The 956,775-nt window shown below is 41.5% G+C and overlaps 10 protein-coding genes, 6 long non-coding RNA genes, 1 other non-coding gene and 5 pseudogenes across 38 annotated transcripts; 10 read left to right on the top strand and 12 right to left on the bottom strand.

Moving 5' to 3' along the window:
• Window positions 1-5,613: 5,613 nt before the first annotated feature.
• On the bottom strand, window positions 5,614-9,452 carry LOC110974973 (uncharacterized). Its single transcript, XM_087138551.1, has 3 exons — window positions 7,057-9,452; window positions 6,877-6,943; window positions 5,614-6,763 (listed from the first exon to the last, which is right to left on the bottom strand). Exons 1-3 carry the CDS (start codon window positions 7,333-7,335, stop codon window positions 6,510-6,512), a joined length of 600 nt encoding a protein of 199 aa, XP_086994677.1. The 5' UTR covers window positions 7,336-9,452; the 3' UTR covers window positions 5,614-6,509.
• A 10,549-nt stretch (window positions 9,453-20,001) lies between these two features.
• LOC147798761 (uncharacterized) lies at window positions 20,002-25,328 on the top strand. Its single transcript, XR_015425759.1, has 2 exons — window positions 20,002-20,214; window positions 24,305-25,328. It is a non-coding gene; the product is annotated as an uncharacterized LOC147798761 (long non-coding RNA).
• Window positions 25,329-49,390: 24,062 nt separating this feature from the next.
• On the bottom strand, window positions 49,391-564,553 carry LOC110989242 (uncharacterized). Of its 8 annotated transcripts, XM_087138531.1 has the most exons (28): window positions 564,136-564,549; window positions 520,822-521,098; window positions 484,132-484,278; window positions 468,981-469,042; window positions 460,881-461,116; window positions 440,493-440,651; window positions 399,334-399,483; window positions 356,373-356,558; window positions 320,968-321,033; window positions 318,229-318,349; window positions 296,189-296,425; window positions 279,416-279,596; window positions 252,680-252,773; window positions 239,206-239,258; window positions 219,793-219,952; window positions 202,342-202,472; window positions 176,064-176,211; window positions 164,777-164,962; window positions 156,290-156,469; window positions 153,934-154,073; window positions 141,208-141,408; window positions 125,345-125,468; window positions 113,516-113,632; window positions 80,744-80,888; window positions 79,110-79,270; window positions 67,700-67,766; window positions 51,273-51,368; window positions 49,391-50,241 (listed from the first exon to the last, which is right to left on the bottom strand). In XM_087138531.1, exons 1-27 carry the CDS (start codon window positions 564,209-564,211, stop codon window positions 51,286-51,288), a joined length of 3,888 nt encoding a protein of 1,295 aa, XP_086994657.1. In that variant the 5' UTR covers window positions 564,212-564,549; the 3' UTR covers window positions 49,391-50,241; window positions 51,273-51,285. The 8 variants fall into 8 exon arrangements, 7 of the variants coding, with proteins under 7 accessions (XP_086994657.1, XP_086994656.1, XP_086994658.1 ...); XM_087138530.1 differs by having other exon boundaries at window positions 49,391-51,368; XM_087138532.1 differs by having other exon boundaries at window positions 49,391-51,368; window positions 141,208-141,405.
• Window positions 214,230-215,826, bottom strand: LOC147798760 (uncharacterized). Its single transcript, XR_015425758.1, has 3 exons — window positions 215,732-215,826; window positions 215,241-215,377; window positions 214,230-215,116 (listed from the first exon to the last, which is right to left on the bottom strand). It is a non-coding gene; the product is annotated as an uncharacterized LOC147798760 (long non-coding RNA).
• LOC147798759 (uncharacterized) lies at window positions 302,140-309,060 on the bottom strand. Its single transcript, XR_015425747.1, has 2 exons — window positions 307,082-309,060; window positions 302,140-306,764 (listed from the first exon to the last, which is right to left on the bottom strand). It is a non-coding gene; the product is annotated as an uncharacterized LOC147798759 (long non-coding RNA).
• Window positions 340,070-340,916, bottom strand: LOC147798758 (uncharacterized). Its single transcript, XM_087138539.1, has 2 exons — window positions 340,807-340,916; window positions 340,070-340,595 (listed from the first exon to the last, which is right to left on the bottom strand). Exon 2 carries the CDS (start codon window positions 340,415-340,417, stop codon window positions 340,070-340,072), a length of 348 nt encoding a protein of 115 aa, XP_086994665.1. The 5' UTR covers window positions 340,418-340,595; window positions 340,807-340,916.
• On the bottom strand, window positions 340,916-346,110 carry LOC147798757 (uncharacterized; annotated as a pseudogene). The gene is made up of 5 exons (XR_015425592.1): window positions 346,077-346,110; window positions 344,689-344,744; window positions 344,463-344,574; window positions 343,512-343,927; window positions 340,916-343,199 (listed from the first exon to the last, which is right to left on the bottom strand). The product of XR_015425592.1 is annotated as an uncharacterized LOC147798757 (transcript).
• On the bottom strand, window positions 348,669-354,675 carry LOC147798756 (uncharacterized). 2 transcript variants are annotated; one of them, XM_087138538.1, is made up of 7 exons: window positions 354,455-354,675; window positions 353,908-354,264; window positions 353,584-353,767; window positions 352,539-352,733; window positions 351,931-352,176; window positions 351,535-351,701; window positions 348,669-350,979 (listed from the first exon to the last, which is right to left on the bottom strand). In XM_087138538.1, exons 2-5 carry the CDS (start codon window positions 354,117-354,119, stop codon window positions 352,171-352,173), a joined length of 597 nt encoding a protein of 198 aa, XP_086994664.1. In that variant the 5' UTR covers window positions 354,120-354,264; window positions 354,455-354,675; the 3' UTR covers window positions 348,669-350,979; window positions 351,535-351,701; window positions 351,931-352,170. The 2 variants fall into 2 exon arrangements, with proteins under 2 accessions (XP_086994664.1, XP_086994663.1); XM_087138537.1 differs by lacking the exon at window positions 351,931-352,176.
• Window positions 361,043-361,869, top strand: LOC147798755 (uncharacterized; annotated as a pseudogene).
• LOC147798754 (uncharacterized) lies at window positions 417,997-418,822 on the top strand (annotated as a pseudogene).
• LOC147798753 (uncharacterized) lies at window positions 420,933-422,451 on the top strand (annotated as a pseudogene).
• On the bottom strand, window positions 548,061-555,667 carry LOC110988988 (uncharacterized). Its single transcript, XR_015425757.1, has 9 exons — window positions 554,399-555,667; window positions 553,400-553,777; window positions 552,644-552,760; window positions 552,284-552,399; window positions 551,927-552,016; window positions 551,414-551,686; window positions 550,526-551,234; window positions 550,093-550,239; window positions 548,061-549,039 (listed from the first exon to the last, which is right to left on the bottom strand). It is a non-coding gene; the product is annotated as an uncharacterized LOC110988988 (long non-coding RNA).
• Window positions 564,554-572,423: 7,870 nt separating the features above from the next.
• Window positions 572,424-575,638, top strand: LOC147798752 (uncharacterized). The gene is made up of 2 exons (XM_087137797.1): window positions 572,424-573,413; window positions 575,630-575,638. The coding sequence occupies exons 1-2, from the start codon at window positions 572,424-572,426 to the stop codon at window positions 575,636-575,638; spliced, it is 999 nt and encodes a 332-aa protein (XP_086993923.1).
• An 18,581-nt stretch (window positions 575,639-594,219) lies between these two features.
• Window positions 594,220-612,413, top strand: LOC110988984 (carbohydrate sulfotransferase 1-like). Of its 5 annotated transcripts, none has more exons than XM_022253016.2 (3): window positions 594,243-594,564; window positions 594,733-594,875; window positions 608,947-612,413. In XM_022253016.2, exon 3 carries the CDS (start codon window positions 608,959-608,961, stop codon window positions 610,456-610,458), a length of 1,500 nt encoding a protein of 499 aa, XP_022108708.2. In that variant the 5' UTR covers window positions 594,243-594,564; window positions 594,733-594,875; window positions 608,947-608,958; the 3' UTR covers window positions 610,459-612,413. The 5 variants fall into 5 exon arrangements, 4 of the variants coding, with proteins under 4 accessions (XP_022108708.2, XP_086994303.1, XP_022108709.2 ...); XM_087138177.1 differs by having other exon boundaries at window positions 594,717-594,875; XM_022253017.2 differs by having other exon boundaries at window positions 594,709-594,875.
• A 39,183-nt stretch (window positions 612,414-651,596) lies between these two features.
• On the bottom strand, window positions 651,597-824,817 carry LOC110988993 (putative phospholipid-transporting ATPase IIB). 4 transcript variants are annotated; one of them, XM_022253027.2, is made up of 24 exons: window positions 824,422-824,513; window positions 824,277-824,314; window positions 817,048-817,200; window positions 816,486-816,636; window positions 791,404-791,517; window positions 785,064-785,231; window positions 778,386-778,437; window positions 764,464-764,558; window positions 754,648-754,807; window positions 740,881-741,047; window positions 740,174-740,244; window positions 739,424-739,589; window positions 727,845-728,141; window positions 727,328-727,489; window positions 716,023-716,115; window positions 715,110-715,193; window positions 703,107-703,277; window positions 698,937-699,125; window positions 696,377-696,521; window positions 692,774-692,838; window positions 691,280-691,500; window positions 689,635-689,743; window positions 681,372-681,633; window positions 651,597-658,735 (listed from the first exon to the last, which is right to left on the bottom strand). In XM_022253027.2, exons 3-24 carry the CDS (start codon window positions 817,152-817,154, stop codon window positions 658,599-658,601), a joined length of 3,186 nt encoding a protein of 1,061 aa, XP_022108719.1. In that variant the 5' UTR covers window positions 817,155-817,200; window positions 824,277-824,314; window positions 824,422-824,513; the 3' UTR covers window positions 651,597-658,598. The 4 variants fall into 4 exon arrangements, with proteins under 4 accessions (XP_022108719.1, XP_022108720.1, XP_022108718.1 ...); XM_022253028.2 differs by lacking the exons at window positions 824,277-824,314; window positions 824,422-824,513 and adding an exon at window positions 824,554-824,817; XM_022253026.2 differs by lacking the exon at window positions 824,277-824,314 and having other exon boundaries at window positions 824,422-824,539.
• LOC147798751 (uncharacterized) lies at window positions 671,522-678,454 on the top strand. The gene is made up of 4 exons (XM_087137774.1): window positions 671,522-675,389; window positions 675,534-675,635; window positions 677,412-677,468; window positions 678,371-678,454. The coding sequence occupies exons 1-4, from the start codon at window positions 671,568-671,570 to the stop codon at window positions 678,452-678,454; spliced, it is 4,065 nt and encodes a 1,354-aa protein (XP_086993900.1). The 5' UTR covers window positions 671,522-671,567.
• LOC147798750 (uncharacterized) lies at window positions 818,927-819,648 on the top strand (annotated as a pseudogene).
• Window positions 824,818-839,595: 14,778 nt separating the features above from the next.
• Window positions 839,596-866,350, top strand: LOC110988994 (uncharacterized). 4 transcript variants are annotated; one of them, XM_087138470.1, is made up of 8 exons: window positions 839,596-839,791; window positions 853,973-854,141; window positions 854,564-854,675; window positions 858,244-858,368; window positions 859,054-859,265; window positions 861,407-861,510; window positions 861,980-862,226; window positions 863,461-866,350. In XM_087138470.1, the coding sequence occupies exons 4-8, from the start codon at window positions 858,253-858,255 to the stop codon at window positions 863,715-863,717; spliced, it is 936 nt and encodes a 311-aa protein (XP_086994596.1). In that variant the 5' UTR covers window positions 839,596-839,791; window positions 853,973-854,141; window positions 854,564-854,675; window positions 858,244-858,252; the 3' UTR covers window positions 863,718-866,350. The 4 variants fall into 4 exon arrangements, with proteins under 4 accessions (XP_086994596.1, XP_022108725.1, XP_022108724.1 ...); XM_022253033.2 differs by lacking the exon at window positions 854,564-854,675 and having other exon boundaries at window positions 839,597-839,791; XM_022253032.2 differs by lacking the exons at window positions 839,596-839,791; window positions 853,973-854,141; window positions 854,564-854,675 and adding an exon at window positions 854,694-857,350.
• A 14,703-nt stretch (window positions 866,351-881,053) lies between these two features.
• LOC110988980 (uncharacterized) lies at window positions 881,054-920,440 on the top strand. Its single transcript, XM_087137656.1, has 7 exons — window positions 881,054-881,678; window positions 882,713-882,809; window positions 890,684-890,911; window positions 905,142-905,389; window positions 915,532-915,638; window positions 916,720-916,915; window positions 919,269-920,440. The coding sequence occupies exons 3-7, from the start codon at window positions 890,685-890,687 to the stop codon at window positions 919,556-919,558; spliced, it is 1,068 nt and encodes a 355-aa protein (XP_086993782.1). The 5' UTR covers window positions 881,054-881,678; window positions 882,713-882,809; window position 890,684; the 3' UTR covers window positions 919,559-920,440.
• Window positions 895,512-915,289, bottom strand: LOC110988981 (uncharacterized). 3 transcript variants are annotated; one of them, XR_002599536.2, is made up of 5 exons: window positions 915,011-915,289; window positions 908,166-908,306; window positions 899,196-899,358; window positions 898,697-898,867; window positions 895,512-897,659 (listed from the first exon to the last, which is right to left on the bottom strand). It is a non-coding gene; the product is annotated as an uncharacterized LOC110988981 (long non-coding RNA). The 3 variants fall into 3 exon arrangements; XR_015425558.1 differs by lacking the exon at window positions 908,166-908,306 and having other exon boundaries at window positions 914,989-915,289; XR_015425559.1 differs by lacking the exon at window positions 908,166-908,306.
• Trnat-ggu (transfer RNA threonine (anticodon GGU)) lies at window positions 911,207-911,279 on the bottom strand. Its single transcript has one exon. It is a non-coding gene; the product is annotated as a tRNA-Thr (tRNA).
• Window positions 920,441-937,308: 16,868 nt separating the features above from the next.
• On the bottom strand, window positions 937,309-944,618 carry LOC110988986 (uncharacterized). The gene is made up of 2 exons (XR_015425560.1): window positions 944,305-944,618; window positions 937,309-942,451 (listed from the first exon to the last, which is right to left on the bottom strand). It is a non-coding gene; the product is annotated as an uncharacterized LOC110988986 (long non-coding RNA).
• Window positions 944,619-956,775: the final 12,157 nt, after the last annotated feature.

Genomic DNA, 956,775 nt, shown 5'->3' with positions numbered 1-956,775 from the left:
CTTTTCCATTGCCCAATTGTTCTCTCAACAATACTACGAGTTGATCTGTAAACAACATAGCAAATCCACACAACTTGAAATCAGTTGCTATCCTGAATTTGCAAGAAAAGTTAGATATTTGGAGATTTCTCATGGATGGAAAATTCAACACACGAATGAATTACCTGTGCGCAGCATTGTATCTTGCTTCAGCTCGATTTGATGGACGGAGGAACGGGGTAAGGAGCCATCGTTTGGACGGGTATCCCGTATCGCCTAACAGGTACATTTCTCCTTCTTGTCCATTTTCAAACTGTTCTCCAACCAGGCTTTCCCGCAGAACCCGGGAGTCATGAGTGCTGCCAGGCCACTTGGCATTAATCGCCGTGAAATTGCATTTGTCGTCGACTACCACTTGGACGTTTATGGAGTGATAGTTTTTGCGATTTACAAACTGTTCCTCCTGCTCAGATGGGGCAATGATTCTGACATGTGTACCATCAATTGCCCCTATTATGCCCGGAAATGATGCAATTCTGAAGAATCCCCGTTGAATGTCTGGTATGGTATCAGCCGCTGGCCACTTGATGAACTGCCTAACCCTTCGAGCAAGACTTGTCGAAACTTCAAAAACAATTCTAGAGACGGAACTTTGTGAAATATTTACAGTATCTCCGACAGTTCTCTGAAATGTTCCACAAGCATAAAACTGGAGTGCCGTTAAGACTTTTAATTCTGGTGATATTGCATGACTTCGCTCGGTCAGTGAGGTAATTTCGTCCCTAATAAGATCAGTTAGGAATAATATTCCGTCTCTGTCAAATCTATACCTTGTGAGTAGTTCACCGTCTGTATATTCATCCAAAGGGTTTCCTCTATCACGAAAAAATCTCTCCCTTCGTATCGCTCTTTCATTAATTTCTCTAAAACGAGCGGCACGAATAAAAGCCGCCATGACACCTAAGTGCCCCGCTTATTTGACTTAAGACACGTCCGACCACACTTAGATTTAAGTTATGAAAATAAGTAGGGCACTTAGTGCAAATGTTTTGTGAATACTACTTAAGTTGCGACACTCGTCTAAGCTGTATACTTAAGTGGGGTGCTTAAATTTTCATGACTTAAGTTGTTTTGTGAATACGGGCCCTGGCTAAGCTCATGCTCAACTCGTTCTGGGGAAAATTCGGTCAGAGACTACTCGTCATCATGACGCGACGGTTGAAGGACAACGCTTACGCGCTGCGCATTTTGAGCGCAGCTTTGCCCAAGAAACGAAAGGATATTTTGTAGTATGCCGACAAGGAACTGGTCACCTGTTTGGGTGAATGTGCGCTGAATGTTTTAAAAGGCCGCGTTCACCTCACCCCCAGTCAGAAGAAAAAACTCTCGCGACACAAGACACATCTGCGAGCTCTGGCTGACAAGAAGTCCGCTCACGCCAAACGCAAACAGCTGTTGATTCAGAAAGGAGGATTTCTGGGATCCCTGCTGGCTCCAATCCTGAGTACGCTCGGAGTGATACTGTTCTCCAAGTGATGAAATACGCCCGAAAAACCATGATTAGCGCCCCCACGGACAGCGTGACCAGAGCCATACAGAATGTGCTACTCTCGCGCAACCCCACGCAGACTAAACTCCAGAGCCTGGAGCAGGACATGAAAGACATTTTGGCCCGAACGGACCTTCCCGACGACGCTAAACTGTCGCTGTACCAGCAAACGCTGCAACAGTATCTTCAATACGATCACGCCCGCAAATCTGCACCCATGCCTGTCACGATGTCTACACCGGCGGGGGGATCCGGCAGAGGGTCGGAGGACCAAACATCATCGGCTGGCACAACGGACGGAGACCCCGCTACTTTGGCCGAGAGGACGTAACACCGCAAACTCTCGAGAGTGTGCCTAAAACCTTGCAGCGCAAAGCCAAACTTCTTATGAACAGCCTAAAGCATAATGACGTCATGACTTGGAACAAAAAGGGTGAATTGATTTATAAAGGAAATGTTGTCAAGGGTTTGAATATTTTTGATTTGGTGAATGATACTTTTAGGAATAAAAAGGGTTTCGCTCCTCATGGATTTCAGTACTCTTTGCACGGATTGGCCAAATCTAACGCGCCCAAGAGTATTATCGGTAATGAAGCACGGCGCAATGTCGTTAGAAAATACAAACAAATGGGACCGGAAGAAAAAAGATTACTTCCCAATATACCTACATCCCCTCCACCCGTTCCCTCTCGAAAAAGGTGCCTTGGGGTTGTGTCAACTCCAGTAAGAGCCAGGAAAAGGCTTCAGTGGGACACGTTGTAATTTCACGTCACACACATTTTTCCAAGGAGGGGGAGGGTCATTACTTTTAACTCGGTGAATGATTGTACGCTCAAAAAACAATTGACTTTGTTATTGAACTGTGGGTTATTCACGATGAAATAATAAATGATGCAGAAGACAACAGAAAAAAGTATGTTTGTTTGACTTTTTTTACCAGTTTTGTAAGTACTAACATTGACTCGCTAAAATTAACAAACACTAAACTACGCGACATTATTAAGACATTATTAAGTATTAACTAAAACTAAACTACGTGAGACATTGAAAAGTTTTCAACTTTTCGATTTCAATTTTCTTTACTCAGAATTTGAAACTTAACTCAACTACTCGAGATTATTATTAAGACATTGAAAAGATTTCAAGTTTTGGATTCAATTTTTCTTCACACAAATTTGACGACAAATAAAATCTAAGTCTAACACGGTACATCGACATTGTATCTCTCTTCGATAAAATCCTGCACCACACGTCATTGACGAGGCAGTCAACCGTAAACACGGACACAATAGCTCTCATGGAGATGCCCCTACAACGGTGCAACAGGTAAAATAGGCAGTGGTGACCGCAAACCGTCGTGGTGAAAGATTGCAAGCGAACTGTGTTGCGTATAAACTGCAAACTGTTCTTCCGTAAAAAAGATTGAACATGTTGCCCGTAGGTGTCTGGTGGAAGCCCGTAAGAGTCAAAAATTCCGCTCGGCCATCCTGAGTAAAGTACATCGCCAGCCAGTGGGTACACGGTCGATCACTCTCGTCGGCGTCACGATGAGGGCGCTGGGGTATTAGGTCACGGGCGGTAACCTATCCGACGGAAATACACCAATGACGTCACGGCCGGTCACGCTGTCCCCCTTGAGGACTCTTAAAAGTTGTACGCTGTCCATCGTTTAGTTGGCGTAATCGATCAGAATATTGCGGCTCTTGTCCACTTCCAGGATGCTCTCGATTTCACTGTACACCTTCACGTTGACGGTCGTTGTCAGGGCCTCGGCAAATTTCAACTCCAGACGCATGTTACTACGCTTGACCAGGTTGAAATGAGACCCGCTCGACAAGTCCGGAGACAGATCAAAAGCAAAGAGGGAGTATCCCGACTCGTAGTCTTCCCTGTTGATCTGATTGCCCTTGTCTCCAAACAGGGTATTTATACCGGAATACAAAGTCTGATAGGACATCATGTACGCTTCGTCTTTGCCGGAAAATTTGGGTTGAAGAGGTCACCACGGCGTCTGTTCGTTATCCATGTACAGCCCCAGGTAATTTAGACCGTAATGTTTAAAGTTTTAGGGGTTTTTATGATAGTCGTCGTCGAAGGCCGCGTTATCCACCATGCCAATCACCATGCGCCGGGGGATTTGTCCCAGAAACAGATTTTCGCGGGTAAAAGATTGATTTCCTAGCGGAATAGAAAAAGTTTTGACCTCCACTCTGCGCAGCGGGTATTTGGCCGTAGCACTCTGTAGGGTTTGGCGTGCGCTAGAGCCACGGTGGGACTGACCACCTTCTTTCTCACGTACAGAGAAGCTTCCATTATCTTTACTTTGTAGTGAGTGTCCGGTAAAGCCGCCGTTAAACAAAAACTGTTTTTGCTGCGATGAAACTTGAGCTTCAGGTTGACGCCGTTCAGTAAAAACCTATCTTGAAAAAATATGTCTCCGTGAATCGGTCCCAACGTATCGATAATACGGCTCCCCTTCGACAGTTTGTATCTCCGCTTTAATCCCTCACTGAAATTTTCTTCCGCGGTTGGATCGTCCGAGTCCATTTTTCCCGCCGTATCTTTGTAAAACAGGGCGGCTGTCAGCTGCGATGCCTTGACCTTACCTGCCTTAAGTGAGCAGGGTTTCTAACAGGGCTCGGTACGGGTACGTGTTGGAGGAAGACAAAACGAGTTTATCGTTGAGCGTGACATCCACTTCGGAGAACAGGGAGTGAAGCAGCAGATTGACGGGAGCGACGGGAACACCCTCGCCCAGGTCGGCGCCATTTTCATTGACCACTGTAACTTTGACGTTGATCAGGGTGTGTGCCAAATCCAGGTAGTGCTTGGTGGAACCGGTGATGTTAAATTCTATAGAGTCCGAGTCCACGATATTGGTCAGTGGATTGTACTGTACCCATTGCCCTTTCAAAATGGAGGTCTGAGTGGGTGGGACGGAAAACAGATCCAGTTCGGACTTTGTGCATTCGCACGAATGTTTACTGATGAATGCCATAGTGGTGTACACCGTTGTTAATCGAAAATGTCGGGGGTAATTTTCGGTCGCTTGCTCCGAGCCTTTCTGCCCGACGCGCCGGATGCTTTCCTTTTTAAACCTTTCTCCTGGGAGGCGGGTTGCTCGGAGAGTCGCTGCATGACCCGTGACGTCATCTTCTTTCCAGCCTGTTTCACCCGTTTCTTCGCGGCCGTCTTGACATTCTGTCCGTCGAGGGTATCGGCGACGATTCCTATCCTGGTCTTCAAGGCCTCCTTGCCTATCATTTTGGCGCCTTGTTTGATCATTGGTAAAGCGGATCTGAACAGTCCTCCTAAAATATTGCCCAGTCTGTATCCCTTCTGAACGGGGGCACCTCTGAAATAATAATCCCCGCCCCCTGCATGATTTTTGTAATATTTCACGAAGGCCACCGTGACGGCTCAAAACAAAGAGGGACGGCTTTTGCGAAAATGAAGTGTAATGGTGAGTTTCCCGTGTTGGAATGGCACTTTCTCTCCCGTGTCGGTCCTTATATCCACCTGAATCGTCTCAAAGTGTTTTCGTTTGACGGGCACGTAATGGGGCGCGCTGAAGGTGTGAGCGATGACATCACACTGAGTGACACCAGACTTTTGCACGGGGACGATTCTCAGTAAGGGCGCTTTCATTCGCGCCGGTGACTTCCGCGGGCTTCATTCCAATGGTTCGGTGATGCGAATGGTTTTAGGCCTTCACCAGTGGCCCCAAGACGTCGATGTATTTCAACGTGTTTTTCCACGTAAAGTACCACCACATGCGATACTTGAGCTTGCGGTTGAATCTCTCCACGACAGATGCTTTGACCTCGCTGTTGGTCGTATAGAAATGTATCCCTTCCGTTTTAAGCATGTCTTGGAACGGACGGTTGGTAAATTCACTGCCTTTATCCGTGTGAATCATCACGGAAGGTCTGCCACTAGATCTGACATTGGTCTTGAAAGCATTCACCAGCGCCTTGCTCGATTTATTTTTTAACGGAATAACCCAGGCGTATTTGGAAAACACGTTGATCCAAGTCAGCAAGTATCTATAGCCTGTATTGTATTTGGATAAATTAGATACATCTACCAGATCTAACTGGTGGATTTCATCCCGACCCCCGGCAATCATTTTGTTTCTGGGATATCTTTTTCTGGCGGGTTTATGGAGCGTGTAAGCGTCCTGTCCTCGAAGAAAGTCTCGAATTTGCTTTCGCGTAATCTTGTACTTTCCATCTTGCTTGGTGGCGCGATACAACCTGTTTACGCTGCTCAGACCGCTTTCGCGACCTATGTCGTAATAGAGGGACTTTAGGTACTTTTCCATGATCCTGCCTCGTCGAAGTCAAAGTTTGAAATGACCGCTGGATATAATTTAACCCCTTTTTAATGCGTCTGTTTTATTTCCTTTCTTGATCATTATTATTTATTATTGATTTATTTATCTATTTCTTTGCCTAATTTTCTTTATCAATTATTTTCTATTTTGATTTATTTATCTATTTCTTGACTATTTCCTTTATTATTATCTTCTATTTTGATTTATTTATCTATTTCTTTGCCTGATTTTATTTATTAATTATTTTTCTTATTTGACCCAAACCAAAATACAAACAAGCGACGCAAACTATTCCCAATAACAACCATTTTATTTCAAACACAAATTACATTACACATTTCAAACCATTAACTATACATTACTTGAAAAAACAAAGAAAAAAAATAAAGTAAAAAAGAGGAACCCTGTGTCGACAGCCCTGAAAAAAACCCCAGTTCTATAAAATAAATTGTCTCAACGCTTCTAATTTTTCCGCCTGCTGCAACTAAAAACATAAAAATGTGGAAAGGTCAAGAATCGCCATGTCCAAATGCGCGTCGTGTAAAGATAATTCCTGATTTTGTTGCACTTCGTATACCCATGTATCAATACACTCTTCAAGTCTATCGTCACACAGCTCCTCCAACATGTCCCTCAAAAACCAATTTAGTAACGTTTCCTTGTCTTCCATGACACATATGTGTTGAGTTTGTGAGGGGTGATCGATTTCACACCCCCCACATCTGCTGCTATAAAATGAGGAAAAATTAAATTAATAAACATTGCCACGTGTGTGTAGAGGTAGACTGTAGCCTCAGTGAAGAGGTCCTCGTTGGGTGGTAGGATGGGTGGGCTTGGTGGAGCGGGTGCCGGGCTGGGTGGAGCGGGTGCCGGGCTTGCCGGCAAAAACACGTCGTCGTCTGCGTATGAAATACAAATACAAATCTGTTTGTATTAAAACATCGCTGACATTACAGTAACAAAGACGACTAAACACACCTACATATATACATTTTTTTAAAAAGAAACTTACCATCGTCTGACATGGTCAAATCTATCGATTTGACCTCCGTCTTCGACCAGATCGACATGTTCAACATCTGCGTGTTGCAAGAAAACAAGAAAAGCCATAAGAAACTGGAAGAATAGCATTCCTAATTGAATGTTAGGACCGTCGTACGAGAGCGTTGAATCGATAACGAACCTAACTTACCCATTTCCCGTTGAGCGGGTCCCCACATGGGGTCTTCGTCAGCCACGCGGCCGTCCAACTGCCGCCACTCCTCCTCGGCGTTAAACTTGGGTCCAAAAAACTGTTGGGCCATGGCGTATAAGATAGATGGTGCTGAGAAAGCAGAGAGGTGATGCTGTTGATGAAGCTGGCGGTGCTGTTGAAGCTGATGGCGCTGGTGGTGCTGATGGTACTGGTGGTGCTGATGGTTGCGTTGGAGCAAGATGGGTCTCGAGGGCCGACTCTACCCCTTTTATCCATTTTTCTCTTCTTTGTTCGTAGCAAGGAAATTTCCCGCCAACTTACGATGGAATTTGGTCGATGGCCGCGTCAATTTCGGGAATCATTGTCTTAAGGCACTCCCACTCCGTCACGGGAAGATTAATCCCTCGACCGGGAACCAATGGAAAGCCCTTCTTTTTGACTTGGTGATAATCCCTTATTTTTACGTAAGGCAACGCGCGAAACTTTTCAATTACAACATGGCGTCCCTCCGTCAATTTAAATCTGGCGCTAGACGATAAATCCGTTGGCTCTAATACTTTCAGGGTCCTTAGTGGCGCGGTCATTCTTTGTTCAACCAACGATCTTTTCCTCGATCCCTCTTCCAAAGGCACTTGAGCCATTGGGGCCTGTTCCATTTCTTGACAAAATTCAGAGACCGTATTAAGGCTGCCGGCCATATCCCAACTATGCGTGGGTCTACACGACGGCAATGCGTTGCATTGGGAGGACCAAGGGGCTTGTGTTTGAGGACCGGTCATCTTTCGCAATTGAACATCTTCCAGAAAATATCACTTTGGCGTTGTTCCACTCGCTTTTATTTCATTTTCTTGAATGAAATATTGCGCAACAGCCCGTTCTCATGACGTCATTTCTTAAGAGGATGACTCAGCATTTTTTAACAAAAGGATTATCGTTTTATTGATATGACGTTGCATGACGTCATTTTCTAAACATAAATCACATAGATTCGGTTTTACTCCCTTAAAACTTTACTCCGGGTATAAAAAATCGTAGGCTCCAATCGAAATATTACATCGTTGACACTCCGTGGCTTCTTTATAATAACGCCGTTTCCACTGCACCAAGGCGTAACGATTGTCCCCCACAAATTAAATCTGTTTTCTTCTTTATGCCTAATAAATCGACGCTAGAAAGGCCGAGAGACATCAAAAGTTCTTCCCAGGGTTTCGTTCCCTCCTGTTCTTTGACGAGATTACCAGCCAATTCAGCGAGCTGTCGCTCCGTTACTTCGGAGGCCAGATACACTAATCGGGTAGGCCGACAGTTTGGGATTTCGCTCTCCATATTTATCTCTCGATCTGCTACCTTTCGAATCAAATATTCATTTTAACTACCGCGTTAAAATCATCGCCTTAAACGTTTTCTCTCAACCCCGAATTTGATTTTTTCGCGTTTACCCCACGGACGGGTCGATATATGTCTCCCCGCGACTCATTAACTTCTCCCCCCTACCCTCATCTTTGGTCATATCACCCCTTTCCTGACGCTCATGCGACCATCTTTATTTTAGATTTCTAAAATCCGCGAAACAAACAGCCGTGGCGACGATTGTAAGAGAAGTGCTTTCATTATCGCTTTCATTATCGGCGTGTACCATTAACAAAATACACAAACGGACTTTTAGCCCCGGTCGGCCAATCTCTATTGTATCACGATCATTAACTTTTGGGGGCCCAACGGTCGGCCTACGGTCCTTTGTATAGGGATTAGTACTCTTATCCTTTCATTCACTTTTATAGCCTCACGGTCGGCCCACGGTCTATTGTGTCATGTTACTTACGTCCGGACCTCCAGCCGGGCCATGGGTCTATTGTGTTGGGGAACATTTTAAGATTTTGGGTCAACGTGTACCCTAAACAGTGTACTATAAAACATGTACTGTAAAAAATGTACTATAAAAAGTGTACCAAACAGGCCCCCCCGCAACTCATATTCACTGTGTCGCAAAATAAATTAAGCCTTTCGCCGTTAGACACAGAGCATTACGTATTATCAGACGGCATTGAACCTTTAGCCCACGGACATTGTCTAGTGGACGGTAATTCGGTATCCTCGGTTACAACTTGAAGTCCCTCTTTGACAAAACTCCTAGTTGGCCCGTTTAATAAGTAATACAAACTTGGGCCCGTTTTCACGCGCCTGCCATTGACTCGTTTAAATTGACTGGTGCGTTTGTCAATTTGATAATCCGAGTACCGTTGCAGCAGGTTACACGTTGAACATAAAACTCGTCGCTTTAGGCATTGACGACGTAATCGTCCGGGTACCGCAAAGTTGGCGTTTAAACTCGATTTAGACGGAGCATCCGACGATAATCGAACCGTGTTTAATAATGTGGCGAGAAATTTGATTAAAGAAATCAACGTCAGCTTACAGGCAACAAAATCGTCAGTTACCGAGACGCAGATGTGTTTCACAATTTTAAAGATAACTGGCTACCTCTGTCGCTGACTAAAAATATGGCGTACTTTGGCCTCGAAAGGGAAAACGTGGCCAAGTTACGACTGGGGGCGGGCAACAAAAACGAAGCCGCAAACAGCGGAAAGATAAAGCAATTGCAGATGCATAGATACGCGATTCCATTAGACACGCCGCTATTGACAGATCACAGTCCTTTTTATCCTTTGGGTTTTAAAGAGCCTCTGACGTATCAGTTAACTTTTAACTTGCATGATAGAGTGGTTAACTCGTCAGACACGGCCGCGGAATATGTAATTTCGGATATAACTTTAGAATACGAAGTCGTCACCAATCGCAATTTGGCAATGAGTATCCTGTATAAACAAAAAGGGCTCGTGTATTATTTGTTGGACCGAATTCATTCTTGGAAAAAAACAAGTGGTCAATAAGTCGGATACATTATGGAACATCAGTATCGACCAGACAATTAAAAGTCTTAAAGGAGTTTTGATTCTGTTCAAAGATCCGGCCGTCAGAGATTTTACAACCCGCATATGACTACAACGGTTGTAGCGATCGAGGGGAAACCAAATCAGCTGAATCCTTAGGGGCTATTTGAATATCAGCATTGGAACGAAATTAACAAATACTTCGGTGACTCAGACACTGAATCGGCTCGAGTGGTTGCAAAAGACCTAAATTTAACCGGAGTAGACACGGCTGATTATTTAAAGGACGTGTACGGTTTGTGGTTAGACTTTAGAAGTTCAGACGATAACTCGGCACATGGATCGGACAGGCCTCTGGGGGCGGCGGTGACATATCGATACAGATGGAACGAGAAGCAGAAACTGCAGGCCCGTTGACGATGTACGTGTTTTTGGTGATGGACGCGCAGTTAACGATTGAAGACGGACATTTTAAGAGCTTCGTTTATTAAGTCGAGTTAAAATAAATCGGGTTTAAAATAAATGAAAATGTACAAAAGTCCCCATTGCGCCTTGATAGTGGGTAAAACTGGGTCAGGTAAAACAATTTGGGTGCTAGACCCTCTGGAGACCAAATACCGCCACACATTTGAAGCGATCGAGATTATTGGCCCGACTTTGTCTAAAAATAAAACTTATTTGGAGCGGCTGTGGGTTTATAATTGACGATAACGTTTATCTTTGCGACTTGGAAAAAGAGAGATTAGACCTTAACGAAGCGATTGTATTATATAAAAAAAATTTTGACGGTGTAAATACTTTATTTATTATTGATGATTGCGCAGCTGACCAGTTTATTAAATATTGCAAGAAATCTAGAAATAGTAATACGTGTGCATTGAGTAAGATGGCGTTTAGTGGCCGGCATTATTTACACAGCTGTTGGTTATTGAGCCAAAAATACAACTCGGTGCTCAAAGAATGAAGAGAAAACACGGCGTGGACCACTTTATTTCATTGCAAGGACCGAAATTCATTTGATCAGTGTTTAGACGAGAATGATGAAGTGCCTGATGAAAAAAAAAAGGAAATTAAAAAACATTTACGAGACGTGAAATTTAGTAAATTGATTTACACTGAACCTCCCGTGTCGTGGTTTTTGACGTGAATAGAACTTTATACAAATTTGTTAAATTGACAATAATTGAAATGGATACTAAAATGTATACTCAGTGTAAGAAATTAAAAGCAATTTCAAATAATCGAATAAAGCCAAATGGCGAGATAAATTTAAAGTGTAATAATTGTATTGATAGACGAATAGAGAGTCATGATAGAAATAGATGCCCTCATGGGAGAAGAAAAGACACTTGTAAAATTTGCGGCGACGCTGTTAAAATCACCATTGACCGCTGGTTGTGGAACTCTAAAAAGCACGACAGGCAAAATAATTTATTTAACACCCAAAAATTTATTGACAAAGAATTGTTACGGGAATTAGTCAATGAGCATGAAAATTGTCATTTTCTAGATTGCAAAGTTAAATTACAATTTATCGAGGAAAAAGACCACTAGGCGACGATAGAAAGATTGCATACTGGTTTTGGGCATGTCAAATGGAATTGCGTGCTTGTTTGCCGAAAGTGCAATCTAATGAAAAAATGTAATATGGTCCCGGAGTCAACAGATTTGTAAGTTGTTATTATTTGTTTTAAAATGCTTAAGCTAGGCTAACACAGCTTCGCTTAAGCTTCAATTTAACGTATTATACAATTGAATACCTACCTATAAAATACACGTTAGATAAATTTAAAAATCATATATTAAAATGGACATTAAATCAATTATCTACGAGTCAAAAAACGAATCTACACACACCATAGTAGTGGGGGGACTGTTTGGTACAATTTGACCTTTGACCTAAAAAGAGAAAAGATCATTAATATGCATAAGTTAATAATATGATATTGATATGAATAGGAATGACGTGTAGGGTGAAAAATTATAGTACAGAATGACCTTTGGTAAGGGATAGGCTTGGGATAAGGTCAGAAAGTTTGGTTGACCCTGGTGTATGGGATAAAATAGGAGTAAGGCATAGCACGGGGTAAAAATGTTTGGTACAATTTGACCTTGCTTATGAAATTATGGAACAACATGATGGAGGATGAGTCATATAGTGTGTGATGGTATACTGACTGGCTCACCAGGCAATTCTAAGGTAATCAAGGAGTAGGAAGCGATAATCCCTACACAATAGACAGCTCGTGCCACCGGTTAATGAGAGGGATAATCCCTAAATAATGGACTGTATGTAGTGGCTGAGCTGTGTCAGCAGACTAATGTGTTAATGATTACATTGTGTATGTTGGAAGTAAGCGTTGGTCTAACTTAACCTTTGGACACTACGGAAGAGAGGGCACCCACATGCTAGCAGTCTTGGGTTTGGCTTACTATGGCTACAGAGATTTGATCGGGAAGAAGACCCTGTTGTCCCTAGCTGTATTTTTTAATCCTTTAAACTAGAGTATTTTACGTCCCGTTACCCTGTACATGTATACGTTTCACAAATTCAGTCAGAGCGGAGCGTTACTCTTGTTTTTTATAGCGGAACCTAAATGTAAAATACAGCATTATATAACATTAAGAATTCTGGGCGTGGCATGACGTCAGTTGGAGATTTTTAAGGGGCAAGTTTATTCGTCGTGTTGACTCTGCGAAGGATGACCTTTAAATGACACGAAACAAGTGAAAGCGTTACATATATCCTAAATATACACGTATTTACTGCCTCTGATTTGCATATTTCATTGTTTATGTGTTCATTGTTTTATTGTACAAATTGGTCTTTTTATCGCTCAAACTGCTCTATGTATTGCTCTTTTACTCTTTTAATTGTTCAAATTGTTCTTTTTATCGTTCAAATTGTTTTTTGAGATGTAAATGATCTTCTCATTGTTAAAATATACTCTTTTCATTGCACAAACGGATGTTTTATTTTTATTGTTCAAAATGAACTTTGTATTTTTCAATTGGTCTTTTTATTGTATAAATTGGTCTTTTTAATGTATAAGTTGCTGTTTTTATTGTTCAAATTGCTCCGTTTATTGTTCAAATTGTTCTTTTTATTGCTCTTTTCATTATATAAATAAAGCTCTTTTTATTGTTCGAATTGGCCTTTTTATTGCAGGGGGAAGTAAACGCCAAACCTACACAGTCCAATGAGATTACCAATGAGATTTTTAAACTCGTGGGAGGTATTATTAACGAGTCAACCCGAGAAACCCGGTCAATTTGTAAGTCTGGAGACGATAGCCGGACACGCAAGAGCCTCACGATATTCCGGGACTACCAGAGATATCTTAGGAATTTGAGACTACGGCAAAAAGACAGAACTAGCTAGCCAGAGCTTAAAAACGATTCAACCGGGAAATAACGAGTTAAACGAATTGCCCGCAGCTACGGATCAAGTTAGCGAAATTGTCGAAGAACTTACACGTGATAGCAAACGGATTTCGTCGGAGAAAGTAAACTATTACATAATTACAAACAGAGGGATTAAATTATCGCGAGTTAGCCACCTTAGACGAATTGTTACAGACGGTTGAAGGAGAATTGATTTCAAATCAAGGTAAGTTAGACCTGCTAGACGATTAGATTCAAAAATTAAAAAATGAATTAGAAGAAGCGACGACAGATGCAGAAAGAGCGGAACTCACCGAGCAATTGGCTAGCGCTTCTGCTCTTTCATTGACTTGCCGTTCGAATTCCTCTCCCTCGTCGATTTACTTTCTCCCAATTTCGTAGTCGTATTTAATCTAATCTTTTCCTTCGTTTTGTTAAACTTTTTCAACTTGGATAAAATCAATACAAATTCTTATTGGGATGTGTCACCGTCTTCGATCGCGTGTGAGACGTATTCGTCTATCATGTTTAGCTTTGCATCGGGAAGCACGCGGATTTGGTCGTGTTTTTTGGTTATATGGTTTAGTCGGCGACTGGCGTATTTTAACATCACGTAGGCGCCAAATGTGCCGATAGTAATGCCTTCCATTACAAGTCCTACGGAGCCGGTAATGGCTTCCAAAATGGCGGGAATTTCTATAACTGCCGAAGTTGTGCCTATCGCTTCTACGCCGTACTCCACAAAACCGAGCGCGGTTAAAAGTCGTTTGATCTTTTTCTAACTAACTTCGTGTGCGTCGCGTTCTCTTAAGATCTGCAATTTAATTTCTTCGATCTTTTTGAGTCTGTAGACTTTGGTCTCTGCTTGTTCGGCCGAGTTTAATTCCAGGTACTTGCCCAAATCTGGATAAACGTAAGTCGTCATCTTTTTATTATATATACGTTTGAAAAAACGTCTAACTTGATTAAAATTTTGCCAATATTATTCAAAAGCTTACCTCGCTTGTTTTTAACAGAAAAAGTCAATTCACTGACGTTTCTGTCTATTAACTTTTTAGGCGTTTTACACGTCTCGGGTGTAGAGTTGCAAGGCTCGGTAGCTATCACGTCAAGCTGGTCTAAAAACTCTCCGTTATAAAAGTTGTCGAATGTATTTAACTGTTTGCAATGAATAAAAGCGAGTTTCAAGGGTTTTTTGTTATAGGTTGAGTTGGGAGATTCCCTTCATAAATTTCATCCAAGGTTTGTCTCTGCCCCTCAAACAATGAAACTGATTTGATTTTTTTATTGTCGATATCATAAGCTACACGAGCCCGCGGTTGTCTTTGGTTTAACTGCGCTTCTAAAGTTAAGATTTCTTGGATTATCTGCTCAATTTCATCAGCGATGATTCTGATTTCTTCTGCCAAAGTACCACTTTATTTACTTGAATTAATCTGGTTTTAGTTCTTTCTATTTATTGCGAATTGGGAGATACTTCTCCTCTGAATCGGGGCTCTGAATCTATTCCAGGTGGTCTTTCTCCACTTAACCCCGCCGGCCTACCGTTCAAGTTTGTATCCCACTCAATTTCAGTAGCGTTTGTTACGTGAAAATATCCAGCTTCAAACTGAATATTCTTTACTCTGGCAACTTTGTCGCTATTTGTATTTTTAATGACATCTTTCAATTTTTAGACGTCTCCTCGCTTTCGGTTAATAAAAAGTGTGAGTATCCATTTTATAATAAACTATTATATATTATTTATTATAAAATATTTTAAAACTCTTCTTCGGCAAGTTTAAATTTATCGAGGGCGTCGTTCCAGTGTTTCTCCAAGACTTGAAAGAGGTCTGTTACTTTATTTCCCGCTTCCCCAGTTACATTTTGGTGACAGACCGCAAGTAGGGCCTTGAGCGGTTTGCTCCGAGAAATCTTACCCGCTAAAACTCGGTTAAATTTATATTCCTTGGTGCCCGCTTGATCATTCGTCAATTGAACGTTTAATTCTTTTAAAGCTTTACTCGACTTTCGCTTCAGTTTTTTATAAACAAACGCTGGTTATATTTCCCGCCCACGTTTTCCACCTCGTCTGAATTAATCTGAGCAAACACTAATCCGCAATCCCGGCATGCAAGTTTATAATTTCCTTTTATTTTGGTGTCGTGTGGGCATGTGTTTTCTGATGACTACGGTGGCCAAGTAACTTTTACTCCAGTTAGTCGGTAAATCTCTTGATCGGTCATGATTTTATTAATAGTCCATTTATTTAAGGAACTAGTGACGTGAAAATAACCTCAGTTATTTCTAGGAATTGAAACTGAGGTTAAATTAATTCATAAGGTAATTATTCAAATTTAATCCACCTTTATTTCATGGGAGACTCCAATTCAGATTCAGATCCAGATCTGCTAAACGCTCGCAACGCCGACTTATTTGAAATTAGTCCGTCGTTTCTAATTTTCAATATAGCCGCCGATACTTTATACCTAACACTGGCACCGCACGACAGTGAACCGTGAGTACCGTCGTATACGTCTTTTGGACAAATAAATGATTGCGCGTCATATCTCTTATGTATAAATTTCTCGGTGTTTGACGAGTCAATGGGCCGCTCTTGGTGATCAAATAAGAGACATAGGGATCTATTTTAACGTACATTCGGTGCTTGTCCGTGTAAGGTGGTTTAACTACGTACTATATTTTATTAAGTTCATCGATATCGCGACTGGCTTTAGACGGAATAATTAGACTTGATGGCGGCTTTCGATTCGATGAACCTGTAAACAGCTTAATTTATGTGATCAAGTATTTCCGCAGTAGGTTGTTGTATTTGGTAGCAGGTTCGACGCCCTACTCAATTTTCTGGCGTTTTATCTCGAATGCCGTATTTATACAGCAGGTTTATGCCGTAACAAGGTTCGAGCGTCATAATCAATTGACCCGGATCAAAAGGACCGTAGCTTACCTTGGGATCACAGTTGTAGGCATTGAGACGCTCGTGGTCGTCTGAAACGATGTATACTTGTGTTGACATGCTTCTGATTTTCCCGGCTATGTCATAAATTTTTCTATTTTTTATTCGGCCGCGTCTATTAACTCGGGTGGGATTTCTTCTTTAATTAAATTTCAACATCAACGTCGTATTCAATAATTAGCCCATTTTCGTATGAATCAGAGTTGAGTTTTGTCGCGGAATAAGGCAGTGGTCGTTTTCTCGCGCGTGTCGCAGTTTTTTATGCTTGCCGTTTACGAGCACCACGTGATCCATTCCTTCCAACTCGATACAATTTACGCAGCAAAAACAATCGGTGCAACCAAAACACTGTATACGATTGCTGCACTCGTAACAGTCTTCGCAACTGTCCAAGGCGTTTGAATTTTGACAGTCGAAAGAATTAAACAAGCCACGCAATTTATGCAACTGCCACAATCGTCGCAAGTGGCGCAGTTAATACATCTGGTGCAGTCGTTACATTTGTGACGGTCGTGACATTCTTTACAGTTGGTGCATTTGCATAAACGGTCCGAATTTAAACAGCGTAGACAATCGTGCGAATCAATCAAGTCAATTGAATTTCTCTTGTCTCTGCAGAAATAACAATTTGTTTTATGGTTTGTCATATCCTTTTATATAGTTTCTAATTATTTTTCATTTTTTAAACGGCGCATAAATCATCGGGAATAAATATTTCATTCGGCTTGTAAACTTCTTTGCCAGTCTTGGTCTTTCCCACTAAACAAAGGCAATCGATGTCTTTGATTTTGCAATTGCAACTTTGACTGCTAGATTAAATCTCGTTGCGATTCGTAGCCGTTGACGATTAACCACGTCGCATGAGCGGCGACTAATTTAGCGTATTCAGATTTAGTGACTAAAATTAGAGTCATTTGATTTTATAAAATCGTTGAAAAATTTATCAAAATTTTTATTGGTGCTACCAGACAAGAGCTACTGCGGTGGATACCTCTTCATAACTGTAGTATTATGGGAGAGCCAATCTCGGGGTCGGCCGGGCCCTTCACCTCACCGTCCCGTTTCGCAAGTAATCGGAAACTAAGGCTTGGCAAAATTGAATGCTGGTCTTATGAGGTCGAGTCTGGTTTTCAAATGTTTTAAGAGCGCCGATGGTAACGGCCTTTTTTAAAATTTGTAAAAATCGGGTCGAGGGTTTTAGAGGTGTTTCGGTTTTGCCGTGGTTTAGTTTGGAATTTTGGGTAAACTGGGGGACGATAAGGTGAAGGGGTGGGTGGCGGTGAAATCGGCTCTACCCTACTACTAAAAAAACATGAGATTAAAAGAAAATTTGATTTAAAAAAAAAGCTCTAGATTTCTCGGAAAACATGTTCCGATCTTTTTTACTCTAATTCCGCGTCGTAATTTTGCTGCTAATTTTGAGAATATTTGTAGAATTCGCCCAGAATTTAATAATTTCCTTAGATTTACTTTAGATTCGGGGCATTTCCTCAAATTTTTTTCATGTCCTTAACATTTCCTTCGAGCGCAAAAATGTCCTTAAAATAAGGGAATTTCCTCTAAAGTGGAACGCTGGCTCCATCGACCATAGTGCTCTATGCATCGACCAATCGCGCACAGGCCAGCTGATCGCACAATGTACGGACATCAATGAAAGGACATGCGCAAAAGCTTAGGCAAAACGGCACTTCTATGTATGTACAAAGTCAATGGGTTTCAAAATGTGTACAAAGTCAATGGGAGAAATTAAATCTTCAACATTAGATAATAAATCTAATTTTTATGTCAACGTAACGTCATTTCTCTATGGCCATATATGCTGTATGGTCTTTGCTTGGACCAAGTTTCATTTTGCGGAGTGGTGCAACCTCGTAAGCTAGATTCGATTGACAAATGGTCCAGTGCTTTTCATGTGTTCATGGCTATATACTCAACGCGACACCCCAGCCGCTTCCTGGAATTGCTAAAATATGCAGAAATAATTTGCTTTGGCCGCTGTGCAATTCACTGACCTAGGCTAGCACAATTACGATGAGCAATTCCGCCTGCGTATGGAAGCGACCTCGTCCCGTTCTTGGAACTGTGGGTTACTGTCGCCATGGGTGGCAGCTTGTTACCCGCAGTTACTTCTGCGCATACGGCTGCCGGGGCCGCTCGTAACAACTTGACTAAGTACATCTGCTTTATGTTTAATTCCGATTTGGGCTGCCGGTGGAATCCGTGACGTTATGTCCACTGTTGCAGTCGGTGCGGAAGGCTGCGACACGGTGCGGGGTCGTATAGAACGGCGTGCACCACCCCGTGCAAGGAGGCACCACCGCCAAGTATCCGTCCCCCCTCCGTTAGCGCTACGTACACGCGCTACACCAAGACTTTGTCTGCTGCACTGAACGCGCGGCGGGCATTCCGGCTGCCGATAACAGGCATTGCGGGGCCACGGATGAGCACTACCACAAGCATTGGCAATCCACAGCCGACCGCTCCTAACCAAAACCCGCAGGCGAATTTTCGTGCTTCCAACGCCCATTACACGGTGGCTGTGCTTCGTACAGTGGTTAGCACATTATCCACATGAGTCAGCGGCTGATTCACTTAGACAGGGTTTTTCACGGGGTTCTTCCCTTTGGTTTTAAGGGTCTTGGATTAAGGACGGATTCTAAATGTGTTAAATCTGCTACAGGTAGGCCCGAGGTTGTTCTTCAAAAGTTGCAAAACGACATTGATCTCGGTAGAATTTTGGGACCTTTCGTTCATCGGCTCATTTCGACTGATCACCCATTTGTTATATTCCATGTCCCAATGCTTGGTAAGCAAAAACCGACATAAAGTCTGCTTTTAGGCTGCTTCCCGTTGCTCCTTCGGCGTACGAACTTCTCGGTTTTCAGTTTCAGAATAAGTTTTACTATGACAAATGCCTACCCGTGGGCTGTTCAGTGTCATGTGCATTGTTTGAGACCTTTAGTACCTTTTTAGAATTTCACGTGAAGCGATTTCCGGATCAGACACTGTAACACCTTACCTTTTTTGTTCATTGGCGCAAGCTAGGAACGGTGTGGGTTATTTTTAAGTACATTTCAAGATGTCTGTGCGGAGCTGCAAGTTCCGCTTGCTGAAGAGAAGACAGAGGGCCCTTGTCAAACTTATTTGGGTTTTGAAATTGATACAGTGCGGCGCCAAATTCGGGTGCCAAGCGGCGAAGAACGGGCACTCCGGGAAAATTTCAGTCATGTGTGGGACGGAGAAAGTTGTCGTTGAAGGAAATCCAATCCTTAGTAGGCTCACTGAACTTTGTATGTCGCGCTGTCGCCCAAGGCCGGGATTCACCAGGCGTTTAATTGGTTTATCACGAAAGCCGGCAAAGCCACATCATAAAATACGCATGACAACGGGCGCAAAAAAGGACTAGTTAATATGGTTGGACTTTCTGGATCATTCCAATGGGGTTTCATCATTCCGTGATCAGGGTTGGCTTGATAACGACACATTAGAGTTATTTACCGATGCTTCTGCCAGCGTTCGTTTTGGCGGCTACTTTACCGGTCAATGGTTTCAAGGGAGGTGGACTCCCAAGCTGGTCGCACTTTCGCCATCCATAGCATACTGCGAATTCTATCCTTTGGTGACTGCTGTGTGTAATATCCATTATTAGTTTTAATGTTTCAGCAGCCAATCACTCCAGTTAAATCCTTCAATCATGTCAAAGCCATCATGTAGTTGAACCACACAGCTGTGCTTTGCATTATTTCATATGTGTTGACATCACCAACTGTACGTTCTTTATTAATGCTGGGCTCTTCCAACATGGCACCTCATGCACCAAAGCAGCAAGCTGTGTGTCTGTGTTTTTTCATTCTATTCTGTCTAGAGGTTATTTTGAAGCACAGGACATTACATTGGCGACGAGGAGAAGCCTAGAATGTCAGGGTAAGCAACTGAATACCCTATAAGTAGCAATTGAAGAAGAAAATCGAGCTAAAGCTGTTACGAATATTGCACTTTCTGTAACGTTGCAGTGTAGTATTGACGGTGCATGAACCGCTGGCAATATGGCCACAAGATCGAAAGAGCAACCAGTACCAATAACCGTTGTAACTGAAACTAGAAACTTAAAGAGCCAACCATTCAGTCACCCTGATGACCAAATATCAACAGGGAAAGCTTGGGAAGAATGGCTAGAGGGCATAGAGAGAGAATTTCGGTACTTTACAATCGCTAGCTCTACAGACAAGAAAGATGCCCTGATAATTTATGGTGGCAAAGAAATCGCAGATTAGAGAAGAGCCTCCCTGATCCAACAGATGTGGATGATGTTTATGACAAACTGAAGACAAAACTCAACAACTACTTCACTCCTAAGAAAAATAAACATCATGCCAAATACCTGTTCCTAAAGATGCAACCCACGTATGCAGCTCGGCTGAGAGAAAAAGGCCAATGATTGTGAGTTTGGAGAAACTCGCGATGACAGAATTCTCGAGCACCTCATCCAAACTATCACTAGCAAAACCCTCATCCAGAAAGCCATAAACAAGAAGTGGTCACTTACACAAATGTTGACCAAGGCAGCACAGATAGAGGATACATCCTTGCAGATAAGCAGCATGAGGCCCTCTGATGAAGCAAGCAGTGTGGCCAAAGTGGGATTTCATCCATCCCACAAGAAGAAAACAGGCAGTGGATACTATGGAAAGCCAAAATCCCATAGACCACAACCATGTGCCTACTGTGGACTGACTGGCACCCACCCACAAGGTAAAAATTGCCCCGCCTATGGCAAGAAGTGTAACAAATGCCAGACGTGGAATCATTTTTCCTCTGTTTGCCGAGCTGATTACACACATGAACAAACCAAAGCCATGCCCAGTCAGCCCACTCCCAAGAAACATGCTAAGCCCACACACCGTCAGAATCGCGTAAAAAAGACAAGCATGGAAGATGACCAAACTTCCTCAGATGATGAATTCTTTGACCAAGCAAACACCTGAAGCAAGTGCGAAGAATTACAGAAAGTAATTCAGGTGATGGTACAGTCTCTGTCTCATTGACAATGTCAATGTGCGCATGGGGCCTGATAGTGGAGCAGAAGTAAATATCATGGATGAACACCAGCACAAAGCGCTACAGCACAGATCGTGCAATCCACATACACTTAAGGCAAGCCAAATTAAGCTCCACACTTTGCAAAGCAACTTACCTGTGAAAGGGGAGTTCCAAACGGTAGTCAGAAACAAATCACAGGGAGCGACAACAAAGTTTGTTGTTGTCAAAGGCCGAATCAATTCACCCCCACTCCTAAGTAAGAAAACTCTGATTGAGTTGGGGATGATGAAAATCCAGCCAGATGGCTCCCTTGCAGAAACAAATGACCTCAGAATTCCAGAGAGCACTCAGACTGTTAAGACAGTCAGCAATGCAGCTACGGCACAACAGCAGATAAAAGCTATCATTGAGAAACACAATGACGTATTTCAGGGTATTGCGTTGATCCGAGACATCAAAAATGGCAGAGATATTTTTGCCAAATTCAATATGAAACTAGAAGCAGTACCCATAGCCCAAAAGCCGAGACCAGTAGCAGATTACCTCCAGAAACCACTGAGAGAATGGCTAGATCAATGCATCAAGGAAGGAATCCTTGAGGAAATTCCTCAGGGCGAGCCAGTAAAATGGTGTTCACCACTTGCTGTGCAACCAAAGCCAAAGTTTGCACAGAGACCGATAGATGAGCTCGAACCACATATGATTAGAGCCAGTTTTGATCTACGCGTTCCAAACAAATTCATGGAAAGGAACAGGATCACACAAGGGCCAGTGGTTGAAGATTTCATGTACAAGTTTCACGACTGCAAAGTCTTCTCTAAGCTTGACATGAAACAGGGCTATCACCAACTCCTGCTTGACCCACACTCGAGAGGAGTTGCAACCTTCAGCACGCCATGGGGCAATCTACGCCCAAGACGATTGATCTTCGGAGCCAAATCATCCCAAGACCTCTTCGATGAGACAATCTTCAAAATCTTTGGAGACATACCAAAGTGCCTCAATCAGCGAGATGACATCCTCCTAGGAGGGCGAAACATTGAAGAGCATAACGAGACACTACAAGCAGTGTTGCAGAGAGCAGCCGACTTTGGCATCACTTTCAACCCTGACAAATGCCAGTTCGGAGTTGATGAGATTGAGTTCTATGGCTACAAATTCACAAAGGATGGTCTCAAGCCAACACCAGACAAAGTCCGAGCAGTCAAAGAGAGCAAACCGCCAGAGTCCAAAGAAGTCGTGAGAAGTTTCCTGGGAATGATTGGATATCTTTCCAAATTCATCCCTAGATATTCATCACTCACGGCACCCCTGAGAGAGCTAACACACAAAGATAAAAAGTTCAAATGGGGACCAGAAGAAAATGCAGCGTTTGAGAAACTAAAAGACAGCATCACCAATGAGAACACCATGGCCTACTTCAATCCTAAACTGCCAATCACAGTGCAAGCTGAAGCAAGCTATCATGAAGGCCTATCAGCTGGACTGTTCCAAGAGACCTCCAAAGGACTCCAGCCAGTACACTACATTAGCCGCACCATGACAGATGCAGAAAAGAGATACAGCCAGACAGAAAAGATGCTCTTGCTGTCCAATGGGCCAAAAACAGATTTTGCATCTATCTTCAAGGTGCACCCAAATTCCGAATCATCACCGCTCACAAACCCCTGATTCCCATGTTCAACAAGACAACAGCCAAGCTACCACCAAGCATTGAGAAATGGGCGATGAACATGCAAGAGGTTGACTATGAACTTGTCTATGAACCAGGCAAAGACGAAGCAGACCCGCTAGACTTCCTTTCTAGACACCCCTTGCCTGAGTCTGGAACAGACAGCACCGAGAAGGTGATAAAACAAGTTGTAGAAGCTGACCACGCAGTTGTTATTGAACGCATCAGAGAAGAGACCAAACGTGACAAACAGCTCAAAAAACTTTGCCAGAGAATACATGATGGAGACTGGGAAAGCCACAGAAAAGACCCAGACATTGCACCATTCTATTCAATTCGACATGAGCTGTATGAAGCACTGGGTCTGATATTCCAACTTGATCGTATCGCCATACCAGATGGCCTGCAGCGCAGAGTCATTAAGGCAGCGCATAACTTGGGTCACCTTGGGATGACGAAGACCAAGCAAATGCTCCGTGAGAAGTACTGGTTTCCGATGATAAACAGTATGGTGGAGCAGATAATCGGTCAGTGTTATTAATGCCAAGTCACTACGAAAGACCACAAGAAGCAGCCAATTAAGATGACACCCATACCAGAAAAGCCATGGGATGTCATTTCTGTAGACTTCGGAGGACCATACCCAGATGGTCACTACAATCTAGTTGCTGTAGACAAACACACTAGATATCCAGAAGTCAAGACCACCCACTCAACAGCATTCAAGCCAACGGTGGAGAAACTGAAAGAGATATTTGCCACACATGGAACACCAAGACGACTAGAAAGTGACAATGGGCCCCCCTTCAGTTCCAAAGAGTTCACAGAATTTGCCAAGCAAGAAGGATTCTGTCACCACAAGGTCACACCAGACCATGCCAGAGCCAACGGAGGAGCTTCAAGTTTCATGAAGTTGCTGAACAAAACTGAGCAGATTGCCCATCTCCAGAAGCAGAACAGAAACATCACTATTCAGGAAATGCATGCTCACCGGATACCGTTCAACCCCACACCCAGCAACTAACATCACACCGTATGAAGCCCTGATGAACAGGCCAGTAAGAACAAAACTTGATCACCAGTCCAGAGCACACACTCAGAGCATCAGAGACAACATCAACGACGAGAATGACAGACAGTACAAGCAGAGATTGAAACATAATGCTGAAAACCAGAACACAAAACAACACAAGTTTGTCGTGGGAGACTACGCACTTCTCAAACAGACGAAGAGCAAATGGAGTACAGCGTATGAACCAGTATTCTATATCATATACCGTATTGACAACTTATCCATTGCAGCCAGAAGAGCAACGGATGGGAGAGAGGTCTATCGCGATGCCAGCCACTTCAAACTGGTCAACAATGCTGTAAGCGACAAGGATGATGCCACTTTTCACCGAGACGACACAGAGCCTGAGGACACCTGGAGAGAAAGCACTCTACTCCAATTCAACACTGAACCTGAACCAGAAGAGACCGCACCTAGACACCCAGATCTACCTTCAAACCTAGAACCAGGATCTGTCTCCACAGCGCCAGATGTGACACCGACAGCGCAGGGGACACCCAATAGGCCAAGGAGAAACCGCCAACGACCAGACTACCTAAAAGCCTATGTTGAATAAACTTAAAAGTAAAAAGAAAAAAAGAGAAACTGAGAACACTTCAGTTTTGAGATTTCCCTAAAAAAGAGAGAGAGAGAGAAATTACTTCTAGAAAGAACACAGAAGAAACCAAATACTTTCACTTTTGTTCTTCATAATTTTATTCAGTTCTGTCTGCACATTTATAAGAGAAAAAAAAGAAGAAAAGTATTTTGTGTGGAACAAACAAAAAAGGACATTATTTGGAAAATAAGTGAATGTAAAGAACTTTTGCATAAAACTTAAATATTGTTTTGCTTAGCCCAGATGGTTTAAAACGTTACGAAGTCAGACTCTCTAAAGAAAAGAAGTGTTATATCCATTGTTAGTTTTAATGTTTCAACAGCCAATCACTCTAGTTAAATCCTTCAATCATGTCAAAGCCATCATGTAGTTGAATCACACAGCTGTGCATTGCATTATTACATATGTGTTGACATCACCAACTGTACGTTCTTTGTTAATGCTGGGCTCTTCCAACATGGCACCTCATGCGCCAAGCAGCAAGCTGTGTGCCTGTGTTTTTCATTCTATTCTGTCTAGAGGTTATTTTGAAGCACAGGACATTACACTGTGTATTGTTGGGCTCCTAAGTTAGCTAATCGCAAGGTGCGTTTTCGGTCAGATAATGAGGCTGTGGTTAATATCATCAACAAGCAATCCTCACATTGTGATATGAACATGCAGTTGGTGCGCCTGTTTGTTTGCAAGTGTCCGCAATATAATGTCACATTTAAGGCCGTCAACATTCCAGGAATTCAAAATGACATAGCTGATTCCCTTTCCCATTATCAGGTGGCCAGTTTCCGTGCCCTCGCCCCTCAGGCCGAGAACAATATGACTCCATTTCCAGACATCCTAGAGGCCTGTTAGAAGGTGAAATGCGCCGCCTATTGATGACTGCTTCAACTTCAAACACTCACAAAACTTATCGATTTGGTTGGTGGGTTCACACATTGCGATTTTGCAGACGATTGTCCCGCATTGCCTAATGATATTTGTCAATTCATTGCATGGCTGTCCTTGCAAGGTTTAGCAGCATCAACAGTTGCCATGTATGTTGCGGGTGTGGGTTATTATCACAAGATTCGAGGCTGGCCGGACCCAACCCATGATTTTCTGGTTAAGAAATTATTGATGGGTAGAGATAAGGCTGGTAGTGACAAACGGTGTTAGCCCGGATTATGCACGCACTTCCTCAAGTTTGTAACGATTACTACCAAGTTGTCCTGTTCCGAGCGGTTATGTTGGCCGCCTTTTTTGGGTTTTTGCGGTTTGGCGAATTTGCGGCAATTTAAAAAAAATACAAAAATCGTTCCTTCTTTTCTCTGATGTGAAAGTTCAGACTCTTGGGCAAGCTCATGTGTCCTTCAGGCACCCGAAAACCAACCAGTTGGGTTATCCGCAGGTTGTCAGTTTAGGACGTGCAATAGACGGCAGTATTTGCCCAGTGAAGACAATAAGCGCATCCGGCCGAGCATACCCGGTAGTTTCTTCTGCCGTTTTGGGGGTAAGCCCCTTACACAGTATCAGTTTAATGTAATCCTGAAAAAGGTGCTGTTGTTCTTGGGTTTGGAGGAATGCCTGTTTCGAGCACATTCTTTCCGCATTGGGGACTGCATCAACTGCTGCAGCACTGGGCATCCCAATCGACCAAATTAAAGCAATGGGTCGCTGGCGTTCGGATGCTGTCCAACTCTATATTCGCGCCACAATCCAATGTCATTGGCCCGATGTTTAATTGGGTACATCAACCGTCATCAATAACAAATTAGTTTTCACGCAGTTGTCACATTTTGCTTAAATTTTACAAAGGACGTGTGGATAATCGGTGACTCCATTATCATTACTGGAATAGCCTCGGTGGAGCTAAATTTGCTGATATTGCGAAACTTCGAATTCAGCTGTCTACTCTGTGGCCTCAACCGGCAATGTTAATTGTTCACGTAGGAACAAACTATCTAGTCGACACGGATTTTTCTGTATGTGCCAGCGTGTTCAGCTATTTATGCTAGAATGTATCGATGATACCTTGCCGGTGTCCAAGCTAGTCTTGTCTGATATATTGCCACGCGGCTGTTACTTTGGTACCACCGATCAGTCCTAAATTGAAACGAAGAGGCGCCGTGTCAATAAGTGGGCGCGTTCCTCGAGTGGCATGTTCAGATCACGTCAGGGTCACCAATTTAGTAGTGTTGTATAAAAAGGAACAATGTTGAGAACAGGTACTAACTTTTGAGAAAGGAACTTGTATTTTAAACTATTTTACAAGGGTAAATCTAACTAAAATCTAATTATAAAGTAATAAATCCTAGACCAGAAGTCTGCCAGAGGAATGTGGTAAGAAGGCCAAAGCAATAAAAGAGGGTCCTTGAGTAGGAATGCTCTTAAATCAATTAGGAGGCTTGACATTACAGGGTCAAAAGTTAAAGGCTCCTAATCTACTGCTGGGAAAAATGTACATGGAGTCTACTGTAGATGCAAGTGTTCTTATTTTTACAAGGGGAAAAACGCTGCAGTCTGAATTCGGGCTGATCCGTTACAACGGTATTCATTTGTCCGGTCCGGAAATGCACATTTCAGGTTGCGACTGTGTTAATGCCGCTTTTGTTTAGAGTTTCATAGCTGTACATGACACAATTCCTTGCCAATTTGATGACAGTTCAGTCTTTTCAGTGTTATCCAGTTTTTCAGGTTTGGGAGGGCATGCTGCCGGTCGTCCCAGTGGGGCACACGCTGCGCATTTGGCAGGAATTGTCTGGGAGCGACGGGCAACAGTGCCTCAATTTAAATTAAATATACAAATAGTTCATATGAAGAATTAGAATTTGCCCTTAAAGTGTTAATGTAACAAATTCGCGTTCAGTCTTTACAACACTACGCCAAGCACCCGCTAGTTCTAGCGGGGCCTCCAATTTTGACTGTATTTGCCAACGGTGGAAACAATCAGCGTATTTTCTGTAATTCATTATGATAAGTGACTTAACCACGTAATAAGAACTTCTAGTCAAGGAAATAAATGGAAAACACTGTGACTACCGCCCATTTGTTCCAATGGGGTTAGTTCTGGTTGGCGAGTGTGCCATTTTTTTTTGGGCCCACAGGATGCCAAGCGTGGCAATTTTTTGGGCAAGCGTGCCCCCATTTTTATGGCCAATTTAGGCTATGAGAAACTTATGATTGAGAAACTAAAATAAAAAAGACTAGGGAGAAGTGTTTGTAAACAAGTACAAACACAGAGCTGTTTCGGGACTGTTTTACCAACAAAATAAGCAAATGTGATGAAAACAACTGGCATAAAGAAACTATGAGAGAGTAAAAAGGACGAAATCAAGACCACATTTTATCCTGGCACGTGCTGCAAACAGAATGTTGCGGAGGGCACGGTTGATTTTATATGGGTTTGTATACATTTAAAGGAATATTTAAGTATTCCAAATTTAATAATACATTACCTGATGACACCATCATGACGTAAATATTTTAGAATTATCTTTGTTGTATAGTTAGTGCTTGCTGTAAGTTTGACGATGATCAACGATTACTGAGGTACGAAAATAGTGCCTCGAAAACGAGTACAATGTCAAGGGGCTGAAATTAATATTTAAAAATTAATAATAAATCACATGATGACGTCACCAAGACGTCATATATTTGGACGTGTCTTTGTATAAGGGTCTTTGCTGGCTGTAACTTTGAAGTTGATCAAAGCTCTGAAACTAACCAAAATGCTGGCTTGAAAACGTGTACAAAGTCAAGTGGCTGAAATAAATATTGAAAAAACAAGAGTAAATCACATGATGACGTCATGGTGACGTCATTTATTTACAATAATTTCCGTATCAAGGTTTTTGTTGGCTCTCACTTTGAAAACGATCAAACATCCGAAAGAGTTCAAATTGTGCCTTGAAAACGTGTACAAAGTTAATGGGCAAAAACCTCATTGGGAGAAACACTGCTCCTTTAAGTTCGTGTCACGTGATTTGCACTTAAATTTTTAACAATTTTTATGAAATATTACATCATATTCGGACTCTTAAACATATTTCAAATAAAATAACAGAGCGTAAAGTACCTGATTTCTCCTTTCTGAAAGTAATCTTGCGCCGAAGTAAAAGACTACTTTTTCACTTGTGTTAAGTAGAAAAACGTGTACAAAACCTATGGGGAAAAATTGAGTATTCAAAAATAAGTTGATGAAGTCATCATGACGTCATCCCTTTGCAATAAATTTTGCATCAGGGTCTTTGTTGGCTATCACTTTGGGAACGATCAAACACTGCAAAGTTACAAAATTTGTGGCTCGAAAACGTGTACAAAGTCAATGGGCTAGAAACACGTGTGTAGGAAAACTGCTCCTTTAATTTCATGTTACGTGATTTTTGTCTAAACTAGAAAAAACTTATGAAATATTATTTAATATTTGCACACTTGGGTATATTTGCGATCGAACGGAAGGGAAATTTAGTCTGATTTATTTTTCGTTCTGGTAGTAATTCTCGGTCAAAGTTGAGGACTGCTCACGCATTATGCCGGACAATGTGTGTACAAACTCTATGTTATGCAACAACGCTATCCATGGTTCAATATGGGACAGTTTGTTGAAAATTGAAAGCCCAGGCAGGTGTGCGTGTAACCATAATTCTGCAATAGCGCCCTCATAGCCTGATATAGGACAGTTCGAAAACTGTGTGCAATCTGTGTACAAAGTCTATGGGGAAAAATTAATTCTTAAAAAATCAATAATAAATAAACTACTGAAGTTATCAGTAGTTTATTAAAATTAATTCTTAAAAAATCAATAATAAATAAACTACTGAAGTTATCACTGTGAATTTCTTCTGGGACCGTCCTTGGATAATGGTTCAAAGGTCTGCCAAGTTTGAAGTCGATCAGATTTAGTAAACTGCCAAAGTCGACTGGTGGAAGGAATTGAGTTGAAGAAGAAAAATTATCAGAAAAACAATACCTGTTTCGGCAAAGTTGCTGAAACAGCTAATTAGCGGCACGAAGAGCGATGCCCTAAAGTCAATCTCATGTTCCAAGTGTGTTTTGTGTGTCGTCTGAGAATAAGTTAAATTTAGGGCAATATGTAGCTGACTAACTACTTGAATATATTCTAGCATAGCTATTATGTAATTAAACAAAATAAAAAAATTGCTCGAACAAAGCTGAATTAGCCTAGTTCAAGCAATTTAAAGCAAATAATAACAGCTCATAAATCTGTTGACTCGTCAATCATATTACATTTACAATAACAATTATTGTCTTTATCATATTTCTACAATTGCGTAACCATTGCGTCACAAATTTTGCATTCGTATTTTCGTCGGCCGTGGCCGCAAATTCCTCCGAGATTACAAAGTTTACATCGGTATTTTTCTCATCCATGCTGACATTTAAAACGCATTTTAGACATTTTTGATGAATCGTTGCGTTGTATACAATTATTTCACTGTTTTCTTTAGTTTTAAACAATTTGGTTACAAATTTTTGTTTCCATCTTAAATTTTGGGTATTAGATAAACAAATTTTTCATTTTTTATAAACACAAAAATCTACGGGAGGCTCAGTATGTAACACCAACTTGCTAAAATTTAAAGTCGCGTAAATGTGTTTCAATCAATTCCCTTTCACAATCTGGCACTATGTCCTTTTCATGCAAACACCTGTTCAAACGAATTTCGATCTTTACAATGGAACAGCGCAGTCCAGGCGACATTCTCTCTGTAATCTTTCAGCACCGAATTATATTTCTCAGTCAATGGCCAACAACTGTGCAAGTAATGCCGACCACTGTCTGTCGGCCTTTTTGCTCAGCATACAGGTGTTGCCTGTCTTCTTCCGATATTTGATATCCTGATAAGAACTGCAATCGTCTTATGATGAACAGCGTATTTATGCCGTCAAACGCTTTTTGGTACAAGTCGACGGTTTCGTTCAATTTGAGTTTCTTTTGATCTAAATCGCACGGGTGTACATTTTCATCTGTATAAATCCACCGTGACAGCCGATCCAAGTACGTTTTATTCTTAAACAACGTCGGACATATGATCACGATTGCTTCAAATGCAAACCTGTACTTCCGTTCCAAAAGATCAGGTACCCACTGAGTTTTCCGCTGCCGGACTTTCCGACAATTAAAGCGCAGTGTGGTAATTTATACATGGTTTCTTAATAAACCAGACTTTTTAAAATTACCGTCTTCCACCGTTAATTGGGCATCCATTATTGAAAATACAGCGGCCCAGCAGTTTCCACTTCCCGTTTCATTTGCATAGATATATCAGATCACCGCCGCCACCCAGGGGTCTACCCGAGCCATGCTCCGAATTGTCGTCTGAACCTCTAAAGTTGAACCAAAGGCCGTATTTATCTTTCAGGTAGTCACCCATACCAACACCTGTAAAGTTCAGATCTTTTACGACCGCACGGCCGGATTCTGTCTCCGAATCGCTGAAATACTTGGAAATTGTCATTCCACTGTTCATATTCAAATAAACCTTGTGAATATAGCTGAACCGGTTTACCTTTGTTAAATCCGAAATGCTGTACTCTGCGGCCGTGTCGGTCGAATTGACCACTTTGTCGTGCCCGTTAAAAGTCAACTGGTACGTCAATGGTTCTTTAAAACCCGAGGGATAAAAAGGTCTGTTAACAACGGTACGTCCAACAGAATCGCGTATCAGTTCTTATACGCAATGGCTTTGTCTTGATAGTCGTTGGCTGCTTCGGTGGCATCTGCTGCGCCTAATCGCAACTTGGCCATGTTTTCGCGTTCCAAGCCAAAGTAACCCATATTTTTAGTCTGCGTCAAAAGGTAGCCAGTTGTCTTTGAAATTGTGAAAAACATATGCATTCGGTAACTGGCGATTTTATTGCCCTGTAAACTAACGTTGAGTTCCGACACTAGGTTACACGCGATGATGCTGTAAACAGTTCGATTGTCGTCTGAGGTGCTGTCCAGTTCCAATTTGAAAGCCAGTTTTGCAGTACCAGGCACGACGATATCGTCTGCCCCCAATGTGGGAAATTTGACGTTCAAAGTATGACCAGCTGCTATGGTGCTCAGTTCGTGTGTTATGGTAACTTCGCGTCGTTTGCCATTGATAGCCCAAGGAACTTTGAGCCTTTGGCTGGGGTTCAGTTTCTTTGTGTATTGCGTATTCCTGTTTTATAATAGATGGTTTTATATTTAACTGGCTTATTTCCAAATCACAAACATAATCGAAATCGTGATCAACGATACAAAAAAATAAGTCTTCGTATTCACCCAACAGATCACGCTTACGAAACATTTCAACTCTCATTTCGTTAAGTACCACTTAAAAGCATGTCAGAGTTGAGATCAATGTCGGCTTGCACGTCGCCCAGCATACCCTTTATGTTTGTTTGATCGGCTTGAAGTTCTGTCAGTTTGTCTTTGATTTCTTGGTCCAGGTTTTAAAATAAAACGTTTATAAAGTAAAATGGCGAGTGCTTTAATGATGGTTGGAGGGGCCATAGTCAATGCGTTGGCGTTTACGGGCTCCAATTTCTTATTTAGCAGTTTATCTCAAAATAAGGTCGACGAAGAGTGCAAACGACACGATCTTGCTTTGGAACAATTGGCACAAGCTAAACAAGCCTGGGGAGAAATTCGCGTGCATCTGTTGGACTTTCTAAACGAGTGCATGAGGCAAGAACGCGCGAGTCAGCAGCAATTCGTCAACGTGGACGAAGCGTTACGCCTTTGCCGCCAGAGCCCAAGTTGTCAGATTTCTACGTGTCTTTGGGAGATCAGAAAAATCGCAAATTGGTGTAGATTTTAGGAAGGACAGCGTTAGTCGTTTTGTTTTGGTTTTTTTTTTGGCGTATCGATATAGTTAAGTTTATTCTAAAAAAAGCTTCAACTTGAAAACTATGGATAAAGTAAAGAACAAAGAATTTTCAAAATTGTTTTACAGTCCACAAGGTTTTGGGAAAGGAGAAAGTGCCATAGACCAGTTACATGAAAAGACTGGTACAGATAAAAATTTATTTACCTGCCCCTGGATACGTACCTAGGCTGATGACGTTGCAATCCGAATCTACTGAACCAAATTACGCCCATCAGATGGACGTGCTATATTTACCGTGGGATCGGGTAAACCGCAAAACTTATAAATACGCTTTGACCGTGGTTGACGTTGGGTCTAGGTATAAAGAAGCTGAACCGTTAACCAGTAAAACAGCCAAAGAAGTGTCTATCGCTGAGAAACGGATATACGGCCTATTGCCTTTGCCTAAATTTGCCATGGTCGATTTGGGATCGGAATAAAGGTTAGTTTAAAAAGCTGTTGATCAAAAACAAGGTCGAAATTCAAGTGGGCAAACCGGGCGTACATACATGTAGATCCCAGGGAATCGTTGAAAGATTTAACTGAACGTTGGCTGAACGGCTGTTTGGTCATCAATATGCGCAGGAAATGTTAAACGTAACGTAGAATGGCCCGAACGTTTGCTTCAGGTTATAAAAGTGCTAAACAAAGAAAAGACTAGACTAATCAATAAAAAGCCCGCAGTAACTATCAAGTTAGACTACGTGAAACAAGCACCAGCTGCACCAGTCCCCAAACGAAGAGAGATAGAACTACCCTCAGATACAGTTGTCCGGTATCTATATTACCCAGGCGAGCAGAAGGCGGTACCGTTAGAGCGGCAACCCACCGATTTGAAGCATCGACGTTTCCAAATTGAAAAGCGCACACCTCAATTTAAACGAGTCCGGGGCAAAAAGGTGAAAACGGGGCCAACGTTGTATTACTTGTTAAACGGCCCCAAACGGAGTTTTGTACACAAAGACCTTCAAGTCGTGCTTGCAGATACCGATTACCGCCGATAGAATAATGTCCATAGGCTAACGTTTTAACACCGTTCGATAGCAGATAACGTTTTATGTCCAACGGCGACAGACTCAACTTATTTTGCATAACGGTAAATAATTTATGCTTATCCGATCTAAACAACTGTTGTTTATAAAATTCTTTACATTGATTAAACAGGCAGTTTTTGTACGCGGCGTGCGATAATTGTTTGGGTTTATGTCTGAAAAAGTGTTTCCATTTGTAATAAAATTCGTACATTTGAATTTGGATAAATCTAAAATGCAAACGCCGCAATAGACAGGCTTGTTCAACAAAGTTTCATTTTTCAACATTTCGACAAATGAAAGATTGCAATCGGGAAACGACGTCATGGTTTTAAAACTTGACAAGCAAGATAATTTTGTAAATTTATCTGTCTTCGTCACGTAGCAAATGGCCATCGATATGGGTACGCACGTCTTCCATCGATTTGCCAAACAAAGAGTTGTTCATAAGCTTAAAAAAAGTCTTTTTCAAACTCTTAGTTGGCTAATTTGTGCAACTCAGTGTTTTTATCGATGTAACTGAGCATCTACGCGTTTTGTTTAAACGACAATACGCTATGCACCGTTTTCAACCGTAAACCCAGTTGTAAATACAATTGCAAATTTCGATAATGTGATTTACATTTCTCCTTTGTGCCCAAAGTGGCCACCAATTTATTCACCGCGGCAAGTTTTTCTTCGTTTAGGTCAATGCATTGTTTTTGATAAGCCGATAACCATTCGCTTGGATGTTTTCCGGAGCCAAAGGGAAATTGTTGTGTTCGTCATGTAACTGTTGGGGAGAATCCAACGTGACTTCGAGCATGTAGCCCGTATGCCCGTTAGCTGCCAATTGCAAAATATAATCGCTTGTAAAAGTTTTCAAATTGTTTACCCAATTTAAATCTTCCAACGGGTAACAGTGGACTCATTGCCCAGCCATAAAGATTATTTTTGTCTAAATCTATAATGTAAGTCGACGGTTTGCTTGGCTGATAATCGAGCAAATATTTATTATTTGCTTTGGCGTAATGTTTGTTTCCTGCGCTCAAAATACTACCGTTTGTCTACGTCTTTCAAAAGTTCCAGTTTTATTTTGGAAAATGTTAACAAGACGTGCCAGGCCAGACCAGGCGCGGCATAATAATTAGCCGGGTCTAAACCGTAATTTTTGCAGCTCACTTTGCGGAAATTTTCCAACACACAGTTTAATAACAACGCATCCGTTTAACGTATGAATCGTGGAAATCACCCAGGTTTTTACATTTCAACTTTTGAAAAATTTCTTGAGCATGGTGATATTCTTCTTCTAATATATCTCCCTGTTTCAATGAACTATAAAAAGCTTCTCGTGGCGGTAAACGAGTTTCTTCAAATCGTTCGAATGAATCCATATACTCGTATATACTCGTAAAAATTAAATGAATCCAAAAACTTGAGTTGACCCACTAAAAACGAAATGTACTTTTTGGAATTGTTGGGAATGCAACGCAGTTTTTCCGCCGTATTTGCTGACAGCCCTTAAATAATCAAATGTGCGTCGTAATTTTCCAAATTATTTAGAAACACGGAAATGTCTGTTTTATACGGTTTAATCTGCAATTGCAAATTACATAAATGGTGCGCCGGGCTGCGATATTTGCCTGTAACGTGACAATGGCCGCAAACTCTGCGAAATTTATTATTTGGCTTTTGGCATACCATGCAAGTGTCTTCTCTCATTTTGGTGAATTTCGATTTGTCAGTTATAGTTTTCGGCTCTGTCAGTTTTAAACAATGGCGCTGATCGAATTGGTCGAGCCAAATTTGTTTTTCACAAATCCAGCAGATATTATTTTTCGATGCGGTTTGGATAATTCTAAGTTCCATTTTATTATTTTTGGCTTTTCAAATATTTTGTTTATTGCGCGTCTGTCTAATAATAACGACCTAACAAACGATTTTCCCGCATTAGTCTCACGGTAAGTTTGACGCTTAATGCAAACGCCGTCGTTACGAATAATGAAAGATGCATACCCCGAAGCGATATGTAAATGCATTTTAACCGTGTTGCCATTAGCAGGTGGCATTGGTGCTAACACGGACTCAAAATCAGCGTAAACAACGGAAGGTGCTAATTGTTTATTTTTGTCATCTTTCAGACCGAGTTTTAATATATTGTCATTTTCTGGCGGTAGCATTACTTTAGTAACGGGCACGTCTAATCCTAGGCAATCTTCCTGGTGTTTGGTGAATTTGTCAGCTTCGTGAAAAATACATTGACATTTGAGACATTTGTAAATGGCGTGGCCATGGCACCAAATTTGAAATGAGTCGCGGTTTGTTTTCAATCCAACACTAATGTTGTATGTGGCCGTTGTCGAATAACAAGAAGTCAACATGTCTACCTGTCGAAACGTTTTTAGACAAATATAATGTGGTAAACGTGCCTACCCATATAAATTAATGGATAAATTGTTTTGTGCTCCTATTTTAAGAATTTGGTTCTTTGGTATTGGAAAGTCTATGCCAGTGAAATCTAATTCATGTGGATTATAAGTTGTTAGTTTTACGCGTTCTATTCGATAACATGGATCCCTTTCAATTTTGCGTTTGACTTCATCTGAATATAATTTAAAAGCCGCGCATATTGCCCAACGAATGCAATCTCCGTTTTTAATGTTTATTACGGCCTTCTCATTTTCGATATACTTGGGCAATTTAATATACGTACCGCCTTGCGGATTGTCTATCTTTTGGCCTTTAGTTTTTGGTCCTCTAGGAAAAGGACATTGACACTGCGGTTCTTCAGTTGGATAGATATGCTTCTCGCAGATCCAACAGGCGTTGCATTTATCGTGTTGTTTTTGTAATTTAGGCATCCAAACAAGTGGTTTTGGTTTGGCTGACGTTTCGTTAATCGTTTCTGTATCTCGCAAGAGAGACTCTATGAAATGAGTGGCTATGTCTTGACCTCATTAAGTTTTGCTACTCATGCAGACACTGTCGCAAGGCACGACTGCGTAAGAGTAACCACATGGTTTATGACGCTGAATTTTGATCGTGTTGGCCTGTTCAGGTAAAAGAGGCTCTAAAACAGATTCGAAATCTGCATAGATAACAAATAGAGCATCCTATTAATTTTTGTGGTTTTCAAATCTGAGAATGTTCTTTCCTTTTTCGGGGAGCACAGCTTTAGAAGGCGCGACGTCTATTTCTTGACAGTCTTCTTTGTGTTTGACTAGTCTTTGTTGGTTTTGAAAGTGGGAGAAACGCCTAAAGCAAAAATATTGTTTACCGTTGTGTTTGTTGATGTCACCTATCAACCTTGATAAATTTTTAATCCGACAATAGTGAGCTTTCTCGCAATTGCTAAAATAAAGTACGTTAATTTGTTCTTCTTCCTTGGTGGGGGTAAGGGTATGTTGTATCGCTCGATAAAATCAGATAAAAATGACTTTTTGTAGTATCTAAAGTTATAGAGCAGTGGTCTGCCATCTGGATTATTTTGTCTGTTCGTTTTTTTTATATTACTCCTTTTTATATTATATCTAATTGTTTTCAAATGTAACTCTCAATTTTGAGAGTTGGTTATTTTTATTTAGTTTTAAATGTTTCGTTTCGCCTTTATTTGGTCTCTATTTTGGTTTCCAATATTACATACCCAGCATGTCGATTTATACTTTTGATGCTCGCAATATAGATCTTCAGGCTTGTAGTCTTTGGCATTTCTCGCTTTTTCTTTAGTAATGGGTCTACATTCCCAGCAATTATATTCGTATTGATCATGTTTACAGATACTCCATTTCCTATGGTTTTCTAATGTTCTGTTGAGTTTTAATTTAAACTCTGGTAGCAGTTTTTCTTTGCAACAATAGATACACTTTTTAGTTTCCATGGCTCAAATTGATTAAAAACATATAATTGTTTTTCTTTTTTATGAGTTAAATGACTCAATCTGCTTCATCTATTAAATTTGACTATATGTAAGGGATTCTCTCTATATCTTCGTCATATTCAATTATAAAGCCAAATTTCAAAATCAGGATAATTTTCTTTTTTAAATCTAATCCTTATGTAACAGCGTATCCGCTGTTGCTGTCGTTTATAAATACTACAAACAATACACCATATAAATCTTTGCAGTTGATGCAGTAATTACAATCAATGCAATTTACACATTCGATGCAATGATCACAATTGGTACTACTATCACAGCTGTTGCAATTTACACGATGACAAAGGACGCAATCTATGCAATTGGTACAGGTTATGCAATCTTCGCAAACATAGCAGTGCACACAATGTTAACAAGTTTTTCATTTGTTGCAAGATTTGCAATAGTTACATTCTAAACAATTGTTACATTGATCGATATGATTAGAGTTTAAACAAAGTTTAAAATAGCAGGTGTCGGTCACATTAACGGATTTAAATGTGTCTTTCCTTTCTTTCTTTCCTTTTCTTTAGAATTTTGTTTTTGGTCCGCCTTCTCGATTTTGATTTTAGTTTTGGAAATATTTCTCAATTTAATAGACAATTAAATCTGATGATAATTTTTCATTTTTGTTAACTTGTTAGGACGGGTGGGTTTTCAAGGGAGGGAAACTGACTAGGAATTCTCCTACTACCTACTGCTAAGTCGACTCTCACTGGAACTTCTAACCTTCAGAACTTTGGTGCAGACGAGAAGCGCAACTCTAGACCACTACAGTACAAGCGGGATCTTCTAATGGTTGCTTTATTTTATTGGGCATACGGGAACGACAACAACCTTCTTGAAAAACTAAAATGGGGCTTAATTTGGATCTGATTCGAACTGATAAGTCTAAGCTTTGGTGATGTGGGCCCTGTGTCTGTTTTTTGGTGGTGTTCTCTTCATCTTTTTCAGTGTCCAGGAGAACTGAGAAGGAATAACACCTTTATGCAGCTTTCGGACACCGGTCATGGTGTTCGAAAAATCCGTCTCCAGAAAATGTTGCGAACAAACATAAGTTCGATCCGTCACCTTAAATATAACCAAAAAAAATCAATTTGAACAAAGTTACAATTTATGCTACTGACAAGTGCATGTATGATGTAGGACAATGAATGGGCATAGTAAAGATGTACTGAATTTGAGAAAATTACCTCAGCAAACATGGTGGTGCTTGGAGCTTGATTAGTGATCTGTGCAAATGGCAGAACCCTTTTATTTACCACTGGTATTATGGCACTGGCTAGTACTAGGCCTACATGGGTTCAGCTTGAAGTAATCTAGTGAATGTAGGCCATGTTTACAGGGATCATGTATTTGGGGACCCCCAACTATTTAGTATTTCTAATCTTGCAAAAGTGGCCAGCCCCCTCCCCCGAAAAAAATCAATCTGTAAATTGCAGCAACCCTATTTTCTGGAAACTTACAATTACAAACTGGGAGAAAATGTGACTTTTGACTGAAAAACCAGCCATGCAAATTTGACTCCATTTGTCATGTTAAAGCAATCACTTTTCTTTATCACCCAAGTCATGCCCCTCAAAACCCCTGCCTTTTTTTCTACCAAATCAACTTTGCAGTTATGTCACAATCACCTACACTGGTGAGTCCAAAAGTTGAAATGTAATTCTCTTTTGTATTATAGAAAAAGGGTCCCAAATGCCTAAATACACAATACCCAGGTTTACAAATATCTAAACATAAAAAACTATGATGTACAGCATTGAAAGAGGGTATGAGTGACATGGTTTCAAGCGAAGGCAAGGCCTAAAAGTTTTGCTATGACCATCAGTGATCAGGGTTTGAGTAAGAATTTTGTTAGCAGAGAACCACTACGCATCAGTGCTTCTCTTCCAACTAACATTTATTTATTAATATGCAACAGAGTTTGAACAATATCAGCACTGGTCAAGGATAAATTGTGTGAAAGGACATACCGCCGTCGTGTCAACAAAACGACGCACGGCGGCGGCCGGTGTAGGCCCAACATTCACGACTAACCTTAAAGTTGGTACCTTCCTCAGGTCGTATGGCCACTACCCATCTTTTCCTACAGGCAGAATCCTTCGGGAATTGATGAAATGAAATACTGTACTGTTTCTTGTGCCAGCTGTTGCAACACTTTTGTACGGAACAGTGCGCCATCTTGAATTTGATCAGTGGCTGCCTCCCTTTGAATATCAAGAAAGCAGAATCGTGAAAGACGCGAAAAGTTCACTTGGATAGTGAGACTTACGGACTGCACGGTCTAGGGGGAATGTTTAGTACTTTGTGCTGCTACTGCTCAGGAGGATGTACCTCACCAACCATCTTGTCATTCATCCAAAGTGAGTGGGTTTCGGCGTAAATTTCTTTTTATATTAGTTTTCTTACCCCTCCCCGAGCCTGTTGGATTCTTCCCTCAGGCTTCCTCCCTTGTACCTCTTAGTGGTCAGGATGGGGTCGAACTTCCACTAAAGATAAGGAAAGGGAAGTTACCTGCCAAACATGCTAGACAAATGAAAATGGCCATTTCTTCTCGCACCAATCCATTAATTAGGGAGAACACAGGGAAAAGTGAAAAGTCAAACGTGCTTGTGGTTATCTTGTAGTTATAATACCTATCTTTGTAGTTATATTGGCTGTAAAGCTCAAGTTACTCATTCCAGATTCCTTATTTTTGTGATTTCCATCATTAAATGCCAGTTGTTAGCGCAACCAAGCAGAACGTCTTCGCAAAAGTAGAGCTGGTTAATACTCCTGCCACACACCTTATTCAAAGTGTTAGACTCACAACTGGTTTTTGTAACAATGAATACTGCTGACGCATTTATGGTCTAAGTTTAACCAATGTAAGACCAGTTTTGCTGCTTGTAAAGGCAAGGTCTATTAGCTCTTATGATACATGTATTTCCAAAATGTTAGCCTTCTGATCCAGGAGGATTATAAATGTAGTCAAGTATTTGTCATGTAAAGTGATCTAATAATATTGAATGGTGGAAAACAGTGGTTGATGTTAATAAAACTCAGCGAAGGCTGTCGAGGCAACAGGCAAATCTGTTTCCCAGCTTCTGTCCTTCCTCTGTACGGCCAATGTGGTATTATTGGCTTATCTGCCTCAAGCAGAAGTAACCCTCATAGATTGAAAAGAGCCATTTTGGTCGGGAGTGTTAATTTTGTTGGTAGCAGTGCGACTGTAACAGGTGCATTTCATAGTTACTTGTGAACCAGTGAATTGCGGTTCAAACCAAAGTACCCTCCATTGCTCAGAAATTCATCAAGTAGGTTATTCACAAATAAATAGCCCTAGCCCAGATACTACATTGGATATTGCTTTATCAGAATTGTGGTCTTGGTATCAATTTTTTCTTGATAGTGGTTGTGGGTACCACTAAATGTTTCATGTTTGGACTATTAGTATGTTTCATTTTGAGCATCAATGTTTCTTTTTTTTATGAATTGGACCTGGGGAACTTTTGCATGTTCAAATACATATTTCCCAGCCATTTTCCATTTCAGGTGTTGAAAATTCTGTAGATTGCTGATAAATTTAATTACAGAGTACATATACCATTTAAAAAAATGACCAAATTGTCTGAGGTTAACTATTGTAGCGTGCCGCCGACCCTCACACTCGCCAGTGGTGTGCCGTCGAACAGACGCTCAGGATTAGGCCCTCCCGACGAGCGGTTATCAGGAAAACCCAGGACATGCCTCCGTTTGGGAGAAATATACCCCCAGGCACTGCATAAAATCCGCAGTCACCCACACTTTCTCACCCACTCTGGCTAATCAGTAGAGGCGCTAATAATCCACACCACCAGGGTTTTCTATGAGTGCACTCTGATTTATTCACTCCTACTCAGGTGTATCCTATCTAGGCGCCTCCTATACAGGTGGCGGGAGACTTGAATGCAATGGAACCAACTCAACACTTGTTATTCCACTCACCAACTCGGCTGCGTACCTGTCTGGTAGCTCCGGATGCCGCGGGGTCCTCGGTCCGGCCGATTACTCTAAAGTGACCCAGGAGTGCGAGTTTGTGAGAGCTAGCTTGCTGTGTACCAGGACTTGCGAGAGCTAACATGCAACATGCAGAGTGCGACGTGCAGGAAAGAGCGTGACGTGCAGAAAAACAGCGACGTGCAGAAAAAGAGAGCAACGTGCAGAAAAAGAGAGCGACGTGCAGCGAGCGCTGCCTTATATACCGCTAGCAACACACGCACTGTCTGCAGCGGCGCAGAGCCACCTCGCCGGGTACCAGCCCTAGACTGGCACTAGGCCAATGTTTCGTTACACTATTTTGAGTTGACAGATATACCAATATGCAGAGTAATTCACGTCATATACGTACACGAAGAAAACTTAGTTGCAATGGAATAATGAAAACCAATAAACAAAACAGTTTAAAAACTAGTTTTTACAGTCTACATTACACATTCTAAATAGTTGCAGTAGAATAACCCTGTTTCAAAGTTTGATGTAATTGTGGCGGGCATCCCCGGGCCTACCCAGAGTTGATGGGATCAAACCAAGCACTATTAGTGGCAGAGTCGATCTTCCCAACCTAAGGCTTTTCCCCAGACGAGAGACCACACAGAGCGACCTCAAGGCAAAGGGTGCGGGACCGTTTTGGAGGAAATATACCGCCGATTGTGACCGAGAGTTAATAAGTCTCTGTTGAATTACACAATCAACCTGTAAAGACAGTAATCCTTGACGGGAGAACTGTCGGTACAGGACGTTCAATTTATTCAACAATAATCAACACAAATCAACAAATGAAATGTACAGTGAAGTGATTGGGAGATTGGTTTGGTTGCCTGTGTATTTACGTAATTGGATTGAGCACTAATTTAGCGTAGGGCCGCAGCAGCAATACGCCAATGCATCAACGATGCACCATGCGCATCAGCCATTCACTGTGCATCAACCACACACAGCGCATCAACAAAGTCACACTGCGTCAGCAATGCACCACTGCATAAGCAACGCACCTCTGTGTAAACAATGCACACCGCTGTGTAAACCATGCACACTACATGCACTGCATCAACAATGCACACCGCTTCAGCAACGTACAACTTGTACAACTTCGTACGAGCTTCACCTAACGTGTATGCGAGCCAGCGTCAGCAACGTACAGCTCTCACAGCTTTGTACTTGCAACGCGTCAGCACCACGCACTAGTCAGCCACGTACAGTCTATACAATCACGCACTTGCAACGCATCAGCACCACGCAACGCTTCGCACAGCGCTGACAATGCCTTAGCTCCGTGCCAACTCACCAACTTCACTCTGCGAAGTCCAACACGCAACCAACTATAATGCGATCGCATTTTAGTGCCTAATGTGACATGGTAGTCATACTGTAATAAAGATTGGCGTCCATGAAGTCTGGACTTGGACAAGTTGCAAGTTCTGTATTGCTGAGTTAGCTGCTGTTTTAGCTAGATTTATTGTTTCAGTCAGCGCCCGCATGTGATTTTGGCCCACATCCAAAACTTTCATTGTTCATTAATTATAAAAAAAGACCACACTTGATGGAAAATCCAACTTCTGATATTGGAAGTTACATTCCGACAATCCGAGTCACCATGCAGAACACAAAAAATCTGGAGCCCACATGCCTTGGGGCACTTTGTCAGCCTAGTGGGGCACCCAATAACTTTTTATTTTCATGTGAAAAGGGTATATTTTTCCATGATAGAAAATAACAAGTAATAAAAATAAAACCACATCGTGAGTTTGATCCGGCGAGAATTCAAAATCTCGGGACAAATCGGGGAACCAGACCAAAAGGATCGCCTGACTTTCGCTAGCCTCGCAAACCAGATTGAAACAGGGTGAGAGAAAGGCTATTCGGACAGGGACATTGTGCATGCCGTCATTCGCGCCATTGTTCCAGGGTCCGAACTCCGTGGTTACCTTGAGGGAAGAAACAAGATCTCACTCCCAAGCCTGAGACGAATCATTCGTTCTCACTACCAGGAACGGGAGGCAACCGAATTGTTCAAGGAGTTATCCCAGCTCACACAAGGTGCGAAGGAGACGCCACAGGCGTTTCTACTTCGAGCATTCAATATTCGACAGAAGGTGATCTTCGCCAGCCAAGAAGTCGAGTCAAAGCTGCGCTACGAGCCACAGTTAGTCCGGGAGATGTTTCGTCACACCCTACTAACCGGTCTACGTAGCGAGGCCATTAAAACAGAGCTCCGCTCCTATCTTGATGACCCTGAGACATCAGATGAGGTCTTGTTTAAGAAAATGAATGTTTTCTCCAGTCTGGAAAATGAGAGGCGGGCCAAGCTCAATCAAGCCAGATTCACAGCAGTACAGGAAGTTGATGTGGAGGAGCCAAAGCAGAAGGAAAGTCTGAAGCCAGGCATTCTGGTGACGGAAATTGCTGCCCTCAGAGCTGGCATCGCTGATTTGGCCTCCCTCAAGGGTCAAGTTGCCGCACTTCAGCAACAACTACAGCAGAAACAAGAACCCCGTCAAGGAGAGCGCCAGCGTCCCAAACCCCGCCTAGGCTGTGAGAAATGCTCCCGGGAACAACAAAGTGACACCTGCGATCACTGTTATCACTGCGGGTCCTCAGAGCACTTTGCACGTGGATGCAAACAAAAGAGGAGATCTAAGCCGCAGGGAAACGACAGAGGGTTGCTCCCAGGGGACAGGGAGTAGCCCCAGCAGCGGGAATGTCTCAACAACCACAAAACCCTACAAGAGTTAATCAACTGGCGTGCCAAGTGACTACCAAGAGGGCACGAGTGAGGAATCTGGTTGGAAAGAAGCGTGTTGTCCAGTGTACCATCAATGATGTTCCAACAACAGTTCTTTGGGATACGGGTGCCCAAGTATCGATACTCGGGCTTTCCTGGGTAAAAAGCAGCCTAAAGAACACTCCGGTCCGACCCATCTCGGAGCTTCTTGACTGTCCTGAGGGGTTAGACTTGAGGGCTGCCAATGGAACCTTGATCCCTTTCTTGGGATGGATTGAAGTTAACCTTGCTCTACTACCAGACAAGCCCAACAATACCTCCATCCAGTTTCCTGCTCTTGTAACTGAAGACCTCCTCCAGAACCCTATCATCGGTTTCAATGTGATCGAAGAGGCAGTTAAGTTCTATGGAAGCGGTGCCAATGATCTTCTGCTAGGGGCCATGACCACCTTGAGACGGGACCGAGCCAAAGTGCTTGTGCAAGTCATACAGATGCCGGAACAAGAAACACTGTGTACCGTGAGGACTGGCAAACGGAACACAGTCATACCCAAGCAGAGTCTGGTAGGGGTTAGATGTGTAGTCCATGCTGGTCTTCAAGGCAAAGCGACGGCACTGTTTGAACCAGATATGGAACAGCAATGGCCAGAAGGTCTTGTAGTTGAAAAATCTGTGGTGGATGTGGCAGCAGGTTCATCCTGCCCTGTAGGGATTCGGGTTAGAAATTGCACCAATCGTGACATCACTCTTCCCCGCCGGAGTCAACTCGGCAGTATTGACTTAATCCAGTCAGTATACTCAGTAGACCCGTCCACCTTCTTGGAGTGGAGAGAAAAGCGAGGACCTAAGCAACAGATCAACTCAGTTTCTGATAACACCCCAGCTGCAGATGATTGGACACCTCCGGTGGATCTGAGCCCTCCCCCACCCTCTCAGATGACTGCAGTTGAAAAGATCTTAAGAGAAAAGTCTGCTGCTTTCGCCAGGGACGACACAGACCTCGGGTGTATCAGAGACTTGCAGATGAAAATTAAACTTCACGATGAGGAGCCGGTCTGCAAGACATAAAACTCCATCACAAGACCGATGTATCAAGAGGTTCGTTCATACCTGTCAGATCTTATCACCCGTGGGTGGATATCCAAGTCCACTTCATCATACTCATCACCAGTAGTCTGCATGAGAAAAAAATGGCTCCCTTCGACTTTGTGTCGATTATCGCAGCCTCAACCGGAAAACGGTCCCTGATCGCTAGCCAATCCCAAGGATCCAAGATGTGCTCAACGGATTGGGTGGAAATAAGTGGTTCTCCACCCTAGATCAAGGAAAGGCTTACCATCAGGGATTTGTGTCTGCAGAAAGCCACCACCTAACTGCCTTCATCATGCCATGGGGTTTGTACAAATGGATTAGAATCCCATTCGGGCTTACCAATGCCCCTGCAGTGTTCCAACGTTATATAGAGAAGTGCCTGGATGGGATCAATTGGGACATCGCTGTGACCTATCTGGATGATGTGCTGGTCCTAGGTGAGAACTTTGAGAACCATTTGGAGAACCTGTGGACGGTCCTGAGACGCCTTAAAGAAAATGGGGTCAAGCTCAGGCCGAAGAAATGCAGCCTGTTTCAGCAGGAAGTCCGCTATCTGGGCCGACTGGTATCCAGTGAAGGTCATCGCTTGGACCCTGCAGATGTTGCCGCCGTGAAGTCCTTGAGTGAAAGGAAGCCAACAACAGTTGGAGATGTGGGGAAGCTACTGGGACTCTTGGGATACTATCGAGGCTACATACAAGGCTTCTCTACCATCACCAAGCCACTGTATGCCCTGCTCAAGCCTGACCAACAGTCGCAACCAAAAGGTGGTCAGAAAACAGCAAGGATGAAGAACCAAACTGGACATCCACTCTCCAAGACCAGAATAGAATGGACAACCCGACATCAACAAATACTAAAGAAACTCTTGGGATTCCTTGTCACCCCACCAGTCATGGCATTCCCTGATTACAGTGAGCCCTTCATTCTCCATACAGACGCTTCTCAAAATGGACTGGGGGCAGTGCTGTACCAGAGACAACAGGGAAAGCTTCGAGTTATCGCTTATGGATCCCGCACACTAACACCTGCCGAACAGAATTATCATTATCACTCAGGCAAGATTGAGTTCCTTGCACTCAAAGGGGCGATCAGTGAGAAGTTTCAAGACTACTTGTATTACTCCCCACCCTTCGCGGTTTACACAGACAACAATCCTCTGACGTATGTTCTGTCATCGGCTCGTCTGAATGCAACAGGTCAACGATGGGTTGCCAAATTTGTGGACTTTCATTTCACCATTAAGTACCGCCCAGGAAAGAACAACGCCGATGCTGACACTCTGTCGAGGCTTCCACTTGACATGGATCACTACACGAAGGACTGTACCAGGGAAGTCTCCAGGGACGACATTGATGCCACGATTGAAGCTATAGAGGCCCAGGGAAATGGCGACACAGTCTGGACTACTGCAGTATCTGCCCAGGTGGAGCTCCAAAGCGTGCCTCCTCCATCTTCCGACAGCGTCCTGTTAACCAAGGATGATGTCCAGCGGGCACAGAGTGAAGATCCGTATGTAGCTAAGGCAATAAACTACCTTCAGAAGGGGCATCGACCCACGAAAACGATGATGGCTAAAGACCTATCAGACACTGTTGCCCTACTTCGTGAGTGGAAACATCTGGAGCTAGACAAGGGAGTACTCTACCGCCGGATCAACGGGGTCATTTGGGTTCTGGACGAGTCCTCCAGCTCATCAGGGATCGATTCTTCTGGCCTCACATGAAGCGAGATGTGGAGCACTACTGTACTCGAGTCTGCAGGTGTCTAAAGGACAAGCCCCCTGCTCGCTATAACAAAGAGTCCTTGGGCACTATCACCACAACTGCCCCCTTTGAAGTTGTCTCCGTCGACTTTCTGCGCCTGGAACGCAGCAAGGGTGGGTTCGAGTACATCCTGGTGCTAATTGACAACTTCACACAGTTCGCCGTTGCTTATGCTACCCGAGATAAGTCTGCGAAGACCGTAGCGGATAAAATCTTCAATGATTTTATTCCTCGGTTTGGCTACCCATCAAAGATCCACCACGATCAGGGAGGAGAATTTGAGAACAAGCTTTTCCGGAGATTACAAGAGCTGGCAGCGATCAGGACTTCCAGAACCACCCCATACCATCCCGAAGGGAATGGTCAGTGTGAGAGGCTAAACAGAACACTAGTAGAGATGCTAAGGACCCTGACAGAGGAACAAAAGTCTAACTGGAAAGACTCACTGCAGAAGGTCGTGCATGCTACAACTGCACTAGCAACACAGCAACCGGGTTCTCTCCCTTTTTCCTGTTATACGGCAGATCACCTCGCTTGCCCATAGATATCGCATTTGGGTTGGATGGACAAGAGGGTCCCGCAGCTGAAGATCATAACCTCTTCATGAGCCGCTGGAAGACACAGATGAAAGAGGCTTATGCCCTGGCAGCCCGCAATTCAGCAAAGTCTAGTGAGCGAAATAAAAGATATCATGAGCTGAAGGTCCATAGCTCTGTCCTTCAGCCTGGTGACAGAGTGCTAGTCTGCAACTTAAGACGCCATCCAGGTCCAGGCAAACTGCGGTCATACTGGGAGGATAAAGTATATGTGGTGAAACGGCGGAGAGGGGAAGATTCTCCGGTCTACGAGGTGATGGCTGAGCAAGGTAGTACCAAATCCCGGGTAATCCACCGCAACCTCCTCTTGCCCTGTGACAGTCTGCAACAGGAGGATGCCCCCCAGCAAACTCCTCAACAAGCACGAACAAAGAAAGCCCGGAAACGGCCACCTGACCCACACCAGCCCTTTGATGATGCAGACGAGAGTTCTGATGATGAGCCCCACCTGGTGATGGTCACTCCGACAGGTCAGCTAGATCAAGCTGATGTTAACCAGGAACTCAATCCAGAAGCTGCGCCCTTTGTTCGGGCCCCAACCGAGCTTGATGTGGCTTCGCCACATGATCCAGCTGCTCTTGACTCTGCAACACACGATGCAGCTCCTGACAGTGACCATGCAGTTCCAGACATCCAGCCAACAACTACGCTACAGCCAGAAAACCCTGACACCACAGCAGATGATGCTACCCCTTCCACTGAGGGCCTTGCCGATCCTGAGGACTACACCCACCCGGAGGTCCAAGAAAGACCAACACGCAATCGGCATCCACCCAGAATATTTGAGTATGTCCAGCTCGGAATTCGGGCTACTCACAGCATGCACCCACGGGTAGATGCAGTTTCACTTATTCCACCACAGATGTACCCCATGCAGGCACCGAACCCCCCTGTTCCTGTTATGTCGATGTGGGTCAACCCATACAGTCATCAAGCTCCGCCATTGATGCCCACAACGTGGATGAGGAACTACCCGTACGCACCACCTTGGACCATCCCTGGAGTACAGTAATGCTGTTCAGTTTCCAGATCTATGAACACCCCCATAGCTGAGACCAGTGAAGAGGAGAAACCACTGCGCAGTGTGTAGAAGGACCGTGAGCTGCCACTCCTGGGTACCTCTGTGTGAGTACAGAACCACCGAGGTGCCATGCTGTGATGCTGGGTCCAAGGATTCCTAGCTTCATTGGTATCTTCATCCAATGTTCCACGGAACACTAGTTCTTGTCCATTCTACCAGGGTTCCGCAGACCCAGAGAGATGAGCACGATGGACGTCATGACCCCATCAACTTCTCCCTCTACCATGTTGCTGCGTGGGAAGGAACCAGCAAGCAACTGCAGAGCCGCCAGCTCTAGGAATGGACGCTAATGAACTGTTCCTTGGATGAACTGTCTAATCTGAGGTGACTGTTTTGTTATTTATGGCCAAATGTTAGGGACAACCTTTCTTTTTGCAGGGGAGAGTGTAGAGGATAGAGAAATTAGGCACCCCCCAAAAATTGAAATGGACCAGTCCTAAAGTTACTTAGTGGCCCTACCCCTGGACTTATGGTAGAACCCAAAGGACAGGATGTTTGCTCTGTTGACTGTGCTGGTCACTTAAGGCAGACGATTGCTTAAGTGAACACCACAATCAGCAAGTGTCCTTTTCTGCCCTTTGTCCACAGTCAAAGATATTGATTCCAGTTTTATCTACTGACACCCCCCCACGGGGGTACTACAAATAGTCCAACAAAACACACACAGAAAGACCGTCTTTGCTACAGAACCTTCTAACATTTTAATTCTCACAGAAAAATGGTCACTGGGTGCAGTCGAATGGCTCCTTTGTTAAAAGTCTATTAGAGGCAAATAGATTACCACAAAAGTTTGGTTTATCACATGCTTATGCACCATCTTGGACCTTGCACCGTCACAGCCCAAAGTTGGCCAGATACAGGATTGTAAATTTTGAGAGTCTCTGCTTTTTTATCCTTGAGAAAATGACACCAGATTTGACCTGATAAAAATAGTAATATTATGCTTAAATGTGTACGGATGAATTCTTGTTAAAACTAAGCAGTTTTTCTGGTCTACTCTATTCGTTTAAAAAATATTATATGCATTTAAACAACAAAACACAGCCTTTCATAGACCAGTGGGGTTCCTCTTTTGTTCTTTTAACACGGCTTTTCCCTGTTCCTATTGTATTCTGTTTCCCCACAAGGAACTTTGTACAAGAACATAAACATACAGCCAAACCAAACAGAGCAAGGCCAAAGTTTTGAAATCTTGTGACAGGATTTTTGACATTTTTTAAAAACATATTCTTTTGCATTTTTCACCTTTTATTGTATTAAGTAATGTTTCATTCATTAGATTGACTCTGTACATGCACAAGCAACAGGTGGAGAGACTCTTCTAAGCATTAACTCATGAATAATCAACTAGGTAACCACAGGCCACTTCCTGTGGAACTTTCTTTTGGTCCATTTGGCTCATCTCGCCACATCATTTTTCTAATAGTCCTCAGCCCATATGTAAAAAGTTTCTTTGAGGATCTTTGGCTACTGTAAGGCTCCCCCCAAAAGTCTACGGTTTCCGGTCAGCACGCATGTCACCGTAGACCTGTGCATCAACAAATAAAAAAAAATTTATTTGGTATACAATGATGTCCACAAGCTGCCAAGCTTGCTTAATTGATTAAAATCTTGCTACTGCATAATTTTAATGTGTTTTTGATGGGGTATGGTATAGTAATAAATATATACTGTAAAGGAGTCCCTGTAGTTCCCCACACATTTAGTTGGGCACACTCTTTTTCAGATGACGTCGTCTCTGTGTTATGGAAACCAAGGTGGTCTTATGTCCTCTGTACATGTACAAGCTGCAAATGCTTTTAAACAGTAAAAAGTTCAGGGGCCAGTCTATTTTAGTGTTGGTAGTAGCTGACATTTAATATGTATGCATGCAGTCATGATTTACATCGCGAGTTATATGTACATCATTTCCAGAAAAAAGGTCAGGGTACCAAAAAAAAAAACCAAAACATGTCGCCGACCACTTTTGGAGCCAGCTCCTGACCATAAGCCGGAGACTGTTGGGTGGGGGCCTAACCAACCCTGTTATATAAATTATACATTCTGAGTGCATAAATACATAAACTGTAGCCACTGGAAAAGAACATTTTGCAGTCACACTCTTATGTCTACTATGAAGCAATCTATCGACTGACCTACTGACCTGATTTGTGTATTGGTGCACATTCGTTTGTGTCAGCATTTGCACCCCAATGTGAGTGCTGCACCTTTTTAATGCATATGCTATTAATACATTTACAGCTAAATTGAAGCATGTAGCATTTGCACATCAAAGTGCAGTATGTGGTTGTGATATAACATTGAAATTAAATCAGAAATAATTAAAAAATCAAATATCCTACAAAGAGTTGAACAATGAGTTATTGACCATTATAGAAATGACAAACATATCGACAATATCTAAGGTGACTGGGCACAAAGCCAATAACATCAACGTTACAAATCTGTCTGCTATCCCAACTTTAGGAGTCAAGTGGCCCTGAAGAGAAGGGATTGGATAACAGTTGGTAAGTACTCATCTCCACAATAAATTGTTTTAACATTAACATTCAGACCTACTTTTAAAACATCGTTAATAACTGAACAGTTTCTTGAGAACTGTTTGGTCTTTCTCTTGAAGTTGACGTATGGCCGTGACAAGAAGTGATGGTCCATCTAGTAGTGAAAACAATAAAAACACAAACATTTCAACATGCGATCCTTTTTACTTACATATTAACTGAATACATTTTTAAGTGCTATATTTAACAAAATTAGCTGCTTCATTTCATAAAATAATTTTGAGCTGAAATCCTTGTTCTGGGTCAATCTATAACTGCCATACACACCACAGCACCAAGGAATCCCATACACATCTACCCACAAACACTCTTATGTGGGGACACGTGCATGCTGCACTCATTTTTGCAACTATTTTGTGGGGACTGGAAATGCCATGGGGGCAAACTGTCCCCAGAACTCGGTCCAGAATTTCCTCACAGAAATTTCCCCTTTAACCCCAAGGAGGCCTACTTCTGCCCCCCCCAAAAAAAACAACATTCCCAGTGCCCCCTTAAAAAATGGATGCATGGATACTGTGGCGATGCGACAGAAACCTCTCATGGCAGACCAGTAGACTGGCCTGATCGAAGATGGAATTGACCTGGCCTGACCCAACAAATATATTAACCTTGCGCAAGGTTGAGTGGCTACCCTGACACAAGGGGGGATATCAGCTAACAAACAACGGACTAAGCCTAGGAGCAGTTCGTTTGGTGGAAAAGTACCACCACTTAGGAAAGACATATCAATACTAGTATCAGAGCAGGAAATACAGGGAAACCTTATTAAACCTCACAGTGACACAGGATTTCCAAGGACAGTATCAAGTAATTGATTTATTACAATATAAATCAACGAGGCATATCAACAGAAAGTTTATTTATACAATACACCTCACAAGGCAATTCAATACACCTCACGTGGTAAACCTAATCACATGGCAACTCTTACATAAGCCAGACTATTGCCAATGATACACACTACTAACAAGCAGTGATAATCTATGTGGAGAGTTAATCAAACAAGGGATAATAACCCTCACTACCCAGGGTCGATTCATCCAAGGGATAATAACCCTTACAGGAACCGGGGCACTCCCAGTAACTCTCAAGGCAAGCCAGTTCAATGATACCTGGATCGCAACCCAGCCGTCACCCCATCAACGGAGTTCACAGATGGCAAGCAATCCATAACGAATCACTGTACCACTAGCTCTCAGCCAAGGGCTAACACCTTACACTCTAGACAGTTTCAAATCTAACCAAGACCCAATAAACAGTTTACTACTACATGTACTGCTCCACCTACCAGTCGATACAACGCAGTGCTCTTCATCAAGCCCAGAAGATCAAAACGACATCCAGGACTATGAAATGGTACCTTGAACAGGACTATGCCCAGATCCATGTGACAAAATTTTCATGACATCAATTCCCCATACTGTTAATATCACAAGATATCATTACATGCTGAATGGTGACTGCAATCTGTTTATGTGATGTAAGAGCAGTGGCAACATTGTGGGGCCAATTTTAATTGAAGGAATGCCAGCTTCTTGGATGTCCAAGCAATCAGTATGCTTGGTGACTTGACATCTAAAAGATGTCCTCTATCACAACAGATGGGAAGCTGCAACTACATGTACACAAGTGTCTACATGTACTTCTCAGCATACCTAGCAGATGACACCTACCTGAAGGCTTATATCTTAAAATGGTTGATATGGGTAGTTACTGTAATGGAAGCCACAGGATTTATCTTGTGCCTTCTTAAAAACAGTTATTCACCTTGAAGGCTTTTTTGCATGTGTAGACACTCACCAATCACCTATTGAGGAACTTTCCATAAAGTAACCACATGAGGAATAAGAATAAGAATGGAACATCATTTGTTTGTTAAAAAATGATAAGCTGCCTGGTCTACACATCAATTAAATCTTGAGCTTTGTAAGTTAAATTGTCTACAGCACCGTGATGTGCCACACAGCATGATGATGGGGAGTTGAACATCATAGTTCAATTTATTACTGTAGGGATCTGGGAATTCCCCATTAATTTAGCGAATTGTGTGACCTTTGAACCTTGTGCACGTCTTCAAGGCGTGATTGGCCCACGTGGGTGCACAGAATGTACAGTACAAGTATTTTCTGTAAGTCTTGCCTGTCGGCCGGAAGTGGCCTACAATGTGATACTTTTTGGCGGCACTGAAGTTGGGGAGTTTCCAAGTTTTTTTCGGGAAAGCGGGATGTGCTGTGTGAGACGACTGGGTGGATGGCCGTTGTGATGGCTCGGCCGGGAATCACATAGATTAGCACCGGTTTAATTGTCCAAGCAGTTGTGATTATAAAAGAAATCCAGTCCGCTTGAACACCCAAGTCTTTCAGTGTCTGCTGAACTTTCTTTTTGCCTGCCTGGCCTCCAATTCCCCCTTCAGTGGCGGACGGACCGCCGCCCCCGAGCGATCGTTCTGAACACTTGGTTTGGTTTGTCAATTTGTTATTAATGTCTTGCTTGGGCAACTTCCAACCACGCCATCCCACAATTCACATTCCATCTGTGACATTTTGGGGGCTCGTCCGGGAATTTCATTAAATTCCCCCCATTTAAAAGGGAATTAAGATGGTTGGTTCGGAAAGGGGCACAGCTTGATATTGATAGCAATTTTTGATACATTTTGATCTTCATGTATGGGGTTTGTATAGCTATTCTATTTGTCATCCAGCTCTCGGTAGTTCATCCTGTCATTGCAAATAAAATGGAGTTTCAAAAATATTTAGAAATGGGCAAGGAACTACACTTAGAAGATAAGGAACTCATAGAGTTTGCTAGAGCTAGACAGGCAGAGGCTAAGGAAGAAAGACGGCTGATTAGGGAAGAAAATCAAGAACAACGTGAACATGAGAAAGAAATGAACACTATAGAGCTAAGTATAGCTCAGGAAAAGGCCAAGTTAGGGTTGTCAAGTGAAAGTTTCTTGGAAGCTAGTATGAAAACCCAGGCCAAAAGCCGAATTCCCAAAATGCCACCCTTCAATGAGAAAAGTGATGATATGGATTCGTACTTGGGTAGATTAGAAAGATATGCGACAAGTATGAAATGGTCACGTGATGAATGGGCATTACCTTTAAGCATACTCCTGACAGGAAAAGCAACTGAGGTTTATACACGTTTACCTGATGATCTAGCAAATGACTATGATGAACTAAAACGAGCACTGCTGTTGAGATATGAATTCACTGAGGACGGCTTCAAGACAAAGTTTAGACAGTGCAGACCAGAGACTAACGAATCCTATACACAGTTTGCGGAACGTATTAAACGATATTTGTTAAGGTGGATTGAATTAAGTTGTACAAATAAAACATTTGATGGACTTCTTGATCTTTTTATGCGAGAACAGATAATTAATGGCTGTAGTAGAGAACTAAGATTGTTCCTAAAAGAACGAAAACCTGGTACATTGGCTGAAATGACAAAGATGGCTGACAGATATCACGAGGCACACAAACCTCCTTTATCTAGGTTCAGTGATCGACAAATAAGGAAAGATGGTCAAAGCAAGTCATTTGAAAGAGGTGTAAAAGGACAGGAAGATGAACGTTCAGTTGGTGAACTAAAGTCTCCTGATGATAGAACATGTTTTAAATGTGGTAAGAAAGGACACATAGCAATATTCTGCAAGAGTAAAGCTAGGTATCAGCCACAGACCAACAAAACCGCAGGTTTAAAAGAATGGAAACCAGAGACACCTCGTAGGGTTGAAGTTGACAAGAAAAATCAAACCCTAGCTGCCTGTGTGGAGTTAAATGCAGTTAGATACAAGTACAGTAGACCCCCCAGGTACTTATGTGAGATTGGAATCAGGAGATGAACTCCCAGTTGTTAACGCTGTAAGCAGGTTAGCATCAAGTGATGAGAATATGCCAGTGAAACATGGTAAAATTGGTGATCACATAGTACCAGTGTTGAGAGATACTGGATGTAGTACAGTAGTAGTGAAACGTACTCTAGTTGGGGATAATAAATACACAGGTAGAACTCAAAGATGTGTTCTGTTAGATGGAACCGTGAGAAATGTACCAGTAGCCAAAGTGTCGTTAGACACGCCATATTATGTGGGAGAAGTTGAAGCTATGGTGATGGAGAATCCATTGTATGGTATTATAATTGGTAATGTAAATGGAGCTAAGGGTCCAAACGATCCAGTCGTTGACTGGTCTCCTAAATCAGATGAGACAGTAAGTAAGTCAGTATCACAGGCGAGTGCAGTAGAGACTCGTGGCTCAAAAGCTAAGTTGGCAAAACCACTAACTCCATTGAAAGTAAGTGAGGTGACACATATATCCGAATCTAGGGCAGATTTGATTAAGGCCCAGAAAGAAGATACTACTTTGACCAAATTGTTCGAGTTGGCTAATAAAGGTGAAAGGTCCGTAAATGGTAAAGGAATGGAGACTGGATACGTTGTCAGAAATAATCTCTTGTTTAGAGAATATCAGTCACCATAAGTGCAACATGGTAAAGTTTTTAAACAACTTGTTGTACCAAGAGTTTATCGCGAGAAGGTTTTGAAGTTGGCACACGATTCACCATTGGCAGGACATCTTAAAGTTAAAAAGACCACTGATAGAATATTAGCCAACTTCTTCTGGCCAGCGGTACAAGCTGATGTTAGACGGTATTGCCAGTCATGCGACATATGCCAAAGAACTGTGAGTAAGGGCAGAGTCACCAAAGTTCCTTTAGGTGAAATGCCTTTAATTGATACTCCATTCAAAAGAGTAGCTGTGGACATAGTAGGTCCCATACAACCAATCACTGAGCGAGGAAATACGTATATCTTAACTTTGGTAGATTATGCCACTCGTTACCCAGAGGCCATTGCACTTCGTAGTATAGAAACAGAGCGAGTAGCAGAAGCACTCTTGGAGATATTTTGTAGAGTCGGGGTTCCAGATGAGATACTGACCGATCGAGGATCACAATTTACCTCATGTGTAATGAAAGAAGTAGGAAGGTTGTTGTCTATTAAGCAATTGGTAACCTCCCCATATCACCCAATTTGTAATGGGCTAGTAGAACGATTCAATGGTACACTCAAGATTATGCTCAAACGTATGTGTTCAGAAAAACCAAATGACTGGGATCGCTATTTACCAGCAGTGTTATTTGCATACAGGGAAGCGCCACAAGAGAGTTTGGGTTTTTCACCCTTTGAGTTATTATATGGTAGAACTGTAAGAGGTCCTTTAATGATCTTAAAAGAACTGTGGTCAAGTGAAATTGAAGATGAAGAAGTGAAGTCCACTTATGAATATGTAGTAGATCTAAAAGAAAGATTGGAAGAGACATGTAAACTTGCACATGACGAGCTCAGTTGCTGCTCAAAAAGATACAAGAAATACTATGACACAAAATCGAAAGATCGCAAGTTCAAAGTGGGTGAAAAGGTGTTAATCTTGCGTCCATCCAGTACTAGTAAATTATTACTCCAGTGGCAAGGACCATTCGATGTAACGGCATGTGTGAGAAGTAATGACTATCTAGTAAGAGTTAAAGGAAAGGACAAGATATATCATGCAAATCTCCTCAAGAAGTATGTGGAAAGGCAAAGTTCAGAGAATGTAATCGCAGGTGACGGGAAAAACAGTTCCTATGCAAAACAGTTGTGTGCGAACATTGTGATGGAGGATGATGATCAAGAAGATTGTGTTGGAGTAAATTTACCTCCTCTAAAACAGACAGAAAAGTGTGAGGATGTTCAAGTAAATGAAAGGGCTCCTTGCAAGACAAAAACAAGATGTTGAGGAACTTGTAAGTTAGTTCTCCGACATTATGACAGATATGCCTGGTCGCACACATTTAATGGAACATAATGTGAAACTAACAACGGATTCCCAACGCAAATTACATCTTTTGAAACATTTAGTGGTACACGCTGGTACATCAGACTTGGATCCGCCAGCTGACCCTGGCTAAGTTGTCAAGTGTATGAGACGTCTGCAGTAGTCAGCAGGAAGTCATGCATTGAAGTCCCACCTGAGTGAAATTGTGACTTTTTTTTGCATTTGAAGAGATAAAGTAATTTTATTAAGAACATTTTGTAAGTGGTCTTGGTTTCACTGCATAGTAAACAATATTTCTAGTCTAAGTGGAATAAAATGTACATGTACACCGACACTTTACCAGGTTAAACTCACAAGTACATGTAGACACTTTAAATGAAGTGAAATTAAATCAGTATTAATAAATTGTTTACTTACCAATTGTTGACTGCAGTTATGTAGGATATTTGCCTCGGGTGTTCAAAATGTCATATCCCACATCACAGCAGTCAACAACTGCTTTGTCACACCTCTGTCTTATGGAATTTATCCAAAGAAACAAGCTCTGAATTTCAGGAAGTTCAGACAAAGATACTGTCAAACTGTATATTTAGCATTATCTTTATGTAGTGGTCCGGCCCCCTGGCTGATCGCTCGGGGGCGGCGGTCCGTCCGCCACTGAAGGGGGAATTGGAGGCCAGGCAGGCAAAAAAGAAAGTTCAGGAGACACTGAAAGACTTGGGTGTTCAAGCGGACTGGATTTCTTTTATAATCACAACTGGACAATTAAACCGGTGCTAATCTATGTGATTCCCGGCTGAGCCATCATGACGTCCATCCACCCAGTCGTCTCCCACAGCCCCCCCGCTCTCCCAAAAAAACCTTGGAAACTCGCCCAACTTCAGTGCCACCAAAAAGTATCACATTGTAGGCCACTTCCGGCCGACAGGCAAGACTTACAGAAAATACTTGTACTGTACATTCTGTGCACCCACGTGGGCCAATCACGCCCTGAAGACGTGCACAAGGTTCAAAGGTCACACAATTCGCTAAATTAAATGGGGAATTCCCAGATCCCTACATTTAGGCAAAGTTGAATTCTCAATTCTGATTGGTCCATCCATGGCAACAAACAGTGTGATTAAACCGTATTGCATGGTTTCATGTCAAACCCCACATAATGTGCTGTTCTAACTTCAACGTATTGCGCTATTTTTACACTAAAAGCAAATGCACATCTGCATGATTGTAAATTCAAATGTGGCATGTTTGCCCGTGCTGATCATCACATGTTTAAATGCACATACAATTCTAAACAATTTCCAATAGTGTCAAGCTCTGTTGTTATTCTTATTGTTGAAATAAGCTAAAACACAAGTAACTCCCGTGCTCCCTAGATAAAATTGAAGACTTGTGGTACATCAGTGTTACTGTTTTTGCTGTGCGCCATACATTGTATTTTATTTTTATTTTTATTTTTTATTTATTCTGGTTTATGGAACTTTCCCGTCGCAGCCTGAGGACTGAATTGAGGGCAAGTTTACAATCAGGGTATTAAAAAAGGGAAGTAAAAACGTTAATAAGTAAAAAGGAGGAAAAGTTATTAAAAATCACATAGAATTAAGAAATTAAATACAAAAAGCTTAAGTAAAAACAAACAGATTAATACATTCACAGTTACGAACAGAAAACAAAAAACTTGCAAATTCAGAGAAACAAAAATTCCAACAATCAAAGTTGAAACCGGAGTTTTAAAAAACTATCAACAAGTCGCATTCAATAATTTTACAAAAATGGGATGGCACTGTTTTTGTACCTGTTTGTACAAAATCTAGGGATGGACAAAGAGGTTATTTGACCTTATCGGGGGAGGAAACTGCAATGTTTCTTGAAACAAAGGAGATTTGTACCAAATTTTAAATACAGCTGCTCACGTCTTTTTTCAAGATAAGGAAGTTGCAATGTGTCGCACATGGAGTCGTATGAAGTTCTACTAATAATATCAACCGAAAAGATTATGCAGAATGCTCTTCTTGGAAACTTCTCGAGCAGCTCTTTTTGATCCCTAGTCAACCCAGAATGCCAAACTGGACATGCATATTCAAGAGTGGGTCAAACATATTGCTTGTAAACAGTCACAAGATCTTCAGTAGGTAAACCACACTGTTTGAGTTGATGTAAAAAATACAATCTGCGATTAAAAGCATTGCACATAGTAATCACTTGAGTATCCCATCGGAAATTACTTTGAATGTGGATGCCAAGTATTTTCACACAGATCACCTGATCCAAAAGTGAGGCACCAATTTTAACGCATTCCTTTGAAAACAGACAGTCATCGCATGACATTTATCAGGATTCAGCTTCATGTTGTTATTGAAAGCCATTGATTTATCTGATTAAGTTCATGCTGGATCGACTTGGTTTGACTAACTTCACTGAAAGTCTTACACAGTTTTAAGTCATCAATGTATTTGTAGTGAGTAACTTCAGGTGAGGTGGACCCGGCATGGTTAATCATAACCAAAAATGCAACGGGACCCAGTTTAGTTTACTGGGGAATGCCTGCTTGGATTGGCCTCTATTCAGAGATCTCATTTTGGTAACACACTGCCTGAGTTCAATTTGTCAAGAAGCTATATATCCAAGGAATTAAGGATCTACGAACTCCTGAATTAATAAATTTGGGAACAACAATGTTATGATCCAATGACTGATTTAATACGACGATTTAATACTAAGGCTGTGTCCGCATCACTTGGCTGTGGCCTGAAATTACACATGAGTCTATGGTAGTGGCCACAGCCAGTTCCCATAGAGTGTAATTTCAAGCCATAGCCAAGTAATTCGGACGAGGCCCGTATATATCTTTTTGTTTAATGTAAAGCGTGCATACGTCCCTTTACTTTCTTTACTGTGCGTCACAAGGCCAAAGTGTACAGGACACAAACACATTACATTATTCTGTGTTCCACTTGCACTCATGTGATTACTAATATAATAGATGTAAATGATATTGTCTGCTGATGCACTGTTTCCTGACTTTCTTTAATTGCATAAATTTTAAGTAGTGCAAATAGCAGTGAGTACAAGTTCACATGTCATTTAGTCTGGTTAGCGGTCCCTGCATTACCTCGTATGCTGCACCGACAGGAACGAGTCTGTTATACAAGCTTGACCATAGTTCAAATTCCTTTATAACCTATGCACAAAACGTATCATGGGTACCATGCCAAACTGACTAATAAGCCAAACTGTTGCACTCAAACTTCCCCTAGCTCTTTTGTCTCAAGTGCGTGTGCATGCACATGCTATTGGCAGAATGAGATGTCTCACAGTGAGTCTGATATGCGGGTATATCTCCCTGTGATGTGATCATTCTGTACCAATGAACAGACAGTATCCAAGACAGAGAGGGATGACAAATAAAACTCACACACTGAATCCAAACAGCTGATTTAAATCAAAACAAGTGGCTGAAACAAAAATCCTGCCAACCCATGTGTATGAAATTTGTGCATTCATACTTCTTATTTATACTCCTACAGTACATTTAACTGAGGGGCTCAAAGAAGGGGGTTTGTAATTTAAAATGTGAAAACCTGGAAGACTTACCAATCAGTAGAAAAAAAATTGTCTTTGTTTGTTGATTTAAATCAGTTATTTAAAAATTATTTGATTTAAATCACGATTTCAATCAGTGATTTATTCAAAGTAACTCAAATCATCCAAAACCTGGAACAGGAGATGGGCTATAGGACATTTTTTTTAAAATACCATAATGAAGTCCCAAAACTGTCCATCACTAGAGAATTTCCATGTGCAGAGACAGACCTGCTCATCAAGCCATTCGGTGGCCAGGTATTGGGACATACATGTATATTACCCAACACGTAGAGGGAGATGCCCTATTGTGAATCCAGGCAAATGGTGCAATTAGAGAACCACTGTTCGCTACCACACTTCCAGACAGACCTTGGCAAAGACTTGCCTGTGACCTAGCAGAAGTCAATAGTAGACATTATTTAGTAGTAGTGAACCACTAACTCCAGATGAATTGAAGTACACCATCTTCACAAGCACACATCATTGGCAGTGATCAATTATTTAATGTTGCAGCAATCATCGATTCACTGACAGCATTGCTGACATACAGGTCCACACCAGTCCCAGGCCTTTATCTGAGTCCTGTACACCTATTGGTATTGTCCGTGCTCACTCAAAACCTGCATCTTAAGACCATTAATACACCACCTAAAGGCCATCGACAAACAGCGGAAGGCCGAGTGAGTCTTACAACCAGAAGCACAGCCCTCGACAGCTGTGTGAGCTGAAACCAGATGACCTACAGTGGATCCATAGTAAAGCACACTTGAGTCGAGTTGGAGAAGAGGTTCTCGAGGCAGGCCCTACTCAACCCTACATTGTCAATATCCATGGCGTGGAGTATCACCCCAACCATCGCCACTTGACTGATGCTCATTCCAGAACTTGAGCCAATCTTTAAGGTCCAAACAATACCTGACCAAACCCACCATCACGATCCCAAGCCAACCACAATGAACAGACCACGTCGCACCACGAACATCCCACAGTTGTACAAGGAATACGAGATGTACTAAAATTAAACTTGTAATTGTAACACTAGACTTAGGACTGAAACATCAAACCATATTCTTGAAAGAACTGGAACTTAATCAATCACAACTCTGAACATTGGCTGGACTTTGTTCTTCAACAGTTTTGTTCAATTCCAGAACATTAAACAGGGGGAGATGATGTACACCAATGTGCTGTCCACGTTCTTACCACAAGCACCAACTACACATTCCATAAGTTAGAAGTCTAACATGTGTCAAGTGTGAATAAAGATGGCAGCCCCCATGTGACAAGCTCTCACGCAGACTTGGTGAGTCCATTTCATTATTTACTGGTTAAGGCCTTATCACACTTCAGCCTCTCAACCCAAGTTGAACTCAACCTTGGGTGAACCTAGGACTGCCCTGAATTGAAAATTTAAAGTTTCAACCCCACGTTGAACGCGGTCTTCTTTCACATTTGTTTCATGTGAACTACGCTTATCAGGGTGAGTTACACCCAAAAATGAACATGAAAAATTTTCAATCTGAGTTCAAAATTCTCAACCCTGGTCTGGAGCAGGGTTGACTTTAACCTGGGTTATTTTGTTACAATCTTGGGGTGAATCGTTACCAGTTTTCTCTCTCTCTCTATGCACCATCACTGAGTCAGCGTTCAGTGAACCATGTTGTTCCAACCAAGACGGTCTCGTGTGAGGCTCCAAATGTTTGAGCCTTTCAAATTTTCAAAGTTGTCCAGGAATGTTTTCTGTTGCCCTCCTCTGGCATTTTGTTGCTGAGGGAAAGATCTTCTTTTGCACACCTTTTTGACGAGTCTCAGCTGGATAGAGTCCAGGACTTGCAGCCATAGACAAAAGTTGACCAGACATAGGCTCTGAGCAAACGAATCTTGAGATTGATGGAAAGTTGTCAGTCTCTGAGGATCAATCAGAGTCTTGAGAATGCATCCTTTGTGAGTCCTATCCTTCTGTGAATCTCCGTCTTGCATCGGGCATCGGAGGTGACAATTGAGCCGAGGTAGTTGAAGGAGGAAAACCGTTTAATGGGGGTGTTGCCATGGTGTGGTTTGCAAGGTGGTGGGACCTCCAACTACAAAATGACTAACACCTTCATCTTCTTGGTCTTGATGCTGAGGCCCAGATGTTCACTGGAGGCAACAACTGCATCGAAGAGTTTTTGGATATCTTAAATTGACATGGCGATGAGAACCGCATTATCTGCGTATCTAAGGTTGTTAATCTTGACACCACTGACCACGATTCCTTCTGGATGATCATTGAGCTTCCAGAGGATCACTTCTGAGTACAACTTTGCAGTTAACCATGTTCATGCCGATGAGGAGCTGCATGACCAGGTGAGGCGCTTCTGGAAGTTGGATTTCGGCCTTGATGACAAAGACGAAAAGTTTGGAGAGTCAGTTGAAGATCGTTGTTGTGTGGATGCTACGGTTCATGAAGTACCTTGCCTCTCGTGTTAGAGAGAAGCCAACATTCAAGGAGACAGGTCCCCCGACCGCCCAAGAGTTCGTGCAGAGGCAGTCATTCCCGAGTGAGTTCCAGCCAGACGCAGGAGATAAGAAGAGGGCTCGGAATTCATCCAGGGTCTTGAAAGAACAAATCCCATTCTATGTGACAGCCTACTTCGTGTGGGCGGTAGGTTGGAAAGGTCACCACTGTCTGATGAGCAGAAATACCCTCTAATCCTTCCTGGTGACCATCACATCACCAAGCTCATGATAGTTCACTACCACCTAAGGATTGGACACTGTGGATCAGGAATGACATGGACTGCTCTCAGGCCGAAGTATTGGATAATCAAGGGTGGCGCTTCTGTACGACATGTGATTGGGAGTTGCATACACTGCAAGAAGCGGAATGCGAGACGAGGCCAACAGTTCATGGCCAGCCTACCAGAAGCAAGAGTGACGCCAGACAAACCAAATTTCAGCAGTACCGGGGTTGATTACTTTGGTCCATTCTTGGTGAAGCAAGGACGAAGCCAGCTGAAAAGATATGGCTGCATTTTCACGTGTATGTCCAGCAGGGCAGTTCATTTTGAGGTGACCTTTTCACTTGAGACGGATTCATTCATCCAAGCCTTCCGCGGGTTCATCAATCGTCGAGGACCTCCTGAACACATGTACAGCGACAACGGGACAAACTTCAAAGGGGGCCACAAGGAGCTTCAAGACGGTCTGGCTGCGGTGAATAAGAAAAGGGTCAACAATTTCCTTGTCCAGCGGGGTATCGAATGGCACTTCAACCCCCCAGGAGCTAGCCACATGGGCAGGGTTTGGGAAAGAATCATACGCTTAGTCAGAAATATCTTGGAAGTTCTCTTGCAACAGCAGATAGTCACCAACGAGAGCTTGATCACTATCATGACAGAGGTTGAGGCAATCCTTAATGCACGACCCCTCATGCAGTTAAGTATGGATCCAAAGGATGACGAACTGCTGACACCGAGCCACCTGCTCCTGATGAGACGAAACCCAAGCCTACCACCTGACGTATTCTGCAAAGAGGACAACTACAGCAGAAGAAGATGGAGACAAGCCCAATACATTGCAGACCAGTTCTGGAGAAGATGGGTTTGAGAGTATCTGCCACTTCTCCAACAGAGGCAGAAATGGACCAAACCCGAAAGGAACTTTGAAGTTAACGATTTGGTGCTTGTGGCGGATGACAGTGCTCCGCGTGGTCATTGGCCCTTGGGGAGAGTGGTCAACACGTACCCAGATAGGCATGGCATGACAAGACAAGTTGAAGTCAGAGTTGGATCTAAGTTCTATCGGAGGCCAATTTCCAAGCTTTGCCTCTTGGAGCCAAGTGTAGGAGACTGAGCCCACTTAAGTAAAGAGTGTGGGGCACGTGACCAAGAAAGCCATTACATTAAAGACATGATGCATGTAGTCAAATCAGTAATTAGTAAGCAGTTACCGTTTAGTCTAAGGTGTATTCTTATGATGTAACATTTGGAAGTAGTTACGCCGCTTTATTGTTGTTAAAAATGAGTTAATTGTTATTAAGCTCATTTGGGCCCGGTTATGTAGTGGTGTAAAACTATTATAGCGCCCTCTTTTGGGTGATTAGTGAAATGCACCATTCGCTTCTTCCACTCGATGATCCACAACGTACATGAGCGACATCTTTCCTTTCAATAAGTAAACCCCCAGGAATGCAACAGTTGGTAAGACAAAGGAAGTCTGCCATATTATGTGTCATAAATGGATATGAGAATAAGCTTAAGGGTCATCTGGGGAATAAGGGTTAATTTGGGAGAAATAATGGGACGTTGTAACGCTAGTAAATTATGAAGGGCCGTTATTACTGGGTTCATGTATTACCCTACTGCTCGGATTTACATGTACATGTACACGTGGTCATTTGGCATTTACACAGTAAGACAGTTTATGGGGGCACATAGTAAGGGTAAATTTATTCATAGGGATGTGTAGTCAACCGTTTCTTTATTTCATCATAATGGATTTTGACTAAGGTTTATGTACATGTATTGCTACATAAGGTGTGCTTCTATTTTCTCTATCAATTGTAGCGAACCGCTGACTTTGGACTTGGAATGGGCTGCCATCATTAAGGGTAGTGAATAAACAGTTAAGTTCTGGAGAGAGCTGTTTCCACGGGCCAAGTTTTTCATCAGTGTGTTCACACTTGCGTTTCCTGTGTAATTTAAGAGGTTACAGCGACCATCTACAGATTTAATACATTTGGTAGGAGGGGAGATTGCTTGCTGGTGATCTTGTTGATCTTCTTAAATATCTCCTTGGCACTGCAGTTCAGATTCTCAACTTCTTTGCACTTTTCCTCCAGCCATTGCTCTCTGATTTCCTTGCATTTCTTCTTGAACTCTTTGTTGATTAGACGATATTGTACTTGATTTGGTTTTGAGACTCTACGTTTCCTCGGCAGATCTTCCAGTTCAGGACTGAACCAGTGTGAAGCAACAGTTTTCTTCTCCACTGTGGGAATAATGTTGCTGGCTGCTTCTTGGATGCTGGTTATGATTTAGTGGAAATGTTTGTTGATGTTGGGTGGAGGTTTTCAAATCTGCGTCAACCCTGGGATCTGTCTAGTGTGAGAAGGCTTCTAGAAAGGAATCATAAAAACAACACCCCAAAATTTCTAAACAACCCACATATCTACTTGGACTGCCAGAGGTATTGCAAAAAGAATTTTGAAAATATTTTGTTTCTTTTTGTAGATAAGTTTAAAATAATTATACAAAAAAAAATCCTGGGATGATGTCATCATGACACCCTAGTGATTTTCACTGATGTATCAACACAACTGGACTTCCTACAAAATTTGAAGTGATAAAGTCTGACCTGTAATACCCATATTGGCCTGCAGCCCTTATGGGAATGTCCTTTAAGAGCACCTCTAAGGAAAACACGTTTTCTCTGATTTTATCTGTTCAAAGATATATGGAAGCATCTGAATCAAAATCAGTCTTTGTTTTGAAAGATTATACCGCTGTTTGTGGCATTCAGCATGAGTAGATTACCACTGGGGACAAAAACGCTCCAGTGCTGTGGAGATGAGGTGTTGCTACACCCAACTACCAATTGCAAAAGTTAAGCACAAACGTTCTTACGGATGTCACCTGATGAAATCATCATTTATTTCTAAACTTTCAGCTGATGGTGACTACTTGAATTGCACGGACAAAGGAAAAGAGTAACATGCAAATATCTCAACACTAAAAGTAAAGAACAATTATTATGTAACAAATTTCATGACATAAGGATGCCATTATTACAGACCCGTGATACATGTACCAACTCTATGTGCATATACATGTCATTCATAAGAATGTATAATGATGGAAAGTTTCTGTCTAAATCAACCATCATTTCCTTCCTTAATCATATAATTCCAAGATCAAAACTTCAATGTATTACTGAAAAAAGTAGTGATTACCTCATGAGGCCTGTAGTGGGGTAGCTAAAACATTGGATGTGGATCAAAATCACAGACAACAGAGCTGGAATTGTTACATTGTGAGAAGATCAGGCTATGTTAATCACAATGATGCATTATGGGAAAATATATTACAAAAGTTACAAAATAACCTCAAAACCCCAATGAACTGAAATAAAATCTAATTCACCATCAGACTAGGGTACCACATTCAACAGGAAAGCTAATCTAGCAGATCTTTAGGAAAAATATAAGGTGATCAAGTGATCAAAACATACCAGGTCTATAATTAGCACACACACACATAAAAACAAAGGAGGCTGCTACACAGTAGCAAGGCAGTGTGTGCATAACATGTATGGGCTGCACACGCATTAGATTCACCCATGTGGTTACTTTATGGAAAGTTCCTCAACAGGTAATTGGTGAGTGTCTACACAGTACATGCATAACAGCCTTCAAGGTGAATAACTGCTTGTTTCTAAAGGAGGCACAAGATAAATCTGTGTGGCTTCTGTTACACTGCCCCTACTAAAAAGACTCCAGCAGCGCACTATGCCAGTTTCGGGAACAAAAGAATATTACATAACACCGCACAATCTGGGCTCTTTCTACAATGTGGAAGGCCTGGCTGAAATACTCGGGCCTCAATAGATGTTGTCTGTCAGATTAGAGTGGCCACCAGAAAGTCATTTGTGTGGGTGTAAATGTCCAGTAAATGAAGGTACAATTTTTAATAATTTGAAACTAGCAAATCTTGAAAATCACCCGGTTTTATGTCATGCAACTTGAAATTACACCCGGCAGCAAGTTAAGAGTACTTTATGGAACATTTATACAAAACCCTCCACCTTACCTCATCCTTGCAACATTGAAGCTCTGCCCAAGAGAAATATTTGCTCACAATTCAATGGCCAGATTGAAGCCTAACACTCAGACTACCTCCATAAACTGTCACTAAAGATAATCGACAGGTTTATATGCCCTCAGGTATGAAGTGAATGAGGAACTAGTTGCAAGCTTTACACACACAGAACCAAAGATTTTGTTATTTTCTAGCAGAAAATGGTAACATATACATACCACCCTTATGTGACTCTTGTAATTGTTGGAAGAACTGTGACACCACAGAATATAATGATGCTTGATCCTGCAAATTAATCAGACAAAATAAATACGCTTTTGCAAACATTTCAATAAACTTGCATGTCAATCAGCTCAGCTGATCTTTTAGAAATTAAAACATTTTGAAATCCAAAAACAAAAGAACATTGGACTTTCTGAATAGATGACACCATGAAAGAATGATAATAAATGGATTACAGATGGATTTTATAACATGGTGTTTGGAGACTGATATGTGTCACTTGACACCAGCTACATTTTTTAAGAGCATATGAGTTGAAATCCAATGTCTTGAGAACTATAATTTGATGAGGATAAAACCCTTGATATATATATAAAGCAATTAATTTTTGAATGCTTAGCGAAGTCACCATGTGAATGTAGCTTTTATAGTCTTGATTGTCACCATTCCAAAATTTAATGAAGTTCTTTTAAGAGGAATGGCAACCCCGGATCCTTGGACATACCAACCCTCACAGTAAATAAAACACAGAGCAGAACAACTTCTCTAGCTTTCCAATCATATGAGAAACTTTAACCCTTCTTTTCAGTATATATGTAAAAGGGTTCCCCTTCTTTTACTAGTTTAGTAGTTCCCTTAAAATTTTACTTTTTGCTTTCTTTCTTTTGTGTGGTACACCACCAACCACTTTTGTTTTTTGCTGTTGGAGTTTCAATTTGGTTTAGCCCATTACACCTGTGCTTACTGTAGACAGTGAGATCCCCTTCTTGAGAGTGGAGTGACCCTGGATGGGGTGGTGCTCTGGGCTGGGTGGTGTGGTCCAGCATGCTTCAGTGCTGTACCATCCACTCCCTACTCCAACCACCCTGTCCGTGATCTCTCCTTTTCAGGTAAAGAATTTTCCTCTATTTTTGATCTCATTTAGACATTTTAGGAATTCCAATGATAGTTTTGATTGTTAAGAATCTTTTGTTTAAAGTGTGGTTTTTTTGTTGGGTTTTGTGAGTTCAGTTTTTATTGTTTTATCGTCATTTGTTGCACATGCTCTGCTCAACTATTTTTTTGCTTGTATGCAACACGCAGGTCACTCTCGACCAAAGTATGACCATATTCTGGTCCGGAGAGTGCATTTACTTCTGGATTTTTCACTGAAACCATATGATGTTTTGCCTTGATAGCCCCAGTTTCATAAATATTATAATGTATAGATTTCTTTTCTAATACTTTTCTTGATTGTTACTTTTTAATAGTCTGAGTATCATCATGCTATCATTTCAGAAAGTTTCTCTTTTCATTTTGTGAGTCGTAAGGCCACTTGTAGCCTTATGGTAAAACACTGTGTCTGACCACAGGCCACATGGCCCAGTCTTCAGGTTGACATTTCAGCCCAATTAGCGTATAGCCTTGGGCTTGTGTAGGGTCCACTATGAATCTGAACACTGAATTTGGAGTGAATATATAATTTGCAATGAATTTACCGGAAACTTGTTTTCACAGCAACGTCAGGGCGGATTATCTGTTGAAATCACCGTGAAATAATCCCCTGCATGACCCGGTGAGGACATGCTGGGCTTCAGTAAAAACATAGTGAAAACACAGTGAGGCCTCCGGAGAAGCCTAGCTCATTAACTTTGCGGTTGCCTTAATATGTTGATCAGTTCCCAGGTTTTATGGGCCTAATCCCTCATAAAAGGTGTACGCTTGCCCGTCAATCTTTATTGAATGGCTAAGTGGAGATTTCAATGAGTCCAAAGTTTCTTATGAAGTGGACACTCATTAAACTCCAATGAGTTAGATCCAGGCAAGAGCTACGGCAGCACTGTATCATCTTGGGTGTAACAACCGTAAGGTTGCTAAAGGTTTTCATGAAATTTCGGCCCCGCATCAAAAAAGTCCATCATATTCAGCACTTCCAAAATAACCGCGTCAAAAAGTCCAACAATGATTAGAAAGTTCTCGGAAAATAGTATTAAAATATAAACCTCAGTTTTGTGCACTTGGCAGCGCTTGCCAGTTATCGCTTGGTATCAGCATTACAATACCCCCGACGTTACAAACGAAATGACATGAATAACATTGCATGAGATACGGCCGCTCGGGCTTGCACGCACAACCTTTTGACCACGTTTCCCTTCACTGTTTTAATCACATGCAGTAACGGCATAGTATACTGGTACTCATCACTGGAAATGTGATTAAGAATGGAAGAACCGTGTGGTGCAAAACCTGTTATGCAGAATTGTTAGAAATGATCCAAAAATGACCAAATGACCAAATGAATGACCAAAAAACTTTGAGTCCAAAAATGAAACTTGTGCCCGTTCTTATGAATTTTGTAAGACAGATTTTGGGGTGCCCTGCTTGTGTTTGTGTAGGCACACAACATGGAGATGCACACAACCACAGTACATGTACTTGTCATTCAAGACCCCGTTTGTTTGGTACATGCACTTATACTATTAATATAGTCCCAGCAGTTCATGCTTGTGCATTCCTTTCCCCGCGCCAGTGCATTCGTGTCTTTGATTAAATTTTGATTGAAAGGACCCTATCTAGGTCTGCAGTGGCCTGAGGGGATAAAGGGAACAGGAAACTTTCTATGTACATGTACGTTGCGTTGTTTTCTCAAAAGTTTTCTCAAACACTTTCTCCAGCGAATGCCATTTTCAAGTTGATGTTATTACCATTTTTCAACAAACTTTTTTCACTGGATCTTTGCACATTTGGCTGAAGACAGTCAGGAGCATCAATATCAGTAGCTTGCGTAATGATCTTATAGAGTTGGGTTATCTGGAGAGCTTCCCTTCTGTCCATTAATTTCTCCCATCCAACGATGATAACATGTTGGAGACACTACTCTTCCTAGCATAATCTCTGAGAACAAAGCGCGCTGCCCTGCACTGAATTCTCTCAATTGCCTCCTGATGACAAGTTTTATATGGGTTCCATGCTGCCACGCCATGTTCTAGTAATGGTTGAACAGGTGTAAGATATTACCTTTCCTTGACCTTTTTAAAACTCATATAGAAATTTTGTTTGATGAAAGTGAGGACTTTTGTGGCCTTAGTGACAACATATTGTGTCTGATTTCCCCATCCTAAATTATTTTGAATTTGTATGCCAAGGTACTTGAATTTGTTCATTAATTCAAGACGCACACCATCCATCTCATAAGAAGGTTTACCAGGGTTGCGTTTATGAGAAACTCGCATCATTTACATGTACATTTGCAAACATTAAATTTCATACCCCATGTAGAAGCCCATTTAATGAGGTTATCAAGGTCAGCTTGCAGAAATTCATCATCTTCCTTGCAGTTGATCTGATGGTATATAAGACAATCATCAGCAAATAGTCTAATTTCTCCCTTATTTATAAAAAGAAGAAACATGTGTGATCCCAACACACTCCCCTGTGGCACCCCGCTGACAACTTTGCGTCAGCTAGACAATTCGCCGTTGACAACAACTCTCTGCAGTTATTTAAGAATGCTGTAATCCATTTCTTTTTTTTGCCTCTGATACCTTAATAATCAATCTTATGAAGGAGTTTCTGGTGTGGTACTACATCAAAAGCCTTTGAAAAGTCCAAGACTGCTACATCAGTAGTTTTTCCATTATTGTGGTTGCACGCAAGGTCATTGAAAGTCAGGATAAGTTGACTCTCACATGAGCATCCTCTACGGAAGGCATGTTGATTTTCTACTAAAATTTGATGTTGGTCTAGATGTTCCATTAACTGACTGTCAACAATATGCTGCAGTTATTTGCAACACACTGACGTTAAAGAAACCGGTCTATAGTTTACTGGATCAGATGCAGCACCCTTTTAAAACAAAGGAGTTATGTTGGCCCTTTTCCAATCTGCAGGCAGTTCTCACCTGTATCCAAGGATTGTTGGAAAATTGGGGCAATTTCATCCGCAGCCCATTTGAGGGCTCTTTTGGTATTTGGTCGAGCCCAGCTGCTTTGGAAACATCCATAGATTTAAGCAGCTTCAAAACACTTTCCACACTAGACACCTTGAGGTCAGGCATATCTGGGTAACTACTATCGGGCAGACAAGGCAGCTGTGACAACTCATCTCTAGTGAGGATGCTACTAAATTGATTTGCTCCTCCGCTTTCTCCTCGTCACTGATTATGTCAACATCCTGCACCTTAAGTACCTGAACGCCACTGTTATTTCTGCGTTGAGATTTGATATATTGCCATAACTTCTTGGGGTCATCATTAGATGTCATAGCTTCCACATGGGCTTGATGAGCTTTACGAAGTTCACGGTTTACATATCTACAAATAGATTTAAACTTTACCCAATGAGAACTGATGTCAGATTTTTCAGCACGAACATAAAATCTTTCTTTTTTCCTAGTGAGACGCAAAAGTTGAGTTGACAATCATCTTGGCCTAATTTTCCCTTTGACAATCTTCTTAGGAACAATGTTGTTCAAGCCTTCCTTAAAAAAGATCCAGTTTAATTAAACAATATTTCGATCCGGGCTGCTGTGAAAGAAATTATCCTTCAATTCTGATGTGGCCATTTTAAAAGCTTGCTCCACATTTTTCCACTTCAAGATACTCCTCAGTGGTTTTCTAGCAGGAACAGATTTAATGACGATATCAGCAAGAACAATTTCATGATCACTCAACCCAGAAACCACATGAACGTTATTAACTGCGTGTGGTCTAGTTGTAAACAACAGGTCTAGGACATTCCCAGCACCAGAGACTGGATCCGTTCGAGTGGTGAAGCCAACCTTCTGTTCTAAGTGGTAGTCATCAGCTATCTCCGTAATTTAAGACTGTAGACAGCCATAAGGATGCGTTGTTTCCTCAGGACTCCATGACAAACCAGGTACGTCAAAGTAGTCTCCACCCCGAATTACAAACGGGAAGTTCAGAGTTTAAAATATCTTGGTAAGGCTATCATTTAGCCCATTTAAAGTGTATTTGTTAGCTAAATTGGGTCTATGATAATAGGCATCAATAAACACGTCGTCACCAGCTGGACTAAGGGCAAGCTGTCACCATAAGATCTCACTGTCTTCAACCATGTCAACATGGACATCAACCCTTTCGATTACTGGTAATGTCTCTCTCACAGCGATAAACAGTTCACCACCCTTTCTATCTGGTCTATCTCGGCAAAGCACTCTAAAATTTGCTGGTAACATTTTAGAACATTGAATTGACTCATCAAGCCAGCTTTCAGTACCAATAAGCACATCTGGGTTTTCGGTGTCGATAAAATACTTCTACAATTTAGAATCGCCACCTTCATTGAGCTGTTCATGGCCTTAATCCTGTTTATTGAATTTGCAGACACAGGTGGAGCTAAAGGGGGTCCAGTGTTTTTGCATTTTTTTGTTTGATGAAACAAGGCTTTCTGTTGGGTTTATCCTCGACTTTTTCAGTTTTAACCAGTTTACTTACACACCTTGGTTCATCATGTCCATCAACACTTATTCTGTCCGATAAATTTTCGAAGGATTTTTCAAGATCAAGTTCATCAGGTGAACAAAATGAATCCTCAAAATGTACAACCTCACACTCTGGGCAAATTAAAGAAATTTGTTTTATTTCCTTGTTTGCAGATGAGCAGTTTGAAGCTCCCAAGTAATACAAATAAGAAGAAAGTTGATGAAAAGACAAGCCGACATCGTCATCGATCCTTAACATTGACATGCATGGTGACCATTTCACAATTACCGCGTTGTTCCAACTCACGATCCAAATAAAAATCAAAGTAAAAAATGTCCAATCAAACCTCAAAAAGGGACATCAAAATCATGCACACAATGTTCTACAAACACTATAAAACACAGGATAATAAAAAATCTGCTGTGAAATGCCAGTAAAAACGTGATTGTTAAGGATTAAAAATAATAAAAAAATGTGAGAAATTAAAAAGCCGTCCACTCCCCGTGAGGGCGCCCCATTCTAATTTGGTGGTGTAAACCCTTGCTCAAAGAGCTACTTGTGCATGTGTACATGAAGATTTCTATTCTTCAAAATAAGAAAACATTTTGCCAAATTTGCTTAATTTGCTGCAGAAATGCCAGAAATATACCAAACAAGAGTGAAGAAAAACAACACCCTGATGGGAGAGCAGAGCAGAGGAAAATTCGAGAGTGGCTAAAACTCACCAGCCGCAAATAAATCAGACATGGAAACTCGTGTCCAGATTAACGCTGGATTGTGTATTTAGTGGTATGTTTTCTGCAAAGATCCCTTAAAGAAATATTTGTGTAATTCATTGCAACCCTTGAAATCAACAGAAATGAGTAGGGTGTTTATTATGTAATTATCGACAACTCTCATTTGGAGCTTTTTAGAAAGGAGCAATTGCTCCTTTCTGAAAATTGTTTATTTCTTTTGTCTGTTGTCTATTAAACCTTCAGAGATTGATTTTGTGTGTTTTTTTTTTAATAAAATACATTTGTGGCTCTTATAATTTTTTGTGATAGACAGTAAACATATTGATTGAAGCTTTTATAGGGGATCAATAATTCTTCCATGAAAACCGTTGTGATGTAATGAACAAGTACTTACTGCGACCAAGTCCAAGACAGAAGCAACTCTCACAAATGTACGTGTACGATAACGCTGGATTTTAAATATGGAATTGCCATTGGTGACATGGGTACTGTATAAAAAAAATGCAACCCATAAAGGCCAGACAACTTCATTTTGCCACGCCATTTTGCCTTGTACCTAACGTGAAGTTTTCTAATTTTTAATGCTATCAGAAAAACCACTGAACTGAAACTTGGTAGTGTAATCATTTTCAAAACTGGAGCCTAGTCAGACTAGGCCTAATAATGGCACCAGTAATCATGCAGAACCTAATTTTGTGCCATGCACGTTTTGTTTGGCCTTTTTGTGGATATACTGTATTGAGATCGGCAGCATAGCCATTGACAGCTCATTGCCAAGAGAGGACAGTGGGAACTGGGCGCTTGCAGCTTGTCACGTTTGCATAGACCAGTGAGACTTATCCAAGGGACCGGGCTGGAGGGGTTCATTTTTATTATTAGGTGACTTTTGTCAGGAACGTACGCCACGAGTGATCAAATGGCTTCTCAAAGGGGCAGGGTTTCAGAGGTTGCCTGGCAACAGTATTGTCAAAGTAATTGTCAGCAATATGTTTAGGGCCTCTAATGCATACCAACATCTCTGAAGTATCTGAAACACACATTTAATTATTTTCCGGTCCCTAATCTTTCAGTTTCTTTTCATTCTGTGTGGGTTAACCAGTTACTTTTTCATTATTCCCACAAAACAAGATTACCCCCCCAAAAGTGATATTTCTTAACTCGGCTTTCAGCCATTGCTCATGTGGCAACTCTCAACATTCTCAGGCACTTAGGACCATGTTTTCAACTGTGTTTTTTACTACTCTGATGAAAGTCCAAAGACCCAGGGAGTTGAACTTGGCAAAGGTTTACACAGTCTCACCACTTTTAGGGGCCAAACTGCCTACTTTTTCAACAGATACTGCGGGGGCACTTTTAATGCTAAAGCTAGCCCCTGTACTGCACCGAGCTTTGCATGTACCAGCTTGTGAAATACTGCACAGCGCATTCTTCCTCCACATTGTTGCTTTGTAGTCAGCTCCCCTGTGATCTGTACATGACAATCTGTACAGGATGAGTATTGGTACGGGAACAAGACATCATTGGAAGTCTGCGCATCCCGTAAGGTCCACGTTGTTGAAAAATAAAATTTTGCTCGCAGTCATTGTTGGCTTCAAATCCCTGTGACTATGGCAAAATCATGTCTTCTACCCAAGGTCGCCAAGTATCACTGGTTAAGCAACAGACTGCACCTAGATTGCAGAGCCTGACACATTTGTTTATGGGGTAATGTAGGCTGGGAATTACGGTCAAATCAGACAACCTCAAATAACCTTTAGTGCAATTATTTTCAGACAACCCGATATTTACGGCTAAAGGAAATAATGACTAAAGAAATACATACCTGTATAAGCCCATGGTGGAATTATAATAAAACATACTGTACAAGAAACAAAGCCAAACTTAAAATGAATTCAATGATAATTAAATGGGTAAGAAACGCCTGGATAGCGCAGTGTTAACAAAATTCATCACAGTAGAAAGCAACGTTTTTAATACATGTACCTACATTTTGCAGAAAGCTTCCGCCACTATACTTTAGAACGCCAGTGAAGTTCTACTATCAAACTTTCTTTCCTCCCCATTATTAAATTTTCCAACCTGTATCATTCTCTCAAAGCGCATGGGAAAAATTACGTCAATCTTAAACTCAATTAAATATAAGAAAGTGGTTTTTTACAGCTTCAAAGCAAAAGAAACACAGGGCTTCAAGAGAAGAAAGAGGGCCATCGACAAAGTATGAGTGGATGCTACAGAAGTCAAAAGAATGTTCGAGAAGTCCGCATGAAATGCCCAGAAATGCCAGTGGTCTTATGAACCAAGAGCTCCCAACATATTGGCCACAAAGAGATTGGAGCGGCAGTTAGTCCGCAAACCTCACGTAATCACTAGTTCGCTGATTCAGCAGACCTGGAAAATTAGCATAACAAAGCCAATTGTAAGACGATGCAGATGAGCTTGCGGGGCTCACTGAAGATCGGTTGCCAGGGGCCAAATTTTGTCCGCAAGCTAGGCGGAGTTCGCGGACAGTCAATTCAGTTCATTTCGTATTTATTCTCCGAATATGCAAGCATAGAAGGAAATTTGCTTTGTTCACTTTTACATTTGTTACATATTGTTACAAAAAATACACTTGTATTTTGAAAAAAAAAAATTTAATTTCACCAATTAAGGAATTAACATGATCATTAATATTCATCAGGTGCAAATTGAGGTGGGAACAAAGGACTTTAGGAATCTCGAGGTTCGGGAGGGCAATGATCTCAATCGTTTTCCAGATTGTATAATTTGGTAACAGTCGAAGAGTGGGTGCGAATCGTTACATAGGATTTCCTTTACTTTCTCTAATATTTTGGTCATACATGCTTCATTTAGTTGTCTGTGTTCACTGATCATTTTGCTGGCTTACTTTGCAATTCTTTCTAGTTTCTCTTTATCTTCCGTCCTAGATGCTGTATACCAAACAATAATATTCAATAAAAGAATACTCTCGACTATCGCCTTGTAAAAGAGGCTGAGAACTGGTCTTGCAGCTTGGCTGCTCTCAGTCTTCAAAAAAATACATTCTAGTCTGAGATTTTTAAAATGTTGCCTTTGTGTGGAAAATCTAATCAAGTTTATTTGCTATATGAGCTGTTGAGATGTCAAGTAGTTAGTCGTTGTGTGCTTGCCTGGAGTGTTGTCATTGTCAAAAGTTTTCCCAGGCCAGTGAATAACCCGGGAAATTCTACTCGGAAGTTGGGAGCTGAGCTTTGTTTCACCTCGTTGACTCTTGCCACGATGAATAGGTCGATATATGCTCATTGGCTGAGTAATGAAGATCTCCGGTTCTGGATGCCGTAGAGTCGCTCGGTGATCTCCTTCTGGCAATACTGCAGCTTTGCAGTCAGCATACCAGTCACTGGAAGTGGTTTTTTTTTTCTGGCAGTTGTCACCACTGCGTCTTTATCTGGGCAGTGTAGGCGGGAGTGGCGTTGTCTGTCACACCATTTGCATGTTCCGTAGAGGAATTTTGTCCGGGTTGTTGTGACTGCTGGGCGTGGCTTTTGAGCTTTTGGTTGCAGGGTTTAGGCTGAGCAGGTTTGCGTTTGTTGACCCAATCAACACTAGTTGGTGTTCTGTCACCCCTCACTATGTCACAATTTTCCTTTTAGGCTTAGCCTGGCGATATAGTTGGACTGTTTTGTCAAGTGGCAGTTCCACTTTTAACTGCAAGGTGTTAGACAGTTATCATTTAACACTCCCCCAACTATTTTGTCCCTGATGAGACTTTCCCTGAGCTCCCCATATTAGCAGTTGCCAGCTAATCTGTGTAGATCTTGAAGGCATCCACTGGCTCGCCCAGCAGTTGTTTACATTTGTTAAACCGAGCCCTCTCCACAATCACATTTCGCCTGCCTTCGTAATACTCATTTAGGGCCTTCTTGACCATACGTTGCTGATTTCTTGTTGATTTTGAGGGTAATCAGAGTATCATCAGCACAATCACCCATAGAATATAGGAGTGTGCTCACCTGCTTCTGCTCTGGCTTTGCATTGAGTCTGGAGGCGATCAACTATTGTTCAAAACGCTTGATCCATTTAGGCCACAATTCACACTGGTTTGGCCCATTTCCACCTTCAAACTTTCTTGGCAGGGGAAGCTGAGTCATTAGTTGCATAGTCATGATGTGGGTTTGTGTTTAGACTGCTGCCACCATGTAATATTTGGGTAGAATTGATAGAAATCATGGAGAGGATGTTTACTATGTAACTACTTTATTCAAAATGCCTACTTCCGTGTACGCTTTCCATGTGCTTACAATTGTAGTCAAGTGAGGCGCTATAACGGATATATGGTCAAGGAACATTTCTACAAGAAGTGCGCATAAACTTTAGTGATCATGCAGGAAAAAAATATGCGTCCCTCAGGTGTTCAAAACATCACATTCCACATCACAGCAGTCAACAATTGTTAAATGTTAATCAGATAAAATTTACGTACTCCGGACTGACCGTGTAACAGCAGTGGGAGTACCCAAATTCATCTGAAATGTGTTTCAAGTGCATTTAATATCATGTTTTCTTTATTAAAATTAAATATATTCTGACTGAATGTGCAACATTCCCTTACAATGGGTATTCAGGTGCACTATTGTCATGAATGTGTGGTTAGGTGCATGGGACTTATATGTTCAATATCATTGGGAAGACAACCTCAAAAGTTTTCTCTTGTATGCTTTCCTCGGGCATGGTGCTTGTGGTTTGGGTCTGGTTGCCCATAGTTCAGGTCTGGTGTGCCCATTAAATGCTATAATTTAGGAACCTGAGCTTGCATTCAATTTATGACCTTAAACTGGATTGCCATTATGATCAGTGTCTGGTATGCAATAAAGCCTTCCTTGGCCGCCGCATCAGCTTAAAAAGAAGAACAGCTTGCCTTTAGCTCATTTGAGTCTGAGTATGATTGATAGATAAAACCAGAAAGAAAGGCAAACAGTGATGTATTCATTTGAAATTAAATAAAAAAAATTTTGCCAAACTTCCTCTCAATGAAAATGCACATACTGTGCATCAAAATAAAATGCACAAGCAAGTGTACATGAACAGGGACTTAATGATCTAATGTTTTTAGTCTGCCTTGTTATATGTTTGTGGAGTGCATGTAAAACAGCGATATTAGTGAAACCATACAAAACACTGAAAACTACTAGAAAATAATCTATGTATTGATTTGAGAGATTTGTTAAATAGGCATTGCAAATGAAGTTCTGTCAAAAAAAAAGTTACCTCTTGCTCATCATCCCAGTCCCAATCTGACCCTGATCCGTCTTGGTTGTTACGTTCTGCATATATTTCATGTTCCTCAGTGCCTACATGTGCTGGCCATGGCATCTGTCCACTTCCACCACTCACACTCAATGACAAGGACTCTGCAGCTTGGTTTTCCCCTAATGCATTCAACGGATACCTTGAGTTTAATAATTTATACACTTATTTTTGTCTTTTTGCATCCCATTCAATACTAACACCATTCAATACACTATTAAAGAGAATGGTCACTTGTCTTTAACATCACCATAGTAAAGTCCAGCTACATGTAAACCATGTGTACGAGCACTATACGTGCTATATCAAACCACATAAAAGGCCTTGACCTAACAGAATAGTTAGGCCAAGGCCTGTAGTTTTTTAAGTATGTAAATTCCTAATGTTCTTTTTAATGGAATGGTAGGAGTTAAATTCAATAACTTGACCAAACTGGTTGCTTTGGTATTTCAGTCAAAAGAATGTTGGACACCACGACACAAAGTGGGACACTGTCCATGATAGAGGTCTAAATCTTGTGTATATTTAAACCCTTTACAACGAAACAGTGTTTTAAAAAGCTTTTGTACATGTACTTTAGTTCCCTTTTTGGTACTGCTGAATACATTTTGGTCACTGAAAAGTTAAACAAATACCTAAAAAATCATTTATTTTTTCTCATGAAGAAAAAGATCTCTCATAATTATCCTGTAATTGATAGTGAATGCACTATTGGATGAACAGAAACGGACAACATAAAGTGCATAATAATAACATGTACAATGGGATATTGGCTGCCAGGAAAGCCAGAGTCAGCAGTGCTCCTTGAGGCTTAAACATTACTTCATAATAAGTGCAGACAACAAGCCTTTTGCGAGTTAAATTTGAATAAAATCTGGTATACTGAGTTATCTAACTGCACAAAAACATAACAATTTGAATTTCCCAGACTAAAGACACTATTGCTAAACCTTGTGATTTGGGGCAAGCTTTTGCATAGTGGCCACCATCTCTGAAATGGGCTGGTTCCTTTGTTATCAAGTGCAAACAGTGTATTAATGCTGCAAAGCATCTCTTATGTAACTAAGCAAAAACTTGCCCCCATCACGAGCTATAGCAACTGTCTCTTTAGTATGGAGAATTTAAATTATGTCTATGTGAACTTAAAGAACTCAGTGTACCAGATTTATTCAAATTTATCTTGCAAAAGGCTTGTTGGCAACCTCATGTGATAAACTCTTGTCATGTACATGCATTTCTTCACTGTGTATTGAACTGTTCCATCTCGCTGAGTAAAGGTTGTTGGTGACTCTCACTGAAGTTATATAAAACAAAATTTACTGCTTTAGTAAAAAGTCTGAAAGCAATGTTTTCAATATAATATGGCAAGGGTGGCAGATTATGTTTACAATACATTTTGCTGTGCCTATGTCAGCATATGGAACAACTAAGATAGAATTCAAAGGGCACTACATCAAATTACAGTGATTAAAATAGCGTGAATAAAAATCATGTAACATGATATTGAAATGTGTCTGTATTGTATATACACACTAGATATAGCACAGAATCTGCCTGGAGGTTTGATACTGAAAGTAATACCTGTGAATACCTACCATGATTTTCTTCTGCATCTTCATCAGAAGAGTCCCCATTATCAGCTTGGATGGCAGCAATGTTGTTAGACAAGTAAATCAGAATTTTTGTATCCATATCCTCACTGCTCTTGTAGGTATTATTGTCCAAATTAACAGTCCCCATCTATTATATAAATGAATGGATCAATCAGTTATTACTAATTATTATTACCAAGGACTTGTATGTAAAACAAGCAACAAAAAATTAAAAAGCAAAAGGAGGGAGCGAATAATTGAGCAAATGACGGAAATAAACAATGTGTTACAAAGTGTGTATTTTTATCAACACCACGTACCTACTTTTGGCTTGGAAGTGGCCATTCATCATCTCTTATGCATTTTGTAAGTAACTGTGTTACTTGACTTTTTGTGATGTGTGGAAATAAAAGAAAAAACAAACAAACCTGGAAGAAACTCCCTTTACATGACTGTAAAATAATGACAGGGAGAAGCTGGTGATCAGTACTAGAGAGCACTCATCCGAACAATGTCTACCTGTGTATATTTCCCAAGCTTTTTGAAATGTACTGCTCAACTGTGATCCACTGCAGTACACCCTCTGCAGTACATTGTACAGTGGTGTCCCAGAGTGACACTCAGATGTCACATGCCTTGTAGTGTTTTGTCCAGGCTGGGCCAATTTGTGCATCAGTGTGGTTGGCATGTGCCTCAATCGCGTCTTGAAACGGAACACAAAAAACGGTCTCACCCAGTAGTGTGAGATTCTGTAGTCTCTTCACTCACTTGTATGAAATGTATTATGCATTCAGGGCTATTGCCTGATGCAAGTAAGTTGCTAACATTTGCTGAAGATCCTAACTAGGCATCAAGTTTCTTCACATCGGTATTTCTGGAATTGTGCAATATCTATAACCCCATTAAAATGCTGGAAGTGTTGTCAAAGAAGGCCAAGTGGATGACAGAGGAATGTCTTCAACTATGACAAAGTGCCATATAAGCCCAACATCTTGCCAACACAACTCACGATGAGGATCAAATGTTGGGTAGAAGCAAGATGACCTTTTGATTCCTTGATTGAAATGGTTTTGATATTTGGAAGTTGACAAGGATTATACCCAACTTAAGTTTAATTTTAGCCCAGTTTCTGCTGGTCATGTAATGAACCTCCTCCAGATACCCATTGGAAAGCTTATGGTTTGGATGAAATTAAGAGGGTCTGTCACAATGCATGTATTTTGCAAGGTTTGAAGAATCTTACTGTATTAGATATAGGCTCACAGTCCTATGTGCACTTCCCTAGATAGCTGACACACTTCCGAGCAGATGTTTTTTTTTACACTCATCCCAACTCTTTATGCATAAGGTGGGATCACAAGCATGTACCTTTTCATGGTTACAGGAAGAATGCTGTAAAATCTGCACTGCTATATTCATGGTTCCAGAAAGCTGCCACAGATCCCCACAAATCTGCATCAGTTTGCATTCAATTGCCCCCCTCCCTTTCTTGCAGCTATGACAGTTTGAAAATTGAAGGTTTCACAAAAGGTGGATTCTGAAGAGGATTCTAGCACTACTTATTCATAAAGTGGGCCAATCAGAGTTACTGTGCACTAACTGGTAGCCAATCACAGTCCATTGTTTTAGCCAATCAGGCAAGGGGTCAGATTACTTCTGTCAGGCAATGCTAGTTTTGGAGGAAAATTCTTATGTGAGGATCATTCTGTCACAGCTTGTTGGGCAAGCTGGGTCAATTTGCCTACCACCACCCCAGCACCTGCCTTTTTGAAGAATATTTGGTTTGAGTGGCATTTTTTAACAGGATTCAAAGATAGCCACTTCCTAATACATACAAGATGTGACATGCATCTTTACTGTTATGATACATTGTACATGTGTGTACCAATGAAATTATTGCTGACACTGATGTTTGCCATAATACACTGTAATTTGTAAGGGGTCAGCCATACCCTCTTATGTACCCAAGGGGGTGGGGTGCTGTATGTTCCATATCACAACCAGCGCTGACCCTAAAAGGTTGGATGGATCATTCTATTATTCCATGATTGTTCCTGGGGCCTGGGAGCCCATTGATTTGTGATTGGCATGTAAGCCAAATGACAATAGATGTACTGGTACATGTATGTCGGACCTGGGAGTCCTTTGTTTGTTTGATGTATGTTTTAGGGCCTACCAGCCCATATGACTGATGCCAGCTTGCCCAAAACAGATTTGGTATCTGGCAAATTAATAAATAATAGATGCTGTGGCAAGAGTTAGGAAAATAATTTGTCTGGAAGTTTGTTCACTTTGTGAGTCCGAGTATAACCATTTTAAAAAAATGTGTGCCACATTCTTGATAGACTCCTTACATATAGTTTTCAGTGAAGTTTACAGAGTGGGACTGTATTTAACCACTACCAGCCGGGGACTCCGAAATCGGAGCCGTATGGTTTATATGTGTGGCTGGGGTCTCCGAACTCGGACAAAGGAAACAGGGCCCTGTAACAAAAGACCGTACTCCGAACAAAAGACTACGCTGCTGGGCATTACCAGCATTTTTCACTCTCAAAAGTGGTGATAATCCAGCATTATTTTGTAACCATATACAAGGGTTTGGGGTATTTAGAGCAAGCGGATTACCACCGGGGACAAAAGCTCTCCACCACTGCAGCGATGAGCCACACAGCACCACTGCATGCTAATCTGGCCCCTATTGAAAAGAGGTCAGCAGTGCACTGAGCCAGGTTCGTGAACACAAGACAGTTGTATAACACCGCACCGAACCTAGACTGGACCAATCTTCAATAATGAATCCTGTGTTGTGCACTACATTACTGCTTTTCTAGTGAATCAAGTTTTGGTGGTTGTTCTGCTCAGTTTGTTGATTTCATATGTACAGGTTCATAGTCAGCCACTAAGCCAAATGAGAGCTCCCCAGAACAGAAACTTAAAGCTCTTCTGCACACACTTCACTCACTCAACAGATTTAATGAGTGCTTTAATCTGGGCTCTGTTTACAAGGCTGCAGGCCTGGCTGAAATATTCGGGCGTCAATGAAGGTCACCTGTCAACTTAGAGTAGTGCCTGAAGATTACTCTGTGTGGCTATAAACGACTGTTAAATGGAATGATGAATTGTTGAAGGATTTTGAAAACGGAAAAAATGATAGTCATGCCGGCCCAGCATCCTCAACGTTGAAAAATGCCCCGGCACAAAGTGGTTAATGAGTAAAAAAGTGGACAAAGTAAGAACTCACAAAAAAGATCGTATCCTCGCATGGTGCTACCGCAAGCTGTCCACCTTAGTTGTCTGTCACCATGAATAGCTTGAAATCCCAAGATTATCTTAAATGATATTACATAGTTTCTTCTGCAACAAATGGAGCCTGGTAAACGCAGTGTTTTTACCTTTGTAAAGTTTATAAAGTCAGTTAACTATACCATTCTATTATCCTCCTCTCCCACTGTAAGGTTTGCTGACCAGTTTATTCACAAGACACTTCTACCAAGCCATCAAATCAAGAGAAATATGGTCAGGCAAAGGTTTGATCTGTCCAGGTTGTACAGAAGAGTTAAAATCTGGGTGCAAGAACCTAGACTGGACCAATCTTCAATAATGAATCCTGTGTTGTGCACTACATTACTGCTTTTCTAGTGAATCAAGTTTTGGTGGTTGTTCTGCTCAGTTTGTTGATTTCATATGTACAGGTTCATAGTCAGCCACTAAGCCAAATGAGAGCTCCCCAGAACAGAAACTTAAAGCTCTTCTGCACACACTTCACTCACTCAACAGATTTAATGAGTGCTTAAGTTTTCTACAAAAACAATTGCCAGTTTTATTTCCTTGGTGGGGATCTCTCATGAAGCACTAGTCAGTTTCATGGTTTTGCCAATTATTCTAGATTTTGGCGTATTGGGTAGAGGTCAGTACAAATCTATACACAAGGGAAAATGGCTTTTTCAGCATCCTTTCAGCTTCAAGCTGTTTGCCATAAAATATGGCTTCAAAGAAGTATGAAGCCCAATGAAGAGAATTTTGAAAATCTTGACTTCAAACTGTCAACCATGAGAAATCATGTTGTGGAGGTACGAACCTTCAGAAAGAAAATTTATATGAATTTGCAGCATTACCGACAACTAGTCAACAAGAGTCAAAGATACTAGCATAATACCTTTTACCAACTTAGCCTAAAAGAAGCTATCAAATTCTATAAAGATTTTGTTATATTAGTATTGCAGACTATACTATTTCAGATGCACTGAATGGAGAGGTTCGGAGAGTTAGAATTGGATATCAGCATGAAAGACAACAAATACCTTAGGGCCAGCGACCATTTAGACCCGGTTTGAAAAGGGCCCCCCCGGTAGCCCACCCTGTATAATGCCTGCCCGGTATTCAGGCTACTCCAGGCCGGTATCAGGCCTATCTGCACATCGGCATTTCAAAGTCCCTGATGAAAGGCTTCCCCCACCATGCTTCCACAGATGAATAAGGGTCTAAGCGGATTAGTGTAACATTGTATAGTGCTGAAGGATTAAAAACCACAAGCAGGTTCCTTCTGGGATAGATTACATGTACTAGTACTTGCAAACAATGGACCCCAGGATGGAGAAGTTTCAGATCCCAGCATCCCAGATTGAGCATCCCAGGCCGGTAGCCAGGCCAATATGAAAGGTGTTTTTGCAACAGGACGAGCTTACCGGGGGGCCCTTTTCAAACCGGGTCTAAGTGGTCGCCGGCCCTTAAAGACTTAACGTCATACCTGCAGAGCCCTGTGTTATTGCTGCCGGGTGCTTTTTTTAACTGTTACATGCGCTGCCGGGCGTTTTTTTTTTCATATTTTCGTTTTTTAAAAATCTTCAAAAATTCATATCTTTTTTTCTGAAAGCCTAAACCCCATAAAATGGGTGTCCCGTGGTGAGTCTAGCCCTCACAAGCAACTTCCATTGACCCTTCAGTTTTGCGGCCACGTCGCCCGCTCTGTATAGAGCCCCCATTGTGTGCGTTACATAAGGGCTCGTTTGTTCCGGGCCTTGGCCCAGTGCGTTGCTATGCTGCCGTGTTGCTATGCGGAGCGATTGACGGTCAAGACCTCAGCGTGTAATATGCGGTGAGTGAATGGGAAGCTGTGCACGTGCACTGGGCTTGAGTGAATGGGAAGCTGTGCACGTGCACTGGGCTTTGTCAACTGTTCAGTGAGTGCGGGCAATGATGGACAAATAAATGCATGCTGTAAAAAAAGGGGTCTAAAAGTGTGTCTTTTTCGTGGCGCTGCTGCGTGTAACTTTTGTTATTTTTTGAAGCTATTGGGCTTTTTTTCTGTTATATATTTTCCCATCTACAAAACTTATATCCCCCAAACCACTCTCATATTTTATCTCCCAACTTGTTCATTTTCCCTCCCATAGTGTAAGATATTTCCCTTCCCAAACTTTATTTCCCAAACAATTTCAAGTAAAATTTAGAAACCAATAAAATAAAGTACACATAGAAATACACACACAGACAAATACTTAAGGGGGAACTTCTTTTTCTCTTATGTTCTTCTTGTCATTTCTCTTGTGTTTTCTTTTCTCATTGAAGTAGTTGAACTCATAAAAGTAGTAAAATAAATTTCCACTCTTTCTAATCAAATAAAAATCAAACACCGGTGCAAGGAATAAAAAGTACTTTCCAGAAACTTTGTCTTTTTTGTCATTCTTTTCAAAGGTTGAAAACATGACCACCTAGTAAAACCATTATAAGGAAATGTGCCACTTTTTTAAGAGATGAAAATACAACATCCTCATAGCAGTACTTCCCAGAAACTTTGTCTTTTTGTCACTTTTTTTCAAAGGTTGAAAACATGACCACCTAGTAAAACCATTATAAGGAAATGTGCCACTTTTTTAAGAGATGAAAATACAACATCCTCAAAGCAGTACCTTCCAGAAACTTTGTCTTTTTTGTCATTTTTTTCAAAGGTTGAAACTATGACCACCTAGTAAAACCACCAGTAAATGACATATTGTTTTACATTAGATAAGTGGGCATCAATTTAAAACACACATGAAAAACACAAAATATAATGTCAATGAAAATGTCCATGAAAATAAATGTTCAAAGTGTCAATTATTGGACAGTATGGTACTCCTTGAAGCAGGGGGCGACACAGAGGGGCTGGTGGCACGTGTTGCACTCAAAGTGTGTCTTCTTTCGCAGACCATGGGAAGCGCAGAGGACACACCGCCGGTAGTGGAAGTCGCCATAGCTGGTCCTCTCAAAGTCCACAGGGAAATGTTGACCGACAAAGCGGGAGTTGGTGAATGGTGGAGTATCGTGCGGAAGGCGGTACTCGGGCAAGGGCTCGTCGAACAGCAGCTCACGGACAAGACTCAAGCAGTGGTCAAGGAAGGAGAGGCGGCGACCAACCGCCAGGTACACGGCGTAGCTGTTCACCAGCGTCAAGTTGAGCAGGTAGAAGAAGAGCTTCTTGTACCACTTGAGGGACTTACGAGTTGCTCGATGATTTGCGGCTAGTTGGTCGCTCTCGTCAATGCCCCCCATTAGGGCGTTGTACTCGATGACACAGGTCGGTTTCTGCTTTTCCTGCCCTGTGCTGTCTTGCTTGCCGGTTCCACGGATGTCTGCCGTATGCATGGTGGACAGCATACGGATGTTGCGCTTGTCTCACCACACCAAGGCCAGGAGAGAACCGCTGACACCCAGGTCGGCCGACCAGGACGCTGTTTCGCCCCGCTTCAGCTTGATGGACTGCAGGTCTTTCGGCATCCCTTTTCTGTTCCCCATGACGGTGCCGACGACGTTGAACTTCTGGTTGTGAAGTCGTCGAAACAAAGCGGGACTGCTGAAGGCCCGGTCGAGGACAAGGTTGTAGCCCTTGTACCAGGTACATCACCACTTGTGTAGTTGCTGGGAGGTCTCCTTTACTTTGGCCGGTGTAGATTTTGAAGTTGTAGCAGTACCTGGCGGCACTCCTGGTGCTCTGGCACAACTTGTACATGTTGATGCTGAAGCGGGCCCTCTTTCTGGGGTTGTAGGTAGCAAAGTGGAGAGGCCCGTAAAACTTCAGCAGGGAGTCGTCGACGGAAATGTTCCGTTGAGGAACGTAGACAGTGGCAAACTTCTGAGTAAGATGGTCGACGACTGGGCGCACTTTGAAGAGGCGGTCGGTGCAGTCATCTGGCATGGCGGTGTTATCGTTGAAGTGCAGGGACTGCAGGATGGCAAGGAAGCGATCTCGGGGCATGACGGACGGGAATAGGCTCATCTTCAGAAGTGGGTCGGTGGACCAGAAGCTATGAAGGGTGGGGTGCTTCGCAATGCCCGTCATTATGCAAAGGCCCAGAAAGGCCTTTAGTTCTGTAGTGTTCAGATCGGTCCATGATCGCATGTGCGCCGATGTCGTAGCGGGCCTCTGCACGGCATACAGGTTGTTGTTGAGAACGTTGTCAAAAAACAGTTCAAAGGCTTCACTGCAGGTCGAGCTGCGATGCAGGTGGGGATCGACGGCACCACCATTACCGGTGAAGCTGTACTTCACCGGTGTACTGTCTTCATCTGTCCACCGGAATGGTGCGGCACTGCTGCTGGTCGACGCCGCGGTCTGTGTACGGGACTGTCTCTTGCGCTTGGCATATACCGCCAAGGGTACATCACTGTCAATTTCTGTACTTGACTGTACTTGAGCAGGTGACGGCGGTGATGAAAAAGACAAAGAAACTTCATCTGAACTCAGATTAAACTCGCTTTCGCTGGAAGAACTGGACTCTCCGGATATCACTTCAGCCATGTTGTCTGTGCTCTAAATAACATGATACCCAATATGAACACACGTGAACACTGCATGGCATTTTTATTCTCAAACAGCGAGGGCCGTGCCCTGTCAGTCAACGTGGCAAGGGCCAGCAGCGCCCGGGCCGGGTCATTCATGGGGCGCAGGTGCATAACTGAGCCCGCACAGCCCGCGCTTTGTCTTCGGTGCAGTGCAGCAATAATCCCCTATGAGTGCCCGGCAGCGCGAACAAATGCGCTCTGCAAAACAATACACGGATTACCTCCGCTAATTGCAGCGCTCTGCGCTGAAGAATACAGGGAATGATTGGCAGTGCCCGGCAGCTCTCAGGAGCTCGTACTTTTATTCCAGGCTTTGAGAAGTTCGGTCATCCCGGCTATAAAATAAGTTCGGTCACCCCGGCTATAAAATAAGTTCGGTAACCCCGGCTATAAAAAAAGTCACAATTCACCGGCCAATGATGGCCTAAACTTTTTAACTGACAGCCCCAAACCTTTTAAGAAACGCCCAGCAACTTTTTTCTTTTTTATAGTAAAGTTCTGATTTCGGAGTCCCCGGCCCCAAATTATAAGGCCTATGGCTCCGGTACTGGAGCCCCCGGCTGGAAGTGGTTAACAATTAAAGGCCAGCTCTAGAATGGACAAGTAGTCAGCAGGCTGGAGGCATTGCAAAGCATCTGCTCAACATTGCTTGCCTGTCTTCCCGCCGAAGTGTACTAACTAAGCCATGTACATATCAAGCATATATCAGGTTCCAACCCTTTGATTACTCCCACTGACATGGGAATCTACAGCATTCAATGATCCCACACCCTACAGAGGATGGCTTCATAAAAACAGTAGTAAAAGATGTCAGGTGCTCTATAGCCAAGCCTAAGCCTCCTAAAAACCATTATCTGTGGAAACCCTCACCCAGTTAGTAATTGACAAAGGCAATGAGATAGCAATTAGCCTATGTGTGTTATTTTTTACATGTACATGCCTGGGGTTAAACACATAGTTGTTTGTGCAACAGATTACTCAAAACAATTAGGGATTCACCATCAACTAAAGTCTTTAAGAAAGATCTTAAGACCTTCCTTTTCAGTCACCTTTTCATTAATCCTTTGTCTTTTGTTGTTTTGTTTATTGTCTTTTTGTTCTTTTATTGTCTTTTTCCCTTGATGTACAGTACTTTGATCCATGTTAAAGGTGCTCTATAAATACCTATATTATAATCATAATATTATAACAAGACAATTTTTCTCGAAGTCAATGCCTTTTCGTTCTCTCCTGATTGTATGACTGTGCAATTGGCAAAAAGGGGCCACAGAGGGTCACAGTGTGAAGACAGAAGGGATGCCAGGATGGCAAAGATTGTCATCCCAACAGTTCAGAATCCTGGACAAGGTAGTGCAGGAAATGCTTTCATCTGACGTGGCCTTGGACACTAGTCTGGGGGTGATTCATTCTCTGCAGAGCTTGGCAGGTGCAATGCCTGCTAGCACTGGCAGGAAATCCATTGGAGTTGGGTGTAGACAGCCCATGATGATTGTCATGGTGTTAGTGAGGGTAACATCCAGTTTGTTAATATGAATGCTGCGGTACCATACTGATTCGCATACTCTGCAGTGCTCTACACAAGGGCATGGATACCAGTTTGGAGGGAGGATGTCTACGCACCCATAGTGTTCTGGCTACATGAAGATGATGCAGAAGATTGTTCCGTGCTGTGACTTTATGGCAGAGTGCTTCTAGGTATTGCTTGTATGTCAGTGGGGTTAAATGGGTTAGGATGTGTTGGGGTAGATTGGAGAAGTGAGCTGCTCCTCTTCCTCTGAAATACCCCCATTAAATAGCACAGTGTCTCAACATTGGCCTCTCCTAACCAAATCCTACTGTCTGGCTTCTTGCGCCAACCCTGATTCTACTGAACAGCACAGGGTGCCAGTGTGTTTTTGGCACTATAACCAGGTGCTCTGGGTAGGTGGAGCTCGTAGCTTGGCCGCCAGGCCACCTAGGAGATGGACAACTCTGATCTCAAACCTGGGTAGGTAGAACTTGTCAGCTTAAGATGGCCGTCTGCCTAGGAGGAGGACAACTCTGATTTGAAACCCGGGTTGGTAGCACTCGTTAGCCTAGGTTGGCAATCTACTTAGAAAGATAAACTTGATCTTAGTGCATCCCCCAATCATGGGTGAAGTGGCAGCTTGCTGAAGTCTGGTTTGGCCTCATCTCTGTATGTCAGGCTTCCCAGCAGCATCTTGTGGGAAGCGTGTTTAAGGGCAGTTCTTCAGGCACTTAGAAGACTCTGGCCACCCCCTGCAGCCCCCTCAGCTAACGGTCATCCTGACTCCATCATGCCATCCGTATCAGCTGTTGGTGGTGCTGAGGACTGCGCACCCTCTCCATCACCTTTATCTCTTCATTGCACAGGTTTCACCCCCCCACTTAATTACCCTTTAATAATGCAGAAGTTCTGCGGCGACGGTTGGGCCGGTGATGGGGGCAGGTCCTGGATGCGACTGGCAGCCCCTAGCCTGCCCACTACAAGTATGGCGGCAAAAGTATGATGGTCGTCTTGGGCTGGGGTGGAGTGGCGTCCCCATCCAGCAGCAGCCTGCGCCACTGAGCAGCCCTTTTGAAGGTCAACACTGCTTGCCTCTCTATGAGGATGGGCCTAGAAAAGGTGGCCCAAAAATCGTCCACTTTGCTTTCTCCTAGGTGGGTAGCTGCGCCCACCAGGACACCCCTCTTGTGGCCGAAACAAAATCAGAAAACAGAATACCTGGAACATTTGCACAGTGATGGATCCCAAGGTTCCCACAACCAGTAACGCCTACCTTGGCGCACAACCCTCATTGCAGTTGAGCTCAGGTGCTACAACATCGTCATCGTCGCTCTCAGTGAAACCCGTCTCGCCTCAGAAGACTCCCTCACCAAGGTTGGTGAAGGGTACAAGTTTTACTGGAAGGGGCTCCCAGAGGAAGCTGCTAGGATCCACAGTGTGGGGTTCATCATCAAGTCATCCCTCTTCAGCCAGCTGCCAGAGGCCCCTGTTAGCCTGAGTGAGTGGCTCATGACTTTCCATGTTCCTTTGGCAGCCTGGAAATACGTCACAGTTATCAGAGCCTATGCCTCCACCCTTTTGTCCTCCGAAGTTGCTAAGGATAAATTCTATGACCTTATTGAACAGACACTCTGTGCCATCTCACAGAAAGACAAGATCATCTTGGTTGGTGATTCCAGTGTGCTGGAACCTGTCCAGGTTGGCTCTACTTGTTCCGTCTGGGGTGGTGTCATCGGTAGTCATGGGGTTGGCTCTATCAACTCGAATGGACTCCGGCTCCTCAACCTCTGCGCTGACCAGAGCCTTATCATTACCAACATGATTTTCCAACTCTCTCACAAGCCTAAGACCACCTGGATACATCCCTCATCCAAGCGCTGGCACCTCATTGACTATGTCATTATCTGGCGCTTTGATGTCTCCATTACCAGACCCCGTCAGGGTGCAGAGTGCTGAGCAGACCACCATCTTGTTTGCTCCATTTTCAAGCTCAGGATTTCACCTCCTGTTCGCAAGAGAGCTGCTAGGAGATGGCTTAACTGTGGTGCCCTATGGGATCCAAGTAAAAAGCAGAATCTGTGGGAGAGTCTGGCCTGTGCTCTGACTGCCACTACCCCAGCCCCTTTCTCTGTGCCTCGTGCTGCCTCCACATCCATAAATGCAGCTTGCGAGCCTACCATTTTTACTGAGTGATCTTCTACAAACCACTGAAACACCCTGTTGTCCACTATCCTTGAGGTCGCCACTGAGGTCCTGGGGTCACACCCACAGACATCACCAGGACTGGTTTGATGACACATCTACAGAGATCCAAGACCTCATGCGAAAAAAAAATGCTGCATTTATTAACAATCGTTATTAACAACCCATCCTCCAGCACGCTCGGGGCTCATTTTGCTGAGTTTCACTACCTGGCATGGACACGTCTCGAGAAGATGGAAAATGACTGAGAGAAGGAACAAGACCCGCAAGATCCAGGGCATTGCCAACACCCATGACCTTCATGACTTTTATGATGCGGTTAAGACTATACGGACCAATCAAAGGCACTACAGTTCCAATGAGGTCTGCCGATAACTCCACACTTGTTAAGGACTGCTAAGGTATTCTCGTCCGTTGGGAAGAGCACTTCAGTGAGCTCCTAAACCGTATAAACCCCATCGACCCTAGTGTGATTGACCACCTTCCTTCTCTGCCACCCATTACTCAGCAGGACAACTCCCCAACCTGAGGGTATCACAGGCGCGATCTTCAAGTACGACAGAGACATGCTCCTCCATCATCTGCACTGTTTCATCCGTGGTGTCTGGGCGGACTCCCTTCCACAGCAGTGGAAAGATGTTAATATCGTCACTCTTTACAAGGAGGACAAATCCATTTGTGGGAACCACCGCGGTACCTCTCTCCTCGCAATCACTGGGAAGATTCTTGCACAGGTTATGCTCTCCTGCCTCATTTCTTCCATCTCCAACATTGTCTTCCCTGAGTCACAGTGTGACTTCCGTAAGGACAGGAGTACCACGGATATGATACTCGTGGCTCGTCAGCTGAAAGCGAAGTGCAGGGAGCAACACCATGAATTCTACACCGCTTTCGTTGATCTCACCAAGGCATTTAACACCATCAACAGGAGCCTCCTCTGGACCATCCTCACCAAATGTGGCTGCCGCCCAAGGTTTGTTAAGATCCTCCAGGAGTTCCATACAGGGATGTTCACCCAAGTGGTTGTTGGGGGCTTTAAGTCAAAGCTCTTTGAGGTCAAAGTTGGAGTGAAGCAGGAATGTGTCCTTGCATCGGTCCTCTTCAATATCTATTTGGTGGTGGTGACTCTTCTTTCCCGACACCAGCTCCATCTGAATGATGGCATAACTTTCCGGTATCACCTTCTTCTGGTATCGCCCTCTTCAACCTACAACGGCTGCAAGCCAAGACTAAGACTTGGTCAAAGACCCTCTTTGATCCACAGTATGCTAATGATGCCATTGTCAGCCACTCAGCAGTAGGCCTCTAAAGAATCCTCAACACCATGGCCAATACTTACACCAGCACCAGGATTGTTATCATTAATGCCAAGCAGACAGGAGTGCTCAACCAGTGTGTCCTGCGAAGGCCAGCCTTCTGATATGTACTTGTAGGATGGAGGACATTAGCCAAGTCCACAGCCTCCTCTATCTTGGCAGGATCCTGAACTTGTCATGCAGTGTCAATGAAGAAGTCCAAAATAGGATACAGAAAGCTTCCAGTGCCTTTGACAGCTGTCTCACCATGTGTTTTCCAAGTGGGGTATCACTATCTCCACTAAGGTGGATGTCTATGAGGCTATATGCATCTCCACCTTGCTGTATGGCTGCGAGGCCTAGGCCATCTACAGAACCCACATGAGAAGTCTTGAGGCTTTACACATCCGCTGTCTCCAGCATCTTCTTGGGTAATACTTGGGCGGACCAGTTCCACACATTACAATCCTCCAAACAGCCAGTTATGTCAGTGTCAAGGCTCTCATTATTAAACAGCAGCTCCATTGGGTTGGACACGTCTACTGGATGCCTGAGGACTGACTCCCTCGCACACTCCTCTACAGTGAGCTTTCCACTGGTCAACGTAAAGTTACAGGTCAGAAGAAAAAGGAAGTGCGGGGTCCAACCCTCTCGTCTGGAGCAGTTTGCCACAGACTGGGAAATGTGGCGGTCTCCAAGTCTCGAGGCAGTGGATCGCTTTGAGGCTGCACGCATCCGTGAACGAGAGGAGAGACGCCACCAATGTCATGTATGACAGTACCAGATCCCCCCAACGTCAGTTTCAGAAATGAGAAGTCAATTTTTAGCAGGATATTTCTCTTTCAGGTCCGATAAAATTTCAGTTGATAACATCATTCATAACTGTTTTTATTCGTTACATTTACAATGTGGAATTCTTCTCCCCAGCTGTAGTCATTTCATAATTGTTATATATAACACAACAAATATAAAAACATTCTCACAGGGGAAGCATTAAAATATAAGTTATTACAATTACACATTTGAGAATTAATTATTGAGTATGCCTTTAAAAACTCCTGTACAAACTGTCCAACGTGTTGGGCAAAGGGGCTTCAACCCTCCAATAATACCTGTTTGAGTCACTTTGATGGTCTCAAAAAAAGAGCTGATGTTTTGGAGACATTTCTATCAACTGTGTTAACTTTACAGCAAAGTCAATGACATTTTGAACTCGTACAGACGTTCTTGAAACACTCTGTTGGGCAAAGATTTAGGCAATGAGCAAGACAGTGAACTGGCAGTGCAGCTTTAACTTCCTTCTGGCGCTATACTCCCACCCCATTGGCACATCCTTGAAAGTTGGCAGCACCATCATACCCTTGTCCTCTGCAATTCTTTAATGGAACGGCCATGCGTATGAGGCAATCTTTAATTGTTACTATGTGACTCGCTCTGAAAACAGGATAATAAATCACGCAATGCCAAAACATGTTATGGCCTGTTGTATTTGGAGAGGGCAACTTTTTTTTTTGTGATTCTGATTTTGTTTTCTTTAATAGATTCTATAACATTTATATATTGAGAATTTTGACTACAAACATGGATACTGATGAATAAAGATGAAAAATTGATCACTCGGTAGAAAATCCACTTTCTCAGCTTTTTTTCAACAAGCGCTTTTATTCAATCCAAAACTGTGGATACACAAATGTCCATATATCTCCAGAATACAGTGCACTACAGGGGTCGTTCATGTATCAAATTGTAGCTTGTAGTGTACACAACCTAGCAATATAAAAAAATCTTATTACCCATTTTCTAGAGCCGGTCACATGTGAGAGTATGGGACATGGTGTTTCACACTTGAATGGTCTTACTCTTTCATCTTTAATTTTCTACAGCAGATATGCAGCTAGGACGCATGAAGGCTTAGGTTGATCCGCACGCACACGTGTCACAATTTAAGTCCAAAGTTTGGTGTTATTTTCGTTACCGCAATGTGTACAGCTGTGGGGCATTACACTCTGTACACATTAAAAACATTAGAGTAGAGATGCACTCATTTAACCTGAGACGAGGTTGACAAGGCCGATGAAGCCGTGGATGAAGGTTTTGCAGGACCAAGAATACACGTCTTTAGTTCACTTATCACTGACTTTCCCTTCCTTGGTTGAAATATTGCAGTAACCAATATATATCAAAATTGAACTGGCAGAAGCCAAGAGAAGATGAAACATGCAAATGAGAAATGAGCATACAAGTGTGCTTCAGTGATTGCAAGGGGGGGGGTTGTACCCTGCATGGTAGGGCTAATGTGCATTTTTGAAGTAATCAACCATTTCTTCAAAGGGTCGTGGAAATTATATTACTAGGTATGCAGTGAGTCTTGAAAATGAGGATGAAATGCAGTAATGGAAGTTTGATAAAAATCTGTCCAGCTTTTACACCACAACAGAGTACCATTGTTTGAATGGCATTGATGGTGGGCTGCATGTAATAAAAACAGTGGGATTAGGCAGGAACCTCATATTTTTGCACTTCCTATCATTTCTTTCCTGTCAGCACCTCTTAAACTTATTTTTAAAACCTGCATCAATTGGTTTGCAATCCAAGTTTTATTCCAATACCATTGTTATACAAAACTTATGAAGAACTATTTACATTTGCGAACAGAAAATTCTTGTATTGTACAGTTCAGAAAATCCTAGTTACAACATGTGGGCCGAAATTGCAACACAAGACACACATTGCACTGTGTGTCTTGAAAGCACTCAGACTGCAATCACAGTATTATGAAGCGTCAAATATTTCATAATGTAGAGATAAATGAATATTCATAACCCTGCACATGTGTACAGCGAAGGCGCACTGAGGATGTCTGCCCATGTGGGCATTTTGTAGAATAAACATGCAGCCATGACTTAGTCCACACAAGCCGTTTCCGTGTTTCACCCTTATTACACCATCCCAACATAATATATAATATAATATAATGGCCCTAGCCTTGCACACCAATACATGCAGCATAACACTATCATTCACTCTACATATATTAATACATAATGTCTCTTTTCACGAAAGAGTTCATCAAATGCACATGGGAACAAGCGTTGTACAACACGTGGTACATATGGTAATGGAACAGTCTATATTGTGCGCATGGCTCACCATAGCATGACAGATTGGTGCACAGGCCTGCACGTTGTACAGCATGCTACTTGTGTGGTCAGCTGGTACCCGGTGTGGGTATATAAGTGTGTGTCGCACTTGCGGTCACCCTCTCTTCCCTTGCGATCTTCCCTCCTGCTCTTTCCCTTGCACTTGCTCTTGCTCTGTTGTGTCGTTTATGCTAGCAAGTTCCAAATCAGAGATTCGTGTCCCCATTAGCCGCCTCCGTGTTCCACCTTATTACACCATCCCAACATGGTGGCTCTAGTGTCCTACTGGACACTAGAGCAGGTGCTGTGGCATTGTCTGTGCCTTTGGAGAACTTACTTACGAGGTTAGGCAAGATTGGCCTGAAAATTTTCTGACATCCAGACGATGCTCATTGATGATTCCAGTCTACGTAATGCACCTGGACCGCCCACGTACAAGAACAGTGTACCACTGTACGAACAATGTGCACATGTGCATGTCCGCATTGATGATGAGCACATTTTGGCCAGGCCACACGGTGCGATCATGCTCTCACGCAGGCATCTAGTCCATGCACTGCATCCTGTGCAGACTGCAGACTGTCGCCATCATGATCTTCAGGTCCTCGGGACTGACTCTGGCATCACAGCCCAGTGCCATACCCCAAGCCCTCATCATCGGAAACTGACTGCCATGATGGTTGAGACGAGGTGAGCAGTCCGGATGTCTTCACTGCACCGCTGAAACCGCACATGACCAACAGCGGGCAATGCACTCCTTTTGTGAAAACTTTGCCTTCAGGTTTTAACCAGGGCTACTGAGCGGCCCACAAAAGCACTCTGGTGCATCATCGGAGCGTATACCAAGGATTATTGCCGACCAAACGAGTGGCTCCTGACATGGACTGCCACAGGCCAGTATCATCAAAAAGTCACAATGAGTACTTGCTGAGTGACTGTTTGTTGTTGCACTATACTTTGAAGTACGGCACTGCTACACCGTAATGACTGTGTTACTGTTTAGACTGTGACCATTCACCATTGTTACTGGTGTGGTGGACTGGACTATAAAGATCCACGGTAAGGTAGTTATTGGATGATTTTGTCCGCCAACAGAGGGCATGCTTTAACTTTAACGGTGCCCTGATAATGGGGCGACATGATACTAATTTTTACGGTCATAATAGGGGATAAATTCTGGGACGTTTAGTTGTAATTTGATTATATTTCGATTGTAAACCTCCAATATAATTACAAGTAATATGATTAAGGTGCTCAATATCTTCATTAAGACTGTTACTCAAAAATTAAGGAGAATGACAATTCGGTACGGGCGTACGTGTAGTAATATTGTAAAGTTTTACTGCTGGGACTAGTTTGCATCTGGACTTGCCGCCAAAACCTAGCGACATGTAGACGTTTATATTTTCAGCGGACGTCAAATCACCTGGATCCTGGTTTAATCTTCAAAAATATAAGTTGTTGGATCAAGGGGGAGGATCGGTTGGTAAGCTAGATTATGTTGAGTTAATTAAGCGATCTATTGTGGCCTTGAAAAAGGGAAACGACACACTCTTAAGGGTCTGTGTGGGCCCACAACATGTCGACAAACTTAAATGTAATGTTACATGTACTTATTATGTCTATACAGGCATAGGTATCATGTCAGGGTGCCAGAATGACATGTAATATTGTGTCCCATTCAATTGTTAAGAATTTACAATACTGAATATTAATAGGTTGCAATCATGTATTTTGTCACATTGTAGGTTTTCTTCTTATACGAGAAAGAGTGCGGATCAGTGAATAAATTAACCAGCCAAGTCAACCCAACCAAGGTGTCCTGCAGTACTACCTCAGGATAAACAAAAACACTACACTGGCTTGTGTTTTCATATGATTGATATGTTGTAACAGGCATACAGCTTATTTAAGAAGCTTCGATTGCAGTCAAACCACTGTTAATAGTTTTGGGCCTATTCGTTTCTGTAAAAGATCTGAAATTTGTTATGTGTGTTTTGACAGGCTAACTGCTATTTATGCTACAGTACAGCATGAGTCCTTGCCCAATAAAATACTCGGCATTAGTTATTAGATATTTTCGTAGTGCCTTCACATTTGCTTGAAGTTAGACATACATTGATGCATATGTTCTCTGCCACCAATCATAGCCAAGTTTCCAGAGATGAGTCGGTCTGCCAGGAATGTGCGTGAAGAGTTGTTTAAGCAAAGATTGATTCTCTGCATGAAAGACCATGACATTAACCCGGCAGAGAAAAAGGCCCTGAAAATAAAATTTCTGTAGGTACTGAAGGTTTGAAGCATATTGACTCTTCTGGGTTACATGAAGCTGATCAAGAAGACCCAGGGAAACTTTGGGCATTGTTTGAAAATCATTTGAAAATCAGAAAATACACAGGCTAGAGTTGATTAGGTACATGTACAAACAAAGCATGGGGAAACAATCGATTATTTTGTTAACAGGTGCCAAGACAAAGCTGGAAGCTGTGATTTTATGCCTACAGAGTGAGATGAACGAGCGGCTAAGTTGGTCATAGCCTCTACTCCCTTCTACGATTTCCATCACAGCCTCAATTCAATTGAGCCTCTACTAAATTGATGTGCTGTAAAAAGAGGGGCGCAGGCATGAAGCTGTCGCAGCAGGCAAGCAGTGCTTAGAGTCGCTCTCCGATGACACAGTGCGTAAGACTGGGAACGATTCAGCATTGGTTGAGGCTATCCGTTCTACACAGAGCCCATGCAGAAATTGCTGTTTGTGCCATAAACCGCACAGTTGCCTGGCATGCAACAACATGTGTAAGGCTTGCAGTGGCAAAGGCCACTAGGCTAAGCTTTGTAGGAAGGCAAAGCGAGCTCGACATGGCCAATAAGACAGTTGTTCACCAAGCAGGCGTCGCCGCGAGGCACGCAGCACATCAAGGTTGTGCAAACCTCGCATAAGTGATGACAACCTAGACCTGACTGGTGTCACATTCGACTCCATTACTGTGTCCGACATGTGTGTCTCCCCCGTGCAGTTGCATGGACCTACTGAAGTCTTTGAAACATTTGACATTGTCTGCCCAGACAGGCTCGGAAGACACTTCTTGAATGCTAAAGTGGACAGCAGCGCAAGTGCCAACACTCTGCCCGTACGCACCACAAAGCAGATTTACAGGGACAAGTGGAAATCTGTTACCTGACCGACCAACGCCCACCTCACAGCCTACAATGGCTCCACCATAACGTGTTAGGGTTCTTGCACCTAATGTGCAGTTACAAGGGCAGTAACTGGTCACGAGAAAATTCTTCATCTTAGATGTTCCGGGTCCAGCTGTTGCCAGCCTACCAATGAGCCGGAAATTACAGCTGGTGACAATTCATGTGTCCACCAACCATGACAGCAACGTGTGAACTCAAAGGGAACCGAATACAACCTCCAACACAGGCTCACCTTCCCTTGCTACCCATGGCATCAAGAGCACGGAGGACCTCAAGAGGCTGTGCCCCACTCAATTTGACACACTAGGGAGACTAGGAGACTGCTAAGCATGAAGGTCTAGCTTTCAACAGTGGCAAGTGTCACATCAATTTGCCTTTGATGAATTTTTTTCATATCAATACACTTTCTCACACAAATAAATACCAGAATCAGCTTTTGTGCATCCAAGAACCATTCAAACATAGTGTCCTCCACCATCCAACCCACCATTTATCCTCCCATGCCAACCCCCGGCCATTATTAGTGAACCTGAACATCACTCCACAGTGGTTTAAAACCATATTTGACCCAGACATCAGTAAATATCGAGAGAAAAAGGGGCAAAATTCCTTTAAAATATATCAAGCATATTTAAACATCATCTCTGAGTACAGAAAACTAGGTTGATAAGATTTAAACCACAGAACTCACCAAAATGGTCAAAAAGGAACAAAATCTGAAAGAGGGCGCTACTTATGCATAGCGCCATCTTTTGACGATATTTGCATTAATGCTTGTACACATTCCTCCTGCTTTACCAGCGCAGTATCAGCACACTCTTTTTGCTTTTTATTGCTAGTTTTAGGTTAAATAAAGATTAAATTGAGGTAACAATGATTTTCGCAATACAAGTTTTAAGGATGGCTATTTTGTTATTATTTTGTGTATATCAGTTTTTGTACTCAAATGCACAATCCATTCATACCCAAATGAACACTGATGTAACAAGAGTTTAATAAGTGGTCAAGCAGAATGCTGCCCTCTGTTGACCTCATCACATCTCATTACAGTACGTGACATTGCATTGATGTCTTTTAGAGGGAGTTTACAGCATGGTGTAGTGCATGTACATGTAAGACCCAGAACACAATTGAGTTGAAATCTGTCTCCATTGTCTCTGTTTGAGTCAGTCTAAGACCCACAACTATTACATGGTGTCAGAAGTGATTGTCGTTTACTTAAGGGCACAGCAAATGGTACAAAAAAGTCACAACCGAGGCTGTTCCTTATGTAAAGAGAAATGTGTGTGTGCATGACAGTTGAGACAAAGAACTGCAGTGCAAGTCATAAACAGCTGAGTAATGTACACCGATTTCCATGCTTACTTTAGAAATAGTGCAGAGTAAGACGGAGGTGATACACAGTAGATATTGTGCTACATCTAGCTGCTATTATCGGGAGTGTCACACAGTGATACATGATCTGCAACTTTGAAGAAAATCGAGAGAGAACAGAAAGTTTGCGTTTGAGCCTGAATGACCTGGGGATGGGCCAAACCCCTTCCATGATTTAGCTGATTGGCATAAGTCTTGGGAGTAAGTACCAGGGACATTCAGAGCTTGGGCATAGATTTGTCTGTCACAATCAAACAAGCAAAATTACATGCTGACAAGTGACATGGATAAAATAAAGCCACCTGCTAACCCTGACATGGAGGTCAGAGATCTACCAAAAGCATTAAAAAGATGGAAAGAAGAATTGAAATTATAAATGGAACCAATAAAGATGAGTCTGTCAAGGTAAAGATGTTCCAGTATCTTACTGGTACCAAAGGAAGAGAAGTGTACAAGGCACTTGGGCAAATGAATGAATCAAAGCTGGACGAAGTACTCCAGGCTTTTGATGCTCACTGTGATCCCAAAAAGAATGAAACAGTGGAAAGGTACAGGTTCTTTACAAGAAATCAAGAAAGTGGGGAGTCCATAGACAAGTATTTAACTGAGCTAAAAGTACTGGCTGAAAGTTGCAATTTTGGCCCACTCTGTGATTCCTTGCTGAGAGATTGCATAGTACGCGGGGTCAGAGACTCCAGTCTGCGTGAACGGCTATTGAGAGAAATGAACCTGGACCTGGACAAGTGCCTAGCCATAAGCCGAGCCACAGAGCTTTCAAAGGAAAGAATTAAAACCTTGGAACAGCCTGGAGGCACAGAAGTGCATGCAGTGCACAAACAAAAGAGACCAGCTACACAAAAGAAAAAAAAAGACAAGCTGGAAAGTGCACATTTTGTGGGCTACAGCATGAGCTAGTAAAAGAGAAATGCCCAACATACGGCAAAGAATGTATAAAATGCCACAAAATGAATCACTTTGCAAAGCAATGCCACACTAAGAGTGCGAGAGTCCACACAGTCGAAGACGACAGCAGTTCCGATGAGTCGTACTATGAGGAGCTCATGACAATGGACCTCATACCAGAGCAAGTCCACACAGTAAAAAAGTCACATGCAAAGGGTATCCATGCGAAGATGTTGGTAGAAGGAAAGCCCATGCTGTTCCAGACAGACTCAGGAGCAACTTGTAATGTGATCTCCAAGCAGATGATTGGCAATATGCAGATGAGAGATAAAGACCAAGTGCTGTCTATGTACAACAAGACAAGGATGAAACTACTTGGGCGATGCAAATTGAGGATGATCAACCTCAAAAACCAGAAGAAGTACAAAGTGGAATTTGGCAACATAGGCAATAGGCAACACAGCAGCACAGCAGATGGGCCTGATAGAAGTCAATTATGAGAACATCGCACATGTCATGCCACAGACACAGATGGCTAAGTCAGCAGAACAGCTGATCACCAAGTTTGCAGATGTTTTCGAAGGTACAGGATGCCTTGAAGGCAATTATCATCTGGATGTGGACTCAACTGTTATGCCAGTTGTCCATCCACCAAGACGGGTGCCAGTTGCCTTAAAGCAAAAGCTGAAGAGAGAGCTGGAGAAGCTGACTGCAGGAGAGATTATTAAGCCAGTTGATACTCCCACACCCTGGGTATCAAGTCTTATCTGTGTAGACAAACAAGAGAAGCTGAGAATCTGTCTAGACCCTCAAGACCTCAACAAGGCACTGAAAAGAAGCCACTACCCAATGAAGGCAATTGAAGATATCCTCCCTGATTTGGCCACTGCCAAAGTGTTCACTGTGCTGGATGCAAAGAACGGTTTCTGGCATGTTAAGCTGGCTGAAGAAAGCTCATACTTGACGAGGTTTAATACACCCTTTGGCAGGTACCAATGGCTGCGGATGCCATTTGTAATCAGCACAGCACTGGAGGAATTCCAGAGACGACAGGACCAAGTCATAGAAGGTCTTCCAGGAGTGCAAACCATAGCTGATGATATCCTGGTGTATGGAGAAGGAGAAACTGTTGCAGAAGCAGTAGCTGACCACAACATCAAGCTACAAGCACTGCTGGAAAGATGCCGGCAGCAAAAAATGAAGCTGAATAAAGCCAAGCTGAAGCTCAAAATGACTCGGGTGCCATTCATGGGCTATCTCATTACAGCAGACGGCCTAAAACCTGATCCGGCAAAGGTGAGACCTGTACAGGAGATGCCAAAGCCAGTGAATAAGAAGGAATTGCAGAGGTTCATCGGCTTTGTCAACTATCTCAGGAAGTTTCTTCCACAGCTGAGTGATACCTGTGAGCCACTGAGAAAGCTGACACAGAAAGATGTGGAGTGGTGCTGGTTGGAAAACCATGACAGTGCCGTGGAAGCCATCAAGAAAATGGTAACAACAGCACCAGTACTGAAGTACTACAACCCCAGGGAAGAGCTAACTTTTCAGGCAGATGCGTCACAGACCGGGTTAGGAGCAGCACTCATACAAAACGGTCAACCCATTGCTTATGCCAGCAGAGCTCTCACTAACACTGTAATCAGATATGCTCAGATTGAGAAAGAGCTACTTGCAGTGATCTTTGGATTGGAACGATTTCACCAATATAATATGGTCGCCAGATGAACGTACAGACAGATCACAAACCACTGGAGATGATTGTTCTTAAACCACTACATCATGCGCCCAAACGACTACAGAGGATGCTGATGAGACTACAGACATACAATGTGAAAGGCTCATACCATCGAGGAAAAGAGATGTATCTGGCCGATACACTGAGCAGAGCATACTTGACTGATGAGTCACCAGATCGCTTTCAGCAGCAGCTTGAATCAGTCAACATGATTGAACACTTGCTAATTACTGAACAGCGACTGCATGACTTACAACAACACACATCTGATGACTCCACACTGTTGCTGAAGGAGACCATTTTGAAGGGGTGGCCAAACAACAAATCTGATGTTCCACAACCCATACCATACTACGACATAAGGGATGAGCTCAGCATGCAAGATGGACTCATCTTCAAAGGGGAAAGGGTTCTTGTGCCAAAAACCCTCCGCAGTGACACGCTTCAACGCATACACTCATCTCATGTGGGAATCGAAGGATGTCTCCATCGTGCACGAGAATGTCTGTACTGGCCAGGTATTACAGCAGAAGTCAAAGATTCCATCCAGAAGTGTGACATCTGTAGATCACTTGAGTCCAAGCAACAGAAAGAGACACTTCACCCGCACGAAATTCCAAGTCGACCCTGGGTACGTGTTGGCGCAGACCAGTGTATACATGGCCAAAACAACTACTTGATCACAGTTGACAACTACTCCAACTTCTGGGGAAATTGACCACCTTGAAGACACCACATCACAGACAGTCATCAGAAAGTTTAAAGGAAACTTCGCTCGCCATGGGATCCCAGATGTTCTGATTACCGATAATGGATCACAGTTCACATCTGATCTGTTCAAGTCATTCACTACACAATGAAAGTTCACACACAAAACTACCCTCAGAGCAATGGAAAGGCAGAGCAGGCGGTGAAAATGGCAAAAACTCTCTTGAAGAAGACCAAGAAAGCCAAAGGTGATCCTTATCTGGCACTCTTGGATTTCCGGAATACTCCAACTCAAGGATTGACCAGCAGCCCAGTTCAACGCCTCATGAATCCCAGAACCAAGACTCTCCTACCGTCAACCAGCAGACTCCTTGAGCCAAAGATCATCAACAAAGTCGCACATCACCTTTCTGCCAATAAGAAGCGACAGTCTCACTACTACAACAAGGGACCTACCTCCACTTAGTGTTGGTGACACGGTTCGAGCCAGGCCAGTGAGAGAGAATCACGAGTGGAGAAAAGCAACCGTAACCCAGACAACTACAGACCCGCGATCCTATGAGGTGACGACACAGACCTGCAGCGTGTACAGACGCAATCGCCGTGATCTCCGAACTATCAGGGAGAAGTTTGCTCCAGTCTAGCCCTCCATGGAAGTTATCGCGGAAACCTCTACCGAGGCAGGATCACCAAACAGTGACAAGGAACCAGTGTCCCAAGAAACTCCAGCTCAGATCACAACCAGATCCGGACAAGCCGCGAAGTGACCATCTCCTCTCGCTGACTTTGTTACATATTAGACAACAGTCACAGCATTTACCATGGTTTCCAAAAAAAAAGCAAAGTTAAACAAGCTAGCATGCAAATTCTGTGTTAAAAAATTGTTTGTTTGAGAGAAATAGGAAAAAATAGAAAGAAATTGGAAAACCATATCTTAAAAGCAAATTGGGTAAACATATGAGCATGTACTAACTGGACCTTTGAGATTATGCTTCAACTTGTAGACATTCCCTCAGTGAACTCTTGTTTAGCACACACTTGTGAGAAGGAAAATTCTTTATGGGGGGAAGGATGTAACAAGAGTTTAATAAGTGGTCAAGCAGAATGCTGCCCTCTCTTGACCTCATCACATCTCATCACAGTACATGCATTATAGTGACATTGCATTGATGTCTTTTAGGAGTTTACAGCATAGTGTAGAGCACGTACATGTAGACCTAGAACATGACGTAGATTGAGTTGAAATCTGTCTTCATTGTCTCTGTTTGAGTCAGTCTAAGACCAACAACTATTACAACTGACATCAATTGTTTAGTATACAATTTTCTAGTTAATTACTTCTTCATGAAGGGAATAGAATAGGCCCTACCTGCAGGAAGTGTTTGTGACTTAACAGCTCGTCTTCATAGTATTCTAAATACTTCATTTGTAAAAGCTATTATGTTGGCACTTCCACTACATCTTTTGTACTATTTGTTGCAATACACAAAAACCACAAGTGTGTTGGCTAAATGCCATTTGCATAAAAATAGACAGAGTCCGATTTTTTTTTTCTGCTCCTGGTCAAAATTATTCATACCCCAGACAAAAATCCCATGAAATAAATGTCCTTTCATTCATACTGCTTATTTTCAGTTTCTATGACTGCAAGAATCTTTGGCATGAAGCTATTTCAAGATGTTCCAATACAACAAATACGTTCTTTTGATGACTTTGTGTTCCAGATCCTGATGAAATGCCATCTCCCCCAAAGAGTATAAAAAAAGAGTATAATTTCTCAGTTACTTGTCACCATGGCTAAGAGGAAGGAACTCAGTGAGGATATATGCCAGCATATTGTGAATGCCCATAAAGAAGGCAAAGGCTGCAAGGCAATTTCCTAGCAATATGAGGCCCCTGTTCCAACAGTTCAGAGTATCATCAGGAAGCATAAGAGGTTCAAACATAGTAAAAAACCTCAATGAGCATGGCAGGAAAAGCAAAGTATCTCCTAGATTAGCCAGCAAAATTTGCCAGGAGGCTGACAACAACGCACGGATCACAACCCAGGCCCTCATCGATACCCTTGACAAGGCAGGGACGAAGGTGTCACGGGCAACCATCCAGTGAGTATCGCACAAAGGAGGTCTCCATGGATGCAGGCCCCGGAAGACACCACTACTAGGGAACAAACACAAGGAGGCTTGTCTGGCATTTGCTAGGGCACATCTGAACCAAGATCCTACCTTTTGGTCATTGGTCCTGTGGTCTGATGAGACAATTAAAGATGGAGTTGTTTGGCCACATGCATATTGCCTTCATCTGGAGGAAGCAAGGAGAAGCATACAAGCAAAAGAGCACAGTCCTGACCGTAAAGAATGGTGATTGCAACATAATGCTATGGGGTTGCTTCTCTGCCAGTGTTACCGGGAACTTCATTAAGATACAGGGCATCGTGAAAAAGGAAGATTATATCAAGATCCTTTATAACAATGTGAAAGCGTCTGCTGAGAAACTCCAGCTTGGACCCTGATTAGACATACCAGCAGGACTGGAATGGCCAAGTCAAAGTCCTGACCGAAATCCAATAGAGAATGTGTGGAGGGAGCTGAAGACCCGAGTGATGGCTAGGGAGACCATCCAACCTGACCCAGCTGAAGGCTTTTTGCCAAGGAAGCGTGGGCCAACATCCCAAAAGAAGACACGCAGAAAGCTTGTGGATACTAACAGGAACCATCTTGAGGCAGTCTTCAAAAACAAAGGTCACACTATAGACTATTAAGAAGAAACTTTGGACTTTGTAAACCTGGGCGCAACATTTGGGTTTGTGTATTGAAACAAATAGACAAAAGATGTAGTGGAAGTACCAACATAATAGCTTTTTTACAAATGAAGAATTTAGAAAAGTATGTTACTTTCCAAAGGGTATGAATAATTTTGAGCACAGCTGAAGATTGTCCTCCCATGTAGTTTTCCTGGAGAGCTGCTCCCCATATTTTGGAGAGCCTCTTCTGACAGCATTCCCAGGCATGACTTTTGTTGACTGAAATAACTTGACGCTGGTGAACGGAGTATGTGAATCTGAAGTTTGGGAAGTGCTCAAGAAACATATCCTGTTTGTGTCTCTGCAAAGTGTATCTAATTTGTCAGGATTGACAAATACTGTGGATGATGGAGAATAATTTATTACATTTGCAATGATATGAGAGAGTTGTGATCTGTTGTCACCTCTTTCCGGTACACATTGCATGAGGATTGAACTTTTTTCACTCTCATGAAGTAAGCCCCTCAAAATTGGGCCTGTTGTAGATGTTCCACATTTGCCAACTGGGTCCGGTTCATCAACCTGTGCGCCTGTTTTGTTTTTTGTTTTTTCTTTTTAAGTAGGACTGCACCTTCTCTTTAGCCTTCTTGATCTTTCTGGTCTTGACTCACCCTAGGGTCTGGGAAAATGTGCGCAAATACCAAGAACATGGGACAAGCCTTAATTTGAATAAGGGTCATTCGGGAAGGAGGTGCACGGTGCGAACTCATGAAAACATTGCTACAGCAACTTGTCGAACAGCCAAGGGGAACCAGTTGCAGGAGGAGTGGACTTAAACTGTCCCATTCTTCGTTTAACCACATAACACAGACCTGCAGTTCCATCCACACCGAATGCACATCTGCCACCAACTTTTGCGTGGAGACCTCAGGAGGAGACGGGAGTTTGCTCAATGGCTCCTGGAACGCTGTCAGGCCAATGAAAGGTTTCTTGAATGGTTGATAATCGGTGATGAGGCAGCATTTGGGATGAAAGGAGAAATTAACACCCACAACAACGTCAAATATGCACCGAAGGGGCACCCGCCAAATTTTAACTTTGAAACCAACATGAATTGTGAGAAGGTCACCGTTTGGGTAGGACTGTGTGGGAATGATGTCATTATCGGACCATTCTTTTTCAAACGGAATATGAATGGTCAACTGTACTTGCACATGATCAACGAAGAAGTGGTACCCCAACTTCAGATGCATTTTCAATGGCAAGAAAATGTTTTTTTCTGACATCTTTGCTTGAACCAAGATGGGGCACCTGCACACAGGCTCATTGTTGTGAGGAATCTCCTGCGAGAACTGTTCCAAGATCGAGTAATTGCTCTTAACCATCCAATTGAATGGCCGCCCCGTTCTCCGGATCTCACCCCGTGTGATTATTTTTCATGGGGGTATCTGAAGGACAAAGATTTCATCAGTCCACCATGTAACATCCAAGACTTACAAGGTCGCATTCAACAGGAGGTTGACATCTTATGACATGACCCTGCATTGGTGAGATGAGCTGTGGCTGACATGCGCAGCCGTTGTAAACTCTGCATTGAAAGGGAAGGCGGACACGCGGCAGGTGTCGGTGCATAATTAACTGTGAATTACGTAATGTGTATATAATCGGTGTGCCCCTGATATCTTATCAAGGACAAGCATGACAGAGGACAACCTCATTCACTGGTTTATCCAAAGTGTTACAACTGAGTTTGGATGCCCCATTTTCAAGACAATGGTGTTCAGTCATGCATGACAGGAAGGATACCATCAAGGTATCATTAGAAAGAATACTGCTTTTAATTTTCAGAGATCCTTTTTTGTTTGGGCATATTAACCCCTTTCCTCGGGGTTTGTTTTTTTCTGGGACACCCTGTACAGTCGAGCCTCTTGTTGCACTTGATCTGTCTTCTCTTTAAGTATTAATTCCAGATCTTCTCATTAGAAGACTCCATCTTTCTGACCACTGAAGACAGAAAAATACAAAATATGTAGCGTTGCAAATTGAGGATTTCTTACAAGGTGTCAGATGGCTATCTTGCAGGAAAAATTTCAGGAAATAACGGTCTCCATTTACACGATAGATATTAAGATATCTGCTCTACATCACAGTAATAGCTACAGGCCTTTTTTTTTAATGGATCTATATCAACAAATCAGTCCACGTTAACCACTTCCTGCCAGGGACTCCGGAATCGGAGACATATGGTTTATATGCGTGGCCAGGGTCTCCGAACTCGGACAAAGGAAACAGGGCCATGTAACAAAAGACCAGGCTGCTGGGCATTACCAACATTTTTCACTCTCAAAAATGGTGATAATCTAGCGTTGTTTTGAAACCATATACCAGGCTTTGGGGCATTGAGAGCAAGTGGATTACCACCGGGGACAAAAGCGCTCCACCACTGCAGTGATGAGCCACACAGCACCGCTGCACGCTAATCTTGCCCCTATTGAAAAGAGGTCAGCAGTGCACTGAGCCAGGTTTGTGAACAAAAGAAAGTTATATAACACCGCACAATCTGGTCTCTGTTTACAAGGCTGCAGGCCTAGCTGAAATACTCGAGCGTCAATGAAGGTTACCTGTCAACTTAGAGTAGTGCCTAAAGATTACTTTGTGGGGCAATAAACGACCGTTAAATGAAATGATGAATTTTTAAAGGATTTTGAAAACGGAAAAATTATAGTCGTGTCGGCCCAGCATCATCAACATTGAAAAATGCTCTGGCATGAAGTGGTTAAGGGTATCTTGCCTTGTGGAAACACATCTGGTTGGATAAACTGGTTTTTACTTTTTTTCTTCTCTCTGCCTGAGAACAACTACACCCCATACCAGGTTTACAAAAAAATGAAAACCTTGTTCGTTTATAATGATTTTTGCAATAGTTTTTGACAAGCACCCAACATTCCATGGAATAATGGTAAGCTCTGCTTACTTTATTGCAAATGAACGAATAAGGCATACAGCTCACTCAAGACTTCTCTTTGTTGAAATTACGTATCTGGTTTTGGCCCCTTTTTTCGATTCTAAAATGTGATGACGTTGTAAAATTGTGCCAGATACATGTAGGCCTACGTGCATATGCATAATAATGCAGACTATTTATGTCAGTAGGGGGCACAAGGGCGCTGTTTCACACACAATCAGCAATGTTTCTGTTGAAAACATTGATGACAATTTTGTCTTTATGGATGTAAGGAGAATTTCCGCATGTTTACCATGATTTTACCTTGACAATGGACATCTAACTCTTTCAATGTTACAAATTTATGGCATTTTGCTGTGGGTATTAGAAGGTACTCTTCAAAATGTGTGACCTTAAATATTTGGATACAAATATATTTTGTACTATTTTAGTTGACTTTTTAAAAAGTTACTGTATCATCCAAGAATTGACTGATACCATACTCTACACTATTGGAAGAGGTCCAAAATAGGCAATATTAAAAAGTAACTATTTGTTTTTAAACATTTTGTATGTCTCAAAAGATATTTCATAAAATAGTACTCATGACACAAAGACCAGCAGTGTCTTCTGGAAATGTACAGGTGCCTCTACGTGCATAAGAGAATAAAAAGGCACCAGGATTATTTTTTGTTTTTATTCAACAAAATGTTTTTAAGCTACTACGTAAGCAATATCAAGGGCTGTTAATAAAGAATTACCGACATAAAAACCTGCTGTTACTTTGGTCATTTAAGAATTTGGAAGCAACGTAAATAAAAGTACTACAGTAGATGTACAATGTACTGTGACATTTAATGATGCTAAAGCAAGGTACCTTGACAAGTCAAAAGATATGTGAGATACATATGCATATGGGGAGAAGGGTCTGAAAAGTCAGCATTTTTGTGCGTATGTACTGTGTGGATGGCTCCAAATGAAAAGAATGGCATAAACGATATGACATATTAGTATTACAGTGGAAATTTACCAAATCTGTATTAACATGGTTTTATCCACGGAAATTATATTTTTGTATTTTTCATTAATTTCCGTTCAAAATCAAGTTTGCAGTTCTGCATTTACTTACTGGTATATGCACTCGTTAAAAATATTTTGTAAGATGTAGAAGCTACAGCAAGAGTTTAGCTTCTTTCCAGCCTTCCTCTCTTGAATAGAACTACAACATAATGACCAAATGCTTTGTTTATACATATGCGGTTTCCCATGGGAAATCGTGTGGATCATGTCCTCTAACTCAATGCCATGGGTGAGGGCACATGAAAACAAACTGTGATGTTGGTTTGTTACAGGTCTATTTTTTTCTGTCATTTAGAGTGACTTATTGGCTTTTTCAATTTTGCAAAAAGCATTTTTTTCGGTCCAGATTTTTTTCTTTCTCTTTTTCTCAAGCCCATTCAATCTTCATCACACTTTTACCTACTTGTATGAAGGACCCTGGTACATTGATGTGTCTTGAAGAATGACGTCAGGATGATGTCATCAACTGATTTATTATTGGTTTTCCAAAATTTCTTTTAGCCCATTAACGTCCACGTTTTTCAGGCACCATTTTAGTAATTTGCCAGGTTTGCTCGTCATTAAAGTTACAGCCAAAAAAGACCCTTATACAAAAATGAGGGCAAGATTATAATATCATGATGATATCATCACCTCATTTTTTATTTATTTTTGAATATTTCATTTTTCCCCATAGGCTTTGTACACCTTTTTCAACAGCCTGACGTTGGGACTCTGGTCAATCTGACTGATTTTATATTTGTACATATTCGTAGTCCAGCACGTATAGAGGGTCCCAGATCAAAATCGTCCTAATGACATCATCAGGGTTACATGACATAAGATTAGAAATTTCAGAAAGATTAGATTTCAGAAAGAGTAAGGACTACTCTTTCTGAAAGAGTAGTCCTTACTTTCGGACAAAAGAATTACTATGAGAACAAAGAGAAATCAGACTAAATTTTCTGTTTTGCTCGATTACAAATATGCCCAGGAGTCAAATATCAATATCAGTGTAAACGCAAATCACGTGACATGAATTTAATGGAGCAGTTTTCTGCATAGTCATTTTTAGCCCATTAACTTAGTGGATGTTTTCAAGGCACCATTTGGGTAATTTAGCGATATTCCGTTGTTGTCAAAGTCACTGCCAAGAAAGACCCTGATAAAAAATTCTGCCAATTTTAACACGTCGTGATGCTGTCATCTTGTTTTTATATATTTATAAATTTTTTCTCCATGGGTTTTGTAAACCGTTTTTAACCAGCCCGATTTGGCACTTCAATCGATCTAAATGACAATATAAATAGGTGTGCACATTTGGTTCACCCGTTGGAGAGGGTCCAAGTTGTCGTAATAATGTTGTCAGGTGTCAAGTGACATGGCATTAAAAGGGCAAACTTCTAAGCCTTAAATCTCCAGAGGTTTATGTCCCGTCAGGTTGAAACTTTGCAGATATCTTGAAAGGGATGTGTTTTACATGAAAATTGACCACATGTGATGAGGCCATCAAGTGACAAGTCACGTGACATTAAAGGTGCACTCTTTAAAGCCCATCTCCCGAAGTAGGTGTCCCAATGGGTTGCGAACATGAGACTTTGCAGGTATCTTGAGAGGTAAGTATGATAGACAAATATTGACCTCATGTGATGACATCGTCATTAGATGACAAGTCACCTGACATTAAAGGTGCACTCTGTAAAGCCTATATCCTGAAGTACATGTCCCATCAGGTCAAAATTTTGCATATAACAAGATAGAGAAGTGTTGTTGATGAAAAATTGACCTCGTGTGATGATGACGTCATCAGATGACATGTCACTTGAAATGAAAGGTGTACTGAACTGCATGTCTGGTTGGGTTGAAACCTTAGACCCAAATTTACTGGATTAAATGATTGTGCCATCAAGGTTTGGGCAGAAGCTTAGGTGTTCAAATTTAAAAAGAAAATGCACAAAGCCATCTGTTATGTTGATAAAAAAGACAGACAACCTCCATTTTTTTAATGACACTCCTTATCAGGCATTTGTGACACTGTTTTTGATACATATATATGTATGCATTAGTCGGAATTGGCCGGGTCTTGAAATTGAGCATTAACAAAGAATGGCTGGTATGATAAATGTAGGTCTATACTTACTCCTTTCAATCTTGATGACAGTGCAGACAACATCAACGTAAGCTTCTCAGCCTCAACAAAGTCAGAGATGGATAGGAATACATCAAACAGTAGTTTAAGGGTTGACATTTCTGTGTTCTTGAAAGATAAACAAACAGAACAAATACTCATAAGTGGCAAGGGCATGTACCTGAGACTAAATAACATTCCAGATTACAGGGACTGATTGAATAGTAACAAGCTTAACCACTTCATGCCGGGGCAGTTTTCAACGTTGATGATACTGGACCGGCATGACTATCATTTTTTCTGTTTTCAAAATCCTTCAAAAATTCATCATTTCATTTAACGGTCATTTATAGCCGCACGAAGTATCTTTAGGCACTACTCTAAGTTGACAGGTGACCTTCATTGACACCCGAGTATTTCAGCAAGGCCTGCAGCCTTGTAAAAAGAGCCCAGATTGTGCGGTGTTGTATAACTGTCTTTTGTTCACGAACCTGGCTCAGTACACTGCTGACCTCTTTTCAATAGGGGCCAGATTAGCGTGCAGAGGTGCTGTGTGGCTCATCGCTGCAGCGGTGGAGCGCTTTTGTCCCCGGTGGTAATCCGCTCGCTCTTAATGCCCCAAACCCTGGTATACAGTTTCAAAACAAGGCTGGATTATCGGAGTGAAAAATATCGGTAATGCCCAGCAGCCTGGTCTTTTGTTCGGAGTACGGTCATTTGTTACATGGCCCTGTTTCCTTTGTTTGAGTTCGGAGACCCCAGCCACGCATATAAACCATACGTCTCCGATTCCGGAGTCCCCGGCAGGAAGTGGTTAAAAAACATGAATTCTGTCATAAGTGATATCCAATGTACAGTTGAGCACAAAAGTATTCATAACCTTTGGAAAATAACACAATTTTCTAAATTCTTCATTTGTAAAAGCTACTGTGTTGGTACTTCCACTATATCTTTTGTCTATTTGTCACAATACACAAACCCACATGTGTATTGGCTAAACTTCATTTGCATAATAAAAGATACGGCCCAGGTTTCTTTTTTGTTCCTGTTCAAAAGTTCTCATCCCCCAGATTTACAAAGTCCATTGTCTTTTCTTAATAGTCAATAGCGTAGCATTTGTTCTTGATGACTACCTCCAGACGATTCCTATAAGTGTCTACAAGCTTTCTGCATGTCTCCTGTGGGATGTTGGTCCACTTTTCCTTGGCAAAAGTCTCCAGCTGGGTCAGATTGGATGGTCTCCTGGCCATCACTCAAGTCTTTGGCACCCTCTACTGATTCTCTGTTGGATTTTGGTCAGGACTTTGACTTGGCTATCCCAGTACATGGATATCACTGTCCTTGAACCACTGCTTTACTACATTGGTTGTGTGCTTGGGGTCATTGTGTTGCTGGTACGTCCAGTCAGGTCTAAGCTGGAATTTCTCAGCAGAGGTATTCACTTTGTCATGTAGGATCTTGATATAATCCTCCTTTTTCATGATGCCCTATATCATAATGCGGTTCCCAATGCCACTAGCAGAGAAGTAACCCTATAGCATTACGTTGCCACCACTATGCTTAATGGTTTGGAACGTGTTCTTCGACTTGTATGCTTCTAGCTTCCTTCAGACGTAGGCAATATCAATGTGGCCAAACAACTCCATCTTTTCAGGCCCTTGGTTGTGATCCGTGGGTTGTTGTTGGCCTCCCAGCAAATTTTTCTGGTGAGTCTAGGGGATACTTGGCACTTCCTGCCATGCCCATTGCAATTTTTTGTTTACTGTACTGAACCTTGTATGCTTCCTGATGATACTCTGATCTGTTGCAACAGGGACCTTGTATTGCTTGGAAATTGCCTGTTAGCCTTTTCCCTTCTTTATGGGCATTCACGATACACTGGCTGCGTCTCAGTGGAGGAAGCAAGTAGAAGCATACAAGCCGAAGAACACAGTCCCCACCATCTTGCATGGTGGTGGCAACATAATGCTATGGGGTTGCTTCTCTGCTTGTGGCACCGGGAACCTCATTAAGATACAGGGCATCATGAAAAAAGAGGATAATATCGGGATCCTGGATGACAAAGTTAAAGTGTCTGCTGAGAAATTCCAGCTTGGACTGGATTGGACGTACCAGCTGAACAATGACCCCAAGCACATCACCAGGGTAGTACAGCAGTGATTCAAATACAGTGGTATCCATGTAATGAAATGGCCAAGTCAAAGTCCTGACATAAATCCTATAGAGAATCTGTTGAGGGAGCAAAAAACTGGAGTGATGGCCAGAAGACCATCCAACCTGACCCAGCTGTAGGCTTTCCTCAAGGAAGAGTGGACCAACATCCCACAGGAGACATGCAGAAAGCTTGTGGACACTTATAGGAAATGTCTTGAGGTAGTCATCAAGAACAATGGCTACGCCATTGACTATTAAGAAAAGACAATGGGCTATGTAAACCTGGGGTATGAATACTTTTGAACAGGAGCAAAAAGGAAGCCCGGGCCGTATCTATTATTATCCAAATGAAGTTTAGCCAATGCACATGTGGGTTTGTGTATTGCAACAATTTGACAAAAGATAAAGCGGAAGTGCCAACATAATAGCTTTTACAAATGAGGAATTTAGAAAAGTTAGTTATTTTCCCAAGAGTATGAATACTTTTGAGCACAACTGTATATCTTGACAGTTTGACATTTGCGAACAGAAATCACTATTAAATCATAATTCAAATTCTTCCTCAATCAATCATCAGAAATGGTCATTAGGATACGTACAATACTACATATGTATGTACGTTATGATAGTTGCATATGATATACAATAACACATACAAAAAGATCAGCAATGTGTTTGCCTACATCTTGGATCACTTTATAGCCAAGTAGATTTTCAAAGACAGGCATTATTCTGGAACCCATACACTTTGGCAACACCTACCCTAACAGAACTGACCTTTACTGTCAAAATTCAGACAATACAATCAGTTGAACAGGGGCTGTCTAGGACAATACAAAAGACAGAGAACTATAATCAAAAAGATGACAGTCTGGAACTCTCTTAACACAAACCATTGCAACAGAATTAAGAGACAAAAAGAAAGAAAAATAAACAAAAGATGCCCTGCATTTGGCTTGAAGGTGAAACCAGAGAAGTGTAACCTGTTAACCGAGGTATTTGGGCCATTCTATATCTCAGGAAGGAATATTACCAGATCCTGAAAGATCAGCAGTGTGAGAGATTGGAGGAAACCAACCACTTAACGTGAACTCTGTGGGTTTATTAGACTCACCGGCTAACACTGCTGAATCGATCTGCCAGGATTTGCCGAAGTCACTGCACCACTCTATGCACTCTTTGAACGGGGGAAAAGGGAAGAAGAAGCATAGGGGGGCCAGTCCCACCAAACCAAAATCAGATGCATAGGATGAGTCTTGTGACAAGTCATTCAATGACTTGAAACAAGTTCTGGAAACTACTCCTCTCCTGGACTACCACAATTTCACCCTGCTGGGTCATCACCAAGAAGTTCAGGGACACAGTTGGGAGCAACAGAGACCAGATGGGCTGGAGAACTAGAACAGTTTCACTTCACTATAAGTAAAGTGGAGGAGTAATTGCAATGGAGAGGCCAAGCAGGAAGACTATTTCCAGGCTCTGTGACCTGGCCGAATGAACAATAAGGCTACTCGGGTTGGTATTTACCAAATTCACAAGCTGCTCTGGTTGTATTCACCAAATTCCCAAGTCTTGCGGTTAACCATTCCAGTGGAGTTAATCCCCTGGGGCGATTATCACACCAGGATCTCTACTCAGGATTGTCAATGGAACTGTTGATATTGACAGAATCCAGCTGGTGGCAGCATGTTGTGATCCTGGGCAAGGCACTTTACTTCTATCTGCCTCTCTCCACCCAAGACTAAATGGGTACCTGTGAGGGCAGAAACGGTTATGTTTAGCCGTTTTTTTAGGTCATGTACAAGCTGCTTCCTGTGATGGCGATATGTCTGGTGATGGTTCGTGTCAGGGAATAGACAGGATGTTCTTGGAATCAAGACTATGAATACCCAGCATTTTGCATACGTGATTGGCTTAGTAAGCTCACAAATGGTGAATATGTCATTATAAGTAAAAGGTCCCACATACTGGCATTAGGCCTTCTGTTTGTCAGACCCTACCGAACATTGGTCTGTGAGGGTAGATCTTCTTATATCACTGTATTTTGATGGTCAATTTTTTTATCGACTACTGTTGATCGAGTACGAGTACCTTGATGCTCGGGTGCATTTGGTTCCAACTATTTTGCAGCCTGAGTACAAGAACTCTTTTTTTGAGTACAACTACTTGGAAATTTGAGAACAAGTATGGTACAAGTACTCTGAAAATGGTTCTTGAGCAGTACTTGAGTATGAGTACTAAAACACTGCTGCAAACTGCCTGCTGTTACAAGATGTCGTCAGAAGAGGCTCTGACTTCATCAAATGCATCCGCCCAAAGCCCAGCTGTGGTCCTGTTCCAGATAAGGAGAATCTCAGCTGAAGCTGGACTGAATAGACTGGATGTCAAGGTTTCCTCTGTGAAGTCCACCCTTCCTTCCATCTCTTCTGAAGATATGGCTATGCTCCAGCTTAACGACAAACACCTTGGCCGACTATGGTTCTACTTAGAAAGCAGACAGCTACCTAACCTCTGCAAACTCATGAAGGAGGACAAGCCAACACAGAAGCTGCCAAAGTTCTGGAATAAACTGGATGCCAGGGACAATGTTCTATATAAGAAGAGTGCGGATGCAGGCAGCGAGATCACACAGCTTTTCCTTTCCCTCGTCTTGAGAGAGCAAAACTGTACAAGACTAGGTAGGACACCAAGGAGTATGAAGGGCCCCTGGTCTGACCTGCAGTAGATGTTGTCCTAGGATGATAAAAAGACATTGAGGAAAATTGTCAGAAATGTGTGCTAGCTAAAGCTGGGAAGAAACTTCATCCGACCATGGGCTCCATAATCACCAAAAGGCTCCTTGAACAATGTGGAAAATGCACTGGTACTTGCCAACATCTTCATGAATTTACTCAAGCTGCTCCACGTAAGGACTGTAGCCAAGAACTATAGTCTGATGCCCAGTGCAAGACTGGTTTGTTCCTTTTGAGGAATCCCTCCAGACTTCATAGTGACACAAGGCTGGAATTTTGAGAGTAAAGTCATCTGGGAACTCTGCCAGATGTAGTCATCTAGGAACTCTGCCAGATGTATGGGGTCACCAAAAGCAGGACAATGTCATACCACCCTGAAGAAAACAGAGAGTGCAAGCATTTCAACCACAACATTCATGACTGCCTGCGCACACTTCCCCCAGATCAGAAGTGCAGAATACCTCCTGGAGCAGGTCTCTGCATACAATGCCACACCCCATTCTTTAACTGTCTGATCATCTCACTACCACCAAGGCTACCAGTGGACCACCTACTTGGGTTTTGGATGGAGGGAGATGACGAACCAGAGATCGACCAGTGGGTGGCTGATGTGGCATTTTATTCCCATGCGCCAACCTAGGTCTCGCCAGTCTGGGCGAACCGTTTCCAACTGTGGGGAAAGTCTCCTGCCTTGGCCCTTGAGTTTGACAAGCAATCTAAGGTCCAGGGGTTGGGGGTCGTTTTGGCAGAAATAATATCACCGATTGGTAATTGATTTGGTGACCCGGTTGACTGACACAACAATGAGCATGTGCATAAAGAAGATATTACTGGCAAGATCAATTGGACCTATTTGATATACTTTTCTTTAGCTTATATTTTCACTATATTTGTACTGGTTTCTGCTGTAAGCGTAGTCGTAGGAGACGTTAGCCTATGTTTCACCAGCGAAGTCAACTACGAATAATAAAGAAAAACAGCCAAAGGTCAAGGCTTTAGATTCCAAACTCCTTTAATACATGCGGTAAACTGTAAGGAAAAATGCATGAAACAAACTACTTTAAAATATGAACAACGAACAAGGGTATACATGTGGAGTAAGATGATAAAACACATGAGAAAATACATGTGGGCTACATGGAGACAATGTAACTTGCATCAAAGGCTAAATATGGAAAACAGGTCTCTAATCAGAATTTTTCTCACATAAGTGACCAGAAAGAGCAAGAAAAAGTGATAATAAAACTATAAGCAAACCATAAAATCACAAGACAGAGGAAGTTTTACATGGACAAAAGTGTATACAGTCTAAATCCAGGTATTCAAAATAACATCAAAAGGCAAGCTCAAATAATCAGATAATTACTTTAAATTTACTCCATTGACTGTGGTTCAGGTAAGGGATAATCTCAAACAGAAGGAGGGAGTAATGATGGCTTACACACAGAGCAAAGAGTGTATCAATGGGATTTGAAAAAAAAGGAGTGATGGTCTTTAAAACTGCTCAAAACTAAACATGGTCTGCAAGTGTCGGAAATAGAAGGAGCATCTTCCTACTATCCTTTGTCTGCTGGTCTCTGTGAATGGTGCCCTCAAAAGATGAGAAGAAATACCAAAACACTCCCCGCTTAAAAGTCGACAAGGAAATTTTAAAGCCTTAACCACAGAGTTCAGTGAATTGCTAGTTAAGTCACTGAGTTGCCTTCTCCAAGATGATGAGCTCGCAAGTGGGTCTAAGGTAAGTTTGCTGCGAGCCACCGGAACAGACTAAGATGTCCGCCTTGCGGAACCTTGCCATCGTTGCTGGGGTGACACTTGATTACTCGTGCAAGAGGCAACTGGTTCCTGGGAGCTTCTTTCTGTCTGTGGAGCACGACATCTCCTGCGCAGACGTTGGGCGTGCTCTGGGTCCACTTCTGACTGGGCTGGAGGCTTTGTAGATACTCCCTATGCCGCCTTGACCAGAACTTGGCGAGATACTGGGCACGTCTCCAGCATTGTCTGCCATAAAGATCTTGTTTGAAGAACTGGTCTGGGGGCGCTTCCAAGGCTTGCGTCTTCAGAGTCGGAAGTATTGCTGGCGTAAGTGCCTGGGCGTCGTTTGGGTCTGATGAAAGGGTTGTGATGGGTCTGGAATTGACAATAGCCGTAGCTTCTGCCAGGAAGATGGTAAGGACTTGGTGAGTGAGTTGGTGTTTTCCTTGTTGAAGGAACATAGAGTCCAGGATGCTTCGAATTGTCCGGCTCTGCCGTTCCCAGATTCCTCTAAAGTGGGAAGCCTTGGGTGGATTAAAATCCACTGACAGTTCTTCGTAGTCAAGTACTGTGTAATCTCTTTATGCTTCAGCTTTCCCTCAGCGCTGATGAGGTTTGCGCCTCAATCGCATCTAAGGCGGGCGACTGGACCTCGGATTGCCACGAATCTTCTTGGTGATGAGATGAAGGCGGAGGTATCCATAGCTATAATGACCTTGATGTGTACTGTTCTGGTGCATTGGCAGGTAAAGAGGACGGCCCTTCTCTTGGCTTTAGCTAGGCCGCCTCATAATTTCCTTGCTGTGACGATCCATGGGCCGAAAACATCCATCCCAACGTTGATAAATGGCAGTGTTGTCTGGAGCCTGTCAACAGGTAGGTCAGCCATTATCTGTGAGAGTTGCTTGCCTCGAAGCCTGCGGCAGGTGACGCATTGGTTTATGATGCTTCAGATGGTGCCATGAGCTCCGATGACCCATTGGCCTCCGTTTCGGATTGCTGCGAGGGCCTTGTGATGTCCGAGGTGCTTGGCCTCACGGTGGACGTGCTGAATGATAAGCCTAACCACATGACTATTTTTCAGGAGGAGGAGAGGGTGACATCCTCCGAGGTCTAAGTCTGCTTGCCTGAGCCTGCCGCCAACTCGGATGAGTCCACCTTGATCCAGGAATGGGTTGAGCTGGTGCATGGGGCTTGTTTTCTTTATGTGGATCTGACGTTTGGAAGTGGATGCAGACTCTAGACATGCAATCTCTCCGATGAAGTGGGATGCTTGAACAGCATGGAAGATGACTCTTTCGGCCTGCTGTAGGTCGTTTAGGGTGGCCCTGGTGTGCAGTTGCGAGTTCTGACTTCTGGATTGGTTGGGGGGATCGTCTTTACCATGCTGGTCTTTGTAGGTCCTTGCCCTTGCCCTTGCCAACAGACTCGCTATGGCCCTTCTGAGGGAGAACCAAGTCAAAAAGCGTGAAAACCTCTCGCATGTCAGGCTTTGTTGATTGGCAGTGATGGATTTATCCAGTCAGTCATCAGGGATACTTGTGGCAAAGACATTGGCTTGCTTCATGACTTCGGGGTCATCTTCGCTGAGCTGGGGCCTTTCCTTTAGAAAAATTCATATCACTTCTTTCGGGGTCGGGTCCACTCACCAGAGAAACTCGGGTCCTTGAAACTAACGGGCGCTGCTTAGTCAGTTGGCGGGGACAGATCTTGGCGCGATATCAGTAGGGTTTTCATCTGTCGAGATGTAGCACCACTGGATTGGTTGGGAAACCTTGTGTATGCTGTGGTCCCTGTTGGCAACGTACACATGAAAGCATTTGGACTTGTTTCCAATGTACCCAAGTACGACCTTGCTGTCTGTGTAGTACTTTGTGTCGTCAAAGGTTACTTTCTCGTTCTGTTCAGAGGTCACCGTCTGCACGAGTACAGTCCCAAGTACTGCTGCACAGAGTTCCAGTCGTGGCACAGACACGGCGTGGGAAGGGGGTGACCTTTGTCTTGGCCATCAGGAAGGAGACATGGGGCTTGCTATCTTTGTTGACAAGCATAAGTAGGCGACGGCGCCGATAGCACATTGGCTAGCATCAGAAAAGACATGAAACTCCCTCCTCTTAACTGGCCCGAAGTCTGGTGGTTGGTAGCACCGTGGTATCTGGATGCTGTCCAAGTGATGAAGAGAGTTTCGCCTTCTTAGCCACTTAGGTAGGCACTCTCCAGGAATTAGCTTGTCCCATGTGTCCAGTGAGGTGTTGTTTTCTCCTTTGATTGCTGTGCTGAACCGAGCAATGAAACAAAGCTCTACAGACTGAAAAATATTGAGGACATCAAAGAAGAATTGATGGAAGAACGAGGCTCCAAAGAAACCACATACAAAAAAATTAAATGGATACTCACCACGCATAATTATGTAGAATACGGAGTTAAGGCATTGGGTTTCACTTCGGCTGCTATAAGTGTCCCAGCTTTATTGGGGGTTGTTTTGGCCCCCATCGGACTTGCGATGGAAGGTCTCGCCATGGGTGCATTTGGAGCATATGCATTGTTAAAATATGCAAGTAGTAGGTTGGTTCACAAAAGTAAAAAACACCATCAGACTCGAGTGTTGGGTGACGCAAAGTTAAATACGATCGATGAGTACGTGTCACAAGTGATCAATGACGGGGACATTTCCAGCAAAGAGTTTGTGTTGATCACTGGTGAATTATGCAAGTTTAACAAAATGAAAGAAAGATCCGCAATAAGACAGATACCAAACTGACTAAAACGAGACAATCCAAAGCCAAGACCCACGCCATGATTGAAGAACGTGCTAAAACATTGGCAAGAGAGATGGTAGACAAGGAGAAAAAGAAATTGGCACCTAAACATTGTTAAACATGAAACCGGATGGTATCTAGGGTATGAACGTGCAAAAACAAAATCACTTCCTAAATACTGTGAGCAACCGATCCATTAATCCCGAGTGCAATTAAAACAAAATTAACCCCCCCTTCAATTGAGGTGGGGGTTAAGTTGAGTTTGGTAATGCCATAGAGCTACAAAGAGCTCTATGGTTATACAGTGTACTTTTTAAATTTCAGTCTATCACAATCTCACTCTCGCTTTCACACTGACACTCACTCTCACTATCATTTCAAACCCAATGCATCTGAAGTTGCTTTTTTAGATAAAATTTGAGTTGAGCTTCATCGACTCAATATTTAATGCTCATGTTGCACAAAAGTATGCTGTGAGATCCATGAAATACATCTTGTATGATGATCAACACTTTCACTTTGCACCGTTTGAAAAATAACCGATTTGGGTCGGTTTTTAATATTTGACATACATACGATGTTGTTCGTTATAGGGGGTTTTAACGACATCACTTATTTTGACTTTGTCATCCATCCTGGAGCCTAGAGTGGTGGCGGTGGGTTCCTGGGCTGGGAGGATTTTCGAACTCTTGTACAAATTGACGGGTGGTTTTAGGCAACAAGGTGCTTTTGTGAGTGTGATCAGCAATGTAACCATAGACTTTTTGCTTGATTTGATCCAAAAACGTTTTGACATTTCGTGTTGTGTTAAACACAATTAGATATAGGCCCGTTTTTCTTGTTTAGTTCCAAATTCGCAGATGGGTTGAATTCCGTAACAACGCGTTGATATGATGAAACATAACCGTTTGTTTGGGTTTTTGTGCTTGTAGAGTACCTGGGAGTAAGAATAAGATATGTCGTAATTGTTTCTTTTGATGGGTTCACTAATGACAAGTTTGTCTGGGTTAAAAGGACCTTATTATGTTTGGGTGAGTATTGATGTCGTTGAGACGTTGGTAGTTGTCGGTGATGATATAGGTTTGGGGTTTAGACATGGTTCCGTAGTGATTTTATATATAGGTGTGATAATATTTTGTATGTTTATTAATTAGTCTGACTATGCATCTAAACGTTCTAACTTTTTTATTCCATCTCATATATGCTAAACATGTGTCTCTATACTCACCCTCACATGTGTTTTCTGGTGCTCTTTTCCATTCTTCAATACCTTTTCAATTGCTTTCTCTTCTTTCTTTTTTTACTTATGTAATTTTGTTTTTGGCCCGGCATTCTTGGTTTTTGGTCCGTTGGTTTGTATATGGGTGTAATAAAATTTTCATTGTTTTTGGAGTCAGAGAATGCATAATTGAAAGCACACGTGCGTGTGAAAAGCAGGGAAGCAAGGAGAAGTGGGGCAGGAGAGAGGGTAGATACGCTGCAAGGTAGCCGGGTGGGACTGAGCACCCTGAGCGGCCTTTGAGTTGAGCGCCCTTTGATCCAGAAGCGGAACGCTTGGGGTTTGTGAGGGTTTCATTATTTTAAGGTTGGGTAGGCACCTAAGGGGAGAGTGGTCCAGAATTCTCCATTTGCAACTACTACTATTTGGTTTGTTTGCTCCAAATTTACCCACTTCAAATAGTGCTCTCCTAATGTGTCCGCTTCTAAAACTACTGACCTCACTTAACTAGACAAGCTGCATCTCTGTATACTAGCCTCTTAAATTCTGTTTATAGTTGATGATAATGTAGGCACGCCACTTGTATTCCTATTTCTTTGTTATCCCTAATGTATTAAAATCATTTTTGATTAACCTCTTGAAATAAGTAACATTTCTTAGTTTCTTTATGGATCCTTGGGTTAAAATGTGTGGACTGACTCAAGTCTATGGTTGAGGATGACAGCATTCATTGCACTTTTCTAATTAAATTTCCCTTTCTTGACTGTACAAGTTTGAGCATACACAGATCTTGCATATTTAGATTGGAATTTAACTGGATTTCTAGTTAAGAGGATTGTGGAATTATTAGGTTTTGTCCACATCTTTTGATGCTGTAGAATATTATGGAATTGTTTGAATATGCTCTTCTCTTCAATTTACTTTGTTGACTGGAAGTTTCCAAGGCATTGTATTTATGTGGAACCTCTCTCTCATTGTACCATTTGAGGGTAAACATGTGAGGCACCTTTCAAATTGACACAGCAGAGCCATTCTTGTCTTGACCATTCTGTCTGCAGGTTACACATGCATGAGAGCATTAGAAGGACTCAGGCTCTGAGTTTTTAACAGACACCGAAACATTTCGGTCTTGTGCTACAACAAGTACGATTTAGAAACTTACATGGACTTAGAAGCAGTGGACCCAACTTCAACACTGACACCATGATCTTGAATTTCTTACCTGGTCTGTAACCAAAGCTGTTATTTCTTCCACTGCAGCATTCACAACATGCATAAGCGGCTTTTCATCGTGACTTGTGAACTGCTGCATCCACTTTGCAATCTTGTTACCAACAATCACACATCTGGAAAATGATGGTTAAACACATTGATTATAATGTGACAAACTAAACTGCATGTATTTTGGATGGTCAGGAGCCTTTGTAAGGATAGCCTTTACTCAAGGCGCGTGTAGCTACCTGAACACACGACGCACACCTCGTTTGCTAGCACAATGAAAACTGGTCAACGTGAGTGGTGAAGCCATGAGAGGCTTCACCATTTTGCAGAAAGCACATATGTTTTTCTTTACATTTATCTACCTATTTGGTTGAGAAATTGTAATGCATAATACATTATATGTAGTGGGTATTGACCAATAAGAATATAGAATTACTCGCATCTACTTAGACTATTTGACATCACAAGCACTAATAAGGAAGGTGTGTTGGCACTGGCCCAGGGAACATTGTCATCTTTCATTCAATTCTTCTGCATGCGTGCGCACACAGAACAATGATAGGGAATTATCATGGGACAGTTGTGTGTATGGGTGCTTGGCACTGAAAAAAAAGTGTGCGAATAGGTGGCATTTGAATTTTTGTAACCACCCTGCATGCTACAGCGTATGTGACTTGAATATTTTCACTCCATGAGATAGAATAGGTGCTCATGACTTTGTCACTCACACTGGCCTTTTCAAAATCTTGTCACTAGTTGAGCATCCATAGGGCACTGGTGCCATGCGCGCCTTGACTAAAGTTTAGTGTGAGAGTTACATTTAACCTGTTTTTAACACATTGCAGCAACTGAAATATATGATGACAGATCCAGCCTAAATAGAGGAAAGAAATTATAAGGCTGGCAAAAACAAGTGCACACATGTACTCATTACATAGTTGTGGGGACTTCACACACATGTATGATAGTTATTATGGAGACTCCAAAACATTTTGGGGACACTCCAGCCCAAATGGGACCTGCTCTGCAGAAATGAGTCACATGTTAACAAAGCCATTTTGACTAAAATTCCCTTGAAAGAATCTTGTACAGTGTTTCAGCAATAGGAATCATCAACATCTTTGAAATCTATACAATGTCCATTTTCATCATTTACCAAACTGAGTGACACGTCAAAACAAAGAGTTCCATTCTGAACCCACCAAAGCACACAAGGATATATTTGCAAGAGGGGCAGCTGACTAATTGTCGTAGACTTGAGAGTTTGGGACCAGAACACTTCCTTAGGCACTTTCAATCAAATCACTGAACAAATGTTGATCTGCTAAATGTCTCAAATTGGTGAGGAAAATGTAAGCACAGAAGTATTTTGAAAATGTTTGTAAAGCAGCTACTCCAGAACACTCAGCCAACACTGACTCAAATCTGCTGACATTTCATACAGGGCATGTGTCAAGAATGCACTGAAACAAATAAAGAGTGGTTGCAAAAAAAGCATTTCATATGCTTTAGTCAAATGACTCTACTGACCATTGGAAAACATTGGTAAAATTCTCGGTTTGCAATGTAACTGATCAAGTTTGACATAACTTCGGTCAAGATTGTGAAAGAAGATTATTATTATTAATTTCTGACCATGTCAAGGATCATGAACCTGTAAACCTTGAGGTCCTTCTCACATCACTCCCCGGATAAAATGAAAAAAAAAAGACTACATTTAAAACAAGATACGCTATACATATACTAAAAGCTAAAACAAATGAAACTATCCAAAACAACAATAATGTTGTTGCACCTCAGACATAAGAATAGCAATTACATTTAAAACAAAAATTGGACTAAAATATAGACAAATGAAATAAACATTAAAAACATTAAAACAGTAAAGATTTCATAACAATAAAAGAGGAATCAATTAACTGAAAAGGTTAGCAGAAAAAGTTGTTAAAACACACTACATATAAACACAAAATCAAACCAATAAGAAAACATATAAGATAAAATTAAAACAAAAGAATAAAAAAGTTACACGATAAGATGAGATGGAGCAATGATTTAAAGATACTCAAGAGAGACTCTCAATGACCTTATGGCGCAGGTCATTCCATTCCCTACCTGTCTGGACAAAATGGGAATACATGTATTTAAGACAATCAGTTTGCTAATAGCAAAAGGACACTTAATTTTGAGCTTCGGTCATTTTGGCAGATTCATGAAGCCAGAATAAAATTATTAGCAGCATTAACATTGGTAATGTTATTCATTATTTTACAACAAAGCACAAGGCGAAAGCATAATTTCTCAATTGTCCAGCCTAGTCGAGAGAGCAATGAACCATAGCACAAGTCCCAATCTCTGCACACAAAGCTGATGCACTGATTTTGGATACGCTCCAAGGTATTTGAATGGCTATGCCTATACAGGTCCCATGCCATGCAACAGTAGTTTACCCAAGACCTAATCAAGGAAATATACAATCTTTTGAAGAAGAATTTGAAAAAGAATTTAAAGGAAAATTTGAAGAAGAATTTGAAGAAAAATTTGAAGAATTTGAAGAAGAATTTGAAAAATTTGAAGAATTTGAAGAAGACCTTGACATTTCAAAAGGAAACTTTATTTCATTCAATTGAAATGAACAAAAATACAATTACTTACAACAAAATTATAATATTTACAGATAACAGATTTGTTTTAACATAACTGAACAAAACAGAAGAATGTATTAAGAGATACAGTATAGCCGATAAACAACTTTTAACAGTTGAAATTATTACAATCGACAAGAAAACAGGTAGGGTGAACAAAAGAGAAACACAGCAGAAGCAAAATTTAGTCAGGAAAACTGTATAATAGATAGAAAGAAGTATACACTATTGACAAATTAACTAATACAAATATTCTATGTGGCTCAAGGAGGGTTACTGGAATGAGAGGTGGAGGGCCTGCATCACGAGGCAGAGGGAATACGACCCATATCTCGCCGAGGCGAGCTGCTGCCCCGGACTCAAGCCAGGCTGAGAGAGGGGAGGTGGCAGAAGGGGCGGAGTTGGCCATCGGCGTCTCTGGACGTGGGCAATTCTGCCCACTGCCATGGCCAAGCTCCTGGAAGGGAAAGGGGGAGGGGGATAGAACAGTGATTAGATGAGCCATGTCAAAAGATTTGTTAACAAGGAAAAAGACATGTAAATAAGGTTGAAAACAGATCACGTGAAAAATACAAATGAATATTAATACAAACAAGAAGTTACTGAATAATCATAAGAAAACCAAAAAGCACAAATTAAAGTACAAAAAGATCATTAATTGGAAAAAAATATACAAACAAGATCATTGACAAGAAAGTTTACAATAAATTGTACTAGTGTGAAATGTAACCAAAAGTTTGTAATCAAGGACAGAAACAAACTAACTGATGAACAAAAAAAAATTAAGAAAAATTACATACAACAGGATTGTAAATGAGAATTAAACTAAAGAAAAAAAAGACAGAAATAAACGAGTACGAATTTTACCAAAGAATACACTTGGATAAACAGAAGTAAAATACGTATGTACGTTAAAGAAAGATAATCAAAAAAAGAAAGAGATACACAGAGAAAATTGTAAATACGAAGACAAGCTTTTCCAAAATTTCACACAATAGTTACTCGTTTAGTAGATATAAACGAAAGCAGTATTAAAGGGAGGGGAGGGAATAAGGGTAAAGGGAGGGAGAGAAAGGGGGACTGGGGATCCCGGCATCACTGGTGTGGGTATCTTAAATGCCCACTGTCGGGAATCCCCGGTTGGGGAGGGGTAGGACCGCTGAGGTGGGCTGTGTGCAAGGCACAACGTCCCACCTTTGGGTCAGCGGTGACTACCCCTGCGACGGCGATCCTGGGAGGGGAGGGAAAAATTCAAAGGAAAACTAGAGAGAAGTGTTTGTAAACAAGTACAAACACAGAGCTGTTTCGGGACTATTACACCCACAAAATAAGTATTTGCAATTGTGATGAAAAAATCTCAAACTATGAGAGAGTAAAAATGAACAATTTAGTATTCTGCACGTGACATATACCCCCGAAAAAATTTCATTTATAATCAGTTTCAACCAATGCAATTGGATGTCCACTTTAGAAGATAATCTAATATGACTTGTCATGTGATATTATTCTCACAGTTGAGAGTTTGCTTTGTACTTTGTGGAGCTTCTCACAATAGCTTAAAAATTATAATACTTACTTAAGGATAACATATACGACTTCTTCGACTGTTGACGTCATCACGAGTGGATGTGATACCAGTTACAAGAATTGTATTTCTTTAATGTCACGTGACTTGTCACCAGATGAGATCAGAATCAAATCAGATCAATTTGGGTCTAAAACCCTTCCATTTCCAGCCACACACAAAGTTTCAACCGCATCAGACCTGTAATTTTCGAGGTATAGTGGTTTGAAGAGATCCCCTTTAATGTCATGTGACTTGTCTCCTGATGATGTCATCATCACTAAATATGCTCAATATTTGCCTAAAGTACTACCTCTCCAGGATATAAGCAGGGTTTCAACCCAGCACTAACACCGACAGACTCATTCCGTAAAAAAAACTTAATGGCTTTTACCACTTTTAAACAATAAGCCTACTTCCAGTTTCAACCACATATTATATATCCCAGCACTTGCTGGAAACCGAATGTTGCGGGAGGGCACGGTTGATTTTTATATGGGTTTTTATTCAAAATTTGATAATACATCCCGTGATGATGTCATCATGACATAAATATTTTAGAATTATCTTCGTTGTATAGTTAGTGCTTGCTGTAAGTTTGACGATGATAAACGATTACTAAGGTACAAAAATAGTGCCTCAAAAACGTGTACAAAGTCAATGGGCTGAAATAAATATTAACAAATCACTAATAAATCAAATGACGTCATCATGATTTCATAAATCTGGACGTATCTTTGCATCAAAGTCTTTCTTGGCTGTAACTTTGAAGTTGATCAAAGCTCTCAAACTAACCCAAATGCTGGCTTGAAAACGTGTACAAAGACAATGGGCTGAAATAAATATTGAAAAATCAAGAATAAATGACATGATGACGTCATAATGAGGTCCTTTACTTACAATAATTTTTGTATCACGGTCTTTGTTGGCTGTCACTTTAATAACCATAAACATCGGAAATGTTTTAAAATTGTACCTTGAAAACGTGTACAAAGTCTATTGCAAAAAACTCATTTGCGGAAACACTGCTCCTTTAAGTTGATGTCACGTGATTTGCACTTAAAGTGAACACTTTTAATGAAATATTACTTCATATTCTGACTCTTAAGCATATTTCAGATGAAATAACAGAGCGTAAAGTACCTAATTTCTCTTTTGTTCTTATAGTAATCTTGCGGCAAAGTTAAAGACTATTTGTTCACTTGTGTTAAGTAGAAAAACGTATACAAAACATATGGGAAAATACAAAATATTCAAAATGAATATAAAATAAGGCAATGACGTCATCGTCACGTCATACATTAGCTATAATTCTTGCATCAGGGTCTTTGTTAGCTATTATTTTGCCATCGATCAAGCATTGCAAGGTTACCAAAATTGTCCCTCAAAAACGTGCACAAAGTTAATGGGCAAAAAACCCGTCTGCAGAGATACTGCTCCTTTAAGTTTGTGTCACGTGATTTGCGCTTAAACTGAACAACATTTATCAAATATTACTTCATATTCGGACTCTTAGGCATATTTCAGATGAAATAACAGAGCGTAAAGTACCCGATTTCTCTTTTGTTCTTATAGTAATATTGCGCCAAAGTTAAAGACTATTTGTTCACTTGTGTTAAGTAGAAAAACATGTACAAAACATATGGGAAAATACAAAATATTCAAAATGAATATAAAATAAGGCAATGACGTCATCGTCACGTCATATATTAGCTATAATTCTTGCATCAGGGTCTTTGTTAGCTATTATTTTGCCATCGATCAAGCATTGCAAGGTTACCAAATTGTCCCTCAAAAACGTGTACAAAGTTAATGGGCAAAAAACCCGTCTGCAGAGACACTGCTCCTTTAATTTCATGTCACATGATTTGTGTCTAAACTGGGAAAAACTTATGAAATATTATTTAATATTTGCACACTTGGGTATACTCACGATCAAACAGAAGGGAAAATTTAGTCTGATTTCTTCTTCGTTCTGGTAGCAATTCTCGGACGAAGTTGAGGACTGCTCACACATTATGCTGGACAATGTGTGTACAAACCCTATGTTGTGCAACAACGCCATCCATGGTTCAATATGGGACAGTTTGTTGTAAATTGAAAGCCCAGGCAGGTGTGACCGTAATTCCGCAATAGCGCCCTCATAGCCTGATATAGGACAGTCCGAAAACTGTGTGCAATCTGTGTACAAAGTCTATGGGGGAAAATTAATTCTTAAAAAATCAATAATAAATAAACTACTTAAGTTATCACTGTGAATTTCTTCTAGGACCATCCTTGGATGATCACACAACTATCCTCCAAGTTTGAAATTGTTCTGATTTTCCTAGGTGCCGAAGTGTAGGGGTAGAAGAACTTGGCTGAAGAAGAAGAAGAAAAAAAGGAAAGAAAAAAACACAGAATGATTACAATACCTGGTTCGGCTGAACTGCCGAACCAGCTAAAAAGGAAAGAAAAAAAAAAAAACAGAACGATTACAATAGCTGGTTCGGCTGAACTGCCGAACCAGCTAAAAAAATAATCAGAAAAACAATACCGTTTCAGCAAAGTTGCCGAAACAGCTAACAAAAAGCTGATAACAATGCACATACAATTATACAAATGTAAGAAGAGTATAATAGGCAAGTGAGACGGAAAAGGAACATTTAACGATAAGTAACAAAAACTAAAGAGAAACTAAAACTACAAAGTATAATTAGATTAAAGAAACAGATAAACAGTGGAGAAAAAAAATCAATGGTCTCACCCAGGAGCAGAGATATTACACCACGTTTCATTTGCACGAACGGCCACTCCCGGGGAGACCAATTAAACATGGTAAAGAAATTCACGACAAAAATACAAACTTTGGGCAGAAAGGATTACATTGAATAATTAAGACACAAAACATGATTAAAGACTTTATGACACACTGAATTTAAACCGAAGTATAATCAAAAAAAAGTTTATGTGGTATAATAGATCAAACACAATTTATGACAAGAAGCAATCGGGTAAGAAAGGCCTGCGTCACGGGACGGTGGGATCCCCTCGCTTGACAAAGTGATCAGCCGTCCCGAACTAAGGCCGTTAGGAAGAAAAAAGCAAGAAGACGGTGATTAGATCAGCCATGTTATCTCATCAACTACTGTAAAAAGAGAGTTGTTTATATACACCATATTTTGAAAAAGATCAAGAGAGGAGTTAAAGCACTGACAGTGATATTTGATGATGATTTTTTATTTTAGGCAGTGGGACCTGACGAGAAGAGGATCGGAAAAGGCAGTAGAGCGATAGGACCAGTAGATGTCATTTTTAAGGCTGACGATGAGATAATTTGCGAGTTTGACCGCGTCCTTGCGTTTGGGATCAGGATCCAGTACAGGTCAAAGTTGAGATGGAGATTGGGAAGAACAAGGGAGAGCAGGGTATGTAGTAGGTTGAGGGCTGGTTGGATGGCAGGGCACAGGATGAAGAGGTGGACGACAGTTCCTTCTTCTCTGGGAGATGTCAGAGTTGAGATGATGAAGAACAGGGAGAGAAGGCAGGAAGTTGTGAAGTCGCCTTCTTTCTTGGAAATAGGGAGCTTGTAGATCTGATTCCATGGGATGGGGAGACTACAGTTCTTGAAAAAGCCGAGTCGATGCCAGTGGGTGATTGCGGTGGGAGGGTGAGAGTTGACGGAAATGTTGAAGATGTTGTAGAGAGTCTTTGAAGATAGCGAGAGTCTTTTGAGGTCGGGAGGGATGAAGAAGGGTATCGGAGTGTCTGGAAAGCAGGGGATGGTGCGAAGAGGGGTCGGAGGAGAGAGCAGACCGGAGAAGCCGAAGAGCAACGGAAAAGACGAGCGGAGGGCGAGATGTAGACAGTGAAGCGACTTGTCAATGAGGCAGAGGGAAGGACGATGGATTCTCGAGGAGACAGAAGGCAAATTTTCAGCTTCCAGCCAGCGACCGGTGGAGGGGTGGAGAAGATGGTGGATGATCCTGAGGAGAGGAGCCGAGAACAGGTGTTCCCATCGTCAGCCGCATGTTCGAGAAGAGTACTATTGATAGGAATGTTGACAACATGGCTGATCGAATCCAGAGGAATGTCAATCCGAGCTCCGGATGCCGTCCAAGCACACAGTAGCTCGCCATAGAATGGAGGAATGCTGATGAAGAATTTTGGTTCAAGATTAATTTGGAAGAGTTGAAAGTCAAAGTCGAGTTTCTTGTAACGCCGGAGAAAATAACTGACCATGGTGTAGGCAGGATGAGGGCAAAGATCAAGAAAACGTTGAATAGTGGACATTCTGTAGGCGAGCGTGCGTGCTTGGAGGCATGCAAGACTGAGACCGCCCCTGTTGGGTCTTTGAAAAAGAATTTGTTTTTTGAGATAATGTCTTTTTCCGGACCAGACGAAATCAACCAGCAAATCTTGGAGTTAGCTCAGAACATTTTCGAGGGAGAGAGAATGGCCAAGACGTGCGGAAAGAGTTTAGATGCGGCTAGTTGATTGGCCACGAGAATTTTGCCTTTAAAAGACAGAGTAGAAGAGATAGTCAAGGCTGGGAGTTTTATTTCTGCCAAGTTGCTTGACCACTGCATCAAGTTCTTCCAGACTCGGAGGAATGTCAAGATCCTCCGAATCGGCAGAGTCAAGTCTCAGTAAATCATTTAAAATTTGGTTCAGGGCACCCTCGTCAGTTTGAGGTCGACTATACAGATTTTGATAGAAATTATGGACATGTTTTTTTATTTGAATGGGATCGTCCGTAAGATCACCAGAGGGAAGACGGATACTTGACAGAGATTTAGACTGAGAGTAAGATTTTTCTAGGCTGAAAAAGTATGAAGGACAAGTGTCAACCTCATTGATATGTTGAAATCGCGCTCTGACTAGGGCACCCTGAGCTTCAGTATTAAGAATATTATTTAATTGATCTATTTGTTCATTAAGAACACGTTTGGTATCGTCATTAAAATCTGGCACAGACAGAAGGTTTTCTATAGTTTTGTTAATCCTAAGCAGGGTGTCACGTTTTTCTTTTGCTACTTTCGACCCGTACATTTGGGTGAGAGTTTTAATAAGAATCTTGCCGAAGTCTCACCACGAGCAAATGTCGGGGAATTCATTTTGTCTCTCCCTCCAGCCAGTCCAAAAGTCTGTTATCATTTCTCTATAGGCCCGATCATCTAATAGAGAGTTATTAAAATGCCAATAGACGCTCCCTCTACAAGTGGAGGAAGGAAGCTTAATGGTGAAGATCACAGCCGAGTGGTCTGACAAAGAACAGGGAAGATTGTTACACAAAGAGGCAGAGGACAAAAGAGTATTGGGAAGATAAAAATGGTCCAGTCTGGCTTTTGAAATGCCATACTGGCTGGAGGGGTTAACTCTGTACCAAGTGTATTTTTGTTCATAAGGGTTACATCTGCGCCAGACGTCGTACAAGGACAGTTTGTCCACCTAAGCGGTCTAACTCAGGATCAAAAGTGCAATTAAAATCATCTCCAACTATAATGACACTGTCACTGATGGGGTCGCAATGCTTGTATATGCAGTCGACGGCTTTTAAGGCTTCACTGTGAGATTGGGGATGAGAATATTGTACAGATAAAATATGATGTTATTTTGAGAGATTTTAGTGTAACATGTCCATCATAAACAGAGGAAGATCAAGGACAGAAATATTATTTTTCATTAGAGTAGTGACCCCGGATCCACGCGAGGGGCTGGGATTACAGTAGGGAGTATAGCCAGGCCATGAACTCCAGGATTCAAACTGATCGTTTAACCACTACCTGCCGGGGACTCCGGAATTGGAGACGTATGGTTTATATGCGTGGCCGGGGTCTCCGAACTCGGACAAAGGAAACGGGGCCCTGTAACAAAAGACCGTACTCCGAACAAAAGACCAGGCTGCTGGGCATTACCAACATTTTTCACTCTCAAAAGTGGTGATTATCCAGCCAGGGTTTGGGGCATTGAGAGCCAGCGGATTACCATCGGGGACAAAAGCGCTCCACCACCGCAGTGGTGAGCCACCCAGCACTGCTGCACGCTAATCTGTCCCCTATTGAAAAGAGGTCAGCAGTGCACTAAGCCAGGTTCATGAACAAAAGACAGTTATACAACACTGCACAATCTGGGCTCTGTTTACAAGGCTGCTGGCCTGGCTGAAATACTCGGGCATCAATGAAGGTCATCTGTCAACTTAGAGTAGTGCCTAAAGATTACTTCGTGCGGCTATAAACGACCGTTAAATGAAATGATGAATTTTTGAAAGATTTTGAAAACGGAAAAAATGATAGTCATGCCAGCCCAGCATCATCAACACTGAAAAATGCCCCGGCATGAAGTTGTTAAAGTACAGGTTTCCTGGAGAAATATGATATCCGGTTTATTGCATAGCGTGTCGATATAGGTGTGAAAAGAGGCATATTTAATCGGAGACGAACAGCTGCTCACATTCAAAGTCAGCAGTGACAGTGTCATTATAAAAAGATAAAGAGTGAAGTGAGTAAATTCCATAATGAGAAGAAAAAAGGGGAAGAAATTAGACATCTAGCTTTTTAATAAGTTTGTAAATCCTCTGCTGCAAGTTTCATTTGATGTGATCAGGGGGTGTGATATTACCGTTAATCAAAACCTGAACATGGCGGCGGAAAGACATGATGTGTGACAATTCCTTGTTTTTGAAACCCAGGAGAATGGGACAGATCTGGGAAACCACTTTACAGAACGATGATAGATTAGTGACAAGAACATAATTTGGGATTTCAGGGTATACGTTTGAGAGAGTGATTCGGGTAGTAGGACGGATCAAGGGAGTTAGCTCGAGGAAAGAACCATCATGGTCGAGTCCATGGCGGCCTCCCTCGAGATGAGATAAATAGCGATGCGACTGTTAGAAATACGAGAGGCAGAGACAATATCTTTAACCGGGTGAACATTACTGAACGAATCGATGTAGGATTGTACAGACACAGAGTCACGGAAGGTAACACCATTGTTCCTGGAGACGTTCTTGAATGGTTCGTCACCAGGAACAATGGGCCTGGTAGGAGCCGATGCCCCTACGGTTGACTGCCCCTGAATAGCCGGCTCCGCCTGACTAGCCATGGTGGCCAGCCAAGACAGGGCGTAAAACTAAACACAGACGAAATGAAAATGATTCTTAAAATACACTAAATGAAAACACCCAAGGGGCTGGAAATGGTCTTGCAATATCTATTAACAATAAAAAGTACAATGGTATAGAAATAATAATCAAAGTGTAAATCACACAAAATTCCAAACTTACTAGGAAATCGAAATACACACATCAAAGCTAAAGAAAAAGAAGACCTTCACACAGCAGCACACACACTGCAGTCACACAACCTGCGAATCCCATTCCACGCTCCACCGCTTCCGGATTACCTTTATAACCAGATATCCACTTCAGTCCGGCACACTCACCTGAGGACGGCCATAGCACACTGCCCGAAATGTCAAGTTAACACTCACCGGTTCTTTTAAGAACAACACCTCGCTCAAAAGAGATTGATTCCATGGTGTACTCGCAAACCCATTTCTCATGTCTCTTCCATTATGCAAAGTTTCAAATCCTACTCACATTTAGGGCACACGGCATAATAGAAGCAACTGCGCTAGCATTAAATTTGATGCTGTTATGAGATCATTACCAAACACCAACAAATGCATGAATATTCAATTCCTACATCTCAGAACACAATTACCATTACCAGTGACAAATTTATACCCAGCAAGATATGGGACGGAGGGGTACCCCCCCCTTACTGGTCCAATCCATATACACACTCTAGACTATTGTTACCTAATACATCCCCCTAGAAGTCTGTAAAGAATTCCTGGGATTCCGGTCAAACAATGACAACACAAAAGTGGGAGGGGTGCTCTCTGTCCCATTTGTTGCTTCATATGGAAAAATTGCTAGGGGTACAAAAGGGTTTCGTGTAACAGATGGTGCGTAGCAAGTGCTGTTGCGCTCTGGCTATGTACATACCAGGCATGCCAGAAAGAGGTAATTGTCCAGATGTTGCAGCCCAGGCCATTCAAATGCCCCTGGTTAGATTTGTGTCTTGGCCCAGTACTGTGGAGCATCCATTGTTCATGTACCTTTTGTTCCTCATTCTGGAACTTTTGCCTGGCTATGTGCTTTGAGAACTGCACTGTTTCCTGAGTTCATTACATTCTGTGGATTCTGTAAACAGTCCAGATTAGCATTCCTCTTACATCATTGTGACAATAAAAACTGCCTGTAAGGCCAATCAGGTGTGGACTTATGACTGAGAAATGGTGGTGTGATTTAATTCTCCATGTTCCGTAAATTTGCCTTGGTTTTTAGCAATGTATTAAATTGGTTGCTTTACACCACCACCACCACCATTTTTTTCTGAAAGAGTTCAGTGGCCTGCCCAGTCTTAATGAATGTTCCAACTTCCTTTTTTTTAACCTGTCCTTAATTTTGCTACCTAGTGCTGTTGTTTCACTGTAGTCAACCCCTGTCCACTGGCACATTCTTTGCTCTGTCAGTGACTATCTTTTCGCATGTATATTATTAAAACTATATGTACCCTGCTCTCCCCTGTGGTTTAATCATGTTTGGTGAAGAAGCACTTATTAAATTTGTAGCAATTCTAATTGCTTTGAAACTCAATTTAGAATTCATCCTCTTATGTTTTTCATTTGTTGTTCGAGTTACAATCATTAAAATATATTAGGTAAATATGAATTCAGTTAGTCCCCCTTAACAGGCCGTTGGCCCCTCCTGGGTTGGGTTGCCGTTACAAACAAAAATTTTGTTGATAGTTTAGTTCACGAAATATGAAACTTATCTATGATATGTCTTTCTCACTGAAATGTAGCAAAAGATATTCAGATTAAATTTTGGGAAGTTTCTCTAGACACAATAATAAACTAACTTTGTTTTATATGTTTTCAGACTGACTTTGGACATCCCATAACCAAGGTTGCAGCATCATTGGATAATACTCTGAAGATTGGTTCCTCACAGATATTATACACTTTCTACAGACTGATAACCTGCTAGGCAATTTGTCCACTTAATCAATACTTTTTTAATCACTGAACAGACCTATTCATTTCACATCGAGTAAGTAATATGAATTTGTCTAGAAAATTTAAATCTGTAAATATATCTGTATTTGAAGCTGGAGTCAAAAGTAAAAATCCAATCAATTTAATTTAATTCAGTGATATTTTACGCCAAGTGTTTGATTAATTTAAAGACACAAACTGTATGTTGCCAAGTTGGCCAAATTTCCTTATATGCCCTTTTATGCAAAGTCAGGTGCGGTCCTGTATGGTTCACACCTGCATGGGTACACACCAGGCATGGGGACCTGAATAGTGTTTTATAGTGCCTTAAATACTGGGGTGTGGTTCTGTGTGACACACACAGATAGGCCTGTGATGCGATAGCACAAGTTTGAGTGATAGCTCTGAAGCCAGAATTGCATTAAGCTTTTTAACCTTGTTAATGTAGATTGAAAATCCAGTGTTGGCGGTAGCCATAAGTTGGGAGAGCGATTTGCTGCCCCAAATTTTCAGGAGAAAAGTTTAAAGAGGAAGGGCAGGCTGTGACAATTTTCAGTGTGCTGTAAGACCTCAGGAGCCAGTATATACTGTAAGTGTTCTTTTTAATTATTTTCTAATATTTAGCCATTATGTTTTGTCTAGTATATGTAAGTGCTATTATTTTATATATCTGTGACAATGGGGAGTTCAAAAGCCAATTTTAGTGACCGTTTTAATAATGAAGTTTCTCCTTTCGGGTATGGAAAATTAGTAATATGGTCAAATGGTGCACAAATGTTTGCCGTAAGATGTACATGTGTATTAGCAAACATGGGTATGATTATTCAATATTTCAGGGCTCCTTATTACGGAGTCGGAGCTCCTATAAGTGGACCTTATTGAGTACCGAGACACGATCAAGCCAGGTCATGCATTGGCTGGATAGGAACAGCAAGTCTGCCGGAGGGGGACACGGCTACCTACCTGCCTGTTGGTCTGCTAAGTCCAGCCCCGACTCACCTGCATCATCCTCACTGAGGATTGGCTGAGAGTGATGTAACAGCGGCGCATCGGACAATTGATCAACTCTCCCTTTGAACTGTCCGAATTTGGGCTAGTGGTAACTATTAACCAGCCCACCAGCCTTCTAGTTTCTATGAAACCCATTTTTTTTTTAACTGTTGATCTTCTGCATTTTGCTCCCCCTTCATTCAATTGTTTTTGTGGTTTGTATATTTGTAAATAAATTAGTTTTCATTGAATTTTGAAGTTAAGAAAAGGACCTCTCGCACTAAATTAGAAGAGGCATATGTTTTCTCTACTTGGTTTAATTATCCAGTACACTCGGTCATAAAACTAGAAATGTAGCCTTTCAGTCGACTTAGGAATATGTGCGAATAACGTACGATGATGAGAATCTTTTTGCCTATGGTCGCTGTCTCACAATATGATGGTTTTTTGTGAAAGCCAATCAGGATACGTGTATTATTTTGGCTTACTTGTTGTAGGATGGTGGTAAAAATACACTTTGTCTCTACAGTCTTGGTTACAGCTTGCCTCCTTGTTCTGGTACTCGGTGACAAACGTACCTTCGCATATGATCGTGGTATCGAGTGTAGACCGTCGTGTTCCCTGAATATAACTCATAGGTTGTTTCGCGCAGGCGAAATTGTGCAGGGCGCCGTGGAATTTGAACAGCTTTTAGAGTTAGGCAGGGAGCTCAACTTGGAAGGTGAGCAGCTGTTGCGTTTTGTTCAGCAGCCCGAAGAGCAAATGAAGAAAAGAAGAGCGATAGAAGAAAGAGAGGCTAAGAAGTTTGAAATTGCGGAGCGTAGAGAAAGAGAAGCGTTAGAGAGGGAAGAAAGACAGAAAAAACGCAATCATGAAAGAACTATGAAAGAGTTAGAGCTCAAACAAGCAGAGATAATGCATGAAGGTAAGGATAACGATACAGATGCTCACCATCCTAGTCCTAAATTCCCAAAGTTACCCCAATTTTGCGATGGGAAGGATGAAATGGATTCTTACTTGATGAGATTTGAAAGATTTGCGACTGCTATGAAATGGCCCGAGACAGATTGGGCAAAGACCTTTAAAACAACGTCTTTGCCCCCTTCCCAAGCCTGCTGAACTTATCTACCCCTTCAGATCATGTTTGTGTTGCTGTGATACATTGCCATACTTTAAAACAATTGGAACTGAATTTCCTTGGATGGGATTGGCTGCCATGCGCGCTAGGATTGCTCACTGTTGCAAAATGAATAGAACATCAAACTTGGTCAAATAGAGTTAACTTATTGGTGTTTGGCCTCTGGTCAGTTTCAATTCTGTAGTTGCATCTCTTCGGAAGGTTGATTAGGCCATAAGATTTGTTTTCTTGCGGTGGAATGGTTCTGTAGAGGTACTGGTCACCTGTTCTATTCTTTACACTTACTAGCCAGGCTCAATTTCCCTTTGCCTTAATGCTTTTGGAATTGAGCAGATTAAAAAAGTCCTACAATTTTCTTAAAAAATCATTTTCTCCTTAGCACTGATTGTTTTGATGTATTTTCTTGGTATGATAAGTATGATAAAATGAGAGAAAATCTAACATACAATAATACATTGCCAAAGAACTGTGGAACTCACCCATCTATAAAACTTGTTGCCACATGAGAATCCTGAGAGAAATGTCCAACCAGGTGAAGCAAGACTTGAAACAAAGTGCAAACTCCTTGAACAGAGCAAATCTGAAGAAACGGAGGAATGAACTGGTGCAATTCTGTCAGTAAGTATCTCTCCACTTGACTAGCTAGGGATTCCATACATTCTGCCACATGCAAGCAGCTACTGAAAAAAAGAAAACAAAAACAGATCGGAATGGAAAGGAATGGACCAAAAAGGAGCACAAAAACTTAATGAAATGGACTGGAACAAAAACGTTCACTTGTTACAGCTACATGTATACTAGATCATTTGACTATATGTATGATTGCTAACTTATTGGGCAATTAATTAATATATATATTGGTCACAATTCTGGCGTAACTGCATATAGGTGTCTTATAGATCTGTCTCCAGGTCTCACAGGAATAACATGGGATTAAAGAGGATGGGCCATGTGGGGTAAATTGACGTTATATGATCGTTTTCAACCATAAGTAGGATTATTTCCTCTTTTATGTCATTAAATCAGCATGACTTGGCATTTTCTGTATGCCTTTTTCAGTCTCCACCTGAGCTGTTCGCAAAAGCGTATCGAAATCAGTCAATAAGGGCAGCAGATAAATCTTGGCAAAAATGTCACGTCAGGCCCGTTGCCTGACCAGAGACTGTGGGGGGGTTTGTCCAACCCAGAAGTGGAACTTTTGGCACTGTGAATACATATTTGTACACAAAGGCATATCATAATGTGCTTTTGAAAAAGTTGCATGTTTGTCGCAAATGAACCAAAGGATGCATGTAAGACTCATATACTTCAGTTTTTAATACCCACAGCGAATCGTAAATTGACACGGCAGGTATGAATTTGTGCGTCACCCAGCACCTTGAATCAGGCACTTGGTGACGAGCGAATGACATGAACATTATTTAAAAAAAAAATCTCAGAAAATCAAGCCCAAAAATTCAGACTTTCTATAAATTGATAAATTGTAGTAAATAATTATTACCTCCACCCACTTACCTAAGCATAAATTGTAAAAAAAAGTTTATATTTTGGGGCACATTTAGTAGAGTTAAATTTGAACTTTGGAAAGAAAAAACGGAAAAAAAGGTTGTTAAAATGTTGCCATATAAGCCGCCCAGAGTATAAGCCACAGGGACATTTTCAGTGCGAGAATCAATGTGTAAGCAGCGGCTCGTATTCCAACAATTACAGTATAATAAAATATGTATTTGTTATTAGAAAAACAAACAAACAAACAAACCACCCCCAACGAGCGGAACTCCGAAGCAAGCGGGGGGTGTTCATTCGAACCCCCCCCAGCCTACGGGTCTGTGACGTCATAGGACAGACTCGACTTTCCAGACCAGAAGACATAGTTCCTGTTAGAAACTTGATCGGTCCAAGGAAGCGACTCACAGTGCACGGGAAAAAATATTGTTCGAACGAAAAACCAACTTTGATGAAGTAACCATGGACATTACTGAAACACACAACAAAACAACCAAACTTGCAAAACATATAAAAGACAAAGAAGGTCCTCCGGCTTTCCCAGTAAGCCCTAAAGATAAATCCCAACCCAATGTCAACCCGTTTCGCGTCACCTGGTTTTGCCAGTTGTCAATGATAATATGTGCATGTTTCACTTGAAAACAAGATTTATTAAACAAACATCGGCGAATACAGCTATTGAATAGCCCTCGGTAGGACAATTACGTCTTTTCAGAAAGACAACGTTTTATAATGGTTCGGGGAAGAATCATTACCAGTCAGTGTTTTTCAAGAATGGATTTGCGCCCGGTACCACTGAGCTTTCCATCCTTCTATCCTTGGAAATAGTTGTTTGTGGTACCTGCTGCTACATCTGACTCGAACCAGCCAGCCGGCACTGGCAAGCTCAGTGGTCGAGTGGCTAAGCCATCTGCACTGGTAAGCATCAGATCGTGGATTCAAGTTCCACCTGGGTACGCTTGTGGGTTTTCTTACAAGCCTTCGGGGGCAAACACCGAGTATACAGTGTTGTAATACATGTCCGGCAGGGCTAAAATCCAAAGTAAGTCAGTGTTTTATCAATTCTACATGTCTCCACCATGCCTGTGGCCCACCCAAATATTTAAATGGGCATCAAGGCAAAGATTGCTGGGACATCAAGGAGTAGTAGGACTCGCTGGTTCTAGACACACTAAAACAATGATTTCCTGTTATAGCTTGACTTCTAACTTTTCTAGTAACCCTGAAATGTATGATGGGTATCAAATTTTCCCCACCGTGCAAGTTACCCATCATCTCACTCCCTACCCCCCCAAAAAATAAGCTTAAGGCCCCCTCAACATCTGCAGTCCCTTCTCCCCCCGCAATAATTAAGGCTAAGTTATTCAATCAAGTTCTGCAATTGTACAAGCATTTGCTGTCAATAACCAAGAGTTATGTACACTGATTTCTCTACTTAAAGATAAAGATGCACGTATAGATAACAGCGCGATTCCCCCCACAATTATATCTGTAAGGATTTAATGTGAAAAAATAGCTTCCCTCAACCATTTGCATTAAACTGTAGCAATAGCTTTTGGCTTAGGGGCCACAGTCATTCTATTGGTAATTTCGTAACACTCACTATACAAACTGTTAACACTTGGCAATGCTGCTAGCCCATTCGTTTTAAGTCAATCTCAGTGAAATTCAACCCAATGTAATACGTAATGGCCAATTTTAGGCCAACTTTTTGTTAAGCATTTCCCCCAAAACAGACTGGCTCTGGGGGAACACCTCATTTTTGTGCATTTCTGCTTGCATGTACATTATTGTAAAATTTTGCAATCACCACAATGATACCATTTTCGTAAATCCCCCCCCTGGTCTAAATGAAGCATGGAAACAAGTCAGAAATGAGGACAAAAAATAAATAAAACGAAGACTAATTGGAACTGAGTTACCCAAAAAGTGGCCTCTGGTATTAGATGTTTATTACAGTAACTTGAGTGTATGCACCCCCCCGCACAATGTTGTTCGTCCTGAGGTGGTCCCACTGTGGGCGCCCATGGACTGGCGTGCATACAGCCTTTCACAACATTGAAAGGGGGGGGGAAGGGAAGGAGGGAAGGAAAAGGGGGACGGGAGGGAAGGGGGAGGGGAGAGGGAGGAGTGAAGGGGGAGGGGAGAGGGAGGAGTGAAGGGGGGGAATGGGGGGTTTAGCTCCAGTATTTCCCGACACAGTCCTAAAGAAAACTCCCCAAAACTGGAGTCTAACTGCCAATGTCCAATATCCAAAGAACAGAAAAGAAATGTGTATAAAGCAGAGCTTTCTTTTGAAGACCGTGAAGGCTACCGCTACATGTGTTGTGAAAAGGCCATCAACAAGTTTAGAAAGATTAGAGATCACTGTCATGTGACAAGTAAGTTCAGAGGTGCTGCCCACACTTACTACAAGCTCAAACTCCAAATTAGACCTAGAAAAACACCTAGTCCGGTAATACTTTACAATCTAGAAAACTAGACACCCACTCGATCATGCAAGGTGCCTTTAGGTTTTATCTAAGTGAACTGTCTTGTATCACTAGAAACTCTGAAAAGTTTACTAGTTTTTTATTGGGTCAACTGCAATTTATAGACACATTTCACTTTATGGCAATTTCGCTTGACAAGTCGGTCAAAGCCTGCCCTTGAGACACCTTTTTCTACTCAAAGAAGATTGTTTTCCCAACAACACAGAGCTTCTGTTACAAAAAGGCATTTATCCTTACGAATGCATGGAATTGTTTGAAAAAGTTTAAAGAAATGCAACTGCCACCGCAATCTGAATCTCATAGTAGCCTCAAACAAGAAACCCCCAGCGAGCAAGACCAACGAGTTTGGTATGCATTTAACTGTCAGACCTTAGGCGACTAGTTTGACCTCTAAGTAGAAACAGACACGCTGTAACTTGTGGGCATGTTTGAAAATTTCCGCAAGGTCTACTGAGACAACTATGGGTTAGATCCAGCCTACTAGTACACAGCATGCTGCAGCACAGCACCCGGTCTATCTCGGTATGCTTTGTTAAAATGCAGCCAAGTGGAGTTAGAATTGCTAACTGACGTTGACATGCACTTGTTTTTGAGAGAGTTACAAGGGGTGGCATCTCGAGTGTGGGAAGCGCTTGGTATTTTAAAGCCAACAATAAGTACGATCCAGAGAAACCCTCATCATACATGTACCTCTTGTACCTAGACGCCAACAACTTGTACGGGTGCGCAATGTTGCAACCATTGCTTTACCCCAGATTTTGCTGGGTTAAAAACCTAGACAAGTTTACCACCAAGCATGTGCTGTCAATGTCTCTAAAGTCAGACACCAGTTACCGACTCGAAGTAGACCTCTATTACCCATCAGACCTCTACGATTTGCAGAACGACTTTCCCTTGGCCCACAGAACCTTAAGATAACCACTTCTTGGTTTTCTAAGTATCAACAAGACTTGCTTGAGCACAACATTGTATTGATTATTTCTTACTTTTTATTTATTCTCGTGGTGTAGTTTGGGACACAAATAATCAACAATGAGATACTACATGTTGTATTTTGTTACCAAAAGGTGTCTTTCTACTGATAAATAAAATCAGCCACTTTAACTGTACGTGTATCTTCGTGAAGCAAATCTCATCTTTTCGCCAACTGTGTTCGGTTGTTTTTGATCGTGTTGTGTTGGTGTTGTTTTCACTTGGGTTTTCTAATGACATATCACTTTCTGTGGTCATATGGTCATTGGGTAGTAGCAGTAGCAGTCAGGATGTCGCAGTGGGTGTAGATGCAGTGCGTGTGCTGCAATGCGGCATGCACAAGGTCCTGTGGTGGTTTTTGAAGAGATTTGGTGTTTTTTTCTATCAGTGTCAAGAAAACATCGAGATAAACAGATACAAGGCATATACTCCCAAAATTACAGTGCATACGTCTGCCAATACATGTACATATGTAAACAAAATTCATATACATAACATACATGTACATGTAGATACACGTATCTATACGCGTACTATTGCACATGTGCATTGCACATGTTGCTTGTGCATCCAGTCGGTTATAGCACCGTGCGGTTATAATGCTCAATTCTGTTAGGTCCCCTTGAGAGTGCTACAACGGGAATCTACTGTACCTCATAATTCGGGGCAAGCATTTGCATAGTCTACCATCTCCGTAATGGACTGGTTCCTTTGTGCTCTTCTTATCAATTGACAACAGTGTATTGTTGCAAAGCATCTCTTATGTAACTAAGCAAAAGCTTGCCTCAAATCAAAAGGTATAGCAAGTGTTTTTAGTCCGAGAATTCAAATTGTTATGTTCATGTGAATTTAAAGAACTTGGTGTACCAGATTTTATTCAAATTTAACTCGCAAATTGCTTAACGAGCACCCATCTGTCTCAGGTTATCTCTTGCTATGACGCTATGAAATGTTTCAGTCGACTGCTGACAGGTCCAGAATCGGTAGTCATTTATGCCAGTCCTCAGGGTGAGGGTACTCAGTGTCTTACTGAGAAACAGAGCACCTCGCTGTGGGGGACAGTTGGCTTGGGAGGATGTGTAGCAGAATGAGAGAGATAGGTCTGTATTCTTGCTAACAAGCCTGAGGGGGTTAAAAGGAGCTGTCATGTGAAAGACGGGCTTATACCTTGCAGGCTGTCTGAATGCAGAGTGTCTCATGGGAACTGATGGGCTGGTGCGGAATGAGAGCTTTTTGCGTAGTTTCAATGCATGTGGCTCCTGTTTCAAGAAGCCCCATGAACTTGTCGGCAAGAAGGATCTTTACCAAGGAGTAGAAGATTATGTCATGCAGGAGGAACTTCACAGAATCATAAGGTTAATTAATCTCATCCAGTGTAATATGGAGCATGGATAGACAGTTGCCAAAAGGGAGATTCGGGTGAATGGCTTGAAGGAAACCAAGAGCCCTTCATCCAGGTATAAAAGCTAAAGCCATAAAGTTTGGGGAAAAAGTTCTGGGACCATCCGCTCATTGTAATGTGATTGGCTGCCAATGAAACATCAATATTCATACATGTGTCAGCGGGACTCATTACAGCTGTTCCCGCATGAGCGGAAGTAGTGACTAACACTCTCCACTATAACTCGAAGAAGCACACCTTTAAAAGTGAATTTGCAGCTTGAAATAAGGTTAGTACATTTTCGCTTTCACTGATAGAGGGCTTCATGACAACTAGCGTGGTGTGCATCATCACGCCTGTTTTAAGTGCCTCATGTACATCCTTTTGTATGAGCTTTCAGACAAATTTTGGACATGAATTCATTAAAATGTCACTGCAACACAAATGTATAATTGTCCCAAGAGGCTCTGGCTTGGATACAATCTTAGACAAGACCTATCCTCAAGTTACAGTGACTGGAGTATAACGTAGACCATCCAAATCACTTGTTGATAAGAAAAAAATTCCAGCCTAAATTTTTGACCCTCAAATTTTAGAGTAAACAAAAAGAAATACTACCCACCTCCCCAACCTATTTTTTTTCAATGTAATAAGAAGCACAACTATTGTTTTGTTTGGCCTTACCGGCTTCTAGCAGCCACAGACTTGGTTGAAATCCGAAACAACATGGTTTGGGTGGTTCTCCCCTTTTAAGATGAAACTGATTAGTACATGTTAGTGATTGGACACTGTACATGTACATACATAGTACACTTATACAAGGCAGTAGGACACCCACCACTAGGCATAGTAATAGTGTAACAGTCTAACCAGCCTTCCCACCCTGAGGAGGACACGGACTTGTCCAGGCCGGCCAGCCAGTCATGACCCCTTTTTTTTTTGTTATCTGGATGTCCTTTTCATTAAATCCTCCTCAACCATCATTAAACCCTCCTCAACCATGCCCATTTTTCTGAGTGAAAGGAATGTTTAATTTACATAGCCTTTGTACGTGTTCTGGGCTGAGACCCCAACCAGGTTTGAAAGCAAGAGTTCCTGTAATCTTTGGGTTGAGTGAATTCCATAGTTTTTCACACCAGGAATCAAAGAAGGGCAGTATCACAGGAAAGGTTGCAAAAAAAGTCTCACGAGGGGTCAAAAATGAAACCGTTTAATGATGGTTGAGGAGGATTTAACGAAAAAATAAACCGTGTTTGGCTATTGTAAGTGTATGAATAAAGGTAACAGAAAAAGTTAATTTCAAGGCTTAAACCATTTCCTGTTTTAATTTCAAGACACTTTGCATTTGGCATTTCATAAACTTTGTCAACTGAAGGTGTATATGATAAACTGCTATTTCCACATTCCAGACATATTTGGGGGTTGCTTTAAATTGGTTGACAGCCACCACAATAGTCATGCCTTCAACACTAATGTAAGTTATGCTGTAAAAAACAATGCATGTTTTCTAAAATTTTGGGAAAATTAATTTTTTTACTCTCTTTTCTTAAAACACCACCTGTCATTTCTGCTAATTCAGAAAATCATGCATCCTAGTTAATATATTCTCCTTTGCCCAAGGGCTACATACATGTACATGTATATGTATATGGCTGAACAGCTGTCAAAGAATTGTTTTCCTACATGTAGGTTACTGCATTCAAGAATTATGGTGGCCTCTCTTGATGCTATGAAAACGGTTCATTTTGTTCAGGAAAGGACACAACTTTAACATAATGCTATCTTCCATCAAGTTTGATCTTATAAAGCACCATTTTGAGACATTTTATCATAAAGCTAATTAGATGGACAGACAGGACCAGTATAAACACTTGAATATGTTTTGCTATGAAAGTGCAAAATAAAACTAGTAAACATGTGTGATATGGTCCACATAATTATGTTACTACGCCGGCATTCTAGCCACGATGGGTGGCGCCGGTTGGCACCACCCGGTACTGTAAATTTCAGCCCAGCCCTTGGGTTCAAATTGGCTGTGCCGCCCAGCATGGATTTTCCAAATGATTAACTGAAATATTGCTAAAAATGTACCAATTTGATCATATTTCCAGCTTACAAAGTTGCAGTTTTGCACTATTTTACAATTTTAACAAGTAAGTAAAGACCTAAAAAATGTGTTTCTCACAAATCAGCGGCTGATTGCAAAAGCATTATTGTAAACATGCATTCAGTACGGGGAAATCCCTTCTGGTATTCCCCTAAAAACCCAGCTACGGGCTATGAGAGTTCTGCTCACTATGCTTGATAATCCAAAAATTTACCTGGCACTAAAATGGTCCTAGCTAGAACACTGTACTACGCACGTATAAATCAACAAACTTCAGATACAGAAATACCAAAAGCACAATGGAGTAAAAGTACATGTACAGTGTATGTGTTCGAGAATAATGGTTTTAAGAAATTGGGAGTTATATATATTTGTGACGCAGATAATTTTTTACAGGTCTTGTTATGCTCCAGCTAGCTGTGCGCATGTTCAGGAATGAACACAATATTTAACAAGGTGTAGAATGATATTGTCATTCTCCTATATATGTGATAATGAAGTAGACTGAAGTAATGGCCTTGGTGCCCGTCAGCAGAATGATTTACTAATTACGTGATGGTACAACCACAACTTTAAAACAGTGACACCAGTACTGATGTTGGCCTATTGTAGCCCCTTCAAAGAAATGCACGTGTAAGAATACATAAACTGTGCAGGAAATAATTATTTGGGCTTATCATTTTAAAGAATATCAACTTCAGCAAGTTTACTTATGCCATAAACTTTCATAGCTTTTTGCCTTTCTATTTTTCTCCTTTTGCTTTGTATTCTTCATACATCACTGGGCTTTCTTCCTTCAGTTTGTTTAAATACACAGTTATCCTGCAAGGCCCCGTCTTCTGACATTTCTCTCTCTTCCTGAGGTCCCAGTTAAATTTAATTTGTAGTTTCACTGCCATGTCAAAGTTGCATGTTTAACAGAGCACTTTTGGCTCATACATGTACTGTACATTCGGTGTCTACAGTGTGTATGACTTCAGGCACGGATTGCAACCATTTAAAAGCATGGCTCCATGCATACATGGTGAAAGCTATACTGTAGGATGCTTTAGAAATGTAAACAATTAAAACAACAGAAGAGTGATCAGCACATGATCCGTGCATAATAAGCTGAATTTTTTCATTTTTCATAGGTGAAGCCACAGAGCGCTATGATAAAACCAATGAAATGGCTGTGAACACTGAGTGTAATGCTTAAAACTCATGTAGGTAAATGGTTTTAAACTTGTTTAAAAAAGTGTCGTTTCCTGAACACTCTAATAACCAAAAACTTGTCTGAAACAGTAAATCATACTGAAATTAGGACAAACTGATGCATTACTTTTGTGAATTTGCCTGTATGAAACTGTAAATCAGCCAATTTCTGATAAATATTGAATTAAGTGTGAATTAGATGGATAATTGATATGGGCATATATTACCCATATTATGTGGACATAATACTCAAGTAAATGACCCCCAAAACAAAATACCAGCATTTTGGGGTCAATTAATTGGTTTTAATTTTAAAACACAAACTTTACAGCCAATACAACCATACACTTCATCAAATTTAAGCAACAGTGGCTTAACTGGGTACCCTGTTGAACTAAATGTTTGGGGAAAAAAATGAAGTTTAACGACAATGCCATGACAGCAAGCACAGTTCAAGTCCAATTTCTTCTATAGTCTGTTTGATCTTGTAAGTCTATGCCAAGCTACCAGTTAATGCCCCAAAAACAATTTTTCAGACTTTCTGCAAATCATGGGATGCCATGTTCTGGAAAGGACGTTTTAACTAACATTTGCATAGCATATTCATGAGCATTTATATCTTATTTACTTGTGATCACTGCAGTACAATATTTCTATATCAGGTTATTACAGTGTGTGGTGTTGAGTTACATTTCATTTCTTTCCATTCTGGAAGAAACACCATATTCAGAAGAGGACATTTTGAAAAACCATTTAAGTAACAAACCCATGTCTCACTCAAAACAGTGTAAAAAAATAGTCAATCAATTCCAATGAAATTTGGTATACTCTTTCTCGGAACATATCTCAATGTCCACACGAAACCAGGCAGTTCTACTTCTATTTTATTTTATTTCACATCAGTTGTAGTTTCTAGAAAAATTGAATGAGACTCCAAATCTTGTGTTTTATCACCTGTTTTAGTTCATATCTTGAAAACCATAATGCGTAAAGCCTTGAAAATTTGTTGGAGATTGCAACAATGTAAAACTCCATGTGAGACAAAAAGCATTAAGTTTCAGCAAACTTTTCCAATAAAAAAACACATCAATATCAAATTTTTCATTTTGCAACCTTTCCCGTGAAACTGCCCAGAAGACAACTTAAGAAAGCACTCAATGCATCTGACTCTGAATTGTCACTAATAAAATTATAAGGGAAGGATTCTAACATTCAAGTACACTGAATTACATAAAAGCCTGTACAATCAAAATTTACTTTTCCTTTTGTGTAATTTTCAATTCTAGCTGACCACGCACGCAATTTCTCTTCTACAAATCTGGCCCTCTCTGCGACCAGGATTCCTAATGTTAATCTATACCCCAGGGAAGGTTTCCTTATCTGTGATGATCATCAAGTGAGCAAATTTGGTCAAAAAGGGGTCATGTTGAACCCACAGATAAGTGGCTGCAGACTTAATTAGGCCTCTTAAAATGCACGTCGGCGGGAATGAAAATGAAATAAAATGTAGGGCTCTTAAAACAAAATTAATTGTTTTGTTTGTGGACTTTTTACAAGGTGTCTGTGGGTGATTACACAGCAGCTCAAATGTTAAAAAAATAAAAACAGTCTTGATTTATAGAGCTAGACGTAAAATAAGCTACCAAAATTTCTTAATATCGCTTGTGTCCAACAACTTGTGAAAACTCACAAAGGCATTTAATGTGTATGAAATGGACCATGGAGGAATGTTTTTCTTCCTCCATGAATAGACAAAACATCAATATGGTTGCCTAAAAGACATTTTGGAGTAATCTCTACAGAGATCATTTTATTCAAGTTGAAGAAGCGTTCTGACAGCGAAATTTAGTGCATACCTTTATCTGCCTTCTCAATTATGAAGCAGAACTCTGACGGTGAAGTTTAGTGCACACTCTGACCTGCTCTCCCAATAAGGGACAGAAGTCCGACAACGAAGTTCAGTACATACTTTGATTTGTCCTCCCAATAAAGGGGCAGAATTCCGACAACAAAGTTTTGTGTGTACTGTGATCTGCCCTTCCAATAAGGGGGAAAATTCTGACAACGAAGTTTAGTGTGTACTATGATCCATCCTCCCATTAAGGGGGCAGAATTCCGTCAACAAAGTTCAGTAGATACTTTGATTTGCCCTCCCAATAAAAGGCCAGAATTCTGACATTGAAATTTTGTGCGTACTATGATCCACCCTCCCAATAAGAGGGCAGAATTCCAACAACAAATTAAGTGTATATACTGATCCACTCTCCAAATAAAGAGGTAGAATTCAGACAACAAAGTTCAGTACATACTTTGATCCGCCCTCCCAATAAGGGGTCAGAATTCTGACAACAGGGCAGAATTTGGACTATAAAGTTACTGTACTTTGATACTTCATTCACGTACCCAATGTATTTGGCAACATCAGCACCATCTACGTCTGCGAGAAAATAAAGTCTGACTTTAACTTCGTGATCAATTACCTACGAGATTCATTGAGGATTTGTGAATGAATAAAGTCACAATGTGAACACAGGCAATTAAGCATCATTTTTTCGTATGCTTCGGTTTAATTTTATGATAAATTGCTTGAAATGCCTTCTATGGCATAGTATTATTCATGCATTTGCAGGGCAGCTTTTATGCATGGGTGCTGAGTAAGTAGTGACCCACACGAACGACTCCACAACTCAAAGATTTAATATAACTTGGGTGTTTGAGCACTGATTTGACCAATTAAAAGGGGAAAATGTGGTTTCACAACTGGTCAAAATAGAATGCTACTCTAGTTTTGAGCAAACTATGAAACTGGACGTACGTTGAGAAAACTTTAGGCAAAGCCCACTCGCCACCCGGTCAAGCCAAGATCAACCCCATCTGTGGTTTTGTGCCAAGCTTGTAACAAAATACCATGAGGGCCATAACAGTAGCTGAAGAGATCCTCAGAATCCTGGTCCAATCTGCCAGAAAACCCGAGTTCAGGCTGCTGAACTCAGGTTCTCTGGTAAATGAGAGAATTCACCTCTGTCACCTCTGATTAAGATGTTGCATATGCACCGTGCTTAAGGCACGTACATGCTCTCTGTCTGTGACTGTTTGGTCTGCACTGTGTCACATTCATCACCCAGGGGTATGTGAGCCAGTGAAAGTACCAGTGAGGCCCAGGCCCTTAAACTGCTTGGGAGATGGCTCGGCCGAAGAGGGAGCCCTTCTGTGACACTGTGTGGCTGGACGGTTACAGGTGTGGTTTCCCAACCGCACACTATGGCTGTCATCATTCTTTCCTATTTTTCTCAGTTCAGGCACACAGGGCATATAGTCTGCCATAAGTGCCGACCAAAACCTATACCACCACCACCATCATCTTAGGTTGATTCTAGCAATAGAGTTTGGAAAGAGCACATCTGTTGTGGAAGGCGTGGTTCTCAGCAACCCACAGATTTGGAGACGGCACACTTGTACACTTTTCTTATGTGAAGAAAATATTACTCATAGATCAAATGAGTCTGAAAATTAAGACCATAAAAGAGTTCTTCAACAGAACAAGAACCCTTACCACAGATATCCATCAATAGGTGATTCAAACTCTCTCAAATTCCCCTCTGATGAACATTGCTGACTAAGTGGGTGTTGTGGGTGTGCATGACAGAACACATGTAGAATCTTTGTCAGAACTGCAACTTCACATTGGAAACTCTATACAAAGAAAATGTTAGAATTAAATCAAAGTTACTAAACAATAAAAAAGATTAATCTTCATGTCCATGAAAAGACTCACTGCTTAAAATTAACTAAAGGAAAAATAAGCTAAACTGATTAAATCATCTAAGAGTTTGATAGAATAAAACAAACTGATGAAGTATTAAAATTTGGCTCCATTTTTGTTAGGCGTGGAATCAAAAATACTGTTTGCACGCGTGCCAATGCCAGGAATGTACTCTTTTGTTCAAGCTACCTCCACTTTGCACGCATGAGAACAGCCGTCCCTCTACAACAAAAGACCTGTCACGGTCTGTGCACAATGGTCAGGTACTTTGAGGACAAACGTAAATAAAAAAAAGAAAGTATTTATGGAAGACCCGTTTTTGTGGGATTAATTAACTGGCCATTCATTATTGTTCAGACCAAGACAAAAATAAAAGTAGCAAGGGAGTAAAATCAGGAGAGTATCCAAATAATATCTCTGAGGAGCTTTCGTCCAACCAAAGATTGATAGCTGACTGACCACAATGGTATTACAACTGTTCCAGCAGACTGGGTTGCGTCTTCTGACTGACAGCTCGCCTTGGTATTGCTTTATCCAAACTGTGGGCCACACATGGCTTTTGTTTTCGTAGTTAAAAACACTGATTCTTCCCTCTTTGGCATTTTCTATCAAAACCTAGACCCTGTGTGGTTTTTAATTTTTTCCCGGCACTGAGGCATTTTTTATTCAGAGCACCCAACCCGCTAAAATACATGTTTATCAATTCTTTCCTCCTTAGCATTTCTTTTCCTAACATCCAAACCGCCAAATATATTAACACTTCCCTCCTTGGCATTTTCTATTCTAACCTAAACCATGTGTTGTTTTTTTTATTTTTAACTTACACAACCCCCCAATTATTTTATTCGGAGCAACCAACCCGCCAAAAATATTAATTCTTCCCTCCTCGGCATTTCTTTTCTATCCACACCTAGACCACTTGTGGTTTTTATTTTTTCCAAGCACCACTACATTTTTTTACTCAGGGCATCCATCCCAACCCATGAAAATATATTAATTCTTTCCTCCTTGGCGTTTATTTTCTGACCAAACCAAGACCACAAATGGTTTTTATTTTTTTCCTGTTGCTGTGCACATTTTTTTCCTTATTCCGAGCACTCAACCAGTCAAATATATTAATTCTTTCCTCCTCAGCGGTTTCAAACTGGGACATTTTAAGCAAGAATGTATAAATGTGCGAAGTCGGTACATCAAAGGGACAGCATGAGCATTTATAAGTGGGAGGATGAAAATCTTATCAGACCAAACACAGTTGACACTTATTTAGCCAACTGACTCAAGAACATTTTGTATGCATGTTCTTCGCATCTTTGTTGTGATGCTGCCGTTCTTGCACTGAATCACTCATGCAAGAGAAGGGGCAGGAACACATTCGGAAGTGCCCTTTAGAACGGGAGTGAACAGAAGGGCATGGAGAATGGAAGGGGACACGTGCGAACGGTCTCTGTATTTTTAATCCCGTCCCTTATCGGATAGTGCACTCGAAAAAGCTGTGTTTTTTTCCTGAAGAGGTGAAAGCTTAATTGTGAATGTTCACTAATCTTCACTTTCTATTCTAAATTGTCAGAGTTAAATGATGTTCAACTACTGTACACAATTTCAAGAGCAAAAAAGCTTTTGTTCATTACAGCTGAGCAAGATTTGTCAAATGGCAGCTTCCTGTACGTAACCATTCGTATAAGACTCTTTTCTCCCAAGTGACCTGACATTCAGGACTTATTTCTTAAAATTTCCATTGAGGAGCAGCACTCATTACATCATCAAACCTCCCACCCCAGTACTAATGAAGTGGCTGCTGCTTTTTTAGTCACACGAACCAACACACAGGCCAATGTTACCTAGAAATTTTGCTATAAGTTCTACCATTACAAATGTAAAATCACAGATCCAAACAATATTCACAGGTTTTATAATCAGCAAAATCAGAAAGAAATTAGACAATACGAAAATAACATTTTCACTTCAAATTCCATTCCAAATTAATCACTGGTTATTCAGTGAAAAAGATTGCTGAAAAAAAAAGAAAGAAATGAAATCATTAATAGCAACTTCAATTTCAAAAAACTACACGATGAGCTTGTACCTACTTACACAGATTAGAGTACGTCATGCTCATTGCTTTTACAGTAATTACCAAACTTCTTACCTCAGAAAGTGTGTCAGAAAAACATATTTGTGTTGTCATGATGATTTCCAGGGTAACCACTGTAAGTTTATCAACTGCTGTACGACCCAGCAAAGAAAGAGCAACGCCACACCATTTCTGTAAGCCTCCTGTGACTGCTGCAATGATAGGTAATGTTATCCCATGGTATGTGTCCGGATCCTACCCAAGAAAAAAAAAAGGCATTATTTTGTGTATTCTGGGATACTTTCAATTTGTCAGTAGCATCAAGAAGTGATAAATAGGACAGTTTTAACGATGGAAGAAGTGCACTGACTTTGGGCACATGCACATTGTAGCATTGGCACCAGATGACCGGTTGGGGTGCCAGCATGGATCCACAGTAGAGCTGGGTGGTGGGCCCCTACTGGCCAGCCTGGGAGACCGGTTGCCACAGCGCCCGTGCAGAAGTGTTGTTTGAAGCACATTGTTTTGAAGTGTTTTTCTGTCTGGAGCTAATGTAAGAAAAGTCTGCAAAAAAAATAAACGGCCTAGAGCCCACAAAAACCTGAGGGAAAGCTTTACAGTGTTGTTTGTAAGTGTGGTTATACCCAGCAGAAGCAGTCAATGTTTAAGGGTTGCAGTGGCTGCATGCTGACGAAGAGAACAGGTGAAATTCTAGCTCGAATTTTGTCACGAATTTTTCAGTGCATGGTAGTCTGGCATTTGACTCGCCACACAGCAGGGATGCAGGAGGGATGCAGAGAGGTGCCAACCTCTCGGACTGTAGACCAGCCTTGTGGAATTCATAGTAAATCTAGTCTTATGATAGATGAACTTGAACCCTTTTTCCAGGACGAGTTGAGAAGATTTGGTAATGAGGGAAGCGTAGACAGGACTAAAAGTGACTGTGGTGGGCCAGTGCAGACAGTTAACTTTCTCCCCATGTTGTGTTCCAGTCAACACTACATGTGCCCATTTCCCGCAGCGAGCTCCACGTGCTGTAGTCAGTGGTACCACTGACATGCCTTTTCAGTCGGATTGCGGTTGGTTTGTGCCTGACGATGCGGTAGGGGAGGGATCTGGTGTGGGAGCAGCCGGCGGGTCTAGTCCCAGTACATCTGTTAACGGTCTGCATGGGGCATGCCCCTATACTGCAGACGATGGCATTCAGAACGGCCTCGGGTTGTGCCTGACAGGGCAGTGGTGGGCAGGGCTTCACTCCAAGACACCTTACAAGTTTGTCAACAATGTAGTACAGCAAAAGCTTTCCGGGGAGCACTCCCTTGCTGTGGATAACGATGTGTTATGCCTGTCAGAGCAGCCGGGGTGGGGCCTCACTCGGAAACGCCCTGCAAATCCTATGCCAATGACATACAGACAGAGCTCATCAGAAAAGTTTCCCCCACTCGCAAGGTAGACCACAATGGTCACCCCATCTCACTTGGAACCGGATGGAGTTGCTTGTTGTTTGGCAATTGGGACTCACAGCAACAATTACATCCCATGGTTGAGCCTTCTTTGATGTTGAATCCTGATTACAAGTTTGACAGGGCACACAGCGAACAGGTTTATTCAACAGAGATGATCTGCACAGAAGTGAAACGAGCCCAGCATTTCTCGCACAAGTCAGCAGTGTGGAGCCAATAGAGGTGCTCCACAGAGGAGTGAATGGAGCCCAGTGGCTCCTCACACAGGTCATTGGTGTGGAGCCGGTTGAGGTGCTCAGCATGGAAGTGAATGGAGCCCGGCGGCTCCTCTCACAAGTCAATGGTATGGAGACAGCTGAGGTGCTCTGCATGGGAGTGAATGGAACTCACACAAGTCAATGGTGTTACACAAGTCAATGGTGGGTAGAGACAGAAGTAGACGGGATGGGCCAGGCATGGCTGCTAGGCCTCCACGCTAGGAGTACATTGCTGCAAACAGTTAAACATGAGGCTCTCGGGACCAATTCTCAGAATATGGTGGGTCGAAAACAAATGATGCTCCCAGGTAAGTTCGATGGAACCTCCTCATGGTCAGATTACCATATCCACTTTTAAAGTGTGGCAGCAATTAATCATTGGAGTGACGCAGAGAAGGCAATGTTATGGCATCTCACTTCAGAGGCGCAGCACAAAAGGTCCTGCCAGATATGATACCAGAAACACGGAACGACAATTCAATTTTAGGGGCCTCTGAGCAGCGGTTTGGGACAGCAGCTCAGCATCGGGCTGAACTATCGATGAGGGTGCATGGCCGTAAGGAGTCACTGAGCAGTTTTGGGGCAGTCAGTTTGATGCTTGGTTGCTAAAAGCTACTCAAAGCTCCCTGCGTTGGCTCATGAGGACTTGGCTGTGGAGACTTTCCATAATGCCCTTGACAACGACCAATTGCAGAGTCATATCTTTCAAGGAGGGCAACCACTCTGATGAAGGCAATCACCCTTGTGACCGGGATGGAAGCATTTCTCGATTCCTGGGTGCACAAAACGAGAGGAAAACCTGGGACAAAGGACATTAGAGCAGTGCACCAGCATCCCAAAACTCCTGTGAAGGACCAGAGACCAGCCACAGTTGTGGTATTTTTTAAGGACACAGACCACAGGATGGAGTGCCATGGGTGTTATGAATTCAGACACATTTGACAAAACTGCCCAAACCAGAAAAAGTGGCCAGCCATCCCCAACTGAAAGAACCAAAACCAGCCAGAGAGACTGAACTTGGCCCCTTCAACATCCGCCATGAAAATGGCTGATGGGAATTCGATGTCAGGTAAGGGGATGACCAACATCAAGCTGAAAGTTGGAAACCAATATTACCATATATACCATGCAATATTAATGCATCATCAATGGAAAGACCATGGAAGGAGACAACCAATACACAAATGGCGCAAGGCAGAAAAAAGCAGGTGGAGCAAATGCTGCAGGAGGAAGAGGTCAAACCTTCTAACAGTCCCTGGTCCTCGCCAGTCATGCTTGTTCGGAAGAAAGATGGGTGAGTTTGTTTTGTGTGGAGGTCAACGGAGTGACACTGAAGATTACGTATCCCATCCCCAGGATTGAGGTCAACCTTGATGCCTTGAATTGAGTAGGGTGTTTCAGCACCCTTGATTTAGCCAGTGGTTACTGGCAGGTCAGTGTGGATCAAAATGACAGTGAGAAGACAGCCTTTAGGATGCAGAATGGCCTGTACCAATTTACAGTGATGCCATTTGGGCTTTGCAATGCCCCAGCAACTTTGGAACATTTGATGGAGCAGGTATTGAAAGGACTACAGTGGCAAGCTGCCGTGGTCTACTTGGATTATGTGATTGTATGGGGGAAAGGACTTTGAAGAGCACTATCAAAGACTGGCCAAGGTCTTGGAGAGATTTTGGGCTGTCGGCTTGAGGCTTATAAAAAGAAAGAAGTGGGTCGTGGGTCACCTGGCATCAGCCGAGGGGGTGAGGACAGGCCCATAGAAGGTTGCCATCATCAGGAAGTGGCCACACCCAGAAAACCTCACACAGGATTGCAGCTTCCTGGGGCTTGCGTCCTACTATTGGGGCTTCATTGTGAACTTCGCCGAGATTGCCTGCCATTTCATGCTCTTTCCAACAAGAGCCAGGTCTTTTACTGGTCAGACATCTGCCAGTCAGCTTTCGAGCACCTAAAAGATGCACTGGCGGCTATGGCCCCTGTGCCGTTATTTCCTGGACACCGACGCCAGCTACTGCACCATTGGAGCAGTGTTATCCCGAGGAGATGGGAGAGTGTATGATTGCCTACGAAAACTGCACCTTGTCCAAGGCTGAGTGCAACTACTGTACCACTAGGAAGGAGCTTCTAGCCGTGGTCCATATTGTCACCTACTTCAAGCACTACCTACTGGGGAAATGATTCTTACTCAGAGCAGACCATGGATCACTGTGCTGGCTATTCAGTTTCAGAGAACCTCATGGGCAGACTGCTCGGTGGATCCAGAAGTTGGGGTGCTATGAGTTCAACATTCACAGTGACTAAGCACATGAATGTTGACGCTCCAGAATCCTTTACGGCGAGTGTGGGCGGTCGAAGGAAAGGGACCAGGACTGCTACACTGGGGATACTCTCACACAGCAGGACCACGGGAAGTCATATGGCCATGGTGAATCATTCGTGGGGACGGTCGAGGACAGTAGTAATTGTGAAGTTACAAATTTAGACTGGCTCCTGGGCACCTGGGACCCAGAAGAGTTGAAACGGGAACAATGCAGTGATCCAAGGCTGTGTCAGACCATCAAGTGGCTGGAGGAGGAGGCCCCAAGACCCAGTTGGCCGGACGTCTCGGCACTGGATGAGAAGATAAATTTTGGTAGGCCAAGTGGAAGACGCTTCGGCTATCCAAGGGCATCTTGCAGATGAGGTGGAAGCATCCAGATGGTAGGCCACTGGTATGCAAGGTTGCGGTCCCCCGAGGGAAAGTACCTGACATCTTGAGGTTGGTGCATGACAATAGCATGTTGGGCCACTTGGGGATTGCCCGGACGGCGGATAGGCTGAGGCAGGCTCCCGTGTACTGGAAGGGGATGAGACGCCAGGCAGAAGAATGGCGCAAGAAGTGCCACAAGTGTGGAACCAAGAAACCTCCCCCACAACCCTTGAGGGTTCCTCTTCAGCAGTACCTGGTGGGGGCTCCTAGGGAACGCCTGGCCATCAACCTCACAGGCAGACTCCAAAGGAAAAGGACCAGGAATATGATCATAATGTTGGTGGCCGACTACTTCACCAAATGGGTAGAGACATTTCCTATTCCTGACCAGGCTGCTGAGACTGCTACCAAGGTGCTAGTTGAGAAGGTGATCAGCCGTTTCAGCACTCCCCAAGAAATCCACACAGATCAGGGGAAGGAGTTCACAGCCGGACTGTTCTGTGTCTGTAAGCTGCTTGGCATCCATAAAACTCGCACCACACCATTCCACCCTCGGTCAGATGGTATGGTGGAGCGCTTTAACTGCACAGTGAAGACAATGTTGAGCTTGTCTATCAGTGAAAATCGGGACGACTGGGATGAACATCTTCCTTTTGTCATGATGGCCTATCGCTTTTCCAGGCATGACAGCACAAAGCTTAGGCCCAACATGCTGATGCTTGGTTGGGAGGTGGGGCTCCCACTGTACACAGTGGTAGGCCAGCCCAAAGAGTCAATGGTGGGGGTTGAGGCACATGAATATGTCAGTGGGTTGAGAGAGAGGATGGAGCGTGCCCATGAGTTTGCCCATTGGCACTTACGGAAGGACCAAGAATACCAGAAGCATCAGTATGACCCAAGGGTCAGGTATGAACCAGTATGGTTGTACACCCTTCGAAGAAGATGGGTCATACACCCAAGCTGCAGTGTTGGTAGGACAACCCTTTTGTGGTGATAAAGATTAATTATGTTGTATACCAGATACAGAAGTCCCCTCGGGCCAAAGCCAAGGGGTCCACTTCAACCATCTGAAGCAATAACTTGGTGAGGTGGAGATGGACTGGTGGAGACGAGTACCGCAGAAGCCATTTGAGGAGGGGGAGCAACCCCTGCCTTCTGCTGAGCAAGATGCTCCGTTACCACCTAAGACAACCAAACCAACACAGGAAGATACTCTAGCAGAGAGGGAACTCAGTAGTCAAAGACAGCTCAACTGCAGCTTTGGAGAAACAGATGACAATGCCATCTGATACGCATTGGACGTCCCATCAGATCAGAGAAGTGTTGATGGACAGGAGTCCTGCACTAAGTCCAGTGGGACCATGGAGGACTCACCTTTGGTCCAGAGCAGGCCTACTCCCTCAGATCCAGCAGAACCCCTATCCCCAGAGTAACCTGGGCAGGGCAGCAGATAGTTAATTGGAGGCAGTATCGACTGGGCCGAACTGACTCTTTTTTCCCCCACCTGCAGGATGCCTCCCCCTCTCCAATGTGCACACACTGCAGGAAGACCTTTTCCAAGAGGAGCAACCTCCGCAGACATTTTTGCACAGCTTGTGTGGCACTCCATGCGGAGTGCCCACACCCCTGTGAGAAAGGCAGTGGACGAAGGTTTTATGGTGCGAATGTAAGGGCCTGGCACCACAAGTATTGTCAAGGGGCACTGGTGGAGATGGTCTGTATGGAAGACAACACTCTCAACATCCAGGCAGTGATGAAGACTTGGATGCCAACCAGGGGACCTGCAGCCATTCGGAGCAGGCCCCCATCCTCACATCATCAGGGGTGGAGAAACCTCCAGGCAAGGCACTCCAGATTCCTCTTCTTGCCGAAAGGGCTGCGAGTCTGCTGGCCCAGACACATTTACAAGGAAGTGACAAAATTTAGACCGGGACCACAAAGTACCTATGGAAACATGGCATGGGCAGAGGGCTCTTTCCTACCACGCAACCCCTTGGAAGCCCAGGTGTGCTGATAAGAGGACACCCAGACAGATCTCCCTGCACCTGTCACGCCCTGGAACGGGAGGCCTCTGGCACTGACCTTCTCTTTCTGGACAGAACTCAAGTGTCCCTGGATGCCACCAGAAGCCTCAAGTCACTGGTCCTGATGAAGGAAGCGTGCACCAATAAGGCGATTCGTCTGTGGGAGCACCTACGAGATGAGTAGAAGTTGGAAACCACGCATAGTGGGGTTGACACCGAGGGGCACCAGCTTTTGTGGACGCGTGTGGTCCGCAAAAATATGGTCCACATATACCCCAACTGTTCAGTAGTTTTATACTGCACTCCAGTTAGACTAACACCGCAAGATTGTGCATGCTATTGAAACTTCAACTTCCACAAGCCGTGAATTGACTTTCCTGTAAAATTTGGAAAAAAATACTTCTAATTCTAGTAATGCCATGCAAAGTGCAGACCTGCCACCTTTTAGAACCACAAAAGTGTATTCGGAGGTTCCAAAATGTGTATTTTTCAATAAAAATGTGTATTTTCCCAAACAAACAGTAAAGACAAGCAAGCTTACAAGTACCTTTGTGTGACTACATACTATTTGAACTTTAATACTTACTCATGCAGGCTTAAATGGCCCTTATAATTTCCTGGTGTTGCTCACAGCAGTTGCTTTCTTGCATTTACGCAACAGTTCATTTTGGTGTGCATGTTGCTGCCATGGCCTGGCTGTGGCTTGGGTGTATATTTTGTTTGTAAGAGAGTCTGACAGGACTGCAGTGCTGTGGGTTGCTTTCTTTAATTCAGCGATGTTGTAGTGTTTACTGCTTTTGATGTGGCGAGATACATCATAACTCCCACTATGTGCAATACTGCAGTCACCGGTCATGCTATTTAGCGTCAACAAGCGTCAACGCATACAACTTAGTGTCAACAACTCGAAAGTACCCTCTAAAGATTTAAAAGTGGTTTTATCATAATTTAGAGACTCTAAGACCTGCCACTGTGTAAAAGAAACATCAAATTCGCTTCCAGATTCACGCAGAAAAACGAAACTGTTTCGTGATATATGGAGGCCGCCATCTTTCTTTACTCTACCGTCCACTTGAAAACAAGATGGCGACCGGTTGGGCTGCACGAGCAGGCCCGAATTGTCGCTCATATTTCCACACTCACATATAATTTTCGATAACGCGATACATTGAATATGGTATGTAAGAGCCTTACTAATATTGTTAATATAAAATATTTGCATAAAAATGCTTGAATATTTTGTTGACGCTTTTTTGATACTTGTTGACGCTAAATAGCATGACCTGAAGTCAGAACTACACAAAGTGGAGCGAGCGTAATGTTCACCTCTTTGGGAATGTAATATGAATTCAAATTTTTCCGTACATTCCCTTTTGAAAGATTGCTTCCATGTTTGGGTGTCTTTTTAGAAGTTAAAACCATCTTCATTCATGCAGTTTTACGATTACGTTGGGAAAATTGTTTGCATGCACACGAACGTACACTCCACAATGCATGCCGATTGGTTTTGGTTTGCGACATTCTGATTGGTTGATACGTGCACTACCAGGGGCATGTGTACATCGCGTACCCCAATCACGAACATTCTACTTTACGAGTTCGCGATATCGAACCACGTGATATGTGGCTTAGGCTTGCTCGCAGCCACTTAAGCTAGTTTAGCTTGGATTTCACACAGCGCCCTCTTTTTTCTTTCCGTGTCAAAATTATTGAAATCCATATTTTATGGTGATAAAAATGTACGGTTGTATTTTCATCAATTTTTCGCACAAAATATGCCGAAATTGTACTAGTTGGTAGGTCAGCAAGTAGAAAAATTCTGAATGCATTTTTCGAAAATCCCTAGTCACCCAAGGCATAATTGTCATCCCATCCATTGTTGTTACACAAGGCATCACTTTCACCCCATCCATCTTTGTAACCCAAGCATTACTGTCACCTCATTGATCCTGGTTACCCAAAGCATTACCGTCATCTAATCCATCTTTGTAATCTAAGGCATCACTCCTCTCGCAAAAGGCAGACGAAATAAAAATGATATGCCAACATGTTCCGTTGGTGTTCACAAATATGAATGAACATGAATATGTGCATGTAAGTATATACCACATGAAGATGTAAATACTTACTTTCCATGACATGGGGGGGGCTTCTGTTAGATGAATCAAGCGTGTGGCATGTTGAACAGATGAAGCTAGAGCCAAGGCTAAACCATAGCTCATTAAAGATTCTTCTGGATGTAGGTAGTCATTCCACAATGACGTCAAAATAGCCATGTCATACCAGCGTGCACATTCAGTGATCAATGGTAAAGTCTTGCAGTAAATAAAACAATGAAAAAAATGGATGTTAATAGCTTAAATTATGTTTACAAGAATATCACAATTTCTTTGTGTCTGATTGATGTGTTCTGCATTAACCACTTCCTGCCAGGGACTCGGGGATCGGAGACGTATGGTTTATATGGGTGGCCGGGGTCTCTGAACTCGGACAAAGGAAACAGGGCCCTGTAACAAAAGACCGTACTACAAACAAAAGACCAGGCTGCTGGGCATTACCGACATTTTTCACTCTCAAAAGTGGTGATAATCCAGCCTTGTTTTGAAACCGCATAACAGGGTTTGGGGCATTGAGAGTGAGTGGATTACCACCGGGGACAAAAGCGCTCCACCACCGCAGCGATGAGCCACACAGCACCGCTGCATGCTAATCTGGCCCCTATTGAAAAGAGGTCAGCAGTGCACAAAGCCAGGCTCGTAAACAAAAGACAGTTATACAACATCGCACAATCCGGGCTCTGATTGCAAGGCTGCTGGCCTGGCTGAAATACTCGGGTGTCAATGAAGGTCACCTGTCAACTTAGAGTAGTGCCTAAAGATTACTTGGTGCGGCTATGAATGACCGTTAAATGAAATGATGAATTTTTGAAGGATTTTGAAAATGGAAAAAATGATAGTCATGCCGGCCCAGCATCATCAACATTGAAAAATGCCCCAGCATGAAGTGGTTAACACTGCATAACACATCAATCAGACTTAGTGCCACATTAAAGTAGAATGTGAGACAGTGGTGAAAATGTGAAGTTGCTTTTCAATTTAGCTTTCAAAAAGTTAAATAGGGTTCCCAGCATTTCATGAAGATAAATATTTATGTATTTCCCCCGAGTTTCTTCTGATGACATTTCAAATTCAAGGATAATTATTCAACCTATTTTCAGTCTGAAATGTCTTTAATGTTGTTGAAGGTGTGTCAGACATAAGTACAGGAGACTGACCACTTTCTCATTTGGGCCAAAAGAACTCTGAGACCTTTCCTTGATTTGAGGCATTTTGTTCCAATTCTCTAACGTTTCCTTGACAGGAAAAAAGGAAACTCATTTTCCAGTTTGCAGCTCCCCCTTATTTCAAACATGATTAGGTACCCTGAACATAGTAAAGAGAGAATTTAAAAATTGGCAGAAGATCCCTCAAAATCAGACATATGGCTATTTTTCGGTATATATTTGATTAAAGCATGCATTAGGAGCAGTGTTCTTAATTTTGATGTCTAATAATCTCAACTACCGCTATTTTGGTCATGCAGGTTCCTACTCATACTGCCAACCACTCTGAATAGCTCAAGCCTTAAATACTTTGAATAGCCCCACGTCTGAATTCACTTGAACAGCCCCCTGCTTTAGCTTTACAGATGCATGCAATTTATGTTCAAACAAAAGTTTGAGTTATTGTATTTTTAAATGTGTAGATCACAAACAAAATTCACTACATTCTTTGGTAACCTTCATTCCATAAAAGAATGAACTTCTTCACTTCTGACATTCCACTTTGAACATGTACATATTCAAGTATATTGTGCATGTTCTGAAAGGCTATTGGGACATGTGTATTAGACTGTTTTTGTAAATAATGCTACCTCAAACTTGAGTCCTAATTTTAAAACTAGAGACTTAACCTGGAAGAAAATACCTTGGGGCATTAAATAAATGTAAGAAAACATGTTTATATCAGACCTTGTAAACGCAAATTAAGCAAACATATCTGCCTCCATTATATGTATTAACTTAACCCCAGAACTAAATGCACATTATGACGGAAATTTATGTGTGTTCACACACCATCCAGTGTCCAGTGGTTAAGAGAAGTTGTGATGCAACTTTCAAATTTTAAAGTATACAGACAGAACAAATCTTCAAGGTATGGAGAGGGTTGTAATGGGAAAAATCCCCGCAACAGTGTGGGAAAAGCCCTGTGGAGAATACATGCCCAACTAGCATCTACATGTACTTCGCAAATTTCCTAGGCTACATGAAGCCATTCACTGAAGTTTGATCAACTGTTGTTTAACCTCTATCTACCACAATGCACAGTGCCATGCTGCGTCTATCATCTCTCTTTTTTTTCATAGTGCACCATTCTCAGTCACATGTGTAACAAAAACTTGACATCTTATGATTGACATCCTTCATTGGTCTCTGAAAATGGCTCATATGTACAGTTAAACACGATTAACACGAGCACGCATGAGACGAAGATGGCGCTTAAGACGAGCATATTTCTTCAGTCCGTTCAAAATACACACATTCCTATGAGAGAAAACTTACTTAATATGAGCTATCTTGAGATGAGAACACGGACAAGACTAGCACTTTTGTCTAACCAGCACTGTCAAAAACCAATTGAAAAGCATCTTGGCAATTTGCACTGCGGTTTTGCCATCAATGACCTGGCGACTCTGTTCCTTGTGCCACTAGAGGGGGCTTTATTCTAGACGACAATAGGTGTGGCGAGGTTATGGCATCAAAGGACTTTTGATCACAGTGGGTCTGGTCTGAAAGAAATGTTTGTTTAAGCCGAACATTAACATTTATGGATGAACCTGACTTGAAAATAGATCTCCTCCCGCCAGTTACAAACCAACAGAAATTCCCCAATTTCAACGCCCTCTTACGTCCGGTCCTTATATGAACTACTTCTCAAGTTAATTAAACCTTTACTTCCGTGCAACGTCGGGAACCAGTTTCCAAGGAGTGCTTTATTGGGCCACACCACGTGCACGCAGTGCTGGGCGGCCGGCCACTTACAACCCCTGTTCTTTGCTGTTGCGTCAAACAATTAGGCATATTCAAAATCATTGTTTTATTCATACGAATTATATTTATTAATATGATTTTAATATGATGTACATTGCTGTAGTGTACATGTATACCATTGCTTGCTGGTGCATGACGCCAGGCATGCACTCTATGAATGGGATAAGTGTCAACACGTATAACACGAGGTTTACCACAAGATAAGGTTTTTTGGAGAGTCCCTTCAAGCTCGTATTAAGTGTGTTTGACTGTATTTCCATCATACCATTAATATTAATATACTGACCACAGTTAAAAAGATTTGCTAGAAAATAACTTTTGGTACAAAAAACTGTAGAACAATATTGAAGGCATAATGGAAATATACAGGGGTCATTTTCAGAGGCAACATGGGAGGATATCAGTAATAGGATTTCCTAATGGTTTTGGCCACACGTAACCAAAAATGGACTAAGTGCTTTTGTGTCAGAGCCATAGTGGGGAGATAGGCACTAATTTGGTAAGTACGTGTGTTGTCTGGTTGACTCCTCCAACACTCCTGTGTGGGAGTGAGTTCATATTTTCCATATGGCATCATGGGAAAGATGTCATCAGTACGGTCCTGTTCAAGATCTGACCGCAAACTGCATTTCAGATAGCAGGAAGAGAAGGTGGAGGAGGTGACTTCTAGCGTGCTGCCTTGCAGATCTCAGAAACTGCCCTTGAAATAGGCCTCTCAAGGCGGGCAAAGCACTGACATAATAGATGTATGCTCATATCTTTTGTTAACCTATCCATCATAAGGAGATGGCCAGTCTGGGTTTGATGTTTGTGACTATCCAGGTGAATATGGTGTCCAATGCTGCTGATATTAGTCATTCCCAGACACAATTGGTATGTAGCTCCTTTGAGTTCTTTTGTTTGAGAAAGGAAACACTTGTGGGTCTTCACTGGGCAATGAGAGCTTGTCTGTGGAGGCCTCTGAGATTCCACGGTTGGAACAATGATGTCTGGGGGTCAAATGTGAGAGTATAGTTCTTTGTCAAAACCTATAGCAGGGACAAGGTGTATCCAACTGGGTTCCCAGCAAATTTGTCCATCCTCAGTGGATAAAGCTTGAAATTCACTCCCTCAACCTTGGGGGAAGGCAAGTTTCATGTTGATGTGCATGGCAAATGATGCTTTGCTGATGGGCTCAAATGGAGCTTCACCAAACAACTGGAGGTCACTCATGAGAAATTTGTTCCAGAGGGTTAGGTGTCTTTGACGGTCTTGTGGACAATTGCAGATCCACAAGACTGCTTTGGATTGTGCTCTGCAGCAACCCAAGTAAGTCTGTGTTTGGCTCTGCTGGCCACAGCTTCTCTGTGACTTGGCACTGTTAGAGGGTGTGGGAGTGGGGGGAGACTCCCCCATTGTCTCACATGTGCCACATCGAGAGAAGCAATTTCACAACTGGAGACTGATCACGAACCCAAGTGAATTAACACCCAACAGCACTGAGGAAATGGTGGAGCGTAAGCCGACAACTCCTGCCTACTTGGTATGTTCAGATAGCTCCCTGAGAGGGAATCCCTTTTCGATCCCTGAAAGGGAATCCCTTTTCCCTACATAGTGCTGAAGAATAAGTCACATGACACCCTGGATAAGAATATGGTGGGAATGTTGACTATACTGCCTGGGATTTTCTCTTGTTCAATGCCAACTAGCATACCCTGTCAAGAAAAAGGCAAGCTACGAGAGGGCAAGGCAAGTGCCCCCCCCCAGTAGATGCAAAGACTTGACCTTTCAACAATATAATTGAAGGAAACACGATTGTACAAAATTAATGTGAAACTGAGAATGAGAATAAAGTGATCACACCAAAGGAATGTGGAAGGAATGTATAGTATTCCCATTGTGTTTACGGGTAGTGAAACCCTAATTATATTATTATTCTGCTAAATCTGGTTTAAGAAATGAGCGTGTTTCCGTATAAAAATCGAAATACAGGGGTATTTACAAGTGGGAAGGCGGTCTCTATCTGTCGGGTCAACCAGCTATTAAAAATGATCATGATCTTTCACCCTGCCTGGAAGACGATATCCGCGGTGGACATTGAGGTGTGGTACAGCCTACCATGGAATGAAGTATTCTCATTTAGTGGAACCTCATAAGAAATGTGCATTTGTAAATGGACATGTCCCCGTATTAAAATTGAAATATTTATAACGTGCTGGGAATCTCCGAGTGATCAGTCCAGAAGGCATCAAGTTCCACTGATATTGTTATCAGGGCCGAGGCCTAACTGATTTTAGGGCGGCGGGTGTTGGCCATCAAATTGTGACCCTTATTGTGAATGAGTTCACGGAACCAAAATAAGTTTACAAAAAGTTTGGCTTGTCTTGGGGTCCAACAGGGAAAGAGTTCCTAATATATGGAGGTTACTCAACTCCATGTCTCGCACCCATGGGACTGGTCTGAAAAATTCTAATTGTTTTCAAATGAAATTTTAACTGCCCTAAAATAGCATTTCGGAATATTTTTGCTTTCTGTGCGCAAATAGGGTACTACAGAGGAGAACTAGTGACCTCAGCTCTGTGTATGAAAATCTTTAAGAATATAGTCATGAAAAGTAGAATGTTTTGGGTGAAGGAACTTTACAGAAATATGCAATACCTTGGTCTATATAAATGAGTATGTAAACTTTGTTAGGCAAACTTCTCCTTTCATGAAATCTGAAAGAGAGCGCTGTTCCTTGAAAATCTACTCAGCTGTAGTAAAATTTTATGTAATGTCTCGTTTGCTTCATGAAAACAATTGCAATTCAAATTGTTTTTCCTTCAGCAACAGGTTATTTCTGATGAGTGCGATCAGTCGCAGATTTTTCCACAATGTTGCCATCAGCTAATTGCTTTTTGATTCTTCGCGTTTGTAGAGAATTGTTTTCAAAAAGAGAAGCAAAGTCGGAGCTTGTGTTCAACATACCGGAAACCGACAGCCCAACGCGCCAGCGCCCCCTTGCAGATATCATCCGTGTACATAAAACAGTCGTTGCATATACAACTACGTGAGCGTGGGATTTCCATTCAGCGCGGCGCGCAACGTCAGAGCCTGAATAGACACGCACACATAGGCCTACATGCACTGTGGTATCCATGCCGGAGAAAGTATTGACAATGGCACAATTGTCTCAATTGTGGGTTGAACTAAAAAGAGGCCAAAAAAATCCATGTTTTATTTGTTCAGTTTCCAAAATGGCCCAGAGAAGATATGACGGCTGTGAGAAAAAATGTAAGATCAGGACCAGTCTGGTTGCTTTGCTGGGGGAAGCCGATTCAAGTCCCCATCCGATTGCATATGTGCGCTGCATGCAGTAATATTCAGAAGTCAGCCCCTACAACCTTTCCGTTGCCACATGCATAGGAATGCGGGGAACAAGACGGAAGTGGAGTTCTCAAAGTCTACAAAGTGACGTCAGCGGACTTCGCGAACCAGAGCTTCCGTCATGTTCCCCGCATTCCTCGGCGTGTGGCAACGCATAAAGGTGGCAGGGGGCTGACTTTACAAGATCACTGCAGCTCGTATATGACATGTATGGTATGAAATCCAGCCAACACAAAGTCCATCAAACATTTTGCTGTAAGACGGCGGGTCAAAAAAGTAAGTTATAATTGTCCTTCGTACAAAAATGGTATGGGATTGGTACTAGTAGTAGAGTTCCCATACCACCACCATGGAGCCGGAGGAACCTCAGCTGCTTCCTGAGGTTGCCAGTTTGCTTCCGTTCATCCAACACGATAGTTTGTCTTCCGACACAACCTCATCATCATGCTCATCTGCACCTGAAACTCGAAATAAAAACCCAACGATGACGGCGACAGCAATTGCCGCAGAACCTGCTGTAAACCTGTAACCTGGATTAAAAAATGCATTTTTTTCATGAATCAGTGTGAATGGCGTAAAAAGGAATGACATCCTCCCCAGACTACCTTTGTCTGGTCCGACAAAATGAATTAGGTTTTTAACAACGGCCATACATGTGGGCCCCAACTAGTATAGTGTTTTGTCAAGAATAAATCCCCGCAGTCATATAATTTGGCCATCAGATTCGGCTGTATTGTACGCGTGCGCGTTGATAGGGGATTCCTCTGAACACGCAGCATGTTATAGTCAGACCCTGGGCGAACAATGCTGTAGGATAATATACATGTACTTCAGGGAACACATATCCGGCACCCAGAATCACCAGCTCGGTGCAAATACCGAACAAATGTTCGTTGACAGCGGAGATCACTGATACCGAAGGAAAAGCATGAAGAACTGCATGAAATAAGGCACAGAATTGTGCCGTCCTATCAGACTGTACACTGTGGATAGCTCTGGGAATGTAATACTATTGGTTCCGTGACTGTAATTGAATTTGGACGTGCAAAATGACTGTGTGCACGAAGAGTTTTAATGACATGGGACGTGCACAGTATTTTTGGGGCGCGGTGCAATCGGGCAATCTCCGTGGTTGCGCGATCTTTGCGAGATTCTGTCCATTTTGCAATATAAGTTACTTCCAAACGCCTTTTGCTTTTACTTCGCTGTTACCGATTGTGGAGGACTGATCTTCCAACAGGAGGTCAAGTCCAATGTTTTATCATAAAATATTGACTCATAATGCGATTTCGTGATGGTACAGATTGACTGATCGCACCAAACATCACATGCATACACGACCTGCAAATACATGTAGGCCTACGTGTACTAGTCAGTTTATTAGACTAATCACGTTGTATATATAGGACCTGAACTTTCAAACATGTAATGTCAGTTTTTTACGAAAGATCTCTTTTGTTTCCCATTTTAGGTTACAAGATGTATGCATACGAAAAGCAAGCAAGGCGGCAAATGCAGAGGACATGCAGACCAGTGAATAAAAATGAAGTCTGAAGAAAAACCTTAGATGGGTAGTTCTGAAAATCCCGTAGTTCTGTGGTGAAATAAAACCTTTTACCATCCCTAAAGCAAAGTCTGTCAGTACACAGTTGGTTTGTAAGTCAAATCAATCAAGATAGTGAATGAAGGCAAAAACTCTCAGATTCCATCAAGAAAGGTTTACTAAATACAGAAATGGAATGGACAGGCCGGGGCCATGGCCCCATATTCCACTTTGCATTCCTGTATTTTAATGAGGCTGGATCCGCCCTGGAATAGAAATACTTGTCAATTAATCAATTAAAATAATCTCAGGAAAGCTGGTATAAGTGGTGGGAACTGATAACGCAGAAGCAATTAGATTGGTATCGGGAGTTCCAGATGTTAACTTATTTGGAAAAAAATCTATGGTATTCTTGGGTGGCATTCTATTCTTTTCTGGCCTGGAATGTAGGCGCGGAAACATTGAGTGGACAAAGAAGATGGGAGGGCAAGCCAATGTCCACTTATAATAGCTTCCATCCAATCCAATGTCCAAGCTATCTGTTCCGCCGCCCCTGCTGGAATGTACAGTGAAGGTACGTTTAAATCCGTACAAATTCAACATATTGTGAAGTTGTTGGGATTGGGACCCATAACAGGCAATAATGGTTAATAATAGCACTTTGGCATAGTCTCCAGCTCTATATTATACAGATTCCAAAAAGCTATTTCAAAGCTATTGACTACAAATTCCACACGTGGTTATAGTAACAATTCAAAACTTATTTTAGATGATCTCCTTTTGATGTTCTACTACATAACATACTGCACTGCTGCACAATATCCCATCCTGCCCAGCTGTTTATTTACTCTTCAACACCACAACTGAGTACATGTAGCTTCGTCCAATCCTCAGATGCTGTGAGTTCAGTAGTGACATCAAATCAGCAGTTCTTAACTGTGGTACTACAACGAAAAAAAATGTAGTCAGAACAAAGTGATAAATTCAGCATCTGCGTCGCAGATGGATAATGTAAACTTGGGATTGTGTTATCTGTGATCATTAAATTTCATACATCTGTCAGTTGACAATGGCTTCTCACGAAACTCACGTTTGCTGGCTGCCGTCCATGAAGATTGAGATTCAGTACAAGTACTGAAAAATATGGCAATATTATTGCCTCATGTACATGTACACGCACTATACTAAACAATCGAAAAATATTATGGCCTGTTTATAGTTTATGCAATGCGAAGTGGACATCGCGAAGCAATTTGCTGTGGAATTTGTAGGAATTTAAATGTGTTACACTTCTGCAAATTTGCAGTGTCTCATAATTTTGCAATGGAAAACGCTTTCGTGCCAAGTACAAACTGGCCAATTATAAAACCCTAATCACCACAAAAGAATTTTGACACTGAAAAATCAACCAAAAAACCCCAATGATTTTTCATACATGCATAATAAACAAGGCAATCAGCCGCTAAAACCGGCATACGTGTTCACGTACAGCTGGCTGGGGCTGCGACGGTCCTACGATTGTCGGGATGCGTGGATTGTCGAGCTGATCAATCACCTGATGGCATTAAATTAAGGGCCAACTTGGAGTTGGCAGCTTGTTCCGTAAACAGCTGTCGGCATTCAAAAGTCAAGTCCTGCCTAGCGCCAAAAAGTCTGGTACAAAAAACGTGACTATTTTTATGTGCATGTACAGTGGTGTCCCATAAACGTGATACACTTCGACCTTTGCCTTGGATTTCCTCGGACATTATTGCAAAACCTTTTTGTTGAGAAAAAACCTTCAAATTCATTCAGTTACACACTGGTAATCTACTTATAAAAAAAACACATGCCGTGGATCCTTCGCGGACAGTTTCAGTTTCTTTCAACGGCGTCTGGAAATTCCTTTTAGTGTTCCCTAAAGTGGCACAATAAAAGGATCACAGAAAACCCCACATACACATTGCAGAATTTCTTTAAAGTCGATAAATTTTGTACAATAATTTTAATCTCTACGCATGAGTATAAGTTTGTAAGAAAACGATTTTCTTATTTTTTAGTGGAGTTTAAAAAGGATCGTTGTGGACTTCAAAATGAAGTGTGAAAATAGCGGCAAAAGTAAACTCCTCTAGAACTTTGTAGCGCGTACTTAACTTTCCAAATTTATGAAAAGCAATGTGCAGAGCTTGATGAATGATGAAATTCATCTGTGAAATTTAGGATGAAAATGTTGCTTTACCAAGATACCAGGGGGAAAATCAAACCGCACCACGTTTAGGAGCTGTGCCTCGTTAGAGTCCATCAACAGTACACATAATAACGTATACGCTTCCCGTTACGGCAAGTTTGCCACCTTACACACACACACCCAAACTTTCGGGGAAATACTCGGAATGAAGCATCCAATATAATAATTATGGTCTTTGCTTTTACTAAGTGCCGACACACAGGAAAATTTTTTAAGCGCAGCGCCGGTATACATGTATAGCTATTGAATCTGGCTTCGCGTACTTCGCAAACAATCGGAATGCGCACTTCGCGAACTCGCCAACGGTAGCCTACTTAACATAAAATTACCATAACAAAGGCCATTGTCATGTGATCCAAATGAACCTGCTAAGCTCCTCCTCCGCTGGTAACTAAAGATTAACTTAGTTCACAAACGTTCGCTGACTTCGTGAACGGTCAATTTTGAAGCCAAGCCTAATAAGGGGGCAAATTTTTGAGGTAGAGAGGCAATGCCAATGACTGACTCTCTCATGGGAAATAACAGACTTTTAAGGAATGAGAGCTCCCCTCTCACCTTGGTTGGGTAGTTTGAAAAAAACATAAGAAGACAACACAAAAACTATTGTACTTAATTGTTGTTAACCAAAGGCACCTGGCTTTGAAAAAAGAATTAACAAACAAGCACAGGGGAATGCCTACGCCCCTAAATTGAAAGGAAAGACTAGCCTGCTCGATGGTTGGACCAGGGAAATTAAATATATAATCTAGCACCAACATAGATATAAACATAGCATTGAAATCTCTAATTTTGTTCTTGGTATTGGTATTGAAAAATAGTAACAGCTATACTTGAAACCCTACAGTATGTATTATACAGTTGATATAAGATTTATAATCAGCCAACAACAGAAACTTAAAAAATTTGAGGGTGAAAATACAGGACTGTTAGCTCTGACGATAAGAAATAAAGAGAGATTATGGGTGAAGCACTGTAATGCATTGTGGTAGATAGAGTGCACATTATAGTTGATCAAACTTTAGCAAATGTCCTGAATGCACTAGCAAAATATGCAGTGGTAGATACTGTGTAAAATGAATGCCACAGACTAGTACAAAAAAACAGGCTCCAATCTGTCATTGAACTAAACAAGTATGGTTTAAATCAATGACTGTCAAGTGACTATTAGAAAAATGAGCAACCACTAATTGCTAATACATTTCAATAACCTACCTGCTGAGCCATTCTTCGAACCTCCCATCTTCCATCTGCAAGGCACTTTATTGTCTGTAGCAGCATTTGTCGTAGTATTGTGGACAATGCTTGTAACTGAACATTCTGCAGCCAGTCTATATCAGATTCATCTTGCCTTGCTAGCACCCTGATGCAGTAAAAGAAAAGTTTCATATTACACCTTAAGCAATGTGGTGTTTTTAATGTGTGACCTCATTATGTTACAAGTCACGTGACATTAAAGGTGCACTCTTCAACGCACTATATATCGTGAAGTACTGCCTATGCACAGTATGTGAATGAGATTTTAAAGTACGAAAATATTGTAAGGGGTTTTGTTGTCGGCGCTTCATCTGTGTGAAGAAATACACCAGTTATGCAATTCATGCAGATGACTCCAATGTTTTAGCAATCATTTAATGGACCATTCATGCTTATATCTTTTACGGTTAATTTTAAGCGAATTTTTAAGAAGAAAAGGTCTTTTCATTGTAACTTCCCGGCTGATGAGGTCATCGGCCCCAAACTTCACACACGTGTTGAATTGGTAAACATCATATCCACCAGTTTTCAGGCAATTTGGACAAACGTCACCACAGACATCTATTCAAAATTCACTTTCCAGAATGTTTAACCTGTTGCTAGAAGGCGCTTGACAATTACGTGATGTCATCAATAGATGATTTAAAGGATACTATACCCCAACAGACTAACGCCGTTGAAAACGTTTTGATACGTATTACCACTTTTAAACAATAAGCTCACTTCTGGTTTTGATTGGAAGGAAGGGTCATGTGATTTGACCCACACAAGATGAATTGAAGACTAAAAATACTCTGCCACTTGACCCACACAGAATGTTGCGGGAGGCCACGAGTGATTTTAGATGGATTTTTAAACATTTAACACAATTTTTAAATATAAAAAAATTCATATTTAATCAGTTGATGACATCATCATGACGTAATTATTCTTGGACAACACACAAAACAGCCTTGCAATGGAGATGTAGGTTTGACTTTTGGGCATAGATTTCCTAGCCGCTGTTTTGCTTCCTTTGTATGCATAATGCTTATACCAGAACTTTGGCAGCTTGCCAAAATGGGCACATCTGCCCAAATCAAGAGCACAGGGCATGCTTGCCCGAAATACTGGGCATGATTGCCAGATCCTTGCCAAACTTGGCAGCTATGGGCCAAAATCCTTGGCACGCTTGCCATCCGTTGAACTAGCCTACTCGGAACAGAAGGGTGCTAGCCAAAATGTTTGTACTTGATTGTATGTCATATGCCTAAATTATTAATATAACCAATCAGCCCCACCAAAACAAGAGGGTGCCTGGCATAAGATTAAACACAACAGATAACAAGTTTGAAAGCACGCAGTTTTTTCACTGCTGGCACGTGCAGTTGAATAAGCCCCACCAGAACAAGAGGGTGCATACCTATCCCAAGATTAAACACAACATATTAAAAGTTAACCTACAAGTTCAAAGTCTTACATAAGACAAAGTTTACCATAAGACATATTTCCAAATTAAAGTTGTTTACCATTTTAACTTGAATTGAGGCACTACCTGTCTCTCCCAGCCAATTCCTGCCACAGGCGCAACATGCGCCCCACTGGGACGACAGACCGTGCACTCCCTTCTACCCCGACTATCTGTATGTGCAGTGCATGTGCAGTGGGCATGGTGTAAACTGAAGTAACTTCACACGTATGAACCATATAGACCATGAATTGATCCGCATCATAAGAGAGCATTGAAGATTTGCATCGAGTCTGAATAGCATGTTATTCCAGAGAATCTGGCTCCGGCTCCGATGAGTGGAAATTCAAGAGGAAAAACTTTAAGTAGCTGCAAGTGCAGATAAATTGATTAGAAATGAATGCGCATAAAAAGGGGGGAGGGGTGTTCAAAGAGCCTTTAATAATCATAAGAAAACTTTTGCAATATGGCATTAAAAAGCTACTGAGCAGGGTCATGACCTTTGATATTTCACATCTGAGCACTACTCAACCGACCACCCATTTCTTGCCGCATCCCTAGACATTCACATTTATTGCACCTTCTGCGGTGCAAACACAAACAGCTACCTGTGCTGTCAATGAGTAACTGATGGAAAGGTTACGCTAATATTTTATAGTTTGGTGGAGTGTTTGTGGGATCCATGCAACTTAATGGGATAAGAGAAATTTAGAGGCTCTGAATTATCATCAGTGGGATTGCCATTCATCTTCGTGTGTAAACCAAACAGTTCAGACTGTGGAATAATTAGAAGTTTGATATCGTGGAGAACTAAACCAGTATCAATCAATAAATCAATCAATGATTCACAAGGAGTTACGTCTGGATCCAAATATCAGAAATCGCAAGAAAACCGCTGGCACTCAAATCTGCAACACGGCCAGGGCACGATGACATGCAAAGAGCGACTTCAATTGGCCATGATATCCATATGTAGGATGCTTGAACGATATGGAACATGATACATGGAAGGTCAGCAACCATCATCTGTGGTTGGCTTAATATATCCCAACTGCATCAAAGAATCTGTCATCATATCCAGCTTGGTATTTGTTGTAAATTACCCTCAGGTTAAACGAAGCAGAGTTTAGCATACCTCTAGAAGGGGTGATTGTACCTCATAATTTTGATTATTTGTAGGATAAACATCAGGCCACACTGGCCACCATAGTGCCATGTTGGGCATACACAGACTTAAATCCATGCCATGTTTATTACTCACTAAACTTATCCTGAGCTAAGTGATTGAAGTCGAACGTTACCACCACAAAGCGAATATGGGCACATACCAGAACTGAGGTAGCTTGTGGAAAAAATTGAGGCACGGTCACTCCCTACTTGCCACGCTGGGCATGCATGAACTTTGAGATTCCTGGCATGCTGGCCAACCATTCACCTTCATATTAACATGGCAAACTGATCGGAGTTGAATCAAGTCCCGACATAGTGAGCGAGCACAAACGGGCAGCACCGTGGCAGCTTCCATATAATGGAACATGCTTCCATAATTGCCTCCACTTGGCACACACAGCAGGCCCAAATTCTTGGCATGCTAGAAAACTGTTTACCCTACTGTTTTTGTTTACCCTTACAAAATCCGCACTAAAATTGATAGTTGCAAAGTCTAAACTGACGGTGCAAAAACTCTGCTAGTAGTAGTATGTAACTCTCTCACCACAGAAACTTGTGAAACACTTTTACCCATGCAAACAACTTCACCGTAACATAAAGTGTTCTCAAGGGCCGAACGACATGTAGAAACTTTAAAAAGTCATTGGTTGGAAATAAATTTTGTTGTCCCAGTGCAAAAAAACCACTGCATACGGAAACAAGACGTAGATGGACATGGCAAGTAAGTTAAATTTTCATAAAACTGGGGAATGAAACTAAGCTTTCAAAACCAGATGGGAAAATTGGAACCTTAACCCCTTCACAGCGGGATTATTTTGACCGGGACTGCTGGGCTGTGGCATGCCATGAATGGAGGGCTTTGTCCAGCAGCTGGCCCCATTGAACCAGCAGCTGCATGGTGAATAGACTGTATGTGTGGTATGCACTAATCCTCACACAATGGAGCGGTAGTAGCAGTCCTCCGCAGCGAAGGGGTTAATCTTCCTATCATACTAAATTCTTTTGAACAAGTGAGTTTGAAGTTATGACGATAAAATCAAAGAAATGAGCTTTAAATAGCTGAGAAAGTCACAGTCCGTGCTGAGCAGGTTTTGTAAACGTCAAACTTTCATGAAGCTTTCCTCAAGAAATGAGATTACGACATAGAAAATTCAGCAAAATTAACAGGGTTTACTTTTAGTTAAACTTCCATTAGTATTGTTTGCAGGCAATGATCTCATCCAAGAGAATGTGGATTTTGTTATTAGTTATGTCTTTATCCCAAAACTGAAGTGTGATTTTACTGGTGCGACAAGGGTTTTCATGTCACTTCCCATGTAAGCGCTACGCCAAACTGCACATAGACGCTGGATTTTCCCAAAACCTATTTACATGAAATTTCAACAATGCCAACTATAACAGACAGCGCACAAGAAACAGAGCGCCAAAGGTAAGCATTGTGAAACTTATTTGAAAACTTAAAACCAAACTTTTTCTCTGAAGGAAATAGTCAAGCAGATTTTCAGTCATCATCGTTATCTACATAATAATGGGGCCCAGAGAGACAGAGAATACAATGGCTGCAAGGCACACCATAGACTTTCACTCCTCATTATTGGCCAATTCGTTCACCGAACCAGGTAAAGGGGGTCTAATTATGACAGATGTTTGACAGAAGAGAAAACGTCCGGCACAGTACTTAGAAACAAGCCTATTTGGATAGAACTACCACACTGGAACAGGCCGATAAATAAACGGTCAATCCCTTCACTGATACCAATTTAGTTTGCAACTTGAGAGGAATATACCTTGCCAATGAAGGAAAGAAAAATATCACACAGGTCTCTGAAAATATTAGGGAACAACTTTGTGAAATATGTGGAATAAGTGAATCAACTGTAAGCTGATCATGATAATGTGTCAAGCACTGCTTGAATACAGCCAAATTACAACATGTAATGGGCATTCGAAACCACAACCAGCCGGTGTACTTGTAAGCATTTAATTTTAACAACGATTAACACATGTGGTTTGTTGTGGGTGCAATTAAGTAGTGTTGGTACATTTCAATCCACTCTGCATAAGACAATAACATAGTCTGTACTATCCTACAGTTACGAGGAATGCGTCAAATGGCCAAAATGCTGTAGTGAATGTTCTTAACATGCTGAGAACAGGGATAGGTATAGGTCTACATGTAAGGAGGTTGCTTGCAGTGACACCTACCTTTTCATTGTTTAACCCCTTCGCGCCGGGACGTGGCTAGACACGCCATAAAAATTCAGATTCTCGGCCCGCTTTCCAGCTATTATTCTCGGCCCACGCTTCAGCGAACATGGTGAAAGAAGGCAGACCCTCGCTCTTGTATATATGGTAATTGGCCTTTGTGTGAAGCACAGAAATGAAAAGACCGAATTTGCATCATAATCACCAGCTTCACAATAGTCCCCACTTTGAAAAGAGGCAACGGGAATGTGGAAGCGTGAGTAGAGCCGCATGCCACCGAACAATCAGCCTTTTCACCGAGTAATTCAAAGTGTGCAGAGCACGTAGGACCACAAACCGAGAATTTGCGGTTTGGCAGGTGGCCTTCATGGCCAAGCGAGGCTGGAATTCTTGGAGTCGGCTTTCGGGAAAAAAATTCCCGGTGCAAAAGGTTAATGTCTGGTGCGGCAGCGCATCTGACATCGTCGCGGACCGCGTGTACTGTGGCGTTGCAGTGCTACTGTGGAGTGTAGGGCTCAAGCCCCACGCTCCTTGAACGTGAATACACGCTGTGCCTGCAAGTGTATCGGAAGGAATTGAACGCAAGATCGTAGGAATTTAGCCGGATTCAACTTACCCCTACCCTGTAAGCCTACTACTACCCAACAATTCAAAGTTTTGACCAAAGAGTCCAATTAAATGTCCACCAATAGTCCTCCTCAGCATGACTCACCCCACGTTGTGCCTCATCATCGCCGGTAGAAGTTGAAAGTCTGCAGGAAAGGACTGCCCGAACACTGACCGCATTGGTGGGCCCTGAGTGTGCTGTTCCACCGACTGTACACAGCGATGAGCGGTAGCCCGTTGAGAAGAGGATGAGAGCTACCTGTCCAGCGACAGTACAGGTTTGTTGCTCCATTGACTGCTTGCAGCTGCAAGTTCACAGGACCTGTTGTGCTTCTCCTCATAGTTATCGCACCAAAGCCCATGGATGACAGCCATGTACCACCGGGTAGGTCCAAGACAACACCTGCTGGCATACTGCGAAGGTGACCGATGGGTCTGTCCACGTCTCCTGTGGTGTCTATAGCAAGGTGGCATCGCAGGGGAAACAGCGTACGTGGACATTTCCTCAACTGAATACATAGACTCTGCGTTATTCCTGCCTAGCCTGCATATCGCATCAGGTGGGGTAACCAAGCCCTGTCAGTCTCTGTCTTGTCGATTTGAAACAAAATGTGAGGAGAATTGACGACACACAGTGCAGTAGATTGCTAGCTGGTATGTCATGAGAACGCATCGAAAGAATCGCCCAGAAATAAGAACAACATCACCAGTAGATAGCAGGAAATATGAAATTTCAGCGGAGAGATTTACTTTAGCAAGCAGCAGCTTCAGAAGACTATGCTGAAATGGCCTTTGCGCACCAGCAATTCAGTGTACACTGCTGAATTATAACAATGTGTGACACCTTGAAATGTGACACGACAAGGATGGTGTACATTACTGTCTCTGGCTCTTTATTGGTGCCTGCATCTTGAAAGGTGGGAAACTGAAACCCCCAGTCGAGTCATCCAAGAAATCTTGAGGCAACAAAGTAAACTGTACATGTGTGGAGAATAACGCAAAATGCTATGCATGGTCTGAACAGTAGCAGTGCTGGTGGTGGAATGATTCACTCAAGACAAAGGCAAAGTCTGAGGTTTACCTCAAGGGTCAAGCGAGGGCACTGCGCAGGAGGGATATGTAAATGAGCTGTCACAAATGTATAACATCTTCCTTGTGTGTTGACTGTAAATTATAGTAACGCTACAGCTTGACTTTTCTTAGGCTTTTGCCAGCCAGCAGGGACCCAGGTGGTCACAAGCCTGCACTCCAAGCTACGTGTTTACAACACCATGGCAACAAACTGCTGGATATTAAATTGAGTGATTGCCAACAAGCAATGTCTGCCGAGAATAATGCAATTTTGGAGCGATAAAACAAATTATTTAAGTGTTGTATTTGCTTTATGGTCTTTGCTGGCTGTAACTTTGAGGACAACTGAAGGAAGCTACATTACCAAAACTTTGCCTCGAAAACATGTTCTAAGTCAATGGGTTGAAATCAATACTGAACAATCGATAATAAATCACTTGATAATGTCATCATGACATCATTGTTCTAGTACCATTTGCATATAAGGGTCCTTTTTGTTTTTTGCTTCAATTTAGCTTCAGTCACTGACTCTTTAGAAGCAGACAGAAACCTGATTCAAGCAGAAAAGCACACTCCAGAAAGGAGGAACAAAGACACGCACAGTGATAGTGTCTCTGCTGGTCTGCTCTTCAACTAAGTGTGATCAGGGCATGCCATCAAATTATATGGTTAGAAGCAAGGGCAAAAGTAAACTAGAGGTTTTGTCTGTCTCATGGACAGAGCATAGGGCTTTTTCACATTTTCTTTTTTACTTAAGAAAAGGGCATTCCTTCATTTGAGCCATCACCACATCAGGACTTCTCTTATTCAAACTTCTATCCAAGAGTTCCCAAAGTCTCCAATGATGCTTTGGGTGACCTCATTATAACAAATATTTGGACATAAGGAGACACAAAGAATTAAACTTCGCACCCTTTACATCATGTCACCTTGTCTATAACACTTTCCATTCCAGCTATCTACCAAATTTCAGCCCAATCAGACATGTAGTTCAGAGATATAGGGCTGTAAAGAATGTACCTTTAATGTCACGTGACTAGTCCTTACCATATCAAGTCAATGTTTGTCTAAAACTCTTCCTTTTCAAGAGACCTGCAAAATTTGAACCTAATCAAATATGTACTTCATGAAATATAGTGCTTTGAAGCATGCACATTTAATGTCACGTGACTTGTCTTCTGATGACGTCATTATCACATCAGGTCACTATTCGTCCGAAGCCCTCCCCTTTCAAATAAATGAAAGGTTTGAACCCAATCAGACAAGTACTTTTCAAGATACATTGCTTGAAGGAGTGCACCTTTAATGTCACATGACTGGTCATATGATGACGTCATTATCACATGAGATCAATTTTTGTCTATTGCACGTCCCTTTCTAGATACCTGCAAGGTTTCAACCAAATCGGATATGCCCTTCAGGAGATATAAGTTTGCTCCTTTCATGTTATGTCAGCTGACACTGTATCACGTCATTATGACCATGTTGTTCTTGGACCCTCTCGAGCTGGGGGACATAAAGAGTGCACACCTAATACACAGTCAATCAGATCAAGAAAACTGCCGAAAAATGGCTGTGGAACAAAAAAAATCTTTAGAACCTATTGCAAATATAAAATATTCAAAAATCAAGAAAAAAATCAGAAGGTGATGTCATCATGACGTCATAAAATTGGTGTTTTGTATTAGAGTACTTTCTTGGCTGTAACACTGATGAGAATTGAGGATTGCTAAATTACCAAAATGATGCCCTGAAAACATGTACAAAATCAATGGGCTAAAAAAACACGTAGCAAAAGTGCTCCTTTAAGTTCATGTCACGTGATTTGCGTCTAAACTGAATAAAATTATTATGAAATATTATTTGATATTCTGACTCTTGGGTATATTTGGAATCAAACAGAAAGGAAAATTGAGTTTGATTCCTCTTTCATTCTGGTAGTAATTCTCGGTCAAAGTTGAGGACTACTCACTCATTAAGCTCGGTAATTGTGAAGTGCCAAAACATGTACAATCCCTATGGAGAAAAAGTGCACCTTTAATCTCATGTCATGTGACCACTGATGATGTCGTGATGATGCACCTGTTCTGGGACCCTCTTTAAATGGTGGAGTATGAGTGTGCACAAACATGAAATCAGTTAGATTTGTAGCGTTTTTCCCCCTTGTAAAACAAGAACCCACTTTTATTGCTTTGGCCTTCTTACCACATTCCTCTGGCAGACTTCTGGTCTCGGATTTGTTACTTTATAATTAGATTTACCCTTGTTCTTCTGGCCTGTGTGCCCAACCATATTTTTACCACTTGGTCATTTTTAGCCAGTCTCATCACAACCACGTTCCAAGCAACATCTCAATGTGCAGTACTCCCACTCTCTCTTGCACAAGCTGTGAAATAGTTTAAAATAAAAGTTCCTTTCTCAAAAGTTATTACATGTTGTCAACATTGTTCCTTTTTATACAACACCACTAAAGATTAACCAGCGTTCCAAAGTGTGCCTGTTGAAAAATGTGTACAAAACTTATGGGAAAAAAATAAAATATTTAAAAATCAATACAAAATGAGTTGATGACGTCATCATTACGTCATCTATTTTATATTAATCTTGTATCAGGGTCTTTGCTGGCTATCACTTTGTCAACAATCAAACATCGCAAAGTAAACAAAATTGTGGCTCGAAAACGTGTACAATGACAATGGGCTGTAAACACGTATGCAGAAAAACTGCTTCTTTAAGTTCATGCCACGTGATTTGCGTCTAAACTGAAGAAATATTATGAAATATTATTTGATATTCTGCTCTTGGGTATATTGGAAATCGAACGGAAAGGAAAATTTTTGTCTGATTTCTCTTTCGTTCTGGTAGTCATTCTCAGTCAAAGTTGAGGACTACCCACTCATTAAGCTCGACAATAGTGTGTAGTGCAAAAAGTGTACAATCCCCATGGAGAAAAACTGCACCTCTAATCTCATGTCACATGACCACTGATGATGTTGTGATATTGCACGTTTTCTGGGGCCCTCTTTACGTGGTGGAGTACGAGTGTTCACAAACATGAAATCAGTTAGATTGACCAGCGTCCCGAAGTGTGCCTGTTAAAAAATGTGTACAAAATCTACGGGGAAAAATTAGGTACTCAACAGTCAATATAAAATAAAGTGATGACTTTATCATGCCGTCATCCATTTTATATAAATCTTGCATCAGGGTCTTTGTTGGCAATCATTTTGTCAATGTTCAAACATCGCAAAGTTACCAAAAATGTGGCTCAAAAACGTGTACAAAGTCAATGGGCTATCAACTCATTTGCAGAAACACTGCTCTTTAAGTCCAAGTCACGTGATTTGTGCTTAAACTGAACAATTTTTCTGAAATATTACTTCATATTTGGACTCTTAGGCATATTTCAAATCAAATAACAGAGCGTAAAGTACCCAATTTCTCTTTCGTTCTGATAGCAATCTTGAGCCGAAGTAAAGGACTAGTGTTCAGTAGAAAAAGTGTACAAAAGCTATTGTGAAAAATTCAAAAATCAATATAAAATAAGGTGATAATGTCATCATGACATCATAACTTTGGCAATGATTTTATTTCAGGGTCTTTCCTCGCTGTAACTTTGATGACAATTGAACATCGCCAAGTACCCGAAATCGTGCCTTGAAAATGTGTACAGAGTCAATGGGGCTGAAATAAATATTGAAAAATCAATAATAAATCAATTGATGACATCATCATGACATCATAAATTTGGACGTATCTTTGTATTGGGGTCATAGTTGGCTGTAATTTTGGTTACAATTGAAGATTACCAAATCAAAAAAATTGTGTCATGAAAACGTGTACAAAGTCAATGGGCTGAAATAAATATTAAAAAATCAATAATAAATCACTTGACAATGTCATCATGATATTAATATTGTATGCACATCTTTAGACAAGGGTCCTTCATTGATGTAAGTTTGATGAAGATCCAAAGTTGCTAATTGACTAAAGTGGGTGGTGGAAGAAACGTGTACAAAACAAAGGCGGTATGAGTCCTCCTCCTCATCATCATCACCATCAGAAGAAGAAGAAGAATGACTTTTTTCGTAACTTGCAGAAACGCCAATAAACAGGATGTGCACTAACAGAAAAATACAGGGGAACTCTGAACTAAGACTGTATTTTTATACAGGAACTAATCCTATGGAAAGATGCTTACAAAAACTCTAACAAATTTCACCTTCTGCCACAAATGCAAAGTGTGCGATGTAGTCCATTATTATGTACACCTTTGCTTTTGCGGTCATTCAACATGGTGATTCAAAGATATCCCATGACTCTGTTAAAGTCTTGAGGCCATCTGGTTCCACGTAAGCATTATTTTTATATTCAAAGGGCAGGAACCAGATTTGCTAGAAGTTTTCTTCACAACATTTCCGAGTATAAGGGTTGTTATGTAGAGAGTGTCGATTTTAGGACACCCCCATTTTTTTTAAAGTCTTCACTTATTTTACATTGAATGACTCACCCCGCTTGCAGAAATGGAAGAGTCCTGGCTGAGCAGTGGACAGGGGGGTATTGACCTCGTGTGGCTGTGCTGGTCAATTGTGGCAGAACCTTGCAAGTGAACAGCACAGGCATTCAAGGTGTCCCTTTCTGCCCTCTGTTTTACAGGTATGTACTCATTTCCTTGATTTTATACATTGATAATCAATTAATAGAAATGTAGTAAAGATGTTGAACTTGTGAAAGTTCCATTCAGTTCTTGAACAGATAACATTATTGAGGGATTTCTATTTGTGATATTAAGTTTTTGTTCAAGGTTGATAACACTGCCTTGAGGATTCCTTCACCTTCTTTAGACTGTATTTAAGTAAAGTTTGATGGAGACTTGAGGAAAGTTGAGAATAGTTTAGACCATGATGATAAGAGTTCTCATCTCAGTGAAACTTGTGTAATACACATTATAAACTTTAGAGTGAGAATGTTCCCTTTGATCAAACATGAATAAGTGAAGTGCCAGTTATTTGACAGAAGTGATTTCATTGCTAGAAAACTCAGATGAATAGAATAGTTCTTGCTACTGATATTGTTTTCTTTCTAATTTAGAATAGACTTAAGAAAAGACAGTTTCAATCTAAATTTAATCCAAGTGCATAAATTGGATGTGAGTGTAAAATCATGGTACACCATACCACACAGGCACAGTGTAACTTAAGACCATGGAGGAATGGTAAGACAAGGCGCATAGTTTGTGGTTTAGCCACAGTGTGGTTTTCCCAGGAATAGACAAAGGGTTATTAGCTACTGCTCAAGGAAGGGCACTGCCCATGCTAGCTTGGAATACACTCATGTTTTGGCTTGTTATGCACAGACTCCCTGTTTGGTTGTTTTAAAGGCAAGTGCCAGGCTAGGAATGATTTCTCAGTGGAATCAGGGCCTCGGCTGGTGGAATTCTTAAGTTGTTACAGTGCACATGCATGGTAGGATTCCCACGAGTGTTCGTCAACCCAAGTAAAAGGACCAAGCCTTGAATATTTAGTTATTCAATATCATTGTATGTAAAGTTTAAAGTAACCTTTCTTTTGTTATTAGCTATACAGCCACATGATTGATTTATTGATTAAAATCACTCGTGGCAGACCCTTGCAAGTGAACAGCACAGGCATTCAAGGTGTCCCTTTCTGCCCTCTGTTTTACAGATTTCAGTGCCAGACACACCTAGGGCTGAAAGAGAATATGACCGTACTATTTGAACCGGCAGTCAAAACCCAGTTGCCCGAGGGTCTCCAAGTGGACGAGGCTGTAGTAAATTTGACCCCAGGTAGCCATTGTCCCGTCACGATCCGAGTAATTAATACCACACACCCAAAATATCATATTGCGCCGACGGAGTCTCTTGGGGCACCTTCAATTGATACACTCGATCCACCCATCGAGCCCTCAATGCTCCACAAATGGACCCCATGTCCTACAAGTCCCAATGGCCAGCCTCACATTGCAGTGAATAGTGCATCGTTAGAGAGTGATTGGCTTCCTCCAGTGAACCTCAGCCATTTGACGCAAGCCCAGAGAGCTGCCACGGAGGACTTGCTCCGTGAAGAGTCATCCGCTTTGGCCAAGGACGAAAGCGACCTAGGCTGTATACCGGACCTCCAGATGAAGATCAAGCTGCGTGATGAAGAACCTGTGCGGAAGACTTATATGTCTATGCCACGTCCACTGTACCAGGAGGTCCGCACATACCTCGCCGACCTAATAAGTCGGGATTGGATTACTAAATCCACCTCGCCATATTCATCACCAGTGGTCTGCGTCAGGAAGAAGGACGGTAGCCTGCGACTATGCATTGACTATCGGGACTTGAACCGAAAGACCATACCTGATCGTCAGCCAATCCCACGGATTAAGGACGTGCTGGATAGCTTGGGGGGCAATCGCTGGTTTTCCACCCTTGATCAGGGGAAGGCGTATCACCAGGGTTTTATGACTGAGGAAAGCCGCCCCCTCACAGCATTCATCACGCCTTGGGGACTTTACAAGTGGATCCGCATCCCGTTTGGGCTAACGAATGCACCCGCAGTCTTCCAGAGGTTTATGAAAACCTGCCTAGATGGCCTCAATGGGGAAATTGCGATGACTTACCTGGATGATGTTCTAGTCTTCAGGGACGACTTCCAACATCACCTTGATCACCTGAGGCAGGTTCTGAAGTGGTTGCAAGCCCATGGTGTTAAGTTACGGCCCACGTATCGCAAGACCCCTTTACGACCTACTGAAGGTGACACCTGGTGTTGGGCAGTGTGACCAGAGGACAAACCTCAAAGGAAAGACCAAAGGGAAGATGAAACCAGGACAGAAGCTGTCGAAACAGAAGGTGGACTGGAAGGACCATCATCAGAGTATCCTGAAGAAGATCCTTGGCTTCCTCATGTCACCACCTATCATGGCATTCCCCGACTACAATGAGCCATTTGTTGTCCATACTGATGCATCAAACGACGGGCTTGGAGCTGTGCTATACCAACGACAACAAGGGAAAATGCGAGTCATCGTGTATGGGTCTCGAACACTTAGTCCAGCGGAGAGGAATTATCACCTACATTCGGGAAAACTTGAATTCCTAGCGTTGAAATGGGCGATAACTGAAAAGTTCAGGGATTACCTTTTCTACGCTCCAGAGTTCACGGTCTACACAGACAATAATCCCTTAACTTATGTCCTCTCCACCGCTCGACTGAATGCCATGGGACATTGGCGGGTGGCTGAGTTGGCTGATTTTAATTTCAGCATAAAGTACCGTCCTGATTGGAACAACGCTGATGCAGATACGCTATCAAGGTTACCTCTGGATGTGGAGAAGTTTATGGATGGCTGTACAGCTGAAGTGACCTGTCAGGACCTTGACACCACCATCAATGCCATACAAGCCCAAGGGAACGGCACAACCACGTGGGCTGCAGCCATTGCAGTAAGCCCAGCATCCTCAACACCCACTGTGAGTAGCCAGAAAATCAGTAGGGATGACGTCAAACGAGCTCAAGCAGAGGACCCAGCTATTGCCCGTGTGATCTCTTACGTCCAGAAGGGCCTGCGGCCACACAGGAAGCAACAAGCGCGGGACCAGCCAGACACAGTTGCCTTGTTACGTGACTGGACCTATCTTAGTCTTGATGATGGACTACTCCTCAGAAAGAAAGGATCCCGAACCCAGGTGATAGTTCCACCACGGCTAAGATCAATGGTCTACAAGGAGCTCCACGACAACATGGGGTACATCAGCACTGCACGTGTCCTGGACCTGGCCCGAGACTGCTTTTTCTGGCCCCACATGCAGCGGGACGTGGAGGAGTATTGCATGAAGGTATGCCCCTGCCTCAAAGACCGGAAACCTGCCCGGCAGACGCGTGAGCCCCTTGGTACGATTGCCACTGCCACCCCCTTTGAAGTCATCTCCATCGACTTTCTTCATCTGGAGAGAAGTAAAGGAGGATTTCAATACATCTTGGTAGTAGTTGACAATTTCACAAGATTCGCCCAAGCATATGCAACCAAGGATAAGTCTGGCAAAACCATAGCGGAGAAGATCTTTAATGACTCTGTCCTGCGCTTTGGCTATCCCCATCGCATTCAACATGACCAAGGCGGCGAATTTGAGAACAAGCTTTTCAAATGTCTCAAGCAACTTTCCGGCGTGGCCAATTCCAGAACATCACCCTACCATCCTCAGGGGAATGGCCAATGCAAGAGACTGAATCGGACACTTCTGGCAATGCTAAGGACACTCACTGAGGAGCAGAACGCAGATTGGAAGGAGTCTCTTCCCAAGATTGTCCATGCCTACAACTGTACGCCGAATACCGCAACTGGTTTCTCGCCGTTCTTCCTCTTGTACGGAAGATCGCCCCGCCTGCCAGCTGATGTTGCCTTTGGCCTGAATCCCAACACTGGAGAAGACACCACAAATTATAACTAGTTTGTGAAGAACGATAGCTGCTCGTCATGCTGCTAAGTCCACTGGGCGCGGGAAGATGTACCATGACCGCAAATCCTACAGCTCTGTCCTGCAACCTGGAGATCGGGTACTGGTCCGGAATGTGGGCAGACACGAAGGCCCCGGGAAGCTTCTCTCTCACTGGAAAGACAATGTCTACGTCGTTGTTTGCACGGAGAGGAATGACTCACCTGTGTACGAAGTACGTCGGGAACGGGGGAACAGCAAATCTTGGGTCCTGCACCGAAACCTTACAACAGCATGCCTTACAACAGCATGCGCCACAACAGCATGCGCCGGAAAGAAGATCCACAGTCAAGCAACACCAAGCGGAAAAGTACACCTAAAGAAATTCCCAACTGACGGCCACGCCAGATTTCTCATCTCAGGTCAGATGACTCTAGTTCTGATGAGGAATCTCCTCTTGTTCTTCTTCCTCAAACTCGGGGCCAGCAATTCACCGATACTCAGACGCACCAGGCGACTCTGAATCCTGCGGCAGTACCCTTTGAACCAGCAACAGTGGAGGACGTGGTTCAAAGCACAGTGGAGGACCACTTGGATGTGGCTGGCGGGGAGATTTTGACAGCCAGGGACCATCCTGAAGATTGGCCCACCCTACCAATCCCCTCAGAGACCACCCAGGATGTAGTGGCTGATGGGAACCAACAGCAGGCCGATACCTTGATAGACCCACCAGCAGGGCCTGACGTCACAGTGGACCCACCTGCCCCAGAAGATGTGGACCCGTCACAGCTGCCAATTGGTGATCATGGTGCACCGCCCCTTGACCAGCTAGCACCAACTGATGACAGGCCACACAAGTTTAAAGTAACTTTTCTTTTGTTATTAGCTATATAGCCACATGATTGATTTATTGATTAAAATCACTTGTGGAGAACCTTGCAAGTGAACAGCACAGGCATTAAAGGTGTCCCTTTCTGCCCTCTGTTTTACAGATTTTAGTATTGACCAGCCTCAGTCGTCCTACCTGCATCTGACAGTTATCTTCTGTTTATAAAAGGGATAAGGTGAAATACTGGCACTGGCAACAAGGCCGTTACTAATCAACACTGAAATCATGCTGCTAATGTGTCTATTCGTGAATCTGATGAATGAGAAATGCCAAGGATCACTTGCGAAAAAGACATACAAAATCTACAACACAGACAGGTGCAAAGCCGAGGCACCCGGCAGGTAGTGGTTAAGTACATGTCACATGATTTGCGGTCAAACTGGAAAAAGTTATGAAATATTACTTGATATTTTGAGTCTTGGGTATATTTGTAATCTAACGAAAGGAAAACTTCTGAATTCTCTTTCCTTCTCATAGTAATCTTGAGCTGAAGTTGAGGACTACTCATTCATTTAATGAATGAAGAAAAATGTGTACTAATCCTATGGAGAAAACTGCAAACTTTTATCTCCTGTCACGTGACCCCTGATAACGATACTGTGACAATTGTATTTTGACAGCCCCACAGGTTGTTGGACTACCTATGCTCTCAATACAAAGTCATTCAGATGTATGAATGCACCAGTCTTTGACTTGAGAAAAACGTGTACAAAACCTTAACCTATGAAGAAAAAATAAATATTCAAAATTCAACAATAAATCACCTGATGATGTCATCATTTGTTTTTCATAAAATCTCTCTAATTGTTGTGCTAAGAATTTTGACCTAACATCCACCGAAACAGGTCAAGAACAGTGTGGGAGTCTGGCTGTTGAAAAACTGTACAAAACCTATGGGGAAACTTAAATATTCAAAATTCAATAATAAATCCTGTGATGACGTCATCATGACAAGTTTCTTCTAGGACCATCCTTGGATCATTTTCTGAAGATCTGCTACATTTGAAGTCAATCAAATATATAAAACTACTACTATAAAATACATAAAAAGATGACTAGTGGAAGAAAATGTGTACAAACCCTACAAGAAAGAGTCTGAAAAAACGAAAAGAACAAAATTCTTCCAAAAAAAAAAAGTTTCACCAAAACGCCGAAACAGCTAAATGACATCATTTTGCACAGGCAGAACACTGAAGTACCATCAGTGAGCTAAAAAACTAACAAAATAACTAACAAATACTAACAAGGAAGGCATGATTGCATAGATATTCAAAGATAGGTTGATGCATATTGCCTAGTTAAAGTTTTATTGAGCTACCTGGAAAATGGACCCTTAAAAGGCGGAGGGTCAGTCATGATATGGTGGCCTAACAAACAACCCATAAGTTGGAGAGAATTTGCTAGCACTCTTCGCCAACATTGATTTTGTTCAGTGACAAGGAACAATTCATACAGGTGACAGCTTCCACATGGGGACAGCGTGCCATGCAGTTGCTCAGGGATACTCAGGCACTCAGATTAGGGAAACTGGGTAGGTGGCAAACAGACGCACTAAAAAAATACAGCTGCAAGTAAAGGATTATTTGCAAAATTGGGCTCAGTCTTTATGCTCCTTTAAAAATTCTGTCATTTTTTGGGGTTGTATTTGGTGGGAAGCCAAATGGCCCAAAGGTACAAATTTTGTGACAGGTGACTTTGCCTCGAATAAACAGGTTTACAACTGAACAAATGAATGACATAATTTCTTGACTGTTATTAGGGTATTAAAGTGAAGAATATTACATTTTATGCAGGGTGTCCCAGTAATGATACCTTGATGGTATCCCTCCTGTAGTGCATGACTGAACACAATGTCTTGAAAATGGGGCATCCGAACTCAGTTGTAGCACTTTGGATAAACCAGTGAATGAAGTTGTCCTCTGGTATGCTTGTCCTGGTTGAAAGTGACAACAAAAGGTCATGTTAGTGAGGGAAGATTGCCTTTTGTCACTTTCAAGTTATGCAATAATTTGGTTAAATGTGTGGACTTGCCCCAAGGTAGGCCAGCGCAGTGTTAAAAAGTTCGAAGCAGGACAGCAAGTCCTGAGATTGCTAAGAAGTCACTGGAGTCAGCAGCAGACAACCAGAAGATAACATGGTGAAAGATCTACCCCCTCTACCCGGAGAATGTGTCCTTGTTTGCAACAGTGGTCTGAGAGGGCAGTGTAAGATGAGTAACCGATGGGAGTCTGTTCCTTATGTTGTTGTCCGGCAACCTCATCCAGTCATTCCTATCTACGAGGTGGAGCAGGAGCAGACCAAGAAGCACAAGGTTCTTCATCGTAATGCACTGACTTTGTGCAGGTTCAAGTCTTCCCCAGAACCATCCCTTCTCTCTTCACCTGATGTAACCAAGGAAACAGATGGTCCAATCCCCTCCAGCAACCTGAACCCAGATGCTCCAGTCTTCTGCGCCCACAATTGGCTCATACCGACGGTCAGTACACCAACTGGGCACAAGTTGCCGCCTGTCCCACCAGTGAGAATTTGAGATCCACTCATACAGCTCAGCGCTGATACCATTTCCCCACCATCACCAGTGTAACCCGTGGTTCACATTTCAAAATAGCAGGAACCAAATTTCGTATTCATTTAATTTCCTTTAAAAACAAATATTGACCTCACACAATTCAGGATTTACGCACAAAAGAGATTTTGCTTTATTGGAGGGAATAAACAAGCCAATCAATATGAGAAATATAAAGTGAATCCAGAGAACACCAATTCAGACGGCCATAAATTGAAATAGGAGATTCAAAGAAAATACAGGATCCTGTTAAGGAGTAATCTCAAATCTTGTCTGGGAAAAGTTGAGGATAAACTGCGGAAAAGTGTTGCGGTGGAATGTTGAAGGCTTCTGAAAAACTTCCTCACAATCTTCCCGGAATGAAGCTATCAGTATTTGTATACACTCCCCCCTACGGTTTTGGCCAGGCAGGGCACTCAAGGACACCTGTACGGTTTTGATGACAGAAGAGCCACAAGCAAAGGACTGCACTCCTTACAAAGAGCTTTTTAAAACTTCTCTATCTGTATCATTTGGAATAAATATACATCAACCCTTTCATAAAATATAAAGCTTCTTCGGGTTTTTGTCTCCGGTAGGAAAGCTATGGTCTTACTTCAGGCAAACACAAATTTATTTGTATTTAATATGGCAATGTTACTGCACAAAACTACAGTGAAACCAACACGACGGCCTACAGAACTGCATCATATGTTTGTGCTACACGAGTAGTTGTTTTATTTCTACTCTTGGTGATTGCTTCAGGAGCTAACAGCCTTCATCCGGGTTCATCAACTTTTGTTATCACATTTGCAAGAGCTCCCGAGAGCTGAAAATAATGTCAGGATGAGACGATTGAGCCCATGCAGATTTAACTACACCATGATCCCTACAGGGAAGTGGTTAAAACTTGAATATATATGTTTTCTCATCCCCAGGCATGATCCACCAATAGACATAACTGTATATAATGATGTACACGCGGACCCTGGCCCACAACATCTGCAAGTATACTCTGAAGCCGATTGATCCTGTAAATGCCTGAAATCGATAAACTCTGGTTTGGAAACAAGGAGTGACGGTTTTGAAAGTCATCTACAACCAGGCCAGTCTTGTATAACATATACACGAGTTGAACTTAATGAACTCAAGAAGAAAGGCAAGTTCTTGAATAAATCTGATTTTGACAGATTTAAAGCCATGGGGATCAATAAGTGACGACGTGGCCATACAGGAGGGAGACGACTGGCATCTCAGTCTAGGATACCTGTATATAATTCGGACTGCAGTGGAATCAATCCAATAGACATTTTGCCATGTTCCATGCCATGACCATGATACCAGTTCCTATCATCAAAAAACGGTCAGCCATGAACTTGACTCTGAACACTGGAACTCAGATTTGTATGGGCCTTGGACACTTAAAAGCAATCAAAGGAATTAAAATGATGTGTTTAAATGTACGTTCTATTTTCCCTAAATTAGGAGAATTACAATCAATGGCTGAAGAAACACAGGCACACATTATTGGATTCGTTGAAACATGGTCAAATTATTCCATTTCTAACAACAAACTTGAAATACTGGGTTATGTATCACACAGAAAAGATCGCAAACCATTTTGGGGGTGGTGTAGACGTCTATATTAAGGAATGTGTGCAACATAAAATCATTGTGATTGAAAATATGGATAGGATCGAGTCATTGTGGTTTGAAATACAGTTGCCTATGACTAGGCCTTGGTTGTAAGTTTTGTATAGCGACCTCCGAGTGATGAAATATTTTGGAGAATTTTTCTGTTACTCTTGATGGTGTCATGGGCTTGTATGCCTCTCAAAACATAGTTGAAATATCTTGTCTTGGTGACTTCAATGTTGATTACTTGTCTACACATCTAACCAATGTATAAGGTTGAATAAATTTTCAAATGAGTCAGTTAATTAATGTTCCCACCAGAATAACTTAGCAGAACTCATCATGTATTGACCACATCTGGACAAATGATCCTAACATGTACTCTAAATGCAGAGTTTGCGATGTAAATATAAGTGATCATTTAAATTACGCTGTGAGAAAGTCTGTTAAGGGTCCAACCCGGCACAAATTTATTCGTACTCGTTCATTGAGGAACTTTAATGGTAATCTTTTTGGACAAGATCTTGCCAATTTACCCTGGTGCTTGTTGAATTTGCCGATGGTCCTAACATGGCTTGGAATGTTTTTAAAAAACATGATATTGAATATTGGTGACATACATTGCCCTGTAAAACTCTGAAAGTTCGAGTCAAGAAAACTGATTGGATAAATTGTGATTATCTCAAGCTGAGGCGAATATCGATGAAAGCTAAGCATATCGCCAATAAAACCGGCAATAAGGTCCACTTTAGGCATGCCAATGTACTCCGTAACAGGCTCAATAAATTGGGTGATAAATTAAAGAGAGACTATTTTGGAAATATGCAGAATGCCAAAAAAATGTGGTCTGCAATTAAAGAGGTGTTGCCAGGTACTAAATCTATATTGAATTTTGTTAAGTGAAAACTGGCAACAGAAAATTGACTTGGCTAACCGTTTTAATAAACACTTTGTTGATGTGGGAACAGCTCAGGAAAACTTGTTGAAATCGGGATGTGATTTCACTGTTGATAGTCATAATACGATTGATCAACGGTTTTGCTTTTAGCAGAGCATCAACATATGAAGTGCTTAAGTTATTGCAAAAAACCCCTACTGGAAAAGCTTATGGTTCGGATGGTATCAATGGCCGCTTGTTGAAAGATGGGGCAACAGTTTTAGCTGAACCTTTGGCTTACATTTTTCAATTAAGGTTGTCAAGTGGAGTGGTCCCGGGTGACTGGAAACTGGCCAAAGTAACACACATTCATAAAGGTGATAGTACGTTGGATTGCAACAATTATCGACCAATTTCTGTTATCTCAGTTGTCAGGAAGATCTTTGAACATGTAGTTTACAACCAGCTTTTTCATTTCTTAATTGACAATAACGGTTTAGCCTTGCAACAGACTGGTTTTAGACCTTGCTGCTCAACTACCACTACATTAATCGATGCTTCTGATTTTTTGTTAAAAGCTTTTGATTCTGGCATGTTAACTGAGCTGTTTTTTATGTATCTGTGTAAAGCTTTCGACACGGTCAATCATTCTATTTTACTTTTTAAAAATGCTATCTATGGGAGTGGATGGAGTGGAACTTCATTGGTTCACCTCCTACCTTTCTCTGAGTAAACAGGTCACAAAAATTTGAGATGTCACTTCTGATACACAATTTGTTCAATTTGGAGTTCTGCAAGGCACTATTTTAGGCTTGGAACAAACTGTTTGTGGCATTAAAGCATCCCATCCAAACAAGTTTAGGTATTTTTAAAAATCACCTACCTGGAATGTTTTATTGTAAATTTATAATTGATACTCTGCTTACTTTATATTCTTAGCTTTCTTTACTCATATTATTTCAACTATTCTTAGTATTTTTTATCTATAGATACGTAGTTTTACCTGGTTCAATTTTAATTCTCTTTTTCTCTTGTCTTATGATTGTTTACTGGGACTCATAGGAGAACATTTTTTTTTAATGAACTGAACAAGTGACCCAGTATAAATAAGAAATAATAATAATAATAAAGACATTAACAAGAAGAAATAATATACAGGCCCCATATTTCAACAAATCTTGCTGTAATATCTTTTTTATTAGACAAATAAATCATGGTTTAATATATGGAAAGTTAAGCATATTGTTGCTTTGCATTTTATTGTCTCTTGATGTGAAATACTGCAAATCTGTTATTACAATCATGATTAGACAATTCTGGCTGAGGAACCTTTAAAAATATTAAAGTAAACACTCCCAGTTTTGAATTCAGAAGTGATTGGATATGGAGGAACATGTATAACAAGGGGCAGAGGTAACACAACTTTTACATTTAACGAGCAAATGAAGCAAACTAAGCAGAGGGACTGACAAAGTCTATTTTTTTCCAAACAAGGATCTGATTCAGTCTTCAACACTGAACACATGACCACAGAGAAAGTCATAATTTGTTGAATGACCCAAGGTCAGTCTCTGGAAACTGCAAACCACTTAAAATACTGACCACCTATTACAAGCCCACTGGTAATGTAAACTGACCTTCACAGTAAGTGATCTATTAATGCAAAATTCCATAACTTCCCCTCAATAAATGCACAGCTACTTGCGGGAAAATTGTGGGGAAAGGATTCACTCTCCCTACAGTTTTACCGCAACTTGTCCCGGACGAGATTTGAGATGACTCCTAAGTTAGAGTACACTTTGAACTCAAGGATGTAGAGATGAGTTGTGACGAGTCATTCCAAGGTGGGAGAACAGGAGTCCGTCATGTTGAGTGGCCAGTTGACAAAAGTGAAGAGCAAAAGTTTAGCAGAAGAAATATAATGCAAAGGAATACTTGCAGATCTTTCAAGATTGATGCTAGTGATTAATGCCACAGATGCCTTGGTGTACTTGTGCTGTGTTTGCAAGTCACAATAGCTCGGTGACCGGGATAGCTGGGGACAACTCTTCAGGCAGACTGTAGATACTCCCCTCCAGACCCTCTTTAAGAATATGCAGTTCAGCAACTCAGAGAGCCAACACTCATGAACATAAGGGGAAGACTTGGATTTTTAGGTCCTCGGGTCCAAATAAAAATAGTGCAGAGCGCAGACAAAATTCAGCAAGCATGTAGTCAGCATGATGGTAAAGTTTGGAATGCCAAGCTTGCCAAAACTCTGGGGCAAACTACCACCCAGAACATGCCCTTGCCACCCACATGACTAGCTTACGCTCCCATTGGACAACTTAAAAAATGTCACACGATTCCAATACTGATTCGTCATTCAGTATCTAGGCAGATGAGGACTTAGCAGGAGTTTATGGCTTTCACAGCTGAGGTAAGGTGTGAACTACAACTAGGGATAAAGTGTCCCAACATCCCAATGATCTCCTGTAAAATTTACTGGGAGTGTACACACTGGTGTACTAGTCAGAGATTAAAGGCAGTGGATACAAAGAGCATCATGTGATCTTGTAGGAAAACAGGAACATAAAGATAAACTGATGACACAGCAAGTTATTTGAAAAAAAGGAATACTTATTTAATAGATCAAAAGTTCAACACTGGAACACCGCTTACCAGTTGAAAAGTCAAAAGCTCAGGAAAGAACAATTTAAGTATGCAAAAGAAAACATAGTCATAAACAAATAAAATTTGAAATTATAACCCAAGACCTCTTTTGGAATGGGGTTACATCAGCTCAGCAGCCTCCAGTCCCCTGAAGACGTCTTGCAACCCCACCTCTCAGGCGAGTAGATGCAGAGACGAGTGTACAGCCCTCAGCAGAGTTGGTGACATCAGAACTAGTATGTGTGAACTCCCCCGGCCATGCTGGAACCTGTGATGAGGCCGAGATCCACGAGATCTACCTGCAGGAAAGCTCCAGAGCATTTACTGTACTGACGACACTAAAGAACACTAGTGGACATTAAAGCTATTCCACATATTGGCAAGGACACCAATAGAGTTGGACAATGTAAAAGGGGTCCCCATTTAAACTAGTTCTATTAGAACCCAAGCACTTTTTGCTTTTTTGCTGTTGGATTTTCAACTTGGTTTTCGGCTTGCACCATTAACCACTACCTGCCGGGGACTCCGAAATTGGAGCCGTATGGTTTATATGTGTGGCCGGGGTCTCCGAACTCGGACAAAGGAAACAGGGCCCTGTAACAAAAGACCGTACTCTGAACAAAAGACCAGGCTGCTGGGCATTATCAACATTTTTCACTCTCAAAAGTGGGGATAATCCAGCGTTGTTTTGAAACCGTATACCAGGGTTTGGGGCATTGAGAGCAAGTGGATTACCACTGGGGACAAAACCGCCGCAGCGATGAGCCACACAGCACCGCTGCACGCTAATCTGGTCCCTGTTGAAAAGAGGTCAGCAGTGCACTGAGCCAGGTTCGTGAACAAAAGACAGTTGTATAACACCGCACAATCTGGACTCTGTTTACAAGGCTGCAGGCCTGGCTGAAATATTTGGGCGTCAATGAAGGTCACCTGTCAACTTACAGTAGTGCCTAAAGATTACTCCGTGCGGCTATAAACGACTGTTAAATGGAATGATGAATTGTTGAAGGATTTTGAAAATGGAAAAAATGACAGTCATGCCGGCCCAGCATCATCAACGTTGAAAAATGCCCTAGCACGAAGTGGTTAACACCTGTGCTTACAGCAGACAGTGAGATCCCCTTCTTGGAAGTGGAGTGACCCTCGATGGAGTGGTGCTCTGGTCCGGGTAAAAGTTTGGATTTTGTTGGGTTTTGTGAGTTGAGTTTTTATTGTTTTATTGTTAGTTGTTGCACATGCTCTGCTTAGCGCCACCAACGTTACGATGTATCTTATTTGTACATGAAGACATGCACGCACACATCTCTGGGTTGCAACCCTATGTGTGTGACCCTGCCACTGATACTACACATGCTGTGTGGCCACCAGGCCCTAAAGGTGAGGGTATGGCAGGTTACACTGTGCATGAAAATTATCAACCACATGGCATTTGTCTGGTTTCCAGCATTCCGTATTTAGTATTGTGTTACAGGCTATGGGTGAGTGTTGCATCATCCTGTGCATCCTACTACAATGCAACGGAATTTTTTTTATAGCAAAACCATTACATTTTTCAACATATTAAAAAAGTTGGTCAAAAAACAGTCATGTTGAACCAAGGGATTTCTACAGACAAAAGAACAACCCTTTGGTGACATATCTAAGAAATAAAATGAAACATTAATAAGCAATTTTACAAAAAAAATCCTTTCTGTTCATGGATTTTAGGGGAGTCACAAAAGAGGCAAACAAACGGTAAGCACATTCATTACACAGGCTCGTTTGTGGGATAGAATGCACTGTTACGGAACCAAAGTATAATTTCGTTTCTGATGCCATCTACATCTATACCATCTACATCTAGATAAACAACTTAAGTGCTTATTTTTACGAGAAAGAAACATATATGTAATCATTGCAGATATCGTACAACATGGGAATGTAATTGTGGACATAATTTTTCCTTTTTTACTATTACATACACCCTTTTTTTAAAATGGAAGTGGCTCACAGACAGCCGTTAGCACTTGGCTCTTGGACTCCCTCCAGCCCCCCCCCTCCCCCAGCAGTGCCTGGGTGGATATGCCTTAGACATGTGGTGACTCCCTTATTGGGGGGGTGGGATAGTGTGACCAGTGGACTGTTAATAGGGAAGGGAGCAGGTGCTAGCCTGGGTTGGAGCTTGGTCAGAGTGGTTTTTATCGCTTACAGCATAACCACCCTTCTTAGTGTTTATTCTTTGGAGGCAAGTGGCAGACTAAGGTATGCTGCGATAGTAACAGGAGTGGCAGCCAAAGAGATTGTTTGTACTGTTTCCAGAGGCAACCAAAATATTACACTCTGTTTCTAAAGTACTGTGGGTAACTAATGTGTTGCTGCACTTGAGATACAGATTGCGTGTAGTTTATTGATATAGATGATTGGTATTGATATTGTCGAGTGACTGTTGCAAACTTTTCAATTGCCATGCTTGGCAGTGTGCACTGCTGAGTGAACAACACGTTTTAGCACAGTCTATCTCCTGCCATCCTTTTTTTAGAATAAATCACAGTCAGTAAATCACAGTTGCTGGCATGGGAGTAATTTCACAGATTCCAGTCTCTCCCAACTCTAGAATCCAAAGTACCTGTCCCCCAAACATTAGGACACAATTTTGTAAAAGTAAAAACAACAGATATAATATTCAATATAATTGCATACAAGGTTAAATAAATTACCTTGAGATAGACTGTGCTGCATGAAGGAGCATCATGACATCTTGTGGCAATGTGGATCTCTGCTCAGAACTCTGTAATTCTACTGGAAATGGTATTAACATCTCTTGTTCTCGAATGTGCTCTTCATTTACCTACAAACAAAGCAAACACATGCATCAACTTCCATGAATTACAAATTGCCCTTTTTTCTCATTTAACAGTAAATCCCAAGAAGTGTCTGCTGCCTCTACAAATTGCCAGAAAGCTTAAATGTAGACTGTCATCCAGAGAAAAAGCTCACTCAAGGACAAATGATTGACAAGAACTGATTTGTGACATACCTTGAGCTTGAGCACTAACACTGAAGTTTGACTGTCCCCATGTGAAAATCCCAGTCAGAGAATTAAAGTGTCCTAAGCATTGTCTAATAACAAGATCACGTCACCTACTACAAAAACCTCTTAAAATGAAACATGATGAATAGAATGTGGTCATTTTATTCAAATTTCCTGGACACAAATATCAAACCAAGGAAGCAATCATTTCATTTTGCTGAAAGCTAATCTGGACACTTAGGGAGCTTATCCAAAAGGTCACCACGGTTTAACAGCACACGGTCACCGCGGTTAAGCCCAGTTGCTAGGAACTGCGGCGACTGCATTGAAGCTCACTCATGCAAAGAACATTTAATGAGGCAGCTCCAGGATGAACGCAATTATTATGCTGATGCTCTTGAATTATGCATGCCTGCCGCAGTGACCACGGTCAACCCGAACCCGAACAGCGTGGAGCACAGACAGACGCTTGGTGTACATGAACATGTTCATGTATATCTACTGATTATTCTCAGAATGTGTAAAGTGCGCGCCGTATCTGCAATTCAAAGCCACATATGTTCACGCCCCTCACGAAGGTTGTGCGCATGTGTACTGAATCCCACTACAGCCAGAAGCCAGTAAAATAGCTCTTGACTCGGACAGGTGGACCCCAAAAGTAATCGATCAACATCAAGCTCAGAAAAAGTTGTTTGCCCCTCATTTCCATACCAATTAATATTTAAACACGCAAAGTCCCTTTTGACAACTTACACATGATAAAAATCCTTTTTCTGCCAAATTTTTGCCCGTCTTTCTTCCATACCTCCAAAGTAACAGAGTCAGAAGTTGGAAGTGAAGCCAACATTTAAGAGGGGATTTTTTTCAGTTTTGTCGAGTTTTCCCTGACATTTCTCTACTTGTGAATAGTGAGGAATGTTATGAATGCCCTAATGAGAAAATATCATGCAAGCAGGAATCCATATGGATGAAAACGGAAAGTTTTTGCTCATGCCTTTTAGTCGGGCAATTTGAGGTGATTGACATATTAGTGCAATGCAGTAAAAGTCAACTCGTACCCGAACGCACTCGTATCCAGGTGGGTGGAGGGGTACGTGTGAACCATGCACAAAATCCGGACATCTCAATTTTTGACCGCTGCCAAACTCAGTACGGAAATTTGAATCCACATCAAAACGAACTGCATTTCAGACAAATGGCTTTCGATCTTGAAAAAAAGAGCTGACAGATACGAAAAATTTATCAGTCTTACCAGACAGTATCACCGATGATCTTAGAGGAATTTGAAAAAAGGTGTGAAAATTAGGCAATAAGTAAGGTGAAAAATATGGAAAATGACGAAAATGGGTCCCAATGAAAAATGAAGTGAATTTCTAAAAACGCTTTTCTTCCTAGAAGTAATAACCTTTTTTGTACATAAGAGTTACTAGTCTTTCACATGGCATCAAAGTTATTTGAAGGTAAACTCGGCAAAATTGTGAAAATTAGCCACAAAACTAGGTAAAAAAATGATAACTTTTCATAATTATACTTTGTTGTAAAAGTGTTATTTTCCAATTTCTTTGATTATTTGTTCGCGGTCTTTCTTACCAGAAGCTATCAAATATCACCATTTGATAGACTCTTGGCAATTTATTCACACACTAGGTCTTCAAGGGGAGTGGCAGTACAAATCCCTCACTTGGGTGACCACCAATATACGGCGTCTGCTAGAATAATTTTTCAAGCCGACGACCATTATGTCACTATTGGGCATGCATGAAGACACAAACTAAATGCATGCAAAGTCTATGGGGATCAAGTGAAGCATCGGGGGACATAAACGGGGTGAATTCTTTTCAGACTGTCACAAAAAAGCAGACTCTGTATATGCTACAAAGGTGATCCGCACAATGCCCGAAAATATATATTTTACTCGGCACAACATCGAATCACACATGGAGAGAACTATCCTGTATTTCAACATGTGTGCAGGTGTTCATGTACAGCATCGTTGGCACGCATGTGTGCACCTACATGTAGACTCGTGCAAGGATTAAACGATGTGACTTTTTGTCACTTCGTGAAAATAGAGACACACAGAGGCTAAGCTTTTTGTAGTTATTTGTTTCCAGTTGCTAAGAAATTAAACAACATTTTGCTTTGAAACTCTGCTAATTTGTACTTTACATTAAAGGAAGTAAAATGAAAAACTCGAGATCGAAATATTTTCAATTTTCCGCTGGCGGGTTTTTGTCACTTTGTGAAAACACCGACTAATTAAATATATTGCGATGTGTTTAGAATAATAAAATTCACTGTCATATGAAAAGTGTTAATGTCAGTGCAGTGTTAATGAGATAAAAAAAAATACATATAAACGAATCCATCCAGGGATTCTAAAAGGCTGTCAATCGCCATGAATGAGGATGAAAGCTAAACGGCATGCACATGTAGGCCTGTGTGTACCTGCAAGAATGTGAAGACTCATCAACTGGAGCCCCCATAAATGTAAGTAGTCTTTCCAACACAAATTGTGTCATAAAGAGACATTTTCATTTATTTTCCGTCTGTCTTATCATTTTGGACATGAGCTGCTTGACACGATTTATCAATAATCCGAGTTCACTTGCCCACCATGTGGCATGGCCGCCCGCATGCGAGATGGTCACTGAAGAAACATGATGTCATGACGGAATACATACATTATGATTGGATAGCTGTGTCTTGCAAAATGAACGTCATGAAAATGCACAGTCTCATTGGTGGGTACGCTAGACCTTTTTGTAGCAACATGAATAATTCAGCGTTAGGCGATTAGTTGGGTTCTTTAGATGTGAGAGTAGTGGAGTGAACCTATTTGGCCGTATTTTTATCGGAATTGGGAAGGAAATTTTTATTCGACGTTTGTGTAATCAATGTAAACAGTTATTTATTTTTTAATCGTGCTTTACATTAGTCACGACTATAGGAAACTGGCAAACGTTGTCTGTGTATTGTGTTTTAAGAGTGTGTGACGCATCTGGAGGGGCGGGCGATTAGTCTTGTGCTGTGGCCGGAAATTCTGTGGAAACACGCTCATTTGTTATAACAGCAGTACATACATGAACACGGAAAACACAAATATAGACATGAGATTACTTTTTGTGAATGAACCTGCAGAAAAATTTGTGATGGCAGTGTTTTTTTGACTGTAGAGCTGCAGTCATATACGATGTACATGTAGTGGAACACTCGTGATCTTTTTGGCAGGAACTTTACATTGACTGGTTGATACATTTTTCTCATACCTTCTTTGCCTGTTGGGAACCAGTGTGACGCACTACGCATGCGTTTTTACCACCGCGATTCGCAAACATTCATTGAAAATGGGTCAGTTCATATTCAGCAGGAAAGGAAACACGTATGCACAATTTAGAGGTCAGAATTCGCAATAGTCGAACTCACTTCTGGCGAAAGATCGCTACAGATATTTCATGACATCGTATTCGCTTCATTTTCTCATTCGCCTGAAGTATGGACCAGCCTTTACACTTTTATGGGCGTATATTAAATTTGCTCTTTCCTCTTTCCCTGCACCAAAATATATGCAACGGCCAACTGACCATGTAGGTATACATCTATTAAAACAGAAATGTCCGAGACAAAAAATACCCGCTTTATTCACCACTCTGACATTTACATATTCTGGAGACTGTTGAGTCTAAAAACTCACTTGAAGCACTTCTCAAAGTTGCTCTAGGATGACGACCTTGAGGTTGCTGAACATGACTCTTTTGCAAGAATTAAGGGCTAGAAGACTGGATTCCAATAAATTAAAATAGACGCGGTGGCCGCGGCTCGCCAAAGAGTCTGTGGAACCGACCACAGCCACCGCGGTCGAATTCTGCTAGCTGCACCCCATGTAAAATTTAAATAACAATAGGGGACTTTGTTAGCGAGTTCCTTTGATATGGTAAGTTGGCACAGGCAGTGGACAGTCGGCTGGTTTCTACCGACGCGTGAAAACAGCACTGTCTGCGTTCAAAATGCGGTTCAACTTTTTGGACAAGCTCCCTTAGCCACAATGATAACATTATAGTCCAAGTAAATCCTGTGTATGCATACAACTGTGTAATAAAAAGAGTACACTTAATTTATATGATCTCCACAAGTTAATGATTCTATTCATTTCTTCCTGCAGAAAAATTCTTTTGTGAACAGAAATGTAAATGTGTTATTGAAGACATTAGGCAGTTTAAATAATTGCTTGAAGTTCAACTTGCTTGGAGCACCAATTACATCATCAGTAAAACTACCACCCCAGTACAAACAATGCAGCTGCTGCATGTCTTGTAAAATGAAGGAACAGAATTTGCCCTGAATACATCAGCTCCCTCCTAGATCTTGAGTGAAATGAATGACCAGAACTTATTGATGGTGGCGTAAACTTTCAGTCCCCTTTGATGTCAAATGTACAGAATTTTGCTGTACACATGAGAACATGGCAAGGGCCATAATAAGGATCTTGGAGAGGTTTCCTCACAGCACATGTATCATGAATGAATACATGTGTACACCCATCCAGGTCAGTGGCATGTGATGTTCACTGCTGTGGTTTGGTTGGACAGAGTTGAATGCTCTGCATGCAATTCCATAGTCTGTTGATGTGGTTTCCAGGATTGAATGCTGTTGTCCTCTTCATGCCACATGAGTCCTCGCGAGGTAGTCAAGACAGTGGGCAGGAGTTGGTGTACCCCCCTCTCATGTTAAAACTTCTTTTAATACACATACTCTGTGCTGGCTCATCATCTTTCCCGCTATCCTTCAAGCCCTGGATTTGGCTCGAAGCCACTAGTCATTTTCTATACATGTACATGGCAATGGGTAGATTGTCATTGAAAATTGGGGGCGTGAGCAGCAGTTATTCCCACTATAGCTCCCATGGGGACTGAGTTTCCCTCTTTAGGATCCACATTACTCACCTAAAAAAGGTAGTGTAAATATTGTCTGCTCTGTTTTCCCATGGGAGGACCATTTCTAATACTCCCTGTGGGCCACCATTTGCACCTTACCCTTTGTTTGGGACTCAGTCTAGTCATCACCAACACAAAGTTTCAGCTTTGCAACCTATACAAGACTTCCTGGATGCACCTGAGATCTCATTTGGCTTCTCATCGACTGTATTACTGCCAGACAGTTGGACCTCGTTGATGTTCTTATCAACAGGGCCATGCACAGAGCTGAGTGCTGGACTAACCACCGACTCATCCGATCCACTCTAAAACTCCAACTGTTGTCCTGCCTGGATGCAGAAATCTAGAAGATGGCTCAACATCTCCGCTACAAAGGACCCTGTCATCAGAGGTGTGTGACGCGATGTTGTCATTGAGTCCCTGCCGAGCCAAACCAGGAGCCAGCCCACACTTCTGCTGATGACACAGAGGAGTGACAGGAGCTCTCTGATCTTTTACTGCAATGTGAGCCCCGCAGGATAAATGATGAGTGGTGGCTAGTTAGGGTTATGCCAACAGCAATGATTTCCAGCACTTTTGTGACGCAATTAAAGCTTTTTTCGAGCCCTCCTGAGGGTCTGTCCACCCAGTTAGACGTAAAAATGGGATCCTCTTTATGGACAAGTCAGGGATTCTTGGGTGGTGGGCAAAACGTCTCCATGAGCTCCTCAATAATGTCAATCCCACTGATTTATCCATCCAAAAGGATCTGTCAGCCCTCCCACCCATCCCTAAACTTGACCATCCATCTACCTTCCCGGATCCTGAAAAAGCAGTCTGTGGCCTAAAGACCAAGAGGGCTGCTGGCCAAGATGGCATCCTTGCTGAGGTCTTTAAAAACAGTGGACAAACACTCCTGTGGCACCTACACCATGTATCACTGATGTCTGGTCTTGCTGGTGTCTCCCACGGCAATGTTAAGATGCTAACATTATCACTGTCTACAAGCATAAGGGTGACAAGACTGACTGCAGCAACAGTGGTGGTATTTCTTCTTTCAGTGACTGACAAAGTTCTCCCCAAAATCATGCTCCCCAGTATCAATTTTGATGATGTTGTAGTCCCGGAGACTCTGTGTGGCTTTTGATGGGAGCAAAGCATAGATGGGCTTCTCTAAGAAAAATGCAGAGAACAAAATTATGACTTTTATATGGCCTTTATCGACCTAACAAAGGCCTTTGACACAATCAATCGTAACCTCTTATGGGGTACTCTGTAAGCTCAGCTGTCCTCCCACTTTCCTGGATATCCTTCAAGAGGGATACCAGCCATAGTTGTTACCAATGAACTGGTTTTCTAGGGTCAGCATCACATTGGTGTCAAACAAGGCTGCATTCTTGCACCTGTGATTTTCAACCTTATCCTTGTATCAATTACCCTTGTATCCTGCTACAACCTCCAGCCAGAGGATGGGATCAGTATCAGCTTTTGTCAGGACAGTAGCCTCTTTAACCTCTGTTGTCTTCAGGCCCAGCAGAGACATTCACAGAGCAGATCTTTGACATCCAATGACTCCTGATGTATCCTTCCCATTTAGCTTACTATTTGTACCGAGAAAGATGTAGAAGGCGACTCATTCATTGTCAGTCGTGATCATTGTCAGTCGCAAGTGTGGTGGGACAGAAGAGGATGGTGAGTCATTCCGGCATAGAAGCAATCTGGTGCAAGTATGTCATTATTTGTCCTGATCCCACCCACCCTTTCTCCTCTCCCCTTTCTGCTTTGGAGGGACCTACATTTGTCTCTACTCTTGAATTACTTCTGCCCATATCTAAGCTTTATCAGGACAGGAGATAAGATGTATACAGCGATGCAAATAGTTTACAAATTGACAGGCTGGCAACACAGAGTGTGATCTTACAACACAAATTTGTAGCTGGGTGCTGAAGCTGGTTGAGTATAGCACACCAACAGGTGCAGTGGAGATTGACTAATAAATTGGGTCAAGTGGTATTAACTTGTAGTCTCAAGTGTTCACAAAGGATAGAGTGTTTACATTGATTACAGACATGATGATTATCCACAATGTTACAAGTCAACTAAAGTATTACAGCTACAATAACAAAGACAGCTTTCTGAAATGCAGTCAATGAATCAAGAGTGTCAACCTAGACCATATGCTCCAGTATGCAATGTTGCATGTGCAAAGTCAACTTATACAGTCTCAGAGAAACCATACAACAGTAAAAAAAAAATAAAATAAACAAATAAAACACAGTGATTGACACAAGTAAGCTCACTCAAACCCTGTGCAGAATATCCAGTTTTCACTGATATGGTCCAAAAGCACAGTCCTTTGGTAAAACACTTATTTTGTGGAGTAAATGATGCAAATGGCATAAAAGAACATTTTATATCTAAGACAATGTACACACGGTCAGAAGTCAAATGCGCCAAATGTGGTCATAGTGCACAATGCACAACCCATTAAGGTACCAAAAGTTGCCGGGAAAACGTGTCCAAAGTCAATGGGCTGAAATAGAAACATGGCATCATGATGACGTCTTCAACTGATTTATTATTGATTTCTCAATATTTAAGACCATCTATGCATAAGGGTTCTCCATTGGTATCAGTTTGATGAAGATCCAAAGTTGAAAAAGCACTAAAGTGGCGGTGACAAAAAAAGAGTACAAAACAAAGGGGTTTTGGGTCAGAAGAAGAAAAAGGAAGAAGAAAAAAAAAAGAACAAAAAGAATGTCTTTTTTGCAAAATTACGAAAAAGCCAAAAATCAGAACAAAAAGAAAGGCCTTTCCACAACTATGCAGAAAAGCATAAAAATAACAAACAAAAAGAATATGTTTTTGCAAAATTGTGAAAAAGCCAAAAATCCTGACAAAAAAGATTGCTTTTTAGCAAAATGAAAAAAGCCCCCCTTCAAAAAAAAATGTCTTTTCAAACAAAATTGATTGTTTTGTTCGTGGACTTTACAAGGTGTCCGTGGGTGTTTACACAGCAGCTCAAATGTTTATAATATAAAAACAGTATTGCTTTATAGAGCTACCAAAAATTCTTAATATCATCTGTGTCCAACAACTCACAAGGACATTTAATGTGGATGAAATAGACCATGGAGGAAGACAGAACATCGATATGGTTGCCTAAAATAGAGGTAATTTTATTGAAGCATTCCGTCAGCGAAATTTAGTGCATATCTTTATCTGCCTTCTCAATTATGGAGCAGAATTCTGATGGCGATGCTTAGTGCACACATTGATCTGCTCTTCCAATAAGTGGCAGAATATAAAAACAGTATTGCTTTATAGAGCTACACGTAAAATAAGGTACCAAAATTTCTTAATATCATCTGTGTCCAACAACTTGTAAAAACTCACAAGGACATTTAATGTGTATGAAATAGACCATGGAGGAAGACAGAACATCGACATGGTTGCCTAAAATAGAGGTAATTTTATTGAAGAAGCATTCCGACAGCGATATTTAGTGCATATCTTTATCTGCCTTCTCAATTATGGAGTAGAATTCTGATGGCGATGCTTAGTGCACACTTTGATCTGCTCTTCCAATAAGTGGCAGAATTCCGACAACAAAGTTAAGTGCATACTATGATCCGCCCTCCCAATAAGGGGCAGAATTCGGACAACGAAGTAAAATGTGTACTATGATCCCCCCTCCCATTAAGGGGGCAGAATTCCGGCAGCGAACTTTTTGTATACTATGATCCGTCCTCCCAATAAGGGGGCAGAATTCCGACAACAAAGTTTTTGTATACTATGATCGGCCATCTCCATAAGGGGGCAGAATTCTGACAACAAAGTTTAGTGCGTACAATGATCCGTCCTCTCAATACGGAGGCAGAATCCGTCAACAAAGTTACAGTGCTTTGATCCTTCATTCACGTACCAAATGTATTTGGCAACGTCAGTGCCATCTACATCCGCGAGAAAATATAGTCCGACTTTAACTTAATGATCGATGACTTATGAAATTCATCGAGGATGTGTGAACAGTTTGTCAGAATGTGAACAAAGGCAATCAAACATCAATTTTTTGTATACTTCAGTTTCATTTCATGATATATCACGAGGAACACTTTCTATGGCAGAGTGTTATTCACACTTGCGAGGCGGCTTTCACGCATGCATTCTGAGTAAGTTGTGGCCCATCGATCAAAAGGAGAAAATGTGGTTTCATAACTAGTCAAAATAGAATGCTACACTAGTTTTGATCATAGTATGAAACTGGACGTGTGTTGAGAAAACTATAGGCAAAGCCCACTTGCCACCCTGTCAAGCCAAGGGTCAAGCCCCGTCTGCGGTTTTACGCCAAGTTTTTAACAAAATCCCCTGAGGGCGATAACAGTAGCTGATATCAGACCCTCAAAATCCTGGTACGGCCTGCCAGAAAACCCGGGTTTTCTGGTAAATGAGAAAAAACAGCTGATAATAAATGTTTTTTATGTAGCACATATCACTCTGGAAGTCCCTATGTGCTTTTATTATTATTATCCCTGCACATTGGGCTCACAATAACTGAACATTTCTGAAACCATCTCAGCTACCAGGGGAGTATTGTTACACTCCCACAAACTATTCCCCTAGATGTATGTAGATTATAGTGTACACGCTACTACCATGGAGGAAGGAACACAAGGAGTTCGAACGGCCCGCTAAACCCCCGCAGAGGTAATTTGCAGCCAATTAGCAAGCTGGCTGACCAGGGCAAAAGGCATGGAGACCTCCTAGGGTGTGACAGATTTACAACCCTGATAAAGTCCTTTTGCTCACAGTTTGTTTTGCCGCTTTACCGGTCACACAGAAGACGTTCGTGCTTCAAAATCATTGGAGTTCACAAACCAAGCACAGACCAATGCACGTGATTGATCACTAAAATGCATGCCCCGAAGCATTTTTCACACCATATAGCGTGCGCAGTGTATTCCATGTGATTCTCTGAAAAATTCTGAAACGATTGATATTTTGGTCAAAATCCAACTTTCCATCGGTAAGTTTCGTCACAATTTCGTTGTTGGGATGATTGTGAAATTATGAAGAATATGAACTCATATTTATGAAATTAAGTGGCCTTTCAGAGGCATTCCAACTGCTGAAAATCGGGGAATATGTTTGTGGTGATTTCCTTTGTTAACTTGTGTAGGTCAAATTTTGGAGCGATGTGGAGCAATAAAAGTATTGGAAGAATAAAATCTTTTTTTTGTTGAGAATTTTGGTGGAGTAAAAGGTCATTACTTTTTCTAAGCATAGTTAAAGAATGGCTGTAGAACAACTAATAAGACCATAATATTAAGACAGGAATAATAATGGGTTAGAAGTTAGAACTAGAAGTATATTTAAGTACATGTAATTGTAATTTAGGCCCTTTCTCCATTTCATGTCCATAATCCATGTCGGCCAGCAATTTTTTTGGGTGACGAATTGATTTCGTCACCTTTTCGCCACGTTTGGAAAACCAATTAAAAATTCAAGTCAAATCATGGCATGAAGACATTGTGATCATCATGTGTAATGTGATGTAAAAGTTCATTTTTTTTCAAGTGCCTATATGTTTATGCAGAGAATGTTAATTAATGTCAATTTAAATATTTTTTTCACACTTCCTCGCCAACACATTTGGCCCTTATCTCCCACCCTTCATGGGAAATTGCTCCTGCTGATTGTGTTTACAAAATTCAAAACATGATTTAACCAGCTGGATGAGCTGCAGTCTTGACCCTACACCATTTTGAAAATGAGGACTTGTTGCTATAAAACGTTTGTCATTGCTTTTGATTTTCAGTACACTCTTTTGTGGAACTGGGGAAACTGCTGTTAGATTTGCCGGAAGTCGAGATTCTCCTCTCAGAGAAATTCAACCAGGACCCGCTTGAGGAATATTTCAGCAAGCAACCGGGAGCAGGTGGAGCAAATGACAATCCAACAGCTGAACAGTTTGCTCACAATATGCTGTCCTTGCATGTAGCATCTGATTGTGCCAAGGCTTCCAAGAAGGGTAATTGCATGCTGCAAGATAGAGACCAAGGAGAATGTTCTATAGACAATACTCCTCTTCCACGTCGAAAGTGAATATTTCCCTTTGATCTGCACTTAACACAATGCTTTGTTATTTCAGAAATGAAGGAGTCAAAAATAGAGATCATACACATTGAGACTTGGATAGCATAATATATTTACCTCAATGAAACTAATCTTTATGTAAAGACTGTACATTATCATATTTAGTTTTGACAAATACATGTATATGTATTTCAGATTTTTAGAGTCATTACATGTACATGGACATTATTGATGTTGGAAGTGCACACTTTTTCATTGGCTGTCATTTTCTAAATTTTGGAATTTTGTTACATGATTGTACATGTATTAGCTTATATTTCCTTAATATCTTAATGTGGGGAAGGTTCAACAACAGTTAAAAAATGTTCTGTATTCTTTTGAAATTGAGAATTTAGTCAGTTTCACCAGTGTCAAAACAACAGATTGATCCAATGTGATCTTTGCGAGGTGCCTTTTCTGCCTTCTTCAAAACCTTTCCGTTATTTGCCTTTTTAAGATTCAGATATATATTTATGAAGGCCTTAGTTCGTATTTTAATCCACTTGAACATAACCATCTCTAACAATTTTCTGAAATTTCTCCATTTAATTTACCTTGCGTTATGCTACACCAATAGTTTTGCACTGGTTTGTTTGACAAAACTTGTTTACATAAAATACTCTGGATGTCCACACCACTGAAATTGTGTATATCGTCTGTGTTTAAAAAAGTTCCTATTTACAAGTTCCATACTACGAATTAAAAGATAAATCCCATCAGAAACATGGAATAAACCACCTCGATTTTGAGTGACAATCCATTCATTTGTATACTGCAAAAATGTTCAAGCTGTATTTGTGACACAAACTTGCCAAGTTCTTAAAAATTTGCAAAATGTTTTTGCAGTTTCATTCTGCTGTTTTTCCCATTTCTGGTTCAGACTATAGGGTATGTAACCAGCAACATATCTCAGTACTTGTTCTTCGTCGGGAGTTATGGGTTTTATTTTGGGAGTGTTTTCTTTTTCTGGAAGATCGGCTGTGTTTTTGTCTTTGATAATCAAATACAGAATAGACTGCAATAGATACTGATAACAGATTTCAGCAAATTGTCCATTGTGGCTTATGTTGAGCGATTTCAGAAAACTGATCCCTGTGTTTACACTTTTCAAATGGTACTGATGAAAAGCTTTCCACAGGGCATCATATGCCTCTGGTTTCAGCAGTTTTGCATCACCAGCAGTGACAACCAACCACAGCGAAGTTACTGTAGATAAACTGAAGTTTTTAAATTCTTCAGAGCTTGTCACTTCAGTTAAGCTTACAAGTAAACTCATGACACACAGTGCTATTGGATAAGTAGCAGACTTAAACAGTTGATGTTCTTTCATTTCATCCAGAGCTGCAACTACGTCGGTGGTGACTTTTTTGTGCGCATCTCCAGCAGAGAACTTGGACTTTGGTCGTTTGACAGCTTAGAAGTTAAAATAAGAATTTTAATATTTGAAACAATATTCAGTGTTGATTCAGTCATTTTCATAACTCGCTCATAATGAACTATAAAAGTGTGGTTCTATTATTATGACAGGTTAGTTTACCCGTTTTCCCAGCTTTCTTGACTTTCTCTTTGTGTGCCTTGGAATCGGACATCTTTTTTCTTTTGAAACTGATGCCACTCCGGTACTGGTACTTGCATTGGATTCTGGGACATCTTCCATACTGACAGAAGCTACATCTGCAAAAATTATTATCTGCACAAAACTATTAGTACCAGGCCTAGTATTATTTTATTTAAACACAGTATGATCACGAGGGTTTGTACTCATTTAATTTTTTTAAATAAATTGTCCTGTTCCCACAAAACTGATTGAGGCCTTGGGGCCTAAATTAAAAATAAAAAAAAAAATAAATTATTCATCAATATTCAGTCATTCATGAACATATTTAACCATGCAGGAAATAGGGCCTTGGGCCTAACAACTTTTAAAAAACTTGAGGAGTAATTGCAAAATTCTTTCAACATGTTCAAGTAAATTTTGAAAAAAAAAAACCTGAAGGAGAAGACCCCTATAAATGGGGGAAACTATACCTGATTTTTTAGTTGAGCTTGCAGGCCATCAACGATTACAAATCCATGAATACTACGGGATTGTTTCTTTGTTGAGGCCAGCACAATTGTAATTCGACCAAACAATGGTGCTCTGGTCGTCATCGCAAGCGATCATTTCTGATGTTGAAGCTTCATCACAAACACAGTACTAATGACCATCGTCTTCAGAGTCGTTGCTGATGTCGGATAACTCATTCACATTCAAATCATCTTCAGAAAAATTGCTCACATTGCTCAAATCGGAACCATAAACAAAATCTTCTTTGCCCTACACCGCCGTGTTGAAATGGATTTGGTAAACTGAACATGCGCAGTTGTACACCCATAATGCAACACGGTAAAGGCTGGGATGGCCTTCGTCGTGATAATTAGATTTAGATAATGGACTTGCAGTCTTCCCCCAGTTGTTTTACGACCGTGGCAAGACAGTCTGAACTTTTGATGTTCACTTTGTTCGAACTCCTTGTGTTCCTTCCTCCATACTACTACACACACCACTTACCGCACAGCGAGTGCGCAACAACCATCTAGATTACACGCATTGTACACAGTGCATTGCATTCCACGCGCTGCTCTATGTTGCAACATGCCCTTGAACCGCAACTCCGAAGCACACTGCCAACTTAGTCATTTTCTCCCACATCTTCCTCGGAGTCAATCCTACTTCCAGTCGCACACATAACCTGTACATTCGACCAACACAGACCCCCAACTCATACCATATGTGTCCCGCCAAACCACACACCGAAAGCCTGCGTCCGGTCACTGCACAGTAAGGTCAATTATCTCCGCTCACCCTCAGTTTTATCCCATAAGAATAACGTGTAGATTTCCTAGCCATCCAGAGACTAAGTGTTGTACACAATGCAATGTACCCAGAAGGGCTCACCCTTTCCTTTCCCTCACTGACCAAGTCCCCCCGTAGCTCACCCATGAACAGCCTTTCACCCTCCTGCTCCCAAACTTCTCGGACCTTATCGTTCTCCAGAAACTATGTCAGCGAAGACCAAGTGTGTACAAAGGCCCCATAGACTTTTCTTCCGTAGACTTTCTTTATGAATGAATTATTCATAACCACCCCAATCCAGTGCTCCCATTGGCTAAGACGCAGCCCCAAAAGTCTATATATAGGGACCAGCTCCAGCGGTCAGCATCGATCATTCCCGAGTGGGCAGCTTTGGAGAAACTACTCCCTGACCGTTCGTGAGTGTATAGCTCCGATAAGAACAACCTTTCTATCACTCTCAAATAAATAGCTCATATTTGGACCAGCAGTACTTCAGTAATATCCAGCATTACTAGTAGCAGTTGGTCATTGTAAATATGGAGAAGATGTAAATAATTCTTCGCAATAAAACTGTAGTTTGTATAAGTCAGTCCAATGACTCTTATTCTTTATGATAAGGACTCCATACCCCAAGAGAGACATTACGGTATACTAGCTGATGCAGCCCTATCAGGTACACATGGCTAGCATAACCAATCTGCCCTCACAGGTACCCATTTACTCCTGGAAGGAGAGAGGCACATGGAAGTAAAGTGACTTGCTCAAGAATGCAACATGCTGCCACCAGCTGGATTCTAACCTCTGACCCCCTATGATCAGAAGCTACAAACCCTGACCAATAGGCCGCATGCCCCAATAAGGTCACATGCCCCCAACATCCAAAGGCATGCCAGATTTCCCGAGGAACAGTGCTGGGTGTGAATGGTTGATGGCCTATTCCTGGGGAATTTCCGACCGATAAACCTGGCAGAGTAGTGTCGGTCATCACAGTGGAAATATCATACTTGGAGTACCGATCAGGCCTGAGGGATCATGTGATTCACACAGAGCATGGCTTGAGCTTACGGATCTGTATCTTGTTTTGTCACTGAAAAACTAAGAGGAGTCTTTGTGTTACACAGCCCTTTGTAAAGGAACTTGCAGTGGGTGTGGAGGGTGTGTGGCTTGGGCAGCTTTTTCAGCAAGTTTCCTTGTATATGTGCACTGATATGCAAATGTTGGTAAACAGAGGTGAGTTATTTTCTGCAATGGAATGGGATTTGGGGGACAAAAATATGAAGAACAAGAAGAACAGGAAGGAGAAGAACATGGGAAAAAAACAAATAATGGCTTTTATTGCAGAAAAAGCTAATGATCGGATATCAGCTTTTAAATATTTAAGATGGGGTCAAGTTACGCATGTACTTGTTGATACGATTTCACTTCAATTTCTCCAAGTAATACATCCCAGCCTGTACTTTTGTTAACGTACATGACGAACTTAGTAGTTCTGCAGCCAGAACTACTCAACTTTATGCAATGGTATAATGTCACTTACGGCATGTTTCATAGGAAGAAACTGTTCTTCTATCTATTGGACTTTACCCTGGTCAACGGCTACTGTGTCTTCTCCATGCCAGAGAAATTACGCAAAAATGAACACTGCACGATAAGCCCCTGTTCTGGGTGAAATGTTTCGCTGCTACTGTTACATCGAAGGAGGTCTCATGTGAGTTTTGAATCTCCAAAGGAGAATAGTTATTCTTTTGGGCATATTACCTCAGTGTATGGTGAATGTTAAAATGGTACATTGTGCATAATTGCCAAGAAGGGTGTCGGAACAACGAAGGCCGAAAGCAATGCCCGGCGTGAAGTGGTTAAAGTTATTTCTTAAATAAGGATAATATACAAAGATTTTTGTTCATATGTAAGTCAATTCAAACTGAAATTATAGAAACCTGAATAATAGGTGTAAAGTAGAAAATACATCGGTTCAGTGTGAAGTTGAATTTTATTTAAGGAAAGGTTTTTTAATGGAAAACTTTGTGAATTCAAAATCACCCCTAGATAATAATGGTAGGATCCAATACAACGGCTGTTTCTGAGCATGATGATTTTTGTCCACCAAAAGTATGATTTCCACATGTTAACTCTCCCTTGTTTTAAGACATAACTCTTTTTTACTTTTAATTAGTAATGACTCAACTATGAATGGAGTTTTAGACTTTCATCAATGTGTAAATTGACCCACGTGGGCACGGACATGAGTCGACTGTTGTGTTCCTGGATGAAGTTTTTCCATGAATCCACAATGCTACATTGTCGAGGAGGCACAGAACTCCAAGATAAAATCACTGATTACTCCTAGCTGTTGAAAACTTCTCCTTTTTGAGGGAATGAGGACCTGTCATGCCTATTTCCCACCCTGACCTCGCGGATATTGTTCGCTTATACTACGAATGCCCTTTAATCCATAGATTTTACAAAAGATAAACTACAAGACCTTCGATTTACGCATTGAAAATGCCACCCTGTTTTTCTTGATTTTTCACAAAGCAGTTGACTTAAACATGAAACAAGTGAGTGGAATGTAAGTTGCAGTGAATATTACACACCGTAATCAGTCAATACTGTGAAATTATGAAAAAACAAACAAACAATGATGTACACCACCTTTGAGACATTTTGGGTGTAACTGTGTACCTTTGGAAATGACGCCCTTATTTTAACAAAGTTGTTTGCAATTAATCAAATTGAGCAATGTAATCAAATAATCCACAGACTTATTGATTTGAGTAACCAAAGCTTGCATCCACACCTGGGTTCTCCAGTAAGCACACTTACATGCATTAAGCTGTGGTTGTGTTCCGACAAGTAAAGACAATACATACAGTACTTTATGCAAGGTGTTTGTCAGGAATCCACATCTAGCTATAAATTCAAACAGAGCAGATCGTTTCAACAATGAGGGCACTAGGAAACCATAACAATTTAACCTCAATAGAGACAACACTCATGTGAAGAACTAGTTGGAAGAAAAGAGGGACTTAAAGCAGCACAAAACATTCTACAGTATTTGTATAATTTTGTACAGGCATGCGTGCATATAAAAATGAAGAAATAAAATGAACCAATGACAAGTTGCATCACATACATCCAATGGCTACAAATTTGCACCTCAAGTAGTTGAGGAAAAACAAAATCAGCGAACATGTAGTGTTAAATCAATTAAAAGAAAGAAAGCTTGACATTTCTACTCCCTCTGATTACTTACTTTTAATGCTGCATCCATGTCTCTGGTTTTGCACAGCAACGAAGTGGCTGCATTAACAGACCCTTTTTGGTCATGGCTCAGTCCGGACTGGTCGCTGAAATATGAGTAGTGTTTACTGAACTGTTTCTTGATGAATGTTCCCTCGATTAATGTACTTGACCTGTGTATAACACAAAATGTGTTGATAATTTTTTTTAAATGTCATAAAACATCTGTTTACAATGTTTAATGGCTATTTATGAAACTACAGAGCTGCAAGAATGTTAATCTTTTGGAAAGTACATAGACCTCTTCATTTGTATGGATAGTATACAGTTTGCTCAACCACAATGTATGTACATGATACTTAGGTCTACAGGGAGGAAATGAGATACATTCCAACATCGGTGGTGCAACCCCCTCCTCCCCCCTCAGCAGGTAGGGAGGGATGACAATGTCAGGATGACATCATGAAGATTTAATCTTGTGATTTTTGTAGACGTTTACACTTTTCTGCAAGTCTGATCTGCAAGTTTTGTACATCTTAACTTTGTTGCAGCACATACACGTGTACGGCTAGTGCATTTTTTTCAAAACTTAGAAATGTAGAAAAGCCTATGTTCTGCTGCAAACAAACAAACATAGTAGCTCTCGTTTTCCTTCTTATTCTTCTTTTCTAAAGTCCTTAGACTCTGTACACATGTTTAGAGTGTGACTTCAGTCCCTTTGTAAGTAGAACTATGCACATTATTAAAAAGCACAATAAAAACAAACAAACAAACACCCCAACAAACAAAACAAAACAAACAAATAGAGGTGGTGTCTCTGTTTGGATGGACAGAACAAATGGCTTTTACATGTTTGAAATCTTTTGAGGCTTTCTTTTTTCTCAGAGTTTTACAATAGAAGTTAGGGATACATGAGGGATATGGCTGGGCATGTAGGAGCCTCAGTGGTGTAGAGGTCAGTGGGTTTGCCAGCCCTAGCTGTAGAGTTGGCTCTGCATTCTGTCGGTGAGACAGCTCCAGGTAATGATGGGGAGATGGCCCGTGCTTCGCCCTCTTCTGCTTCATGCCCTGCTGCTCTTGTTGTGTTGTATGCGTGAAAGCAATTATATCTACCAATACTCAAGTCATCACAGCAAACTTTAGAACAGACATTAACTCATTTTGTATTTTTTTCAATATCTGTCTCCGGTCAAAGTCTTGAAAAATGCTGACTAGAGACAAAAACCACTGAAAGCCAGTTGATATATTTTACCAACATCAAATAATAAGGCTTTGACTGAAGTAAAAGGTCAATAGATTTATGTACATAACAAACAAATAATGACCCAAAATTACTATTACTTGTTACAAAAGGAAGTTCAGGAATGTAACAAGTATTTGATGAAATATATCGAATTCTAAGTGCTTGTAATTTGACACTGAATTACATCAACACGATGTCATTGTTCTAGGACCATTTATGCATTAAGGTCCTTCCTTGGTGTAACTTTGATGAAGTTACACAAATGCAACCAAATAGCTGACCATCAATAAAATACATGAAACTGGAGTACAAGTTTGGCATTATGAAGGGCACAGTCAATCTAAAAGGGTGTTTTCCGCAAAAAAATCAGTATTTTGGATGCCATTTTGTTTGAATTTTTGGGTAGAATGCGCTGTCTCTTCTGTTCATGTCTGTATCTTCACGTCCTGTGGACCGTCTATGTTACAAATGACCACATGAAAACCCGGCTTAAACCATTTCCTGCTGGGGTGCCCAGTTTCGGGCACACAGGCTTCATACACAAAACCAAGGAGCATGAAACCAGACAAAATAGCTAGGCCTTATAACGAAAGACCATACTTGAACAAAAGACCGAACTGCTGGGAATTGCTAACATTTTGTCAGTTGTCAACAGAGGAGGAAATCCGTCATTGTTTGGAAAGATTATAATACTGTGGATTACCACTGTGGACAAAAGCACTCCAGCGCTCCAGTGATGAGCGATACAATACTGCTGCATGCTAATCTGGTCCCTATTAAAAGATGCCAGCCGTGCACTGTGCCAGTTTCGAGAACAAAAGAAACTTACGTATTGGTCATGCAAGGGGATAAACATAACTTATAATTTCATGTCTAGTCATAGTGCAGATCATTTGACATGGTGTTCTTTTGTAAAAGAGGCACCTTGCCTAGGTATGCAATTACATATGACAAAATGGAGGGCAAACAAGCACAACCTACACTTTCCAATTACACTGAAAAACTTGAAAGATGTATGTCTGTGCTTTAGGGGTGGGGTACATTGAGAATTGGATTAATAAATTTTGTACGATTGCAACTACTACGAGCTTGCCAGTAAAACACCACTGAAAAAAATTGGTCAATGAAAAGTAATGAAATTATTAGTTCAACTATTATGACGGGGGCATCCCACTTCAAATTTAAAATTGCAAGAGCAAGCAGGAGTAAGAATGCACACGTGTTTTGGTCACTGCAGTTTTGATATGAATAATAATTTCAACATAACACATCAAGAGTGCGTATGCTATATCTAGTTTTTGATTTTATCATTCATGCATGTGCATCACTGATTCATGGGCTTGATGGGGTAAACAGACTGCTTGCATTAACTTCCAGTTCCAGTGTTTCAATGATTTTCAGTGCTGGTTTCTCTAAGTAGGGTGGAAACAAAAATTTCGAAGATGTTGATTCTGAATCCAAAACAAAGACAGAGGATGGAAAATCTTTGAGCAAAGTTGAGTCTACTTCAGATTTAGAAGACAATGTCGCCTATTTAGACTGGTTAAAAGTGTCAGTGGAGGCCAAGGGACAAATTTGGAGTGACAAATATGAAAAGTACATAGACAGGGATATGGATGAAGATCAAGCCAAGGAAAAAGCTAAAAGGAAGACTTTATCGGCACTCAAGCAAATCTTTTTAACAAGTACAAGGATTTTTGTCAAGTTGCCTACATCTAGAAGATGATGATAGTCACCAGGATATTTTGGAAGACCATAACCATATGCTGCTGGGTGCTTTTAAAAATGCAGTGCCTACATACGAGCAATTTCCAAGATTTTCCTTTTTCGAAATTCTTCAAAATTCATAATTTCATTTAATGGACATTTACACCCACAAGAATGACTGTCGTGTGTGTACTCTAATCTGACATGCAACCTCCATTGATGCCCAAGTATTTCAGCCAGGCCTGCTGCCCTGGAAAGAGAGCCCAGAACTGTGAGGTGTTATGTAATTTCTTTTGTTCCCAATGAATGCCAGTGGTGTCTTTTAAAACGTGGGTGAATTAGTGTGCAGTGGTACTGTATTGCTCATCAATGGGGAGCTGGAGCAATTTTGTCCGCGGTGCTAATCCACGGGCACACTATGCCGAAAACAGTGGTATACTGTTTCAAAACAATGATAGATTACCTCCGATAAATGCAAGCTGAAAAATGATCGCAATTCTTAGCAGCGGGTCTTCTGTTCCGAGTATGGTCTTTTGTTACAAGGCCCAGCTCTTTTGTCCATCCCAGCTATGCATACAAACTCAAGGTACCCAAAACCGGGTTCCTGGCGGCATATGGTTAAAAACAAAGTGAATAGAGGCATGGAAGTAAACAAAGCCATGACCAGAGTAATGCCTAAACACAAGGCTAAATTTGACAAATATTTTCAAGAAGAGGGATGGGCAGATAAAGAGGAAGACAGCGAAACTTAAAAAGTGCAACTTTAAGAAAAGAAAAGTGTATACAACTCTTACAGAAGTCCAGTATGGTGTGCTGTTGTTTGACACCATGCGTGTGTAACAGGCCATTTACATGTCTCCTCTAGATGGCACCCTCACTTGCCCGTTAGTCACATGCTTACCTGTAAATTACACACCTTGTGTTCTGTGGGTCATTCCACTTTCAACTCTGGCAGAGTTAACACCTCGCCCATTGTATTCTTGCAAGTTGACAAACTTAAGTTTCTACTGTAGATCATCTTGACCACTCCATGTTTGCTTAGCTAGGGGTTTTTATTTGTAGCGACACGCTATAATAAAGAATCGGGCAGCCAAATGACCCCCCTTACTGGCTACATTTGTTAGCTGTTACACGTGAAAGGCATGGTAGTTGTGTGCGGTAACAGTATGAACTTCTTTCAATGCACAGACAAATGAATCGAAATGAAAATTTTTCCAGTGCCTCAACTACTCATTTCAAATTGCCTTTTCATGCTTTTTATTAATGCTAAATAAATTATAAAATCTTCAAAAATAATCAAAATGTTAAAGTACATGTGCATGTACAGCATGTCAAACACAAGTACTTTCAAATACATCAAAACAAATGGATTGACTTCATATGACAGTGGAAATAAAGGGTGTTGATTTGCCTTTCTTTAGTTTTTCATTTTAACGCGGTTTCCTTAATCACAGATAAATTTATCAATGTCCTGAATGTCATGGTGTGAAAATAACCGTCTTATTTGTTGATATCAGAGATACCACAGGGTCTGCTCCAAAAACTTGTTAATCCTGGCAAACAGCATTCAAGTGCATGACCGAGTGTAGTGTGTGGAGTGCACAACAACAGGGGTTCTCTTCCGTTACAACCATGTCAAGTTCCACTTACTTTTCGCGTTTGATTCAATGGCTTTGAAGTTGTCAGTTCTATCTAAAATTCTACATTTTTCCATATTATAACGAAATCAGTTGCATGAAGCAGACATATATCGTGAAATTTTTAACTCCAAAGCGTGCAGTTACATTGCAGCATGGTTGTAGATGTTGATCGACAGCCAGGTGTAGCCAGCAAAAATACACGTCACGACCATGATGTACCGTAGTTAGTTTCTGACTTATGTACAATATTCCTATTCATACAACCTCTACATTTGGGGAATCACTGACTGACATAATACACTTGAATTAAAGGCCATGTGCTCAGCACACTAAACGGCCTCAAAAGGTAAGCGGCACGTGGCACAGTGCAGCAAGCACAAATTGACTAACACACCCACTGGTCTCCTTTACAATGAAAATCAATGCACACGCTCACATGAGGTGCGTGTTCGGTGTGCTGCGACAATCATGCAGACGAAAACAGCCTTGTTTTTAAAGCTATGTGGCGGGCATCCCAGGGCCTACCCTGAGTTGATGGGATCAAACCAAGCACTATTAGTGGCAGAGTCGATCTTCCCAACCTAGGGCTTTTCCCCAGATGAGAGACCACACAGAGCGACCTCAAGGCAAAGGGTGCGGGACCGTTTTGGAGGAAATATACCGCCGATTGTGACTGAGTGTTAATTAGTCTCTGTTAAATTACACAATCAACCTGTAAAGAAAGTAATCCTTGACAGAAGAACTGTCGGTACAGGACGTTCAATTTATTCAACAATAATCAACAAATGAAATGTACAGTGAAGTGATTGGGAGATTGGTTTGGTTGCCTGTGTATTTACTTAATTGGATTGAGCACTAATTTAGCGTAGGGCCGCAGCAGCAATACGCCAATGCATCAACTATGCACCATGCGCATCAGCCATTCACTGTGTATCAACCACACACAGCGCATCGACAAAGTCACACTGCGTCAGCAATACACCACTGCATAAGCAACGCACCTCTGTGTAAACAATGCACACCGCTGTGTAAACCATGCACACTACATGCACTGCATCAACAATGCACACCGCGTCAACAACATACAACTTGTACAACTTCGTACGAGCTTCACCTAACGTGCATGCGAGCCAGCATCAGCAACGTACAGCTCTCACAGCTTTGTACTTGCAACGCGTCAGCTACACACACTAGTCAGCCACGTACAGTCTATACAATCACGTACTTGCAACGCATCAGCACCACGCAACACTTCGCACAGCGCTGACAATGCCTTAGCTCCGTGCCAACTCACCAACTTCACTCTGCGAAGTCCAACACGCAACCACCTATAATGCGATCGCAGCGCTCGCTGCGGTAGCACGACCATGTGCATACAGCACACTACGCTATGCCTAGCCAGCACACGTTACCAAGTCACTAGCCAATCAGGTATGTGCACTGCAACTCATTAATAAAATTAGACTAGCTCTAGTCCTATACACTTTCCGTCACAGCTACGGAAAAAGCTACAGGGAAAGAGCTCTACACATGCATGCCACGCGCGACCATCACTTAACTGGAAATGGAATGCATTCTCGTTTGTGTTTTCCTTTCTGGCTTTTCCTTTTGAGCCAGAAAGGGAAGAATAGGAAAATCAGAATTTTGGGGGTCTGTTAAAACAAAAAAGGGAAATCCAGATAAACCCAGAAAAGTAGCATTTCTGTGATACAGTAAACAAGTTTGGCATTTTATTACGGCGTCTCTCAGCAGGATTTTATTTATTCAGGTTTTGGGGGGCAAGAAACATGGACAAATTACAATACATTTATAAAAATTACAAATTATGAGATAAAACCAGCAAATGGAGAGTCATATAAATACATGCAGTATAAACCAGTAACTTGAAGAAACCAGTTAAATAACATAAAACACAGACCCAAATTGACAAAATTGTGCCATATGCAGGGCCGTAGGATTGCCTAAAAAGCTGAATTAAGGCTTATCGAGAGGCAACTCCAACTGCATCAGTACAGCTTTGCTAACGAACAACAACAAGACATTACAAGAAAAAAAATCAGAAACAGCCTATTATAAAAATAAGTTATAAAGAACCCCACTAAAAATGATTGCAAGCCCCTGTCCACGAATAGACCACAGGAATAATGCAAACAGGAAGACAAAAGATAAAACCCAACCGCAATTAACCCAAACCCATGCAGAGAAGCAAGCCAAGGAACCCAAGCTCCAGCAGCGACTGCATGGTCCATCCACACAATGACATTTAACATTGTGGCGGGACAACTGACCCTTTTTGTGGCAGACCAGCAGACTGGCCTGATGGAGATAGAATTGACCTGTCCAAACCCCACAAATATATTTCTTTAACCTTATGCAAGAATGAGCGGCTATCCAAATGCAAGGGGGGATATCAGTTAATGAACGGTGGACTATGCCTAAGGGGCTGTTCGTTTGGTGGAAGTTTACCAAAGCTCTGTGATTAAGTTATTGATTCCAATGTCAATAAAGGTTACAATAAATATCAATACAGGTGATACAGGACTGGACTAAATCTCACGGTTATCAGTGATTCCAAATGCAATTATATAATTGGTTTATTCGATGTCAGTACTTCAGTTACTGTTCACATACAAAAGCAATTAATTAAGAACAAAATGATAATGAACACCAGGGTAACCCTCACAGTGATCAGGGTAACCCTCATAATAACCAGGTAGCCCTCAAGGACCAGGTCACCCTCAAGTCAACAGGTAACCCTCAAGTCTACAGGTAACCCTCAAGTCTACAGGTTACCCTCAAGTCTACAGGTAACCCTCAAGTCTACAGGTAACCCTCAAGTCTACAGGTAACCCTCAAGTCTACAGGTAACCCTCAAGTCTACAGGTAACCCTCAAGTCTACAGGTAACCCTCAAGTCAACAGGTAACCCTCAAGTCAACAGGTAACCCTCAAGTCTACAGGTAACCCTCTAGTCTACAGGTAACCCTCAAGTCTACAGGTAACCCTCAAGTCTACAGGTAACCCTCAAGTCTACAGGTAACCCTCAAGTCTAAATAATCTACCGATGGCTTATAACTAATGAGTCTTGACCACACAAGCAAAGACAATCTTCGTAATTATAAAGGACAACAGTGTAGACTTATACAACAATAATCTCTGCTGCCTTGACAACCACATTTCCCAAACTGCAAGAAGGTTCAAGGTGACTCAAAAACACTTCACCCACTTCGAGTTATTATGAAATAACACAGGGTCAGACAATTAAGAAAGAAATTATAATAGTCCTTACCGGACTCTAACGGAAACCTACACCCAGTAAACCTCAATGAGGAAAGCAAGCTCTGAGACAAGGACTGCAATCAACTGTCGCTTTGCCAACAAGCATGGAACAACAGCACACGATCCCTCCAGTCTAAGCTTTGTTAATTCCCCAATTAACTGGTTCACATGGGTTCCCTAACCCTATAAATCCAACACTTCTGAAATAAACAGGACTGTCTAACAATCCCCCCAATCTTCAATGAGATCTGACATACTTGGCAGCTCTCACAACTGAGAACAAGCACCACACTAACCGATCGCACCAGGCACACTTGAGGTAGATCCCCAACCACAAGCAGTCGTACGTCAGATTTAACACTTAAAACTCAGTATACATGCCACAACTCTGCACAGCTCTTGTAAGCAGGCTGCCATCTTGACAAGTCCTAGCAAACCAAGCAAGCATCCATACATGAGGTAATGTGTGCTTCTGATGGTTGCTGCGTGATGTTTAATGTATGATTTCCACGCGCCTGAATTATTAACCACTTCCAGCCGGGGGCTCCGGTACCGGAGGCATAGGCCTTATATTTGTGGCTGGGGTCTCCGAAAAAGTTGCTAGGCGTTTCTTAAAAGGTTTGCCGCTGTCAGTTGAAAAGTTTAGGCCATCATTGGAGGTAAATAAATTGGTCCAAGGAAATAATGGGTTGTTGGGGCCAGAGAATTGAGACTTTATTTCATAGCCGGGGTGACGGAACTTATAAAAGCCTGTAATAAAATTACGAGCTGCTGAGAGCTACCGGGCACTGCCAATCAATCCCTGTATTCTTTCAGTGCAGAGCACTGACATTAGCTGAGGTAATCCGTGTATTGTTTGTGCAGAGCGCATTTGTTTGCACTGCCGGGCGCTCATAGCGGATTATCACTGCCTGCACTGAAGACAAAGCGCGGGCTGTGCAGGCTCATTATGCACCTGTGCCCCATGAATGACCCGGCCCGAGCGCTGCTGGCCTTTGCCACGTTGACTGACAGGGCACGGCCCTTGCTGCTTGAGAATAAAATCGCCGTGCAGTGGCTACATGTGTTCATATTGGGTATCCGTGTTATCAGAGCACAGACAACATGGCTGAAGTTATATCCGGAGAGTCCAGTTCTTCCAGTGAAAGCGAGTTTTATCTCAGTTCAGTTGAAGGTTCTTCGTCTTCTTCATCACCGCCGTCAACTGCTCAAGTACAGTCAAGTACAGAAATTGACAGTGTTACAGATGGGACATTTCTTCCTTTATAATTCGCCTGCTGTTTTTGATTTAATTCTTTCTTTAGACATTTGTGGTATTTTAAGTCTAACCTGTTCTGCAGCAGACCCCATGTATTGTGCTTTGTATCCAGTATTCTTTTGTTAAGATGTTGCCCAGTGGGCTGACCGGTTATGTTATGGCTCTTTTATTATTTGCTGGGTGCACATGTATTTAAGAAGTGGGTTGTACCATGCTTGGGGGCACTCATCACACCACAGCCACCCATTCAGCCCGGGGCTCTGTTCTTTTTTTCAACTGATGGGTGTCGCCAACCTTCATCTTCTCCTTCAAGTTGACGGCTTGCCACATGCATTGCATGTACAGACAGCGAGTCTCTGCTGTTCTCTCTCTCCTTCAAGTTGATGGCCCAAACCAACCGGTTTTGTGGCTCTTCCTAGATGGCCTAGGACCAGACTGGTTCTGAGGCTCTACCTAGATGGCCTGGGACCAGACCGGTTCTGAGGCTCACCTCACATGACCTGGATCAGACCAACCCGGTGCACCAGCCAGTGCTTCAGCCAGCTGTGCCTGAGTTGCCCCTCCGCAACAGAATACCAATACTCAACTTGACAGCATGCACCCAATCAAGTCCTTGACAACAACCTATATGTAATTATTTAATTGTATAAACAAATAGAAACCTAGATTTAAATTGCTTAATTATTTTTCGTATGAAAACTGAATAAATTTCTGTAAATATAGTTGCTGTTTTCCTTTTCTATGCTGTCATGTTCGTCTCTGTTGTGCCCTACTTCAGTTTGGTTCTTTTGAATTAGTCGCACGTAACAACAGTGATGTACCCTTGGTGGTATATGCCAAGCGCAAGAGACAGTCCTGTACACAGACCGCGGCGTCGACCAGCAGCAGTGCCGCACCGTTCCGGTGGACAGATGAAGACAGTACACCGCTGAACTACGGCTTCACTAGTAATGGTGGTGCCATTGATCCCCGCCTGCATCGCAGCTTGACCTGCAGTGAAGCCTTTGAACTGTTTTTTGACGATGTTCTCTACAACAAGATAGTGCAAGAGACCAACCGGTATGCAGTGCAGAAGCCCGCAACGACATCAGCGCACATGTGATCATGGACTCATCTGAACACTAGAGAACTGAAGGCCTTTCTGGGCCTTTGCATAATGACGGGCATTGCGAAGCACCCCACCCGTCATAGCTTCTGGTCCACCGACCCACTACTGAAGATGAGCCTATTCCCGTCCGTCATGTCCCGAGATCACTTCCTTGCCATCCTGCAGTCCCTGCACTTCAATGATGACACCGCCATGCCAGAGGACTGCACCGACTGCCTCTTTTAAGTGCGCCCAGTCTTCGACCATCTTGCTCAGAAGTTTGCCACTGTCTACATTCCTCAACGGGACATTTCCGTCGACGACTCCCTGTTGAAGTTTTACAGGCGTCTCCGCTTCGCTACCTACAACCCCAGAAAGAGGGCCCGCTTCGGCTACCTTCCTCGACTACCGCTTGAGTCTTGTCCGTGAGCTGCTGTTCGACGAGCCCTTGCCCGAGTTCTGCCCTCAGCACGATACTCCACCAGTCACCAACTCCCGCTTTGTCGGCCGACACTTCCCCGTGGACTTTGAGAGGACCAGCTATGGCAACTTTCGCTACCGGCGGTGTGTCCTCTGCGTTTCCTGTGGTCGGCAAAAGAAGACACACTTCGAGTGTGACACGTGCCACCAGCCCCTCTGCGTCGCCCCCTGCTTCAAGGAGTACCATACTGTCCACTAATTGACACTTTGAACATTTACTTTCATGGACATTTTCATGGACATTATATTTTGTGTTTTTCATGACTTGATGCTCCACTTATCTGGTGTAAAACAATATGTCATTTACTGGTGGTTTTAGGAGTTGTCATAGTTTCAACCTTTCAACAAAATGACAAAAAAGACAAAGTTTCTGGAAAGCACTGCTTTGAGGATGTTGTATTTTCATCTCTTGAAAAAGTGGCCCATTTCCTTGTAATGGTTTTACTAATTGGTCATGTTTTCAACCTTTCAAAAAATGACAAAAAGACAAAGTTTCTGGAAAGTACTGCCTTAAGGATGTTGTATATTCATCCTTTTCATTCCTTGCACTGGTGTTAGGAGTTTGCTCATTCTTGCCTTTTTTTTATGAGTTTTGCTTTTTATTTGATTAGAAAGAGTGGAAATTTATTTTACTAGCAAAGTAATAGCAAAAGTTAAATGCAGCAGCGCTGCCAAAAGCACACACTTTTAGACCCCATTTTTTACAGCATGATTCATCTGTCCGTCATTGCCCGCACTCATTGAGCAGTTGACAAAGCCCAGTGCACATGGGCACAGTTTCCCATTCACTCACCGCATATTACACACTGAGGTCTTGACCGTCAATCGCTCTGCATAGCAACACGGCAGCATAGCAACGCGCCGGGCCAAGGCCCGGAACAAACGAGCCCTTATGTAACGCACACAATCGGGGCTCTATACAGAGTGGGCGACGTGGCCGCAAAACCAAATGGTCAATGGAAGTTGCTTGTGAGGGCTAGACTTGCCATGGGACACTCATTTTATGGGGTTTAGACGTTCAGAAAAATGACATGAATTTTTTAAGATTTTTGAAAAACGAAAATATGGAAAAACGGCCCAGCAGCCCATATAACGGTTAAAAAAAGCACCCGGCAGCAAGTGGTTTATGACCCAGACTGAACACAAGTCTACACAGCTACCCAGTTTTGTCACAATATATAACCACTAAAACCTGCTGAGGCATCATTTTAAAACTGTTCAAATTAAAAAGAAAGTCATCTCTAACTTGTTGGGGGAGCAAACTCCACATGCGGGAAAATCCAAGAAAAAAAACAACGAATTTTTAAAAGCATCAGTTCTGGCAAATGGATGAGTAAACTGAAGTGTGTCAGTTCTACGACTATTGATGGATAAATAATTGAAAATCTCCCCCCACCTCGAGTGGGACAAGTCAACTACTGCATACCTACCAAATTACCAATACATAATGCATTATTTCCTAGTTCATTACTTCCAGTTGCTAAATACATCACCAGCACTGCGCCTTCACTAACTCGACTCCCGCAAAGGCAGCCACCATGTTCTTCCTCTTTTTCGACGCGCAAAGTGTGCCGAGGTCATGAGGGGAGGAGGGAGGGAAATTGGTTATCTGGTAGGTATGCAGTAGTAGACTCGCCCGACTCTAGGTGGGGGAGAGTCTACTGCCTGCAACCTATGCAGATTACCAATACATATGCAGAGCACCGCCGAACCACAAGACGACGGGAAGGCGAGAGTACACTGACAACCCTGAACCCCAGGAGGAGTCACGGACAGCCTGCAATGAACAAAAATGACAGACTGCAAGAGGTAAGCACAAAGAACAATTCACCATGTAAATGTCTTGAGTGCACCCACTTGCAGGGGACGGCCGGCTGTAACTGGACCTACTGAAATCCTGTCTTGAGCACGGCCAGTCCATGAGAATGATCCCCCTGCAAAACATCACTGAGATAACAAGAAGTAAATGTTGAGGGGACTTTCCAACAAGCGGCTTGTCCTTGACTAGTCATGGTTGATTAGGAACCCGAGATGAGTTGTAAGAGTGCAAACCGTCGCCCTGGCTGAAATAGCCTCGACTCTTGATCAACCTAAGATTAACCAGTCATCCAGCTACTGAAAGATGAGGATGTCAGCGCGACGAAGACAAGTCCCCGTCGCTTGGACCACTCTGGTGAACACTCTCAGTCTGGTGGAAAGACCGAATGGGTGAGTGCGAAACTCGTAGGTTTGATTTTGATACAAGTAGTGCAGAAATCGGCGATCGTCGGGATGAATGGGTACAGGAAGATAAGCATCCTTGAGGTCTATGGAGGATGCCTCAGCCGGAAGAACTGTGCTGAGGGTCTCCATCTGGAACCTCTTGGGATGAATGAATTGGTTGAGTGGCCTTAGGTTGAGAATTGGTCTCTATTTCCCACATCCTTCGTTGGAGATAGAAAAAAGGTGGACCAGAAACCCATGCAGGCATGGAGTGTGGGAACTGGAACGATAGCCCGTTTCTGCAGTAGGTTCACGATTTCCGACTCCAAAGCTTTGCGTTTGGACTGATTTATGGGGATTTGAGTTGGCTGCAGTACTGTGTTGGATGGAGGGGCACTCGTGAACTCAAGACGAGGAAGGAATCGTCAAGGCAGTGAAAGGCCATGGTTACAAACTCGGGAGAAATATCAGAGTCCTCCTCGCAAGCCCGGGACAAGAACTCAGTGAGGAGGAGAAAGGACATGCAGCAACTGCCCAAGCGAGCAGCCATGTCAACATCTTTCAAAGCCGACTCCATTCGCTGGAGATTCCTATCTTAAAATAGGTTAAGAGCTTTGCCCCTGTTCGGAAAAAATAATTATCTCTAGCTGCGTCTGGAAACTCTGGCACCGAGAGATACTGATCATAATTGCCCAATGGGAACTTGAAAAAAAAACAACGCAGGGACGAATTCCACCACTTGGCCTTTGCCAGTCTGTCCATAGCATCTATGCAAGAACGATCCAGGGAAACTCCAGAAAAAGGGGGGCAGATGAGGACTCTGCCGGTAAACGACACTTGAATGTAGGGCGCCTCCTGTTGTTAGCTAGTGACGGTGAAGGCAGCCCCAGGACTTGTATCCTTTCTTGCTGTAAAAGACGTAAGCGAGACTTGGACAGTGAAAGATTGTTCACCGAAAGTGGCTCATCCTTGTCCAGAGATTGACCAGAACAAGAAATATACAAGGAAAGCTCAGGGCCAGGGGCAAAACCCATCGTACAGCTTTTATCCATCATGGATTGAGAGGGCCTCGTGTGGTGAAAGACACCTTGAGGCTCGGCCGGAGAATTGTCCAAACAGGCGTAAGAAGCCAGAGGAGGAGGTGGATATTGCCAGACAAGTTCTGAAATAGACTCAGAAAGGGCACGTACTGTATCTTTAGTCTAGGGAGAGCTAGAGCCTTTGAAGCACGATGTTTCTTCCCCGGATGTTTTGGAGAATGAGGTGAGGAAGACAAAACCCTCAGATGATTTGCATTTTTTCCTGAGGAATTTCCCGAGTCAGACCGCTGGGAAGAAGGTTGGCCGGATGGGGGTAATGGGTTGTGTGTCCACAGGAATCGGGTCAGAAATAGCAGGAGGCCAAAAAACCCCAATGGTGAAGCAAGCCTAAAGGCTAGGGGGAGGGGGGCTGCAGCCCGAGGAGTAGGTGACACTCCCATAGGATCTGAACCAGGTGCCGTAACGGAAAGCAAACCCTGAGTGGACTGAGAGCGGAATGAGCCTGCTGATTTCTAAGGCACCCAACCCGCATGAGAAGCCACAATCGAGGGTAGGTGACAGGGAAATTTCCCAAAAGGCTAGAAAACAAAACCTGCTCGGCCGCAACTGATGTATGCCCCCAAGAAATGGTCGACGTAGGAAGATACCAACTGTTACACAGACTACATGACATGTAATGTGAAGTGGGCGGGGTCACGCCAAACACTGCGACTGTCAAGAGAAACGGTCTGATCTCCAGTGCCAGGAATAAACAAGGCAGCACTGTACCATGGATAACTGAGCCGGCCCAGCAACAACACTGTAGCAGTGGCCGGGATGAGATACACCCCGGACTTAAGGTGGGTGGATGGACTGAGCGGGCACAGATGTGGAGTAAGACTGTTAGTGAGTGGTACAATGGCAGGGACAACCAACCAATGCCATGACCGCTCACAGAACCCTGCAGTATGGTGTTGCCGGACCAGACAGCAAGCCAAAGCGAGTTGCCCATGCCACCTGTTTGGTGGACTTGTTTACACCCCAGATGGCCAGTACAGGGGTGTGTAGATAGGCTAGTAGATTGCTGGGAGCTAGAAGACGGTCCCCAGGGAGCATTTAAGACACTAAAATTGCCCAGGCGGCATTACTGGAACCGGACGGTAAACCGAGCTGCAGCAGCTCGAAAGCTGATATGACTATAAGTCACCTAATAGCGGTCCCATGAACAGACTCTGCAATGCCCCAGAAGGCCAGTAGGGGGTGCGTGGATGGGCGTAAGATGCTTGAAACTCGAAGAAGGCCCGTGGGCGTGCAGCTGATCGACCGGATACATCATCCTGCACATGGGGACCGGCCGACAGACTGCTGCGAGTCGCGAAGAAATTGAAGAGTGAACTCGCAATGCGAGTATCGCACGGTCGTACCCTGAACCGAACTGAACGGAAGGAAATAGTAAATCTACACACTGTCCTATTTCCTAGTTAACAAGGACTGAAACCACCGCACAACTGTCATTACCAACCAAGCGATCCCAGGCCCACGAACGGGCAAACTGCTGTACTTGGAGCAGGGTTAGAAGAACAAACTCTAAAATTTTCCCACTCTAGAGCTAAATCTAATGCACAGAATAGAGAGAAGCAAAGCAAAAGAAAAATGCCAAAATTTCCGGTGAAAAACCAGTAGAAAGAAGAACAAACAAAACCAAAATGTACAAAATGCCACAACTGGGGCAAAGCTAATCAAGGTATATACAGACAAGAAGAAATAACAAGCAGAATAAATAGACAAACAAGTTCAATTGTATTCTGAATCAAGAAATATATACAAGGTACAAACAGCTTCACCTACGCGAAGTCTCCAAAGGAACGGCAAAAATATATATAAATATAGGGAAAAAGGAACTGTCTTACCATTCTGTAAGAACGAGAATGGACAAACAAACAAGGTGATCGAGAAATGACACCAAAAACCACAAGTGAAGGAAAAAGTCTCGAAATTTTGGAGCCGGACTTAAACATGTCCGATGGTAATGGTGCCAGGAAAAAGAGGCAGAACATGGCGGCCACCTTCACAGGAGTCAAGTGAGTGAGAGCGCGTGCACTGCTGGCGATCGAGAATTTAGCGAATAGAAGTAATGGAGTAAGGCATTCCATAATTTCGGAGCAGCCATTGCAAATGCCCCGTCACCAAGTGTGGGTAGCATTTTACCGTTAGGGTAACTTAACAAAGGACCGTTGCTTGCTGACCTGAGATGATATCTAGACTCCTTCTTAATGATGACAAGATTCATTAAGTATCTAGAAGCAAGACAGTGGATGGCTTTGTATGTTAACAGGATTATTTTGAAGTTGATCCTGTACAAAACAGGTAACCAGTGCAGATGATACAGTGTTAGTGTTATGTGCTGAAACTTGGGCGTATTAGTAATAAGTCTTAGGTGCAGCATTCTGGACTTGCTGTAATCTCATTATCTGTTCTGCTGACAAACCATACAAAAGACTATTACAATAGTCCAGACGGTTCGTCACAAATGCGTGAATTAACACTGAAAGCGAATCGGGAGAGAGGAATTTACTAATGCACTAAGATTGTGAAGGTGGAAAAATGCTGCACAACAAGCCTTAGTGATGTGGGTGTCCATTGTCATTTCTGAATCAAACCACGATCCCAAATCCTGATGCACGTTGATGGAGGGATATTTATATATATAGATATTTATTTTCTGCAATTGTTGCCTGGTTCCAATAATCAGGAATCCACACTTAGCGTCATTGATCACAAGCCTGTCTTGCAGCATCAAATTTCTAATGTCCAAAATAAAACTTTCCATTGCAGCTAGAGCAGTTTGGCAGGAAGTGTCATCAGGTTTAAATGATAAACACAACTGTGTTGTCTGCATAACAATGGACATCAGGCAAATCGTCTTCAATGATGTCAAATAGTTTAGAAGCATAAATTGGAGATTACTCATCGGTCGATAATTTTCTAAAATTGGATCAAGGTTGTCTCTCTTCAACAAGGGACACACTAAAGCTTCTTTCCAGTCCCTTGGAAATATACCGGATTCTAAGGAAGAGTTGATAATCCGGGTAATAACTGGAAGCAAGACATCCCTGCAATCGCTCACCAGCTTTAGAGGCATTGGATCCAGATCACATGATTTCTTTGTGGACTTCACAAGTTACAACCTGTGACCTTGTTATTGGTTGAAATTGGTCAAACAAAATGCCACACAACAAAGGCAATTCAGGTACTAGATAGGAAGTTAGGCTTGCTACGGCTGAAGTTAAATTATCAAGCCTAACTAGGATATTAGATATTTTCTTCTCAAAGAAGCTACCCATGTCATTAGCAAGAGCCAGCTTGTTGGTATACAGTGGGAAAGGAGCATTATTAGTGTGTTTTAGTAGCTTTTTCGATGCTCTGAATAACTTTGCTTGATTAGAACTATTACTCTCAATGAATTCTCGGTAAATATCGCAACAGGCTTTTTCCATTTAAGTGACCTTATTTCTTTGAATCTTGTAATCTAAACGATCACAAGCCTTGTCAGTACGCCGCCCCTTTCTTTCTGCCATTCTCTTCAGCCTAACTGCTGACTTAACTACTTGATCAAACCAGAGCAGACGAGGCCTAACTGTGACCGTTTTAGACTTCAATGAGGCATGTTTATTGAAGATGCTTTCTAGTGTACTTTTATAACACTTGACAAGCCCTTCAAGATTCTGAAGGGCATTCGTACATAGCTTAGAAGAATCTAAATCAGCTGTCAAAGAATCAATGTTAATCGATTTAATGTTCCTGTAAGTGACTTCCTCTACAGGGTAGAGCGTTTATTAAAAATAATCCTAGTTATTTCATGTTGAACACGCTGAACTAAACGAATATAATTGGTTTGATAGGGCCGCCATATTGTCAGATTAAAAAGAACTCTCTTGGACTTCACAGTGAGGTTCAGACCATTTGAACATCAAACCATCCAAATGGCAGCCACGACACACTAATACTTTCCTAACGGGCTGCGAATAATGGTCCGTTCCATGGGAGTTACACAGTTCTGATCAATATGCCAAACACTACCTTAGAACTATTTCATTCTGAGGATCAGTGAGATGACGGCTGGATTGAATGGTGTACTGTTCAGCTACTGTTACAGTTATACTGTGGATTTGTACATAGTAGTTACATTCTGCATTGATGTTTCCTTCAGTCTAATGCATATTTGAGGGAAATTATGCTTTTCGTTTACCATGTACACGTAACTTTATTTAGTGGTTTTGGCTGTAATACAGGCATGCAAGTTGTGCTGCATCGGGAATTGATGCATGTACACCGAACCAAGACCTTACATGTACCTGTACATACACATGTATATGTGTTCACAGTGTAACTGTTTGAATACACTGTGAATTCCCACCATCTATGTGGACAAAACTGCACATGTCGGGTCTTTGTTTACGTGCCATCCATCAATGACTCAGCATTGTTACGTTACTGATCCCTTCCTGTTCATGCTGGAATACAATGGTTACTATGATGGTACGCAATGCTAAGAGGTATCATCTGTACAGTCTACAGAGGGAGGACCGTACTTTAACATCCTAGATTGGTATTTCTTTTCCATATTTTATACTAATTTTGTAATTTTTAATCATACAGCATTTCTTTTGTTCTTTCGATTCTTATCTATTTGGTTTAACAGGTATTTAGGACAGTACAAATTGTGTACAGTACGCCAAACACACAGAAATAAAACATGACGTTCTTTCAATCTGTAGACCTACAGATGAGATCACTCACCATGTAAATTACAATCAAAATAATATATGGTGTACGTTTAAGGTACAGAATACCTGTGCTCGACTTGTTTACAAGTTGTGTAGGTTATCATGTTTCACCATTGCTGTTCAAGCTGCACTGGCTTCACATGAAGTTTAGAATGAATTTTTAAACAAAACTGTTGACCTATAAATGTTTTCATGGTTTGGCTCTTGCCAACTTGTCGTAAAGAAAACCTCTTTTTTTTTACATTCTTGGCAGCTCTCTTGATGATACTCTGTTGGAATACCCCTCTCACAATACTAAGGTTACTCTTAGGGACCGGGCCTTTGTTACTGCTGTTGGAAAACTTTGAAATGCCGTTCCCAAACATATTAGAAGGGCTAACAGTTTGGCCACTTTTAAGACATTGTTGAAAATATATTTGTTTGGGCAGGCCTTCTTTTAGGTCCTCCCCTTAGGTATCAGCGCGAACGGATCACAGAGTGTTAAATAGAGTGTGAATATCATTGTCAGCATGCTGGAATGTTTTTGTGAGGGGAGGGGGTTGTTTTTAAGATCTATGTTTTGTTGATTCTTTTGATCCAGAGTCTCATTTTCATGTGTTGTAATATTTTTATATTCACTTTTAAATTTTGACTTTTCTTTATTAATTTGTGTTGAATGCTACTGTTTTATAGAAAGCGCATTTGAATATATGTGTATTGGTACTTTTATAACGATTAACCCTTACCTTTTGTCTTCCAGCAATTTTTTCCTTTGTCCACTTTCACTTCTTTTGAGACTCTATATGTATGGAGAAAGGATATTAGAATTAGGCTTATATGTGGGATATCATTATGAACATTAAAAGAATTCTGTGTAACATGCAAAAATCAGAGAGGGGTATCTGAATGCCCCCTCTTCTAAAAAATCTCCAGGGTAGCTGGACCATTGTTTAACTTGATTAATGAACTTTCTTAAACCTTGAGAAAAGAGAACACATGCAGACAAAATTGTCCAACTATTTACCTATAACAATGGGCACAGCTGCCCAAAATCCTTGGCTTGCCTGACAACCATTCATCATGGACACCCACTGTTTAACAACTGGATGCTAGTCACATCATTCATAATTTGCCACATGACTTAAATAATATGCCGAAACTACTTGCCCACTTAATCAAATTAGTAAAGAGCACGTTGTTTCATCTGCCGTTTGTTAAAACAGTTGGGAAGCCAAAACAGTACAAGTGGGTGCTTCGCATACTGTTTACAAATAAAGAAAACAAGTTTTAACATTTTGAACGTTAATATTCAAATTCTTACTAAATAACTTTTCCATCAAACTTGTTTTGTATAGTTCACACTGATTCTCTATCCATCATTCCATTCCAATTCTTGCAAAATGCAAAACGTGAGCCCCACAGGGGCAACAGACAATAGAAACAGGAAACTGTAAATGGAAACAAAACCACCCATCAAGGCAAGATGGGCACTTTAAATGCAACAAGTGCTTATGCTAACAATTTATTTAAATAAAACCTGGGTACTTTTACCTTAACACTGCCATAATTGCACACTTTGACAATTTATAAAAATAAATGATTAAAAAACTACTTGGACATGTTTTCCCACAATTCAAAACCTGAACATATTTCCCAAGTAGTTGCTTTATTGCCACGAGTGTTTTATTATTTTATTTTAGTTTATATATTTTGTACTGAGACCACTTGTTGAAGGGTGAATGACTGCAAAATGCTTCGGCATGTCAACCACAAAGGAAAGCCATGCCTGATCTTTAGTTGAGAGAATGTCGGCAAGCAGGTCACCCTCCTGAAGATGAACAGAGCATATTGTTTGGAATGTCGATTGTTCACCATCAGTTCTTCTCAGAACCACACAGAGATTTTCTTGTACATGGTGCAACAGCAAGCCTAACCTATGTCAGCAAGCCTCCATGGCGTATATTTGCCACAGAATCTCGGCTTGCCCGTTTAATAACTCAACATTACATGTGTATACTTTCATTATCAATTCTGTTACGGTATACTGTTGATTACAAACTTCCCTACACACACACTACAAACCAAGACATGTTGCCTTCACCATCCATAAAATAATAATGCTTGGATAATAAATGTAAATATCTTCAATATAAATAAATAAAAAAAATATAAATTATCTTCGAGACACCAACTTGCTCAGATCATGGCAAAAAAGGTGCTTGACAAAACCAGAACAAAACAAAACAAAAAACAAAACAAACCAAATCAGGGCAATTACTGTCCTCCCAGGATGGTGCTATCAATACCAAAATAAAATCATATTCTGGATTGTGCGGAATTGCCAGCATGCAATTAAAGATCAGTTATATTACTTTTCTTAAAAAAGGTTATTAAACAGGCAATTGGTCATTGTTACCCGTTATGACTATGTGGCAGCTTCTCTTCATATTTAGAAAAAAGAAGTCTGTCTTTTGGGAGTTCAGTTCCACTGCGAGAATGCTTATAAAACAGCTAAAAATGTAGCCAGCAAGGATGGTGTACATTTGACTGCCAAGTTCTTTATTATGGTGTATCCCTACAAATAAAAATCCTGAAAGATACAAAAAGAAACATCTTTGTGTAATAACAATGAAGTTTAGCCAAGGAACTTCATCAAGCAAAGTAAACTACAAAGCAAAATATAAATCAAAATAATAAAGTAAATAACAGTATGAAAGTTAAATTCAATTACAACATTAAACCCAAAGTGAATGTACAAGGCACAAGAATGCTTAACTTGACGGAAGACAGAGATAACTTAGCAAAGGTGCAACAACCTGTATCAGTTGCATAGGGTCAAGGATTATGCTATTAACATCAAAGGGAATAAACGAAAGTAAATAATCAGTTAATTAATGCATGTAGTTCATACTAAACTAAACTAAAATCTAAAGGCTCGATTTGAATATTGTCTTTCTATTCACTGACTATAGTCAGGGACAGAGTGTCTTTTTCCAGGCTTCAGAACTAGCCTTTCTTTTAAACAAGAAAAACAAAAGATTGCTGAGGCCTGTGTTCTGAAAACGGATCCCTACTAAAAACATAATAAAATCCTTCCAGTTGGTCACTCTCATCTGAAAAACTCAGTAACAACAGCCTGTTAGCACAGTAAGGCGGTACTGCAGTGACCACATATCAATTGCTGAATTGAATTCCACGTAGGACCTTTCACACAAGAGGCACTATATGGATAAACAATGCTGTGTAGCAGATAGGAATTATCCATAAGCCAACTGCTATAGTGACATTCTACAGCAACATATCAACATTCTACAAGGATGTACTTGGTTAATAGGTTGTGGCTAAGATATGGTAAAGTTCTGTGCAGCTGGCAGCATACATATACTAGCTGTATGTGGGTGCTTATATTGCCATACAGGGAATCTTAACAAATGACATAAATCCAATGAGATTTTAAGCCAAATTAATCAGTAATGATTATGAAGTTGAAGGCTGTATCTACACAATTATACGAAAACTAATCAATGACTAACATAGCTTCTAATCTCTAAAATAAATGTAACAACCATCAATTGACTATGCACACACTCATGTACAGTATGTTTACATGCACACGTACAGCCATACATGTAGACACTGCAGATGGAGGGCATACTTCCCAAACTATCAGACGGAGGACTTTTCGTCCATGTGAGTGCAGCCAATAACACCGAGGACATCACACACAAGTTCTTGGTTGTTTGGGCTGATAAAATTAGGTTGCAGTATTGGCACACTACTATAGGGTTCATCATCAATATGGTATAAAGTCTCAAGAGAATGGCTGGTGCGGTATATCATAGCTTAACTTGGCTACAACTTCATTGTGTTACAACAAAAGTCTTGTTGGGGTGGGGGAATGAGGGGGGAGGTGGCCGGCAAAAATGAAACATTATTTTTGGAGTTCTTTGGGTAAGATACATTTATTGGAGTGATTTTTGGCCCGTTCTTTCTTTGTACTGGTCTGTTCCTCCTTTTTTTGGGAGGGGGATTAGGAAGAAAGATAATGTTTCTGGCAGGGTATGATGCCCTACAAAGTGTGAGTCTGGGTTTGGTTGACTTGGATTGAAGTCGAGCGTTGGGTAGACAGAAGACGGGAAACATGGTTTGAGTATAGGGTGCCCCTACCTCCAGTTACATGCATGTCGTCCAAGGATTTGCCCTGCTGGGAAGGCAGGTTGCCCCTCTCCAAACTCAGGAAAAGTCTTGACAGTTTGGTGACCCGCTGTACAGTATCTGGCAACTGGTAGTATTCGCAATTGTGGCCAATGAAGTTGGCTAGAGTTTCAAGCTGATGTTCCTTTAATCACTTCCTGCCAGGGCAGTTATCAATGTTGATGATGCTGGCCCGGGATATTTATCATTTTTCTGTTTCAAAATTCTTTATAAATTCCTATCTTCATTTACTGGACACTTACAAACAGGTGAAGGACTGTCTGGTGTCCACTCTAGCCTGACAGACAAAATCTACTGATGCCTGAGTATTTCAGCCAGGCCTGCAGCCTTGTAAAAAGAGCCAGATTGTGTGGTGTTATATAACTTTCTTTTGTTCATGAACCTGGCTCAGTGTCCTGCTGACCTCTTTTCAATAGGGGCCAGATTAACATGCAGCGGTGCTGTGTGGCTCATCACTGCGGTGGTGGAGCGCTTTTGTCCCCAGTGGTAATCTGCTCGTTCTAAATGCCCCAATCCGTGTATACTGTATCAAAACAAGACTGGATTATCTCCACTTTTGAAAGTGAAAAAATGTCAGTAATTCCCAGCAGCCTGATCTTTTGTTCCGAGTACGGTCTTTTATTATAAGGCCCTGTTCCCTTTGGCCACGGTGGGGGGCATGGGTTTCGGGTATAGGGGACCCTACTACCCTGGAGTGGGTGTCTGCTTGGGTGCTAGTAGTGGGCGCCAGATGTCGCTTAGCTTGAAACCGATGTCTTGGGGTACGGTGCTGTCCCGGAAAAAGTCTCGATGGCTTCTCAGATTCTCCTTGGGAGCCAGTTCTGGATGGGGGCGATGAGTTCTGCTTTGTCCCATTTGATGCGGTGGTCCGTGGAGTGTGCATGTTTGATGATGGCCGACTTGTCGTTTCTCTTCGTCGGCCATGCGAGTGGTGTTCTTGGAGTCTGGTGGGGAGGTTCCGTCCGGTTTCTCCGATGTATACTTGGCTGCATTCACATGGAATGCGATATACACTGGGGCGACTACATGGTGGGTGCTTGTCCTTGTGGGTGCGAAGTGCAGCCTGCAGCTTGTAGGGTGCTGAATGATGTACTTTGATGTTGGCCGAATGCAGGATGCTCCGTAGTTGGTGGGGCCCAGGTACGGTGGGTATACTGTGGCGGTGGGGGTTTGGGGGGCTTTGGGTATAGGTGACCATAATGCCATGGGGGACGGGGGGTCTTCAGGTATAGGAGACCCTGATGTCCTGGGGGAGGGCTTGGAAAGGTTGATACGTTGGTTGCGGTAGCCGTTCATCTTGAGGGCGAACTTGACGTGGTGGAGTTCTTGGCCTAGGTTGTTCTGGTCGCAGATCTCATATGCTCTGCGGCCAGGGTGTGGTTGACTGAGGTCTTGATAGCTGGGTGGTGGAAAAATCTCTAGTGCAGGTACCGGTCGGTGTGGGCAGGCTTGCGGTGGACGCGGTGGTTGGGGGTGCCATTTGGGTTTCTGGACAGGTGAACATCTCAGAAGGAGAGGTGGCAGACTTGTTCTTGTTCTGACGGCAATGTTTAGTGCACACTTTGATCCGCTCTCTTTCAATAAGGGGCAGAATTCCAACAACAAAGTTAAGTGCATACTATGATCCGCCCTAACAATACAGGGGCAGTCACTGTACTTTGATCCCTCATTCACGTACCCAATGTATTTGGCAATGTAAGCGCCATCTACGTCCACGAGAAAATAAAGTCCGACTTTAACTTCGTGATCAATGAGGATTTGTGAATGATTTGTCAGAATGTGAACACAGGCAATTAAGCATAAATTTTCCGTATACATGTACTTCAGTTTCATTTTATGATATATCTCGTGAAACACCTTTTATGGCAGTGTTATTCATACACTTGCAAGGCGGCTTTTACGCATGCGTGCTGAGTAAGTTGTGGCCCACACAAATGACTCCACAACTCAAAGATTTAACATAACTCGGGCATTTAAGCACCGCTTTTAGCAATCAAAAGGGGAAAATGTGGTTTCATAAATAGTCAAATTAGAATGCTACACTAGTTTTGAGCATAGTATGAAACTGGACAAAAACTAGGCAAAGCCCACTCGCCACTTGGTCAAGCCAAGGTCAAGCCCCGTCTGCGGTTTTATGCCAAGCTTGTAACAAAATCCCGAGGGCAATAACAGTAGCTGATAAGAGATCCTCAAAATCCTGATACAACCTGCCAGAAAACCTGAGTTCAGGCTGCTTAACTCAGGTTTCTGGTAGATGAGAATTCACGGCACACCAACTATATAAAAATGAACTATAGAGGGAGCAATGAGAATTAGAGGCCTGACCTTGAAAATATATGGTATGCTCGCCTATGGTAAGGAAGCACAAGTTGCTGCGCAGCGACAAAAGTTGCTCAAGGTAAGGAAAGGGTTAATAGCTTTGCAACAATGAAACATACACTTACCCTAGCCAAGCAAATATGGTCAGGGTGATTTGGAAACTTGAGTTTGTCAACTTGCAAGAATACAATGGGCAAGGTGTTAATTGATAGACTTGAAAGTGGAATGACCAACAGAACACAAGGTGTGTGGTTTAAGTCTGATGAATGAGCCTGTGCTTATGAGGCAAGCGAGGGCGCCACACAAAGGAGACATGCAAATGTCCTGTCACGCTTAGAGTAAAAAAGTGTCAATGAGGGAGGCAAAAAAATGTAGCGATTTGATGATGCCGTAATACCGCTCTTGCTCCCCCAGAATTTGACCATGAATCATCACGCACGCTGTGTTGATTGAGTATCAAGCCTGCTGCTTATGCATAAGAACGACTAGTAACCTTTCACAGAAACAGTCTCGTTTGTGTATAGAAAGCCTTTTTGGAGAAATAAATTTCGATTTAATTTTTGCTGTAGATTTTTCTCAGAATAAATAAAACCGTACAAAATTATTATTTTAACAACACTGTACATGCAGTTTAAATGTTAATTTTGTATTGTCCCATCCCCCAATATTGGGATTAATTAATACTGGGCTCAACAATTAAAATCATGGCAGGAAGCAGGATTTTCACGGACGGCATGACCGGATCGTCCCTGAGCGGCTAGAGACGCATCCATGGGGATGGAAATATACTGTCCATGTTCTGCTTTTTATGTGTAGTTGAGGTATTCTATTAGCTGTGTTTGCTAATTACTGTGGCAACTGATTTCTAATGTCAAATAACTACTAGAATGGAGTCTACAAGAATCCAATAATTATGTATGGTTTAACAGGCTAGAGTCTTATCTATAAATCTCAACAGAGGGTGATCTTTGCAGTGTTAAAGGCACGAAAGAGCAGCCGTAAAGCACACAGACTCGTTCGTTTCAACATACACAAGCTATCACGTTGTGTCGAATCAATGCAATGGCTACTGTACTGGGGCACGGTATCCCTGAATTGAAAAACCAGCAGTCCCAGACTCACAAGGCTCAATGCATGAATATCACGCTACAAGTAGACACTAAATACTTACTTTTTTAGAACTCACTTCATTCAGCAGATGCTTTCCCGCAGTGCTTCCAAGGCTAGGCTCGTGCTGCTCAGCAGCATACTGCACTTCCAGCTGTCTGTGTGCCTCTTTTATGCCTGCTTTGCGGACGTTGCACAGGTGATTATAGCTTGCAGTACCACCAGTAGCCAATCAGCATATCCTGGGTGGTCCTTCTTCTGCTAGCTTTGGGGGAACACATTGCGCGCCCTCTACGTTAGCTCACGAATGTTCCTCTGTCGCGTTACACACGTGAATTTATTAACTGACCACTGGGTGGAAGTTCCATCAGATGGACTGCCCGTAGGGGGAGTGGGCCACTAAGGCTCCACCAGCTACACAGCTATGTGTGCCGGGCCAGCAAAGGGCTACTACCTTGAACCACACAACACTCTGTTACCCATTACATGTATCGGATCACACAACAATTTGTAATCAGTGTCGCACAACAAGAAGTGGTCAGGTCAGGAAGCAAGATGGGAAGAGTGAGGAAATCCTCGCCTTTTATAGACAATTTGGGCTTCTCGTATCATGAATATACATGTAACTTTTTAGAGGATGACACGCAGGGCAGGTCAATCATATTTCGATGCAAATTTGTGTATGATCGCAAGGGTCAAATGCGATATACAACTCTGGCAATCATGCAACAAGACAACGTGTGATATAAGGCTCAACTGCATTCAATAGCTTTATACACAACAATGCTACAGTGATGAAGAAAACTCTTTCGCATCAGTGCAACATAGAATGAATAACAGTAATTCAGAGATAAGTAACAGTATTTTGAATTGTTACGTAAAGTGTCAGGGTTTTGACAATCCATTCGACCTTTGGGTTTAAGGTTGCACGACACCATATGAGCGCCCATAGAAAACAGTGCAAAATCTGACCAAAATAGCACTATCTGTTGACTCTCGTGAAGAGGTTGGCCTCCGTTTTTTCACTGGAAATTCAAGATTATGGCCAGAAGATCACTTTTTGCTTCAATCTTATGGGGGTTAGCCATGAAATAATTTGTTTATTCACCTTTCCCCGAAGATAACCCTAAAGTTGTGGTAAAACTATGCACTCATTTCTGAATAAAGCCGCCTGCCTTTATCCAAAAAAGGCCAGCAATTTGGGGCTTTTTTTGAAAGAAACACCCCAAACTGGAAAGTATCAGTCCCAAATTTGGGATTTATGGAAATATTTCTATGATCTCCTGATTATGGCCTGTCATTTTGTAAAAATCCTGTGGGATCACAAAATAGTAATGAGCTCGCGCGGAGAAATACAATGATTTGGTGGAATGCACCCTAACTACACCATTCATAGCATGAGTATCACATGCACATGTACATGCACAGATAGTAAATAGTGAATAGCACCCTCAAGTGTCATGCCCATATATACCTGCAATAATCCATGAGAAAGATGGCTGCCAAAAGTCAGTTTGTAGCATATTAAGACAAGTCTCTGTCCTTTATATATCACCAAAGACCATCACGTGGTGGCAGCTGTAAACTCAAGACTCTGGTGAGTACTTACCAGATCCAGAAAGTGAATAATCAGTGCCGTTTTTGTGCCAGTTTCTCACCACGTTGTTGCGCATATTGAATGCCATCTGAACACTATAACAACGTATTACACAAAACTATGTTGCTGATCAACAACAGTATGCAATGCAAAACTGGCACAATGACCTTCATTTCAGCAGTTTTAGCTCCCCAAATGGACTGGGAGGTGACAGTTATTGTCACAACCTTTGCTAGATTCTTACATAAATGTGAATTGTAATTCCCAACACGCTGCACAGGATATCCTGCAACAGATCCACAGTGGCCACCAGGACACAAAGAAGTGCAAGCTTCGTACCAATCCAGTGTCTGCTGGCCAGGGATACACAAAGAGATTGAAATCATTGTAGCAGCTTGCCAGTTTGCCAGAAGTACCAGTGATCACAGCAACATGAACCCACGACAGCCATGGATGTGACCTGGAGTCAAGGGAGAGTTGTAGGGAAATCCACTGCCCCTAGGCCTGCTCATATACACCTTGGAAACTGACAGTGGCAGACACATGAGACACAACAGACTCCATCTCAGACCAACCTCACCCGAGAGCACTAAACCAGCCTCAGATCGCAGAATAGTCAAACAACCCCAAAGACTTGACTTGTGAACCAAACTATCGGGTGAATAAAGCCTATAGAAACTTAACTGTGCAAATTAATACAATGGAATTTAAGGAATTAAAATAAATAAATAAATAAATAAATAAAAAAAACAAGGCAAAAGAACTCAACATATAATTATGCACAGGACATTCTAGTCACCGAAAACAGGAAGGAAAATAATAGTCGCTTGCTCATGAACATTTATGTGTAAGTTTCTTTTTATTGTATATAGTGAACAGCACCCTCAAGTGTCATCCCTTATATACCTATGTTAATCCATGAAAAAAATGGCTGCCAGTAGATATTAAAAGTCAGTTCAAAGCATGTTAAGACAAGTCTCTGTCCTCTATATATCACCATAGACCATCACTACGCATGAGTGTGCCCTGAAATTTTGTTTACACTTTTCATTCTGTCATTAAGCGAGTGAGCTTGAGAACACTTCAATCCAATATTTTTTTAGTTATCATGATCCTTTAAATGAAAAGAGAGAGAATGTAGCTCCAGTTTCGTCAATCCCGAGTCATTCAAAGAATTGACGAAATCAGCTTTCACTCGAATGAAAATGGAAGTCATTGGTATGAATGACAAAAAAAGATGTCATGCTATCGTCAAAAATCTTGGAATGCTGGGCCATCGCTGTGGAAAAACTTAAGTCCAGAACATCGTCAATACAAAAAGCGAATGGATTGAGGAGTTTGAGGGGAACGTTCCCCTTGATCAAATGACAACAGTTCAAATCACCAGCAATGAAGAGATCAACACTCTTGGAGTCTTGGTCAACGAGTGGTTCAAAGATTCCACTGCAAGAATGTTCGCAGTTTCTGGCCCTCTTCTTCAGGAGAAAGCCCTACAGCTTGGAGTTTCCAACTTCAAAGCATAAAACGGGTAGCTGGAGGCATTTAGAAAGCAGTACAGCATCATTTAGGGAAAATTGAAATGTGTGAGTGATGGGGTAGATAGTAAGACAGTTGAAGAGCGGCGAAAGAAAGTTCAAACCTCTGTGTGGGATATGACCTCTGCAACATCTACAGTATGGATGAGACTGGACTTTTCTTCAAGGCTTCAATGGACTCCACTTGTCATGTCAAGGGAGACGACTGTTCTGGTGGAAAATGCTCAAAGGAACGTCTCAAGTCATATTGTGCTTAAACGCCCTTAGGGAAAAAGTCCTTCAGCAGGCTAGAGGGAGCTGATCTTCCTGTCAAATACCATGCAAACAAGACAGCACGGATGACTATCAATGTCTTCGAACTGTTCCTGAAAACAGATTGACCAGAAGATAGGGCGTCAGAAAAGGAAATTCTTATGTTGCTGGACAGTGCAACTTACCATCCTCACCTGGAACAGAAGAACATCAGGCTTGTATGCTTCCCCCAAAACACAACCTCGGTCACGCAGCTAATGGACCAAGGCATAATCCAGGCACTTAAGTTTAAGTTCCGCAAGAAGCAGCTGAGCATCATAAACTACAGCATGACAAGAATTGATGAAGACTAGCAGTGTCCTTCAAGTCATTTATTGGATTAACCAGTCATGGAGGGGTGTAGATGCAGTAACCATCCAGAAGTGTTTCAAGAGATGTGGGGTCGGAGATAAATTGTCCAAGGAAGAAGAGAATTTTGCAGCAGAACAAGATGAGGCTCTGGAATCTGTAGATGTCATTATAAGATCTCCCCACTGTTGATGAAGGACTGGCAACAACTGATAGTTCAATAGTTCGGCTCTGTCCCTGGCTCATCTCCGATACCGCCTTCACGATATTGGAAGTGATGAGGAAGATGACAATGAAGAGTGCCTGTGTCGACAAGTGTCAAAAACTTCGAGCAGTTTGCGGCCCAAGTTGCGGATTTGAAGATGTTCACCATCATGAAAGGTTGAAGAAGCCTCATTGATGCATGCGTGGACATGCAGGAGAAGATCACAGCAGAAAGCCTCTGTTGTCAAGCTGCCACCCAGTCATCACTCCTTAACTTTTTCAAGAAAACCTGAGCACATGAGACTGAACCCCAAAGGCCCAAGTTAGGAAACACCCAACCAAATAACTCTTTTAAGAGCCAAAATTAAACGACACTCAGAGAGAAACGTCCCCATCGCTGTGCTTGTAATGTTTGGGTCTTAAAAACAGTAACTGTCCAGAAGTTGTAAAAACAAAAATGCATCTACTTGTATATGCACCTATATTTTTTAAATTGAAATGAAAGAAAAGCAAGACCAACTGTGAATACATTCTACAAAACGCCACCTTCACTCATATTGTTTATGAAATGGTCGCTATAAAAGGCAGGTTAACGTCAACGCATGGAGGGCCTTGATCAAAATCTTATCCGACCTGTACAGAAAGACCACCTGTCTATAAAGACCGTATTCCCTGCATCCCTTGAGTGGTGTTTCTATTATACAGGTTTGACTGTACATTGAAATTGATCTTAACCAACTTTTTGCAACAACTTCAACTAATTATAACTAAAATGTACGACCTGAGATACTGGGCGCATCATGAGCAGGGGTTCAGTTAAAAAAAATAAATAATAAGTGAATCATAGATGTTATTCTTATAGCCATACATTTATATCGGTAGCTGACAAAAATTCACACACAATACAAATCAGACATAAACATGGCCAGAAAAAACGTAATATTGTAAACTTTGGATACAAACTACCTTTCTTCGGTATTGCAGTTGGTGTTCCAATGCTTGCATTCAGCAACAGTTTATATTCCACTCACCAACTGGCCAAATTCTTCATCCATGACAAGATGCCCACTTTGACAGACCTCGGCCAACCCAAAAAGCATTTGTAAGGGCACAAATTCATGTCCTCAACCAATCTGCAGTGTCTACTCTGTTATGGTTTCTTGAAACAATAAATATTCAGAGCAGCAGCTATCCACTACAAAATTACAGCTCTGAGTATAGCTCTCTATTGTTACAGAATTTCTGGCATGGTCTAAGAATTTTTTGCTCAACTGCCATGAATGAGAAAAAATAGAGGAAACATCATGGCAGCCTAAAGACATCTGTGGACTGCCACAGTAAGAATTCTTGCCCAGTAAAAACTCATTCATACTGAATAATATTCTTACAAATGGGTCATTAGGGAGACATTTTGTGATAAATTTTTCAACCTTAGGGAGACATCGGTCATTAGGGAGACATGCCCCAGCTACCAGAATTTTACCATCCAAATATTGAGATGATGGATTACGGTCTAAATTGAAAACATACAAAATTTAGCTTAGATCAGATTAGGGAATATTTAATTATGGGACAGTAAAGTTTGTGCATGTACTGATGGGCATGTCTCCCAAGTCACCCATTTTTGGTGAACAGTAATATACAGTACTGAATAATAACGGTTGCCAATGAAAACCTATGCCTTCACGAACAACTAAATGCAGTGTACGGAAAAGGTGTCTCTTGACATTAGAGTAGCATTTTTTATTAACAATACGGCCTGTTACGTATACTGAAGTTACGGCCCTAGCAAGGCCTGCAGGCCTCATATTAAACAATTAACGCTTCAAATTCTCCAGCTTGATCAACTTTATTTATTTTATTTATTTATTTATCTATTAGCCCACACCCAACAGCAGAAATACTGCCAATTACTGCCAAAAAACATTGAAATTTAAATTGTGACGTACATAATTGCTAAACAAACACACTAGACAAAAAAAACGGATATTTATGTGCATATATGAATAAATAGAGAATACACAAGCCTAAGAGCCTTGGTCAACACTGATTCTTTACCCAACATCAAAGCGAATGACATCCAGTTTGATATTGCTGTAACATTGAACTTGAAGCTGGGCCTGTTTAAACTTTGAGCCCTGGAGCCATTTTATTGGTTCCCACTGGTTCAACTTCGAACCTAGGTCTAGGCCTGCAGCCAGAATTGTACAAGTATCAAAGGCCTACCCTGCAAAATCTTTCAATTCTTGCCCACTGCTGGAAAATCTACATGTTTTGTCTCCACCTCAAGTAAAACTATAAGGCTGCACTGTACACAGAAACAACTCCATAAAACAGGCCAACATCCATGGCTCTTTTTGGAAAGCTCTCATCTGACCATCCTGGCGGCCTGTATGCGTAATGTCCCTCACTGTTTGCATAAACATGTGTAAATCCTAGGATCTGGTTATCTTTGGCACAGCCAATTAGAGAACACCAATGAGCTACCCGGAATGAAAGTGGACCGAAGCAGGGAAGAAGATTTGGCTCGGGACACTGGAAATCGTCCCACATATCCTTGGTGTTGTTACATGTTGTTACAATTATTTTGACTGCTTCCCAACACTATCTCACAGACAGAAGCTTCATTAAAATGTTCCTTACCTGGAATTGAGCAGTATAGCCCTGGCACAAACTACTACTGTTATGGCTGAAACTCTTGCTCAAAACAGGACGTTGAGGTAAAGCTGGCTTTTGACTGTAAAAGTTACGAGAAAAAGCAATATCTTGCAATTTATACAAAAAACATACATCTGCATCATTTGAACACAAAAATTTATTTCTGATAGATACTCTTTTTATTGAGCTTGGGTTTTCTCTTCCATGGATAGAAACAGATGGTTAAGTACATTTTTGGCATCTTATGTTGTTAATATCGTTTTTGATTTCGTGATATACCACTGCACTGATGCAGAAGATGGTTCAGGTATGTAAAATGTTAAAAGGTAAACTGTAACAAATATCTGGGAAAATATGGCCGCAGTGACATCAGAAATCTCCCTCATAGAGCCACTACTAATGCACGTTTTTGCCATGACCATAAGGGGAGAGTCTACTGCACTTATCCTACCCCTAGAGAGTACAAAGTGAATTAGTCATCTGCAGAATTATGGATGTAAAAGCCATTAATGTGAGGCCCAGCATGTGAACCAATGGGTATGTGCTCCATTCGTTTACTTTTCTCTTCCTACTTCAAAGTAGCGTCACACTTTGATTCTCTTAGTCACCCCTAATGCAGATTTGTACCAAGACAATGAGGTGGGCGAGAGATGTTACTGTATTTATACAAAATGGGACCAAAAAATTTTAATAATTAGAATGATTTTGTGTTTCAATTTTCCAGAATCCTAACAACTCCTTTGCAAATAAACAGTAGATATATGTATTTTTATGCTGAAAAGTCGGCACAGAATAACCACTTCTCATTGCCACTGACAGACAGGATGCAGAATACATGGCATACGTAGACTGTGAGGCAGTGGGCGGGCTACTGTGTGAACTCTTGATGAATGAAACATGCCTTGACGGGAAGGATGCATTAGTGGTAGACCAATGGTAGAGAAAAGCACAGTATGCAAACTTGTAAAAGACATTTTGCGTACATGGACCGTATATGGTACATATTGAGTCTGTTGATCTACAATGCAGGGTTGGTGATTTTTTGTTTAATTTCTAAAATCAAATTATTTTAAAAGTAAACCAGATTTGTTAATTTAAATCAGCTTTTAATTCTTTCTTTACTTAGAGGAAGTTGGCATAGTTACACGTATTTATTCCAGAGCAAGCAAATTAAGCCATACGTGTGTTACTCACATTCTAGCAATAACCACCTTCAACATTGTCTATAAGTTCAGGTGAAATACACGTGGAATACAAGTGCCTGTAGAGTCCAAGTTTTGAAGAATATGATACGACTATATGAGATTAGCACCACTGAAAGTAAGTCCATATCTTTTACCAATTTTAGTTAACATAGCAGTTCCCCATTTAACCAGAAGCAAGGGGTAAAGTAATTTTACATGTACACTCAACAATGAAGACATAAATTAAGCCTTTCACTTAGTGCAAAAAGCAGCGGGAACATATGATTGATTTTATATTTATATTTGAATATCAAAATTATCAGATTTCAATTACTTGTAATTTGACAACTGATGGCATCATGATGATATGACATCACTCTCCAATAATACAGATCTCTGTAGGATCTTTACTTAAGTTTGACTGAATTACCAGTTTGTCTTCTGTCAAAGGTCAGGGGTGTAATAAAACATGTTGAAGGTTTAACTAACTGTGACTATAGTTCAACCTATAAGGCACTTCTGTTGCAGACCGAGAGCAATGGTCAATATTAACCTCAATATCGCGACCAAATTTATGACCCACTCTTTGGTCGCGATATTGCTGTCTATATTCGCAACCAAAATTAACGACTTGCTCTTCAGTCACAAATATTGAAGCCAATATTTGAAAAAAAATCATAACCCGTTGTATCTACAGTTGCAAATATTACTGCGATTTTTTTTCCAGCAAGCCAAGTAGAGAGAGAAGTTGCTCACTATAGACACAGCAATGCTTTTTAACATTGTGCCCCCTGCATTGTGCCAAAACTGCCCAGCCGAATATCGACTTGAGACAAAGCCGAAAAATGTGGGTCATTGTGCGTGCGTTTGAAGAGTTCATTTCAACCTAGCTTGCTGGGAAAAAATTCGTGGCAATATTTGCAACCGGAGATACGAATCATGAATGTGGTTGCAAATATTGATGGCAATATTCGGGACCAGAGAGTGAGTCATGAATTTGGTCGTGATTACTGGAGTCAATATTTGCAACCGAAGAGCTGGTCGTAAACCTGGTCACAAATAAAGACATCGATACTGACGATAGGTGATGTCCCACCAGGGCCTCCATAGTCAGGTAATTTTATATATGCAACAAAAACTGAACAGCTCAATTTACTCAATCACTGAAAAAAGTAAGATGTTGGAGCTCATGATTGATTTTTAGTGTTCCTAGTCTCTCCATATGGGGACAGACAAAGGCTGGTTAAGTCTCAAAGCTACATGACAAAAACCTTACTGTTAGATTTACTCTTAAAAATTCATTTGGCCTCATTGATTGTAATAGTGCCCCTTGAAAGTCTTGTGACTTATCATCCGATGACATTATGGTCACATCAGGTCAATCTGGGTCTGAAACCCTTCGCTCTCAAGCTACACAGAACATGTCAAACCAATTGCACATGTAATTTGCAACATGTAGTGCTTAAAAGAGTGTCCCTTTAAGGTCACGTGACTTATCACATGATCACGTCATTATCACACGTCAATCTCGGTCTGAAATCTTTCCTCTTCGAGCTACACACAAATTTTGAACTGAATCGGACATGTAATTCACGAGATATGGTGCTTTAAAGAGTGTCCCTTTCAGGTCAGGTGACTTATCACGTGATGACGTCATCATCACATCAGGTCAATGTAGGTCTAAAACCTGTCCCCTTCGAGCTACACACAAAGTTTCAACTGATTCAGGTATGTACTTCGTGAGATATAGCACTTTAAACAGTGCCCCTTTAATGTCACGTGACTTGTCACCTGATGACGCCATTATGACGAACTTGGACAAAAACCGTTTGTAGCTTGTGGCTTTAGTGTATGCCTCTGACACGAACTCAGATCGATAACAGTGTAAAAGCAGTCTTCCTGTTGGAATACATGTAAAAACCTGTATATTTAGGGTCAAATAAAATATTCAAAATTCCAAAATAAATCACGTGATGACGTCATCATGCCGAGTTTCTTCTAGGACCTACCTGACATGAATATCTAAAGGTCTACCAAGTTTGAAGTCAATCAGATAAACAAAACTATCAAAGTCCCCTGTCACAAAAAAAGAGTCTACCAAGTTTGAAATCAATCAGATAAATGAAACTATCAAAGTCCCCTGTCACAAAAAAAGTGTCTGAAAAAGGAAAAGAAAAAAAATCTGAACGAAAGCAATACTGCTTCAGCAGTGACGCCGAAGCAGCTAAAAATGAAAAAATGGAGGATGAAATCCATCTCAGTGCTGCTCAATGAAAGCAGAGTATGAACATTTGCCACTCAGGGAAGACACTTCAGTGCAAAAAAAATTTAAAAACCACTCTGACATCCCAAAATCATACCCTTGTTGAATGAACACATGTGGTAATCACGAAACCGAACAAAACTTGGTTATGAGTATGCCACTTTGTTTCACTAATGCCACTTGAGAGTAATTGGAAGAGACAACCCAAGGCACAAGTGATATACCACCCCAATTCAGGCCACATTTATTAGACAGTCACAGTAAACAAACATATGCCATGCTTATGTCAGAGAATTCATGCCCAGACAGTGTGTAGCCAAGGTAAAACAGCAACATAAATAAAGTTTCTTCAAATCATAGAATTGAAGCAGCAAAATGGAAACAACTCTTGACGATATTAAAAAATGCACACACAAGTACACCCACGTACATTCTGCCCTGCCTTTAGTATCTTATGAATGCGAAATACGTTGTGAACCAACCATTCTGGAACAAGCAGTACATGCAATGCACATATGCAAGTGTTGCAAGACAACTTTTTGAAATTATTGCTTCAAAGGAAGCATACCCAACTGTGGTCCTGTTGAATTGGGAGAATAGTGTGTTTTGAAGTACAGTAGAGATTTCCAAATGCAAGTCTACCGTTGAGAAGGATCTTGTGGGATTGGAGTATGCCAGAACGTCATATTGCAAATTGCTGAAGGTAGGTTCCATAGGAAAATGGGTGGGGGTGCCTTTAGGGGTCTGATTCAGCACTGGATATGTCAGATGTGAACCATGTGAGGCGGCTTAAAGCAGTATAGCATGACATGTCACGACAAGGCACAGCCAGTTGGCAAAAGGAGATCTTACTGACATTGTCGATGCACTTGATCTCGCTTCCAAAGGCTAGAAAACCAGCATGTAAAGAGATCTTTGGATAAGGGGAGGGCCTGTGTGTGTTGATTACTGACCAGTACGGGATATTCATGGCTTTAATAGGCGAGGACTCTCGACAAGATGAGGTATTGTTTTAGAGAAACATGAGTGACTAGTTCAAGGCCTGTAATCAAAGTGTCGTCAAGGCAATGAAAGACCATGGTAAGAAATCTAGGAGAAATGCCCAAGTCCTCCTCGTGGGCATGGAACAAGAACTCAGCCAAGAGGAGGTGAAGGATATGCAGCAAATACCAATATGGGACCACACGGTCAAATCCTTGAGTGCTGACTCAAGCTGAGGAGTCCTGTCAGCAACAGTATGATGGGACCAGTTCCTAGACAAGCCATCTTATCTTTGGTCGTTGCCAGTGCATCGGGTACCTCAAAATAAGTATGATAATCACCCGAAGGGAAATCGAAGAAAAAAAAAAGACTTGACACTTGAAGTCGGCGCTTCAATGAGGGGTAAGTCTGATCATCCTGTGGGGGGTTGCGAAAAGGGATTCCCAGAACCTTAATCATCTCATGCTGAAGGCAGGACTAAGGAGTGAAATCATCCAATAGAGACTATTATGGGGCTGACCCGAGTCAGGAACATGCGATGTTGGAGGCTGGAAGGAATGATCCTAAGCAGATGTTGGTTGCAAAGGCCTGACTGGATGCAGTGGGGTGTGACGAGGATGCTAGTGGTGGATTCTGCTGGGCGCTCATGCGGGATAGGGTCCAGCAGGTCAGTGAGGCGTGTCAGTTGGGCATAGGTTGGGGCGGAGTGAGGTGGCCGGGGGTATAGGAGACCCATAGGCGGGGTGGAGGTGTCCTAGGGTATAGAGGACTCATTGGACTGGGAGGTGAGCAGGGGTTGCCAGATGTCACTGATGGAAAAGCCGACGTCTTGGGGAACAGTGTCGTGCTTGAGGATCTCCAAGGTTTCTCTGATGCGTCTTGGGTACCAGTGCTCGATGCTAGCTCCCTTCCTGCCAAGGGTTTGTTTTTTTTTTAGTCTGGTGGGGAGGTCCCTACCAGTCTTGTCAATATACACTTTGCCGCATTGGCAGAGGATCTTGTACACCCCTGGTTGGTGGTGCGGATCTTGTCGGTCCTTGTGTGATGTCAGCATGCTGCGGATCTTGAGAGGGGCTATGCGGAATACCTTGATGTCATGCTTGCTCAGGATACGCTGGATGTGGTGAGAAGCACAACCTAGCTAGGGGAGAGTAACAGAACTAGGGGCCTTATCTAGTTGGCTTTGGGCATAGGAGACCCTTCGGCCAGGAGGAGATCTTGGTCTTGGGTCCTGATCTGCTGGGGCTTGTAGCAGTTTCGTTGAAGTGCTGTGGAGATGTGGTGCAGTTCTTCAGTGAAGTATTCCTTGTCGTAGATGTTGTAGGCCCAGCATACAAGGGCTCAACTGACAGACGACTTGATTTTGGGGTGATGAAAGGAGGAGCTATTGAGGTATCTGTCAGTGTGAGTGGGTTTGCAGTACACCTTGCGGGAGAGGCGGCCATCTTGACTTCTGGACACCTCAACATGAAGAAAATAAATGCTGCCATTTATTTCTTGTTCCATGGTGAACTGGATGCTGCTGTGAAACTCGTTGAGGTGATCCAAGAAGCGTTGGAGGTTGTTGTGCCCGTGCTGCCAGATGACAAATGTGTCATCCATATACCGGAGCCAGATCTTGGGATGATGGTCTGTGGTGGCGATGGCAGTCAGCTCGAATTCTTCCATGAATATGTCAGCTAGAACCAAAGATATAGGCGATCCCATAGAGGTTCCAGATAACTGTTTAAAGAATTTGTCCTGCCATTGGAAGCTGGTTGAGTTGACGCAGGTCTTGTCTTGGCAAAGAAACTTGATAGCTGACCAATCTTCTCTGGAGATGTTGGGCTTGGGTGTCTTATGCTTCCTGAGGGCTTGGTTGATATTGAGACGGATCTCATTGGCAGTGGACTTGTCAAGATGATGGAGAGTAGGCTTGGTGGCTTGGATTATCTCTTTCGTCGGCAAGGATTGAGGGGTTTGTGCAAAGTTCAGGCCCACAGCAAGAACTTTCTCCCCGTCGCAGGAGAGGGTGCGTTTACTTATGTTGACGTCCGTATGCTTGGTGAAAGACTCCTTCGATCGAAGATGGGGCAAGACCGAACATTTCATAGGGTTGGACTGCTGCGGGCCTAGGGATATAGAGAATCCCATTGCCTGGGGTGGTTTGCTGCATGAGATGTTGTTGGCACCAGTGATCTTGAGAAATTTCTTGATTTGTTGGTGACGAGTTTGCTTGAAGGCGTAGTTGCTGGAAGACGTGGTGAGACGTTCAATCTTCTCAAAGTCCGCCGGGGACATAATGGTCTTGGGCTGGTATTGGAAAGTGGATATCTATTGTTCAAGAGATGCCAGGGTGGATCTGGTAGCACCGATATGATGGCAAGGCTAGCCTTGTGGAGGATGGAGCGAGACTTGTGGCTGGGGACTGGATCGTGCAAGCAAAGTCCTGGAGGAATGGTGTAAGAATCTCTCCATCTCTTCACACTATGAATTTCAGCATCATGAAATTGCAGTTAATTTGCAGTTTCACTGTGAAATTGTTTTTTCACTGCGACTTCATGGCAGTTCTCATGGTGAAAACACCGTGAAAATAATCCCTGTTGTGACCCCTTGCCGACACCTTGAGGTCAAGTGAAAACAACGTGAAAATGCAGTGAGCCCATCTAGGGGGCCTTCCTTATTAACTTTGCGGTGGGGCTAATCCTTTAAACACTTTATGGACCCATTATCTGAATCCCTCATAAAAAGTACTGTTACCTGTCTTCTTACTGTGGTTGTGACAGGTGTAAATGTACACTGAACACCCCAATCACAATGTTCGCATCCTTGCAATGTACATGTAATCCCGGCCAGGTTGTTCATACACTACATCATGGCCCGTAGCTGAATGAGAACACTGTAGGGACTTCAGCAAAACAACTCCCCACAAATTATGTCACTTCACATAAACATTTATTTCAATTTGGTGGCATATCTGAGATTTATATTTAATTTGCTTAAGTATAGTTATACTCATGAATATTCCAGAAATTCATAATTTCCATGGCCATTTATGATTACTCATCGACAATTAAACAACAGTCAGCACCGAGTGCACACTGTTATGCATGATGTTGGAGCAGAAAACACTAGTGCCAAAAAGAATGTTGAAATTTGGGGGACGACGCGGACTAGTGAAAATTCTGCTTATGGACTAGTAAAAAGCCATCATTGCTGGTCTGGCTGGCAAGTGTGAAAAATGTTATGGGAAAATCCTGTCCATGCACGATGTCATATGTGCACTGTGCTTGCTGGATTGGACAATGATGTACACGCCGTTGCTATCCTCGCTCGCTCTGATACTACATTGTCGGCTTTGTTATTCCACCACTTTGTACACAGTTTCACAGTCTTTTGGCAATTCCATAATTCGGTGTGGTAACTTCAATGTGCCTTTTGCCCACAAATTTTTGAAATATTCACATGTCTTCTGGTATGCGGTCAAGGGGGGGTGTTGTGACATCTAACACCAAGTTTCGTGGAATTTTATGAATCGTGTCACATTTTAGGGCTGTCCTTCCTCCATGGTTCTACATAAGCAAAATGTGCTTATCAACTTTTCAGCTGCAGCCAGCAAATTCGAGCCATCGTACGTGTATCCATCTCTTCTCACAGCTCAAAAAAGGAAAAATCAATCCTGTCTTTCCTAAGAAAGACAGGATCCTGTCTTCACAAAACACCTGCTTTACATTCACAACATGTGGAAAGAAAGTTTTGTGGTTTTCACAAGTCCTCTTCGCATTTTGCTATCGCGGTTTAAAAAACACGCACGCAATATTGCTTCATGCAAGGTTTCCGCTAGTTCCTGCTGCGCCATGCCACTGTCAAAAAGGTGTGATGGCAATGCGGCAACCAGTCCATGCATTAAAACAGCGTTATGCAATTCACTGTACACACACACAAAACTCTAATTGGCTGCACATAGAAAAATGATGTCGCAGGAAGTACAAGTTACGTGCACTTCCCAGAACTTGATTAGTTGGATATATAAAATGTACATATTTTTTGTGCTCACAAATTTAATTCGAGGTTACATATATGCTGCTTGATCTGCCTGAGGTGCAACACAACACAACCTCACTGAAGGTTTCATTGGTGTCCATGGGAGAGGACATTAAACTGGCATTGGATGAAATTTCAGGCTATTCATGGTGAGAAAGACAGCAATAGGCTCTGGCAGCAACCCCGCAAAACGTGCGCTGTTATCTGGGAAGAGCAGGGTGATTACGATTGTGGGCTCTGGTCCGCAACCAGTTGCTTTGTGAATAGCGGCGATGCTAGGCAGGCCACATAGGGAAATGCCCTCTCAATGGTGAGTTGCCATGTGTCAACAGCAGTACCATGAGTGGTATTAACCGCAGGGTGGACAGGTTTGGAAAACCTAATCGGGCGTCCACAGGCGGAATGTCGAGTCTCGCCATGAGCTGTCCCCATGAATGGGTGCATTTGCACAGGCCCACTGTAGTCGAGCAGAGACGGCCAAGAAAGGCCGCTCTAAGATTGAGTCTTGCCTGAAGCTGGCCCGCCTAAGGGCAGACTCGCACAGGCCCCACTGTAATGTAGTGGAGATGGGCCAAAGGAGGCCACTCCAAGCTTGAGTCTCGCCTGAAGCTGGCTTGTGTAAGGGCAGACTCATACAGGCCCCACTGTAGTGAAGCAGAGATGGGCCAGAAGGTTACTCCCAGCTGGAGAAGGCCTGTAGCAAGAGGTTTAATCTCACTGTAAAGTACAAGTGGTGTTACCGGGCCCGACAGTAAGGGCCAGCGAGTAACAGGCATGCACAAACACATACGGCCGTGAGTCAAGCGCTGGATGGGCCAGCCTGGGGCCGTACCTGTGAGAAGGTGCTTGTTGCCGGGCCGCATGATGTAAAGAATTCCATATTTCACTGCCACCTGACGTAATATTACAATAATACATTGGGTCTACTCAAGCACATTTGCACATTTGCATGGGCCTGTATGGATGGAGCATGGAGCAAATATGATACATAGGCCTATTGCATGTACCAGTACGTTTTGACAAGATCACTGATCAGCGGACTGCAGTCCTGCAGTAAAATGCTGGCATCACTTCACGTTTACTTCACAGAGTGCTGTTATTAGTGTCAACTTTGTGGGAGTCAAGACCGAGGAGATTGTTAACAAATACAAAAATCCCTTTTGTAATGTTCTGAGGAGTAACTCACACTGGGTTGAAGCGTAGTTGCCAGTGAACTAAAGGGTGGTTTATTCCATACGTGCTCTGCGCATGCTCACTCAGGGTCATTAACATATTGACAATACACTGTATCATTGTACGCATACATTACACTGCTCTCCCCTTAAGTGATAAACCCCATAACATGGTTGCTATGTTATTTGCCTTTCTAGAGTTAATTCATGAATTTGTTTTACACCAGTATTATGCATCCTATGGTTGCCAAGTGCTAAATTCCAAACACAATAAACTGGTTTAAAATGTTCCTTATCTCTTTTATACCAAGGAACTGTTGCAGAGAAATAATAAACAGGAAATGTCTAGAAAACTGTGTGTTTCAAACTGGCTTTTCTTTTGTTTTTTTGTTCTACAAATCTAATCTAACAACTGGTTTGCGGATCCTTCCTGAACGTCTGGGAATTGGAGTTACAGGTTCAGGTGCTGACACAACTTTAGGCTTGTTTACCAGTAATTCTGGTTTAGTACCCTGACTTTCCCCTGAGAAGTCTGCTTCTTTGGTTGTACCAACTGAACTGGGTGTTTCAATCTCTGTGGTTTTCTCACACTCGGGTAAGTACTCGGGGACTAGGAACTAATACTCAGTTTTTGGTTCATCTTTGGCTGAAATCATTTGATCCACATGAACGCTTCTGATTTTGTTTCCCACTTCGACCAAGTATCGTTTTGTTCCACACACTTCAACTATTTTCCCAACGTCCCATTTGTCATGAGTGGACTTGTTGGGTGGGCTGAGAACACGAACTTGCTCTTCTTTCTTGAAACTCCTCTCCTTTTTCTGGGAGTCAAAGTGGTGTTTCTGACTTAGCTGTTTTTGTTCAACCCTTGTGGCCAAATTGGGCTGAACCAGACTTAGGCGTGTTCTGAGCCTTCTCTTCATCAACAATTCTGCGGGTGTGTACCCTGTTGTAGTGTGTGGTGTGGTTCTGTATTTCAGCAGGAAATTAGCCAAATGTTTCTTGCTGAATTTTGTGTTCCCCTGAACAACTTGTTTCTTGAGAGCCTCCTTTACGATTCTCACCGTCCTCTCCGCTGCCCCGTTGGAGGCCGGATGATACGGTGGAGTGAGTGTATGTTTGACACCATTCAGTCGCATAAACTCTTTAAACAGTTCCGAACGGAATTGTGGCCCATTGTCTGAAACAAGTTCTTCGGGTAACCCATGACAGGCAAATATTGATCTCAACTCATCTATGGTACGTTCAGTAGTAGTGCTTGAACCCATGTGCTTAACCTCAATCCACTTAGAATGACTATCTACGAGTACCAAGAAGTGATCATTGCCCTTTTCACAAAAATCTACACGTACTCTCTGAAAAGGTCTACTTGGCCATGACCAGGGTTGCAGTGGTGTTTTTGGTGGTCTGTTTCTGCAAGCTTGGCACACGCTGCATTTTTCCACTAGTGATTCGATATCACCGTCAATGCTGGGCCAGTATACAAAACTTCTGGCGATTGACTTCATACTCATTATGCCGGGATGTTCGGCATGGAGTTCAGACAAAATTTTGTCTCTCAAGGACTCTGGTACGACCACTCTGTTACCCCACTTAATGCATCCCTGCTCACATGACAATTCATGACATCGATTATGATAAGGCTTCAACTCTGACCTCAAATCTACATTGATGTCTGACCAACCGTTCAATGCCTGTTTATACACTGACTTGAGGATAGTGTCTTTCTGGGTTTCTACTGCAATTTCAATTGCAGTCACCGGAAAGTCTTCATCCACCACGTTCAGAGTGTAGATGGAGTTCTCGGCTCCCACACTCGAGTTCTCATGTGGTAAGCGGGAGAGTGCATCCGCGACGGCATTGCATTTGGAGCTCCGGTACTCCACTTTGTAGTCGTACTGTGACAACAAGATTGCCCAGCGTTGCATCCTACAAGCTGCTGTGGATGGCACTGCAGACTTGGGACCGAGTATCGCAAGAAGTGGCTTGTGATCGGTCACCAAAGTGACGGGTCGGCCCAAGAGAAACTGATGGAATTTCTTGATTCCGAACACGATGCTAAGTGCTTCCTTCTCGATCTGTGCGTAATTACGTTCCGCTGGTAATAGGGTTCGAGATGCAAAGGCGATGGGCTTTTCCTGTCCATCGTCCATGACGTGGCTGATCACTGCGCATACGCCGTAACTTGAAGCATCACAGGCGAGTTTCAGTTCACGTGTCGTGTCGTAGTGTACAAGCATGTCACTGCTTGTCAAGTTTTTCTTGCAGATGTCATACGCGCTTTGCTGTTCCTTCCCCCACGTCCATTTTACATCCTTCTGCAGTAGATGATGTAGTGGCTTGAGTACTGTAGCGAGGTCTGGAAGGAATCGCGCATAGAACTGTACCATCCCGAGGAATGATCGCAGCTCTGACACATTGCTTGGCTTTGGAGCGTTCGCGATGGCTTCGACTTTCGCCTTCACCGGACGAAGTCCATACATGTCTACCTTGAGTCCGAGGTAGACCACTTCTGACTGCGCGAATGCACATTTGCTTTGTCGCAGTTTTACGTTGTGGCTATTCAATCGCGCGAGGACCTGCTCGAGGATTTCCAGGTGTTCGTCCATATCCTTTGTGGATATCAGCAGATCATCCTGGTTACACACGCAGTGTGGAATGCCTTTCAGCATTTTGTCCATGACTGACTGGAAGATCTTTGGGGAGGACTTCACACCATAGGGCAGCTTTGTATATGAATACAAGCCCTTATGAGTGTTGATGGTGAGGTACGGTTGACTTTCCTTGTCAACATTGAGTTGGGCGTATGCGTGAGACAAGTCCAGTTTAGTGAAGACTCTTGCTCCGCTAAGTTCTGCATACAGATCTTGCGAGGTCGGCAATGGGTATTGCTCGTCATCAACGACTTGGTTGATTGTGACTTTGTAGTCACCGCAGAGTCTAACAGTTTTGTCGGCTTCAGGTACAGCCACGACTGGAGTTGCCCAGTCACTCTGTCTTCACAAGCACTCCGTTGCGCTCCAACTTGTCCAGTTCCTCCTCGACTTGTCGCTTTAGTGCATATGGTACAGGTCGCGGCCGGCAGTACACAGGCTTTGCATCTTGCTTAAGTCGGATATGAGCAGCGTAACCTGTTATCCCTGTGTAGCTGTCAGCGAACATGTCTGCATGTTTGCTTAGCAGACTGTCTAGACGTGATTTGGATGAGCCAATGCTGAAAATGTTTTTCCAGTCCAGATTAAGTCTACTCAGCCAATCCTTCCCCAGGAGCGTTGGCTTGTTTCTGTAGTTGGCCACAATAATGGGCAGTGTGACTGACTGACCATTGTGTTGAACTTTGCAGTCCATTTGTCCGCAAGTCTCCAAAATTTCGCCGGAGTATGTTTTCAGCTTAACCTTACTCTTGTTGAGTGGTACATGGGAAAACTTGTTTTCGTACAAGTCTTCGCTCATAACTGAGCAGTCCGCAGCCGTGTCGATTCTCATGTTGATCAACTGTTCATTCACCAATATCTCTGTTCGAAAATCCTTGCCTTGGTTGGCCATTGGCTTGTCGATGCCGGTTGCATATATGGTATACAACCCGAGTTCATCTCCATCTGGGTTCACTTCCAGGTTATGAACTCCTTTTTGCTGTTGTCGCTTGTTTCCTGTACTGAGTTTGCTGCCTGTTTTAGGCTTGACGCGACATGCTGCGGAGATGTGGCCTTTCTTCTGGCAATTGAAGCATTTAGCCGTTTTGAACGTACAGGACTGGGGTGAGTGATTACCATTGCAGCGGTAGCAACTGGCAGAACTCGACTCTCCATGCTTCGGTTTGGGTTTTACAGCTTTCGGTTTAGCTGTTGGCACCGCTTTGTGGCTATGAACAGCTGCTGCTGGCTGTGGCGGACGAAACTCGCGAGCATTCTTTGTTGCCATTTCCATTGTGGTGGCAATCTTACATGCTTTCTCAAATGTAAGGTCTGCAGTGTTCAAAAGCTTGGACTGGATTCGCTCATCCACGAGGCCACAAACAAATCTGTCGCGTAATGCGCGATCTAGAAATGTTCCAAAGTTGCAATGCAATGTCAAGTTTTTCAAGGCAACAATGTACTCACTGATTGTCTCATGTTGCTCCTGGTTTCTGGTGCCGAATTTGTAGCTTTCGGCAATTTCCAGAGGCTTTGGGTTGAAGTGTTGTTCCAACTTCTTCATGATATCTGCATAAGGCACTTCTTTTGCCTTCTTAGGTGCGAGGAGGTTCACCACTGTGCCGTACACTTCGGGTCCAATTTCCGTGAGCAGAATCGCTTTCATACGCTCGCGAACGGCCTCATTTGCCGCGGTCACAGCCTCTCCTTCGCCGCTAGTCTCTTTGATATTATTTGCCTTGAAGAACATGTCCGCTCTTTCCACATACGAGCTGAACGGCTCCTTACTTTTGTCGTAAGGACCGAGACTTCCGATGTACCCCATCGGCGTGGGCGCCGCCATCTTGTCTCGTTGTTTGCGACCCTTGACCTGTGCACTACGATCGCGTGAATGTCTCGTGTCTAGGACTACTCACGTGTACGCTGTGTGTATGTGTACGCACACGTTCACTGTGCAGAAAACTACCGATGACTCACGAAGATTCGCTCCAGAAAGGTCCGCAAATATCTGTTTTGGTGCAGCAAATCCACCTAAAACTTAGCTGTATGAGGGCTATATAACTTTGCGGTGATCCCAACACGAAAAATGTGGCTCAGACATCCCATCCTCGTCGCCGATTTGTAATGTTCTGAGGAGTAACTCACACTGGGTTGAAGCGTAGTTGCCAGTGAACTAAAGGGTGGTTTATTCCATACGTGCTCTGCGCATGCTCACTCAGGGTCATTAACATATTGACAATACACTGTATCATTGTACGCATACATTACACCTTTGCCCATAAAATTTACAAATCTATAGGAAGGTCTTTCATCTTCATGTATATGGTTGAAAATGATGTCGCAACATCTCACGTCAAGTTTGGTGGAATTTCATGCTTCCATTAACATTTTAGGACCGAAATGGTAAAATTCAGTATTATGCACACTCAGTATAGCCGGAACAACTCCAAAAAGTGATTTTTGCCCATAAAATTTAGAAATCTACAGGAAGGTCTTTTGTCTTCATGTATATGAATATTATATGTATGTTTACAAATCTAAAATTGAAAAAGGGTGGGAAAGCAGTCAAGCTAGATATTGGTTCCTATGTGTTGGGACAGGAACCAATCAATGGGGCATTGGAATTCGGGTTGGGGTGTCTTTATTTTCACTTGAACTTTCAGCAGAGCGAATCAATCTCTTTTTTGGATTTGTGTGGCTCTAAAAAGAGCCGTTGTTTTGGGTTTTTCTTGAAGATTGCTGGGATGGTTTTGTCTGCCCTTTCGGTGCCCATCCTACAGTTCCTGCCGACAGTGTACAAGTCTGTTGTGTCGATCTCGGTCTGCCCCACTCTGGAAACCTTCTTGCAGCCTTGCCTACATACACGATCTCCCTTGACTGTAGATTCTAGTCCTTCATCAAGACCAGCTTGCCTGTGCTGTCGTTGCACTGCATTTGGTATTGCCTCTTGCCATGTTTGGAAATGGCCTGGAAATTTTTCTGAAGGCACCGTTGTCAGAGTACATCCTCCGCTAATTGAGCAAAGAAATTTCATCAGCTTTTCGGCGTGGATGGGTTTTCTGGAACAGTGCTGGCACCTGCTATCTGTACATTTGGCAAACTCCAGCTGATAGGAACGCTGAACAGAATGTTTTGCTAGAAACTGGTACTGGTCTGCAAGGGCAGATTAGTATCGTTGTTCTTAATTTTAGTTGTGCTGGCATCCGTCATGTTATCGATCTCAGCTTCGTCAGTGTAGGGGGGTTTCGCTGATGACTTCACTACAACAGTCGACACCGGGAAGCAATCTAATAATCTGCCTTGCAGGCAATGCTGCATGTCATCGATGGCGGTGTCTAGGACGACTACTTCCTTCCTCCTTTTTTCAGCTTCTGACAGTGATGTCTGTTCTGATGGCATTTTGTCCTCCCCAGGGACTTTGTCGGATAACTGCAGACCGGTGAGCCACATCGTCATTGGCGCCCAACCGCACTCAATCATGTTGAATCTGCAGTCCCCATGGGTGTATAACCCTATGCAGAGATAATCCAATCCGAGATCCAGCCAGAGTCGCCCCATCATCATGATCATCTTCAAACTGCTTTTCTTCCTATTGGAACCATTATCCTATACTATGAAGGCAGCATTCTTGTCATCTCTGTCCTGGACATCTCTCAGCAAGGGGAGGAGATCAGCATAGTGATTGCACACTGATGCTCTAGAGAATTTGTTTCCTCGCAAGCAAACAGTCAGGGGCCCTGTTCTTGGATACCGGAAGTGAAGACGGCCTAGGCTATCACGGCAGTATCTTGATGCTGGTAGAGAGCGGCACAGAAGTGGATCTTCGCAGTCTGGGCATCAAAACGTGTTCCAGATGTCATACGGCTAACAGATTTTGGTCGCTTTCGACTTGTTGATGAAGATGGCCGATTGAGAAGTTGCATGTAACCACTTGGTATGATTTTGTAGCCTGTTGCAAAGTTGTGATCAGGATAGTGCATGGAATCGTTGGTCATGAAGTACGTTTTGAAACTCATTCTTCTGTCGACACAAGGGCCACTTCCTACCAGAAGCTTGAATTGTCATCCGCAGACCACACAGAAACTTCATCGTTGAAAAATGCGGCCATTTCAAGGGCATAATTTAACATAGCAGTAATATGATGCATGATGATCAAGGCCAACATCAATTCATTTTATGCTGATCTTGGCATTAACGAGGGCATGGTACCGATGGCTCGCCGTATGCATTGCCAATTAGGAGGGATGAGCAGGTGTTGGATACTTCTGGTACTGCGGCGTAACTTGGGGATTTTCCTGACAACTTCCGTTTTCAACTGACGTGCAGTTTCCCCAACCGAGGACCAAGTCTTTGATCGTCGATGATGAGCGCCAAAACCGTGTTCCTGAAATGTTGGCACAAGAGACGGGAACTGCACCCTGAGCAGAGAAGGTAGGACCATCAAAAAGCCTTTTTCTGGACAATTGGGTCACATGTTTAGGAGGTGAGAATGCAGGAGAGTCAACCGGCTTTCGTGGTGGGGAGAGGATTGTTGTAATCGGGCTGAAAATCAGGGCTCCTGGTGAGACTGAGCAGCATGGTGGAGTGAGCTCCATCTTGACTGCAAATGACGTTGCGGGAATAGTTGTTGCTATGGGCAATGTGGCTTGTGTAGCTTGTTGACCAATCAGTGGCTGCAATGTTGCTCAGTGAAGCGAACAGGGTCTCATGAATGCGCCGCCTCCCCACTTCACTGTCACATTAAATACATGTACTGCTCGTACTGTCACCTGTGACCAAAATATTCTGTGAAATTCACCACGCACTTCTTCAAAATGAACACCTGCACTGGAGAAAGCTTGATGGATACCCGCCCTCCCAAACGTTTTGGTAAGTAAATTACATCATTTCAAAGTGCTACCTTTTTTTAGTTGAAGGTGTCACTTTTTACAAGTGCAAAAAATGTTCAATGGCAACAGCTCCTAAATATAGCAAATAAATCGATGTCAGCATTATTTTCTATTAGAAGACGAATATAGAGCTCAAGTTCATTTTTTTGCTTATTTTCCATGCCAGGCAAAGATTCTAGCGATGAATCTGATGATAATGTTCCCCTCACCAGTCTGAGAACCAAACTTCGCACCAACATTGACAACGAAATCCAACATCTTGTGTCCTCTTTGCCTCCAACAAATTCCTGGCTGTCATCACAGGCCGACATTCTACTGCTCATGCTTGAAATTTTGCAAGATGTTCAGGCAAAGTGACATTGATCCAAGTGCAGCTCGACCGCCTTGAGAACAGACAGGAGAAGCTTCCGTGAGTGAGTCAAGCATCTAGCTGCAAGGATTGACAACGGAGCCGTGGCCAGTGCCCCAAACACTCCTGCCACATCGTTGACTATCAAACAACCTCGGACCCCGTCAGCTGACAGTCAACCTGAGCCTGCACCTCCAGTGCAAGTGTCTCGAGTCCAAGAAACACCAACTTTAAGCCGCACCATCAACCCTCGATTTGTTCCAGGCAAGGAGCCAGACAAATATCTTCTTGGTGGCAACGAAAACATGTTTCGTTCGGTGTCGGAGTACAAGGTCATTCTCAAGGAGGTCAAGGAAAGGGAGCGGGAAGCATCCGATGCAGACCGAGGCTGTTTGCTGTGCCTCAACTTGATGGGGAGAGTGATCCGAAAGAGGAACTGGCCCGCAAAAATGTGACTGGAAACTCCCATGACAAAAACAACAAAAAGTGTAAAATAGGAACCCTTGATCGGGAGATCGTACATAGCATCTTCCAGCAGGCCAAAATGCAGTTTCCAGACTTTCATGACTGGTACACTGACTATAAATGTAAAACTGTTGAGGCAATTAACGAGCTATGCAAATGAATTCGACAGGAGTTTAAGGAACATGTTGCAATCGCTGTTGTGAAGATTTTATTTCCAAAATGTCATTTATCCATTTGAAAAGATTGCAAAATTAAAAACAATAAAAAACGGCGTGAATGCAGTTATTTCTAAACTGCACGTACCATGTAATTCATCATGTTATATTTAACAACCTTAAATCTGATGAAAATGATTCTAGATAGCAAAGGAGAGGGACTGAATTGATATGATGAACAAAATGGCGTATGTCGTGTTTTGGAAATGTCAAGTATCACGTTTTGGAGACTAAATAAAAAAAAAAAACAACAGTTCAACGTATAATCCAATTTCGTAATTATAATTTGTGTTATTTTTGGTAAAACAGATAAACATTTGATGTTGGAACTGGAAATAAAGGTGAAACGTTTCTAAAATGATTTAGTCTTTGAGTTTGTTTTGTTGAGTTGTTTGTTTAAACATTTCTTTTCTTTAAGGTGTAAATGAATCAGCAATACCAGCTAGTGAAGAAACTGTGGAATTTTTTTCTATTATTTTACACGCTATGAGTTCTGCTTTGTCCCATTCGATGCGGTGGTCCGTGGAGTGTGCATGTTTGATGATGGCTGACTTGTCATATTCTCAAAGCAGAACTCATCGCCCCCATCCAGAACTGGCTCCCAAGGCAAAGCCGAGAAGCCATCAAGATTTTCCGGAACAACACAGTACCCTAAGACATCGGTTTCAAGCTCAGCGACATCTAGCGTCCCCTACTAGCACATAAGGGTCCTCTACACCGGAACCAAAGGTTTCCTGCCAATTCCAGGATCCAACACCTTCACGCAACACCGCACATGCTGAGTCACACAACTCGCAAATCCGGTTCCACGCTCCACCGCTTCCAAATTACCTTTATAACCAGCTATCCACTCCAGTCCGGCCCACTCTCCTGAGGACGGCCAGAGCACACTGGCTGAAACGTGGAGTTTATACTCATTGGTTCTTTTAAGAACCACACCTCGTCCAACAGAGATTGATTCCATGGTGTACCCGCAAACCCATTTCTCAAAGGGAAGTGTCACAGACAGGACATTACATCTGCCTCTAACAAAGACATTGCTGCTATTTGCATTGCTGCTTTGTTCGGGCTCTAGAGTCTTTAGTCTGAGGTATGGGCAGAAAGATTCTTCGCTCCAACTTTCAGATCCCCTCAACCTTCCTTCCCTTTACTCCTTTACAACGCGGGCATAACCCCCTTTCCTGCCCAGGCTCCCCCATATCTCACCCATCCCTCACTCATCTCTGTTTCACCCTGTGCGACCTATTTGTCAAATGCAATTTCTTTTTGTATAAACCTATTTCCGAGGGCTCATTTCCCCTTTTATTTGCTCCTGTCAATGAGCGAGTTACTCTAAGCATGCTTTCACAGCGAATGGGGCTCATTTCCCTTTTACCCTGCTCCTCTCTGTCAAGAGGCAAGCAACTCTTTACCTTCTTTGATATAGCCAAGGCACAAATGCTTGAACTGCTCACATAGTGCCATTCAGGGCGCATACGCACAAACTAAGGCCACTAGCCAGCGAAATGGCTTTACTAAGGTTTAAGATTGACCCCCCAAAATAGTTGATTGATATGATGCTCAGATGTTGTTGCTTCTCCTTATTTTCATCATAATTTCAAATGTTGACATTTTTTGCCTGCCCTAATCATGTACCTTCAAAGTAATGGAGTTAGAGATTTGGAACATTTAGAGGGCATTTCCAGTTTTGCCAGGCTTTTCCCTGATTTTCCTATGCTTCAGTCTTTCATTTGGCGAGCTCATCTTTGCTTTTCTTCATTAAAGCCAAGAGGCTATTTTCCCCTTTCCTGATGCTCTTGGCTTTTCCGCGGAGCCAAACTTTCTTTGCTCTCCCTCTTGGGTTAAGGGGGCTCAGTCACCCCTCACCTGCTCCTGCCTTTTTGCTGAGCGATCTTTGATTACTTTCATAGCCAGAGGGCTCCTTGCCCCATAATACAATTATACACACTAATATATATTTTGTTATTTGCTATTTATATGGTATTTGTTACTATTTTAAGACTCCCTATTTTGGGAGGGGGTGCTAAAATTGTTTCAAGGGCCTAAAGCTGAAACGGTTGGATATGATATAGGTCAAACACCATCCCCGGCCATGATCATCGGGACCCTGAATGCCTTCCATTGCACCTATGCCTGGTCGACTGGTCCCTTGTACTCCTTGCTCAATCAGTGCAATCTCAACTTTTCCCTTTTTTATTTTGTTTTTAACACAGAACCCATCGTTAGTGAGTGACAAAGAGTGTTGGTGTTTTCCAATCAAATATTAGCCACAAAACCCTAAGAAAACACCACCAACAAATAAAAGTAAGGATGTTGGGATCAAGAGTAAGGCTTTAATTCGTGTCCCCAACATCATATTGAATGAGTTCGAAACCACATTTCTCTTTTGAATTTGCCCCCTGACACCCAAAGCTGAACCCACCCCTTAAGCCCACTTCTTGCAGAAACATTGTCTTTCACTTCTTCCTTTTGGTCTTATCTATTGAATCTTGTCGAAAGGCATCTTGATTTATATCGCAACTGGCGAATCCGTTGCTCTGTATGCCAAAACAGACCTTCGCTTTATTTATGAACATTAGCCACACTTCTTTATGGGCAGCCAAAAGAACAAGGATGTTCTTCCACATTGTAAAAAATTCTATTGCCTCAATCCCCAACGATTGTTAAAATAAGAAGAAATGTCATAATGTTTTCTTCTTCCTCCACTTCTTTTCCTTATCTTATTTTTAAAATTATTTGATATAATTATATTTTATTTCTGAATAAATGCATTTGTGATCTGTCATCACTTTACCACATATAGTACGAAAATGTCTACAGCTTGTGATGTTGCAAATAACAGGTTTCTTGAGGCCATCGCTTGCAAAGCTCCTTGTAACTGCCAAGTCAAAACTGAAACTCTGTAAATTGGGTCCGCGCTGCTAATTGCACACCCTACCTGGAGTCATCCTTCTTTGAATATCGAGGGGCTGGTCTGGTCATGTAGACCTATTGCCAACAATTTGCTACTCAAACTTGTTTACTGTCTTCTAAATTTCTCCTGACCTCGTTGAGTTGCCAAATAACTGCTCACTGAGAGCTACCTTTATGATACCCCCATTATCATAGCTTTTTAGTCAAATTATACTAAAATGGCATTTTGGCAGAGCATTTGCGACTAAAGCTAATACAATCCTTCGTATTTTTCAGTGTCAGCTCATGCTGAGAACCACTTTGCATAACACCATTAAGCACTTAAAGGCTGTCTACCCCTAACACAAGGCCAGTTATCTCTTGAAAATGCCCTTGCACTTGTGAATTGTCGGGTATTTAACCTAGGGGCCTGTCTATCCATTTAGTAATTCCCATTTTTCGTATATCCACCATTATTATTGTTCAGTCGTGGCACCCTAAAACACTACTCCACGTATGTGTGTCAGTGTAACAAACCGGTGACCATCTGACCATCTCTGTATATTACATTCTTGTCAATATTCTGACTATGGTGCAATACAGCTCTTCCATATTACAACACGTGGCGCTGATTTGTATGAAAAGCCAAAAGCACAAAATAGTTTAAATCAAATAAAACCTATTCCATGTTTTTTTCGATGAACACAATGTCCACTTGTATTGTACATTTCCAATTGCTTGAAACCTTGTAGGTAGCAAGGAAAGGATGTCTTCTACACTATCATTGACCTGACTTCCATAGTAATGACATCAAGAGATGACAAGAGAAATAGCTTTGTGGGTACACCATGGAATAAATCTCTTTTGGGCGTGGTGTGGTTCTTAAAAGAACCGGTGATTGTTAACATTTCGGCCAGTGTGCTCAGGCCATCCTCAGGAGAGTGTGATCATCAAAATCTTACTTAGGAGAAGACAAATAACCTGACTTTTAAAGGTGCACTCTAAAAGCACTATATCTTGTGAAGTACATGTCCAATTGGGTTCAACCTCGCAGATACATATCTTAACCACTTCATGCTAGGGCATTTTTCAATGTTGATGATGCTGGGCCGGCATGACTATCATTTTTTTCCGTTTTCAAAATCCTTCAAAAATTCATCATTTCATTTAACGGTCGTTTATAGCTGCACCAAGTAATCTTTAGGCACTACTCTAAGTTGACAGGTGACCATCACTGACGCTCGAGTATTTCAGCCAGGCCAGCAGCCTTGTGAAAAGAGGCCAGATTGTGCAGTGTTATATAACTTTCTTTTGTTCACGAACCTGGCTCAGTGCACTGCTGACCTCTTTTCAATAGGGGCAGATTAGCGTGCAGGGTTGCTGTGTGGCTCATTCCTGCGGTGGTGGCGCGCTTTTGTCCCCGGTGGTAATCCACTCGCTCTCAATGCCCCAAACCCTGGTATACAGTTTCAAAACGGGGCTGGATTATCACCACTTTTGAGAGTGAAAAATGTCGGTAATGCCCAGCAGCCTGGTCTTTTGTTCAGAGTACAGTCTTTTGTCACAGGGCCCTGTTTCCTTTGTCTGAGTTCGGAGACCCCGGCCACGTATATAAACCATACTTCTCCGATTCTGGAGTCCTCGGCAGGAAGTGGTTAAAAAGAGAATGCTTCAGATAAAACCTGACCTGATGTAATGATGACCTCATCAAGGGGTAAATCACTTGATATTGTGGTATTTTATTCCCATGAGCCAGCCTAGGTCTTGCCAGTCTGGGTGAACTGTTTCCAATGGTGGGAAAGTCACCTGACCTAAACCTAAACTATCTGCCTTGGCCCTTGAGTTTGACGAGCAATCTAAGGTCCGGGGGTTAAGGGTCATTTTGGCGGAAATATACCACTGATTGGTAATTGATTTGGTGACCCAGTCGACTGACACAACAATGAGCATGTGCCGAAACAAGATATTACCGGCACGATCAATAGGACTTATTTAATATACTTTTTTTTATCTAGCTTATATAATCACTATATTACAAAATTGGAGTTACTTATTTTATACAAGAGTTACAAAAGAATAATACAAAATACAACTACAAAAGAACACTTAAATAATCCACACTCCGCAATCCGCACTCCTCACCAGGGTGACTTCACCCAAGATATCGGCGGATTGCCAGTGCCAAATTACTAACCCAACTAATGAGTAACTCAGGACGCCTGCCGACAATATAGTTGTCCAGTCTTTCACCGCTTTTCTAGATGGTGACCTTGGGACAACCTTCGACAACTCTCCTCACAACTCTACCCACACAGTATTGTTCTACCCACGGTCCTTTCTGACCGATACTAAGAACAGTACACAATGAATCAACTACTGCAGATACGTTACAGTTACTTACTAACTGCTTAGATTGGGGAACCAGTACTTGAATTTCTCTCAGACTCCCAGCGGTAGCACACACAAAAGGAGCGGTCACACACAGCGCTGTTCACTCACGGAACCAGGCCTCCAGACTGCCTCGAGACTTCTGCGAGACTGCCTACACTGCGCGGCGGCATGGCACTAACTAGACAAAACATAAACTTGCGCCAGTCCTACGCCATTTACATGGGAAATTATGAACAGATTAATGCTAATGTACACTGGTACCAATACAGTGGTCTCGCGCATTCTCTACACAAAGATAAGAATGATGTCATCTTTCATCTGAAACCTAAACTCGTTAAAGCCATTTCGTCACAATATTAAAGGTGACTCTTCAACACACTATATCTTGTGAGGTACATGTGCGATTGGGTTCCAAAGCTGCTGATATCTTGAAAGGCGAGGGCTTTAGATGATTATTGACCTGTTGGCACATGACATTAAATATGCACTCTTTAAAGCACTCTATCTCTGGAAGTACATGTCCAAATCAACTGAAACCTTGCAGATATCTTGCAAGGGAAGTGATTCAGGTGAATATTGACCTAATATGATAATGAGGTCATCAGATGACAATTCACGTGACATTAAAGAGCACAATGTTACCTGAAGTACATCTGATTGAGTTCAAACTTTGCTGATATCTTGAAAGGGAAGAGACTTAGGTGAATATTGACCTCATGTGAAGATGACATCATCAAGAGAGAAATCAAGAGACATTCTTTAGAACCTAATATCTTGTGATGTACATATCCGATTGGGTTTAAATTTGGTAGGTAGCGAGAAATGGAAGTAGTACAGATGAAGTGAAGTTATAAAAAGGTGCAATCTTTATTCCCCATATCTTTTAGTGTCCGGAAGGGTTTGCACATTTCGTCATTATGATGTCAACAAAGAAAATACTAGAATTGTTTTTGTAAATATTTGTAGCTCTGGGGTAGATTTTTAAGCAAAAGTAAGAAATGGAAATTTGGTAGTATCTCAAATGAACAAATGCTTTTGTCTGAAGAACAAAAATGCAAAAAAGCCTTTTACTCTGTCCTTAAGACAGACAAAACCTCTAGTTTCTTTTCCTTTCTCAGACTGTTTCCCCATAGGGTTTGTACACATTTTCTTCCACTAGTCAATTTTCGTAGTTTTATATATTTGATTGACTTCAAATGTGACGTGGCAGACCTTCAGAAAATCATCCAAGGATGATCCTAGAAGAAATTTGTCATGATGAAATCATCACATGATTTATTATTAAATTTTGAATATTTAATTTTTCCTGACAGGTTCTGTACACATTTTTTTAACAACCAGACTTCCACACTGTTCTCGACCTGTCTCGATGGATGTTAGGTCAAGATTCTTAGCCCAACAATTAGAGAGGGTTTAGGACATGAGATTAAAGTTGAAGTTTTCTCTATAGGTTTTGTACACATTTTACTAAGCAATATTATCAATCTTAGTCTTGAACTTTGGCTGAGAATTACTATGAGAACGAAAGAAAAATCATATTTTTTCTTCTCTTCAATTGATTACAAATATACCTAGGATATCATAATTTCTTTCTCAATATAAACGCAAATCATGTGATATGACTTTAAAGTGTGTAGTTTTTCTCCAAAGATTTTGTGCACATTTTCTGCAGTCGAAGACTGGTGCACTCATGCATCTGAGTGTTTTTGTACTGGGAGAATAAGTACTCCATCAACCCGTGGGGCTGTCATAATGAAATCGTCACAGTGACGTCATCAGGAGTCACAGGACAAGAGATTAAAGTTGCAGTTTTCTCAATAGGTTTTTACAAGTTTTTTCACTTCGCACTTTTATCAATCTTACCAGTGGTTCACCTGGGGTTTACTCTGAGAATATCAGACAAATCAGAATTTCAACAAATTGATGTGATCTGTTTTTCCAAGATGATAAAGATGAAAAATGAAAATTCTGAAACAGCTCTGTGGTTGTTCACAACCACGTCCCTCTAGTTGTATTTGCTTTCACAAATTCCTTGCTGACTTGTTTGTCTCCGTCTATGAAGATCAATACATCATGCACTTTTGTAATTTGAAGTCAGGAAAAAATAACTGAGGTTACGAAGGTACCAGCTGGAAAAAAATATAAAAATGGTGTATAGGAGTAATCCAAAAAATATAAAATTTGATACAAATCAGACTTATCAGTTAATAACATGATCACAATGCCACTACAGGATGCACATCCATATGGACAAAAATTGTTAGTCAATGCACTTCACAATTAGTATTTATTGATTAGGGATATGAAAAGTCACCAAATGTTTTATTCCTTTAATGTTATAAAATTTCAGTTCTATCAAAAATAAGTATTGCAGTTGAGTCTTTGACTAGTTGTTTCACAAGACTAGTCATAGATAACAGGATGAGCAATGTCAAAGGAAGGGAAGGGGTGTGAGGTGGACTTGGTCACAACCAAAGATCACATACATGTACATGTAGTGCTACAAGATTGAGAACTTCACCATGAATGTGCATAAAATGTTGTAATTCACCTGGATGCCATTTGAGCAAGCAAAGTTTTGACAACGGGAGCAATGACATCCGTCCCTTTGTAGGGCTTAAAAATAACAAAGTGGCTTAATCTTGCTTAGTTTGTTCATGAAACTGGTGGAATAAAGGTTCATTATTAACAGTATTTACTGTAAAACAGTAAACTCCTACCAGTGGGAGTCAATCAGCAACAGTGACAGTAAAAATTGTTATTTCAAATGTTGCAACCTGGCAAGTCCATTCCAATCATCTTCCATTATACATATTTTCATCAGAACAAAAAATTTCGAGGGAGGTGGCCACCAGTGGGTAATTTTCATAAAGAAAAAATGTTTGAAGGCTCACCTATTCTCTACTGATACTGATAAGTGATGTGCATCACTACTTCAATCTCTTTAAATTAACTGTGATTTCTTTCAAACAAATGAATGCAGCACTCAACAAGAACATGATGTAATCAAAATGCAAAATTTTATCCTCATATACATATAATGGCAGAACAAAATGGTTAACTTTGAAGGACAGTGACAGAGATGACATTCTTGCTGACATACCCTGGTGTACATGTCTTTGCCTGTGCGTTAATTTGTACTGCGCAAGTGTACTGCTTACTTTAGCACCTATGGTGATTACCCCTTTTTGTCAAAGTTCCCCATCTTGCGCCACTACCTGGTTCTATATGATCTTTGACCACAACTCTATTTAAAGCACATACCTGTGTGTGGCAGCACTGTCCGCTGATACACTTCCATCAAACCTAGGTGGCATTAGAGCATAGGAGGGGAAAAGATAATGGATGTGGTTGATGATCAGGAACTTCACAATTAGCTCATATGCAAGCAAACGCCCTTCTCTCCATTCCCAAGCTTGGCAGAAATGTTTGTCCAGAATATCATCTGAAAATAAGAGTAGCAAAATCTTTGGTTTCAACATGAAATAATTACATTCTAAGAGAACATCCTCTGTGACATTACATTAAATGTAACTAAGACACTACCACATTGAAAACACCTAATCCCTGAGAGCATTCTAGTTGAAAAGATGTAGTGGGACTTGATAATAATGAGGGGGGATGTTGTGAAACATTTTGTTTCAAACAAGAAGTTTGCTTTACAAAGAGGGCATCACAGACAAGAAAGGACGATTTTAGCAAAATTGGTCCACTCCAGAATTTCTTCGCAACTCCTTCTATTCATCGATAATGTCCCGGAACTGTTTCTTACTCATTCTTTGGTATCTTCATTTGTCAAACAATGAAACCCCCCACCCCGGCAACGTCAACCGGTCCAAAATCAGCAAACTCCAGCCATTTTTGGACTTGGTCCTTCCTTGATTTTCCTCGGTGTATGAACCTAATCAGAATCTTTCCTCAGATGAAAGTATGCTGAAATTCAAAGGCAGACTCAGCTTGGTCCAGCTAGTAAATACCAAAAAAGCCTGTGAAGTGGGGAATGAAGGTATTCTCTCTCAATAAATCTTCAACAGGATACACAGGTAAATGGAAACTGTTTGCAGGACGTAAGGATCACCCAGCACCTGCAGACCAATCCGCCAATCCTCAGCTAGAACAACCCCCAACCATAAATGTCAGTGGACACGTCATCCTTGACTTGTTGGAAAGATTCAAACACAAAGGCTACAACATATATTGTGACAATTTTTATACGAGTTCAGCACTATATGCGAAACTAACAGAGTGTGGATAGGGATGTTTTGGTACAGTGAAGTACTCACCGAAAGGAATGCTGAAAGAAGCCAACCCCCCCCAAAAAAAAGGAATGAAGAAAGGAGACCCACCTGCCTTTTATGTCAAGAATGGACAATGGTGCATTGTCTGGCATGATAAGAGGCAGGTATCTGTTCTGATGACTATTGGGGACTGCACCATTGTGAACAAATGTGTTCAATCGGGTGAACACAATGGTGGCTTCAGGAAAGTCACCAAGCCAAAGGCCATTGATGACTAAAATGAAAACACGGGAGGTAGAGATCTTGCTGATCAGTTTTCCAGTGTTACAATCATACCCAATGCAGCATCAAATGGTGGAAATGTGTGTTTTTCCACGTACTGGAGGTATGCCTGGTCAATGCTTTTGTTGCCTACAACAGCCTGCCGGAAACCCATCCTTGACCACACCCAAGTTCCAGCAAGCTGTTATTGAAGGTTTACTTCTCGGATGGGAATGTGATTCATCTCATTGAGGAATTAGAGCTTCCCGTGTTGATTCTCCTGCAAGACTGACTGAAAGAGGTCACTTTCCCTCCAAAGTAGAAAATGGAAGAAAACCAGACTGTGTAGTATAGGACTGTGTGGTATAGTCAGTGTTGTTACCAACTTTATTCGAAAGAACGACCGAGAAGGTTGTGATAGAATTTTAAGCTAACTGTTGACTGAATTGGAGAATGAAAGGCAGACTACTATACTAACACTGAATACTGAATACTGATGCAGGACTTACAGTTAGAAACAGGATGTAGTTAAAATCACAAGAAAGGAAAGTCTTAGTCACATGTCTTAGCTGGATTCCTTGAACAATGACTGTAAATGAATAATTTTATCTTAAAACAAAGTCCTTGACGGATGATAGTGCAAGCTTAAATGAAGCATGCTGAAGTGTGCCTAGCCTCTGAGCTAACAAGGTCAAATAGGCAGAAACAACATACACTGTACAAGACACTGTGTGGGTGTACTCTTACCAGGAAAATGCAGTGAGTAATGTGTGTAAGAAATGGCAAACAAGATATATACAGAAAATGTAAAAGTTGTCAAAGTTAGAAATGAAGATTCTGAATGCCAAATTCACTAAAAGAAATTAATGCAAGTAATTCAAGTAATTGTGCGGACAACGCTACAGTAGTTTGTAGCGATAGATCAGAACCAGATGGACGGAAACAGACCTTAAAATTTTGACACAGATGTGACAAGGCAATGTGCGCAGTTCCTTGTTTTGAAAGATATCACTCGTAACTACATTATAAGGATGATAGGTTGGATAAATAGAATCCTCAAAAACATGCTCATCAGATTCCAGTTATCTCTTCAATATTTGCCCAATTTATCAATAGCGTTGACTTTTTCATGCACGTAGTGGAAACGTTACTGTGTGAATGACAGATTTCCGAACATGGAATGTTTGCTTTGCAAAAGAATAGACTGATTGAAGAACACAATAAGCATAAATAGTCCCGGACACTCAAGATTCCCAATGAATGGCAAAGGTGTAACTTACGAGTACATGTAGGTTGGATAAAGGAATCTTTAAACACACATGTTCAAAAGATGCTAGTTGTAGTTTGAATATTGGCCATGACTCAATATATTTTGTAACTTCTTTTTTTTTCCATGACAGATTACTGAATGTGTTTTTATATGACTATGCATGTAGGTTGGATAATATGATCTTCAAAAATACATACTCAAAAGAGTCCAGTTGTAGTTTGAATGTTTGCCATGACTTGAAATATCAAAAGCCGTGCCTTTTTTATGCAAATGCGGGAATGACAAATTACACATTGTAATGATATCCAACAAAGGTTGAATTTTATGAACATCAAGCCTTGAGGAATTTCATGCACTGCATTCTTGTATGCCACGATTTACTTCAGTTATCGTTCCTTTTTGTCAGTATAAAATTTTCTTTAAAATTTGACTGCTAGTTCTCTACATATATTATTTACATTCCAGTCTGAACTTGCAAAATAAAGTTGCCTAATGATAAAAGCCAACAGTTTATGATGTAAAGAGAACTACTAGACTATATATAACCCCAACCACCACTACCACAGTGGCTTTGTACTGTACATGTAAACATGCATAGCGGTACATGGGGGCATCAAAGGTCATTTCATGTAGTTGGAAAATAGGAGACCCCTTTGGACATTTCTTGATGTAACTGGCTTATTCTCACACAAAACCCTATGATTTTGGTATCAATAAAAGCTTATTTTATTGACAAGAAATGTCTCACACAAACCTTTTTTATTCAATGAAGCCTTCATGATGAAATTTGGGTTTGGAATTTGACCACCATTTAAATAAAAGTTATGAAACTACAAGCTCAAAGAATTTCTTATGCAAACTTAGAGAAATCCTTATGCAAAATACTTGTCGTGGGGCAATGTGCACAAACCTTGGTATCACTGGAAAGTAAATTTTATAAGGAATAAGTCGCATGCACAACTTTGTTTGATAAAACGAAGTCTTCAGTGACAAAAACAAGATTGAAAATAGAGGCATTGAATGGCCCCATTCCATAGAAAACAATTTGGTACTGGAGTGCATGCACTTTTCATACAGTGCAGTTACCAACCACTTCCTGTGTATAAACAATGTGGTCGTGAAAGTGGTAATGATCATGTATCTAGTGTCATAGTGACTAATACTGGCTCCCCACAAGGGCGTTTTTTAATCGCTACTACTGTACATTTTATATACTAACTGCAGTACACTTAAATATTTTCCGTCAAATTTGCTGATGACAGTGCTCTGATTTCACTTCTTTATGGGTCCCATAATAATCAAGGTGATGATCTTTGAGACTTTGTTGATTGGTGTGATGAATCATATCTGGAATTGAATGTATCCAAAACTTCTTGTTATCAATTTGGAGAAAGGGTAGAGATCCCTCCAAAACTGTCATTCATGATGAGGTAGTTGAAGTTGTGTCTGAATACAACTATCTTGGAACTATTTTTGATGATAAGGTTACAAGGGACATAAACACCTGCAATTGTCAAAAAGTGCCAACAGCGTTTATATTTTTCTAACATAAGTTGAAGATGTTTGCTGTTGACCAAACCATCCTGACTCTTTTTTACAAGTCATTTATTGAGAATATGCTATCCTTTTCATTTTACTTGCTGGTATTTTAATCTAAGTGTTAAGAACAAGAACAGTTCGCAAAAGGTTACTAAAGTTGGATCTAAAATTATTATTCCTATGGCCATCAGATTTTTAAATAATAGTTAATGGTACATGGAAAAGATGTCAAATTGTATGTTTTTATGGTCCTCAATCTTTATTGCGCATGGAATAATATTTATATTCTTATATTTTTTATATTTGTATCATTATTTGTATTATTTTGTTTTTATTACTGATTAGTAAAAATCATTGATGGACAGTCACCCATTTTAAAGCCTGTTCTAATTGCATTTGTATGAAATTAACATTTGGAATTTTGTTGAATTGTCTGAATGATATCGTCAGTAACTATTTCAATTGTATGAGCTGCCATGGCATGAAATTGCCTTAAATTATTAAAAAGTATTGAAATAAAATGATTTGAAATGAAACCAAACCAAACAAAACGAAATGACACAAAGTGATAGGAATCAGTTTTAAAATCTAGAAAGGAGAATCTTGCAACTTCCTTAGGCAGGAAAAAAGCAAGATGGAATGGTCCAGAATCAAGTCCTGCAACCCAGTATCCTAATCAATAGAATACAAGCTATTAAACAAAACACTTGTCACCAAAACTGCATCAGATTGATTAGATTTTTGAGAAAGTGTGAACATTTACAACCTCTTTTAATTTTACTTCATAAGCTGATCTCTTTTGCTTATCTTGCAAATGTGGTGTATTAATGATCATGGCAAAACATGTTCATTATTTCGAAGCTGAGAGTGTAATCATGACAATCAATCATGACAAGTTGCAGGTAGGGACAGGAGTCATCTGATGTGTGGAAGCAAATGTCATCCCAAAGAACAAGCTCCGCCTGCAGGTTGGGCTTTACATAAGTATTGACAGTCAAAACATTTCAACCATAAAGTATGAAAAAAAGATGATTAATTGACCACGGACACATGGCTTTTGACCTGATGCCAAATGGAGGTTGTCAGATGGGCCATGAGGAAGCGGAGTATTGAGGAATGGCCGGGTGAGGGCAGTGAGGATACTGTACACTGGAGCAAGCAGTTTTGAGGTAGAGGTAGGTATGCAACAGGGTTCAGCACAGAGTTCTTATTACAAATTCAGCTACCCACTTTGGACTCAGACAATTTACTGATTGGTAGTGCAAATACTAAGCGTGGAATGGGGATACGACTGGCGTTTTCAGAGTTGGGAATATAATCATGGGAGGCTGTTCAGGATGGCTGTGAGCTTCCTGATAGATACTGCAGTAACAGAGAGCTTCACTTGCCTCTGACCTGCTGGAGAAGGTGGAGCCGGGATTCAAGCCTGAGCTGCTTCCTGCAGATTGAGGGTTCTGTCGAGCAGATGGCAGTGCGTTGCGTGTTGATGGACATACAAGGGTGCAAATCATCATAGGAGGGACTCAGATGCAACTGTGTGCCTGTTGCTGATATTAGTGATAATGCCATCCTGGGGCTTGACTTCTTGAGAGAACACAGGTGCCAGCTGATTTGGGAGGATTGTCCCATGCTGACAGTCCCACAGCCCCACTGCCGTGGGCAGCCCATAATCAACCATATCAAAGCACCAGTGCACCTTGCACTCACCATGGTAGAGTGGTCCTGAAACCCTGAAGGCACTTGAAGCAAGTCTACCATTCACAAGGTGCGTATGCCAGCACGGCTGCAGCTGAAGACCATCAGAAAACATCTGCAAAGCCTGCAGTCCAAAGACAAGACAGCGATGGAGAAAGGCATATATAAATGCACAGTTTGTGGGCAACCTTGTCCTACAACAGGTGGAGGCATGAGAGCCAGACTTTCCCCTGTCTGCAGTGCAAGCAACAGTAAAACGGGCCGACTATCTAGCCTGGCATGTGAAATCCCAGCATGGTGATGGTGCTGACAATAGCGGCCAGCTGGCAAGAATGGAAGTCAACGCCCCTGGGCCAGTCAGGAGGGTGGTGAGGAGCAACCATCAGAGGGGAAGATATATCCCAGGGGAAGATGGTACATGGCTGCAAAGGTTCACACTGCCGGACTGGCTGAGTGTAAGTCACCGGATGAGTTCCACAAGAACTCCAGGGCGGTTACAGCCACTCAGACGGAGGTGGTATTAATGTGAGAGGAGTTCACAAAAGTAATGTGTAAAACAACGGAGGACCCATCGGGCTGACAGACCTACCAGGAGACAGAGTCGATCCAAAAGAGGGAGCTGGGCGATGTCCTATGGAAGACATGTAATAGGGACACTCTTGGCAGCAAGTAGACTGTTCCCAACCCTCATTTTGTTGCTGCTGTGGGTAGACCCCGATGATTGTTGTGTTCTGGTTGTGAATTAGGAACCAAAATGGGGCCTAAATAAAAATAAACCAACATTCTCGTAGACATCCAGGTAGGCCTATATAAAAATGAGTGGGTGTTTTTGTTTTTTGGGGGGAAATATATATGCTGCTTGTGTGGCCCAATTACGGTATAATTTTTCAAATTAAGTAGATAACAATCTAGTAAAGGGTAATTCCAGAAATTAGGGGTCCAAAAGTGTGATATTTTTGTGTCCCTGTTACATCTGACCTTTATTTGACAAGAAATATCACCAGAATTTATTTTAGACTGTTAATATTTGTCTGGCTGGTAATGTGCATTAATTTATCACTCTTGGAAATTGAATAATGATTCCGAGTAAGAACCAGCTCCCAAAGATATAAAGAAAAATATAAGGTTTGATATTGAATGCATTAAAAATCTGTTGCTGCCTCATCACGCCAGCGTCACACACAAACGGTACAACAGACTGGCTCTTGGTCTTGAGTGGGCTTTAAGATTACATACAGTGGGTATTTTGAATGTTATTTTAGCCTCTTCACAAACTAGTCATGGTTGGAATAAATCGGTACCATGTACATATATGTACAACATTGGTACAACTCAACACTACACCCTCCTGCACTATTTTCCATTCAACGTACATATATATTCATTTAATAATCCAATCAGAACAACTAATTTGCTGTTATCTAAGTACATGTAACTTTACCCATTATACAAATGGAATTGTCGACCATGCTGTGGCACTTCATGTATGGACTGGATCATGTGTACGTATTGAACATGTGCCAATGTATCGTAAATGGCCATGGACCACGTATGAACTGGTCATTCATCCACAGAGGGCGAATCTAATATTGATATGTCCACTATCTTGTAAGTAGTACTATTGCCCGGGTCCATGTATGAAACCGATCACCATTGATTAAATTACTATGCCAACATTTAATATGACATGAACATCACCCCCAACTATTCCGTGCATGCCGATCGATGTGAGCAGGACTCTGATTCATCATTCATACAAGTTCAGGCAACAGCTAGGCTATTTCTTAAATGCTAATCGAGTTTGCCTGCAAAAAGTACAGACAAGTCAAGCACATTAGCAAGTAGCAAAATTTGCAAATGTTGTAGTCACAGCCACATGTGAAACAGTCTTCGAGCTTCCAGCCATCCAATTTTTTTTGCTCTGCTTAGGGGATGCGCATGCAATACCTAATGTGGTTTGGTACCCACACTCAAGGGTATTTTACAGTTTATTTGCATACGCATTTTTCCTTGTGTGGAAAGGTGCCCTGCTAAATGTACAGCGTGCTTCACATGTGAGTTGGGACATGTACAATGTACAGTATGTACATATGGGTGCAGTAGGTAGGCCTGTAGGCCGGAGTGGTGACTTGTATTTGATGTTTGGAGTTGTCACTCATGGGCATGGTAGGCCTGCCAGAGTGGTGACTTGGACTCGGATTTGATGTTTGGAGTTGGCTGTTGGAGTTGTGGAACGGCCATTGGTGGGTACCCAGTTCTTCACAAAAGCCGATCCGCCAATTCCGATTTTTTTTTTTGAAACCGCAATTCCGCTCGGACCTGGAGTATCACTCGCGCAAGCCTAATGCACATCTTGAGGGTTGATGAGTTTGGTTCAAGTTTCCCCTTTTGTACAGGGGCTGCAAACAGTTGTACAAGTGATATCGTTCAGCCTTCCACTTTGCCCTTTGTATTTTATAATGCATACATTTAACCTGTTTTGCATGATACTTTTGTTTTCTGTCAATATCACCACTGAAAAGTATTGGCAGCTGGCGAGCCAGGCAAAATGGGACATCCTGCAGGTGTAGTAGAGGTGAATTTAAATTTTCTTTTTTTGTTAGTCCACGTAGCTATATAGGAGTGGTACCCCAAGTTTACCCAGCAAAAACCTGCATTGTGTATACCTATGTGTAAAGTGTTTAAGGGGCATGCAGCTCTATGACCAGGCATGCTTAGGGTCTTTGTTCAGTAAGTAGGTCAGCAGCCAAGGAGTGCACATGTATATAAAGTCTGCTCTAAAGATGTGTAGGACCTGCAGTGGACTTGGTTGTTGAAGTTTGATTGTATTTGATTTGTGCCTTTTCTTGATACTGTGTTTGGTTTTGTTATTTTCTTAGTACCTGGTTCTGTTTTTTGTTTGTGCTGCTGATATGTATTGAGAGTCTTTTACTAAAACGTTGAGGTTTACTGGGTCTGAAAAAATTGAATTTCCAGGTCTCAAGTTTATGGTCTGAGATATTTTCACTAATTTTGGTGGTTTTTTGCTTTTCTTTGACTTGTCATTTTTGTTACTTTTTTGTCGGCTAAGAAGTTACTTAATAGATTGTAGATTTTTTTTTCTAGATTGGTTCTTGGTTGTTGAATAAAATATTTTTTTTTCTATTGACTTTTTTTTTCAGATCAAACACTTTTTCTGTCCTGTCTCATTTTTTTTTAGAAAGACCTCACGATTTGTCCTTAGTTGATCCCTAGTGAGGTAGTATTTTGTGCAAGCGATTTCCCCCCAGAGTTGTCTTCTTCTGGTGTTCCATTTTTCCAGATTACATTTATTTTTCTATTTTTTGGTGGAGAATCCGGGTGGGGATACTGTTCTTCGGAACTTAGCCAGGTCTCTTTTTTTTGGAATACAGAGATTTTTTTTCTGTTGTGGTCAATGGTCAGATCTGGTCAAACCTACACAGTATTTGGATAAGGTTCATTGAAGTTGCATGATGGCGGAGACTCCAAGTCCATCGAGGTTCACACTCCAAATGTCAGACACTCCACCTATGTTAAAACCTCATCAAGCAACTGCCACACCACAAGGCACAGCCTTGCCACCTCCACGCAGGCAGCTTACGCCCCAATAGATCATCGGTTTCGACCCCATCTACAAGGACATTTATCCCACACTGGCTGATGCATCGAGGACTGTCACAACACACCAAGTGAAAGGAGTCCCCACATTCACTGGACGTGAGAAAAGCATTCGAGTTGAAGATTGGATCCTAGACATGCGTTACCAGCTAGAGGTGAAGGGCAGCACAGGAAGAGTCCAGTTCCATGATGTGGTGCGCAACACAGCTGGGAGGGCTCGCGATGTTGTGCTAAATCTCGAGAGCCGCAGTCCCTTTGAAGTCACGGCGGAGGCAGCTTTTGCTGAACTTTTGGAGGAGTTTGGGGAAGATGACTTGGCCTTCGAACCCATGACACAATTTTAGGCGAGGGTTCAGAAAGGTGGTGAATCAGCAAGCAAGTATGCCATCGCTCTTGCGGCGCTCCTGAGGCATATTAAGGAGAAGGGGAGACAGCAAGGCTGCCAGAATCTGTTTGGTGACACCACGGACAGCATCCTCACCGCCCTGTTCATGACAGGGCTACGTGAGGACCGATGCAGACAAAGACTTACACCCATGCGACCTTGCAACATGAGTTTTAAAGAACTCCGGGCAGAGCTGAGGGTCATTGCGAAGGAGAAGCACCAACAGGAGGAACGAATTCGACAACACTATCAGCTGATGGCACACATCCCTTCCAAGGCAGACATCTCAAGAACCCGACGCCACCCCAAGCAGACAAGCCTGACAACACACAGAACAGCCAAGACACCGGTGTGAACCTTGCAGATATTGCGAAGTTGATGGAAAGGCAGACTGTTGCTGTAGCACAAGTGCAGCAAAAACTTCGTCTAAATTTAAATTAAAATTACATTTGTGTTTCTTTTAATTATTCCTATAATCCCGCAAGATTTGGAAATTTTCTGTATAATCTCTTTTTGGCACAATTTAATAGTTTTATTTCACATCACATGTCGCCAAACCATTACATCATGTTTTTGTAGGCTGTGCCTAATTAACATATTATAAGCTTCTTCCCAGGGCATGTGAACAGCTGTGCATTCATCACACTTTAGATACGAGGATGCATGGAAAACAACGTTTTTCTCAGACACGAGTCAGCAGTGTCTGACAATGGCATACATTTGCCACTAAAAAGTTTCGTTAATCAAGTTATAATTCCAGAGTTTGATTATTATGTGATTCCCAGATAATTCCCACGATTTTTAAGATTCCTAGAGAGCCCTTTATGGTAAGCTTTGTTATATTTTTGACCATAAAAAGTACATGTCAAATTCGCAAACTTCATAAGATTGTTAGCTAAACAAAAATGTGCCCAACGTTATATAGTATACACTCACACATACTCGTGCACATGTATTTTCCTATAATTTAGGCCCCTTTTTTCATGACTATGCTAGGATTACAAAGTAATAAGTCTGTCTTATTTATTTCTTATTGCAGATTGTTATCTAACGTCTGTAGCTGTAGCTAACGCCTAACGTCTGTAGCTGTAGCTAACGCCTAACGTCTAGTGCCCAATTTCGCCTAGTTTTCATCTTGCACTGTTATAGTTGTGTAACACCCAGTCATGCCAGCATGGTCAGTGCACAATGAGGCCTATCATCATGATACATGTATAACTAGTGAAGTTGCTAATGATATGCATGTGACGGAGTCGTCAGGAAGTATCTAGGCCCTCCTATTGTCAGTACGAGTGTGCACTTGACAGTTTCTCCACATTCACATAAGTTTGTGAACAGGCGTTTGAATAATAATCAGTGGGACTAAATGCTGAAGAATCTGAAGCATTTACTATAATTTGTCAAGAGTAAGCCGAAACTCCTCTTGGAGTCATCACGTGGTTCCTTGAGGCAGTCACACAGACCATTACACTGAACCAAGTTCTGGAAAATCAGATGCAATTAGGCTGACGTGTCAAAAGGTTGGAAAGAAGTTCCCAGGTGATACAGCCACAGAAACCACAGCAGGCTTGCACAGTCTTCCATCCTGCACCAAGATTTCATGATCAACCAAAGTCCTGCTACAACTGTGGCAGCTTAGGCCATTTCGCTCGCAGATGTCCACAGCAGAGACAACCACAGCCGATGTCAACTTCAGCTCCATTAAACAAAGGAAACCCTCTGATGCAGGGCGATCAGTGGGTTTTCATAAGTTGTCTACAAGCCCAAGTTTTTCTACTTCAGAAATACCTTTGAGGGAACCGACACCACCAAGAGATGACAAAAAGAATAGTGACCTAATTGGGCCAGTGAGTGACATGGATATCGTTATGTCAGGGAAGAAGTGCTCTGTTCTACTGGACACTGGGTCTCAGGTGAGCACCATAACTGATGTCTACGTAGACAACCATCCACACCTACTACACAGGCTTACACTTAAGGATGACCGAGTTCACATAGCCATTGTTGACAAAATGAGTTGCACTGTGGTCTCGCGAGGGGGCATTTCTTAAAAAGGTTAGTGTTCCTTTTTTTTTTTTAACTTTTGTGTTGTCATCCAATACCTGCTTTTTGGGGGTTTTTTTTGCATTTCTTCATGACCCATTCTCTTTTAAATTTAATGTAAAAGCAGTTTCCTATCAGACTCAAGCATATTCAGTTTCCCAACATGAACAGAAATGTTGTACCACCTGGTACTGCAAATTTCCGCTGGCACTCAGGGTTCTAATTGGCTGTGCCGCCCAGCACGGATTTTCCAAAAAAGGAACTGAAATATTACTGAAAATGCAGAGATGCCAACTTGTACGATTTAGGCGTAATTTTTATGGTTTGTTTTGTCTATTTACGACTGTATGATCCAGACTTGGATTTTTTTATTTCCAACACGAAGGTACAAAACCATACGTGTATAAACTCTATATGTAAGCTACCAGTAGCATGGAACTGGCCTCGTAATGTGAGCATCAGAAATGTGTTGCTGGCATCCCGCACTTTGTGCACAGACGCTGCGTGGGTAGTGATAGAAACCAGCATGGTTGAATCATCCGTTCGCCCCGATTAACACTATAATGAACAGGGGGCAAATAAGAATGATCGCAACGTGATTGTGTACGTCTATATGTGCATTGTACATGTATACATGCACCGATATCGTACACACGTGTGTCGAACATCATGAACGTGCTAAAGTTGACTGGAGTGGGAGGACTATCGAGGATTTGATTCTTGGATATTTGGTGAGCAACTGGACTTGTTTCGCGCCGTGGCAACAAGTGAGCAGAAGTTCAGGGACGAATACAAATGGGCCATTGCATAGTCTTGTCGTGGAGAAGCTTACGTATTTTGCAAAGCATGTACATTTATTTAACTGTGACATGATAAACATTGCCCATGTTAGATCTTACCACACCGAGAAGAAATTAGTTAGGCCAAGAAAAAAATAGTGCTGCTTCTGATTAAATAGGGTCAATAGACGATAAGTAAAGTTTTTTTGACAATTTTGGGGGGTCAATTGATTGGGATGAAAGTTGCCAAAAACTGCCCCAACAGTGATTAAAATAAAAAATTACCAGAATTAATGCGGAAATTTTACAATCAACAATTACAATTCACATTTGCACAATGCTAGTCAGGTAATTCCAAGTGTTTTAAAGTGACAAGAAGTTGTTGACAGGTGTTTGTTTTGAAAGAAAAGGCAGTAGGATTTGTAAACACTTTTTCTAATTTGCCGATGAAAATTCTTAGGGCTGAACCAAAAAATTAGGGTTGGGTGGAAAACCGGAGCTGAAAGTGCGATAGGATTACACTTTCATTTTGAAAATTTGACATCTTTGATTAAATGTACCAACTACCAATTTGATCGTATTTCAAGCATCAGAAAGCATTGAGAACTGCACCCATTACACTTCACAACCCAAAAATTTACCCCGCACTAAAATGGTCCTTGCTAGAACACTGCTGAAGGCTGAATTAAAGTGCGATGGGTCTAGAAATTGATCCCCTTCAGTGCCTGCTTTTTTCCTCATTTCAGAATTAATGCCCTCTGCAAGACAGCTGTTGGCATCGCTGGTCATTCTGTCCACGAAAAGGGGCTCCTTACACTTAAAAATTTTGTTTCCACACTGAATTCCCCCCATCCCTCATCCCCCATTGTAATTTTCTGGGCGTGTAGCACTACATGAATTGCAACATGAGTATACACGTTTCTTGCTGCATTTGCGTAACATTTGATTTGAACATTTACAAAGTTTACTCTCATGGTGGAACATTATCACCATTTCTTGGTGCTTACATTCTCACATACTACATCCCTATTTTGTGTTGCCGTCACAAATGGTGTTTTCCTCCAGCAGTTTGTAAGGGGGTTGTTGTATTACTTATCTAATTCTACAGTAATGGGCCTGTCCCCGCCAAAGCCCTGTAACTGTTGAACGTCTTTAATCAGTTTCCACTAGTCACCCATATTTTCAACATTTCCATTGATCAATGTCCCCACAGTTACTTGCTATTTTCTATAGTCTAGGGATTTAAGGAACAGTTGTGCCCATGGCTGTCAAGAGTTTTCTTGCCTGGTTGCTACAATACCCCTGTTGAGGAGTCCAACCAGGAAGACCGTGTTTGGAGTAGCTGTCCTTCTACTCCTACCGGCTTGAGACATCTCACGGAGTATAGCTTCTGTCTTCCTGTTGAGAAGTGACACTTCTTGCAGCACTTCTGAAACAGCAAGGCTCAGATGCATTTCCTTCTCTGGGTCAGGCCGTCCATCACGGGCAGGCTTTTCATGCTGATGGTCCATTGTGGCTTGAACAGTAGTGTCAACTGTAGTGCTGATATTGACAAATGAGTATCCTCCAGGGTTTACGTTGTCTGCCCCTAATGGTCATTATTTCTTCCACATTTGGTCACAGTACCATCAATTTTATGTGTTACTTGTCTTAATGACTTCCGTCCAGTAGCTCTGACCTCTGTTGTTATGAAATGTATGGAATCTTTAGTTAAGGGCTTCATTCAGTCACAGCTGTTGCCCAAACTGGATCCTTTTCAATTTGCCTATAAGGCAAACAGATCAGTTGATGATGCAATAGCTTGGTCTGTATTTAAAGTGTCACAATTCCTCAACAAGAATACTCCTAATTACTGTAGACTTCTATTTGTGGATTACAGTTCGGCTTTTAATTCTATCTCACCTTTTAAACTGTATAATAAGCTTAGACATTTGAATCTTAATCCTTCGATTTGTCAGTGGATTTTAGATTTTTTATTGGATCGCTCACAAAGGGTAAGGATAGGACATCATCTTTCTAAATCACTTGTCTTGAATACAGGAACACCACAAGGCTGCATTCTCTCACCTATGCTGTACTCACTATTCACCCATGATTGCTCTACTCTTTCTGATAACAATTTTATGGTGAAATACGCAGATGATACAACACTTGGCAGTTGCATTTTAGATGATAAATCATCTTATAGTGATGAAGTCAACCATTTAGTTCAATGGTGTTACGACAATGAGTTACAGATGAATGTTGAAAAGACCAAGGAGATCATTATTGACTTTACAAGAAATCCCAGTAACATTCAACCACTGTGTATCCATGGATCTGAGGTAGAAAGGGTTGACTCCTTTAGATTTTTAGGCCTGTATATGACTAACGATCTGAAATGGACATCCCATGTTGATTTCTTGGTAAGGAGGGCCCAACAACGTCTGTTTTGTCTCACACGACTGAGGAGTTTCCGGGTCAGCCAAGGTCTGCTGGTGAAGTTCTATTGGGCAGTGGTTGAGAGTGTCCTGACATTCTCAATCGCTGTCTGGTAAGGGAACACCACGGTGGAAGACCGGAAACGCCTCAATCAGGTTGTTCAAACCGCTAGCACTATAATTGGCTGTAAATTACCTGCAATGGAAGAACTTTATGAAGCAAGGGTCTTAAAGAAGTGCATGTCAATTGTCTCAGATGGATTCCATCCTGCGAATGACTTATTTCAGCGGATGAGATCAGATAAACATTACAGATCAATTCACGCAGATTCGACTTGAAACTTGAACAGTTTTTATCCAAGTGCAGTTCGCTTATTGAACGTACATGTACAGGTGCAATCAAAGTCCATCAGATGTTATTGTTATCTTAATCCCACTGTATCTAATAATCAATTGTTATTTTACCTGATATGCTGTCTGAAATTATTTGTTGTAATTCTAGTGAGAATTTTTGTAGTGTCGGTTATTATTGTTTGGTACATATATTTTGATTATCAAAGTTTTTAACGCCTGCAAAACCACAACGAATTTCAATGTATTTCAACAGACTATAGTTGGATATCAATGAAACTGAATGAAACTGAATGAAACTGACTGGCTGAAACTGACTGACTGACTGAATGGCTGACTGAATGGCTGACTCAATGACTGACTGAGTGAATGACTGACTGTTTTCAATAATCACTTTGCATGACTGAGCACAACCTTTTTTAAACAAGGTTTTTCATATTTAGACCAGCCCTTTCTGTAGCAAGCTATGATGCTTTCAGTTTGAGAACAATTACGTTTCAGAAGAGTTCTTTATTCCATGTACTCTAGTTGACAAAATTATGTTTTCCGTCCAGTGTGCATGCATGCTGCATGAGTAGAAAAAAATATGACTTGCAATACTATTGTTCCATGTCAATCACAACTTGCTATTGTTTCCCTTTTGTAGTGCTTCATGATCAAGCCCATCTTAAAAGATTATGCGAATGATTGGAATTGTTAAATTAGTTTACCATTTTAGGTACATTTTCTCTGTCTTAAGACTTTTTTTCACCAAAGATCCTGCGAAGCATTATTAAAGGGTGCATGGCACCAGATTGTTGGATTTCTATGAGCGAACTCATTGATATTTGTGATCCCACTGGGTTTTTCTAACAAGACATGCCATAATCAAGAGGGATCATAGAAATATTTCCATAAATCATGAATTTGGGACTATTAGTTTCCAACTGGGGGTATTTCTTTCACAAAAAACCCCAGACTTGTGGGCCTATTATTGACAGCGGTGGGCGGCTATATTCCAAGCTCAGCACATAGGTTTACTTGCATTTGAGGTGCTTTTTTTCCCTGTGCTTCTGTCTGTATTATTTTAAGGCATATTTTAAGGCATATGTACACAGGCTAAACGATTAATGTTAGATTGATGGATCGTTGTCTGAAGAAATGAAAGAAGGAATAAATGGGCTAGTTTCCACGTTCAACAACTAATCTTATAAATTTTCAATTCTTTCTAACATGAGGTAGATATAGAAAAGAAATGAGGTTTCTTACAGAGGAACGTAGTGAGAAAATAATGTACATATCACAGCAACAGATTCTTTAGGAAGCAGCAAGGTCCACATAAAGTAGGAAAGAATCTGTTTCTTTACTTTAAATGTCCCCATGCTTCTTGAACTTGTGGCAACCGATGAGGCATAAAAAAAGAGAAAAAGATCCTTCCAAAGACAAATATATAAATTACCTTCTTGAATTTCATGAAGTGCTGAAGTACTCCTTTGCGTCTCTTCTTCGAGAGAAAACTGTCTTCCAAATGACTCCCGCTGCAAGAGATTTCCTTTAACCATTTCTTGCTGCATTTTCCTGCCTTGGTAACTGTATCTGGATTCCATCAAATCCTTTCTGATGTTAACACTCCAGTTGGCACATAGAGCTTGCAGCACTAGCTTCAGAAGCCCAGAGTTACTGCTTGCTTTTGCAACTATTGATTTTAAAAAATAAATAAAATGTTTAATTATGTTTTGCTGTCACAAATAAAACATTCAAAAGTTTTACGAAGTTGTTTACTATTGCGTTGATGTGTGGTTATTTTCTCAATATATCACAAATGTACACGCAATCCACCCAAATGTGGCCTAGTGCTTAGGGTTTGTAGCTTCTGACCATAATGTCAGGGGTTCGAACCCAGCTGGTGGCAGTATATTGTGATCTTGGGCAAATCACTTTACCCATATGTGCCTCTCTCCACCCAGGAGAAAATGGGTACCTGTGACACACGTTTATGTTCACCCATTTGCTTCTTGGTTTGCAATGGCATCATCGGGCTAGGATACTCCCACGAGAGCTGAGGTGGTTTTATGAATGTTCTAGACTTGAAATCGAGTCATTAGTTGGTCATGTTTGTTGTCCAGAACAATATGAGCCAGCATGCTGTGTCGTTTTACAATTAGTGCTGAGTTTGTTCACCGTTGCTGCGATTTGGCCTGGATATGGCATGTGGTCGTGGGCTGTTCAGCACCAGGTTTCGGTGCTTGCCTAACAACATGATCGACCTGACCCTGGATTGGCACAGTTTGTCCCTACAATGAAATTGGAAATGTCTGGAAAAACAGTTTATCTAGTCATCCTTCCAAATTGATTAATTGCCAAGAAAATTTAATTCACACTGTGGACTTCCTCCTGATTGAAATAACAAAGAGTTCACCCTATTGTCATTATCCAATCCTAAAATTACATGTACATTGGAATAAAGAGTATAAATCAATATCCCTCAAGTACTAGGAAGATTACTCTCCAATTACCGTGTAGCTTAGAGGTAGAATCTAATATAATTGACGTCCATTCATTCCAAACAATTACAAATTTAAAGCAATAATCATCTTCAATAAGCAAAGGATTTACATGTCACTTAATCCCCAAGTACATGTGCATGTGCCCGTCTTATTAATTTACATGTCACAATTTGCCCAACATGTGCCTGTACATGTACATGCAAGTGATATACACAGTAACTTCCTTCAATTAAATGATCTAAACCACATAACCCCACATAATTACTGCACCATAGATACTACTCATAGTTTTGGTCTCGGCACCATGGACGTTGATACAGATATATTTATATACATGTATACATGTATATGCAAACCAGACTTGTCTGAGCACATTGCTATAAGGCCGCCATTATTTTACCGCTCGAGAGTAACAAAACCATTTGCCCAATTTACCCAGAAAATAATGTATTTATACCCTTCCCACTATGTCTAACAATTTCTCCACTCCCCTGGAAACCCATTCGATGATTAACATGAAATTTACAAGCCCAAGAAAAGTCAAATTTACCTATTTAAATTTATGAAGTAGACAGGCCAACAGCAGAGGCGACGGCAAACTTGAGGAATGCCCCCGCCACCATATGATGGCGCTGTTGCTATACACCAGCATACAAGTATATGTAGGATATACATGACATCCCTCACATGTGCACTAGAAACTGTTGAATTTGTAATATTTTGCTAGCCCTTTCTTTGTGATTCATTGTTATTTCATTGCAACACATCAGCAAGCAACCCTTTCACAAGAAATCATTACAGTGACTTAATTATGGGTTGACAATTTGAATAGAAACACATTGAACTATGTCCACCCTGAATTACATACTACTACCAGAGCTCCCAGTTGTTGATTGTTTAAAAACTGCACTTTCCAATACATTCAACCTAAAAGCATTGCCAAATAGCTTCCATGCACTGAAAATTACTATGAAGTTGCAGTAAAAACATGTCCATGAGACTACCCTGCTGTTACAGTAAGGCTTGGTTGCTTATGCAAAATGAACTCAATATACATGGAATGTCTTCGTGGATGTGAAAGCCTTCCTTATGTAGCATGGAAATTCAAGCCTGTTGCCACCATAATATAAGTCAACAAATTTCACAATATGGAGCCTATTGATCCACCCAAAATACTTAGAAGACAGGTCCAAAGTAGATTGAGAAAGGCCTGCCTGTTGTAGTGAACTTCCGACAATATCCAGCAGGTTGCGTGCAAGTGAGACGGGTACGGATGAATGAATGAAGACCTAGGTTGAAAGAGGATGTCCAGGCAAAGAGGCAGGGGTAGGGGAGTGTCTACCAGTAACCTGACAATGCATGGAAACCACGGTAGTCTGGGCCAGAATGGGGCAATGAGGAGGATGCAAAAGTTGTCCTGTTCTAGCTTTGACAGCACCCACGGAATGAGCTACGGGGGAGGAAACACATATGCCAGAAGCCTTTCCCAGGGGATGCATAGGCCATCTGTTGCCCATGCTCGAGGGTGTGGATATCAAGTGCAGAGGGTTGAGAGCTGGGCATTCAGGTAAGAAGCGAAGAGGTTTATGTGAGGCCTGTGTGTCTTGACTACCTCAGGTTGGAGCATACACTTTGCAGGACAGACCAAGCCCCAGGACAGGGCATCCACCAGGTTGTTTTCTGTTCTGGGAATGTGTTCAGCAAATTGGCTGATGGAGTTTTTGGTGGTCCAATAGAGAAGGTGCAAGGTGAGGAGGCAGAGGTGAGGAGAGCCCATACCCCTTTGATGCTTGATATACACGATGCTACAGCTGTTGCATTGTCTGACCGGACCAGGACCATCTTGCCCTCTATCAATGAGCGAAAGTGAAGAAGAGTTTTGAATATCACCTGTACATGTAGTTTGAGTAGGTTGATGTGGGAGAACTGGAGGTTGGGCCCCAGAGGCTGGAAACTTGGTGCGGGTGAAGACAGGCCCCCCAGTCAAAGTTTCAGACATCTGTTGTGATCACCAAGTTGTGTCTCAGTGGTATAAAGGGGAGGCCGACGGTCAGGTTGTCTCTTGTTGACAACAAAGGCAAGTGAGGGAGAGCCAGGGTCGACATAGGGATCTACAGGTCAAGAGAGCCCCTGTTTAGCTTGAAGTGAGACAGGAGGAAAAGCTGGAGGAGCCTCAAGCGGAGATAACACCGGGCAACGAGGTCTACGTGGCTGGCCATGAACCCCAGGAGGTGGAACCATGCTCTGGTGTTCACCTGTTGATGTTCTTGGAACATGGTGAAGCACTGTATTATGTTGTCCATGCGGTCGTCCATGGGAACAGTGATGCCGCTGTGTAGGTCGAGAATCGCCCCAAGGTAGGTCGGATTCAGGGATGGAGCAGGTCTAAACTTGTCATGATTGATCAAGAACCCCAGATGAGACGTAAGGTCATATGAGGCCGAGGTGGCAGTAATAGTCTCATCCTTGGAACGGCTGACTATTAGCCAGTTGGCAAGGTACTGGAAGATAAGGATGCCAAAACATTGGAGATGCACCCCAATAGTCTTTACCACCGTGGTAAATACTCTCAGGGAGGTGGAGAGACCAAAGGGAAGGGCATAAAACTCGTAGATGTGATTCTTGTATGAAAAACAGAGGAATTTGTGGTCCTTGTGGTGGAAAGGGATATGTATGACAGCGTTTTTCAGGTCAATTGAGGACGCCCATGCCAGAATGGTGAGCCACTGCATCTCGGTACAGCCAGTTTCCATCCAAAACTTCTCTGGTCAGATGAACTGGTTGAGAGGTGTCAGGTTTTCAAGATGTATTTTTTTTCAGGTTGATAACCAATCTCCACTTTGCCAGTTCTTTCTTTGGTGTGAGGAAGAAAGTGGACATGAAGTCTTTCTTCGTGAGGTGCTGCGGTACCGGTAGGATGGCCTGTTTCTGAAACAGGTCCGAAATCTCTGACTAGAAGGGTCGTTGTTTGGCTTGATCAGTTGGAACTGCCCTTACAAAAATGTCCCATGCAGATCCCATGGGCAGCCCATGGGACCCCATGTGTACGCCATGGGACTGGCAAAAAAATAATGTTGGTTGAAGTGATCACCATGGGACATTTTGTGGACACCATGGGAACACAATGAGACTTTTATGATCAGCATGGGAACACCATGGGCTTTTTATAATTGGCATGGGAACACCATGGGGTTTTTATAATCAGCATGGGAACATCATGGGGTTTTTATGATCAGCATGGGAACACCATGGGGCTTTTATGATCAGCATGAGAACACTGTAGGGTTGTTATACTCTACATGGGAATACAATGTGATTTGCATGTGGACATCATGGAAACGCCACACAAACACTATTCAAATTTTTGCAATCATCAAGAGAACACTGGGATTTGCATTGATATGGCATCTACATAGGTACACTTAGAGGCTTTGTTGTATTGTAACTGCTGCCGTTAAAATGCAGCATTGGCATGAACTACAGTACACAGTTTGCAATGGAATGTTGATTTGATGACTGCAACTTTGCCCGTCACCATGAGATGCACAGGACACTCACCATGGGAGGCATGGGTAAATCACCACAGGACGCAAGGAACAATTGACATGGAACAATCACCATGGGATGCAAGGGACAATCGACATGGGAAAATCACCATGGGACGCATGGGAAAATCACCATGGGACAAATGGGGCAACCACCATGGGACAAATGGGAAAATCACCATGGGATGCAGGGGAAAATCACCATGGGACACAAGGGTAAATCACCATTGGACGCATGGGTAAATCACCATTGGATGTGTGGGAAAATCACCATGGGATATGACAATTAAATTACCATGAGAATATTTTGGGAGATTACATGGGGTTCTTGAAATACGCAAGGGCAAAATCCCATGGGTAAAAATCCCATGCTACATGGTGGCCAATTCATCATGTAATCCCATGGGAAATTTTCCCATGGGATACCCTCATGGGACGATTTGGTAAGGGTGGAGTCAGCTGGAATGTCATGTCAATGCACATGTGGTCAAGCAGAAGCTCCGGAAAGACAGACGTTGAGGTGTCTGTCCTTAGTGGGTGCCACTTGAAAGATGGACGACCCTGGTTGTCCAGTTGTGGTGCAGGGCAAGGGAGTCCCTGGACCATCTGACATTTGAGTAGGCGGAGTCAAGACTCTGAGGGGGATACACTCCCCATCGAGAGGGGTTCATCCTTGTTGGATAAAGGATAACCGGGATTGTGTGCTTGGGGGTTGGGATCCGTGTTAACCTCGGCCAGGCAAGGATCACTGTAAACTCCCAGCGGCCTGAGCTGATACTGCCGTGATGGTGTCTGAAGACTCTACTGCTCAGCCCTGGAGTCTGGCAAGAACGTTCTGGGCAGAGGGGGCGAGTACGGATCGGGATCTGGGTATGTAGCAGTTGGATGATGTGGAGGATAATGCCTATATGCATAAACAAGATTTCTGAAAAAGCATGTAGCCTTACCTTAGTTGAAGGGGAGTCACATGTGTCCTTCATCTTCTTTTCCTTGGAAGGATGAACCGAGGAAGAGGTTCAAGTGAGTAGCTTGCATTTCTTCCTGGATGATGACTCGGACTTGGAAGGGTAAGGAAAGGCCAAATTGGTCAGAGACATATCTGCAGGAGAGAGCCACTGTGCTTGAGTATCTTTGGAAAATTGGGCAGGCACAGCAAGTTGAGAAGTCTGACGAATCAGGGATGGAGGCTGGAAGCCCCAGCAGTGAAGCAGTCCGGGGCCTCAGTGGATCTGGTTGGAGACTGGGCGGCGGTGTTGCCAAGTCTGTCCAGCAAGCTGTGTAGTGTGAGCTGGCCTACGTGCCTCAGCATGATGCTCACACTGCAGCGAGTCTCTGTGCTCTCTTGGTATTGAATAGGGTACTCACCCATGCTCCAGACGGCCTGATGAATGTAAATGGGCCAATATCAGTTCATAGAAGGCCCAATCACTACAACAGTAAGGGTGGAAGGGGACTAGGGAATTAGAGCCTCTGGGTCGTGCCTCTCGACCATGTTGGTGGTGGCCCTGCCCGCACCAGCCTGGTAAGCCAGGGAGAGTGTGAACTGGCCTATTCACTTCAGCCTGACACCTGCTACTAGAAGCTATGATGGAGACAAATGTAAATTAGGGTATGGCTAGGTTGAACCCCCTACTGACCGTAACGAGAGGGAATAGGGACACACTGTCCTATTCCTGGCATTTGAAGGGACTGAACCGCCGCACCACAGTGTCCCTACGAATGCTAGCAAACCCTTGCTTGTGTGGTGACGTGGACCAGCCCCTAACAAGAGACCCGGCACACCCATGCCGCGAGCAAAATCTAGAAGGGGGGTGGATGTCCCAATTAAGTCTCCCGATCTTGAAGTTTTAATATGATGCACATAAGAAAGGGAGATACGAAGAAAAACACCTACAACTCTGACAATAATCAAATGCAGTGAGGGGAAAAAAATAATCTTTTTTCTGTCACACAAGGTAAACAAAACATAGGAGGGTGATACAAAAAGGGACTCATAAAATGTAGCATAAAGACCATAGAAAGAGACACAAAGAGATCTCTAGACACAAGCTTTATTACAAGAACAGGCAAATGCCTAATGTACACGTCCAAAACGAAAGGCATTACAATTTGATCAGAACGGAACCGTCTTACCACAAGCTGTATTAGGAAATAGCTGCTGATCGTAGAAATAACACACAACATAAAATTAGTGAACGAAAACTCTTGAAAAACGTGGAGTTGGACATTACACATCCAATCATAATGGTGCTAAGAAAAAGAAGACTGTGGCAGCTGTTCTGCTGGGCATTATGGAAGTTGAGAGTCCACTACCGGCTGATGAAGAATTTAGCATGTGGTATAATGGACTACAGAAACATGAAAATGTATTGGCAATCTAGGTAGGTTGAAGGCTGTAGACTGAAATATTTAGGTACACATTGGTTAACCTTGTATAATCGTAAAAATGCATGGATCCTTTGAAACCCAATGTCATTGGGGGGTGTCTGAGGAACACCAATGCCAGTGGTTTCCTCCAATTCCATGATCATCCCCATCCCCTACCCATTCACCAACACAAATTTACACCACAGGAAACAGTGGTCACAAACTCAGTTTTATATTATTGGCTGACTGTTGGAAACACCCATCTGTCCCAAGTAATCTCTTGCTAGAATCACAAGTCAAGGCTTAAGTGGCCTATCTGGCAGGTTTAGAGACACGGGTCAGCCCGGAAGCGAAAAAGTTGGGGCTGTTGGAGGGGGAAGGGGACTGGTTGATTGTCCATGTGATAGATTCCTATTGCAAGACTGAGGGTTGGGTGTGGATGACTGGGTGGCTGCGGGCATGCTGCTGCCATCGAAGAACCTGGCTAAGTTTTCCATAATTGTTTTGGGGGCTAACAGCACTTTTGTGCAAGTAAAGCTGTTTATGTGTCAATTCACCTGTGTCTCATTTTCTCTTGGAATCAACCGAAGAATAGGCCCCCTACGACCAGAGGGAGCTCTTGTAGCATTGTCTTTATTCCCTTGTATGGTATACAAATACACTGCATCCAGAGCTTTGCTCACCACAAGGTTGCTGGCAAGGATATAGAAAAGTGGTCCAAGGCAGCACACACACCTCTGTTGATGCATTTAAAGGTGACAACCATGGCTCAATCTAGCCGTGAGAATATTTCATCCACTTAGACCTTCTCTTCATCAACACACTACAATGCAGCTAAACAAACATCACAAACAATCAGGTATACCAAACATGAACTTGGCTCCTGCATTTCCCATACACTTTCAATGAACACTGAAAATTGCCCACAACAATGAGGGACTAGTCTACTAGAGAGAATACTTACCCATAGAGTTTCACAAGCATTCCTGCATCAGAGCCATAGTGGAGAGGTGGGTGGAAGTGATAATAATTGTCTAATAGACTCATCCCACACTGCTGTTGGGGGAGGACTATGATGTTTATCTTCCCAGGTAGCATCTACCTATGCAGAGTAGCACTGTTTTTTGGTGGCGGGTAATGGTGAGGATGCATAACATAGTGGAATTGAACACTAGAGACCTTAACATGAGAATATTGACAGGTAGAGGTTGGAAAAAGGATGTCACCCACCTCTTGAGGTAGTCCTTATTGTCTCAGGAGGCATACCTTACGTGAGGCGTCAAAAATATTTTAAGCGTTCAGCCATGTGTGAACGGCAACTATCATTGTCAATCCGCCCGTCCCCACGTGTGCCAACGCCGCCGTTCTGCCCGCGTTCCTTTAAATAGTGCATTCATGGAGGCAGGGGGATTATGCGTACACATGGGAAGCCACCCAAAGTACTGTGGAGGGTTACCACACAACAGTAAGTATCTGATCTATCAGCTGATTGCCCAGTTTTCACTGTTCGCAGTTCTCAACAGCAGACAGTTTGCATTGTGTGTGCCTATGGGGTCGTCATTTCCTGGCTGGGATTCTTCAAAACAAATATCGTTCTGCTGTTGGAAATAGTCAACCCCTTCACCAATATAGAAGATCTGTGCATATCAAATGTATATATTTTGAATACAAAACTGACTCAAAGATTTTTGCTCGTTTCGAAAACGTGTGTAGTCAGTCTGCACTGCAGTGGCGTGTTGTGTGGTTGTTCACATGGATTTGGATTTCTCTGCAGGAGAATTCTTTTTCATCAAAGACTGATCAGAGGTATTGTGGAAGAAGTGATAACAAATTTCAGGCCTTGGAAATATTTACATTGCACTTTATTCATCTTTAATTTCAGGAAAAGGATGCAAAAGAGCATTATTTAATTTATCCCGGGCTGTACATCCACCAAGTAACTCTACACACTTCTTAAAAAAAAACAAGTCTGGCTTGCATCCAGGAAGCTGGCCTGAGCAGGCCCAGGATTCTCCTTGGTAATACCATGGAGGAAGGACACAGAAAGAGTTGTAACTCAGGCACTTCAAAGCGTCCAATGATGGTCGCCGCCGAGTCTGACGAATAATAGAAAACATTCCAAAAATGCCTTATTGCTGCCTGCATCTTAGCTGTACAAGTGGGGCCAGTAATATCCTGGCAATACTTGTAGTTTTTTGCTTGCAATTAAATACAAACTTTAGATGTGACCAGGAAATAGAGAGAGAAAAATTCCTGATATAAGACCTACTTTTGCCATCATAAATAAACTTTTAAAATTTTGACACACTGTTTCATTATCAATGCAATATTTTCATTATCCTCTGTCCAATATACATCAGTGTCACAGACTTGGAACGAATTTGGCTAAGACTGGCCGACAAAATGTTCACTACTACTGGAAAGCTTAGTTCATAAGCAACAAAATATGCTATTTCATCACAAGGAGTGATCGTGAAATCGCATAAAATACGTCTTTGTACAAATGCCACAATAAAAATGATTCAAACAAAACACAAAATCTTACAAACAGCTTGGCTATTTATTCCTAAAAGAAGTCCAGAAGAAAGCGTTCGATAAGGGCAACAACTGCACATGAACACTTCGGGTATACAGCCTAATAAAAGCAACTGCGCAAACACTACATTGATGATGTTGTCGGTTCATATCAAGCACCAACGATGGCATGGATATTCAACTTCCTATGCTGCAGTACACAACGTTTTAGGGATGCAGATTACCAACAAAAAATTGCGGCGACGATCATGGGGTACAAAGGGAGCTTATGGTTGCAAAACAGGTGGTGGGTAGCAGGCGTGCGCTGCGCTCTGGCTATGGGCATACTGGGCATGCCAGAAAGTGGTAATCGGCCAGATGTTATAGCCCGGGCAGTTCAAACTCCTTCTGCCTCCATGGTAATACTGTTTCTAGGCAACATAACATAACTCTTGACTTGCCATGAGTGTTGAAAATCCACCAACGACTGCTTTGCTTGCAAAGAATTGACTTATGAATCGGCTAAAGCTGTCCAGCAAGTCCTCCTAGAACTGGCAGCATCTTCAAAGATAATGTGACCCAGACCCAAATACTTTTACGATTGGCATTGCGTCTACCGGGACAATAAAGCTGTCAATCACTCCTGGGAGAGTTTTTATCTCTGATCGACATCACTGAAGATGTGGTGGGTCGTATTTTCCTTCTCTGTGGTCGGGTCTTCCCTTGTCAGTGGTTGGTCTTCTCCGTTGCTTTCAGCAGAAAGACTGACGGACGTTAACGCCCTTGTGCGTGGAGCCCAGACTCGCTCAATAGGATTAAGTCCCGAGTCCCCCGGGCAGTATGAAGTGACCACCAGGGTATCCAGGTTTACTGTCTCTGAACAGGCAGGCATAGTACATCTCATTACCAGTACATCTCATTAACAGCGTGGTTGACGTTGAAGTCGGCTCCTCCGTCAACAAGAAGTACCAACAGAGATTTGCCAGCTGATACTTCTTCAGCAACACCAAGATCTCCAAAAATGTCGTTCATGTGAGTGGCCACTGAGCATGGAGAGTGGGGACTTCTGAGGACAACTAATGCACGATCCTTCTCTGGTAGCCTGAAATAAAAAAAATTGAAAACACAAGAGTAAATCAATAAAACTCATTGCAAAATCATGTTTGCCAACAGAAGCTACCATGTTCTGGATCAGAAAAGTGTGGTCAGTAGTCAGAATCTCAATGCCCAGGTTGACAGAAAGGCTAACGTATCCTTGTTCCCATATCATGTGCATGTTGAGTGCACTTAATTGATTTGAAAATATTATAGGTACCATACTGTTTTCTGCATTTCAGTACTTTGAATCAATTTGTGCCAACACCTATCAAAATAACTGGAAGCTTTAGATACTATTAATCATATTATAAATATACTCACACAAAGTTCTCTCTGCCAAGGTCATCTTTCATCATTTCAGTAGATGGCCGCATACGCAGATACCCTGAGGGCACGATGAGATGACCAGGTGTGGGAAAATCGTGGTCACTGTAGTTTGGCGCATCTTTAATGGGGTAGAATGTAGAAATATTAATCTGTCGGTCAACAGCCAGTGTTTCCTCCCCGACCTTTATCTTATTCTTGTTGTCTGCCGAGTACACAAAAGCTAGGGTGTTGAACTTCGATGCCAACTTAAAGAGTACAGCGCACTCTTGCCGAATAAAAGTGGCTGTTCTCGGTGACTCTTCGGTTGGAGTTTTCCTTCGCTGGAACACACGTATTGATTAGACCTTGGTAGTATGAGATTGCTTTGTTGCCCTTGTTAGGGGGCACCATCCAGCAAGCTATTGTCTGTAGACCTAACAGAAAGGTATAAACGTATGTGGTATTAAGTTCCTCATTTGGTTTAATCCTTAACTTAAAAATTAGCAAATCTTGCCATTTTCAGTCCTTTTGGGGGCTCTTGGTAATTTCTTAACACTTAATTTCGATTGTTGTCTCTTCTTTTGCTCAAATTTCAATTCCTACGTCTTTTCCTATGTCTATGTGTTGCATTTTTGTTTCGCGTTTAAGTCAACAGGTTGCAGGTTCAAGTTTACACAAAATGTATATCTTTATAGTGTTTCAGGTCTGTTTAAATACTTTACCATAATAGTTATACTACCACTTACCTAAATTTGGTCTTTCAGTCTGCAGATTTGGGATATTGTGGAGCAAGATTTGTTTCACTTATTTCGATGTAGACCCACATGTCCCAGTCTCTTCCTGCCGTCTTAAATGAGCCTTGAACCCATTACTTTTAATGAAGGATCATGCTTCATCAACAATTGTGGGATATACGTTCTTCAATGATGGGTGGCCTTTGGGTCTTTACACCTGCAACTTCTGCTCTGGAGCTTTGCACTTTGGACTTTCATTCGGACTTTCAGCCAACTAATGTTCACTTAGGACAGGTTGCAACAATTTCTGTAAAATCAGTACTCTTCTCAAGAGACATGATTTGCATATATACGCATGCATATCAAGGACACTGAAGGTGGAGATCTACACGGAATTCCCACTTCCCACTTTCCGACCACTCAAGCATGCATGAATCGACAAATAAAACAAGACGCTTGCGTCCACAAGCCACAAGCAAATATACTGTGCCTTGTTTACATTTCATCCTGATCCCTTTTCGCACGCTTTGTGTGGAAAAACCTTGCTCATATCTTGCTTTGCTTCAAATGTCGCTGCAACTTCCTTAAAACATATCTAAATCTATAACGTTGATTGCCCCTTGCTTTTTTCCTCTCCTCCTTTTCTTATCAACGTTGTATCGAAACGTCCAAGAATATTCAATAAATGTGCCACCATTTCATTATTGTCAACCTCAAGTAAAACACATCATTTTCCTAGCTCCAAATTGCAAAAGACTTTCAGTTTCTAGTCTGGATTCCGGGATACCGAAGAAATGCATCACACTATTTTTCCAAATTATGTTTTGGAACGCTCCATAATTTCTACAGCAAAAAAAAAACTTTAAAAAACCACAAGCTAGAAGTCGATTTGTTTCACTTCAGCCAGAACCAATATAACAGCATATTTTCTGACAAAGCATGCTGTGGCTTAGAAAAAGGAAACATTGTATGAACTCAAAGTACTCCCCATCATTGTATCATTCAAGAATTATATAAATTAAACAAATTTGTTTCATTATTTTCGGCCTCACAGATATCAAACAAAAGCCCCCTCACTGCACAAAATTGACTGACCCATTACGTCAGGTAAAAAGGGAATACATGTGTTTAATACTTCGATTTATCACGTTTATACTGTGATGGATGCCGTGATCCAGACTTTACAAGTTACATGGGCATTCTGATTGAAACATGGATCCCTGGCCATCAGTTTCAATTAAAAAACTTTTTTGTGTCATTATTTACTTGTTAATTAAAAAAGCCAGGAAATGGTGGTGATAGATAAGACTTGGTAACCACAAACTACTCAGGTGTGGAAACAATTGAGAGCTGGAGTCCAACCAGACCTGAACGATGCTGGGGCAGGAGTTACAAAAGGGTGGGGAGTACTTTGAGTTCATACAATGTTTCCTTTTGGTACAGCCGAACCAATCAGCACAAGTTGGAACAAGCTTTGACTTCAGCATACAGAGCACTTTACTGACAAGAACGTCATTCCTGTTGTTGGTTTTGCCTTGTCAACACATCTCTCTAAAGTTGATCCTTACAATCATGTCTAGCAATAAAGTGACTTTTCTTTCCGTTATTGCAACACAGGTGCGGCGCGCAATGCCTTGCACGCCTTGTTATGTAACACACTTCAGCGTTCACTACATATAAACTCTAAGCCTTCTGTTCAATTTCACTCTCGGTCGAGCAACCTCACCTCGCTTTCCGCACTTTGTACTCCGCTCATTTCTGGGTATTATGAATCCTTCTAACGCCAATACCGCAAACCAGGAAATTCTCCTGGAGAAACCTGTCTAAATCTATAGACAGTAAAGTGGAGTCCGCAGTGAAGAGGCAGTGTACCATTGCCGATAGCCCGCCAGACTCAAAAGCAAAGGTAACAAGGACCAGTACCGCTACGGAGAAAAGCTATCCGGCCTAATCGACACCGCCCTAGCTTTGATAGATGCCAAAGACGCCGACATGGCCAAACAGGCCCTAAAGCAATCCAATACAGATATCACACAACGTCAGAAACTGATCAAATTGGCCGATAGGTTGTCCCAAGGCTGGGCCACTGTTTGAGAGTACGTCACAGATGATCTAGCTGAAGACTCCGACGATGAAAACCGACTGCAAAAGGCAGAGAAAATGGCCACCACTGAGAAAGCAGAGGCGGCAAAGAAGTCTAAAGCTAAGGATCGCAACCCTGCATGGTACGTTCCTCCCGTGCCTTCTTACCGTTCCACTCCTTTTCGTCCCTTCGGCCGGAAGTACCCCTATCGCCCAGAATTCCGCACCTGCTTTCAGTGTGGAATCGCAGGACATGTCCGGACCAGCTTCCCCTCCCTTCGATCTCTCCGACAACCTCAGCACAGATCAAAATCTTCAGTCAACGATTCCATTACAGCCTAGAGACTAGGAAACTCAAGAATCGGCGACACCGGTCCCTACTGGAGTTCAGGGTAAGCTAAAACCTCGCATTTTATTTTGGCGAGACACATTTAAGTGCAGTACCTTCGTTCAGGAGGTCATTTTTGAAGGGTATAAAATTCCCTTTTACGTGACTCCTCCCCCTATTCATTTACCAAATAATAAATCAAGCTTATCCCATTCTAAATCTGTCAAATCCGCCATTGAGGATTTGCTTGCAAAATCTTCCATTGTTGAATTGTCCTTGTCACCCTATTGCTGCAATCCCTTAATGGTCGCAGAAGGATAAAAGTTGAGGTTAGTGCTGGACCTTAGACACCCAAACAAATATGTCTGGAAAGAGAAATTTAAGTACGAGGATTTGAGTCATATCGCACCTTCGCTTGATTGTAACCAACACTACTTCTCATCTTGAGTTGGGATATCATCACACAGACATATTTCTGACTCATCAAAGATATCTCGGTTTTTCTTGGCACCATCATGACGCAGTTACACGTTACTATACTTTTACTGTTTTCCCCTTTGGTTTAAGTAGCGCTTGCCACTTGTTCACTAAGCTGACCAGGCCCATTACACACCACTGCCACCAAAATAGTATTATCGCATTCATGTACATTGATGACAGACTCATTGTCTCGCCCAACTTTCAGTCGGTTTCCCATAATGTCTCATTTGTTTGCTATCTGATAAATTCTTGGGCCTCGTCATCGATTCTGATGCATTCACTTTTCAGGTTCCTCTACACAAGATGCAAAAAATTCTCACCTTTATCTCGTCCCTACTCGAAAACCATCACTCCAACAGAAGCTTAACTGTACGTGACTTGGCTCGTTTCACTGGCCACATAATTTCTTCTTCTCTGGCACTTGGTCAAGTAGCTAGGTTCATGACTTGTTGCTCCTACCGGGCGTTAGAGGCTCCTGTCTCGTGGCATGATTCAATCATTCTTGGAGATGGATGAACATTTAATTCACCCCATCTTCCTAGGGAACAGATTCTGTGTTTTGTCAAACCCCATATTTTGCTTGTATAGCCGTTCGTTTTGATTTCTCTACAGGCCCTCGTTCATCCAACTTTAGTTTTTGTGTTTCCAAACTGGGCAATTGCCCGTGGTGCGTTCTTTCCGCTTGAATATTGATATTATTGTTTTTTTTGACAGTTTGTAGTCATGGCCATTTTCGGCTGATGCCAATTTGCTTGAATCAGTAACAGTAGAAGTATAGCACGTTTTAACGATGAAGCGACCCGATTAGTGGTCCACTCACTTGCTCAGTGTATTATGTCAACGACTTGTATTCGATAATCATGGTTCCTTGGTAATGTGTTTGACCTTTGCCCCTTTTTTGGCGTTCTCAGTGAGATAGGCAGCTCTTCCTACCACACGTGCTCGAAACTGCCTAATTTGTTCCTCTCTTATTTTCACATGATGGAGATATAGGAAAGAAAAGAATTTTCTTTCGGAAGAATGAAGAAAGAAAGGTATCATAAAGTGGCTGAATTTGAAGTGGTTTGGTGTAGACGAAGCAGTAGCAAGAAGTAGGGTTAAAGCTTGAGGTCCACTTGAGATTGGCATGGAAGTACAGGTGACCTATAAGTCAAATCAACACAAAGTGCAGATCATGGCCATATTTCGCCGTATTATGAAGCACTTATATGTAGGAATATCTTAATGTCTTGTAAATATCACTACCTGTCCCTCCTTTTTTGCTGGAGAAATGTGCATTGCTGGAATTAAACACATGCACCTCTTTAAAATTCTATTCTATTATCCCAAGTGTATTGTTTGAGATTTCGAGCATGCCTTGTTTGCATTTTTGGTATTAAGTGTATAGCGCTGGGTGAAAAATATGTCTGGTATGTCCAGCTATATGAAAGACACAGATTCGCAACCTGTATAGCTTTTATTTAGTCTGTTTCGATTTGCGTTTACAGAGAGAATGCTTGACAGCGATGATAACGATGTCCCATGGGCTTTTCTGATGAAGAAAGTGGTCGCTATGCCCAACCCAGTCACCATGCCCAATCCAGTTGCTACCCTGAACCCGGACGTCAACAAGGCTCAGTTCACTCAGACCATCACGTCCGATCAAGTCACCACGGCCAACCCCGATGTCACCACCACCCCGGCCCACCACACCCAACCCGGACGTCACTGCCACATGGGCCACTGTGCCCGACCTGAACTTCACCATCACCGAGCCTGATAAGGTCACCACGCCCGACACGGAAGTCACCGCAGCCCAGCCTATCCAGGTCACGATGCACGGTAGTAAGCAAGTAAACTCGCTAGACCCGGTCCCAGACATCATCAACACCAGTCAGCCCAGCCTGGTTTCTACTGCCCCCAAAGACAACTCGCTGCTTCTTGATTTTATCGTTGGCAGTGGTGAAAGCCACAACATTCTGAACCCAATCCTAGCACAGAATAACATTCTGTTGGAGTGGGTCAGTGAGATGACTGAGGAGGTAGTGAGCCTGCACTCCGAAGTTAGGGAACTTAAGGGTCATAAGAAACTCGCGAATGAAGCCACCCCAAAGAATGCTCATATCGTTCACTTAGAAGAGGGGAAGTTTCTCATCGGTTCTACTGACCACAATTTGATCATGAAAGGTCACGACTTCGACAATGCGTACAGAAAAATCATCAAATGCAAAAGACTTTGTAATCAAACTTGTAGGCAAGGTGTTTCCTGCAGGGGATCTGGCTAGATTGAATTTCCACAGAGGGAGTGTCTTCAATGGAAAGACTTGGGTGGAGAAAGAATGCGTGAGGAAAAAACGAACTTTAATGCAATAATGGCCCAAGCTGCCATAGAGTTCCCAAGAGAAATGAAAGACGAATCTGTAAAGAAACAAATAAGAGACAGTGTGAATGGAAAATGCAGAAAGGCAGCTTCCCTGATTAAACTTCAGTCTTAGATTAATTAAGAGGATAATGTTCCCTTACTGTTATGATAAAGATTTTAAATGTGAGTATTAAACATTTGCAAACATTCGAGCATGTCTCCTCATCACCTTCTTTCAGCAAATGCATTTTTCAATCTTAATGTGTAACTCAAACTTATTTTATTAAATTTTTATTTACAACACAAGAGCAATATTCCTTTAGTTCATAAAGAAACATTCAACCTTTAATAAATATTCCCATGATGTGTTTACTATCGATTTTCATGCTGTTGAGTTTATGCGTTGAAAACAATAAAATAAAGAATGACCTTCCATGTCTTATTTTCTTCTCGATATGACTTTTGGAGGGCATCAAACGTTGAAGAAAATAGCTGTTATAAAGAAATATAGACCTGCTAATGTACACAAAACAGCATAAATGAGGAGTGAACACAGAATTAATGAATCCAAGAAATTGTATGCTGAGAAAAATAACTCAATGCTTCATGCAAAATGTACAGTATCGTGTACAAGAAAACATATTTATCCAGTGGTAACCCACTCAATGCTATAAAAAACACCCTGGGTTCTCCATGGTAATACTGTTTCTAGGCAACACAGCATAGCTCTGGGACTGTGTTAGCTGAAGAATTACGATCAACGAAGCTGTCCAGCAAGTCCTCCAAGAACTACTGACAAACCCTAAATACTTCAAGATATTACATGTATTGTGTCTACCGGAACAATAGAGCTGTCAATCACTCCTCAGAAAATTTCCTTTTCTCCAGAGCTGGGGTGGATTTACCCGAGATTTTTTTTATTGGAACTCCCAGAGCCACTTCAAAATTAAAACAATTCTGTTCACAGTATTTTTCAAGTATTGGCACCTAAGTATTGTATTAAAAAACAGCTGAATATTTTTGTTTTATACACTCCTTCTATTATGTTGACTCAGAAAGATTTCCAAAGCGGTGAAAGGTTAATCAATAAAGTAAATGTCAATGTCGAGGAATAAATGGAGAGTACTGCAAAAACTAATTGATGGAATAGTTTTTACAATGTCAGTCGTTGCAATCTTTGTAGGTGGTTACAATCGAAGAACGCAACTTTGATTTCTGACATTCTGTAGGGATGTTTTTGGTGAATGCAATATAAAAGTGAAAAATTCAAGACAAATACACTCTCCCATGTGCGGAAACATAAAAAAAATCTGTTTCCACTGCCGGTTTCTTCAGTGGTTTGTTTGCCATTCTTGACATAGCGTTCTGCTTGCGGCGGTACGACTCAATTTAAATAACAATGGAGAATACAATGCCCTGATACAGTTTCCCCGGCTGTGGATTATTTATTCTGTTCCACCGCGGGTGAACAGCTTCCTGTACAGAACAGCAGAGACGCGGGTGCATGCGGGCGAACGCTAAAAACATTTTTGACACCTCGCCTTACTAAGGTGGGGCCTTGTATTTCTGGTTTTTCTATCAGTGCTGTCCTACGTAAGAAGCCATTTGACTGTAACATATCTCCTCAGACGAGAAGTGTAGGTGGAGTGTGACTTCAAGGATGCCACCTTGCTAGGGTCAGCACTCATTACACTCTTGAAGTAGTCCCACAAAATGGGCATAGCACTGATATTGTATGGCTAGCATGCACTGGACCTGGGCCATACCGGAGAGAGATAATTCTGAAATGGCAGACTGACAATGGACCCCAGTGAATGCCCAATGACACTGAGGAAGTAGCAGTATGTAAGAATGGCAACTGCTGGTACTCTGCACTTTCAGTTAGCTCCCCTTTGGGAGGATGAGTCCCTTTTCTCATATGGGGTCCTCAACAATGAGGTGGCTAACATCCTACGTGAGGATGGGGAGCGAATGACTGACTCTACTGTTATGTGTTCTTGTTTGCAGCTTAAAAGGGTCGCTCCCAGACACACAGAGAAATTAAGAACAAAATATGAAAAACTCAGGCGACGATCCCTACATTAATCAAAAGGAGGGCTATAGCCCGCTCAGCAATTGGACTGAGGAAACCCGCAGGGCATTGAACTTTGCAACCTGGTACCACATATAGAATGATAAAGATAATGTTAAAATCTCTCGTAAGTTCACACTTACAGGTGTCAAAGAACAGTAACTCACAGCTACACTGAAAAATTCTAGTGTGTACAATGCGTTTAAGTGAAAAATGGATACTCAAATTCAACAGTGCAAAGATGCATGGCCCCTGGGCCTGATACTAAGCAAAAGAATGGAAATTATGACTGCAAAGTACTAAAGTACTCTTACTACCATTCACAGTCTCCCCTTGTTTAAATCCAAAAGTAAAAATTGTCTTTTGTCCAATTACTCAAATTCTGAAAAATGTTAACATAAACATGTACATATGCGAACGATTTTTAGTATTCTTCCACCTGTTTGATTGAAGTCTGGTTCTGTCAATTGTTTTATTGTCTTGTTTAATGTTTCTTTAATGTGTTTAGTGCTTAATGTAACTATTTTTTTTCAGTTAAGGTTCAAAGTTAAATTTAAGTTACAATAGGGGGATCGCTACTCGACAAGCATTGCTTTTGGGGGATCTCCATCCACATCATTACGACTAACTCTGGAATATAATTATATATATTTGAAAATGTGTCGAGTGATGTGGGAAAAATAATAAAGAATGAATGAAAGTAAGTGAATAACAGTGTCCAACAATCATTGAAATATTTTTGCCCGGAATACTATCATTTTCGAGAAATATTTTTAAATACTTTTCCAATGATTGTCCAGATAATTTTTTTTTAAGTATCACAACTGTTAACGTGCAACGAAGAATGTGTTTAATGCATGCAGCTGTTGGAGCACTCTATAAATTAATAAGTAACAATAAAAGCGATAAATACACCTTCCTTTTGCCCAAACACATTATCATCTTAAAAAATAAACTGTAACTGATGGGATGAAGGAGAACCTGTTTTGGTTTGAAATTAAATTTTCTTCAAGAAAGAGGAGTTTATTGTGCAAAAATATCACTACCCCACTATAAACCATTTAGATAATAATACTCAATACTCTGCAACATGGCTGCTCCTTTCTGATTTGGGCTCCATGGTGAAGCCCGTTTTCTTGAAAAAATCTGCAATTTCAAGATATATTATATCCCATTTCCTTTCCCAATAACTTGTTTGCCCACAATGAAAGGGTTTTCAAGATATATTTTTTTGTGTTTGGGAGATGTTAATTTATATAAGGGCAAAACCTGTTGTATAAATGAAAGGGTTGTTACCATATTTGTTGATTTATAAAGTGTTTCTGGTGTGCACTGACAGTGTGTGGATACTTTTTGATGGATGTGCATGTGACATGAATGTGTGGTCATGCATGCACGTTGCCAGCCATGACTGCTCCCACTTACCAGCCCAGAATGACTGAGAGAAGCACTTTTGTGCAAAGTCACTTCAGCCATAATAAAAAACAATCAAACTACTTGTAGATTGTCTTTGATGCATGCTGATAGAATGGTTTAAAACAGTAGTTTCTACAACCTGGCAATTGTCGATGAAGTTGAAATATTGGACTTTTGGGTTATGTGGGGCTGATATCAATGTTTTTTGTGGAGTGAGGCATTTCAAATTGTTTCCCTGGGAATTATTTATGTGTTGTGGTGCAATTTGATATTGTAGAGCATAAAAAATTTTCCCAGTGTATAAATGACCTGCTGTGGACAAATATTTATCACCATGAGTAAAATACAAAAAGCCCCCAAAATACACAAATTTGCAGAGAAGCAGCAGATGAGGGAGCAGAGGATCTTAAGCCAAACAAACACTCCTTTGTTCAGTTAGCCCCCTGATGGGAGAGTAAAAAATCCATATATGGGACCCTCATTGATGAGGTGGCTAACACCTTATGAGAAATGGCATTATGAATAACCAATTTTAATGGTCCAATACACACCAGCATTACCTAACAAGAATAGAAAATACATATCCATTTGAAAAACAAAGGAGATTATGGATGAGGCACCACAATGCATTGTGGGAGATAGAAAGAGAGCTACAATAGATCAAACTTAGTGAATGGCCGACAGCGTTAGGGAATACAAGTAAGTAAGATGAAAACAGAAGACTTATCATACAAGCCTCTTCATTCAATTTCCACTCCACAAACACATATAAACAAATACATGTAACACATACAATAGACAGTAACAACAGGAAGTGGAAAGGTCTCGTAAAAAAAGCAAGGCTTGTTGAGTGCCGAACCCCTACTGGGCTCCTGCAGTATCAACTGCAGGAGCCCAGTAGGGGATCGGCTGAGAGTCATGTAACATCGGCGCATCGGAAAAGTGCCCAACTCTCCCTTTGAACCGTCCGAATTTGGGCTAGTGGTAATTATTAACCAGCCCACCAGCCTTCTAGTTTCTATGAAACCCATTTTTTTAACTGTTAATCTATTTTGCTCCCCCTTCATCAAATTGTTTTTGTGGTTTGTATATTTGTAAATAAATTAGTTTCCATTGAATTTTGAAGTTAAATTATCTGTTTGGGTGTACTGTGCAATTTACCGTGCACACATTGGGTGTCAGAGGGTAGGGGGGACCCGGGCTTGTGACAAAGACAATATTAAAATTTCAAGGAATTCTACTCCTCAGTTTATGTCAAGAGTCAAAGCAAATGGCCAAATCAAAGCTGGCTATGATGGAGGTCGGACAGTACCACTGCACTCATGGATTCAATGCTAAGATTGGCTCCCAACCAAATGATTGTTGTTCTTCCAATTTAGCAGCATGAACCAGTGTAAGAGCATTGCATGAGTGTCCCATGGGAGTGTGCGCTAATTCAAGTCCCACTGAAAAGTCATAAGAAGAAACAATGTTTAAAGTGTATTGTCCACTAATTTATGTGAAGAACAGCATAAAAACTTCAGCAATAGTGCTACAGTATATACAAGTGATAAGCATTTCTGTAATACTAGACTGAGAATTAAAATGATCTGTTTTTGTTTTTTTCAGTCCATGCTTTGTATTGGGACAAATATAAAAAACATTTGATTGACACTCCACAAATCAGATGACAGGGATTAACCCAGGTGTAATGAGAGTGACAAACCTTACCAATATACTTGAATATAATGCTGGCAGCTTGTCTAACAGTAGATGCTGGGTGCATGAGATAGAGACTGAAGGTCCAGAAGTATCTTGGCCAATTTGGTAGAAGCACTTCAGACTGGACATGCTGCATGCAACATAAGAGGTTAATCAAACAAGGTACATCTTTGAGAATAACCACCACCATTATGCAAATGTAAATTATTGGGTGCACTTTGACTGGGATTCTACAAATCACATAATGACAACCAAAGTTTTTTTTTCAGATAAGCATGAGAAAGTCTCACCAGTTAGTGTCCACACAAGTTTTTAACCAGTTCCAACAGAAGGCAGTGTAAATATGACTAGTGGGTTGCATGATAGTGAACACTGGTCACTGAATGCAGAAGCCTAATTCATTTGAATTGGTATTATATGGATTAAATCATTTTAATTTCAACTTTAAACAAATATTTATCCTGACGATGCAGTTCCACCTTAAAGTGGTAAAAGCCTATTAAACAACATATACACACACACATTGTTCTGTAGTTATGGGTACACATGATATTTTACTTATTTTGTGGGGGACAAAAATGTTATGGGAGAGAGAACGTCCCCATAACTCTGTCCTAATTTGCCTAATAAAAGTAACAGTCTCCTTAATAACCCGCTGAAGACCCACCCACACACCCAAGTGTGTATTTGCCTGCAACTCAGGACCCCCTATTGTTCCTCTTTTGTTTGTAATTTACTTTTTTAGAAGACCACCCATATGTTTTGTACACAGTTGTCAATCGGGGACCCTCTGTCAATCAGGGATCTTATTGTCCTCTATTGTTCAGGGTCCCCAATTGAATGCAGAAACAAACTCACACACTTGAAGGGGGGTTACACTTTTGTTTGTGTGGCGGTGGTGTTACAAGATCGGCTGATTTAGGGGTCTAAAATTAACTACAGTCTTAATTCCACTGATTTACTCTGTATTTAAGAGAACTGCTTTGAGAAAAACCAAGAAAAACACAGTGGCCTATTGGATAGTCAAATTGAAAATATTTCAATTTATTTCGCAGAGAATCTATGAACTACAGGGTGTTCTGAGTGAGCAAACATACTCGCGGAGTGTGTCTGCAGATGAACAGGCATGACAGGTGTTGCTGCCGTTTAAAAGGAGCATTTTTCCATGACAGAGTAGTTAGTAAATTACCTTTGAACGTTATGCTTCTTTGACAATGTAACACTGTGGATTCATGGGAAAAACTTCACTGAGCAATAAAGTTTCTGCAGTTGACAAGCGTCCATGACATGACAAGTTCAATATCCTATACATGTGCCCATGCAATTATGCTTCATGAAAACACTTTCACGTCAGTTCACATCAATGGAAGTCTGAATCCATTCTCAGTTTACTAACTAATAATTATGAGCACAGAGGAAACTAGATCTTGAAAACAAAGAAGATCAAAGTCTTGAAATTGTAGTTTTGGTTGACGAAAATCCTCTCGCTATGCAATGAGCTCAAAACGACTGCCGTGTTATGGTTTGGACCATACCATTATGCTTCAAGGTTGATAGTGGGATCGCGAAATTTTGCTCTTACAAAAATCCCTGTCATAGATCTAAACTGATCCAATGTCTTATTTACTTTATATCTCACACTTATGTCCTCTTGTTTCAGTTTTCAATGCATTTTGTGAATTTCAACCAGCATACTTTTGTGGCTTTTAGTGTTACCCGTTTATAAAAACATCTGTACAGACCATACACTGAAGTCAGTGGCCGTCAACATGTGTAATTTTAAACAAAAGGAATATTTAAACAATGGTCTGCCCACCATTGTTAAAAAGGAACAATATTTCTATTTTCTCAAAAACTACATCATTCTGGGTAGAAATGATTTACAGATTAACTGAGGCTGTTATTTACTTTCTTTGAAATAAGATATTCAAGGATATTTGGCAGTCCCATTTTTGTAATTTTACCAATGATGTAACCTAACTTTAAGGAAATGGCACAAACAGTATGTCCTTTTGGCTTTGTAAACAGGGCATTAAGATTGCCAACATTTCCCAAGAGGAGGAAAGCCTGCTCCCTCTCCTCCCCCACTGGATACTCCACTGAACATATCTCACATCCTACGCCAGCGAAAACTCACATAGCTGTTTCAGCACCTGGTGGCTGTGATGGAAGAGCTGTTTGAAAAAAAATGAACTGTAGCAATCACAAAATAGTAGTTCTTCACTGTTGCTGTGGTTATAGGAAAGTTGTCTTCTGCTCTCTCGTCTGGTCCAGGTACATGGCCTTAATATCATCAATACTTATAAGCCTCCATCAGTTGCTCTAAACCATGCGATCTGCTACAGCCCTACATGTTTGAGACTCACACGATTGTTAACACCCAGACTGGGGCTCCAACTACTCAGCTGCTTTGGAGAACTACATGCATTAAGCAACTGGGCCTTCAGCTAGATTTAAACTTCCTCTTTGATACACATGAACCAACTACTTTCTGCTCCAGTCAGTGGAATACCACTACCAACCCAGATTTAGCATGGAGGAAGAGTACCTCTGTTGACAATCCTGACATGACCAGTCCTAAACCCTTCCCACACAGCCATCACAGACCCATCGTTATCAAAGGCACAGCCATTCTTTTCCCGTAGAGAAATCAAACGTCCGCAAAGCAAACTGGGCTGGCTACAGGAAAATGATAGAAGACCTTACAAACCCCCTCCCTTGTACGCCAACAACTTTGAAGTAGCCTACCTCACAGAAGCTATATGTGCTGCCTTTAAGACCTTCATTCAACATGGATGCCACAGGGCCTACATACTGGGTTGGGAAAAAGAGAGTGTGAAAGGTTGTTAAATGCCTTCAAACATGGTTCCTAGGGAGAGGAGGCCTATATCTTAGCTTCTAAGCTCCAGTCTCTTTTGGATACTAAATGCATATACCCAGCAAGAAATGAGACCGAGGGGTACCCCCAACATGTCCAATCCCTATACACATTCCAGACTATTGTTACTTAACACATCCCCCCCAAGATGTCTGAAAGGAATTCCCCAGATTCCTGTGAGACAATGACCAACACAAAGCAGGGGGGGTTCTCTCCGTCTCATACCTTGCTGCATATGTAAATGCAAGATAGGATGGAGATGGAGAGAAGCAGTTGACTGTAATGACTTCATTTGCTCAAGTCAGAAAGCCATAGAGAATAAAACTTTAGCCACAATCATTATCTTGCACAAGAGTTCTCCACCTCTGCCCTTAACACCCTAAACCAGGGAAGACATCTGGTCCAAATAACATCCGCGCTGAGCAGCTGACCCAGGCAAGCCCCCCTTCCCCAACTCTTGACTGGCTTGGGGCATTTGGGGAGAATTCCAACAGGCAGAACTCAGGGGTTGAAGCCCTAGGTAAGGTATCTAAAGGCCTTTTCACACTATGAATGTCCGATCCGTGTCAAAATCTACACAGTTCCAATCCGGTTCAATTCCGCTCCGTTTTCACACGGCACTGGCATTTTTGCTACACATGTAATGTTTGGACCTATGTATTGCGCCACACTCGCGTGTCCGACACGGGTCAAATTGCTTATTTTGAGAAACACCTTGCTGTTTCTTGTCGTGCCATCAAGCTGGGTTTGGATGGAGCTGTCAGCCCAGATTGCAACAAAGCCTTCACCACCTCCTCTTTCGATGTTGGCCTTTTTTTCAGATTGAGAGCCTTTATCTGACATTTCAGATGTTTTTTGTAAGAGCAAAATCAAAGTCAGTAGGATTGTGAAGAATGCGCGCGAAATCAGGGCATTCTTGGGTTTGTCCAAGTCAGTGAAAATCATTATGGTAATGGCGATAAAACCCATAGCAAAGACCACATTCCCTTGGTCAGTTAATAAATGGCTGCACCATCCGCGAAGGAACCATGCAATCATGTACCATTGCCGTGGGTTAAAGTCCTCAATTTCTCAGTTTGTACCACTGTGTTGAAGGCTCCCACTTGTTCTTCATACAAATGTCATGATTCGGTCCCCATTGCCTACAAGATCTGATTGAAATACCTGTAAACACAATCAAATTTTAAAAAGTTACAAGCATTCACCCTTGTCATCATTTTGCAACCAGACACCAATCTGTACGATGTACATGTTGTCACATGTTACTCAACAGCTTGTGATTGGCCCATTAAAATAAATCATTAATATTCTTGGAAAACTTGTTTTGTGTGACTGGCTTAAGAAGCTATTAATAATCATATCCAGCACACTCAAAAGTCCTGAGGCTCCTCATAAACATCCAAAACTGGACAAAAAAATTAAGACATTAAATCCTCCCCAAAAGAAGTGTGGGATGAGTTAACTAGAGAATGCCTAGGCAAACACTCCTAAATATGCAAATTTCCCTCAGTGCCTTTTGCCATTTGCTAAAAACTTGATCAACTCTTGTGCGCCCTTAAATACCATATGTTTGTCTGTTTTTGAAAGTGTTTGAGAGTCTGAGCCAGCATGGGGAGGGCAGATGGGCGCACACTGTTTGGGTAGGTATTCTCTAGTTGAGTCATCCAACACTTCTGTGGGGAAAGAGTCCATTGTGTTTAACCAACCCAAACAGTCCTAAATATGCGGCGTAGCATTAATCCTAAAGGGGTTGGTGAGGATGCGCCGGATAAATCGTAAGTGCACAAGAGAGGATGAACATACGAGTGATCATTGAGGTAACAGCAGTCAGTCCTGGCGAAGAACCCCTTGCCTTCAATACTGCTGATGTGAAGATTGTCTTTCCATGAGCACAGTCCATTTGCAAGATGCCATTCAGGCAGCATAAGGTAACAGTAATGGGTGATTTCATCTAGCTGCTTTGCTTATGTCCGAAATGGCAACACCCCCAAAAGTAGGTTCAGGAGGTAAATACCACTCTGGCATGAGCTCAGATAAGCCAGAGACTTTGATCGTCAAACAAGGTCAGTCAATTCAACGGTTGAAACAGTCCATTGGATGCTGGCCAATGGGTTTGACTGATATCACAAATAGTTGTGATGTCTTCTCCCTAGTTCTCTTGGTTTGTGCCAAGTACCATTTGAGAGTCTGAACTGGGCACCATAGTTTATCATCAGTTGTCCCTGACTGTGATGCGATGTTGAGAATGAAGATGTCTAGTGGTTGGAATGGTGAAGTCTGGTTCTTTGTGAGGAAACCCAAAGCTGGAATGGAGTTCCTAGCAGATGTGGCCTCAGCAATGGATAGCATAGGACGTTCACTGCAGCTTCCAGGACAGGTGTAGTAAAGATGTATCACGGAGTGGCTCGAAAGGAGGGCCAGTAAGAAGTTGGAGGACACAAGTTAGGTCCAAGGATGGGATGAGGTGTTGTGTAGGAAGGCGTTCAATGAACATCCCAAGAAGGAGGTGTTTTATAGCATTATCTGAGACAGACAAGCCGTCAATGAAGCTGTTGTGTAAAGGCAGAGATTGCAAAGTGGTCGTTGCAAACTGTAGCTACTTGGACGCAGGAGTAGAAAAGATGCATGAAAAAATTGGCTATGGTGCTTACAAGCACTTCAATTGGAGCTCTTGCCTGGTCATCACACTAAGATGTAAATGCTGTATTCTGCTGTTGTAAACTGTACAGGTGGAAAGGCGTCATACTCTTGTCAGGGCCAGCATGTCACATGTAGATCCATTGGCCCGGGGCACAGGACATACAACTTCCATTGCTGTAGGATGTACCGCCTGTCTGGCAGTATTATCAGTGACTCCACCTGTAGTCTGGTCAGGTAAGGAAACTGTGGTTGGCGTGGCCAACGCGGAGCGATGAGAAGTACATGACAGTCTTCTTGCTCAATTTTGGATGGGACCCTGGGAATTCCTCCCCACATTTAGTGTGGGTTGGGTCTACTAGAAAATACCTACCCAAACAGTCACTACATTTGGAAATTTCCCAGGCGCCTATTATTGTTCGCTGAAAGGATTTGATCGTGTGTAGTTCACCCTGACCTCCCACAGTGCAACGCGGCTTTGCCCCCATGATTGTCCTTCTTTTTGAAAGCAAAATCAAAGAGTCGGAGCAAAAGTGGACGGGAGAGGACTGTTTGGGTAGGTATTCTCTAGTAGACCCAACCCACACTAAATGTGGGGGAGGAGTCTACTGCGCTCAACCTACCCAAACAGTCACTACATATGCAGAGTGGCACCGATCTAGGAGGGTTGGCTACGACATGAAATAATAGTCATGAACACAAAAAATATCCACACATACTTAAAGGTAGTACCAAATTTATGCATTGGGAGGTAAATAAAGACCGAACTCACCAGAGAGGTACAGTACATTGCAATTGAAAGTTAACACATTTTTCTCTTCTCAGGGAATTCCTTTTCATTTCACAAATTGTGAAAAAGTGTGCCAAAAGTGGGAAAATATTTTCACACTTTTTCACACAAGTGGGACAAAATTTTCACAGAATTTTCCCACAAGTGGGGAATGATTTTCACAGATTTTCCCACAAGTGAGAAAAGATTTTCGCCCTTTTTCTCACAAGTGGGAAAAGATTTTCACAGATTTTCTCTGGTAGTGGGGAAATAATTTTGCAAGCTTTCTTCCTTTAAAACAATTTTGCAAGCTTTCTTCATTTGGTAGTATTTGTGCATGTACATGTAGACATCAGGAAGTTTTCGTTCTCTGTGGTTTCAAACATGCAAATCTCTGAATATGGAAAGTGGAGGAAAATCAGTCTGAGAGACAATGTTCTTAATTCTCAGGAATATTCAGATTACTTGAGGAAGACAGCATTAAAATTTCAACGCAGTATGTTTCTCAGTTTTGAGCAAAATACAATGCGACAGGAGAAATCAAAGCTGGCTATGCTGGAGGTCGGAGACAAGCACTAAACACCGAACAGCTGAATTACAGTAGATTGCCGTTATAGCGCTCTCTAACATGTCTTATATTATAAGTTATAAGCGTTTAAAACTTAAATTAACCCACTTGGATGGATGCTCAACATGTGCACCGCATATGTGCACATGTACATGAACATGTATCCACATGTTGTCATGTATGTAAATTACGTTTGCATGTATCGGCAAATGTATGTACCGTGATTTCGGAATAAATGCCTTGTATCCGGTTATCTTGACGTTTTTGTGACGCTGATCAAAAAAAAATTACCAAATCTCTTCAAAAACCGCCACAGGACCTTGTGCATGCCGCACTGCATACCGAAGCACACACTGCATCTGCACCTAACGCGACATCCTGACTGCTACTGCATGCCCATTCATGGATAGTCCAATCACTGACTTTTTCCAACAACTATGTGACCACAGAAAGTAACATGTCATCAGAAACCCCAGTGAAAACTGACCCGATATGTCACACCGAACACAATTGGCGAAAAGACGAGATTTGCTACATGAAAATACACGTACAATTTAAGCAGTTATTTTATTCGTTGATTGTGAGAAACCTTTCGGTAACAAAATACTGCATGTAGTATTTCATTCATGATTTTTTGTGTGCCAAATTACACCACGAAAATAAATAAAAAGTGGGCAAATAATCCATGTCGCCACAGCCGAGCAAGTTAAGTTTATTGTAATATACGCATTTTCCGTGCTTCTTGACTTCATAACTTGAGGATTCCCGTTTATAATAATCACTCAACATCCAGACAACTTTTTAAACATTTATTCTCCGACATTGACGAGTGTTTATCTATGATAATCCAAGAAAACAACTGCACCACGCAAACGCGGGTCGCCATAGTAAGCACATCCCCGTAATCGCTCTGCATGGACATGACGGCTTGGCTGAGGAAATCGCTACTAGACTACAACAGCACACTCCACGTGGTAAGTTGGCCCGACCGGCCCCAAGTGCAGGGCAGCCTGCATAATGGACTCTTCACTGCATAATAGTCGTGTGCGTGTGGCAAGCGTTGGGCATTTTCGCTGCACAATGCTTCTCGTTTTCGCTAGCTTACGCATGATTTTCGGAACCTTTCGCAACGCTTTTGCAAAATATTTACACTGTTTTTGCACACAGTTTTTTTCTCAATGTTTTCACAAATGTTTCATGCTGTGTTCACAAAAGATTTGCACCATTTTTGCACGATTTTCGCACTGTTTTGCACGTCGTTCGACCCTTTCGCATCCGATTCTCTGCGGATTTGCTACGAATTCACAGGGGGGAAAAGTTGTAGTCAAAATGTAAAAAGGGGAATATGAATTCCTTTCGCTTTTTTCCCATTCCTTTTCGCAGTGTTAACTTTCAAATGCAACGTACTGTATCTTCAGGTAGACTGTCCCCTTGTTCGGTCTGAAGATAATTCCTTTGACCTCTGCACTGCTGACAGTAGGACCGCCTTGCTAAGTGCTGAGTTGCTCTGCAAGACATCCCTTAGACAGCAGGAGGTGAATGTAGAGGGAGTTTTCCAGCGCGCAGCCTTACAGATGTCTGCAATGGAAATCCCAGAGCAGTAAGACCAAGAAGTAGATACAGCTCTAACATCATGGGCTTTGATAAACTGCTGACTCTGGTTATCGAAGTGTGTTGGCCAGTCTGGATTGGCAAATTTAATAGCTGAGACTATCCAGTGGGCTATGGTGTCTCTCACTGCTGGTCGTGTGGATTGGTAGAAGTAATAAAAAGTTGGGAAACTGTACCTCTCAGATTCTTGGTTTTGGATAGATGAGACTTCAGTGTACAAATCAGGCACCAGAGCTTTTCTGCATAATCTCCTGTATGCGAAGCAATAGTCGGAACAAAAATGTCCTGTGGATCAAAGGAAGGAGACTGGTTTTTGGTTAAGAAGCCAATAGATGGAATAAGGCATAAACCGTGTGACTCCCAACGTAGGTGTCCCTCAGCAATTGAAAGGGCTTGCAGTTCGGAGCCCCGTCTGGAAGTGGTCACGGCTAGAAGAAAGGCAAACTTAACACTGGCATGAAGTAAGGTGGCATTACTTAAAGGTTCAAAGGGGGCACCTGTAAGCAGCCTTAGAACTTTGCTTAAATCCCATGACAAGACTAAAGTGTTTCACAAGTGGGCACTCAATAAACATACCATGCAGGAGATGATGAAGGGCAGTGTTATTGGATATAGTGGAGCCGTCTATGAAACCAGAATGTATAGCGGCTAAGGCCGATCCATAATTGCGGATCGTGGAGACTTGTACGCCCAAATTGAAAAGGTACATGAAAAATTCCATGACAGCATTTAAAGGAGCGTCGGTTGGAGCCACAGCATGTTCGTCACCACGTAGTGAAATGTTGTATACGCCTGTCGTACACCTTGCGGGTTGAAGAGCGTCGTCCTTGTGCGGCCAAGGCCGCAGCATTGCAGGAAAGTCCCACCAAGCGGAAGCATTGTTGGACAGTGTCCAGCCTGTTAAGTGAAGACTTTCCGGTGCTGGATGAAGAAGTCCTGACTTCGGCTGTCAAAGGATGTCTGGTCTTGCCAGAAGGATGAAGGGCCAGCGAACCAGGAGCCTGGTCAGCCTAGGGAACCAAGGTTGATGTGGCCAGAAAGGGGCGATGAGTAGAATCTGACAATGTTCACATTCTATCTTGGATATGACCTATGGAACCTGAGAGATGGGAGGAAAGGCGTACGCAAGTGGGCCGGTCCAATTGATCTGTAGGACATCTGTGGCCCACACTCACGCGTGAGGCGTTCTGGTGCAAAACACCAGGAGTTGGGCATTGCATGCTGATGCAAAGATATCAACGTGGGGTCTCTATCTCTATCGCCGAGAACAGGGATTTCACTATGTCGGCGTGGAGGGTCCATTCCGTTGGGCGAATTGTGCCACGAGACAGAGCGTCTGCTATGGATTTGTCCGGCCCTGCAATGTGGATTGCTTGCACGTTGATTAAGTGATCTATTGCCCAGCAGAAGATTCCCTATGTTAGGACGCACAGTCGCGGAGAGCATGTGCCGTCTTGATAATTGATGTACACTACCACCGCGGAATTGTCTGAGCAGATCAGGACATTGCTTCCCTTAATGTGCGCGAGGAAATGACGTAGGGCATTGAAGACAGCCTGAAGTTCCAATACATTGATGTGTTTTGTTCGAAGCTCGGTGCTCCAGGTCCCAGATACTTGATGTAGAGGAAGAGATGTCCCTCCCATCCGAAAGATGACGCATCGCTTAAAATGACTATGTTTGGTTTGGTTCGCTGAAAGGGGAGTGCGGCGAGTATAGTGGTCCTTTTTAGCCACCATAATAGATGTTGACGGACATCGTCTGAGACATGGACTGGCAAATCAAAGGGTTTTACCTTGGGCTGGTAGTAGGAGAGCAGATGGATCTGAAGTGGTCTCATTTGGAGTCTGCACCATGGTATTAGGTTCACCATACTGGCCATTAAGCTGAAAAGGTGAAGCCAAGCGTGGACGGTTGGTGACTGGCACGACTGGAAAAGAGAAACACAGTCTTGAAGATTGATTACTCGGTCGATCATAGCCATGATTACTCCCCTGCAGAGATCAAGTACCACCCCTAGATACGTTGGAAGCTGGGATGGCGTCAGATTTGACTTTTCGTGGTTGATAAGAAAACCGAGACGGGAAGTGAGGTCACAGGTGAAACGGATTGGGGCTATGGCTTCGTCTTGAGATTGGCCCACGATCAACCAGTCATATCTACGTACTGGAAAATTAAGACGTGTAGTTGGAGCAGATAAGCTGCAACGGTCTTGGCAATTCATGTGAAGACCTTGAGTGAAGTTAATAGGCCAAATGGCAGGGCCCAGAATTTGTAAGCTCTCCCTTTGTATATGAATCGGAGGAACTTGTGGTCCCGATCGTGAATCGGTACGTGGAGATAAAAATTGTGAAGATCGATCGATGAGGCCCAGGACAAAACTGGTAGGGATTGTACCACTGTCAAAATAGTTTCCATAAGAAACTTCCTTGGATGTATGAATTTGTTCAATGACTTCAGGTTGATGATAAGGACGCCAATTGTTTGTTCCCTTCTTGGGTGTGAGGAAGCATGTTGAAACAAACCCCACTTCCAGTTGGTCCGGTTGAACATGAAGAAAAGCCCGTTTTTGAAGAAGGAAATTTATCTCTGACTCCAACACCACACGTTGGTCCTTGTTGTCGGGAACAGGAATCGGCCGTAGTATCGCCTCGGACGGTGGGGTGCTTGTAAACTCAAGAGAATATCCGTGGATGAGAGTTGAGAGGACCCAGCTGGCCGAGGTGATGCTTTTCCAGAATCCCGTGAACAGTTGAAGGCGGCCGCCAACAGGTTCAGAAATGGCAGTTAAAACGGAACAGTCACCTGCGACGTCCCCCGAAAGAATGGGGGGGCCCGCAATGAATGGTTGGAAGGTTTGACTCGCCTTGGGAGTGATGCGGGATGAGGCCCGGCATTGGTTCAATTGTTGAAGAGGCCAACGAAAAGGGCAACGTATTGAAAAAGTCTGGCTTGAAGTGGGCCCGACTTGGCTGGTACTACGTTGCTGAGGTTGCTGCGGAGTCAAAGATGGTGACTCAGGGAAGGATATTTTCTTGGACGTATCAATCTGATACGTCCTGATGGCAGGCAGAGCTCTTGAATCATGTCCCACTGAAGGAGCCGGAGGCGGCCCTCAGACAGAGTGAGGACGTTGGTGGAATCAACTTCGTCCTCGTCGGAGGAAAGTGCTGGTTGCGCAGTCGGAGACAGAGCCGTGAATCGCTCTGAGCCACCACACGTGCCCTCATGGGGGGCGGCCTGCTCCGACGGCCTGGTAACACCCTGCTGTCGTGACTCCGGTGTGGAACCAAGTCCTGCGTCATAATGGCTTGCAGCTGAAGGAAGTGGAAGGGTCTGGTCGGCCAGGAACAGGTCTGGTGCAGTGGAGGCCATTGGTGGTCTATTGTCGAGTCGACGAGCAATAGAAGTCAGAGCTTCGTTAATAGATAGAAAGACCGATATCCACAGGTCAGAATTAGGCCCCTGATGATCGAAGCGGTCCCCTTGGAGCATTTGCATTTCCTGGTGGAGCTGGCAGACGGGGCTGTGGGTGGCGGAACACCCGGGGAGCGTTCCTGGTTGGGGTCGGTAGAAACTGCAAAGTTCCGGGCGAAGGGACCAGGAGAGGTAAGGTCTGATGACCCGGTTATGCCCAGTTAAAAGCCCGAGCCTCAAATGGGCTACGGTGGTTTGAAGCCCCATCGGCGTAAAAGCCCAGAAGGCTCTGCGGAGCCCAACAAAGAGTTTCCCGGCTGTGGGTATTGTGGTTCAGTGGTGCACCAGGTGGGGTGTGCCCCAGCACTTGCAGGGAGCCTGACCCAGTGGCTCCGGTACCTGGACGGGAGGGAGTATGCCTGGAGACTGCTGGAGAAGTAGTCTTCTTGGCCGACGATGACCAGCCGGTGGTGTTCTTTGGAGTTGCCGGGGGAACACTGGCTGAAACCCCCCGTGGGTTCCTCTGGGCCATGGCGATCAAAGGGCGTGGTGTACGATAACGGTAAAGTGGGCTCGGGAGACGTCTGTTGGGGTACTCTCTTGGGAGTCCCAGCTAGCTCGCCAGGCCAGCGATTGACCAAGGAGACAGGGCCATTGCCAGATCCTGGCAGTGTCCCTCCTCAGTCTTCCACAGTCAACCATGCAACTTCCCTGTCAGCTCCATGGGGCTGAACGAACCAGGGGCCTGGCCAGATCTTGGTTGGAACCCCCTGGCCAAAGGCAAGGCCTTTTCCTCGTCTCAGTAGTCGGAGAAGATAGGGGAGTATGACAGATCCTGACAGCACCCCTTGAAATCAACCAACTAAGGCCTATAATTAATGGGTACGGTAGACACGGGCGTAGCTGAGTTGAACCTCGTAATACCGACAGTAAACACCTGCAGGTGCACATAAGAAAAATAGAAGAAAACACAAAATATATATGAAAGAATACTCTTACCAACAAACAGGTAAAATTCAAGATAATACTTCATTCACAAAGGTGATCAAATCGACACCAAACCGTGTAGCGAAAACAGAAGCTCGGAAAATTGAAGATGCCTCGAAAAACACATCCGTTTCGTTACGGCGCTGAGAAAAGAAGGACGATCATGGTGGCAAAGCCACATTGCATTGTGGAAGGTCAGGGTGCACTACACGTGATCAAATCCTTTCAGCGAACAATAACAGGCACCTGGGAAATTTGCATATGTATGTAGTGACTGTTTGGGTAGGTAAAGTGCAGTAGACTGGGCAAATTGGGACAGTGGTGTATGCTAGCATGCCTTCCCAGTTTATTTGGAGAGTGTTCGTTGCCCACCCTCGTAGGTAAAAGGAATCTGGTGGAACACAGAGATCTATTTTTGGTCTGTAGACAGTGGAAAAGATCATCTTGGCTACATTGGAGTGTTGGGTCCGTTCAGTTGGAAGAATCTTTCCCTGAGAGAGGGCATCCGCAATAGAGTTGCCAGAGCCCGGGATCTGCACCACCTGTAGGTTGATCACATGGTCCTTTGAACAGAGAAGCATCTGCCACATTGACAGGCAAAGTTGGGAAGAACGTGTGCCACCCTGATGGTTGGTGTACGCAACAACCATAGACGGTCTGATTGAATTCTGACGTTTTTGCCCTTGGCCTTTGTCTGACAGTAATGTAGAGTACTGAAGATTACTTAGAGTTTGAAGATGTTGATATGTTTTCCCTGATGTTGAGCACCCTGTGTTCTCAAAACTTGGTTAGGGGTAGAGAGGCTTTACAACCAATATGCCCAATTGGGTTCAAACCTTGCAGATATCTTGAAAGGGAAGTGATATATTGACTTCATGTGATGATGATGTCATTAGATGATCACATCACATAACATTAAGGCGACACTCTCCCACTCTCTTGAAGTGCATGTCTGATTAGGTTGAAACCTTGCTGATATTTTGTAAGGGACGTGCTTTGGGCAAATATTGACCTGACATGATGATGACGTCATCTTGTGACAAGTCACGTGACGTTAAAGGTGCACTCTTCAAACCCCTTTATCTCCTTAAGTACATGTCCGATTTGGTTCAAAGCGTGGAGATATCTAAGAAGGAGAGTGCTTTAGACAAAACTTGACCTGATGTAATGATAACGTCATCTTGTAACAAGTCACGTGACATTAACCACTACCAGCCGGGGACTCCGAAATCGGAGCCGTATGGTTTATATGTGTGGCCGGGGTCTCCGAACTCGGACAAAGGAAACAGGGCCCTGTAACAAAAGACCGTACTCCGAACAAAAGACCAGGCTGCTGGGCATTAGCGGCATTTTTCACTCTCAAAAGTGGTGATAATCCAGCGTTATTTTGAAACCGTATACCAGGGTTTGGGGTATTTAGAGCAAGCGGATTACCACCGGGGACAAAAGCTCTCCACCACCGCAGCGATGAGCCACACAGCACCGCTGCATGCTAATCTGGCTCCTATTGAAAAGAGGTCAGCAGTGCACTGAGCCAGGTTCGCGAACAAAAGACAGGGTATAACACCGCACAATCTGGGCTCTGTTTACGAGGCTGCAGGCCTGGCTGAAATATTCGGGCGTCAATGAAGGTCACCTGTCAACTTAGGGTAGTGCCTAAAGATTACTCTGTGTGGCTATAAATGACTGTTAAATGGAATGATGAATTGTTGAAGGATTTTGAAAACGGAAAAAATGATAGTCATGCCGGCCCAGCATCCTCAACGTTGAAAAATGCCCCGGCACGAAGTGGTTAAAGGTGCACTCTTCAAACTACTATATCTTCTAAAGTACATGTCTGATTGGGTTCAAACCTTGCAAATATCCTAGAAGGGGAGTGCTTTAGAAAAAAATTGATTTGCTGTGATGACGTCACCATGTGACAAGTCATGTGACATTAAAGTTGCACTCCTACAAGCACTATATCTCGTGAAGCACTATATTTCGTTTGATTGGGTTTAACCTTGTAAATATCTTGAAAGGGAGGGCTTTAGACAAACGTTGCCTGGACGCGAGGATTACATCATCACGGGAGAAGTCATGTGATATTAAAGATGCAGTTTTCAAAGCACAATATCTCCTGAAGCCATGTTGTTTTTTTGTTAAAACCTGTATATGTATGTGTGGGAATATGAACATTTGAAAGAAATTGATATGACAACAAGGCGAAAAAGCCCTGTGTTTTGTCAAATGTGAAAGACACAGAACCTCAAATTTTATTTAACTGATTGATTTCAAACTTGGTAGACCTTTAGATACTCATGTCAGGTAGGTCCTATAGGAAATTGGTCATGATGACCTCATCACATGATTTATTTTCGAATTTTGAATGTTTAATTTTTTCCCATAGGTTTTGTACACATCTTTCTACTTATTATGGTCTTACTTGAATTTGATATTTTTTTAAATATCTAATATACTTTATATTTACCCAAATTTTGACAATTACTTCAGGATAGTCCAACACCATAATTGTCATGATGACGCCATCACGTGATTTTTTTTAAATTTTGAATATTTAATTTTTCCCATGTGTATAGGTTTTTACATCTTTTTTTCAACAGGAAGACAGCTTTTGCACTGTTATCAATCTGAATGAGCTTGTGTCAGGGGCACACATTAAGGCCACAAGCTATAAAAGGTTTCTGACCAAGTTCCTCGTTATGACTTCATCAGGTGACAAGTCACTCGACATTAAAGACGGCACTCTTTATAGTGCTATATCGCCTGAAGTACATGTCCGATTGGATTGAAACTTGGTTCATAGCTTGAAGGGGAAGGGTTTTAGACCGCAACTGACCTGATGTGATTATGACAGCACAAGGTGACAAATCATGTGATATTAAAGGGGCACTCCTCAAAGCACTATATCTTGTGAAATAAATGTCTGATTTGGGTAAAACTTTGTATACAGCTTGAAGGGGAAAGATTTTAGACCCAGATTGACCTGATGTGATTATGACATCATCAGGTGACAAGTCACGTGACATTGCCGTGGAACTCTTTAAAGCATTATAACTTGCGAATTACTCGTCCCATTGGGTTGAAACTTTGGAGATAGCTACAAACGAAAGGGTTCAAGATGGAACTTGGTTTTATCTGATGCTGGCATCGTATGACAATCATGTGACACATATTGAGATGACATGGATTGTACAGTTTCCACTGACTGACTTTCATATTTCAGCCATTATAATAATTTTATTTAAATTATTTTGTCCAACCCTTTCAAGCTGAAGCAGCTCTATGGTTGTTCACAACCACAGTCCTCTCTCGTTTGACTTGCTTTTTAACATTTGTTTGGCTACTTACCCACTTCCTACCGGTGGAATTTACACATGCGGGATGATTTCCAAGGTGATTTTCAAGATTTTCCGTCTTCAAAATTCTTCAAAAATTCAGAACTTCATATGGATGTTTTACACCCACACAAATGACTGTCAGGTGGCTACTCTAACCTGACAGGCATCCTCCATTGATGCCCGAGTATTGCAGCCAGGCCCGCTGCCCAGTAAAGAGAGCCCAGTGCGGTGTTGCAACATTTCCTTTCTTCCCAAAATTGGTCCAGTGCGTTGCTGAATGGCAGTGGTGTCTTTTCAAATGTGGCCAGATTAGCTTGCAGTGGTTTTGTATCGCTCATTGCTGGAGTGCTGGAAGATCAGCCTTCCCCATCGCTGGCAGCCAGTCACACTAAGTGCCTCCATATGTTTTTATCACTAGCCTTGTGGGCTACCTCCCTCAGCTTACGAGTGGGAGACTTAGTGATGAATATTCTGCAGAGGATGTGACCCAGGACATGGTTACTGGAGATCTTTGAGCCATTGAGAACCCTCTATGCATGGCTCCAATGGCCAATGGTATTTCTGTTCTAGTGGCTGCTATGAGGCCTAAGTTGAGTTGACACAATCAATAGTTTCCTGTGTTTACCCCTTTTAGTAATGTTGAGGTTGGCTGTTAAAGACCATCGGTTGAATGGTTTACGAATGTATGCCAAGAATAAAGCTGAACAACTGTTCGGCAATACCCAGCATGTTAGGTGAAGAGTCTGAGAAACTGGGTGATTATGTTCAATGAGAAGAACTCTGCAATGCTCCCATTCTTTTGTTGTAAGTGCCTTTGTGATTAGGGATATTGGAGGAAACACATACAAAAACATCCCCGGTCCACAAAATTGACGGGGCATCAGTGTGCCATTCCCAAGGTTTGGGGTGCCTCGAGCAAAAAAAAGGTAATTGGTAATTTGCTCCTTATGCAAACAGATCTACGTGTGAACAGTTGATCATTGGGAAAATCTGTTTAGCAATGTTGCGCTGGGAAACTGAGACTGTCAGGGCCAGAACAGGGTGATGAGAAGAACTCCATTCTGTGAGCAAAAACTTGCCCCTAGAGAGGGCACTGGTCACAGTGTTGTTCATGCCTGGTGGCTGTGGCTGTTGGGGTTATGCTGAATTCCTGGTACCAATGGAGCACGTTTCATACATGTAGGCAGAGCAAGTGCCTCCTTCATGGTTGATGTATGCAATCACTCCAGTATCTCTACAATATTGATATGTAAATTTTGTTGATCCAGGTCACTGTTTTCTCCATGGGCCCTGCCGTCTGGCGCTGATGAAGTGTGGCACTCCTACCATGATGGGTGCACGTACGGAAATGACCTTCACTGGTTGTGGTCTGGAAAAAAATCTATCTGCACATTATGTTTTGTGGATTCATTTGCCACTGGAGGTGTGGTCAGAGAAAGGAATTGACCGGAACCATAAGATAAAGTGGCAGTTTGGGCAAAAGTGTGGGAAGAGGTGAAGCTGGAGTTCTGATGTATGAGTCTGAAACCAGAGCGATACATTAATTTTATAGCGAGTGGAGTGCCAACATGGAACAGCCAGGTCAAACGGAAAATCACACTTCACCGGACCACTAAAAAAGGGTAGATTGATCCCAAAATAAATCCAAAAGAACAGAAAATGCACATCCACAAAGAGGATTCTAATTTCATGAACCACCTCTTGGAAATAATTCCCATGTTTTCTTGTTTCATGTTTTCAGGATGTCAAAGATAGGCTTCATGAGTGTACTTGTCGTGGGGGTGTCACCTACTCTCTGCCATTCCTTGTCTTTCTTGTGTACCGTCCATGCTTGATGCAAGTGCTTCACTATGCACCACACTCCGAGTGCAATGGAAGCTGCTTCACATAATATCATGGCGACATTTCAGTGGGGAGGGAAAGCACTGCAAAGAGTTTTTAAAATGACATTATTGTAGTATCTGTCTTTGTTTGTTTATAGAGACTGACATGAACAATGCTTTGATAAATACAACAGGGATACACAGAAAGGCTATGTTTTGACATTTCACTGATCAAGTCGTTTCAGATTTTGTTCAACTATTACAACAAAAGAATAATGCTGATGGATGTCCTGATAAGAATCAATGAAAGGATGGATACTCTATTCACCAAAGTTATTTTCAACTTGTCAATATGGCATACAAACCATCACTGAAACCATGAACTGACACTCAACCCGTAAGTGGGCGACCAAGTGGGCGACAGTTCATGAAGACTGCATTATCAACAATTTCAGTTTTACATACTGACACAGGGTAGTGCGCGCACATTGGAACCGATAGGAAATAGACTGATTTTCGTTTTCATGAACTGATACCCAAGCTTGTAAAAACAACACAGTGCAAAAAAAATGCTCGGAAAAGTTTGACATGAATTTAATCCATCCATTTGATTGTTGCATTGCACAAAAATTTAATGGAAAGTCATTTTAATTGGTGAAATTGAGATTGATGTCAGTTCATGAAACAAAAATGCATGGAATACGGGCTAGAAGTGCTGCACTGTGACGGGTGCCGGGTCATGAAAACAAAATACCTCAAGTTCTCTAAAATGCACACAAATGAGATCACCTCACATACCAGAGTGTCAGTCCGTGGTGTCTTCCATGAAACATGTCAGAACAAATAATTTAAAATGGCTCTTTTAGCTCGGTTTAAGATGAAAACTTCAGTGGTCCTTTCATTGGATTCCCAATATAGTGGAGGTGGCAAGCATGTTTGCTTAACTGACCAAGCAGTCATGTACAACCCATATTAATTTGATAGATGAAAGTCCTAACCATAGAGCTATATAAAAAAATAGAGTGGTAACTTTTTATTCTCCACGCAGAGAAAATTTGATTGCTGTCCAGGGTGCAGACATTTTGAATCCATGTGTTTGCTTGAAGAACATTCGAATCAGGTAGAATGAATACCAAACAATGTATTCTAAATTCAATGCACAAGTACATCAGCAAACGTCAGTGCACCTTTGGAATAAGATACACACGTACAGATAAGCACATGCTTATTTAGATCGATAGCGAATTATTTTAAAATGAACGTTTTCCTAACATTTGAGCAAGGTCGCCTGAGATCATTTGCAGTCTTATTTTTGTGGTTTTACCTATTGTGCAATTTGAAAAATGAAAAACTTGTCCAGGGGTCAATTTAGAAAATAAATTACAAGCACTGGAGCATGTAGACTTTACAAAGAACTTACATGAAGCTGTATTCACATAATTTTATAATTGAAATATTAAACTTAACTTACTTGAAGTTGAAGATTGATAGTTCTACACTGCTCTCTTGAGGTGATACAAGGAATTATGTGGGAGGCGATTGCGCATGTGCAGACCAGACTTTAACAAATACGGGACAGGTCCAGCCCAGATATGCGCGTGTTTAAAGCCACAGAGAACAAAAACTTCCTGAGGTGTACATGTACATGCACAAATACTACTTAGGCGGCTTTGCAAAAAGGTTGAACCGCGGTTTGACCGAAGTCACCGCGAATTTCGTTGTGTTTTTCTTAATGTCAACTTTACTTAGAGTTTGCGTTTTTGTAAAAAGTAAAAACCAGCATCAACGTTAGCATGTTGCCAAACGTTTTTATCCCTACTGAAATCATCATTCAAAATAAAGTCGCATTCACATAATTTCATCAGAGATTTATGAAAGGGAGTAGATCTGCGAGCGTCGTAGTCTGTACTCCTGGCCAAAGGTAGTTAATAAGCTTCTTTTTTTTCCGGCACCATGATTACATACACATTTCAAATACTAAGGTTCCCCCCATTTTCTCCTAAATCCGATTGTTGTCCGTATAAATTATATATTTTTTCCAGCAGCGGATCCATTGTCCAACTTAAAAAAAGGGGGAAAAGAAATGGCTTTGGGCGTTTTGTGGAAGCAGCTGGACTCAAGAAATTTTTAGGAAATATTTCAGCTATGTTGAACCAAGCAAAAGTTTACCAAAATTCATTGAACATGGTCACCTCGAAAAAGTTTTCCAGTAGTCGTTTTGTGTAAAAATGTTCCAAAAAATGCCCAATATTCTTTGAACATGGTCACCTCGAGAAAAAAAATGTTCAGTAGCATTTTCCCCAAAACAATGGGGGAGATCTGCTTCTGCAATGAACTGCAAAAGGGTAGACCATAAACCATAAAGAAGTTTGGGATTATACTTCTCGTTCTCTCCCCGCCTCCCTTGCAGTATAAACCCACCTTCAGCAAATACATGTAATGTCATACTCTCCCAATGCATTGCTCTGAAATATCCATTCCCCTCATGTGTCAGATTTTTGATACTCTTCGTACTGGGCATTTAGCATGGAAACACAATACCACTCGCGAGGAAGGTGCATTAATTACAGACAGATTTACACATGTATTTATCAGTCACCACTGAAATTGCCGACTTCGTATTCCCATTGCAAAATACATCAGGCCTGGTGGATGCATCGTCATTCCTCCAAGTTGTCAAAAGTTCCGTGCTGATCAATACATCCTCACGAACGCTTAAAGTTGATGGCCATGCCAACTAATTAAGCTCTATTGTGTCAAAGGGAAAATGGCGACCATACGCTTATGATTGTTTCTGGATCGGTGTCTTTTTACAAAAGCGCCCAGTGCTTTGCAGAAGTCAATGTGAAGGTCTTCTAAAGATGCGCCGCAATAATTTATGTTGTCGCTGATCACCTGTCAAGTGTCAATCAAAGAAGTTCCAAACGGCGTATTAAAAAGCAGCAAAATGAAGTGTTCCTGGCATTCCAACTTGCGATTCTGTAGAGTACTGAAGTCAACGTAAATCACCGTCAAGCTCAAGCAATGCATAATCAAGTTACTGTTTCGTGGTTAACTCCAGCGAGATATGCTGGAGTTGTGGAAGATGTAGTAAGGGGAAGGCTGAAATGTAAGGATGCCGATATCGTGGCTGATGCAGTGGTGCCAGTCACGTATAAATCCGGCTGCTACAAAGCGAAGATCGTCAGAGTGCCTGGTGAGTTTTTTGCTTTTCTTTATCTTCTTTTTCTATACTTCTATACTTCAAAACAGAAGACGGCTTTCTCATAGGCATTAAGAAACTGTAATTATGACTTGTTGAACTCAGTTTTTATTTTTTTTCGAATCCAGTTGCAATTCACATGGTTTTCACTTCATAACCCCAAATAAGTGTATCCATTCTACTCAGGGTCTTAAACCCGAACTCAGCCAAATCTACGCAAGAACTAGAGTTTTCAACCCAATTTTTTTCTAGAAAAATCAAAGATTGGAATAGCTTCCTATATACCCTACATTGTTTCAAATGACTGGCCTGCAAAATGTACAAATGAATAATCCGAGTCATTCGATTGGAAGTAGTCAATTGATGGTTAACAGCATAGCTCCACACGCAAAATTTACCACACAAGATATTTTATGTTTCCAGATGGATGCTTTGCCTTGTAATCTACATGGTTGAGCTGTTAGGTATATCAAATTTATGGATATGGATTGAAATATTGTTCCCCAAGTTACGAGTACTTTAACGGAAGTGTCGATGGACAAAAAGTCCCCTTTTTGTTTTTGATGGTACATGTACCATGTTACTGTCATACTTTAAGGGTATATTTTCAAATTTGGTCACTGCTTTGTTTCAGGTTCTTCTACCAACCAGGACACTGATTCTGATGATGAACCGCTCGTCTCACTTCTAAAGCCAGGGGACAAGCGCAAGGTGGAACTCAGAGATTTGTCAGCAAACAGTGGACCTGAAAGTGCCAAGCGTCGACCAACATCATCTCCATCTCCTACAACGCCTCCACCTGCCCCGTCACCTCCACGTGCCCCATCGCCTCCACCCGTCATGCTGCTTCCAACTGCAACGTTGCCTCCACCCGCATCGCCTCCACCTGCCTTGTCACTTCCACCTGCCCCGTCACCTCTATGTGCCCTGGTGCCTCCATCTGCCATGTCACCTTCATCCGCCATGTTGCCTCCACCTGCGTCGCCTCCACCTGCCCAGTTGCCTCCACCGGCCCCCTCATCTTCACCTCCCCCATCACCTCCATCTGCTATGTCACCTCCGCCTCCCTCCCCGAAGCCGGCTGGAGCAGATACATCACTAACAAGTGACTTTCTCAACAGCTTGTTTGCACCGACTGATGAGCTACAGGAGATAAAGGCAAACCAGAAGATGCTCATGATGGAGGTTCAGTCGGTCAAATCCAATTTGGCAAAACTCTTCCAAGAGTTCTCCTCATTTAGTGAGTTATTCAAGGACAATATTTCGGCCCTAACAGCTGCACTTCTTGTGAACAATTCAGTTCCTAATCCTGTTCCGTGCAGAGAAAGCCGCCGGCATCCATCCTACATCTCACCTGACTCCAACAGCAGTATCGTGACCATCGGTGATCCGGATATAGCAACCCTTGCCATCGAAAAGCGGGTCTATGAAGACGTATTCTTCAAGAGTACCAGTGGTAGTGCGCTCCTGCTAAAGCTGCTACCAATCTTCTACTCCAGGGAGGAACTGTTACAGCACTCATATAACGGTAGTGTCGCTCCAAGTAAATTGGGACCTGTTGTTAAACTAGCCCTTAGCAGAGAGGATAAATTTAAGGCCCTGTTGTCTCAAGTAGAAAAGGAGTACCCTGGATGTTCATCAGGAGCAGAACTTTGTCAGGAGATAAAGGCAAACCAGAAGATGCTCATGATGGAGGTTCAGTCGGTCAAATCCAATTTGGCAAAACTCTTCCAAGAGTTCTCCTCATTTAGTGAGTTATTCAAGGACAATATTTCGGCCCTAACAGCTGCACTTCTTGTGAACAATTCAGTTCCTAATCCTGTTCCGTGCAGAGAAAGCCGCCGGCATCCATCCTACATCTCACCTGACTCCAACAGCAGTATCGTGACCATCGGTGATCCGGATATAGCAACCCTTGCCATCGAAAAGCGGGTCTATGAAGACGTATTCTTCAAGAGTACCAGTGGTAGTGCGCTCCTGCTAAAGCTGCTACCAATCTTCTACTCCAGGGAGGAACTGTTACAGCACTCATATAACGGTAGTGTCGCTCCAAGTAAATTGGGACCTGTTGTTAAACTAGCCCTTAGCAGAGAGGATAAATTTAAGGCCCTGTTGTCTCAAGTAGAAAAGGAGTACCCTGGATGTTCATCAGGAGCAGAACTTTGTCAGCTTAGAGACAGTATGAATGCTAAATGTCGTAAACTCTAAATATATTCAACATCGGACAGGGGAGAAACATTTGATTATGTTACTGTAATAACTTAATGTCTTCATGGTCTTCATGAATTAACTAATAGTGTGGGCGGAGTTCAATGCCAGTGTTTGACAATTTTATACATTATTTGCATTTTAAATTTGTAAATGGACTGAAAATGTCATGATCAGAAAGTACAAGGTTATGGCAATCCCCTTAATGTGTTTTATATTAGCTTTGCACATGAAACTGCAATATATTAATATCTTTACAGTCTTCAAAAATTAACAACTAGTGTGGGCTGAGTTCAACATCATTATTTCAATGCATTCAATAAGTACCTTTTTCAAAGAAGGAAAATTTCTTCTACATGCTCCTAACGATGTTGCATTTACCAAAATATTTAATAACTGAATAATAAAAAGATTTAATAAAAGTCTGGTATGCTTTCTGTAATTTATGCATTTTGACTTGTCTACAATTTTTAAAAACAGATTTTGGCAATGCTTTTAGCAGAGAGAAATCGAATAAGCAAGAAAAAGGAACTAGTCCCCCTTCTTTGGATTGCTCATCTTTCATTTTCTATCTCACGTTGACACACTCCTTTCCCAGAAGAAGTTAGAAGTTACTGTTCCCCATTATGATGAAATAATCGTCGATGTGTTTTTTGGTCTGTCTTAGAAGTGAACACGTACTTGCAGTACTGACATCTCCCTAGCTGCTTACTGGAGACGTAGGGCATGTTTTCATCTGGTGCACCGGTATTATTACATTTGAGTACCTCCAGGAATGAAGCAAAGTGTCCGGGATGGGTGCTTGAAGGGATGGGAGAAGGGAACTTCCTGTAAAGTTTGACAGCCTCTTCATTGATGATTGAATGTCTCACACAATGGCTACACTGATCTGGTGGGAGGCATTTCACAAAAATTACCATACCAACCCGCCGATCTACATGACGTTTGAAGAAACGGACTTCTTCACACATGTCCTCTTCTCGCTGGAGATTCCTATAGGACCCTGTCAGTACTTTATGGGAGTGTTCATAATCAGCTGTGGTGTATGGATGATCCTCATCATCCGACTTCTTATGGCCAACACCAATCTTTAGCCCGTCGTAGTAGAGGTTGCTCCAGTATCTGTCTAACTTTTCAAGGGCTGAATCGAACACCTCCCTCTCCTTCTCTCATCTGATGTTTCCTTCTGGCTCCTTGGCTGGATTGGACTTACCAGGGAGGTGGTCCGGAAGATAAATACAAACAGATGTCCTTGTCAGTACGGACCAAACGTGCTCAATGGGGTTACGGGCTGAAAACCCTGGGCAATGGGTAGTGGCCAGCAGAACATCAAGGTGAAGATCGCGGAATAGTCTCATGTAGAAAAATTCGTTCGTCAAATGATTGACATTGAAGTCTGACCCCCCGTCGGCCAAGATGGTTATGCAAGTCTTCTTACTTTCCTGGATTAGGGGGAACAAGTCGCTTGCATGGCTCGCAATACTGGTCTTGGAGTGTGGTCCTCGGTTTATCACCTTGATCCCACTTCGAGTAGGCAGGCTGAGAAAAAAGAAACAATATTCAGGATTATACATGCACTTTCTTTAATTATAAATTAAATTCCCTTCACTCACCTGCTTTCATAATCAGATTACTTCAGCATTAAGACATTACTATTAAGATATCATATTGCAGAACGAAGAGCCATGTTAATAGCCCCCCCCCCACTTTGGTTGACTCGGTTGATAAGTTTAAGAAGATTGTGAACATGTGTCAATTGTCTTGCTTATATCCCTTAACCTTGAGTGGCTTTTAGCTTTGTTTTGGGCCACTCAAATTAGAACTTTTCTAAACAAGATTTTAAAAAGTTACCTGTAAGCTTTTCGGCCATTTTTGTCATGGGTCATCTGAGGAGGGTCTGGGGGAGACATCATGAGATATCCAGCTGGCGTAATTAGATATCCAGGGTTCGGAGAGTCATGATCCCAGTAATTGGGTGTGTCATTGGAGGGAAAGATATGTGTTATGGTACATCTCCTGTCTACTGCTGTTGTGGCTGAACTAATGCGTAATTTGTTCTTGTTGTCAACAGAAATCATCAGCGATGATGGCGATGTTCTGCTACATGCCTCCAGGGCATATTTCACTCGGGCTGAGTAATAATGTTCATTATCGTTAGGATTTCGCCTGGAGTTGATCTTGGCTGGGACCTTAGCTCCTTTGTAGTTTTTTTGCAGAAGTCCTCAGCTTGTTTGGAGCTGCCATCCATCTGCAGATGGTGGATAAGGCTGCAAAAAATCACATTATCCTAAACAAATGTTCAACAAATTAAAGGGTGGGTGTAATACAGTTTTCATTCCCTTAAATCATGCCAAACAACTTATTTCTCATGTCACTATCCATTAAATTCAAATCCGTAAAAGCTATGGGCTGTAATTGCAAGTTTTGTTTTATGCTAATGAGAATTTCCATATTCATGAGTAAAGCTATGATATCATGCCAGTAACAGCAGCAGTATTTCTACATCTGAAGTGAAATGTGAAAATAATTTTCTGGATTTTTCCTGATTACATTTTCCTGCATGAGTTGATTTGATTTGCTCAGTACCTGTTCTGCAATGATTCAATGGATATTGTGGGGTCTCTCCGTTACATGTGAAATCATTGAGTATTTTTGTAAATAATTTAATGTTTCATTATTAAAGTTGTTATAATATTAGGTACAAAAATACCGCATATTTCATGTGTAATGGAGAGACCAAAATGTCACAAAATTGGAACCCTTATTTATAGAATTACCCATTTAGAGAAAAAAATGACTTACATAAATCTCCTTTGTAATCTTTTAGGCCAGGAACCACTTGGAAAAGGTGATCACGTATGCTGTTCAGTGTTGTTCCACACTGCCCCGCTGTCTCTTGTCGTCTGCGGTGGGCCTAAAATCCATTTTGTTCAATGAAGGTCTCTGTTACCTCAACGATGCCAGGAAATAGCTCCTCAATGGATGGACGACCTCTCTTAACTTGTATTTGTCATTCTGAAATACTGACTTGCGAAGATGACTTTCTCTTAGACTGTACTGGAAGTGTAACTGTGTTCTCCAGATCTAAACAAGAAAGAGATTGGAGATTGAAGGAAATATTAACAAAACTGCCTTGTTTTTTAACCTATCACTTTATCTGTTACTCATTCAAGCTTTAAGGTCATTTTCTACAGAAAATAAAATTCTAATATAAATTATTAGTTTATCATCTGACTAAGAAAAAATGGTGTGGGCAAGCAGCAATTTTTTGGGGGGGTGCCATAGGTAAGTACAATTAGGCATATATTAACAATACATGCAATGTAGGGTTGTCCACGTACCTCACAAGGTGTATGTAGGGTGTCTATGTACACCCTGTAACTAGTGTAAAGGTTAATGGAGAGCCTAAATGAACATTACATTTCTGGAAATACATGTGTGGTACATGTGAAGGCCAAAAGCATGTCGACTACACATACAAAATGGGTGATTCCATAACTGTGGGGGCTGGTGAATTTTGGTGTCGGTACACTGTGACATTTGTTTCCTTGATTTTAGTGGCTGAAATTAAAGCACTTGTACCTCAATTTCTGGTAGCAAAGGAAGAGCTTGTGGGTGTTTTAAATAGTTCAAATGTTTTTAAGTTTCTAATGATTTCTGGAAATACGAGTATGGTACATGTGTAGGCCTACAGCATGTTGACTACAAAATTAAATTTTATTTTTGGTCCCCAAGCGGCCAGCAAATATGACGTGGGTTGGCGTAATGAACTTACGTTTATGGGGCCTTTTAGAGCATGTAGAACCAACCTAAACATTCCTTAAAATCAGAACCACAAGTATTAACATATGACATTTAGGCCTACTGCCATGACTGTAGGCTACGTGTAGGCCAACATGTACATAGCCCCACTAAGTAAGTTGCATGTTATTTGCCTAGGCCAATATTGTTTTCACATACAAGAGTTACCACTGTTTGAAAGACTTGGAAGGGCAAGGTTGAAGAAATGAATATAACTTATCACAACTGTCATATAAAATATCACAACTGTCATAAAATAATAATTCTTGCATAGGCCTACCACTTACCAGATAATGGTTGCCGGTCAGGACGCATTGGACATTTTGGAGATGCATCACTCCCGCTCACAGAAACGAACGACAACTGACACTGATCCGAAGAAATGTGCGTTGCCTTTATCAGTTCCCTCTGCCGAATGAATTCGGCCACGCATGGGAGCAAATTATTTGAAGAAAAATTTTTTAAATATGAATTTACAGCCAGTGAAACCAAAAAAAAAGAAGAGAAAATAAAAAAAATTATCAACAACCCAAACAGTACAAATGAAGAGCTATCCCACCAACTGACATGGACTTTCCTTTTCGGAATATTCCATATAGGACAATGACAACCGACCTGTTTCCTCCGTAAACACCTGCTTCTTCCCCATTCCCGTAAACAAATATATGTACAAGAACACACATTGGCAGTTGAATGTAAAAACCCTAGTCTGCGACTGCCGAATTCGGTATCCCCAAATCACAGCTCGCAAAAAGTACCACTAAACAAGGATGAACGAATCATATTTCCCTATTTGTAATTCTAGCGGCTTCTTGCAAAATCCTTTGATCCTGGAACGGAGCCTCAACAGCAGACCTGATAACTGGGTCGGTGTCAATCAACCTGATGAACTTGCAGTGGAGTGTCAATCACCCTCTTTAATTGGACCTTGCATGTATTTTGAGTGGAGTTGTACAACTTGCGGTGGGGAAAGGAGCCGCTACGATTTTCCTGGTTACAATATTAATTTGTGATGATTAAAAGTTATCGTATCTATTTTGTGCATTCTACTGTGCTTTTTAAGTTTTCCTATTACTTTCTGCTGTTCTATTTAAATATTTTCCTTTAATGTCCCCATCCTAGGTTTTCTCATAAATAACACTTGTTTTCTTCCTCTGTGATTATTGTTTGATTCGTTGTCTGTTTAATCATAACCATGGTTTTCTTTTTGTTTTTATGTAGTTGTTTTGATAATAAAATTAGCGGACGTTTGGGCTGCTTTCAGAACCAAATTAGAAGCATTAGGATATGCCGAACAACAGTAAAGGACAGTCACTCGTTGACTTCAACTTTGCAAGAAGCGTCCTTGCAGGTTTCACATTCAGGGATTAAACTCTTGGGCAGTGGTGGAAAATAAGGCCTTTGTGTCCCACCACCCATGTGTGTGAAATACTTCTGATATTTGTTGTCCCAAACTGGCTTATAGAGACACTAATAAAATGACCATTATAAAAATTCAGTCACTTGATGTTGAACATGAGTGTTCGCCATTCCGTCAAAAGCCTGGGGTACCGGTAGGAAAACACTGTAAAATTATGTGTAGTTGACCAACGGGTCCGTATCATCAATGGGCATGCTGGTTTATTTTGGCAGAGCTGCCAACCAGTACGGATTTTTGCATGGAAATTCACCAGGAACACGACAATACGATATTCATGTTAAAAATACGGCTTTAATTTGTTAAAATGAGCGCATTATTGCGTACGAGCTTTACACTGAAGTAGGAAGCCCGATAATAAGCATCAATCACATCGATAAGTCCGATGTGTGATTTTACTTGGCTTGTTTGCAGTTCAGTTGCTCCCGATAAAGAAAACACAGGGGCATCAAAATACACACGCATGAAGAATTTTGCGAGAAGTACAACGATGTGATTTTATAGTGCGAAGAACTGCGTAAGGAGCGTAGTGTTGAACCTAAATTCTCACTACATTCCATAGACTTAAATTCCAGTCTGTGATGAACGGATCGTTTTGTTTGTTTTTGTGTTTTGAGTGTGGTGCGTGTATTGTACGTGCACGACGCATCTAAGAGCTGGCAAAATATGACCGATAAATGACTGAATGTCTTGTCTATTGGATCACAGTTGTTTATTTGCGAGCGCGTGACATGGTGGTACTACGTGTATAATGCATATACGCTGGTTGGATGGTCTCGCCTTTTTGGATGGTGTTTCACGATGTCCATTGCCGGGCCAGGAATCCGTAAAGTAAGAAGTGCACAATCTTTGATATCAGTGATTTATTACACCACTGTGATTACAACTTTCCGAAAGAAAATTTCATCCTCGCTTTTAGTTACCATTGCTGTTGTTGCAATGCGAACAATCAGTGCGGCGCAAAAAAATCCTGATTTTCACGTACAGTGTTTCACTGAGAGTGCTGCATGAAAAATACAAATTTTCTCTACAAAATATTTTTTTTCCTTTCTGAATACTAAAATGAGTTTGTAAAAGTTGGCAGCTCTCATTTGGGTTTTTTATTGGCGCAGGCTATTGGAGCGCACATGACATCGGCCTACCGCAAAGTCAATGGATTTGATACAAGCCGGTAGTAAGAGGCAATTATTTTACACTCGTACCACCAAGGTGGAAGAAACATTAAGCACGTATGTAATACAAGTTTTAAGCTAGCATTTGCTGTTCTATATTTCGAAGCAATTACCCGATCAAAATCACGTTTGAAAACGTTGTGTTTCATTCATACTATGTGTGATCGTTGATTCTCCTTCGATATCAACGTAGTCACCGCGTTCATATTTACGGAAGTCAGTGGGCATACGAGCGATCGCCGAAGTGCCGAAAAACTTTGGTCTTCATAAAAACGCGCCGTGATCACCGCGTTTTGGACAGCTGATAATGCATTATTCATGACGCGCTTTAGCATTACAATGCCGCAATTTCCACTCGTACCTCATTAACTTGCCTTCGCATGAGTGATTTTGATGCAGCCAAACCGTGGTTTGCACGATCCTTAGCAACCCGGCCAAACCGCGGCGACCGCAACGGTCAAACCGCGGCAACCTTTTTGCAAAGCCGCCTTAATGAAGAAATTTAAAGCTTGCAAAATTATTTCCTCACTACCAGAGAAAATCCGTGAAAATCTTTTCCTACTTGTGAGAAAAAGTGTAATTCCCGGTGACGAGAGAATGTGAGGCGGTGAGGCCAAATTTTGGGGTTCCTGTGTCACTCTCAAATTTTGGTTTATTGGAGATCTCCACTTTGCTCATGAAAAGACCTGCCAGTACAAAATTATTAATGTAAACAAACATGAATCTTTGATTAAATTAAATTATTCCATGATCAATGAAGAGTATTGCTGGTGCTACATGTAACTTACGATGTAACATGTACATGCTGCAGATTTTCAAGGTCATGCATAATATATTGTACATGTACATGCACAATATCAAAGGTGGAGGTACACGTACGTGCACACCACATTGCAAATTTGACATTCAACTTGACATTCACCCTGCTACATACAGCCACTTTCATGACCTTATATTAGCTATTACATAACTCGCTATATACATGTAACTCAACAGTTGATGTAGCCAATCTGCCCCTAGCCTAGGGCCCCCAACCCTGCTGGTACAATTCAGCAAATCTACAGGACTATTCCAGGCCCTGAACCTGACGACTACAAAGTTGTCTAGAAGTTTTGGAAAAGATCCAAGGTTGTGGCGTGAATGACCAATTTACAAGTATATTCATGGGCACCGGAGCTTAACTGATTGCAACTTAATCCCTCTATTAATCGATCTGGACTATTAAATATCTAACCATTTGCATTTATCTGTAACTCACATAACCAAGCCATTAACATTTTATAAATGAATGCATTATTAAACCTGGCACTATCTCTCGTGCCCGCATAGCATGTCCAAAACACCAAGATTACTACACGGCAACGTACCGAGCGATTCATGGACAACATGAATAGCGCCCTCATGTGACTCCAGCACTTAACAATTAGCAAACACCACAACCGTGAAAATCTTTCTCACTTATGGGAAAATCTGTGAAAATCTTTTCCTACTTGTGGGAAAATCTGTGAAAATCTTTTCCCATTTGTGGGAAAAAGCATGAAAATCTTTTCCCACTTGGGGGAAAATCTGTGAAAGTATTTTCCCACTTGGGGGAAAACCAGTGAAAATATTTTCCCACTTTTGGCACGCTTTTTCACAATTTGTTAAATGAAAAGAAATTCCCCCGGAAGAGAAAAAATGTGAAAAAGTTTTCCCATTTTGGTGTTAACTTTTAATCGCAATGTACTGTACACGGAGGAAGGAAAACACAATTGTGACATTGTCCTGTACGTGGGCATTATGCAGGTCGTGTCGCACTTCAATTTTCACTTGACTTTCCTCTCACAGCGTTGCCAAGACATCTCATTGAAAAGCTCAGAACTCATTTGATTAAAAAATGGTACTATTTACTTCATGATACATGATGTTGAGCTTTTGTGAACACTTTTATTGTCATTAAACTTAGTTCAAAATCCCAAATTAACATCTCCCCAATGCAAAAATACATCTTGAAATAGTTTGCGGTGCCTGCTGCTTCACTGGACTCAGACTGGCCAGCCGACCCTAGCAAGCTCGGTGGTCGAGTGGTTAAGACATCTGCACTAGTAAGCAGGAGGTCATGGGTTTGAGTCCCACCCGAGTAAGCTTGTGAATTTTTGTAAGTTCATGTACATGCCAAATAATTTCACTCTCCTTTCTTTGTGTCAGTTCATGACCTTGTACTCTCCTCCCTATTCTGGATGTCTTTATTGCCGTTACATTTAATTCGCTTGATTTAAGACATACTCTAAATATTTTGCATTTTGTGTGCGCAGGAGGCAGGTTAAAGAATGCAAATTGTGAATTTGTAATAAATTATCCACATGTGCATGAAGCACTTATATCTATTGTCATTTACCATTGGGAAATGGCTTAAGTCAGGTGATGTTCAAAGTGGACTATTCCACCAAACATGTAACTTTCCTTTGTGTATTTTCTCCGGTTATTGGAATGTGAATTTAGTCAAAACCTCCCCCGTTTAATTGATGGGGCTTATCCTACTTATCTTCGGGTGTCTATTGTCCCTTGCCATGATTCAAGCTGCGCAATCTTTTGCACCGTGTTTGCCTGGCCTCATTCTCTTCTGCTCTGCTAACTCGCTTTCACTCCCCGTTCTGTTGCTCCCTGCCTGTGCACGTCTTTTTTTCTCAACTTTTTGTTTTCCCTCGGGTTGGTTCTCGGTCTTCAACATGCTCGTGGTTGGTTTCAGCCTACATAGTTCTTCCGATAGCCGTAGTGCTCTTGTTGAAACGTGACACAAACTTCTCAACAGCCATCTTCTTCTCTGGCCACTCAGCCGTCTGAGTCAAGTAACCAGGGTTTTGGGAAAGTTGGGTAAGGTTGGCCTTTGTGTCTTTTCTCCTAGGGCAGCAGAGGAAAATCGTCCTTCTCATCACTCGCTTGGCATAATCTGTACATACATGTAGTACATGCACATATAATAATAACAATTCAACTCGCAATCAATGTTCAAATAATGCAAACTTCATAAAAGTCTGATCCAGTCCTTTGTTGGCAGTGAGGAGTAAGCTGACACATTTTACATCAGATCCAAACATGTATGCAAGATGTTCCAGTAATAATCTGTGCTTTAATTCTTGGGATGAGATAAATGAGAAAATAAAATACTTTTCAAAACATTCCCTGTCACAGACAGCCTGCCTTACGTAGTGAATACTGATGTTGTGTTAGAACCCTTGCCTGTATATAATTCAAATAATATATTTGGATGTTTAACACATGGTGATGTGATACCCTAAGAATTTTTATTGATTAAATAAAGTGCAGAATGCAGTATGATTTTTGTTTGTTTCCCTATCGACACAAGAATATTGTAAAATGCCCAGTTTTGTGGCCCAATTAAATTTTCAGAAATAACAGCATGTGCACAGAGCATACATGTACATGTGAGCTTGAACTTTAATCCAACCCGACATTTTTTATCTCCAAAAGAAGAATTTCTTACTGTAAGTGCAGTTGACAGGAATTTTCTTCACGGTGTACCCCCGCTGTCCTTCTTTGATCTTGGGTAAACAGTGCCGTAAAGGGGTCACCTTTGTGATTTGTTGCCTGCTCCCTGCCAGAATTCCTTCTTCATCCAAGCTTCTCCAAGGACTTTCTCAACTTCCTCACCTGATTTGGTACCATACAAACATGAAAGAGTACAAATTTCTTATACTTGCACGGTGGTATTACCGTAAAAGAAGAGGATTTAAAATCTATTACCCAAGAAGCAAGACTGGATGGCACAGTATGGCATTCCAAATTCAAATGTTAATGACCCCATATACAATTTTCCGTATAACTAAATAAGCAATTTATTCATTTACATTGGATACTGCTTTTTTGTTGATTCAGTTACCTGCCTTGAGCCATTTTCGGTCTCAAAGCTGTTTGTGTACACAAGATGGAAATAACGGGTTCTCGTGCTCATGAATGTTGAGAATATGGTTCATGATGCTCTCAAACTTGGCCAGCATGAGATCAGGATCCCCATCTGGTGTCGAGGCGGCAACCCAGTAAAGATTATCAATGAATCCGTGCACCCAGCCGTTGACTTCGTCACATCCAGACTTCTTCCCTACCTTAAGCATTTTCTTCTTCAGTCCTGACAAAACAAATGCCACATAAATTGAAAGTCGATTTTGGGGGGCAAGTATCAAAATTAAATGATACCTTCCACATGAATTCAGTGGCCATAGCTGGCCAGCTGTGTTGTTCAGATAAATAGACAAATCAAAAACCATAGACTGGTGAATTAAACATGGAAGAATTTACATGTTATCAAAACAATTTTATAATGTCGAGAAAAACATTTATTTTGGTGAATGTATTGGACAATTTCATGGACAGTGGCAGTAATTTTGTATGAGTGTATGAAGCTTGCCATTTGCTAGTCAATTAATTAATGAAGCAACATAGGTTTGCGAAAGGGTAGTACACTGACTTATTACAACAATTAAAACATACCCTTTGCGACATGCCAGACGTCAAAAAGTGTTTAACCCCTTGGGTTGCCAAGTTTTCTGCGATGTATTTTGCAATTTGACGATGATGGTCAGTAACAATGGTGCCAAGATTCACTTCATTGTCCTTCATCCAGGCCATTGTGTGGACCAAACCCTCTTTCTCCATGTTGTTTGACCTGTTTTGGACTTCATTTTTCTAAAAATTAAACAACAGTATTCAGTGTAAGATAAAATAGCCATACTGACACATCCCAAAACTGAAGGAAGTAACATCCCAAGCACGTTTTAACCACTTCATGCCGGGGCATTTTTCAATGTTGATGATGCTGGGCCGGCATGACTATAATTTTTTCGTTTTCAAAATCCTTCAAAAATTCATCATTTCATTTAACGGTCATTTATAGCCGCACCAAGTAATCTTTAAGCACTACTGTGAGTTGACAGGTGAACTTCATTGACGCCCGATTATTTTAGCCAGGCCAGCAGCCTTGTAAACAGAGCCCAGACTGTGCAGTGTTAACTGTCTTTTATTTAAGAACCTGGCTTAGTGCACTGCTGACCTCTTTTCAATAGGAGCCAGATTAGCGTGCAGCGGTGCTGTGTGGCTCATCGCTGCGGTGGTGGAGCGCTTTTGTCCCCGGTGGTAATCCACTCGCTCTCAATGCCCCAAACCCTGGTATACGGTTTCAAAACAAGGCTGGATTATCTTCACTTTTGAGAGTGAAAAATGTCTGTAATGCCCAGCAGCCTGGTCTTTTGATCGGAGTACGGTCTTTTGTTACAGGGCCCTGTTTCCTTTGTCCGAGTTCGGAGACCCCGGCCACCCATATAAACCATACGTCTCCGATCCCGGAGTCCCTGGCAGGAAGTGGTTAAAAATGCACAGCAGCTCAATTTGTCTAGTTAGAAGAGAGAAAAAAAATTCCCATAGTTTGGTCTCCTATTTCAGTTAATGAATTGGCCAAAGTGTCATGTGAGCAAAACTCAAGTCATATTAAGGAAATTGCTTCAATTGACTTCACCCTAAAAACAAAGCTGAAACTTACCCGAAAATTCAATATGCAAAACCTTGTTCTGATTCCTCTCAAGCATACTGTAGCACCCGTATTTCGCTGAGTGTCGGCAAGCATGTCCATTGCTAGGAAGGCCTCTGTCTCCGGGTTGTGGACAGTTGAAATTACATCTTGTTGGGTCTGCATCCAAGTGTGAGTGATAGCAGGATGAAGGTACCTATGTGTGATTTGATAAAAAAACAAAACAAAAGAAAAGACAGGTAATACTCATTCAGGTTTGCAATTTCATTTTGTAAGAGCTAAAAAGTGAAATCTCAAAAAGCTAAGGAACTATTTTTGAGGCGTATGAACACGTACCACTTGTGATGATTGAAAAATGTGGCATAAGAGTAGGTAGCCACATTCATTGATGTAAACGCATCAAGGAACTTCTTCAGGGAGGCTCCTGATGTTAGAATGGCAGTAGATAGCAAGCGACTTCCTGCAGATATGTTGCCAATCATTGGTTGGGTCCTCCAAACTCGGATATGGCCACATCCCCGTCTTCTGCACACCTGCTCCACTTCCATGAGGGTTCCACCGTTAGGCCTGCAAATGTGTGCCTTGGTTGCAGACAGGCATTTGGTGCAGACATCACAGAGTTGCAGCAGGTTGTGGTGGAACACAATGTACTTTGGTTGATCAACCAAATCATGCTTGACATCCTCATTATCACTATTGTAAAATACAGGGAGAGGAAATTTTCAGTGCTTCCCCATCTATTCAACACAATCTCCAATGACGTATCAGTCACAATACAAACTTCATGCTGGCTAAAAGCATGACAAAGCGCTTTGACAAAAAAACTGTTTCCAACAAATCCAATCACTCTTCTTGTCAATAAAGATGACAAAACAGCTATTACCTTGAATGATATTAGTCAGAGCTGTCGAAACCTCATCGAACATATTCACTCCCACTCTCCTCCACTTCAAGAAGAGGATCAAGAGGCTTTTTAGCTGAACTGAACTTGGCTGGAGTGACTTGTCTGGCCATGCTGACTTGTTCCTCCTCATCTTGTACAAGGTGGACAGATTGGGGGTTCTGTATTTCTTCATTCACTGGTTGGGACCCCTGAAGTGTCAAACTGCATGCAGTACAAGTATATGTACAACAAGATTTCTTGGCTGGAGGATCAAACTAGACGCCTGCACAAATGAAAATATAATGCAAACATGAAATATCACAGAAAATGGCCATCCTGCAAGGTAAAAAGTTCTTTAAAAAGATATCAATCCAGTTAGTTGCTTTGATTTAAAACCTGAACAAAATGAACAAAACCTGAAAAAAATAAACAAACTACAGAAATACTTCCAGACAAAATCCAAGTTACCTTTATTAGCAGGATGAAAATACTTTCTGTCTGCATTTTCCTCGACAGGTAAAAATGGTTAGAGGGCTGGCCAGGATGCATATTGATCTTATGGACATTCTTCGTGATATTACAACACCAACGAGCCAATGTTTGGGTACCCTGGTCTACTGTCTAAGTAACAAGAATTAACAGTAGCATTAATTATTTATGCTATGTTTGTTTGGATAATACAAGTAGCACATGTATTCCCCAATTCATAACTTACCAAAACCAAGGGAACACCTCTCAAATTATTCCAGATCAATGATCTTTGACCATTATACACATACACATGTACTGTAGCAAGGAAACAGACCACCAGCAAAGAGCTGGTCATGAGAATCCCATTACACGTTCACATGTAAGTCTCGATCCTGCCACGCATGACATGTAAGCACCAACATCCACATGTACATGCGCTCTCACCAACATCGCGACAGACAGCGATACATCTGGTGGCAGACTCATACAAGTAACGCATTATTGGTGTCCGACACCTGACTGCTTTGGTCTGGTTGCCCAATGCAGATAGGATGTTACATAGTTTCTCAAGATGGACACACAGTCATGACAGTTTTACTTACAGACATCGCTAAAACAGGAGACGTTTTACTACCCCAATCATCATGCTACAATTGTGAAACAATGAGGCTTTTGCCACATAAAAACGAATTTAATGAAAGGATAATGAATATCGTTAGGCCAATAGACATACCCTTCTTTTCTCCCTCTTCTTGTAGGCCCTCCTCAAACATATGACTGGACGAGATGGAATACAATTATTACCACAGGTAGTAGGTGATTGCAGGCTTGGAAGTGCTCCCTCTTTGAGTATGAACCTTGACTTGAGGCCGAGTTGCTCTTTAAGCCGTGATGACTGTTCTTGACAGTCGTCATCGAAGTGCTTACTGCATATTGTCGGGTACTTGGTCATGTCAGCCAACTTAAAGTCAGCATGCCTGGTGCAGACGAATCGCACCCACTCCCATCGAAGTTGGTTATTTTGGGGGAATTTGAAGAAACTTACATCCCTGTTCTTGGCCGAGGTTACACAATTTTTTTGCATTGTAGGATGTAAAGAGCATAAAAGCGAAAACTATATCGCACGCAAATGTACTCATACATGGGAATGACGTAGGGTTGAACTACGCGCTGCTGCTGTGTTCGATGTTGAGTACCACTTCATACGTAATCACAATGTACAGACGTGTAGTGTATAAAACTATAAATTCAATTGGGTGGCACACTAGAGCATGCCCGGGCTTTATTCCGCCTTATTTCACCTTGTCTCTTATGAAACAACCTTTTGTGGGGAAAGAAACATAACATGCCAAGGCCAAAACGTCTTGTAAAGAGAAAGCATGAATAGATACATGTACGTTTGGCTATAGCAAACAATATAAAACATATCACGATCAATGATTATTACCTTGATCAGATGAAGGCAAACACTCAGCAAACCTTCAGCCTGACAAGCATCCATGAATTTGTAGCTTGGTTGCAGAATGGCATGATGAGATAAGAAGTAGTAGCCATCTGATGACAATTTCCATGCTCCAAAGTTCTCATCTTGTTCAAGTTTTGAGACAGTTTCTCCCAGTGACTCAACAGCAACCTGTATTCACGAGTAGAAAAAAATTAATGGGGTTTCCCATACTATGAAAACTAAAACAACATTTTTTTTTAAACTATCACAGTTCCGAACTTTTTTCAAAATGAAATAAGAACTAGTATTAAAATCTAAATTACATGAATAAATGTTTAATACCTAACTTTAACCAAGGCTTACGAATAAAATGCAGAACATCTTTCAAACTAGAATGGTGAAGCCGCCATGGCTCACTGTTTCATATGAATCTTAATTTCTTTACCTCAAAAGCAGCTCATATTAACAGTTATCCATTCCAATTACAAATTGCATTGAAAACAAACAAGGAAAAATGTTATCAAAGTGCAATCTTGCCACAATTTTTAGAAACAGCAAGTAAAGAAGAATTGGATGATGACTACATTGCCGATGTAAAATCTGTATCTCTTACTCCACCCCCTACTGATACAATCATCCAATCCATGTCCATCCACATCTCATTCCATCCATCTCCAACTCCACCCAATCCTGTCATCAAATCCATCTCCAACTCCACCTCCCCCTTATCCCATCCCTCTCTGACTCTGCTTCCACCCCATCATCCCATCCATATCCAACTCCGCCTCTACCCCATCATCCCATCCATCTGCTGCTCCAACCCCATTCAATCATCCTATTTACTCTTTCCCCTTACCAAATCATCCAGACCTGTCTCCCTTTACGTGTGGCAAACATTGTAATTAACATGTGTTCATACAGTACAGGAATGTACCGAGCCCCTAAAGGGACTTCCGATGAAAACAAACTCTGTAACAGAATAAAATTTCACAAATTTATTCGTGTGCACGAAAACATTTCGTTCGCACGAAATCATTTCGTACGCACGAAATAAATTATTTCATGTGTACGAAATCATTTCGTTTGCACGAAATCATTGCATTTGCATGAAATCATTTATTTCGAGTGCTCAAAATAATTATTTCGTGCAAACTAAATCATTTCGTTTGTACAAAATCTTTTATTTCGTGCACTCGAAATCATTTCGTTTGCATGCAATCATTTCGTTCGCACGAAATCATTTCGTGTACTCGAAATAATTTATTTCGTTCGCTCGAAATCATTTCCTTCACACCCAATCATTTCGTGTACTCGAAATAATTTATTTCGTTCGCACGAAATCATTTCGTTCGCACGCAATAAATCCACCCACGTGTGCAAGCAATTGAAGTGAGGCAGAACACATCTGTATATAAGGTAAGACTCCTTTTTAACGTCTGGTTTTACGCATAATGATCTCATTAGGTTTTTAAGTGGAAGTTAGAGCCCCTACGTACCACACAGAGGAACTCTTTGGGCAGAATAGAGCTGCGCCGCGCAAGAAGACCCTGAAGGATACCCCGAATAAAAATATGTCATGTAGCCAAATAACGAAGCGGGTTGTCCAAACATCAGAATCCCAAAGCCGAACACCCTGCCTGTTTTTCTCTGAGCATGATGGGTGTGGATGATCAACGATATAAGCCATTCTTTCTTACATTTGAAGATCACACTGGGAGTGGTAGACTAATATTAATTATGACATTGTTAGCTGCTCTAATTTCAAAGTAGTTGTAAAGTAGTACATAGAGGGTTTCCCAACATATTTCTTTAATTCTACTGAAATTATTTTTCAACAACTCGTGACGTTCTATGAAAACACAACTGAGATCATCTTCCAAGACAGATATCTGCACAGGAATTAAATGTCACGGATGTCAGGAAGTGTACTTCTATATAAGGCCTACTACAGGTATTGCATAAACATGACCAAATAATCGACTGTATTCTCAAATGAAAGTCACACGGGCCTGACTTGACAAAAAGGCCAATTTGAATTAAACTGGTGTTGAAAACGAATAAAATTGAAAAACGGAAAGAAAAACGTCTTTAGCAACGATGCTTTTGACTGATTAACTCCGTCATAAAAAGACGTCAACCTTTGGTGTGACCTTTTCACCTTTGTAGAACACCACCTTCCTGGCTATCGCATACTCTACGTGTTTTGTCTACACACGTGTTACTGTAGTAGAGAATCAACTGCTCATGTCACCACAACCCAAATCATATAGCTGTAAAAGTCAAATCGCAGCTCGATTGAATTATTCTCACCGTTCTTCCCTTGACGGGGAACGTTTGCTTTCCACCAAAGAATTATGGCAGGTGACATATTTCAGAGACGAACTCGAAACAAACGAACTTGAAATAAATTTTAAAACATATTTCGCAGTCCTTAGGCCTGAAGATATTGCCTGGATTATTCGAAGTGTCAGCCGCTCACTTTGGCATAAGAAACATGGAAGACATGCTGAGAAAAAGAGAAGTTGATACATCGATCATTGAGAAAATGAAAATGATGCCGTAAGTTATGTGCCTTCGAATAATTACTGAAACCATTTGAACAAAGTTTGTCTGCTTCTTTGATACTCAACTTATTCTTGGCTCTTAATTTCAGGTTGATGAAACAGTGGTTTTACAGATGACTGATGACCAGTTGGCAAAATACCTACCGAAGTTCGGAGATCGTGTAGCAGCAAAGGCCTTTGCCAAGGTGGCAGAAGAAAAGAAACCAGAAGATCACTCTTCGGAACAAAAGAAGAAAACTCTTCTTTTACTAGGGTGAAGGAGAGATTTCAGGGAAAGGCAATGTCATCTGGTCATTACTCAGGGCGAGAAAAACACATTGGAAACGAAAACGCCAAGAGATCCAAAAGAAGAGTGGATATTGGCTGGCTTGATTTCTGCAAGGACACAAACCAGTATAAGCAGGTCAGGAGGCCCTCGGGAGGAGGAACAAGGAATGTACAATTTGATTTCGACGCTACCATGAACGACGTGCTGCACAAAAGCAAACAGCTATTTTTTCCTGAAGGCACAAGTAGAAGAGGAGATTTAGCTGACCACGATTGCTTCATCACTGATAATACTCACAATCCTCTCACTCTTGACATTACAGTTGCTGAAATGTACAAACATATGAATCCCAGAATCCTTCATCTCTATCTCGCAACGAAAAAACGCGATCAAGAATCTACCAATGAATTATCGGACTTAGAGATGCCACAAAGAAGCCCAAAGAAAAGACTCAAACCTTACTACAGAAAGAAGTCATTGGAACCCCAAAAAACTCCAGGTAAGAGGGCATAATTGGAAATGTCATTATTTTCATTTTGAGAAATGACTACATTTAGTTGTGTTTGATGCGGATTAAGTTAAAATTGGTGAATTCCAGAATGATGTGCCGAAATTCAAGTTCATGGGCTAGGTGATATTTCAGAGATATACATTTGTTCACTTTACTATGAGAATGCGAAAGTACAATTCTCACTCATCTATTTTACTGTATTGTGATTCTGTTATTTTTACTTTGTTATAAGTTAGTATTTTTATCATTGTCATAATAATTATTTAATAGCAGTCAAGAAGACCCAAACCAAGCAAAACAATTCGTCTGTGCCTGTACTGGAAAACAACAGCACAATTCCTGAACTGGTAAGCTACCTCATTGTTATGTCTCCAGTCCAGTCAACCTTTCTTTGTTCATTCTTCAATCTGCTTATTTGCTGAGCATATTGATTAAACAGCCGCATCCTCTCCGAGTGATCCCTGTGTACGTATTGTTTCTCAGGTTGAAGCATTGCTAATAATGTACTCGTATCTTCAGTGATTCTTAGGATAAGTATGTGAGTGGTTTCAACTTTCATGGCTTCTGACTGTCTAACGAACAAAGATAGTTGACTAATAGGAACACCACCAACATAGGGCTGGATAGGTTAGTTGGTATCACTTGCACGGTTTAAAAGGTCGCTGGTTCGAATCTTGCTCCAATCAACTTGACTTTCTTTATTCTTTAATGACTTTTTCTTTTTTCTTTGATTCTCTAATTGGAGGGCAAAATTTGTCCACTATTGTAAGAGATAAGTCAGCTTATCGTTTAGCCTTTTATTCAAAAGTGCCAGTGCCTACAAATTATGAATAATTCTTGTTTCAAGTCAGGCTACGTCCAATCAAGGATATGACTTATCTTTTACCTATTTATTTTTTTTAATTATAGGTGCAAGAACACAGATCGGAAGGCAAAGTACAGAACAATGTAGCATCTAATGGAGCAACTGGTCCATCGACATCATGGGCTGCAGGACAATCAGAAGATCAAAGCTCTTCTACTTCAGATTTTGAGTTACAGTTTGTTGATTTAGGCACACCTTCTATTCAGATCAAGACAGATCATTGGGGCATGACTGAAGAGGTTGTTCAGGATTCTCCAGTGGCTGCCGATGATATTCAGAATCAGCATTTTGTTATTTCAGACGGGGAACTTGACGTCGATCCACTAGAAAGTCGTTGCCCCAGACCCTACTCATGCACCCCATGATGACCTGGTGAGCAGCGAGGGTGACAATATTGTGCCTGTAATGGTCGGTACTGGTTATCAGGAAGAAGTCTCCACTGTGGAAACTATTCGTGTGCAAAGAGGACACGTTCTGAGAGAAATGATAGACTACTACAAACATCATGACGTGAAGACCAGAGTTGAGATAAAGATGATTCTTCCAAATGGGTCTGAGGAGGCCGGGGAGGATAATGGTGGTGTTTTCAGAGATGCAGTCACTGAATTTTGGGAGGAATTCTATGAACAGTATACAGTTGGTGAGACATTGAAAGTCCCGGCAATAAGACATAACGTGTCTCAAGCTGACTGGGAGGCGTGTGTAAAAGTACTGGTAGTAGGATATCGTCAGGAAAGATATTTCCCTGCTCAGTTGGCTTGGCCCTTCATAGAGTCAATCATGGAGAATGAAGTTTCTGAGGACACACTAGTAGATGCACATTTGGATTTCATACCGGTTATCGAGCGGGAGGATTTGCTTAGAGAAATGAGCAGCTTTGAGAGCATTGAAGAGGATGAGTTGAATGACATTCTAGAGGCACATGAAGTCCGAGTTCAGGTTACCGAGAAGACCTTAAAAACTGTAATTAATGAAGTCGCACACAAAGAGATAATCCAGGCCCCTGCCTATGTTGCAAATTGCTGGCGTGAGGTCTTCGTACAGGAGCTTAAGCCACAGATAAAAAATGGTCTGGCCTCTGTATATTCAGATATGCTGCCCACTACCGAGCGTGTTCTTAGTTTTATCGAGTTTCCAGACGACATGAATGCTGCTCAGAAGCTACTTTGCAACTTCTACGGAGATACATCAAGAGCCTATCGACAGAAAAGCTTGCCCGGTTCCTGAGATTCACAACATACTGCTCTCAGATCGTCACCTTGATCCGTTTTGAAACCTGTATGCAAACCTGAGAATTTCATGGTTTCTGACTATAGCAAACGAACAAAGTGAATTGACAATTAATTTGGGGCACTACCAACAAAGGCTAAATTGCTCATGGGTACAAAGCTGGTACAGTATTCCGGAGATCAACGGTTCGAATCCCGCTTCAGTCAATATATATTTGGTCACTTGTGAATGATACAACATTTAATCTGATGTTGCATGCATTTTTTAAACTGTGCATGCGCTACAGCTCCCTGAAAATGTCTGTTCCATTTAATAGGAAAAAAGAAATCAAAGGTCGGCTTCTGTCTCTACATTTGAAGGATCAGTTATATAAAGGAATCAAATTAAAGGCAAATACTTTATAGATATGCACCCTCACGTGCGCATTACGAAACAATACTTCTATTTTTCCCCACAGGATCCAACTTGCTACTTGGCAAGACCATCGGTGTCAGATTTGTCGTTCAGACTAAGTTTACTAGATGACCTATACCACATACTTGTGGCTGCATGCTCAAGTTGTCCTACGATTTCAAGAATTATATGGACTTTAGGTCAGAATTCAACACCGTGCTCGATTCAAACATATGGGTTATGGATATTGTATAGACATAGAAGTGGAACTTTTAGGTGGAACTATCAAAAGTAGATATTTCCAAGTTCTTTCTTTCCATTCAGTTTTTGTAAATTACTCGTCTTGGTATTTTAGAAACTTTTTAATGTAGCATTTCTGTTACGTTTTTGAAACACGATAGTTTTTGCTTTGTGCATGTTTACCACAATGCACGAGTAATCTTTTTCTTTCTCAGTATAAGATACCATCAACATGCAAAATTTTCAACAAATTATGTGTTTCAGACACGAATTCCATGGGTTATTGTTTCAAACTGTTCTTATCATTAGCTTTGAAACAATGTATTGTTCAGGCGGACTGCACTCTCCACTAAAACCAGCGGGAAGGGGGGGCGCGGGTAATCAAATCAATTTTTTCGTCAAACAGGTGGTGAAACTCTGAAAGGCTGTTTTCAGGAAATGTTGTATGGTAATTTCAGTGTGAGACATCACAATTGGACATTGACAACGGCACACTTTTGCATTTATCTATTTACCCTTCTCTTTTCGTTCATGCATTTGCTCCAGGAATGTACTGTGTGGTAAAGTTTCTTTTACTTGATATTTATTTTTTCATAAATCATTTTTGATCCATTGCATCATTCTGTGGAAAAGTGATAAAGGCACCGAGTTAGCATGACATACACCCAACAAGCTGTGCCTGTTCATATACCTGTTCAATGTTTCAGAAGTTAAGTAGTTATAGTTATTCAGTTGCGCTATAGTTTTACTGAAAACAATTGTTATGGTCGTTGATTTAATTATGGTGGTGACGAGAATAAATTAAGCTATAGCCAATTTGATTTGGGCAATATTAGATCAACCCTATAGTATATCTAACGTATCTGAAATACAGTGTTTATTTAAGAAGACCACACCTCGATATTACTGGATGTTCTGGAATTACTCTGCAGATCAAGGTAGTACATGGTCACTCAATTTCACAAAATGAGTTCAACTTTCAACCGTTTAGTTTTACACCAACAGTATTGGATTCTGTATGCATAAAATGAAGAAATGCAGGTTGACATTTATTGTAGACATTGAAAGCACAAACCTCCTAAATTTCTAGAGCAGCAACAAATACTGTTAGTTACAGTCATTATTTAATTTTTTTATTTATGTTGTTACCCTTTGGGGATTATTTGCTGATGCCAATAAAAAGTTGCATTACAGTTAATTCGTTGTTTGACATATATTCACATTATTAGCGAAGATATGACTTGCAGGAACTGAGGAAGACCACCAATGACCAAAGAAAAAGAAACCGGATTTACAAGTTGTGTCTGTTATTTGTTAATGCTTTATGTGACAAAGAGTTCTGCTTGACTGTTCTTCAGTGGTGTCTTAAAAAGAAAATATAAAATAAGAGTTGAAGAATACTTAATGTGGAGGCCTTTTATCATTTTGTTTCCAGTCCATTTTGTTCATGATATACAAAACACATTCAAGTAAACATCAGGAGGCTATACTGGTAATATGCATAAAACCGGACGTTAAAAAGGAATCTTACCTTACAGATGTGTCCTGTCTCACTTGACCAAAATGATTTCGTGTGAACGAAATGATTTCGTGCAAACAAAATAAATTATTTCGAGTACATGAAATGAGTAGTAGGAAACTGACAGTTCTGGACCACACGCCCTTTTCACCGTTTTCAGCAAAAACCCCCGGGTAGTACATCGACGCAAAAAATCGGGGGAATACCCTAAAAATCTGGAATTCCAGATTTCCCCCGGTACCTCATCGACCCAAAAAATCCGGCTCTAAAATACCGGGCGAATATATACATTCTGAGCCAAAATCTCTTTTACCCATCACACGCACCGCTCGCTACGCTCGCTCACCTTTTGACCCCGGCTGGCTAAACAACTCGTGACTGGTACTGACTTACACAAACAAAAAGGGATTTCCCCTTGCGAACAAGTCTCGACTTGCCCGATTCAGCTACTAAACTCGACGCGGACTTATACAAAATTGGATTAATTATTGAATACAACGCTGACGTCGAAATCCCGTCTGAATAAAAATGAAAAAATTTTTAGAAACCTAATTATAAATAGAACATGTCAACTCAAATGTATATCGTCTCAAATGACCACAAACGTCTAAATGCCGGCAACAAAAACCCAAAAATTACTTATGGCCCCTTTGACTCTGAAAACTTAGTCATTTTAAGACCCGCAAAGAATTCTTCTAAGATTCTCTATTCTCACGAGGGGCAACACAAGCGATTGTTGATTAGACTCGAAGACCCTTGTTATGGCGTTAACTCGGTTTACAAATATGGTACTAAGGAACCTACTGACCAAAAACAAATTTGTTATCAACTGTCTCCCAATACTGAATCGCTGCTATTACGTATAAATGATTCAGTTTACAGACATTTTGAAAAATTAACAGATGAGACCCTGGAAGACCTCCCCGTGATTACGCGTAACTCTTTTAAGGTGTCTCAAAAACTAGATGACATACCCGATCAAATTAATTACTTAGTTAAACCGGCTTATACCGATAAAAGTAGGATGTACGTTAAGATCGCCTATGACGCCTCTTTGGTGGATAAATCGTTTAAAGAAATCGATCGCGCTCTTTTTGCAAATAAGAAATGCCACGCGATCTCTTTGATCTCTCCTAAAGATATTTACTACGGCGCCCACGGTTCACTTTCTTGCGGCGCGAGTGTTAGATATCGAGTCATATCGGCTATGCTAACGGTTGAAGAAAAACCTTACCTTTTGAACGCGTTTGATTAAAAGCGAGCAGAGCGAGCGAGTACGACCGAAGGAGTTAAATAAAAGTTAGTGAAAATCAATTTAACCTCGGTTATCCCAGGGTTAAATTTTTTTACTTTAAATAAATAAACCCTTATATAAAATGACTGATGCGGAACTTTGCCACTTGCTGAATCTAAAGGAAGTACACATAATTGGGGCAACGAGAAATGTTCAACCGAGGCCACCTTGCGATCACCAAATAGTTGAAATGGACGAAAGATACATGTGTAAACATTGCGGTCAAATTTTTGGGTGGGTTTCTTCGTTTGACGCTGCAGAAGTGGGAGATCGGTATTACAAGCATCACGTTTGGAAAAAACCCAAGCCGCCAAAATCGAGAAAAACGTTGCAGAAGTATAATATCTGTTTTCAAAACGGCGAAGCGGGTGAAATAGAATATCGATTGAACCAAGTTTTAAACGGCAAGATCTCTCGAGGTAAACCGTTGGAGGCTTTAATTGCAGTCTGTTATCAAGACGTCACTGGGGAAACCGAATCTAAAGTGAAAGACCTTTTTGGTGTCTCAGATAGGCACTGGGAAAACGCTATGGAGAAGTTTAAAAATAGTTTAATTTAAAAATGGAAACGCATACGTTTTACTTGACTGAAAATCCTCAAACGTTTGAATTAAAAAACGAGATTAACAACATTAAAGGCGATAAAGTAGTCCGAGTCAAAAACATTCAGTTTGAAGCTGAATATTTATACGTGGCGCAAGACACCGACATTCAATGGGATACAAATTTGGACAGAAACGAAAAAAGAAGAAAAGAGACGGCTCTAAAACTTATTTTGACGGGAATGAAAGAACCTATATATGCTTTGCTAGCTCCAAGTTTGGCTCAACCGTTGCCAGAGTCGCAAAGAGGAAGCATCGTGGTGTCTACCGGGTACTACGGAATCGATTGGTTTGATTTTATTTTAAACGCCATCCCTGGAGTAAGTTTTAAGGTGCACTCGGAATCAAAAAGGGTGACCTTAACCATTACGGATCCCAATCTCAAATTGCGGCTCAATAGAGAGGTGGCTAACTTGTTAAACTTACCCGAAAACAAACTTTCACCTAACGTTATTTATATAGGTGAGTATAACTCAACTCCTATGTTTATTCACTGCCAGCAATTGGAGCACTCTGTAAATTTTTATAACGGAAAGTCTTCTAACCTGCTCGGCGTTATCCCTTATGAATCAACGAATAAAACACCTAAAAAGCTATTATCTCGGAACATAGACGAACTCACCTTTTCTTTGAGAAACGAGCGAGATGAACTCTTAAACAACGTCGGTAAAATCTTGATTGAATTAGATGCTTATTAATAAAATGGAGACGCATACATTTCACTTGACTGAAAATCCACAAACATTTAAACTAAAAAACGAGATTAAAAACGAAAAAGGGAGCAAACGTATCTGCACCAAAAACATTCAGCTAGAAAAAAAGTTTTTTAACATTATGAGAGAGACAGAGATTGAGTGGGGGGCAAAAGAATTATCTAACGAACCCGGTGATGATGGATCAATCAATCAAGCCTTGGTGCAAAAATATAGTGATCTATATATAGGTGAAAAATATGAAATTGAAAAACCAAGTTTACAATTAATAGATGTTTTTTTTGGATTTTATTTTGCGACTCAAAATTTTTTAAGAAACATACAAAAATACACTTTAAATTGGGAATATAATGTTAGACGAATAAAAGTATATAAAGCACACATGTTATCTATAATAAGTGTAATAAAAGACAAATTTACTGATTTTTCTTCTTTTTATTTTGGTGTACATTATAAGCCTTTATATTTTAATCTATTATCTAATGATACTTTACGACAAGAAATGGAAAAAAAGTTAAACCTTCTTGACAGCGGTTCTTATGAAGACGAGCTTTTTGTAATACAAATGCTAGATGACTTTTTTTACCCAAGAATGATTACTGAAATAGATGTAAGTTTGATCATTTCTTTGTCTTTTCAAACGACACTAGCGGGCATTATACACGCCCTCAATCAAATTTTTGATAGATTAGACTATGCAAACCATCTAAAGGGCAGGCCACCACCGACAACTGAAGAGAAACAATTGTTCATTTGGGATACTACGTCTTCTACTGTACAATCTATTTTAAAAGGCCAAGCAAAACCCATATTTAACCAACTTTACACAAAGCAAGCGTTTGAGTCTATAAGTATCTCTGGATTGACTGGCAGCATCACCTTAGAACCCGGGTATTACGGAATCGACTGGTTTGATTTTATTTTAAACGCCATTCCAGGCGTGAGTTTTAAAGTATATGAAAAGTCAAAATCGGTGACTTTAGTCATTTTTGACCCTTATTTAAAACTAAAACTAAACACGCACGTGGGTCAATTGCTCGGCCTGCCTTCTGTTGAATTACAAAACTTTTTTATATACAAAGGTAAATATAACATCGATAGTATCAAATATCTGTTTATACACTGCGAGCAGCTCGATCCAAATTATAACTTTTATGACGGGAAGTCTTCAACTGTACTCAGCACCAGAGACACAGCTCTGTGCAATTTAGAGGTAAACCCAACCTGTAAAAGGCTCGTAGATCGGAACATAGACGAACTCACCTTTTCTTTAAAAAACGACAAAGGTAGGTTGGTAAGCGGTGAAGGAGATGGAATTTTGCTCGAGGTGAATATCGTTTAAAAACTCTTAATTATAAGATGACGACTAACATATATCCTGATTTAAACTCGGTTGAAGCGAGTGAGTATAACGACCGGAGGGAGAACGAGCGAGCTTCAACCGAACAAGCGGAGACAAAGGTTTACAGGCTAAGAAAGATCGAAGAAATTAAATCTCAAATCCAAAGAGAACGCGACGCGCGCGAAGCTAGTTACAAAAAGATCAAACGACTCTTAACCGCGCTTGGATACGTAGAGCACGGTGTGGAAGCCCTGGGCGCGACCTCGGCAGCCGTAGGCATTCCCGCTATTTTGGGAGTGATCACTGGTCCCGTCGGGCTCGTGATGGAAGGCGTCGCTATCGGTGCGTTTGGCGCTTATGCGGTTCTAAAGTACGCATCTCGTAGACTCACCCGCAAAACTAAAAAACACGACCAAATTCGAATGTTGGCAGACGCTAAATTAAATACAATCGAAGAATACGTATCTCACGCGATTGAAGACGGCGACATATCCCAGGAAGAATTTGCCCTTATTTTATCTGAGCTGAAAAAATTTAACGAGATGAAAGAAAAGATTAGATCGCGTACATCTACAAAATTGGAATCGAGCAAAGCTCACAGCGAGCAAGAATTTGAACGTCGAGTCAACGAAAGAGCAGAAGCGCTAGCGGCGGTTTTTAAAAAAGATCTTATGAAAAAACTTGGCGAATAAGTTTTACAAAGTCGGTTGGGTATGAGCGTAGCGATCCACCCGCTTATCGAGAAGCGACCATTCCAACGGCACCTGTAAAAGACTGGTAAAGATTATTTTTAAAATTCTTTTAAAATAAATGGGAGGTAATTTTAGCAGTCTAGATATCAGAGTAAACAAAGACAATGCCTTTACAGCCGAGTTTCCAAATTTAACACACGCGTATAAACTACCAAAAGTAACCACGGACGAAGTGGTAGAACGCTGGAACTCAGATCCGTTGACATTTTATCAAAACCAATTTAATTTTGCGGTCTATTGCGCGACAACAGCCTGCGGTGTGGGTTCTGATCTACTGTCTAGTCACGACCCATATGTCTCGGCTATAATGAGGTTCCACTTATATTACACCGTACGAAAAATATTTCACGACTGTGTGATGCCCATTCCGAGCGACGACGTATTTGACGTGATTAACAATAATTATGACCATCGGAAGTTTTCTGACACGTGTCTTTTATACGGAGTTGACCCAGATATGAACTTTAGGCAAAAAGTCGATCTTTATACAAATGGCCTTGGTACCGCTTATTATTTTGACCGAGCCGGTTTGATGGACACGCGTGTTAGACAGTGGTTACCCGTACCAGGAAACGATTATACTCCAAAATTAGATGCAGACGATGTAGACAAAGACTGGACCGCAACAAATTTAAGTCTCGGGGTAGGTGCTAGAACGCCTAACCTTTCTTTTGTGCACAAAGTCATGCGACTCGGTTACTCTAAGGTTAACTCCGGCGTAACGGCACAATACGTAGTAGAATATATTTTGCAAGACCCAAAGGTTGCGACTACCGGATGGTGGGGTTTTATTCCTAAAAAGTCGCAGTTTACAGATATAGGGTTTATAAAGGTAAATGAATCTATTCGAGCCTATGTCTATGCGTTATTAGGGTCTCAAGTTGATACTAAGGTGAGTATTTTGTCTTATGGTACAGGGTTAATCGCGCAACAAAGATTTAAAACAATCATAGAAGCAGAAATTAATCCAGCCAACCCCGATTCAGAAAAGTCGACAGATCGTTTTCAAGATATGTTACAAAATGCTAAAACACCATTAGATTATGTACTAGCCCCAGGGCTATATCTAATACCTTCAAACATGGACTTACGGATAGGCGTCTTTGAGGGTTATAACAATAATTTACAAGTCGCGACTGGGGATATGAAAACTGGATATGTACCGAGTTTGAATAACGGAACGAGTACGAGTACTAATGAAGAACTAGAACCGGAAGTGTTACCGAGGAAGCCAACTGTAAACCCGGTTTTTAGTAAGCCTTTAGACACACACAACGAAGAGAAATTGTCCTTGACCATCGGAGCCGTTGCCGTGGGTGTCATCGGTTTTACGCTGTATAAAATTTTAACTTAAACGAAGCGAAGCGAGAACGGTTTGATGTAAGGCATAAAAAAAATTCACCTCAAATTTGGGGTGAATTTTTATCTTATTTTAAAATCTATTTTTACCCTTTTTGCACGTACGTTAAAAGCAAAACACCCAAGCCTACAAACAAGGTCCATAAATGTTCTGCCACCCATCCAACCGCTTTACTCGCTACGTTAAAAATCCAACTCAAAATGCTACCGATGATCCCGGGCAAAGCTCCTAATGCGCTCAACCCGAGTTTCTTTAATACGTTGGCTAAATTTTGTAATTGACGTTTGATCCAATCGGTGACCCCGCCCTTGGAAGGAGGAGCAGGCGTTGGTTTAGGTGCGGGTTCAGGCGTTACGCTAGGAGTTCCAACAGCTCTAACGCTAGCCACGATACTACTAACGATGGTACTTATCGCTAAACCAATAGCCGTTAAAATGCTCACGATCGTGACGCCTTGCTCTCTAAATAAAATATTAATTCGTTCGCGTAAAGTCAAATCTTTACCTAGAGCCGTTTGGATCGTTTCTTTTAACATTTTAAGTTGGTTTCTAAATCCCGAGGTTAAATTTTTTCGTTGGGTATTCAATGCTTCTAACTCATCTTTACATTCTCTAAGAAATTTAAGATCTGATTCTTTTTGTTCTTGAGTGATATCTGGTTCCTTTAATGCATCTTCAGTTGTCTGAATATTTTCTTTTACACTCGCGATCTTAGCTTCTACAAGTTTTAATTGTCCTCTTATTGTTTGTAAGCTTTGGTCAAATCCTCTAATCTCTCTGAGAGTAAATTCTGAATTTGTATCTTCTGGGTCTAAGTTATGAGACTGTTCTGCTATTTCTTGAAGTTGATCGAGTGCCTCATCTAATTTGTCTACAGATCCGTCTTCACTCGTGATCTTTTCTATATTTTCTGAAACAGCTTTTGCCTCTTCAATTAATTGAAATCCAGGGTCTTTGTAGCCTTTTAACCCTAAAGTGTGTCTAATAAAATCTCTACCACCTTCTTTTTCTAAGCTAGACAACGCGCGAAACTTTCGCCCACTTCTATCTGCTGTTAATTTTGTCAGACGGATTTCTTTACCGTTATGAGTTGCATAGAGTCTTTCTTCTGAATCGAGGCTAAATATTTTGGTGTTTTTTAAGTTTATGGTTGATTTAAGTCTGGTAGTTTTTTTAATCTCGTTATAAAAACTATCCACCACCTTTTTAGTTTTATCGCTAAGCTTATCTTCATCTACCTTCTGTCTTAATTCTTTGAGACTAGACTCTGGTCCAACTACAGGAGGGTTTGGGGCGTTTTCTAATATATCATCATCAAAGATATCGTCCCGTTCTAGTTCATCTTGGTAGTCTTGCTCAAATTCTTCTTGTTCACGTTCTTGTTCCATTTCTTTCATTTCAAATCCCCCTTCATCCATTTAAAATAAGAAAACTTAACTTGGTCCGCCCATAGGAAACGTTGAGGGTAAGATACCCTGCCCCACCAACCAACCTTGGGTAGCCAATGCGCCGCTGGACAAAGCGGTTAATTTTAATGCATCTTCCGCAGACAACTTATTGAAATCCGGTGGTTTAATTTTAAATAGTTTACTCGACAGCATGGCGTATCCGAGTGAGATTCCTGAAACAACTGCGCCGTGGTAAACCGTATTGACGATTCCGTTTACGTCGATTGATTTAGCGTTACTCATATTTATATATAAAGAACTTTTAAATAAAGCGAGCAAAGCGAGCTACGACCAAAGGGAGTATTTATTCCATATCTAAATCCGGTTCTTGTTTGGGAATATTCGAGCTTTGCTTTGGTTGAACGCTAATTTGTTGTGAACTAGTCGACTTATTTTTCCAAATTAAGTAGAGAACCACAACACCAGCGATACCCAATCCACCGAGTATCAAGCTTCTGTTTTCAAAGGCCGTTTGGGTAAAGCTAGATTCTTCACTCGGTTCGCCCGCTAATTTCATCTTAACGAGTTGTTGCTTCATCTTCTTGTTATGTTCGGCCAATTTTTTACCTTGTTCTACGCGCTTTGGGTTCTTAGCTCGTTCTGCTCGCTTAGTAACTGACTTAACTGCTTTCTGAATTTGGTTGCTCGAGTTCGCTTCGTTGTTGCTCGCTTCTGTTGGGTTCACTTCGTTTGTTGACATCCTCTTTTATAATAACAGAACTTTTGTTAAACTCCAGGTGTTTTGTTGTAATCAGCATTGTTGTAAGTGGAGAAAGATAAACTCCATATTTATAACAGACCTCTGTAAGTAGTCTACCCATAGTTTGACTGATAATCGGATCGTCGTTTAAATCTTTAGTCAGCGCTTCCTCTGATTTTAAGTTGACGTTGAATCCGAGTAGATCGATCGGAGTAGCTATTCCTAGTAGGCGAGAGTACAAACTTAAAATCGAGTGACCGAGGGTTTTGACAATTTCTTTGCCAAACTTAACTTCGTAGAGGTTAAACAGTTTTTCTTGTTCTTTTGGTGGTAGAGCTTCGATTTCTTTTATCGTGTATTCTTTCCCGAGATACTTCTTGCTTTCGCCCGAGGCAGCTATCGCGCAAAGGCGGTCTTTTACGTTTGAGCTGATTGCTTCGCTTTTTGGTTCAGTGAATATGCTTTTTATGTCGTCCATTTTAATAATAAGTACTCTTTAAATTTGTTGTAGGTATGCTTTAGTCGTATGTATTCAACTGTATAATAAGTCAAGTTAGCTGCAATAACTAGCTGAATAACTAGCTGGACGTATTGTAGCATTGTTATCTATTTACTATAACTAAATTAAATTTTATTATAGCACAGCTGAATTAGCTATGCTCAAGCAAAGGGTAAGTAATTATCAACAAAGTAAAACAAATAAATAACTAGCTAAAACGTATTATAAAAAAGCTATTATTTAGTTACAACTTAGCTGAGTAACTAGCTAAAAAATATTGTAACTTGCGGGCGCTTCGGTATTTAACACCAACTTACTAAATCTCACGGTGCGTAGATGCCTTTTAATTTCCCCTCTCTTTTCATCTGGTACAATGTCGTTCTCGTCCAGACACTGATCAAACGAACCACGGTCCTTGCAATGAAAAATTGCTGTCCAAGCAGTATTCTCGCGAAAATCTTTTAAAACTGAATTGTACTTTTGCGTCAAAAGCCAGCAGCTGTGAAGGTAATGTCGACCCGAGAACGCCATCTTAGACAACGCGCAAACTGAACCACTCTTAGATTTCTTTCGATACTTGATAAACTGATCGGCTGCACAATCGTCGATAATAAACAATGTATTTACACCATCGAATACTCTCTGATAAAGTTCGATCGCATCATTTAACTCTAGCCTTTCTCGATCCAGGTCACATAGGTAAACGTTTTCATCGGTGTACACCCACAGTCGTTCTAAATACGTTTTATTCTTAAATAGCGTCGGGCATATAATGACGATAGCTTCAAAGGTGAATCGGTATTCTGTCTCTAAAAGATTTAAGATCCAGTTAGTCTTCCCGCTGCCAGTTTTGCCCACGATCAAGGCGCAGTGGGGATTCTTAAACATCTGGTTCTCGCTACGCTCATGCTCCCTCCGGTCGTTCTCACTTCTTTCATAACTCGCTCGCTCGTTCTCGCTACGCTCATAGTTCGCTCGTTCCACTCGCTCGTTCATTTTTAATAAACCAGACTTTTAAAATTTCCGTCCTCCACCGTTAGTTGAGAATCCATCACCAGGAACACGTACATAGTCAGCGGTCCTGCGGTTTCGGCCGTTCGTTCCATCTGTATAGATATGTCCCCACCTCCACCGAGAGGTCTGCCCGATCCATGGGCGGAATTGTCGTCGGAACTTCGGAAGTCGAGCCAAAGCCCGTATTTATCTTTTAGGTAGTCTGCTAGGTCTACTCCCAACAAGGATAAGTCCGAGACGACTCCTCTAGCCAATTCTTTATCCGAGTCTCCGAAATATTTTGTAACTTCGTTCCAATGTTGATATTCAAACAGACCCTGGGAGTACAATTGATTTGGTTTTCCTTCGACCGTGACGACCGTCTTTGTGATGTGCGGATTATAGAATTTTTGCGGGTTCTTGATCGTCGGATCTCTGAACAAAATCAACACCCCTTTTAGGCTTCTAATACTCTGGTCGATGCTGATGTTCCACAGCGTGTCTGACTTGTTTACCGCTTGCTTCTTCCACGAGTGAATACGGTCGAATAGATAATACATCGTCTTCTTGTTTCTCAAGGTTTGGGCCAAGTCTCGGTTGGTGACTACCTCGTATTCCAGGGTCAGATCTGAAATTTGATATTCAGCCGCGGTATCTGACGAATTAACCACTTTGTCGTGTCGGTTAAAAGTTAGTTGGTACGTCAGAGGCTCTTTAAACCACGAAGGATAAAATGGGGTATGATCCGTTAACATAGGCGTGTCTAGTGGAATCGCGTACCTGTTTTTAAAAGCGTCGGCAATTGCCTTGTCTTTACCGTCGTTTGCGGCAGCATTAGCATCGTCAGCCCCTAGACGTATCTTAGCTACGTTTTCTCTTTCCAAACCAAAATACGCCATATTTTTAGCCTGCGACGGGGGTAACCAATTGTCCTTGAAATTGTGAAATACGTCCGCGTCATAGTAACTTACGATTTTGTTTCCCTGGAGACTCACATTTATTTCCGACACCAGGTTTCTCGCCACGTTGTTATAAACCGTCCGGTTGTCGTCCGAGGCACAGTCGAGATCGAGTTTAAAAGCCAACTTTGCAGTACCGGGTACCATGACTTCGTCTATACCTAAAGAGGGGAATTTTACGTTTAACGTGTGACCCGCGTCTACGGTACTCGGGTTGTGCGTAATGGTGACTTCGCGTCGCTCGCCTTTGATCGCGCGAGGAACTTTAAGTCTGCGACTCGGGTTAAGCTTTTTGGTATACATCTTACTTTTATATAATACAATTCTTATTTTATAATTTTAAAAAGAAAAGAAAACACGACTAACGTTAAACCCGCTGCAAAAAACAGATCTTCATATTTTTCACCCTCTAACATATGGGCGATTTCGTCGATCTTTAGCTGAGTTTCTACCTGTTCGGTTTGAATCTCGATTAATTTATCTTTAATTTCGGTAATACTCGCTTCGGTAACACTCGCTTCGCTCGTTGCTCCCTCTGGTCGCTTCGTTGCTCGCTTCGCTTCGCTTCGTTCGTTCTCCATATTTAATTTAACCTTATTTTAAAAATGGCTAGTGCTTTAATGATGGTTGGAGGAGCGATAGTAAACGCCTTAGCATTCACAGGCTCAAATTTTTTATTTAGCAGTTTATCAAAAGATAACAACGTCGACGAAGAACGAAAGCGTCACGACCTCGCGTTGGAGCAATTAGATCAAGCAAAACAAGAGTGGGAACAAAAACGCGTAGACATGCAAGACTTTTTAAATGAACGAAGGCAACAAGAAGGCAAGAGTCAGCAAACATTTGTAAAAGTAGACGAAGCGTTGCGGGAGTATTCAGAATTGACCGGTAAGAGTATTATCCCGTTACCACCAGAGCCTAAGTTGTCCGATTTTTACGAGCCTTCCGAAGATCAAAAAATTCGCGAGTTTGTTTGGATTATAGGTGGAACTGCGATAGTCGGGTTGTTGGCTTACCGGTACTCACTACGCTCGTAGCTCGCTTTGTGTAACTTATTTTAAAATGGAGAGAGAATTTTCAAAATTGTTTTACAGCCCGCAAGGCTACTGGCGAGGAGAAAGTGCTGTCGATCGTCTACACGAAAAGACCGGTGCGGACAAATCAGTTATTAGGAAGTGGCTAAAAAAGCAGGCCGTTTGGCAAATATACTTACCCGCACCACATTACGTACCCAGACCTACAATGTTGCAATCAGAATCGGTCGAACCTAATAACGCGCATCAAATGGACATTTTGTATTTACCCTGGGACCGAGTTAAAAGAAAAACATTTAAGTACGCTTTAACCGTAGTAGACGTGGGTTCCCGGTATAAAGAAGCAGAACCATTGACCAGTAAAACCGCCGAGCAAGTGAGTGAGGCAATGAAGAAAATTTACGAGCGATCACCTCTGACCTGGCCCAAATTCGTAATGGTAGACTCGGGATCTGAATTCAAAGGCGAGTTTAAAAAGTTAATGACAAAAAATAAAGTACAAATTCAAGTGGGTGAACCTGGGGTACACAGATCTCAAGGAATTGTAGAAAGGTTTAACCGTACTTTAGCCGAAAGGTTATTTGGCCACCAATACGCTCAAGAAATGTTAAACGTGGGTGTGCGTAACGTGGAATGGGTGGAACGTTTGCCTCAGGTCGTGAAATCGTTAAACGAGGAAAAAACGCGGTTAATAGATGCCGTTCCTGCAGAAGCTATAAAATCAAAGCGAGTGAACCAAGAACCAAGTACACCTGTAAGAACTACCCAAAGAGAACTTCCTCCAGACGCAGTCGTCAGGTACCTCTATTACCCGGGTGAGCAAGAGGGCGGCACCGTCAGAAGGGCAACAGATCCGATATGGTCCGTGGACGTCTACCAAATTGAAAAGCGCACCAGTCAATTTGGTAGACGAGTGAAAGGAAAACGCGTCAAAACGGGCCCAACATTGTACTACCTATTAAACGGCCCGAATAGGAGTTTCGTCAAAGAGGAACTTCAGGTCGTACCCGAGGACACCGAATTACCGGAGTAATACTCGCTTCGCTGTTGATTAGCTCGTTCTCACTGCGTTCATAGCTCGCTCGTTCCACTCGCTCGCTTCGCTCGCTTATGCCCGTAAGCCAACGTATCGATTCCGTTCGGCAATATGTAACGCTTTGTGTCCAACGGCGACAAACTAAGTTTATTTTGTGAAATAGTGAACACCCGATGTTTATCCGATCTAAATAGTTGTTGTTTATTGAAATGAGAAACCCTTTCAAATAGGCATCTTTTATACATCTCGTGGGTCAATCGTTTCTCGGTTACTACCTTGGAGACCCCTTTCGCCTTCTTTAAAGAAAAGTACTCGCTTCGGTCGTTGCTCCCTCTGGTCGCTTCGTTGCTCGCTGACGCTCGCTTGTGATCGGTAGTTAAGATTGAATACATTTTTGGCCTAATACAAACGGCTTCTAAAATTGTTTTACCGCCAAACTCGTCTTTCATTTTGCCTATGACTTTTTTATTTTTGACGCTGTAAAGCGGATGACCCGGTGGATAATTACTAAAGTCAAACAAATGGCGCTTTTCGTTTAGGTAACCAGTTAAATCGTCAGAGCTTTGCTCGATTTGAACTAATAGAGAATCAGTGTCCGTATAAAGTAAATTTACTTTTTCACCAAAAGTTGATTTTAGTTCGTTGTAGTAGAAATCGTACATTAACGTTTTTGAGATATCGAGAATACTTACACCGCAATAGATTGGCTTATTTAATTTTGTTTTGGTTCGGTACATCTCCACAAACGAAAGAGAACAGTCCCCAAATGGTACCGTCGATTTATAATTCGGTTTATACGTTAATTTTTTATATTTTGCGGCGTCCTGTTCGTCCCTTAAGAGGTGGCCGTCAATTCGATATCTGACATTTTCCATCGTCTTGCCAAATACCGAATTGTTCATCAATTTGAAAAAGTCTTTCTCAAAATCATTTTTTGCTTTCTTGCGCAATTTTGTGTTTTTATCGATGTAGCTCTTCATCCATGGCTTTTGGCGGAAACGCAGTACCCGGTGAACTTCTTTGATCCACAACCCTAGTTTGAGATATTTTTGCAATGTACGATAGTGAACCACGTATTTTTCTTTGGTGTTGAGAGTGCATACGAGTTTGTCGACCGAGCTCGCTCCGCTCGCTACTTCGCCATTACCAATTAAATCCTGTTGGTAACTCGAAAACCATTCGTTCGGCACCGACATGTTTTCGGGTGCAAGTGGAAAGTCATTATGTTTGTCATGGTGACGTTCCGGGTAATCTAAAGAAATCTCAAACATGTAACCGTAGTCGTCAGTTAGCCGTAACTCTTGGATGTAATAGTAATTAAATTTTTCTAAGTCTGTTTCCCAGGTAAATTCCCCTACGGGTAGATATTTGCTCATCGCCCAGCCGTATAAATTATTTGCGTCTAGGTACATGATCTGTGACTCTGGCTTATTGGGGTCGTAGTCGGGTAATTCTGGACTATTAGCTTTCGCGTATCGCTTTGCGCCCACACTCGAGATACCACCTCTTTTGGCCCTTTCAAAGAACAAGTGCTTGTCAATGTCTGTCAATAGTTCCAATTGTATACCCGAATGCTTTAACAATGCATCCCACGACAGGCCTGGCGCAGTATAGTAGTTGGCCGGGTCAAGGCCGTAGTTCTTCTTGCATACCTTCCGAAAGTTTTCAAATACACCCGCTAACAATAGCACGTCCGTTTCCACGTATAAGTCGTGGTAGTCCCCCAAGTTTTGACAACCAAAGGCTTCCCATACTGTTTCCGCACGAGCGTATTCTTGCTCGGTTATCCCTCCCTGCTTCAGAGAACTATAGAAAGCGTCTACTGGTGGGAGTTTTGTTTCTTGAAATCGATCAAAGGAATCGATATACTCATAAGGATAAATTCCCTTTTCCAAGAGTAAACTCGTTCTCGCTGGAAACCTTTCACAAAGTAATTTAAAATCATCTGGTGAACAATTTTTAACCAACCGATCTAGCGAAGCCGCCATGAAATGAAATGAGTCTAAAAATCTGAGTTGGCCAAAAGAAAACGAAATGTAGTTCTCAGTATTTTTAGCGATCAACTTAATTGATTTCCCATAAAATTCGTGAGCACCCTGCATAATCAAGTGCGCATCATATTTCTCCAAGTTGTGTAAGATAACCGGAATAGGTGTTTGGTCGGGCACTATTCTTAACTTGAGATTACAACTAGCATGCGCTGGGCCTCGGTACTTCCCCGTCACGTGACAATGATCGCGAACTTTTCTAAAATTGTTGATGGGCTTTTCGCAATCTAAACATTTCCACTCTTTGAACCCAGCTTCATTTTTATGACAGAAAGCAATTTTGTCAGCTTTTGTCTCAGGTGGTTTTGGAATATCACATTGACAGTGAGATTCATCCGCTTTTGCTCGATCTATCAACTTTTCGCATATCCAACATCTATTACATTTTTCGTAAATTTTTTGTAATTGATTGTTCCAAATCAACGGCTCTTTGTTTTTAAACGTTTCGTTTATTTTTTCTTCTTCCTGAGAAAGTGATTCTACAAAATCTACAGCCGCGTCTTGGCCTCTATATGTTTTTCGGCTAGTGCAAACTCCATCGCATCTGACGACAGCGTACGAGTATCCGCAAGGCTTGTGAATCTGTGTTTTCACCGTGTTTGTGTCTGCTGGCGGTAATTTTTCTAAAACAGACTCAAAATCGGCGTAAATGGCAAAAGGCGCGTCTTGCTTATTTTTGTAATTTTTGAACTTGAGTATATTCTCGCCTTTGACTGGCATTTCGACTTTACACGTAGGAACGTTTAAGCCTTGGCAATCTTCTTTGTGGCTGGCTAACTTTTCTTCAGTTAGGAAATGTGTCATGCACTTGAAACACCAGTATTTTTGGCCGTCGTGTTTATTGATGTCACCCGTCAACCGAGAAAAGTTTTTAATCCAACAATAGTGGTTTTCGTCACCTTTGTTAAAATAAAGTAAATTGATTGGTTCTCGCTGCGCTCGTAGTCCGCTCGCTTCACTCGCTCCTTCTTCTGGACGCTTGCTTTTGTGGAGAATGTAAATACCGTCTTTTTTGGTATAACCAAACACATTGATTGCCAAGTTATTTTGCGATTCGATACGAGGGATTTGTGAAATCGGTGTTGGAAAGCTTATGTTTGTAAAATTTAGACCGTCTGCTTCTGACCGGTAAGTCGAAGGCCGCTCGTCATGTATTTTATATTTTGAATTTGTTTCTAGCTGACTTTTGACTCCGTCTGAATACAGCTTTAAAGCTGCTCTCAACGCCCATCGGATACATTCTTGATCTTTATTTTGGACGTTTATGATTGCTTTTTTGTCTAACAGTTCCTTAGGCAACGGAATGTAAGAAGAACCAACTGGATTATATTTAACCACGTTGATGTAAAAAGCGACAACTTTGTCAAAGATCCACCCCGAGCCTTTTTGTGTATGGGCCTCCACCTGTTCGATTTGTTCTTCGCGTTGCTTAGCAAGTGCATTTTTAACGCTTGGTTTACTCGTTACTACGTCTTGATCACTCTGAAAGGGAAAGGTGCCGTAGTCAATCGTTCCGTCAATTTTTTCCAATCTAAACTGCACTTTAAGATGTGTTTGTAATTTGTAACTCCCGATTTCTTTGAGTTCAGCTAACGCTGTTTTCTCTATCAACTGCTTGTAAAAATCAAAAAAATGTATTAAATCGTCTTCATAGAAGCGAGGAATCAACTCCCAATTACGAAAATTATCTTTAAAACGCCTTATACATTTAATGTCTACTTCCTCCAGTTCTTTAGGTTGTGTATAAGCTTTAATCGCATCAATAAAGTCCTGTTTGACGTATCTGTCTTTGTTTGCATAAGGAATATTATATTTTTGTACCGTTTTCAACAGCTGCCGATATGACTGACGCGGGAGATGCCTAAATTGTTTTTGATCCTCTCTGATAGCTTTTATTAGCTCTGATCGTGTATGATATTTGCGCCTAGGTGACGGTAATGGGATCTTATACCGTTTAATAAAATCTTCCAAAAACACCTTCTTAAATCGAATAAAGTTCGTTAATATAGGTCGATGTTGTTGATAGCTCATGTCTCTTTTTATATATAGATTTATAAAATTTTTATCAATTTTATTCAACATGTTTTTTTTATACTACTATTTTATATAAAGAGCATTTATTTAAGGCGGTTGTAAACATAGCGTGTTTTGCTTTGAACAGAGCCATGCTTTAAGTAGAGGTCACGAGTTCAGGTCGGGCAAGTCTCGACTTGTTCGCAAGGGGAAATCCCTTTTTGTTTGTGTAAGTCAGTACCAGTCACGAGTTGTTTAGCCAGCCGGGGTCAAAAGGTGAGCGAGCGTAGCGAGCGGTGCGTGTGATGGGTAAAAGAGATTTTGGCTCAGAATGTATATATTCGCCCGGTATTTTAGAGCCGGATTTTTTGGGTCGATGAGGTACCGGGGGAAATCTGGAATTCCAGATTTTTAGGGTATTCCCCCGATTTTTTGCGTCGATGTACTACCCGGGGGTTTTTGCTGAAAACGGTGAAAAGGGCGTGTGGTCCAGAACTGTCAGTTTCCTACTACTAAATGATTGCGTGCAAACGAAATGATTGTGCGCGAACGAAATGATTTCGAGCGCACGAAATAAATTATTTTGAGCGCACAAAATAAACAATTTCTTGCAAATGAAATGATTTCGAGCAAACAAAATGATTTCGTACACATGAAATAATTTATTTCATGCGTACGAAATGATTTCGTGCGAACGAAATGATTTCGTGCACACGAAAAATTTTTTGAAATTTTATTCTGTTACAGAGTTTGTTTTCGTCGGAAGTCCCTTTAGGGGCTCCTTAGGAATGTACAGTATTCACATGCACATATGTGACCTGTCATGACAAAATGAGAGTGAAGTCGCATCTTGCTCTTTCCCATTTTGAGAGTTCAAAGTCATATTGAACCGTAGGTCAATTTTGAGGTTTGAAATATTTGGAAAGAGTAACCCGTCTCCTATTTAATGCCAATTATTTCACAAGATCATATATTTAACTCTGTCATTTTCTCAGCTGTTTTGACGATAGCATTATTCGTGCCTGGTCTGAAATAGTGAAAATTTACTGGAACCTAAGACGCAAAGCTGCCAGAATATTGTCACATTGTTACCTGACACTTTAATTCTAAGTGTTCTATATATGTACCACTGGAGAGCTCTTTTTCTGTTGAATTCAAAGATACCAATATCTCAATTTTTGAAAATTCCAACTTTCAGCTCATTTTGTGATGACACGCCACAAATACATGTACATGTATCTTACATGTATACGTATGTATATATAACACAATTGAAAAATTCTCCCCCCACCTAGCGTGGGTTGAGTCTACTACTGCATACAGTACATTGCGACTGAAAGTTAACACCAAAATGGGAAAATTTTTTCACATTTTTTTTTCTCTTCCCAGGGAATTCCTTTTTCATTTAACAAATTGTAAAAAAGTGTGCCAAAGTGGAAAATATTTTCCCACCTTTTCACACAAGTGGGAAAATATTTTCACAGATTTTCCCCCCAAGTGGGAAAAGATTTTCACACTTTTTCCCACTAATGGGAAAAAACTTTCACAGATTTTCCCCCCAAGTGGGAAAAGATTTTCACACTTTTTGCCACAAATGGGAAAAAACTTTCACAGATTTTCCCACAAGTGGAAAATGATTTTCACAGATTTTTCCACAAATAAGAAAAGATTTTCACAGATTTTCCCACAAGTGAAAAAAGATTTTCGCACTTTTTCTCACAAGTGGGAAAAGATTTTCACAGATTTGCTCTGGTAGTGGGGAAATAATTTTGCAAGCTTTCTTCATTTAGTAGTATTTGTGCATGTACATGTAGACATCAGGAAGTTTTCGTTCTCTGTGGTTTCAAACATGCGAGTCTCTGAATATGGAAAGTGTCGGAAAATCAGTCTGAGAGAGAAGTTCTTCAATTCTCAGGAATATTCAGATTACTTGAGGAAGACAGCATTAAAATTTCAACGCAGTATGTTTCTCGTTTTGAGCAAAATACAATGCGACAGGAGAAATCAAAGCTGGCTATGCTGGAGGTCGGAGACAAGCACTGAACACCGAACAGCTGAATTACAGTAGATTGCCGTTATAGCGCTCTCTAACATGTCTTATATTATAAGTTATAAGCGTTTAAAACTTAAATTAACCCACTTGGATGGATGCTCAACATGTGCACCGCATATGTGCACATGTACATGAACAGGTATCCACATGTTGTCATGTATGTAAATTACATTTGCATGTATTGGCAAATGTATGTACCGTGATTTCGGAATAAATGCCTTGTATCTGGTTATCTCGACGTTTTTGTGACGCTGATCAAAAAAAAATTACCAAATCTCTTCAAAAACCGCCACAGGACCTCGTGCATGCCGCACTGCATACCGAAGCACACACTGCATCTGCACCTAACGCGACATCCTGACTGCTACTGCATGCCCATTCATGGATAGTCCAATCACTGACTTTTTCCAACAACTATGTGACCACAGAAAGTAACATGTCATCCGAAACCCCAGTGAAAACTGACCCGATATGTCACACCGAACACAATTGGCGAAAAGACGAGATTCGCTACATGAAAATACACGTACAATTTAAGCAGTTATTTTATTCGTTGATTGTGAGAAACCTTTCGGTAACAAAATACTGCATGTAGTATTTCATTGTTGATTTTTTTGTGTGCCGAACTACACCACGGAAATAAGTAAAAAGTGGGCAAATAATCCATGTCGCCACAGCCGAGCAAGTTAAGTTTATTGTAATACACACATTTTATGTGCTTCGTGACTTCATAACCTGGGGACTCCTGTTTATAATAATCACTCAACATCCAGACAATTTTTTAAACATTTATTCTCCGACATTGACAAGTGTTTATCTATGGTGATCCAAGAAAACAACTGTGCCATGCAAGCGCAGGTCACCGTAGCGAGCACATCCCTGTGATCGCGCTGCATGGACCGGACGGCTCGGCCGAGGAAATCGCTAGTAGACTATAACAGCACACTCTATGTGGTGAGTTGGCCCAACCGGCCGGCCCCAAGTACGCAACCTGCATAATGGACTCTTCACTGCATAATAGTCGTGTGCGTGTGCAAGTGTTGAGCATTTTCACTGCACAATGCGTCTTGTTTTTGCAAGTTTCGGCATGATTTTCGGAACCTTTCGCACCGTTTTCTCAAAATTTTCACAAAGTTTTTGCACACTGTTTTTTTTCTCAATGTGTTTGCAAATGTTTCATGTCGTGTTCACAAAAGATTCGCACCGTTTTCGCACGGTTTTCGCACTGTTTTTGCACGTCGTTCGACCCTTTCGCATTGAATTCGCTGCTAATTCGTAGGGGGGAAAAGTTGTGGTCAAAATGCGAAATGCGAATGCAAATTCCTTTCGCTTTTTTTCCCATTCCTTTTTGCAGCGTTAACTTTCAAATGCAACATACTGTATCTACCAGAATACCAATACATATGCATTTTTTCCTAGTCCATTACTTCCATTCGCTAAATTCTCGATCACCAGCAGAGCGCCCTCTCTCAATCTACCCCAACGAAGGAGGCCGCCATGTTCTTCCTCTTTTTCCATGCGCAAAGTGCGTCGAGGGAGATTGGTAAGGGTTGGTCTGGTAGGTATGCAGTAGTAGACTCAACCCACATTAAATGGGGGGAGAGTCTATTGCCTGCAACCTACGCAGATTACCAACACATAGTGTAACAAAATTAGTTTTATTTTTGTTGTGTGTTACGGAAACTCTAACTTAAGGGAAAAGATAAAAGAACAATCCCTCTCAGCTTGGATTCCTGGCCCACTTATAGTATGAAGAAAATGAACAGAGCCTGGAATTGTAGCGTATGACGTGGGTGAAAAGGGCACCGTGGGACTATCACCCAATGAAAGTATGTGTAGAGGATACCATCAACAGACCGCTGTCCAGGAATAAAGCATCCACTGGAAACAAAGGGCGGCTGTACCGAAATGCCTGCCAGGAAGAGGATACCTGGAGTCAGTGTTGTCTAAGGGACAGAAGCTAATTAAAAAGGGCACATTAGGTACCTGAAACAACACTCAGTGGCTACATGTGATTGGCGATAGCAGTATTTGGTCCCGTAGAAGAGAGTCGGTTACTGCACTAATCGGCATTAGAATTGGAGTTCACATCGCTCTTCCTGTCATACAAACGGAGAACTGTGTACTCCAATGTTGATGTTTCCCTAGGAATCTGGCTAAATTAATTCTGAGGTATAGGAATTAGGTCCAATGGTCTGAACAGCAGATGTTTTTCCCGGCCATTTCAGACGGAATCACTGGAGTCTGGTGGAGAATAACAGTAACCAGATGTCCCATGTCAAGGCAGGGCCAACAGTATGTAGACTGTCGGGTACCAAGAGCCTGGCTCATCTACCCTGCGATGTAGCATCTGTTCTCCCATGTGAATCCTTCCATCAGAGCAGACAAATGTTAAGGAGTTGTTGACTTGAAGATGTGAGTTACCTTCAGGCTAATCTCAAAGCCTACAGCTCATTGGAACATCTAATTTTCAGGAGGCCAAGGCGTAGTAAGAGAGCACCTCCGTAGTAATTTATCTGGTGACAATGTGCTAACCAATGTACTCCTGTGCCTGAAATTTGGAAGTTTGGGGACAGGAGTACCCCATGAAGATTCAGATGAACCAGTAGAAACTAGTAGTTGAAGGTCCATCATCAGATTCAACTGTTCACAGGGGTGTGTCTTGATGGTGAGAGGTATCATTTTTGGGGGGGGGGTGGATTCATCCTTGAGCCGAAGATACATGCTTATGGGATAAAAGTCCAGGCGAAGGGCGAGAGAGGAGCATAGTTGGATGGGAGGATGTAAAAGGACAAGAATCATGGAATTAGGAAACTGGAATTTCCATGGAAAGATTGGAGTGGGAAGTAAAACAACATCCCAACAAAGCTTGGGTTGAACCTGACAGGGGCCAAGTTGCTGTGACAGGAACCCATGCACATGTAACAATTACCTGTAGCAACAAAGGTTGGAATTCAAAAAAGACCCCGGTCGAACAAAGGGCACACATGACTACAAGAGGGTTGCCAAATGAGGAGCCACAGGTATTAATTTGAATGAGGAAATGTCTTCTAGAACCTTGCTACTGTACAGAGTGCCTTGAACAAGGGCATCTGCAAAGGCACTTGCAAAGCAATGTAACCAGAAGCGTCAGATCAACGGGGATGGGAACGGTGTCGACATTCCCTCTGGTCTATCACCCAAGCACTGCCTGTGGAGATTGACGAAAGGGCAAAGCAGGATTCGACCAGTGGGGAAAAGACTGGCGAATGAAAGAGGACAAGAACTGTTCCACTCTATCTCCTCCAAACCTTTAAAGACCACCAGTAAGGTTTTTCTAGAGATGGAATTAAATCAACCCTTTCACATGGGAAGTTCACCACACCTATTCCTGAGCAAAGTCTTATGTGTAGGTGTGGATAGACATGAAAACCTCATAAATTATCTAGAATGAGGTGACATATCTTTTGTACCCCAAGTAAGACTGCAGTGAAAGCTGGACAAAAGGGGAAAATGCTTTCAAGTCGTATAGGAAGGTATTCCAATAAGCTATGACAATGAGAATAGTCGGAGACAGGAGAAAAGTTTATCTTCATCGATCAAGAAGTCATTGCCAGAACACTAGTTAAGTAGGGTGGAATTTGTGCTTATTGACAATGAACAGCTCCAGTACATGTGGATGACGGTGAAGCATTTCTGTATTGAAGGAACTTCAGCCATTTCACCGCATGCATGGGGAATCAAAGTCTGAGCACTTGCATCCGGGCAATGAAATTGAAGCTTGCTCTCAAATGAAGCGTCCGTGAGAATAAACACTTGTACTAAGATTTGCGGTCAACGGTAGACCCACTCTTGTCGGACCTTGTAACAGTGACAGTACATGTATGTGCACTTTGAACATACCCACATTCGAAGATCTTGAGTATGAAAACAAGAAAAACTTAGAATCCACTATGGTGTAAAGTTCTGTGAATTCTTGCGCTTAAAACGCGGATGTGGAGTGGAGAAAGCAACAGTAGAATCAAATATGAATGGCATAACCACCAGGACAGGGCCCAAAAGGGAGGACATAATCTGCCCGTGGCTCGCAGTTGACCAGTTCACACCTAGGTTCCCTGATGACAAAGTCTGAGACAAAAAAGGATCAGGCGTGTGGAAGTCATAAGGGGTCTGCAAGCAAAGCGCTGAATTATCTCTAACAGATAATGCCCCAGATCACATCCGGCAGGCTGCTCGTACCAAGTCTAAGTCGTAATCACCGGAACAGCCCAGGGAATGAAGGGGTGTCAAACGGGATAATGTACTTCTCTGTTTCCTGGCTCAGTGCCCCCAGAGCTAGTCAAGTGTCAGTCGGGGGTTGATATGTAGTGTAGCTAGTGATAAAAACGAGAGGTCATCTGTCTGTTTGCCAATAGAATAGAGGGCTTTTTTGCATTCCTTTGTTACTTTGAACAACCAATCTACTGCACAAACCTGATGGTGTTAATCTGTCATCATGACCAGGCAGGAACTTCAGGAAATAATGTGCTTTAAATAAAATGTAATTTGACTCCTCATCTCATAAAGTCATCATCACATCAGGTACTTTTTCATCTAGAACACCTCCTTTCCTTGCTATCTGCAACGTTTAAAATCAATGGGATATGTAATTCAGGAGATATAGGGCTTTAAATAGTCATGTGACTTATCTCCTGATGACGTCATCATCACAAGGTCAATATGCCTTTCAAGCACTCCCTTTTCAAGATATCTGCAAGATTTGAACCCGATAACACATCTTTTAGAAGATATAGGGCCATCAAGAGTGCACCTTTAATGTCACATGACTTTTCTTCTGATGACGTCATCATCATGAGGTCAATATCCTTGTCAATATGACTGGTCTCCTGATGACGTCATCATCACGAGGTCAATATGCCCCTCAAGCACTCCCTTTTCAAGATATCTGCAAGATTTGAACCCGATCAGACATGTACTTCAGGAGATATAGTGCTTTGAAGTGTGTGCACCTTCATATGTCACATGACTTGTCTCTTGATGACATCATCATTACATCAGGTCAAAATTCCACTACAGAACTTCCTTTTCAAGATATCTGCAAGGTTAGAACCCAATTGGATATATCCTTCAGGAGATATAGAGTTTTAAATAGTGCACTTTAATGTCACGTGACTTGTCATTTGATGACGTCATCGTCACATCACGTCAATATTTGCCTAAAACACTTCCCTTCCAAGATATTACCAGGGTTTCAACCCAATCGGACAATGACTTCAAGAGATATAGCGCTTGGAAAAGTGGACCTTTAATGTCATGTGATATGATCATCTGATGACGTCATCATCACATGAGGTCTATTTCGTCTAAAACACTTGCCTTTCCAAATACCTGCTAAGTTTCAACCAAATCAGACATGCACTTCAGGAGATATAGTACTTTAAGGATGCACCTTTAATGACACATGATTCGTCTGCTGATGACATAGTCATCATGTGAGGTCAATTTCCATTTACAAACCTTTCCTTTCTAACTACCTGCAAGGTTTCAACGTAATCAGACATGTACAATACAAAATACAATACAAAACATTATCGTTACTGCAGAAAAGGCAAAGATTAGACATTTTAAACATTTGTTCGTTTGGCGTTCCATACAATGCGATCTGCTCTCCGCATCACATATTCGGCAATTTGCCAGGTCCCGAGTATATTCCCTTCGCAATGTGTGCTGTCTATGTTGCAGGCAGATATTGGGCATCCACGCACACAGTAGCCAATGCACAGTTTGCGAATGAGATTTTCGAGTAGGCAATCTATATTGTAAGGGGTTTTTTGTCAACGGCGCTTCATGTGTGTGAAAAAGTACACCATTTATGCACTTCATGCAGCTGACTCCAATGTTTTAGCTGTCATCTCATGGACAATTCACACTTATATCTCTTGATTTTTTACAGAATTTTGAAGAATAAAAAGGTTTTAATGTAACTTCAGGTCTGATGACGTCATCAGTCCCAAGCCTCACACGCATGTTGACTAGGTAAAGATGATCATCTACATCGGTTTTCAGGTGATTTGGACAAACTTTGCCACAGATATCTATTCAAAATTCATTTTTCAGAATTTTTAACCTGTCGCTAGAGGGTGCTTGACAATTTAGTGACGTCACCAGTAGATGATTTGAAGAAGACTATACCCCAACAGACCTACCACTGTTGGAAACAACTTGATACCTATTACCACTTTTAAACAATAAGACCACTTCCAGTTTCGACTGGAAGGAAGGGTCACGTGATTTGACCCACACAAAATGAATTAAAGATCACATTTGATCTTGCCACGAACTGCAAACAGAATGTTGTGGGAGGCCACGGTTGATTTTATATGGATTTTTAAAAATTTTACGGAAAATCTAAATATTTGAAATCTAATAAAAAATCACTTTATGACATCATCACGACATAAATATTTCAGTATTATCTTCGTTTTACAGTTAGTGCTTGGTGTAACTTTGACGACAATCAACGATTATTAAGGTACAAAAATAGTGCCTTAAAAATGTGTACAGAGTCAATGGGGCTGAAATAAACATTGAAAAATCAATAACAAATCACCTGGTGATGTCATCATGACGTCATTGTTCCAGGACCATCTGTGCATCATTTATTTGTACAAGTATGATGAAGATCCAAAGTTGCAACAGCACTAAAGTCGCGGTTAAAAAAACCTGCACAAATTGAATGGGCTTTTGAGCAGAAGAGGAAGAAGCAAAAAGGAGAGGTCATCTGTCTGTTTGCCTACAGAACAGAAGGCCTTTTTGCATTCTTTTTACATTTAAACAACTAAGGCATCATCACATCAAGTCATTTTTCGTATATGACACCTCTCTTTCAAGTTATCTGCAAAGTTTCGACCTAAAAGAACATGTACTTCCGGAGATATAGGGCTTTAAAGAGTGCACCTTTAATGTCGCTTGATGACGTCATTATTACATGAGGTCAATATTCCTCTAAAGCAATCCCTTTTCAAGAAATCTGCAAGATTTGAACCCGATCTGATATTTACATCTACTTTAGGAGATATAGTGCATTAAAGGTTGCACACTTAATGTCACGTGACTTGTCTCCTGATGACATTATCAGATAATGTCAACATTCCTGTAAACCACTCCTTTTTTACAATATCTGCAAGATTTGAACCCAATAGGATGTCTACTTCAGGAGATATAGGGCCTTAAAAGTTGCACCCTTAATGTCACGTGACTTGTCTCCTGATGATGTCATCTTCACATAAGGTCAACCTTCGTCTGTAACACTTCCCTTTCTAGTTATCTGCAAAATTTCAACAAGATAGGACATGTCCTTTAGGAGATAATGCTTTGAAGTTTACAGATTTAATGTCAAGTTACGTGACAAATGATGGCATCATTGTGATGATTTTCTACTTGGACCTATATGTAACCAGTCAGACCTGTCAGAGTATCAATGTCTGGCTGTTAAAAAATTTTGTACAAAGCACATGGGAAAATATTAAACATTCAAAAATCAATATAAAATAAGGTGATGACATCGTCATAAATTAGGCAACAATTTTGCATCATGGCCTTCACCGGCTGTAACTTTGATGGTGATTAGGGATCGCAAAGTAAGCCAAATTGTGCCTTGAAAACGTGTACAAAGTCAATGGGCTAAAATAAATATGTAAAAATCAATAATAAATCACTTGATAACCTCATCATGATGTCATACGTGACTCAGTCTCGAATTAACTGGAGGCCGCCGCAGAAAACAATGTATATTGTAGTGGCCTGGTAGAGAGTAGCGTATACTGCATGACAGAATGCACCAAAAGAACGGCTGGCTGAGGCACAGACGTAACCATAGACAATGTACAGAGGCCTCAATAGCAAAGCAGACCGGCTATCTGTGTTGCGGTCTGCATCGTGCACGTGTTACCGGCATTATGTCAACCGGGGCCACATTGGCTACGACAGAGGGCAGCCCGGTAGAATGTAGCGTTTACCCACGCCAGAATGCCCCAAATAAAGAATGGCTGAGGGCAGTGACTGAGGCCGTAGGGCGCTTGTTGAGACTCTTAGTTGGAAGAAAGAGCCGGAGAGTTGTCCCACTAAACCAGAGCTGGAGAACGACAAGCGGGCACAGAGACTCCTGGAAAGGAAGCAGCAAAAGAGGGAGGACAAAAGCCCTGACATCGGAGTACACTTGAGGGCTTAGTCCCTGCATGGGCCAGATAGCCGGGGCGGGCCTGGCTCTGGACGCTGACGGGTCTCTGCTGGAATTGGAACGGGCCTGAGCCTAGTGAGTTATTGTGGTTCGGTGAGAAATTGTTGCCAAAAACCAACCAACCTCAAAGAGAAGGAGACACTAGGTGAAAGCAACTAACACAATCAAGCGGGCCACGCCCAGTCATATCTGACCGTGAGGACATCAACTTCTACAGCCACTGCAAACGTTGGGGCCTGGCAGCAATAGGGGGAGGCCGAAAGCCCAGATGACGGAATTGACCCAAGGGCTCAGTTTCCCCGTAAGAAGAACAGGTCGGAAAGGCCCCAGTTTCGGATGCTAATTGATCTCACTCGGAAGGGGAGCAGGCCGGAGCCGCCATCTTTGAGTTACGGTCGCTGGGAAAGAAGTCATAGCTGAAAGTCAACCAACCTCACAGGATAAGGGAACACTAGGGACAAAGGCAAGTAAGTTAACCCTGATTAGCCGCAGCTGATGTTTGTCTGCTAAACACGGTCAACGTAGGGGTACAACAGCCACTACGCAAACTACTTGACATGCAACCTGGAGTGGGCAGGACCACTGCTAAACACTGTGACTATCAACAGGAACGGTCTGAACTACAGCACAGTGAATAATCAAGGTACCACTATGATGCATAGTCACCTAGTACCTACATCTGAGCTGAGCAGTTACACTCTCCGACAGTGGGTGAGTTATGACACATCCCTGACTGAAAGCTAAGGCAGAAACAGGCTTGTAGAAGTTCTTGAGGAAGCCTGTAGGCGAGCAATACAGCAAGGACAACCAACCAATGCCACAACCGCTTTCAGAACCCTGCAGTATGGCATTGCCGGACTGGACGGCAAGCCAAAGCGAGTCGCCTGAACCACCTGTTTGGTGGACTCTTTTAAGCCCCAGACGGCCCGTAAAGGGGCATAGATGGGCCGGTAGGCCCAGGCGGCATTACCGGAACCAGACGGCAAGCCGAGCCGCGCAAGTTGAAAAGCCATTATGACTATGAGTCACCCAATAGCGCTGCCGTGGGCAGACTACGGCACGTCCCAGAAGGCCAGTAGCGGGTGTGTGGATGGGCCAAAGACGCTCGAAGCTCGAAGAAGACCTGTGGGAATGCAGCTGATTGACCTGATGTATCATCCCGAACGTGGGGACTGGCCGACAGACTGCTGGGAGTCGCGAAGTAACTGGAAGAGCGAACTCGCAATGCTGGTATCACATGGTCGTACCCGAACGGGTATCATACGGTCGTACCCTGAAAGGAAGGAAATAGTAAATCTACGCACTGTTCAATTTCCCAGGTAAGCAAGAACCGAAACCACCGCACCACTGTCCTTACTAACCAAGTGATCCCGGGCCCGTGAACAGGAAAACTACTGTACTCGGAACAGGGTTAGAAGAGCAAACTCTGAAATTTGCCTCTCTAGAGTTTAAATCTAATGCAAAGAAAAGGGAGAAACAAAACCAAAGAAAAAACAGACAAGTAGACAACTGCTCTCAAGATATTCTTTTTTTATATAGGTTAATAAATGTACAAAATGTCAGTCAGAACTGGGGCGAAGCTAATCCAGGTGTACACAGAAAAGAAATAACAAGCAGAATAAATAGACAAACGAATTCAAGTATATTCTGAATCAAGAAAAATATACAAGAAAACAAACGAGAATGGACAAACAAACAAAGTGATCGAGAAATGACACTGAAACCACAAGTAGCGAAGGAAAAATTTCAGAGCCGGAATGGAGTTAAGAAAAAGAAGAACATGGCGGCCACCTTCGTGGGAGTCGAGTGAGTGTGGGCGCACGGCTGGGGATTGAGAATTTAGCGAATGGAAGAAATGGACTAGGGAATAATGCATATGTATTGGTAATCTGCATAGGTTGCAGGCAGCAGACTCTATATGACATGTATTATTTCATTTGTCAACAATCTGTTTGTAAACTACAAATACCATCAATTTTTAATGAAAATAAACTGTGTCCTGTTTCCGTCCTTCCATTACCCAAACAGTAGGCCTAACGGAAGGACGTTTTAATTATATATTAACTAATAAACAAGGGCAAATGTGTCAGTGATAGTGCCATATTGTAGGCCTTTCTAAACTTGCTTTAATACTAACTTTCATTACATCCACACTGCAACTTTGAAAGAAAAATTAAAAATTTGTAGTTTTTGGCAACAGAAGGACATCTTTATAGTTCAAAAAGCAAAACAAATGATCAAAACATGGCAAAAAGTTTGTATCAGTTTTATATGACCTGTTCTTTCAAATAAATGAAAATATTGTCATTTGCTCATATTTTTGTAGGTATAATGATCCAAAACTTTTGTATCCCTATTTATCACTTGTTGGAAATAAAAACAGGAGTAATGCTTAATCAGATTTTTCTTTAAAAATGGATTAAAATTAAAACTTTGTTTCTAAATCTGGGAAATTCCTCCCCCACATTAGTGTGGGTCGTGTCTCCTAGTGATACTTACCCCTGCCCAGCCTACATATGCAAATTTCCCATGTGCCTATTACAATTCGCTGAAAGACTTGATTATGCACGCTGCCCATTTGACCCTCCATAATGCACTGCAGTCCCGCCGCCATGTTCGTCCTTCTTTTCGAAGCGGAGAAACCCCCGGAGCCAAAGTGAGGAAGGATGGGCGGGAGCGGCCGGGCAGGGCTAAGCATCTCTAGGAGACCTGCCCACACTATGTGGGGGAGGAGTCTCCTGTGTTCACATAGCCCTGCCCAGCCTACTAATGCAGAGTTGCACCCTGGAGGTGGGTCAGCGATGGAGTGTAGTTACCAAAGAACACAGGCGTGCGTTGCCAAAGCAAACACTCCCCCCCCCCAAGAAAAGAGAGAAGTGTCTATAATGAAGAACTCATTGTCTGGTCTGGGACAGTGCTGGATGCTGTCTCGACCGCCAAGCGCAAGGTCACTGTGCCTTGAGCCGTTTCAGAACATCCTTCAGATAGCACCGGGTGAAGGTGGAGGGGGATCTCCAACAAGCGGCCTGGCAGATATTCACTAAAGAAACACCTCTGAAGTATGCAGAGGTAGCGGTGAACATCATGGGCTCTGACGTCAGATTAAGCCCTCTCATCATGTTGTGCCGGCCAGTCTTGATTTGCGAAGATAATGGCTGAGACGGTCCATCGGGCAATAGGGTCCTTTGCTGCTGGATGAAAGAGTTTGTCGTCATGATGGAGAGTCAGGAACCAGGCTCTCAGCAACACTTGTTCCTGGCAAGGTACCACTTGAGAGTGCGAACAAGACACCATTTCTTGTCAGAGTCATCTCTCAAAAGTGAGGCTATGTCGGGGAGGAATATGTCGGGAAGCCGGAAGGCATATGGTTTTTCACAAAAAACTCAATGGCTGGGATAAGGTAAACCCTGTGCGGCTCCCAGCAAATGAGACCTTCGGAAGTGGACAGAACATGCAGCTCGTTACAGCGTCTGGAAGTAAAAACCGCAAGGAGGAACGTCAGTTTGATGCCGAGATGGAGATCAGATGCATCAGACAGCGGCTCGAAGGGGGGGACCAGCCAGAATGCGAGAACACTCCCAAGGTCCCAGGACCTTCAACAAACATTCATCGAAGAAGATGGTGGATGGCAGCATTATCAGAGACCACTGATCCATCGCTGACGTCCTAATGAACAGCTGCCAAGGCCGACCGGTATTTGCAGATGGTGGCAATCTGGAGGCCCGAGTGAAACAGATACATGAAGAAGTCTGCGATGGAACTCACAGGAGCTTCGGCTGGAGAAACATCATGGTCGTTGTACCATCTAGTAAAATGCTGTTGTCGGCTGCTGTAAATCTTGCAAGTGGACAGTCGTCCAAAGAAAGGCCTGACGCTCTGAAAAATCATTGGACAATATCCAGCACGTCAAGTGAAGACCGCCTGGTACTGGATGGAGGACCCCTGACCTGGGTTGACACAGAATGTCCTCCATGGGCAGAAGGACCAGCGGTCATCGAACCAGGAGCCTTGTCAGTTTCAGGAACCATGGATGGCAAGGCCAGAATGGGGCCATGAGGAGGACTCGACATGGCTCTTGTTCTATCTTAGATATGACCAGCGGGATGAGGGAGATTGGGGGAAAAGCATACGCCAGAAGGCTGGACCAGTCAATCTGTAGAGCATCCGTTGCCCACTCCTGTGGGTGAGGAAACCTAGAGCACAACATCGGAAGATGAGTATTGTCGGCCGATGTGAAGAGGTCAACGTGGGGATGCTTGATCTCCCCAAAAATCTGGCTGTGCACTACCGGATGAAGAGTCCACTCCGTTGGGTTGACAGTGACCTGAGAGAGAGCATTTGCTATGCTGTTGGTTTTTCTCCCTATGTGAACGGCCTGGAGGGCGATCCCTTGATCGCCTGCCCATATGAAGATCTGCCAGGTGAGGGCGCAGAGTTGACGGGACTGAGTGCTGCCTTGGTAGTTGATGTATCCCACCACTGTGGAGTTGTCACTCTGGATTTGAACTGAGAGGCCTACTAAATACTGCTGGAAGTGGTGAAGGGCTTGAACATTACATGAAGTTAAGCAGGTTGAAGTGTTTGTTGCAAAAAAAACCAGTCTCAATCCTCCGATGTGTGGAGTGGAGGAAGGGAGGCTCCCAATCTGAATTGTGACGCGCCCGTTGTCACTGTGGAATTCGGTCTCGGGGGAACAAAGGGGCAACCAGTCAACAGACAAGGTCAACCAAATTGGCCATTTCTCTCAGAAGATGGAGCCACGTTGACGTCGGAGGCACCTCGGACCGCAGAAACTGAGAGACGCATTGCGCAGGTTGAGGCTGCATTCTGGTGTCGGAGCTGCAATACCTTTGCGGAGGTCGAGGACCACCCTGAGGTAGGTCGGCCTTTGTGATGGATTGACAGCTGACTTGTCGTGGTTGATGAGGAACCCCAGGCACGTTGTGATGTCGAGGGTGAGACAAGTGCAGGCACTGGCCTCGTCAGGGGAGCGACCGACGATCAACCAGTTGTCCAGGTATTGAAAAATGAGGGCATCGCACTGTCGTAGATAGGGGGCGAGAGTCTTGGCGATCCTGGCGAAGACCCTTGGTAAGGTTGAGAGACCAAATGGAAGAGCTCGAAACTGGTAGGTTTGGCTGCAGTACTCGAAGCAGAGGAACTTGCAGTCCTGCTTGTGTATCGGGATATACAGATAAGCCTCTCGTAGATCTATGGAGGTGACCCAGTATGGGACTGGTAACAAGGTAGCGTAGGATCATGCTCAGGGTCTCCATTCAAAACCGTCTTGGCTTGATGAACTTCTTGAGCGGTTTCAAGTTAATTATCGGTCGCCATTTTCCTGGTTCTTTCTTGGGTGTCAGGAAACATGACGACAGGAAGCCGGAGGATAGCTGGCTTGGGTGCACCGGCGTGATGGCTCGTTTGCACAGTAACGCTGAAATCTCCTCCTCTAGAGCCAGGCGCTTGGACTTGTTGCATGGAGGGGGAGTAGAACGGAAAACCATCCCAGACGGCAGGGGGTTTGTAAACTTGAGGGAGTAGCCGCGGGCAATGGTGGCGAGGACCCAGCTGTCTGCTGTGATTTCCTGCCAGAACCCAATGAAATTGCCCAGACGAAGGCGAATGGAAGTAGTCACTGGTGCCATCCCCCAGAGGAACTGGGAGCGCAGCGTGAGAACCCACGGCCGACGAGGCGTGGCTGGAGTCTTCTAGGAGTGGCTGTAGGTGGAGTTCACCAGGGGTCTGATGGCCGAATAGCTGCCCGGAGTGGAAAACTGAAGGAGTGGCCTAAAGATGGGGTGGACCCACCCGTCGTTTTGGTGGTAGCAGAGGCTGCTGGCAAGAAGGAGCCGCAGGTTCACGAAGTGAAATCTTCTTGGCGGTCTCCATACGTTCCACCTCTGACTTGACAACCTTCATGAATTTACTGGCAAAGAGATCATCCCCAAGAAGCAGAAGATTCCTGATTTTATTCTTGATGGAGTCACAGGGGATATTCACGGCGTCCACTGCTTTGGCTCTGTGGCTAGAAGTGGCCAGAAGGGAGATACGAGTGAACTGCTCAAAGACCAAGTTAAGTCCCTCGTCAAGCCCCCCGCAGATCAAGGGCCGCAAAGTCTGGGGGAGACCGAAGAGTCTTCTTCACAAGCTCTGGCAATGTACTCCTATAGAAGAAAAAAGGCTGAACATCAGAGGCCAAAGCGGGACGCCATATCTAGGCAACAGAGAACTGCATCAAAGTTGGTCTTGTCCTTATCCCAGAAGGTGTTGCGTTTGCCGGAATTTGACGAGATCTTGTCTCTGGCAACATCAGGAATATCTGGGGTTGACAGGAAGCTAGAGACATCCTCTTGGGGGAAAACGGTAGTAGGAGTTGCGCGCCAGCACTTAGCCTTCACAAGGGCATTCATCATCTCCACACAGGAACGATCTATAAGGATCTCCACGAAGACGGGTTCAGCTGACTCGAGGCATGAAGGGTGGCGCTTGAACGAAGTATGTCCCTGTTCAGTCGGCATGGGATCTGATGATGGGAGTCCAAGAACGTGGATCATGTCATGCTCAAGAAGGTGGTGGCGGCCCTCCAGCTGAGTCAGACCAGCAACAGAGTCGATGTCATCATCCTTGGAGGAGCGAGGCCGAAGACCGGCAGAAGCTAGAACCAAGCTGTGTTCCTCGCAAAGTGGGTCACCTTGAACCGGGACCTGCTCCGGAGCCAGGTTTCGCTGGGAAGTCGCTTCAGTCTCCGAGAATGCCCCTTGCGAGGGAGGAGGGATGGCTGGGAGGGGATCCGGGTCGGTTGCCGTCGCTACTGGCTGAGACTCAGAGTCTATCTTGCAGGTGAGAGAGGTGAAGGCCTCTGAGAGGGACTGGAGGGTCGCCATCCATGGGGGTGGACCTGGATCAGAGTGGCATTTCTTCTTGGCCTTGGATGACGTAGAGGCCGAGAAAGATGACTTGGCCTTGCGCTTCTTAGTCTTCACCGGTGCAGGGGAGCTGGAGGCTAGGACAGTTAGAGGAAGGACCAGGCGGGGGTCCCCCGAGTGGTTGGTCATCTCCTTTGAGGAGCGTCCCAGATCAAGATTGGTAGCTTCATGACCGGAGTCCATCAGCAGGCTAAAGCTGTGAATGGGGAGTGGCGGATGGAAGCTCCGGTGACATAGCAGTCAAGAAGAGGCACCATTGTCTAAAGCCACAGGAGGCTAAGCTGAATTGCTGACTCATCCGTGGCAGAAGCGATGTAGCGTGGCTAACCCCTGTGGAACCCATTGCCCGCTTAGAGGGAATTGACTGGCCTGACGTCCAAGCGGGTGCCGCCTGGTGAGCAGCAGCCGGTGAGGGACCCGGGGCAGACGGCGGTCGCCCTGTGAGCCCCGCTGAGCCATCATGATCAAGGATATTTTTGTGGCACAGCAACGCTTAACCAGATCTATAGGCATGTGGAGTGGGCGCTGATGACCAGGGTAGTGTAGCAGTCCAGCACGCTCGGCCCAGAGGGTAGGTGAATGGAGTAGTCATCAGTGATCAAGGGCATTGTTACGGTACCGCTTGCTCAGCCCGATCAATTCCGGTAGTAGTCATCAGCGATCAGGGTATTGTTGTGGCATAGCATGCTCAACCCGATCTCATAGATAATGGTCCAGGGTAGTGTTGCGGCATAAGCACGCTCAACCCCATCGAGGCCACTCCACTAGGTCTCTCCTCGTCGAGGCCGCTAATCGGATAATGCAAAACCACACCACAAAGGACTGGGGCAGCCTTCCAAGCCCCGCTCCATGGCCAGACCCATATTGCGTTGGGCCGTTATTATTCAATGGCCATACCCAACACAACGCATCACGGTAGGCCACACCCAAACCTGTAGAAGATGCACAGAAAGAAAGGGGCAGAAAAGAACACAAAAAAACACAGCACGCAAAGAATGAAATATAAAAATAAACACTCTTACCAAAAGATCTGAAACAGGAATCAAGTCAATTCACAAACACGAAAGGTACGAAACTCAAAACTCTGAATATGCCATAAAAGATACATTCGTAAACGATAGGTGCCGAGAAAAGAAGGACAAACATGGAGGTGGGACCGCAGTGCATTGTGGAGGGTCAAGGGGCAGCATGCGTAATAAAGTCTTTCAGTGAATTGTAATAGGCACATGGGAAATTTGCATGTGCAGGCCGGGCAGCGGTATATGAACGAAGGGGACATAGACTTTTAGCTTTCATGTGACACCGATTTTGTTTTAGTCACTTTTATTTAAATTTGTTTATGTCATGGCCACTTTGGTGTGGAATTACCTTTAATGTACATACCTTGAAGTCACAGTGTGATAAATAGGTAGAAAATGCTTTTGTGGCATGATCTCGGACTCCAAGTTGTGGATGAACCAAGAGTGGATAAACGATCTCATGAATGCAAGTGCTTATGAAATCCGGCAACTGACTCAATTCTTGCTTGCCAAGCTGAAGAAAATGGAAAAAAGACAACAGTATTGGTAACTGCTTGTATTATACATGTACATGGCTGGAACATCAAAACATCACAGCAGACAAGTTTCCAAAAATAAAATTTCAACCAAAAAGAGGCATACTCCTAATTTTAACCCATAAAGAGTCAGATTATACTGGACCCCCTCACAGCTGGGAGGAGGAATGATTCCACCCCTAAGAACTCACATGTTACTTTCCTCATATCGAAACTTTGCATGCATGTCAAGACATTCATTGTCATTGTGATGTTTTAATTCAACATTACATTGGGTTTTGAAGTTATTGGTCAAATGCATCAGCCTCCTATTGAACATACAATGGAAAAAGTATGGATTTTGGCTGATCTGTCAGAAAAAAGTGTATTACATGAAAATGGCATTTCCAATTTTCAGAAAATTTACGTCAAAATTATTGCAAGACGTTACTAAGGCAGCAACGCGAAATTGACTGACTGTCCCGCCCCGTGCCTAAAACTCGGGATCCCGAGGACTAAGTTAACAAAAGAGCCCCTGGCAATGCTGTCTATCCCTACCAGAAAAGGTTCATTTAAAAATGAAATAAAATGAATACACCCGAGATTCCGCGGGTGCGCCAGCCAGCCTCAGTGGCAGGAAGGTTAATTTAAATATGAATGGCCCACTGAAGTCAGTCTGCAGAGTCGGTCCATGGGGTGAACGAACTAAGAACCGTGGCTGCTTGGTTCCCGTCTGAACAATGGGGAAATGATTTGGGCGCCTGGGCCTAATCTTGTGTTTTTTTTTGTTTTACAGCTTTCCTTTGGCAGGAAGTGCAGAAGGCAAGTTATTTTTATGTATTACGATTTTGTGAAGGCATGCTTCAACTCAATCATCTGCTTCTGCTAATTTGAAATAAACCAGAGTGATGATTTTTCCCCTTGTTAAAGTCTTAATAGAGTCGACTCTCATTATTACAAAATCCCCAGGACCACGTAGAAACATACAATGCAAGCTTGTGTATGCATTTACATTTAAAAAAAACATGTGGTCGATGTTACATCAAAAAGATCTCTTGGTTATAATTAATCAAATATATTGTGATGCGTTTAGAATAATAAAATTCACTGTCATATGAAAACATGTTTATTGTGCATGTGAGATTAATAAAAGCAAATACATGTACACGTACATGTGAAAGCATCGATCCAGGGATTTTTAAAAGGCTTTCGATTGCCATGGATGATGACGAAGCTAAATGCCATGCACATATAGGCCTGTGTGTACCTGCAAGAATGTGATGATTCATCAACTAGAGCCCACATCCATGTACATGTAAGTGGTCTTTCCAACACAAATTGTGTCATGGAGAGACATTTTTATTTCATTTTCCGTCTGTCTTATGATTTTGGACACTAACTGCATGACACAATTGATCGATAGTCAGAGTTCACTCACCCACTGCAGCGCGGCCGCCCATGTGCAAGATGGTCACTGAAGGAGCATGATGTCGTGAAGGAATACTGCGATTGGATAGCTGTGTCCCGCAAAATGTACCTTGTGAAAATGCAGTCTCATTGGCTGGTACGCTAGATCTTTTGCAGCAATGTGAATAATTCAGTGTTGGGCGATTGGTTGGGCTCTTGAGATGTGAGAGTAGTCAAGCGAACTTTTTTGGCCTATCTTTATCGAAATCGGGAAGGGAATTTTTGTTTTGATGTTTGTGTAATCAATGTAAAAAATCATTGATTTTGAATCGTGCTTTATGCTTGTCATGACTACAGAAAACTGGCAAATGATGTCTGTGTATCGCATTGTAAGGAATTGTGCGACGCATCTGGAGGGCCAGGGGCGGGCAATTAGCCTTGTGCTGTGGCTGGAAATTTTGTGGAAACACGCTCGTTTGAGTACGAGCAGTACATCTTCAAATTAAATACATGAACACATAAAACACAAACACAGACATTACTTTACTTCATAACCCTCTAAATCTTCAGTCACGTGAAAGTTTACTTCATAATCCTCTACAGTGTTAAATTCATGGACCCAGTTTGTTTTCATGCAGTAATGAGGTTGTAATTCACATTAAGAATGTTTGCCCTGCAGTTTTTGATTGATAGTTTCCTTGATGGATTTATCCATTTTTGCAGTTATTAAAAATTATGATCACGATTTAATTTGTTTCACTTTTTGCGGGTGGTTTCGTAATAAATATGAAGATGAGTGCAAAAATTATCACTACAATGTCGCCACAGCAAAGCCACGTAGCCATGGCTCACCGTGGTGAGCACGTGTTGTACTTGTACAATTGCGCTGCATGGACAGCCAGCCCATTCGATCGCTAGGTCCACTCCCATATATGTTCCATGGTTATCATGGGACAAGTCTCAGATCTTCACCGTTTCATGCATACTTTTTAAGGTGGATCTTATAAAAAAGACTGAGTTGCCTGCCTTTTTGCAAAAGTAAAATAATTTTAAATAGCCTATTTTAGTTTGCAACGTATACTAGTCAATGATTACAGTGGAACTAAACAAGGGTGACCGCCTGGAAGACGGCAACCAGAATGGTGGTATGGTATTATAGCTAAATATTGAAAACAGTCACAGGTCTACAGATTTATAATCGTAAACCATCGAGATACATTGAATAGTTTGTCGATAAAATTTTTTAATCGTGATTTCAAGTCGCCGGTCTTTCTGCGTGCAGGCGGTTTGTATTCATGAATTGTCCCCACGGCTCATATTTATTCACAGCTCCCTTTGTCTGGATGACAATTACTGTGATCGGTCAAGCCCCGGTTCAGCTCATTAAACTCTGCCATGCTTGAGTGCACGCTCCCGTGCAGGACGTGTGTTCTTGCCCTCCTTGACAATGCCCAACTGATCCGGGAGAAGGCGGGCAAGACGCAGAATAATGGCAAGTCAATTTCGCGTTGCTGCGTAAAAATTATTAATAAAAATTATTAGACCTCTTTTAGGTTTTATGACTTGACTTCCACCCCCACTGTAGTGTGTGATGAGTCTGCTAACAAATACCTTCCCATTGTTACACATACAAATTTGCTTTGCATCTTAACCTCTTGACGGTGGGATATTTTAACCGCATCCTACCTGCTGGAATTAATTTTTCAATTTTGCTAACGGCAACCGCAGATACCTAGACTGGCCACCAGGCCTTATCTGCCAAGTTTGCTGGGTCACACACTGCACACAGCCCGGCTCTGTGTGGTCATGATTCTTGCTGGGGTACTTGGATCCCGTTCAACATAATACCAGGCACCCAGCACTTGCCTTGCCCATGGGACAACACTAACTACCCAAAAACATTCGACCAAAGCGGAGCGTGCAGCTACGGACGGGCACTGTGGCTCATGTGCTTGCTCCCCAGTAGTCAATGCATGCCCAGCCCCAACTTGTACATTAAGCGCACTTCACAAGTTTTTATTTCATCTAAATACCCAGTCAAGATTACCCATAAACTTTGCCTATTTTTTATTTTGCGCAAAGTTCGCACATAAATTTCTTGCACATTTCTAAGCTTTGTTTTTGCAACTTGTATTCAAATCCCCTTTCTGTTTGTAATGATATATATAAAACAACCCCTTCTAAGTAAAATTGGAACCATCTCATGAAAATTATCTTTCCCAAATAATCTTCAAAATAATGATAAAATAAATAGACATAAGAAAAACACAAGGCAATTTTTTTTACTTTTCTTCTTCTCTTGACAACTTGTCATTTCTTTTTCCCCCCTTCTTATATTTACAGTCATAAGTGCCCTTTTTCTTTTCATGGAAACTTTCTTAAAAAAGGGAATCTTCCAGTAAAAACTCAGCCAAAAAACGGGGGAAAAGGAGAGAGCAGTTGCATTACACAATGTCTTGAAATCAGAGAAATTTCTTGTGAAAAACTTGGCCAAAAAGGATATAAAATGTCCTTGTACATGAATAACTAGTTGATTCAAGTATACTAAACCTTGAAGGAGTTGCCCTAAAATTTCATGTACTATTTCTTTTACGATGTCTTGGAATAAAGGAAACTTTGCATAAATTAGCAATTGATTCAAGTGTGATAAACCTTGAAACAAGGAGCAAGGTAAAGTGGAACTTCAAAAATTTCACACATCAATTTTGTCTCTTTTCTTTAGAACAAACATCACACCATCTGTATGATTTAGCTCATGTTCCAGTGGGGGTAATTTCTACAGCAAAATGTCTTCCTATCAATCTACCTGGACCAGGAAGACAGGATGGTCTACCTCTAGATAGATACATTGGCAAATTTGGTGCATGCAACTCTCTAACAATTGTCTTAATGACAAATAACTGTCTGTGCCACCAGTTTCCTTATACACAAGACAAGAGTTTACAAGAGCAACATCAAGCAAAAATAAGAACATTTTTTGTACCATTTGATTGATTTCCTGACTGAACGGTGCGACAATGCCAGCTGGTCTGCAATGTCCACACCCTTCATCCCCTCGTTGTACTCGAGGACACACTTGGGTTTCTCCAAACCGATGCCATAGTGGTTCTGCTTGCCGATGTCGGCCATCTCGGCTGTATGCATCGTGGACAGAATACGGACATCTTTTTGGTCTCGCCAGACCAAGGTGAGCAAGAGCAAGCCTTTGTTGCCGGAGTGGTGAACAACATCACCTCTCTCGAGTTTCAGGGAGCACAAGCCCTTGGGCATGTCTTGACGATTTTGTCTTACCGTCTCTACGACGTTCGTCTTTTGGTCGTGTAGTTTCAGGTACAGATCTGGGCCGCTGAACCAGTTGTCCAGGAAAATGGTGTACCCTTTACTAATCTTTTAGTTCCAGGTGTATCCAGTGGCAACACCCGTGCTCTGGCAGACTCGATACACCTTGATGCCAAACCTTGCACGCTTCTTGGGGTTGTACTGCTTGAACTTTCCAAAGTGACTCGTCCGTAGTAATCTTGCTAGATGGAATGTAGACGGACTTGAACTTCTTGGCCAGTTCGTCTACTACTGGGCGGATCTTGTAGAGTCGATCGGTTGTATCTGCAAGACTGTTATTAACCAAATGTAGATAGGACAGCAAGTCCATAAATATGTTGTGTGGCATGGTGTTAGGAAAGTATTGAGCCTCTCGTCCAGTAGGACTTTGAGTCAGGTTTCGGCATCAGTCCTATGACGATGGTCATGGACAGGAACACTGACATCTCGTCTGGTGTTGTGTCGAACCAGCTTCGCATGTGACTTGGACTTGCTTCTGATTGACTTTTTGGGTGCTCAGCGGCATAGTGGTTGGTCTCGTTGGCAATGTGCAATGTCAGCTCTGGGGTGAAGAACTGCTCAAAGATTTCGAGAGGAGTGCTGTTCTTGTCCAGTTCTTGCACTTGAACACCCGCTGCGCCTTGAAAGCCGTGTCGGTGGGGGAAGTTGTCATCAGCCATCCATTGAATGGACGAAGTCTTGACCTTCTTGGCAAGCCTCGCTAATGGTGGTTGCCCGTTAGAATCGCTGTCACTAGTTTCAATTTCTGAACCATGTTCAGATTCCGACATGAAATCTGAACCACTAGTTAGAGTCAAAGTTTCCTCTTCACTTGAAGACATCATGTAATGCAACTGAAGGGCCGGGAAGCGGCCAAGCAAATATATACCCTGCACTATAGAAAACGCTGCTTTTTGACAAAACAAATAACCAATTACACTGAACAATGGCCCATCTTTATTACAAGTGCGTGGTGCTGGGGTGCTGCCCTTGTGTTCCCAGCCCAGCAGGGCCGTAAACAATGGCGCGCACACCATGTCAATGGCCTGTATTCATCGCACTTTGGGCCCACACAACACGCGTTGCATAAGCCCCGACAGCGGAGTCAGCGACGCTCCACAGAGATTACCCCGGGTATTCAATCAAAGACAAAGGGGGTGTTCTGATGAATAAAATCCAATTTACTGGGTATTGTGGGGTTGACCAACTCTCCTAGTTGTCCCAGATTTCCATTCAGTGCAAAGCTCCCAGTAACTACAGGTGTACACTAAATAAAAGTTGCAGGTGTGGTATGTGGCTAACGCAGACATCCGGAAATTAGACTTTTCTCCCGGTGCACCCTCTGCACCCACAATGTATAGTGCAGCGGCTGCCATGTTCAACCTTTGTTGGTATAATAAAGCCAAACGTGGGGAGGATGGGAGGGGTAGGTATTTGTTAGCAAACTGGTCCCACACTACCATGGGGGAGGAGTCCACTGCGTTTATTTGTCTTTATGTCTACTCTTCACTTTATCAATTTTATTTGGAATCACCCAAGAGCGTTGCCACGGTCTTCTCTTCGCTGCTCTCTGACTCCACCATCCCTGGAGCTTTGATCAACTGGGTTGTTTGTATACATGTAAGTCTACACCAAATAATGGCTCTCTGTATTATTGTGTGCTGGCCATCGCACATCTCCAACTGAGACACATGTAACCGCAACAGCCGACCTTCTTCCTTGCCCCTACTTACTCGAATCTGTAGCTAACAATCACACACAACTACTGTCCGGTCATCAGAACTACCCACTGTGATTGTCCCTGATGGCTCCTTTCCCTGGTCAACACTGCCTTCAGGTATTTTCTCTTAGTAAGTTCATCAAGCATTCCCCTTCAGGGCAACTCTTTCATGGTTGAGACCTGTCTCATGTCCTTGAGCTCTTTGATGGTTTTCCCTCAAGGCCTTTTTCCTTTTGAGGGCCTTATCACACAACTACGTGAGACTGGCCCCTACTACCTCTAGCAACTCTTCATTCCAAGCAATGTACTATTGATGTTGTCAATCACAGATGATTACATCTAATAGTAACACCACATCATCTATTTCATCCTTACCCTGGAAGCTCGCTTAAGGTCTTGCTTGAATTCACTGCATGAACAAGATATCTTCATCCTGAATGCCATAGAACATTCGAGTTCTCTTAAAAATGCATCTTGCTGGCCTGTTCAAGTTCTCATACTGACATCTGACCAGAATTGAACGCTAAAAGGTACTGCCTCTCTTCTTCCATCTTTACCCCTATATACCTTGTTGAGCAGCAATCAGGGACACTACAGCTAGTTGGTTTTCCTCAGCCATCACATTTGCCTATACCAATTGGCCGACCAGCTCAATTCACAAACTTGGCCACTCCAGTGAAGCTTACCGACATCCTTGGACGTGTTTTTTCGATGATATCTGCGAGACAGCACACTGGGAGACACTTTTATCATTCACCTCATGCTACCTGAATAAAGTCTTTTGATGAGTTCTTCATGGCAAGACAATACAAACCTCTTCATCAAGACATGAGGACCCATATTGGGTTAGCCACATCCAGCCCTTCTTAATGCTGCTTACTTTAGGCGGCTTTGCAAAAAGGTTGCCGCGGTTTGACCGTTGCGGTCACCGCGAGTTGGCCGGGTTGCTAAGGATCGTACAAACCACAGTTTGGCTGCATCAAAATCACTCATGCGAAGGCAAGTTAATGAGGTACGAGTGGAAAGTGCGGCATTGTAATGCTACAGCGTCATGAATAATGCATTTTCAGCTGTCCAAAACACAGTGATCGCGGTGCGTTTTTTTGAAGCCCACAGTTTTTCGGCACTTCGGCGATTGCTCGTATGCCCACTGACATGCGTAAATATGATCGCCGTGACTGCGTTGATATCGAAGGGGAATCAACGATCACACATAGTATGAATGAAACACAACATTTTCAAACGTGATTTTGATCGGGTAATTGCTTCGAAATATAGAACAGCAAATGCTAGATTAAAACTTGTATTACATATGTGCTTAATGTTTCTGCCACCTTGGTGGTACGAGTGTAAAATAATTGCCTTTTACTACCGGCGTGTATAAAATCCATTGACTTTGCGGTAGGCCGATGTCATGTGCGCTCCAATAGCCTGGGCCAATAAAAAGCCAAATGAAAGCTACCAACTTTTACAAACTCCTTTTGGTATTCAGAAAGGAAAAAAAATATTTTGTTGGGAAAATTTGTATTTTTCATGCGGCACTCTCAGTGAAACACTGTGCATGAAAATCAGGACTTTTTTTGCACCGCACTGATTGTTTGCATTGCAACAACAGCAATGGTAACTAAAAGCGAGGATGAAATTTTCTTTCGGAAAGTGGTAATCACAGTGGTGTAATAAATCACTGATATCAAAGATTGTGCACTTCTTACTTTACGGATTCCTGGCCCGGCAATGGACATCGTGAAACACCATCCAAAAAGGCGAGACCATCCAACCAGCGTATATGCATTATACACGTAATACCACCATGTCACGCGCTCGCAAATAAACAACTGTGATCCAGTAGACATGACATTCAGTCATTTATCGGTCATATTTTGCCAGCTCTTAGATGCATTGAGCACATACAATACACGCACCACACTCAAAAAAAACCAAACAAACAAAGAAACAAAACGATCCATTCATCACAGAATGGAATTTAAGTCTGCAGAATGTAGAGAGCATTTAGGTTCAACAGTACGCTCCTTACATAGTTCTTCGCGCTACAAAATCACATTGTTGTACTTCTCGCAAAATTCTTCATGCGTGCGTATTCCGGCCCCTGTGTTTTCTTTACCAGGAGCAACTGAACTGCAAACAAGCCAACTAAAATCACACATCAGACTTATCGATGTGATTGACGATTATTATTGGGCTTCTTACTGCAGTATAAAAGCTTGTACGCTTAATAATGCGCCCATTTTAACAAATTAAAGCCATATTTTTAACAAGAATATCGTATTGCCGTATTCCTGGTGAGTTTCCACTGTGAAAATCCGTACTAGTTGGGAGCTCTGCCAAAATGAACCAGCATGCCCGTTGATGATACGGACCCGTTGGTCAACTACACATAATTTTACAGTGTTTTCCTACCGGTACCCCAGGCTTTTGACGGAATGGCAAACACTCATGTTCAACATCGAGTGACTGAATTTCTATAATGGTCATTTTATTAGTGTCTCTATAAGCCAGTTTGGGACAACAAATATCAGAAGTATTTCACACACATGGGTGGTGGGACACAAAGGCCTTATTTTCCATCACTGCCCAAGAGTTTAATCCCTGAATGTGAAACCTACCAGGACGCTTCTTGCAAAGTTGAAGTCAACAAGTGACTGTCCTTTCCTGTGTTGTTCGGCATATGCTAATGCTTTTAATTTGGTTCTGAAAGCAGCCCAAATGTCTGCTAATTTTATTATCAAAACAAATACATAAAAACAAAAAGAGAACAACGGTTATGATTAAACAGACAACGAATCAAACAATAATCACAGAGGAAGAAAACAACTGTTATTTATGAGAAAACCTATGATGAGGACATAAAAGGAAAATATTTAAATAGATCAGCAGAAAGTAACAGGAAAACTTAAAAAGCACAGTTGAATGCACAAAATAGATACGATAACTTTTAATTATCTCAAATTAATAGTGCAACCAGGAAAATCATAGCGGCTCCTTTCCCCACCGTAAGTTGCACAACTCCACTCAAAATACATGCAAGGTCCAATTAAAGAGGGTGATTGACACTCCACTGCAAGTTCATCAGGTTGATTGACACTGACCCAGTTATCAGGTCTGCTGTTGAGGCTCCGTTCCAGGATCAAAGGATTTTGCAAGAAGCCGCTAGAATTACAAATAGGGAAATATGATTCGTTCATCCTTGATTAGTGGTACTTTTTACGAGCTGTGATTTGGAGATACCAATTCGGCAGTCGCAGACAAGGGTTTTTACGTTCAACCGCCAATGTGTGTTCTTGTACATGTATTCGTTTACGGAAATGGGGAAGAAGTAGGTGTTTACGGAAGAAATAGGTCAGTTGTCACTGTCCTATATGGAATATTCCGAAAAGGAAAGTCCATGTCAGTTGGTGGGATAGCTCTTCATTTGTACTGCTTGGGTTGTTGATAATATTTTTATTGTCTTTTTCTTCTTTTCTGTTTCACTGGCTGTAAATTTATATTTAACAAATTAGGCCCAGATATTTGGAATGTTTTATGGATTGAGAGATTTCGAAGCACTTGCTTGAACCGATTCACTCCCACCCACCGCCCGTGCAGCGCATACTATATACTGTAGCGAATTCAACCCACGTTCACTTTACGTACACGGCTATTGCATGTGTACACGGCTATTGAATGTATACATGGCTACTGCATGAATGGGCCGTCGCCTCCCTTTCCGATTTTGGTTCAACATAGCTGAAATATTCCCCACAAATTTCTTGTGTCAAGCTGCTTCCACAGAATGCCGAAAGCCATTTCTTTTCCCCCTTTTTTTAAGTTGGACTATGGATCTGCTGCTGGAAAAAAAATATATAATTTATGCGTACACCAATCGGACTAAAGGGAAAATGGGGGGAACCGTAGTATTTGAAATGTGTATGTAATCATGGCGCTAAAAAAAGAAGCTTCTTAACTACCTTTGGCCAGTAGTACAGACTACAACGCTCGCAGATCTACTCCCTTTCATAAATCTCTGATGAAATTATGTGAACGCGACTTTATTTTGAATGATGATTTCAGTAGGGATAAAAACGTTTGGCGACATGCTAACGTTGATGCCGGTTTTCACTTCACAAAAACGTAAATTCTAAGTAAAGTTGACATCAAGAAAAACTCACAATGAAATTCACCAGGGTTGCAATGTGTTCAATTTTTTTGCAGATTTACAGCGTAAATACTTTTGCATTGTGTGATTCTAGCAGGACGTCTGGCTTGATACGTACATGTGCATGCTGATAATCCAGCCCTTTACTTTTAGTTGAACATACATGTACATAAAGGTTGTGTTCACTATAAAAGTGTTGAAGTCAACATCATGCATGTCAAATTCAAGTCGAGTCGCGAGTCAATTTCTTTTTGTCGCAAGTGATTTTTCCTGCCAAGTCGTGTCTCATATTGCCCCCCCCAAAAGAATAACTAAAAATGCAACTTGAGTCATCAACACGGCACATTCAGGTATTTTCCCTGATCACAAATTGTCAAATGCGTTTTTTTTCTGCAGGAAACTTGAAATTTAAAGCTTCAGTTTATTCACAACATGAGATTGTTAGCGTTATCAAAATTTCGTTGGCATTTTGTATTTTTTGATCACTCATGGTCTCAACCAAAAATACTACTTTACGTATACATGTACGTTACAGGGATCATTTCCCAGAACTGCAACCAACATCACAAAACACAAACAACGCAGCTGGGGTAAAAGTATGTTCTTAGGAACAGTGACATACAAAGTGCACGTTTTTTTCCCCCTTAAAAATGCCCAAGAAATACTGGAGTCAGTATGCCAGCTTCCTGAAAAGTACCTAGACAGCTTTAGAATGTCACCGCGGTGGCCGCAGTCAGATGCTAATTCCTCTGTGGAGCCAACCGCGATCACCGCGGTCTGCACGTATTTCAAACTGGGGGCTTTTCTTTCATATGCTCCTATTTGCAGCAATCCAGCGAAGCGCAACTTTACCTCACGACTGAGGCCTGAACTCGCTTGCAAGACCACTAGTACAGTCTACAGCACTTGCAGATCTATCTCCTTGCACTAAGCTCAGATGAAATTATGTGAATGTGACTTTATTTTGAATGATGATTTCAGTAGGGATAAAAACGTTTGGCAACATGCTAACGTTGATGCTAGTTTTCACTTCAAAAGAACGCAAATTCTGAGTAAAGTTGACATTAAGAAAAACACAACGAAATTCATCAGTGTTGCAATGTGTTCATCAATTTTTGCAAATAAAAAAGAGCGCGAATATTTTCTGTGTCATGTAAATATAGCAGGATGTCTGGCTCGATACGTACATGTACGTAATCCAGCCCTTGACTTTTTAGTTGAACGTACATAACGGTTGTGTTCAATACATGTTCAAAAGTGTTGAAGTCAACATGTCAAATTTATGTCATGTCGGGAGTCATTTCACTTTTAAGTTTTGTCGCAAGTAATATTTTTTCAAGTCAAGTCGTGCCTCACATTTAGTCACAAAAAGAAATAGAAATGCGACTCCAGTCATCAACACCGCACATTCAGATATTTATCCTAATCATAAACTGTCAAATGCACTTTTTTCGTGCAGGAAGCTCTGAAATTTAAAACTTCAGTTTATTACATGAGATTCTTATTAATGTTATCAAAACTTTGTTGGCATTTTGCATTTTTCATCACTCACAGATCTCAACCAAAAATACTACTTTACGTATACGTTACGGAGATCATTTCCCAGAACTGCAAACCAACAACACAAACAACATGGCCGGAGTAAAGTATGTTCTTGGGAGCAAAACAATGACATAAAACGAGCACGTTTTTTCCCCCTTAAAAAATGCCCAAGAAATATTGGAGTTGGTATGCCGGCTTCCTGAAAAGTACCTGGGCAGCTTTGGAATGTCACCGCGGTGGCTGCAGTCAGTTGCTAATTCCTCTGTGGAGCCAACCGCGATCACCGCGGTCCGCACGTATTCCAATAACAACAGGGGCTTTGTTAGTCAGTTGCACTGATATGTAAAGTGAGCAGGACACCGCGGTCGTCGGCTTGTAACTAGGGGTTGGACAAACCGCGGTTTAACCTTTCTGCAAAGCCGCCTTACTCAGTGGGTCCTCATCACTGCACAGGGTATTTCCTCACCTTCAGTGCGTCCTTGCCAGAGTAAAGTGCTACCGCACATATGTTGCAACTGTTTTGGAAGGAAAACCTTCCCTTGTAGAAAGAGAGAATGACATTCACCCAGGGTGAAGGGTGAGGGAACCTGGTGTAGAGCCTCAGCGGCTGAACGTTCTGTGCCATTAAAGAAGATGAAAGAAGTATGTGAACTGGCAAATACTTTGAAATTAAACCGATCATAATGCGATGTAGAGACTGCTTCAGGAGAGTTGTAATGTTGGCAATCAGGATAAGGGATATCTCCAGTTCAAAAACAGGGCCCATGCCCATGTGAGCAATAGTCTGAATGAACAGGAGAGATGTGCCCAGCGGTTGGTTGTACTCTCCAGGGACATACAGCGATGGAGGTCACCTGGAATTCTGAATGTTGACTAAATTCTGAAAGGTCAAAAGGGGAATTTGGTAAAAAGTCGTTACAAAAGGATCCATTTTAGGCAGATGGGGAGTGTAAACCAGATAGTTCCGTAAGTTTCACTTTGAAAACTAGGAGATCAGTCAAAGCACAGTTTTGGCTGAAAGGACACCACTCAGTGGGCTGGAGAGAGCCTCAATATGAAAATGGTAGAGAGGAACCAGGTCAGACCACGCATCAGGCCAAGCAAGAAATGTGTTTGCGTGCCAGAGCCCGAGAGGGGTTGGGGACCGCACCCAGATCAATCAGAGGAATATACCTGAGTGATGGAAAACGGTAGACTGCAAGCTTATAATGCTTGTGATGGTTTCAGCCTTATCTGGAAAACTGTCTATGCTTAAATAGCCGTCAAAAAACTTGAGTGTCGGGATGGTGAACTGGCGCAGATAGGCGGCCACAACTTCCTCCATACAGGTGCCCTCGAGGAATTGAGAGATCGAGTGGCCCAATACAGAAGTTCCTACGGAAAAGCTGAATCAGGATGAATTGTAAGGCCATATATTAGCTGAAGGCATGGAAGTAAGGCATCATCATTTCATTATCATCTCTTTTGGGTGAGGTGAGGTTCTTAAAAGAACCGGTGACTTTTAACTTGACATTTCAGGCCAGTGTGCTCTGGCTGTCCTCAGGAGAGTGTGCCGGAATGCATTCGACAGCTGGTTATAAAGGGAATCCAGAAGTGGTGGAGCATGGAACGGGATTCGCGGGTTGTGTGACTCAGCGTGTGTGCTGTTGCGTGAAGGTGATGGATCCTAGAATTGGTGGGAAACCTTGGGTTTAGGTATAGGGGACCCTTCTGCCAAGGGGGGGACGGGGTGGCTTTGGGTAGAGAAGACCCTAAAGCCGGGGGTGGGGGGCCATGGGTTTTGGGTATAGGGGACCCTACTGCCCAGGAGTGAGTGTCTGCTTGGGTGCTAGTAGTGGGAACCAGATGTCGCTGAGCTTGAAACCAACGTCTTGGGTACAATATTGTGCCAGAAAATCTGGATGGCTTCTCGGATTCTCCTTAGGAGCCAGTTCTGGATGGGGGTGATAAGTTCTGCTTTGTCCCGTTCGATGTGGTGGTCCATGGAATGTGCATGTTTGATGACGGCCGACTTGTCATATTCTCGTTGGCCGTGCCAGTGGTGTTCTTGGAGTCTGGTGGGGAGGTTCCTGCCGGTTTCCCCAATGTATACTTGGCCGCATTCACATGGAATGCGATATAAAGCAGGGTGACTGCTGGGTGGGTGCTTGTCCTTGTGGGTGTGAAGTGCAGCCTTCAGCTTGTAGGGTGCTGAATGATATACTTTGATGTTGACTGACTGCAGGATGCTCCGGAGTTGGTGGGAGGTGGGGCCCAGGTACGGTAAAGCATACTGTGGCGGTGGGGGTTCGGGGGACTTTGGGTATAGGTGACCATAATGCCACGGGGTATGGGGGGGGACTCCGGAGATAGGAGACCGTAATGTCCTGGGGGAGGGCTTGATGTGGTGGAGTTCTTGGTGTAGGTTGTTCTGGTGGCAGATCTCGTAGGCTCTGCGGATCAGGGTGCAGTTGACTGAGGTCTTGATGGCTGGGTGGTAGAAAGATATCTGGTGCAGGTACCGGTCGGTTTGGGTGGGCTTACGGTGGACACGGTGGATGAGGGTGCCGTCTGGGTTTCTGGACAGTTGAACATCTAAGAAGGAGAGGTGTCTGTTTTGTTCTTGTTCCATGGTGAACTTGATAGTGGGGCATTGTTTGTTGAGGTAGTCAAGGAATTCTTGGAGGTGATCTTGACCATCAGGCCATATGACGAATGTGTTGTCAACATAGCGCAGCCAAATGGTGGATTTGAGGTTGTTGGTGAGGACAGACGATGTTTCAAATTCTTCCATGGAAATGTTAGCAAGGACCGGGGATATAGGGGATCCCATGAAGGTCCCAGCTGTCTGCTCGTAAAACTCGTCTTGGAACTTGAAGTAGCTGGAAGAAACGCAGAGGTGGATGAGGTTGGCAATCTGGACGGAAGAAAGAACTGTGTGGTCAGCGAGGGAGGGGTCGCTGTCCAGTCGATCCTTGACAATCTGGCATGCTTCTTTGGTGGGAATAGCGACATCACATCGAAGCTGACCATGACTGGCTGGAGTGATAGGTTTCTTGTGAGCTCAACAAACTGGGTGGATTTGGAGATATGGTGTGGTGTGTTGCTGACCAGGGGCTGGAGGATGCCGGTCACGAAGCGGGTGGTCTCGAACATCAGTGAGCCCCTTGAAGACAAAATGGGGTGCAGGGGGATGTCCGGCTTGTGGATCTTAGGTTGACCAAAGAATCTTGGACAGGTAGATGCCGACGGGCGGAGGCGATAGTACAGGTCTGCTGGGATGGAGTCGGAGCAGTGGAGGGCGAGGAGGTGGCTGGCGATGCGTTTCTTGATGGCTTGAGTGCGGTCCTTGGGTAAGGGGCAGTAGATGCCGGATGTGTGTCTTGTACTTTGTTGGGGTAAGCCGCACGGTCCATGACCACGGTGGCATTGCCCTTGTCGCCTGTGATGATGTGTATGGACTTGTCGCTGCAGAGATCATGGAGGGCTTCAACTTCGGGTATGGTGAGGTTGGGATTGACCGGTTTGGTGTGTAGGAGTGCTTGGTGGATCTTGACTTGGATGTTATCGGCTGTGGTCTTGTCGAGCTTCTGTGTAACAGGTTCCATGGCTTGGATGATGTCGGCTAGGGGGACGGCGCGTGGTGGGGTGGTGAAGTTCATATCTAGGGACAGGACATCTGTCTCAGTGGTTGACTGGGTGCATTGGCTGAGGTTCACGACGGTGTGTCTTTGGAATTCACTATGGCTGCGGAGGTGGGCTGGGAGGGACGCTTGTGGTGTTTGCCGTCGGGATATAGGGGATCCCATCTTCCGATGGGAAAGGCGCTGGAATTTCCGGAGTTGTTTGTTGCAGGAGGTGGTGAATGCGTGGTGGCTGGAGGACTGGGTGAAGGACGAAATCTTGACGAAATCCTGCTGGTGTAGGGTCGACTTGAGGGTGGCTTCGTTGGTAGCGATGTCCTTGTCTAGGTGGCTGAGGGTATGTCTTGTGTGTTAGATGCGTTCTCTTAGGAGGGCTCGGCTAGCTGACTGTAAGACGTGGAGGGAACGGTTGCTGCAAACGGGATTGTGGAGCTTGAGGCCTAGTGGGGTGATGTGCGAGTCTAGGCAGCATTTGAGGAAAGTTAGATTGTTGATGTACCTTGAGCGCGGGATAGAATTATGCTCATAGGTCCTAATTCGTCAAACTGTAGGCTCTCCGTAGAATGAAGATAAGTAAGATTTGAAGCTTTGCATGGTGGAAGAGACATGAGAAATGGGTTTGCAGGTACACCATGGAATCAGTCTCTTTTGGGCAAGTTGGGATTCTTGATGTTTTGGCCAGTGTGCTCTGGCTGTCCACAGAAGAGTCTGACGGACTGGAGTGGATAGCTGGTTATAGAATACGACAAATTGGCCATCATCATCATTACTTACTTTGTGCATCATTCAACAGACTTGTTTAAGCTTTTGAGTACACTGCTCTGAGAAAAATCGAGAAAACCATTGTTCATTTTCAACACTCAGAGCACAGCTAGCAAAACACAGTGGAATGCAGCAGGACGTTCCTGCCTGCCAGGACAGTTCACAGATGAGGAGGTCTATCTGCAGACTAGTTATGGCCCTGTGGCCTGCAGTACCACAGTGACTATGCGACCACATGTACCATGCATGTACATGTGCATGATATACCATGTGCAGTTCGCTGTTCACACGTAAGCCTGCCTACATGGGTCAAAAACCGTTCACACACCATCAAAGCCCATCGTAAACACTTTATACATCAACAAATGTGGTAACTACATGTACATGCATCCTTGCATTTTGGTCATGTGAGTTATTGTGATTAGAAAATTGGAAAGCTAAATGTCTTAATATTGGCAATTCTGTTGGCGAACAACTGGCCTGGAGTTCCTCTGGAGAGGTCATAATTGAATGGACAATACTATTATCTTGTGGGGGGATACCAAGACGATATATTTATGTGAGTGAACTTCTAAAGTTTCATAAATAAATTTTACTTTCAGACCAGTCCAAATTCTCTTTTAGGGCAAAGATCAAAAGTATTATTCCTGTTCTGCCGTGTTCCTCCTGTTCTGCACAAGGATTAAATAAATCCAACAATATGCCTGTTCTCCCACTGTAGAAATCCCAGCTTAGGCGAGTGCCAAGGGAAGGACTGGAGCCCATTAGAAGTTCCATTGTGTGCGTCCTTTGTGATGTTAACTGCCTGTTCCCCTGCGTGCAGGCATGGCTGCAATGGCAGAGGTATGTGAAAATTTTGGCAAGTTTTTATTGGAACAAATAAACATTGTTTGCGAACCCAAATTTGTGATGCATGTGCAAATTTTTGTGTTGAATTTAGTTCATCTCAGGGGAATGGAATACTAGAAGAAATCTAGCTCCATTGCATCCGCATGAGGTATAAACTGGTCCACAGTGGACTACAGTGCAGTAATGTTTGCAGCTTACTGTGACCAGCCAGACTGTACACTGCCTGGCACTTACATTTTTATGCTTGGTGCACATTCCACATCGTATGCAACCTGGTATTTCCGAGTTGCTGCGTGACAATGTGCTTTGTAAATAGCGCCACCAATAGGTGAAATTGTTTTATGTATTCAGACTGCGTGTCTTTACTGATGTCAAGTTAATATGTCCAGTATGGAATCTCATCCCCTTTTCCCTCTTTTTGGATGGGCTTTTCTCACATGACTCACGCTGTTCTTTAATGGAAATAAGGGTGCGAATGACTGGTGATTTCACATGCACAATGATTTCACGCAAGACCAGCGTCTCATACCATGGGTACCGGTTAACAATAATATTCTTTGTTCGAAGCTGGATATCTTGCATAAATTAGCAACTGGTATTTTCAGGTGACTTGTTGTCACACCATAGCCGTGTTTTCTAAATAATAGCTGTCCTGCATTCTGGGGACTCGTGGTTATTTTCCTTGTTGCGATGCATGCATTCTTGGGTGTCACTTGCCTTCGTCATGTAGACCGAGCAACATCTAAATATGCTCTCCTTTTGGACTTCACGTCCAACTTACGATAGTACTAGGCCTTTTTTAAATCCGTTATTCATTCACCTTGGTCTACCGTATTTCAAACCGCATTTGACGGAGTGTCGTCTTGAGGCATGTGAGATATGGGACTGCTTTGGTCGGCGAGTACAACAAACTTGTGATCTGTTAATATTTTAAGTTGAATAGATTACCACGTTCGAAATATTATGCAGACATACCACTGAGTTAGTGTGACAGCTCATTTACATATCCCTCCTGCGTAGCGCCCTCGCTTGACCCTTGAGGTAAACCTCAGACTTAGCCTTTGTCTTGAGTGAGTCATTCCACCACCAGCAATGGTACTTTCAGACCACACATAGCATTTTGCGTTATTCTCCACACATGTACAGTGTACTTAGTTGCCTCAAGATTTCCGTCCAAGAGTGGGTCAGCGATGTCAAAGGTCAGCTGGCTGCACGACAGATCAGAGGAGAGGACGGCACTGCCTTCATCATCAACCATCTTGCCGGCAGAGTTAGGCAAGAAATTCTTGGTAGGGGTGATGCTGTGAAGGGTCCAGACGACATCTTCCGTGTACTGCTCAAGGTCTTTGGTGATGGGGAAATGCTTTCCCAGATTCAGCAGAAGTTTTCCTCTGTCCGCCAAGGCCAGGGAGAAGATCTACTGAGTTTCTCCCTTGAGCTAATGGAATTGTTTAATTCCATGGCTCACCTGGATAAGTCCTTCAATGCCACGAGAGATATGACGCTAAAGGGAAGGCTAGCGGAAGCAGTTAATGATGAGGGCCTAAGGAGAGAACTGCGCGGCATGAACATTGATTCGCCAGAGCTAAGTTTCTTCGATGCTCGAGACCGTGCCATTGAATGGCTTGGCACCAGCCGAGTCAAAATCCAGAAGGAGGTAGCAGTACAGGGGGTCAGGCCATAGATAACACTCATGATTTGAAGGCACTTCTCGAGAGAAAGGGCCAACAACTGCAGATGCAACAGCAGCAGATTGAGGCACTCCTAGACGTTGCTAAAACTGCCAGTCCACAGGTCACCTCAAGTGAGACTGTCCCCATCCCCCGTCATCGCCATCCAACAGTGGCTACTCTCAGTCACCAGGAGGAATGCATCGGAGTACAAAAAATCCCCAGCAGTTTGTCCCCGGGCAGGCCCCAGTGGAGCAGTTCGTCCTCCAGAAGCCTGGCCCCCAGTTAAACTAGAACAGCCTGTCATTGAGAGCCAACACGGCAGGCCCACAAGAATCGACTTTTGGCGGCTCAATCTACAGAAAGCGGTAGTACGGTGTTCAGAATCTGTCGTCCAGCTTGGTGCATCAAGGGTGCGTTGTCTACTTGACACAGAAGCGCAAATTTCAATGGTTACTGAATCTTCCTTCAGAGAGCACTTTCCTGAGACAGAATTGGTAGATGTGACTGCGTTCATCAGCATCTCAGGTGCCCAAGGTCTGGCCATTCCCTACCCTGGCTATGTTGAATTGCCACTAACAGTACTGGGCCACTCTTTCATCAACATGGGTTTTTTGGTGGTCAAGGACCCCACAGGCACCTCAATTGCAGAAAGGAAGAGAGTACCAGGAGTGATTGGGCCAAACATCTTCAGGGATATCCGAGAGAAGTTACGGCAAGATGCGAGAGGCCAAAACTACCTGGAGGTGTTGAACAGACGAAGTGACGGACCCGAGTGGGCTCATGTACTCGCTCTCTATGAGGAAGTGCGAAGTGGCACTGTACATCAGCCAGATATTCCTGTCGCCACAAAAGACATTGAGAAGACAGCATTCCGAGTAGGAACAGGAGGGTTGTATGAGTTCACTCGTATGCCCTTCGGTCTGTGCAATCGCTAGCCACATTAATGCACTTGATGGACAAAGCCTTCGGTGACAAAAACTTCCAGTCCCTCATTGTCTACTTAGATGACATCCTAGTCTTTGGCTGTACATTTAATGAGATACTTGAGCGACTACGGCTGGTGCTTGACCGCCTCGCTGAATTTGGCTTGAAGGTGAAACCAGAGAAGTGCAACCTGTTCATGGAACAACTGAAGTACCTGGGCCATTCCATATCTGATAGAGGGATATCTCCAGATCCTTAGAAGATTAGCACCGAATGGAGGAAGCCAGCCACAGAACGTGAACTGCGTGGTTTTCTTGGTCTAGCTGGGAACTACTGCCGTTTTGTACCAGGGTTTGCTAAAGTCGTAGCCCCACTTCACGCACTCTTAGGAGGAACTGGAGAGAAGAAGCACAGAAAGGCCAGTTCTACCAAACCCATTTCGGTTGCATGGGATGAGTCTTGTGACAAGTCGTTCAATGACTTGAAGCAACTTCTGATTGCTCTCGTCAATTCATCATAGAGGTTGATGCCAGCTTCCAAGGTCTGGGCAGCGTATTGTCCAAACAACAAGAGCAAGGTTTGGTAGTCCTGGGTTATGCCAGTAGAGGCTTGCGGGAGAATGAAAGGAACATGCATAACTACAGCAGCATGAAGCTGGAACTGTGGGCATTGCATTGGGCAATCACTGTGAAGTTCAGGGACATCCTTCTCGTTTGTACCGAAAATAACTCCCTCACCTGTCTTCAGACGAACACGAAGTCGGGAACGACGGAGACCACATGGGCTGGAGAGTTAGAACAGTTCCAGTACACTATTAAGTATAGATCAGGAAGAAGTAACCACAATGCCAATGCTCTCAGCAGGAAGATCACTCACAGTGAAGACCTGCAAACTGCCCACTCTGCAGAGATGTCCACTGAAGAGACCATTTCCTCATCCTATGTATCTACTCCCATTCCCTCCATGGTTGTTTCACAAACAACAAGAATCCTGGTTGAAGCTGGACTAGATGAACGCTGCATCAGACCAGATACGACAGCACCTGCTGCGATGTCAACCCTCCCCTCCATCTCTACCGAAGATATAACTACACTCCAACGGAAGGACAAACACCAAGGCAGATTGTGGACTTACTGGGAGAGTGGACGACAACCACACATCAGTAAGATCATAAAGGAGGAAAAGCCAACATGGAAGTTGCTGAAGTTTTGGAACCACCTGGAGGCCTGAGTCAACATTCTCTACAAGAAAAGAAAAGAAGTAGGTGGCAACGTTAGTCAACTTCTACTCCCTCAAGTTCTACGAGAGCAAATGTTCACTGCGGTTAATGTTCAGGTCAGACATCAAGGAGTGGAAAGGACACTTGCACTGGCCCGTAGCAGATGTTTCTGGCCTGGGATGACATGACATTGAGGAGTACTGCCAGAATTGTCAGAGGTGTATGCTAACAAAGGCTGGGAAGAAGTTCCACCTGACAATGGGCTCCCTGATTGCTAAGAGACCTCTCAAAGTTCTTGCCATGGACTTCACCGTCCTGGAGCCTGCCACAAACAACACAGAGAATGCACTGGTTCTCACTGATGTCTTTACGAAGTTTACACAAAACATACCATGCAAGGACCAGCAAGCTGGTTGGTGAGTTGGTGAGTTTTCAACAAGCAAGCCATACCATGCAAGGACCAGCAAGCAAGAACGGTGGCCCAATGCTTAGTGTGAGACTGGTTTGTTTGTTTTGGGGTTCCTCACTGACTTCACGGTGACCAAGGCAGGAATTTCGAAAGCAAAGTAATCCAGGAACTCTGTGAGATGTACGGCATCACAAAAAGCAGAACGACCCCATATAACTTTGAAGGAAATGGACAGTGTGAGCGCTTCAATCGTACTTTGCACAACCACCTTCGTACACTGCCCCTGGACCAGAAGCGTAGATGGCCAGAACACCTCCCAGAGCTGATCCACGCATACAAAGCGACACCCCACTCCTCAGCAGGCTACTCCCCCTATTACCTCTTCTTCGGGAGGGAACCATGATTATCGGTCGACCATCTTCTTGGGTTCGGGAGAGAGGAAGATGACGATCCCGAGATTGACCACTGGGTAGCAGACCATCATGTGCAAATGCAGCAAGCCTTTCAGAAAGCTGCAGGCACAACAGAAAGGGAAGCCCTTCCCAGACAGCGACGACATAATGATTCATCAAGGCTGGAAGATCTACCCATTCGAAACCATTCCGTCAAGGGCAGGAACAAGATTCAAGATGTGTGGAACGACCGACCTCATAAGGTTGTGGGAAGGCCAAACCTGACTGGCCATGTCTACGTCGTCACGCCACTCGATGGAGAGGGGAAGGAGAAGACTCTGAATCGGAGGGACCTCCTAGACAGCAGAGCCTTGGTACTGCAGCAGGATGAACCGCCAGCTACTGGGTGTCAGCATCAAGATGATCCAGTTATGCCAACGCACACCGACAAAAATAAGAGAGCAGGAGAAGAGGCTGAAGAGGTGGTCATCATACTGGAGACAGAGGGTGTGACCCCGGCAATGTTAACAGGTCAACCAGAGCCAGAGAGAGGACCCACTGCTTTCCACAAAGCAGGGGAGTGCCACCCCGATAATCTAGCCCCTCAACATCCTCCAGAAGTGGAAGATTTCCATCCGGAGCCCACTACAAGGAAGGAAGTTCCAATTGCCGAAGCAGAGCAGTTGCATCTGGAGCCGACTACAAAAAAGGAGGTTCCAATTGCGGAAGCAGAGCAGTTGCATCTGGAGCTTACTACAAAGGAGGAGGTTCCAATTGCGGATGCAGAGCAGTTGTTTCGCACCAACCGTGCTGGAGTGGGACGACAGTCTAATCTCCATCACCTTCCGAAGTCATTCAGTCGGAGACTCCAGCAACGCCTGTGCCAGCTCCTGTGATAGACCCACGAGTACTGGCAGACATCAGCCGAACGCAGCTGCTGTTGGCGCAAATGTTGGCTGGAGTCCAGCCAAGATGATTTATTTTTGTAAATAGTAAATTGTACTTTGTTTTCTTGTATTAGTCTTTTTGTTTAGGTTGTCGGGACGCCAACCTTAGATCAGGGGAGTACGTGACAGCTCATTTAGGGCCGGCGACCATTTAGACCCGGTTTGAAAAGGGCCCCCCGGTAAGCTCCCCTGTTGCAAAAACCCCTTTCATACTGGCCTGGCTACAGGCCTGGGATGCTGGACTGGTTGCTGATCTCGAACTTCTCCATCCTGGGGTCTATTGTTTGCAAGTACTGGTACATGTAATCTATCCAAGAAGGAACATGCCTGTGGTTTTTAATCCTTCAGCTCTATACAATGTTTACACTAATCCGCTTAGACCCCTATTCATCTGTGGAAGCATAGTGGGGGAAGCCTTTCATCAGGGACTTTGAGATGCTGATGTACAGACAGGCCTGATACCGGCCTGGAGTAGCCTGAATACCGGGCAGGCATTATACAGGGTGGGCTACTGGGGGGCCCTTTTCAAACCGGGTCTAAATGGTCCCCGGCACTTACATATCCCTCCTGTGCAGCAACCCTCACTTGACCCTTGAGGTAAACCTCAGACTTAGCCTTTGTCTTGAGTGAGTCATTCCACCACCAGCACTGGTACTGTTCAGACCACACATAGCATTTTGCGTTATTCTCCACACATGTACAGTGTACTTAGTTGCCTCAAGATTTCTTGGACGACTCGACTGGAGTAAGAATTCATTTACAATGTATGTTTAGTAATTGTTCCTATCTTTAAAGTTTCTTAATCTTTTAGCCTCTGTGAACACTTTCTGATTAATTTGGAGGTTAGCTCAAGTGTTCTCTGGTTATTGAATGAGTGGATTCATTGATGATAGTCTTAGGAAACCTAAATCTAGTCCTTAAATTATGTGATGCAGCATATACATGTAATTCTCTTTTTTACACTTAATTAAGAGTGCGATCTGCATATTGGTTAGCGTATTATTTTGTTATGTTATTTCAACATAATGTTGTTCTTTGCATTTTCATTTATCCTAAGTTTGTCTTGATGAACCCTTAGGTTATGATGAGTGGACTGTATTGAATCTATGGTTTGCTGAGTCCATATTATACATGCACCTAGAGATCATTGCACACTTGTTTCAGTTGTTTCCCATTTTTGTCTTTGCAAGTTAAAGCATTCACATGCCTTGTATTAGTTCATTTTTGGAATTTAACTTGACTCTACTGTTAGAAGCAAATTGTGTCATTGAGTTTGATTCATTTCTATTGATTGCACTAGATTCTAGAGGATTGTTAGGTTTCTTTTTATAATTTACTTTGCTGGATTGGTCTTTCCTGGAGAATTGTATTTATATGGAAGTTATATTTTTGTATCTTTTCAGAGTTTCAGTTTCCCACCTTTTTAAGATGCAGTCACCATAAAGAACCAGACACAGTAATGTACACCATCCTTGTGTCACATCTCAAGGTGTCACATTGTAAACATGTAAAAATGTAAACATCTGCAGTATCTGAAGTTTGCTCAGTCTTCTTGAAATACTACTTTTGGGTGAGGGGAAATTCTGCAAGGCAACACCCACACCAGGTCATAGATATCAATCTTTTTCTTAAATACCTGTCAGACTTTTTACATACTTCATCCCCCAAGGAGTGTATAAAACCTCACGTTTGGAAATGATCACACTTGGCATACATGTACAGGTACTTACAGTGTGTTAACATCTCATTATAATACTCGACATTTACTTGGGTTATGCGCATTTTTAAATAATGTGACCTACGTATTGACCAGGTTTAAGGTTTAGGTCTCATTTAATCCGGAGGTACATTAACACCCTGTAATGCTGAGTATACTACTGAACCTATGTACATATAGGGGTTGTATATTGTTGGCGTCTTAGAGTGCTGCCTGTTGTCATTTTAATTTTGTTACAATGAATGCACAAAATTGGTTTACTCAAACTTACCTTAGTGGAATAAGGAAATGCCCTCGAATGTAACGTCATGTGCATAAGGTCTATACATCAATCGGATAATTCATCTCTTGATTAGAGCTTTTCTTGGTTAAATTGCAGATGGAAATGTGACCCACTCTGCGAAAATTGGTAATAAGTCGCCAGAGCCACTCTTGAGTTACAGGCCTTTTAAAGAACCCTGCACTGTGGAAATAAATAGAAACCCTCAACACTCTTACTTGTACATTTTTTATTAAAATACCTAAATATATGATACATCAATGCAAAGGGTTTAAGTTACTCATTCTAATTGAAGGTAAAATCAGATTACAGAAAAAATTACATTATACACTTTTTTACAGAGCCGGTTATAAATATGATTGGCCATGTATTGAGTATGATCAGTGTAACCCATTTAATACATGTACATGTATGTGCACTGACAGCTTAGTATTTATGAACTGTATGTATGCCAAGTTGTTAATCATGTACATGAAAGGATACGGCTGAAAGGCTAACATAGATTTTGGATTTTTTTATCTCTCACAGATGACATACATATACAACTTATAAGGCTGTAGTTTATTTTTGATATACACGTAGTTGCATCCAACTGTACAAAAAGTGAACCTGCATTAACCTTTGCGACAGGGAAAGAATAAATCTTTTTATCTTTTGTAAGAAATATTCGGGTCACTGACTCAATTTTGTTGTAGCTTTACCACTCTGGTTACATTACATTAACTCTAACGCTGAAATATAATGGCAAAGAAGAGGCAGCACTATAGGATTTTTTCTTATACTCAGTGCCAATAATAACATCAGTTAATATCAGTGACTATCAAAGATCATAAAACGCTGTGAAGCACAATCTCTGGTCATTATACGCTGCACTGTGCCTTTGTCAGTCATGTCTTGCTTGCTCTACTCATTACTACTGGAATGGAAACCAGCCCAGGTGGACATGGGTACCGTAAGTACATGCACACTCCACACCTCACAAATCATGTGGTGCATCTGTTCATTTTTGTTTTTGGTTTCTATGCATGTAATTAATTATGTTGTGTATTATCAGTAGTCAATTGGTGAGTGCTGAAAAAAAGAACACACAGAACTGCCACATGGCTCACCCAGCGAAGGATACCCATCAAATTCCCAAAGTTGGTAATTTCAAGGACTTAAGAAAATTTAGGTTTAACAACGACCCTATATGTAGCTCACGTGCTGCTGTAACTACATGTAATTGCAGATATTTGTGCAGTGCAGCTATATTCACCGTGCGGCCTAAATTCCGAAAATTGCAGTATTTAGCGTCACAACACATAATTATCCCAGTCAAAACAAGGATTTTTTGTCTTGGTGACTTGCAGTTTAATTTGAAATATGTATTTTTGGTTCGACCTTGCAAGGTCTTCCTGGGAAATGAGTTTCCCTACCAGTTTGACTAGAAAGTCCTTGGCGCTGTTGACTTTGATGAAGATATTGTCCAAGTCATTCTCGTTTATTATGGCTGGATGTTCCTTGGATCCTATTAGAACCTGTTCGTCCTCTAGTTGATGGTAGTTTGGCGAGATCGCTGCTTCTCTACCCTGAGCTCCCAGACTTAAGCTTGTAGCCCCTCCAGAGTTTGGTCAGATAGTCCAATTTAGACAGCATCATGGCATTCTACACCAGAATGTGCTGCTGGAACTGACAATCAAAGGCTCCCCCATCTGGCGCCTGCGTGGTCAGATATGGAACGGCCAAGACTTCCTCGTCTGGGGGCTACGTGGTTGGATATAGAATGTCCAAGGCTTCGTCGTCTGGGGGCAGTGTGGTCGGATCCAAAACGGTTAAGGTATCCTCAGGGAGCTGTCTGACCGCAGTAGCCATCTTGAGTGCAGCAAGCGGTATGTCTTCATTGTCTGAACTTTCGATTACTCTCTCTGAAAATAAAGAATGGAAATACTCAAATAAGGTTCACAATTGTCACTCATGAACCATACAGTGATTAAAGAAAAGTACTTTGCTGTACATGTCAATGAAAAACTTGGTCCATTTAACTGCAAAATGTAATTTGAAATAATATGCTTTGCTACTGATCAAATGCTAACGTTTTAACCAGATACATCGATGAAGAAAACACCGCGTCTTGCATCCTTATTTATACTGGGGAAAAACGGGATATAAAACTTACTCTTGTCGCTGAGTTGCACAATTTTTGCCTTGAACTGGCCAGATTTGTAGGCCACCTGCACTTCAATCCAAACCTTTAGCTGACCATGGGTCTTGACCCTGCTCCTAGAGACCGGTTCTACTACGCCAAACCATTTAGAATTCATCCACTTTATTATAACTTTACTGGAAGAAGACATGATTGCAAGAGTTTCAGAGTACATGTGCATGCAGATGAGTTTTTGCAAGAGAAATGAAACAAGCCTAAAGTAATTCAGGGCATCACTTCCATTAAATCCGTCCTGAAAACCAAGTTTGAATAGCCCTTGTGGATTTGTTTGATTTCAATACACTCATACCACTGGCCGCTCCCTTTGTTGCTCCTGCAATGGTTTCTTATGAATACTTTTGTACGAACGCACTCAGTATATGTTTTTCTTAAATGCAGAGTTTTTCAGCCTTTGATGGCACCACTACATCATGTTTACCAAATAGTGATCAGGGCATTCTTTTGTTGCACTGACAACAAATCTAAAATCCAAGTGTGATTGACAGATTTCATTCAGGTTACACGATCAACTTGCTTGCTAGGAAATGCTGATGTTAGCGTCATTACATCAGCCTGTTACACTAGAGGCAGGCTTACAACGTAATGTTACTTGCATACCATAGTTCTGATAAAATGTCTCTGGTAAAAAGTTCTGTTCTCAAGGAGGTCAATGCTAGCTGTCCAAATGTGGACGTGACCTCGCTCCAAAACAGCCCTAAGTAGAAAATCCATAGGCAGGAAAAGCTGAAACGACCAGTGATCGGTCGTCCAGCAGTGACGGAACTGTATCCTGGAATTATGGATACAGCAAGGTCTTTCGTCGAGAGCAATGGCTTCAAAGCTCATTGATGATGCCAGGAGAACAGCGGGATGTGTGGATCTACCTTGCGACAGGTAAAGAATCACCTTTTTCACACGATCCCTATCTTGAGGATCAAAGGCTGAATCTAGGTAAAGAACTTCAATTCTACTTCAAAACAAGGCTATGAAAAAAACTTTTGTATTGTACTTTAATTTGTGTAAGTAAACAATGTTTGCATATGAAATGTAATAATAAAACTTGACTTTTTCCTGTATGCTCAAAAAATAAATAAACTAGAAAAACATTTTTTTTTTAACTGTGACCTTACTACATTTTCGTGTACTTTTTTTCCATACACAGGCGTGCGCACAATCACTCAGCCCCCTTACAAGTGCTTCAAAACAGTGTCCATGTACCAAGGGCTCATCGACACTAACGTTCCTGCCAAAGAAAACTCCCTACAAAACCCGAACGACAACAGCCACTTCTACTCTGCGAGAGTACGATATGCTTTAGAGTTGTCTTCAAAGTTCAACCACCTTGCACTTGTCTATTCCTTAGACAGTAAAGAGTAACATGAAGGTTGGTGGGCACACATTGGCTGTTGACCAGTGAGTCAGTGTCAGCAAATTCTTTCCCACCCAAGACGCACTCAATTACAGCAATCGCAATTTCCCCATCCCGGGGTATCATATCGTGTCGTCCAGATATCTGCGGCTGGAACCATCCATCCTCATCACAAAAGATCACCTCGGCAGAGACCAGTTTGTGTGAGTAAAACTTCTTTATTTATCATTAGGCTTATATCATCCCCGTCTGCATCCCTCCTGCTCACCAAAAGGTACAATTTTGAGAACTTGTGAACACACATATTTCAGTATCACTGATTTGCAAGTTGCTAAACAAAGAAATGTGTTGTGGAACTGACTATTCTGTGCGCAACAGGTTGTTAAAACAGGGTTGAATTTTTCTCTTAGCCCCACCACGTTTTTTTTTTGGACCGCATACGAGTCAGTGAGCACGGAGAATGTGTTCACAAAGATGTTTACGAAGATGTGAAGCCTGGTGCAAGTGTGTCTTCACCAGTAAGAAGACAATGCAAGCCTGCCAACTTTTAACTTATAAGTATGTTTCAAACTTCACTGAGACATGATACTGTTGCCTCATGTAATACTGAATTGCTAGTATTACATGTATGAATCAGAATACTTCAAGTTTGATTAAATTTCACCTGTTGTGAACTTGAGGTAAAACATTGCTCCAGTCCATACACAAATGTTAGAAGAGAAAATTCAAAGTGCCCAACATTCGGGTCCCTGCCATTTTTGGGTACGTCATCTCCATGAGTGAGCAGCACGTGAACCAGTGTTGTCATTAAACCTAAACTTGTTCAAGTACTTGAAATTACCAATTTTGGCGGGCTGGATAAGTGTCTTTGCTGGGTGGACCATACAGCAGGTTATTTTTTAAGCAATTACCAAATGACCAGTAAAGTAAACAAAACATGAATTACACTTAATCAGAAAAAAAAAACAGACACACCACACAATTTGTGAGGTGTAAACGGTACATTTGCAATTCTATTCAATCTCTCTGGACTGGTTTCCTTTAGTTCCAACACATGAATGGAGCCAATGGAAATGGCAACCAATGAAAACATGACTGCCTTGAATTAGTGCTTCCTCATCCCCACACCTTGAGTAAGAGCTTCTACGTATGGTTTCAGACACTGCTTCAAGATGGGAGGAACCAGCTAAACCAAAGTGTTAAGCCAAAACCACTCTTTTATCGTGAAACTGTTGTTTTACAGCTCAGTCTTGACTCCATTGGAAATAAACGAAGACACGCAGACAATAGTCCTGGCCGTAGCTCTGCAAGCCCGTTTCAGAGCCTACGATCGCAAGCCTACATTAAAAAGGGCTGGTGTTGAATGGGCATTCTTTCTATGTTCAGACACTGAAAAGTGTGTTTGTTAATTTTATCAGACGTTTATCACAAAATCAAATTAGTTATGGCAAGTCACAAGTCATTTTTCCTAGTCAAGTCTCAAGTTAAAATGAGAAATGAAAATGGCGATTTTCTTTCCGAGTCAGCGACACCGAAAAATTTCCGTCAACCTTAGTTGGTCAAAAAAAAAAGGTTCTTCAGAGAACAAGTTGTATTATGAATACACTTGTAACTCTGCTTTCAGAGACCTCTCAATTTGTTGCACATTAGCTACATGTAGGTAAAAATCTCAACTCATCATGTCCTCTGCAAGATATGAGAAAAAAAATGTAATCTTTACTATTTTCCGAGACTTCCTGGCATGCATGAGGCCAGTGATTCTTTTATCGGATACAATTTCCCATTGTTAAGCGGCCACACAGATATAGCCCTATTTTATTGATGTCCGGAGGGCATCAAGCGTGACCGTTTCTTCCAGCTATTGTTCTGCAATTTAATAAAGACTCTTGCAACAGCTCCCGGTAACAGTTGCAGTATGATTTGAACGATTTGTATTTTCCAAAGATCATTTGTCTGGACGATCTTTGGAAAAATCATACAATTTCTCTTTTCTTGAAAATGACAGGATTACCTGCAGTAAGATTTCACAGATTGTCTGACACTTTTATGTACTTACTTTACTGTAAGATATTTCAAGATAATTCAACAGTCTCGTTTTTGAGATCTTACAAATCCTATAGGCTTACACACCCCAGCGTAGGGCAGAAAGCTGTCTGACAATCATAAAATGAGTCACAGCATAGAAACATGCTGCCATCAGAATATTTACAACTAGGTTTGTTCTGAGTTTAAAAGTTTATGAGCAAGAGATATGCCTGCCAACACCCAGTCATGTGTAGGAACAAAGAAAAGAGACCAACAGCTACACCAAGAGCAACAGCTAGTGCTGCAGCCAAACTGCTGGATTGAGCCCAAAATCCTTCATTGCTTGGAATGGGTCAAGTCTCCTAGTGATCCTTCCCCTGCCCAGCCTACATATGCAAATTTCCCATGTGCCTATTGCAATTCATTGAAAAGACTTGCAGTCTCGCCACCATGTTCGTCCTTCTTTTCGAAGTGGTAAGGTCACTGGAGCCAAAGTGGGGAAGGAAGAGTGGGAGCGGATGGGCAGGGGTAAGTATCACTAGGACATCCGACCCACTTCACGTGGGGAAGGAGCCTCCAGCGCTCACATATCCCTACCCAGCCTACATATGCAGAGTGGCACTGTACTCTGGAGGTGGGTCAGGGATGGGAGTATAATAACTAGGAGAACATAAGGCAGGCTTAGCGAGAGTGGACACTCCCCCAGTGACCCCACTAAGTCTAGCTATCAGCCACATGGCCCGGAGCAGCGCTGGATGTTGCCTTGACTGTCGAGCGCAGGGTCGCTCTGCCATGGGCTGTTTTGCTCCGCAGAACATCTTTCAGGTAGCATTCGACGAAGGTGGAAGGAGATTTAAAACAAACCACCTGGCAGATTTCAGCTGGAAGAACCCCTCTGAAATATGACCAGGATGTAGAAGGGACCCCAACATAACGGGCCCTGACGTAAGCCTGAGTCATCTCATCATGCTCAGGAGCTGGCCAGTCTTGATTAGCAAAGATGCTGGCCAAGACCGTCCATCGGGCAAAAGTGTCCTTAGACGCTGGGTAAAAGGGTTTTGTCATGGTGACGAAAAACTGAGAATCAGACTCCCGGTGACGTTTGGTCCTGGCAAGCTACTACTTGAGAGTCCGAACCGGGCACCATTTCTTGTCAGTGTCATCTCCCACGAGTGACGTTATATTGGAAATGAATATGTCAGGAGGTCGGAAGGTAGGCATCTGATTTCTACTCGGGAACCCGATGGATGGGATGAGACGAACCCTGTGAGGTTCCCAGCAGATGTGGCCATCGGCAATCGATAAGGCATGTAGCTCGCTACCTCGTCTTGATGTAACGACCACTAGGAGGAATACTAACCTCATGCTGAGACGGAGGTCAGACACATCAGCTTACGGTTCGAAAGGGGGCAGCAAGAATGCAAAGGACACTTCCGAGGTCCCAGGATGAGATGAAGCGTTTGAAACACTCGACAAATATTCCTTTTGGAGATGGTGGATGGCAGCATTGTTGGAGACAGTCCATCCATTGCTGAAGCCCCAGTGAACAGCCACCAAGGCCGACCAGTAGTTGCGGATGGTGGCAATCTGGAGGTCCGAGTGATACAGATATGTGAGGAAGTCTGTGACGGAACTCACAGGAGCTTCGGTTGGAGAAATATCATGGTTGTCGCAGTAAAATGTTGCAGTCAGCTGTTGTAAATTTTGTGAGTGGACAGTCGTTGACTCTGGGCCACCATGGACACAGCGTCTGCAGAAAGACCCGATGCCCTGAAGGATCGTTGAACAACTTCCAACATGTCAAATGAAGACCCTCCGGTGCAGGGTCGAGGATCCCTGACTTGGGTTGATGAAGGATGTCCTCCCTGACTGGAATGGAAGTGCCAGTGGCCTTCCAACCAGGAGTCTTGTCAGCGTTGGCAACTATGGTTGACAAGGCCAGAGTGGAGCAATGAGGAGGATCTGACATGGCTCCCATTCTACCTTGGACAGGAACTACAGGATATTGGAGGAAAGGCGAAAGCCAGAAGGCCTGACCAGTCGATCGGTAGGGTGCCTATCACCCATGCCCATGGGTGAGGGAACCTGGAGCAGGACTTGGGGTGTTGGCAGAAACGAAGGGGTCGATTTGGAGATGCTTGATTTCCGCAAAAATCCAGCTGACCACGTTCGGGTGAAGAATCCACCCAGTTGGTCGAATGCCACCCTGAGAGAGTGCGTCTGCTATGCTGTTGTTGGTTCCTGCAATGTGGACGGCTTGGAGGGTGATCCCTTGATTGTTCGTCCACATGAAGAGCTGCAATGCAAGGGCGCAGAGTTGAGGAGAGTGAGTGCCGCCCTGGCAGTTGATTTACACCACTGCTGTGGAGATGTCACTCTGGACTCGAACGGAACGACCTACTAGGTGTTGTCGGAAGTGGCGAAGAGCGTTGAACACTGCTAGGAGCTCTAACCTGTTGATGTGTTCATCTCGAGAGGCAGTGTCTCAGACCCCGGAAGGCATGGAGTGAAGGAAGACAGGCCCCCCATCCGTGACAGCACGTCCATTAGCACAGTTACATCTGGACATAGACGTGGGAAAGGAGGGCTGACCGACAGGTGCTTTGTTGATAGCCTAGGAAGGTCGGCCACATGTAAAAAGAGGCTGAAGTATTCGTTATAAAGAAATGAACAATATGAGCCCGGTTACATTGTACTATATTCGAAGAGGCCATTTGTATCCTTAAGTTGGAGGACTATGGCCATATCATTACATGCACAGGGAATTAAGGTCATTTTACATGCATTGCAAGAATAGAAAAATTGCAGGTAAAAAGCGTCCAAATCGCTTCACGTAAGTATCCAAATATCCTATTTCATCACATCATTCACATCTAAGCCTTGAAACATTTTCATTTACTCACTGGAATAGAGAACGCGAGCAGCTAAATGTTGAAGTTGACAAATGCTTGCCAAGTCAGCCTTTTCGTATCGATTACGCAGGGTGCAGTCATAAAGGCAACCATGGCAAACCATTAACAAAAGTGAGCGCCCACAGTAGACACACTTTTGTCAGACCTCGTAAGGCACAATGTCAACAAAATTTTTATTGGCGCACCACGAGCCGCCGAGGCGCCCCATGGTGCATTTTCCCATGTCAACTGTCCACCCTCTACACGCGGCGCAGTGTGGCACCCAGACCAGTCTCCAGCTCATTAAATATCCCTATTGTTCATTCACTATTGTTATTTTAGGCGGCATCGCGAAATTGACCCACCATTCTGCACCCTCGACATTCTGCAGGATCATGGAGAGCACGCCAGTCCCCGCCAAATAAAGACCTCTTGACAACCGGGCGTGCCAGAGGACGGAACGCATTATGCAAGGTTTATGTAAATTACCAGTCTCATGAATATGCCCGATATTCCACGGATTCCCGGCTTGGAAAAAAAAATCGCTACCAGGCTAATTTCGGCCTGCAAATGGCTTAATTTTGTACCAAACATAGATAACCAATAACAGTAATATATTTCTCATCACTATGGGGAAAGAAAATTCATTGATCTTTGATCGTTAGCAAACTTGTACGAGCATGCAAAATTTCTTGTTCACGCTGCCACTAGATTGCCTCAGAGAGTAAAGTTATCCAAAAACAGTCAGTGAGTGTATCCCACCAACAATGAGACCATCAATTTTCCCGAACAGCAGGCACGACCCGGGTGCAGAATTCAATCCCTGTTTCATGAAGTTTGTTTTACAATTGTTACTGACATTTCAAAACATGATCTATTGTGTGAACATCTGGATTAATACGTTTATGGTTTAAGTTTTTGTTTGGATTCGACCGCTTTCATAGTAAGTTGGGACTTACCGTGACGTGAGCATGCAATATCTGTTTTTTTTTCAGATAGTCTGTTCCCTGTCCAAAAAACTGCACTGAATTAGGTATAAGAATCCAAGGAACACGGTAACCATGCTTGCAGGCATGTTTGAGCGCGTTCACACGCCAGCCACATCAGGGACTTTTTTCGGGTGATTAATATTGTGACATAAACATTATATTCACATCGTAAATAAATGAATATTTATCCAGAGGTGGCAGACATACTTCAGTTTAGATAACAATTGATTTGACGTCGGATGATATAGACCTGTCTTCCATTCGTCTCTTCTCCAATCACATCAACGATGTACAACCATGTAGTACTTCAGGCATATGTGAGAACTTTGACGGAGTGGCAGCATGACTGTACTGGCTATATGTTTTTCCTTTGACAATCAAGCTTATTTGGCTGCCGAGTACGCCATCGTCCATGAGAAAAACGCTCTACGTTTGGCTTCCGTACATGTAGCTTTATTTGTTTTAATAGCCTTGTACATTGTGACACAGTCATCCCCTTGTGGGCCCCAAAACTAAAAACCACCTGTAATTATTCCATAAATGCCAAGATTCTGTTATATTATTGTACGTTTTGAGGGAGCACCATGAGATTTCCTTTTTAGTAGGGTGAGGGTAAAGATACTGACATCGACTTACACCACCTTTCAATGTTATAGTTTACTAAAAATCCATAACTTTCTACACCTATTCAGCATTAAACTAAAAGCATTTGGATATGATTGAAGTATGGACATTACACACTAAGTAGTTCGTAACAATTATGATCAGCAGTCATGACGCAACGCTTTTTTACAAAATCCTCTTTAGAGCTTGGGCCGGGAAGGAGATAATTCATCATCGATATCCCATTCAGTTATACTTAAAAATATATAGACAACATCATTTGAAGTTCACAGGAAATTGTATGATTTAAAATATAACAGAAACAAGGATTCTGCCTCTAAACAAAGAGGAGGTGGAAATTTACCAATGCTTCAAGCACTATGGTTTAGCTTGGTTCGGTTCGCGGTCATATACACATATCAACATTTGTGATTTATGGATAACGGCATTCTGTCATTTGAAATTTTGGAACAACTACTAGGAATCTTGAAAATGCTATCACAACGTATACATACAACAACTTCACCAAACAAAAGACTAGTCTAAAGGCCACCTCGCTCACAAAATCTGGTTGCACGCGCGCTGGTCCGCCCAGCAACATTGGCTTCTCTCCGGGGTAGCCTTAAGATTGAGCATGAGTCCTACTACGATCAACATGCATCCAGTCATCATCTTTTACGGCTATTTATGACATCACTGGCCTTATATGGAACATGAAGAGGGGGCTTTTTGAGATTGATGTACATGATGTTGTCTGAATATACATAAGCATAATCTAAGGTAGTGAGAATGTAGCATTGTTGAGCCGCGGAAATGCCGTACATTGCATCTTCTCTGTTAATTATTAGTGAATTCTCACCTAGTGTGTTTTACAACAATCATGTGATGCGGGCCATCGTATGTCCAAACATGTACGTGTGCCGAGGTTTGCGGTGTCAAATTTGTCAAACTCATTGTCTATTTTTCGTGGTGTGTTGGCTTTTTTTAATCAAGTTTGGTTTGGTTTGAAAGTATCATGTTCAATGATCTTTGGTTCGGTTCAACGGTTTGTTTGCAGCACGACAAGTTACTGAGGAGCACGACAAGACTACGTAACAAAACCCTTTCAAAACCAGTTTTTGGGCTCCATTTTGCCTTTTACATGTTCAACCTGTATTCAGCAAACAGTCATTTAAAGCAGATTTGGGCCATTGCCTAGGAAAAAGTGTGGGAATTTCACGCGAGCGCGCGGCTGTCAAGATATCAGTCTCAGTTCCGGGTATCAGTGATTATATTTGTAGAACACCCTTCCACAATTTTGGACTTGCTAAACAGAATGCTTATCATAAAGAGGACCCATTATGCACGATCTGCCATTTAGCACTGGGGTCTTGGGGAAAGACTAAACAATGATCAAGGAAACCACAAAATCTTTACAAAAGGCGATCAACAAAATATCATCTTGGGTCTTGCTCCAAGTGTAGATTGGCCAGTTGCGATGTCTGGAATGCCCCAACATTTTTGTGGATCAATCAAGGTGCTGATTTTGGAGCCACATTGCTTAGCAACGGTACTACCATGTCAACAATAGTTAGATTGGGCGAGAACGTCAACAAACCACGGAAGAACACTTAGTTAATTTCGCAATGGCGCCTAAAATCCCCCAAACTGTGGTATACTGTATATTGAAAAAATGTTGATAATTCCCATTAGCCTAGTCTTTTGTTACGAGTATGGTCTTTTGTTTCAAGGCCAGTTCCCTTTGTCCGATTTCCGAGACCCAGGCCACGCGAATAAAGAATATGTTTCCGATACCGGAAACCCCGGCGGCAAGTGGTTAAGGCTAAACCCAGTTGGGTTGTGCCAAAACATGTACCAGGGGAATTCTGCATGATTCATCATCTTTCTTATCCTCAGGGATACTCAATCAACAACTTTTTACTAGTACACAAGTATTTTCACTAGTCAGCGTCTTCCCCCAAATTTCAACTTTCTTTTTTGGCACTAGTGTTTTCTGGTCCAACATCATGCATAACAGTGTGCACTCGGTGCTGACTGTTGTTTAATTGTTGATGAGTAGTCATAAATGGTCATGGGAATTGGAATTTCTAGAATATTCATGAGTATAACTCTACTCAAGCAAATTAAACAAACAAAGTAGTTACCTGCTGAAAATGGATCGTTTTATTCACAATCCAATAGACAGAAAAAAAAACATATCATTTTGAACAGTTTATGATCCCATGTACGTTTTATGCAGTATGCACATGTACACGCACATGCATATGTACATGTACATGTACGCCCGGCAAAATGCACATTCAGTACATGTTCGTTCTAGACTGTGTCCAGTACCCATGGGGTGCGTTCCATGAAATGGTTGTATTTCTGCATGTGAGCTCATTAATATTTTGTGATCCCACAGGGTGTTTACAATAAGATATTCCATAATCAGGAGGGATCATAGAAATATTTCTATAAATCTCAAATTTGGGAGTGATCATTTCCAGTTCGAGGTATTTCTTTCAAAAGTGGCCGGCAGCTACATTCAGAGCTGAGCGCGCAGTTACACTACTGTTTTGGAGGTATCTTCGGGGAAAGCCGAATAGAAACAAATTTTGTGGCCAACCCCCATAAATTGAAATGAAAATATTCATGACTTACATGTACCTCTAAGATGCAATGTATGAAAGCACGTGCTGATTTAGATCTTGCATGCAGAACCAACATCAAGTCATGGCGTTGTTGAGTCGTACCGGCCACATAGGGTAGTACTGTACAGTAAATGGCCCTTAAGTGTGATCGTGCCGCAAAGGCGTTGCGGGCAGAAGCTTCAGATGATTTACTGCCGCCGCCTTCTTAGTCTTCAGCATTAATTCTGCTAGACTGGTGCTAAGGACCGAACTATTCTTGGTTGCAAAAAAATTCTTTTTTATTTGGTCAAAAAACCAGCAGCAGCTAGAGGGCATGCAACACAATAAACTATTTCACCGCTTTTTTCAGAATATTGTTTTACTGGACCGCCGGACTACCCAGACAAGGGCTTTCGCTAGACCACCGTGGTTTTTACTCAAATTTGGCTAGCGGACCAGTGTTAAGGTCGAACCCTGTTTGTAGAGTTCCTAGTTAGGAGAAACACTCACTCAGCCGGGATTATTCATTTCATGGACAACTTTCTATGTGTAGGAAGAAGGGATAGCCAGGTTGGCTCATGCAGGTTGCTGTTGGTAAAATCAAGGCCATCTACGAGTTCCTCGGTATCTGATTTATTTAGGGCTAGAAATTGATACCATCCATATGAAAATTCAAGTTTCACTGGGAAAACTAAGGGATATCAGACAGAAGATTAAAAAAGCAAAGAACAGGGACTCTTCAGCGGTCTGGGAGGTGCAATCAGTAATTGGGTCTTTGAGCTTTATCTGTCGTGCAGTCAAACCGGATTGGGCCTTTCTGCGGCTTAAAGACATGCTTAAAGGCAACTGACAAACAAATACAACTATCAGAAGGCACCAAGGCAGACCTGGGAAAGTGGTTGAAGTTCCTAGAATCCTTTAATAGGACAGCAAAAATCTTGACTCAGTGCTGGACAACAAATCACAAAATTGAGTTCTTTACTGACGCAAGTGGGAGTATTGGCTATGGCGGCTTCTTTCAAGGGAAATGGTTCAATGGGTCATATTCCATTGTGTGGAAAGAGATGTTTCCAGGAGTGGAAGCAGTCTAAATTTGGGGCAAAGAATTAGCAGGGAAACAAGTTGTCTTCTTTACTGACAACATGTCAGCTGGACACATAATCAGTAAGCAAATGTCAAGGTGCCCAAAGATCATGTCACTAGTCAGACATTCTGTGCTCGTGTTTGTGACATAACATCTCTTTTAAGGCTACGCTTGTGGGGATAAAGCAAAATGCTACTTCTGATTCGTTGTCTCATTTGCAGTTACACAGGTTCAAAAGTGCTGCACCACATGCCAAATCAGAGCCGTCCTTTTTACCCAACTGGCTATGGACGATTTAGCACAAGAAACCACAGGCTGTTGTCGGGGTCATTGGCACCCGGCACCTCAGAAGCATACCAGCCAGCAGTTAATACATTTGAGGAATTTTGCCTCCAATCTGAACTAGACCCAGTCTAGCCTGCCACAACACAGCACGCCATAGCATTAATTGCAGCTCGGCACCGTCCTCTATTGGCTTGCACGTGTCAGCTCTGGCCCTGTTACACAGAAGTTATAATTGGAATGACCTGACCCAACATTTTTTAGTCAAACGAATGTTAGAAGGTCACAGGAGAAACAAGAGGGCACCACTTTGCATGCAGTGTGCTCCACTGCTTTCGAAGCAAAGCTATTCCGAGCTGTGTTCCTTTTGGCGTAGTTTGAATTTTGGAGGATAGGGGAATTCCCTGTCACAGCAAAAGGGGAGGGGGGTAACAGACCAACTGTTGGCCATTACAGACATTAACTGGGCAACTAGCCCTACCTTGTTACTTTGTATTCGTTATTCCGAAAACTGATCAACAAGGGCAGTCAACGACCCTTCGTATCCCAGCATATGTAGCGGGGCCACGCCCCGTACAGGCCATATTAGCATACATGTTCAACCAGTCCTTTATTTTGCCATGTAAACAGTCAACCCCTCCCACAGTATCAGTTCAGTATTGCAAAAAGCTCTCTGTCAGTCGGAACTTATCTCAGAGGGGTCGGACGTCTAATCAAAGACTTCGGAGCAGCTTTCCAAGTGGATGACAATACCAAAAAGGTGATTTATGATGAATCTACATTGTGACTAGTCATCATTACCTCGGATAATATCAGTAAGTCTGATGACACTGGATTTCCCCATATCCGCCCAAAAATATATATATTACCGATTAGCACATGATGGAGTGAGCAGAAATTGTGTTTCAGAGTGGTGAAACGACATGTATATGTACAGACATATAAAGATATTATTATGGTACATGTGCAAATAATGTTAACCGTCAGGATGCATAGATATGTGGTTATATGGGACATGACTTGAGGCAGCTCTTATGGAGGAAGGTTAATGTCCAAATATAGGCTTATTTACTGCCAGGCAGGCAGGACAGACCAATCTGAGTAAACTAAAACAGACATAATACATTCAAGTATTCGAAGTAATGCTGGTTGGTGTACATGGTTAATGCTGATGTCCATGCTCAGGAAGTCCAGCAGGAGATGGCTGGCTAGATAAAAAAAAAAAAGTATTGCCACATGTGTTTGCGTTTTGACCAAGTAGAGGTATACCTGCACTCCTTCAGTGCTGATATATCCGTGTTTTGAGTGTTAACCAAGTCAAGTCATGTATGCCTTTAGATCAGATGGCTCAAAGATGTGAACCAAAGAAACGGGAAGTATTACACAGGCCCCCCCAAAAAAAAAGGAAAAAAAAAAGGAAAAAAAAGAGAATGGAGGTTTCGATAGTTTAAGCCCATGGAGGAGAGGTGGCATGGGCCAGTCTGTTGGGTTTTGGGGGTGGGTCAGTGCCGACGGATAAACGACTATCACTGGGGGTGCTGGCACATGCCCGCTTTTCATGGATGAGCTTCCCTCCATGGGCTCTTGTTTGTGCTGATGAACACATTGTCAAATTGAAGTATATCAGAGAGACAAGTGCATATTGTAGATATCTATACAACTTCTTTGTTTCAAGGCAGTGGTCTTGAACCTTGCATTTTGCAAGGAACTGTACGTAAATTGTGGAATACAACCTCATTGTTTCAAGGCTTTTCAGTGTCTTGAACCTTGCATTTGGCAAGGAATCGTACTTGTTTGCATATGCCGCGATGATGCTTGTTAAACCATAATTGTTTGTATGTAACAAGCGAAATAAATTTTTGCCGAGCTACCACAGTGCAGACTATAATTAGGCATGACTCTTTTCACAAATACATATACATGTATACAGAATGTACAGGAGTTTCCACACTTGTTTTCACAATACTGACCTTATTGTGCAGATTTTCAAATGTTATTGGAAACTCAAAGCAACTGTTACTCAAACCTATCCTTACCTTCAGATAGTATTGGCTTTTGCTTCCTGGTGAAGGCATATACTCTTCCATGGTACTGGTAGGCAGTACACCAATCCACTGGCAACGTTTCAGTAACAGGCTGATAGCCATTACAGCACCCTCAACACATTGCCACATGCTATCATGATTCAGGCAGATCTTAAGAAGAAATAACACATAGAGAGGTACGTTAGTGTCACATTAGGGTGAGATTGTGAACCTTCCCTTTTAAGTATCATATTCTGTACAGCAGCAACAATGGCTTTCCGGTTGGAAAATAAAAAATGGTGATTCAATTGTGGCCTCCAAAATGTGTGGTTTTCTGTCAACATACATGTATTAACACCAAGATGCATATACATGTATTTTCCTTCATCTGAAAGTATATTATAAGTACTTTTTAAAAATGTTATAAAGGGATTGTTCATTTCACCTGTATTTTATCTCCCCATTTGATCTACTAACATTGCCTCATTTTAGATTGATCAGGTAAATTCGCAACTCTTGTATTGGACCTACACTTCACAAGTCTGTTAACGATTGTTGATGGTCAGTACAATCGAAGTTGTGCAAAAGTGGAAATCAACATGCAAAGAAATACCAAGAATGAGAGAATACCGTTGTTTTCAAAAAAAATCATTGGATAAACTTGTGAGATAATGACCGAATGTGGAAATTGAGCAATGGAAAGTTTATTATCCATGTCATCTCGATACATGTGATATGACTTAATATCATATAACGATACCAGCATCAGATAAAAATCGATTTCTATCGCGAACCCTTCCCTTTCTAGCTATCTGCGAAGTTCTACCAAACGGGACATGTACTTCACTGATATTAGGCTTTAAAAAATGCACTTTTAACCCCTTCATGGCAGGATTATTTTGACCCAGACTGCTGGGCTGTGGCATGCCATGAATGGAGGGGCTTTGTCCAGCAGCAGGCCCCATTGAACCAGCAGCTGCATGGTGAATAGACTGTATGTGTGGTATGCACTAATCCTCACACAATGGAGGGTAGTAGCAGTCCTCTGTATGGAGGGGGTTAAATTGGTGAATAACGTAAACAAGGGTCAGAGGGCTTGCTTCAGAAATGTAATCTTTACCATATGGCAAAACAAGACCAAGAGAGTGTTGTGATTCGAAAGAACCAGATACAGGTTAACTGTCTCAGAACCACACAACTCACAAGGGAAACATGTACAACTGCAAACATGTTTCATATTATCACCTCAACTATGCAAACCTTCAGATTATATCCGTCAGTTTACTAAGTGACTTTGTTAAGCACTTTTTGATCACTTTTAAATTGATTGAAATGTGATGCTTTATGGTACATATAAATAAATTTTGTTTTTTTCAAGATTTCCACTTGTCAATTTGATGCCTGATTTGACACTGTTCTATCTGGCATGAACATACTCCCCACCCTGTTAGCCTTGGAATCTAAGGCCAACTTTCCTGCTTGAGGTCCACGGGATGACATGCTTTACCACGAGATGCATATTGAGAGTTACATTTTCTGTTGGGAGGTTGCCCTAAGAAAATTGTAAGTATTCTTGACTGTAATCTCCTTATTGAATTGAATGATATGACAAATTCAATTGAATTGTTTTTACGACTATTCCATTTAACAACAAAAAATGAAACATTTTACAACAAAAATATGGGCGATTCACAATGCAATGCAACATCAAGCGGATTTCATGAAGCTCCGCCTTTTTGTAGTGCATAATGGGCTACATAGTTGCCAAAATCTCATTCATTAACTGTGCGGTGCATGGGAACCTTCAATTTTACCGATTGTTGATATTGGTTGAAAAATTGCTTATTGTGAATGGGTGTTAAGTAATCAAAATGGTAAATTCTGGGTTCACAATTTGATCAGTAATACCTATACACTGAACCACGTCTTCCCTAGATGACTTCACAGCAACAGTGCCCTCAGTTGTCTGGGAAAGCATGGAAAAACTGTGTCTTAGAAACATTAATTGCAGCTACAATTTAATCAGAGCAGCGTGTTGACAACTTATTTATCTCTCTTAAAGCCACATCCCTGTGAGAACTTACTTGCAGTTGCTCAAAAATTCTCTATCTATGAGGGGACTCCATAGATGGAAATTAGATGCTTTCAAAAACTACAGATGCTTGCAACTGCAATGTCAGCAAAATGGGCTCTTTCTCTACATGTATGCTTCTTAGCTCATTTTTGTGTTTTTTTCCCCTGTTTTATGCGAGCCACCAGACCCACAGGCACAAGCCTTGGCATCCAGAGACTTATGGCTTATCAACCAAACATAAACACAGGTTACAACTGATGATCCGAATTATAGACCATGGGCCAGAAATCATAGTTTGCAGGTTCGTTGAGAGTGGCAACTTACTTTTTACTCTAATAACTTGAATACCTTACATAGTATGAATCAGAAAACACGATCACACATCCTCTGTGAAATTTGGTTACGTTCATTATACCATCATTCTTTAGAATTGACACTGTGACTTAAATGCAGCACAGTGCATCAGTTGGAAAAACTAATGCACTTTAATGCAGAATGCAACCAACAGCAGCTACACAAACTGCCCCTCTTGAGACAATGGCAGCTAGTTCCATTGAACAATGCCACTGATTGTTCAGTGTTTTGCAACCACTGACTCTCAGGCCACTTGGCCTTGGAGATAGTCCACCTGTTGGATCTTGTTGCACTGGGCAGGCAAGCCACTTTGATAAATGATGCAGACTGAAGCATCTGGCAGGATTTCTAGCCAGAGTACCCTGGATGGTTAGAGATAAACCCAGCACAATGTAGCATATTTTCTCCTTTTTGAAGTGCAGTCCCATATTGCTTTATTTGTCAGATATTAATTCAAGAGATGGGAGTTAGATGATGGGCTAGGTGGCACTTTGGGGAGGTCTGGCCACACCTGCCTAATTTAATATTTTGTCAGATCATATACTACATGCACAAGTTTGGGTCATGAATGAAATGTGGGGGTGCTGTTGGGGGTACTTTGTGGGGGGTCTGACCACATCTTCCCAACCAGATATTTAGTCAGTTTTTGCTCTTTGTGTGATTTACTATCATACTACTTTGCTTTGACAAAGTTTGGTCCATGAATGAGATGGGTGAAATAAACTGTGTGAGGGGGTTTTCAAGGGGGTCCAATGTCAAGGTCCAACCTCTGGGGGGAGGCTGACCAACTTTTTTTGAATGACATTGACAACCTAATTAACTTTAAGGGGTCGAACCTTCTGGGTGAAATGGGTAGAAATCTTATGTAGCTAGCTCTATAGACTATGCCAAACATGCCAAGCGTTTACCAGTCATGTCAGTTGTAAATTGTTTCCTTTCCTTTCCTGCATGTCCTTGGGATCTAGGTTTGTCTGTGTCAGTTAAAATACTAATCATAGTGCTGATTCTGGTTTAGAAAGCAGATGCAATGTCAGGAAAATAGAAATTATTTCTATAATACTTATTTCCACAACAAAAGTTAAGTTCAAATTTTTTGGGGGGACGGCATTTCCACAGCATTTCCGGGCAAATAAAGTCAAGACACTCAAGAGTCGTTTTTCTAGTTCAAGATCTTTCCTAATTCTGGATCATTTGAATTTAAAGCTACTTCTTTTTGTGCTGTTCTTCAGTTCACATTCTAAGGTAAGTTCTATTTGAAAGGTAAATATATTTTTGTTCTCAAACTTTTTGGACTTGGCCAGATTTCTGGTTCACATTTAAGTTTGTTAAAATCACTGGAGGCAACGAATCGGCAACAATTTACAGGGTGATAGGTCACCCACTATGTGTGATTCCAAATATTTTTACAGCAAATCAAATGAATTAGAATATCCGTTTTCAAAATTGGCAGAAAATTGAACACATTTTTCTCTAAATTGGGATCGCACGTTAAGTGCACACAAATACAGGTACGTTACAAACTTTACTATACTGATTTAACAGAAATGTGATGTAATGGGCTTGTTAGTGCGTGGCATGGGGATAGTATTGTTAGCAGCTTGCTGTGCAGCAGATAAAGTTGAGTGACACTTTACACAAGTTCTATTTGTTGGAATTAGTTATGGAATTTTTATTTATGAACTATTTTCTCTAAGAAATTTTCCATTAGAAAATCAGCTTGTACCATGGCTGTAAAATGGATTTTTGTGTGGTTACTTTTTATTCGTGAAAAAGTTTTTGTAGCAATCCAGAACTGGTTTAATCGAGCCAGAAGTATGAAAAGTGTCCTCATCACTTCTGTCATTCCTGATAGTTAAAATTAAAAGCTCAGAATCAAAAATAATTTTGAAGTATCTCTAACACACAAGGTGGACTACTGACCGCAATGAAACTGCAAGTCGCGTTCCCACTTACGCTTGATCCACCTTTTCGGACGAAAATGTCCAGCCCGAAAGGTCACCACGTTTGGTATTGCACATGTACTAGCTTGCTGAGTGCGTGCTCTGTGGCAGTGTTGCGTCCTGGGGTGGCATGGGTGTGACCCATGCGGTCTTTTGGGTACGGAGTTCTACCAACGTGATGACCTTGAATCGGACCGAATGTTCAGCCTAGTATATTGTCTCTTCAAACTTTGCTTCCATATTTGATACTCTGTTACACACTGCGGGCTATACGCTAACACAGAAATGGTTTTTGATGGAAAGCAAATGAAATTACACAAATGAAAATGGTGAAGAAACGGATGAATGCGTAACGAAAATTGCGACAGGGCTAGGTACACATTGCGGCATGCATGCATCGTGCATGCGTGGTAAAATATTTTGCTAGCCCATAGTTTAGCAGTTGTTTATTGTGCATGCTATGCACGTTAAAAATTTCATATGAGCTACTGGCCAAAAAACATACTTCTTTGTTCATCAGACTGCAAAAGTTTCGCGCCACTCGTGCACGCACAGATGTTGACAGGTTAAATTGCCGGATCAGATCCACCTTTTGCACTCCCATCTGATCATGATCCGCCAATTGCAGGATCCAATCCACCAATTGGGGGACCTGTATCCTGCTCCAGAAGAGGATCAAGAAAGGTGGATCTGATCCTGATCCACCTTATAACGGTTAGCGTTCCCACTACACACAATTGCCGGATCTGATCCACCAATTGGGGGATCTGTATCCTGCTCCAGAGGAGGATCAAGAAAGGTGGATCTGATCCTGATCCACCTTATAACGGTAAGCGTGCCCACTACACACAATTGCCGGATCTGTTCCAACAATTGGGGGATCTGATCCGGCAATGTGGCAAAAGGTGGATCAGATCCCCCAATTGGTGGATCAAGTGGGAAGACGGTGTCAAGTGTCATATTAGTGACAAATGTTTAAAGGCTTACTGTATCCAATTCAACAAGGGTACCTTAACAATTATCTATTAACAACATATTAGCTGATAACATTATAGGGTATGTATGTCCATAGTAAATCAGAGACAGAATCGATGTCTCAACTTGTCCAATGATACTTAAAGTAAAATTAAAATGACCAACTTTATTAAAAAATAATGAATAAAAGAATTCCTGAAACCCAAGTAAAAAGAATGTCAAACCTTCCAGGTAGAGTTCTTCTCCTTTTGTGTTTCAGGTACTGCTATTCCATATATGAAGATTAAATGGCACATTTAATCTAATTATGGGATGTGGTCTCCAAAGATTGATCTGATCATCCCATACACTGTCATCAAATGCTGTCCCAAACTAAGCAAGGCACAAAACAGTCACTTATTATGCACATGGCATGCCATGTTCGAAATATATTCACCTGCAGTCAGAAATATGCCTGGCACACCAGTGTACCCCATTGACCGGAAGTTTTATCCGTAACAATGGGCATGTAATTTCAATCAAGTTACCCCTTGCTGTCATATGTCAGAATGCTAGTTGTTGTGTAGTAAACTACGCAGGCGCCATCTGATGCGAACTACATGTACATGTATGTAACAAGGTTGAGATTTTGTGAACAGGTGGGATATAGGATGCAATTTTAAGTTTCCAGAAAAGTGTAATGGTCAATGAGTCAAACACCAGGTGCTCATCAAGGCCAGTTGACCCACTGATAAAAATTAGCTAGTTACTTGGAATGTGGGGATGAGGCAAGTGCACCCACAACTTGTCCTTTTTTTCATCGAGCAATTTGAAATGAAGCAGTGGAGCTTTTATAAGAAATTAATATTAATCATGGTTTTACATCATTTAGTTTTATTCTGAATGGTCAATGGAATTGGTATGGTGTAATATTTATGACAAACATTTCTCTCTCTCTTTACCCTCCATCCAGGCGATGCAACTACACGATGCAATGGCACAACGGCTCCCTTGTGTCATGCCATCGTGTTGCACCGTCACCTTCTTGCCATTACATTTCTACACACACAACGCGTAGCGTTGTGCCGTCGCATCGTGCTGTCTGAGGTATTTTCCATGTTGCATTTTTTTCCCGCCTGAACATCACATCGCCTGTCGCGTTGTACCGTCGTGCGTCGTGTCGTACGTCGTGTATTGCGTTGTCTATTACGTCGCCTGAAGCACGACGCAACGCACGACACGACGCACGACAAGACGCATCGTGTGCTGTCGCCCTTTGCTTCACTGTTTTCTTTCATTTCCGTCTCCCGTGCTTGCGAAGTACATGCTATTTGCTCTGTGGTATGTTTTTTCTTGTTTTTATCTCATCCGTTTATCGATTAGGATTAATTTCTGTCATATTCTATTGAGAAAATGAAAAAAAAAGCCAAAAAAAAAATTTTAAAATCCGCATATGCAGGAACTGCTCTTTCACAATAAGTGGAAGCCTGGAATTCATCACCCTTTGCAGCCAATGATTTTTTTCAACACCGTCGATGAAGTTCCCTTTTGTGGTAGATTTGTAATATAGATACCGATATTTCTCTATGGACCATCCCGCTAATTTCTAAGTAGTATTCCCAGTTCTCCAGACAATTCGTCTACAATTGTACGGCCGCAAGTTTGACCACAAGTTTAGGAAGTTACCTCCAAGCCTGCTCTATAATACCCTCAGAATATTCCTTTCTCCAGTCTTAGTCTTCAGCTAAGTCTTCCTCGTCAGCTTCATCAGCACCACACTTTCATTGATATTAGGCCGTGTTTCTGATTAGAACATTATACAGACGCTATTATCATGTTTGTCCCACACATAATTTCTCCTCAGATCCGCATGTTACATTAGCAAGCACGTAATAATGATTGATGTATTGTATCTTAGAATGGATTTAGAAATATTGTAGTGGGCATAATATGAGAATCATGACACCTGCTTACATTATTAATTTGTGTACCAGTTTACGCCTTTTATTATTAGCTAACCAGTGAGAATTAAGTCGTTTCTGGCTGAGATAGTGAAAAGTTTTCACACGGTATGCGAAAATACAAATATCTGCATGTATTTAATAATGAGAAAAAAACAGGGATTCTATTTAACAGAAAACATTACGAAGTAGCAATGAAAATAAATAAAAGGCCTAGCTTGAAAACGATCTATTGCTGAAGTTGGGGACGACTTGGCTTGTCTTGACTTCAAAAGTAGCTGTAGAGTTTGCAATAGAAAGGCTTGCAGTAAAAAGAACATGAATAGATGGTGAAGATGTGTTGGGCTATTTGATGTTTAGGGTTCAAGTGCACAGTCTTTCCTTCCCCTCGACTAAATCAGGTTTGAGAACGGAATTCATGTGGCTCTGGTCCAGGCCACCCCCTGTCCAGCAACGTATGCATGTGTGGTTCAATAGGCTTACACTGGTAATGTTTGTGCCTAGAGCAGGACAGGGACGAATTTGAAAGTATGGCAGGTTCGATGGCAGGAGAAATTACAGAGAGACTACGGAACAGTCTCTGTTCAGTCCCGTAGCCAAGTGAAGTGTGGAAGGTCACTGGGTAGGGAAGTTATCAGCTCCTTCTCAAGAATTCTTGTGGCTGGTTGCAAGTTCTGCTTCCAACTGCCCATGCGCACTGTCAAGCAACCCACACAAATTGTTTGACCTAATTCTGGGGGAGTTAGGATTTCAAAAAGAAGGGGAACAAAATCAATTCTATTACATAATTGTTAGGAAGATCAAAATTAGAGCAGGAAAAGTTACAACAACGTTGTGGCTCATAATATTTATTTCCTGGGGAAGTAGGGGAACAAAATCAATTCTATTATATAATTGCTAGGAAGATCAAAATTAGAGCAGGAAAAGTTAAAACAACGCTGTGGCTCATGTTATTTATTTCCTGGAGACAAGGCTGATAGTTGGTCATGAAGCTCTTTCTAATTACATTTAATTAAAAACAGACAAACAAACGACACCAACACCCCAACAAACAAACAAAACAAAACACACAACACAAAACACAACACAAAACAAAACAAACCAACCAACCTTTTCTTCAACAACTCTCAATGAAAACACAAAGTTAGAAAGTAACAATGAAAGGAACAATAACAGAAACAAGACCTGCTACCTATTCGCTCTTTGTACGCTACCACCATGGGCATGCAGAGCCTCGATCTGGCAACTTTTTCCGTGTATGTTGGTAAATATTTTTGGGCATGATGTTGCGTTAGTTCTTCTACCATCTATACTATATGATAGAGGGATCCTAATACGACGCTTTTAGTGTCAATCTGCACAATTCCGCATTTGAAAACAAGGCTGTATGTGTCAGCTTCAATACTTAATACCATCAGACGATTGAAAGTAAGGAGTCAAAACACAAAATACACAAAGGTATGTTGAATTCAGACTTTTCAGGCTGCAAATTTTTGCGGAAAAGTCTTTCAGGATGACTCGACACGTGACATCAAAAGAAAAAATAACGTCAATGACCGCGAACTAACGTACCTGCGATAGTCATGTATCTTGTGCAGTGGGCATGGTTTGAACTGAAGTGGCGTCACACTTACAAACCGGATACTGCATGTACTGTGTGGACTCCGCGGGTGCGCGCGACGAAGTTCAACACAGAGAGCCTCGGTTTCACTGCAGATGTGCGCAGACGGCGCTAATGTGAAATCCCTCCATTGGAGGATATTTCAAAAGCTGTCAGTTCAAGGCTCTGCATGCCCATGGCAGCAGCGTACAAAGAGCGAATGCCATGTCCTGGGTGCATGCAGTCCACTATTCACGTAAGAATTTCTGCTTAGCCCACTAGCCAAAGTAGCAGCCCAGCATTTTTCTGTAAAAAAGGAGATTGTTTGGTCCCCAAAATGGTGAAATTGTGTAAATCGTTGCCAGGATCAACTGCCTGGGTCTTTGAGCTATCCCATGAAAGCAGAATAGTTAAAAACTACAACTGAAAAATGGTCCTAAGTGCCAAAGAAGGTTGAGGGTTGCCACTTGAAAAATGGCTGCAATCAGACTTCGGAGAAATCACTTTTTGGGGGTGATTTTGTTTTGAGGGAATAATTAAAAATGTGGTTGGTTAGCCCACAATAAATTGAAAAGAAATGGAAGGATTAGGGACTAGACAATAATTTTATTTGCATTTCAGCAATCTCAAGGATGTTGGTAAGCATGTTATTGGGCACTGAACAGTGCCGGTTTTACACTGTTTTCAATGGGGCTTGAATTAATGGACTGTACACTACTATTCAAGTACCGGGGCGGAAATGAAAGAAAACAGTAAAGGCGCCCTCTACAAACACCAAGAAACAAACGGCGACAGCACATGATGCGTCGTGCCGTGCGTTGCGTCGTGCTTCAGGCGACGTGATGCACGACACGACGTACGACGCGATGCATGACGGTACAATGTGACGGGCGATGGAAGGGGCGATGTTTAAGCGGCAAAAAATGCAACATGGAAAGGACCTAAGGCAGCATGACGTGACGGGCGACGGCACAACGCGATGCGTCGTGTGTGTACAAAAGTAATGGCAAAAAGGCGACGGTGCGACCCGACGGCACAACGCAAGGGAGCCGTCATGCCGTCACGTCGTTGCGTCACCTGGAGGAAGGCTAGAGAGAGAGAGAGAAATGTGTGTCGTAAAAAGTACACCATAAATTAGTCATTAACCACTTTCTGCTGGGTGCATATATGGGAGATTTTTGAGATTTTCAGTTTTCAATATTCTTCAAAATTCATTTCATTGAATGGAAGTTTAGACCCACTCAAATTACTGTTTGGTGGCTACTCTTTGCTGACAGCCAGGCCTGCCACTCGTAAAGAGAGCCCAGAATTGTGAAATGTTGCATAATTTCCTTTGTCTCCAGTTGATGCAAGTGGCATCTTTTCAAACATGGCTGGATTAGTATGCAGTGATGCTGTGTCGCTTATCAATGGGGCCCTGGAGCACTTTTGTCTGCCCAAACAGTGGTATACTGTTTAAAAACAGTGATGAATTACTTTTGAAAAATGCAAGCCAAAAAATGATGGCAATTCCCAACAGCAGGTCTTTTGTTCCGAGTACTGTCTTTTGTGACACAGATCAGCTCTTTTGTCCCATTTCGGGCACCCCAGCTCTGTGTACAAACTCATGGCCCTCGAAACGGGGTTCTCCAGCAGCAAGTGGTTAATTTAGAGCAAGGTGAAGCAACTTTACTGCATACTGAATGCTACTTATGACTTATATTAAGTACCTGTGTTAATATAGTAGATTTTTAGAGTATGAGAACCTCAAAAGTGTGTTGAGAAATCGAGTTGAAACATTGCGAGCAGAGAGCTAAAGTCTGATGAGACCAGTTTTGATGCTTTAAGCATGTGAAGTGTTTTCGTTTTGAGAAAATACTTGTTTTGTGAAGTATTTTGCAGCAGTGAAATACTTGTTAACAAACAGGAGGATTTTCCTCACCAGCTCCCTGTTTGACTATAAGAAGCTTTGCATGAGGCGAAGTTTTGAAATAAAAGAAACTCGGATTCTTAACCATTTTCTGTTTGTCAAGAAACACTTCTTCGAAGTCTGCATTGTCTGTGCACTTGGGCCAGGACAATTGCTTTAAGTTCGGTTATACAGAGACTCATAATTCAGCGCTACTAAAAACATCTTGGGACAAGTTAAGAAGTTGAGATTGTTACAATGTATGAAGATATTCAAAAAAACTTCGTGATAACTTCTTCATCCCACTGTTAGCTTTGTCAGTTTTGCTGAGCCACTCTAACTTGATGCATCTGATCTGTTACAATTATCAATTATGTTCTGGATACTAAATCTTTGTTAGGACATAACAATTGGCGACAAGAATAAAATAACCAAAGGGACAGCAGAAGGGGGGCTGGGCGAGGGTATTATCAAAAAACTTCATAACTGTCATGGGCATGGCTGTGTAACTGTGTGATGGCTATGACGCACCCAGCCTAGCCAGCCATCATAGTCACATGCTCATCAATGTAGTGCAGTACATGTTAGCATAGTAAAAAAATGCTGCTGTTCTGTCAATGGGACTACTCCCCATATCTGCCTGTTCAACCAAGCTCAACCTGCTTGCACCGCCTCCCCACAGCATTAGAAAAGGGCCACACAGGCTGGCTGTGCTCATTCTAACCCGGTCACAACAGCACTGCATAAGAATGAGTGGGTGATGTTGGACCCGCCCAGTCCAGCCTGCTTTTGACTTAAAAGCCATCTATTGGAAAGCCTAGATGACCCACCTGAATAGCTTGAAGGAAAACCAGGCCACCCTGCAGAAAGCCCTGATTCTACCCATTGAGTCCAGCCCAGGTTTCGACTTCCAAGCCTTTCCCTGGAAAGCCTGAATGACCTGACTGAGTAACCCAAAAGGAAACACCAAGCCGACCTGCAGAAGGCCCATCACTAACCCTGTAATTGAGTTTACCCACCTGTCTGACTTCCAAGCCACCCAGTGCCACAGTCATTGAGTCGGAATAAATCACAAATCTCACGTGGGTTAATTGCTTACAAAGACATAGAACTGATCTTTCCCAATTTATGACAAATCCCAAATTCTGTAGAGTTTGCAACACTTGTGAAACAGATGCTTGTAATTTGTCCTCCACATGAGCAACAATCTACATATCGTCTAAAAACCCTGATATATTGTGACCTGCTTCTCTCAGTGTAGGATACCCTGGCTTTATCAACTTTGTATATTTATGAGGGGCACAGGACAGCCCATTTAGCAAACAGGTAAACTGAAACACTTTGCAGTCCCAGAGAAATTTGAGGTATTTTCTTGAGGTATATTTACAAGGGGCACAGGACAGCCCATTTAGCAAACAGGTAAATCTGAGGTATTTTCTGAATTGCTCATGGACCGGAACGCTGTAGGAAGTATCTTTTAGATCAATGAATGCCATAAAGCTCCAGAGCTATGTGTAGATTTTTGGCCAGAACATGTAAGCTTCGGTGGGCAATGATCCTTCAGGGCTTGTGTTGATTTCCTTTTCAATGTAGTTTTTTCACCATATCTGTAGATGCAGCCCTCTGTTGTGTTATTTTAGGTGTGCTGTTACTTGCAGATGACACTGTTTTTGATACAGGCCCATCAGTTGGTGACACTTGTTCCGGTGTTTTATTGCCACTTGTACTGGGTGAGCCTTGAGTTGTTAGAGCTGCTGCAGGCTTGATGATTGATGAGTTGAAGAACTTTGTTTCTGCATTGCTTTCACTGATACTTCCATTTTCATGTCAGTTTTCATCTTTTCCTTAAGAATGATTAGAGTGGCTTTCACTGTTACGTATTGAGGCGCATACTACTTTTTTCAAGACAGTAGTACACACTGACTAAAATTCATCAATGGCTACTGGTAGTGATTTGGCTGCTTTTTCTGCTGTGTTGTGTACCATGTGGCATGGACAACCAAGTAGGTCGCACAGATTGTGTTGGTTTTTCACAAATAATGCTACACCCTTCTTTTTTCCAAGCATCACTGATGCATAATCTGCTGCAAATTCGACACAGTTGGACCAAGGTTGTAAAGTTAGATTGTCTGGTTATTGTTGTTTAATAATTCCATCTAAATAAGGTTTGTCAACTTAACTCAATTCAAGTACATGTATTGTATATGCGGAACCCTTTGCACGAAATTGACCAACATGTGGTTTGCCAGTACAAAATTTCCCTATGACCCTCTGTATAGCCGTCCATAGACCTAACCCGGGTGACACTAGCCAGTTGACCCAAATACCTTTACAAGTACTTAATAGATTCAATATCATAATTCAGTTGTGGTAGGTTTTCTCTCATAAATACACGTATAATGTTATACTACAATCACTCTGTCATTTGCCACGTCAGCTACTGCAGCTTCGAAGTTGACTAAGGGAATTTGCCACTTTTTGTTCTTGAATAAACTCAATGTCATAAGTGTTCTTTATTCTCTTTCAGTGATAACGAATGAATTGGAAATTGTATGAGAATTTACACCTTGCCACAAGAAATGCGATTTAAATTATACATAGCTTAACTATTGCTTCTTCAGTTTAGTTTAGATTAGTGATTAGATGTTAATTGTCTTTGCGTAGATTGAACTATCATCGACATCGATATCGACATCATCCTCATTATCGTCAGATACACGCAGAATAAATGATGGTGATTTGTGCGTAATATACTGAAGCGTCTGATGTGTTGAGAGATTCGGCAGTGGCAAATGTCTCTTTGAGTTTTTCCGTCACAAAGGTATTTTGATAGTTCTTGGTCAAGCACTTTATTTTCACCTGCAGAGGAACCTTCAGTGAGTGCAGGCAAACTTTTGCATCATCATACAGGCTTAACAAGACAGGATAGAGCTGGTCAGAGCCTTCATCGTTTGATCCATCAATAGCAAGGTTGAATGGGGAAGTATGTGCTTCTCTGCCACTATGGAAGCGATGTTTTCACTAATGGAATTCACGATTGCCGCCGTTTTCATATGAGTACAGTTGTATTTTGCAGCGATCTTGGAATTGGGAAGCAGTTTCCGAAATAGAGGGCCAATGTGGACGGATGGTGCTACTGGTAAATTGTGCTCAACTAAAAACCCCATAAAGTATGTCTCTGCTCTGACAATGCTTGCATCAGCATCCACTGAGCTGAAGTATTTGCCAATACCTTTTGTAGCAGATCTCACTTTGGCGATGTGCTGGTCTTTCTCTGAACCAATGCGTCACGCTGGTTCGTACCATGCTTGGCTAATGCAGGAATGCGTAAGAAGCCTACGGGGTCGAGGTTGCTGCAGCATGTGCATGTAACACCAGCTATGTAAGTATGTGTGTGACAACCATCTGGAATCCATCTGCCAAATACGATGTTTACATCAAGGGTGGCAACAATTCGCTGGTGACAGACTGTCTTACAGGTTACCAGTTGTGTAGACTTAAATCAAGGTCCAATGTACAAGTGAGATGCATTGACATTTGAAATTACTGTACATTCGAATGGCTCTCTCCCACACTGAGAAGTGCATGGCTCCGGTATATACTCTTGTACGGAGTCTAGTTCTCGACAAGGGAATTGACCGCGTATGTAAACACGTACATACAATTTATGCATGTAACACATAATTTTGGTTTAAAAAAGAGGAGACACATTCACAACAAATTATTTTCATGCTAAGTTTTATTACAACTCTGACTGTGGCAATTAAAAAAACAGGTACCGGTAAATATAAATTTGCACACACAAATTGACAATCCGGGAGATTTTTAACATGTGCCGCGAGGCAGAAAATGACAAATTTTTTGGGAGTCTTCTGCAAAATCCAGGAGACTTGGCAGTTCTGGGGTCTTGCACTAATTGTTTGCTAGCCATGGAGTTCTAGAGTCCAATGTAAGTGACAATGGTAAACAGTGTTCTAGCCAGGCATTTAAAAGCATATCGGGCCGATACGCTGAGCAAAAACCCTGACATACTGAAATTCCCCCGATACACATTCGATACGCTTCTATTTTCCTAGGGAATGCTAATATTAAGTTTAAGAAACAATGCAGTCATATATGCAAAAAAAAATCTTCAAAACACCAACAAAGAGTTACCAGAATATCTGCAAAATGCACAGAAATCAAATAAAGCTTCCACAATGCAACATAGTACACACGTCGTACACACGCACAAGTTTAACCACAGTACAGCTTGCTTTGTGGAAGTATCACATGGCTCCCACCACGCTGCTGACAAATTAATAGCAAGAGTAGACGGGTTAGGAGCCAGACTACAGCTCCGGATTGTGCACAGCTGCGATGGCATGGCTGGCTGCACGGTAGTTGCCAGAACCTTTCAAAATTGTCGCCTTGAAAACTATCGAATTAAGCTACAACTAACTGGAAACAAAACTTGGTCTTCCTCTCTCTGTAGTTTCTTCTTAAATGCATTTACATCGATGGTTATTTTGATATGCTTTGTCGTGGTTTACGAACACGATTTTTGGTCAGACCGTGGTGGTGGTATGTGCGCGGTACTGTACCACATGGCAGCCCATCCATGAACAGTCTTGTCATGCTTTCGTGTCTGTACTGGGTATCTTCACATTGTAGTGTGTAACAGAGCATTTTTCTGTATATCTTTGTTATTGTTAATCGTTCTCATCTATTTTTTTTTAGTGATTGTTCGTTATTTTAAGACCAAACTTTTTATCATTTTCGGCACAAACATCTAACCTTGCAACATCGATAATGAGAATAAGTTTGGAATGATGGTAACTTGTATTCTTTTTGACAAAAGTTTTAGAACCCAGGAAGCAAGTACAAACGATGGTATGGGCCTAGGTGCATTAAGTTAATTTTTATGTAGGCATGCCTATTTTTGTATACGTAAAATAATCACACATGTTGAGTTAAAACCCCAAGAATCTATTCAGACTGAAGTTTTTCAAAATGAAATGAAAACCGAGGCGTACCGTGTAGGCCTGTTAAGCTTGTTTTGTAGTTATTTTTCATTGATGCACATTAAAACAAGAACAAGCACATGTAAAATACTATTGTGCAGTAATGAAACATGGATCAGATATCCTAATGTTTATTAGACATTTGCTCCTTTCCTCAGCAAACGCACAACAAAAAACACAAATTGAAGCCCACTCCACCCAAAAAGTAGAGAAAAGGGTAGAAATCTGTCTCAAACTGAAAATTGCTTTTTACAATGACTGAATGGGGGCAACGGGAACTTAAAACAAAGCTGTTATATTTAATGTAATAAATGTTCAAGAGCACCCTCGGGTGTCAGATTCCTCTATCCTTTAATCCCTGGCTAGAATGTTGATGGTAAGTGATAACAATTTTGAAGAGTTCTTCACTTTTCTCATTAGTAATGGTGTTGAAAATATCCAGACCTCTCAAACAATGGTCTAGCCGAAAGGGCTGTACAGACAGTGAAGTCTGGCCGTAAGAAGAATCACGGAGCTGACTTGGAGACCAGGCTACAGAAGTTCCTTCTTCTGTACAGAGTGACACCGCAAGCAACAACTGCTAAAAGCCCCAGGAAACTCCTGCACAGATGGCATATTCGTACATAGCTGGATCAGCTCCACCAAACCTGAATAAAAATTGTGGGTATACCACAGAGACTGTCTCTTCAGAAGAGGTGTATTTCTGAAAAGAACCAGTGAGCATCAACTCGATGTTTTGGCCAGGATGCTATAGCCATCATCAGACCGTCACTCTCCTGAGGACGGCCAGAGCATCCTGGCCGAAACGTCACATTGACACTCGCCAGTTCTTCTCAGAACTAAACCTCTCCTGAAGATTTATTTTTCTATGGTGTGCATGCAAACCTACAGCTCATGTAACTTCCACCATACAAAGCTTCAAATCTTATTGAATAAGAAGATTAAATGGTGCCAGAAGTAAATGAAAGAGCAAGCTTGTAAAGAACTTTGGAGTAGGAGCCACTTGGCTGTGAGGTCAAGTTCAAAGTCTCCTGAGCTCAAATGTCTGTGAGATACAGCTGGATGATAGAAGATTGCTGAAACACCACATAGACCATGTCAGACACTACTTTCACGACTCAGTTTCCATGATCGACAGAAATCTCTGTTCTGGTCACTGCAGAGAAACATTATTCCGGCTCCCCACTCCAGTCAACCCAGCACAACCAAAACCACCTGTGGACTTCAGGCCTTGAATTAGGTAATTTAAGGGCAAGGCCACTTTGGCTTTGATTTAGCAAAACTATAGAGGGCATCATGGCCAGTAGGGAAGGCACCAAGGCCAGATAAAATCTTGAAAAGGGGCATGGAGGCCAAATGTTAATATTCATTCATCAAAATGTTTTGACAATCAGAACATACACAGTATGCATGCACGCACACACACACACGTGTGTAAACGCCTTCAATCGTGGACTCCCTATTGTTATTTTTTTTTCATTTTTTCTTTTTCGGAAGACCTCCCATATGTTTTGTACACATTTTCCAACCGTGGACTCTTCAGCAATCGTGGACCCTATTGTCCCCTATTATTATAGGTTCACGATTGAAGGCGTTTACACACTCACCTTTACATATGTATACATTTGGGCATTTCCGTTGTTCTCGTGTACGAAACTTCCATACAACACAGGAAAAATTTCAAATCACTGCCATTTCAACAAAATTCAGTTTCCTGGGTTGAAGTTTCGACCGTATGTCCCTTATATAAAACACTTCAATTTGCGACAATGAATGGCACTTGAAAATTCCTCCTTTTTGAGTAAATTTGAAATATCTATTTCGTGAAATTCTTGTGGGGTACCACTTTAGTACCCCACAAGGATCAAAACAGGCCTTGTGGGGTACCTTCCATTGTTCCGGTACCCCACAAGGCACAAGCGCATCCAAACACGCACTCCTCGTACACGGGCCTCAATGTGAATCAATGTGAATTGAGTACCACACATACGAGCACTGAGAAAGAGAAAGTCAGGCAACTCTACAAGTGAAATCTTTCGCACCTACTCCTGATGGAATGTGAGTGCTAAAATAGAGGTATTCACTTTTGCAGTGAGGGTGTCACTGCCTGAAGTATCAGCATATTCCAGATCCGTGCTTCTATGTACAACTGTGCAGTACATACACTGCATACTTTGAATGGACGTACACTGTGTACATTCAGTGCATTGACATCGAAGCCGGCGCCCGTTGTGTGCAACGTCTGTGCATCAATTCTGCTAGATTTTTAGACAGCCGATCGGGGTGGCATGACATCGAAATACACTTTCAATGGGTTTGCAAGCATCTGAAAAAAGGGATTTTCATGTTTTAATAGGCTTAGGGATGTTTATGGAAAAGGGTAAATATTGGGTAAGGCAGAACTGACGGTGAGGACGGATATTTTTGGGGGTACCTCGGCCAGTGGGAAGGGCAATAATGGCACCGGCTGTCATGGCTGTCATTCATTTCAAGGCCTGGAACGTCTGCCACAGTCGGCATCTGAGCCTGGCCAAGTAGAACAGGCTGAAGATCCACCATAAAGGGTGTCTACTCAAGTCAAATGCTCACATAACACTAATCATCATGTGCACAACTGCAGTGTTTTGAAAACAATAAGACATCAGATTTTTCCCACCACTGCCCCTACACCCATCAGGCATTTGGCTCTGAATACTTGTTCTTAGAATTCAGGATTTTCTTGGCAAGTAGACGTATCAGCCCCACATAAACACAGGTTACAATTCATCAGCCAAATCAGTCAATTGTGACCCACTCTGTGAAAAGAAGTCTTAAGTCGACAGAGCCACTTTGGAGTAAAAAGTCCTTTAGAATAATTTTGCAGAGTGTAAACCAATAGGAACGCATAGCATTATTCACCATGGAATATCCACTTTCATTTGGATGCCAAACTGAGTGACAGATCAAAACAAAAAACTTAATTTACTCTTTCCAATACAAATTAAAACTCAAAAAGTGGCTCCGGTGACTTAAGACTCATATTCACCAAGTGGGTCACAATTATTCATCTGTTAGCATGTTCGAGTTATGGAGGATGTGTAAAGATTAAAGGTATTTTGCTGTGGTGCTACATGTATCGGTACATGTACCTGATGTCTGATGACTCAATTTTTTTGTATTAATTAAAGTCTACATAAAGAGGTTGATAGGTAACAGTGAATGCGACTCAAGAGTTCTTAGAGATTAGTGACAAACTTTTAAAGGCTCACTGTATCCAATTCAGTAAAGGTACTTTAAAAAATATCTATTAACAACATATTAGCTGACAACATTATAGAATATGTATGTCCATTATAAATGGGAGACAGAATCAATGTCTCAACTTGTTCAGTGATATGGTAAAACTAAAATGACCATCGAAAACATAAAAAAAGGAATAAAAGGACTGATGAAACCCGAGTAAGAACGACGTCAAACATTCCAGGTAGATTTATTTTCCTCCTGTGTTCCGGGTAATGCTATTCCATGGACAGATTTCAACAACTTATTCACATGAATGGAACCAATTCAAGCAGAAGAATTTACCAGTAATACATCTTCATTAGGGGTTGAGGAGTTGGGTTTGGAATTTGGGATTGGGACTGGGGGTCGGGAATTTGGGTTGGGGATTTGGGATTGGGGTTTTAGGGGGTTTGGAAGTTGAGTGTTTGGGAGTTGGGTGTTTGGCAGAAGCAGCTCAGGAGAATGGGGCATGGCAGAATAGGGTCAAGTTGAAGTGAGTTTGTATTGGGTTGGTGTACAGTTTGGTGTGGGTTGGGTTTAGGGCCAGTATGTTCTCACAAAACCAGTGCCCTCACTTGTCTGAAAAACCATGGATGATTTTAAATGTTAAAGAAAGTGCAATTTTTCAATGCACTAACATATCCCAAAGTCAACTAATGGGTTTTATACTGTAGAGTTCACAGTGTGTTTGAGAGAAATTTATCAAATGGACCCTCTAAGGTCATACGTCATACCAAAACAGGGAATCTGAAGAAATGCGAAGAGTAAAGACAATAGACCTTATTTAGTGAGACGCCAAATGGGGTGGTGCAGGACTATTTTGAGTTCCATGCCTCACTTTCACATTTTACATGTGGCTTAAAACATTTTGATACAGATTTTAATCAAAAATTTTAAATTATTCATCAGCAAAAATGATATTAATTTTTGATGAATTTTTATGCATTCCTTTCATTTTTATTCTCCAGTTCCACAAGTAAAATGTTAAACTCGCTTTCAATTCCATTGGAACTGCAATTGAAAGAAGTTTTTAAAACTCTTTTGCATCATCTCTGCTTTTTACGATGACTGATATTTCTTTTTCAATCTCGTTCCATCTTTGTCTGAATCTAAATGTGTTGGCATTATGGAAAAGCAAATAAATCAAAATCAAGTCAACAATTCAATGCGGCCAACTTGTGAATAAGGCCAATCATCACACAGACACAATGATGGCTTGTCTGCGCATGCTTAGTGAGGACATTATTTGTGAAATGAATATGTGATCATACACAAGCCCACACACCCAAAAACTGTTATGACTTAAACTGGGTACAGGCTTTATCAGATGTTGAAGAGGAATTATCAAATTAGCCAAAGACTTACCTTAGCAAGCTCTGAGAACAAACTTTCCAACTCTAGTAATGTCAGATTACTTGCAATACGTCCAAGACGTGTTACGGATGTGTTCCGAACAAGTGACCACACATCACATACCCCACGCAAAATCAGGGTTTGTACATCAGTGAGGTGTTCATGGAAGCTATGATGACTGGCGTGTAACTGTAGCCACTCCATTATATGGATCATTGTCTGGTTGCGAACCACTGGCATATCACAAGCTGGATTTAATGTGACAAAACAGAATGAAACATTAATTCATATCTTAATGGGAATTAAACATGACAGATGATATCTTTGAAGACTAAAACAAATGTTAACAAATTTAATGTTCTGATGAACAACGCGACTGTACGTACAAGTAGGTTTTATTTGATCAAGTTATCGTACATGTACAAGTAACATGTTTGTTATAGCTGTGTTGTACTGTATATGTAAGAGAGGTTCAAAGTGGGTGTCATCCATCTGTGGAGATAGTCCATATTGTCTTAGGGGGCAAACTGTGCAAAGGTGGAAGTTCTTGTTACTGACTATGCCATTATCAACACTTTCCTCCCTGAGATGCCATCTGACTGCAAAACATTTCTCCAGTATCACAAGGTGGAAGTTGACTTCCAGTATGCTGCTTTGCCAATGTCAGCAATCAGCATACCCTAACCGGTTCATGGGATCCCACTCAGGGCAGTAGTAGGCTAACACATGGATTGTAAAATACAATGCCGCTATGATGAACATGAGGTTTGAAGGACCCAGTGGCCATTCCTCAACACTGGTGGCGCCCTTTACAGTTTACAGTATTGCTTCACAGATTATTCCCCAGCACATGGTGTCACTATTCAAGTCAGAAAAAGTGTATTGACCCGGCAGCCATTTCTTCACATACTTTGCTCTAAATTTAAGTAGATTTTCGAAGTTTTCTTCTTCAGATCACACCATCCATAGTGCTGTAGACCATTATTGTTTACGAGCCCTATTCAGGAATACGGTCAGCAGTACATGGCTGTGTTGAATTGGCCAACCCCTGTACGAAGCCAGTTGAAGGACACCCATTCTCTCCTTAGAAGGATAGCAACTGGAGGTAGAGCTGTTTGGGGGCTGACATTCAGTTGGTTAGGTCAAGGTGTCTGCTGCCAGGAAGATGTTACTGTCCAAAGACAGCAGCTTTGAAGCATGACGGGAGAAAGGATGGCATAACCTCAGGCACTGTTGGCCAAGGCGTTGTGATTCCTCGACTGTGTGGTGTAATAGATGTTATGGGTCTGTTAATGCTTTGGTTACCTGCCTGTGTGTGAGATACTCTCTGCGGAGAGGTACAGGTGCAATTTCCAAGAGTACAGGTAGGTATAAACCAGGTGGAGTTGGTCTCAGACATCCAGTGATAAGACTTGGTGTGTCATTCAGAGTTGCATCCGACTTCTTAGTGTGACAGCTTCTGCAGCAGTCAGGGGAGGCATACTCCGCAGGGCAATAGATGAGGGCAAGGGCACTGGTACATAGGGTGGATGTAGTAGCACCCTAAAAAGAACCTACCAGGCGGACACCTTTGCACGCACAGACTCAAGGTGCTGTCTATAGATCAGCTCACTGTCTACCTTCAAACCAATATAAGTCGGCACTGTGTTGTATGGCAGGGCATGCCATCAAGGTTGATCTTGAGCTGGCCATTTGCCTCCTTGGTGTGGAGGTGGAAAGCTGTTGCTGTTTTCTTGAAGTTGGTGGCTAATTGGGTCATGTTGCAGTTTGTATGTCCTTTACTTTGGTCCAGACTCTGTCAGAGTGAAGGAGGGCAAGATCGTCTGCATACTAGACCATGAGGCGTTCCTGCAATATCTGCTCAGAACCTAATTTTCTTGATCATAGCGGGTCTATGTGGAAATGGTATAATTTGTTGGTGGATAGTGTGTAGATTACTAATGCTTAAATCCCCCATCTCTATTGTACCAAGTTCTCAAGATATTAACATTTGAAATTTCCTCATAAAAAGCTCCCTCTATTGGTCAAATAGTGTCAACTGTCCACATTTTAATGGGACAGTTTGGTTTATGTGTGAAAAGAAATGTGAAGCCCTTTCTTTCAACCTATTTCATGTACTGGCCCCCTTGACCTGAGTGATGTTTTTATATCCTATATTACAAACTGCAAAGGTACAGTTACAAAATACATGTACACCCAAATAAAGTGAAATGAATCTGCAGAGCAACAAAGTTTTCCATTACTTTTTTCCTTCTGTTGTTAAGTGTTTATTTCAAAAGACACAATAGTATATTCTCAAAGGACCTGTAGCAATCAGCAAAGCAAAGGCAAGACAAGTACAAAATTGTGCTATAGCCTCAATGAGTCTATAAGGCTTGCAGTCCGTGTGTTGATGGGAAAAAATACAATTATGTGAATATACGCAACCACAACTTGATACTTCAACCTAGGATTTCCTGCACAGCCTCATCCCAACAGGAGGTGCAATGTTCGTTACGTGTACCTTGAGCAAATGAATTTGAAATTCCTGACCATCTTCGTAAAAGGACTCTATCCACAACAATGTATTGTACTTGTGTATGTATGCATTTCTGCATTTGTTTTTATTAAAAGACAATTTTGAAAAATTTCTTTTGAGATTTCATGCCCATTCAAAGACTGTTTGAATACATGTAGCACTTCATTTCTAAAATAACAACCACACTTAATCTGCATATATAATTCCCCCAACAATCAAAATATATTTTGCATACATCTTTTACATACAGTTTTGAACAAGAGCATAACATGACCGGTGCATTCTGTTTACCAATTTTGCAGAATTTTCCATAGATGTGATTTGTTTTCTTAAGCAGGCCTCGATCTCGGGGGGGGGGGGAAGGGGCAGGCCACTTTGGCCTTGCCTTCATCAAATTTCAACAGGGCACTAGGCCAGCTGGAGGGGGCATCAAGGCCAACTATTTTGAAGCCTTTGATTTACATTTTTAACCAGTCATGTCATGAGTAGGCCTATAAGCTATTCTCTTCTTGAACACCATGCTATCCCCCTTCAATAAAAGGTGATTTTCATGCTGCTATTATTTGTCGCATTCCCTGTATAAAATTGTAATGTTCTTTTTTAATTAATTACAATTACCCGGATGATTTTTCATTCCAAATCCTACCTCTGATTTAATGCTTGCTTAGATTTCGTATCCCTTTCCCGTTAGAGTTCAAGGACTCCTAACCTCTGAAACTAAGTTTAAAATATAATAAATAGTGTTTATCCTTTTATTTAAATGAAATGGGGATCCTTTTAAAATGTTTACTGTTTGATACATGGTTACGGAAAACTCTGGTCAAAGTTGGCATCATGCAACTCGCAAGTTGGTCTTTTGATAAAAGTAATGATCATGTGTTGATGTATTTCCATTGATAATTTTTAAGTGGGCATGTTCTCTTGGTTCCTTTTCCACAAAACCACAAGAAAAAATCCTTGGTATAAAGTGGGCTGTAAACAAACAATCGATTTCTGGAGCTTTGTTGTTGTTGACATGAAGTAGGCCTACATGTACATTGCGTGTGCATGAGCGCACCCACAAAGGGGTTTCCCCAATATTTGCATCAATACCAGTACCCCCTCTTGTGCACGTGCATGCGCTCTGTCCCTTTTTGGAGTCACCCTATTAAATGAAGTTTTACTTGCAGCCGGCCCAAGATCAGGCCTGCACGCGCTGGTGCATAACATGTGCTAGCATTACGTCAGTACAAATGGCATGCATGGGTCGTCCTCAGTTTAGAGTGATGATCAAAATCGAGGACAAACCAGAAATAAGCCAGGGCAGATCAAAGCAATTAAATTTGGTGCAATGAATTATATGGATAGTATTAAGATTTCGAAGTCATTATTTTTTCTAGTCAAGACTGAGTGCTGACTTTGCCGGAGTTTACAAGTTTATAAATACTTGATCCCTACTTTTTCTGGAAAACAAGTTTGCAAGCTTCTGGCATAACTGCTTCTGCCAGTGCCACTGCAATTGCCTACAGGTAGTGCATTAAAGCTGACTTGGTGTTCTTGAACAAGCATCCACTTTCACTTGCTATTGGCAGTAGCATTGGTCCCAAACTATAAGACAGAACTTCTTGCATGTTTGCATTCCTTATTCTACTGATGATGAGAAGTCGACCAAAGAGATCACGGTTAGCCTTCAAAGTGACTTGCTTTCCCTTTACTTATTTGGAAACTTTATTTCCTAGATTGGCAAATGTCAGTAACTTTTTTCTTCTTCAATGTACCAAAGAACCCATTCTCGCTAATCTGTAGCCCGTCCCTACAAAATTCCACAAATGCCAAATCTCCTCAGCTTTCATCAGATGTTCATTTATTTTCTTGGATACAACAGCACCAGACGAAATCTATACCAAGTCATTCTCTGAACACTCAAAGGGATTTATGCCAGTGGTCTCCATGACTGCCTGCGTAGCTTGCTCATCAAGTCGTGAACAAGTTGCATCAAGATTTTTATGGGATCTCTGTCTGTTAGGCGCCATCTAGAAATTGACGAAGTGTTCTTCCGCGGTTTGTTGGCATTCTCGCCAGTCAGTCTGTCCTAGTCAAGGAGGGTGAGAATACGCGGATTGGACAGCAGTGTGCGCTCTTGCGTGGCTAAGTTAATGAGCAGGGCCTTTGTCATCGCAGCAATGGATGCAACGAAACATGACTAACCTCATGAATACAGACGGCAGGATGCAGAATGCCCGTCCTTTAAATACAGTATGGCAAAAGTTTTGATACATTATTCGTGTATTTTATTGACAGGAATAGGCATTCTTTGATCAAGATGTATCAGTTTTTGTTCATTTTGCAAAGTGTGCATGAAAATAAACAAGCCATTTACAGATTGTCTCAACCAGGGGCCGATTTCACCAAACTCACCCTAAGTTGCGACCAATCGTAGAGTTGCGATGCATCGTAGCGCTACGATGAATTGTAGCTACGATGGATTCTAAAATGGATTTCACGAAACACGTCGTAAGCGCGATTCGTTGTATTTTTTAATAAGAGGGGGTACATTTATTGAACGAGGATGAACCTTAACCTTTGACGGCTGTTCCATGTTTGTTAGCACGAGGGAATTTAGTGTTAGTATAACAGTCGTTGTTCCGCCAAGATCAACATGGCGACGAGTACGCTGACGCACAGAAATGACAGAAAACAATTGGACAACTCATTCTACCTCCATGGTGTGATGGAGGATTGGCAAGATGTGTCGTCTGCTAGGAAATGAAAGGTAAAAAAGCGGAAGTCAATTTTTAAAGAAAATAGAAGGCCTTGTGTAAAATCAAAATAAACTGCAGCCTCGGCAACACCCACAGCGCCAACAAGTAGACAGTAGACAGCAAAAATAACGACACACGTTCGTCCGTCCACGGTGGGTTCAACTCATTTGCAGAGCCCTATTTTTAAAATTTCAAGCTAAAATTCTTCTTATTTAAAAAAACCCGATATTTAAAACATTTTTTATTTGTACTTATCCAACACTGGCAAGCAGCTCTTTTAAGCTAACTTAGCTGCAGGTCTTTCTTGTATTCTATAACTTCCCCAGCGTTGTTCGAATTGTTACAATTGTATTGCAGTCTGTCTCTCCCCTTGTGCCGCTTTTGGAGCATGTGGCAGTTTTTGGCAGGAATTTCGACAGACATGGTCAAGAAATGATCTATTATAATGGCTAGAGCATACAATGGAGGCACTATGGCTGTAATCTCCATGTTTTGTGACAGGCATTCGAATGACTCCATGGATGTTCACCATGCGCCATTTTTCCCGTAAGTCTTCAATGGGGGAACATCGGGTGCCTGCAGATTTTACATGTAATAATTCAAGTTTAGTGTTTTCACCACAGAGTTATTAATTAATTGGTGTTAACATGACTGTTGGCTTTTACTGATTTCAGGGTCTGGTGTGCCCGATTGTTAATTCAGCATTTATGGGTGAGCCAGGTGTGTTATAATTGTTACATTAACATGGGCTACAGTGCCATGTTTAGAGTTGTATAATGGTGGGCCAGGTGTGGCCTGACTTTGACGGCCAGGTGTGCCATATTTATGGTGGGCCTGGTGCGTCCTTATTACACGTATGATGGTCTGGTGAGCCATACTTGTAGCAGGGTCTGGTGTGCCCTGAATATTAACCCCTTCACAACGAGTGACTGCAGATGCCGCACCTGGAGAAAAGTCTAATTTCCCGATGTCTGCGGTAGCCACATACCACACCTGCAACTTTTATTTAGTGTACACCTGTAGTTACTGGGAGTTTTGCACTGAATGGAAATCTGGGGCAACTAGGAGAGTTGGTCAACCCAACGACACCCAGTAAATTGGATTTTATTCATCAGAACACCCCCTTTGTCTTTGATTGAATATCCTGGGTAATCTCTGTGGAGCGTCGCTGACTCTGCTGTCAGGGCTTATGCAACGTACGTTGTGTGGGCCCGATGAACACAGGCCATTGACATGGTGTGCACGCCATTGTTTACTGCCCTGCTGGGCCCTGAACACATGCACAGCACCCCAGCTCCCACACTCGGGATATAGATGGTCCATTGTTCAGCATAATTAAGCCATTTGTGTCGTCCCAAAAAGAATGTTTTCTGTAGCCCTCGGTAAATATTTTCCTGGCCACTCCCCAGCCCTTCAGTTGTGTTGCAAGATGTCCTCCAGTGAAGAGGAAACTCTGATGGTGACTAGTGGTTCAGATTTCACGTAGGAATCTAAGTATAGTTCAGAAATTGAAACTAGTGGTAGCGATTCTAACAGGCAACCGCCGTTAGTGAGGCCTGCCAAGAAGAAGGTCAAGACTTTATATGAAAGTGTTCTTATTTTTGCTTGATGTTGCTCTTGTAAACTCTTATCTTGTGTATAAGGAAATTGGTGGCACTGACAGTTTTTTGACATTTAGACACATGTTGGTGAAATTTTAGAGTTGCGTGCATCAAATTTGCCAGTGTATCTATCAAGAAGTAGACCATTTTGTTTAGTAAATCAGTACCATCAGTGTTGTAGTCGAGTACTTTTTTCTGAGTACCAAGTGCTGCCGAGTACTTTGACTGCCGAGTACAAGGACAGAGCGAGTACTTTTCAAGCCGAGTACTGGTTTCCAAGTACAAGTACTTGCACTTCCGAGTACAAGTACAAGTACTTCTAATTCCAAGTACAAGTACTTCTAATTCAAAAGTAGTTTTATCTTAATTTAGAGACTCTAAGACCTGCCACTGTGTAAAAGAAACACTGAATGCAGATGACATGGCTACAAGAACAAGTGATCTGGCTAGCAATGTCACGGTCACTACACGTGCGTTACAGCAGTTGACACAACGTGCACTGTGCTGCGAAGTCTATTTTCCAGGCTCAATTATTTACATCCCCGTGATTTTCTGTATGCTGGGTTCGTTGTTAGAATTTTCGGGTCCAGGAACCAGACTACCAATGCCCAAGTAAATCGCGGGACCATTCAGGAGTACCACAATATAATTTGATTGGTTAAGTATGCGCACAGATGGCAAATGGGTCATATGCGTTAATGGTCCCACGTTCTGCCTTCTCTTTGTCAGAACCGTATCGAATATCGGGTCATTGGAGTCAGTATTTTTGTACCTTATTTTAACGGCCGTTCATGGTAAGTTAATTTAAAGGATTTTTTTATCGAGTACTGTGAATCGAGTTTGAGTACTTTGATGATCAATTACAATTTTTTGATGTCGAGTCCCGAGTATTTTGTAGCCCGAGTACAAGAACTGCTAGGAATCAAGCATGGGCACCAAATAAAGGCATGGACACAGCATGGTTCAGTGGATGACAGGTATTGGATATGCAAGCAACTGTTTTGGCAGTGCAACCTTATTAAGTTCAATGTCTTGGTTAATGTCATTTTTCTACAATTTGATTGGCAACTTCAACATTAAATACCTCAAAAAGGATTTTAAGCAAAATCATTATCTTTTCATTGTAACATATACCTGCTATCATCATGCCAAGCAAATCACAGCTACACACTGACCTAATGAGCCATAATGGGTCTTCAGAGATTTATTTTTTAATCATGTTGAATTTAAAACAAGATTTCAAATGTATTACCATGAGTAACTGCAACTGTAAGGCTCTTCAACAGAGGTTGACAGACATCTTGACAAAGGTACCTATGGCATGAAAATCAAAAAACAAATGAAAACAAATGTGAAAACTGGTCCCCTCTGAAGAATCTTGCTCTAGAATTGAAGAGGCCCCAAAATATCAACTTTGCTTTCCTGTAATGTGCACAAAATAACTGAGCTGTGATTTTAATGTGATATTTTTTCATTTAAATATTCAAAGTTAAAAACCATTTCAATCTGACCCATTCATGTTTATTTCTAACGATGTCTGCAAAGTTTAAATCTATTAAATTTTTGGAGAATCAGCAACATTTAAAGAATGTTGTAAAAAGGTCAAACAAAGTTTAACCCATCACCATGTTAAGGCTGTGCTGCATATCCAAATATCTGAATATTAGTTTTTGATTTGAACATTCGAATGCACAATTGACAAACAAGGGAGAATTTCTTTTTAAATGAAAAAAATCTCACTATGGAGGCTTGTTTCAAGCAGATTCCAAACACTTAAAGGAAGCTGATATACCCAACAGTCCAATATAGAATTCATCCAAGACTATGGAAACAGCTTTCAAAACAAAAACAAAACCGAAAGTGCCAAGAAAGTATTCTTTTTAATGATGATGTATTGAAGTAAACTTTGTTGATATAAGATATGACTAAACAAGGCAATACTTCAATTTCAAATTGAATGACCGGAGGTTTGGAGAAGAAGCTGCATCAGACGAAACTGTAAGTAGTCTCTTGGCGACCACAAATTCTGGTGTTTGTTCATTGCAACAATATACAGAGATGCCACAGGGTCTGCTCAAAACAACTGAAACGTTTTTATCATGGCAGATAACAGTGAAGGGCACGACCGAGCCTAGTGAGCGCAGCGCATGACAACCGGGTTCTCTTCTCTTGCAGCTGTATCCAGTTCCACTTATTTTCATCTTTGATTGGATGGATTTAATACAGTGTATGTCCATTCTTTCTAAAACTTTTTCCATATTTTGACAAAATCTGTAGCATCAGGTAAATGAGAATTCCTACTCAAAACTATGCACAATTACGTTGTAGACATTAATCGACAGCTTGTCCTGCGAAGACTAATGTAATTAGTTCCTGACTTATGTACAATATTCCTATTCATACAATCACTGCGATTGGGAATCACTGACTGTCATAATAGTTTTAAATTAAAGGCTTAGTGTGCTCAGCACACTAACCACCCAAGGTGCATGTTCAGACAGTTCATTGCACTGTGAAGTACTTGGTAAACATAGCGCTGCTGGACTTCCAGTCGTTTAATGATCATAAAGGTACGCAAGTGCTGGCAGCACATGCCGCGTCTCATGTAAGCTCAGCAACCTTTGTTTTTAAATGGACAGAGCTACACATGCATGCTGTACATGGAGTGTGCAACCGTAATTGAACTTGAGATGCGTTTGGGGTGAAAATAAATGCATTCCTGTTTGTGTTTTCTCTTACAGCCTTTCTTTCAAGTCAGGAGGGGTAAAAACGGAAAAAAAGAGTTTTGGGGGTCTGTTTGAAAAATAATAGATGCGGATAAAACCTAAAAAGTGCCATCTCAGAAAATAATAAACCCGTGTGCACACACTTTCTTGACCAATCAAAATCAATTATACTGTCTTGTATACTGTGATTTACACAACTGGAATATCACCTCTCAGCAGGCATGATCAAATGTTACTTCATGTTCAACTTGCATGCTGTTGCATAGGGAGACTGTCTAGGGTATTTATGAATAAGGGAATAAAACTGTGGTGACGTATGTGAATCAACTTGTCGTTTTTAACAGGTGAGGGGCCTGGTTGTCAACAATGGCCCTCACCTGCAGCTTGGGTCACTCAACAATCAGGCTATGAATCACAAGTTTACACATAATCCACATACTTTTAATCTCATTCATAAGCATCTTCTTGTTAAAAAGGATAAAAAAATTGCACAAATGGACGAAATCACAAACAGTTTCACAAGGCAATCTTGCTTCATAATGACTAGCCATAATCGGGCCTATTCATTAAAAACCAAAATGGCGTATTTGCAGCTTTTTGACAATAGCGGGCAAAAATCAAATTTAAAGAATTTAGTTGCTTTTTGGTAAAATTTACTGTAAATGCAACATTCCATAAATAAATATGTGAAATAAATTGCAATAGAAAAAAAGCTTTTTATTTCTCATGTGCAAACTTTAACTAGAGTTTTCAGTTTTTCCCACTTACACTGAAGCCACTCATGTACACTATGCATTTTCAGATCGAAAAAAAACGCCTTTTTTTCAACTTACAAATGAAGTATCTTTTTTGTCAAACCCCACGAGCCTGGTACCATTCAAAGTAGCACAATCGGATCTGTAAAAAAATGCTTAGTTCACAGCTGTATGTGCTACATACCAGAGCTCAGAAAGTTATGAATGAACCACTACGCTTCGCCCAATCTACTCTTGGAGACTTTTGAAGTCGCACGATTCAGCGTTCGCGGCCCCAACATTTTGCCAAAGCTTGCGTGAAAGGCAAACTTTGGCTGCACCTCCGCGCCCCAATGCAAGTTGATCGACATGGTAATGGGTTTCACCATTGCCCCAAAGGGGTATTACTTCAAGTTGCTCGATGTTCACAGCTGAATTGAAAATTCACAGGTTGATTTTGACACGAATTTGGACAATCAGAAGGTATTAAAGAACATATTTGACATGAATCACAATCTTTTCTAATAAATATGTGAAATTTAAGTCCCTATGTTTTGTACTTTTGTGCGGAGAGAGATTTTTGGAGAGCTATTCTGGGGCTTTTTGACAAAATTTATATAACCGTGCCATGTTATTGTATGGAGCCCCTAGTACTGCGCTATTGTACTGAGTGAGTGAGTGGCCGTACAGAGTTTGGGGGTTTTTGCAGTATGAATTTGAGCGTCATCGTAATTCAGGGAAGGTGATTGTGGGAAGAGAGCAGATTTTGAAGTAATTTTTTATAACAGTTAGACCCCAGGGTCATGTACATTTCGAAATATGAGTTTATCGTCGATGATTATTTGGAGCCATACGTAGGTAGTTCACAACTTAGTGAACATCTGGGTAAAAGCAGAGAAACACCCCTACAATGGCATGGAAATGTCCACTGTATAGCTTACGTATGCGCGGTCTGTTTATTTTTGATGGACGATACCATTCGTGATTTTAAGGGTGTTTAAGTTATTAAATATGGGGACTAGTTTTTTTTATATTTTAGCTGTTGTTATTTGTTGCATTTAAATAGTTATCATTTCTTGTATGAAATTATGTACAGAACATAAAGGATAACCAAATAAATTGGAAAATATTCACTCATGACATTAAGTTTTATCAGACAAGACAAATCAAAATGAAATGTCGCTTTTCACAAAAATAAAACTAAACCAGAAACATAACATGTAAACTATATCCTATTTCATTCTTTTTTTTAAGGCCAACCTCACAACCATTCTGGAAATAAACAGAATCACAATGGAAAATGTTAGGGCAGCTAAGGCTCTCCTCTACCACACATCAGAGGAGGTCTCCTAAAACGTCCAGAGAAGCAAACTGGAACTGCATAACAAAAAGTGGCAATGCAAAGGAACCAAATCATTGCTAAGCAACAGCTGCATCTGCTTCCACTGTACCAAAGTGATCCTGAATCTCTACTGCACAAGAAAGTGAAGCATAATGCCGGGAAAATGATGTGACTGTTGGGTGGTTCACTGCTGAAGTAACAGGAATTTACAGCAGAAAGAGAAACAGCATGCAGTGTGAATACAAAATAGTACATGACAGTTTTCCTGATGATGAATGGCACTTTCCCCTGCTGAAAGATATGAAAAATGGTGACATCATTGTTATTTAATAGCAAGTAAGAATTATCAGATGAAATTTCTTACCTTATCATGTTACAATTAGAACTTTCTGGTCAATGTTCTACAGTGTGTCATGGAATGTCAGAAGAAGTTAAAATGAATGAAGGTTACGCTCTGCACTACATGAAATAATTAAAGTTTCTGTTCATGCTATTACATTACTTCCGCATATTTACGGGCCATAAATGAAAAGAATGTTCCCAGTAGGAAAATATTGCTGTTCACACAGGAATGAGTTACAATTTTTAAAACCACCTACATGTAGATATCCTGAAGAGCATGAAAAACTGCACCAGTGTGTGAAACTACATCCAAATATCTCCAATATTAATTAAGTTTCATCAATTTTACGACTTTGACATGGCGGAAATGTGCACGATTTGGGTTGATTAGGGGGTATATGCTTTATGTGCAGCATAAGGCTTCAGTGTATACCATTGTCATGAACATATAAAATGTGATACATGTATCTCAAAAATTACTCATCCAATCTAAATGATTTAAAAAGCATTGTGTTCCTCTCAGTGAGAGCATATGACACCAGTTTTACGGTTCCTGGGGGTACCAATATTTTTGATCTGAAGACCCTACTTTAACTGTTCACAGACATGGAATTCTAGGCTGCCCATGGTGGTGGGGTGGCACATGTAGATCCATCCTGCAGTGATAAAAGATGAGGGTCAAGGTATACTCCCCTCCTTCAAAGGATTGAGTCAGACACGGGATGTGTGATAAAATAATTATTTTAATTGATGATTCACAGCTTTCATCTCCACACACTCAAGCATTTGCAAGTCAAAACAACCCTTTATGCAAAATAATTACAGACTGTTTAAACTCAAGAAACATTATTGTACACAAAGTTGAATATAGTTTCTGCATAGTTCTTTTAGACAATGTTATGAAAACAGTTTGGCAAAACATGAAATTGAAACATACATATAACATTTACATTTAGGTGAATTTCCCCGGTGTGGTAGCTCAAACTCCTTCCCCGCGTTTAGTGTGGATCCAATCTACTAGAGAATACCTACCCAAATAGTCACTATATATGCTAATTTCCCATGCACCTATTATTCATTCGCTGAAAAGATTTTCATCACCCGTGATGCACCCTAACCTCCCACAATGCAGTGCGGCCTTGCCGCCATGATCATCCTTCTTTTCGAAAGCGGCCAAAAAGGTTGGAGCCAGAGTGGGGAAGACGGCGGGAGAGGACTGCATACTCCAGTAGACCCAACCCACAGTTAATGTGGGGAAGGAGTCTATGGCGCTCTACCTACCCAAACAGTCACTACAAATGCAGAGTAGCACCAGTCTAGGTGGGGGGTTGGCAATGGAATGTTGGAATGTAATGCTGAGAATACACTTTTACATATAAACAAGGATATATATTTTACATATATACACTTTTACATGTATAAATTTAAGAAATAGTACAGGAACTTCATAATGATATGTTGTCCGTCCTACAGGAGGTCCCTTTGACCTCTACGTTGCGGACAGTAGGACTGTCCTGCCATTTGCGATGTCGCTCTGCAGGACATCCCTCAAGTAGCAGGAGGTAGAAGGAGACTTCCAACATGGCGTTTTGCAGAATTCTGCAATGGAACTATCTCAAGAGTAAGACCAAGATGCAGATACTGCTCTTACGTCATGAACCCTGATGTAGTGTTGACTATGTTTATCAGAGCTTGACGGCCAAACTGGATTACCAAATCTAATGGCCGAAGCCCTCCAACAGGCAATAGTGTACTGACACCACTGGATGGTGCGGTCTCATGAAAGTGACAAGCACAGGGGGTTAATAATGTTGTGTCCCTAAATATGAAGTCGATGGTAGCATGGACTTTGCTAGTGTCCATGGGATGTGATATTTGGGGTCAACAATTTATGAAAAGGTGGACGGGAAACAAGGGGTTTGGGTGACGGTCGAACTGTATAGTTGGTTTATTGCTCTCACTTCTCTTCATTAAAGTTCAATGTGGGTTTGAAGAAGTTGTAGCTTGACACAAGACAACACATAAAAGACAAAGTTATAGAAAGGCAAAATTATAGAGAGACGAAGTTGTGTGCAAGTGTAACTGAACTACGGTTTGGCAGGACCATTGGAAGTGCAAGTCGGATGGGTACGGTAAGGGTGTGTAGCATAACTAGGCTACACTCATCAGGTGGAGCCGTGGTAGGAGCTGTCCCGGGCCACCACAGTGACTAGCAATAGCTGGATGGGGCTAGCGCCGGTACATGTATGTACCGATCGCACTGCCGCTCAGACTACAATGTCATTGATGAGCGCAACGATAGAATTGCCGCACTATGTGCCATTGGCTCAGCGTAGAGACGGGGAGGACTGGGGCTAGTTAGCAGGACAAGGGTGGAGAGGGACACGACTCTCACTAGCACCCTGGGCTAGTTTGTAATGCTCTCGCATTGGTCCAAGCTAAGCTAGCTAGGCATTCACATGGTTACATTTCTTTGCCATAAGAATGGTTACTATCGCACTTCTCTCGGAAAGGGTCTAACCACCGCACTATGTTAGGTTTCGCTCTCACAACAAGAGTTGGTCCGCCGCACCTGACCAACGAGCTAGGGAAATCTGCTCTATTTATAGGATTCTAGTGGCTTAGAAATAAATAACATATGAGCGTCGCTGAACAGCTCAACCAATGAGAATCTTCCATCTTAAAGGGTCACATGACTTCCTGCTAGAGTCATGTGCGAGAATCTAAGTGTTGTGTGGAAAAAGGTAAAATACAGAATAAGAAGTTACGTGTACAGTGTAGAGCCAAACCGAGCAGAGAAAACACAAGAACAAAGGAGTGAAAGAACATGGCAGAGTACAGCATAAATAACTTAATACAAAATAATGCGACATGTACTTCACCATCAAGAACATTAAGCTAGACTGTCAGGTGGACCACATACTGCTATTCATGGGCTCACAAGGTCTACGCATGTACAACTCGTGGGGACTGCTACAAGCTGAGGCAAAAGACCCAGCTAAGGTCTGGGAGGAATTTGAGACCCAGATCAAGCCCAAACAAAACTTCCGTGTGGCCAGGCTCTCGTTACAAACACTTACACAGAAGGAGTCAGAGAGCATAGATGACTTCATCTCGCGACTGAAGTTGCAGGCCTACAAATTCGACTTCAAAGATGATGATGAAATGAAAAGTCGCATCGTCGACCAACTTATCGCAGGCACACGATATCCAGAGCTACAGAAAAAGCTGCTGGGTAAGCCAAAGACTTTGACCCTCGACCAAGCAATCGACCAAGGCCGCACACATGAAGCCGCCGTCACGCAAATGAAAGAACTGGCTCGTGTACAGAATGCAGACACCCCTGTGCATGAGTTGCGCCGGTCAAACAGATGTCGCAACTGTGGAAGATTCCACTCATTAAAACGGCGTGACAACTGCCCGGCATACGGAACGACATGCCGGAAGTGCGACAAACCCAACCACTGGGACAAAATGTGCCGATCGTCGGAAGGACAGCCTCCAGCTCAGGGTGCCAGACCATCACGTTCATGTTCCCGTGGCAGGCGAGACCAGCGTGGAAACCTACGTTCACGCTCATGCACACCAAAACCTCCTTCCAAAAATGTGCACTCTATTCAGCAGCCTGACGACAGTGAACAACTTGAGGAGCAGTTTGAGGACTTTACCCTCCATACCATACTTGTGTCAAACATCAGCACGACGACAGATTCCGACACCCGCGATGAGGTCATTACCTACATACAGGTGCAACGCGGAAAGACACTCGTGAACATACGTGCAAAGATAGACACTGGAGCGCAGGGAAATACCCTCCCAGTCCGCATGTTCAGACGCATGTATCCCGATAAATTGGACGCGAGTGGATTCCCCAGAAAAGACTGCGTCAACAACACGCATGCAACCCTCACGGCATACAATGGAACCAGGATCCCACAGTATGGGTCCATACAGTTGCCATGCAGATATGATAATGGCAAATGGGTGAATGCCGACTTCTACATAGTGGAATCTGAGGGTCCTGCCATAATCGGATTGGCAAGCTCGCGTGATCTCAGACTGATAACGCTTCACTGCGAGATAAACACGCCCAACGACAACCCCATACGCACAGTGCACGACCTCACAGCACAATACCCAGAACAATTCGATCGCATTGGCAACCTACCCGGGGTTTACCACATTGTACTCAAGGACAATGCACAGCCAAAGATACACGCCTCGCGCAAGTGTTCCATCCATATCAAGGATGAGCTGAAAACTGAGCTCGATCTGATGGAGCACCAAGGCATCATACGCAAAGTGACTGAACCCACAGACTGGGTAAGCAGCATGACTGTCGCAAGGAAAGCGAACGGAAAGCTTCGCATCTGCCTTGACCCAAAAGACTTAAATGCTCAGATAAAGCGATGCCACCACAGGGCACCAACAGTTGAGGAAATCACCCACAAATTTGCTGGTGCTCGTTACTTCAGCAAACTTGACGCGAAAAACGGATATTGGTCCGTTAAGCTGGATGAGGAGAGCTCCCTCCTCACCACCTTCAATACCCCATTCGGACGGTACTGCTACAAGAGAATGCCGTTCGGACTTGTCATGAGTCAGGACGTGTTTCAACATAAGATGGACCATCGGCATAGCTGACGACATAGCAGTGTTTGGAAAGACCGAACAGGAGCATGATCGTCACCTGCACAACTTGATGCAGGTCGCAGCCAAGAATGGACTCGTGTTCAACAGCCAAAAATGCGCTGTGAAAACACCACAAATCACGTTCTTCGGAATGGTCTATGATCAGCACGGAGTCCACCCAGATCCAAGCAAGGTGGAAGCCATCAAATGCATGGCACCACCCCAGACAAAGACAGAGCTGCAGGAATTCATAGGGATGGTCACATACCTGAGTCCCTTCATCCCACGGTTGTCTGACCACACCGCTGACCTTCGCGCACTGCTCAAGAAAGACGCAGAATTTGTCTGGACCGCCTCTCACCAGCAAGCCTACAACAAGGTGAAGGATCTTGTTTGCGAGGAAACGACTCTCGCATTCTTTGACGCAAACAAGGAGACGGTCATCCAGGTCGACGCCTCCTTACGCGGTCTAGGTGCTGTTCTCATTCAGGACAGCAAGCCCGTCGCGTTCGCATCTAAATCACTCAGTGGAACTGAACAACGGTACGCAAACATTGAGCGCGAGTTACTGGCCATAGTGTTTGGCTGTGAGCGTTTCCACACATACGTGTATGGCAAGTCCTTCAAAGTGGAAACCGACCACAAACCTCTGGAAATGATACACCAGAAAGCCCTCATCGCAGCTCCACCCCGCTTGCAGCGAATGCTATTGCGCCTTCAACCATATGACATCACTATCACATACCGTCCAGGAAAGGATATGTTACTCGCCGATACCCTGTCGCGTCGCCCCAGTCCCACAAACACGCACATCAATCTGGACCTGCAGATCCAGTTCGGGCAGTTCTCCAAGGAACGCATTAACCAACTCCGGCTCGAGACAGCAAATGATGACACAATGCCCAAGCTAATAGAGCTCATCGTCAGTGGCTGGCAAGACAAGCTGAAGGACCTTCCAAAGCAGCTCAGGCCATACTGGTCCTTTCGCGATGAACTTTCAGTTGAGAACGGTGTCGTGCTCAAGGGAGAACGTGTCTGTATTCCCGCCAGCATGCAACCTTATGTCTTGGCCAAGTTGCACGAGAGCCACCAGGGCATAGAGAAAACCAAGCTAAGGGCAAAGGACTGTGTCTATTGGATAGACATCAATAGGCACATTGAGGAGCTTGTCAGGCATTGCCCAACCTGCCAAGAACACCCGTGCAAACAGCCAAAAGAGACTCTCATTCCACATGAGATCCCAACGAGACCTTGGCAGGTCCTGGGCACCGATCTGTTCAGTTTCCATGGCAACAACTACCTCATAGTCGCCAACTACTACTTGAAGTTTCCCCTCGTTCGCAAATTGCCCACACCATGTACCAGTCAGGCCGTCGTGACCACCAAACAGATGTTCGCCGAGCATGGCATACCAGCTAAGGTAGTCAGTGACAATGGCGGACATTTTGACTCCGCTAACTACAAGGCATTTTCCCAAACCTGGGGATCTGCACACATTACGTCATCACCGCACTACCCACAATCAAATGGATTCGTCGAGCGTACAATCCAGACAGTGAAAATCCAGAATCACGTCACCGGGCTCTGGACACCCGCAACAGTTGAGCAACAATGTCAAGAGCCACGGTCCTACCTGATCTCCACACCGAGTGGTGGGATTCTCCGCAGAAACCGCCGCCAACTTCGAGACACCACATCATCCCTCTCATACTATTGATTTAGTCAGGTACCACTTCAGGACATGAAGAGGGCCCCAAAGTTTATCCGCATCATCTCCAGGATGCAAGGAGTCAGATAGCGTAAGGCAAGCTGTCATTTTTATCGGCGTGCCGCGAGCTGCCGTGGCGCCCCATGGCACATTTTTCCAAGTCACCTGTCCATCCTCTACACGCAGCACAGCGCCCAAACCAGTCTCCAGCTCATTAAATATCCCTGTTGTGCATTCGCTATTTTTATGGTAACGAGCAGTGTAAACAGGGAAATTCCTCTCTCATACAAGGCACACCGCCCCGTACCAATGTCCATTGTTAATTTCGGCCGCAGAGCAAGTCCTGTGGAGTGGGGGACCAAATTTCATGGTCTGAGTACTTTTACGTATCAGATCTTCAGATCTGCCTTCAGCTCAAATAGACCTCAAATTCCAGTGCAATGTGGTCAAATGTATATTCCTGGGAGGTAATGGACCCAGTTGCCCTTTTGGGGTACGGCTTTTGACTGACAATGCCTGTCTCAGCATTTCTTTTTATTTATAGACCTAGACCACGTGTGGTTTTTATTTTCCCTACACCCCACTGTGTACTCTTTATTTTTATACTGCACAGTCAATGTGCCAAAAAAAAAGCATTCTACTGATCTCAGCATTTCTTTATCCAAACCTAGGTCACATGTGGTTTTATTTTTTCCCTACCCCAGCATGTAATACTTATTTTTATTCTGCGTATTCAATCTTCAAAAAAAGAATCATCCTTCCCATCTTAGCATTTCTTTATCCAACCTGGATCATGCATAGTTTTACTTTTCCCGGCTCACCTCGTTCTCCATATTTTTATTCTGCGCAGTAAATCCGCCAAAAATAATCATTCTCCCAATCTCAGCATTTCTTTATGCAAACCTGGGTCACACATAGTCCTTAATTTATTCTCCGTATTCAATCTGTCAAAGTTGTTCCCTTTTTTTTGTCTTGTAATTTTTTTCCCCTAAATCTGTCGCTGTGCATCAGGTATTATTCCTTATTTTCCCTTTGCGCCAAATCGACGAGACCTGCTATTATACTTCACCATCGTTGCACACTCGTGATTTTTTGTATCAAAGTCACCACGGAATCCGAGTCCCGATTTGTGGTGAACCCAGAATGCATTTCAGATATCTGTTTGTTCTTTTCGTTCAGTTGTTGTTTTGAAAAAAGTCAGTCCAGTTGAAAATGCATTTTTCTGGCGATGTAAAAAGCTGATTGTAAGTGTTGAGTGAGTGAGATCAATGAGATGAAGAAGGGTGTCCGTCAGTGTGTTTGACGAGAGAGAGTTGCTAAGCACTGGCTATGTTGGGTTGCCACCCGAACCGATGGGTGAGTGGGTACGGCCACCGCAGGTAAAGGGTTAGCCAACAGAGATTCTGAGGCCATTGGCCAAAGTTTGATACACCATCAAAGTTCTTGATACCACTGACACCCTAAGGAATTGACCAGTCTCGACACAGCTTCCGCCTGGAATTTGAGTGCACGATCCCCGAATCACCGTAAATTTTACATTGGCCATATTGTTGAATTTGTATGAAGACTGAATATAATTTATATAACAGGTTTTTGCCCTTACTCAACCTATATATTGACCACTGAGCTTGCCATGGTCGGCTGGCCGGTCCGAGTCAGGTGTAGCAGTGGGTACTGGAAACTATTTCAAGATGTACATGTATTTTGCGTTGGGGAGAGGTTAATTTATATAACAAGTTTTTGCCTTACCCAACGTATATATTGATAAACACTGTATGCTCAGTGCTTGTCCAAGAGCTTGCGAAAAAATTTACAAGCTTACTCAAGTGGGGCTCGAACCTACGACCTCCTGCTTACTAGTGCAGACGTGCAGTAAGTATATTCAAGACTGAATATACTTAAATATGTTATATTACTGAGATGTGTTTTCTGCCTTGCAAAAGTATTTAGCCCAGATTTATTGAAACGCAGAATTAGTGGTTGATTTGTAATGTCTTATGTGGATTTCGTTTCAATTTTTGGGAATCGATTAAAACTCATCAAAAAAGGACAGAGATTTGTAGAGCTTTCGGTCATTTCAATTTGTTCCCATGGAAGCAACCCGATGACTCTGAGTAAGGTCTGGGAAAACCACTGACAGGGAAGTCCTGAGCTTGATACTTTAGCTCAAGCCAAGGCTGATCGTAACTTCGCAGTAACAGCCACATAGAGACAGTACGGATATCACCCGCCTTTCCACCTTGGTCTAGAAGTACCCGGCAGTTATCGGACCTAACTGGAGTTTGAATTAACTACTTTATAATTTGTTGCTGACAAAGCTACTAATTTTGTAATGCTTTCTAATTCACCGTGAGCTTTATTTGCAATTTTGTCATTGGTTAAATTCAGTTTGCTTTTTTGTTTTGAGGCTGTTGTGATTAATTTAATTGTTTGATTAATTTGAGTTCATTTTAAGCTTGGCTATCTGAGTTTGCAGAGCCATACAGCGAGAAAGTTCCCTAAAACTGCTGCTGAAACTAAAATTTTTTTGGAATTAACTTCACATTTTGTTTGTTTGGGTCGTCTCTAGAGTTTGAATTAATTAAGTTCAAGTGAATTTTAAGTTGGACGTTTCACCATTCCTTCACTTCAATTATTTCTTTGTACATATTGTATAAAATTTCAATTAGTTTAGTTATCATTCTCAATTAAACTTTTTTTCTCTTTACGTTTCTTTCTTCGAAGTTAATTCAGCCTGTTTGGTTGTCCGTCTGATTTCATGACAGAAGTGTTCTGATCACATTAGACTGTTTTAGGGTTACTAGTTGACACAATCTTCAAAAAAAGAATCATCCTATCCATCTCAGCATTTCTTTATCAAAACCTGGATCACGCATGGTTTTATTTTTCCGGTCCCCACCTCGTACTCCTTATTTTCATTCTTCGCAGTCAATCTGCCAAAAATAATCAATAATTATATAAATTTCTGGGTCCCGGATATTATACTCTATTTTCTTTGAGAAAATATTTCGAGTCTGAGAAAAACTATCCTGAGTTCCCAAGTGTGAGAAAACATTACATAAAGGCTACAAAGAAAATTGAGCCTGGGAAAAATATTTTGAGGCAGAGGAATTAATTTCAGCACGGCCCAAACTAATACCCAATGAGTGTATTTGGGCCCTATGGTAATTTAACCAGCTTTGTCTCTTCGCAATCAAAAGCGCCAACTATACAGTAGGGGAATGTAGTAATTGATGTCATTGTGACCGCAGAATTTTGTTTGTGTTTCCACACCGAGGGTCAGTGCATCCTGGCTGCCCGACCCTAGGCGCTGTGTGGCACTGTGGAGTGCGCTGCGGCACGCAGATAAACATCTTTTTGACATCGAGCCTAAAGATATCAGAAGGATTGTGTGAGGGAGTCTGATCCTTTGTAAGGAATCCAAATGAAAGAATGAGGTGAACACAATGTGGCTCCCAATATAGATGGCCTTCAGCAATGGGGAGAGCCTATAGTTTGCTGCCTCCTCTGGATCTAACCATTTTGGGAGAAAGGCCAACCTGACATGGGTGTGCGTCTGGCAGGCATTATTTAGGGTTCAAAGGAAGGACCAGAAAGCATCTTGAGAACCTACCTTAGGTCTTATGACCAGAACAATTTCCCAACAAGGGGGCACTGGATAAGCATATCATACAAACGATGATGGAATGTCATGCAGTCAAGGGCAGTTGAACCGCTTTTGAAACCAACGTGTATGGCAACTAGGGCTGACCCATAGATATGGGTTGTAGATACTTGTAGCTCCAAGTGAAAGAAGTACATACAGAAGTCTGTTATACTCACAGGAGTATTAGCTGGAGCCAAAGCCTGACTATCGAAGCACATGATAAAATGCTTAAATGTGCTGTCACAAATTTGTAAGGTAGGCAGATGACATCCCATGCAGCCATGGCTGTAGCTTGCTAGAAAGTCCCGCCGAAGAGGAAGATCGTGGGAAGTTGTGCATTGTTCAAGGAAGCAAATAGGTCAATGTAAGGTCAATGTAAGGCTGCTCTATCATCCCAGGGAGAGCGCGTCCGCCACTACATTGTCAGATCCTGCCATGTGGATTGTCTGCGGGTCAACTGCATGATCCCTTGTCCTTTCTGTTAAAGTGGCTTGGGTTGGCAGTGTGGAAAAAAAAGAGGCAAGAAAGCCCTCAGACATACTCAAAGAGTATAGCGCCATAGACATTGATGACAATGACACGAGTACTGTAGCTAGGTTGGCTGGCCTAACCACGAAAGCTCCCAAAAGTCTCTTGAGCTGCTGCCAAAACATAATACATACCAGTATTAAAAGGTACATGAAACTTGTTTTCCCGATGTACAAGTTAAACTGCACACATTAAAAACATTTAAACAATAAATATAATAAAAGAATTACAATTCCTTAATTTCTACATACACATAAGTTACAAACACCTGAAAACACACATAAAGTACTGGTGGATAAAAAAATTCAATCTCAATAAAAGAGTAGTTTATCAACAGAAACTTGCTGATAGTGCTAGCAGGAAAGAGTTCCTAAAACTACATGTATTAGTTTTTGTAGCTATTTGATGGACCCTCCAGATTGATTGGTGACAATGAATGAGTTAAAGAGCAACTCTAAGGAAAACATGTTTTCTCTGATTTTATCTGTTCAAATAAATATGAAGCATCCAAATCAAACGCAGTGTCATTTATCTTCAGAGCTCAACTATAACAAGCTTGAAAGGGCTTTTTCTTGTTTATGCCAAGATACAAAATCTGAACGTAGATTGTGTCATTCGGAGAAACCCTCACCCTGTGGATAAACCCTGTGCATGCCAAACAATGGCTACATGTACATGTAGATAACTCATACTATACATACACTTATTCACACAATAATATCAACTACATGTAAGTTCAACTTACCATCTCAAAAATTCATCCAGTAAGTTGTTGAGTCTACTTTTCAGAACAGCATCACTCTCTGTAGAAACTGTGTAGAGTAGTGGGACTAAATGTCCCTTGCTTCCTTCAGGCCAGCTATATCGTCTCTCAAATAGATAGCACGTAAATCTAAAGATAAAAAAATTTCAACAGGTCTTTCCGTGAACACATTTCTCATTTCATTTTATGACAAAAGCACACAACAGTTGATGGGTGTATGGGTCCCTGTAAGTTGTTTCCAACTAGATAAACGGTAGATAAGTTGGGTACTGATCTGGTTAAAGGGTAGCTGCAATCAATTTGTTTAAATACAAACCTTCAAAATGCACCTCTATGTTTCAGTTAACCTTATTTTCAACTTCTGTTTCATATTTGGTTTTGTGCTTATAGTATTTCCATATTCATGAGTAAAACCGTGAAGGAAGAAAGCCTTCATGTAACATTGATTTCTACACAAAAAGTGCTAGAATTTTGTAGATGTTTCTGGAATAATTTTCTCTTCTTTGCTGATTCCTTGTTGCTTATGTGCATAGCAATAAGCAGGCATCAGTCCCTGTCTCAGAAATGTTTTCAGTAAGTTCTGGGTTCACAATTTGAACAGAAAAACCTATGCACTGAACTATGTCTTCCCTAGATGACATCAAGGCAACAGTGGGATTGATTGTCCAGGAAAGTGACTTTTCACCAAAAAGGAATGTAAAAGAGTTTTCACACACAGAAAAGGAGTGCAAAGTTAAAAAAAAAATATTAAGAAAACTTCATTCCAGCTCCACTTTAAAGTCAAGGGAATGTGTAGAGGACACCTTTGTATTTTTGGAGATGGAAAAGTTGCTTCTTCTCATCTTTATTGATGCTGAGGGTAAAAATTTGGTCAAGCAGAATTGACAACACAGGAAACTGTTTCCAGGACAAAGAGATGTCTTTTTCAAGAACACAGAAGGTGCTCTCTGAGACATTAATTTACTACCATACTTAAATTTTCATAATTCTGATACATCTAGCTCTTTATGATTTAGAAGCCCATGAAGTCTGCATTCTCCTGGTGGACAGAGTACACTGCCCAAAACTGGTTCTATACAGAACACTCACTAAAAGAGATACATGTAGTTTATACATACATGTAGATCATTAAATTAAAAATGTACAAACATTAAGTTGATGATTTAATATTTACAATAAAAGGTTTTACATGTAATATTTCAAATATGCAAAATATAAAAACAAGATGTATGCATGAAAGCATGATATACACATAAAAAGCAAATTGTAAAAATTGCACAAAACAGTAAATCTTATATGATTTACTGACCAGGACGAAAGGGAAAAAATATAAAATACAAATAATAATGCACATGTAAATAAAATATACATAAGAATATATAGATGACTAATACAGGCGATTCACAATAGTGCGCCACCAAGAGTTTGCAACACGTTGGCCAATCATAAATTTGTCGACCCTTTCCAAACGCGCATTGGGTTGACAAATTTCGCGCATTGTGATTGGCCAACGCGTTGCAAACTCTTGGTGGCGCACTATTGTGAAACGGCCATATTGCATAAATTCAGTGTGAGGGTAAAATTATATGTAAAAGAATCATATTAAGATAAGTTAAACTTCTCAACAGTGTCCTCAGATTTCACTGATCTCAAATCGAGGATAGAGAATTGGTGGTCACTGAGGTGCAAAGATGCTATTGGCAAGGCTGTCCAGATCCTATGTAATATATTGATTGCATGCAGCAAGGACTGGCACGTGACTGACAGGCAAATGTTTGAATGTTCAAGCAATATCATATCTGTGGTTAACGATGATGTTCCTATTGACCTATTCACATTTGATTGTTTTAAAAAGGCACTTGACAACAAATGAAATCATTAATAGATAGAGAATTGGTGGTCACTGAGGTGCAAAGATGCTATTGGCAAGGCTGTCCAGATCCTATGTAATATATTGATTGCATGCAGCAAGGACTGGCACGTGACTGACAGGCAAGTGTTTGAATGTTCAAGCAATATCATATCTGTGGTTAATGATGATGTTCCAATTGACCTATTCACATTTGATTGTTTTAAAAAGGCACTTGACAACAAATGAAATCATTGAACAATTATGGTGACATGATAATGAAATCAAAGTCGTAAGTTGGTCAGACTACGACATTTCTCCGAGTCGCTGACCTAGGATAAATCGGATCGCACACCTCTGGACACTCATGAAAGCTTCCACCTGCATCTTGGTATTAGGGAGCCGAGCAGGTACTCTATATTCCAACAAAGGAAGAACTAGACTTTAATACAAACAGAATTTGGCGGGAACAGAAGAACTAAAACAGACTCAGTTAGTCCAAGCATTCTGTTGACACAAGAAACATTCCTTACGTTATCATTCCATGGTAACAGAGAATTTAAACTATCGAGATACTTACGAACTCATAACCGACAATTGGGAACAGCCATGGGTGTAAAGAGAATGCACATTTAAAACTGTGTCGGAACTTGCGCGAGCTGTAGATGAACATTTGCTCCATCAACAAGCCAACAACCCATCCACCCACAACAGCCTCAGACACAACCTAGTACCTTCGTTTCCTGACAAAACTGTGCCTTCGCTAAACAAACCGCTTATGTCTGGAAACAAGCCGGCACTGAACAAATCGGCACCCCCTCCCCGGCCCAACCGACCTGGGCAATATACCAGTGTGTGCTACAGATGCAAACAAATTTGTCATTGGGTACAAGACTACCCGATGCCACCGCCAAAGCCAGATGTCAACTCACAGTCACCTACAAACACTCCAGTGCTTAAAGACAGTGACAAGCCTCAGAAGCCTAACAAGGTAAATTTCTTGCAGTCAGACAAAATTTGTCAGGGTGGACCGTTAGTTGAGGCAACTATCAACAATAGCCACAGGGTTGTCTCTCTCATAGACATGGGTTCCAGTCTCTCGTTGATCACAGATGAACTCTGTAATGAACTGGAGCTCCCACTTGGCCCAACACCCGAAGAGGCATTAGTTATGGTGGATGGGTCTGAACTAACTTGGAACGGTGGAGATGAGGGTTGGTATGGGCAGAGCGGAAACTACGCTTCACTTACACAGAGTCCGACGCCTACCAACCGCTGTCTTGCTTGGTATGGACTTTGTGCACAACGTCAGTTTGGCACTGGATTTCACCAATAATTGTATTGGACAGAACCCATCATGGATTTTCTGCGAAGACAAACTGTCCAGTATCCTATGTTGGGTACACCCGTCCCTCCCCCTCATCACGCAGAGCCTGTCACAACAAATGATGATGACATGCCTCCACAGTCTTCCACACAACTTGACCGACTAGTTCTCACAGATGATGACATCCATCGCATAGACACGTTGTTGAATGCTTTTCCAGATGTCATGTCCGAAGAAACAGGGCAGACGGAAAGGAAATGTAATCTGCGAACACGGGCGAATATGATACGCTTGTAAAGACTGCAAAGGAAATGGAATCTGCAAGCACGGGCGAATATGATACGCTTGTAAAGACTGCAAAGGAAATGGAATCTGCGAACATAAAAAAAAAAACAGAGAATATTGCAAAATCTGTACTGACCCCATTGAAATAACTATCAGAAATTGGATTCTTGGTTGCCGACGATCGAATAAAAAATTAAATCGATACGACCCTGGCCGTTTTATCGACACTGATTCATGCTGTTGGCTAGTGGAAGATTGCCCATATTGCTTTTACCCCGACTACAAGGTTAAACTGCAATTTACCGAATATCGCGATGATTTATGCACTACTGAATGTCTAGATAATAAGTACGGAAACAACAAGGCCGATGTTGTTCTTTGTTGTTTAAAGTGTAATAACCTAAAAAAATCGGATAAATTGGAGATTGAATATTCGCACCATTATTATAAAAGCTAGTTATTAATTACTTATCCTCTGTTATAGCTGGGCTAATGTAGCCTGGCTATAACTTTTTTTATTTTAGTTATAAGCAAATGATAACCCTCCTTGAATATGTTAATCTAGTTATTCAACTAACTATCGCAGTCAACTTAACTTATTATACAATCGAGTACTTACTTCTAAAACAAACGTTTAACAAATTTAAAACGCTTGTTATAAAGCAGATGACCTTAAATCAATACTCGCCGATTCAAAAGTCGACTCAAAAGTCGACTCAACCGAAGAATCAAGGGCCCAATGTAAAAGACCGTCTTTGTTCGATCGTAGCTTCTGGCGAATCTAAAAATATTTAAGTAAAGAATTTACGATTAAAGACATCGAGTCGCTCAGCCCTAAAGACCAAGAAAAATTATTCAAATTGTACGAAGTTAGATTCGGTAAAGAAAATTAGGCGAAGCGAGCGAACCGAGCTCAGAAAATAAAATTTATAAAACGGCCATAGAGAACAGAAATTTAATCCTTGGTGGATTGGTGATTGGAGCGGTCGCTGTTTATTTAAATTGGAAAAACAAATCGGCGCCTATCAAAGACGCGTTGAAAGCCAAACCAATTCAACCGACGGTTCAACCGAAAAAGGAGCAACCCGAAATTTTGGTTATGGATTAAATTTGGAATAGATTAAAAAACCTGTTATATTAAAGATTAGTAACGCTAAATCAATCGACGTAAATGGAATAGCCAATACAGTTTATCACGGCACCGTGGTTTTGGGAATTTCCATTGGTTACGCCATGCTATCAAGTAAGCTCTTTAAAATTAAACCGCCCGATTTAAATAAATTATCTATCAAAGACGTGTTAAAATTAACCGCGCTGTTAAGCGGTGCGGTGCATTGGCAACCCAGGGTTGGTTAGTGTCACAGGGTATATTGCCCGTGAGTTTGCCCATCGCTTAAAAAACGTATATTATAAAAGAATGGCCAAAGGAGGATTTGAACTGGACGATTTTACGGCAACCTCAGAAGAAAGAGAAGAAGAAGCGTCTACATGGGACGATACACTGGCCTCGTTAACCGACAAAAAGGGGGATAGAATCGATTAAACCAAAATTGGGGACAAAACAGAGACAAAATTAACGCTAAACCCCAGACCCGTAAGATTACCCGCAGGTGATCGGATAGAACAAGCAAGAGTGATATTTCAAACTAACTCAACTGTAGACGACTTTTACAGATATTCTAAATTTGCCAAAAGAGAAGATGCACCATCAGTATTTCACTATGAAAAATTTGATTATCGCGAAGACCAAGGTTTATTTTTTAAAGGTGAAGATAAGTACGGCGATGTGCTATTAACCAAAAAAAGAAACCCAGATGTAGTTGTTGGTCTTAACACAATCGCAAAAAAATGCTAAAGCTGTCGGTTATACTGGAGAAGGAGGTAACATGTCAGCTCAAGATTTGTTAGATACAAATTAGGATTTAAACAATATGGAAGAGCGGAGGAAAAAGTTAAAGCAAAGTTAAAACCTATTCAACCCGAAAATATTCCGATGAAAGAGCTTCCCAAAACAGCTGACCAAGTCAGTAACATCATAGGAAAACTTTTACAAGAAAAAGAAGTTGAAACCGAATTCATCGTAGAAAATAAAGTTGCGCAAACAGAAGGATTAAACTATCGGGAGTTAGCCGCCTTGGAGGAATCATTACAAACCACCAAAGGGGTATTAATTTTAAATCAGGGTAAATTAGATCGGTTAGACGATAAGATTCAACAGGCCAACAACGAGTTGGAAGAAGCTTCAACCGATGCTGAAAGGGCAGAACCTCTGGAGCAATTAGAAGATTTACAAATTGAGAGAACTGGTAGTTTGGAAATTATAAATAGAGATACGGATCAATCGAGGAGTCAAATCAATAGAATTAAAGAAACGATTATGGAAATGATGGATTCAAATTTGACACTATGTGAGAGAATTTTATTTCGGGAGCAAGGTGTGAAGATCGTAAGTATTTTAACGGCTTTTGGATTGGCCGTGAGTACCATCGTTAGTAGCATCGTAGTTAGTGTCAGAGCTGCCGAAACACCGACGCCTGAAACTGAACCTAAACCAACACCGACTCCTGAACCAGCGCCCAAACCAACACCGACTCCTCCTTCCAAAGGTGGAATTACCGATTGGATCAAACGCCAACTGTGGAATTTGGCCAATGTATTGATGATACTCAGGTTGAAAGCTTTAGGGGCTTTGCCCAGGATCACCGGTAGCGTTTTGAGCTGGATTTTTATCGTGGCGAGTAAAGCCGTTGGATGGGTGGCGGAGCACGTGTGGACTTTGTTTGTAGGCGTTGGTGTTTTGATTTTGACGTACGTGCAAAAAATGTAAACGGATTTAAAATAGGCAAAAAAACAAACCTCACCTCAAATTTGAGGTGAGTTTTTTTTAATGCCGTAAATCAAACAATTTAATTATATATAATGGCTTTGCCCTTACCCAACGTATATTAATAAACACTGTATGCTCAGTGCTTGTCCAAGAGCTTGCGAAAAAACCTCACAAGCTTACTCGGGTGGGACTCGAACCCACGACCTCCTGCCCACAAGTGCAGATGTCTTAACCACTCGACCACCGAGCTTGCCGGGGTCGGCTGGCCGGTCCAAGTCAAATAAAGCAGCGGGTACCGCAAACTATTTTCAAGATGTATTTTTTTTTGCGTTGGGGAGATGTTAATTATATATAATGGCTTTGCCCTTACCCAACGTATATTAATAAACACTGTATGCTCAGTGCTTGTCCAAGAGCTTGCGAAAAAACCTCACAAGCTTACTCGGGTGGGACTCGAACCCACGACCTCCTGCCCACTAGTGCAGATGTCTTAACCACTCGACCACCGAGCTTGCCGGGGTCGGCTGGCTGGTCCGAATCAAATGAAGCAGCGGGTACCGCGAACTATTTTCAAGATGTATTTTTTGCATTGGGGAGATGTTAATTATATATAATGGCTTTGCCCTTACCCAACGTAAAGCAAAGCCATTATATATAATTAACATCTCCCCCCCCCAAAAAAAATTACTTCTTGCAAACAATTTAAGTTAAAACTTTATACAACGTAAAACCGATTACACCCACGGCAATAGCTCCAACTGTTAAAGACAATTTTTCTTCGTTGTGCACATCTAAAGGCTTACGTTCTGAAACAGGACTTAAATTTGACTTTAAAATTGGCTTTGGATTTGGTGAAATCGTTGGTTCGCTCGCTCCCAAATTTAAACTCGGCATGTAACCAGTTGTCATATCCTCAGTCGCGATTTGTAAATTACTATTATAACCTTCAAAGTGCCAATGCGTACAAAGTTTAAAGGCCTTTTTGCATATTGCAATGAATCTTGAAATTGGTCAATCGACTGTTCTAAATCGGGGTCCAAATTAATTAATGATTCCACGATCGTAATAAATTGCCTTTGCGTGTCTAATCCGGTGCCAGTTTTTGGTTTTTGTCTGTGCTTGTGCACTGAGTAAAGCGTAGACTTAAGCGCGTATAGATTCGTTTACCTTGGTGATTCCCATGTCCGTTAACCTAGACTTTTTAGAAACGAAATCCCACCAGGCCAACGTGACCGCGTCCGACTGTGAAATCCAATTGACTGTGTAGGTATTCGCGTGGTCCGAGCCTTTAGGCGGTTTAGCACAGCCAAATCCCATGTAAGTACACCCGGTGTATTTACCGTTGGTCACATGTAAATCGTGCGCCTCATAGTTTTTACCCGGGACAGGTATATATCCATTGTCGTAATAATAGGCAGTTCCTAATCCATTAGACAATGTATTGCGAGTTTGTTTATACGACTTGTTTGGGTCGACTCCATATAAAAGGCATGTGTCTATAAACTTCTGATGGTCGTAATTATTGTGTAATGCGTCAAATACGTTGTCGCTCAGAATGGGCATCAAGCAGTCGTAAAATACTTTGTATAATATACGTGAAAGTTAAACAAAGCCGAAATGTATGGATTAGAATCAGACAGCAAATCAAAACCCACACCGCACGCCTTCGTTGCACAATAGACTGCGAAATTAAATTGATTTTGATAAAACGATATCGGCTCGGTCACCCAGCAATTGACGGCTTCATTGGTGGTGACTTTTGGTAATTTATACGCTTGCATTAAATTTAGAAACTCGGCTGAAAATAATTTTCTTCTTTGACTAAAATTGTTAAACTACTAAAGTTGCCTCCCATTTATTTTACAGATTGTTTAAAGGAGGTGCTGTCGGTAGAACCGCTTGATAAGCAGGTGGTTGTTCCTGATACTTAACCACTTCCTGTCGGGGACTCTGGGATCGGAGACGTAAGGTTTATACAGGTGGCCAGGGTCTCCGAACTTGGACAAAGGAAACAGGGCCCTGTAACAAAAGACCGTACTCCGAACAAAAGACCAGGCTGCTGGGCATTACCGGCATTTTTCACTCTCAAACGTGGTGATAATCCAGGCTTGTTTTGAAACCCTATTCCAGGGTTTGGGGCATTTAGAGCGAGTGGATTACCACCGGGGACAAAAGCGCTCCACCACCGCAGCGATGAGCCACACAGTACCGCTGCACACTAATCTGGCCCCTATTGAAAAGAGGTCAGCAGAGTATCGCCTAAAGATTACTTTGTGCGGCTATAAATGACCGTTAAATGTAATGATGAATTTTTGAAGGATTTTGAAAACGGAAAAAATGATAGTCATGCCGGCCCAGCATCATCAACATTGAAAAATGCCCCGGCACAAAGTGGTAAACTGACTTTGTAAAACTTATTCACCAAGTTTTTTCATAAAATCTTTTTTCAAAACGGCTGCCCGTTCGTTGGCTAGCACGGTAGCTCTCTTGTTTATTTGACATTCAAATTCTTCTTTGCTAGTCGCTTCGCTCGCTTGCAATTTGGTGCTCGTGTTTGACCTAATTTTTTTTTCATTTTGTTAAACTTTTTCAGCTCGGATAACATCAATACGAATTCCTCTTCAATGGCGTGAGATACATATTCCTCGATTGTGTTTAGCTTTGCATCAGCAAGTATGCAAATTTGGTCATGCTTTTTAGTTTTGTGAGTTAATTGGCGACTGGCGTATTTTAATATCGCGTAAGCACCAAACGCACCAATAGCGATGCCTTCCATCACAAGTCCGATGGGTCCGGTAACGACACCCAAAATAGTGGGAAATTCGACGGCTGCCGAAGTAGCGCCCAATGCTTCCACGCCATACTCCACGTATCCGAGTGCGGTTAGTATACGTTTGACCTTTTTGTAGGTAGTTTCCTGCGCGTCGTGTTCTCTTTGAATCTAGGATCTAATTTCTTCAATCTTTCTGAGTCTGTAAACTTTAGTGCTCGCTTCGCTAGCTTTGGGTAAATCTGGGTGTTTACTTAAATCTGGATAAATCATCTTTTTATTATATATACGTTTTAAAAAATGTCTAACTCGATTAAAATTTTGCCGACATTATTCAAGAGCTCACCTTGATCGTTTTTAACAGAAAAAGTCAATTCACTGATACTTCTGTGTATTAACTTTTTAGGCGTTTTCACGGGTGTTGAGGTGGGGGGCTCGGTAGCAATCACGTATAGCAAGTCTAAAGACTGCCCGTTATAAAAGTTGTCAAATGTATTTAATTGTTTGCAATGAATAAACTCGAGTTTCAAGGGGTTTAAATCGTACTTGCCTTCATAAATAACGTTGGGTAAAAGTTTGATTTTGGGTAAGTTCAATAGCTTAGACACTTCTTTATTTAGTCGCAACTTGAGATTGGGGTCCGTCATGGCCAAAGTCTTGGATTCTGAGTGAACCTTAAAAGAAACGCCTGGAATCAAGTTTAACAAAAAGTGAAACCAGTCCATGTTGTAATAACCGGGAGATACCACGATGCTTCCTCTTTGGCCCTCGGGTAATGGTTGAGATGAGCTTTGAGAATGAAGTCGATCGTATATAGGTTCCGTTAGCCCCGTCAAAAACAGTCCTTTAGTTTCTCTTCTGGGTCTCGTGGGTTGTACGGGGGAGTTTGTGGCAGATCAAGTTGGGGGATTCCCTTCATAAATATCATCCAAGGCTTGTCTTTGCCCCTCGAACAGTGAAGCTGATTTGACTTTTTTATCGTCGATATCATAAACTAAACGAGCTCGCGTTTCTAATGGTTGTCTTCTGATCTTCTAAAGTTGCGATTTCTTGGTTTAGCTGCTCAATTTCATCAGCGATGATTCTGATTTCTTCTGCTAAATTGCGTTCGCCAAGTACCCCCGCAGACCTACCGTCCAAGTTTGTATCCCACTCAATTTCAGTCGCGTTTGTTACGTTAAAATATCCAGCTCAAAACTGAATATTCTTTACCCGGACAACTTTGTCGCCTTTGGTGTTTTTAATGACATCTCTCAATTTAAACGTCTGCTCTCGGATAAGTAAAACGTGTGAGTCTCCATTTTATTATATACGTTTTGAAAAATCTTGTTTAGCAATCCATACGTTTTTGGAAATCTTGTTTGGCGAAGGCATTTTCCCAGTGCTTATCCGAAACTTGAAATAGATCTTTTACTTTAGATTCGGTTTCCCCAATTACATTTTGATAACATACCGCGATTAAAGCCTTCAACATTTACCTCTAGAGATCTTGCTGTTTAGAACTCGGTTAAACTTTTATTATTCTATTTTGCCCGCTTCACCGTTTTTTAAGCAAACGTTAGGTATTTTTTGTAGGGTTTTTCTTGATGTTGGTGGCGGCGTTTTTTCCAAACATGATGCTTGTAATATCGATCTCCCATGTCTACAGGGATGTATGAGGAAACCCACCCAAAAATTAGACCACAATGTTTACACGCATATCTTTTGTCTATTTCAAATATGTCGTGTTCACATGTGCTTTCGGGTCTTGGAGGGGAGTGGGCCATTTGGTCTGTAATTTTATATTAATAATCCATTTATTTAAGGCAAAAAAAATTAACCTCGTTTATTCTGAGGAATAACCGAGGTTGAAGTTAATCATTCGAATTTAATCGACTTTTAATTTCACGGGAGATTCAGATCCAGATTAAGATCCAGATTCAAATCCGCTAAACGCTTCCAACACCAACTTATTTGAAATTAGTCTGTCATTTCTAATTTTCAACATTACCGCTGTCACTCTGTACCAAACGCTAGCGCTGCAAGACAATGAACCGTGAGCACCGTACTATATGTCTTTTGGGCAAATAAATGATTGTGTGTCACATCTCTTATTGAAAAATTTACCGATATTTGAAGAGTCAATGGGGCGCTTTCGGTGATCAAATAGGGAGGCATATGGATCTATTTTAATGTACATTTGGTTTTTAGCCGTATAAGGTGGTTTAACTACATATTCGATCTTGTTCAATTCTTCAATATCGCGACTGGCTTTGTAGGCATTTATGGTATTAGATGGGAGATTACACTCGTGAGATTCGATAAATTTATAAACAGCTAAATTTATGGGATCGAGTACGTTTGCCGTAGGTTCTTGTATTTGGTAGCAAATTTGACGACCTTTGACATTTTCGGGGGTTTTATCTCGAGTGCCGTATTTGTAAAGCGGATTTATACCGTAACATCGTTTGATCGTCATAATCAAGAAGTGTTTATTTTGACCGTTGTGATGGTAAAAATGGGCGAAGTACATTGGCTATTAAACTTGGGCCCCTTCTTTAATCACAGGTTTTGAAATGATTAATTTACTCGGGTCAAAGGGACCGTAGTGGACATTAGGGTCGCAGTTGTCGGCATTGAGACGCTCGTGGTCATCTAAAACGATATATACTTGGGTTGACATGGTTCTAATTTTTCTGGCTTTGGCCAAAATTTTTCTCATTTTTATTTGGGCGGGATTTCTACTTTAATTAAATGTTCAACATCAACGTCGTATTAAATAATTAGTCCAATTTTGTATAAAACGTGTCAAGTTTAGTTGCTAAATCGGGCAGTGGCTCATTTTATCGCGTGTGTCACAGCTTTTTATGCTTGCCGTCTACGAGCACCACGTGATCCATTCCTTCCAACTCGATACAATTTAGGCAGCAAACAAAATCAGTACAACCCAAACATTCGATACAATTGCCGCAATGTAACAGTCCTCGCAACTGTCCAAGGCATTTGAATTTTGGCAGTCGTATGAATTAAAACAAGCCATGCAATTTATACATCTACAGCAAAAGTCGCAATTGTAGCAGTCGTTACATCGGGTGCAGTTGTGGCATTCATGGCATTCTTTACAATCGGTACATTGGCATAAACGTTTGGAATTTAAAACAATGAAAGCAATAGCACCAATCTATCAAGTCAAGCGAATTTCTCATGTCTTTGCAAAAATAACAATTCACGTTTGTTGAATGGTCTATCATATCTTTTTATGTAGTGTTTATTTATTTTTCTCGTTGTTTAATAACGGGCAAGTCGCGACGGGAAGTCCCTTTTTTGTTTGAGAGTATTCGTCACGAGTTGTTGACAGAAAAGTACGCTGGGGTCAAAAGGTCAAGGTGAGTGAAGTGGGAAACCCCGGCGAGAATGGCGGGTGGCGGTGACAGCAGGGTGAAAGGGGAAGTGAAAGGGGAAATCGTCCAGAAATGTCAATTTCCTACTACTATGGTCCCCAAGAAGAATGGCCAGTTCCATCTATGTGTGGACTATCGGAAGTTAAATTCAGTCACAAAGATCAACGCTTTTCCGATGCCCACTATCGACGCCATATTAGATTCACTTTATGGGGCCATGATATTCAGTTCACTCGATCTGGCTGTTGCACACGAGGACGCTGAAAAAACAGCCTTCATTTGTGAAGAGGGGCTCTTCCATTTCACAGTGCTCCCTTTCGGAGTAGTCAACGGGCCCGCTAATTTCCAGCGCCCTATGTCGGAGGTGCTGGAAGAGCTGATTGGTCGCACATGCTACGTGTATCTTGATGACATTGTTTGCTACTTGCGGACTGTTGACCAAAATCTTGCTGACTTGCATGAAGTGCTGACCAAGTTGCGACAAGCTGGGCTTACGGTGAACTTTGAGAAATGCAAATTTGCTTGCTCTGAGATGTCCTATCTTGAACATGTTATGAGTAAGGAGGGCCTATGTCCTAATCCAGACAAGATTGCTGCAATTCAGGACTTTCCGGTTCCCCAGATTCGGAAGCAACTTGAACGATTCTTGGGAATGGTTGGGTGGTACCAGAAGTTTATTCCCCACCTGTCTGACATTGCTGAACCCTTACACCAGTCAACGGCATGCCAACAAACTTTTGACTGCTTACGACTTGCACTCACGACTCAGCCAATTTTTGCCTTTCCTGACCCTGACCTGCTGTATTCTCCATTCACACTGATGCAAGCGACGTTGGACTTGGAGCCGTTATCCTCGAACGACAGGAGAATGGACCATGCACAATTGCCTACGCTAGCCGGGCCCTGGTGCGGAGAGGAACTACAGCGCGACCGAGAAAGAATGTTTGGCCGCAGTTTGGGCCCTCGAAAGATGGTGTCCTTACCTGGAGGGTCGCCACTGCCGCGTAGTCACCGACCATCAAGCCTTGTGCTGGTTATTTTGCCGTGCCCACCAGAAGGGACGTCTTGCACGTTGGGTTTTGCGTTTGCAAGACTTCATGTTTGATGTTGTGAATCGCCCAGGCTCGCAAAATGTGGTACCCGATGCCTTATCCAGAGTTCCGAAGTCCCCTCCTGTTGTAGGGGTGGTGCAGGCAAATCCTGTACTGCCTCTGTCGTCGGCCCCGCCTCCATCTTCAGATGACCCCCCTGAACGCTCTCCAGACACTGCGTCTTCTCCTACTGCACCAAACATCACTGCACAGCGGCTACATACCTAGACCCCAAGGACAAGTTGATAGACTGGGTACAGTGTGATGACTGTGATGGTTGGTACTATACCAAATGTGTCCATATTCGCCCAAAACGTGCCGCCAATATGGCTAAATTCTCATGTCCGACCTGTCGCCAACGCTGTTGGAAACATCGGCGAGATCTTGAATGGGACACCACGGTTTTGACTGACAGTAGCTGTAATACTCATACTGCTGTCCTTACACGGGATTGCCTTCTCGCTGCACAGGCGGCTGATTCAGATATTTCATGCATGCCCAACTTCCTCGAGAAAGATCAGTTGCCCAATGACCAAGTCTTCGCCAAAAGTTTTCGGGGCCTTGCTGATAAATATTGTGTTCACGACGGCCTACTTTTGCATTTTGTGAAGTCGTCCTGGGTGGTCGTTGTCCCAAAGTCTCTCCAAAGAGGCATCATGCTAGAATGCCAAGTGAAACCAACTGCTGGTCACCTTGGTTGTTCAAAGACTCTGAGCCGTATTCTCAGTGAACATCTCTGGTAGCATAGTCGATTCAATTTGTAGTCTCGTACATGCCTGCCCCACGTGTCAGCAAACGAAGCCATTGTATCGTAAACCAGCCGGTCTCATGCTCTCAACACAGTCAGCCAAACCTTAGGAGATCGTTGCAGTCGACCTTATGGGCCCCTTACCCAAGTCATATGGAGGCCATGAATATCTCTTGGTCGCGACTGACCACTACTCAAAATGGACTGAAGTTTTTCCGTTACGGAACGTTTCCGGCAAATCGGTCACCTGCACAATTGTTCGTCAGTTGTTCCATTGTTTTGGGGCCCCATACTCACTCCTCTCGGATAATGGCCCTCAATTCACAAGTCAGGCCCTTTCCACTGTCTGCAGTGATTGGGGAGTTGATCAAATATTTATCTCACCTTACCATCCCCAGATGAATTGGGTAGAACGCGTGAACCGCACTATTAAGCAGATGTTGCAGGCCTACACAGGTTCCGACCACTGCACTTGGAACACTCACGTTGCACATTTTGCAATTGCCCTTAACACAGAAACTCATGAAACTACCAGGATAGAACCCGCAGTCCTCGTGTTTGGCCGCAGTATTCGTATGCCACTGACTAACAAGCTCGCAACTGATTGTCTGCCTAATCTACAACCAGATGTACAGCAGTTGTCCGATCACGTTGACAAACATCGTGCACGTGCGCATGACAAACAGAAGTGGAACTACGACAAATCGCGTAACAGCCTTCTGTTGGCCGTGGGTGATAGGGTGATGGTTCGTACTCACCCATCGTCGAAAGCTAGCAAGAACTTTAGTGTGAAACTGGCACCCCGCTGGAGAGGACCTTTTTTGGTTGAGGAACTTCTCACGCCAGTCAATCTGAAACTGGCCGATATTAACCAACCCCACAAAGAGATTGTAGTGCATATTGATCAAGTCAAACCTGTCCCACAGTAGAACTTTACTGAACTGTCAGATTTAAGCAGTCTTGGGTGACTGCACTTTTTAAGCTGTGCTGGAGTGTTGTAAACCTGTGCACAAAAGAGAATCTTGCATTGCTTGTATATCCTGTATGCTGTAATACCAATTTTATCTACGGAAGCATGTAACTCTGTACTTGTCACTGATCATTTTTTTTTCTTAGGACCTTTTCTCTAATTTGCCCATTTTTACGTGGTCTCTTTTGTGTGTGTGCATGTAAACATGTATGTGCAAATGGCCAGACAACCGGGACGGCCACAGTCATTTGCTTTTCATTATCAGTATACTCTATCTATATGTGTATTAATTATGGTTTGTTTTTATATTTATTTTGCAGTACAGGCAAACTACAGAAGTGGCCTTGATACTTGAATTCATTTGTTACATACAGCAACCTTTTTATATATAAGAAAAAATATTACCTTTTTCCAGACACGAGCGAAAACTGTAGAGACTAATCCTTACTTTCTGTACAAGTGTTTTGTTTTGTTCTTTTCGATGAGACTATACAACACACACACACAAAAAAGTTTCTGAGTTAAGTTGTACTTTTGGGGCGCCTCTATTTCCTTTACCCCCAGACATAGTCTCGGCCGGGGGAGTATAGCGACAGAGTACATGTACATGTATATTATTTTGTTAATTAGGCACTCCATACTTTACAACTTCCATTGTCAATGCATGCTGGGATCGACGGATGTTATGTTAATTATGTCAAGATGATTGACAGTGAGTGATGATGATTGATTAAAACCTTTCAGCGTTACTCTTAATAGTCTGTCTGTTGTCCCGTTGATGTCTACAGCCCAGTTGAGCAGCATCGCACTGTATATAACAATATTCTTCCCGTTACAGTGCCAACCAGCTCAGACTTTTTTCGGGTGATTAATATTGTGCCATGAACATTATATTCACATTGTAGATAATTGAATATTTATTTAGAGGTGGCAGACATAATTCATTTTAGATAACAATTGATTTGACTCCGGACGGTGTAGACCTGTCTTCTGTTTGTCTCTGCTCCAATCACATTAACGATGTACAGCCACGTAGTGCTTCGGGCCTATGTAAGAACTTTGACGGAGTGGCATCATGACTGTACTGGCTATATGTTTTTCCTATGACAATTACGCTTATTTGACTGCCGAGTACGCCATTGTCCACGGAAAAAACACTTTATGTTTGGCTTCTGTAGCTTTATTTGTTGCGTTGTGACACAGTCGTCCCCTTGTGTGCCCTAAAACTGAAAACCACCTGTAATTATTCCATAAATGCCAAGATTCTGTTATATTATTGTACGTTTTGAGGGGAGCACCATAAGATTTCCTTTTTAGTAGGGTGAGGGTAAAGATACTGACATCGACTTACACCACCTTTCAATGTTATAGTTTACTGAAAATCCATAACTTTCTATCCTATTCAGCATTAAACCATAATTTTCAAAGAAAGTGTTTGGATATGATTCAAGTATGGACATTACACACTAGTGGATCGTAACAATTATGATCAGCAAATCATGAAGTCATGACGCAATGCTTTTTTACAAAATCCTCTTTAGAGCTTGGGCCGGGAAGGAGATAATCGTGGGGCAAGCATTCAGAATTCATTATCGATATCCCATCAAATTATACTTTATAAAAAATATTCAGACCACATCATTTGAAGTTGACAAGAAATTGTATGATTTAAAATATAACAGAAACAAGGACTCTGTCTCTCAACAAAGACAAGGTGGAAGTTTACCAATGCTTCAAGCGCCATGGTTTGCTTTAGTTCGGTTCGCGGTCAGACAATCAAGGGACGGACCTACATGTACAGAGGAAATAAACTAAAAGTAAAAATTTTTAGCTTTGGCGATCAAAATATTATCAAGGCAGGAAGAGTGGTACCATGAAAAGGCCATTGGTGGAATTCTCATGAATGTGTTCCTGTCCTCTTTGTCATATAAGAGCTTTGGTCGAGATGATTTGTAAATGGTTGGTTTATTGTTTTCAGGCACACTTTGCAAAACAAACAAAAAATGAAACATCTTGATCAAAGAATGCTTATTCCTGTCAATAAAATGCAGGAATAATGTATCAAAACTTTTGCCATACTGTATTTAAAGGAAGGACAGTCTGCATGCTGCCGTCTGTATTCATGAGGTTGGTCATGTTTCATTGCATCCATTGTTGCGACGACAAAGGCACACGGCCAGCCCTGCCCATGAACTTAGCTACGCAAGAGCACACACCATCGTCTAATCCGCGGATTCACGCCCTCCTTGACAACAGCAGACTGATTGGAAAGAACGGCAACAAATTCCTGAAGAACACTTAGTCAATTTCGCAATGGCGCCTAAGTCAGAAATTGAGTAGGAATGGGCTTGGACTTCTCAAGATTGATGATGAAGCTCAAGTGGCTTGCGACATCACAGGTAAGATGAGTGGAAGATGCTGTCTCGTTGAATGATCTGCCGATGATAAGCCAGTTGTCGAGATATTGGTATAAGCATGATGTCCTGCTTTTGAAAATGGGTGGCAACAACCTTTCCAACCCTCACGAACACTCTCGGAGAGGTGGAGAGGCTGAAGGGAAGAGCTGTAAACTTGAACAGGTTCCAATCATACAGGAAGTGCGGGTTCTTGGAGCTTCGTGGATATATTGGGACATGAAGGTACATGTATGCGTTCTTCAGATCTATGGAAGAGGCCCAACAAGGAATTGGAAGAGACTGGAAAACTGTTCGTAGTGTCTGCAGAATTTCTTGGGCCGGATGAACCTCTTCAGAGGTTTGACGTTGATGATGGGTCTCAAAGTGTTCGGTTCTTTCTTTAGAGAGAGACAAAACGTGGAAATGAAGCCCTTGTTCATCTTGGATTTGATAAAAGGATGGATTGCTTTCGGAGGAGAGAGTCTATTTTGGACTTCATTGCCTCTCGCTTGTTTCTGTGAGAAGGAACTGAAGTCAGACAGAAGTTACAGATGCAGAGGTGCTTGTGAACTTGGGGGAATATCCGTGACGAACGGTCGCAAGCACCCGCTGTCCAAGGTGACTTCTCCCGAGAACTGTGCAAAATGTTGAAGTCACACCCCAAGGGTCCAGGTTTGGAGGGCGGAAGTGAATCTGCACAGTCAGCGGCGCCTAGTTCCAAATGGACGGGAGTAGCGCGGATCGGATGTTTTTCCCAAGACTCTTCTGAGACTTGTGGGCTGAGAAGAGGAGGTATGGCCACAGTTCGTATGCAGGCTGGGTAGACAAGAGTCGAGATGAGTTGGAGTCCCCTTGACACTCAGGTCTGAAGGGTTGACCTCGGCAATCATCAGGACAGGAATTGCATGGAGGGGCCAGTTTCAGGGGTTTGCGGAAACTAAGCTTGTTGGTTGTGTCAAACCGGTTAACTTCAGCCTACATCATCTCCATGAATTTCCCTGTGAAGAGGTCCTCGAAGTAGAGAGGGAGTTCCTGTACTCTTGACTTGACTCCCTCATAGGGGATATTCATGGCATCCAAGGTGTTGGATCTGCATGTGGAAGTGGCTAGGACAGAGATCTGAACAAATTGCTCAAAGAATAGAATTCACGTTCTCATTGAGCACTTGCAGGGCGATGGCTGCTCGGTCTGGAGTTACTGGCAAGTTCTCCTCACAGGCACAGGCTAGGTACTCAGAGAGGAGAACTAGAAAAGCAGTACCGCAAAGATCATGGCATCATGGCTGCGGCAATAATGTCTTCATCATCAGAAGAGGAATTACGATCCGCTTGAAGCTGTTCAGCGCGTAGGGAGATGTCACCTGCTGTGCTATGGTCATTGGTTGGGGCCAGATGTGAGCCATAGAATGAGCCTGAGCCCAGATAGGTTGAAGATAGGAAGCTGTCGTGCAAGGGACAGATCGATGGAGTCTAAGGATGGGATAAAAAATACGGAGACTGTTCGCACACGTTCCCACACATTTCCTTCCATTCTGCATGCCCTCCCGTTTGGCCCCGTTCCAAAGGGTACTTCAGAACACGTTCCTGCCCGTTCTCTTGCACGAGTGATTCAGAAGGTATTGTTACGTTAATAGGCCGTTCCTGTGCGTGTAAGAACAGCAGTGTCACAACAAAGATGCAAAGAACATGCATACAAGCTGTTCTTGAGTCTGTTGGCTAAATAACTGTCAACAGTGTTTGGTCTGATAAGATTTTATTCCTCCCTCTTATAATCATGCTGACCCTTTGATGTACGAACTTCCCACATTTTATACATTCTTGCTTAAAATGTCCCAGTTGGATAGAGAACCACTCACATATGTTGCAGAGGGAAATTATTAACTGCGCATATCCCGTTTTTAGATTCATTTGCATGAGTAATGAAGGCCATGGGAATTCGTGCAAGGCAAACAGCTGCTTCATTTCATGAAATTTACGTTACATTTTCACTTTTTGGAAATCAAAATTCCTACCCAAAATATTTTCACGGTAAGGTAAGGCCTTTTCCTAACGTGTTTTGTGAAAATATAATTGAGAAATAGTACCAGAGTAGTCAAAACCTGTGATTTTCTAAAAGCTCTTTTCGTAAGCGGTTTTGATGCAATTTTTGAAGGCTCGAAACAAAGAATTTGAAGTTTTCCTAAAGTTTTCAAAAGTGGGCTGTGGTGGAGAAAGGAAACGGTTTTGCGCTAGATTTTTTCTCTTTCCAACCAGACACGTTTGCATATCGACCTAACTCGGCACCGATTCTGTTCATCCCGCATAATCTTGTGGCCTGGCCACCATCAGAATTCAGCGACTCGGGAACAAAAGACGAACACAAAAGTACAGTATTAAGTTAACAAGAAGTTTATTATTGAAACCAAGGACTATCTGTCATTATAAAATTGCAAGGAAAATGTTGAAAATCACGGCATATGTCCCCAGTTTTGCATGTACTATACACGCATGAACCTATGAATATGTACATCGTCTCCGTCGTGAATTTCCATGTACCTGTACGTGTACATGTACATGTACGCCGCGGTACGCGTGTAACAGGCTGCAGTCTACCGTGCACGGTACATGGCTGGATCGGTTTTGTGCATATAGAACATGTATGGATCGTGCTGCAAATAAGTATCAAATATAACTCATGAAAGTTGAACAAAAAAATTGAGCTTCATAGAACTGCTTGCATTGTGTAGTTGAGATTCTGGCCTGTCGATGCAGTGTCTCACTGTTCTTGGAAAACTGCTAAAATTGAGAAACTTGGTGAAAAAAAGACAAAGAGATCGATTGAAAGTGGAAATAATTTATTATCTAAGCAACCACTTTGAGACTAAATTTCATATTTATGTAGCATTTCTTTTCAAGATTCTGTAGTGTTTTATTCGGTTTAAGCTTTCCAGAGCACATACAAAGAGTTTCAATGTGATCGTTTGTTAATTTTGTGCAAACAGAGTCTTCAAGACGAGAAGACCCAACAGAGGATTGGCAAGTTGCTCAGGACATTTCTGTATGGTTCACGAGGGTCTGGTCAAGAAATCGCCGCACCCAGTCAAATCATTAATTTCCACACATTGAATGGGGGTGAAACATAGATGCGCCGAGGAAGGACGAATTAATAATTTGGGGGTTGGATGCTCGGGATAAAAAAAAATGTGCAGTCGTGCACGAAAAAAAACAAGTCATGGTCGAGATTTAGGTAGGATAATGCCGAGGAGGAAAGAATTAATACATTTTGACAGGTTGGGTTTTCAGAATAAGGAAAAAATGTGGGCAGGTACAGGAAAAAGAAAACCACACGTGGTCTTAGTTTGGACAGAAAATAAAAGCCAAGGAGGAAAGAATTGATTTATTTCACAGGTTGGGATGGATGCTCGGAATAAATAATGCAGTGGGGCCAGGAAAAATAAAAACCACATGTGGTCAAGGTTTGGATAGAGAAGAAATGCCAAGGGGTGGGGGTGAGAATTGATACACTGGTATTTTTGGTGGGTTGGGTCCTCCAAATAAAACAAGAGCTGTGGTGCAGAAAAAAAAATTGTGGTCTAGGTTTGGATACAGAAATGCTGAGGAGGGAAGAATTAATATTTTTGGTGGGTTGAGTGCTTCGAAAAAATAATTGGGGGTTGTGTAAGTGAAAAATAAAAAACGACTTGGTCTAGGTTGGGATAGAAAATGCTAAGGAGGGAAGTACATGTATTAATATATTTGGCAGGTTGGGTGTTAGGAAAAGAAATGCCGAGGAAGAAAGAATTAACTGGGCGCCTCAGACATTGAAGTTGGGACGTTTTTAGTTTGTTAGCTTCCCAGTTTTTAATCCATTCTTATCACTGTTTGGTAGTCACATCTGGACTGTTGTCTGCTGTATTTTGCTGAATTGTCGTCTGGCCTGAGACATTGCCTTTTTATTAGCCGATGATACTTCTGAGGGCTGATCTTTGCTATTGAATTTCTGGAGAAAGTGTAAGTAGCACGTACATACAGCACATTACAGTGTAGGTACCCTGTGTTAGCTTCTCGTCTTGCTTCCGTATTTAGCAATTCAACACTATTTGATTGATTGCACTGCATGCTTGACATTATTACCTCTCACGCAAAGGCCATTGTTACGAGTACTTGGCCTTCGATTCAACAGATACTCTCGTTGCAGGATATTGTATTTTAACAATACTACTGCTTGTTTCAACATACAACTCTCGGGGGATGTAGAATTGCACCCTGGTCCAGAGTCGTCTGAATCATCGCACCCGTTACCTGCATGTTCCCGTGTCAACACCTTCAATATCTACCACCAAAATGTAAGAAGTCTGAAGAACAAGCTTGATAGTAATCTGCATCCGCCTAGTCATTGCAATATCTTTGTATTGACAGAAACCTGGCTATCTGCTGATGTTTTCAATTCTGAAATCAGCATTGCCGATTTTACATTATTTTGGAATAACAGATGTGATAAGAGTGGTGGTAGTGTTTTGCTCAGTTGTCACAGTTCTTTGGACTGCCGCAGAATATCTGAGCTCAAGCTTGACGAATTGGAATTGCTATGGGTAGAGGTTAAATTTTCGAGACGAAACAAACTGTTACTCGACATGTTTTACAGGCCCCCTAATATTGGAATTCAGCCACTTGTGGCTCTTGCTGATTGCCTGACCAACGCAGCACGTAATTATAATTCCATATGCGTGATGGGTGATTTCAACTTTATACCAACATTGAAATGGGCAATCTAGATTGCCACTGCCAAATTTGTGGACTTTGTCTTGAGTGCCCACAATCTGCTCCAAGTTAATTTCAATCCTACAAGGGGGACAATATCTTGGACCTTGGTTTGTGTTCAGACAGTACACATGCTTCATCGGAGGTAGGAGATGATATTTTTGACACTGATCACAGTTCCGTGAGTGTGATACTCCGCATCAATCCATCAATCAAATCGTCCTAATTTTAACTTTAGTAAAGCAGATTTACATAAAACACTTGAATGTATTCCATGGTGTATTTTGGAGGCAACATCCGACTCCGTCGAGGCCACCTCACTCTTCCATGACCTTGTTGAGGCTGCCGTGATTGATGTCATCTAAATTGTTCGTCCTTGACATTCCTCTCCGCCTTGGTTTGATAAAGAGGTACGTCATGCTCTTTAAATAAGGCCACGGAGCGGGCTTTTCGGAAGAAACAACGTGATCCATCATCTCACAACATTGCTTCTTTCAAGGCTGTGCGATCTTTTTTAAATGCTCTTTAAATAAGGCCACGGAGCGGGCTTTTCGGAAGAAACAACGTGATCCATCATCTCACAACATTGCTTCTTTCAAGGCTGTGCGATCTTTTTTTAAGCAGCTTATTAGGAGAAAATACGCCAATGATTTGACTACGGTTGCAAGGGACCTGGGGATAGTCCCAAACGCTTTTGGAGTTTTATCAAGGCACGCTCTTGCCAACACTCCCTTCCTTCAGTGCTTCGGAATGACACCTTGGGCATAGATGCAGCTGATCCATCCAGCAAAGCTGCATCCTTGATGGAGTATTTCCAGTTGGTGTAGTTGCCAACATCTGTGGTTGCTTATGCTGAACTGCCAACAATTCAGTCATATCTTGACTCCATGCCAGCCATGAGGTTCTGCATTCACTCTTGAACATTGACGTTAATAAGGCCAGTGGTCTGCATAACTCGCCATACATTTTTTTTTATTTCTACAGAAACTTTATTGAAGATAAGGCACTTGCCAAGTTTAAGGAAAATCGGCTCATATAAATTACAAATGGCCATTAAGATTCAGTTCAAAATGGAAAAACCCTGAGCCGAAATTAAACTTGGTGTTTTCGCATTTATGAGCCAAAATAACGCGGTCTTTTCTAAAAAGGAAATTAAAGAAGTTTTAGCCCAACAATTTGCAAAACATCTAGAAGATGTGGAAGCTCACAAGCAAAGAGGCTCGGGCTGGGTGTTTGATAAAGTGCACGCGTTTTATATCAACGTGGTGAAATATAATCCAGTCGGCGCCACTTATATTCCACTCCCAAAATATTTTGGCCAAAACTGCAATTATCAATGTCAAAAATAAAGAAGATCAAGAGTGCATTCATTGGGCATTGAGATCTGCTTTAAAATTATATTCAAACAATGTCAAGCATCAGAAACAAATCCAAATAACAAAATAAATGACGAGCGCACCTCGACTTACACTAAAGAAGACGGCCTAAATTAAAAAAATATCGATTTCACAAATTTCGCGTATCGAATCACAAAATAATTTAACCATTAACGTATTTGGCTATAGCAAGCAAGAAGGCACTTACGTGCTTTACAAGACCAAACGTGAAAATGAGCCCATTAATTTACTCTACTTTACCCAAGGTGAAACGAGTCATTATTGCTGGCTCAAAAATTTCTCACTTTTGATGGGTGACATTGATAAACACGGCCACAACAAATATTGGTGTTTCAAGTGCCTGTCTCACTTTCAAACTGAAGAAAGACTCAGCAGGCATCAAAGAGATTGTTAAGGAATTGATGCGGCGGCATGCAAGGTTCAAATGCCTGCCAAAAGGGACAAATATTCTCAAGTTTGAAAATTATAAAAACAAGCATGACACCCCCTTTATAATTTACACAGATTTTTAGTCTGTTTTAGAAAACTTACAGTCAAAAGAATTAAACACGATTAAAACACAGATCCATAAACCGTGCGGCTATTCTTATGCAGTCATCAGATGCGACGGGATTTGCACTGGGCGTGAGACTTACAGAGGTCAAGACGCAGCAATTAAATTTGTGCAGTCGCTTTCCAGAGAAGTCGAAAAAATAAACGAAACATTTGCAAATCCTAAGCCACTTATTTGGTCTGACAAATTGCAAAAGATTTCCGAAAATTGCCACAGATGCTGGATTTGTGAAAAGCTTCTTGGCAAGACTAAAGAATCTCAGTGTCAGTACCCAATTCCAAACGAGCCAAAAACAAAGGACGAAAAAGCTCCCTTTAGTTCAGTCAATGAATCCAATGGTTTCAGAGAATTGCTATGTATGACTTGCGCAAAGCCAATAAACAAATTTCGTAAGGTCAGAGACCACTGTCACATGACGGGAAAGTACCGAGGCCCAGCGCACGCAAGTTGTAATTCAAACGCCCATTCCGGTTATTTTACACAATTGGAGAAATATGACGCGCACCTAATTATGCAGGGCGGTCAAGCGTTTAATGGCACTAAAATTGGCATCATTGCTAAAAATACCGAGTATTATGTTTTGTTTAGCTTTGGCCAACTTAGGTTCCTAGATTCCTTTCATTTCATGGCAGCTCTGCTCGATGGACTTGTGAAGAATTGTTCACCAGACGATTTCAACCTACTTCGGGAAAGATTCCCAGAAAACACGGATTTATTATTGGAAAAAGGCATTTACCCTTACGAATACACAGACTCCTTTGATTGATTCCAAGAGACGAGCCTATCATGAAGAGACTTCTTTTATAGTTCTCTGAAGCAGTCCACTGTGACTGAGAAAGAACACGCTCGTGCACAAACAGTATGGCACGCGTTATAACTGTAAGAACCTAGGAGACTATCAAGACCTATACATGGAAACGGATGTACATGTACTATTATTAGCGGGTGTATTTGAGAACTTCCGGAAGGTGTGTGAAAAGAATTACGGTCTTGACCCGGCCAACTATTACACATCACCGGGTCTGTCGTGGGATGCATTGCTAAAACACTCCGGTGTCAAGTTGGAACTATAAACAAATGTAGACAAGCATTTATTCTATGAAAGGGCTAATAATCTAATAATCCCGAATTAAAAGATTATGACCTAAATAAGCCAGAGTCGCATATCATGTATTTAGAAGCAAACAATTTGTATGGTTGGGTCATGAGTCAGCCTTTGCCGTTTAAACATTTCAGGTGGATTCAGGACATGACTAAATTTACTCCAGAGTTCATCTCGAAAATTTATCCCAGAGCGTCCAAAGAATACATTCTGGAGGTGACGTTAGCTTATCTGTGGCACTTACAGGATTTACACAACCACTTCCCACTAGCACCTGAAAAAATATCGATCCAAAATGAATGGTTGTCGGAATATCAAAAAGATTTAATGGCAAACGGCGAGTGATTTACTTCGATAGATAAACTGGTATTGATTGACTTTAATCAATTTGAGGCAAAATAAATTGCAGCTTCAAATAATTTATTACCGCGGGACATTGGAGACTCTTGTCACTAAGTGGGTCAGTAGTGTTCACTTGCGGTTGCTGGCACAGTGATTTAATGCTTCTAACTAGTTACTGGCGTGACCTTAAAATGTTAGTAGCACTGGAGAGAGTTACTCCAGGTCACTTTTGCTTGAGCAGCCGTGGCGTTTGGTTGGAAAAGAGAAAATCTGTCTTTTTGCAAAAGCAATTTTGTTAATTATGCCCCGTGCCAATTCCAAGCGGCGGGCTCCTTCTGGGCCGATGGATGGAGCACAGCGTTCTCGGGGGCGGCTGCGCAAGTCTTCCCGTCAAGATGCGCTGGTGGCCGGGGCCCTTGCAGGGTCTAGTGCACCGCAGCTTGCATCGCCCGGTCCGAATACCACTATTATACCGTTGGCTACTGTCGGAATGATTCCAGAGAGTGCAAGTGTTGAGTCTACCCATGCAACGCCAGCGCCCGCTACCATCAATCGGCCTGGAGGGAGTTTGGCGCAAACTTTGGAGCCAGGTAAGTCCCCTGTTGCTACTCCTTTTGAATTAGCCCCGCAACCTTCCAGTTTCACACCCGTGGTGTCGGGAACTTCAGCACGAAGCACATTGTCAATTACCTCCTCTTCCAATTCAAATATGGCATTACTTAGCGTCTGTGACGATCTCGGGGCTGCGATTCCTCAACATCTAAAAGACAAAATTTGGAGGGGGGAGTACGTAGAATTCGGAACCTTGTTGAAGTCATCGCGCGGCACGGGTTTGGATAATTCCTTTGACGACACGCTTTTTAAAATCGGGTCCAATGAGTCCCAACTTTGGCAAATTCGTCCCCATAAGCAGGCTCCGCGTATTACGTCTATTGAGTAGTGGACGTTAGCGCTTCTAGTTTTTACATCTGTGTATTTGTTGCGACATCCTACCCATGCTCGTTCGTTACTGAAGTATGCAGACACTATTCGATCTGCAGCATTTTGACATATGGGGTATGGTTGGGTGATTTTGCATTCTGCCAGATGTAATTGCTGTTTGAATTTGCATATCAAAGGCTTTGTACCGCGCAAGTACATTCCAAAATTAATTTACCACTCCATGTGCTCTGGGCGGAAACAAATGCTGATATGATAATTGCTTTTAATAAATTTTTGCTGATAGCTCTATGTAAATTTATTTGCTGATATGAGTTGCTGTTCCACGTCACCAGGCTCGGGCGGGAACAATTGCTGACATTTGCTGATTGCCATAGTACCGGTACTTTTGCTGATATGTGCTGCTGTTCCACGTCACCAGACTCGGGCGGGAACAATCTCTGTAATTTTTGTTGAATAGCTACACTTTGCCTGAAACACAATGTAAGATATACTTGCAGTTCCATGTCACCAGCTTCAGTTGGGAACTATTTCCATATATTGCTGAGTAGCTATACTTTGATTGTGCGCAATGTAATTTTTTTGCAGTTCCGCGTCACCAGCTTTGGGTGGGAACAACCTGAACTGTGTCAAGTTCAATAAACGGCTGCTCAGGCCAATCGACACAAAAAGTTAGAATGCAAGTGTCCACCTGTCCCTGAGTTCAGTTCTCTTTTCCTGTGCATGCGGGGATAACACTAAAAATAAATGTGCTATTCATTATCGAACTTTACAGAAATATTTAGAGCTCAGTCTAGAATTAAAACAGGTGTACCGCGTCATGTCTTTTAAACAGGCGCCTCGGATGAAGAGTTATATTGATAAAAATACCGAGTTACGCACATTAGTGAAGTCTGGTTTTTCAGAAAGACTTCTTAAAATTGATAAATAACGCAGTTTTTGGTAAAACTATGGAAAACGTGCGTAACCGGATGGACGGGCACTTATTGAAAAACTCACAAGACGCCGAAAAATACCAGAAGCTAACTTTTAAACCAAATTACAAATCCACTACGCCGTTTAAGGAGTGTGAGCTTTCATTTGTGGAAATGTATCGCATAAAAAAAATTAAATAAGCCGATCTGTTGCAAAGTAAGCGTGCTCGACCTATCCAAAACTTTAATGTATGATTTCTATTATAATACGTTAAAAGCTGATTTTGGTTCAAATGTGTGTCTTTTATACACTGACACAGATTCTTTATTAGTCTAAATTCAAAGGGGTAATTTAAATAAGTACTTAAGCAAAAAGCAAAAAGCGTAAATTATTTGAATTTAGTAATTATCCACCCGATCATAAACTTTACGACCTCAAAAACAAAAAAGTCATTGGCCAAAAGAAAGATGAATTTGGCTGCCAACCAATTACGGAGGCCATTTGCATACGTCCCAAAATGTATTCGACTCTAACAGACTGGCAAAATTTGAAAAAGGCTAAGGGCGTCACCAAAGTCGTCACCAAAAACGGTCATCACATGCCGCATATAAAAGTTGTCGATTTGAACGGGTGCAACATTTTAATAAGCAGCAATTATTTAGATCAGATAAACACCAGATATTCACTGTGTCGCAAAAAAAAGTCTCTCGCCATTAGACACAAAGTGCTTTATATTATCACACTGCCTTAAAACTTTATTTAGTGGGTGGTAATTCTGTATCATCGGGTACAACCTGAAGTTCTTCTTTGACGAAACTTCTATCTGGCCCGTTTAATAAATAATACAAGGTGGGCCCCGTTTTCACACGCTTACCTTTCACCCGTTTAAATTGGCTCATGTGCTTCTCTACTTGATAAATGTCAACGGACCAAACTGGATCTGTCGCCCATTTAACGCTGTCGCCTTCTCGCTCGCCCAGGTAATAAAGGTACCGCACTAAAACTTCTGGAGGTAATTCACTTGCTTTGCTCGCTCTTGGAGGTGCATTTGGTTTTTGTTTCACTCGGTCTTATTTTATGGCATTTGCAGGTTCTTTGTCGAATAATCAATTTTTTTCTTCATTTAACGATTTTATTACTCAGGGCATGGACAACATCAAATCAATTCTCAACAAGTCAAAAAATGAATCACCTGAACCAAAACCAAAAGTCAAAGACAGGCTATGTTCAATCGTGGCATCCAGTAAATCTAAAAAATATTTAGGCAAGGAATATTCAATAAAGGAAATTGAAGCCCTAAATCACGCAGAACAGGAAAAACTTTTTAATCTTCATGTATACCAAGTTAATCTGGAAAAGAAATTGTAAACACACTGGGAAATGCAATCCCACACGTGTTTATTAGGAATCGCCATGCCAGTAGATTTCCTTGGTTTCAATATCGATTTAAATTGGGAAGAAGATTTGATGACAGACTTAAATCACGATCCAATTATAAATCAAACAATGAGTCACCTCTTAAGCCATTTATGTTATAAATACGCGGTTTATTTATCGCCGCTAGTAGCAACGTTAATAACTACAAAACATCTATCCATCAATAAAAACGGTTCTATTATAAAAGATGTCAACGGAAGAACAAATGACAGCAAGGCCAGCACCGAGTCCGGCCAAGACTCAAGTTCAAACCAAAGTTAAAAATCCGAAACATGTGAAGCAGGGCAAAAAATGGCAGAACATAAAAGAAAGATGAAGTAGCAGTTGGCCAAAATGAAAATAGGTGAATCTGAAGTGAGTGACCTGGGCTCAGAAAATAAAATTTATAAAACTGTTACAGAAAATACAAAGTTTAATATTAGGCGGCTTGGCTATTGGCACGCTCGCCGTCGTTTACATTTTAAAAAACAAATCGACGCCCATGCAAGTTCAACCACTGCCTTTACAACCTGTTCAACCAAAAATTCAAACACCAGAAATTTTAGACATGGAATAAATTTAAAAATTATTATATAATAAGAATGAGTAACGCAAAAGCCATAGACCTAAACGGTGTCGCTAATATGATTTACCAAGGCGCGGTAGTTAGCTTTATTTCCATAGGTTACTCCATGCTATCAAATACGCTTTTTAAAATCAAACCACCCGATTTAAATAAATAATCTGCTGAAGACGCATTAAAATTGACCGCACTATCTAGCGGCGCATTGGCTACCCAGGGTTGGCTTGTGTCACAGGGAATATTGCCCGCAAGTTTGCCCAGCGCTCAAAATACGTTTATTATAAAGTAACAATGGCAGAAGGAGGAATTGATCTTGAAGAAATACCACTGGAAAATATAGGGGATTAAGATGACGCTGAAAACGACTTTTCTTTAGGTACCATAGAAATTAACAGCGAACTCGATTTGACTTCATTTACTCGCGGCACGGTCAGACCAAGAGTGAAAAAAATGGCGGTTAAACCAAAAATCACGGTAGCCGATAGGCCTTATACAGGTGATGCGTTAGAAAGGGGTAGAAAGCTATTAATAACTAATCCAGCTGTGGAAGATTTTTATAATTATAAACTTGCCAGCAGAAAAGACGTCCCATCAATGATTAATTATGAAAATTTTGAATTTTGCAAGGGCCAAGGGTTATTTTTTAAAGGTGATGATAAATATGGCGCTGTGCTATTAACCAATAAAAGAAACCCAGACTTAGTTGTTAGTCTTGACACAATCGCCCAAAATGCCAAAGTTGCCGGTTATACTGGAAATGAAAATTGATCGGCTCAAGATTTTATTAGAAATATATTAGGGTTTAAAAATTATGGAAGGAAACTACAACAAGCCGAATCAGCGTTAAAATTCATTCAACCTGAAAATATTGAGATTAAAGGGCTCCCTCAAAAAGCCGATCGAGTCAGCGGTATCGTAGAACGGCTCACTGAAAGTCGAGAAGTCCAAGCGGAAGGATTAAATTATCACGAGTTAGTCGCACTGGATCAATCGTTACAAACGGTTAAAGGGGAACTAATTTTAAATCAGGGCAAATTAGACCTGCTAGATGATAAAATTCAACAGGTCGAAAATGAATTAGAAGAAGCGACGTCAGATGCAGAATGCGTGGAACTCACGATTGGCTCAGGTAAAATTTTCTAGTACTTGATTGTCTAAAACTCCACCGGAATTTAAAAAAGGCACATAACCCGTTTGCATGTCATTAGTAGCGATTTGTAAATTATTAAATCCCTCAAACATTCTGATGCATAAAACCATGTCCGAAGGTACCAGATATAACCCAGGCGCTACTACTAAATTTAACGGCGTTTTGGCGTATTGCAATGAATCTTGGAATTGGTCAATCGATTGTTCAAGATCGGGCTTCAAATTCATTAGACTCTCTACGATCGTAATAAATTGTTGTTGCGCGTGTAATCTGGTGCCAGTGGCTAAAACGCTGGTCTGAGTCTTGGTCTGAGCTTGTGCGCCCAGTAACGCGTAAACGTAAGCCCGGACCGATTTGTTTACTTTTGTAAACGTCCGTCAAGCTACTCTTTTTAGGAATAAAATCCCACCAGGCCAGAGCGACTGCGTCTGATTGCAAAATCCAATTGACCGTATAAGTACTCGCGTGACCAGAGCCTTTAGGTGGATCTGCCCAGCCAAAGCCCATGTAAGTAGATCCCCCATTGGTGATGTGTAAATTGTGCGTGTCATAATTTTTACCGGGCACTGGAATGTACCCGTTGTCATAAAAATAAGCAGTGCCTAACCCGTTTGATAATTTATTGCGCATCTGTTTATACGATTTATTTGGATCGACGCCGTATAATAGACAAGTGTCTGTAAATTTTGTATGATCATAATTATTGTGCAACACGTCAAATATATGGTGTCACTTGGAATGGGTATCACGCAGTCGTAAAATATTTTTCTCACGGTGTAATACACGTGAAAATTAAATAAAGCTGAGACATATGGATTACAATCAGACAACAGGTCAAAACCTACCGTGCAAGCCGTCGTCATGCAATACACCTCGAAATTAAATTGGTTTTGGTAAAATGAAATCGGTTCGGTTGTCCAGCGATAAACGGCTTCATCCGTCGTGACTTTCGGTAATTTATATGCATGCATTTAATTGGGAAACTCGGCCGAAAACTAATTATCTTTATTGACGACGATCGATAAATGACTAAAGTTGGCTCCCATTTATTTTATACGCATTTAAAAAGGAGGTGCCACGGGTTTTACATCGAGGTAAGGAGGTGGTTTTTCTTCGTACTTGACCGACTTGTGCAAAGTTATTCGCCAAGTTTTTTTATAAGATCTTTTTTAAAAACTGCCGCTCTTTCATTGGTAAGCGCTTCTCCTCTTTCATTGACTTGCCATTCAAATTCTTCTTTACTAGCCGATTTACTTTCTTTCAATTTTGTCGTCGTATTTGACCTAATTTTTTCTTTCATCTCGTTAAACTTCTTCAGCTCAGATAAAATCAGTACAAATTCCTCTTGGGATATGTCGCCGTCCTCGATTGCATGAGATACGTCTATCGTATTTAATTTAGCATCGGCAAGTGTGCGGATTTGGTCGTGCTTTTTGGTTTTATGGGCTAGTCGGCAATTGGCATATTTCAACATCGCATAAGCGCCAAATGCGCCGATAGCAATGCCTTCCATCACTAATCCCACAGGCCCAACTGTACTCAATCATGTTGAATCTGCTGTCCCCAGGTGCGTATGACACTATGCAGAGATAATCCAATCCGAGATCCCGCCAGAGTCGCCAATCATCATGGTCACCTTCAAACTGCTTTTCTTCCAATTGGGACCATTATCTGATACTATGAGGGCAGCGTTCTTGTCATCTCTGTCCCGGACATCTCTCAGCAAGGGGAGGAGATCAGCATACATGTAGTGATTGCACACTGATGCTCTAGAGAATTTGTTTCCTCACAAGCAAACAGTCAGGGGCCCTGTTCTTGGATACCAGAAGTGAAGACGGCCTAGGCTGTCACGGCGATATCTTGATGCTGGTGGAGAGCGGCACAGAAGTGGATCTTCGCAGTCTGGGGCATCAAAACGTGTTCCAGATCTCGTAGGGCTAACCGATTTTGATCGCTTTCAACTTGTTGATGAAGATGGTTGATTGAGAAATTGCATGTAACCACTTGGTATGATTTTGTAGCCTGTTACAAAGTTGTGATCGGGATAGTGCACGGAATCGGTCATGAAGTATGTTTTGAAACTCGTTTTTCTGTCGACACAAGGGCCACTTCCTACCAGAAGCTTGATTTGTCATCCGCAGACCACATAGAAACTTCACTGTTGAAACATGCGGTCATTTCAAGGGCATTATTTACCGTAACACGACAGTAATGTAACGCATGACATCATTTCGTTTTATGCCGATCTTGGCATCAACAAGGGCATGGTATCGATGGCTCGCCGTATGTTGCCAATTAGGAGGGATGAGCAGGCGTTGGATAATTCTGGTACTGATGCGAAACTCAGGGATTTTTGTGGCAACTTCCGTTTTCAACTGACGTGCAGTTACTTCAATCGAAGACCACGTCTTTGATCGTCGATCATGAGCGCCAAAACCATGTTCCTGAAGTGTGTCGACCACTATTGGCACAAGAGACGGGAACTTTTCATGAAATGGCTTTCTTCCATGTTTGTGGGCATTGCACCCTGAGCAGAGAAGGCAGGACCACCAAAAAGCCTTTTTCTGGACAATCAGGTCACATGTTTAGGAGGCGAAAATGCAGGACGGTAAACTGGCTTCCGTGGTGGGGAGAGGACTGTTGTAATTGGGCTGAAAATCTGGGCTCCTGGTGAGACTGAACAGCGTGGTGGAGTGAGCTCCATCTTGACTGCAAATGATGTTACGGGAATAGTTGTTGCTATGGGCAATGTGTTTTGTATAGCTTGTTGACCAATCAGTGGCTGCGATGTTGCTCAGTGACGCAAACAGGGTCTCATGATTGCGCTGCCTCTCCACTTCACTGTCACATCAAATACATGCACTGCTTGTACTGTGACTTGTGACCAAAATATTCTGTGAAATTCGCCACATACTTGTTCAAAATGAACACCTGCACTGGAGAAAGCTTGATGGATACCCGTCCTCCCAAACGTTTTGGTAAGTAAATTACATAATTTCAAAGTACTACTTTTTTAGTTGAAGGTGCCACTTTTTGCAAGTGCAAAAAATGTTCAATGGCAACAGTTCATAAATATAGCAAAAAAATCGATGTCAGCATTATTTTTCTATTTGAAGACGAATATATAGCTCAAATTCATTTTTCATGCTTATTTTCCATGACAGGCGAAGATTCTAGCGATGAATCTGATGATGATGTTCCACTCGCTGGTCTGAGTTCCAAACTTTGTGCCAACATTGACAACAAAATCCAACGTCTTGTGTCCTGTACTCAGCCCGTGGCCTGCGCTATGTCTTTGCCTCCAACAAGTTCCTGGATGCCATCACAGGCCGACATTCTACCGCTCGTGCTTGAAATTTTGCGAGACGTTTCAGGCAAAGGTGACACAGATCCAAGTGCAGCTTGATCGCCTTGAGAACAGACAGGAGAGCTTCCGTGAAAGAGTCAAGCATCTAGCTGCAAGGATTGACAACGGAGCCGTGGCCAGCGTTCCAAACACTCCTGCCACATCATTGACTATCAATGAACCTTGGACCCTGTCAGCTGACACTCAACCTGAGCCTGCACCTCCAGTGCGAGTGTCTCGAGTCCAAGAAACACCAACTTCAAGCCGCACTATCAACCCTCGATTTGTTCCAGGCAAGGAGCCAGACGAATATCTTCTTGGTGGCAACGCAAACATGGTTCATTTGGTGTTGGAATACAAGGTCATTCTCAAGGAGGTCAAGCAAAGGAAGCTGGAAGCATCCGATGCAGACTGAGGCTGTGCCTGAACTTGATGGGGAGGGAGATCCCAAAAGAGGAACTGGTACGAAAAAAATGTGACCGGAAACTCCCGTGACTAAAACAACAAAATGTGTACAATAGGAACCCTTGATCGGGAGATCGTACATAGCATCTTCCAGCAGGCCAAAATACAGTTTCCAGACTTTCCCGACTGGTACACTGACCATAAATGTAAAACTGTTGAGGCAATCAACGAGTGATGCAAATTAATTTGACAGGAGTTTAAGGAAAATGTCACAACTGAAGTGAGAACACAGTTGTGAAGATTTTATTTCCCAAACGCCATTTATCCATTCGAAAAAGGTCAGAATATTTCAAAAAGATTGTGAAAAAAAAATGGGGTGACTGCAGTTACTTCTAAACTGCACGTATGATTCTGGATAGCAAAGGAGAGGGACTGAATTGAAACGATGAACAAAATGGCATATGTCAAGTTTTGGAAATGTCAACTATCACATTTTGGAGACTAAATAATAAAAACAGTTCCCCGTATAATCCATTTTTAAAATTGTAATTTGTGTGTATTTTTGGTAAAACAAATCGGTAGAGCATTCAACGTTAGAACTGGAAGTACAGATGAAACGTTTCTAAAATGAACATTTCTTTTCTTTAAGGTGTAAATGAATCAGCAATACCAGCTTGCAAAGAAACTCTGGAAATACTCTATTTTCATACTGGAGGCGATAATTAAGTCCCATGAAAAAAAAAGTTTGATTGGAAGCAGCTTCTTTATACATGTACATATTAAATCAAACAATAACCACTATCTATTAATTCAGGAGTGGCAAATTGAACTGCAATGTACTTTAAAAGTGAGTGTGGCTGGGGGATATATGACTGAAAATAGTATTGCTTGTGAACTTAAGGTTTCATGGTTGATTTTTTCTGCAAGATCTAGAAATGCAACAGAGGTTCCTTGCAGAAGTCAATGAAAATGAAATAAGATACATTGTGTTTGAAAGTGGTGCATTGCTTGTAACTCGACCATAAAAGGTGGCATGGCTTTCATGTGCTGGTGGGAGTACTTGACTGTAATATGTTTGGAGATCAATTGCATTGATGACTGCTATTGTGTGCCTAATCCCATGGGGGGGGGGCTTTGATCTCTGCTGGCTAAGGGTTCTATTGTATAGCCCTGAAGGATTAAAAACCACAAGCAGGTTCTTTCTGGGATAGATTACATGTACCAGTACTTGCACACAATAGACCCCAGGATGGAAAAGTTCGAGATCAAGAACCAGTCCAGCATCTCAGGCTGGTAGCCAGGCTGGTATGAAAGGGGTTTTTGCAACAGGACGAGCTTACTGGGGGGCCCTTATTGCACTAAACTATTGTGAATAATTTTGACTGAATCTGACAAACAAATTGGTACATGTAAGTAATTCTCAGGAATAGGTAAGTGGAAAGTAAGAGGTAGATACTGTAAGTGGAGGGTAAGTGAAAAAAAATTAAATTCGAGGCCTGCAAATAAGGGAATCATTTTTTCTTCTTTTGAAATGTCCCGTAGCCAACTTCCTTTCATTTGCTGCTCAACAGTTTTACCTCCTAACAAAGTCACTGCGCCATCTTACTACTGCACCATCTTGCTTGTGCTGGCAGTTTATTTCAGACTTCCAATTGCATTAGAGAATTTTACAGGCAAGTGTGAAGAGTCATACTGATTGACGCCCAATGGTGCTTTAATTACATATTGGCAGCAAAAGTCGATTTTGTTGGTTCCGTTCCATTATGACTTGACATCATGGCTGTGCTCTATTGAAACAGCAATGGAGGATGCTTGCACGCAACCATGTTTTTGTTTGTTAGCTTTTTAAAAATTTTTTGCTTAAGAAAGATGTTCATCTTGAAAGAGCAAGTGTGAAGTGTCATGCAGATTGACACATGATGATACTTTCATTACATGTTAGCAGTTTAAAAAAATGATATCGACTAGGGCTAGTTTGTTGTTACGGAATACCTGTCTTAAGATTTTGAGCAATGTTGCTGCTTTCAATAAAACATCTACACCAAAGACAAAAGGTCCGCCATACCCTCAAAAACATAACATATGACATAACATACATATTTAAAAAACTAAATTTGTGAATAAGATATTAATAAGACCAACCTGTCAAGATTAGACTGAGAAGAGAACCAACTGTCTGGTGTGTGTGCAGGAAAGGGATTAAATGGACCTTCATCTCCCAAACTGTCAGCAGCTATAGACAGCCACTGGTGTTCAAAGTCATCTTCCCCTGATAGATCATCTTCAGGTCGTAATATTTTCCTCAGTTGGTCAAGGGCATTAATCTCTTCTACACATGAAGTAGCATGTTGGAGGATCTCCAGCAGTTTCATCCTGTTCAAGTCTTCATGTGTCTGCATCTGCTTCAAGTCTTTTCTTTCTGATATAAAGAAGAAGAAAAAAACTATTTATCTGTTTCGTTTGTGGTACATGTAAATTTTTATCAAAAATGTCAAACACCAAACACAGCACTTTGACTTTCCCATGAGAAATGCAGTTAGAGGAAATGTTGCCAAGCAACACATACCGGTATTACGTCGAAAACATGATAAATGCAACAAATTGTGTACACAAGGGGAATAACATCAACTACTTCCACCGAGCCATATCTCAAACCAATTGCTGATTTCTACAACACTGTTCTGTTGCAACTGCATTTGTACATTTTTGACTTCAACTTTGCTTAACCCTAACCCCAAAGGGTGTATGTAAAATCATATGGAAATTGGAGGATTAGGACTGTTAGGGTTAAGGCAAAATACAACTCCCGATGTCATTTTTCAAATTTCTAAAGAGTGACTTTGATCATGTAAAATACAACTTAGCACCTTCAGATTTATAAAATGATTATTTGGGGATAATTAAATGAATTCAACTCCATTTATTTTTGCACTGGTAGCCTACCAAATGTCCTCCCAATGCACACATTATACTTAAAGTTTTACGTCAAAGTGTTTGCACCAGAGGACTTGATTTCAAAACTTCTCTCAATAACAATGAGAATTCAGTATATTTTGCAACTGATGTATTTTAAAGCACCCAAGAAATAACTTTAAAATATATAAGCTATGAAAAAAAGAGCACAAAATTTACGGAAAATGATGAGAAAATTTTGGCTCCCTTCATTTTCTTACCGTTTATAATCACTCTCAATATACCAGCATATCTGCCAGGTCTCATACCCCTCAACCACCAAAAATTACCTTTAAGTTTGGCAGCATCAAAAATATGAATGAGTACAATATGTTTGTTGCGAACATCATATTTGACAGAATTTTGATGATGTCCGAGAATTTTGACAAAAAGTGCATGATGTTCAAGAATGCTGAAAACGCTGTCACATGTCGTGCTTGAAAATTCTGTGCACGATGTTAATTTTGCCATTTATTTTGGAGGTATCCCTGTTGAAAACTACATTACAATTATTAACTCTGCCCATCAGATTTTCATCATAAATCATATTTTATGTCTCGGATGTCTTTTTTTTTTCATGTCATTCAGTATGACTAATTTTCAGACCTTGGTCCGAAGAGAAAAATCCCGGAGTGTAGCCTTTCTGTGGAGGGGCTCATGAATACCGAGTAAAAAAGAGGGTGCACTATCTGGGTTGATGTCAACGGTCAAACAGGCCAAGAACCAGGCCCCGGTTCAGGCTCTGGCGCAGGCGTACCAACAGCTCTCACAGCGGCTACCATGCTTGAAATTATCCTACTGATAGCTAAACTAAAAAGGCTGTTAAAATGCTGACGATTGTGACGCCTTGTTCTCTAAAAAGCACCCGCATTTTCTCACTTGAAGTTAAATCACTGTCAATCACCGCAGTAATCGTTTCTTTAATTTGGTTAATCTGCGTACAAATCTGATCGGTGTTTCTGTTAATAACTTCTAATCGGCCATCTCTTTCCACTAGTAAATCATCCAACTGTTCTTGAAGTTCTGCACAGTCTGCATCAGTTGCAGCTTCTTCTAATTCTTTCTTGATTTGTTGAATCTTTTCGTCTAACTCGTCCAATTTACTCTGGCTTAAAACCAGCTCGCCTTTCACCGTTTGTAGAGATTCGTCTAAGGCTAGTAACTCTCAGTAATTTAATCCTTCCGTCTGCGCTTCCCAATTTTCTGTGAGCTGTTCTATGATGTTGCTTACTTGATTGGCTGCTCTAGGTAGTTCTTCCATTTGAACTATTTCAGGATTAATGAATTTTAACATTTTGGCCGTTTTTGCTATTTTTCTGCCAACCTAGTTCTTCTCCAACAAATCTCGTCCCCAGAAGGCCATCCAGCCGCCCTGGTATTTTTGGCTATCGTGTCCAGGTTTACAACTAAATTGGGACTTCTTTTGTCAGTAAATTGTACTTCCTTACTAAACCCTGGAAGCGCTTTAAAAAGATAAACCGCGACATTTTCGATATTCAAAATTTTGTTAATTTGGTAAATTTGGTACGTCTGGTCGACCGGCAAGTTTGAAAAATCTATAGAAATTGTCTACAGTCGGATTGGTTCTAAATATAGCTCTGGCTCTATTTAAGCTATCTTCTTTAGCTGATATTGCCGGTTGACCCTCTGTGAAACTTGTTTCTTCTCTATCAATGGTGTTGTCCAATTCTTCTCGTTAACCTCGATCCAACAGAGGCATTTCTTCTGGTTCGAATCTGCCTTCTGCCATGTTACTTTATAATAAACCCTTTTTAACCGGTGGGGAAACTGGCTGGTAAGATACCCTGCGCCACGAGCCAACCCTGCATAGCCAATGCACCTGCCCACACCGCGGTTAATTTGGTAGCGTCTTCTACCGACAACTGATCCAAATCGGGTGCTTTAATTTTCAATAATTTATTACTCAGCATAGCGTATCCCATTGAAATGAGGCTAATATCCCATTGAGGCTAATAACAGCACCGTGATATACCGTGTTGGCAATCCCGTTTACGTCGATCGATTTTGCATTACTCATGTTTTAATGTATATGGTTTTTAAAATTACTCCTAAAATTTCCAGTGCAGGCACCGTGTTTTCTTTTTCAAAAACAAAACTAAAGCTATTCCTCCGACTACTAAACTGCCTGTAATCAAATTTCTATTTTCTGCAATGAATTGACAAATCATACTTTCGGATTTCGTCTCTGACTCTTACTCGCCGACTTTTAAGCGGGCAAGTTGCTGTTTCATCTTCTTGTTATGTTCAGGTAATGTTTTACCCTGTTTTGGTTACTGTTGGGACTTGGCTCTTGGCTGGACTCGGTGCTGGAGTCGGTGGTGGTTGTTCTGTTGACATCTTTTACAATAACAGGATTCTTAATAATAGCCAAGTGTTTTGTTGTAATCAACATGGCTACCAAATTTCACTGAGTAGGTGCCCCATAGTCTGACTAATTATTGGGTCGTTGTTCAGGTCTTTCGTTAAATCTTCTTCCGATTTCAGATCGACGTTGAATCCAAGGAATTCGATAGGTGTGGCTATGCTTAAAATCCGCGCGTATCAACTTAGAATCGAATTTCCCAAAGCATTTACAATTTCTTTGCCAAAGCATACCTCGTACAAGTTGAACAGCTTTTCTTGTTCTGCTGGGGTAAGTGATTCTATCTCTTTCTTAGAATACTCTTTACCTACATATTTGTTAGAATTGCCTGAGGCTATGACTGAACATAGTCGGCCTTTGATGTTTGGTTTAGGTTCGACGGATTCTGTTTTTGCATTAGAACTGAGGATACTTTTGATGTCATCCATTTTAATATATACGTTTTAAATTTGCTGAACGTTTGCTTGACAGATAAATATTCCCATGTATAAAACATCAACAAGTTAATTGTAATCACTAGCTTGATAACTATTTGAATTGTAGCATAGCTATTATTTAATCAAGCAAAATAAAAAAATGCTACAGTCGAGCTGCATCAGCCCAACTGTAGTATTTAAAAACAAATTTTAAGCAAATGATAATTAACTTCTTTCTAGTTCATCTGTTGTTTTAATTTGTCAGACTTCCTCTCGTAATTACAACTCAAGCAACACAAAATGCAATTAGATTTAATATGTCCTATTGAATTATCTAATCGTTTGATAGTACGATAGACAGATTGCTTATTTAAAAATTGAAGCTTTACGGGTACCTTACAATCTTCAGAAAAGCAATACTCATAATCTTCAATTAATCCATGGCAAAAATCTGTATCGATAAACTGGTCTGGGTCAAATCTGTTGTATTTTTGTCGTTTTTGCAGCAATCATTAACCCTACCCCCCTAGGGTGTATGTAAAATCGTATCGAAATTGGAGGATTTGGGATTGTTAGGGTTAATCCACCAACGAATTGTAACTTTGATCGGATCATTGCAGAATTTACATTGGTATCTTATTTTCTTACGCTCACAAATAGAGGCCCCACCGCGTTTGATGCATAGATGATTTTGTTTGCCGTGGGGACACTTACAACGCTCATTGGAAATTTTCGTCGACTCGTTACAACTGACACAACCCGCGCATATCTAAAAAAAATATTTTTGTTAATTACAAAAAAATTCCAATTTTTTTAATTTATGGCATCTATTACAAACTTTGCTTTCCAACTTAACCACTTCGGACCGGGGCATTTTTCAACGTTGAGGATGCTGGGCTGGCATGAATATCATTTTTTCCGTTTTCAAAATCCTTCAACAATTCATCATTCCATTTAACAGTCGTTTATAGCCGCACGGAGTAATCTTCAGGCACTACTCTAAGTTGACAGCTGACCTTTATTGACGCCCGAATATTTCAGCCAGGCCTGCAGCCTTGTAAACAGAGCCCAGATTGTGCGGTGTTATACAGCTGTCTTTTGTTCACGAACCTGGCTCAGTGCACTGCTGACCTCTTTTCAATAGGGGCCAGATTAGCATGCAGCAATGCTGTGTGGCTCATCGCTGCGGTGGTGGAGAGCTTTTGTCCCTGTGGTAATCCGCTTTCTCTAAATACCCCAAACCCTGGTATACGGTTTCTAAATAACGCTGGATTATCACCACTTTTGAGAGCGAAAAATGCCGGTCATGCCCTGCAGCCTGGTCTTTTGTTCGGAGTACGGTCTTTTGTTACAGGGCCCTGTTTCCTTTGTCCGAGTTCGGAGACCCCGGCCACACATATAAACCATACGGCTCCGATCCCGGAGTCCCCGGCTGGTAGTGGTTAATAATGATGTTACATAAATACATTTTTTAATCATTTTTAGTCACATAAAAAATATGACACAGGCGGCTTGGTATAAACGACTAATTTACTAAATTTACAATTTCGCAAATGCTGTTTTAATTGATCCCGTTTTTCATCTGCCACCACATCATTTTCGTCTAACATTTGGTCGAAAGATGATTTATCTTTGCAATAGAAAAAAGCTGTCCATGCAGTATTACTTCTATAGTGTAACGAAACAGGGTAGGCATGAATGCCAGTCTAAGCCATGAATTATTAAGCATTGCGTTGACCAATCAGTGTCGCGTAGAACACTGGGTCTGGGCGCTTGCGGCGTGCTTAGAGCGCGCACAATCAGTTGGTGAGTTTTCGCTGCTGGGTCGCAGAGTGGCAGGATCGTGGAGGACGCTTTCTACCGTTCTGTGCTGTGACTGTGCGAGGTATAGTGTGGACGCTGCACCTGGGGCGCTGCGTGTAGTGACTATAACTGGTAGGTGTAGTAGCGAACCGTATTGGGTCTAGATTACTTTAGTGATAGAGCTGAGTGTCGTGAACCTAGGCTGGGAGCTAGTGGTCTTTGCTGTAAGCACTGATAGTGGGGTGACGGCTGGAAGGCAATCTTGTCATTGTGCTAGCTAGCCTTGAGGTTTAATTGATGTACTCAGATCGCTGTGAGGGTAATTTCCCTTTCGTTAGATCGACCCTGTTTTGCATGACACTCTGTGTTATTTGTGTGAGGGCTATCACTATTTAGAGAGGTAACCCTTGGGTTGTAGGCTAGCTGTGTTTAAGTTAGTCGGGTGGTTAGTTAACCACGTGAGGCATATTGTATTGCCTTGTGAGGTATATTGTGTACATAAACCTTGGGTGATTTATATACCTTATTGATTTTTATTGCAATAAATCAAACACTTGATTATTGTCCTTGGAAATCCTGTGTCACTGTGAGGTTTATTTAGGTTTCCCTGTGTTTCATTACTGTATAGCCAGATAGATCTAGTCTTTCCTAATTGGTGGTAAACTTCCACCCAACGAACTGCCCCTAGGCTTAGTCCGCCGTTCGTTAACTGATATCCCCCCTTGTGTCAGGGTAGCCGCTCACCCTTGCTCAAGGTTAATAAATATATTTGTGGGGTTGGGCCAGGTCAATTCCATCCCTGATCCGGCCGGTTACTGGGTCCACCACAAGAGGTGTCAGTTGCATTCGCCACAAATGGTGTCAGAAGTGGGATTTTTAGGATTGAATTGTGATTTTATCTGGTTGTAGAGAGTAATAGCATAAGGGAATTTCTCTTGGAAAATTTTGTCAGTAAACCTCATTGAGGTGCACTGTGAGGGTAATTGTAACGAGGTAGGCGGGTTATGCTTACCTGGGTAGTTACTGCCCTGTACGTCGTGTTCCTTGTAGGGTTAGTGACATTGGTGGGGATTCTGTTTAGGATTCGAGCAGAGTTGCGATCCTTGCGACGTACTGCAGGACAGCAACTGCCAATCCTGTTGAGAATTCACCAGGTGGTAGTAGGTACACAAGGGTTGGTAAATTCCAGAGGCTTGGGACTGTTTGTCCCGCAGCCTGAATTTGCCTGTGAGCTACCAATATCGCCAAGTGGCCAGTGGCCGAGTCTAGAGAGTCTAATTGGGACTGAGATTCCAGCTCAGGAGGGAACTCCAGTATGAGCGAGGTTAAAGACAGTGGTGTTGGCTCGATGGGGACTGACAAGGGTTCTGTCCTGGATGACCTGAACCGTTCAAGAATGGAGGTTCAGTGGCTCAAGTGGGAGCGGGATCGTCTTTCCGCTGAGCTTGAGGCCGTTAAAAAAGGTTCACAGCTTGAGATTGTGAGTGAGGCACATACACCTAAGGGGAGGGATATGCCTCGCATAAAGGTCGACTCGGAAGTCGACTGGAGGTTGCCTGAGGATACCTCAGGGTATGCCTCATTGAAGGCACGACAGTGTTCCTGTCTTGGTACATCGCCAGAATTGGTTCCAAAGGAAGTGCCGAGGCAAGCTGAGAGTACGCCTGTGAGGCCTATTCCCATGCATAGTCCTAGCACCAACCCTTTTTTGAACCGTGAGGTTGATTGCGCCAAAAAGGAGCGAGAATTACACAGTGAGTTGTTGAGTTTTCTAACTCGCCCAACTGTGGGGGAATCCAACAAAGTTGTTGGTGAGGTTGACTCACCTAGGGAGGGGCCCTGGTCCCTTAAAAGGGAGTCTAGGTTAGTCGGTGGTGGGGTTCCTAGTAAACCTCAGAGTAAGCCTCACAGGCCTACAATTACCCCCGACCGATACAGTTCTGTGGAACGATTATTACCAACATTTTGAGGCATGCCGCAAGGTAAATATGTGGAGTGAGGAACAAGCAGAAGAATTTCTGGCTGCCAGCCTTCAGGGTGATGCCCTGCGAAGTCTGGGCGATGGTTTAAAGAAGTTCACTTACAGTGAACTGGTTAAGGTGTTGGAGAGAAGATTCGGCCCTGGTCGACAGGCCGAAAACTATTTGGTGGAATTGAGACACAGAAGACAGGGGCCTAAAGAGACTCTGCAGGAGTTGGGCCAAGCAGTCCGTGATCTCACGGTGAAGGCTTACCCTGAAATTCCTGAGGAGGCCCGAGAGCGCCCTGGTAAAAATCATTTTGTCGATGCAATTAGTAGTCAGGTTGTGAGGGAAGGCGTTCATCGTGTTCGTCCCAAAACATTGGACGAAGCGATACAGGCTGCTCTTGAGACCGAGAACTTCGAAAAGATTGAGGTTCAGAGAAGAGCTGAGGGAAAGCCCGCGAAATTCGCGAGGGCTATCGACTCTGACACTGAGCGACGTCTTCAGAAAATTGAGGAAAATGCTGGTCATCAGTCAAAGAGATTAGACCAAATGGTTGAGTTGCTGACAGGACTCAGCAAACAAGGTCTAAGCCCAAGTGGACAAGCAAAGTCCCCTCCAAGGCAGTCACCAAAGCCTGGGAGGAAGAAGCCTAGTGAGTTGAAGTGTTTCAAGTGTGGGGATGCTGGTCATTTCGCTCGTGAGTGCAGTAAGCCTCACAAGCAGAGAAGTGAGCAGGGAAACGTCAGCCAGCCGACCGGTGGGCCCGCGGGCAGGCTGGATGTTCCAGAGGGCCCAAGCAAGGCAGGAAGAGGCGGAAATCAGAAGGCGGAGAGCCTATAGGCACTCAGCCTAAGTTGGGTGTTCGGCCTAGATATGGGTTGTTCATTGATGGTGTTGTAAGGGGAACAAGCTGTAGGTTCCTGGTGGACTCAGGGTCTACAGACACATTGGTCAGTAGTCGAGTCTACCACGAAATGGCCAAAGAACGAAGGCCTGTGCTTGACATGGACAGCACCAACATTCAACAGGTCGATGGCAGTCAACTGCCAGTGATGGGCGTTGCCTGGGTTGATGTACAATTGGGAAGAACAACTTTCCCAGTGCGAGCAATATTTGCCGATGTCAAATATGACGGTATATTGGGCATGGATTTCTTGTTGCCCACTGGCGGAAATTTAGATTTCCAAAGTCTCGAATTGAGGCTGAATGGTGAGCGGCTGAAATGTACAAGCAGTACCGGAGAGCCATTCATTGGAAGGGTGCTCGTGGCTGAAACCATGGAAATTCCTGCAGGTCATGAGGCTGTTGTGCTGGCGAGGTAGCCACTATCTGTAAGGCAGATGATCAGCCAGCAATCATCGAGCCTGTGGGAAGTGGAGGTGAATTGGCTGAGCGAGGCCTAATGCTAGCCAGAACACTGGTCCAGTCGAGGGCAGAGGTTCTTCCTCTGCGGATTTTAAATCCAAACAAGGAGAAACGGGTTGTTCGGAAGGGGACAGCTGTTGGCACTATTGCAACAGTGGAGGTTGATTCGGTTGCTGTTGCTAGTCGGAAATGTACCGGTGAGGTTGGAGGAGACCTCCCGAGGCACCTGCATGATTTGTTTGACCGTAGTAAGGTCAACCTTGATGAGGATTATCATGCTGAGGTGAAGTCTTGCCTGGTTGAATTCCAAGATGTCTTTTCTTTGGGTGAGCATGATATAGGGCGAACAGAGGTGGTGAGACACCAGATTAATACTGGTGATGCCCGGCCAATCAAAGAGAGGCCAAGGCGCCACCCTCTGTGCAATCAGCGGGAGATTATGAAGCAAGTAGAGGACTTGCAGAAGAGGGGGATTATTGAACCGTCTGACAGCCCCTGGGCTGCTAATGTGGTGTTAGTCCAAAAAAAGGACGGGTCACGTCGACTTTGTGTTGATTATCGAGGCTTAAACAGGGTGACCATCAAGGATGCGTACCCTGTGCCTCGGATTGACGAGACACTCGATGCTCTTGCGGGTGCCGAGTGGTTTTCGACATTAGACTTAGCTTCGGGATATTGGCAGGTGGCCATGGACGAGGATGCCGGTAGGAAATCAGCTTTTGTGGTCCGAAATGGCTTGTATCAGTGGAGATGCATGCCTTTCGGCCTCTGCAATGCCCCAGCCACATTCGAGAGGCTGATGGACAAAGTAATGGCAGGCCTTCAGTGGGACACCCTGTTGATATACCTGGATGATGTCATTGTATTTGGCAAAACGGTCAAGGAGGAGATCGAGCGACTGAGAGTCGTTCTCTCCAGGTTGAGAGAAGTTGGGTTGAAATTGAAGCCAAGTAAGTGCTTCTTGTTCCAGAAGCAGGTTAACAACTTGGGACACATTGTGTCGTCCAAGGGTGTGGCTACGGACCCCGAAAAGGTGCGAGCCGTGGCTGAGTGGCCAACACCTAAGTGTGTGAAGGAAGTGCGAAGCTTTGTTGGCCTCGCTTCCTACTATAGGCGGTTTATCCGTGGGTTTGCTGAGGTGGCCTCACCGTTGCATACTTTGACTGAAAAGTCAAGAGAATTTGTCTGGACCGAGGCTTGTCAAGAAGCATTTGAGGAGCTTAAACAGAAATTGCAGGCAGCTCCTGTTTTGGCTTACCCTGTGCCAGACAGTGACTACATCCTAGACACGGATGCTAGTGGAGTTGGAATAGGGGCAGTTTTGTCCCAGGTCCACGGAGGCGAAGAGAAAGTTATCGCCTATGCCAGCCGCAAGTTGAGTAGGGCTGAAAAGAACTACTGTGTTACGCGGCGGGAGCTGTTGGCGGTAGTGGTCTATTTGAAACAGTTCAGGCAGTACCTGTATGGTAGGAAGAGTGTCCTTCGCACTGACCATGCTGCCCTTCGGTGGTTGCTTAATTTTAAGAGCCCCGAGGGCCAGCTTGCTAGATGGCTTGAAGTCATCAGTGAGTATGATTTGACCATTCAACACCGACCTGGACGAAAGCATGGGAATGCCGATGGGCTGTCCAGGAAGATCTGTAAGCAGTGCGGTCGGCATGATGATGAGGAGGAGGCAGTGGAGGTACCTCAGGTACCTGATGAGTTTGAGGGTGCTGAACCTCCTGGTATTTTTGTGGGTCAGGGAGAAGTTGTTGCTGATCCAGGAGTTCCAAAGGTTGAGGTTAGGGGTATTTTTGCCCAACCTTGTATGCCGAGGGATGCTGTTGGGCAAGCACAGCTGGAGGATCCCAGCATGAGTTGGATTGTTAAATCTAAGGAGGAGCTGAGCAGTAGACCTCTTTGGGAAACTGTTTCAGGCACCTCGGCTGCCCACAAAACGCTATGGTCCCTCTGGGACCAGTTGCAAATGCGCAATGGGGTGCTTTGCAGAAGGTGGGAGTCCGACGATGGGAAGTCAGTCACATGGCGACTGGTGCTTCCGAGGAAGCTTCAAGAAGAGGTCCTTCGTGAGCTTCATGGTGGTCGGACGAGCGGTCACTTGGGTGTCACAAAGACACTGGCCAAGGTAAAAATGCGGTATTACTGGCCAGGAATGACCGCTGACGTGAGGTCTTTCATAAGACAGTGCGAACTTTGTGGGAGGAGGAAGTCTCCTGTAAAGAGGAGAGTTTCCCCCTTACAACAGTACGTGGTTGGCGAGCCCATGGAAAGAGTGGCTGTGGACTTGCTGGGGCCACTGCCCCGGAGTGACAGTGGCAATTCTTGGATCATGGTGGTCGGGGATTACTGCTCCAAGTGGATGGAGGCATATCCCCTACCCGATGCCAGGGCTGAAACCGTGGCAAATAAATTTGTCACCGAGTTTGTCTGTAGGTTTGGGATTCCTTTGGAACTGCACTCAGACCAAGGGACAAACTTTGAGTCGGCTGTCTTTGCTGAGATGTGTCGGGTTTTGGGCATATCCAAAACTCGAACTACAGCGTACAACCCAAAGTCCGATGGACTGGTTGAGCGATTCAATAAGACTTTGATCAACATGGTTGCTGTGATGATTGAACCAAAGAGGAAACAGCGTGACTGGGATGAGTGTCTGCCATATGCATGCTTTGCATATCGGTGCACTCCCCAAGAGCCGACAAAGACAGCTGCCTTCGAAGAAACAGATGGAAGTCCCACAAGAGAAGCTGTGATTTCACTCTCCCCAACCCCCATATCACCTCTGGTCCGCTGCCCAACAGGGAAGTCCAACGAGCAAGAGAGTCAAGCCAAGAACGCAGAAGCTGAGCACTCGACGGTGTCTGACCAGCCGCAGGTTCCTCATAGTGTACCAATTTTTGGCCATGGGGGTAAGCCTCGCTCTATTCTGGAACTGATGAGGAAGGAGCGTCAGACTCCCGAGTCACCCAAGTCAATGATGTCCATGAGCTCAAGTACAGAAGCCAGCCCAGAGCATGAGGAGGAGGAGGAGACTGACAGAGACGAGGAAGGGAAACCAGCGAAGAGGATAAAGGTTGCAACCATAGAAGAGAAGATCTTCCGCAAAACCTTCCTCGATGGCAGGCTGATTCAAGAAGAAGTCCACCATCAGGCATACCTGAGACCAGTTGATGCTAATGAGTATCTCACAGTTGCAGAAGACAGCACTTAGTTTTTATTTGCTTCTATCTTTTGTCTATGACTAGCAAGGAAAGGCACTTTGTAAATATGCTTTGCTTGTGTTACAGGTTAAAGTTAACTTATTTCTTCAGTGTATTTTGAAGTTTGAAGTGTTGAGGATCACTAAAGGTTTTGCTACTAGTTGAAGTTTATTTTTATGTCAGAAAAAAATGTAAAAAAAGTTTTAATTGTATAAATAGCAGGAGAATTTTGATGTATATTATGAACTTAGTGGAGAGTACACTTGTGAATAAATTATGCTAATTGTAACGAGGTTTATTAGGTAAACCTCAGGTTTGCTTTGTATAAAGTTAGTGATTTCCACATTGTGTAAGTAATGTATATCTGTACTTATAACTGGTGTGAGGTTTATGGACCTCATGGCAGGGGTTATAACTGTATAAGGTTTATTGATCTTGGGGTTTAGGTAGACCTCATGTTGTTGTTGTAATTGTATAAAAGAGCCCTGTTTCTTATAGTTTTAGATTAAGCCATCTGGCCCGGGACGGACCAAGCTTAGCTGGGGCCTGTGTAATGAAACAGGGTAGGCATGAATGCCAGTCTAAGCCATGAATTATTAAGCATTGCGTTGACCAATCAGCGTCGCGTAGAACACTGGGTCTGGGCGCTTGCGGCGTGCTTAGAGCGCGCACAATCAGTTGGTGAGTTTTCGCTGCTGGGTCGCAGAGTGGCAGGATCGTGGAGGACGCTTTCTACCGTTCTGTGCTGTGACTGTGCGAGGTATAGTGTGGACGCTGCACCTGGGGCGCTGCGTGTAGTGACTATAACTGGTAGGTGTAGTAGCGAACCGTATTGGGTCTAGATTACTTTAGTGATAGAGCTGAGTGTCGTGAACCTAGGCTGGGAGCTAGTGGTCTTTGCTGTAAGCACTGATAGTGGGGTGACGGCTGGAAGGCAATCTTGTCATTGTGCTAGCTAGCCTTGAGGTTTAATTGATGTACTCAGATCGCTGTGAGGGTAATTTCCCTTTCGTTAGATCGACCCTGTTTTGCATGACACTCTGTGTTATTTGTGTGAGGGCTATCACTATTTAGAGAGGTAACCCTTGGGTTGTAGGCTAGCTGTGTTTAAGTTAGTCGGGTGGTTAGTTAACCACGTGAGGCATATTGTATTGCCTTGTGAGGTATATTGTGTACATAAACCTTGGGTGATTTATATACCTTATTGATTTTTATTGCAATAAATCAAACACTTGATTATTGTCCTTGGAAATCCTGTGTCACTGTGAGGTTTATTTAGGTTTCCCTGTGTTTCATTACTGTATAGCCAGATAGATCTAGTCTTTCCTAATTGGTGGTAAACTTCCACCCAACGAACTGCCCCTAGGCTTAGTCCGCCGTTCATTAACTGATATCCCCCCTTGTGTCAGGGTAGCCGCTCACCCTTGCTCAAGGTTAATAAATATATTTGTGGGGTTGGGCCAGGTCAATTCCATCCCTGATCCGGCCGGTTACTGGGTCCACCACAAGAGGTGTCAGTTGCATTCGCCACAATAGTCTTTTAAGACTGTATTATACTTTTTAAGTCAAGAGCCGGCACGAATACAAATAATGCCTGCCACTAAAGGCCATTCAACTCAAGGTGCATGTGTTACTGCCTTTCGATTTTTTGCAATATTTAGTAAACTGGTCAGTGTGCAGTCGTCTATGATAAACAGCGTATTTACACCATCGAGTTTTTCTCGATCTAGGTATACATTCTCATTGGTATAAATCCAGAGCCTTTCGAGATACGTTTTATTTTTGCTTAGCATTGGACAAATGATCACGAACGTCTCGTATGTAAACCGATATTTGGTTTCTAATAGATAAAAAATCCACTGGGTTTTACCACTGCCCGTATTGCCCACGATTAAAGTGCAATGTGGATTTTTATTCCTATTCATTGGTTTTTAAATAAACAAATCTAATAGACTAAACTATTAAAATTACCGTCGCTAACCGTCAACTGGGCGTCCATTTTCAAATATACATACATGTACAACGGACCTGCGGTTTCGGCTTCCTGTTCCATCTGTATTGATATGTCTCCTCCACTGTTAAGTGGTCTACCCGATCCGTGGGCCGAATTGTCATCGGAACTTTGGAAATCGAGCCATAGGCCATATTTATCTTTCAGGTAACTACCCATGTCAACACCAGTTAAGTTTAAATCTTTCATACACGCTCTACCGGATTCCGTATCCGAGTCCCCAAAGAACTTGCTAATTTCGGAAAAGTGTCGATATTCGAACAGCCCTTGTGAATATAGCTAATTGGGCTTACCTTCGACAGTTACGCTTGTTTTTCATGATGCGAGTTGTAAAATTGAGGATTTTTTATTACCAGATCTTTGAATAAAATCAAAACGCCTTTCAAGCTTTTAATCATTTGATCTATACTAATGTTCCACAACGTGTCTGATTTATTAACGAGCTGCTTTTTCCACAAGTGAATGCGGTCGAATAAGTAGTACATGTTTCCCTTATGCTTTTGCTGCAAACTTTGGGCCAGGTTTCGATTGGTGACGACTTCATACTCTAACGTTAAATCCAAAATGGAATATTTTGAAATTACAAACACCAACAAAATGGCGATCAGTGATACACCCACTACAAAAAATAAATCTTTATATTTTCCCAATAGATCACGCTTGAGAACCGTTTCATGTCTCATTTCCTTAAGTACCTCTTGGGTCTCTAAAACCATGTCACCCAAGAGATCAATGTCGGCTCGCATGTTGCCTAGCATAGATTCGGTGATGTCGGCGCTGATGTCAGTTGACTGGCCTTTGATTTGCTTGATGTTTTAATTTATATATTTTAAAAATGGCAAGTGCTTTAATGATGGTCGGAGGAGCTACAGTAAACGCATTGACGTTTATGGGGTCCAATTTTTTATGCAGCAGTTTAGCTAAAAATAAAGTCAATGAGGAACGCAAGTGACGTGACCTAGCTTTGGAACAACTAGCACAAGCAAAACAAACCTGGGAACAAAATCGCATGCACATTAGATTTTTTAAATGAACGCATGTGGCATGAGCATGCCAGTCATCAGACATTTGTCAACGTGGACGAGCGGTTGCGTGCTTATTCGGAATTGACCGGTAAAAATGTGACGCCCTTGCCGCCAGAGCCCAAGTTGTTGGACTTTTATGAACCTTCTGAAGATCAAAAAATTCGTGAATTGGTGTGGATTCTTGAGGGAACCACATTAGTTGGTTTTCTGGCGTATCGGTATAGTTAACTTTATTTTAAAATGGAGAACGAATTTTCAAGGTTGTTTGACAGGGCTATTGGAAAGGTGAAAGCGCCATGGATAATTCACATGAAAAGACGGGCGCGGATAAAACGGTTACACGAAATTGGCTGAAGAAAAAAGCAATTTGACAAATTTATTTACAAGTCAGTGATCTTTCCCTGGATGGTCGCCCCATGCTGCTCCTCAGATAAGTAGTTCATGATGTTAGCTGCCACCCAGAACTTGCCTAGAATGCCCCATCATCTGGGACAGCTGATCAGCCTTCTCTCGCAACATTGGGCCGCTGACGGGAAGATTCTTGGCTTGGGTACCTCGAAATTAGCGGAGTAGGACCTCCTCAACATCCTCGAAAGTGGGAGTGCGAAATCTCTTTCGTGAAGGTTCAAACTTTGAAGATTCAAAGTTTGATGTGATTGTTTCTCGGTTCTTGAGGATTGTTGCCAGTGTACTTAAAACGATCCCGTACTGGCGTGCAATATCAGCCCTCTTGCGTCCAGAATCGACAGCCCTGATGATTTCCATCTTGGTCTCGATGGAATGCCCCTTTCGCTTATTCTTGATAACAGAAGCCATTGCAGTGTAATCTTGACAGTTGTCTTGACGGAGTACGATAAACGTATGAGCTCTGAATAAAACCCCTCCCTTTTTATATATTGCCCAGCTCAGATTGACATGCAACAAATCACAGTGTGATTTATTTGTGTATTTAGTTTTAATAGCCAGAAATCAACATAGGAAGCAATAAGGCAAGTGATCTGGCGGCAACACTAAGAGCTACTGCTTAAAATATCAACCCTTTTTTTCTGCGCGCCCCCATTGTCCGTTTGCACTGTATCACCATCTACATATTCAGTTGGGTAAAGATCGGCGAGATGAAACAGGGTTATGTTCTGTGCGCCCCTGTTGTCCATTTGCAGGAATAAAAAAGAAACCTGGCCCGTGAGAGCCACACTTGTGAGTCTATTCACAGTGCACAGTTGGGAAATCGTAGGAGGGGATTAGCGACAATTAACAATGCACTGTATCACCATCCATTCAATTGATTAAAGATCGGCAAGATGAAACAACGTTACGTTGAAGTTCTTACAAAGGTGCATTGATAAGGTGTCGACAGACTGGGAAAACGTATGATGCCCGAATCGGGACAAAAGGTTTGTCACTGACAGCTGCAAATGGGTTGGGAACAATACTTTTGCTTGAATGGGGTCGGCGCAAATCGTCGTTGTAGGCGTGCACGTGCACATAATGACCAAATATTTCTCCATAGTAATGAACACAAATTGTTTGGGACTGGAAGAATACACTTGTTGCATCCGGGTTATCGTTATAACCGAGCTCGTTATAATGAGAGCCGACTGTACCTGCTCCTGGATACGTACATGTACCCAGGCCGAGTACTTTACAACCAAATTATATCTATATCTACCTATTATAGCTATATCTACCCTGGGATCGGGTAAACCGTAAACTTATAAATATGCTTTGACCATAGTTGACGTGGGTTTGAGATTTGAAGAGGCTGAGCCATTGAACAGTAAAACAGCTGAACAAGCGTCAGAAGCCATAAAAAGGATTTATAAAAGGTCGCCTTTGACTTTGCCTAAATTTGCTGTGGTAGACTTGGGGGCAGAATTTAAAGGTGAGTTTAAAAAGATATTTACCAAAAACAAGGTTGAAATACAAGTGGGTGAACCCAGCGTACCAGTACATAGATCCCAGGGAATCGTTAAAAGGTTCAATAGGACTTTAGCCGAACGGCTGTTTGGGCATCAGTATGCTCAAGAAATGTTAAACGTCAGTACAAGAAACGCAAAATGGGTCAAACGTTTGCCACAAGTTATAAAAGCATTAAATGAAGAAAATGCTAGGCTAATTGATAAAAAGCCGGCTCACGCTATCAAGTTAGACCATGTAAAGAAGCGACGGCTGCACCAGTCCCCAAAAGATGAAAGACAGAACTTCCTTCAGACGCGGTCATTAGGTACCTATATTACTCAGGTGAGCAAGAATACGGTACCGTTAGAAGGGCGACTGATCCGATTTGGAGCATGGATGTTTATCAAATTGAAAAAAGCACGAGTCAATTTAAACCAGTCTGAGGTACAAAAAGTAAATACGGGTCCGACTTTATACTTTTTACTCGGTCAGAAAAGAGCTTCAAGTGGTGCCTGCATATACCGAATTGCCGCCTTCTTGAGTAGTTAGATAATGCCTGTAGGCTAAAGTTTTAACCCCATTTGATAAAATGTAACGCTTCGTATCTAAAATTAAAATGGTGTGTCCGTTCGAATAAACAATTTTTATATGCGGCATGTGTCATAAGTTTTTGAGTTACCGTTTTTGTCACTCCTTTTGCCTTCTTTAAATTTTGATCCTGTTATTACGAGGGCCGGCGGACATTCACAATTCTGCCGTTATAGCCGGAGTGTCGTTAAAACCAGAGGGCAATTTTTCACACTCATTTTGCACAAGTTTATAGCCACGTACATGTTTGTTGGAATCATGTATAGGTACACCAATACCGCACACCGAACACATGAAAAGACGATGTTATGTGTCTCTTATTGATGCTGAATTTTTATCTAATGTTGATGAATACAATGATATAAATAAAGTACATTTAAAAGTCAAATATTTGACAACCTGGATCAGAAGAAGCCGAGAAGAACAGCCGAGTGGAAAGAAACATTCAAGTCCGTGCCGCTAAGTACATGTACATCACACGTCCTGAGTGTATGTTTTGCTTTCGTCATGAATTGGCTAACACCAGTCAAAGAGGGCGGCATTATTACCAGTACCGGTATGTCCGGGGGCGCAATGTCATTGATTAAAGATCGGCCAGATGAAACAACATTACGTTGAAGTTCTCACAAAGGTGCATTGATAAAGTGTTGACAGACTGGGAAAACGTATGATGCCCGAATCGGGACAAAAGGTTTGTACATTCAATCGTGGACACTGGTTCTTAGACAAGTCTTGGCTTGCCATCCTGCCAAAACTAACTGTAGGCCTACATGTAGTTCGTAAATAATGGGATAGCCTACAAATGAGATGCCGTGTCATTTACATTCAATCGTGGATACTAATGTCCATGAATAAATGTGAAAATGACACTCATGTATATGATACATGTAGTTCACGATTGAATGTGACTGGCAAGCCTGTCACGTGTACGTACCATTATTTACAAACGTTTTTTTGTAAAATGTCAACCAGGACTTGTCTGCACTGAAACACTAATGTCCACGATTGAAGGTAAAATGTTAATACGTCAACTGTGCATTCCAGTGTCCACGATTGAATGTGAATGGAAAGGCATCACTATTGTATGTAGAATGACCATTAATAAGTTGACTGTTTGCTATGGCAACGACAACCTACTTTTTTGGGCTACCAGCCACTGTCCTGATTTGTATGTAAGTTGTCAGTTAATACACAGATGGCCGCGGTTGCATGTAAAATTTACTGTACTGAAAACAGCCCAAATTATGTAATAGGAATTTTTTTTCAGTGCCGTATATTCCAAGATAATCTGATTATTAGATTAGATTAATTTATTGCTATTTGCATATAGTAGATACACAATAGAAATTGAAATGGCTCTCGTGCTAAAAAAAACAGTAAAAAAGCATATTAAGAACATCAAGTATCAAGTACCACAACATCACCATCCACCACACTAAATATATAGATAATGATCCACCAAATTACAGTTCACCATTAACATATTCCTTAAAAACCTCTACATAAAAATATCAGAATAAAGACACTAAATATGAAGACAAATAAAATACATGTATACAAATAAATAAAGTGAGGAATCATGACATACAACAACCGACTACTTGAAATCATTCCATCCCATTCAGTGCCTTTACTGCAGTTGGATAGAAACTTCTCCTGAACCTTTCTGTCTTACATTTAATAACTCTGTACCGTTTTCCTGACCTCAACTCAAAAAACTCATTTGCTGGATGATAGTCATCACGTCTTATGCTACTTGTCTTTCTCTTTAATCTCATGGCATATATTTCAGATACTGAAGGAAGATCTTTGCCAACAATACGAGCAGCTGTTCTAACAGCTCTCTCCAATGCCTCCCGTTCAGCAAAAGTCGTGTTACCATACATTATACATGATTGCTTGTAGATCACCCCCTTGTATTCAATTATGAAGCTGTCCTCTGTTGGCCAGACCTACACGTGGTTTGCAATTGGAGGCGAGTTCGCATACGGGTGTGTGGATGAATGTATGTTTTCAGTACCGTAATTTAGTATCACGTACATGTAAATGTTTCGTACTACACTCTTGAGTCGTGATGTGATATGCAAGTGGTTGCCATCCTTGTTTTGTCCTTTGGGGCACATGATCAGTTATTGAATTGGCAGGATAATAATTGAGAATGAATTTGGTGGGATCGACCATGGAGGTAGAAATAAATAAAACCAGCGTGAACCAAAGCCATTGAATTAGTGCAAGGAATCATAATGTACATAGGCAATACATGTGTAAGTGTAGCTGGCAAAATGACGACTTACAACACAAGTCGGCATTTGCGTTAAATCGCCATAAGTTTTTGAGTCCCGAGAGAGTCGACTTTAATAGCCGGAGTTTACTGTAATTCTACCTCTCTATAAAGGACAGCCTGTAGTAGTTATCGCCCAATCACTTTGCTTTCAATTCCTGGCAAGGTGTTTGCACTTATTCTGCTAGCCAGAATTCGTCCACTACTTGTTTCCCTGCCGAGACCACAGCAGTCAGGTTTCACTCCCAGCCATTCCACCTCTAACGCATATTCATGCGTGACATCGAGTTGAACTCCATCATGAGTACAATCGCCCGCTTAATGTCGCCTCCGTAGACATCAAGGCTGCCTTTAAATCTGTTGACAAAAACCAGCTCTGGGATATCCTCTCCTCAAAGGGAATTCAACATACCATTTTGAATTTGATCAAAGCTCTGCACTCTGACACCAAAGCCAAGGTCAGGATAGGCAATCACTTATCTCCCTCCTTCTCAACTTCCTCAAGAGTCCGGTAGGGTTGTGTGCTAGCCCCCACTCTATTCTGTTCCACCATGGAAACCATTGTGTCAAAGTGCGAGGCATCACTGCGAGGGATTGATGTAGGCAACCATAGGTTTACCAACCTCCTATAAGCTGGTGACGCTGCGCTGTTTATTGACGACCCAGATAGAGGGGGGGGGAAACATCTTGCAACCTTTGAACGGGAAGCTAGTTACATCGACCTTAAACCTTCTTGGGCTAAGACCAAGGTTCAATCCCTAAGTGAACCTTCACCTGCCCAGTTTCCCTTGTCCCCAATGTTTTAGATCGTGTTGAGTCCTTCTGCTACCTCAGAAGCACTAACACCACCTCAGGTCTATGAGGTACCAATGTCGCAGAATTGACATCGCCAGCAACATCATGGGCCAATTACACCATCTTTGGAGAAGCAAGGCCAGCCTCCCTGTCAAGCTAAGGTTCTATTGAGCTTCTGTGCTTTCTGCCCTCCTCTATGGGGCCGAAATCTGGACACTGAGAAAAAAAGATCAACAGTGTCTCCAGGCTTTCCATATGCAGTGCCAGCTTTGCATACATGTACTAGGCGTCCAGCGGTCTGACTTCATTTCAAATGCAATCATCTCTCAGCGCATGGGACTTGGTAACGTTTATTGGAAAACATTATTATCATTCAAGCTTACATCATGGAGCTTAAGCCGAACCGTACGAGTAATATTTACCCGATTGCAATCTCAATACTCTTGTGAAATTAATAGAGTAAAATGCTGTTTGCGCTATTCATTGTTTTAGAAACAACATTTAGACAGAAAATCACAACACAAAACAAAAGCCATGGAATTCGCTGTTGATTGGAAGACATTATACTTACGTCAGTGCAGCGGCTGTGTGTTACTGTTGAAACTAACAACACACCACATTCGTGCGATGCAACTTCTCGTGATTAATTGACTAATCATGATTGTTCTTGCATGATTAATCAAGTAGGCAAACTCACTATTCGCCCAGCAGTAACACTTTTATCCGTAAAAGCTTGACTTTCCATGAATTTCTCTTTTTCATTCTCCTAGATTATAATTTTTTCACTTTACTTTGAACAGTGAGGTATTAATTTTCTTCTTTCGAATAAATCATAATTAGCATCAATATGAGTAATTTCTATGGATATTATTCAAAATTTACTCTTTCTATGGGTATTTCTTTAAAAAAAGTCATAAAATACAGTGCCACTGAGTCTGCGCCTGCCGTCGCCATGGGGAATCTCAAAATAAAAGGTGCACAGGACTGTTTCTGGCTCCATATTTTTGGTAACGCCCTCAATTATTTAAGTCTGTAAAGTAAAGCTTTATGCTCTGTTGACATTTTTCCCAAATGCTCCCTGGAAATGCTTTTAATTCCCACAAACACGTACATGTAGGCCCTAGCTGCAAAAAGAAAAACGTCGAAGTGACAATCGATCATCAACGGTAAATTAACGGCAGTGCACAATTTCACTGAAGAGTTTCAAGACAAGAAAGTTGGATGAGTAAATATTTGTATGTGCAAATTGGGGATTGTGTATTTAAGGACCCCCCAAGTTTTTTTTATTTTAATCTTTGCAAAACCGGTCATTCTCCTCAAAACCACGCTGTCTGAACTTTGACTCTGTTTTTTGAACATTTCAAATTGTAAACTGTGAGAAAAGGTGATTTTTCTACTTATAAACCAGGTGTGCAAATTTGACTCAACCATCTTGAGTCATGTGTTATCATACCCCCAGTTTCCCCTCATAATTTCCCTCAAAACTCAAAACCCTGTCCTCTTTTTATAACATCAACCATTCAGTTATTGAGCATGATGTTACAGTCATCTACCTAGAAGAATCCGAACATGTAAATTAGGTCCCCTTTAAAGTGCGGGAACTTTTACATCCTATGCCTTACTGCACTCCACCTTTTTGATGGTTTGCATGTTATGGCATTTTGAAAGCTGCCCAGCGATAGTACCAGATAAAACATCCGTTTGCACTTGCTTTTCAAGCAAATTTTCCCTTTAAAACCCTGCAATAAAACTGCAGCTAACCTATATGGAACTACCGTTCTCAAATGTACACGTATTTTGTAGTGTTTAATCCATATTATTGGCCAAGAAATGATGATTTTAAAACATCAAAAATAAAACAGAAAGGAGATGTCTTTGTGGACAAACACAGAGCTTTTTCGGAATTTTTCATATGTCAGCTTTATCAATTTTGTAAGGGAAAGTTTCCTCTGATTTGTGTAAAAATTATCACAGTAATCCTCCGATGAGCCATTGATAAGATCGATAAAAGTACAAGGTGAAAACGAGTCTCTCTCTGTAGGATTTGTATATGACTTTATCTCATGTCACGTGACCCCTGATGACGTCAGTGTGATGAATTTATTCTGACAACCCCATGGGTTTGATGGACTACGTATGCTCCCAATACAAAGTCACTCAGATGTTTTGAGTGCACTAGTCTTTGACTTTAGAAAATTGACGTAATACTATTTGATATTTGGATATATTTGTAACCAAACAAAGATGAAAAAACACATGGTTTCTCTTTCATTCTCATAGCAATCCTCCGCTGAAGTTTAGGAGTACTCTCATTATGATCGATAATATTGCATGGTAGAAAAATGTGTACAAAACCTATGAAGAAGAATTAAATATTCAAAATTCGAAAATAAATCACATGATGACATCATCATAACGTCTTTATTTTAATATCTTTTTAGCCTTCAGGTAGTTCCTTATTGTTACTTTGATAAAGATCTGAGATTGCTAAGTGACAAAAATGGTGCCTCAAATCTGTGTACAAAGTCTATGGGAAAAATTAAATATTCTAAAATCAATAATTAAAAAAAATCGATGAGGTCGTCATGCCAAATTTCTCCTAGGACTGCCCTTGCTGATAACAAAAACAAGAGGTGTTTAGAAGAATGCTGATACACTTAAAAAAATAATTAAAAAAATTATTAGCCTCCCTATAGTACATGTATTAGGCCCTATAGGGTCTTTAGGGGGCTCGCGGTCAACTCAGTCTGTAACCAACTCGGTCCCGAGTCAACTCAGTCCCAAATCAACTCGGTCCCATTTAGGAGTTGCAACCAAGGTTACTTTTCAAGCATGCATGCCGTACACGCAGATAGCTTTCAAAATGTATGCCTCTTAAAATATTGTTGCTGTCGATCAAGTGTTGTACTTAAGGTGTCATTCGACTGAGCGGTTGACTTTTGCCAAACTGCTGTTAAAATTTGAAGTTTTCTTGCTTAAATGTCAAAATTTACCTAAACTAGGCCTACATCAGGATTGAGCAATGGTTCCTTATGGTCAAAATGTTAGTTAGTTTGAGGAAGTGGACTTAACAGGGTGCTAATGAACCCCGTATTTGCTGGCATGTTGTATGTTTTGTATGGAACTGCTGCCAGATCAGGCCTATAAAATTAATGAGCAGCGCTCGACAGCCTCTGCTCCACTGATGATGTACCCATGCAACATGGACGCAGTGTGATTTTAAGCATGGAGGAAAAGAAGAAGTGAGTTGGACCTACCGTATACTATCCTAATTTCAATTACATTATGGCTTATGAGTTATGTGGTCTCATTTCCTTTTTCGTATCCCCATTTAGTGGGGCGGCTTAGCTGACCAATTGTGCACTTTCCCTTAAAAGCATGAAACTCGTCATGTGGTTAAAGTAACACAATACAAAGATTTTTAGATTTCAAAATCATGGCTGCCATTGTGCATCTGTTTTGTTGAATATCTCCATAACTAGTTGAGATATCAAGACAGTTGAAACACCTATACCCATATTTTATGGGTCTAGGAAGCCAATGGTGGCATAAAAATGTTCGAAAATTGTTGCTGCTATCTTGAAATCCAAGCAGAGAATTCTTGCCCATTTTCCAGACATGAGAGCAACTACACAGGGTAGAGACGTTTTGCTTGTGTTCGATGAGGACGATGGATGTGCCTTGGCAAAAATGTGTCAACAGGACAGCGACAGTGATGCAATGCACCTTGCACGGGCTGCTTAGGTCGTGCGTAAACATCTGTTTGATAATTCTAAAATCTGTTTGATGGTTCATTTAGTGCAACATGTCAGGAGGAATCTGTGTCTAGTTCACTTATATCTTTAGTCAACATGATACTGGAGGGTTCTAGCATCAAGGACCAGGCTTACCAACCTTCTATACGCAGCTGCCCTGAGCTGGGCACAGCTCCTCAAGTTCAATGCAGTCAAGCATGCCCAAAAGCAGGCCAAACCTACTGATTTGAGATACAGTTTGGGACAGGAAACCCCACTGGCCATTTATGTTGGGTTGAAAGTACATGCAGAAACCAGAAAGAGGGAATTGGTGGAGAAGCTCTCCCAGCTTGGTATCAGCATTGCGTATGACAGAGTTCTTCAGATTTCTGCTGATATGGGAAATAGTGTGTGCCAACTCTACAGACTGGAACAGGTTGTATGTCCACCAAAGCTGAAGCTAAACTTGTTTACTACATCTGCTGTTGACAATATCGATGTTAATCTGGGTTCAACAACAGCTAAAGACTCACTCCATGGAACTGGCATCTCATTGTTCCAGCATCCAAGACAACCAGATGATGGCACTGATCGTGGTCGAATCATTCTTGGAGGTGCAGCTGGCACGAAGAAACAAGGTAATTTGCCAAATTACAACACCAATGTACCACCTATGCAGACATGTGTAAAGGGATCACCAGTTCCAGACATTGGTCTAGAGTCTCTGGCCCGGGAGAAGACGTCAAGTGAGCTTGGTAATCCAAAACCTCTGATATATTAGTCCTCAACACAAAGGAGATAGCAAGCTCAACAGTTGCACAGCAAAATGTCCAGAAGGTGGGAAAGGAGGCTTTGGGATCATTTGAGCAAGAAAGGCTCATCGAGCGTAAAAAGCCTCTCAATGATGCCATCTCCTGCAACAAGTTGCCATTGTTCAGCAGCTCATCGGCAAAAGCCCAACCTAAAGACAAACAGAAAATAACCTCTTTAAAGAATGACGTGCAACTGTTTTCCCGCCTTTACATTGCTTGTCAGACGTGGGAGGGAAACCTTGATGATTTTTTCAGTCATGAAAATCAGCCTTACCCTCCATCCTTGTCCCAGGCAGGCAAGCTTCGAAATGGAACAAAGAGTGATCTTCAGCAATGCTTTGAGGAAATGGTACCGCCAAGCACACAGGCTCCAGAGGTTACACACGTAATACTTGATGGGGCAGCAGTTGTTCAAATATTAAATCCTGGAACAGCGAAGACCTTCAGAAAATATGCTAAAGAGGTATTCATCCCATTTGTTCTCTCACAGTACAAATCTGCAACTCGAATTGACCTGGTGTGGGACCGCTACCTGACTGAAAGTCTGAATAGCATGACCCGAGAAAGGCGTGGAAAGGGAGTTCGTCGACGTGTGGGTACCTCAGTTGCAGTTCCCTGGCAGAGGCAGAATTTTCTTCGTGTCGACGAAACAAGACAGAGCTTTTCAGTTTCCTGTCCACTGAAATAATCAAATCAGTTAAAAACCAGAGCAAGGAGTTAGTAGTCACACTGGAAATAGAGGTTTTGATTGCTCCACCACGCATGCACCTCGAATCACTTGCTCCATGCAGGCAAGAAGAGGCAGATGGCCGCATGTTCCTCCATGCAGCTGATGCGGCACAGAGAGGGAATGACAGGATCCTCATTAGAACCGTTGATACAGATGTTGTCGTACTTGCCATGACAGCAACTCAGAGACTTTCTGTGAAGATATGGTTAGTCTTCGGAACAGGGAAGAGTTTGCGATTCATCTCTGCACATGATATAGCCACTGCTCTCAGCCCCGAGAAGTGTTAAGTTCTCCCCTTGTTTCATGCACTGACAGGATGTGACACTGTGTCAGCATTTGCTGGGCCTGGTAAGCGAACTGCATGGGCTGTATGGGAGTCATTCCCAGAGCTGACAAGTGCACTATCTGAAGTCAACCATCAACAGACAGATATACTGGAGTCTAGTATGAGCACCATTGCAAGATTCATCATTCTGATGCTTGATCACGCAAGTACCTGCAATGACATTAAAGCAGCACGAAGGAAACTGTTTGCAAAGAAAGGCAGACCTCTGCCTACATACCATGCTCTGGTGCAGCATGTTAGACATGCAGTGTACCAAAGATCCTTATGCTGGGGACAGGTATTACAAGCGCAACCTCAGCTCCCATGTCCAAGTGAGTGGGGTTGGAAAAAGACATCTGAAGGTCAGTTCAAACCGATTTGGACAACACTACCAGAAGCCGCAAAGATCTGCAATGAACTTATCCAGTGTGGATGCACAACAGGATGCACTGGTCGGTGCAGGTGTAAGAAGTCTGCACTTCCATGCACATCACTATGCTCTTGTGATGGGGAATGCAACAGAGACTAGCAAAGCCAGGAGATGATTAGCTGTGCTTTTTCAGCATCTGCTTGTGATATTGTCTTCTTGACAGGTCATTCCTCCCCATGTTTTGTGCCATGCTATGTTTATGGGCTATGTTTATGTCTCAATATCTCTAGTAGTTAAGGATATATCGAGCACAATAGCTTGTGGATAGCGGCCATCTTGGATTTCAAGATGGCAGCTACAAATTTCAAACATTTTTATGCCACCATTGGCTTCTTAGACCCATAAAATATGGGTATAGGCGTTTCCACTGTCTCGATATCTCAACTAGTTATGGAAATATTCAACAAATCAGATGCACAATGGCAGCCATTTTGAAATCAAAGATGGCCACCATACGAGGTGCAAATTTCCGTTGGCCCCTGGACTAAAAATCTCTGTATTGTGTTACTCTAACCATATGACGAGTTTCATGCTTTTAAGGGAAAATGCACAATCGACCTCTTTTTTGGAGCTGAGCCGCCCACTAATAGGCCTAATTATGACAGAAATTACCAAATCAATATAAGAAATTATACCGTAAGAACTGGATAAAAACAGACTTCATGTTTTTTTCATGCATCTTCACAGAACACTTTATTGCACAGTGAGTTGAAACAAATAATACCGGGAATAAAAACTGTCAACAACCAAATAAGCACTGTTTCAATTGAAAGAAAAAATTGCAGTTATATTTGCAATTGTTAAATGTGTGGAGAACATAGAGGGCCAAGTTTAAATTCCAACAATTTGCCAAATAACTGTGCTACTGAAATATAAGTCATAATTTATAATGGTATCAGGATTACGTGTATTTTCCAAACTTAAATCACAGGCTCACAGTGCTCCACTATTCAAGGAGATTTTAAGCTGCCAAAGAAATTAAATTTAAGTGGGTAAGATGCCAAAAAAATACAAATTGATACTAAAATAAACGACTGTGCCTGAAAAGTTGGGAAAATTTACAAATCGTTCCTAAAAACAAGATGCCAAAGAAATACAAATTGATACTAAAATAAACAATTGTACCTGAAAAGTTGGAAAAATTGACAAGTCGTTCCCCCCAAAACACACTTGTGACTTTCAAAGTTTACTTTTAGAGAATACTGTATCCAGTGAGTTGGCAAAATTTACAATTTGACGCATGTACTTGAAATCTCAAACAAAATGTACATGTATTATGTCCAACTTTCAACAACTCACTTCCCTGATAAGAGTGTCTCATACAGGTGACTGCAGGCCCAGAGGACTTGGCTTGGGCTCCGCTTCTGGTCATCAGTTCATCCCACAGCTGGAAAAGCCTACCATGCAGCCGCTGATATTTTTTCTTCTGGTGCCTGGTCAGCTTTTTCTTGCTTACCAGCCGAATCTGGACAAATACAAGCTGGGCTTGTATATCCCCAGTTATGTGGTCCGAGCAGCATTATTGAGAGCACGGCGCCACCCTTCAACATCATTGTTTGTCCTGATGGTCTGCCAGTATGCAGTCCAGCTGGCAGGACTCCAGATAGTGGACACTATCCATGTGAATTCCACATACTGAAAAACCTGTATTAACACAAAATATCACATACTTTCACAAAAGTTGCACATACGTATTCATATGATGCAAGATATGGGGCCGAGAGAACACCCCCCCGCCTTTGTGTTGGTCATTGTTAATCGGAATCTCATGGAATTCTTTACAAACTTCTAGGGGGGATATATTGGGTAACAAGAGTATGTATAGGGATTGGACATGTGGGGGGATACCCATCGGCCCCATATTGTGCGCGGTATCTATGTATTCAATGAAATGTTGCATTGTGTTATAAACTTAACTCATAGTAGGGCTTCTTGTTGAAAAAAGGATATCAAATTTTTAAAAGATCAAGGCTTTTTTTTATGAAGCTCTCTTTTCCACCAGTAAACACCTGTCATTGATGTGAGATTAGGAAAAGCTGGGTAAAAAGGGAATAAATATTGCTGATACTGTAGTTACAAGGTTACTTGCTGTCTTAACCACCTCATGCCGGGGCATTTTTCAATGTTGATGATGCTGGGCCGGCATTATCATCATTTTTCCTTTTTTCAAAATTCTTCAAAAATTCATTGTTTCATTTAACAGACGTTTATAGCCGCACAAAGTTATCTTTAGGCTCTACTCTAAGTTGACAGGTGACCTTCATTGACGCCCGAGTATTTCAGCCACGCCTGCAGCCTTGTAAAAAGAGGCCAGATTGTGCGGTGTTATGTAACTTTCTTTTGTTCACAACCTGGCTCAGTGCACTGCTGACCTCTTTTCAATAGGGGCCAGATTAGCTTGCAGCGGTGCTGTGTGGCTCATCGCTGCGGTGGTGGAGCGCTTTGTCCCCGGTGGTAATCCGCTCGCTCTAAATGTCCCAAACCCTGGTATACGGTTTCAAAACAAGGATGGATTATCACCACTTTTGTGAGTGAAAAATGTCAGCAGCCTGGTCTTTTGTTCGGAGTACGGTCTTTCGTTAAAGGGCCCTGTTTCCTTTGTCCGAGTTCAGAGACCCCGGCCACGCATATAAAGCATACGTCTCCGATTCCGGAGTCCCCAGCTGGAAGTGGTTAAGCTTCTCACTGCTCCTCTACCTAGAGGCATGTTGCCTGCACCTGTCGCCATACTGCCTGCTTCCATTGAAACACACACCCGTGTAGTGTAACGTGAGGAAACACCTCGGATAGTGCACGCCAGCAGGCCTCTTCGAAATCAAGTAGGCACTGTTACACCTGCATATTCTAAAAAGGAAAAAATCAATTTCATGAAAAGATTAACTAAGCAGTGGAGGTATGGACACAGCATATGCCAAGAAGTGTTGAATTTTGCACACTGCAGTTTAAATTTTCAAAAACAGCAAGTTGAAAAGCTAATAGTCAAACAATTAAGTTTTCATGTCCATGACATAATATTTCAAGTACACCCTGCACTAATTAAAAAGATTGCTGTATTCCAACACCTGGATAAAAATGTTATTCAGGTGGCAAACATCCTGCACTTTTTGAGTAAACTTCGCAGTATTCTTACCCCATCCTCATCTTCCACATACTCCCGTACAGCCTCAAAGACTTTCTTGTAGTCCTTCTTCCTCCTCGAACTCATCAGAATGAAGCACAGGTACCTGTTTGATGTTGCCATCACACGTGACAAAAGCATGTATTGAAAACAACTGAGTGAATGGCTTCTTAACCACCTTGAACGTGCCATCGACATGCCATCTTTTGGCTGCTGCTAGGACCCTCAGCTGATGAGCCGTGGCAAAGAGGAGATGTCGTTGATTGCCATGTCTGATGTCTCTCCATCTTGGAACTGTTAAAAAACTGTCTTTCCAAACTGTTACCATTGCTTGCAACACGAAGGCATAACATAAGATAACTTAAAGTGTGAATTACCATCTGGAGGAAAGTTCTCATTGACTTCGAACTCCAGATCTGCAGGATCTTTCAACCTCATACACTGTCTCTTCCGGTTTGCCTGGCGGGACAACAGGTCAGGCTTCAGCAGACCTGGTAGGGGTTGATCACCGACTACTTGAGTGAGTGTCTCAATAACGACTGCAGGGGCTGGGCTGAAGACGTCCTCTGCAGCCATGGTCTTGACATCGACGATCAAACTGGCGATCACATCATCTCCTGGCCTTCCTGGATGCTCATGGTTGTTTGGTCCCCGCTGAAAGTTGGATCCTTGTTGAACAACACTGGCGCCACAGTTCAAAGTGATATTGCGAACCGCGCATCTGCACAAATGGTAAAAAAAGTTTCCAAAGAAACAAAAGAAAAAACAAACCGTAGTGTAAGTTGAACTGCAGTGTAATATTGAACCAAGATGCTGTTGCTGCTCCTCACAATAATTGCCAACCATGTTTTATTTGAGACAACCTAATAACACGATGTGGAATACGCCTCATGCATGTACCTCTAGAAGACCTTCTCTCTGGACTTGGTCTTCAGGGTGTAAATGTACCCGAGAGAGTCAATTAGGATGGCCTCGCTGCGATGATGAGCCAATTATTCAATAATTGATGCCTTCAGGTTCAGCATCGAGTGACATGTCACTTATAAATCCTCTATCAAGTGACTCCTCTAACAAAGGAGCGACTGCTCTTGATGATCAATGGACTGCATGGACACATCTGCTGGATGCGAGCCCTTCAAATGAAAAAGTCGTGAATAGCATCGTTTTGTTCATCTGTTTGCAAAGTGTGAGAAAAAACAAAAACATTCCAATAACATACCTACTGTTATAAAAAAAAATGTGAAGATTGAAAATTTGTGTATTCGGTTATGCCCATCTCTTGTGATTTTGCCTGGAACATTTTCCTACACAATCTGGCTGGCTCTCCTTGTTTGTAGATTTAAAGTAATTTTACACCAGAGATTGCTACTACCGTAAACAAAACCTTAATAACAAAAGGAGGTCAGCATTTACCGCCTGCCTAGTGCTCTCATTGTCACCTCCTACTTCCAGTGGATCCAACTCCATCGCCTTTTCCTGCTCCTCATCATCTGCATCAGTTACCTGCAATTTATATGATTGTCAATTTAAAAGTGTTATGTTAAGGTAAAGATGATCAAGAAAGCTCATCCTTTTGAGCACACTTGCTGTTTCTGTTTTTAAAACATACAACTTACATAGAGATCACTACGCCTCACTATGTTCCAAGATGGTATTAATCTTATGATGACAAAGCAAACAGGATCTCATGCAATGGAAACGTAATGGAATGCTGGACTTTATTTGCACGTTGCATTTCCCAATATTGTTGGCCCCCAATATAACTCTTACCCCTGCACACTGCTTGCATCACTGTGGTAGTGATCAGAATGTGGTGTACTTGTTGCTACAGGATCCAACTTCATCACGTCTGCCAGCTCATCAACTTGCTCCTCATCATCAATTACCTACAACATACGTGTATGTCAATGAAAGTCAGTAAGTGTTGCATGCCAGACAGATAAGCAAGCATGCCAAGAGAGAACATATGCCTGGAGTACCCTCAATGTAAAATTCCAATATGGACTACTTCATGTCAAGCCTGAGTTCAAGAATATGTTAAAAAAATGGTCGGTTGAAAAAATTTGAGTTCCTGCCTGATGACCTTGCAGGGAATACTATATACAAAACTTCAATTTCATCAACACTTACAGGGCTTCTAGCACTCATTCTACCCCAGTGTGGGCATGTCTGCTGCACATGTAACACACGTCCATGAAAAGCTGTTGCCACTTCTCATTGCCTCTTTGCAGAAGACCAAGGTGATTCCTAGTCCGAGAGAAAAGAATGACACAAAAATACAATAATGCCAACACAAACCTTTGCAAAATGATACAACAAAAGTAGTTCCTAATTCAGTCAAAGAGAAAAGTATACCCCGAAGGACGAGTAACAACATGGCAAGGTTACATGCATATGTACATGTAAAGTGCACTAGGTGATAAGAGCAAAGTGAACAAAAAAATTTGCAAGAATTTGGTAATGCCCACAGCAAAAGCAAGTGTTCAAGCCTAAAATAAACTTTCTATTGGCAAAAAGTACATTTCCCCTCCGAAATAGATAATCTTGTATTGTACATGTACTTTTCATCATGTTGGCGATTTGAATGTAATTTTAAGTGGGCTGAGGAAACCAAGTTGGCCTAAGCTTTTCACACTGGCAACATGTTTGAAAACTGCAGCTTGGGCTTTAAATTCATCTTAGAAGCAAAGTAATAAATCTCTAAGGCGATGTATTTTATAAAGATACTGTAGGTCTGAAATAATCCAGCTTTGAACAGATAGTAGTGCAACAAATTCCAAAGCAAGACGTGAGATTTGATCTTAACAAAGGCAAATTTATACTACATGGCAAGTACTTCACAGACTCCTCTAAGTTTTGCAATGAAATTTTCGGAAAGAAACTTACCTGGGCAATGACGGTGCTGCCAGAGGTTACATCCCTCGCACTAAATGGCGTGCTGTCTCAAAGAGATTTCATCCCCGCATCTGATGCACGGGTACTGGGAGCACTTTACCTGCTTCTTCAACTTACTCGTGGCAACAGGCATTGTAGATACTGGAATGTCTCCTTACATCTGTTCCTTGCTCTATGCTTGTAACGACCGATAATGACTGAGCACTTCACCTCAATTTTATTGGGAATCATTCTTTGATGTTTGGGTTTACCAACTGCGTCTTGATTTGTAAACTCGCATGCCCGTAGTAGTGCTGGAGACCGCAGAAAATCAGACGTGTTGCAAGCATCACCGCCGTGCCAACTAAGTTCCTGATGCTGTCAGGCAAGCTTGTCAAGAGACATCAAGGATACCCAATCAAAAATTTATTCTCACATTTGGCCAGAGTTTCATAAACTGAGCAGGGTTCTCTCCAGGATTTTTCAAAACTGTGGGGGACTTCCATTGCCATTTACCAACATTTTGCAAAGCCATGGCGTTGGGTTCAAACCCAGCCCAAGGGCCCTGAAAATTTTTGGAATTTAGATACTCTCAGCATTTTACAGCATTTCCTGGGTTTTTCAAGTACCTTTTCTCACAAAAAAATTACAAAATTCAATATATTTTTTTAATTTTGGATATTAGCATTTTAATAAATGAACAGTTTTCCTTTCTGGACTACTAATTAGGCCTGTGGGCACAAAAGGAGTCATTTCAAGTTTCAGACATGCAACAACATGTAGTGGCTGTTTAATCAATGATATAAACACCCGTTTATTCAGTTTTAATTTTAATACATGTTTCAACCTTTCCATTTTGCTGATCAGACCTGAAAGCATGAGCTCCATTCAGTTGTAACGCAAAAACATTAGCTTGAAGGAATAAACAGATGTCATAAAAATATAAAACGATTTTGTCTGTATATAAACTAAACAACAAGGCTTTTCTTTTATATCGGCAAGAAAGAATACCTGCTGCAGATGGCTGCTTCGTTTGGGTTTCCCTCAGCGTGGACTGCTGAAGTTATTGCCTAAAAAAAGAGCCTATCTTTGACTGAGTTTCTACCACTGTGCGCAAGACAAAGCGCGGTGATATGGCAACGAGAAATATAGTCCCCTTTGTCAACAAAGTCAATATTGTTTCATCATATAGCAAGGAACAGAGGTTTCTTAAATGTGAATTGTCCCAAAGCACTTTTATTTTCTTTTCGAAATTTCGGTTCATTATGATGTACTTCAAAGATTGATGAGTTCAAAGGCGATTTACTTGTTCCTGTTTGGGCCTCCCAAGACATCATCTGCCAAACCCCAGCAGGGATAATATAGAGTACTCGACCTGTTGTTCCAAGCTGGGTCTGTCCTACTTAACGAATCTATAGGCTAAACTTTTTCACAGTTGTCTTTGTAGCCAAATGTATCTACATGTATAACAAATTCGACGTTGAATCAGAAAGCTATATCAATCTCAATTCTAGACACATTGATGATGTTAAATTTATTCATCATTATTCATAGCTTTCATAGCTTTTCACGAGTCATCTGCCAAACCCCAGCAGGGATAATATAGAGTACTCGACCTGTTGTTCCAAGCTGGGTCTGTCCTACTTAACGAATCTATAGGCTAAACTTTTTCACAGTTGTCTTTGTAGCCAAATGTATCTACATGTATAACAAATTCGACGTTGAATCAGAAAGCTATATCAATCTCAATTCTAGACACATTGATGATGTTAAATTTATTCATCATTATTCATAGCTTTCATAGCTTTTCACGAGTCATCTGCCAAACCCCAGCAGGGATAATATAGAGTACTCGGCCTGTTGTTCCAAGCTGGGTCTGTCCTACTTAACGAATCTATAGGCTAAACTTTTTCACAGTTGTCTTTGTAGCCAAATGTATCTACATGTATAACAAATTCGACGTTGAATCAGAAAGCTATATCAATCTCAATTCTAGACACACTGATGATGTTAAATTTATTCATCATTATTCATAGCTTTCATAGCTTTTCACGAGTCACTTTTTGTCAGATTCCCTCATTTGTGGGATACCCCGCCCGCAGACGTTGTAGATGGCCTGATCTTTGGTCTCAACACTTTCATTGTCAAACTGAGGCTACACTGGCTGACTCCTGGTGTGAACTACTTGCCACCTTGAGCCTTTACACAGACAGGATTTTGATTAACTTTTTTCCTGAATCCTGTTGTATTTCTTTATCTCTTGTGAAATGAAATAAAAACACACACCTTCCTGATATTCTAACTTGAGTCATCCTCTTCGATTGTAACTTTCCTGCTCGAGAACAATAGATTATCTGTGAAGACATGCAGGAGAAATGCATGTACACAGAAATACATTTCTACACAATGTACATGTACTTCAACAGAGTCATCACAACATTCTGAGTCATCAGAATTTTTTTACAAAATCAATTTGAATAGGTGTCTTATTGCCACGATATACCCACATGCAAATGTAACTATAGCTTGGAACTTTGTTGGCATCTCAAACAAGTTTTAATTACCTGTGGATCCACATGAACACGCTTGACTGACCCAATCCATTGTCAAAGGGCCAGAGCGCTTTGGTGCTTCACACAGACGCTAGCTTGCCCCAATCCAAAGATTTTTTCTCAGAAGTCGGCATTCTTTTGCCCCAGATCCCTACCCTCTGTAATTGAGAAGACCAAGCATACTACAACGCCATTTGAATGCACTGGGTTTTTGCTTTTCATCAACCACAGGTCTATTTAGAGCACACTGCAAATTAATGTAGTGATTGTTGTAAATCAACAAGTCAAGCGTGTCCTCAATGCACGGCGTCACAGTCGTCGCCTGTGTGACACGGCAGTCTTGAATGCAGTGTAGAACAGTAAGGATGTGTCGTTCTTCAGTGTGACTGCGTATAGGCTGCCGCCAAGACTCGCAGCCGTATGCTGCAACCACTACATTGGCGACGAGGGTAAATTCGTGGCGTACAGGATTCGGTAATTATGAATAGAAAATTTCCAAGCTAAAGCCAACTTCTAATATTCTCGGAGTTTGTTGAGAACTCACCACAGTATTATCGTGTGTATGGGTTGTGACACAGCATTTCCCGGGTATTGTCTATGTGATTTTGTGCGCCACATTATTGCAGCGTATGATAGTTCTAATTCATTGAAAACTGCTCTCCCAAGTCTGTTTTGAAACTCATATTCATAAATCACAAGAGGAGTCAACTCCCTACACACATAAAAAAAAAAGTTCCGCTGTTAATCCGCTGGTTACGCTTTCCAGCGCGCAATGACCTTAATCCTCAAAGGGCAAGCCCTAACGGAAGCGATGGTGTATTTGGATGACATCATAATTTTGGGGAAGAACTTTGAAGATTCACTGAAAAATCTAATAACCATCCTTGAAAAATTCTGTAAGCATGACCTCAAATTGAAAGCGAAGAAACGCAACTTGTTTCAACGAGAAGTACTCTTTCTGGCTAAGGTAGTTAGTAATCGCGGAATTGCGCCAAATCCAGACAGCGTATCTGCTGTCCACCAGTGGCCAATTCCCAAAACTCGTAGACAAGTGCAACAGTTCCCAGGCCTTAATTATCATCGAGCACACATTAAAGATGTAGCCCAATAAATGCAACCCCTGTTTGAACTCGCCCAGAAAAATACACCATTTGTTTGGCAAGATAAACATCAACAAACATTTCAGAATCTGAAAACTGCCTTGATGTCATCCCAAGTATTGTCGTTTCTGCAAAATAATGGGGAACCATTCATACTAGATACCGATGTGTCAGACACGGCGATTGGAGCAGAACTGATTCAATTACAAGATAGGGAAGAGAAAGTCATTAGCTATGCTAGCTATACATTATCCCTATCACACCTTAGATACTGTACAACCAGAAAAGAACTCCTTGCTGTGGTACACTGTACCCGCCAGTTTCGCCACTACTTACTCGGGAGGAAATTCTTTATTAGGACAGACCACAGCAGCCTAGCATCGCTGATGAAATGCAAACATTTATCAGGGGTTCTCACAAGATGGATGGAGGAACTTGCCCAATAAGACATCATCCATAGGAAGGGAAACAAACATGCAAACGCAGATGCATTGTCAAGGATACCTAGTAGAATGCCTAACATGTGGTGGCTGTAAGTTTTGCACACGGGTTCATTCCCATTTGGAAAGGTTTGAAAATGATGTAGATGACATTTTTCCCTTAGCAGTTTGCCAAATTGAAACTCAGAACAGGCCGAGCGACGATACAAAATATCAGAGTAAGGCAGTCCACCCTTCCGACCGGTGTTTGCTGGACGATAGGGAAACCTAACTCTTCACTAACTATACTCATCCACAGCTTAGACAGGCACAGATGCTAGATCCAGATCTTGGAGTCATTCTGAAATGGATGGAGAAATCATCCCCTCCCCAACCAAATGAACTCCACGTTTGTTCTCCGACTGTAAAATATTTGTGGTCTTATCTGCCTCTCTCATGAGTGATGGATTGAGTCCTGTACATGACTGGGCGTGAGATTCATTCATCTAAGCTACTTCTCGTAATTCCAACCAAACTTAAACAAGAAGAGATGAGCCTCTGTCATGATGCAAAACTAGCTGGCCACCCTGGAATAATTAAGACGGTGCATGAAATTAGGCAGTCTGCTTTCTGGTATGGTATGGGCAAAGATGTTTAATTTTTGTCAAATCTTGCAAAAGAGTGCAACATATTCAAGAAGCCATGCAAGAAAGCAAAGGCACCAATGGCCTTGTATCATGCAGGAGCCAAAGTCGAGCGTTTATACGTGTACCTTGATATTCTGGGGCCATTTGTTCCTTCACAGGCAGGCAATAAATATATTCTGATGCTAGTCTGTCAATTCACGAAATGGGTCGAAGCATATCCCCTCCAAGATCAGAAAGCAGACAGGGTGGCTAGAACCGTAATAGATAACTTTATTTCACGCTTTGGATGCCCATTACAAATTCCCACCGATCAGGGTAGTACTTTTACAAGTGCCCTTTTTCGTGCAGTCAGTGAAATATTGGACATTACACAAACTCGCACTACTCCATACCATCCGAGTTCAAATGGGCAAGTTGAAAGGTACAATTGATCTATTCTAAAAGATGTTACCTCAAAGGCAAAAACTTAAATTGGGACAAAGATCATCCAATCCTAACTGGAGCAATACGCGCCTTGCCCAATTGCACAACTGGTCTTACACTACACTTAATGATGCTAGGCAGGGGAGTCAAGCAGCCCCTTGCTCTCGTCTTTGAAATGAAAAATACTGGAAATGCGGAAGCAAGTGATCCCCATGAGTTTGTCACAGAATTGAGAAATAGGTTATCAGAGGTTCACACACTCGCAAGAAAGGTAATTGGAGGTTCACAGCAATACCAGAAGAAATACTCCGACTACACCAAAAATCAGAAAACCTTTGAAGAAGGGGATGTTGTCTATAAATTAAACGAATCGACAAAGTCAGGTCAATCGAGTAAATTACAGCCAATCTGGCAAGGACCATTTCTTGTCTCTGAAGTACTCTCTCCCATTTTGCATCAAATTCAGGGCAAGAAGGGAGACTTAGTAGTGCATCATGATCTTATGAAAAAAATGAAGATAGGGAACTGCCATTTTGATTTTGAAGAAAACGTTAACAACTGCTGGGGGAGAATGACCCTAAGCTGCCAGAAAGCACAGAAGTGGATGGTCAAGAAATTAAGTCCCTGTTTGAACCTGATCCAGATTCCCGAGTGGGACGAAGTGTCCTCACTAAAAGTGGCAGGAAAACCAAGGTTCCAGCTCGTTTTGCTGATACAGTAATATATTAGGGGAAAGTGTTTGTTGCCTGCCGTCAGTTGAGCAATGAAGCTTCACCAGTAAATCTTAATTACTAAGTGTACATAGGATAATATAAAACGTTTAATAGAATTGAACCCTTTGATGAAGATTTTAGTGTCTGGCGACAGTTGGACAAACCACCCACCAGTTGGTGTAAGAAGATCCATCAATTATGGGATTGTGATGCATCAATTATGGGATTGTGATGCATATGTATACCATACTGCTGTGTGCATTTTTGGTTTTTTTTTTTAAAGATGTACCATGAATAAATATCGAATTAAACAAAACCTATTATACCACAAGTTGTACAGATCCAAAATACAATGGAGGAAGCATATTTTGTTCCAGATTACGGTCCGTCATCAGATGAACAAGAACAACAACACGACGTGGAAGATAACCCCATCACTGACATTGACCAAAACATCCTCGGCGTGAAAGGTGACCCAACCTATGATGTCCAACACATCGCCACCCAAGACAACGGATTAACAGCCACAGGAGCAACATCGTCAATGCACAACATCGTCCACACTGGTCCTCCCAACCCTGAATTTAGCCAGAACACTGTCCGAGGCAACACACCACCACTATTCAACAGTCACGCCAGTGGGAAGTCCCAACGTAAACAGCTGTGCCCTGTGCCAGGATGTTCTCTCCATAGTTCACCAAGATGAAGCATATGTTCCGACAGATGGTGGTTCCTCTACCTGTTGACGAGTTGTTGGACCTGTAAAAGATGGGAGATTGCCGTCCATGTGAGAGAGCATGGCCCATTTCAGAAGGATGAGCACACTGGTCAGCTCAATAATCTGGTATATGAGTTCCTACATTTTATTACAGCCCAACTCAAATTGGAATCTCCACGCTGTCTTCCACACTTTGTAATAAAAAACAACCTGGGTGACGGAAATTCATCATTCCGTTCAGAATAGGCTCATGTTTGGGATGCATATGATAAACATCAAGGCCTTCCCCCTCTGCTGGAGAGGAACCTGCCATTCCCATCAAGAATCTCTTCAGTTTTTCATTGGAGGACTCTTCAGCGTTTACTTTCATTAGGCACCGCATCTAGACCAGACTGCATCTTCCTCACACCGACATCAGACTTCCTACTCGATGCGACGCCGCGAACCGAAATAGAGTTCCCACTTCACCCATCGAAGCAAACTCCCCAGTTCACTACCTCACCTGCTCCAGCTGCACCCGAGACGGAGTCCCTACTTCCTCTATCAAAACCAGATTCCCCATTTGATTTCATAGATTTGCATTGCCATGTAGACCGTCTCCTCCACAAAGCACAAAGGATGGGTAACCTCACAGATTTCCTACTTGACGAGGAGATTAATACAGTAAACTTCCGGGGTTGCATTGCCAATTTTTGCGATGAAAATACACTAGCAGATGAAAAGCGTTGGGAAGAGTTGATCAATGATAAATTTGTGTTTCCTGCGGTCAGTCTCCACCCGCGACATACTCACCACTTCACCCTTGATACTATCCGAGTGATCCGGTATTTGTTGGGTCACCCGAAAACATGTGCCCTGGGAGAAGTTGGCCTTGATTACTCTAGGGGGCAAGGGAAGTTTAAAGTTGTTCAAGAGTCTGTCCTCTAACGTCTTTTAAGGGTGGCTATTGAGTTTCAAAAGCCAGTGGTTCTGCATTGCCGAGACGTTGATGAGGAAAGCAAAGATGCCGAAGATGATTGTCTCCAAATCGTCTCAGAAGTCCTCCCTCCCCATTGGAAAATCCACCCGCACTGTCACACCAATAGCTGGAAGAGGGCCAGAAACTGGTGCAGACGTTTTCCGAACCTGTGCATTGGACTCACTCCTATCGTCCAGTGGGATGAACCGGGGCCAAAGGAGGTGGCAAGGAGAATTCCTCTAGGATGCCTTCTTCTGGAAACCAATGCCCCCTTCTTCAAGCCAAGGTGGTCCCCTCGCACTGTGGAGTTCAGCAACTCAACGGATGCAAAACTAGTCGCCCACGAGATCGCTCGCATCATCAGAATACAGGTGGAAGATGTCTTGAGGGAGTGTCTTCAGAACACTACACGGATCTACGCTATTAGCATGTAGACACACAGACCAGGATTACTTTAACTTTTTGAACAAATTGTTTGTGATCTGCACTAAAGATTAAGGATTTATTTTCATAGTTTTTCATAACTATTTCGAAATAAAACTGGACACAAATTTAATTGCTAATACATGTACGTTTACCTTTCGAGTAGGGCTGACAACTTAAGAGATCACCATCGTTTAAGTAACGTGACAACTATAAATGTATTTAATGTCATATGAAAAGAAGCAAAGGAGAAATGTAATTAAGAGTCTTTCTATATATATTGACGGGATCGCCATTACTGAAGTAATGCAACGACTATATTTGTTTAGTATCGCGTGAGAAGTAACTATTCATTTGGTGGAGGGTAATTATTTTAGGTAGTTTGGGAACTACACCGAGACCCCTACGACTTCATTTTTGTGGAGGGTAATCGTTTTGGCTAATAGTTCAGAAATTACACTGAAGTCCCTAAAACTACATGATAGGGAGGAGTGTAGTGATTGTTGTAAATAAACCAATCAAGCGTGTCCACAATGCACGGCGTCACAGTCCTCGCCGCCTGTCTGACGCGGCAGTCTTGAATGCAGTGTAGAACAGTGAGGACGTGTCATTCTTCAGTGTGACTGCGTATTAGGCCGCCACCAAGACTCGTAGTCGTATGCAGCAACCACTACATTAATGATGCATTGAAAGACTCAACTTTTTCAGAAAGACACTGTAATTCTTTGCAAAGAGGTCTCTGTTTAGTTTTAGATTTTGAACCTTATTTTAACGGAATTGGTGTATCAAAATAAGAAAATAAATTGTCGACTGACAAAAAGGATTATCTTGAAATGTTGATTATGTGTAATTCAGTTGTTTGTTTTTACCTTCATTATATATAATTTTTGGTCTTCACTTTTATTACATTCAGTAATAAACGAAACTGGGGGAGAATGAGACGCAACATCATTTGAGGGGAAACCTTTAATGGTTTATACATCAAATTATCAAGACTCGCAAATCCGAATTGCATGTATACATGATTATGAAGTACACATAATGAACGTAACAAACAGGAAAGAAGATACAGGAAAGAAGATACAGTAGAAAAGACACATTTAAAACAATACAAAATTACTAAGTAACAAATGAAAATTGATAATTTCTTCAATCTGATACCTTGAAAAGCGAAGACAGAAGTCTTCCTCCCTGATTCTTTCAAAGTGCAAACAGAAATCTTATTTCGACCCTGAGCTTAAAGTCCAACCACATTGCGGACGTTGCCGACGTCATCGGACATCTTGTGTAGTTGTGGGGGAAGTGACCCGACCTGGGACCGAACTGACTTTGGGTCGAGTTGACTTGGGACCGAGTTGACTTGGGACCGAGTTGACTGGTACCCGTTTAGGGGAAGATTTGCTTGAAATTTAAAGCAAACGCTAACCTGTGTTTCCTCCAAAGCGTTAGCGGTAAAAAAAAAAGCCTAGCGGCCAATCTAATAGTGTAGCGGCAATTCAGTAAAGCGTAGCGGTGCCGCTAGGCTTTATTTTTTACCACTACGCTTTAAACTTGAGCGCTACGCTTAAAATGTTGTCGTTAAGTTACCTTTAACACTTGCTACAAAAATATTCAATGATCCAAACACAACACTGTAACTGACGGCCGCGCAGTATGGGCGGCCAGCTGGACACACACCCATGCACGTACATGTGCATGTACACGTACATTAACTGAACATGGTGCATAGCTCTTTTGGAAAAGCAAAAGCGAGCGGATTTTGTGATGTAAACAATAGACACGAAACAGGTCTTCTAGTGTTACATGGATGAATTCGTTTCGCACCATGCTTCAGGCTCAATTTCACACAAAGTACAATTGGCCTAAACTCGACTTGGATGAAGTCTTAACATTGTTGATGTGCCAGACAATATATCACAAATATCCGCTGCAGTATACCAACGATGCATGCTGTCCCATGTCAAGATACCTAAACTGCTGCCAAAGTTTTGGAAGAGCCCATTGGTACATGTGGATCTTATCGCTCAGTCCGTGTATTACATATGTCTTGACATGGAACAGCCATCGAGACGATGAGGGGTCAAGTGACGTAATACTCAACGACCTTATTTTAAAGATGGGGACTGAGAGAACGAGCCTGTTAGATTGAATGGATATGGATAAAGGCAAAAAACTGGAAAATACATGTACCTGAATAACGTGAGTGAAATCATTCAGTTAATGGTTTATAGAAAACGGAAAGGTCAAGAATCATGTTCGTGTGCAAAAGAAATTGCGCCCACGATGATAAATGGGTGCGCTGGAATGTTCAATACACCGACACAAAATTGCGTATACGGATGTGTGGCTAAGGATGGATCGGGAGTGAGAGTCCGTGCCACACTAGTGGGGATATCTGACATCCCACTATTTGGACTAGGCCTATGAGCATGATCACTAAGGTCCGGGAGTTTTTTGCTATCAAGAGGATTTGAAAAACAGTCCTCTACTTGCACCACCAGTCAACCGACAAATGAACCAAAATTAATGATTGGTCTCGTTCTTATGTCTGCTCATAATCCAACTCTCGGACATAAAAGGCCAGATTTCACATACTCCAACCAGGAGTTATTGCAAGTCACCAGAGACGAAGTGTCACTAAACAAGTTAATGACGCTCCTGGGGTTGGGTCCGAGTTGACTCAGGTGGGTCCCAGTTGGTCGTAGGTCCGGGTTAGTATTGGGTCCGAGTTGGTTTGGGTCCGAGTTGACTCGAAACCATTCAGCCTACAATTTAAATTCGTGATTGTCACTCACCATTCATTCGTAGGCCTATAACTCGATGTAACAGTACACTATCTGCCAAAATCTCCCTCAGAACATGTACATGCATCCGAATCTCCCTCCTTCCTTCAATTCCCCGTCCTGATCCTACGAGACAGAAGCTGTAGTACTAGAAAACATAAACAAATCAAAAACGTGCCCAGGAGGCGCGCTGTATGTTCACGGCGTCAGTACCAAAGTGCACATGCGCACTTTTTGCGCTTAACAACAGCATAGCAACAGGCTGTGTTTGATATCGCCCTCTCTTAGGCTGCATCCGAATCTATTGTCTAGAGCTAGGTCTAGGTCTTCGCTCCATTGGAAATGTGTGGAGACGCGGAGACAATAGACCTAGCCGTAGCTCTGGAACCCCGTTTCGGACAAGGCCCCATCTTAGCTCTGACTAAGATCCGAATTCTACGGAAGCGTATATAGGACATAATTGAAAAAAATTTCTGCCATGTATTTCGCCCGGGCGGATTACTATTTCGCCCGGGCGAATTACTATTTCGTCCGGGCGGATTACTATTTCGTCCGGGCGGATTACTTTTTGGCCAAGCGGATCATTTATTTCGCACAGAGCTGATTAGTATCCCAGGAGACTTGGTGTATATAATTGCTCACTCTTTGCAGGGATGGATCATCCCCCACGTTTTCGTAAAAAGAAAGATTTTTGAGTACTTTCTTCATTTAAAATCATTTCAATTGCAAAGTTTCTCATGAAGTGTGCCCAGAATTTGCTTTTCGGGGGGGGGGGGAGATTCGAGTTGGTTTTTTTTCTACAAATTGCAGTCCATTTTTCTTTGGTCTGTCCCCCGCCCCAAAAATAAGGTTTCCGCCCACTCCACATTTTTCTCTCTATAGCATCACGTTTCATTTTTCACGCTTTGGGTCTTCCCGACTTTTATTGAGTAACTCATTAGTCATTTTTCACCTATTTTTTGAGAATCGAACCTGCTGTTTCGCGTTGTGTTCATTTTCCCGAAGCATCCAAAAACCGATTGTAGGTCAACTCGCCCCCTGGCCGCTTCGCCCCTTACCAGCTCGCTCCTTACCAACTCGCCCCCTGACCGACTTGCCCCCCCCCAGCTAGCTCGCCCCTAGCCAACTCGCCCATTACCGACTCGCCCCCTAGACCGACCCGACTCGCCTCCTGACCGACTCGTCCCCTAGCCAACTCACCCCCTAACTTTGCCAAGCACGTATGGCCGGCTTATTCACCATTTAATAAAAAATGCAATCAGTCAGAGATGGAATCGGTGATTGCTGCCCTTAAAAATAGTTTCTTGGTTTTGCGGCGGGCACTCAAAGTTGAGTTTGTTTAAAGCTTGGTGGATATTCCCTTTCTGTGGAATTTGGGGGTAACAATTTTTTTTTGATATTGGTAAAACTAATTCGGTATTATCGTGTGTATGGGCCATGGCGCAACGTTTCCTGAGTATTGTCTATAAGATTTTGTGCGCCACAATACGAACACTCTACCATATTAATTAACTTTGCGGACTATTTCGGATTAAAAAATGGTACATATTAGGCATAATGCCCGGCGACGCAAACCTACGGAAGTGTTAAGGAGACACGATTTATGACAAAGGGTGTAACGGTCGCTACACACTTTCAGGTCCTGATAACTTCACAGGATGCCTATATTAGTTCACAATTAACACTAAATACTGATTTATTCGGCGAGTACAGTCATAAAGGATCACATTGTTGATCGGCCATATTAAATTATACTCCAGCATGCACTGTCGGTGTCATGACGTCATGGAAAACCGGTCATGTCATCCGGTGCCCGTTACTTGAAAACAAATTAAGAGCATTCTCAAAGATATTCAATTCCAAAAAAGGAATAAAAATTACGCAATTAAAAAAAATTAATAATGGGGCGTTACCACTATGACTTCATACATCACACAAAAAGCATATATCCAAGAACTTAAATCAATTTTCGCAGTATGTGTGAGGTCCCAGTCGAGTGAATGAGCAACAGAACACTATAACTAACTAACTACAAGAAGATACAGTCACATACCCAAATATTAATGGGATGTAGGGTTCGAAGTTGTTGATCCTGAGGTTATGTTGCATGTACAAATAACCTAATCAGACAGTGGACGTAGGAAGCGTTTGAATAAATAATTGATTAGTGGTGACGTCCAGGTACCCATCAACGTCCGTGAGTCGTTCGTGTCGCGTCGTTGGTTAGAACCATTGGTATTTTTAATAAATTAGGCCGGCCATATTTGCTTGACGTTCCTAGGAGGCGAGTCGGTCAGGGGGCGAGTCAGTCAGGGGGGCGAGTTGGAAAGGGGCTAGTCGGTCAGGGGACGAGTTGACCTGACACCCAAAAACTGCATGTACACTTTTTCCACGCGCACACGTTGCTAAGACACGCTGGTAACGCGCGTCGCCCCAATCTTCAAATGGCCACAGCAACATCTTCAATTGAACTGAAACTGTACTGATCTATTGATTATTATTTTGCATTGAGAATAATAGTCTTTACATGCATGCTGAGTTTCGTTAAACTCGCGTATGGGATGGCCGAGTTCGAGGGGGCGGAATCCGCCCCCTTGGCTGTAAGTGGTCCCCCATACTTCTGAATTTTTAGGGTTAAGAGTGAAGTCATGTTTGCATGAATTCCTTCTGAAAAACACAAGGAAAAAGAATGGCTTTAAACATAGTTACAAAATGGTTGGGGGTGAATCTGTTCCTGTGTCCCTTACCCGCTTGGACACTGAATACGCAACTGCACTTTATATCCTTATAAACAATTAGTTTTATTTCATAACACTGCCTCCCTTCTGCAGATAAAAGTGTCTGTAATATAATGTAATAAACTAGCCTAAGTTAAACTCTCTCCGCTCCATTTCTCTTAAAAGAGAATTACATGCAATGAAAAAGCGCTTTTCATAATCAAATAAAAAATCTGTAACTTTTTCAGGACTCTAAACCCGGCCCCGATCAGAGCAAAGAACTGATGCGCTTTTGTTCAGGTTTTAAGGCTAAAATGTTTGATAGATTCATAAGGGTAATTTTCAATCAGTTCTATTGACATTCGCATTAATTAATTAGGAGAATATCTCTGCCTTTGCTAAATGCAGGAGTAAGAGCTCACTTCATGAGTCACTTTGCATCTTCGACACAATGGCGCGCAAAAATGTTGGAACGTACGGTCTGAGTCAACCCCCCCTCGAAGGAAATCGTCCAGCATTCTGACACACAAATCTACGCCACTCCTCAGGTGAATCGCTATTTCGCCTGGGCGAAATAAATAATCAGCCCGGGCGAAATAGTCATCCGCCTGGGCGAAATAAGTAATTCGCCCGGGCGAAAAAGTAATCCGCCCGGGCGAAATAGTATGCCCAAGTTTTTTTTACGTCATGTCCTATATACGCTTCCGTAGAATCCGATTGCAAAATGAGGCGTCGAAACTGGGCAAAATAATGAAATATTTTATGATAAATACAAATTTCAATAATCATTTTATTTTTCAGCAAGGGTACCCTTTTATATTGTATAGTTCTCATGTGTTGGGGGTCGGTCAGTCTGTTGGTCGAAAAAAATTCCTACAAAAGAAATCCATGCTGCTGCCATGTACACGTACATGACTGAATAACTAGGCACTTGTCACTTGTTTTGATGTTGGGTACCATGAGTGTCCTCGTCTCTGTCTTGTGTCATCCCCAGGTAAAAGTGATACTGCACCGTGTATTTCGATTATAACCGGTGTTTGGGCAAAATCGTATCGCACATTTATATTTTCAGCGCTGTTTTTGTACAGGTCACCACGACCTCCTTTTTATAGGTAAGGTCCTCTCATCAGGGTTGGTAGAAAAAAGTTTTTTTTTCTGAGGTTGGGAACCAAAAATAGGGTTGGTCAGAAAATGAGAAGCATAGAATTTAAAAGTGTGCCCGTAGCATTGATTTTATCCCAGCCTCGGAAAATACTTTTGTAACGGGTGAAGGGGACCCGTTGAGTCAGGGGATGATGAGAACCTGGGCGCATATACCCACCGTATTCATGTACATGTACAATGTACTTTTATACGGCTGTCTTGCTTGCTGTCTGTAGTCAAAGTCAGTAGATGGGGGAAGGGCGGGGACGAGCAAGGGATGGGGGGGGGAAATTCAAAGTGTCAAACTACTTTCCTAATTATGCGGAGTCGGAGGGTAGGGGTGAAGAGGTCGAGGCAGTCCAGGCCCACCAGGAAGGTTTCACCCTCAGAAGAAATAGCAGTCAACTAATAAAAATGCAGGCGCACGTATTAGTAAGTGGTAGACCATAAAGATAATAGAGCCTAAAAGTAAAAGGTCACTCAGCCAGCTTCCGGAACCCTTGCGCAGTCCGCCTATGGGGATATTAAATTGGGCTGTCCTATTACGTTCGATAATTTTTGGAAAAATAATTCCTTACTGAAACCACCCCATGAAACACCCATGTTGGAATTTTACCTTTGTCTTCCTCAAGTAATATTTTGGAAAAGTCACCTGGAGATGGGTAAAAAACGAATTTTATTAACGACCTTTCACGTCCGGCGATATCGTACCTAGGTTCCATTTAAAATAAAATGGCGAGTATTGCAATGATGGTAGGCGGAGCTATAGTAAACGCTTTGGCATTCACGGGTTCAATTTTTTTATTTGGCAGCTTATCAAAAAGTAAAGTTGTCGAAGAACGCAAACGTCATGACCTAGCGTTAGAGGAACTAGCTCAAGCAAAACCAGCGTGGGAAGAAAATCGCGTGCACATGCTAGACTTTCTAAACGAACGAATGCGACAAGAACGTATTAGCCAACAGACATTTGTAAACGTGGACGATGCCCTACGCACCTCTGCCTATTTGACGGGTAAACAATTGTCTTTGCCTCCTGAAGCCAAGTTATCCGATTTTTACGTACCTTCGAAGATCAAAAAACTCGCGAACTTGTATGGATTTTGGGCAGAACTGCTTTGATTGGGTTTTTGGCTTTTAGGTACGGTAAGTTTACTTCATTTTAAAAAAATGGATCATCAATTATCAGAACCAAGAGCCAATTTAAGCAACATCGAGCAAATGCTTGGCGACATGCGCGCTGATATCGATCATTGCATAGACATGCTTCTAGAGATTCAAAGCTAAACGTTTAGAAAGCAAAATAAATTAATGCAATATGAAGAAATGTTCTTTGCGGTGGGTATATCGTTCATCGCGTTTTCTTTCCTCTTTAAGATCTTTATGTAAATAAAAATCGTACAAGTAAAAATAATATATATTAAGAAAAGTTGCAACAATACACTAAAAAGTTAAACTCGAGTCGCCGTTTAAAAGTATCTCGCGCGATTAAAGGCGAAAGACGCGAAGTAACCATCACCCATAATCCGAGTACCGTCTCCACAGGTCAGACGTCGAACGTAAAATTCTCCGCTTTAGGCACGGACGACGTAATCCACCCGGTACTGCAAACTTGGCCTTTAAACTCGATTGAACGGAGCATCAGACGACAATAGAACCGTGTATAATAACGTGGCGAGAAACCTGATCGATGAAATTGACGTCAGCTTACAGGGTAATAAAATCGTGAGTTACCACGGCCCAGACGTCTTCCACAACTTTAAAGATAACTGGCTACCTATGTCACAGACTAAAAATATGGCTTATTTTGGCCTAGAACGAGAAAACGTGGCCAAGTTAAGACTTGGGGCAGGTGACGCATCAGACTCGGCCAACAACGGCAAAGATAAGGCAATTGCCGACGCTTTTGGAAACAAATACGCGATTCCGTTAGACACGCTGCTATTGACAGATCACGAACCTTCAACTGAATTTCTACCAACCACGGCAAAGCAGTTAACTCGTCAGACACGGCCGCAGAATACAACATTTCGGATATAACTTTAGAATATGAAGTCGTCACCAACCGAGACCTGGCCCAAGCTTTGAGACAAAAGCATAAGGGTGTCGTCTATTACTTATTTGACAGGATACACTCGTGGAAAAAAACGCGGTAAACAAATCAGACACTTTGTGGAACATTAGCATTGACCAGACGATTAAAAGTTTAAAAGGCGTTTTGATTTTGTTGAAAGATCCAGCAGTTAAAAACCCTCAGAGATTTTACAATCCGCATATAAGGAAAACGGTAGTAACGGTCGAAGGTAAACCGAACCAACTGTATTCACAAGGGCTATTTGAATATCAACATTGGACCGAAATCAACAAGTACTTCGGTGATTCGTAAACTGAATCGGCTCCTGCGGTTGCCAAAGACTTAAACTTGACTGGAGTACACATGGCTGATTACTTGAAAGACAAGTACGGTTTGTGGCTCGATTTCAGGAGTTCAGACGATAACTCGGCGCATGGGTCTGGTAGGCCGCTTGGGGGGGGCGTGGCGACATATCGATACAGATGGAAAGACGAGCAGAAACGGCAGGACCCTTGACGATGTACGTGTTTTTGGTAATGGACGCGCAATTGATGGCAGAAGACGGGAATTTTAAGAGCTTGGTGTATTAAGTAGAGTTTAATTTAAAATGAACCAGATGTATAAGTCACCGCATTGCACCCTAATTGTGAGTAAAACGGGGTCAGGTAAAACAAATTGGGTGCTTGATTTATTGGAAACTGAGTACAAGTTTGCATTTGAGGCAGTTGTGATTATATGTCCCACGTTGTCTAAAAATAAAACTTATTTGGAGCGGCTATGGATCTCCACCGATGACGACGTTTATTTATGTGACCTGGATCGTGACGAACTAGAATTAAATGAGGCAATTGAACTTTACCAAAAAGTGTTTGACGGTATACATACCTTGTTTATTATAGACGACTGCAGGTGACCAGTTCATTAAATATCGTAAAAAATCTAAAGGAAGCAATACATGTGCCTTGAGCAAAATGGCTTTCAGTGGTAGACATTATTTGCACAAGTGTTGGTTGTTAATGCAAAAGTATAACTCGGTGCTAAAAGACTACAGGGAGAATACGGCTTTGACTGCTTTGTTTCACTGCAAGGATCGGAACAGCTTTGACCAGTGTTTAACCGAGAATGATGTAGTACCTGACGAAGAGAGAGATCAGTTGATGCGACATCTGAGGACGTAAAATTTAGTAAACTGATTTAAATACTGAACCGCCAATGAATTACGTGTTTCAATAGCTAGTTGAAATTTCGATGCAGCTGGGCTAATGCAGTCTAGTTACACCAATTTTTATTTTGTTTAATGATAGCAATGCTACAATTATTCCAGGTAGTTTTCGAGCTAGTTATTGCAGCTAATTTAATTTATTATATTTACGAGTAGGAGATAACAGGAGATAACCTGTGTACTTCCAAAGCTTCAACCCCAAAACCTCGAAATCCAGGAACTCCCACAAGCATCAGATCGAGTCAGTGATATCGTAGAAAAGCTTACTCAAGATGCACACGGGCTAACGATTTGTGTAAAGCGACGAGTTCCCTGTCATTTAATCCTTCGATTAAATTACAGGGAACTCGTCGCTTTAGACAAATCGTTACAAACCGTCAAAGGAGAATTAACTTTAAACCAGGACAAGTTAGCCAATTAGATGCCAAGATTGAACAAGTCAAAGCCGAGTTAGAAGAAGCGGCATCTGAAGGAGAACGTGCAGAACTTCAACGGCAGTTAAACGACTTACGAACGAAAGACGGGGAAGGCTAGAAGTCATCGAGAGGACACAAATTTATCGCATCAAGGAAACGATTGAAAAGGTCACGGATGGCGATTTAACTTTACGGCTGCATGTCTCCGGGCGTGATTTGTAATTTGTTGTTGTGATTCTCATAAGTGCCAATGTGTAAATCCATGTCTGAGGGTATTATATACAACCCCGGTACGACTACGAAATCGAAAGGTGATTTGGCGTATTCTAGCGCTTCTTGGGAATGACTTACCGATTGTCCGAGATCGGGCTCCGAGTTAATTAAGGATTCTACTATGGCAGTAAACTGTCTTTGGGCGTCTAGTCCGATGCCATAGGCTAAAACGCTTGTCCTCGTCTGAGCTTGCGCGCCCAGTAACGCGTATACGTAAGCCCTAATAGACTCGTTTACTTATAAGACTTAAAGGTTTTCATGGTGAAAGAAACTAGATCTATAGTAAAGATTGCGGTAACACCATGTATTTATCTCTTCTTTGAGTATGTGTGGTTCTGAGAAGAACCGGGGAATAACTCGACGTTTCGAACAGTGTACTCTGTCCGTCTTCAGGAGACTGCAGGATTCTAACTCATCTCCGTTCCGAGGAATCCTTCCATAGACACACCGTGGTTAACATGAGTCAGCGCACCCTCTCCGCGGACGAGACCAAAGTTCTGTCGCGAGGCATGAACTTTGCCTTGGTTCCCCAATCATCGCCGGTTGAGAACATCATTCAACACACGGAACCGGTCCTCCGACACCTCGACAAACCCACAGCCGATGAAATCCGCCTGCAGGTCCATCAAGCCCTTCGGAAACACAAGCCAGCCAAGCCTAACATCTCCAAACAAGAACAGGCAGCCATCAAGTCGCTGCGTCTAGACAAGACCATCCACATCCTCCGTGCAGATAAGGGCAACGCCACCGTCGTCATGGACACGACGGAGTATGACCGCAAGGTGGCGGACATCCTCAACTCGACCTCCTACCGTGAACTCCAAAAGGATCCTACACAATCCATCGAGAGGAGGCTGCAACAAAAGCTTCTCTCCCTCCAGCGCTCCGGCAACATCACCCAGCCCCTTTACAGACAGCTCCGGCCATCCAATTCCATGTGCCCAAGGTTCTTCGGACAACCAAAGATTCACAAGGAAGAAGTCCCGCTACGCCCCATTGTAGCGTCCAGAGGAGGCCCCACATACGACACAGCCAAGCACCTTGCCAAAATCCTCCGCCCGGGGGGGGGGAACACCGAACACCACGTCAAGAACTCGGACCAGTTTGCCGCCCTCATCCAAAACCTCACCCTCCAGCCAGACGACATCATGGTCAGCTTTGATGTCGTCTCACTATTTACCAATGTTCCCACCTCCGACGCCACCACCATCGCAAAGGACAGGCTTGCAGCAGACCCTGCCCTCAAGGACCGCACAGACCTCACTCCAGAACAGCTACACGACCTGCTTCTCACCTGTGTCAAGTCATCGAGCTTCCGCTGGCGGGACAAATTCTTCGAACAGTCAGCTGGAACCTCCATGGGATCTCCTATATCCCCGGTTCTGGCTGACATGTTCATGGAGGAATTTGAGCAGCTTGCCATCAATACATCAGACCACAGGCCCAAAGTCTGGCTCCGATATGTGGACGATACTTTCGTCATCTGGCAACACGGCCAGGACAACCTCCAACTCTTTCTGGAACACCTCAACGGGCTTCACAGCAGCATCCAATTCACCATGGAACAAGAACGTAATGGCAACATTTCGTTTCTTGATGTTGAAGTGACCAGAAAGGAGAACGGCAGCCTAGCACGCACTGTCTACCGCAAGCCCACCCACACGGACAGGTATCTCCACAATACTTCCTTCCACCACCCCAAGATTAAGTCATCCGTCAAGCGGGCCCTGGTCCGCAGGGCATACAACATCTGCGACAAAGAATTCCTCGGTCAAGAACTCCACCACATCACTGCAGCGCTGCAACGTAACGGATACAAGCCAAGCCAAGTCAAGACCCAAGATCCCAGATCCACCCCCGGCCGAAGGGTCTCCTATACCCAAAGCCAACTAGTTAGGGCCCCTAGTTCCATTACCCTCCCCTACTTAGGCAACACCTCCCACCACATCCAGCGGATTCTCCACAAGCATGGTATTAAAGTTTTTCACACAGCCCCACTCCAGTTGCATCACCTGCTTACTTCGCACAAGGACCGACAGGACCCCCAGCGCAGACCGGGGGTGTACAGAATTCCTTACCAATGTGGCAAAGTGTACATCGGCGAGACGGGCAGGGACCTCCCTACCCGAATCAACGAGCACAAAGCCCATGGTAGGAAGGGAGAGCTGGAAAAGTCATCAATAATTAAGCACTCCCACATTGAAGACCATCAAATCAACTGGAGCCAAGCTGAACTTATCACCAGCATCGAACGATGGTATCCCCGCCGCATTAGAGAAGCCATGGAAATCACCAAGCACGACACAGTTCCCCAAGACATCGGCTTCAACATCAGCGATATCTGGCGCCCCATCCTCACATCCCAGTCCAATGGGTCTCCTATACCCTAGGACTCCCTAGTTAGGTTTCCCCCTCAGTCAGCCTATGGGTCTTCTATACCCCTTGGCACCCAGCTATTCACTCTCCCACTGCCAACTCCAACTGACACGCTCCGGTAAACACACACACAGGGCATGCAGCCCCAGGATCCAGTGCAGCATCCATTGTTCCCGCCATCACCGTTCCCGCCTTAACGCCTCACCGAGCTAATCCCTACATCTGGATCCCTCTCTACACCATATAAGCTCCACTCCCAGTTAGAATCCTGCAGTCTCCTGAAGACGGACAGAGTACACTGTTCGAAACGTCGAGTTATTCCCCGGTTCTTCTCAGAACCACACATACTCAAAGAAGAGATAAATACATGGTGTTACCGCAATCTTTACAATAGACTCGTTTACTCTTGAGAACCCCTTGTCTGTAATCTTTGTCCTTTTGTGTGGAATAACGTCTTGCCATGCTGATTTTACTTTGCTGTCCTGTAAAATCCAGTCAATTTTATATTTAATCGTTAGACCCGAACCGACGGGTTGCCCTTTTCCTTGCCTTTGCTACCATATTCCTTTTAAGTCTTTTTTGGGTCGTAGTTTTTCCCCGGAACGGGCAACCAATTTTTTTACACCGGTATCAGCAAAACTTGCAATGTCGTAATAATAAAGAGGTGTCTCGAGGCCGTTTGTATAAGGATTGCGAGTTCGTCTAAACGACTTGTTTGGGTCCACTTTAAAGTCGACGCAAGTGGCATGAAACGCATTGTTATCGTAATAATTATTACAGGGATCGAATATATTGTCGGTAGGTAATGGAAACTTACACTTGGCAAAGATCTTTCTTACCGTATAATACACGTGGAAATTCATTAAAGCAGTCACGTATTGACTGGGGTCGACAATCCGTTGTAATGTCAGCAAATTTAGCCCAAAATGAATTATCTTTGTTGACTAATATGAACAGGTTACTAAAATTGATTCCCATGTTTAAAATAAAGGGGTTTATTTACTACGCGTTTATTTACTGCGGTACGCGTTTAAAAAGGAGGTGCCGTTGGTTTTACTTCTTGGTAAGTTGGTGGTTGATCTTCGTATGTAACCGACTTTGTAAAACTTACTCGCCAAGTTTTTTCATGCGGTCTTTTTTAAAAAACGGCTCCTCGTTCGTTAGCGAGTGTTTCTGCTCTCTCGTTGACACGTCTTTCAAATTCTTCTTTACTCGTCCCTTTACTTTCTTGTAGTTTGATGCTCCTGTTTGATCTGATCTTTTCCTTCATTTCGTTAAACTTTTTCAGTTCGGCTAAAATCAGTACGAATTCCTCTTGCGAAATGTCACCGTCCTCGATCACGTGTGAGACGTATTCCTCGATGGTGTTTAGCTTGGAGTCCGCCAGCATTCGAATTTGGTCGTGTTTTTAGTTTTGTTGGACAGCTGCGACAGGTGCATTTTAGCAAAGCGTAGACACAGAACGCGCCGATAGCAATGCCTTTCATTAAAAGTCCCACGGGTGCCGAAACGCTGCCCAAAAGAGCGGGAATTCCAACGGCTGCCAAGGTAGCGCCCAATGCTTTTACGCCGTATTCCACGCAACCGATGTAGTGAGTATTCGTTTAATCTTTTGTAACTAGTTTTGCACGCGTCACGTCCTCTTAATATCTGGGATTTGATTTCGTCGATCTTTTTGAGCCTGTAGACTTTAGTTTCCGCTTGTTCGGGGTCAATTTTGGGTAACTCTGGGTAAATTTTGGTAGTCGACATCTTTTTATTATATACGTGTTTTTAAAAAATGTATATAAACGGTTTTTAAAAAAATTATAACTCGAGGAAAACCCCGTCACCTTTATCACTTAACAATTGGTGTTTTATCTGTACTAACCAAATCGCGAGAATTTGCATTTACAACGCCCAATAAGTCTGATGATTGCCCATTATAAAAATTGGTGCTGGTGTTTAACTGCTTACATTGGATAAATAGATATTTTACGGGGTCTAAATCCTGATTACCTTTATAAATGGTCATGTGTGTAAGGTCGTTTCTGGGTAGGTTCAACAAATTCACCACTTCTTTATTTAAAATCAAATCGAGCCTGGGGTCTAAAACGGCTAAAGTCACCAAGTTGGACTCTGCATGAACTTAAACCTACACCAGAAATTGCGTTTAAAATAAAATCATACCAATCTATATCGTAATAACCGGGTTCTAATATAATGCTACTGGCTTTAATGGCGTCTACTGTGCCAAACATATATTTTGCATGAAGTTTTTTAAATATAGGTATCACATTTCCTTTGAAATTAAGACTTTTAGGATAGTCCATAAACCACCAATAATTATCATACTCAGGACCACGGCCATCAGGGACCCAAACGTATTTTCTTTTTATTTCGGTCGTAAAGCCAGATTCACTGGGAGGTTGATCTAATGAAACACTTTTGAAATTTAATCTGTCAAAAATTGCTATAAAAGCCTCTAATAATCCCGTCGATCTAGATATAATTGAGTGAAATATACCCCTTCTTCCATGCGAAACACTTTGGAAATCGTTTATCTGTGAATCAATTCCATAAAAAATCTCTCCAATATTACAGCCCGTTCCCACTTGATCCACCAATTGGGGGATCTGATCCACCTTTTGCCAAATCGCCCGATCAGATCCCCCAAATAGTGGATCAGATCCAGCAATTGTGTGTAGTGGGAACGCTAACCGTTATAAGGTGGATCAGGATCAGATCCACCATTCTTGGTCCTCCTCTGGAGCAGGATACAGATCCCCCAATTGGTGGATCAGATCCTGCAATTGGCGGATCACGATCAGATGGGAACGCAAAAGGTGGATCTGATCCGGCAATTTGACCTGTCAGCATCCGTCCGTGCACGAGTGGTGCGAAACATTTGCGGTCTGATGAACAAAGAAAAACGTTTTTTGACTTGGAGCTCTTTTTTAACGTGCACAGCATGCGCAATAAACAACTGCTGAACTGCGGGCTAGCAAAATGTGTCACCACGCATGCGCAATGCATGCATGCCATGATGTGTGCCTTGCCCTTTCACAATTTTCGTTGCGCATTCGTCCGTTTCTTAACCTTTTTAATTTGTGTAATTTCACTTGCTTTCCGTCAAAAAGTAATTCCGTGTTAGCGTATAGCCCGCAGCGTGTGACAGAGTATCAAAAACAGAATCAAAGTTTGAAGAGACAACGTACTAGGCTGAACATTCAGTCCGATTCAAGGTCGTCACATCAGTAGAACTCCGCACCTAAAACACCGCAGGGTCACAGGCATGCCGCCCCAGGCTGCAAAACTTATTCCACCTCTTACTTTATCTGTTAAAAACATATTTTTATATTTCATTAATTCTGTGGTTTTTTATCCTTCTATACCTAAAGTCATAGGCGTTCTTTCTTGCCACTCAATTTCTGTAGTTTTGGTAATATCAAAATACTTGGTTTCCAATTGCATATTTTTGACTCGAACGGATTTGTTCCTTTTTTCGTTATGAATGATATTATTGAGTCTAAACGTCTGTGGATTTCTGGTCAAGTGAAAAGTGTAAATCTCCATTTTATTATATACATATTTTAAAAAACCAGGTTTTAAACTTTTTGGCGGCTTCGTTCCAGTGTTTCTCCGATACTTGAATAAGTCTTTAACGGTTGATTCAGCTTCCCCAGTTCCGTTTTGGTAACAGACGGCAATCAAGGCCTTCAGTGGTTTTCCTCTAAAGATCTTACCCGCTATAACTCGGCTTGGCTTGTATTCTATAGCGCACTCTTGATCATGCATCAATTGAACGTTAAACTCTTTTAAAGTTTTACTCGATTTTTGCGTCGGTTTCTGTAAACAAAACGCTGATTATATTTGACAAGCACGTTTTCTGCTTCGTCTGAATAAATCTGAGCAAACACTAATCCGCTATTCCGGCATGCAAGTTTGTAATTTTTTTTTAATTTGTTGTCGTGCGGGCACGTATTTTTTGGTGGCGGTGGTCTAGTAACTTTTCTATAATAGTTAGTTCGTAAATCTCTCGGTCTGTCATTGTTTTTATTAATAGTCTATTTATTTAAGGGGGTCTTACAAAGTCTTCTGAAGCCATCGCCTGGCGCAAAAATTCACGTGTCCACTCATTTTGTACTTCTGGCGCGTCCTCTTCTTCTGATTCTTCTTCATATTCTTCTCAGAGGGTTCTTCATCCGAGGGTTCATGTTCTTCTTCAGACTCTTCTTCGCTGTTTAGATCCGCCTTTGCGGTTTCATCAACCATTATTCCTAATTGTTGTAACCTCTTGCCTAAATCTGTTGTTGGTTTAAAATCGTCATTTGTCATAAATTTTAGTTTTTTATAATGACCGCCATTTTGGTCGCCAATAAATATTAAAAATTCTTCGTTATGCAGGCCTGTACAATTCACACAATAGCCAGAAGAGCAATCAAAGCACTCGATACATAGTTGACACTCGTCACATTTTTGACAGCTGTCGCAAAATTGACAGTATGTGCTGTCATAACAATCTGCGCAATCGCCGTAACAACATTCAACATTAAAGCAATCTTTACACGAACCAATACGCCTTGAATTATTACAGTTGTAGCAATTGTTGCCGTCCATTACGCTATGGCACGCTTTTACATTTTTGCAAAAGTGGCCATTGAAATATTTGTCGGTTAATGTTGGAATGTTTAATTGTTTCATCTCTAATTTTACATAAGGTTTTAAAAACAAATTCAATTTTTCTGAAGCTCCAAACTTATAATTCATCTTCCGAATCAAATCCACTAAACGCTTGCAGCACAGATTTATTTGAAATTAGGCCGTCATTTCTAATATTCAACATAGCCGCTGATACTTTATACCTGACACTGGCCCCACATGACATCGAACCGTGAGTACCGTAATATACGTCTTTTGGGTAAATAAAAGATTGTGCGTCACGTTTCTTATTTATAAATCATCGGTATTTGACGAATCAATCCATTGGGTCTTTTTCGGTGATCAAATAGGAAAGCATAGGGATCTATTTTAACATACATTCGATGCTTGGCCGTGAAGGTGGTTTAACTAAATATTCGATCTTGTTCAAATCATCAACATTGCAACTGGCTTTGTAGGCGTTACTGGTATTAGATGGAATGTTAGACTTGATGGTGGCTTGAGAATCGATGAATCTATAAACAGCTAAATTTATGTGATCGAGTATGTTTACAGTAGGTTGCTGAATTTGGTAGCATATTTGCCGGCCTGTTATATTTTCAGAGGTTTTGTCTCTAGTACCATATTTATACAACTGGTTTATGCCGTAACAGGGTTCGGTCGTCATAATTAACAGGCATTTATCTTGACCGTTGTGGTGATAAAAAAATAGGCGAGCTGCATACAGTTGCGTGTTGGCCTTCTTTAATCGCGGGTTTTGAAATGATTAATTTACTCGGGTCAAAAGGACCAAAAGTGACGCTGGGGTCGCAGTTGTCGGCATTGAGACGCTCGTGGTCGTCGGTTACGATGTAGGTTTGGTTAGACATGGTTTTTACATATAGCCCATTTATTTAAGGAGGTCGTAAACTGAGCGCTCCAAGTAGGAGTCACGAGTTTGGTCGGGTTGGGAAAGCACCTGAGGTCAAAGGCCAAGGCGAGTGAATTGGTCTGTGAGGGTGGGTGACGTGTGGACGAGCAAAGTCTGTGAGTTGAAGAAGCGCTGGGGTTAAGTAAGAAAGGGGGAACCCCGGCGCAGGTGGGGGTTTGTGGGCGGGGGAGTGGGGGAGGCGAGTTAGACTAGAGGGGTGGCCCTGAACTGTCCTTTACCTACTACTGCCTCTAATACCTGATGCCACAAGAATATTGAGGTACCAAGCCCACGGTTGTTGGGTGAGTTGGGAATTAAGCCCATGTGTACTTTTGAGTGATACCCATGTACAGTAGTTGAAAAACATACTTTGACATGTGTATAACTGTATAAACTGTAAAAAGTATTCATTTATTTACTTAGTGTAATGTGCAATTATTTTACAGGGATTTAATTTCATCTAGGGATATTTTTAATTGGCCAATAAAGAAACAGGGAAGCTAGACGTTGGTGTTTGTTCTTGGATATGTGGATCTCCTTACCGGAGGACGCACGTCCTACACCCTGAGGGAACCGTACGGTTTCTTCCCACCCTGCGTCGCCTGCGACCTTACATAAATAATCTATTAGCTAATATAAGCTAGATATCAATAGCTGAAAATTTGGTTTAGAATGCTATAGTCGAGCTACATAAGTTCGACTATAGCATTTTTAAAATTTTGTTTTAATTAAATAACAGCAATGTTGCAGTTAATCCAGGTAGTTATTGAGCTAGTTATTGCAATTATTAACTTGACCTATTATACATACAAGTACCTATTCATATATTAAAATGGATGACATTAAATCAATTCTCAGCGAGTCAAGAAAATCTATACAATCACCCGAAAAAGCCCGATGTCAAAGACGGACTCTGTTCGATAGCGGCCTTTGGCGAGTCCAAAAAATATTTGGGCAAAGAATATTCCATCAAAGAAATCGAAACGTTAACTCTGGCAGACTGAGAAAAATCATTCAATTTATACGAAGCGCGCTTTGGCACAGACATTGTCAATACACTGGGAAACGCGATTTTAAGCTTGTATACGCGCCTTTTGAAGAAGACCCAACTAAAGATTTAAACAACGATCCCATCATTAACCAAACGATGAGTCCCTTTTTAAGCGAGTTATGTTACAAATATGTCATTTACCTATCCCTATCTCCGTTAATAACAACGAAGCATTTATCCATTAATAAAAACGCGTCTATTATAAAAGAACATGTCAACGGAAGAACAGCCCACAGCAGCACCGACACGTGCCCCGAGTCCGGTAGAGTCAGGTGCAAACAGTGGCCAAGGTTAAAAATCCCAAACGCGTTGAACAGGGAAAAAAATAGCCGGCACAACAAGAAAATTGGCAAATCCGAGGCTGAAATAACACCGGAAAATAAAATTTATAAAACAGTCACGTAAAACAGAAATTTAATTTTAGGCGATTTGGCAATTGAAACACTCGCCGTGTTTTTACTTTTGAAAAAAAGGTCAACACCCACAAAAGTTACAACTTTTCAAACGCCTCCAAAAGTTAAAACGACCGCACCAACGCCCGAAATTTTAGACATGGAATAATTTTAAAAATGCTATATAATAAGAATGAGTGACGCTGAAGCTATCGACGTAAATGGCGTCGCAAATACGGTGTACCACGGTGCCGTAGTCAGTTTAATTTCAATAACATGCACAATGTTATCAAATAAGCTTTTCAAAATTAAACCGACCGATCTAAATAAATTATCCATCGAGGACGCGTTAAATTGACCGCAGTGTCAAGTGGCGCATTGGCCACGCAAGGAAAGCTCGTATCGCAGGGCATTTTACCCGCGAGTTTACCAACCCGCTTGAAATAAAAACACGTTTATTACAAAAAAATGGCAGAAGGCAGATTTGACCGTGAAGAAATACCACTATTAGACAGAGGGGAATCAAATTTAGCGTATGACGGCGATCAAGATTTTGAAGATTCTTTAGGCACGGTAGAAATTGACAGTAAATTAGACAAGACTTCATTCACTCACGGTTCGATCAGACCGACATTGACCGTCGATCCCAGGCCGGGCACATTAGACCTGGACACGCAGGCATTTTTAACTAATCCCGTGGTAGACAACTTTTAAGAGTATTACAGAAAATTGGGCCAACCTGATGTACCAAATTTACCACAATACGAAATTTTCGAATATCGACCAAATAAATTTTTTTTAAAGGTGGGGAAAGTCGGTTAAGTAAGGAAGTTCTTTTAACGAGTAAAAAAAAGTCCCGGCAAAGTAGTATACTTAGACACTATAGCAGATCGTGCTAGGAACGCCGGCTATTCTGGATCAGATTTTATTTAATATATATTAGGTTTCGTCCACTATGGCCTTAAAATAGAACAGGTCGCCCATAGTTTAAAATGATTAAACTGGAAATGAACAGAAGGATTAAATTTTCGAGAATTGGGAGCTCTAAATAAATCGCTACAAACGACTAAAGGCGCGCTAATTTTAATTCAGGGTAAATTAGATCAGTTGAACGAAAAAAATTCAACAAGTTAAAAATCAACTGGAAGAAGCGACGACCAATGCAGAACGAGCGTAACTTTCGGAACAATTGGACGATTTACAAGTTGAAAGGCGCGGAAGATTAGAGATTATAAATAGAAACACCGATAAACTGAGAAGTCAGATCAACCGCATTAAAGATACGATCGAAGCCGTAATGGATAAATACCTGACTTACTTTGGGCGAAACGATTCGTGTGTAATTTCGTGAACAAGGCATCACGATTGCGAGCATTTTAACTGCCTTTGGGTTGGCTATTAGTAGATTCATATTTAGCGTGGTTGCCAATGTTGTGCAGCAGGCACGCCGGAACCAGAACCCAGGCCTAAACTGGGGCCAGAACCCGGACCCAAGCCAACTTGGGCACCTCCTTCAAAACGCAGCGTAGTCGATTGGGTAAAACGACAATTGTGGAATTTGGCAAACGTGTTGAAGAAACTAGGCCTTAAAGCGCTTGCGGCTTTGCCGGGGACAGAAGGTAGCATACTTGGGTTGATATTAAACGTGGAGAGTAAAGCGGTCGGATGGGTCGCAGAGCACGTGTGGACTTTATTAGTAGGCGTCGGCGTTTTAATTTTGACATACGTGCAAAAGATGTAAATTGGTTTAACGAGGTAAAGAAAATTAACTTAGTTTCTCTAAATTGAGAAACTAAGTAATTTTTTATTTTTGCCTTTTTACCTAAACTAATCAATTATACAACATAAACGCAACTCCCGCGAGCGCAATCCTTCCGATGGTCAACGATGATTTTTCTTCGTCGTGCGCGTCTAATTGCTTCCTTTCTGGAGTGGGCGTTAAAGTTGGTTTACATTTGGAATTGGACTTACAATTGGCTTTACATTTGGATTTGGTAAAGTTATTCGATTTGGCTCTTTCTCTTCAACTATTTTGTCAAAATCGGCGACCTCTGAAACGGTACCAGCGTTTAAACTCGGTACGTAGCCCGTCTGCATTTCTGCTGTCGCGATTTGTAAATTGTTATTATAACCTTCAAACGTTCCAATTCGTAAGTCCATATCAGAAGGCACCAAATATAAACCGGGGCCACTACGAAATTTAACGGCATTTTTGCATATTGTAAAGAATCCTGAAATTGGTTTATAATTTATATTGGTTTATTTATAAAAGACTCCACGATTGTTGTAAACTGCCTTTGGGCGTCCAGCCCGGTGCCAGGGGCTAAAACACTGGTCTTGGTGTGAGCCTGAGACCCCAGTAATGCTTAAACGTAAGCTCGAACCGATTCGTTTACTTTTGTGGTGCCCACATCTGTTAAGTTAGACTTTTTTGGAATAAAATCCCACCAAGCCTGAGTAACCGCGTCCGTTGCGAGATCCAAGTTACGGTATAGAGGGATTTCACATTACCGCCGTCTGCACATATCCGCATCGAGACCGAGGCTCTCTGTATTAAACTTCATCGCGCGCGCGTCCGCCGAGTCCAAACAGTACATGCAGTATTCCGTTCGTAAGTGTGACACCAATTCAGTTTTAACCACGCCCACTGCACAAGATACACGACCATCGCAGGTAAGTTTATTCGCGTAAATTGTCATTATTTGTTCTTTTGATTTTACGTGTCGAGTCATCCTGAAAGACCCTTCTACAAAAATTTGCAGTCTGAAAAGTCTGAATTTAACATACTTTTATATATTTGTGTCTTGACTCCTTACTTTCAATTGTCTGATCGTATTAAGAATTGAAACCGGCACATACAGCCTCCTTTTCAAACGTGGAATGGCGCAGATCGACGCTTAAAGCGTCGTATTGGGATCCCTCTATATGTACTTGCGTGACCGGAGCCCTTTGGCAGTTTAGCCCAACCAAAGCCCATATGAGTGGATTCCGCATATTTGCCGTTTGTCACATGTACTCCTATGGATCGTAATTTTTACCGGGAACGGGGATGTAGCCGTTGTCGTAATAATAAGCCGTGCCTCACCCGTTTGACAAGGTGTCGCGCGTCTGTTTAAAAGGCATATTTTGATCGACGTTGTATAATAGGCAAGTGTCTATAAATTTGCAATGATGGTAATTGTTGTGCAACGCGTCAAAAATGTCGTCGCTTGGAATGGGCATTACGCAGTCGTAAAATGTTTTTCTGATTCTGAATTGATTCTGATTAGTTTTAACTCGCGGTAATTTGTACGCCGCAGATAAATTTGGAAACTCGGTTGAAAACCAGTTGTTTTTATTGACTACGATTGCCAAATGACTAAAGTTTTGTCCCATCTTTTAAATAGAGCGTTTTTAAAATGGGGGTGGGGGTGGGCTTTATTTCTTGGTAAGCCGGTGGTTGGTCTTCGTACTTGACCGACTTTTGCAAACTTATTCGCCAAGTTTATTCATGAGGTCTTTAAAAAAAGCTGCTGCCGTTTCATTGGCTAACACTTCTGCCTTTTCGTTGACTTGTCGTTCAATTCGGCTTTACTCGTCGATTTAGCGTCTTGTAATTTTGTAGTCGTGTTTGCGCGAATCTTGGCCTTCATTTAGCTAAACTTTTTCAGCTCGGGTAAAATTAGTACAAATTCTTCTTGGGAAATATAGCTGTCTTCGATCGCGTGTGACACGTTTTCGTCCATAGTATTTAGCTTGGCATCTGTGAGCACGCGGATTTGGTCATGCCTTTTAGTTTTGTGAGTCACTCGGCGGCTGGCATATTTTAACATCGCATAAGTGCTAAATGCGCCGACTGCAAGACCTTCCATTACTGATCCTACGGGCCCGGTAATGACGCCCATAATTGCAGGAATTCCTATAGCTGCTGAAGTGGCGCCTATCGCTTCTACCCCATATTTCACGTAATTGAGCGCGGCCAAAAGCCGTTTAATTTTTTCTATAAATAACTTCGCGAGCATCGCGTTCTTTTAAAATTGGCTATTTAATTTCTTCGATCTTCTGAAACCGGTGAATTTTTGTCGCGTTTGATTCAGTTAGATATCCAGTTAAATGTGGATAGACATGCGACTCGTCGTGTGTAGCCATCTTTTTAAAATATACTTTTTATATTTTCGCGACTAAAATAGAATATATTTCGCGACTAAAATAGAAATCACTTGGAGTAAATCAAATGACTGACCGTTGGTTTTCAAATGGGGGCAATAAATATACGCGCGTTTATCCGATTGTAAGGTATAACCTCTTTCAAATAAAACGTTTTTAACTGAAATTATTTGTCAATGACATTTTTCAATTTAAATGTGAGTCTCGATTTTAGTATAAACGGGTTTTTAAAAAGAATGCTCGGAGAGTTTAAATTCATTAACGGCGTCTGTAAAGTGTTTATTGGATACTTGAAATTGGTCTTTTACGGCGTTTGTGGGTTCTTTCGTCACGCCTTGGTAGCAGACGGCAATTAGGGCACGGAGTGGCTTGCCTCTGGAGATCTTGCCCGATAAAACTCGGTTTACTTGGTATGCTTTAAGATTTGCTTGTTACGCTGTTAATTCAATATCCAATTCTTGAAATGTCTTGCTTGTTTTAGATTTGTGTTTTTTAAAGGTGAAACGCTGATTATATTTACCGCCCACGTTTTCTGCTTCGTCTGAATAAATGGGACATAATACGAATCCACAATCGCGACAGGCGAGTTTATAATCTATTTCCATTCTATTTGTGTGTGTGCACGTGTCTTCTTTTTCGATTTCTGTTGATTTTTGTCCAATAAAACGAGTAAATCTCGTTCGTTCGAAGGTAAATAATTGTCCATGGTTTTTTAAATTGTAGTTATTTATTTAAGGGACGTAAAAAAACCTCAGTTATTCCTGGGAATAACTGAGTTTAAAATTGTACTTGGTTAATTCTCAAATTTAATCAACTTTTAATTTCACGGGAGTTTCCAATTAAGATTCAGATTCCAATTAAGATTCAAATTCCTGACGCCCTAATTGCGCTAAACGCCTGTAATGTCGATTTATTTGAAATTATTCCGTCATTTCTAACTTTCAACAAGGCCGTCAAAATCGTATATCTAACGCTGGCCCTGCAAGAAAGCGAACCGTGGGTTCCATAACACACATCTTTTGGATAAATGAATGATTGGGCATTGCATCTCTTGTGCCTCTTTCTATGATCAAATAACGAGGCGTAAGAATTAATTTTAACCTACATGCTATGCTTGTATATATGAGTTTGTTTCTGCATTCAATTGGGGACCCTGAACAATAGAGGACAATAAGGTCCCCGACTGACAGAGGGTCCCCGATTGACAACTGTGTACAAAACATATGGGTGATTTCTAAAAAAGTTAAAGTACAAACAAAAGAGGAACAATAGGGGGTCCCCAGTTGCAGGCAAATACACACTTGGGTGTGTGGGAGGGTTTACCGACGTTTTCGATCCTGTATATATCGTCGATATCGCGACTAGCTTTATAGGCGTTTATCGTGCACGACAGCATGATACTCTTGGTTTCAGCTTGTTTCCTCAATAAATTCGTTAGCCACCAAATTTATATCGTCGAGTATATGCATCAAATAAATATGACGACCTATGACGTTTTTTTCGGCAGTTTTATCCTGCATGTCATATCTATACACGGGATTTATGCCATAACAGGTCGTGTCTGGCATCATAATGAGCATACGCTTTTCTACACCTCCAGGAGCATAATGAATGGGAGAGCAGCATTGACTTACGTGGGTGCCATCTTTAATCACGGGATTTAAAATGGTTATTTTGCTCGCGCCGAAAGGACCGTAGGTGAGATTAGGATCGCTATTGCCGGCTTGAGACGCTCGTGGTCGTCTAAAACGATGTAAATTTGGGTTGACATGGTTCTGATTTTCCGGTTTTGTCAGACATTTTTATTGGCCTAAACGGCCGCGTCTATTAACTCGGGTGGAATATCTACTTTAATTAAATATTCAAGGTGAACGCCATATTCAATAATTAATCCAATTTCATATAAATCGGGATCGAGTTTAGACGCGGAATAAGGCGGCGTTTCGTTTTCTCGCACGTGCCTAAGCTTTTTATGCTTACCGTCTATGAGCACCACGTGACTCATGCCTTCCAGCTCGATACAATTTGTGCAAGATGTACAAGCGGTACAACCGAAACATTCGATACAACTGCTGCACTTGTAACAGTCTTCGCAACTGTCCAAGGCATTTGAATTTTGACAGTCGTATGAATTGAATTTAAACAGCGCAAGCAACCGTAGGAATCTACCAAGTCAACTGAGTTTGTCGTATCTTGGCAAAAAATAACAATTTACGTTTGTTTTTTAGTCTATCATGTCTTTTTATATTTGTCTAGTTTCTATTTATCTTTTTTCATTTTGAAGCAGCGAGTAAATCACCAGGAATAAATATTTCATTTGGCTTGTAATTTTGTTTGCCGTCTTTGGTCGTTCTCACTAAACAAACGCGGTGCCTTTGATTTTGCACGTCTAGCTTTACCTGCTAGATTAAATCGTGTTTCGTTTCGCAGCCGTTGACAATTAGCCATACTGTGCGAACGACGAGTAATTTAGCGTATTCAAATTTAGTGGCTAAAGCTGGGGCCATTTAAATTTTATAAAATCGTTGACAAATGTATCTCAATTTTCCCGGTGCATCCGGAGAAGAGCTAGTTTTTCCGGTGGTGGAAAGTCCCCGGGGGAATTCCCCTTTTGTTGTCTTCACGAGGAAGTCACGAGTTGGGGTCACGAGTTTTGGAAAGTCCCTTTTGATCTGGGAAGTCCCTTCTGACTTGGAAAGTGGAAAAGAGGGGCTGCTCTGGTACCGGCACATTCCTGCTACTACTAGCCACGCCAATGAACCAACACACGCGGGTCTTACCTACACGCCCGCTCAGTTACTTGCTCTGCTCAAACCACCGTAGGGATCTGGGAATTCCGTATCTAATTAAGCGAATTGTGTGACCTTTGAACCTTGTGCACGTCCTCAAGGCGTGATTGGGCCCACGTGGGTGCACTGAATGTACATGTACAGTACAAGTATTTTCTGCAAGTCTTGCCTGTCGGCCGGAAGTGGCCTACAATGTGTTCCTTTTTGGCGGCACTGAAGTTGGGCAGGTTTCCAAGTTTTTTTCGGGAGAGCGGGGAGTGCTGTGCGAGACGACTGGGTGGATGGATGTTGTGATGGCTTGGCCGGGAATCATGTAGATTAGCACCGGTTTAATTGTCCCAGCAGTTGTGATTATAAAGAAATCCAGTCCGCTTAAACACCCAAGTCTTTCAGTGCCTGCTGAACTTTCTTTTCACCTGCCTGGCCTCCGATTCCCCCTTCAGTGTCGGACGGACCGCCGCTCCCCAGCGATCGGCCAGGGGCCGGACCGCTACACAACAGTTCAGTGTTTTTATAGCAGGATCGAATCAAATGCAAAGTTCGCTGTTAATGTTACGTACTCCCGTTGCGCCTTATATAGCCTCGCGAGCCAGCTGCTGCCGCGACTACGCCAGCACTACATGTGACCAAGCGGTGACTTCCGTTAACAAATCGCCCTACGCACAAGGCGGAGCCTATGCGGCGCGTTGGCTAAACACACAGTTAAGCGCGCCTGACATCTGCCTGGAAGTGACTAGATACTAACCCGTGAAACCTGGTCTGCTGTTTTTCTCAAAACTCTCAGAGGGTTCATGCTTGGACTCTGTTTCTGCATCAATTGAAAAAGGAAATCCCAAACCCAATGATAAAATTGGAAAATGAATAGCACAACAGGGTCGAATTCGAACCAGGGACTACGGATCTGTAGTTCAAATCGCTACCAACTAAGCTGTCGAATCGACGTAATGGATTCCTGTTTCTGAAATATCTTAAATGGTGTATTGCATTGTCCCCTCTTCATGAATCATTGGTTACCCCAGCTACTGAAAAAAAGTAGCGCACCAGGTTTCACGGGCTAGTATTAAGTCGCTTCCCATCTTCCTCCGTTACTGGGCAGAGCGCCGTCTACATGTATAACTTTGCACCACGCCTATGCCTAGCGCCCTCTGTCGCGTCACAATACGAACACAGGAAGAAAAATAGTCCATCCTTTGATCCTTTCACTAGTCCTACGGTTTGCAATACATGTACTTATCATTAAATGTGGAAAACACTTATAAAACAATACTCATGGCAAAACTGCCGAAAATGGTTCGAAAATTTCTCGGTTAGGACGAGCACGTTTTCGTCAGGGCTGGCAAAATTGGTAGCTTGGCGGGCCAACAATCATGTGATCGACGTTAATACTGTTGCGCACCCACAAATCTTGGAATTCTAGCGCCCCCTAGTTTTACTTGTTCTCGGTCCTTGCATTTCTCAGGGTCTCTTATTTAGCTCAGCTATGCCTTATGGACATGTAGCAGAGACGCTAATTTTGTATTAAGTTATTCATGCTGTACTCTGGCATGATCGCGTGTTCCTTCACTCCTTTATCCTTGTGTTTTCTCTGCTCAGTTTTGGCATGTCGAAATTCCCCTCCATGTGGCTGCGTGGTTGGGCGTGGTAAGGTTCCCTGAAATGCTAATGTCCAGAAACCTCAAACTTTGTAACTGTCAATCATTCGCTAGAGATGACCGGGTAAGCACTTTCATGCACCCGGCTCTACACTTTGTACACGTGACTTCTTATTCTGTATTTTACATTGCTACACACGACCCTTAGATTCTTGCGCACGACTTTAGCAGGAAGTCATGTGACCCTTTGAGATGGAAGATTTTCATTGGTTGAGCTGTTCAGCGACGCTCATATTTTATTAATTCCTAAGCCTCTAGAATCCTATAAATAGAGCAGATTTTCCTTAGCTCGTCGGTCAGGTGCGGCGGACCAAACCCTTATTGCGAGAGAGGAACCCAACGTAGTGCGGCAGCTGGACGCTTACCGAGAGAAGTGCGATAATAACCATTCTTATGGCGAAGAAATGTAACCATATGAATGGCCGGCTAGCTTAGCTTGGACCGATGCGAGAGCGGTACGAACTAGCCCAGGGTGGTAGTGAGAGTCGTAGCGGCCCGTCACCGCTACGTCCGAACCGATTGCCGGGCGAGACACCCCCGTGTCCCCCGCCACCCTTGTCCTGCTAACTAGCCCAGTCCTCCCCGTCTCTACGCTGAGCCAATGGTGCACAGTGCGGCGACTTTATCATTGCGCTCATCACGTTGCGGTCTGAGCGGCAGTGCGGTCGGTACATACCGGCGCTGGCCCCGTCCAGCCCTTGCTAGTCACCGTGGTGGTCCGGGACAGCTCCCACCACGGCCCGGCCCGATGAATGTAGCCTAGCTGTGCGATGCTACACACACGTACCGTACCCACTCCGTCTGACTTGCATTTCCAATGGTCCTGCCAAACCGTAGTTTAGTTACACTCATATACGACTTCGCCTCTCTATAACTTTGCCTTTTGTGTGTTGTATTATGTTAAGCTACACCTTCTTCAAATCCCTATTGAACTTTGATGAAGAGAAGTGAGAGCAATAAACCAACCATACAGTTTGACTGTCACCCAAACCCCTTTGTTTCACGTCCACCCTTTAATAAATTGTTGACCCCAAATATCACATCCCGTAGACACTAATGAAGTCCATGCTACCATCGACTTGATATTTAGGGAACGCAACACTACATTACAACTTTTATCTTGACTTTTGTCACCTAAGCCACACATTACCAGGGAATTAGGGCTAAAACTATCAATATATTTATTAATATGAACATAAATGCTGACTCTGTAAAGTTACAAGGAAAAATCTTGCACCAACGGTTGTCATGGGAACCTCCGCCCCTCTTCACAACACGCTCCAAATCTACGGAAGCCTACCACTGACAATCAGCTTACGCCATACGCCCATTGCAAAAAAATCTCAGAAAATCCCACAAAAAAAATTCAGAAGTTCTAAAAAAGTAATACATTCTAGTAAATCAGTATTACCTCCACTCACCTAACTAAAACTGTTAAAAAAATTAGGGAGCATTTCATTTTGCACTTGGAAAAAAATATCGGAAAATTGGACCAGATTACTATGTCATTGGAACTCTGTAGCGGGTATGTGAAATCGAGATTTGTGAATCAAAGTATTTAGCGTTTGATTAATTTTCACCTTTTGTAAAATTGGAGATAAAATATTGCTGCAAACACAAACGTTAGAAGTGAAATTTCGAAGTGTCCATAGGGTCCGCGCCTTTCCGGTGTGCATTCTTCAATTGTAACTTGACGCAGCGCATGAACGACTGTTTTTATTAGCCTAAACTTTCTCGAGTCCTCGAAAATACCAATTTTAGTGGGCTGTATTAGTGTCTTGAGTCCTCGCTGGGTGGGCTTTGCAGCTGTTCTTTTTAAGACCAGTAAAATGACAAACAACATCGACCGCACAACCATAAAAGACAAAAACGAACAGACGTACCACACAATATATGAGGTGCGAACGGTACTGTGGCGGGACAACTGACACCTTTTTGTGGCGGACCAGCAGATTGGCCTGATCGGAGATGGAACTGACCTGGCCTAACCAACCAAATGTATTTATTTTACCTTACGCAAGAATGAGCGGCTATCCAAACGCAAGGGGGATATCAGTTAACGAACGGTGGACTATGCCTTAGGGGCTGTTCGTTTGATGGAAGTTTACCACAGCTCTGTGATTAAGAAATTGATCCCAATGTCAATAAAGATTACAATTAATGTCAATGCAAGTGATACAGGACTGAACTAAATCTCATGGTGACCAGTGATTTCTAAGGCAATTATATAATTGGTTTATTCAATGTCAATGCTCAATTATCCTTTATATACAACAGCAATTAATTATATACAAAATTATCCTCACGGGGAGGTAGTCCTACGTGGTCAACTGCACAACGAACGTGATTAATCAACCTTATCCTTAACCTACACCAGGGAACAAGCACCACACTAACCAATCACACCAGGTACTCTTGAGGTAGTCCCCAACCACCAGCGGTCGTACGTCAGATTGAAACTCGAAACTCAGAAGACAACACAACTCCATAGTACTCTGGTTAGCACGCTGCCATCTTGAGAAGTCCTGGCAACCCACGCAGCCAGCGTCCAGACCGAAGGTATAATGCATGCCTCTGATTGGTTGCCGCGGCATGTTTAATGCATGATTTAGACGAGCCTGAATTATTAATGAACTAAACTAAACACAAGTCTACGCAGCTACCCTGTTTCGCCACAGTACTTACAGGGCATTTACAAGTCTTTTTAGTCTTTCTGGACTGCTTTCCTTCATTTCCCACACTTGAATAGAGCCGCTGGTTCGTGTTACTGGCTGGCCGCGGCCGGCGGCGGCCCGGGTTAGGCTGCGCTGAGGCCTGGGCATTGAGCGGCGTTTAGTGACTGATTTCATTCTTTAAACGTTGCCGTATAAACCGCCAGCAGTTCGTTATAAACTGCAGACAAATTATCCGCGTGAGAATCAATGTATACACCACAGCTTACATTCCAAAATTTGTAGTATATTAAAATTATATATTTATTACCAAAGGAAAAAAAACAAACAAACATAAACAAAAAAACAACAACGAGCAGAACTCGGAAGCGAGCGGGGACCGGGTTCATTCGAACCCCCCGAACCCACGCCCCCCAGCCTACGGGCCTGTGTTTATCGTATCCCATGTAAATGCAGCCAAGTATATATCGGACAAACCGGCAGGAACCTCCCCATCAGGCTCCAAGAACACCGTGTGTACGCCAACGAGGAGAACATGGCCGGTCGGCCGTCGTCAAACATGCACACTCCGTGGACCACCACATCACATCGAACATTGCAGAACTCATCGCCCCCATTCAGAACTGGTTTCCTAAAAGAATCCGAGAAGCCGTCGAGATTTACGGCACAACTGCGTCCCCCAAGACATTCGTTTCAAGCTCAACGACATATGGCGCCCACTCTACTAGCACCCGACAGTCCCCACCCCCCGGGCAGTAGGGTCCCTATGCCCGAAACCCATACCATGCACCCACCCCAGGCGTTAGGGTCTTCTCTACCCGAAGCCACCCCCACCCCCTTGGCATCCCTGATCCACCACAGGATCCAACACCTTCATGCTCCAATGCACGTGCAGCCACTACTACAACCCGCGAATACCGTTTCAAGTCCCACTGCATCCGGATTGCCTTTGTAAACCGGCTCTCCACTTACTTATGGAATTCCATATCTGCCGTCGTGCGTCGCCTGTCGTGCGTCGCCTGTCGTGCGTCGCCCATCAAATGGTTGCATAGGACATGCAAAAGCCGTTGTTTAACAAATGACAATGTGGTGATTCCATTCACTTCTAAAGATCTTTTCCGAATAAGGCTAGTAAGGTGAAATTGAGAGGACAAGATAGAATATCTGTATCGGTTGGCAGATTTCTTCCTGGAAGTCGGCACATTTTTACAGTATGCAAATTAGAATAACACTGTGGATAAGTTGGCCGGAACAATTTTTGCTGAAAATGTTTTTCCCAAAAAAACACTTGGTTGAACTCTCAGAGAGGTGATATTTTCTTGTCAAGGGGCAGGGGTAGTCTAGCATTATTGGAATTAATTATGTGACTAGTATATGCTTTGCAGGTGGGATTTGTACTTGCCGGAAAAGATCTTTAGAAGTGAATGGAATCACCCCATTGTCATTTGTTAAAGAACGGCTTTTGCATGTCCTATGCAACCCCGGGCCATTTGATGGGCGACGCACGACGGGCGACGCACGACGGACGACGCACGACGGACGACGCGCACGACGGGCGACGCGCGACGGGCGACGCACGACGGGCGACGCACGACGGCAGGTATAGAATTCCATACCATGCCGTACATGTACTCGCAAGCCTACGTGAACACCTCATAACTTCCACCACGCAAACCTTCTAATCAATATGTAGTGGAAACAGTTTGTTTTTTTCCCTGTTGCACTCCATAGCTTTTAAGGGGAGTGCACCTTGAATGTCAATCGGTTACTTATTCAACGTTCGAATACGAATGTCAAACGTTAACAAGGAACAAACTTCACACTGTTGTATATATATGCCTGCTACTGAAGAACAGAGTGAACGATAATCAATGGGGCGAAGTGGAAATGGGACGAATTAAGTGACCGACACGCCGGCCCCAAATGTGCTAGGTTGGGGCACAATCTGTGACGGTGTCTATGCAACATCGGTAACATTTTAAGTTTTATTTTACCAACTGTGAGTGTCATAACCTTGAGAGTAGGTCATTGATTCTGAAAAAAAAAATAACACGCACCTCTGTTTTCAGGTTTTTCAAAATGTATAACAATGTCGATTTGGAATTCACATGCAGGGAAATAGCTGTTTATCTTTACAGAAATCACGTAACATTGTGCCCCAAGTACATGTACACATGTACATCTCACTCTCAACGCCGTTGACCGGCCTGGCCTGACGCACAAGCGGGCGATCGTTGTAGGTCGTGTATGCATGTCATCAAGTGGACACGATATGAGACTGGTAAGTAAAACTAATGTCAGATTTTCAATAAACAATTTGTCTCGTGGTCTGCAACTCTCGTGTAGCTGTGTATAAAATAAGAGCTATAGGCCTAATTACTTCACGCTTGCTTGGAAAAATGCCCGACTGGCCGTACAAAGGCGTCCGTCGGACGCGAGAACTCCAAACGCGTTGATGAACCACATGACCATTGTCTAGAGTCAAGTGTTGACCAGCGCCACCGAAGCGTCAGCAAGTCATTAAACTACTTATGCCAAAGTTTTATATTTACAAGATCAACTAGGCTCCTAGATATAATATTAAATGCTGTATCACATCATGAAGGAAGGAAAACAGTTTTGCTTCCTCCATGATCATATTTATCTGAAAAGATCGAGTGACAAAGTCGGGCACCGTGCTGCCCGACCGGCCGCCATCTTTGTTTCGCGTGGACGGCAGAGCTAGAGAGAAAAAAAAAAGAACATGGCGGCCCAGATACATCGCGAAAGTTTTTCGTATCCTGCGAGAATCTGCAAGTTAATTCGTTGTTTCAGTTACACAGAGCAGAGCACGAAATTAGACACAAAATGTCATAGGCCTAACAGAATCAATTTTGTTCTGCTACTAGTACTACCACACTAGCTAAGCCAACCTTCGTTTGATCTGCCATAGGCATGATAGGCCAAGGCCTATGATTTAAAAGGTAGAGTTGTAACGTGCAGTATCAGGGGTCGAAATTCACTTTTTTCCCAGGTCTTCCTCCCAGAACTGCACACGCAGCCTCATTGAGCAACCCTTGTTCGCGCAGGCCGCAACTATTTTTTTTTTAGTTTGCCCAATTGGGCAGGCCATGTCATACTAAATTTGCTTGCTCGAATCGGATCAACACTTACCAAAGATTTCTCAGAATCCACGATTATTGCTATTTAATCTAGACCTACTGCATACATGTTGTCTTTTATTAGGCCCCAAAAATACATTTAGGCCAGTTGTGCTATGCATGCCTCTCAAAAATAGGGTCAGTAGGTTGGACCTTTTTTGTTTTGGGGCAATTTTATGCTGATTGAATGGCCCAGTGGGGCGACAGCCTCTAAAACTATCTGAAAACGTGATGAAAACCTGTCTTAATCTATGTAAAAATTTTTACATACGGCAATTCACAAAAAAATTATGAACAATTCACACAATCATGACAGCAAACTGGCCAACAATGTCCGTGTATCGCGGGGTAAGCGTGCATGATGCATCCAGACCAGCGGGCGCTAAACCTTGGACCATGAGCAGAACAACCTCAAATTACACTCATGAACACAGAAAATACATACATGTACATGTACATAAATAAGATACCAAGTTCTGTGAATTTACTTGCAGAAAACCTCTTGCAACATAACATTGATGTCTTTCCGGCCTGCAGCCTTAAAATTGCATTTGCGACGTGTACGGCCTATGAAGAATGTTTAGTACAGTACATTCAGTGCATGTACTGTACAGTACAGAATGTTACTGGTTTCTACATTTCCATCACGCATTCTTTGGGGTTCATTACCTTTAGCACCCTGTTCCTATTATAAGGGAACAAATTCCAATTTTTCGAAATAACTTATTTGAACTAGTTGTTGGTGATGTCCTCTTTCATATCAGAAATAAAAGAGATAAGGGCTTTTGGTTTTTGAGGGAAATTTTTGGGTAAAACGGCAGTGTACAGTACATGACCGCCCTGAAGAGAGCTGTGAACGACAAATAAGCGAAAGTAGTCTGGTTCCTTGACCTGGATAGAGATTTGTTTTGATGAATCCAAAAAGCTTGAGCCAGGGAACCAGACGAAAAACAATATGGCGTCATTGACTGGGTGGTTGTCTTTTGCCAAACTCATGTTAGAAATTTGAAGTTTTCTTGCTTAAATATTGTCAAAATTTACCTAAACTAGGCCTATCAGGATTGAGCAATGGTTCCTTAAGGTCAAAATGTTAGTTTGAGAAAGTGGACTTTGTTTCCTTATTATACATGTAGGAACAGGGTGTTAATGGCAATGAACCCCCATTCTTTTGCATGGATGTGGCACAGAGGGATCCGGAGCAGCTTTGTTTGATGCATAGAGCTTTGTGCACGTGTTTTCACCACTGTAACAGCGAAACATGAATGCTGACAATGCACAAAGAATTATGGAACGATTTCATGTCTGTGCTAGTAAAGTATACACGCGTGGCGGTAGGTGACATGGGAGGTGATGAGCGATCAGCCTTGATGAATGCCTTGGGTGTACTTAACATAATTCTAACACAAAACTAATAATAAATCGGATGCCATAATCCCATGTATTGTGTTGATATATTTAGAGATCTCTGTTATTGATATATGTTGGTCCGAGCATCTTTGATTTTGTTCGGACAAACACAATATGTGCTCGGAAAATGTCCGATGTCCACCGTAATTTCACGCTCTCAAGTGGCAGGTGATAGAGTCTTTAAAATACAGTGTATGATAAAACCAGTTCTCAATTTTTAGAGGGTATTTTCAAGTTGTTGACCCTTTGTTGATGGTACTTGTGTGTTGATGCTATAAACAGATTAATGCATGTAGCATGACCGGTTTTCTTTACTCGACACCGAGAAAGATCCATCAGCAGAGGAAATCATTGATCATTACTTAAACGTCATCAGCAACTCTGATAAGTCTGACAGCCCTCCAACCTATAAAAGATCACTGCCAAAAGCAGAAGCATAGGGTTGCAGTGCTTCCATGCGATTTCCACCTGTTTCAATATGCTTTTGCCATTGGAAAATCAGCCTGAAACATCAAAATTTTAATATGTAAGAGTAGTATGATGAATTATAAATATCACTAACCTAGTTACTTTAAGATCTTCTGCCTGCTGGTCATACATGTAGATGTTGTCAACCATGTCAACTTGATTTTGTAGCCATGTAAACAATGTACATGTCGTTGGCATAGCTAATGTTGCTTAACCACTTCGGACTGGGGCATTTTTCAACGTTGAGGATGCTGGGCCGGCATGACTATCAGTTTTTCCGTTTTCAAAATCCTTCAACAATTCATCATTCCATTTAACAGTCGTTTATAGCCGCACGGAGTAATCTTCAGGCACTACTCTTAGTTGACAGGTGACCTTCATTGACGCCCGAATATTTCAGCCAGGCCTGCAGCCTTGTAAACAGAGCCCAGATTGTGCGGTGTTATACAGCTGTCTTTTGTTCACAAACCTGGCTCAGTGCACTGCTGACCTCTTTTCAATAGGGGCCAGATTAGCATGCAGCGGTGCTGTGTGGCTCATCGCTGCGGTGGTGGAGAGCTTTTGTCCCCGGTGGTAATCCGCTTGCTCTAAATACCCCAAAATAACGCTGGATTATCACCACTTTTGAGAGTGAAAAATGCCGGTCATGCCCAGCAGCCTGGTCTTTTGTTCGGAGTACGGTCTTTTGTTAGAGGGCCCTGTTTCCTTTGTCCGAGTTCGGAGACCCCGGCCGCACATATAAACCATACGGCTCCGATCCCGGAGTCCCCGGCTGGTAGTGGTTAAATAAAGGATGAACTTCCATAATATTGGTTTTTGCAAAGAAGGAATTTTAGTGTCAATTTCTGGGCCTGAAGATTGTTTTTTAAATGCAGTGCTTCTGAAATGAGTCTGGCCACATTCAAGATGGCGGCCCCAAAGAATGTACGTCTGTATAAGCATGTGTGCACAACATGCGCATGCATGGATCGCATGCACCACCAGATAGGAATAAATTTCAACTTTTCATCTCTGCAAATGTTTTAGATAGCATGAATTGAGAGAGTTTGTAACCAACAGCATTATCCTAGGCTGGAGACATGTCATTGCTATGCCATAGTTTTAACTTTTTAAAATTTTTTTTATCCAGGCTCTCATTTGCATGCATGAACCAGGCCATGTTCCAAGTTAAGAAAAATTAAATACCCGTAACCCCTCTTCCCAAAACAAATAAGTTTATCATTCTTCTGAGATGTTTTCCTTCACTTATGAAGCAACAAATTGCTTTGACATGCCCCATACGGATGTCAACTGTTTAATGAAGTAATTTGTGATATGTAAGTGGCCGAATAATTGTTAAAAAAGAGCACACCAAAGTAACTCACACAACAAACACAGGATGTTGTCAATTATAATTTTAATTTGTTTTAAAAATAGCTGGGCCAATGAAGTCTTCGTCAAGATACTTGTTGATAACCAGTGTCCTGGCTACCAGTCCTCATTTCCACAATTTTTAGGCAGTCATTCCTAAGAAAAAGAATAAAGCATAATATTACAGTATGAAAATGCAAATGAGGCGCTCTTGCCTTGACTCAGTTCATGAGGCTCATTAGCATATCTTTCTTTTGTATTAATGCAGCATTATATGAACAGATTAAGTGCATTCTTCCAGTGCTGAGTCATTTTCCTGAAAAAGTTCAGCTCTAACTGTGTCTAATTACATGTACCATTTTGAGGGATCAATGTGTTATTAAAATTTGCCCCTTTTAACAATTGATGCATACGTTTACATGTGTTAATAAGAATAATGAAAAACAATTAGCTATTAGAATGTAAGATTTGTTTTGAAAAATTGGCTCCTTTTGGAAATGATGATGTATGCACATACATGTGTTAATAAGTGTACAACCCCAAAACATGGTTGAAATCACCATAGAGGTAGAAAAATGTACCATTGGGCCTATACGTACTATACATGTGCTGTGACAGAAAAGTATTGATAAAACTAGAGGTAGTGGTTGTTACAGCAACAACCATAGGGCTGTTTCGGATTTCAAGTTGTTTAATGGGGAAAAATAAAATATACAGATATCACTTTTTAAAAAAATACAAGATGGTGTCATTATGACATCATCAATCTGGAATAATTCTTGTATCAGGGTCTTTGTTGGCTGTAACTTTGATAATGATCAAACATCGGGAAGTTACCAAAATGTTGGCTTGAAAACAGGAACAAAGTCAATGGGTTTAAATAAACATTGCAATATCAATAGTACACGTTCATCAGATAATCACATCATCATGATGTCATCCATATGGAATAATGGTTGTATCAGGGTCTTTGCTGGCTATCATTTTGATAACGACAAAACATCACAAACTTACCATAACGGTCAATGGGCTGAAAACATATGCAGAAAAACTGCCCCTTTAAGTGCATGTCACATGATTTACGGTTAAACTGAAATTTTTTTATGAAATTTTACTTGATATTATTTCTTATTTGTTCTTATAGTATTCTTCAACCGAAGGACTAATCACTCATTATGATCAGTAATAATGTTCAGTAGAAAAACATGTACAGTGTACAAAACCTTTGGAGAAAAACTGCAGCTATACTCCATTACAGAAAACATCTCACCTCTGTTTACCAACATTTTCATATCAGCGGGCATGTATGTCAAACCTCGCTGAAAAAGTCGCCAAAGCCACACCCTCCGCGCCCACTACACACACCCCCACGAAAGGCCGTGTAGCACTAAGACTTATCCTAGTTTTTCAGTGACGCTTGAAGTCCATATCGAGCGAAATCAGAGTACAATTCAGATTCATGGTCATACCCAATCTTGCTGAATTCGATGGAAAACTGTTAATTCAAGCCATGTTCTGGAAGAATCTCCCGGTCCCTCTGGCCTGATCAGCCCTCCAGGCGTGATATATCCACCATGTCAACCGAGTTTAATATGCCAGGTTCAATGGTTGCAAATTATCCGGGGCCAAGCCTACGACCGGTCTCAACCAGCACTACTCCCCGGCAGATCCCACACACCTCCGGCAGCCAGATGTGAGCACATGGAAACAGTGGAATCTGACGTCCATGTGCATGCTGGAGGGCAGGGCCCGGCACTCGATGCAACCATACCAAACAACCAGCGAGCCCCGCCCGGTCACAGAGGCCCGGGGCACCACCACCACCACCCAAGTCGTCATCACATTTTTAGCCACATGGACGGCAGTCGTTTTGTTGCAGGTACAGGTCAGACGCAACAGCTACAACCTCGTTCTAATCTAAGTGTTTGGTCTTGTTCTCCAAACGACATCCAGATTTTTCAACAGTTTTTTTCCAGAACTATTCCCGTTTTATTCGATGGATTCCTTCGCTCTTTGCAAAAGCCCATTGTCCCTCTGAATCGTGGGACCACTTCTCAGCGTTGTTCTGATGACAGCCATGCCATGTTTATCCGTCCCAGCAGTACTACCACATGGGACTTCCTGCGTGATATTTGCACCTGTTCACAGTCTCGCTCTCACTCATTGGATCGACATCCGATCCCCCCGCTGACACTGGGGGTCGTTGCTGTTCCAAAACCTTCTCATTTGTCCAGCGATGAGGATAACCTCCGTTTTCTTCAGCAGGCTAATCTATCATTTACAGTCATGACAGAAGTACATGTAAGTAAGCTTCAACCATGTCAGCTTCCATTTCCAGTTGTGCCTTATTTACATGTTCCATCTTATCGTCGGGTGATTGTAGGGATTTTGGCACATGTACATGTACCTCAGGATAAATGATCCCCCCAGTATTGCGCTGTATCACTGGACCCCTACCAATTTTTTTACGCTATGACCTAGGTTCTTAGACAAGACCCTTAGCCTTGGACTAAGTTACCATTTGTGTCATGGGGATAGGAAGATTGTTGACCGATGTGCTCCTCCCATGCATTCTACAGTACTGCTCACAATACAAACAGAACACAGTCACCAAAGTAACTTCGTTACCATTGTAGCGATGTAATCGAAGTGTCTGAATCTCTCATCGTTCATGGGGCCAATGACTACATGTACATGGTCGCAAACTGAACAGAATGTTTTCAAATTCCTCTGGAACAATGAACCACTGACTGCTTTCTTGTGGACCTCTGGCATTTCACCTATAGAAAAATATACATGTACATGTACTTGGTACATTTATTTACCTGTACTCACTCGTTCTTAGCTTCAGTTTGGGTCCCAATAAATTTGTTGTGTAGGAGGAACACTATGTACAGTCATAATATTAGTATTTTCCCTACTTCAGGTTTTGAAAATTATCCAATTTACTGCAGCTCTAATAGTTCCTGATTCCACTGAAGCTGTAGTTACTAGTCACCATTGCCTTACGTTTGTCCTTTATGGCTTCAGACAACGAGGGCTCTTGTCCTAGAATTTAAGTCGCACCTCTACATTTTCCTACTTAGTGGTGTCACATTTGGGTTCGAGACGGACCCTCGGGTGCAAATTCTTCCAGCCAGGTTCCGGTGTGCATTCGGTGACTTGACATGTAGACCATGCTTTGATTTTATTTAATCAGTTATGATTGTCTTTTTCATTTACTAACAACAAAATAAATGGATGCGCCATCTTTTTGTTCTCGTTTGAAGCGAATAATTACTCAACTCATTGCAGCTCTAGCCCCTGTTCTGCCTCGCTTCCCCAAAGAAGAATTAAATAGACTTTGGGTATACACCACCTGGTCAGTGTATTTCTTGAACAATGTACATGTACATGTAGTGTCAACACATTACACTGTACATGTTGCAGTGGTACTTAATGCTGGACCCGCAGCATCTTATTGGTTACCATTTGTCGTCCACTAAATTTCAGCGTAGTGGAGTGGCCGCCACTCTACTTTAGTTACGGTAGCCTTTCCGACGTCCAGGTTTTGTTATGCAAGTCCTCCTACACATCATAAACATATCCATGTTGCATGGATAGTTGTACATGTTTATTCACAGAAATTGCTCCCCTTTTCCTGCATTCATGATGATAATTTAAGGTTGCTTCCTCGGAGTTTGGCGAGCATGTTCCCACAAACTTCCTTAGCACAGCTCAAGGTTTTCTGTCTGCTTCACGGGTTTCACAGGTTAAGATGCAACTTGTATGTGTGACCTTGGTTGACTAATATCTCCAGGGGTTCCCATCCTGGTTTCTTGACTAGGGCAAGTTGTACATAATGGCATTAGCTGCCAATAATTCTTAGGCATTGTGGACTGTATGGTTAGATTGCATAAGGCAGGTTTTTGTCACCTTTTGATTTTTGGTGGACTTCGTCCCAATTCATTCTGTACATTCCACAAAACAGGTGCATACAAGATAGCACAGGTAGTTTTGGGGTCCTTGTGGTCAGTAATGGATACAACAGTGCCCATACAACATCACAGTCAATAATGGGTTTAAAAGTCTCAGTTTTTTATTTACTGATTTATTTGTTGTACAACCATTCAAAATAAATACTCTGCTTGTTAAATATGTAGTGTAAAAAAAGTAGGCTGCTGGCCTGGCTGAAATACTCGGGCGTCTATGAAGGTCATCTGTCAACTTGGAGTATTGCCTAAAGATTACTTGGTGCGGCTATGAACGACCGTTAAATGAAATGATGAATTTTTGAAGGATTTTGAAAACGAAAACAATTATAGTCATGCCGGCCCAGCATCATCAACATTGAAAAATGCCCCGGCATAAAGTGGTTAATACCTACATGTACATTTTGCAGAAAGCTTCCGCCACTATACTTTGGAAGGCCATTGCAGTTCTACAATATCACTTTTTTCCTCCCCATTTTAAAATATATTTTCCAACCCGTATCATTCTCTCAAAGCGCATGGGAAAAATTGTCAATCTAAAACTCAATAAAATATAAGAAAGTGGTTTTCGACAGCGTCAAAGCGAAAGAAACATGGGGTTTCAAGAAAAAAAGAGGGCTACTGAGAAAGTATGAGTGGACGCTATTTAAGTCAAAAGAATGTTTGAGAAGCCCACATGAACTGCCCCAGAAATGCCTGTGGTTTTATGAACCAAGAACTCCCAGCATATTGGCCACAAAGAGATTGGAGCGGCGGTTAGTCTGCGAACCTTGCGTAGTCACTAGTTCGCTGACTCAGCGGACCTGGAAAATTAGCATAACAAAGCCAATTGTTAGACGATGCAAATAAGGTTGCGGGGCTCACTGACGATCGGTTCTCAAGGGCCAAATTTTGTCCGCAAGCTACGTGGAGTTCGCAGACGGTCAAGTTTGACAAGAACCCTTACATTGAATTCCAGTCCTTGGAACTAACATAGAGAACACATTTATCTCTAGCTTTCACTTCAGCAGTAACTCGAAGGATACCTCCATGTATATACATAAGAAGCAAATAAGGAAATTGAAATATTCTGCATAACCAGCTTACATCAACAGGCCTGCATTCAAATTTCATACGTTTTTGGATGTTTACCGTGAGCCTGTAATGACATGGTTTGTCTCCTGGAGGGCATACATGTAGATGAGAAATACGATTAGTGTTTTAGGGGACTTCAATCAGTTTGATGCCTTCGTTTAGTGCAGTCGTAAAAATTGTGCAAATTAATTGTACTCCATCCTGATTACATTTGCCTTTGAATAAAATCCATCATACTAAAACCATTGAATAATGTACTCAGGAGGGAATATAATGAATATGTGCAAGTTGATCGCTGGATTGTGCTGAACATGTAGGATGTACACAATAATTGTTAATCACCTCTTTTATCATTTGGAAATGGTCGGTGTGACAATTTCAAAATGTTTAAAAAAGCCCATTGGTAGAGTTAAGTTACTCAGGATATGTCAATGCATATTCAGAGCTACAGGTAATTTGAGTCAGTTCTGTTTCTTCTGATATCACTATTCTGAGCAACAGAGCACAGAAAGTGCAGAGAAAAACTTGCAATTGAGAATGTTTTTATTACTACTGCCTACCAGAACCAGTTCCAGCACTTCATCAAGCTTCCAAACCCAGCTGCCTGCCACATTATACATCTGCTTGTTGTGAGCACCCATGCTCACGATCACTGTCATCATGCTTATTTGGTGTCAACTCCTGCGATTTTTGCTCCGGTGCATGAATTTGGTTTTAATTCAGCTTTTGTGGTACTACCTTGGAATCCTCTGATCAAATTAAGTCCATTGAGCACTCAATTAGTGTAATTTCAGGCCCTGGATTTCCCAAGACTGGTCCACACTAAAATAAAAAAAATACCGTGAAAATACTGTGCTGATCGAATCCATGTGTTGACGTGACCACCCAAATGGTCGATACGTGCATGGACAATTTGTGTTGAGTCCTGCTTTAAACACTTGGTTAAAGCCTGACCTGAAATCTTAGAGTTCATTTCTCGAGATATTTTACACAATTTTTTGACAGCTGTCTGGTCAAATTATCTAGAAATCATCATCACATCAGTTCAATATTCGTCTCTAACACTCCCCTTTGTAGTTCTATGCAAAGTTTCAAACCAGTGGCGCATGTACTTCAGGAAATGTAGGGCTTTAAAGGGTTCACCTTTAATGTCATGTGACTTGTCAATTAATGAAGTCGTCATCCCTTGAGGTCAATTTTCGTCTATCACACATGCCCATCCAGATAGCTGCAAAGTTTCAAGCCGCTGGGATGTTTATTTTAGGAGATATAGGGCTTGAAAGGATGCATCTTTAATGTAATGTGACTTGTCAATTGATGACGTCATCAGCCCACGAGGTCAGTTTTTGTGTCATGCATCCCTTCCAGATATCTGTTAACTTTCAACACTTTGGAATATGTACTTCTGGAGATATCAGGCTTTAAAAAATACACCTTTCATATCACGTGACTTGTCAATTGATGACGTCATCATCCCATGAGGTAAATTTTTGTCCATCACACATCCCCTTTCTAGATATCTGCAAACTTTCAACACGCTGGGACGTGTACTTTTGAAGATATAGAGCTTTAAAGGATGCACCTTTCATATCACGTGACTTGTCAATTGATGGCATCATCATCCCACGAGGTCACCCAACAACCAGAAGTTTTTGTCTGGGCTGTTGATCTTCTCGGGCCTGTCTGCCTCGTGAAACGGACAGTGCTTCCACAAGGAAGTTTCAATTAATATCTGCAAGGTTGCAAAACCATAGTTTGCAAAGCTTCCGATCGCGGTTGATGTCAGAGTGGCCTATATTTTTTATTTTAAATCTGCGGGGTTTGATCACATGACTTTACTGTTCAGAAGACAATCCTCAGAATGCCCAAATGATATAAAACACCAGACCATGGTGACATAAATATTCATCCCGAATCATGCATTATTTATTAGTTTTTAATTTACACATACTAAGTATACAACGAACAGGCACTATACACAAATGCAGCACAGTCTACAAACACGGGACACACAAGTTATTTACTGAAGCATTGCAGGATCTGTTGCTCTGACAACGCTGACAATGGGATATTTTCTTCAGGAGATATAGGGCTTTAAATGATGGACCTTCAATGTCAATGACTTGTCAACTGATGACGTCATCATTCCATGAGGTCAATTTTCCTCTGTCACACATCCCCTTCCAGATATCTGCTAAGTTTCAACCCACTTGGATATGTATCTTTGGAGATATACTGTAGGGCTTCAAAGAGTGAACCTTTAATATCATTTGACATGTCATCTAATGACCCCATTATTCTCTCCATATATCTTTGCCTCATCCCTGGAAATGTCGATACTATGGTCGAGCATAGTCAGGTTAATACAAACGTGGAATTTCCTCAAATGAGGGTGAACTTCAGTTTTTTCGTAAGGGGTTTGATTACCTTATTGGGGATTTGCTGCAGAATGGTATATGGTGTTGCAACAGTACAATCATCTTAATACCAGAGGATTTGGGACTGTTAGGGCCATTGGCATACACAAATTAGGAACAGCGATTTCAAAGACAGGAAGAAAATAATGCAAACATCAATTTTACACAATTTTTTCAAATGTACATTATTATTTCCCATTGACAGTAACTGGACTAATTATTACTATGTAAAGTAATGTATGTGAAGTTATTGGGTTTTATGTGTACAAAGTTAATGGGAGAAATTAAATCTTCAAAATTAGATTTAAAATCTAATTATGATGCCAAAGTGATGTCATGCGTCTACATTCCTCTATCGTGTCTATGCTGATGGTCTTTGCACGTAAAAAGTTTCATTTTCTGAAGCGGTTAAAGTCTACGTCATTCTGGCTGTTTAAAAATGCGTACAAAACCTGTGGGGAAAAATAAATACTCAAAATTCAATAAAAATCAGATGATGAGGTCATCATGACGTCACGCATCGTTGCACATCTTTGCCACAGGGTCTTTGCTTGAGGCAACTTTGATGAAGATTTACCCTTGCAAAGAGACTAAAGAACTGCAAAGAAAAACTGTGTACAAAGGATGGGAACAAGAAGAAGACGGAAGAAAAAAAAACCTTGACAAAAAGAATGCCTTTTTCGCAACTTGCAAAAAGGCAAAAAATCGTGACACAGAGAATGCCTTTTTTTCAAAATGCAAAAATGCCAAAAATAAAACAAAAAAGAAGTACTGCCTTTTTTGCAAAATTGCAAAAAAGCTTAAAAAACATGACGCAAAGAATGCCTTCTTCTGCAACTTGCTGAAAAGCTAAAAAAATTGACAAAAAGAATGCCTTTTCCACAACTTGTACAAAAGCCCCCCCCCAAAAAAAACAAAACAAAATTTTAAAAAAGCAAAAAGAATGTCTTTTTTACAAAGTTGTGAAAAAGCTAATGAGACGAATGTTGTGTTTGTTGTGAGACAAACACTGAGCTTTTTCAAGAAACTCTTTTGGTTTGATAAAAAAGAAATTTTGCACAGGCTGGAATCGAACAGCTGTTGTTAAGTCCACAGTTCAAAATTTCTGTTAGACCACAAGCCTCCTTGCTACAGTAGAGTGTGACAATACACGCTCACATGCTTTCCCAGCCACATGATTGGAATTTTGCCAGTTTTCCCCAAAATTAGGAATGATTTTTTTTATTTTTAATGATTTAAGGGCCTTTTCATTATAACATCATCATTATCACGTCATCGGCCCCGAATTCCACAGGTGTTTACTGGGTAAGGATTATCAGTCATATCAATTTTCAGGTGATTCGGACAAACTTCGCCACAGACATCTATTGAAAATTCATTTTTCATGAGTTTTAACTAGTCGCTAGAGGGTGCTAGGCAATTACATGACGTCATCAGGAAATGATTTGAAGAATACTATACCCTCACTGACTTAATACTGTTGAAAACAAGTTGATACCTATTACCACTTTTGAATAATAAGTCCACTTCCGGTGTTGCGGGAGGCCAGAGTTGATTTTATATGGTTTAAGAAATTTACAATACTAATGTAATCACTTGGTGACGTCATCATGACGTAATTATTATTATCATTATTCAAGATATACATAGTTGGACTGTATTTTGTAAATTCTACCTTGAACTGAGACTGTTTGCCGGTGGGCCAAGCTACATTGAACACAATGTGGTCTATTGCTAGCGTGCGATACTGCATGTACTGTGTGCAATCATGCAGTGTACACTGTACACGTTCTCCCGATGACATCATCAAATCAGCCTGGGAGCATGAACGGTCAAAATAGATTTTTTGTAGGCAGGGAAATTTAGGACCTTTTATTCATTTTGGGGTCACAATTAACGGGGTAAACATTGAATTTATAATGTTTTTGAAATGGTTACATATTTATTGTTATTTTGAAATACTTCATGTTAACTAAATGTTTCCCATTTCTGTTAACCTTGTTGTACATGTATTTCATCAAGTGAGGGCCCACTACACTTTTTTGACAATACACGTACACAGGTGTGTTCTCAAAGCTAAATCTTCTCAACATCAATGAAAAGAGCATGTTCTGATGATTATTTTGATACCAACTTAGAAAATATTTGATGAAAACTGAGAGGGTTATGTTTCATTTTTACTAAAAGGGTAGAGTTTAGTGAAAACTTTCCACTTTTGTTGGGTGGATTCTGCAAAAAAAATTGGTATTTATTTATTGATGTCTACAAGCACAGCATTTTTTTTCAAAATCTAAAGACCTACATGTACAGGTCAAAAGGTGTGTTGGTCTAACTGGAATGACTCATATACCTGTAGCTGCATATCAAAATTGAAACAATTTCTTTGTATTTGAGTATTTTGTAAAGTATGTGTACTTTAAAGAAGTGAAAATCATCAGTGCCCAACATGTGCATGTACATCCAAATGATTTATGTACGATTGAATATTGCCTCTTACTAATAGGGACTTTCTTTCATTTCTGCAGTGAAAACAGACAATGGCCAAAGCAAGAAGGAAACAATGTCTCATCATCAGCCTTTTGCCACTCCTTGGACTAATGTTGCTTCACTTTGGAACAATTCCAACAAAAATACTGCAATATGGACATCTTGCTTTAAGCTCCAAAAGTATCTTACAGACATTTCGCTTGGGGATCAGTTCACATGATGAAAATGTTATGCTTCTGAAACCCATGGAAGATGAAAGCAAGCTGCTGGATTTTGTCCTTGGAGAAGCCATACCATCAAAGATACAGCTTAATTATCACCTCAAAGGAAAATTACAAGCAAAACGTTTGACTCCATTGAGCCCTGAAGTATTTTCAACCACTGATTCACCTCCCATGGTACGGTCAAAGACACTACATGTACCGGTACATGTGGGTGTACATGTACCTGGTAAAGTAGCATCAGTCCGTAAAGAAGAATTGGACAACTCCACAGAAGTTTTAGAAAGGCACTATTTCCAAGCAAGTAAACCTGCTATGAAATCAAGAGATAAACACAATAAGATACCGGTACACATCCTGATTGTGACTAATCGGCGTTCTGGATCCTCCTTTTTAGGTCAGTTTTTCAATCAGCACCCAAATATTTTCTTCCAGTTTGAACCACTGAAATTAACGGAATGGAAGAAAGAATTCTACCCGGATAGAACTGGATACCTTCGACATTTAGTAAAGTGTGAATTCAACAAAACACCTTACTTGGTGGAATTTTATAACCATGAACCACTTCATCGAGCTAGTAGCAGAGTGATGACTAGCCCTCCGCTGTGCAATCTTACATTGTCTTCCCAACTAAGGTCAGAGTATAAGAAGATGAAATGTCCTCCCTTGGAAACAGAACCCCTTATACAAGCCTGCCGGAAGAAACATCACCAGGCAATCAAGTTAATAAGGTTGTACAGCATATCATCTCTAGAGTCTGTTGCCCTTGATGTTGGTATTAACTTAAAAATCATTCACCTTGTGCGGGATCCTCGTGCAACGTACATTTCAAAAAGTAGAGTACCTGGAGCAAATGTTACATTAGAACTGGGTAAGTCACTTGATATTGGTATTTCGTACCTTTGTAGACGAATAAACCGTAATTTAGACTTTGTTCGTAGTCAGCCAGTGTGGCTGCAAGGGAAATATAAACTTGTACGGTATGAAGATATAGCACATGATCCTCAAAAGCTTGCTGAAGACATTTATGATTTTACTGGTTTAGGTCAACTACCACAAGAAGTTTTTAGGTGGATACAGAAAAACACCTTAAAATCGGCCATCAAACCTGGTCACCAAAAGGTTAATAGTTACTATTCCACATCCAGAAATGCATCTCAGGTCCCCGAGGCATGGAGGAATCAGGTACCACTCAAAGTGGTGCTGAGGATGCAAGAGATTTGTAGGAAGACATTGAGTAACCTTGGTTATCTTGAAGTCACAACCACAAAGGAGTTAGTGGATAAGAGCAAGAGTTTGGTATCTGAATTAGATTTCAAGATGAATTAATTTTTCAAATATTTCATTTCCTGTGTGAGAGGTATGAGGTTTTTTCTTTTAAAAATGTGACCTGACTCAGGTCCCTTTGTTCTCTGTTGGGATGCCCTGAATATTCATGGTCAGGGTGCTTCTTGCACCTCAAAAGTACATTTTAGTGTTTTAAGTTTGGATAATTTGACGTAAGTGGAAGGATCATCATATTTATATAAATGGGGAAAAAGCGGGTGTAATTCATCAGTGTTTTCACAGAGACAAAGTTCAAAGTTCAAAATCAACTGCATGTAGGCCACGTGATGAGTTGGTGGTGTATTTCTTTTAACCAAATCTACTGAAATCAGCCAAATGCTAAATACTAGGGAAATAAGCATTTTAAAAGAGACCAACTTCAAATGTGAGTTTCTCGAAACCTAGTGTTTACTTTCCAGTAAGGCATTTGTCTCTTCATGAAAATGGTGACGAATTTAGAATCTGTGTAAACTAAGATTTTTAGCAAATTTAATATGCAAGGATATGTACCCCAAAATTCTTGCCAGTGAACACAATACATTGTGTAATTTGGAACAAGAAATCTGTTGAAATGAAGGAGACTCCTTCAATAATCAGGGCTGTTCTAGCATGATGTCATGATGTCCAGAAAGTAATGTGCAATTTACATGCATGTGTTAGCCTTTAATGTTCATGTATTTACTGTAACTTTGTCTTGTAAAAAATGTTTTGTTTTTTAATACTTTTTTAAAATTGAGCAAACATGGCCGATCATTAACTGATCACAAATGAACTACATGGCGACTTCCATTCCATTGTGTTTTAGTACATGTATATCTGTTAAGAAAACTACATGTATAGTACCTACCAGCCATGGTCTCAAGGAAGTACGCTGTATATAAAGTAAAAATAAGACTTTTTATCCCCTAAACAATAAAATTCATTATACACTGTACTCAATGGAAAGATTCATTTGGTGCCGTGCGTAGTTCCGAACATGATTGCGGACGCAGGAAAATTGCCTGATTCAGTTGCGCCAGCTGGGTCCTGTAGCCAATTAGTGCAATGGGGTTGCTGCCAATTTATTGCTGTGAATCTGGTGGCCAAGCAGCAAAAGGGTTGGTGCTCGGGGCAGCGCATCGTTCATTGTTTCAGTATTCGTTTTCAGCACAGCTTCAAACAAGTTTGCCCTCCTCCAAAATACATTGTACGCCTCCCGTGATCCTTGATTCATGCCTTTGGAGGGGTTGCAATTTTTATGCGGGATAAGGAGGCAAATGCCCAATTTTATTTATTAGCCAACTTAGCCAAGGATTACCCAACTGTTATGTACATGTATTATAGATCATTACCACTTTACCTCTCATCTCAGTTGCTAATGCATATACAAAGTTAGGTATTTCCACCACATGTAACAATGGGGGACTTAAACACGTATGTATAATTAATAGCCTGTGACATTCTACATGGACTATACCCGGCCGCATGTTCCAGCGGTTTGAACTGTGATGTGCGTAATTACATAGTCCTGATATAAAAAAGTTCTTATACAATTATGTTATTACCAGTTTGAAGGCTTCAGTTTTGCTAAGTTACGCATCAAGTTAATTGCACGGTGTAGTGTTCTTTTTTGTTATAAACATATTTTATAGGCATCCTATTGTTCTATATATACTGGAAATACAAATGACAACTGGCGGTTTGTTGTTTTCGGTATACATGTATATAGTGATCGTGGGTATCGCTAGGCATCTTGAATTATGATACCTTATTTGGTATTCATGTAAAAAAAACTGGCCATTGGGAGTTGTCGATAGTGGTTATAGGTATCACTATCTGAACTGTGGTCAAGGGGACCACTGTTTGTGGTTATTCAACAAAGTCAGAAGTACCGGTTGTGTTCCGGTGTACCCTACTTTGGTATTCCAGTTGAATGTTGAGAATAAACGCCCAAAGCTGTGGCTCCCAGACACTCAAAAGCAGAGAGTTTCCACTCTCCGTTTATTGTAGTTTGAGTGTAACATTTAAGACGACATGATACAATGGGGTTGCCAGTTTAGAGACTGAGTCTATGGGTGAAGTATATAGATTTACTTTGTCATGAAATCTTTTCCTGAGGCCAGTGTTTTCATGTTTCCAATCTTTACAAACTGTTCAATGCCTTACAGGTACATGTACATGTTGCCTACCTCATCCACATTGCAAACTGCCCTGCCTTTTACGCACTCCTTGCTTTGGCCAAGGTAACATGTACATTATGAGGCAGAAGGAAGTACATATAAACCAGACATCATCTGTGGGACCGAATCATGGCTTAATTTATCTATAAGTAGCAGAGAGATTTTTCCATCCGATTACAAAATCTATCACAGAGACAGGTCTGTGAATGCAACTGGCAGGGGTGTCTTTCAGGCCATCCATCAACACTTAATTAGTCTCCAGTGAATTTGAAAATGGTATGGGTGAGTGTGAAATCATCTGGACTGAAATCGAGCAACAAATCTATGCTGATTGATACCTATTATAGGCCTACAAATGACCAAAAGGGTCTCTAGTTAGATGAGCTCAGGAAATCTGTTGCAGCCTTGAAGACAAAATTGAACTCCAACTCTGTTTATGTCATGGGAAATTTTAATATTCCTAACATAAACTAGAATGATGGAACTGTTTCCAGTGGGCAATGATACAGCAAGATGATAGGAGAGAAGTTACACTACATCAACAGAATTTGGTCTGACCCAGTGTGTTAGAGAATCTACTACATGTAGGTCACGAGGGAACACAACATTCTTGATTTAGTGTTTACTGACAACTTCAACAGCATTGCTAAAATTGAAATTATTGACGAACTTTCTGATTATGATATCAACCTGAAAACTAGGAAAAGAGGTTGCCAGTTAAAAAGATCTTTCTCAAACATAAGGCTGGTGAAGAATGGCTTCTGCATGTTCTGTGAGATGTCCACAACTACAGTTCAGAGTATGTAGCTGTTGAAGTTGGTAAAAATACACGGAAGAAAAATGGGCATCTATCAGTCAGAAACTGCAGGGACTCCAGGAAAGGCATGTACCATGTGTCATGGTTCAACAGCTCATTGAAATGGGAAAACAGGAAAAACTGTCGGTTAAATAAAAAAAATCAAAGAAATCTAGACAGGCCTAAGACTGGGATATCTTCAGACAAGCTCAGAAAAATATAAAAAATCTTTGTAGAGCCAGTCAAGCATTTATCAGCGATCATCTGCACAATAATTTTAACTCAAATCCCAAGGCCTTTTTACATCAAGAGCCTTTGAAATAAAAACCTTAGCATTGCAGATCTGGCTCAGGGGAACATTCTTGTCAGTGACAGTAAATCCAAGGCTGACATGTTGAACAGATGTTTCCATCAGAGGGCATTTAATTTGAATCACTCGTCTTCATTGCCAGACCTTCAAGGTATAAAACATGAAGATATCTCCAAACTTGAAATCTCAATAGGTGTACCATAGCTGCTGAAAGACTTGGTTCCTTCTAAAGCACCCGGCCCTGAGAGTATACATGTACCTCCATGGTTACATGTACTTAAACTATGGCTACTCCTTTGGCACCCATACTCGAGGACGTCTTTCAGACATCCATCGATAGTGGTGACGTCCCTGTATAAGTGGAAAACTGCCAATGTGTCTGCTGTTTCAAAAAAAGGTAACAAGTCTGATCCTTTGAATTATCGTCCCATATCCCTAACATCTGTTCCTTGGAAGATGTTAATAGAGCACATCATCGCCAGTCATATCATGAAGCACCTGGAGAAGTACAACATCTTATGTGACAGTCAACATGGATTTAGAGCTAGATCAACCAAAACCCAGTTAATAACAACTCCTCATGACATAAATCAACGAAATGATAACAAGAAGACTGGTTGTAGCTATGCTGGACTTTTCTAAAGCCTTTGATAACCTTATCAAATGTTACGAGGCACCTGCCTCATAAACTCTTATTGCTAAAACTCTGTCACTGTGGAATTACCGGTTCATTGTATACCTGGACTGGCAACTTTCTCAATGGTCGTACCCAAAAAGTCATCGTTGAAGGATAGGCATTTGAGTCCATACCAGTTACCCCTGGAGTTTCCCAAGGATCAGTCCTTGGACCCTTGCTTTTTCTGAGACATAAATGATCTCCCAATGAACTTGTCACCCACAGTCCGTCTTTTTGCAGATTATTGCCTTATCTGTTATGCTGATTAGCACTTCAAAAAAATTATAAATTAGAATTATGGCAATCAAAGTGGATGATGAAATTCAATTCTAACAAGTGTACCGCTTTATCTGTAGGGTTAAGGCGATGTGCTAAACCTAGCTACCAGCTCAGTGGTCAGTGGTCACGTCCTACAGAATGTTGACTCTCAAAAATGTATTGTTACTATTTCTTACTATTACTTACTTACATGACCTGGTGAGGACACGTTTCTGAAGTGGTTAAAAATCTAAAAAATATTACGATTAATCAAACTGAACTTGTGGTTCTGTAATATTAATTTCAAAGAAACAGCCTATAAGACATTGGTTCGTCCCATCCTTGAATATGCTTTATCTTCTTGGTATCCTCATTTGAAGTCAGACATTCATCACCTGGAATGAGTACATAGACTGGCTATTAGATTCATCTACAACACTTCTCTCAAATTATGGATAGCTTAGCCTAGATAGAGCAGCAAAGAAAAATCAGTCGATTAGTCATGCTCAATAAGATTCTGAATAGTGTTGTTTAGTGCTTGTAAATAAGTGTTGCGTTACCTAAATATCAAGTCAATAGGACAAGGGTTGCGGGGGACATGGGGGTGACTCGCCCGGCAATCGGTTCGGGGCGTAGCGGTGATGGGCCGCTACGACTCTCACTAGCACCCTGGGCTAGTTTGTGCCGTTCTTGCATCGGTCCAAGCTAACCTAGAGCATTCATATGGTTACATTTCTTCGCCATAAGAATGGTTACTATAGCACTTCTCTCGGAAAGGGTCTAACCACCACAGGGTTTGGTCCACCGCACCTGATCGACGAGATCAGATATAGAGTGTTGTCATATGGTCTGGCCACACTCAGTGTTGCAGCTCAGATCAGCAGAGGCCAGTCACCTTCACATGTATTGTTCCTCCTAACTGGAGTGTGGTTTTGAGCCCTATTCTGCCAGAAGTCAGAGGTGAGTTTCTAAACTTTTCTTATTCATGTATAAAGTTAATTTTTCCCTCTTTCCTCAAACTTTTTGACAAGGTGTTAGAAAGCATCGACAGACAGTGAGACTTGAACGGCGCCCTCTGTTGATTCATCGAGTTATACGTTAACAGCCTAACGGTGTCAATCAATAGCGCCCTCAATATTTTGTATATCTAATCACCAGCCAGTCATTCTGTCAAATGTGATTATTTTGCCAAATTTCACACTTCATTTTCCCACCTAAATTTCTCCAAATCCCAAGGTTAACTGTAACTCCCCAAACAGCCTACTTAATCGCAAATTATCCCAGACCAACCCCGTATGTGAATCTTAAAAGTAAGTGAGATCGTTCCTTTATAATTTGGAGGATTTTAGGGTCCCTTGCTGTCTCCATTAGAATCAAAATTATCCATGATAACTTAAGTGTAAGTTACAGTGTAGTTATTGCATAGTGTTTAATCAGTTCAATGTTTGTATTTTATTCCGTTTACTTTTGCTCATTATTAAGGGCCCATGCCCGTGTCAATTGCATTTCAGAAATTATTCCTGTTCTTATATTTTGTAGAACCACGGGACACGGGTGACCTAATGAGTTTTTCTGAGTAGGCCCTATAAACTCATTAGGTCCATTTTACATGCTGTGTCAACTTACGTTTGGGTTTTTAGTCTTTTGGTTTAAGTCTTTTAAGTCATGTAGTCCTTTTGTTTTTTTTTGCATTTTTCCAGTACTTTTTCATTAATAAATTCTTTTTTGTTCTTTTCTAAAAGTCAAATATTGGTGTCTGTGTCCTTATTAATTCAGTTTCCTGCGACTTTTCCTTCAAAGATCCTTGGTTTAGTTAGAGTTTTTGTTTTGTGAGTTCCCCATAGTGTGCCATTTTCCCCGTTACACAAGCATCCCCTCATGTAGTTACTCCACTTACAGTATCTGAGGGTAAGAAATTAAGGCTCTTCTTAGACCTCCAACACGTTAACCAGTATACTTATCTACCTAAGTTCAAATAGGAAGGTTTACTGGTATTGGCATATATGTTTTCTGAGAATTTTTTTTTTACATTTGACCTAGAGTGTGGCTACCATCACATAGATATTTTTGCCCCACATCGTTAGTTTTTAGGTTTCAGTTGGAAGTTCGAAAAGGAGATTCGATATATTATTTTTAACGTCCCCCCTTTTGGTTTGAACTCAGCCAGTCACTGTTTTACCGAAATGCTAAGGCCCTTATAAGAGAGGGCGCAGCATGGGCCATTCCGCCATCATGCATGTATATTGATGATGGTATTTCTGGTCATGCAGATAAGATTCCAGCTTGAGCAGTAAGTCAAATTGTGCACAAAGACTTAGCATTACCGGTTGGAAAGTATCTAGATCAAAAGCGATTTCCGGCTCAAACAGGTAGGCGAATGGTTGGGAATGTTGGTTGACACAGTTTCTATGCAATTCAAGCTGCCAGAAAAGAAGCTGTCAAGAATTCAGATCGGTGTGTACAAGTGTTTGGATAATAGTGCAAAGCGTGTTCCAATACGTGAGATTGCGAGAATCCAGTGTTGTAGTCGAGTACTTTCCGAGTACCAACGTTCTCTGCAAAATACTGAACTGGGTAAGAGGGAATAAAATAAATAAATAAAAAAATAAATGTTAGACTTCAAAAAATCCCAGTTGTTCAGACACGGGCGGGTGACGCGTCAGACTTGGCCAACAACGGCAAAGACAAGGCGATTGCAGATGCGTTTAAAAATAGATACACGATTCCATTAGACACGCCGGAATTGACGGATCACGGTCCTTTTTATCCCTCGGGTTTTAAAGAGCCTTTGACGTACGAATTGACTTTTAACGATCACGACAAAGTAGCTAAATCGTCTGACACGGCAGCAGAATATGCAATTTCGGATATAACTTTAGAATACGAAGTCGTAACTAACCGAGACCTGGCCCAAAGTATGAGGAGTAAGCACAAGGGTGTCGTCTATTACTTATTTGACCGAATTCACTCGTGGAAAAAAGAGGTGGTAAATAGATCAGACACGTTATGGAACATCAGTATCGACCAGACGATTAAAAGTCTGAAAGGCGTTTTGGTTCTGATAAAAGATCCGACCGTCAAAAATCCCCTGAGATTTTACAACCCACACATAACTAAAACAGTCGTAACGGTCGAAGGTAAGCCGAATCAACTTTATTCACAGGGACTTTTCGAATATCAACACTGGAACGAAATCAACAAGTACTTCGGTGACTCGGAAACTGAAACGGCTCGAGCGGTAGCCAAAGACTTAAAATTGACCGGAGTCGACATGGCTGATTACTTGAAAGATAAGTACGGGCTTTGGCTCGATTTCAGAAGTTCGGATGACAACTCGGCGCATGGGTGGGGTAGGCCTTTCGGCGGCGGTGGTGATATCTCGGTACAAATGGAAAGACGGGAAGAAACGGCGGGGCCTTTGACGATGTATGTATTTTAGGTAATGGACGCACAATTGACGGTGAAAGACGGGAATTTTAAGAGTATAGTTTATTAAGCAGGGTTTAAAATAAATGAACATGTTTAAAAGTCTACATTGCGCCTAGATTGTGGGTAAAACTGGGTCGGGTAAAACAAAGTGAGTGCTTGATTTATTGGAAACTGAATATCAGTTTGCACTTGAGGCAATTATGCTTATATGTCCAACGTTGTCTAAAAATAAAACTTATTTGGAGAGGCTGTGGATCTACACCGATGATAACGTATATCTTTGCGACTTGGTTCGAGAAAAGTTGGAGCTAAACGAGGCAATTAATTTATATCAAAAAGTGTTTGACGGTATACATACTTCGTTTATTATAGACGACTATGCAGCTGACTAGTTCACTAGATATCGTAAAAAATCTAAAGGAAGCAATACATGTGCCTTGAGCAAAATGGCATTTAGTGGCCGACACTTTAACCATTCGTGTTGGTTATTAACGCAAAAGTGTAAGACTACAGGGAGAATGCGGCTTTGACTGCTTTGATTCATTGCAAAGATCGGAACAGCTTTTACCAGTCTGTAACCGAGCATGGTGTAATGCCAGACGAGGAAAGAGAAATTATTAATTAAAAGGCACTTGCGTGACGTGAAGTTTAGTAAGTTGGTTTTAAACACCGAACCGCCTGTGAATTATACATTTCGATAAGCTAGTTAAAAATAAAAATTGAACTTACTAATGAGCTAGCTTGAACTGGTTAAAGATTTGTTTAAATTGACTGTTTTAACCCAGCTACACCAAATTTTAAGTTTAGCTGTAATTAAAAAACAGCAATGTTGCAATTGATTCAAGTAATCACCGAGCTAGTTATCGCAGCTAATTTAATCTACTTCACCTACGAATACTTACGACTTAAATTAACGATCAACAAATTTAAATCGTATATAATAAAATGGACACCGAATTAATTAGTAGCGACACAAAAAATGAAACCACAGAATCAAAATCAAACGTCAAAGACAGGTTCTGTTCAGTCGTAGCATCAGGTGAAAGTGAGAAATACTTAGGCAAATAATTTACCATCAAAGACATCGAATCTTTAACCCCGGCGGAACAGGAAAAGCTTTTTAATCTGTACAAGGTCAAATTCGTTAAAGAAATCGTGAAAACGTTAAGTCACTCGATTTAAAGCTTGTACTCTACTAGGGATAGCTATTCCAAACGAATTTGGGCTTCAACGTGGACTTGAAATCTGAAGAAGCGTTAACTAAGGACTTAAACCACGACTCGATTATAAGTCAAACCATGGGGCAATTTTTAACTGCACTTTGTTACAAGTACGGCGTGTACCTATCACCCCTGGTAGCTACGTTAATTACGACTAAGCATCTGGAGTTTAACACAAGTCCTTTTATAATAAAAGAAGATGTCAGCAGAAGAACAACAAACGACAACACCGAGTCCAGTCAAAAGGCAGGTACAAACAGTAACTAAAGTTAAAAACCCAAAACGCGTGGAGCAGGGTAAAAAATTAGCCGAACATAACAAAAAGATGAAACAGCAGCTAGCTAAAATGTCGGCGAGTGAACCGAGCGAAAGTAAAGTCTACGCAGACGTGCTTCATAATTTTAAAGATAACCAGTACTTGATCATGGGCGGGTTAGTCGTTGGAGGAATTTTACTCGCGTTTTACTTGAAAAGAAAATCTGCCGAACCAACCCAAACAAAAGCTCCCGTAGCAACGTCAAAAGCGAGCGTAGCGAGCAACCAAGAAGTTTTAGATATGGAGTAAGGTAAGTTTAAAAAACGCTTTATAATAACAATGAGTAACACTAATAATATCGCCAATACGATCTATCACGGATCGGTCGTCTCTGCAATTTCCATGGGATATTCCATGCTAGGTAAAAAACTACTAAAAATGAAATCACCAGATTTGGATCGATTGTCGGTAGAAGACGTTGCTAAAATGACCGCGCTAGCCAGTGGTGCGTTAGCTACGGAGGCTTGGTTGGTTTCACAAGGAGAAATACCATCAAATGTGGTCCCCGGTAGTTAAAGTATAGTTTAAAACCGTTTATTTTAAAGTAAAGTTAAAGTATAAAATGGCAGAAGGAGGATTTGATGACATTAACATGGGTGGTTTGGAAGATGGGGCCTAAGAAGAAGACCCACAAGCCGAACAAGAAGAACAGGACTTGGAACTGGGCGATAGCCTTGCCCCTGACCTCAATCCGGTTCAAGAAACGACGTTTACAGAGGGAGCCCCCAGGGATGATATATTAGAACGTGGGAAAAATTACATTTAAGGTTACCTCAAAGATAGATGCTTGTTATAATCTCTTTAAAAATGCAGGTCGAACTGACGTACCAAGTTTACCAGAGTACGAAAAATTTGATTATTTGAGCCTTAAGAAGCTGTATTACTAACTCATAAAAAATACCCAGATAAATTTGTAGCTTTATCAACGATTGCAGACCGTACAAAAGACGCTGGATACAAATCCGGGGAAAATTTTATTCGAGAAGAACTGGGCTTTAAGATGTAAAAAAAGAAAACTGTAAAGGTACAAAAAAAGTTAAACGATGAAGTAAATTATAACCGGCGAGATAACAGACCAAACCATCCCGACAAACCCGATCAAGCACTTGATCAAATTAAGGAAATTGTGGTTGTTTTGGTTCGCTCAGTTCAAAATCTTCTTCCACCAGTAAATTTAAACCCGGTACATAACCAGTCTGCATGTCTTCGGTCGCAATTTGTAAATTAATGTTGTAACCAAAGGCGTTTTGGCGTATTGCAACGAATCTTGGTATCGGTTTATTGATTTTTCGAGATTGGGCTCTGAATTTATTAGACTCTCTACGATAGTAACAAATTGTCGTTGCGCGTCTAACCCGGTGCCGGGGCCTAAAACGCTTGTCTTTGTCTGAACCTCAGCACCCAATAACGCGTATACGTAAGCCCTAATAGACTCGTTTACTCTTGCGAATCCCACGTCTGTTAATTTAGACTTCTAAGGAATAAAATCCCACCAAGCTAAGGTGACCGCATTTGACTGTTGTAAAAAAGACACTTTGTACGCGGTTGGGTGATCGGTATCTATCGCCATGTGCGTCAGACCCGCGTTTCTCCCGTTTACTATGTGCATGTTGCATATGTTATAATTTTTATTCGGAACTAACTTGATTACTTTGCTCTATTCTTCGTTCCTCTTCGTTGGCTGCCGATTCCACAGAGCTTTCGGGGCATTTTCTAAAAACTGCATTTTCGTCAGTATTTAACCCAGCAAAACCACTTCCTTTACCCGGTGTATAAAAAGCAGCTCCCAATCCGTTTGATACCTTGTCGGGAGTTTGTTTGTAGGACTTATTTGGGTTTACGTCGTACAGTAGACAAGCGTCTGCAAATTTCCAATGATCGTAATTGTTGTGTAATGCGTCAAATACGTCGTCACTCGGAATGAGTATCACGCAGTCGTACAATACTTTTTGTACGGCGTAATATACGTGAAAGTTGAACAAAGCTGACACGTATGAATAGGGGTCAGACAGTAGATCAAAACCCACTCCACAAGCCATCGTCGCGCAATACACCGCGAAGTTAAATTTATTTTGGTAAAACGAAATTGTCTCTGTAACCCAGCGATTAACAGCTTCGTCTGTTTTCACTTTTGGTAATTTATACACGTGCGTTGAATTGGAAAACTTGGCTAAAAACCAGTTGTCTCTGTTGACGACGATCGATAATTTACTTAAGTGGCTCCCATCTTTTAAATTAAAGCTTTTTAAAAAGGAGGTGCCGTAGGTTTCACGTCTTGGTAAGAGGGTGGTTGTTCTTGGTAACGGACAGACTTTGAAAAACTTACTCACCAAGTTTTTTCATAAGATATTTTTTAAAGACCGCTGCTCGTTCAATGGCTAGCGCTTCTACTCTTTCATTGACTTGCCGTTCAAATTCTTCTTTACTCGCCGATTTACTTTTTTTCAACTTTGTAGACGTACTTGACCTATTTTTTCTTTAATTTCGTTAAACTTTTGCAGTTCGGATAAAATTAGTACAAATTCTTCTTGCAAAATGTCACCGTCTTCTATCGCGTGAGAAACGTATTCCTCGATGGTGTTTAATTTGGCGTCTGCCAGCACGTAGATTTGGTCGTGTTTTTTGGTTTTATGGACCAGTCGGCGACTGGCGTATGTTAACATTGCATAAGCCCCAAATGCTCCGATTGCAATGCCTTCCATTACTAATCCTAAGGGGCCGGTAATGGCTCCTAAAATAGCGGGAATTCCTATAGATGCTAAAGTTACGCCTATCGCTTCTACGCCGTATTCCACGTAATTGAGTGCAGTGAGTATTCGTTTAATCTTTTTGTAGTGAAGTTTTGCGCCTGTCGCATTCTCTTTGGATTTGAGATTTGATTTCTTCGATCTTTTTGAGCCTATAAACTTGAGTCTCTGCTTGTTCGGCTGAGTTTAATTCTGGGTATTTTGGCAAATCGGGGTAAATATTGGTAGTCGTCATCTTTTTTTATTATATACGCTTTTTTAAAAGATGTCTAACTCGAGTAAAACCCCACCGCCCTTGTTACATACCAATTCACCCGGCTTGTTTTTTTTATAGAAAAAGTCCATTGGCATATGTTTCTGTCTATTAACTGTTTGGGTGTTTTAGGGGCTGGACTAAATGTGATATCCTTTCCCAAAGCTGCAAATAAATTGCAGAATATAGAAGACGACTAGCCTACGAAGGATACTTTGCAAATTTACAACTACACTGATTATTTATCCCATAATAAATGATAATGATTCTCAAGGTCATTTATTTTTTGACTAATTGAGACACTGAATTCTTCTAAAGTCCCCGCCTCGTAAGCTCGAATGTAGTCTCTTATTTAATACGTCGTAAAGCATAACTAGAGTGTCCACTTGCAATTCTGGGAATGGTACTGTTAGTCCTGGCATTTCTATGACATCTACGTTAATAACAGATACCGATGAGTTAGCTGCTCGCCTTGATCTAAGTCCATCAGTGGCCCTTTCTGCAGGACTTTCTTCGATTTGAGTTTGCCATTCGATTTCTGTAGACTTTGTAATGTTGAAGCGACCTAGGCGAAAGCTTACTTTTCTGACTTTTATTTTTTTTATCGCCTTTTAAATTGTCGATTTGATTTTCTAATTTAAACGTCTGCTCGCTTTAGGTCAAGTAAAACGTATGAGTCTCCATTTTAGTATAAACGGGTTTTTAAAAGTTTTGTTTAAAAAGCTTAAAGTTTTGACGGCTTCATTAAAATGTTTCTCCGAGACTTGAAATAAGTCTTTAACGGTTGATTCAACTTCCCCGGTTACGTCTTCGTAACAGACTGCGATTAGAGCCTTCACCGGTTTTCCTCTAGAGATCTTGCCGGCTAAAACTCGGTTTAATTTGTATTCTATGGTGCCCGCTTGATCATGCGTCAATTGAGCGTTAAATTCTATTAAACATTTACTTGACTTTCGCTTCGTTGTTTTATAAACAAAACGCTGGTTATATTTTATATATTTTCCACTTCGTCTGAATAAATCTGACAAAATATTAATCCGCAATCCCGGCATGAAAGTTTAGAATCTTTTATAATTTTGGTGTCGTGTGGACATTTGTTTTCTGACGACCGTGATGGCCAAGTAACTTTTATACCAGTTAGTTCATATATCTCTCGATTTGTCATTGTTTTTTAAATATAGTCCATTTACTTAAAATAGTTATAAAGTCTCTCCAAAAGTGTCTTCTATAGCCATTACCCCACGTACATATTCGCGGGTCCACTCATTTGACACGGGAGGTTCTTCTTCATCAACTGAAGATTCTTCTTCGGAGGGCACATATTCTTCTTCAAACTCTTCTTCCCTGTTTAAAACCACCTCTGCGGTTTCGTCAATCATCAAGCCTATTTTCGCCAGCCTCATGTCTAACTTCGGCTTTGGTTTAAAGTCGCATGTAATACATTTTAGTTTAGCATAATATCCATCGCCATTATTTACAACATATATTAAACAACTCTAGCCTTGTAGATCTGTACAATTTACGCAACGATAGCAAGAAGAGCAACTAAAACACTCAATGCAATTTAGAGAATCTTCGCAATTTTGGCAACTTTCGCAATATAAGCAACAATCGCAGTCATAACAATCTTCGCAATTATGACAATCGTTAATGTTATAACAGTCTCGGCACGAAGAAATGCGCCTTGCTTTACGACAGTTAACGCGATCGTAGACATCTATTACATTGCGGCACCTTTTTACGTTTTTGCAAAAGTAAAAATCAAAGTCTTTTTGTTTTTCTCGCTTGGTTTTTTTCATCTCTAATTTTATGTAACATTTTAAAAAATCTCATTTTTTCTAGAAGCTTCATACCTAAAACTCATCTTCAGAATCAAATTCACTAAACGCTTGTAACACAAATTTATTTGAAATAAGACCGTCATTTCTAATTTTCAACAAAGCCGATACTTTAGGCCTATACCTAACACTGGCCCCATATGACATTTAACCGTGAGTACCGTAGTATATACGTCTTTTGGGCAAATAAAAGATTGTGCGTCACATCTCTTATTTATAAATTTCTCGGTATTTGACAAATCAATGGGTCTTTTTCGATGATCAAATAGGAAAGCATAGTGATCTATTTTAACGTACATTCGGTGCTTGGCCGTGTAAGGTGGTTTGACTACGTATTCGATCTTGTTCAAATCGTCAATATTGCGACTGGCTTTTTTGTAGGCGTTTATGGTATTTGACGGAATGCTAGACTTGGTGGTGGCTTGAGATTTGATGAATCTATAAACGGCTAAATTTACGGTGATCAGGTATTTCCACGGAAGGTTGCTGAATTTGGTAACAGATTTGCCGGCCCGTTATACTTTCAGAGGTTTTGTCTTTAGTGCCGTATTTATACAATTGGTTTATGCCATAACAGGATTCGGTCGTCATAATTAACAGGTGTTTATCTTGACCGTTGTGGTGATAAAAAATAGGCGAGCTGCATACAGTTGCGTGTTGGCCTTCTTTAATCACGGTTTTTGAAATGACTAATTTACTTGGGTCAAAAGGACCAAAGGTGATGTTGGGATCGCAATTGTCGGCATTGAGACGCTCGTGATCGCCGGTAACGATGTAGATTTGGTAAGACATGGTTTTTATATATAGTCCATTTATTTAAGGTGGTTGTAAAGTCAGTGCTTCAGTGGGAAAAAGAGGGGAATTCCCTTTTCTTTGTTTGAGAGTCACGAGTTGTCTACGCTGGAGTCAAAGGCCGAGGTTGTTTGTGTGGACGAGTGGTTTGTACCATGACTAGCGCGCGGTGGAAGCGCCGGGTCAAAGGTCAAAATGGGCAAAGTGGGAAGTCCCGGCGCCGGGGTCTGTGGTCGGTGGAGCGTGGAAGCAGAGTGGAAAAGGGGGGCTGGTCATGAACCCGCTGACCTACTACTGTCCCAACATCACTGCTGACCCCCAAAATTTCATTATTATTAAAAGAAAGACACAACATCATAAAATCTGGGTTCCAAATGTAAGTTCTAGCAACTGTGTAAGACACCGTTTTGTCATGTCATGTTTTGCTTTCTGATTACTGAAGTGAAGGGAGAATTACTTGTGCCTTGGGCCTATATCACAGAACTTAGGCCTAGGCCTACTGTACCTCCAAAACTTTGAGTCTGACGTCTGCCCAGCTCCAAACGTGGCAGTTGAAAGCAGTGCGGACTTCGGACCCCACAGTTCTGGGGGTAGGCTGGGCCTATATGGAACTCTTCCCGCTTAAATAATAATACTAAAACTCAGGCTGCTACTAACCTGCGATGACCCAACCTTCCCAACACTGTGATCCATAGTTGCAACTGCAAAAGGAAACAGGAAAATGTACAACCTTTGTGAGAACACCCACGCATGGCGCATTTTCGCTTTAGTCGCCATGAACATAATGACAAGTCAGCCATTCTTTCACCTTCTTCAAAGCTGAATGAAAGATCGGCTAGATAGCCTAGACTGGAGCATAAGAATGCACACAGGTGTGGTGCATGTAAAGCTGGACGGAGGTGTCCGTGCAGCTCTCTCTTTATCTTCTTCGTTTTGGGGCAAAACACACATTCAATATGTCACTAATCTTCTAGTGGGCAGCTGTCCATACTTCTTAGACATCACTGGACAACCTGTTAGTTTCCAAGAGGGGTATTTGGGAGACTTTTTTGAGAGATATGTTCACCTTTTTGCCACCAATTGTACTGACAGGCGCGGCCTGCATATGCCGAATCCAACCACTGGTCACGTGATGTAATCAAAGATGGCCGCTAACGTGTGTGATTCCAGCTTTCATTGATCAACTTGGTGATATCAGTCCTGCTTGTGTCATCACACATAAATAACTTCATGATGAATCACTACAATTCTGGACAACATTTTTCACTAAATTTGACTGTTGCCGTAGCTGAGCATTTCCTTATTATCCTAAATGTTACAGGATTTTACAGCCTCAGCAGATTACAGACACACCAAATTTATTGTCACCATTCTAACATCAAGAATGCATTAGGTCCACCAATTAACTCTGTTAGTTCTGCTGCTAGTGTTTGGAGCTGTTTGATCTTCTTTATTATGATCCTGGTGAGCTCATTCATAACTTGTGTCCCATCTGGATGCCGACAGAAACATCCCTATTTGTCATGCTGCTTTATGTCAATTAAGCATCATCCTACAAGGTTTACTTTGTATTCTCGACGTAAGTTAGGCTATTTGTCCATGCTACTCCTGCTTGGTCCTGACATTGAAAGCAACCCCGGTCCACGTAAGATTATCTACCCGTGTGTGCTTTGTGGTATAAAGCTGCCAAGTGGGGTCAGAAGGGAATTTAATGCGAAGAATGCTAGGAATGGTTTCAAGCCAGTTGTATGAATATGACTGATAGTATTTACTGTCCTATCTGCAATTCCATGCCAAATTTATCCCCACCATCACTGTTTTGCCAGTTCGTGTAGCATCTCAACTTCCAATTCCTTTATTGGTTTGGCAGACTGTCAACACAATGCAGACGGCTCTTTGTTGCCAACCTTCACTACCTTTGAATAGCCCATTTCACCGTTGGCTACTTCTTCTCCTAAAGCGTCCAATGAAAACATGCAACAGAGGAGCAAGAGTGCAAGACAGTGTCAGACACGTGGAGGAAAGAGCAAGCTCCAAACCCTACTTGTCAATTGTGATGGCATCAAGAATATAGTACTAAACCTGCAGGTTTTGGTTGAAACTGACAAGCCTGACATCATCATAGGCACCAAGTCAAAACTGGAGGAATCAATCTTGAATTCTGAGATCACTCCTGCCGGCTTTACCATTGTTCGAAAGGACAGAAATAGTATGGAGGAGGTGTTTTCATCATAATGAAAGGCCATCTTATTTTCACCAAACTAACCTTGCAAAGTGTCATTAGTGCTGATGAGCTGATGTGGATCCATGGAACTAGTCAAGGTTTGAAAACGCTTATGATAGGATCCTTCTATCGGCCTCCTGGTTCCAATGCTGATAACCTGAAGCAGCTGGATGATTCAATCTCAGAGATCGAATCTAAATTTATGTCTGCTATAATCCTGATCCAAGGAGATTTCAACTTACGGGATGTCGACTGGTCTAATAACACAGTTAGGCCTAAGCCTTATGCGAATGAATCAGCTAAATGTCATCTTCTCCTTAATATTAATAAATATTTGTGATGAACACAACTTGGAGCAGAAGGTTAGCGAACCCACAAGAACGAGAGATCATGCAAGCAATATCTTGGATTTAATTTTAACATCATATCCTAACTCCGTGAAAAACACTCAAGTGGTGGAAGGAATCAGTGACTGTGAAGCGGTTTTGAGCACCATCGATTTAAAGCCTGCAGTCAACAAGAAACATCCCAGAAGAATCTTTACTTACAGTAAAGGCAACATCAAAGGTGTGAGATCTGATTTTAATCTCTTTCATGAGGAGTTTTCCAATGATACATCTCAGAGGTCCACCAATGAGAGCTGGCTACTGCTGAAAAAAAATTATTCAGCGGACAGTGGAAAAAACCAGTCAACCCTGGATTATACTCTCCCTCAAGTGAATGATCAGAAAGAAGGCTAGAATGTACAAGAAGGCAAAAGCTTCTAATTCTAGAGATGACCGGGATCAGTTCAAGTCATTTCGTAAGACTGTGCAGGAAAATATCCGAGCCTCATACTGGTCATACACTAACCGCATGTTAAATAATCACATCGACAAGCAGAAGAAAAATTTCTGGTGTTTCATCAAAGCCAAGCGGCAAGATAATTCAGGCATTAACCCTTGACACATAATAACAGGATGGTTTCAGGCAACAAAGGCAAAGCCAGGATCTTGAACATGCCATTCAAATCTGTCTTCACCTCTGAAAATTTGTCTGATCTGCCATCAATGGGCGAGACTCCTTTTCCTGAGGTCCAAGATATAGAGATCTCTGTGGATGGCATGTGTAAATTGCTGAAGAAAATCAACATCACCAAGGCAACATGTCCTGACTTAATTCCAGCCCGCTTTTTGAAAGATATGTTAGAAGAAGTTTCCCCTATTTTGGCATCTGTCTTTCAGCAGTCACTGGATACTGGTGAAATCCCTCATGACTGGAGGATTGCCAACATAGTGCTCATATACAAGAAAGGGGATCGCAGTGTAGCCGCCAACTACCGACAAGTATCGCTTACATCAATACCATGTAAAATCCTTGTAGTCCAGTCAATCTATGGTTTGACCCGAAAAAAATTGCAACAATGTTTTTTTTTGCTGGATAGCATTTTGGAAAGGTCTCCTGAACAACATACTCAAAGTATACCAAAGTATAATTAGTGGAGAGGCCTCAAATATATCGTAATATGCAAATTAGATGCCGCCTTTATAGAAAAATCCATTTTCACTATAACCCTACATCTAAGCATCCAATCATTTAAAATGAAGTGTCTAAACCCATGTTTTCAGGGTCAAAGCATATGCTAAGTATATTTTTGAATTAACCAAGGCAAACGTTGCAGGAGGGCACCACCATCAAGTACATTGTGGACATTGCCAGCTGGTTCTGACTGATCATGTTTAATAAGTTCCTAAATCGCATCACCTAGCGCTAGTTTATTTAGTTCCCTGAGGAGTCAAAGAGGGCTGGAGGATGACTGCATAGCTCATACTTAAACAAAGGTGCTGGATCTTCTTGCATGTCACCAGCAGCTATTACGCTAAGCTGTTGGAAAGCAAAGTGACAGATGAAGTTCAAGTCAGATAAATGTCATGTGATGCAAATCTCCCACCGCATAAACAACGCCAACTTTGACAACCACCTGGGTGGTGATGCACTGACGCCAGTTAATGAACATCCTTACCTTGGTTTAACCTTCACATCCAAGCTGTCCTGGAAGAAACACATATCAAACATCACCTTAAAGGCCAACAGAATGCTCAGGCTTCTTAAGTGGAATATGAAACACTGTCACCCACGCATAAAACAACAAGCTTACACCTCTCTGGTTAGACCACATCTAGAATACTACTCAACTGTTTGGAATCCCCATCATCAAACTACAATCAATCAGGTTGAAGCCATCCAGAAGAAAGCAGCTAGATTTGTACATAGTACTTACCAGTGAACAGAAAGTATGAGTGAAATGCTGAAAAACCTGCAGTGGGCTTCACTCCGAGTTTGAAAATGTAAATGGTAAATAGAAGGCTTACACCTATTTAAGCTTTCGCCAACAGTTTCAATCTCATGCGATTTAGTCCAAAATACCACAACAGTAGCATCCCGATTCAGTAGCATCCTGAATTTGACATAAAATCAGCAGACTGTTCAACACGCGCATGCTTCACTTGAAAAAAATCTCAGAAAATCCCCAATTAAGGGGCAAAAATTTCTTTAAAGTTATTAAATTGTGCTAAATTATTATAATTAGAACTGTCGTGTTTTTGTAATGCAGACCAGTAACAATGTTGGCTGCAGGAAATGGGACAAGAAACACCCCTGCTTTTACTGCGATATATACCCCAGGCCAAGCTCTCCTGTCATCTCGAGTCTTGTCACAAGGAAGGAAGAGACGTGGTCGAGATCACTTCCGAGACTAACCCTCATTTCAGTTAGAATCTTCTGTTGAAAATCCACAATATGGGTAATCACAGCCACAGTTGCCAAGTTCTTCATGAAGGTCATGGTGTGCTCCTTGCTGGGTATAGGCCAAATCACGAGGTATCTCCCATGCATATTGACCATGCATATTGTGGTAAAATTGGGGCCCCTTACGTCACTGGTACAGTCTACCCATAGCTTCCCCCCTCTGAAGATGTGGACAAGTCCATCCGGTCCTCCCACCCATTTTGTTACATGTATCCTTTTATTACTAATTCTAGTGGGCATGCCTTAGTTGGGTCACCCCACCTCCTTTGTTATGTGTGTCCTTTTGTTATTAATTCAAGTGGACATGTCTAAAGCAGTATCTCTCACCCATTAGGTTTCTTGCTTTGCTAATCTGGGTTTCCTACACTGGGTGTTGGCCCAGTTAAAACCTAAGTGCCTGGAATTTTGGGGGACTCCAGCATTTGGGTTCAGTGACGTAACATCTTGTGGAAGGCAAGGCTATCGCCGTGTTTGGGTTTGGAGAGATTTTCACATAAGTTGATTAGTTTTAATTGCCTCTGGTTAATTTGTTTAATTTTTCTACCAGTCACCAAGTCCTGTTTGCATTTCACAATTCGTTATGAACCGCTTTAAATCCTGCCAATAATTGTGGGAAAAGCAGTTAATAATTTTGGTGATTTTCTAAATAAAACTTGACTGTTAATGGCCAGCAAAGTCTCGTCCACGCTACAATCCATTGTTATGACTATTTTATGTGCATACTGATATGTGGCGACATGTGTGCCCTTTGAAGCCAGCACCCCCTCCACAGACTGACAGCACCAGTAAGATGGCTCGTGTGGGTGGACAGGCCGCTCACAAGAGTGATTTGTTGAAACCTGTTGGTGTGTCGGTTCAGGTTCTTAGTCTAATGAAGAGAGATGATGTGGCTTTGGTAAGTCAAGAACGACACATTGATTGTTGACCTAGTCAAGCGTGAATTCATGAAACTCGGGCACGATGTAGATCAGCATGGCAACATCCATAACAGGGTACGTGAATTGGGTTGATTCATCATACAACTCGGAAAGAACACCCAGCAACCAAATGCATCACTCGAATCATTTGTGTATCCGCACCACCTTTCTGATATTGTCCAGGCCGTGCACGATATTGCTGGCTTCAGAGAAGACAAACAGTTGTATGATGTTCCATCACTATGGCACTGAAGATTGGTTATTCCGTCAAGAAGTGTGTAGGATTGGTGTATAATTGGTTGATTTGGGCTCAAAGAATTACCGGAAAGACCGTAACAAAGAAAAAGAAAAATCCAGAAGGCACCCTACGTTATTTTTTTAAAAACTTGCACGGGCCCACAGACAAAGACGCACTGGACAAATATTTATATAGAAAACAAAATACAATGAATTTAATGCAAGTGGAGATACTTGTCCCAAATCACCGCCGAATCAAAATATCTGGTTACTAATTTTTGGTCACAATATGAACACAGTGTGCATTGTATCTCACAACCAGCACGAAGTTAACATTCACAGTGATCCAGAATACAAGACATGTGAAGGGGGCACAAACGTGTAACACTACAATTTCAACTTATAAAGAAAATCCTGGACGGTAAAAGGAATGGTTTCTCAATCAGACTATAACAATTTGTATCTCAATCAGACTATAACAATTTCATTTTTTTTACGGGATCAAGGTAAACTACGCCACATAATAATCTTACGATGGCAAACGCCGAGATATGAAGTTTGAACACACAAACAAACTAAATGAAAGTTAACACAAAGGAATTAATGTCAAGATCAAAAAAAAAAGAAGGAACTTAGTCCCATTCGCTTTGGTCCTCCCAAGAATGTTCGTTAATCGAATCTGATCCGGCGAGTGAGCAGTCAGCGAGAAAAGTGACGGAACGCGATGTATTGAAGTTCCGACGTTTCCGCGACAGACAAGCAAGGTGGTGACCAGGAACAGCGTCACTCAGCAGGAATCAGGGTTATCATGGGGGGTACATCCAGCATACGGTGGGGTCCAGCACTATACGAAAACAGCTACATGAAAACGACGACGACTCAGGCCAGCAATACAACAAACAGGAACGAGGAGCGGCGAAACTTGACACTCAGCAACTGCTTCAGCCACGGTGGAAATGCATACTTGGCACCGTGCTGGTCGCAGGGGGTGAAACAATGCTCAGCGGTCCATGGTCGAAAAATCCTCTCTAAATTTTCGGACGTGCAAGAAAAAGTTCAACTCCAAAAGGAACTCCGGTGGCTTGACGTGTAAGGCAGAAGACGTAGAAAAGCAAACAGTCTCCCAGAATGTAAAAAAAAAATAAGCGAAATTTGTGGGTAAAAATCGGCACAATGTACAAGCAGATCACCGATCGTGGGTGAGGTGAAGCCTGAGAGAGAGAAAAAGAGCAAGTAATTCGATCGGCCGGAGAGGGGCCTAGTGCGGAGGAAAAGCGCGTGTGTAAATAATGGACTAACAATTCGGAAGCCGATTGGATAGACAAAGGGTTGCTTTTTACATATGCATAAACAAGTACATAATTATAATAAAAGGTCGGCTCCCGGGTCAAGAAAGGAATGCGGCTACAAGGTTACACTAATGTACATGTACAAAGTACCGTGTGGCTGCTACAAGTGTGCACTCGTCTTGAAAGGAATTGCCTGAGAGTCTCGCCAAAAACACAAAGCGGAACAACTGGAAGAGTTTTTGCAGTTGTGTGAATTTAACCGACGAGACCTTGTGTCACACTGTCACACGCATACAGAACAATGTACCAAGAAAGCTCAACAAAGTCACCACGCTCTTGACAAATGCTGATGTAGTCAAAATGTCATTGTTCCTCGATCAAGCTGGCAACTGGGAAGTTGAACCCCTCCAGGGTACTCGAGGCAAACAAATCAGTCTAGCTTGGAAGAAGTTGAACGAAGTCACACTGTGCCACCTCATCATGTTCAACCACAGAGGGCATGGGGAGGATTCAAAGATGAAACTGGAAGATTTGCACAAGCACAGCACAGCCAAACTGGAGGGGGAATGTCTGTTGAGTGATTTACAACGCCATTTGTGCAAGATGTTCTGTGTTGTCAAAATACGAATAGATGGTAAGAGGGGCTGCACTGTTCCTGCAGTTCTAAGCAGTAGCATGGTTGAATGCTCTGGTCATAAAGAGACATCAAGCTGAGTTTGTGTGTGTTGTCTTCAGTGCTATAGGCTGAGCCCCCTTGAACGAATTGTCCTGTCTGATAGAATGGGAAGTATGCCCTCCATGTGCAGTTTCTACATGTATGGGTGTGTGTATATGAGCGTGTAAACGCGTTCAATCGTGGACCTATAACAATAGGGGACAATAGGGTCCACGGTAGTAGTAGGAGAGGGACAGTTCTGGAGCACACGCCCCCTTTTTACCCCGTTTTTGCTCAAAACCCTTGGGTAGTACATCGACTCAAAAAATCGTGGGAATCTTTTTGGTGAGAAAAAATGGGCAAAAATATAAATTACGTGAACCCTGGTTTTTGCCCACCAAAAACCCCTGGGTAGTACATCGACAAAAAAGGCCCAGCTGTGAGGTGCCGGGTGAATATATACATTCTGAGCCAAAACCCCCTTTCACCCATCACACTCACCGCTCGCTTCGCTCGCTCACCTTTTGACCCCGGCGCCGCTCGCTTCGCTCGCTGTAAACAACTCGTGACTAGCGCCGCTCGCTTTGCTCGCTTCACTGACCTTGAACTTTGACTAGCACCGATCGCACCAGCAATCACTCACAAACAAAAAGGGACTTCCCGTCGCTGGCCCGTTATAAAAAACGAAAAAAAAAACACTACATAAAAATAAATGGTAGATAAAACTACAAACGTGAATTGTTATTTTTGCAAAGACACGAGAAATTCAATCAACTTGATAGATTCGTACGATTGCTTTCGTTGTTTAAATTCCAAAAGTTTACGCAAATGCATCGATTGTAAAGAATGCCACAATTGTCATGAATGTCAAGACTGCGTCAGATGTAAGGACTGCTCCACCTGCGACGATTGTGGTAGATGTATAAATTGCGTGGCTTGTTTTAATTCATACGACTGCAGAAATTCAAATGCCTTGGACAGTTGCGAGGACTGTTACCAATGCAGCAATTGTATCGAATGTTTTGGTTGTACCTACTGCACCTGCTGCGTAAATTGTGTCGAGTTGGAAGGAATGGATCACGTGGTGCTCGTAGACGGCAAGCATAAAAAGCTGAGGCACGCGCGACAAAACGAGCCACTGCCCGATTCATCGTCTAAACTCGACGCGGACTTATACAAAATTGGATTAATTACTAAATACAACGCTGACGTCGAACATTTAATTAAAGTAGAAATTCCACCCGAATAAAAAATGAAAAAAAAAATTTAAAAACATATATATAAATTAGAACTATGTCAACTCAAATATACATCGTCTCAAATGACCACGAACGTCTACTAAATGCCGACAACAAAAACCCAAAAATTACCTATGGCCCATTTGATCCTAAATATTTAGTCATTTTAAGACCAACAAAGTGTTTTTCTAAGATCGCTTATAACCACAAAGGCCAAAACAAACAACTATTTATTAGACTCGAAGACCCTTGTTACGGAGTCAACCCAGTTTACAAATATGGTACTAAGGAACCTACTGGTCAATATCAAATGTGTTACCAGATATCTCCCGAGACTGAATCGTTGCTATTACGTGTAAATGACGAAGTTTATAAATATTTTGAAAACTTACCAGATAAGATGCTAGAAGATCTCCCTGCGAGTACGCGTAACTCTTTTAAAGTGTCTCAAAAACTAGACGACCTACCCGATAAAATTAATTGCTTAGTTAAACCGGCTTTTACCGATAAAAGTAGGATGTACGTTAAGATCGACTATGATGCCTTTTTGGTGGACAAGTCATTTGAAGAAATCGATCGCGCTCTTTTTGTAAATAAAAAATGTCACGCGCGATCTTTGATTTCTCTTAGAGACATTTATCTCGGTGCCCACGGTTCACTTTCTTGCGGAGCGAGCGTTAGGTATCGAGTTACGACGGCTATGCTCACGGTTAAAGAAAAACCATGCTTTTTGGAAGCGTTAGGGGAAATGAAAGAAAGTGAGTGATTCTGATTAAAGAAAAGCCGTTTGATTCTGATTAAAGAAAAGTTAGTGAAAGTCAATTTAACCTCGGTTATACCAACCGGGGTTAATTTTTTTTTTTTTTACTTTAAATAAATAAACCCTTATATAAAATGACTGACGCGGAACTTTGTCACTTGCTGAATCTAAAGGAAGTACACATAGCGGAATCACAAAAACAAAGTCAACCGATGCCAGCTTGTGATCACCAAATAGTTGAAATAGATGAAAGAAACACTTGTAAACATTGCGGCCTAATTTTTGGGTTCGCTTCGCTCACTTCTTACACCCCAGCATACATGGGAGATCGGTACTTTAATCATCACGTTTGGAAGAAACCATCACCACCAAAATCGATAAAAACGTTGCAGAAGTATAACATTTCTTTTAAAAACGGCGAAGCGGGTGAAATAGAATACAAGTTAAACCGAGTTTTAAACGGTAAGATCTCCAGAGGTAAACCGTTGAAGGCTTTAATCGCGGTATGTTATAAAGATGTCGCTGGGGAAACCGAATCTAAAGTGAAAAACCTTTTTCTCGGATAAGCACTGGAAAAACGCCCTCGAAAAGTTTAACCTCGCCAAACAAGACGTATAGATTGACCAAACAAGAAACGTATATAATAAAATGGAGACTCACACGTTTTACTTGACCGAGAGCGAGCAGACGTTTAGATTGAAAGACGAGATCAAAAACACCAAAGGCGACAAGGTCGTCCAAGTAAAGAATATTCAGTTTGAAGCTGGATATTTTAACGTAACAAACGCGACTGAAATTGAGTGGGATACAAACTTGGACGGTAGGCCCGCGGGGGTACTTGGCGAACGACCTCCCGGTATACCCTCAGTGGAAAGAACGGACGCATCTCCCAATCCAGAATTAGTACAAACAGCTAAAAACAGATTGATCCAAGCAAATAAAAGAGGCGAGTTAGCTGAAGAAATCAGAATCATCGCTGATGAAATTGAGCAGCTAAACCAAGAAATCGCAACTTTAGAAGATCAGTTAAACCAAAGACAACCATTTGAAACGCGAGCTCGTTTAGCTTTTGATATCGACGATAAAAAAATCAAATCAGCTTCACTGCTCGAGGGACAAAGACAAGCTTTAGATAAAATCTACGAAGGGAATCCCCCGACTCGACCTACCACCACCACCAACGTCCCCATCAAACCCACGAGACCCAGAAGAGAATTAACTAAAAGACTGTTTTTGACGGGGCTAACTGGGCCTATATACGACAGACTTCATTCGCGAAGCTCATCCTAACCATTACCCGAGGGTCAAAGAGGAAGCATCGTGGTATCCCCCGGTTATTATGGCATAGACTGGTTTCACTTTTTGTTAAACTCGATCCCGGGCGTTTCTTTTAAGGTTCACTTGGAATCTAAACGGGTCACTTTGGCCATTACGGATCCAAATCTCAAGTTGCAACTAAATAAAGAAGTGTCCAAGCTATAGAACTTACCCAAAATAAAACCTTTACCCAACGTCATTTACGAAGGCAATTACGATTTAAACCCCTTGAAACTCGCGTTTATTCATTGCGAACAGTTAAATACATTTGACAATTTTTATAACGGGCAATCTTTAGACTTAGTGTGCGTGATAGCTACCGAGCCTAGCACCCGTAATCACTGTGAAACGCCTAAAAAGTTAATCGACAGGAACATCAGTGAATTGACTTTTTCTGTTAAAAACGATAGAGGCGAGCTCTTGAATAACATCGGCAAAATTTTAATCGAGTTAGACATTTTTTAAAACGCGTAATTATAAAAGTAATAAGATGACGACTAACGTATACCCGGAGTTGACCTTAAACTCGGCTGAACAAGCGGAAACCAAAATTTACAGACTCAGAAAGATCGAAGAAATTAAATCCCAAATCCAAAGAGAACGCGACGCGAGGGAAAATAGTTACAAAAAGATCAAACGACTCTTAACCGCGCTCGGATACGTGGAGTACGGCGTGGAAGCGATTGGAGCCACATCGGCAGCCGTAGGCATTCCCGCCATTTTGGGTGTCGTTACCGGACCCGTCGGACTTGTGATGGAAGGCATCGCTATCAGTGCTTTTGGCGCTTACGCGGTTCTAAAGTACGCCTTCCGTAGACTCACCCACAAAACTAAAAAACATGACCAAATTCGAATTTTGGCAGACGCTAAATTAAACACCATCGAGGAATACGTATCTCACGCGATTGAAGACGGTGACATATCCCAGGAAGAATTTGTCCTTATTTTATCCGAGCTGAAAAAGTTTAACGAGATGAAAGAAAAGATCAGATCGCGTACGTCTACAAAATTGGAAGCGAGCAAAGCGAGCGAAACGTCTAAAGAAGAATTCGAACGCCGGGTCAACGAAAGAGCAGAAGCGCTAGCCAACGAACGGGCGGTGACTTTAAAAAAAGATCTTATGAAAAAACTTGGCGAATAAGCCTTACAAAGTCGGTTAAATATCAGGAATCTCCACCCGCTTATCAAAACTTGGTCTGTCCGACGGCCCCTCCTTTAAAATTCTTTTAAAATAAATGGGAGGCAATTTTAGTATTCTAACAATTTTAGTCAACGAAGACAATTCCTTTACAGCCGAGTTTCCAAATTTAACGCACGCGTATAAATTACCGAAAGTAACCACGGACGAAGCGGTAAATAGGTGGTCTACCGAGTCGATATCTTTTTACCAAAATCAATTTAATTTCGCGGTCTATTGCGCGACGACGGCCTGCGGTGTGGGTTTTGATCTGCTGTCTGACCCTAATCCGTACGTCTCGGCTTTATTTAACTTTCACGTGTATTACACCGTACGAAAAATATTTTACGACTGCGTGATGCCCATTCCGAGCGACGACGTATTTGACGCGTTACACAATAATTACGACCATCGGAAGTTTACCGACACGTGCCTTTTATACGGAATAGACCCGAATAAATCGTATAAACAAACAAGAGACACTTTGTCGAACGGATTAGGCACCGCTTATTATTATGAAGCGAGCGGAGCGAGCTATATACCTGTTCCGGGTAAAAACTACGACGCGCACGACTTACACGTGACCAACGGTAAATATGCGGGATCTACTTACATGGGATTTGGATGGGCTAAGCCACCTAAAGGTTCCGGTCACGCGAGTACCTACACGGTCACCTGGATTTCACAGTCGGACGCGGTTACCTTGGCCTGGTGGGATTTTGTTCCTAAAAAGTCTCGGTTGACGGACGTGGGAATCACCAAGGTAAACGAATAAATTCGAGTTTACGTCTACGCATTACTCGGGGCACAGGCGCAGACCAAGACCAGCGTTTTAGCCACCGGCACCGGATTAGACGCGCAACGGCAATTTATTACGATCGTGGAATCTTTAATTAACTCGGACCCTGATCTCGAACAGTCGATCGACCAATTTCAAGATTCGCTACAATACGCAAAAATGCCTTTAAACTTTGTAGTCGCTCCGGGTTTGTACCTGGTGCCCTCGGACTTACGCATCGGTACGTTTGAGGGATATAACAATAATTAAAGTCGCGACTGCGGATATGAAGACTGGATACGTACCGAGTTTAAATAGCGAAGTGAGCGGAGCGAGCGGAGCAACGAGCGGAGCGAGTTTAAAAGTTGATTTTAATGAAGAAGTGATCAAACCAGAACCGGAAGTGTTACCGAGGCCAACTGTAAAGCCAGTTTTAAGCAAACCCTTAGACGCTCACAACGAAGAAAAACTATCATTAACCATCGGAGCCGTTGCCGTTGGTGTCATCGGTTTTACGTTAGATAAGGTTTTCACATAAACGGTTTGAATTAGGGCAAAAAAAAAATTCACCCCAAATTTGGGGTGAATTTTTATTTTTTTTTTTGCCTTTTTACCCATTCTTTTGCACGTACATCAAAATTAAAACACCCAAGCCTACGAGCAGAGTCCACACGTGCTCCGCCACCCACCTGACCGCTTTACTCGCCACATTAAAAATCCAACTCAAAATGCTACCTATGACCCCGGGCAAAGCGCCTAAAGCTTTCAACCCGAGTTTCTTCAACATGTTTGCCAGGCTCCACAGTTGACGTTTGATCCAGTCGGTAATTCCACCTTTGGAAGGAGGAGCCGGCGTTGGTGTCGGTTCAGGCGTTAGACTAGGAGTTCCAACAGCTCTGACGCTGGCCACGATACTACTAACGATGGTACTTACCGCTAAACTAAAAGCCGTTAAAATGCTTACGATCGTGACGCCTTGCTCTCTAAATATCGTTCGAATCTTCTCGCGTAGTGTCAAATCCGAATTCATGATCTTTTTGATCGTTTCCTTGATGCGATTAATTTGGCTCCTCAATTGATCGGTGTTTCTATTGATGACTTCTAATCTACCCCGCCTTTCGACTCGTAAGTCGTCCAATTGCCGTTGAAGTTCCGTACGTTCACCTTCGGACGTCGCTTCTTCCAACTCGGCTTCAAATTGTTGAAGTTTTGCGTCTAACTCATCTAATTTACCTTGATTTAAAATTAATTCTCCTTTTATCGTTTGTAACGATTTATCTAAAGCGACGAGTTCTCTGTAATTTAACCCTTCGGATTGAACGTCTACGTCACGAGTGAGGTCTTCTACAATGTCGCTCGCTAGATCTGCTTCTTGGGGTAGTTCTACCAATTCTATGCTCTCGGGATGAAGTTCCGCGAGTTTACGATGCACCCGAGCAGCTTCTTCTTTTGTTTTTCCGGAAACGTAATCTCGCAAGCCTAAAACGCGTCTTATAAAATCTGTGTTTGTTCTTTGTCTATTAGTATTTAGGCTAAGAAATTTACTATTATCGTTTTCTTGGTTAAAAGAACTTTTTTGCCTTCAAACTTTACGTACAGGCGATCTTTACTATCTAAATTAAAAATATTTGGGTCTTTTAGTTTTGTTTTGTAACCAGTTTCTTTTTTGATAGCTGAGTAAAAATCGTTCACTTTAGATTCGCGTAACAATTGCCTAAGATCCATTAAGTTGACTTGTCTTGTTAGTTCTGTTTCTTGTAAAGGATCGACGTCTTTAATTAACTCGTTGTATCGCTTTTCGATCTCTAAGCCGCCATATATTTCATCTTCTTCGTCTGGCCCAACAGTAATAGGATGTGTAAAATCAGGGTCTTCTAACGACGTTTCTGTTTGCGTTGGATTAAGTATTAAGTCCTCCCACTGCAATTGCGAGTCTTGATCGGTCTCCTCTTTGTTTTCTAGTGGTATTTCTTCAAAATCAACTCCTCCTTCAGCCATTTCACTTTAACTTTAAAATAAAGAAACTTAAGCGGTGGGCAGGCTCGCGGGTAGGATACCCTGTGCTACCAACCAACCTTGGGTAGCCAATGCACCGCTAGACAGCGCGGTCAATTTCAACGCGTCTTCGGCGGACAATTTATTTAGATCTGGCGGTTTAATTTTAAAAAGCCTACTCGACAGCATAGCATATCCAATAGAAATTCCCGAAACGACGGCACCGTGGTAAACTGTATTGGCGATTCCGTTTACGTCGATTGATTTAGCGTTACTCATATTTATATATAAAGAACTTTTAAATTTATTCCATATCTAAAAATTGGTTCTTGGTTAGGAATTATCTCTCGCTCCGCTTCTCGTTTTGGTTGAATAACTTGTCGAGTAGGTTGAGCGCTCGACTTGTTTTTCCAAATTAAAAAGAGAAGAACACCAGTGATACCCAATCCACAAAATATCAAGTTTCTGTTCGCTGTAACCGTTTGATAAATTTTATTTTCGCTGCTCGCTTTGCTGCTCTCTTCGCTCGGTAATTTCATCTTGGCGAGCTGCTGCTTCATCTTCTTGTTATGCTCGGCCAATTTTTTACCTTGTTCTACACGCTTTGGATTTTTAGCTTTAGTTACCGTCTGAATTTGGTTGTTGTTCGATTTGTTTGTTTGGTTCGCTTCGTTTGTTTGGTTCACTTCGTTCGTTGACATCCTCTTTTATAATAAGAGAACTTTTGTTGAATTCTAGATGTTTTGTTGTAATCAACGCTGCTGTAAGTGGGGATAGGTAAACTCCGTATTTATAACAGATCTCTGTGAGTAGGTGTCCCATCGTTTGACTGATAATCGGGTCGTCGTTTAAATCCTTAGTCAGCGCTTCTTCGGACGTTAGGTTGACGTTAAAGCCCAAAAATTCAACCGGGGTAGCTATCCCTAGCAAGCGAGAATAAAGGCTCGAAATCGCGCGACCGAGAGTTTTTATGATCTCTTTCCCAAATTTAACTTCGTACAAATTAAAAAGCTTTTCTTGATCTTTGGGTGACATAGCTTCGATCTCTCTGATCGAGTATTCTTTGCCGAGATATTTTTTAGATTCACCTGACGCGGCTATCGCGCAAAGTCCATCTTTTACGTTTGAGGTTGATTCGCTGCTCGCTCCGCTTCGCTCGGTGAGAATGCTTTTGATGTCGTCCATTTAAATATAGGCCCCTATACGTTTTAAATTTGTTGACCGTTTGTTTGAAGCGTAGGTACTCGATCGTATAGCAAGTTAAATTAGCTGCGATAACTAGTTGAGTAAATAGTTGAACTAGCTCAAACATTGTTGCTTATTTATTATAAATAAAAATAAAATTAGTTACAACCGAGCTGACTCAGCCCGATTGTAACTAAAGAGAATTAATTTAAAGCAAATAAATAAATACTTAAGAACTAGCTTTTGAAATCGTTATACGAGGTAACAATTAGCTTATCGCTCTTTCTAGCGAAGTTACACTTACGACAAGCTAGTACGCAATTTGATTTGATGTGACCAATTTTATTATCTAATCGTTCGATAGTACAAAGATCGTCTTTATTTTCTAAAAATTGCATTTTGGCATCGCAATCAGGGTAAAAGCAGCGAGGGTAGTCCTCAATTAGCCAGCGACAGAAATCTGTGTCAATAAACCGGTCAGGATCAAATCGATCGTATTTCTTATCTGATTTTCGAGCGCTGCGAATCCAACCTCGAATCGTTACCTTGATTGGGTCTGAACAAATTTTGCAATAAAGTTTTTGTACCCCATGCTCGCATATACCGTTTCCGTTACACTCTTTACAACGATGTTTTTGTCTCCCATGTTCGCATTTATGTCTATTATTAGAAACTTTAGCAGCGGCATTACAGCTAATACACCCTGAGTAACCCTTACCGCTATCAGTAACTTTAAAAAATTCTAGCGATTTTAACTTATGACATCTTTTACAAATTTTACTTTCCATTTAAATTAAAGTACGTTCGTTCATACATTATCTCATTTTTATTGAACAAAGAAATGAACCGGTGCTTCGGTATTTAATACCAATTTACTAAATTTAACCTCACGTAAATACCTTTTAATTTCCTCTCGTTTTTCGTTCTTTACTACATCGTTTTCGTCGAGACATTGATCAAAGGACGATCGATCTTTACAGTGGAATATCGCGGTCCTAGCGGTGTTTTCTCGGAATCTTTTAGCACCGAATTGTACTTTTGGGTAAGTAGCCTGCACGAATGGTTGTAATGTCGGCTCGAGAACGCCATCTTACTGAGAGCACAAGTATTGCTACTCTTAGATTTCTTTCGGTACTTAATAAATTGATCGGCCGCGCAGTCGTCGATAATAAACAACGTGTTCGTTCCATCAAAAATTTTCTGATAAAGTTCGATTGCCTCGTTTAATTCTAGTCTTTCCCGATCTAAATCACACAGGTAAACGCCTTCGTCGCTGTATATCCACGGCCTATCGAGATAAGTTTTATTCTTAAAAAGCGTCGGACAGATAATTACGATAGCTTCAAACGCGAATTTATATTCAGTCTCTAAAAGATTTAAAATCCACTGAGTTTTACCCGACGCAGTTTTGCCCACGATCAAAGCGCAGTGAGGATTTTAAAATTGCCGTTCATTTAATTTTAATAAACCAAACTCTTAAAGTTTCTGTCTTCCACCGTGAGTTGAGAATCTATCACCAAAAACACGTACATCGTGAGCGCCCCCGCTGTTTCGGCTTCACGTTCCATTTGAATTGCGATATCTCCACCACCGCCTAGGGGTCTACCCGATCCGTGGGCCGAATTGTCGTCGGAACTTCTGAAATCGAGCCAGAGACCGTACTTGTCTTTTAGATAGCCGGCTAGGTCTACTCCTGTTAAGTTTAAATCTTTGACGGTCCCTCTAGCCAATTCGGTGTCCGAGTCTCCAAAATACTTAGTGACTTCATTCCAATGTTGATATTCAAACAGACCCTGCGAGTACAGTTGATTTGGTTTCCCTTCGACCGTAACAATCATTTTTGTGATGTGCGGATTATAAAATTTTTGCGGGTTCTTGATCGTCGGGTCTCTGAATAGAATCAACACCCCTTTCAAGCTTTTGATACTCTGGTCGATGCTAATGTTCCATAGCGTGTCACTCTTGTTTACGGCCTGTTTTTCCACGAATGAATCCGGTCAAATAGGTAATACATGGTTTTTTATTTTTTAGTGTTGGTAACTACCTCGTATTCCAAGGTCAGGTCCGAAATTTGATATTCAGCCGCGGTATCTGACGAGTTGACCACTTTGTCGTGCCCGTTAAAAGTCAGTTGATACGTTAGAGGCTCTTTAAACCACGAAGGATAAAGCGGAGCGTGATCCGTCAACATAGGCGTGTCCAGTGGAATTGCGTATCTGTTTTTAAAAGTGTCGGCGATCGCTTTGTCTTTACCGTAGTTCGCAGCGGCATTAGCATCGCCAGCCCCTAGACGTATCTTGGCGACGTTTTCCCTTTCCAAACCATAATACGCCATGTTTTTAGTCTGCGACAGGGGTAGCCAATTGTCCTTAAAATTGTGAAATACGTCTGCATCCCGGTAACTTACGATGTCCGTGCCTTGAAGACGCACTTTAATTTCTGAAATCAAGTTTCGAGCCACGTTGTTATACACGGTCCGGTTATCGTCCAAGGCGCTGTCTAGATCGAGTTTAAAAGCCAACTTTGCCGTGCCGGGTACCATGACTTCGTCTATGCCTAGAGCTGGAAGTTTTACGTTTAACGTGTGACCCGCGGCTATGGTGCTCTGGTTGTGCGTAATGGTGACTTCGCGCCTTTCGCCTTTGATCGCGCGAGGAACTTTAAGCCTGCGACTCGGGTTTAGCTTTTTGGTGTACATTACTTTAATATAATACGATTCTTATTTTATTTTTAAAATTAAATAAAAAGCGACAAACGTAAAACCCGCTACAAAAACAGGTTTTCGTATTTTTCACTTTGGGTCTCTGAAACCATATCACCGATGTGATCTATATCGACGAGCATGTCGCCAAGCATCTGCTGAATCTCCGTTTGATCGGTTTGAATCTCGATTAATTTACCTTTAATTTCGGTAACACTCGCTTTGGTAATACTCGCTTCGCTCGTTGCTTCGCTCGTTGCTTCGCTCGTTCGCTTTGTTGCTCGCTTCGCTTCGCTCGTTATGCATATTTAATTTAACCTTATTTTAAAAATGGCTAGTGCTTTAATGATGGTGGGAGGAGCGATAGTAAACGCCTTGGCATTCACGGGCTCAAATTTTTTATTTAGCAGTTTATCAAAAAGTAAAGTCGACGAAGAACGAAAGCGACACGACCTCGCGTTAGAACAACTGGCGCAAGCGAAAGAAGAATGGGAACAAAACCGCGTACACATGTTAGACTTTTTAAACAAACGAATGCGACAAGAATGCGCGAGTCAGCAGACATTTGTAAACGTGGACGAAGCCCTACGAGCTTATTCGAGAGTAACTGGTAAAAACATTACCCCATTACCGCCAGAGCCTAAGTTGTCCGATTTTTACGAGCCTTCCGAGGATCAAAAAATTCGCGAGTTTGTGTGGATTTTAGGTGGGACGGCCTTGGTGGGGTTGTTAGCATATCGATTTGCGTAACTTATTTTAAAATGAACCAAACTTTTAAAAAACTATTTTACAGCCCACAGGGTTACTGGCGAAGAGTAAGCGCGGTCGATCATCTACACGAAAAGACCGGTGCCGACAAATTAGTTATCAGAAACTGGCTAAAAAAGCAGGCCGTTTGGCAAATATATTTACCTGCACCACATTACGTACCCAGACCTACAATGTTGCAATCAGAATCGGTCGAACCTAATTACGCGCATCAAATGGACGTACTTTATTTACCCTGGGACCGCGTTAAAAGAAAAACATTTAAATACGTTTTGACCGTGGTAGACGTGGGTTCGCGGTATAAAGAAGCAGAACCGTTGACCAGCAAAACCGCCGAACATGTAACCAAAGCGACCAAGAAAATTTACGAGCGATCACCTCTGACCTGGCCCAAATTCGTAATGGTAGACTCGGGATCTGAATTCAAAGGCGACTTCAAACGGTTAATGACAAAAAATAAAGTACAAATTCAAGTGGGTGAACCTGGGGTACACAGATCTCAAGGAATCGTGGAAAGGTTTAACCGTACTTTAGCCGAAAGGTTATTCGGCCACCAATACGCTCAAGAAATGATAAACGTGGGTGAGCGAAACGTGGAATGGGTAGAACGTTTGCCTCAGGTCGTGAAATCGTTAAACGAGGAAAAAACGCGTTTAATAGATGCCGTTCCTGCAGAAGCTATAAAATTAGACCGAGTGAAACAAGCACCGAGTGCACCTGTAAGAACTACCCAAAGAGAACTTCCTCCAGACGTGGTCGTTAGGTATTTATATTACCCGGGCGAGCAAGAGGGAGGCACCGTCAGAAGGGCAACGGATCCGGTCTGGTCCGTGGACGTCTATCAAATTGAAAAGCGCACCAGTCAATTTAAACGAGTAAAAGGCAAGAGGGTAAAAACGGGTCCCACTTTATATTACCTTTTAAACGGGCCAAATAGGAGTTTCGTCAAAGAGGAACTTCAGGTAGTACCCGAAGATACCGAATTACCGGAGTAGGTAATTTCCGTAAGCCAACGTATCGATTCCGTTCGGTAATATGTAGCGCTTTGTGTCCAACGGTGACAGACTAAGTTTATTTTGTGAAATGGTGAACATCCGATGTTTATCCGATCTAAATAATTGTTGTTTATTGAAATGAGAAACCCTGTCAAATAGGCAGCTTTTATACATCTCGTGGGTTAGGTTCTTTTGAGTTACCACTTTTGTGACCCCTTTTGCCTTCTTTAAAGTGTGATCGACCGTCAGAATCGAATACATTTTCGGTCTGATATAAACAGCTTCTAAAATTATTTTGCCACCAAATTCGTCTTTCATTTTGCCTATGACTTTTTTATTTTTGGCGCTGTAAAGCGGATGATCGGGTGGGTAATTACTAAAGTCAAATAAATTGCGCTTTTCGTTTAGGTAACCAGTTAAATCGTCGGAGCTTCGCTCGATTTGAACTAATAGAGAATCAGTGTCCGTGTAAAGTAAATTTACTTTTTCACCAAAAGTTGATTTTAGTTCGTTGTAGTAGAAATCATACATCAACGTTTTTGAGATATCGAGAATACTTACACCGCAATAGATTGGCTTATTTAATTTTGTTTTGGTTCGGTACATCTTCACAAACGAAAGCTCGCAATCCTCAAATGGTACCGTCGATTTGTAATTCGGTTTATAAGTTAATTTTTTGTATTTGTCAGCATCCTGTACGTCCCTCAGTAAATGACCGTCAATTCGATATCTGACATTTTCCATCGTCTTGCCAATGACCGAGTTGTTCATCAATTTGAAAAAGTCTTTCTCAAAATCATTTTTTGCTTTCTTGCGCAATTTTGTGTTTTTGTCAATATAGCTTTTCATCCACGGCTTTTGACGAAATTTTAATACTCGGTGAACTTCTTTGATCCTCAACCCGTGTTTGAGATATTTTTGCAATGTACGATAATGGCACACATATTTTCGTTTGGTGTCCAAAGTGGCCACGAGTTTGTCTACCAAGGTCACTTCGCTCACTTCGCCATTACCAATTAAATCCTGTTGATAGCTCGAAAACCATTTGTTCGGTACCGACATATTTTAGGGTGCAAGTGGAAAGTCATTATGTTTGTCATGGTGACGTTCTGGGTAATCTAAAGTGATTTCAAACATGTAACCGTAGTCGTCAGTTAGTCGCAACTCTTGGATGTAATAGTACGTAAATTTTTCTAAGTCTGTTTCCCAGGTAAATTCACCTACGGGTAAATATTTGCTCATCGCCTAGCCGTATAAATTATTTGCGTCCAAATACATGATCCATGACTCTGGCTTATTGGGGTCGTAGTCAGGTAGTTCTGGATTATTGGCCTTTGCATATCGCTTTGCACCCACACTCGAAATACCACCTCTTTTGGCCCTTTCAAGGAACAAATGCATGTCGATGTCTATCAGTAGTTCCAATTGTATACCCGAATGCTTTAACAATGCATACCACGACAGGCCCGGTGACGTGTAATAGTTGGCTGGGTCAAGGCCGTAGTGTTGTTTACATACCCTCCGAAAGTTTTCAAAAACAGCCGCTAGCAATAACACGTCTGTTTCCACGTATAGGTCGTGGTAATCCCCCAAGTTTTTACAACCAAAGGCTTGCCATACTGTCTCTGCACGAGCGTATTCTTGCTCGGTTATTCCTCCCTGCTTCAGAGAGCTATAGAAAGCGTCTACTGGCGGGAGCCGTCTCTCTTGGAACCGATCAAAGGAATCGATATACTCATAGGGGTAAATTCCCTTTTCCAAGAGTAAATTTGTGTTTTCTGGAAACCTTTCGCAAAGTAAGTTAAAATCATCGGGTGAACAGTTTTTAACCAACCGATCTAAGGAGGCCGCCATGAAATGAAAGGAGTCTAAAAATCTGAGTTGGCCAAAGGAGAACGAAATGTAGTTCTCGGTATTTTTAGCGATCAACTTAATTGATTTCCCGTAAAATTCGTGAGCGCCCTGCATAATCAAGTGCGCATCGTATTTCTCGAGATTATGTAAAATCACCGGAATGAATGTTTGATCGATCACTATTCTTAACTTGAGATTACAACTAGCGTGCGCTGGGCCTCGGTACTTCCCCGTCACGTGACAATGATCTCTAACCTTTCTAAAATTATTGATGGGCTTTTTGCAATCCAAACATACCCATTCTTTGAACTCTTTATCTTTGCCTTCAACTTCAACTATACGACAAAACTTGATTTTTTCTTATGTTGTCTCTGGTGGTTTTGGAATATCACATTGACAGTGAGATTCATCCGCTCGCTTTGCTCGATCTATCAACTTTTCGCAGATCCAACATCTATGACAATTTTCGTAGATTTTTTGTAACTCGGGTGACCAAATCAATTTCGCTTTATTTTTAAACGTTTGGTTGATCTTCTTTGTTTCCTGAGAAAGTGACCCTACAAAATTAACAGTCGCGTCTTGGCCTCTGAATGTTTTTCGGCTAGTGCAAACTCCATCGCATCTGACGAACGCGTATGAGTAGCCACAAGGCTTGTGAATCTGTGTTTTCACCGTGTTTGTATCGGTCGGCGGTAACCTTTTTAAAACAGACTCAAAATCGGCGTAAATGACAAAAGGTGCATCTTGCTTATTTTTGTAATTTTCAAACTTGAGTATATTCTCACCTTTGACCGGCAACTCGACCGTACATGTGGGAACGTTTAACTTTTGACAATCTTCTTTGTGTCTGGTTAACTTTTCTTCCGTTTGGAAATGCGAGATGCATTTTAAGCACCAGTGTTTTTGACCATCGTGATGATTGATATCACCCGTGAACCTAGAAAAATTTTTAATCCACCAGTAGTGACTCTTTTCACCTTTGTTAAAGTAAAGTAAATTTATAGGTTCGTCTGGGCGCTTGCTTTCGTGAAGAATGTACAGACCGTATTTTTTGGTATAACCAAATACGTTAATTGCCAAATTATTTTGCGATTCGATTCGTGGGATTTGTGAAATTGGTGTTGGAAAGCTTACGTTTGTAAAATTTAAACCATCTGATTCTGACCGGTAAGTCAAAGGCCGCTCCTTATTTATTTTATATTTTGGATTTGTTTCTAGCTGACTTTTGACTCCGTCTGAATATAACTTTAAAGCTGCCCGCAACGCCCATCGGATACATTCTTGATCTTTATTTTGGACGTTTATGATTGCTTTTTTGTCTAACAGTTCCTTAGGCAACGGAATGTAAGAAGAACCCACTGGATTATATTTAACCACGTTGATGTAAAAAGCGACAACTTTGTCAAAGATCCAACCCGAGCCTTTTTGTGTATGAGCCTCCACCTCTTTTATTTGCGCTTCGCGTTGTTCAGCGAGTGCGTTTTTAACGTCAGCCTTATTTGCGACGGCATCGTTGTCGCTCGGAAAGGGGAATACGCCAAATTCAGTTTTTTCAGGTTTTTCCAATCTAAACTGAACTTTGATATTTGTTTGCAATTTGTACGAACCAATTTCTTTCAGTTCTTCCAAAGCTTTTTTCTCGATGAAAGTTTTGTAAAAATCAAAAAAGTGTATTAGGTCGTATTCAAAGAAACGAGGTATCAATTCCCAATTGCGAAAATAACCCTGAAAGCGCCTGACGTTTCTAATGTCGACTGCCGCAATTTCCTCGGGCTGAGTGTAAGCTTTAATCGCTTCAATAAAGTCCTGTTTGACGTATCTGTCTTTGTTTGCAAAAGGAATATTATATTTTTGTACCGTTTTCAACAGCTGCCGATATGACTGACGCGGGAGGTACCTAAATTGTTTTTGATCTTCTTTGATAGCGTTTATTAGTTCTGATCGTGTATGATGTTTACGTTTTGGTGCCAGTAGCGGAACGTTATACCGTTTGACAAAATCTTCTAAAAACGCCTTCTTAAATCGATTAAAGTTCGTTAGTAGAGGTCGGTGTTGTGGGTTGCTCATGTCTCTATTTATATGTAGATCTCTAAAATTTTCATCATTTTTTCTGGCGCCTTGACTTGACATGTTTTTTTATATATTGTTATTTTTATATATAGGTCATTTATTTAAGGCGGTTGTAAACATCAGCGTGTTTTGCTTTGAACAGAGCCAAGGTCACGAGTTCAGGCCGACGGGAAGTCCCTTTTTGTTTGTAAGTGATTGCTGGTGCGATCGGTGCTAGTCAAAAGTTCAAGGTCAGTGAAGCGAGCATAGCGAGCGGCGCTAGTCACGAGTTGTTTACAGCGAGCGAAGCGAGCGGCGCCGGGGTCAAAAGGTGAGCGAGCGAAGCGAGCGGTGAGTGTGGTGGGTGAAAGGGGGTTTTGGCTCAGAATGTATATATTCACCCGGCACCTCACAGCCGGGCCTTTTTTGTCGATGTACTACCCAGGGGTTTTTGGTGGGCAAAAACCGGGGTTCACGTAATTTATATTTTTTCCCATTTTTTCTCACCAAAACGATTCCCACGATTTTTTGAGTCGATGTACTACCCAAGGGTTTTGAGCAAAAACGGGGTAAAAAGGGGGCGTGTGCTCCAGAACTGTCCCTCTCCTACTACTCACGGTTGCCGAAGAGTCAATGGTTGGAAAACGTGTACAAAACATATGGGAGGTCTTCCGAAAAAGTTAGAGTATGAACAAAAGAGGAACAATAGGGAGTCCAAGATTGAAGGCGTTTACACACTTGTGTGTGCGTCGGGAGGGGGGTTAGATATACATGTACCTGGTGAGTTTATTTTCATGTTTTGGAATGTTCTGACGACCAACACAAGATGGGGAAAATGGTGATACATACTCCAAAGCACCAAATTTTGTGGGGTTTTCATAGTCACAGTGGCTAAACAATATAAGACATTTTCTGTACTACGTTTTCTGTAATAAACATGCACTATTAAAATTATAAATAGAGATGAATTCAGAGCATTTTAATCAACCAGATTTCTGTTTGCCTGCGGGGTTTTGTTTTGTGTTGCTTTTTTCCTAGCCCGTGCAATAAAAAAGAGCATTTTTTGATACATGTTTGAGATTCTTCACCAGTGACTCCAAAAGTGAAAAAAAGTGCCTTGGTGCCCTTTTACACTACACATCAACAAGAGGAAAAAAATGTAAAATGTCAAAAGCACTTTAGTACATATATTGTGAAAAGCTTCCAAACATTTGAAATACCAGTGAAAGGTGACTGATTAATGGGATAAGAATTCAAGATGATATGGGTACATGTAGATACGATTTCAATCTTTCTAATAAATGGTGAACTGAAGCATTGTGTGTCAATAAATAAACACTCTTATGCAACAGAAAAGGCAAGTAGCTTTTGGCGGTTGGTTCATCTGAGGCAAAACACAAAGAACAAGGACAAAATCGGGGTAGAAGGATATTTCTTGGCATTTATTTTAATGCACTATTGCCTTGCAGGTTCCCAGCTCAATGTTAATGCATGCTTTATTTAATACAATCATCATCCAGATCTAATACATATTGATCTCCATTTAAGTCAATTAACTTCTTTCTAGACTAAAACATGCTCACACTACATGTATTTACCCTTGTTACAGACACTTGTGCCACCTCTTTTTAAGAGTCAAAATAATCATCCTGCTGCGACAGTTCTACAGAAAAGATGCTTGGGGTAGACTTTAATGCAAGAGCTTTATAAACTGGTAAGACTACATAAGACAAGCTCAAAGTTTGGAAGGAGGCAAACTTCATTGTGAACGGACACAACTTCATACACATGAAAATGATTCAACCTGGGTATTATTGCAAAGCACTATATCTTAATTTCACTTTAGTATATTATACATTACTACCAATAGATATAATCTTGAATACGTAAATGATTTTTTAAAAAGTTGATAAAGATTTGTAATTACCTCAAAGTAAATTCCCACTGTATGATGAATACGTTTCATCAGTGTTGATCAGTTTCATCAGTGTTGATTACAATAAATCAACATTCATCATTAATTTCAATATCCCAAGGATGATACTTCAAACTGCAAACCTTTAGCTAAAAATACATTTATTAGACTTGCATGGTACACACAGCAGAATTGACACCTCAAAGGAATTGGTTGATTTGAATCCAGAACAAAAGTAATTTTGCACCCTCTGTTCACATTCACAATACAGGGTGACCAAAAATTAAAAAGTAACCATGAAGACAAAAATTGTTCTTTTTTGTATTAAACAAAAAGTTCAGAGCATTATCCTTTCAAAATCGAAGACTTCATTTAAATTTGATACTGCATTTTGGAGATAATCTAGATTATGCAAGACATTGTTTTTGTTCCTTTTTTGGGGGGCTTTTTGCAATTTTGTGAAAAAGGCATTACTTCTCTTCTGTTTTTTTTCTTTGTCTTCTGCGCAAAACCCATTCACTTTGTGCACGCTTTTTTCTCTACACAACTTTATTGCTTTTGCCACTTTGGATCTTGATCAAACTTTTACCAATGAAGGACCCTTATGCATTAAATGGTCCTCGAAACATGACGTCATGATGACGTCATCAAACAATTTATTATTGATTTTTCAATATTTATTTCAGCCCATTGACTTTGTACACATTTTCAAGGCAACATTTTGGTTGTTCAGCAACATTCAAATGTCATCAAAGTTACAGCAAGGAAAAACCTCAAAGCAAAGATAATACTCAAATAATCATGTCACGACAACATCAAGTGATTTGTTATTAAATTTTGAATATTTAAATATTACTTTAATTATTTTAAAATCCATATAAAATCAACTGTGGCTTCTTGCAACATTCTGTTTGCTGCAAGTGGCAAGGTAAAATTTGGTCTTCATTTTACCTCTCGTAGGTCAAATCACGTGACCCTTCTGGTCGAAACCCGAAGTGGGCTTATTGTTTAAAAGTGGTAATGGGTATCAGCTTGCTTTCAATGGTGTTAGTCGGTGGGGGTATAGTATTCTTCAAATCATCTACTGATGACGTCATGTCCTTATCAAGTGCCCTCTAGTGACAGGTTAAAAATTCTGAAAAAATGAATTTTGAGCAGATGTCTGTGGCGAAGTTTGTCCGAATCATCTGAAAATTGACATGTATGATTATTTTCACCCAGTCAACATGTGTGAAATTTGGGGCCGATGATGTCATCAGATAGGAAGTTATGTAAAAAGTTCTTTTATTTTTCAAAATTCGTAAAAAAATCAACCGCAACAGATTTCAGCGTGAATTTTTCATTATATGATAGCTAAAAACATTGAAGTCAACTGCATGAAGTGCATAAGTGGTGTACTTCTTCACACAGATGAAGCACCGACGACGAAAACCCCTTCCAATATTTGCGAACTCGAACTCCAATTCGCATACCGTGCATTGGGTGCTGTGTGCGTGGACGTGCAATATCTGCCTGTAACGTGTGGCAGGCAGCGCACAGTGCATATACTCAGGACCTGGCAAAATGCTGAGCACATTGTGCAGAGAACAGATCGCATTGTATGGAACGCCAAAAGACACAAATGTTTAAAATCTGTAATCTGTGCTAAATCATGTTTTGTATTGTATTTTTTGTTGTTCGTGTCTGACTGGGTTGAAACCTTGGAGATGGTTAGGAAGGAAAGGTTTATAAACATAGACTGACCTCATGTGATGACAATATCTTCAGCAAACGAGTCACATGACATTAAAGGTGCATCTTTTGAAGTGCTATATCTCCTGGAGTACATTTCCCCTCTATTTCAAACGTTGCAGATATCAAGGAAAGGAAAGTGTTTTAGGCGAAAATGTACCTGATGTGGTGATGATGACATCAATGAGGAGTCGAATTACAGTTTATTTAAAACAAGTTATTTCCCCGTAGTGCATGCCTGATAAGGTTGAAATCTTGAACCCAAATGGTCATGATGAAATGATTATCAGGTTTGTGCAGTAGATTGGTTGTTCAATTTAACAAAGGAATGCAAACTAGCCCTCTGTTCTGTTGGCCAACAGACAGATGAGCTCTAGTTTCTTCTTCTGATGATGACCCAAATCCCATTTGTTTTGTTCCTGTTTTTTCTACCCACGACTTTGGTCCCTTAGAAACTTCGGATCTTCATCAAACTTATGTCAATGAACAACCCTTATGCACAGATGGTCCAAGAACAATGATGTCGTGATGACCTCATCAACTAATTTATTATTCATTTTTCAATATCTATTTAGCCTATTGACTTTGTACACATTTTTAGGCATCATTTTGGTTTCTCGGCTATCTTCGATAGTCATCAAAGTTACACTAAGGAAAGACCTTGAGGCAAAGATGATACTAAAATAATTACGTCATGATGACATCATCAAGTGATTTATTATTAAATTTTAAACATTTAAATATTCCGTTAAATTAAAAAAAATCCATATAAAATCAACTGTGGCTTCCTGCAACATTCTTTTTGCGCCAAGTGCCACAGTGAAATTGGGCCTTCAATTCATCTTGTTTGAGTCAAATCATGTGACCCTTCCTTCTGGTCGAAACCGGAAGTGAGCTTATTGTTTAAAAGTGGTAATAGGTATTAAGTTTTTTCAACGGTATAGTCTGTCGGTGTTAGTGCTGGGTTGAAACCCTGCTTGTATCTTGGAAAGGAAGTGCTTTAGGCAAATATTGAGCTCATTTAGTGATGACGTCATTAAACAATAAGTCACGTGACATTAAAGGCGCACTATTTAATAAGCTATATCTCCTGCTTTAAGCAAACATTGACCTCATGTGATGATGATGTCATAAAGTGACAAATCATGTGACATCAAATTTGCATCCTTTAAAGTGCTATATCTCCTGAACTGTACGTCAAATCGGGTTCAAACCTAGCAGATATCTTGAAAAGGAAGTGCTTTAGGCAAACATTGACCTCATGTGATGATGACGTCATTAAGTGAAAAATCACGTGACATTAAAGGTGTATCCTTTAAAGTACTATATCTCCTAAAGTACATGTCCAATGGGGTTGAAACTTGGCTGGTGTTTTGAAAGGGAAGTATTATAGACAAAATTGACCTCATGTAATGATGATGTCATCAGATAATCATGTCATGTCATGTCAAGGGGCACTCTCTTGAAGTGCATGCATGATTGGGTTCCAAACTTGAACCTATATGGACATGATCGTATCATTTCACCAAAGGGCTTATGCTTTAGATTAATTGGTTAAATTTCAGAAGGAGAAAAAGCCATCTGTTCTGTTGCCAACAGACAGATAAGCTCTAGTTTGTTCCTTTTGTTCACTAACTGGGGGAAATAACATGTTGTTTTGCTGATGACTGCATGGTCTATCGTCAAGTCCAGTCGCCAGTAAACAAGTACTTATTCCAGAAAGATTTTGACATTTTAAGCGGGCAAAAACATGGTGCATGAAATTTAGTCTCAGCAAGAAAATGGAATCCTGCCAATACAAACTACTGAGTTTTAGGAGTTACTCTTCGAGAGAAAACGGAAATCACTTCCCTTGACATCCTCATCCAAAATAATCTAAGCTGGTGTTCCAGCTGGTGCACATGCTGTTGCAAAGGCCATCCACAGGTAGCAAGGAAGATCTTTATTTAACCTTGGTTAGACCTGATCTGGAATATGGTAGCAAACCATTGAAACCTGTACACCAAGAAAGGTGTCAATGTACTGGTCAGTATGTAGAGGTGTGCTGCAAACTTTATGTGCAACAACTACTCAAGGTGGAGCATTGTGACTAACATGGGCAATACTTGAACAAAGACAAGAGATAAATCAGTTCATCTACATGTACCTCCACAAAATAATAAAGTACTCATCAAACTAGATGATAGATAGCTATCTTTGTGCAGAGAAAACAACTCTGAACAATCTGAAATTGCAGCAAAAATGCTACACAAACTCATTTTTACCACAGACTATCCAAAAGTGAAACAGACTTCCCACAGGATACCATACAAATTTAATGAGTTAATTTCAAAATAAGTCACTCTTCATAGCCTCTTACATGTAGTGAGTCTTCTAAGATGAGTATTCAAGATGACAAGGACCAAGAACTATCTCATTAACCACTTGCTGCTGGGGAATCCCGTTACGAGCACCATGGGTTTATACGCAGAGCCGGGGTGAGCGAAATGGGACATAAGAGCTGGTCTGTGTACATGAAAGACTGTACTCGGAACAAAAGACCTGCTGCTGGAATAGCCATCATTTTTTGGCTTGCATATTTTGAAGGTAATCTGTAACTGTTTTTAAACAGTATACCACTGTTTTGGGCATAGCGCGCCCGCGGATTAGCACTGTGGACAAAAGTGCTCCAGGGCCCCATTGATGAGTGACACAGCACTGCTGCATGCTAATCCAGCCGCGTTTGAAAAGACTCCACTCGCATTCACTGGGGACAAAGGAAATTACGCAATGCCTACCAATTCTGGGCTCTCGTTACAGGGCAGCTGGCCTGGCTGAAATACTCAATGAAGGTTGCCCGTCAGCTAAGAGTAGCCACCAAACAGTCATTTGTGGGGGTGTAAACATCCATTAAATGAAATCATTAATTTTGAAGAATTTTGAAAACTGAAAATCTTGAAAATATCCCGTATGTGTGCACTGCATTTTTAAAAGCAACTGGCAGCAAGTGGTTAAGCAATGAAACTGCACAATTAACAACCACTACATTCTGAAGTGAGCATCAGTTTCAAGTTTAGAGCTAAACGTAGAAAGGAATTTGAAAGAATCAAGGAACCAAAACAGTTGTGCCATAATTTAAGATTTGAATTCAGAGACTGCATGCATTTGCAAGATAAACAATATAAATCTCCACTGGACAGAACAAAAATAAGTTGAGCTACGTACTTTGCAATATTTCCGCAATGCATCACCAGATTTAAATGAAGTCTTCAGTTAAAAAAAAAAGAACATCCTGAACTATAATTTGACACTGAGAACAGCATTTTTCGACAGTTATTTTGGGAGAAACTAAATGTTACTTTTGGGTTACTTTTTGGGGGACTAACTCTGTGCATGTGGATATTTATAATTAATCTACACACAATTTTTAATTCCCTTCTAGAGTTTTAACCAAAAATTGCATGTTCCATATTCCACGCTTGCTGTGTTCACAAGTTGCTACATAATTAAATACACACCAGTCATCTCATAATGCACTGGCTGGATTCATTACTTGACCAAACGAAGGCATACATGTATCTCTTATGTCTTGATATCAATGCATTGGATGATACACAGATTTTTTTTAGCCTTCAAGTGCATTCCTTCTGAAAAGCATACGAGGTTACTTTATCAAATCACCATCTTTTTAATAGCAACATGTACATGTATGTATGCATGGAATGATTGGTTTTAGATCTGTACAGAGTGTGCGTGAACCAGCATTAATCATGTCTGTTTCACTAATGTGTTTCCCAGCTATCACAAGTTCATATAGTAACATCTCATGCTATATGTTGACTGAAAAAAAAAATTAACAGTACATGCTATTCAAGTATTTTATGAATATTTGAAAGCCAAATAACATTTTAAAAAGGATTCAAGAACGAAGTCTGGACAGGGTTGCTTCTGTTTGAAAAGAGTGACTATTTCAACAATCACTCATGACTGGACCCAAAGGAGGGATGCAAGGGTTGAAAATTCCTTTTTGGGTGTGCTTTTATGTTTTCTTTGCTTTTATCTTTTTCATTCTTCTTGAAGCTTTTGAAATGAATGCCGGCACATGTTAAATTAAGCTAATGTTGCCAGTAATCTTGTCAGGTTAATAGGAATAAATTTATGGGGTGCTTTGGTTAAGGCAAGGGGTTTTAATTTCAGTTGTTAGAGAACCCTCTTCTCTGCAACATGTTACCAATAAAATAAAAATTTAAATAACAATGCCATGGCCTAACTGTAATAAGCAATTATGCATACACATATATTTTGTTAGCCATTAAACAAAGCAAGAACGTTCTTTACGCACAGTACAAGGAAACACAGATTTGGATTTAGCTTGACTATTTAACAGCCTAAGTTTCATTCACTTACTTTTCTAACTTACTTTTTTTAACTTACTGTTAAGCTTGATTTATTTGGGCCAGTATTTTGCTACAAACCAATATCCAATGCCAATTTGTCACCAATCTGAATGGCCACAAATGTGATCATCAGCAAATGACGTGAATGCGTAAGCTTTATATTCACTAATGCTTGACCATAATTTGTGTATTGATCATTTTTACTTTAATAATATACAGAATTAGTGTTAAGAGTGAAGTTTCTGCAGTACCCTACATTCAGGCTCAATCAGGTTTCTGTCACAAAAACACACTGTAGGTTTGTGCCCATGTAACTGAAAATTGGTCTCCAGCTGTTTTCAATGGTCCACACAGCCCATTAATAGTTCCAGCACCAATTTCATAGTGACAAGTCTTACATTTCAATCACTCAGCTTGGAGTAAGTTGAAGGGCTGAAACGTCTACGTAGATACTTGAGAATATATAGAGGAACACAACTGATGAGTGTGATGACCACCACTTTCCACCAGAATGTACCAGTGATGATGAAATTACGATCTGTAATCAGAGCAGAAAAATGACCGGTTTGAAAGGCTTGTACAAGTACAGCTCATTTCACATACATGCAAGTCCATGAGTGGGCATGACCACACTAGTTCAATGGGACACGTGATGGAAACATAGTGTCTACTCATTGCTTAGTATACTGATTAAAAGTCTAAGTACATCTCCATAAAATTGAAATAAATTACATTTGACTTTTTTTCCATTCTGTGCTATCACTAAAACAACTAGAACTAAACCACATCAGCTTTTATCACAGCTTACCTGTAAACAAAAAAGTCAAGTCTCTTTACAACACAGAATTTGAGGAAACTAAGCGCCGGCGACCATTTAGACCCGGTTTGAAAAGGCCCCCCCCCCGGTAAGCTCACCCTGTTGCAAAAACCCTTTTCATACCGGCCTGGGATGCTGGACTGGTTGTTTATCTCGAACTTCTCCATCCTGGGGTCTATTGTTTGCAAGTACTGGTACATGTAATCTATCCAAGAAGGAACATGCTTGTGGTTTTTAATCCTTCAGCTCTATACAATGTTTACACTAATCTGCTTAGATCCCTATTCATCTGTGGAAGCATGGTGGGGGAAGCTTTCATCAGGGACTTTGAAATGCTGATGTACAGACAGGCCTGGTACCGGCCTGGAGTAGCCTGAATAGGTGAATTAGGGCAGGCATTATACAGGGTGGGCTACCGGGGGCCCTTTTCAAACCGGGCCTAAATGGTCGCTGGCCCTAAACATTTCAGATTTTCAGAGAAAAAATTTCAAGAACATTTAAGATCCTACACAGATTTTGAACACAATCAACACTTGCATCGTGATGAGCAATTGTGCTTTCATTTTGTTTCAGGGAAATCCCCCTCCCCCACCTAGAGTGGGTTGAGTCTACGACTGCATATCTACCAGATTACCAATACATGTACATATGCATTATTTCCTAGTCCATTACTTTCATTCACTAAATTCTCGATCCCCCACTCACTCGGCCTCCCAGCGAAGGCAGCTGCCTTGTTCTTCCTCTTTTTCAACATGCAAAGTGTGCCTAGGCCGTGAGGGGAGGAGGGAGGGAGATTGGTAATCAGGTAGGTATGCAGTAGTAGACTCAACCCACTCTTGGTGAGGGAAAAGTCTACTGCCTGCAACGTACATAGATTACCAATACATATGCAGAGTAGCATCGAACCTGTGGACGATGTGAAGGCGAGGATGCACCATCAACATCTATCCTCCACTAAGGAGGCAAATGAGATTAATACAAAAACAAGTGTATGGTCCCCCTGCAAAACTTATCTGAGATAACAGGAGGAGAATGTGGTAGGAGTTTCCAACAACCAGCTTTGCAAATGTCCATCACAGAAACCCCTTTGAAATAGGTTCATGAGGATGAAACGCCACAGACGTCATGTGTGCCAATATGCTGTTTACACTGGTCATCTGAACCAGAAGGCCAGTCAACATTACCAACTTAATAGCTGAAACCATCCACCTTGCAATCATGTCTCAGAAGGCTGGACAATAGGTCTTGGTGGATGTGATGAACAGCTGTGCAATTGATTAACCCTAACAGCCCTGAATCCTCCAATTTTAATATGATTTTGCATACATCCTAGGGAGTTAGGGATAAGGTACCATATCAGCATGCGGACAGGGCACCAAAGTTTGTCAGACGAGGATGACGTCAAGGACTAAATAGCCAGAATGACGATATCCGGGGGATGGAAGGATGGAGTGAACCTTCCTGGTGGACTCGCAGTTTTGAAAAAAATCTGTGATCATTTTTAAGAGATGATTATGTAAGTTTGGAAGTGAGATCATTATGCATCTGTATTTCATTGCAAAATAACAGGAAAGGAAGGGGGAAATGATGGAAAGGAATTGTGTGACTGCATTTCACTTTCACTTAATGTTCTTTGAAGTTTTAAAATAAAATGACAATGACTTTTTTCTTTATTTGAGAGGTATTATTGCAATAAAGAAAGTTCCTTACTTGGTCTGGGTCCCTCTTTCATTAAGCATTTTAGTGATTGAAAATATGAAGTAATCTGAAAAACTGAAAAGCAGCCTTTTCCCAGTGACTCTCTTCCCAATTCAATTGTGTTTTTCAATTCTTCCTAAAGAAGTAATATTCATTGGGTGACTGTTCCCTCAGTGCGTTCTGAACCTGTGAGGTCAGGGTGTGGAATTACGTACGTATTTTGCTGGCGATCTCAATGAAATTGGCCTCTTTTGTTCAACCCATGATTTTCCTTTCAAGTTTTTTCACTTATCTTCCAGTTCAAGTTGAAATAGACCGTGTTTCTGTCCATGGAGGTACCTGTAATGCCTGCGTGTTCTGTCATGATTTTTATTTGCAAAAAAACATATTTTTAATTTTCAGTATTATTTATTTCTCGGAAGTCTTAGTCAAAAGTTTAAATCAACATTTCCATGAAAATGAAACCACACAAAATGTGTTGAAATATTTCACAATTGAAAAGCTGAGTTCCAATTCAGATGTCCTATTTGGCCAATCGCTAGGCAGTTTAAAAAACACTCTTATCTGCTATTCCAGGTCATGACACAATACCGAGTCCGAGATAAGCCACAAGCAGGTAGAAGTGTCATCGTTTGGCTGGTTTACACAACAACTGGCACAAAAAAAATCTCTTCACCCTCCAACGTACATTGGGATCGACAATCAACATTCTTTCAACTACTTTTTAGTTTAAATTCCACTTAAGCTGTGTTATAACCCTCAAATTACAACTAACCTTCGCACACAAATCATCATCTGCAGTATACTCTACATGTCTGAACAATAGCTGGCGCTGTTCACTGTGCTCGAAACAATGTCAAATCCTGCGTGGCGACGGCTTTTAAGTTGATTTTTTGTAGCCAATTAATCAGTCAACCAGTTAATGAATAAACTAGACATTGTTGCCCTGGCCGTTTATGGCCGATTGTAAAAATGCATCAACAACCATACTGTATGTCGATGCATGTTTTTCTTGTTTGGTACTTTTCATTGTTTACTGTAAAGGTAAATGCAAATTTCTGCACTCTATTCAATATTTTTCAAAAGCAAATTTATATCAGTTGAAATAGTGTCTGACAAGCTACAAAATGATACAAAGGTTTCTGTCTGACGATACAATTGGTTTTGAAAAGCGGGGTTTTTGTTGACTTTTTTCAATTATGATAAGTCTACCTTTCTTAAAAAAAATATAATCCACAGCACTCATCACACATAGGTGTTAAGATAAAATGCTTAATGTATATTTATTTATTTTAATATTACTATTTGCCCCAAATATATAATATATGTATGCATTCTTTGTTAAAGCTTTGACCATCATTGCATGCTTTGGAAAGAACACAAAAGTAAACAGCCCATCAAAAACAGCATGCTATTAACCTAAATTAAACTATGAAGAACTTCAAAAAATCCCGGCCAAAAATGGATGGAACATGTCACAACAAGCATACCCTCCCCTGGTTTCCCTGTTCCCCCCCCCCCCCGTCAATGTTGTTCTCTCCAGCTGGGACAAAACAAAGACTTTGTAATGACGGACAACACCGAGAGGAAACTAGGGGAGGGGGGCCCAGCAAGATTTGGCCAGGATTGTAGTTCCCTATTTAATCCAACCCAAATGACAATTACAACACAGCAAGCATAGTCACATACATGAACTCAAATATTAAAAACCAATGGCAACTTTAGTTTTTTCAGTATGAATTAAAGAACCCATTTCATCCTACAAATATGTTGCACACTTGCTTTGAAGCTTTCTTTTGCTGACTGAAAGAGCTGACAATAGTTTATATGTGAAATTTGCCTGCAACTGCGGGCCCCCGATTGTTCCTCTTTTGTTTGTACTTCAACTTTTTTAGAAGGCCACCCATATGTTTTGTACACAGTTGTCAATCAGGGACCCTCTGTCAACCAGGGACCTTATTGTCCTCTATTGTTCAAGGTCCCCTATTGAATGCAGAAACAAACTCACACCCCCCACACCCACATGTACATGAATCTTAGTTTTGCAGATTTAAAACATTCAATGGGGTTTTGTGTTTCCAAGTTCTCAGATGATGACATTTATTTGTGCCCCAGAATGTGAGAATTAAATTAAATTGATATTTTTTCTGAAACAGCTGAGTGGTGTTGCAAAATCTGTTATCTTATCTAATAACTGTCATTAGGTTACTTACTTTTTCACATAAAATTTTCTCAGTTACATTGTTTAGGACTTATTTTAGGTTTGGCGACTATCTACACATCAGGTTTGGCATTAACCACTTGCTGCCAGGGAGCCTGGTTTCGGGTATATTTTCTTTATATGCAATGCTGGGCTGCCTGAAATCGGACGAAAGAACTGGGCCTTGTAACAAAAGACTCGTAACAAAAGAATGGCCGAAATTTTTTTAATTGTTGATAGCGGAGAAAATCTGTCATTGTTTTGAAAGATTATACCACGGTTTGTTGCATTCAGTGCGGGACAAAAGTGCTCCAGCGATGAGCAATACAATACTGATGCGTGCTAAATAGATGTCGTCTGTCAGATTAGAGTCGATGGGGTTTAGGTGTTCAGGAAAAAAGATATGAATTTTTGAAATTTAAAAAAAAAATTATTCATACCCAGACAAAATCCCATGAAAAAATGTCCTTTCATTAATACTGCTTATTTTCACTTTCTACGACTGCCAGAATCTTTGGCATGAAGCTATTTCAAGATGTTCCAATACAATAAATACGTTCTTTCGATGACTCTGTGCTCAAGATTCTGATAAAATGTGATCTCTCACAAAAAGTATAAAAAGAAAAAAGTTTTCAGATCATTCTCAGTTACTTGTCACCTTTGCCAAGAACAAGGAACTCGGAGAGGATATACACCAGCGTATCATGAATGCCCATAAACAAGGTAAAGGTTACAAGGCAATTTGCAAGCAATATGAGGTCCCTGTTGCAACAGTTCAGAGTATCATCAGGAAGCATAAGAGGTTCAACACAGTAAGTGCAAAGTATCTCTTAGACCTGCCAGAAAAATCACAACCAAGGCCCTAATTGATACCCTTGACAATGCTGGGATGAAGGTGTCACAGGCAACCATCCAGTGAGTACAGCACAAAGGAGGTCTCCATGGATACAGGCCCAGGAAGACACCACTACTTGGGAACAAACAAACAAGGAGGCTCATCTGGCATTTACACATCTGAACCAAGATCCTACCTTTTGGTCATCTGTCCTGTGGTCTAATGAGACAAAGATGGAGCTGTTTGGCCACACAGATATTGCCTACATCTGGAGGCAATACATCCGTAAGAATGGTGGTGGCAACATAATGCTATGTGGTTGCTTCTCTGCCAGTGGTACCGGGAACTTCATTAAGATACAGGGCAAAAGATTATATCAAGATCCTTCATAACAATGTGAAAGCGTCTGCTGAGAAACTCCAGCTTGGACCTGATTAGACGTACCAGCAGGACAATGACCCCAAGCACACTGCCAAGGTAGTAAAGCAGTGGTTCAAGGACAGTGGTGTCTATGTACTGGAATGGCCAAGTCAAAGTCCTGACCTAAATCCAATAGAGAATCTGTGGAGGGAGCTGAAGACCAGAGTGATGGCCAGGAGTCAAGAAGTCATCAAGAACAAAGGTCACGCTATTGATCATTAAGTAGAGACTTTAGACTACGTAAACCTGGGGTATGAATAATTTGACCAGGAGAAAAAAAGAAACCAATGCCGTATCTGTTATTATGCAAATGGCATTTATCCAACACACATATGGGTTTGTGTGTTGCAACAAATATACAAAAGATATAGTGGATGTACCTCCATAATAGCTTTTACAAATAAAGAATTTAGAAAAGTATGTTATTTTCTGAAGGGTATAAATAATTTTGAGCACAACTGTACATGTAGCACCTACATGTACCCACAGAAAAGACAGTTCCTTCAGAGATATGGTACAGATACCAAGGGTAAAGTACCATACTTTTAAACCGGACTCTGAGCTTTCACAAAACTAGAGTTCACAGGAATTTGTTTACAAGGAAGTCATACCAACTAACCGCGAAGTGAAAAAATGCCATCAACAACATGTACATTAAATTTACATGCTATACATGTATGTAAATCTAAAAAGAATGTTAGTATTTTACTTGCTTTTATCTGTGCATAAACCAGTCTTGTTACAATATGTTGTTTGTGATTCAGCTCCTTTGTGATCAATAGAGTAGTGACTCAGGCTTGTTGCTGATTTTGCTTCACTGCATAATGACCAACATGACTAATCCCAATAAAATACTAGTGTACTCGTGGAGATAAAAGGGTTTATGTACACAAAGCATCAATCTTTATCATGTGAAACTCAGAAGTGGACACTATAAATGAAGTAAAAATAAATCACCATTATGAATCCTTTACATGTAACAGAGGTTATGCATTGCCCTGGTGTCTCAGAGGCAGTTCTTAGTTATTTTAATGTTGTTACAATAAACGTACAAGTTTACGAAAGTGTATCACAGAGGCAGAAAGAAATAAAATGTGACATCTAAGTGGGGTATCAAAAGTCTATTCATGCAATGCATCCCAAAAGCTGATTTAATTTAAAGCAAATGGCTTGAATTGAACAAAAATCCTGCCAACCCAGATTGTTATGCTTGTGCATTCGTACTTCTTATCAACACTAGGAAATGAAGGGCTCACTGCTGAAGGGATTTTCGATGTAAAATGTGCTAAACCTAGTTACAAATCAGTCGAAAAAACAAATATAATATTTTGGCCTTTAACAAAAGAAAATTTCAGATGCTGATTTAATTCACTGATTAAAAAAAAATCACTTGATTTAAATTGCATTCATAAACACCTCTGACAGATTTTCCATTCCTATTGGTCGAAATGAGTCAATATTTAATAATGCCCACTGTGTAACTCACACACTAGCACATGGATACGAGACAGTTTTGAGTCTGATTGGTCAAGAGTCCATGTGCATGCAATGCGCCATGTACGTGCTAAGTTCATTTAAGGAGATTATTTTAGACAAGTTTGAAATTGGAAAGGAATGTACCAGAAAATGAATGGGGTGTTCGGGAAAATGAAAGTGAAAATTCTAGAACAAAATCGTTGACCTCTTTTGACTCTCTGAACAAAAAGGTATTTATCGGGAATAAACGTGTTTGGCTAGTTTTAAACTAACATTTAACAGCAGCGCAGGAGACTGAACACTGCATGTTTAACCACTTGTTACCGGGTGCTTTCAAAAATGCAATTCACACACACACATACAGGCCATTTTCAAGATTTATTCAAAAATATATCATTTCATTTAATGGACGTTTACACCCACACGAATGACTGTTTGGTGGCTACTCTAAGCTGACAGGCAGCCTTCACTGACTCCTGAGTATTTCAGCCAGGCCTGCCACCCTGTAAAGAGAACCCAGAATTGTGAGGTGCTGCGTAATTTCCTTTGTTCCCAGTGAATGCGAGTGGCGTCTTTTCCAACACGGCTGGATTAGCGCGCAGCGGTGCTGTGTCGCTCATCAATGGGGTCCTGGAGCACTTTTGTCCACAGTGCTACTGCGCGGGCACACTATGCCTGAAACAATGGTATACTGTTTAAAAACAGAGACGGATTACCTTCGAAAAATGAAAGGCCAAAAATGATGGCAATTCCCAGTAGCAGGTTGTGGGTCTTTTGTTCCGAGTATGGTCTTTTGTTATACGTACCAGCTCTTTTGTCCGATTTCTTGCAGCCCTGCTCTGCGTATAAACCCATGGTGCTCAAAATAGGGTTCCCCGCAGCAAGTGGTTAAGACTGGCCAAGCACATATTTGTATTCCCTTAAGTTAAATTGGTGATTTAAATCTGCCAACCTTGCAAATATTAACCACAGTAGAGGACAAAAACCCTGAAAACTTTGCTTGTGTGACAATAAGAAAATCATTTGAATAGTTCTGAAGCCATTTAGTCAAAGAAGAACCCAAGCTGGGCACTGTGCTTTTGATAAAGCTGAATTGGCACGGGTTCTATTTACCATAAGAGTTCCACTGCGGAAAAACGTACAATAAATACGACGCAAAATGCAAATATTTTCCTGACAATTTACTCCCCCTTTTGAAGTAAATGTATCACATTTATCTCCAAAGGCTGTAAAAATTACACATTTCTACTCAAAAAGTCTGCTCCTACGTTGTCGGATCCCTTAATCGCGCGGAGTTGGATTCGATACAACTGGAGTACCAGCGCCCATCTCATGATTCTTGTATTTGCAACTTTCCACTTACTTAGATAGATAAGAGGCTGGTGGTCAGTTTCTAGTATGAATGGCTGCCCATATAAGTATGGTTGGTATTTCTGTACACCATACAACAACACAAGGCACTCCATTACTGAGTATGCGTGTTCGCGGTTAAGTAGTTTGCGGCTTGCGTACGCAATGGGGAATGTGTGACTGTCTCGTTCCTGCATCAAAACTGCGCCGATTCCTACCTCAGATGCGTCTGTTCTCAATATGAATGGCTTTCCGCAATTAGGTAAGTGCAGTACGGGAAATTTGAACAACACAGCTTTCAGTGTATTAACCACTTCATGCCGGGGCATTTTTTCAATGTTGATGATGCTGGGCCGGCATGACTATCATTTTTTCCGTTTTCAAAATCCTTCAAAAATTCATCATTTCATTTAATGGTCGTTTATAGCCGCACAAAGTAATCTTTAGGCACTACTCTAAGTTGACAGGTGACCTTCATTGACACCCGAGTATTTTAGCCAGGCCTGCAGCCTTGTGAAAAGAGCCCAGATTGTGTGGTGTAATGTAACTTTCTTTTGTTCGCGAACATGGCTCAGTGCACTGCTGACCTGTTTTCAACAGGGGCCAGATTAGCGTGCAGCGGTGCTGTGTGGCTCATCGCTGCATTGGTGGAGTGCTTTTGTCCCCGGTGCTAATCCGCTCGCTCTAAATGTCCCAAACCCTGGTATACGGTTTCACCACTTTTTAGAGTGAAAAATGTCAGTAATGCCCAGCAGCCTGGTCTTTTGTTCGGAGTACGGTCTTTTGTTACAGTGCCCTGTTTCCTTTGTCTGAGTTCGGAGACCCCAGCCACGCATATAAACCATACGTCTCCAATTCCGGAGTCCGCGGCAGGAAGTGGTTATAGGCTTGTTTAGCGCTCTGCGTCCACTCAATGTGATTTGGTTCAATGTTTCTAGTCTTATCTGTGAGCAGAGTGGCGATTGTGGCATAATTCGGAATTTAACGTTGGTAATATCCGCTCAATCCCAAGAACGACCTTAGTTGTTCTTAGTTTCAGGTAGTGTTGCGGACTGTATTTTGTCAACTTCTTGTTTTGGTGCGAGTTGACCCTTTCCTACTACATGACCAAGAAATTCAACTCTTTCCATCCCGATTGCACATTTACTGGGTTTCGCAGTTAATTGCGCCTAATGAAGTTCCTTAAGCCCCTCAAGGTGTTTCTCCCAAGTCGGAGAGTGAACAAGAATATCATCTATGAAGTTTTCGACATTTGCTAGTCCATTCAGCTGTGATCACATGATTCAGGTGAATGTTGCCAGTGCATTTACTAAGCCAAAAGGCATGGTTTTGAAATGATACAGCCTGTTAGGTGTTAGAAAAGCTGTTTTGGCCTTATCATCATCCGAAAGTGGAATTTGCCAATAACCTTTTGTCAAGTTGACCTTCGAAAAATACTGGTCTTGCGATAGCTTTGCGAAAATTTCGTCTTGACAGGGCAAAGGTTCTGCATTGAAAACAGTAACCTTGTTAATTTTTCTGAAATCGATACAAAATCAATTAAGAATATAGGGCGCCTGAGGCAAATCTATTGTTGTGGATCGTGGATACTTGTAGGCCTGAATTGATAAGGTACATGAAAAAGTCCGCCCCAGTATTTAAAGGAGCGTCGGTTGGAGCCACAGCATGTTCGTCACCATGTAGTGAAATACTGTATTCGGCTGTTGCACACCTTGCGGGTTGAAGAGCGTCGTCCTCATGCGGACATGGCAACAGCATGGCAGAAGGATCGTTGGACAATGTCTAGCACATTAAGTGAAGACTTTCTGGTGCCGAATGGAGAAGTCCTGACTTTGGAAGGATGAACGGTCTGCGAACCACGAGCCTGGTCAGCCCAGGGAACCAGGCTGACATGGAAAGAAAGGGGCAATGAGCAGAATCCAACAATGTTCGTGTTCTATCTTGGATATGACCTGTGGAACCAGAGAGATTGGAGGAAAGGCGTACGCCGGTCCAATTGATCTGTGGGACATCTGTGGCCCACGCTCATGGGTGAGGCATTCTGGTGCAAAACACTGGGAGTTGGGCATTGTCTGCTGATGAAAAAGATTGCTGTGAGGTTTCTCTTTTGCAGAGAAGAAGGATTTGCCTACACCGGCGTTAAAAATCCATTTCATTGGGTGAATTGTACCGTGGAATAGAGCGTCCGCTATGTTATTGTTGGGCCCTGTGACGTGGATTGCTTGCATGTTGAGTGATTTATCGCCCAGCATAAAATCTCCCATGTTAGGGTGCACAGTTGGGGGGGGGGCGTGTACCACCTTCATGATTGATGTACGCTACTAACATGGAGTTTTCTGAGCGGATCAGGTTGTTTTTCCCCTTGATGTGCATGAGGAATTGACGTAGGGCATTGAAGACAGCCTAAAGTTCCAATGCATTGATGTGGTCTGTTTGGAATTTGACACTCCTGGTTGCAGATACTTTATGTGGAAGAAAGGATGTCCCCATCCGAAAGATGATACTCAGTCGAAATGACTACGTCTGGTTTGGCTTGCCAAAAGGGGAACGCAGCTAGTGGTTCTTTTTTAGCCACCATAGTAGATGTTGATGGGCATTGTCTGAAACATGGACTGGCAAATCGATGGGTTCTGTCTTGGCTGGTAGTAGGAGAGCAGACGGATCTGGAGTGGTCTCATGTGGAAACTGCACCACTGTATTAGGTCCACCATGCTGGTCATTTAAGCTGAGGAGATGGCGCCAAGCGAAGGCGGTTGGTGACTGTGACAAACGGAAAAGAGAAATGCAGTTTTGAAGATGGATTACTCGGTCCACCATTGGCATGATTACACCCCTGCAGAGATCGAGTATTTCCCCCAGATATGTCGGAAGCTTGGATGGTATCAAATTTGACTTTTCTTGGTTGATAAGAAAGCTGAGATGGGAAGTGAGGTTGCAGGTGAAGCTGGTTGCGGTTAGGGCTTTGCCTTGAGATTGGCCCATGATCAATCAGTCGTCTAAGTACTGGAAAATTAAAACGTCTAGATGGCATAGATACATGTAAGCCGTGACGGTCTCAGCAATTCGTGTGAAGACTCTGGGTGAAGTTGATAGACTGATGGGCAGGGCCTGTGTCACAATGTGTTCTGAAATATATTAAATTTATTATTCTTTGACTCACATATACCTTGCACTGTGTTTGAATCCCCCTCTTTAGCAATGAGGTTGACCCAGGGAGTATCTGAGTTTATCTTTCACATGGAAATCAGCATTAGGCAAATTAGGTTTTGCTTCAGTGATTTTGTTTAACACTGAGATGCCATGTGCATCCCCCAAGTCACTGCCTTACTAGCTTGCACTGTGAGCAGTCACCTCCTGTGTGGAGTGTACTTTACATTGGTACTGTGTGTACCAGGGAGTGGCCCATGATTTAAGCCAGTATACCATAACTGGTTTCCCCCCCGTGGGTACTACATGAGGCTGGGTTGTTTGTCCTTAGTGGACCACCATTTAAAGCTTAAAATAATCCTGAGTGGATTTGGTGTGAGGTGGACGACGAGTCTACTCCTGAGTAGGGAGAGTCCGCCGTGTACAGTTGTACACAAAGCTGAGTCCTGTGTGGACTGGTGAGTTGGGGCCCGCTGCCTACGAGTACCTACCAGCCGTGTACCTACCTCAGGCGTGTCAGGCCCACGGTAGCTGGGGAGACCAGAGAGACTACTTAGCGGGGAATCTGCTGCAGAGCCAGGCCGTATCTTCCCCACAGTAGTGGCCGTGGGAAAAACCGCCAAGTCCCTGTTGAACTCGGACGCTTGTCTGCTGCTGAGCATATTCCTATGCAGGGGTGGGCTAATCCCTGAAACCTGGTACCGGTACCGTAGAATTACAATATCTTGGCCCCTTTAGACAGCAGTTGTATATATATATATATATTTATTTATTTATTTATTCTCTTGTTTATCTTACTTTTGGGGATAAGATAGATTTGGTACTTAATTAAATTAAGAGTTTATTTTCTGAACACAATTTTCGCCCTCCTGAGTTTTTCCTTACTAAGTGCACACGTCTCTCAACCTTTACCGCTGCAGTCCTCCATGGGAAAGACGGACCCATGTTGTGACAAATGGGGGCTGGTCCAGGAATCGAAAATTTCTTTTGATGTAGTGGATTTGTTGATTGATGTAAGTGGACGGTAAGGTTTAACCAGGTTAATACACTTGTAAATTGCGTAGGTTCAAGTTGAGTTTAGAGACTCTTTGCATGAGTTATTGAAAGGGTCTGTCTCTAATAGAAACCTATGTCCCTTCCCCTTTGCTTCCCTTACACAGTGTGATTGCGCGAAATTGTTGAATTATTCAAGCAAAAGGACAGTTGTTCCTGTTGTCAGAAGTGACTTTTTTACCATTGACATTCTCATTCTAAATTGCTGTTCGGTGCCGGTGTTGCATTGCAGATCCTTGCGATAAGGTCGATTCGCGATTGCTGCTTCATCGCTGTAAAGTTGCACGCGTCAAAGTACATGTGCTTATATATTGTGTCTAATGTTGAATAACTTGTGTATTGTTGTACTTTTAATCACTCAGTTGACCATTAACATGGAGTTTGAGAATTTTTTGAAATTAGGACAGGAGATAGGTCTGGAAGGGTTAGAGCTGGTTGAGTTTGCTCGTGAGCGAGAGCAATTGCTTGAAAAGAAACAGCAGGATCACTACGACAGGGAAGAACGCAGAATTGAACGTGAGGAGAAACAAAAGGTAAGAGACCACGAACGTGAAATGAAGGCGTATGAACTGCGGATTGCGCAGGAACATGTACCTCCTGTTAACCCTGCTCCTGGAGCCTCGAGTACATTGATGTACTCTCGGAGCTCGGCGAAACCCCCCAAACTTCCTTGTTTTAATGATCAGACAGATGACATAGATGCCTACCTCAGACGATATGAACAGTTTGCGGAACTGAACGGTTGGCCTGAAGATGAGTGGAGCCTGTCTCTTAGTGCCCTTCTTAAAGGCAAAGCTTTAGAAGTATTTTCACGATTACCAGCAGAAAAGGCTAAGGACTTCTCTGAAGTAAAAACCGCACTTCTTAATCGTTTCAGACTTACAGAGGAAGGCTTCCGGCTGAAATTTAGAACGTCAAAACGGGAAGTGGGTGAGCGATATGCTCAATTTGCAGATCGGTTGAAAGGATATGTGGAAAGGTGGGTTGAATTAGGGAAGACAGAAAAATCGTATAATAAAGTTGTAGACCTTTTTGTTTCTGAGCAGGTCCTCGAAGTAGCGGACAAAGACCTTGCACTCTATGTGAAAGAACGAAAGCCGAAGGACCTTGCTGAATTGACGAGTATCGCTGATCACTACCTAGAGGCACATGATTGGTTACAGAGAAAACCTGACATGAGAGTAAAGCCATACACCCCTAAGGGTCAAACCCAGACGGGAGGTAAGTACTCGGGTCATAAGAGTCAAACCAATCCACATGACAACCCACACTCTAGTAGACGATGTTACAAATGTAATAAAATGGGCCATATTGCTCAGCACTGTAAGTCAAATCCAAATAATTCCCAACAGTCGAACAAGTCCAATAAGGTTGCAGGTCTGAAGGTAGATACAGAGGCCAAGGAATCAACCCAGACTGGAGCAGCCTGTCTGAACGCGACGGCAAGTCAGTCAGAGGAGATTGAGAAGATAGAAGTTCTACAGACTAACGGCAAGGCGTTTCCATTTATCAGTGCTGCGTGCACCATTGAGCCTTCTATGCCGGTGAGGAAAGGGCTTGTTGGTGAGTTACCTGTAACAGTCCTCAGGGATACAGGGTGTAGTACTGTTGTTGTCCGCCGAGATGTAGTACGAGATGACAACTTGACAGGGCGCATTCAACCGTGTATCCTTTTAGATGGAACAGTCCGGCGAGTGCCAGTTGCCCAAATAGATGTGAACTCTCCTTTTTTCAGTGGTCATGTTGAGGCCTTATGCATGGATAATCCTTTATATGATTTGATTATTGGAAATGTCACAGGAGCTAGAGATCCGCAGAATCCAGATGAGTCATGGCAACCTCCTCCAGCACAGACAGTGACCGCGGAGACACCGCTGACCGAGACCGTTGAGACTCCAGGTGGAGCAGTAGAAACCTGTGGGATGAAGGTTCGGAAAGACAGGGCTTTTCAACCACTACTCGTTAAGGAGACTGATGGAGAAACAGTGTCCAAGGAGGAGATTTTGATGGCACAACAACAGGACCCTACTTTGGCAAAGTTGTGGAAACATGTTGCTGACCAAGATCCACCACGTGTGACGGGTAAGGCTAATGTTTCGAAATATGTCAAGTATCGAGGTCTGTTGTTCAGAGAGTTTCAGTCCCCCAAAGTGGACAAAGGCAGAATTATTAAACAGCTGGTGGTCCCTCAGAAGTATAGGGATGAGGTGTTGAAGCTTGCTCATGACTCTCCACTGGCTGGTCATCTAGGTGTAAAGAAGACAACTGACAAACTATGCCTCAGTTTCTATTGGCCAGGTGTTTCTGGAGATGTGCAGAGGTACTGCAGGTCCTGCGACATTTGTCAGCGGACGGTGTCCAAGCGAAGGGTTGGCAGAGTGTCATTGGGGGAGATGCCACTAATCGATACACCCTTCAAGCGTATTGCTGTTGATTTGGTGGGCCCCATCCATCCCATAACCGACCGGGGTAACAGATACATCTTGGTAGTTGTCGACTACGCAACGCGCTACCCTGAGGCTGTGGCTCTTCCTCGGATAGAGGCGGAGAGAGTTGCTGAAGCTTTGCTTGAAGTCTACTCGCGGTTAGGGATTCCTCAAGAAGTGCTGACAGATATGGGAACCCAGTTTACATCTGAGGTAATGAGAGAAGTTGGAAGACTACTGATGATTAGACAGCTTACTACGACCCCCTACCATCCCATTTGCAATGGCTTAGTGGAGCGATTCAATGCTACCTTGAAAAAGATGCTGCGCAGAATGTGCGCTGAAAGACCTAAAGATTGGGACAGGTTTCTTCCAGCACTCTTGTTTGCCTACCGTGAGGCTCCTCAGGAGAGCTTGGGATTTTCTCCGTTCGAGCTGATGTATGGTAGGCCAGTGAAGGGACCTCTCTCCATCCTTCAAGATATCTGGTCAGAGGACACAGTTAACGAGGATGTCAAAACCACCTACCAGTATGTTGTTGATCTGCGTGAAAGGTTGCAGTCCACTTGTGAGCTAGCACGAGATGAGTTGGCGAAAGCATCTAAACGATACCAAAAATACTACAATGCCAAGGCCAGTGATAGGAGATTTCGAGTAGGAAACAAGGTTTTAATTCTTAGACCAACTGATCACAATAAGCTCTTGATGCAGTGGACAGGTCCTTATCCTGTGATGAGACAAGTTGCAAAGCACGACTACGTGATTCAGGTAGGAGAGAAAGAACGAACCTATCATGCTAACCTGCTAAAGCTGTATGTAGAACGAGGTAGGCCTGAGGAAGTCTGTCCAGCAGAGGCATTGGGTATGACAGGAGTTGGGTTTGTTGTTGAAGATCCGGATGATGACGATGGGTTGGATGAAGTTGTTCTCCCACCAGTGGAGGCAAAAGAAAACATCACAGATGTTCATCTTGGAGACAACTTGGATGATGCTCAGAGGGCAGAGGTTGGTAGAATTCTGGAGCAGTATTCAAATGTTCTTACTGATATGCCAGGCAAAACTGATATTATCGAACATACAATTCATCTCACAACTGACATTCCTATTAGGTCAAGACCCTATCCAACACCACAGGCTACACGTGAAGTCATCAGGAAAGAGGTAGACTCGATGCTGAAATTAGGTGTCATAGAACACTCCGAGTCGCCCTACGCATCCCCTATAGTCCTAGTAAGGAAGCCTGATGGCACTAACCGTTTCTGTATTGATTACAGGAAAATAAACAGCATCACGGTTTTCGATCCGGAGCCCATCCCAAATGCAGATGACTTGATGGCGAGACTGGGAAAAGGAAAATTCTTTTCTAAATTAGATTTGTCCAAAGGATATTGGCAGGTACCTATTGCGGAAGATGACAAAAAGAAGACTGCGTTTGTAACGGCCGAGGGCTTATACCAGTTTCGAGTGTTGCCATTCGGCATGATAAATGCTCCAGCACTTTTCTCCAGAATGATGAGGAAGTTATTACAGGGACAAGAACATGTAATTAACTACATTGATGATGTGTTGATTTATACAGATTCATGGGTTGGACATCTACAGGTGCTGAGGGAAGTTCTCCAAAGATTACAGGACGCCGGATTAACAGCACGACCCACAAAGTGTTACTTTGGTTGTAAAACTTTGGAGTTTCTAGGTCATGTTGTTGGAGATGGAGTCCTCAAACCACGGCCAGGCAAGGTGGAACAGATAGTTCATGCTGAAAGACCGGTGAGTAAGAAAGAGGTACGATCATTCATTGGACTGTTGAGCTATTATCGAAGATTTGTACCTAATTTTGCAGCCATTGCTGCCCCATTGACTGACTTGACTAGGAAAGGCGCACCCAATCTTGTACAATGGGGTGCTGCACAGGAGCAGTCCTTCAGGACTCTGAAGGCACGTCTTGAGTCGGAACCTATCTTGAGTCTTCCAGATCCTGATAAGCCTTATATTCTGGCAGCAGACGCCTCAGATGTAGGTATAGGTGCAGTTCTAATGCAAGAGCGCGATGGTACAAAACACCCAGTGAGCTATGCCAGTAGGAAGCTGCTGCAGCGCGAGCGCGCGTACTCGGCAATAGAACGAGAATGTCTTGCGCTTGTTTGGGCGGTCTCCAAATTTCACATCTACTTATATGGTAGAGAATTCATATTGGAGACAGATCATCACCCTTTGACGTTTCTCACAAAAGCCAAGGTAAACAATAATCGTGTGATGAGGTGGGCTCTTAGCCTACAACCATACCGGTTTGTCATCAGAGCGATAAAAGGTTCACAAAATGTAGGACCAGACTTCCTGAGTAGATGTACGATGTGAATAAGTACTAGCATGTGTGTCAAATTTGTACTAAATTACTGATTTTCAGAGATGATAAAAAACAAGTTTTAATCTTAAATAGGGGGCTGTTGTCACAATGTGTTCTGAAATATATTAAATTTATTATTCTTTGACTCACATATACCTTGCACTGTGTTTGAATCCCCCTCTTTAGCAATGAGGTTGACCCAGGGAGTATCTGAGTTTATCTTTCACATGGAAATCAGCATTAGGCAAATTAGGTTTTGCTTCAGTGATTTTGTTTAACACTGAGATGCCATGTGCATCCCCCAAGTCACTGCCTTACTAGCTTGCACTGTGAGCAGTCACCTCCTGTGTGGAGTGTACTTTACATTGGTACTGTGTGTACCAGGGAGTGGCCCATGATTTAAGCCAGTATACCATAACTGGTTTCCCCCCCGTGGGTACTACATGAGGCTGGGTTGTTTGTCCTTAGTGGACCACCATTTAAAGCTTAAAATAATCCTGAGTGGATTTGGTGTGAGGTGGACGACGAGTCTACTCCTGAGTAGGGAGAGTCCGCCGTGTACAGTTGTACACAAAGCTGAGTCCTGTGTGGACTGGTGAGTTGGGGCCCGCTGCCTACGAGTACCTACCAGCCGTGTACCTACCTCAGGCGTGTCAGGCCCACGGTAGCTGGGGAGACCAGAGAGACTACTTAGCGGGGAATCTGCTGCAGAGCCAGGCCGTATCTTCCCCACAGTAGTGGCCGTGGGAAAAACCGCCAAGTCCCTGTTGAACTCGGACGCTTGTCTGCTGCTGAGCATATTCCTATGCAGGGGTGGGCTAATCCCTGAAACCTGGTACCGGTACCGTAGAATTACAATATCTTGGCCCCTTTAGACAGCAGTTGTATATATATATATATATTTATTTATTTATTTATTCTCTTGTTTATCTTACTTTTGGGGATAAGATAGATTTGGTACTTAATTAAATTAAGAGTTTATTTTCTGAACACAATTTTCGCCCTCCTGAGTTTTTCCTTACTAAGTGCACACGTCTCTCAACCTTTACCGCTGCAGTCCTCCATGGGAAAGACGGACCCATGTTGTGACAGCCTGGAACTTGTATGCTCTCCCTTTGCATATGAATTGAAGTAACTTGCAATCCTGTTTGTGAATGGGTACTTAAAAATATGCGCAATGTCCCCAAAGGAAGGGGGGGGGCATGCAATGAATTCTCATGGCACTGGAAGGTCCGACTCGCCTGGGGAGTGATACGGGATGGGGCATGGCATTGGCTTGATTGTTGAAGTGGCCAACGAAAAGGGCAATGCATCAAAAAAGTCTGGCTTGAAGTGGGCCTGACACGGCCAGAACTACACTGCTGAGGTTGCTGAGAAGACAAAGAAGGTGACTCACAGAGGAATATTTTTTTGGCCGTATCAGTCTGCTTAGCCTCCATCTCCAGCATGTCAACAAACATGCTGGCGAAAAGGTCTTCTCCAAAAAGCGGCAGTTGCTGAAGGTGAGATTTAATTCCCACTTGCATCAAGGGTGTTAGATCTTGTTGTTGAAGTTGCTCCGCAAGATATTTGAACAACCTGTTTGAACGTGTTATTTAGTCCTTCGTCAAGGCAACGAAGAGCTAGGGCTGCAAAATCTGAGGAGACCAGGGAGTTTTTCTAACAAACAAGGGTGATGTACTCTGATAAAAGGAGAAGGAAGGCCATACAGCGGAGCCCAAAGTGGGAAGCTTTCGAAGTAAGCCTTGTTGGGGAGGTCTGGGACCGACAAGAAATTCTTGGAATCTTCCATTGGAAAACGATAAAATGCCGTTGCTCGGCTGGGGAGAGCATGCCACTGCTTAGACTTGAAGATCTCTACGTGTGAATGATCAAGTGGGAGTTCAGGAAAAATGGGTCCAATAGACTCCATTTGAGCTGTATGGTATTTGAATGAGCCATGGTTAGTGTCCTCTTCCGGTGGAGCGGCTGATGGCAGGCCGAGCACCTCAATCATTTCCTGCTGAAGAAGACAGAGGCAGCCCTTGGATGGAGAGAGGGCTCTGATGGAATCAACTTCGTCCTCGGAGGAAAATGCGGATTGTGTGGTCAGAGACAGAGCCATACCCTGCTCCGAGCCACACATGCTCCGGCGTACAAGCTCGGTAGGCTCTGCGGAGCCCGAGGAAGAGTTGCTTGGTGGTGGGTATTGTGGCTTGGTGGTGCACCAGGCAAGGTGGGCCCCAACACTTGAGGGGAGCCGACCCAGTGACTTCTGTACGTAGGCAAAAGGGAGTATGCCCGGAGACCGCTGGAGAAGTAGTCTTCTTGGCTGACGTTGACTGGCTGGTGGAACACCGCGTGGATTCCTCTGGGCCATGGCGGTCGAAGATCCTAATGGTGTCCCTGCTTGGGTCTTCCACAGTTGGCCACGGAGCTTCCCCGTCAACTCCGTGGGGCCGAACGAACCAGGGGCCTGGCCAGATCCTGGCTGGAACCTCCTGGCTGACAGCAAGGCCTTTTCCTCCTCCTGGTAGCCGGAGAAGACAGGGGTGTATGAAAGATCCTGACAGCGACCCCCTGAATTCAACTGACTAAGGCCTATAATTTATCGCTAGGGTGGACATGGGTGTAGCTGGATTGAACCTCATAGTACTGACAGTAAACACCTGCCGCGTGCACATAAGAAAAACTGAAGAAAACACCAAAATATACACAACAGATTACTCTTACCAACATCTAGATAAAAATCGAACTAATACTTCATTCACAAAGGAAGGAAAGGTGATCAAATCGACACAGAACCGTGTAGCAAAAACAGAAACTCAAAAAAATCGAAGATGCCTCAAAAGACATGTCCGTATACATTACAGTAATGAGAAAAGGAGGACGATCATGGCAGCGAGGCCGCGTTGCATTGGGGGAGGTCGGGTGCACTACGCATGATCAAATCCTTTCAGCAAACAATAGGCGTCTGGGAAATTTGCATTAGTAGTGACTGTTTGGGTGGGTAGAGTGCAATAGACTGGACATACAAACCATACAAGTAACTTGTTAGCTTCTAAAATCATGTAGGAAAATTGCCTGAAAAAAGTATGAATGTACTGGCCTAGGTCAACTCGGTTTTCTGAGTGTGTTTTTTTTATATTTTATAACCTGAGCCAGGTTATTTGGCTAATCTCACAGCCGGGTGGGGTGGATTATGCTTGATTTTGTGAAACTTAACTTGGTATGCACATAAAACACTCCTTATCATTATGAATGTGAAATATGAAATTAAACATATGGTCATTTTGAACTTCAGGGCTACACGCGTGATAGCCCATGTGCCTTAAGCATCACAGTAGAAAAAAGGATATATTTTTGTCTGACCTGTCTCGGTAAAATGGGTACTGCGTATGAACAGTAGATTCAATTTTCACAGAAACGGTGTCAAAGTGACCACAAAGAATCACTCTGAAAACTTGTGCATATTGAAGGGGGGCAGATTCTGCCCCTGGCTCTTTTAGGGTTAACTGATCTTTCATAATTTATCGAAGGAATTGTTGAGTGTTCTTTTTGTCAGAAAACAGCATTATGTAAAATCTTGGCTGTTTCTTCCAGCTGTACATTGATTACTAACAGCAAGAATAATTGTTTGTTTGGTTTTTTTGATGGGCCAAGGGCACGTAGGCCTATATGTGGACAACATGGCTAATCCAATGAATACTTAATAATACATAAGACAAAGTCAAAACTGATAGTTAAGTGTGACAAATGCAAGACAGACCTTTTTTCAATTTAAATGTTTAGGACTTGGTCGCAGGCAATCTCTCAGATGAAAAATATTCAAATATGTAGGTCTATCAGTGCACTGTTGGAAAATGTTTTTAAATTACCCAAGTTCTGAAGGGCCTACAGGTATTTTAGCTGCGTCCAGAGAAAGTTGCTTGTATAATTTCCTCATATGTATGCAGCAACATAACAGTACATTTGTTAACCACCAACTGCATTTACTTGCTGTATATCCTTAAACATGCATATTTCTTTACAAACATTGTTCAAAATATCATTTTTGCGCCTAGTGCTGTTAGATATTGTGTCAAGTTAAAATTTATAGCAATATGTAAGTAAGTTTTATGTGCCCATCCCTATGTTTTATGCACAAAGGGTAGCTGTTTTGTTTTGAATTAATTTACATATTTCCCCAAGGTTGATTTTAGTTGAATTTCTTTGGTGATACTTTGCGCTGAATTAAATACATTGCCACCACAATTCTCACTGACCTATATGCCTGAAGCAGAGAGAAATTTGACCAGTGTATCATAACAGTAATGACTTAAGGAGCAGAGACACCGGTGGCGACAAAACACATGGAACATATAACTTAAAACAATACAAAGAAGTATGGAATGGTGAATGTTGGCAATCACCAACAAGGACAGGACAACTTGTCAAAAGATGAGAGAGCGCACAAAAGTACAAGACATCACAGAACACATCAAGAGGAGATAATGGACGTTAGAAGGCATTAGGCCCACACAACAGATGGACAAAACTGTGCACAGAGTGAAATCCAAGGGAGACAAAGTAGAAAGACAAGATTTTTAAGTTACAGGCATTACATGGGTGAGAGCGGCACAGTATAGGACCAACTGGCACCAGCTTGAGCAGGTTTTTGCCTTGCAGTGAACAGACAATGGCTAACTAATCCAACCCAACCATTACACCAACCTTATCCAGTATTTCATCCACTTTCTACATACATGCACCTTGTCCCCGTCATTCTCCTCCTACAGGTATCCCCAACAAACATCCTAATCTGTCACTTGGAGTCCCTCCCCATCCCTCACCTTTTTGCCACATACTGTACATGTACATTTGTATGTGTCTACACACTGTCTATACATGTACATTACATGAGTGCTCAGTACATATGTATATATGTAGGTACATATAATCTACATGTACATGCATGTTCTACAGGGTAAGTACACAATACAACTCAAAACGTTAACATTCAACTCTTATAATTTTTTCATTAAATTCATAAGTTTCTAAGCATTAATGCCTTATAAGACTATTTATGATCGAATTCCAAAAAGAAGCAAACAAGCACTCAATGGAACACTTTAACATCTTATGTACCTGCAAGGAAATACTTTAACATTTGAAGACAGCCGGACGGATGGACAGAAGATGGAAATGGGTATTACATAGGCTCGCATTTGCTTCGCAGCTCGCTAAAAATGATGACCAGAAATAGTTTTATCTACATGTACGCTTTGGATAAATAACATTCATATGTTGAGACAGAGGTACCTGCTGTGCTGCCTTATGGTCCAGAAGGCACAAACACTTCAATGTCTCCTACAATTGGCTATGACAGTACATGGATGCGATGTCATGACATTCAACAGTGTCATGTTTGATCATCTGAAACTCACCAAAGTAGCTATCGAAAACAAACAGGGAGATGACATAAGCAGTCATGCTGAAGACCTCAGCTACCAGCATCATCCAGTGCCAGGTACGGATGGTTAAGGCTACCATCAATAGCTCTGTAATGACCAACGATGTGAAGGAGATAGCCACAATATGGATGAACTCTCCTTCAAAGAGATAGAGAGCACCATACATAATGATACCCCCTTGGAATATGCTGATCAGAACCCACAGGAAGAACATCTTGAAGGACAGCTCTCGACCCTATTAAAGTGAGGAATAAATATGCTTGTATTAGCCAAACACACATGTCCATTCTACTGGAGCTACAGTTGAGTCTTTAGCTAAATCCACAAAGTACATTAAAATGAAAATGATGTAGTGGACATCAAGATCTCAAAAGACACAATTGAATATGAGCATGAGCATACCAAAATATCTTGTCTACTTTGCAGGACTTACAAACTTGAATCCTTAATTGCAAATATGAGTAATTATGAGTTTTTCAGTCTGTATGTTTAAATAGCCTTTGTTCTATAGCTTGATTGCAACTGTACCATGCCATGCTATTCATAAAAACAACATTATAAAAATAAATGGAGCATCATAAGAGAAAATCATAATACAGTGCTAGAAAAGGAAATTTTTTGATGCAATTATGGGTCATGGGTACACAAAGACAAAACACAGACCACTTCAGGCACCGTGGACCAAATGTCTGGACAACACACCAACAAACTGTTTAAAAATGTCCTGCGCAAATGAAAGTTGTGGTAGTTTCACTGGAAAAATAAAGCTCAAAGAGCATGCAAATCTTATGGACAACAGATACGAACATATATACAGTAAATAATAAATGGATGCATGTCAAATAGCTGCTGTAACGGGGTCAATGGATAAGAGTTATCACTCAACAAATTAACATAATTCAAATTTACATTTTATACACTGGAACAGTTACTCAATGGCACTCATGAAAGCCAAAGGTAAAAAACACTGCAGCTTTTTTTTTCTTTTTCTTCTTTCCAAAGTTCAGCCAAAAAAGCAATCTAAATCCGACTTTGCATATTAATGTGTACATATAGTAACATGCACAATTAAATGACACAATAACTTTTCCTCTCAACCCAAATAGCATGGTTGGTATTTTTACTATTGTTTTAATTGGAAAAAAAAATTAAATGAGGTTTTAAGATTTAAATAAGATTTTATTCTTTTCTCTTTTTGGATTGAAAAGAAGTCAGCCTAATAAATGTATTCCAAGGCAACTAAATTCAACTGAATGTGTTCATTTTCTTTACCTGTTTCTTGTTACAAAATAAAAAAAATCAGTTATGATTTAGATTAAAGAGATTTAACTTTTAAGTTTACACATATTGTCAAAGCTCAGGTGAAACATGCGTAGCATAGCACATACATGTACTTGCAGTTTAGGCAGTTTCTTCATAGATATAGGTACCAGTGTAGAATTCTAATTGTACTACGTTTGTTTGTAATCCAACTTCTTGACGTTCAATCGTGTAATTACTCAGGTTTGATTTAAACTCTACTGGTTTTGGTTTCATTGCGTAATGACCAACATCTCTAATCCCAATAACTTGGAGATAAAAATTTTGATTAAATCAGTAGTCACATTTTATTGCATAGTTAGTACACAAACACTTTTAAACTTAAAAAAAAAAGCTACTAGTAAGTTAATTCATGAATATCAATCATTTAATTCATGCATAAAGCACTTTGCGCCAGGGAGACGTTGGCGATGTATGCATGGCCATGGTGCCCGAAATCGGAACAAAGGAACTGGGCCTTGTAACAAAAGACCAAATTCGGACAAAAGACTGAGCTGCTGGGAAATGCCAATCAATTTTCATATGCTGTCAGCACAGAGAGCTGGCATAAGCGGAGGTAATCAGTCATTGTATTGAAACAGTATACCACTGTTTGCGGCATTCAGCACCTGCGGGGACTCCGGCAGGTCTACTACAAAGTTTTCGTGTTTCATTATTTTACTACGGGCAGACGCCATCGAACTTTTGCATTCTGTTCGAGTTGTTATGTAATAGCTTCTGCACCATGCTGTTCCTTTTAGCACACCCTGTGGTTTCTTTAATTTGTGGAATTCACAGTAACATGTCTTTTGTATCCAGTGGTTATGGTAATGCACTGTTTCTATTTGCCGTTATAGTTTGTTGGTACCTTTTTGTGGTTGTAATGGAAGGTATGTAATGTTCAGGTGTAGATACTTTTCGGGGTTGGTATAAATTGATTGTGTGGAGTGTAGAGTGAGAGAGAACCATTTTGAGCATTGAGAGTCGTCATATGTCAGTGTGACCAAAGTCTTTGGGACACTGTCACCCTAGCCACCAGGTGACTGGAAGCAGCCATAGCAGGCAAGAGGCCGGCCATATGCAAGTTGTCGAGGCCATGAGCCACCGCATTAGGGGTTAATTCAGGGTACAGTTGTACTGAACTCCTTTGTTTTATGACGCTCTCCTCGTCTGACCAGACATCAAGAGCAGTTGGTCAATTGTCCGACTCCACGATTTCCCTGAATTACCGGAAGTTTCATTTTGTCATGTTTAAAGCAATTAAAGCAATTATTTTGAAGCCTTATGTGATTGTGTTACTTTACTTGAATTTTGAAGATAATGTAAATGTTTGTGCTATTTATTTTCAGGAAACCTTCCATGGTATATGCCCAATGGAATAGAGATTTGTAGTTTTCCGGGTTTCTTTTAAATCTAATAGATAACCATTTTACCCCAGAGTGGTAATGCAACACCTCACCCCATGAGACCGCACCAGAAGTGTCGGCAGGGACATGGCAACACCGAGCGGTGACGATCCACTGCTGCCAAGGGCCCAGTACAAGGTCATCGTCACCCTTTCCATGGGGAAGTTTGTACTCCTTGCCCATCACAGCTAACTCAAAGTATAATTTGCTTTTAAGTTTTACTTTGCTTATTTTGTGGCCGACTTTGCTTTCCTTATTTGAATTTGAGGCCTGAACACAACCAAAGTGCTTGCTTAATGAACTGGTTTCTTTGGTATTCTGTTGAGCTCATGCAAAGCTGGTTTTTTTGTTTGATATAATTTGCTTGCACTTGCAGAAGTTCGTTTTATGCCATAAAAATGTCTTTTAATGATTACTTGTTTACTTTCGCTTAGTTTGATGTTTAGTTTGGTTTAATTTGGGAACAACCAAACACTGCGTTGTGTTTAATGTGCTTTGCATATGGATGCTTGAGCTGATTTGATTTTGCTACTCTAAGATCTATAATTTAATTTGATTACTTTGTAAATACTTGTAAATACTTAATTTCATTTGGGCAGTTAACGTTCTTGATGTGGATTATATGTACATGTATACAACACCTACATGTAGAACTTTACTTGCCTTCATCAAAGCTCACACTGACATGACTTACTTCTGAATACATGCAAATCACATGTTTGTCCATACATGACACATGTGGAATGGCTTTGGGCCCTAATTATACCCTTATTAGGATGTGTATGTCCAAATAGTCAAATTTATGCCAATTAATAAAAAACAAAAGTGAAGCCTATTTGGTACTTTTACAAAATGTTGGGGCCTCATTTTCATGTATGCAAATGAGGTGGTAGTGGTTTCTGTACAGTGTAAAAGCATTGCATTGCCAGCAATGCATTGTTCTGACAGTATCGGACGTACACATCTGATTTCACAATTTTTGAGTATTTGAAAAAATCATTGGGGGAGTTAAGCTGATGTCTAGAAAGAAAGAACTCATTGTGCTTTGTATTGTAAGTTTGGCAGACTTTTGCTAAAGGGTGCACCGAGGGGATAAAAAAACTGTCATTTTGGTGTCAGACATACATAAGAAAAGTAAGTGTTATAAAATAAGACATTACATAGAATTTCAAAAGGAAAATGAAAATTCATTTCTCTCATTGTTTACTTATTGGGGCACTCTTCAAACTGTAACAAAACTGGAACAAAAAATTATTATCAGGCTAAAAAACTGAAAATCTTTCAGAGAGGAAATATTTCCCCAATTTCTCGGGATTTAAAACCAATTTTTCAGTGTCATATAAAAGCCAAATTCTTGAATGTGGTTAGAAATGAAGTATGTTTCATGAAAGTATACACTATAAGCTTCAAAATAATATATAATTTGTCACATTTGGACCAGTTTGAAATTTTGGCCCAGAGGTTGATGTTTCCGTGGAACTGCCCATTTCTTTGATAAATTTATATTTGCATTCTTGAGTTCAAAGAGGTTCTTCCCTGCTTGCTTTATTGAGGTCAAGACAGAACTAATTTGGGTATTTTGGGTATTTGTGGGGAATTACTTGACACCTCCAGCAATGAGAGATACAATACTTCTACAAACTGATCTGGCTGCATTTGTAAAGACACCACTGCCATTCAGCAATGCACACTATGAATCTCAACACTGTGAAAATGTAGTTTACACTTAATTTACAGTGCAACTTTCTTACATGGCAAAATAAGCCCCTATTCACGGTGCAAATTGAGCCTGCTTGGCAGGGGACTAGTTCACAGTGTTTTTACATGAGCTTCCAGGAGGCGAGGCACTCTATTGTTATTCATAACGGTTTGGCTGATTCAGCTTCCTACCCACGGAAGTGCTAACCACAGATTAACAGTCGAATTGATGGCGGGATTAGTGTGACTGACGGGCTCGTCAAATTCTGTAAAAATCAACGCATATAAACCGCAGCATCGCAGGCCGTCGCCGGCCTGGCCCACCAGGGCAGTAGATGTTTTTGCGACCACACAGAGTGCAGACACGTACACCCACACTATCCATGCAGTGTGATCACGAGCACATGCTCACCATGGTGAGCAGCTCCTTCGTGGCTTTCCTGGGGTAATTATTTTCGTCCTTTTTATTTAATCTCGTGGTGTAGTTTGGGACACAATAATTAACACTGTGATACTACATGCAGAATTTTGTTACCTAAATTTCTCTTCCTACCGTTAAATAAAATCAGCCACTTAAATTTTACATGTGTCTTCATTTAGCAAATCCAGTCTTTTTTGCTGATTGCGTTCACGGCGTGATGTATCGGATCTTTTTCAGTTGGGTTTTTTAATGGCATGTCACTGCACTTTCTGTGGTCACATGGCTATTGGGAAAATCAGTGATTAGACTGTCAATGAATGAATGCAGTAGCAGTCAGGATGTTGCGGTGGATGTAGATATGGTTTGTGTGCCGCACGCGATGTCCATAACACACAGCTGTAAGCCGCAGCCGCCAGCATAGATCGGTGCGTCATTTCATACCGTAGCCAAGTGATTCGGACATGGCCAAAATTTTGCACATATGTAATATGTAGTATATGTACTGTATATGTGTCACTGTGATTCATCGAATGCGCACAGAAATTTTTGCTTAATTTTACATGCGCTGCCACTGCTTGAAAAAGTTCTCAGGATCTTGAAAAACAGAGACTCAACTTTATGTGAAATGTTGTAAGCACCCATCGGATCAAATACTGGACCACAAAGGTCCCATAATTCAAGTTTACAAAAATTAGGAGGAAAAATGATGCTTTGGTCCACTTGGTCCTTTCCAACCAAAGACGTTTTCAAACAATGTACACGTGAAACACCACTGCACTTAATTCATGTGGTTTCTTTCATTAATATGCGTGAACATTACACTGGAACATTAGTGTACGTTGGTGTTTGATAAACAAAACCGCCCATTCTTGAAAGCTGCAAATCTCGGCGAAATATTTCAGTGTTTTCCGAATTAACAAGGTCTTGAATGCCATTTTATTTCTTCCAAGTGATTTGTCAGGCTGTACCGCTGCCAGGGCTGATACTTGTGATAGGAATATGTTGTGACCGACTGGCCAGGGACTATTGAAATTTGCTGAAACAATTATATCTGACAAGATACAAGTCACAATTGCATACCGCAATGGGGGATCGCTGTTCATGACAACAGCATTCGCTGGAGATAGTGTTTGAGAAAACTTTGGGGAAAATAACGCAACGTACGTGGAAAGTTTCCTGCTCCCTTTATCCCCTCAGGCCACCGCAGACCTGAGATAGGAGCCTTTCAATCAAAATTTAATCAAAGACATGAAAAGCAAAATGAAAGCACCGGCGCGGGGAAGGAATGTACAAGCGTGAACTGCCGGGACTATAAAAGTGTAAGTGCATGTACTGACAAACTAGGCGTACTTGAATGACACGTACGTACACGTGCTGTGGTTGAGTGCATCTCCATGTAGGGCACCCTAAAATCAATCTTACAAAATGCACAAGAACGGGCCCAAGTTTTGTTTTTGGACTCAAAGATTTATTGGTAATTTAAGAATTTGATGTTTTGGATCATTTCTAACAATGCTGCATAACAGGTCCAGCACCACACGGTTCTTCCATCCTTGTGATCACATGATCTTGTCTTCAGCGCAATCCGCTGCATGATCCACCCAGTAGTTGGCTTTTAACTGGTTCTGGGTAGGTTATTGGTACATTTCCGGTGATGAGTACCAGTATACTATGCCGTTATTGCATGTGATTAAAGCAATGAAGGGAAACGTGGTCAAAAGGTTGTGCGTGCAAGCGGCCGTATCTCATGTAATGTCGTTCATGTCATTTTTTTCGTAACGTCGGGGGTATTAATTATAATGCCGATACCGAGCAGCAACTGGCAAGAAAAAACTGAGGTTTATATTTTAATACCATTTTCCAAGAACTTTCTAAGCATTGTTAGGCTTTCTGACACGGTTATGTTGGAAGTGCTGAATATGATGGACTTTTTTGATGCGGGACCGAAATTTCATGAAAACCTTTAGCAGCCCTACGGTCGTTACGCCCAAGATGATACAGTGCTGCCATAGCTCTTGCCTAGATCTAACTCATCGGAGTTTAATTAACCCTAACCCTCCTCAATCCTTCACCTGTTGAAGGACTGAGGAGGGTTAGGGTTAATGAGTATCCACTTCATAAGAAACTTTAGACTCATTGAAATCTCCACTTAGCCACACAATTAAGATTGACAGGTAAGCGTACACCTTTTATGAGAGATTAGGCCCATAAAACCTGGGAATTGATCAAAAGATTAAGGCTGGGCTTCTCGGGAGGCCTCACTGTGTTTTCACTATGTTTTTACTGAAGCCCAGCGCGTCCTCACCGGGTCACGCAGGGGATTATTTCACTGTCATTTCAACAGATAATCCGCCCTGACGTTGCTGTGAAAACAAATTTCACGGTAAATTCACTGCAAATTATATATTCACTCCAAATTCATGACGTTGGGATTCATGGTGGCATTGGGCCAATTTCGGGAACAAAGGAAATTATGCAACACCAGTAAATGAAGATATGAATTTTGAAGAATTTTGAAAATGGAAAAATCATGAAAAATTGCCCGGCAACGCGTCCCGCATGTGCAAACTCTACCAGGCAGGAAGTGGTTAATTTGTGATGACAAGATTTCTATTGTTCAAGCCATTGTGACGGTGACCCTACACCTTTCAGCAACAAATGCAATAGGCGTCTGAAGACCCCTAAGCAGTTCTCAAATTATTGTACTGGCAAGATTCTGTCAGTTTCATCAACACACATGTTGGCATTACCTACCTAGTGAGGACATTCCTTTGTTTCTGTTAATTGAGAAAACTCGGTGAATACACTAATTATTTTGAACTGTAAATACAATATTGAGCTAGACGTTTGATGATTTCCTTGACTGTTCCTCTTCACTTTGCAACAAATAATCCTACTCTAAAAGGCTGCTAAACCTGTTTTCCTGAAAGGGGATAAACTCATGTGGACCAGCATTACCTGTATATGGAACTCTTTTGTTCAAGGGTCAAACCCCCCCCACTCCTGAATTGAAAGGACAAGCTGGAAAAATTATGCCCTTTGACTTCCTCAGTGGGGTATAACAAGAGTCTTAAATTGAACAAAAATATCCCTGCCAACCTCAATAACTAATCACATGATAAAGTGTAATGGGATGTGTAACATTGGTAAAGATTAAGACCAGAGGTAACTAAAAGGAGAGTCAAGTAGACTATTTAAAAGTAAAAAATTAAATGGTACATTATTGGAAAGAAAAACCTAATTTGCTTTAATCCCATATGGTGCATATCTGAAAAAAAGACGAACAAAACAAAAAAAACCACAAAGGAAAGTGAAACTTTCAATAACCATAATTACGTGACCTTTGAAGCCAGAGGATAGCTGAAGTTCCTTGTGTTGCCACATACAAGGAGCAGAAATTGCTCTGTCTCACCTTGATAAGATCTTTATACAGCTCTGGGTATCTCATGGCTGTTTCTGCAGTCACATCTTGATCAATAACCAACAAGAACACTGGGAACATTGTGTAAGCAGTCACATAGCTAATCAGAAAAAGTAAAATAAAAAACTTCAGAAATACTACAAGACTTGTAAGTTTCATAACTTTGCGTGATAGGATAATTGTTAATTTTGGACTGTATCATGCCATAAAGGATGCCAATAATTCCTCAATAAAAGCTTGAATATCAGGTGAGCAACCAGAACCAACATGTATGACCTTAGCAAACTGTACAGGTACTTTATCAAGTGTAACTACATGTAATCAGCCCTATATCAAAGTAGTTGTTCACAGGATGATGTTGAGAAGCTCATATCAGTAAAAACTATTAGGCTGAGAACCCAAACAAATGAACTGTGCTAGAAACATCAGCAATGCTGAAGTGGACGCATGGCGCTTGGCAGCATATAGACAGTCTATAGTATTACCACATATGGGCATGACCTTTCCTATACTGACAGAGCAATTCATGTCAAAATTCAATTTTGAATATCTCAAGTTGTCAACAACGAATATTAAATCCCATTGGTACCAACGTGTTTTAGAACTTCTAATTTTTGTTTGTAGTCAGGTTGTTTTGCACAGCCAACCAAGTTTTCGTAATTGAAATTTTTTTTTGCTCCATATGCTGCAACATGTAAGAAAAGCACCCTGTAACATGGAAACACCCAGGCAACCCATTGCAGGCTGCTGGAACAAGCCTTATGATTGGTCAGATTGCGCAAGATTGTGATGTAATAGGCTGTCCAAATATGGTAATACTCCAGACTGAGAGTAGAGTCCCCTAACGTTGTGCACTAGTTTGATAATCACTTGACTTTCCCGACACAGTATTACCAAACCTCTTTCTTGAAAAACTTTAAACTCATTTGGTTATAAACTTGTATTACTACCTTCACAATACATGGTGTTGAACCTTTGAGGACAATTTCAGTGTCATGAAAATTGGTTTGAAATCCAAAACAGTCAATATCCGGAAATTGGGCTTGAATTCAGCTCAGTGTTCCGTAATGTTACACACTTGAAAAAAATCTCCGAAAATCCTACATAAACATATACAAAAGCATTAAAGTTGATAAATTCTTGTAAAGCATCATTACTTCCACTCATATACATGTATCTATCTAAAAGTTTGTCCAAAAATTCTTTTTCTATTTTGGGCACAGTTTAAACAAGTTCATTTCGCATGTCAGAAAAAAAAATTTGAAAATCAGGCAAACTCTGAGGCAGGTACGTAAAATTTAGATTTAGGAATCAGAACATAAGAAGTTTGATGAAGTTCCATTAATTGTGAAATTTGAGCTGAAAATATTGCTCTGTTAAAACACACGAAGCGAAAAATGAAAGTGTGCTACATTAGGGCCAAGCCACAAAAGAGTACATTAATAATAGTTATTATTAATACAACAAAGTGACACACTGAATTTGTTCATTTTGAATATAAAAACAACAAACAAAGAATTTGGAGCAGAATCTAAGCTTGTGACCTCTAAAACATCTTGCCAGCACTCCACTTAACTAGGCAATATATTTTGAGTCTCTTCATACATGTATATTCACTTAAATAAGTGAAACTTACCCCACAGTCAACACACCCTGGTAGAGAGCAACTGATGAAAAGTAAAAGATGGAGGAGAATATAGCTTGCATGACTGATATGATGAGGCCACGATGCATGACAAAGTGACTCAGGGCACCAGATCGCTTGTAGCTATTCCTACCATGGACTAGTAACAAACGGCCAACATAGCGGAACTGAGTGAGTGAGAAGTCAGCCGCTAAGGAGGCTTGGCGTCCCTCCTGGAATGGTGAATAAATATTTGTGATAACATGGTGGGGGTGGTTATCTTCCCATAGACACACATCACATGGTCATTCCTTTTAATATTGCAGTCAGAAATCGGAACATCCTTTTTACTAGACCACAGCAAATCAAGCAGCCAGGCAAGAGAAGCTATATATGTACACAGAGGGATGTACGTGTAACAATCACAGACACATGCTGCATTTGAATCTGTTCAGTGTTGGCTAGAGCATCTGAATCTGTTGGCTAGAGCTACAATCCTGGACAGATCTCGTCGGAACATGCCTCCCCCTCGCCCGGTCAGTGTTGTTTCTCATTGGGTAAGTTGGACCGAATCTTGCTCCAATAATGACCACACTATTGAATGTGGGAGAGGGGGATCTTTTCAATGCGGTTCCCTTGTGGTGTGCCTACTATTTTGTCCAGGATTGTAGGTCTGCTATGAGTTAAACTTTTGCAGATCATCAGCACAATTTGACAATACATCACAAATTAACATCTGCATTCATTCCAAATAACAATGGGCCTTTATGCAATCAGTAAATCAAGAACAATTTACTGCAAACCAAGAAACAATTTAGCCAAAAAATGTCAGTTGAAGTTCAACATTTATGTTATCTTTAATCTTCATTTTGAATCATCACCTGAAAATTTGACATCAAACAAAACTCAAGAGCTGAAGGTAACTGTGTAAAAAATTGTATTTTGACAACAAATAGAAATAAGATGAATACAGGGATTTAATGACTTATAGAGTTTATTATTTCACAAGAAACTACCCCAGGTACAGTACTCTTTCCGGCTGAAAGAACACACTTTTTTAAAAAGGCAAGATACCACAACCACAAATACTGAACCTTGGTAATCATGTGGTCAAGATTTGGGCAACTTTTCTTCCTGCATCTCTGCTTGTTTAAACCCCAAGAAAACCCCAATGAATACTATTTTCTACAATGCCTGCCTGTGACACACGGATGCACACACATGCTCAATCTCCCGGGACTAGTTGAAGCCTTTTGGGTTGGGTGGGTGTGTGGGGGGTGTACAGATATCACTTGGTACTGCATACAGAAATCCCTGAGTGTCAACAGATTTTCTGGCATGAACTGGTTAAGAAATGAAACTTGAAATTTCAGTTCAGTAAATGTTTTGAAATGATACTTTTTCAGAAGGCACTTTTAATCCCACAGTGCAAGTTGGTGAAGTTTGAAATTCCAAGTGTAATTTGAAAACTGGTTAAATCCTGAAAAAGAAAAAATAATCACTCACCTTTCCTTCAAGGCCAACACCAGCATTAGCTGCCTGGATCATACTAACATCATTGCCTCCATCACCTGAGAACAAGCCCAAACAAAAAGTAAGGTGTCTACAAAACAAACAAAGCATTTGGGCATTTTCATTTACTGTATCTTAGATGAAAAACCCATTTGCACTAGTCTGTAACTGACACTATGAAATTTAGATCAGTTGAAATAGGGTCAAATGTCGTTTCTCGGTTAAAAAGTATTCCACCCTGATTTTAACCCAATTTTAACTGCATAGATCAAGCTAAGATGTTCACCCCATTTAACCGTGCTTCAACCGAACCCACCAGCCTTTGTTAATCAAGCCTTAATTCTCTCCTGGTCCATCGACAGTCCAAACGGACATTCACTCAGTGGAGAGATGGTGTGCTACAAACCGCAGTGTCCCGTTGGGTAAATCCACTTTTTACCTAATAAAGGAGCAGTTTGGGGGAAATGTAAATCATCTTCCTTACGCTCCACAAGTTGGAAATTGGCTTCAATGTATTGACGTGTGGAGGTATTTCTGCACCTGTTTACACGATAAATTTGCTAATTTTTGACATATAAAGCAATAAATTGATCAAATAAAATGATACCTGTGTCTGGAGTAGTTTAGTTATAATAAACAACTGAAGTTTTAGTGGTATAGTTACCGTTCATTAGTCCTTAATGACAAGTAATTGGAAGTGACTGTTTTCTGCGTGCACAAAATCAATCATGCTAGCGCTAAAATTCATGATGGCGGCACAAAGGTCCAATGTTAACCATTCCTAAAGAGGGCAGAAGCTTTTACTGATTAAAACTCCCTAACTTTGTACTGCCGGCCCATAAGCCCCAACAAAACCTGGCAATCCAAACCATACCGAATCCGTGGGAGAATCTGGAATAATTCATCCCAGTTTTGAGGACGAAGTTACTCATTCCACAATTTCTCCAGCGGACAGCGTCACGGCTAATGGGCCGCCTGCTTGGTACGGCTGCAGCTCCCTTGTGCTGAATCGTGGGCTGGTCATGTCATGTGTGACTGCCACGTGACGCATGATATCGAAGGCAAGCTTTTCTGCATGTGCACGGGTCGGGTGGATAAAAAGGTGCACAGGGGATGACGCGGACATGAACCGATATTGCGGAGATCACCTCAACCGGCTTGCGTGGCCAGCCATCAGTATATTTTTAGTCAAGGAATTACTCATTCTCACCTTCTTCAAATTAAAGCTTACAATGCGCTTTTTGATCTACAGTCTACGGCACATTCCTGGTTAGAAATCTCTCAATCCCCCTGTCCCCAAGCTAAGAACATCCTTTTCATCCCCGTCTCAGCCAATAGCAAGAATGAAAAAGACGTCACATGCAAATTGGGCTGTACCTCTATGCGAATGGGTCAAAATATATTTTCCCCTGGAGTTGCCGTCGTTCGAGCATGAGTCCGACTGCAATCAACATCCAATCAAAATATATTTTGAACGTCCATTTCTAACTTCATTGGCCAAGTATGGAACGTAAGAGTGTGCATCTGGGAGGTTTGCATGCATATTGTTTTTCTGAATATACATAAGCACAAATGTAGCGAGAATTTAGTATTGTAATGCAGCTGAAATGCCATACCTACATGTGCATTGTAACTTTACACAATAAATTCACTGATGTTTTACATATAAAGCAATGAATTGATTGCATAAAAATGATACCTGTGTCTTGAGTAGTTGATTTTGAATTCTCACCATCATATGATGCAGGGATGCAGGGCCATCTAAGTTTACTGTACAGTGTACATGTACGTGCACGTGTGCATTGCACAGTCCCGAGATAGCACTGGTATAACTTGTTATCCTGTTTCAGTTGTTTATTTTTTTCTCAATGTTTCTTGCAATTGCATGCATTTCGTTTGCTATCAATGCCATGCCATATCAAAGCTGAATATCCGAACCTAACAGTGCGGGTCAGTTCGGTTCGAAAGTGCCATGTTAGATGATTTTGGGTTCGGTTCTGCAGTTCGGCGGTTTGGCTGACGTAAGACCTTGTAGCAAAAATATCCACGACATGCGGGAGATCGGGCGCATTCATGAGGTTGCTAATTTACATAAGCTTGCATGTTGCGTTCCATCCGCGGATCTGCTGGGTCGTGAAGGGCTCGATTGTTCAGCAGGGATTTAAGATGCATTAAATAAAATGTCTGTATCCTGAAATACATGGGATGCATGATGCCTGAAACTAATACATTCAGGTACAGGATGGGCCTACGAAGAGCTGAGTACCAGCGTAAAGAACTCACTTGTATTAATCAGTGGTGATTAAAAGCTATTTAGTATACGGTTAGGGCGGGGCAGCCTATTAATGCAGTATGACCACCATGCACAAAGGAATTCACCTGGCCTTGGGGATTATACTCCACAAAACTGACTGCAGAGTGTGATTCCCCAGAAGATCCCTGTTTTAACCGAATAGCCGGCCTTGCCGTCTGAGCTGAAAAACCACAAAACTGACTGCAGAGTGTGATTCCCCAGAAGATCCCTGTTTTAACCGATTAGCCGGCCTTACCGTCCGAGCTGAAAAACCACAAAACTGACTGCAGAGTGTGATTCCCCAGATGATCCCTGTTTTAACCGATTAGCCGGCCTTGCTGTCTGAGCTGAAAAACCACAAACTGACTGCAGAGTGTGATTCCCCAGAAGATCCCTGTTTTAACCGATTAGCCGGCCTTGCCGTCTGAGCTGAAAAACCACAAAACTGACCGCAGAGTGTGATTCCCCAGAAGATCCCTGTTTTAACCGATTAGCCGGCCTTGCCGTCTGAGCTGAAAAACCACAAAACTGACTGCAGAGTGTGATTCCCCAGAAGATCCCTGTTTTAATCGATTAGCCGGCCTTGCCGTCCGAGCTGAAAAACCACAAAACTGACTGCAGAGTGTGATTCCCCAGAAGATCCCTGTTTTAACCGAATAGCCGGCCTTGCTATCCGAGCTGAAAAACCACAAAACTGACTGCAGAGTTAATGAGCAGAGCTCCTTACCACTTTCCAAAAACAACCCCATTTTAACCCTGTATTTTTGTTACCCCAAGTTTAACTGAAAATGAACACGGTTAAATTGAGTGATCATCATGGCATACACCAGTTTTAACCAAGAAACTGCATTTTAACCGAGCAGAAATTCATAGTGTGAGTGCCACCGATGATTCTGAATCAATTGTGATTCTGCCATCCAGGGAATCAGGTGTCCTTGTGATTGGTCTCTTCATAGGCGAAGGAAACATTTTCACCTGTATGCCTGTGTTTTCCCACTTTTTTTACTGGTGCACCGGGTGGGTGCTGCAGAAGGGTTTTAACCAGCATAGGAATTCGTCTTGTATCCTTTCAAGTGTAGTAATTTTCATTAAAAACAGAAATGTTGGAAATGAACATCATAGTCTTTACTTTCAGATTGCTATAAAATGATGGATTTTGTTGGTTTCAGTACAAAAAATCTGGGATTTCAAGTCAACTTCTCCTACTTTGATGTGGTTGTTCATTTCATAATGCTCTCACCATTACTGGTGACAAGCATCCCATGTTAGGGGGGCTATAATGAATAGAAATTCTTATAACTTACCTATTGCACATGTCCTCTTGCCAGTATGTGTCTTTAGAAGTTCCACTATGTCAGCTTTCTGTGTTGGTGAACAGCGGCACACAACCACCGCTGGGCACTGACAGGCTAACTCAATGAACTCGTGCTCATAGTACTTCAGACATACCTTATCAAAAATTATCAGCAGTTGATGAACTTATCATTTCAGCCACTTTTCATTGCAGTCATAGTTTAAATTTATAATCACACTGAGGTACATGTATAATACAGTAGGCATAATGTACCAGTTGGACGAAAAATCTTCGAAAGTCTACAGTACCAACACAGATGGCAACACACAGATGATCTACGAACACATTTATTGGCTGACAAATTCATCATGTTCATAAGAAGCAGCCTATTCATAAGCTCTGCCCTCGACAATAATGGTGATACAGTGGAACATCACTGTAACGAAAACGACAGCGTTCGCACAAAATGTGGGGTATAGCGGTTGTTCGGTATAGCCATTTTCAGTTAAGGACAAGGACACCCGTTCCAAATTCCAGCCCATATTCAAACACATGCTGGCCCACCCCCCCAAAATGTTTCGGTATGAGTGGGGCCAAAATCTACATGCAAAATGGGAAAAATAAAAAAGAATGGAAAAAACTTAATTTTAATTATGTTTATCCCACGTTTTTCTTGAGTTGTCGCTTCAAAACTGCATGTGACATGAAGGTACAATTACACTGGTTCCTGTTGGTAAAACTGCACTTAAACAAATAGGCCCCGCTGGGTACCTGTTTTGGTGGTTTTTAAAGCTTGAATCTGCCGGCTTTGTAGCGATTATCATGCAAGATTTTCTGCCCCGTCTAGAGTCTCCAGTATTGCATAGCATACACACATAAATGTACACGTAGAGTGCTGGGCAGTCAGTCTACATGGACGTGACACACGCATATTACATGTAATGCATGCTACCCACTAACAATGTAGACTGTGCCACTTGTTGGCTGTTCTGTCCCGAGTGCAATTTTCCCCAACAATGATTTATTTATCATCAGTTCTAAATATGCTTCTCATGCCTTAAACAAATCTGTAATATTCGGTTTAAGTGCACAGAACATTCAGGAGCCAAGGAGGATGCTCGGTATTTCTGAATGTTTGGTTTAGCAGTGTTTGTTATAGTGATGTTCCACTGTAGTTGTTCTTGGTCATAACTATCCCCTGTTTAATTCGTCAAAATGTAGCAATTTACTCTGGACTTTGAGCCTCAAGCAACTAAAGGTAGCATTTTCCTTTATTGATAAGAGAATAAAGTGAACATGTAATAGTGTAGTTTAAAATAAGTATGTTTAAAATTGGATATTGGTCTTATGATGATAAATGATGTTGCCTTTTGGTTCATCCATTTTTGGTTCCAGCAATGGAAAAACTGAAACAGCTATGAGAATTTGATTCGGATATGGTAATAGTACTTTTTTCAGAAGCGACATTCCAAGGGAGAAATATACTTTTCCTAAAACATTAAATGGGGCTGGTTTTCACAAATGAATTCTTACAGGCTAATGTTAAGGAATAACACACAAAGGTTCCTGTAAATACAGGGTAACCCCCCCACAAGGTATCACTTCTATTCTCCATTTAAAGTAAATGTCAGAAATTGGTGTTTTGGCTTTCAAATTAAAGCTTAGGATGTTATCTTTTCAAATGGAAGAATTCATTTAAATTAATGTGTTATGGAGATAATTTCAGTTACATAAGAAATACTACATTTGTGCATTTTAATTCTGTCTAATTAAAGCAAATAAACAAAAATCAAAATGATCATTTGGATCATTGGAAAGGCCTGAAAAATGAGGATTCTGACCTGAACAGAGATCTGTTATGTTAAAACCTCTTTTATATTGCACCAACAAATAGCATCCTGAAATGGTTCAAAGTGGTTAATTTTACAGAAGTAAATAATATCAGCACAATGTTAAAAACAGACTGATTTAATAACTGCTCAGGCTGAGCTGAAGTTGATTTCTCTGGAACTAACTCATTGAACTCTGAAACTGCACAATTAATTAGAAACCATGGCCTTCTGAAATAAGCATAAATTTCTTCATGTCTAGAATGAGAGGCAGTTTGATGTAAGGAACCAGAACATTTGTGTAATAAGTTAGGATTTGAATTCAGTAACTGCATGTACTTACAAGATAACCTGTCCGAAACATCAAGTATCCTTCGGTTCTCTTCAGAACCAGACATACTCACAAAAAAGATATCCCTACATGTTGCTACCGCAAATCTTTTCCTTAATTTGCTACCTTCACCATGAAAAACTTCAAGATTCATCCAAGATAAACTGTATAAACTTCCACTGGACAGAACAAAAAAATGTGTTATTACCTTACTTAATATATCTTCGCATTGCATCATAAGATTTTAAAAAGAGATTTCAGTTTTGTAAAGTAGTAGCCAAAGTTTAATTTGATACCAAAATTAAAAATTTCTGACAATTACTTTAGGAGAAAATGTATGTTACTTTTGGGTTGTGTTTTTGTGGGAGGTGGGGTTACCCTATAATAGGTAATTAAAGTCAAGTACTCACATCTAAAGACTCTCCTGTGATGATCAGTGCACAGTCTGATTTCCTCCTGAATGAATTCAGCTCAAGATGTGCCTCAGATCGATTGCCAACCCTTTTGAAAATATGGATGTCCTGAGTGCGGGAAACCAGCTTAGCACTCTTTGCTATGCAAGTAGCTGTTTCCAACTTGTCACCAGTCAACATCCAGATCTATCAAAGTTGATATATATTTTCAGTGAGGTCTAGAGGAGGGGGAGGGGGGAGGTGGAGGAGGAGGAGGTGGCTGCCATAAATGAACTGAGAATTGAGGGTAGTCTCTCAAATTGAGGTGTGGAAAAGCAACATGGACCAAAAATTAGGAAATTTGTTTGACCTCCACTTCCACTGGAAAATGGGGAGGATAATCTCAGCCATCTTAAGTTGGTGTTTGCAGGTCTGGAGTGATTGATTACTGCTACACAAAATGAAATAAATTCTAGACTCAGCCAAAAAGGTATTTCTTATTTGCGCATGTGTATTTAAAAATTTGCTGCTGGCCATATTTATGAAAGTGAGAAGTTATTGTAGTAATTGTAATGTGCAGTTGTGTGTATTTCTGTTCATGCCTTGACCATCAAAAATTTGCCATCCTATTTGACAGAGTACTCCACTATTTGATTAAATGGAAGGTCAAATATTCGGATATTCAACTCTGCAAAATGACACAACCTTTGCAGACTTGGGATTTGTTTCTTAAAAATCAGTTTCACCAGTATGAATGATCCAGGACTTGGTCTGGGAAGAAAGCATGAAGCTATTTAATTCTATTGACAATCAGAACATATTTTACTGAAGCACTTTCTCACTGAATACTGACCCTGTGACATTGGCTCATGCGGTCAAAGTTAGTGCTACAAGTAGATGCCAATGTTCGGTTCAGGTTCGGTTCAGAAATTTTTTGCCGAAGTTCAGTTCAGTTCAAGTTCGGACATGTACACACATGTATGTACATGTACAATGCACGTTGAGACATCAAAGAGCTCGCTATAAACATGCCGTTTATGGTACTTCCATGTATAAAATATGTTTATAGAAGCAATGAATCTCCTCTCTATCCCCATCCAAGAGCAACTTTGATTTCTAAACTGTTTCCTCAGAGTTTGTATAGAAGTTAAAATTCCACAGAAAGTTACCGTCAGAGGTTTAAAAGTTTCTGACCATGGTTTGCCAACCAAAAGTGGTTGTGTTTGGACCACGCTTGACTCAACAAAATGATTGTAGTAAAAGTGAAAAAAAAAAAAAAAAAAAAAAGCAGGCTGAAAATGGGAGTTTCCTCCTTTACAGGATACAAAATCAAATTGGATTTCGAGCGAAGAGTGAGTTGATTATCTTTCACGAAACAGATTCTACTACCAAACTATCAAATTATGGCTTCTGATGTATTCACAGAAGAACCTTGGTATCAAGTCAGCATTCTTTCCCAAGATGGCACCCAAGATTTTCATCAGTCTTTTTTGAATGGATGACTTTTGAGATTTGCGAACAACTTAGAGATTCCATTACAAAATTCCATTACAACGTATTCACACTACGACTTTGATCAAATATGATGAAACGAAAGGCAAAATAGGCCACTGTTGCCAACCAAATCTTGTCACATGCTGGAGCACCGCACCGGCCTGCCAGGCAAAATCAGTTTTCCCTCTGGAATAGCTTTCGATTGAGCACAAGTTGGACTGTGATCAGCATCCAATCAAAATTTGTTTAATCGGCTATCTATGACATCACTGGCCTGATATGGAACGTAAGGTCATGGCTATTGAAGATTGGTAAACATAATGCTAAACCTGAATATACATAAGCACAATTAGATGTAGTGAGGATTTAGAATTGTTGTACAGCGGAAATGCCGTACGTTGTGTTTTCTGGGTTTATTATTAGTGAATTCTCACTACTTGCTTTTTACAACCATCGCATGATGCGGGGCCATCGTAAGTTTACTGTACATGTACATTTGTAGTACGTGTGTACACACCATGCACATGTGCCGAGCGCTGGAGCAGCATAACTTGTTATCCATTTTTTGTTATGCTTGCTTTTTAATCAAGTTTTCTTGCGTACATTCTGGGTGCTATCAATGCCATATTAAAGCTGAACATCGGAACCGACCAGTTTGGTTCGAAAGTGCTATGTTCGATGATTTTTGGTTTGGTTCAGCGGTTCGGCTGCAGCACTTATCAGTCAGCGAGGATACCCCCATGATGCCCATCAGGTTTGGCTGCAGCACTAGTCAGTCAGCGAGGATACCCCCATGATGCCCATCAGGTTCGGCTGCAGCACTTATCAGTCAGCGAGGATACCCCCATGATGCCCATCAGGTTCGGCTGCAGCACTAGTCAGTCAGCGAGGATACCCCCATGATGCCCATCAGGTTTGGCTGCAGCACTAGTCAGTTAGCGAGGATACCCCCATGATGCCCATCAGGTTTGGCTGCAGCACTAGTCAGTCAGCGAGGATACCCCCATGATGCCCATCAGGTTCGGCTGCAGCACTTATCAGTCAGCGAGGATACCCCCATGATGCCCATCAGGTTCGGCTGCAGCACTAGTCAGTCAGCGAGGATACCCCCATGATGCCCATCAGGTTTGGCTGCAGCACTAGTCAGTTAGCGAGGATACCCCCATGATGCCCATCAGGTTCGGCTGCAGCACTAGTCAGTCGAGGATACCCATATGGATGCCCATCAGACTTTACTTTTTTACACTTAACTTTGGCCATGCCCGACTTACTTGGCCATGGCTTGAAATCATGCAAAAGTCCATGGTTGTGGCTGCAGCCACTTCTTATAGTCATAAGTGATTTCAGGCTGTAGGCAAGTAATTCAGCTTTGGCCTTTGTTTCAGTTTTATCAGTGTTGCAACGTAAGTAGGCCTTTATACTCATGCACATATTGGGTGGAAGTGGCATGCTGTTACGAGTAGTACAAGAACCAGGTACCTGATTCCCGTAATGGAAGGGCACCCGGGTATCTGTAATTATTATTAAAATAATAACAAAACATGTTATTTGAATAGTTTCCACTACGTCCCCTGCCATTCTACGGCGTAACTGCTGGATCAAGTGCTGCACTGACCCAAGTGCACCTGACCCAAGTGTGTAAACACCTTCAATTGAGGACTCACTATTGGTCCTCTTTTGTTCACAATTAACTTTTCGGAAGACCTCCCATATGTTTTGTACACGTTTTCCAACCGTGGACTCTTCGGCAACCGTGGACCCTATTGCCCCCTATTGTTATAGGTCCATGATAGAAGGCATTTATACACTCACTGGCACACTCACTGGCACACTCACTGGCATGCGTTCAGGAACTAAAACTGCACAGGACTGCTTTGCAACTTAAAGTGCAGCAGCATTGAGTTTTTCTTTGGCACAATATTTCTGCAACTTGGTGCTCTTGTTCAGTGTATGACAACCCTTTTGCACTCCAATTTGGTTAAATGCATTGAAAAGTACAATTTTTGAAACACTCAAATTATCAATGCAATTTTGGACAACTGAAGGTTCTGTTGCTGTGATTTTATCCCAGGAAACAAAGTTCTGTGTATAGGTTTTTCTGTTAAAATTGTGAACCCAAATTTACTTACTGCAATCATTTTGCCTGATTATTGCTATACACATTCACAAAATGAATCAGCAAAGAAGAGAAAATATAGTCCAACAAAATATAAAAAAATGCAGGACTATTGTTCAGGGGTATGTTATAGCATTACAGTGGGAGTAACAACACAAAAGCGAGTGTGCTGTTAAAACCTATGCATGCACTTGTCCTGCATTCACTTTTATGCAAAACTTGGAAAGTACTGCATGTACCTCTAGATGCCAAATAGAAAACCCATAAATTTTTAATACATTTTTCTAAAAATCCTGCCATCTGGAAAATCTGGACAAATCTCACACCTGAATATTGACATCATTGTTGATTAGGGCATGCAATTTTCATTATTTGATACCAAATTGAATATATTTGGTGAAAACTCCTGGGGTTATCTCAAAAAAACAACAACTAAGAGTGATTTTTCGGCCAAAATTGTCTATTTTTTTCTTTGCCCTCACAACATGGAAGGGCAGTTCAGGCCAAAACCTGGCATGTCTTTATTACAAATCTATACCTCAAAAAAAAAAAGAAAAAAAGAAAAAAGAATTAGATACCTTTATTCCAGCATTTCTGAGCAGCTCCAATGTGGGCCGTACATCTTGCTGTAGTTTATCTTCAACGCCTGTCAAGCAAAGCAGCTCCAGATCTCGCTCCAGACTCTCTACAACAGCAGCAACCTTAGCTGCTCTGTCTACAATGGTCAACTTAGCCTGATGGTATCGATGCTGTACAGACATCAAGATTAAATGCAAACTCTTCAGTACATGAGATTTGGTTTTCAAGCAAACTTGAATCCATGAATGCTGACTGGTCGATTCCACACAAGCCGTAATTGTAGTGGAATATTATCTTGTGTAGTACTAAACTCTCCAAGGTATGTTTGCACTGCAATTGTTTGTACCCATTTGACTTCTATTTTTAAGTAGGTACTTAACAGCAGCACAAAATGATACTCCTTGCTTGCAGTTCATCGTGTTTGCTTGAGGATATATTGGTAGCTAATGAAAATGCATTTTGTCTGCATCAATATACCATTCAATCATGTCATGGCACACTGTTATTTGAGGGATGACAAATGTGATTATTATTTCCATGATATAGTAAGTTAATTGCGAAAAATGTGTGCATACCATGATGTTAAGTTTCAAAGTACAACAAAAATATGAAATCCATTGACATGTGAATGCCTGTGCTTCAAACATTGCTCATCATAACAGGTGGGAACCCATAGCAATCCAGGACATGACACGTTTACAAAAATAGCAGAAAACCTGCATTTTTGAATGTGTTTTGATCAGTTGTTGTGTCTTAAGCATCTACACATTGTTTATGTCATGTGCTTTGAACCAATAGTCTTCTTACAATTTCCAGATTATTTTTGTGTTTCAGTGATTGTGTCAGATTTTTATATTGTTTTGTCTACAGGGCTATTTTGAAAAACAATTTTAAATGAACAATATTACCCTGTATAAGTAGTTTTGACTGTTCAACCTTCAGGTACATGTATCAATGACACAGCTATTTACATGTAGTTTTGACTGTTCAACCTTCAGGAACATGTATCAATGACACAGCTATTTACATGTAGTTTTGACTGTTCAACCTTCAGTTACATGTATCAATGACACAGCTATTTACATGTAGTTTTGACTGTTCAACCTTCAGGTACATGTATCAATGACACAGCTATTTACATGTAGTTTTGACTGTTCAATCTTCAGGTACATGTATCAATTCTTACTTTTCTTATGCTTCTCAAGACAAAATTGAAATTCAAATTCTAAAGTAAATTCAGATAAATGGGGAGTGAAATCCTGTTTAAAAATGCTGATTTGGTAGTTTTTATTGGCCAACAAAATGTTTAATTTTCAGTCATCTTCAAAGTAGGCCTTAATGTATGGCCTATGAAAGTCATCACATTTCTGAACAACTACCATTGGAACAAAGTTGGGAAACAACAGGGTGCAAATGCTATAAATTGCTTGAGTATCATACGTGAGGATATTGATAATCAGTACGATGCAATGAAAGAGGATCAGTCATCATGTAAAGGAAAGTTACTTTTTGTCTAAAAAGGAGTCACGTTATAAAGTGAAGGATTCCTATCACTTAATTTTTATAAATACATGTAATGCTGGGGTCACCTTTTAAAGTTTCTATGCAATGCAATGTTGATACCACCATAATTGAAATGTGTTTCAATCAATTACCTGCTTCGGGCAACAGTTTTCTTTTCTTAAGATTTTGTTTCCTTTTTTATTCCCCTTTTTCTAATTTTCCCCATAGACATAAAACGGGGTTGTTCTACACATGACTTTGCCCCTTCCTTATGGCCAATCCCCTTCAAACCTGTCACACAGATAGACTACTATCTGAAAATGTTCAAAGAAGCATGACATCATCGTGACATCATCACCTGATTTATTATGGAATTTTGAATATTCAATATTTCCCCCTTTGTTTTGTACACGTTTTCAAAGTCCTTTTGGGCCACTTGGCAATCTTGCAACTTCATCAAAGTTTAAAGCACAGACAAAAGCCTAAGACATCAAAAAAGTTTTACAAAAATCATGATGACGTCATCACGTTTCAAATTACAAGCGCTTACACTTTTATTTATGTTAATTTGTCAAAATTCCATATTAAATAAATTATGACCTCCCCCAGCTTGCTGTTTGCACCAATTGATAGAGAATTCTTTGGTTTCTATTTCTTTTCGTGTATGTAAAATCATGTGACCCTTAGTTCTGGTCGAAACTGGTCAAAACCGTGCTTTTTCATTAAAATTTTGTCAAAAGTGCTTCGTCATTTAAATTTGATAATAGATAAAAACCTACTTTCAATGGTGCTTGCCTCTGACACAATACTTTTTCTCTAAACATGCACCTGTGACGTCATGCAACACTTGAGCACCATCTAACTGATCAGTTGAAAAAAAATTCAGAAGTATATTTTGAAGAGATGTCTGTGGTGAAGTGTGCCAGAATCCCTTGAAAATTGGTAAATACAATGACCCTAACATCTGTAACCTTTCTGCAAAAAGTCGGGCTGATGACGTCATCAGACTGGAAGTTATAACGAAAAGACTTTTAAATCATTAAAAATCCCCCAAAATTCTATCCCAGCCAAAGTAAATATCTGCACCCATTTTCTAAAGTGTTTGGCTGGTTGCATTGTTCATACATGCTGTGCATGGACTATGGAAAAATTTGCCATCTGCTGAAAATGCCGGCAGCTTGACCCGTAAAGGTAAGAGCCATAGTGGTAAGAGCCATATGCTTTGTACATGTAAAGTGTGTAATGGAGGTCCGCTATTTGGGGGGAATATGGCAAAATGCCAAGCACATGGGAGGGAAAGCATGTGAATGTGTATTTTCATGCTCTACTGTAGCAAGGAGGATAGTGGTCCCACATACCCAAATTTGTTTTCGGCCTGCTCCGTTCTGGTAAATGCACTCTAACGTCTGAAGAGCATGTATGATTGGGCCCTGCATATACAAGAGTGTTCAATTTTGGACTGCAGACTTAACGACAGCCGTTCGATTCTTGCCCATTCCACATTCATGTTTTCCAAACAACTCTGTGTTTACACAATGTTCGTCTTGTTTTTTTGCTTTTCCGCAAGTTTTGGAAAAGGCATTCTTTTTGCCAAGATTTTTAGCTTTTTCGCAATTTTGTGAAAAAGACATTCTTTTTGTTCTGTTTCTTTGGGCTTTTCCGCAAGTTGCGGAAAAGGAATTCTTTTTGTCAAGGTTTTTTTTTCTTCTTTTTCTTCTCCTCCTCCTTGTTCTTCCATCAAAACCCCGTTATTTTGTACATGTTTTTTCTGCCAAGCCCCTTAGTCCCTTTGCAAGTTTGTATCTTCAGAGTTGCACAAAGCAAAGACCCTGTGGCAAAGATGTGCCCCAAAGAATGACGTCATGATGATGTCATCAGCTTATTTTAATAGAATTTTGAATATTTAATTAGCTCCACAGGTTTTGTACACGGTTTCAACAAGCAAATTTCGGAACTTTTATAAATCAAATACTAGGTATATACTCTTAGTCCACCAGCTAAAATGTGTCTCGAAGCATGTCATCATTATAACGTCACCTTGTTATTTTTTTATCGATTTTTGAACGTTTTATTTTTCCCTATAGGTTATGTGCACGTTTTGCAAAAGCCAGTCTTCGGCACTCTGGTCAATTGTACTGATTCCTTTTGTCCACACTCCTAATCCACCATGAAGAGAGGGTCCTCGAAAAAATTGTCAAAATGACATTGTCAGGGGTCATGTGGCATGAGATTAAAGCTGCAGTTTTTCTCCATAGGTTTTGCACAAGTTTCTCTACAACACACTATTATTGATCTTAATGAGCGAGTAGTCCTCAACTTCTGTTCAAAATTACTATGAGAACTAAAGAGAAATTGTATGTTTTATGCTCTGTTGTTCGATTTGAAATATACCCAAGAGTCAGAAAATCAAGCAATATTTCATGAAAGATTCCAGTTTAAACGCAAATCATGTGACTTGAATTTAAAGGTGCAGTTTTTCTGCATAGGGGTTTTTATAGCCCATTGACTTCGTACATGTTTTCAAGGCACCATTTTGCTAATTTAGCAAACTTCAATTGTCATCAACAGGCAACTAAGACCCTGATACAAAAAATTACGCCAATTTTATGACGTTATGATGATGTCACCTTGTTATTTTGTATTGATTTTTCATCTTTTATTTTTTCCCAATTTTATACATCTTTTTTAACAACCATTCTGGGGCAGCATTATTGATATGACTGACTGCATATGCATTTTAGGTACAAACTTCAAAGCCTTGTACACGTATCTCCTAAAGTACATGTACATGTCCGATTTAGCTGAAACCTTCCAGGTATCTAGGAAGGGAAGTATTAAAGACATTAGTTGACCTCATGTGATGAAGACGTCATCACATGAAAAGTCACGTGACATAAAAGGTGCATTCTTTGAGACCCTTTATCTCCTGAAGTACATGTCCCATCGCATTGAAACTTTGCAGGTATCCTGTAGGATGTAGAAAGGCCCTGTGGAAAAGATGTGCCGCAAAGCTTTTCGTCATGATGATGTCATCATGTGATTTGTTATGTTATTTTGAATATTTATTTTGAACCATTCATTTTGTACGCACATTTTAAGGGTCATTTTTGTTACTTGGCAGTGATGTATTTTCATCAAAATTAAATAGGAAGACCTAAGAGCTAAGTTTACTCTGTTTCGCTTACATCATGACAACGTCATCTTTTGATTCATTATTAAATTTTGAATATTTTATTTTTCCCATTGACTTTGTACAGTTTTTGGTCAATTAGCACTCTTGGATCCTACTGGATCCTACTGACAGTTACACTAAAGAAGGACTGATATGGATGACATGGTCCTCAAATTTTATCAAGATGATGTCATCAGGTTTAAAACTACATTCAGACAACGATGCTTAAAGTTTAATTATTAAAAATCTGTATAAAATCAATCATGACTTCCCTTGAGTTGGTGTTTGCACTAACGTGGTTGTAAAATTGTGTATGCAAGTCACATGACCCCTTGCTTCGGGCCGAAACCAAAAGTTGCTTATTATTCAAAATTGGTGATAGATACCAACTTGCTTTCAAAGGTAGCCTCTTGCCAGATAGTAGTCTTCAAACCATCTACTAGTTTGTGCAATCCCTCTTCTTGTTCTTTACATCAAGTGATAGGGTAAATTTAGGCCACTAAAATTTCAAGAAATTATGGTTTAACAATGTTTTGTTCTAGCTATTAAGTCATCAAGTGATATAGTGAAGATATTTCAAAATTTGGAGTCAAAACAAAAGTAGAAAGCCCTCTGCGTGTGTGCAAACAGGCAGAAAGCTCTTGTTTTTTTATTCCTCTTTTCCACTTTCCCCCATAGATATAACACAGGATTGTTCTACACAGAACTTTTCCCCTTCCTTATGACCAATCCCCTTCAAACTTGGCACACAGTCAGACAACTATCTGAAGATGTGCACAGAAAGCATGAAGTCATTATGACGTTATCATGTGATTTATTATAGAATTTTGAATATTTAATTTTCCCTGTATAATTTTTACACGTTTTTCAACAAGCGGACTTCGGCACTTCTATCAATCTATGTTAGGTTTACACTCTTTGCTCACCAGTTACAGATGGTCCGAAAAGAAACTTGTCATAATGACGCCACCTGGTGTCACGTGACATGGCATTAAAGGTGTAAACTTTACAGTTACCTGTCTCCTCAAGTATATGTCCCATTGGATCGAAACTTTGCAGATAGCTAGTAAGAAAAAGTGTTATAGATGAAAATTGACCTGATGTGATCGGTCGAAAAATCACATGGCATTAAAAGCGCATCCTTTAAAGCCCTTTATCTCTCAAAGTAAATGTCCCATTGGGGTGAAACTTTGTAGAAGTCTAGAAAGGGATGTGCTATACATGTAGAGGAAGATTGACCTGATGTGATGATGACGTCATCGCCTCAGAAATCATGTTACATTACATGTGCACCTTTTATATCAATGTACCGTCTGCACCACTTGCAGGAATGTGGCTTATAGAGCAGTGTTTCATTCCCGCCGATTACAGCCTGTTTTTTCTCCAACTTAAAGGGTTTCCCCAAAATAGCTCAGCTCAGTGTTTGTCCTCAACAAACACAATGTATGCTAATGCAAATTTCTATTCCAGTGAGAAAACCTCACATTTGCACTGATCCGAGCATGAGAAATTGCTGCAATTTCTCATGTACTGCTATTCTAAATTTCCTATTCCTTGGTGTTACATTATTGAGTATATGACAATGGAAGGATCCCAATATGACATTTTTAGCATTGATCTGCGCACTTCTGCGTTTGAAAATGAGGCTATATGTGTCAGCTTCAATTTATAATATGATCAGACAATTGAAAGTAAGGAGTCAAGACACAAAATACCTAAAGGTATGTTAAATTCAGATTTTTCAGGCTGCATATTTTTGTGGAAGAGTCTTTCAGGATAACTCGACACGTAAAATCAAAAGAAAAAATAACAGCAATTTACCGCGAACTAACGTACCTGCCATGGTCGTGTATCTGAATGTGCAGTGGGCGTGGTTTAGAATGAAGTGGTGTTACACTTACGAACCGGATACTGCATGTACTGTGTTGACTCTGCAGGCGTGCAACGAAGTTCAACACAGAGAGCCTCCGTTTTGATGCAGATATGCACGGACGGCACTAATGTGAAATCCCTCTATAAGCCTGTGAGCAATGAGCAACCCTTCTCAGAAAACCCTATGAACTCCTCCCCCACATTAGTGTGGGTCGGGTCTCCTAGTGATACCCCTGTCCAGCCTACATGTGCAAAAAAACTTGATTATGCATGCTGTCCCTTGACCCTCCTTGACCCTCCACAATGCACTGCGGTCCCGCCTCCATGTTCGTCCTTCTTTTTCAAAGTAGAGAAATTCCCAGAGCCAAAGTTGGGAAGGACAGGCGGGAGCAGCTGAACAGGGTTAAATCTCACTAGGAGACCTGACCCACGCTAATGTGGGGAGGAGTCTCCTGTGTTCACATATCCCTGTCCAGCCTACATATGCAGAGTGGCACCGTACCCTGGAGGAGGGTCGGTGAAGGGGGAGTAGTTATTAGAGAACATAGACGGCTGTCACCTAAGTGAACACTCACCAGAGAAAAAGGTTTCTACGATGATGAAGAATTCATTGTTCGCTGTGGGACAGTGCTGGATGCTGTCCCAACCACGAAGCGCAAGCTTGCTGTGCCGCGAGCCATCTCGCTCCACAGGACATCCTTCAGGTAGCACTCAGTGAAGGTGGAGGGGGATCTGCAAGCCGCCTAGAATATATCCGCCAGGGAGACGCCTTTGAAGTATGACCAGGACGTGGAGGCAGCCCGCACATCACAGGCTCTGACGTGAGAACGAGTCGTCTCATCATGCTGAGTCGGTCAGTCCTGGTTCACGAAGATGATGGCCGAGACTGTCCATCGGGCAATGGTGTCCTTTGCCGCTGGATGAAAGGGCTTTGTGGTTGTGATGAAAAGTCTGTCACCAGGCTCCCAGTGTTGCTTGGTCCTGGCGAGGTACCACTTGATGCCATTTCTTGTCAGAGTTATCTCCCGAAAGAGAGGCTATGTTGGGGACAAATATGTCCAGAGGCTGGAAGGGAGGCATCTGGTTCTTTAGCAGGAACTCAATGGCTGGGATAAGGAGAACCCCGTTTGGTTCCCAGTGGATGTGATCTTCAGCAGTTGACAGAGCATGTAGTTCGCTGCTGCATCTGGAGGTAACGACTGCCAGGAGGAATGCCAGTTTGATGCTGAGATGGAGATCAGAAAGTGGCTCAAGGGGGGACCGGCGAGAATGTGCAAGATGCTCCCAAGGTCCCAAGACAGAACGAGGCGCTTGACACGAGCAGGCTCGACAAACATTCCCCGAAGGAGACCGTGGAAGGCAATGTTACCAGACACCGTTGATCCAACGCTGAACCCCTAAACGAACAGCTGCCAAGACTGACCGGTAGTTGTGGATGGTGGCAATCTGGAGGCCTGAGTGAAACAGATACTTGAAAAGGTCTGCTATGGAGCTCACAGAAGCTTCGGTTGGAGAAAACATCGTGGTCGTCACACCATCTACTAACATGTTGTAGTCGACTCTTGTAAATTTTGTGTGTGGACAGTTGTCAACCCCGGGCCGTCATGAACGCAGCATCAGCAGAAAGGCCCAATGCACTGAAGGATTGTTGGACAACATCCAACACGTGAAGTGAAGATCCCCCAGTGCTGGATAGAGGACCCTGACTTGGGTTGATGAAGAATGCCCTCCCTGGGAGAGAAGGACGAGTGGCCATCATGCCAGAAGTCTTGTTAGTCTCGGAAATCATGGTAGGCGAGGCCAGAACAGGGCAACGAGGAGGACACGACATGGCACCCGTTCTATCTTGGACAGGACGCACGGGATATTGAAGGAAAGGCTAATGCTGGAAGGCCTGACCAGTCGAACTGTAGGGCACCTGTCGCCCATGTCCATGGGTGAAGGAGCCTGGAGCAAAACTTAAGAAGATAGGTTTGTTGGTGGAAGCGAGGAGGTCAATATGGGGATTCTCGATCTTCACAAAGATATGGCTGACCACATTCAGGTGAAGAATTCACCTTGTTGGTTGGACGGCACCTCGACAGAGTGGGATTGCTATGCTGTTGTTAGTTCCTGTTATGTGGACGGCTTGGAGAGTGATCTCTTGTTTGCTTGTCCACATGAAGAGATGCCATGCAAGGGCGCAGCATTGAGGGGAGCGAGTGCCACCCTGGTGGTTGATGTACGTCGCTGTTGGGGAGTTGTCGCTCTGGACTTGAAAGGAACGACCCACTAGGTGTTGTCGAAAGTGGTGAAGAGCGTTAAACACCACTCCGGGCTCTAACTTGTTGCTTTGTTCGTCTTGAGAGCCAGTGTCCCAGACACCGGAGGCATGGAGTGGAAGAGCCCACATGTAAATGAATAGATGCTGAAGTATTGATAATAAGGAAAGAAAGTGAGCCTTGATACATTGTACTATGTTCGATGTGGCCATTTGAATCCTGAAGTTGGAGGACTACGGTCACTGCCTTACCAAGGGACAACCATCTGGAGAATGAAACATTAGTTTTTTGTATTCCATATTCTAAATCACTCGCTACACAACAAACATGGGATATTAAAATGAACTGCGTGTAAGCTTAGCGAGTTGATCACTGCCTGGCTAAAATAATGAAACCCCCCCAAAAAAGGTGCACCTCAGGCAGTCTCATTCCATTCAGACAACTTATGTGCCTCTGACCTTGTACAATCAACATGTACAAGTAATCTAGGCAGTATCACTTCAATTATGTTCATCAGGTTAAACTGCATACAGTTTCTATCTTGGCCCACTGACTGTTATTTACATATCATAGTCTTAAGTTAAATGTCTAAGTACAAATGCAAGTTTTGTTTTTAAAATTAATTTTTATGAAAATCAGTTACTTAAAAACTTACTTGATGGAAACATGTTTAAGAATCTTTTTAACTTGGACTCCATGATCTTGCTGTAGTTTGATTATTGCTTGATGTCTCAGCTGGCTTTTGTCTATTTGGTACTCCAATGTCTTCCCTCCCTTATTGGCAGACAAATGCATCAGATGGCAGGGGCATCCCATCACATAGATGTTGGGGTTGTGTTTCTTTATGTGAGTTGCCACGCCTTTGTGTTTTCCGATCATGACTGACGCATTGTCTGTTCCAAAGCTGACACAATTTTTCCAAGAAATATCGTGTGACATTAACTCTTCATGCAAAAGTTTGAAGATGTTTTCTCCTATTGATGTTTTAGCACATTCCTTCACTGCGAGAAATTCAGAGACAACCTTTCCTTCACTCTCATTGAATGTCCTCACAATGATAGGATACGTTTGATTGCATCTAAGTCAGTGTTTCCATCTGTGGCCAGGCTGCACGGTGGGTGAGTGAGGCTTTTAGAGTCTTCAGCTGCTAAGGGGTTCACAATATGCGTTGTCTTGGTCCTAGCACATGAGTACTTTCTTGCAATTTGAGAGTCTGGAAACATTCTCCTGAAGCAACTTCCAGCGTGGTCAGACAAAGCCAAAGGTATACTATGTTCCACTAGAAAATCAGTGAAGATCACTTCCAAGTAAATTATTGACAGATCTTCTGTCTGGAGGAAAGAAGTAAGTTTTTTCGACATCCCAACGGTGATTTCAGCTTGTGCATTCATTTATGAGGGCATTTAATAAATCCTGTTTTAGCTTCAACTTCCCCGCTGCGGTTTGCAAGAAGTGTAAGTGATAAGTCACATGGTGATGTCTGTTTATTGGCATGGTCCATGATCGCTGTATCGGTGTACATTTATGCATGGAGGTAGCATTACAGTCAGGACACGTCCCAGCACGGCGTTGCGTGCACGGATATTATGGATGGATCCCAGACCTTTCTCTGCCAGCATGTGTACATTTTATCACATGTACTGTACATATCATGTGTACCTGCCAAACATATGTGTATAATATGAGGGTATGTGGAGTCAAAATTGATGATTTCTGATTTCCTACGGCCCAAGCATGAGACAAGTTGCTTTGCAATCACGGTGTGGTGGATGTGCATGAGACTTGATAAAGCATGTCAACACACATGGGTTCCTACCGCAAAAATGGCAAGAATGGCATGGAATAGCCTAGAGCAAGTGACGCCCATGACAACTTGAGGTTCAACACTCTGAAATCATGAAGTGATAAAAATTTTCTGAAATACTTCAGTGAATGAACTAGTTCACAGAACTAGATTCCCTTCTATGCGTAAGTATTTTTCCACTTTCATGTATTATTTTGAAGGTTTTAGTGCACGTATTTTCAGCAGTCGAATGGAGTGCATTTTTTGTTGGGTTGTCGCCGGGTAAATTCAGTGTTTTCCAGTCCATGTACATGCAGGCACTCTGTCCACACTGATGGACCACTGTGCTCTACAAAATCAAATTCATATGTCAAAACTTTGGAGCATTGCAAACCATGTTGCATATTTTCTTTGTTTCTTTTCCTTCCTCTATGCTCGGAGTAGATATTTTTAGCACTGCAACCCAATCATATCATACATTTCATACATTTACGTACATATATGCATAGGTCATCATTTCATGTAAGTTGGCATGTGACATATGCCTATTGGCGAGTTTATTTTTAAACTTTTTTTTTATTTGCTACATACACTGCACAGTACATTGTGTCTGTCCATACAGTTTGCTCTGTAGGTTTGCTGTAGTACTTGTAGTGTATGGGGGGTTGGTACATCATGATAGTAAGTGGTGGTTCATTTGCCATGTGTCCTGAGTGTGAGGCCTGATAATCTCCCGACAAAAAGTGCTGAGACTGCCTTGGACAAGGCTAACTAACAATGGATATTAGACTTCAATTGACAACTAAACTGACGTAAAAGTGTGGTCATGAAGCTAATCATGCACACACGCACATATTCTCATCATGTCATGGACAATGCGAGTTGACTGCAGTAACTTCATTGCTTAACCCTAACTCCCTAGGGTGTGTGCAAAGTCGTATTAAAATTGGAGGATTCAGGAATGTTAGGGTTTTAATGAGGTTTTCTATGAATCCACAGTGCTTTATTGTCGAAACGGCATTTTACTTCAAGGTAAATTCATTGATTACTCTTGGCTGTGTAAAACTGCTTTTAGAGGGCAAGAACACCTGCTGTGCCTGTTCATCTGCAGACGAACTGTGCATGTACGTTGTCAGTGGCTCTCTTATTCAGAAAGCCCTGTAGTTCATGGATTTTGCACTAGATAAATTACAAGATCTTCAATTTGACCATTAGAAAGGCTACTGTGTTTTTCTCGATTTTTCTCAAGCAGTTATCTCAAACTTGAGATAAATCAGTGAAATGAAAATACGGTAAATTTAATACCCCTAAATCAGCTGAACTTGTAATATCACAACAAAAAAACAATGATGTAACCTCCCTTTACAGTATATGTACTTGTATACCGTGAATTTTCATTGACATATCTCACCTCAAAGTCAGCATACTGGTCCTCAGTCAGAATTTTTTTCCCTACCACCAGAGTACGTAGCCCCTCTCGTGCCATGTTACCACACTGTAATATAACCGCACGACTATCTGTATTGCATCGTATTCTGTAAAATACTTGAGAATGTGTAAGTGAGCATGCAAATGCTTATGAAATGCTCCAGAGATGACTGAGTAGTGCACAAACTTTGGAGATCCTTTGACTAAGTCTGCTGCTCTGGAGTACAGAAGACTGTTCAAAGTCTAAGATATATTGTCACATGTAACTGGTTTTGTGGTTGACTTGTTATCCACTTCAAGTACAACAAAAAAGGGCATGTTTTTTGGTACTCATCGCATAAGTGTGCGTTTACAATGGAGATCAAGGGCACGTTTAATGCAGAGAACACTGAGTATGCGTAACAAATTTATTCCTTACTGTATGGTCTTTGCGTACACGCAAAAGGCATGTAAGAACCTGCCTGGAAAACTTACTACCATCTGTCTTTCTTTTGTTGCTTGGAGTGCACTTAAACTCAGGGCGGATTGGCTGGAATGTCTCTTTCCATGTGAATTGAACGGAATGTTCCAAGTCCGAAAAAAATGTGCATGACATTGCTTCTTCACATAACTTTGAGTGAAGCAGACATTATGGCAGTAACAACTAATCAAGTGCAAAGAGCCAGGACACATGAAAAGTTGGTTTGAAAAATAATTTCTGTTACTGTAGCTCTAAATAGCTTCTCTCTATTCCTCCGTGTAATGAATTTTTTTGTGAAATTAAAGTGTCATTTACTGATGAATACAGACTACATATACTCTCACTTTAAAAATAAGCAGCAACGGGGGAGGGGGGCACATATATCCATCCAAGCTTTCATGCTTAACTAGTGCTACACAAACATATATATACATACCTCTTCCTCCAACCAGTCATTGTATTGCACAATTGAACTCATGACAGTATCCGCTCCCTTCATGAAGAAGTAGATTTGACCTGTCTCCTCCTCCTAATAATGAACAAGAAAATCTAGTTTTGCCCTTGAAAATAGCATTCATAACAAGATTTGCCACAAACATGCATGTGCACCGGTCAAGAGTATGTGAGCATTATATTCTGTTGTACATGTACATGAGTGATACTTAAAGGGCACATTACCTTGATTTGTTCAAAGTGTTATTTCCACCGCATTGTATTATACTAGTCTGACATTGAAACACGTATGCAGCTACATGTACGCAGGTATGTTGTAAGTTTATGTATATTCCTGTGAGATATTCAATTGGGGATAGTGAAGTGTTGTTTCTGCTACAATACAAATGCCATTGTTGTTTACATCAATCCTCACTCTTCCATAATTTTATTTGTTTACAGTGCCAAAATAGTTGTAATTTCACCCTAGTAATGTTGGCAGAGATGACAACAGGTCACCTCCCAAAAAAAAGATGTTTCTTTCTCCTTCCAAAGAGATCAGAAATTTGATTTTTCAATACGACAGCATAAGCACAAAGAAAACTATGGAATATTTTGTATGAATACTTCTCGAATTCTGCACCATAACAGGAAAATATCAACAGTTTCAGACATTCCTTGTGACAGTTGGACAGCCTACTTGAATATTTCTTCGGAAATGTGAGCAAGATGGCACTTCCTATATTAGTTGAATTTGTTATTAACTAAATACGTTATTGCTGAAAACAATTTCAGTTAAATGTATCATTCTGCAATAAAATATATTTTACTCGATACTGTTCTCTTGCAATCTTTTACTAAGGGAATAAGTATGTGCTTGGCCGATCTTCAACGTGCCTTTAAGACCGGCTCAGGAGAATGGACGTGACTAATGTCCGAGCTGCAGGTGAGGGCATTATTAATCGGGTGCCGGTCTTAAATGTTACCGATACTGACCAAGCACATATTTATTCCCATTCATAAATACCATTTTAGTCAGAGAGTCAAAAGAAGTCAATATACATTTTGAAGGATTTTGTTCCAGAAATTTTCTTTCGTTTTCATGAACAACCATTCTAAGGTATAGTCCTTGCGCAAGTGGTCAAGAAGAATATGGACTTGGCACGCGTGTGGCACGCTGTGCGTGCTACAGCCCATGCAGACGTTTGATGAATAGGAATGGATAAAATTTCTTGTATCCAGGTGCTAGAGCCTTTTTTGGGGAGCAAGTATTATCAAATTTCAGTGAGCATTATCAAATTTCAGCGGGCATTATCAAACGTTAATACAGTCACATTGCACGTCGTTGAATAGGGTAACTTTTTGAGTTATTTATGAATGTGGTATTATACAAATAATGATTGCCAATGAGTGTAATTGTAGGGATAATTTCATGACGTGACAAATGAAATGTTCATTCCACTAGGTGAAGATGGAACATTTCATTTGTCACTTCATGAAATTATTCTCAGTATTGCATGAATGTGAAAAATTTGTTATTTGTTTTACATAATACCTGCATAAATCCACTTGTGTTAGAACGCCCCCCCAAAAATAATAATCATCACATATCTGCCATTTTGTGAAAAAATTTGTGTCTGAAGCACCGACCATTGGTAGTGCAATGCAATGTTAGACTGGTTCCTGTCCCTACATTACTATTTTCCTTTTTCTTACTGTGAATGAAACATATGAAATATGGTGGGAACTACATGTAGTCAGGTGAAATGAAGTTCTATTCACCGGTGATGTGGAATAGAATGAATAATTCAATGATATATGACCAACAATCTACCAATCAGTTGACAGGGATTTATGCTTGTATTGTATAAAACAGAACAACTGTTGCATGCTATAATGGGACCCATTGGTTTGTGCCATTTGCCCCCTCTGATATAGAAAACACCATGGATCCTTTGTATCCATGAGGCTTCTGCTCTGTAGAACACAGGAAATTGAGGATAGAAATGCTTGATCTGTACCACCAACAAAATTGGATTGAATTTCCCGAGCATGACCCGAGCAAATGTATGTCACAAATAAGCAAATTTTCCATATCAATGTCATACCTCTTGGGGGGAGGGGCTGTTTCGCCAAATCCTTTTAAAAATGTTTTTCTCCAAATTGGAATCAAAATTGCAACTTTTACATTCTGGATGTTGTTTAACAAAAAAAAATTCATTATAACTAATATAAACCACTTTTCGTGGGCCCTTTAATTTAGCATTCTGCTGTGTAGGATATGTTTGTGGTATGTTGCTTTTGGTGGTCAAAAACGAAAGGGTCCAAAAACAAAAAATTGAAGTTGTTAATCAAATAATAAATGTTCTCACATACATTTAGAAAGAAGGTACAAACAATGATTTGACATGTATGGGTACACATAAAGAAATTGGGTCTCATTTGTAATAGGTAATAGCAAATATGAACAAAAACAGAACTGATATTCCACGTGCTTATAGCATCACAATAATTACATTTAATATGACATTTTACCCAATCCCATAACAAAAATATCCTAAGATTTTACAAGGCATCAAAACTGTGATTCAAAAAGCTTGGTGAGTCATACAGTTGAAACTGCAACCTCCACATCTACCAGCATCATAGCCATCAGCTGCTTCTCTAAGCACTGGACAGTTAATGTGCCTTCATCCCCTGCTGGCCAGCCAGGTCACTTAGTTGGCTTTGCACCGAGACCATCGGCTACTCTCAGATAAATACCTACATGTACACCCAACTATGGCAAGCAGCCCCAACATGGTGGCAGCGGCCTAGGTGACTCCACCTTTGCAGTGGCAGATTCCAGCACCATTTCTAAAGCCGGTGCAACCCAACATCCAGCCCTTACTCATTAACCAGTCAGCCTGAGTACCCCTTTGGCAGTAGCTCTAGTAGCTCCCTGCTTTCACTGGCCACACTGGCTGTGGGCACCTGTCGTCTGCCTAGTTCTCTGCACCAATGCAACTCAACCTACCTACATGAACATGTGCATTGGGTGAGTACTCATTTGTCTCTACCCGTGATGACCGCCCCACCCTAAGGTCTCAGGCCTAACCCCATTTCCCAAGGCTTGCCTGGTTCCCTTGCCCAACCATCCTCAAACATTATTCCAATCCATGTTGAAGTGGGGGCGGAGGGGGCCCTACAGATAAAATAGTCAAGAGCAAATACATAGAGCTTGAAAACTTACTTAGCCACTGTTGCCCTGCCAATCTTACCCCTAATCTTACTCTCTCCTTAGATAAAGCTGGCCAATTATGCATCAAAGATACTAAGTAGAAATGAAGACCCTGGCCTGTCAATGACAGGTAATTGTGGGCTATTTACATGACCGCCCCCAGGCTGGCGCATGTGGACATAGGCTATCTGGGTTTAAGAGCTTAGGTAGTTTTTTTCACCTCTCCTTCCGCTAACCCAATAGGAACGGGGCTCCCTGCTTCACATTCAACAAGGCCTCTGGTTAATTGCTCCAGAGCCCAATGCGCATATGCTCAAAAGTGCCTCTCATGTAGTTCTCCTGACCACAGGACCTTTCCCTACAAACTACAAGCAAAAAGGAAAATCTCAAACCACCAGTAGTGCTCATCCTCCTGCTTCCTATAAACCCCATTGCAACTCAATCAAGAAATGCATAGTTTAATAGCTTGATGTTGATTTGATGTGACACAAGTGTCCTTACATCTAAAGCAGACATCAAATCAGCTTTTCGCCTATTATGTATACACTTGGAGGAATTTTGCCTACTGAGTTTAAGAACTGGGGTGAGGACCAATTGTAATTTTTGGAATGTAAAACTATCGTTTTAGTCAGGTACCACTTCAGGACACAAACAGGGCACCAAAGTTTATTCGCATCGTCTCCACTATGTAAGGAGACGAAGGGTGCAAAGATATCGGAAGGATCAAGTGAGGGAGTCTGGTCCTTTGTCAGGAAGCCAATTGAAGGAATGAGGTGAACATCGTGTGGCTCCCAACGTAGACAGCCTTCAGCAACGAGGAGAGTCTGTAGTTTGCTGCCTCCTCTGGAGGTAATCATTGTCGGGAGAAGGGCCAACCTGAGCTGGTGTACATAAGGGAGACATTACTTATGGCTCGAAGCAATGACTGGAAAGCATCTAGAGAACCTAGCTTGGGTCTCATGACCAGACCAATTTCTCAATGAGGGGACACTGGATGAAGATTCCATGCAATAGGTGATGGAGTGCCATGCTGTTAGACACGGTTGAACTGACTTTAAAAATCAATGTGTCAGGCAGCTAGGATTGACCTGTAGATACGAGCTGTAGATACTTGCAGCTCTGAGTGAAAGGAGCACATAAGAAAGTATGTTATAGCACTCTGGAACGTTAGCTGGAGCCAAAGCCTGACCATTGCAGCACATAATGAAATGCTTAATGTTGCTGTCACAAATTCAACAGGTGGGCAGATAATGCCCCATGGGGCCATGGCCATAGCGTCGCTAGAAAGTCCTGTCAAGCAGACAGATTGGACAATACAAACAAGTTAGAAGCAGATCACCAGGAGCCGGGTGAAAAAAACCTCCATCTTGGATAGCAGAGGATGTCAGGTCTGGCTAGGTGGACAAATGGATGGTGAACGGGAAGTCTTGTTAGTCAGGGGAATCAGGGCTGGTGCAGTGAGAAAGGAGTGATCAGGACTCTGACAGTGATCTCGCTCTTTCTTGAAGAAGACTAGTGGAATTAACAAGATGGACAGAAAGGCATAACTGAACTTGCCCATCCAATCAGACTGCAGGGCATCTGTGACTCACGCATGAAGAGAGCAAAACTCTCATGCAGAATACCAGGAGTTGAGCGTTGTTCAGAAGTGAAGTGAAGCATGATCCCTTGTCCTTTCCTTTGATGTGGCCTTGGTTGGCAGTGTAAAAGAAGAGGCAAGAAAGCTGCAAGCCTTACTCAAAGACGGAGATGACATTATCATTCAGAGCCCCTGGCATGACTGTAGTGAGGTCTGGAAGGAAAGGAAAACTCTCTTTTCTGTCAAACTGAGTATCCATTCATGCGTAAAAAATAAAAGGCCAGCATAAAGGAGACAGGCGGCATGACGTTTGCTACATGAACAACTGAAGAAGTGTAGTCCATAGGAGGTCATTCCAAAAGAAGTGAACTCAATGTGGTACACATTAAACCTGGCATTTAACCTGAGGAAAAGGCTCACGGAAAGGATCTCCGTGGACAAAAACCACTTCAATATCCCAAATCATGCTAAGGCTTAACAACTGAAAAAATTTATTTCAGAAACAGACAGGGCATGACGCAGTACTCCTCTTAATTTTGGTCACGCTGAGCGTATTCGGAAGAGATAGCCCGAGTCACCATCGCAACAAAAAACTTGGCTTACAGCAGGCCTACTTTTGACAGACCTTGTAACAGTCACAGTAAACAGACTTTGGACATGCCCATTTTGCAGTAAACACATGCCCGGACAGTGTGCGGGGCATGGCAAAGCCACACAGCACAATCTGTGGCTATGTGGAGCCATGTAAGTGGGGACCACAGAATGGTCATTTTGCGGATCACAGGGTTGTATGTGGCAATGGGAATAGATTTGCAAACATTTCTTCCAGAGGGCCCCCTTGGGAAAACTCCAGATTATGGGGTGACAAGGGGCATGTAAAACCCTAACAGCTTGAAGATCATCAGGTTCAGATGCCCAGGGATGCGGACTGGAGAGACACAGTGGTGGGTCTGCGTCACAATGGCGAATTCACCGGAGCAGAGCTAAAAATGATGGGAAGATTACCCAGAAAATGCTATTTGCTCGTTCCTGTCTGGGTAGCTGGTGATGTAGTCTCGAATGCCGGTAGGTCTAGGCCAGTAGAGGTCATTAAGGATCACCAGTTAAGGCGCGGACTTGCTTCCCCGTGGCCTGGGCAGGCCTACAGATGGCAGCGAGAGAAGCACCAGCAGGCACTGACAGAGACTAAGGATTGGGTCTGCGTACCGATCAGCGATACTGTCTGGAAGACTGATGATTCGTTTGTATCCATCAGTTCACTGCTTTAAGATCAAGAGCCATTCGTCTGCAGTTTGATTTCCATGTGGATTCAAATTTCCGCAGCAGTCAAAAATGAGATGTCTGGATTTTGATAGGGCGTATACATACACACACGCACACAAGTGCATATTTGCCTGCAACTGGGGACCCCCTATTGTTCCTCTTTTGTTTCTACTTTAACTTTTTTACAAGACCACCCATATGTTTTGTACAAAGTTGTCAATTGGGGACCCTCTGTCAATGGGGACCTTATTGTCCTCTATTGTTCAAGGTCCCCAATTGAATGCAGAAACAAACTCACCCACACACCTTGATATGAGTGCGTTTCTTACAAGTTGACTTTAACTGCATTGCACTACAATGACGTCAAATTGCTTGACTAAAAGGCACAAACAAAAACGTTCCGTTCTCATTCATACGGTTTCCTTCTTGCATAATGATTTCTCATTAGAGCATTCATGATGTTCCTCACCATTTACAAAGAGAGAAACATCAGGGAAAACCTGACAAAACTGAGAAAATCCCCTCTAAAATGTTGGCTTCACTTCCACCTTCTGACTTTGTTACTTTGGAGGTAAGTGACAAAGACGGGCAAAAATTTGGCAGAAATGGATTTTTATAGTGTGCAAGTTAGCAAAAGGGGCTTTACGTATTAAATTCTAAGATGGAAAGCTTGCGGTAAACACCATGCAATATCTCTTTTTTTGAGTCTGTGTGGTTCTGATAAGAACCGGAGAGGCTCAACGTTTCGGACAGTGTGCTCTGTCTGTCGTCAGGAGACTGAAGAGATGCTGACAGGGAGTGGGGCTTATATGCTGGTTGGAGGTACTGGAGTGTGACAGATCTTGCTGTGTAGTCAGGTGGAACGGTGGATCCTCCTGGGTACTGATGCATGTCAGTTGGTCATGGGCTGTGGTGGGGGAAGGTTCCCTGGGTATAGGAGACCCATGGGTGGGGGGGGGCTAGGGTATAGAGGACCCATCAGACCGGGAGGTGAGCGGGGCTGCCAGATGTCGCTGATGGAGAAGCCGATGTCTTGAGGTACGGTGGGGTGCCTGGAGATTTCCAAGGCTTCTCTAATGCGTCTTGGGTACCACTGTTCAATGTTGGCGATGAGGTGGGCTTCTTCCCAGTTGATGGTGTGGTCTTCGGCGTGGGAATGCTTGATGATGGCTGACTTCTCATATTCCCCCTTTCTGCCATGGGCTCTGTGTTCCTCGATCCTGGTAGAAAGGTCCCTACCAGTCTCTCCAATGTACACTTTGCCACACTGGCAGGGGATCTTGTATACACCTGGTCGGCGGTGTGGATCTTGCCGGTCCTTGTGAGAAGTCAGCATTCCTTGGATCTTGAGGGGGGTTGTGTGGAACACCTTGATGTTGTGCTTGCTCAGGATACGCTGGATGTGGTGGGAGGTACGTCCTAGGTAGGGGAGAGTGACCGAACTAGGGGCCTTATCTAGTTGGCTTTGGGTGTAGGGGACCCGACGGCCGGGAGGGGGACTTGATCTTGGGTCTTGAGTTTTGATCTGCTGGGGCTGGTATCCGTTGTGTTGGAGTGCCATGGAGATGTGGTGGAGTTCCTTGCGTAGGTGTTCTTGGTCGCATATGTTGTAGGCTCGGTGGATGAGGGCTCTGTTGACTGATGATTTGATCTTGGGGTGGTGGAAGGAGGCACTGTTGAGGTACCGGTCGGTGTGGGTGGGCTTGCGATAAACCCGCCGGGCAAGACTGCCATCCTCCCTTCTGGACACCTCAACATCAAGAAACGAAATGTTACCATGCCGCTCTTGTTCCATGGTGAATTGGATGCTGCTGTGAAGCGCGTTGAGGTGGTCCAAGAAGAGTTGAAACTTGTCTTGTAGGGGCCGGGAGTGAGCGCAAAGTTCAGGCCTAGGGCAAGAACCTTCTCCTCGCTAGAGGATAAGGGGTGCTTACTCATGTTGACCACGGTGTGCTTAGTGAAGGACTCCTTGGACTGAAGGTGGGGTGGTACTGAGCATCTAATGGGGTTTGATGTGCGAAGGCGTAGGGATATAGGAGATCCCATTGCCTGGGGTGGAGTGCTGCTGAGGGTATTCTTGGGGCTAGTCATCTTCAGGAATTTCTTGACTTGTCCTTGGCGGGCTTCCTTGAAGGCGTGGTCGCTGGATGAGGTGGTGAGCCGTTCAATCTTGTTGAAGTCTACAGCGGACATGGTGGGCTTGAGTTGGTCTTGTGTCGCGCTGATCTCTTCATCCAATGATGCCAGACTGGATCTGGTGGAACAGATGCGATGACGGAGTAGAGCAAGGCTTGCCTTGTGGAGGATGGAGCTGGACTTGCGGCTGCAGATGGGATCACGGAGGCGAAGTCCTGGAGGAATGGTGTCGGAATCTCTGCATCGTTTCAGGAAGGTCAGGTTGTTGATGCTCATGGAACGCTTGATGGAATTTCGTTCGTAGTGCTTGACCTTGGTCGTGGTGGGCTCCCCGTAGAGCGACGACAGATGGATTTCAAGCTATTCATGGTGACAGACATTTTCCTCGGACATTACATAAAATTGATTATGTGCATGCAGTTAGGTCCGTGCTTTTGCAAGCTTGATTCAGAACTAGGCAACAGTATGTGTTTAGTCACGCATACGTATATTGTGCGTGATTTCCTCCTTTCTGACATGGCTGAATAAATGTCATTTCTCAGAGTATTTTTTTTTTTACACTTGCTTTCTTTAATCTTTTTGGAGGCCGAAGCCATACATGTATTTAAACATTTCGCTCCAGTACTATTTCATACTCAGACTAGATCCTAAAATTATCGTCTGCAGCAGCATGCATGGTCTACGTGGTACCAATGGCCATTCATCTTTCGTAATTCCTTGGACTTCTGTATGCAATAGTCTGGTTGGTTAATAGGCCCAGTCCCAAATGCATTTGCTGACATCGGACACACCAATCACAGATGCCCTAGCTTACGGGATTATGATGAAGGGCAGTGTCCAGCCTTGTGTTACAGCTTACTATATACTTGCAACTGTTGTTTGTCTAGCACAACCCACACTCACAGAACTAGGGTTTTTTCAGGCATGTTTAAATGGTAAAAACCCGTATTTTATAGAGGAAAAGTGTAAGGTCGTATCTTCAACAAATTCCCATACAAAATATGGTAAAACTTTATTAGTTGGCTGGTCTGGGATCAAATAAAAAATTGGCATGTCTTTACGACTCATCAATATCTTGAAGCACAACATTTTTTAAATTAAAATTGGAAGATCTAAGGTCTAAAGGTGTATTGGTCTGACATGGAATGACCCAAATGCCTATGGACACATCTATCCATATCTATTTCTGCCTATCCATCAGTATAGCATGATGGCAAATTACCCTGTGTTCAGCTAAAATGATGTACCAAATATGGTAGTCACCTAAGTTGGCAGGTGTGAACTGATATTCATTCATAAATACCCAAGACAGTTTACCCATTCCTGTTGGTTGACAGCTGAGTATGTGGCTGGTCTTAAACAGTTGATAAAACATCACCTAGTAACAAGGTAACCCCTGAACAATATGTACATGCACATGCATTTCTACTTCTATTTCTATACTGCATTCAATACTCTGACTGATATGACACTTTTGAAATGAATTTATTTTAATCAGAGAAACTAAATTCCTCCCCCCCCCGAGGGTGGGTTTTGAAGCTGATGGAAATTATCATAAATATCACATACAGTGATTTCATGTACCTCCCAGTTGAAAAAGAAATTACCCAAATTATCGAAGTAAGTCATTCTTAAAATTCTAATTTTTCTAAGGTTAAATTTGATTGCATACTCATGTATAAGTGTTGTTTTTGTTGTAATTCAGAAATAAAACTTTCAGCTGTTAACAAATTTCATATTACATTTTTTCCTTGCCGAACGCCGTCTGGCTCACCAATGGTAATAAAGGCCACTTTGGCCTGGTCGACGGTCACTTTCATGTTACTTAAATCATGGAACTATTAAACACAAGGAGTTAGAATGATCTCCCTACAGACAGTAATCCAACTAACTACTCCGGTCTGCTCCATAGACAAAGCATGGTTACTGGCCCCAGTGTCGAAGAGCCTAGACTTTCTTTGTACACAGTGATCGCCACCGCCGGGTAGATGGTAACCCACAAACTTGTCGTGTTTTGCAGTGGCATACTGGAGTAAATAAATGGTGGAAAAGAAGCACGAAGAAGATGCGTAGTTCTTTTCTGTAGTCCTCAGGAGTCAGCAAATGATCGCCACAGATGCGCTGGAAAATTCTGAATTGGCGGTGGTTATTTGACAGAAAGTTGGAAGTTTTTAAAGTCAGTTATGACATTCTGCCTTTCTGGCAGAATACCCAAAATATGAACTGCGATATTTATATCATGAGTCGCAATTCTAGTGGTTCCTAAGGTTAAAAGAAGGTGGAAACAAGCCGCAGGGATACATTTGACAATGTGGCGAGGTTTCATACCGAGACAGTTGCGGACAGTGACAGAAAGGACAACAAATCTTCCCATGTTTTTGTGTATTTTTTAAATTTCCTCTGGACCAGCTACATCCTTTCAGTTTTCCTGTGAATATTTTTGGAGAACTTGTATGACTCAGTGATTCTGTTTATTGTTAAGAGAAACATTTTGGGGATGTTAAGACGTAACCAGACTTTCATTGTCATTGGAGTATCAGAACAATCACTAAAATTATCGAAATTTAAGTCTCTGATGATGGTGGTTACCGTCTCAAGGAGGCCACGTTGAACATGCGGAAGTGTTATGGATACACATGTGCGGTATGCTAATAGCATTGCTAATAGCCCGCAAGTGGAGCGTGTTTGTCCTTGTAGCACATCCAGTGCTTGCGGTGCCCATCATTGACCCTTTCAATCTCTGTTTGTGCTTACTCCTTATGTATAATAGCTCCATGCTTAAATCATCTTTTTGTGTAGGGTGACAGAAGCAGAAACAAGCCATTTGACAGTAACTTGTTAACAGAAACAGGAAAAAGCACACACAATGGGTTTTAGCAAAGCTTTGAAATTACTATTTTTGAGAATTTTGCTGAATTACACAAAAGGTATTATCAATGGGAATAAAAATGTGTTTGGCCAGCTAATAATCACTGCTTCCAAACCTATTAGTCTTGAGCATACATGTACTTGTAATATTTAGGACCAGCCAAATATAATTTTTCCCTTACTAAAAGGTCTCCCAAACAAACAGAAAAGCAGTATAGCTATTTAGAAAAACAAAGGTCTTACCCTGACAATGATGCCCATGCGCTTGGTCTCGGAGGTAAAGGGAAAGATCTGTAAGATGGAATAGTTATGAATGTCCCCAGTAGGTGTGCGTAATGACATGGAGTTGAGATCACGCTTTACCAAAGCAAGGCCCATGTCTTCAGTCCATGAAACCAGTGCAACCTAAAAAGAAAAAGCATCAACTTTGTAAAACCAGATGAACACACTTACCTGTAGTCCGAGTGTTTCTAAATGAGGGTTTTCTTAAATATGTGGCAATGTTTGATAATATTGGCACATAAGTTTTGGCAAACTTGCCCGTGGCTTAACTGATCAGCCTACAAGGAATTACAATATCCCATGGAAACAAAAATGAGAAAACCTTTTGTTTGATATCAAACTGACAATTACAGCAGCATTTTTACCACCATAACTGTCTAAGCACATTTTTTTATATCTTAAGATAGTAATCGAAATTCTTTCAGTTGCTATTACCCATAGAATATAACTTAAAGGAACATGAGATGTGTGATCGCACCTCATCAGGACTTGAAGCCTGATAAACCACTTTGCCCTCCTTGGCCTGATCAGCCTCAGCCTCCTCTGGATTTATCTCTCCATCCTCATATGTTGGTGTTACATTGTGGCACAGTGCTATAGCCTTGACTGCCTCATAAACCTTTGTCACTACCGTTCGTCTTACAGCTGGTTTACGGGATGGTGTGGTGCTAGTTGGTACAGTGGGTTGGGAATAGGAGGTCAGAAGGTGTGCTCGCAGCTCATCAGAAGAATCTTGGCCAAACGATACTGTACCCAGGTGTAGCTTCTTGAATACCTGCAGAAATTTATTAAGATGAATGATTATAATCAACCATGTTTTTCATGAAAACCAAACACAGGAAAGTCACTTCACAAAGGTTCTTTTTAAAATTGGCCATTTGTGAATTCTGCAAACGCTTGCCACCTTAATCATGGTTGGTGGACATCTGCTACTACGATTGGCAGCACCTTTACCACCATTTTAAAAGCAAACAAAATACTCTCTGCTGTATATGAAGTTATAACATCTATTTGTAACACTTCCGTTTTGTTAAAGAATCTCATCTCTGTTACTAACAGGTTCATTCATTATTAGGCCAAAATGGTTCTGCTTCTGACTGATTGTTTTGCAGTGTAGCCCTAAAATTTCTACCAGTAAGTAAAGAGATAAAATCCTGTTATCTTTTCTGTCTCCATGAAACACTTCTCAACCTTTGAAGTCAGAAATGATGTTATTTATTCATTTACCTATTTTGAACAGAAACTTCACTGCTTTCAAAAGTTCGTTTCACAAATCACTGCCACAGTGATTCAACGTGTGTAATAATGCTCAATAAAGCAATGCTGCACTGTTTCCCATCACATCGCATGCTTAAATTGCCAAGGAAGACATAACAGAAATAGATCAATCAGTCTATGCATGTAACTGGTCAAACAGGGTTTTCTGCTTGTTAATTTACCAAACTTGATCACTCTTGTCAGCGTATTTCTTATATTTAAGGTGCACCACTTGTACTTGAAGTGAGTGTATTTCCACAAAATTTTCTGCTGCAACATGACGTTCCCTGCCCACACCATTGATGCATCATGCACACTTTAAATTCATGCAACAACATTGTTGGCAAGTTTCCCATTGTGCACAGTGGTGTAGGCTACCTGAATTCTCCATTATTTTCAAAGAATTACTGACCATTAATACATACTTTTTACGGCAAGTACATGTAACTGAAACAAGATTTTATCGCTTTTTGGGGGAACTTTCACAGCATCAATGGAAATATCCCATTCCCTCAGCACAAACCAAACTGGAGGGGGGATTTGAACTACCTACACCTTATTTTTTGAAAGGAAAGTAATAGGCTTTTGCAAGTTAAACTTGAATAAAATTTGGTACACAGTTCTATAAATTCACATGAACATAACAATTTAGATTCTCCATACTAAAACACTGTTATTATACCTCATGATTCAGGGCAAGCTCTGGCTTAGTCACATATACGAGACTCCTTGGACCAAGACACTGTTTCCATTAGATAAATCGGTACAAAGAGCCCCAATCCCTACAAAGTAGGGCATACCTGTGAAGTGTTCAATTGGAAAGCTTTCAGAAGTTTCAGACAGCACCACAACGATGCTGAAATGGAAATTCGTAGGGGGTTATATTCTAATTTATTGCTCTTTTGATAGTGTAGGTGTAAGTTAGAAACTGTGATCATGTTAGTCACGTGTAAGTTCTTGGTATCTTATGTGCATGTAAAAGGTGGAAAAACAATTGCTATGTGTGCATGGAAATGTCTCTCCTACATGTACATGTCTATTTAATCCTATGAAATTCCCACAATAGTTCCCCTTCATATCAGACAAAATGAAAACAAAAGTCATCAGGTGTATCCAAGAGAAGCCCATTTTGATAACGTCACACTACGGCTCTGCAAATTATATGACTGTTTTCATGATTTCAGGGTTAACGCGCCTGTGTGCGTGAGTGCTGTGCTTGCCCGAACTTAACTGTGAATTAAACCAAGTCAGACAATGAGAGCGACTGGAATTTCTGTTACATTGACCGTGCTGATCGGGCAAGTCAAGGTGACGTTGACACTAGATTGTATGATACAGTTGAACCATCCCAACCTGAACTGAAATAAGGTCCCGATGAATTTAAGGAAGATGGCCATGCTGAGAATGACCTGTGAAGAAACACTGACTGGTAGTTGACAGGCTTCTAAACCTACCTACTACTTTATTAAATAATAAGTGCACTCAGTTTTCATCTACAGTGGATTGATGTGTGAGGCTTACAAAGAATTTAGCTTTACGGATTCAGAACTTTTTGCATGCATTAAAATTACTTACTTTATTTGCCTTTTCTCTGTTCTTGTGCGAGAAAGCGGCCTTAAATACTTAAATATTTGTAATGTTACTGTAATACTGTCATGAAAATTAGTTGATAAAGTTAAGGGAGACATCGGCGGTTTAAGTTTGGTCAAAGGTGCATCCAGAAATTGGGAGAAAATTGGGATATCCAGTGTTTCGGTGGCCCATGGAGATGATGGCACGGTATTACTGGACGTGCCGCCATGGAAGCAAATTCTGACTTAGTAACTGTGCACCTTAGCTGCACTCAGTATATTCACGTAGACTTAGGCTGTGTCCACGCGTGAAAAGGTCTTCTATTCATCACATATTCTAGACGAAGCCCTAACCTGAAGCTAATCATACACAACCTCAGTGCATAATGCAAGCACAAATGGCTATATTTGCTGCTAACATTTGCAACGGGTCCACAAGTAGACAGCCTATACAGCTGCATGGTCAAGAAACTCTGAGGGAACGACAGCCGTATCAGGACATCATTCAATAACTAGATTTGTTTGCCGCCCCCATCAATGCATTTTTTTTACTCTGAGCATTCTCTTGGTAGGCTAAATCCACAAAATGAGTATTTTTTATAAACACGAAGAGAAGGTGCCACGTTAGTCATTATATGGGTAATAATGACCACTTCCCTGTTTCATAACCTTTTCACATAAGCAATGTGACTGATTTTTAAGAAAGAGTGGCTCCTGCATACTCAAAACTATGCCCTTATTAATACACAATGGCTGTTTCATGTTCATGTTTTATTTCTTCTGTGATGCTGCAAACATTTTTTTTCAAATTCTCTGGCACGCCAAAAAAAATGCATGGTCGAGACTTCACAAAAACATTTGGTTAATCCATGTATTAAATTGATTACAGATTCTTTTCCTTAACTTCTGCCAGCCATGTTTTTGAAGATGATGATTTTCTGAAACTATTGGCAATGTCTGGCAAGAATTGCTGCTTCATTATTTCTTCAGCACGTGATATTATTTACATCACCTTGTGGACTTTACTATCTCAAACAGCGGTGTTCATTTTTTTCCTACAAGTACATTTCCATTTCCTTCAATTAGGAAGGTGTCACGTAATCATTTGTTTTTGAATTTCCAAACTGCACATGCTATATCTCAATGCAACCGAAACTTATTTTCCTTGCTTATCACAATGAGTGAAGAATGCATGAAGTTATGTTTGAAAAGAACTCTCAACAACCCATAACTGTATCGTGCATAAGTGTACAATATTCAACTGTCTCCAAATTCGGAGACAATATCAAAGTTAGAAGACAGACTAAAAACAAAACATTTTGCTTAAACTGTTGAAAAACAATTTCTGGGGAACAAAGGCAATATTTCACCCTCTGATTAGAAAACAGATAACATTTATCACTGTTCAAACACAAAGACATTCATCCAGTTCAGATACAACATTTAGTAGATTTCCTCATTGAGTTTAGATGCTGCTAACTGCAAGGGAAAAGGTTGGCAAAAAAGTTGCATTGAAATGAGAAATTCATGACAGCAAACCAATTTAAATGCAACACACAGACGAAAAATTAAGGAGCACTGTGGTAATAACAGATGTACATTTTGAGAGGTAGGAAAAAGGCTTCAAATATTGCGACATTTAGGGTTTTGGAGGTAGATTGGCTAACCAGAAACCAGGATACTCTATTTGGTCTCTGCAAGATAAAATCCATTATTCTCTGCAGACAGGTGTTTTTGGGGCAACTCTGGGTCTTTCGATCAGCTGATTTTAACTGGGGGTTAGAATGATAAACAAGAACAGGCTTTTGGGCCGATTTTCGCCGAGGGAGTTCGAGGACTGGTTTGCCTTGCTGTCCCTTTGCCTGTGAGCTGAGGCCTCCTTACACCTTGGAGCAATTCACATCCTGAGGCCCCAGCAATGCCTGTTCAACACGAAGACAGAAGACATGGGCTCAACGGTCACTCCTAGCATATGCAGCTGGGCATCACCGCTGTCCTGGGTGCCCCCGCCGTGTGGAAGCGCCCACGGGTGATCCAGCTCATGAGAACACTGCTGCCAGGGGATCCTATGGGGGCCACAGCTCCAGTTGACACACTGCAGTCTGCCTAAGTGACAGCTGGCCAATCTTCAGTGAAGTGGACAGAGGTGGCACGCCCAGCGCTCATGCAGTCCACTCCAGCTGCAGTGGGAGGTGTTAGCCAGGGTTCTGCTGCTGGATCTACGGTAACGACCATGACCACAGCTGATGCTGACACTTAGTTGGTCTATGGACCTTTAAGTGGACTGCAACCTAATCCAAAGGATGTTAATCTATTACTAGTAATACCGCCGGCTTCAGTGCAAGTCTTGGACTGAACCCAAGTAATTACGTCAGAACCTTTCCAAGTAGTGTTGTGGCGAGTGTTTCACGTGAAAGTAGTTTAGTTGTTCTGATAGGGGAATTACAGGTGACAGAAGTAGATCACTGATCTATTGTAAAGATTGCGGTAACACCATGTATTTATCTCTTCTTTGAGTATGTGTGGTTCTGAGAAGAACCGGGGAATAACTCGACGTTTCAAACAGTGTACTCTGTCCGTCTTCAGGAGACTGCAGGATTCTAACTGGGAGTGGAGCTTATATGATGTAGAGAGGGATCCAGATGTAGGGATTAGCTCGGTGAGGTGTTAAGGCGGGAACAGTGATGGCGGGAACAATGGATGCTGCACTGGATCCTGGGGCTGCATGCCCTGTGTGTGTGTTTACCGGAGCGTGTCAGTTGGAGTTGGCAGTGGGAGAGTGAATAGCTGGGTGCCAAGGGGTATAGAAGACCCATAGGCTGACTGAGGGGGAAACCTAACTAGGGAGGACTTATTTTCCAACTTCCACGACGGGCTGCATACACGTTCAAATTAAGATCGCTCAAGGCATTGATGATGTGTACGTGTTAGGTTTGCTGCCCTTTTGCCCTTTTAAAAGTGAAAGCCATATCCTCATACATAAAGACATTCGATAAAGGCCCGCCCCCACTCCCAAGCATAATTGACACTCAATTCCCACAAATTCATAATCACTGAAATAAACACCCATTTGCAAAGATCTGGCAAGGGGCGGATTCACTACCTTGCTGAATATTCAATAATGATAGCGGCAAAGTCAAAGTGATTCCCCGATCTTCCAGTCTGCTCTGCATAATATTTCCACATAAGCCACCATGCCAAATGTGGGACCACAGCGTACATACGTATGCGACTGGGGATAAATGAGCATGTTGCAGCAATGAACTCATTTATCCGGTGCGTTCTTCCAGAAATCCAAGCATGCCGGAAAAATGAGATTGGTTACACCAGCAAGCCAAACTCTTCACACCATCGATTTCAGCTTCAGTCAGCTTGGAAATGCCAGTTACAGTGACCTTGTGCCTGGCGCAACTGGTCTACACATGACTTGAGCCGCCCATCTACATTCTGCAGGCATCGGAGCCCCCATTGCTTGCCACATTTCCTCGTCAGTAAAAGAAAAATCTGGAACGGTCAATATATTGAGTTGGCATTACTGTACCATGACAATGCAACCAGGGTACTGGCCTCAGTGGTGAGCTATTCAGAGCTGACCATGGCGGTCGAGCAAGACAGGGTTGTTTTTCGGCCGGTCGCGCCTCAGCCGTGAAAACTTGATTCTTATGATAAATGGTCAAGAGCATTTCATGTTTTTATGGTTATTTACTCTGTGCGACATCCAAGCCGGTTCTCAGAATTGCTGAAGTATGCAGAGATAATCTGCACGGTGGCAGTACAATTCCCCGGGCTGGGATGGTTCAACTATGAGGAGCAGTTCCATATGGGCAGCCATTGATATGGAGCTTTGGGTTACAACGGCTGTAGCTGGTAGTTTGTTTCCCTCAGCAAATATTACTCGAATAGCCACACAAAACTACACACCAGAGGTTGTCTTTCGCTCAATTCCATGACCCGGTGTTGTGGGAATCCCTGCCGGTATGTACATAGCTACAGTCGGTATAGTTGTTCAGCGCACGGTGCAGCATCATGCAGAGTAGCCGTGGGGACTACACCCTCCAGCTTTCCCGCGAAACAAGGGGCTAAACTCAGAGGCAAAATCTATACATGTAACACAAAGACCACGGCTGCTGCTACATCGGGTGTGCAATGAGGCATTTCAGCCGGCTCTGCCTGGACCGGTTCCGGAGGTTGCCTCTCTGTGGTCGCTCTGTTAGAGGCAGGTTTTTAACAAGGATTTTCGCTTGGTTTTCAGGGTCCTAGAGTTAGCAGAGATTTTAAGTGCCTCAAGTCAGCATCAGATAGGGAAGAATTGCGAGACCCTTCATACATCAACCGTTGTCAAATCTCCAATGTTCTCCCACTGGTCTTGTGCCTAAGCAGCAACATAATTCCTTTCGCCTTATCCATCATCTGTCTTTTCCCCTCGGGACTTCTGTGAATGACTTTATCAAAAAAAAGACTGTAGTAAAGTCCATTATGCATCATTTAATTCAGCAATTAAGTGAGCCATGTCTGCAGGTCCCAATGCATGGTTAGCAAAGACGGACATTAAGTCTGCGTTAAGGCTCCTTCCTGTTGTGCCTTCAGATTACGAACATTAGGTTTTCAATTTCACAAAAAGTTTTATTACAAGAAGTGACTATCGATGGGCGACTTTATTTCATGCCCATTATTTGAAACCTTCAGAACATTTTTTGAATGCAATGCAAAGCAGGTTTTGGAAATGAATTTCATCACATTACTTGGATGACTTCTTATTTCTTGGTACATCTTTTCAGCATTGTGAAGTTCTTAAGAATACTTTTAAAGGGCTTAGTGCTAAGCTGGGGGCACCGCTCACACATGAGAAAACAGAGGGCCCCTGTCAAGGGTTATCTTGGCTTGGAAATAGATGTGGTGCAATGCGAGGTGCGCCTGCCAGATGCCAAAGTCTGTGTTCTGCGGGAAAAAATTTAGTCTGTATTGGGGTGCAGGAAATTGGCTCTCAAGGAAACCCGGTCTATAGTTGGCTCACTCGATTTTGTGTGTAAATCTATTGCGCTAGGTTGGGCCTTTACCTGTGTTTGATTGGATTAACCCGTGGTTTAAAGAAACCCCATCACAGAATCTGCATTTCTCCCGGCTCGAAGCTTGACTTGCTCGTGTGGTTGGAGTTTCTTGAACATTTCAACGGGGTTTCCCTCTTTTGTTATCAGGGCTGGCCTGATAATGATAAATTGGAGTTATTCACGTGCCGGTAGCATTGGGTTCGGTGGTTATTTTGGCGGGTGCTGGTTTCAACAGCTCGGGGGGAGCTGTTGGTGCTGTTGTCATCAATTGCACACTGCGAATTTTATCCATCAGTGGTCGCTGTATATTGCTGGGCCCCTCATTTAGCCAACCAGAGGGTGCATTTTCGGACAGATGATAAGGCCGTTGTTCACATTATCAACAACAATCATCTAGCTGCAATTGAATCATGCATTTAGTGTGCCTATTTGTATGTCAATTTCTGCAGTATAACGTCACATTGTAAGGCAGTCCATATCCAGGGAATACATGTATGCAATGATATTGCTGATTCCTTGTCTCATTTCCAGATGGCTCGTTTCTGTATGTTAGCTCCACAAGCCGATCTGACGCCGATCCCTGGTTTGCTCCAAGCTTGTTAGAAGGTGAGATTAGCCACTTTAATATATAACGGCCCCAGCTTCAAATATGTACAAGACTTTTCAGACAGGATAGCATGCATTTTGTTCTTTTCGGTCCTACTGTTCAACATGCCTCTCCCCATCTCATCAAAGAGTGTGAAGCCAATTATTGCTTGGCTTTCACTTCAATGGCTTGCACAATCCACCATCACTTACGTTTCCAGGATAGGCTATCATCATAAAATTCAGGGTTGACCAGATCCTACTGACAATTTCTTAGTAACAAAGTTGCTGACATGTTGTCGTAGAGACACTTTATCTAGGGATAAGCGTTTACCACTAACCTTGCCATTGCTGACCCGTGTTGTTCAAGCCCTACCTCAGGTTTGCAACGATCAATATGAAGTCACACTTTTGTTATGCTAAATGCGTTTTTCGGATTCATGGGCACTGGCGAGTTTGCTGCCATTTCAAAGAATCACATCCAGAACTCACTTCTCCTTGCCTCAGATGTACAATTCTACAACTCTGGAAAGGCCAATGCTTCAGTCGTAATCTATTTGTGGCACACAAAGAATAATCAAGCGGGCCCTCCTTAGGTAGTTAGATTAGTCAGTTAAACGGATTAGAAGATATGTAAAGTCAGAGCACTGGGATCATTTGTGCTTATTCCACCGAGACTAACTGGTGGGTTTTCTGCTATTCGGAGGGGCTCGCCTTACTCAATATCAGCTTAACGCTATACTGAAAAAGGTGTTCTTGTTCTTGGGTCTGGAAGATTTGTCATTTAGTGTACACTCATTTCATATTGGCACTGCATCAACTGCTTCAGGGTTGGAATTTCCCTTTGATGAAATAGAAACAATGGAGCATTGGCATTCCAAGGCTGCACAGCGTTACCACCCTGTACATCCTCCCGTTAGTTCAGTGTCAACTGCCTGCTGTATAAGGGAGCTTTTGACTCTATCCCTTGGCATCTCAAATCTCCAACTGTTAGTTATTTCTTGTTTCACTTCCCTGTTTACAGGGGATGTTTGGATCATTGGTGATTCCATCGTTCATAGGGCTGCAACCAGGCTAGACAGTAGGCCCCAAGTATGCTGGTATGGCCCAGGGGGAGCCCACTATGTTGATATAACAGTACACATTGGAACTAATGAATTGGTTGGTGCCAATTTTTTCACAAGACGCCAGTGCATTGCATTATTCATGCAGGAATGCCACGTTACTTATCCTGAAGCTCAGTTGGTTTGGTCAGACTTACTGCTTCGTGCATGCTACTTTGGAGCCATTAATTGATAGGCATGTTCTTTCAGCTGCCAAGTGGGTGCATCGGTTCTTCACCATCCCCAATTTAAATGGTCGGAATTCTCTCTTTTCCGCTCCGACGGGGTTCATCCGTCAGACACTGGTAATGCCCGTTTTCGGGCTAATCTTCAAGATTGCATTGATACAGCCTTTAGGTAATGGATGCAGATTCACTGCGTGTTCCATTGTTAGGTGTCTTTTGGGTACTTCCTGGGGATGGTGGCCATGTGTTGCCTGCCGTCCCAGAGGGGTGTACGGTGCACGTTTGGCAGAAATTTGCTGAGAGTGATGGCCAGTGCCTCAATTCAAACCAAAGGAACATCTTAATTAGTTATTAAGGTTTTAAAGTTTTGAAGTAAGACTTGAAATATGTTAATCATTCTTAAAGTTTTGAAGTAAGACTTGAAATGTGTTAATCATTCTTGTTTTAATTTAAAAAATATATATAGTTACATAGAAGCACCCTCTTGTTCTGGTGGGGCTGATTCCAACCTTATGTGCAATCGTTGGAAAAACTGCATTTTTATTTGTAGGTAATTTGCATTGTAGTTTAAGTCACGTGACAGATTGAAACACTTTGACTAGACCTCACTTGTTCTGTGGGGCTAGTTTCCAACTGTAACTTTGAACAGTGGATACACACTGTGAATAATTGGCAAGCGTGCCAAGGAATTTTTCACGGCCCAGAAATGGCAAGTTTTGTGGGCAAGTGTGCTCCTGTTCTACGGCCAGCCTGCCAAGGATGCCAAGCATGGCAAAGTTTTTGGGCAAACGTACACCTGTTCTACGGCAAGCATGCCAAACGTCTTTGTTTTAAATTAAAGGAAAACAAAATAAATGGGTGGCTAGAAAAACTATGCCCAAACAACTAGACCTGAGTAACTAGACCTGAATCTTAGGCTGAATACCGGGCTACGTAGTATGTGTGTATATGCGAAGCTTTAAAAAAAAAACCAGCAACCCAAGTGCGTGCTTGTTTACCAAGTCTACAATTTTCAAAGTGTCAAAGAAAGAAAGATAAACAAGGATCAGATTATTCTCAGGAACACCAGTGGCTTCAATTCCTATGACAGTAACTATAATTTACTTGTCAATGAATGAGGACGACAGCATGGAACCTGTCAGTTTTGCGGGGTTGCTGTGGCGGTCCCAAAATCAAACCTGGCAGTGGTCCAGCAGCACAACGCCATACACCGGCAGCTGCAGCACAACACAAGCAGTCGGCGAGGCTTATGCATCCCTTTTCTAAATTTGAAGTGCTTTTGCAGACACTGGATATTTGTTGAAGCGGTCTTCCAAAAATCTGTGGCATATTACTTATCTGCGACACTCGTGAAGGTTTAAAATCTACCCTTAATGCGTTGTCCAGGAATGATCGATTCTATGTGTTATTTCATGAAAACCTTGAGGCCAAGTCTCATGGTACGAAACTCCTGCCTGAACTGTATAAGACTGGATATGTTTTAGTTTATGACAAAAACCCAACAAATTAGGCACTTACACTAGATGTATGGAACAATCAATGTAGTGGATAAGAACCGCGCAAGATCATCACATTTTGAGCATGCCTTCCTGTGACATTTTTGGGTCACCTGCACATCATTAATATATACTGAGTGTTTCAGAAATCGGCGAAAAAGGGACTCAAGGAAGCCCATTTTTTTTAACCTTTTTCAATCACAAATGGGAAAACTGTTCCATTTTTTCATGTTAATTTTGAAGATGGTCTTGTCACCTCTTGTTTAAAGGCTATAATTGGGGAAAGAAGGCTTCTCTACCTCTTTAACAGATAAAGAATATGGTACAGAATTTCAAGAGAACACTTTGCCAACCACATGAATTAAATCAACCCTAACCCCACAGGTGTAATCACAATTATATCATACCTTGTTGCACTGAGAACAGTACGCATACTAGTATTTGCATTATTCTTCAGACATTTTTTATCATTAATTTGGATATTTCCTGTACAGCACACTGAGCACGGGTGTTGCCAGGACTTTACCAGGGTAACGCTTTCATCCATAGCATGCTAACAAACCACTTCAAGTGAAGGGGATTCATTTTGAGGCATTTTGAACAAAACTAGTGATTTTCATTTCCTTTCCTCCATCTTTTGTTTCCCGTTTTTTTTTCATTTTTCATTTTCCTCTGGGGGAAGGGGGAAAGGGAGAAGGCAAATACCCTCCAGACCTCTTGAGATGCCCAAAACAAAAACATTTTTATTTTGAGATGTAATGTTCAAAACAATTTGATGAAATAAATTTGGATCATGAATGGACACTCCATACCATTTCATTTTGTGTCAACGTGCCTGTCTTGTCAGTCAACAGGTAAGAGATACGACCCAGCTCCTCGGGGATGGTAGTGGTGCGTACCACCGTGTCAGGAATCTCTTTGTCTCTTTGAATTAGGAAAGAATATACAATCTTGCCCATATCCAGGTTAACCCGCAAACTGTGTGGCAAAAAAACAAAAACAAAAGAATCATAATAATCTGAAAGCAGACTAGTTGAAACTTCTCTTCGTCTTAGATGTTCAATTACAATCTTTTCCATGATATATTTTTGTCAAATTAAAGATATATATTGAGATCTCTTGAGATAATTCTCACTCTTCATTGGATAAAGTCACTGATATTGGTAGTTAAACGTACATGAACAAAGCTACATGGACTGATAATCCATCAAAAAATCCACCAAAAGTCGCTGACTGCTGTATGGTACCCACTTCTGTATCTGATTTAATTGATTTGTGGCCCAAACAAACACGGTGCTTGAAAGGTGAAAGGTATGCACTGGTAAGGTGTTCTGGATTCGGGCCCCTCATAAACTTTCACTCCAGGTGGTCTATTTACATTATAAAAGAGAAGGGCAAAAAAAGTAGAAAAGAACATACTTTGCTGCAGAAGATTTGTGAATTTTGATGCTTGAAATTAATACTGAAGATGCTCCACCATGAATCTGGTTTAAGTTTTGCCATAAATTCACTAATGAGATTGTAGTCTGTTGGACAGTGTGACTTTGATTTTAATGCCATACCTCAGGGGGATAATAGAGGAGAAGAGAAGGATATATCTGAAGAAATACCGATACCATGGACCATCAAAGCCCTGTCAATGAAAAAAATACAGCAATTATAAGAGTGCTGCAGATTACAATAGCATAGTAAGTCACAAAAATCAAAATACTTTCCTTTTATTTCTTTCAGTGAAGCTTGTGGGTGCAAAATCATCTTGGTTGCTTACATGCAGATTTCAGGAATTCAAAACTGTGATGCTTGGTAACAAATATCAAAAACACGAAACAAAAAACAGGAATGTCCCCTTTATTTGTGAGTGTGTTGAACTGTTGAGATCATCTCTAATTTACTGCTTGTATTGAAAATATATAAAGTTCAACAAGCAAGGTAATGCAACGAATACCCGTAAATGCAACATGTTTGTGCTTTCAAAGACTTAACAACTGGGAGCAACTAGACTCTTTTTTTCTAAGTTAAGTGTTATCACTATGGTGCATGTATGTGCAAGTGCATTTACCTTCTTTTGAAAACTATTTGTCAATTGTGACAGTCAGTCACAATGGAATATATGATCCCACTGTGACTGAATTTTTAATAATTCATGTTTATAAATAAAACTTTTTACTTCCATATTTTTTTATATAAACTTGCATGATCAGATTGATTATTACTTGTAGAAGACACCTTGTTAACAATACATGTATTTCAAAGTTAAATGAAGACATACCTTGAGACCTATCATAAGAATGGCAAGTATGATAGTGCCAATGAAGAGAACCTTGGTCTGTGTGTTGATTTCTAGATCAAGCAGACCTATCTTAGAGTGTGGGTAAGATGTATTCATCACAGCCCGTGTCTCTCGTCCTGTATAAATGACCACTCCAAGAGCCCGTCCTGCAAGGAAAGCAAACCGTCACGGTGTATCATTCATCATTATAGGTATACACACTGCTTTGGGCCATTTTGTACACTCACTGCTGCGCTCTGCCTCGGGGAATACATGAAATGCATCTTTTTCAAGGGACAGCTTTACACTTGGACATGTTCCTCAACAAAACAGCCCAATAAGTTCATTTAATGGATCAAAAGACCACAGTGACCTTTCCTATGATGTGACACTAAACGGTTAACATCAAGCTGGCTGAGTCACAAGGAACCTACAAGTTAATTCAAATTGCTGTTTTGTTTAGGATATACCAAAATATTAACATGTACAACCAAAATAAAAAATGATATTATGGCAAGTCACTACATGTGAACAGATCCCGTGAGAGAAATCAGTAAGTAAAAAAGACAAGACCAGTGGATGTGCAAAATGTAGGTATTTGATTAATTACAAGTATCACAAAAGACATCCTTAATCCTTCTAGGAAAAGAGAGTGGTTATGGGGCTGTGTTTATCATAGGAGGGAGAAATCAAAGGTAAATAAGTAGGAAGAGATCAAAGTGTTTACTCAAACCAGCTCACAGTAAGTAAATAATCGTATCAGTAAATAAAAACAAACTAAAGCACAGTAGAAGCAATAAATGCCAAGTGGCTGTAACACCAGACGTATCGTGGGTCAGGGTTACATATATACAAAACCATTAGTTACACAAATAAAAATTGAAATCACACTCATTGTTTTTTAGTTGGTAAAATTAAACAAATTTTTTTTTTCACATGAAAAACTATTTTGAAAGAATGACTAAATACCAAAGGGTATCGTGGCTTGGTGGTGCACCAGGCGGGGTGGGCCCCGATACTTGCAGGGAGCCTGACCCGGTGACTTCGGTACCTGGGCGAGAGGGAGTACACCCAAAGACCGCAAGTGAATTACTCTTCTTGACCGACATTGACTGGCGGGTGGACTCCTCTGGGCCATGGCGGTTGAAGCGCGTGGCGTACGATGATGGTAGAATGGGCCCAGAAGATGTTTAGTGGAGTACTCTTTTGGGAGTCCCGGCTGGCTCGCCAGGCCTGTGATTCACCAAGGAGACAGGGTCCTTGCCAGATCCTGGCAGTGTCCCTGCTCTGGTCTTCCACAGCTGGCCACAGAGCTTCCCCATCAGTTTAAATGAAAAAACACCTCTTTCAGACCAGACTCACTGTGATCGCATCACCCGTTGTCTTCTTGAATAAAGCCCCCCAAGCGGCATAAGGAACAGTCACCAAGTCATTGGTGGTAAACCGTAGCACAAATTGCCGAGGGGATTAGCATTATTGAAGGACTACTGACGTGCTCCATCAGCGATTACTGGGATTAAGCTTTTCAAGAGGTGTTTTCAATTGTACAGTCAACTCTTGTTAATACGAAGGCCATGGGACATTTGTGACGGGGGGCATTTTTTTGGGGCCAGATTTTTTTTACGGAACACAATTTTTATTAGTTTCCTCGGGGACTTTGGTCTTGGGGGATTTTTGGGGTGGGGGAATCAAACGAAAGATTTCTTTTGTTCACCACTGGCATAAATATTGTAGCACTTTTGGCTTCTATGTTCGGTATGAGAACCGCTAATGCCCATTGTTCGTCCCTCTTGCAGCACTGGATGCAAATGGCTTGATTCGGTAAGGGAAAAACTGCAGCGCAGTTCTACTGTATACGCAAAAATTACGGAAGCACCTTTCAAAATGGAATGGACTGGCTGATTGACAATAGATTGCACTCGGCAAGTCAGCAGGTGCACAAAAAAATGCTTGTCTTAACCAACATCTCATAACACCCGAGCTTGAACTACGCATTTATTCCCTCATAGGAATGTGCACAATTCAGTCGGGACTGGCAGAATATGCTTGTCTAATCCAAAATCTCGTCTCACCCCAGTACGTATTACCAAGAGTCGACTGTACTCATTGTAAAAATGCTATGGACAATGGTTTTTGACACTGCGGGGTAGGCAAAAATACTCATCTTGTTGGTGTTCTCGTCGTAGCCTGATCAAATTAAGTAAATTTTCTCTCATAGGAATGTGTACATTTTGAACAGGACTGAAGAAATATGCTCATAGTAAGTGCGACCTGGTCTCCAGTGTGCTCATGTTAATCGTGTTCGACTGTAATACCTTATTCACAAAGGAAGGAAAGGTGATCAAATCAACACAGAACCGTGTAGCAAAAATGGAAACTCAAAAAATCGAAAATGCCTTGGAAGTCACGTCTCTTGCGTTACGGTGTTGAGAAAAGAACCATCATGGCGGCGAGGCTGCATCGCATTGTGGGAGGTCAGGGTGCACTTTACGTGATCAAATCCTTTCAGCTGTTGCGGTGCTACCCCATTACGCAACAACATACAGTTGTATTTGGAGTAATTATTTGAATAAATCACTCAAGCGTGCCCACAGCGGGACGTTCCATTCTGCCCAGCCATGAGGCAGTCCTGTGCCTAGCTTCGAAACTGTCAATATGTGTCTTTAGTGTCATTTGTGATGTTTCATGAGGCTTAGCACTGGCTCACCCTCCTGCTATAAGATAATGTCCACAACATTGGCAACAAGGATAAATTAGTTATCACTATAATAATAATAATTCAATACCATACAACTTATCGCTGGGTTAAGTTATCCTGTCAGCAAATTTCTAGTCTGGTTTTCTCACTAATTACATTAATTATAGTAAATACTTTATGTGTTAAATGCACTATTTAATGTAATTACAAGGCAGTTACTTTGTGCTTATCACACGACTTTTGAAAAAAAAAATAGATAAAATTATACTGTTAATCTGGTAAACTGTTGAGTGTCACTCTCAACAGAAAGCGTTTACAGCATTGAGTGACAAGCTAGCACTTCCTTTAGGTAGTTAATTTGTGACTGCAAATAAATGCATGAATACAGTATTCTGTGAGTTAAAACAATCATGGCTGTCTCAATCAATAAGGTATCCCTTTAAGGAATTGACCACCCTTACAGGCACAGGTGCTAAATTTGCACAAGTTATAGTGTCAATGAGGAAAGAAACCCCAAACCTCCAGTCAAAACTAAACAAACTGGCAGAAAAGGAGTTATTAAATATCAACTACGCCGCAAACCCCCAGATTGAACAAAGTCAAACACAAGCTGAGTCTAAGTTTAATTACAATGAACTGACAACTGCGGTCACAATGCTAACAAAACAAATGGAAATGTTCATGCAAAAGATGGAGAAAATGCAGTCTGATAAACATAACTAATGCCAATAAAATCTCGGGGTGTTATCTTGAAAATAAAAATGAACACACTCCACGAAAAACTTCCCATAAAGCCAGAACTCGTGACTCCTGGTGAAACAAACTCACTGGTGACCAAATTATAGACGCCACCCTAAAGGTAATTGACAATAAGGCCCTACTACCACAATCCTTCGTACCTCAAACTGTACAGCAAATGGCGGCTGGCAAAGACCAAAAACTGGAACTGCTGCAAGACCAAAAGCCGCTCATAACACATGGTCCAGCCATTCAAACTGTTATGTCAGCATTTCAGCATCGGGAGTGCCCGAACAAAAAACCAGCATTAAAGCTCCATGATCCAAACAAAGAGGGAATGTTGATTGCCCAACAGAACAAAAAGCCACTCACTTCAACAAAACAGACCACAATGCCAGTAAAACAAAACTTGATACAGACTGACAATTATATTCAGCTCCTAACTTTGAACACAGTTACGTCAGGCCCGACAAACCAATTTCCAGGCGGTCGCGCGTTCAACCGTACAATCCCCAAATTAACCTCATATGATGGCACAGGTAACTTTCAGGCTTACATTGTGAGATCTGAAGTTATTGCAGTGTTGTCGTTGGGATGAAACCACAAAATTACTCCAACTGGTCAGAGCTCTTACAGGCAAAGCTCTCGACTGCTATGCTTAGCAGGAACCAAACGTCACGCAGAACTACCAGTGAATCAAAGAACAGATGCTCAAAATATTCAGAAAATTCAAGACCCTATAATACATCGAGCAGAATTGTCCACCATCCACCAGCACGAGGACGAATCTCACGTTCAATTCAGACAGCAAGTAAGGCCAATAGCAACAAAAGCATATAAAAATGCTAGCCCAGATATTTTCAAAACTATAGCTAGAGAAGCTTTTCTGAAAGGTTGTATAGACGTAGAAGCTGCCGAGTTTGCACTTTACAGGGGCCTAAAAAGTTGAACAAAGCTGTGCAATTCACACAAACAGCCCAGCATAACCGCGAATTACTCTCTCGAACAAACAAACCAAAGGTTAGGCGTGTTTCATTCAATGAACAAGTAACCTATAATCCCCCAACTGTTCAACAAGTTGAAGTCCAAAAGAAGGGTAATGATCAGGTACACATTCATGTCGATTGGTCAGAACTTGGCTTGGGCGGTACTTCGGTATTACAGAATACCACGTTTTTTTTAATACCGAACAATACTGCCTAACAATCCATGAATACCGAAATACCCATTAATTTGGTAATGAATTTCAATACCGCGGTATTCTGGCTAATTTGTTCAGAATGTTCCCACAACCCTCATAAGATGAAAGCAGACAATTATACCCACAACAGTGACTGCATTCTTTGTGATGTCAGTCACCCAGCATTGTGTTTGTATTGTCTCTTTGGTGAGGAGATAAGACGTAACGTGATACTTCAACATGCAGCCATCAACCCGCCTATCAAAAGGTTTTGTTTCCCAATTGCTGCCGTCAAGTTTGCAGTTTTGGAATAGCTTGTAGGCAGTGCTTCTTGTATTACTCACTGGCACGTGTACATGTATCACAGCCCTACAGGATGGGAATTAAAAATTAGCTGGTCTTCCGTGTACACACTGGACCTTATTTTCCGAAGATTTTTATTGGCGTATCAGAAAATGCGAATGCTGCTTGTGCTAGCCTTGTGCTCTCTTAGGGTCTTTTTGTCCTTTGTATACAACATGTACAAGTATTGTGTGAAAATCTCTCCACTGAAGCCAGGAATATGTGTTATAAACTATAAAATGATTCCATAAATCTGCATCTGTTCGACATCCACGGCAATCAACTATCTTTTTTATTGTTCTCACAATCGTTCCAACCACACGAAAAGAGAAGCAAAAACCTGATTCCTCACTTTTCATTGCTTGTATTTCAGTTTGTCTGGAATAAAATTAGGACAATGTGGTTGATCAAAAAGATGTCTCGGCTATGATTAATCAAATACCTTGTGATCTGTTTAGAATTATAAACTTCACTGTCATAGGACAACATGTTTATTGTGCATGTGAAATTTAAAAAAGCAAATACATTGAAAGCATCGATCCAGGGATTTTTAAAAGACTTTCAATCGCCATGGATGACGCCGAAGCCAACAGTAACTAACCTGCATGCACATGTAGGCCTGGATGTACCTGCATAAATGTGAAGGCTCATCAACTAAGGCCCCCATCCATGTAAGTAGTCTTTCCAACACAAATTGTGTCATGGAGAGACATTTTTTGTTTAAATTTTTGTCTGTCTTTTGATTTTTGTCACAAGCTGCATGACACGACTGATTGGTAGTCAGAGTTCACTCGCCCACTGCGGCGAGGCCGCCCGCGCGCGAGATGGTCGCTGAAGAAGCATGATGTCATGAACGAGTATGGCGATTGGATAGCTGTGTCTTGCCAAATGTACGTCATGAAAAAGCACAGTTTCATCGGCGGGCACGCTAGATCTTTTTGCAGCAATATGAATAATTCAGTGTTGGGCGATTAGTTGGACTCTTGAGATACGAAAATAGTCATGCAAACTTATTTGGGGCGTATTTTATCTGAACTGGGATGGCAATTTTTGTTTTGGCGTTTGTGTAATCCATGTAAAATATCATTGATTTTTTAATCGTGCACTATGCGTGTCACGACGACAGGAATCTGGCAAACGATGTCTGTATATCGCGTTGTAAGCGTGCATGATGCATACTGAAGGGCGGGCGATAAGCCTTGTGCTATGCGACTGGAAATTTTGTGGAAGCACGCTCGCTTGAGTACAAGCCGTACAACCTCAAATTAAATTCATGAACGAAGAAAACACAAACATAGACATCAGATCAATTTTGTGAATGAACGTGCAGAAAAATTGGTGACGGCAATGTTTTTTCGACTTGCAGCTACAGAGCTGCATTCGATGAAGTGGAACGTACGTTTCTTTTTTGGCAGAACCTGTACATTGACTGGTTGCCGCATTTCCATCATGCCTTCATTGGAAACGGTTCGGCCCGGCGGGAACCAGTGTAGTGCACCGCGCACGTGTTTTCACCACCGCGATTCGCAAACGCATTATGATTGGGTCATCAACAATGGCTTTTCAGGCAACTGAGTCACGAAAACCTTTCCTTGTACCAGGAATTTTGTACAATGCTATTTCGCTGTAAAATATTTTCTCCCTATAGAAATGTGCACGTTTTCACCAGGACCACAGATTTGTGCTTGTTGTAATCAGAATTTCGTTACAACCGATTTCGTAATAAGAGTCGACTGCCATGTCGCAGAGTTTTCTGAAAGCCACCTTACCATTGCACACGCGCAGTGTTAGGGTGCAGCTAAGAGGAGCAGCCACTGGTGACAAGCACGTAATCATTACAATAACACACTGTCTCAGCGAGTACCAACTTGACTGTAGTACATGTGGAGATTTTCACATCAAACGAGTGACCACACAGATATTGGAATCGCGGAGCAACAAATCAGTAATAAAACACCGTCCCTTTTAAAAAATTCTTTCCCAAAAACAATTTTTATTTGATATCAAATGGACAGATAAATTATAATAGTTATTAAGTTTAGGGGGTTTTGTGACTTTAAAAACCCTTTATGCTGGCCCCTAGTGCTGTTTGTGGTATGCCATTGAATGTCAGCATTGCCGCTGCTATTTGATGGCGTCATTGCCTTCTGCAACGAATACCGTGGTATTAGCCTTTCCTTTTAACAGGAATTTCGAACAATGCGATTTGATTGTAACAGATTTTCTTCCCATAGAAATGTGCACGTTTTCACCGGGACCAAAGATGTGTGTTTGTTATAACTGGAATTTTTATAGCCGATTTCGTGATACCAAGAGTCAACTGTATATATATTTGGAAAGTCCATTTTTGACAAAAGAAATAGCCTTTGAAAAATGTGAAGGGGATGAGTGTTGTGCAGTGCTACCCCAACAACGTAAAGTTGTATTAGGAGTAAATATTGGAATAAATCATTCAAGCGTGCCCACGGCTGGGCATTCTACACTGCTCAGCCACGAGGTGGTCTTGTGCCTGGCTTCATGACTGTCAACATGTGTCTTTAGTGTCATTTGTGATGATTCACAAGGCTTAGCGCTGGCTTACAGTCCTGCTATAAGGTAACGTCCACAATACAGCAAACAGTAATACGTGCGTGGGAAATTGGCATATGTAGTGAGTTTTTGGGTAGGTACAACACAGTAGACTGTCAGGGTTAAGGGTAACCGGGAGATGGCAAGGAGGTATCAGGTCTACCAGGTGTAATAAAAGCCAGGGCAGAGGATAAAAGAGCAGAACTTAGTTTTAATCAATCGTAGAATAGATCAGGACCAGAGTCACAGGATTTCTTAACCCCTTGACAGCAGGATATTTTTACTGCGTCCTGCCTGGCTGCATAGACATGAGATCAATTTTTGTAAATGAACATGCAAAAAATTTATGACAATATTTTTTTCGACTTGCAACTGCAGAGCTGTATTCATATACAATGTAGTGGAACGTACAACCCTTTTTGGCAGAAATCGTACATTGACATCAGTTGCCACATTTCCATCATGCCTTCGTTGGCAACGGTTCAGCCTAGCGGGAACCAGTGTGGTGCACTGCCCACGTGTTTTGACCACTGTGGTTTGCAAACACTCATTATAAATGGGTTGTCAACAATAGTTTTTCAAACCATGGAGTCAAGCAGGATATTTTTACCGCGTCCTGCCTGGCTGCCGTTTTTTTTCCAATTTTGCTAGTGGCAACTGCAGACATGTAGCAAGGTCACCAGGCCTTATCTGCCAAGTTTGCTGGGTCGCACACTGCACAAAGCCCAGCTCTGTGTGGCCACAATTCATGCTGGGGTATTTGGATCTCATCTAACATAATAACCAGGCACCTAGCACTTGCCTTGCCCACACGACAACATTAATTACCCAATGACGCTCGGCCACAGCAAAGCGTGCAGTGCCCGCTAAGTTCACGTGGTCTAGGCTTGCCACAGGCGGTCACCGTGGCTCGTGTTCTCGCTCCCCAGTAGTCCATGCATGCCCAGCATCAATGCCTATCCCCCACTTGTACTTCACAAGTTTTTATTTCATCAAATACCCAGTCAATATTACCTGTAAAATTTGCCCCTTTTTCATCTTGCGCTATGTATGTACATAATTTTCTTGCATATTTCTAAGTTTTGTTTTGCAAGTTATATTCAAACCCCTTTCTGAATGTAATGATATATCTAACACAGCCCCCTTCTAACTAAATCTTTCCCATAATTATAATATAAATAGACAAGACTCAAGTGTGATAATTCTTGAAACAGTTCTTGCACTTGAACACCCGCTGTGCCTTGAGAGCTATATCGGCGGGGGAAGTTGTCATCAGACATCCATTGAAAGTACAAAGTCTTGACCTTCTAGGCAGGGCTTGCTCTTGAGTGTGGGTGCTGTGCACGTGTTCAGGGCCCGGCAGGGCCATAAACAATGGCGCGTACATCATATCTATGGCCTGTATTCATCGCGCTCCGGGCCCACATAAAGCTCATTGCGTAAGCCCTGACTGCGGAGCCAGTGACACTCCACGGAAATTAACCAGAGTATTCAATCAAAGGCAAAGGGGGTGTTCTGATGAATAAATCCAATTTACTGGGTATCGTGGGGTCAACCAACTCTCCCAGTTGCCCCAGATTTCCATTCAATGCAAAGCTCCCAGTAACTACAGGTGTACACTAAATAAAAGTTGCAGGTGTGATATGTGGCTACCGCAGACACCCGGAAATTAGACTTTTCTCCAGGCGCGGCATTTGCAGTCATCAGTTGTGAAGGGGTTAAGAATCCAGGACCGCTGGTAAGCTTGTACATGTATGTGATGCTAAGGTACAATGAAAGTTCCAGCCCCATATGTACATCTGTCTACAGAGAGCCAGTTGCCAGGATTTTCAATTGTGGGAATGGCGAGCTGGTGAGAGTAGGCAGTAAAAAAATTTTTGCCAATGTAAGGACTCCTGGGACACTGACAGAATGACAGGGTCGAAACTTAGAAATTCCTTTGTTGCAGATGAAGTAAAGGAATTTGTATTCCTCTGGGTGGATTGGAATGTGCAGTAAGACAATTTCAGATCCACCAACGAAGTCTGGGTTAAATATGGCAGGGGTTGAGTTACTGTAAAAAGGAACCCCGTGTACATGTAATAATTATCGACAGAGTATGGAGTTTGATAATGAGTTGGGACGAACAAAGGGGCAGACATGAATCTGAGTGGGTAGCCGAAAGAGCAGACACAGGTATTCATCCAACCAGCCAGATGTCTGCTAGAACCTTACTAGTGTAGGTAGCACCTACAAGTTTGGGTGTTGAGGTCACCTGACAAGTGTTGTAACTGGCGTCAGCCCCAAAAGAATGGAGGCAGCATTAACGTTCCCTTCGAGTCTGCATCTTCCAGCACTACCTGCGAGGATTAAGGAGAGGGTAAAGCAGGATTTGACTGGTGGTGAGGCCGAGGGGCGAAGGAAGGAGGACAAGAATTTTTCCAGTGTTGTCCTCCGAATCCGTCGTAACCACAGGTTAGTTTGGAAAAGGTCTTTCCCATACAGGGTTGGCTGGAATTTAATTTACGCTATCACACGGGAAGCTCATCACTCCCATTCCTTAACAATGGTTCTATGGGTAGATGTAGACAGGCAAGAAAACCTCATGAATCACTTGAAGAAAGAGAAGAGATTTTTTGTCCAGGGACCCCTAGTACGACTGTAGTGGAGGCTGGACAACAGTGAGAGATCTCTTTCAAGTGTAAAAAGGAAGGTACTCTAATAATAGAGGGATGAAATAAATTGGGACTGTGAAGAAAGACTCCATTTAGCCTAGATAAAGATGGTTTGAATTTGTCTTCATTGAGCAAGGAATTATTGCCAGAAGACTAGCTATGTCAGATGTGCTTAGCGACAGTCCATAACTTCAGGACATGCAAAAAAAGTTGAGGACTTCGGCGGTGTTACTAAATGCATGGGAGATTAAAGTCAGGCCGCACATACTCAAAAGGAAGGAAACTTGAAAGTTGAAAATGGAGCATCCGCAGATCCCTCCGAAATAAACCTACTCAAAAAAGTTAAGGACCACTTTTTGTAACTTGTAATTTTTTTCCAAGCAATGACTGGGGTCTAGCTCTTTCATTTTTTGTTTGTATAGATTGTGTTCTCATTGAAATAAATTTTTTTTTACAGTTTCAAAACATCAAATGCACATTTTTTCAAAACGGACAGTTTCAGGGTAAGTCAAATGGCAAAATAAAAAGTGGTCCTTCACTTTTTTGAGTGGTATAGTACTGCCTGAAAGGTGCTAGTACATGTAAATATGCCTACATACAGAATGTACTGTATGTATTACAGGGCAAGTACACAATACAACTCAAAACTTTAACATTCAACTTTTGTAATTTTTTCATTAAATTCATAAGTTTCTAAGCATTAACCACTTCGGACCGGGGCATTTTTCAACGTTGAGGATGCTGGGCCGGCATGACTATCATTTTTTTCCGTTTTCGAAATCCTTCAACAATTCATCATTCCATTTCACAGCCGTTTATAGCCGCACGAAGTAATCTTTAGGCACTACTCTAAGTTGACAGGTGACCTTCATTGACGCCCGAATATTTCAGCCAGGCCTGCAGCCTTGTAAACAGAGCCCAGATTGTGCGGTGTTATACAACTGTCTTTTGTTCACGAACCTGGCTCAGTGCACTGCTGACCTCTTTTCAACAGGGGCCAGATTAGTATGCAGCGGTGCTGTGTGGCTCATCGCTGCGGTGGTGGAGAGCTTTTGTCCCCGGTGGTAATCCGCTTGCTCTAAATACCCCAAACCCTGGTATACGGTTTCAAAGTAACGCTGGATTATCACCACTTTTGAGAGTGAAAAATGCCGGTCATGCCCAGCAGCCTGGTCTTTTGTTCGTTCGAGGTACGGTCTTTTGCTACAGGGCCCTGTTTCCTTTGTCCGAGTTCGGAGACCCCGGCCACACATATAAACCATACGGCTCCGATCCCGGAGTCCCCGGCTGGTAGAGGTTAATGCCATATGAGACTATTTAAATACTGACGGAATTCCAAGAAGAAGCAAACAAACACTCAATGGTACATTTTAACAACTACATGTATGGGCCTGCAAGGAAAAACTTTAACATTTGAGGGCGGACAGCCGGATGGACGGACAGAAGACGGAAATCGGTATTACATAGGCTCGCACTTGCTTCGCAGCTCGCCAAAAATTAAACAGTATGATAATAAAAAATAATAACTGCAATTACAAACATTAAGTTAATTACATGTAACATCCAAAACCACACACGTATAAACAGTAGAAGTGCAAGCACCCCATTGACCTCAGTTGGATCCGGAGTTAGCATCCTCTCCACACCCCACTGCCCTCTACACACCAAAAAAGAGATATATCTATGGTGCCACTGCAAACCTATCTAGTTCATAAACATGAAGTTACTTACATACATGCAATATCTAAAAGCACACAAGTATACGCATTAAGCTACTGACATGTGACATCTAAAAACACACATGTATAAACATTTAGTTACTCACTGGGCTAGCCCCTGAGAATGGTGGCGAGTCGGCCCGGATAGCGCACTTCTGTGTTTCATGCCCAGGTGCCCCTGGTGTGGGGGTCTCTGGCGCTGACTAGCAGGCTGATGAGTAGCATGGCGATAGGAGCTATTATTTGAGCAGACCTGCTACCCATGTCTGCATTGTGGCTGCCATTGTATCCAACTGGGCAGCACTGGATCATATGGCAGGGGGTGGCCCGGTAGCATGTAGTGTCTACCCACACCTGGATGCCCCCTGATGAAGAGAGACTGATGAGGGTGGTTTGAGGCATGGGGCACTCAGTGGGGCGTCCCACTGCAAACCTTGTGAGTCATGCTGCATGAATGGGACGAGCTGTGACACAGGGCAGTTCTGCTGCCTGGGTCACCGACGGAGTCTGCATGGCCCCTGCCTTGTCTCCACTGGGCCAACAGGATGTCAGCCTGGGAGCAAATAGCGTTCAGATCACGCTTGAGTGTGCTTGTTGAAGGTTGCGGCTCATGGCATGAGGCGATTGGTACAGCCAGCGTGGGAGGCGTGGGGCCGTCCCGGCGCAAGGTTTTATAAGCCATACCCATGGTTCGATGCATTCTACCGCAGGCATACATGAGGTATGGACCGCTGTTGCCTAGTAGTAATGCTAGAGGAACTGAGCGATTGGATCAGCCCCCTGTGTGTAGGGGTTATAGAACCACAAGTGCAGTGCCATTCGACACTATCACTGATTGCTATGCCCCGGTGGTAGAGTTAGGGAACTGAGCGTTTGGATATGGCACGCACTAAAGCTCAGATCCTTGAAATATGGCGTGGGCTAACCCTGAACTGGTTACTGCCAGCATGAATTTACACATAATCATAAGTATAGCACTGAATGCCACTCAATCTTGACTATGCGGAACCTCCAACAATCCCAAGGTCACCCCGTTGACCCTACGCCCTACGTATATCGCTCGGTGTTACAGCTACATAGAGTCAACATGAGAACTTACGAGAATACACACACATAAAGAGGGAAGAAAAATACCACGAAAATACAAACACAAGTAGGAAAATATATCAAATATTAAATGCACATTTTATTCCAATATGTTACAGTTGATCAAATTTACAAAGGAACGTGCTGGTGAAACAGAAACTCAAAAAACTTGCAGATGCTAAAACTGACATGTCCGTTAAGAATCATGCTAAGAAAAAATACAAAAATGGTGGCGATGCTGCTATGCATTATGGGTCTAGAGGGCGCACTATGGTTGATCAAGCTTTTAGTAAAGCATCAGAAGCAAAGGAATTTGCATATATTGCGACTGTTTAGGCAGGATGAGATCAGTGGACTCATGACCTCCTGCTTACATCTCCCCGGTGCAAATTCATATTTGAAATAGTTGTTCATAGTACCAGCCAGCCGACACCAACAATCTTGGTGGTCGAGTGATTAAGACGTCTGCACTAGCAAGCAGGAAGTCATGGATTCGAGTCCCACCCGAGTACGCTTGTAGTTTTCGACAATCATTTGGGGGCATACACTGAGCATACAGTGTTAAAATAGACATCAGGCAGGGCAAAAATCCAAAAATTAATTTACATCTCCCCGGCGCAAATCCATCTTTGAAATAACATGTTTTAAGTTAGCAATGATGCAAGTTCATGGGGTGATAAATAAAGCAAACTGATCATGCATGGACCTGTATAGATTGAATAAAAATGAAAAAAATCTTGTTAGGTAACACACACATGTAGCCAGGAAGGCTGTTTAGCTTACCAGACGCCACTACTGTGTTGGCCCAAATTGTATTTTCAATACTCAATGTGTCCTTGGCTAATGAGCCCTCTGATGTGGGCATGTTGAATGTGCCGATGAAACTGTGGATGTCCTTCTGGGGTTTCTCAGCAAACACAAAGGCATTCAGGTCCAACAGTTCCTTAAAGGGAAAAAAGGTTTGATACATTACCAAAATCCTAAAATACTCCGAAACATCCTCTTTAAAATGGATATTGTTAGCACATACATGTACATATAAAAATTTGACCCATAATCAATGGGCAATGACTGATCCTCACATTCACAAGGTGTTTCACTGAAGTACAAAAATCCTTGAGCACACAGCCTCCTTCAGAAAAACTGGCCACAGTGATCAATTTAGTACTGGCTGGAACACCATGTTTTACACTATTATTATAGAAATCTTCACTACTTTAGGGGCCACTCAAAATTTTCAATGTTGTTTAAATTTCGACTTTTTTCGAAATAGTGGGTGGGTGGGTCAAAAGAATAAATTGAAAATCAAAATTCACTTATGTTAAAATCCCCAAAAATGTTTTTCTGATTTGCCTGAAAATCATGTAGCCTGCAAGCCACGTGAACTTTCCAAAAATACAATCTGTTTCAACTTTGTTCCCATGTACAGACAGGTTGACTTCGCACGTACATATACATGTACATGTACACCGTCTCCATGTACATGCACGTATCTTGGAAACATCGCCAAAGGAGATTTTTTATTCTTAGACTTGAAATCTAGGCGCTAGCAGCGATGATCAACAGGCCACACAAATGTGGCAGGGTACCAGGCATATTAACCTACAGGTACACATGGAGAACCTTGAACACCAGTTGTTAATAACGGTGCAACTTAATGTTTATCACTTTGAATTCAAGACTAACTGGACAGCAGCAAACTGCATCCAGATCTGTTGGCTAGAGCTAGGTCTATGACTCTGTTCCGCTATACAGTTATGTGAATACGCATGAGAGTGGAGCTCGGAGACACATTCTAGCCGTAGTCCGGGAGGTACATTTTGGAGCAGATCGTACACGGCATGCTGTTACGTGCGCGATCAGTAGCGGTCATACAAACAAAAATGGCTGCTTCCATGGACAGACCGTGCGAATGCAATATACCCGCAAATGTTTAGAGTTTTTGGATGGAGCAAAAGCTGATTATTAAACAGCCATCATCATCCTACGAGCATTTTGTGTATGCTTGCTGTTTGATGTCCAGAAACTCTAAAGAATCAGCTTTTGCCAGCGCCCAACAGCATTGGAAAGTGTTCCGAAAGGATACGCCAGTTGTGCAGGAAAGCACGTGGGAAGGAATCATGAGGTAGAGCAATGGTAACAACATTGTTGTTGATAAGAATTTCCCATTATGGGATCAGGCAATTGATACTGCTGTTTTTAATACTCCTCTGTTTACTTTCGATAATGTGCTTTCCTTCTTTCGTGAATATGAATTTTTATTCCCAAAGTTTAAAACTCAGTTTTTCTTTGGAGTTTTGACATAAAATTAATAAAAATAAGCTGAAGCTCCAGGCCAACGGTAGACTTCAGTTCTGAGGTGGAAGTGTATACCCCGGCAAAAGATTTTATTTCAGTTGGTGCGCTAATTTTAAAATGAAAATTTTTTGAAGAGGGCAGAAAGAATACCTAAAGTGTGTACTTGTAGTTGGTACTCCATTTTCCAATGAGAAGTTTTCTGAGGAAAAAGAATAAACTGTGTATTTTCTATTGTCTTAAGAACAATCAGCAAGGATCTCTTTTTGTCAATTTAAATTTTTGCCTTGGTCAGACACCCGAGCAAACAGAATTTTTCTATAAGTGGCTATTATTTTCTAAAGTACCTCCCGTGACAGACACAACCTGATTTGCCACTTGGCTCCATCATCCAGAAAACGGCCAAATCAGAGTCACATTTGTGGGTGGGTGGGCCAAGAAAATTTGGAAAAAAAGTCAAAATTTAAAAACACTGACAATTTTGAGTGGCCCCTTAAGCATAAAAGTATTAACCACTTCCTGCCGGGGAATCCTTTATATGCGAGGCCAGGGTCTCTGAACTCAGACAAAGGAAACAGGGCGCTGTAACAAAGGACCGTACTCCAAACAAAACACAAGGCTGCTGGCAATTATCGACATTTGTCACTCTCAAAAGTGGTGATAATCCAGCCTTGTTTTGAAATCGTATACCAGGGTTTGGGGCAATGAGAGTGAGTGGATTACCACTGGGGACAAAAGCGCTCCACCACCGCAGCGATGAGCCACACAGCACCTCTGCATGCTAATCTGGCCCCTATTGAAAAGAGGTCAGCAGTGCACTGAGCCAGGTTCGTGAACAAAAGAAAGTTACATAACACCGCACAATCTGGGCTCTTTTTACAAGGCTGCAGGCCTGGCTGAAATACTCAGGTGTAAATGAAGGTCACCTGTCAACTTAGAGTAGGGCCTAAAGATTACTTCGTGCGGCTATAAACGGCCGTTTTGAAGAATTTTGAAAACGGAAAAAATGATAGTCATGCCATCATCAACATTGAAAAATGCCCCGGCATGAAGTGGTTAAAGGCTTAGTTTAATAATGTGAAGATACATCATTATAGTGACAAAACATTTGAAAAGAGACAGAAAAAGGAAACTACCTGGAATAAAGAAAATGGTATGCTTCTTAATTAAGACATGTATTTGTTGGTGAATACCTTAATAGAAATGTTATGTTTTGATGTAGATGGTCATAAAAATCACAGCCAGACTCATGTCTGAAGGTGATGTGAAAAAAACTCATATTACAATCAAGTAAGAAAACATGTCACCCAGACCGTATGCAAACAAAGCTGACTCTGCAGTGACGCACTGTTACCAGTTATCCACAAAATGATTAATTTGTCTTAATGTTACAGTCAGTTTTCCTCAAACTGCAGTTTAATTTTTACTAAAGAAACCAGGTCTGAAGCTCAAGTTTAGTAATTTCAGGCCAATTAAGCAATTTGCAGTATATTTCCAAGTATACTGTAGGTGCTGCTGGACAACAAAATAACCAACATGTTTGTGATAATCTGTTTGTTACCTACCACCCAGTTTGCTTATTGACATTTTCATAGCACTGATACTGCACTGCTAATAATAATGAGTGACCTTCTATTGGTTTGCCTATTTGACAAAGAATTGCATTTAAGTTACTTCTAATCACATATAAAGCTTTGCATGGTTTAGTGCCAAGTTAAACTTCTTAGCTGATAAAAACTAAAATTCTAAATTTCACTCACATAAGATTCACAATTCACAGGAAAGGTTTACCCTTGACCATCCTTATCATAGATTTAAGGTTACTCTTGAAGATCGTTCATTTGTTTATGCTGTTCCAGAGCTTTGGAATAACTTATTAGTGTTTTATGAAAGAAGCGAAAAACTGTCCCTGTATTTACAACTTTGCTGAAAGCATATCTTTTCATGGAAGCTTTTCCTAATACTGCATTGAGTCTTGACAAGGCGGTTTTGTGCAATTCTTTGTCAAACAGACAAACCAATAGAAGGTCACTCTTGATTTTTAGCAGTGCAGTTTCAGTGCTATGAAAATGTGTGCAATATATATTTGGCTTTTCCGCAGAGTGCGGGAAAAGGCTTTGTTTCTCTACTTCCTTTTTCATTATTCGTCTTGGTCTTCCCACACTTTTTTTGTCACCTCTTTGTGCATAAACCACTTCCTGCCGGGGACTCTGGAATCGGAGACGTATACTTTATATGCATGGCGGGGGTCTCCAAACTCGGACAAAGTAAACAGCTCAGGCCCTGTTAGAAAAGACCGTCCTCTGAATAAAAGACCAGGCTGCTGGGCATTATCAACATTTTTCACTCTCAAAAGTGGTGATAATCCAGCCTTGTTTTGAAACCGTATACCAGGGTTTGGGGCATTGAGAGTGAACGGATTACCACCAGGGACAAAAGCGCTCCGCAGCAATGAGCCACACAGCACCGCTGCATGCTAATCTGGCCCCTACTGAAAAGAGGTCAGCAGTGTACTAAGCCAGAATCGTGAACAAAAGAAAGTTACTTAACACCAAACAATATGGGCTCTTTTTACAAGGCTGCAGGCCTGGCTGAAATACTCAGGTGTCAATGAAGGTCACCTGTCAACTTAAAGTAGTGCCTAAAGATTACTTCGTAAAGCTATAAATGTCCGTTAAATGAAAAGATGAATTTTTTAAGAATTTTGAAAACGGAAAAAATGATCATTATGCCGGCCCAGCATCATCAACATTGATAAATGCCCTGGCAGAAAGTGGTTAAACAAAGTTATATGACTTTGAAACTTTACACACTTACTGTAAATAACTCACAGCAAAGTTCTTTTGTGAAACATGACATCACGATGATGTCATCACCTGATTGATTATGGAATTGTAAATATTAAATATTTTCCCATATGTTTTGTACACATTTTAAACAGCCACACACCTTGAGTTCCAGCCCTTTTGCTTGTCACCTCTTTCGGCATTAAACAAAGTCATATGACTTTGAATCTTTACACATTTAAGTAACTTATATCAAGGGTCTCTTCCAAAACATGACGTCATAATGACATCATCATCTGATTTATTGTCGGATTTAAAATATTTAATATTTTCCCATATTTTTGTACATGTTTTTATCAGCAAGACTAAGGCCCTTTTTCAATCTGACTCAATACATACACATTGTATTAAGTCCACACGCGGTCCTCAGGGTAGACAGGGTCCAAGAAACAATCTTCATTGTAACATCACCTCGTGTCACGTGACATGGTATTTAAGTTGCAAATTTCAGAGGCCTATATCTCCTGAAGTACATGTCTGATAAGGTTGAAACTTTCCAGATATTTCGAAAGGGATGTACCAAAGACGAAAACGCACATGTGACGATGACGTCATCAGGTACCAAGTCACCTCAAAGGTGCACTCTTGAAAGCCCTATATCTCCTTGAGTCCCACGGGGTTGAAACTTTGAAGATAACTTGAAAGGGAAAGGATATAGGCAAAAATTGCCCTCAAGTGATAATGGCCTAATTAAGAAACAAGTCACGTGACATTAAAAGTGCAATGTTTAAAGCCCCATACAGTATATCTCCTGGAATCCATGTGCGAGATAGCTTTCTAGATAGCTGGATGAAAATATTGTGACATGTGACAGGTCACATGACATTCGGTTGAAATTTGTGTGTAGCTTGAAGGGGAAAGATTATACCTAAATTGACCTGATGTAAGTATGATGTCATTACGTATTCAGTCATGTGACATTAAAGGGGCACTCTTTAAAGCACTATAGCTTGCGAATTACATGTCCGATTAGGTTGAAACTTTGTGTACAGCTCAATGGAGAAGGGTAGGGTTTTAGACCTGAATTGACCTGATGTGACTATGATGTCATCAGGTGACAGGTCACATGATTTTAAAAGGACACTTTAAAGTTCTATATCTCGTGAAGTACACGTCCGATTCGGTTGACACTTTGTGTGTTGCTTGAAGGGGAAAGGTTTTAGACTAAAACTGACCTGATGTGATGATGAAGTCATCACGTGGCAAGTCAAGTGACCTTAAAGGAGCACCCTTTAAAGCGCTATATCCCGTGAATTACTTGACTGATTTGGTTTAAACTTTCTGTATGGCTGGAAAGGGAAGGGTTTAAGACCCGCATTAATCTGATGTGATGATGATGTCATCAGGGGCCAAGTCACGTGAAATTAAAGGGGCATTATTTAATATGCTATATCTCATGAAGTACATGTCTGATTGGCTTGAAATTTTGTGTATAGCTTTTGTGTAAATCTTTGTGTATTGCGTTATTAGCTGACAAGTCACGTGACATTAAAGGGACACTCTTTAAAGCACTATATCTCGTCAAGTACTTGACCTCAAACTTTGTGTATGGCTGGAACAGGAAGGGTTTCAGACTCAAATTGACCTAATGGGATGATGGCGTCATCCGGTGACAAGTCACATGACATTAAGGGGGCTTACCAGTAAGGCCTTACCGTTCTTCTACATAAAGTCCGCTTTTTTAACGGCAAGTCTGTTGTTGCTAAGGGGCTGGAAAGTTCGTGAACTGCACACCCGTGTGCACTCGAGCACGCAAGGAGTTAATGAGCTGGCCCGGCTGCGCGCTATTGTTGCAGAGAAACTGCGTCACGAGACACAGAGACATATTTACATACTGCATTCTTTCCGCGGACTGGATTGGAGTGGACGGTGTTGGAAAACATGATCGGCTAGGAGATGCATTTACATATTGCATTCTTTCCTCCGACAGGACGATGTTGGAATAAAATGATCGACTTGGAGAAACATTCACATTTTAACGTGTTGAAATGCAGTTCTGACTTCAAGAAGCATCAGCTGGGAATTTTGTGAAGCGGGTGTTTAGTTTTAAAATTCACAGTGCAATTTCGGCTCCAACTTAGGTAAAAAAAATCATGTTCACATTCGTGCCGATTATCTGAGAGTTGGCAAATGTTGAACATATTTGCCCTCTGGCAAATTTTATAGCAGCAAATGCTTTATGGCATAATTGTTTGTGTGAACCTGCATTAAAGGAACCTGTATTACGGTCCATTATTCTACCTTTACGTGAATTTTGAGTTGTAAACCCTATTTCTATGTAAACAACTTGGGAAAGCTTATAACGAATAAATATTTTTAAATCACTTTGCACAAAAAGTAATTATTACTATATGCAAACAAAACTTGTCTATATCACACATTTTTACAAAAGACTCTATCACAGTGTGTACATTCATTACAAATCCTTTTTTTAACTCACAGACGTGCATAAAATCCTAACAATCCTAAAGCTTAAAGCACAGATTCTTGGCCCCACTCATGAATAAAAATATCTTCAAGCAAGAAGAATCATGCTTGCGCCGTGCTCTGAGCAATCATGTCCGGATAGGAATAGTCGTGGCTGTGATGCACGAGCACTAGGCCGACACGACTCGACTAGTCTGTACCATGGAGAAAAGAGACAAGGTTGTGGTCGCTTGCAACTGTCAAGTTGTGTAATGTGTGCGAACCGACTAGATGAGCAGGATGCATTGCTAGCGTGTGGCTGTTCTTAACAGGCAATTGCGAGTGCATGTTGTGCTCACCTGGCGCGGTGCTGCACTGCATGCTCTGCGTGGCCTGGTGGGTACTCCATCCACTGTGTAGTTGTGGGCACGTACATTTGACCAGTCACACGGGCCTACTATCATCACTGAATCACACAATTATTGACATCAGGAGTTAAAAATTCAGATTACAGCATTATAGCCGACCATTAATGAACATCCCGCTCCGATCACAGTTTGACAGGTTCTCCGGTACACACAGTTCTTTGAATCAGCCATTCCAATCGCAGACTTTCCAGTTGATATTAATATTTAAATGGCCTGACCTAAATTTGTGTAGGGTGTTTTGAATGAGGAGCAAATGGAATATTCATGTTTGCAGATTAACATACACAGTTCTTGCCACGTACGGTCGTCACTGTCAAGTGCTCTTTTGTTAAAAAAAGTTCAGCAGCTTCCCCCGGGAAGAATGGTAAGGCCTTACTGGTAAGCCCCCTAAAGGGGCACTACTTAAAATGCTATATCTTGTGAAGTGCATGTCCGATTGGCTTGAAATTTTGTGTATAGCTTGAGGAGGAAGGGTTTGAGACCCACAATGACCTGATGTGAGTATGACAGCATCGAGTGACAAGTTACATGTCTTTTGTGTTTGTGTGGATGTGGTGTTGTTGCTTTTGCTGTTGTTTCTAAGTTTATCTGTTACTCTATTTTTTTTGTAGATTCTTAACTTAATATATATTTTTGAGTATGTATTTTGTATCTTTTAAATTTGTAAATTGTGTAAATTGTCTGTGTTTTAATCCTGCAAAATAAATAAATGAAATGAAAAAGAAAATGATGACATTAGGTGGCAAATTACGAGACATTAAAGGGGCACTCTTCAAGTGCCATATCTCGTGAAGTATATGTACATGTTCGATCGAATTGAGACTTTGTGTACAGCTCAATGAGAGATTTTAGACCTTGACCTGATAAGATGACAATGTCATCAAGTGACAAGTCACGTGACATTAAAGGGGCATTCTTTAAAGTGCTGTATCTCGTAAAGTACACGTCCGGTTGGAATGAATCTTTCTGTATAGCTTGAAGGGGAAGGGTTTTAGACCCAGATTAACCTGATGTGATTATGATGTCACTAGGTGACAAGTCACATGAATTTAAAGGGCCCTCTTTAAAGCACTTTATCTCGTGAAATACTTCACTGATTGTGTTTAAACTTTGTGTATGGCTCGAAAGGGAAGGGTTTCAGACCCAAATTGATCTGATGTGATGATGACTTCATCCGGTGGCAAGTCAAAGGATATTAAAGGGGCACTCTTTAAAGCAATGTATCTTGCAAAAGGGCACGTCCCCTTGGGTTGAAACTTTGACAATAGCTGAGAAGGGAAGGGTATTAGACCCACATTGACCTGATATGTTGAAGATGTCAATAGGTGGCAAGTCACATGGTGCATGTTAATGATGCATTCTTCAAAGCCCCATATCTCATGAAGCACATGTCCCACTGGGTTGCAACTTTGCAGATAGCTAGAAAGGAAAGGGTTTTGGATGGAAATTGGTTTCATCTCATGATGCTATCATTATATGACAAGTCACGTGACATGTATCAAGATGACATAGATTTTAAAGTTTCCACTGTCTGATTCTCTGTTTCTTGGCCATTATAATAATTTTATTTAAAGAGCAACTCAAGGGAAAACATGTTCTTTCTAATTTTATCTGTTCAAATAAATATGGAAGCATCCACATTGAACGCAGTGTCATTTGTCTTCTTCAGAGCTCAAAGAGTTGATGAGGTACAGCAGAGCTTACATATAACAAGATAAAAAAAAGGGGGGGAACCTTTGCCCTGTGTTCGTAGTGGATAAACTGTTGTGCATGCCAAACAATGGCAACAGACAATGGCTACACATGCTGTTTGACATGCACAACTGTTTATCCACTACGAACACAGGGCGAGGGTTGCCCTCGATTTCTCTGACTTCTCAGAATGATGCAATTTACATTCAGCATGTTCAGAATTCACATCTTGGCATGAACAGAAAAAAAAACCTTTTTAGCTTGTTATATAGTTGATCTCTGAAGACAAATGACACTGCATTTGATACGGGATGCTTCCATATTTATTTGAACAGATAAAATCTGAGAAAACATGTTTTCCTTTGAGTTGCTCTCGACATGCTCGAAATGATTTTGTCAAAACCTTTTTAAATTTAAGCTGAAGTAGCTCTGTGGCTGTTCACAACCACGGTCCTCTCATTTCTTACGTGCAGTTTTAAACGAAGACACACTTTATTATGGGGACAAATGATAATGAGGCACACAGTATTATAAACAATAAACCAATTACATCTTAAAAATATCAAAAGTGATTTGTTTTTCTAAACCTTGAAATGGGCACTTATAGAGACTGGGCTAGTTTTGTATCTAGTTATAATGACTCTGAAATGGCCCCACTTTGAAAAAAATCACTCTCACACACACTATGATCGTGGAGTACTGGACAAAGGGTGGGAAATATCATGAAAACTAGGGAATTTGAACGGTGAGAAAATACCTGCCAAGGTGCATGGAAGAACAAAAACATGTCCACGCGGCATCAAAATAAAAGTCAACCTAGGAAAGCCTCAGGTGACCCTAGGGCAAATTCACAAAACATGATGCTCCAAATGCTTTGCTCTGTTCATGAACTCTATTCATGTAATTCGGTGCAAGTCATTGATTATGTGTACCTCATCTCTTGCTAGTCTTTGGCAGCTTCCCACAGCTAGTCTTAGTTTCCAGTCTGTTTCTCCATCCAACTGGTCTGTGCGGATGAAACATGAACCTAGGCAAAGAACCAGATACTGGTTAAGTCAGTTTCTAACTGCAATAATAAGCCTTTTCGGAGCCAATGCTAAGATACTGATCAAACTCGCAATCACTTAATTATCTGAGATGGTGGAGCCATCTTAAAAAGCCGCTATGGGCAGTTGCAATGACAGAATGGAAATTGTGGATCATTGCTACCATGAGGCCTGAGTTGACGAGGTACAGCAGAAAATTGGTCACTGCAGTCACAGTTGTGTCAACTGGATCCAGTGACTGTTCCCTGCAGCATTACATAAAATGTCCAAGTCTGGTATAGTATTTTTTTCTATTCAACACTTGTCCTCATGTGGCTACAGCAGGCCTGCTGCTTGAATGTTCATCACATAACAGCTAGCATGCCTAGTGGATTTCCCGCTGGTTCTGACCAGGACTGCAGGCGAGCTACGAGGGGAGAAATGAGTGCTCGCTCTGCAGACTTGTCGGACCAGTCTGGCCCGTCAGTATTGGTCCTGTTGGAATGTATGCATGCCTAGGTGACTAGACAGTAGGTTCTAGGTTCTAAAGGCAAGGCAATGTGAGTCACAGACTCTCCCTCAGAAAATCAAAGAAAGAAAACAAGTACTTTCCCTCTTGGGTAGATACATGAACAAAAACACAAACAAGAATTCTTCTTTTATTTATATATTACATATACACTGTATGTCCTTTTTTCTTTTGGTACGTACATGTGTACGTAGCTTTGTACAAAGAAATACTGGAAAGCAGAGGGGGCTGCTTTGACCTTTAAAATAAACAATGGGACATGTTACCTTGCTTGGAACTCAAACCATAGAAAAGCCGGAAGGAACAAGTTATGATATGCATTCTTAGATGGGGCAAACAATATCAATGTAACATCAAAAAGCTGCTTCACTCTTACCAGAGTTGATGAACGGTAACTGAACAGGTAGAACAGTTACATGTATAGTTGAAACTCCACAGAATATACCACATAGTAGAACACAATAACATATCAACAAAGCATGGAAACTCAAAGGATTTGAGAGTGTCAAAAGACATGTCTGTTTAATCCAATGTTGACACAAGGAAAGGTGAGTCTAAGCATGGCTGTGCTATGCACTTTGGTAGATGGTGGATGCTTCCTGGGTAAGATGAACACTGTAGACATCTTGATCTGATAGAGTGGGTACCTCAACTTGTATGTAAATGCAAACTAAAAGGATTAACTTTTCAGTAGAACAGTGTGCAGCATCCTTTGCTGATGAGTCAGTTCGAAATGTTTATTTACATTTTTAAATATTTTACACAATATATCCAGGAGGCTTTTACATTCAAAATTTTACATTCAGCCTCTTTGTGTGAACAAACTCAGTAGAAATTGATCAAGCATGAGGATGGATAGAGGCATATACAGAACTACACACAGAATTTGCCTGAACGTGTTGCTTAAACATCCTCCATTCAACATCCTTACACATTATCTGGCATGACTTGATTAAAATCTACTGAAAGCAAGTTGAATTCATTATGCCTGTCATTTTGAAGGCACTTTAATTGTCAGAATCAGCTAAGATATATGTAAGTACCGTATGTAGTCCACTTTCTGGACTGCGTTCATGTTTCTAGCCTGCACACAATAGCAGCATAGTCCATTGATAGAGGGCAGTCCCGCAAACAGAATCAGAAAACAGTCCAGTCCATTTGCTCAACTTCCCCATAAAATTTGAGAGAACTTTATTCCATCCACATGCTGCTCAGTTTGTATTGATTGGTTCACACATGCAGAGCACACGTAACCTGTTGCCTATCATGCATAATGCATTTTTAAAACTGGACACACCTCCTCTAGAGAGCGTGGCAAGTTGGTTACCCACATTTACTTGAGGCAAAATGCGTTTCATATTGAAAATGTGAGCATAAAATGCACCAGGAACGTTGCTTGCTTGAGTGGAATGCACTAGATAATGCCTTTTATACAAGTACTATGTGTGTGACATATTCACTGTGGTACTCTTTACAACATCCGTAACGTTATTGTGTTGCGTGCACCATTAGAAGTAATATGTTTCAAAGAAAACTACATTCCAACTTAACATGTTTTTCATTTCATATATCTTTGCCTTGCTGGATAGGTCATTGTAAATTGCCCTGAGATTAATTTAAAGTAGGGCATTCTTATTACATAAAGACATTCGTTTAAGTTGCAGGGCAACTTTCATCGCTCACAAAAAACCCACGCTGTGTGTCTAACCTGATCAGACAACTGCATACATGCATTTAAAGTACGTGCAGACAAACATATTCATGTTAACTAATTAAACATTGAACTTCAATGATCAACAGAGTAAATTGTCTGGACGTTGTTTTTTTGAGTGTGCGTGCATGTCATTCCATGTCAACACATGTACATGTACATACACAGGAGAATGAATGCTGATAATGCCAAGCCACAGGTGAGGACATAAGTCCTGTCCACTCTCCTGAGTCAGTCTTAAAAGTATGTTTAAGACCAGCCAAACACATACATTTATTTATTCCAACAAAAACTGTCATGGGAAGACCAATGCAAGTCTATCCTTAACAGAGAATGCATTTTTTTGAGGAAAATGAACTCATTCCATGTGGATAGGACACTTCTAAGACTTTTCTATAAAGTCAGTCATAGAGAGTGTAATGATTTGTAGTTATGTAGTCTGCTTTGGTAGTTGCAGAAAGGAAGACTTGAAGAAGTTGCAAAGGGTCATAGGAAAGGCTAGAACGATGACGAGAGGAGACGGATCTAGGCCAATTGTGTACTGACATCATTTTGAAAAAAGGTGAGGAAATCGCGAATAATGAAAATCACCCCCTCCATTTATATTATGTTCTTATGAGATGCGAAAAATGCTACTGATCAATGAACTGTAGTAAAACAAGATTCACAAACTCCTTTGTCCCACTCTCAATCTGTCTCCTCAACAACTCATCACAACTAGTATTGTAGCAGCAAGTTTAACCCTATGATGGCCGCACACTCTAATGCATATATGTAAAATTTTTAAATGCTATCAGTCCTCTTTTCAAACTTTAACTGAAACTTGACAAACCCCTGTTATTAAAACAAATAATGCCTAAACACTCAATAATTGTCCCAAATTATATAAAGCATTTGAATATGAACAGTACGCCTAATTACTGAGATGTTATTTTCATGTTGATATGTTATGAGTATGTAGAGTGAACAATGTTTTTCTGAAAAATAAAGAATTGGACTTAATTGAATCTTAACGTGGCTACAATTATTATCTACAACATATCCCCGGCTATATGCCTACACAAATTAAACCAACTCAGACTCAAAGCTCTCTAGTTATACAACATGAAATTCACCCCCGTAACCCTCCTAATCACGTAAAATACATCGACGTACAATCTTCCATGAACAGTGCTGACCACCATTAGTGGCAGAAGCCCCCCCCCCCCGCAAGCTCATACAATCTTGTACAAACAGTGCTGACCACCATTAGTAGTGGTAGCCTCCCGCAAGCTCATACAATCTTGTACAAACAGTGCTGACCACCATTATTGCTAATTGTTCCTTGGCACCTTCCCTAAGGTCGGCACATCTTCGGCTCAGCTTTGTGAACAAACCAATTATGCATCGGATACTACTCATACGCAGATAGGATATGCTAATTGGAAGAGGGTTTTTCTAAGCTCAACAAAACGTGTCTTTGGCTTAACTTGGAGAAGCCATCACCCCCCATAAGCTTCAATACAATGGACGCCAGCAGGAGTTCGCACATGGACAGTACATGAACTATCAGAGGCTCACACAGCAGCCGTGCCGTAAACTACTCGTTATAGTGGCCGCTCAGTCTGGGTCGCAAAGTGGCAGCATGCAGCCAACAACTGTGGCAAGGCTGGCGTCTCTTCAGCGTCTGAGCAGAATTTGTGTAGTACACGTAGGCCCTCGTCAACACAGTGGGTGCAAGAAGATGAGTGGCCCGGGTCTGTGATTGGTTCCACATCTTCCATCAATGACAGCCAGTCTCAAGTTACATTTTGTGAAGTTCACGGTCATGATCTGAGCTCACCTTCTTCAACACGAAGCGTCCCCAGGTGAGAACCTTTCAAATCAGGTTTCATTGTAACAGTAATTCAAAACAATATTCCATGTCTCACTTTCAGTATTCACATACATGTATAGGCCCTACTCATTGGTTCCCTTCCCCCCCCCCAAAAAAATACATGTACATTAAATATATTAACAATATAATCCCCCAACCTACATGTACTATGCAACAGTGGACACTAGTGTTTGGGCCCCATTATAATTTCCTTATTATGAAAACTAAGAACATTAAAATCATGTAAATTAAAAAAGAAAAAATTTCTGTGGCAAATCTTTCTAAGTTATGCCATTGTTTTGCACCAATTCAGGGTGCTACGTTAGTACCATAGTGATTGGGTTATTCTCGCCATCTTGTCAACACTAATGTCTTGTCAGGATTTCTGCCACAGCCATAGGCCAACTGTATATTGTTTATTGTGAGCTGATAATTAATGCTTGATTTTTTGCTGAACTGGTAAAATGACCTTGTGACCGGGCCCAAAGCAGTTTGTTGGCAATAAAGCTTGGTGGTGGCAGCCGAGGCACCAGGCAAAAAATTTTGTCCTTTCCATCCACTGCGGCCAATAACACAATGCTCTTTTGGTCCACTACAAGTGTAATCCCTGATTTATTGTTCATGATATAATGGCCAGCAAAGGATTCAACTATGTAGGCATATTGCATGACCTCAGATGATATCTCATTTTATTACTGTCCTCAGAGAATTTTTTAAACAAAGTTTTCAGGGTACTTGCAAAAGATATTGCTAAAATAAGAACAGTTGCCTTTAGAATTCTCATTCCTCCCCACTCTAGGACCTGGAGATGGCACTAAATGCCAGGCCGATGGAGGGAGTCTAGGGGTTACCATTCCCCCCTTTAACAGTGATTTACATTAAATTATGACTCATCAATTGGGCTAATGGTTCCTAAATTTAAGATAGGGAAAAATGTCATACGTTCGAAAGTTATCCGAGTGCCATACCATACACTGACTGTTCTTTGTTGGCAAGATTATGGATGTTACTGCCGACACTTTGCATTTCTAGTACTCATCCCATTTACAGTTCATGCCTCAACAATTTCTCTTTATGAAAATAAAAAGGGGCATTGGGCCCATTATATACATGTAGCAAATATAATCCAGATGGTGCAGAGCAAAGGGCCAATCTGGAAACAAAAATACCTGTTGTCTCTAATCTGACACACACTAATATACTAAAGGCCCTACGGCAATTCAAATAAAACCCTCCCCCACATTCAGTGTGGGTCGGGTCTACTAGAGAATACCAACCCAAACAGTAACTACATTTCACATTACACTAAATTTCTCAGGTGCATATTATTTATTCCCTGAAAACATTTGATCACCCGTGGTGCACCCTGGCCTCCCACAGTGCAACCAACCTTGCTGCTATAATCGTCCTTTTCGGAAGCGACTCAAAAGGTTGGAGCCAGAGTGGGAGGACTGGTGGGAGAGGACTGTTTGGGTAGGTATTCTCTAGTAGACCTGACCCACACTGAATGTGAGGGAGGAACCTATGGCACTCTACCTACCCAAATAGTCACCACATATGCAAAGTAGCACCGATCTAGGTGGGGGGTTGGCCACAAAACACGTAATACCAAGAATACACGTGCACATATAAACAAGGAAGAGTGTATAAATTTAAGAAATCGTGAATGAACTTCATAATGACATTTTGTCCTACAGGAGGTCTGTTTGACCTCTGCGCTGTGGACAGTAGGATTGTCATGCCATTGTCAGTGTTGCTCTGCACGACATCCCTCAAGTTGCAGGAGGTAGAGGGCGACTTCAACATGCAGTTTTACAGATGTCTGCGATGGAAACATCTCGAGAGTAAGACCAAGGTGCAGATACTGCTCTTACGTCATGAACCCTGATGTAGTGTTGACTATGTTCATCAGAGCTTGATGGCCAGACTGGATTAGCAAATCTAATGGTGAGGTATGTCCAGCGGATAAGAGTGACTGACACTATTGGACGGTATGGTCTCATGATAGTGAAAAGTGATGGGTTTATCTTAGCTCTCAAGGTATCACTTTAGTCAGGCACCACTCCAGGACACGAAGAGGACACCAAAGTTTATCTACATCGTCTCCAGTATGTAAGAAGATGGAGGGTGCAAAGATAAAGGAAGGATCAGGTGAGGGAGTCTGATCCTTTGTCAGGAAGCCAATGGAACGAATGAGGAAAACACCCTGTGACTCCCAACGTAGACAGCCTTGGGCAACAGGGAGAGCCTGTAGTTCACTGCCTCCTCTGGAAGAAACCTGTCAGGAGAAAGGCCAACCTGATGCTGGAGTACATAAGAGAGGCATTATTTAGGGCTCGAAGGAAGGACTGAAAAGCATCTAGAGAACCTTGCTAAGGTCCTATGGCCAGACCAATTTCTGGACAAGGAGACACCGGATGAACACATTATGCAAAGGGATGCTATGCTGTTAAACGCGGTTGAAATGACTTTGAAACCAACGTGTATGGCAGCTAAGGCTGACCTGTAGATATGAGTTGAAAATACTTATAGCTCTGAATGAAAGAAGTAAAGGAAGTCTGTTATAGCACCCATTGGAGTGTAAGCTGGAGCCAAAGCCTGATTGTCAAAGTGCATAACAACATGCTAAATCTGCTGTAACAAATTCAAAAGGTCCCATGCAGCTATGGCTGTAGCATTGCTACATAGTCCAGCCGAACAGAAAGAGTGTTGTTCGGAGATGCGAAGAGATCAATGTAAAGCTGCTCTATCATCCGAAGGAGAGCGCGTCCCCCACTACATTGTCAGACTCAGCCATGTGGATCATGTGCAGGTCAACTGCATGATCCATAGTCCTTTCCGTTGATGTGGCTTTGGTTGGCAGTGCAAAAGAAGAGGCAAGAAAGCTGCAATACTTACTCAAAGATGGGGATGACATTATCATTCAGAGCCCCTAGCATGACTGTAGTGACGTCTGGACGGTAAGGAGAACTCTCTTTTCACAACCCAGGAATTTACCACAAAAAAAGAGGGAAAGACATGAAATACATGTAGGTCAAAGGCCCTCATGAAGACTTCTTGTAACCTAGATAAAGAAGGCTTGCTAAGTGGGATGCATAAGTTGTCTTTAACGGCAGTGTTTAACACCGGAGTGTGCAGAAGGGTGCTGAGGATGTTCGTGTCAAGTTGAAAGTAAGCTGTGTTCTGTACCCAGCATGGCTGCTGGCGCCCCGATTGTGACGAAAGACTTTGATCAGTTTCACACATGCATGAAAAATGAATGGCCAGCATTCAGGCCACATGATATTTGCAACATGAATTACTGAAGAAGGAGCATCCTCAGGAGGTCACTCCCAGAAGAGAACTCATTGTGGTACATGATAAACTTGACTGGGGAAAAACTGCTGATAATTTCCATTCACATAAAGGATCTCCACAGACAAAAACCACTTCGATATCTAAAAAACGTGCCAAGAATCAAGAACTGAAAGCATTAATTACAGAAAAGGAGGGACCTGACAAAATAGCCCTCTTTGTTTCGATCATGCTGGGCATTATTGGAAGAAAAGGCCCAAAATGCCATCACAACAAAATTGTTGGCTCACAGCAGGCTTACTTTTGATGGACCTCGTAACAGACACAGTAAAAAGATTTTGGACATGCCCACTTTGAAGTAAACACATGGTTGGACAGTGTAACACAGCAGAATCTGTGGTCACGTGGAGCCAAGTTAGTGGATCGTTCTGCAGATCACAGGGTTGTACGTGGTGAGCTACAGTGTAAATAGATTCGCAAAAATTTCTTCAAGAGGGGCTGTGCCTCATGTTTATCTGAGGAGGGAGCCCAAAAGACTGTCGCAACATACATGTATTTATAAACAAAGACAGATAAGACAAGCCAAAGGTCATATTTATGATCGGGAATTTTTTGGGGGGTAAAGTTCCAAGGACCTTGTTATGACAGTGTTCCACTGTAGTTGCCTGGGAGACATTTTCGTCCTCCTCAGAAGACTATGCTGGTTACCCAGCTGGGGACAGGGCAATGCCCCGTTCCAAGCCATGTGCAGTACCGTGGGGAGTGGCCTGCTCCGGTGCGAGAACGCTCGGATAGTGCGATTCCGATGTGGAACCCTGCTCGGTGTCATCAAGGCTCATGGCCGGAGAGAGTGGAAAGGGCTGGTTTGCAAGAAATGGGTCCGGGGTGGTGGGGTCTAATGCCGAGGCGGCGAGCAATGGTGGTTGGAACTTTCTTGATGGATCATGTCGGGCAAAGGGCGTGGCATATTTCACGATGATGGTAGGACGAGCCCGGGAGACGTCCGTTGGGGTACTCTCTCTGGAGTTCCGGTTGGCTCGACAGGCCAGCAATTGACCAAGGAGACAGGGTCCTCGCCAGATCCTGACGGTGCCCCTGCTCGGGTCTTCCACAGTTGACCAAGGAGCTTCCCCGTCAGCTCCCTGAGGCCAAACGAACCAGATCCTGGTTGGAACCCCCGGAGGACGGCAAGACCTTTTTTTCTCATCCTAGTAGCCGGAGAACACAGGAAAGTATGACAAATCCTGACAGCGACCCCCTGAACCGGCTAAAGCCTGTAATTTATTGGCAGAGTAGACACAGGTGTAGCTGGAAAGAATCTCATTGTACCAAGGGTAAAGAACCTGCAGGGTGCACATACGAGGAAATGGTGAAGAAAAGAACACAAAATATACACCAGAAAAATACTCTTACTACGCAAAGTGTGAAAATTAAGGTAATGCTTTATTCAAGAAGGAAGGATGGATGATCAAATCGACATGTTAAGAGTTAAATCCGTTACGTTAAGGCGCTGAGAAAAGGACGAAGATGGCGGTGAGGCAGTGCTGCATTGTTGGAGGTCAAGGTGCACCACAGGTGATCAAATCTTTTCAGAGGAAAAGAAAAGGCACCTGGGAAATTTGCATATGTAGTGACTGTTTGAGTAGCTAAACCACCGTAGTCCTTAATTTTGGCATCACCCACATTACCTTCTGTCACAAAAATAGGCAGAGGTACTCCAAATAAAATGTACACAATCATTTTCAGTCACTTTATTCAGAAAAACAGGGATAGGAATATAAATCTTTCAATTATTTGTCTGAATAAGACTCAAGATCTTTGACATAAAAATAACCAAAAAGAGGTGAAGAGGGTTGTTTAAGGAAAACATGCCTGTAGATTTTTGAAAGAAAACGCTCTGTGTTGAGCTCTTCCTACATGTATATTGAATAGTATTTTGTGCACAAGAGGTAGTCCATTCTGACCTCTTGAAAAGGTTGAAAGTGCAAATTCATGTGATGGAACTTTCAGTAAACAAACAAAATGTTGTGTTTCTTCAATTACTAGGGATCACCGATGTGTTAACTTCCAATCCGATGTCCAATGTTTTAATCGGAATATCAGCTGATATCCAATCAGATCCGAAATTTTACCAACAATAACTGAAACATAACCTTAACAGGATGTAGGCCCAATAACAACACAAAATCAGTGTACTCCCTTAAAATGTCATTTTACACATTACCGGAAATAGGATTAGTTTTTGCCTTCACTACACTGTTGAGAGAATAAATCGTGTGAATTGTTTACATCGATTGCCGCTCGCATGATACTGACGTAACCAATCACACAAACCCATGCGGTGCTTACCAGTACATGTACAATCAGAATAGACACAGCACTTTGGGCTGTATCACGGTAGCCTTGACTAAAGGCGCACATGGCACTGCTGCACCATTGCGTTGGTGTCTTCGTCATCCATGCCAATGGTAGAGGTGCACGTCGTGTGTTCAGGTAGCCATGTGTGCCTTGAATAAAGGCTAAATCATGGGCTGCCTTGAGACTGGTCACACAGCACCTTGTGCATGGTGCCACAACATGGTGTAGTTCCCTGGCTGTTTTAATGGCTGTGAATGGCAACAGTGCACATGTACACTGACTGCTCTCTGGGGCTGCGTTCCGTGCATTGAGTTGTTGCGGCATGGATTGTGTACATGTAGGTGTAATTTTTGGGGATACTTTACATGGGTTTAACCATTGTATAACCGTTCATTTATCACACCAAATGAGAAAAACAAAGCTTGTATTCATGCTCATAAAAAAAAAAATGAGATTTTTGTTCGCTTAAACTGAGTGCAGAGTTTGCTCCTTTCTTCAAGTTAACATCAGCACTCATATCGGCAGGGAAGGTCAAATTTTGCCAATGTTGCTGATCCGATCATCGGTTGATCCCTAGCAAGTACCAACATTTTGGAAACTAACTTCAATGAAATTTGGCCAAAGTGAATGTATAAACACCTCTCTTAGAGGGAATGGAAGGGATTTTAAACATTCCTTAATTCGGAGGTGGATTCAGTATTTTATTGCTCAAGATTTTTTCTATGCTCAAGTCAAACAAAACAGACTAAATTCAATTAAAGCTTAAAAGCAGGGAATGTGTTTTGTCCTTCACATAGCCTTAGAAGGTATAAGCATTATGAAGTTACTTTAAACACCTGTATGTGCCAAAAAGGAAGGAATGCTTATGAAGTCATGGAGACTTTCCTTGGGAAAAAGGTTACTTTATATTTAATTCTTACAATGACACTCATAAATGCATGACATACAATGGCTTCCCTGAATCAAAATGTAACATTTCAAAGTTCGATATTTCTTGCAGCTACATGTACATGTGTTTTTGCCAAAAAAGGACCATTGCACTTTTCACCCTGTCACACTTATGACCATCATCTTTCAAGTGAGATCCTCACTGCTAGGTGGGCTGACATGTTATCATGATGAGGGTCCTTCAGTTAAAACGTACATGTACCTCCCCACTGGCTGCTAACATTTACACCAGCTGAAAAAAATTAAAATAAAAACTGTGTTGTCAATACATGCAGTATTTTTAAAAATGATGAATATGTGCACATGCATAGTTGTTAATTCTAAATATTACAAGGAGCTCATTCATTAGTGAAAGGTTTTTCCAGAGGTTGCAGTGATTTCACTGTTTTGTGCAACACTGGGAAAATTATCTCAGACCAAACAAAATTGGAATAAGTTTTTTTGAGTCAATCACACAAGTTTCGTAATACTAGAAAAAAAGATGAAGGATAAGGCCATGCAGCTCAGTATATTTTCTCGAGTGCAATTTGTATTCTGAACGATCACTTGAGCTTTGCGCAATCCGTTGATTTTAACATGCCCATAATTCTGTCATCAGCTGACTTCCTTCCCTTCTACTGTTGGTTGCAGAAGATTCAAAAAACAAAGTTAAGGAGATTCATACAGGATCATGTAGCATAATATGATTACATGACTGTACTGATCTCCCAACCATGGCAAACATGCAAAGTCCAGTCACTGCACATGACCAATTTAGAGCAATAGACATTATTTCAAGTACTAACACTTTCATGAAATGACGCTGCGAAATTAAAAAACACATCCGCAATACAGAGTTGCCATGCAATACCACATGTGTTTGTTCATAATTTTGTGTTCAGATGTGCCTATAATTATGACTCATGCATGAACATGTACAGGTACACTGTACATGTATGGCCTGCAGAATGAACCCATGTCAAACATATTGTGGGTGTCAGTATCAACACAACAATTCAATTCATGAAAAGACACGCAAAAACAGTTGTGTCAATATACGTCATGTGATTCTTGTGCTGACATATCATTGGTTGATCACGTGCAAAATCTGTCGATCCACGCTACCACCACCTGTCATTCCAATTCACGCGACAGATTTGTGCAGTAAAGCTGACCATTTTGGGCTAGGCCTGCTAGCAAAACATGACCAACCTAAAGACACTAAACAGGATTTTAAAAGGTTAAAACATTAGCCTGCTGATGAAACAGTCATTCTCAACATATTTTATATCATTACATTCAGACAGATGTGTTCCTTTTACTTACCATAGCAATTCCGAAATTTTGTGTACGCCTGTTGTCATGTATAGGACCACATATCACCGCAGAGCTGACATGACCACATGCTAAGCGAAACTCCACCGGCACAAAAGCCCAGAGTGACGTGGTGCAGCGTTAGCATGGCCAGCCGCTGGGCCTGGGAGGGCCAGGCCAAATGATGCACATTGCGTGGACCACAAGCTTTGGAGAAGGTCACCAGGTACAGTGACCCACGGAAAGTGGCTCAAACGTCGACAAAAACAATGACATGATATTAATCACCCTGAAACTTCATATACTTGAAATGTAATTATGAATTCTAACCTCAATGTATCACAAGAAATGATATGTGGAAATACATTATTAATCTACAGCGTTTCTAAGTAACAAGTAGAGGAAAATAGACTGCGCACTAACATGCACAGCTGTTTACAAATAGAGTTTCAAAAATTAATAAGAAACCAATGGATGAACTTATGGTGGTGTAACTTTGCAAACATAATCTAGAGTCGACTATCTACCCACCCAGTGTCCATCCAACTTTGTTTAGTATCCAGAATAAAAAATCATACTTTTTGGTAACGTCATCATGACGTCACAACATTTTCCAAACAACCTAAACATTTACTTAGCCTACCCGAGGTAATGCTAAAAAATTTTGAAAAGAAACTCATGTTGTCAAAAAGAAATGTCAAGAATGTTAAAACAGATTTTGAAAAATCTTAAGTTATCAGTTGATATCATCAATACGTTACCCCAATTTTCATATATAACTCATCTTGCTTTGTGTCTGTACCAAGATTTACTAAGATCAGATTTATGATACTGGAGATACAAGCCTGCAAAGAATTCAACTTTGAGGGCTTGTCATGTGACACATCATCATGACGTCATACTTGGAGGCACATCTTTGCTACTCGGTCTTTGCTGTAAGTAAGCTTCGCAAAGATGCCACCTCGCAAAGGGACTAAAGTTGAGGGTAGAAAAACCATGCACAGAGTGAATGGATTTGGGGGAAGAAAAGGGAGAAGAACTAAAATCTTGACAAAAAGAATGCTTTTTCTGCAACTTGCAGAAAAGCCAAAAAGGCTGACAGATGAACTGCATTATTGATTTTAATGAATTGGCACTTTAAAGGTTCCAGCCCTATCCTGTAATCAGCCTTACCCCGTTATCCCATCTATCTCCCATTCCAACACCATCTCATCATCTTATCCATTTCTTACTCGGTCCCCAATCCCATCCATCTCCTGCTCTGCCCCCTTTCCGTCATCCCATCCATCTTTTACTCCACCCCCCAATCCCATCCATCTGCTCTGCCTCAATTCCACCAACCTATCCATCCTCTCCTCTGCCCTCACCCCATTATCCCATCCATCTCCACTCTGTCCTCTTATATCACCATCTCAACCTGTCTCCCATCCCCTCCTTTATGTGTTTGCATAGACCTACAATGTATATATGTGTGCATAAATACAGGATGACACAATATGTATGGAACAATAGAAAATGTTTTGGAGTTAAATTTCTTACATAAATATGTAAACGACACTTCAAAGCAATAATCCCACATAAAGGTCTGACACTGATAAAGCCCAACATTGAAACAAACAAGCACAAATGAAACATACATGTGCATGAACAATTACCCATAAACAAATGTTAACATTAGGTGGATGGCTGCCCAAATAGAAAGAAGGAAAGAAATCGGTATTACATAGGCTCGAATTTGCTTCGCAGCTCACTAAAACTCCCACTATATCTACATGTACACTTTAACACAACATTAGTTATCACAACAAAATACATAGTTTGATTTGTAATAACAGATTTACCGTTTTTTTCTGTTGTCCTCAGGAACACCATATCAGCGGGAACCCTTTGGTCCTGCAAGAAAAGATGTACATGTTACTGATTATGACATGCACAATGACTTGCCTGGATTACTCCACTTCCCCTTGTACACAGAATTAGCATAAGGCATGTTCTACACAAAATGGACCAAAGTGCAACTCCACATGTAATTTTTCAAAACTTCTAAAAGAGTGATGTTGGTCATTTGAAGCACAAATTTGCACCTTCAGATTTATAAATTTGATTGTTTGGGCATAATGAGGCAGGACTGTGTACATTTGGTAGACATTTGGTTGGCTATTAGAGCAAACCAAATGAAGTTGAACTTGTTTAAAGTATTAAGTAACAGTGTTTCGAGAATTTTTGAAGGAAAATTCATTAAGTTGAACATTCTTGAAAACGCTTTGACATGTAGTACTCTAAAGTTCCATGTGCGATGCTGATTATGCCGTTATAGTTTTGGAGATATCCCCACTCAAAATGAGATCGAAATTAAAAACTAGGAGCATCTGATTTTCATCACAAATCGTATTTTATGTCTCACACATCTTTGTTTTGTGAACGTCATTCAGATTTTTTTTGAGAAACCTTGGTATGGAGAAAAAAATCTTGAAGTGTTGCCATTCTGTGGAGGGGCTCATGAGTATCGAATGAAAAAGGCGATGCACTATCTTGGCTTATGTCAAAGGTCAATCAGCCCACCAAGCAGCAAAATCTTCCCCCACAGAAATGTGGGCGAGGTCTGCTATTAAATACCTACCCAAACAGTTGCTAAATATGCAAATTCATTTGCGTCTGATTCAATTCGCTAAATCTTCTGATCAACCATAGTGCGCCCTCATGTCTCATGACACATAGTGGAATGGCGGCCATGTTTGTCCTTCTTTTCCGGTATTTAAACTGTCTGAGCCAAAAGTGGGGAAGGATGGGAGGGAGCGGACTGTTTGGGGTAGGTATTCAATAGCAGACCTCACCCACATTTCTGTGGGGGAGGAGTCTTCTGCTTTCAACCTACCCCAAACAGGTGTTAAATATGCAGAGTAGCACCGAGCCATTGGAGGGGGGTGCAGCAAGGACGCACTAAATAATGAGAATGCCAGAAGAATAAGAAATTGTCCAAATTTATTGCGGACTCACCACATAATGGGGTTGTTATGTCGTTCTAGTGGTGGGCCACTTTGATGAGGAATCCTTCTGTATTGATGTGGCTGATGTTAGGACCGCTCTGCCATGTGCGGAGTCCTTTTGTAGAACATCGGTGAGGTAGCATGTGTGAAGGTAGATGGGGTCTTCCAGCATGCTGCCTTGAATATTTCCTCCATTGGTACACCCCTGAAGTAGGCCCAAGATGTGGAAACTGCTTGGATATCATGAGCCCTGATGAGGTGTCGTGTTTCATTGTCCACAGAGTTTGGCCAATCTGGGTTAGCATACTTGATGGCTGAAACTGCCCATCTAGCTATAGTGTCTCTGGTTGCAGCTCGGTGAGGTTTTATTGTGGTGACAAAAAGCTCCTAAGTTGTACCTCTGAGTTTTTTGGTTTTGGCCAGGTACCATTTCAGAGTCCGCACTGGGCACCATGGTTTGTTGTCGGAAGTCCCAATGTGTTTGGTAATGTCTGGTACAAAAATGTCAGGAGGATGGAAGGAAACTGGTTCTTGGTGAGAAACCCTAGCGTTGGGATGAGACGAACACCATGAGGTTCCCATCGGATGTGGCCATCTGAGATGGACAATGCCTTCAGTTCACTGTCACGCCATGAGGTAGTAACTGCCAGCAGGAATGCCAGTTTCACCGATAACTTAATGAACGATGCATCGCTGAGAGGCTCAAAGGGAGGACTAGTAAGCAGATGGAGGAATTAGTCTCTCAGTTGGGGGACGCTCAAGAAACATCCCCCGGAGTAGATGTTTAAGAGCAGTATTGTTAGACACTGTCAAACCATCTGGAAAGCCATCGTGTATAGCCACAATGGCTGACCTGTCGTTACTGATAGTTGAAACCTGGAGATCTGATTTGAACAGGTGCATGCAGAAGTCAGCTACAGAGGTCACAGAAACTTCCGTCAGAGACAAACCTCGCTATGAACACCATGAAGTAAAATGTCGTAATCTAGAGTCACATATGTCGCATGTAGACTAGCATTCTCTGATGAGGCGTAAAGATCGATGTTCGGTTTCTCTATTTCAGCGTAGATCTGTTCGACTACACTGGCGTGCAATGTCTTCAGATTCCATCATCTCCATGAACTTCCCCGCGAAAAGGTCTTTGCCATAAAGAGGAAGATCCTGACTAAATTCCCTCACAGGGAAAGTTCATGGGATCTAAAGCGTTGGATTTATGTGCAGAAGTGGCTAGAATGGAGATCTGAACGAACTGCTTGAAGATAGAGTTGACGCTCTCATCGAGTGCTTGAACTGCGACAGCTGCCAGGTCAGGGGTAACTGGTGAATCTTCGTCACACGCTCGGGCCAAATACTCAGAGAGGAGTGCTGTAAATGCGTTGCAGTGAAGGCCATGTCATGAGGCTTTGTCAAGTTTAGCGAGAGTACACTTGACGAAGCACTTGTCTTTGTCTTTAAATTGAGACTTTCCTGTTGGTTTTTGAGCGTCAGAAGAAAGTTTATCTTTAGCCTCCATTGGAATCTTAGGGACAGAGAGAAAATTATCAAAGTCCTCCCTGGCAAACTGGAAATAAGTCGAGGCCCTGGGTGGGTATCAACGCCATTGTTTATTACCGGCGAGAACTTTAAACATCTCAATGCATGAGCGGTCACATGGAAATTCGGGAAAAATCGGCATTGATGCTTCCAACCTAGCGGAATGGCACTTGAAGAAAGCACGTGAAGAGGCCTCAGCTGTAGACTGATTGGAAGGCAGGCCTCATATGTGGATCACATCCTTCTGAAGAAGACGGAGCCATGCCTCAGAATGGTTAACGTTGGCTGCAGAGGAGATATCTTCATCTTCAAGGGCGTATCCCGCTCCATCCGCAGTCTTGTTGGGTGGCCAGGGGCTGGAGCAGGAGGTGACTGTAGTCTGTGCCGGAACCTGGATAAGTTGAAGGGGCGAAACCATCATATGAAGATTGGATTGCCAATGAACACAGGTTCGGATGCGGATCCCGATACAGATCCAGGTGCCGATGTGGATCAGGGTGAGGATGCAGGTGCGGATGCAGATCCGGATCATGTTGCACCGGCAAAGGGTCTGGATCTGGGGCAGTCGCCGCGGGAGCAGAGGTGGGCTCTAGACGGCTGGCTATAGAAGAGAGTTTCTCCAAGAGCATGCGGACTGCTGACACGATGTCGGCCAATGCATCTTCCTTCTGCAAGGAGCGAGACTTCTTCCGCTTAGACGAAGAAGACGAAGAATATTTGCATTTCTTGCATATGGGTGAACTGGTTGTAGAGCCAGCGGTCGACGCCTGGTGAGTTGGGACATTGGAGGCCTGCCCAGGCTGCAGTAAAGATACAGCAGGATGGGGCTGGTGAACCGCAAGGGTAGAAGCAGTCTTCTCAGAAAGGCCCAGGAAGAAGCTGGAAGACGGGGTGACATATGGAGATCGAAAACCCCGACAGCGCAGGAGGCCGGTGGGCTCTGTTGTCACGGGCGCAGGTGGTGATGAGCCCACAAGGCCCGGTATTGTCTGGGGGGGGTGCCCCGATTGAAAGGGTGTCTGAAGACAATGGCACCAGGGGTGTTGCGGCTATGTAGCCAGTGTTGGCGGCGTGGGGCCGCTATGGCGCATAGACTTGTGAGCCATGCCCATGACAGCTTGTTGTCGACCCGCGTCACCTGTTTGAAATGCTTCGGGACCGGGACATAAAAGTGTTGCGCCTAGGCCCAGCAAGCGGGGAATCTCAACCCAGAGTGCAGCGCCACTCTGCACTATCGTTGACTGCGATGCTTCGGTGTTACGTTGGGGAACTGAGCATACAGATATCGCACGCACTGTAGCTCAGGCCCTTGAAGCGTGGCGAGGGCTAACCCTGAACTGAACCAAAGATGGTATTGCCAGTAGTGATTAGCCGCGGGATCACAAGTTTAGCAAGATGCCACTCGATCCTCCGCAAACCGACTCCTGTCGGTCTATAGGGGGAATGTGGGGTCGCAAAATTCGGAACGCTCGCACTTCCTTGCGAATCCCAGCAATCCCAGGGTCGCCCCTTGGCCCTATGTATCGCCTGGTAGTAACAGCGTAGAGTCAATGATATATAAAATGCACACATACAAAAAGAGAAAATATACCACCAAAACAAGAAAATATACACATAAACTCAGAAATATAGAATGTATGTTTATTACAATACGTTACCGTTTGATCAGAATGTCATAAAGGTGTGTAGCAAAATGGATACTCGATAAACTTGAAGATGTCAAAAAGACACGTCCGTTTAGAATCACGTTAAGGAAAAGAAGGACGAACATGGCGGCCATTCTGCTATGCATCACTACGGCGCACTACGGTTGATCAGAATATTTAGTGAATTGAATCAGACACAAATGAATTTGCATATTTAGTGACTGTTTGGGGTAGGTCAAAAGCAGAAGACCGCTTCTGCTGTTCCATGATAAATATTGACCGATTACCATGAAAATTACCATGACTGGTATTTTTGACTTTAGTTTTCGGGAACCTACTTAAAGAAAAAGTGATCGCTCTAGTCACAAAAGGATGATGGTTCGGATTTGCTTTTTTGCCCTCTTTTCTTATGCTCATGCTGTACATTATGTACAGACACCAATTGAGCATGAAATGATTGCCAATTGGACCCAATTAAATCCAATTCAAAATCAATTGGTTTGAATAAGCAATTTTTAGTAGGGAGGATGGGGACAGCCAGAAGTGGAACTACTGCAACTCCATCCAGAGTACAGCCAGACCATGTGCATGGCCCCCCTGCAAAACATCACTGAGATAACAGGAGGTGAATGTGGTAGGGGTCTTCCAACATTCATCTTTCATGTCTTTACAAATATCTATCACAGAAACCCCTTTGAAATAGGCCCAGGAAGATGAAACAGCCCAGACATCAGAGGTGCGAATATGTCATCTACATTGGGCATCATCCCCAACTTGACGAAACGCTCTTCTGCGTATTGTCTACGTTTTTTCTAATCGGTCTGCTGTTGCTAAGAAGGGGGTAATCCGCTGACTTAACAGAGGTGTGCGCTGAAGTGTGAAGGATTTAATGAGGCTTGCGACCATGTGCTCTTTTGTCATTGCCTCATAAAGCATCATGAATACGCATGATTTCTCTGGACCTCATGAAAAGTGAGAGCAGGTCTGTGGAAAAAACGTTTCCTCATTTGCAGTATCACCACTTATTAAACGATGGGGTCATTACGGTTGTTAAGAAATTTTTGCCGAACTTCGGTTCGGGTTGGGATATGTACATGCATGTGCATACGTACATGTACATGTACTGTACATGAGCATATGCAATGGTAAATGCACATTGAGACATATTGGGAGCTCGCTATGTGCCGTAGTACTTCCGTGTATAAATGATACATTAATACAAGTATTGAATTTCCTTCTCCGTCCCATATTCATGAGCAACTTTGATATCAACAGTTTAACACATTTTCGTAGGAAAACAGCAAAATCAGTATGCTCGAATGGGAATTTCTTAATTTACAGGATACAAAATCAAACTGGATTTCGAATGAATTGTGCTCTGGTTATTTTTTCAAGAAACAAATTCAACTCCCGAACTGTGGCATCTGATATATTCAAAAGACCCTGGTATCAAATCAAGATTCTTTTCCAGGACGGCGACCACGTCGAAGTTACAATTTTGAATCTTCCATCTGTCTTTTTTTCTAATGGATAACGACATTTATTTGAAATCTGCGAACAACTTAGACTTCTTGCAAAATTCTATCACAACATATAAATACCATGATTTTGACCAAACGAAAGGAAAGTTTATTTAGCCCCTGCGTACACCAACTCTTGTCGTGCGCTGAAGCACTGCTGTACTCCGCCTGGCAATTTTTTTTTCCTCCGGAGTTGCCTTCGATTGAACACGAGTTCAACTACGATCAGCATCCAATCAAAATTTGTTTTGCACATTCATTTATGACATCATTGGCCTAATACAGAACGTAAGGGCATCACATTGGAGATTAGCATACATAATGTCGGTCTGAATATATTATGCTATGTGCAAAATTAAGTCATTATTGTGTACCATAACAACTAAATTAAATTACTTAATTGCAGCAGAGAACCCTTTTCTTTGTGACATAAACTTTGGACAACTTGAACAATATTTTGTGCAATCTATACATTGTTTTCATTAACACTGAGATGTCTTTGATTACAAACCATTCAGAAGATTTTTCAACAATAAAATAAATATGTAAATGGAAAGAAAAAGCTGAAGAGAATAAATCCAATATCCATGTCCATGTGAATGTTAAGGGGACCCAGGCAAGAAGCAGAAAAAAGACAATTTTTTTTCAAATCTCAGCTTGTCCAGTTGCATGGCCATAAGTAGGCATTTTAACAAAACGAAAACCTCCTATTTTGGCTTTTCTTGACAGGGTTATGAGGTTCCCTCTTTTACTGAACCAGGATCTGCAAACTGGTTTGAGAAACGGTCACGGACTCAGGGTAAGGCATCTTCTCCTCACAAATCTAAACTAACCTTTTCAACAACCACCAGGTCAGACACTTGGATTTCCGAGCTAGGAACTCTGACAAGGCCTGCTCGTGTTAGTTTCAGAAACTGCTGGCTGTTGACCTCACGATCACGGCAGAAACGTCTGAAATCATCCAAAGCCTCACGAACCACAGTTACAAAAATGACGAATGCCTAAAATACAGACCAGGACAATAAAAAAGAAATCAAGGAAGGAAATCAAGAATCCAAAGAACTTATAACAATACATTCTTTGTGGTTAACAACTATACACTCGAAAACAATAATTGCATTAGTGATTATGATCTGTGACGGTTTTGTTCTTGTACCCTCTGCAGCAGCTGGACTAAGAGTGTACACCTAAATATATAGTCAGTCACATCGACAAAAGTGCCGAAGACTGGCCGTTGAAAAACATAGACAAAACCTGTGGGGAAAATAAAATATACCAAAATGAATAAACAAAAATCAAAAGATGACATCATCATGAAATCATCATATGGAATAATTCTTTTATCAGGGTCTTTGTTGGGTGCAACTTTGATGATCAAACATCAAACAGTTATACCAAAATGGTGGCTTGAAAACGTGTAAAATGTCAATGGGCAATAAACACACATGCAGAAAAACTGCTCCTTTAAGTTCATGTCACATGATTTGCGTCTAAACCGAAAGTTTTTATGAAAAAATACTTGACATTTTGACTCTTGCGTATGTTCCAAATCGAATATTACAGAGTAAAAACATACGATTTCCCCTTTCATTCTGGGAGTAATCTTGAGCAGAAGTTGAGGATTACTCGCTCATCAAGATTGATAATAGTGTGTTGTAGAATAACGTGTACAAAACATATGGGAAAAGACTGCAACTTTAATCTCATGTCAGGTGACTGCAAATGACGTCACCGTGCTGATTTAATTTAAGCAGCCCCCTGGGTGGACTACATACGCTCTCAATCTAAAGTTGCTCAGATGAATGAGTGTGCCAGTCTTTGACTTTAGAAAACGTGCAAAAAATTTATGGAGAAAAACTGCACCTTTAACCACTTCATTCTGGGCCATTTTTCAATGTTGATGATGCTGGGCCGGCATGACTATATCATTTTTTCCGTTTTCAAAATCCTTCAAAAATTCATTATTTCATTTAAGGGTCGTTTATAACCGCACGAAGTAATCTTTAGGCACTACTCTAAGTTGACAGGTGACCTTCATTGCCGCCCGAGTATTTCAGCCAGGCCTACAGCCTTGTAAACTGAGCCCAGATTGTGCGGTGTTGAATAACTGTCTTTTGTTCACGAACCAGGCTCAGTGCACTGCTGACCTCTTTTCAATAGGGGCCAGATTAGCATGCAGCGGTGCTGTGTGGCTCATCGCTGCGGTGGTGGAGCACTTTTGTCCCCGATGGTAATCCGCTCACTGTCAATGCCCCAAACCCTGGTAAACGGTTTCAAAACAAGGCTGGATTATCACCACTTTTGAGAGTGAAAAATGTTGGTAATGCCCAGCAGCCTGGTCTTTTGTTCGTTCGAGGTACGGTCTTTTGTTACAGGGCCCTGCTTCCTTTGTCCGAGTTCGGAGACCCCGGTCACGCATATAAACCATACGTCTCCGATTCCGGAGTCCCTGGCAGGAAGTGGTAAAAGTTATATCACATGATTTGTGCTTTTATTGAGAAAAAATTATGAAATATTATTTGATGTTTGGACTCTTAGGTATATTTTTAATTGAACAAAAGAGAAAATTTAGTCGGATTTCTCTTTTGTTCTGGTAGTAATTCTCGGTCAAAGTTGAGGACTACTCACTCATGAAGTTTAATAATAGAGTGTAATACAAACCCTATGGAGAAAACTGCAACTTTCATCTCATGTAAGCCTTTAAGGTGACCCCTGATATGACCAAGACCTTTTTATTTTGACAGCCCCACAGGATGATGGACTACCCATAATCCCATTTCAAAGTCACTCAGATGTATGAGTGCACCAGTCTTTGACTTTATAATACATGCACAAAACGTATGGAGAAAAACTGCACCTTTAAAGTCGTGTCACATGATTTGTGTTTATATTGAGAAAAAATTATGAAAAATTATTTGATATTTGGACTCTTGAGTATATTTGTAATCGAAAGAAGGCGAAAAAAATATGATTTCTCTTTCAATCTGATAGTAATCTTGAGCCGAAGTTAAGGATGACTCGCTCATCAGGATTGATATTGCGTGATAGAAAAACGTGTACGAAAGATGCTGGATGATGTCTAATGATGACTAAATGATGTCTATGACACACAAGTTTCTGCAAGAATCCTGACTTCCGGACACCAGGCATATGTGCTAAATGTATGTATTGGTTGACGTTTCCTTGAAATAAATATGCGTCTCGCAAAATGAATATTTGAAAACCATTTGACAAGATTTGAACCTACATGTATATAATACTAGAAAATCAATTGATGAACTGTGAAGAAAACCTAAAATTTAGGATTGAAAATAAAAAAAATAGGCCGACCTCAATTTCTGCTTTCCCTGTGAAGCGCTTAGAATCCATGCTGCAAAAGCTGCTTGTCATATTCTTAGACATACACATATGTAAATGAATACATGCAGCTTTTGCATTTGCAACTATTTCCTTGCTTCAAACATACTATCACTTCAAACATATACATGCATATTTATGCATGTCACGTCACAGTTCTTACCTTTTCTATATTATGTGTGTTTTACTAAAGGAAACTTTTTTGACCCTTCAGAATGAAATTTCATGTCTTTGAACAGTGCCCTCACAAGACCTTTCTCCTCAGATGACCGGCAGTATTTATTTCACCAGCTAGGTCAATTAGGTCGATTCAAAGGTGACCAGACCCAGGCCTTAAATTCCTGTTAACCGTGCATTTGAGTTCAATTTGTTCGCAAACATGCATGTGCATGATTTACAATGCATTTTTATTTCCAAAATGCCCTCTCATCCTTGATTCTCCAAGAGAAGTATAAATCTTGCATGTATGTGCACTTTCCTCAACTCTTCTTAAAATTTATAATTTCATTGTTCAGTAAATTTTATTGCTAAGAATTGTTTTCCCCTGCACACAGTTGTTAAATTTTATTGTGTTTTCCATGTTTATTGTAATTGTTCTTAATTTCAATTGCTAGTTCTAGTTGTTTATAACTCTGTTCCTTCCCAAATATCTGATGACAATTTGAGACGTTGTGCTGGTTCTTTCTTTATCATATTGAGCTGTGCATGCATGCTAAAAGCATAGGTCTCAACATGTGTTCTCATAGCATGCTTTTCATTTTACCATTTTGCCCATGGGTTTAGGACAGTTTTCAACCTTCATTTCAATTTAAATGTTGTAACTGAATACAACAAAATGTTCAGGTTTAAGATGTCAGTCAGTTTGATTCCGTAATTCATTTGATCTTGTTTAGCCTTCCACTGGATTTTAGCTCCAGAGCCACATGTGGCTATGCACTTCCCAGTGCCGCTGATAGAGGATCTCATCCTTAGCAAGGACTATGCACATGCTGAGCATTCCACAACTTAGCTAAAGAAGGCACTCATTTTGAATCTTGAAAAAATAGCTGAGGCAGCCTCTCTGACTGTGGGGCAGAGGGAAAACAGTCTGTGGGCAGCCTCACGGAAGTACAAGTCCACTGCATCCAACTTTGGACAGGTACTGGGTGCTGCTTCATGTAACAGGTGAAGAGCCTTGCAAGTGGTATTTTAAGTTTGTACTGGTGTCACTTTGAAATAGAAGTATCGCTTGTATTACAAATTGAAGACATAAAAATTGGAAGGCTTAAATCACTGGATTTTTCTCTTTGTCAATGGGCTAGCTCCTTGAGCCATTTTTACAATTCTTGCAAGAGAATAAATTAAGACCAGATTGGCTGCTTTGTCTGAGATGTTTCAACCATTTTCAAATGTTTCTTTTCAGAATTTTGCCTTCACTGAAGAAGCGTCTGCTTAGTTGTTATAACTTGGATAAAGTTCTCACCATTCAGCGGAGTATAATGCACAAAGATGTTGCACGTCAACAGTATTGTCAGTTTGGAGCTGAAGTTAAGCAAACTGGTGAGTTCATGATCTCTTGCCAAAATGTGCTGAAGGATTTACCTTTTGCATTCCACTAGAATTATAATCATATACCAATACTTTTGATTCTTGCATTTTTCAGGAACTTGGCTTCATGAGTGTGGGGTGCTGGCGGCATCACCTGATGGTATAGTCACCAAGTCACCGTCATGTGCAGTCCACCTGATGGGCACACCACATGATGTCAAGCCTCAGCTGCTAGAGATCAAGTGCCCATTTGCTAGCCGAGATGAGCCAGTATTGAAGACAGCGACTACAGACAAAAACGTTTTTCTTGGTAATGGGTACAAGCTAATAATTAACCCTAAACGCATTTGTTATTAAACAGATGTTTCCCTTTGGTGCCAAAACAATTGATTATTTCCCTTTTTGTTTCTCCCAGCTGTTGGCAATGGTAAGTTATAACTTAAAAACAGCACGACTATTGGCATCAAATCCAAGGCCAGCTACACCTCACTGGAAGCAGTTGTTGTGACCAAGTTGTGTGGAAACCACATGATATGGAGATAATCAAAATCTACAAGGATGACAGCTGGACACAAAACATTTCAAGGATGATCGAATGTTATTTCAATAAGTTCATCCCTTCTTTGATTGATAATTAAACCATGTAATTGTAAATGTAAACTTATACAGAAAACATTCTTTCCAACTGTTTACGTGTGCAATGAATAATTATACTATGTACCTGCGAATTTTCCATGAACCCTCACTGAATATAATCCCCTGATTATGTAATTATGCACACACAGGGAAGTTCAGGCTTTTCTTTTGACTACGTGTAGCAACTGTATGTCAAACTAGAGCATGGTGTATTTGAAATCCTTATATATTTAACACGACATATTTAATTGCATGTGAAAGTGTTGAACTTGGGACATTTCGGAATTGTAAAATAAAAGAGACAAATTAGTTTGTTTGATTGCCTTACTGACTGAGGTCTCCCAGTGTCCCTCCCCCACCTTGGGACACAGTGGTGGGGCACGTGTACAGGCAACTTGTCGTACCGTCCAGTATCTTTCAAAATTATCTGGACTCCTGTGTGAATCACGCGGGCCCCCAAAATACAAATTTTTAGAAGCTACGTTTTCACACGTAGGTTGCAGTGATTTTCGCGCTATCCACGCATGGCCCGCATTGACATTCTTTTCTTTAAAAAAAATCTTCACTGGCGCAGAGTACGGTATAGGACATTTCCTCAATTAGCCCTACATGTATGTCCAGCAAATACCAGTAACATGTAAACCGACATCAGTGCATGAAAAAATGATACACAAGTGACAGTATTTACGGTTTAATGATGTTCAGTTTTATGTTAAATTGTCATCATTTCATTCTGATAACAAAAACACACAAGTTCTTTTGTTTACCACTTATCATCACCGTTCACACGCCACTGCTATTTAAGGTTAACCACGTTACACAACGGCGATCTTGACCCTCCACTAGAAGTACTGTAAACCTACACATACAGTACAGTCATGAAAAATTGGATTGTCAAGCTGTGGCTGCAATAAACGCTGGGTGAGGAAGGGCCAAAGCATATCTCAAATCAGTTTCCATGTTCTCTCAACTTCTCTGGGCCAAAAGAAATACATAAATAAGGTATTTCTTTTTCCCATAGGATTATTGCAAATACAATGTATACAGTGCTGATTAAAAAAAGTAGCACAAAATTGTCATGTCCATGTATGCAACCAACATGGGCAATTCACAATAGTGCACCTCCAAGATATTTGCAACGCATTGGCCAATCACAACGCATGAAATTGGGTCAACCCTTTTCAAATGTGTATTGTGATTGGCGGACGCATTGCAAACTCTTGGAGCACTATATTGTGAACGCTTGTACTGTTAACACAAAATACATGTAGTTAACCTGTAAAAGTAACTGGCTATATTTGACTTGGTACATGTAACTTGACCACAAAATACTGTGCATAATCACAGTACCTTGTGTAACCAACAGTGAGCCCTTTCCATCACATGAGCTGGCCATGACTGAGAAGGGTTCAGAAGTGGTAATTGTTTTCAAGTTTGTTTTAATATATACTCAAATGCAAAGCAAACAAAACACTTCTGCGATTTATTCTCTTCTTATTTCACAATCTCTCCCTCAACACCCCCTCCCCAAAAAAAGAAATGTGTGTTGACATCAACAACCAGGTATACATGTATGTACCAAGGTGTATCTAAGTCTGTTCCTTATCATAAATATAAACATCCGTTTTAAAGATAACTATAGGTCAAACTTACCAGAGGGGCCCAGTAGGTGTACAGGTAGCCTATTCGCAGAGAAGGGATGAACTGAGACATGGCCATTATAAGGAAGTACAGGTTGAGAAATAGCCGGAACTGGTTGTAAAGAACCTGCAGGTTACAAAGTAACACCAAAAGGGATTCCTGAGAGAAACTTTCCAAAATTTCTTGGAATCAAACATTCTGCTAGGACTGAAATACCGGTATTAGGCTTTCCAACTTTTTTAAAAATTTCTTAGAGACTACAGTACAATATTATACATGAAAGCTACATTGGCACTGAACATTTGTCAACCAAAAAAAAAGTCCAATGTAGACAGCCTGTCAACTTTCCCATTGGTTAATCAAATGAAAAAATATTCTAAATTCAGTTCACAGCCCACTGTACTGGTAAGCCTTGCTGAAGTCAGCAGGTATACATGTATCAGTGAATTTCAGCTCCAGTGCCAGTTAAAATTGTTAAAGACTGCATGCATACTGTACCTGAAGAGCCATCATAAGCATTCGCGCAATATGGTGCTGCATTCATGGATTATGGGGTGTTTGAATTTAGCGGGGGCTACTGAAGGGGTAAAGCAATTGCTTGACAAACAGTATGAAGACCTGGAGGATGACGTTGATGGCCAAGAATGAAAGTCGGGGTGATGAGGTTAGTATCAGAAGAAGATGGTGGTTTGGGAGTACAGTGGGGATATAGGAATGCAGTTCGGAGTGCACAGTACTGACATTGAGAAGGGGAAGATGGTTGATTCCAATGGCATTCTGCTGCCTGATGGGTTGCTGCTGAAGTCATTGGTGGAGAATGAAGGATACAAGTATCTTGGTACATTGGAGGCGGACAGCATGATGCATGATGAAGTGAAAGAAGGCTAATCAAAGAGTACATAAGGAGGATAAAGAAGTGTTTAAGTCGAAGCTGAATGGGGACAACATAGTGAAGGCGATTGATACCTAAGCTGTGTCACTGATGAGGTACAATATTGGGATTGTTGACTGGACCAAGGTGGAATTGGAGTCTGTTGACCGAAAGACGAGGAAACTGATGACAAGGCATGGTATGCTGCATCCAACGGCTAATGTCAGAAGGCTGTACATGCCAAGGATTGAAGGGGGACAGGCACTGTGTACATGTTGAGAAGAGGGGTCTTCATAGGTATTTTTCTCGGGCGCAGGATGGATTGCTGAGAATGGCTAAGAAATGTGTCGTGGAAAGCAAGTGGCCGCTGGTGCACGGAAGAAGGAAAGGAAGGAGGAAAGGTTTAGAGATTGGGAAGGGAAGCCCCTCCATGGGTAGACTTGACTCAAGTCGGGATCCCCGTGAAGTCTTCATTTATGGTTTGGATATATATCAAGACTGCGCGAATTTACTTGCTTCGCACACTCTTGTGTCCACTTATTACTATGAGTTCAGTTCAGAAATCCCAAATTGATGAATCTGCCAACTGTCTGTACACAGTGAATGGGCTCATCTACCATCTACCAGTGGTAGCCAATCACACTGCCAGACTCGTTTTTATGTCGTTCAACCTGCATCACAATGAACGAGTCTACAGGTCTAATTACTTTCATTGGTAGAAATTCTGTGAACATTTTGCAAGATCATGTTGTTCATATGCAATTATGAATAACTACATACCGGTATTACTGACGTCCAACTTGATTCAAGTCTACTACAGGGCAAATTTCTGAGGGACATGGAAGAACTGGCAGGGTACAAGACCTGGGAACGGTTGAAGGGAGGTGACTTAAAGAAGGAAACAGACGGTTTGATAACTGTGGCAGAGGATCAGGCACTAAGGATGAACGTCATGAAGGCTGGATAGAGGACGCAGACGTATCTCCCATGTGCGGGATGTGTGGGGATAAAGAAGAGACTGTTCCATTTGGTTTGCAAATGCAGCAAGATGGCCCAGACTGGATATAAGGGGAACCATGGTAAATTAGTCAAGGTGATCCACTTTGATGTGTATCGGAAGCATGGGATGGAGGTCAAGGACAAGTGGTGGGAGCGTGTTCTAAAGGTTTTGGAAACGGACGAGGTAAAGATTCCTTAGGACTTCAACATTCAGACTGACTGTGTTGTAGAACACAGGCAGCCAGATAATGTTCTACATAAGGGAGTAGAACTGTGCCACATTATAGATGTCAGGGTCTCCCCTGGGGTACTGATATCCGTGAGGTGGTAAAAAAAATGCGAGTATTATCAAAAAGGCCTCCAATAAATTCTACATAGTCTAATAGTAGGGTTACTCCAAATTTCTCCTCTAAAATAAATGGATCTTGTATTCTGTGTCCACTTTTACCATTCTGAACAATTTAAACTGATCTATTTCAAAATATCTAAGTTATTTTGCTTTTTCTTTCCATCTTTGTCTATTTTAACTGTGAGGTAGTAAAATTCAACAGAAAAGTTGAATCAGTGAAATGGGCCGCCTCACACTTGAATGGGCAGGGGAATCCCCTGCCTAAGGCGCCTTTCCCAAAATGACCTCGCGTTCTGTCACAGCTTGTCTGCAGTTTTCCTGTGCAGTCTGCCGTTGTCAAGGACGGCAGAAATCTGCAGACTTCAGGGAGTGGGCACTCAGGCATTACGAAGTTCTAACGAGCAAGGCTCCGGTATGCCTTTGTTGTCTCAACAATAGGGGTAATCCTCCCCCACAGAAATGTGGGAGAGGTCTGCTACTGAATACCTACCCCAAACAGTTGGCTAAATATGCAAATTCCTTTGCATCTGATTCAATTTGCTAAAACTTCTGATCACCTGTATTGCGCCTTCTAGTCCCATGACACATAGCGAAGTGGCCGCCATGTTCGTCCTTTTACGGTATTAAAACCACGGTGAGGTAGCATGTTGTGAAAGTAGATGGGGTCTTCAAGCATGCTGCCTTGAATATTTTGTCCATCGATACGCCCCTGAAGTAGAACCATGATGTGGAAACTGCTCGGATATCATGAGCCCTGATGAGGCGTAGTGTTTTTATTGTCCACAGAGTTCGGCCAATCTGGATTGGCAAACTTGATAGATGAAACTGCCCATCTGGCTATAGTGTCTCTGGTCGCAGCTCGGTGAGGTTTTATTTTGGTGATGAAAAGCTGCTAAGTTGTACCCCTGAGTTTTCTGGTTTTGGCGAAGTACCATTTAAGAGTCTGCACTGGGCACCATTGCCAGTGTCTTTGGTAATGTCTGGTAAAAAAATGCCAGGAGGATGGAAGGAAACTGACTGGTTCTTGGTGAGAAACCCAAGCATTGGGATGAGATGGACACCATGGGGTTCCTATCGGATGTGGCCATCTGTGGTGGACAATGCCTTCAGTTCACTGCTGCGCCATGAGGTAGTAACTGTCAGCAGGAATGCCAGTTTCACCAATAGGTTGATCAACGATGCGTCGCTGAGAGGCTTAAAGGGAGGACCAGCAAGCAGTTGGAGGACAGCTGACAAGTCTCATGACGGAATTAGTCTCTTAGTTGGGGGATACTCGAGAAACATCCCTCAGAGTAGCTGTTTAAGAGCAGTATTGTCGGACACAGTCGAACCATCTGGGAAGCCATCGTATATAGCCTCAATGGCTGACCGGTAGTTACGGATAGTTGAAACCTGAAGATCTGATTTGTACAGGTGCATGAGGAAGTAAGCTATAGAGGTCACAGAAACTTCGGTCAGAGAAAGACCTCGCTCTCAACACCACAAAGTAAAATGTCATAATCTGGAGTCATAGATGCTGCGTGTAGACTGGTGTCAACTCTTTGTGGCCATTTCGGCAGCTCCATCAGAAAGTCATGCTGATCTGAGGGACTGTTTGACAATAGCCAACAGGTTAGGTGTAGTGACGTTGGATGAGGGTGAAGCACGACTGACTTCAGTTGATAAAGCAGATCCGGTCTGTCGGGAAGGATCACCGGTACCCAGACAAGAAGTCTGGTCAGACAAAGGAACCACAGCTGGCGTGGCCAGAAGGGGGTGATGAGAAGACAAGGCAGCATTCCCTTTCCATCTTGGAGAGAACTGCCGGAATTAGGGTAATGAAAGGAAAGCGCAGGCCAACATCCCTTCCCAACTGATTTGAAGAGCATTCATTGCCAAGGCTTGCAGGTGGTAAAATCTGGTGCAAGTTGGGCATTCTTCGCCGAGGCGAAAAGAGCGATGTTCGGTTTTTCTACTTTGGCGAAGGTCTGTGCACTGGTGTGCTGAGTCCACTCTGTGGGATGTACCTTTCCCCGAGAGAGAGCATCTGGTGTGGAGTTGTCGACACCAGGAATGTGAGTCGCCTGGAGGTTGATGCCTTAATTCCGGGCCCAATATCTGTCTCGTGAGGAGGCATAAACAGGGAGAATGTGTGCGTCCCTGGCGATTGATGTATGACACCACTGTAGAGTTGTCCGAGCAGATGAGGACACATTTGCCTATGATGCTTGGGCGGAAAGCCTTCAGTGCATTGAATACGGCCTGAAGTTCCAGTTAATTGATGTGACTCCCTTGGAGCTGGAGGTCTCACGTTCCCAATGCTTGAAGCGGCGGTAGGGAGGCTCCCCAGGCCAGATAAAAAGCGTCCAAGGTTATAGTTAATTTCAGGTTCACCTTGGGGAAGGGAACTCCGAAAGAGAGGTGCTCCTTCACTAACCACCACTGTAGATGGGGGCAGTGGAAGTCTGATATGGTCCATTTGGCCTGTAAGGTGCTAAGAGATGAAGTTGTAGTGGGTGCATGTACAGCCTACAGAGGGGAATGAGATCCACCATGCTGGCCATCAAGCCAAGGAGACGGAGCCAGGTGCAGGCTGGAGCAGACTGCTCAGTAGAGAAGACTTTCACGCCAGTCGAGAAGGTTGTTGATGCGTTCGGTCGTCGGTGAGATTATACCTTGTTGAAGGTTAATAGATGCCCCTACCTCGTCGAGTATTGCCTTGGGGTGAGATTCGACTTCCCATGGTTGATGATGAGGCCCAGTCGATTTGTGATGTCACAAGTAAGACGGGTAGAAACCTCTGCTTTGTTGAACGATCTGCGGACAATCAGCCAGTCGTCCAGGTACTGGAACAGCATGACATCCCACTTTCGAAGGTGAGGGGTGACGATCTTTGCAACTCTCGAGAACACTCTCAGTGAGGTGGAGAAGCCGAAGGGGGAGCTGTAAATTCGAAGAGGTTCCTGTTGTATAGGAAGCGTAGGTATTCGTAGCTTTGTGGGTGAATCGGAATGTGGAGGTAGGCATCTTTCAGGTCAATGGAAGAGGCACAGCATGAAACCTGTAGGGATTGGGTGACCGTCCAAAGGGTCTCCATGCGAAATTTCTTCAGGCGGATAAAGCGGTTCAGAGGTTTGAGGTTGATAATAGGTTGCCAGCTGTTGAGTTCCTTCTTTGGAGTGAGGAACAACGTTGAAATGAAGCTCTTGTTCGCTTGAGATTTGGGAACCGGATGGATAGCATGTTTCTGAAGGAGAGAGTCTATCTCAGACTCCAGTGCCTTTTTACTTTTACTTTTTGTTAGCTGGAACTGCAGTCGAACAGAGGATAGGTACAGACGGAAGGGTGCTCGTGAATTCGAGGGAGTATCCGTAATGAATGGTCCTAAGACCCTGTGAAGAGTTGAAGTCGCCTGCCGACGGGTCTGAGATTGGCAGGCAGAAGCAAATCTGAATAGTCAGCAATGCCTACCCCCAGGAGGTCGGGGGTAGAGTGGCTCAGTGGTTCTTCCCTTGAAGCTCCTCTGGGGTGGCTTGGTAAGTAGAGGGGAGGTTGGACGGCTGCGAATTGTCTGGTAACTGGGCTGATGAAAGGGGTGAAAGGAACCATAACTGCCCTGACATGGAGATCTGAAGGGTCGAGCCCGGCAATCATCAGGACGGGATTGGTGAGGTGGAACCACCCGTGGAACGTCACGGAAGCTAAGTTTGCATGTTGTGTCAATGCACTTAAGTTCAGACTCAATCATCTCCATGAACTTCCCTGCGAAAGCTCTTTGCTGTAAAGAGGGAGTTCCTGAAGTCTTGACTTGACTCCCTCATGGGGAATGTTCATGGCATCTAAAGTGTTGGATCTGCGTGCAGAAGGGGCTAAAACGGAAATGCGAACAAACTGCTCAAAGATAGAGTTGACACTCTAATCGAGCGCTCGAAGTGCGACAGCTGCCAGGTCTGGAGTAACTGGTGAATCTTCATCACACACTCAGGCCAAATAATCAGAGAGGAGGGCCGTAAACGTGGTGTAGCGAAGGCCATGTCGTGAGGCTTTGTAAATGGAAACTTTCCTGTGGACTAGTGAGCGTCAGAGGAAAGTTTATCTTTAGCTTCTGTTGGAATCTTAGGGACAGAGAGGAAGTTGTCAAAGAACATTAAACATTTTGATGCATGAGCAGTCAAGTGAAGTTTGGGAAAAATTGGCATTGCGGGGTGGTGCTTGAAGGAAGCATGTGAAGAGGCCTCAGCCATAGACTGGTTAGAAGGCAGGCCTAAAATGTGGATCATATTCTTCTGAAGAAGACAGAGCCATGCCTCAGGAGGGTAAAGGTTGGCTGCAGAGGAGATATCCTCATCTTCAGAGGACGTATCCTGTTCCATCCAGAGTTGATCTATTGAAGGAGGAATGTCATCATGTCTTATTGGGTGGCTAGGGGCCAGAGCCGGAGGTGAGCTGTAGCCTACGCCAGAAACTGGATAAGGGAGCTTGTCCAAAATGTTGAACCACGGTTTGAACGCGGACACCATGGTTTTTTACAGGTCCTTGGCAACCAGCTGACTGTCTACTGCATGCGCCAACTTACCATATCAAAGGAACTAACAAAACCCCCTATTGTTATTCAAATTTTACACCAGGTGCAGCTAGCAGAATCTGACTGCGGCGGTTGCAGTCGGTTCCAGACGCTGTGGAGAGCCGCGGGGGCGGCATATATTTTAATTTATGCGATTCCAATCCCCTAGCCCTTGATTGTTGCACAAGAGTCATGTTCAGTTGACTTGAAGTCCTTCTTTATAAGTTGCACTTTTGTGCCACAGAGTTTGTCGGTGCGTGATTGGTGAGCCCAAATTCATGCACTTTGAAATAGTTGGCACTGGCCAAACCCTTTCGCTGCTGTAATTACAACGTCAATTGTCTAGTTTCAGAGGCAAACAATTAAATTCCCAACGACTGCTTGTATTCCGATATCGAAGCTTACTATCCAATCTCAAAGAAATACTTTGTACAAATATTTGAGGAGAGCCTATTCTTGGAAACCATTGAAGAAGTAGGGCCCAAACACAGGAGCTATCAATCACAGTTTGGAAAAGTAATTTTCTTTCTTTGCAGATTGGATAATTGTTTACTTTTATTTTGATTGAAAGGGCCCTCAGCTGTTAAAAATCTAATGTCTAAATTTCTTCGCAACGTAAATACGCAAATACAAAAATGATTATTGTTGGTCATTTTTTGCATACTTTTTCTGGGAGAAGGGGCGTAGTTTAATTTCCGAATGAAGTCTTTCAATCTGAAAACACAGACTGAGCATGTATTTCAGAAATCTTGCACGTCTTTGCCTCTCAAATAAGCATTTTTTCCCCAATGCTTATTGACAGCAAACCCGTTTTCTGCTTTAGATTTTTGTGTCTCTTGTTACTATGTTTTTGGATAAAATTCAAATTATCCCCGAGTTTATGATCGTATATAGAAACACACCATACATAATTTTTTTCAGACTGTGCCAGCAACCTCAAAGTCATAATCCCGAAGCTACTTTGAGAAGCGCTTCAAGTGAGTTTTTAGACTTAACAGTCTACAGAATATGTACATGTTAAAAGTGAATAAAGCGGGTATTTTTGTCTCGGACTTTTCTTTTTAACTCAAAAATGGGTTCGGGCATACCCAAAATGAACAGAGTCCAACAGTTTTTGTGCACAGTTTACCATATGGTGTTGGAATTTGTGTGAATGGGTATGGTTCCTAGTAAATCACTCTGGGGAGTTAGGATTGATAGATGTATATCAATATGGTAAATTGGCCATTGGGCATGTTTTTGGTGAAGGGCAAGAGGAAAGAGCAAATTTAATATACGCCTATAAAAGTGTAAAGGCTGGTCCATACTTCAGGCGAATGCGAAAATGAAGTGAATATGATGTCACGAAAAATTTGCAGCAATATTTCGCCAAAGATGAAGTGAGTTCGACTTTTACGAATTCTGACCTCGAAATTTTGCGTATGTGTTTGCTTTCCCACTGAATATGAGGTTACCCATTTATAACAAGCATTTGCGAATTGCAGTGATGGAAACACAACGTAGTGTATCACACTGGTTGCCAAAAATGCATGAAGGAAATGCGGCAACCAGTCAATGTACAATTCTTGCCAAAAAGGATCGCGAACATTCCACTACATGTACATCATATACAACTGCAGCTCTACAGTTGCAAGTCAAAAAAACACTGCCATCACAAATTTTTCTGCAGATTCATTCACAAAAAATAATCTCATGTCTATGTTTGTGTTTTCCGTGTTCATGTATGTACTGCTGTTATTAGAAATGAGCGTGTTTCCACAGAATTTCCAGCCACAGCACAGGACTAATCTCCCGCCCCTCCAGATGCGTCACGCACTCTTAAAACACGATACACAGACATGGTTTGCCAGTTTCCTGTAGGCATGACTAATGTAAAGCACGATTAAAAAATAAATAACTTTTTACATTGATTACACAACCGTCGAAACAAAATTTCCCTTCCCAATTCCGATAAAAATACAGCCAAATAAATTCGCTTGACTACTCTCATATCTCAAGAGCCCCAACACTGAATTATTTATATTGCTGCAAAAGATCTAGCGTACCCGCCACTGAAACTGTGCATTTTCATAACATACATTTTGCAAGACACAGCTATCCAATCGCATTATTCCTTCATAACATCATGCTTCTTCAGCGACCATCTCGCACGCGGGCAGCCGCGCCATGTGGTGGGCGAGTGAACTCGGACTATCAATAAATCCTGTCATGCAGATAGAGTCGAAAATCATAAGACAGCCGGAAAATCAAATAAAAATGTCTCTCCATGAAACAATTTGGGTTGGGAAGACTACACATAGATGGGGGCTTCAGTTGATGAATCTTCACATTCTTGCAGGTACACACAAGCCTACACGTGCATGCCGTTTAGCTTTCGTTGTCATCCATGGCGATCGGATGCCTTTTAACAATCCTTGGATTGATGCTTTCACATGTATTTGCTTTTCTAATCTTACATGCACATTAACATTTATAAACGTTTCTGCAGTTTCCAGTACATCGGTGGGCTATGCCTACAAAAATCCTCCTCAGAGAGCACCAAACAATTTTTGTTTTGACTATGTCCAGTTCCTGCTCTTTTTATTTTTGTTAGCGTCTGAACAATATGGACTAGTTCAAACAAATCTCGTTGAAAGTCCAACTAAACCAAACACTAGAAAAATCCAGGGTATTACTGAAGTATAAGCCTATTTCATACTTAACAAAATGCCATTTTGCGTATGCTTTGCGAAGGAAAGTACAAACTTTGTACTTTCCTTCGCGTATCTCTCTCCTGCTCTCCACATGTGTACATGTACATGCCCACATGATGCAGATTTAGAATGTGATGTGTGTGCTTTATATATAGCTAAGGAAACGCAGTATGACAGAAAAATGACCGAAAATGCGACTGCGTAATTGCTTCCCCCTTGGCTTGTGATTAGGATGGTTGCAATAAATCTCATCAAAAATCTGTTAAAGCAAACAGAGAAGAAAAACCCACGCCACTGTCTTGCCAAACTTGTCCAAGAAATTCCGTGGATTTAAATCTCAGAGCTATTTCGAAATGTAGGTATGAGCTCACTATAGTGTACGCCACTTAGGCATGCCCGGTTACGGTTGGAAAACCTGACCCATGTAGCCTTTTACACGAACACACTGCATACTTACATGTATGTGCAAAACCATGCACAGCCAATGGCATCTCCAACCAGGTTACACATTCATATAATGTGCACAAACATTCGTGGAGAGTGGGATGTACTGCTTGTGTTTACAATGTATTACTTTTATTCACGAAGCACACGCAAACTCAGCTTCTTGTACGTTATGTATGCATTCAATTGCTTTTTGGTTCCAAAAAGATGACTACTTAACATCATTGGATGATGTACTAATGTACTAACAACGCCAATGTTCATTATGCAAAGCGCCGTTTCCACTAAATTATTGGCTATACCTACAAAATACTGATTTAATGAGAGTTGCGACAATGACTACCTGCTGATAAATAATACACAAAAAAAACTTTGCTTGAATGACTCTACTCCTGTTACTTCGTGCCATGGTCTAACGTAGTTTTGTTTCTTTGTTTGCGTGGAGAACACAATGAAGACTAGTACGACTCGGGCATTTAGTATCCTTTAAGAGTCTCAAAAATTTGTAATCCGTTTAGATATTTTCCCCAAATGTTCTGATGGAGCCCGTCTTTGGAGGTTTGATAAAAGTTGATCTATATGATTGGGGTTTATGCTGCGAAATACTGTGTCTACTATACACGGAAAATGTGTATGCTTGGTTATGTGTAAAAGGGGTACCAAGTCAATACCTGACATTCTTCTTTTGGGTCACCTATAGTTTGACATAGTTCAATGTGTTTGAAGTTTTCAAAGACACTGCCAGTGCAAGTGATTTGTCTTTGAAATCTGAAATTCTGAAAATGATACCGATTTTTACATTGTCACTTCTACTGTTTTACTGTGTAGTCTATTTTTCTATCATGTACACTGTACGGTAAATAATTTTTTTAATCACGGGTGGCTTTGATGACCCGATTCCCGTTTTGTGATAAAGGGGACCACTCTCATTAAGTGAGGAATAAACCCTTTTTATGCTTTAAGGGGTTTTTGAGTTGGAATCAATGTGTTGTGTTTCATTTCCTCACCAGAGGCTGCAGCAATACACTTTCGGAATATAAACTGCAGTTTATACGTTGATTCTCACGCTAAAAACATCCCTGGGAGGCTGATACGGCAACATAAGAATAAAACCAGTCACTAAATACTGCGCCGTGCCTCAGCTTAGCCCAGCCTGGGCTGCCGCCGCGGCTGCACCAGCCAGCCAGGCGTGAAAGCGACCATTGTTCCGGGTGCGGGGACAAGGCAGTCATGTTTTTGTTGATTGCCGTTTACATTCGCTCAACTCACGTGTAATGAAGGAAATTAGTCTAGAGAGACTGAATAGATTTGTTAGTGCACCGTAAGTACCGTTCACACCACAAATTGTGTGGTGAGTCTGTTCGTTTTCCTATTTTAGAGTTGTATTATCAATGTTGTCTATTATTTCACTGGTCTTTTGGTAAAAAAAAAAACCTGCCACATGGCCGACAGTATACGTCTTACGCACGGGCAAGGTCCATTTGTAATTTATGTAATATAAACGTTTATGCACAAAAAACCTCCTCAGAAAGCACCAAACAATTTTTGTTTCGACCGAGTCCAGTTCTTGATGCAATGTTGCAAGTCTGCGCTTTATACATTTCTTTGTTATTGTGTGAACAATAATATGGACTAGTTGAAACAAATCTCGTTAACCCCTTCATACCGGGAGGTGGCTATAGCCGCTTTTCAGCTATTATTCTCGGCCAACACTCGAGCGAACACAATGAAAGAAGGCAGACCCTGGCTCTTGTATATATGGTAATTGGTATTTGTGCGTAGCCCAGAAATGAAAAAAACGATTTTGCATCACAATCACCAGCTTCACAATAGCCCCCACTTTAAAAAAAGGCAACGGGAATGTGGAAGGGTGAGTAAAGCCATATGCCACAGAACAATCAGCCTTTTCACTGTGTAATTCAAAGCGTGCAGAGCACACAGGGCCACAAACCGAGAATTTGCGGTTTGGCAGGTGGCCTTCGTGGCCAAGCGAGGCTGGATTTCTTGGAGTCAGCAAGGGGTTAAAAATCCAACCAAACCAAACACCATAAAAATCCAAGGTATATGGAGTATCTGCGTATTTCATACTTAACAAAATGAAATTCGCGTATGCTTCGTGAAGGAAAGAACAAAATTTGTACTTTCCTTAGCTACAGTAGCTCTCCTGCTATCCACTTGTGTACATGTATATGCCCACAGGTTTGGAATGTAATGTGCGTGCTTTGTGCCTAGCAGTGGAAACACAACATGACAGAAAAATGACCGAAAAAATGGAGTTCATAAGCCCAGCATTTTTGGCCTTGATGAAGCACGGCCTACTTATATTAAAATAACCAGTCCGTATACAATGTATTTTCCGAATTCTTATAAGTGCCGATCTGCCATGCATGTATTTTCTGAATTCTTATAAGTGCCGATCTGCCATGCTGACAGTGGTGTTTACTACAAAGAGATTCAAAGGTTCATTGTTATGTTTCTTAGATATGAATTAAATTGTTATGGCTTTTTTGAGCTAGTTTAACACAACATGTAGAACATATTAAGATAGAGTCAATGTTTCAATCCCGAGATCTTCATCAGGACTGACTAGAGTAGTAGATGGCCAGGCATAAATACTGAAACCGTCAAGGTCAAGTAATGGAGATAAACAACAGCCGTGTGGTAGGCAAGTGAAATAACTGTAGATAAACTATGTCCATGCAGGTGTTACTGCCGATGGGATGTACACGTGTGTGGACACCAGAGTCAATGTTTATGTTTGCAGTCTGTTCAATAAATAGAGCTTCCTTGATTCTTCTGGTACTGGTGAATTGTTCTTTGTCTAAGATTTTGGCATCTTCCCACTTGACTGTATGTTGGCGGTTGACTCCCTGGCGAGCAATGGCATTGTTCCTATCCTTGTTCTTTATGTCCCCTTTCTCCAACATAAACTTTGCAACACTCGCACGGAATGGAGTAAATTACCCCATTGATTTTGGCCGAGTCTAGTTTTGTTTTCACTTTGGTTAGTTGTATTTTGTTTGCAAATCTCCAATAGCCATGCCCCTAGCCTCCATATTCAGTCAATAACATTATCACTGGCCATGCAAAACGAATTTTGATTGGATGCTGATAAATTGCTGCGTAAATTCACAGTGAAATGTGTGCTACCACAAGTTATAGTGCAGATCATTAATCATGACTTCCGCTCACACACAAACGGCTGTAATGAGTCCCACTGACACATGTATGAATACTGATGTTTCATTGGTAGCCAATCACAACACAATGACTGGATGGTCCCAGGATGCTGATTACACACAAGGTTTGTGCTTCAAGCCCAGCTGCACAGATGTACGTATAGGTATCACTGTACACATGTACATGTACTGTACATGTGCATATAAATTCAGTCGTGTGCATGACAGAGCTCCAGTACTGTTTGGTGTCAGAACGAAGACATGGAGGATGTGCAGATTTTGACCTGGCCGTCGCATTACGTCAGTAGAAAATGAAAAAACAGAAAAATCGGCACCTACACAAGGAAGAAACCTGTCTAAACCTGATAAACTGGTGTGGTTTAACAAATGGAAGGATTAAGTACGATATGAATAAGAATTTATCATGACACCGAGATTGGTGTGAAGGTTTGCCTGCGCAGTTACTTCCACGATGCATGCCTGACTGTCACTTTTGTGTGCTATCGCCAGGTACATGTGGCGAGTTGTCCATGATGTTAAACTGACGCCCATTGATGTATCAATAATATCCTACATATCGATTTTGCTTTGATCACTTTTACATTGAAATCCATATATCGAGAGCTCCGATATAATGCAGAGCGTTAAATTACGGTCAGACGTGGGACATTTTCCGAGCACTTAGTTTGTTTGTCCAAACAAAATAAAAAATGCCCAGACAAACTGTCCAACAAACGTATCAATAACAGCTCTTACAATATGTGGAATTATGACATCCGATTTGTCATTAGTTTGTGTTAGAATTACGTTAATTACGCCTAGAGCATTCATCCGGGATGATTGCTCACCACCGCCCCATATCACCCAGCACCACGTATGTGTGAACACACATGTATATACAGGTAAACTTGCACAGAAAAAAATCGCCTCATAATTCTTTGCACATCGTAACATGTAGGTAGACTGGGTCATGCTGTCCACCGCGGTTCCTCCAGTTCAACACGATTATATTTCTGTATGTACGATGAGAGTGCACCATTGTTGACCTGTGGGTCTTACTCCCGCTGAAGATGAGTAGGTCGCTCGAACGCAGCCCTTGGTCATGCGCAGATCAAAAGTACTCCACGTTAAACGTTTCCTTGTCCCCATAGTCTGAACAGAAATAATAATGGGGTTGGGAACCAGACTAGCTCTTTTTTTTGTTGGCTGAATTAGGAGCGATGGTAGACAGAGGTGAGTGTTTTCTTACTAGAATGGAAAATCCTGTTGGATTTTGGGAATTCCATTACAGAAAACAACTCACCTCTGTTTACCTGTTTGCAGAGTAGCACGGATAAACTGGGAGGGGACGGGACATGCAGGGTACTGAGGACCTAAACTGTACCCATTGGAATTGAAAAAGGTTGTTTAGACATACCTGGGTGCTGCCTATCTATTTGTGAGGAACAGTAGCTTTCCGGGCTGCTGATCGGCCAACCTCCTGGAGGACTGTCCTGCCCATGAGACCCTTCGTTTGAACCACATCCTTCAGGTAGCATGAAGTGAAGGTGGTTCGATTCTTCCGCTGAAGATGAGTAGGTCACTCGAACGCAGCCCTTGGTCATGCGCAGATCAAAAGTACTCCACGTTAAACGTGGAGTACTTTAGTTCACTTCTGTGTCGAGCTGTTGCGGTAACTATCAGGAATGTTGTCTTTATGGTGAGTTGATGGAGAGAAGAAACCCCTGCTGGTTCGAAAGGAGGCTTTGAAAGTAATGACAGGACGGTACATAAGTCCCAAGACAGGATGAGTTTCTTGGTAGGGGGCCATTCTATAAACATTCCTCGTAGTACATGTGATATGGGCGTACTTGAGGATATAGTTGATCCATCATGGAACCTTTGATGAATAGCACCAATGGCCGATCTATGGCCCAGGATTGTGAAGATCTGAAGACCGGAGTTAAAAAGGTGAAGAAAATCCCCAATTACAGTTACAGATGCAGAATGAGGATCGATAGCTCTCTCTTTGCACCACTTGGTGAAGTGACAAAGTTGATTATCATAAGTTCGTCTGGTGGATTCTCACCTGCATTTTGCTGCCAAGGTAGTAGCTTTCTCCAAATGACCAGCTGCTCTAAGGGAGATTTTGACAGCATCCAGGCACAAAGATGAAGGAAAGCTGGATCTGGATGTACAAGTTGGGACCTGGGTTGAGTCAGAAGGTCTTGGCGGTTGGGGAGTCTAATCGGAGAATGAACGAGCAGGTCCAGGAGGCGAGGAAACCAAGGCTGCAGAGGCCAAAATGGGGCGATGAGAACAACTCTGGATTTTCTCAATTTTCGCTAGTACACGTTGCAAGAGGGAGAAGGGCAGGAAGGCGTAGTCCAGTCAAAACTGAGCGTGCCAACTTTCCAGGCCATGGGATGTGTGTGTAGTGAGCAAAATGTTGGAAGGTGGTAGTTGAGATGAGATGCAAACAGATCCACATGTGGAGTTCCAAGAATGTCGAATATGTGCTGGACTGCTGCTGGATGAAGGGACCATTCAGTTGGAGTGACTTTGCCCCTTGATAGGGCATCGACCAAAGAATTCTTCTACCCTGCCAGATGAGTGGCTTGAAGAGAAATCTACCGAGGAATGCACCATTGGAGGAATTCCCATGTGGCAAGGCAGAGAGACGGAGAATGGGTTCTCCCTTGACGATTGATGTAGGACACTACCATGCAGTTGTCCGTATGGACTAGAACCAGCTGGTTTCGGACCCTGGACTCGACGACTGCAGGGCGCAGGACACTGCCCATAGTTGTAAGTGATTGATGTGTAGCTGACTTTGTTCTAACGACCAAGTACCTGCAACCAACTGATCTCCCAAGTGTGCTCCCCAGCCCAGTTTCGAGGCATCTGTTGTGAAAGAAATGGATGGAGAGGGGCGGGGAAATTGGACGCCGCTCACCAGGTTGTCCAGAGTTAACCACCAGAGGAGCTGTTTGCGGATAAATTGGGTAACCGGAATACCCTTGCTGATTGGATCCTTGTGTGGACAAAAACGATACAGAAGGTGCAGTTGTAGGGGACGCATGTGCATTCTGCACCAAGGAACTAGGTCTATTAGGCTCGCCATAATACCTAACAGCTGGAGCCACATCTTGGCTGGTAGAGTTGGGGCCATCATAAAAATATGAATACAGTCCTGCAGAGTTTGATACTGATCCGAAGTAGGAGTTGCTCTGCAGGGCCTTGACTGTGTCCTGGAAAGTGGGGCTTAATATAAGCCAGTCGTCCAGGTACACGACATCCCTCTGGTGTACAAATGGTGCAACCACCTTGGTATTAAACACCCACGGGGGCTGTGAAAAGACCTAATGGTAGACAGTGAAACTAGCATGTTGTTTCCCCATAAATAAACTGGAGGAACTTCCGATGATCTGGATGGCTTGGGACATGCAGATAGGCATCCTTCAGATTGACGGATGTTGCCCAGCAACCTGTTGTTAGCGACTGGAGGACCGTGGAAGCATTTCCATTTGAAAATGTTTGGGCTTGATGTGATAGTTGAGTGGGAGTGGATTGATGATGGGACGTCAACCTCCGGATTTCTTTGGAGGTAGAAGGAATGTTGAGATGAAACTGACAACTATGCCTCTGGAGAGGGTCGAAATGGCATTCTTTTCTCACAGAGAAAGTATTTCCTTTTCTAGAGGCAGCCCGGCAAGTTGGATACGTTGGAACTGGGGTTTATGAGATGGGCCTTGATGTGAAGAGCTGTATCTTGGTCTCTTCTGTGAAGGAAGGGTGGATCTAAAGAAGCATCAGACAGCAATAGGGAGAATGATGTTATCTTAGCCCCCCGACGCAAATGACCATCTAAGGTCGCAAGCCTTTTGTCCAAAACCACTTTTAACGTCACATGACTCGTCACCCGAGGACGTTATTATTACATCGGGTAAATGTTGGTCTAAAACCCTTCCCCTTTGAGTTATACACAATGTTTCAACCCAATCGGATGTGTACTTCACAAGATATACTACTTTCAAAAGTGCAACAGCAATGTCTACAACGTATATACCTGAACTGTACAACATGAAAGGGAAAAGGTTTTGGAGAAATTGCACAAAGGCCTCTTTTTGCTGGAACGACAGACATGTAGTCATCGCATGGGATGACATCGTACATGGGGTACACCATGCATTTCATAGACAATGAGTGGAACCTACAGCGAATCAGTCTTGGCACTCAAAGGCACAACTTCCATCTGGAAATCTGCAATTCCCACTCCCAATCCCGTCACCCAGATATCCATCTCTGAGTCAGCCGAACACTGAGCACTGCCCATGGTGTCCTGGCAAGGTTCAACACCAGTTGGAAGAAGAGTCGAGAATTGCACACCAGACAGGTTGAAAACGGCAAGGAGCAAAAGAATTGATTTCTGTACATTTCAATTAAACTTTGTTTACACATGTCTGCCTGTAGTGTTCGCCGTAGACCAGATGAAAACAGCGAGGAGCAAAAGAATTTGATTCCATAAGTCTTCCTTAATAAGTTTATTATTTGATACATTTTCTCAGGACTGTGTCACCAGATGAGGGTCTACTCAAGCCATGATAAAACGTCTGCTTGAAAATGAGAACAAAATCAAGCAGGTGCTTGCTAATGACCGCCAGACAGCGCATCTAATGCCACCCTAGCCAAATATTCAAAGTTCTGGAGTCGGTAAATGATGCAATGGAGCTACTAGCAGAGCTGACAGACATCATGTCCAGCAGCACTTACATTAGCGTGTCCAGCTTAAAGCCCATATTAAAACGCCTTGAAACCCAGGTCTTGGCATCAGCACAGCCACAAGAACAACCGCATCCAGAGGGACTTCTGTCCTCAACGTTATCAAACAACGAAGAAACAAATTCAGCTGAATAACATCTTTCCTTGACACCCGTTTCAAGGTACGTGTATTTGGTATGAATCATTATTTTTTTGGCTATACACTGCCCCGCAAAAGATATAGTGCATGTGTACGTGAACATTATATTTCGTTGTTACTCTAATGTAATATTTAAAACATTAAACAAAAGCATTATAGAAATGTTCACTGATGTCTATGCTTCAATAAAATCATCTCAAACTGCCAACTGCCCCCCATTTCAGTGATGAAATCAGGGGTCGGATCAGCCAAGAATTCCTGTGTAATTCTTGCAGTGTGTGTGTGGGGGGGGCATTGTCGTGCTGAAACAGGAAGTCAAGGCTGATCAAATCATGGGCAGAAGGCAGCATGTGGTCGGGAGAATATCGACGTAAACAGCGGGGTTGATATTCTCTGCGACCCATGTCAGCGCACCGGTGCCCGTAGAGCTCATACAGCTCCAAGCCATGATGCCAGATCCTCCATGCTTTACTGACGGAACCACACAGTTCTAAGAAAACTCCTCCCCCACCAGCCTTCTGACATAAACGCGACCGTCTGATTGATGCTGCTGAAACCATGACTCATCACTCCAAAGAACGCGGCTCCAGTTATCAGTCGTTCACGCCATTCATCATGTTCATTCATTCATTCATTCACAGATGGTTTATTTAAAATTAACATTTAGATCAAACAACTAGTAAAGGACTAAACATGTTTGATTTACAGACTAAATACATATACATGTACATTTAAATATACTCCATAAAAGCAGCATAAAAATACCAACATATACCATAAATAAAATACCGGTACATCATACGGAAATAACATTAATCCTCCTATGCTGAAGTCACTCTTTGGGTCACTTGGTAAACACCTCAAAGAAGCACAGCTGTGTGGTGTTGTGCACTGCACTAACTGTCCCTCACAGGAATATCAGATTGCACTTTTGTGCTGCCCAACAACTGTGCTTCACTGTTTAATGTGCATAATTGTGCAGTAAACCAAATGCAATGAAGAGGACTGCACAAAAGACCCTGGGTCATTTTGTGCTGGCAATCTACTGTGTACACACTGAACCTGTGCATGTTTGAGTTCCATATAGAAAACACATGCTCACCAGTGACTGTGGACATTTGTGCTGTAAAACCAAAGGAATAGTTTATGATTCTCCAAAGAGCTGCATACTGTAAGCAAGATGGCTAGATCAACACTCAGATGAATCATGATGAATCATTTTCACAATAACAATTGTGTGATTAATGCAGTCAAAAGCTTTACTGATGTCTATGGTTCACATATTAACATAATTTCCCAATTCATCTAAACCCTGGTGAATTGTATCCAGCATACTTGTTAAGTAATGCTCTATAGAACAACCCTTCATACTTCCAAATTGCTGTAAATAAACCGACTCCTTCAAATCATCCATAACCCATTCAGATAGAAAACTTTCAAAAAGTCTTGCCAAAATAGGAGCAACTGAAATTGGCCATAGCTGATCTAAATTAATAACCTGAGTAGTTTTTGGAATTGCACCAACAGATGCTCGTTTCCAAATTTTAGGGAAGCAGCCAGCTTCCAAGCAAGCACTAAAAATGTGAGTTAATGGAAATGACATTTCAAAAGCAAATTCCTTTAAAAGCTGAACTGGATAATCTCCAGGGTAGCTAGCTTTTGACATGTTCAATATTAAGCCACTTGTAAACTTGTTGACGGTTAACCTGTGGAGGCAAAGAAACTACTGGTAAGTATGGAGTCAAAGAATTAAATCAAGGGGCAGCAAACTTGAACATGTTGAACAAATCCCAGAAATATGTACATTAAGGTCATTGGCTATTTCACCGGGAGATTTATTATTATTGGGCAATTCAAAAGAGCTCTTATGATTGCCTATAAGAAGCTGAATTTGTCTATGCCACTGATCAATATCAGATTTCTTCAAATACTCAACCCTTGATTATAATAACTACGCTTAGCAGTTGGAATTGATCTCTGGACCTCATTACGCAATGGCCTATAATTACCACCTTGTTTAAAAACAGTATCTCGTTTTAAAATTAATCTACGGATCTGGTTGTTCATCCATGGTTTATCATTACTCTTACGTTTAACAGCAACAAGCTCAAATTATTGCTTTTATCTCTCGTTAATAATTTGTTGGAAATTACAAGCCATATCATCCGATCTTTTAATTAAGCCACGGATTGGAGCCCAATCCATATGAGTGATCCACTGGCCAAATGCTCTCATTGACAAATCATGACAAGGCTGATAAAAACTGTTAGAAATTTTCCTTTCTCCAATAACATTACATGGCACAAAAGTTACAACATTGTGATCACTAGATGCAATAGGTACTGAAATCACTGGCTCACAATAAAAATCTCCAAGATCAGTCAAAATCTTATCTAGCATGTCTAATACTGCATTACCTCTGGTAAATGTTTTAACAACCTGAAAAAGCGAAACACTTTGCTCCAAACTATCAGTATCAAAATCATTGAAATCATCCATTAAAAGGAAAGCTGGATTATCCTTAATTGTTCGAATAAAATTGACCACAGATACAATATGATCAATAAGATCACACCTATATTGAGAGTGAGGTGGAAAATACAAAACACACACAAATAGTTCAGTCAGTAGATTGATTGTATGGGAAGATTTTAAATGAACCCACACCACTTCCAAATGGTTCAGAACAAGGTCACTAAAGACTTCACTACTACCGGTACATATATCATTCCGAACATAAAAAGCTACCCCACCACCAGTTTGATCTGACCGATCACGATAGTACTGATGAAATACAGCCAGCTGGCAGGCAGTTGCTGGGTTAGCTGCAGAAAACCATGTCTCCGTAACAGCAATTACCAGTAGATGAGTGGTGCTGTATTGACAAGCCAGAGCTGCCTGAAGCTCACTGAACATGTTATTCAGCGATCGTGCATTCCACAGCATTACTGATGCCAATGAGGGTTGTACATGTAGACGATCACGAATGCAAACGTAAACCAACCCTATCCTGTCATTCCGTTCACGATGACAAGAAAGTTGCTGTGGTCGGCATGTCAGTCTAACAGGAATACAGTCAGTCTGAAAGGTGGTCTTTTTATGGCTACGACCTGATTTTGAACCTCTATAACGTAAAATTCCACTATTCTTTAAATTTAAAAGAACCATCTGCTGGACGGGATGTTTGGAGCTGCGAATTGCCAACATCTGATTACGGGTATACTGATACATGGTACTTGTAGCACATTGTGATGAAGTAGGCCTGCACACCTGCTCATGCTGCTTGCTAAATACGAATTCGCTAGATGCTCGTGGGCCCAGGCTAGACACCTTGTTTTGTGGGTAGCTGTAAGGCGGGGCTTGTGCCTTGCTACCCGACCATTCAAGCCAGCTGCTGCTAGGTGACGAGACACGGTGGAGTGATGGACGTCGACACCAGTCTGGGTGAGTTCTGTTCACAGCTCGGGGGGGGGCAGTAAGGAAACGGTTTTGGCGGCATGTCCACACCAGGAATAGGTCATCCCATGCACTGGTGGACCTTGGACGGCCAGATTTGGGGAGACTTGCCATGGATCCTCTTTCCACCAGTTTCTTTAACCCTAACCACCAAGCACATTGTTTGGCTTGCACTACACAGTACTACAAAATACTTAGTAACAGCCTCAGCCTCAAGGACCTAGTGCTACAAATTACTAATTCTGGCTAGGATACTTCCATTGTTACTTGTAAAGAGAACAATAAAGCCATGCATTCATAGATTCAGAGCACTGTATGATACATTGTCTTATCTACTGTACTGTATGGCTTCTGAGAACAATAAAGTCATGTCCTCCTACAAGCGACAGGACTGAATACTACATTTTACTACAAGTAGTAATTTCTAGTATTATGTAGGGTTAGGGTTAAATTAGTCCTGATGGTGTTGTCATCGATGCCAAGATGCCTGGCTATCTCTCGCTTCCAAATTTCTTCCTCCTGCCAAGCTTCGATCATGCCTTTTTGGTGGTCAGTTAGGGGGGGGTTTTCGTGGCCACTGTGTTCATTCCTGAGATTTGAGTAAAAGGATTGATGTGCAAAATAGCCCCCCTTTACAAAGCACCAGAATCCCTAATTTCCACAGCCTTCAATGGGGTCAACTTTTACTTCATAAATATTCAGAAAATGTATTTTCCCGCCATGCAAATCTTGTAGCCATTGGTTTAAATGCCACTATAATATATTAATGAGCTTCATGAATATTGAATGAGGTCTTTCAATATGGCAATTTTACACGGTTGCAAAACGCTGTTGCAAAATCGCTCTTAAATGGAACCATAGGGCTGACATAGACCCTTCGAAATATGAATTTATTTGATTAATTAACCCTAACTCCCTAGGGTGTATGCAAAATCACATTGAAATGGGAGGAGTTGGGACTGTTAGGGTTAAAATAATGACACAAGACACAGGTCGGTAAATTTATTGACAAACTGAGATATTTTATGGAAAAATCAGCAACTGAAAAATACAACCGAGGTGCACTATATTTTTTGCGGGGCAGTGTACATGTACCGGTACATGTATTAGTACAAATGCTGGGGGTATCGGTACCTTGTTTTAGCAACATTATATGCCACAATGCATTGCAGATCTAATACAGTACTGCTATTCACATGCATAGCACTTCCAAATTCTGAAATAATTGACTTAATCTTACCCCCTATGGTGTATGTAAAATCATATTGAAATCGGAGGATCTGGGACTGTTAGGGTTAAGGTTTCCATATCGGTTTTACACATGTATTAAAGGCCATGGAAAATATTTACTTGGCAGCTTAAAAACTCTTTCTTTCTCCCTCTACCAACGATGACCCATTTAACTAAACACAACGAACCTCTAGAGCCAGTGAGACTGAACTGGATGTACATGTAGTTCAGAAATTTCTCACCGAAGAGTGTCCCACTAACACCAATCAGGAGACTCTACAGGAGGACTTCAATAGTGAACCGCCTGCCGAGAAGAGGAAAATCCTAAGAAAGTGGCTAGGAAAGAGTTCCAAATCTTGCAGTACCCCCCACAACCGTCAAACAAATGTGTCCAGAATCCACCAGGAGATGTTGCTGTACACATTACTTCCTATGATTGACTGTGACGCCGATCTTCTGAAATAGTGGCATGAGCACCAAATGGACTACCCTTTGATGGCCATTTTTTAAGCGATACCTGTGTATCCAAGCCACATCCTTGCCATAAGAACGTCTCTTTAGTAAAGCTGGCCCCATCATGCCATAAACACTGATAAAGAGCACAGCTTAATCCTGAGAAAGCCAGCATGCTGATATTCTTGGCAAAAAAACTTGTAACTATCATTTTACACCATCTGTCTGATTGATGTACACCAACAACTGAAAGCAAAATGGAAATGGTTCAATAGTACTATCGTAACTGGATTGATGGAATTTTTAAGCTTGGGTAATTCTTACATGTAAATGTATATTACGGCAGTAACATACTAATTCATTTTTGCAGTACCGATATATTATCAACATCACCATTTTTTCTTTGGATTGTAAACTGTTAGGGATCATAAACCAGATTTTTCTCCCATTAATTAATATTATGCACCACGTGGGTTCCAGTTGTTTTGAAAATGCATGCAAATGCAATCTGCAGGCCTTGAAATAAATGAAAGCCACGACGGCCAGTGTTGTCATTGCCCTTCCCACTGGCCAAGGTTTTGCCTTACCCTATATTGGCCATCGTGCCTTTTCCATGAACATCCATAAGCCTATTAAAATATGAAAATCCTTGGTTTCAGATGCTTGCAAACCCACTGAAAGTGTATTTCGATGTCATGCCAACCCGATCGGCTGTCTTAAAATCTCACAGCATCGATGTTGCATACAATGCACACCAGCTTTGATGTCAATGCATTGAATGTACATGTATGTGCTGCACACTTGTACATAGAAGCAAGGGTCTGAAATGTGCTGATACTTCAGGCAGCGACACCCTCACTGCAAAAGTGAATGCCTCGATTTGTGCACTCATATTCCAGCAGGAGAAGGTGCGAAAGATTTCACGTGTAGAGTTGCCTGACTTTCTGTTCTCAGTGCTCATATGTGTGGTACAAAATTCATATTGAGGTCTGTGTACGAGGAGTGGGTACGCAGGTGTGTGTGTGTGCATGCGGTGTACATGTACACATGTACATGTATATTCTGATTGCCAAATCTTTTTGATCATGCACCTAGTGCTGATTCTATCTGGCCTTGGTGCCCTCCCAACTGGCTGTGATGCCCTCTATAATTTTACTTAAGTTAAGGTCAAAGTGGCCCTGCCCTATCAATTACCAAATTCATAGCCTGACAGAGTGGTGGTTAGCTTTGTGATGCGTAATTATTCCCAACAGCTTGACATCATTTGAGAAGCTTGTGAGGGATGCGGAGGAGTTAGATAGGCTGGCAGTTCCTTCAGTCATCGGCAGATTTGTTTGGCTTGAGTAAGGCGACGATTGTAGCATCCCACCATATGTGTATGCTTGGCATGGACTGACTAATGAAGCAGGAAGAATAGAAATCCTGAAGCTACAGCACACTCCATGAACCAAACCAACCCCTAACTGCAACAATCCTGCACTTTCAAGCCAGCCTGATTGCTACTGAGGACCCAATTGTAGCCCACATGCAGATGGTCCAATCACTGACTCTGCAGTGACCATGTGGCCACAGAGGAAAGGTCAGGTGACTCCACATACTAAGAAAGCCTGAGTGAAAAGAAGCCCTAACTATGCACTGCTCATCACACTGCGACAACGAAAGACCAAAAGGTACAGCATTTAAGTGGTTTATTGCAAAGGAAAAGAAACATTAGGAAACAACATAAGATCTTAGAAAATGTTCATGAGCAAAACTATATACAAACTATATATACGTGTGCCAGCGAGCATGTCAGTGCAGCCCTCGATCCAGCTGTTGGGTGGTAGAGTGGGTGGGGCTGCAGTGGAACCTACTTGACTAACATGTTTATTTGTTATTATGGGTGGTACTCATCAAAACCCCTTCACTCCCAAAATTCACAAAATAACAGAAACAATGCAATGGCATAGTAAAAACATTTTGAAAAGAATGACTTACAAGAGGCCAAAAGGTGAAGATGTTGTACTTCTGGTTGCGGATTTTGTTTGCTGGGTAAGTCTCTTCTTCGGGTCCATGTCGACCGAGCCACACCTCACGAGGTTTCAGCTCTTTCTCCTTGAAGAGACAGCTTTTGCATGGATGAAAACAGCTGTTGGAATATTTAAAACAAATTTCAAAAATTGCCACTTTTAAGTACTGTGAAATTCATGGCACATAATGCTGGTTTTCAATCCAATATGTGCCCAAAGAGACATTTACTACCAATTGTCTGACACTATGGAAAGCTTATTAGGGCTTCAATATGCTTGGTCACCCAATTTCAAGCTCCAACTCAATAATAATTATCATCCCCATGTGGTCCATTTGTGTTAATGAAAATGTTTTTGGCAGTTAATTTAGAACAGTACATGTACCATATTTAACAAACCCTAATTTCTTAAGGAACATGCTGAATACAGATACAAAGAGAAAAACAAGACACTACTCAGTACAAGTACACGTATATGTTTTTAAAAAAGACTGTCGTGTTGCTGATGGCAATCATTACAATGTACTATACCTTGTACATGCATCATATATATTGTTGAAGCAACCATATAATGTCCCTCGTTTTTTCCCCTTCCTGGTCAAGCTTTCATTTTCACTATCCATGCCATCTTCAGACATGATTAGTGGTACGTCATCCAGTGGGCCCTCTTCCTCAAGATCTGGACTATTGCAAATAAAATAGAAACAATCATGACAACCTTTTGTAGGGTTCAAAATTCAAATTTTGTAAAAAAAAAAGCACCAAACAGGTCTCTTAACTGAAGAATTTTACTGGACCTTACCTATTTTAAAAAGATCTGTGCCATAAATAAGAAAAACAATTTGCACAATGTGAAAGGAACACCACAACAAAATGTGATTTATCTGTATAAAAATACCAGTAGCAGTCCTCGAATTTCCATGTGACTTTTGTTCCTCTTCACATGCTAAAACAAATGCTGCAGATGATTGTGTCGCAAAATATTTCATGCATTGTGCATACAGCCTCTGCATATTGTAGACTATGGTCAACAGTTCACAAAATCCAACAGGTTCATGTACTTGTCTATGTACTTGTACACGCAGGTCACTGTACCAAACCTGATAAACTCCAACAGAATGAGCCCGTTGGAGTTTGAGTGATACGGTGTGGTCTATGCAGAAAAGGATGGCTTGCATTGAACAGTACCAAACCTGACAAAATCAAGCATAGTCCAACAATTGGTACAGCAAGCCAGATACTGCACACAATGACCTGTGTGTGTCCCAACTCACACAGAATCCAACACCATCTCCCTGAGCCTTTCATCCCAAGTCTCACAAAATTCAACAACAAGTTCCTCAGGTACAGTACCAAACCTGCCAAAACCTCACAAAACCTGCTGTTGGAGTATGGCAGGTTTGGGGTAGTTAGGGTTAAGGCATTTTATTTCATCATCTGTGATAATCTAAGGCAAGTATTGCCATTTTGATTAAATGAAAATCATTATTCTTGACTTTATGCATTTCAGATCTCTAATTTGTTGTTTAAGATTACTGTATACCGTACATAAACATGTATGAAATTTTACAAGCCAATACATAGAACATGCCTCTATCATATTGTTTGGCATTCTCAGTTTCTGTCCTACAATGCATTTGACCATGAAGATAAATTTTGCCAGGAAACCTACATGTATGTATGTATACTAAATGTAAACAGGTTACCTGTATGTACCGGTATGTACCGGTAAAACTGTAGGGGTGCATTATATATGTTGAGACAATTCTGAGCTCTAATATTAAGTTGAAAAAAAGTTACTGAATCCAGTTAATTTTGTAATGATTTCAACCGCAGGCTTATTGCCATGCGGTTTACTTTTTACCCTAGTACAATCTTATCTATGGGATCTTTACAATAATTAGTCAATTCTATAATTTTGTACTAACAACCCTTCCATTGTAGGGGCAGTAAGCTCATTTCTTGGTTTAAGAATCAAGTAATATACAAAATATACGGGGGAATGGAATATTGGTCACTTACATGTACATGTGTGCTGCTGTTTTACCCCCATAACAACATGATAATTTGCCTAAAATATCAATGCCCTGTAATCTTTTCACAAACACAATCTCAGCAAAGATCTCACAGAATACTTCCACAGGATATGACTTTGAGAACTTTTCTTTGACTCTGCCCCATGCAACCAGGAGCCCCTTCATGTCAAAAGCACCTGTGTACCCCGTAAGAATTGTGTCCTGGCCGTTAAGACCTATGCACAGGCTGTTCATTCACAAGTGAATAACCCTGATCATTTTCATCACAGTCCCCATGATAATCTCTCGGGGATGAGCATTCAGCACTCAACTTGCTGTGCTCCCGCACTGACATCATCATCAAGCTGGCAGATAAAGGTTCAACTGTGGTAATTATGGACCGACAGCAATACGCTGATGAACTCCATCACCAACTCAACAACTGTACTTACTATATCCCCCTTGATTCTGACCCCACAGGACCATTGTCAAAACAGATTCAGCGGGTATTGGATGATGTGTGTTCATGTGACCAACTACATGTACATGTACCTAAGAAAGTTCACAAGTTTTTATCCCCCACTGACTGTAGAACTGCTATGTTTTACCTACATGTACTCCCCAAGATCCACAAGGCAGGAAATCCAGGAAGGCCGATCGTTTCTGGGAATGGATTGCCCACTGAACACATATCTTTGTTCAAACTTTTCTCAAACCCCTTGTTCCACAGATCCCATCATACATTGGACAGTATATCCACGATATGCCAGACTTCCCAAGAAAGCTGGAAAACATCTAGAACCAGATTCCCATCACAGCCATCATTGGGACCATTGATGTTTCGTCTCTATATACTAACATTCCCAATGAAGAAGGTAATCGTGCCAGCTGCCCTCGTGAACAGCGGACACACAACTCCCCCATCAGTGATGTTGCAACACTAATGAGACTTCAACTAACCAAGAACAATTTCTCCTTCACGGGCAAACACTATCTACAGGTACATGGCACAGCTATGGGCACTCATACGGCTCCTTCCTTGATCTATGGTCTACACCAAATGACTAGATACCCCTGTGGGCCACCAATTCAACCTTTCTTTCTACGTCTGACATGATATTACAGGGCATAGAATCACTTGGGCACTGTAAAGGTGCTGTTCGCTTCAACAAGGAGAAGCTTTGGATCAAACGCCTCTGCACCATACAATCCCATGGGCTGAACACCCAAGAGGGAAACTACTGTCTCTTCCCACCTTACATCCTTTTGCTTTTTATGCTGTCCCCTGTAACCCTGTATCCAGCCTGAAGCTTTCTTGACCTTTCCTTTTATCCTCCTGCATTCGTCTGTGCTTGGTTGATTCCCTGCTTGCTTGTTCGTCCTGTCTACTTGTCATTTTGCCTTTGAGAAAGATTCTGCTAGGATCAAAACAACAGGCTCTCTATATTTTGTGATTTTTTAATATCTGCTTTTCAAAGAAGACATACCTGCAAACTTATCTAGGGAGGTTGTTTTACAAAACTACACCTTGTGTCCTTATCACAGGATCGGAACTGATATCAAAACTCCAATTCCATTTTTTTTTTGTCGGGTAGGCCTGTTCGATATCATGATAATTATCAAAACTGTGATATACCGGTATTTTTCATATCGAATTGGGCCTTTTTTCTCAGATAAAAATATCACAAAATTTGATACATCTAAAAATCTCGTCTCTTTACTTCCACTGCTAAGTTACTGGAGCAACAAGAACATACATGTACATGTACATGAGCATGCAGACCAGGCTCTAAGTCACTGACAAGTTCTGCAGGTGCACACTCAAGGGAACCATCGGCCTAGGATACAAGCTCTCTCAATACTCGTGCTGATGTCAGGCAGTGGTATGAAAGACGTTCATTTATTTGGACTCTGTGAAAGCTTAATCACAGTGTTCTGGTATTGTTTGGTATCCAAAAGTGTCATATTTGTCACTCAAATCACGCTTTTATCACTAACAAAAAATGACTGCAGGCAGTTTGACGAACATTACTTCCCAAAATTCAAACAACAAAAACTCCAAACAAAGTAACCATGGTAACATTGACATGACTTTTAAGAAAATATGACTCTTGGCACTCAAGGTGGCTTTCATCTGTGGGTGACAGGACAAGAAAAGGAAAAGATAAGAGCTGTGATGCGATTGGTCAAGCTATCACACAGCTGACAGTTACAGAGTACATGCTGCTGATTTTCTGTAGAGTGGACGGGTAAAATGCTCAAAGTTTTCACCATTTCGATAAGGATATAAGGTGAATAAACCTCCCTGTCCATGCCATCTGATGTCTAACTTCACCAAGAAGGTACATGTATGTATGAAATTTGGTTACACAAATAGTTCGGCTGTTATGGAAGGGTAAGTTAGCACAATCAAAACATCCAAAATGTGTTTACGGGAGTTTGTGCATGGCTGTGAAAACCTCACAATTCTGGAAGTAGGAGTCCCCTAGTCTGAGTACGTACATGTACATGTAACTTGGGCCCTACAAATTGCCTTTTTAACATTTGGACATGGTCGGACGATGTAAGGAGAATGATGGATGTTAGGTTTTTCCAGCAATAACCACAAGTCTGGTATGCTTGGAAAAAGCAGCTTCAGAGAAGTTCATTGGTACATAAATCACCTTCATAGCTTGAAATTATGAGCGTTTGAAAGATACTTGCAAGGGTATATTAGGTTTCATTTACGTTTATTCCTTTGAATAGAGTGAAACTGGAATCTTTTTATTAGTTTCCAAACTGAAGCCTACCATCACCAAAACAACAGCCTGCAAGTACTTGCTGTCAGTCGTGCTAAAATAGGCTTTGCAGGCAATAAATGACACATTTTATGGATTTAAAGACTAATTAACCTCAATCAAAGTATGTAACTATTACATGTACATACATGCTGTTGTGCAAACAATTTTGGAGTGGAGTGACTGAAAACTTGAAAGTGAAAACAAATGCAAATACCCTCCCCAAATTACTTAAACCTACAGTATAGCTGGACACCCATTATCTGATGGTTTAATTACATTTTTATCAAGGATTTCAGAAAATAAAGGAAAAACATGGAATTTGTATTTTTATGTGTCATTTATAAGAAATACAGTTTAAAACCAACAACAGACCATTGCATTCATTGCGCCTGAAACTGCATTTTCTCATTTGAATCTTCTCCAAAAATGCTGTCAAATTAAATATCTCTTTAACACGCATGTTTCATGAGTTTTGGACCGTGTAACCGGCTAATTTTCGGGATTTTAGCAAAATCCAGACATTTTACTGACGATCCTGCCTCTCTCTTCACCAACGATCCGCACATCATGAGCTTCGGACTGTCCCACATGTCAGTTGAAATGAAGACTGGTTCCCGTCCCGTCGCAGTACTCCAGACGTACATGTATTTACAACAGCGACCAGTCCAACAATGCAACCTTGTTCCCATGGGTACATAATCTTACCATGCCATGTTGATTCCCAGAGAAGGAATGCACACACGGCCCATGAAGTCGAGGTTGGCAATAACACAATCCATTGTGCGTCATTGGACTGGTCATGGTCCCTATATGCATTCGGAGGACTGAGATGGGATGGGAACCAGTCTTAGTGGACATGCGCAGCAATGTGAAGCTCTAATGCATGGATCGGTAAAATTTCTGAAATACGACAGTTCACCAACATACGAAAATCATAGCTTATCGCAAGTTCCATGGGGAGGGTGGTTGCCTTCCTTATTAAAATTCGTCTTTTTTTTTTTGGTCAAGTTACAACTGGCATTTTTTTAAAAATGAAAACATGACATCACTCCATCATCATGGTATGAGTTCACCTGTTCCTACCATTTTTACCATGGGTTTTGTCATCAAGTTTTTACATACTAGCAGATGTAACTGCATGATCTGGTAATTCTCTCAAACTCCCTAGTGATAGTACAGGTACATTTAGGGTCCAGGTACATGTAAATTCCATACTAGGCTTTTGCTTCCATTAATTCATTTCACCCAAAACAACTCCTAGTCCTACCCCGAATCAAAATCCTCCAGATTCACCTCCACAACAATCCTCAAACTGTCAAATTTGCCCGGGCTTGGACTGAGTGAGAATTAGAGATTCCAATAATGATGGTAAGGACAGGGTTACTCAAATTTGGGAAGAAAAGAGAAATTTCCCTACTGTCCCCCAACCATGTCCAAATGCTTAAAAAAGGAGATTTTTAGGGTCAAGTTACTCAGACTAGGAGTCCCCAGTCCTGGGCTGAAGCCTGTCATGATTCTGTCTCAGCAGCTCAGGCATGAGCATGATGAGTCTGGTCCTAGCCCAGGTTGGACGCCACTCTTCATTTCATTACGAATGATGTCTAGGTTCATAGACTTGTGTACAAAACAACCAAAAATTTGGTTCAAATTTATTCTTGGTTTACTTTGTTGAAGAAACTATATGTAATTTCATGGCCTTATCTATCGATGTCTGGGGGTTTTGGAATTTCACAACCAACCATGGACTGCAAAATCAAGGAAAATAAGTGAAAGACAACATTACTTTTGTGGACGTAATTCATTCATTGAGTTGCAAAGTGCATGCACATACAGGAATCTGAGCTGTTGCATGCCTGCCAAACGGAGGCTGTGACTGGTACCTGGCTTTAACCCGCCTGCTGATGTAAAAAAAATGCAGTTCCATTTTTGTTGGATCGGGGGATTCAGACGACCAGTAACCCCCCCAATGGTTCTGCTATTTTATAAGAATAACGTCGGTTAGCGTAGCAGACTTTGTTTAGGCAGGATTCTTGTATGGGAATACATGTAAGTTCATAAACAATCTCTCTTTGAAGTGTTTAACATGTTTAATTTGTTCGTAGATTTTTATTGGTTAAAGATGCATTAATATACAATACAGTTTGATAGGGTCTTTTGATAACATTTGATTGAAACAGCATGTGTGGTTTATGCGCTTGTTATTAGCATCTTGCTACATGTACGCCATGCACCAATCTGATGCACATACATACACCATTATGTGCACAGTTGCACGACAGCACCCCAATACAAAAGGGCTGTTCGGCACCAGTTCGACATTACTTTTTGACAAAAAAACAACTTCCTTTTCTTCCTGAAATTCCAAGCTTTCAAATGAACACCATTTCATAGATGTTTCATCAACTCCTTATACATGATTTGGGGGGATTTTCAACAGAAAAATGCACATTTTTTGTTACCTTTTTGTAGTCTTCACAACCAAAACAGGGCTTACTGGTACTTCGGTCAAATGCCTTGAGTCATACATCAAATGAAAGAGTATTATAAGCTCTACAAGATGATGACATCATTGCTCCAACCTGGTTGAGTCTCACGAGTTATTAGGCTTAGACAAGACTATGTCACACGACAACAAAGATGGCCACACACAGTCATGACAGTTGTTGACGTACATGTACAGTAAGTGGCTCTGATCTTACATTGTTTTCATCATAGGCCTACTTTACACCCAAAATTTGACATATATAAACAGACATAATAATCTAGGCCTAGGCCCCAACACAAATTTCAGTTTCTTTACAACACAACTGCTTTTTAAAATATAGAATTTGATGCACAAAAAGGGCAGAAATCATTGATTGAAAACAAACACTTTTACACGCTTTCAGAATGCAATTTAGAGGTGCCGTTTCGCTGGACTCCCTACTAAAAGATACCCACTACAACAGGCTATAGCCCTACTTACTTGTTGGGCTAAGCACGTCCTTGCTACCGGTCCTCGCTCTAAAGTTAGTGACAGGAAGCATAATTTTATTGTGAGGAATCATGCCTTGTAAAAATAACTCCTTAACTGTGTACAAATATTCACAAATACAGTCTTTATTTCTTACCTATTTAATTTTGTGTACTGGTTAGTCCTACTTGTGGATCGCGAATGTTGGCTACTTGTTACAATTCTCAACGAATAACGATCCGCCATAATACATACGGTATAATAATAATTGTTCATCACTTCCGCTTACGTGGAATTGTGGGATTTCCCAGTGTGACATTGCCGTTTTCCAATACTCGATTCGGCTCCGTCCGTTAAGGCTTCAACTTGATTTGGTGGGGTTTTGGTGTTTTTTAACTACCTGACTTTGAAGTTGTAAGCACAATAGTGAGTCTGATAGAGCAACAAAATATCGAGTAAGATGCAAAAGAGCCAAACATCACGTCAATTTAATTTTAACGCTTCAGGCCAACAATTAGACTTGAATCACGTCGGACTTACGATCCTTTTCCACATCACGTATGTTTCACTCGATTATGCATTCGACGTGTGGAAATTATTGTTTCAACCGTGCGCGGCGGTTACTTGACTTAGGCTCGTGAACCATACGGAATTCTCCTTTGCAACTTCCATCCTCTGTTGTATGGTGTACTGCTTACGACAAACTTTTCCCTCTCTCTTTAGCCTCCCTCCAGGCGACGCAACTACACGACAGTTATCTATGGTGTTTTATAGCTGCCAAAACTGCGTCGCGTCGTCCCGTCGCCCCGACGCCATGACGCGACGTTACGACAGCTCTGTCGCGTCGTGGCGTCACCTATTTTCTCATTACTTTTAATTTTATGCTGTGTGTAAAACATTGTGTGGTGCCGTCTTGCCGTCGCGTCGTGCCGTCGCGTGGTTTTGTTTCTTGATGATTTTGCGTCGTGCCGTCCCGTCTTGCCGTCGTATCGTGCCGTCGTGATGTCGCGTCGTGCCGTCGTAGCGTCGCGTCGCCTGTCACTGCATGGTTTTTATGCATTGTGGGTTAGGCCGTAGTGTCCTGCCGTCGCGTCGTGTCGTCGCACCGTCGTCGTGCTGTCGCGTCGTGTCATCGTCCGTCGTATCGTGCCGTCGTGCCTGACCGGTTTCTAAAAATGGCTGGTGATTACTAAGGCCAATAAAGGGCGTATGTCACAAGTCCTGGAAAAAATAATGTGCGTGCATAGGTTACACTCATTGATCTCTATTATAAAAACTGGATAGGCTATGGCGCCAAAAACGCGTCCCGCGTGTGCATATTTTCAGACAGGTAAATAACAAGCACTGCAAATTTTGTTGCGTGCACTTTCAAAACTGCTTGTTGAGGTTATTGTACTTCAATCGTCAGATTACCAAGAAAAAAACGGAATTCTGCCCCCGGAATGGATAAATTTGGAAAGAATAATGGTTGAGGTGTGCGCAGCAGAAAATTGCCAGAGATCGATGGTAAAATCAAGTTTGGAAGAAGGAGCAGCTTTTGACATGTGAGTTGCACATTCAGAAGGTTTCTGCACGCCTTGTGCTATAAATATTATTTATTGGCAAAAGTGGTTTTAAAAACTGAATGATTAATTTGTCGTTTATTTTCCCCAGATTTCATTGGAAAAATCTCGAAGAAAGCCATGATTTGTGTATGTGAGATCTGCAGACGCATTGAACCCAAATCGTGTGACAGACGATGTGACATGAGTGACGGAATATCCATCTTCAGGGCAGAGATCATAGAGCGACGGTCAGAGAGCTGACGTTTTCGTCGAGTTAAGTAACAAACAAGGAAATTCAATCAACAAAATGAAAGAAACTTTTTCTAAATTATAAAATTATTCGGTCTCAGTTAACACTGACCTTTTTGTCTCAGAAAGTCGTTGCTAAATGTAAATCTTTAGTCGAGTTCGGATCTCAATTTTTTTAATTTGATTTAGGCTATAACTACTGTGGTGAAAGTGGCACAAATTTAATTAGTTTGGCTCGCAGTCAAAGTTCTGTCATTTTGGGCTCACAGAAAAGATTTTTACACTTATCAGTTTTCAATAAATTTACTCAGTATATGAATGGATTTCAGTGCAGTGTTTCCCGTGATTCTTTAAAATTAAAATTAAGGCTTTTTGATTTACTTGATGAAGTTTTTCAGTGTTAACTCTTTGACACCAGACGGAAAAACACGTGGACAGTTTGGACATTATAATGTAAAACCTCTTGTGGGTCTTGTGGAACTTTAATGTTTAGACACTCAACAAATCACGATCGAACCGACCCAAAGTGACAACATTGCCTGAGCAAGACTGTAGACAAGAGGTGTGAAAATGAAGAAAAAACAAAAACAAACACAACAAACAGAAAAAAACAGGTTAATTATTATCAGTTTTGAGTGGGTTATTTAATGAGAAATGGTCTGTTAAGTCGAGAAATTATACATTTGCATCAGAAATGTTTTTTCCATCAATTTTGACTAAATGCGCACCATACAGCATCACATTACCCTCCGTGCCGCCATTGTACGGCCGCACATTTTGTACACACACAATGGGCGATGACCTATTCAGTCTTTATAATAGAGCTCAATGGTTGTGCTACACCAAATACGCGTGCGCCCATAGAGAACAGTGTAAAATCAGACCGAAATAGAGCCGCGTTTTTTCATTGGAAATTCAAGACTGTGGCCAGACGATCGTTTCAATTTTATGGGGGTTAGCCACGTGAATTTTATTTATTCACCTTTCCCCGAAGATACCCCCCAAAAGTAGTAAAACTGTGCAATCAGCTCTGAATGTAGCCGCCCGCCTCTATCTGAAATAGGTCCGCAAAAAGGGGCCCTTTTGGAGAGAAATACCCCCAAGGAAACGAGGCTCTGCATGCCCATGGCGGTAGCGTACAAAGAGCGCATAGGTAGCAGGTCTTGTTTCTGTTGTTCTTTTTCACGCATGCTTTCTAACTTTGTGTTTTCATTAAAAGTGAGTTGTGGAAAAAAAGGTTTGTTTGTTTGTTTGTTGGGTTTTTTTAATTATATGTAATTAGAAAGAGCGTCACGACCAACTATCAGCCTTGTCTCCAGGAAATAAATAATATGAGCCACAACTTTGTTTTAACTTTTCCTGCTCTAATTTTGATCCTCTTAATAATTTTGTAATAGAATTAATTTTGTTGCCCTACTTTTTGAAATCCTAACTCCCCCAGAATTAGGTCATACAATTTGTGCAGGTTGCTTGGCAGCGCGTGTGGGCAGTTGGTGGCAGAACTTGCAACCAGCCACAAGAGTCCTTGAGAAGGAGCTGATAACTTCCCTAGCTAGTGACCTTCCACACTTCACTTGACTACTGGACTGAACAGAGACTGTTCCGTAGTCTCTCTGTGATTTCTCCTTCCATCGAACCTTCCATACTTACAAATTCGTCCCTGTCCTGCTCTAGGCAAAAACATTACCAGTGTAAGCCTACTGAACCACACATGCATACGTTGCTGGACAGGGGGTGGCCTGGACCAGAGCCACATGAATTCCGTTCCGAAACCTGATTTAGTCGAGGGGAAGGAAAGACTGTGCACTTGAACCCTAAACATGATATAGCCCAACACATCTTCGCCATCCATTCAAGCTCTTTTTATTGCAAGCCTTTCTACTGCAAACTCTACAGCTACTTGCAAAGTCAAGACAAGCCAGGCCGTCTCCAACTTCAGCAATAGACCGTCTTCAAGCTAGGCCCTTTATTTATTTTCACTGCTAATTCATAATTTTTCTGTTAAATAGAATCCCTGTTTTTTTCTCATTATTAAAAAGATGCTTTGTCTAACGTGAGGGTATTTGTATTTTCGTAAACCGTGCAAAATCTTTTCACTATATTAGCCGGAAAAGAATTAATTCTCACTGGTTAGCTGATAATAAAAGGCGTAAACTAGTAAACAAAGAAATAATGTAAGCAGGTGTCATGATTCTCATATTATGTCTGCTGCAATATTTTCTAAATCTATTCTAAGATACAATACATCAATCATTATAACGTGCTTGCTAATGTAAGATGCGGATCAGAGGAGAAATTATACTGAGGGTATTATAGAGCAGGCTCGGTGGTAACTTCCTAAACCAGTGGTCAAACTTGCAGTCATACATTTGTAGACAAATTGTCTGGGGAATTGGGAGTACTACTTAGAAATTACCGGGATGGACCACGGAGAAATACCGGTATCTATAAGATTACGAATCTACCACAAATGGGAAGTGCATCGATGGTATTAAAAAGAAATCATTGGCTGGATTTAAAGAGTGACGAATTCTGGGCTTCCACTTATTATGAGAGAGCAGTTCCTACATATGCCGATTTCCTTTTTGCTCTTTTTTCTTTTTCTTAATAAAACATGACAGAAATTAATCCTAATCGAGGAATGGATGAAATAAAAACAAGAACAAATCAACATCAAAGAGTAAATAGCATGTACTTTGCAAGCACGGGGGACAGAAATGAAAGAAAACAGTAAAAGCGCCCTCTATAAACACCATGAAGCAAAGGGCGACAGCACGCGTTGCGTCGTGCGTCGTGTCGTGCGTCGCGTCGTGTGTCGCGTCGTGCTTCAGGTGACGTAAAAGGCGACGCGATGCACGACAAGACGTACGACGCGTCGCACGACGGCACGACGCGACGGGCGACGGAAGGGGTGACGTTTAGGCGGAAAAAATGAAACATGGGAAATACCTGAGACAGCACGACGCGACGGGCGACGGCACGACGCGACGCGTCGTGTGCTGTCGCCCTTTACTTTGTGGTGTTTATAGAGGGCGCCCTTACTGTTTCTTTCATTTCTGTTAACTTTTCTTACAAAGTACATGCAATTCGCTCTTTGATGTTGATTTTTCATTGTTTTTAACTCATCGATTCATTAATTGGGATTAATTTCTGTCATATTTTATTGAAAAAATGATAAAAGAGGAAAAGAAATTCCGAATATGCAGGAACTTCTTTCTCAAAATAAGTAGAAACCGCAAGCTCGGAATTCGTCACTCCTTAATTTTCCAGCCAATGGTTTCTTTTGTTTTCTCTCATTTCCGTCCATCGCGCTTGCAAAATACATGACATGAGCCGCAGGAGTTGATTTTTTTAGGGGGGTTGTTTCATTCATTCATCAAATTGAATTAGTTTTTGTGATATTTTATTGAAAAAAATGAAAACGAACAATAAGAAAATCTGCCTATGTAGGTGCTCTCACATAACAAGTGTAAGCCCAGAATTCGTCACTTTTTAATTTACCCGGCTGATCCTTGTTCGAATATCCGTCCAATTTCTTTTTAAGACCGTTGATGAAGTTCCCATTTGTGGTAGATTTGTCACCTTATAAATATTTCTCTGTGGTCAATGCCAGCGGTTTCCAAGTAGTTCTCCCACTCCTCCAAACAATTTGTCTACAGTTGTACGACCACACGTTTGACCACGGGCTTAGGTAGTTACCATCCAGCCTGCACTATATTATTACCCTCAGAATATTCAGTCTTCCGTCTTCCTTCAGTTTAGTCTTCCTTGTTAACTTCATCAGCACCACACTTTCGATGATATTAGTCCGCCGGCGTGTTTCTTAATAAAACACTGTAGATCCTACTACCACTGTGACGGTGTCTTTTCTTCCTCTCTGTTTGGCCTCGCGCTTAATTTCTCATCAGATCTGCATGTTGCATTTTTGCAGGCACATAATAATTATTGATGTATTGTATCTTAGAATGGATTTACAATAATTATTAGAAAATTCAGAATTAGATCAGGAAAAGCCAAAACATTGTTGTGGCTGACGTTAATGTTATATATTTCCTGAAGAAAATAATGCTAATTAGTCGCGAAGCTCTTTCTGATTACATTTGATCTAAAAAAATGAAAACACAAAGTTAGAAAGAATCCACGAAAAAGAACAACAGAATTAAGGCCTGGTACCTTTGGCATGTACTGTGCAAGCACGGGCCAGGGGAAGTAAGATGAAAGAGAACAGCAAAGGCGCCCTTTGTAAACACCATGAAGCAAAGGGCAACTTGAGAACACGACGTGTCGCGTCGTGCGTCGTGTTGTGCGTCGCGTCGTGCTTCAGGCGACGCGATGCACGACACGACTACTATCCAAGTATCGGGGACGGAAATGAAAGAAAACAGTGGAGGCGCCCCCTATAAACACTATTTCCAGCCCCGTACTAGCAAAGTAGGGTACAGTCTACTAATTCAAGCCCCATTGAAAACAGTGTAAAATGTACTGTTCAGGGTCCGATAACATGCACACAAACATCCCTGAGATTGTTGAAACGCAAATAAAATTATTGTCTGGTCCCTAATCTTTCAATTTATTATCAGTTTTTTGTGGATTAAACAATTACATTTTTAATTATTCCCACAAAACAAAACCACCACCCCTGGAAAAGTGATTTTTCCGGAGTCTGATTGCAGCAATTTTTCAAGTGGCAACCCTCAACTTTTTAGGACCATTTTTCAAGCGTAGTTTTTAGCCATCCTGCTCTCATATGATAGCTCAAAGACCCAGGCAGTTCATCCTGGCAACAATTTACACAATCTCACCCTCTTGGGGGCCAAACAATCTCCTTTTTTCAGAAGATGCTGGGGGGATTTTTAATGCTAATGAGCTGACCAGAAATTCTAACTTGAATTAGTGAACTGCACCCATTACATGCTATTCGCTCTTTGTACGCTGCCACCATGGGCATGCAGAGCCTCGAACTGACAGCTTTTAAAATATTGTCCAATCGTATAGTACAGATGGTAGAAGAACTAACACAGCATGCCCAAAGCTACTGGGCAACATACACGGAAAAAGCTGCCAGATCGAGGCTCTGCATGCCCATGGCGGCAGCGTACAAAGAGCGAATAGATAGCAGGTCTTGTTTCTGTTGTTCTTTTTCATGCATGCTTTCTAACTTTGTGTTTTCACGAAGAGTGAGTTGTTGAAGAAAAGGTTTGTTTTTTAATTAATCAAATGTAATTAGAAAGAGCGTCATGAGCATTGTGTCCAGGAAATAAATAACATGAGCCACAACTTTTAGCTTTTCCTGCTCTAATTTTGATCTTTCTAATAATTATGTAATAGAATTAATTTTGTTCCCCCACTTTTTGAAATCCTAACGTGACGCGTCGTGTGTGTACAAACGTAATGGCAAGAAGGCGACGGTGCGACCCGACGGCACGACGCAAGGGAGCCGTCGTGCTGTTGCGTCGTGTAATTGCATCGCCTGGATGGAGACTAAAGAGAGAGAGAAATGTTTGTCTTAAATAGTGCACCATAGTGATTATATGGTTCAGGAAAAAAATGCCTCTGGACAGGCTTGCTTGGAGTGTCGGTATACCTCTGACATACTACGTCAGCGAAATACCAGCATACTTTTATTCGTATTGACAAAGGGTAGACCGCATCTGACCATTATAAAGCAAACAATGTTAATGATACCCGTCTATGTGAGGGCGCTGTTGCGTGATATCCATCTGCTTCCGATATACTACATCACCATTATTATTAGCATTAAGGTGTCTTATTAAAATCATAACAGCCTAAAAGGCTGAATTGCACATGGTCTTACAAAATGCCAAGAATTGATAAAAAGATGTACATTTAGTGACATGAACTTGTTAAACTATTAAGACATGCAGTAAAAAAAGAAAAAAATACAAATTCCTTTCCTGTATAAGAACCCATATTTCCTGAGCAAAGCAAAAAAAAAAGAAATTATTTAGCTTTATTCAACAGCCTTATGAGGTACATAGTAGGGCTAGTTTTTTACCTTTCTGTTTTGCACGTGATCTGTCTAATCCTTATTTTAAAAAGAAAATGGCTAAAACACAAGCCCTCAGTATGAATGGAATAAAAACTCATATAATGCGCGGTTCACGTACTAGATACAATTGGTTGTTTCCCCCCAAACGCTTTAGCTGACAATAACAGTGTAGTGCTAAAAATACCTGAATGAAAACTTTAACGCGACCATTCTCTTTTAACAGACAGACCACAACGAATGCAATATTTTTTTCTGGACTCCCTGCTGAACAGATTGATAAGACCTAAATGAGCAACATCGGTGGGGTTGGTGATCAAATAACCCACACTGACTGAATCACGACTTGTTTTCCCTAAAATGCTTCAAAACATCAGCGTTTCGTTGCCCATGATTCGGATGCTTTGTAAAAAGAGCGGATTGAGATGTGGACAGGACTTCCTCCTTGTATTTCAGTGAAAGTGGAGTGAAGCTCAGCCCCCCCAAAAGTGCTCTATTTTGTAATTGATGGTATGCATTTTTTTAAAATCATCTTTGGATAACAAATTTTGCCCACAAGTCATTGGATTACCCAACAAAGAAAAGACTGAACAAAACCTAACATGGTGAATAAGCATGATGTGAATCTGAAAACCTGAAGTGATGGATTTTTCCTGATTTGATCCTAAAGTGAGGGTATCCTATTGAATTTATTATTATTTTTTTTTACATATCTGCAACCTCAGCTTTTAATGAATGGTAGGTCTTGATTATTCCGAGCAAACCGATTGTAGAGGCAGCTGCCAGCGTCCGACCAGTCGGTCACTTACCTCCAGTCTGGGTGGCTTGTTTGTGGCACATCACCGTTGAGACGGTTAATTAATTGGACTGAATGGATAGGCCAGAAGGATGGAACCCCACTCAGAGACACCAAGAAGGACAAATGTGAAGGATGTTGCCACCAGCACAATAGCAATCTAATTAATGGTTGGTAAGATGATGGCTTGGAGACTGATGTATACGAGTGGAAAGAAGCAAATTTGGCAATAGGCAACTTTATCGGGTGCTTTGCAACTTTTTTGCAACCATGCAGTTCCAAGCGTCTTACTGCACGTTTAACAAAATCGTTTGGGGTTACACTAATGTCGGTTGATGATCAAAACAGCCACTAGAAAGTCCTGGAATGATGTCTTTCTTCTCTTGTCTCTGATTTTCTGATAAGAGACGGCCAATGGGAAAGAAGGTCTGAAAGTGAACAACATGTTGTTTTGGCATTAGCAGTCGTTGGGTTTGTTGAGGTGGACGTTTCTGTTTTGAATTATTTGCATATTTCATGTATTATCCTTCTGAGAGTCATAATAATGTAAACATGAAAGGATATCTCGGAAGCACTGTTCCCGATCGATAGTGTCGTTATTATTTCATTTAGCGTTGGTTAGGGTAAAGGAGGGGAAGCCCCTTAGTTAAGCATGGTTTTTTGGTGCCATTGAATCGGTGTCAAAAGTACTGCAACACGTGGTTCAATGGTAGCTTCCAATAGGAAGCGACAGAAACAAACCTTGATTCGATGATCAGTTGTTCTGCACATACTGTACTCGTTTTTAAAATATATATGCATAGCGCGCTTGTCTGCGTACTTCAGAGTTGAAAAGGGCCTATGTTTATAATATTTTGAGATCAAAATCTTGACAGTCACGATTTAATGATTTGCTGTAAATCTGTCAGCAAAGGGATAAGCTGTCGTGAATCGGGAAAGGAAGTTACTTCAAACATTTGCTTATTCAACCATCGTTTGTGGATAACATTCTTGCAATGGTCTGTGCACGTTATGGCCTTCGTATTTGCTTTTACACAAGGTTCCATAAACGCTAACGAGGTTGCCGTGGAGGTGCGAGGTTGCCCGCCTCATGCAACCTGTGCACCTGTGATTGACAGTCAAGAAAACAGAAAGGGACAAAGGGATGAAAACAAAACGGAATCTTTGGCCGCTCAGGTGGATTGGCAAGAAAAACAAACACGGGCGTCCCTTTTGTCCCTTACCAAAATACGTTCAGCTGCACTTTGAATGGTCGTCATGTATGTGTGCAGTGATGATGTACGCACGTAGACGGTCACTTTACATCCACACAAGTTTATTGAATAAGGCCTAACTATGATGTACTATTTACGACACGCATTTCTGCCTATTCCTAGGCGACGTCGCCCGTCGCGTCGTGCTGTCTTCATATTCTTTTGCCTAACGTCGCCTGAAACCCGACGCAATGCACGACGCGACGCTCGACGTGACGTACGGCGGTGTCATGCGAAGGGTCGAGAGAAGGAGCGACGTTTAATCAGAGAAATGGAAAGGTCATAAGACGCGACGGGCGACTGCACTGCACGACGTGACGCGCGACGCGACGATTTGTGTGTATACAAACGTAATGACAACGGAGCAACGTCGCGACGCGACGGTACGATACCAGGGAGCCGTCGTGCCGTTGCGTCGCCTAGGAATAGGTAGAAATGTGTGTCGTAAATAGTACACCATACCTAATACTGAAGGGGTCCTTTCAAGTGTCATATATATAATTCCTGTTTTTTTTTTATTTAAATTTAGACAGCAAGAAGTTAGACTGTAGATCCTATTTATATGCTAATCAACTTTCACTGGCATACTTTCTTGGTAAAGAAACGCAACACTCAAAATCATTCGATGAAGTTCTGACCTTCAAATCTCGCCCGCCAATACAAAGCCTACTGTGTACTCCCAAAACAACACGGAAGTAAAATCGACGAATTTTATTTCGATTTTGAACCGCAACTATATATTATCTCTCAAAATAATTTCATCCAGTCCTTTTCAAGGAAACTTGTTTCTGAAAACTCGAGAAATTGATCATGCCAATTTATCCTCGGAGATATACCAGTATTAAACAATGGTGATTTGAGATCATTCTTTCTGCCAGTACGATCATGAAATCGGACACATTCTAGGTAGTTATATAGGGTCAATTTTTTATCACGCGGTACTGAGTTTACGGCTTTTATTTAATCTTATTTAACTTTATACTACTAGTATACAGGCTATAGCGTGCTGCGTTGGACCATATCATGACCTCTTTCGAAAGTTCATGTAACAGGATGTCATATTCTCAAGGAATAAAACCAAATGATGTTCCATTTATTTCCATTTGCAGTGCCATATTTGGAATCCGCGGAGTCAACAATAAATTCAAGCGAAACGCGTAATTCTCCCAGATTGCATAAATCCAAGCAAATGGTTTGAGGAATCATGCAAGTATGCAGGATAAAAAAAATAAGCAGTGATGTTTTGTCAGCATGCACATGTCAAAAACAGGTTACAAAGGGCAGTGACCGAGTGGTCATCATTTATACCTTCTTCGTTGTTACTGTGTGACGATAAAGTAGCATACAAACGTGCACAATAGAGTAATGATGGTCTTTAGACGACCACTCCCTTTCAACTGAAACGTAGGTTGGTCATCTACATAAATCCAGATCTACCGATACGAAGAACTGAGGGGAATTCCGTGAGTTAACTTATATATGGATTGGTCGCACACGGTGTATGGAATTTCAGCGGGAATCGTTAATTTCTTGCTTGTACGAGTGACAAGAATAGCCATGGACATCTATTGGCATTACCGGCTCGCTGTACGGTATATTGCGGGAAATAGAGAATTTGGCCCGAGAATGTCCCCTGCAGTTACTGAGGTTTCAACAGCAACAATACAATTAGCGGAACAAAGCTGGCCCGGTGTCAATCATCATCAACCCTGGAACGACATGGGAGCAATCTAACAGGTCTTCCGGATAGGTCAGATACGCTGTTAAAATGCTCAATCGAATTAAGGGTTTTGGGCGTTTCTGTTTACGAAGATGCATTCAGACACTCCACGGGGATGGACGACATCAAGGCTGGGAATGTCTGTGACTCCAACAAATCCTGCACAATCACGTCTTCCTGTTTGGGGAAAATGTAGTGTTCAAAACCTTCCCGGGTGTTCAGATATTAATTGCCCATTCAGACAGTTTTCAACTGTGGGCCATATCACTTTTAAAACAAAAGAAAGTGCAATTTTCCAGGTGTTTTTCTCCGTGTGATTTTCAAAACCAACGTTTACAGCCGCAGTAGAATATTATTGAAAACTAAAATTGTAAACCTCTGAGTTTAAATCAGGGTTCAGACGAAGGAACTGTAAGCCCTTGATGATTTGTCTATGTTTTTTCTTTTTCGAATTTTGTTTTGGTTCTGGCTCTGGCCCTTCTCACGTAGTCGTTCGAGTATTAATAAAATTGATTTAAAATTGAATCTTTTTGTGTAACTTTTGTGTTCAAATATTTGTGACTGGAATTGACTCGAGCTAAATTTTTTTAAGCAATTCGACAATACGTTTTGCCAGCTGACTCGACTCGAGTCACTACGTTGCAATGACTCGACTTTACTAACTACTTTACAGGGACTCGACTCAACTCGAGTCACAAAATTAGTGACTTATTACAACTTTGACTTCAGTATTAGCATTTGTATTCTGTAGCTTTAATTGTATTTGTTTTGTGTATTTTTTTTGCATTGTAAAGCGCCCGGAGAATATTACTAGAAAGGGATGTAAATTTATTATGATTTTGAACATTATCATCAAATAAACCACACTTTTCGAATTTTTTCTTTAAGTGCAAGAAATAACATACAGGACTAAGTTCTAATTAATAAAGATTAATTTCCTGTACGTAACTTACTGATGCAGTAGTCTGTTAACTCCTTCTGTTCCTAGACCTATACATGTATATGCGTATTTATAGGGGGGGAAGAAGAGTTCGGGGTTTTCCTGAAGTAGTGATGTAACGTTATAATCAGAGTAGGCCTACACGTCACTGTTTACTGTAGAAAATACAACTGCGTGTAGGCTATAATGGTACCGGTATAAAGTAGATATCTCCCCCCCCGGTATGCAGGGTGTGCGCGTGTGGCCTTCAACCCTTTTCTTCCCCCACTTTGCATATTACATATGCGTGTATCTTTCGAAAACGGTCTCTTTCGATGACGTCTTTTCCAGATGAATTCAAAGACAAAATTCCTTAACTTTGGGTTGGGGTTGGTGTGGTAATTTGGTTTCTGAAAGGGCTACACTTTCGTCATCACAAAACGTGCGTTTATCACGGTGTAACTTTCTTCGTTGGAACTAAATACACATTTTTCGTTATGTTACTCATACCGGCATTTATAACTCACTCATTTATAACCGGACCCGCTCTCAGCTCTCATTTGTAAGCTGGAATAGACTCCATGAATTCTCGCCGTAGCCATTTGTTGCTATCATATACAGGCATTCACTACTCCAATTTTTGCATTTTGGGAACCGAACTAAATATTGAAGAACAACATGCGTTTGGTTTGAGTCAGAGATCAATTTTACACCCGCGTCATCATAATATGCTTGTTTTAGAGTTGTCGTCACCCATGACTGATTCGGTGATTGACTGTTGCATGATCGGCTTTAAGTTTGAGAGTGCCGGAGGCACATTTGAATCCATTTGGCAAAATAACTAAAAGAAAAATCATACCCTCGCAGTGTGAAAGACCTGTGGTACCATTTATTAAACGCAACTTTACAACGCAGTCAAGTGGATGCACACGCGATATGCAATTCTGGTAATAGCGCAATAGACTATAACGTATGATGTCGTCAATTTCACTCTGACAACTAAACATAAAAGCCTATCAGTTTCCTGCATGCTAATGACTGAATAAAATCAGACACTTAGAGCATGTCACATTCACAAACATCTTCCTAGTTCGGAAAAATGTGGAAAACATCGAGGGGTTTTACAAAAAAGGTGTTGCTTGCCTGAGTCCATACTCATACATAGTTTTTCTGACAAAGCATAACTTTGGGGAAATTAAACGTTTGACATCCTGCCTAAAAAATCGGGGTGTTTCATCTTAATTCACCTTTTTCGACAAGAAAGATAAGTGTACGGGATTCTCCCCTCCAACTCCAAAAAGTAGCATAACGCTTCTTGTCAAGAAACGTGGGAAAGCCTGTGCCCTTTTGGACTGGTCCACGTCCCTATTAAATAGGGACCGGTATAGCTAGCTGGCCTCTGGGTTTGGTGGTTGTTTAGCTCTGCGGATGCGCAATTGCTTTTTTCTACTTACAGAGATGCAAGTATTTCCAAAAAAGCAAGTAAATACGTCAGAAAGTTGTGTTACGTGACTCAAGAGAGAGTGTTAATCCATTCTAGAAAGTTTTCCAAAGTTATGTCACGTGACAGTTCGGCATTGTAGGGAATTGCTAATGCTAATTTCCTCAATACCCCCAAAAGCAGGATTCCTTCGGAATGATTACCTACTACTGGTCTCTACGTTCGAAGGATGTCTGTAAGACGTCTGAAAACTACCTACGGGGAAGCCTCTAGGGTCCTTTTTGGGCTGCCAAAAACACGCGCATGCGCATACACAAACCAAATGGGCCAGTTGAACTTTCGTGCAAGCAAAGCTTACATGATGACAAATGTTAATTCAATGATTTCACGAGGGAAGCACAAATAACAAAATCATGAACCTTCATTACTTGGACTATTTGTCTGGAGGTCCATACTATGTGTTCCACGCTTGCGCAACCACATAAACCAACACACCGACAAACGAACAAACAGAAACTCGAAGGGAATTAAAGGGTAGCTGCAATCAATGTTTTTGATTACAAACCTGTACAATGCACCTTTGTGCCTCAGCAAACCTTATTTTCAACTTTAGTTTCACTATTTCAAAGGGTATTTTGATGCCTTTTTGATTTTTATGCTAATGGTATTTCCATATTCATGTGTAAAACTGTAATGTCATCACAGGAAGAAGCCTCAATGTTACATTGGTTTGTACACAGAAAAGTTCTTTGTTTTTGTAGGTTTTCCTGGACCAAATTTTCTCTTCTTTGCTGATTCATTGTTGTTTGTTTGCATAGCAATAAAAAAAAACGCCACCCCTCTCTCAGAAATGTTTTCAGTTAGTAAATTCTGGGTTCACGGTTTGAACAGAAATGCCTATGCACTGAACCATGTCTTCCCTAGTTGACTTCACAGCAACAGCGCCCTCATATCTGGGAAAACATGGATAATTTTGATTGGTAAAAGCGTGCACTTTTCAATGCATTTAACCAATAGTGTTTTAGAGTTTTCATACGTTCGAGAGCACGAGGCACTGATAGTAAGCACCAAGCGGATCACTATAATATGTACTCAATATTACCTGACATCCTCGTAACACCTCGTCATTCAGACTGTTGATGTGTATTGGTTTGTAATACTCATCCAGGGCTTATAAGGTCGTCCAGAGTGCTCAAGCAAAGCGTACTACTTAAAACTGAACAGTACCCTGTTGGCATTTTTGTAAAATTAACATGTGCATTTATGGACGTTCGGTTTCCCCTTGGTGGGCTACATTTTTACCTGTTGATGACTCACTGCACGGTCGGCTGATCTCGCACAATGCAGCAATGGTACAGTCCTTGTCCCAGGGCTGTTGCCAACAACTCACTGCTTCCATTAAACCAAGGTCTCAATGGAATTCATATTTGTATTATTTCTGTATTCATACCCTAGTAATATTCATCCTCCGGAAATGGTTTGTTGTGAGTCTGAGGATATGACCAAACGACAGCCCGTGATGCCTGACTGTCAGGCCCGTACCTCTTACTTGGAACAACGTAGGCCTACGTTTGACATTTTGCCCGATCCCACAGATCGTAAGTTTCATTACCACTGGTAGTTTGCATTTGGCTTTAATCTTACAGTAGATGGAAGTTACAATTAATTTAGGCTGTCTCTCAGTGTGTCTTAAGTGGGTATCTGGAACGTCGATACGATTTGAAGGGTTAGGCCTATGCTTGCTGTGCTGCCTGGGGATGAGGGGCATCACTCGCAGAAAAGAGTTTCTCGTGCGCCATCGAATGTACAGGTATACATGCCCTTGGATTTATTTTGGAAATGTAGTTGTGAAAGATGTACATTTAGTTTCTGGACCGAGTGGGGTAGAATGCGGGTATTCTCACTTGCTTTTTATCCGCTCTCTCCAAAAGCGGCTGCGACAGCGGCCTTGCTGGCTGTGGTGACCGATGTGGCCGTAATGGGTTCCCTTCATTTCCAGTTTCCAGATGATTCCACTGTTTCAATAGTATTCAGACCTACAGTGTTGATCACACGTCTTTGTGGGGGACCAATATAACTATAATAGACTGTTTCTTTAAATTCACATTCCTTAAATACCCCCAGAAAGAGGTGAAATGTAATAATACTGACTGAATATATCGAATGACAAATTAACAATTTTTTTCTAGTTACCCTAACCATTTCATTTTGCTCGTGGATGCTGTAAAACACGAGAAGTGTTTTTATAGGGGTTTCCCTCTTGCTTGAATAAATAGTACAATCTCGGAAAAGAGGAACATACCTTATTCATAAGGAAGGTCTTTGTGATCATGTCCCCTGGATCAATCGTATTTCAACGTAATCTTTCAAATGTGGCATGGTGCCAGTTTATTTTGGGTTCCATGTCTCACTTTCATTTTTTAAAAATGTTACTCGATATTTAGATATAAATATAAGGTTTTAAATTATTCATCATCGTAAATGAAATTAGCATTTTATACCATTGCATTCATTTTTATTTTCAGGTTCCCAAAATAAACAAAATAACAACCCTGCTTTCATTTCTATATGGCCAACTTGTGAATAGGGTCACTTCTCGACTGACTGTACGCTACAATCCATTCATGGATTACTGTGTTTTTAAAGTTATACTTCTTTTTTGAAGAGATGGCACACTCGAGCGTAAAATATAACAGCCATTGCGAAACGCAAGTTTTTACCTTAAAGTGTACTTATTTAATTAAAAAAAACTGCTTGTGAATAAAAGCCAAATATTAAATGATGTGAATTTTTTAAAGTATTTGACACTCGAAGCTTTCTAACGATCCATTCTGGGGGCCATTTTGTTTTTGTTTTACCACAGGAATACAAGGCGAAAAAAGGCAAAGAATGTCAACCAATCCGTTTGAAAATAAAATACGCGCGACTCTGAACTTCATACTTAAAGACTCCGTCGACCATGCACTTTCCTCATGAAGCAGTCTTTCTTGCGATTCCAAAATATGTCTTGTTATCGCGGTCCGATACTTGACTACAACTGCAAATTGCACAAGCGCCCGTATTAAAGTTGTTTTTATTCTGATGGGACCTTGCTACAAACATACTAAAGATATTATAAGGCTATGCAATTCTCTTATCTCTTTCAATTTTGTGTCTTTGAATAAACACCTGTGGCTGTGGCACTGCTAAAAGAGAACAGTGAACATATATAAAACTGAAAAAGTAAGAAGCCCTGCCTGTCAAACTCTTAATTTTTCTTATTTACTTACATTTATTTAGACTAGACATAGATTAATTTCTCGCTTTGTTTTAATCACTGCGTAGCTTTGTGCGTTCATGGGTTGATAGCTTGTGCAGCCATCCGTGACGCCAATATCCAGTCGTCCAAATGTACGCGGCGGTTGAAGAGGAACTACACAAAAATTGAGGATAAATTCTAGGCGCAGCAAAATCACACGGATCCGCTTGGAGTGGATTTTATTACTACCGTCATAATTATTTTGTTGGTGGCTTATCTATCTCGGTATTGAAGACACTGATCTCGATGGTGTGGCCCAGTACATGCTGAATATCACTTTAGTGTTTATAATATATACACGGAGTCTGATGAAAATTACACTTTAAATAGCATGACTAAATCCAGACTAAATACGAATGGAATGTGTGATTGTTAAATTCTGTATATTAAGTAATTCACGGATATTCAAGGACCGCAAACGTAATTTTTCACGCTCTCGCTGACGCAAAATGCCATCAACATTAATGTTGCTCCGCCCCCCCCCGCTTGCTTCACTCCTTTCCCGCACGGCCAATGTCGGAGTTGTTCGCTCCGACCGATTGTTCAAGCATTACGCCGGGAACAGGGCTCTCTAATAGTTCTTTTTCTTTGACCTGTCCTTGAATAGATATTAATCATCAGGAAGACCAATGGGCCCTGCTGTAACAGTATAAACAGTCATTGTTAATCTCTATGTTCCCATGACTGGGGCACGCAAGTATCAGAGGTTGAGGAAAAATTGCGGTTCCCCTGGTCCGGAACCAAGGCTGTGGAAAGCACAAAATAGTCTCCTTCAAATAATAACACTATTTTTTTTTTGCTCGGGGTTATATGATTTATGAGTTTATTGAAAAGAACATCCGCTGGAAGAGTGCCTAGAGAATACTTTAATCTGAAAGCCATTAACCGCGGGACTAGTTTGGTTATGACGCATGTCTTTTTTATTGTGGGAAAATGCCGAAGTATAAGGTATACTCCCCTGTTGCTTAATTTTGGAAAAGCAGCGGCACTGCGGATTCGATTCAGGTCAGGAATGAGTGTAAAACCAACTATTAAGGTATCACAAAACTGCAAAAGTAAGGCGTCTTTTTCGTCTTAAATGTGCTGGTTCCTAATTTAAGGGGATGTGAATTAAAACCTAATGTCACAACCTCCTTTTTTCCTTGAAACTAATTATCCGTGCCAAGGGGACTTCAAAAAATCTCAACATTTTGAGTTTTATTACAAGTGCAAAATGATGGAAATGGTGAACGTGTGTTAATTTTTCAATAGAAAAACTAAACATTTGCATTTTAAAATATGCATGGGTAACTAATAATGAACTTGTCCCTTATTGTCTTCTCAAACTCCGTATTATGCCAATCAATGGCCTCGAGTGACAAAGTTCAACCTACAGTTTCAATCGGTATCAAGCGTAAGCCCGAGCTCCTATCCTACTGTGCAAATATGGTCCGTGTGTGGCAATGTTATCCTCGCAAGAGGTCTATCAATACACCGGAAACAATAATGGCAACTCTAGAATCTGCCGGCTTACATTTCTTAATCTTGCCGTTAATTAAGCTGCGTGTTATATTGATGGGTGCGGCGCAATCCCCTGAAACGCGGTCTCTTCATGTGGATATAGTTTGGTTTTGACAAATGATACATTATCCATGCAAAAGAGAAGCAGACCCAAAGCATGTAGCACGTGAATGCATTTCAAGCCAAGCACACTATGCAGCAATTCTTGATCTTAATTTATCACAACTTATTACACCAGCATCGTAAACGTGTTTTATCCGCAATATTTTTTATTTACAGTGATGGAACAAGCGTTCTTCGTTCAAGTTCTTGCTCACGTGCCTGACATTCTGCTCATTTGTATATGAGGAAGACTATCAAGTACATTGTACAATTATGTTTGCAACACTTATATTCCTAATGTTCCATTGTCAAACCGAGCGTGCATGGTGTCACTAAGTGAATAGGTGGCTCGGGCAAATCACGGTTACTGGGCGGTAAAAGCACAACATTTGGCATAAGGCTCCCTTACGGCCTATTAATTGATGTTAGCCCAAGGGCCCTCCGTTATTTTTCTAAATGATGTTTAACACCAAATTTCAAAATTGCCGGCATTAATAAAAAAACCCCACTTTTCTCGGGCCCTGGGATTCACAGAAAGCCCTGGGTGGTTCCCAAATTTGTGATTTTAGTTACTCGAACGTTAGTTTGGACATCATAATATAATAACAATACATTTTTGAAATATTATATACAGCGGCGCACCCAGGGGGCATTGGGAGGTTGGACACCAGGTTTCCATTTATACCCTCTCAAACAAAAAGAACATATAAATACACGTACATCTATCTCAAAGCAATTGCTCTTAAATAACCGCACAACCCAGTCCCCTGTGTATATTTGAGTTTGTTTCTGCATTCAATTGGGGACCCTGAACAATAGAGGACAATAAGGTCCCCGATTGACAGAGGGTCCCCGATTGACAACTGTGTACAAAACATATGGGTGGTCTTCTAAAAAAAGTTGAAGTACAAACAAAAGAGGAACAATAGGGGGTCCCCAGTTGCAGGCAAATACACACTTGTGGGTGTGTGGGTGGGGGGAGGACGCTGGTATCATGAGCTCTTTCTCAGGGGTAAATTCCGGTCCAAGGCCCCCCCCTCGACAATGCTTGGTGTGCCACTGAGTACATGCTCATGGGCTTTCGTCTGGTTTGTTGGGAAAGATTATCACCGTTACTATTAGAGAGTCACTCTTCAAGCAAATAAAGCAACGCTTAATTTTGCGTAGGTTACCAATTAGTTCTCGATTTACTACTTGACAATACGGGGACTAAGCTATTGCGTTTAGTGCAATGTGTGAGAAATTTTCATAGTTTCTAAAAAAAAGTACAGTAAATGGCATTGTCTGATTGTTCTGTGATGTCGGTTGAAGGAACCAACCTTTTACAATGTTCAATGGAGTATATTGACTCTTGTAGAGTGGTGAGCGGCTCAGATTTGCTTTACTGCATTTCAAGTGAGAGCAGACTCTTTTGCAGGAGCATTTCATAAGCTCTGTGCACGTTCTGGAAAGGTCATCCAGACTCGCATCTTGATACTTTAGTCCAAGCAAAGTCATGTACAGAAGGAACCACCAGCTGTGTTTGTGCGCTGGTCGTCCAGATTCTTGCTTCATATACACGTAGAGGAATCCACTGACGTTTCCCTGGACACTCCTGATGGTCACCTTGAATGGCGGTAAGCATTAAGTTGGGTTTTGTACGGAACGACTGCCACAAGAACAGTGGCATCGTACAATATCTGTCACAGTGCTAACCGCTATCACAGGGGCAGCTGCACATAACCAGTGATGACGTTACGAGTTCCTTCTTTCCTCGTTAATAAAGCTCAAACGACTGGCTCGCTCAGTCAGTCGGTCAGAAATGTCGAAAAATGTGTGTGAAGCATTGAGCCGTTTGAAGATTCTGTATGAACAGGTAACATACAAACTGCCAACACGCCTTTGGCAGGCCTAAACTCACTAAATTAAGAAATCGATGTATAACCATAACTAACAGTCTAAAGGAGAATTCGGACTGGTTTAAAATTAAAGTTTCTTTATGGAACTTTGGAAGTTTACCTCACTTGAATATATCTTCTCGTTATCACCCCTTAAGATATTGGAATCATGGTCCAATAGCCGTACCTTCGGAGCTCCCTATACCGAAGCCGCATCTCGAACAAAATCTCCAATGTGGAGACATTTAGTTTTCTTTTCCCCCCCAATAACAGTAACTCTCATGCCCAAATGCAAGGATAGTTATCATATTTGTTTATTTATAAAGTTTTTATTATGGGCACTGAGGGTGTGTGGACGGTTTTTGACTGACGGAGTACGCACGCGTACGTGGAGAACGAACAATGACTGTGTGGTCGATCGTGCACGTGTAAATGCTCAGGAACGTCCTGTGGCCCATGGATTTTTGCGAGACAAATTACACGAGGGTTTACAAATAACCTGCTGTTTCCTCCATTTTTCTCAAAGCAGTGACTTAAAAAAACCACCAAAAGACAAACAACCAAAAAACAAGTTACTGGAACGATACACAAATTAAATAAATCACCAACCGCCAAATCAGCCAATTTTGACAAATTGCAGTAAATGCATATCCTATAATGTGACATGTACGACTTTGGCTAACGGCTAACTTTTCAACCTTTTAAATTGAAAGACAAACGGCTCCTTCTTGTCGATTGGGTCACACAGGAAGTCTATCCACTTTCCTACTAGTTAGGTCTAGTCTGACACTTTCTTGCGCATAACCCTGCCTCTGCTTCTCCAGGTAGACTCCTTCAAACTGTCTGGAATGTATGTGTCCTAAACAACATCCAACCTCGTTGCATCCAGCAGCTGCTTCTCTTTTTTATATAAGGGATGAATATCCTGTATGCATACCTATGGACGGTGCTGATGACGCTGGCAGTAGACATGCAGTGTACGATAACGGCACTGTCCAGGACTTTGGAGTTATAATCTGATTTAACTAGGCTGCTCAAGACATATCAGCAGGTCAGACTTAGTGCTTGGCAGATGATGAATCTTGCCAAAGTCTGAGAGGGAAAGAGGTAAGGACTGTATCTCATATACAAAGAGCTCGTTCAAGTCTCAGTTCTGTACAGATATGTATCACTGGTTAAAGAGTGTCCCATTGGTCAGAAGTACTTTGATCTCCCCTTGCTAAGATGTGGCTTTGGGTTTTGGTTGTCTGAATAGTACGAAATAATTCCTCTTGACTGGGTCATCAATAGATCGAGTAGCTGACGGTACATCTACTGTGTCTTGCCTGTCCTCCAAGATGCACAATGCCGCTACCACTTGCTCACCTGCGTAGTTGCGACTGTCGAGAGTTAATATATCCCAGAAGTCAGCCAGGATTAAGGGATTGCCAACACTTCTTCGTCTGATGATATCAGAAAGGCTGGCAACTGGTTCCTGGAAGTTTTTTGTTTCTGCTGTGAGACCCGGCTAATGATGCATGCTGGAAGTTTTCTGCGATATCTGTATCATCAGGAAGGTCTTCTTCAAACTGATTCAACAGTCTGGCCATCTCTAATCAGAGGAGCATCCATCATGACCATAAAAATTAACATTTTTTTTTGTGAGCTCAACAGCGCCAACCTTTCACAGTCTTGTTCTCTTGTTTGTGAGAATGATCAAGTTGGATCATAGAGAATTTGTTTGTGGTCTTGGAAAGTGCCCAATGAGAACGCTTCTCAAACTCATTCTTTGTAGTGTCGGACAAGGACTTCATATCCCTTATAATGGGCAAGCACTCATGAGTAATTCGCATAATCCAAGGCAAAGAACAGCGGTGGGTGGTAGTTCCTTCAAGACTTCCACATATAGATGATATTTTCTCTGTAAGCCCTTGTAAAGGGGAGAATGGGGGTTTCGTATCTCGTGATGAGGTCCCAGTGCATGAAAGTAGGACTCTTAGGTGTGCTGCTTTCAGGGGGTGGTCAGCAGTGCCAGAGGTAGCTACCCATGCCTCAATGAGAGCTGTAGCCCACCTAGAACCGTCAAGACATGCCTACGTACACTCCCGGGTGTCATATCCGTGTGCAGACGTTGCACATAGCATAACTACATGCATTCTTTCACCTTGAGTGCCTGGTCATTTCTGCTGTACGAACTTAGCCAGGGAAAACAGGCTGGTCGAATATAGTGATTAGGATTTATCTCGCACTCGGAAATTCTACAGCTTTTCTCAGAACATCTTTACCATGCTTAATCATAGCAGGAGTGGCGCATTGCAAGGAGTGGCCATTGTGCTAGAGGGTCTTCTATTGGAGGTTCAGTCCAGTTGAATGAAGTAAGGGAAGTAGTTGAGGTGGGGTTGTAGACAAGGTTGTCCACGGCGCCAGCAGTGTACTTTATTGCCTCAAACGATGTTAAAGTGCTTACTTAACTTACCCAAATTCTTCCGAGAAAAACTTTTTTCGAGTAGTTAGTCTGCGACTCGTTGATTTGAAGTATTGCTGCAATGAATATTTCTAAAATACACTTTTTCTTCAACTTTACATTTTTCTTCAGTGAATGAAAACTGCTTTTATTTTCCTATTTGATAAAATGCTTTGCCAGGCAACGGGGGGCGCTGTTTCTGCTAAGTCATCTAGGAGACACGGTTCAGTGTATAAGTGTTTCTGTTCAAATTATGAACCAAGAATTTACTAACTGGAACATTACTGAGAGAGGAACTGACGCTTTCTTATTGCTATGCACATAAGCAACAGTGAATCAGCAAAACAGAGAAAACTGAGTCAACTTATATACAAAAATGCAGGACTTTTTGTGTAAAAACAAATGTAACATTGAGGCGTCTTCCTGAAATGACACCACAGTTTTGCTCAGGAATATGGAGATTTTACTTATTTCTTACTTCAAAAAATCTCAGTAACAGGAAAACCAAAAAGATGGTAAAGTGCCATAGTGAAACAAAAGTTGAAAATAAGATTAACTGAGACACAAAGGTGCATTTAGAAGGTTTACATTCAACAAATTGATTATTGGAACCCTTCAACAAGACGCAAACAGCTGTGTGTACTTAGACGTGGCTGGATGAACCATGAGGACTCAGGAAAGGGTGCAACAAGAAGTGGTCTATGGTTTACCTGATGAATTATTTATACCTATTCTTGAAGGGAGCTATCTGATTTATGTATGGAGTCTTTATAAAAAGAAAGAAATTACACTTTGCCAAAATGATGCACTTTTCATACACTTCAGTGCAAAAAGATTTCAAACAATTCATACACTGAAGAAGAGTATAAGGTACATAAAATATAAATCTAAGAAAATTTGTGGTATTTAATTGTTCCTTTAAGAACACATTTTCTGTGTATAGTATATTACTTTTGTGAACTGTAGGTTTACTGATAGTATTGGATTATTCAAAATTGGATTCAGTTTGTTTTGTAGCCTCAAACCAGGTTTTTACAACTAGCCTGAACTTCCTACGACCCGAAGAGCACAAGAAAAGTGACGTTTTGTCAGGAGTGTCGGCCATCTTGAAATTACATGATAACAAACTCCGGAGGCTCCTAAGCTAACAGCAATTAATGTACCCTGGAGATCGTCGTGCCAAATAGGCTATGGTGCTTTTATCCGCTGTGTTGCGATAATCTTGAAATTTAAATATGCCACCCGATACAGTCGATTCTCGATAAAAAGGAACATTTTTATAATAACAAAATCCTGTTTTAAAAAGCAAATTTTAAGAATCCCATTTTCTTCATTTTTTCTTCGTTTTCCCACATCGTTTATAACAAAGTTCTGGTTATAATTTGTCTGATCCCTGTAATTTTGCTATGACGATAGTTGACTGTATAGTGTGTGCTAGTTTTCCCTAACTGAGCGTGGTTAGTGTTTTTTATATTGCGTTACTTGTAGTTCTTACCTTTTTTTTGCCATGTTTACGTTGATCGCAGGTACACGTGTGCGTTTTGTCATAAAAATTATGAGCTGGGATGGAATCCATTTTAATTTTATTGGATTCAGTTCAATATTTCTGAAGTCCGAACAAAAGAATTCTTTTTTTTGAAATATTGATTTTAAGAGAACCAAAAGGAAAGACGCCGGTACATTTCCATCGCTTGCAACTTGGTTGATATTATTATTTCATTGAAAGAAATCATTTGCCGTATCTACGAAAGATATGTAGCTTGTGAATGAAAAGCAAACGTCAATGGATGCCTGCAAAAATAATGGTTACATCAGACTCCGGCCTGTTTGGCATCCACTCAGTAATATTGCATATAAACGAGGCATGAGCCTCAGCGTGTTGCATAGAATTGAGGTCAACTCACGTGCGTAAGTAAGTCAAGTTTATTTGAGGAAAACAATGTAACTAAAATGTGGCTGTTTTAAGATTAAATAAATTCTTTACTACAAAAGGTAAGACTCCGGTGGCGAATCCAGCATTTACAAAAAGTGCGCGGGTGTGTGCAGTCGTGGCATACATATTGTGGACCTCTGCACAAAAGATGTCCACATAATGTAGGGTATGTAGAGTAATGTAATGTTTTCCGCTCTCTGAAAAACAGTTTAAGAAGCATTATTGGATCAAGGTTATCTTTAGCAAAATGAACAGGAACAGTCCAAGAAAACATCATCAAAAATCCAGTTCGAAGAAGTTATCCTAGTGGGAGAAAAAGGAGCATTTTCCTCAAGTTTCCTTAGAATTTTCCTCAAGTTTCCTTAACCACAGGAAAACAAAGGAATGTCCACACTTTGGATACAAAACAGGTTTGGGTGCATGTGTGTGGATGGGTGGGGGTATTCACGAATGGACTGGATTTGAGTCGGACTATAAATATGTTTATACTCCACAGAATTCATATATGGCTCCAGAATGCCTGCAAAAATGTACAGTAGCCTAAAAAGTTTACGTGCCTGCAACTATAGTTAACTATAACAGTACAGATTCATATTACCGAAAATGGGTCACTTGGGAGACATTCCCATAGGAACGTGCACAAAATTTTTCAAACTTTACCCATAATTCAATACTCCCTAATCCGATCTTAAGCAAACTTTGCATGTTTTCCTTTCAGACCCTAATCTATCATCTCTCATTAGGGACACATTGAAATGTGTCCCTAATGACCGATGTCTCCCTAATGTCGAAAAATTTACCACAAAATGTCTCCCAAGTGACCTATTTGGAAATATTGAATGAACTTTAAATACATATAATACATTGGTTTCATTCCAGCTTACACACAATTGTTGAAAACCATGGAGTCTGGCGCCAAATTTGGGTGGGAAACTTTCGTGTCAAACAAAATCAGCAAATCAGGCTGACGACACATGAGATGAAAATACAAAAATACAAAATTCGAACACTCAGATTGTCCACCGACTGAATTTCCATCGCGAGTTAATATTTTTCAGCATGGACTTTTGGTTTACCCTCATTCACCGAGAGTGTTATGATGTACCTCAAAACACAGTTCACGAAAGCCGGCGCACGTCATCCATGGCTCGTGTCACGTGATTTCATTTGAAGAGCAACACATCCAGCACCTTATCCCTTAACATTAAGCATTTGTTTTGCGTAAAAGGCTTCTACATAAAGTGGACGTTTGCGAGACAATCCAGGCACCTTCAGACATGTCATAGACGCCATGCGCCTCTGATGTATTTTGTTTGAAGGGGTAGCCGTGGCGAATAACTATTCCTTCGGTTAAAATTATGCAAGCCACACCTTATGTGTGTTCAACTCCCCCCCCCGATCTGCCCCTGGACGCTTCACCCCAGTTATTCGACGGGGGAGGGGTGACATACGTAAGGTCTCGGTGAATCTGGGTCTTATAAAGACAAGGGCTTATCGATTATGGTACCATGCTCTGTGCTGATGAATTGTTAATTTAGCAGTATTATTCTTATAAAATATCTTGACCTGTGTTGAAACATATGCATTTACACGAAATTCAACATGAAGAAATTGAATTAAACGCCGAAGTCTCCAAGGCAAAATAATTTTGCTTTTATATATTAGGAACATAAATGGCCAAAATCATTTGTAGGATAGGCCTATGTGATGTGATCGGAAGCCTTGTTTTATACTCTAATTGCACTTCTTTAAAACTTCTCAGAATTACCTCCCCATTCACCCCCGCGAAATCCTGCGTAACTGAGATATGTACATGTATGTCCAAAAGGAAACCGTGAAATGTGTACATAATACCATGGAGCTACGAACAACCTTCCGTGTACATGATGTAGTGTACCTGTATCTTTCGAAGTCCATTCTCCCACTGTTGTCTGAAGACACGCAGGGTTGAAGCCTGCAAACATCTTTGTTGGGGGCATTTACATCAAAACGATTCCATTTCGACCAAGTAGCCAAGGCGTAATTGCGACTTTGCCCAATATTGTTGAAATGTGATGAACCATGAGTAAGCCTATTTAGGCGTGCAGATTGAATATACAGAGGAGTCCGAAGTCCAAGATTCGCGCGCTAGCAGGGGACAATGCCTGCATCCGGCCTAGCCTTTTCCTCAATAATGTTCAATAATCACTGCATTCAAAATCAATCAAGCTTTAAATACGATTTCGGAATTGCTGATCTCATTAGTTCTTTCATTTAACTTGTATTCAGCGTAACATGCTGAATTGTCTTATGGAAAGGGTGTTTTGTAACTTGTCCCTCAAGCTAGACGCATCTTCAGTGCTGAAGATGTCATAGATAAGTTGTCAGTAAGGTCGTTGTCCGCATTAGTTCTAACTGGAATGTGTCGCAAAACACGGGCACCAGATTACTTCATGAACTCACGGAAAAAGCAGAGCTCCAAAGTCCTGAAATCAGCTGTTTGTGTAATGTAACTTATACATCTGGCCTGTGTACATTCAGCTTGTTAACGCCACACTTCGCATTTCAAAAGGACCTACCACAAAAACAAGGAGACAGTAAAAACGACGGGAAGGCACGCGTGAAATTATTTAGCAAATAAGTTGTTCCTGTTAATTAGACCCAAGACTGTTTGTTTATTTTTGACAAATAGAAAGTTGTTTGTTGCTCAACGTTGAGGGTTGGATGAAACTCAGATGAATGGGCATAATGGGCGGATGTCTTTTGGAACTAGAAGGTAAAACACCACAATGTGTAATGGCATGCGGTAAATGAAGAAAGAAAGAAACTGACTCCCCAGGTATCATTATGTGTTTTTTCATTCAGGGTGGCTGTTTGTATTCTTGAAGATGTTTTCTGATAGTGAGCCGCTGGAAATTACTCTGTTTTGTAAGCGGCTACAGTTGGGAGGACCTTTTACTTATTGAGGTTGACTGCCTCTTTACGGCAGGCTCCACCGTTTAGACATTATTGCTCCTCGGGGAAATAATAATAGTAATAATTATAGTAATATGGGTTTTATACATATATATAAAGTTAAGGATTTACTTTTTGCAGGGTTCAGACATTCCTCAGTAATATCCTGTGGGGAGACACGGGTGAATCAACATCTTGTAAAACACATACTTTCTGGTTTACATCACGACTAAGAATAACCTGTAATACAACGTTAAGAATCACATTCCACCACAAGCAGTAGCCTATAAATTGAAATCTGGTCGATTCTGCTATAGGCCCTATTAAAATTAAAACAAATTCCTTCAATTGATTGTGGATCAAATCTGAGGTTAAACCAGAAGAGGAGCACGAATGAATTTAGCCTTGGGCATTGACAACATCGGTGTCAAAATTTGCTAGTGAATTAAAATGCCCATTTTTTTCAATTCACTGAATGCCTCGAGTGGGACACAAAATAGGCTTCGTCAGTTTAGAAGATATACTTAATGAATTAGAGAATACAGTTTTATGCAATAACTATGTTTTAATTACTTTTTCATTGTGCCTTTTTGAAATGGCCAACAAACATGCACTTTATGTTATACATTGCAATGTAATAATTGAAAACCTCAAAACGAGATCTTAATGACGTTAATAGCCAACGGCAGACCCAGAACTATTTTTATGGGGGAGGCGGACTTTTTGTGGGGCCAAAAACTTCGAAGATTTTTTTATGTAACCTTTCATGTCCTGTCTGAGGGGCAAGGCTACATTTGGGGGATTTTTACACTCAGTTTGAAAGGAAGTGAAATGAAACAGGCCACGTTATTTTTTTCGCAAGAAGGTTCCCTTCTGGGGACATGGCCCACATTACCCCTGGGTCCACCCTTGTGAATATCCTGTACTTTAGCCTTAAAAGGACCTACACATCAAAGGTGCATTCCAATCGGACAAAAGTGTTGTTGAGGTGATTAGAACTTCAAATCACAAGCCTTGAATTAGTGCTTTGCAGGATATGAAAAAGTAAAACTACGTGAAAAAGTTGATACTTTGCCAGAGTATGTCCAAATTGCACAAATTTGTGTCATAGCATATTAAGACACTTCTTTTAGTTTAACAGAAGAAATTCCAGGACAATGTGCAGGGTGGCGCCTCTCGGGGTTAAGGTCGTAGTTGGCTTGATTTAAAAGTGGTAAAATCATTCTGACTTGTTTCATGGGATGGAGTATTTTTAAAAAAGGTTTGAGCTCAGTAGTGACAAATGCTTGTAGAGTTGAACTCGTGATTGATAATGTGAACATCTCATTTTTACAAAGATGTGGGGTGGCTTTTTGTTCAAAATAAAAATCCATAAGAGGCAGCAGACATAGTTTCATCAACCAGCGTTAGGACAACAATATGACATTTTAATAAATATCCATAGTTTTGGGTCTGGAGTCCACGTTTGCCCATACATGTTCACTTCAATTTAACGCTGCCAAAGAGGTTTAACCACATAAGTTGTCAACAACTGGCGCATGGCTTGTTTTCGTAGTTTGTACACCGTCGCCGAAAATAGCCCGGCATAAGTACTGTCCTTCTCTTATCAGATCAACACCACACGCCACACACGTGGCTCTCTTACAGCGAGCCTCTTTAATGAAATTGTTTTCTCTACTTTTTCCATTTTAGATGGTGTGAATGACTGTACCCTGATCTTTGAGTCAACACGCTGGCAGATTCAGGAAAGACTTATCTTGTCAACAATGTCTCTTCAGCCAAACAACATGTAGCACGAATTTGATTATGAGCCCATGAGTGATATAGAGGAGACTCACTCGGCCAGCTGCGCCTATGTCATGTTCGTATCATACTTTTAAGTTAATAATATAGGACTTCAGATTTCATTTGACATGTTTTAGATTTGATATGAATATTCGATTAAAGGCACCATGTTGACCTATACCTTTAGAACATAAATTTAGAATGTGTGTAAAGATTACAGCAACTGGTTTTTCAGACTTGTCGGACATAAATGTGAAGTAATATTTTCTAAAGCTAAAGGTAGGCCTACATGCACGTCATTTTAGATAAAACTGTTCTTAAATTTCTGAAAAATTTAGCAACACCTTTTTTCTTTTGTAGAAGAATACCACGATTACATAGGTTCTGGGGCCTGGGCCCCAGTATGTCTACAGAATTCTTGTTCAGTTTAAAGTGGTTTGTCCTATGGTGGCATTCATCGGATTTAATTGGACTTACGAAAGGTTTTTTCACCGGCAGATTCAAACTTGCACGTGAGAAGTTGGTCCTCTCGTTTTTATTGGAACAAAAAGGGGACACAGGGAAAATGAAACATCTCTTTTCAACAGACTTAACATGAGCAAGTAACAGGGTGAGTATTTTTGGGAGTGAGGGTTGGGAGTGGTTGACTGATGTGGCTAATCACACTCCCTCTTCTGTCCGTCCAATCTTACCTGTGTGCATAATCCTTAAAGACTGCAACTCCCTTGCATATTATGTTACGCAGTTGTGCCACACGTTTCACAATGGCACGGGTTTTTAGGTTCAGTGAATGAGTCCTTCAATTTATGTGCGCTGACCTCAACCACACACTTACCTTCCTTCGAAAAAATCCTAGATCCACTAATGGGATGCATTTGAGGATGTGAAACGTACGCCATTCGATCAGTTAGATCGAAATGGTAATGATTAAAAAGGTAACTACATGCTCACTGGATATGAGGGTTTTAGACTGTGACCCACGATCAAAATTATGTAAATAAGACTAACAACATTGGCAACGAGCCAACTAGCATTTTCATTCTGTCGATTTTTTCCATAAATTGAGAACTTTATGTAATTAAGAAGTACAGCATGAGTGGTGATTAAGCACTTTGATCTGCAGGCAGGTGTGAGCGGCTTTTTGCCCTGGTAAAGTGTTTACTTGCATGGATAGAATCATACGATTGCCGTCTCCGGAATATGTCTGGGTGCATGCCGTATTTACCACCCAACTAAAAAGGCGGGAGATTTCGTTATCAATCTAACGGAATGCTCGTGTATCTCGAGTGTACCAGGTGTGCAAATATTACCAAGGATGGCAGAATCGCATTAGAACACCACCCGCGTCACATCGTAGAGTCAAGATAAATACTAATTGTCTGCCTTCAGTATAAAATAATGCATGCAACTGATGAATGACGGAAATGAATCAGAAAGTTGCAGTCTTGAGAAACTTAACTGTTACGTCGTTCTTCATTCGTCGTAAAGAATGATTTTAAGATGTTTTAGGGGCTAGTGTACTTTACCCTAATTTCGAGAAATTTCATCTGAATTTCGCTCTGAATACGTGGGTTTCGTGCATTCCGATGACTCAAGGAGTGATAATCTTTTTTAAAAATTCCATTTTAAAGTTTAATTTTGTCTTTAGGGACGTTCAAACGTCGTTACATATACTCAGAATACACAAGAACATGCCGTATTGGGTTCAATTTGTCAAGCTTCACTTTTATAACTGCGTGTCTATCCCTTGTGTGAGTGTACAATAGTTGGATCATTTGTTTGGCAGTTCAGTCCGTTTATAGTACACGTATAAAAAGAGCAGGTGTCCTGATCAAACTTTGCTCTGTTATTGTGGCTGAGTCAGTCGACTTGTTGACGACCGCTGTTATTTTTCTGCTAGTATTATTTCACTATTATTGTGTTAACGTAGGCATAGACTTTTCTCGAGTGTTGAAGCGATCCCAGTTCAGCTTGACTGGACTTCAACATACACACCCGGCGATGTTAACTTTGCAAGCAGTTTGAAGGAAGGACAGCTGACTGTGGTTGATGGTGCAACATGTGCCCTGTGTTGGATTTCATGTGCAAAATAGACCTCGGATTCCGCATTTAACAATGATTTTGAATGTTCCGTAGTAATTGTTGTATTGACTAAGATAAATAAAAACCTTACGGCTGGGGGTCAATGTGTGTATATTATTAACCGAGTTTACCTTGCATCAAAATATCTGTCAGTATTTCCGCAGTAAAATGTTGGAAACATGTACATTCATTTGCATTCGTTATGTTGTAAAACGCGTTCAGATTCAATGCGTAAAATTCCTCTTTACTGACAGTTGCGCCGAAAAACGATTCAACGTTGGATTAACAATAAAAACAAAACCACTTCATGCTCACTTCTTCCCCGGAACATATTAAACAGAGGTGCCATTTTCTGTAATCCTCCCGCTCAATTTGTACAATATTTTACAATACAGCACGTCATTTCCCAGTATTTTTGGCGATCCTGATTCTAACTACTGTTGCTAGTTGAGTCACCATAGCGATCGTATCTAACGCAACCATTGTTATTTCTTTTGCTGAGGCCTAAAATCGAAGTTGGTTGAAAAAAGTGAAGGTGAGCTTGTTGGTTGCGCTTGAAGGGTTCAATCAGAGATTGTAACGGATGGTTGCACTGCTCTTATTGTTTATCTGCCCAAGTCAGTGCCGCTGTATGTCATCCTACCCACGTGTTGAATCCCCTGTGCGTTGTGCGTAACGGTTACTACAGTCACCATGCCGTTTACCCAGGTATAAATGCGCATGCGCATAGCTCTGCGTTGTCAATCAATCAACATGGACCAAAGATCTCTATTAACCGATTTAGCTGTTGTCATTTTTCTTCCATTTATTCGACTCCTGCTGGTGGGCGGGACTACAGTGACCCGCTGTTTACCTCCCGTCAAACGAAGTCACACACGAAACATAGCCGTCAACTGCATGCAGCGGGAAGGTCCCGTATATAGGCCTATTCCTGTCAAAATAGAGTTGTAAAATTAGTACATGGAGTGAAACACTGAGCTTTGACGGGCCAGAAGAGGATATAGACGGGATACTATCAATAAATTTGACAGCTGGTGCAGACATCTCAATCGGATAATGTGTCAGTGACGTTCACGGTACTACACACCACGCATTTTTGTTTCGAGAGTTTAACTGAGATACAGCTCGAATACTTACTTGTTGCTGCTTTCCCTTTGGAATCAGAAGATTTATATTGCCTTGGCTTGCTACTTCGTGTAAAGCGTAAGTGCGACTTATGACAGTTAACTAGCCTTGTTTTGATGTGTTTGCTCTAATTTAATTAACGCTTGTACCAACTGTCTAATAAAGGGAGAATTTTGTTTGTAGGCTGATGTTAATCGTGTGTGAAAGGACATACTAAAAGGGATTGGTTAAATCTCAGTTGCCAATAATTTTTCGATGATATTTTCCGAATTCCGATCAAAAGAAATGAATACTCCAACTTGTTAGCTGTTAATTACCATATTTCATTTTAATTTTTAACACGATGCCGAGGGAACTATCAGTCACTCAACACAATAAGCATTTGATATCCGAAACTTTGGGTGAGATCAGGTATAATACAATGCAGTTGTCTACAAGTGAAGCAATCTTCTATTTTATTAAAAAAATGTATTTTCATGTGTTGATTTCAAAACAGAACGAAGTAATATAGAGACACAGCAATGTGTAAAGGTATCCCCGAAATTTGAAATTTTGAAAAGTGTGACAAGTCTTGCTTAACAAAGTAGACTTGTTTTTAAACGTAAGTTAACATCTTTCACATATATACAGGTACAAAGTATGTAATGTAATATTTGGGTTTATAATTTGCTCAGCTCTAAATTATTTTTTGATTAATTCAACAAAGTTACCCGCGAAGATTATCGTGTCATTTTGCATACTGCATTTACAGGTGTTTACTTGACTGGATTCGAAGCTTCAATGTCAGTGGAGCGAGCGCAGGTTGATAGCTTCGGCTTGTCTATTATGCATAAGCTCTCCAGGCTAAATCATGCAGACAGGATGGAGATTTTGGCCACAAAATCCAAGAATGGATGTATATATTGATTTTGTTTTTACATTGCAAATACAACCATTTGATCAGTATTCTTGATTCTTTGGTTCGGTTACAGATCCCCGTCATGATGCATGCTACAGCGATCACTTGCCTTATTTGTCTTTTCCCCGTTTGTGCCAGTTCTATTCCCGTAGATGAAGATTACTCTTCGAGTTCCTCAGACTACCAAAGTAGTGCAGAGTGAGTGGCAGTTTTCGATCGTTTTAGTTAAATAAGAGTTCACCCTCACAGGGCGCTTGGACGACAGTAATTTCACAATGCATAACGTCATCCGCCCCCAGTAATCACTGGATAGAGTTTAACACAAGTCGATACTTATGTTTGGGCTGCATTGATGTACATGTATTGATTAGGATATCAAGTAACCCTTTAAAGGATTAATGAAGGGTTATTAAAGGTTATTTATTAAAATACTTCGCATTTCATTAGTTGTGTCATACTTCATAAACTTCTGGGAACGGGCTTCTGCCCTTCCCAGCGCCTTTCTCCTTTCCAAAGGGCGGTCAAGACGAGTGAAAAGTAAGAGGAGTCCGTAACACTTAGCTGAATCAGAAGGATAATCAGTGACCATCTTGCCAGTGCCGTCTTTATTTAGGGCATGCATATACTTTCCTTTAAATCCAATGCACCTTGACAGTATTTGTAGCGTTTTGGGGGAAAATTTTGATCTGAGCCACCATCTTCACAGGTAAATTTCACTGCGGTTATTTATATCAAAACAGTGTTCAGGCAGTATTGCAGCCCCCCCCCCAAAAAAAATTCCTTAATCGCGACTGTCACAGTAAACAGAAAATCGATGTGTTTGTATCATTTCATATCTCTCACTATTTAAATTTAACAACTTAACTTTTGTTTTGTTTGTCAGCTACTTGCCCCTTCTTCCTGCGGAGGTGTTTGCATTAAATGACAAGAATGGAAATGGATTTATTACACAGAAAGAGTACCGAAAGGCAAACCCGGGCATGACAGATATCAAATCTAAACTTATCTTCGACAACTTTGATTGGGATAAAGACGGGAGAATTTCACTGAGTGAATTCACCTCACGAGTTCAGCATGATGATCCCAAGCCTCAAGGTAAGAGTCAATATTTTATCAGAAAATTGTGGTATTTTCCCTACATTTTATCACCACTTTCTCAGCCACCAATAAAGGAGCCTATACATGTTCTAGCAGCAGTGGTCAAATTAAAAAAAGTTAGCACAGACAGTGTCACATTGAAAAAGAGGACTACGGGGGTAATAATACAGCTAAGCTAGTTAAATTGTTTAAATTTGAGGCAAAGAAGGTATTTGTGTAACTTCAAAAATGTGAGAGAAAATAGCTACTTAGTCGCACTGTCCAGATGCACTGATTTATTTATTTTATTAAGTCTGAAGTTGGAGCCACTCTTTACACAGCTCTGCCTCTGATAAATCGAGGGCGCCTCCCACTGACAGTGTTTCGTTGAAATACTGGCTGAAATAATTATTCTTGTCAGCAGTCCTCTTAGACACTGGCCCCAAACACCCACCAAATATCTTAAAGAGGGGCTTGAAAATACTCATTTGTACAAGGAGTGAGAAGTCAGAGTTAGAGAAAACCCCGAGATGTTTGGCTCACCTTGAAGGGTTATTTTGTTTAGTATCATGGCAAAGAGTGCAAAGCGACATGTGAGGTCGGATTTCGGTCTATTCATCACAGTGGACCACCAGCTCATTCAAATACTTCACCAGCCACCATCTATGAATTGTGTTACTGATACTTGATAGTCTACTCATGTTTGGAAGAGGACTGTCAAAAAGATGCATTTGTTTCGTCATGACTCTGCCATCTGAATCATGTGGCGTGGTACCCAGGCTCAGACTCTTTAGGCTCGCCTGATATCCTTTCTTCCGTTTGGACGAATTTTATCGACCCATATTCGCTTATTACCTGCTGTTTTAGTTGTGTGTGGTAGGTTAACTAATTGCGTGATGGAAATGACATTCCCGGTTCTGGAATAGTTATGTTCAACTCTTACGACTAGGCACCATACCCAAACCTGTGCGCGTTGTTAATAAGCATTACGTGTATGGGTTTCAGTCAACCGTTAATACGTGACCTTCTTATGACCAGCCAGACAGCAAATTCGAATTGTTCTTGGTCGTTTGGGCGAATCGACAATTTCCTATGCGGTCAAGGCGCATATCGATTTGCAAGCGTTCACATGTGGCATCTTTCTCGTCATTCATCTGGCAGTAAGACCCCCCATCAACTAAGAACTGTGGGAATTACAGGATACCATTGTGAGAGGTAGCGATGCGTTACGACCGTGTTTTGTTGAGAATAAGGTGGGCGTGTCACGTTCCGCTTCTGGCCAGGCAGAACCGGCCAATGAGAAAGCATTAAGACATCCTGCCACATCCTGGCCTTTTTAAAGCGAAGGAACAGCTTACAAAGATTGAGAGAAATGTATAGTGCTCAGTTGCAAAAGGAATAACAAAAATGCACAGATCTGACTCCGAGAAGAGCACTTAACGAGATACCATAAAACGGAACATGTTACTAAATTATTCGAGACGTATGTAAGGATTTCCCGATCCCCCGTTTTACTAGTATCCCTGAATAGTATATCTGCAGTTTTATACATGTAAAATGTTAAAATTCAAGTATCGTGTTTGGGACTGTTGTTGTAGTCGAATCCGTCACAAGTCCCTTCAGGTCCATCACAGGTCATCCAGTCTAAGTCAAGTTACATGATTCGAAATGAAAAGACCTTTGAAAAACCAAAGAATGAAAAAGTTATGTTGCTGTTTTTACTGTTTCTAAAGTTACGACTTGACTTGTAAAAAGAATTATAACTGGACTTTTAAAAGAACCTATGAAAGGACTCGGGGTGAACGATACACTGTTGCTATGCAGGCTGTCTGAAGTAATCCATTTCCATACATACGACGCAAACTAATTATTTGTCAGTCGTACCGCGAAAAGATCTGACTCTGCAATTAAATCAGGACACTTTGTGAGCAGATTAAGGCGGTTCCCTGTTTCTCCTGATACGCCTAGTCCATCAGCTTGAGTTTCACGGATTCTTGCGTAGTTTGATTAATCTTAATAGTCCACATACTTCATGTAGTTCGGTTGCACTTAAAAGGGACATGGCATCACTGCATATTATGGCTTCTGATGCATCTATTTCCTCCGATAAGTTAAACCGACATTTGTCATTAAATATTTCCGATTTACCCACATTCCAGGAAATTGTATTGCTTCAATTATGAGAACCTGCAGCAGTGAGTTTATCGATGCAGTTCGGAAATGGGGCAACAAGCAAGGAGATGTCATGTGCCATTGTTTGCCAGTGAGTATTGTAGAACCGTTCACCACAATATTGATATTTGTTTTGAACTACATGTTCTGGTTTTGGGCATGAGTTTTCCTTGTTATTTTGAAGGTTCTAATCATAAAAACAATTATTGATCTCGAACATCATTAGTAACAGGAACTACTTGCTTATCACACCTGATCATGTTTGGACCAAGGGCAAGTATGATTCTTTAAAGAACCCTTACCGAGCCAGTTTACAAATAATTTATATATGCTAAGCCATATCAGAATCGAAATATACATTTCGTTTTAGAAGCAGGTAGCGAATCCAATCCAATAAGTTCGGAGAGTAGCTTTATATAAGAATATCGATTTCTTCAGAGGCCGGCATATTTTATTCAATGCATTGCAATGTCTACTGTATTTCCAATAGTCAGATAGGAAAATATCACTTCATGAGTGTGACATCACTTCACTCCTGTAACAATTTTTGTTTCATCAAGATCTACAGAGACTGCATCAGAAGTGAGAGGGCAACATGCACCATGGTGTCCCAGAAAGATCGTGAGGAAGAAGAAGTATTAAATGAACAAGTAGATGGGCTTCTGCGACGCTTCAAGAGGGCACTTTGCCAAGACATGTCACCCAGGGTAAGGCCATCAGTGACAGCCTTCATCAGTAACACGCCGGCATCGTCAAGATCAGTGTCAGAACCCAGAGGCGTCAGACAAGTCAGATCAATAAAAAGGGGTATGGTTTGAAATATTCAGTGCTTAATCATTCCAATGTCTAGTATCCTTAACCCTCAAAGAGCCCGGTTATTTTGGCCTCTCTCACGGGGGGAATGGTTCCGCATGTCCTTAGAGCTCACCTGTGTCACGCTCAATTTTTTTAAAATTGGCATACATGGCACTCCTTATCATTACAAACGTAAATTGGTTTTGCTATTAGGGCCATTTAAAGTTCAAGGCTACACGCGTGCCAGCCTGCGTACGTTGAGCACCACAGTTTGAAAAAAATACGTATTTTTGGCTGACCTGTTTCGGGAAAAATGGGTGCTGCGCAACAATAATATGTTCGATTTTCACAAAATTGGTGTAAAAAAAGACCGCTAAGAGTTACTCTAAAAATCCTAAAGGCTCAGCTTCTGAGACAAAAGGACTTTAGCAATATCGAAAAAAAAGTCGAGGGAGGATGGTGCAGATTCAGCACCGGCTGTTTGAGGCTGAACACTTGATGTGTGAAGTAACAGCTCAAATCAAATGATAACACTTGAATAAAAATCCACTTACCCAGCAATGTTTGTGATTTCAGACTGTGGAGAAAGATAAAGTAAAGCATCATAATCTCTCCATTAAGCAAAAACACCTCCAGTCTCTGGTCAGGGGTCGGCTCGAAAAGTGGTGCGGCCACGAACCTTTTTTTGCCCTCACTTTTTTCCCCTAAAAATGATGTACATGTATGTACATGTATAACGCGCAAGTCCATCACCAATGTGCGTATGTACCACCGCTGCCAACAATGAAGTAGACTGCCCCAACGCCATTGACCGTACTATTTAAAAGCGTTTTCAGCTTGTAGATGTACACAGGGCATAAGACCACCTGGTTTGTCTGGTTCCCAGATATAAATGTTTGATATAATGACGTCACCTGAAAAAAGGAAAGTGACCGACTAAATGTAGGCCCTATGGGGGCCTGGAGGGGCTCCTTTACTGTACATTTTCCCCCTTCTGAAACACGTTAACATTACACAGTAGCAGGATTCTAGTCGACCAAGCAAGTTTTACAGTTTTTTTTACATCTTATTATACCAAATAAAAACTCGGGCTGACCATAAACCGGAGGTCTTTTAGTCTTACTGCATATTTGAATGCACAGAATATAATTCACATCCTACATGCCATTCATCCTGCTTATCCAACACATGAGCATAATTTTTATGATATTGAATTTTTATGAAATCATTATATTTCCCACAATAGAATTCAAGCGTTTTAAGTCAAGATCAAGGAGACAGAACTGCATTGTGTCAACAATGAAGCCATGCAATAACGTGTTTATTGCCGCACTACAAGCACAAGGAGAAGACCCTTGCCACAGTCTGGTCAAGTACAGACACTGCGTACACAAGAGCACAAGGCGGTGCAGTGACCCGAACTTGTCGCATATTCAGAGAGCCGTCAAGTTCCTAGCCAAGCAACACCGACGAGTCAAAATATGCGCCAAGTACGGCAAATAGAGGGCGCCGTATTAAATATACAGCAATATGAACTTGCCGGAACACTGCAAGTATCATCAAAGGCTAATACATTCTAATTGGAGTGTGCTCAGTATCTTAATTGATTACATCCCAGCATGAGTTATATTTATTTAAAGAAAATACTCCTGGACTTTGGGATATCCACAACCATTGAATTACAAATTTTCCATCATATAGGCCTATGTCATCACAATACGAGTAGTCTCATTTTATGGGGGTGGGGGTGAACGTAAATACACATACTATACAGCTGGTAGAACTTATTGACTGTAGTAGCTGTGCTGAAAGAGACATACAACAGTATCCTACCCTCAGAAGTTTACTGTACGTTCAAACATCACGGCCATTTGGGGGCGAATGACAATATGCATGCTTTATCAAAACAAAGTATGGGACTCGGAGGTCACTTACCTCTGTACAGGACCACTATGCTGTCTTTAATGCTTTTGGATCTCTTGCGTGCCCACAAGACAAATACGTTCATTTTTGTACATATACATCACTTATTTTATAAATATCGATAAACCGTTTGCAAAACCCTGCGTCATCTTCCCTGCCATCAGACCAGTGTAGGCATGGAAAAAGAAGTTGTCTTGGGGAATCACGTGTATTATGTATAGCATTTTATTGAAGTTAAAAGTCCCTTTTTACTTTTATACAGTGTACAAAGTTGTTTTATACTGACAAGGTTATATCAAAAGCTTAAGAGTGGTTATCTTTTTCCTGTGTTGTAAATACTGTACAAACTCAACTTTCATTTTGCCCTTGCCTTAATGTTGCAAAAATAAAATGATTGTACAGTGTGTAACTTGTATTATAAACAGATAACTGATCTATCACAGTGATACATGTACTTAATGGAAACGACAGGAAGATGCAAGATAACATTCTTGCAACTATTCCTCCTTTTTAGAAAGATTTATTCTTCATTGAAGTTTTTAAATTTCAGAGTCAGTGTACCCTCCTTTGTAAAACTCAGACTAAGTTCATATTATTATTTATAGAGAATAGATATGAGTAACATAATAGTTCAGTTTATAATGTCTTTGAAATGTCACACAATGGTTCGCTATTTGGGGGATGCTGTTCAATTAAAACAGTTACAAGGTAATAAGCAGTCACTTATCAAGAGTGACAGACTCCTCTATAATAACCTACTAAGGATATAATACACCAGGCAACGCACATAACCGCTTATATATTATAGTTATGTGATTATTTGGGCACAAAGGCAAATTCAGTAATAGAAGAAACTCCGTTGAATATTAACTACCTCATTTTTAGTAGATATATATATATATATAGACATATATACGTATATATTGTGAAGTGAGGGTAGTTAATTTACAACCTTATAAACTACTGTGTTAAACAGGCATATTCTGACACTTTCCTTCACTATGCACGAGTGCTTGTCGAACAGGCACCTTTATGGTCCCTTTATATATCAAACAGGCTCAGACATTCTATTTTGCCTTTAAGTAATTATATGTCAGGTCACGTCGTTACAATCATCTCTTCTCGCTTGAGAATGCCCTATTGTAAGAGGTTTTTCGATAAAAACCATAATGATTAAACGTGTTCACCTTATTTCTCACAAACACATCCAGAAAAATTATAAAATGTGTATCTTGAATGCCCTTTTGGCTTGAAAATGTTATTTTATATGTTTATGCTTGTCGTCTTGTGCTTTTCATAAATATTTCTCATAACTATGCGTATATACTCAGTCTGAATAAATATAAAACACTGCCATCAAATTGATCATAGTTAGGTCTAATACGTTCATTTAAAAAAAGTTTTTGTATTGATGTTTTCAGGGTAAATGGGAGAATTACATTTGTGAAGGACCGTTTATCAACCTATGATTAGACATTTTATTTAGATCTCAATCGGATTTGTAAAAACAGGATGTAATACAATCTTTATTTACAGTCAGTTTTTCCCAAATTTAACATCATTTGTATTGTGTTTAACCTCAATGCGATATCTTGTACTGCCCAGGTTGTATTCATTTTTTTTACTGAAAAAAATTAATAAAACGTGTTGTATCTCAGTTCACGATGTAAAGTATTAAAAATGGGAACTAACTGCACGCTTTAACTTCCAGTTTAAACATTATATTTAGGGAACTGTATATTATTTACTACAAGTATTATTTTGAAAGATGTTTATAAAAACCACACCACTGCCCGATCCATCCTCAAAAAAGACAGGGCAGGATTTACCAATAATTTGTTTTGTTTTTATCAAGAACATTACGAATATATAGTCAAGTTTTGGCATTTTCCTAGTGATCGTTTTAAATCTGTTCATTCAGTCATCGAGGGCGCTATTCATCGCAAACACCATTTTGTAAACAATTGCAGAACGGGATAATATTACGTTCATTGGAAGCTTGTTGTAACCAATTCAAGCTAGCTTGTATCGCCCGTTCTTTGTACTGCTAGTTGATTTCGGCTTATGCAAAACACTGCAGTTACACGTATAGCTATCCCGAACAGTCCCAAATCCTCCGATTTCAATACATGAAGAAAACGAAGAGCTCAGTCTTCGACATCTGTTTTTCTATGCATCTGTGATGACCTGTAATAAAATCAAAATGAAAAGTATCCATCATCAGCGTGCTTAATATTCTTGCTATAGTTGCAACTCATCCAGGGCGAAGAGGGGTTTGAAGGTTGGAAGACCCCTTGAAAGCATAAACAATGCAGGTTTTTTTTTGTGTGTACCATCACAGCACCCACTACCATCGCCTTTTTAAGTTTCATTACTGCCAACAGCACGAGAGCCGCCAGTGACATCAACCTCACAATACGTGCCCCCATTATCACAGTGAATGTCACTGTCGCACGTGCCAAAGTTCTGCAATAAAATGATCATTCCAGCATACATTCGCATCAAGGTTGGTTTGTACTCAGCGCAAACACGAATTTGAAACTCTGACGTCATGATCAAATATTCGCGTTGCGAATTCGCAGAAGTTGAACACATTTCAACTCGGGCGAAATTTTGCTGCAAATTTTTCTTGACTTCAAATTTACCTCGTTTTCGCACTCGCCTGGAGCATAGAGCAAGGAGGCCTGAGGTGTGAACCGGCCTATATCGTTTCCTCGTGATCCCAATACACAGTCATACGCCCACTGTCTACGTTCATCCCCCTTCCAGTTTCCGTGATCTTGAGCGAACCTGTGGAGAAGGGTATCATCTCATCTCGCTTGACCAGTTGCCCAGACCTGTCCAAGAACCTCTCCGGGTTAGATATCCCTGGATCTCGCCATACCTTGGGATCAAATCCGAGCGCTCTTGTAACTGAATGCAGTGTAATGTAGCTTACGAGGAGAGTATCACGGGAGGTAGGGTGAGGTGCTCCTAGTGCATGGGACAACATTTTCTAAACGTAGAATCTCTAGAATTGTGGCTTTGGTGTAGCGGACATTGTGTATAATATATGTATTAATCATTTAATATTCATTTTTGGGGTTCCATTTGATTATCCTTATAATCTTGTTGAAAATTTAATCTACTTCAATTTCATGCAGTTTTAGAACACTGACAGTTTTTGTTGAAGATCCCTTAGCCCTAGTTCTGATCCCTAATGACTTTGCCTCCTGCTTCACATTCCTTTCTGGCCTGGGTGGCTGTACTTATAGCAAACTTCCTTTATTCTTGCTGACCAAATGTTCCCCTCGGGTATTAAAGTATAAAATTGTATCCCTTGAACTTTCTGCCTTGCAAATGTGGAAGCACTCGTTGGTTACATTTTTCTTTAAAAGGATTTCTGTCACAGTGTAAATAATTTTAATTGTAAACATCTTGTGCTCAGCCATAAATGATGTAAAAGAGGCGCGTACCAAGAAGCTTTATGTGTATTCCTTGGTTGGGTATGTGTCAGGAAATGGGAAAATGCATATTTTGAGTAGGTTATCTTGCATTTCTTTTTCTGCTCCCCTCGTTCCCGGGATATTTTCCAACCTTATGCAACTCAAATGGAACTATCTGTGGTATGCAATGGTGGGGGTCATGATGTTCGCCTCACTTGCTAATCCAGTCCATTGTTTTAGAGGAACTTTCCCACAGTCCTGACCAAGTATTTTTAGAAACAGAATTTCAGTTTTCATTGTTTGGGAGATTCATCAAACTGGAGGTTGCAGGTTGTTGGAACCTGGGAGAAAATCTGCTGATTCTGCTGATTAGCAAAGTTACACAATGAACTTTCAAAGATTTGACCAATGGGGAAGCTTATATGTAAATCAAACTTTGAGGAAGGTTTGGTCAAACTTGCAAGTGACCAATCATATTCTTGATGGAAATGCCCATCAAGAGACTGTAACAGGCATTTAAGAGCCTATGTCAGGGTCAGAACTGAGTCTGCAACACCACCCAGCAGACCACTGGTCAACAGCCCGACACTCAAGTCTACACGGTAGCCATATGGGCTCAAGTGGCATCTGTGTTAAATTGTGTCGAGGCAGATGTAGCCAGTAGTAGGAGAGAAGCCAAGTTAGCATATCCAGGGGTCCGTCCGTCCGTCCGTCCGTCAGTCTGTCTGTCTGTTTGTCGACTCATCAGATTGGTCCGTCTACCCATAGACCATCCAATCAGTCTGTTAACCCTATTTTCTTGAGGAGAGCTTCAATAAAGATTTCGTCAGTTGTAGAGTCCGTTAATCGCGGTCGTATCAGTGAGAACCTTGCGCTTGCGGCGCAGAAACCCATCCGGCAGCCGGCCGGAGAATACGACAAAATTGGTGTCAGAAGTGGGATCGCGACACTGTTGAACTTGAACTGACGAATATTCTTCTTTTAGTTTGACGGACCCCTGGATATCACCTCTCCGGACTGTGGACTCTAGTCCAGTTTACCAGCAGGAGCGGAGACCACACAGGACTTCCCTGCACACATCACATCTCTAGTTCAGTAGTTGGACATCCCAGCACCGGCGAGATCACCACTCAAGAACTTGTCTCCATGCAAGGATCAAGTCCCATAGCAGTAGGCCTGTTCTGGTTAATTTTTCTTGCATAATTATTGTACGTGTATTGACAAATGTATAGAAAATAGCGTTTTAAGGATTGGATAAAATTCAGATTTGCTTTTCTGGCTTAAAATCTCGTCTAGCATTCTAGGTAATGTTGATTTCGATTGAATTCTGATTGTTGATGTAAAGTGGGTCTAGTGATTAAGTGCTGCTTTATGATCAACATCTTGAGCTGAGAGCCTTCCCTATATGGTTCTGTCTATGTAATTTCTTTTGGTTATAGAATTTACAGTTGCTTTGGCAACGGGCTTGTTTCCCTTTTGGGGGTCAGAAGATTTAATGGGGTTTGTTTCCATAGAATTCTGTTCTGTTGGTGTAGAGTAGTAACAATATGCTACTGTATTATCAACGTCGTGTGGGACTTTTCTTAATTAGAATTGTTCCGTCTGTTTGATTTTTTTTTAAATCGTAGTTGTCGGTTGACAACGGTTCGACCCTCTCGTGGGGAGTCTGAGAATTTAATTAGAAAAAGTTCAGTACGGTTGGAGATGCTGGTGTTGGTGATGTGAATTTGATTTTTTTTAGTTTCACTCAGTGAAATCATTTATTTGGATGTAGTTTAAGTCAGATCGGTGTCCTGTGAATCTACGCTGATTATTTTGTATTTGTCGAAAGATTTTTTGAAGTTATATACTTTTCTGATTTTGGCCCAGACGTACTCGTGTTGGTGATCAGGAGTTGACATAAACTCCTTAATAAAACCGTGACATTACTCAATTTTGTGATTATGGAAGGGGCAGTTGGCGCAGGAGTCATGGCTGAGGCAAAGGCATAGGCACTTGCCAATGTGTTTCGGAAAGTAGGAATTCAGCCGGGTCCAACTAACCACCTCTCGAAATTTTATATTTCCCCGCGTAAATCTGGTGATTTATCAGTTGGTGAGTGGTTAGAGGAGGTCCTGTATGCTCCTGTCGAAGCACGACAGGATTTAGATAGTATCACTAGCTTACTCAAGGCTAGGTTTGCACCACATGAGTCGAAGATCCTTTCCACTTCGGGGTATTTCTTTCACCAAAAACCCAAATTGCCGGCCTATTTTGGATAGAGGCAGACGGCTACATTCAGAGCTGAGTGCATAGTTTTACTACTCTTTGTGGGGTATCTTGGGGGAAAGGTGAATAAAAAAAATCACGTGGCTAACCCCCATAAAATTGAAACGATCGTCTGGCCACAGTCTTGAATTTCCAGTGAAAAAAATGCGGCGCTATTTCGGTCTGATTTGGCACTGTTTTCTATGGATGCGCGCGTATTTGGTGTAGCACAACCATTGATCTCCATAATAAAGACTGAATAGGTCATCGCCCATTGAGTGTGTACAAAATGTGCGGCCGTACTATGGCGGCGGGCTGCGTTTCAGCCTGTGATGCCGTATGGTGCGCATTTAGTCAAAATTCATGATGGAGAACAAAAATTGTAATGCAAGAATATCATTTCTCGAATTAACAGACCATTTTCTTATTAACCCACTCAAAACTGATAATAATTAACATGTTTTTTTCTGTTTGTTGTGTTTGTTTTTGTTTTTTCTTCATTGTTCACACCTCTTGTCTACAGTCTTGCTCAGGTAATGTTGTCACTTTGGGTTGGTTTGCATTTGATCGTGATTTGTTGAGTGTGAAAACATTGAAATTCCACCAAGACCCAAAAGAGGTTTTACATTATAATATCCAAGCTGTCTACGTGTTTTTCCGTCTGGTGTCAATGAGTCAACACTCAAAACCCCCATCAAGTAAATGAAAAAAGCCTTGATTCTAATTTTAAAGAATCACGGGAAACACTGTACTGAAATTCATTCACATATTGAATAAATTTATAAAAAACTTCATAAGTGTGAGAATCTTTTCTGTGAACTCAAAATGAGCAGAACTTTGACTGCGAGCCAAACTAATTAAATCTGTGCCACTTTTATCACAGACATAAATCAAATTTTAAAAAATTAGTTCCCAACTTGACTAAAGATTTACCTTTAACAACGACTTTCTGAAAAGAAAAAGATCAGTGTTAACAGAGAAAGAACAATTTTATAATTTAGACAAAGTTTCTTTCATTGGGTTGATTGAATTTCCTTGTTTGTTACTTCACTCGACGAAAATGTCAGCTCTCTTTCTCTCACTCTAGTTTCATCTCTGCCCTGAAGATGGATATTCCGTCTATCTTATCACATCGTCTGTCACACGATTTTGGTTCAGTGCGTCTGCAGATCTCACATACACAAATCATGGCTTTCTTCGAGATTTTTCCAGTGAAACTTGGGGAAAATAAACGACAAATCAATCATTCAGTTTTTAAAACCACTTTTGCCGATAAAAATATTTCAGACGGTCCCAAGCATTATGGCACAAGGCGTGCAGAAACCTTCTGAATGTGCGACTCACATGTCAAATGCTGCTCCTTCTTCCAAACTTGATTTTATCATCGATCTCTAGCAATTCTCTGCTGTGCACACCTCAACCATTATTCTTTCCAAATGTACCCATTCCGGGGGCAGAGATCAGTTTTTCTTCGAAATCTGACGATTGAAGTACAATAACCTCAACCAGCAGTTTTGAATCTCCGTATGAAAGGGCACGCAACAAAATTCGCAACGCTAGTGATTTACCCTCCTGAAAAATGCACACGCGGGACGCGTTTTGGACATGATGTCCTATCCAGTCTATATAATGGAGATCAATGGTGTAACCCTATGCAAGCACATTATTTTTTTCCAGGACTTGTGACATACGCCCTCTATTGGCCTTCGTAATCACCAGCCATTTTATAAACAGTTAGGCACGATAGATACGACGGAGGACGACACGACGTGACAGCACGCGACGGCCTTACCCACACTGCATAAAAACCATACAGTGACAGGCGATGTGACGCTACGACGGCACGACGCAACATCACGACGGCACGATACGACGGCAAGACGGGACGGCGGCACAACGCGACATCATCAAGAAACAACACCACGCGACGGCACGACGCGACGCCACGACGGCACAACGCGACGGCAAGACGGCACGTTACAATGTATTAAACAGCACGAAAGTAATGAGAAAAAAGGCGACGCAACGACGCGACGGGATGACACGACAGAGCTGTCGTAGCGTTGTGTCGTGATTTCGGGGCGACGGGACGACGCGACGCAATTTTGGCGGCTGTAGAACACCATAATATTGTGCTGAACGTCATGGTACATGTCCGATGCATTGTGTACACACCGCTGATGTGTACGGTGGCCCTGCATTATGGAAAGAATTTTTAAGTGAATCTTTTTAATATCAATAATGTGACTTAGCAATCTGCACAGTCAAACTTTGCAATTAGTACCATGAACGTCGTTTAATTTTGCAATGTCGATATGTTAATCCTTCATAATGTGAATGTTCAATGTTGTTAATGATGTCATTCAATGATTGCTTCAGTATCGACCATGAATAATACTTATTAATAACACTGTTCCCTCTTTCATCTTCTCAATTTAAATCATTCATCTTTGCAATGTTATTATTGGACCTTCTTCTTAATGTTGATGTTGAAATGTGCTTCTTCGCAATGTAAACGACGTGTTGTAAAAATACGATATCCTCCCCTTACCATCGCTGCCAAACCAGCTTATGCAAGGTATACGGCCATTTAATGTCGTGTTACTCTCACGGTGCCTAACTGCCAGCGAGGCATTCGCACAAGGTATCATCTCTGTGAGCGGAAGGTAGTGCTGGGTAAGGAAATTATTTAGAAGATGATTGAGACATTCTCGCCCTTTTGAGATCTGACACGATGTATCATACTACTAGACTTAAACCAGTTTGCACCAATATTACCAATTAGCCTTAAATTTTAACCCTCGTGATACGTATTGTTACTTCATTTATCAAAATATGTTTACTTATGCAGGCAAGTGCATGGAGACCAAGTTCTAAAGTCTTTTTACTCCGGAAAAAGCAGTTGAAACCCTTACCAGTTTCGTGTTTTTCCCCTTCTTAATCACTAGTGAGATAATTCGCGGAAGATCATGTGTTATTATTTTGCTCACACATGGTGGCCTATATGAGCCAAATTACGAGGAAATTTACATTAGTTAACAGTTAAGGTACAGATAAAAATACAATAAAATCCATACATAAGTACATGCATATCATATTTAAATCGCACCTCACCCTACCGAACCGAACTGAACCGACACACACAAACAAAACAAGTTCAAGAAAATGCGTCATCAATTGATTTTAATGTAAACTACAAGCTTTTTAACTTGAGTTCGTTCAAGAGTTTTGTTATGAATCTTCATCCATAACCATAAGCATTAAGATTATCCAAAAATGTTTCCTCAAATGAAATTAGCAATCACCGAATCTACATGGCAGTATTTTGTGTATACCTGTCATAATTTCAAAAATTTCAAAAATAATAAATAGGCCTATGCTATAATTATTTTCAGTGCGACCAAATGTCATACTTTCACGTGAGTAAATAAATCAGAACAATTAAAGCAAGATATCAGGACGCAATAGCCTCACTACGGCACGACGCGACGTGCAAACCCACACTGTATAAAACCATACGACAGGGGACGCGGAATGATGCAACGTAGGACAGCACGACGCAACGCATTATACACGGCATAAAAGTATTGAGAAAGGAGGCGACGCCACGACGCGACGCCATGACGCGACGGAACCGTCGTAGCGTCACGTCGTAGTGTCGGGGCGACAGGACGACGCGACGCAATTTTGGCGGTTACAGAACACCATAACGTATACCAAGTTTGTGCGGATGTTATTGAAGAAACATTTTTGATAATCTCCATGTTTACGGTTATGGATAACAAACAATCTAGGCAAAGCAGGCCTGCTTTGATTTATCTTATACTATATGGGTGCTGAGCTGGACTAAGAGAGACCACGATTTCCTAGCAGCGGAGGCTCCTTTGGTAGTGTGGAGAGGCTGGTGGAGGGTGAAGGCGTTATCGCGAAAAAAAACACAGACACCTGGATTCGAGTCATTCCTTTATTTCTGTATAGAGCAAGCGGTGTGGAGGCCGGCGGCAAGGGAGACAGCACAATGGGGAATCGATTACACAATTACAAAATGAAAGAAAAGGAAAAAATGAATTCAATAAAATGCAAAATCATTACCGTCGGAGACCCTGTTTTACATGAATAAAAATACATTAAGTTGTAAGAGCAGTTCATTAATGAGGACGAGTTGTCAAGGTGTGATAGTGCATTCCAAATTTCACCGTAAATCCCTTTATGAACACCTAATTTTATAACAATTACCCAGAACTTCCAATTATATTGTTATGGTAAAGAATTAATTCAATGAGAGAGCGTGAATCATTCACCTAATGTAGCAAGGGAATGCTCTCTAAAGGCAATAATTGTGAGAACTAAATCATTGCAAAGCCAAACACACAAATTTATCTTAATAAAATAATTTATTACCTATTTACAGTCCCGAGGTTCACCCTCTCATAGTTTTGTACAATTCCTCAAATGAGGATATTCATAAAAAAATATAATGTCAGAGAATTGTTTTACGGTTTAATTAAAAGAACTACATTAGACAATGACACCAAACCCTATGCTTTGGAGGTACAATCACAAGACAATAGTACTACAATAGTAAATCAAGTCAATTAGCTTCAACAGCGAAATATTCCACAGTTACAACACATGAAATTACCGGTAAGTGCACCAAAATTACTTCGAAAGCCACCAAGGCTACTTCCAAGTTCAGGAGAAAATATTCACCCGACACTAAGGGTAAACAATGCCACACAGGCTAAATGGTGCCACACAGGCTATAGTGCCACACAGGCTGAATAGTGCCACACAGGCTAAATAGTGTCATAAACAGTGCCACACAGGCTAAATAGTGCCACACAGGCTAAATTCTACAACCAAGCCTTTAATACAATATGACATAACAGTTTATCTTGGTCTGCATGGGCCTCGGACGTCTACGGCAGTCGTAGCGCTCCGTCAAACAGCTAGCGATGCCCTCACGAGACACAGCGCAGAACAGTGGAGAGCATCTTGGCCAGACCCAAGGTAGTAAAACTGCCATAAGGTAGGGCTCTCTGGAAAAGTTGATAAATTCAACTCCAAATAGTTGTACAATACTGTTCCTCATGGCTGACAATTATCAAAGTTGTGACTTTTCCAGGAACATCAAAATGTATGACTCTTCTATCAAAATATTTCGATAATCTTTTATACAAGTACCCTAAATTACTCAACACGGAAAACAATTATTCTTACAGTTTGTGGCTTCAAGGTTGTCTGCAGTCAGTCACCAGTTCCAGGGTCATTTGACCGTCCGCTCAGGATGGGGAAAAGATGTATAAGCTGACAAAGTATGGCAACACCAAAAGAGCACAAGGCCCTTAGCTTAAATTACTGTTGCTGGATTGGAGAGAGCCTGACCACTGTTATTAATATGCTTTACAGCAAGACAACTGACTGACCATGGGTAGCCCATCTTCACTCTATATACACCACACTCCCTCACACACCAGTGCACCCAATGAAAAGACCACACCCAACTGAAACACCCCAACTGCTTGTACTTACCATTCAAATGCAAAGTCCACAATCTAGAGCCCCAAGCACCTTGTGTTAAATGCAAATCAATGACATCACACACCGAAATGAATATTTAAATCAAGCAACTTCTCTTGTTGCAGCCCAAATGGGGATACTCAATAAAACTCTACATGAAAGAAAAATAATAGTTGTCATTTTGAAAAAATAAAATGGGCTGAGATGTGACAATAATTGCTCCGGAGGTTAAATCTAATTCATTTGAAATTCTGATAATTGTGTTCCTATGTGTACGTGTTCTGTGAACAAATCAACAAAATGCACAATGACCTAGAGAATGAATTCTATGACCAAAAAAATGCACCTTATGCCCACTTGCGCTTCAATTTGTACACACAAAAATATCAATTAAACAACCGTTGGGAGCCCCCATGACTGAAACTGGGATGAAAGTAAAGAGATTAAAGGTGACCGACCGAATATACTGTTTCCGCAATGTGAACGCAAGAGGGTCTCCGTCGAACATCGTCACTTACGGGAAATTGAAAGAAACTTCTTATCCTATACACCAAGTTTCGTTGAAATACTCTATTTACTGACTTCAGAATACATGTATGTCACCTATACACTACAATAACAGTGTAAAGGTCATTTTTTCAACAGGTCAAATACACAACTTGACAACCACTAAATCCACACTACTTGTCAAAAATAAACGGTGCTCATCTCTTCCACTAAGACTTCAGCATTGAGCAAATCCTCTCATGAGGATTAGTTGTCAGAGTCTTCTGCACTCTCATATTCTTTTTCTGGGGCAACCCTTTTTGACTCGGATCGGTATAGTCTAATAACACGAGAGAATTGGCACCTGTCTGGTGGATTTCCTTTTCCCTTGATTGTGTGCTTGGATCGTCTAACAAGGGTCGAAGGCCTGGCGACCTTAGGATGAGTCTCAACCATATGGCACTGGTCAAAGGGCTCAACATCAGTAGCTGATGACCTCTCCGTGTTGCCAGGCTTAGATAGGTCATCACCAGCAACATCAGAGGTAGAAGCAGGGGCAACACGACAAGTGGGGGCCACTTCTTCCTGCTCCCCTGGAGTAAACTGGCCAGGATCATTGATATAGTAGGGTGCTGCACTGCTTCACAGTCCGGCGCTCCAGGTCCTGAAGAAAGGACGGTGTGCCTATAGTCTGTGTAAGTCATGTTGTCAGTTTTGTTCTGAAGGCTAAGGGCTACCACAGGTAAGTTGACATTCTCATCAAGGGCTGTTTTAGTCGGGTCATCTTGGTCAAGGTTTCGGTTCTCATGGGGTTAAGAGTAAGCAACTTACCCCAGTCACTGTCAGCGCTGTCTGGGGTAGAGATGTCCATTGACGTGGCCTCGCTGACATGTGTTGCCTCTTCAGGCATGGTACCCATATTTGGTTGAGGAATATCCCACGGGCAGTGTTTCAGGTCACTCACTTTCCGCCGACCCACCGAGTTCTATACAATGTAGACAGGTTGGCTCTTGCATGGTCGTTCAACAACCATGTAAGGCTCAGGCTCCCAGAACACGTATGTTCATTATATAGAAACAATGCTCATTACAAGCGCGCATGCGCACTTCATTTTCTAGCCGACAACAATGATTTTTCGTGCAAGCAGACGACGTAGGAGCGCGAGAGTTTTCAACGAGTAACCTCGTAAAATACCAAAGTGTAGAAGCAAAAATAAATGTCGTCCAAACACGACACCACGAACAACACACAATTTTCCTCCATTAGAAAGATGTTTAAGTAACGGTAAATCTCAAAACAGTATAAACAAGTGAATTTACGGACCCGTTCTAACAACGAAAAAAAAACGAAATTGCAAAATTTTGCACTAACTTCATCAATTAATTTTTAATAGAAAATAAGTTTTCTAACACAAAATCTAAAAATCTAACACAAAATTAAAGATTCACTATTTATTCTAAATCCGCCAGATAAGATTTTTAATAATCAGGTAATTTTGAGTCAACCCAAAATCGTTATCGATCCAACAGTGCACGAAAATTCAAAGCCATTTTGTATTCATTGTTTATGACTGAAATGGTATATCCAACACAAGGATGATGATTTTCTGTTAGGTTGCATCGATTTGGTTCAAAAGGTAGAATCGTTAAATTAGTGACATTTCCTGTTCATTACTTCCGCTGTTGTGGACACTGACCAGTGCGGTATCGAGACGTCGAAGTCACATGTAAACACGCATACACTACTGCGCTCGCCGCCACAAGAATGTTACCCGAAAGTCTGCCATTACAAGAGTATGATGCAAGGGTATCCTCTTTTTTGTCAGAGTTTGACAAAGCAATAATTCCTAACTCTAAGGATTGAGTTTTATCAGGACATATTTTTTTTACTGAGATAAGTGATGTCTTTTTTCATTACAAAATGGCTGGATTCACATGATTTGGGGCGAAAATTTGGTTCAAATTCACACTTCTTTTAGAAAAATCTTCATCAGGCGGAATCCCAGTTTTTGAGTGCAATCGAATAAGACAGTCTTCTAGTGCATATGAATCTAATCATAAAACCAGAAAAACTCATTTTTAATAGATAGTGATTAAGATTGGCAACACTCATTTTTTCGAGAGAAAAACAAAATAATTTTTGGGTTATTCAAACCACATTTTTCATTACTCTTTTTGAGGCTGGGCACAAAATCAATGCAACTGAAAAATAAAACGATTAATTTGATTTGGATTTTTCATGAAAAATTTCATTATTTATGCTTCTTTTCCTGAAAATCCATTAACAAAAACGACGCCTCATTTTGCAATCAGAGCGCGCAAAATCAGACGTAGCCTGTTGCTTTGCGTTTGTTAAGTGCAAATCTTGCGCGCGCACTTTGGTAATGAGCGCCATGAACATACAGCACTTAAGGGGTGCATACCACTAAATCGTTGGATTTCTGCGCGCGAGCTCATCAATATTTTATAATCCTAGAGGGCTTTTACAATAAGGTATGCCATAATTAGGAGGGATCATAGAAACATTTCTATCAATCCCAATTTGGGACTGATAGTTTCCAGTTCTGGTAATCTGGCCTCGGCGAGTAAAGGGAACTTCCTATCCAGTTAGACAACCAGCACACGAGACACCACTTTCGGATCTTGAAATTTTATATTTGATGATAATCCCGCAGATGGTAAACTGTAAATTAACAGGATAAAAAACCATGTGCATATAATCAACATCCGCCGAACCAGTGTGGCACAAAGGTCAAATGTGACACTGATAAGCAATGCAGGAAACAAATTGGCTTATGTAATTTAACATACGAAGGGATCCAGCAAAAGAACAATTCGACTACCAGTGTTTAAAACAGTGACAGAAATGGACCAGGAATGAATTAATTGAAAAAAATAGGACCATGAACGTGTATACACACAACCAGTGTACATGTAGTGTAGGAGAATACAAAATATTTCAACTTAAACATTATCTATACAGAATAAGCAAACAAGGTCTCGAAAAGTGGCTCACAGTATGCGGGCTAAATCAACTGAAATACATGTGTAACATCGTTGGACGGAAAAAACTTACAGAACTGTAGTCTCTGAGAATGCAGAGCTAAGCCGCCAACAATAGCCTTATTAAGTGAAGATCAAAATGTGGTGCAACCTGGGAGGCAAACGATCAACAGACCCCTTAAGCAAACAACAGGATTAAAATAACTAAAAAAACCAAAAAACAAAACAAAACAAAACAAAAAAACAGTTACAAATACTTAAGAGCTGCGGAGTATATTCTATGTCACCTCTCCTTAGCGCAGACAACTAAGTAACATCGACGATGGGTATATAGACGAGCAAACTAAATATGAAAACAAGCATCGCACATGGTGTATACATGTATAAGTCTTTGCGAAGATACGCTACCCAGCAACAGGAAGATGGCAGCCCCGGCCCTAAGACATGACTTAGAACATACAAAAAACGACAAAGATGTTGAGATTAGGGTCTCTTACAATAACAATAAGACTTGGATCAAGAACAAAACTCACAGGTGATTTATATCAGAAGAACCAAGATTCGGAACGAATACTGTCAAGCAGAAAAAAACCCAGAAGATTATTGAGATAAATTCTGACATGTTTCATTAGTGGGATCTTCGCGCTAAAAACCCCAGCACTTCTGGAGGGCGCTGTAGCGATTTAACAGTCACAACTCGAGAGTGCACTCTGCGGTCAGCACATCGGGGTATTTCTTTCACAAAAAGCCCCAAAATGCGGGCCTATTTTGAATAGAAGATGGCGGCAACATTCAGAGCTGCGCGCATAGTTTTACTGCTTTTTTGAGTGTATCTTTGGGGAAAGGTGAATAACACAAATTTTTTGCGGCTAACCCCATGAAATTGAAACGAAAAGTGATCCCCTGGCCATGATCTTGAATTTCCAGCGAAAAAACGGAGGCCAACCTCTTTCCAAGAGTCATCAGGCAGCGTTATTTAGGTCTGATTTTGCACTGCTTTCTATGGGTGTGTATTTGGTGTAGTGTAATAATTGATCTCCGTTATATAGACGGGATAGGACATTGCTTCCAAAACGCGTCCCGCGTGTGCGTATTTTCAGGACTGTAAACAACGAGCGTTGCGAACTCGTTGCGTGTACTTTCAAATGGAGTTTTAAAAAAACCGGTTGAGGTTTTTGTGCTTCAATCGTCAGATTTCGAAGAAAAACTGAACTGTGCACTTGAATGGATAAATTTGGAAAGAATAATAGTTGAGGTGTACGCAGCAGAGATCAACGTCAAGTTTGGAAGAGGGAACAAAAGGAAATGTGAGTCGCACTTTTTTTTAGTTTCAGAAAGTTTCTCAAGTTGTACTTTATAATTCTTAACTTTAAGCCTACATAGGCCTAGTAAGAAATTTATGACAGTCTATCCGCCTATCAGGCTTTGTATATGAAATTTCATGATCTCGAAGTTGGGACCGTGTGAAATGTTACTTATTGGCAAAAGAGGTCTCAAAAACTAAATGACTAATTTGTCATTTATTTTCCTCAGATTTCACTGGAAAAATCTCGAAGACAGCCATGATTTGTGTTTGTCGGATCTAAAGACGTACTGAACCCAAATCATGTGACAGGCGATGTGATATGTGTGACAGAATTCTTCTTCGGGGCAGAGATGAAACCAAAGTGAAAAGCAGGGTGCTGACGTTTCCGTTGAATAAACTTACAAACGAGGGAATTCAAAGTCAACTCAATGAAAGAAATTTTGTCTACACAACAAAATTATTTGTTTTTCAGTTAAAAGTGACTTTTTTATGCCCGAAAGTACTTGTTAAATGTAAATCTTTTAAGTCAAATTGTGAAGAAAACTCTTTATAATGATTAATAAGTGTCTGTTTTAAAAACGGCAGTAAGTTAGTTCGGTCACTCACTTTGTGCTCACAGAAAAGATTCTCACACTTCCGTATGCCGCAGTCGGTTTTCAATAAAATTTACTCCATATATGAATGAATTTTATTAAATACAATTTTTCCTGAGAGTGTGTAAAATTAAAATCATTTTATTTAGGATATTTTCAGTGTTGGCTCATCGAAACCAGACGGAAAAACACATGGACAGTTTGGACATCATATTTAGGGGACTTACAAAACCTATGAACAAACCATGATTGAACCGACCCAAAGTGAAAATATTGCTAAATCGAGACCATAGATAATACACACAAAACAGGTTAACATTGTCGCTTTCGAGTGGGTTAGTTAATAAGAAAATGGTCAGCTTTTTCCGAAAATGATATTCTTGCATTTTCTGTTTATTTTTGGCATGTTTTCGGGAGGGAGGCCGAGGGCTTAGCCATCATCCCATGAGAAAAAAGGTTATGTTATCAAGAAATGCACAGCATACAGCATCACATTACCCTCCTGAAGCGCCGCCATTGTTCGGCCGCGCATTTTGTGCACAAACAATGCGCAATGTCCTATCCAGTCTATATAATGGAAGTCAATGGGTGCAACCTGTAAAAACAAGATGGCGGCGCCCATGGAAATAGACAAAAAGGGGGCGCCCTGTTTGTTTGTTTTTTTTAGGGCTTTTTTATTTACGGTCGGAGAAAATGAGCATTTCTTGTCATTGGAAGTTGTCAAAAGAGTAAAGAGCAAAACATCAGAGGACTGTACTCTTTGGAGGGGCTTATTGACAATTATGTGCTATAATAACTGGAAAAGGGCCTGAAATTCCCTCATTTTGTCTTCCAAAAAGCTCCCCCCGGGCGCAGGGGAAACAGAAAGTAGACTGTTCCAACCAATAACGCCGTCTGTTCGTCCTCTTTCTGGTAATCTTTCTTCTTTGTGTCTCGCAGTTTTGCAGAAGATGTTGAACATGGTGAGCACTAGGCTACTTTTTCATTTTGTTATTCCTATTCTTCTGACATTTATTGCGCTGTCAGGGCACTTGAAAACCTCGCACCTGCGTCCGAATGACCTCGGTCGCATTTCGGGCATGCGTTGTTGGGATACGAACTGTCTCATTTCCTGGCCAGTATTCCACTACATTCAAGTTGGCCATTCAGATTCGTTGTGGGGAAATGTGTATAATGTGTCTAACGTTTTTCTAAGTAAAACTACAACACTTGCATTCATCATTAGTCTACATGTAGGCCCTATTAAGACCGACAGAAATCAACCAGTGTAAACAGAATAAAAATTTGCAAAATTTCGAAATTCGTGGACAAAAATATCAAGAATTAATGCAGAAACAATGCTAAATGAATGAAACAAAATACGTATACGTCATTAAACATAGTCTTTAAAACAAGTAATCCTACTTTAAAGGGTTTATCTGGCCAGACTCTGTTTACCAGCAATTGTATTGCATCTTAAGGTATTTCAATGATACGTTTGGTTACATTCCAGGGTCGAGCATCAGTGACCACCATTTTCGTGAAATTGTGGTTCCTTTTTGGTTCTCTTCCCTTTTCCTTTCCATGTTCACAGAAATCACGGTACCCACATAATAAGTTCTTGCGGGGAGCTTTCATGGGCGTGTGAATGATATTGCTACCCCCACGACGCTGACCGCAGCCTTTTGTTTGTATTGATAAGGGTAAACAGACACGAGGTCACTTGGTACTCAAGATGTGTAGTGTAGCCCATGTACAAATGTACATGTACATGTACTGATTGTACATGTACAAGCACCCACTTCTGTAGTCTTGCTTCTCAGTTTGTTCACGGTTTGGTGAATGTCTGCAGGCTGATACTTTACGAACAACCGACACAAACCAAACCTCAGTTTAATTCACATCAACAGCACAAGAAATCACTGAGTTCAAATAGCCAGACTGTTAGGAGTGTAGATGTCGACTCCGTGCCGATGCGCTGATAGACGTATTATTGTCTTATGTATTGTACATGTAGGTGTTAAGCTAGGCACAGCTGGCGTGGACCGTGCGTGTTTGGAGCTTGAACATGTGCAAGTAACGAGGTGCGGGCATAGACAGGTTAAGTTATAAAGGTGAGTGACGTAGTGTGATCGTTGAGGTTGAAGTCGTAGTATTAGAAAAAGTTGCTGAATTTAAATTCTAGACGACCATGTGTATAAAGATGTTAGACGTGAAAATCTTGTGACATAGAAGGTACAGCCCATGACGGTGTGTAACAGCGCGGGAGTGTGGCTCCCACGTCTCACAATTATGCCGATGATTGATAGGGGGATGGTGGTCACAGTAAGGATTATTATAATAAGTTCTGTGTACGGTTCCTGCTTTTTGTGATTATTTACAAATCTCCCAATTTGCCAGTCATAAGTATTTAGTTTTCATCCATCGTCTAATAGCTGCGTAGTTTTGCATTCTTAAGTTGAGTGAACATGTATAGCTCCATTCCGTTTGTGGAACTCACCTCTGAAGAGGCTTGAAACACACTCGAGCCCAGACGAGGCGAAGTGGAAATGGGGCGAAGTGGAGATGGGGGCGAATGGAGATGGGGAGAAATGGTTAGGGGCGAAGTGGTAGGAGGCGACGTGGAAATGAGGCGAAGTGACTGTAAAGCGGATATTCAGTTCAATCACACTTGGAGGTTAATCTGTGTACTAAATGCATTGGTCTCAACGCGAAAATCTTGTGCTATTCATGGCTGCTTTCAAGTATCTCAAGTATCTGCATACCAAACAGAGCACCTCAAACCTACAAAGGAGTCATTGTGCGTAACCAAGCAGTGTTAGGAGGAGACATCTTTTGTGTATGTTGGTCGGTTAGTCTTAGAATGGTATTCTTGGCGTCTCAATGGGCACAAGGTTCTTGTCCGTCACAAGGTGACCATGGTACAGTGTACATTGCACATCAATCATCCACTTAGACTCGATCACGGAGTTGTAGAGATGACGAGCATTCAAAATCATTAACCATAAATAATCCATTGCAACTTGTGGAAAACTGTGGACTAGTCGATAAATGTAATCGTTATACAATCATTCGGCTATTTATTTTCATCCAGAGATTTGCTTGTAAAAACCTGCTGCAATTGCTGCTTCGACAAGAAATAATCGAACTCGAAAAAATAACTCCTGAAAACGATGTACTGAGCAAAAGTTTGCTTTTTTAATATAGAAGATAGTGTTCAGTTTGCGGAATACTTGTTAAGGAAATGTGCCGCGAATTTTCAGTTAAACTTTTCCATGTACGTTACCATTGTTACAAGGAAACAAACAAGATCCAACTACCAATTTTCACTGGAAGTGAAAATAAGGTGCTAGCTTTTTAATTTGTTGAGAATTACTTTTATCTGCGTAATGTTTGATATTGTAACACAATTTTGACATTTCTTGTCAAAACAGCAAGAGGACAGTACAAAAATCAATCCTTCAAAATTGTACCCACCAACAGTTTTGAAGAAATATTGGCCGCTTCTATTGTTCAAACAAGCTGCTTAATTTTAACATGAAAACCAAGTACAAAAGTGGAACCTACATTGTACCTCTAGAAAATATATAAAAGTGTGATACGTAGCATTGTACACAAGCTATGAAGACACACACCTGTTCTGCCTTAAACAGCATCACACTGGCTCATGAATACGGAAATATTTAGAGTAAAATCCAAAATATTAATTTTCTGTTTACTGCTACAAAGGAAGTGGACAATCATCGTAACGTGTAAATGAAGCTGTGTTTTACGTATCCAAGTCTTAAAAACCTATTGCATGTAGATGGAATTTCAGGCTATTCATGGTGAAAGACAGCAATAGGTGGAAAGGCTTGCGTATACTCCCGGTTCTTTTCAGAACCACACATACTCATAAGAGGTATATTCCTTCGCAGGGTGCTACCGCAAGCCTTTCTACCTATTACATGTGCATTGTTCCTTTTAGTTTATGAACTGAACATCTTGCAATTTAAAAGACGTTTGAGAAAGAGGTTCTCTTTGGCTTACCATAGGGGAAGGACACCGAAGGAGTTGCAACTCTAGCACTTCAAAGGGTTCAGCGATCGTCGTCGCCGTGTCAGATAATAGAATACATTCCAAATATGCCCGATTACTCTCTGCATCTTAGCCGGACAAGCGGGGCCAGTAATATCTTAACAGTGCTTGTAGTGTTTGCTACAAAAACAAATTATTGTTGGATCAGGAAATAGAGAGAAAAAAATCCCTGATATTAGACCTACTTTTGTCATCGTGAACAAACTTTTGAAATTTTGATACACTGTTCCATTAGCCATGCGAAGTTTGTAATTTTATTTTCCTCCCTCCAATACAGCAATTTTCAAAGACTTGGTACGAATTTGAGTAAGACTGGTCAACAAAATGTTGACTACTGCTGGAAAGCTAAGTTCATAAGGAATAAGGGATTGGTCATGATATCTCGTAAAATACGCTTTTATATAAATGCCATAATGAAAATGCTTTAACCAAAACACAAAATCATGTAGATAACCTGGCTATTTATTCCCAAAATACCTCCACAAGAAAGCTCTCATTAAGGGCAACGACTGCACATACATTTAGGGCACACGGCGTAAAGCAAGCAACTGCACAGGCATTAAATTTGATGTTGTTATGAGATCATACCAAGCACAAACAAATGGGCGAATATTCAATTTCCTATACCTCAGTACACAAAGTTTTAGGGATGCAGATTACCAGCGACAAATTGCAGCGGGGATCATGGGGTATAAAGGGGTTTCGTGGTTGTGGAACGATGGTGCGTAGCTAGCGCTCGCTGCGCTTGGCTATGGACATGCCAGGCATGCCAGAAAGCGGCAATTGGCGAGATGTTATAGCGCAGGTAGTTAAAACTCCTTCTGTGTCCTTCTATGGGCTTACTGGTCAGGGTATATACTTACATCCTGAGCCCGAGTAAAAAAATTTACAACAGCAAAGCACTGTAGGTTAAAATTTAGCACCACTATACGTGAAGAAATGGCCAAAGCATCGAAGAAGTTCTCCAGAATGACATTGCAGCTTAATAATACATGTGTTGAAATTTGCGTTAGTGTAAAAACACATTACGGCTTCAACTTCCTTTCAACGGCGAAACAAGAATTTAAATAAATGTCACGTGGAGGTGCATGTTCATGAGATTGCATTTAAATGATAATACAAAGGCTCTTTAAATAATCAATGAAAAACCGAACAAAATCTAACATCTGTTCTTTTAACGTCGAATGACCTTTAGTATAAGACGGGATAGGGTTGAGGTACTATACATGTATGTTGCCAATTCTAAAATGGCTGATTGGTACTGAAGTGGTAATATGGTTCATTTACATTATTACAAGGCGCTTATTGTGGTCGTGTAAAGATTAACCTGATTACTATGATAAAGTAGGAGGCGTCAGTAGTGCTCGAAATAGGTGTTTATGATACGTATGACTGATTTGATTTAGAATTAAATCTGTAAAGGAAACACAAATTAAGTGAAGTTTTAATAACCATACAGGAACGGGCAGCATTAGAAGAAATTAAAGAACTTTTACAGGACCACTTCCGGTATGACATAGAGCTATAAGGCCTCTCTTCAAGCACATTCACAGTGTCTGTGTTGAAATACCTTGAAATTGAAATTAATACTCGGCTCAAATTTGAAACTCCCTCTTCGATATAAATTTTTGTTCAGAAATACAAATAAGACGGTGATATTTCACTACTTTCAGATATATATCCTACTTGGTTAGAGCTTTATTAGCTCTCTTTTATCATCCATTTAATCATTTGCAATTGCAATACATTGTATGGCATTGCTTTGCATTGCATTTCGTCGTATTGCATTATGATCGGGTTCATGACCAGTGTTTACAAATTCGAAGTGGCTATAATCGTGGTTACCATAACGCAGAATTGCACAGTTATCATAGCAAATCCATGTAAGATTCCAATTTTCATTCAAACATCTGGCATTGCGATAGCCTAGGCCTAAGCGGTACGTATGCTGTTCATCGAGTGCTTCGTGCTGGGTTTGAGCCACGCTTGTGCGTCTTTGTTTTTTCTTTTTTTTTCTGTACCTTTATTGTCTTTATCACAATCACATCAAATGTTTACTTGACATATATGTTTTTCTTTTTTGTAGATATTATATCCCTGAAGGTGTTTTTAAATCGAGAGAAAGTCTGATATTCATTTGTTATAGACTGGTTTTGTTTTCAGTGCAATAGATTGAAGAAACCATGGATGAAACGCACAGAAGGAGTTCAAACTCTGTGTCCTTCTCCATGGTGCAACGGAAGTAGACAGCTACTTGTTTAAATTTCCGTAACTATACAAATAATGTTATCTGCATTCTCTTTCTGCATGAAGGATACGACATTAAGCCAGGACGGTACATACGTTCATACAAATAGGTTTCCCCGCGTTTCCGCGAATTTTTACCCACAAAATACAGGTCAACGCTACAAAGCTGTATTAGGGACATGGTGAAAAACAAAAAAACCCAAAGTTTTCTCCTTGGTGGTGCTCGATTTACTTAAAATATCTGCATAGCAAAAACTACTATGCAGTATTTGGTTTGCATTGCAACTGCCTAATTTTGTGCAGCAGTTTTTTTTTCATAATATAATGTCATGAGATGAATAGATATCCACCTAAAGGAAAACAAAACAAACTAAGTCTTCAACAATGGTCTTTCAAATCATTTTCAGAACAAAAAATTACGTCTTAAATTAATCAAGGACAGCAATGAGTTCTTAGTATAGGGCCGGAATTTTTCAAGTGGGTAAAGTAAGTTTAAAATACATACAGTAAAACACCTGCGCACGAAATCCGCCTAAAAACGGCTGCACGTGATGAACACCAAAATCCAAACACACCTGGGTATCCTGCTCTTTTTTTCTGATGAAATATATTATACTGTTGAAAGAATCTGTCCTTTATTTTGCTTGCAAAAGTGTGAACACTTCTGTTGGTTTTCTTGTGTGGCTGGCGATGGCTTACAGGCGAAAGGATATGCTGACGTATCCTATAGTGTGGCGCACTATATATAATATATTTTTTTACTTTGAATTTCCTTATAAATAAAATCGGACACTCCCAACATTCTGATTCACAAATCTTGTATTTACAACAATGTGACCCGCTATAAAGTTCCGATGAAAGTGTAATTTTGGCTTGATTTCGGCAATTTTTTCGAAAGTCCAAAATGAACGTTTTAAAAATGGGCCCCAAAATACGAAAAAGATCTTCTAACAAACTCGTGGTTAGGTGAAATGAGCTAATAATACGGCAAAGAAAAAATAACATAGCCATGGTTACGATTACGTGCATCTCGAAAATATGGTCCGGGTAGGTCGGAAAAGGTTTCTTTTCGGTCGATTTAATGTGCTGATTGAATGGCATGAATGGGGATGAACGCCTCCAAAATGTGATTAAAACTTGCTTTAATCTATGTTAAAATGTCAACAGTCGACAATTCATAAGAATGATGGACAATTCACATCACCGTGCACAACGTTAGTTAGGCAATCACGACCTCAAACTGACCAACGATATCCGTATATTGCTTGGTAAAGATGCCCGATTCATGATCCAGATTGGACAGGCGGGCGATGAACCTCGTGCCGTGGCAGGAAATTTTGTGGAAACACGCTCGCTTCAAGTAGGCCCTACGAGGAAACTGTCTCAAATTAAACTCAGTCTCAAATTAAACAGAAACTACGTACATAGACACGAGACCAAGCTGTGTGGATTAACGTGCAGAAATCTTCTTGCAACATCGATGTTTTTTCGACGGGTAGCTGAAAGGTTACCTACATGTACGTGTACGGCTGATGCAGTTTAAATAACTAGGCTATTTCTACCGGGAAGTGTAGACTGGTTGCAAAATTTTCATCTCGCGTTCTTTTGAGTATAAAGCGCGGCGCGGTGGGAACCAGCGCAGCATTAAATTGAGCTTTGCGTACGTGTTTTCACCTCTGCGACAGCAGAACGTGAAGGGAACTCGTGAAAATAACTGAATTTTCTTCTCAAAAGTTGTAAATTAATGCTGGAAAATTTATAAACACGTCAAGCGTTTAAATGTGAAAAAGGTTGTTCATGGGTGATTTTTGAAGACAGAAAAGACAACAGGATTTACATGTATTACTTTTTGTTAGTTTTTTTAAATTTGTTTTTCTATCTTGTCTATAAAAACTGTAAGATTGCGCCGAAAAAATAGGGTCGGTCGGGAAACCGGCCCGTAGTTTTTGGCCCGATTAGCAGAGTTAATCAACTCCCGTTTGGGAGTGCTCAGCTAAATTCTTGCCCAATTTCCGGAGGCCACCTTTTTTCAATTTCAGACGAAATTTCATGACACTGAAGGTTAAACAGCATATATTATGAAGGTTATTGTAGTGCAAGTATTTCACAAAGGGCTTGATGAAGTTTGTTTCTAAGGAATTTATCGACACTGTAATTAGGAAAGTCGACGTGCGCAACGTTAGAGGCCTGTAATACTTATATACATATACAATCTTATTGCAAACGATCAGACGATGCACTGTGTAAGCGTAATTCAGTTCATTAATTTTACATTTGCACTACTTTCAACTTCCACTTGACACGTTCAGAAGTTAAAACGTACGTGTAACGACGACTACGTGTTGTTGGTGCATGCAGTACATACATGTACATGTACACATTGTACATTTTGCATTGCAAACCGTGCCAGTGGTGTATTTTTTCCGTGGGAGGGCGAGTAAAAATATGACTTATTAATGAGGCCTTCTGTTTAATGAACCCCAGTGACCCAGCATACCGCCTGTGCGCAGTGTACTGTACATGTACTGTACGTGTATGCACCATGACCGCCATCGGATCACTCCAAGCCGATTTGGCGCAATTTTGATGAATGCAAACAAGCGGCAGCCAGTATTATTCATGTCAGAAAACATCAACAATCTTGAAATACTTAAAACTCAGTTGCGCATTTTTTGTCTGTCGTTAAAACTTAACTGATTTTATTCGGTTGCAGTACAATATGAATGGTATACATTAGTGAATAGCGTGTTTCTTGGCTTGGCTTCGCAAACTGATATCATCATGAAGGTAGTGGTCTATGTCGACAGCAGACCGCGCTCGTGATTGATTAGGCAGATGCAGGATCTGCAGGTCTGGCTGCAGCAAGCGAAGAACTATCTAAAATGTAACCAACTATTATATTCTATTCTCGGCATATGAAGCATTCACAGAATAAAACCTCAACTTGAAGTGCGGTCACGGTGCACACACGTATATAGTACACTGTGCACAGGCGCGGCAGCGTAATTTTTTTCCCAGGAAGGTTAGGGTAATTACCATATACGGGCGTGGCTAACTGCAAGCCCGATATCAGGTAGGTGGACACTTAGCAACTTAACCGCCAAAGTGAATGTTAGGCTTTACTTTCCTATCATTAAACATCCTCCAGCCAACTATTGAACTTATTCCCGACAAAGAAAAATATTACTACATGTAGACTCGAATCCTCGGCTTGTTGGTTCTAAGTATAACGCTTTTCTACTAGAGCTACCATGCAATTTGTTGTGTCTTATACTTAAACTGCAAACCTGGGCTTTTGACTTTGAAAGGCGCGGTGCTGTTGTCCCACTTGTTTCCCTTTTTTCCATCTGGACGTATACCTTAATTTGCAAAGAAAAATGCGAAATAAAAAAACAGAAATGATCCGCTTTACCAAATAAAATCTGCGTACGATTTTCAGTAGAGGGGTCTTCGGGGGTTGCTCCTTACTAAATTGATCGTGTTTATGATGAGGAGATCGCCCATTTTATCGGAAAATATCCTTTTCCTCTACATTGCCAAGAATTGTATTTGTTTTAACGCCTTATGGAGAACTTAGCATCTAGTTGACTTGTGGAATGTTTTAATTTGCGGAAACGAGTCCCCAATCAACACATTGACAAGCTGTTCTTATTTTGATGTTCAGCATGAAACGTAAACTCGCTAGTCTGCTGGTGGTGTTGACGATGATGATCTTATCAACGGGTATTACTGCAAATAATCAGCAGCTGGACATGGAGGTTCTCCATCAACAGGCTCGCCCTCATCATCATCACCACCACTACTACAGCCACAAACGCCATCGCCATAATAGTGACATCGCAGATGATGAGGGTGAAGATTTAACATCACGAGAGGATGGTGATGCGGCGAGGTAAGTGTGGCAATGGTCGATCAACATTTACATGCACATGTGTATCCAGTCCGCAGACGTGATCTTGTCAAAAATTCAAATATGTTTGCTCTGTGGCTTATTGATGTCTTTAATTTGAGAGAGGGGGAGGGGAGAGAGGTTGGGGAGAGAAAGCAAGAAAGGGAAATGTGTAGAAAAGGAATCACTTTTTTGTCCTTTAAAATTCTACAGACGGGGTATAGTTCTGGTTGTAAATTACTGTTCTGATGGATAACTGTGATGGAACTACACATGGTTTTTAAATAAGGCCTATGTCATTGTTAGGGATTCTCTTGTTCTTTGTATTAAAATTAGACCTACCCGTGTAGTCTTGAACAGGGAAAAGTTCATTGTTAGTGGCATAATTACCTGTTGCCCGTAAAAAGTTTATTTGTTTTACATAAAACGTTATGTTTTGATTGACATCGTTTTATTGCCTAGACATGGCATGCCATAGCAAGAGAAATTTTATATGGGGGGAAAAGCAGGAAAACAAAAACTTTTAAAATTTACCATATAAAATGAACAATTTCTAATTGTGCAGAGGGTTTGAGCATAGAGGAAGTATGGTTGGAGAGAGAAACCATGAACATAATCGCATTTACATGCAGCACTGATTTATTGTAAGGCACTGGATTAAGTGCCTAACACTATTAAACAGAGACGCAGTAAAGTTTCCACAGCCGTGGTTGACGCCTCAAACATGTTTTCGACATGTGTTTGCTGATCATGGAATGATTCATGCGCATTTTACAAGCATACGTCCACGTGCCAATATGCATCAATCCCTGAGTGTGGTCTTGGCCATGAATTATGCTGAGAGTGTTTATTTACAAGACTTCTGACACAGATTGTGTTACGTTTGTTACACTAAAGTCAGACGAGCTGGGGACCTCTGAGACTGCTGTGTAAACAGACACGTGTATTTCAGAGGTAACTGGTCTACATGTACTCTGCTTTGTCTTATATACGGTAACGCATGGACAAAGATACCAGCACTCGTTGTTGGGTGTGACAGTTTGAGACTACCGTCTCCTTGAAAAGGACACTAAAGTTTTGTGTCCAAACGATTTGTCCAAATTATTTTCAGCGTTGAAAGTTAGCAGACCCACTATTTGTGAAAGCGTCTACTTCTTGATTACCTATTTAATATTATTTGGTGCAAATTTGTACTCCTCCAAACTGCATTGGATTAGTTTATTAATATGTTCCTTGAATTAGAAATAGTCCAAGTGACATTGTGCTAATATTGTAATACATGCAATTGATTTCAAACATAAAAAAGGAATAAAACATAAATAAATAAAACCTAACTAAGTAACTGAATGACTGACTGACCGATTGACTGACGAGAAGGTCACACACAAATTAGCACTGTGTGTTGCCTACCTTGTGTAGACATTTCTTTGTTTTAGTCTTAAGAAAACTTCGTTAAAATACTCGTGAATTTTTCTTGAACTGTGAACACTTTTTCAAGCTTGAGTTTCGATGATTTGCTTGATAATTTCTCTTCATTTTGCGGCAAGTAACCCTGACCCCCAAAATTCCTCTAAACCTGTTTTAAGAAAGGGGGTCACCTGATGTGGACCGAGTTTGGTCCGCACAAGGTTCACACAACCTGCATTACAATATATGGACGTCTTTTGTTCACGAGTCCACACTGGGTATGCAAGGTTTGTACACAACAGAACAAGACAAAACAAAAAGACGACTCCTTCCGATCAATCTATCATGCCAATGGATACAGTATATAGACGAGCGAGATCAGTGGCGCATGGGGGGAGGGCTGGGGCTTGAAGCCCCAAATAAGTGGTTTTTTTTTCTTTCTGGAAAAACTATGATGCAGTCTTCACGTAATTTGAGTAAGCCGTATATCCGTCCCGTGGCGCAACCAGAGGGGAGGGGCCAGGCTTAAGTATCATGGGGGTGAGTTCGTGGGTGCGCCACATAGAGACGGGTTACTGAGTCGGTGTTTGGTTTCAGGACATTCGCATTAAAAGTGAGGTTGGTCTCAGGACTTGCTATACCGTACTGTGTACATTGCAGAAGGTCAGTACCTGATTCCATTTTTTTTAAACTGTGCATATGGTGAAGATTCAGAGATCATGGGAATTCAATTCCGGGTACAAGTTCATGTTCCACTTATAAACAGAAAGAAAAATCCAAAGCGGAACCTATCTGATATCTTGGGAAGTCTCAGTTCAGGCGGAATTGCGGATCTAGTAGCGGCACCGACCCTGCAGCGCCCGCTAGGGTCACATTAAAATCAGAGACTTGTTCCATTCACTTACACCCTACATGTTGATTGGTATCCTGTCTTCATGTTGTGGCGTATGCTTGAGCAGAACTAGTAGAGTAAATAGGCCCTTCTTGTATGCATTGAGACTATCAAAATCAAAATTTTTCGCGGGAACCTCGTTGACGTGACACCGGACTTGTCGTATGAATGGTTTTGCATCTAGTCTTGCCTCCACCGCACGTTCGTCTCTGTCACTAATATCGTTTGTTGGCCTGTATATTGTGCAAACTAAATAAAAATACATCTACTTCCATGTTTTGATCAATAGCATACAGTTTTATACTCTTTTAGCAAAAAATTACTTCTTTTTCATTGAGCTAGTTGGTTTAAAATTGAACTAAAAATGAAAAAAACTAAAAATATTAAAATAGAAATGAGGCAAAGTGTAGACAAAGCCTTGCAGCACGGTAGGCGACGCGTACTTACGCCATTAAATTCACATAGAAGTAGAAAAATTATCGGAACGTGAAATCGATCATTGACGAAGAGCCAAGATAAAAAGCGAACTACCTCAAATTTTTTACGCTAGAAACTAAACATGATCGATTGTTGCATGTCACGTTAATGGTGTCATGAGGAAAAATCTCCTGCCCAAGTCAACTTCCTGGGAAAAAACCCCACAAAATCAACAATCTTTTCCTGCGGCCTTACAATAGTGCAAGTCTTATGTTGTCAAAGTAGCACGAGAATTCTGGCCCTGGGTGGCACTGCTTATGCTAGAAACGATAAATGTATAAAACACATGAACTTAGTGTCATGACGGGTTGCCAGTCTGTCCTCAGCAGCTCTTACGGTGCTGTCAACATTACAGGAAGACTCTAATTTGACATGCATTATGGATAGAATGTCTACACATTGCGATATACTGTGAAACAGTTTTACTGCCGTCCTTTAAAGACCTCCAAAATAAAAAAAAAATAAAAGTGAATGAAATACAAAATAAAACACTGCAAAGTGCTCAGCACAACACAGCATCGCACTGGCCTCACTCAACTGCACCCATCCCACTGGGCCTAACTGCACCCAGCCGTAACCCAATACAACCCACCACACCTCACCCCAAGCAACTCACTCCAGAGCTCTCAGACCCGAGCGCAACACGAAATCGAACGAAATCTTTTTCCAGTTTAGCAGTTTTATCCCTTTGCGAAATATTTTGATGGTGATCCTTTTTATCATTTTGAAAAAACTTTCATCGGAAACGCAAAGATCTAAGATGCCAACGATACCTACGCGATGCATCAAGACCCCAATACAACTAATTGGGCTGACGAAAACGATCGCTATACCTCGCCAACGCATTTTGTGACCAGTATGTATCTATTTTTTGGCTTCTGTATAAAAGCCTGGTGTGGCTAGCCGTAGCGTGAGAGATCAGACGGCTCCCGTGTGCCGTCAATCTTCTGTGCATGTGCAGTGCGGGGTGCGGCTGAGTTTGTCTAGTTCCTTTCTTTTCTTTCTTTCTTCTTTTTCACGAGATTTATTTGTCAACTTAGACCTGACTGCAGTGTTTTCTGGTGACTTCTCTGTCAGCTAGACAGTTTTTTTCGAACTTTGGAAACCTCGTTTATGACACTTTTAGCAGTTTTCCTGTGTGTTGGCTACCCAGTTGAAATCCTACATTGGCGAACTTACCATGCATGCACTAGTTTCCTCATGCATGTAATGGCATTCGGGCCCTGGTGTTCGAAGATTCCTGCATATTTTGGACCTTACCTCCTTGAGTTCAACTGTTACACAGCCACTCCGACCTGTCCAACTCCTGTTAGGCTACACATGTTACATCTTCTTGTTTAATATCGTTTTGGGCATTATTATTGGTCTCTACCCGCTTCATCTAGGCCTATCCATTGTAAGATTCTTCCATTATTTTTCATCCCTATCTAATAGGTCGAATCAAAACCACGGCATTGTCATTTCCCATGACGCTCACCTTGGTTTTACTTATTTTATCATTTCTGCTTATTATAAAAAACCACCCCAACAGTAGTATTAATGATGTTACAGTCAGGATTTGAATTCCAGAGTTTCTAGGTCGGGCCAGCTGGTGGGGATTATTAGCTTAACCCTCTGATACCTTGTACGATAAGGTGCTGATGAGTATCCCCCATATGTCCAATCCCTATACACACTCTAGACTATTGTTACCTAACACCCCCCCCCCCGAAGTCTGTAAAGAATTCCTGAGATTCCGATCAAAGAATGACCAACACAAGGGGGGGGGGTTCTCTCCGCCCATATCTCGCATCATATGGACCCTCTGGAACCCGAACCTCAATCCCTCTGGGCTGCCATGCTAATCTTTCTTGGCCAAGCCCTGTAAAATGTTTCTTTTGTAAGACCCTTTGACCAATGAGTGAACAGGGATTTTGCTAGGACACTATAAATAAGCCATTTGCGAGTTAAATTGGAATAAAGTCTGGTACACCGAGTTCTTTAAATTAACGTGAACGTAACAACTTGAATTCTCCGTACTAAAACCACTGTTGCTATACCTCGTGATTCGGGACAAGCTTTTGCTTAGTTACATAAGAGACGCCTTTCAACAATATACTGTTCTCAAAGGATGACACCGGCACAAAGGAACCAGTCCATTCCAGAGATGGTGTTGCTATGCAAAACCTTGTCCCCAATCACGAGACCGAGGGGTACCCCCCAACATGTCCAATCCCTATACACATTCCCGACTATTGTTACTTAACAAATCCTCCCCAGAAGTCTGAAAGGAATTCCCCAGATTCCTGCGAGACAATTACCAACACAAAGCATACCTTGCTGCATATGTACGAGGTATAGCGACAGTGTCTTTAGTCTGGGGAATTCAAATTGTTACGTTTCTATGCAATCAGATAACACAGTGTACCAGATTTTATTCAAATTTAACTCGCAAGTGGCTTATGGGGTAGACACTCCCATGCCGGGTTGGGGAGCGGGTTAGCGTAGCGGTTCTTTCCTCGCGTGCACTAATGAGGCCTGGGTTCGAGTCCCCGCTTGGCCCCAGATTTAAGTACATTTGGTTTCCAGTACATACTCGCTCTCGCAGGTTTTCTCTTGGAACTCCAGTTTCCTCCTGCCTCTAAAACTGGACCTTCTTCCTAACTCGGTAATGTGATGCTGATTAATAAAGTGTGTGAATAAACGTACAGTTATTGGCGTAAATAGCCCGAGGTTCTGAAAGCGCCTTTAAAACAAAACAAAACAACAACAACATGCCGGGCTCTCTGTTGACCATACCACCACGGGCAGGCAAGACGCTGACAGCACCAATGATCCAGCTACTGCCGGTGTCCAAGTCAAGCTACCTGAATGGGACCCCACTGGTAACTTGGTTCTAGATATAAGTATCCATGAGGCAATCACCTTTACTTAATCGCCTTAATTTTAAGCCAAAATTCAATCGGAAGATCCTACGGAAGGTGTTCATGTATGACAAAGCGGACTTGTCCAGCATGAATAACAGAATGGCTGATTTCCAGCAGTCTTTCTGAGAAGCAATGTAACCTCAAGATTCAGTTAATTTAAACTGGGAAATGTTTACTAACAAACTTCATGAGCGTTTGGTAAAACCTGTTCCATCAAAAAAGTCCTGAGCCAAGCACTCTGACCCATGGATTATTTGAGGAATTCGTAGAATATGTTAGGCAAAACGTAGACTGTACAACAACGCGAAGGCAACTCAGAGATCCAGTGACTGGAATGTATTAAAAGAATACAGGAAAACAACACAAAAGAAAATTTGCCAGAACTTTTGGTCCTTTCAAACCAAGATGCTGAATAATCGAGAAGACAAATCTAACGAAGCCTTCTGGAGATTCATAAAATCCAAGAAGCATTATTTCACTGCTGTCTGCCTATTAAAACAAGGGTGTAAGGGGATCTTTGATAGTAAAAGTAAGGCCACCATCTTTAATGAGCAATTTTGCTCTGTTTTTATACTTTTGAAGATACCACTAACCTTCCCTCATTTGATACCCCAGACTATTCAGCAATTGATGACATGATTGTAATCTCAGAGGTGCTCTTAAGCCTCTTCAAACCCTGGACACTAACAAAGCTAATAGCAAGGACCGTATCAGGTCCTGGCTATTAGCTTTGTTAGTGCAAGAACTTTGGAATACTTAGCCGCCGAGATCTCGTCAATTAAAACATTGGGATCTTATGAGTGCTGAAAAGTTTGCACTTTTCTTCCGAAACTAGTTTGAAAATATTCTGCAAATGTCTTTCAATAAGTTGTAGCGGTTACTGTACACATACAAGTAAATCTCACTTTCTGTCAATTGCAGGTTTTCAGATAATCTTGTTATGTGTACTTTGATGTAGCAGTTCTCACCATTCTGTGGATCAGTCCTAGTTCAACCTGCATTTCCCTCAATGATACCGGGGACATCTAACACGTATGAAGACTGCCTTCGTGTCTCTGCAGATGAATATCTGTATTATCGCAAAAAAGGAGAACATTTATTACAGATGCACCAGTTTGTGTTGATGCATGGAAAACTGAAGTCAGAACTTGGACACAAACATCGCACATGTGTGCATGTATATTTGGGTTCTCATTAAACGGGGAGTGTGTGGGGACCTGAATCTTAAAGTGGGGGACCAGGCACACAGGTGTTGATGAGGGCGCCATTTATGATGGTGGTACACACACACAAGTGTGTATTTGCCTGCAAGTGGGGACCCCCTATTGTTCCTCTTTTGTTTGTACTACAACTATTTTTAGAAGACCACCAATATGTTTTGTACCCAGTTGTCAATCAGGGACCCTATGTGAATGGGGGACCTTATTGCTCTCTATTATTTAGGGTCCCCAATTGAATGCAAAAACACAAACATCCACACACAATCTTCGCTTCATAACTGTGTTAATCAGAACTGGCAATATGTCTACATGTATATGTCAATGCAACGGTAGGCCTTTACACCATTGCCTGTTATTATCCTTGGTTGGTTGTATGGCAACTTCCTTTATTGTGGGTACCCAAGCCTGTGACATCTACATGTACGTAACTGCAGTTCTGTTGAATTCCAATGCTCTGAAGTAACATAGAGCACAGATTTATCTCTAGGTTTCACTTCAGCAGCAGCATGAAGGGTACCCATACACAGAAGCAAAAGGAATTGAACAGCTTACATGTACATAAACATGTAAATAATCAAACACTGTGAACCATTTATTATTTTTTTTGTCTTTGGGGAATAACAATGAAATATGCACATTGTGTTTGGAAAGTATGAAGCCAAAAACTGCCTTCATGTCTTAGGGCATAGGGATACAAGTGTATCGTATAAAAACTGGTGACTTCTTTTCTGTCCTGAAGATTTCCAGACACTTCAAATGACATGGGGATCAATTGAAAATATCGGGATCTTATGAATGCTGAAAACTTTACACTTTTCTTCCAAACCAGTTTGAAAATTTTTTGCAGTTGTCTTTCAATAAATAACAGCGGTTACAGTACACATACAAGTTAATCGACTTCCTGTCGATTGCAGATTTTGCACAGTCTTGTTACGAGTACTTTGATGAAGCTCTTCTCACTGTTCTGTGGCTTTGTCCTTTTGCTACGACTGCAGGCATCTTTGAAACCAGTGACATCTAACATGAATGAAAACTCCTCTCGTGTGCCGATGAACATCTGTATCATTGCAAAAGGAAAACGTTTATTACAGGTGCACCAGTTCATGTGTTGATGCATAGAAAACTGATATCAGAACTTGGGCACAATAATATAGCGTACATTGTGTACATGTATTCAATGGCATACATGTAGGAACCTTGAGTTCTCACTCACTAAATGGGAAGTATGTGGGGACCTGAATGATGATGAGGGAACCATGGACCCCCCACACATACACACACCTGCACCCCCACGCACAAACTGTGCTTCATGACTTCATTCATTCATTCATTCATGACTTCATGACTTCGTCTGTCTGTATGCCAGTAGGCCTTTTTGCCATTACCTGTGAATTTCCTTGCTTAGTTATAAACACAACAGCTTCCTTTATTGTGGGTACCCACGTCTCTGACCATGTAACTGCAGTGACGTTGAATTCCAATGTTCTGAACTAGCAAGGAAAACAGATTTTTCTCTAGCTTTCACTCCAGCAGCAACATGAAGGATACCTAAACACACAAAGCAAATAAAGACATTTAAATATTCCATATAATCACCTTACATTGACATGTGAATAACCATAGGTCTACATTCAAATTTTAAACATTTTTTTTATATACCATGACCCCGTCGTGACATGGTTTGTCTTCTGGGGGCATATATATATGCACGGTGAGTGTTTTAGGGGACTTTAATCAGTTCAGTGCCTATGTTCAGCATAATTGTAAATCTTTTGCAAATTCTGATTTGATTTGCCTTTGCATAAAATCCATTAAAATCATCAAAAATGAGCTCATCAAGTTCATCTCTGATTTGGCTTAACACGTAAGCCGTACATGTACATAATAATTGTCAAAGCTTGTCTGGGCTATATCTAAGTAACTCGAACTCAGCAAATTGCCTTTTTAATCATTTGGACATGGTCAGGCGTTCATACTCAGGATACGTCAATGCAAGTTTAGAGCTAATTTGAGTCAGTTCTGTTTCCCCTAACCTCATGTCCAGAGTTACAGAGCACAGAAAGAGCAGACAAGAACTTGCAATTGAGAATGTTTCTTAAATTGCCTACTAGAACCAGTTCCAGCACGTCAGGCCCCTGACTTTGTCTGGCGTTTGATCTAAAAGCAAGTCTTGATAACACACCGCCACCGACGCCCTGACTACTTGCCCCCTAGAGACCTTGCCTTGTAAAACTTTGTTTAACTTGTTTCCTGTGCAGCCCGCTTGATCTTCTGTCAATTGAATGTCTAGTTGATTGAGCACTTTGTTTGGTTTAGATTTTGGCTTTTTATAAACAAAACGCTGATTATATCGGCCTCCTACGTTTTCCACTTCAAAGTCTGTATAAGGCTGTAATCTTTTAAAACAATCGAGACAATTGAAAAATCCGTTTTCTATTCTTTTATTGGCGTGTTTGCAAGTGTCTTCTTTTATTTTCACATATGCTTCCGGTGGAGGTTTTTCATTGATGAAAGTATAAAACTCTTTTAGATGTTGTTGGAGGTTTATAGCGAATCACTGTCTTTTAAAATTGCAATGTATTTTTTAAAGTCTAGTTGTTAAAACAAAATACCCAAGGTCTTCCACCTCGATATCGCTGCACTGTTCAAGAGTCATGTGTAAGTTCCCACCACAAGTACACTGTTTCACACCGGAGCAAAACTCGGGAGTAACTTTCTTTAGATACGTCTAGAGCATTGCTAGTTGTCTATACCACAAAATATATGTACTTTTTGGATACGCTAGAAGATTGTTTTCCAACTGCACAATTATTTTACCAGCTGTCTTAAAAAAAAAACTGTCCTTGAAAACACCTATGCAGTTTCACTATGACGCTGGTCCAAGTTTCCCTAAATATAAATAGGCACAGTGCAGCTTTCATTCTCACATTCTTTCGGTGGTCGTCAACATGGGCCGCCTCGTTGTTTCATCAATACAAGACACAGATATAGACTTGTTCCGTTTTCCTTGATGCCTATATAACATAGCTAATATGGGCAGCCCAAAGGGCCAAAATTAATTTTAACAAAAATAAACAATTACGAGTAAACAGAATCTTCTTATTCAAAAATCTAAATAATAAAACACAAAACAAGCACCAAAACCATTTCAGAAACAAATTATAAAAATTTTAATTAAAATAATTAAAAGTTACATGTCACAAAAACTATTTTACCATAAATGAATAATCATGGCGAACAAGATTTTCTTATCAAAATGTAGATGGTAAAACACAAAACAAACTCTAAAAAATTTATAACCGAAGTAATTTAAAAAATGAATAACCAACATCTGAAAACAATATGCCCCCAAAAGTTCTCAAAATCAAAACAGTAAAAATACTAAATAATTAAAAAAAAACCACAGAGTCCAAACCAAAGGTCGCAAGCAGTTCACTTCATTTTTTCACAACGAAGCTAAACGAAAATCATTTGAAAAATGATACTTTATTTTTTGTAAAATTAATTTTGACCCTTTTAGCCGATTTTGGCCCTTTTAGCCGCCCGGGTTTTTTTTAACAAACAAACTCAACGCCAATCAATAAAAAATTCTTAAACAAACTAACTTGGTTCCATCGTTGGGTTTGACATGGTTGGTGTGGTTTGTATGTGGTATGTGATAATATTTTCATTTTGTTTTGTTAAACGACTCATAAATATTATTGTTCTTCTATGAATAGGTCATTGTCATGTTCAACTATTAAGCCTAATTGTTTTACTTCTACAGTCAGATTCAAAGTCGACATCGGGCTCATCTTTTTTTCTAAATCTCATACTTTTATAGCAACCGTATCCACTATTAATGCCCTGCATATATGCTATAAACGATTTATCATCTAAAGTTTTGCATTTGATGCAGCATTTACAATCAACACATTTTTCGCAATCGATGCAATTATCACAACCGCTACAAATGTCACAGTTTTCACTATGATCACAATCAACACACTTTGTGCATTGATAGCAATCAACACAGCTGGTGCATTCTTCACAACCATAACTCTTTTTACAGTGTTTACAACTTTTGCATTCCTCACAACTTTTGCAATAGTTACATTCCCTACAATAGATATATTTATCGATAGAATTAGAGTTTACACAATTTTTAGAATTGCAAGCGTCTGTCACGCTAAATGATTGAAGTGTGTTTTGTAAAAGTTACAATTAAAATTTTGGTCCCATTCATTCACAGATATTGGTTTTTGCTTTTGGTCTGACATTTCGATTTTTGGTTTGGCGACTTTGATATAAAGTGTGATGATATTTTTCAATAAAAAAAATTAACAAAGGCACAGCAAATCGTCAAAGTAAATAATCAGCAATACAAATCTGTTGGGGGTGATAACATTTAGGACCGTGTTTCGTATCCCTCACAAAGCAGATGCGATGCTGCTGATTGGACGAGTATAGCCAAGCGGCGCGCGTGGCAACTAATTTGGTGTATTCGAATTGCTAGTGACAGTGAGATCCATGGTTTGTCGTCAAGTTTTGGGATTTCAGATTTTTGCATTTTTTTTAGAGAGAGCGCGGCAGAGCGAGATTTTTTTACGATTGGAGCAGAATTGGCCATCTATACTACTCTCCCCCAACATGGACAGTGGTTTGGCAGCCAAATGACACTTTTTACCTGAACCTTGTTTTGGAGGATATGTAATGGATGATTAGTTGTGGTTTTTTGTTGTTTCTTCCATATTCCTTTCTCTGGCTTTTTCCACTTTACTTCAATTACTGTAATTAGTTAAAGCGACTTGAGTGGAGACTATCCACTCTTTGACATGAAAAGAGACTACACTGATTAAAGATGGCAAAAGTATTTTTGGTTTTGTACAAGCAGCTAAGTTAATTTCTTAGTTAAGAAAAGGGAACAGTATAGTTAAATTTTTATGAACCATTATGTTTATTTTGATTAGCAATATTTCTTTATAAAATAATTGACATAGTGTTGCTTAGATTGTATTTGGTTAATTTTGTATTTTGCACAAACTACATGTCACCTGGTTGCGGTTGCTAGGCATGCCAGGTGGTACCTGCCATGTCTTTATTGGTAAATGTGCTGTTTTTCTTTGCCCACTTTTCAAGACAATAATTTTACTGAATAGGCCTACTCAGATGATCACCATTCATGTCCCTTTTATCGTGTCAGGCAATTAATGTAGATTATTCAGGTGATATTTGTGGAAAGTACTAAGCAGTTGTGAAAGATATTTTTGTTGTGAAAGTTAGGGAGCACTGCAACGAAATGCACAAAGGTATGTAACCCATGTTTACACTCATGGCACACATAGTGTGGCAATGTGCAGTGGTGTATTGGTTGTGTTGTAGAACTAGTGATCTATGAAGGGCTTTGATTGGAGGATGATTTTCATGAATTAATGCATTCTGGATTTTTTGGGCAATTTATTTTCCGCAAGTTAAACAAGTTTAATTACACAACTGTATACCCTGTAATCACTGTCACAATTTTGGGAGGGTCGTGTGGATTGGTGGCTTTATCGTGCATTTCAGGGATGGAATTGGTGTTGTAGTCTGTGAAAGTGAGTGTGTTGGTCAGACAGTGCGCAGGGCTAGCCTGTGTTCGCAGTTCCATCTTTGGGTGCTTGATGCAGTCACCCCTGCATGTTTTTCTTAGGGTTCTCATCTCTAGTATGGTGTCATATTTGAGTATCTGCTTTAAACATGTGTCCGTATTAATTCGTAAGTCATATCTCTCCAAAAAAACGTAGAAATGGAACTCCTGCCATATTTTTACAGGTTGCCCCCGGGCCCAGACTTGAATAAATACATGTATATAGAGCCAGAGAGAGGATAAGTGACTCCCCTGGATTTCCTGGGCTCATTCATGTACATGTACATGTACATGCAATACAACTAGGACCTACGTGCCATCATAGTCATCCTCCCCATAGTCCTGAGGCAACGCCCGCTGAAGAGAGTCCCGAGGCAACACCCCCCCCCGACCTGCATCCACCCGCCCCGCCATAGGTCCCCTCACAGACATATAATACAGTTTTACAGATTTCTGTACTGTAGACCATAGACAACCAGAATCTGCATGATGATCTTTCATGACGTTTTGGCATTTTGAGTTATAAGTGAAAGTTTCCTTCAACTATTTTGATCAAAATTACAAATAATGTAAAACTTTTTACGACTATTGGTGGCGCTGTTTTATTTCATATAATTATTGAAAAAACCAAAATTGTTTGTGCGAAAACCTTTTTTTTTGTCATTTTGAAAGAGTGGCAAAATTGATCGGTATGGTGCTGCTGAAACAGCATATGGTGTCCAATATTAAGTGAGTCGGATTACACACACATGTACATGTAAACAATGTAACGTGCATGCTGAGAATCATGTCTTCGCTGATGATGTTTGGTGGCAAATTTTGTCGAAGTGTTTACAGCAAATATAGTCGCCCAAATGTGACACCAGTGATTTGATAAGCACCACATATCATTAGCAGGTTTGGAATAGGACATTTACATGTAGGTACTGCATTTTGCACACAAAGTTGAATTAATACCACTTTCTCTCTCATTTTTACGGCTAAGTAATCTGGTAATAATAATTAGCGCTAATTGGTCATTAGGGAGACATTCCCATAAGAACGTGCACAAAATTTTTCCAACTTTATTGTCCCATAATTCAATATTCCCTAGTCTGATCTGAACGAAACTTTGAATGTTTTCATTTTAGACCCTAATCTATCATCTCTCAAAATTTGGACGGTAAAATTCGGCCTCCTTCTGGTAGTTTGAAAATAGGGAGACACTGAAATGTCTCCCTAAACGCCAATGTCTCCCTAATGCTGAAAAATTTACCACAAAATGTCTCCTAAATGACCTATTTGTAAATCTAAGTTTATACGTTACAGCTAAGACTGACTAACGTTATTACCGGCATAGGTTGTTTTTGATTGAATTTGTTCAGTACACCATGCTAAATTACGTGTGTTTGTTAAGCGATTTTAAGTAGTGTAACTTGAAATCTATTTCGGCCTTACTTTGTGCGCTTTGACAGGTCTGTGACTTATTTCCACTGGAAAGTGTGATAGTGGTACTTCTATTCATTGTGCATTACAGAAAATAATGCCACGTCTTGCCTCTAGTTTTTTCTGCTTATTTTTAGACTTGTTCAGCCAGGTTTCAGTCACTACGAACACATCCGTGCGATTTTCAAAACTCGTTGCGGTTACTGTTAAAAGTTTGTTGCTGATGGATCTTGCGTTCCACAGAGCTAGCAACAGTGCCCTCAGTATTTTACATCGATAAGAGAATTCCTCTTTCTTTCAGTCCAATGCGTGACGACAAATATGAAGAAGAGGGGGTGTTCTATGACGATTTCTCATCTAGAAAGCAGCTTTTTCAGCTGACTGATAAGGACGGGGACGGCTTCGTGACCAGGGAGGAGTACGTTAATCAGAATGGCAATCACTCCGTTGTAGTAGACCAGGTGTTTAAGGCTTATGACAGGGATGGAGACGGCCAATTCTCTGAAGAGGAATTCTTACAACAGAGTTCTCCATTAGCGGTTCAAGATGGTAGGTGGAATGTGCAGGTGCAAGGTTCGAATGTATGTTTAAATAAATAGAAGGTTTGTTTGCTCATGTACGTCACAATTTTTTGTTCGGAATTGCGTGACCCGTCATTTGTTTTTGGTGAGAATTATTCTGAAGTCAGTTTGAAGTCGTGCTACAGACTAACTGCTTTAGTAACGAATTTATGTCGATTCTTATTCTAAAATAATTTAATGTGTGCTTGGTTTCGAACTCTTTTTTTCCCTTTTTCTGTGAAATGTAAAGCTACAATTGACCATTCGACCAACCAACAACAAATACACCCCGGTCCAGCACCCACCCACTCGACTACACTGTAAATGTCTCCTCAAGTACTTGAATTGAAACAATTTTTTTGTGTTTTATACTTGTACCTTTATACTAAAATATACTGCCTTTTTAAAAGTAAAACTATTAACCTGTTACCTTCCAGTAGCCAATTTCCTTAGGAATCATCGAACCTTTTAGTTGCTTATGGAGTCTGCAATTTTGTGAACGACGATTGAAAGTTCATAAAAACCCTGGATGGAACGTAAGACAAAAATAGTTGGAACACGTGTCAATAGCCATATCCTTTCTAGATCATCTACTCCCCCGGTCAATGTTGTCATCTTGAGCGCAGACCGCGCATTGAGACCCAGCACTGAGAGGGGACGCAGGGCGCATCATTTTTTCCTTTTAGGGTTAGTGGTAATTATAACATCTAGATCAGTGTGCATTCGTGTTACTCAGAGAGATCAGCATTCATGAACATTGTTGAAGCTGCTAGAAGTATAAAAGAGGAATTGCACAAAAATATTATATATAACGGCTTTGCCCTTACCCAACGTATATTAATAAACACTGTGTGCTCAGTGCTTGTCTGACAGCTTGCGAAAAAAACCTCACAAGCTTACTCGGGTGGGACTCAAACCCACGACCTCCTGCTTACTAGTGCAGATGTCTTAACCACTCGACCACCGAGCTTGCCGGGGTCGGCTGGCCGGTCCGAGTCAAATGAAGCAGCGGGTACCGCAAACTATTTTCAAGATGTTTTTTTTTTGTTTGTTTGTTTTTTTTTTGTTTTTTTGTTGTTTTTTTTTTTGCACAAAAATAGAAAAGATAATACTAAAATAATTATGTCATGATGACCTCACCAAGTGATGTATTATTAAATTTTGAACATTTAGTTTTTCCTCATAGGCTTTGAGCACTTTTTTCAACTGCCAGAATGGCATAGACTTTGAAAAAAATGAAACTTGGTCCAAGTAAACACTATAGACCATAGATGAACGTAGAACCATGGTGTCACTTTGACATCATAATTAGATTTATTATTTAATTTCAAAGATTTAATTTGTCCCATTGACTTTGTACACACTTTGAAACCCGTTGACTTCGTACATTAACATGCACACAGTTTATGCTACGCGTGCGCGATCCGCTGACCTGTGCGATCAGTCAATGTTCGCGTTGTCGCACAGGCTCAGTGCATGATTTTTACATAAGTTGGCTTGGTTGTGAAAACATTGTGAAAACAGATTTCATGTCAGGCTTCAACTAATTATTTAAAGCAGTACTCAACACAAATCGGCACCGTATTTGCGGGATCACGTCAACACAAAAGCTGAACTAAAACCAAGTTCATGCACGGGAGCAAGAAATTGCAGGAGTTCACACCGAATCTAGGCATGAACACAATGATCGTGAGCATGGGTCGACGAGCCCAACAAGCAGACGTGCGGTGGACAGCTGGGTTTGGAAGCTGGATGGATTAAGTGCTGGAACTGGTAGGCAAAAGTATTGAAAATATTCTCAGTTGCAAGTTTTTGTCTGCACTTTTTGTGCTCTTTAGCTCTAGACAGTGATGTTGGGGAAACAAAACTGACTCAAATTACACGTAGCTCTGAGTTTGCATTGACATACATATCTTAAGTAACTTGAACTCTAAAAAAAACCCTTCTTTTTAACATTTCGACTTGGTAGCCATTTCCAAATGATAAAAAGTCGATTAACAATGATTATGTACGTCCAAGGTGTTCAGCACAATCCGGAGATCAACTTGCGCATATTCATTGTGCTCCCTCCTGATTATTCAATGTTTTAGTATAATGGGTTTTATTAAAAGGTAAATCAAATCAGGATACATTTGACAAATTTCTGATTGCGCTGTTCAGGCATCGAACTCACTAAAGTCCCCTGAAACACTCACCGTGCATACCGTATTTCATATCTTTCCCCCGGAAGACATTTCATTACGCGTTCATGGTAAATATCCAAAAATGTATGAGATATGAATGTAGACTTATGGTTATTTGTATACATATCAATGTAAGCCGATTATACGCAATATTTCAATTTCCTTATTTACTTTGTGTGTGTAGAGTAGGTATCCTTCATGCTACTGCTGGAGTCCCCCACTTAAACATTCATGTCCCCACATACTCCCCATTTAGTGACATTGTTATGCCAATGAATACATTGTGCACATGTACACTCTATTTGTGTGCAAGTTCTGACCAGTTTTTCCATGCATCAACACATGAACTGCTGCACTTGTAATAAATGCTTTCCTTTTGCGATGATACAGATGTTCATCAACACATGCATGAAGGCAGTCTTCATACATGTTGGATGTCCCCAGTATCACTGACGGAAGTGCAGTTGAAGCAGGACTGATCCTGAGAAGGGTGAGAACAGCTTCATCAAAGTACTCGTAACAAGATCATCTGAAAAAATTACAACTGACAGCTGTGAGATTTACTTGCATATGTCCATGTACCTGGTATAATTCGTTGAAAGACACTCAACTGCAGAAATTGTTCAAACTCGGTGGTTTCGGAAGAATAGTGCAAAGTTTTCAGCATTCAGAAGATCCCGATATTTTCAACCGGTTCCCATGTCATTCGAAGTGTCTGCAAAACTTCAGAACAGAAAAGATGTTGGCGGGTTTTTATATGATAAACTTCAGGGAAAAAACCCTTAAATAGTTTCTTCCTTCATGTTTGCAAAACACCCAATGTGTATATTTCATTGTTATTCCCCCAGAAGACAAAAACCATATTATTACTGGTTCATGGTGTTTTATTCTTTACATGTTACATGATATAAGCTGAATATTTCAATTTCCTAATTTGTTTCGTGTGTATATGTATCCGTCATGCTGTTGTTGAAGTGAAAGCCACAGATAGTTGTTCTCCATGTTTGGAATTCAACGTCACTGCAATTACATGTAGATCACATGCACAGATGTCCTCGCTAAAGGAAGCTGCTGTATAACCAAGTACGGAAATTAACTGGTAATGGTGAAAAGGCCTACTGTTGCACGGACATAAAAACAGATTGCCAGTTCTGATTAATGCAGTTATGAAGCAAAGTTTGTATGTGTGTGTGTGGGGGGGGTTCCATGTACCAGCATCTGAAATGGTTCCCTCATCAACATCCACATACCCGGTTCCCCACGTACTCCCCATTTAGTGAGAACCCAAGGTTGCTATGCCACTGAATATATGTACACTCTATTTGTGTTCATGTTCTGACATCAGTTTTTCTATGCATCAGCACGTGAACTGCTATATTTGTAATAAATGTTTTCCTTTTTGTGATGATACAGATATTCATCACCACAGAAATAGGGGATGTCTTCATACATATTGGATGTCCCTGATATCATTGATGCAAATGCACTTGAAGCAGGACGAATCAACAGAATGGTGAGAACAGCTTCATCAAAGTACTCGTAACAAGATTACCTGAAAAACTACAAGCAACAAGATTACTTGTATGTGTACATGTACCTGTTATAGTTTATTGAAAAGACAAGTGCAGAAATTGTTCAAACTGGTTTTGACAGAATGATGCAAATTTGTCGGCATTCATAAGATCCTCGTATTTTGAATTGGTCCCCGTATCATTTGAAGTATCTGGATATCTTCAGGACATGAAAGACAGGGGATGTGCTAGGACACTATAATTGGGTAGATACTCCCATGCCGGGTTCTCTGTTGACCATACCACCACGGGCAGGCGAGACGCTTACAGCACCAATGATCCAGCTACTACCGGTGTCCAAGTCAAGCTACCTTAATGGACCCGCTGGACTTGGCCGTTCTTCCCAATCATCATGCTGGCGCTCAAGGCTACTGCTCCATTGCTCTGAACTGTACCTGCACGGGTATGACATCTATCCGCCGTGAGTATATTTTACTGTGGAGCCAAGTAGCATTGCGTCGCCTTCAGGACCAGCGGTCAGTCAAGTCCCCCTCGTTGGACGTGGACCACACCTCGCAGCAGTCCTCGCCCGCCGGTCAACAGAGCAACCCGGTATTCTGTGTTTTCTTATGTTCAATTTCTTTGTATGTATATCGGCCGATACTTCATTTATTATAATTGTATAAATTTGTATTAAATTTATTTACTTGTTTATCTCTCCATGTTGATTGACGATGATTCATTATTAAAATTAATGCACTTTCAGTTCTTCTAATGCAAGTCACGCTTTACTGCATTGATAACTGCTGGTTGTTGAAAATGTCCTGTTTGTTGGTTTTTCTTCCTCTTAAATTATTTTGCTGCCGTGTGTGACGGATTGGGCTTTTTTAGTTGATCTTTTCACACGTAACAACATGAAGGCATGAAGGCTTTATATTTTCAAAACACTCAATGTGCATCGTTATTCCCCCAAAAGACAAAATCATATTATTATTGGTTCATGGTGTTTGATTATTTACATGTGGATGTAAACTGATTATCCCAAATATTTCTATCTCTTTGTTTGCTTTGTGTGTAAAGGTACAGGTATCCTTCATACTGCTGCTGAAGTGAAATGAGAAAAATCTGTTCTCTACGATGTTAGTTTTAAGGATTGAAATGCAACGTAACTGTGGTTACATGTACATGTATATCAGAAGCATGGCTACTCAAGAGGAAGGAAGCTGTTGGACAACCAAGCAAGGAAAATAACAAGGTAAATAGTGCTGAGAAAGCCTGCTGTTGGAATGATATTGACACACAAGAGATGGCCAGTTCTGACAAATGCAGTCATGAAGCAAAGACAGGAGGGGTACCCATGCATGTACTGATGTAAATCGCTCACTAATCAACATCCATGTGTCCGGTCCCCCACTGCAACATGTAGCCAAGTGATATCAAAAGTGCTGCATGTTCTTACACTTTTTCCATTCATCAGCATATGAACTGACGCAAAATGAATTAATATTTTCCTTTTTTTAGATGACGCAGAAGAATTTTTACCAGCACATACATGCAGGAAGTCATTCAACTTGTTGGTGTGGCAGAAGGAAATGCAACTCGTACCAAGACTGTTCTACAGGACTTAACCAAGTAACATGATTATCTGAAACAACTGCAACCACTAGGACATGAGATATAGATGTGCATGTCCCCAGCATATTTTTTCAAGATTACTGCAGAAATTGTAGACACATGTTTTGGAAGCCTTATGCAAGGTTTTCAGCGGTCATAAGATTCTAATATTGTGAATGTGTTCTCATGTCTTCTTAAGTATGTAGTCCAAAAAAGAACCTTTACCAGTATGTATGTAATACACAATAGTGAAATGCCCTAAAGTACAAATGCAGTTTTTCTCTTATATTTTATAAATAGTAAGACAATTTCACATTCTTTAACTTTAATAATCCTTCAACCTCTGGACAAGTTCAATATTTTGAGTGTAGTTCTTAACATACACTTAAATTCCACGTTCAAAGTTTGGACGGTGCTGCCGTGCACTCACAGTTGTCAAAAGTAATCATAGGTAATAAGATGTACTTTTGAAAGAATTATAAAGATGAACAAAGAAATTGACTGGAGCAGGATTTGAACCTGCAACCTCTGGAACACCGTACCAGTGCTCTACCAACTGAGCTATCAAGCCCTACGTTCTTGGCTCTTCCCATTTGTCAATATCTCTGTTCGGGGGGGGGGGCGGCGATAGCCAGAAGCCATTATACCTGAAACACCATAGCCAGGGATCACACCCCAATAACACAATACAACCTATATAGGGAAACATATTTTTTGAAAGAATTGTGTGAAGTTGATGTTTGCATTATTTTTCTTCCCGTCTTTTAAATCTATATTTATTAGTCTGTGTATACGGATTGTACTAACAGTCCCAAATCCGCTGATTTTAAGATGATTTTACATGGTCACGGTTGCAAATCCGTACACCGAACTGCCGCAGATCCTCGTTTGTGCAATCATCTTACGAGATGACTGAAGTGCGCCCTCATTTGATGACATTCCACGTTTTGTATTACCTGACTGATAATTTCCGTACGTTTCACAGGGAAGAGGCAAAAGTATGAAGTGAATTGAATTAAGCATTCGCATTTGAAATATGTATTCATCAAATTACTCTTCGCCCGTTATTCTTTAAAGTAGGCAAGGGAAACATATTGTGTTTGTATCTGAGATCAAGGTCATCCTATTCCAAACAAACATTGAAGAATTTTTTTTTTGTTTGGCGTACAAATTAAACTAAGATAACTAGAAAGGGAGGTGTTATAAACGAAAGGAAGGTGTTATAAACCAGTGATAATGACGTCTTGAAATGACAAGTCACATGACATTAAAGTTGCACCCTTTGAAGCCCTTTATCTCCAAAAGTACATGTCCCAGCGGGATGAAACTTTGCAGATATGCAATCATAACGATGACATTTCATTGAAAAGCAAACAGACATGGAAGCTCTCGTTTTTTTGTTCCTTCTTTCTCTTCTTCTGCTCAAACGCCCTTTTGTTTTGTGTACGTTTTTTCTGTACACGACCTCAGTGCTTTTGCAACTTCGGATTTTAATCAAACTAGTACCAATGAAGAACCCTTATGCATAGATGGTCTTCGAAACGTGACGTTATGATGACGTCATTTAACGATTTATTATTGATTTTTCAATATTTAAGGCCCTTTACTTTGTACACGTTTTCAAGGCAAAATTTTGGTTTTTCAGCTATTTCAAATGTCATCAAAGTTACACCAAGGAAAAACCTCGAAGAAAAGACATTACTCAAATAATTACGTCACAATGACATCATCAGGTGATTTATTTTTAAATTTTGAATATCTAAATATTACGTTATTTATTTTAAAATCCATATAAAAACCAACCGTGGCTTCCCGCAACATTCTGTTTGCGGCAAGTGCCAAGGTAAAATTGGGTTTTCATTTTATCTCGGTTAGGTCAAATCACGTGACCCTTCCCTCCAGTCGAAACCGGAAGTGGGCTTATTATTTAAAAGTGCTTTCAGCTTGCTTTCAACGGTGTTAGTCGGTGGGGGGTATAGTATTCTTCAAATCATCTACTGATGACGTCATGTCATTATCGAGCGCTCTCTAGCAACAGGTTAAAAGTTCTGAAAAATGAATTCTGAGTAGATGTCTGTGGCGAAGTTTGTCCGAATCACCTGAAAATTGACATGTATGATGATCTTCACCCAGTCAACACGTGTGAAATTTGGGGCCGATGATGTCATCAGATTGGAAGTTTTGTTAAAAAGTGCTTTTATTCTTCAAAACTCGGAAAAAAAATCAACCGTAACAGATTAAAGCGTGAATTGTTCGTTAGATGATAGCTATAACATTGAAGTCAACTGCATGAAGTGCATAAGTGGTGTACTTCTTCACGCAGATGAAGCGCAGACGGCGAAAACCCCTAACAATATTTGCGAACTCAAAAATCTCTTTCGTATACTGTGCATTGGCTTCTGTGTGTGTGGACGCGCGATACCTGCCTGTAACGTGCAGCAGGAAGCGCACAGTGCATATACTCAGGACCTGACAAAATTCCGAGCAGATCGCATTGTATGGAACACCATACGAAATGACAAATGTTAAAATCTCTTATCTGTGCCTTTTCCGCGATAACAATAATATTTTGTATTTTACGTGTCTGATTGGATTGAAACCTTGCAGATAGTTTGGAAGGGAGGGTTTGTAAACGTAGATTGACCTGGGTTGATGACCATATCATCAGCAAACAAGTCGCGTGACATTAAAGGTGCACTGTTTAATGCCCTGTATCTCCTGGAGTACACATCCCATCGATTTGAAACAGATATCAAGGAAAGAAAGTGTTCTAGACGAAAATTTACCTAATGTGATGATGACATCATGACAAGTCGCATAACATTAAAGGTGCAATGTTTAAAGCCATATATCTCCTAGAGTCCATCTGCAATTCAACTGAAACTTTGCAGGTAGCAGGAAAGGGATGTGTTATGGACGAAAATAATGTGACATTTAACGTCCTTTCTTTTAAAGCCCTGTTCTCCTTTCATAGAAAACAATGAAAATGGAGTAAAGCCTTATTCTGTGGCACAAACTTCCAGGTTTTAGGGGGCTTTTTCGCAATTTTAGGCATTATTTTTGTTCTGCTTTTTAGCTGCTTCGGCTACACTGCCGAAGCAGGTATTGTAATCGATACTTTTTTTTAGCGGGTTCAGCCAAACCCGTAATTGTAATCGTTACCTTTTTTCCTCTCTTTTTTTAGCTGGTTCGACCGTTCAGCAGAAGCAGGTACTGTAATCGTTACAGGTTTTTTTTCGCTATTATGCGAAAAAGGCATTCTTTCTGTCTGTTTGTTTGTTTGTTTAGGCTTTTTCGCATTTGGGAAAAAGGCATTCTGTTTGTTGTATTTTTTTCGCATTTTACAAAAAAGACGTTCTTTTTGTTGTGATTGGGACTCAAGACTTGTGGATTCAAAATTGCGGCCCCAATCGCGCGTATTAAAGGATTAGGCCAACTCTGAAAATAAAACTACAGAAAGAAGATTATGTACCTGATCGAAATTTCTGCATTTAAAAGTGATATATAAATAAAAGTAGTCAAAATAAAATGGATAAATTGAAGCGTTATGAGCAACGCGTGTCTCGTGGTCGCGAGTCTTCTCGAGTAAAGTCGAGAACAATCAGTAACATGCATGGAACCATTTTGTGATACCTTGTTTAAGCAGTGTGGGAGATTAAATTTCTTTGCACCATTCTACAATACAATTATGTGCATGTAAATAATGTATTTTCATTTATTTCATTGATTTAAAATCATTAAAAGTGACTGACAACTTGCCTTTCGATTCTTTTTTCCTTTGGTGGGTGAGTCAAAAACATGAATTATTCATGAGGTCTACTACATGTACTCAACTGAACCCAAATGACCCAGCATACCTGCCGTCGGCCTTTGTACATGTGTGCACCGTGACCACGATCCGATCACTTTAAGTTTTATTCTGTGAATGCTTCATTTTCTGAGAAGAGAATATAATTAAGTCCGAAAAATAACTTTGTTGGTTTACGTGTAGAAAATGGAATCCAATTTTGACACTCTGTAGAAAGATTTTTAACAACTGTGCATATTAGAAACTCCAGATTTGAAGAGGACCGTAAACAGCATGAGCATACATGTATTTTTAACCTGATCCTTGACAACAGCTAAATGAGTGGTAAGATACAGAACTAAATACAGGAAGCGCTTCATTGAATGCACATGGTTTAGAAGCGGGATGAAGTCTGTTTGGACGTGTCCTTTGCTGTAGCATATTCACATTTAATTTATTAAGTAAATGAAATGCATTTTACTGCAGCATTTACCCCCGACCAGATGTCCACTTACTGCCACTGTTGCTAGACCTGCAGATCCCGTATCGTTGTTATCAGTCTCCTGCGTGCTTGCTGGGGACGTGGACCATCACCTTCATGATCTTCATTCGCGAAGCCATAGTGAATCCAAGCCAAGAAACACGACACATGCACTTACATCATGCATACCGTTCATATTGTACTGCAACCGAATAAAACATTAAGTTTAAATACAGACAGAGACGTGCACATCCGAAATTTCAGTATTTTATGATAGCCGACATTTCTGACATGAATGATATTGGTCGCTGGCTGTTTGTGTTCATCAAAATTGCGCCAGCAGAAGATCGGCATGGCGTGATCAGATCGCGGTCACCACGTACACTGTGCACAGGCGGTATGCTGGGCCATTGGAGTTCAATTCAGCAGTAGACCTACAAAAAAATCTGCAGCCAGCGACGGGACTCGTGGTGGGAGAGGATAAGAGTACCGGGTAGGTCCTGAAACACTTCAGGCCAATTGCTTTAAGAAGTGCTGATTTTTATTGTTCCACAGAGTGTGAAGAAGAAATTATACAGACGTGTGACAAGTTATATCTGGAATTCATGACAACTGAACTCAAATCAAGCAAGGTGGATGAAAAAACGTGCAAAGCTATACAGGTACCATATGATGTTCTGCCCATGAGATAAGGCCATATTAATGTACTTGCATTAGGCCTACCAATTTTTATTCATCTTTTGAGAAGTTAGTAAAATAGACGCCTTTTCATGGCCGAGTATACATGACAATTCATTAACTGTCAAATAAGACAGTATGCATGGGTACTTTTTAGTAAGTTTACTGAATAATGCCCTTCTACTCTGTTTACCTTAAATGTAAGCCCAGATAGACTGAGAGTACCAGATATTCCCTTTGGGTATTGGTGTTTAGAAAAATTAAACAAACCAAGAACTGTTCGTGGAATTTATGAGTTTGTAGAGTTGATGACACCACCTATATACCGACGGCGTGAGGGTCGAGTTCTGTTTGACCCGCTCACTGTCGAAAAAAATTGAGAAGCTAGAAGCCAGTACTTCGCCTGAAATTTCTATTTGATGTTTAAATATGCAAAATTTGAAAACCATCTTTGAAAAACCTCAAACAAAACGAACATTCGTAGCCAACATGGCTCTTTTGTACCGATGAGGGAGTGCTTTTGCGCAAGGCTGATAGTACCCTATCCAGTTACAAGAGACGAAAATCTTGCAAAAAGCAATCAATTAATTTGTCAAAATTTCGTTTACACTGTACACGAAATGAAAAGTTTGTGAAGGAAGAATACTCCTCATGAAACGTGGGAAGCGTCACTTTCCACTGAAATTTTGCAGTCGGCAGTTGTGGAAATTCGTGAATACCCTGCCTTCTAAGAATCCTCGCTCCTCACAAGAAAGAGTTTGGTTTCCAGTTCCTTCAAATCTTTTGCAAATAGTTTCATGTTTTTTGTTAGTAAAAGATGAAGTCAAGCTGCTTCACGCTGTTCTTTTCTTCCTGTCTTGCAATGCAACCTGAACTTATCCTTGGCACGCATGTCTTCATCGACTTTCACAAGACCCATGGCTTGATCTTGATCCTAGCTTAGCTCCCTATTGATTCCGTTAAAAAAATGTCTTCACTAGTTGCTTCATGAACAGCGATTTTTTGTATGGCTAATTTTGGGTCTCTTTTCAACCTAACTGTACTATTGAATTGGTTCTATTGCAGTACCTTGTGGACTGCGTAGTTGGTTATGACACTGACTGTAATATACAGAGTTATGCCCGAATGGTTGCAACTAGGGCTCAGGCTTACATGGACTCACAGCACTGCCCTCTACTGGACCTGCGCCTCTTGCTGAAGCTCACTGGTCAGGGCGCCCTCGGTGATGAGAAGAAGACGCGTTTTGCACGATCTGTTGATGGTATGCCAGTTGACTTTAAAGCATTATGTGGGGAATTAGAAATTGAGGATTAAAAAAAAAAACTAGTCAAGCCTCAATGCAAGTGTAGTTTGCTTGGCACAATTTCATAGAGCTGCTAAGCGCACTTTTTTCTACTGAGAACCGGTGACCCAAGTGCCGTGTGTGGCATTTTGGCTGGAACCTGTTTGCTCAGCAAATATTTGTCTTTTGTAATCCGTGCGATTAGCAGCTATATGAGATTGGCAGTTGTTTAGATTTGATTATCACAAATGGGTTTAGAGACTAGCCAATAATAAATACATAATGTACCTCTGTTTGAAATCCAGGCTGTACCATTCTGGTTAGAGTATACTTGGAGAACTTATTGATTTCACATATCCTGTCGAGAAACTGCGTCCTTACCAGAAGCACTAACCTTACCGAAATTACTAATCATAGTGTGAAATTTGGACATGAACGCACAGATCGTAGAGCATTGAACGATGATGACGAGAGGTAAAGTCGTTTGGTAGCATAAACCGTTCTTAATTTTTAGGAACACCTCCACAGCTTGATAGCTTTATGGTCTATTCATTTGATGAACTTGCCAAAGTTTTTCTGAGGTCACGAACAAGAAGAACAAAATCTAACAGCCTCAATGAAATGAAATTCAATTAGCTTTAAAAGAGTGCTTATAAAAGATTAAGAGGGAAATGGCATTAAAGGTTGACAACCAAAGTGTTTATAAAATCACTTTTGATGTTTGCATTATTATTCGTTTGCAACTGGTATTTTAAGACAGTAAGTCTTGTATACCACGCGGATAAACAAACTGCAAACCACTCAGGAGACTATTCATGCACTAGAAATCGGTTGATTGAATTTGAAGGTATTTTGTCATGGTTAGAATAGACCCACGGGATGAGCTATACTGAAAGATCAGTACGGCACAAGTCACATTTGTAAGAAACCAAGATTTTGTAGGAAAAATGATCGGTAACATGCATTTTCCATAAACGTTTCTTTTATTTGACTGGTTATTTTTTGTTCATTAAATACATGAAAGACAGTGCTTGGTTCAAGCACGATTGATCAGAAAAGACAATCAGAATATGAGGTTTCAAAATAATGGGTTTGTTAACGAAAAGCCGTGGTTTTGTTTGCTTTTAGGCTATTTCATTGTGGGGTCTGTTAAAATAACGTCCTTACATTTCCACATGGAAATAAAATAATAAACTGTCAAAATTTGCCCCAGAATGGCAGACCTAAACAAAATTTATTCAACATGACACGGAAACTGCCAGTGCATATCATGAATACATGTACATCATTTAAAAAAAATTGATATGCAGCAATAACATTTTGCTCTTCAACGTAAAAAAAATCAGTTCAAAAAAAGTCCTTATGTTGCCATCTGTGACAATGAACCAGTTCCGTATTACAACAGTGCATGCCTAAAATGAGATGCGTCCGAAGTCATTCGGACGTGTGTGTGAGGTCCGCTCTCTTAGCGCAGCCCGCGAACATGCATTGTTCCTAAATGCAGGGGCGGATCCAGGAATTATTTTTGGGAGGGGGGCAAGGCCGGAGACTTCTTTTGGGTTTCAGTTTTTTGGACAAGCGGAAACGAGGATGAAACATATTACTTGACATACTTTGTTTACAATAGTATTGATGCACTTACTTTAGTTATTTTTTGTTACCTTCCCCGTTTAAAAACATTTTTTCCCACGACACTTATGACACACTTTGCAATAGGAGGACACCGTGTTTGTCAATAATTGACACCCTTTATATGTCACGTGACTTGCTTTTTTGGCAATACGTACGGGGTCAGCTATACGGCCCGGGACATCGAAAATCAGTACCGCCCAATTTCTGGACGCACCTTTGACCGAACTTAATTAATTAAATCGTCCATATCTTCCTCAACTTCATTTACTAAGTTTTGCGGAAGTGTCACAGTATTACCGTAACATTACAAAGCCACCTATTTGAATAAGTGGCTTTGGGGCACAGGAACAAAGAAAAGATTGGCAAGTTACACGCCTGGGGCCAAGAACTAAAACACAAGAGTTGGAAGGCCTCAACGCAATAGGGAATGTATGGAATAGTGTGGTCGCCGCATCCTAGTCTGGCCATACGGGCCAGCCCGCACCAAGAGAAACCAAACGCACAGTCAAGGACGATGAGGCTTTCATCAAGAAATTTGTTAACGCTCATAACACATAATAGATTGCTTTGAATATAAGTACAATAAAATGAAATCGATTACCAGTGTGAATGATCTTTATAAGTTACCGAGCAATTCATCCCAATATCCTAGTTTCCAAGACACCCTGTTAATTATTCACGTTTTGTTGGTTTTATGCAGACGTTGAATTTACCACTCTCGCAGATCTACAGCTGTATACCAAGCAGTGCCCCAACTCCTTCATCAAAAGATGTAGCAAGAAGTTTCGTAGGTCTCTTGCTCGAGACAAAGCTGAGAAGAGGTATTGTCCATTACTCGCTAGCTTCGGCCACTGCTTGAAAAAGCGGGCCGAACAATGTTTAGGACATGTGGATGAAACCCATTTGCGGCAAAATATTGCGAGTTTAAAACGCCTGCAACGTGCGGCAAAGACATGCCACAAAATCTATCCGACTTGGGCCTCACAGTAATGTTCGATAGCTAAGTTTAATGATCACTTTATTGTTAGAATTATAATTATTAATGCTGTTTGTCAGCTCGTTAAGTCTAATAAAGTGTACTAATATTGCTAACACCACAGGTTAGGTCGATTTGCTTTTCATTTGAAGTAGCCTAAAATGATTCAGGGGCCTATCCGACACGATGCGATGTATATATCAAGTGTATCTCTTCCGCTCGAATTTTTTTCATAGGTCCCGCAATGATTTATGTGAAGTTTAATTTTTGCGCTTAAATTGAATGGTTTTGCTAGTGGTTCAATGTGCTGAGAATGGTCAAATAACAGAGAGAACTAAAGCCCTTTGTTGTGGAGACGTTTCTATCGTCATGCAGATGTGTCTGCCTGGTATTAATGACAAAATGAGACGTGACGAAAAATCGGTAGAAAATCCACTAAATTGTGTGAATGAAGGTTAATTGTGTAAAATGTTTTCAAGATGTGACTTCTCTGTGTGATGGAGAAATATTAAAGCTCATTTATTATAATTTAACAGTTGAATTTGACGATTTGGGTGAATTAACAGACTGTTACCTTGACACTTATTTAGTGTTAAAAGTTAACTCTTTACTATTATACTCTATCATACTCATATACATGTACTCTACATCTTAATAGTCATACTTGGAGGTGCTATGTATTACATATTTTAAACAGATATTACAGGTTACAAATTTTAAACAGTTATAAATTTTAACCGTTTCAGTGATTCAAGGTTTTGTAAAATTGAGTTGTAATGCAAGAAAATTAAATTGTCATTTGGCTGAATTTAATCGTCATGTGACTAATAATGTTGATTGATCACATGGCATGCCACTTTTAAGGTAGCCACACTTGAAATAATAGTCTGAAAACACTTGATGAAAATCAATTTTGCTGTTAGGTACCTTGTAGCTCCATTAGCTGTGGTTGTGCCGGAATATCTACGTTTCCCACTGTATCTTGAAATTAAAAAAAAACATTGAACTTGGTTCATAAATACCTCATACGTGTACTATAAAAGTTGCATTTCAGTTGAAAGTAGAGTAAAACATAAGAACCAAGTGCAAGCAATTAACTTACTAAAGCATTCCGAACATCAATTACAAAACAAAGATGCCTCTTAATTTTAATAATATGATAAAATTCATGTGCACACGTCAGCTCCATTCAGATAAAAAGTTAAAATGAAGATGATACCTTCAATTCCAGACTGTACTCCAGAAAATGTTTAAACGGACACACATTTCATTATGTGTTTACACATTTTTTTCTCAGTTTTAGGAAGAGATCGCTCTATAGATCTTTCCATCTGGTGAAATTTTACATGGGTTGACTTGTTGACTTAATCTTTAATTTTCTCTATCTGTTTTTTAAATTAACCTTGTCGTTTTGTGTTCTGCAAGGTGTGGTTTTGATAGAGTGTTCTCTTGCCTGTCCATTTCCTTTCGGCCTCCAGCTGCTAGCAGATCAAGCCGATAGGTCCTAAGATGCCATGGATGTATTGACGTTTTTCAACCAAATGTTAAATTTCATGAGATAATGTTATTAAGCTATTTCCTTCTATATGCTAGCCAAAGACACAACCAAAGTGTATCGGAGGACTTGATATGTGCACTTTTAGTCGAAGTGAAGTGAATGGAAAATCTGTTTATGCTGTATCATTCACATTACGCACCACATGTCGTGCATCATGTACGTGGCCAAAGTAATTCTGCTCCAAGGAAAGTGAGGCAGTTGAGAGCAATTGACAAGCTAATTAACCCTAAATCATCTTATCTTTTTAAGTAGCTGAACTCACAAATAAAGCATGTCCATCGCTGTAATTCCTTACCAATGCCCCTCAAACTCTTACGTTTGAAAACACAACGTTGAGAAAACGTCGACAAGGACAATACCCAGAATTCTGCCATTACTGTATTGCGTATCAGAAAACTTTGTGACCTTTGTTGAATCCGGTGGGGAGAAGTAGCTGTCAACGGCCATTTTCAGATGACGGTGTATTGTAGCAGCACTCCTCTGATGCTTTGTAGATTTGACTTAAACACACATTGAACACTTCACCATGCTGAATTGGAAACTACAACAAACATTACGGCCCTGTCTATCCTAGTTTCCGTTTTACATGTCATACAAATAATGAATGCTTGTAAGTGCAGTGGTAGGAACATTTTCATGGGTTACGAGATGGAATGTTCCCTTCAACATGCATTCCATCTCTCAACTCATGAAAATATTCTTACCATTGCACTGTCACAATTTCAAATACCAATAACGTTTCGGACCAAATTTTATTTGCCCTCAATTTTGAAGAAAATAAATGTTCACCACACCAAATTATTATTAATAAATTATAACAAAACACAAATTGAAACAAATTACCGAGTCTTCACACGGGCTTTGACTATACTGAATTGGTGCCCATTGTGAAAATTAGTGTCTTGAGTGTCCTTAGTTTGGCGTTGTAGAAGTTTACCACTCAGCCGTGAAAATGAAAGTTTTGGATTTTGGTGGATGTCACATTATTTGTGATGTTAATGGCATTAGTCACACAAGTAGCTGAAAGTTCCTGAAGGATTTCCTCTTCTTGGGGTGAGGTCATTTTGCAGATTAATAATCTGCAATACTGTGGGTCTGTTTTGTTGATGACGATGGGTGGGTGGACTGCTGTTACCATCACCCAGATCCGAGTAGCGCATGCCCTGCTGGTTTGATGCCAGTTGGGATGCCAACGCTACACTCATCTTTTTCTTTTTATCGTTTACTGTATTGATTAACTGCTTGCTGTGGTGCCCAATGACAGTCATTATGTCCCGACTAGCAAAGCCTGCGCTGTCCAAAACAGTCACACAAATTGCTGTCAGGCAGTGATTGGTTTCAGCTTTGTTACACCCAGCTTTGGTTGGGATGGTTTCCTTTTAGAAGCCAGAGTGTTGATCCCTACTTGGCCGTTGCAGTATCACGGGTGGAGACTGAGTGTACATTTTTATTCCGTATAGTGTAGGCCTACATGTACTATACGTCGTGTCATGTACGTGTATGGTTGCAAGTAGATTGCCAAGCAGCATTAATACAATCTTCTTAGGTTCCAATCACCGCTGCGTGCACTCCCGTTTCCTTTTGAGGAACGACGCCATTTATACATCGTGGAAACAAGGATGATCCTAACCGTTGTATATTGCCGCATCATGCACGGCAGGAATAATGAATGTAACGTGATGCGTTTCCTCCTATCAAATGGCGAAGATCTGTTTGACAATTATAAAAAATGAAATGGAATCAAAACCAGCAGGCCTAGCCTTCATCACTGCTAACCCTATTGTAATCTACAAGGCAGCATCATTGTTCTGGGATATTACTCATTCTTTGTCATTATTTCTGAGAATGAACTAAGATGTATGACTGAGAGAGAGAGAGAGAGAGAGAGAGAGAGAGAGAGAGAGAGAGAGAGAGAGAGAGAGAGAGAGAGAGAGAGAGAGAGAGAGAGAGAGAGAGAGAGAGATAGATAGATATGGGTGTAGCAGTCATAGCGTTCCTCAACAAGTACTCCAGTTTACTTGCAGTTCTATCGCAACCTTCGGAGTCATTGTTCTGGAATGAAATCGCGACAAACCACATTTGCAGCCGGTTGTCGCTTACGTGTCTGCCGTTAATACCACGATTCCACCTACTTTATTCAAACTACGCGCTAACACTTATTTAGATGACCTCTCCTGTGTCGCCTGATAATTAAAGGCCGACATCCTCATTGTTCGAATAGCTTAACTTGGTATACATAGGCTTGAACTGGTGCCTACGTGTAAACTTATTAAACTTTATTAAAATTTGGCAAAAAAATTTGGCCTAAACCTGCGAACCTTAAGAATGAATTTAATCTTTATCAAACTTGTAAAACGTGAAAAACGGGACAAACTTTATAAGAACTTCACGAAAATCACAACTTGTGGAAATATCTGGTGTAGGCCTACAACTTCGTATTCGTAACTAATTTATGAACATGGGAGAAGCGAGATCTAAATAACAGTTCTAAACGTTGACTTCGTAGGTCCTCTGTGCTTCTTCACACGCACACCAACAGACCCGTGTCATATGTTGTGGTTGTGATTGTCTCTATGAATTATGTCGCTCTGTGGCAAAATATTCCCTTCAGGGTTGTCTGGTCGGGCTTAACCTCAGCATGATCCCCGAGTTGGTGCCTCTTGCTTGTTTCTGGAGAGAGCCAGCAGTTGCTCCATGGTTGTAAGCGCTTTTTTTTCCGTGCTTTCTTCGACCTCTTTTGTTAGGAGACTGAAGGAGGCAGCCATTAACGCACACGCTTCTCCCGTTTCGGGGTGACGCCAGGTGCATTCCATTGGCATGGAGTCTAGTGTCCGGCCAGTGGGGGTTCTGGAAGCTTTTTGGCTGTCTGGGCGTGGTTCCTGGACGGCCATTTCTCCCTCTGTTTTGGCGTCCTCCTTTTAGCAAGATATCTCCCGGGAGTGCTGCTTCTTGGGAGTGGAACTGTCACCTCTCCTGTGGCTTTCTGCACCACTTGTTCCCTTGCATCCTGTTCTTCCTCCGTCTCCAAGGTAATCACATCCACCCTCTCATGGATGGTGTTCATTCTGCACGCCCGGCACTACACAAAGAGTTTTTGTTCCTGTTTCGCCCCTGTGGTGGTTCAGGTTCTGCTGTTGTTGCTACTTCTTGCATGCATATGAAGGTGGTTTCTTTTCCTTCACCATCTTGCTCTTTTCTATGTTCTGTTTGTCTTTGCCTTTTCCCATATCCCTTCATTAGGCCTCGATGTTGCATAGGGTCCTTTTTAGCGAGAAAAAGAAAAGAAAATTAATTCACAACTTTACAAGGTTATTTACAGTGCTTCCCTTTTAGAATGTTTTTCAGTGGAAGCGGATGGGTGGTTTGCCTCTGCCTTGGAGAATTCTTTCTTGGTTCCTCGGTTGGTCCTGCGAGTTCATTTCTCTGCACGGCAGAGCTGTCTTGTATGCAGCCTCCTGCCACACCATCAACTCTCACTTTTCGGGGATGTAGCCATGCTGATCTACATCATGCCCTAGTTTCATGTATTCACGCTTGGCTAATTCAACAATCAACGTGCCATTCTTGTCTACCAAAGCCACATCATCTCTCTTCATTGGACGAAGAACCTGGTGTAACTGGAACGACACGCCAACAGGAGGAGGTTTCAACAAATCACTCTCGTGAGCGACCCGTCCACCCACACGAGCCCTCTTACCGATGCTGTTAGTCTGTGGAGTGGGTGCTGGCTTCAAAGGGCACGGTTGTCGCCACAAATCGGTACGCACATAATAGCCGTAACAATATACGCATGGTCCATATGCATGGGGAGATACTTTGCGATTTGGCCTCTCCCAAACAACGAGCACACCACGACCTTCACGAAGAACCTGACAATTGTACCTGTGATTGCGAATTTTCAAAAGAAGTTTCTTACGCACACTAGCGTTGGGCTCACCGGCGATCTCGATGACTTCTCTTTCTTCCTTGTGACATGACTGGAGATGACGGGGGAGCTTGGCCTGGGGTACATCGCAGTAAAAGCAGAAGTGTTTCTTGTCCCATTTCCTGCAGCCAACCTCATTACTGGTTTGCATTACGGTCACACCACAGTTCTCCTGGACGTCAGACGTGTCATCACTTGGAGCAACAGATGTAGTAGGCCTACTGCGGGAACCGGTGGACGAATCAGCCATACTGTCCAATCGTCTCCACTTACGGTGAACAGGCCAGCTGGCAAGAAAAGAAATCGAACATTATTTTCATTAAACCGCCTGCCTTCTTTTAATTTGGTATGGACTGGTGGTGGTGGTGATGGTGGGGGATGGGTGGGGGGAAACAGGTATCCAGGCTCCAAAGAGCCACATCCACCCAAAACCCCCACCCCCAACAAAACTTTTAAACACAATTAGGCCTAGAATCACCACATACGCACAACAGAAAAGTCTTCACTTGTGGCTGGAAAAATGTACTGCAGGAACCTGTTCAACTGGATTATGTGATTGAGCTTTTCGGACTGCGTACGTATACCTGTTCCACTGGCACATTCACTCTAACAGCGGTATAAGATCTACATTAGCCTATCGACAAAATGGGGGGGGGTGATAGCAGCCACACTTTAACCACGCTCTAACTAGTAGCATGGCACTAGCCAGCACTGGGGCCCATGTATGTAATGATGTTGTTGCAGTTTCTGCGCGACTGCCGATAAGCCTAGCTCTGTGGTCACTGACGCCCCAAAATAACAGTTAGACTTGCGACACAAATTCGCCTGTCACCGTGGGATGTTGACTCCGTTTAATCTATGATATAAATCAATCAATATAATTTATCAAAACAAGGTTTGTAACATAACATTCTGAAATATCCGTGTTATACTAAGTCATGTATACAATATGCAACGTAAATTGACCCAGCATTACAAAGCACATCGTTACAAAACCGCCTACACTTTGGCAGAAATTACGGCAAAATAATCACACTTATAAACTTTAGTACTGGAAAGATTAACTCACGACTCTGCCGAGATTACAGGCTATCACCAGCAGCAGAACTGCAGCTTCAAATCAGTCATTTAACAATGTTAATTTAGGCTTACATCGTCGAGGCTTTCTGCTGCAATACCCAACAATAAGAACACAAAATGTCAAGCATGATTCACATCTCAGGAGTTGTGGTTAAAGCCGTGTGTCTAAACCCACACACGTGTATACATTATACATGTACATGTACATTGTACAGACAGCATGATACACTTACGTCACCGTGACCTAGGTACCTAGGTAAGTATACACTTTGGACGCGCAGTCCGAGAACTGGTGCCTCGATAGGCCACGCCTACAGATGAATAAATCATGCACCCAAGGTCAAAGGTAAACCTAATACAGTTTGACAATGTGCGCCTGCATTACAGATGTAGTAAACCGTACCAAGATAGGGTCTGGTCATGCTCAACATTCTACTCCAAATTAAATCGTTTTTACTCACCATATTTTCCACTAGAAGACACCTACATCTCAGAACGGCTACAGAAGTCCACAGGCGTGATGGCAAAGTGACAATATGATGCTTTTGGACAGTTTGGAGGCTTTTATGTTTTGGGGGGTTATGCGTCCCTTGCAGTGGGTGACGTTTATTGTGCTCACCAATCCGGATTGGACAGCGTAGCACGAGAGCTAGAGGGGGCGCTATTCCATCCAGGGTGCGCCAAAACTGTCCATTTTGAGCGGGTGTTTTTAAACACCCGGAGTGTTAAATGCATACACCGAGGACGGCTTCCAAGTGCCTTGAAATTTCGCTGACCCTCATAAATGCTGACAGCAGCCTCAAATTTCACCTTATTACGAACTGAGGATGTCCTCGATTTACAATCCGACCTCGATTCGCGGCTGTGTTAATACATAGAAGAGCTCCGTCTGCATCTTTCACAAGTACAATGACCGTGAGAATGGGTGTACCCAACGAGCCCTAGCGACTCCATATGCAATCACACGTAAAAATGTACATTGAGCACTCTTTAAAGCACCATATCTCGCGAATTACATGTCCGATTCTTTGTGTGTCGCTTGAAGAGGAAAGGTTTCAGACCTAAATTGACATGTGATAATGACGTGATCATGTGATAAAATCCGTGACCTTACAAGGGCACTGTTTTAAGCACTATATCTTGCAATTGATTTGAAACGTTGTGTATAGTTTGAGAGGGAAGGGTTTCAGACCCAGATTGACCAGATGTGACCAAAATGTCATCAGACTACAAGTCAAATGACATTAAAGGGGCACTCTTTAAAGTACTGTATCTGGCAACGGACATGTCCCATTCGGTTGGAACTTTGCCGATGGCTAGAAAGGGAAGAATTCAAGGTGGGAATTTAATTTCATCTGATGGTTGTACCATTATATCATAGTCCTGTTACATTTACCCGAGGATTTTAAAGATTCTACCGACCAATGTTTGTACTGTATAGTTTATGTGAACTTCTCAATACACTCTTGTGCGTCCTTCGAGAACTTCTTCACTTGTTTTCAGGTTTTAGATCAATACAACCAGGGGCCGAAGCAGCTGTGTTTGTCCACAAACACATTTCTAGTTTAAGCTTTGTATTTCTTCTTTGGTTTTACCGCTAACGTAGTCTTGGAAGCCCGACATGTCTTATGAAATATACGTTTGTTTTTCTTTGGATGTAGCCTAGACTAAGAAACTTACTGCTGTCGTTTTTGTGGGTCAAAGGAACTTCTTCATCTTCAAACTTGACACATAGGCCATCTTTAATATCGAGATAAAAGCTACATAAGAGAGATAAAAGATATATGTATAAGAGAGATAAAAGAGGTCCTTAACTAGCTTTTCATACCCCGTTGTTTTTGAATCGCGTCGTAAAAATCATCCATTTTACCCTTGGTTAATCTGTCTGCAACTTTGTCGTGTCTAGTGCTTGACTTTCTACGAATGATGTTTCGTCTAGTGTTGTGTCAAATGTGTTTGCTTGTGCAAAGGTGTTATCGTGGTCTTCCTCTGCTTTATCTTCGGTTATTTTGTCGAGAAGTATTTCTTCCGGGTCAAATCCGCCTTCTGCCATTTTTATAATAAACCGCTAGGCAAACTTGCGGGCAATACACTTTGCGCCATTAGCCAACCCTGGGTAGTTAATGCGCCAATAGCGAGCGTGGTCATTTTTGCTATGTCTTCAATGGACAACCGATCCAAATCTGGCGGTTTAATTTTCAATAACCTTTTACCGAGCATGGCATAGCACATGGAAATTGCTGAAACTACGGCACCGTGGTACACCGTGTTGGCGATCCCGTTTATGTTGATGTTTGCGTTACTCATTCTTATTACATAGCAGTTTCAAACTTACCGTTTTTTAAATTACCTCCTTTTAAAAATTATTCCATGACTAAAATTTCTTGGTCCACAACTTCTTGTGCAGATGCTTTTGACGTTGCTATTGGTTCAGTAGTTTTTGCCGGTGTTGACTCGTTAGGCTTCTTTTTCAAGTAAAACGCCAGTAACATTCCTCCAATGACCAGGCCGCCCAAAACTAAATATTGGTTATCGATGCACGTCGAGTAAATTTTACTTTCACTCGTTTCACTTGCTTTCACTTTGGCGAGCTGCTGTTTCATTTTCTTATTGTGCTCGGCTAATTTTTTACCTTTTTCTTTTGGGGTTTTTAACTTTGGTCACTGTTTGTACCTGCGTTTTAACCGGATTGTTGGCTGGAGTCGGTGCTTGTGTTGGCCGTTGTTCTGTTGACATGTTCTTTTATAATACACTGATTCTTGTTGATGTCTAAATGTTTTGTAGTTATCAAGGTTGCTACCAACGGCGATAGGTAAATACCGTACTTGTAATAGAGTTCGCTGAAAAAATGGCCCATTGTTTGACCTATGATAGGGTCGTCGTTTAGATCTTTAGTTAGGTCTTCCTCCGATTTCAAGTCTACGTTGAAGCCTAGAAATTCCATCGGTGTAGCAATACCCAAAAGACGCGTGTACAAGCTTAAAATCGCATTGCCCACAGTTTTCACCATTTCTTTGCCGAATCTAAATTCATACAAATTAAAAGTTTTCCTGTTCTGCGGAAGTAAGTGATTTGATGTCTTTGACGGAATATTCTTTATCCAGGTATTTTTTGAGATTCACCCGATGCTACAACCGAACATAGCCTGTCTTGGACGTTTGCTTTAGGTTCTTTGGTGTGTGCAGATTCGCTTTTAACTTTTGAATCCGCGATGGTAGTTTTGATATCGTCCATTTTAATATATACGTTTTAAAGTTGTTGAACGTTTGCTTGACTCGTAGGTATTCGTGGTGTAATGCGTTAAGTTAACTGCGATAACTAGCTCAATAACTACCTGAATGAATTGTATTTGTCGCTCTTTACTTACAACAAAACTTCAAAAAGCTGTAACCAGACTACCATAGCCCAATTACAGCCAATTTAAACTAATCTTTAACTAGTTCAAGCTTGCTCATCAGTTTGTTTCAACTAGTTCGTCCGACTTTCTGTAATTAAATTAAAAATATTATTTAAAACCAACTTGCTAAATTTAACGTCGCATAAATGTCGTTTTAATTGATCACGCTCTTCGTCGGGTGCAACGTCGTTTTCATCCAAACATTGGTCAAATGAATTCTTATCCTTGCAATAAAGCATAGCAATCCAGGCCGTGTTCTCACGGTAGTCCTTCAACACAGAGCTATACTTTTGCTACAATAACCAGCATGAATGGTTAAAATGCCTACCACTGAAAGCCATTTTGCTCAAGGCACATGTACTGCTTTCTTTAAATTTTTAAGACATTTAATGAACTGATCGGCTGCACAATCATCTACGATAAATAAAGTGTGTGTGCCATCGAACACCTTTTGATACAGGTCAATTGCCTTGTTTAATTTGGCATTCTCCCGATCTAAATCACATAGATGTAAATTTTCGTCCGTGTATCTCCATAGACGATTCAAATAGGTCTTATTCTTGAACATTGTCTGTCAAATGATTACAATGGCTTCAAACGCGAACCGATACACGGTCTCCAAAAGATCCAAAATCTATTGTGTTTTACCACTACCCGTTTTGCCCACGATTAAGGCGCAGTGTGGCTTCTTGTACATGTTTGCGCTCATTTATTTTAAACCGGTCTATACTTTTTTAATAAACCAAACTTTTAAAATTCCCGCCCTCTACTGTCAATTGCACGTCCATTACCAAAAGCACGTACATTATCAACAAGCTTGTGGTCTCTGCCCCCCTTTCCATCTGTATTGATATGTCACCTCCACCTCCCAAGGGCCAACCCAATCTGTGTTCTGCATTGTCATCCGAACTCCTAAAGTCTAACCACAGCCTGTACTTGTCCTTTAGATACTCAGCCATGCCAACACCCGTCAAGTTTAGGTCCTTGACTACCGATTCAGTATCCGAGTCATCAAAGTAAACTTCTGTCCAATGTTGATATTCAAATAGCCCTTGTGAATACAGCTGATTTGGTTTACCCTCTACTGTGACTACAGTTTTAGTTATATGTGGATTTTAAAATCTTTGGGGGTTCTTTACATTTGGATCTTTGAACAGAATTAAGACACCTTTCAAACTTTTAATCGTTTGATCGATGCTGATGTTCCATAACGTGTCTGACTTGTTTACCACCCGCTTCTTCCAAGAATGAATTCGGTCGAAAAATAGTACACGGAGCCTTTGTGCCAGGTTTCGGTAGGTTACAACTTCGTATTCTAGAGTCAGGTCCCAAATGCCGTACTCTGCCTTCAAATCTGTCGAACTGACCACTTTGTCGTGCGAATTAAAAGTCAGTTGATACGTCAGAGGTTCTTTAAAACTCGACGGATAAAAAGGGTCGTGATCTGTCAATAAAGGCCTGTCCAACGGAATCGCTTATCTATTTTTAAAAGCGTCTGCGATCGCCTTGTCTTTGCCGTTGTTTGCAGCTTCGTTTTTGTCGCCCGCAACTTTGCCACGTTCTCTCTTTCAAGGCCAAAGTAAGCCGTGTTTTTGTTTGTGACAAAGGTAGCCAGTTGTCTTTAAAGTTATGGAACTTGTCTGCGTCTCTGTAACTCGCAATTTTGTTGCCTTGTAATCTGACGTTTATTTCTGAGATCATGTTTCTTGCCACGTTATTAAACACGGTGCGATTGTCGCCCGATGCTCCGACTAGGTCCAATTTGAAAGCCAATTTCGCTGTGCCCGGAACAATTACGTCGTTTTCGCCCATTGCAGGGAATTTTACTTTTAGCGTGTGGTGTGCTGCGATTGTGCTTGGATTGTGTGTGAATTGTGTGTGATGGTGACTTCGCGCCGTTCGCCTTTAATTGCTGCGGCAATGGGTCTAATTTTTTAGTGTATCGTTTTGACATTTTCTTAATATATACTTTTTTATATCTTACCAAAAATCTTACATAAGAACGTATTCCCGTTCTTCTTCGGGTGTTAAATTGAGCAGTTAAGGGTTATTAAAAATGTCGTCGATTTTTTCGACTTGTTCCATCAGATTTTCAACAAATACTTGGCTCGCATTTGATCCTCGATAAAGTTTTTGGCAGGTTTGCGATTGTCGCATCGTATCACTGCGTAATAAAAGTCGAAAGGGGCGTACTTTTGTGGACGAGACTTGTCGTTTGTTTTTTCTAAAATTGACTCAAAATCCGCATAAATCACAAACAGAGTTTTTTGTTTGTGCCTAAAATTTCTAAATTCTAATGTGGGGTTGTCTTCGTATAACTCCGGTTTTGGCATTTCAACAAAGCAAGCCGGACTTCCTTCGCCTTTACACTGTGAAATGTTTGACATAATCGTCTTGCTTTTAAAAGCGCGTATTGCACCGATCGCACAGATATTTTTCCTGTCGTGATTGTTAACTTGTGTGCTTAAACGTTTCGACTTGTCTTTATCCAACAATAGTGACTTTTAACTACGGGCGTTGTACCTTGTGACTCAACCGTAACAGATTTAGTTTCTTCCGTGATGTATAATAAATCTACGTGGGGTAGTCCCACCGGTGCAAAATTCTTTGAAAGCTGTAAAATTAAAAAAAAAATCCTTTCTTGCGTAATTTGGGCAAGGTTTTAATTTTTCTTCTGGCTCGGGATATTTGTAACCAAACACGTTGATCGTGATGTCTTTTTGTTTTTCGATGCGTGGTATCTGTGTCAGCGGTGTGGGAAAATCGATACCCGTAAAATCAAGACCGTCGTCCTCGGTAAAATTCGTTGTTCAGTCTTCGTTTATTTTGTAATTTGGTTTATCTTTGAGCCGTTGTACAACGTCTGGTGTATATTTTCCAAGTGCTGCCCTCAGACACCATTGTATGCATTGTTGATCTTCATTTTTAATGTTAATGACGGCTTTAACAAATTTGTCGAGTTCGTCATAACTGCTTCCGCCAATGTCGCCGTATTTAAGCCTAACAATGTTAATGTAAAATGTGTTTATTTCGTCAACGATGTAACCCGAACCTTTATTGACGTTCATTTTGTTCAATAAAGTTGTCTCTGTGCTTAATTATAATTTGATCTAACGTGCTGCGTTGAGTTACAGTGATATAAATCGTATTAAATGTGTATTGTAAACTTTTGTCTCGGTCGTCATTGGGCTCGCGTTCTGGTTTAAAAAATCCACCACCATTGACGATTGAAGTTTAATTCGACGACGCGGACCGATTTCGGCCAAAGCCGATACAATTTGTTGCGAATCAGTTTGCTGTAATAATTGTAAAATGTCATTACGTCTGCAATAATTTGATTCGGTTTTAATTCAAAATTGACGCTATTGTTTTTATATCTTGTGGTTTTCGTTATGTCAACGCAATCAATTTACCATGACTTGTATAATCTTTAATGGCGCGTATGTAATCGAATCTTGTGTATCGTCCGTTGCGTCCTGTGGGTGTAACATTTAAATGCTGTGTCTCAACAATACGCTTGAGATGTTCTTTTTGCGCCTCGTGATGTTTGTGTAATCTTTGAGATGATCTTGAATCGCTTTGGGGGGAATTCCCCTCGTGGTCTAGCAATGTCATTTATAATACTACTTACGAAAGAAACCCACTGGTGCCCGGTCCGTCTTCCGTGGTTGCTAGCGGAGGTGCTGGCGCACCCGCGGATTATTTGACCCGTCCATGTTGAGAGCGGTGTCGCAGCCGCGTTTTGTGCGGGGTGGGTGGCCGCAGTCTCGGCGCGTGAAAATTTTGACCCGCGCCATGTTGCGAGCGGTGCCCTGGCTACGCCTCTGCGTTTTGTGCGGGGCTGGTGGCCGGGCTCCCGGCGCGTGGAATTTTTTTACCCCCCAGCCGCCCTCCCGAACCGTGTCTGTATCACGTACGTCCATTGACCGTTCCTGTGGCCGTGTAGAACGGTCTTTGCCATTGGGAGTGTGTGCAACGGTCCCGTACAGATCTTCGTGCAGACGAGCCCAGTACCGGTCAGTAAAGAACGTAGGGCCTAAAAATAGGGCCGCACTCTTCAGATTATGGCCTAAGTATTATCAATTCCCAATTCAAGTATGGGCATAATTACTTTCACCCTATGAGAATTAGACTAATGAGAATGGCTTAGCACTTGAACTTGACTTACTCTTTAGTGAAGTACTTCTTTTGGTGTCAGCCATGGCGAATCTCTGTAGGCCTTTTCAATATGCATGTCTTGATTAACCCCACAAATCTTCCAGGCAAAAACATCATGATTTGGTTTGTTGTCCCAGATTTCTATGACAATATGTTTTCAAGTGCATGGTTGCATTGAGTTACGAGTTCACATGACACCTCTGCCCAGATATCGCGCACAGTTGTTCACTGTCACGGTTTCACTACCAAAACATCAATACCGCGGAATTCCTCAATCATAGATAAACCCTCCATTGTTTATTTGCTAAACAAAGCCACAATATTCACATCAGTATTTGTATAGGTCTTCATAACAAGTTATTTCAAACTAAAAGTAGCTTAACAATTAAATTTTAATTGAAAAACTCAAATATCCACAGCAGTGACAAGGTAAATCTAAAAATGTCAACGGTTGCAAATGAACGACGTGACGTAGCCAGGTTTTTTGACAAACGCTCTTTGGTAGCCCTCAAAAACTCAAATTTTTGAGGCGTTTTTAATACAGAGGAAACGCTACATTTTCCTTCGGCCCTGTCTTTATTGACATTATATCTTTAGACGTAAGCCTCAATTTCGGACTTTCCAACATCGTAGGACCAGGGCTTTAAGTTTGAGATTTGTAGACATCATTAGGCTGTCATCTACAAAGTATGTTCCCCTGCCGGCATACCACTCCACAAATTCCTCCCTTATACAGGGGCCGGGCGCGGGCCTGACGTCCTCCGGAACACCGTCAACTTTTACACCTTTTTAACATCACACAACGCTGATGTTGGTAAATGTTAGAAGCATTCAGATGACGTGCAAGCTGCAGCTGAAAACGATTGTTATACACGTTCACTTAAGCCCTCTGTAATATCACTTTTATATGTCTTGCATATCAAGAGTATTTTCGTCTTTTAATTTTTCTGGTGGATAATCTTTTGTTTTGTCTATATGTATTTTTCTCTTCTTAATGATGCCAATAGAATAATGTCAGTCAAATTACACTGGTGTGGATTAAAAAGGCAAACAAAACGTGTTATGTCCAAACGGTGCTTTCCATTTACATTAGCCTAAATATATCGTTCCTATCCTTAGAACGCTGAGTATAACAGCCGACCCAGCAGACTTTACTCAGACTCAACTTAAAGAAGGCATGAGTTGGTTTCTGCTTAATATTTCTCGAAGGCCCCTTTTTACACTTCACCGGGCCACTCCCCTTACGAAGTTGGTCTGTTTGAGCATCATCAATCTGAAAATTGTCCAAATCCAGAGATTGCGGTGTCATCGGAAAAAATATTACCTCTTTACTTCCACTTACTTTGTTACTTCTAGCGGGTGCCGCGCAAAGTGCGGCATCCCGCTAGTACAGTACCAAATATTTGAAGGAAAAAAGTGATTTTACACATTTTAGATGTGCCGATTATAGCACAAAACGGAATTGTAAAAACTAAACATTATAACATACTAGTGGCAAATGTTGGGAGGAGTTTCCTTTTGAATACATGTATTTTGTGAATTCCGTGCGTTTGAAGTCTGCAATTGATATAGCTCAATATAATAAAGTTTTTTTTATAGCTTACGAGGGTTTGGTCAAGTAACCGCCGCACCTGTTATAAATAGTCATTTCTGCACCGTAACATACGGTACACTACACCATTGGTTTTTTGCATTTTACTGTGAGTGAACGACGCACATGCAAAGTCAATTTGCCAACAACAGTTGCTTTTTTCGTTTTAAAAGAGTACTTTTTCCTCGGCCAAAAGTAATCAGAAAATTGTGGAGTACTGTGCCCATTCGACACTATAGCACTGTGCATTCATGAAAAAAACTTCAACGAGCAGCGAACTGCATTCGATTTAATTTGTTTACGTGTACATGACGCGTGCGCGCGATATCAAGCAAAAGTACACTTTCAGATTTACCAAGGCTTTTTCTTTCAAACACGAACCATTTAGAAAGGGCTAGTGAAACTTCTGTTCATAGCTGATTCAATTATGTAACGGCCGACAAAGTAGCAATGGAGAAATACGTAACATAACACTGGATTACGTATTAACACTTCCAGCCTTTTGCAATACATTGTCTTCGATGAATAACGGTGGTGTCACGCACACGAAGCTGCAGTGAAAACATGTCTACTCTTCGCCGGAACGAGTCCTTAAAGTCATATGTAATTAGATTGTTGTGTATATTCATCCGTACCATTCCGCCATTTTGTTTGCTTTTAATGTTTTAAGTTAGAGCATAACTTTTCATAAAGTATGATCTAAATGTATTTTATCTTCTAAATTCTGAGAAAGGTGTACCACAAAGTTGCCTTATTAACCAACTAGACTTCTTTTTCCATTGAGTTTCACTGTGGGTGAAATGATATATGCTATATTATCAAGAATGTAACATATTTAACAATATATTGTTGTAATACCTTCATAAACATGCGAAATGCTAAAACGAAATAGTAAAATATGCTGCCCCTGTACAATATATGCCTATAAGTGATTTGTAACATGCCGAAAATCGTCTCCAAAACCTCACAAAACAGTGTCTTTGGGGAGTTCCTACCTCTATATCTTAACTTTTGCTGTACATATGAATTCAGTTCGATAGCCAAAATAAAGATTAATTATTTTTCTTCGTAACTTTGCTTAAAATGTGTCAGAAACTTATTTTTTTGTACCAGAGGGGTTAAAGACGGTCTGCTACGTCAGTTTTACTGTGCGGGCGTCACTTTTGCTCAGTTTTGAGAGATAAATGTACAAATCACGCTGATTGGCAGCAAATCAGAGTGGTCGTTTGCGATCCTATTGATCTGCGCAATCACCGCATAGGCGTTTTCCGACAGCGGTGGTAATGCGTGTCCAGAGCTCCTTTTCAAAAGGTAAATTCAATGGATGAATCGATGCAGTAGTTAATTTTTATATAGTAAGAGACCCTCATAAATAAAGATTAAATTTATTTTTTTAATTTTGATAGTCAATTTGAAGCAGTTTCGTCAAGACGTGTGGAACACAATTGTACGCATCGATTTATGGGCCAGCCCAATTTTTGCACGGGTAGAGTCAAGCAATAAACAGCCAATGGTGGTTGGTGTACTCATAGATAGAAGTATGCAATACAGGCAGGCTTATAAAGGGTTGGAGTGAAAAAGACAAAATAGTTGGAATGTTATGCTCTAACTTTTTTTTTGAGTCGATGAATAAACGTAATGTCTGGAAGTTGGAAATTCAGAAACGTTTTGATAGTGTTCCGTTTACTGGCCTAGGACAAGTTATGGAATTATTTATTTTATGTAGTCTGATAAACATCAGAAAAAATGCTGAATGCATAGTTACCAATGGTGTGTCATTATTTCAAACATTGAAAAACAAACATGGTTTGTTACTCATTTGTTTGTTTGTATTTCCTGTTTACTTTCAGAATTGAGAAAGAAAAGGAAAGTTGATTACTGCCTTCTTGATAAGGTGAATCTTTTTGTTTTCCCCGTACGGCAGAAAAGTGGCTAATATCCAAATTGTGACATTTGGACTAAACTGTGGATAGTCGTGTAAATCCCCAAGGTCAAAGGGAACTAGGAGGCCAACTTAAAGTCTTTCGATAAATGACACTTGGTCTCAGACACAACTGATTCTCGTAGAGACATTTTTATCTCGGTTGCAATTTTCTTCATGCATTTAGGGAAGAACAAAATAATTGCTGCTGATTATTTAGGTTACTACCATTGTTTCTTGCTCATTTTATACATATGCCTTTTATTGATTTACTTTATAATTGTAGAAGTTTGTTGTTAGTCAGTAAATGTGTACACTGCACGTGTAAGTTTATCCGGTTACTTTTCCAACCCTAATCTGCAAGAAGTTGACGTCGAATGTGCGACCAAGTCCTGAAAAAGGAAAAACATTGAACCAATAGTATTGAGCGGTTTAGAGAAAATACGCTGACGAAAAACCACAATTCTTACAATCACCATTATACGCACTGAACTTCCTTGCTTTTTATTATAGGGTTTGTTTTTACGTTTCGGGCATTTTGCAATACATGTAGGCTAACTGCAAGGTAACATACGTCTGCAATTACTTCAAGAATACTCGATCATCTTAGATTCTTTGCTGTAACAATCGAAGTTTACAAGCACAGGTAAACTTACTGGTTCAATTATGTAACTGGAATTTATCCACAGCATAGTTTATTCATCTTTTTTCTAAGACCACTGATAACAAGAAACACATACTGTATGATGACATTAAGAATTCGTGCGCAGTCAGTGGTTAAATAAGGTCATACGTTGGGTAAGACCTGTCATTGCAGATTACGTACACATGTACACTTAATTTTGCTAATGCGTGAAGACCCCAAATCTACCGACCGTTATTTCTTTGTTTTATGCACAATGTAGATCGAAATGAGAGAGTCCAGTTCTTGTAGCCTAGTACTTTGTCAGTCTGATTGGAATTTTTCAATTGCGATCAGTCACCAGGAATCTGTTCAATAACAACCATTTCTTACTCAAGTTACGTGACCATTATTATTATAACATCGGAAGACCCTGAACATCGTTATATCGTGCATTTCCTCTATTTTACATTCTTTACAATAATTTGTTGACTTAATGATCTAACCTGCCTACAATGTACGGCCACTGCTCAGTATATTGTTTTCGAAGTGGTCTGCTCTGTTAGATTTACTGATGAATATGAGTGAGGTTGGCTATTCGATTAATTGTATGACAGCGAGCTCCGTGTTGGAAATGTGCATAGGGGTGTGGAGGACGCACGACCGCGCACAAACTAGCTCTGAGGCGTCTCTACCTACTTGTTGCGTCGTTGTCCTTCACTTAAAGTGACAGTGCATGATTTATTACTGGAGCTCGGGGATGAAGTTTCAATATGCTACATCTAGCTTGAAAAGGATTGGTCACTTCACTCATTATCCAGGACGTTCGATTGATTTTAGCGTACCGTACGTCATATTCAGATACACAATCACTGACAACTGAACCTGCAGTTCTGTACGTTGAAGTAGGTTATAATTATCATATTTTCAAAATACATAAACGCTCTTAACGGTTGTCAACACTAATGCCAAAACTGAAAAAATGCATATTGTTTGATATGAGCTTATGGCAAGAAAAGGCATCGTTACTGCAAGGGGTGTTTTTCGTTAAGACTGTGATAGATTTTAGAGATCTAATTTGCAAAGATCTAATAACATACTTGCTTTAAATGGCCGATGGCAGACATGTATTCAGTCCCAACAGCTATGTTGACACAGAGACAATGGCTGAATTATTACAGATTAGCGTGCCCTGAAAATTAGCGTACCATGAATGGTTTGAGGAGGAGTGAAGTAACAGAATTGGCCCAGCAACATTACTTCAGACGGAGCTGGTGGTGGGAGATGATAACCGGTCATATCACATATGAAATTCTGTCACAATGTATATATTTTGTCAGAATACTTTATACTTGGCTAAACATGAGTTCACGAGCTTATTGGGAATAAAAGTAGTTTATTTTTATGTTAACCGTCCTGGCTGGTTATATTCAGTGTTCAAGCAGATATCATAATTGTGCGCATATTTGCATTGTTTCCACACTCAATTTACCCCTCTATATTGTAGTTTTAAATTAAGGGTTTCACAAAGTTGGGATTCTGTGGAGGTTCTAGCACTAATTATTCATAGATTCGACCAATCACAGTTAAGACTTTTAACCAATCACAGCCAAGAGTGCTAGCCAATCACAGCCAAGTGTTTTGACCAATCAGGCAAATGGTCAAGGCACTAATTGTATACAATCCTAGTTTAGGAAGGAATGTACGTTGCTTGGGTCATTCTGTCACAGCAAACTAGGCAAGCTGGTTCAATTTGCCCACCACCACCCCAGCCCCGGCCTTGCCTTGCGAGTTTCATTAATAAGAAATGGCGTTTTCTAACGGGATTTGGAGACAGCCATCTACTAATACATACATGATTTGATATTTATTATTATTATGGTTACTGTTAACAGTGAATATTGTTGCCCATACGGATCTGTGTATTACACACTGATTGTAAAGGTCAGCCACTCCCTCTTATGTACCCATGGGGGTCTGGTATGCTGTGTGTTCAATTGCATATTGCAAACCATGGTTGTACTCTAGAATGATTGCTTTTAGGCCTGGGTGTCCTTTGAATTAAAATGACTGGCCTGGGTGCCAAATGGAAATTGATGTACATCGGACCTGAGCGTCCATTAATTGTGTGGTTGATATGTTTGGGACCTGTCTAGCCCATATTTCTGATGCCTGCTTGCCCAAACGAATTCGGTATCTGGCAATTAAGTTCCAAAATAAATTTAAAAAGCTGTGGCCAGAAACAGATAAGATTGTGTCTTGTGTTTCATACATTAAAGAGTCCGAGTAAAATTTGTCTCATAAAAAAACTTTTCAAAATGATCCACCAGAGAAGTAGGGGCTAATAATGCTATCCATCAAATGGCATTATCACTGATTCATATTTTCCCATTAAGTTCAAAATACTTTTAAATGCGTATTTTTTCTAACAAATAAAAACCCCGCTCAGTAGGTATTGAAAAAAAGAATAAAAACCATGACAAGTGTGCTGAAACGCACGTGATACAGTTTTTTGCTAGAAGATGACTTAGGTTTAAAAAGCAGAGTCAAAATTTCTATTAAATATCTGAAAGTTGCTAGCTGTTGTTAAAAAAAGGACAAATTACTTGCTCTTTCATTAAGGTTGTTTGGTGTCCCAGTGCGGTAAGATATTTCTTCAATAAACAACTAAGTACTCTTACGCTGTATTTTTTTTTCTTTGTTTAGAGACGCTAACCTTACACCTTCGTTGGATAATACCAATCGTCCTGTGGAATCTTTCTTGTTCAAAATATGACTTCACTCCCCAAAATGTACTTTCCTATTCCAAATGGGTGTAATTCTAGGAGCTAAATATGGCTTGGTTATTTTCTTTTTTCGATTTATCCCGTGTTTCTTTTTTAAAAGCAAACTTTTGAATTATGGCGCAGTTTAATACTGACATTATATTGCATTACTGTGTTAGCCGAACTGGAAAAAAGGCAGTAACTTTCTTGAAATTGTGAAGAGCCATAATATTTACAACGGCGTCACCACATGGCGTGCATCCACAATGACCTCGTTACGCAACCACTGTAACAGCCAATTACACGTTTTGTTCCATCATGCACTACAACGACCGCGCACAGGACTTCTATGACTTTTGCCAGTTTTTGAATGGGCAGTGGATAATTAGCCGTCGCCAGCAAACTTATTCAAATATTTTGCTGGCTCATGCGCAGTAACTTGAAGTAAAAATGTAAAAATCTGTAATTAAATGTTGGAGTCAATTTAAAATGAACAAAAGAAGAATGTTTTTCATAACATCAAGGACGATGGTTGGGGATCTACCCTAGTTGAGAATGCGATTGCAAGGTGTGTGTGCTATCCACTAGACTAAGGAACATCCTAATCTATCAATAATTTAGTAAGTGTTATAGGCTTGCTCGTGTATAGTCATCAAAGAGGGCGCTGTCTAGTTGTAGCAGCCTAAATATTGTTTAGTTAATGTTGCCAGCGACGGCTTAATATCCATTGTCTTTTGGATAAATGACAGTGCATCACAATACACACCACAATGTGTAAATTGCAAAGGTGACATACAGCACATTGTAATTGAAAGTTAACACTGTGAATCAGAAAATTTGTGGGAAGAATGTGTGTTCACATCCGCATTTGTATTTCACATAGCTACTAAATCTCTTCCCACGTGCGCGTTTTCCCAGATTCGCAATGTACGGCGTGAATGGGAAACAAAATGCCTAAAATAAGCTCCCATGTCTGTGAAAAGTGTTTATTTTAAACACATTTTTATCTCTCAATTATTTAATTAAAGCCATATCGCGGTATTGTGGCCAACTTGATAAAGGAATGATTTATATACATTTATATTATCTTTTTAATGCACCCCTAGTGCACGACGAACACAATGTTTGACATACTCTCCCATAGTTTGTCAGCAGAGAAAATTGTTGAATAAAATTGTTTTACCACTGAGCACAGAAATAGTGTAATTATAGGTTATCTTCCTTGGATGGGTTACATAATTGCAAATCACACCCACGCATTTCACAGTGCACTCAGCTTACAGATTTCGCTGAGATAAGACAATTCCACAAACCTAAATCAAGACATTGGGTCAAACGTGTGTACATGACTGCGTCTTTAACGATATTTTATACAAATTATACTCACATAGAAGAACTGAACTGAGTGCTCTGATAAAAACTTCAAACCATAAAATTGTATATTTCTTGTCGTTGAGTCGTTTCGGAATGAAATTAATCAAAATTATGTAAGCCGCACTTTTATAAAATAGGCCTATACAAAAATACAAAATACAAAACCAATTGCAATTTATTTTGTTTGAAAGGCATTAAAAGAAAAGCCAAAATGCTTTGCATTTTAAATTGCTTGGCAATTTAAACAGACATAAAATAATGAAGCACCAGGGATTTTCCCTAACTACACGTGGACTATTGGTCCTGTCATGCTTCGACCTGCAGTGCCTGCTCGAGTGGCAAAGATAGCGGATGCCTGGGCGTGTCTAGCGGGCTCGATAGGGGCTACTGCCCGTACCTTGATGGCGTGATTCTCTCCACCACAGTGTAGAGCTACAAAGATTATGGTGAAGATGACGGCCCCCGCCATCAGAATGCCGAATGCCTCCGTTCTCTCACGTCGTCTCTTGGCTTCATCTAAGGCAAAGTACGCAAAAATCGTTTGCTTTATCTATATATCTATCTATCAAACAAACAAACAAACAAACAAACCAAACAACCCAACACACCAACAAAGAACCCAAACACCCCGACAAACAAACTGGCAGGCGAGTCAGTGAGCGAGTGAGGAAGCGAGCAAGGGGGGGGGAACAAGTAAGCAAGCGAGCAAGCAAACAAGTATATAAGCAAGAGGAGGTTCTGATGATCTTGTCATTCTTTGACAGCGAAATGAGGACCCGCTTGCATACTGAAGTTTTTCAATTGCCAGTGATGAACTAGAAATTCAATGACAAATGTTAATTTTTCAGAATACTGTGGAGCCCATAAAATGTGAGTTCTTATACAATTTTCATATGACAGCATTATACATATTCAAAACATTCAATGACACAATAAATACAATGACATACAAGTAGTAACAATACCTATAGACGGAAAACTGAAGAAGCGACTGTAAGTCGTATTTACTAGGGACACAACGCAATTTTTATGTCATCTTAAAAACTAACGGCAACCGAACATTTCTGGAGTATAGGTGGGAATTTCTGTCGCTCGTGTGTTTTTACTTATATTCGATGACTCACGTCCAATGTGTCTCATCTCAAAATTTCAGTTGCTATTTCTTCATGTCTGCAAACTATTACAGTCTTTCCCAGGTGAAATAAATTACCTTATTTTGAACTTTCTAAGTAGATTCATGTGCGAATACATATAGCAAGACTGCATTAAGTTTCATGTGTATGAAATTTTCCGGCGCATATAATTTAGCATGTACTGTATTTGTAACCGACATTTACGATTATGAGTAACAGTCATTGTGAGCACTGTGCTTGAGAAAATAGGGCATGACAAATATTGAAATCACATTTTCGGACTATATACTGACTATATAGTGATACCCCGAAGAGGTTTTATGAACAATTGTTTCTAATTTTAATTGGGCTGATGTAATGATTCCAAGGAAAGTCAATTTTCGGGACTTTTCACTCAACAAAAAAATCTTCGCATCCGATTTGTACTACTAGGTTAATCATTCTTACCTTATCTTGATGTAAACAAGGCATTGACTGAACTGACTACTTTTTTTTCCTTCAGAATCCATTTTCAGAATTCGATTGCAACGAATCTAGATTAATGTTTCAGCTCTTGCGCAGTGTTCGATGACAAAACTTCCTTCTTGTAAATTATAATGGGGGACGAAAAAAATTAGAATATTTTTTTTTTACTCGCTAGTCGAATGCCCTGGGATCGTTAGGCATTTTATGACAGGATCTCGAGGCATAGTTTGACGGAGGTCCAGAAAGGAGGCTACATATCTCAATTTTCTGACAAGACACAGCAACGCAACTAAATCCAGTTGGCTGCAGGACTACTCAGCAGATTTTTGCTCACGAGCGATTCAGGTCATCAGTCTTAAAAATGCTATAGGCCTATGCGAATTTGAAGGAGTACTTGCATACTAAGGACTGCTTTGGAATTTGCGTTGTCGCTCCCCCCCCCGCCATATTAATTGGACCAAAACGAGGCTGATGGTTGCAAAACAATACAGTCGCAACTATGTAATTTAATACTAAGCCATTACATATTTAAGAACCCAATTACGTTTCTCAAATGTTCATAGGGCCCTTTAAGCTGTATTTCGTGAGTTCAAGATCATTTTTTATTTTAAAGCAGTGTGGTCCTATTGGGCAAACGAAAAACTCATGCAATTTCGATGGATGAAATGTTCCATTCCGCTTGGCTTTGCCTTGTGCGAAGGAACATTTCATCTGAAATCTCATGAAATTATTCTTACCAATGCACTCATAATTATTCGTATAATACAATACCAGCATAAATCAGATGGCTTGGATTGACTTCTTTATGTGCAACGTGGCGTTTTCCCTTCTCCTGCGTAAAATCACTACAAAAAGTTGCCTATGTCAATCAGTGAATGCCTCAACAGATGTCCCTGTCTGTTTTGAGTATCCGTTTAATCGTTTGGCAGCAAATTTGATTTGTTTCTTTGTAGTACGTAATTTATTCCTCTTCCATCTAATCGATCCTCGCGTATTAACGTCCATTTTGCGAAACAAATTCGTGTTGAAAGCGCCACCCACTGGTTGTAACGTGTAATTTTAGACTGGTTACCGACCCTATAGTATTTTATTTGTCTCTTTCTTACTGAAAATGAAATGTACGAAATAGGAGCGGGAACCGGTCAAGTCAACTGATTTTCTTTTCAACGGGTACAGACGAATAATTCAATGACGCAATCAACGAATCCACTTATCACATGACGGGGATTTATGCGCTATGCAGGTGTTGTAAAATGTGATCTGCAACTCACCAATCACATTACGGATTTCTTTTTCGGTTACAGTAAAATTAGTTGAATATTAGACATGGGACATTTCCATTGGTTTTTACAGCGAATGTGCCGTACGCGAAATGCGTCTCAATTTAACGAATAGGCCTACATTTCCTGTCAAAATAACCCCTTATTCATACAAAATAAGGTGATGGAAAAGACTGAACTTCGAGGCCCCTTTTTCTTGTTTTCTTGTTCCTAATACGCCGGAACTTGACAAGTTTCTTCACTCAGTTATTATTAAAAGAAAACAAAAACAAAGCAAAAAACTGCAAAAATGGGTGACGGTACGTTTCAGAAATAAGAATCATTAATTTCACAAATACTGTGTCTTCGGAATAACATACGGCAACGGCAGCCATTTCCTGTCCTCCTTTTCAGCTTGAAGATTCACCTCCCATGATGTACTGTATAATGGGCTGTGATCAAGAGTGACCAGGAACACCAACGGCTTTCCAAGAGACCGGCCCGTGTTATTCTGTATGCTGGTGGGGAATGCCGTTGAACAACATTTCAGGGGCGATGTTCATGGCGCTCAGTACTTCCCAGAGAGCGCAGAAACTTTCGATTCACAGTAACTCTATATCGAGCCAGTACTAACTCTTTCCCAACAACTAATTTATACATGAAAAGTTTCGTTAGGATTCATTTCCCGATGAAAAAACTCCAGGAATTGCCTTAGCAAAATGTCTGGTTCAAAATAAAACCTTTCCGAATTTCGTCCGTTAAAGCCGCTTCATTCTTCAGATGAATGCTAAAGTGAAGTGGGTATGATATCACGAAACGTTCTCATCAAAGATCATTTGAGTTGAAATATGTTCGACTTTGATGAGGCATAAAATTCATTTTCAAATTCAAATTCGTTTTCACACTGACTGTAAACTGGCCCTTACAAGGAACAAAAGTGGATAGTTATGGCTGCCACGTTGCCACTTCGTTCATATTCACCCTTATTTATACAAACCTTGGCAACAGAATGTCTGCAACAGACTATTACAAATTTGCTACGTAGGTCTCATAGAAACAGATCATGCAAAATTTTAGCGCGAAATAGTAGGTGTCATTAGAGTCAGCTACTCCGACAAATTTGCAAGCACCATTAAGAAGACTACATGTATTCAGATAAAGAATTAATGTAACATCATTAATAGTATGTAGGGTTCACGAATATTACTGTGTCTGTTTCTCGTTATTTTAGAGGATACGGGCGCACAAACATAACTTGTCAACATTCCTGCCAAGTTTTGTTAGGTCGGTGCATAGTCGGAGGAAAGTTTAATAATCTGCCCTGTGTTGGCCGTATCCCTATTTTGGGGCAGTGTTCAGTATACTGGAGTCCTTTCATGACTATATTACAATTATCTCCTCATAAAAATAAGGAACATTTCTTTGTCTCTTACATACGGGTAGTTCACACGGACGTCCAATACATGAAACATGGGAAGTTCACGTTGGATCAAAACGCGAGAAACTGCAACTTTTTGGAGGGTTTAAAATTATGCATTGAACATTTGCTGATATGAAATTGACACTTGTGGAAAGTGCAAAGGTTACGCAACAGGGACTTTTTCATGCTTGGTTTATGACGACCGATTACACTTCTTTAGAGAGATTTACCTGATGCGATTGATCATGTGTCCTTTTAGTCGAGTGTTCATTGCGTTCACGTTTACGTAATACGTACATCTAAACCTCCCTCTTGACTCTCGATAAAACTTGCAACCACGTGACACACGTTGTTCATAAGTTTCAATTTACTCGTTTTTTTGACAGAATACTTTTCTTTATCAAAGAGAAAGAAATACATGCAGACATTTTAATCGGTGTTATAATCTTCTTCCTTGCCTTCTGAGATGATCAGTCTCATGATTGGGACGTACCGTGATTATAACACCGATTAAAATGTCTGCATGTATTTCTTTCTCTTTAATAAAGAAAAGTAGTCCATCAAAACAAAACGAGTAATTTCTAATCCACAAGTCTTCCTACTGTCTACGTTTATGAACAAAATACTCATATAAAACTATAGTACATTTTCTCGAAGGCGGCTATATATTATTGTTTCCTTCGTTTTTTGAGGACATGTTGCACATTTGAAGACAAATTTTGTGTGTTTTGACTTATGTACTGAGCTTAACTTATTTTAAAAGATAAAAACGTGGATTTTGTTTTGCCACCGCCTGGGAAAATATCTGACAATTACAGGGCAGTTGCAATGGAAATCCTTTAACATAAACCTTTATATCTAGGATAACATCACTTTCTATGTTAGTTTCACCATTTCAAATGGCTTTTTGCTGCCTTTTTGAGTATTTCCATATTTATAAGCAAAACTGTGATGTCATCCAGGAAGAAACTTCAATGTCACATAGGTTTAAGCACAAAAACTCTTACATGTTTTGAAGATTTCGCTGGCCTAAATTTACGCTTCTGAGGTGATTTGTTGTGTAAGGCCATAGCAATCATCCGTTCTTGATAAACGTTTTCAGTGAGTTAATTTGAACTGAAAAAGCCTATTCACTGAAACATGTCTTGCCTAGCTGGATGACATCACAGCAAAGCATGGCTAATTGTATAAATGCTTAAAAAGTGGATTTTAAAATGCATTTAACCTAGGGGAATTTCAAATAGTTGTTACACATTAAATAATGTTGCAGAAAAATTGTGTGCGAGAGAAATTCATTGCAGCTAGACTTTAGGCCCCAAAAGTCTCCGGTTTCTGGTTAGGGCTGGCTCCAAAAGTGGTGCGGCGACGCGGCTTTTGTTAGCTGCTTCGGCTACACTGCCGAAGCAGCAATTGTTTTTCGTTCTATGGTTCGCAATAATGAAGTATAGGTTACTTCTCAAGAGACAGCAACATAAACCACTCAAAATGCCTTTACTTTTCTACAGTTCTAATAAGCAGTGTTACAGACGGTCTGCAGCGGTTTTTGGAGAAAACATTAGGGTTAAAAGGGCGAAAAATGCGTAATTGTGCAATACCCATTTATACATGCCAATGCGCCTGGTAGGTCGATAGCATCAGAAGACCGGATTTTTCGGCGTAAAAACCTCTCCAAAGTACACAACTTGGTGTTAATAGAATTAAGAGAGACATGCTTTAGGTCATGAAACCAGACTGAAAAAAATTGAAATATCCCACGGAATAGTGACTTCCTGATTAAGAACAAATCCAATTTTTAACAATAACCGGTTTTTCGGGTATCCTTCCGCCATAACACTTTGGGACTCTAGTAAGAGTGTTTGCTCTGAAACTTTGCACATACTTTGACCACCACCCAAGGATGAATTTTTAAGTTGAATTCTTATCGGGCTTGTATCTCTAACAACATTTGTCCCAGTGTTTTAAAATTTTACAAAAAACAAACCGAAATGTTATATGTGAAAATTTGGGTGACGTCATGTTGACGTCCCCACCTGATTTTTTGACGATTGTTAAATTATTGTCATTTTGATATTCTTGTTAACATATCTCCTTACCCAAACAGGTTTTTTTTCAAATTCTTTTTGCTAGACATCCAGTATATCTATTAGATGTCAATTTGTTGGAAAATCTTGTGACTCATGATGACGTCCCAAAATGTACGATTTTTAATTCTACATATAAGGCAATGTCTGATCCTTGTGAAATTCACTCAGTACGCTGACAGTCAATCCCTGACTGCATTTCTGAAGTGACGTCATCATGATCTAATTCGTTGATTTTTTATTAGTTTTCAAGATTTAAATGTATACGAATTTGCATGCACACTACTACTATCTTCCTGGCATAATTTCTGGAACTTAATCAAGTCCAATTACTTCCAAATTCTGTAGAAAAACCGTAAATTTCAATTCACCAATTTCAGATATATGTGCAGATTAGCACGATCTGTATTTAAGAGCCAAGTATGAAGTAATAGCGCTATTTACTAGTAAGATCGTCTGATGTAATTTGTGCACACGGTGACCTTTGCCCTCAATTTGGTGCATGCTACACATGTACACACAGTTGCAGTTGCTACCGGGGCACAAGTGAGGAAATGCCCTGTGCCGCGCAGTTCGTGCTCGTTGCAGCTTCTGCGGTCCGAGACTAGGACTGTGGGAATCGCCCTTTCCAAAAGATTTTTTTTCTTGGAATTAAATAGCTCACAAAATATACAAATGATGCTTAGAAAAGGCTCTGACTCCAAAGCAAGTCTGTGGTTGCTTACAACTACGTTCCTCTAGTTTGATTTTGTTTTTGCCCTCGCTTTTTCCCCTAGAAATGACGTGCGTGTAACGTGACACGTCCATTGCAACTACATGCGTATATTTACCACCGCTACCGACTCTGAAAAAGACGGGCCTCCTTACTATGTACTGTTTAAAAGCGTTTTCAGCTTGTAGATGTACAAAGGACGTAAGACCAAATCGTTTGTCTGGTTCCCAGATGTAAAAATATGACGTCATCTGAAAAAGAGTGCCCGACTTAATGTATGGGGGCCCAGAGGGGCTCCTTTACATAGTACCCCCACCTATTATTCAACCGTACCCCATGTAAAAGACGTTAAAAGTTACGCCATGGGATCCCCTAGCCTATATCCCCGGTCCTAGCTAAAATCTTCATGGAAGCATTTGAAACATCATCTCTCCTCACCGCCGACCTCAAACCCACCGTTTGCCTACGCTATGTTGACGACACATTCGTCATATGGCCCATGGTCAAGATTACCTCCAAGAATTCCTCGAGTACCTCAACAAGCAACACCCCACTATCAAGTTCACCATGGAACAAGAACAAGACGGACACCTCTCTTTCTTAGATGTTCAACTGTCAAGATGAACAGCTATCAACGTATCAACCTTTCCAAGCCCTCCCCAGGACGTTAGGGTCTCCTATAACCGAAGTCCTCCCCCCACGCCATTAAGGTCACCTATACCCCAAGCCCCCCAACCCCCCACCGCCACAGTATGTCAAGCGTACCTGGGCCCCACCTCCCACCAACTCCGGATAATCCTAGAGTCTGCCAACATCAAAGTACATCATTCAGCACCCTACAAGCTGCAGGCTGCACTTCACACCCACAAAGACACACACCCACCCAGCAGTCGCCCCAGCGTATATCCCATTCCATGTGAATGCAGCCAAGTATACATCAGAGAAACCGGTGGGAACCTCCCCACCAGACTTCAAGAACACCACTCGCACGGCCGAGGAGGAGAATACGACAAGTCGGCCATCATCAAACACGCACACTCCACGGACCACCGCATCGAATGGGACAAAGCAGAACCCATCGCCCCCATCCAGAACTGGCTCCCAAGGAGAATCTGAGAAGCCATCGAGATTTTCCGGCACGACACCGTACCCCAAGACATCGGTTTCAAGCTCAGCGACATCTGGCGCCCCCTACTAGCACCGAAGCAGACACCCACTCCCGGGCAGTAGGGTCCCCATACCCGAAACCCATGCCCCACACCCAGGCGTTAGGGTCTTTTCTACCCGAAGCCACCCCACCCACACCGCCCCGTTGGCATAAGGGTCCCCTATACCTAAACCCAAGGTTTCCCACCAATTCCAGGATCCAACCACGGATGTATATTTAAAAACCTAGACTTGCAACGCCTTTGTATGAAAAAGGAGCCAACCAGCGGCCATTTTACTGAGCTGAATACGAATGCATGGGTTGGCTCCCTTCTATTGATATCGGGAAGAACAAAGGCGGGCATTGTACCTCGTCCAAAAGAGAATGATTCCATGGTGTTCCCGCAAACCCATTTCTCATGTTTCATCCACCGTGCAAACCTTCAAATCTTACATAAGATTCCAGTCGACTATGCAACTTTGGTAGCTTTTGAACATCGTATTACGTCAAATAAAAACTTTTGTATTTAATCGTCGCACATGTTTACGTTGATACGCGCGCCGACTAGAAGTGGAGACATTTTTTGTTGTCTTAAGCGGCATTTATTTGAAAAAAAAAATTGCCATTGAAAAATATTTTTGCCACTGACATTTTGCACCCCAGGATGCCTTATTTTACTGGCTCTTTGTGCATTTTGTATGCTTATGAAGTTATAACAACAATATGTATAACTTTTATATATTTTTGAAAATACAGTATGCTGCGGTATATATCATTCCATCCGTCATAAAACCCAGTGGAAAATTATATCTTTTTTAATGAGACAATTTTGTGGTACACTTTTCTCAGAATGTAAAAGATGAAATACCTTTAGTATCATACTTCATGAAACCTGAAACATCAAACCATTAAATGCAAACGAAATGGCGGAAAGGTACAAATGTGCAGACAATATGACTTTAAGCACTCCTTCCTGCAAGGAGTAGACGTAATTTTGACTGGAGCTCCCCGTACATGACATCATTATTCATCGAAGACAGTGTCTTGCACTGCTAAGGCCAGAGGTGTTGTGCAGTCCAGTGTTATGTAAATTAAATTTCTCCTTCAATACTTTGCCAGCCACAACATGCATTGAACCAACTCTTAACTGAAGTTGAACATCCTTGGCCATGTGTAAAAGGTCTGTAATTTAACCATACCAGTTTTGCATTCAGATCTCTGAAAACTAACCCTAACTGCTATTGAAATGAGACTTGATACCTTCGGTGCTGACGTTGACAATGTCATAAAAAAGCAAAGGCAAGCCGTACTGTCTTTCCGAATTTCAGCATAGGCTGTGAAACTGTGAAACTTTCTGCCACCCAAATTGATAGGGTCGGTTAGAATTTCGTATGGCCATAATGGAAATAGTGTGAGTCATAACATACGACATCATAATTCGAAGTGAAGGAAGCCGGTCATAAATTGTAAGAACTACGACTCACACCCAGCAGGTGTAGTTGCATAACTAGATGCCTCGGCGTTATGCTGTAAGACAACTCGCTAATATTTTGGAATGTAAATAACAATTTTTAATGAAGTCTTCCCCATACCTAATAAGCTTGTGAAGTGGTGACAATGTGTTTTTAACGCGAACTTGGATTTTAAGCCCATGTGGACAGCCCAAGGCTAACTCTTCCAAGGGCGTGCGAGTGATAGACACACTGCTAACTTTGTTGACCATGGTCGCATTGCCGCAGTCTGAATATAAAATGGCATGACCATTTTACATCCTTTAGAGGTTCTTGTTTATTAATAAGTCACTGACAACGGGCGACTGTTGTTGCCTGAAATGAGCAGCGTACAGCAAAGGGTTGCTCAAATCAAGTAGGGACACACATACGCATAATGACGGAAACGAGACACATACGTGCCCGTGGCTTCATCAGGGCCTGTTATGTCTGGCGTTGAAAGTATCAAGTGAGGTGTATACGAAGTAGGCCTATTAATTGCTCAGACACTGAAATAGACCGAAAACATTTTATGTTAAACTGGGAAGCTTTAAAGGGTAGCTGAAATCAGTCTATTTTAATACAAACCTTTAAAGTACATCTTTGTGTCTCAGTTAACCTTATTTTCAACTATTTCAAAGGATATTTTACTGTCTTTTTGGCTTTTATGCTAATGAGTATTTCCATATTCATGAGCAAACCTGTTATGTTATCCCAGGAAGACAGCCTCAGCCTCAATTTTACATTGGCCAGTGCACGAAAAAGTACTGTATTTATTTTACATTTTGCTGGACAAATTTTCTCTTCTTTGCTTATTTATTGTTGTTTCTAAATGCATATAAGCAAGTATCAACCCCTTTCTCAGATACCTTTTCTTGAAGTAAATTCTGGGTTCAAAATTTAAACAGAAAAACCTATGCATTGAAATATGTGTTCCCTAGATGACATAACAGCAACAACGCACTCGGTTGACCTGGAGAGGATGGGTAATTTAAGTTAAATGTGCACTTTTAAATGCATCTAACCAAACAGGCGTGTAAAAGAATTTTCATACACTACAGAAGAGTACAAATTTGCAGAAGAACTGTGCCTATGACAAATTCGTCTCTTTTCTAATACCGGACCTTGTCATTTGGTAATGACAATATTACGCCTAAGATTCGTCGTTGGAAGGAGGAGAGTCGCTCGGAGTGGAACTTTCCCCAGAGCTCATAATGCTCAAACATTGCGCCACAGGGGACTTATGTTCACGGCTATATATCACAGGTATTAATTTCAGATGTAGATTTGTCACGAAGAAGCAGAACAAAACATAACAAGACAAAAATACCCCTTGGCCAACCAACCTTCAGAGCCCAACCCTCGCGCACCACTGGGTGCTGATGGTTAGAAAGAAAAATCTATTGAAGAGTAAGGAAATTACAAGGTTTACAGACAAAGGGAGATATTTTCATTTGGTCATAATATTTATGGTGCACGGCCAAATAGACCTCAAAGCGCATAATATTTCAAGCGATGAAATTCAACGAGACTATTTTGAAAGCCAACCACTGCTTTCGTACAGTATAAGTTTAATTTGTTTGCATTTCAACTATTGCGTCGTCAGTATCGATTAGGGAGTAGTTCCATGTATATTGTGTAAGAGGCATTTACCCTTGAGAGCATGGGAGTGAACCATTAGGCCTAAACAACGTCTCCATAAATCCCAGTCTGGTGGGCGGGGGCGGTAGTCCTCCCGACGCACGACGTGGCTGCGCCTTAAAAACAGAAATTTCTACTGGTTGTCACAAAATAATTAGAACCCCAAAATTTCATATTGAGTACTTTTTTAACATAAATATAACTTAAATCGGTTTTGGCGCGGATCTAGAAGGGTGGGTTGAGGGTTAACCACCCCTTCCCCCGACAATTGCCTTTTTTCTTTCTCTCTCTCTCTCTCTCTCTCTCTCTCTCTCTCTCTCTCTCTCTCTCTCTCTCTCTCTCTCTCTCTCTCTCTCTCTCTCTCTCTCTCTCTCTCTCTTTTCGGCCTGCGTCTAAAGATTGTAAGCCCCTACGAAAAGCATAAACAATATAGAGGTCTTATATTTGTGTGTTTGGTTAGGTCAAAACAGAAATAAAAATGGCTTCAACACGGGCGACAATAGAGTACTCCGTCCATCTTCTCTGCGTGAAAAAAACTTCGAGGCCCCAGCAAAAATCCAGGATCCGCCCCGAACAGTCTTTGCCATGCACACTTGCAGCTTTCTTAAAAGTTCAGATTATAAAAAATTGATTGAGACAAACTTAAAGCCGGTTCATACTCAATGCGGAAGCAAAGCGAATTTGACGTCACGAAAAATTAACAGCGAAATTTCGCTCGAATTGAAATGTGTTCAAGTTTTACGAATTCATAACGTGAATAATTATTTGACCAGACGTCACAAGTTCGAGGTCGTTTTCGCGTAAAGTATGAACCAGCCTTTATCCGCCCAGAGTTGAAGTGCACCCTTAAGCAGCAAAAGAAAGACAGATGGTTGTAAGTTTTCAAAGCGGTTTCCATTACAAAGGCGCGCTTCTTCACTGATTAAAAACAAAAAACAAAACACGCCCTCTTTTGTTGCGGTCGGAGAGGATACTCCTGCGACAATTCACCCACGGCGTGCAATGTGGTTGCATAACGAGCTGCATAACCTTTGCACTTTCCAAAAGGGCAATTTCATATCAACGAATGTTCAATGCATCATTTTAAACCTTCCGAAAATGTTGAGGTTTCTCACGTTTTGATCCAACGTGAAGTTCCCATGCTTCACGTATCGGACGTCCGTGCGAAATACCCGTACGTAAGAGACGATACGCACGAAGCAAGAGTCCACATTTTTTTTTCGTGTTCGCGTTTACGTAGGAACATGCAAATAAACCTAACCATTCGTAACACTTACAGAACCGAGATCGTACGTGTTTTTGCACCGGAACCGCTCGCAGTTGCACATCCCTCGGTCCGCGGTGAAATCACCTTAAGTTTGGTTTCGACTTGCTTTGCGCTACTACTACCACTATCCAACCACAGAGCTATAGGGCCTATATAGCTCTATGTATCCAACACGTGAGAATTCTGCCGTGATCCATCGCTTGATTCACGCGGACGTTGATTTTACCTGCTTCTGCTCCAATTTCTGAAATCATTCATGATTCGGCTCACGAAACTAATAATTAAACGTGTCATAATATAAATTCAAAACAAACGATTCCCAATTACAGTGCCATCCGTTATAAGGAACAGCTGATAAAAACTGTGACACGTCAGCTAAACGGTGTGCATGTGCGTATTTGGTCACGTGATTTATATTACATTTACTTCTTGAATTTGCAAAGTTGAACTCGCATTCCGAATAAATATGGATTGAAATAAAACCCAACAGGGAGATCCCGAGGAAAATGAAATGAGAAGAATGATGAGGTATAACGTTTTGACAGTTTTTGCTCTTGGGTTTTGTGAATAAAGACGAACCTACATTCAATTGTACAAAAACCCTTTCGAAGGCCCCCGCTTGAGCATATTGAAATATTTGCAACAAGCTTGACACAACAAAACCCAAATCAATACTCAGTCCGAGACCCGTGAGGGGATCTGTAGGACTGTAGCTTTTTCGTGTTCGACCGTCGAATGTCTAAGAGCATTACGCAAGCACCACCCTTTCCAAATCTTCACTCTGTGCCTTAAGTTTTTACTCTTTTGACTCGGTTTTTCAGGGGAAAGTAAGAATAAAGGATTACACAAATTAAAAATGGAAAATCCGTAGTGAGGAATTAAAGCTTTGCAAGAAAAACCTTCTGAAATATACAGTATAATAGCCTGAAGCCTGGTTTCTATAAATTTGTAACGATCGCCAACATTGCGCAAGATGTCTGGAAGTAGACTGTCGGTAGTAGATGTGTGACATCATGTGACCACAAAGTAAAAACAAAGTAGTGTCCGAACTCTACAAATGTAGGTACATGTATTAAATATCTTGTTCAGGTGATTATACCACTCAACGGATACTTCACGTAAATATTTTACATAATTGTCAGCTTTTTGTAAACAATTTGAGTTTGATTTCTGACTATTACAACATGGGACAAACATGTTGTACTTAAGCCTATGTGTTTGTATGAACCCATACTTTTCCACGCACAAAGTTGCCCATGTTCTGATTAGGCTGATAAAAGGTGCCTTTCCATGTGTATTTTTGGGTATGCTTATCCATTTGTCGCGTTTCACTTCTGTACAGTTTCTATGAACACTGTCTCCAGTTGAAGGGAACGGAGTTGAGGCGTACTGAAAATGCTTATATCATAGCTCTGGCCCATGTGGAAAAGACACCTTCAGCGTCAGTTGCGATAAAGCTTTCCCAAATGACTGCATAATTTGTGTACAGTCGGGGACTGTTCAGCGATATTGTTTGCGCCTCTTTACGTGGATATGAATACCATGGAAACTACAGGCTTAATACCACGCTGCAGAGTTACATCATCTTTATCCCCAATAAGCGAACATCCCAATATTATGTATGCAATCTTTATCACATGATGTGTATTTAATCACGTGGTATCTTAGTGCTTGCCTATAAATGCGCATCTGCAGGGGAAACACTATATTTCCTCGTGTATAGGTCTAGAGCTTTCTTGACTGAACCAAATTTGCTAGGCGTACTGAGTACATGCACGAGTTAAAACAGTGCGAGGAGATTTTAATTAAAGTGAAATTACAAATCTAAGTGCAGGAACCGTTCGTGCTTCTTTGGTAGTAATTTAATTCCAATAAGCGAATTGCAAATAATTTACAGCCTCAGTTGACATGAAATTCCCGAGCATTTTTTGACATCGAACAAAAAGTAACAGCCAATGAATAGACACAGATTAATTACCGATTCAAACCATGAACAATCATTTTAGACGGTCCTAAGTTGAAAAGCACAGAATTATGTGTAAAATAAAGCAAACGTTACACTTTGTTTCCCCAACAGACTTAAAAACACAGAACTGACACGAAAATCTATCAGATTGGCTTTAAAAATAATGAAAGTCCAGTTTCTTTAGAGAATGAAAACGAACAGTCTGTTTGCAGTTGATTTATTTATTATGAACTTTTTGATTGAAATACCTACCATCGGC

The sequence above is a fragment of the Acanthaster planci genome, linkage group LG06 (assembly GCF_054643075.1).
Source record: "Acanthaster planci isolate LZ-2023a linkage group LG06, COTS_SCS, whole genome shotgun sequence".
Lineage (NCBI taxonomy): Eukaryota > Metazoa > Echinodermata > Asteroidea > Valvatida > Acanthasteridae > Acanthaster > Acanthaster planci.
The sequence above is the reverse complement of the archived record's forward strand: the minus strand, read 5'-3'. Positions and strand labels throughout refer to the sequence as shown.

What these genes read in the sequence shown, in the direction of transcription:
- LOC110989242 (XM_087138530.1), bottom strand. Translation starts at nt 564,211, where the DNA reads ATGCATGTACATGTTCTGAGGGAGATTTTGGCAGATAGTGTACTGTTA. An exon ending in GCTATACTGCTCAATTCCAG is followed by an intron (nt 239,259 to 252,679) that starts GTAAGGAACATT and finishes CCATACATATAG; the next exon opens with AGTCTCAAAAGAAGTGAAAG. An exon ending in GCAACAAGTTTTATAGATGG is followed by an intron (nt 125,469 to 141,207) that starts GTGAGTTCCACA and finishes ATCATTTTCCAG; the next exon opens with ATGTGTGATTGTTGGTAACA.
- LOC147798751 (XM_087137774.1), top strand. Translation starts at nt 671,568, where the DNA reads ATGGAGTTTGAGAATTTTTTGAAATTAGGACAGGAGATAGGTCTGGAA. An exon ending in TAGTTCATGCTGAAAGACCG is followed by an intron (nt 675,390 to 675,533) that starts GTGAGTAAGAAA and finishes GGTGCTGCACAG; the next exon opens with GAGCAGTCCTTCAGGACTCT. An exon ending in AAAAGCGGCAGTTGCTGAAG is followed by an intron (nt 677,469 to 678,370) that starts GTGAGATTTAAT and finishes GGTCTTCCACAG; the next exon opens with TTGGCCACGGAGCTTCCCCG.
- LOC110974973 (XM_087138551.1), bottom strand. Translation starts at nt 7,335, where the DNA reads ATGGATAAAAGGGGTAGAGTCGGCCCTCGAGACCCATCTTGCTCCAAC. An exon ending in ACCCGCTCAACGGGAAATGG is followed by an intron (nt 6,944 to 7,056) that starts GTAAGTTAGGTT and finishes TGCAACACGCAG; the next exon opens with ATGTTGAACATGTCGATCTG. An exon ending in TTTGACCATGTCAGACGATG is followed by an intron (nt 6,764 to 6,876) that starts GTAAGTTTCTTT and finishes TTTCATACGCAG; the next exon opens with ACGACGACGTGTTTTTGCCG.
- LOC110988994 (XM_022253031.2), top strand. Translation starts at nt 858,053, where the DNA reads ATGTCAGTGGAGCGAGCGCAG. An exon ending in TGTCAGTGGAGCGAGCGCAG is followed by an intron (nt 858,074 to 858,243) that starts GTTGATAGCTTC and finishes GTTCGGTTACAG; the next exon opens with ATCCCCGTCATGATGCATGC. An exon ending in TCATGTGCCATTGTTTGCCA is followed by an intron (nt 861,511 to 861,979) that starts GTGAGTATTGTA and finishes TGTTTCATCAAG; the next exon opens with ATCTACAGAGACTGCATCAG.
- LOC147798756 (XM_087138537.1), bottom strand. Translation starts at nt 354,119, where the DNA reads ATGGAAGTGGAGCAGGTGTGCAGAAGACGGGGATGTGGCCATATCCGA. An exon ending in TTTGCATATTGAATTTTCGG is followed by an intron (nt 352,734 to 353,583) that starts GTAAGTTTCAGC and finishes TTTAATTTTTAG; the next exon opens with AAAAATGAAGTCCAAAACAG. An exon ending in CGTCTGGCATGTCGCAAAGG is followed by an intron (nt 351,702 to 352,538) that starts GTATGTTTTAAT and finishes GTACCAAATCAG; the next exon opens with GTGAGGAAGTTGAGAAAGTC.
- LOC110988993 (XM_022253026.2), bottom strand. Translation starts at nt 824,510, where the DNA reads ATGGCGGATCGTTATTCGTTGAGAATTGTAACAAGTAGCCAACATTCG. An exon ending in ACCAGTATGCTGACTTTGAG is followed by an intron (nt 703,278 to 715,109) that starts GTGAGATATGTC and finishes ATGTCTGTACAG; the next exon opens with CATCGATACCATCAGGCTAA. An exon ending in CAGGGTGTGTTGACTGTGGG is followed by an intron (nt 689,744 to 691,279) that starts GTAAGTTTCACT and finishes TTTTCTGATTAG; the next exon opens with CTATGTGACTGCTTACACAA.
- LOC110988984 (XM_022253016.2), top strand. Translation starts at nt 608,959, where the DNA reads ATGGCCAAAGCAAGAAGGAAACAATGTCTCATCATCAGCCTTTTGCCA.
- LOC147798758 (XM_087138539.1), bottom strand. Translation starts at nt 340,417, where the DNA reads ATGGCGGATGAAGGTGACATGGCAGATGGAGGCACCAGGGCACATAGA.
- LOC147798752 (XM_087137797.1), top strand. Translation starts at nt 572,424, where the DNA reads ATGAGTCAGCGCACCCTCTCCGCGGACGAGACCAAAGTTCTGTCGCGA.
- LOC110988980 (XM_087137656.1), top strand. Translation starts at nt 890,685, where the DNA reads ATGAAACGTAAACTCGCTAGTCTGCTGGTGGTGTTGACGATGATGATC. An exon ending in TCCATTAGCGGTTCAAGATG is followed by an intron (nt 905,390 to 915,531) that starts GTAGGTGGAATG and finishes ATTGTTCCACAG; the next exon opens with AGTGTGAAGAAGAAATTATA. An exon ending in TTTTGCACGATCTGTTGATG is followed by an intron (nt 916,916 to 919,268) that starts GTATGCCAGTTG and finishes GGTTTTATGCAG; the next exon opens with ACGTTGAATTTACCACTCTC.